We start from the raw sequence: 1077257 nt of genomic DNA on the forward strand, positions 1-1077257 counted from the left end.
GGGATTTAACGCGTGGAATACCACGTGTTAAACCGCCTGCCGCGCTAGTCGCTAACGCCTCCATAGTTTTTTGGCTTGCCGCGGGGGTTAGCGCGTGATGAAATGTCTGACGCGCTAACCCCCGTAGCGCGCCTTGATAAAATGAGCCCTTAGTGTCACACCAGAGGGTGATAGGCTTGTGGGAGCAGACTGCATGGTATTTGGAACCATAGCACAGTAGTTTAGTTTTGGTGGTGTTTAATTTTAGTTTGTTGGAGAGTGCCCAGGAGTAGATTTTTTCATTGTCTTTGGAAACTTTTATGGAGAATTCCCTAATATCATTTTGGAGTGAAATCAAGAGGAAGATGTTCTCTGCATAGGATAGCAGACATTTGCCGCTGGTGAAGGTGAGGTTGCCCAGGGTGCTCATAAATATGTTGCAGAGCACCGGTGAGAGTGAGAACGCCTGAGGTACTCCACAGACTGCTTTCCAGCTTTGGGAGAAGGCCCCATCTTTCCATACACAGTATTCTCTGTTTGTCAGGAACTCTTTGAACCAGTTGAGGACAATTCCAGTCAGACCTAGTTCACTGAGTTTATTCAGTAGGAGCCTGTGATCGATGGAGTGAAATGCAGCTCATATGTCAAACTGTAGGAGGATTGATTGGTGTCCCTTACTGAGCATGTTTGATTTTGGTGGTTAGTGTTAATAATAGTAACTCCGTGCTGTGCTAGGGCCTGAAATCATACTGAGAGAATGTAGGCAGGAGTATTTGTTTAGGTAGGCTGTGAGTTTTGTACATACCGGTGTTTCAAGAAGTTTGGTGAGCAGAGGTAGTCCAGCTATGGGTCTGAAATTGGAGAGCGAGGATAGGTCAGCTCCTTGACTTTTTGGGATAGGCGTGAGAGCAATGTGACCCATTTGGGTGGGTAGCTGGCCTCTTGTAGAAGGTTGTTCATCAATGAGGTCAGCCAATGAATAAGTTCATTTGGGATGTGGGAGTAAAGACGCGATGGGCATTTGTCCAATATGCTGCTTCTGGCGAATAGTTCCTTTAATTGGGGGAGTAGTTCATCATGGGTAAGTGTTTCAAAGGTGCTCTAGATTTGATGTACTGTGCAGGGGTCAGCGATAATGGGGTCAGATTCGATCTTTGTGTTTATGGTGCTTGATATATTACTGATTTCTGCTTGTATGCTCTTAATTTTGTCTTGGAAATAGTTTGCTAATTCTTGGGCATTGGGTTGGATGTTAATGATCACTAAGCCTGGCCTTGGGGGAAGGGGGGCAGTAGTTGTGCACATTAGTTGCAAGTTTCTTGATAACAAAGGTGTGGTTGTCTATTTCCAAGGCAAAGTAGGTTTTCTTGGCTTCGGCTACATGTTTATAGGATTTCATCGCTGATTTCCATGCCTGTTTATGGTTGTAGGAGTGGATTTTCAGCTATTGTCCTTATAGGTAGTGACAGGTTGGCTTTTCGGCCTTTAGGTCTCGGAGTATGTAGGATACTGTAATCTAGGGGGCAGAGATAGGCTAGTTCGGGGCTGTTTGCCTCTTTGAGCCATGTTTCGGTAAAGAAGACAAAGCCTACATCTTTAGAGTAGATCAATTCATTGAGCACTAAGGGGCTCATAATAAAAAAAAACACAAAACACCCCATCTAAAAAGTGGCCTAAATGGGTACCCTGATCGTCCAAGTACCCATAATCAAAGCTGGTTTTAGACGTATCTAAAACCAGCTTAGGCCTTTCCTCTGCCTCTAAACACATAGAGTGAAAAGAGGCGTTTTTAGAGGAGGGGAAAGGGCGGGAGGTGGGCCGACCTAGACATAGGCGTACAGCAGGTATAACCAAAAGTTTAGGCAGGTTGTCTAGTCGGCACTTATACCAAGTCAAAACAGATATAAGTGCTGAAAAAGGGGCCGCTGAGCTGATCGCTGCAGCTCAGCAGCCCCAGCAACCTGCCTACCGCCTACTGCAACTATTGCTGAAGGAGAGATAGCTCATCTCTCCTGCTGCGATGGTGATCGCCCACCCCCCTCTGAACCGCGGCACTTCAGGGTGAGCATCATGGCAGGGCATGTGCCTAAGGCCTATGGCCCCGCCCACAGGAGGGGCTTAAGGCTACTGGGCCTATTCCGGTTAGCCCAGGCGACTCAGACCCCACCTGTGGGCAGGGTTTGAGCCGCCTGGGCCAATCAGGCCCTGAGGCCAGCCATTCGAGATGGCTGGCCTGCCGGATGGACGGGCTTGGCACCTGTCCATCCGGACATAGTTTACAGCTATGGGGAGGGGGATTGGGGGGTGTTGGCGGGGGACCGATCGGGGGTTGGGGGCGATCGTGGGAGGGGGGTGTGTCGAGGGCAGAAGGGCCTGGGATCCCTCCTACCTGTATCTTAGTGGGGGTGGGAGGTTCGCCTTGGCAGGAGGGGTTGGGCTCCTTCCTGCCCAGATCTTCATCTGGGAAGGTTGGGCTGGCGATGCAAGAGGGCTTGGGCTCCCTCTTGCCCCAATCTTTGTCGGGGAAAGTCGGACTTGTGGGGCAAGAGGGCTTGGGCTTCCTCTTGCCCCAATCATAATCGGTGGGGCCAGGAGGGCTTGGGATCTCTCCTGGCCCGATGTTGTCAGTAGGGGTTGCGGGTCTCTGGGGCAGGTGGCCTTGGGCTCCCTCCTGCTCTGATCATTGGGGGGTGGGGTGGATTCTGTAACCGGTGTTTTTGACAGACACCGGTTACAGAATCCAGCTTTTAGGCGAAGGACTGGCTCCTCCTTTGCCTAAAAGCTCTTGTTTTGGGAGTTAGGCTTTTTTGTAGGTTGATTATATGTTGTTAGTGTAGACGTAGTGGTGATCTGGGCGTTTAAACAGCTGAACTTAGAGGCAGGCCATTATTTAAAAAACCTCCTTTTGGACGTTTTTTTGATAATGGACATTTTCCCTGCTTCTACTTTCAACGTTTAAGGCCTTAGGCCAAAAGGGGACTTAGACTTTTTTTTGATTATGCCCCTCCATATGTTTGTTTGTTACAGATCTAGCATTGATGTATATGCATGGGACTGGAGTGGAGGATCTTTCATGGGTGTAAAGGTGAGTGATTGGAACTTGCAGAAGGTTAGTGTGTTTGGTGAGGTTTGTGTTTCTTTTTGTTGGTGGGTCAATTGCCACAGATGGTAGGTATTTGATAAGGAGGGTAAACATGTAGTCAGTGGAATTAATTCACAACGCCCAAGACGTAATTGTAATTTGTTTGCTTTTCCATCGGTAAAGGGTCATTTATACAAGAGCTATTTTCAACGACAGGCACCTTCTTGTGATAAAGAGTTTGTAAATCTGTTACCAGCAGTTCAGGAAATGATTGAAAACCTACTTATTTAATAAATTTTTGTAATTTCTAGGTCATTTGTTTTTATTGTCACTGTTTTAACTTTTTTTTTTGTAAACTGCATAGAACTCCTAAGGTACTGCGGTATATCAATAAATGTTTGTCATGTCATGTTATGTTACCCAGCTGATTGGGAGATTAGATTTTTCAGCAGCTGAATATGACCTGATCCTGAGTAGGGGATGGAGATTGTTGCCGGCAGGAGCATGGGCAGCTAGTCCAGTAAGGAAGATGGCGGCTCTCTCCCTCCTATCCAGCTGATCGGAAGAGGAGATCTTTCTTTCGACGGCCCTTTAAAGGGTTGAAGATGGCCAAATTCTGAGGGGGGGTGGAGCTTGTCACTGGCGGAAGTTTGGGGGTTAGTCCAGTGGGATAGTTCAAGCCATGTTCTTTTCTGGAGCCATATGGTAACCCTATGTGCAAGGCTGTCTGTGAGTGTCCCTGCTGGAGCAGTTTACTAAAACAAGTAAGGAGGACTGCAAAGAGGGGGAAGGAGAGGAGAGCAGACAGTTGAGAAGGCAATTGAGAAGAGGAGGAGACACTGCTGCATGCAGCACTGTTTCTTCTAAGCTGAGCAGGAGTCCTCCACATACAATGCTGCCAGTTTCACTATCACATTTTGAATAAGGAAGGACATGCAAAACTCCAGGGAACTTTCCTGTCCCTAGTGATTGAAAACACACCACCCCTTACTAGTAGCAATGCAATTTGAGGACACCCGCTCAGGTTAGAAGGAACAATGGCATGGAGGACTCGGGGGGGGGGGGGGGGAGCTGAAGGCAGGAGCCCTACTGCTGGCCTAAGCAGAAGATATTGGAAAGCCAGGTGGAGGAGGAGACACTTGTGGAATGCGGCAGAAGACTCTGGAGAGATGAATGGTATTTTCACACATATTACACAAGAACACTATATGATTTTTTTTTTCATCTGCACTCAATTTGTGCACATTATATGTATAAAACTATAGTACCTTTTTTTTTTTTTTTTTTTTTAAGTACAGAGTAGTGCTGCCCGATTCAAATCGATTCACCTCGGGTGAATCGATTTGAATTGATTCATATTTTTAAAAATTCGGCCTGGCCGATTTGGTGACTGACCCTTCTCTCCATGCCTTCAGATTGCAATAGGGCTTTTCTCCTTTCACTGTCACTGTTTTTTTTATTACATTTTTTAAAAACGTACCTTCCCACTGTAGTTAGGCCTCTGCCTAGACCAGGAACAGACTCTCGTTCAACGCCATCGGCCCAGAGTAACCGAAACAGGTGATTTCTGTGCGCATCCTTCAGCCATTTGTTCCAGCGTTACCATGGCCTCTCGCTTCGGCCCCTGCTGTGGCTTGGATGTGGTGAAGATTATCACTCTCACGCTCTGTCCTGCTAAGAGCCCAGATGCGTCAGGATGAAATGCCGCTGGAATTTCAGCAACAGTTCAGCGCTGCCTCCTTTACTAAACCGCTGCACCGCGCTGGCAGTTTTTAGCACCAGGAGCCGCGCTGAATGCCCCACGCTGCTCCCGACGCTCATAGGAATTCTATGAGCGTCGGAAGTAACGCAGAGCATTCAACATGGCTCCTGGCACTAAAAATCGCTAGCGCGGTGCAGCAGTTTAGTAAAGGAGGTAGTGCTGAACTGTTTATGAAATTCCAGTGGCATTTCATCCTGACGCATCTGGGCTCTTAGCAGGACAGAGCGTGAGAGTTTAGTAAAAGTGGAAAGAATTTGCTTCTTTTTCTTCCTGTGCTAAACACAGGGGCAAGTCAAAACCCTCAGCAAATGAACAAAAGAGACCCGCAGAGGTATTCCGGAAAGACCTAAGTGCCATGAAAATTCCAAATTCTCACCAAGAATGGGAGAAGGGTGTTCAAGTCCCAGCCAGTCCAGATATAATCCTGCAACCTTCTCTCCGGGTGATTGCTGAAAAAGTTAAGGAAGTACTGTATTCTCGACCCAGAAAGTACATTCATTGCTCCAGTCCAGCCTGCAGAATATGGCTACATCAACATTTTGGAAAGGGCAGAGAACACATCGATAAGTCTTAGATGATATGGATATGTTTGGGTTACAAGAACTCAATGATGAGCTTGTAAAAATGGGATGTGGGGCAGTGGGTGAAAATATGATGAAGACCATTGAAGTGTTGGAGCGGCAGTGCTATGAGACTATGAACCATGCTATAGAGCAGTGGTTCCCAAACCTGTCCTGGGGGACCCCCAGCCAGTCAGGTTTTCAAGATATCCCTAATGAATATGCATGATATGCAAATCTCTCTCATGCATATTCATTAGGGATATCTTGAAAACCTGACTGGCTGGGGGTCCCCCAGGACAGGTTTGGGAACCACTGCTATAGAGACTGAGAAAGGGCTAGGTATAGAGTATGATGAAGATGTGATCTGTAGTGTAAGGAAGGAACCAACAAGATTTGAATAATGACCAAACAACAAAAGGAAGAAAAAATAATTTTGTTTTCTGTTTTGTGATTACAATATGTCAGATTTGAAACGTGTATCCTGCCAGAGCTGGTGTTAGACCGTGAACGTGAGTTAGGATTTAACAGAGAGAGGAAAAGTCTTTTTTGTTTGTTTATTTTGTTTACACCACAGTGCCAGTGTGGTTAGGAGAAGGCAAAAGGGGTGAAGAGGCTATAAAATAAACCCACCAGGATATTTGAAAAAAAACATCCAATTGGGCAGGAAAATCGAATCAAATTGAAAAATCGATTCAATAGGCTGAATCGAATCGAAATTTTTTTTCCTGAATTGGGCAGCACTAGCCCAGAGACTAGGGGGCACTCCATGAGTAGCACATTTAAAACAGAGGAAAATGTTTTTTCACGCAAAGTGGATCTGAAACTCATTGCCAGTGCAAGTAAATAACAGGTTGTATAAAAAGGTTTGGACATATTCCTAGAGGAAAAGCCCATAAACTGGCATTAACGTATCCCTGGGGTAAGTAGCGTGAAATTTTGCTACATTTTGGGGCTGTGTCAGGTACTTGTGACCTGAAAGGGCCACTTTTGGAAACCCAGCCCTGGACTTGATGGACCCTTGGTGTGACCCAGTAGGGCAACTCTTTATGTTCTTATGTCTTGTTAATATGACATTTACTTATTTTCTGTGTGGAAATTTACAGTTCCAAAAAAGCACATATCTGGTTTATGAGCAAAAATTTGGTATCAAAAAATTGTTGTTATTTTAAGTCTGGGTTGGCATTGACTTATAGCAGGTGTTCTCAACCCAGTCCTCAGAACACACCCAGCCAGTCAGGATTTCATGATATCCATGAGATGAGATAAATTTACATGCATTACCTCCATTTTATGCAAATTTATTTCATGCAAATTTGTTGTGAGTATTCTGAAAATCTGACTGGCTGAGTAAGTCCTGAGGACTGAGAGGAGAACCACTGACTTACAGGGCAGCTGTTGGACTCTCATTAGAGAGAACTTTGAACAATGCACCGATGAACTCATACAACCGCAGCTTTCTCTGCACTGAGAGGGAATAAAGACATTTCCTTGCTTATGCAGTGAGGCCTGTGCAATTAGAGGTCCTTTTAATAAGGCGCGCTAGCTGATTTAGCATGTGCTAAATATTAGTGCGTGCTAAATGCTAACACATCCATTATATTCTATGGATGTATTAGCGTTTAGTGCGTGCTATGGGGTCCTTTTACTAAGGCGCATGCTAAGACGCACTAGCGTGCGTTAGTAAAAGGATCCCTAAATCGGCTAGCGCGCCTTAGTAAAAGAGGGGGTTACTGAGTGCAGTGAGCGGAGAATCTAGGAACTGGGTTTGATTCCCATTGTAGCTCCTTGTGCCTCTGGGCATGTCATTTAACCCTCTACTACACCTGGTACAAAAGCAATAAATTGTGAGCCTACTAGGGACAGAAAAAGTACCTGCCTATAATAAATGTAAACAGAAATTTGGTACATCAAACTCCTTTACCCTTCCCCCCTCACAGAGACCAGGTTTGAAAACCATGGCCCTGCAGCTTTGTGGTATACTCCTTAGCTGATTGGACTCCTATATACCTACACATGTGATAGAGAAACCTGAGCTCTCATTTGCATGTGTTTGACTACATTAAAATTTCCAAACTGGCAATGTTAAGAAGTATTTCAAAGAATTAAAACTGTTCTCTTCCCCCACTTTACAGAAATTTATATGGTACAGTGTATAGCAAAAGTGAAACCATTCTCTGAAATATGTTTATTTCACTATACATTACAACATATTTTAAAGGGCTGATTTGCAAAGCTGCATTTTTAGGACAATTAAAATTTGAAATTAGCTTTGGGAAAATGTGGTAATCCTTATTTCTGTGTTGGGCAAAAGAAAAAAAATGTAGAAAAAGAAATTAAAATTAATTTTTTTCTCTGGTTTTGGAATGAAACCAATAGGGTCTGCTTCTATACTCTGGTTACTTTTTTTTTTTACTGCGAGACACCCCCTGTACAATACTTACTAATAGTATATTAAAATCATATTTATTGACAAAGTGTAATCTATCTTTGTAAGCATTGTGCCATTCCCCAGAACTACTAAGTGTATATACTGTACCACAGTTTAAATTACATTCATTTCATGAATGGTAAAATGCTAAAACTCAAGTTTCTAACTGCCAAAATACAGCCTTACTGGAATAAGTACAGTTTACAAATACAATAATTACAATTTAAAACCATTAACAATATTACATCTAGAAGTAAATACTGTAGGACTGGTCAACAGACTTATTTTTTGAGGGATAAAATACTGAAAGTGACCAACACACTTCCAGCTGAAGTGTCCGAAGTGCAGAATTCAGTTCCTTTCCATTAAACTCTAATAAAACCCCTTTTCACATACAGCAATCTTCCATTACAAGGGTTTACATTTATGCTTAAGCTTCCATCAATTATCAGCCAAGTATTTTCCTAAAATCAAAAGAGATCAAGGTGATTTGGACTTCCTGAGAAAGCCTAAACCAATAAAAGCACTTTGTTAAAAGACAGGAAGTAGCTAGATAATGACCACATTTCCTTAAATTATTCTGAAAGCTTACAACTTTAATCTTGCTAGTCTGATAAAGGAAAGCAATCTACCAAGTTATTTTGCTGCAATTAATATTAACATGGTATTCCCTCTCAATTTTTGTATATGTACACTTGTTGCAAGATACAAACAAATGCAAGTGCTAAATTTGAATGCAAAACAGCCTAGGTGTCTTTTTCTTCTGTCAAACTAGATTCCACTCTGCTTGCCATAGAGAGGTGTTTGGATATTGAAAACATTCTGTATCTTCTGTCAATATTCTATACCAGTGTTGTCAAATTTCAAGTTTATTAGTACTTGATACACTGCCCTCTAGAAACCTTCCAGAGCAGTGTAAAATTTCTAAAAGATTGTTAGAGACAGAAAGGAACTACAATCTATGATAGGAAAAAGACAGAACACTGAAAGATTATCAAAACTATCAGCTTTAGGCACACAATGAAAGATTAAGATCTTACCTTTTCTAATCTTCTTTCTTGTAAATCCACACTCTACTCCTGGACAAGTGGGTAGTCAATCCCATCTCATGAAATCTCTTGTAGGAAGCTTCATTTACATATTTTTGACTCTCCCCTCTTACCTTAGGACTGTCCTCTGACTTCCAGTTGGTACAAAAGCAGATGGCCATACCTGTATAAGACACAGAAAGGGGAGGGGTACAGGGATATTCTCCAAGAAACAGGTCTAATCTGCTGATATCATAAAACTGCATAACAATCATGAACTATTAAAACAGGTTGCAGAAAACTGATAAACTATAAAATCAGAAAAAGGAGACACAGCTTGCACTAACAGGGTGGGGCACATTAGCTAAAAACCTCCAGGGCAAAGTGTACAATATGATTGGATGCTAATCTTAAAAAGGCTGATAAAAGAATTGAACCAAAGGTCCAATTTACCAGTACTTATTAATGCAGACAATCAGCAACTCCAGGACAAGTTCTAGGAATAGATTGTGGATTTACAAGAAAGAAGCAAAAATAAGAACCTAGTCTTTCGTTCTTGTACAATCCCACTCTATTCTTGGACAAGTGGGATGTAACAGAGCAATCCTTCAAATTCAGGCTGGGATTGATGAGCCGGCTGCCAAAACTGAAGAACCAAAAGCAGCTGCCATGCCTATCCTATAAAACTTCGTAAAGGTATGCAAGGAAGACCAGGCGGCAGCTCTATGAATCTCTTCTAGGGAAACTGCCGAATATTCCACCCATGAAGAAGCTACGCTTCGTGTAGAATGAGCCTTTACCAAAAGAGGAGGCCGCTTTCCAGTTCCAATGTAGGCAGAGGAAATGGCCATGCAGATCCACCTAGAAATGGTGGCTTTTGAAAGCGGGTTGGCCCTTATGGGCTGTACCAACCAACATGAACAAAACTAGTTTGTGACCTCTAAGTACCTCAGCAACAGTCTGTGCATAGCCAGCAATTTTAACACCTTGTCATGTTTATTCAAACTTGAAGGTGCAAAGGCTGGCAAACACACCTCCTGGTTACTGTGGAAACTAGTGACCACCTTCAGAAGGAAGGAGGGAGCAGTGCGCAGGATCATGCTGAAATCCATAATCTGCAGCAAAGGATCTCTGCAGGACAAGGTCTGAAGTTCGGAAACTCTGCAGGAAATGTAATGGCCACCAGGAAGACCATGTTGACAGTGAGGTCCATCAAAAAAGCCTGGCCCAACAGTTCATAGGATGAATTAGCAAGTGCCCTGAGAACTAGATTGAGATTCCAAGCCAGAAACAGCTGACATAATGGAGGGCGTAGCCATAACGCGCCTTTCAGAAACCTAACTACATCCAGATGAGTGGCCAGAGAGCCCCACAGGGGCTTAGGACTAAAGCAGGAAAGTTCGACTATGTGAACCCTCAGAAAGCCAACTGCAAGTCCCTTTTTTAGGCCTTCCTGAAGAAAGGTGAACATAAGTGGAATTGATGTCGAGCTTGGATCTTCGCTCTTCTGAGCGCACCAATACTGAAAACACTTCCAAGCCTATGCATATGCTACTACAGTTGATGACTTTTTGCAGTGCAAGATGGCACATCATTCTTGTTGAGTAGCCTTTGTGCACTAAATCTGCGTGCTCAAGAGCCTGGCTATAAGACCAAAAGCAGTCTGGATCCTGCAGAGCAATGGGACTCTGTGTGAGGAGCAAGAGTGACAGGGAAGTATGATCCTCTGATCCAGCTGCAGCCGAACTAGGTCAGCATACCACGGGCGTCTTGGCTAATCAGGCGCAAAGAGAATCATTCGACCCTGGAGTGTCTTGATTTTCCGCAGATGGCAGCCTGTCATGGGCCACAGAAGTCCCTCTTGGGGCCACGGCTGCATCATGGCGTCCAACCCTTCACCTTCTGGGTTTACGAAGGTGTTATGCCTCAACATATTACTGACATGTTCAGAACATAAGGAAATAATTTATGAAGGGAAAATTAATTTTCCCATTTTACCTTTACCTAAATGTAGAATAAATACTATTGTTTCTGAAATACTGGCTGGCAAACAAGCATATTTTGGCTCCAGAGTAGCAGATGTATTTAGATGGGAAGGTGAATGGGTGCCAAATACTGTACATAATTATGAACTAACGCTACAATATGATCAGTTAATGTTACATGTCGTTAATGATATCACAAAGAATTAACTTTATCTCATTGATTTAAAACCACATCACATTCTGTACCCTTAGATAGAAAATGGTGTAATTTTGAAATGAAACAAAGTGTCCTTTTACGGTGATGCCTTTGGCATTGGGACCCCAATTAGGGTTTCCCACTTATCATGGGCAACAAATAGATGAACAAAATAAAACAAACGTGTCATTCTATGACAATTTGTGCCAATGGACCATTCCACTGCAAGGTTATACAAGAAATATCACATAAAAATGTTTTTGTTGCTAGCAGTACTGTTAAACTTGTGATTCATGTTATTCAAGCTCCCTTTTCAGTATGTGTATATCAAATGTAAATATTAATTTTTCTTTTGCCGATGTATTTTATTGCCATCTATAAAGAAAGCCATGCAAAATATAGCAATCAGATCACATTGAAGCTACTACTGCACACCATTGGTGGGATGCTTTTACCGGATGGAGCGCTACAGCACGAAAGGTGTTTCTTCATCCCTTAATCTATATTTGTTCAGTTATCCTTATGTTAACATTTCTTAATTGTGGGTTTACCTATTGTGTATACAAACGAACACTCTCTCCCTCTATTCAGATGACTTCTTATTCGGAGGTACAGACTTAAGGATCCAGGGGTGGACTGTTATGCCTCAGCATATTACTGACATGTATCCTCAAGTCTGCTTTCCTGAGTGTTACCTTGACAACCCCAAAAGGACAGTAAAGTCTGTTTATCTGACATCCTGACCTCCTTGATCTTCAAAGGACAGTAAAGACAGATGGTAAACCAGTCTCTGCAAACACCTCCTTATTAACCTCAAAAGGACAGTAACGCCAGATGGGACCTGAATGTTGACATAACAACATCAAAGGGACAGTGAACTGAAACACCTCCTTGTTTCCTGACTTCCTTTTGCCTGCGTATCTCTCAATTAACATCAAAAGGACAATAAAGCCAGATGGGCCGGTCTCTGCCACACCTCCTTGCCCTAGGTGTTGTCAAAACAAGGAACAAAAGAGCAGGACTAATCGTAATAGCAGGACCAGCTGTTTATGCTTTTACTATGAACTCCGCAGTTTGCATCCTATATAAGACCGGAATTCTAACCCTGACATCAGAACCCAAGACGTCTCCAGGAACAGGATCCAAGATGTCTCAAGGGGCAGTCTCCCGTGTCTACTCGCCTATCTATTGAGGGGTTCCCAATTGTGAAGGTAGAGTGTTTGCCTGAGATACGGTGATGCTATTTTATTCTTATATATATATATATATATGTATAATAAAGTGTGATTGTTTATGCTTTATATTGTCTGTGTGCTTTTCTGAGTGTCACTGATCATCCCATTTGACAGAAATAAGTGGCAGAACAGATGGCGGCTGAATAAGCGAGCTGCCACCTTGTTTACCACCGACACCATCAGGTCAAACATGTGTGTTCTCATTTCTCTACAATGCATTAGAAGGCTCTCTGGGACAGGGACCATTCCTTTGGATTCAGAGGTTGTGGGTTTTTTTTTAATTGAATTTTCAAATTACAAACAAGCAAACTTTACTTGAATACAGATTTAGAAAATGACAGAGATCTGGAAAGAAACTCCTCTGGAGAGAGAGAAGGTTCAACCACAAGGCTAGACTACACCGAGTCTCCATTGTCCAAGGGAACCGCACATGCAGCGGATACCTCTGCAGACTCCAATGGGAGATAAGCATGATAAACGTGTCTTGCAATGGATGCAAGTGCACCCTCGCCCAAGGAACTACATTGATGGTCACAACCATGTACCCCAGAACTTGCAGGTATTGCCAGGCTGTTGGGGCCTGAGAGTCCAGAAGGGCACGTATCAACTACTGAAGCTTCTCATGGCGAAATGGACCCTCAGGTATTCCAAGTCTTGCGTCGGAATGAGGTGACTTTTCTGAAAGTTGACCACCCAGCCTAGTCCCTGAAGCAACTGGATGGCCTGGCACACCACTAGGTGCCCCTTGAATTCTGACTGGCCTCTGATGAGCTAATCATCCAGAGACAGATGGACTTGGATCCCAAGTTCCGTAGGTGTGCTGCTACCACCACCATTACCTTGATAAAAGTCTGAGGCACTGTCGTCAGCTCGAAGGGTAAGGCCACAAACTGGAAATACCATTGCAAGATACGGAACTTCAAGTATCTTCTATGTTCTGGAAAAATGGGGACATAAAGATAGGTCTCCATTAAAACCAGAGGGGCCAGAAATTCACCTGGTGTTACTGAGATGATCAACAACCGCACTGTTTCCATTCTGAAACAGGGAATTTTGAATGCTTTGAGGTCCAGGATTGGTCTCCAGTGTTCGGAGCATCTCTTTGGCACGATGAAGTATATTGAGTATCTGCTGGAGCCCGAGTTTGATCTCTAGAACGGGCTCTATGGCCGTTATGTCCAGCAATCTCTAGACAGTGACTGACCTTGGTCATTTTGTCTGGGCATCCCGCCTGGGCCAATCAGAGCCTTAGGCCCTTCCCTGGTACATTCCAGGATGCACTGGGAAGGGAAAGGCCTGCCATTTTGAAGAGGCATCCCTCCAGCCAGCCTTCGTCAGAAAGGTACGGGGGTGTCAGGTGACCTCCAACAATGGGAGGGAGTAGGAATCACTTCTACAAGGGGAGGGGGGTTGTTGAGGATCACTGGTGGCAGGAGGGAGTGGATGGGCATCTCTTCTACCAGGGGAGTTGTTAGAGGTGTTGAAGGTCACCAGTGGCGGGAGAGGATGGGCATCCCTCCTGCTGGGATTGTTGGGGGGATGGGAATACCGGCAACGGGTGGGAGTGGACATCCCTCCTGCCAGGGTTTTTTTTAGGGGTGTAGGGGATCATTGTTGGTGGGAGAGAATGGGCATCCCTCCTGCCAGGGGTGTCGGGAAGACGGGGACCCCGGCAGCAGGATGCACTGACCATAAAGTAAGGCTACAACTCAGACCCTGTGAGAAAATTTTGCCTTCAAATGTGACATAACGAGGTTAGGGAATCACACAGCGATGACAGAGAATTGCCCAGAGTGCTCCTTTAAATAATGATGAGCCCATTTTACTATTTAATATCAATGGCCTCATTGTATTACATTTGCATAGCAGAGTGAGAGACTGCTAAGAAGCTCGGAAAAGGCCATTCTGATAATCAGCCAGTAAAATACTGTTCTCCTAGGACAAGCAGGATGAGTCAGCCACATATGGGTGTTGTCCCAACAGCTCTCAATTTGCGGATAAGCTCTCCAATAGCTCAGAGAGATTTTTTTTTTTTTTTCTCTGAGCACGTGCAGTGCCTGGGCCCCACTGGGCATGCCCGAGCCCTACCCATTTCCCCCTGCTTCCCCCTAATCCCCAGTCATTTGTTTCCGCCCGTTCCCATCGGTCGGATTTTCTACAGCTCTCCATTACAACTTTCTACTCATTACCTTGAAGATGCCTGAATCATCTAAAGAAATGACTGGGATGCAGGAGAAGGATGAATACATTGGATCCTCATGAATTGTGCGCCCACTGATTGGATCCGGCGCTTGAGGTTTTAGTTAGGTGTGATTTTGTAATAGGCACCTAAATGTGATAGGTGCCTATATTATAGGCGACTATCATTTTAGATACCATTTACAGAATTTCCCCTTGTGTGTCGATTTACATACATACAGGGGGTGAGGGGAAGACATAATATTCAAACCACATTTTTATGCAGGACGACACATTTATATAGACTCCCATTGGATAATTTTACAAGTGACTTCAAAGTGTAGTACAATGTTTTATGTGTTCAAGTATATACATGTGCAACTACATTGCACCTATTTTGTAAACAAAAAAAATGTTCCAACACAAATTTTCAGCTGCTCCAAGACAGGAGTAATTTATGTGCATTTTATAAAATACATGCAGAACTACAGACCCACCCATAATCTTTCCATTCTTTATCCCCAGTGATGCCTATGTGCATATCACATAAAAGTAGATGCTATAAGGGCCTACCTGAATATATAAAACGGTGTACTTTGTTCTCGTCACTTTTAGAATTATTTTAACCATCAATTAAATAACTAATTGTATTTTCCTTACCATTCATGCCAGACCAGTCCAGATGAATGTGCTATGTCCCCCTGCTAGCAGCTGGAACCAGAGAAAGAAAGCACAGAACTGACTTCACTCCCCTTATAGCCGTGGTCTCAAACTCGCGGCCTGGGGACCACATGCGGCCCGCTAGGTACTATTTTACAAAAGTAAAATAAAACAGTTTCTTGATCATATGTCTCTTTAGCTATAAATTACAATATTATTATTAAGACTTAGCCAAAAGCAAAGATTTATAAACTATAAAGAGTTTTATCTCATGCAAAATTGTCATTTCTTTAATAAGACATTAACTATTTTTTCTGAGGCCCTCCAAGTACCTAAAAATCCAAAATGTGGCCCTGAAAAGGGTTTGAGTTTGAGACTAGAGAATGACATGGTGGATGTTACTCGCGGCTAGCTGCGGGTAACCCGCCAAAACGGTGGAGGGGGGGAAAGGTACTCACCGCAGGTAAGGGGACAAGGCCATCCACTGCCCCTTGGAGCGGTGAATGTTCCTGCAGTTAAGGGAGGGAATGTGCGCGGCCCCCTCCCTCCTTCCTACCTACCCGAATCTATCTCCCTCCCTCCCCCTTACCTTCGCAGTGCGTTTTAAGGTTTGAGACTTGTTGAAAGCCACCGGAGCATACGTGCAGTCGCGTTCGTGTGTCGGCAGAAGCTTCTCCTCTTCCGCCCACACACGCATGCGACTGCACGAACACTCCGGCGGCTTTCAACAAGCTACTCAAACCTTAAAATGAGCCGCGAAGGTAAGAGGGAGGGAGCGAGGACCGCACGAGGGGTGCTGAAGGGCAATGAGGTGGCGAGAGGGAAGGGTGGATGCTACGGGGACAGGGCGGTGAAGGGGATGATGGTCCGGTGACAGGGACAGATTTTTTTCCCTGTGTCATTTTCTATTTGAGACCACTGCCTTATAGGAAGATGGTATTGCGTTCAGCTCCCTAGTACATCCTGGCTTCAGCAGATATGTGGTCTGGTGCAACAACTGCAAGAAAGCTGCTCTTAAGAAGGCTGTAGGACCAGATTCTCAGAGAAGCCAAGATGAAGTCCAGGGGATGTTGCAGGCAACAGTCATTGGAGTCTGTTCCAACACCAATGGGTTCAATTTTGGGTGAAGCTACTGACAGAATAACCTCTTCCCAGAATGTCTCCTTATTTCCTATGGCGCTTTGTTATATTTGATCTTAATCAGAGGATATGAAGGTGAGGGATGGGAATATAATCACTTCCTCTCAGTTGTGTAGTATGAGGGTGGGGCAGAGTGTACCAGGTGTCTTATCAGGAGCACCAACCAACAGAAGCACAACATTGATGTGGGTGGTGGGGATTCCCAAGACCCACCAGCTGAAGACTCCCAGCATCTCTCCTCTCACTTCCCTGCGATGGGGGAGGGTGTCTCCTAACTGCACTCAGATACCTCTTATGTCCGTCTGTGCTTTTCCAGCAGTGAGCAGGGACTCCTACCTACTGCTCATGCTGGCCTTGTGCTTAGAGCTACAACCTCAGTACCCTGAAGTTGTGGGTTCAAATCCCACACTGCTCCTTGTGACCCTGGGCAAGTCACTTAATCCTCCACTGCCCCAGGTACATTAGATAGACTGAGAGCCACTGGGACAGATAGGGAAAATGCCTGAAGTACCTGTATGTGAACCACTTTCAAGATAAGTTCCATCTTCCCAACAAGGCAATCTTGTTATACAAGTGGAGTTAATGTGCAGTCCACCTAAAAGTGATCATTCAGAGAACTGGGCCCTAAATTGTGGAATAATCTTTCTCTGAAAATACTGTAAATACAGTGTTATGAGAAATTTAAAAAGCATTTGAAAGCATTGTTTTATAAAAGGACATTCAAGTCTGGAAACTTAGTTTTGGCTATAAATCTTACAGTGTGGGGATACAATATGCTGGTAAATTAGAGGGAAGGAATTCTGTGTTTTATACTGAGTCAAATATTAATTTAGTTTCAAACCATTTTTACTGTAAGTGAAACACAGCTTCAGTAATCACAACAAAAAAAAAAAAACATACACTACAACATAGAATCCAAAGAAAGCACTACATCATAAACAGCACCTGCCATCTCAGTGTGTCTGAGCTAGCTACCAGGCTTTCTAAACTACTGCTTCAATCACAAATAACAGCATTACCATTCCCCCCCTCCCCCCACCTGAAGTGCTAGGTTTAGAATAGGCCTACCTACGATAACTCATTTAACAAGCAACTGCGCCCCCTAGGATGTAGTTGATGTATATAGGGTTGGCAGATCAGCAAATAGGCATCCCTGCGCTTTCTTGATGTCTCTTTGGCCTCCCAACATTGATGTAACTGATTTCAAATATTAATTTAATTGTAAATTGCATCAAACTAATTTGGTGAGGCATGCCATCAAATGTTTTACAGTAAAGTATGTCAAGAAGAGAAATGGTGCAGGTTAAGTCATGGCAGCTGGTGCATTTGGTCTAGCTTGGGAACAGGCAGGCAAGCAAGGGCAGTTTGTGAAGGTTTAAGTTCAACCAAACAAGAAGTTGAAAGGGTTCCGCAGAGTGAGCTGTGGCCCGCTCAGTGTGTATAGAATAAGTCTTAGGCCTCCTTTTACGAAACTGCAATAGCAGTTTCTAGTGTGGGGAGCTGCGCTGCTCCCAACACTCATTGAGTTCCTATGAGCGTCAGGAGCAGTTCTCTGCGCTAGAAACTGCTATTGCAGTTCGTAAAAGAGGGGGTTAGTCAATGTTCCTGTACTGGTGGGATCAACAACCATTTTATTACCAATTTGCACAAAAAAATACACGTGAAGCATGCTGAGCCCTTTATCTCTCATTTTTTCTCAATTTGGCTATGTTGATGATTAACCTGAAAAATAATTTAGCCCTTCCTAGTTTCTGGAGCATATGGGAACCTGCTTTACTCCTAAGAAGAATGTGGTCTTGTGGCCTTGGATGTCAGGAGCTCAAAACCTCACTCTCAGGCAATGTTCCCTCTAAGGAACAAGTTCATGTGAACAAAAAAATTTTTTATTCGTGAGCAAAAATTTTCCGTTACATTATCCTGATGGTATTATACACACTAGTGCTGCCCGATTCAGGGAAAAATATTTCAATTTGATTTGTCCCGTTGAATCGATTTTTTGATTTGATTTCAATGACCCAGCCTTTTAAGTTTAAACATTTTATTTAACCATGTCAAAAATAAATACAACCAATCTATAACATAGCTTTAAAATTAGAAACATGGGGTTGTGCCAGCAGGGAAGAAGGAGAGACACCGGTGCTAGCTGATTGCCTACAGAACGTGCCTCTCGCCGCGAGAAGCACTTCCTGTAGGCAGTCAGCTGGTGCTGGCGCCTCTCCTCCTCCCCAGTATGCTGCGGCACACCTGAAATCTCAGGAGGCCCACAGTTTGCGATACACTGCCCTAATCCCTTGAATTGCTAAATGTCGTGGCTTGATATGAATTCAGGTGTCAGCAGGATGCCTTCAACTGTTGGGTCCCTCTGCTATCTCTGCGTTGTTCGTCTCTCCCATTCCCCATTTTGCCCTCCTCCCCCAAGTCCATCTCTTCCTCGCCATCATCTCCCCTCCCCTCTCTATCATCTCCCCTCCCCATCATCTTTTTCAGAAAGCTTGTATGGTGGGTCACAAATGTATAATGCAATGCTGGTTACAAGATTCACCACCGAGATTCTGGCAGTGGTGAAATCAACTCCATCGGCTGCTGCTATTTGAGGCTCTGGAGGCTCGTTTGTCCAGATATGGGATCCGTATCTTTGTTTTCTGAAACATAGAGCCAGAAGTCTGATTCTCAATGATTTGGAGTGATACTTGGACTTTGATGACACAAGGCTATTTCCAATTTTTGGGGTACTTTGGTGAGCAGTGAGCATATGTATAGGGTCGATATGACAGTCATGAATTTCTTTACAGGTTCTAATATATTGTGTATATGAAGAGGGCCATATGACAATGGACCCCCTGCTATGTACTTGTTCATGCTGTACTTTATGTGTTCTTGTTTCTCTTGTCAGATAGGTTCTGTCAAAATAGTTTAATCATAAATGCTATGTTCAGGGAGAGGGTTGTGGGGAGGATCTATTATGTCATTCTGGGTAAAAATTTTGATGATCTGTAAGCTTTGCTCCTTTTCTGATTGTATTTGCCTGTATTTTGTTGGCAGTGTTTGTTATTCTTGTTTCTACTGCTACGTTGTCATTAATAACAAATTGTTTACAGTAAAAATGGAAAATAGGTAAATAGAAGAGACAGGAGAGGAAATTAAATATCATCAACCAGAAAGAAGTAAAGAAAGAGGCTAAGGCTGTAATTATACCACTGGGCACTAGGGAATGCTAGACCAAAATGGAGTGAACTATGTGTCCCAGAATGCACTGAGCTCTGCAGCTCAGAACTGAGCCACAAGAAGGGAAGTAATGCAACCCTGCTGAGTCAGAGGGGCGGGACTCAGGCAGGGAGGAGGATATGCCCTAGTCTGGAGTGATTTCAGGGAGGTCCCAGAGAGGGAGGTCCCTGAGGAAGAGACTTCCCTGAGCGGAGAAATCTGAGAGAGAAGACTTCCCTAGCCGTGGGTTGAAGCAGAGCCCTGAGAAGAAAGAGAATGTCAAGATGAGACAGTTACTGAATGGATTGCTGATTTGGTGGTTAAGGTAAATCACCTTGTGCTGAATAAACTGTATGGGATAGTGTCTTGGAGCATGACAAAGCCCGACTACCATAATAGTTGGACTTGGTAAAGCACATGATTATAAGAGCCCTGAGTCTGTGAAGAAACAAGACTCAAAAATGTACACAAATAAAAGCTTTTGCTGCACCTTCCAAAGTGGTTATACTGTGAATGTGCATAGGGTTCCAGGAAAACTTGGTCTGGACTCTGCCACAAGGAGAAAGAGTGAGTGATCTGCACACTGTGCAGCATTGTATCATTAGAGTTCCAGAGCTGCAAGTTGTTGTCTAAGATCTATAGGTTTTCTCATAAGAGTATGATTTTAACTAGGTTTTAAATTTCTAAAACAATTTTCCATGCACAAATATGGGGGAATATTTGTGTTGTGGGCTCCACCCTTTGGAACAGACAATGAATTCCTAATATACTCATAATTTAGAACTATGTTTGATCTTCAAGGCATTTAAAGAACAGATCTCCCTCTCCAAGGTAGCTAAAGTTCTTCCAAGGAATACCCCTAACCATACCCTCTCTAATAAAAAAAATCACTTAAGGTGACTCCCGGCAACAAGTCTACTTCAGGAAACTTGACTGTTTTCTCAAGGCTTGAATAGAAGAAGCAACTATCTAGTGACACACCAGCTCTACTCTTAATAGAAATCCATTTTCCTGCACCAATTTTGACTTCATGAGCAATTTTTCCTTAATTTAGACACCCATATTTCTATTTGATTCCTGCTACTCTATCTCATCTATGTTCCAAGTCTGCTTACACCCTATGCTGTTTTAATGTTTGTTTGTTGACATTCTATGTAGCTGTATATCACCAATGCTGAATTTTTCAAAAAGGCAGTAAAATCCAAACAAGCACCAAATAAATGCTTGGGTGAATTTCTTCATATAGGTGATTAATAAACTCAATAAATAAAAAAAATACGTCAGCTCTGAGCTTTTTTTCTCTGGCTCCATCTGCAGGTAGGGCGGCATAACTTCCTTGTATGGGCTTGTCTGGCAGGACTCAAGGAAAAGAATTAAGTCCCACATTTCACTATTTGCTACAATGATCACTGGAAAAATACAAATTATTGACAGATTACCTGCTGCAAATCTCTTTTTAACAAGTGAAAACCGATACCCTGCTCCAAGAAGTTCAATGTCACAGCCTGAGAGAGTACTGCCTTCACTAGTGAACTGTACCACTAACGGCGCTGGTTTGCTTGGGCCCTCGGATAATTGGAATCTGGCCAACAAAGAACCCACACCTTTTCAGGAAAGAGAAAACAAAATATTTATGAAAGAATATAGGAAATAAAACTTTCTTGGGTGTTATTTAATAAATTTACATGCAAATTCTGGGGATTTTATGAAGGAGATGAGCTTTATCAGATACATTGTGCCAAGTCTCTAGAAATAGTCCCTTTTATTTTACTGTGGCCATAAATGGAGAGGCCTGAGACAAAAGGATGTGGAAGCCTACCAGTTCACGTGAGAGTCCACTGCTGCAGTGGAGAATTAGCCTAATGGTTAGTGCAGGGCATTGGGAGCCAGGGGAACTTGGATCAATTTCCACGGCAGCTCTTTGTGACTCTGGGCAAGTCTCTCAACCCTCCGCTGCCACAGGTGCAACATCTAGACCAGTGGTCTCAAACTCAAACCCTTAGTGGGGCCACATTTTGGATTTGTAGGTACTTGGAGGGCCGCAGCAAAAAATAGTTAATGTCTTATTAAAGAAATGGCAACTTTGCTTGAAGTAAAACTCTTTATAGTTTATAAATCTTTCCTTTAACTGTTAAAGGAAAGATTTATAAACTATAAAGAGTTTTACCTTATGCAAAATTGTCATTAACTATTTTTTCTGCGGCCCTCCAAGTACCTTATATTTTCTGCAGCTATCACGGTTAAAGTTTAAAATCTTTCCTTTCTCAAAACTGACACATTTCAATCACTATATTGAAAATAAAATCATTTTCCCTATCTTTGTTGGCTGGTGACTTTATTTTTCTGTGCTTTTAACTATGTTTCCAGGGCCTTCTTGTCCTTTGACTGTTTTTCTCTCTGTCTTCACTTTCTGCCTTGCATCCATCTTTTCCTTATGAGTGGATCAGGGCTATTGGTATAATACTAAGAAGCCAGAAAGACGTTTAAATCCAACAAAAAATTGACTTCAATAGAAAAATAGTCTATAAAGTGTGATCCATTGGATATATAAATTGTTCAGAGACATGAAACTCTGAAGGGAAAGCTGCTAAACCTCCCTAAAAAAAGAGTTCACCTTCCAGTCATAAATCTAAGATCACACTTTAAGACTCTGAGTTTCATGTCTCTGAGCATTTTATATATACAATGGATCACACTTTATAGACTATTTTTCTATTGAAGTCAGTTTTTTGTTGGATTGCATCCATCTTTGGCATTAACTTAATATTCAATTTTTCTGCTTTCTTTTCAAAATCTACGTTTCCATGTCTTACCTTCCCTTCTAGCTCTCTCTTCTTCCGTTCCTATTTCCATGGTCTGACATTTCTTTCCTTCCTTCCTTCCTTTCCCCTGGTCTGGCATCTGTCTCCTTCCCTCCCCCAACTTTTTATTTCTTTCACCCTGCCCCCTTCTTTCTTTCTCTCTCTCCATGCCCCCTTTCTTTCTATATGTCTGTCTTTCTCTCTCTCTCCGTGCCCCCTTTCTGTTTTTCTTTCTCCTTGCCTGCCTTTTTTTCTGTCTTTCTCTCTCCATGCCCCTTTCTGTCAGTGTCCCGTCTCCCTTCTTTCTTTCTGTCTCCCTGTCCCCCCTTTCTTTCTTTATTTCTCCTTGCCCTCCCTCAAACCATCACCATTGGGGAACAGACGGCCACCACCGCAATCGGGGAACAGGCCAGCGCTGAGGTCTTAGCTCTCCCTGCTTATCTTCCCCAGCGCGGGGCTGACCAATTCTCGCCACCCAACGTCAATTCTAATGTCAGAGAGGAAGTTCCGGGCCAGCCAGGCAGTGATTGGCTGGCCCTGAACTTCCTCCCCAACGTTAGAATTGACGTCGGATGGCGAGAATTGGTTGGCTCCGAGCTGGGGAAAATAAGCAGGGAGAGCTAAGACCTTGGCGTTGGCCTGTTCCCCGATTGTGGTGGCTTGAGGGAGGGCAGTGAGAAGGGAAGGGAAGCAGATTGGGGACCCCTGCATTAGGCGAGCTGCAATCGCGGTCTATACACGATTGTCCTCTCCACAATTGGAAAACTTGTGAAGTGGAGAGGACAGATTGTGGGTCGCAAAATAGTCCTTGGGGTGCCGCATGTTTGAGACCGCTGATCTAGACTGTAAGTCCACACGGGACAGAGAAAATAGAGTAAATGTATGTACTATGTAAACTGCTTTGTTTGCACCTCCAGAAGGAAGGTATATAAAGAAATCAACAAACAAACTAAACAAATGTATGAATTAAATAATTATATCACCTCCAAACTATCCCCCCCCCATTTACTATCCTGCGGTAGAAGTTTCTACCATGGCCTGGAGCATTAAATGCTCCGACGCTGTTTTCACGGGTGTCAGCGGATGGTGGGTTGTCAGGATTCAGGGGGAAGGGGTCGGTGACAGGAGGGAGTGGGCATCCTTCCTGAAAATTCATGATGGGGGGGTGTTGGGGGATCGAGGAGGCCAGCAATAGGAGGGAATGGGTGTCCATTATAGGGGGGTGTCGGGCAGTGTTAGGAAGGAGGGAGTGGGCATCCCTCTTGTTAATTTTGAGGGTGGATGTGTGAGGTCCTCCACCGCAACCAATTTAGCTGATTGCAGTGGGGTATTTTTCAGCTGAGCTGGCAGGAATTTCCGAAGCCAAGGCTTCGGGGAGTCTTGCCAGCTCAGCTGATCGGGGATTCCCTTGGCAAAGATAGGCTAAAGCGCGATTCTCTAACCAGTGCCAGTGATATGGGCGCCGGTTAGAGAATTGAAGGGGGGGTAGGTGTCGGTTCGTTAGGGCAGACGCGATTCTGCATAGGACGCCGATACGTGATTCTCAGTCGCTTCTTAGGCGGCTGCTGCTGAGACTGCCATCCTATACAGAATCAGGCCCTATATGTCATACTGAAGGTTTATTTTATGTATGAAATAAAAGAACATTTAGAATATGGAATTCATTTATTGCGTTATATATGTATACCACCCTCTTTAGGCATAATTCAACCTGTAAAGGTTCAGAAAACATAAGAATTCTATTCCATTCTAACATTTGTTATCCCAAAGATCCAAGGGCTCCTTTTACAAAGCTGCGCTAGCGATATCCACATAGCAAATGCAATGAAGTCCACAATAGCTGAATGGGTTTTGTCAGATTTGCCTCGTGGGAATTGCTAGTGCAGCTTTGTAAAAGGAGCCCCAAGGCAGTTGATCAAGAAAACTACAAATAATATTGGGATTACAATTGCATTACTGAACAAAAATGATATTGAATTAACAATTTCCCAAATATTTTTTAAAATAAAAACATTTTCAAATATTTACCAGCATAAATGGTAATACATCATAAAAATATATTAAAAACTCAATATCAAAGCACAATTCAAACTGAAGCTTTGGTTGTTTGGAAAGAGGTGGTGGCAAGGAGTGCAAAATCTATTGCACCTAAAAGGCCACCCCTGTCAGCAGCATTTTGCTTGAATGTTGACTTTTACAAGTCGCAGTAATAATGTTTTTGAAATTTCTGTAGGAGATTATCATCACATCAGAATTTCAACAGTTTAATTGTGTAGGTTCCACGGTTGTTCAAAAACCATAAATCATAAAGACTGTATATAAACATACACAGGATCATCCTTGTGAAAAAGTGAATTATTTGCAAATGCTCTTACCTGGTGCTGCATTGAAAGGTGAGTTAGTAGTGCAGCCTTGTTCTTAGATCACAAAGTGCTAGTGCAACTCTTTGTTGCATTTCAAGTCTCATTTTTTCTTCAAGAAACATTCATCTCCTTTGTAGCATTGATCAGTTGCAGAGCACCATAGTCACTAATAAAGTTTTATGAATAACCAAAGGCAATTGGGCTCCAGTGTAATTACAATTTTTGCATCTCAGTATGGTGGAAAAAAGGACTGCTGTTGACCTTTCTTTCCCCTCACATGGTGGCCACACAGTACATTTCTTAACTCAGTGGTCTTCACCCATTTTTTAAGTAGGAGCCACTTTGGATCCAAATGAGCTGAAGGAGAGCCACCAAATATATTCCTGTGTGAGGCCATGAGACTGCTGAACAGTGTGTGTCAATAATATCCATCCTACCAGCCTGCCTTCAAAATCCTTTATTGGGTGTTTCGTCAAGGTTGTGGGCATTTCCAAAGACACTCTCTTCATCTATTGAGAAATGCCTTGTCCTGGCTCTGCCCTTCATCCATTTCCCCCTTTCTGTCATGAACTTAAAGATGCAGAGAGCAGTGGGAAAAAAAAGCCAGAATAATACTGAGGGTTGCCCCAGAGGTCTCCAGGGACCACCACTGGCCCCCGGACCTTGCACTGAAGAACACTGCTTTAACTCCTCTCCCTGTAGCCACAGCAATTGGCAGTGTAAGAGAGAAAGGGCATGTGCATTGCAGCTCCCAGATACTTTCTGTCGAAAGAGACATGGTGGGGAGGGAGAAATAGCAGTCACCAGCAATAATTCATTGTTGTGGCCCGGGGGTAAAAGAAACATGTGCAAAGCAAAATGAATGGGAAAGAGAAGAAGATGGGGGAAAGATGGGGGTACTAGTGATGATATGTACCAAATGGTTGTTTAGAACAGCAAATAGTTTATTTGATATGGATAAAATAGTTGTGCCAACTTCTGATTTGTAACCTACTGCTGACCAATTGGCATTTTATTTTCAGGAGAAAATTTCTAATATTCGATCCCAGTTTAAAAACTGCATTTACGATGAATTACCATCATTATATAGTGGGGATGATATGGCAATCCCCTCAGATATGATTTGGTCTGATTTTGATCCTGTTCAATGGTCTGAACTAGATCTCATTGTCAACTGAGTTATCCAACATTTATTATGATATCTGCCTCCTCTCTGGGTAATGATAGAGGGATACTTTCAGAATCGAATTGTTAGGTTCATAGACTCTCTTTAGGCGCCATTGTCTAGCCATGTACTGAAGAGCTACAGTACATCATAAGTGGAACCTATGGTGTTATGCTGGTTGTACATTTATGTCCTTTTGCTATTGTCTGGTGTAATGCAGCCTTTTTGTTTGTATTTTGTTTCATATGGTTCAATAAAGTTTATAAATTAAAAAAAAGAAAAGAAATCTGCCTTCTCTCATTTTAGACCTTCTCTTGAGGACATTATTATTACTCAAATATTGAAAAATAAGAAAGAATCTTAATTGTGAGCAATTATAGACCAATAGCTTCCATACCATTTTTAATAAAGCTTATTGGAGGACATTGTTGCAACTCAAAAAAAAGCATATCTTGATAGATTTCATATACTACATCATTCTCAATCACGCTTCTGGACAAATTTTAGCACAGAAACAGACTTATGCACATTGATATTAGAGATTAAAATGTTGTTAAATAAGGGAAAGAAGGCACTCATTATGCAATTTGATTTATTGAGTGCTTTTGATGTTGTTGCTCATCAATTACTATAGAAGACAATATGCATCATTGGAATTACGAGTAATGTTCTTCAGTGATTTACAGGTTTTCTCACTAGATTATATTTAGTTAAGATGAGTGGATTTTGTCAAAAAAGTGGAACACACCTTGCGGGGTGCCACAAGACTCTTCCTTTTCCCCATCTTGTTTAAGGGAAGATTAGGTTCATACCTCGATAATCTTCATTCCAGTAGAAAGGTATTTGAGTCTTGACCAGTGGGTTATTCACCTCTACTCACACGTTTGTGTAGAAGGTGTGATCTACATTTTTCAGCTCTGCCTTCTCTGACACTGCTCTGTGCATAAAACATTTTTTCACTTGCTTGAATGAGTTCACATTGTCCTATGAATTAGATTTGGAACTGATGGCATGAGTTAATAAAGTTTTACCTATAAAGAAAATTCCAGTTGTAATTTTCCAAGAGAGCAAAAGCTTGAGTAATCCAGAGCTATTGCTGCTTTGATTGAACTGGACATCTCAGTTACCAATGCCTACTAGACAACATTTCAAAATATGATTTTTTTTTTTTTAAATCTTAGAACAAAATATATTAAGGAATGTTTTCTATTTTCTGTCAATAGGAACAATTCATAGTATGTAAATGCCTTAGTTTACTGGTTTCATGACACCTTTCTATTTTTCTTCTGTTTTGAAATGACTAATGCATGAAAACCTACAGTTTACAGAAGTTTGTGTCTTTGCAAATGGTAATGGTTAATGAGTGTAAGCTTAAAATATAAAATTAAGCTCAATTAAATAAAGCCAATATTAAAATTACCTCCATTTTCTGATTTTTGAGAGATATCAGGGATCTTCCACAATATCCTTTGCTGTTCAGCACTCCTGAAAATATAAAGTACTAATTAATTGAAATTAATGTTTGATTTAATTTAATACCAGCCTTGGCTGTGATTGATTTTTCTGTAAAAAAAAATTTCAAATCTTATTGAACTGAACTGAATGAATTTAAAAGCCTATGGGGAGATTCTTTTGTGGGGGAAATGAAACCATTAAATCGTTAATTCCCAAAATGTCCTTTACTAAAACACATCTCAATGAAACATTAAAACATCTCTTTAATTCTCTCACCGGATATCCCTTTTAAAATCTCAAGGAATGGCCACAAATAATAGAAATTTTTATATATACTGTAATTCTATAAAGGAATGCTCAGGAAAAGATGTCCAATGGTCTGTATGGAATGAAAGTCACTCCATGGATACCAATGAAGAAAGAAATACAAAAGAAAGCTAAGACCAATAAGATTTCATGTCTTCAGAAGCGCTAGTAGCAGTATAATGTGGGAATGCCAGCAGGGCTGTCAGGGCCTAAGCTCAGGATCTCACATTTGCAGGGTTCTGCAGCTAGACAGCAGGGTAAGAAAAAAAAAATGTGACCAGGATCATGCAGGAGAAAGATATCAGGAGGGGCAGAGAGAGAGCCAGGCCCTCTCCCACCAGTAAGAACATAAGAACTGCCTTACTGGATCAGAGAATAAGAGAACAAGAGGGCATTTAGAAAAGTTGAAAGGGGACAGATTCAAAACGAATGCTAGGAAGATTTTCTTTACCCAACGTGTGGTGGACACCTGGAATGCGCTTCCAGAGGGCATAATAGGGCAGAGTATGGTACTGGGGTTCAAGAAAGGATTGGACAATTTCCTGCTGGATAAAGGGATAGAGGGGTATAGATAGAGGTTTATTGCACAGGTCCTGGACCTGTTGGGCTACCGCGTGAGCGGACTGCTGGGCACAATGGACCTCAGGCCTGACCCAGCGGAGGCATTGCTTATGTTCTTATGTTCCATCTAGCTCAGTATCTCGTCTTCATGGAGGCCAATCCAAGTCACATGTACCTGGCAAAAACCCAGATAGTAGAAGCTTTCCATACCACCTATCCAGGGCAACAGCAGAATATGGACTTTTCCTCTAGGAACTTGGTCAAACCTTTTTTAAAATCAGCTACATTAACTGCTCTTACACATCCTTTGGCAATGTGTTCCAGAGCTTAACTATTCTGTGAGTGAAAAAATATTTCCTCCTATTGGTTTAAAAGTATTACTTTGTGACTTCATTGAGTGTACCCTAGTCTTTGTAAATCTTGAGGCAGTAAAAATCAATCCACTTGTACCCATTCTACTCCACTCAGGATTTTGTAGACTTCAATCATATCTCCCCTCAGCTGTCTCTTTTCCAATCTGAAGAGCCCTAACCTCTTTAGTCTTTCCTCATACGAGAGGAGTTCCATCCCCTCTATCATTTTGGTCACTCTTCTTTGAACATTTTCTAGTGCTGCTATATCTTTTTTGAGATAAGGAGACCAGAACTGAATGCAATACCCAAAGTGAGGGTAAAGACTTAAGGGCCCTTTTACTAAAGTGTGTTAAGCCCTTAAGGCATAACTAAAGTATGGAAACAGGTTACTGTGCGACTGTATTAAATGATTTTGCCTAATTCTGTATGTAAAACCACAAGTTACTGCATTTTTCAGATTTTCTCCCTCAGGAGTGTGGCATGGGTGATGAGTGGGCCAAATGGCAAGATGACATAGGACAGCATACCACCTCCTCTCTCTCTCTCAGCAGGTACTGCGCACTAATGGGAACATTAATGTATGACCTGCAATAAAAATAGTGGGGGATGCCCCCAGAAGGTGCCATGCAAAAACATAAGCATCACCATCCTGGGACAGATCAAAGGTCCATTAAGCCCAATATCCTGTTTCCAACTGTGGCTAATTCAGATCATAAGTACTTGGCAAGATCCCAAAAGAGTAAAATACAGTAGATTTTGTGCTGCTTATCTTAGAAATAAGCAGTGGATTTTCCAAAGTCCAATTTAATGATCGTTTATAGACTTTTCTCATAGGAACTTGTCAAAACCATTTTTAATCCCTGCTATGTTAACCACTTTTATCACATTCTCTGGATTTCAGAGTTTAATTACACCATGAGTGAAGAAATATTTTCACCAATTTGTTTTAAAATGACTCCTTAAGTTTAAGTTTAAGTTTTAAGTTTATTAGGATTTTATATACCGCCTATCAAGGTTTTCTAAGCGGTTTTACAATCAGGTACTCAAGCATTTTCCCTATCTGTCCCGGTGGGCTCACAACCTATCTAACGTACCTGGGACTATGGAGGATTAAGTGACTTGCCCAGGGTCACAAGGAGCAGCTCGGGATTTGAACCCACAACCCCAGGGTGCTGAGGCTGTAGCTTCAACCACCGCACCACACACTCCTCCTTAGTAGTTTCATTGTCTCTTTTGCCTTTCCTCATATTATTTTTGTGTTATATATTATTGTATTGGTTTTGTATTATTTATTGTTGGTTTTATTTTATTTATTATACATTTGTCATTATAATCCACTTCGGTCAATGCTCAGCTGTATATAAGGAATATAAGTATTTAGAAATAAAATAAACAAAAAAGCAAAATGGTGTGGAGCCTGTAAGTGCTCTAGCCACATCCCCCCTCTCATATATAACAAGAAGCCCATGAGGAAAAAAAAGAGATGGGGTTCATAGGGCCAGCAAATACATACCAATGCACAGATCTGGTGCTGGATTTTGTTTTGGTTTTTTTTTTTGCTACTGGCGATGCCCAGATCTCTGGAGCAAGAAAATTTTGGAACCCTTGGTCACTGATTCCTCTTTTTATCTTATGGTGATTCCCTCTCCAATTTTTAGGGCTCCCAGGAGAATCCTTGCTCTGGATATGGTGCAAGCAAGATCTCAGTTATCTGATGGCCGGACGGACGGGTGCCAAGCCTGCCCGTCCGAGCCCATGTGCCAAGCCCGCCCAACCGGGCCTATGTGCCTAAGGCCCCACCTACAGGAGGGGCCTAGGCTCCCGGGCCTATTCTGGTTGTCCCAGGCGCCTTAGGCCCCACCTGTGGCCGGGGTTTCAGCCACCTGGGCCAATCCGGCCCCATTCTGGAGCCGGCTCGTCTGCCGGACGAGCAGGCTTTGCATCCGTCCATCCTGCCAACATTTAACAGGTATGGGGTTGGGATTGGAGGTGGGGGGGTCGTGGGGTCGGCAGAGGGGGGCCGATCAGGGGTTCGGGGAGGGGGTGGTCATTGGGGGGGGTTGTGTCGAGGGCAGGAGTGCCTGGGATCCCTCCTGCCCATATTGTAGTGGGGGGGTAGGGAGTCCGCCTGGGCAGGAGGGGTTGGGCTCCCTCTTGCCAGATCTTGTAGAGGGTGGGGGGTGAGAGGCCAGGAGGGCTTGGGCTCCCTCCTGGCCGGATCAGACTCAGGGGGGGGGGGGGTTTGGGGATCGCGGGGTAGGAGGACTTGGGTTCCCTCCTGCCCTGAACGTAATCGGGAGGGTTGGGGATCGTGGGGCAGAAGGGCTTGGGCTCCCTCTTGCCACGATGTTGTCGGGGGGGGGGGTGTGATGTATCGCAGCAGGAGAGATGCCTCATCTCCTGTACCGTGATGCCAACACTCCTCTACCCGAACTGCCACAACCCGCGGCAGGAGAGATAGGGCATCTCTCCTGCGGCGGGTCGGGGCAGTTCGGGTACAGGAGTGATGGCATCGCGGTAGGGGAGATGAGGCATCTCTCCTGCCGCAATCATTGCTGTAGGGGGTAGGCAGGTTGCTGGGGCTGCCAAGCTGATCGCAGCAGCCACGATCAGCTCAGCGGCCCCTTTTTCGGCACTTAGACCTGTTTTGTATATAAGTGCTGACTAGGCAACCTGTCAAATGTTTTGGTTATTTCTGCTGCACGCCTAGGTCTAGGTCGGCCCACCACCCGCCCTTTTCCCGCCTCTAAAAACACTTCTTTTCTCTCTGTGCGTTTAGTGGCAGGGGAAAGGCCTAAGCTGGTTTTAGATACGTCTAAAACGAGCTTTGATTATGGGTACTTGGACGATCAAGCTTTTTGATCGTCCAAGTAGCCATTTAGGCCACTTTTTAGACGTCGTTTTTTTTTTATTATGAACCCCTTAGGGTGCTGAGGCTGTTGCTCTAACCACTATGCCACTTCCTTCCTGCCTTATTATGTATGTATACTTTGTTATGCTTTATACAAACTTGTAATCCGTTCTGAGCTTTTCTTTTAAATGAATAGAAACTGGTCTCCCAGTGATAATTGAGGCCAGAAAGCGAGACAGAATAAAGGGATGTCAGTATTTCTGGACATGCTATTACTAGTTGCATCTTGATAGCATGTTGCTCTTAGTACAGTGCTAATTCTTAGAATGCTGCTACGGTATTTTTATGTTGTTGCTACCATGTTAATTAGTGAGCAACGATACCTACCTAGTAGTAGATGTATTTCTCCATCATAGAATGCAGTCTTCCTAGCTACATGCACTTATAACTCCTGGGCTGCTTTCTAAATATCCACACTCATATCACAATAACAAAAAAGATGAGGTGAACAGGAAATTCTTTGCATTGTAATTTCTTACCAAACAGCAGGCGGAAGCACGGCTTGCAGTTTTGTCACTCCTCCATCAATGGGAATAAGAAACTGGACGTTGTTAAGGGCTACTGGTGTTGTCATGGCCTCAGTATTATATTTGTAGTCTATGCGCAGGTCAGTGCTTGCTGGGTCACATCGCCAGCTCACAGCAAGATTTAGTGGCGTAGACTGAAGACTCTGGGTAGATACCTTACAAAATGATAACATATTCTAACTGGGTCACAGTGGCAGCTAAATCTTGTTGCTTTCAAATACTTCAAAAGACTACCAGCCATTAAGGGGATAATGCTATAACACAGTGCCAATGTGCCACATACTTTTCCTTATAGAATACTACCATAACTGGGTATATATGAGTATATGCAGTTAGGCATGAGCACGTACTTCAGCCATAGGCCTGGTACAAATGCTCAGAACTAAATGCCATAGATATAAAGTACTTAGAGTACTTTATAAGTTAGGCGTGCAAATGCAAGTCCCACTCATGCTCTGCCCAAACTGCGCCTGTGTGTTTACCCACCTGTCAAATATGCGCTATGTAAGATATACATGGGTTTACAGACCAGCGCTTATGTGGAATTTTGGCATTGACGCAGATATAGGCCAGGTTTAATTGACACAAACATTACTGCTTTATTTTATAGAATTGTGTCCTAAGTGGAGAGGGAAAATAAATGAATATCCATATGGTTAAAAATTCTCTATAAAACACAAATTATAGCACTGATTGTATACTGTATGTACATTCAAAAGAAAGCAGAAACACCCCTAATAAATGTAATCATTACCCTAAAAAAGTCTTATAGAATAATCCAAAACCCCATTATACATGAAAAAAATTAATAACACAATTAATTTTGTAGCATTAAGTATTTAGGGCATGTTTTTGTAGGTTACTACTCCAAGAACACTGATACAACCTATAGTATTGATGTAGTCAGGATACTGTGAACATCTTTTGAATTAACGAGCTTGTTCTATGTGTAACAAGTATGTTGATGGAATGTGAAAAATGTTTTTCTGAAAGTTTAACATTTTTTAAAGAGCTGTGTAAACAAAATTTTTTCAAGATCATATGACAGCATATGCTTTGGTGGTATTTGAGCTATTTGCTATGATGTGCAGATTATCAATGTTTGTGTTATACTGATTGCGATGAGGCACGCTATCAGGAGAAGTGGAACGCTCTTTTGTTTTGCTACCCCAAACTAACCCATCCTCCTAGTTGCTAATGTTGTGTGGGCATAAAGTTGATCAGATTATAACCTTGTGGTGTACCTCACTTCGCAGTCTATGCAGGTTATAAATATTTTAAATAAGTAAATACATACGATAATTAAGGAGCGTACTTCTGTAAACAAAAAATGAGAAAAGCTTGAAGACTGGGCAATTTGGACAGTTTTACAGATTATTAATTTAGTCCTACTGTTTTAATTGCCCTTTCTACAGGTTTTTCTGATGACCTTACCTGGTACTTTAGCATGTCCACATTGTAGTAGGTGGCTTGTGGTTTCTGTTCTGATACTTTTTTTAGATGAGTCATTAAATTTGGCATGTTTACCCAGAATTCCTTAGCAGTTGTGTCAGTTTGCGTGTTGTCACTGTTCAAATAGGGGAAAAGCAATGAGTTTAGAGGTTTGAAACAAACGACTTATTTTATACTGAAAAAAAGAGGTTCTAAATTGCCTACTTGTAAACAAAGCTACCCTAACTCTAGTATATACTTAGCTACATGAGATATATTGGAAGATTAGGTTTCTACCTTCCATAATCCTCTTTCTGTTAGTTCCTGTAGGATTCCATATGCTGGGTGTTCAATCCCAACCTACAATCTGGGAGTTGCAGAAATCCACAAACTTTTCTGAGCACATACTACACCCCCTTAGCCCTGAGAGCTAGCAAACATATCCAGTTAAATTCCAAAGCCAAGCAACATACCTGAAGATCCCCAGCAACATAAGTAATTGTTGAACTAGTTTGCTCTGCAAAATATTAACCAGCGATAAACAGGCACAAAGGCAACTTAGAAAAAAAAAAACCCATTGAGAAACAATGTAAAACTAACCTGCTGAGTGCAACGAACACCCCAAGAAAGGCCTTCAGTAATGCATATACTCACAGAAAATGTTCCACAGCATGTCAACTGGCTGGAAAACATTCAAGCCTATAAGGAGAATCATTAAGGCAGAAAGAAGCTATTCCAAACAACTGAGTGTACCTAGATAGGGCAGTCCTTATGGAATCCTACAGGGACTAACTGAAAGAAGATTATTGAAGGTATAAAGCTAATCTTCCATTCTGTTACGTTTCTTCCGGATTCCATATAGTAGGTGACGTACCAAAGCAATGGTAACATCTAGGGAGGGACAGAAGAGCCTGCCCTCAACACCGAGATGCCAAAAGCAGCATTAGAATGGCCTGCCACATCCACTCAGTAAAAACTGGGTAAAGGTATGAGAGGACCAAGTAGCCGCCCTGCAAAGTTCATCAGGATGAATTGTGTGAGACTCCACTCATGACGCAGCCACACTTCCAGTGGAGTGGGTGTTAACTGAGATCGGCAGCTGCTTGCTGCGGGTGATGGAAGTCGCGGAAATAGCCATTCAAATCCATCGAGCGATCAAAGCCTTGGCCGCTGGATGACCACCAGGACAAATAGGCAATCAGACAGCCGGAAAACATTAGTCCTCTCCAAACAGTGGAGCAAGACTTCCCTTACAGCAACTTGCACAAGATCTGATCCTTTTGCTCCGAGCCTGTGGAAGCAGACAAACAAACTTCCTGTTTGACATGGAAGGCAGAAACCACTTTTGGTAGAAAGGAAGGGAAGGTACAGTATGGAGAAAACTCCCGTGTCTGGAAAATGGATGAAGGACGCCCTTCACGAAAAAGCCTGAAGCACCAAAAAACGCCGTGCTGAAACAACGGCAACCAAAAAGACAGTCTTGACTGTCAGATCCAGAAGAGAAGCATCCTCCAGTGATTTGAATAAGCCTCTCCAAGGCCCTGCAGAAAGATGTTAAGATTTCATGAAGGGAAAAGAAAATGCAAGGAAGGTCACAAACAAAGTGCTTCTCCCGGAAACCTGGACACAGTGGGATGAATAGTAAGCGAACTAGCACCTCTGCATGTTCTGAAACATGAAAGGCCTTCAACCTGAACTGCAAAGGAGGCCACTGCTAAACCTGCTTCTAGACCTGCCTGAAGAAAAACCAGGACCACCGTAAAGACAGCCCTTTCAGGCTCCATGTGATTCTTAGCACACCACTGTTGAAAAGCCTTCCAGACTTTGGCATAAGACACCATAGTAGAGGGTTTCATTGAATGTAAAAAAAAATTGAGATAACTACATCCGAAAAATCATACTTCCTCCAATCTGAGCGCTAAAGAACCATGCTGTAAGACCAAAGCACTATGGGATCTCCATGGGCATTGGCCTATGACTGAGAAGATATCAATAAAGAGGTGGCTGGAGTCTCTCACCCCATGAAAGATGGACGAGATCTGCAGACCATGGGCACCGAGTCCAGTCTGAAGCTAGTAGAATCACCAGGCCGGGATGCGTTGCTATCTAGTGGAGAACCCAACTGACTAGAGGTCACGGAGAGAACATAAGAATTTGAAGCTGCTGGGTCAGACCAGTGGTCCATCGTGCCCAGCAGCCCGCTCCCGCAGCAGACTCTAGGTCAAAGACCAGTGTCCTAATTGAGACCAGCCCTACCTGCGGTACGTTCCAGTTCAGCAGGAACTTGTCTAACTTTGTTTTAATCCCTGGAGGGTGTTTTCCCCTATAACAGCCTCCGGAAGAGCGTTCCAGTTTTCCACCACTCTCTGGGTGAAAAAGAACTTCCTTACGTTTGTACAGAATCTATCCCCTTTTAACTTCAGATAGTGCCCTCTCATTCTCCCTACCTTGGAGAGGGTGAACAACCTGTCTTTATCTACTAAGTCTATTCCCTTCAGTATCTTGAATGTTTCGATCATGTCCCCTCTCAGTCTCCTCTTTTCAAGGGAGAAGAGGCCCAGTTTCTCTAATCTCTTGCATGTTCGGCAACTCCTCCATCCCCTTAACCATTTTAGTTGCTCTTCAATGGACCCTTTCGAGTAGTACCATGTCCTTCTTCATGTACGGCGACCAGTGCTGGACACAGTATTCCAGGTCCACCTTGTTGACTCCAGCCACATGGGTCACCAAGAAAGACAAAAGATGTGCTTCCACCCAGCGGAATGCAGATGATCTTTCTGACCCAAGAAAGAGAGCACTCGAGCTCCCTTGCGATGTATGTATGCCACCGCTGCGGTGTCATCGTAGAAACTTGCACTGTTGGTCCTTTCAGAAGGGGCTGGAGAGCGTGTAATGCCAGCCTAATTGCCCAAAGCTGCAGACCAATGTTTCAGACCAGGAGTCTACTGCCCCTGAATGAAGCGGGCCCCACAGTGAGCCCGCAACCCAACAAGTTGGCATCCGTCCTATGAGTCATCCACTCTGAAATCCCCCCGAAGCCACCAGATCAAGTTGTTGCTAGCTGGCACTGTCCAGGGTAGTGGCATCTGAAGAGGAAAACTCTTTGGAGACCACCGATATAGGAGGGACTCCTGTAAAGGGCGCATTGGGATCTCTGGCTCAGGGGATCACCTCCAAGGAGGCTGCCCAAGACCCCAGAACCTGCAGATAAAGCCAGACAGTCCAGGAGAATTCTGATTTGTTGTAGAAGGTTCTGTCTCCGTGCCTTGAGAAGAAGTACATGACAAGGGACCACTGGAAAGGGGTCTCAAGGCACTGAAGCCATCGAGAAATCAAACTTTAAGCAAAAAATAAGAAAAGAAGTAGAGCAAATGCAAAAGACTTCTGTATGGATTGCTTGCAGAAATTGTAACTGGATATATATGCTAGCTCTCAGGCTAAGGGGATGAAGTATGTGCTCAGAAAACTTTGTGGATTTCTGCAACTCCCAATTGCGGGTTGGGATTGAACACCCAGCATGTGGAATCTGAAAGGAACGTAACAGAATTCTCTTTATTAATGCACAGTGGTCCTTTCCCTATTATAATTCCCTTTATAACAACGCTTGGATATGGATCTAAATATTGGCCTGTTCTGTTTTCAAATAATTTCATTTTCTTTGAAAAAAATGGTTTATATTTTTTAATATTAATTTACAATATTTACAAGAGCTGGTTATTGCTGGAAAGTGGGCAATGCTGTAACATAGATCAGACTTGTTAAATTAATTTCAGTATGTAATGAAGTCATATTCCAGGACTACTATACCTGAATAGATTGGAGCAAACTCTCCCACTACAGTAGAGTGCATATATCAGTGCAATCGTACCATTCCAGAATGATCTCCACTACAGTGAATAGATGTACTGAAGCAAATGTATTGACATATTAATCAGCTGCAATAGTTAACCCTCTATTGCCTCAGTTACAAAAACTTAGATTGTGAGCTCACTAGGAACAGAAAAAGTACCTGCATATAATATATGTACGGTAAATCTCTTTGGTTGTACCACAGAAAAACAGTATATCAAACCCATGACTCTTTATTGTAAAAACAGATATAGCTAGAATGGTGTCTTACACGTTCAGACCAATTAAATCAAAATACTCTCAAACACAGTCTTCAATGAACAAAGGCAGGTCTAATTTCCAAGCTATGCAAATCAGCCTTGTTCTTAAATCAAAAGTACAATTAAACTCAAAAGAAGGGTTGGGAAGGTTCAAATAATTCTACAGTGGCAGTCTTGCAATGCTTGCTGATATTAACAAGCTGACAGTATTTGATTTTGTAGTGGATGCAAGAAGATATTTACCAGCAGAGGAGTTGGGGATTTGGCAGGACGTGCTCTAACCTGCTGTAGTTGGTTATGCGGAAGGTTAGAACTGCTGGCGCTGGATTATTAGCAAAGTGTCTGGTGATTCCAGCTGGAAACGAGAGCACCATTTCTCCAGTTATCTTCACTATACATCTTCCCAGTCAAACAGATGCAAGGGAAAAAAGAGGAAGATACAAAGAAGACTTGAATTTCAGTGTTTGTAGTCAGCTTTCAAATCAAAAGGCTAAAAATAATTTAGGAGTCGAAATTGAAAGCAATTTCAATGGCCAGAAATGGCTCTTGCCCATTTGAATTGCTTTTCCATGGCTAACTAGGCATATTCAGTGGCACTTAACCAGATAGTGCTGCTGAAAGTGCCTGGTTAGCCCCTAGGCCAAAACCAGCTACTTTGTGGACATTCCAGAGGTGGATTCATCATTTCGCCAGTTACATAGTAACATAGTAGATGACGGCAGATAAAGACCCGAATGGTCCATCCAGTCTGCCCAACCTGATTCAATTTAAATTTTTTTTTTTTTTTCTTCTTAGCTATTTCTGGGCAAGAATCCAAAGCTTTACCCGGTACTGTGCTTGGGTTCCAACTGCCGAAATCTCTGTTAAGACTTACTCCAGCCCATCTACACCCTCCCAGCCTTTGAAGCCCTCCCCTGCCCATCCTCCACCAAACGGCCATACACAGACACAGACCGTGCAAGTCTGCCCAGTAACTGGCCTAGTTCAATCTTTAATATTATTTTCTGATTCTAAATCTTCTGTGTTCATCCCACGCTTCTTTGAACTCAGTCACAGTTTTACTCTCCACCACCTCTCTCGGGAGCGCATTCCAGGCATCCACTACCCTCTCTGTAAAGTAGAATTTCCTAACATTGCCCCTGAATCTACCACCCCTCAACCTCAAATTATGTCCTTATTCAGCCCTTAATTGGCTAAGATAGCCGCATAAACAGGACCGCATAAAACACAGTTCTATCTTTATGTAGTTCAATGTAGCCAGTTAAGTGTTGAATATCGCACTTAAATGGCTGGGTATGCCTAGATATTCAATGTTGGTGTCTGGATATGGCTAGGCATCGAATATCCAGGAATAAAGCTGGCAGTGTTCAACGCAACGCTGACTGCTGCTCATTGAATATCGATCCCTTTAACATAGAGCAATGACAATTAATACAAAAGACAATTGGGTCCCATTCCCCCACTCAATAGAAAAGACCAAACATATAAATGAGAATAGTTGATCATGGTATTACTGCCCATGAGATTCTCTCTTATACTTCTCAGATATTTGAATGTTCCTCTCATATTCCTCTGTCTTATCTTTCTCTCTTCTAGGGTATGCATATTTAAGTTCTTACTTCATTTCATAGGCTTTTGGGGGTAGACTGCACTACAGAAGGCCTACCAAACTGGTACAAGGTCTGTACCAAAAGCTTCATGAGAAGAAACCTAAATATGCAATAGAGAACAGACAAATATTAGACTTTTTTCAGCGTATGCTTAGATTTAATATCTGAAAATATGTCATTACAGAAAGGGTGGTCAATGAATGGAACAGTCATTAGATGTAGGAAAAACAAGTAGAAGAATTCAAGAGAATTTGGGATGAGTAGAGAAGGCAAGGGAAATAACAGCACCAGGAAGTTAATTGGGCAGACCAGATGGGCCTTTCATTACTTACATGCCAGTACATTTTGTGTTTTAACACACAGCTAAAACTCACTTTTCAGAAACAACCATTTTCAGGCTTATAAAAAAATCTTGCAAATGAGTTCAGGGTTTTTATTTTATGTCAGCTTTGATCGATACGACATTACTTTGATGAAAAAGAATTCCATTAGTTCATACACGTATTGATAATTTCTCAGCTAGAATACTGAAAGGTTATATATGCTGAGAGAGCACTAAGTAATTTGAGAAGGCTTCAAACCCTTCAGAATACTGCTGTGCATACGCCATCTAGAACTAGGAGATTTGACCATGCAACTCCTCTTCTGATAAGACACCCTACTACCGGCATCTGCATTGGCTGCCAATGGAGGCACGCGTAAAGTTTAAATTTGCCTGCTTCTGCTTCAAAGCACTACACTGACTTGCCCCTAAATATATAACTGACCTTTTCGTCTTCTCAGCCAACCGACACAAGAGAAGCTCACATTCCAACTTCGTTTCCCCCCCAGTGAGAGGTTGTAAACTGAAAAAACACCATGAACATCTTCTCTCGCACCAAGCAGCATCATGGGGTAAAGACCTAGAACAATTGCTTTCGCCCACTACTTATGAGGAATTTAGGAAACGTCTGAAAACACACCTGTTCCTAAAGTATCTAGACAACTGATCCTCTCTTCTCTCTCCCCTCTATAGCGATTAACATTCTATTGATCACTCTCTCCTCAAAAATGGATTTCCTGTCCTATTAACCCTCTTTCTTCCTCCCCTCTTAAAGTCAATCAATTTGTGCCTTTGCTTAATCTTTGTAAACCGCATAGAACTTCACGGTATTGCGGTATATAAGCTGTTATTATTATTATTATTTCATTGGTCTTCAATCTGATACAGGAATCGTTCCCATCAAGTCTTTTCACCTCAGTACTTATTAAATTTGAATATTCCATACTGTTCCACTAGATTAAGATCATTTAATACTTTCAGGTCCCAGAAATGCTCAGTTAGAATCCACCTGTCATTGTGCATTTATTTATTTATTTATTTTTTATTACACCTGCTCAATTGAATAGTCTTCCTTTTGATATCTGGGAGAGTTGTCCTTACAAAAAATTAAATCCCAGATTAAGACATATTTCTTTAAACAGGCAATTGAGTGACTGGGAGTTCTCCTGTCATGTCCCGCAGTATGCCTATTGCAGGTTAGTAAATGTGCCCATTACATCTTTACAGCCACTCACAAAAATCATGCAAAACTATGGATTATGCAAATCAATTCTACAGTTATGTAATATCAAAAGAATCAATTCTAAATGGTGTCTTAATTGAAGAATGAGAGCAAGAGGGAACACTTAAGTCAGATAAGAATATAAGAAAAGCAATACCGTGTTGCATCAATAGTCCATCTAGCCCACTATCCTGTTCTATAAGAATCATTATATGCCTGGACTGTAGCTTCCTAGATCTGAAGGAAGGCTTATGCCTTTGAACTACCATCATAGGCCTCCAGGTTTATCTCATGGCAGCATCAGTTCCCAATAAACAAAAGGTAAAATATGAAAGAAAATTTCCAGAATCCACTTCCGTCATTAAACTTGGACAAGCATTCCAGTAAGTAGAAGGAATGGGCAAAAATCCATTGGTACCAAAAGGGAAGGAAGCAACAGAATTTGTTAAGGAAGAGAAACAACTCTTCAAGAAATTGGATCAGCAGGGGAGAACCAAGTCAAATAACGCTACAGGGGTAATTGACTCAACTATGATGTAATTGTTGAGTGACTAAAAAGATAGATGTAGAGAAACAAGTGGCAAATGCATAAGTACAGCAGGAAATGCAAATTAGGGAATGGGATTGCGACTTGTATATTGCCTTTTTGTAGTTTTACAACCACACGCAAAGCAGTTTACATACAGGTACTTCAAGCATTTTCCCTATCTGTCCCGGTGTGAGCTCTTTTTAAAATAAAGGAGGGCAACGAATGGTGCACTACTAACTTGTTTGGGTCAGCCCCTTTGAAATAAGCATTGACTGTTTCTGTGAAGGCAGCTGCTACAGGAAGGGTGTCCTGTGCTCCCATAGTCAAAGGGCTGGGGCCTCTCGAAGAGCCTGCAACAAGAAAAACAGCTGTTAAGAACCTACAGTATTTCAGAATACAAAGCATCACAGCCACTATGAATCACAAAGTATCTCACAGACCAAAAATGAAAAAACGTCAAATATCCAAATATAATCACAAAAAGGAGGACAAAGTTAGCTCAGATAACTGAACAGAATCATAAGCATTCTATTCCCAAAAGGGAAGTGCAAGAATTTGAAAACTGACCCAGTCAGATACGAATGATTTAATGTATAAGTTCAGGTAGAAATTTCTGAATATTTGGGTAAAGTTTTACTCTTTTTGATACACTATGCAGGTTTTGCATGACAGTTTATACACATTTACATTTTTAAAAGTAATCTATTTTATATAACCTCATCATTTAATCTGAAAGTTTGGTGACGCTGTGTATTTGCAACGCTCAAATGTATCTCATCATTGGTGTAACAGGTGAGAGTGCAATATTTAGTTTAAGTCCCTTTTTTAAATATTTGTTTTGGATTTTTGGAGGGTATTTTTATGATTTTTTTATTATGCTATTCTACTATATTGCCTTTCTGAATCACTTTGGATGATTTTATGAATGATAATGCAATCTACAAATATAGTTTGATAAATAAAAAAAAATAAATGTTAACTTGAGTTATAATTCAAGTCATTTAAACAAGAAGATTTCCACCTGCACATTTTTTTTGAATGTATAATTTCTCATTAAAAAAAGAAAACTTTTGATACCATGATTACCATTTCTGTTTCAAAAACCAAAGAAAGAAGTACCGTAGGTGCTACACAGACCATGAACCAAAAAACAGAACACCAAATGTAAACATTTTGAAAGATTCCAGATGATGTTTAATCAACAAAATCAGCACCCCGTCAAAGGTACTGATTTGATGAATAAACGTCATCTGGAATCCCTGAACTTTTTATATTTGGTGCTATTTCTGTTCCAAATATAGTATATCTAGGGATGACATATCTGTATCAGAAATGCTGAAAATTCATTCAGGCAATATGATGTTTCCAGATATATCTATTAAAGTGGTTTAGTAGACAGAAGGGGAATAAGCATTTCTGTATAGAGTGCATTGTAGTACTCACATCACAGGCAATGACGTAGGGAGGTGGGGGGGGGGGCAGTTTAACCCGGGTGCCGTCTTGGTGAGGGCGCAGGCACCTGCTTCCCCCCACCACCTCTGTAACGTTTCTGGTGCAAGCAGCAACCCCTAAGATGCTGTTGCACCAGTGTCGACTTTTCCTCTGATGTAACTTCCTGGACCCGCATTTAGGAAGTGATGTCAGAGGAAGAGCTGACACCGGGGCAACAGCAGCTTGGGGGTTGCAGCTCGCATCAGGAATGTTACAGAGTTACAGGGGAAGGGAAGTGGTGTGCTCCTTGCAGAAGTGGGTGGGGAAGGAGCGTGTGGAGGTAGGGGATGGAGAAGAGGACAGGGGATGGGTGCCACCTCACTGGGCACCTCTTACCCTCGCTATACCACTGCTCACAGGTCTCTAATCCCTTCTTAGGAATATTGACTGTCATGCACTAGGCAATGCTTTAGTCAGTTATTTCTTCCATCCTGGTTTTACACCTTCAGTAGATCCATTTCTAAATGTACACCACAGAAGTGCATCACGATTACTTCACTACGTCATGTGCAAGACCATTTTGACTTTGAACTTTTATCATACTATACCATATAGTTTCTTATATTCCACAATTTTCAACAAAGAATTATTGCAGCTTACAATAAAATTTAGGATCTGATATTACAGTAACAAGAGAATATTCAATAGTGATTAGTCATTATAAGGACAAGATAAGTGTTTAACATTCTCTTGAAGCTGTAATAGGAGGGGGGACCTGATGTAAGTATAGGAGTAGGCTTTGGGGGCCCAGGGATTCAAAGGTAAGCTGGAATATGTTTTTGTGTTGAACATAAGGGGATTTTGAGTCTAACGTACTTCACATTTTCCCATGGGTATAAAACAGAAGAAATTTATTTGTACATGTGTTGCATATCCATTGAATGTTTATTCAATTAAGATAGATCATCTCAAAGAATGTGTGAATCTTATAATAAAAATTTATAACTTAGCTTTCCAAGTCTGCAAGAAGTTTGAAGATTTACTGAATTATTTCATGAAATGCTTTTCTTTAAAAAAAATTAGATATGGATTTCTCAAAATTGTTAAATTTGTAATGAATTTTGAGTCTATTCATTCAATTTGTGGATTCATAGCTTGCAGACCTGATGCAAGTTTTATGAATTTATTTTTAGTATTTATATACCACTTATAGGTTTGAATCTGTGACTTCATGATGAATATACATGGAATTCAGTCAAATTTTCTCCAGATTTCCTAAGAAAAATCTCATGAATTTTCCTATTGAATCTGAGGAATATCTGAAAACTCAGTAAATATACACATATGCACATCCTCTATAATAAAATCCTAAGCGCTCATGCATACTTAGGAGGCCGTGATCCCTGCCGCCATGATGTGTGCCCCCATGCCGAATTCCATTTGTGGCGTGTGGGGCGGTTTGTGGCACGTGGAGTGCAGATTAAGCGATGGTTTATGCAAGATGTCCCATGCTAGTAAGAAGTGGAGGGAGAGAGGGAAAGGAGGCTGCTTTGGGGGGAGTGGTGTGCTGGGGAGCAGACAGCAATCATGCTTTGCTCTGGGAGGAGGGGGGAACAGAAGGGGCCACAGAGAATCAGGCAGACATGGCGCAACAGAGAAATACAGGCAGGCAGGGGGGCCAGGGAGAGAGACAGACAGAAAGAAAGACAGGGGGCCAGGATAAATGAAGGAAGAAGGGCTGCTGCTGGAAAGGGGAAGGGGTGCTGCTGGAGACAGGTATTGATGGACAGGGGGAGCAGGGAAGAGGTGCGGCTTGACAGGGGGAGGTAAAACAAAAGGAGAAGGGCTGCTGCTGGACAGGGGGAGCAGTGAAGGGGTGCTGCTGGACACGGGAGAGGTAAAAGGAAGGGAGAAGAGCTACTGCTGGACTGGGGAGCAGGCAAGGGATGGTGGTGGACAGCCGAGGAAAGAGAGAGACAAAGAAAGACACACATATCTATTCTAGCACCCATTAATGTAACGGGTTTAAAGACTAGTATAACCATAAAAGAAAAGGATGAAAAAAATGAAACTATCTTCTAACAATCACAGTATGTGATATGAAAAAATTGGGGAAATACTCAAACTGAATTCCTTTAACGAAGATATCAAAACATGAAAATTCCAGCTGGTGAAAATGTCCAAACCTGCAACATAAGAATGCGTGGAGGGGCATAATCAAAACACACGTCTAAGTCTGATTTGGACTAGGGTACTAGGTGCCCAAAGTTGGCAGTGGGAAAATGTCCATTCTCGAAAAGTACATCTAAATATATATATATATATATATTTATATATAATTTTTTTTCCAAAAATCACCCAACTGCACGTCAAGGCGGTTGATCATCCAGCCTGGCAGTTCATCTATCTTTATACCTTATTCTCAACCAAAAATTCATCCAAGTCTCAAATGTGTAGAACAAGACCATTTGGACTTGGGAGGGGCCAATCTTGTGATGGACTGGCCATCCAGACATGACAACAGAGCAGTGGGCACCTTACAGGGCACTACTGTGAACTTCACAAAAAGGGTGCCAGATAAATATCGCAGAATTCCCTTATAGGTTATGGTGAGCCCCCCCAAACAGTGTTTCTCAACACACAATATGTGTACCCTTAGGAGTATGCGAGCCGCTTGTTGGGGGTACACGGCACTGCGCGGGTCTCCTGCCCCCTTTCCTCCTTAATGGCTGCCGAGGATCCTATGCCCTCCTTCCTGCCCACCCCCTCCATCGAAGCCGACCCAAAAGGCTTCCCTCCGAGGCACTTCGAGGGGTAGTTCAGGGGTGGCAGCAGGAGTGATTGGGCATTCCTCCTGTGGGGCACTTCGATGGGTGGTTCGGGAGTAGAAGTGGGAGGGATTGGGCATCCCTCTTGCTAGCCAAATTTGGGGGGAGGGAGTGTTTATGGGGTCCCTGCTGCAGCCGCTCAGCTGATCTTGGCAGGGAGATTCCCTTGCCGAGATCAAACTGATAGGAAGGAATCAAGTGCGATTCTCTAACCAGTGCCTGTGATATGGACACTGGTTAGAGAATTGAGCCAGTTAGGTGGGGTTGGGCGTTTGTCTCTTAGGGAAGACCTGATTCTGTATATGACGCCAGTGTGCGATTCTCAGCCGCTTCTTAGGCTGCTGCAGAAACTGGTGTTCTATACAGAATTTCCCCCAAGTTGGCTGGTATCAATGCTTATTTGCATTTTAACTTTTTGAAATCCTATTGAACACATATACAAAGACCACCAATTCACCTGATATTATGTGAAAGAATATATTAAAAAAAAAATTTTAACATTTTATCCCCTCTGATTTTTTTCATGTTTACCTGATAAGCACACTTTAGAGAGGTGCAAGCTCCAATTAGGAACTCGCTGTTCCTGCAACATATTATTCTCTGTAAGGAAGGACATACCCCTTATTTATTTATTTATTTATTATGTGCCCTTAACTCTGCATACCATTAAGAGCCCATTAATTTATGTCAAAGGCTAATTCATCAGTCATTAAAGATTTATAGTAGACTGAGAATCACGGGCTGTTCTCTCTATCTGTTTGAAGATATTCCTGTGCTTCCTTTGTCTCCTTCCCCAGATTAGCAGGAGGCAATGTTTACTGAACACCAATTCTATAACAGCTTTTGGTGTGCCTAAGCTGTCAGAGAATGCTAGTGCAAAGCTGTTTTGGTGCACCAAAAGTTAGGCATGCAAACTTATGTCACTGGCTGGTGTAAGCTAGCAACCTAAGTGTGCCTTGAAACCCGTGCGACTGATACAAACCTGTCTGCAAGTTAGCTATAATGCCTTAATTAAAACATCAGTTTTAATTTTTTTTATAAATCTTTATTGATTTTCTAAGCAGATAAAAAAGTGCAAATAGTATACATTCACAGAATTAAAAAAAAAAAAAAAACCAGCACGTACATATTTGCAAATTACTAAAACAAATTACCCATCCCTCCCTCCCTCCCTGGATGTGTGTGCAAAGAAAACTTAATCTAATGAATTCATTTGTTTAACAAAGGACTCTAATGGACTCTGAATTTCTTTAAAGTTTTTACTTTTCCTGAATTGTTCCGCTAACATTCTTTCGTAACGATAGTATAAGCAAAGTGTTTCCCACCAAAAGGTAAAATTTAAACAGTCTCAATTTTTCCAATTTCTAGTGATCAATTGAATGGCCACCCTAGTCATTATAAGAAGAAGTCTACTTTTATGTTTATCAATTGGACTATTAGATGTAACAATGTCCCAAATAGAATTACATCATATGACAACGGACTATTCACTCCTAGAACAAAATTAATTTTTCCCCAAATTGACTTCCAGAAGTTAAGTATCAACGGACAATAAAATACAATGCGGTCCAATGTCCCAATTTCAAGATGACAGTGCCAGCATCAGATTTTGCAATCGAACTGGAGTCCAAAATCTTCTTTATAACAGAAAAAACAAACGGCCTCTTTTACAAAGCCGCTCGGCAACAGCCCCGAAGCCCTTTAAATCTCTATGGGCTGGTTCATAGACATAATCGCGGAAGACAAAGGCGTGCGCCGACAACTGAGCACAAAAAGGAGGCGCGCGCCAAAGAAAATTACTGTTTTTAGGGGCTCCGACGGGTGGTTTTGTTAATACTTAATACAGATCGCGGCGGCGTTGTGGGGGGTTTGGGGGGTTGTAACCCCCCACATTTTACTGGAAACTTAACTTTTTCCCTAAAAACAGGGAAAAAGTGAAGTTTTCAGTAAAATGTGGGGGGTTACAACCCCCCAAACCCCCCACAACGCCGCCACAATGCCCCCACAACGCCCCCCCCGTCAGAGCCCCTAAAAACAGTAATTTTCTTCGGCACACACCTCCGCGTTGCGCTCAATTGTCTGCTCGCGCCTTTGTTCCGGCGCGCTTTTGACCTGACATCCTATGGGCTTCAGGGCCTTTAGCACGGCTTTGTAAAAGAGGCCAAAAGTTTGCCTCATAGATGCTGAAGCTGTAAAACTCATCCATCAGGTCCAAATCCGTGACCATTAAATAGCAGAAATATTCTGCTGTTTCTATGCTCCAAATATCTCTTGCTGTTTTCGAAAGATATTCATATATTAATTTATACCATTTGGCAGCTTGATGACCCTGACAATCCACTTGGAAACATATGGCTGGCAGACTGTGTTGATTTACCAAAGTACGCCATTCAGGGAACCCTTTCTGAATGGCTCATTTTTAATTGAATTAAAGAGACCAAAATATCATCTGTAATGACATCATTTAAGGTTCAAATGCCTGCTTTTAGCCAATGTTTCCAAAGGATCTTTGAATTGCCTATCATGATCTTGGAGCTTAACCATAGGGATTGGCACTTTGTTTTCTGTATCGGGATTGGAGTTAAACAATCAATAAATTTTAACGTAGTCCAGGTTGAATGAAAAATAATATTGTCCTTATAAATTCTAGGAAGCCTGATACTCAAGATATGTTTTAAATGAAGTGGAGTCATACGATAACTTTCAAGAATCAACCAATCTGGAAGATTCTCCATGAGTTCAGGAAGGATCCAATACATACCCTGACGCAAGATAAAAGCTTGATGATGCATACAAAAATGTGGAAAATTTACCCCTCCCATCGATTTAGACTTTTGAAACGATACTAAGGCTATTCTAGGATTTTTACCAAGCCAAAGAAATTTTGAAAGAATCCCATTTAGTTTTTTGTAAAAAGATGATTGAAAATAAATTGGTAACATACTCATTTGGTAACAAACTACAGGCGAAATAATCATTTTGATAGTTTGAACTCTCCCCCACCAGAAAAGATGTAGTGGATTCCATTGCTCACACTTTTCTTTGACCTTCAACAGTAAGGATCTTTCATTTTCATTAATGACTTCTATTCCGCCCGTACCTTGCAGTTCTAGGCAGATTACAAAAGAAACTAGCTGAACGTTTCCAGGAAAATTACAATTTAGGGTTTTGGATTACAAAAAGATGACTGGACAGTTCCAGGAAATTTACAGTTTGGGGGGCTGTTTACATGGTTGAGACTTTGAGGAGAAAGAATTACGGAGCGGGAGAGACTTTGAGGGGGAAATTGTAAGGAAGGAGGAGAACAGAGGGTAGAGTTAAGACATCTGGATAAATTTTTTGAATAGCAGGGTTTTAATTTCTTTTTGAAATGATTTGAAGTCGCTCATTGTTAATAGCAAGTTGGAGATACCAACATGGTATCTTCCAAAGTTTTTTGTATCATTACACCTAAATATTTTATACCATCTTTCTTCCAAAGAAACGGAAATGGATCAAATATTCCCTTTACACAATGAACATTCAACGGAAGAACCTCTGATTTACTCCAATTTATCTTGTACCCAGAAAATTTTCTAAAATGATCTATCAGTTGTAATAAATGCGGGATAGTTAATTCAGGATTCACTAAATGAAGCAATATATCATCTGCATAAGCCAAAACTTTATATCTTCGACCTGCATTTGGTGTTCCCTGTATCTCCTCTGCCTGCCAAATAGCTAACAACAAGGGTTCCAAAACAATATCAAAGAGCAGAGGAGATAAGGGACATCCCTGTCAAACTCCCCTCTCTAAACAAAATTGCTCTGAAAATGTATTATTTATATAAAGTCTAGCAGAGGGGGAACTATACAAGGCTTGAATCATCCGAATAAATCCAGAACCTATCCCAAACCAATCCATTGCTTGATACATGAAAGTCCATTCTACTCAATCAAAGGCCTTCTCTGCATCCAAAGATACAGAACAGGTCATCTAATGTTTTTGCCAAATTGAGCATATGAATGTCGTCGAACAACAAAACCCGTTTGGTGCATTCCAATAACATAAGGGAGAGCCTTAGCTAACCTCAAAGCCAATAGTTTAGCCAAGATTGTCCTGTAATTTGCTACCAACATAGAATCTTTGTTTGGCTTTGGCTAAACAATTGTTAGAGCTTCTGTCATAGTACCTGATATCTAACCATTCACCGGTTGTGATTGGTATAATTGAAAAAGATGAGGTAACAGTATACTTTGAAAGGATTTGAAAAACTCCACAGTATATCCATCACCACCCAGAGTGGATCCTGCTCTAAGAGACTTCAATGCTGATTGGAGTTCTGAAAAAGATATAGGCGCATCAAGAGATTCTTTTACACATTCTGGAATCTTGGGCCCAAGAACAGACTGTAAAAATTCTCGTCCTTCATTCTCATTATTCAAATTTAGCTCAGAAGAGTATAAAGCTTTATAATATTTCCTAAATTGATGTAAAACATCAGCTATATGGGTATAAACTTTGCCTTTTTCATCTTTAATGGCCATAATCTTTTCTCTCCACTTCCTAGCTTTAAGATAATTCATGTACTTGACATTGTTGAAATGTTATTTGTTCTCTTTTTCACTCATAAATATAATAAAATTTTACTGAACTTAAAAAAAAAAAAAAAAGGAGGAAGATGTTGCACACTCTTAAAATGCAATATGAAACTACGAGTCAACGGCAACACCAAAGACTGTAGCGGCATATGACATAGCCCACAGCCAATCACTAACAGCCTAATCCCATAAACAGCGCTAAAAATTGTGAAAGGCTATGGGATATCAAACACGCTTCTAGCGAGACTGATGAAGTCATTGGATAGCTGGACAAATTCATTATTAGCTCGGATAGCTTATGAATAGCATTATTTTTGTGAAATGTGCCAAATATTATGCTGGCCTTGTTAAGTGATGACACAGTTTCTGTTATTAGTTGAAAATGTATGCATTAAATACAATTATGATGTTACAGCCATGATTTTTTTTAAAACATAATGCCTAAAAAGCTTAACAAAAAAAAGCCTCCAAAGACTCCAGCTTATTCAGAATACAGCAGCCAAGCTGATCTTTGCAAAACGTAAATCTGACCACGTCTCCCCACTCCTGGCCAATCTTCACTGGCTCCCAGTGATTTCCAGAATCCAAGTCAAATGCCCTTGCCTGGCTTTTAAGATTATTCACGGCATCCTTTCTTCCCTATTCCCACTTTCCTTCAACTCCTCGTGCCCTGACTCCACCAGGACCGCCCACAAATTAAAACTATCCTTCCCCTCCCTACATGGTATTCTCCACGCAGGTAAACTGGGAAAAATCACTTCTATTCAAAATCACAGGTCTCTGGATCGACCTTACCATCCCGCTGCAGAACCTGAGCTCCCTCCATTTATTCCGCAAGCAATTAAAAACCTGGCTCTTCTCTAACATGTAATTTCTTTTTTCCCTTACTTTTCCACTCAACTTATAAACTTATGTAAACCTTTTCCTACCCTTTCTCATTTTTAAGTTCTTGTAAACCGTGCCGAGCTCTACTTCCGTGGAGATGATGCGGTATATAAACTTAAGGTTTAGTTTAGTTTAGCCTAAAATGCTAGTGTTTCCACAATTTTGGCCACTAGTGTAGTATTCAGTGATTATTTTTATTTCATCCAATACAAATTCCTTTACCATCAGCTTTTTATTTCACCGTTTCTCTCACAGTATATAGGACAACTGACATCAGCAAATAAAATGCATAATTCAGCAGTATTTTCTGGAACTAGATTTAATTATACAGACAGGTTTCACTGTTTAACCGGACGGTGCATCTGTTTCTTAGCAGACAAGCAGTACTTGTAGCATGTTGTTGATATTAAACTACATACACCCTACATAATCTAGAAAGCAGAACAAAATTAATTCTTTTTTCAGATATGCTGGATTAATTATTTTTGATCACAGCTATTGTAATTATTGCTCTTGACCAAGTTCCAAGTATAGAGTCTGACACATGAGCTGAAGACGGCCTTTAGACTGCCTTGAGATCCTCCTGTACAATATAGCAGGGCTAATTTTTATATCCACTGAGGACTAGGGAATGCACCTTTGTTTGAAACAACATTTCCCTAGTCCTAGCTTCAGCAGCTCAATTACCATCACCTGTTTCTGAACCCCTTGATGCGTTCTCCCTACATCTCTCAGATATTCCTTAGCAGAGGACTTCTAAATACTATATTTCTCAATTTTCTTCCAGAACTCACCTAGTTCTGTGGTTAGTTTTATATCCCGTCCTTCCCAACGAGCTCAGAACAAGTAACAAGGTTGACATACATAATGCATAGACAAACAGATTATGAATTTACATGTGTACAGTAGCATTAGATATACAGAGAGTCATGTTTAGCATATAATTTGGTCATTTTAAGTTAACACACAGTTATTTCCATCTTCAGTTAACAGAGTGGATCTTGTTCAGTGTGCATTAGAATACTGTGACTGGATTTATGGGAAGAAGTACATTTTTATTGATTTCCTGAAGTTCAGAAGCCCTGTGAGCATTGGAGCATACAGTACCCCAGACCACAGTAAAAATTTCTACCGTAGTTTGTTAAAAGAGGGCCTATATGCCTTTTAGGCATGCATTCTGAATATTTGCTTAAAATTATAGAAACAGACACAATGACAATGAGGACTAATTAAAAGTGCTGCACAACAAAGAAAAATGGGGAGACCCAATGATCCACAGTGAAAACAATCCACCGATGAAAACAAAAACTGTGGATACAGATGTTCTGGAGATAATTTATTAAACACTGACATATAAAACCATGAAAATTCAATTTAAAAAGTACAATGATGAAAAAATACTGTGATAAAACTCCAACTGGACCCAACACGGTCCGTGTTTCGGCGAACATGCCTTCCTCAGGGGTCCAATGGTTTGCAAACTCACATATAAAGAATTGGACTGAAAATAGTCTATTTTGCTCATGTGAGCAAAGAACACCGCAGACAAGCTGAAGTAGCAAAAAAAAAAATGCATTTCTGTGATTCTGCAAATATGTTTAACTTACACAGCATGTATTTGCAAGAGGAAGTGGGGTGCACTCCATCTGCTCATTGTGACTAGTATCAAACTAGGAATATTGGGGATGAGAGAAATATAAAATGGGGGGAGAGGGGGAGGGTCCCAAGAAGTTGAAAGTGATGGCTCATGACACCAGGATCCAGCCTTGGTACTGATTAAGATGGGAACTGCTGGGTCAATAAAACCCATAACCAACCAAACAAGAACACAGCATATCACACAGCCCTCTGCAAAATGTCTTATACTACTGAGATGGGTTTCCAAGCCAACATAGCAAAGGAGTAGGCGCAGCATAGCATTGTGTAGTTGTCCTTTTCCCCCTTTGGTCTTCTGTTAGATCTGTGAGCTGAAGTCTGTGTGTGTGTGTGTGCATGTGTGCTATATTACATTACAGGAGTATTTATGGATTGCTAATATGCCCCAGAAGGAGTTCAATGCGATTTACAATTTAGAAGAGCCTGGCCATGTCCATGATTTATATGATTTCATTAGGGTTCATGACATAGATATCTTGGTTTGTGTAGGCATATGATTATGATATATGGTTTGGCGAGAAGACTGGGAGGAGAGTGTGGCACAGTAGTTAAAGCTACAGCTTCGTTACCCTGAGGTTGTGAACTCAAACCCACATTGCTCCTTGTGACCCTGGGCAAGTCACTTAATCCCCCCATTGCCCCAGGTACATTACATAGATTGTGAGCCCACCAGGACAGCAGGGAAAAATGCTTGAGTACCTGAATAAATTCATACATATACATAGTGACATAGTAGAGGATGGCAGATAAAGACCTGGTGTAAACCATTCTGAGCTCCCCTAGCAGAACAGTATAGAAAATTGAGTAAATAAATACAATCTGGTGTTGTAATCATGATATTATCGGTTCTGGTATGATTATCATTTTCCTGGCTTGTGGAGTAATAGGTATGTAGAGTGCCTGATCATTTATCAAGATGGAAGAGGTGGTTTCTGTTGGTTGTAGTCTATTGGTTGTGGGGTGGAGTAAGATATTTTCCAGATAGATTTTTAGGCCTTTACATGTTTTGGAAGAAAGAGGTGTTACTTAGAGTTACTAGACATTCAGATTTACCCAGACATGTTTTTTTTAGATAACTGTCTGGGTGTCCAGACAGCTGTCTCCCCTGCCCGAGGAGACAGTGTCTAGAGCCCTAATATGTCTGCCCCGACCCCCTCCAACCTCCGGGCTCAGCTGAAATTGAATCTTTGGGCCAGCCGGCAGAAACAGCAAGATGAGCCTGCTGCTGTTGGTCAGCTCTAGAAGCCTTCTCTCTGGAAGTCGCTTCAAAGAGAAGGCTTCTGGGACAGGCCAATGGCAGCAGGCTCATTTCGCTGCTGCTGGCCAACCTGAAGATTCAATTTTAGCGAGGAAGTAGGTGGGGGACAGGGGAGATAGAGGCATTGTCCCATGGGAGGGGGAAGGGGTTGGAGGGAGAGAGAGAGAAGCACCCTTGAGAGGGGAGTTGGAGAGAGGGAGAGAGAACTTGCAGGAGATGGGGTTGTGGAGACAGCGCGAGAGAGAGAGAAACACTCATGGAGGAGGGAGCGATAAGCACCCATGGGGGATTGGAGGGAGAGGGAAAGAGAAGCATCTGCCGGGGGAGGGAGAGAAGCACTGTAAGGGTATAGAAGATGGGAAGGGGGACTAAGGAATGAGTGAAGGGTAGGGTGGGGTGGGACAAGACTGGTGAAAGATGGGGGGAGGCAGGGGTGAGACTAGTGAGAAGCAGGCCAGGATTGGGTCTGGGGCCGGGTCAGGGGAAGGGCGGGGACATGTGTCCTCTTTTTTTACTTCACAAATATGGTAACCCTAGTGTCACTTAATTGTGCTGATAAAGAATTCAACCATTTTTGCTGACAAGTATGGAAAGGTTGTAGAGTGAATAGTTTTGTATTTGATTCCTCTAGAATTTAGGAATCTTCTCATATGGTTGTTGATCAAATTGTATTTGTAATTGGGTGGTATTTTTATTAAATTCAACATGTAGTCTGGTGTTTTGCCATGGACGATTAAAAGATCAATGTACATAGTTTAAAAATGCACCTTGCTTCGAAGGGGAGCCAGTGTGGTTTGAAATATGTCATTTCATTTAGTTGCTGAGAAAAAAAAGTCTGGCTGCTACATTTTGAATAATTTGTAGTTTTTTCATATATTTTCTTTGCATCCCACATAATATATATGTGTTGATGGAGGGGATGCTGGAGAGAAGCACAGAGCCTGGCTATCAGTAAAGGAGAAGCAACATTTTGAAAACATAGATATCTATCCATTTTTCAAACTGGGACAAAAGAAAAGCGCAGTGGCAGACAAAATAATTTTCTTGCAGGGGTGTCCAACCTTTTGGCTTCCCTGGGCCGCATTGGCCAAAAAATAATTTTCTGGGGCCGCGCAAATGCTGCAGCAAGACAGAGGAGGGAGTTGGCAAGACGGTAAACACCCGGGGGCATCAGAGGAAAATACTGCATCGCTCTCGACCAGGGCCGCACAAAATACTTCACTTGGCCGCAAGTTGGACATCCCTCTAGTGTGTTCTAGTGTGCATTTTCGTTTGGATACTATTGTTGTGCATTTTCGTTTAGAGACCATAGGTACAATGAAAACCTCATATTCATCACTTACCTGTGGTTGCTTATGGGCAAAACATCAGCCACTATCCAGTCAGCCTGCTGGATTGAGGCCCAGCAATGGCTAATCCTAACACTTACTCCCCTTCACAAATAACTTCCAGATGCCTTAGAGACCATTGGCATCCAAGTTAAGCTATTGTTATGATTTTTAGGGGTTTTGGTATGTAACATATATTGTATTCTGTTTGAAACTAAGTCAATAAGTCTACAAAATCCTACAGGGAGGATTGTTGTTGGTCAGATTGGCTGCATTCTAGGACCATTTTTAATTTTTTACCAATTTTTTCCTATATCCTTTCAATCTCTATATTCCTTCATTTATCTGAAATTCTTCTCATGTAATTCAATTAGTGAACAGTGTCACATTAGTAGAAAATAATGTTCTATTGGGAATTCTAGGCAACAAGCCAGTGTATACTAACATTCCTCAAAATAAGATGTTATTTGGAAAACTCTTCCCCTTAGAAAATATACATTCAAGAATAAGAATATAAAACAAGAAAATTTATAATTTCCTGTTTTCTGTATCAAGTAAAAGATGACCTAAAATAAAATTATTGTTGAAAACTATGGCCCAAATGGTCATTGAAAATAATTATTTCAATTTTGAAAATTTGACATTCCTTCAAACAAAAGGAGTAGCAATGGGGGCCACTGTTGCCCCCACACTAGCCTGCCTTTATATGACACAATTTGAAGAGTCCTTTGTTTATAGATCTTCATTCTTTCAATTTGTCATATGCTGGAAAAGATTCGTCGACGACGTGTTTTTTGTATGGGGAGGTGATGTCGATGATTTAAGGAAATTTTTAGAAGATATCAATCAGAAAGATCCTAACATTAAATTTACTTATCAATATAACCAACATCAAGCATCATTTTTAGATATTAATATCAGTAAATATGATAACCAAATTTCCACCTCCCTGTACAAAAAACCGTCTGATCGAAATTCACTTTTACAATATGGAAGCTTCCATCCAAGAGCTTTAAGAAATGGGATTCCGGTAGGTCAATTCCTACGTTTAAGAAGGATATGTTCAGATGACCAAGATTTTAATAAGCAAGCTAAAGAATTATATGACAAATTTAAAGACCGTGGGTATCCTGGGAAAGTAACAAGAAGAGCTTGGAAAAGAGCGAAAAATTGTTATCGGCCATGGCTAATGTTGCCAAACACTAGAGAAACAACTAAACAGGACACAGTTTGTGTCTTGCCCTATACCGGCAGTAGCAATGCGATTAAACACATCATTTTGAAATACTGGCCAATACTCCAATGTCATCCATCGCTGACTCAAAGGCCTAAATTTGCATTTTCGAGGGGCCCCAACTTGAGAGAAAAATTAAAACATAATAATTCGGATATTGTCACAACTACCAGGATGCCACATCAACCATGTAGTAAGTGCCGGGTATGTAGTCATGTTATGAATGTTACTCAAGTGCAAATACCGTCATCTGCAGGTCGATGGTTCAAACTAAACACTGACACCACATGCGATTCTAAAGGAGTGATTTATTACATTCAGTGTCCTTGTCTCAAAATATATATAGGACAAACAACTCGCAAAATCAAAACCCGCATTATAGAGCACTTGAGCAGCATTCGCACTGGACGCATCTCCGCCCCCCTAGTTCCTCATTGGCTGAGTGAATCACATACGCTTGAAGACTTACGATACACAGTATTGATTCACATAAAACATTTTGAAGGAGATCTTTCTAAATTATTAATTCAGAAAGAACAACGTTTTATATACAATTGGCATACACTTACCCCAGAAGGTTTAAATTCCGAGATCGAATGGTCATTAATATAAAGGATTGCAATGAGGTTATTTTTTCTGGTTGATCTCATATCCGGTTCGGTCTAATATAGCTTTTCCGGTTCTCTTCCCTATAAAATCATTGTCCTGGGCTCAGAGCTTCAGTCTTCCCAATACTTTGGTTAGGTCCAGTCCCAGTGAGCCAGTAATAGGTATGTAAATTTATTGAATATATTGATAATATTTTCACGATTGAATAGATATAACTACATTGTAATTAATTTAGACCTTTTTTAACAATAGTTGAGTTAAAAATACGTTGTTTTTATGTATTTCTTTCAGTATCAATGTCCCTCGCTGACGAAGACACGAAATCTGGGTCGGGGGGACAGGGACCATAAGTAGAGAAAAACACAGAGTGAAAAATTTTTTTAAGCTCACATAACACGGTTCTTAAAATTTCTCAACGAGGTTTAACATTACCAACAACCACCTGGCGAAGATAAGTATATTATATACAATAGCAATTTGTTTATATAATAATGGTGGTTTGGGGACGGTGAAGGCGATGATGGTCCCCTTGTTAACCCCGTTTTGGTGACATCACTAAAAACATTGGTTATAAGGTCTGAGCACTTCACATTTAAATAAGGATATTAATTAAGTCATAATTTATTTATAAATTAGAGCTGTGATTATTTAAAATTATTGAAGATTCTCATCACAGAATATAGTTATTTATTCCTCCATAGATTGCTTGAATTACTAAAATAAAATGAGACATTTATATACCACCTACCAAAATTATCTAAGCGGCTAACAATCAGGCACTCAAGCATTACCCCTACCTGTCCTGGTGGGCTCACAATCTATCTAAAGTACCAGGGTCATTATTTATTTAAACATTCATATCCCTCATAACCAAAAACCTATGTAGGATACAAAAGAAAACACAGAAACATAGGTGAACAAACACACCCTGATCTTAAAATACTAACATGCAATTCTTAAACTTCTCCAAAATATACAATCATATAAGTTATTACAAAAAATAAAATAATGATCTAATTTTTTAAAACATATGGAGGGGCATAATAAAAAAAACCCATGTTTAAGTCCCTTTTTGGCCTAAGGTGGTAGGCACCCAAAAGTCAGCAGCAGAGAACATAAGAACATAAGAATTGCCGCTGCTGGGTCCATTCTCGAAAAAAAGTCCAAAATGTGGGGGTTTTATAGAATGGCTTACCTGAATGTTCAGGCGTTTAATCGCCCAGACCGCCACTACGTCTATCTTTACAACATAATCCTGACCAAAAATTTGCCCAAGTCCCAAACGCCCAAAACAAGATCTTTTCGCCTAAATATGATTCTCTAACTGGCCTCTGTCATAAGTGCTGATTAGAGAATTGGGAACATATTCCCCCCTCCCCACGAAGACTAAAGCAGGAGGATGCTGAATCCCTCCTGCCGGACATCCCCGAAGCTGCCAGCAATGATTGCTGGCAGGAGAGATGCCCAATCTCTTCTGCTGGACACCCCCCCAAACCCATGAATGATTGCTGGCAGGAGAGATGCCCAGTCCCTCCTGCTGGACACCCCCCACCTGGGCCAATTGAAATCTTAGGTCACTCCCAGTGCATCCCAGAATGCACTGGGAGACAGGCCTAAGATTACGGTTGGTCCAGGAGCCTAAGGCCCCTCCCAAGATTCACCAGGAAGGGACAGTCCCGCCATTCCAGTGAACACGAGCTTGCTGGCCAGATGCAGGAAGGACCCGTCCAGCCATTTAATAAAGGTTAGGGTGCTCTAGGTGGGCTCTTCTCTCTGGAAAAAAGGAGGCTCAGGGGAGATATGATAGAGACCTTCAAGATCATGAGGGGCATAGAGAGGGTGGATAGGGACAGATTCTTCAGGCTGAAGGGGACAACAGGTACGAGGGGGCATTCGGAGAAACTGAAGGGAGATAGGTTCAAAACAAATGCAAGGAAGTTTTTTTTCACACAAAGGGTCGTGGACACTTGGAATGCGCTACCGGAGGAAGTGATCAGGCAGAGTACGGTACAGGGATTCAAACAGGGATTGGACGGATTTCTGAGGGATAAAGGGATCGTGGGATACTGAGAGAGGTGCTGGGATGTAACACAAGTATAGAAAGCTAACCAGGTAATAAGTATAGAAACCCAATCAGGTCGTGCATGTGCAAGACCGGAGGGTTAGGACTTCGATGGGAAGATAGGACTTCAATGAGAAACCAAGGTGGCAAGGGAGCCCCTTCTGGTAATTCAGACAGGTCGTGACCTGTTTGGGCCGCCGCGGGAGCGGACTGCTGGGCAGGATGGACCTATGGTCTGACCCGGCGGAGGCACTGCTTATGTTCTTATGTGTCTGGTGGGGGTAGGCTTGGGGGTTCCAGGCAGGCTACCTTTGGGGGATGGAGGGTGTCCAGCAGGAGGGACGGGCATTCCTCTTACTGGCAAACTTTCATGGGGTGGGGGGGTGTCTGGGCATCCATCCTGCAGGCGATCATTCGGGGATTCGGGGGGGGGGTGTCCGGCAGGAGAGATTGGACATCTCTTCTGCCAGCGATCATTTGGGGATTCGGGGGGGGGGGAGGAGGGTTGCCTGGGCTGTTAAACTGATCACAGCAACTACAATCAGCTCAGTGGCAACCCGATTGGAACTTATACCTGTTTTGACTTCGTCTAAGTCGAAAATTTATAAGTTCCTTCCAGGCAACCTCGTCAAACTTTTGATTATCGCTGCAGGATGACTATGTTTGGTTGGCCCACATCCCGCCCACATCCTGCCCTAACCACTCCTCAAAAAACGACCCTTTTTGCTCTGGATGCACAGTGGCAGTCAGAGGCCTAAAATGCCTCTAGATACGTCTAAAAACTAATTTCCATTATTGGCACTTGGATGACCTGTCTCTTAGGTCAACCAAGTGCTGACTTAGGTAAGTTTTTAGATGTATTTTTGTTTACTGGTGGTTGGTTTTACTATTTTTCGTTGTCTGCTATTTGTAACACTTGGTCTTTCTGGACTTAATACATTGATTTACCACCAAAATGGGGAAGATGTGGCTCACTATTAGAGCTGCTGCCTCTGCACCCAGAGGTTGTGAGATTAAATCCCAGTGCTGCTCCTTGTGACTCTGGGCAAGTCACCTAATCCTCCAGTGCCAACCACTCTGAATGACAGCCTTGAATGTCAAAGCCACAAATAGGCAGTATACAAGTCCTCATTCCCTTCCCAATAGAAGTATATAAATATTGCTTGCACAAAGCCACAATAGAAGTTTCTACCATGGACCGGCAAGGTAAATGCTCCAATGCTCATAAGAATTCTATGAGCATTGGAGTATTTGCCTTGCCGACCCGTGGTAGAAACTTCTACCATGGCTTTGTAAAAGCCAACATAAAGTATTAAAACAGGCGTGTCTATATCCACCTCATGTTTTGTATATCTCCTGTATGTTCATGTTTTTCTTTCAACGTTTCAAGGATTACATGCTTGTTAGCATGCATTTTAATTTGCTGAAACTTTTTTCTTCTCAGGTTTTCATATTTCCATGAACGTTAATGACCAATCTGTCAGTCCAGATTAATAAAATCCAAGCAAACAAAAGATGTAATGATAACCAAGATATATAATTTGTATTTTTGTCTTGCCTTAAAAGTAATAAATGTATTTTATCCCTTTCAGTCCTAGTTGCCAGGAACTGGCAAAATATGTTATTTCTTTAATGCCGTGGAAAAGGCACAGTAAAAAAGGACTTTTGTACAAGTATTTTTCTAGAAAGAATTTTTTTCTTTTGTCATCATATTTACATTCGTGCACATGCGCACGCAGTCACACACACACGCACCCATATATATATGTGTATGTATGAAATGTCATAGTTACTTATACTTGACATCAGTAGAAATTTTGATTTTGTTTCTACATTATTTACCTCCTCCTACATTATTATGTGTACACGTGCACACACATAAAGCTATCTACTTTTGTGCGTACACAAAACTTGGAGGAGTTAAAAAAATCAAAATTACGACTGCTTTCATGTATAATTAATCATTACATTTCACACACATTGGGGGGTTGTTCATGGGAACAGAAAAGGTTGGAGGATTTTTTAGGGGCTGATATGCTATGTACTACTTACCTTCAAAAGTCAAATAAAACTTTCCTCTGTCAAACCACACCAGGGAAGGCTGCTCACTCTCTGTGGCCAGGAGTTGAAGCAGGAGGGGGAGTTTAAGGAAAGGGAGAGAGAAGGACACAGTGTGAGTCACAGACCAGGTTATTTAGCTTAGTATGTGGCAGGGAAAGGCACTGCAAGCCTTTGATGTAAAGGATAAGGAGGACTAGGAGGATGCAGGTTATTTTGGAATCGTTAAACAGAAGCAGGTGGGAAAAGCACAGAAGGAAGCTTTTTGTTAAAATGCATTTCTTTTCTGATATAAATGGAAAGAACAGGATATCTAACATGCAGGTAATCAAAGTAAGCTTTAACAATATGGAGTGCAAAACCGATCGTTATAATGGTTAATTCCAAAGCAAATTATACTCAGACATAAAACACTGAAAATCCATACACTTTCAGAACCAATTCCATTCAAAAACAGAGATGCCTTTTAATAAAATGCACCAAGCATTGAGGCCCAGATTCTTCAACCGGCGCCGATTTTATAGGCGCTGGTAGGCACCCATACCTCTGTTAAAAATACCTTCCAAATGGCATTTTTAACCAAGACTTGAGGCGTATACTGGTGCCTAGAAAATCGGCACCAGAATCATGCCTACGTAGGCGCTTTTTAGGCTGTCGAAAGCCAAAGTAGGCAAGGTCAATGCTGAAAGTGGAGTTAGGTGGCCTAAAGCAGTCTTTCTCAATACGCGGTACGCGTACCCCTAGGGTTGCACGAACCACTTGTGGGGGGTATGCAGCGCTGGCGCTGTATGTCTCCCAACTTCCTTCTGCTGTCATGTACACCCGTCACAGACGCTGTATGTCTCCCTTCCTTCTGCCATCGCGTATCTCCCGCCTTCCTTGTCTTCTCTCCCCAGCCCCCCTTCCCCTCAGCAGCAGCAGCTCACAGTGTGCTTTTAAGTTCTCCTCACAGCTGCCGCTATTGTTAGTTTAGCCACAGTTCCATCAGGCAGCCTTGGAGCCTTTACTAGGCTGCCCGCCTCTGATGATGCAACTTCCTCTTTAGTCAGAGGCAATCCAGCCTATCAAAGGCCCTGAGGCTGCCTGAGGCCCGCGGCTAAACTAATGCTTGTGGCAACTGTGTGGGGAAGTTAAAAGCACACAGTGAGCTGCCGCTAGGGAGAGGATAGGTACTGGAGAAAGGGAGAAGGGGTACTGCTGGACATGGGGAGAAGGAGAGGTCCTGCTTGATAAGGGGAAGGGAAAGGGAAGGGAGAAGAGATGCTGCTGAACCTGGCAGAAGGGGAGGAGAAGGGAAAGGTGCTGCTGGACTTGAAGGAGAAGGGGAGGGAAAAGAAAGATGCTGCACGCTGGAGGGGATGGTGAGATGGTGCATAGGGAGAGAGCATATTAGTTGTGAGTGGGGTTGGGGGGAGGGAAGGAAGGAAAATTGTTGCAGGATGAGTGAGAGTGAATAAAGAGGAAAAAATAGTATGGAGGAGAGGGAGAAATGGTGCATGGGGAGAGAGCATATTATGAGGGATTAGGGAGAGATGGACTGAGGGGATGGGAAGAAGGGATGTCACACTTGAGGGAAGGGGCAAAGGAAAAAGAGAGAAAGCATGCAGGAAGTATAAAGTGTTGGACTCATGGAGAGAGGGGGAGGGATGGACGGGGAGTGCAGAAAAGTGGGAAGGAGAAATGATACACTCAGGGGAAGGGGGAGAGGGCAGAGAGTAAAAAATTGGACTCATGGAGGGAGAGAGAAAGCGATGTTGGTTGGGGAAGGAAATGAGGACTGGAGGAGAGGAAGCGTGCAAGAGGCAGACAGAAAGAAATATTGGACTGGTGGAAAAGAGGGAGAAATGTTGGATGTGGCAGTAGAGAGAGTGGGAGAGATGCACCCTGGATCTCTCTCTCTTTCCCCACTCCCTTTGCAGCAAGGGAGGGAAGAAGAGAAGGACTATGAGAGAGAGAGGGAGACATGTTGTCAATGGAGGTGGAGGAGAGAGGAAGAAAAATTAGACTCATGGAGAGACAGAGGGAGATGTTGGTTGGGGAAGGGAATGAAGTCCAGAGGAGAGGAAGCATGCAGGAAGCAGAAAGAAAGAAATATTGGATGCACAGTCAGAAGGAAGTGCAACCAGAGGCTCATGAAATCACCAGACAACAAAGATAGGAAAAATGATTTTATTTTCAATTTAGTGATTGAAATGTGTTAGTTTTGAGAATATATATCTGCTGTCTATATTTTGCACTATATTTGTCTATTTTTCTATAGTTGTTACTGAGGTGACATTGCATATTTTAAAGTCATCTGCCTTGACCTCTTTGAAAACCTCTCAAATATAAATGATAATTAACATTTTCTGTGTGTACAGTGTGCTTTGTGGGTTTAAAAAAAAAATTTGTGGTTACCATCATGTATTAATAAGATTATATTGTGTGTATATGAAAATGGATGGAAGAAACTGCATTACAATTAGTACTATTATTAAAGGGGTGGGGTCTGGGGTTGAGCTTGGGCAGAGGGTACTTGGTTGATATTTGTTAGACTTAGGGGGTATTTGGCTTGAAGAAGTTGAGAAACACTGGCCCAAAGCACCTATGTAGGCGTGATTCATGTGAACATAGGGGGCAGAAAAGCCTAGCCTACATTTCTAGTGTCTATATTTCATGTCGGCACGATTCTGAAACCGGCACTGATGCATGATTGACACATGATCAGCAGCCACTTTTAAGGCGGCTGCTGATATTGGTGCCGGTTTGAGAATCCGGGTCTGAGTGTATTAACTAATACATAGTGCTCCCTAATTCATATGCATAGTGCTCTATAATTCATGTGTTAACTTCATACCATGTTAAGGGCAGGAAATGGGTACCGACTGCACATTGAAGTTGACACACATTATTTTGTTCTGTCACTGGTAGTGACAGCATAAATACACTTGCTTTCTAAATAGGAGACAGTAAAAGAGTAATTCTATAACTGTGCATCTACATACGAGTATAGCTAGTGCAAAACAAGTACCTATACATAGTATGTAAACTTCTTTGATTATAACGGTTACAATCATGTCCCATCCCCTTTCTCTTGTTACCCAGAGAGTGCCTGATTGGCACCTATTCTTAGGATTACCAGATTTTACTATAGTAAAATCCCCCCTTCCCTCCACCTGCCGGTTTCACCAATCCCAGCCCCGTTATGCCCCAGTCTCACCCCCAATCTTACCCTAGCCCCGCTCCCTGCTCTCGTCAAGAAGGAGGAAATCCGCACATGCGCGTATGTCAAGTGATGACATCACGCACACGGCATCCACGCATGTGCGGATTTCCTCCTGCCTGACCCAATTTAGAGGAGGCTTTACAAAAACCCAGACAAAGTGCCGGGTTTTGAAATGTCGTCCGGACTTCCGGACATGTCCTCAAAAGGAGGTCATGTCCGGGGAAATCCAGATGTCTGGTAAACCTATCTATTCTATATAGGAATGTGGCAGTGGCATGCGGTCAGGGCCCTCAGGGGATTTGCCCCACCCCCTAAAGGCCCTGAGGGCACTGCTCTGAATTGGACTGGTTAAGCAGACAACAGACAGATGCAGCTTAGCCAATCAAATTCAGATCAGTACTTTCAGGGCCTTCAGGGGGTTCAGAGAATAACCCAGTCCAAGAACCCTGCTTTTTTTTAGTTTTTGGGGGGTGTACCTTTTGTTTGATCAGTTTGCCTGGTTGAGTAGGCTGACTTCTCAACAAATCAAACTGCATCAAGCAAAAAGTAAAAAAAAAAAAAAAAGCAGGAATGTAGGCACCTACTTTCCTTTAAGGAAACACTAGCACAACATGCTTTAACATGTGTTACAATTGCACAAAGGGAGCAATTCTACAGTTGGGTGCCTCCATTTGGGTTCCCCTAGGACAAGCAGTATATTTGATAAAACAGCATTTGAGTGCTCTGGTTCTACTATAGGAAACTAACATAACCTGAAATTATCGCGCCTAATATTTAGATGCCCCTGTTACAGTAGCCACAGAGCTGGCTTCAGTGCAGAAGCCTAAAAGCAGCAGGGATACCGAGTAACTGGAAGCCCCACCTATGCCTCCCTCTTGCATGGGGGGAGGGACTCGGTCACCCGAGTGTGACACCCCCGATGTCTAACAAGAGAACAGGGGCAGAGAAAAAGGCTACTGCCTAACCTTTCCAACAGACCCTGCCAAGGCCAAAAGAAGACTGCACAGGCTTACTGCCTCCACCTGCTGAAGACTGATAACAGACTGGTTCTAAGAGGGACTGCACAGCCCACTTGTACTGTTAGAATTCAATGTGTTCTCAGTCTCTACTTGCTGGCAGAGGAGCATAAACCCATCCGTCTGTGCTGGTCTGGCGAGATGATAAAGAATGGAGGAATTCTACTTATGACACTGTACATTGAGTGCTATTTCCATACCAAATTTTCTTTGCAGAAAAGCATTCTAACAGATGCAAGGCACCGAAATGGGGCAGAAGTGACAGGTCCATGTGAAATCATACTTAAGTACCTATTTATGGAATACTGTCTATGTGTTTCCGCATGGATCTGTAAAGGGGGCATGGGCGAATTAGGGGCATTCCATTAAAATATGTGCAGCATTATAGAACAGTGTGGATTTGCACTCAACTTGCGCGCCGAGATTTATACCCGATTTCACTTGCTGTAACTCCTCGAGCCCAAAGTTGAGCATGGACCCCAGCGCTATGAGAGTTTTATTACTGAAATTCTATTTTACAAATATTTGTATTTTTTTACTGTATTATTGTATTTCGCTGATTGTCCAGCTCTTGCCTAGAACTTTTGGTTATGGCGGTAAAAAAGAATAAAGTTATTATTATTATTCTACACAGATTGTTGATCCCTGAATGCCTGTTATAAGATACGGTTAGGCAATGAATTTTGAACGCTATTTACTGAATCCAGCCCTAAGTTAGGCATGCCATTACAGAATAGAACTTAGGCACCCTGCTGACTCTTTCACAAGTAAGTGTGCATTTAAACGTGCAAGTACTAGTATTCTAATTATTTACTTACTCACAAAGAGTTTGGCACAGTGGTTAAAGCTACAGTCTTAACACCCTGAGGTTGTGGGTTTAAACCCATGCTGCTCCTTGTGACCCTGGGCAAGTCACCTAATTCCCCATTGCCCCAGGTACATTAGACAGATGGTGAGCCCACTGGGACAAACGGGAAAATGCTTGAGTACCTGAATAAGTTAATGGAAACCATTCTGAGCTTCTCTGGGAGAACAGTATAGAAAATGGAATAAATGAATGTGGGCACCTAGATTATAGAATTGACCTTAAATACACAGTTAATATGAGCAAACTATTTTACAGGGCTGCCCAAGTCCGGTCCTCGAGATCTACTGGCAGGCCAGGTTTTCAGGATATCCACAATCAACATGCATGAGAGAGATTTGCATACCAAGAAGGCAGTGTAGGCAAATTTCTCTCATGCATATTCATTGTGGATATCCTGAAAACCTGGCCTGCCAGTAGATCTCGAGGACCGGACTTGGCCACCCCTGATTTTATGTATCTTAACAGTGCTTTTAATGTATGTAAATTAGTTTTGAGCATTTCAGTGCAAAAACAATGTTAATGTGGTAATCAGAACATCTCTTCACCTATTAGCACCCTGAGCTGTACTGCGCTAATTATAGATGAATTTATGCCTTACTTGCATGTCATTAACATCGAGTATGCGCGATAAACACAGTGTTAACACGCTTTAGTACAGTGGCCTCATGAAGTGTTACTCTTTCAGTGGGTAATAAACAGAAATATGTCTCAATGCAATCGTTCCTTTTTGATCAAATATATCATGATTTGTTAAACATCTATTCTTTGTTTGAGAAACTGTCATGCAATTTACTGCTAGTTTCCCTTTCAGTGCTGTTCAGAACTGAACCACGTCAATAGCTTTTCTCGATGCACAAATTAAATTGGTGGTTTAGAATGCTGATGAATTTTTCAGGTATTCTGGTGACATCATGTTATTACAGTACTTTAAATTTCTTGATGCTAAGGGTTAGTACGGTACCTGCAGGTGTTTCGCAACGCCTTTCAAATGAGGGCAGTTTGTCAATAAAAGTATCGTCTTCCCATGTCATTAATCAAGGGAATATTTGAAAATAAAAACAAGAAGAATGAGAAAAATTGCAAATGAAATCAAGCCGTTAGCTACAGTGACAAAAAAAATCAGTAAATAATTAAAATCAGGATGGGAGGTGCTAGAATTTAAACTATCTTTCAAGATACATCAATAAATAAATAATGCTGTGATTACAAGAACTTAAAAGCAAACTAGCTTCAAACTCCAGCCATGTGATGCTACCAGAAAGTAAAATCTATCCTCCCATAATTGATTTATGGGTTGAACTATAACATGCATTATGCACAGTTTGGAGATGAATCAATAATCTATAGTCCATTTTCAGGGGACAGAACTGAATTTTCCCTAATCTGCCCAAATATCTTTCTGTTATAATGTTCTAGATGCTCAGCATTAACATTGGTTGGACATTTTGTAAAATTGTGGCCTTTTGACATAGCAAAGTTACTCACCTGTAGCAGGTGTTTTGAGGGCAGCAGGCATATATTCTCACATGCAGGTGACGTCATCCACAGAACCCGGTATGGACAGTCAAAAGTGTACTGTCACTTTAAATTTTAAGGACTGCCCGTACTGTATGCTGCCCATCTTCCCTCCCTCAAAACTTTTCAAGTGCGACGAACAACATAATTTACCATTACAGCACCCCAAATCTGGAACTCCTTGCCCTCCTATCTAAGGGAAGAACCAAATATTGATAAATTTAAAGGACCATTAAAAAGCTTCCTCTTCAGAGACGCTTTTAATCCACAATCTATAAAAAGGCAGCTCACAACTAACTTTCCCCTACCCTTATGTGTTATCCTTAGATGGCTTCTTTTCTAAAATTATTGTATTTCACCCTCTATCCTCTTGTTTTCCGTTTGTCAGTAGGTCTGGTTTTGTGTTTTGGTTCTCGTTATTTATTTTAATTATATTCCCCCAATTTAATTGTATTGTATATCGCCTAGAAGGTTAATAGGTGATTAATCAAATTTTTTTTTTAAATTCTTTATTCATTTTCAATCTTACATCAAGTGTACAAACAATAAAACAATACAATTAAACCCATGCTGGTGCTTTCCTGTTTGATGTCGGCTTGTGGGACCTGCATTTCAGTAAGATAGCTAAGAAGCCAACTAGGGGAGGTGGGAGTGTTGTGAAAAAATATGCCTGCTGTCCTCAGAGAACACTTGCTACAGGTGAGTAACTTTGCTTTCTCTGACGACAAGAAGGCATTATATTCTCACATGTGGGACTCCCTAGCTGCCAGGATCATGCCTCTAGGAAGATGGTTATAAATAACAATCATGAACCTGGCAAAACCCTCAGGATTGGAGGGAAGTTGGCATCTAGGTAGAGAATAAATTTTGCAGAACTATTTGTCCAAACAACTATCCCTTCTAAAATGATTCTCTAGACAGTAACAGGAAGTGAAGGTATGGATTGAGGACCATGTGGCTACTTTACAGATGTCCTCAATAGGTGTAGAATGAAGATGGGCTACTGAGTTGCCATGGCTCGAACTTTGTGAGCAGTGACACACCCTTCAAGCGTCAACTCAGCCTGAGCATATGTGAAGGAGATAGTCTGCCAGTAAAGCTGAGATGGTTCTCTTGGTGATAGGGCCTCCAAGGTCTGTTAGGATTGAAGGAAACAAACAGTTGAGTGGTAGTTTCATGAGGTTTGGTCTGATCCACGTAGTAAGCCACTGCACATTTTCAGTCCAATGTGTGGTGCCATTTCGCCAGGATGAGAATGAGGTCTCGGGATGAAGACAGGTAGAACAATGGACTGGTTGTGATGAAATTCAGTGATAAGATTTGGGAGGAACTTTAGATGAGTGTGGAGTATAACCCTATCATGGTAGAATCTTGTATAGGGTGGATCTGATACAAGTGCTCGAAGCTCAGACTCTGCGTGCAGAAGTGAGTACGATGATGACCACTTTCTAAGTAAGATTTTTGCATGAAGTGAAGAGAGGCTCAAAGGGAGGCTTCATCAATATGGAGAGAACTACATTGAGGTCCCAGGTTATATCTAGGAGGCTTGAGTGGGTGCTTGGTATGGTACAGATCTTTCATGAATTTGCAAACCAAGAGATGAATGATTTCTTGTTTAATGGAGAATGAAAGGTGCCAATGACACTGAGATGAACATGCGCCAAAGTGGTTTTAAGCTCAGAATTAGAAAAGTGAAGTAGGTAATCCAGAACTGACGGTAGAGGACAAGAGACTGGATCCAGTGTGTGAAAATCACACCAGACAGAGAAGCGAGTCCATTTAAAATGACAGCATCACTGTGTAGAAGATTTTAAGGAAGCTTCAATGATAGCTGACACTGGTACAGAGAGGGTGAAAGCATCTACTTGTTGGGAGAAAGATACCATGCTGTGAGCGCTAATGAGCATAGGCTGTGATGAAAAAGAGAGCCTTCATTCTGAGTAAGAAGCACTGGAAATAACAGAAGTGTGATGGGTTCATGAACACTGAGCTGTAGGAGGAGAGGGAACCATGGCTGATGAGGCCAGTGAGGTGTGAAGAGAATCATAGTGCCTGGGTCTTGGCAAAGTTTGAGTAGAGCTTTCCTGACTAGAGAAAGTGGAAGGAATGCATATGGGATCTTGTTTGTCCAGTCCAGCAAAAATTCATACAAGTCCAGGTGATTGGGAATGTAAAATTTGAAGCAGAAGAAAGAAAACTTGTTGCAGGAGAAAGCAAACAGGTGTATTTCAGGGATCCCCCAAGTAATGCAGTAACACCTTAATGCTCTTTAGATCACTTCACATAGTCTAAAGCCTCCATGATCTCTGTTTGAGGCTCCTCCTCAGACTTCTTACTAATAGGAAGTGTTTGTCCCATATGCCAAATAAAGTTGGTGAAGGACAGACTTTCAGGTGGGGACGTGCATCGAGGAGGTAGAGATGATAGATCTGAGGGTATCCCATAAGATTCAGAGAAACCAAAAAAACTCTGTGGAGTAACGATGTTCCTAAATGGACTTTCCATTGCAAATGCAAGCAGTGTCTCACTTCTGGCTCACCACACAATTGTTTCCCACGTACTCACCTTTATAGGACCCCCAGGGACCCCTGAAGAAGACTTTTTGTCGAAACGCGGACCATGTTGGGTCCTGTATCCCTAGCGGACTAGGTCCTTTATTTGGATGATTTATTTTTATGTGGATGGAATTATTTTATGTGGATGATTTCAGTGTACCTTTGGAACTTTGACACTTTCAAATAAAGTCCATTTAGGAACATTGTCACTCCACAGAGTTTTTTTGGTTTTCTCTGGATTTTCTTCTTTGTGGATATTTCGGGGTCAATTCCTTTTGTTTTTATCCCATAAGATTCATCAGCAGAAATGTCTGGGTAATCTTCAGAAGACTGTGGTGACAAATCTGAGTCAGAGTCCTAGATGTCAGCTCTTGTGGAAGGGGGGTGTCGAGATTGTGATGGAAAGCATCGAGGAGACACTGGTATTGTCCGCTCCCTGAAGGACGATGCATGCGTCGTTCCAATATCAGAGTTCAGCATCAAGGTGTGTGGGCTCGAAGCTCTGCAGAAGTGCTTGGTTGATGCTGGGACCAATCTTGTATGTCAAGGCATTAGGGACCTTGATGCTGAGGCACACCTCTGAGAAGATACCAACTGTAGTCATTGGGGTATCAACACTAACAGTGCATAGATGGTGTAGACGCCTGGATAATGCTGACACATGTTTAGTAGGGGAGCCATGTTTTTGCTTCTTAGCTTGCTTACAAGACTCTCCCAAAGTCAGCAACACTGAAGACAAAGAGGTGGTGGTGTTGATGCTGGAGCTGAACGAGGTTGAGCATCAGAGTCAGAGTCTCCAGCCTGTTTGAAGTTCCTGAAGTACCCAAAAGTTTCTCAAAGTGTAACTTTTGGGCCTTAAGCGACCTCTTCTGCATACGAGAGCAGAGTGTGCATGAACTATCCTGATGGAGTGCACTGTTTGAAGCTGCTAGGCACCTTGAACATCAATGGAAACACTACCGACACAAAGTCAAAGGGCTCAATGGCCCGGGGAAGTCGAATAGCTGTTAAGCCGAAAAAAAATCGATGCTACTGGCAAGGAAATGGCCTGAGAAGTGCCCGAAGGGCCAAAAAATCTGAAATGGTGTAAAATGAAGGAAAATAATTATGACTAAAACTGAAGAAAAACCAAAGGGAAGGCACAAAAAAGGACAAAAGTTTGATGCATATTGATAGAACTTGAAAACACAGCTTCTCAGCTACATGGAAAACTAAGAATTGCATGTCCCATGAGCCGACATTGGGTGGGAAGGCATATATGGCACAGTAGGAGGCAGTCCTTCAAATTTAAAGTGACAGTACCCTTTGACTGTCCATAACGGGTTCTTTGGATGATGTTCCCCACATGTGAGAATATAATACCTGCTTGTTCTTGGAGAACTATAATTTTAATCAGGGTGACTTATTTGTCTTAGTGTTTCTTAAGCTGGTCCTAGAGCATTCTCTAGCTAAAGGATTTCCACAATAAATATGCATCAGATAGGTATGCAATATATGTGAATTTACCTCATACATATTAATTGTGGTTATCTAAAAATACAGACTGGTTGGGAGGCACAGCAGAACTAGCTCCCGAAACACTGGTTTGGCTCAACAAGGTATATAAAATTATGGAGCAGCAAGCTGTAATCCTGGAGTACTTTGATTAAACATACATGCCTTTAATCAGATATAGGAGACAAGTTATCAATGTGGGATACTGTTAAGACTTGTTATTTTACCACTAACATGTTATTTTAGCACAAGCCTCATGTTAAATAAATGAGACCTAGGGCTCCTTTTACGAAGGTGTGCTAGTGTTTTTAACGCATGCACCGGATTAGTGCGTGCTAGCTGAAATATTACCGCCTGCTCAAGAGGAGGTGGCTAGCGCGTGCTGCATTTTAGCGCGCGCTATTCCGCTCATTAAGGCCCTAAGACGCCTTTGTAAAAAGGATCCCCTAGTTACTAACCATTGAGGTTAATAGTAAAACGTGTCTTAACAGTAGTTCATTTAGATAACTTCCTCGTATAATTTGGTAAAAGTGTATTATAACTCCAATTTGAATTGAAATGTAGGCAACATAGCCTGTGCTAGTGCTGGTCAATGACTTGAGATTTAGACTTTCACAGGGCTTGTTCTAACTATGAGCCTGACGTCTATTCATCAATCCTTGTTCTTGCTTGTTATAACTCTTCCTGTCTTAACATCATTGTCCTGATATCACAGGGAGGTTCTCTGCTCAAGCAGTCTGAGTTTGTAATTTGAGCATGGAATAAATTGTTCATGAATGGAGCAAAAAGGGCATTACAGATCACATACTGAGAGAATAATACATCCTCTTCTAATTAATCCATAGTTAGTTTCATTATGCACAGTACCCCAGCTGCCTCAACTTGAGAAAAGCTGAAGAAAGGTAAAAAATAACAGAGGTGAAAACAAAAAAGAAAATAGTCAATGAAGCAAGGAGTGAAAATGCTACAATGAAGTGCTACTTCTTCAATAACAAGCTTGTACATTGGAATGCTTACTTACTTTCTGGTCTGGAGGTACAAGTGGGAATCCTATAGTAGATATTGCATTACTGAGCTCTTTCACACAAAGACTTAATGAATAATCTCATTACAGAAGAGTAAAATGTCTGAATGATTAAAAAATAAGTTGGTTTCATGTGTGCTTTATGAATAATGTTGATCAAACTACACCAACAGGGATAAGCTTACATGATACAACAAACTTACTCTCCTTTCATATAAATTGTTTGACCATTCTACTGCAGTACAGTAATTTTAAAACCCCTTCCGTTATGTAGAGTAGATAATAGCTATCTCTGCTGCTGTAAAATTGAGTTAACAATGCAAAAAACGAAGAATAAGAATTACAGAAAGCATGATGGTTCCGCACTATAAGATTTCATTAAATCTTAATTCTTATCAAGTTTTTCTCTTAATATTTGATTTTATTTTTTACCAACTGTGGGTGTTGTGGCTGCGCTCAGGGAATTGGTAGATGATATGGAAGATGTGCTCTCAGCACGAGCTAATGGCGCTACTGGAGGAGGGCTGGAGGAGTGGATGGGAGGGCTAAACGGCCTCGACTGTAGAAAACACAGAAAGAAAGAAAGAATGCATAGTTTAAAGCAGGTTAGCTGTTTTAAGTTCTTTATTACATTCATATTGGACAGCTTTACTTAAAAAGAGGTGTTATTTGTCAGTGCTAACAGATCTCTCTGCAAAAATGAACCTTTTTTTAACTTTACAAGACTCCATCAATGAGCCCAATGCACAGTGTCTACAATGATCAAACAACCATCTTAAAAAGGGTATTCTAATTTATAGGATTCTTTTAGAATTCATTATTCATCCTTCCAAATCCAATCTCAATTCAAGTTACATACACTAGTCATTTCCCTGTCCAGGAGGGCTTGCAATCTAAGGGCTACATTTACTAACGTGGGCTAACGGTTCATAGACAACGGCGCGAAAGACAAAAATGTGCGCCGACAATTGAGCGCAGCGCGCGCCGCCGCTCTAAATTACAGTTTTTAGGGGCTCCGACGGGGGTTTTTGTTGGGGAACCCCCCCAGTTTACTTAATAGACATCGCGCCGGCGTTATGGGGGGTTTGGGGGGTTGTAACCCTCCACATTTTACTGTAAACTGAACTTTTTCCTAAAAACAGGGAAAAAGTGAAGTTTTCAATAAAATGTGGGGGGTTACAACCCCCCCCAACGCGGCGCGATGTCTATTAAGTAAAGTGACACCCCCCCTGTCGGAGCGCTAAAAACTGTAATTTAGAGCGGCGAGGCGGCGCGCGCTGTGCTCAATTGCCTGGGCGCGCCTTTGTCCCGGCGCGCTTTTGACCTGACACAGGGCTAACAATTTAATGCAAGACTTTGTTGAATGGGGCCTATTTGCTTGTGTTAACTGCAAACTAAAACATTAATGCAGATTAGTAAATCTAGCTTTAAGTTTTGTACCTAAGGCAATGGAATGTGAAGTGATTTACCCAAGCTCACAAGAAACGTCAGTGGGTGAAGTGGGGTTTGAACCCTGGCTGTCTTAATTCTCACTCCCTGCTCAAGCCTCTGGGCTACTCCTCCACGCCACTGCATCATTTTTGTGAAGGGCTTCAGCAATTATATTGAGGGGCACAGTGCGGGTGGAGAGTGGGAGAAGATATTACCAGTGTGGCTGTTATCAATAATTATTAGAAACCAGGTATCATTGCATAAAAAGGAACCTGTGCTACAACAGAATAAGTTAATGATAAAATAACTGTAGCCCAGGTTGATAACTATACCCCTTCTAGGGGTGCAGTTATCAACACGTGATAGTGTTAAGAGGGGCTATTTTAACACTAACTCATTCTGTTTTAGCACAGGCCCACTTTATGCGATGATACCTAATTACTAATAACTGGGGTTCGTAGTAAAATATTCCCTTATCGGTAGCCCATCTTGATAACTCCCCACAGTTAAGCAGCTCCTTTCCTTCAACAGTTAACAGGATTATACAGTTATATAAGCTGAATATGGCTCACTGCATTGAGGCTAGAAATGCGAGTTCTGTGCCTACTGCAGCCTATGAGAAAAGATAACCTACCACATCTCCAACTGCAGGCTTCCCAGGAGGCAGCTTTGGTCGAGAAGGAGGACGCGGAGGAGGTGGCGGAGGAGTGGGACTACAGCTAACCAGGGGCGTAGCTGGGCGGGCTGGTGACGATGATCCTAAAACAGAACATTTTTGTAAGTATGGGACAGAATCAAGATACACAATACCTCTGCCTCATTAATTTATCTGAAAAGTGTTAATCGGTATTACTTTCATTTATTTATTTAGATTTCTATCCTGTTCTCCCTGGAGCTCAGAACAGGTTACAATTGGCATTCACAATAAAATGATAGGACAAAGTTTATAGGCGGTCGTAAAAAGACAGGAAGGGAGACGTAGGGGAGGAGGGGGAGGGGAGAGAGCAGGGGGCAGGAGTTAGGAAGGGGAGCTAGGAGCAAGGAGAAGGCGTCTGAGGGGGTTGTTCACTTGAAAAGGTGATACATAGATACTATGCTAGCCATGGATGCTCTAAAAGGTTTTCCCTATCAGGTTTGTTGTTTTTCCCCTTTAGTGACCATGCTTTGCCAGGGAGTATTTTAAGACCAACTTCGGATTAGTTTGGGCATTTACTTGGGCACATTTGAATTTTACTCAAGCAGACAGAATAGTGTAGAGCTTCTTCCTGTTGAAGTCATTTAACAATGATCTGTACCATAACCACTGCCATCTGAACCCCTCTTTTACTAAGCCCTGGTAAAGGTTTCTACTGAGGCCCGAAGCGCTAAATGCTCCAATGCTCATAGGAATTCTCTAAGCAGTGTCGGAGCATTTAGTGCTTCAGGCCACAGTAGAAACCTCTACCACGGCTTAGTAAAATAGGGCCTAAATTAGTAAGAAAAGTTAGAACTGCTCATACTATTATGTTTTAAACATTCTTTGTCCTTGCCAGGGTTCAGATGGCAGTGGTTATGGTACAGATAGTTGTTAAATGATGCCAATATATTTTCTAAATGTAAACCAAAAAGAAAACAGTTTGTGCTTTATTTTTAGTTTTTATTATTCAGTAATTTATAATCTGCAATCTCAGTTTTCCAGTGTATCTTTTATCACTGAAATTTCCGGAATTACATTACATTACATTAGTTATTTCTATTCCGCCATTACCTTGCAGTTCAAGGTGGATTACATAAGAGTTGTCATGAAGTTACAAGATATATAGGCGGATTACATAAGAATTGTCGTGAAATTAGATAATACATTCTAGATTTGATAAGGAGTAGGAGTATAGTAGGCGGAGCTTGGGATGGATCTGGTTGTGTTAAATAGGTTTTATGTATTTTTTGAAGAGTAGAGTTTGTTTCTTTTTTGAAGGTTTTATAATCTGTGATCGAAGGCAGCAGATTGGTGAGTTGTCTGTCTAGTTTTGCTGCTCTGGTGGCCATTAGGTTGTCGTATAGTTTTCTTCGTTTGACATTTTTGGTTGGCGGGTGTGTGAATAGTGAGTGGGTTCTCCTGTGTTTGGTTGAGGTGGATTGAGTTAGTCGGTTGCTCCAGTAGGTTGGACTGTCTCCGTTTATAGCTTTGAATAGTAGGCGATAGAATTTGAAGTGTACTCTTGCTTGTATTGGGAGCCAGTGTGAGTCGTGGTATGCCTGTGATGTGGTTGTATTTTTTCAGTGAATAGACGAGTCTTAGGGCTGTATTTTGTATTGTTTGTAGTTATTTTATCATGGTCGCGATATAGATGAACATGCACCTAGTTTTAAATTTCCAGTGCTATTGGGTAGCAAAACTAACTCAGATAGTACAGCCATTGAAAATATATGAATGGAAACTGCATGTTCTCTTATTATCAGCGCTGAAGTATAGTAGTCTATTAATGAGAGTTATTACGTTTACTGGAGTCAATGCCTCTAATAAACGCGCATTACTGTGGGTGTGAGTTGGTGTCAATGCATAGTCATTGCATGCATATTACTGCTATTGCTGGTTTGCCATAGGTAATGCTGTTGTGCATGAAAATGAAGACATAATAATCCAGATGACAGATACCCTGCAGTGCTAGTGCCTGTGAAGGTTAATACTGCCCTTCCAATGCAGGACTTTTAACTACGCTTTAGCAAGTATAAATAAGAGGTCTAGTGCTGTCAGTTCAATATCATCTCCCCTTCCCCATAGGAACAGAAGATGTAAAGGAGGGAAGGGAATTTCTGGGCTGGGAGATCCCTTTCTCATTTTTAGGGAAGGGAGGAGAGAAGGTAGAAAAGTGGTCTCCAATGAGCGGCCCCCAAAGTCCTCCATTGCAGCCCTCAGTTTGCTAAAATGCTCTCCAAATTCTATAAATGCATTAATTTCAATCTTGCCCACTTGATATGGTAACTGCAAACAATCTCTTAAATGTATTACTCGGGTGTGTCTTTTATGAAATTTGTTATGGTTGACAATCCAAAATCAAGTGAGTTTTTACAATATATCCTCGAAGTGTTGTAGAATCGGTATTAGCATTCATTTTTAATATTTAATACCCAGTTTGAACAAGCAGGTCAAGGCAGTTTACAAAATTAGTAGTATATGTAAACTTGAAATCTTTTGGTAGCCCTCAGAGCTATCTCGTAATCACACTTCTGCCCTTTACATCATAAAGGTTGGAGACCTCTGGGGTAGAGCAAAGGCCCTACACTAGCAGTTCACCTCACTCCCGGCCCTAGAGTCTATGGTCATTGGCAATATTTACTGTTTGCTCTAGGGCACAACGCTGAACATATTCAGTTTAAAACAACCATTATAATGTGTATCTGTGTACTTAGTTAACACAGCAAACACTGCAGATTACATTAAAAACCAATTCATCTACCAATTGTGCTCTATTATTCCTCTCCACATGGTATGAACTATATCTCAGCAATATGCTTTGAATGATAACGCCTTAACCAAGGTGATTTTTGTAATCTTACGCCTCTAAATCCCACAATCTTAAGAAGATACTCATACAAGGTTCCCTACTGTGTTCACACCCAGCCAGCATCTCTCTCACCCAATTTATAATACCTAAATTTTGCATCATCTATTTATGTATCTGGCCTCCAAGGTCCTTGTGGTCTTTCTAGTGGTACTCTGCCGCTAACAACCTAGTACACTAACACACTGGTCTAGGGACATTTTTGATAAAGTAATATGTAGTTATGTTAGTACACTTGAATATGGAGAAATAATGATCGACAAACAAAAGAACGAGGTGATACATTTGTATTGAACTAACACTTTTCTTGATTTCTTTTCTATTTCTTTTTGGCCAACACTCTTTTCCTCGGGTCCAAACAGAATAAGCAGATCAGGATTTCCTTTATGGTGACTTTATTTATTTATTCTGTTTGTTCTTCAAGAAAGAGAAAGTTAACTCCTGTAAACCAGCCAAGAAATGCATCAATAAAAATCGTTTCAAACTAAAATTAGGTTCATAAGAAACATCACCTTATACAATTTTTATTTGTTGACCTTTATTTCCAAATGCAAATTTGTCATTAATAAAAATCATATCGCATCATATTACATGTCTATGAGGCCATTGCACTAAAGTGTGTTAGTGCTTTTATAAATATGTCTCAAAAGTAACGAGGCCCATTTGCTAAACCATGTTAAAGTTTTGCACTTAACGTGTGTAACAGTCAACTTTAATGTACCTTAAGTACAAAGCTTCTGTGGTAACTGTTGCTCTCTTCTACTAGCAGCATGGCCACTAACACAAAATGCAGTTAATTTATACATCTAGATGTGCAGATAACCGTTCCATTTAACTGCCGTGTTAACATTTTCATCAGTGCACTCTCCCTTCTCCTTTCCTGCCTCAAATTGGTATTTCCACATTAGGAAGGTAATTCTATAACAAGACATCTATATAGATGCTGGTTCCAGTGTCTATTTAAAGCCTACTTTTTTGTTTTTGTTTTATAGATTACTATTGGAAGTGGCAAAAAACATGCAAACATCTGGGCACAACCAATTACATCAGCCTATAATGGGTGTAAACACTCATGCCTACATGTGCATGAACGTGAGTAAATAGGCCATGTGCAAGCTCACTGGCAAAGTACAAGCCATTAATGCAGTGCATACTTTTTCACTAGTTAAGAAGTCATTTACGCATGTTAAGTACCATCTTTTGTGCATAAATGATTAAAATACCATCTTGTACATGCATTCTTAGCACCTACGCCAGGGCAGCTCCTTCTAAAATTACTCCCTAGGTGTTTCAACACGGTTGTTAACAGTTCTTTGAGCTCCATACCTACACAGTTTAGTAAAAGAGCTCCACATGTTTTGACACAGAAACCTATAACTAGGAGCAAAATTTTGAAAAGCAAAACTGTGAAAAACTGCTCCTTACCTATTGACACATACATAATCAAGGGTTAGAATGTGCAAACAAATGGACTTGTTAATATAAAAGTGACCTGTGCCTCTAGGAGTTGCAATTAAGAATATTCAGTGATGTCCACACTAAAGCACTAACTTTAATGCTATTAACAAAAAATATATAATTTGCACATCATTTGGCTGTATTATTAATGCAAGGTATTTAGCACAATTTAGTACACACGCCTCTGTACTCGTATGCTTTTTTTTCCATTATTGATGCTACACAATCTGATTACTTGGCGGTATATAAGAAATAAATTATTATTATTATTATTATTACTACAGTCAAACCTTGGTTTGCGAGCATAATTTGTTCCGGAAGCATGCTTGTAATCCAAAGCACTCGTATATCAAAGCGAATTTCCCAATTGGAAATAATGGAAACTCGGACGATTCGTTCCACAACCCAAAAACTTTAATACAAAATACTATACGTACTTGCATTGCAGGACCTCGCTCGTTTAGAACAGTCGCTACACTCCCACAGCGTCAGAGAGAGAAGAATCATCGGCTCAGTTGTGATGTGTGCATATTGTATGTACTTGTATTGCAAGACCTTGCTTGTATATCAAGTTAAAATTTAATCAAATGTTTTGCTTGTCTTGCAAAACACTTGCAAACCAAGTTACTTGCAATCCAAGGTTTTACTGTAGTTTTATTCAGCTTGCCAGACAGCCCTAGCTCATACCCAAACTTGATGATTACTATTTCTATACAACCTACCAGCCTGATCCAGCAAACAGACCCAACCAGTCCTCGAATTTATTGCTTGTTAATCCCTACCAGGCTAGATCTAGTTTTTGTTTTATCTTTACGCACCCAGTCTAAACATAGCAATAAACACAATTATTCTGACAGCTCTAACATGGGTTAACTCAAGTTTTAACGCAGCCGGGCAGGCAGGTGCTCTTTTAAAAAGTGTGGCCCTTCTGGCTACAGACTCCAATGTCTGGCCCTTCTCCAAGGCAGAGCTGGTCTCAGGACTATTGGGAACCTCTTAGCACAGGGAAGCATCGAAAAAAATATTGGATTAAATTTCCAAAATAAAAAATCTAGCGCATAGCAGATGAAAAGACATCTCAACTTGCTTGCAGAAGTTAAGACTGACGAGAAGGGGTACAACCCAGAGAGACAAGGGAGAGAAGAAAATGATTGATGTCTTCTGCAACTTGCAAGTTGAGCAGCTTAACTCATCCATAAGGAACTATATGAGGTTTGCTCAGGAAATCATAGTATACTGCCATAGACTGGCTGGGTCTACCAGGATTCCATGCAACTTAGTTAAAAAAAATAAAAATGCATGCAAGTGGATGATTTTTTTTCATGTCAGTATTCTAGGGCTCCCTACATTTCTCTTGTAAGGTTAAACAGGTACACAAAATGAGAAATAACTTGATTTAAAGCTATGTTTGCTGAAGAGATTTTGTTGGCATCATTTGGGGGTAAGCTTATAACTGTTTGCATGGGAAGATCTGCCAGATCCTTATGATTTAGACTAGCTACTGCCAAAAACAGGTTTGCTGGGCTTTATGAAACTTGGCTTAACTCAGCATGGCAGACCTTATGTTTTTATTGAAAAAGACCTGTGTGCTTTCTAAATCCATCAAAGTCTGCAAATGTAAATATAAACTCAATGTGTGTTGATTGTTCAGAATAACAAGGAAAAGGACTTCAAACACCCAGATACTACCAACAGGTTTGTACCTTTAATGGGGTATGAATATTATCATTAGAAAAGATAAAGTCACTTAACTTATGTCATAAGTGTCTTTTCTATAAGGATTGAAGTCTTCTGAATATTTGCTGATTGTGGAAATTGCACTTTCACAAAGATTTAAATGTAATTGAAACTTTGACAAGGTTTCTGGACTAATGATAATATTCATACTCCATTAAAGATACAAACCTGTTGGTAGTATCTGGGTGTTTGAAGTCATTTTCTTTGTTATTCTGAACAATCAACACACATTGAGGATTTATGCTTCACTTTCTTTTTTGTATTTATTGTTATGAGAAGTTTGGTAAATCGGGATCCTGTCTTTTTGGCAACTATTTAAACAAGACTTAAACAAAATTATTTTCTTTTTAGATTATTTAGATTTAATTAATTTTTAAATGAATTTTATTTCTGTTCTTTCTCCATTGGTTTTTTTTTTATTTGCTTTCCTATTTTATATGACGTTCTGTTCATTTCTTGTTTTTATATATTTTGTATACCGTGCTGTTGACAAACCGAAATGCGGTTAAAACTTTTAATAAACATAATAAACATAAACATATTTGCATTGCATTTTTAAGTGAGCATTTTTTCTTCCTTTTGTATATTCAGAACTTATATACTTACATTTTGAAAATTATCCCAGGTAAATTTCCTATACACATTGACACTTGCTAATTTTTGCAATTATTTTTCTGAACTAAAGTATGTGCATACTTTTGAAAATTCCAAAATTGCACTTGGTCCCGCATCCTACCCCAAGAATAGTTCCCCTACTGCAGGCTAAATAATCCATGATGTGGCCACTTTATTTCTTTGTATGGTGGTACTATCTTGGTGTTCTTCCTGAGTTCAATTTAGAACTTTAGTAATATATCACTGGGCTTCGACCTTTCCTGATGTTTGCAAAGCTTTATGGTTAGCTCTCAATAGCAATGCAGTATAAGTAAATCACACTGGTCTACATTGATTAAAAGTCACTGATAGACACACACATACATTTATGCTCATATTTTGAAACACTGCTCAAAGAAATACCTCATGCATTGGTGTATTCTACCTTGTATTTTTCATTTTAAAAAAATCTTTCTATAGTTACCTTAAAACAGCACTTAATAACAAGGTGACAGACAACATATAAATTAATTAAAACTTATGTTAAATTATGAAAGCACTGGATGAAACAGTTAGCCAATGGAGACCAGTAGAAAAAGCAAATGACAATGGGTTTATAGCCAATGGAAGCTAAAATTGCAGTTTATGCTGCAGCAAAAGGCAAACACGGGCAGACTGAAGCACACTCAATCTATAAGACCTACCACTGGCACTGCCCGTGCCGCTGCTAGCGCTTGGTCCAGGTGATGACACCACTGTTCTGTAGGTTGGTGGAGGAGGGGGAGGAGGCGTAGCTCTCTGGCCCAACCCAAAATCTTTAGGAGATGCTGCTGCTTCTAAGTTATCATCTCTAATGAGTGTCTGCTCAGAACTTTTCTTCTGAACCTCTTCTAAATTGAGTGGTGAAGGAATATTGCGAGAGGTTTCAGCAACTGGGGATTCACGTGCATTTTCTGATTCCACAGTTGGGGATTCAATTTTTTCCGTTGTCGTCAACACTGGAGGTATATGTTCCGGGGACTGATCAACAAAACGAACCCATTTTTCTTCTGTGTCAACATCAACTGACTTGGGAGATAATGCTGGACCAAAAATGGTGTCCAAGTCATTGATGGATGGCAGTATGTCACTTTTGACCTCTGTTGATGTCCGTTCACTTCCTGTGGTCAAAGTAGTTGATTTAATCTTTAACATTGACTAGCACATCTATCATCATAACCTAACGTGACTCTTTGAAATGAATTATGTAATTGCCATTATTCTATAACATGATTTTAATAGGTGATAAAAGGAAAAGAACATGCATTTATGGATATATGCACATCAGGATTATACAGTACATGCTAAAGAATCCTATCTATATTTTATCAAATTAAAACATATTTATTGATAAATGAACAGTGTGCTAGAAGTTACCTACGTAACACCCCCCCTTTTACAAAACTGCGCAAGAGGTTTTTAGCACGGCGCTTCTTCAATGCTCATAGGAACTCTGTGACTGTTGGAGCAGCACAAAGGATTTAGCGTGCCGGCCGACTCTAAAAACCTCTTGTGTGGTTTTGTAAAAGAGGGGAGGGGGTAATTTATTATACTGTAGCGTGTGATAACATGTGTATCCTTTACATTGAGTGGCAGCAAAATATTTTGAGTCATCTAATTTTCCAGTTATACATATTAAAAAACCAAATATGTTTATAGTAGGAACTAGATTTGGGAGTTTTATTTTACAGAAAGTTTTGTCATACACAGAATGACAAAAAATTTGAAAAAAGGGCTCTGTATATTATAGTGGGCATATTTCAGTCAGCCACATGGCTGGAAACTATACATGCATTTTTGAACTTGTATACTTGTTAACCAAATCTGAAAAGAAATTTAGCTTAGTTTTTGTTTGAAATTTATGTATGGGCCTTCTTTGCACCTACTTCTGCAGTTTGGGTTCCAGATCAGAAGAAACATGTGAAAATTGAATATACAGTTCCATGTACTCAGTTATATTTAAGAATAAATGTACTTGTCCAAATGACCTGTTGTTAACAAACTATCCAATCAAATGAAAGTGATTGTGACCACACAAAAATCCTGAGAAAATTTTTTTAAAATAAAAATAATTCAAAATGGCCATCTTAGAAATTGTGGACGGCAAGACAGTACATTATCCCCTAATGCGGCGATAAGTGAAACAGGGCTCTCCTGTTGGGAGTATGCTGAAGCGTTCTGACAATATCCACTGGCAATAAGGAAAGATTAATAACTGCTACGTCAGATAAGTGGATTATATTTCCATTTTTTTGTCAGTGTTTTTGTAGCACTGTTAATGAAAGCTGAGGTTATTTCAATCTGAACCATTTAGATTAAAATGGAGTTTTTTGAAAGTCCTGTGAGATATTTTAAAGGTGATTAGAAAGGTGGTTTGCCTTTGTGGCTAGTATCATGTCATGTCTCTTGAGGTTTCTTTTTCTCTCCATTTTTTTCAATTTTTTTTTTTATTTATTTCAATTTTCTCATGATTTTTGGTATGGCCATAGTCATTTTCACAGTTATATTTATCCATTCCTCCAGAAAAACTTTCAAACCCAAGGATCTAGTTATCTGTTAGATGCTTAGAAACCTTTAAAAATTGCTTTCATAATGATACATGTACACATATACCACATAGATGTAGATACTGCTGAAAAGCAACCCTTGTGGTAATGTGGCAATATGCTGTTAAAAATCCCTATTGTTTACACCCGGTGCCCTCAGCCTGTACTTATGCCACTGAAAAATTCAGAAGGCAAGTTGGCTCCCAGGGGAATGGACCCCCGAGCCCTGAAGACACATAGTAGGCTGACTCCCTAGGTCCAACCGAAGGCTTGCCCTGGAGAGTTGCAGTCTGGCTTAGCAGGACCCCTAAGTAAGGAGTGTTAGGGCACCAAAGCCACCAAAAAAGTGAACTTTTGACCAAAAAAAGAAAAATTAAGTAGAGCAGATCAAAGTCACCTCTGCACGGTTCACTTGCAGAAGGAAAAACTGAAGGAGGCACTATACTCCACTGGCGATATGGGAGGTGCTGAAAGCTGTGAGTATCATATTTCTGCAAGACCTGGTTCGCGGGTTTGGATTGAACACCGTAAGTATGGACTCCTGAGTAGATGTAACAGAATCCCTATTGTTTTTTTTTTTAACGGCATACTGCCACAATACAACTTCTTCATAGACTACAAGTTAAATTTATATATGTAAGACACAAAATTAAAACAAAAAATAAGGCCAAAAAGTAGGAATGGACCAACAGGCTTATTGTGAGAAAACAAAATAACCCCCCCCCAACAAAATATTGAAAACAGCCATTATTTATTGTAATAAAAAAATGGAGAGAAAGAGAAAGCCCTGCAAGGGCCTAAGTAAGCTTCTAAAATTACAAATGTTCAAAAGAAGGTCTCAACATGGAGCCATGTTTTGCCGTAATCGCCTGTCACAAACATCTAAAATGTCTGAGCACATCTAAAAACAGCAAAAGATCTGTCCAAATAACAGATGCTTTCTTGTTTATCGGCTGCTACTTGCCTTTTATTCAGCCTGCACAGATCTTTTGCAGTTTTCAGATGTTTGTGACTCCCGATACAGGTGATTACACCAAAACACAGTTCTGTGTCGACTTGCAATATTTTGTAGTGATTTTTTAAATTTTGTCTCCTCACAATAAGCCTAAGTCCATACTTACTTTTTGCTTTATTGTTTGTTTTTAGGGAATTCTTTCTCCTTCCTTTTGGCCTTTTCTTTAACACAAGATAAAATGACAGTTCATACTTTTATGCAATAATATTACAGTATATGCAATGTAACCCTTAATGATATAGATGCTGTGCAGAAAAACAATGGCTAATGTCTGTGTTGCAGAACAAGGCTGAAACAGAAATATATAAATTGTAAAGTTCTGGTAAAATGACATAGGTTACATGGTCTGATGTACCAAAAGACACAAATTCATATACCAAAATAATAATATGAAATTATACGCTCACCCTGCTTGCTGATGTCCTTTATTCTTAGGAAAGAAAAGATGAAAATCTCAATATAAAACAGATTGAGGGGAATGTTTTCAACATGGGCTAATATTAATTTGTGTTATTTGTGGATATTCACAGTTACTAGTCAATAACTAGCCCCCTGTTTTACTAAGGTGCGCTATGCGTTTTAGCACGCATTTAGCGCGTGCTAAATATATGCACACGCTAACCACTAACACGTCCATAGACTAACATGTACGTGTTGGCGTTTAGCGCATGGTTAGCGCACGTTAAAATGCTTAGTGCACCTTAGTAAAAGGAGCCCTAGGTCTCATTACATAAAATGGGACCTCTGTTAAAATAGCACACCTTAGTGGTAAAACAACATCTTAGATGATAGCCCACATTGATAAGTACACCCCTAAATGCAAGTTAAAGGAACTCTAGTAACAGAGTGTTTCGTTAGTTGTGTTAAAAAAATATTAGAGGTTCAGCTCAATGCAATTACACACCATGTGGAAGGACATGCATTTGATTCCTGAAGGAGGTCTTCTAACTCACAAGGCTGCTGGAGCTGGATGTGCTGCAGATGTACAATTCACAATCATTGTAGAACAGTAACACCTAGCAGCCAATCTAGGGACCAGGACTGCAGGGTTCTGGAAGGAACCCTGGTATATCCTCCACCTCCTTAGGATTCTCATAATAATGATTGAGTTTGGGAGGGGATATCAAACAGGTAGGAAAAAACCTCCATGCAAATGTGAATAAAGATTTAAGGAGCTAGTTTCTAGCCTTGATTTTGACTGAGCTGGAGGCCCAATGGAGCAGAGAGAAACTGCCAGGCCAAAAAAATAAATCCAAACTTATTTTTTCTTTCCGTGGCAGAATATTTTCTCTTTAAAGGTAGGCATCATCCAGGATTTATATTGGTTCTGCTATTTTTATGCAGCATTCTTCTCATCCAGAAAAAAATTATGTTCCTTGAGGGATGCTCCTTTTAAGGTTCCTATCTCTTACAATAGTTAACAGCCTGTAGGACACTAATGGGGAATAACAGAAATAAATTTACAAAATCAAGTTCAGAGGCACAGCTTCCAATTTGCAGCCACCTAGTGGGAGCTTATGCAGCAAGAAAGGAATGAGCTGTCAAATTTGGCAATATTATATTTGGAATGGATTTCAGAAGCTTTCAGTATTTTAGTAACAAACAGAAAACAACCTGTTAAACTTAGCATTAGAAATTTACGTTGTATGCTTGTAACAGAAAAGTTTATACTATAAAAATGCAATATTGATTACAGGATAGTTTGTATCTACAAGAAACCCTAAAATAAGAAAAAAGGGTCAATGTTACATAAAGTACATGGGTTCTACCTTTAGTTACACATTTCAGTATCACACAGAACTAATCACCATGCCTTTTTGGATATTCCATGCAATATCACGCTTCCTTACCTAATCCAACTGTTAAGGGAGAACCAGTTCTAGGTGGTGTTGCTGGAACATTCTTAGGTGGAAGTGGTGGAGGAGCTGCAGACATGACAGAAAGGTAAAGTAACAATTAATAAACTCACTGAACTCTATTCTCAAGGCTGCTGCCACAAATACAAATTTATTTACTTATTTAAAAAAATTTCTACACCGCCTAAACCTAGGCAGTTTCCAAAAAACAAACACAATATACAGACAATACATCCTTCAACTAAAATCAAGCTGTAATAAAATTTGCACTTCTGTCAAACTGACAGTCCTATTACAAAAATGCATTAACAAATAACTGTGTTTTCAATAAACTTTTAAAGCCGTAATTGACCTGGATAGGCATTCCATAGTTTCACCCCAGCTACTGATAACATAGAGGCTGTAGTATCTGTATAATATGCTTTTAGCTCACTATCCACTGCCAACCTCATTCCATTTTCTGATCTCATAGCTTTCCCTGGTTGATATATCTTAAACATTTCCTGAAAACATACTGGTACAACATAATACAAAACCTAGTGAACTGTGGTTAACCGTTTGTGATATAGGGAAGCAGTGCAATTTTTTTTTTAAAAAAATAGGTGTTATATGTGTCATAAGAACATAAAAAGTTGCCGCTGCTGGGTCAGACCAGTGGTCCATCGTGCCCAGCAGTCCGCTCCTATGGCAGCCCCCAGGTCAAAGACCAGTGCCCTGAGACCAGCCCTACTGGTTCAGCAGGAACTTGTCTAACTTTGTCTTGAATCCCTGGAGGGTGTTTTCCCCTATAACAGTTTTCCACCACTCTCTGGGTGAAGAACTTCCTTACATTTGTACGGAATCTATCCCCTTTCAACTTTAGAGAGTGCCCTCTCGTTCTCTCTACCTTGGAGAGGGTGAACAGTCTGTCTTTATCTACTAAGTCTATTCCCTTCAGTATCTAGAATGTTTCGATCATGTCCCCTCTCAGTCTCCTCTTTTCAAGGGAGGAGAGGCCCAGTTTCTCTAATCTCTCACTGTATGGCAACTCCTCCAGTCCCTTAACCATTTTAATCGCTCTTCTCTGGACCCTTTCGAGTAGTACCGTGTCTTTCTTCATGTCATTTGAGGAACACCATTAATTAACCTAGCAGCAAAATCCATTAAGAGCTGCAAGGCCCTATATCTTGCTTTCATTATCCCAAGATAAAGCATGTTGCAGTAATCCCATCGTGACAATACCAGGCTTTGAACCACATTTCTAAAATCATAAGGTGTCAATATCAGTTTTAATTTGTACAAAGTTAGAGATTTTTTTTACCCCAAGTCCTTTTGAACCATAATTTTTTTTTTTTACTGTGCTAAAATTCATTTTGTGGAATACTAGTGAGTCTTTCAACTGGTGATAAACAGAGCAACAAGACTGAGGAAACTAAAACATTTTTACATTCATGATACTGAGTTAATGATGGAAGCACATATATTTTGATACTTATGAATACATCTTTTGGGAAGCTAAGATTAATACATCAACTTTGCTGCAAGGTCTTGTGTTAAAAAGGTGTATCTATCATAACTGTTTACTCAGGATAACTGCAGAACATAAGAGATTACACCTAGAAACAAAACACCGCAGCATATACCGAGGAAGACTCTACAAAGCAGTACCTAATGTTGGCACCAAGAACACTCCTATTCCATAAAAAAGTAAACACCTACTCTTCTTTATAGAATATTAGAATAGCAAGTCAAAAATGGATCCATAATTTAGGTGATCACTTGTGCCAGTCACAGAGCTGGTGTAAATGCTTGTGTCTATATTGTTAAGGAATACATACATAGCATTTTATAGACTATGCATGTAAATGTACACTCTGCCCAATCTCTACCCAGGTGAATGCTCACCTGGAATGTACGTACCATCGAATATGGGTATTTGCTGTCAGAGCAGTGCTTAGCCCGAAAATGGTTATTTATACAGGGATGTGTTTATATATGGTATATGACTAAAATACTGGCATTTACATGTGCTTTTGCTGCCTATACTTAGGCAGCTCCTCATAGAATTACCCCAGACCAGTGGCGTACCTAGGGTATGTGGCACCCGGGGCCCATCATTTTTTGACACCCCCCCCCCCCATGTAAAATTTTTTTTTTTTTTTTTTTTGCAATAACCATGAAATGGAATAAATGGTCAGAATAGAAACAGGCAGTGAAAATTTTCTTTTATTGAACCTCATTTATGTAACCATTATTCCAAACATAACATAACATAAATTATGTCTGAATTGTCATGACATCAGAAGTACATATGGAGTAGTTGCAGGTGATGCTTGGGACAGTTCTGATTATGTTAGTTTGGTTTTATGTGTTTTTTGAATAGAAGGGTTTTTATTTCTTTTTTTAAGGTTTTGTAGTTTGTGGTCGAGGTCAATAGGTTGTAGAGTTGGGGGTCAAGTGTTGCAGCTCGAATGGCTAGGAGGTTGTCGAACAGTTTTTTTCTTTTGACGTTTTTGGTTGGAGGGTGTGTGAATGGTGCGTGAGTTCTCCTATGTCTGTTTGAAGTGGATTGAATTATTTAGCTGAAGAAATTAGTTACCCCCCCATTCCACACACATTAATTCTCTTCCATTTTTGTTCCCATTATAAAAAAACACTGATAAGTTCCCAGGAAAAAAATACATTAAAATAAGAAGTGAAAACAAAGGCCCCTACAGATGAGAACATAACATAAGAATAGCCTAACTGGGTCACACCAATGGTCCATCATGCCCAGTAGCCCATTCTCATGGTAGCCAATAGTGCTGCCCGATTCAGAGAAAAATATTTCATTCGATTCGATTCACCCTGTTGAATCGATTTTTCGATTAGATTCACTGTTAATGACACCGCTTTTTAAGTTTAAACAAAGTATAACAATAAATTTCACAACAACAATAAATTTCACAAAGTACTTAAAAAAAAAAATCACATTTTTCCATTAAAGCAGTTCTGGAGACATTTGCTTGAACAGTCTTTTTTCCCAGTCCATAAGCAAGCAATATGAAAAAGATTTCCTTAATTATCTACTCAAACATTTTTGCTATTTACTTTCATTGTACCTAGACTATTATTCAGTAGAAAAAATTTAGTTTGTTCAATCAAGCAGAACATTCACTCATAGAAGTCCAATGTCCACACAGGATTTGATTGAACAAACCAAATTTTTTCTACTGAATAATAGTTTAGGTATACTGAATAGCAAAAATGTTAAAGCCACACAGAAAAGCAGTAAAAGTCAATAGGTTCTCCAAGTGGGAACAACCTGATGTCTCAGCACTTGAGGAAAAGACCACGTAATAATGTTTATAAGATAAATCATATAAATGATTATACTGAAGCAGGGTGTCCTCAGCGTGAGAGGTAAGCGAGAGGAGAGAATTCTCCAGTGCTTTACACAATAAGGCTCCTCTGCCTGCAGTGCACACCATCATAGGACACCTCAGGTGTGCTCAAATTAATCAATGTGATAAATTAAACAGTGATAAACAATTGGTCAATCACAAGAGTGCAAGATCAAACAGGTTGTTCCCACTCAGAGAACCTATTGACTTTACTGCTTTTCTGTGTGAGTAGATAATTAAGCAAATTTCTGATAGCCTACAGAACTGATTCTCACCTTCCATCCCCAGCCCCCAAGACTTACCAGACCCCCCCTGCCGATGCATTTACTTACTGCCTGAACTGGATATTAAATCGTGGGGAAGAGAGGAGAAATGCGGGGAAAGAGCCAGCCAAAACTAGTATTTGTTGCTGCTGAGTGCACCAATCCAGGGCAAGCAGACGCTTCCCCCATGTCTTAATAACAGACAATGGACTTTTCCTCCAGGAATTTGTCCAAACCTTTCTTAAAACCAGCTACGCTATCTACTTTTAACATAACTTCTGGCCACTTCATTTTTAAGCTTAGATCTTTCCTTCCAAACAGAGACCTTGCTAGATGTCAAATACAGCACAAGGTAACTTCACATGGACTTAACTGTGCAGGAAATGAATCTCCTCATACACCCACCATATAGTGCAAAAATGTGCAAAGGTCTGTTTTTTTCTTTCGATCACTACATAGCCTAATGCCACACAAGCAGCGCTGTTACAAACATATTCTGAAGGTCAATGCTAAGGTTGACAAAGTTTCCTTCCTTGGACCAGAAGGAGATACTGACAAACCACTGGAAGAGATTCTAAAACAACTACCCAGAAATAACACCCAAAGACCCACTCAGTGTGTGAACCAGTTGAGTGGAGTGGACTAACTGGGGGTGGAAATGGGCCCAGAGTTTGCTCAGCAGAATTTCCCAGACTACCTCTTCCTCTCAACACACTGACATGCTACCACCACCACCAACACTAGGAACACCTCACCGAGTATGCCAGCAATGCTTATAAACTTTATAAAACACATTATTATATTTTCTTATAAAGCATATATTTTAACTGAACTCAGCCTTGCCATTCACAAAAATAGAAAAGTTCCCATTTCAAGCTGTCTCATGTACACTTTTCAAATCTAACATATTGTAATCACAAAACAGAAAATAAAATTATTTTTTCTACCTTTTGTTCTCTGATCAATATTCAAATCTTGTTGGTCCCAGGCTCTTGTTGTCTTGCTTGCCAGGGTCTCCTTTCTCCGTGCTAACCATCCGTCTGCCATCTCTGTTCTCCCCTTCCGTTTCCCTTCCCTCTCCCGGAGATCTGGCATCTTTCCTTTTTTTTGTCTTCATCCACAGATTCACCTTTTCTCAACTCCCCACCACCCCAGGATCCACCATCTCTCCCTTTCTGTTCCCAACTATCCTCCTATCCAGTATCTCTATCCCCCCTCCACACCATCCCCTGTTTCCAAGTTCTCTCCCTTTCTGTTCCTTCCCTCCCTAAATCCCATTATGCACCATCTCTCTCCCACTCCTCTGTTTTTAGACCCATTATTTCTAACCCCCAAAGTCTGGCATATGCACGTATCTTTGAACCCCCCCTTCCCTCTCTCCCTCTGTGTACTTTTACACCAGGACCCCCCTCCCCCGAAGGTCTGTCCCCCCTCCGAAGGGCTACACCCCACCCCTGAAGACCTGCACCCCCCCGAAGGACTTTACCTCCCACCCGAAGGTCTGTCCCCCTCTGAAGGCCTAAACCCCACCCCTGAAGGCCTGCACCCTCCCCGAAGGATTGTACCCCCCACCCGAAGGTCTGTCCCCCCCTGAAGGCCTGCACCCATCCCGAAGGCCTGCACCCACCCCGAATGCCTGCACCCACCCCGAAGGCCTGCACCCACCCCGAAGGCCTGCACCCCCGAAGGCCTGTCCCCCCCCTTGAAGGCCTGACCCCCCCTTGAAGGCCTGCCTGCTTGTCCCCCCTTGAAGGCCTATTCCCCCTTAAAGGTCTGCCTGTCCCACCCCCTTGTAGGCCTGTCCCCCCTTAAAGGTCTGCCTGTCCCACCCCCTTGTAGGCCTGTCCCCCCCTTGAAGGCCTGTCCCCCCCTTGAAGGCCTGCCTGCTTGTCCCCCCTTGAAGGCCTGTCCCCCCCCCCTTGAAGGCCTGCACCCCCCCTTGAAGGTTGGCACCCCCCCAAAGGCCTGCACCCCCTTGAAGGCCTGTCCCACCCCCTTGTAGGCCTGTCCCCCCCTTGAAGGCCTGCCTGCCTGTCCCCCCCCTTGAAGGCCTGTCCCCTCCCTTGAAGGCCTGCACCCCCTTGAAGGTCTGCCCCCCCCCCCGAAGGCCCTGCACCCCCCCGAAGGCCTGTCCCCCCACTTGAAGGCCTGCCTGCCTGTCCCCCCCCTTGAAGGCCTGCACCCCCTTGAAGGTCGGCACCCCCCCTGAAGGCATACCCCCCCCCTGAAGGCCTGTCCCCCCTTGAAGGCCTGTCCCCCCCCCTTGTAGGCCTGCACCCCCTTGTAGGCCTGTCCCCCCCCCCTTGTAGGCCTGTCACCCCCTTGAAGGCCTGCCTGCCTGTCCCCCCCTTGAAGGCCTGCACCCCCTTGAAGGTCTGCACCCCCCCCCCCCCGCAGACCTGCACCCCCCCTTGAAGGCCTGCCTGCTTGCCTGTCACCCCCCTCCCCCTTGAAAGTCTGCCTGCCCGCCCGCCCGCCCCACCCTGAAGGCCTGATGCCCCGACCCACCCCGAAGGACCATTCGCCCCCCTGGCCTCCCCGCACTACCTATGAAGCAGCCGCAGCAGGATCGCGACGTCAGCTATCTTTGCGCTGCTTAGGAGCTGCTTCCTGTGCCGCGGTCCCGCCCCCTCCTCTGATGTCAGAGGAGGGACGGGACCGCGGCGCAGGAAGCAGCGCCCAAGCAGCTGAGGGATTGCTGACGTCGCGATCCTGCTGCGGGCTGCTTCATAGGTGTGCTGGAAGGTCAGTGGGGCGAGCGGTCCTTCGGGCGTGGGGGGGGACTGAGCGGCAAGGCCGGGAACACCCCCTCAGGGCTGGTACCCGGGGCGGCCCGCCCCCCCCTAGGTACGCCACTGCCCCAGACCATATTGACTCAATAATAAAATCACTTCACTGGCTAGAGAGCTACAATATAAGGAAATTATGCCTAGCTATAACGTGCTGAATAGACAATACTCAAGACATGGGTTCAAAGCAGATAGGAAAATAAGAACATAGACCTGCGTGCCACTTTCCAACATCCGACATGCCTTCCAACGCTTCTCCAGCCTGAGTGCATCCTGACTGAGAGGGAATCTTGAGAACCACGGGGCTTAGCATGCTATCTAAAGCACTTAGCATCACAGCCCCTCCAGCATGCTCATCCAATGTCTGCTAGGCTAAACCCAGGGAAAAGACCCAGACGATCAAGTATATTCGGGTCTTCCCCTTGCACTAAACTCAAGACCTTTCCACAATACTGCAACAAGATGCCTGCCTTATTTCCATTTAAGTAGCCATCTAAGCCCTCCTCCCCACCCCCTAATCATATTGATTGATTAAATGGTAAGCTCTAACACCACAAATATACTTTCACCAACCAACCAATTTCATCCTATATCAACCCCAAATTCCATTAGCTCACTCTTCTTTGCAGAACTTCTTTCAGGTCCTGCCACAACATCTATATTTGGTTCACGTTAGAACTTTGACAGAGGCCAATTCAAAACTTTAATTTTGTTTCTCCTGAGCCATTCACACAAAGACTTACTTTTGTGTTTGGGATCATCAACCCAATTATGCTTCGGCTTCAGTTCACAGACAGACAGATGACCAGACATTCTCCTTGAGAATTTATGGTACAGCGCGGAATTCATAGTTTCTTCAATAAGGAGAAATGTTTCCAAGTCCCGAGGCAGGAAAACATTCCCATTTCAACCAGTGGCGTACCTAGCATATGTAACACCCGGGGCCCATCATTTTTTGGCACACCCCACCCCCCCATCTGTACGAAAAACATGATTTTTAGTAACAAGCCACACGTCACACATGAGTATCTAGGAAAAGGCAGCATCTTACATATGCAGTGAGAAGTACAACATCAATATACCCATTGTAAAACTAAACAAGCCAGACTAGTACAAATCAATCCTACACCGTCAATCCTAACAGAAAACCACGTCTTTCGAACACACAGAACACAGAAAATACCTTTTCCAAGTATGGAATATGTCATCACAAACGAACCCCTCCCTCTTTTACAAAACTGTAGTGTGGATTTTAGCCATGGTGGTAACAGCTCTGATGCTCATAGAATTCTGAGCATCAGAGCTGCTACCACCACGGCTGGCGCTAAAAAACGCTCCACAGTTTGTAAAAGGGGGATAAAATAGAAATACATTGACAAAGGTTAAATTGAATCAGCAAGAAGCTGACTCTGCATACAATGCAATACCACAGAAACAGTGACACATGTCTTCTAAAGCAACAAATAAATAGAAAATTTTTGTTCTACCTTTGTCTTCTCTGGTTTCTGCTTTCCTCATCTTCTTGTTACTCTCTTCCTTCCATCCACTGTCTGCCATCTCTCTGTTCCTATATGGCATCTTCTCTCCTTCTATGCCCCTTCCAGAAACTGTATGCTCCCCCTTCCATCTCTCCTTTCACCCCCCCATTGGTCTGGCATCTGTCTCCTCTCCTTCCCTCTCCCACACCTCTCTTCTGCAGTCCCTTTCTTCCCTCATTTTCCTTTTCAATTTATTTTCTGCATCCATCTAGATTACGTTCTTACTACCCTCTCATCAATTTCCTTTTTTACTGTCTACCTACAGCTCACCACCTCTTTCCCTCATCCCCCTCCAGTATTTCCCTAACTCAATCCTTTTCCCCCATCATGTGCCCTCCTTTTATTTATCCCCTCCTTCCATTCTCTGCCCTCTTCTCTCTCTCCTTTCTCTCCACTTCCAACATCTGCCGCTTCTCTTTCCCCCACTTCCATCATCTGCCCTCTTCTCTCTCCCCACTTCCATCATCTGCCCCTTCTCTCTCTTTCCCCCTTCCTTCATCTGCCCTCTTCTCCCCACTTCCATCATCTGCCCCTTCTCTCTCTTTCCCCCACTTCCATCACCTGCCCCTTCTCTCTCTTTCCCCCCTACTTCCATCATCTGTCCCTTCTCTCTCTTTCCCCCCACTTCCATCATCTTCCCTCTTCTCTCTTCCCCTTCTCCCCACTTCTATCCCCTTCTCTCAATCTCTCCATCCACCACAGGCCCATCTTTCTCCCTCACCTTTCCGATTTTGGCAACAAGATCGGCAAGGCGCCCCCCGCGACGGCACTGAGTGGCATCGGCACCCCCCCTCCGTGACTGCACTTAGCGGCATCGGCGCCCCCCCTGCCCCGCAACAGCACTCAAGTTCGGCCTCCTTCTCCCGACATTAGCAGAACTTCAGATCGGCAACAGGTGCTCAGTCAAAAGCTTCCCCTGACTGAACTGCCTGGGTGGAAACAGGAAGCTGTCAGGGGATGCTTTTGACTGAGCACCTGTTGACGATCTGAAGTTCTGCTGATGCCAGGAGAAGGAGACCGAACTTGAGTGCTGTCGCGGGGCAGGGGGGGCGCCGATGCCGCTGAGTGCCGTCGTGGAGGGGGGGAGCACCGCTGCCGCTGAGTGCCGTCGCAGCACAGGAATTTTCCAGACCTGTCCGACTGTGCATTCCCCCTAAGGCTGCACCCGGGGCGGACCACCCCCCCTGCCTCCCCCTTGGTACGCCACTGATTTCAATACATTCCCACCACCATGTTTGAGTTTGTTATGATGTTATTACTGTGGAATGTTGTATTTGCTTTATGCCAGACATAATGGGATTTGTGTTGTCTGAAGAATTCCACGTTGACTCATCTGTCCATAGAGCATTTACCCAAAAAGCTTGGGGGAGACAACCACTGATATTACACTGGGATAGCTGCAGTTTCCACCTTTCTACTCTCTCCATGAATCCTATTTTTGCCCAGGCTTTCTTATTGTTGAGTTATGAATATTGATCATAACTGAGGCTAGAAAGGCCTGCAGTTCTTTGGATATTCTTCTGGGATGTTTTATGGCTTTTCCGGATAAGTTCTTCCTACACCCCACCCTTGGAGTAATTTTGGCAGGTTGGACACTCCTAGGAAGATTCACTATTGTTTTCTCCATCTGCTGATAATGGCTCTCACTGTGGTTTGGTGAAGTATCAGAGCTTTAGAAATGGCTTTGAAATACTTTCCAGACTGATATATTTCAACAACCTTCTCTCATCTCTTCTAGAATTTCCTTTGCTTGTCGCAGGTTCAATATATAGTGAAGTTTAGATTCAACAGGTCCAACTGTAATCAAATCAGCTGTGTTCAATCAATAGAAGCTAATTATTAATTGAATTTGGTCAACTGGTTGATTAAAGGGGCAGTTAGTTTTTGACTTGAGTGATATGGGTACTGGATAACTTTGTACCTTAAATAAAGTAATAATTTAAAAACTAACCTCCCCTTTTATGAAGCTGTCTTACCATTTTTTTATCACCAGCCACAGTGGTAAAAGTTCCAATGCTCACAGGAATTCTATGAGCGTCGGAGCTTTTACTGCTGCAGCTGGCGATAAAAAATGCTAACACGACTTCATGAAAAGAGAGGGGTATGTGGGTATGTTATGTCTCTATTCAGGTTCCTTTGGTTTAATATTATGTTTTGTTTAATTATCAGAAACCATATATGCAATAATAGGGGAAATCATTTTGTCTGTCTACTATTTTTTCCTGTACAGAGGCAATAATTGGAACCTATAGGGAGCTTGCCTTTGAAAATTTGCACCATGAATGCTCTAGTATGTATTTATTTACTTACTGTGGTTTGTTTTTTTAAAATAAATTTTCAAATTATTTTAACAAACATATCATCTTGTACAGAAAGTGCAATCAAGAAAACATAATATTAGTTACTTTCACTCCTGAAAATAAACCAAAACTATAAAAGAAATATATTCCTCATGTTAATCACACACTAGTCCTCAAAAATTGGATCCAAGACAGTGAATAAAGTACAACATAACAATCAAACCAAACCAAATCACATTATCTGTTGCTAAAAGAGAGCTTAAATTATTATTTGGACCAGATATTTCTCCTTTTTCAAGGTGCTTCATAGAAAGGAAAGCCGTCAGATGAGCCAGGTCAAAAAAGATATATTTAAAAGTACGATATCTGATTACACATTTACAAGGATATCTAAGGAAAAAGAAACTCCCTCTCTGAGTCACACCTGGTTTCAATAATAAAAATTCCCTTCTTCTCTTTTGAGTTTCTCTCGAAACATCAGGAAAAATTTGAATATGGAAACCAAGGAAGTCTCTAGATCTATTTTTAAAGACAAGTTTAAGGATCCAATCTTTGTCTGGAGCCAAAGCTACAGTCAATAAGAGAGTGGCTGAACTAGCCACTTCTCTATCAGATTGTTCCAATAAAGCTGTAACATCCAGAGGACTTTCCTTTGGTTTTCCATCATCATCTTTCTTTTGAGAATCCTGATTCTTTATACTGTGTTTTATGGATCACTTCTAATCAAAGATCTAGAGGTGATCCATAGCAAATACAAATAAAATTCCATGATATGACAACATTAATAACCTCTACAATATCAATAAAACACAATTCCCAAAAATGAAAAGGTATATGTAAACTACAAGATAGGAGAAGCAATAAAACACAAATTAAAATGCCAAAATGTACAGCAAAAACCACAACCGTTACCCACTCTACAACACAAACATACCCTCTCCAACTAAGGTGTCCTTTTACTAAGGCGTGCTAACTTGTCCTTAGACTATAATAGATGCATTAGCATTTAGCACGCGCTAAAACGGCTAGCGCGACTTAGTAAAAGGAGCCCTATATCAATCTCTGCTTAATAACAGGTGCAAATTTGACACTTTAAATCACCTGAAGGGATTTCAAAATAAAATTCCCATGCTCTCACCCTGCTTCCATCCTTTTGTGATATGGGTACTTTTACCTATAGAGGGGAACCGTAATTTCAATCAATGATTTTATCCAAATGATTATTTATTTACCTGAGTAAAATCATTTGAAAAATTGCTCTCACAGATTTTTTTTTGAGAAATGGAGAAAGTCCCAGACTACATGCCTTGGGAGGTCTCTGAATGATAGATACTGCAACCATGTTTTGCTGTCACTATTTGTTGATTACAACAGCAACCAGATTAATCTGACATCTCACTGAATATAACAAAAGATTAGGTTCTTACCTTAGCTAATCTTCTTTCTTGTAAATCCACACTCTATTCTGGGATCATTGGATTATTTTCCTATATTCTCCAGGACTTATAGGAAGCCTCATATTTCAGAGACTTAAGCTCCACCCTTTCTTACCTCTGCAATGTCCCCTCAAGAACCAGTTTGTTGCAAAGCAGCCAGGAACATCTGTAGAGGATAGACAAAAGGGAGGGGAACAGGTATACTCCCCGACAAATAAGGCAAATCTGCTCATAATAAGAAATGTATAACAAACAACAATTGAAACAGGTCATTAAACATTAGGAACCTGAACGACAGAAACATTGCTGTAAGGAAACTGGCCTGCACTGTCAGAGGGGGTGCCTGAACTAGGGACACCCCCATAACTAAGTGCCAAATACATAACTGATGGCACTCCTATAAGGACTGGTCTGAAATTCAGCTTACCAATACCAGTAAAGGCAGACAATTGGCGAATCAGCAAAGCACAGGGCGGATTCCCGGAATAGAATGTGGATTTACAAGAAAGAAGATTAGCAGAGATAAGATCCTAATCTTTCGTTCTTGTACAATCCCACTCTATTCTGGGACCATTGAGATGTAATAGAACAGTCCTGGAGATACAGGGTGGGATTGATGAGCCAGCTCCCAAAACAGAAGAACAAAAAGCAGCATCCTGCTTGGCTGCCACTGCGATCTCATAAATTTGGTGAACATAGGCAAAGAGGATTAGGTAGAGGCCCTTAAAAGCTTTTCCAAAGAGATCGCCAATGTTCCTGCCCAAGAGGACAAGACGTCTCTGGTAGTAGAGTCCTCATCGCAAGAAGGGGCTTCTTACCAGCTGCTACGTAAGTAGAGGAAATGGCCATATGGATCCATCTGGAAATGGTAGCAATGGAAGCCGGCCTACCCTTCTGAGCAGGACCCGCCAGCACAAAAAGATGGCCAGAGAGACGAAAATCATTCATAATCTCCAGGCACCGTAAAAGGATCATGTGCACATCCAAGGACCACAACACCCAGTCCTGCTCTCTTGAAAATCAGGAAGCAAAAGCAGGAATCCGGACTTCCAGATTAATGTGGAAAACAGATACCACTGTCAGAAGAAAGGAACAATGCCAGAATCCGTAATACACAGAAAGGGATCCTGGTTGGACAGAGCCTGAAGTTCCTCAACCCTTCGGTGGAGGTAATGGCCTTTAGAAAAACAGTTTGGATCATAAGATCCAGTAAAGATGCACGCTCCAGAGGCTCATAAGCCAGATGAGCCAGAGAGCAGAGAACCAGGTTGAGAATTCAAGGTGAACAGGAGAGCAACAGCGGCGGTCGAAGCTACAGGGCACCCTGCAGAAAATGTATGACATCCGGATGAGTGCTAGGGAGCCCCTCATAGGAGTAGGGTCCATAAAAGAAAAACTGGCAATCTGGATTTGAAGAGAAGCCACTGCTTGACCTTTCAAGAGGCCGGCCTATAGGAACTCCAGAATACGAGGATCCGATGGAAGGGATGCGTCCTCCTGTTGTCGAACACACCATACCCAATAACATCTCCATGTCTTTGCGTAGGCAGCCCCATAGACATCTTCTTGCTGTGGAGCAGAGGAGCAACCACTGCCAAAGAATAGCCCCTGCCTGCTAAAGCTTCATTCTCATGGGCTAGACCATAAGAACAAAGTGGTCTGAATTCTGCCGTACAATTGAGCCCTGCCATATTCGGCGAGGATGACAAGGAGGCCGAAGCCCCTTACTCCCACTGGAGCCAAACCGGGCCGCACACCATGGGCATCCCGGCCAATCGGGCCCAACAAGAATTACTGGACCCCCATGGGACACTATCCATCTCAACAGATACCTGATCATGGACCATGGTAGGAAGACATGCAGAAAGCCTCCCCGTAGCTAAGGCTGGACCAGAGCATCTAGGCCCTCACTGCCGGCTCTGCGAGGTCGACTGAAAGACCGAGTTGCTTATTGCTGAGCCACCAAGGACAAGAGGATGAACAGGGAGCACTCCCACTGTTCCACTATGTAATCACATGCCCCTTGGGACAGGGATCACTTCCCCAGAGTCCAGTCTGATGACTGCCTGAATATAACACCACTCCGGCCACATGTGCTGCTGATGGTGCCACGAGGTGTCTCTCTGCCCACAGGAAGTGATGCTGGGCCAGCACAATCAGGGAGGCCTGTGGAAGGGTAACTGGTATGGATTCCGTAGCCAAATATGCCTGATTCAGAATATCAACAAAATTGGTGGAAAACCCATCCTCTGGGGCAGAAGTCACCTTCTGCGGTCCCTTTCTGGAACACTTGGAGGATGTGTGACATTTATCTTCCGAGGCGTGCAGGCCTTCTGACGTGATTTTATTGGACAGAAATGGCGGAAAGATCCCCTTCAGAGGTCAAAGGACAAATTTTGACCCCCCTCATGGGCCGCAGTGCATGTGGAACAAAGCCATGCCCCAACAGTCATCCACCACAAATAAAGCATGAATCCACCAAAACCTGCCCTGGAGAGTCCATCATAGTGGTTTTCTTGCAAAAACAAAGCTTGCAGGAACTAAAAATAACTTTTATTTCATATCGGAAAAATCCAAGATGATCATCGCGGGTGCCAATTTTACTTTAAAATAGCCCTGGAAAAGCGCAGGAACCCCTGAAAAACAGCAATTTTAGGATTTTAGGGGAGGGAGGCTAGGGCACACTAGGAAACTAAGAAAAATCCCCTTTTTCAGCCCCCCCTTAAAATCGCAGAATCAGGCTGACAGCCTGTACTCACTATGCAATGTGCTGACTGGAAAACACTACAATGGGAGCTGAATCTGCTTACAGAAAGATCTTCTGCCTTATGGAACAGGCAAGCTGGACTACAAATCTTTGGACTGTCCCAATGGCCTGACTTGCACAGCTGGGTTCCTCTGCCACCCTCAGACACACCGTGCAAACACCTTGCGGAGGAATGCAGTCCGCTAGCAGATGAACCCGGGGTAGGCCAGCTCCCAACAGAATAATCCCAGAGCCCTGATCTGAAGTGCAGGATGTCCAGAGGGTACACTGGCAAGCAGTCAACCCCCTGAAAGCAGACTTGTTCCAAAAGTCTGCGATCTCCCGCAGTCAGTGCTATCCCCTCAGGGAACCTCTGTAGCACGAAGGTGAAAACTGCAAACGAAAACACTAAAATTAATAAAAATAAACACGAGCAGAAAACCCCCCAAGATTCTACAGCCTGGCTTGTAGGAAAGAAGCTGGTTCTTAATGGGATAGTGCTGAGGTAAGAGGGGTGGAGCTTAAGTCTTTGAAATATGAGTATAGGAGAATAACTCAATGGTCTCGAAATAGAGTGGGATTGTACAAGAATTTTAAAATATTGTGATGGATCTTAATATACTGCCTTTCTGTGTAATTACCATCAAAGCAGTTTACATATTTTAGACACTTATTTTGTACCTGGGGCAATGAAGTGTTAAGTGACTTGCCCAGAGTCACAAGGACCTATAGTGAGAATTGAACTCACAACCTCAGGGTGCTCAGGCAGCTGCTCTAATCACTAGGTCACTCCTCCACTCCACTCCTTTGAAAATAGAATTCTTATTTCATTGTTTTGATAGCCAACTTACTTCCAGCTGGTAAAGGTCTGGGTAGCTTTGGAGAGCTGAGTCTTGAACCAGCTTGTTCGGCAAGTCCCCATATCTCTGGCTGATCTAAAGGAACTTAAAATATTGAGAAATCCATAACACAGGGCACATACAAAGGAAAGCTGATAGAAAAATATAGACTTAATTCACACTTGATACTTCTGTCTTTCCCCAATGTTGATTACTAAGGGAGTCTACTTATTATTTGTGTTTGGGGTAATCTTAACATTTTGAATATATGAGTATATTTATTTTCATAAAAAATAATTTTAAAAGAGAAATTAATAGAATAGACCAATGGCCCAGAGACAACTATCTCTCAGGCAGAGCTATCACTAAAAAGGCATTAAACCTAACTAAACATGATTCCAAAAAAGACTGACACTGCAATGGCTTGGGCAATGGGGGAGGGGAACGTTCCTCTGCATCAAAAGACTGGTATAACAAAAAAAGAAACAACATACAATTAACATAAGGCCTCTTTTATCAAACCACTGTAGAGATTTTTATCGAGGGCCAACGAGGTAAATGCTTCAACGATCATTCAATTCCTGTGAGTGTCGGAGCATTTACCTTGCCAGCCTGCAGTAAAAGTTCTACCATGGTTTGATAAAAGGGGGCCTTAAATATTCAGGAATGTAAAGTTTTTCTGGATTTTGTTTTGTTTTAATCTCTTAAAAAGTTCAATACTGTCCACTCTAGGGTAACATAGTAACATAGTAGATGACGGCAGATAAAGACCCAAATGGTCCATCCAGTCTGCCCAACCTGATTCAATTTAAATTTTTTTATTTTTTCTTCTTAGCTATTTCTGGGCAAGAATCCAAAGCTTTACCCGGTACTGTGCTTGGGTTCCAACTGCCGAAATCTCTGTTAAGACTTACTCCAGCCCATCTACACCCTCCCAGCCATTGAAGCCCTCCCCTGCCCATCCTCCACCAAACGGCCATATACAGACACAGACCGTGCAAGTCTACCCAGTACTGGCCTTAGTTCAATATTTAATATTATTTTCTGATTCTAAATCCTCTGTGTTCATCCCATGCTTCTTTGAACTCAGTCAAAGTTTTACTCTCCACCACCTCTCTCGGGAGCGCATTCCAGGCATCCATTACCCTCTCTGTAAAGTAGAATTTCCTAACATTGCCCCTGAATCTACCACCCCTCAACCTCAAATTATGTCCTCTGGTTTTACCATTTTCCTTTCTTTGAAAGAACTAAAGGAGGAAATAGCGGAACTACTATAGCAGGTTTGTAATCTATCCCTGAAAACAGGTGTGATCCCAGAGGATTGGAAGATAGCTAATGTTACGTCCATCTTTAAAAAAGGATCGAGAGGTGACCCGGGGAACTACAGACCAGTAAGTTTGACTTTGGTTCCGGGGAAGATGGCGGAAGCGCTGATAAAAGACAGCATCGACGAGCATCTATAAAGGAATAAACTGATGAAAACAAGCCAACATGGCTTCTGCAAGGGAAGATTGTGCCTAACGAACTTATTGCACTTCTTCGAAGGAATTAACAAACGGATGGACAAAGGGGACCCCATAGACATCGTATACTTAGATTTCCAAAAAGCCTTTGACAAGGTACCCCATGAACGCCTACTACACAAACTGAAGAACCATGGGGTGGAAGGAGACGTACATAGATGGATCAAAAATTGGTTGGCGGGTAGAAAGTAAAGGGTGGGAGTGAAGGGCCACTACCTGGACTGGAGGAGGGTCACGAGTGGTGTTCCGCAGGGGTCGGTACTCGGACTACTGCTGTTCAATGTATTTAGAAATGATCTAGAAACAGGGACAAAGTGCGAAGTAATAAAATTCACAGACGACACCAAACTATTTAGTGGAGTTAGGACTAAAGAGGACTGTGAAGATTTACAAAGGGATCTGAACAAATTAGGAGAGTGGGCGACGAGATGGCAGATGAAGTTTAATGTAGAGAAATGTAAAGTCTTGCATGTAGGAAACAGAAACCTGAAGTACAGCTATACGATGGGAGGGCTGGTAATGGGTGAAAGTACCCAAGAAAAGGATTTTGGGGTAATAGTGGACAACACAATGAAGCCGTCGGCACAGTGCGCAACGGCCTCTTAGAAGGCGAATAGAATGCTAGGTATTATCAAGAAAGGTGTTACAACCAGAACAAAAGAAGTTATCCTGCCGTTGTATTGGGCGATGGTGCGCCCGCATCTGGAGTACTGCGTCCAATATTGGTTGCCGAACCTTAAGAAAGATATGGCGAAACTTGAGAGGGTCCAGAAAAGAATGACACGATTGATAAAAGGTATGGAAAACCTTTCATATGCTGAAAGATTAGAGAAACTGGGGCTCTTTTCCCTGCAGAAGCGGAGACTTAGAGGGGACATGATAGAGACTTACAAGATCATGAAAGGCATGGAGAAAGTGGAGAGGGACAGATTCTTCAAATGTTCGAAAACTACAAGAACAAGAGGGCATTCAGAAAAATTAAGAGGGGACAGATTCAGAACCAATGCTAGGAAGTTCTTCTTCACCCAAAGGGTGGTGGACACCTGGAATGCGCTTCCAGAGGGTGTGATAGGACAGAGTATGGTTTGGGTGTTCAAGAAGGGATTAGATAATTTCCTGAAGGAAAAGGGGATAGAAGGGCATAGATAGAGGATCACTATACAGGTCCTGGACCTGATGGGCTGCCGCGTGAGTGGACTGCTGGGCATGATGGACCTCTGGTCTGACCCAGCAGAGGCACTGCTTATGTTCTTATGCTTACTAGGTGATCTGAGTTAATTGGGTATATCACAGTGGCAGCTAAAAGATATCTGCACTGCCTTAGAACATTTGTGCAAGCAAAACTGATAGGAAATCCAAAAAGAACAGGACTCATTGCATATAGTACTTTTCAGATCAATGGACATCTTCTCTTACCTTCATCTTTGTGTTCCTCAAAGGTTGCTTCCAAGGGAGGACCAAATAGCACCGTCGTGTCATTAAGTGCCTTTTTACTGTGGCGGAAACATAAATATGAAAGGAGAAAAAATGAAGATTCTGAATCGTGGAAAAATTAAGCTATAGTTGAATCTTACATAGACCCAAATTCTCTAAACGGCATCATTAATGGCAGCCACCAATTGCATGTCAATCACGTGACAGCACCGTTTAGAGAATCACGCCTCTGGCAAAGGTAGGCACTGGAAATGTAGGCCAGGGATTTCAAAGCCTACATTTCTGGCGTCTTTGGAGGTACCTACTAATGCCACTTCCAGCGTTAGCCACACATACAGTGGTGTTAGGTGCGATTCTGGTGCCAGATTTTTAGGCACCAGTGGATGCCTTAAAATGTCTTTTTTTTTGTAAATATTTTTTATTTAGAAATTTGTATACAAGAGAAAAGATACAACACTCTGAAAACAAGTACAACCATAAACCATAACTCAAGATGAAAGAGTCTACCGTGTGGTTTCTTCGTGGAGACTAAATGAACCCAACAAGAAAACAGAGCAATATACACCCCCTCCCCCTATTCCCCCCTCCCCCCAAGCACTCCAATGTCAAAAATTCAAAAGAGCACTTTGGGTTCCTTGGGACAAACTATCCAAAACTGGAGCCCAAATGGCCCGGAATTTTCTCCAACGGCCAGGGCCACAATTCTTAACATCCAAATATGCATGTTTTAACAATGTAAACATATCATTTTTCCACATAGTAATGGTAGGCACCTCTGCTTGTCGCCATAGTAAAAGTATGCATTTCCTGGCCAGCAAAGAAGCTTTTTGCAGCAACAATCAATTACCCTAAGAGAATCCCAAAGAAGCCTTAAAATTTCTTTTAAATACTATTTTAAATGGCATTTTGGGCTTAAACTAGGCACCGTTTAGACTACAGAATATTGGCCATATAGGCTACACATATAGCTTTATTTAAATATTGGACATGAAGTTTTATAAACCTCTCTTTCTACACATAAAGCATTGCTTTATACACTGAAAAACATGTTACTTACCTCTAGCAGGATATAAGTCTTCACAGAAGAGAGCAGTAATCAATCGAGCCAACATGGAAAAGCTTCTCCAGCAATAGCAATTATTAGAAGCTTTTGAGTCATTCCACTACTATAAGTGCCACTTTTCACCTGCCACTGTTGTATGGCATCACCTTAGTTTTTGAATTCAGCTACAGTAGAATACAACTCTGAGGTGAGATGAGTTACATGAGGTGAGGTAAGGTCGGCGGGTGGGTATGTGAGGACTTGTATCCTCCTGTACACACAGAGCACCTGCTACAGTTAGTAACTTGGTTTTCTCTGAGACATGCAGAATAACAAGTCCTCCCAGTTTTGGAGTTCCTGGCTACAGGCTGCCTTCAACAGAAAATATACAGTACTGCTCAAATAATTGTGAATAACACTTTTCTTACCAAGAAGGTCAAAATTAACATTAGGAGTAAAAATATTCTCAATTCTATTATAAATTTTGCAGAAATATCAAATACAATTTTCTTTTTCCTCCATTAGTTTTACTATTTGTTAAAATCCTTGGTACATCTTTAGTACTTGGTTGGGCCTCCTTGAGCTTTGATGACTGCACAAAAGCTGTCTGGCATTAACAAGGCCAGTCTCTTTAACAGTTCATTGTCAATGTTATGATGCCAGATAAATATTATTTTGCCTTCAGATCAACTGAATTAGTGAATGTCTAATTGTAGTTAGCAGGTGTTGTACTGTGTTATTACAATAAGAAACATCTTGATTAGGCCCCAAGCATTACAGAAGTAGCCTAATGACAGTATCTGGGCTGAGAAGCAGGGGAGTCCGGATCACATCCTGCTCAGATTTGTGAACACTCTAAGGACAGAAAAATACATACTAAGTGCAAAAAAATAAAGGAAACTTGAAAACAGCTGACAATCTATTTAAGATGCTACCAGGAAAAGTACTGCATGACAGTGATGTGACTAGGCAAGAAAAACTTACAAAATTTTGAACAAAGAGGTGAGAAAATATCCAACTAGTTGCAGTTCTGCATGACAGTAGCAGGTGGGAAGTGGTGTACATACTTATTGGAGCGACTCAAAAACTTCAAGTAAGAACATAAGAATTGCCCCTGTCGGGTCAGACCAGAGGTCCATCGTGCCCGGCAGTCCGCTCACGCCGCAGCCCCTCAGGTCCATGACCAGATACTGCTCATACCCTAAAACTCTCATACGCTTTTCACTTAATGTCCTGTAGAGTAACCCTCTATCTGTACCCTGCAATCGCTTCCAGGAAGTCATCCAGTCCCTTTTTGAACCCCAGTATTGTACTCTGTCCTATTACCTCATTTGGAAGTGCGTTCCAGGTGTCCACCACCCTCTGAGTGAAGAAGAACTTCCTTGCATTCGTTTTGAATCTGTCCCTTCTCAGTTTTTCTAAATGACCTCTTGTTTTTGTTGTCCCCGCTAGTCTGAAGAATCTGCCCCTCTCCACCTTCTCTATGCCTTTCATGATTTTATAAGTCTATATCATGTCTCCTCTCAGTCTCCGCTTTTCCAGGGTAAAGAGCCCCAGTTTGTCTAACCTTTTGGCATATGAAAGGTTCTCCATTCCTTTTATCATCCTAGTTGCTCTCCTCTGGACCCTCTCAAGTATCGCCATGTCTTTCTTAAGGTACGGTGATCAGTATTGGACGCAGTATTCCAGATGTGGGCGCACCATTGTTCGATACAATGGCAGGATAACTTCCTTCGTTCTGGTAGTGATACCTTTTTTGATAATGCCCAAAATTCTGTTCGCTTTCTTTGAGGCTGCTGCACATTGCGCCACTGGCTTCATTGTTGTATCCACCAATACCCCCAGGTCTTTTTCTAGACTGCCTTTACCCAGCACCCTCCCTCCCATCGTATAGCTGTACATGGGGTTCCCTTTCCCTATGTGCAAGACCTTACATTTCTCCACATTGAAGCTCATCTGCCATCTTTTTGCCCACTCACACAGTTTGTTCAGGTCGCTCTGCAGTTCTTTGCATTCCTCAACAGTTCTGATCCTGCTGGAGAGTTCTGTGTCGTAGGCGAACTTGATAACTTCGCACTTCGTCCCCGTTTCCAGATCGTTAATGAATATATTGAACAGCAGCGGTCCCAGCACTGACCCCTGCGGGACACCACTCGTGACCCCTTTCCAGTCAGAGTAGTGTCCTTTTACTCCTATCCTCTGCTTCCTATCTGCCAGCCAATTTTGGATCCATCTGTGGACGTCCCCTTCCATCCCGTGGCTCCACAGTTTCTTCAGCAGGCGCTCATGGGGTACCTTGTCAAAGGCTTTTTGGAAATCCAGATATATTATGTCTATGGGGTCACCTTGGTCCAAATGTTTACTTATCCCCTCAAAGAAATGCAGTAGATTCGTTTGGTATGATCGTCCTTTACAGAAACCGTGCTGGCTTGTTCTCATCAATTTATTTTTTTTTATATGCTCATTGATATCTTCCCTGATCAGTGATTCGGCCATCTTCCCCGGAACTGAGGTCAAGCTCACAGGTCTATAATTCTCCGGGTCGCCTCTCGATCCTAACATTTGCAATCCTCCAGTCCTCCGGGATTACCCCTGTTCTCAAGGATAGGTTGCAAATATGCCACAGTAACTCCGCTGTTTCGTCTCTGAGCTCTTTCAGTATTCTCGGGTGGATCCCATCTGGGCCAGGAGATTTGTCAGTTTTTAATCTATCTGCCTGAGAACGTCTTCGAGGCTTACCTCCATGCATGATCATTTTCCCTCTTGATCCCCCTTGAAGATTTTTTCCAGTTCCGGCACGTTGGATGTGTCTTCTTTTATAATTGCTTTGTCAGTGATATTACCCCGTACTCTGGAAACTTTCTATCCTGCTGTCCTCAGAGAAACTACTGTTACAGTTGTCTTCACTGTACATCTTTATTCATGGTGTGGCAGTAGATTTAATAGATCTGATCGAACAACTCTTTATCCATAGAAAGCCATATGCATGTATATTTGGTTGCTATTTAAATTCTATCCTCTTCAGATGCAATTGTGTCAGATATTCTTGAGATGTAGATGGAGGGTTGCATACTAGCTGGAGAAGCAGAGATTGGCTGCTAGCGCTGCAGAAGTATGCTTGTCAGAGCAATACAAATAATGTATTATCTTATTCATTAAAAACATGGAAAGAATAGGGGAATAAAGAATATAATGAAATGGAGAACAGATGAGAATAAAGGAGGTAACTAAAGAAGAGAATAGAGACAATCTGGATGACTCAAGTGAGGATGGGGATAGTGTCCTCTTCAGGGTTCTTTTAAACTAGTAGGGACTGATATTGAACTTGTGTGGTCACCATATTAGAACATAGTAACATAGTAGATGACGGCAGATAAAGACCCGAATGGTCCATCCAGTCTGCCCAACCTGATTCAATTTAAATTTTTTTTTTTTTTTTTTCTTCTTAGCTATTTCTGGGCGAGAATCCAAAGCTTTACCCGGTACTGTGCTTGGGTTCCAACTGCCGGGTGCTGCTGCTTAACTGAGCACATATATTCAACACCACAATCCTTGTAAAATCGGTACTGAAAGCAATGTTACTCACCTGCAGCAGGTATTTCCCTAAGGACATTCTTGCTGTTGGAAGGGAGGGGGTCGAGGGAAGACCAAGGGACCCCTCCTCTGAGAGGCCCTAACAACAGTAAGAATATCATTATCTTGTTTGTCCTTGGAGAAAGAGAAGTCACTCACCTGTATCAGATGTTTTCTGAGGATAAGCAGGATGGCACGATTTTACTATTAGGACTTCATGGAGGAGGGGTCCCTTGGTCTTCTCGCAGACCCTTCCTCTCCAACAATAAGAACATAAAAATAGCTCTACTAGATCAGACTGATGGTCCACCTAGCCCAGTGTTTTGCTTCCAACAGTGACCAAATCTGGCAGAATCCCAAAGAGTAGCTAGATTCTATGCTGCATACCACCAGGAATAAGAAATGGCTTTCTCCATTTCTATCTTAATCTTCATTCTGCTTGTTCTTGCAGAATATACCTAGTCAATGATGAACACACCAGCACTATCCGTTAACTATTCAGGCCTATAGCTCTATAAGTCCACAAATCACCGTTAAACAAATGATTTCTAGCAATACCTGCACTCCTCCCCACCCTTATCCATAAACCATCTGGTAATTTAGAAATTTATATGGCTTGACTTTATACAGGTAACAGAAATATACAGATACATAAGTTATGTGTTTGGGCTGGTCTTTAAAATATATCTGTGCATGTTGGTTTACAATTTACTTTGCATATTTAGTCATTTTGTAAACTCTGTTGGGGGGTCCTGTGAATGTGTGTTTTGAACCAGTAAATTTACAGAGTTTCTTTCAATGGAAAACAGTGATTGAACAGTACATATTCTCTGTGACTCTTTCAAGTTGGAGTGACCTTATTCGATTTTACCTCACATTTCACTTTTTTCACACTAACCTCCCAAGCTCAGCAGTTGGTGTTGAACGCCTAGGTCTTGCAATCTCTTCACCTGTTACATATGATAACATTATTTCAGAATTCATGTTCTTTTCTGTACTTTCACTGTGCAATCTGAATTTTTTTTTCCCAACAGCAAATGAAAGGACTGCACTGCATGTCTTTTATATAATTCACTTACTTTATCATAACCTCAAAACTGATATTTCACCCATTTCAATAAATCAGAATATAAGGGGATGGTTTACTAAAGCATTTTCCCTACTCCGTCTCTGTAGGAAGACAGCTTGGCAGATCTAGTCCAATATTAGCTGTTCCCAGGTTTCTATCTATTGAAGTACCAAAAAATAAAAACAACCCACAGTCATCAATGTGATAGCTTTTTGTGGAGTTATCAATCCAATTTCTATCACTACTGGAGACAGGGAACAAAGATCATTTGATCACTATCATGGTGGGTGGAAGAATGTGCTATAGAAAAATTAATGGTGTCTTAATTCCTTCCCCTCTCTTTCTATATCTATATAGCTATACAGAGTGTGTGTGAGATCCAATTTCAAACCCACATACAGTTTATATACATAAAACATCTGTGCGCATGAACACATACATTACTGTATTTCTAGTTTGAAAATTAATCTTAGCATTTAAATGAAAAACTTCAGTACAGACACACATTTGAAATACTAAGGCCCTTATTGTAGGACCTTCCTCGTGTGTAAAAAAACAGATTTTCCATGTGTAGATTGGCATACATATGAAAAAGCCATTTTGGAAAAGAAGGCTATTTACATATGGTAATGCACACCATGCCTAGAGGGTATGGAAAGGGTGGGAAAAAGCAGTAGTTTGGGTGGTGTGGAATCCCTATCCCTAATGGAAATCCACATAGATATAAAAGATCAACATTTATACTTTTCCGGAGGTATCCAAAAGTATGTGTCTTCAAGAGTAAAGGGCATGCTAATGCCAAGGTCCCTCCCCTGTATAACCCACTACCCAAGATCCTCCCCCAGAAATTCTCTTACCTACCATCTTGATCCCTAAGTATTTCCAGTCTTACTGGTGATTAATTTGAGAAGCAGCAATCCCCACTTGTAGTCTTACAGCCTTGAGTTTAAAAATAGCCACAGTGAGCCCTAGATTAGAGAATGACATGGGGACAAATTTTTCCCTGTCCCCACGGGAACTCATTTTCCCGGCCTGGCCCCACAGGTTTTTTTCCTGTCCCTGCCCCATTCCTGCAAGCTCCATCCTCATCTGCACAAGCCTCAAACACTTTAAAATGATAAGTTTTCGAGGCTTGTGCAGTTAAGGCAGAGCTTACAGGAATGGGGCAGGGGCAGGGACAGGGATAGCAACAAAACTCGTAGGGATAGGACAGGGAAATTTGAGTTCCTACAAGGACAAATTTGTTCCCATGTCATTCTCTACCCTAGAGATAATCTTGTATTATTAACAGCAGGATTCAGACTCCCAAATAATGGCAAAATGCCTCTTTCTTGTATCTTTTGAGAATCAGCTTTATTGTAGATGCAAAAAATTCTTGCTAACTAAATTCTTTATTTTTCAATATGTTTTTATTTGGGAGCCTGACCCCAGGGATAATAACATGAGACTACCACTAGGATTCACAGCAATCATTTTGGAACTTCTAGCCGGTAGAAAGAATGACTGGAGATTAGAACATATGAACATGGGACAGATCAAATCCTGTTTCCAATAATGGCCAACTCAGGTCACAAGTACCTGGCAAAATCTGATAAGGCTAGGGATGAGATCTTGCCATAGGGGATATTGTAGGTCTTTCATTCCAGTGGGGAAGGGGGGGTTCAGAGTGATTGGATGTCACAAGTTGATTTGGGGGAGTGATCACTGTAAGAAAAGGGACATTCTTAGTGAACATCAAACAGGATTTAGAAAAGGTTTTTAGCACTGAGACAGTTTTAGCTTCAATTTTCAATCACCTTTATGGTCTTTTTAGTAAAGGTACAAGTGCTCTGATTTTACAACTAGACTTCAGTAGTGCTTTTGATCTACCGTAGTCCAGTTGATTACGAAATAATGTTACACTGCCTAGACGCAATGGGACTTGCAGGAAGAGTTAGGAACTGGTTTCAGGGTTTCCTAACAAAAAGATCATACCAAGTGGTTAGTAATGGGACTTACTCTAACTCCTGTAAAAACCCTTCAGGAGTACCCCAGGGATCCGCATTATCACCCACATTATTCAACATTTACATCTCATCCTTAGGACACCTACTACAAAAGTTAAATTTAAACTACTATATATATGCTGTTGATATTTTTATTTTAATCCCTTTGAATAGCATAACAAATGAAACTTTAGAATACATTTCTTCTATTATGACTGAAATAGAACATTGGACAATCAACTTTAAATTGAAATACAGAAAAGACAAAAGTTTTCTTAGCAAGCCCAAAGGATAAAATTACTAGAACATCGTTACATCTAAAAGATCATAATTACCCAATTTCTAAAATGATAAAAATATTAGAAGTCACATTAGACACACATCTGACTATGGCTGAACACACGAATATAGTGGCGAGGTGAGGTGAAGAAGTGCTTTTTTGCACTTTGGAAATTAAAGACCATTAAAAAATACTTTGAACCTTATCATTTAGATTATTGGTGCAGTCTTTGGTTCTATCTATATTAGACTACTGCAATATCGTTTATTTGGATATACCCAAAAAACAGTGAGGAAATTAAGAATAGTACAGAACACGGCTGTCCGCTTGATATTTGGATTGAAAAAAAGCGACCATGTTAGTCCTTACTACAGACTGTTGCACTGGTTGCCAATGGAGGCACAAATAATGTTTAAGTTTTCTTGTGTTTGTTTTAAGCTGGTTTGGGGACTAGCTCCTACCTATCTTTTATCTCATTTTGCGTTATATAGTCCTACAAGGATAACCAGAAATTGTAATTTATTTGCATACTGATGACCACCCTGTTTATAGGTCTTCAATAAATTACCTCACGACACTCGATATGCTGGTATAAGTAATATATATTTTATTAATAAACAATAACAGCTTATAAGAATAAATCTTTCAGCTTGAAGAAACCTTGGATCTGTTCTGCCTATATCAGCAAAAGGCTATCTTATATACATTTTTGACAGCCTGAGACCACGTTGGTACTAATTCTTATTGGTTACTTACAATCTTCATTTCACTTATCAGTTTATTAATTGGTCAACATTTCTACTTTTTCTGAGTCATACTGTGAGTGACGTCCTATTTACTAGAAATCTAGCTATTTCCCCACACATGACATTTTAATATCAAGGTCATCAATTTTTCAGAGCAAGGGCCTGCCCATTCCAGTACTTATCTTGCATAGTAGCCATTTTTATATTTTTGGTCAAGATATGTGTTAATCCTCTCATGTCTGCTTCCTTATTTTTATGATACCTCAGCAGATGTTGGACTAGTTTCTATGTGAACAGATAAGTTTTGCTTGGCTTGCTTATTTTAGCAAAAACAGATTGTGTAAAAGCTGACAGTTTGTTCAAGGTGTATTTTCAGGCCTTTAAACAGTGTTGGCCTATTTCAATCATTCTGGGGATTTCAGGGGGCCTATCTTCACCTCCAGTGTCATGGAGGTCTTACTTTCTTCACCTGTACGCACCTGTACAGGCCTCGTCTTCCCTTCCATCCTCAATACCCAAGCATTACTAGCTGTAAATACAAATCCTTTTTGGATAGGACTCTCATGTATCAAGCAAATAAACAGCAGTTTTGGTTAGGTAACTACATTAATGGAGCTAGGCTGACCTATGGCGCTTTTAGGAAAGAAATTAAAACTGCATTGTTTGATAGATTTATCTCCTAAACAGAAGTTATACTAAATCTAATAATTTTATTATGTCTTTTCTTGAGCAATATGTTGCATTTTTATAATTTGTATATTGTAATTCGCTGATTGTCCAGCTCTCTTCGGTGTGAACCGCCTAGAGGTCATCTGCTTATGGCGGTATAGAAGAATAAAGTTATGTTATATGTTACTAGGGCTGCAGGTTGGGTGTGTACGTTTGTAACGGCAGCAGTGATTTTAAAAAGCTTCTTAAATGCACATGGGGGAGGGAGGGTACTTGCATATTTTTAATTTCTCCTTATGCAGGTATTTTTTTTTAAATTGCTGCTCCTGCTTTACATGGAAAGGCATACACATATTTTACAAAGAGGGTGTTATGTCTGGCAGAGACTTTTGTAAAATACTATGGGATTTCTCCACATCCCCTCTCTACATCCATTCTAAAACAGGACTCTGCATTTCTTTTCCTAATATCTGTAATGTAGTATGCTCATTTTCACTGAGGTTTCTGCTATATAATAAGTTATAATATACTTACTAGATAAGTTCCTTTTAATTGTACCCTAGGAGTAAGAATAGATACTAAGGTTTAGGATCAGAGAAATGTCATTTCTAAGCAAATAAAGACACCTGCAGTTTCTACTATAAAAATATGCATCAATTACAGCAGAGACAAAAATATTTGTTAGTTAAATCCCTTATTTTGCAACACACTGGCCCCTGTTTACTAAAGTGCATAAAAGTTTGCATTTACCATGCACTAATTACAAAAATTAATTAGATTAATTTTATATCATGATTAATCGTACAAGTAAAGGTATATTATTTATTTATTTCCCACTGCAATTCCTTGTGACTCTGGGTAAGTCACTTAACCCTCCACTGCCCCAGGTACAAAATAAGTACCTGTATATAATATGTAAACTGCTTTGACTAAAGCCACAGAAAGATAATATATCAAATCCCTTCCCTTTTGTAAAGGACTGAATCTCTCTCCCTCCCACCCAAGATCACCATCTCGCCCATAGATTCTACTGGTAGCCCCTATACTTCTGCTTGTGGATCACTCCCCTCTCTCTATACATAGTTTGGCATCTGCCCCATCCCCCTGCTGATCTACCTTAAGTGTTGCAGATATGCTGCCTGCAACATGTCTGAAGCTTTCCCTCTGGCTCATCCCATCTCCTCTGACATCACTTCTTATTTCCAAATGGGCAGGAACAGCAAGAAGGAAAGCTTCAGACTAGGCTGCAGGTAGTAAATGTGCATTGCTGCAGCTGCCATGAGTAACAGAAGACCATCTTTAAGGTAGACCGATGTGGGGGGGGGGGGAGGGCTGGTGATGTTGAATTACAAGTGTAGGGGAAGATGCTGGATTATACCAAGGACAAGGGTTGGCAGTACAAGAGAGCAGAAGAGATGATTGGAGGAGCTAAAAGATGCTGGCTAGGCAGAAATTCACAACTGCTAGCTGCTTCTGGAATCACAACTGTGGCTGCTTCTGGAATCAATGAAAGTTTGGCCACTATATAAATGGCACCTCTGTTGAGGTGTCTACAAAACTGGCTGATGGCCATTTGTCAATCACGCTTAGGCACGGTTAACAGAATCATGGCTGATGATGCCTAACTTAAACGCCTGCAATGTAGACCAGCATTTTATTGGTCTACATTGTAGGTGTCTAAGTTCTTTAGTGAAAACGCCTAACGACACCTAATTCCCATTCCACCCCTAACCATATCCACTTAGGTGTAAGGCACTGTTAGACATCCTGCCATAGATGCAATAATGGTGCCTATGCTGTAGAAGTCTCTTAGCACCTACTTTTTCAAACAAGTTTTTAATTGGTTTTAAACGATGTGGTCAATTACCGCGCCAAATAAAGCCAATTAAAACAATGAAGTTAGACAGCGGTAGTGCACCTACCGCCACCTAACTTAGGGCACCATTTATATAATATGGCAGTGGCTTTCTCACCCCCCACCCCCCGAGGCCATGAATACTGCCCCTGCAGGATCCCTGGTCTTAGCCAACTTAAGAAGAGGACACTGGGCTCAAGAATTGAAAGCAGTTTTTTATATGGAAATATACAGCACTGCCACTGAACAATCAAGCTAGCCCTTTGGTTAACATTTATGGAAATAATATGGAATTTGGAAGATATATTCTGACTGGCTGAAAAGCAATAACTCCTTGAACTTTACTTTTTACTTTTATAAAATCTCCAACCCACACCTTAAAGGACTGCTCCATTCTCAGAAGACTATTGCTGAAATTAGCTATATCACTTACCTTATATATGCGAATATAAGTCGAGACCAAAAGGAGGAAAAATGGTTGACTCGAATATAAGTCAGGCGGCTTAATATTCAAGTGCCCTGCCCTGTCAGGCTTTGCACCCAGTCCCCTCCCTGCCAAGCTCTGCAGCCAGCTCCCTTCTTGCCAGGCACTACACCCTGCACGCTTCCTTCCCTCCCCTGTTAGGCATTGCACCCAGCTGCCTTCCTTCCTTCCCTCCCTCCCCCCATCAGGCTCTGCACCCAGCACCCTTCCTTCCTTCCTGTCAGAATCTGCACCCTCCCTCCCAGGCTCTGCGCCCTAACCTCATGCCTCTATTGCCGATCCCCAGTGGAGGTGCAGCAGGCAGGAACAAATTTTCCAAGTTCCTACCCTGCTGCCGTGAGTTTCTTCAGCCGCTGAACAGCACGAGCAGGCTCGCAATTTGGCGCTGCTGCTCGGTGCTAAGCGGCTTCCTTACTGGCTCCTGTAAATATGGTAGTGCCTTTCTGATTGAATGCAGAGTTGGAATGGGCGTCTCTACTCTAGTGGGGAAGTTTGTTATTGGATGAACAAGAGATCAACTGTTTTCAATTGAGGCATAAGGTATAGTAAAAAAACACTGCTGTCATCTTGACTGCACTATATAAGTCGGATGACGAAGACTGCTCTGGTAGGAGTGTGGGATTTTGGGGGTGTTAGTAGGTAAATATTTAAGAAAGAATGTAATGTTTATAATAATTTGTTTGTAGGGGACTATCCTTGAAAAAGCTTTGTGCGAAACATGTTGTATACCAATCACCCAGAGTGCTGAATCAGTAAGATCTGAAGTTAAGTAATTAATATTTTACAGTGAAAGTATTTTACTAATTATTAAATTCCAGAATACATAAAATTAATACAGCATTTGTAAAAATTACATATAGATTTTTAAGGGCCAATGACGAGAATTGGATCTTATTTCTATTATGGTGTTTTGAATTTGGGGTCTTTTGTTGAGATGTTAGTGAAACCCCTGAGTATAATTTATCTGAAATACTAGCTATTAGAGGAAGTACATTTATATTTTATTTAATGCAGCAACAATTTAGCCCTTTATTTTCATATACAAATAGAAAGAAAAGTGTTTCGTTCTTACCGGACTGCGCCTCTATGACCAGCAAAAGAGAAGAGAGAACACACACCTAGTCAGAGAGTGACAGATCAGTAAATGGACTTTTTACTAATATTGTATAACTGTATTTGTCACAATAATGCTTTCAAGTGTTTTGATGCAGAATGTATTTTTTGAAAATTAGACTACTATTATTAACAGCATATCAGTTTACAGTTTTATGTAGTTTCTCTTTTATGGCAAGTAATAGCTTAAGTCACTGGTTTATAAGGAACCTATGTTAAACATACAGAGAATCGCGTTGCTGCTGAGCTGGTCGTGGCAAGGGAATCTCCCTGCTGCGATCAGCTGAGCATCAGTGGCAGGGAACCCCAAAACCACCCACACTGTCCACGCCAGGAGAGATGCCCACTCTCTCCTACTGCAAACCGCGAAACAATCCCCGACTGAAGGGATGCCTACTACCTCTTGCTGGCACCCCCCATACACACACAACATCCCCAGCAGGAGGGTTGCCCACTCCCTCCTGCTGGCACCCCTCTGAACCAATGACCCTCCTGAAACCCTGACCCTCATCCCTAAAGTCCCCCGGACCACAAGATCATTTAAAACAAGAATGACTGAACATAAATCAAACATAAAATGTGAAAAATTGAACGCTCCTCTTGCAGAACATTGTAGCCAAATGCAACATAAATTTTTAGATTTAAGTTGGGCCCAACCCGACCATGTGCCCAAGGCCCCGCCCCCAGGAGGGACCTAAGGCTCCCGGGCCTATTCTGATTGGCCCAGGCACCTTAGGCCCCACCAGTAGGCGAGCTTTGGGATGGATGGGCCAATCCGGCCTCATTCCGTTGTTGGCTGCCTGCCGGACAGGCGGGTTTGGCTCCCGTCTGTCCGGCCAACTACAGAAAGGTACGGGGAAGGGGGGTGGGGGTGTCGTGGGGGTCGGCCAGGGGGGTCGCGGGTCGGCTGGGGGGGCGGTCGGCGGTTCTTGGGGGGGGCGGTCGTTGGGGGGAGGGGGGTTTGCGTCGAGGGCAGGAGGGCCTGGGATCCCTCCTGCCCGTAATGTAGTGCGGGGTGGGGGTAGGGGGTCGCCGTGGCCAGGAGGGTTTGGGCTCCCTCCTGGCCCGAACAACTAGCGGGGGAAGGGGCACCAGGGCCAGGAGGACTTGGGCTCCCTCCTGGCCCGAACAACTAGCGGGGGGGGGGGGGTTGCCAGGGCCAGGAGGACTTGGGCTCCCTCCTGGCCTGATATTGTCGGGGAGTTGGGGAGTCGGGGGGCAAGAGGGCTTGAGCTCCCTCTTGCCCCGATCATGTCGGGGGTGCCACGGTTGGTTGGGGCAAGAGGGCTTGAGCTCCCTCTTGCCCCGATCGTGTCGGGGGTGCCGCGGTTGGCTGGGGCAAGAGGGCTTGAGCTCCCTCTTGCCCCGATCGTGTCGGGGAGTCGGGACCGCCAAGAGGTAGCAGCAGGACACTGGTATAAGCTTGTACATGAAGGGGGGAGGGTCGGGAAGCTGTGGGGGTGCGAGCGGTCCTTCAGGGTGGGGATGCGGGTGCAGGTGGGAGTGCGTGCGAGGGGTCCTGCGGGGGGGGGGGGTGAATCGGACGTCGGGGGGGCATCAGGCTTTCAGGGTGGGGACAGGACTTCAAGGGGGAGAGGAGAGTCGGGGCGGGCGAAAGGAGAGTCGGACGGCAACGGGAGAGTCGGGCAGCATGCGCGGTATACGGGTGTGCGCGGTATATAAAAATTTCTGTACATAAATTTGTGTTTTTCGCGCGCTATACCCGTGTGCGCGTTTTACACGGGTGCGCATTATCTACGTGAAAATACGGTACTTGTAGTGATACCGTACATAGTGATGCTGCCATCTAGTGTTTTAAAAGCAAACTGCAAATCTGTATCTGATCTGTACGGTATGTGGAGGATGCTGCTTTCTAACAGATTTGAAAGCTGATTTCAAGTTCAAACTTTACAAGTGTACATTTACCGTGTTACAGACACATTTTCAAAAACGTTAGCTTGCCATGTAAAAGGTAAATAAAAATTGGCATGCAAATCCTTTAAACCAGATTGTTAACTGTAAAATCAAAAATCTGGTTTAAAGGATTTGCATGCCAATTTTTATTTACCTTTTACATGGCAAGCTAACGTTTTTCTCTCCATACTGTTAAGATGGTAACCGCCCATCCCCCTGATTCTCTTGTGCCCTTTTGATTCCCCCCTCTGATGCCCTCTGTATCATTTTAAAAGATCACCCCCCCCCCCACCCAGGATACCCTAGTGCCATTTTTTATTCTTTTACCCTTAGGCATGGCCACAAAAAGAAAAAGCTACTCTGTGGAGTACAAGAGGAGAATCGTGGAAGATTCTTGGGGCCAAAATCTTGCTGCTTTCTGCAAAGAAAAAATGTTGAATATACGATTGCTCCGCAAGTGGCGAGCAGAGTATGGTAAACTAGTTGAACAAGTGGAAAAGGGAAATTCTAACAAACGCAAGTGTGGATCAGGTCGGAAACCAATATTTTCTGAGCTGGAAGATCTGATCTGTGAATGGGTTGTTGACAGGAGAACAAAGGCTTTGGTTGTGAATAGTGCTCATATTCAAGAATTCGCCCTTGCAATGGTGCCACAGTTTAACATAGCCTCTGAAAATTTCAAAGCATCACAACACTGGCTGGATAATTTCCTTCAGAGAAGTGAATTGTCTTTAAGAAGATCCACGACATTGTTTAGGCTGGAAGATGTTCAAGTGATTAAGTGAGCACTTGCATTCAAGTCCTTTATTGATGAGATTGACTTCTCTAAATACAAGCTTTCCAACATGATTGCTATGGATGAAACTGCAGTGTTTATGGGCCAATCATCTCAAACAACAATTGAACAGCGGGGTGCCTCCTCAGTGTACATTCCCTCCACTGCTTATGAAAGTGCACGTGTGACCTGTATTTTGGCAATTCGTCTGGATGGCACTAAAGTCCTACCTCTAATAATTTCTAAGGGCAAGAAGGAAAAGATTGAACGTGTTTCAGGAATTTTTGTCCTTGAAACTGAAAAAGCCTGGGCCACACAAGCTGTTATAAGAAAGTGGGTAGATTTAATGCTGCCACTTGCTATGCGAGGAGGTCAAAGAGGTCTGCTAGTCTGGGATGCAGCTAGCACTCACCGTGCTAAAGATATGAAGTCATTTCTTCATGAAAGAAAAATAGATCAAATAATGATTCCTGCGGGAATGACGGCCTATCTCCAGACCCTTGATATTGCAATCAACAAGCCATTCAAGGACAATCTGCGCATGGAAATTAATGACTACATTGAAAATAGAATGGAGAGAAATCAGCGTGGAAACTTTGTGAAACCTAAACTGCAAGAGGTTGCGACTTGGGTGAAGAATTCATGGGATAAAATCACTGACAGTTGCATTGAACATGCATTACGAGCAGGCTACCTTGATAAGAAGTACTCATTTGAGGACACTGCTATTGCTAAACATGAGAGATTTGGTCCACTGATTGTGAAAGAAATGGAGTCCCAAGTAATTGACCTGGAACCTCAGGGTGTGAGTTATTATGATGATGTTCCAGAAGATGATGACTTGATTGTCATTGATTAAATGTGTAAATGTATCATACTGTAAACTGTTATACAGTAAATGTTTTTCTGGTTTGTGATACAGTTTTTTCTGGTTTGTGATACAGCTTTTCTGGTTTGTGATGACCTGTACCATATACAGGTAATAAATGTCTTTTTTTCAGCAATAAATGTGTACTGTATTCTTCTTCATGGAAAAATAAGACATCCCCCTGAAAATAAGACCTTGTGCATATTTTGGAGTTTTTAAAAATATAAGACAGTGTCATATATTCGGGGAAACAGGGTAGATGGAACTCTGTAGTGGACTGTTTCGAGAAGTATATCAAGTACTGGCCTATTCTGATGACATCTGGTTGTAAATATTAAGACTACATTACATTACATTACATTACATTAGTGATTTCTATTCCGCCTGTGCCTTGCGGTTCTAGGCGGATTACAAATTATAAGAGATCTGGACATTACCGAGAGAATTGCGTAACAAAGATTACCTAGAGAATTACATAACAGTGATTCATGTACTTTACATGGTGTGGTGGAGGATTCAATTATAAGATATCTGGATTTTTCCGAAAGAATTACATAGCAGAGAATCAAGTGATAACAGGATACAGTGGAGAATATCAGTATATACGGGTTACAGAAGAGAAATTACCTAACAATGACGTAAGAAGTTTGTTGGATAGTGAGGTAGATGCTTATTTAGGAATCAGAATATTTTTGGAAGGAAAGGTTCTAGGAGTTGACTAATGTGTTATTCAAGAGAGGGAGAGCTTGTGCGAAAGGGGACTACACTAACAAGAATGAGTCTGTAGAAAACCATGATTTAAATCAAGTTTTTATGACTAGTGATTTAAATCACAATTTAAATCAAATCCACCCTGCCCATATGTGAGAATATTAAGCCTGTTTGTTCTTGAAGAATAAACTTTACAAGAAATAGGACCAACTGTGTTTCACAATAATAAATCTAAATTAGCCTTGGACAATAAGAAATAATAAGTTAATACCTGTACTGTGTTTACTTATATCCATTCTTTCCATTTATAAACTCTCTTTCAAGACAGATTTTCCAGTGTCCACAAACTCCTTTGCTTCTTCAGTATTGATCCTTTAGTGCCACTTCTTGGTCAGCAACTGTCACTATAGTAACCACTCCATGGAGCTTAGAAGTAGAGAATGACACGGGGAAAAAAATCTGTCCCCGTCACTGCCCCGTCCCTGGCCCACCGTCCCCTTCACCGCCATTCCCTTCACCGCCCCGTCACCGTCACTGCCATCCCTTTCATCGCCCCGTCACCGTCACTGCCATCCCTTTCACCACCCTGTCACCGTCACCGCAGCATCCATATAAGCCTCAGTTCTGCAATATTTAGCTTATTCCTTCCTTATAAATCAAAGTTCTGGCTGCTGAACTAGATAGAGAAAGAGATGTTCAGCTGGCAGGGCTTTGTTTATAAATTTTTATCAACACAACTAATGTACTACTTTATCCTAAAGAAAAAAAAAAAAAGAAAAGAAAATAAATAGAATTTTTTTTTCTACCTTTGTTGTCTGGTTTCTGCTTTCCTCATCTTCTCATTCAATTCCTTCCATCCGCTGTGTGTCTTCTCTCTATTCCTTTCCACCACCACCCTTCCCTCCCTCCTTCACCATTTGTTCCTTTCTACCACCCTTCAGCTCCTCTCGCGCGGCCTATCTATCTACCTCCCTCTTACTTTCGTGGCACGCTACAATGTAATTTGTGCAAGCCACTGGAGCCTGTGAGCTCGGTCCCCAAACAATCTCGCTTCTGTGTTCCTATTTTCCCCATTTCTAATATCTCCCCTATGTATCTGGCATTGCCCCCCCCCTGTGTCCATATACCATCCCCATGGCATGTATGTCCCCTTTATGTCTCTGTCCCTATGCCCCCATGCACATAATTTCCTCTCTGTTTCTGTTACCTTCCTGTGCCTCTTCTCTGCAACCCCATCTAGCTTCTTTCCCTCTTTCTTCCCCCCCCCCTGCTTCCAGCATCTGGATCACCTGCCTGTCCTCACCTTTCTTTCCTGCTGTGGGTTTCTTTCTCTCCCTCTTCATCCCCTTGGCCTAGAATCTCTTTCCCTCCCACCCTCTCCTTCCTAGTGTGAGCCGTGAACAAGCGCGATTGCGTGGTCCAGCAGCCCCCTCCCGCCCGATTGCAGCGTTCCGCCATCTCCCTCCCTCCACCTCACCTTAGATGCCGAGTTTGCCGGCTTTCTTTTTTGCCCAACCACACGCGCGGCTGCTCTGTTGTTCAATCTTCTCCTCTGACGCAACCGGAAACAGGAAGTTGCAGCAGAGGAGAAGAATGAATAACTTGAGCAGCCGCGCGTGCGCAGCTCTTTGAAAGCGTGCAGCTGGGCGAAAAAGAAAGCCGGCAAACTCTGCATCTAAGGTGAGGTGGAGGGAGGGAGATGGCGGAACGCTACGATCGGGTTTTTTGATATTGCTCACACCTGGAAAATTAAAAAGAGGAAGAAGGAAGGGAAGGGGGGCACGTATGCGACGAGGGGGATGAAGAAGAGGATGGGGAGGGGCATCAGCGCCCTGGGTGCCACTCACCCTTGCCACTGGTCAAATTATCTTGTATAGTGCAAATTTACAAGGAAGCATATACAGGGAGGAATATGGATGAATAGGCATCCGTATATATACCAGTTCTGTCTGGGAGAGAAGGGGGGGGAAGAGAAAGTGACCCAGAAAGAAAGGATGAACAGATGCTGGACCTACAAGTGGGGGTAGGGGGATGATAGAGTGATGTGGGGAGACAAAACTATTTTTACAGTAACTCTTAAATAGCCAGAAACAAACTACAGTTATTCGGCATCCGCTAATCCCCATGGGTGCCGGATAACTGAGATTCTACTGTATTTTATTCCAAGTAGAAGGTTTGATTAAGTACAAGCCCTTATGTGAGCTGGATTATTTTGATTGTCTACTATAGTATTAGGGGTGGGGAGGCCATAAGACAGCACAAATGATTTGAGCTGAGATTGGAACATAGTCAGAGGTCAAGTTACTCATACTCAATAGAAAGTATCATTTATTTTTAAAATTTATATACCTTTTAAACCTAAACAGTTTACATATCGTTGCATACATAATTCAATAAATCAAATCAAACAAACATTAACATATAATCATCAGAAAATCACGTGAAGTGCCCATCAAAAAAACAACCGCAAAGATCAGTTCCTAGAAAAATGCATTAACAAATAACTGTGTTTTCTGAAATTACTGTTAATATTTCATTTCTATGCAGAAAGTAAATAATTCAAATAAAGGAGGCAAAACAATATGAAATGTTCAGTAAAGAATTAGAGTGATCAGCAGATTATCTCTTACCGGACTTTTCCTCTATGAAGCAATAAGAAAAAACAAACAAGAAAGATACTTTTCAACAAACTTGCAACACCTGGAGAATAAGTAAAGATGTGCAAATTGATTGAGATTATGTACTTACTTCTTTTCCAGTAGATAGATAAGACAGTAGGGTTATTTCTCTTTAGTTGCAAGGTTGCAGAAGAAATCCACTCTGGATTTTTCACTCTGCCTCTACAGTACTTCACTGATCAGTTTAGCACCCTCTACAGTTAGTACCCAAGCACTGAAAAGCATCAAATATATGTGAAGTGGAGGCACCTGTAGCAACAGGCTCAAACCAACTGACCTGCTCAAGAATTCAACCAACAGTAAAGTGAAATGCCAACACCGGCTTCAAAGAAGCTGAGAAACCACTTCCCAATAAATGGAACACATATACAAATTCTTTCCAGCCCAGAAGAGCTAACAGGCATCCAAAAAACAGTTTGGAGAAGGATCAACAGATTGAAAACTGTAAGCAGGCGCAGTAATTACTGGGCAGGAGTCTAGAATGTCTCACCTATCTTCTGTAAAAGAGCTTACCAGGGTAAGTACATAATCTTTTTCCCAGTACAATAGGTGAGACATTCTAGACAGTAGGGACATACAAAATCAGTGTCCAAAAAACTAGGGTGGGCTTGCTGCGCCAACCCAGAAGACCGAGGACCCACTCTGTAGAACTTGGCAAATGTGTGAATAGAAGGCCATGTTGCCGGCTTGCAAATCTCCACAAGAAAGACAGCTCTAGCTGCGGCCCACAAAGAGTCCACACAGCTGGCAGAATGCGCCTTCACTGAAACAGGAGTCACAGCAAGAATGTGAGCTGACGAAATGGCCCTACAGAACCACCTGGAAATTGTGACCATGGAAGCTGGAGCATCCCGCTGAACGGAATGAGTCAGCACAAACAAATGGTCAGAGACGAAACTCATTGGTGACCTCCAAGTAACGCAGAAGAACTCTGCGCACATCCAGTTTCGTCAACAGGCCATCCTGTAACTGGGAACCTGTCAGCTGAAAGTCAGGCAAACACACATCCAGACTGACCAGGAAAACTGAAATCATGTTCGGCAAGCAGGAAGGAACCATCGAAAGGAGAATCCCTGTCTGAAATATGGAGGAAAGGGTCCCTGCAAGACAAAGCCCTCAGTTCCAACACCCAACACGCCCATGAAATGGCGACCAGAATAAATGGTCTTGAGTGTCAAGTCCAAAAGGTTAGCATCTCGAAGTGGCTCAAAAGATAACTTAGCAAGGCTAGACAATATCGGTGAAGGACCTAGAAAGGGAAAAGGTGCTTAACTGTTGGTCAGACATGAAGAGCTCCCTTCAAGAGTCTAACAGGTTGAGATGCCAAGGGAGACCAACGCTTCCAGGATATGAAACAGGAGAGTCCTTGCATGCCCACCCCTGTGTGTATGATTGTTTGAATGGGTGGTGATGTATGGTGCGCTTGTTCTCCCTCCTGTTGCTGTGTGTGTGTGTTGGGGGGCATACTAAGTTCTCCTATTGAAAATATGGGGAGCCGATTTGAGAGAGAGGCTGTTTCTGTTTTTCTCTTTTGGACAGCCTTGTGGTTTCCTGATGTATTCTCTTTTCTGGTTGATATCTGATGTTTGTTTGTTGGCGATGTTGGCATGTATTTACATTGTAATATGCTTGTTTCTCTTGTTGACTCCTTAATAAACATAATTTTCAAAAAAAAAAAAGAAACAGGAGAGTCCTGCCACATAGACTCGAAGAGAAACCAGTCAGAAGGCGAGAATGAGCAAGATTTTAGCTGAATAAGGGTCCACCTGGACCTGTGCACACCAAGTGTGGATGGCCTTCCACGCATGTAGTGTAATCTGTCACCACAGATGACTTTGCAGACTTCCAAAAAGTATCAACAACCAGGGCAGAATATTCTGTTGCTTTAAGGCTGCACACTCAAGAGCCAAGCCAGAAGAGCAAAGTGACCCGGATCCTCCCTAATGAAAAAGAAGACAGGCTTACTGAGCCAGAGGAGTACCCTTGTTTTCTCCCTGGTGAGTGACAGAAGCTATTGTTGTCATACTACTGGAGAAGACCCGAATCTCTTGGTCCACCATTGTTTCCTCAATAGAGCTAGTCGAATGGTTCTGAGCTCCCACCAGTTGAGTGACCACTGTTGCTGATATGGTGTCCAACACCCTAGAACAGGATAACGATTGCAAGAAGCTCCCCAGTTTTGAAGGCTGGCATCTGTCATCACCACAATCCAGGAGGCATAGTGTAGTGGAACGCCACAGCAGAGCGATTGCAGGAGAAGCCACCAGACCATGCTTGCTCAGCTTCCAGAGGCCAAGGTAGATGGGTCTGCAAGGCATCCCTGTGCGGAATCCAGTGAGAGAGCAAAGCATGTTGTAGAGGGCTCAAGCGTGCCCTCGCCCAAGAAATCACATCCAACGTGGCAACCACTGAGCCCAGAACCTGAAGATAATCCCATGCTGAAGGAGTAGGCTGCTCCAGAAGGAAGAAAGCTGAGCACACAGGTTTCTTCCTGCGGGCTACTGGCAGAGAGACACGGAATGCCCAGGTATCTGAGCAAGTATGTGGACGTCAGATGGTGCATTTATGTCTCTTTTTTTTCATGTTTTGAATCTGACAATCCAACCCAGGTTTTCCAGCACCTGGAGTACCCGCTCCAACTTGTGGCATCCCTTGGCCAACAAGGGAGCTCTGATCAGCCAGTCCTCTAAATAAGGGTGCAACTGGAGACTCATCTGCCATAGGTAAGCCGCCACTACTACCATCACCTGAGTGAAGATCTGGGTACTGAAGCCAGTCCAAAGGGAAGGGCCAAGAGCTGATAATGCTGTTCCAACCTGAACCCACAAAACTTAGTGGTGGATCGGAAAAAAGGGGATGTGCAAGCACATCCAGAGAGGCAAGAAACTGTCCTGGGGGCACTGCTGCAATGATCAAATGCACGGTCTCCATTCAAAATCATGGAATCTTGAGAGCTGCAGTCAACTGCTGAAGATACAGAAGAGACATCCATTTGTCAGAGCCTTTCTTTGGCATGAGAAAGTATATGGAGTATCTACCTGAGCCTGAGAGATTGGGCAATACTGGGTCCAAAGTTTCAAATTCCAGCAAGTGCCGAATGGTGGTTGGAATCCTGAGCACTTTGTCTGGCAATCTTAGCAGAGCCCATTAATCAATCTGTCAGAGGTCATGCAAATTCCAGGTTGTAACCTAACCAAATAAACTCCAAGACCCAATGGTCAGGCGTAACACGCATCCAGACAGGCAGAAATGTTTTGAGATGGCTCCCAATCCACACCAGGGCATCTGTTGATCTGGTGCATTGTGCCTGTGCATCAGGAGGCACAACACTGAAATCAGGAGGCTAGGAATGTCTATAGCCATTATATCGGCATAGGTAGCCCTGAGACAACACCTATGACCTGTCACTTGCATATGGATGGAAGCGCTGGGCCCAAGAAATCAGAACGACCAAAACCCCAGGAGGGCCGGGTCTGCTATCAGGCCGAGTCATAGCGTGATGGTCCAGTTTAGAATCCATTAAGTCATGCAAACCTCTGCCAAACAATCACAGCTCTGACACCTGAGTCAAACTCGCATAAGTAGGGCATGCATTGTATCCAGCAAATAAACTGTGCCCACCAAAACAAAAGAGGGACCCACCGCCTCACTTTCCAGAGCACGCTTTTGAGCATGACGTGCAAGTGACACAAAATGTTGCCAAAACAGCTTTAATGTTAAAGGCAGCTGTGTCATCCACATTGGAGGAAAATGTGCATTTTGCCACCTGCACTACCAAAAATCCACCCTGGGCTGAACTAAAGCTGCTGACACTTCCTTGCCATAAAAATCCCAGTGTGGCATAACTCAAGCAAAGGTCAGAGCGCTGTCAGGAGAATGAAACTGCTCCAAGACCAGAACGCATGTATCAGGGTACCAGGAGAAAGTAGCAAGTATAAACCACAACGCCAGGAGGAAGAAGTGGCCAGAGCCAGCTGAGACAAAAAAAGACTTCCTGTAAAGTTTCAGAAAGGTCTAGCAAAGCCGCCAATTCAAATAGGTGCAGGCTTGTGAGAGTATTTCCAGGCTCCCAAAACCACCAAAGGATCCACAGATCCAGCACACAATCCCTGATCTCCCATCCCGGGAAACACTGCAACTGTAAATAAGGGGTCAGCAAGCAAATCATCCTGAACCTGGATCCCCCAGATCAGAGTCAGGCAGTGCAATCATCACGGCAGGGAGAGTCTAGGACGTGTCCAAAGGAATAATGTCACTGGAGACGCAGTGTAGGTGGATTGGGACTGCGCAGGGGAAAACATAGTGGTCCGAAATCTTGAGCGTAAAATTTTCAAAAATGTTGAAAAGGTGTCCGGCTCCTGGGCATAGGTCACATTAAGGTGGTGAAACTGAGCTTTTGTGAGGCTGCACAGGGGCCGCAGCCTGGTGGATAGAATTACCAGCCATGCCGAGTCCCGAAAACCATGAAGGCTGCACTGCTGGGCTAACTGAGAATTTGGTCACCTGCTTCAGCAGGGAAGAGGCTAAGCTGGATGCTGCAGCACCCCCCCCCCACCCCCCCCGACACTCTAAAGTGCTATAAATGTGCAATCCTGCAAGAATCCACAAAAGGAGAGCCCAAGGACTCCATCCCAGCAAGTTTCCAGGCAATTTTTCAGATTTGAAGAAGCAGGGAACTTTAGAAATTAAAATTGCTAAAAATCCAAGATGGCCACCATCACAAAATTTGTACCAAAATTGTGATATTTTTCACATTTCTCAAATGTTAAAAATGGCGATTTTAGGATTTTTCAGGAGAGGGAACATTCAGAAACACTCAAAACCTCACTTTTCACACCTCCCCCAATGTTTCTCACAGGCTGTCAGCTTGTGTACTCACTGTGACCTGAGAAGATCAGTTAGAAATGCTGCAAGCCTGCATTCAGCTCTCTCATAGTAGCTGGATGAGAATAATCACTGCCACAAAGCTGGGAATGCTTCTACGAAGCTGATCTTTGGGCTGTTAGTCAGACTCCAGTGTCTGACTATACCTCCACCCTTGCGGACCATTAGATGAGCACCGGAATAGGCGGAGGTGCGACGACGCAGCCGGCACCCTGCGAGACACTGCTGAGCCTCCTAAGGGCACCTAATAGCCTGCTCTCGACCCCTGATTAACAGTAGGTGAGCAATTTCACGGATGGCCTTGAGTTCCAGATAAAACTATGCAGGCTGACTAACAGGTAACCAAAAAGGGACTGGCCCGTCAGCTACAGACCAAAGTCTATGAATTCTCAAGCAGGAAGAGCTTTAAAATCATTCCAAGCACTAATTTACCTGAAAAAGGGATGAAATTACATCGAATTAAAACAATAAAATGGGGAGAGCAGAACACACACAAGTGCATCCATGCGTTGCAGAAGGAAAAAAACTGTAGAGGGTGCTAAATTGATCAGTGAAGTAATATAGAGGCAGTGAAAAATCCAGAGTGGATTCTTTCTGCAGCCATGTGACCAAAGGGAAATAACTCTACTATCTAGAATGTCTCACCTATTGCACTGGAAATGCTTCTGTTTCTGGAGGGCTCCCAATAAAAAAAAGTTAAGGTAAGATTTAAACCTGAATTTCATGCTTTACAGTCCACTAACACTAACCATTAAGCTATTCATTAGCCTTGCTTTGCCAGGAATGCCCATAATACCTAAAGCTGTCATAAAGTCTGGTATCCCCTTTCAATTTCATTTTCAGAGGATAGGGTGGGGAATAGCAACCACTGTGGAATTAAGGAGGTTTCATACCTTAATCCATCCAATGGTCAGTTGCTTAAATCAGAGCACCTTTTTTTGTACCCTAGACATGACCAAAAAATATCTAACAGGATATCTTTCTTTTTAGACTTGAACATATCTTCCCATTTGGTAATCACTGTTGGACATCCTGATTTTGGGCTCTCCCTAGTAATGCCCAAAGCATGCACCCTAGCTATTTGGACATACTCTAGTTTTGGATGCCCCTTTTCTGACTTTCCAAAATTGGGATTTGGATGATTCAAGCACATGGATGTCCATAAAGTCATTTTGAGTCATCCGTATGCTTTGAAAATAGCGTCATAGTTGATAGTTTTGTATATTATCTGTTATGTTAGCATTGAAAGGGATTAACATTTGTGTCAAGTGAGGACACTTCCCTTGCCCCTTCTTTGCCACTAACATGAAATCCATGTTAGGTGTTAACATGACTATTAACGTGCTGTTTTTGAGGTATACTCGTTGTTTTGGAGATCCACATAACAAAGATCATTTTATAAGGAGGAGACTAGTTAAAGTGCCATTTAAGCTACCAATGTGAAGCCAATATTATAAAGACAAGTGAGCACCTGTTTGTCTTAATAAAATCCTAATGTAAGTAGTAACATCGGTCAAGTACATGCATAATTATATTTTATAATCTACACATGTATTTGTGTGCTCTATCCACACTCTGCCCAAACTACACCCCATATCAGCAAAGTACACCATCAATTCAAAATGCCAGTCGGCATTTTGCATAAGGTCATATATGCATGTATGGAGTCATATCCATGTGCAAATAACTAAAATGCCCCAAAGCAGATATGTATTGTATTGCTATAGTACACAATCTCTTATAAAAATTGCTCTCTTTGGAGGCAATTCCATAACAGGGTGCCTTCATTTAGGTAGACTAAGAACAAGGGTAGTAAACCTATTATTTAAAGGAACCTTGGGTGCTCAAGTATTAATTCTTATAGACTACTACTGTAAACCCGGCATCAGTGTGCTGAAATGAACATTTATGATAGGTCTATGGCTTTCAAAAATGTTTGTGCCTAAATGCAATAGGAACACGTGCAACTTACAATATTCTGTAAGTTGCAGGATAGATAAAAATCAACTTTAAAAAAAAAATCAGATTTTTAAAATTTAATTCAGATTTTTATTTAAATTGAATTTTTTTTAAATAAAGTGTTTTGAGGAAAAATCTATCTAAAGATCATTTTTAAGATGGAGATTTTATTTTTATGTTCCCATCTCTTCACTAATGAGAGCAGAAGGGGATGTGGTTGGCCTGGAGAATCCAGGAACTGATTTTAATGGGGCAATGATGTAATTTGAAATTATTTAAAGGATATTATTTTATTTTTTTTACTAACAAGTATAGAGGGACATTTTCGATAAGACATCCAGATCCAAGTTTGGACATTTTATGGAACATGCACAAAAATCCAGTAATGAACATGGCCATTTTTGAAACAAAAAGATAAGACATTTTCTGTTTTGAAAATGGTTATTTCTCAGATGTGCTTGTCATCAATTTGTCTATCTTTTTGAACCATTTTTGGAAAAAACACATTCAAAAGAAAACCACACAAAACAAGCAATTGGGATGTACGGCCAGCATTTTTAGCAGACTGGTCACCAAGACATCCCAGCAAAGCAGTGGGATACCATAGGGGACACTGCAGTGAAATTCACATAAAAAGGGCCAGGTACTCATCTCACCATAACTCCATTATATTGTATGGTGAGCCCTTCAAAGCCCACCCAAAACCTAATGGACTCAACTATACACCATACCAATAGCCTTTATGCCTACAGGTGTCACCTAATATGGAGATAAAATGGGATCTGGGTGGATTTTGGAAGGCTCAGTTAGAGTGTGGTATGGACCTGAGTCCTGATATTTACAATTGACTATACCTCCCACTAGGCTAGTCCATAAACCTTTTACTGCTCTACTAGGACTGGTTTCATTTACATCTTTGGAGGAGGGGGGTCAGTGACTACTAGGTGTCATGCCTCTATCCCTTCAGTGGTCATCTGGTCAGTTTGGATATCTTTTTGGTACTTATGCATTGTTAAAAATAGGTCTAGCCCCAAATGTCCAAATTTTGCCCTAGACATTTTCTAAAATGTTTGCTTATTGCAGAAAAATTTCCAAATCATAAGTCTGTCCAAACCATGCCTCTAACACACCTGCTTAAGATTTAGATGCACTGCAGACAATCACACAGAAATCCATTTAAAACATGAGCTTCAAAAATAGTGAATTGGAAGGGCTTTGGTGAGAAAAACATCCATCTGCCCCTTTATGCTATATTTTGGATGTTTTTCTTTTCTGAAAATAAGCCCCATAATATTGCGTGCAATTCTGGTCACCAAATCTCAAAAATCTAAGTGGAATTTGAAAAGGTTTGCTCAAGTTCCTGAAAATAAAGTCCCTAAACTGTTAAGAAGGTACCCTGGGCAAAGCCACTGCTTATTCCTGGTAGTAATGCAGCATAGAATCTTGCTACTTGTTTTTGATTCAGCCAGGGGTTTGACCACTATCAGAAGCTGGATGGAGCTTTGGATTGATCCAATGTGGCAATTTTTATGTTCCTACTGTTGTTTTAATTGATATTTGATATGTTGCAAATTTAATTTGGTTTTGATATGGTACTGTTACATATTTAACAATAAACAGATAGTCTATATCTTTTTTCCCCATATATTGCAAAATGTAGCATTGCTCGATTTATTCTACACTACATTGAATTCATTACCTGATTAATTCTACAAATAATACTTTTAAGGTCTGCATATAGACTCAATGAATTACTTTAAGAGCTGTTATCTATTTTTCCTTTGTTTTCTCTTCAGTTTAAATCATGTCATGCAAAAACGTGGGTCCTTCAGTAACAGCAACACTTGTATTTGAATGTCTGACATAAAGTGAGTGAAGGTTACTCTTCAATTCAGGTTCCTGTATGGCAAACTAATCCACTGCTTTTGCCTTCAGCTTTGGTATTTTTGGTTCCCATGGGAACTGTGAGTCAGCTCTCCAAAATAAATCTTCACAAGCCTCCGATAAAACCAGAGCCTTACCAATGTGCAAACTAAGGTCAGTATCTAGAAATTACTCAGCCATGCATATGCAGAACTGAATTGTCATATTATGAAATTCAAAATGTTCTATTTGCCTAAACCAGGAAACAACCAGCTACAAGAAAACATTATTCCAAAATATAGTAGCTCACCTGTGATGGAAGATTAGGTTTATACCTTCGATAATCTTTCTGTTAGTACCTGTAGGATGTTCAATCCCAACCTGCAATCTGGGAGTTGCAGCAATCCACAAACTTTTATGAGCAAATGCTCCACCCTCTTAGCCTGAGAGCCAGGAAACATATCCAGTTAAGTCCCAAAGCCAAACAACATACCTAAACAAATCCATGACACGGGGATACGGGGGAGGATCCCCAGCAACATAAGTAATTCTTAAACTGGTTTGCTCTGCAAAATATTAACAAGCGATAAATAGGCAGAAAGTCAACTCAGAAAAACATTGAGGAACAATGTAGAACTAACCTGTTACTTTCAGGGCAGGACTCATTCATCGATGGCCCCTAGGCACACCCCTATTTATTTACCCTTCTTTTTTTATTTCCACTTGATTTCTCTTTTTCTATTAATTTAAAATTCAAAACAACAAAGATTATCATACTAGTGCCAGTGTACAGTTTTTCTTCTATACAACCTCCAAACATCTCTGAACAAATCCCCCTTTCCTTCCTAGAGGAAGAGATCTCCAGCTGGCAGGGCTTTGAGAAGCCCATCAATTTATATTTGCATTTGGGTAGGAGGCATGGAGCATGGGGGAAAGAAAATTTAGTGCCTGCCATTTTATTGGACTAATACATTTCTCAATTAACTTTCAGAGGTTAAAACCTCTTTCTTCAGGTCAGTAAACTATACTGCTGTTACAGTATCCCTGCCCTGACCTCTATCAGGGTATCACCCACAAACAAATAAGGAGATTACAGATAATTCAAAATACAGCTATTAAACTTATCTTTAAGGCAAAATAATTTGACCATGTTTCCCCTCTTCTTAAAAAAGCTAATTGATTACCCATCACTCACAGAATCTCATTCAAAACTCTTTTACTAGCATTTAAAGTTCAACTTAATCATGCCCCCATGTTCATTGACAGGCTCTTAATTCCTTACGAATCCTCAAGGTCACTGAGATCATCTCAGCAACATCTTCTGACTATTCCCTCAATCCGACAGCTGTTCTACGATACAACATGAAAAACCATTTACTCGGTAGTTGTGCCAACACTATGGAACGCCCTTCCCCTAACCCTATGGCACAAAACCAGTCTAAATAACTTTAAACCAATCTTATCTCTTCAAAGATGCTTATGAGATTTATGATTGATAATGAAAAATAAAAAATAAAAGCATGAAGAAGCTCGTTCCAGACAACCCTACTTCCCTGATGATTTTTTCCTGGACCTTTTCCGTTTATTTTGAATTATGTATCCCTACCCTTTCTCCCTTTGTTTCAATTTTTGTCTTAATAGTTTCTATTAGTTTGTTTGTCCATTCCCCTGACTTTTAATTAATTTTTAACACTGTAAAAAGGTAAACCGCTTTGGTATGTAAAAATGGTATATCAAGACATAATAAACTTGAAACTTTTGGTCTCTGAATTAGTAAAAAAAAGTATTAAAATTAGTCCAATAAAAGGGATCACCTTTTTTCCATTTTCTATTAATAAACAATTATCAACACATCTACAATAATACTTTATCCTAAAACAAAAAGAAATAAATAAAACAAATATAATTTTTTTCTACCTTTGTTGTCTGGTTTCTGCTTTCCTCATCTTCTCCTCATTCTCTTCCTTCCATCAACTTGCGGCCCTCTCTCTGCCTCTTCCATATGGCATCTACTCTCTTTCTATGCCTCTTCCAGAAACTGTCTGCTTCTCCTTTCCATCTCTCCCTCTCCCTCCCCCTCCCCCCCCTTGGTCTGGTATTCATTTACTTCTCTCCGCTTCCCCAATGGTATGCATTTGTCTTCTTCCCTTCCATCTCTCCCTCCCTCCCAGCAGATTTTAGCATTTCTCTCTCTCTTCCTTTCCTTCCCTCAGATCTGGTATCTGTCTCCTCTTTCTCTGGCATCTCTCTCTCCTCTCCCTTTCTCCTTTTCTTCCCTGGTCTTCCTTCTCAATTTATTTTCTGCCTGTCTAAATTCTCTCTTACTATTCAGTCCTCAATTTCCCTCTTTTATTGTATCTACCTACAGCTTGCCACCTCTTTCCCTCACCCCTTCCAGTATCTAACTCTATCATCTTCCCCCAATCCAGCATGTGCCTTTTATCTCTCCCCCACACTTCCTTCCAGCGTCTGTTCCCCTCTCTCATACCCCCCTCCCCTACACTTCCATTCAGCATCTGTGCCCCTCTCACCTCCACACTTCCATTCAGCATCTGCTCTCCCCTCTCAACTGACATCCGTCTGCCCTCTTCTCTCTCTCTTCCCACTTTCATCATCTGCCCCGTCTCACTCTCTCCCCACTTTCATCATCTGCCCCTTCTCTCTCTCCATTCTCCCCACTTCCATCATCTGCCCCCTTCTCTCCCTTCTCCCCACTTCCATCATCTGCCCCCTTCTCTCCCTTCTCCCCACTTCCATCATCTGCCCCCTTCTTTCTCTCTCTCTCTCTCTCTCTCCTCCACACTTCCATCAACTGCCCCCTTCCCTCTCTCTCTACCTCAACCTCAGGCCCTTCTTCCTTTCCTCTCATCTTCCTGGGTCACCTTGCTTTCCGATGTTTTTTTCTTGGTTTTTTTTAAAACGGCAACAGGCCCCAGCATTGACGGCAAGTAAGTTTGGCAACCATTATCTTGCAAGCGGTGCTGCTTGGCCAAAGCTTTTCCTCTGACATGAGCCGCCCAGGCGGAAACAGGAAGCTGTGTCAGAGGGGAAGCTTTGGACTGAGCACTGCTTGCAAGATAACGATTGCTGAACTTACTTGCCGTCGATGCCGGGGCCCGTCGCCGTTTGAAAAAATTTAAAAAAAAAAAAAAAATGGAAAGCAAGGTGACCCAACAAAAGTGAGGGGAAGGGAGACCCCCCAGGGCAGCTGCTCTATTTTCCCTCCTTTAACGGGCCCCACTGACAATTTTGGGCCCTGGCTGTATGCAATGAGCACCCCAAGAAAGGTCTTCAGCAATGTAAATACTCACAGAAACCGCTCCACAGGATCTGTCAACTGGCTGGAAAGCATTCAAGTCTGTAAGGAGAATCAGCAAGGCAGCAAGAAGCAGGCTATTCCAAACAACTGAGTGTACACGGAAACTAACAGAAAGAAGATTATCGAAGTTATAAACTTAATCTTCCATTCTGTTACGTCCCTTCTGGATTCCATATGCTAGGTGATGTACCAAAGCAAGAGTAACATCTAGGGAAGGACAGAAGAGCCTGCCCTCAACATCAAGTTCCCAAAAGTGGCAGCAGAATGAGCTACACATCCACTCGGCAAAACCGGATAAAAGTATGAAGACAGGACCAAGTAGCCACCCCGCAAAGTTCATCAGGATGAAATGCGCAAGACACTGCCCATGACGCAGCCACACTTCCAGACAAGTGGGCGTTAAGCAAAACTGGTGACTGCTAGCCGTGGGCTTTCGCCAGACGTATCTCTCTCAGCTTCTTTCAGTTTCACCTGGTAGTCTTTTCTGTACTCCTTTAGGGTTTTTTTTATATTTCACGAACGCCAAATCTTTTGCCTTTATTTTCTCTGCCATAAGTTTAGAGAACCATATTGGTTTCCTTTTTCTCTTGTGTTTATTTATTTTCCTCACATAAAGGTCAGTAGCCATTTTTATTGCTTCTTTCAGCTTAGACCACTGTTTTTCCATTTCCCTTATGTCCTCCCATCCTAACAGCTCTTTCTTCAGGTATGCTCCCATTTTACTAAAGTCCGTAAGTTTGAAATCTAGGACTTTGAGTTTGTATGGTCGCCCTCCGCTTTAGTTGTTATATCAAACTAAACCATTTGATGATCGCTATTTCCCAGGTGGGCATCCACTCGAACATTAGAGATACTCTCTCCATTTGTGAGGACCAGATCTAGTATCGCTTTTTCACTTGTGGGTTCCATCACCATTTGTTTGAGCAGAGCCTCTTGAAAGGCATCCACAATTTCCTTACTTCTTTCCGATTCTGTAGATGGAACTTTCCAGTTCGCATCCGGCAGATTGAAGTCACCCAACAACAGCACCTCCTTATTCTTTCTGAACTTTTGGCTATCTGCAATCAGATCTTTATCAATTTGCTGCAATTGAGTCAGAGATCTGTAGACTACACCCACATAGATAGAAGTTTCATCTTCTCTTTTCAGAAGGATCTATATCACTTCTTCCTCTCCCCAGGTCCCCTGCATGTCAGTCGCTTGGATATCAATCTTTACATAAAGAGTTATTACGCCTCTACCTTTTTGACCAACTCTGTCCTTCCTAAAAAGATTATATCCTAGTATATTTGCATCCCATCCATGGGAGTCACTGAAGAGGGCAACAATATCCAGGTCTGCCTCTAGAATCAGAACTTAGATCATGAACTTTGTTGCTTAGACTGCGAACATTTGTGGTCATTGCTTTCCAGCTATCTTTCAGTGGTAAACTCATTTTTTGTATAGGTTTATGTTTAGTTTCAATTCCTGTTACATTGCTAAGAAGCGAGTTGCTAATATTGTTTACATTGCTACTTTTAATACCAACATATCTTGTTGGTTTTTTTTTGTGTTTTTTTTACTGGGGATGGCCTCCATAATTGTATTTCATACATATGCCACCCCCACCTTCTAGTTTAAGTGCCTAGAAATGTGGAATTAGTGCAAACTATATAGTTGAAAAAGTCTCTAAAGATGGGAAAGTAGAAATCAACACATAATACAAGGGCTGGTCACTGCTAAGACCCTCTGGTAATTTTCCCAGCGTAATATTGAATGCAATTGACCCTCAGAAATGCCACCAGCCACTCAAATATGTTTCATAGTGGTTGGATTTATACATTATATCCTCACCGGGCCATTTTTGTTTTGTTTTTAAATTTGTGAATGTCTTAATTTTTCATAAGGTGCAATAGTGCCAAAGTAAAACTTATTGTAGATAAGAGCTAATACTTAGCTTAGCTATACTGGTCCATTCTAAGGGATACTGAACATGTTTAACCCAACATGGGTTTCATCAGGGCTGTGATCCCTCAATTAGAATGTGTTTCCCATGACGCGACCAGCCCTTGTATTATGTGTAGAAATGTGGAATGGCATAATTAAAAATAAAACACATCCAAGTCCTTTTTGGGCCTAGGATGCTAGTCGCCCAAAGTCAGCAATGTCTAAAGTCCATTCTTGAAAAATATGTACAAAATTTTTTTTTTTTGAGAATTGTCTAATTATACGTCCAGCTGTTTGATCGTCCAGACCGCCAAGTCGTCTATCTTTATACCGCATTCTTGTCCCAAAAATTGTCCAAGTCCAAAATGCCTAGAAAAAGACCTTTTGGATGTGGGAGGGGTCAGCAAAGTGATACACTGGCCACCCAGGCATGGCAAAAAAGAGTAGTGGGGCACCTTACAGGGCATGGCTGTGAACTTCACAAAAAGGGTGCCAGATAAACATAATAGCAAAAGCAGTGCAAATAAATATAGCAAATGGTTTGACACCGAATTTCTAAAAATGAAACAACTAGCTAGACGACTGGAAAGAATTTGGAAAAAAAACAGGAGAATTAGCAGATGGAGAGCTAACATAAAAATCTACAAACAACTGATAAAAGACAAACATAAAGCATTCTACTCTACTAAAATCAACTTATCTTGCAATGGTTCACAAGGAATCAACACAAAAAAGCAGTTCAACCTGATCACGAATTTATTTGACACCACTTGTTACACCATACCCGTACAGAACACTAAGTTACCCTCTGCGAATGACTTAGCACTGCATTTTGATTCAAAAATTAAAAACCTAAGAAACAACTGTTCAACAAACGACCCTAGTGATCATCAAATAGCTAACATACAAGGAAATGAAATACCATCAGACATGATCTGGAGTTCCTTTCAAGACTTAGAATGGAATAATTATACCAAACTATAAAACAAATACTCTAAATCTTATTGCGTTCTAGACTCATGCCCCCCAGAAATTATGAAAGCAGCGCCTTTAGAATTTAAACTATCGTTGCTGCAACACTTAGCCCATAACCTAAAAAATGGGAAGTTCCTCACTAACGGTCACATAATAATAACCCCAATCCTAAAAAATAGTAAAGAATCTTCAGCCCTAGTAACCAACTACAGACCAGTAGCATCCATTCCATTTATTGTAAAAATCATGGAGGGACTGGTACATACCCAATTGATGGCATATCTTAATCAGTTCTCTCTCCTACATGAAACTTAATCCGGTTTTAGACCTTTATTCAGTACGGAGACAGTAATTGCGGCTATTTTAGACAATCTGCGCCTACTGTTTAGCAAGGTCCTCAATGCCCTGGTCATGCAATTCGATATGAGCTCCGCCTTTGATCTGGTAGACCATGGGAAAATGCTACAATGCCTAGACGCTATTGGTATCAGGGATGAGGTGTTGAACTGGTTTCGTGGCTTCCTTATATCCCGTACCTATCAGGTACGTTTCAATTATGCTCTCTCCGATTCCTGGAGCAATCCATCCGGTGTGTCGCAAGGGTCACCGCTATCCCCATTGCTTTTCAATGTCTACATGTCCTCACTGGGCGTGCAATAACCCAGTTGGGGATAAAATTATTCAGTTATGCAGATGACTTTACGATTATCATCCCATTTGCTGACTCTATCTCGTAAACTATTTCCAAAGCTTCAGAAGCTATAAACGTGATGGAGCAATGGATGACTGACTTCAAGCTCAAACTTAATTCAGAAAAAACGAAATTCTTCGTTGCTTCACCACATCTGCTTGACACCAAAACACCACTATGCATCAATGAACTTAGTTACCCTATTCAGTCCACCAAGAAGATACTAGATGTAACTCTGGATCAATGCCTAACCATGAAAGACCAGGTGAACTCCTTAATCAGAAAGGGTTTTTTCACTCTCTGGAAACTTAGATCCATTAAATCATATTTCGATACGTCAGCATTCAGAATCCTGGTTCAATCCCTCATACTAAGTCAACTTGACTACTGTAACATTTAGCAATTTCCCAAAAGAATATGTGACGTTTACAATTAATGCAAAATGCAGCGGTCAGACTAATCTTCGGGCTAAAGAAATTTGATCACGTGACATCCTACTACCGGCAGTTGCATTGGCTACTGATGGAAGCACGTGTAAAGCTTAAATTCGCCTGCCTCTGTTTTAAAGTACTATACGGACGAGCCCCTAAATACATAACTGACCTTTTCTCCTTCTCAGCCAACAGACACAAGAGAAGCTCACATTCAAACTTCATTTCCCCCCCAGTTAGAGGTTGTAAACTGAAAAAACACCATGAACACCTTCTCTCACATCAAGCAGCATTATGGGGTAAAGATCTAGAACAATTGCTTTCGCCCACTACTTATGAGGAATTCAGGAAGCATCTAAAAACATACCTATTCCTGAAGTATTTAGACAACTGACCCGTACATCTCTCTCTCCTCAATAATGGTTTTCTGGATCTATTAATCACTTTCTTCCCTCTCTTAAGTTCAATCAATTTGTACCTTCGTTTAATCTTTTGTAAACCGCATAGAACTTCACAGTAGTGCGGTATATAAACTGTTATTATTATTATAAACATCTCACAACTCCCTTGCAGGTCATAGTAAGCCCCCCCAAAACCTACTATACCCACCTGTCTTCTACCCCAATAGCCCTTATGGCTGCAGGTGGCACCTATATGGCCTTACAGTAGGGTTTGGGGGGGTTGGTGGGCTCATATTTTCTACCATGGTTAGAGTGGCTTATGGGCTCCTCTTTATGGTTCACTAGCCCATCCCCCAGACTACTTAAGTCACCTCTGTGCAGCTCTACTAGGCTTTCCTATGCTAGGTGCCGATGTTCTGGAGGCAGGTATGTACGTTTTTATTCTGATTTTTATGACCGGGGGGGGGGGGGGGTCAGTGATCACTGGGGGAATGTATGAGGGTCTCTACTTTGTCCCTGCAATGGTTATCTGGTCACTTTGGATATCTTCTGGGCACTTATACCTGTTTTTAGATTGCCTAAGTCACAATGTATAAGTTCCGTCTAGGCAGTCTCGTCAAACTTTTGATTATCGCTGCAGAATGACTAAGTTTGGTTGGCCCACATCCCGCCCAAACCACTCCTTGAAAAACGCCTATTTTCACTCTGGACTCACAGCAGCAGTCAAAAGACCTAAGATGCCTCTTGATACGTCTAAAACCTGTTTCAATTATTGGCACTTGAACAACCTGTCTTTTAGGTCGTCCAAGTGCCAATTTAGGCGGATTTTTAGATGTATTTTTGTTTCAATTATGAACCTCATATTGCCTAAATTTCTCAGCAAGGATTCTTTTTCCTGCTATAGTCAAGATGGCTTCCATCACGAATTCGCACCAAAAATGGCAAAAATAAAAAAAAGTGATTTGGAGTCTGGGGAGGTGGGGGGACCTGAACCCTACCTGCAGAAACTGTGAAAAACTGTTTTAAATGACTTTAATAAACAACCCCTGAAGTTCACATAGGTAATAATGGAGTGTTACTTACAGTTTCTGCAGTACTAGCCTGTCAGCACTTTTCATTGTCAGAATGGAGGGAAGGATTTTTCTGCCTCAGAAACTGCTCCAAGTGACCAGACTTGAAGATCTTCAGATTGCCATTTGGCCGGATACTGACTGTGACCTCTGCCCCCACGAATCCTCACCACGTGGTTGGGGCCGGGAAAAGCAGCCTGTACCTTGAAACCTGGAGGTTTCACTCCAAATGCACACAGCCTGCACTTGAAACCTGTGACAAGGTTAGCAGCAAGTGAACTCCCAGGGGAAGGAACCCCGAGTTAAAGAAGGGTGGCACACAGAAGGCTAGCTCCACAGATCTACCAGAGTATCTCTGTGAAACAGCAGTCTGGTTCCGCGGGACTGCATTCTTTCCTCCGACAGGAGACCACCAGAAGGGGGTCTCAAGGTACTGAAACCACTGAACCAAATGAACTTTAAGCAAAAAAAATAAGAAATAGAAGCAGAGCAACTGCAAAAGACTTCTGCATGGATTGCTTGCAGAAATTGTAACTGGATATGTTTGCTAGCTCTCAGACTAAGGGGGTGGAGCATGTGCTCAGATAAGTTTGTGAATTTATGCAACTCCCAGATTGTGGGTTGGGATTGAACACCTAGCATATGGAGTCTGGAAGGGAAGTAATAAATCTTTGATTTTATGTCTTACATTTCATTTGTACAGCATACAAATGGGAGCCTAGTCCTTTTACAAGAACACCTAAGGCATTCCTAAGAATGTCTATGTTCAAAACTTTAATAAACCACCCCTGAAGTTCCCATATATCCCGCAGTACCTTGCAGTTCAAAGCTGTTTACATCAAGAGAAGCTGTCAAACAGAGGGCCATCAGCTTTAGCACCCCATTTAAGAGAAGGACAAACAGTCCCTGCATGCTTCTAAAGATAAGCATTATCTTCTTTTTCACTTATTATGATTCATTAAGAGATCTTTAGAGCATTGTTAGTAAGTAGGGCGTTTTAGTGATATCTAAGGTTAAAATCTCTCCACAAAAAACATTTTAAGTTAATAATGGTAAAAATGCATTTGCATAGTGGACATAAATGATGTATGTGGTAATACCTACGATGTGCTTTAGGGTGCACAAGATTGTGGGATAAACCCTGATGGACACTCAATGTTTATTTCATGAGTTTCCCCCATAACTGATTCTGTCCACTTAGCATAAGTAAAACGTTATACACCCACACTTTTAAATTTATATGGTGTGGGATTTTTTTTTTTTCAAAAAAAGTGTTGTTTTTTTTCTATAGCTACACATTTTTACAACCTCCTCTAAAAAAGTTTTTTGAGGCTCGTTGAGTTTTGGAATTATGTGGTCAATCCAGGGGCAAGGTCTGCACTTATACTGTTATCTACTGATATTGAGCACTTAACCATCTAAGTCAGAACCTAACCCCTCAGGTTGATCCAGTCCTGGTTTTTCCAAACTACATGCATGGACTACTAGCTTTACTATTCTTAGCCCATGCAAGCACTCTTAACATTGACACCAAATATTAATTTACATAATAGAGGATTAAAAGAATAAATTCAAGGACTCACCACAGGAGAAGGTGAAAGTGCAATGTTGCCTATTGATGCCCTCAGTTCATCTACAATTGCAGCACTTCTGATATTGTCTTTAGCTTGTAAAGGCTTAATTTTAATGTTAAATTTCTTGCGTACTTCTTCTTCTTCTTCCGATTCACTGGATGAATAAAAGTGCTTTCCTTTGGTAGGTATATTATAGTTAAAGATCACACTTTAAAATTCAGCCACTAGGTCTAATATATTTTGCATAGATGATTATGTAAAGAGATTCTAGTGAAAAACTAAGGCAACAACACTAGTATTATGACAAAGAGATCCTTGTAACAGGAATATATAATCAGACTGTATATGCATATAGAGGGGCATAATTAAAAAAAAACATCTAAGTTCCCTTTTGGCCTAAGTCCTTAAACGTTCAAAGCAGAAGCAGGGAAAGTGTCCATAACCAAAACAAACGTCCTTGTTTTGATTATGGCCTGCCTCTACTAAACGCCCAGATCACCACTACGTCTACAAGTACACCCCCACGACGTCTACACTTTTTGCCCATAATGAACCAAAAAAACACCTAAGCCCCAAATGTCAGAAGGGCTTTTAGGCTAAGGAGGAGCCAGTCCTTCGCCTATAAGTTGGATTCTGTAACTAGTGTCTGTCAAAAACAAAACCGGTTACAAAAACCCCTCCCCCCAAACGATCCAGGCAGGAGGGTGGCCAAGCCCTCCTGCCATGTCGAACCGCGACCCCCCCCGACAACATCGGGGCAAGAGGGAGCCCAAGCTCTCTTGCCCCGTCCAACCGCGACCTCCCCAACAACATCGGGGCAAGAGGAAGCTCAAGCCCTCTTGCCCCGGCGATCATGCCCCCCCCCTGATATCGTGGCAAGAGGGAGCTCAAGCCCTCTTGCCCCGGTGATCTTACCCCCCCCCCCCCCCCCCGCCGAGTACGAATGGGCCAGGAGGGAGCCCAAGCCCTCCTGACCCCGGCGACCCTCCCCTCCGAAAGGAACGGGCCAGGAGAGAGCCCAAGCTCTCCTGGCCCTGGCGACCCTCCCCTCTGAAAGGAACGGGCCAGGAGAGAGCCCAAGCTCTCTTATATTCTAGAAACTGAGCTGGAGAAGGTTTAGGAGCTCCTGTCAAAGGAGGGTTTTCTTGAAGACGGTTGAATGAGAGTCTAGAAGAGTAGACTTCTATTGTTGGGGTCAGGGTCAAATGAAGATGCCCAAAAACAGATGCAAATGTCTGCACCTAGGTTGCTTAAGATCATGCATTGATTAGCATAATTTTTAATATATGTGGTTAATATTCAGAGTGATCTAGGCAGGGGTAAAGGATCATGAATTTGATATACCACCTTTCTGAGGTATAACCTATACAGTTTACATATGCAGGTACTTTGAGGCTCTTGCCCATTTATATTGCATTCAGTGGGCTAGATATCAATATTCAACAGCTCTTAACTTGCAGTGGGGCTGAATATCAGCTCTAACTGGCCAACATGAATCCGAGCAAGAAAGGGGTATTCTGTAGTGGAGTCAAGGAGGAGCCAGCTGTTATGTGGGTACCAGCAATATTCAGTGCCAATGCCCACATAGCAAAGTGGACAGACAGGACCTCGCAAAAGATAGTCCCACTTATGCCTGCTTAGCTATATGGGTTCTGGCACTGAATATCGGTCCTCACCCACAGAGCTTCTGGGCACCATCCTGTAGCTTTCCATGTTTCCCTCCCCCCTGGACTCCCCCCTCCAAATGCCACAACTTTCTTGAATCAAATTCTCCCATCCCAGACACAACTGCAATCACAGAAACCTCACCCTCATAACATGACTCCCCTCCCCAGATTCAAATCCCATCCTAGACATAAACCATCAATAGAAGCCATCCTCATCCTAGTAGGTCTTCTGAACTTATCTGACCATTCCTGGTAGTCCAATAGCTATGGTGGCCATGAGCAAATAAACTATACCGAGTCATCATTCTGAGAAGGCTCGACTCGGTTTACAGCAATTAAATAAACAGGGAATGATTCACAAATGATAAATAGAAGATAATAGCAAAATTTCAAAAGAATTAATTTTCAAAATGTTTGGCAAATAGAGTAGTTTTTAAAGATTTACAGAAAAATTGAAATGAAATAGAACTCCTTAAAAAAAGGGGAGATCATTCCAGAGTTGAGAGAGTTTAAAGACCAAAGATTGACTGAAGATCTTGATTCCTTGAATCCCTTTTTTAGAAGGAAAGGAGAGTTTAAATTGTTGGATACCTCTTGCAAAGGAGAATCGGTAAACATTCTAAAATAAAGGAATAAGAGGATTAAAGATACCATGTAGCAAATCCCATTAACTCCCACCAAAAATGGTGGCTGTGACCTAAAGTGGTAGTCTTATGGTACCACCACTAAGGTCTGACCCTAGAGATCAGAGCTGCTATTTTCAGCAGGGACTATGGTCAGTAGCAGGTGGGGAATTTGCTCCTGCCCACCTTACTCACTAGACCATTAAGGACAGGTTGGCCTGGAAGACATACTGGGATATAGAGGGGCTTCTATTGATGGAGTCTGGAGTATTGGAATTGTGGGGATAAGGGATGGTTTCACATCACGTTGGCGACCTTGGAATTGAGGGAAGGGCTGGAAGCACCTGAAATCCTCTTTTGCAAGTCCTAGCTGAATATCAGCCAGAACCTGCATAAGTGCTGGTGGCCAGCACATGCCTTAATAGTACTGGATATTCAATGCTGATGCCCAGACACAGCCCAGTATTGACTATTTAGCAAGCGATGGTTAGCACTTAAAAACAAACAAACACCAACTGTCACTGACTGAATATTGACCAGTATGCATGTACTTGTGAACTTTGAGCTCTTCCTAAACTTCACACCTACCAATAAAGTGCTATCATGTCAACACATGTACTTTTATGCCAGTCGGAATTTTATAACAGACCACTTACAGCTGTATATGCCTTTATGAAATTACCCTGTTAATGTAGCCTGTTTGCTTCCACGTTTCAGAAGTCATCACTTTTTCTGTTATTGTTATTTGCATGTTTATTTTCCAATTGAACTCTAGGAAATTTAAAGTTTTCCCTTATTAACTGTGTCAGTTCCCTTTCTTCTTTGTGCATGAAGCACTTCACAGGAAGGAATTGTAGACTATAATGAGCAGCAGCCCTAAAATAAAAGAAGGATATAGCCTGGTTCAATATCTGGTCTGATGCTGTAACCTTCTTCATCAAGCTCAGGGGAATTCTGTAGAAAGCAATTACAAAACAAGATTAATACCATAAAATAATTTACTAAAGACAGACAAGCATAATGATAGCTTTTGTTAAGGGAAACACACAGAACAGCTAAGGCTGACATGATAAACACCGATGCATGAGCCCCATGTAGGACAGATAAGGAAGTTATCAGCATGCAGGGCATCTTTCTCATGCAGCAGACTGAGTTATCTCCAGTAAGTGAGCCAGCCTTAAGCCCCCTTTTATCAAGCCATGGTAGAGCATTTTAGTGCAGGACAGCGAGGTAAATGCTCCGCTGCTAATAGGAATTGAATGAGTAACGGAACATTTACTTTGCCAGCCTGTGCTAAATGCGGCTTAATTAAAAGGGCCCTTAGTCTTCAATTCCTGTTTCAAAGCAAAGAATGAAAACACTGCACAGGCCCTGTAAGCATAGGCCTAAGCTGAAGTGCTGCTTTGTCCTGTACTCCTCTGAATCAGACTTCCTGACCTCTAGCTCTTCGCCATAACAAGCAGCAGTTCCAACCTGCTGCTCGCATCAGTCTTGGCTCTCCATCTGACATCACTTCTTGGTCGCGAGACCAGGAAGTGATGTCAGAGGGTGAGCTGAAGCTGGTGCGGACAGCAAGTTGGAGATGCTGCTTGTGCCGGGAAGGTTAAAGGGGTAAAGGGGAAGGGAAGGGGTGCTTGCGCAAGGCAAGAGGGTGGGGAATGAGAAGAGGGGCGCCACCCCCCCAGGCACCTCCCACCTTCGCAAACGCCACTGCCCTGAAGAAAGTAAAAAACTTGATTAAGATACTTACATATCTTTCCCAGTCAATCTCTGCATAAAATCCATTTGGTGCACCATTTGATTTCTTCTGTAATGATTTTGAAAACATTAAAATAAAAAATATTAATGTTCAATAGATCTTAACCAAGCTTTTTTCTATTTGTTAGACATGGCAACTATATTACAGAGCTCTTCTATAAGATATAATATGCAAATTCACTCTTGCTAAAATTCTCTTTGTTCAAGAAATTAAAATTAATTAGGCAACCGAGTTATGGAATCATCTTCCATTTTCTATAAGATCTTGTGACCATTATTTTAGATTCAGACAGATGCTGAAAACTTATTTCTTCAGTAATTTTGACCTTTTGTATAACTAATTTGTTTTGATCTAACAACAGTGTTTTGTAATTACTGGATGAAATGATTCAGCTTTTGTTCTGTGAAATCCATCTGTTAAGGCATAGGTAGAATACAAGACCTGGTATAACATAACATAAAAACTATTTGTATGGTGCTATCCAATATTTAAAATTCATTAAATATATGAAAACAGCTGACAAGAAATAGGCAAAGTTTAAGACTGGACTGCATTATGATGAATTGTGTATTTATTAGAAATTAAATTTAAAATTTTTCGTTCTGGTGGGCAAGTCTTTGCTCTAGTTATAGATTTGAAAGAATAAATGCTGAAAATTTAGGACATGGTAATATATTTAAATTAATATGGGGCCCATTGGCATCTTAAGTTACCTCATTGTAATTGTTTGTTGACCTTGAATCAGTTTGTTCTTTACTATGGTACAGGGCAGGGGGGGAGAGGGATTCTTTATGTCATAAACTGATTTTTGAATATTTATAATTGGGGTGGGTGTGAAGATATCATTATTCAGAATAGATAGGACATTTATGATAATATATGTTTGTGTTATACGGAATGATAATTGTTTGGGTGGGTGGGGGGGAATGGATGATTATGAACATGAGAAAGATGAATGTGCTTTTATTGTACTACTATGAGTTGCATTGGTTGTATTGCACTGTTGTTTTGAAAATTAATAAAGAATTTTTAAAAAATAAAGAAATTAACCACTTTTTTAAAGAAATTCACCTAAGGCAGCAAGAATAAGTCAAACATAGGCAATACATAATTACAGTAATAAAAATATTCAAACAGCGGTGCATAGTATAGCATATTATGCTACTTACAATGTCAACACAATATGCAGTAAAACTTTTTAATAGACAGCACAAAACAAATAAAACAAAATAAAATATTCAATTGATTTACCAATTTAACCCCCCTCCTTTACAAAGCTGCACTAGCGTTTCTAGCGCTGGCCATGCCAGTAATAGCTCAGACGCACTCATAGGAATTCTATGAGCGTTGGAGCTGTTACCATGGTGGCCAGCGCTAATAACTAGTGCAGGTTTGTAAGGAGAGGGTAAATTAATATATAATGAGAATAGCTCATCAATAAAAATAATACAAGTTAAAATAAACTTTAATAAAAACCAATAAGTTCAAATAAGTTCAAGGATGCAGGAAAGCAGGAGCTGTATTCACACAGTGTCTGGATAGGTGCCGGGAAGGATTTGGCTATTGCTGATCTTGGAGACCCCAAGCTAATGCACTGTCCCATCTGCTTGCAGGAGCTGCCAGCTGGCTGCATTAACTCATACCAGGATGGCGTCTTGTAGTGGGGCAATAACTCCATCTTGCAGGGTAGAAAGTGGATGCGACTCTAAAAGCAGCAGGAAGAGGAGAGCAAAGCCACCATCACTTTCTCTTTCTTTTCTAAGCCTAAGACCAGGGCAGACAGAGCCTGCCCCTCTCCCCCCACTAGTGGTGGTGGGGCCAAACAGGTTGATAGCCAGGGGTGAGCCACCAGGGCTATCTCTTATCCACAGAAGAGCACACCTGAGAATCTGGATGGGAAGCCTCTCTGGCTGACAAGATGAGGCCATGCAGTCTGAAAGATTATGTGGGGCAGAGTAAAGTGCTGGGGAAAAACACCTTACTGAGAACTCTACTGCATGTCCATGAGATCCGTTTCTGCATATAGTTCAAACTCCTCTTACTGACCTACAAGTGTATTCACTCCGTAACTCCTCAGTCTTTCCCCTCACACTTCCCCCTGGGCACTCATCAGATAAGTCTCTCTTATCTGTACCCTTCTCTACAGCCAACTCCAGACTCCTTCCCATCTACTTTGCTGCACCATATGCCTGGAACAAACTACCTGACTTGGTACGTCAAACTCTATATCTGGCAGACATCAAATCCAGACTCAAAAGCCCACTTCTTTTAAGCTGCTTTCAATTCCAAACTCCAACCCACCTGCAAAGTACCAATATCTGTCTTATCATTCCCTCTGTAATTCTCCCACCTGAGCATTGTGAATTGATGTACCTTCTTGTTCAGTTTGTCTGACTTGACAAGATTGTAAGCTCTTTTGAGCAGGGACTGTTTTTCTAAGGTTTGATGTACAGCAGAGCGTATGTCTAGTAGCGCTATACAAATGATTTAGTAGATATCCCCCTCCATCATCTTCTGGGGACCACCGGGTTGTGAGTGCTGGCTGTAGCTCAACACCTGCCGGGTGCTGGCCTAGGGCTTGGGGGTCTGTGGGTTTACTTTTCTTTGGGTGTTCTTCACTGTTCTGTCTCTCTACTCTGTGATCTGAGATATTCAGCCTGAATCTGGCTCTACTTTGTGCTGGAGTTTCAGTGCTTTACCTCTCCCATGCCTGTAAAGTTTACAGGCTCCCCTTTTCCTTGGCAGCTGGTTGGTTTCATCTTTATTTGGACTTAGAACGCGTATCTTTTCAGCAACAGCCGAAGGCAAGTTACATTTAGGTAGAGTAGATATTTCCAGGCCTGGTGCAAGCTGCGTGAGGCCAGGACAGTGTCAGGTGTCATCTTTTTTGATTTCACAAATATGGTGACTCTAGTTGGGGCATTTTAAAGGGTGGTACATTGGGGGGGGGGGCAGTTAGCAAAGGGGTATTTTTTGGATATGGGGCAGTTAAGAGTGATGGGACAGTTGTGGGAATCGGATAGTTAGCTGAGTTGTGGAGAAGTTTTGTGTGGGAAGTTTTGGGATGCAGGTTAGTTTGTGGAGTGGTAAAGCAGTTACAAAGGAAAGATTTTAGATGTTGGGCATTTGCAAAGTGATGTGGCATTAGTGGAGCAGCTTATAGGTTAATGGTAAATTGTAGGATGTGGTTTGTGGGTTTTGAGAGGTGGGGACAATTTCAGGATATTTTTAGAGGTGTGAAAGTTACATGTAGATGGATATTTGGGGGTAGAGCAATTTGCAAGGGGCTGGGTAGTGTGACAGGAAAAAGGTGCAAAGCTCTAATATTTATAGGTTGTCAGCAAGAGTTAGCCCTGACACTATACAGAGAAACAACACAATTTAAGTTTTTGTACCTGGGGCAATGGAGGATTAAGTGAGTTGCCCAGGGACACAAGGAGCTGCAGTGGGAACTGAACCTAATTCCCCAGGATTGCAGCCGGCTGCACTAACCATTAGGCTACTTCTCCACTCACTGTATTTTTTGCTCCATAAGACACATTTTTCCCTCCCCAAAAAGTGGATGGAAATGTATGTGCATCTGCCGTTTAAACTGCTTTTTTCTATATACAGGTTAAGTTTTAGTTTGCAACTATCTGATACCATATCCACCTGGGACCCCTGAAGAAGGCGTGTTTACCGAAACATGGACCGTGTCGGGTCCTTTGGTTTGGTTCAAGGTGGTAACATTAACCGCATTCATAAACTTTGTTTCAATAAATTTAGCCTGCATCCTTGTACATTTGTCTGCAGTTCCTTTTGGTTTGGTTTGTGCTTTACTCACTGCAGACTGTGTTGGCTCTCTCCTTTGTTTTCTACCTCGGTTTGCTATACATAAAGCTTAAGTTTTTAATCCCTGTCTAGAACAAAAGAGTATGTGCCTCTCCCCCCCTTGCAAGAGCAAGGAGCTGAAGCTCTCTGCTGGAATATGATCATGTTCTCTTTATGTAACTGACCAACCTTAATTATTTTGTAATCCGCCTTGAACTGCAAGGTAATGGCGGAATAGAAATCTCTAATGTAATGTAATGTATTCTGATTGATGTTTTATTTTTCCTTTTTGGGGGAGAAGGGGATAGAACTGAATAAGAAGGAGAGGGGGCATATGCAGGTTTGAAGGGACAGATGCTGGATGAGAGGGAGAGAGGGAGCAGCTGCTGATCAATGAAAATAGCCTATTCAATCGTGCAAAAATCATTGACCTTTAACTTAGTTCACTTGTCCCTAAATCAATATTTTGATGTACAAGATCCAAAAAGCCATAAATCATCAAAACTGACAAAACCACTTGTTTGTAAGACTATCCAAATAGTTTTCTTTTGTTTTTTCTTAACAACCATTTATGTTGTATTGGGGTCAACTTTCAGCTAGCAGAATGACTATAATAATTTAAATGCCAGTGCAAAACTCAGAACCATTATGGCCCAGATTCTATAAACAGTACCTAGCGGCACCTACATTGTAGGTGCCACTTAGCGCAGATGTCAATCTACCACTAAGCACCATTTATAGATCATGCCTAGTGCTGCCTACACAGATTTGGGCAGCGCTAGGCATCCTAGATATAGGTGCCATCCCATTAGGCTAGCTTTTCACTCACCTAAATTGGCGGTGCCTATGTCAGATGCCTAACCATGCCTATTCTCTGCCCATAACCATGCCTACTTTTTCAGAGAGGCATCCTTAGGTGGGGAAGATGCCTCCACCTAGGTGTTGCTAGGCGTCCTAAGAGCTAGGTGCTGAACTCTTAAATTAATTAATCTTTTTTATTTTTTTGATTGGCTAAAAACTGGTGTGGTCAACTATCAAGTTGATTAAGCCAAGTTTTTAAAAAAAATTCTGCATTGATCCTGAACTTAGGCATTGCTAGATGGCCACAATTAGGGCACCTAATGTAGGCGTCCTTTATAGAATATAGAAACATAGAAACATAGAAAGATGACGGCAGAAAAGGGCTACAGCCCACCAAGTCTGCCCACTCTACTGACCCACCCCATTAAGTCTGAGTGCTAATGACCCAGCTCCTTAACTCGACCCTCGCAGGGATCCCACGTGGATGTCCCATTTATTCTTAAAGTCGAGCACGCTGGTGGCTCTGATCACCTGCTCCGGAAGTTTGTTCCACTGATCCACCACCCTTTCTGTGAAGAAATACTTCCTGGTGTCACCACCAAATTTCCCTCCTCTGAGTTTGAGCGGGTGCCCCCTTGTGACCGAGGGTCCCTTGGGAAAGAATATGTCATTTTCCACCTCGACACGACCTGTGACGTACTTAAATGTCTTTATCATGTCACCCCTTTCCCTGCGCTCTTCTAGAGTATAGAGCTGCAATTTGCCCAGTCTTTCTTCGTATGAGAGATCCTTGAGTCCGGAGACCATCCTAGTGGCCATCCGCTGGACTGACTCAGCTCGAAGCACATCTTTACGGTAATGTGGCCTCCAGAATTGCACACAGTATTCCAGATGAGGTCTCACCATGGTTCTGTAAAGTGGCATTATGACTTCAGGTTTGCGGCTAACGAAGCTTCTATTGATACATCCCATCATTTGCCTTGCCTTGGATGAGGCCTTCTCTACATATGACTCTATATGTATAAGCAATGATGCTGAATGGATACGGATCATTTGAAAGCCCCAAACCCAGCTCATAATATAGGTCATCCAGTCATATTTTAGGCAGAATACCAGCTACACAATTTTTATTAATACTGAAGGGACACGTATCATGAACCTTGGTAATTTTCCTTAGGCATATGTTGTTTAAAGCTGTAAATCCAGACCCTGTTTGTCTTTCCTTCTTTGAAGAGAGTACAAGGACATTTATGTTTGAAAAGATATGTTCTTAACTTGTTGTGAAGTGAATTCAATTGTTTTTATAAGCCGTATTTGCAAACAGCTTTAGATAAGAAAAAAGCTCTGCTGACCACAGCACCCTCTGTGGACTTCAGTCTTGAGATAGAAAAAATGCTAACGACCCTTACCCATGTAATTTGTTATTTCTTTTAAAGTTTCATGTGACCTGTGTCCATATATGGTTTGTATTTATGTCACATGCTGACAACACTGATTCATTTAGAATAATATAAAAGGAATGTAAAGCTCACAATAAAGCAGATATGTTTGGAGATCATTTCTTGCCTCTACAATATGTCCCCAGATGCATCTGACTTTCAAATGACAGAGACAGAGAAAGTATGGGGCAGGAATTGGGACCTAATCCTTTTCAAATACATGTTCAACAGCCACCAGTAAATGTATACCTTCATTTTGAATATTAGTCTATTTAGTATCCTAAGTCACTTTGTAGCATCATGTACAAATGGATGTACATTTTCCTGTAGTATATCAGAGATTTTCAGCAGAGCATTAAATTGGTATTCTTTGTGGAATCCAACAAATCCAGAACTCATGTAACAATTTTATTGGGAAAATTGTCTAATTATAACTGAAGGGGCATATATTCTTTGTAAGTTTTTCTATTCTTGCTTATGTAAAAGGAACTGCTGAAACAGTTAACATTTTGCCAAGGAAAAAAACCACAAGGCCTTTTCTTTTTGTGTTCTGAGCTCTGTGTCTCCATTGTGTTCTGTAGTTCTTGTTTTGATAAGAAACATTTGTTACAAGAAACATTGCTAGACCTTAGACAGGACAGTATTATATGCCATAATGGAAGCTTCCCACTATTTCCCCCTCCCCTTATGTTTGCTACCTTTTTTCTAGTTGCTTTTATGTATCCTGTTACCATATATGGTCTTTCCTACAGTCATATGCTAAAAAAACCCTGTGAAATGCTATAAAAGGTGTATGCAGTACTCTGAATAAAGAAGGAGAGAGAGATATCTTTTTGCCTATTTGCATGTGTGTTTGTGTTTTTCTTTCTAAAGAGATGTCCCCGAATGCATCTGTAGTCAGGACAGCAGAACGAGGCTACTGCAAATTGGGACATGGTCGTTTCAATAATATATAATAATATAGTACAAAAAGAAAAATAAAATAAACATTAGTTAAGACAAACAGTTTTGAAAGAATTCATTTTAAAGCATTATTTTTTGTTGCCATGTTTTCTTTTAAGATTTCTTTTGATACTTACAATGCCATCCCTATCTGGTGATCCACTGCAAGAAAGAGAGAGATTACATTTTATTACTTAAAAATAACACATAGAAGCCCAAGAATACAAGGCTGGTGGCTAGTACCTGTAGAACAAGAATCCTGATCTCAAACCTAATAGAATCAAACTGAACACAACCAGTCCTTACCCAAGAAATCCTTGGGATTGAGCTATTGCAATTGTTGCACAGAAAACAGAATGCTATGTCACTTTTAAAAATGCAGGGAAGCTGCAACTGCAGTCTGTGACTCTGAGTCATACTTTTTCTAAAAGGTATCCGACTTCTATCTCATAAGTTATTGCATCATTTCATGAGAACACAGATCTCCATTTTAGACAGAATGTAGAAATTAGAATTCATATGTCTAGGTCAGAACATGTTCAATTCTAGCAGTATTTTAAAAAAGGGTCTGCTGACATAGAGTCTTTTCTAAATTACATGCAGGAGTGTATGTGTATTTGCCTGCATATGTGATACAAGCAGGTATTTTACAAAGACACGCTGAAAAACTGAACAGTGCTACATGGTGCTGTCTTCCAATTTACACAGGTAAGTTATAAGCATATGCCTGCTATTTTGCAAACCTACAAATATACATGCCATTAATTAACTACAGAGGTTACAACTCTTATTTTTATTTTAGAGAGAGAAATAAGCAATAGGGGAATGAGAGGAGCACTCCCTAGATTCTCCTTGTAACAAATGTACACTTGTTAGGAACATACATACTCGTATGAAGGAGCAGCTGCAAATCCCAATGCCAAAATTGCTCCAACAGCACAGTGACAATTCATTTGGAAAGTCCCAAAGTATCCCAGAACATCTAAAGAACTGCAGGCCTCTCTAAACTCAGCTAAAGTCAGTGTTCATGACTCCACAATAACACAGACTAGACAAAAATGGAACAGTAACAAAGTGGAAACTACTGCTATCCAGGAATGACATCAATGCAAGTCTCATATTTGCAAAATGCATTAAGATGATCCACAAGCCTTTTGGAATAATATTCTGTAGACAACCAAGTGAAAAGTGGAACTCTTTGGACCACACAAGTCCCATTATTTCTGGCATAAGGCAAATACAGCACTCCCCTGTAAAACTATTGAACTAACATCATACCAAACATGATGGTAATAGTATGATGATATGGGGATGCTTACTGTAGTTACCTCAGGATCTGAATAACTTGCTTATTCTTTTGATCATGTGATCCTTCTTTATAAACCTTTCTATTAGCTTCCAGTGCAATATAGGATTATTTTTAAAGTTTTGTTGTTGACATTTAAGGTTTTCAAAAAGAAAGTTCCCCTGCCTCTTATTCCATACAGTGGTGTGCAAAAGTCTGGAACCACTTGCAAATTTTGCATTCTTTCAGCTTTCTGACCTTTTAATTTCTCCGTTGTCCCAATACATTTGTCTGTATACCACATCCTAAAGGAAAACTGTGGAAACAATGTTCTTGATATAAAAATTTTATTAAAAAATGTTCTTCACAAATAAAAGTGATGCAGTCAAAATAAGATCAATCCATATAACACATAGCAAAGAGTAATGGTGCGGATCCAACATGGTCTGTGTTTTGGTTAAGAACAACCTTCTTTTAGGGTCCTAAAAAGATATGTTTATATATAAATATACAGAGAGAGTCATGATGATAAAGGATGTGAATGAGCAGTGATAGTGTATAGCAGTTTTCTTCAACCGCCGGTCCGTAGACCAGTGCCGGTCCACAGAAATTTCCTGCCGGTCCACAGGGCTGGCACATGCATCGGGCCTGAGACAGTGTTTTTCAGCCGCCGGTTCACGGTGCGATCAATGCGGTATTGTCTTCGGGCCGGCTCTCTCTTCCTCAGTGCTGCAGTGCACAAAGCCATGGCCAGATGCTCCTACGCACGTCCTGCGCCTGAACTGGAAGCCTTCTCTTTGACATCGCAACGTCAGAGGGAAGGCTTACAGATGAGGCGCGGGACGCGCAAGGAGTCACTGCCCATGGCTTTGTGCACTGCAGCACTGAGGAAGAGGCAGCCAGCCCAAAGATAACACTGGGGGGAGGGGGGGGCAGGCCAGAAGGCAAGACACAGCATGGAGGGAGGGAGACCACAACGGTAGGGGGAATGATTTTATTTTTTAATTTAGTGATTGATATACATCTGCTGTCTGTTCAGGAAGAAATGCATTTGTTTCTTTTCCTCTGGGGTTGTACTGCATGCAGTCTTGCATCTTAGGGTTTTGTTTGTATATATTAGTACTTTTAGTTTTGGTTCCGTATTTGCATGGGGTTATCTGTGTTCTGGTGGGAATGAATATTGAGAAGCATACAGTGTGCTTTGTGTAGTTTAATTTTGTATTGTTAATACGATTATATTGTGTGTGTATATATATAAGAAAAATGAATGAAAAAAATGGAGTTAAAATTAGTACTATTATGGGGGCGGAGTCTGGGGTGGAGATTGGATGGAGATGGGCGGGGTCTGGCCTATAACTTAGCCCAGTGTTCTTCAACTGCCGGTCCATGGACTGGTGCCGGTCCACAAAATAATTATTTTATTTCCGCCAGTCCATAGGTGTCAAAAGGTTGAAGAACACTGGTGTATAGTGTGGATAATAAAAAATGAACGAAGTGGACGAATAGTGATATGGTGTGAATGGTAAAAAATAAAAGATTAAAGTTTAAAAAATAAAATGTAATTAGACAGTGAGCTTAGGATTGTGCACTAGTGATGTGAAAGACTATTAAAAACTAATGCTCAGCCAAAAATGTGAATGCAACATGGAGAAGTAAATTTATACTAGAGAGCAGATAAACATTCCTATCAAAATACATCACAAAATTTAGACATGCATTGAAGCATCCAAATTGAACGAGAAATAAAAACAAATGAAATAATGACAAGTGCTGAAGCAAAAATAATGAGGTCCATGGACACACACTCTGCTATTTTGATCCGATGGTTGTACAAAGTACGTCTAATAAGAGGCAAGACTAATAACCGAATTCCAAAAAGTGTAGAATAAACTAAACCAAAAACTGTGAGATGACATTAATATAATGTATTTAAGTAATTGTGGTGAAGCAACTGGGGAAATACCCTCAATGAATTCTAAAATAGTGAAACAAAACCAATGAGTGAAGGTAGGACTAGTGCCAGCAAATTCAAATGTGGAATAAAACCCAACACACATAAACAGATCAAATTGATGGCAAAAACACTAAGCTGATTTAGTGAAGCACCAAAACAGATTACAAAATGAACCAAGGCACAGATATTCTATTTCTTCTCTAGGGATGACATCTGCTTTGGTACTAACTGAGGAATTGGAACACAGCCCTGAAGGATGGGAGGCGGAGCAAAAGAATGCTAAAGAAGCTCCCTACAAGAATTCTTGCGAGAAGGGATCGACTACTCACACGTTCAAGAATGAAGTGTCTGTCACACATATATGGGCACATGTCCTTTCCCTCATTTTCCTTTATCCACTCTTTGTTCACACAGCTTAATCACTTACTGTACTTATTTGGCACACGAGGACTTCTCAATTCATCGTTTATTCATTAAGCATATGGTGTATATTTAAGTTTGTCTCTTAATCGCACTCCATCGGATTCACATTATAAATGCACATCCTAATGTACACTTTATTGAGTTCACATTACCAATATTGGGATCACTACATTGCATCTACTTCAATAAAAGATCCTGTGCTTTGTACATCATTTCTGCAGTTTTTTCCTTTGTTTTTTATTGCCTGACTTTTCACTGCAGACTAGTTGGACTGTTTCCCTTGTTTTTCTTTGTGTCTGTCACACTAGATATGATTATTGAAGGAACCATGAATTCTGCATTGTACCAGAAAATTCTTAAGGAGCATATCTGATCACCTGTCCATGAGCTGAAGTTGAAGGGTAATTAGATTATACAGCAAGAGGATGATCCAAAACTTAAAATCAAGTTTACATGTAAATGGCTGAAGAAAACCAAAATTAAAGTTTTGGACTGACCTAGTAAAAATCCTAACTTGAACCCAATAGAGATTCGTAATTCACCTTGAGCGTCCACCAATTTAGATCTATTTGATCAATTTTTGTGAGAAAACATTGTGCTGTATTGGTTCATAGTTTGATTGTAACCCGATTAGATTATTTTAACTCTGTTTAATGCTGGGATTTCAGTCAAATTGAAGATGACAATACAGATTCTAGAGAATATGGCAGTTTGAAAGATTAGCAAGATTTGAACATCTCTCCATTGCATAAATTTCATCATTGACTACCTGTTCAAGAAGGGTCATATGTAAGATTTTGTACTTAGTGTATAAGATCTATTTTGGAACAGCACCAATTTATGTAACAAATTCAGGCCCCCTTTTATCAGGCTGAATTAGTTGTCACTGGCCACTGTGGTAAAAGTTCTACCACTCATAGGAATTTCCTAATGCGGCTTAATAAAAGGGAGGCCTCAATACTTATTTCGCTAATTTTTCTTCTCATTTTAATTGTTGCTTTTTGTTGTCTTTTCCTTCCTCTAGGGGTGTTTGATATTAAAAAAAATATTTGAATGTTCTTTTTTATATCAGGCTACACAAATTTGGAATAATTTACCTTTAATTGTTAAACAACGATCTTCATATTCATTATTTCATAAATATGTGAAAACTTTTCTTTTTCAGAAATATTTGGGATAGTATATATATATATATTTGATAGTGATATTATTATTATTATACCAATATATCTTTTTTGCTGCAAGTTGCTTTAAGCCAGTTTCATGTGGGACAGAGCAAGTTATAAATGCTTGTTGTTATGATTATGCACAATAACCTATGAATGAGTCTGAATTAAAGCAGCATTGCAAAGAATAGTGGACTCTTCCTCAACAAAACCGTGAAAGACTGATATCAAATTAAAAGAAGCATCTGGTTGCAATTATTGCTGCTAAAGATAGTGCAGCAATTAAGTTTAGGGGGCAGTTACTTTTCCATATGAATATTAGTGTTGAATAATTTTGTTTCTTAAATAAATGGTGTTATGTGTTTACTCAGGTTCCCTTTTAAGAGCATAATCAAAAAACTAAAATGTCAAAAAAAACCACCTAAGTCGCCACTGGGACATCCTAATCGCCAGGACGTCCAAGTGCCGATAATCAAAACAGTTTTCCAGGATGTCTAGCAAGATGTTTCACTCGCTGTGCATCCAGAGTTCAAGGGGGCATGTTATGGGTGTGCTTTTTCGTGGGCTAGATTTGGACATCTTGAAAGGATAATCAAACTTTTTGCAAAATGTCCTGAAAGGAAACCTAGAAACATAGAATTTGACGGCAGAAAAGGGCCGACGGCCCAACAAGTCTGCCCAATCATGATCCCTTCTACCCTTGAGAAACTATCCCCTATCATACCTCTGTAGCGACCCCACATGTTTGTCCCATCGTCTCTTGAAGTCGAGCGTGCTACTAGCCTCGACTACCTGACGTGGAAGACCATTCCATCTATCAATCACCCTCTCGGTAAAGAAGTATTTCCTGGTGTCCCCATGAAATCTTCCTCCCCTAAGTTTTCAGTTAGACCTCTTTTGGAAGTATCTAAATGCCAAAAAAGTACCCAAACTAACCAGATGACCACTGGAGGGATTAAGTAATGAACCCCCCACACTCCCCCAGTGGTAACTGAGCCCCTTTCATCCACCAAAAATCTGAATGAGGTGTCTTAAGTAGCCAGGTGGGTGGGCTAGTGAACCACAGAGAGGAGGAGCCAGACCCATAAGGCACTCTAACTACAACATCTATGGTGTTAAGTATGAACCCACCAAAACCCTTTTATAATGCCATATAGGTGCCACCTGCAGCCATAATGGCTATTGGGGTGGTAGACAGGTAGGTATAGTAGGATTTGAGGGAGTTTTGGAGGGATCATCATAAATTATAAGGGGTATATGATGAGATATATATCTGGCACCCTTTAAGTGAAGTTCACAGCAGTGCCCTCACTGCTCCGTTGACATGTCTATGTGGCCAGTCCATTAGAATGATGGCTCCCCTCCCATGTCTAAATAGTGCTGATTTAGACATGTCTAACTTGGATGGTTTTGTGATCAAAAACAGCAAATTCAGTTAGACATCATGGTGATCTAGACATTTTGGCAGCCAAGACGTCTAAGTAGGTGATTTTTGGAAAAAAAATTATTTGGGCTTTTCAAAAATGGCCCTCCACGTCTAATATTCCACATTGTTTAAAGATCTGAAACCGTCCACTATGACATCTTTGCAACAATAGGGGAAATGGAGGGGGGGGGGTGTGAACGGGCAAAAACTTTCACATCACTGGCACATTTCCCCTTCTAACTGTTCCACAGAATCACTCAAAGACATCAATGGACTTCTTATCCTTACAGCTAAAGGAACAAAGTAGGGCATGTAGAAAATAAGAATTTTCTCACAGCCTTTATTCTGAATTTTTTAAAAACTGAAAGACATCGACAAGCCTGTGTTTCAGCTAGGTCAACCCTCATCAAAAATAACATTAAACTTTCTGTCCTATATACAGCATAAGTGACAGATGGTAAATCTCTGATGGTAAATCGCATACTGTGAATGCTAGCAGACGCATACCAAAACACTCTGCATCCTATTTTGTTTCTTAAATAGATGTTTTTGGTCCCGTTGGATGTTGTTTATCTTTATTTTTCTTCTTATCCTTATGGTACCTTACTAGCTACTTCACCCTTTCCAGAAAGAACCCATTGAATGCTGTGGTTCAACCAGTTCTCCACTGAAGGGATAATTTTGTGGGTGATGACCATATAGAACAGCATTTTGCATGCTCAGGTAAGCATTTATAAAACTGCCTCAGTACAGACATGCATAAAAGTAGGTGTTTCCAAGTTTACATATCGACTTTATATCTCACTCATCAATAAAAGTGGGTATAAATCTCTGTGGATACATCTCCTCAGTCAGTTTTGAAAGTGAAGAACCAAACACACCTTTAGGGGCCCCTTCACTTAAGTTTAATGAACACTAATGGATATTATCATGAACTAAGTGCTATGCGGCCTATAGATACTGTATAAGATAAGATGCACAGCATTGCACGTGCTAATATCTATTAGTGTGTGCTAAGTTTTAGAGCCCCTTAATTTACAAACTGGTACAAATACCACAGGTAAAAAGGTAACCAAATACTATGCAGCAATGTGGGTAGGTTACTTGCCTGTACATCAACTTTGAAAACTGTCTTGAGGAAAAAATATTACCACACTCCTCTATCTGCTTTAGCTTGAAGGTACCTTTTTTTTTTTTTTACTAAAACATGAGGGAACTGATTAATAAAGTGCACCTAACAATTATTAATGCACAAAAAGTGCAAAGGCTGTCTCCACACTGCACAGTTACATTACTGTTTGGAATTAATGCAGAAATACACAGGAGGTAATTCTAACTGCATGCCCCTATGCCTAAGCACATACTTGCCTATACTAAGGAATCTACTTTCCTTTACAGAATAGGTTATCTCTTTATATATTATTTTTTTATTACAACTATTATACTTACATCTTATAAAGCAAGGAAAAAACTAAAACAAGCAGGTATAGAAATACATATAAATCCCATTTAAACCAACTTAATTACATCTATGAAAAATTACAAGTTTCAATATATAAAAAAAATATAAAAGTTACAAAAAGTCCAAACAGGCTGCAAGCAGGCAGCACACCGACATAAACTTCCAATGTTGATTGGAAGTTTATGTGGGTGCGTTGCCTGTTTGCAGCTGAGCCACCAAATCATACAGAGCAATGCTTGAGGAGCCTACTAAATAATTGGAGCCCTGAGATACCGGGAACCACCGGAACAAAAGCGACTGCTCTAGCGTTATAATGGGAAAGCAAGCCGAAGTTCCTAGTGGAGTCAGCAACATGGATCCTAGAACCTGTACAGAATCCCATACTCTTGGTCAGTGGTTCCCAACCCTGTCCTGGAGGAACACCAGGCCAATTGGGTTTTCAGGCTAGCCCTAATGAATATGCATGAAGCAAATTTGCATGCCTATCACTTCCATCATATGCAAATCTCTCTCATGCATATTCATTAGGGCTAGCCTGAAAACCCGATTGGCCTGGTGTTCCTCCAGGACAGGGTTGGGAATCACTGCTCTTGGTCATGGTGACCGAAGAAGAATGCAAACCTGAGACTGTGACCCATCACCCTAGTCTCTGGGAAGAAACACATTTCTCTCCTATATGAATAAAAACATCTCCCCGATATACCTATAAATAGTACAGGAGAAAAGAGCGCTCTGCAAATTCGAAGATTAAGTCCAAAGAACTGAGGAAAAGAAACCACCCTTTTCGTGTCAGTCAAATGACCCGACTGGAAGACATCCGAATCAAGCAGTCAGTCAAGAAGAAAGTAGACGAATCGCCTGGTAGCGCCAAAACCACTTATGCAGAAGGGCCCAATAGTTTGGAAATATAAAATTATATGGGCTGTAGCACTCCTTGCCACTAAACCTGATCTCAGGAACATTTCCACTGAATTATGGAACAAAGTTTAGTGGAGCTTCTGGTTCAGGAAAGTATATTTTACTTGTAGCAGTCCCTTTGAAAATTATACTTGGGCTGAGCAGTTTTAAACAGCCCTTTTACCCATATAAATATCCATTCATATACTATAAATGTTTTCTGGAAGTGAATCCCTCTCCTCCATTCCATCTTTTTTTATACAGAAAAAAAACTGTAAAACACCTGAAATAAATTTCAGTTGCTAAGTATCACAGCTACATTTTCTAACAGAAGGAAGCAATGGTAAGCGTGTTAGAGCATTTCTTTTTCCTAGCAAACTTAGAATATACTACGGCATACTTACGTAGAATCATTGTCTTTTTCTTTCTTCCGTATTCCAAAGGCCTTCCTTGTACGTTTTTTCAATCCTGTAAAAAGAACAGACATTAGGCAAAGCATTATATGTTATTAATGAAAGATTAGGTTCTCACCTGGATAATCTTTCTGTTAATCTTCTCAGGAGTCCATACATTAGGTGATTAATCCATTCCCGCAAAATGGATTTTGCAGAAGTGTAATACTTACAACTCTCAGCACCTCCCACATTGCCAGTGGAGGGTAGTGCCCCCTTCAGTTACGTCCCAAAGCAATCAAGCTCCACTGGAATAGAATACAAAGAAGAAGGGGTATGGAGAACTTCTCCGCAGATATCATACAATTCTGTTATGCTCTGTAACTTAGAAAATAATTAGAACAATGATCAACAGAAATTTAAAACATAGCAGCAATAAAGAACCAACCTGCTGTGTGAAATAAGCGGTAACATCAGTAACATCAAAGGAGCCAGAGGCTGAACAGGATTTCTGTACGCTTAAACAAACAGAAAAACCAACAGGACTTGCAGTAAAAAGACAGCAAAAGCAAACAAAAACAATACTGCAAGAAAATGTCTTTTCTATCTGATCTACAGACTGCAGCGCATTGTACAGGAGAGTTTCATGCCTGTTCACTACCGATTTTGTTTACCTTATCCATTCTGGTTTTCTGATACTCTGTGTACTACTAGTAGGGACCCCTTAGGAAGAAGTGTTTCTTCGAAACACGGACCGTGTTGGGTCCAGTTCACACGAATATTGGGACCAGTTGTTTTGGACATATACTTTTTATGCAGTCTATGCATTTTGTTTTTAGATTTTTGGTTTTATTTTAATAAATTCCTGTACATTTTCTTGCAGTATTGTTTTTGTTTGCTTTTGCTTTCTTTACACTTAGTCATCTGGCTGACCAGAGAAGAACTCTAGGCTTGGAATCTAGAAATGTCTGGGGCAGAAAACAGGCGAACAGGATATACTGAGGACGGGCTGCACAGACTCCTGAGAAGTTTAACAGAAAGAAGATTATCCAGGTAAGAACCTAATCTTTCATTCTGTTACATCTACTCAGGAGTCCGTACATTAGGTGATGTACCAAAGCAATGGCTGACGTCTAGAGTGGGACAGAAGAACCTGCCTGAAAGACCAAGGACCCCTAAGCGGTATCCTCTCGAGCCACCATGTCCACTCTGTAAAACCTTGTAAAGGTATGAAGAGTAGACCAGTAGCTGCTCTACAAATCTCTGCGGAAGGAACTGTGTGAGAATTCACCCATGAAGATGCAATATTCCTGGTCAAATGCACCTTGAGAGAAACTCTGGGACAGTTCTAGATGGCTCTTCTTGAAGTTGACTATCCAGCCTATTCGTTGGAGAAAATCCAACATCTGTTGCACTACTTGCTCGCACTCCCATTTGGACAGAGCTCTAATTAGCCAATCGTCCAGACAAGGGTGTACTAGGATCCCCATGTTCTGGAGATGAGCCACAATCATCAGCATTACCTTGGTGAAAGTGCGAGAGGCTATTGCCAATCTGAACGGGAGAGCCACAAACTGGAAATGTTCCTGAACTACATGAACCCTCAGATATTTCCTGTGGCCTGGAAAGATGGGAATATGCAGATATGCTTCCATCATATCCAGAGAGGCTAGAAACTCCCTGGAGCTACCACCGCAATGATCAAACATGCCATTTCCATGTGGAAACACGGGATTATTAGAAATGCATTTACAGCCTTGAGACCGACCCCATCTGAGACCTCCATCCTCAAGGAAACTTGAACTGCGATGGGGAGGCAAATTATACAGCCAGCTCCTCAATACCCCCAAGGTTCTTACTTAGGGCACCACAGCCTGCTCTCAAGCCATTGAGAAATTCAGAAGGCAAGTTGGCTCCCAGGGGAACGGACCCTGAGCCCTGAAGTAGCACACAGCAGGCTGGCTCCATAGGTCTACCTGAAGGTTTGCCCTCTGAGCTGCAGTCCGGCTCCATGGAAGCTGTGTCCTTTCTCAGGCAGAGAATTCCCAAATATGGGGTTTCAGGGCACCAAAGCCTAAAAAACCCAAAACGTACGTAAAGCTGAAAATAAGAAAAACTGGAGCAGATCAGAAACACATCTGCATAGTTCGCTTGCAGAAGGAAAAACTTAAGGGGACACTCCACTCCACTGGCAATGTGGGAGGTGGTGAAAGTTGTATCACACTTCTACAAAACCTGGTTCACTAGATGACCTAACGTAAGGACTTCTGAGTGTAGGGTCATGAAATGGTTAACTGTTGTTTAAAATATTGCTCTGGCCTACATAGCTGAAAACAGTGTATAATCTATTGACTTCATCTGCCTAAAATGTATGTCCCTACCTTACCACATTGTAAGCTGAATAGATAAGAGTTTGAGCCATGATGTACCCTGCCCTTCTGTACATTTAACTGTAAGAGTTAGATAAGTGTCCTGCTAGTGACCTGCTAGTGTGAGCTTAGAACCAATGAGTGTTAAGAAAAGTAACACGTGAAAAGCTTTTTCTAGAATTCAGTTGTATAGCCAGAAAAATGAATAAATATCTCTGTAACTTCCTGGTTTCGGCACTTCTGAGCCAGCTTGGAGCTCAGGGGTCCAGCATGCATGCTGTGAATAAAACTTGTACTTTCTTCACGCCTCTGACTTTGTGTGTCCAAGTGACCTTTCATGAGTAGATGTAACAGAATGTCAAATCTAAGTAGGCTTGGAAGGATAAAATCCTGCTCCATTAATCTAATCAAAACCTACTTAAATTTGAATATAAAAAACTGTACTTTTAACTTGTCTTGCTTTCATCATACCATATACTTGAATATCTTTAGGATTTGCTGGTTGCAAGTCTTTATCTGCTGTCAACTACTGTGTTACACTGGAGCTAATTTTCAAAGCACTTACCATAAAAATCTATGGTACTTTAAGTGCTTTGAAAATGAGCCTCTATGTATGTGACTTGCACAGTATACTGTTTACATGATGCCTTCCTGTTCAGGTCTTATAATATGATTAATCACTGTAGTTTGGTCTAAAACCCGTTTCGTTTGTCGGTATTTGGACGACCTGTCTTTTTGATCGTCCAAGTGCCGATTTAGGCGGGTTTTTAGACATATTTTCTCATAGGTCATAGGTGAAGGCTCAAGAGTACTCTACTGTGTACAGGATCTATGAAACAGCTTTCAAATTAAACTAGTAGAGACAAGAACAGCATCAGATTTCAACAGAACATGGGACAAGCACCAATAATCTGAGGCAGAAGAGGGTAGAAAATGGCTTTTGGTTTAGATGGGCAGACTGGATAGGCCATATGTTTCTTTCTGCTGTCATTTTCTCTGTTTCTATGATCATCCACCAACACATCAAAGGTGTTTTTTACTGAAATTTCTTCTCAATCTAAGTTTTTATGTATCTAAATAGGACTGATTTTCAAAACTTTTGGCAACTGGTTAAAAACTAGTTTCAGCAGATACCCCCCAAATGGTTTGAACATCAAATCACTGAACCAGCTAGGGTAAGCTAGGGCTAAAGTACAAGCTTAACTACTGGGCAGAAGTTTCTGGGGGATTTATAGATCAGGGATCCTATAAATCCAGCCCTCAAGGTCCACAACCAAGCTTGGTTTTCAGGTTTTCCACAATGAATATGAATGCTTCCATTGCATACAAATAGAGCTCATACATATTCATTGTGGAAGTCCTGAAAACCAGACTGGGTTGTGGACTTGTGGAATAGATTTGAGGACCTCTGCAATAGGCCCTTACACCCCCTCCATAGGAGGGGTGGGCAATTTTCAAATAGCCCATTTACTCTTCCAAATGGCTAATTACTCTGAAAAATGACTTTTGTTAACTGCATTGTCTATACATAGAGTAAGCAAAGCTGAATATTTAAAAGTGTGATGTTCAATAGTGCATTTTTACAGAATCATGCTAGAAAGGAAGATGATCACAGTTGTTGAATTTAATTATCAAACTCTTGGGAGGGGAATCTAGGGCTCTGAAGTTAATTGGCACAAGAGAGCGCCCTAGGGCATCTAATACCTTTGCACCAATACTGTCTGTGGCACTAAGACGGCCATGCTTAATATATGGTGGACATTTTAGCATGAACAACTTTTGATTTCATTAGCTTAATACGAGGGTACAGAAGCCATCCCCAGAAAATCTCCTTTCACCCATTGCACATTCATCTCTGTCTCTCTCCTTCCAGCTTCTTGTCTCCCTCCCCTATCCCAACTGTCTGAAAAGCTTCTTGCTTAATTTTGTTCTCTTTCTTCCCACAGCAATCTCTTCATCTCCTTGAGCTCCTTCTGTCTCCCAAAGCTACATGAACCATATTAAAAAAGGAGAATAAGTAATCCTTGAATGCCAGTAAAAGAAAGAGGAGGCCTCATGGACCACTCGAAGCAGACCCTGCATGCTAGCAAAATAATGATGACTCAGGCCACACATAACAGTAGGAGAAAGAAACGAGTCATGACTGCTAGTAGAAGGAGTAAGCAGACTTGGTTTGCCATTGGCAATAGGCACTGATGCTGGTTCAGTGGAAACACAGAGACTAAACATAAAATCCAAGTCCTTCAAGCTCTAGACAAGGTTCAAAGAAGAGCAACCAAGATGATAAAGGGGATGGAACTCCTCTCATATGAGGAAAGACTAAAATGGTTAGGACTCTTCAGTTTGGAAAACAGATGGCTGGGGGGAGATGTCATTGAAGTCTACAAAATCCTGAGTGGAGTAGAACGAGTACAAGTGGATCGATTTTTCACTCCTTCAAAAATTACGACAACTAGGGGACATTCGATGAAGTTACAGGGAAATACTTTTACAGGAGAAATTTTTTTTTTTTCAATCAGGGAATAGTTAAGCTCTGGAACGCATTGCCAGAGGTTGTGGTATGAGTGGATAGCATAGCTGGTTTTAAAGAAAGGATTGGACAAGTTGCTGGAGGAAAAGTGCATAGTCTGTTATTGAGAAAGACATGGGGAAGCCACTGCTTGCTCTGGATTGGTAGCATGGAATATTGCTACTCCTTGTGTTTTGGCCAGGTACTAGTGACCTGGATTAGCCACTGTGAGAACGGGCTTCTGGGCTTGATGGACCATTGGTCTGACCCAGTAAGGCTATTCTTATGTTCTTATGACATGAGGGAGTAGGGATAGCCAAAGGAATCTAAAGTGTATGTTTATTCTATCTCTAAAGTAAATAACAAAGGACAAGGCCAGTTTCTCTTATCAGGCCCAGTTCTGCCTCTGGACCTGATAAGGAAAGAGAAGAAGTAATTTTTATGCCACACATCTGGGTTAAAAACATAGGGCTTCTGCTCTATCAAAAGCCCAGTCACACTGCACCCCTACCTCCACACCTTTACAGGTATGCCATTAATAATCTGTATTTTTTTTATAACAGAAAAAAAAAGTGTTTGCTCTAATAGCATTCCCCTTTCATCATCTATTTGTCACTTATTCCCTCTTCTACAAAGCCGCGCTAGCGGCTGCTGCGCAGCAACAGCCCCCGAAGCCCTTTAAATCTCTATGGGCACAGCATTGTAGAAGAGGGGGTTAATCTTTGAAGAGAAATTATATTTCAGATAACCTCAAATAAGCTATGGATCAACAAATGTAAAAAAAAAACCCCTTTATAGTGTACTTAATAATGGAAAAATACCTATACTGTAATATGCTGAGGATCTAAACAGATAACATGATACCTTCATGAATATTTTAGCTGTATTCATTTGCAAGTATAAAAGGCTAGATGTCACACAGCAGGTAACTGAAAAAAGTTTCAGAAAGGAAAACACAGCAATACAAGGATGCTGCCTGATCTTTGCTTTACAATAATGTATACACTGCAAAATACTTAACATTTTAGTAATGGAAAAACAAATTCATTCCTAAATTTAAGTTCTATAGTTAAATGAGTAATTTTGCATAGATGCTAGTAAAAGAACTTGGAAAACAACTGAAGTTTTCAGAGGACTGGATTTCTAGGCAGAGGTAATCCATTGAGCAGATGTTTTAGCTAAAGATGCTCTGATTTTATTAGTGTTGATGGAAATCTATTATATACTCCAGGGATGTCCAACCTGCGGCCCTGTGAAGTATTTTGTGCGGCCCCAGTCGAGGGCGATGCAGTGTTTTCCTCTGCCGCCCCAGGGTGTTTACCATCTTGCCGGCTCCTTCCTTTGTCTTGCTGCAGCATTTGCGCGGCCCCAGAAACATTTTTTTCGGCCAATGCAGCCCAGGGAAGCCAAAAGGTTGGACACCCCTGATATACTCTGATAGCCAAGATGTAACAAGTGTGTCCCTTTCCCCATCATTGTTTCTGTTATACTTCAAGTCCCTTTTATGAACGTTAGAGAAGGGTGCTTTAACACAAGGGGTCACTATTGGTCAGGCTGAAATAAAAACTTTAGAATTTGCAGATGACCTTTTGCTGGTGCTGACAGACTCCCCAAATTCTTTTCAGAGGGCACTGGAGAGAATATCGATTTTTTTTGGACATTTATCAGGTCTCCAATTGAACTTACAGAAGTCCCAAGCTCTCCTCTTTCAGGAGGGTGTACAAAAATCTTGGAGAGGCCCTTTTCCCTTGAGTTGGGCTAAGGCTTCAGTAAACTATTTGGGAATAATTGTGCCCCAAAATCTAAATATGGTATATTCTGTCACTATAACACCTCTATTAGAAGAGACTAAACATAAATGGCAAATATTGCAGTCTTAGCTTTGTTGTTGATGGGAAAAATAATATGATTCTGGAACCTAAGTGGCTGTATACTCTTCAAATGTTTCCTTTACTGTTAAATATGAGACGCAACTCAAGATATGTGTTAAAATACATTTGGCATGGTAAACAAGCCAGAATTCCATTAACTAGGGTTGTTGCACCACAAGAGGAAAGTGGACTGAGTATGTTAAGTGTAAAACTATTTTCTATGACACGTAATGTGCATTATATTAATGACTAGTATTGAGGTACTGAAGATTTTTCTGACAGTTGGAAAAAACAATAGCAAAGGAACATTTGTGGTATATGCTAAAGTACATGCGCTGTGGGACACTTTGGATGTCATCAGAGCCGCCAGAGAGAGCAGGGGAGACTTTTCCCAGTTAGACCAAGTTTAAGCAGTGCAGCTTATTTATTTATTTTAGGTATTTATATACTGCCTATCAAAGTTATCTAAGCGGTTTACAATCAGGTACTCATTTTCCCTATCTGTCCCAGTGGGCTCACAATCCATCTAACATACCTTATAAAGTAAGGAGCAGATAGTTGCCCCCACCGTGTTACTCCGAAAATTAGACAGTGTCTTATATTCATTTGGGGCCCAAAAAAGGCACTAGGTCTTATTTTCGGGTAGGGCTTATTTTTTTCATGCACATGATCATCTTTCCCTTCCTCTCCTTCACCCCAATTCTTCCTCTTTGTTTTCCCCAACATGTGCAACATCTTTTCTCCCCTCTCACCCATCCCCTTGTGCCTTCCCTCTGCAGCATCTTTCTAGCCCTCCATCCTTCCCATCCCCCTGTGCAGCAGAACCCTTACCCAGCTTCCATCCTTCCCTCCCTCGTGCAGCAGAACCCTTTGCCCAGCTTCCATCCTTCCCTCCCTCCCATCCCTCGTGCAGCAGAACTATTGAGCACCTGCCGTTACTCCCGCTGCGCAGCTGAACCGCCGATGACCCTCATGGCCCCAGTGAGAAGGCCGTGAAGCAGTCTGTGAGTGCTGCTGGCCCGATGCTCCTCTGCAGCAAGGGTATTTATGGTCGCGGTCGGCGGGGATCGGTTGGGAGGGAAGGATGGAGGGCCGGCGGGGGTTCGGCTGCGCGGCGGGGCAGGGGAAGCACTGCTGCCCACGACTAGGGCTTATTTTCGGGGGTAGGGCTTATATTAAGACCTACCCTGAAAATCATGCTAGGGCTTATTTTCGGGGAAACATGATAGATTAATTGCCCTTCTGACCATGTCTCAACAATGTAATGGGGCAATATGATCCATATAAAGATGGGTCCTTACCCAGCTTACATGTCTCAGAATACACTGGACTCTTCAGCTCAGATCTCAGACAGCCTAGTTTTCCCAGCTGGTGAATGCAAACAGTGAAAGGAAAGCCCTTTTTAGATATTTTGCCATGCTAAGAAGGAGGAGAGAACTTTACATCCCGTTTCTACTGTTTGCACAGGCTGGAAAAAAATAGAAATAAATCCCCAGAACTTATCTAGTAGGAATAGGCAGGATAAACCTCAGCAGGAGCTAAGTAGGGGGAGGAGGAATCCATCAGTATGTTTCAGGTTCCTAATTAAGGAAGCCTGTGTGATTCAGGGTTTCTCAGCAACCCCAGAGAAAGAGAGAGGGTGTGGTTAGAGAACACACTCGGTTAAAAGTAACAATACAGCAGAGTAAAGAGGTAGGGTTGGTTTCCTCAGAGGCCAGAGGGAAAGGAGTAGGGTTACCAGATTTTTGATGCAAAAAAAAAAGAGGGGGTGTGGCCCTGCCCTGTTCTACCCCGCCCACAGCCCTGCCCCATTCCGTCCCCCAACTCCAGCCCTACACAAACCTTCTCTTTTCTTGGCCGCATCTGGAGGTTCACTGTGCATGTGTGGATGAGATGTGATGACATCACAGCATATGTGCATGTGTGTGACATCATCACGGTGCATCCATGAATGCGCAGTGACCTTCCAGTTGTAGACCTGAGCTCAATGTTTTCAAAACTCAAACTGCCAGGTTTTGAAAAGCTGTCCGGATGCCTGGACAGGCCTCTAAAAAGAGGACATGTCCGGGTAAATCTGGACATCTGGTAAGTGGTAACTAGGAATGAGCCCAATGGAAGGCAGGCCAGTTCCCAGATAGCATGTGGGACCTCTTAGGGAGAGGAGGAGATAGTGGATGCTGTGGATGTGGTATATGGCCTTTATTTGACATCATATTTCTCTGTTTCTATGTCCAGAAATTGTCAACTAATATTTAATGCAGGATCATGAACTTGGGCTACAGGAACCCAAGGGAGCAATACCATTTAGGAGAAGTACTTCTGTGCTCAAAAGAAGAGTGAGACTTGGGGATAATTGTTTCTGACGATCTTAAGGTAGCATGGGTGACGGCCAAAGCCAGAAAGATGCTTGGTTGCTCAGGAATAGTCAGCAGGAAAAGGGAAGCGTTGATGCTTCTATATAAGTCTCTGGTAAGGCCTCACTTAAAAAACTATGTACAGTCCGAGAGAAAGCACCTCCAAAAAGGTATAACCAAAATGGAATCAGTACAAAGGGCGGCTATTAAAATGGTTCATGGTCTCTGTCAAAGAATATAGAGACTCATAGACCTCATTATGCATACTTTGGAAAAAAGATATGAGAGAGAGGAGATATGAATGTAATTTTTTGTAAACCGTTTTGGAAAAAAACAGTATAGAAATTTTAAAAATAAAATAAATATATCTGTGGTTTAAATGCACAGGAGGCAGGTCTCTTGCAACTGAAAGGAAGCTTTGGAAAGAGAGGGCATAAGATGAAGTTGAAGGGGAAGAGATTGAAAAGTAATTTAAGGAAATACTTTTTTATGAAAGGAAGTTGTGTGCGTGGAAAGACCTGGTGGAGGAAGGGAGAGACAAGGACTATATCTGAATTCAAGAAAGCATGAGACAGGCATCTGGGATCTTTTAGGCGGATGAAGAGATAGCAGATTATATGGATGGGCCGACTGGATAGCCTTATGGCCTTCATCTGTCATCATTTTCTATGTTTCCATTTAAATTTATGCATAGAGCAATTTAGCATAGCCAGATTATAGTTGTATGGCAGGAAGGAGGGTACTTAGGCATTTGTAGCCAGTTATATTTATGTCATTAAAAGCCAGTTGTAATTGCAAATACTTTTGAATATCAAGCCTAGAGCAACAAAACAAATACATGTTATAATCTATGTGATCAAATTTAGAAATATATGGTAAAAACTTGGCTTTCTAGAATTTCCAAAATACATCACACAATATAAAATTCATTTTTTGATAGGTCTCATGCATATCTGGACAACTTTACAGTACGTTGTACTGTATAAAAACAAAAATCTATCCTGTGGTCAAGATAATCTAGTGCAGAATTCTTGTCTAGATTATCAGAGGGCCTCCTATTTGCTATATTTTAAAAATCTATCCACATTCTAGGAGGTTTTCCTATTACATAGAAGTTAGAAATCCATACAAGCATCAATTTACTTTCACTAATGAAAGTCAAGCCTTTCACTGCCTATTCATACACTACAAAGAGCCTTGTCACTCACTGACAGGACATGTCCTCTTCTGTGCTGGCTTTCTGTTTCTCTCCCACATGTTCCCTGAATGAGAGTATCATAGTTTCAAGTCTCAATAAAAATTTGATATACTGCCTATCGTACTTCTATGCGGTTTTACATAATAAAGTAATTAAAGAGGGTGACGAACATAAGACTGACAGGACTAACTGGAACAACAGGGTTAAAGTTAGGAAATCCATCTTTAAAATAGTAAAGCAAGCCAAGAAGGGGAAGTACAAAGCGATCCAAAGCGAGGACCTCTTAATGATTAAGTAGAAGAGATTTAGAGAATAAGCGAAAGAGGTTTTAGAGATAAAAGGAATGTTTTAAGTTTACCTTTAAATTTTTCTAGAGAATTTTCATCACGTAAATCAGGGGGTAATGAATTCCAGAGAGTCAGGGCAGTGACTGCAAAATTCAATGTTCGTGTGGTGCTCAAGACAAGGAGTGAGGGGATGGTAAGAAGGTTTTGTGACTGAGACCTGAGTATTCTGGACGGGGTATATGGAATTAAATTATTATTTAGGAAATCTGGTTGGTTATTATGAATCACTTTGAACGTTAAGAGTGTGATTTTATAGGTTATTCTATGTGATATGGGAAGCCAGTGTGCTTTTATTAGAAGAGGCGTAATGTGATTATATTTTGGGGGGCATTTTCAATCATTTTTATTGCAGTGTTTTGTATGATATGTAGAAGTCAGATCTGTGTTATTCTTCTGTGTTATTCCTACTTGAGGTAGGTTATAGAAGAGGACAGAAACCACTTCACAGGTCGCAGACCTGATGGGCCGCCGCGGGAGCGGACCGCTGGGCGAGATGGACCTCGGTCTGACCCAGTGGAGGCAACTTCTTATGTTCTTATGTTCTTTGTACAGAGAGTTACAGTAATCCAGACAGGAGATTACCAGGGAATGTATCAGTATGTTCAAAGCAGAGGATTCAAGGACCTTAGAGAATGAGAGAATTAAGGAAAAAACGGGAAAAATATCAGACCGAAACAATTGGAGATGCAACGTAAAGAGCTACAAACTATTGATAAAAGAAAAACAAAAAGCATTCTATTCATCCACAATTAATACATCCAATAACAGTTCTAAAGGGATCAACACAAAAGAACTGTTCAACTTGGTTACAAATTTATTTGACACCACACGCCACACTCAATCCATGCATAATACTAAGTCACCTTCAGCAAACGATCTAGCTCAACATTTCAATGCAAAAATTATAAACCTAAGAAACAACTGTTTGACAAACAACATATGTGCACAACAAATAGCTAACATACAAGAAAATGAAATACCAGTGAATATGATTTGGAATTCCTTTCAAGATCTAGAATGGAATAATTACATCAAACTATATAACAAGTACACTAAATCACACTGCATTCTTGATCCCTGTCCCCCTGACATTATGAAAGCAGCGCCATTAAACTTTAAACTAACATTGTGGAACTATCTGACCGATAATTTTAAAACTGGAAAATTTCCAACTAGTAACGGTCACATTATAATTACCCCAATTCCAAAAAATTGTAAACAATCCTTAGCATTGGTAACCAACTATAGACCAGTAGCATCCATCCCACTCTTTGTAAAAATCATGGAAGGTCTGGTACATACCCAATTGATGGAATACCTTGATCAGTTCTCTCTTTTACATGAAACCCAATCTGGCTTCAGACCTCTGTTTAGCACCGAAACAGTGATAGCAGCGATCCTGGATTACTTACGCTCCCTATTCAGCAAGGGCCATAACGCCCTGATCATGCAATTTGACATGAGTTCAGCCTTTGACCTAGTCGATCACGAGAAATTGTTATAATGCTTAGACTCAATTGGCATCAGAGGTGAGGTTCTAAACTGGTTATGTCCCGCACCTATCAAATACGTTTCAATTCCAACCTCTCTAATACCTGGAGAAACCCATCTGGCATTCCACAGGGGTGGTCACCACTATCCCCACTGCTCTTCAATGTTTACATGTCATCACTAGGCGCACAGATGGCCCAGCGAGATATAAAAGTATTCAGTTACGCAGATGACTTTACAATCATTATCCCTTTCACCACTTCTCTCTCTGAAGCTACCCAAATGGCTACAGAAGTACTAAACTTGATGGAACAATGGACAACAGAATTCAGACTGAAGCTCAATCCAGAAAAAACTAAATTCTTCGTGACCTCGCCACACCCACTTGTCACCACAACACCACTATGCATCAACAAACTCAGCTACAATGAAGGTTCTGGGGATAATACTGGACCAAGGCCTAACCATGAAAGACCAAGTGAGCTCCCTAGTCAGAAAGAGGTTTTTTACTCTCTGGAAGCTTAGGTCTATTAGAGCATACTTTAATGCTTCATCATTCAGAATTCTCGTACAATCCCTAATACTAAGCCATCTCGATTATTGTAACATCGCCCATCTGGCAATCTCCCAGAAGAACATGCAGAGACTGCAACTGGTGCAGAATGCGGCAGTCAGGTTGATCCTTGGGTTGAAGAAGTCAGATCACATAACCCCTTCCTACCGACTCCTGCACTGGCTGCCAATGGAGGCACATGCGAAGTTCAAGCTGGGATGCTTTTGCTTTAAGGTACTAACCGGTTTAGCTCCTCAATATATAAATGATCTCTTCCACTTCTCAACCAATAGACACAAGAGAGGTACGCACCCAAAGTTCATCTCCTCACCGGTTAGAGGATGTAAATTTAAAAGACACCATCAACATCTTCTCTCTTACCAGGTGGCATTTGGGGCAAAGACTTGGAAAAACTAATTATAAACGCAAATAACTATGGTGAATTTAGGAAACACCTAAGGACATACCTGTTCTTGAAATACCTAGGTAGCGAATATGCACAATCCCCCCCATCACAACTGTTCCCTTAAACTGCTAGCCACTATTCTTCAACTATGTAAGTTCTACTCTATTTGTAGCACCTTTCTACTCATTGTAAACCACATAGAACTTCACGGTCCTGCGGTATATAAACTGTTATTATTATTATTATTAAGTGAAGTCTAGGACAGCAATTTTGCACAACTACACTGATTTGTTGGTGGTTTGTTAATTTACTATCAAGGGTAACCCACAAGAGTTTTATTGATTCAGTGGTGTGGAGTTTAGGCAGATAGGAGAATGAAGAGCTATTCCTTCCTTACAGGGGAAAAATATTGTTGAGGATTTTACAACATTAAGCGTCAACATATTATCCTGTAGCCAGTGACTTATTTTTTTCCATTTTGAGATTGATGTCTGCAATTACACTTAACCCTCTAGGGCTTCAAAACAAGGAACAAGTAGCTTTTTTACATTTTAATCTAGTCCAGGGGTAGGCAATTCCGGTCCTCAAGAGCCGGAGCCAGGTCAGGTTTTCAGGATATCCAGAATAAATATGCATGAGATAGATTTGCATCTCAAGGAGGCAGTGCATGCAAATCCATCCCATACATATTCATTGTGGATATCCTGAAAACCTGACATGGTTCCGGCTCTTGAGGACCAGAATTGCCTACCCCTAGTCTAGTCCAAAGGCCACTATTTTTAGTTCCCTTTCCCTCATTGTTATGTCTTGAATTACAGGATTTGTCCAAACAAATTGGGCTAACGGTTCCATTGTATCCTGTCTGATACCTCTCTCTAACCAACACTACACTCAAATAATATGCCAAAAATCCTAATATAGTAACAACAAAGAGGCACAACCAGTCACAACAGGGTTTGGATGGGGGACGCTCAGGAAAAGCTACTACTAGCCTAAAACAGCTCCACTCAAGAGGTAAAGGGTGCTCTCAGTGTGAACCATCAGCAATGGGAGCAGAAGCTCCGATGCTTCACTTCCGGGCTGAGGCAGGAAGCCTCCTCCACCACACCATCATTGAGCCCCCTATGTGTGAATAGTAATGAAAACCTACAATAAGGCCCTAAATAAATAATGCAATCAAACAACCCGTGAGCGATTAAAACTCAAACGGTGAAACTACAACCTGAGCGACCCCCACACAAACCCTGCCAGCCGAAACCCGCCAAGATAGCAACAAAGCAAAATCAAAATCAAAACATACTTAAATATAATCAAAAGAATATACTTATCTAAACCAAACTGCCACAATGAAAACGCCAGGAGCCGAAGTTCAACCAAGCTGGTTTCGGGGAGGAGCCCTTCTTCAGGAACCAGCCCCCGACCGCAAGCCAAAAACAAAAAAATGAAAAAATGCAAAATGCCGAAAAACGAGGCGGGACGGCTGGAGGGAGGGGTAGCCGAGCGGGAGAGCACTCACGCCTAAAAAGCGGACCAGGAACTACGTCATACACAACCCAACCAATCATACAACGCATCCTAAAACTCTCATGCAGGGGCGGGAAAAAGAAAAAAGCCCCAAAACTTTTAAAAGAGAACAGTAAGACCCGTACAGTACTCGGACCCAAACGTGCTGAAAACCACCCAGCACAGGAACCTGCATGAAAACACGGCACCCAGAAAGGGTGGAAAGGAACCCTAAATAATGGTGTTCCATTCCACACTTTCATTGAGGCCGAGGGGAGCAATGTTTTTCGGCATTTTGCATTTTTTCATTTTTTTGTTTTTGGCTTGCGGTCGGGGGCTGGTTCCTGAAGAAGGGCTCCTCCCCGAAACCAGCTTGGTTGAACTTCGGCTCCTGGCGTTTTCATTGTGGCAGTTTGGTTTAGATAAGTATATTCTTTTGATTATATTTAAGTATGTTTTGATTTTGATTTTGCTTTGTTGCTATCTTGGCGGGTTTCGGCTGGCAGGGTTTGTGTGGGGGTCGCTCAGGTTGTAGTTTCACCGTTTGAGTTTTAATCGCTCACGGGTTGTTTGATTGCATTATTTATTTAGGGCCTTATTGTAGGTTTTCATTACTATTCACACATAGGGGGCTCAATGATGGTGTGGTGGAGGAGGCTTCCTGCCTCAGCCCGGAAGTGAAGCATCGGAGCTTCTGCTCCCATTGCTGATGGTTCACACTGAGAGCACCCTTTACCTCTTGAGTGGAGCTGTTTTAGGCTAGTAGTAGCTTTTCCTGAGCGTCCCCCATCCAAACCCTGTTGTGACTGGTTGTGCCTCTTTGTTGTTACTATGATACCTCTCTCTAGCATGAATGGGTCTGTATATGCTCCATTAATGTGGGGGCAGGACAATGGATTTTTAGATAGCACATGTATCCAGGACACAAAGGCCCTTTCAATACTAGCTCTAGTTAAAGTGTCTAACATGAATGACCATGCCACCCTATCAAATGTTTTTTCAGCATCTATAGAGAGGACCAGCATATGTTTCTTGCTTTGGCTTGCTTACCAAATTTAATGAAGAATCCTACGAATGTTGTTGAATGTTTGTCTACCTTCAGTGAACCCAGATTAATCATTTTCGATAAGCTCTAGTAGCACCTTTTGTAAGTGCTTAGCCAAGATCTTCAGGGAAGTCTTATAATCTGTGCCCAATAGTGTAATGGAGCAATATGAGCCATATAAAGATGGGCCCTTACCCAGCTTCGGCAGCACAGTAATACCTCCCAAATGCATTGAATATGGTAGTTTAGGGGGCTGTGGCAAGTAAATGAAACACTCTAGTCAAAAGAGGACCTAGATACTTGCAAAGCATTTATAAAATTTGTTAGTGAAACTATTCATGCCTGGAGTTTTGTTGTGGGGTAAATCCTTTATTGCTCATATAGTTTTCTCTGGGATAACTGATCACTGTCTGATTGTGCAAGTTTGGGAAGGTCTAAACTCTCTAGATATCCATTGATTTCCTCTACCAAAGTTTGGGAGTCCTCCTTATATAACTCAGTATAAAACTGATGGAATAGATTCATTATCCTGCTGCATTTTATTTTGTTCTTTGCCTATTTCAGCGGTGCTACAGCATAGTGTACTAAGCACAAGAGTTAAACGCAGTATGTTGTTGCACCTCATTTCCCTGATGAACTATTGAAACAGGGCTCACTGGAAGAGGTGGCACTGTAAGTTAAGATAAGTTTATCTCCTTTTTATAAGAATGATTTATATAAAGACAATTTAAATAACATAGCAAATAAAAATGAAAATTAAGATAAAACCGTAAAGGGATCAATAAGGATTGTAGCCTGATCATGTTAGATTACTTGATTGGCAGTCTGAAGATCCCATAAATAGCTGCATTGTCTAGCATTTTATTTTGGGCATCAATTATTCAAGTAAGTATGGATATATCTATTTTTTTCTGGAGCTTTTAGGGGAGAAGTCTCCTTGTCCTATTGCCCTATTAAGGGTAATGGAGGAAAGGCATAAAGAAACCTATCCGTCTAGTCTATCAGGAAGGCATTGGATTCTAGACGATGTGGCGAGTGTAGTTTGCAATAAAACTGTGGAAGTTGTAATTCTTGGAAGATGCAAACAGATCTAACAAGAGGAGGTCCCCATATTGAGAAGATTTGTTGAACTGTCTTCATGTTCAAGGACCACTCATGGCATTCAGCTGTAGAAGGCCCGAGAGTTCTTGTTGAAGAAGGGAGTTCTGCTGAGAGTTGAAAGTGTACTTTCTTGGAGGTCTGTATGGAGACAGTTTGCGAAGACCGAGAACACTATTTAAATCTGCAAGAAGGCTTGGACATCGATAGAAAAATAATCCCCACAAGGTCAAAACACTCAATCGTAGCGGTAGTCGAGTGAATGAGACCCCCCAAAAATCGATCGATGCATCCAGCCTGTGAAAGGCTGAGGAAAGCTTGAAGGCCTCAAATTAAAATAAATTAAAATTTGATAATTTTAAAGGCGAGTACTAAGGAAGGAAAATAATGAAGTAAATGAAGAGAAAAAAGTACAGGAAATTAAAAAAAAATATGAGGAAAAATTTGCTCGTTTGGGACACTCCAAAATACTACCGTTTAGCTCTGAGTAAGACTAAAACTGATGGTCCTGTAAGCCGTCTGGTGGGAAGGCACTCATTCCTGCATGGTATGGGCTGTCTCGAGACTTTTTAAGAGTCAAAGTGATATAACACTTTTAGACCGTCCATACTGGGCTCCGTGGATGACATCACCCTGTGAGAATATGCTGCCTGCTTGTCCTGGGATAAAACTGAGAAACATTCTTGCCTTGCTAAACTGAAAGGAAACAAGCTTTTGAAATATAAGCATGCACACTCCTGCTTGAAGACCCAGGGATTCAGGATTGTGATGGTTTGTTGTAAATTCTATTCTGAAACCTACTGACTGAACCATATACCCGGGCCATGTGCCTAAGGCCCCGCCCACAGGCGGGACCGAAGGCTCCCATGCCTATTCTGATTGGCCCAGGCGCCTTAGGCCCCACCAGTAGGCGGGGCTTTGGTTAGGCTGGGCCAATCCGGCCCCATTCGTCGGAGGACTGCCTGCCGGACGGGGGGGGTCACGGGTCGGCTGGGAGGGGGGCCGATCGGGGGTTCTGGGGGAGGCGGACATTGGGGGGAGGGGGGGGTTCGTCGCGGGCAGGAGGGCCTGGGATCCCTCCTGCCTGTAATGTAGTGGGGGTGTGGGGGTAGAGGATCAGCTGGACCAGGAGGGCTTGGGCTCCCTCTTGCCCCGATGGAGTCGGGGGGGCAAGAGTGCTTGGGCTCCCTCTTGCCTCGATGGAGTCAGGGAGGCAAGAGGGCTTGGGCTCCCTCTTGCCCCGATGGATTCAGTGAGTCAGGGGGCAAGAGGGCTTGGGCTCCCTCTTGCCCTGATTGAGTCGGGGGGGTCGCGGCTGCCGCAGAGCAAGAGGGCTTGGGCTCCCTCTTGCCTGGATCGTTGTGGGGGGGGATTCTGTAACCGGTGTTTTTGACAGATACCGGTTACAGAATCCAGCTTTTGGTGAAGGACTGGCTCCTCCTTTGCCTAAAAGTCCTTCTGTTGGACGTTTGTGGCTTAGGCGTTTTTTGTTTCATTATGGCTAAAAAGTGTAGACGTGCTGTGAGGGTACTTTTAGACGTAGTGGAGATTGGGCGTTTAGGCAGAGGAAGGCCATAATCAAAACATGGACATTTGTTTTGGTTATGGACACTTTCCCTGCTTCTGGGTTGAACGTTTAGGGACTTAGGCTAAAAGGGGACTTAGACACTTTTTTTGATTTTGCCCCTCTAAGGGTACAATAAAAATAAGATAGTAAAGATAGGTACTTAGAAATTCCCTTACTGTCCCGAAGGCTCACAATCTAGCTAAAGTACCTGGGAAAAACAATTAATGAATAGTAAAGAAGTAAAAATAAAGACAGAAATAAAAACAAGATTTGAAACATCCCAACAAGAATACACTGATCTCTCTAAGGCCACATTCTTTTTAAAGCAAAGTGTAATCCCAACAATAATATAGTGGATAAACTAAATTAAATTAAAATTATAGAAATATAAAAGAAAATATATGGGCTTTGGAAGTGTGGAAAAAAGGTATAGAGAGGGAATATGAATAGAAGGCAAAACCGTTAAACAATGGAATTCTAAGGAAATTTAAAATGAAGAAATAAAACAAATAGATAAAAAACAGTATGATAAAAGATATGGTATACATGATAGTATAAATGTCAGGAGGGTCTCAATTTCGCTTCAGTCAGACCACCATTATCACCATCCCTAGCACATCAGCCGTTTCAGCCGAGCAACTGCCATCATCATCCTCTGCGCACCAACCACAGGTCACCTCCCCCAATGCAAAAAGAAACATCCTTCGATCTCCAGATCATCGGCCATTTCGCTGAACAGCTCAGCTTCCACACAGTTCCTGCCGACTCCATTCCTCCGCTCCTTGGTCCGGACTGTGCATCTTTCTGCCAGCCCTCGCTCTTGATGACACCGCCCTTCACCACACCACTCCCATGATTGGTGAGGTATCAGACGTGGCGAGACTTCAGACATGATGAAATTACTCTGCGGACCTCCCATCCTGCCGATGTCAGTCTGCCAGCAGGAAATATGGAGCTGCATCCTTGTCAGTATTAGTGTTCATGCTGAGCACCTCAGATATGGTGCCTCCAGGTCTTAATAGCCACCGCTTCCCGATGTCTCAGCCACCCTCCACCGACATCAGCGCTGCTCCCCTCTTGACTCTCCACCACCAGTTTCACTTGCTATGGCTCAGCCGCCAGGCACAACTCAGACCTGCCAGAGGAGCAAGTAACATCAGGAAGGGAGGAGGCCTTTCGACTGTAAGACCAGAACCAATGGTCAAATCAGAAAGCTATCAGTCCAGATTTCACGAGTGGAGGCCCAAAACCAATATAATAAATCAAAATAAGATTAATAAAAATAGATCAAACAAAAATGAACTAAATAAAACAAACAAAGCAACAGAAAAACCAAAAATAAAAAGGGAAAAGGGAGACAGTACAATTGATGACTTAACCAGCTGCCATCTTGTTAGAATGTTATTCCTTTAAAACCAATGGAACATTTGGGAAATGTTCCTGCTCCTTCTCTCCCCTCCCGGTCACAGATACAGAGATACACAGACACAAAGATACAGACACACACACACAGAGGCAACAAAGATCAAATAAGCATGCACAGTTGCACGCTTGCAAAGGGATTGGAATGAATTCCATGAACCATGCTCTGCATGCTTCTAGCCTAGCATTTTTCTCCTGCTCTTTTGGGCTTCCAGCTCAACTAGAATCAGGCTCTAAAGTGGCAGCAGCACCAAGAATCTTCACCCATACCCTCTATTGTTTCAAATATTTCATTAACATTAAACACAGCAAGCATCTATATATATCATATTTGAATTAACAGTTAAAAGGAATTATGTAATCTAAGTTCAACTAGAGTAGGATTACCATATGGCTCCAGGCAAAGGAGGATGGATTAAGATATCAAGGTTTTACTTCCATTAAAAGCAATAGAAGAAAGGAGGACAGATTGAGACATCTGGATTTTACTTCCATTGAAAGCAATGGAAGTAAATCCTGGATGTCTCAATCCGTCCTCCTTTTTCTGGAGCCATATGGTAACCCTAAATTAGAGAAGACCCCAAAAAAGGGAATTTACAATAAGAACATAAGAATTTGCCATACTAGGTCAGACTGATAGTCCACCTAGCCTAGTATCCTGTTTCCAACAGTGACCAATACAGGCCAGAAGTACCTGGCAGAATCCCAAAGAGTAACAAGACTCCATGCAACTAACCCCAGAGATAAGTAGTGGCATTCCCCATGTCTATCTTAATAGCAATTTATGGACTTTTCCTCCAGGAGTTTGGCCAAACCTTTTTTTAAAACAAGATACACTAACTGCTTTTACCACATTCTCTGGAATGAGTTCAAGAGCTTAACTATTTGTTGAGTGAAAAATTATTTTTCCTATTTGTTTTAAAAGTATTACCATCTAACTTCCTTGAGGGTCCCCTCTTTGTACTTTTGGAAAGAGTAAGCAATTGATTCATTATTTCCCCCTAGTGGATCTCTATCATAGCTCACCTCAGCCATCTCTTCTCTGTACTGAAGAGCCTTAACTTCTTAAGCCTTTCCTCACAAGAGAGCAGTTTCATCACCTTAACCATCTTTCTTTTAACCTTTCCTAGTTCTGCATATCTTTTTTGATATGTAGTAACCAGAATTGCATACTATACTCAAAGTGACGTCACATTCCTAACCTTCTGTTTGTGTTTTTGGCCACCGAAGCACATTAAGCAGAAAATTCCAATGACAAGGGATAAGTGAACATGTAAGTTTTGTGCATCTTTCCAGATGCACAAAACCTTCTAAGAGCATGTAAACCTTATCCCTTAAACAGTGACTGAACATAAGGCTGGGAGATAAGTGGTTCTTTGACATAAAAATGCCAGGTTTTAGTACACCAGTCAAGAATTAAGGATAGGAAAGTACATTTTTCTCTTTGAAGTAGCAGTGTAATTCACTGCTAACAATAATGTATCAATTCCCTTTCTCCCGTTCTTGAAGATCTGTAATTTTACAGAGTAATCCTATACAGAATTGGGCTTACACCCGCCTAAAATAAACCCAATTCTGTAACTGATGTCCATGTAACAGACACCGGTTACAGAACCGGGTTAGTGTAGATGCAGCCGCTACACTTATCGCAGCAAGGGATCTCCCTGCCGTGAAAGGTGCCGTGGCTGCCAGGTTCCCCCCCACCAACCGATGATCGCTGGCATGAGGCTGCCCAACCCCTCCTGCCGGAAGGCCGCCCACCCCCACAATTGCTGGCAGGAGGGTGCCCAACCCCTCCTGCCTGAGGATGCCCCCCCCTCTGGACCCCCTCCTCGCTAACAACCCCCCTTCACTAACCTTTCAACGATGGCCAGATGGATGGGTGTTCCTACTGTCCAGCTGGCAGACCCGCCCCATCGAAATGAGGTGGGCCTACCCCTTTCAGGCCAATCCTTGATAAGCTTAAGGCCTGATTGGCCCAGGAGCCTTTTGCTGGCCTACGTTGTAAGTGTCTCCCGCTCTAATAGGGAGACGTGTAGGGCCGCCTAGGTTTGCCTAAGGAGCTTAGGCGGTCTTGCGGGCCTCCCTGGGGGTCCCGGAGGCGCCTTCAATATAGGCAGCCTGCCTGGGGAGCATTTAAAAAAAAAAAAAAAACGTGTTTTCCAATTGGCTGATTAGACAGCTGTAAGACACCTAAAGCTGTCTACAATCGGGATGCACTTTGCAGAATCTGGGCCTAAGTGTCCAGTGGTCGCGTCTGCAACCGCCTTCAGCTCTCACCTCCAGCATGAGATTATGTGCACAAGCTGTACTGCCTCTAATAGTTACCTTATGTTTTAGAACGCTGCCCTACCTCACTGCTGTAACCTCATGCAAGCGCTTTCCTGCGTCTGTACGTGATTGTCCTTTCCACTCCAGCTCAGAATTGCATACAATCTAAAAGCTTGTTAAAGCTTAAAGTGATTCTACACTTTTCACTGTCCATACCGGGGCACCGTGGATGATGCCACCCCACATGTGAGAATATGCTGCCTGCTTGTCTAAGGATAATAATAATTTCTTTTTAAAAATTTGGTCATTGTTCTTATCACTGATATATGTGTTACTAGGATATCTATATCCTGATATATCAAAAAGTTAATAATCTGGTAGGTGTTCTTAAATTACCATCAGATATCATTTGTGTAATACACAGTCAGCATCCAAACTTGAGCCAACTATTTGCATAGGGCCCAGATAATTTACTATTCATTCACTCACACACACATGTACCGCAGTTTCTTTCGGCTTTTTTTTCAAAATGCTTCACATAAATCACATATAGAAACACAACTTTAAAAACATGTTTTCATTAAGAAAACTCACTCAACTGTCTACCTTGGCAGTTTTAAATTTTGAGGTCCTGCTGCTGTTGGCTCGCAGTACTGAAAGTCTAACAGAATGAGCCAACCCTTATATTCAACACTTACAAAGCCTCAGATGCAACACAATCCAGACAAATAACATAAACATTTTAAATAAATGTCTCTCCCAGCCATTCTATCATAACTTTTCAAGGTCTCTGAAACTCTGTTTTCCATTGATCATATTTAAGAGCATGGCTGAGAGCCTATGCTTCCGCTGCATGGTTCTGCACTTGTGAACCTAAGCAGCCCCCTGCCCGCAGCTCAGTGAAACCTGGGTTAGCTGTGTGTGCTTGGTTTTCTTTGCACTTTCAGGTGTTCTGTTCTGGGCCTAAAACAGCCTAACTCAGCTCTGCACTGTCAGCCACTGCAGCATAAGAACCAGCTTTATCCCCTGAATCAATTCTCTCCACTACACCAGCAAACCCAGGTTAAACACATGCAGGTTTATGGTGTCTGACCACAGCAAATTAAGATGAAAAGCCATAACTCTTGCTACTAGCAGCATGTAATTCCCGACCCAGCAGTCTCTCTCTCTTAGCCCTAGAAGAAAATCTATCACACCAACCAGCACTAATACAACGGCCTGCATACCACCATGAGTCTGCTAGCCTCCTGAGTAATAAAATAAAATAATCTAATCCTTAGTTTTAATAGCTTCCTTTTGAAATACTGGGCTGGAGAAATGCACTGCTATAAATGTAATCAGCACAGCTATACACAAACATATTCAGAAGGGTTGAAAATAATTTCATAAAGTGTGATCTACATACTTTTTCCCTTGTTCTTTCCAACCCAACAGAATGTTGGAAAGGAATTATACATGAGAAGTACACCGCTTTGATAATTTTCAGTCTTTCAGTCAGTATATAAGGGGCAAAATAACTTCAAAACTTTAATCAGAACAGGACCAAAACTAGTCATGAGGGTGAAGACCAGTGAAAAAATGCAAATTAAAAACATAAGCAATGTAAGAGTAAGGGTTTCTGGGAAATAAATTTACCTCCCCCCCCTAAAAAAAGCACCAATGCATTTCTATGTGAGAAGCAATTACAGAAATTTTAATACACTAAAAACATACTGTAGCAGTTAGATAATTTCTCTTTTTAAACTACCTCTCCTCACTTCTCTATTTTCCCAGTCAGAAGTAGGCGAACACAGGTCTGTACTGTATACACATACACACATATATACATCTCTCTCTATAAAAAGAAACAACATCCAAAAAAGACAGACACATAAAGAGATTATTTATGTACTTACCCTGGTAAGCTCTTTTCCAGTAGTTAGGTGAGACATTCTAGACAAATGGGTTATATCCCTTTAGCCGTGTGCTGCTGCAGAAGGAAACCACTCTGGATTTTTCACTCTGCCTCTGCTGTACTTCACTGGGTTCTCTAGCTCCACCTACAGTTAGTACCCAAGCACTGAGAGCCACACAATACAGGTGAAGTAGAGGTACCTGTAACATCAGGCATAAACCAACGGTTCTGCTCAAGAATTAACAGTAATGTTAACCACCAACACAGGCTGCAAAGGAGCTCAGAAATTGCTCCCATAAAAACTGAAACATATATAGAAGGTCTTCCCAGCCCTCAAGGGCTGACGAGCATCCAAGAATCAGCTTGGAGAAGCATAAACAGACTATAACAACAGACAAGCACAGTAAAGACTGGGTGGGGGTTCAGAATGTCTCATCTATCTACTGGAAAAGAGCTAACCAGGGTAAGTACATAATCTCTTTTTCCAGTGCAATAGATGAGACATTCTAAACAGATAGGACATACAAAAGCAGTCCCCCCAAAAACTAGGGTGGGCTTGCTGCGCTGACCCTGAAGACCAAAGACCAAAAGACAGAGACCTATCTTGCTGCCACATCCACTTCTGTAAAACTTGATAATCATTTTAAAAGATGACCACGTTGCCACCCTGCAAATCTCCTCCCGGGAAACAGCTCAAGCTGTGGTCCACAAAGAAGCTACACTCGTGGAAGAATGCGCCTTGACAGAACAGGAGACTGACTCCTAGATCCATCTGGAAATCATGGCCTTGGAAGTGGGAGCGCCCCACTTAACTGAATGAGTTAGCACAAACAAATGGTTAGAGAGACTAAACTCTTTAATGACCTCCAGATAACACTGAAGAACTATGTGCACATCCAATTACTTCAGCAGTCAACCATGTGTCCTGGAACCAGTAGACTGAAAGGCAGTCAAACACACTTCCTGATTAACAAGGAAAGCTGAAACCACCTTCGGCAGGAAGGAAGGAACTGTCCAAAGGGAAACCCCTGTCTCCAAATTCCAGAGGAACAGTTCTCTGCAAGACAGAGCCTGTAGGTCCGACACACGTCGTGCTGAAGTAATGGCAACCAGAAAATGGACTTGAGCGCCAAGTCCAAGAGGGAAGCATCTTGAAGGGGCTCAAAAGGAGCCTTGGCAAGGCTAGACAGCACCAGGCTAAGGTCCCAGGAAGGGAAAAGTAGCTTAACCGGTGGTCTGACATGAAGAGCCCCCTTCAGAAATCTAGTGATATTAGGATGTGATGCCAAGGATCAATGATCCCAGGAGCTAGAACAAGAGAGCCCGGCCACCTGGACCTGAAGAGAAGCCACAGGGAGGCCGTTATCCAAACCAGCCTGAAGAAAGGTAAGAAACCACAATATCGGAGCTGAATAAGGGTCCACCCGCTCCTGGGTTGGAAGACTTTCCACACCTTACTGTAAGCCGAAATTGTAGGCGACTTCTTAGACTTTAGAAGAGTATCAACAACCATAGCAGAATATCCTTTGTGCTCTAAGGCTGCGCACTCAAGAGCCATGCCATAAGAGCAAAGTGACCTGGATCCTCCATAGACACTGGATTCAGCGGGAGGAGGTCCGGAGAGACGCTAAGCCGAAGGCCGCAACTCCTGTGCAGATGAATCAGACCTGCGGACCATGGCCTGCAAGGCCAATCTGGAGCCACCAAAATGAAGCGGCCTGGATGGGCCACAATCTGTTGAATGACCCGGCCGAACGTTGGCCAAGGAGGAAAAACATACAGGAGAATCTCCTGAGGCAATGGCTGCACCAGAGCGTCGAGGCCCTTGCTTCCAGGCTCGGATCTTCGTTTCTTGCCATGGCCATGAGGTCGAAGCGGGCCCAACACCAGTGCCACATTATTGCTCTGAACACCTCTGCGGACAGGACCCACTCGCCCAGATACAGAATCTGTCTGCTGAAAAAGTCTGCTTGAACATTATCACTCTCTCCATATGCACTTCCATCAGTGCTAGGTGAGCTTCCTGAGCCAGAGGAGTGCTCTTGATCCTTCCTTGGCGATTGATGTAGGTTACCACCATCGCATTGTTGGAGAAGACCCTGATCGTTTGGTTCTCCAGAGTCTTCTGCAATCTCATCAGAGCTAGCCGAATGGCTCTAAGCTCCAACCGGTTGATTTTCCATTTTCACTGAGAGGGCGTCTGACTCCTCTGAACAGGAGAATGATTGCAATGAGCTCCCCAGCCCCAAAAGCTCTCATCTGTCATCATCACGATCCAGGAGGCAATGTATAGCAGTACGCCCCCGCAGAGCGATTGCGGGAGAAGCCACCAGTCCATTCTTGCTTGGGCTTCCAGAGTCCAAGGTAGACAGGCCTGCAAAGCATCCCTGTGCGGAGCTCCACGAGAGCAAAGCATACTGAAAAGGATGCAATGGCACCTTCACTCAAGGAACCACATATGGCGTGGCAACTATCAATCCTGGAACTTGAAAACTTATGAGCTTCTCACAGTAGAATTAATACCTCTGAATAATTCTGATTAAGATTTTTGAAAGTTTTTTTTGAGAAGGGTATTTTCTAAAGAATTATTTGTTCTTTCTCATCCTGTATACAATTTTGGTGAACCCCACTATTTTCCCTTCTCAATTGAAAATATTGGCCATTTAACCTTACCCTGTTACTATCTTTTAACCGGTTCTTAAATCTGAATAAGACTTTGCCTCCTATCCTGTGTCTTTCTAATGGAGTTGTTCATGAGGTACTGTAATTTGTCAAAAGGCTTCTGAAAATCCAGGTATATAAACAGCATCCAGCTCACCTTTAGTCACGTGTTTAATGACTCCTTCAAAGAAGAGTAGCAGATTGGTGAGGCGAGATTTCCCTTGGCTAAATCTATGTTGGTTTTGTTTTATTGATCCAAGCCTACATATATGCTCAGTAATTTTCTTTATAATAGTCTCCGCTATTTAGCCCAACACTGACACTGACAGACTCACTTCCCAGGTTGCTATGGAACTCTTTTTAAAAACTAGCATTACATTGGCCACCCTCCTCTAACTCGGGAACAATAAAAGGCTATCCTAAGCTATCCAGATTGCAGACTGAATATTGCAACTATCTGGATAAATTTCACCACTACCTGCCTTACTTGTAGGCTGATTCTTAGAACCCTGCGGTAAAGCCAACAGCACAGAACCAACACCACCAGAACAGCACACAAGAAGGACATGGCGGTACTTGAGAGAGTCCAAAGGAGAGCAACGAAAATGGTAAAAGGGCTGGAACACTGCCCATACGCCGAGAGGTTGGATAGGCTGGGGCTCTTCTCTCTGGAAAAGAGGAGGCTCAGGGGAGATATGATAGAGACCTTCAAGATCATGAGGGGCATAGAGAGGGTGGATAGGGACAGATTCTTCAGACTGAAGGGGACAACAAGTACGAGGGGCATTCAGAGAAACTGAAGGGAGACAGGTTCAAAACAAATGCAAGGAAGTTTTTTTTCACCCAAAGGGTCGTGGACACTTGGAATGCGCTACCAGAGGAAGTGATCAGGCAGAGTACGGTACAGGGATTCAAACAGGGATTGGACGGATTCCTGAAGGATAAAGGGATCGTGGGATACTGAGGGAGGAGCTGGGATGTAACACAAGTATAGAAAGCTAATCAAGTAATGAGTATAGAAACCAAACCAGGTCGTGCATGTGCAAGACAGGAAGGTTAGGACTTCGATAGGAAGACAGGACTTAAATGAGAAACCAAGGTGGCAAGGGAGCCTCTTCTGGTGATACAGACAGGTCGTGACCAGTCTGGGCCGCCGCGGGAGCGGACTGCCGGGCAGGATGGACCTGTGGTCTGACCCGGCGGAGGCACTGCTTATGTTCTTATGTAAAGGAAATTATATTCACATTATATGTGCACTGTAAAAGCAAAAGCCAGGTGTAAGAACATGCTTGGCACATGTGCAGAAGAGTTTTGCGGTATGCGCAGCTTTTGTGTGCATGTGCCAGGCAAATAGAAAACAGGTGCTAATGTGTGCGACCTGACTCGTGCATCTTTATTTCTCAGTACCTGCGCTTACAGACTTGCATGGGCTTTCTTCTGCTTCCAAAAGAAATCAAAACCAGCAGATTTTGAACTGGAAATCAACAGAAATCCTCTCTTCAAACCTTCCACTGCCATTTCCAAGCTGCTATTTTTCCAGCGGTAAGGGTAGGGTATGTTTGTGTGTTATTCAAATGTGTCATTAACACACATTTAATTACATCTAAATACAATTTTTGACCAACTCTGCTGCACACATTGTTCCTGCACTGCAGCTCTCTGAGTATTCTACACAGACATATATGTGCTACTGGTCTTTAAGCCCGTTACATTAACAGGTGCTAGAATACTGTCTGTCTTTCTTTCTGTCTCTTTAACCGTTGTCTGTCTTTTTTTATTTCATTCTCGCTCCTTGGCTGCTGGCTGTCTGTCTCTCTGGCCCCCTGTTTGTCATTTTTTCTGTGTTTCTCCCTGGCCCCTTGTCTGTCTGTCTTTCTTTCTGTCTCTCTCCCTGGCCCCCTGCCTATCTCTCTCTGGACCCCTGAGCAAACCAAGATTGCTGCCTGCCCCCCAGCACATCCCTCCCCCACAAGCAGCCCCTTTTCCCTCTCCCCCTCCACTTTTTTTTGTCCGTCTTTCTGTTTCTCTCCCTGGCCCCCTGCCTATCTCTCTCTGACCCCCCTCCCCCCCGAGCAAACCAAGATTGCTGCCTGCCCCCCAGCACACCCCTCCCCCCAAAGCAGCCCCTTTTCCCTCTCCCCCTCCACTTCCCTGTGCAGCAGTAGCAGCTGAATGCCTCGTAGCACCTCGAATACCCTCCTGCCTTTGCTCTCACCGCCGCACGCCACAAATGGAACACGGCACAGAAGCAAAAATCATGGCGGCAGGGATCACACCATTTCAACTGTGCATGTACGGGTAAGAGTTTTATTATAGAGGATTCCCACGCTAATTGGCCTTACTGCTGGAGGTAGGTTTTAAGAATCAGCTTGCTGGATATTCAGGGCCAGCCACTATCCCAATATTTTTTGACTGCCACAGCTGGCATTTAAAAAAAAACACACCTACTGATTGCAGTGGCTGTGTATTGACCTGCATAGGTTTTTTGTTTAATTGTAATCCTGTACAGGCAAAGCTTTTCAGAGAAGCAGAAGCAAAGTGTTCTTAAATAAAATATTAGATACTCTCCATTTCTTCTCTGTGGTATACATATTTAAGTCCTCAAGGTGATGCCATAGCATACATTTGAAGGGCTGAAGGGAAGGTTGTGCTGTGGCAGAGAACACAGTGCTGCCGTGAGTAAAAAAGGTTGAAAACCAGAGTACCATGGAAATGGATAGCTGTTTTAAATGCACTATTATTGCTACTTTTAACGTACATCTTGACTCAATCGTTATATTATGTTTTTGTTATGCCCATTCTTAAAAGTCCATAACTGATCTATTTGTCACTCTCATCCAGATAAAAAATGAGTTAAGTTCTGGGGAAAGATTAAAGATAAGATCCTACACTTTATTCACTTGCCAATACATATGTCACTGGCACTTTTGGGTAGCTGAGTTGGCACAGCTATTCCAAGTAGATTTCAGAAACTTGTTTCTCAAGTTAATTTGGCTGCCTTCTTTACAACTGCACTTGGTTTGAAGGTTGTTCCATAAATGCAGCAGTGGTGCCAAAAAGCAGTTACTTACCGTAACAGGTGTTATCCAGGGACAGCAGGCAGCTATTCTCACATGTGAGTGACGTCATCCACAGAGCCCCGGATGCAGACAGCCTCGCAAGCAGACTTGCTTGTATAAACTCTAGAAGTTTTGTGACTGCCGCACCGTGCATGCGCGAGTGCCTTCCCACCCAGTATAGGACGTGTCGCCTCGGTTCAGATAGCTAGCAGAGAAGCCAACTAGGGGAGGTGGGTGGATTGTGAGAATAGTTGCCTGCTGTTCCTGGATAACACCTGTTATGGTAAGTAACTGTGCTTTAACTCAGGACAAGCAGGCAGCCTATTCTCACATGTGGGTGACCTCCAAGCTAACCAGAATGGGATGGTGGGAGTGTTGGCAATTTAGGAGTATACATTTTGTAATACTGCCTAGCCAAAATGGCCATCCCGTATGGAGAAGACATCCAGACAATAATGAGAAGTGAAAGTATGAACTGAGGACCAAGTGGCAGCTTTGCAAATTTCCTCAATAGAAGTAGATCTAAGGAAAGCTACAAATGCCGCCATGGCTCTGACTTTGTGGGCTGTGACTTGACTCTGTAGATGCAGTCCAGCCTGGGCATAGTAGAAAGAGATGCAAGCAGCCATCCAGTTGGAGAAGGTGCACTTAGAAATAGGATGTCCCAACTTGTTTGGATCGAAGGAGACAAAAAGTTGAGGAGCAGATCTGTGCGGTTTGGTGCATTCTAAGTAGAAGGCCAAAGCACGCTTGCAGTCCAAAGTATGAAGAACTGATTCTCCAGGATGAGAATGAGGCCTTGGAAAAAACAGTGGAAGTACAATAGATTGATTGAGATGAAATTCTGAAACTATTTTAGGTAAGAATTTAGGATGAGTACGGAGGACCACCTTGTCATGATGGAATACTGTGAATGGTGGGTCAGCACCTAAACCTTGTTGCTCACTAACTCGTCTACCAGAGATGAGTGCGATGAGAAAAACCACTTTCCATGTGAGGTATTTAAGATGAGCCAAAGCCATGGGTTCAAAAGGAGGCTTCATCAGTTGAACAAGAACAACATTGAGATCCCAAACCACTGGAAGAGGCTTGAGAGGTGGTTTGATTTTGAAAAGTCCTTTCATGAATCTGGAAACCACAGGATGAGCAGAGAGGGATTTTCCTTCAATAGGCTGATGAAAAGCAGTGATTGCACTGAGATGGACTCGAATGGATATTAACTTGAGGCCAGAGGTCGATAAGTGCAAAAGATAATCCAAGACAGAAGACAAGGAGGAAGCTTGAGGCTCCTTGTGACGAGTGATGCACTAAGTAGAAAACCTGGTCCATTTTTGTTGGTAGCACTGCCTAATGGTAGGCTTCCTGGAAGCCTCTAAAATGTCCCTAACAGGTTGAGAAAACTGTAGAGGAGTTATGTTGATAATTACCAAGCAGTCAGGTGTAGAGACTGCAAGTTGGGATGAAGCAGAGACCCCTGATTCTGTGTAAGCAGAGATGGAAAAACTGGTATAAGGAATGGCTCCCTGCTGCTGAGCTGAAGTAGAAGGGAGAACCACGGTTGTCTGGGCCATCGAGGAGCTATCAGAATCATAATGGCATGTTCGGTCTTGAGTTTGACAAGAGTCCTGAGAATCAGAGGGAATGGAGGGAACGCATACAGAAACTTGTCCGTCCATTCCAGAAAAAATGCATCTGCCTCCAGTCGTTGAGAAGAGTATAACCTTGAGCAGAACTGAGGCAGTTTGTTGTTGTGGGGCGACGCGAAGAAGTCTATCTGAGGAGTCCCCCAATGAGAGAAAATGTGATGAAGAGGCGATGAATTGAGTGTCCATTTGTGAGGTTGGAGAAGGTGACTCAATTTGTCCGCCAGACAGTTTTTCTTCGCTTGAATGTAGACAGCTTTCAGGAAGATGTTGTGAGAGATAGCCCAAGTCCAAAGTTTCAGAGCTTCCTGGAAAAGAATTTACTTAGGTTAGCCAATTTTTGATATTTCTTTATAGTTAGGACTTTTTGGCTACTGTATAGTCCTCTAGGTTAGTTTTGTGCGCTAAGTTTAACAAAAGCCATGGAATATCCAGCCTTCTCTGTTTCTTTGGATGCAGAGAAGGCCTTTGATCGTGTGGAATAGACCTTCATGTATCAAGCAATGGATTGGTTTGGTATTGGTTCAGGATTTATACACGATTCAAACCTTGTATAGTTCCCCTTCTGCCAGATTGTACATTAATAATAATTTTTCAGAACATTTTTGTCTGGAGAGGGGAGTTAGGCAAGGATGTCCATTATCTCCTTTGCTGTTTGATATTGTTCTGGAACCCTTGCTATTGGCTATTCAAAAGATGGAGGAGATACAGGGTATTCCTTATGCAGGTCGGGAATATAAAGGGCTCCTTTTACAAAGGCGTGTTAGAGCCTTAACACACGGAATAGCGTGCACTAAAATGCTGCACGTGCTAGACGCTACCGCCTCCTCTTGAGCAGGTGGTAGTTTTTCGACTAGCGCGCGCTATAAGTCTCTGCATATGCAGATGATATTTTGCTTCATTTGAGGAACCCTGAATCTACCATTCCGCATTTACTAGAGTTGATTGAAAAATTTGGGAAATTTTCTGGATATAAAATTAATTGGGGTAAATCGGAGGTTCTTCCTTTAAATATACATTGCACAAAAGGGCTTTTTGATTCATTCTCATTTTTTTGGAAAGATGAGGGTATAAAATATTTAGGCATATGGATTCAAAAAACACTATAAGATATGGTGAGAGTAAATGAAAAATCTTTATTGCAAAAGGTCTCTTAAATGTGTGAGCAATGGAATTCTTTACATCTTTCTTGGTGGGGGAGAGTCCAAACGATTAAAATGATGATATTGCCTGTGGTTTGCTACCAAATGAGTATGTTGCCAGTTTATTTTCTGGGGTCCTTTTATAAAAAAGTTAAATAGAATTATTGTTAAATTTATTTGGCAGGGTAAAACAGCGAGAATTGCGTTAGTATCTTTACAAAAAACAATTGCGGAGGGTGGGGTAAATTTTCCAAACTTTTATAGGTATCATCAGGCCTATATACTGCGACAGGGTATGTATTGGATCCTTCCCGAACTCATGGAACATCTCCCTGATTGGTTATACCTAGGGTGGCAACTTATGTCCCTGTTACAGTTGTTTCATGTATTGAATATCAGGTTACATAGTTATGTTAAGGACAATAATATTATATTGGACACCTGGAAAACTTTAAAATTTATTAACAACTTAAGAGATTCCAGCAGAGAAATCCACGTATCAATCCCTATGGTTAAACTCTAAGGTTCAAATTGGCGAGTTTAAAATACTCTGGAAGCATTGGATGCAGGCAGGTATTCGTACACTAGATGATGTTATATTAAATGGGAAAATGCTTGATTTTTCACGACTGCAACAAACATTTGGTATCAAACAGTCTCAAATATATAAATGGTTGCAGCTGAAGCAGGCCATTCAGAAAGGGTTCCCTGATTAGCGTAATCTACAAAATCAGTATAGTTTGCGGATTCTATGTTTTCAGATGGATTTCCTAGGACATCAGGCTGCCCAGTGGTATAAATTAATATCTGGCTACGTGAATAAGAAACCAAAAACAAGTTTGAAAGACATTTGGAGCATTGAGATAAAGCAGAAGATTTCTGCATCTCAATGGCCACGGATTTGGACTTGGAAGACGAGATTTACAGCATCAGCATCTATGAGACAAATTTGGTTATTTTTATGTTCAAATATATTTTATTGAGCTCATAAAGGGAACACACAACAGTGCAGAGATAACAGCAAAACAAGCTCAAGGTATATCAAAAATCTCTAACTTACAGTTATTCAACCCCCCAAACCAGATCCCCCCTCCCCCATCCCCATTTGGTTATTTTTATTACATAGATCTTTTTGGATCCCTGTTAGATTGCAAAAGTTAGATAGTTCAAAATCTAATAGATGCTGGCACTGTCATATTGATAAAGGAACGCTGGATCATCTGTTATTCTATTGTCCCTTGATACTCAACTTTTGGAATCAATATGGGGACATATTAATCTGGTTATGGATACAGTGATTCCATTATCTTATGAAACAGTAATCTGTGGGACACTATTATCCCCTAAGCCAGCAATAGATAGACATAAAAACAGATTGTTAGGAATCATGACTGGGATAGCCATACAAATGATCACATCAAATTGGAAGAACTTTGATCGCTTGAATTTTAATTTCTGGTGGCACTCACTATGGGCTCCTTTTATAAAGGTGCGCTAGCGTTTTTAGCACACATACTAGATTAGCAAAAATATTACCGCCTGCTTAAAAGGAGGCAGTAGCTGCTAGCACGCAGGACAATTTAGCGTGCGCTATTCCGCACGTTAAGGCCCTAAAGCACCTTTGTAAAAGGAGCCCTATGTCTTTGTTATAAGATGGAAAAAATGATCGCTGATCCCCTCCCCCGGTCCCTTGATAAATTTAAAGTTGGATAATCTAATCTCCATTCCCTGATCTTTTACTATAACTCAAAGTCCTACTTCAATACCCCTCCCACACAATTATCAAAGTCTTCATGGCAGATAGTGAAGGGCAAGAGTGATCTCTAGTAAAGCCTGCCCCAGTAGCTGCTACTTGATTTTGAGCTACACTAAAGGATCATAGATCAGATGTGGGAGTGGTTGCTTGGGAGGGGGGGCACTTTCAAATTTTTGTAAAGATCGAAACACAGTAGAATCTCAGCTATCCAGCATCCACAAGGATTGTTGGATACTGGATAACTGTTTTTCTGATTAATTGAGAGTGTGTTAGAAACCTTGTCTAACACAGTCTCAGCTCCTCCCTTCCACCCCGAAGCACCAGCTCAGAGTCAGTAGCGGTCCTGAGCCACAAAGCCCTCCTTCCTCACACCTCAAAGTGGCAGAAGCAGGCGGCGGTCCTGAGCCACGAACCCCCTCGCTCCCTCCTTCTCCCCTTCTTTACCTGAAGTACAGCCGGTCAACAGGAGGCAGTCTGAAAACAAGCTGCTCATAGCCAGCATCGAAAGTGACGTGTCACAGGAAAGGCCCTGCTGGCTGCCTCCTGCTAACCGGCTGCACTTTCGATAAGGAAGGGAGTGAGCGAGTGAGAAGGTTCACGGCTAAGGACCACCACCTGCTTCTGCCACTTCGGGGCTTGAGGGAGGGAGGAGGGCTTTGCAGGCTCAGGGGGACTTTTTTTCCGGTTAACTGAAATTCTACTGTACTCTAAGGAAAAAAAGGTTTATCCCATCTCTTGAGATGCTGTATACTCCTCCCCCCCCCCCCCCAGCATCTCTCTCTTCCCTGTATACCCCAGGAAGCTGTATACCCCCCCAGTCAGAATCGCATCCCTGTACCCCCCCACCCAGCATCTCTCTCATATCCCTGTCCCCTTCCAGCCAACATTTCTTAGTCTTTCCTATCACTCCTGAGCCAGCATTTATCACCCCATCACTCCCCAGCCAGCATCTCCTTCAGTCTCTCAGTGAAACGATGCAGATTTCACTGGAAATCTGCCACTGGCTCTGCAGCTTTCCCTCCAGCGTCTCTGAGTCCCGCTCTAAGCTTACACGTGATCACCTCCAGACCAATCAGCAGCAGCTTAAGCCATGCTCTAGCTGCGTGAATGCTCAGGATGGCTATTCCTGCCAGTCTCGACAAGACTTGTGAATTTTCATTGGTTCAGCTGGGGCACAATGGACCAATCACAAACGATCACAGAGTTCCTAAGGTCATTTGTGATTGGTCTGTTGTGCTGCAGCAGAACCAATGGGAAAAAAAATCAACAAACCCCTTTACCCACCCATAATAAACCAATTACAGAAAAAAAAAAATATCCCTAGCGCAGTACTAATCCTGTGAAACGTGGGCAATTCAGCATTTTGTGATCTCCCGGCAATGAGCAAAATGCCACATCACCCACATGTTACATTTCAAGCTGGGCCGCACGAAACACCCTGGCAGGCCGCAGGTTGGATACCCCTGATTTAAACTGTATAACATGGGTTATGCTGTATTATTACCTAACATAGGGGGCTCTTTTACTGAGCTGCAGTAAACACTAGTACACGCTTACCAGAGCTTAAAATGGCTTTCCATGGGATGTGCTCAAGTGTCCTGTGATCACTTGTTGATCTTCGTGTGCAAATTGTACAGTACAAAAATATGTTTTATTTTATTTTGGAAGGGGAATGTCTGGGGGGCAGAGAGTGGGCATTTTTGCTCTAATTAGTTAGCACCATTACATTACTGCATGCTAATTTATTAGCACAGGATTACTCTGTGAGCCCTTACCACATATAAAACAGATGTCAGTAAGTGCTAATGCAGTAATTATTTTTAATAGCTGCACACCAATGGCAACTAGTACATGACATTAACAGAAATGTGGAAAATCTGCCACTTTACTGCTGCAGTAAAAATGGATTTGTCGCGTGGGAAAAACCCACGTAAGGCATGCTATACTGCCACTTAGTAAAAGGGAAAATTATGTTCTTACCTGTTAATTTTCTTTCCCTTAGACGCAGCAGATGAATCCAGAGACCAATGGGATAGTCCACATCTACCAGCAGGCGGAGATAGAGAAACTGATTAACAGGTGGTCCTATTGGCTGGCACTCCTCCTGTTTATCCAGTATAGCTCCTTGCCCAAGCATCCGAACCATCAATAGGCATAGCATGTAAAAAACTTCTTTCCCATAACAAATCTCAAAATGCAATAATACAGAAAACAACCCGCCATAATAACAAACGGCGAAAGATGCAAAAGAGAAACCGAGAGACAATAACCAGAAAGGGTGGGGCTCTGGATTCATCTGCTGCGCCTAAGGGAAAGAAAATTAACAGGTAAGAACATAATTTTTCCTTCCCTAGCAACAGCAGCAGATGAATCCAGAGACCAATGGGATGTAGCAAAGCAATCCTCAATCTAGGTGGGAAGCAAATGCCGCCTCCGCAACAACCGAAGCACCAAACCCAGCCTCCGCATGCGCCCCCACATCCAACCGGTAAGGTTGAAAAAAGTATTCTTGGAAGACCAATTAGCCCCGTGACAAAACTCCTCCAAGGACAAAACCTCTAGACCGAGACCAAGGAGCCGCCATTGCTTCGGCAGAATGGTCAGGAAGGGCTTCCTCCAATCGCTTCCCTGCCATCAAGTAAGCGTAAAGGATGTCATCCAGGGCCCATCGATCGATGGAGACTATGGATGCTGCCATACGTTTGATGCATCCCTCGAAGAGTATAAAGAGGTGAAGAAAAGTTCGCCTCACCAGTCCTCCTCCCAGGAAGAAGAAAGGAAAAGTGAGAGCGGCAGAAAAGAAAGGATGACACCACCAAGAAAGAAGGAGAGGTACAGTCCGAACTGACACCCCATAATTTGGAAGGCAGAAAGAAGAATGCCCACCTTACCTGGGCTGCAACGCAGAAAACCGTCAAGCTGAAGCCATGGCCTCAAGAAACACAGTGTTTACGGTCACAGCTTTTTAGAGTCTCAAAAGACAAGGCTGAAACGAAGCCGTCTGTAAACGGCGAAGACTGTACACTGGACCGGGCTTCTTAAGAGGTGTACGAAAAAACTGAACTCCTTTTAAGGAACTGAACTTCAGAAAGCTGTGAATGAAGCAAAGAGCGAGATACCATCCCCTGTAACAATCTAAGACTGCCACACGACGCTGAATGGAAGAGAACGCCAAGCTCTTGGCCATACGCAGGAGCCCAAAAAAGAAAGAATAGAAAACATAGAACTCCAGACACGTGCCAATGCTGATAAGCACCCAAGAAAGGAAAAGCCTCCGAACGGAAGCAGAAGCCACAGGTGAAGACATCTGAAGTGCTTGGAGAAGAGAAAAAACAACCTGCTTCGCATAACACATACATGTCAGCCATGACCATTCAAAAGCTAGGTCAGAATATCCAAGGAGAACAAAAATCCATGAGGATCGGGCCCTAGGTGAGTAAAACCGGAGATACCAGGAATCTCAACAGTTCGGCCATCAAAAGACCCATCAGATCCGTATAGCAAGGAAGGCACAGCCCATCTGTAGAATCACTAATGACTGCGCCCGTAAAGAGAGCTCGACAGGGCAAATCCAACCAACATCCTCCAAGGGAAAACACAGAAAAAGAGAAACCAGAGATGAGAAAGAAGCAACGCCGCAACCCCCTCTGACTGCCATCCCCTACGTCTGCTGAAGGAGCTAGGAAGCTCGGAAATTTGAGAGGAAGCCATGAGGTCTAGATCCAGGAGATCTCACCTTAATAGAAAGATCTGGAATGCCTAAGCAAATAGGAACCAATTTCCAGGATGTAGAAGAATTAACTACTACTACCACTTAATATTTCTAAAGCACTGAAAGGCGAAACAGCGCAGAACATGGCAACATAAAACAGACAGTCCATGCCCAGAGTATGCGGGGAGCAAGTCTATCTAAATCCATGATCTGTCCTGTAAAATGATGCGCTAACAGAAGAGGACGACTAGACTCCACCCATTGCAGTAGAACCATTACAATACCCACCAAATGAGTACATCACATACTTTCTGGGCTGTAGGGGAATACTACCGTCAGAACACCGTCCCAAAAGACCAACACCGACTTCCGGAAGATTGTCTTAAACTCCTGAAACAGTAGACGAACCCTGCTTCAGTCCCGAAGAAGGAACAAGTACCGATTCCTTGCCCTGAGGAACTGAAGTCACTGAGCCCCCCAACCTGACAGCCTGGGAAGTATGGCGACATGGAGCCAGTCCAGCGAAGACCAAGGCATGCCTTTGAAAAGAGCAATCCCGCTGAGCCACCCAATAACATTGAGCGATGTTTGAGGAGCCTACTAGAAACTACAATTGGAGCTTAGAGATACAGGAAACCACTGGAAACAAAAGCGACTGCTGCAGTGCTGTCATGTGAAAGCAAGCCGAAGTTCCCAGTGGATTCACCCCCACAGGACCTAGAACCTGTACAGAATCCCATTCTCTTGTTCCTGGGGACATAAGAAGACAAACTGAGACTGGAATCTGGCGCCCCAGACTCTGGGAAGAAACACATTCCTTCCCTTTGTGAACAATATCCCCTGTCATTCCAATAAATAGTACAGGAGAAAAAAGCTCTTTGGAAACTTGAAGATGCACCTTCAAAGAATTGAAGAAAGAAGTTCAAATAAAAGAAATCACCCGTTTGTGTCTGACGAAATGACCTAGCTATAAGACATCCGAAACAAGCAGGAGTCTAAGAAAGAAAGTACTTGAATCTCCCGGTGGCGCCAAAACACCACAACTGCCCACATTGTCTACAATGGTCACGGAGCTGGGGCACGTTCAAACGGCATCAGCCGAACTGATAGGGCTGCCAAGGAAGTCACAGCGAACACCCCGTGATGGCATAAGGGGATATGCAAGTAGACTCCCGCGAGTCCGAGCGCGGTAAAGAACTCTCACTGTCGCCCCGCTGGAATAATCGATCCCAAAATTCACTTCCAGAAACGTCCCCCCTTGAAAAACTAAGCGACCCAAATGAGATGCAGCCCCTGAGCGACCAATCCCCCCTTGTTAAGGACACTACGAAGAAAACGGAACAACATCCCGTGCCCCTTTGTACTGGAGGAACAGGAACACCCGTCTCGTGTACCAGGAAGCCTTGAAGAGGACATTGTACCCATAGCACCTCAGGCTGCTCAGTATACAGCGAGCCCAATACACAGCGAGTCTTAGAAAGAATCAGGAAAGGGAGAAGAGGATTCAAAGTTGAGCAGAAATTCTCTTCCCCCCCTTTTGCAAGAAAACCCAATGTGTCGACAGCCCCCACTCAAAAGACACCCAGGAGGTCAGAGAACGGGTTGGACGAGAGGTGCAAGACTTAAAAGAACTCCTAGGAGTAACCTGCAGTAAGCTCCATTATCCGGAATCCCTAAAATCCTCCATGAACTCCGGCAAATCTCCTGAAAAACCAACTGCCCTCAAAGGGAAGGCGTACTAGACGCCAACTAGAAGCTGCGAACCTCATCCCAGGCTGCAAACTCAAATGCAAACTTTATGGAGGAAGCCAACGGCCACATATGTTTCGCCACCCTGACACCCGCCAGTGTTGTGGCTCGAAGCTGAAACAGGTCCAGCATAGCAATGTGGATAGGATCAAGCTGGAAAGATGGACTTGTATACTGCCTCTTTTTTTTTTTGCAAAGCGGTAGCCTTGGAGAATTAAGTGACTTGTCCAGGGTCACAAACAGGTGTGGAACCAGTCTTGCCAATTTGGGCGGCTGGCCAACAGGCGCCCTGAGAAGAGAGCAGTCCTAGCAACCTGTGCAACAGCCTGTGCAACCAGGAGGTACTGCCACTGTAGAAACAAAAAGGACGGTGCTGATTGCACCAAAAAGTGAAGAGCGACCATGCCCCCATGCTCTGTCACTACAGACTCCCCGAAGTCCAAATCAATTCTTACAACTACCAGGAAAAAAATCTATAGTGGTAACAGAGACATGCAGTACTGCACCGAGGTACAAAGAAGGAAACAACCCTTCACGGGCTTTTGGTTTTTTGTTGTTTTGTTTTTTTTGTAAATCAGCCAGAGACCCCGGGACATAGTAGGAAAATCCTTACTTTGCTCCGAGTACCCACCTGCCGCTGAACTCCCTCAGCGGCTATTTGCCTCCTGCTGCTCCAGCTGAGATATCACCCAAAACTAGGCAGTGGGGCATATAACTGTGGCTCCCTCCAAAGCACCCGTAGGCAAACCCGAATGGGCCACATGCATGAATAAAGTGCTGTGAATCAACATAGGCCTGGGAGAAAACACACACACACAAAAGAACACCTTACCAAGCCCGACTGCAACAGCGCTGCCGAAGCCTGACCCATCCTTGCCGACACGGCGGACCCCGACAACCCAGCTGCTGCGGGACCACGAAAACGAGGCCCTGGAAAACATGAGGCCCAGGAAAAAGGACAACGAATGCAGCAGCACATTCCTCCTTTGCGTGGGAAGGTACAAGTCCATCAACATGATACCACTGTAATTGTGTCCACAAAGCCCTAAGTTCAATCTCCGTTAACTACCTCTCACGCACGTGAGAGAAGGAGAGCTAGGCTGCGCTTCAAGTGGGCGGGAAAAAGTAGCAACGACTGGGAATGGCCCCCCCCTGCAGGGTGCGTTCAGCCATCCAAACACAGGCCCAATGGAGTCCGGCGCTTTCTACAACACAAACACCTTTTCACCGCCGCTCCGCCGACAAAATGAACGCGGTCCATACACCGCTAAAATAATTAACTCCCCTGGCAGACACAACACAGAAAGAGAACACGTAAACACCTTAGCAGAAACCGGCAAATAAATAAAGCTACATGATTCTTATCCACGGCGACAGAAAAACTGTCTATAAACCAGAAGAAAGAACAAATAAGGTAAAAGTAAAATTCCTCTCACCAAAGGATACAGGAAAGTTGTTAACACTGGGAACTGTAGACTGTAGACTGTCAGAGAAGAACAGTCCAGCTACAGCAACTTGTTCTCTCCTGTTTTTGGTTTTTTTTTTAATGGGAAAGAAGAAAAAAAGTGAGAGAATCATCAACATCCCTCAATCTACTGGAGGGGAGGGTGGAGCAGGGACCTGGGGGGGTCCAGGTGTAACTCCCAAAGCCGGCATCGTTCAGCCGGACACCCGTCTTACTGAAGAGAAAAATTCTCAACAGAAGAAAATTAATCGTCCAGGCACAGCCAGAATCCAGGAGCAAGTTGAATAGCGACCTTTTCCTGCTGGGAGATAGAGAATGCAGGATAAAAGGAGGAGTGCCAGCCAATAGGACCACCTGTTAATCAGTTTCTCTATCTCCGCCTGCTGGTAGATGTGGGCTATCCCATTGGTCTCTGGATTCATCTGCTGCTGTTGCTAGGGAAGTACCCTTTAGTTTAGTAAATAGACCGCTTATATTGTAAGCTTTCTATGGCAGGGAAATTCCTGGAATGTAATGCACCTTGAGCCAGGCCTTGAAAATCCAAATCCTATTCTGAAAGCCAGTAGGGCTCCCTGATTATGGAAATGTGCTAACCTGCAATAAATTAACAGTTTTTACATTAACTCTGACACAGATTAAAATGTGCACTGATTAACACAGCCCTGTAATATAGGGTCAAATCAATAAGCAGCGGGTGTGACTCAAGTTAAAATTAACACAAACTGCATTAATTTAGCACAAGCTACCACGTTTTCATCGCCTCCCAGCTTGTCTAATTGCAAAGACCTCTAAAAAAAAGTTAGTTTATTGACTGCAACTGGGACCTATAGGGCTATAGAAGTACAATCAGGGGCAGCAAAACACCTTTTTCACTGTAGTTATTAAACCAAACTCTGGACTGGTCCCAGGCTCTCTAGTTGTTGCTGTTGTATTGGCTGAACTACTGGTAGGACCATGGCCCACCCTATTGCACTGCCTATGAGTAGGGTTACCATATTTGTGAAGACAAAAAAAGAGAGGACACATGACCCTGCCCCAGTCCCACCAATGCACATAAAATAATGGGAGCCTAACGATCTGAAAAAGGTCTGGCATTTTCTGTCAACATGTAATGAGGTAATGAGGGTCGAGCGGGAAAGTTGGAAAGTCTCCAGTAGAAAGAGTAACTGTCAAAGTCTGCAGACTAACTAATCATAAGCTAGAGCTGCTAGAAGAAAACAAACCTGCTCAACATTTACTACAGCTACATCGAAAGCCTGGTTTACATGCACAGCCTCTCTCTCTCCTTCTCTCCAGCCCTCTCCCCCCTCCCCAGAGCCGGCCTGAAAGCCCATCCAGTTTGGCAGGGCCAGCTTAAACGTGGTCCAGTGGTTCTCCCCCTCTTACCTCCTTGGCACTGAGTCTGATGCCTTTGGCTTGCCCCAGAAATCACCTCTCTGAATGACTTTCTGTTCCCGCGTAGGCAAGATGCTACAGAGAGAAGGCTTCCAGGGCAGGCCGAAGGCAACAGGCTCACCTCAATGAGCTTCTGGCAGCCCAAAGAAAATTGATTTGCAATGTTGAGGAGGTAAGAAAGGGGGACAGCCACCGGACTCTGTGTAAGATGGTCCTGCCAAACCTGGACTCCCCAAATTTAAAAAAAAACTGTCCGGACAGTGCTCTAAAAAGAGGACATATCCGGATTTTTCTGGGTTATGGCAGTGGGATACCTTTCAATTATTTACTCATGTGCAGTAAAATGGAAAAACCAGGCTGGAAATTAAAAAACAAAATAGGGAGGGAACTTTTCAGAAGCATTTCTACAGGTAAAGCAGTAGTGTATGCATAGAAAAGGTCTGTCACAAAACTGGCCCACCAGTATACACAAAAACTTCTATATGTATATGCTGTATGCATTGAGGTTTACTCACTGAGAAGTTGTCAAGGGCGGGGTTGTATGCTTACAATTTATTCAAAAACACTGAGATCAGATAGCAGGTATGAATAGTTTTCCCCGAGTCATTTTCAAAGTGGAAATTTCAGCATACTGTGCTTTGAAAATCCAGTGAAGCCCGTACAGAGAAAAGTACACACATAATTTTATAACTGCATACATAAGTAAAAAGTATTTCAACATGGGCTACTGTAAAGAAGTGGTGGTGTTTTTTTTGTTACTGTTAACCTCAATTATTACTAACTAGCTCATTGCATAAAATGGGACCTGGGCTAGAATATGTCAAGTTAATGGTAAAAACGCACATCTTAACGGTAACCCACATTGATAACAGTATTGACTAGATCCATCTTCACCATAAATTCCAAACACAAACATTTGGAAACCTACCTTGGCATATCCCCCCAACCAGTGAATATTCTATTTTATTGAAAATATTGCCTTTTTTTTTTTTTAATGAAAGCCACAGTTGCTTTAATGGCACTGTAGCTCCACAAATCTGCAATAAATTTACCAATCAATTTCTCTGTGGACATTTTTCCCCGTCATCACCCTGACAGTGTGAACTGTAATTGCTCATAAACATCTATGTTAAAATAAATATTCTGTTAACAAGGGATTCATATGGATTAAACATTAAATAAAAACGGAATTTTCTACCTATCTGTAATACATAGAGTTCATTCTTTGAAAAAACAGCAATACCTTACTACAGCTGGAATCCACTTACTTAAAATGTTGCTCTTTGGCTTTCGTTTGTGCCAGTAGGACCACACGTTTCCATTCAAAATCACAAGTTCATGCTACTGATCTTAAACACTAAAGCAATGTTTTACTGATTTTGAAGGCCCTATATTGGGAAAGTATTTTGAGCTCAGAGGTGGAGCATCCTTCCGATCTATGCTACCTCATTATTTCTGCAATGAGATTATACTCTGAAAAACCCTGCACCGAGGAGAGTTAAAATAGAACAGCAGATCTTGGTCCACTTTCAGTGACCTCTCCACAGTAACATCAAATTCAGATAACAAGTTTCCAGTGTAACTGATTCAATAACTGTCACTGCATTCACACTAATGGTTGGGAATACACTGTAGTCCTTCCCCGGTTTCCCCCCAGATACAGAATAGGGAGCATGTGAATATCCGGAAGTCTAAGAAAACAGCTCAGTTTTGTCTAAATTAGGCTAGCAACAATAACATCTTTCACAAAATGTACAGAGCATAAAGATCTCTTGTGAAGCGAGTAATCAGCAGCATATTCCCCCCCCCCCCCACCTCCGCTCCAAATGCTAGAATACCCTGAAGCAGACTGGAATAAAGCCTACCTTCCATCATGGTTGCAGAATTTCATTCCTCAATTTCCAAGGAGCCTGAAAGATTAGCAGGAAAAAACAAAACAATTCTAGTTACCAGATGCTCGATGCAAAACATTAAAAGAATGCCTTTGATCCTGATAGAACAGCTTCCAACGCAAAATGAAAACGCACTAGGGCAAAAGCCAGGCCATGGATGCCGCTATACGATAACTATCACCTACAGGATGATGCTGAGAGACAGAGAGGGAGAGGAGAGCTTAGCTTAGCCTGCACTGCAGCCAATCCCTTCAGCTCCTTACCTTGTCACATGGTAGCCAGCTTGCATCTCCTGACACAATGCTCCTGGAAAACAGAAGGACCTAGTTCCCATTTCTAGTTTCCCAGGTTCACAAAATATGCAGCCCTAGCCACGCTTTGTGACCTGCTTTCTCTCTTTATAATCCTATTCTAGCAGCTGGGCAAACAAGGCCAGTTGCCAGTTTCTGCCCGATTGAGAATGGGGCTTTGCTATGTAGTGTGCATCTATACCGTTCTGCAAAAAATGGCTGAAAACAGGGGGAGAGAAAAAAAAAAAAAGCTAGCCTGAGATTGTAGCAGCAGTATAGTGCTCCTGGCTTGTTGCAAAGCAAATTCCAATAATGTCTATGAATATGTCATTATTTGCTCACACAGTTTGAATGAAAGAGCCTAAAGCTTGGTTTTATGTTTGTGGCTGCTGGTCTCTCTCTCTCTTTCTCTCTCCTCCCTCCTTCTCTTAGCCACTCAAGAGAGAATCAATTGGTCTAACGTCACATCATACACAATTATACCCAAAAGGACGGTGCAGAGGAAATTTCACCCAGGCTGCCTTGCAGAAATGCACAGAATTTAATTTTGCATGAAAAGCATCAGAGTCAAAAGGGCAGAGAATTGCCATTAAGAAAAGGACACAAAAGAAATGCCCATGAGAGGGGAGGGTACTTGGATTGAAAATGCAGATTTTTTTTTTTCTATACGACAATGCAACCACTGGCACTAACAAATGCAGCCATCCAGTGACAGTTATGTTGTGTGCAGAGGTTTTCTGCCTCATCTCTGGAATTATTTTATTTATTTTTATTTTATTCAATTTTCTATACCACTCTCCCAGGGGAACTCAGAACGATTTATATGGATTTATTCATGTACTTGAGCATTTTTTCCCTTGCACATATGTATACGTCAGGTTTGATCAATATAACTACACTTATCAGGGAAATATTTTGATTAGAGAATTAAGCCACTGTTTCCTGTCTGTCCCTCTTATGATCTGATTTGATAACTTTATATATTGCTTAATGCTAAACAGTTTTTTTTTTTTTGTTTTTTTTTAAATAATCTTTTTATTAGGCAAAAACAGGAACAACAGTCTGCAGTATCGACAACTGCAAGAACAAGTGAACACCAAAAAGTACAGAAAAGGCAAATATGGGTGAAACAGGACAGTACAGAAAAATGCAGAGGAACACAAAGCACTCAATGCTAATATATACAAACATTTTCTCTATTAAAAAAAAACCCAAAAGCAGAAAGAAACAACCCGAGAAACCCAACCCACCCTACATTGTGTGGAAGGTACAGAACCTGAAGTACATGGAAAGGAAAAAAAAAAAAAAAAAAGCTAAACAGTTTTAAAGCGGTTTACAATAAAAATTAAAATACAATAAAATAGATCCTGCTAAAACACACATATCCATTACACATAAAAAAGCCCTTTGATTCAAGAAAAACGTTCCAAACATTATGCACAGAAAATAGGTTCAGCTAAGATAAATAGTAGAGTTGTTTAAACTGGTTAATAATTTAACCAATACTACACTGTCTTAAAAGCAAATAATGAATGCCCCCCGTCTCCTGATACTCTTGCAGAGTTTTTTAAATAACAAAATCCTTGACTTGAGAGCGGCTCTACAACATCCTAGCTATAACTATGTTCTCCCACAATTTAGTCATCCAGAAGATGGCCTAAGGGCAGATATGTTCTGGGATCAGTTCCAGACCCCAGACTGGCAATAGTTCTTAAATCGAATTGTCTATTGGACGATTGTCCCCCGATTATTATGCAAAATGCTTCATTTACCTTTAAAGGGGATCTATTTAAATGGGTCACTTTCTCTCTGACTAAGGGACTGTTTCCTGATGAATTGGGTCAAATTTTGGTAACCCCTATTCTCAAAGATCAGAAGGTATCAATCGCTACAAAATCCAATTACAGACCCATTGCAAGCGTTCCCTTGTTTACTAAATTACTGGAAGGATTGGTTAATTTAGAAATATAAGTTATTTGGACAAATTCAATATCCTTAATGAATATCAGTCGGGATTTAGAAGAGGATACAGAACTGAGACCGTCCTAACCTCAATGCTTGATTACCTTCATGATCTATTTAGCAAAGGTATTAGTGCCTTAATTCTTCAGCTAGATCTTAGTAGTGCCTTTGATCTAGTAGATCACAAGATACTGTTGAGTTGTTTAGACATAATAGGACTTTCAGGAAGGATTCGAATCTGGTTTCAAGGTTTTCTGAAAAAAAGATCTTATCAAGTGGTTTGGGACGGTAATTATTCTCATTCTTGGAGCAACCCATCTGGTGTGCCCCAAGGTTCTCTGCTCTCGCCCACTTTATTTAACATCTATATTTCCTCTCTAAGACATTTATTACAGAGTTAAAACCTAAAATTCTACATTCACACTGATGACATATCTATTTTAATTCCCCTAAATAATTTTACTACTGAAATTTTAAATCAGATATCGTTTATTATGATTCAGATAGAACAGTTGACAATTAATTTCAAATTGAAACTTAATATCGGAAAGACCAAACTCTTCTTGGCTAGTCCTAACAATAAAAAAACAAATTTACTGACTACCCGATTATTAAATCTCTCAAAATTCTGGGAGTCACACTAGATCGGCATTTAACACTGGCAGAACATACTGATTCAGTGGTTAAAAAATGCTTTTTTGCACTGTGGAAATTAAGAACTATAAAAAAATATTTTGATCCTTTATCGTTCAGATGATTGATTTTTGGTTTAAAAAAGAACGATCACATTAGTCCATACTATCGTTTACTTCATTGGTTGCCGTTGGAGGCAAGAGAATTTTTTAAATTTTCGTGTATCTGCTTTAAGCTGATAGAAGGATTGTCTCCAGGTTACCTTTTTCCTCATTTTGTGTTGTATATAGACCATCAAGGAAAACTAAAAGTTTTTACCTATTTGCTTATCCAAAGATTAATGGATGTAGATATAAGACGTTCTTGGATAGAACCCTAGTGTTTCAAGCAGGTAAACAGCAATCTTGGCTAGGTAAATGTATTCATTAAGCCATGTTATCTTACTGTTCTTTTCAAAAATTAATTAAGACCACTTTGTTTGATAAGTTTATTACTTAATGAGAGTTTTATTATTGAAACTGTATTTTATGACATGTTTTCATTCCTACTGTATTATTGTAATTTGCTGAATGTCCAGCTCCTTTTAGGGTTCCTTTTACAAAGGTGCACTAGGGACTTAACGCACGGAATAGCATGTACTAAATTGCCACGTGCGCTAGCCACTACCACTTCCTTTTGAGCAGGTGGTACATTTTCGGCTAGCGCACACTAATCCGATGTGTGCGATAAAACCGCTAGTGCGCCTTCATAAAAGGAGCCCTTAGGGTAAACCGCCTAGAACTCTCGGTTATGGCGGTATAAAAGCATAAAGTTATTATTATTATTACTGAATCTGTGCTGGCTGTCTCAAATTTTACAGGGGAAAGAAATGCACAGAATTGCCACAAGCCTGAAAGGGCCTTAATGCACAAATTACCATGCACTTGTTAGCTCGTAGCTGTACTAAAGGTTAATGCAGAAGCTTGCAATAATAATAATATAGTTTTGTTGGGAAACCAAAGTTGCGTGACCACCATTCTGCCCTGGGAAAACCTCACACATACAACAGCGAGAAACCATGAGAAAGGGTCAGCCATGCTGTTTGAACCCAGGAAATTAAGGCTCAAAAAAAAAATCTTCACTTTTAATACATTGACAGTTTATTTGTATTTAGTTCACAAATTTTTAGAAGTAGCTCAAGGTGTGTTATATTCAGGTACACAAAGTATATTTCTGTCCCCAGAAGGGTTACAATCTAAGACTGTACCTGAGACAATGGAGAGTAAAGGGACCTTTGTACTAAAGTGCACCAAGTCCAAACATGGGCTTGGAGTGTGAAAAAAAGACTTATGGCAAAATGTATTAAAGTGTTTTGAAGTAATTTGCCTGTTTTCTGCACCCTAAAGCAATGCAATATGTATTATTTTTTTTTTAAATGCTTTTAATAGAAGGTATGTCAGAAGTTCAGATTGTTAGTAAGGCTCCCAGAAGACAGAAAGCATTCTCATACCATCAAAAAGACAATCTACAGGCGAGTTCATATCCTGAATGGTCGTCTAGGTAGTAAATGACCTAAATACTTAAGTGGGTCAAATAAGGATTCACTCTGCTGGGAAAGCTTGGAAGGATTCATAAGTTTTGCATCTGGTACGAGTTAATGAGGATGACTTGGGGCCATAAAGAGTCCAGGCTGTCAGCCATCCTAAATACTATGCATTTATCTTTACAGGGAACAGAGGGGTTAAAGTAAGTGTGAGGCACTCCTAGTTTTGTTATAGCTTGTTACATTTAGGAAGGCAGACCCCATTCACATTAATGGTTGAATAAAGATATCACAGACTAGTGATACATGGACCTTGAGCACTTTTTGATGTGGGAGTTTGGGTTTGTATGGGTTCCTTTACCAGTGGAGAGGGGAGGGCAATCTCGTTTTTCTTAAAAACTGTGATTATGGTCTTGTTTATTTAATTTTAGGACTAATTTTTAATGTGCATTATATAATGCTGTGTTTCCATACCCATTCTCTGCCTGACATACCCTCTGTAAAGTTTAGGGTTTTTTTCAGGTTCACAAGCTTCAATATAATCAATTTAAACTTTACAGAGGGTGTGTCAGGCAGAGAATGGGCATGGAAGCATTATTTATTTATTTAAAAGACTTACAGCTCATCTAAATCTAGCATGTTTGCATTAGCACACACTAACTTCATATCAGACAACACACAGGGGCACAGTTAGTCCCTGGAGGATTCCATATGCTAGGTGTTCAATCCCAATCCACAGTCCGGATGTTGCAGAAATCCACATCTTTTCTGAACACATGCTCCATCCCCTTAGCCTGAGAGTTAGTAAACAATCCTAGTTAAGTCCCAAAGCCAAGCATATACCTGCAAATCCAGGACAAGGGGGTACAGGGGAGAATCTCCATCAACAGAAATAATTCATGAATTGGTTTGCTCTGCAAAATATTAACAAGTGATAACAGGCACAAAGGCAACTCAGAAAAAACATTGAGGAACAATGTAGCACCAACCTACAGTGTGCAGTGAGCACCTCAAGAAAGGCTTTTGGCAATGTGTATACTCACAGAAATTCCTCACAGGATCTGCCAACTGACTGGAAAAGCTTCAAACCTGTAATGAGAGTGAAAGAGGCAAAAAGGAGCAGGCTACGCCAAACAACTGAGTGAAGACAGAGGGACTAACAGAAAGAAGATTTCCAAAGGCATAAATCTTCCATTCTGTTACGTCCCTTCCGGATTCCATACACTAGGTGATGTACCAAAGCCACAGTAGCTAGAGAGGGACAGAAGAACCTGTCCTTAAACTTGAGGATCCAAAAATGGCATCAGAACGCACTGCAACAACTCGGTAAAACCGGGCAAAAGTATGAAAAGAGGACCAAGAAGCCGCCCCGCAAAATTCATTAGGATGAATTGCACGAGATTCCCCCCATGATGCAGCCACCTGTCCCGTTGAATGGGCTTTAAGCGAGATCGGCGGCTGCTTGCCGCGGGTGAAAGAAGTCACAGAAATGGCCATTCTAATCCATCGAGTGACCAAGGATTTGGATGCCAACCTACCACAGTAAGGCGCAGCAGTGAGAACAAAAAAGTGATCAGACAACCTGAACTGAATAGTCCTTTCCAAATAAAGGAGCAATATTCTCCAGTCATCTAAGTCACATAAGATCTGATCTTGGCACTCCAAACCTGTTGGATGAAAATGCAAGCAACCTAACCTCCTGGTGGACCTGGAAAGCCGAGACCATCTTCAGCAAGAAGGAAAGTACAGCCCGGAGGAAAATACCCGTGTCCATAATAAAAAGAAAGGGTTCCCTGCACAAGAGAGCATAAGCTCCAAAACACACCGTGATGAGACAATGGTGGCCAGAAAAAAACATCTTGCTCGTTAGGTCGAGAAGAAATTCATCCTTTAGTGGTTCAAAAGGACCCCACCAAGGCCCTGCAAAACAATGTTAAGACTCCACGAAGGGAAAGGAAGACACCAGGGAGGATGCAGATGAAGTGCCCCTTCATACACCTGATCACATCTGGAAGAGCAGTAAGCAAACTAGCACCTCTATGTGCTCAAAAACATGAAAAACCTACAACCTGAACAGTTCAGAAAGGCCACTGCCAGACTTTTGTTTAAACCCTCCTGAAGGAAAGCCAGGACTACCTAACTGGGAGCCTTCTCAGGCTCTACTTGATCCTTCAAAGCTTTGGCAGAAGAAGCCATAGGAGAGGGTTACTTCAAGCGTAAAATTCAAGAGAACTACCTCTGAATAACCATGCATCATCAAGGCTGAGCGCTCAAAGGCCACACCGTAAGACCAAAATGCCCTAGATTCTCCATAGACGCCGGTCCCTGACTGAGAAGATATCAATGAAAAGGGAGCTGGAACTTCTCGTCCTGCTGAAGACGTACAAGAACCGCATACCACAGGCAGAGAGGTCAATCTGGAGCAACTAGAGACACCAGGCTGGGATGTGTCACTGTCTGGCAGATGATCCGACTCACCAGAGGCTACAGAGGGAACATCATACAGGAACTCGTGAGCCAGCCGGGGCCAAACCAAGGCATTTGGCCCTAGCTTCCACACTGTTCATAACTGAAAAAGCACCCGGCCTTCAAGTTCTCTGCCAAAGCCAACCAGACCCTCTGGGGCAAATCCCAGCTCTTGTAAGATCAGGTGGAACGCCTCCTGTGAGAGGGACCATGCTTCTGTAACCAGGAACTGTTGGCTGAGGAAAATTGCCAGAGCATTGACGTCTCCAGCTCCATGGGCTGCCAAGAAAGACAGAATATGTGCTTCCACTCAGTGGAACGCTGCCAATCTTTCTGGCCCAAGGAAGAGAGAGAGCGCACTAGAGCTCCCTTGTGATGTACATATGCCACTGCCGTGGCACTGAAGAACTTGCACTGCTGATTTTTCTGAAAGGGGTGAATAGCGAGTAGCGCCAGCTGAATTTCCCAAAGTTCTATATGATAGGTCAACCAGTATTGCAGACCAGGAGTCCACTGCCCCTGACCCCTGCAGTGAGCCTGCAACCCAACAAACTGTCATCCATCCTAAGAGTCATTCACTCAGAAATCTGAAGAAGCCACCAGCTCAAATCACAGTCTCTGGCTGTGTCCAGGGGAGCAGCACCTGAAGGGGGAAATGCAGCAGAGATCACCAAGATAATAGGGACTCCTGTTAAGGGGGCATGGGTGCTCTGGCCCAGGGGATCACCTCCAATGAGGCTGCCCGAGGCCCAAGAACCTGCAGATAAAACCAGGCAAAACTATAGAAGACAGTCTGAGAAGGAGGAAGCCACCCCTGACCCCTGTCAACATTAGTGCTTTCTTCTTCTTATTTTTTATTGTGAGATGTAGCCACTGCACAGAAACCTGAGGACACCTGGAATTGGAACCGTGGAAACATAGGTGTAGCCCTTGGAATGTTTCTAGGAGGAAATAACCTGAGTATCCCTGACAACACCTGCGGGAGGAATGAAGAGAACTACGATCCCCTCCCGAAGTCCAGCAAAACTGGTTCACAGGGAGCAACACAGGGCGGCGTTCACAACACCTGAGTAGAGGACATCCAGACCTATACCCAACAAGAATCTGGCCCTTAAAAAGGTGGCTGCTGAAGGTGATCCTCGAGGAAGCATCCTCATCCAAAGACAAATCCAAGGAGTTCAGCACTTAGACACTGCACCAGCAAAGAACATACTATGAACTCGAATGAGATCATAAAGTGTGCCTCCACACCAATCAGCACCAGCGGAGGAAAGGCATGCACCTTCACAGAGGATGCATTGCACAGGCTGGAATGACAGGCACATGCCATAGAGGAAGTGGCCACCACCATGTGCTGGAAAGGAATAGTTTGTAACATAACATCCACTCTGTGATCCTGAGAGTCCTGAAATTTCACCCATCATTAGGGGGGGCTGCGCACTGGAAAACATGCGCCATGGCAGAATCTACCTCAGGCTGTTCAGACCTGTTAAAAATCAGGATTCAAGAGATCATGTGTAGACACAGCTTTAGCAGATCAGAAAAAGCTTTCCAGGGATCACAGAGTTCTGAAATCAAACCAAGAAGCTGTGGAATGAATGGAAAATGGTACAGAACAGACCAGGACTGAATCCAGAGAACTGGAGCTCTTTTAGAACATCAGTATAAAATTATGAGGGTCAATAATCAGCCAACACAGTGAATGTTTACTGACCACTGCCGGCATCATTCCCAGACATCCAATGGGCCATGTCTGGGCTTCAGCACTGAATATCCGTTTTTTGATCAGCCAGGTAACACATAGCCGGTTAAGCAGATATTCAGTTCTTAATCAGCCATAGCTTACCACATGTTTTATGTGGTCCCAATTATGCAATCACCCTAACTGTTAAGTGCTGAGTATTGGCAGTTAACTAGCCAAGCGACAACTCCACCTCCGAGATGCCCCCAAAATCGGCTTTCACTTAGTTGCTAACTGCAGATTTTCAGTGGTAACCCAATGCTGCTGAAAATGAGCATATCCCCAAACAAGTGAACTAAGTGGTCAACAGCTGTTTCTGGCCAGTTAAATTGTTTCGAAAATCGACCCCATGGTGTTTAGAACACTATTGTGATTTTTTTTTTTTTTTTAGCTTACATTTTTTTGAAAAGTGGAGTTTGTGGGTTTTTGGGATGTTTATTGATTTGTTTTTGGTTTTTTTTTTGGGGGGGAGAACCAAAGATTAAAGAAGTTCCAACTATCAAAAGCAGTTAAAGGGTTGTGAATATTTTTATCCACTATTGTTTGTTTGTATTTTTGAAGTAACTCTAACGATATAAGTAGATTTCACTGGTGATTGTACTCTAAGGTTCTGTGGTAGCAGCTACTGCTGCAGTAATTGCTCCAATGCCCGTAGGGATTTAATGAGCATCAGAGTAAAAGGGGGGGGGGGGATGTAAATCTCCATTAATTGATACTTAACAGTGGCCCACATTGATAACTTCCCCCTATAGCACACAAAATTGAGGAGCTTATTTCCAAAACCTGTTAAGTCCATATTAGTTACATTGCACATAGAAAGTATGTTAATAAGTCATATTCGATTGTAGACCCTGAGCCTGCAGATTCTCACTTTACATATAACTTTTTTGCTTGTGCTGCTCTTGTGCTTCTGTTATAAAAAGTAACATATATATCTATGTGCCTTTAGAATATGTTTACCACTGCTCTGAATCAGGCACAGACATGCATATTTTTCAACTCTACCCAGTACCCAACCTCTGCGGTTCATAGACAACAACGCGGAAGACAAAGGTGCGCGCCGAAGAAAATTACTGTTTTTAGGGGCTCCGACGGGGGGGTTTGTTGGGGAGCACCCCCAGTTTACTTAATACAAATCGCGCCGGCGTTGTGGGGGGTTTGGGGGGTTGTAACCTCCCACATTTTACTGTAAACTTAACTTTTTCCCTAAAAACAGGGAAAAAGTAAAGTTTTCAGTAAAATTTGGGGGGTTACAACCCCCCAAACCCCCAACAACGCCCCCACAACGCGGCACGATCTGTATTAAGTAAAGTGGGGGGTTCCCCCCACACACACCCCCTGTCGGAGCCCTAAAAACAGTAATTTTCTTCGGTGCGTGCCTCTGCGCTGCGCTCAATTGTCTGCTCGCGCCTTTGTCCCGGCGCGCTTTTGACCTGACACCAACCTCTGCTCCTAGGAATACCTATGTTTTTACATCATGTCAAAATACATACTATGCATTGCTTGTGCACACTTTTATGCATGTATACCCTTGAACACTTTTATAAGCACCTAGCCTTGAGGGTAAAATGCAGTTTTGCCTACAAAAAAGGCTTAGAAAATTACTCTGTATATTAAAACCAAGTAATGAGTCATAAGAACATAAGAATAGCCTTACTGGGTCAGACCAATGGTCCATCTAGCCCAGTAGCCCGTCTTCACGGTGGCCAATCCAGATCACTAATACCTGGCAAAACCCCCAAAATAGCAACATTCCACAACTACTGACTCCAGTAGCCCATCCTCATGGTGGCCATTCTGGCACCTCCCATGGCAGGACCAGGCCAAAGATAAGAAATACTAGGCAGTGGCTTAGGGCAGCAGCTTGGGGGGGGGTGTCAATAGATCCTGATAGCTGCAAACATTCACCTACAAGGCGGCAATTTTCACACCCACAAACAAACATTTAAAATCATGACGTCTTGGGGGAGAGGGGCATAATTGGGACCTAAATCTGGCAAGGGGTGTAAGCAGAAGGCTCACCTAGAATAGAAACTTGACAGATAAAGACCAAATGGCCCATCTAGTCTGCCCATCCACAGTAACCAATATCCTTGTATCAACCCTACCCCTTTAAGATGTGTTTGGCAGGTGTTTTAAGTCAAGCCATAGGGTGTCCAACCTGCGGCCCGAGGGACGCATGTGGCCTCGTGAAGTATTTTATGCGGCCCCGGTCGAGGGCGATGCAGTGTTTTCCTCTGCTGTCCCCGGGTGTTTACTGTCTTGCCGGCTCCCTCCTCTGTCTTGCTGCAGCATTTGCACGTTTGTGCGGCCCCAGAAACATTTTTTTCGGCCAATGCGGCCCAGGGAAGTCAAAAGGGTGGACACCCCTGCCATAGACATTGGTAAGGTGCCTTTTAAAGCTATTTTATACAAGCAACAGCCCCAATAGCATGCAAATGACAAAAAAAATTTGTACCTGCTCCTGAAAAATGTGTGAACATGGATATTTCATAAAATAGGCAAAGCAGAAGCAGAGTTGCAGATAAACTAGGCAATTTTGTAAATAAAAAACAAAACCCACACCCTTTTCCATTTGAACAACAGACTTTACACTCATAGAAAATATTTTATAAAATTACTCTCTACTTATAATCTCTCTGTGAGACATATGCATCTGAGAAGGATCCAGTGAGTCCTAACATGTGTTAAGATTATGTAATCCAAAAGTAACTAATTTTACATTAATTCAGAACAGTGTTCTTCAACCGCCGGGCCACGGACTGGTGTCGGTCTGCAGAAATTTCCTGCTGGTCCACAGGGCAGGCAAATGCATCGGGCCCGAGACAGTGTTCTTCAGCCGCCAGTCAGCGGTGCAATCGATGCAGCGTTATCTTTGGGCCGGCTTGCTCTTCCTCACTGCCTCATTGCACAAACCCGAGGACAGCGGCTCCTACGTGCATCCTGCGCCTGAAATGGACGCCTTCTCTCTGATGTTGCAATGTCAGAGGGAAGGCTTCCAGCGCACAAGGAGCCGCTGCCCGCAGCTTTATGCACTGCGGCAGTGAGGAACAGGGAGCCGGCCCGAAAACCCCAGGGGCGGCATAAAACAGCCAGGCGGGGGCAAGCCAGAAGATAAGGCACAGCATGGAGGGAGGGAGACAACAAAGGTAGGGGGAATGATTTTATTTTTGAATTTAGTGATTGTGTCAGTTTTGAGAATTTACATCGGCTGTGTCTATATTTTGCACTGTTCAGGAAGAAATGCATTTGTTTCTTTTTCTCTGGGGTTATACTGCATGCAGAGTCTTGCATCTTAGAGTTTGTTTGTATATATTAGTACTTTTAGGGCTCCTTTTACTAAGGTGCGTTAGGGCCTTAACGCACAGAATCGCGTGCGCTAAATTGCCGTGCGTACTAGACCTTAACGCCAGCATTGAGCTGCCGTTATTCTAGAAGCGTACCACGTGGTTTAGCGCGCGGTAATTTTGTGCGTGCGCTAAAAACACTAATGCACCTTAGTAAAAGGAGCCCTTAGTCTTTGGTCCTATATTTGCATGGGGGTTATCTGTTTTCTGATAAGAAAGATTGTTGAGAAACATACAGTGTGCTTTGTGGTTAACCATTATGTGTTGTTAATAAGATTATATTGTGTGTATATATGAAAAATTAATGGAAAAAATAGTTACAATTAGTACTATTATGGGGGCGGGGTTTGGGGCAGAGATGGGCGGGGTCTGGCCCACAACTTAGCCGTGTTCTTCAATCGCCGGTACGCAGACCAGTGCCGGTCCACAAAATAATTATTTTATTTCCACCGGTCCATAGGTGTCAAAAAGTTGAAGAACACTGATTTAGAAGCAAACTGATGGGCTCCTTTTATCAAGCAGCCTTTTAGCCCAGGCCAGTGAGGTAAATGCTCCGACGCTCATTGTGCAAGGTATGCCTGCTAGGGCTGTTCCTAATATAAAGCCCATTGCTAGAGAAGATAGGGCCCAAGCTGCTCTGTTTAATCCCCAAGGTAACCTTTTGCCTGCCATTACTCCTGGGTCCAGCAGAGGGAGTGCTAGTGCCAGGCTGCAGGTTTCCCTTCCTCCACTTAGTCAGGGAAGGAAAATCAGGACATCCGGCACACCTGAGCGTTTGGGGCGTGGTCCCCAACTTCTAAACCTTAGGTCTGCTTGGCTTGAGGGGGAGAAGGAGAGCTGGAGGCAAGCTAGGCAGTCGCAAGGCTCAGGGCTGGGAGCTCTGCCTAGCTGTTCAGGTCCTGAATCCATGGAACTGGTTGAGGCTGGAGCAGAATCACCGGTAGGCCCTTTGGAAGAAGTCCAGGGTATGGAACTGGATTTGGAGCCAGAGCCAGTGACAGAGTTACCATCCTGCATACAGCCCATGGAAGTCAGCTAATCCAAGGCAAGTGTTTAAAGCCTCTAAACTGTGGATTATAAATATCTGGGTGTTTGCTGAATGGACTATTTTTGTTTGCAGTGCAACTGTTTTGTATCATAGTGGATTACAAGTGTCCAGGTTTTCCTGGAAGGCCTATTTTTGAGCAGGTCAGACTGTTTGTTTGAAGGTGGTGGGGTTAGCCTCACGTTACATGTGGTGGGATAGCGGGCCAATATTTGGCAAAATTTCATCATGTGGGGCACACCACCTTGCCCAGCACTTCAGATGCTGGAAGAAATCAGTGCCATAGCACTGGTTTAAGTTAAGTCTGCTTAGGAGGAAAATAAGGACTTGTGCTGCTATTTCTTAATCAGACGAAAAGACTCTTTACTGTGTGGAATTCTGTCTTAACAGAAAAGAACTCCTTTTGGACATTAAGAGTTCAAGATACAGATTGTGGAGTTTGTTTTTCCAAGTTTCCAAGTTTTTTCCAAGTTTTAATAAAATTTTGATTAATCGCTTTATCTGGATTCAAAGCGATGTACATCATTTCCTCTTTTCTGTTTTGGCTGGTTTTTTGTTTTTTGTTTTTTTAACTCTCTGGTGGGAGAGATTATAAGACTAATGAGTTCACCTCTTTTGAACATTTCAAGACTTTCCTATTGATGGTCATTTCCTGACAAGTTTAGTTTGTGATAATTTTGTTTTGAGGACTGATATTCAAGCTGAGGAGTGAAGCAACTATTTTATTTTTGAATATTGCACATTAAATCCAGTCCAGGTTTTGGTTTTCTTACTTACCTGTTTGCAGTGTGTTTTTCCTTTTTGTGCTAATCCTGACTTATTTATCCTTGTGTCGCCAGCCGCAGCACACAAGAGCCAAAATTTCTGTGTCCCAGCGGCTCGTGACCCATTGCCCTGACCCCGCTGGTGACATAACTCAATGCCTAAATGTGTTGGAGCATTTACCTCGCCAGGCCACAGTAAAAGGATCTACTGCTGCTTGATAAAAGGAGCCCATTTATTTTCTATATATGCCTCTATAAACCTGGGAGAGACAATATGTCCAACCTTATCTACCAATGAAAAATACCTAACCCCCCCCCCTTTACAAAACTGTGCAAGAGGTTTTTAGCACCACCCAGCATGCTGAATACTCTGTGCTGCGTGCTGCTCCAACGGTCATAGAGTTCCTATGAGTGTCAGAGCAGTGCAGAACATTCAGCATATCGGCCAGCGCTAAAAACCCCTAGCGCAGATTTCTAAAAATGAGGGGGTGGGGGGGTGTAAATCCAAATAAATTCACTCGTATTTCTAGATTTTTTTTTCCCCTCAAAAATATTTTTTATTTCATGTTCAACTGAATTTCTAGTCAGCTAGAACAAACCTATAAGGGCTATTTGTCCCATGAGCCCTCTCTCATGGCTAAGTAGGATTTGTCTCCTATTTTAACACCCTATTCACCTATTCCAGTCATTGCTGTGACAGTGGTTGGCCAAATACTAAAATTCAGGGCCCTCTAGTGTAGAATTTTTAAGTTGCAAGTCCACAAATTACACTAGATACAAAAGACTGATTAGCACAGCAGTTTACTACTGATTTTCTCATGCTTGCTAATCTTACTCCCAATGCAGTAAGACATTTTAGTGTGTGAAAGTAGACATGTGAAACTCAAGACCATTTGTAAGTAACTGGATGGAACCCTTCCTTACCTCACCACCCCCATAGAAAGTGTTGCATTGGACCATTCCAGCTTTTATTACAATGACCTCTAGAATTTTCCTGAATCAGAAATTGTAAGTGTATGAAGTAGAAAAAAAAATGTAGTTTTCCCAACCCCTCCTTTCCCTTCATTGCTAGATTTGTGGAGGTTCCCTGAAGGATTTTTTTTTCCCCCTTGCCATTCTACCAGGTTAGTGAAAAAAGTTTCTCTAAACTCCAGCTTTGGATGAAAACCTTTATCCTTAAGAGGAGTTATTTTTGGCCTCTGGGGAAAATGAGTTCTGCTTTTTATTTTGAAGACCAGGAAAAGTTTGTTCTTTTTTTTTTTTTTTTTTTGCTGCCGACGTTTGCCAGTAAGGAGACTGGAAATCTTTTAGTTGAAGTGTACCCTGAACTGCTCCACTAATGTGACCCCAGTGCCACCTAGGTAATGTTCATCTAATGCAGACCAGCAGCAGGAAAACAGAAGATAGCGCGTTCATTTGGTACACCAAGGAGGAGAACATACATTAGTCGAAATAATTCAGCATTTAAAAATCTTGAAGACAAATACTTGTGCTCCTAAGAGAGTGTGCTTATGAATTTGATGTTTATAATTAACTTTTTAGTAAATTATCTGATGACTCACAACTTCCTGCCTGAAAAGTGATTTACTGGAGTGGGGGGGGAATCCTAATTTACTAACTCCCGACCCCAATAATCTTCTCACTGTTTTCCTTTTACCTGCTCTCCTACAACATCTCCATTCTCTCCTTGCCTCCATAGCATCACCCCACGGCCTTCTTTCTGTCTTTCCTTTCCCTACCCACCTAATCAGGACCACCAGAGTTGTGGCACTTTAATCTTCAGACTGCAACAAAGCCAGAGACCGTCAGATCAGCAAACCGAACAGGCTCAAACTACAGCTCCCTCCTCCAACTGAGGCTTCCTGTTACCTAGGAAACCCGTAAAAAGGGCGGAACCTGCACACTGAACAAGCTCTTTCCGGCTCTCTCCTCCCAGAGGCTTCCTGTAACCTAGAAAACTCGTGCAAGGGTGGAGTCTACAAACTGAACAAGTCCTTCCCGGCTCCTCCTCCTGGGACTATGTTACTTAGAAAACCCATGAACGGGAGGGAGCCTGCAAACTGAACAGGGTCTCCAGACCCTTTCCTCCTCCTCCTGGGGGGTTCTGTTACTTAGGAAACCTGTGCAAAGGGCGGAGCCTAAAAATCAAACAGACCCTTTCCTCCTCCTCCTGGAGGGTTCTGTTACTTAGGAAACCTTTGCAAAGGGCGGAGCCTACAAATCAAACAGACCCTTTCCTCCTCCTCCTGGGGGGTTCTGTTACTTAGGAAACCTGTGCAAAGGGCGGAGCCTACAAATCAAACAGACCCTTTCCTCCTCCTCCTGGAGGGTTCTGTTACTTAGGAAACCTGTGCAAAGGGCGGAGCCTACAAATCAAACAGACCCTTTCCTCCTCCTCCTCCTGGGGGGTTCTGTTACTTAGGAAACCTGTGCAAAGGGCGGAGCCTACAAATCAAACAGACCCTTTCCTCCTCCTCCTGGGGGGTTCTGTTACTTAGGAAACCTGTGCAAAGGGCGGAGCCTACAAATCAAACAGACCCTTTCCTCCTCCTCCTGGGGGGTTCTGTTACTTAGGAAACCTGTGCAAAGGGCAGAGCCTACAAATCAAACAGACCCTTTCCTCCTCCTCCTGGGGGGTTCTTTTACTTAGGAAACCTGTGCAAAGGGCGGAGCCTACAAATCAAACAGACCCTTTCCTCCTCCTCCTCCTGGGGGGTTCTGTTACTTAGGAAACCTGTGCAAAGGGCGGAGCCTACAAATCAAACAGACCCTTTCCTCCTCCTCCTGGAGGGTTCTGTTACTTAGGAAACCTGTGCAAAGGGCGGAGCCTACAAATCAAACAGACCCTTTCCTCCTCCTTCTCCTGGAGGGTTCTGTTACTTAGGGAAACCTGTGCAAAGGGTGGAGCCTACAAATTAAACAGACCCTTTCCTCCTCCTCCTGGGACTTCTGTTACTTTGGAAACCTGTGCAAGGGGTGAGGCCTACATATTGAACAGGCCTTTCTGGCTCCACCCCACAGGATTCTGTTACCTAGAACAGTGGTCCCCAACCCTGTTCTGGAGGACCACCAGCCCAATCGGGTTTTCAGGCTAGCCCTAATGAATATGCATGAGAGAGATTTGCATATAATGGAAGTGACAGGCATGCAAATCTGCTCCATGCATATTCATTAAGGCTAGCCAGAAAACCCAATTGGCCTGGATTCAATTACAGTGGCCGGGCCCGTGGAAGAGATAGGTGAGGGAGCTGGGAGCTAGAGGTCATTAGGGGAAGCAGCGTCAGAGGAGGGAAGTGAAGAGGGAGGGGAAGCGGGAGAAACAGCATGGAGGGAGGGCTAATTAAGAAAATTAATTTAGGTGACTAGATCGGCTAAGTCCGCGTAACTTCAGGTGCCATTTATAGACTCTGGGCCATATTGCCTAGTTAATCCACAGCAAGCACTAAAGTAGAAGGTATTGCTTGGCTTCAATTACACATTGTTTCATAATTTGTTTCAATAAAGCTATTCCATATACTTGCACTGTGCCATTGAGGGGAATGGAGGCAGGTATCAAGGATGCTCATGTTACAAACTAATATAATCCTGGGCATCCTATGGGTTTCTCTGCCTAGTGGGTGTGATCCTGGGGCTAAAAAAATTGGCACTTTTGAGAAGATGGGGGATGCCCGCTGCTGTCTGATCACTGCTTAAGGCTTCAGTTGCTTTGTCTCTCCATTCCTCATTCATCATACTCAAGTGAACAGGGCATAGTAAGCACAACAGCCATTGGGGCCTGTCAAACCAATGGCCTTGCAAATTGGAAACTGAACCATCCATACTCTTCTGGAACTCTTCTCCTTGGGTACGCTACTCAGCCTTCTCAGATTCTCTGCTGTCTTGGTTGCAGACTCCTCCATATGTATGAAGAAGTTGATAAAAATAAGGTTTAATTGCTTAACAAATATTTCTGTTCTGTGTTCACAGCTGAAGCGCAAGGACTGGGACTACAAAAGACAAATGCAAATAGGGATGAAGGTGTGGTAGACCCTGATCAATTTTCAGAGGATTGTGTTTGTGAGGAACTAGCTAAATTAAAGCTGGGCAAAGCAATGGGGCCAGATGGTATACATGCAAGGGTAATGAAGGAACTTAGGGAAGTTCTGGTGGCCCCACTGGCTGACCTTTTCATACTTCTCTAGAATTGGGAGTGATACCTGAGGACTGGAGAAGGGCGGATGTGGTCCCTCTCCACAAAAGTGGAAGTAAGGAAAAAGTAGGGAACTACGGGCTGGTAAGTTTGACTTCTGTAGTAAGTAAATTAATGGAAACACTTTTAAAACAGAAGTGACATTTCTGGAATCCATTGAATTACAGGACTCAAGGTCATATGGATTCACTAGAGGCAGGTCTTGTAATACAAATCTGATCAATTTCTTTGACTGGGTGAGCAGAGAATTGGATAGAGGGAGTGTGCTAGATGTGATGTATTTAGATTTTAGCAAAGCCTTTGACAGTGTTTCACATAGGTGTCTAATAAATAAACTGAGTGCCCTTGGGATTGGCACCAAAGTGACAGACAGGGTCAGGAACTGATTGAGTGGAAGGCAATAGAAGGTAGTGGCCAATGGTGTTCCCTCTGAGAAAAAAGGATGTTACCAGTGGTGTGCCTCAAGGTTCAGCTCTTGGGCCTGATCTCTTTTACATTTTTGTAAACAGTATTGCTTAAGGGCTGTCGGGTAAGATTTGCCTCTTTGTGCATAATACCAAAACCTGCAATAGAGTACACATCCCTGATGGTGTGAATAAATGAAGAAGGACCTCGTGAAGCTTGAAGAATGGTCTGAAATGTGGCAGCTAAGATTTAATGCTAAGAAATGCAAGGGGATGCATTTGGACTGCAAAAACCTGAGTTTAGGGGGTGAAGAACTTTTGTGCAGGAAAGAGAAATGGGACATTGGGTATGATAATATGTGATGATCATAAGGTGACCAAACAGGTTGAAAAGGCATCAGCGAAAGCTGGATGCTATGGTGCAAAGAGAGAGGTAAGTCCAGTAGAAAAAAGGAGGTATTGATGCCCCCTGTATAAGACTCTGGTGAGATCTCATTTAGAATATTGTGTACAATTTTGGAGACCGCACCTTCAAAAAGATATAAACAGGATGGAGTGGGTCCAGAAGAAAGCTACTAAAATGGTTGATGGTCTTCATCAAAAGGCATATGGGGCTAGATTTAAAGATCTCAATATGTATACTTTGGAGGAAAGGCGGGAGAGGGGAGATATGATAGAGACGTTTAAATACCTACATGGCATAAATGCACATGAGGCAAATCTCTTTCATTAGAAAGGAAGCTCCAGAATAAGAGGATATAGGATGAAGTTAAGAGGTGATAGGCAGAAGTGTAATTAAGGAAATTTTTTTTACAGAAAGGGTGGTAGAGGTGATGGAGACAGACTATGTCTGAATTGAAGAAGGCATGGGATAGGCATGTGGGATCTCATAGGGAGAAATGGAGATAGTGAATGCTGTGGATGGGCAGACTGGACGGGTCATTTGAATTTTATCTGCCATCATGTTCCTTTGCTTTTATGTTAAATTATGTTTTCTCTGTATACTTCCCATGGTATCAGGGGCCATATCAAATTCAATGGCAAGCCACAATCAGCTTGCAGAGCATAGGTTGCCTACCCCCTTGAGTAGCCTAATGATTAGAACAGTGGCCTAAGAACTAGGGAAATCGGATTCAATACTCACTGCAGTTCCCTGTGACTCTGGACAATATAGATATTATATAAAGGTACAAAATAAGCACACAAAGCACACTGTATGCAGAGAAAATGTTAATTATCATTTATATTCGGGGGGTTTTCAAAGACGTCAAGGCAGATGACTTTAAAATATGCAAAGTCACCTCAGTAACTATAGAAAAATAGACAAATATAGACAGCAGATATAAATTGTCAAAACGGACACATTTTGATCACTAAATTGAAAATAAAATCATTTTCCTACCTTTGTTGTCTGGTGATTTCATGAGTCTGGTGATTTCATGAGTGATTTCATGAGTTTCTTTCTTTTAATCCATTTCTTTCACAATCCAGCCCCATCCCCTTTGGGTCCAGGTTTCTCTCTCTTTTCTCTCTGTTACCCTTCCCAGATCCAGTGTCGGTTCTCCTTTGTACCTTTGTACCTCTCTCTCCCTCCTCTGTTATGATCTTGCATCTCTCTGTTCTTCCTCAGGGTCTCTCCCCCTATGTCTGCACCTCCCACAGTCCTGCATCTGCCTCCTCTCTTTCCCCTTTGGTCCAGGCTTTTCTCTCTCTAGTCTTTTTTCGGCTTTCAACCCCCCCCCCCGCCCTTTCTCTGCCTTTTTCTCTCCTTCCTTTCTCCCTCCCTCCTTCCTATGTCCCCCTCACTGCCTTTCAGCCTTTGTCCCCAACCCCCTCCCCCGAAGCCAGCCAGCCTGCCTCCCTCACTTCCTGCCGCGCCAAAGCCAGCCAGCCTGTCTGCCTCCCTTCCTCCAGCGCCAAAGCCTGGCCTATTGCCAATTCTTCTGCTTACAACCCTCCCCCCAGGTCTGCCACTGCCACCCGCCACCTGCTGTTGCTTCCACCTGCCGCCACTGCAATTGCAGGAAAGGAATGTCCAGGCACCGGCCCACAAGCCTTCCCCCGACGTCAATTCTGATGTCGGAGAGAAAGTCTGGGCCAGCCAATCACTGCCTGGCTGGCTTGGAACGTCCTCTCCGATGTTAGAATTGACATCAGGGAAAAGGCTTGTGGATCGGTGCCTGGACCTTCCCTTCCTACTGTTGCGGTGGGGGTGGGCGGGGAAGTAGGGAGAGAGTCTAGGCGTGATTGCCTGTCCTGTTGTCCTCACGTACAGCTTCGGGACGTTTTCTCTGAAAATGGGACATTTCGGTGTCCCAAAGTTGTAATACAAACTATATTTGTACTATATGACTACATTTTATACTTTGGCAAGATGCCTGAGATCACTTCAAGATCATGGGCTGGTCGTACCATACTTTTCGAAGCCACATTGGGAAGTGACGAGGGAAAGGGCATTTTTGTGGCAGATCCAGCACTCCGGAACGGCCTGTGAAGAATGTCTTATCTTTGTATGTCTTTGTCTATGTATTGATGCTAGCATTTGCTCTGAAAAAGATTAGGTGGGATCAGGTGTGTCAGCAATCAATCAGTACTCTAATGAATGGACTTTTGCCAATTACACAGCTCAGGCAATTTGATTATATATGGGGGATCAATATTATTGTATAGACAGAGGAGAATCATGAGTAAACACAGATGGAGCACATTTACTGTGAAAGTAATCCATTTCTTTTTCTCTCCTCGAATTAAGGCCCACACATTCATGGCATTTGAAGGGCTACTTGTCTCCATGCTTAATACAACAAGTAGAAAGGTGTAAAATCAAAGTGATCTGACCTAATTCTGAACCAGCATCTCTCCCTCTAGTGGTAAGGAAGGCCATTCACATTTTATAGCATGCTATGCGAAATACTTAAAAATTAAACAGCTGTTGTAAAAGATTTTGAGAGCTTAAGATGGCAGAAGAGAACTATCAATGATCAATTTTGACACCACTCATTCTATTATGTAATAAGATAACATCTTAAAACCAATCTAAAGCAGGAAGTTGCCTGCCACAGGACCCCTTGAAATTCAGTATTTACTACTGCAAAAAGCATCAAACATGTATATAAAGTATGTACTATGGGCAGATTTGGTTTTGAATTACAATAATTTTAAAGTAATTGGAAATATATGCACTTTACCTTTTTTTTCAGTTTAAAGGATACGTACTCGTACACCATAAAATTTACTAAAAATATGACAGCTGTTTGCAAAGTACCATTTTAGCCCACCAAAACAAATCCAGTTTACAAAAAGAAAATAAGGCAGTTGGTTGAAGGCTTGATGGCATTATTCAGCTAATAAGCATTTATTAGACCTATGGCCTCTTCTGGAGGCAGTGGGAGAAAAATTGATAGGGAACATTGGGAATAGACACAGTCGCAACCCAAAACCTGTGAATACATTCAATAATGAGGAAAACGACCTTAGAATCTTGTAATAATGGCTGGATACGTAAAGTCTGAGCTTATTATGAAAATATAGGGTTTAAAAAAAAATTTAAAATCTTTATTTATTTAATTTGTTACAATTACAGCTTTCGACACGATCGATCATCAGCTTCTCCTTGGCAGACTTCACTCTATCGGCATTTCTGACCAAGTTCTTTCCTGGTTTACATCTTATTTATCAGATCGTACTTCTGCTGTTTTCTTTAAAGACTCAACCTCAAACTTTTCTTTAACTACTCACGGTGTTCCTCAAGGATCCATTCTTTCTCCTTTATTATTCAATATCTTTCTTGCTCCGTTAATTACTTTGTGTCAATCCGTGGGTTTTCAAGTTTATGCATATGCAGACGATATCCAGCTTCTGCATTCAATTGATACCAATAAAATGTCTGATATCCAAGAGATCAACGAAAAACTTGACCTAGTTTATCACTGGTTAAATGCAAACAAATTGGCTCGCAATATCAAAAAATCCAATATTATGTTATTCCCATGGAAAGAAAGTTCCACTCTCATTGCTCCTATTACTATAAAAAATATCCCATTGCAATTAGTAAACAATATAAAAATTTTAGGGGTTACTTTTGACACCAAACTTAATTTTCATGATCACATCAGTACTATTATTAAAACTACCTTTTACAGACTACGTAAGATTCGAGCAATTTCAAAATTTCTATGCCCCAAATCTTTAAATATTCTTATTCACTCATTGGTAATCGCGAAATTGGACTACTGCAATGCACTCTTTAAAGGGATAGCATTAAATGAGATCAAACGTCTCCAAATTATTCAAAACGTCTCTATTAAACTTATAACTAACTCTAGAAAGTTTGATCATGTTACTCCTCTTTTAATAAAAGCACATTGGCTCCCAGTCACTCATCAAATAACTTATAAACTCTGTCTACTCACCTTCAAGGCTTTACTCAATAAAACTCCAGCTTTTATCTATAAATTATTAATCCCATATAATCCGACTAGAACATTAAGGTCCAATGAGCAAAATTTACTAACCATTCCTTCACTCAAGATCATTAATACAAGACGGCAATTCATTTTTTCAGTAACTGCGCCACAGATTTGGAACGTCCTCCCAATCTATCTACGAAATGAGCATGATCTGGGAAAATTTAAAAGTAATTTAAAAACATTTCTTTTTAAAGATGCATTTGGCATTTGATTTATTAATTTTTAAACTGTTGTTTTAAATCTTAAATTTTACTGTTATATACCTTCCCAATGTTTTTTTCCTTTGTTTGTTCTACTTTTCTATCATGAATTGTATTTCACTTCCCCTTTTTACCTTTTGTTACGAATATGTTGAACTATTTCTAAATTATGTTATTATTCAAGTTTGATTTGTATTATATGTTTAATCTTTTTTAAAGTTTGTATTGTATTGTTTCCCTCTGAATGTATTTTAAATTGTACAACGCTTTGAATTATGATTAAGCGATTAATCAAAAAATCATTAAACCTGAAACTTGAAAAACATACAGGAATATCAATTTCAGCAATAGCATAAAATGCTCATCAACAATAAAATACAAAAGGAAAATTAATTATCAATGATCTAGTCCACATTATTCGGACCGCTAGTGCTGCTGCTTAGAAAATTAAAGTATCTAAACCTGATATTAAAATCTAACAGGCAGCAAAACGTGTGGCACACTTTTTTTAACGTCAACTAAGCATCCGCCCAGACTAACAAAAGTAAGTTCAGAAATTGTCTGCAATGGTTTATCTTTAAGAAAGTCTTCCAACTGGACTGGGTCCAGGAACACTTATCTATCACTTGCAAATGAAATAAGGCACTTACAAGGAAATTTTAAGAAAAAGGTTGCACCCACTGCTGAAGCCTTAGGCTTAAGCAGTGGAAATTGCTTCCTCTTTAACTGAGTCTGCTTAGAATAGGGCCGCAATCCAGTCGGGTTTTCAGGATTTCCCCAATGAATATGCATGAGAGCTATGTGCATGCACTGCTTTCAATGCATATTCATTGGGGAAATCCTGAAAACCCGACTGGATTGCGGCCCTCAAGGAGGGACTTTGAGATCCCTGGCTTAGATACATCAGGAAAAATAGACACTTGTTGGCCGCAAAACGGAGCTTGTTTTTTTCATGAAATACAACTGCAAAATAGCTTGCTTCTCTAGTTCTGATTTGAACACTACCAACAAAGTGGCACGTTTTGTTATTGTATCTGGGTTTTTTTATTTTTAAATACTAGGAGGATTTTTTGACCAATAATAGAAGCATAATTAGGGTTACCAGATTTTCTGTTTGGAAAATACGGACCCCTAGACCTGCCCCCAGGTCCACCCAGTTCCACCCATGCCTGTCCTGTCATGCCCCAGTCCTGCCCCCCGCTGCCTGCTCTCACTGGGCAGGACACCCACGCATGCGATGCGATGATGTCACGTGTATATGCGCATGTGAGTGACATCATCACGTGGCATCCGCTCATGCGCGGATGCCCTCCTGCCCAACGCGATGTGGAGGAAAGCTTTTCAAAACCTGGATAAAATGCCGGTGTTTGAAAGCCATCCGGACCCCTGGACATGTTCTCAAAAGCATAGTAAAACTCAGAGTGGTTTCCTGTGTCCAACTCTGGGTTCCCAACTTTCAGAAAAGTCCTAACCTCTTTAGTCTTTCCTCATACGAGAGGAGTTCCATCCCCTTATATCTTTTTTGAGATATGGTGACCAGAATTGAACGCAATACTCAAGGTGTGGTCACACCATAGAGCATAACAACAACAACAAAATCCTCAGATTCCCTTTGATCCTTCCCCCACCCCTCCAACATATAGGATAGATCAAGAGTGTGCCTAGCATTTACACACTAAGGGCTGTATTCTGTATCGACTGACGTCTTACAAAAATGGTGCTGGCCATGTGTCAATCACGTGTAAGTGCCATTAACAGAATCATGTCTATCAAAAAACTTAGGCGCTGGTAATGTAGGCCAGGGTTTTAAAGGCCTATATTACCAGTGTCTGAGTTTGACAGAGATTTGTGCCTAATGACACCTAAGGTCATCTCCATCCCAACCACACCTACTTTTTCCTTAGGCACTGTTAGGCACCATGCTTAGATATGATTCTGGCACCTACTTTTTTAAAATGACTTTTTAATTGGGCACTGATTAAAACCAACTAAAGCAATTAAGTTAGGCAGTGGCAAGGCTTTCAAGATAATGAAAGGAATAGACTTAGTAGATAAAGACAGGTTGTTCACCCTCTCCAAGGTAGAGAGAACGAGAGGGGGAACTCTCTAAAGTTAAAAGGGGATCAATTCCGTACAAACGTAAGGAAGATCTTCTTCACCCAGAGAGTGGTGGAAAACTGGAACGCTCTTCCGGAGGCTGTTATAGGGGGAAACACCCTCTAGGGATTCAAGACAAAGTTAAACAAGTTCCTGCTGAACCAGAACGTACCCAGGTAAGGCTAGACTCAGTTAGGGCACTGGTCTTTGACCTAAGGGCCGCCGCGTGAGCGGACTACTGGGCACGATGGACCACTGGTCTGACCCAGCAGCGGCAATTCTTATGTTCTTATAGAATCCAGGCCTAAGATTCTATAATATTGTTATATGCGCAAATACATTTACCCCCCCCCCCCTTTTATAAAACTGTAGCACGGTTTTTAGCACCGGCCTCGGTGGTAACAGCTCCGATGTTCATGAGCATCGGAGCTGTTACTGCTGCAGCCGGCACTAAAAACCATGCTGCAGTTTTATAAAAGTGTGGGTGTGGGGGAGGGGAGGGGGAAATATGACCATGTTACACCTCTCCTGAAAGAAGCTCATTGGCTACCTATAACCCATCGCATCACATATAAAACAATTATGCAAGTCTTCAAAATTAGATTCTTCCGCCAACCTTCTTTTCTAGATAAACTTCTCATCCCTTACTGCTCATCACGGACCCTTAGATCAGCCGATCAAAACCTGCTATCTGTTCCCACAATCAAAGATTTCTTCTATACGAGAAAGACTAACTTCTCTGTAGTCGCTCCTACCCTATGGAACTCATTGCCATCCCACGTTCGTCACGAGACATCAATTGATAAATTTAAGGCTAAATTAAAAACTTTCTTATTCCAAGACGCGTTTTCCTGCTTCCAAATATAATTTATTCTTCAATACCTCAACCGCTTTTAGGAAGCGATCCCATTCCTTATGTTTCATCCTTCCCTTTCCAATTTTTTTATTTTTTTTTTTAATTGAACTATGTATTTTTTCCCCTTCCACTTCTTTTCCCTACCATCACTTTCCAGTATGTCCAGTTAAAGTCTAAATGTTCACAATCCCCCCTTCTTTTTCTTTTCAATTATTTTGTATATTGTATTAATTTTATTTTTTATCTTATTTTAACTTGTAAACCGGCTAGATATTTGCTGATAGTCGGTATAGTAAAAATTTAATAAACTTGAAACTTCACACCAGCCATTGATATGGTGTAAGCAGCTGCCAACTTAAGCTAGTATTCTATAATAGCAATTACATTTGAATTGAGGCTTGGAGTGCAGCATCCTAGCTTCTAAATGTCAGTGACCTTTTCAGTTGTCAATACAGTAGGTTCCCAAATTTTAAATCCAATCCTACATTCTACTCTATTTGCATGTTCAGTTTTGTTGATTATAGCCATTTCACTCCCACCTGCCTCTGATGACACTGCCCTTTCTCCCCCCCCCCCCAATCTCCTTACAAAAATGTATAAGAAGAAGAGTGGTCTTTCCAGACAAAAATGCTTGTGCATCAGCGTGACTGAAATTGTAAAAAAAAATGGTTTTATATGTTTTGGCCCATTTAAATTTGTTTCTGCAGCCCCCGCTCTCCGATGCTCTTTCTCTATAACCCCCCATGCAGTGGTGTTAGTAAGGGGGCGGGGTGACTGCCCTGGGTGCTTTCTTCGCGGAGTGTGCCAGCACCTCTCCTTTTCATCGTTCCCATATACCTCTTTAATGTTTGCCAGCACGAGTAGTGTCTTCCACTTTCTGCTTGCGCCGACCTGGGCTCCCTTCTGACATCACTTTCTGGTCATGGGACCAGGACGTGATGTCGGAAGGGAGCCGAGGCCAGTGCGAGCAGCAGGTGGAGATGGAAGATGATGCTTTGCACCGGTGAACATTTCAAGAGTTATGCGGAGGGCAGGGGGCACTCAAGCAGTCAGAAAGAGTGTGTTTATATGTGTGTGTGGGGGGAGGTGGACATGGTGCGGCAATGCCAGATACTACCACTCAGGGCACCAACCTCTCTTACTACACCACAGCCCCCCATGATCTCCAGGCTCCTTCTCTGATGCTCTTCTCTACAGCCCCCATGATCTCCAAGCCCCATCCCGATGCTCTTGTCTACAGCCCCTGATGCTTTCCAGTCCTCCCCGCCTTGATGCTCCACAGGTCAGGCCCCAGCCCAACTAAGCTTCATCGGGCTGGAGCTGAACAGAAATCCCAGTTCTGTGGTAGCGGTAGCAGCAACGACGGTTCTGCAGTTCAGTGTCAGCAGCCCTGGGATGGCACAGTCTGGCAGTAGGTGACAGCAAGCACAGCAGTGCTGAAAAGGATCCTGGCCCAGAGAGCAGTCTAGTGGCAACAGTGAAGCGTCTGCAGGAGGTGAGCAGCCACTGTACCGAAGGCGGTAGGAAATTATTTGATGTATAGCTTCCTACCGCTTTCTGTGCATGTCTGTTCACCTCCTGCATGCACCTCACTGCCGCCGCTGCAAGACTGCCCCCAGGTCCAGTATCCTCTTTAGTGCTGCTATGCTCGCTGCCACCTGCTGCCGGAAGTTATATAACGTATAACTTCCTACTACCAATTTATTAGGAGGGGGAGGGAGCATGGCCCTCCCCCATTCTGATACCTATAACTTAAAATATTGTCAGCTGTGAAATGTTTATTAATTGTTGAACCTGTTCCAATATTTAATGACTTGCAGTAAATTTCTGTGATTCCAAGCAGCCATCTGATCTGAGCTGTGTATTTTGCTGGAGTGAAGAACAAAGAAGTGAACAATCCTCACTTGCTTTTTTTGTCTCTAAATCTCTGATATCAGAGGTTTTACACTTGAGTTTTGGCATAAGCTGCAGTCCCTGAAGTATGCATCCCAGGTTTTTTTTTCAGAGTGGGTTACACAGACACCTGAAACAAGACCAGTGAGGACAAGAGACAGTCAGCTATATCATTTTTTATGCAGGGGCATGTTTTGCCTATGTTGTCATATTTAGCTGTACAGGGCAGTTTTCACACTGCCTGAACTGTTAGAAGGTTCTTGGGTACTCTCTATCGTTGCAGTATTCAAAGTGAAAATATTCTCGTGCTTTCACTTGGAAAATTGTCTAAGGAATACAGTATGCACGCCACACATGTAGATCCACCTTTACTTTTTGCAGCTAAACCAACATGAAAATACAAACCTACGCGCGTTGTTGGAACCCCCTGCCCAAATCCCACTGCCAGAAATGTCTTCTTTTAATGCTTTTTAAAGGTACAGGTGTTTGGGGAAAATGCACCTACTTTTACCCCCAGGAATGGCAGTCAGTTTTCAAATTTCGCTTTACCCAGGGAAGTGACTTTGGAATTGCCCCTTTTCATAATTCTGGCATATGGGGTAAAAGGCTGATTGAAAACTGACTAGCTTGTTGCACAGGAAAATCAAATGCCTTTCTTATGTCTAAATACCCTATAGATAAAAGGACAGTGAGAACTTTTTTTATGATTTTATCAGGAATAGGGGTTCAAATGATCACATCTAATTGGAAACATCATGATAGGATTAATTTTAGTTTTTGGTGGGCAACTGTATGTGCAACATATAAATATGAAAAGATTATGGCAGAACGTTTAGAGTTTATTAAATCCTTTAAGGGGATTTGGGGTCCATTAACTAATTTTGTCACATTATAATTAAAGTGATTCTTTTTTCTTTATGTTAGATTCCTTTGCACATCCAGGGTGAGTTGGGGGGTGGGGGGGCAATATTTATTTGGAGGAATAAATTTTATAATATTTTATAATATTGATATTATAATATATATCATTATTGTTTATAGGTTAAGAAGGGATTAAAAATTCTTTAATGTAATAATTTTGATGTTAATAATGTATTTTCATATAGTTTTTCTGAGTTTTCAAATGTATACATTATAAAGTTCAAAATATCAATAAAGAAAGTTAAAAAAAAAAAAAGAACTGTGATGTTCTATGTGAGCCTAAACTGTTGGCCAGGGGCTGTACCTATGATTCATGACCAGTATAGACAAAAGCCCTCCCCAGCTGAGGCATCAGACGAGCAGTTGATACTGCAGCCTCAGAATTGCTGCAAACTGTCATGCTGATATTTATTTATACGGATTCATTAACCAAAGTGGTTTACAATACATTGACTAGCAATCAGATACTCTTAAGTATTTTCCCTATCTGTCCCTGCACACTCACAATCTAACTGTGGTAGCTGGGGCAATGGAAGGTTAGGTGACAAGGAGCAGAATGGAATTCGTATGCTTTTATACTCCAGCATAGGGTTACCAGCCATCCGGATTTCTCCGGATATGTCCTGCTTTTCGAGGGGTCTGGATGGCTTTTCAAAACCCGGCATTTTGTCCGGGTTTTGAAAAGCTTCCTTGAAATCACGTCGGGCAGGAGGGAAAGAGCGCATGCGCAGGCAGGGTTGGGGGCAGGACTGGAGTGTAACAGGGTGGGGTGGGTGGAACTGGGCTGGCCTGGGGGCGGGTCTAGGGGGCTCCGAATTTTATTTAAGTAAAATCTGGTAACCATAGTCCAGCAGGAATGTCTGCCATATGCTACAGCAGTGTGTATCGGGGCAGTTCTACATACATCTTGTAATAGCATAGAAATGAACAATGATATCTTTAAATTTATTGACATTACAGTGGTACCTCAGAATCCGAATGCCCCAGAACTTGAACGTTTTGGAACCCGAAAGCAGAGAGTGGGCATAAATGGGAAGTTCTCCGACTGGGAGAAAGTGACTAGTGGTGTACCCCAGGGCTCGGTACTTGGGCCGATCCTTTTTAATATTTATATCAATGATCTGGAGGAAGGAACATCCAGTGAGATCATCAAGTTTGCAGACGATACAAAACTATGCCGGGCGATCAGATCGCAGGATGATAGAGAGAAACTCCAAAGCGACTTGTGTCGGTTAGAAACATGGGCGGAGAAATGGCAGATGAAGTTCAATGTGGAGAAATGCAAGGTAATGCATTTAGGCAATAAAAATAAGGAATACGAGTATACAATGTCAGGTGCAACTCTGGGGAAGAGTGAACAAGAAAAGGACCTGGGTGTACTGATAGATAGGACACTGAAGCCGTCGGCACAATGTGCGGCAGCGGCAAAGAAGGCAAATAGAATGTTGGGCATGATAAAGAAAGGAATCTCGAGTAGATTGGAGAAAGTTATAATGCCGCTTTATAGGGCAATGGTCAGACCACACTTGGAATACTGCGTCCAACATTGGTCTCCCTACCTAAAGAAGGATATAAAACTGCTGGAGAGGGTGAGAGACGAGCAACAAAACTGGTGAAGGGTATGGAGAAACTGGAATACGAGGACAGACTTATAACACTAGGATTGTTCTCCCTTGAGAAAAGGAGACTGCGTGGGGATATGATCGAGACCTTCAAAATACTGAAAGGAATCGACAAAATAGAGCAGAGAAGATTATTTACATTGTCCAATTTGACACGGACTAGAGGACATGTAATGAAGCTAAGGGGGGACAGGTTCAGGACTAATGTCAGGAAGTTCTGCTTCACTCAGAGAGTGGTTGACACCTGGAATGCCCTCCCAGAGGAGATTATGACGGAATCGACCGTCCTAGGCTTCAAGAGCAAACTAGATGCATATCTCCTTAAGAGAGGCATATAAGGATATGGTGGACTATAAATTAAGCCAGGTGTACACCTGGCAGGGCCTCCGCGTGTGCGGATCGCCGGACTTGATGGACCGAAGGTCTGATCCGGAGAAGGCAGTTCTTATGTTCTTATGTTCAAACCTTTTTTTTGTAGTAAATTTTGCCCCAGAATCTGAACTCTGCTTTGGAATATTTATTAATATTTAAAATCCAGCATATTTACTGTTAAAATTTGAGTTTGTGGGACCCAGGAACAGATTAATCCAGTTTCTATTATTTTCAATGGGAGAAATTGTCTTGGAACTCGAACCAGGTTCTGGAACGGATTAAGTTCGGATTCCAAGGCATCACTGTATTTGTGGTTTCATCCACCAGAGGGAGCTAGAAGCTGTATTAATTTATAATGCTTAGGAAAAATGTTAGCAGTTCATTTTTAGGTTCCTTGTACTGCTTGCAGGCCCCTGGGTACTGGTTCATAGACAACCCCGCGAAAGACAAAGGCGCGCGCCGACAACTGAGCGCAAGACGGAGGCGCGCACCGCAGAAAATTACAGTTTTTGTTGGGGAGCCCCCCCCAGTTTATTTAATAGACATCGCGCCGACGTTGTGGGGGGTTTGGGGGGTTGTAACCAGTGTTCCCTCTAAGCGGGCGGGTGTTGTGAGCAAACTTTTTTCACCGTGAGCCAAAAATATCGGGCGCCAGCAAGTTATGAGCCAACTCGCCCGATTCTCCTCTCGCCGCCCTGCCATCTGCCGTACGCCTCTTCCGATCGTGCGCTGTGACGAGAAACGTGTGCGCTGCGATGTAATATTTTGTGCGCCAGCGCACGCCAGCGCAGCTTAGCGGGAACACTGGTTCAAATGGTTTTATTTATTTCCCCAAATTTATTTTTGTTATACGCATTGAAAATATTTGATATTGCGTTTAAATCAAAATCTCAATAAACTTGAAACGAGTGCCCGTGAGATTGTGGGAGGGTTAAATACTCAAAACTTAGAAGTTTTTGCTACGCCAGCTTTCTGGTATCTTTACATACAGTGGCGTACCTAGCATATGTAACATCCGGGGCCCATCATTTTTTGGCACCCCCCCCCCATCTGTAAGAAAAACATGATTTTTAGTAACAAACCACACGTCACACATGAGTACCTAGGAAAAGGCAGCATCTTACATATTGCAGTGAGCAGTACATCAATACACCCATTGTAAAACTAAACAAGCCAGACCAGCACAGATCAATCCTACACCGTCAATCCTAACAGAAAACCATGTCTTTCGAACACACAGAACACAGAAAACACCTTCGCCTAGTAAGGAATATGTAATCACAAACTAACCCCTCCCTCTTTTACAAAACTGTAGTGTGGATTTTAGCTACGGAGGTAACAGCTCTGATGCTCATAAAATTCTGAGCATCAGAGCTGCTACCACCAAGGCTGGTGCTAAAAACGCTTCACAGTTTTGTAAAAGGGGGGATAAAATAAAAATACATAGACAAAGGTTAAATTGAACCAGCAAGAAGCTGGACTCTGCATACAATGCTTCACAGAAACAGTGACACATGTCTCCTAAAGCAATAAATAAATAGAAATTTTTTTCTACCTTTGTCTTCTGTGGTTTCTCCTTTCCTCATCTTCTTGTAACTCTCTTCCTTCCATCCACTGTCTGCCGTCTCTCTTCCCCTATATGGCATCTTCTCTCCTTCTATGCCCCTTCCAGAAACTGTATGCCTCCCCCTTCCATCTCTCCTTTCACCCCATTGGTCTGGCATCTCTCTCCTCGCCTTCCCTCTCCCACACCTCTCCTCATAGTCTGGTATCTCCCCTTCCCTGATTCTCTGGCATCTCTCTCCTTTCCTTTTCTTCCATCTTTCGTTCCCCCTCCATGCTCTCACATCTCCCCCTTCCTTTTCCCTTAGACTGGCATACCTTCCTCCTATGCTCCAAGCCCTGGCATCTCCTTTAATTCCCTCCCTCATCTTCCTTCTCCCTCCAGCTGGGTACCGCAACACTCTTCCCTGCAGCTCTGCACTTCCCCACAATTGCCATGCTTCGGTTCCTCTTCTTCCTTCCTTCCTCCCCCCCCCCCCCCGCGGGACCCTGCGGCACCATCAACTCTTACTCCCTCTAATGTCGGCCCTGCAGCTCCAGACTTCCTCGCACCTTCTCCCCTCCCCCTTTGGATCGCTATTATTTTAAATGTTATAGCCGCGGAGCTGTATCCATCAGTGGAGATGTCTAACCTCGGCCTGCCCCGGAACTCTTACTGCAGCAGACGCCCGTCTAGGCAGGAACAGGAAGTCACTGTTGCAGTAAGAGTTCCGGGGCAGGCCGAGGTTAGACATCTCCACTGATGGATACAGCTCCGCGGCTATAACATTTAAAATAATAGCGATCCAAAGGGGGAGGGGAGAAGGTGCGAGGAAGTCTGGAGCTGCAGGGCCGACATTAGAGGGAGTAAGAGTTGATGGTGCCGCAGGGTCCCGCGGGGGGGGGGGGGAGGAAGGAAGGAAGAAGAGGAACCGAAGCATGGCAATTGTGGGGAAGTGCAATCCCCCCAATGCGTCCCCTTACCTTACCGACGCGTGTGTGCGCTGTGAAGAGAAACTTTGCGCTGCGATGTAATATTTTGTGCGTGAGCGCAGGCCAACGCAGCTTAGCGGGAACACTGGTTGTAACCCTCCACATTTTACTGTAAACTTAACTTTTTCCCTAAAAACAGGGAAAAAGTGAAGTTTTCAGTAAAATGTGGGGGTTTACAACCCCCCACACCCCCCACAACGCCACCACAACGCAGCGTGATCTCTATTAAGTAAAGTGGGGGGGTTCCCCCCCCACGCCCCCCGTCGTAGCTGTAAAAACTGTAATTTTCTGCAGCGCGCACCTCCGCACTGCGCTCAATTGTCTGCGCGCGCCTTTGTCCCAGCGCGCTTTTGACCTGACACCCTGGGTACTTTGTGGAATTTCTTTTTTTTAAATACAGTTAAAGAAAGTCCATGATGATTTTTTTGTACTCTGTATTCTTTCCAAGTTTCTTCTATCTTAGATATCCTCCTCCACTGCTATTCCACTATCAGTCTGTGTACCCCAGGGCTCTGTCCTGGGACCTCTTCTTTTCTCCATCTATTCTCATTCTCTTGGTACTCTGTCATGTTTCGTATTGAATACAAAGTTGACACAATAATATATCATGCAATACATGGAGAGGCACCATGGTATTTAATGCAAGCTTTAAAGAAGTATTTACCAACTCTATCGTTGCACTCACAATCAACAATGAAGCTATCACATAAGCATCCACATGAGGAACACTATAAGAAAACATGGATGACAATGATCTCTGTGGCTGGGCCTTGTTTATGGAATGCTTTGAGTGGCTCCCTGAGACAATGTAAAGATTTGAAGTCCTTCAAAAAATCTTTGAAAACACATTTATTTGCTAAAGCATTCTTCTAGATTATAAACAGCATACAGACTACAAAACCTTCAAAAAGGAAACAAAAACCCTACTCTTCAAAAAAATACATAAAACCAATATAACACAACCAAACATGTTCCGAACACTTCCTGCAATTCCAACTACTCCTTAGCAAATTAGAAAATGTTCAACCTATTCCTTAAGGACTTCTTAATATCTTAACAATATGTACCTCTTATTTTCACAACAATTCTTATGTAATCCATCTTGAACCGCAAGGTAAAGGCGGAATAGAAATCACTAATGTAATGTAATATAAACAGTGATAAAGCTAAGGGGAGAGTGTGGCGCAGTGGTTAAAGCTCCAGCTTCAGCACCCTGTGGTTGTGGGTTCAAACCCATGCTGCTCCTTGCAAGTCACTTAATCCCCCCATTGCTCCAGGTACTTTAGATAGATTGTGAGCCTGCCGGGACAGAGAGGGAAAACTGCTTGAGTATCTGAATAAATGCATGTAAACTGTTTTGAGCTCCCCTGGGAGAACGGTATAGAAAACTGAATAAATAAATAAATAAGACAACTAAACAAAAGAGCAGATTCTAACTGCCTAACTGAAAAGAACTTTGCAAAAAAAAAGGGCTCTGTAGGGCTACTTTACCTATGCATGAGAGAGTTTTGCATGCTTTGCCTCCTTGGCATTCAAAGCTCTCTCATGCATATTCATCGTGAATGACTTGAAGACCTGGCCTGCCTGCGGATCTTGAGGATTGGAATTGAGGGCATCCTTCAGGTAGGCTCAGGGTGAAGGCGATGGGAAGATGGGAGGGGAGGGGATCGGGCTATGGAACATGGATGCTCTTGGCTGGGGGTCTTTTGAAGGGGGTCATCATGAGGGTCAAATTACACAGGGCACAAAGCCCTGGAAAACATATTTTTAATCTGAAAGCTTGCTCCAGGACAAATGGACACTGCCTATTTATGCTTCATAAGCACAACCTGCAAAGCCTGATTAATGCTCACATTTGCCCAATTTATCATTTTTACGGTCAGTGATGGGCTACCAATTTCTTTCTTTTTTTAAGTTTCTTCATTTGTTACAAATAACATTTAGGTAACATGGAATTACAAATAGAAAATAAAACAAAGAAATTGTACAAATTGTCCTGTCAAGTCCACATCATGAGGCGCTAGAGAGAAAATTTGTATGCAAGAAAAATCTAAAATCTTTATTGTCAGGCAATTATATATTTAACCCTATAGACCTGTAAAAAAAGAAAATAGTTTATTTCACATCTTTCTCAAACTTATTCAGAAGAAACGTTTCTAACTGACTTGGATCTAGAAATACTTAAGAATCAGTTTCCCATGTAAACAAGACATTTGCAAGGACATCTTAGGAAAAAAGTAGCTCCCCCTGCTGGCTACCAATTTCTTAATCAAGGGAATGTCTCCAGCTCTAATGTATTGAGAGAAAATCTCTCTCTCCCTAAAATAATTCAACAGAGGGTTCTTGAGAGCCCAGGAACCCACCTCTAGAACACTTCACTGTCTGTAGTAATTTATAGCATCAAATTAAGCCACTGAATGTTAATTTAACTGCCTTTGATAGCATTAAATGGGTCTCAATTATAATAAATTCATTGCTCGTTAGTTCACCACCAACTTCTAGTTTTCTGCTGTTTTATCAAAACGGGGGGAATAAAACACAAAAAAAATATAATTCCATGGTCAAGAAAAGCACACTTCCTGAATCAGAAAGATTTATTGAATGCTTGGGAAATAGCAAACTATGTCTCATCATCTGCAATCCCAATAAATAAGAACAATTGAGCTCCTGGAATGAAAATATAGAAAAATATGGAGAGAATATATGAACAAAAGGACAAATATATTGCAAACATTTCCTGTTTATAAAAGTACACATTAAGATAACGACCTTAATAAGGGATGCCAAAATTGCTAATATTGGTACAGTTTATTTTTCATAAGACAAGTTAGTTTCTCAGTATCAGCTACATACCATACATTTTCTAGCCAAAAATTCATAGAGGGTATTGAAGTCTGGTTCCATTTTTGGGCTACAGAAACTTTAGCAATCAAAATGAATAATCTAATGAATTCAAAATGTTGCATATCTTCAAAGTAGGACTCAATGTACCTAATAATCCCCCCTCTTTTTTTTTTTTTTTACAAAATTTCAGAAGTGTTTTTTTTTTTAGCACAGGCCGATATGCTGAATGCTCTGCGCTGCTCCCAATGCTCATAGGAACTCTATGAGTGTCGGAAGCCACACAGATCATTCCAATTGGGCAGATCTCTCCTGCCACTATCGTTCTGTGTGTGTGTGTGTGTGTGTGTGGGGTGAGCAGTTTCACGATTCTCTAACCGGCATTTATGACAGACGCCAGTTAGAGAATCATGCTTTTAAGTGAAGGACTGGTCCCTCCCATGCCTAAAAGGTCTTGTTTTGGGCGTTTGGGACTTGGGTAATTTGTTTAATTTTTTTTTCAGAATAGGGCTTAAAGGTAGACATAGTGGCAGTCTGGGTGATTAAACTCCTGAACGTACAGATAGGCCATTCTCTAAAAATACCACATTTTGAATGTTTTTTGTTTTTTTTTTGAGAATGGACATTTCCCTGCTGCCTACTTTGTGCGCTTAGGGCCTTAGGCGAAAAAGGGACTTAGACGTCATTTTTGATTATGCCTTTCCATGTATATAAATCTTGTATACAGTATACTGAACAAAGATCTTCATTCTCCTTCTCATGAACCCCTAATATACAAATATTACAATATCGCTGTATATTTTCTATATCATCTTGCTTCTCTTTAATTTCTTTAATAAGAGCTTCTAACCTACTTTTGCCCTCTGAGAATTAATGGCTTTGTAAAAGGGGGAGTGGGGAAGGGGTAGTTCTGTTTGAAAAGCAGCTACTGCATGAAGTTGTTACCCTATCATCCAAAGACTTCAATTTCATTTTAAGATGTTTTATTGTTGATGACATATCTAACCTAGTTAGAACCCATTAGTTCTAAGAAATCAGCTTTGATAATTAGGTAACATCTTTAGATGTAGATATTTGGGTAAGTTGTGCATCTGTATTAGGATCTGTCTAGCTATCACCAACTATGGTAGAAAAGCACTAATGGCACCTCTCACAACTAGTGTGTAGTTTTGGTTGAATGCAAAAATGAACATACTCTCTGATATTTTTCATCCATTGATAAGAAAACATAGGCTACTCACCAAACCATCATATGCCAACCTGGCTACATGCCAGTGTTTCAATATTATTTGATTAATTTGGGATGAAAGAGAAGTATATTTTTGAACAAAAATGATGGAATCCCTAGGGAATTGATCTTGTTTATATTGTAATAAAAACCACCTTTGGGCAATTTTAGTCCTTAAATATGCTTGTAGAATCAGTTGTTTTGGTGATAGCTGGACAGATCTTAACACAGGCAAGACCTATTCAGCAAGAGAAGTGATAGATTGTGACACACCTAATGTGGTATATATGATCCATTGCCCTTGTCAGAAACTATATACAGTAGAATGCCGATTATCTGAACGCTGATTATCCGGATATCTAATTATCTGGATTGCGTTGGCGTCTCAGTTTATATTTGAGTTCACCCCGAAGTATCATTCCTATCAACCTCCCTCCCACTAGTGTTCCTTCTCTGCTTCTGTCGCCACTGCCATCGAAGCTCAGTCCAGCCTCCCCTCCCCTCCCTGAACCAGGAGACTTTCCCCGACTGTCAGCATGCCCCTGACTTTCCCCCACTCTCAGCATGCCTCCAGACTAACCTAGGCAAAGAGCTGTCCGAATAATCAAAAATCCAGATGATTGGACATTATTTTTTGCTTCTGTTTTTAATAATAACTGTAAAAATATACCGTCAGTGCCTTCCCCCCCTTCCCCCCCGGACAAGAAAAGGCAGCATTTCCCCTCCCTTTCTGACCAGACACCACCAAATCCCTCCCAGACCCAGAGGAAAGACCCCAGGCCCACCTTGTGTCCTTGGTGGTCTAGCGGCACGTTGGGGCATGAGCGATTCCCATTTGCTCCTGCCCATGCTTTTTCAGTGACAAAAACAGTGCCAAGACTCCCAGTGGCAGTCTTGCGAGGCTACTCATAGCCTCGTGAGACGGAAGTCTCGGTAGCTATTTTCATTTCAGCTGTTACCACCGTGGTCAGTGCTAAAAACTGTGCTACGGTTTTGTAAAAGGGGGGTAAATTAATAACCATCAGAATCGCCACCTCAAGGATGACCTGGTACCAGGTTGTCCAGGGCAGGATTTAAACATGCAAAACTAAGCACATGCCTAGGGTCCAAATGTTTTGGAGGGGCTTCCCAGATGTGCTAATTCAGTGGCTTTCAAGACAGATTTTGTAAGTCAGTTGCTGGCAACAAGAAGAGTGGGGGAAGGGAACCAGAGCCGCTGCTCTCCACCACTGCATTCCTTATTTGATATACTTCTCACTGACATAGCCATCTGAGTGGTTAAGAACATAAGAATTTGCCTCCGCTGGGTCAGACCAGAGGTCCAACCCGCCCAACGGTCCGCTCCCACAGCGGCCCCTCAGGCCTATCACCTGTGCAGTGGTCCCTGACTATTCCTATAACCTAGCTCACGATCTAATACTTTCCCCAACTGACATGGTGGGCTCATAATGTAAGTATGGTACCTGGGGCAATGAAGGGTTGAGTGACTTGCCAATTGTCAAAAGGAGAGGTTCCGGGATTGAACCTGCAACCTCAGGGTGCTGAGGAAGCGGTTCTGACTACTAGGCCACATGGTGGGATAGTGTGTACTGTGGTGGGGGAAAGGGGTTTACCTATTTTATGGGGTGGCCTGTAGGTTGGGAGTTGTTTAAGGATGTATGCAGAATGGGAGGTTGGGGGGGGTTGAGGTGGTGGGACGTTGTTGGGGAAGGGGGGGTTGGCTCTGAGGCCTGTATTTCCAGAGCGTGGGAATTCTAAGAGTCCAGATTTCCTGTTTCTTGGGTTTGTAGGTCATGTGGGTCCGGGGCTCCCCTTTCCTGATTGTTGTTGTGGGGAGATGGGTTGGGGGGGATTTGGGGACCTTGTTCGTGTTGTTTCTTTATTCTGTATTTGTTTCGTGAATTTAATCATTGTTCAACACTAAGGGGGTAGGGGGATTGCTTCTGCTCTTAAGGGGGTTTTGTGGTGGGAGGGGTGGTGATGCCCGGGATGCTTATATATTGTTGTGGAGGGTGGGTTCGGGGATTATCAGAACTCAGATCTCTGAGCCTCCTGTTGTGGTAGGCTTGCTGGAAGCTGGGATGCAACCTTTGGGTGAGAGGTGACTGGGGAGGGATGGGTGGGGGGGGGAGTTGTTGTACATTGTTATGTCATGTTTAGTATTTGTTGCCTTGTTTTTTGGAAAATTAATAAAATGTTTTCACACTGACCACTAGGCCACTCCTCCCTTGTTTAGTCTCCCCAACCTGTGCATTGTCCTCCAGTCAATAGGAGGAGTCAGTGAGCAGCAGTTCCTCCTCTGATAGTTTTCCTCAACAGAACTATGCAAAGTCCCATCCGTGGGAGTTTTAAAATAAATTTACATTACAATAAGGGGCTCAACATGCTTGTTTGCCTAGGGCCCACCATAGAGTTAATCCCACCCCGTTCTGAGGACCGACTCTGCAATGGCTGTGTTGCTGTGCAAGCCATGGAATGGCGGAGGAATTTTAAAAAGATTCTGCATAACCAGGAATGAAGGCACATGGCACCTTAGCTTTGGACCCCTTTCCTACATGGCAGGCAGCAGAGCTGGGCTAGGTTTCAACGTGCTGAAAATCCAAGAATTATGAAGGAGGCTGTCTGACCACACTATAGAAAAAAACATGTGTGTTCAGATTTGAACTAGTGAAAACTTGCAAGATTGAAGCAATTCCTTGATTGTTGGGGGTTTTTTTTGGGGGGGGAGGGGGAATCGTATCTGTTTAGAAACTTTTAAAGCAGAACCATTTCTTAAGACAGTGGGACAGTAAACAGGATGTGTACAGATTAAACGGATTTATTGCCAGCCACGTCAGTCTCTGGCCTTGGCATCAATAAGCAGCACTGCTTTTGGTTTGTAAGCCGGATGCAAGAAGAATTCCATGTTGTGTGTTCTTGATTCAGTGCAGATGTGAAAACGCCCACCTACAAATGAACTGGAAGAGCCATGATCCAAAGCTCCCCTATGCATCCAGCTGATTCAGAGATGTCAAGTTCCCCATTTCCAGGCTGGAGATTTTGGGACACTGTTGGTTTTCAATCTACATTGCAAAGCATTGTGGGATTTGTAGTGCCTGAAATCAGTCCAGCAAGTCCCATAAGGCACCAGGATTGGGTGCTCAGAAAACCAGGACTGTCCAAAAATCTCCAGTCTGCTAATTGTAATTCTCATGCTTTTCAGGGGTTTTTTTTATTCATTGTATGGCATTACTTCAACCATTTCACAAAGACCATCAAGCCCAGTAATCTGTTTCTAACAGTGACCAGTCCGGACACAAGTTCCATGCTACTACTGACACCTGGGGCCCACTTGTAAACAAAAATAAACGAGTGCAGGGAGGGTGTGCCTCTCACACAGGTTATTGGTAATTTGAGGGATTCATACTCCTTGCCCAAGTCTCCTAGATTTAAATTAGAAATGGCTTTATGCAACTGAGGTGAAAAGAGCAATCCTCTCCCAGTCATCCCTTTTCCCGTTTCCTCCCACCCAACTGCTGGTATTTTGATGAGCAATTGCTAAAATCACGTCACTGTGGTCCTGCCCTTGGCATTGGTTTCCTTTGACCAAAGGGCCTGTCATAGAGCAAGGGCAATCAGGTCCTGTACTTATTACAGAGAATTACTGTTGTGGCCAATTGCAGAGCTGGGACCAATATTTTATGTGACCAGGGCGGACAGAATTGCATCTCATCCTGCCATGCCCTTTCCCTACTTTTGGATTTGAATATGCTGTAGTTTTGGACAATGTGGCGTATCATGCATTGTACACGAACATAAGAACAAAAGCATTGCCATACTGGGACAGACCAAAGATCCATTAAGCCTAGTATCTTGTGTCCAACAATGGCCAATCCAGGACACAAGTACCTGGCAAGATTCCAAAAGAGTAAAACAAATTTTATGCTGCTTCTAGAAACATAATGGCAGATAAAGGCCAAATGGCCCATCTAGTCTGCTCATCCACAGCACCCATATCTCCTACTCTCCCTAAGAGATCCCATTTTCTCTTATACTGAGTCAACTAGATTATTGTAACATCGCCTACTTGGAACTCCCCCAGAAGTATACGCGGCGATTGCAACTAGTACAAAATGCAGCGATCAGACTACTCTGCGGATTGAAAAAGTTTGATCACATGACACCTTCCTATCGACTTTTACACTGGCTGCCGATGGAGACAAGCGTGAAATTCAAGTTTGGTTGTTTCTGCTTCAAAGTACTTTACGGCCTAGCCCCTAAATACATAACAGACCTTTTTTCTTTCACAACCAACAGACACAAACGAAGCTCACATCCGAACTTTGTCTCTCCACCGGTCAGAGGTTGTAAATTTAAAAGTCATCACCAACATCTTCTCACACATCAAGCAGCATTATGGGGTAAAGACCTTGAACAATTGCTTGTACCCACTACCTATGGGGAATTCAGGAAACGCCTAAAAACACATCTGTTCCTGAAATACTTAGGAAACCAACCTATATAATCTCAGTCCTCAACAAATGATCGCTAGAACTATCAATAACTAAGGCTGTACTTTGTTTATTCCATTTAATCTGTAACATTTCTAATCTGTAACATTTCTAATCATTGTAAACCGCATAGAAGTTCACGGTCCTGAGGTATATAAACTGTTATTATTATTATTATTTTCTTGAATTCAGACAGTGTTTGTGTCCACCACCTGTATCTGGAGATTATACTATGCATTCATTACCCTTTCTGTACAAAAGAATTTCCTTAGATTACTTCTGAGCCTATCATCTCTTAACTTCATCCTATATCCTTTCATTCCTGAGCTTCCTTTCAAATGTAGGCACTTAAACATCTTTATCTCCCCTCTCACACCTTTCCTCCAAAGAATACATAGTGAGATCTTTAACTCTGTCCCCATACACTATATGAAGAAGACCACCAACCATTTTAGTAGCCTTCCTCTGGACCCACTGCATCCTTTTTATATCTTTTTGAAGGTGCGGCCTCCAGAATTATATACAATATTCTAAATGAGGTCTCACCTGGGTTTTATACAGGAGCATCAATACCTCCTTTTTCCTACTTGTTATACTTCTCCCTATGCACCCTAGCATTCTTCTAGTTTTCACCGTTGCCTTTTCAACCTGTTTGGCCACCTTAAGATCACACCCAAGTCCCACTCCTCTTTTGTGCATAAAGGTTCTTCACCCACTAAACTATACCGCTCCCTCGGGTTTTTGCAGCCCAAATGCATGACCTTACATTTCTTAGCATTAAATCTTAGCTGCCAAAATTCAGAACATTTTTCAAGCTTCGCTAGGTCTTTCCTCATGTAATTCACACCATCAGGGGTGTCCAATGACATCTTATGGGTGAGCGGAGCCCTACTCCTGCCCTCTTCCCCATCCCCCCCCTGCTATGCGCATGCCGCCTTCCCTTTCCCCATACCTTTTTAACTTCTCTGGCGTGAGCAGCATGTCCATGTTGGTGTTGACTCACCCTTTTGATGTCACTTCCTAGGCGCGGGTCCCAGGGGTGATGTCAGAGAGAGCACCGATGCCAACGCAGGCAGTGACCTCGCATCAGGGAAGTAAAAAAGGTACAGGGGAAGGCAAGGAGTGCGTGCGCAGCAAGGAGAGGAGTGGGGGGCAGAAAGGAGAGGAAGAGGGGTGCCGCACCCTTTGGAAGACGGCGCCCGGGGTAGACTGCCCCCCCTTACTATGCCAATGGGGATGTCTAGTCTATGGCAGATTTTGGTATCATCTGCAAATCTTACTAATCAGCCCATCAGCAATATCACTTACAAAAATGTTAAAAAGAACAGGCCCAAGAATCAAAACTTGAGGTACACCACTGGTTAACATCCCTTTCTTCAGAGTGATCTCCATTGACAACTACCCTCTGTTGCCTTCCATTAAATCAGTTCCTGACCCAGTAGGTCACTTTGGGGCCCATCCTGAGGGCACTCAGTTATTTGACACCTGTGTGGAACACTGTTGAAGGCTTTGCTAAAATCTAAATACACCACATCTAGCGCACTCCCTCTATCCAATTCTCTGGTCACCCAGTCACAGAAATTGATCAGATTTGTATGACAAGACCTGCCTTTATTGAATCCATGTTGCCTCGGGTCCTGTAGTCCACTGGATTCCAGAAATGTCACTATTCTCCGCTTAAAAAGTGTTTCCATTCATTTACTAACCACAGAAGATAGATTTACCGGCCTATAGTTCCGTACTTCTTCCTTACTTCCACCTTTGGGGAGAGGGACCATATCCGCCCTTCTCCAGTCCTCTGGTACCACTCCTGATTCTAGAGAAGCATTGAAAAGGTCAGCCAGTGGGGCCACCAGAACTTCCCTAAGCTCTTTCAGTACCCTCAGATGTACACCATCTAGCCTCGTCACTTTGTCAACGTTTAGTTTAGCTAGCTCCTCACAAACACAATCTTCTATCCCTATCCACAATCCCTATTTGCATTTGTCTTCTGTGGTCCTGCTTCCTGTTGCTTCAGCTGTGAACACAGAACAGAAATATTTATTAAGCAATTCAGCCTTATTTTTATCAGCTTGTACATATTTCACCCCTTCACCTTTGAATCTCACAATGCCACTTTTGCACTTTCTATCATTAATATATCTTAAAAATGTCTTGTCCCTCCATTTTACTCTTGTCAGCTGTTTTTTTTCCCTTTTGTATCTTTGCTTTCGTGACTACTCCACCCACCTCTCAATTTTTCCCACAGATTTTTTGCCTGTTTTCTGCTTTCAGCAATCTTTTTTTATAGTTTATGAAAGTTAACCTCTTTTTTCTTACTTTCTCAATTACTACTTTTGAGAACCAAAGTGGCTGCCTTTTCCTCTTACTTTTACTTACTTTCTTTACAAAATTGTTTGTTGCCCTTACAATAGCTCCTTTCAGTTTTGCCCTCTGCTTTTCTACTTCTTCCAGATGTTCCCATCCAGACAACAATTCATTGTCATAATACCCCATCTGAACAGTTAGTTTTTTTAAAAGTCTAGAACCTTTACTTTAGAATAAGTTTAAGTTTAAGTTTATTAGGATTTTATATACCGCCTATCAAGGTTTTCTATGCGGTTTTACAATCAGGTACTCAAGCATTTTCCCTATCTGTCCCGGTGGGCTCACAATCTATCTAACGTACCTGGGGCTATGGAGGATTAAGTGACTTGCCCAGGGTCACAACGAGCAGCGCGGGGTTTGAACCCACAACTACCGCGCCACACACTCCTCCAATGAACCCTCTCTACACCTATCTTAATTTAAACCACCAATCTTTGGGAAAAGGCACCTTACTTGACTGTAAAAAATTGATTCTATATGTGCCCTATTCCTGCTAGTGTTAGGATGGCAGCCGAGTACTACCGTACTCAAATCTGAACAAAGAGCCTCAAAGTCTTACAGACCAACTCCAGGGAAACTCAGCCCTTTATATGGAGTTCAGTATAATCATTGGCTCCAACCAAGAAAATCACCAGAGAAGAAAAACTCCTGATCCGCAGGAGAAAAGTTCTCTGGTTTAAAAACTGGGTCGTTACTAAAGACTCTGGCTGTCCACCCAGCGCAAGCAGCACTAAGCAAAAGGAAATAAAGAACTAGGCGGTACTTAGCTTCTGAGCAGTTCATATTAAGCTCTTATACCGCTGCACCTTGGTCCCTGTATTCCAGCTGGCAAAAGTCCTTAATCTTCGGAACTTCCACCGTCGAAAATCAGCAGGAGTCCAAGTCTATCCCCTCCAAGGGATTCAACAATCAAAAATCTAAGTGTACAAGAGAGCTTGCAAGTCCTTGTTTCGCAGAAATATTGCATCGGGAGAATAATTACATTACATTACATTAGTGATTTCTATTCCGCCAATAACTTGCGGTTCAAGGCAGATTACATAAAAGTTTTCAGAGATTACATAAATAGTTTACATAAAAATTTACAGGAATAGCATAAGAGTTACATAAGAATTACCAAAGAGTTGTCGTTACCTTAAGGTGATAAATGTTGGGTAATAAGAATTACCAAAGAGTTGTCGAGATCTTAAGGTGGTCAGTGATGGGTAAATAGAGGCATTTTAGCATTAGTTGGGTAATTAGAAGTGGGGTTGAGGTAGGAACTGTTCGTGTTAGATAGGTTTTATGTATTTTTTGAACAGTAGGATTTTAGTATCTTTCTTGAAGGTTTTGTAGTCTGTGGTCGATGACAACAGAATGGTGATTTGTCTGTTCAGTTTAGCTGCTTTGGTGGCTATTAGGTTGTCATATAGTTTTTTTCGTTTGACATTTTTGGATGGTGGGTGTGTGAAAAGTGAGTGGGTTCTCCTGTGCCTGGATGAGGAGGATTGAGTTAGTCGGTTATTCCAGTAGGTTGGGCTTTCTCTGTTAATGGCTTTGAATAGTAGGCAGTAGAATTTGAAGTGTACTCTTGCCTGTATTGGGAGCCAGTGAGAGTCAAGGTATACTTCTGTAATGTGGTCATAATTTTTCAACGAGTAGATGAGTCTTAGGGCTGTATTTTGTATAGTTTGTAATTGTTTTATCATGGTCACTGTACATGGGATGTAAAGTATGTTGCAGTAGTCTATTAGTCCAAGGATAAGGGATTGTACCAACAGTAGGAATTGTTTCCTGTCAAAGAATTTTCAGATTTGTCTTAGATTTCTCATGGTCACGAATGATGCTTTTATTACCTTGTTGATCTGTGGTTGCATCATCTTGCAATAATCCAAACTGCCCAAATCAGTCTCCATGGCTCCTCCTCTTAAACACAGAGTCATCAATGATGTCCTGAATGGCACGGAACTTCAGCAATACAGAGCTTAAAGATGTGGAGGGGCATAATAAAAAAAATAAGTCCCCTTTTGGCCTAAGCCCCTAAACGCTGCAAGTAGCAGCAGGGAAAATGTCCATTCTAAAAAAAAACCCATCAAAAACGAGGGTTTTTTTCCCAGAATGGCCTACCTCTACGTCCAGCAGTTTTATCGCCCAAACTACCACTACGTCTAACCTTAAAACACATTATCATCCAAAAAATTGCCCAAGTCCCGAACACCCAAAACAAGACCTTTTAGGCAAAGGAGGGGATCAGTCCTTTGCTTAAAAGATGGATTTTGTAATCGGCATCTGTCAAAAACAACACCGGTTATAGAATCCCTCTCCTCTGCAACGATCACGGCAGGAGAGATGCCCAATTTCTCCTGCTGGCACCCCAACCCTCCCAACAATACTGGCAGGAGGGAGCCCAGGTCCTCCTGCCAATAGCATACCCCCGTGACCCCCTGGATCGCCCCTCCGAACCCCCAAATGGCCCCCCTAACCTCCTAATCCCCCCAACCCCTGACACCCCCAACTTACATTAACAGCCATTTGGACGGGTCCCAAGCCCAGCTGACCGGCCCACAATCCTCTGAATGGCAGGCCTAGGGCCTGTTTGGGCCAGGCGCCTAATGCCCCATCCATAGGAGGGGCCTTAGGCGCCTGGGCCAACCAGAATTGGCTCAGTTGCCATAGGCCCCTCCTGTGGGTGGAGCCTTAGGCACATGGGATGGGTTGGCCCCATGTGCCTAAGGCCCCGCCCTCAGGAGGGGCCTAAGGCAACTGGGCCAATTCTGGTTGGCCCAGGTGCCAAAACTCCCTATGGGCGGGGCCTTGGTGCCTGGCCCAATCAGGCCCTAGGCCTGCCATTTGGAGGATGGCGGGCCTGCCGGCCAGCCGGGCTTGGGTCCCGTCCGGCCAGCCAAAGTTAATATAAGTTGGGGTGTCGGGGGTTAGGGGAGCTGTTCGGTAGTTTGGGGGCGATTGGGGGGTTGTGGGGGGCTGCGCCATGGGCAGGAGGGCCTGGGATCCCGCTTGCCCGTATTTGAGGGTGGTGGGGGCCTGCGCTTCGGCAGGAGAGCTTGGGCTTCCTTCTGCTGGTATTGTCGGGGGGAGGTGGGAGGTTGGGAGTGTAGGGGCCTGCGCCTTGGCAGGAGGGCTTGGGCTCCCTCAGGCTAGTATTGTTGGGAGGGTTGGGGTGCCAGCAGCAGGGCTGGGATCCTTCCTACTGGTAGTTGTGGGAGGGTTAGGATGCTGGTAGGAGAGACTAGGCATCTCTCCTGCTGTAGTTTTGGGCAGTTCGGGGGGGGAGGGGGAATCGCGATCACGGCAGGAGAGATTAGGCATCTCTCTTGCCGCGATCATTGCGGTGGGGGGCGGCCCCTATTCGACTAAATCTAGGTTGGCCCACCTCCCCTTTCCCCTCCTCTAAAAACGCCTCTTTTCACTCTAGGTGTTCAGAAGCAGGGTAAAGGCCTAAGCTGGTTTTAGATACATCTAAAACCAGCTTTGATTATCGGTACTTGGACGATCTGTCTTTTAGGCTACTTTTTGAATGTTAAAAAAAAAAAAAAATTTTTTTATTATGAGCCCCTTAGCGTGCATCAGACCTGTAAATACTAACTTTCAAAGAACTCTCTTGAAAAACTATTTTCATTCAATGGTCGTATTTAGCCTACTTGGTTCAACAGTTTTTAATTCCTAAATCAATCGCTGCTCCTGATGACGCAACAATTTCTTCATATTTCCTCTCCTCGTATTAGGGGTAAGCTGCTTCAGTCTATTGTTCTTAAGACATGATCTGTGTTCTATAATTTTGGTGCTGAATGCCCTAGATCAGGGGTGTCCAATGTCGGTCCTCGAGGGCTGTAGTCCAGTCGGATTTTCAGGATTTCCCCAATGAATATACATGAGGTCTATTTGCATGCACTGCTTTCATTGTATGCTAATAGATCTCATGCATATTCATTGGGGAAATCCTGAAAACCCGACTGGATTGCGGCCCTCGAGGACCGACATTGGACACCCCTGCCCTAGATGTTTGCCCAATATGTATTAATTCACACGGGCACTTAATCGTGTATATCACATTCTTTGAGGTGCAAGTAGTGCACCCCAACAGGGTTTTCTGTTTTTTTACCTCTATCCCAATCTACAACAGTACCTTCAATTGTTAAGACACAGATAGAGCAATTACCACATTGTTCCATTGTTTTCCTGTGTTGACTTTAAAGTCCAAACATCTGCCCTGCACAATCTATCAGGCCAGGTTTTGATTTCTTGTAAAGGACATCATGCAACGTGTTTGGTGAAGAGTCTCATGGCTAGAAAACATTCTCCATCTTCGTTTAACAATTGCTGAAATTTCTTGCGATAACATGGCGTATTTCAGAAGCACAGATGTTTGACATTGCTAAAGAATAAAAGCAGGGTAAGCAGGGAAATGGGAACTCTCCCTTTAAACCTTTTAATCTGCTAAGTGAATATTGTCACTTCGTTCTTTCTGATCCTGACCTTCAGCACAATAAATCACTAGGGTTGGTTCTATCTTCTAGAATGAAAGAAAATTCTCATGCTATGGCCAGTAACAGAGGGAAGGGCTCGATACTGGTTTAGGCCTTAGGCGCTCACGTGACGGCTGGTGTGACGAATCAGACAGCCGAAGAATTCTCATCTGTGCACATACCTGAGTCACAGAAAGGTGTGTCTCATTTCAGCCCTGCTCGTACACCTACAGTCACAAGAGCCCAAATGATAACTGCAGGCTTCAGTTTGACATGAGAATGGTGTTGTATGGCTGTTAAACGTTTCCCAGATCCTGTGTTTGACTTTCGAAAAATAATAACATTTAATAAACGCAATAATCCTTCTGGAAAATGTGCAAGAAAAACATATGCCTAGAGGACAGAGGAGAAAAGGGCCTGTGATCATTACTGCGGTTCCTTTCTTAAAGATTAAAGAGCCTGTTTTCTCCTTATCTCTGAACCATTTGCATATCAATTATGAATTCAGAACATTACTATCATGTACCACTACTGCATGTTTGTATATATTCCTGCCCATAATAACTTTTCTTGATTAAAAATTATATCAGTTATAAGAAGAAAAGGATAAACGAAATGAACTTTGGGGAATTCAAGAAGATTCCAGCAACAATGTCCTGAACACACTAGATATGATTTACTGAAGTTTTTCTCCCATTCTAAATTCTATTTATGGCACCCCAAAAGTGCTATTGTATAAGCCACTTTAAGTTAGGCATGGTTTATAGATTAAATTTAGGTGTGGCCATTTGCACCATTTGTGGAGGATACACATTAGAGAGTTGCATGGGGACAGAAATTTCACCATCCCCAATGGAATCAAACTCATACCCACCCCATACCTGCTAAGATCCATTCTATCCTCACCCATCCCCACAATTAATCTCCTCCATCCCCAAACATATCTGCAGGAGTCAACACTATATTTACATGCTCATAGCCTTCTGCTTCCTCCCAACCCCAACAGACATTCATGGTTTTGTGGATAGTATTCACTATTCAACCAATGAGATTCCAAGCCTCATTCTGGTGTTTCAGCTGCCTCTCTGGGGCATTACAAGCCTCATTTTGGCACTCCAACTGCCTCTCTTCATATGTTCCAAGACTTATTCTGATGCTCCAATTGCCTCTCTTGGTATATTCCAATCTTCATTCCCGAGTCACTAGAGATTTTGACTCCACTCCCATGGGAATCTCTATCCCTGCAGGAATCCCAAGATAACTTCTCCCATGCCCGCGGAAATTCCCTTCCTGTGCGACTCTCTAATACACACACAGAAGTCCCTTTCTCCAGTGAATGAGGAAAGCATCCGAGGCTAGTCTGTAGCAGAACTGAGGAATGTTTTCATTGTACTGAGTAGATCTAATGTATTTTCCCCTGTTTGGTTCCTGAACCAACTACTTTATAAAGCAGTCCTATATGGTGTCTAGAAACTTTACTGGCCTGGCATATCCTAATGAGACATTCAGCCAATTGTTAGAAATCTCCTATTATGATTGTGTTATCAATTTTGTTAGCCTTTTGTTGTCTCTTTAGAATAGTATACCCCTACTAGTATGCTTCTTCCCATTATGCATGAAAATCCCGATATTCCAAAGGGCTTAACTTGGCAGGAGAGACTTCTGCCCAGTTAAACCATACTGAGTAAGCTGGGATGGGGTATTTAGCAACACTCCACTGGGTAATGGTGCGAAATATCTTCTCTGACTAGTGAAGTACTGTCCAGGAAATGCTAGGGCAGTCTGGGGGAAGAGTCAATGTGGCATTAGGATTTATCCAGTTAGCAGCTATATTCAGACTGCAAACTGGTTAAGTGGCCTGTACCCAAATAATTAACTTCTCCACAGTGACAACTTAGCCTTTCTTAGGCTATTATTTTACCCTTCATCGTGTATTTGCCCTATTACAATTGTAGTTCTATCCTCTTTCCATTTTGTTCCTGTCAGTGACAGTCTTGTTTTTAGTCTTGTCTGACTTAATTTTTTACCCTGGTTTTTAATTGTAAATCGCTTAGAAATTTTGTATAAGCGTTTAATCAAATTTTAAATAAAACTTGGAAGTTAGGATAGGAATAATATTAATCGGTGCCCAGGTAGCTGTGTTGACCTTTATATTCAATGCCGTGGCTGAAAGTGGCTTAACAACTGCTGATGGCCATGGGTTGAATATTGGCCCCACAATTTCTGTCCATTAAAGTTTTCACATTGCATTTTGTTTTCTGCAGAACATTTTTGACTCTGTGCCTTAACATATACCCCCTAATTCTATATAAAGTGCAGAAACTGCACATGCAAATATGGGTGGGCATGCAATTTGTGTGCACAATTTAATTGAATAACAAGCTAAATAGTGCCAATAATTTGAGTTTCAGCAAGAAATTATTGGCACTAATTAGAAATAATTACAAGTTGTGTGTGTAAAGTTAAGTGTGGGACTGTACCTAAATTTTAGATGCTACTGCCATCTTGCTTTGAAAATCTCTAGTGAGGCGGATGACACTGGAGGCTCTGGTAAAGTTTTTTTTACTCCTCCAGCTTTATAGTTGATATATATATATATATGGTGTTAAAATTTTGGAAAATGGTGAAGTTACAAGGATTTAAAATTTACATTTTTTGTTTGTGGGGGAGACCCTTGACAAAGCCATTTGCGAAACATGTTGGGTCCAGCCCTCCTGGGTCGAGCTTATGAAAAATTCATCTGAGCTAAGTTCAATTTGAAATTCATATATATATATATAAAGATTTGCACATTTAAAACTATTAATGGTATTTATACATATAAAAGTTATTAAACAAAAGATTGAGCCAATGACGAAGGTACACGTAAATCTTAGCCACTGTGAAAGTTTGTTGAGCGGTGGAGTAGTGGCACTGAGGCTCTGAAGATAATATTCAAAGCTGGATGAAAATACCTATCGGTATGCACTCGGAGACATTTAAGTGAAATTACAGTTTATTGTGAGTCCCTGAGATTAGTATTTTGAAATCGGTTTTCATCTTGATTTGAGCCCTGCTAAAGATGACACACACATGATATATATGCTTGATGTATGACTTTATTTACCCCTTCTTTTACCAACGCATAGTGCGGGTTTTAGCGCCGGCAGTGGTGGGAACTGCTCCGACACTCACGGAATTCCTACGAGCGTCGGAGCAGTTACTGCCGCCGCTAAAACCCGCACTATGCGTTCGTAAAAGAGGGGGTTAGTTATTATACTTTAAGATAGGTTCAGAACAAATGCAAGGCAGTTTTTCTTCACCCAAAGGGTCGTGGACACTTGGAATGCGCTACCGGAGGAAGTGATCAGGCAGAGTACGGTACAGGGATTCAAACAGGGATTGGACGGATTCCTGAGGGATAAAGGGATCGTGGGATACTGAGGGAGGAGCTGGGATGTAACACAAGTATAGAAAGCTAACCAGGTAATAAGTATAGAAACCCAACAGGTCGTGCATGTGCAAGACCGGAGGGTTAGGACTTCGATGGGAAGATAGGACTTCAATGAGAAACCAAGGTGGCAAGGGAGCCCCTTCTGGCGATTCAGACAGGTCGAGACCTGTTTGGGCCGCCGCGGGAGCGGACTGCCGGGCAGGATGGACCTATGGTCTGACCCGGCGGAGGCACTGCTTATGTTCTTAAAAACAATTTCTTTTTACACCGTTTACTGCTCAGAGTTTTAAAACAAAATAAGCATCATTCTAGTGACAATTTAATCATGCTTTCATTTATTCACTTCATATAAAAATCTCTTAAGAATGCATCTGAACACAATATACATTACTATAACATACGTTGTGTGAAACTCTTGAAAACAATAAAATATTCACCTGGAACAATGCAGAGTTCAACAGACATACAAACCCATTGGTCATGCACAACTGTGCTAATTTGATCAACTATTTAGGAACAAGCTGGACCAGAAGATTTTTTTTTTAACCTATTTAACAAACTGAGACTGAGACTTTAAGGATGCCTAGCAAGTTTTGTCCGAAGCTTCACATTAGCACAAGAATTACAGCACATCAGTTCACATTTTGTTATAGAGATTCACACTGGATTTGAGATCTATTGGGACATGATGCCCGTATTGGGCGGCCTTCAAAGATTTGGTTTTCTTTCTTGGATTCACTCGTTTCAAGTAGGTGAACAAACTATCAAAGTGTTTAGCCAAAAGAGGCAGCTATTAAGGACTCCCAACTGGAAGGTAGCCACCTTTTGGTTAAAGTCACCTGAATGCCCTGCATGGGTTCGGTATGTCTCTGAGCTACAGTTCAGGTACTTTTATCTTATGCAATACAAAAGGTTACAAGAAAAAGGCAACTCTTATCCAGAGTTTTCTACAAAATCAACACCACCAGTGACAGGCAATGTTAATTAATATATATATATTTATATATATATGTATTAATAACTTACAAAACATTTCATTATGTACATTAGGTAATAAATACACTGTTATAAACAGTAATGGATGTGTTATCGCTCAGGGCAGTGCAAGAGAAAGGTGGTGCAGCTAAACCGTAGAATCTACGTCAAGTACAAACGAGAGAGATATCAGAGGTCTGAGCGTGCAACTTTCAGCGAGTTAAGGAATTGTTCAGGGAAAATCTAAAAACACACCACATTGCATACTGCCTCATAATGCTTAATGTCACATGTAGTGTATATGTGGGGACAACCTAACTACTTCTCATAAACTTAGTTGTGCAGAACAAAACTGAGGGAAAATAGTATTGACTGTTACGAGCAAAACAAAACATGAACTGACATGAAATGTTTTAAATTTGACGCAAGCATGGAAATGGAAGGAAATGCAAAGTGTTGCTTTTCCTTTTCTATTCAGCCTGTGAAACCTGCAACGGAATAACTGCAATACAGTGACAGATATTGCCCACAGAAGAAGGAAGACTATTTTTTGTTATGAAAGAATCAAAAAGTATACATCTATTTTTAACCTGTTTGTTATGGTTCATACTAAACTTTGTATAGCGATTAGGCTCTGAAAAGACATGACGGTGTTTACAAAAAAGGCACACATGTCCGCAGACAGGTGAACAGGTGGACAGGTTTTGAATGTATAGCTATTAACCAGTTGTTCTAACTGGTTCGAGTTCCAAAACCTTCTTAGATGAAATCTCTCAGTTTTGTGTCATCCATTTTCAAGCTATTCGGTAACAATTCAAGCTGGTTCCAGAATGCAACATTTTAGCTGAAACAAGGCTTAAAAACAATGAAAGTCATCTGGTAATTTCCTGAGCAATCATTCACTTCCTGATCTGTAACCCTGTCTTCAATCTCAAAGTAGATGGAAAGACCCTTGAATCAAAGCTAGACAGGCATCTAAGATCTAGCTGGCAGGCTTATCCTAAGAGATAGCCCACATGTTCATTAACTGATGGGAATTCACCTACATGGATGCTCTATGTGTCCACAGGCGATGCATCTTCTGTAACTATTTCTATCTGAGCATCTTCAGAATCCTCGTTTCCTGGGTCTATCACACAGATTGTCTTTGTATTACTATAACAATGGATGTGTTCTCCTTCTTTATTGGGTCCATCAGAATCTTCTTCTTCAAGTGTCAATTCGAACTGGAATTTTTCTGTAAAACCTTGGCAGTCTTTGTCTTGTTCGTCCAGGAGAGGAGATGGGCTCTGAGGTATCATACTCTGGTACCAGTTCCTATTGTCTTCTAACGTATCTAGAATGTCTTGGGCATCAGGCTGCACTAGATCTGCCCAGGTTTCCCAAAGAGGATGAACGATGTAATCGATAAATCCAACCTGGAAACCATAATGTATACAATTGACTTTCCATGAATAACAAAGACACTTTGAAAATAACAACCATATTTAAGAAATGGCCTCTTCTAAGACATTTCTTGTAGTATTTTAAACCAGCTGAATCACAAAAGGGCAGATGCTGACCTGAAAATAGTAGGCTGATTTCTTAATTTTACTAAAGCCATTTAACAATGTTCCAAGCAGTCTGCAAATTGTAAATAACATGCCTTTTATATGTTTCTGTGAGTACTTCTCAAGGGACTGCGACTAGTCAGTTGGGCTTTCAGGATATCCCAAATCGTGTTGGAGAACAAGTAAGGTCACAATATCAATTTTAAGAATACTCCTTACTCATTTGTAACAAAGGAGTCTGTTTACTGGCTAGGGGACACCATTCCTATTCATTACAAACACAATTTTTAACAAAATACCAAACCCCACAATAAGTAGTTTGGGAGAAAAAGGCCTCAGATAGGCTTCATGGGTCAAAAACTTTCAGGATATCCCCAGTAAATATGCATTAAAGAGATTTGCATATAATGGAAGTTACATATATATTGTAATAATAATAACTTTATTTTTGTATACCGCCATACCCCAAAGAGTTCTAGGCGGTTCACATTAGTTAGACAGAGATTATAAGTGGTTACATATCAAATTGATCGTAGAGTTGCGAACAGCAAGGAGAGAAGTAGGAGGGAGAGGAGGGAGACGGGGGAGGAGAGTAGATCAGAAGGGGGGGAGAAGGAGGAGGATAGAAAAGGGGCATTAAGGGTCTTGGTCTCAGAATAGGTGAGTTTTGAGATATTGTAGATATTCTGAGAACCCATCTGGCTAGTAGTTCAACAGGACCAGTTTGGGAGCCACTGCTCTATAAGACTGGCTGGCTTTTTAGTACCAAAATATTCTTAGACTCTTCTGAGGTTTGTTTCAAACCATTCCTTCTTCCACAGACATTTGCTTCTCTTAATTTCCAGTCCCTTCAGAAATATCATGCCATAGCACCTTGTGACATTTTATCACAAGCCAGGAGTATCAATAATTTGCTTTAACCAACAACTTTTATTGTTTCAACATGCTTAATTGTAAACCAAATCACATTTAAGCAATAATGAAAAAACCATGGGCCCAAAATTCAAAACATTTTAAATGGCCTGCCCAGTACTAATTGGATAGGCCAATGGTACTTAACTGTATATGTGCCATTGAAAATGTCCTGTTAGCGCTCAAGACATAACTGGCTTTTTTGAAAGTGTTCTAGGTGTGGCACTTAGCTGGTAAAATGTTGAAATTCAGCACTTAACTGGCTAAGATAACTGCATAAAATGCAGTCCTTTCTTTATGCAGTTCTTCATAGCCAGTTAAGAGGTGAATATCACCCTTAACTGGCTGTTTTTGTCAGTTCCATTTAGTGGCATAGTAAGGGGGGCTTGGGGCAGACCGCCCCGGGAGCCATCTTGGTGGGAGCTCTGGCACCTCTCTGCCCCCCCCCCCAATCCCTCCTACCTCTATCATATCTCTAGCTCTTCGCCGGATCGAGTAGCAGCTCCAACGTGCTGTTCGCACCAGCCTTGGCCTTCCCTCTGATATCACCAGGAAGTGACATCAGAGGGAGAGCCGAGGCCGGTGTGGGCAACATGCTGGAGATGCCACTGCTTGCACTGGGGAAGTTAAAGAGGTATGGGAGAAGAGAAGGGGTGCGCACACATACACAGCAAGTGGGGGGCAGGGAGGGAGTGAGAGGGCGCCACTGCACTGAGCACCTCCCACCCTCACTACACCATGGTTCCATATACCTGAAAATTTAATACTAAACCCCGGATATGGCTCAGCACTGAATTTCTAGGTATAACACCAGTGTCGGTCAACAAAATGCTGATCAACGCTGGCTAAATAATGAGCCTTATACTTCAATAGCCTGAGAAAATGTTAGAAGTGATTTTATTAGGGATTTCCTGCAGGAGCCATTAAAGTGTTACACAATGTAATGATACTGTTTAACCAGGCTTACATAGGGGCCTGTATGTAAAAGCACACTAAGAGTTTGCATTTTCACATGTATAACTGCTTGTGGTAACTGAAAAAAAACCTCTATGGTAACTGTTATGAGTATTCCCAGCACTTTGGAGAAGGCAATGGTTACTTCCACGCAGTTAACAGCATGGTCAATACACTTTTGCAAGGGATTTTTATTAATAGTTATTATGCATTCCTTGTCTGTTCCACACTCCCTAATTGGAATTTCTATGGTAGGTTTTCAGCTTGGCAGTTAATGTGGTGGTCTAGAAACAGTTAACATGCTGCATTATCTGTTATCATATGTTAGAGTCTACATTAAATATTTAAATGCTGCATGAACAGACACCCCCTCCATAGTGGTTTAAGTGAAAATGGGAGCTTATAGAAGGCAATTCCATAATGGTGTGCCTTTATTTAGAAGTCTGCATGGTGTCTTATTCCATAAAAAAAGTTGGCATTAATGAGGGAAATTTTATAAATGGTATGAGGAAAGACTAAAAAGGTTAGGGCTCTTCAGCTTGGAAAAGAAACGGCTGAGGGGCGATATGACTGACGTCTACAAAATCTTGAGTGGCGTAGAATGGGTACAAGTGGATTAATTTTTCACTCCATCAAAAATTACAAAGACTGAGGGACACTTGATGAAGTTACAGGGAAATATTTTTAAAACCAATAGGAGGAAATATTTTTTCACTCAGAGACTAGTTAAGCTTTGGAACATGTTGGCAGAGGTTGTGGTAAGAGCAGATAACGTAGCTTGTTTTAAGAAAGGTTTGGACAAATTCCTGGAGGAAAAGTCCTCAGTCTGTAATTGAAAAAGACATAGGGGAGGCCACTGCTTGCCCTGGGTTGGACGCATGGAATGTTGCTACTTTTGGGTTTTGGCCTGGATTGGCCACTGCGAGAACAGGCTACTGGGCTTGATGGACTTTTGGGCTGTCCCAGTTTGGCAATTCTTATGTTCTTATGTGAGCCAAGTATAGGACAATCAAGCCATTGTGATATCACTGATAAGGCTGACTCTTAGGTAATGGTGGAATGAGGCATTATGACATCATAATCTAAAACTCTGGAAATATTTCTACTATTTGGGTTTCTGCCAGATATTGTGACCTGGATTGGCCACCATGAGAACGGGCTACTGGGCTTGATGGACCATTGGGTCTGACCCAGTCAGGCTATTCTTTTGTTCTTATGTAGGTGCCAGTAGGCGCTCTACTAACGCCTAAACAAAAGGTGCTGGAATCGTGCCTCTGGAGGCTCCTATCGGCACCTAATGCCACTGTGGGCATAGTTAATGCTGGAAGTGGCGTTAGGTGCCATGCAGTGCCTATGCGGGTGCGATTCATGATACAGATAGGCGCTGGAAATGTAGGCCTTCAAAACCATGGCCTGCATTTCTGGCACTTATCTTTCCTGAATTCATGATTCTCTCAATGGTGCCGTCAAGTGAGTGACACATGATCGTTGTCAAGAGGGCTGCTGATAGCGGTGCCATGTAGAGAATCCGGCAATTTGTGCATATATTAATGGCTGCATGCAGTTAGGAAATGAACTGGCATACTGATACAGTACCTGTGACTTCTCAACAGAGGCAGTATGCTTGTCACACATTGGGCTGATTTCCATGCCCCTTTCTCGTTCCTTGTCTCCCTGTTGGAAAAATTCCTCCATAATCCTGTCTGTCCACTGCCGGTACAACTCCAGGGACTTTGTTGGATTACTCAAGTCTGCACAGTGCACCATATTGCGAAGAACCTGCAATTAATTTGCAGCGTTACTTAAAGGAGGAAATACCAGTAAGACTTTTAAGGGGGAGGGGAATTTATGGGCTAATGCACCTACTTAATCAACTATGCTTTATCTGCACCCCTTTATTAAAAGAGCAGAGCCGATAAAAAGCGCTCTTATCATTGCCAGTGGTGGCTCCATTTTCTAAAGCAACATTAAGGAATGTTTTCATAAAGGGCCACCCTCCATTATGATGACGACAATATGTTTTCTAGTTTAGGATAGATATTTACAAGCAAACAAAAAAGTCACCGTATGGGTCCTACTGCCACCCTACAATACAGGAAGAAAGTTTACAGTTTGATGCATGAAACAGTTTATCAACTGGCTCATAATGGGCGCCTTAGCATTTAGCGCGTGCTAAGTTGGTTAGTGCGCCTTAGGCCAAGGCAGGAGTAAATTTGTGTGTATATGTGCTGGTAAAAATCAAAGATGTGTACGTATTTTATAAAATACATACATATAGTAACATATTAACATAGTAAATGACGGCAGATAAAGAACTGAAAGGTCCATGCAGTCTGCCAATACATTATACCCATTAAAAAATACATGATTAAATTAACTTGTCTCTTCTTTAATTAACTTGTCTCTTCCATCCCAACTTCATCATGCTCGTCCCAGGTCCATGTTCCCTTGCAGTTGGTTGTTAAGGCCAATTGGCATCTAATTATTTAAGCTATGCATGCAAATTTATTTATGTAATTAATTAATTTAATTTTCTATACTGTTCTCCCAGAAGAGCTCAGAACGGTTTACATGAGTTTATTCAGGTACTTAAGCATTTTTACCTGTCTGTCCTGGTGGGCTCACAATCTATCTAATGTTCCTGGGGCAATGGGGGGATTAAGTGATTTGCCCAGGGTCACAAGGAGTAGCGTGGGTTTGAACCCACAACCCCAGGGTGCTGAGGCTGTAGCTTTAACCACTGCACCGCACATTTGCATGCTAAGTATCAGATCGAGTGTGTAAGCTAATAGAATGAGGGGGATGCTGCACAAAACCAGGCATCCCTGGCACATCATTTTGTGTGTCTGCTCCTCCAGGCAATTTTGCCTAAACCTATGGGCTAGATTCACTAAGCAAACCGATCAAGTACCGACCCCGACCCGATTCACTAACCTCATGGCCGATCCGATTCCGATCCATGCATGCATGCAAATGAGGGTAAACGGCATGCAAAGTAGGAAGGACGCAATTCACAAAACTTTTCCAGGAACACCGACTGAGCTGGCCAATCCAAAAAGAAGCGGCTGGTGGGGACCAGTCGCTCATGACCTTTCCTGCTCTCTGCCGACTTCGCCTGCCTTTCAGCCCCGACATCTCCTGCCTTGCCGCCATAACAGGCCAGGTTGTGCTGCTGATTAAATAAACTGTTCCTCTACTATTCTCTGCCAATTATTTAGATTTTCCCCCCCCCCCCCACAAAGAGCCATCAGAATAGAACTGATTTTCACTCTAATGATCACAATGCTTTTGTTTCATATAAAAAAAAGAAATATAACCTCTGCAGTGTGGACAGATTTGCCCCGACTCTGCTGCCCTTCCCCCGCAGTGCAAGCCCGTGGTTTTAACCCATGGGTTTAAAGCGGGTTAAAACCACGGGCTTCTGAAGTATTTAAAAAGTTTTAAAAAAGCAGCTTGCAGCTCTGTAAGCATGCGCAGGCCATCTACAGCAAAGAAGATGGTCTGCGCATGCTTCAGGATTGCTCACTAGCGATCCATGTGGTCGGTGGTGGGGGGGGGAGGGACGTTCCTCCGATCGCCCTCATTTGCATGCTGGCCTTTAGTGAATTCGTCGGCCTGCCACAGATCGGGCAGGTTAGTGAATCTAGCCCTATGTATGTAGAACTTGATGGATACAGCTCTGTGCACCTTACCATAAACAAGCAGTCCAACAGGAAAACCCTTACAATGTAATACAAAACTGCAATTAGAATTTGTACCTGTATGCGATCTGTATAATTATCCAGAAGTAGAACTCCAGAACTTGTGACTTTTTTAGTTTCCACCATAGTCTTCAGGTCTGCCAGTAGGCTCATATGTTTCGACATGTCAGTTGCCAACACCTTGGTAGAACAAATGATATATTTAGCAGAGGGGTAATAGCTAACACAGCGATTGGTTGATTAATTGTGGAAGTGGCAGCGGAACACGGCGTCATCCTAGGAGTCTCACCATGTCTATCACCATTTTCCTGAGAGTCTGACGCTGCTTCTTGCTGAGGTTCTGGAAGATGTCACAATGCTCTTCCTGCAGCAGTTTGAACCCCACAGCAAGGTGGTGGTTTTCCAGCACAGATTCATCATTATACATCAGAGCCAGTTCTGAATCTGAACAACATGAAGGGAGACAATGAGCTGGTGCAATGACTCATACCAATAAACCAGCTAAAATTCTGGAACATTCTGTTTACGTTTTATATGTGGGGGTTTTTTTTTTTTTTTTTTAGGCACTACTAAATAAATTCTGACATCGTGGATTTGCTGGAAAATTCTCTGCTCTATGAATAATACCAAATTTTGATTTCTTGTAACAATTTTCAGTACTACAAGATCTTAGTCAGTTTAAGGAGGTTATCAGTTCTAACATTGCTTTTTGTACATAATAAAAATAGACTGACTATAATAATTCTCTTTAACACAGCAGATCATGGTTGTATACTATAAGACTGAGATTTTAAAAAAAGCTGAGTGTCTAAATTTATGTATCTAACCCCTCCTTTGCAAAGCAGCGCTAGCGTTTTTAGCACCTGCGGCGGCGGTAAGAACTACGATGCTAATAGAATTCCTATGAGCGTCCAAGCTGTTACCGCCACAGCCATCGCTAAAAACGCTGGTGTGGCTTTTTTAAAGGAGGGAGTAAGTTAGGTGCCTGAATTTCCAATCAGACTTAATATTTAGAGGTGCTTATCTGGATAGAGGTACCAGTTAAGTGACTCTGATCGGGATATTCAGGGGCATCGTTATCAATGTGGGCTACCATTAAAACTTATTATTTTAACACTAACATACTATCTTAGCACAGGTCCCATTTTATGCAATGAAACCTCCCTCCCTTTTCAATAAGTCGCAGTAGAGGTTTCTAATGGAACCTGGAGCGCTAAATGCTCCAACACTCATACAATTTCTGATAACTGGGTTAACAATAAAAATAGCTCATCTTAACAGTAGCCCACATTAATAATGTCCCCCCTTAATTATGTTTTCTAAAGATTTATTTCCGTGCTGAATAAAGAGAACTCTTATAAACCAAACATCACTACAAGCTAAGACTTACTAGTATTGATAAGAAACTGATTGGAGACTCCAGGATGATCCACATCATGAATCGCCGCTGCAAATAGTGCTGCTAAGATCTCCAGGTCTGTGAAAACCGCCTTTAAGAAAAATGGAAGAAATTCAGCCTGTACGGTAAGACCACCTTCCTCATAATATTCTTCACTGCCGTCTCATGTGCTTAAAAGGGTTGAATATCCATGGATGCGCCTCCAGAACTCAACCCCTCACAGGTTTCCAAATAGAAGTGCAATTTGGGTTTTAGACATGCATAAACTGGCATTTAGATGTTTATAATGCGTGTCTAAAACTGAAAAATGTGTCTGGCAAGGGGGCATTTTCTAGACAGGATTAGGATGGGCCAGAAAAATTAATGTTCATTCTCTGCTTCAGAAGAGGAATGCATGTTTTATGTCCAAAAGGAGCCCTGACATCATCTTTAGATCAATATTATATTGGTCTGATGGAGGACCTCGAAACCTTGGGTCACAACATAGACCATCTGGAACAGAAGCAATGAAACATAGAAATAGACGGCAGATAAGGGCCACGGCCCATCTAGTCTGCCCACCTTAATGACCCTCCCCTACCTTTCTCTGTGAAGAGAACCCATATGACGATCCCATTTTGTCTTAAAATCGGGCACGCTGCTGGCCTCAATCACCTGAAGTGGAAGACCATTCCAGCGATCCACCACTCTCTCGGTGAAAAAGTACTTTCTGGTGTCACCGTGCAGCTTACCTCCCCTGAGTTTCCATGGATGCCCTAATGGATGATTCCATGGATGATTTGGCAACAGATAATGTTAAACTCACATCTAATGCTGGAGTAGACAGTAGAACGTGGGTTGACTGAGCAACATCAGCAGCATGAAGACTATTGTGATAGGCAACATCTGGATGGTAGTGGTCTTCTAAAGTCATCATGTAGGTTATGAGCGTGTCGGTTGAGATTTTGAATGTTTTTAACAAGTCTCTCTCCTGTTTAACAAATTGTCGAAGAATATGATCAGATTGATGGGCGTGAATACATTTAGTTAAGAAGTGCAATCATTACATTACATAAATGATATACCGCAGCTACCTTGCGGCTCAGTGAGGTTAACAGCTGAGAGATGCTAGCCATTTGTAGTAAGATCATAATAAATTAATCAAAATGTTTACCAAACAAGTGGGTTTTCAGCGATTTTCTAAAGACTACATAAGAGGTTGAGACTGATATATAACTGCTAACTTGTATGTCCCACATAGTTGCCAAATATGCCAAAGTTTTACTAACGAATCATTTATAAACACATCTCTTTACAGATGGAATGTCAAAAAAATCATGTCAAACGCAAGTGTTTTCTAGTAGCAAAATTGAAACAAAGACTAGGTGGGACGGCTCGATGAAGTTACGGGGAAATACTTTTGAAACCAATTGGAGGGAATTTTTTTTCACTCAGAGAATAGTTAAGCTCTGGAACGCGTTGCCAGAGGATGTGGTAAGAGCGGATAGCGTAGATGGTTTTAAGAAAGGTTTGGACAAGTTCCTGGAGGAAAAGTCCATAGTCTGTTATTGAGAAAGCCAAGGGGGAAGCCACTGCTTGCACTGGATCGGTCACATGGAGTATTGCTACACCCTGGGTTTTGGCCAGGTACTAGTGATCTGGATTGGCCACCGTGAGAACAGGCTACTGGGCTTGATGGACCATTGGTCTAACCCAGTAAGGCTATTCTTATGTTCTTAATCCAAAAGGTAGCTGGGTAAAAAATTCATTTAAAGCATTAAAACATATACAACCAAATTCATGTACTAGGGATGTGCATGAGGCAACATTTTTTATTCTTTTTTTAGTTCATTTGGGAGTATTTTCCTGATCTTTGCATTCTTTGGTTTACTTCCCATATTCTTATTAATTAAACATTTTTAATGTGATTTACAACTTTTTAATGGGCATTCATGGATTTACTGTGCATGAATTTGTAGATTAATATAACTTGATTTAGCAAGTACTACATTTTTTGAGGAGCACTATCAAAGTGAGGAGCCCACTTACTAAGCTGCACTACAAAGTGGCCTGCAGCAGCCTCAGCATGGGCTTTCCCACACAAGGAGGTCACTTTTAGTGCCGCCATAAAATAGCCCCATTTTCCATTTTGTCTATTAATGGCCACATGCTAATTTCCCCATTAGTGTGTGGCCATTAGTTCATGAGCCCTTACAGGAAACCTATTTTCTAGGTGATAAGGACTCCTGTGCTAACCATGGGCTAATCAGTTAGTGCTGGGCATGCCTACTCTCTCTGCTCCCAGCACTAAAAATATTTTCTATTGTATGGTATGAGGGTAGCACATGCCAAACACATAACTACCATGGGATGACTAAGTGTGCCCCAAGGTAATACCTTTTACATGTTAGTGCTTACTACAGCTTAGTAAAAGGACTCCTTAATGTATACATGTAACAAATGCACATCCCAAAAAGCCATAAAAACATAGCACAGGACTCATGGGTTCTCCCAAAAATTGGTGTGTGTGTGAGCAATTCTTTTTTACTGCTCTGTGGGAACGATAAAAAGTCTTACTCCCATGATTACTTCACCTCCTTCCCTGCTGATGGCACATCTCTTCTAGGAGAGCGAGCTGATCCCTACACAGGCATGTTCAATGGTGCTGTGGCCTTCCCTTTGTCAGGCCTCATTTTATGATGCAACTTCCTGTCATTGCAAAAAAAGGAAGCTGCATCATAAGGAGGGGCCTCGCAGAGGGAAGGCCGCAAACACCATTGAGTAGGCCTGTGTGAGGATCTGCTCACTCTCCTGGAAGAGATGTGCCAGCAGTAAGGAGGGAGAGAGGTACAGTGCTATGCTGGCCATGCGGGAAGCATGTTGGAGCTGAGGGATGGAATGCAAGGCAAGGCAAAGCAGAGAGATGCTGGGGCTGGAGGAAAGAGCATGGGGGAGGGGAGGGGCGGAGTTGGAACTGGATGGAAGGGCACAGAAGTAGGGCTGGAGGGAAGGGCATGAGGGGACTGCAGCAGGAGGAAAGGGCACAGGAGGGGGCTGGGGCTGGAGGGAAGGGCATAGGAGGGGAGGCTGGAGCTGGACAGAAAGGCACAGGTGGGGGCTGGAGCTGGAGGGAAGGGTGCAGGGGAGGCTGGAGCTGAAAGGAAGGGCACTAGAGTTGGAGGGAAGGGAGAGAGATGCAGGGCCCACAGGAGGGGGGAGCTGGAGGGAGGGGGAGAGGTGCTGCACCTGTAGAAGAGGAGCTGCTAGAGGAAAGGTAGAGAGGTGCTGGACCTGTTGGGCAGGCAGAAGAGAAGGGAAATGAAGGAATGAAATACTGAACACAAAGCAGAGGGAGGGATAAAGGGATGAGAGAGGGAGACACACAGGGAGGTAAATAGAAATAGAGAGGAAATAATGGGCATGGAGAGGAGAATAGGGACAGGGACACAAAGGGAGATACAACATGGAAATGGTATATGGAAACAGAGAGGTAATGCCAGACATGGGAGGGGGTATATGGACACAGAGGGAAAGTGCTAGATATGTGAGAGAATAGGAACATAAAAGGGAGATGCTGGACTTTGGGGGGGCATAGGGACATAGAGGAATGATGTTGAACATAGAGTAGTGATAATAAATGCAGGGAGATGGACACAGGGAAGATGCTGGACAGGGAAGTATAGGGAACACTGTGAAGGGAAAGATAGTTTAATTAAACTCTGGAATTCATTGCCAGAGAATGTAGTGAAGTCAGTTAGTTTAAAAGGTTTAAATAATTTCCTAAAAGAGAAGTCCATATGCTATTATTGAGATGGCTTGGGAAAATCCTCTGCTTATTCCTAGGATAAACAGCATAAAATCAGTTTTACTACTTGGGATCTAGCAAGGTACTTGGGACCTGAGTTAGCCACTGTTGGAAACAGGATACTGGGCTTAATGGACCTTCGGTCTGTCCCAGTATCGCAATTCTTATATGCTTATGTAAAGATGGAAGATGGATGACAAGCAAAGAGAAAGAAGAAACGTCAAATGAACAGAAGACCCTGGTGTGTAAGTTAAGATAAGACAGAGGGAAACAGAAACCAGAGTCCAGGACCAACATGACTTGAAAAATAAAATGACTAATCAACAAAAGGTATAAAAATAATTTTATTTTCTATTTTGTGATTAGAATATATGAGAATTGAAATGTTTATCCTGCCAGTGACGGTGTTAGACATGGCTAGGACTCAGGGCAGACATTTAGGAGGGAACCCCAAAGCCCTCTACAGTTGCCAGCAGACTTAGGCCAGGGAGTGCAACTAGGCCAACTGCCCGTGGCTAGGAAGGGCCCTAACACCAACCCTGGCATGTGTGACCTTTATATTTTGCACAGGAAAAAATGGATCTTTTTTATTTATTTGGTGTTGTACTACATGGAAGGTGCTTCTTGGGATTTTGGTTTTATTTATGTTTATCATTTTTGGTCAGCTATTATATATTTGACGTTTGTGTTTTGTGGAGCTCGGGCAGGGGCTGAGGCGAAGCTTGGGCGAGGTCTAGGGTAGAGTTTTTGGGCCTCCTCAAACAAGAATGTGTTCCGCTGCCTATGACAGGACTGCAAGAAATGGGGTAAGAATATTTGAGTTCAGAAATTCAAAATGAACCATATCTAGGGTCACTACTAACCTGAAATATAGCATACATGATACATGTCAGAGGCCTGTTGCACGAATAAGCTGCGACTTTAAAAATATTTAGACCCCATTTATTGAGATCTTCCAGTTCCTGCAAGCAAAACACACACACACAAATTAATGATACCATTACATAAACATCATTTACAGTAATTTAATTTCATGTGTTATTCTCAATATTCTTTTGATTACAAAGGCAATATTGATGTACACCATAAAATAACAAAGATTATTAAATTACATTATAAACTTATATCCCACACTAGCCTTATGAGTTCAATGTGGCTAACAATTCACTTAGGCCCAAATTCTGTAACCAGCGCCTAAAATTAGACACCTATTTCGGAGGTGCCCAACTAGATAGGCGCCTAAATTGAATAACAAGCTCAATTAAAGCGCGATTCTGTAACAAGGCGCCTCTAAAAATTTAGGTGGCCTTCAAAAAAATAGGCGCTATGCATGTTAGGCGTGGGCGGGGCTACATGTTAGGCGCCTTGTTGTAGAATCATTGCTCTTAAGCGTGCTTATGCGCTCAGCTAGGCGCCTTTTAGTTTTGCCTAGAGCTGGCCTATTTCTTGGGCGCCTCCAAAATAGGTTCCGCTCAGCGTGATTCATTAAACAGCACCCAATTTTACTTGAATCGCGCTGAACCAGTGCCTAATTAGGCGCCTAACTTTTGGGCGCTTCTTATAGAATTTTCCCTTTAAAGTGAAGCAATAACAACTTCAGTCATGTGCGGGAAAACTGGCATGAGCAGCTGAAGTGCACCTGCTGAATTAAATGCTGCTTGTTCAGGACAGGCACAACTCAGCCAGCTATGAAAATAGAGGGGGGCCTGAGTCAAAGGTGAGGATTCCATACTGGCCACTATTCTATGACTGTATCACATGAACATGAGCAACACAACATGGATGTATGATATGTATTAAATGCTGAATCAAGCGGATGATATATATACCTTAGAAAGAAGATCTTCCTTCTCTGTTTTTACTCCAAATCGAGAGATGCATGTGTTGTTCAAGCTTGAGCTATGCATTAACTTTTTCACTCCGCTGATCTGTGTCATGAGCTGCTGTTTTTTCTTTTTTTCTCGGTCCTTCTGTGTTGGAGACGGGATTTCCACATCGTTCTGCTTGTCTGCAAAGGAAAGAGGTCAAACGTTGAGTACACGGGTTACGCAGTATTAACCTTTATGACAGGGATCCAGAAGTTCAGGCCTTGAGTGCCCTAAGCAGGCCAGAATTTCAGAATATCCTTAATGAATATAGATGAGATAGAATTGCATACAATGGACGTAGTATCCATGCAGACTTATCTCATACATTTTTATTAGGAAGATCCTGAAAACCTGGCCTGTTTGTTAGCACTTGAGGTCTAAACCTCTGCATCTCTGTTCTATGATAATGAGGTACTCCTTAATTTTCTTTCATATTCATTCTCTGTTTTAATCTGATTTTAATGGTTTCTGATTTCGATCTTCCTATCAGAAGTTGGATTTCATATTTGACAGTTGTTATATTTTTTTTTCATGCGTATAATATGGTACACGGTCAATAACATGCAGGACAATTGTGCCCCGACAATTCTGCTCCGTCACATGCGCGCACCGACAAGTGTAGTGGGGTTTTCTTTTTGCGGCACTGTTCAAATTGAGAGCGCATCAACATTCCCTTGAAGGAGAGCGCGATTGCAGTGTGGGGTTCCCCACCCCACCCCCAGAGCTGAAGAGCAGAAATGGGAAGACTTCAGGAGGAGAGTGCGAGTTGTAAGTGTAGTAGAGTTTTTCCCCACACCCCCTCAATGAGAGCACAAGTGTGTTGGGGGAGTTCTCCCGCAACCCCCCCCCCTCTGAGCACAAATGGGAAGACACTTGTCCGGGTTCTCCAACCTTTTTGGATACAATTGTTATATGTTCATTTTAATGTTTGTTTATTAAAGACTTGGCGTCTTGTACAACAATCTTGCAGTTTTTTTCCTTTGCACTTTATCGACATTTCACTGCAGTTCTGTTGGATTTTTTGTTTGGATTTATAAAGGAGAACACATTTATTCATGGTTGTTTCCGTCAATTTCATTCTAGCCTGCTTTCTTTATAGTTGACTTTAAGAACACAAGAATAGCCATACTGGGTCAGACCCAGTATCCCATCTTCATGATGGCCAATCCAGGTCACAAGTACCAGGTCAATAGTAGCAACATTCCATGCTACTGATCCAGGGCAAGCAGTGGCTTCCCCATGTCTGTCTCAATAACAGACTATGGACTTTTCCTTCAGGAAACTTGTCCAAACCTTTTTTAAAACCAGCTACATTAACCGCTCTTATCACTTCTGTAATGCATTCCAGAGCTTAACTATTCTCCGAGTGAAAAAAATAATTCCTTGCATCTTATTTGCTTTTTGGGGGGCTGCCACCACTCACTGGGCAGAAAGTTTCAGTGCATTGTCTACAATGACACCCAGATCTTTTTCTTGGGTGCTGACCCCCCCCAAGGTGGACCCTAGCATCTGGTAACATTGGACTTTAAAGGACAAGGAATACCATAAACTACATAGCATAACCATAGGAACCTTTTATGCTCTGTTTTATTTTTCTCAAGTATTTTGACACCTTTGTTATTCAATTGCCAAAAATTTAACACCGAAAGAGCAATAAAATGGTGGTAGGACTTCAGGGAACTCTACTTGCCAAATCCCTGAACTGCTACTGTGCATTGAAAGTGGCCATGTCATACTGGTTGGTGTTGGAGGATGTGTACATGAAAATTGGGCATAAGTAACTGGTACAGAAAACACTGAAGGAGCACAAATAAATGAAAAGAGCTTTCAGTTGAATACTGAGACTGGAAATAGCTTATCCAGCTGAGAATAACTGTGATATTGTACATGATTCCCCTGTGACATCAACAAAGTCAGCATATTACCAACAAAATCTTGGGCACGGCAGCAGGAGCAGTTCCTGAAAGAGGGAATGTCATTAAATTCTAGAACGGCATTTCTCAGGCAGGAGCAGCTCCTGAATTAAAGAATACAATTTCTCAAGCCAATCCTGGAGTACCTCCCTTGCCATCCTGATTTTCAGGATATACACTGTCTATGAAATAGATTTGCAGCAATCCCCCCCAAACTGACTGGGCTTGGTGTGCCTCAGGGAGGTGGTTGGTGTGCAGTACCTTAGGAAGTAGGGGCCTAAGATATTTTATCCTTAGATAACAGTTTCAAGATTTTTGCTGGCAGCGAGTCAAGCTGAGGAGAGACTGCCGTAGTTATGGCAATTGCTTGTATTCCAGCATATAATTGGTTTCTGCTGTGGGTGCTGAATGCTGACTACCTTTTCCTTTGCTTAATTAAAGCTTTTTGGAACATAAAGCATTTAGACTGAACTTTGTCTGTGTCTGCAGCTGTACAGTAAAGGGCAGAGCTCTAATTCAAAGACAGCCAGAGTGACATTAATGGAGGCTTTTCTATGTACAGCCATTATCAAAGGAACAATTACAGGGCTTCCCTCTTTCTGAGAAAATTCACTCCCACTACACAAAAAATTAAAGGGCCACCAGAAAGGCAACATCTGAGTAATCAACTTAGCAGCATACTCTAATGATTTGATAAATATCAACTTCACTAATATGACTACAGATATTGTGAAAATATTCAGAGCTAAACAACCAGAGGTAACATGGATTCACTAGAGATAGGTCTTGTCAGACAAATCTGATCAATTTCTTTGACTGGGTGACCAGAGAATTGAGTAGAGGGAGTGCGCGAGATGTGGTATATTTAGATTTTAGCAAAGCCTTTGACAGTGTTCTACACAGACGTCTAATAAATAAACTGAGTATTCCTGGTATGGGCCCCAAAGTGACGGGCTGGGTCAGGAGCTGGTTATGTAGAAGAGGACAAAGGACAGAGGGTAGAGGTCAATAGAGATCACTCTGAGGAAAGGCATGTCACCACTGGTGTGCCTCAAGGTTCTGTTCTTGGAACTGTTCTTTTTAATATTTTTATGAGCGATATTTATGAGGCTGTCAGGTAAGATTTGCCTCTTTGCAGATAATATAAAAAACCTGCAATAGAGTAGACACGCATGTGGCAGCTAAAATTGAATGCTAAGAAATGCAAAGTCATGCATTTGGGCTGCAAAAACCCGAGGGAATGGTACAGTTTAGGGGGTGAAGAACTTAAGTGCACGACAGAAAAGCGAGACTTGGGACTTACTTTAAGGTTTTTATAGACATCTATGTAAATGATGTTCTTTAGAATGAACATTTCCTCAAAGCTATTCAAAGCACACCAAAAATAAATTTTAACACCAGCAGTTCAGGGAATCTGTTACTCTAGTTTAATAACATGGAAGCTTGGGAAGTGCATCTACTTTCTACCGATCACTATCATTATTGCTGTTATATAAGAGAAGCTAACTGATTTCCTTTTCTGGGAAGAAATCTTAGTGACTATTTGAATACACTAGAAAGATACCAGAGTCAGCTGACCAGTTTGAAATAAAACAACCTGCTCAAAAGGAATTAAGAAGGCTGCAACTATCCAGTCAGTTAAGAGCTGATTCATCAAAGTTTAGTAACCCGCGGTACCATACCAAGGGTTACTGCATGATTTTTAGTGAACTGGCCTCAATTATGGGACTGTGGTAATTAACACACACTATAACCTAAAAGTAACAGTAGCACATTACTCCATTTTAGTGAAACAGCTCAAAACATGTCTGTCTAAAAGCTTCTGTTCATACTTCAGTTTTTTTGGAAAAGTACCGTATATTTCATGAAGGTGTTCACAATATCTTAAAAAAAAAATCAAGATTTTTTTAAAAAGGGGCATGAGAAGAGAGAAAACACCGACATGAAATAGACCACACAAAGTGAGTGGGTTAATATTCAAAATGATTTAACTGGCCAGAAACGGCCGCTGACCTGTTAAATCGCTAATTTTTAGTGGCACTTAACCACTTATCACTGATGATTCTAGAAGCAGTGCCAGAAGATAGGTAGCGGTAAGCGCCCTAGTGCAGGGGTGTCAAAGTCCCTCCTCGAGGGCCGTAATCCAGTCGGGTTTTCAGGATTTCCCCAATGAATATGCATTGAAAGCAGTGCATGCACACAGATCTCATGCATATTCATTGGGGAAAGCCTGAAAACCCGACTGGATTCCGGCCCTCGAGGACCGACTTTGACACCTGTGCCCTTGCGCCACCTAACTTAATTGGTTTCATTGCCTTTAAGCGATGTGGGTAAATGGCTGCGTCATTTAAAGCAATTAAAATCGCATTAAAAAAAAACAAAACAAAACCAAAAGATAGGCACCCACAGGCGCCGGAATCTCATTTGTGGAGGTGCTCATCGGCGCCTAAGGTCGACGGAAGTGTGATTAATGCTGGAAATGATCTTAAGTGCTGGTAGGTGCCTCCGTAGATGCGATTCGTGTCAAACACAGGTGCCAGAAATATAGGCCTTCAAAATCCCGGCCTACATTTCTGACGCCTAGGTTTGACCTGGCCTTGATTCTGCAACTGGTGCTGCTTTTCGAGGCACCAGCTGCGGAATCTGGCCCTTAGTGCATAAGTAAAACCCAACTATTTTAGGGAGGGGCGCTCTGGGGGCTGAGTCAGTACTTGGCTGGTGAAATGCCGATATTCAGTGCTTAACTGAACAGGGAAACCACATCAATGGGACCACATAAAAGTCAGTTCTACCTTTATGTGGTAAGCCGTGACGGGTTAAGCACTGAATATCCCTTAGCTGGTTCTGCAAAAACTGGATAGTCAGTTCTGAAGTCTGGACTAGAGAATGACACGGGGACACATTTTTCCCCCGTCCCCGCAGGAACTCAATTTCCCCGTCCCGTCCCCACGAGTTTTGTCGCTGTCCCTGCCCCATTCCTGTAAGCTCTGTCTTAACCGCACAGGCCTCGAACACTTACGATTTGAAAGTGTTCGAGGCTTGTGGAGATGAGGATGGAGTTTGCAGGAATGGGGCAGGGACGGGAAAAGAACTCACGGGGACGGAATGGGAAAATGATATCCCGCGGGGACGGGGAAAAATTTGTCGTCGTGTCGTTCTCTAGTCTGGACATGGTCTGGTATTGAATGACTGCTGCCAGCTGAATACTGACCCTCATCATGTCTCTTCATAAGAGCTGAATAAGCTGCCCAGACCAACCAAGGCTTTTAGCAAAGGATAAAGGAATAATGCAATCAACACACGTAGATCCAGGAATGTGTTGCAATGACATTTTGTTTATGATTTCTCTTGGCACTTTTTCAAGGCCAGTAGCTACGGGAAGAAAATATACAGTGAGAGATAAATCACTAGATATCCATCCATGTACAGTTGTACATACCACTGGTATCAATTAGGCCCAGTATAATTTGGCAAGTTGCATGTCCCAGGGCTGTAGCAAGCTATAATTGTGCCCTGTGCAACTTGTCCTCCATGACACACCTGCTCCTAATCCCCCTTCAGAGCATTTATCCCTTTCCCACAGCTTCCCCCAGAAGATGTTATATTTTATGTTCAGTTTTCTAGATGAGCTACAAGTGGCATATGTTACATAGAGTTATACATATTACATAGAGCTCCTGCTGCCAACTCTATCATAGACCAACAGGACATATTTCATTTAGGCCTCGGTGGACTATAGGGAGGTTGAAAGTCTATGGGAAGATGGATAGATGCTCTTCAGGATGGTGTTCAAAGGAGCTTGTGGGAGGGAAATAGATGCACCCGGGGGAGGTATAGGGAGAGGGATGGGGAGATGCATGCCACCTGGAGGAGAATAGGGATGCTATGTTTATAGTTTTCTGGGGGAAGGACTTCCACATATCACTTAATAGTAATGCCTAGGTCTAGAGTTACTAAAGGCACTACCGCATTACTGTGCATATGGTCTGGGCCCCAAAGTGACTGACTGGGTCAAGAACTGGTTGAGTGGAAGGCGACAGAAGGTAGTGGTCAATGGAGATCACTCTGAGGAAAGGGATGTTACCAGTGGTGTGCCTTAAAGTTTGGTTCATGGGTCTGTTCTTTTATTGCTGAAGGGCTGTCAGGTAAGATTTACCTCTTTGCAGATGATACAAAAATCTGCAATAGAGTAGTCACCCTGGATGGTGTGAATGACATGAAGAAAGACCTAGCAAAGCCTGAAGAATGGTCTGAAATTTGGCAGCTAAAATTTAATGCTAAGACATGCAAGGTCAAGGATTTTGGCTGCAAAAACCTGAAGGAACTTATGTGCACGACAGAAGAGCGGGACTTGGGTGTCATTGTATGTGATGATCTTAAGGTGGCCAAACAAGTTGAAAAGGTGACGGCAAAAGCTAGAAGGATGCTAGGATGGATATGAAGAGGTATGGCAAATAGGAAAAAGGAGGTATTGATGCCCCGTATAAGCCTCTGGTGAGACCTCATTTAGAATATTGTGCACAATTCAGGAGACCACACCTCTGAAAAGATATAAACAGGATGGAGTTGGTTCGGAGGAAGACTACTAAAGTGGTCTTCATTATAAAGCTTATGGGGACAGACTTAAAGATCTCAATATGTATACTTTGAAGGAAAGGTGAGAGGGGGGAAATATGATAGAAACATAGGTGGCATAAATGCACATGAGGCAAGTCTCTTTCATTTGAACGGAAGCTCTGGAATGAGAAGGCATAGGATGAAGTTAAGAGGTGATAGGCTTAGCAGTAATTTAAGGAAATACTTTTTTATAGAAAGGGTGGTAGATGTGTGGAATAGTCTCCCAGTAGAGGTAGTGGAGACAAAGACTGTGAATTCAAGAAAGTGTGGGACAGGCACGTGGGATCAGTGGTATAGTAAGAGGGGCAGATGGGGTGTACCGCTCTGGGCATCATCTTCATGGAGGCATCAGTGCCTCTCCTCCTCTCTACCCTCACATACTTCTTTAAATGTTTGCTGGAGCAAGCAGCATCTTTTGCTTGCTGCTCGTACCGGCCTCAGCTCCCTTCTGAAGTCACTTCCTGGTCATGGGACCAGGACGTGAATTCAGATGGGGAAGGAGCGGGGAACGCACAGCGTGGAAGTTAAGAGTAAGGGGCACACGGTGCAGTGATGCTAGGGCAACTAGTTCTCTCACTATACCATTGCATGGGAATCTCTTAGGGACAGGAGGAGATAGTGGATGCTGTGGATGGGCAGACTGGATGGGCCATTTGGCTTTTATCTGCCATCGCATTTCTATATACAGAAACATGAGCATGTGTTCTGTACTGCAAATCCCATTCTATGCAATGGAACTTATTATGTGTGTTTGCAGTATTAACCTGCGCTAATGAGGTAGTGCATTTTAGTAAATCTAGCCTTTTAATAGCCAAGCGTGGGACATGTGGATACCAGTTTCTAGAGAGAGCCACACTCTGTGGCCCCTGAGTGAGGACCGTCATTTTAACGGTGGACAAGTCTGAAGAGTTTAAAAACGGAGAGAAAAACTAAGGGTAACTGTAAATGAAGGCCATTTCCTACTGAGTTGGAAGGCCAAAAAAAGCAGGAAGAATTACTGAGCCAAAGTAATAATAATGTTGTGAGAAAATACACTGAGACTACAAATATATGGAACACAAGAGAACAGACTTTAATCTAATCCCCTCTCCCCACTGTATGTTAAACCTCACCTTAAGGAAAAGCTCTTTCTTTTTTTTTCTGCATATTTTAAGATGAATTTATATAGGTCAGTGACCAAAGATGGAAAAACTCTACTGGTGAATGAATGCAATGACAGAGCACAGGAACATTTTCATGCGGGCTATTTTCTCCCCATGAAATCATACTGATGGGAGATGTGAAGACTTCGTACAGACAGTCTTACCTAAGAAGGTGTTAGAAATGTATTCCGACACCTGGTTCCCTGAACGGCTCATCTCCGAGAGGTGTGTCAGCTCCCGGTTCAGCATTCTCTTGAACTGTTGGAAGTTAAAGCACAGCCATGTCAGTCTATCAGAGATGCACATGATAAGAGAGTTTTTCATTTCATTGCATGCCAATGGAAGGAACAAAATATTAACTGGAATTAAACATACTGTGATATGCAGCAGGTCATCTTTAACCTTGCAAACAATATTTTCATGCTGCTTATAAATGGTTTCCATTGATATTCCCAAATGCATCACTCTGTAACTTTTTATCTTATGTGGTAATGATCTTGGACTAAGATTCTGCTTTGCTTTATAATCTATCTAATAAACATATGCATATATTAAATGCATGAGACGGGTATTTATACTGTACAAAATGGAGACAGCAGCAGATTATCATGCCACTGCATAATTTAATTACATTTTAGCAAACCATTTTATTCTAAAAAGCTAGCTCTAAAGGTACATATGCACAGATCATTTGCATGGAGCAATATATGCTAATGTAAGACAGCTAATTTAAGGCTGGAAATCACAGTGTCTCTTTCAGCTACCCAGATGCATAGTTAAACCACGGACTGATTAAAATTTAAGCACAATTTAAGAATTTTGTCACACATTAACCCACCTTGATATAACCCCAAGAAACCGACAGCAAATAGTTTGCTTCAGGCATTTTGAAAGCCCCTACCACGCCGTCAAAAATCACATACAAAGAATTCACAGATCGGATAGAGGAATTCCACAGCCCAAAACAATGAGGAAACCCCAGTTGCTGCAGCGCCAAAATGATTATCAATTATACCATCCCTGGTCTGCACAAAGCCAGAAACAGTCCGACGCAGGAAAAAAAACAAGCTTTCCCTTCCATCTTCATTGCAAAGCTCCATGCATGCTTATTTGCTAGTAGGACAAAATAATGAAATCAAGGATTGCATGAGGAAGCTAAAGCCATCCAAATGTATGCAGAGAGCTGGCTTGAAGCCCTTAGGAATTCTGAATAGCTTCAAAGCTTAGTTAGCTGAAGGGGTGGGGGCTACTTCAGATTAGTCTTGCTCAGATGACTATTCCATTTGAGACTGGGGGGGGAGTGTTGACAGGCTCTGTAGCACAGCTATCATTTAGAATAGGAAGATTAAAATTGACGTAACCCTATACACAATTTAATAAATAAATGGTACATTGTAGAAAACCACCCTATCACAATGCAGCCATTTTAACCCTCATAATGCTTTCAAGAAATGGCTTCATTGTTATAATTTTCTATGGTAGGACATGCACGCATATATTCAAGCATTTGTTTTACAGCTTTACAGTATAAACTGTGCTTCTTTCTTTTTTTATTTTGACAAATCACTAGCTGCATAGTGATTTTTTTTTTTTTTTTTTTAATTTTGATTTAGCTCACATCTTTTCAATAGTAGATGAAAGCGAGTAACATTCAGATGTAGTAGTATTTTCCTTCCCCTGGAAGGTAAAAATGAAATTTCTATTTATCTATTCTTACATATCTTACAAGCACTAATGGATGTTATTTCATAAAGCTTATAAATGTATTACACATTTACTAGTTATTATGAGAGCTCTCTTATTTTACAGATGTGTTCATTAACTTTGAAATGTTGCAAACTGTATTACACTAAAAAAATTCTGAATCACAGCAAATATTCCTACATGCAAAGAACAGGATTTTTAATGGTTATTTACTTTAGCTTATATATCATGGTTACCCTGCATAAAGCGCAGTTTCTTCAAATATAAGAAATAGCAGAAAAATCAATTTGCAGATTGTAAGTGGCAGAATTGAAAGCAAACTCTATGGTGATTTTTATTCAAAGCAGCATTTTATTACTGACCCCGTTTCAAGGATCAGTTTAGGATTCTGCAATATAACGGAAATTTAAATGGCGGGCACAGTTGACTCTTCTAGTCTGCTGTTAATAATTCATTTTTGGTTTAGGGTGACATCATCTGCTTTTCGTGATCTGTGCTGGAAAACATATCTGCCTACATGGGAAGCCTCCCTCTGCAGTGTAAAATCCCACCGAACCTATACTGAAGAAGGGACTTCAGGTACAGCCAGTCACCACACGACTGCAATGCCATGGCAACAGGATCATGTGACAAAGAGTGTTCCCCCACCATAAGGCTTCCCTTCAGATGATATTACTCATCAACAGGAGTGTTCCTTCAAAAATTCCAGCACTGCTCTAAGAGAGCACCCACTCCTTTCAACATTTTTTAGTAGGCAATGCTTTTTTGAACTTTGTTGTGAAATACATTATTTTGTATATGGATGAAATACGAAGCCATATACTGGCAGACTTTATTGACTCAGAAGCAGCGGACACTTCTCCCTCCGCATTCACGGTTTCGATTATTCACGTTTTTTAGCTTTCTGGCTCCCCCCCCCCAAATTACATCAGCTTGCAAAGAGAAATCACCGATTCCAAGCGTTTACAGAGAAAATCGACGATTCCCAGCACTTTCTTCACCGTGTTTTGCCTCTCCTTCAGGAACAGGCCAGGTCTCCCACCATGTTATTCGCGGTTTCACCATATTCACAATGGTTTTTAACAGAAAACAGCGAATAACATATGAAAAAGTTTTTCTGTATTTGCGGTTCTGTTAATCCCCTATCATAGCGAATACAGAGGGAGAAGTGTAGCAACCACAAAGACGCATTTAAACCAGCATGTGTACATGGGATCTTTCTACGCACAGGGCATCATATTTTTAGCCTTTTAGTTGTTTATTAGTCCTCAGATTAATTCTGTATATACACTTTTTAGTTGTCTTTGCTTGGAAACAATTCAAAGGCCTTTTTCAACTGCCTATTAATCTTCTACATTATGTATGTACATATATTCCTCAGTTGTTTCTGTTTGTAAGCATTTTATATGTATCTTTTAGATCAGCATCTATACCCCTGAGGCAGGCTTCATCTTCGAAGCCGAAACATGGATTGTGCCGGGTCTGGAAGGATATGAAGAAAAGACTCATTGTCATATATGGTCTGTGTCTTAAATAAATTCAATTTTATCTCAGGTTGACGTGTACAGTTCCTTCCCTCACTTTCATGTTTCCAGCCCCTACCTGTTTGTCCTCATACAGCACTAGCCTCTACTGTGTATGGTCAAGACACCACCATTCATAACCCAAGTAGCAATTCATTTTCTTTCAGAAGGGATGCATTAACAGTGAAAAATTATCTTCAACTTTCAACTGTAAGCGATGAGAAGTCCTAGGCATAGATTTGCTCCATTCTAAAAATGCATCCTTCAATGATATCACGAAAACCTTTTGACAGGAAGAAATGCTCTCTGTCTCTGGAAAGCAATGAGTCATCACTGCTCTGCCATGTTAGTTGTACAGCGATTCCCTAGATATCACTGTCTGACGTTACCACCAGAATTTCTGTGCTGGAGAACAACATAGGCTCGATAAGTGAAATATTAACCACAGGTAAATGGCTTTAATGTAAAGAACTCTAGACAATAGCAACTGGCTCTATGAACATCAATGATGGAATCTGATGATGCTTCATCTGTCTGTTTAGCAGCATGTGTTTCCCCAGTCTCGTGTCAGTCTACTAGTTGTTTAACCAGTCTGATTCACTCGCACATGCCGTGCAGTGATGAGTTCAGGTGAACATTTTGTGGAATGTGACAAGAGCCATTTATTTTGCAAAGTTTCAGATCCCTCCCTCGCAAAGTTTTAGATCCCTCCCTCGCAAAGTTTTTCTCACTGCACACCCATGAAAGCTGAGGTTAGGATCAGTCAGAAATTAATAAAGTCTGTGGACCTGAGGAGAACTCCTGAATCACTTCTGAATTCAGCCCTTGAAATCAACAAGTATAATTCAAAGGTGGCTTAAATCAAGCATTTCACATCGTGGTACACAGTGCCTATACACGTGGAAATTAACAGTCAGATGGAGTATTCAGTTATATAGGATGAAGATAAAGAGGGAAGACATTTTTAAAGACATGATTTGCTTGAGACTGCCTTTCCAGTGAAATACTGCATCACGTGTAGAAGTAGATTAGCAACTCATTCTTAATAACAGCGAGAGCTACTATAGCCAGGGTGAACACAAAAATGTAAGACATGGTTCAGGGGGATTTAGCCCTTCAGTAGGGTGAGAAATCTTCAGTACACAAGCATCATGGTTTGGTTAGCATGTGATCTGCTATTTTCATAATATCAGCCTCATACAGTATATGGTCCAGTAGGAGTTACCTAATTTCCATACTTGGAACAATTTTCACTGCAAAGTCTTTGGGCTGAGAATAGGGGGGTACAATTTCAAAACTCGGGGTCTTCAGTTTTCTGGATGCACTAACAGTTAATATTTGTCTAATGAAGGACTTGCAGAGCCATCAGAACGGCAGCTGCCATGATGCACCTGGAAAGCCAGTGAAGAGTCTCAAAACAAAATTCACATTTCAAACTTTTGATATCACAATTACAAGGGGATTTATTGGGTAAAGAAAATGCTTTTTAAGGCCCCTGCTTTAGGCCTGACCTTAGTAGCTGCAAAAGCTTTCACTTAAAACATTCATTTTTCTAATAAAGATATCTTCTTATCTACTCAGTTAACTTCTTGACTTACTTACTAAGCAAAAATTTCTGTCTTAAATATTTTAAATGAAAGATTTCCTAAGAATTATCTCAGTATCTGGCTACAGATAAGTGTCTGTACCTCTGTTAATACAAAATATATCCACTCTTACTATAGTTAATCTATTTTTCAAATTAGGAGAAGGATCTGGGTCAGTGGGTCACTTTTAAAGAACAACTGCAGCAGTGCTGGTAGGAAGAGATCAGTCCACAGAGCTTGTAGGTATTGGCATTTCAGTACATTTAGCTCAAAATAGGAACAATTCATTAGTGCAAAAGGCCCTACACGTATTTAGCTTGAATTTCACTTGCTGTTACACACTGTGTGGACATGTTTCCTCCCCATGAACGGTTTTTGATATTTGTTCATGGTGCCTGAAGGGGAAATACACATGATCAATGTTATGTAAAATTCTCTGTAATTAACTTTTAGCTCAATTAATCTTCCCAAGGAGGCTAAAATAGTTCTAATTTTCACAGACTAAAAGAAATATGTTAATACATAAAAATATCTAATTTAATCTAATATTTGTGTGTCGCACAAACCTAAACAGGCTCTAGGCGACTTGAAAAAGGAAATGGGTAGCTTGGGCATAGTGGGGAAGGGAGGGGAGAACATAAGAATTGCCGCTGCTAGGTCAGACCAGTGGTCCATCCTGCCCAGCAGTCCGCTCACGTGGTGGCCCCCAGGTCAAAGACCACTGCTTTAAATGAGTCGAGCCTCACCTGCGTATGTTCCTATTTAGCAGGAACTTGTCCAACTTTGTCTTGAATCCCTGGAGGGTGTTTTCCCCTATAACAGATTCCGGAAGGGCATTCCAGTTTTCTACCTTACGTTTGTATGGAATCTATCCCCTTTCAACTTTATTTAAGAACAGTGGCCCCTTTTCTGTTCCACAAACTTTCAGGAAGGGACAGCAAATGAAAGATCATGACCCATAGATGCAAGCACATGGATCTGCTAATTTGCGCTAAGGGTTTGTTTGCAATAATTTCAAATGTAAGATTCTGGGTGTGGCGTGAGACGCCAGTGAGGAGGAGAGGCACCAGCACTGGTTGACTGCTTTCAGGATGTGCAGCCGTCATTCATCTTTGGCCCTGTCCTGCAGAGTTCAGTGGGCTGCTGCTTTCAGAGCAGGGAGGGCAGGGAGGAGGGCCATTTTCTGTTCTGGGGGAGGGCAGAGTTCAGCAGGGAGAGCATCCCGCTGCAGTGACACTGGTGAGGCTGCTGATGGGGATGGGGAGGAGATCTTGGAAGGTGTGGGGGCATCGCACTCCCACACCACTGGGAGGGATTACTGGTGATGGGGAGGGAAGGGAGGAGAACTGAATTCATCATGGCCAGTTCACTGTGCTGAAACGGCCGCGCTGAAACAGCTGCAATAAACTGTTCTAGACCCCTCCCACCAGATTCTATATGTGATGCCTGAATTTGGGCACCCAAAGTTGCAGGCAATCCTGAGACCCATGTGCAAATAAATCCAATAACGAGCTGTTAACATCCATAATTGGCTAACAATCAATTATTGACGTTAATTGGCAATAATTAGGCTTTGCATGTAGCTCTGGCTGCATGTGACTCTGTAAAGATCAACACCCAAATCCTCTTGTATTCAACCCACAAGGGGTTGTGGCCATAGGAGGGGCATGTGTGGCTCAGGGTGGCCACAAAAGATACACACAGTGTAATACAATTTTGGGATTTGTGCCAAACTGGATTTATACCTGGTGTAACTCCTTGCACCCGACACTGCGGATGGGAATCCCCATTAGGTGCTATTCTATGAAGAGTACTCAGCCCAGAGTCACCTTTATAGAATGGAGCTGAACACAGAGTTTCCCTGGCACCTAATTTTAGGCATCATTAAGGTGTTCATTTTATGTTGAAACATTTTATTGAAGAAATCAATCAAATACAATAAGTGTTCATTACAATTAAATTCAAAGCTCAAATATTACATAAATAATTTTATCATTTCTCCAAAATATATTTTCCATATTACCTAATCATAATACCATATATACCCCCCATATCTTTCCCACCCCCCTTTCTTCCCCTTCACCCCCCCCCCAATTTTTAAAAATATAACAATGTAATTCCAACTATTATTATCATCAAACAAATTCCCTCCCTACCCCATAATGAAAGATGACACATATTACAAAGTGTTTTTGTCTTTTAATATCAGGTGCTACAATCCATCCCTCTCTCTCTCTTAGAGAGCCTCTGTGCTTTTCCCATGCACCTATCATCTCTAAACGTGCCATCAAGCAATGTGACTGTCAGCCCATGAAAAAGAAGAGCAAGTTTTTCCATAGGAAACAACAGCAGTGAAAAGTGGCAACTCCTATAGCCCTTATTTTGGGAAAACATTCATGTTATCTCTTGAAAATGTGGCAAATGACATACACTGACTCACAAGTTTTCTGTTTCTCTTGGCTGCCATTTCAGACTTGGTCTTTTAAACTGTATTTGGGGCCCAGCTATTTCCTTCTGCTCTTTTTCGGACTTTCAGCTGAATCAGAACCAGCCTTCACTGGGCTGCAGTGCCACAGATGTTTCACCTAGTTTTGCTACCTTTCCTATTGCAGTGAGAGTTCCTGGCTGGGAGTCACAGACTGCAGTTGCCTCTGAAACCCAGTATGTCTACACCCTAGTTCCAGTCACATGGATTCACTGAGCCATGGATGCTACTCCCTTCCATTCAAAGGATGTGAATGTTTCTTCCTGGGCAATCTGACATCCAGTCAGTCTGGGAAGCAAAAGCTAGGCCCTAAATCTAGGGTTACTATATGGTTCTAGAAAAAAAGAGGACAGATTGAGACATTCAGGTTTTACTTTCACTGAAAGTAGTGGAAGCGAGGAGGGCAGTTATACCCTGAAAAGGAAGATAGGGTGGATCCTATAAAAAAAAAGAGCCAATATGTCAAGCACTTGGAAATGAGGCCTCGGGCCTGCCGGCTGAGTCTCAAAACCACTCTGTGCTTTATTCGATTAGGTCATCAAAAGAAATCATTTAATATGAAGAAGAAAAGTGGCAATCGGATTGTAAATGGGGAGCACACAACTCGCAGTCTGCAGGCATATACAGGTTAGCAAAAATAAACAAAAACCTGGATGGATAGCGCTACAATAAATGTACAGAGAATAAAGAAAACCTAACTAAAACCTGAACTTGTTAGATCTCAGAATCAATGCAGGATCAGGACAATGCCTGATTTTGCGAGGGGGGGGGGAGTGTTTGACCATCAGACACCATGTACTGAAAAAAAAGGTAATGGGCCCAAAGTAAACCCTACCTTCAACTTCTCAAAATAGATGGAAAGAGAATGAAATATAAACAAAAACAGTACAGAGCTGCAGCTTTAAACAATTTGGAAATTTCTACAAGTCTTTGTAACCAAAGGATTTTAAGATATGCGCCGGTCTGGCTCGATGGGCATGCAGACATGGGCAACTCCGGTTCTCGAGGGCCGGAATCCAATCGGGTTTTCAGGATTTCCCTAATGAATATGCATTGAAAGCAGTACATGCAAATAGAGCTCATGCATATTCATAAGAACATAAGAAGTGTCTCTGCTGGGTCAGATGAGAGGTCCATCGTGCCCGGCAGCCCAACAGGTCCAGGACCTGTGTAGTAGTCCTCTATCTATATCCCTCTATCCCCTTTTCCTCCAGAAAATTGTCCAATCCCTTCTTGAACCCTAATATCATACTCTGTCCTATCACGCTCTCTAGTAGCGCATTCCAGGTGTCCACCACCTGTTGGGTGAAGAAAAACTTCCTAGCATTGGTTTTGAATCTGTCCCCTTTCAACTTTGCCAAATGCCCTCTCGTGGTTTTTGAAAGTTTGAAGAATCTGTCCCTCTCCACTGTCTCTATGCCCTCATGATCTTGTATGTCTCTATCATATCCCCTCTAATTCTCCTCTTCTCCAGGGAAAAGAGCCCCAGTTTCTCCAATCTCTCAGTATATGAAAGGTTTTCCATACCTTTTATTAAACGCGTCGCTCTCCTCTGAACCCTCTCGAGTATCGCCATATCCTTCTTAAGGTACAGCGACCAATATTGTACGCAGTACTCCAGATGCGGACGCACCATCGCCCAATACAATGGCAGGATAACTTCTTTCGTTCTGGTTGTAATACCCTTTTTGATTATACCTAGCATTCTATTCGCTCTCTTTGTGGCCGCTGTGCACTGTGCCGACGGCTTCATTGTTTTGTCCACAATTACCCCCAAGTCCCTTTCTTGGGTACTCTCACTCAATAACATCCCTCCCATCGTATAGCTGTACCTCGGGTTTTTGCTTCCTACATGCAATACTTTACATTTCTCTACACTGAACTTCATCTGCCATCTTGTTGCCCACTCCCCTAGCTCGTTCAGGTCTCTTTGTAATTCTTCGCAGTCCTCTTTAGTCCGAGCACCACTAAATAGTTTGGTGTCATCTGCAAATTTTATTATTTCGTACTTCGTCCCTGTTTCTATATCATTTATAAATATATTGAATAGCAGCGGTCCGAGCACCAACTCCTGTGTAAACCACTCGTGACACTCCTCCAGTCTGAGTAGTGGCCCTTCACTCCTACCCTCTGCTTCCTATCCGCCAACCAATTTCTGATCCATCTGTGTACATCTCCTTCCACCCCGTGGTTCTTCAGTTTCTGAAGTAGGCGTTCATGGGGTACCTTGTCAAAGGCTTTTTGGAAATCTAAATATACGATGACTATGGGGTCCCCTTTGTCCATCCGTTTGTTAATTCCTTCGAAGAAGTGCAGTAAGTTCGTTAGGCACGATCTCCCCTTGCAGAAGCCATGTTGGCTTGTGATCAGAAATTTATTTCTTTCAAAATGCTCATCGATGCTGTCTTTTATCAGCGCTTCCGCCATTTTCCCCGGGACCGAGGTCAGACTCACTGGTCTGTAATTCCCCGGGTCACCTCTTGATCCTTTTTTAAAGATGGGCGTAACATTGGCTATCTTCCAATCCTCCGGGATCACTCCTGGTTTCAGGGATAGATTGCAAACTTGCTGTAGTAGTTCCGCTATTTCCTCCTTTAGTTCTTTCAGTACCCTAGGGTGGATTCCGTCTGGGCCCGGCGATTTGTCGGTTTTTAATTTTTCTAACTGCCTACGTACGGCTTCAAGGCATACTTCCATGGATGTTAATTTATCTGTTTGGTCTCCTTTGAAGATTTGCTCAGGTTCCGGTATGTTGGATGTGTCCTCTTTTGTAAATACAGACGAAATTCTGAAAACCCGATTGGATTCCGGTCCTCGAGGACCGGAGTTGCCCATGTCTGGAATAGAAACTGCTTTGGCTTGGAGTGGCAGTTTTTGCTACAACTTTTCAGTATTCTTCCAAGTTGAAACAATCCCTGGCTAAGTGACAGTATAATAGAGGTGAAACTATTAAGCAAATTACATCAAACCCTTTTCCTAAATAAATATATACCGTATTTGAGAAAGCACTAATTGTAGTGTATTTCAGGTGAAAATATTCCTACACACAGAATATGCAGAGTTTAATTCAACCCAGTCATAAAAAGTCAAACCATGCCTTATGACTTAGTAAAACTGCTTCTCCCCTATTCCCCCACCCCAGTTTGAAAAAGAAAAACACAAACAGAAAGAAGATACATTTGGTATCAAACTTTGCATACAAGGGAAATGTAGATAGTATTCTTCCGAGTTCTAGGTCAGGGGTAGGCAATTCCGGTCCTCGAGAGCCGGAGCCAGGTCAGGTCTTCAGGATATCCACCTTGAATATGTACGAGATGGATTTGCATGCACTGCCTCCTTGAGATGCAAATCTATCGCATGCATATTTATTGTGGATATCCTGAAAACCTGACCTGACTCCGGCTCTCGAGGACCGGAATTGCCTACCCCTGTTCTAGGTAGATACATCTGCTGTTTCTATAAAGTATATTTTCTGCATTCTATAATAGTGTTTCACCTGCAAGATTTCCTCCTTCTTAAAAATATGTATGTCTTGAAAATAGAGGCGCAGAGAGGCAAGCATTGGAACATCCAAATCTTTGCCGTAAGAGAGCTCTGCATCTGAGATCTATCTCTTAAACATGCACTACATTTGACAGCAAGACAAAGGGGGAGACTGGAGTCATCAGCCATATGCGCATGAGTTCACAGAGCCCTCATTCAAAGCTCTTCAGTGGTTCATGTGTGTCTGTGCTTTTGTGGTTGCTGTGGGCAGCTCGTGACGTACAAGTTGTTGCAAGTTACACCAGCAATGCACGTACGCAGTCACCCCAGTGAGCTCTGAGAAAATGCTCAGACAGTCCCCACCCTTGGCCAAATCCTCCATCACCACCACCACTCCTTGAGCAAAAATACTTCCTGCTTTGGCTTCTACTTTGCCAGTCCCAAATCCGAGAGAAAGCGAGAGAATAAAAGCATCCGTGTCACATAAATCTATCAACATACAGTATTATCAGAGAACTCATTAAAGAACCTATTATGGATTAAGAACTAGTTGAGAGACAGAAAATCGAGAGTAGGTTTAAATGGTTAATATACTCAGTGGAGAATGAAAGATCTGCAGGAATTTAAGCAAATGTTAACCCCCCCCCCCCCACTTGTTCTATATCATGAAATATGACACTTAGGGCCTCTTCTATCAAACTGCGCTAGCAGTCTGTAGCGAGGTGTGCCGCACTGAATGGCCCATGCTGCTCCTGATGCTCATAGAATTCCTATGAGCGTTGGGAGCAGCGCGGCCATCTGCGCTAAAAACTGCTAGCACAGTTTGATAGAAGATGCGCATAGTGTGATAGAATAACTTAAACAGTGGATAAGAAGGTATGTTTTTCTGTGCCATTAAGTATACTATTTGGGAAGATGTTGGGTTTATAGGCATGCAGTCTTGTTAATTATTGTGTGTGTAATTTAATTGTTTATTGTGTATGTCTATTTTGTAATCCGCCTTGGATAAAGGTGGGCTATGACAATAAGCTAAATAGTGGGGTTTCCCAGGGGTCTATGCTGGGACCCCAGATGCTGGGATCAGTTAGCTTAGCAGGGTTTAAAAAAGATTTGGATCATTTCCTAAAAGAGACGTCCATAGGCCATTATTGAGATGGCTTGGGGAAATCCACTGCCTATTCCTAGGATAAGCAGCATATAATCTGGTTTACTACTTGGGATCTAGCTATATCCTTGGGACCTGGGTTGGCCACTGTTGGAAACAAGATACTGGTCTTGATGGACCTTCGATCTGTCCCTGTCTGGCAATTCTTATGTTCTTAACCCTAACCAAATTAAGGCATTTTACCATCTGTTTGAAATATTTCTACAAAGGTTTGTTTCTTATTGGATCTTGTGCCCCTTTAATTTACATTCCATAAATGTTTAAATCCCAATTTTACAAAGCTGGGATATCGCATGTCTAAAACTGACAAGCATACCACTGGCAAGGGTACTTGTTCTGGGCAAGTTTTGGATGCGAGTAGGGTAGAAGGGGAATGCGTGTCTGTTGAAGAGGCCAATAGCGGGACTTACACCTGCAATCTGGGATATTTAGGTGTCAGAAAATCACTCCTGTCGAGCAATGATCTACTGGAAGGATTAGGGAAAGCCATTTCTTTAATCTTCCAGCGGCTGACATCCCCTCCCAATGTTTTTATTTCATAGCCTAAAGGTTTATGTGCCTGGTTTGATGAATTGATGTTTCTTCAATGCAAGGCCCAGGGGTCAATAGTGCATTTCCTTCCAGACCCAAAACGAAAGATAGATTGGTCATTTTATATGTTACTAGTCATTAAGCCCGTTACATTAACGGGTGCTAGAATACTGTTCACCCTCTAGGTTGCCCCTTCCATTCACTGCCCTCTCTTCTCTTTCCATCCAGTGTCCGCCCTCTCTCTCTCTGTCCCATATGGCCTCTCTCCATCTCCTCTTTCCTTTTCCCTTGGTCTGGCATACCTTCCTCCTTCCCTCTATGCCCTGCCATCTGTTCTTCCCTCCAAGCCATTCTCTCCCCCTCTTCTCACTTTCCTCCCTGAACTACTTCATCGGGCAGCAGCAGCATTGACAATTCATTGCTGTTGCTGGCTTCAGGTATTCCTCTCTGGCGGGTCCTGTCTTCATGAAAACAGGAAGTAGGCAGGACCGGCCAGAGAGGAAGGCCTGAAGCCGCAACAGCAGCGAATTGTAAACGCTGCTGCTGCCTGAAGCACCCGAGGCAGACGCTTCTCTCCCCTCCCAGCCCAACCCCCGCTGACTCTGTGACCCTCCCAGCGAGATGACTTTAATAACAAACCTCCCTCCAGCGTTGGCAGCCGCAGCACGCTAAACAGGCTGCTTCGCGGCTTTCTTCTGCCGTTGAGTCTCTCTGTCGCGTCATTGATGACATCATTAGTGACGCGGCAGAGGGACTCAACTGCAGGAGAAAGTCGCGAAGCAGCCTGTTTAACGTGCTGCGGCTGCCAACGCTGGAGGGAGGTTTATACCGGTATGTGCAGAAGCGATATGTCTCTCCCCCTCCAGTACCTGTGCAGCACTTTGCTGCGGCGCATCCTCCCATCCTGAGTTGGCCACAGCGCTCGAGTGTGTTTCTCCCGCTTTGTCTGGCCGCCGCATACGCACTCTGGCCACGGACCTACAGATCATGGATCAGGGATTACAGATCACGCAGGTCTGAGTGCGCATGCGCAGCTAGTGTTTTATTATATAGGATGTATTTTAATAGTCGATGGTACTCAATAAACTCTACTCTATCTTAGGTTGATGTGTACAGTTCCTTCCCCACTTTTTCTTTGCTATATGTTTGCCTTGTTTTTTGGATTGCATGTACTAATGGGAACATTAGCACATGGCCATTAATGCAAAAATGAGACAAAAAAAGGGTTTTTATGGCTGCAGTATAAATGGCCTCAGCATGTGGGAAAGACCTGTGTATGGGGATGTTAAAGCCACTTTTTACCACAGCTTAGCGCCTCTTCCATTAAACTGCGCTAGCAGTTTCTAGCACAGGGAGCCGCACTGAATGGCCCGCGCTGCTTCCCATGCTCATAGGAACTCTATGAGCGTCGGGAGCAGTGCGGGCCATTCAGCGCTGTTCTCTGCACTAAAAACCGCTAGTGCAGTTTAATGGAAGAAGGGGTTAGTAAAGGGATTTCTAAGTTCTTGTTGCAGGTTTCCGGGTCTTTCTACATCTTGTCAGGTAGAAACCAATGTTTCAGCCACCCATGCTGTGGCTTTCTTCAGGGTATGCTCTGAGGTTTGCAGTTTGATTTTGTAAATAGTGAATTCACCGACCTGATTGGGAACAGGGCAGTCCACCAATTTGAATTTTGGCGGGAAAGTCAGTTGGTCAGAAATTTGAATTTTGTGAAAGTCCACAGAATTCCTAAGTGGTGCGAAAGGCTGCCCCTAGTGTCAGCCCCTCTGATGGACACAATTTTAAAGCAAATTGATCTACTTGGGTAAATAAAACCCTCTGAAAATTGTCATCTAAGATCCTTTATATACTTTTTTTTTTTTTTTTGCTTAATACAGACAATAAAGTTATGAATACTAAGCATATTTCTTGTATCTTCCACCATTGCAAACTATTTGCAGTTAAATCTGAACTCGGTGTAAAATTATTCTGAAATCTGACCAGGACTAACCTTTAGATTGTATTTCCTAACTACAGCTGAAGAGTTTTTAATTGCAATAATTTAGCTGTGAGCAAACACTGCAGAAAATGTGAATAATTCACTCTAAAACATGTGTTCAGTGATAATTGTAAAAGATTTCTCATGATTACTGAAGAAAAAGAAGTGAGAAAGAAAAGAAAGAAAAAGAAGGGAAAGAGATAGCCTGGGCTGTGGTACAGGCTGAACTTTATCAAGTGCTCAGATTTTTCAAAACCTTAGACATCAAAAAGGAAAAAAAGAATTGGTTAGTAGGAAATACTGAATACTATAAATCAGGAACTGATGAGAGGAGTTCCAGGCTTCATTAGCACTTTGGTTTGCTTGGAAGCGAGAAAGAATGGGGGTTTCTTTGTCTTGCCAATTGCGGAATAATTTAAGGAACTTTTCCACATGAGGGATGCTGCAGTTTAGTGGCGGATCAAACAAAGGAAGTTACATTACAGAAGAAAAGACTAAACAGTACGGCACCAGTTAAGGGAAACATCACGTAGAAGTGGGCAGAGTCTAGGCTGGCAGCCCCACAAAACCAATTCTGAGTTCGAAGCTGTGCAGTGAAGCACATAGCCTTTTGGCACAAGCCAGACAGAACTTATAATGTAGTAAAAGTGAGCCAAGTATAGGACAATCAAGCCATTGTGACATCACTGATGAGGTTGGCTCTTAGGCATTGGTGGAATGAGGCATTGTGATGTCACAATACCAGCTCTGGTGATCAGAGGCTAAAGCTTTTCACACTATTTATTTATTCAATTTTTGATACTGTTCTCTCAGGAGAGCTCAGAATGTTTTACATGAATTTATGCAGGTACTCAAGCATTTTTCCCTGTCTGTCCTGGTGGTTGTCCTGGTCTATCTGATGTAATGGGGGAGGGGGGACTGGGTGACTTCCCCAGGGTCACAGGGAGTAGTGTGGGTTTGAGCTCACAGGCTCAGGGTGCTGAGGCTGAAGCTTTAACCACTGCACCACACTTTCCCCCCTATCCCAGTGTAACTTTCCTGAGTGGTGGTGGAATCCTGTTGCACGGGCCCCTTTAAACGTACACAAGAGGCTGGCAGCAATTCTGTTTTAAGTTCTAGTGCCACTAGCCCTATGAGCTTCTCTGTTTTTAAAGGGACAAGACTGACAGAACACAGCCACTCAAAACTTAGATTGCGAGTCCACTAGGGATAGAAAAAGTACCTGCATATTCTATGCATAAACTGTTTTGTTTGTACCACTGTATATCAAATCCATGACCATGAAGGTGTGTTTGTGCTTTCTATGACCACATGAATGGAGCTGTGGCTGCGAAAATATTGATAAGCAGCGATCTACGTTCCATACCTAAGTCTCAGAACGCAAGGGGCATATCATAGTCATTATGCAACGGTGACACCTAGTGGCCAGATTGAGTACCCATCATTGCAGGATTCTGGAAGATTGCCTTAAAACGTGTCCTCACTAGTCACTGTTGATGCAAATGCTCATTACACCAGATCCCAGCCCTCATTCCCATTGAATTGAAATCCCAAGAGAGCAAGAGAAAAGCTCTGGTAGCATTCTCCACCTACCCCCCTCCCCCTATAAAAAGAATGGATATTTGAGATGGGTAAAAAAGCTGCAATTCTGGATCATAAGCATAATGTTCACAAAAACCTCAGTACCTAACTGGGGCGAGTTTCTTTCATCTGCAATCCAAAATCACAAAAGAAAACATGAACAAACACATATTAGGTGTTTCATTGTATCATGCTGACATTGTAAGTAGCATATTTCTATTTTTTTTTTTTTTGTAATCATTTATGGATGACCTTTTTGTCTAGCCTCTCCATCTGGGGGCATTTGGGGCCCTCAGCCTCTATGTATTACTGGTGGTTTGGGTGACATTCTTCTACTGCCTGGATGTACCAGCTATTTCCTCGTTTCCCCTTGCTGGGTGGGGCTGGCTTCCCTTTGGGTTTCTCTTTGTTGCTCTGCTATACCTGTGCCATTCATGTACCTATTTGTGGAGAGTGTATTTTCTTGTGTATATACTGCCTCTTTGAATTTGCGCTTTTTATATTATTATTATTGTTCCTGTTACCCAGTTGTACCCTTTCATATTTCTATTATATGAATGCTCTACTGTGCTGTTTTAACATCAAGACTGATGTAGGGGTGTTAAGTACCTTTGGTAAACATTCAGCTTTGGGCCCCCCCTTTTAACTTAGCATCTCCCAGTAAATCACCCCCAAACCACCACTCCTAGAATAATTTAGGTAAATGGGCTATTTGAAAACTACCCACCCCTCCTGCTGGTAAAGGTTTCTCCTGTTATTTCTTTTGTGTCTGTGTGGTTTTCAGAACCTATTGTTTTCCACTGACTGCAATTGTTTTCTGGCACCCTCCATTGGATGCTGCCCTAGGTCAGGGGTAGGCAATTCCGGTCCTCGAGAGCCGGAGCCAGGTCAGGTTTTCAGGATATCCACAATAAATACATACGAGATGGATTTGCATGCACTGCCTCCTTGAGATGCAAATCTATCTCATGCATATTTATTGTGGATATCCTGAAAACCTGACCTGGCTCCAGCTCTCGAGGACCGGAATTGCCTACCCCTGCCCCAGGTGATCACCTAATCTTGCATAATGGTTGGGCCAGCCCTATTGAGTGTGTATATTGCTAACAATCATATTATTGCTATTACTTGGATTTAATCTGCCTGTTTTCAAGTTTACTTTATTGTTTTAATTGGGTTTTAAGCTAACATTTGGTCATTTTTACTATTAGACTTGTACTACAATGTAAGTTGTCTATATCAAGTTACACCTTTTGTACGCTGCCTTGGATGAATCTTTTTATAAAGGTGGTTAATACATAACACTGGCTTTTACAAAGCTGTGGCAGTGGTTTCTACTGCGGGCCGGTGAGATAAATGCTCCGGTGCTCGTATTATTCCTTTGAGCATCAGAGCGTTTACCTCACCAGCCCGCGGTAGAAGCCTCTATTGCGGGTTTGTAAAAGGAGCCCTAAATGAATAATTCAGATAATCCAGTGGTTCCCAACCCTGTCCTGGAGGAACACCAGGCCAATCGGGTTTTCAGGCTAGCCCTAATGAATATGCATGAGAGAGATTTGCATATGATGGAAGTGATAGGTATGCAAATTTGCTTCATGCATATTCATTAGGGCTAGCCTGAAAACCCGATTGGCCTGGTGTTCCTCCAGGACAGGGTTGGGAACCACTGAGATAATCTATACATAAACGGTAGGCAAAATATAAGGAAAAAGAGGGGTTCACACTCTTCATACAAAATTGATTTAACAGATGTAGCGTGAAAACAAAACTATTGCAATACCACAGGGATCTCAAAGTCCCTCCTTGAAGGCCGCAATCCAGTCGGGTTTTCAGGATTTCCCCAATGAATATGCATTGAAAGCAGTGCATGCACATAGATCTCATGCATATTCATTGGGGAAATCCTGAAAACCCGACTGGATTCCGGCCCTCAAGGAGGGACTTTGAGACCTCTGCAATACCAGTACTTGCCTCTGCTACAGGAGCCACTTAATACACTGGACTATTACTCAAAGCAGCCCCAAAGACTCAGCAAGCATAGATGTCAGCCTTAGCTGCCTAAACCAGTGTTTCTCAACTCGGTCCTGGAGTACCCCTTTGCCAGTCAGGTTTTCAAGATATCCACAATGAATATGCATGAAAGAAATTTGCATACAGTAGAGGCAGTGCATGCAAATCAAGTTCATGCAAATTCAATGTGGATTTCCTGAAAACCCGACTGGTAAGGGGGTACTCCAGGACCGAATCGAGACACACTGGTCTAAATGAACTATGTTATACTAGAGAACAGACTCAATTCATTGGCTGTATATGCCGTAAAAAAAAGGAGCACTTTTAGAAATGTATCACCAAGTGCTCCCAAAAAACTGGCACAGTTTAGTGTCACAAATAGAAAAAAAGAACAGGGTATTCCAGCAACAGAGCAGGACTGGTAGATGAAAAAGGTCTCCAAAATAGAAGAACGCCCCCCCCCCAAACACACAAAACCTATCTGCATAAGCTAAGGCAAAATACAAGCTCATGATACAAAGGTATTACAGCCTGTAAAAGAGTGCACCAATTTTGACAAAAATGTTTCAGTGGAGTAAAGGACGAGCCTGCAGCTCCTTCAGGGTAGGATGAGAGAAGCAGAGCTGGAGAAAGCCCTGACTGACCCCCCCGAGCCCCTGAAATCTTTACTCCTTCCTACCACCATCAGTGAGGTCTACTGCTGCTGTCAGTTAGCCCTTATGCTAGAAAAACCTTGCACTTTCACTATGGGAAATTGTAACCTGTAAACGGGACAGGACCACGTGTCCTCTTTTTTTTTTCCCCCCTTGAACAATCTGGTAACCCTAAACATAGCATTAACTAGAAATCTTCGAGGCACAGCAGGACACCGACTGGTTTGTCTGGCCCCTCTCTAACTAAAAAGGTATTCTGCTGCCCCTAACTTTTCCTGCTCAACTCTGCGATCTGGGCTCTTTCCAACTCTTTCAAAATCACCTGAAAACTTGGTCTAGTTTCAAAGTTGTAAATTCTGCTCCTCTCCATACTATTCCAAATCCACATTGTGTTTGTTCTCTTTTCTGATTTTGTAAACCGTGCCGAGCTCTACTGTTATAGAGAAGATGTGGGATACAAGCCTCAGGTTTAGTTTAGTTTAAACTGTATATTATGTAACCCATTATGAGCTCTTTGGGGCGATTGGGATAGAAAACGAAATAAATAAGTAAATAGAGCCTGAGGTTGTAGGTTCAAATCCCACGCTTCTCCTTGAGACCCTGGGCAAGTCACTTAACCCCTCTTTTCCTAAGGTGCGCGGTAAATATTAGCGCGTGCTATTCACACGCTAAACGCTGATGTGTGCACGCTATCCTATGGACATCTTAGCGGTTAGCGTCCACGTTGATTCAGAGCATGCTAAACGGGCGTTTAAACACTTAGCGCACCTTTGTAAAAAGAGGGCCTTAATCCCCCTCCCCCCATTGCCTCAGGTACATTAGATAGAGTGTAAGCCCACCGGGATAGATAGGGAAAAAATGTTTTGAGTACCTGAATGTAAACCACTTAGGCTATACGTGGTATATAAATAATCAAATAAATAATCAAATTAAAAACTAGTTGTATAGACTTTTGTTTCGAATATTGGTACACGATGCCTGGAAAGTTTGTACCAATGGAGGCAATTTGATGCACTGGTGTACCAAGGTTTGGGTACCTGTCCCAGGTGCACGCAGTAAGGGAAAGGGAATGGGGACTTGTATACCGCCTTTTTGTGGCTTTTGCCATTCAAAGCTGACATTCACAGTGGTGTGCACTGGAGGATTGAGTGACTTTCCCAGGGTCACAAGGAGCAGCACTGAGATTTGATCTCACAACCTCTGGGTGCAGAGGCAGCAGGGGGGGGGAGGGTGCAGGGTGACGCTGTTGAGCTACGGTCCGTTGTGCATGACCATTGACTCTGCCGGCCCCCACGCCCTCTGATGTCAACTTCCTGTTCTGTGGCAGGAGACTGGCAGAGCCAATAGTCATGCCCAATGGACTACAGCCCCCTGACTGAATAGCCCTGACTTCTGCATGCATCCCCTCTGCTCGGAGGGGGGGGGGGAGCTCCACCTGGAGGAAGGGGTGTTCTGTCCCGAGTGGCAACCAATACAAGTGTGTCACTGGTTTGATGACTACCCCACAGTGCTTAAAAAGTCACTAAGCAGGACATCAATGAGCACAGTGCTATTAATGAAAGAGCGGTCACAATCTCACCTAAGAGAACAGGGACCCTTTTCCTTGGACAAGTCTTTGCATTTTTTTTTTTTTTAAGCAAAGTAGGAGCAAGTCAGAGTATTAATTTCAGTCACAGATCACAATGGCAGGATGGAATTGTATAGAGAACATACATAACATAACACCACAACATAAAAATTTACTTCTATACCGCATTACCGTGAAGTTCTAGGTGGTTTACAAAAGTAAAATAATTACAGTTAAGTGAAATATTTGAGCTAACTACGAGAAATATCTAGTGAAACAAAACACAGGGGATACAAACGGCGTCTCACGGCAGGACTCACAAGAGGAGAACTGAGAGAAAATGAAACCTTAAAGGTGCTAAAGTGAATCTATAAAATCAAGATAATCTGAAAACATCTCTCTGGCAATGGACAGTGAATTTATATGGAATACACTGCCAATGCTGTGTAAAAATGCAGAAACAGTAACGACGCTAAAATCACTTGAATTTTCCCAAAGTTTGGTTAACGGTTTTGAAAGCCGTGATTCTGAAAAACGGAATGCCTCTGCTTTTCTTTGTCTCTACTACCTTCCTTCACTAGTCATCTCTCCCTTCCTTGTCCCTCTCACGTCATCCCTGTTGTTGCAACTCTGTATTTTCTAAGTCGGTCAGGATGGAGACAGGAAATCTGAGTCACATTTTTGACAGCTGTGCCAGGCCTACTATCATTCAGAAATGACGTAGTTTGGCTGGGGTGACACAGGGCCAGGAACTCAGCACTAGCAGAGGTCAGGAAGGTAGGTCAGCGTTTATAGTGCTATTGTGCTGGGGGATCAGACTGAGTCTATTTGCCCTCTTCCTTTTTATACTGTTTTTCTTTCCGCTCCTCTATACCATGTAGCAAAAGCATCCTGTTTTCAAAACATCTGTCGGCTTTGCTATTATGGAATTCATACTGAACTACACCTGACAGACAATGCTCCACTACTTATTGTGACAATTAAAAATTGCTACCAGGTGCCTTCTATAGAGACTTCTAAATGGGTGTACACTTCCCCCTCCCCATTCACGATTTCGGCAATCGCGATTTCACATATTCGCGATTTTTTGGGGAGGGGGAAAAAAGAAAAAAAACCCCATTGTTAAGTCTTCCCCCCGGCATCCCGGTCTTACCTGGTGGCCTAGTGGGCTTTCGGGGCAGGAGCGATCTTCCTACGCTCCTGCCCCATGCAGATCGCCATTAGGAAATAGCTGTAGGGAGTTCCCGTCATAGTCTCAAGAGACTACGAGAACTCACAGCAGCCATGTCCTAATGGCGATCTGCACGGGGCAGGAGTGTAGGAAGATCGCTCCTGCCCCGAAAGCCCGCTAGACCACCAGGTAAGGCCGGGAAGGCGGGAGGGAGGCGGGGGTGGGTCAGAGCTGGATATTCACGGTTTTTCGCCATTCTCGGTCCGGCTCTGTCCCTATCACCCGCGAATCCGGAGGGAGAAGTGTATTGTGACAAAGTCTTTGTGTACTTTATACGTGTAGACTTTGCCCAAAGCTTAAAAGCGAACAGTAGATACACACTTTCACTTAGGACTTCTTTTACTAAGTTGCGCTAACTGATTTGCGCGTGCAGGTTAGTCTATGGACGCGTTGCCGATTAGCGCACCTTAGTTAAAGAGGGGGATTATAAACTTGCCACAGATGCAAAGTACCTGCAGACTTCTGCATCTGCTCTGAATTCGGCTATTTATTTATTCACTGGGATTTATCAACCACCTTTATGTAGAGATTCACCCAAGGTGTCTTTGTGGAAAATAATGTGTGCAGATGTGAAAACGCATCTCATTTAACCAGCATCGCCCCCTCTCGGTGATGACAAAAGACTATGCACGGTGGAAGAGTGCCTGAACTTTCCAGTGCATGGAGAGAGGGCAATTTTCAGATGGTCAGTTTATAGAGGTAAATTATTATTAAACCCACGGAAACAAATTTGAAAACTGCACTTTCTACGAGATCATTTTTTGAACCATTTCCCAGTAGTAAAGCCTGTTTTGCGTGCAGATAGAGGCTCTTATCAAACTTGGTAGCTGAAAACAAGCATATTCCATGCACGTCATACACAGGCACAGTCTGGGTGGAGTATTTTATAAAAAATATATGTGGGTTGCTCCAATTCAATGTATGCAAAGTCCCACAACAATAGAATCCAAAATGAAAAGGAATATGAACATTCACATTCAAGGAGGAAAAGATTTCAGTAGGTACCCACACGGGTTGTCTAATTAATTCTCTTTGGGAATATTAGGACCCCATCGCTAATCAGAAAAACCTCCTCAAAAAAAGATGTCCATTGACTTATCTGTTATATTGCTCATTTATACATATTCATTTTCAAAATCTTCTTTTACAGTCCATTAGAGCAAAAATCAATTTCAACTTATCTTAAATGAAAACCAAAAAAACTCTGTGGAGTGACGATGTTCCTAAATCAGGGGTGTCCAATGTCGGTCCTCGAGGGCCGCAATCCAGTCGGGTTTTCAGGATTTCCCCAATGAATATGCATGAGATCTATTAGCATACAATGAAAGCAGTGCATGCAAATAGACCTCATGTATATTCATTGGGGAAATCCTGAAAATCCGACTGGACTGCGGCCCTCGAGGACCGACATCGGACACCCCTGCCCTAAATGGACTTTATTTGAAAGTGTCAAAGTTCCAAAGGTACACTGAAATCATCCACATAAAATAAATCATCCACATAAGAGCCTTAAAGGACCTAGTCCACTAGGGATACAGGACCCAACGCGGTCCGCGTTTCGACAAAAAGTCTTCTTCAGGGGTCCCTGGGGGTCCTATAAAGGTGAGTACGTGGAAAACAAATGTGTGGTGAGCCGGAAGTGAGACACTGCTTGCATTTGCAATGGAAAGGGGACCGTGTTGGGTCCTGTATCCCTAGCGGACTAGGTCCTTTAAGGCTCTTATGTGGATGATTTATTTTTATGTGGATGATTTCGGTGTACCTTTGGAACTTTGACACATTCAAATAAAGTCCAATGAGGAACATCGTCATTCCACAGAGTTTTTTTTTTGGTTTTCTCTGGATTTTCTTCTTTGTGGATATTTTGGGGTCCATTCCTTTTGTTTTTAACTTATCTTAAATATCGGCAGCGACTCGGACAAGGAGAGCAAGCACAAACGTATACCTTCTTTGAGCCAGGCTTAAATTTCTGTGCGATCTGTGTACTGCTAGTTCTGGGGGCTTATTTTACATAGATTCCCAGGTCCCTTTTACTAAAGCACAGCATATGCTAATAGACATTGGCATGCACTAAGTACCATGGGACTCACAGGTGCGCTAATGCGTCTTAGCGTACACTAAGTGCTAATGCCTCCATCATATCCTATGGATGCGTTAGCATTTAGCGTGCGCTAAAACGCACTAGTGCGCCATAATAAAAGGACCCCACAGTATGTAGTGTGAAATAATAGCCGTCCGCATGCGGTAATCTGTTAGTAAAATGGCCTTTAAATTACCTTTATCAAATAGGAGACACAGAGGGGCATTTTCGATAGGACGAATAAGTCCGACTTTGGACGTTTCCCGCAAGACGTTCAAAAGTCGGGGAGGGAAAACGTCTCTTTTCAAAACCGCTAGATGTCCCCTTTTTTGATAATGACCTATTTGGATGTCTTGGCCATCAGGACGTCCAACCTTTGCATGCCTAACATTGTTCGCCACGTTCGATGACAAAAACGTTCAATTGTAAACTAATCGGATGTGGGGGTGGGGTGGGGGGAGCAGCATTGTAATGGACTGGCCACACAGACATGCGAACAGAGCAATGGGACACTTTAGAGGGCACTGCTTTAAGCCTCACATATAGGTGCCAAATGAACATCTCACTATAACTCCCCTTAAAGCGTCTGGTGAGCCCTTGAAAACTTCCTCATAACCTACTAGACCCACCCGTCTACCACCCCAATAGCCCTTTGGCTGCAGTTGGCACCTATATGGCAATATTGTAGGGTTTTGGTGGCCTCACACTTTCCACCATAAATGTAGTGGTCAGAGTGGCTTACGGGCCCAGCTCCTCCTCTTTATGGTTCACTAGCCCAGCCACCAGGCTACTTAAGATGCCTATGTGCTGTTCTACTAGGCTTTCCCATACCAGGTGCTGCTGTTCTAGAGACAGAGATGTACTGCTTCATTCAGATCTTTGTGGGGTGGGAAGGGTCAGTGACCATTGGGGAAATAGGTGGGTGGGTGGGTGTGGGTGTGAGGTCAGTATTTAATCCCGCCAGTGATCTTCAGGTCACTTTGGGTATCTTTTTGGCACTTAGATGCTCATAGGAACTGAATGAGCGTTGGAGCATTTACTGTGGAAGAGAGCCTAAATGAATAACCGCTATGGTCATCAAGCAGCCAAACTTTGCTACAGTATATAATACAAATTACAGCAGAGAGCACACTTACTCCCCTCCCCTTTTACAAAACCGCGATAGCAGTTTTTAGCGCAGGCAGGCGCGCTGAACGCTCGGCGCTGCTCCCGACACTCGTGAGTATCAGGAGCAGCGCAGAGCATTCAGCATGCTGACTTGTGCTAAAAACTGCTATAGTGGTTTTGTAAAAACATACCTGTGCAGTATGCAACAATCTTAAGAAAAGAAAGGACACTCAACTATAAAACTTTTTAAATCAGCTTTCAGTTCAAATATCTGTATATTGTGAAGTGCTCAGACCATCAACCACAGGTAGTCGAGGCCAGTAACACGCTCGACTTCAAGGGACGATGGGACAGACTGTTGGGATCGCTCAATAGGAATGCTTAATAGATGGATTCTCAAGGGAGGGAGGGAAGCTTAATAGACGGATTCTCAAGGGAGGGAGGGTTCTTGAGTGGGCAGACTTGTTGGGCCATCGGCCCTTTTCTGCCGTCATGCTCTATGTTTCTATGTGCTCAATTGAGAAAAAGCACAGGTTGCCTTATGGACCATCATTGCACCTCCATGGTCCCTAGCCGCAAAATTTATAAATAATCTTCTGATATAACTTATCTTTGTTGACTTTTTCTTGGAGGTTTATCACTTTAATAGCTCGCCTAGGCTTATAAACTTATTATTCTTAATCCCCAAACATATCTCATCAAGCCAGCCCCAGTATATATTAAAAAGTCTTCTGTTTTATAAGGTGCTGTGATCTTGGTCACTGTTTGACCCTCTCTGAAGCTTAATAATGAGACAAGATTTCTTGGTAAGCTCATTGGAGGGGATGGAAGGATGGTACAAGTCCTGGGAGAGGAACACCTACAGTGCTGGCAATGGTCCTGTGGTCTTCCCATGGTAATCCATTAAGCTCTACTGATTTCACTGCTACTAATTATAATATACAGAAACTACAATACTGGAAGTATAACAGTTTCTAGAATGCAAGTTCCAAATAATACAGGAAATTGTGTTTTATTAAAATTAATTCTATATGCATAACGATTCACATTTTTAATTTAACATGAAGAAAAATCTCCCTGTAGGTTTGTAGTGGTGATTTTGGAGACAGGTAAGTTGATGCTACTTTTGGTCAGGAAAAATAGGGTTCTACTAGGAAAATCGGTTGGTCATTTACCCCCTTTTCAAAAAAGCTGAGATAGGCTTTTTTTTAATCACCGGCCGCAGCGGTATTCGCTCTGACGCTCATAAGAATTCTATGAGTGTCAGAGCTAATACCGCCAGTGATAAAAAAGCCTAATGCGGCTTCATAAAAAAAAAAGGGGGGGGGGGGGAGTTTAAAAAAAGTGTTCATAATTGTTAATGCTACACTATAAAACATTTTTAACAACATGCCACCATTATTACCATCAACAAAGTTTTCATAGCACTTGATTTAATTTCAAGAAAAAATGACAATCTATGGCAGTGGTTCCCAACCCTGTCCTAGAGGACCATCAGGCCAGTCCGGTTTTTGGGATAGCCCTAATGAATATGCAGGAGAGAGATGTGCATATAATTGAGGTGACAGGCATGCAAATCTGCTCCATGCATATTCAGTAGGGTTATCCCAAAAACCCGACTGGCCTGGTGGTCCTCCAGGACAGGGTTGGGAACCACTGATCTATGGAATAGTGAATCCCTTAGGCTCCCTTTTATGAAGTGTTTCAGTCTGAGCTGGTGTGGTAAATGCTCCGACTGGAACTGAACCAACATCAGACCATTTATCGTCCACAGCAGCACTACCACGGCTTGATAAAACGGGACCTTAATTATCTTGGTGAGAGTACTGGAGATACACTTGAACAATATTTTGGAAACGCATATTTGCAAAAAATTCACATGGAAGCAGAACTAGTTGTAAACTAACCCCCTCCTTTACAAAGGTGCGCTAAGCTTTTTAGCGCGTGCTAAACGCTAACGCATGCGGTTAGCGCACACATTGATTTAGCTCACGCTAAATCTGCGCTAAAACACTTAGCGCACCTTTGTAAAAGAGAGTCTAAATGCAATAACGATTATTCCATTTGAGAGCTTACAAGCTAAAATTAGCATTTGTTTTTATTTATGCTTCATGATTACACATTTCTAACAGATTCAACTTGTCAATAAACTAATAACAAATCGCATACATTTCAACATATATATATATATATATATATATATGAAGGGGGGCTGAAAAGTTCTCAGCCCAGCCAACCAACTTCCTCAATATATATATATATATGTATATATATATATATATTTATATATACAAACATGTATGTATATATATATATATATATACATACATATATGTGTTGATATATATATATATATGAAGGGGGGACTGAAACGTTCTCAGCCCAGCCAACCAACTTCTCAATATATATATACATATATATATATACACATGTATGTATATGTATATATATATATATATATATATATATACATACATATATGTGTTGAAATATATATATATATATGAAGGGGGGGGCTGAAAAGTTCTCAGCCCAGCCAACCAACTTCCTCAATTCTGAGCGTTATTTTGCCACTGTAGCTGAAAAGAGTGTAATCTTATTTCTTTAAGTGCCAATTTGCAGAAACAAAATTCTCTGTTTTAACACAGTTTCAGATCATTGACTGAACCATATCCATGTCATTCTCTTCTTGGCCGGCTGAGGACTTTTCAGCACCCCCCCCCCCCCCCCTCGTATCATCTGCATCTGACAATCTCTTTTTGACGGGCACAGCAAGTTTTGGTTAACATGGTGGAGGCACCCTGCTTTTTTCCTAGATGATGGCATTTTGAACCAGAAAACTGATGTAGGCTTACCTTATTTGACGCCATCTCGCTGACAGAGCGGTACGTCTGTATGGTTTCAAGCTGATCTAAGCACCAGTCTAATTCCTCCAAAGTTTCCATGGCTAATTTTTGATAAGACTCCTCTGTAAATAAACACATAGACAAGTAATCAGGCTTCAGCTGCTGTAGGCTGTCCATGGCAGGGTCAGTGTCACAGCCCAGACAGACGGTGCTGCAGTGCTCCTTCATCATGCGGTCTCTCCACTTCTGTCACCCAGGACAAAGCACAAGCCCTCTTCCTTTCACTGAGTTGCTGTCTGGGTTTCCCCCCTCCCTCCCTGCCAGCTATGTGTGGTGTCAGAAGGAACTTCCTCTGAAACAGCTTATGGGAGGGGCCAAGTCTGACAGCTTAATCTGCATAAGTGTGCTTTCATACCAGAGCTCAACACAAGCACTTCCTCTAAGGCAGGCTGTTTCTCCTCATGTTAGTCAGGGGGGGGGGGGGGGGGGGGGGGTTTCTCCTGCAGCACTGATACTGGCTAAAACTCGCTTCAGGGTCTGAGTCCTAGAATGTAACATTGAAGCCTGAAGCATTCCCGTATTTGTAAAGTTTGTTTTCACTTTTGTTTGCAGAAAACACTGCTTCAGGCATCATCTCCCCCTCCCCCCCCCCCAAAAAAAAAAAATCCCCAATACACATTCACCTCCCCACCCTCTTTGCAGTCACCAGGATAAAAGTTACATCCGATACCAAATGATGGCTTTCTTTTCATATCCTAAGCTTTGCGTTAATATAGTGTTATGAGCAATTTGTTTAATATGTTTCTCCTGCTTTATTGCATGTTACTATATAAAATTTCAATAAAATTTTGGAACTAGGAGTGCACAGCTTTGTGGCCAAAAAACCCCTCCTGTTCCTCTTCTTTTTATCTCATGCCAAGCCTGTACAGGATGGATTCAGCGGAGGTGTCAACAGTATTTCGTAGCTGTCTTCTTTTGGGGGTTCTCTTGGTTACAATTTCTTCCAAAGGCAATGTGTCCAAATGGGTTAGTTTTATACATCTAAACTTAAATTGTTACTAAGCCAGGCAGTGGAAGGAGCCTTCAGAGTGTCTAACATGGAGAAAAAATAGTACTATCAGGCTGGTTCTGTGGATTAATTCTCTCATCAAGGTTAAGGTTAATTATTATGTCATTGAAATATTCTTTCAAGCTCCTCTGTCATTCAGAGCCTTCAGTTACATAAAATATTTTTTTTCTGTAACCTTGGTTTTCCTCCAAGTAGCTTTAATGACAGTTTGTCCTTCCTTAAAATACGTATTACAAGCTCATGCCACAGATTTTCCTTTTCAAAGAAATTCCTCGTTATTTTCCTTCTTATTGGGATCCAGATTGAAATTTACATTTGTATCCTAGCCACATCAAAGCTTGAAAAATGTCTCTCAACATCAGCTTAAAATTATCCAGTTACCACAGAACCTCATTCTCATCCCCTTCTCACATACAGCCAGATTGTAACCCTAGGTTCCCTTTGCCTTTCAGAGCCTCTCTCCGCCCCACCGCTCCTTTCCAAACTTTCCCAGGGCCAACTCTGTACCCGACACACCTCCTCTCCTGGGACTGAAGAAGCATTTCTTCTGAATAGCTTCTGGGCAGCTTCAGGGTAAATCTTCCTTATGGAAAAGCCTTTTATGACATTGTGCAGTATACATGTGGAAAATTATAGGTAGCAACAAGACAGTATGTACTTATATGCATGCCACATTCCTAGGGGCTTAATTTAAGTGGAGCAGTGGTATGCTTAAACTACATGTAGACAATTATACCAGCTTCAGTGCAGGTATAAATGTGTGCCTTGGAATTTGCATACTACAGGGGCATAGTTATCAAAGTAGACAGTGCCAGCTCAACCTATGGACCAGGCGAGGCCCTGGCTCAGGGCACCAGTGATAAAGGATGCCAAAATTCCACTCCAGTCTACCTTCAGACTTCTAGAGGGATAGATGCTGGACTAGGAATTTGCCACCTTTTAACATCAGTGCCCTGGTCTAGCAGGAGGCGGAAGCTTGAGACAGAGGGGGTAGATACCCTGATAACAGGTGGAAGGAGAAAGATACCAGACTGTAGAGTTGGGGGGAGGGGGCGCCAATGCAAAAGTTGGCTCAGAACACCACAGTCCCTTGAGCTGGCCCTGAATGTGGACTACTGTTAAGGCATGTTATTTTCCTCCAGAGTCTATACTGGCCTTAGAAATGAATTTAAGGTGTTATGCACAATCTTCAATTGTCCGACTGTCTTGTGCTCTGCCTTACAGTTTTAGCAGCCAACATGCGCATTGTGATCTACGGACAGAATGTGCCTGACAGTGCCATTAGAGAATGACACGGTGACAAAATTCATCACCGTTCCCGTCCCCGTGGATAACCGCGGGAAATAATCCCATGTCATTTTCTAGTGTCTATTTCAACCTCAGTCCTTCTACACCAGCATTCTTCAAAGCAAAGCTTGCGGGTCAGTGGCTGTGCCCAATTATACTCTGATTCTTCCCTCTCTCCTTAAAGAATGACATGAAGATGGTTTCCCGCGGTTATCCGCGGGGATGGGAACGGTGATGAATTTTGTCACCGTGTCATTCTCTAAGTGCCATCTCCGAGTTCAGTGAAGTTATCAGAAAGTAGCAAGAGTATGCCATCTGTGCAGGGTCCAGTTTATTGGAATGCTCTCCCCTTGGCGTTAAGACAAGTCCCTACGCTGCTGCAGTTTAGAGAAAGTTTGAAAACCGCTCTCTTTGAACGTTATTTTGTTCAGTGAGATTAATTGATGGGACGTACAGGAGGAAGGCTCCTGAATAGATTCTGGGTGGTAATCAGAGGTGACTTTTTTTTTTCTTATGTACTTTTTCTGATTTTGATAAATGTCCGACTTTTTTATGCTTGCTCACTCATATATTGTGGACTAATTAACAGAACAAATGAAAATGTTTTTCTTTTTATTCATTTTTGATATTTCTTGTAGCATTTGAATTTATTTCTATTTATTGCTAATAATTATGATCAAGAATATGTAATATTGAACTGCCAATAAAGAATTAATTATAATAATAATAATAATAAAAAGTATAGAACAGAATTCTGTTATCCTTCACCTCAGGACCAACAATATAAAATTATATGAAAATCGGACAACGTTTAGAAGTCACTCATGATACCTGTACTTCCTAGTAATACTGGCGATAAAGCAGTCAGCGACTAGCTGCTTATCACTTATTATGTGCTGAACTAAAAGCAGCTGCCTTCACTGTTCAGATAGATTTAAACAAAGATTAGTAGTTCTTAATAATATTTACAGCATAACTGTTGAAGCCAACAGTAATCGTGTTTATTGGTGGCGAATGAAATGTTATCGGTTATTGCCATTGTCCAAAGCACCTGGTGCCTTTGACATTCATCCAGACCAGTGAAAGGGTGGTGGTGGTGTGTGTGTGTGTGGGGGGGGGTAGTCTTAAGGGCCTGGGCCCCCCACTTTGGGCTGTGGAGCCACTTCTGTGTATGTTCAGTTCATGCATTAAACTGCGCAGGCATGGAAGCGTCAGCATCAGAGGCCAGAGAATCCTTTGCCTTCCTGGTTCCTAGGCGGCACAGGAAGGGACTCAGTGGAAAATCTCTTCTACTTGTGGGGCTTGAGCATCCCCACCAGCATAGGTATGATGTGGCAGTGGTTGGGGGAGGGAAATAGAAAAAAAAAATGCTTGCCCTACCCCCAGTTTACCCCCGGGACCCCTCCAAAATTAAGTTCTGTCTACTTCCCTGGTCCAGCCAATGATGACGTTTTCACTTCTAGAAACTTTGACTGGTGTTCTGATATAAGCCAAAGGAAAAATTGCTTTCGTTCTTCGCTTTTAGTGATCCAATTATTGAAGTCTTGGATTAGTTTAGTGCCCCTTTCAGCTGTGTCGGTCATGCCTTTCTTCAGCTACTGGGTCTGTGTTCTGCTGTTGTAATTCTCTTTTAGCTACTGTCATCGGTCGGACATCTATTTTAGCTTCTCAATTGCATTTTGTTCTATCATTGTGAGAATGTTAGCCATATTCCACAGACAAAATCCATCTCGTACTGTGTGTTGTAAACTCTCTCTGTTCCACGTCATTGTTTTCAAAGGTGTTTTTTAGCGAGCTAACTTGGAGATAGTATAATGTGATACTCTTGGTTTTCAATACAGCATCTTACATCTCCTGCTTACTCATTAGTGACACATATTTAGAATTGGTCGACTTCTGATACAGGCCATGTTTTGCCAAAACATGGCCGTGTTGAGTCTGTAAATCTGTGCCACCTGGAAGATCTGATGTGATAAAATTAAACCAATTGTTAACTCCATCGATTTTCGGTTTCGACTGTTGGAGATGCTCGTGAACTCTCCTTTATTCCTTGCGTGCATATCTCGTGTTAGTAGAAGAAAACAGCAAAGACCTGTCTATTTGTTGGAAGTTTCATTCTGTCTTCGCTAACAGGCCCAATGATCCCTATATTTGTGGCACTGCCTGTAGAACAATAGTGAGGAAAGTCCCCTTAAGTTACTGCATATAAAATTTTGTTCCAAGATAAACAAATAACGTCTGATGGTGATTTCTTAAGCACTTAGGGCTCCTTTTACTAAGGTGTGTTAGGGCATTAACGCGCGGAATAGCGCGTGCTGAATTGCCGCCCGCGCTAGATCTTAACGCCAGCATTGAGTTGGCATTAGTTCTAGCCGTGTAGCGCACGGTAATATCCTGCGTGCGCTAAAAATGCTAGCGCACCTTAGTAAAAGGATTCCTAAGAAGGTGCTTTCCATATGGCAGCAATTTCATCAAAAAACTATAACAAGAAGCAAATAAGTAAATCTCACAAGTCTCAGCAGCTATATCATTATTATACATATAAATGGGCCTTATACAAAGCTGTGGCAGTGCACCCTTACCCGGGTCTTTCCTGCATGCTAAGACCATTTTTGCTGCCAGCCTATAAGTGGTCATATCCTATGGTTGGCAGCTGGGATGTACTGTAGTATCCTTAGTAGTGTCAAAAGGGGTGTCAGGTCAAAACCGCGGAAGACAAAGGCGCGCGCGGACAACTGAATGCAGCGCGGAGGCGCGTGCCGAAGAAAATAACTGTTTTTAGGGGCTCCGACGGGGGGGCTGTGGGGAGGAACCCCTCCACTTTACTTTATACAGATCGCGCCGCGTTGTGGGGGCTGAAAACTTCACTTTTCCCCTATAAAACAGGGAAAAAGTTAAGTTTACAGTATAATGAGGGGGGTTACAACCCCCTAAACCATCCACAACGCCGCCGCGATCTGTATTAAGTAAAGTGGGGGTGGGGGCTCCCCAACAAAAACCCCTGTCGGAGCCCCTAAAAACTGTCATTTTCTTCAGCGCGCGCCTCCGTCTTGCGCTCAGTTGTCAGCGCGCGTCTTTGTCTTCCGCGGTTTTGTCTATGAACCGTCAAAAGGAATAACTGGGCAGATTTTATGTTTAATTGCTCCTTTAACAATGGTGGCCAGTTACATGTCTCATTTTATATCTACGTAGCGCATCAACAAATTCAAGAGCAGGAATAAAAAGACATTATTCCACTACTAATGTAGCGCTTAGAATATATGATGGGTGGATTATAAAAGATTTTAAATAAATAAATGTGGGTGGGTATCATTTATAAGTTAATGCGATTTTAAAATAACAATTGACTGGAAAAAATAGCAGCAGCAGTAATTAAGCTATAATTATTTTGTTTGGCTTTGACCACGCTTGTCTTTGCTTGATTAATGTAAACATTTTGGACTGGTGCTGGTAAGCACGTACAAGCCACACAATGGGCAGGCTGTGCTAGATAGTATCTGCCAATCTCCTGTATGGATAGTAAACAGTCACTGAAGTTGAGCGTCTTGAGGAAGGAACATGGCAGCAATGGCTTGTTTTGTGTACAAAATATGTCATCAGAATGATGATGGGACTAATTGCAGTTATCCAGGAAATAAGAGTAAACCCGCCTCACACGTATCACTTAGGAAAATATCAACAGGTCATAAAAACCTTTTTCAAAAGAGAGGATAATGGCTTGGGAATTTTTTTTTTCCCCAAAATCAAATTAAATACATCCAAGAGACCAACTATAAAATATTGTACAGTAGCTCTTTGATTTTTCATATATTTAGGGGGGGGGATTTGTGGCCCCGGTACTGTGGCCCCTTCTTGCTAACTTGATATTTGTGGGATTTGGCTCACATCAATTCAATTGAGGCTCAAGGCATATTATACTGTATTTAGGTTCACTAGTTATATACCTGTCTCTGGAGGACTTACAGTCTAAGGAGTCTTTTTGCTACGCTGCAGTTAAAAGTGGCCCTTGCACAGTTTTTATCCGTGCGCTAAGTCTATTTGTACCGCAACCATAAAATGGTACATTTTCTATTTTTTTTTTTTGTTTGTTTTAATGGCCATGGGCTAATATGATTAAAAAAAACCCCACAACTATTCAACTGCAAGCATAACTTTATAAAGGGGGTGGGAAAAGCCTTAGACTGACAGCATTTCAACTCTTAAAAGACTAGAGAGTAGCCTCCCCTCTTTAATCCTAGGCATAAAAACCTCAACCATCCATTATCATGTCTTTTCTAAATACTGTCCTTATCATTTAAAGAAAAAAAAAAAGGTGTGTGTGTGTGTGTGGGGGGGGGCTGTAACAATTCATAACAGTTGTCAGTCCACGATTATGAATCCAATCAGACTCTTATTCAGCCTACGGTGAATATCACAGTGGTATGAATTAAATAATTCCACAACACACTTATGTTAATATTGCCAGACTTCTCGACATCTTGAGACACTGCTATTAATCATCCAACTTGGCCAGCTTTTTGTGGCACAGTGAGATGCTGTATTAGGGATTCTTATTCACCTCAATCCATCTCTGGATCTGAACTGATAAGGCTTCTGTAGGCTGAATAAGAGTCTGATTGGATTCATAATCATGGACTGACCAGAGTCAAAGAAGCCAGGAAAAGGGGGAAGGCTTTTTCAGGGCCAGAGAAGCATGGAAAAGTTTGTGCAGTGGCACAGTAAGTGTGTGTGTGTGTGTGGGGGGAGGCAGACCATCCTGGGTGCCATCTTGGTGGGGGTGCTGCCACTTCTCTACCCCCCAAGCCATGCTCGTGCCCTCTATTCCCCACCCACCCCCACCTCTTTAAATCTTCACCAGCACGAGCAAACTTTTCCAGCCTGCTGCTCGTGTCAGCCTGTTTCCCCTCTGAAATCACTTCCGGGTCAAGGAGTCAGGAAGTGATGTCAAAAGGAAAGCTAATGCTGGTGCAAGCAGCATGACAAAGAAACTGCTCATAGTGGTGACGATTTAAACAGGTACGGGGGAAGGGAGGGCACGAGTGTGGCATAAGGGATGGGGGGGGTGTAGAGAGGAGGGCGCCAATTCTCTGGGTGTCTCCTACCCTTGCTATGCCACTGTGTGTGTGTGGGGGGGGGGGGAGGAGGGTTCCCCAGGGGTAGCAAAGCCTGGTGAAGTGGAAGGAGTTCCCCTGAGGCCCAGAAAATAAAAGGGTTTTTTAAATGGGAAAGACCGGTAACCTGAAAGGACATAGAATTCCCTGGATGGAGTGGTTGTGCAAGTGAAAAGTTGTCGTTATGAAAGTGTATGAAAGTATCCCAAAAGTCCTGAAATCAAAGGTGGTGGGACTACAGGAAAGGGTAGAAGATAGGTTTAGAGTCAGCTGGGACAAGGTTTCAAAGGTTCGTTGAAGTTTATTCTTCTTTGATTTTTAATTAGTCTTCTAGCTCTGGGTGCAAATCCTATACCAGAGAGTGGGTGAGGGAAAGTTCCCATACACTGACAAAACAGGCTGAAAAAAAATATAGGTGGAGGCCTGAGGATTAACTATACACTCAGTTGAGAAATGGTAGGGAAACAGAGAAACCATGTCTGCTTAGCTGAACACTAATTAAAGTGTTTAGCTGTCTAAATCACTGACTTCAGTGTTTGGTATTCTGCTTGGGAGGCCAGGGCAGGGCCAGTGGCTTTAGAAGTGTGAGAAGCTTCTACCTCATACAACCAGCAGATGGACCCAAATGTGGTGGTGAAAGCTTCCCCTCTTGGTCACAATCGGTGGCTTTGGTTTCTGTTGGTTAGACAGCTTCATCACAGTACTGAACAGCATCAGAGCCCTATGAAATTTCACATTCTAACCTGTTGTAATGACAAAAATTCACTCCTTACCCTCCATCCTTTAAAAATGATGCAAACCATTTCAACATCAAACCACATATATACTCATTTCTCCCTGTTTATGTTGAAAGCCACTAAGAGGTCCACTGATACCTCTAGGCCAGGGGTGTCAAACTCAGAAACACAGTAGGCCAAAATTAAAAACTTGGACAAAGTTGCGGGCCAACCTTGATATTAATTGAAAAAATGTCTACAATTGAGAAAGCCAAAAGTAGAGAACTACAAGACTAAAAGAGTATAAACATAAAAGTGGCCAAAGAAGCATTGCGGCCACATAATAAACTACAACCCCCCCCCCAAAAAAAAAAAAATAGTGAAAAAAAAACAATAACTAAACCTTGTGTGAAGAAAGGTTTAAAAACGCATAAATAAAAAGTCTCTACTGCAGAGCGTGAAAAAAGTGTAGCTGTCCTGCACTAACAAACGTCGCAGTGTGGCAATAGACTGTAGAAAACATAAAAACCATCAGCTAATATTTTATGGGAACTTAAGATAACTTAAAATAACTATGTGCACGTTAAAAATAAAAAGGAAGAATGAAATAAAGCCATGGTGGCTCTTACCTAGTAGAGACAATCTGTAGCGCTCTGAGCTGAGCAAACCGAAAGTAAAATTGGCTCAAAAAATGTCGGCAATTTAAAAAGGGGGTCACATGACAAGTGCTGAAGTCACAACCGTAATCATAAGCAAAAAGTGGCAAGAAAAGAAAACGCTAAAGAAATCGATGGTCGCATGATGAATTAAAACCCAATTAAAAATAATAAATAAATAAATAAAGTGAAAGGTCTTAAAATAACTGACACACATCGTGAAGATAGTATAGCTGTCCTACATTGACATACCAAGTGGGCCAGCTCTAGTAGACATTTGGTATTTTCTCGCGGGACAGATTTGGCCCACGGGCCTGATTTGACACCCCTGCTCTAGGACTTTTCTTCCTTGATCTAATTTGTTCTGCGGGCCATTTGGAAAAATCTTGATTATATCTGTGGCAATGGATGACTCTCCTCTAGCCAGTCAACTAATAGACTACACAGTTAAAGGTAAAGGCTCATGGATTTGATATAACTTTCTGTGGGTACAACCAAAGAAGTTTATATACAATATTCTACAGTGGGGGCCTAAATTTACATTTGGAAATGCATGAGGATCCCAAAGTCCGTATCTTTAAACATTTAATGGAACAATTAAATTTTGTTACTTCTCCATATGATCCAGCACACAAAAGCGGTCACAAAAGCAGTCCAGTATATCTAAAGATTTGAATTTCCTCTTGATAGACCATGTTAAATGTGAACCAGTTATCTCATTCGATCATTACATTTAAATTTTTACTTAAAATTACCAATAGCAAATACACCCACAACCACATAAGAAACAACTATGGAGAGGCATAACAAGATACCAATAGAGGAATTCTGGACAAGATAGAACCTATGAGCAACGATATAAATAGGGCCCTAGCCTCATGGCAGAAGCTTACGTCAGTCCTAAATAAGATTGCCTCTACCAAAATAAAAAAACTGAAACAGAATAATCCATGGTTCTCAAAGCCATTAGTAGCCTTGAGAACAAAAATAAGAAGGTTGGAAAGAACTTGGAGGAAAAATTGGAAACAGGGGTTTATATTACTTGGAGAAGAGAAATAAAGCAATACATGTTGGCAATAGTAGAAGCAAAAAACTGTACTATGATAACTTGATTACTTGACAACAGGTACGAGGGGGCATTCGGAGAAACTGAAGGGAGATAGGTTCAAAACAAATGCAAGGAAGTTTTTTTTCACCCAAAGGGTCGTGGACACTTGGAATGCGCTACCAGAGGAAGTGATCAGGCAGAGTACGGTACAGGGATTCAAACAGGGATTGGACGGATTCCTGAGGGATAAAGGGATCGTGGGATACTGAGAGAGGTGCTGGGATGTAACACAAGTATAGAAAGCTAACCAGGTAATAAGTATAGAAACCCAACCAGGTCGTGCATGTGCAAGACCGGAGGGTTAGGACTTCAATGAGAAACCAAGGTGGCAAGGGAGCCCCTTCTGGTGATTCAGACAGGTCGTGACCTGTTTGGGCCGCCGCGGGAGCGGACTGCCGGGCAGGATGGACCTATGGTCTGACCCGGCGGAGGCACTGCTTATGTTCTTAATCAATCAAGAAATTCCTTTAAGAGTCTGTTTAAGATCTTTAATTCACTAATATCCCCCAACTCCGCTTCACAATAACTTGATGTAACTAATCTGGTAAGTTACTTTCAGGAAAAGATTAGGATAGTAAGGAATTCATTTATCTATAATTTGGAAGACCTATACTTTGGAAGAAGTAACAGCAAGAATAAAGGAATACCAGCTGACAGATGCTAGTCTTTGCTTCCCATCTTCGCTTTTGACTCTGTACTGCGAAGGAGCCCAACTTGCTTAGCTGTCTACACAACCGCAATTTCCAGTTGTTATCCATATGGTACCCTAGTATGTCATGGAATATGAACAGGAGAATCTGCCTTCACAACCGTGAATAGCAAAACAACAACAGCAAAGGTGACTAATGGTGTTCAGTCTCTTTTTATTGTGATTAACGTGACACGATTGTGTTTCGGCCCACAAGGGGCCTGCTTCTGGAGTCTACAGTAAAACATGTGAATATATATACTGTATGTATGTGTGTGTATATTTAAAAAATATATATATATAAATAAATTCATACCAACTTCTTCATAAAAACTGAAAGAACATAAATAAAACATATGACATTGTTTTAAAAAATGTTTTATTTATGTTCTTTTGGTTTTTATGAGGAAGTTGGTATGAATTTATATATATATATATATATATTTTTTAAATATTTTTTTTCACATGTTTTACTGTAGACTCCCGAGGAAGGCCCCTTGTGGCCGAAACACGATCTTGTCGAGTCAATCACAATAAAAAGAGACTGAACACCATTGATCACCTTTGTTGTTTTGTTTTGTTTTTTGCTACCCTAGTATGTGACACTTTATAGGACCCCTGAAGAAGAAGTGTTTTTTCGAAACACGGACCATGTTGGGTCCCTGTTCATCAACTTCTTGGACCATATTTTGGATACAAAACTGTTTTATGCTTATATCTATATCATTGACCTATATCATGCTTATATCTATATCATTGACCTGGGGGGCCACCGCGGGAGCGGACTGCTGGGCGTGATGGACCTATGGTCTGACTCAGCAGAGGCAATGCTTATATGTGCTTATGTTGATTAATGACTTGGCCTCTTGTACACCAATCCTACGGTTCTCCCTTGTGTTCTTTGCTTCCCATCTACCATGTGCTATCAGTGCTCTACTATATTTACTTGACTGCCCCAGAGCAATAGTAAGTTTAATTATATAAAGAATCCTGAATATTTGGATGGACTTGATAAGGCATATTTTTTTCATTCATGGGTGTGTTGTAAACAGCAGCCGTTAATATTATCTCAGGGAGTAAGATCAACATATGGCAAATGCCAGCAATAAACAAGTGATTATTGTCCAGTTCTTGGAAAGAAGCATTCAAGGGAAACACCCGTGTTTTCTTTTTATATACACCTATGTAATTACTGTATTTGGTTAAAACTTGCAAACGTGCCTCTTTGAGGTTGCCTAAGCAACACTGTATTTACCCTACTTAGGGTGTTTCACAAAAGTGGAAGCAAGGTGCCCTAAACACTGTGGTAAGCTTAAAAGGGTGGGACACGCTGAGTCGCTCTGCAGTAATATTGCAATCTGCACACACAAACTACTAAAAAAAAAATTTTTAAAAATTTTTTCACAGAGTGTGCTTGAGGGTGGAGAGTGTGCATTTCTCCACTAATCAGTTAGCGCTTCTGCATTACCACGTGCTGAATAGCATGTGATTAGACTATTACGTTACATATGGTCTTATAGTCTGCCTAATCCTCCTGACTGGAGTTTGAGGTGGCTTACATCAGCCTTTGTTAGATAGGATATACAATACAATACATACAATATTTGTTAGATAGGATATACAATGCAATGCAATACATACAATATCAGGTTAAAATCAGAATAGACTACTAGCAAAGTTTTCTAAAACCCTTAGGGCCTGATTCTATGTATTTTTTCACTTGGAGAATAGTTAAGCTCTAGAACATGTTGCCAGAGGTTGTAGTAGGAGTGATAGCTGGTATTAAGAAAGGTCTGGACAATTTCCTGGAGAAAAAATTCATAGTCTGTTATTGAAATAGACATGGGGGAATCCATTGCTTGCCCTAGATCGGAAGCTGGATTGTGGCTACTATTTGGGTTTTTGCCAGGTACTAGTGACCTAGATTGGCCACTGTGAGGACGGGCCACTGGGATTGGTAGCCTAGAATGAGGCTACTTTGGGGGTTTTGCCAGGTACTAGTGTCTTGGCTTATCCACTGTGAGGAAAGATAATTGGGCTAGATGGACCATTGGTCTAACCCAGTAAAGCTATTCTGTTCTTATGGCGCCAAAAGGGAAGTGACTAGTGCAGCGCTAAGCATGATTCTATAAAAGTTAGGCCCACTTTATAGAATAACACTTAGTGCCACCTGAGCAGCCTTAGGCATCGCTAGGTGTCCTAACTTTAAGCACACCCTATATATGCCAGGGTTTTCTTGACCTAAGTGGGTGTGCCTAGGTTAGGCGTCTAAGTCCAAAACAGGTGCCTACATGCAAAACACACCCAAGATCCACCCCTAATCACACCTACTTTGTGATAGGCGCCTTAGACTAGGCGCTTACCTCAAAGTGGTAGGCACCTAACAACTAATTTAAGTGCAATTTACATCTATTATGAGGTACTGATTGCCAATTATCAGTGCCAATTAAGTTTATTATACAATCAAGTTAAGTGGCTACAATGGTTAGGCGTGCCAATGTAGGCGGACCTTATAAAATCAGAGCCGTGGAGGGGCATAATCGAAAGGGACGTCTAAGGTCGTTTACATCCATCTCGCAAGTTGTCCAAAGTTAAAAAGAGCCTAAGACACATTTTCGAAAGATACATCCAACTTTTTTTTACTTTCGAAAATCGTCTAATTATACGTCCTGCCGATCTGATTGTCCAAGCCGCTAAATCGTCTATCTTTATACCACATTTCCGTCCAACTTTCCGTCCAAGTCCAAAACACCTAGAACAAGCCCTGTTGGACGTGGGAGGGGTCTGCAAAGTGATGGACTGCACACCCAGACATGCCACCTAAATAGTGGGGTACCTTACAGGGCACCACTGTGAACTTTACAAAAAGGGTGCCATGGCTTCTCCTCCCTACAGCTCCTTTATAGGTCACGGTGAGCCCCCCAAACCACCTCCAGAATCTCCTAGACCCACTTATCTACCACCCCAATAGCTCTTATGGCTTCAGGAGCCACTTATATGCCAGTAAAAAAGGGTTTTGGGGTGTATAGAGGTGTGCACATATTTAAGTATCAATGCAGTGATTACAGGGGCTTATGGGCATGGGTCCTCTTCTCTATGGGTCCCTAACCCACCCCCAAGATGACTTAAGCTGTCTCGGCTGGACGACTAGACTTTCCTATGCCAGGCAGCCAGGTGATGATGGTCTGGAGGCTGAAATTTAAAGTTGTGAATAAAATTTTTAGAGTTACAGCCCAACACCACCTCTGTGACCAACTTGGCAAGGTGTATGGGAGAAAAGGTAACCTCCATTATATATGGCACTGCAAGCAGATGGAGAGTTCAAGAGATAAAGAAGCCATGGATGTAAGCAAGCTTGTTGGAGACAAAATAGACATTCCACAGAGCACATGAGAAAGGCAAAGAAGAAAGGAGGAGGAGAGGAATAGAAATAAGATCGGTAACGTTGTGGTGTGACCTGCATAAGTAGAGTGAGAATTGATTAGGAGGACCATGTTCGGGATTGATATCCCCAGCAAAGAGCAAAAAGAGTAAGAGAATAGGAGAGACTTGATAGCGCCACTCGGACAGAAAGGGGATGTTTGAATGAGAGGAAGAAAATGTTGATGCTTTGGATCCCTCAGTCAACTAATGGTCCAACAGACTCCCTCATGGGCTTTTGCTTCAGATCTACTTGAAAACATTTTTCATATTAGTTTTTGCTTCTAAAGGAAGCTTCTTTTCAAAGTCTCTCTTGGCCTGCCCTATTAACATTAAATATGTAATTTTCCGATGCTTGTGCTTACTCCCATTTTCTTCATTAGGGTCAGCTTTTCATTTTCTGAAAGACATCCTGTTGGCTTTTATTGCCTCTTCTATTTCATCATTAAACAACTCTGGTCACACTGACCCTTCTTTTGACCTTTTTTTTTATGAGTAGAATATATTTTTTAAATGAGTTTCCAAAGTGGTCTTTTTAAATAATGGTTTATTAGGTACTTACTAAACTATATCACCTTTAGTACAGAACATCAGAGTGGTTTATAATCCAAAGATAAAATCATTTAAGAAAAATGAAGTAGAACATCATAATCAGATAGAACAGAAAGATATAACGTCAAGACAGAAAGAGGACACTAAAATACAGGAACATGTTAGTAAGCTGCATAGCCCATGAGCATCTGCCGCCCACCGAGAGCAGTGCGGCCCGACACTGGATTGTTCAATCTCTGTGCATCTTCTGCCTGGAAGCGATGAGTCGGGGCTGCAGCAGCTGGAAAGCCCGAGCTGGTATCTGTCTCGTCTGGACTTTTGCCGTTGGGATTATTTAAAATATGCTGAGGCAACAGAGCTGCTTCTGGAAACTGGACTTCTGTCAGACTTCTGTGATTTTGGTTTTTTTCCCCCCAGTTTATGAATTATTTTAAATTTTATTCCATTTTTTTACCCCTATTGTTTTTATTTTATTAATTGAATTTCCCTAAATTCTATTGTTTAACGCTTCCTCCCTTCTATTCCTTTTTACATATTACTTTAATTCATTTACAAAGATGATGCTCCTAATGTAAAGTTAGGGATTTCTAAGAAATATTCTACATACTTTTCTCCTCTCCACTCCTTCCTGCCCTCCATAGTCATCCCTACCCTCTTCTAACCCCTTCCTCTGTAATGTCGCCTAGAGCTTGTATAGGTATGTGCGACGGACAAATGGAAGAAATAAAAAAAATAAAATATATTGCCAAACTCACAGGATCCATTATTTAAGCAGGAAAGACAAGACCGAATAAATATATATTAAGAGCAGCTATAAAATTTGACTCAAATTGGTTTGGTACATAAGGTAAAGGGCAAAGAGTTTGATAAAGTGGGGCCCAGAAAAAAGAATGCTGAATGATGGGTAGAATCAAGCTGAGTTTGAGGTAATGTGGGAAGAGAAAGAAGAAATTTGGCCCACCCTCATGCAAACCAGGTCCTGCAAAGGCACCTTTTTTAAAGCTTTTTTTCCCTAATTTATTCTCCCTTTTTAAAATTACAGCAGTTGAGGAATTGGAAGAGCTGAGATAGGTTAAATTACACTTTCTGGTGGGAATCTTTTTGTCATACACTTCTCCTTCCATGTTTGCGGTTTCAGCATTCGCGGTTTCAATTATTCACGGTTTTTAGCTTGCTGGCTCCTCTCCCCCAATTACATCAACTTGCATAGAGAAATCGCTGATTCCAAGCGTTTACAGAGAAAATCGCTGATACCCAGCACTTTCTTCACCGTATTTTGCCTCTCCTTCAGGAACAGGCCAGGTCTCCCATCATGTTATTCGCGGTTTCACTATATTCATGATGGCTTTTTAATAGAAAACAGCAAACCACATATGAAAAAGTTATTCGCGGTTTTTCTGTATTGGCGGTTCAGTTAATCCCCTATCACAGCGAATACGGTGAGAGAAGTGTACTTTTAAAATGGAACATCCAATGGCCATACAGCAGGGACGTTACAAGAAATTTATGGATGTCTGGGAGCCATTGACTAAATTCTATAAGGAATGATAACTGACTTTATTTTGTTGACCTTTAAAACACACACATCCAGGGAGGGAGGGGGGACGGTTTTACATTGGAATTTGATTTGGGGAATTTATGGATAGTTTTTTGTAGAATATTAGGTGGGAGGGTGGGGAAAAATAATTGATCATTAATGTCTGTAAGTTTAATGTGCTTTTCTTGTAATATTATATATATATATATATATATATATAAATTATTTGTTTGCACAATTGTAGTTTGGAAATTTAATAAAGATGAATTATTATTATCTATCAGCCCTACCATCATTATCCCTTGCACCAGGTCCTACATATCAGTAAGGATTGAATTTATTTAAAAAAATTTATAGACCGCTTAGATCTAAGCGGTTTACATAATATTAAAAAAACAACATATAGCGCAGCTTTAACAATGCCTAGGTCAGCTGCTCCACAAAGCAGTCAATTTTGACATCTAGAATACTGTACAGTAGTTAACTCTTTAGCATGTCCTGATGAGGAATTAACCCAATCAACATAGGGGTTATTGAAATCTTACAAAAACAAAATGTTCTGCTTAAAGCACACAGCTAACTGAGTAAATTATGTACATGCTGAGTGAAACAGTGAATCATAAACTTAACACAAAATGGGGGGGGAAAGATTCTCAGACTTCAAATTGCCATACTTCAAAGGGAAAACAATTAAACATTTAGGATAAGCCCCCCCCCCCCCGTGAATATTCTTACAAAATGATATTAAATTCAACTGGCACATAATTGTTTAAACCAGTGTTCTTCAACTGCCAGTCCATGGAAAGGTGCCGGTCCGCAGAAATATCCTTCCAGCCCATAGGGCCGGCACGTGCATCGGGCCCCAGACAGTGCTCTTCAGCCGCCAGTTCAATGTTGCAATCGATGTGGTCTTGTCTTCAAGCCGGCTCCCTCTTCCTCAGTGCTGCAGTGCACAAAGCCGTGGGCAGAGGCTCCTACGTGCATCCTGCGCCTGAACCAGAAGCCTTCTCTCTGACATCGCAATGTCCCACGGGTTTAAAGTGGGTTAAAACAACGCGCTCACTAAAAAAGTTAAAAGTAAAGTTAAAAAAAAAAAAAAAAAAAAAGGTGGTTGTTCTTTGACGCATGCGCAGACCATCTACAGATGGTCTGTGCATGCATGGGGATCGCTATAGAGCGATCCGGGCGGTCGGTTGGGGGCGTGATTCTGATCGCCCTCATTTGTATGAAGGCGATTCGTGAATCAGCCCCCCCAGACAAGGATCGGATCGGATCGCATCCGATCCGTGCCCTTAGTGAATTTGGGCCTAAGTGATTTGCCCAGAGTCACAAGGAGAAGCATGAGATTTGAACCCATAACCTCAGGGCACCAGCATTGAATTTCTGGGTATAGTGAGCTGAGGAAATGCAATATTTGGCACTTAACCAGCTACAAAGAACTGCATAAACATAGGACTACAATTTATGCAGTCCTATTTATGTGGTTATCTTAACCAGGTAAGTTCCAAATTCTGACATTTAACCGATTCTATCCCCAAAATGTCCCCCCAAAAAGCTGGCTTTGGCTTGAGAACTCACTGGGCATTTTCCATGGCAATAGCCAGCTAAATGCTGCAGAAAATGCCTGGTTAGCCCTGAACAGGTGATTTTAATGGCTGAGCTCCTGGCCATTTAAATTGCTTTGAATATCGGGCTCACAGACTTTAAGTAACACCAAAAGTGAGTAAAAACGTTTTTCCTATGTAAATCACTCTACAAATTGTCCTTCTCAGCAGGGTTCCTTGATTCAGAGCCTCTACGACATGTACGTGTACAGAAATCAGCATAACATCAGAAAGAAATGTTTGCTAAAATAACAATTGTCACTAAAACATGTACAAATTAAAATTAAAATAAATAGGCCTTTGTCCCATTGCTGAAAATATGGCTGTTTTATGTTGAGCATTTCTTGTTACAGAAAGGAAATAAATCGCAACAACAACAGCAACTCCCCTGAAAATCCCCTGAATCAAGTAGAAAAGAGAAACACGAGGACGTTTCCAAGAAAGAACGAGGAAAGAACTTATTGTAAGTCAAAACTCTATTCAGCTGGTTTCTTGGCAGGGTTACGGGCAGGGAGGGGCAGCCAATGAGTTCATGACTACTGACGTCAATAGCATAATTGAAATACTTAAAGGGCTGCACAAGTCTAGTTTTCAGGGTTGTGCGATTCAAATGAATGTGAAACGATGCAATGGATTCAGCTACTGGAATGAACTAACCTTTTAGCAGCTGCCGGCTGGTGTTCATACCAAAAGCATTTGTTCTCGATGTGGAAGCTGTTGCAAAATTTAGATATGAATTTTTCAGAGGCATTAAAAAAAAAAAAAAAGTTTCTAGTATTTACGTAATGTATAGGTCAATTTTTGAATACTGCACTGAGCATTTGTTGAAATCGCTGGATGCGATGTTTTAAAAATCCATGTATATTCAGCGGAACTGAATATACAAGGACAACACTTTTTACTGCCAACTATACAGAAAGGGCCAGATTCTAGAAATGGCGCTGAAAGTTAGGCGGTGGTAGGTGCCATAACACTGTCTAACTTACCCATCCCTCCCCTTTTACAAAGTTGCATTAGACTGTTTCATTACCGGCCGTGGCGGTATGAGCGCCGATGCTCATAGGAATTCTATGAGCGTCGGAGGTTATATTGCTGCAGTCAGCGATAAAAAAGCATAATGTGGCTTTGTAAAAGGCGGGGGGGGGAGGGGGGGACAGGTGAGGGTTAATTTCTTTATTCAATTTTATATACCATTCTCCCAAGGGAACTCAGAATGGTTTACATGAATTTGTTCAGGTACTTAAGCATTTTTCCCTGTCTGTTCCAGCAGACTTACAATCTGTCTAATGCAGTGTTTCTCAACTTCTTCAAGCCAAGTACCCCCTAAGCCTAGCAAATTCCAACCGAGTACCCCCGCCCAAGCTCCACCCCAGACCTGCAAAAAGCTCCACCCCTGATCCCACTCCATAATAATAGTACTAATTGTAATGCAATTTCTTCCATCCATTTTTCATATACACACAATATAATCTTATTAATACATAATGGTAACCATAAAATTAAAAAATACACAAAGCACACTGTATGCATAAAAAATATTAATTATCATTTATATTTTTCAAAGTCAAGGCAGATGACTTTAAAAATATGCAATGTCACCTCAGTAACAACTATAGAAAAAAGGATAAATATAGAGCAAAATATAGATAGCAGATATAAATTCACAAAACTCACACATTTTGATCACTAAATTGAAAATAAAATCATTTTTCATACCTTTATTTTCTGGTGATTTCATGAGTCTCTGGTTGCACTTCCTTCTGACTGTGCAGTCAATATTTTTTTCTTTCTGCCTCCTGCATGCTTCCTCTCCTCCAGACCCCATTCCATTCCCCAAACATCTCTCTCTCTGTCCCTCCATGAGTCCAAATTTTCTTCCTCTTTCCTCCACCCCTATTAGCAATGTCTCCCTATCTCTCTCTCACTGTCCATTTGTCTTGAGAGATTCAGACATCTCTCTCACCCCCTCTACTGCCACATCCAACATTTATCCCTCTCTCATCCCTCGGATCATGAGCAGCATTTTTCACCACTGCCCACCATTCCTATGCCTATTTCTCCTTCTAATACCCCTCTCCAGCACAATGCCACATTTCTCCCTCAATCACTATGTCCAACATTCCTCCCCCTTGCATCCCCTTCAATCTGCCCTCTCCACCACCATATCCAACATTTTTCTCTCTCATCCTTCTATTCCCCATGCAACTCTACCTCACTCCTCTCTCTCTATGCCCAATTTTCCTTTCTTCCTTTCCCTATGTACACCATCTCTCACATGCTCATGCCCATCAATTATCCCTCCCTCCTATGTCCCAAGTTAGTGCCCCCATGTGTCGAGTTTGTGCCCCCTCCTCCCCCGAAGCCAACCCATCAACAGAAGCCACAAGTGCCGCTGGGGATCTCTGCCTGGCCCCCGCTGAAGCCGAAGCCGCCGCCACCGGGGATCCTTCCCTGCCTCCCTGTCTGCAAGCGTGCACCACCACCCACCCCCAAAGCTGACCCTGCCACCAAGCCGGAGTTGACATGCTCCATTGCCCCCTCCCCCAGCAGCAACTCCATGGAGGGACAGGCTATGGCACATGCAGTGACTCCCACACTGCACGCGGCCAGCTCACAAGCCTTCCCCCCGACGTCAATTCTGATGTCTGAGAGAAGGTTCCGGGCCAAGAAATAGAGACAGGACAATAGCAAAATACAAAACAGTCCTTCAGAATATATAACAATAGAAATACAAGCACTAAATTAACCCCCTACTATGTTGCCCAAATCCAAAGCCACAGTTGACAAACCCCAACAACTCCCATATGGTACTTTTTGAATTTCGAAGCAAGTGACTGATTTCAATTGATAAAGCACATATATATAACAACAAAAAAATTAATATAAAAATGAAAAATATGAAAGTATAACATATATTTAAAATTTAACATATGATTTAGTTTAATAGAGAGTTTTTGGGATCAATGATAGACAACGGAACCCAGATTATTACAGGCATCATTTTCCAATTGGATTGTCTGTAGGGTTGCTGAGATCCCTTTTCTCTCTTTCAATATCAACCATTGTCTTATTTGAGAGACTCACATTTTTGGGTTATTGCTTATATTTCTGGTCTCTTTTTCCTATTTGTCTGTCAGTATTATATTACTATGAAGTTTCCTTGTTGAACATCTTTATTGGGGTTTCAAGAGCTCATGATTTTTTGAGAGATAATATCTAATGCTGGGTTTTACTAAACTGCAGAAGAGCTTCTTATCGTGGGCCAGAGAGGTAAATATTCCGACACTCATAAGAATTGAATAAAGTGTCAGAGCCATCAGCTCTGGAGACTCTTTTTACATATGCTGACGACATTTTCATTTTGCTTGACGTAGACCTGAATCTTTCAAACCTCATCTGCAATGTAAATCATTGTATTTTCAAGCTTCAGAATTGGGCACTATCGGTATAAATGAACTTGAATGAAGCAAAAACTAAACTTCTGTGGATAGGGCCAAATCTTGATTACCTCCCTCCTATGATAACACTAACCTCAGGAATTAAATTACAAATTGAATCTTCTTCTAAAGTTTTGGGAATTCTCTTAGATTCTTCACTTACGCTTAAAGATCAAATAAATTCTCTGGTCAAGAAATGTTTTTTTAGTTTGCGTATGCTGAAGAGGGTTAAGGCATTCGTCCATCATCAACACTTTACAGTTTTGGTATAGTCTGTTATACTAGTGTGGTTGGATTATTGCAATGCTATTTATCTAGAATTGACTAAGGGCAACTTGCAAAGATTGCAATTGATCCAAAACACTGCGGTCAAGCTGATTTTTGGGAAACGGAAATTCGACCTCTTGCTGGAAAAACTACACTGGCTTCCTGTCTGTTTTAGGATTCAACTTAAATGTGCTTGTATCGTTTTTAAACTCTTGTTTGGTATTTTCACTCCTTTGGTTCCATTAATCTGGAACGCTCAAAGATCTTGTCTCTCGTGAAATACACAAAGATTACAACTCTCTTTCCCTTCTTTTAAGGGAATTAGATCTAAAGGAAAACCGATGAATTCTTACATATTTAAATTGACAGAGGTTTGGAATTAAATCCCATCTATGATAAGAAACCTGAACTCCCTTCAATTATTTCGTAAAGCACTAAAAACCTTTTTTATTTTCTAAGCATTTAGCAACTCGCTGTGTTTAAATTTCTTTTTTTACTTGTATATTTAGGTTTATCTGATTTTTTTATTCTATGTTTTTGTTGTTTTATTATTACCGGCTCACCTTATAATTGTTAACCGAGTCGAGCTTCATTTTTTTATTTTTTAAGATAACCTGGTCTATATATTTAAGGTTTAGTTTAGTTTAGCATGGCCCGTGGTAAGCTCTTCCCCAGTTTAGTAAAAGGAGCCCTAAATTAAGAACCTTTTTTAAGGCTGCGGTGGACAAATTTGAGGAACTTGAGGCTAGAACCATAAAACTGGAGAAATTATAATTTGTCCTTGACTGACTATCATCCGGGATCTACATAAGCTCTAGTGGCCACTGCTGTGCCAATTAGGCCCAGAGATTCAGTGCTGGTGCCTGGACATGACAGTCTGGGGCTAATTTTGCCTTCAGCTGTCAGTGTATAACTTATTTTATTCTCAAAGAAGGGAATAGTTACAGTGGACTACTCATTCAGATTTTTGATGAACACTTCACCAGGTTTTTTTCTTCTTCAATGTGATATGATAGAGGGTGATATGATAGAGGTCTATAAAATACCGAGTGGAGTAGAAAGGATAGATGTGAATCATTTGTTTATTCTTTCCAAAAAATACTAGGACCAGGGGGCATGCGATGAAGCTACTAAGTAATAGATTTTAAACAAATCAGGAAAATAACTCTTCACACAACGTGAAATTAAACTATGGAATTTGTTGCCGGAGAATGTGGTGAAATGAGTTAGCTTAGCAGGGTTTAAAAAAGGTTTTGATAATTTCCTAAAAGAGACATCCATAGGCCATTATTGAGATGGCTTGGGGAAATCCACTGCTTATTCCTAGGATAAGCAGCATAAAATCTGTTTTATTATTTGGGATCTAGCTAGGTACTTGGGACCTGGGTTGGCCATTGTTGGAGACAGGATGCTGGGCTTGATGGACCTTCCGTCTGTCCCAGTATGGTAATTCTTATGTTCTTAGTCTCTCTGGGCCCAATATTCAGGGGGTGATCAGTATTCTTCTGACTGCTGCTGGCATCAAACCCAGATATCCAACACCGCACCATGTTTGGCCTCTGGCATTGAATTTCTGGGTATAGGGAGCAGGTTAAAACAGTCGGTTAAGTGCGATATTCAGCATTTAAGCAGCTATGAAGAACCGTATATAGAGAGGACTGTATTTTATGTGGTTATTTTAACCGGTTAAGTACCAATATTGGCACTAAGCTGGCTAAATACCAACTCCAGCCCAGAACACCCCCAAAATAGTAGTTTTTTGCTTGAGTAGTAACCAGGAAATTTTTAGCAGCGCTATCCGGTTAAATGCTGCTGAAAATGCCCCTTTAGCTTCAGGCAGGTGCTTTGAATAGCCAGGAGCCTCTCCTGGCCATTTAGATTGTAAACAATTTTTTATTGACATGAAAAACCCGCAGAAGTGAGAACAACAACAAATGCCTGCACAGAAGGAACAGAGGCAATATCCGCATAAGCAAGTACAACATGACAAAAACATGGGTCAAGTATACCCACCCAAAACCCCCCAATCACCCCAAGTTCCCTCCACCCCCAAGCCCACCCCACCATCTCCCCCCTACCCCCCCTTCCCCCCCAAATGGAGAGGAATGCCAGGGCAAAAAAGTAGACAGTCGCAAACCAAGGTCCCCCCCAGGGTCTGGACTCTGAGGACCCCAGGGCACTGAAACAAGCGAAGCATCCCCCTCCAAAAACAGACCCCCCCAAGCCCCCCCCTTTTCCTCAGAGCAGAGAGTTGTCGAGATCCAGAACTAGCCAGGAGAGAGCACCATCAAGCCAGGGTATTAAGAATGCTACACCCCCTAGGAGACAAAGAACGCAAATAGGGGTCCCAATCAGCAAAAAGCTCCTACGACGTTTAAAGGAGCCCCCCCACCTCACGCGCCTCCCAGAGAACTAACGCATGAAGCTGAGCTCTCCAATGCCTCTCCTGGCCATTTAAATCATTTTGAATATCAGGCCCACTAGTTGATACCCTCCTTTCTTAAAGTCATACTGGCGTCATTTTTCCTAGGTGCCGATTCCCTTCTTAGAAGGTCCTCCAAATTTTCTGGCTTTCCCTCCGCCTTAGATGCTCTCCTTTCCTATCTATATATTGACAATCTTTTCCTACTTTATTGAAACAGTTTTTAGCTTCCAAACCACTTAGACTTGTCGGGTGCAGAAATTGCAGTATAGCAAATGTTAAATAAATAAGTAAAATAAAACCTCATTTTTTGTCTGGATATAATCATAATTCATTCCACTAACATTATTAGGTGATAAAGTGTAATTATAAGGAGCCCTGGGAAGTCATATAAGGGTCCTTTTACTAAGGGCTCCTTTTACAAAGGCGCGCTAAGCGTTTTAGCGCACGCTACAATACCACACACGCTAAACACTAACGCCTCCATAGAGCTTGCGTTAGTATTTTTCATTTAGCGCGTGGTTAGTGCGCCTAGCGCACCTTAGTAAAAGGAGCCCTAAGGCGCGCTAACTGTTTTAGCACACGCTAAACGCTAACACGTATATTATATCCTATGGACGCATTAGTGTTTAGCGCACGCTAAAACGGCTAGCGCTCCTTAGTAAAAGGACCCCATAATCAGCGTTAGATTAGGCATAGTGTTGTATGCTTCGTATCTTTTCTTCACAACTCCAGCATTTGGATTGCTCTCCTCGTCGTAGAGGCCCTTCTAGCTATTCTCTTTAGATCAATAAAATTACATCACAGTAAAGTATTAAGTTGATTCATCCATTCTCATGCCATAGGTCACACTGCAATTGCAATTAAACACAGGGAGGAAATACTCCAAGTGTTAGAAAGTCTCCTCCTTGGCTTCCCATAACTCTTATTTCATTGTTTTATGATGCCATATTTGAGGTACTGTCTTATTTGTTAACAGAAGTTTGATTTCAAAAGCGAATCTTGCCAGCAATTCTACTCCAATAATAATTGCAAAATGGGCACATAGAATTTTAAGCAATGTAATTGGGTCCTTGAACTTTCAAAGGTAAGCCTTCTTCAGATCAGAGATAAGCAAATGTTGATATCAGTATAATGGCTGAATAAATAGAAACATGATGGCAGATAAAGGCCAAATAGCCCATCCAGTCTGCCTATCCACTATATCATCCTCCCTCAAAAGATCCCACATTCCTGTCCTATGATTTCTTACATTCAGACAAAATCTTTGTCTTCCTCCGCTTCTAACACCCTTTCTGTAAAAAAGTATTTCCTTAGATTACTCTTGAGCCCATCACCTCTTAACGCCATCCTATCTCCTCTCATTCTGGAGCTTCCTTTCGAATGAAAGAGATTTGTCTCATGCACATTTATGCCATGTAGGTATATAAACATTTCTATCATATCTCCCCCCTCCCACCTTTCCTCTAAAGCAGGGGTTCCTAACCTGGGGTCCGTGGATTGCTTTCAGGGGGTCTGTGAGGCTCAGATAAAATTATCATTTATATTCACTGTTGACTTTTCTTACAGATAACGAGAGAGTAGATGTAGTAGTACACTTCTCCCTCTGTATTCACTGTAATAGGAGATTAACAGAACCGCAAATACAGAAAAACCGCAAATAACTTTTTCATATGTTATTCGCTGTTTTCTATTAAAAACCATCGTGAATATGGTGAAACCGCGAATAACATGGTGGGAGACCTGGCCTGTTCCTGAAGGAGAGGCAAAACACGACGAAGAAAGTGCCGGAAATCAACGATTTTCTCTGTCAACGCTTGGAATCGGCGATTTCTCTATGCAGGCTGATGTAATTAGGGGGGAGGAGCCAGCAAGCTAAAAAACGCGAATAATGGAAACCGCGAATACGGAGGGAGAAGTGTAGTAGTAGAAATGGTAGTACAAAACGTAGATCTGTTTTAATTTGCACAAGACGACTGCATTTCATAATTTTAATGAATGGCCATTACTTTCTGCATAAAAAAGGAGGTTTTTTTTTAGATGGTTTACTTTTAAAGTTTAATAATACCTGGTGTATGTCATATATGTATGAGACAATCAAATCTCGATAAATAAAGTACATATTTATTGCATGCAAAGTTGTCTTTATGTGAATATTTCTGGGGAAGGGGGTCCACAGCTTTTATCGGCTTCTTAAAGGGGTCCATGACTCAATAAAAGGTTAAGAATCACTGATCTAAAGTATACATATTGAGACCTTTAAGAGCTCCTTTTACAAAGCCGCGATAGTCGTTTTTACGCGCGTAATAGCACGCACTAAATCGCCAGCTGCGCTAGCCGCTACCGCCTCCTCTTGAGCAGGTGGTAGTTTTTCGGCCAGCGCGGGGGTTAGCGCGTGATGAAAAGTCGCACGCGTTAAACCCGCTAGTGCGGCTTTGTTAAAGGAGCCCTAAGTCTGTCCCTATACGCGCCTTATGATGAAGACTACCAATCACTTTAGTAGCCTTCCTCTGGACCGACCCCAACCTTTTTATATCTTTTTGAAGGTGCGGCCTCCAGAATTGTACACAATATTCTAAATGAGGCCTCACCAGAGTCTTATACAGGAGCCTCAGTACCTCCTTTTTCCTACTGGACATACTTCTCCCTATGCACCCTAGCATCCTTCCAGCTACATATAACATGAATATACAAACAGAGACTGAAGGTCTTAGAAAGATGAGTTGAATTCCCTGAAGCAGTCTCTCAAAACAAAGTCCATGTCGTTAACCTCAATTTAAGTGAAAGAAATTGTTTCCTTACAAAAGCATTTAATGCTGAAGCACTAATATAATCATTGCACGGGAATCTTTCTTTTTCTTCTTTCTTTTCTATTCTGAGCCATGGTCAGGAGACAAAGTCAAGTTAACTTCTGTTGCTGGTTCTTCTCCGAGCATATATATTCAACAAAAAACATATATTGTGAAAGGCAATTGTAATATTTGGAAAACATTTTTCCCTGGAGGTGATTACACTGAGGTGTTTTTAGGTGGCTATATTGGAATTACCTTGGTATATAACTCCTATTTTTTCTCCTCATTTTTTTTTGTGAGTAAATCTGAGTTTAGACATTTTGGGGAAAAACGTCCACGAATCCAGTAGAGAAAAATGACCATTTTCAAACCAGATAAACATCTATCTTTTTTTTTCTTCAAAAATGACCATTTCCTAGATGTTTGCCTTCAGTGTGTCTATCTTTTAGAATCATTTAAAAAAAAATGTGCAAATGAAAAACCTACAAAAAACAACCATTGAGACATAGGAGGGGCTAGACTGGCCACACAGACATCCCAGCAGAGCAGTGGGGGCACCTGGGGGCACTGCAGTGAACTTCACATAAAAGTTCCCAGATATAAGTACATAAGTACATAAGTAGTCGCCTCCGCCGGGGCAGACCAGAGGTCCATCCAGCCCAGCGGTCCGCTCACGCGGCGGCCCATCAGGCATATTGCCTGGTCAGCGGTCCCTGACTAATTTTATTGCCTACCTCTACACTTATCTCTAAACCTTCCACTGCTCTTATCTGTACCCCTCAATCCCTTTGTCTTCCAGGAACCTATCCAGGTCATCCTTGAAACCCTGTACTGTGTTATTTCTTATCACGGCCTCCGGAAGGGTGTTCCATGTGTCCACCACCCTCTGTGTGAAAAAGTACTTCCTTGCGTTTGTTTTAAACCTGTCCCCCTTCAATTTCATCGAGTGACCCCTTGTTCTTGTGGTTTCTTTCAAATTGAAAAATCTGTCTTTGTCAACCTTTTCGATGCCCCTCAGGATCTTGAAGGTCTCTATCATATCTCCTCTGAGTCTCCGCTTTTCCAGGGAGAACAGCCCCAGCTTCTTCAGTCTGTCAGTGTATGTAAGGTTTTCCATACCCTTAATCAGTTTAGTTGCTCTTCTCTGGACTCCCTCAAGCATTGCCATGTCCTTTTTGAGGTACGGTGACCAGTACTGTACACAGTATTCCAGATGCGGGCGCACCATAGCCCGGTACAGTGGCAGGATGACTTCCTTCGTTCTGGTCGAGATACCCTTCTTAATGATACCTAACATTTGGTTTGCTTTCCTCGAGGCTGTGGCGCACTGTGCCGACGCCTTCAATGTCGTGTCTACCATCACTCCCAAGTCTCTTTCCAGATTACTGACCCCTAGCATTGATCCCCCCATTTTGTAAGTGAACATCGGGTTCCTTCTCCCTATATGCATGACCTTGCATTTCCCTACATTGAAACTCATTTGCCACTTTTTCGCCCATTCTTCCAATGTCGTAAGATCCCTTTGGAGATTCTCGCAGTCAACCGTGGTTTCAACCTTGCTGAATAGTTTGGTGTCATCTGCGAATTTGATGACCTCGCATTTTGTTCCCGCCTCCAGGTCGTCAATGAATATGTTAAACAGGAGCGGTCCCAGCACCGATCCTTGAGGAACCCCGCTCGTGACCCCTTGCCAGTCCGAGTAATGGCCCTTTACACCAACCCTCTGCTTCCTGTCTGCCAGCCAGTTTTTGATCCATCGGTGGACCTCCCCGCGCACCCCATGATTCCATAGCTTCCTGAGCAACCGCTCATGTGGTACCTTATCGAAGGCTTTCTGGAAGTCTAGGTAAATTATGTCTATGGGTTCACCTTTGTCCACCTGGTTATTTACCCCCTCAAAGAAGTACAACAAGTTTGTGAGGCACGACCTACCCTTGCAGAACCCATGCTGGCTCGACCTTAGCTGTCCATTTTTTTCGATATGGTCACAGAAGACCTTAGGAAATTGGAAGACTGGGCATCCAAGTGGCAGATGAAATTTAATGTGGACAAATGCAAAGTGATGCACATTGAGAAGAATAGCCCAAATCACACTTACCAGATGTTAGGGTCCACCTTGGGGGTAGCCAATTTACTAATTAAGTTAGGCATCTATTTATTTAGGTTGTCATGCACAAAAAGCATGTGCTAGGGCTTAACACCCTTTAGTAGACATACCCCAAAGGCCAGGTCAGCTGATCCCACTGAAACTTTAGGGCTGGTTGAAGTTGATACATATGCAGGCATATGACCTTTGGCTAATACAGGGCCAAGCAACACCAAGAATGAGTGGGCTAATTATTCCCTTCTTCACCAGCCCTTGCCATATCATTCTCTATAATAATACATAATATTAAATTTTCTACCAATTTGATCCTATTTGGAAATAAAAATGCAGTCACCAGGAAATGTGCTTAATGATTCAGACTCTATATCCTCATATGAGGGACTGCTGAAAAGTTCTCAGTCCAACCAACAAAGTTGGGGCAGTCTCCTTTGAGGGCTATATACTTAGTCCAGCGATTTTCCACTTTTTTTGCTCCATATTTTTCTGTCGGAATTGAAAAAAGTGGAAAATCATTGGACTAAGGGCCTGATTCTTTAAAGGATGCCAATCTCGGTGGTCGACTAAGAAATGGCCGCTAATAGGCATCCTTTAGAGAATCATGTCTTTTTTCCCCAACAGATGCCTTAAATGTAGGCATTCAGAAGGCTCTGGCAGTTAAAGAGCAGAAAGGGATTAAAATCCTTGGTTCCTATGGGATTGAATGAGGAGACTGAATGGCTATCGATCCTGTGAGAGTTTTCTACTACTAGCCCTGACTCCTCTTGGTCTGAGCCCCGCACTGATATGATGATGACGTCATACGTTTGTCAGTGTGCGTTGGGCCAGCTGTATTTAATGTCCTTGATTACAAACCGCGGCCATGATACACTGCCCGATGTAGCTCCGTTAAATGGTAAGCGCTTGGTTTTCTCTGTTTTGTAGTATTTTAATATGTAGTAGAGGCTTTGCTGTTGCTATATTGTGCTGGAGTTATGAAAAAATAAGGACAGACACGATGTGTTTCATTGTAATTTCCCTCGACCCTGAAGAAAAGTTTCAATCTGAAACATGCATGTCGGGAGAGGTGAATGCAAGATATAGGACAAGATCACTATAAGCTAAGTGACGGTCTTTTAAAAAAAAAAGTTTACATATAAAAATTTCAAGAAAAATCACAAAATGAGTCTTATATGAATAAATTAATAAAGGCTGGACTGACGAAGAGGAGTATCAACCAGGTGTACATTGCCGGGTGCCATCTGAAGGTCCATACAAAATTTAATTGATAACAAAATTTAAGTAATACCTTCTGTGACTAGTCCCTTTATTTGACATCCAATAAGACACAAGGAGTATATGAGTTAAATGTAGGCCAGTATTTTAAAAGCCTACATTTAAGGTGTCTGTCTTGCACATACAGAGACGCATAGGAATGCCTATGGATGTCCAAGGCCACTTCCACTGGAAACCACACGCACGCCAGCCTTGGGTGTTTAAGCATCCCTATGCATCTCCGTAGGTGCGAGATGGATGCCTACAATGTAGGCATCGTTTGTCGCATCCATTAAAAAAAAAAAAAAAAGTGCATCCCAATTGGCTGGTGAGATTGCGGTAGGGCGCCTACCACTGCCTATAATCGGGATGCCTTATGTAGAATCAGCCTTTAAGTGTATAGCCTTCGATGGAGACTGCCCCAAGTTTGTTAGTTGGGCTGAGAACTCTTCAGCAGCCCCTCATATGAGGATATAGGGGCTGAATCATTAACCACATTTCCTGGTGACTTCATTTTTATTTCCAAATAGGATCAAATTGGCAGAAAAATTAACATTATAGAGAATAATATATGATATGGCAAGGGCTAGTGAAGAAGGGAATATGTGCTATAGTAAAGAACTTCCATAGAAAGAGTAATTCAAATAAAGAATTTGCAATAACTTTTGAGCCCTAATTGCACTTTTGTCTATGGAATGAGTAATTATGATGCGAAAGAGCAATAATTCTTGACTCTGTTGCCAGCTGCCTCTACTTGGCTCTTCTTAGCATGTTCATTGATAAAGCTTTTATCATTAGAACTGAAGATAAAATATTTAGCCCTTCGCAATACATTATAAAGTGCACATGTCAAAGACAAATGACTTTGCCATTTTACCCATTAAACTCAATTTAATTCATAAAACGGATCTGTTTGTTTCAACAATTTGCCAGCATAACAAAATAATAGGAAAAATCTGCCATTCTTATCCTCTTTACACAAGAGTTACTCAAAATGATACTCTGGACAAAACACAGGATATGCATCTCTTCCTCTTTCAGCTGTGGTAGCAAAGTAAAGAAAATAGTCAAGCCTAAATTATATTGCGAATAGGATTCCATTGTTTTGTAAAAAATAATGGTTGCCTAATTTTCATGCCCCTGAAATTACGCAGTATGTTATTTTTTGGGCTCTTATTAAATCTATTTACAGAATAGAAGGGGAGAGATCAGAAGAGGGTGGGTCTATACAGGGTAATAGATGATAGATTTTATGTTTTAGTCTGTTGACTAAACCAAAAAGAATTGACCCCAAGGAATCCACACAGAAAAGAATCCAAGGAAAACAAAAAAAAAAAAAAACCAACACTGTGGAGTGATGATGTTCCTGAAATACTTTATTACAAATATAAAAGTTCCAAAAATACAATAAAGCAATCCACATGAAAATAAAATGATCCACATAAAAACCCTACAGGACCTAGTCTGCTGAAAGCGTAGGACCCAACACGGTTCGCGTTTCAACATGATAGTCTTCTTCAGGGGTCCCTGAAAGTCCTATGGTGGTAGATATGTAGAAAAACTGATATGTGGAAAGTCAGAGGGAGAACGCTGCTTTGATTTCAAGTAGCATTCTCCTTCTGACTTTCCACATATCAGTTTTTCCACGTATCTACCACCATAGGACTTTCAGGGACCCCTGAAGAAGACTATCTTGTCAAAACGCGAACCGTGTTGGGTCCTACGCTTTCAGCGGACTAGGTCCTTTAGGATTTTATGTGGATCATTTTATTTTCATGTGGATTGCTTTATTGTATTTTTGGAACTTTTATATATTTTTTTGGTTTTCCTTTTACGAAGCCGCGTTAGCGGCTTTAGCGCACATACCTTTTTAGCGCACGCTAACCCCCGCGCTAGACGAAAAACTACCACCTGCTCAAGAGGAGGCTGTAGCGGCTAGCATGGCCGGAAAATTAGCGCGTGCTATTATGCGCGTGAAACCGCTAACGCGGCTTTGTAAAAGGAGCCCTTAGTCTGTTGATTATGCTTAGATTATTATACATTTAATTGTTTTTAGTTGTAAATTATTGATATTAAATTTGTATTTTTGGTGTAATAATGGGGTCCTTTTATTAAGGCGTGCTAACCGATTTAGCACGTGCTAAATGCTAAGGCGTCCACAGAATATAATGGATGCCTTAGCATTTAGCGCGTGTTAAATTGGTTAGCGCGCTTATTGTGGTATAAAAGAATAAAGTTATTATTATTATTATTAATAAAAGGACACCAAATATTTTTAATGACATCCATGTTTTTTTTTTTTACCATAGTGTGGAAAATCATATTTTGAGAAAATGTTGGTTTTTTAAAAAAATTCTTTATTCATTTTCAATATTTTCAATAAATGCAGTACAAATTAAATACATTTTATATTTAAACATCACTTAATATTCTTTCAAGAAACAAATCAATCTATATCCCTCCCCCCCCTATCCCATAACTATTATAAATTGAGAAAATGTTGAGAAGGAAAGAAAATAAAATAAATAAATATTATCCACCTTGAGGTGTTTATTTGAAATAGACTATCAGGTTTGATATAAAGTACTATAAATAACATGTTTTGGTGAAGGTAACATATTAATTTACACCATTTCATTTGAGTCAAATTATCTCACACTTTTCATAACAGGATATAAGTCATTCCATCAATGACATGTAAACAAAGACGAGCATTCTGCTTCCTGCTAAACTGACGTCAATTCAGGATGATAAATCCTTGAATCAAAGTATTGCAGCCACTGGCAGTAGACAGCAACTTGAATACCTAACCTTATTGATGAGCAAACAGAATGCAAATACCAGTTGTGTTTCCAAACTACATCCAGTAATCCAAAAAGATGCAACAGAAAATATGTTTCAAAGTCAGTTTGCTGAAAGCACGGTCATAAATGTTGGGAAACAACCTGCCAGTAATTTAGTGAGGTTTACTTTGTGTGTAACCTCTGTTTTAATATGAAACATTTGATAACAATTGATTAAAAACAAACCAAAACCAGACAGAACACAGGTACCAAAGGTATTTATTTGGAGCTAGAGAGTCTATTTTATATATGGCACCAAAATCTCAGTGCTGAAAATTGAGCACAGATGCAAGATTTGCATGCATCTTAATTAGCTAATGAGCCATTAACTAGCAGTTTATTAATAATCAAGTTTCAAGTTTATTGAGTTTTAATATACCGACCATCAGCAAGTATCTGGCCGGTTTACAATAAAAATTTAAAAAGATAAATAATAAGTAAATAATTAGAAAATAATAAAGGTGCACACCAAGGACATAAACAGGACAGACATGAAAGTGAGGGAAAAAAGGGAAATGGGAGGGGAAAGTTACATGTTAAAAGAAGAAAGGAGAGAGAGGGGAGGGGGTAAAACGTGTAGGGCGGGATCGCTTTATAAAAGCGGTTTGCTGAATAAGGAAAAATTAAAAAAAATTTTTTGAAAGGGATAAGAAGATAGAAAAATAGAGGTAAAGATAAAAATATAAAAGAGGAGAGAAAAAAAAAATAAATAAAATGAAGGATCTCTAAATGCAGGAGAAGGCATCGCTGAATATGAAAGTCTTCAGGCTTATCTTGAATTTATCAAGTTGATGTTCGAATCGGAGTTGCTGTGGCAGTGCATTCCACAGAGTTGGAGCTACTACTGCAAAATTTATTTTCCTAGTGTAGAAGAAGTCTTTTATGGAAGGGATTAACAAAAGGTTCTGGTCTGCTGACCTCAGTAGGCATGTCGGGCATTGTGGGATAAGAAGCTTATCAAGATATAAAGGCAGGTGGGAATGTCTTATTTTAAAGGTGAGCAGAATGGTTTTATAGGTGATCCGGTGTGTAATAGGGAGCCAGTGTGCTTCCTTCATGAGTGGAGTGACATGGTCAAATTTGCCAGTTTTATAGATGATTTTTATTGCTGTGTTTTGGATTATTTGTAAGCGTCGGAGTTCTTTTTGGGGAAGTCCATTGAAAAGAGAGTTACAATAGTCGAGGTGGGAGATAACTAGAGAGTGAATTAAAATCTTAATTGAATCCGTATCTAGAATTGAAATGAGAGAATGGATAAGGTGAAGTTTAAAAAAACAAATTTTTGCTACCGAACTGATGTGGTCATGGAAAGTGAGGTCTTTGTCAATGATGACTCCTAGAAGTTTTATTTTTGATTCCATTTTTATAGGGATGGATTTGATAAATATTTTACCGGATAAAGTCTCTCTGTTGTTGATTGGGAGTAGAAGACCGCAGAATTTGTCAATATTGAGGGAGAGTTTATTTGTGTAAAGCCAATCATTTATTGCATCCAGTTTATTGTTGATGTCGTCTATTTCCAAAGTGTTTGAGGTATTGATAGGGTGAAGTAATTGTATGTCATCTGCATAGGCAAAGATTGTGAATCCGATAGATTGTGCTAATGTAAGAAGAGGAGAGAGAAAAATGTTGAATAAGAGTGGAGATAGAATGGAGCCTTGTGGAACACCACAGGTTTGTGAAATAGGAGAAGAAATTTCATTCTTTACATGAACTTTGAAACAACGTTCGTTAAAGTATGAAACAAACCAAGAAAGAGCAGTTAATTGGCAAAAATGGGGATTTACTCACGCATCTGCCCACATGCTATTCTATAACCCCACGTGCCTAAAAATCCTAGCGCGCAACTCAAAAGGGGTGTAGCCAGTGGAGGGGCAGGTATGTTCTGTGCCAAAATGTCGATAATTGGGTGTCCACAAAAAATAAGATCACTCATATAGTATTAGCGTAAATCTAAAACCAAATATACTGCATCTGTAATTATTATGCTTCACATATGCTCAGAGATATGAAGCTCTGTGGGGAGTATCCCCATCGCGGAGCTTATCATCCAGCCACTGCATATGAATATCTCTTGTTATAAGTCTTCAAATTTGTATTTTTCTTTACTTTACTGTTTATCAACTGTGCTTAGTAGAAATAATAAAAAAGCCACTTATTTCAAAGGTGGCAATAATTGGGTGTCGGATTCAGTTGGTGTAAACACCAGCGTTCAGCTTTAGGCAAGAGAATCGGTACGGAGCTCTATTCTATAAACGGCGTCCAGCCCAGAAGACCATTAATAAAATAGTGCTCTGTGCTGATTTTTCTGCACCATTTGTAGAATTCTCCTCTAAATGCCCCATTTCCTGTAGCTTAGTATACACCTCAAAGGAACCTTCATTCCTCTCATCAACACTTGCTGATTGTGCCATCTTTCAAGAAAACCCCCCAAAAAACACTGTGGAGAGGCAATGTTCCTGAAATGGACTTTATTATTTAAGAAAAATATATAAAAGTCAACATAGCAATCCACATAAAAGTTTTAAGAACCCGACATTGTTATAATCAATGTGTGCATCTTGTGTATACTTTACTGTATGATTTGGAAATTTAATAAACATTTCATGAGCTTAAAAAAAAAAAAGAACCCAACATGGTCCGAGTTTCAACAAGTGAGTCTTCCTCAGTGGACCCTGCAAGTCCTAGGGTGGAAAATACATTTAAAAGATAAATAATCCAAAAGTTCCATAATGTAGAAGCTCCGCATAAACTGCGATGCAAAAACAAATTAAAGGTTTATGCAGAACTTCTACATATTGGTACTTTTGGATTGTTTAGCTTTCCCACATATTTTCCAACCTAGGGACCCCTGAGGAAGACTCTTGTCGAAACACGGACCGTGTTGGGTCCGACACTCCCAGCTTAAGGTTTTTATGTGGATTGCTATGTTGACTTTTATATATATCTACTAGTGTTTAAGCCCGTTACATTAACGGGTGCTAGAATATATGTCTGTCTGTCTGTCTTTCTTTCTTTCTGTGTCTCTCCCTGCCCCTGTCTCTCTATTCCTTTCTTTCTGTCTTTCTCCCTCCCGCTGTCTGTCCTTCTTTCTTTCTAGTTCTCTCTCTGGCACCCTGTCTGTCTGTCTTTCTCCCTGCCTGCTGTCTTTCTGTGTGTCTGTCTTTCGTTCTAATGCACAGCCTGCCTGCCTGTCTTTCTGTCTCTCCATGGCCCACTTCTGTCTCCCCTCCCCCAAAGCAAACCAAGATTGCTCCCAGGCCCCCTTTCCCTCTCCATCCCCTCCACTTCCCTGTGCAGCAGCAGCAGCATTTCCCTCCCATCCTTCCCTATGCAGCAGCAGCATTTCCCGCCCTTCCCTGTGCAGCAGCAGCATTTCCCTCCCCCTCACACACACTTCCCTGTGCAGCAGCAGCATTTCCCAGCCTTCCCTGTGCAGAAGCAGCATTTCCTCCTCCACACACTTTCCTGTGCAGCAGCAGCATTTCCCACCCTTCCCTGTGCAGCAGCAGCATTTCCCGGCCTTCCCTGTGCAGAAGCAGCATTCCCCCCCCCCACACACACTTCCCTGTGCAGTAGCAGCATTTCCTCCCCCCTACACCTTCCCTGTGCAGCAGCTGCAGCAGCATTTCCCGGCCTTTCCTGTGCAGCAGCAGCATTTCCCGGCCTTTTCTGTGCAGCAGCAGCATTTCCCAGCCTTCCCTGTGCAGAAGCAGCATTCCCCCCCCCCCCGTTCACACACACACTTCCTTGTGCAGCAGCAGCATTTCCCACCCTTCCCTGTGCAGCAGCAGCATTTCCCGGCCTTCCCTGTGCAGAAGCAGCATTTCCCGGCCTTTCCTGTGCAGCAGCAGCATTTCCCGGCCTTTTCTGTGCAGAAGCAGCATTTCCTCCCCACACATACACTTACCTGTGCAGCAGCAGCATTTCCTGGCCTTCCCTGTGCAGAAGCAGCATTCCCCCCCCCGTTCACACACACACTTCCTTGTGCAGCAGCAGCATTTCCCACCCTTCCCTGTGCAGCAGCAGCATTTCCCGGCCTTCCCTGTGCAGAAGCAACATTTCCCGGCCTTCCCTGTGCAGCAGCAGCATTTCCCGCCGCCCTCTTCCCAGCCGCCGCATTTAAATTCAGAGAAAAGCGCTGCACCGTGCTACCACTGTCTTCGGCGTCTTCTATCCACTGCGGCCAACCCTAATGGAAACAGGAAGTAGTCAGAGAGGGCAGGCCGCAGTGGACAGAAGACGGCGAGGCCAGCGGTAGCGTGGTGCAGCGCTTTTCTCTGAATTTAAACGTGGGTGAGCGGGCGAGAAGGAGGAGGCTTAAAAGTAGCTGGTTTTGGCGGTGAGTGAGGGTGGGAGGGGGGAGTCGCCAGCTGTGCTGTGTCTCTCCGTGTTCAAATTCGAAAATGGAATTCGGCATGGAGGGCACAGCACTTGTCAGCGGCCACTGCGGTCGGCAATCGGGGAGGGGCGAGGACGCAGCTCAGGAGAATGGGAAGGTGTTGGTGGGCGGCGGCGGGGGCCTCCTCCTGCAGGCGCTCGTGTCTCAGGGGTCCGGCTCATCCCAGCAGGGAGAGAGCTTGCCTGTGCTTCCTCCAGCGGTTGGTGAGTGAGGGCGGGAGAAGAGTGGCTAGAGTGATCCCTGCCACTGCGTTCTAAAATGGAACACAGCGGCAGGGATCATGCAGAAATCACAGCGGCAGGGATCATGCAGTTTTAAAAGCGCAGGTAAGGTTTTATTATATAGGATTTTAATAATAAAGTCCATTTCAGGAGCATCGTTTCTCCACAGTGCTTTTTTGGTTTCTCTTGGACTCTATTCTCTGTGGATCGTCCAGGGTCAATCTCTTTGTTTTCTGTGCCATCTTTCAGGCAGATGTTCTTGGATATTTTCAGGGATTCCAGCTTTCCAGTAATGGCCCCTAGTCTGTGGAATTCCCTTCCTCTGTACGTTAGGAATGAATAATCTTTGAAAAATTTTAAGTCTCAATTAAAGGCTCAGTACTTTAAAATGGCATTTGACACTACCTCATTTTCTTTTCTTTTTTTTCTTGTTAACAGTTTTTCTATTCCCCTTCACCTTTTGTTGTCTTCCTTTTTGTTCTTCTCCATAATATCTTGTAAATTTTTCCTTCCCTTTATATTTATTTAATTATTTTCTATCTCGTTGTCCCCCAAAGAGCACAGAAGAGGTTACAGATTAAACATAGATATCGGTACAAGATTACAATGCAAGTTTTCATCCTAGTTGGCACATATTAGGTGTAGTTATCCTTAAGTCGCACAGACTGGTTCGGTTACCAATATACAATTCTTTGTAGTCCGTGGATCGAGGGCAGGGGGCTCAGAAGAAGAGGTAGGTTTTTATTGCTTTTCTGAGATCTGATCTGCGACGGCAGTCGATTCCAGTGGCTCGGTATGAAGTGGGAGTAAGACCGTTGTTTGGCAGTTTGTAATTGAGGGGCATGACCAGGGGGCTTTTTGAGGCGTATTTCCTCCTGGGAGCGGAGGGACCGGTTTGGCACATACGTTGGAAGTTTAGCCATCACATAGCCCAGTGCCATATCGTGCAAGGATTTGAACGCTAGTATCAGGCCCTTGAAGACACAACGTTTAGCTACAGGCAGCCAGTGTTTAAGGTAACCCTTTGGAGCTCCAAGAAATGAATTAGTAAAGAGCTAGTTTTAAATTCTGTTTTCTGTCAGTAAATCAAGAGACTTTCAAGATTTTACTTTCTAAGTGTGAATTAACTATAATTTAGCTTTTCCAGTTGGTATTCAGTCCCAGTGTGTATTTAAATGGTGACTGCTATGGACAGAATTATCACCAGATATTTAATGCCAGGCCATGTCCAGACACCAGCATCGACTACCTGAGACTAAGGGCTCCTTTTACTAAGGTGCGCTAGCGTTTTTAGCGCGTGCCCCATGCTCTAAATGAAATACTAACGCCAGCTCTATAGAGGCGTTAGCATTTAGCGCGTGCGCTAAAACCGCTAGCACACCTTAGTAAAAGGAGCCCTAATTCTTTAGAAAAAAGTCGCTGAGAACCATATAAGACACTCATGCAAGTGACTTGCTTAAAAATTCTAGCCAGGTACCAATCCCCCCTACTGACCCCCCTGTCTGAAATTTCAGAATCCTTCTTTTTAAGACCACTCTTCCCTCCCACCCTCTGAAGAAAATCTAAACTGACCAAGGCCCTTCCACCCTTTGCAGGTCCCTGGTGGTCAAGGATAAAATAGGTATGAGCAATGTGACGTGCCTGGTGTGACCTGCTCTTCAAATGGCTGGCTTGCACCCAGAGGCTGTGGCTGCCATTTTGGATAAGAAACCACAATAGATAGGAGTGAGTACCCTTAGGAACCCCCACTAGACCATGGACCTTGAGGTAGGCTTAGGGAGATTATGGGCGTGGGGTAGGGTTGGAGGCTCAGTTAGCCCATTGTGAAGTCAGGGACAGGAAATTATCACAGGGGAAGGAGGAGGTACCAGGAAGTCAAATGCTGCAATCCTGAGGTTAATCAGGTACCAGCCGATATTCAGACTGGTGCCCAGTTAGCTTTACAGCTAATGTTAGGACAGTATTTTTGCTGTCCTAACTTTAGCTAATTGGTTAAAAGTCTGAATATGGCCACTAATATGGTCATGCCTTGGCTCCTCCTATGTGCTGCCCAAGCTCTGCCCATGGATTGCCTGGGACTATCAGGACTTAGCGGGAGGGGGTTATCTGATATGATATTCAGTGGCACTATCTGTTCAAGTGCTGTTGAATATCAGTGTTTAGGCAGCTGGAGTGGTTAAATCATTTTGAATATTGGGTGGACTAGTGGAGGTGTTAGCAGGACTAAGGGATTGCATAAAGGTAGGTGATGAAGAAATTCCATAGTTTACTCTGTAAAAGTATTGGGGGTAGGTATAGAAAAAAAATAGGATTGAAAAGAAAGCACACTTATTGACAGTAACAGATGTTATCCAGGGACAGCAGGCAGATATTTTCACATGTGGGTGACGTCATCCATGGAACCCGGCACAGTGGTAAAAGTGTATTACCACTTTAAGTTTTTAGAAACTTCGCAACTGCCCACACTGCGTATCAGCTTGTGCCTTCCCACCCGATGTCGGCTCACAGTACCTCAGTTCCGTAAGCAAGCTAAGAAGGCAAACAGGGGAGGTTGGAGGGATATGAGAATATCTGCCTGCTGTCCCCGGATAACACCTGTTATGGTAAGTAACTGTGCTTTATCCTAGGACAAGCAGGCAGCATATTCTCACATGTGGGACTCCCTAGCTTATTGTAATGAGATGGAGGGAGAGTTGACCATTAAGAAAAAAAATAAATTCTGTAATACTGCTTGGAAGAAGCGACCATCTCATTTGGAATAGGATTCTAGACAATAGTGAGATGTGAATGTGTGAATTGAGGACCAAATAGTTGCTTTGCAAATTTCATCAACAGAAGTGGAACGTAAGAAAGCGACGGATGCTGCCATAGCTCGGACTTTGTGTGCTGTAACATGTCCCTCGAGCTGCAGCCCAGCCTGAGAATAGCAGAAGGAAATACAGGCCACTCACCATGTGGAAATAGTTCTCTTGGATACAGGGAGGCCCAATCTGTTAGCATCAAACCAGATGAATAGTTGAGATGAAGTCCTATGTGGCACTTACAGTCCAAAGTGTGTATAGCTATTTCTCCAGGATGAGAATGAGGCTTTGAGAAAAAAAACAAAAAACAACTGGAAGCACAAAGGATTGATTCAGGTGAAATTTCATGACTTTTGGGAGGAATTTAGGATGAGTCCTGAGAACCACCTTGTCATGATGAAATACTGTGTACAGTGGAACAGAAACCAATGCTTGAGGTTCACTTACTCGATGAGCGAAACTGATAGAAATTAAGAAGACCACTTTCCAAGTGAGCAACTTAAGAGTAGTAGAAGCCAGTGGTTCAAACGGCGGCTTCATCAGACTGGCAAGGACAACATTAAGAATCCCGACAACTGTCTTTGTCTGATGTCATTTCATTTACTGTGATAGTTATGCCTACTTCTGTTTGTGTTGGTTTAGTCCAATGGTTCCCAAACCTGTCCTGGGGGACCCCCAGCCAGTCAGGTTTTCAAGATATCCCTAATGAATATGCATGAGAGAGATTTGCATATAATGGAAGGTATAGGTATGCAAATCTCTCTCATGCATATTCATTAGGGATATCTTGAAAACCTGACTGGCTGGGGGGTCCCCCAGGACAGGTTTGGGAACCACTGGTTTAGTCATATGCCTATAAATTTCAATTCTGATATGGAAAACAAAATGCAGTGAACACGTTTTGCAGGTACGGAAAGAATGAGCCATTTCATCGCTTGTTTGCATTTTGAAAGATTGCAGAACGTATTCAAAGTTGCTCAACACGGCTCCCACAGATCACAACTTTGTCAGCAACACCCTGACTGAAGTTGAATAACAAGTCGTACTGCACTTTCAACAGGCCCTTATATGGAAGGTGACGTGCAGTGATAAGAGTGGAAGGGATCATCTGAACGTGAGTGGATGAGAAGGTGACATTGATACACAGAGGAAATTTCCCTCAGCTGACAGATAAACGTGTTTATATCAAGCCAGCCCTAAAAGCTAACACATTTTTTTTGTCGTATCCCTTATCTGTGCTACTGTACCAGGCATTTAATAGCTTTGGATCATAACGCTGAGGCCCATTAGGGCTATTATTTTGCTGCATGTGACATGGGTGTTACAAAGAAGCAATGGAATCTATTTTGTCTTGGTTTTTCATTGAACCCTTTTGAGTTCCTGTGTCTCTTTCAGATTTGGATTTAGCTCAGACCTTTTCCACTAGTAGCTCAAGGCAAGTTAGAGTTAGGTCCAGCAGGCATTTAATGACTTCTAATAAGAGGCATGCATATTAGGGCATTGTTATAATGTACATTTATGGTAAATATGAAATGCTAAGAAGATCAATAGAGGAAAATACTGCAGCTATAGAAGGGATGATGCCAGAGTATAATTTAAGGGCCAAAAAACATACCGTATTGCTTCTGTTAATTTCTCCAGAGAGTCTGCTTTTTCCCTGAGCAACTAGAGAGGCAACATAAAACTTTTGTTTCAGATAATCTAAATCAGTGGTTCCCAAACCCTGTCCTGGGGGACCCCCAGCCAGTCGGGTTTTCAAGATATCCCTAATGAATATGCATGAGAGAGATTTGCATATAATGGAATCTCTCTCATGCATATTCATTAGGGATATCTTGAAAACCTGACTGGCTGGGGGTCCCCCAGGACAGGGTTTGGGAACCACTGATCTAAATAACCATGGGGCTCATTTTCAAAGCACTTATGTAACCTTTGTTGAGTCTAAGCGCTTTGAAAATATGCTTCTGCTGCTTAAAGGCAAAAAAAACTAAACAAGATGCTTTTTTGAGGCCCCTTCTGTTCTTAGCTTAGGTGATTCTCTGATGAACCTCACCTAAAATATTTTTAACCTATTTAATTTATTGTTTGAACATAAAACCGATGCTAGTGTAGTTTTGAAACAAGGCAAAAATGAATACCAGGGTAGATTGGTTGGAAAGCAAGTTGTTCTCTTTGCAGTATGTGGATTTGGGGATCTACACCAGTGGTTCCCAACCCTGTCCTGGAGGACCACCAGGCCAATCGGGTTTTCAGGATAGCCCTAATGAATATGGAGGAGATTTGCATGCCCGTCACTTCCATTATATGCAAATCTCTCATGCATATTCATTAGGGCTAGCCTGAAAACCCGATTGGCCTGGTTGGGAACCACTGATCTACACTGTTCTGAATGTAAAGGGTCTGCACTAGCTCCAACTGATTCAGAATACTGCAGTGAGACTAATAGAAGTTTGTAAGTGACATAATCACACCAGTTTTGCAAAAACTTCACTGGCTACCAGTACAGTATAGGGCGAAATTTAAAACTCTTTGGGCTAAATTCATGAACCTGCCTGATAGGGACCGATCCGTGTCTGATGCGGGCAGGTCCGATGGATTCTTCAAACTCCAATATGCAGATGGGGGTGATTGGCACGGTGGTCTGAGAATGACTTTTTTGGGGTTTATAAAAAACTTTAAACTTTTAAGCACACAGGCTCGCAGTGCAGGGTAGGGCAGGAGAGATTCGGGGCGGCAGGCAGGAGAGATCCGGGGACTAGCAGGGTGGTGATTCGAGAGAGACCAGGGCAGCGATTCGGGGCAGAGCAGGCAAGAGAGATCGGGGAAGAGCAGGGCAGCAATTCGGGGCAGAGCAGGCAGGAGAGATCGGGGAAGAGCATTGGGGCAGCAGGCAGGAGAGATTCGAGGCAGCAGAGAGCAGGGTGTGCAGAGAGCAGGTCTTCAATAGAGCTGGAGAGTTGGAAAGACGTTTGCGACAGGTCCCCAGCAGTCGCTTCTTGGGTTGATCAGCCAGCCCAGTTGGATTAAAAAATTTCATTGGTGAATCGCATCCCTGTCTACTTTGCATGCAGGAATTGGAAGCGGATTGCAGGAGAAGTTAGTGAATCGGGCCGGAGGGAAATCTGGTCGCAAACTGATCGGTACATGATCGGTTTGCTTTGTGAATCTAGCCCTTTGTCTAATCTTCAAGGCCCTCAATGGAAATGGTCCAGAGTACGTGAAGAATGGGATCTCCCTCTACACACCTCCAAGGTCACTGAGGTCCTCCCAGGGCGTATTCCTAACCACATCCTTCTCCAAAGGATGTCACATGATGTGATACCCATCAATGAACCTTCTCCAGAGTAGCTTCCACTCTCTGGAATGCACTCCCTAAAAGGCTTCGCTTAACACAAGATCCGGAAGCAGGTGAAAGCTTAGTTCTTCAACCAGGCCTTTAATTGAAGTACTGTAATTAACTTTACACACACACAAGCACACCCCCACCGGCTGCACATACTATTACTGTTCTCCCAGGGGAGCTCCCATGATTTTATTCAGGTACTCAAGCATTTTTCCCTGTCTGTCCCGACAGGCTCACAATCTATCTAATGTACCTGGGGCAATGGGAGGATTAAGTGAGTTGCCCAGGTGCTGAGGCTGTAGCTTTAACCAATACATCACACTCCCCACACCAACACACACCACCACAATAGCCCTTAGCTGAGAATTCTCAAGCACCGTTCTGACCTCATATGCAAATTTTTTAAATTAGTCCCCTTATTTTCTTACTCCTGCTAACTCTGTCTTATCTATATGTTCCATCTTTGCTTACACCTTATGCTGTCTATTAAATTGTTTTTACCATGTATTGTGTCAACATTGTAAAGTAGCATAGTATGCCATACTTTGATTTTATTTTCAATATTTTTACTGCTGTAGTTGTCTATTGCTTATGTTTGACTTATTTTTGCTGCACTCCGCCTTGAGTGAATTCCTTCAAAAAGGTGGAAAATGAATCCCAGTAAATATATCTTTTGTTAAGCATTTAGGCCCGGATTCTATAAATGGTGCCTTTGGTGGGGGCTGCCTTAAAAATGGCCGCTGATCGCATGCCAATCACGCAATGGTGATGTTTATAGAACTGTGCCTATGGGAAAGGTAGTCACTGCAAATGTAGGCCAGGATTTTCAAGACCTACATTTACGGCGCCTACCTTTCACGTGAATCCCACTTAAAGAGGCATTTTATGACCCCCCTAATGCCACTTCTGGCATTAGCCACACCTACAGTGGCATTAGGCGTTGTAAAGTGCCTCCATAGGCGCGATACAGGTGCCGTTTAAATGGCGTTTTGCACATAGGCACTGGTAGGGCGTCTACCTGCACCTAAGTGAAGGCACCATTTATAGAATACGGGCTTTAACTCACGCCTTTATCTGCACCTCTGCTATATTCCTCTGCCACTGTCTGGGCATTAATATTAATGCCGAGATTATGGGGTTAATTCTGTGAAGAGTCCTAAAAATTAGGTGCCCAAAACCTGTGTGCTAAGATAGTATTTTATAACAGCATCTGGGACCTCAGACTCGATTATAGAACAGAGCTTAGGTTAGCATTCGGGCGCCAACACTTAACACCAGCGATTGCCAACCTTTTTTTCATGTAATGGTCCACAATGTGAATATGAGAAAGCTCTAAGGGGCTCCAAAAGATTTCACATTGAAGCCTATACTAGTTAAATGCATCTTTGAAAGTTGTTTTCATCACGTATTCTGCATTTTAGCAAAACTTTGGTGTGGGTTTCATAATTCTCTGAACACAAGTGTTTCATGGTTTCTCTAGCTTTGTCGTATCTCTGCTATACAAATGTATCTAAATAAGAATCCTGACCTTGACCTGTCCTATGGTTGTGTGCACATATAGTGAAGGTATAGTTAGTCCTACAGATGCCCTACACCAGTGGTTCCCAACCCTGTCCTGGAGGACCACCAGGCTAATCGGGTTTTCAGGTTAGTCCTAATGAATATGCACAAGAGCGATTTGCATATAATGGAAGTGATAGGCAAGCAAATCTGCTCCATGCATATTCATTAGGGCTAGTCTGAAAACCCGATTGGCCTAGTGGTCCTCTAGGACAGGGTTGGGAACCACTGCCCTACATCCACACCCAGCCTACTACAATTCTTTGTTCAGACATTTGATGTACTATAAGAACATAAGAGTTGTCATATTGGAACAGATCAAAGGTCCATCAATCCCAGTATCCTGTTTCCAGCAGTGGTCAACCCAGGTCACAAGTACCTGGCAAGATCCCAAGAAGAAAACCAGATTTTATGCTACTTATCCTAGGAATAAGCAGTGAATTTTTCCAAGCCATCTTAATAATAGCTTATGGACTTTTCTTTAAGGAAATTATCCAAGCCTTTTTTAAAACCATGCTCAGCTAACTGCTTTCATCACATTCTATGGCAACGAATTCCAGAGCTTAATTACATGTTGAGTGAAGAAACATTTTCTCTGGTTTGTTCTAAATCTGCTACTTAGTAGCTTCATCGCGTGGCCTCTAGACCTAGTATTTTTGGAAAGAGTAAACAAGCAATTCACATCTACTTGTTCCCCTCTACTCAGTATTTTATAGACCACCATCATATCTCCCTCGAGCCATCTCTTCTCCAGGATGAAGAGTCCTAGCCGCTCCAGCCCTTCCTCATCCAATTGGCAAGATTGAACTTAATAAATTTGCAGGACTTGAGAAACATTCCAGCCAACTGTTTGGGGGCCTTGTGTTGAAGACCATTGACTTAGACCATATAAAAGGTAGGTGTAAACGTTAGATCCTAAATGCTGGCACCTAGGCTCATAACTTACAGTATAGTGTAAGAATGACACCTAAGTGTATGTGCCACCCATGCTCCACCCATATACACCCCCCCTTTGCAGTTGCATTCTAAAAAAACTTAGGCGCTCATTTATAGAATAGTGTCTCATTGCCATTAACCCCATTTGGGTGCCTAGCTTCTGTTAGTGCACTTAAAATCAGGGGGGGGATATTCTTTAAACAGTACCGAAACTTAGGCACCAGTTAATTGGGGGCAGCAGCAGACACTAGTCACTTGAGCTGCAGTTTTCTATAGAACATGCTGAATTTTGGTGGATTTTGTATGATTTGATTATAAAAAGACTCCTGAGGCAGGCCCTTTGTGGGCCGAAACACGATCGTGTCGAGTCCATTTTAATAAAAAAGACTGAACACCAATTGATCATCTTTTGTTGTTGTGTTTGCTTGCCGGAAACAGAGAAGGCGACCTGTGGGAACAGGGCAATGGCTGTAGACATTCAGGCACCTCTGGGACTGTTGGGAGTCCCAGCCTTCTAGGTTCTAACAGATTCCAGAAGCCTTAAGGTAATGCGAGAACCCAAGCCAGCCTTGGGACTGCCTGGAGGGTGGTCTTAAAATTGTGACCTCACTCCAGAGGAGTCTTAAGCCCTGGCTTGGGGCAGGAAACTTGTCTTTTTTTAACACCTTCCCAAATGACGACTGAAAGATCTGATTAAGAGGTTAGTGAGAGCCTACCATCTGTTCACTGTAATTGGAGTTTGCAAACTGGAATTTACAATTTGGAGAGTAGAGAAATTGTGACGATTGTACATAGTGCTTCTACTTAAATTTTTTTAAGGACAAATAAAAGTTGGAGTTTTGGAGTTACAACACTGGTGTGGACTTCATTTCAGAGTGGATGGTCTGGTGCTTTGCTTGCTCTGGGACTCCAACTTTGAAAGTTAGTCCCAGCTCTGGTCCTATCAAATAACATACTTTGGGTGCCCTTCTGCCAGCATCGTATCTGTAGGTGCCTGTGTTTTTGCCTTTATTAAAAAAAGAACCTTTGGGACATTTCATAAAGTTGCTCTGTTATACAATTTGCCTCTTATTTTTTCATGTTTGCTGCACTATGCCTCAGTTCAAGCTGTACTTAGAGGAATGCCCTAGTGACAAATTAGTTGCTGTATGAATTCTCAATCACTGAACCAACACTGGGCAGACTTCGCTGGCATTTCTGAACATGAAAAGCTCAATGAGACGAGTGTGTGGAAATGAGCTTGCTTGTCAAACATGTCGCTGCCTGCGTAAGACCCAGTGGGCGCTGGGCGTCTGTTGTAAATTCATGTGTTTGCATGCAGTAAAGAACAGAAAACTCTTTCTATAGTATAAGGATAAAACCAGTTTTTATCACAGCCTGGCATTATTTTAAAAAGTTTGTTTCTACAGTATATTTACTGCTCTGCCTCACAGTTGTGGGTGCACATTGGCATCTTGTTTTTTTGTTTGTAGTTGCAGCATGTACAGTAAACCAGCATGCTCCTTCTAGAGTTTGTAATTTGTTCTCATAGGTCGAACATACAGGGACAAACTTGTCACCCTTTTTCCCAGTCACTGGGAGACCTGCCAGGTTTATGCTTCAGCCCAAGATACATCCTTTGATCCTACTGGTCAATTCTCAGCTCCCCTTGCCTTCTGGGTATTCTCTGCAGCCCTTCCTGCAGTGCAGAATTCTCCATCTTGGGTTTAGGAGGACACAAGTCACAGACTTTCTCTCTTTCTCTCTCCCTCTACACCTCTGGGTGCCAGTGTATCGCAAACTGTGTGCCTTTTGAGATTTCAGGTGTGCCGCATAACACTGGGGAAGAGGAGAGGTTCCAGCACCAGATGACTGCCTACAGGACGGGCCTCTCGCTCCTGCCCCATGCAGATTGCTCATAGGAAATGGCTGCCTTGAGCTCCCGTCGTAGTCTCGAGACTACGGGAGCTCAAGGCAGCCATTTCCTATGAGCGATCTGCATGGGATAGGAGTGTGGGAAGATCGTTCCTGCCCCGAAAACCCGCCAGACCACCAGGTAAGGCTTAAGGGGCTTACAGGGCTTAAAATAGCCCAAAAAATTAAAATGTTTTTTGTTTAAAAATCGCAATCGAATCCGCGGATGCTGAAACCACTAATTTGGAGGAAGAAGTGTAGTTCACTCACTCAACGAGCAGAAGTGACAGAGATCAAGAACAACATTTTCCAAGTGAGAAACTTAAAATCTGTAGTTGCCAGTGGTTCAAATGGTGGCTTCATCAGACTAGTGAGGACTACATTGAGATCCCAGACAACTGGAGGCAGTTTTAGTGGAGGTTTCGAGTTCAAGAGTCCTTTCATAAACCTAGAAACAAGCGGATGAGTGGTTAGAGGCTTATTGTTTAAAGGAGTGTGGTAAGCACTAATAGCACTGAGGTGAACTAAAACCAAAGTAGTCTTAAGTCCAGAATTGGATACATGGAGAAGGTAGTCCAATACTGATGATATAGAAGATGTAGAGGGAACCAAGTGATGGAGATTACACCACAAAGTGAAGCTTATCCATTTGAGTTGATAGAATTGCTGAGTGGAGGGCTTTCTGGAAGCAGCTATAATGGCTTGTATTGAGTCAGAAAGATTAAAATCTGCTGAAGTCAGGTCAAGAGGTACCAAGCTGTGAGGTGCAGAGATTGCAGATTGGAATGTAAAAGAGAGCCTTGAATCTGAGTGAGTAGAGATGGTAAGATCTGTAGTGGAATTGGATCCTTGACAGCCAATTGAAGTAGAAGGGAGAACCAAGTTGTCTGGGCCACCAAGTTGCTATCATGGCCATGGTGGCTGACTCTTGTTTGAGCTTGACTAATATCTTCAGGATCAGAGGGAATGCATATAGAAACTTCTGTGACCAAGCCAGAAGAAATGCATCCATTTCTAGATGATGAGGAGAGTACTGTCTGGAGAAGAATTGGGGGAACTTGTAGTTGTGGGGAGACACAAACAGATCTATCTGAGTCCCCTAAAGTGAGAAGTTGTGGCATAAGACTTTGGAGTTGAGAGTCTACTTTTGCGGCTGAAGAAATCTGCTGAGCTTGTCGGCTAGAACATCCTGCTTCCCTTCTACATATATGGCTTTGAGAAATATGTTTCAAGGAATTGCCCAGTTCCAAATGTGCTTGGCTTCTTGACACAGAAGAAAAGAGCCCATTCCTACGCGCTTGTTGATGTAGTACATGGCCACTTGATTGTGTTTGTTTGAACAAAGAGGACCTGATTGGAAAGACGATCCTGAAACGTTCTCAGAGCATTGTGAACTGCCCGCAAATCTAACAGGTTGATATGAAATGTCTTTTCTCAAGCAGAGCAAAGCCCCTGAGTCGGAGGCCATCCAGGTGAGTTCCCCATGCATACATGCAGGCATCCATTGTGAGTACTTTCTGATGTGGAGGGATGTGAAATTGCAAACCTCTAGAGAGATTTGCTGGATCCAACCACCACTGGAGAGACTGACAAAATGGCGAGGTGACTTTGATCCATTGTGATAAGTTCACTGAGATGCAAGGCTCCACTGAGCTGACCTGAGATGAAGTTGAGCGAAAGGAGTAAAATGAACTGTGGATGCCATGTGACCCATGAGACTCATCATTTGTCTTGTTGAGAAAACACATGATTGCAAAGCTGTTGCAAGGTGTTTTTTTCTTTGTTGGGGTAGGAAAGCCCATAGAGAAATCGTGTTGAGGATGGCTCCTATGAACTCTAACACTTGAGAGGGCTGAAGATGAGACTTTGGAAAATTGACTTCGAACCCTAGAAGCTGGAGAAAAGATATCATCAACTGTGTTGCTGAGTGGACTGCTTGAGGAGATGTGGAAACACTTGAAACCCGTAAATGCGTAGGGTTACTACCACGACCTTTAGACACTTGGTGAATTCTCTTGGAGAAGAAGGTAAGCCGAATGGCAGAACTTTATACTGGAAGTGATTATGAGCTATCCAAAAATGTAGAAACTTTCTGTGATCGGGATGTATAGATATGTGTGCATAGGCCTCATTGAGATCTAGAGAACAAAGCCAATTGTTTCATTCTAGAAGTGAGTATAGAGTCCCCAGGGATAGCATGAAAAACTTTTCTTTGACTAAATATTTGTTGAGAGTTCAAAGGTTGAGAATGGGATGAAGACCTTCCATCTTCTTTGAAATTAGGAAATACCTGGAGTAGAACCCTTGATTTTTCTGAGATGGGGTATTGCGGCTATGCTCTCTAGAAGTCAAAATGACTGAGCTGGTTTTTGAGGAGCAGCAGTCTGAGGTTTCTGAGGCTTTTGCAATTTTTGCCTCTTCTGTGGTGGGGGCTTTGAAGAGGACGAGGTGGTTGGATAATGTCTTATATGAATAGGAAGCAGATCTCTGGGAAGATTTAGATGGCTGAGTTTTAGCCTTGAATCCCATTAAGGTGGTCTACCTTAGTTCATGCCAGGGAAGTCTTTGGGTGGCATCCTCCACTTTTTCCCCAAAGAGCTCTTCACCAAGACAGGGATTATTTGCTATATGATCCTGACCGTTAATGTCCATGTCAGAGACTTGTAGCTATGCAAGACATCTCATAGCAATAGACATAGCCGATGCTCTGGATGTCACATCAAATGTATCAAAAGCTGATCTGGCCATAAACTTTCTGGTTTGGAGTAGGCTATGAGCAGTCTCCTGGAATTCCAGAAGTCGTTCTGATGTAATATACTGTTCAAAATTAGCCAACTTCTTTATGAGTTGTTTAAGATAAAATGACATATAGAGGTTATAACTGAGAACTGCTGGTCAACATAGAGCTCTGGAAGAGGCAATGCCCAAACTTATCCACATCCTAGTGGAGCAGTAGCATATACTTTGGTACTGAAGGATTTTTAAAGGGTAGATTCAACCAGCAAAGACTAATTTGATAAATGCAGCTTATCAAAGCTGGAATAGGACTGTATTCTATATAGAGCGTCTATCTTCCTTGGAGCTATGGGAAGAGTAAGAGTTTCCAAGTTCTTAAAAAGAGCCTCCTTAAGTAGATTGTGAAGAGGCAATTTGAGGAACTCTTTAGGAGGTTCATCAAAATCTAACACCTCAAGGAGTTCTGCTCTGGGCTCAATGTCTGACTCTAGTTTAACAGGCAAAGCTTTTCCCATCTGCCTGATAAATTTAGTGAAAAAGTCCTTCAGGAGGAGATCTACATCTTGGTGGTTGAGGAGATGGATCTGATGGGATGCCATATGACTCTGAAGCAGATAATGTGGGTTCAAGTTCAGTATCAGTGTTTTGTACAGAAAGATCAGAATCAACATCTGCAACTCCAAGAGATTCTCTAAGGAAGAAGAAGGATGCTTCCAGTCTGAGGAGTACAATGACTGGAAGAGCATCAAGAAGAGCTCCTTCGATGATGTTGGTACTGGTCAGATGAATATGGCAATGAAGATTGACACTGAGAATGTCTAGATCTTGATTTATGTTGAGCTGAACGTGAATTAGTGATGCTCATTTGGATTTAGATGAGCGAGCATTGGTACTGTGAGATCTCTATGTCCATTGATGGTTTGATGGAGAGCTGAATTTAGTACCCTTGGGATTCAATGTGCCATGCTCAGGCCAGGCTGATACTGAGGGAGTCGATGCAAGCACTGGTGTCACATGCAGCTTAAACAAGCCATTGAATTCTCTCCAAAATAACTTAAGTTGGTCCTGGAAGTACTGCACCGGTACCATTGGTTCAACAGCCGGTACCATTGGTGCTGCAGGGTGGCAAGAGGTTGGTGACTTTGATGAGGAAGCACACCTTAAAGGAGACACAGCCTGCATAGAAGGAGATTGATGATGGTGTCGGCATTTGGCGTGCATCGAGGGACTCAATGCTGAACATGCCTACGACACTGGTGGAGTCAAGGATGGCTTCTTAGCAAATTTACCTGATGCAAGAATGATGTCCAACATTGAGGGAGGTGTCAATGCCTGTACAATCGGTACTGACGGCATCGATTTGTCGCCAGAAGCCATGGCTGGTCCAAACAGCTTCTCTTGCTGGATGCATCGAGCCTTAAGAGAGCATTTTTGTAGAGTAGAATAGTGGATGCAAGTGTTTACTCGATGCTCTGGGAACAGTCACTGAATGTACCAGCTGTGCGAGTCAGTGATGGAGATGGGCTGTTGGCAATGAGTGCACTTTTTGAACCCGCTAGAAGGCCTCGACATGTGAGGAAAAATCTCAGCGGCAAGGTCGAAAATGATTGCACCCTGAGACGGAAAACCAGTGAGAATAAACCAGAGAAAAAAAGGCCTGAAGTCTCGTGGTAGGTTAAACAAAAAATAACAAAGAAATAAGTTTGGAGTTTTTTCTAAAGAAGAATCGAAGAAAGATACTAAAATTTTATAAAAGGAAAATAAGCCAAAAGGCATAAAAGTACGTTGACTAGGAAGGCAACTCAAATTGGACAGAGTCCAAAAAACCAACTTCTTCGCTCCACGGAAAACAAAGAAATGAGAAACCGTGAGCCAACATCGGACGGGAACACACTCACACATTCATGGTGAGGGCAGCCTCACAGCTTCTTAAAAAGTTAAAGTGACAGTACACTTTTAGCACTGCCTGTACTCAGCTCCGTGGATGACGTCACTCATATGTGAGAATATGCTGTCTGCTTGCCCAAGGATAACAAACATTTTAAATGAAGCTTTTCAAAGTAAGGACCTCATCATAATTGCCAAGCATACATGGTGTGGGACTTTTTGCTGCATCAGCATTGATGGAATCATGAATTTTACTATAATCTCAGAAAATTCTAGAACAGAATGTCAGCTCATCCATTCATGCTGCGCTGAGAGAGGGTCATGCTGCAGGACGATGACCCTAAACACTAAAGTGTATCTACTACAAAATAACTGCAGAAGACAACTTTTAGATCAATATTCAGCAGCAACGGTCAGCGTTTCTTTAAATGTTGACTAACACTGTCTACAATAGTCATGGACATTCAATACTGGGCCAAGGCATTGAATATCCAGTTTGTTAGCAGACCCGAAAGTTATGTGGGTGCAGATCGATATTCATTTTCATCAGCAGACTCAGAAGTCGGAGTGCCAGTGCCTGCATACATAACTGGACAAAGACTGCATTTTATGTGGTCCCATCTGCCCAGTTAGGCATTGGCACTGAATATCATTAATGCCCCTGCATATCTTCCAGCTGTACTACTACTGCTACTTATCACTTATATAGTGCTGAAAGGCGTATGCAGTGTTGTACATTTGGACATTTATAGACAGTCCCTGCTCGGAAGAGCTTACAATCTAACTTGGACAGACAGACACGGCATACAGGGTTCGGGATGCAGAAACCAAGGTGAGAGGAGTTAAGAGTCGAAAGTACAGTCAAACCTTGGTTTGCGAGTGTTTTGCAAGATGAGCAAAACATTCCCGCAAATCGTGCCTCAGAAACTGAGCGTTGACTCGATTTGCGAGCGCCCACCCGCGATCCGGCATCCCCCCACTTGTGTCGCCCCCCTGGCGATCTGGCATCCCCCGGCGAGCACCCAAACTGCATCCCTTACCCCAAGAGAGCGAGATCAGAAGGCCTTGAGCCCGTGTAGATGCTCAAGGCCCAGCTCAGCCAAGAGAGAGGTGCTGGTGCTGGTGCCAAATCGGGGTAAGGGATGCAGTTTGGGTGCTTGGCGGGGGATGCTGGATTGCGGTGGGGGGAGGGGGTGACGCGAGCGGGGATGCCAGATCGCAGGGGGGATGCTGGATCACGGGGGGCATTCGCTGGCGGGGGTGTGTGCGATGCCGGTTCTCGGGGGGGGGGGGGGGTATGGAGCAGCGCCGATGGCCTCGGGGGGGGGGGGGGGGGGGGTGGAACGAATCAAGCGAGTTTCCATTCATTCTTATGGGGAAACTCGCTTTGATATATGAGCAATTTGGTTTACGAGCATACTTCTGGAACAAATTATGCTCAGAAACCAAGGTTCCATTGTACTCTGAAAGAGATGGGCTTTTAACTGGGCCTTGAACACTGCCAGAGATGGAGCCCATCATAGGGATTTGGGCAGCTTGTTCCAAGCATATGGCCAGCAAGACAGAAGGGACAATCTGGAGTTGGCAGTTGAAGAGAAGGGCACAGATAGGAGGGACTTACCAGCTGAGCGAGGGGGGGGAGGAATCATAGGGGGAGATAAGTGAAGAGAGATAGTAAGGGGCTGCTGAGTGAGTGCATTTGTAGGTCAGTGAGTGGAGTTTGAATTGTTTTTGGAAACGGATGGGAAGCCAATGCAGTGACTTTAGGAGAGGAGTAATGTGAGTAAAGCGGCTCTCCCGGACTATGAGTTGTGCAGTCGAATTCTGGACAGATTGGAGGGGAGCGGCATGGCTAAGCGGAAGGCCTTAGGGTAGCGAGTTGCAGTGGTCTAAGTGCGAGGTGATGAGGGCGTGGATTCTGCCCCACCACTGCCCAGATTGTGCGAGGTGGTCGGAGCCTATATTCAGCAGCAAGACCCGATTAAGGGGGGAAATTATCAGTGAGGGCTATAGGTAAGATGGGTTATTTTTCTACAGCTCATGCTATTTTTGCATAGGGTCTCATTTTATGTGGTGGGACCCTGTGCTAAAATCCCATGAGTTGTGGTAAAATAAACCGCCTTAGCGGTGGCACATGTTGATAACTTCCACCCTAAGTGGAAAGATGGCTCGTTCAGCACGGTTTAATCAGGCAGGAGCCTCTCCTACCTGTTTAAACCACACTAAAATTTGATCCCCTTTGTTTGTGGTCGAGTCACTCTTCTGAAACTTTGTGGCAAGAACTGATGCAAACAGTCCATGTAAGTAAGCCCTTCGATGCTGAAACAGTTCTGCATAAAAGAATGAGGCTGCAATGTATTTTAATTTCTTTATTGCTATTTGACTGCTTCCTCTGAAATATCCTTCATAAAAATCTTAACTAGAGTCAGTCCCTGGAGTTGAATCAACTACCATTTTCTGTTGCCCCCCCCCCCCCCAACAAAAAACACATTTCATTTACCACAGTTACTCAAATGAAATAGTTATTCAATAAAACAACATTTCTACTATTAGAAAAATAAACAAAGGGAACAGTCCTCCATACCAGGAAACAGAAACCATATCCACAGTTAATCTCCGCTCCAGACACAATGCTCCATCTTTTATAAGCAACTGACGCCAGCTGTACAGTATCCAAGTAAAAAAAAAAAAGCTAAAACAAAACCCTCCCTCCCCCCTCCCCCCAAGAGGGAAACATCCCTGACGATACAGACGCACTTACAGAATTTTGGGTCATGTACCATCCTGTCTGCCACAGCATGAAAACAACCAATGATGTCTCCCTTCGGACTCGTTTACTGCATAAAACCCAAGAGCAATGCCCGGCCAAAAGAGATAAAGGATAGGTACCACTCAGAGTCTCGTGTGGCGCACCACTTCTGCATCCAGCTTCAGGCTCTTGAGTGTTTTTATGACATTTTTTGCGTAGGACGGTGTCAAAAGGTTGCTATTTATTTTATAGATGGAGCATCACCGTACTGAGGTCTCACTAGATCCAGCACGATGAAATCGCAATTCTGAATGATGAGAAAGAAGTGCTGGCGATCAAAACTTAAGGGGCCCTTGTGCTAAAATACGATCTGCGCTCAGTGGCGTAGCGCAGGTGAGGGGCGCCCCTCCCCACCCTCTTCTCCGCCCCCGCTTCTTCCCGACCCCCCCCTTCCTTTACCCGCACCTGCCTTTCCCTCCCCATACCTCTTTAATTTACCTGGCGCGAGCAGAATAATGAACGCACTATCTGCGTTGTGTCTGCTCTCCCTCTGACATTGCCTCTTAGGCGCGGGACCTGGAAGCTATGTTAGAGAAAGCTGACGCCGATGTGCGCAGCAAGTTCGTCATGCAGCTAGCGCTGGAAAAATGAAAGAGGGACAAGGGAAGGGACGGGGCGCACACACGCAGCGTGGGGTGGGGGGGGCAGAGAGGAGGATGGGTGCCAGCGCCCTCACCAAGACAGCGTCTGAGGCAGACCGCCCCCCCCGTTCCACGCCTTTACTACGCCAATGTCTGCACTATATTTAGGGTTCATAGTCAGTCGCGCGCGAGACACCAGCGCGCCGACAATGGAGGGCAGATAATTCAGCACAAGACACTAGTGCGCCGCGGGAAAACTTAGTTTAAAGAGCTCAGAAACGGGGTGTGAGTGGGGAACCCCCCTCCCACTTTACTGCATAGTGTTCGCGCTGCTGTTGGGGGGAGGGGTTTGGGGGGGTTGGAACCCTCCATTATAGAGAAAATGGAACTTTTTCCAATTTTTTTTCAGGAAAAGTTCCATTTTCTCTATAATGTGGGGGGTTGCACCCCCCCACCCCACCCCCAACGGCAGCACGAACAGTATGCAGTAAACACATCCCCCGTCGGAGCTCTTTAAAACTTAAGCTTTCCCACGGCGCGCTTGTGTCTTTCGCCAAATTGTCAGCGCTCGATTGTCGGCGTGCTGGTGTCTAGCGCGCAATTGTCCCGTCACCATATTTAGCACGTGGGTTACTTGTGCGCTGAGGCCACTTTTTAGCACAGCTCTAAAACAGCTGCAGTTTCCATTTTCCTATGGGCTGGGCTCCTGCTCTAATCGGTCAGTGCGCGCCAGTGCCCATGTGCTACCCAATTAGTGCAGGGCATACCTACTCTCTGACCCCAAACACTCCCCCCAAGCTAAAATATAACAATAATGGGGAGTGCGCACCAGTCTCGCAGTTAGTGCAAGGCTCCAGAGTGTGGCTCGCTAGCGCTATTTTTAGGTGGCAGTAAAGACGGGTTAGTGCTTACCACCGCAGAGTAAAAGGGCCCCTTATTTTTCTAAAAGTAATGCAATTATTGAATAAATGTGTCAACTCAAACCCTGACCAAATTTCTTACAAGAATAGGAGCTTGAATGACTGCTTTATTTAAATTTGCAGATCAATTGGCTGCCAAATCATATGACCATCTTCCCAAATCTCAGTTATTTCCCAGGTGCAGCTTGTTTTCATCTGATTTCAGGCTGCTTTTTCATAATGCTTAAGATCTCTTTTTATATTTTACATCTCTTACAATGCTCTCTGCTGGAGCAAGAGAAGTAGTTTCTTGGTGAATCCTATATAATAAAAACCCTAGCCGCGCATGCGCACTCCTACTTGCGTGTTCCATTTTCCCTGATCTGTGAGATGTAGGTCCGGGCCGCAGGAGTGCGCATGCGCGAGTCCCCAGCCTTACTGCTTCCCAGCACCTACCTACACTCGCAGGCAGGACTGGCCGCCAGCGCTGGACTCCCTGCTCTCCACAAGATCGCGGTGTCGGCTCCTCTCATGAGCCGCACCAACGTCGGAGAAGGCTTCCGACACTGGCGGGGATCAAGAGGAGCCGACGCGACACTCGCCTGGAGCAGGCCAGACCGCAGGGCGAGCAGGGAAGCACCAACAAAAAAGACTCCAGCCGCTCGCTGCTCAATGGGACCAGGCAGGCAGCCACGCGAGGGAGGGCAAGAGAATGAAAAAAAGGTAACGTGCAGAGAGAAGCTGGGCCTGCCTGTGGGGAACATAATAAGGGAAGGGGGGGCCCTTGCAGCAGGCTAGATTGCGGGAAGGGAAGGGGTAGGGGCCAAAAGGAGCAGGCCACATCGTAAGAGTAGGGAAGGGGGTGGGGAAAAATGCTACTACTGCTGCACAGGGACCTGGAGGAGGAGGGCAATGCTGTTGCAGCTGCACAGGGAAATGCAGGGAAAGAATGACAGACAGACAGCAGGAGGGAGGGAGACATAAAGAAAGGAAGAAAGACACAGGGGCAGGGAGAGGGACAGAAAGAGAAAGGGGGCCAGGGATACAGAGAGGCAGTGGGAAGGAGAGAGACAGAAAGACAGACAGACATATATTCTAGCACCCATTAATGTAACGGGCTTAATGACTAGTACATAATAATTTGCTGCACAGAAAGAGAAAAATTGAATTTTTAAAATATGGTCTAAGTGACCCATTTTTTTTTTAAACAGAATTATATATTCATTATTGCCTTATCATATAAAACAAATAGAGCGAGCTCACATACCAAGACCACTGTTGGTTAAGTCTAAAATTAACCCTTGAGAATTATAGGTAAATCCTATTGGTTTGCTTCATATTTCTTTTGGCAGGCCCTCTTCCTATATCAAGCTACTGCCAGCTTTCTCTGCTGCCCTGGGCCTCCATCACACCCTTCCATCAGTCTGTCACATTCCTTATTTTCTCCACCACTCTGAATTGCTTTTCCTTATCTAACTGTACCTCTTGTACCTTGTGAGTACCCATCACTTCAGAAAATGCCCATACTAGCAGAATGCATCTTGTTTTATGTTCTCTATCATTTTTCCTGTCTTCCAAGAGCTACCACCACCATCACTCTTCATTTTCCCTTTCCTGGGCACTGCTGCAGTCGCTCCTCTTATCCACTGCCCCCTCCAACCTCTCCTGCTGTTACTCCTGACCTTCCCAGGTCCTTACTACCACACATTAATCTGAATCACAGACTCTAAAACAAACAAACAAAACAAACAATGGGTTGTTTAAACCTTATTTAAAGGTTCCGAATTTTTGGAACAGCTATACAGTAGATCATGACCTTCAACTGTTGGCCGTCAATGGCAGGATATATGGTTTCTGTATACATACACATTATAATACATATTACATGTACTTTGTGAAATGATTGTTTGGTACAAACCTTGAAGACTGAGTCGAGACACTTGTGGCTGGTTTGCAACCGGAGATCTTCTATGGAAAAGCAAAGAAATGAAAAAGTAGCTATTATATTTTTACTTCAAATTTGCTTATTCTAAAAATGTAACATAAAGACTATTTATGCTTTCTTTAAAAGCAGTTATGTTTAACTGGAATATCATGGTATCCGGCATTCCAGTATCTGCACTTTTATTCTATATATGGTGCAAAAAAAAATAAAATGCACATTAAGCGCTATTCTATAAATCAGGGGTAGGAAACTCCGGTCCTCGACAGCCGTATTCCAGTCGGGTTTTCAGGATTTCCCCTATGAATATGCATTGAAAGCAGTGCATGCAAACAGATCTCGTGCATATTCATTGGGGAAATCCTGAAACCCCGACTGGAATACGGCTGTCGAGGACCGGAGTTCCCTACCCCTGCTATAAATGGTGCTCTGAATTAGGCCTAACTTAGGCGTGAATCAGGCATATTCTGTAATTGTGTGCACAAATTGCCCGTGCCCCTCCCGAGGCCATACACCCTTCTCAGATCCATACACTAGAAGTTACATGCACCTCTTTATCAAATATGCTTAAAAAGATGTGTGCGTAAATTTGAATTCTTGGAATTTAGTACTGATAATTGATCGTTGCTGCCCAATTATTGGCGCTGATTGGCTCGTTATTCAATTAAGTTCTGCAAGCAATTCAAAGCGCCACATATAGAATATGGGGGATAATTTTAAAATATTTTTGATACAATGATTATTTTATTTTTTGTATTTTCATTTTATTGAAATTTTCAGTCCAAAGCAATCATGCGGAATACAGTTTACCACCAAAGAAAAAAGTAAAATAACAGAATGTATAATAAGCTGCTATAACACTAGAATGCCTAAAGAAAAATAAATAAATCCCCCTCCCAATACAAATTAAAATTTAGCAAGGTATATTGATAGCTGTTAAAACTTATCCTTCCTTGAAGGACCCTGACAAAGACGCACTACAGTTAAAACCTCCATGGCAACCATAGTATATATCCATTCGTCCACCTGACCAATGCAGGGTTGTCTCTAGGCTCACCCAAGACATAAGAATAGCCTTACTGGGTCAGACCGATGGTCCATCAAGCCCAGTAGCCTGTTCTCATGGTGGCCAATCCAGGTCCCTAGTACCTGGCCAAAACCCAAGGAGTAGCAACATTCCATGCAACCGATCCAGGTCAAGCAGTGGCTTCCCCCTTGTCTTTCTCAATAACAGACTATGGACGATTCCTCCAGGAAATTGTCTAAACCTTTCTTAAAACCAGCTACGCTATCCATCTGCTCTTACCACAACCTCTGGCAATGCATTCCAGAGCTTAACTATTCTCTGAGTGAAAAAATATTTCCTCCTATTGTATTTAAAAGTATTTCCCTATAACTTCATCGAGTGTCCCCTAGTCTTTGTAATTTTTGATAGAGTGAAAAATTGATCCACTTGTACCCGTTCTACTCCACTCAGGATTTTGTAGACTTCAGTCATATCTCCCCTCTTTTCCAAGTTGAAGAGCCATAACCTTTTTAGTTTTTCCTCATACGAGAGGAGTTCCATCCCTTTATCATCTTGGTCGCTCTTCTTTGAACCTTTTCTAGTGCCACTATATCTTTCTTCAGATAAAGAGACCAGAATTGAATGCAATACTCCAGGTGAGTTCGCACCATGGAGCGATACAGAGGCATTATAACATTCTTAGTCTTGTTAACCATTTCTTTTTAAATAATTCCTAGCATCTTGTTTGCTTTTTTGGCCGCTGCCACACATTGGGTGGAAGATTTCATCATATTGTCTATAATTTCACCTAGAACTTCTTCCTGGGCACTACCCCCAAGGTGGACCCTAGCAACTGGTAACTATGGTTTGAGTTATTCTTCCCAATGTGCATCACTTTGCATTTGTCCACATTAAATTTCATCTGCTACTTGGACGCCCAGTCTTCCAATTTCCTAAGGTCTGCCTGCAATTTTTCACAATCTGCAAGCGTTTTAACAACTTTGAACAGTTTAGTGTCATCTGCAAATTTAATCACCTCACTCAATATTCCAATTTCCAGATCATTTATAAATAAGTTAAATTGCACTGGTCCCAGTATAGATCCCTGAGGTACTCCACTGTTTACTCTCCTCCATTGAGAAAAGTGACCATTTAACTCTACCCTCTGTTTTCTATCTGATAATCAATTCCTAATCCACAACTGAACTTTGCCACCTATCTCATTACTCTTTAAGTTTCTCAGAAGCCTCTCATGAGGATCTTTGTCAAATACTTTCTGAAAATCTAGATACACTACATCAACCGGTTCACTTTTATCTACATTTTTATTCACACCTTCAAAGAAGTCAAGCAAATTGGTGAAAACACAAAAAGGCAACCTAGTCACATCAAGGTTTGTGTGGGGGATGCTCAGGACGCCCAAATAGGCACACAACTTACAGACCAAAATGGAATAATAAGAATATATTATATTATATTATAGGGTGCTCTCAGTGTGAACCCTCAGTGATAGGAGCACAGCTCCGACACTTCACTTCTGGGTCAAGGCGGGAAGCCTCCACCCACACACCATCATTGAGCACCCTGAGTGTGCTGAAATTAAAGGAACGGAAATTCACTAAATCAAACAAATCAACCAATCAAAGTGAGTAAATCAAACTCCACACAAACAACCTGAGCGACCCCCACACAAACCCTGCCAGCCAGACCCCCCGAATCGCACAACAAAATCAAAAACCACCATACAAAAAATATATCAAATAAACACGATACTTATCTGAAACAATCTCAAAAACTGATAAACGCAAACAACCGCGCCAGGAGAAGAGGTTCGACCGCACTGGTTTCGGGAGGAGCCCTTCTTCAGGAACCTGACCCCCGATGGGACACAAACGAAGAGGTCGGCTGGAGGGCGGGGTGCCCGGGCGGAAGAGCACGCCGACTAAAACGGCTCTACAGGTGACGTCACGCACAACCAACCAATCATACATGGCTGGGGTCATCGATTTGTCTTCAGCACGTTTTATGTGTGACGTTTTTTGTTTAGTGTGGTTGAGTATTCATGGGCGGGTTTTCACCCCTGTGTGTGATTGGTGGACTGTTAGTGTTGTATGATTGGTTGATTGTGCGTGACGTCACCTGTAGAGCCGTTTTAGTCGGCGTGCTCTTCCGCCCGGGCACCCCGCCCTCCAGCCGACCTCTTCGTTTGTGTCCCGTCGGGGGTCAGGTTCCTGAAGAAGGGCTCCTCCCGAAACCAGCGCGGTCGAACCTCTTCTCCTGGCGCGGTTGTTTGCGTTTATCAGTTTTTGAGATTGTTTCAGATAAGTATCGTGTTTATTTGATATATTTTTTGTATGGTGGTTTTTGATTTTGTTGTGTGATTCGGGGGGATCTGGCTGGCAGGGTTTGTGTGGGGGTCGCTCAGGTTGTTTGTGTGGAGTTTGATTTACTCACTTTGATTGGTTGATTTGTTTGATTTAGTGGATTTCCGTTCCTTTAATTTCAGCACACTCAGGGTGCTCAATGATGGTGTGTGGGTGGAGGCTTCCCGCCTTGACCCAGAAGTGAAGTGTCGGAGCTGTGCTCCTATCACTGAGAGTTCACACTGAGAGCACCCTATAATATAATATAATATATTCTTATTATTTCATTTTGGTCTGTAAGTTGTGTGCCTATTTGGGCGTCCTGAGTGTCCTCCACACAAACCTTGATGTGACTAGGTTGCCTTTTTGTGTTTTTTCCATAGTAGGATTTTTGGCAAAATTTGGAGTGTTTTGTTGTGGAAGCAAATTGGTGAGATAAGATCTTCCTCGGCTGAACCCATGCTGACTCTGTCCCATGAAATCATGTTTGTCTACGGGTACCACAATTTTATTTTTTATAATTGTTTCCACCATTTTGCCCAGCACTGAAGTAAGGCTTAATGGTCTATAATTTCCCAGATCTCCTCTGGACCCCTTTTTAAAAATCAGCATAACATTGGCCACCCTCTAATCTTCAGGTACTACAGATGATTTTGGTGACAGATAGAATACCCTAGGATGGATACCATCCAGTCCAGGAGATTTATCACTTTTAACTTGTCAATTTGGCTTAGTATATCTCCCAGATTCACTGAGATTTCTTTCAGTTCCTCTGCATCTTCACCCTTGAAAACCATTTCCGGTTCAGGTCGATCTCTTGCATCTTCTTCCATAAAGACAGAAGCAAAGAATTCATTCAGTCTCTCTTCTATGGCCTTATCTTCCCTGAGTGCCACTTTTTTTTCCTTGATCATCCAATGGTCCTATGGATTCCCTCATGGGTTTTCTGCTTCTGATGTACCTAAAAAAATTGTTATGAGTTTTTGCCTCTTTGGCAAGTTTCTCTTCTAATTCTTTCTTAGCTTTCTTTAATAATGCTTTGCATCTAACTTGCCAGTGCTTATGACTCTTTTTATTTTCTTCATTTGGATCCATTTTCCATTCTTTAAGGGTTGTTGTTTTGACTCTAAAAGCCTCTTTCATTTCACCTTTTAACCATGCTTATTACTTTTTTATCTGGTTTCTCATCTGAAATTATTTAAGTCACACAAGAAATTCCAGTATGTTCATCTTCCCTGCTCCAAAGGCTTGTCGTTATAAAACTTTTTGGGACAGGACATTTGCATTTCAAGCAGGGAAGATGCAACAAAGCAAGCTTGAATTTGACGCCCCCTCACATGTAAGTTTTCTCCCCTTTCCCAGAAGGCAGGCCGCAGGGTCCAAAGAATATATTGATATATATATATCAATGACATCTTCTGCAAGACCTTGTCCCCAAAATCCTTAGAGATAAGGCATTTCCACCAAATAAGGTATGAAGATCCTGAGGAGCCATACCTTCTCTCCAACAACAATGAGAAGTTGACACATCTTAAGAGGAGACAAATGCCAACACATGGTAGTTTTAATAGTAGCCTCCTTAATACTAGCAGCCACTGAGAATTTATGTGCTTGTATTAATGTGGCCCACCATTGATCAGCAGAATACTCCATTCCCCACTCATGCTCCCAGGATGGCATATATGGAAGTTTCACAAAACCTGGAGAAAGACACAGAGCATATAATGCAGAAATGATACCCTTAGTTCCTGTATGTGCGAGCCACAACTCCTCCCATGAATTCATTGCTCTAGCACAAGTAGAACCCCACTCTATGTAGTCTCAGATAATTATAAAATTGTTGCCTCAGAAGATTATATTCATCTTGCAACTGCTGAAAGGACTTCAAATGCCCTTGCTCCATTAATTGATAAAAAGATTTCTAAATGGATATTTCCCATCCTACTTCCTCTTCTGCCCCTTTTTTCCCCCCACAAGCCAATTCCCAATTAGGGGTGCAAATTTCAATTTTGATTCTCCCAGGGCACTTTCAGCATTTTCAACCATCCTCCACCAAGTAGTCAAGATATGGTGCATATATGGGCGAGTATGATTACCGTACCTCTTAACCCCCTCCTTTTTTAAAAAAAATTCTTTATTTATAATGTTTAACTACTGACAATTTTAAAAGTCAAAAACAGCCTGCAATAGAAAAACATATCAGTACAATGTATTACATTGCCTTCCCATTATTTCAGAAAAAGGAAAAATTATTTAAACTTGCAGATTGTAATTAGTCCACCATATATGGAGGAGGAGCTGAAATTTAACTGAAATTTAACATTATCAAAAATTTTTTAAGGTAAACTAAAGATATATAAGTCTCAACCTTTTCTTTACTGAGCTGGCAAGCGGCAACATAACTCAAGAAATAAATCTGGATAATTGCTGCAGCTCATAAAAAAATATATCTGTTTTCCTTAAGCACCAAAACACACTTGCAAGTTTATCTCAAAACAAAGGTTGCTCCCAACTGAAGAACCTGAGGTCTCATAATCAAAAACTGTTTCCTTCTCCTTTGGGTAGGGCGAGACACATCTGGATACATTTTTATGTTTAAAAAAGAATTTAAGCATCCATTCCCTATCAGAGTCTATGGCAAATTGTACCAATAGTGTAGCCGCAACTTGGACCTCAGTATCCCTCTTAATCCCCTCCTAGCCCAAATCATAGAACATAAATTTTATGCAATTTCTTTGGAAGACTTAAGGGGTGTTGTAAAATCTTTACGCTCATCAGCATTTATTTAGGACTCCATCTTTTTTCTCTTTTAATGTCAATGAAGGATAGTTTTCTGAGATCAAGTTTGCCGGAAACCCCCCAATGTAGATAACCTGATGACCCCCCCCAGTGTGCGGACTCCTCCCCCTACTCGTGGACCCCCCTCTCTGAACCCCCCACTAACTTTTATCGGACAGGAGGGATTGGGCATCCGTCCTGACGCGTCCATTCAGGGCGGGTGGGGAGTGTTCTGGGCAGGAGGAATTGTGCATCCCTCCTGCCGCATTCGTTTAGGGTGGGTGGGGGATGTTCCGGGCAGGAGGGATTGGGCATCCCTCCTGCCATGTTCGTTCAGGGGGACTGGGGGGACTGGTGGCCACAGACAGGGGCACTATACTTATCGCGGCAGTGAGATCCCTTGCCGCGATAAGCTTAGCGGCCATGTCTACAATAACCCAATTCTCTAACCAGCGTCTGTAACATGGATGTCGGTTAGAGAATCGGGTTTAGTAAAGTAAAATCTGATAACCCTAACTCATCCTTCTTGGCCACTAGACAACCAGCACCTCACCATAACAGATATTTTGTTATGAAATGTGTTGTCTTTCTGAAGACATGTTCAACTGAAGTTCTATCTACCTTGGTGAACATTGAAGATCTCATTATCAGTTCAGGATATAGGGAGGGGGGTATTTTATTATTACATCTATATATATATATAAAATCGGAGGTATGTATGTGTGTGTGTATGTGCCGCGATCACGCAAAAACGGCTTGACCGATTTGAACGAAACTTGGTATGCAGATCCCTCACTACCTGGGGTGATATGTTCTGGGGGTCTCATGGCCCACAACTCTATTTTGCTTGCTCAAGGGTGGGTTCAGCCAAGAATTTATATGTTCTTGCTCCAGGAGGTGAAACTAAAATTGTTGTTTATAATCACGTTTTGCGTTAGTTGTATTGTATTCATTTTGTCAAATATTTCACTTTATAATTTGAATATTGTACTTTTTATTAAGCTGTAAAAAAATACTTTCATTCACCACTATAAAGTATCTTTATTTGAATCCATTTACAGTGTTATTGCTATAATTAAATACCCGTGCAACGCCGGGGCATCAGCTAGTATATTATATAATAATGGAATATATGGATGGGAGGGATGGGAAAGGGGAAGGGATAAAAATTTATATAATGTACCAATGATTGTTTATAAGTGATATATTTATTATTACTGTGAATGAATATATTTTACACTTAATGTAATTTTGAAAATGAATAAAGAATATTAAAAAAAAAAAAAAAGAAGAAGATCTCATGGCATTACTCAGAAGAGCACGGATATTAGTGCCAAATATGGGGCAAAACTATGACATAAGCTGTACAGGTACAGTAGCCTCCTAAAATTAGTCTTAACAAAATTTTTGTACATTCTAGTTGGCAAAATAGTTGCATCTGAGGATATTATTACTTTTTCTGAAGGTTTTTATAGTATGTCACTAAGCTTTGTAGAAAATGTAACAGAATGCCAAAAACTTACTTGTTTGGTGCTGCATGTAGATTTGTCAGCAAGGTAAAGTTATTTCTCACGCTGCGTAAACTAGCAAGTACCTAAAATAAATGTAAATACACAAGAAATTTGCATAAGAAGGCAGTTTAAACATTTAGCAATCCGCCATTTTACTTTATTTAATCACCTCATAATAGAAGATGGCTATTTGATATCCTACCTGTGCAAATGGTGTTACTATTAAGTCATCTCCATGTCTAGAAAGATAAAAAGAATAGTTTTAAATCCAGCATAATCGTTAATTGAATCTTCATCTTAATATGAGTTTTGCAGGTAACAGGTTTGTGAAGATCTCATTTTGTCATTTTGTTCAAGTTTTAAAACTCTGAAAAAAAAGCCAAAAACACAAGTTTGTCTCATGAAAAGAGAGTAAACAAGGAGAGAACTGATGGCTCAGTGGCAGTGCAGTATGTTGCCAAAGTGGAAGGTCTGGATTACATTTCTAAACTTGGACACTGTTGGGGGTTAGGGAGGCTGTGAAAGAAGTGTGTGAGGACTAGCACAGAAGACCATAGCATGCAATGGTGACATCTAGTGGTCAGACTTGGGGGTGCATGCACCCAGAATCAACCATGAACAGTGGCCTCTAGCTGAGTTTCTGTGTAATGGCTGAGAAAAATAGGAAAACATGGAAAATGCCCAGAACAGTTGCTAATAAAGTTTCTTGGCACCATAAGCCAATAGTGGCTGGCTCTGATTGAGTTAGAAGCTAAAAGAGCAGGGTAAATTATCTATTCATTGAGGTAACTTGACCACATCACAGAGGCATACCTCAACTCACACTGGCTTCCAATTCGGGCAAGAATACTATACAAATTCTACTGTCTACTATTTAAAACCATAAATGGCGACAGCCCAACCTACCTGAACAACCGCCTCATCCAAACTACATCAACTAGACATAGGAAAACCCACACTCCATTCAAGCACCCTCCAATCAAAGAAGTCAAACGGAAAAAACTATATGACGGCCTCCTAGTCACACAGGCATAAGGTGACCATACGTCCCGTTTTGAACAGGACAGTCCTGTTTTCGGATCCCCTGTCCTGTTGTCCCCACACACAGCTTCGGGACGCCAAAATGGGGACACTAAGGGGGTAATAAACAAACAAACAAAAAAAAAGTCTAAAAAGTGTCCTAAATGGCTACTTGGACGATCAAAAAGCCTGATCGTCCAAGTACCCATAACCAAAGCTGGTTTTTAGACATATCTAAAAACAGCTTAGGCCTTTCCCTTGCCTCTAGACGCACAGAGAGAAAAGAGGTGTGTTTAGTGGAGGGGAAAGGGCGGGCAGTGGGTGGGAGGTGGGCCGACCTACACCTAGGCATACAACAGGTATAATCAAAACATTTACAGGTTGCCTAGTCGGCACTTAGACCTTTTTGACTTAGACGTAGTCAAACTAGGTCTAAGTGCTGAAAAAGGAGCCGCTGAGCTGATGGCTGCTGGTGCCATCAGTTCAGCGGCCCGGCAACCTACCCACCGCAACCACCGCGGCAGGAGAGATGCCTCATCTCCCCTACCACAATGCCATCACTCCTCTACCCGAACTGCCGTGACCCGCGGCAGGAGAGATGCCCTATCTCTCCTGCCGCGAGTCGCGGCAGTTCCGGTAGAGGAGTGATGGCATCGCGGTAGGGGAGATGAGGCACCTCTCCTGCCGCGATCCATCACCCCCCCTTGCAATTAACATCGGGCCAGGAGAGAGCACAAGCTCTCCTTGCCCCAGCGACCACCACCCCCACGACTGGCTGGGGCCAGGAGGGAGCCCAAGCCCTCCTGGCCCTGGCGACCACCCCCCCCCGGTGACTAGCTTGGGCCAGGAGGGAGCCCAAGCCCTCCTGGCCCCGGCAACCACCCCCCCTGCGACTGGCTTGGACCAGGAGGGAGCCCAAGCCCTCCTGGCCCCGGCGACCACTCTCCCCCGCGACTCGTTCGGGCCAGGAGGGAGCCCAAGCCCTCCTGGCCCAGGCGACCCCCCTACCCCCACCCTGCACTACATTACGGGCAGGAGGGATCCCAGGCCCTCCTGCCCTCGACGCAACCCCTCCTCCCCCATCGACTGTCCCCCCAGAACCCTCGATCGCCCCCCCCAGCTTACCCGCGACCCCTCGGCCGACCCCACGACCCCCCACCCCCACCTCCCTTCCCTGTACCTGTTTTCCAGTTGGCTGGACAGACGGGTGCCCAAACCCGCCTGTCCGGCAGGTAGCCACCGGCAGAATGGGGCCGTCCCAAATCCCCGCCCACAGGTGGGGCCTAAGGCGCCTGGGCCAATCAGAATAGGCCCGGGAGCCTTAGGCCCCTCCTGGGGGCGGGGCCTGAGGCACATGGGCCAGGGCATTCCATGTGTTGCGTTGCTGATGACATCATCAGTGATGCAGCAGAAGGATGCCCCAGTGGGAGAAGGCCGCGAAGCAGCCTGTTTAGATTACTGCTGACACTGCCGTCTGGAAGAAGGTATGTCGGTCTCACGGTCGGCAGGGTTTGGATGGGAGGGAGAGATGTAAGGGTCAGTGGGGGTTCGGCTACAAGAGGGGGGTTGCGCGGCGGGAAGCGCTGCTGCCGGCGAATCCAGCGCTACAACTAGGTCTTATTTTCAGGGAAACACGGTAGAAACAAACAAACAGAAAAAAAAAATAGTTGTTTACAGTCATAGACTTTTGTTAGAACAGAAGAAGATATGGAAAATGGCAGAACTGGGTCTAAGAATTCTGATTTCTAATGCAGGATTCTATCACCATCTAGCTTCACAGTAAGATTCAGCACTCATAGTGATGAAAAAGGCCCAAAAGTCTACAGACTACTCCCCTAAAATTCTTTGGAAAAAAAGACCTCAAGATACTATAGCAAGTAAGCAGAACACTATTTATTCTCACTGCTCCTTGGGGATTGTCATGTATTCCATAGCTCTGTGCTGAGCATTCTTGTTTAGAAATAATCTACTCATAAAATACATGTAATATCTTGTCATAAAGAGACCAGGGACCATCTACAACAGAGGTCTCAAAGTCCCTCCTCGAGGGCCGCAATCCAGTCGGGTTTTCAGGATTTCCCCAATGAATATGCATTGAAAGCAGTGCATGCACATAGATCTCATGTATATTCATTGGGGAAATCCTGAAAACCCGACTGGATTGCGGCCCTCGAGGAGGGACTTTGAGACCCCTGATCTACAAAAACACCTGGTGGGAGCAGATCAATGTGGTTAATATCCACTTTTCTCAGCATGTACCACTTTTCTTTCTAAGAACTTTAACTACCATTATAGCAGTCAGAAGAATTGTTGAATACAGAGAAAATAAAAGCTTTCTTACCACAAATGAGTGTGAGAACAAATTGAACTTATCAGACAATCTAAGAGGTACCAGTAAGGACTTATATGAATAAGTGCTGGGGCACCATGGTCTCAACCATGCATATTATTCCCTTTGCCATCTTCATAGGAGGACAATCCAGTGGAATCAGTTCAAGCAGCCTCTCTCACCCAGGATTATTCCTTCAACTTATAAGTACAAAAACAAGTCCAGTATTCTGTTTGTACCAGTGGCCAATCCAAGTTAAAAGTACCTGGCAAGATCCCAAAAGAGTACAGCAGATTTTATGGTGCTTATTGTAGAAATAAGCAGTTGATTTTTCCAAATCCATCTTAACAGTTTATGGACTCTTAGGAAATTAACCAAACATTTTGAAACCCTGCTAAGCTAACTGCTTTTATAACTCTCTGGCAACAAATTACAAAGTAAAATTACATGTTGAGTAAAGAAATATTTTTTTGTGATTTGTTTTAAATTTACTACTTCATAGCTTCATTGCATGCCCCCTAGTCCTTGTATTTTTGGGAAAGAGTAAACAAGAAACTCACATCTACCCACTCCACTCCACTCAGAAGTTTTGACAGGTTGCCTAGTCGGCACTTATACGTTTTGACTTAGACCAAGTCAAAACAGGTATAAGTGCCAAAAAGGAGCTGCTGAGCTGATCATGGCTGCCACGATCAACTCAGCGGCCCCGGCAATCTGCCCACCCCCACTGCAACGATCGCGGCAGGAGAGTTGCCTCATCTCCCCTGCCGCAATCCTCCTCCTGCAGTGCCACGGTTCGGGGGTTCACCATCGCAGCAGGAGAGATAGCTAATCTCTCCTGCCGAGACGTGACCCCTCACCCCTCCGATCTGATATGGACAGGAGGGAGCCCAACCCCTACTGCCCTGGCAACCCCCCAATCCGATACGGCAGGAGGGATCCAACCCCTCCTGCCCGGCGATCCCCCAATCCAATATGGGCAGGAGGGAGCCCAACCCCTCCTGCCCCGGCGACCCCCAACCCCGTTCCAATACGGGCAAGAGGAAGCCCAACCCCTCCTGCCCCGGCAACCCTCCCCTCCCCATCTCCCCGATCCGATACGGGCAGGATCGTTACGAGGGGCAGGGGTGGATTCTGTAACCGGTGTTGTTTTTGACAGATACCGGTTACAGAATCCAGCTTTTAGGTGAAGGACGTTTTTTTGAGAATGGACATTTTCCCTGCTTCTACTTTCAGCGTTTAGGGCCTAGGCCAAAAGGGAACTTAGACTTTTTTTTATCATGCCCCTCCACGTTCATAAGTCAACGAAATTTGAAAATGAAATATGATTTCAATTTTACCCCATATGGAGCACCAAAACTGTTTCACATTTGGGCAAGTGCACAACATATGTTGCACAGTCTCCACCTCCGACTGACAGGACCAGCATCCACTTCTCGGCAACCAGGACACTTTGTATGGTGTCCAGAGAGCACAATGGGCAACATAAAACAAAGATTGAGTAATGGAAGCTGATAAAAGCGGTTGACACTCTAGCCCAAAAAAGTTGCCCAAATCTCCATATCTAAAACTTCTCCCAATCCATTCTCCCAAATATGTTCTAAAACAGAACATCTAGCATCACTCTTGAATTTGAATTTTCTGTAAACCGAAAAAGCCTTTTTGTTTTGTCTTTGAAGCCCTACACAGAAATCATATAAATCCGTATTTCCTTTCTGCACTTGCTCTAATAATGTAGAAGTTTTCAAACAGTGTTTACGTTGTAGCCAAGTAACGAACAATATCTAACTACAATCAAGCCAGCCTTTAAATCCAGGATAAAGTAAGCTTATGATACTGTAGCAGCATTGGTGATCCATTTAAGATCAGCATCTATATAGCAAGTCTGCCATTCAAAAACTTGGCCTTCTCTGCACACTTACACAGTCCTCCACTGCCTGATTCATACATCCAGAAGGGACAATGCCTTCGGTCAACCAGTAATAATAATAAATATCTTTGCATATTTCCAACTATTGCAAAAAAGTAAAGACATAAATATATAAATAAAAAGAGAAAAAAAATTACTAACTGAGGATTGCACATTTATATGAACAACCAGCAAATCAAGTTGGCACTTTATTTACTTTCAGTGGTATGTCATATAATCTTGATGCAGTCCTCAGTTAGGGAGACTCTAGCTGTATGGTTTTCTCCTTCTTGTCTATGGAGAAAAGTGAAGTTGCTTGCCTGTAATGGGGGATCTGTATAGAGAGCAGGATAAATTAAACACACATTCCCACCTCTCCCTCCAAGAGTTCACTCTAAGGGCTCCTTTTACAAAGCCGCACTAGCGTACGTAATAGCGCATGATAAACCGCCGACCACGCCAGCCGCTACCGCCTCCTCTTGAGCAGGCGGTAGTTTTTCAGCCAAAGCGGGGGTTAACGCGTGATGAAAAGTCGCACGTGTTAAACCCGCTAGCGCAGCTTTGTAAAAGGAGCCTTAAGCTACACACTGACTGAGAGGTAAATTTAGGGTGGGAATAAATGTAAGGATTGTTAATCAGGCCCCCACAATGTACGGTTGGTGGGGTTATATTAGAGGCGCCCTTACACACGCCAGGTCCCAGGTTCAGTTCCCTCACTGAAGATTCACCAGGAAGTAGACTCAAATAAGAAACACAGCCAGAATGATTGCATGAAGAATATATTATAGAAATAGGCTTACAGGAAAGCAAAATTTATAAGCATTACAATTAAGCATTACAATTAAGGAGAGAGGAAAGCAGTTTCCCTGCCTTCAGAGTTCAGAGGCAAAGAGACAGAGAGTCTGAAGTTCTAAGGAGAGCCAGAGAGAGAGAGAGAGAGAGAAAGGGGGATGGGGTGATGGTCTAAGTTTCGGGTTACATAGATAAAAAGAAGGATAGACAGAGAGATAGCCAGAGAAAGAGAGAGCTCAAGAGAAACAAGAGAGGACCAGAGTGCCAAGAACCAAGAGAGGGGGGTGATGCTGCGAGGGGGCTTTTATAGTTTGGAAAATTATTCTAAAAACCAGAATCTATTGAGCTTCAATAGAAGTTAAATCTCCCCCCTCCTTCATAGACAGGAGAAAAATAGGCTGAAGTCATATGTGATTTCCGGTATGTCTCTGACAATAGTTTCTGATTAACTTTAGTTATCTGTGCACCTGGACCCATTGTCCTAAGCCCCCTCTTAATCAGACATTAACACATTAACACCTTTTAGATAATCCTGATTTAATCAGGGCTATTTGAAACCATCTTTTAGGGTTATGTGAAACCGTCTGCCTTCACTCAGGGTCTATCTGCATTCACATGCTAGTCAGATTGATATAATTTCCCATAGGCCTTCGCTGACATTATTTATGCCAACTGAAAATGCTGAATGCTAGCAATAGCTATGCTGACAATAACCACCCATGCCCAGAAGCTTTGTCTAGTTAATTCGGAACTCTGGGAGAACAATTCCAATTTGATGTCATTTTATTGACATCCCTGTTCTTATACCGCTCTAAAGGTAAACACAATGGCATACCAAGGGGGGGGGGAGGCGGGTGGTCCACCCCGGGTGTAGCCTTAGGGGGGGTGCACAGCTGGCCAGGTCCGGAAAATTCAGCAGTGAATGGTGTTGAAACAGCTACCTTTCTCCCTCCCTGTCCCTTACGGAAGTTGCATCAGAGACAACCTTTACGGCAGCCATATGCAACTACAATGCTCCGGCTGCTGTAAGAAGGTAATTTAGACTCGCAGCCACAGGGCAGGGAGGTTTGTCGGACCAGGCCTGTTGTCGGTCTGTTGGGTGGATGGGCGGGGGGGGGGGGGGAAGCGCCACAAAGGTAAGGGGCAGGGAGGGAGAAAGGGAGGAAAGGTGGAGTGGAGAAGAAAAGACGCTTAAGGGAAATGGGTAGAAACAGAGGGGGGGGGGAGAAGGACGCTGAAAGCACATGGGGATGACAGAGGGGTGGAGAAGGACGTTGAAAAGACATGGGGAAGACGGGTGGAGAAGGACGCTGAAAGTACATGGGGAAGACAGAGGGGGAGAAGGACGCTGAAAGTACATGGGGAAGACAGAGGGGGAGAAGGACGCTGAAAGCACATGGGGAAGACAGAGGGGGAGAAGGACACTGAAAGCACATGGGGAAGACAGAGGGGGGGAGAAGGATGCTGACAGGACATGGGGAAGATGGGGGGAGAAGATTGCTGAAAGGAAATGGGGAAGAGAGAGTGGGGAGAAGATGCTGAAGGGAAATGGGGGAAGAGAGAGTGGGGAGAAGAAGCTGAAAGGAAATGGGGAAGAGAGAGTGGGGAGAAGACGCTGAAGGGAAATGGGGAAGAGAGAGTGGGGAGAAGACGCTGAAAGCACATGGGGATGACAGAGGGGTGGAGAAGGACGTTGAAAAGACACGGGGAAGACGGGTGGAGAAGGACGCTGAAAGCAAATGGGGAAGACAGAGGGGGAGAAGGACGCTGAAAGCACATGGGGAAGACAGAGGGGGAGAAGGACGCTGAAAGCACATGGGGAAGACAGAGGGGGAGAAGGACGCTGACAACACATGGGGAAGACGGGGGGAGAAGATTGCTTAAAGGAAATGGGGAAGAGAGAGTGGGGAGAAGATGCTGAAGGGAAATGGGGGAAGAGAGAGTGGGGAGAAGACGCTGAAGGGAAATGGGGAAGAGAGAGTGGGGAGAAGACGCTGAAGGGAAATGGGGAAGAGAGAGTGGGGAGAAGACGCTGGCAGGGAAGAAGACAGAGATGCCAGACTATGGGGGGAGCAGAGGGAAGAAGATGGGTGCCAGACCAGTTTGGAAGTGGGGGAGGAGGGGGAGAAAGGGAGAGGCACAGTAACAGAGCAAATGGAAGACGAAGAGAGACAGTGGATGGAAGGAATTGAATGAGAACATGAGTAAAGCAGAAACCAGGCAACAAAGGTAGAAAAAAAAATTATATTTCTTTTTTTTTGCTTCAGGATAAAGTAGTATATTAGTTGTGTTGATAAAAATTTATAAACAAAGCCCTGCCAGCTGAACATCTCTTTCTCCAGTTCAGCAGCCAGATCTTTGATTTATAAGGAAGGAATAAGCTAAATATTGCAGTACTGAGGCTTGTATGGATGCTGCGGGGATGGTGACGGGGTGGTGAATGGGATGGCGATGAAGGCGGACGGTGCAGTGACGGGGACAGATGAAGGGGACGGTGCAGTGACGGGGACAGATTTTTCCTGGCGGGAAAAGGCTGCGAAGCAGCCTGTTTAGATTGCTGCCAACACTGCCTTTTAGAAGAAGGTATGTCGGTCTCCTGGTTGGTGAGGTTCAGATGGGAGGAAGAGTTGGAAGGGCCAGCAGGGGTTCAGCTGTGTGGTGGGGGGGGGGATGGAAGGGAGGGATATAAAGATGCTGTATGGGGAGGTATGGGAGGAAGGGAGGGACAGAAGCTGTGTGAGGGTTCTGCTGCACAAGGGATGGGAGGGAGGGATAGAAAGATGTGGTGCAAAGGTTCTGCTGCATGGGAGATGGGAGGGGGAGGGAGGTAAGGATAGAAAAATGCTGTAGAGGGAAGGCACAAGGGGATGGGTGATAGGGGAGGAAAGATGCTGCATATGTGAGGGAGAGAAAGGAAAGAGGAAGAATTGGGGTGGAGGAACGGAAGGGAGAGATGATCATTGTATATGAAAAAAATAAGACCTACCCTGAAAATAAGACACTCATATTAATTTTGGGCCCAAAAAACATACTAGGGGCTCCTTTTCTGAAAGTGCACTAACAGTTTTAGTGCGCGCTTAGCATGCGCTAGACACTAACGCCTCCATAGAGCTGGCGTTAGTATTTTCCATGTAGCATGGGATTAGCGCACGGGGCATTGTAGCGCGTGCTAAAAACGCTAGTGTACCTTCGTAAAAGGAGCCCTAGGTCTTATTTTCGGGGAAACACGGTATTACAAATGGAACCTCCTTTGACATGTTTGAAGGAATACAGGAAGTAGTATCATTATAAGGAGAAATGTTTGAAGGCAGACACTTACGAAAGCTCCCATTCCAGTTGTGATAGTTCTGAAAAAGAGGAATTCATCCATTGTGTGTAGGCCTGAAGCTTAGTCTATGGCCCAGAAATATCAAAGAAGAAACAAGTTAATTTAATCATGTATTTTTAATGAGAATAACTAATGGGCAAACTGGATTGACTGTTCAAGTCTTTATCTGCCATCATTTACTATGTTACTATGAGTGTTCTCCTGGGGATCAATCTGAATGGTAGCATTCTTCCTTGGGTTGCATAGATTGCCCCTCTGGTGATTTTTCCCAGCTGGACTTTGAATGATTTATGGACAGTGATGGAATTCAAGAATGCTTGGGATAAACACAGAGGATCACGACATAGAAAAAAAGATCGCATCAAATTAAAGCAAAACTTAAATGGCTTCATAATGAGTGAGGTTTGATGGCAACTTCAGAGGTTGGGAAGTACGGTAAGACCAATGCTGAGCAGACTTCTATTGGGTCCTGTAAAAATAAATCAGCATTAAGGCTGGAATTGGCTTCAGTAGCAACTCCAGTAATTAGGAAGTAGGGCTAGTACCCAGCAGACCTCTACAGTCGGTGCCCCAACATTTGCAGGGAGGGACAGAGATCAGGTATACCAGTATATAATTATGAAGACGTGGAACCTGTGCAGAGTGCCACATTCAACTCTGGCCTCCTTGTTGGGCAGATTGGATGGACCATTAGTAAAGAAACCATTGGATCTCTTTGAATCTCTTGTGCAAGGTGTGATCTCTGGTGAGACCCACTGATATTGATGGAACTCCATTTTAGCTAAGTCTTCCATAGGTTGGGTGGCCATATCTTTAAAATAATTTTACATGAAGTCTTGGGTCATGATCATCACAATAGCCAGATGTTCTTTACCAGCTGAAGTGTTCTAGGTAGCAAAGGCAATGAACTCTGAAACCAGCACTGCTGGCGGGGATATGGACCGATGTTCAGTGCCAGTGTCCTTGACTGATGCGCTGAAATTATCCTCTGGCACTGTAGGTCTGTATCTCCTGTGCCTACCTCATGCCTCTATTGTTCCCTCTCTTTTTCTTGGCTTCTTTGACCAAACTATTGATCTTGGCACCTTTGAACAGAGTTAGCATCTTGGGGTTATCTTCATGTACCCAGTCTTTGGCACCACTGCTCTGTGTTATGCACAGTATGGTACCTTTGAACTTTTGTTTTCAGGGCTCCCTGGGGGATTGTCGTCGTCTCTGACTTTGATCCTTGGTCAATCTAAGAAGGATTTAAATTAATTACACTATTTGTTCCTTCTTGTGAGATGTTCTAGTCAAGCCTCATTGCTCCAAGTTCTGGCTGTTAAAGTTACTCGACTGAAGAACATGTACAAAGCAACTTTTTATTGTCTGGCCCTTTTTTGTGGGATTCTTTACTACTAAAGCTCAGAGATGAATTATCCCTGGTTCATTTTGTAAAGTGTTTGAAAGCTTCCTTTTTTCCAGCAAGCACTGGGGTTTTATTGCCGTAGGATTGATTTAGCAAGACATACAGAGAATATACATGGGTTCTTCAAAACGTTTCTGCACTTTCATATTTTCACGAGAAAGGGTAAGAGGGCGTGTCATAGAATGTCATGTGACTGGCCAGTCAGGCAACAGGGTGATTATGTGGAAAAGTGATGTAATTTGTTTTTGAGATATTTAATAAATAGTGTTTACAAGTTAAAGTGTGGAATCTTTTTAAAGATCACTCGTATGAGTAAATTTTATAAAAAGATTTTTTTTTTTTTTTCAAAACTTTGGGGTTTAATTGATTTGTTTCTTGGATGGTGCTTTTTAGGAGGGGCTGTCCTATCATTGATGTAGTTCTTTTCCGCTTTTATATTAGTTTTAATTGTACACTGCTGGATTTGCCTTTTTGATCATTAGGCAGTATATTCAATTTAATAAATGTGCTTCTGTCCTCGTAACTGAGCTCTGTACTGGAGAATGGCACGGGGGACACATTTTCCCCCATCCCCGCAGGAACTCATTTTTCCCGTTCCTGTCCCGGCAAGTTCTTTTCCTGTTCCTCCTGCCCAATTCTTGAAAACTCTGCCCTCATTTGCACAAGCCTCAAATACTTTAAAATCATAAGTGTTCGAGGCTTGTGCAGTTTAGGCAGAGCTTACAGGAACGGGACAGGGACAGCAACAAAACTCACAGGGACGGGGTCATTCTCTACTCTGTACCCTCTTGTATTGTGGATGAATTCTAGCTCACTGGTTAAAGATTACTGCCATTTTTTTTGGAAGTGGAATGGAGACCACTAACTTTGGTTTAGAAAACTCCAATTATGCCACTTGATATTTTCCAAACCATCTGCTCCTAAGAGGTTTCGGAGGCATCCTTTTTCCTTGATTATCCATTTAAGAGACCCCTCTTTCTGTCATAGGCCAGGCATGTGGGAAAGTCTGGTTTTTCACTTGACACTGTATAAAGAAGCTATATTAACATAATTTTAAGAGAGAATAGAAATTAAAATCAGAAAATAATTTTTAAAACTTTTAAATACAATGATGGTGAACACCGTGCAGGGGTAACAGCTACTGACCTCTCCAATCAGTAGAATGGAAATACAGAAACTGAGGTGTGATAAAAGCACTGGGGCAAACAATGCATAGGAAATCGTCACTCATGCTCAGAAGCTTTTTCTAGTTAATTCTTAGCTCTACAAAAGCTACTGTCTTAGTGCCACCTGCTTGTGTGGTTGATTTTTATTTATCTCCGCAAACAAATGCCAAAAGGTTTTATTATAGGCAATTCACACGGACTCCTGTCTTCTTTCCCTCTCTTGGGTCATTGCTGCCTTTTTTTTTTTTTTGTATCTTCCATCTATTATTTATTTCTTGCAAGAAAATTAATCTTGGTATATCCTAAACTCCACACAATAGAAATTTGAGAATCAAAACATTGGAATGCCAGTAGATGGCAGTAGATCATCAAATATGGATGATGTAGCTCCAGATATATTAAACTAAACTAAACTAAACCTTAAGTTTATATACCGCATCATCTCCACGGATGTTGTGGAGCTCAGCACGGTTTACAAGAACTTAAAATATAGGAAGAGAAGGAAAAAAAGATTTACATGAACTTATATATAGAAGAGAAGAGTAAGGGGGGATAGAATTACATTTTAGTGAAAAGCCAGGTTAAGCATTTTTTTCACAGATACAAAAGTGAGCAAGTCTTTAATCCACCTGTCCCTTGATTATCTTAATTTAAAGGACGAACAAAGCATAAACAAAATCTGACAAAAGCTTTCAGGAACCAGGTACAAGATAAGGAAAGAAACACTAATAATATAAAAGGAGCACTGAACGGAAGAACATCTTTTTGAGCAAACTATTCAAATCCGTGCAAGTTTGCACCAGCTGCTTCATGAACATGAGCTAGGGATGTGTGTTTATTGGCATGCATCTGGCTCTGTAATGCGCCTTACAAAACGTTGTGCATTCTAATCCCCCCTTTTACAAAACTGTAGCGTGGTTTTTAGTGCCGACTGAAGCGGTAACGAATGTCCTCAAGGTACTGTACTGCCCAGCCTTGCCCTTTATGACTACTGTATAATATTGTGTTGTATCACCAAATGTACTGTCCACTGTAACTTTTGTGAATGTTGGCTTGTAACCCGTTCTGAGCGCTAAACATGCATGTCAGGCTATGGACGCGTTAGTGTTTAACGCATGCTAATTCGATTAGCACAGCTTAGTAAAAAAAAGGGGGAAAGTTTCTAAGCGGTGTACCGTAAAATATGGTTTAGACCAGGGGTTGGCAATTCCGGTCCTCGAGAGCTGGAGCCAGGTCAGGTTTTCAGGATCTCCACCATGAATATGTACGAGGTGGATTTGCATGCACTGCCTCCTTGAGATGCAAATCTATCTCATGCATATTTATTGTGGACATCCTGAAAACCTGACCTGGCTCCGGCTCTCGAGGACCAGAATTGCCTACCCCTGGCTTAGACAAATACACTTTTCTTAAAACTTAAATAACATTCAAACAAACAGACGGGTACAATATGTACAAGGCAGAACAACAATATTGTAGAGAAAAGGAATAATAAGGTAAAGGACAAGAGGTAAGGGATACCATATAAAAAAAAAAAAAGAAAGAAAGAAATCACAGGGCGTCCTTAATAGGACGGTTATTTGCCAAAGGCGTCTTTGGTTATCCTGATTCTCTTGCCAGAGCCCTAGTACTGAGGGAGACTCCTGAAAGTACTGACAGCTTGGGGAGTCATACTCCTTTTTCAGTCCATGTTAATGTCAGTTCTAATGTCCACATTAAGGCCTTTCTGCATTGCTCATTCTTTTTAGTTTAGACACGAGGGTCTTAACATGCAAGATAAAGGTTATTGCTTAGGTCATCATATAGTACATTCATTTTCTAGGTTTCAAGCCAATGGCGTAACCATACAGCCAATTTTGGGCGGGCATGTCTTTCCCTCACTTCCTCCACCCCCCAGCCCATATCACCTCTCTCTTTCCCTAACTTTCCAACTCCGTGCAGCATTTCTATTTTTCTTCAGGTCACCGGCAGTGGTTCCTAAACGCTGCTGGTGTCTGACATGGAAGCTTTCCCTATGACGCATTTGCATTATGTATAAGAGGGAAAGCTTCCGGGTTAGCTGCTGACAGCATGTAGGAACGGATGCCGGTGACCTGTGGCTGCTGGGTGAATGGGCCCGAGTCCAAACTGAGCGGGCCAGGCCCAGCCAGGCCTACTCCGTGGCTAGGCCCCTGTTTCAAGTCAATAGAAAGAACTGATGACTCAACAGACAAAAATGGAGACATCAATATGAAAATTACATTGCAGTGCGTTACATTTATAAATCTGTATGTTTGCCATCTTGCACTTACTGTTCACTTGCAACGGATGAATTCCTGGACATGGTCTTTGGTGATAAGTCATAGTCACTGTCGGATCGGTACAGGAATGATTCTCTGCGCTGATTGTGACTTGAAAAGTTGTTGTGCAGCACAAGTCCCGAACCAGGGCTGGCTTGGGGATCCAATGGACTTCGACCTGGTGATGGGCCATTTTCCACATCAAAGCTTTAATTAAAAAAAGAAAACAAACAAAAATAAATAAATAAATAATTAGCCTCCAATAGATATTCCACCAGAAATCTTTTCCACTTAGTATTATGCATCCTTTGATCTTGTTGTATGTTTTTTTGCTTTATTATAAAACTCAATAAAACGTTTGAACTGAAAAAAAATTCCCAACATGCAACAATATAAAGTCTACCAGGCAAATTACCTTATCCATCCCATATCAATTAGCAAAATACTGGAATCAACTACTGCTTACTCTACGATCTTGTGACCACTATCGCAGGTTCAGAAAACTTCTAAAAGCATTTATGTACCAAGAGAGGGAGCCAACCCTGGTATAAGTGAAATGGTAGTTGTAAAAGCCCATTTCTAAACTGTCCAATGCAACTCCTGGGACATAACGATGAGCCAAAGATGACTTACTTACATTTGTAACTATGACCTGACTGTATTAACAGTTGTACTGATCTACCTGCACTAGCAACCCTATTGAATGCCCGTGTCACACTGTCCATTGTAACTTCCTGGGTAACTGACCCAACCTCTTGTAATATAATCCGACCTAGAACTGAATAAATACAGGCATGTGGGCTCTCTTAGAGATAATGTGCTGCGGATGGGCAGACTGGATGGGCCATTTGACCTTTATCTGCTATTATGTTTCTATAACACAGGGGTAGGGAACTCCGGTCCTCGAGAGCCGTATTCCATTTGGGTTTTCAGGATTTCCCCAATGAATATGCATGAGATCTATTTGCATGAACTGCTTTCAATGCATATTCATTGGGGAAATCCTGAAAACCGCCACCCTTGAGCCCCTCTCCCCCCCACTGTCCGCAGCAGGAGGGATGCCCACTCCCTCTTGCTGCAAACCCCAAAACAATCCCTAGCAGGAGGGATGCCCACTCCCTCCTGCCAGCACCCCCCCCAACATCCCCAGTAGGAGGGATGCCCAAACCCTCCTGTTGGCACCCCTCTAAACACAACGCCCCAAAACCCTGACCCCACCCCCCCCAAGCCCACCTGAAACCCCCCTCCTCTCGTACCTTTATAAGCAAGGCTGGCCAGAGGGATACCTACTCTTTTGGCCAGCAGGCCCATTTCTTCAGAATGGCAGGCCTTCTCCTTCCCAGTGCAGAGATTGGGTGAGAATGGAGTTTACAGGGAGGGGGGGAGGGATAGGTGCAAACTCTGTTCCTGTGCCATTCTCACTTGACAGCCTTGTTCCCTGTTTCAAAATTGTCCACCATGTCAGGTAGTTGTGTTGCAGTAGAAAGGGAATGTGAATAGATGCGAACAACTTTTCGGTGTTTCAGCATAGTGTGTAAAAATAATTTTTTTATTTTTTAAATGAAAAAGTGAAGTGCAGCACAGTCTCCCCAGTAAATTTCATTTTATTTTTTACATCTCATTTTTTACATGCTTAATTGCTCTTTTAGGCATTCCAAAGCAATTTGCCAACATATTAAAACTAAAATGTTAATAAAAAGAAACAAAATAAACCCACAGACAAATGAGAAAAAAGAGTAAACTCTGTGGGTGTTTGTCCTCAGGCTTATTAATTATCCTCTGGAGAAGCTCTTTACTTATCAGTACAATCTGGACTTAGGTACGGTATCATATTAATATATATAAAAATAAAAAGAACAGACTTATTACGCACAATCCAGAAATGTAATAGAATGACAAAGGATATGTGACATATCGTATATCCTGTGCTGCACCCAGTGGCGTAGTGAGGATAGGTGCCCCCATGCCACATCCATGCCCTCCCACCCACCCCGAACCTAATTAAATCTTTGCTATCGCAAGCAGCTTCACTGGCCTGCTGCTCGTGCCAGCGTTGGCTTTCCCTCTGACATCACTTCTTGGTCCCATGACCTGGAAGTGATCTCAGAGGAGATCCAGGCTCACGCAGGTGAAGATTTAAAGAGGTGGGGGAAGGGAGAGTGCAAGCGGGGGGGGGGAGGGGGAGAGAAGAGCTGGCGCTCCCTCCTAGATGGCACCCTGGGCAGTCTGCCACCCCGTTCTCCCCTTACTATGCCGCTAAGAGCAGATATAATACATGGATCCATTGTAATATAATCATAAAGGTATATCAGAAAAACTTATCAAAATATATTATAGTAAATACCAAAGGGATGCCCAATAAGAAACTAACCCCTACCCCGTTTATGAAGCCGTATTAGCTTTTTTTATCGTCGGCCACAGTGGTATAAGCTTCGACGCTCATAGAAGTCCTATGAGTGTCGATGATAATACTGCCGCAGCCGATGATAAAAAAGCCTAATGTGGCTTCTTAAAAAGGGGCCTAAATAACACAATAAAAGTTACAATTATATGGCAATATACTGCTGAAAGAAGGACTAATAAACTGTCTAAAAGAGACAACTTAATCATAAAAATACCAGTGAATGTGAACTACAGATAGCAAAAAACAAGAGTGTTAAAAAAAAAAAAAAAAAAGCTTAAGGACAGGCTTAAGAACCACTAGGGGCAGTCTAGGGGCGAGATTTGGGTGCAGGTATAACTTTTCTTTTTTTCAATCAGGTTTATTAGTCAAGAAAATAATCCAAGATAACAATGCAAAACAGGAAAAAGTTGTCATACATCAACATCAAGAAACACAGATAGTGTCACAGATATCAACAATTGTAATATTTATCCCTCCCCTCACGCCTCAAGAAGCTAGAAAACCCAAACATTTCCCTGAGCAAAAGGCAGAATTAAACAATCCCTTCCCCAAACCCACACCCTCACATCTCCCACCCATCCCCAAAAACCCTCAAACCCAACAACCAACTAACCCCTTCCGATCCCTAACAAGTAGGAACCCGAAAGTTGGAGTCATGTCTTAACGGGACCTGTCCCCAGGTCCCAACCACCCAAGGTAGAAAACAACACTCCCCCCTCCCCCCACACACACATTCAGACAATTAAACCCAACTACCCCGTCGCATGCATACTCACACACGCAGCCAGGCCACCACTCATCCAAGCAATCCAACTGGACGCAAACCAGAACAGCCACATGCAAACGCACAGTAGTTGAAAATCCCCAGCAAAGGAAACCAAGCAACATTCCAGCAACAATTAGCACACTGGCACCACAATATACAGCAAAGAACAGTGAAAGTTGCAAAATTCAAACTAAGAACAACAAGAGAAATACTCTCAACCAACCCTTGCACACGCAGTCATCTCCCCACACTCAAAAATCACCTGTTATGTTACAATTATATAGCTCCTGACTCAACACCCGACTCATGCCGCACTGCCAAAACACTCATACCACCCGTTAGGGAAAAATAAACACATGCCGAATCAACACCTGACTTTCCACAACAGTCAAACCGGGCCACTCAGGAAACCATAAAAGTAAAATGGGCAGTATTCTCAAAAATCTGTAAGCCCCAAACGACAATCACAGAAAGCAAAAGACAAGGCATTCAGTCCACCGATGCAGCAGAGTCCGAGGAGAGGGTGTTCAAATAATCAGTAGCCGCCTCAGTCGAATCAAAAGCACGCCATCCAGCAGTGGTGAAAACTCGCAAGGTGGGACAATAAAAAACAAAGCTTCTTCTTCGAAAGCGCCACACAAATAGAGGAAAATTGGATTTGGCGATCTTGAAGCGCTGAAGAATAGTCTTGGAACAGGCGGACTTGGTGTCCTTTGTAGGTCAGTGAGTCTTGTTGAAGTCGATAGCGTTGCATCAACACTGCCTTATGCACGCAATTGTGAATTTAGGCGATGACTACACAAGGCCTTTGACGATCTTCAAGCCACCTCCCCAAACGATGTTCCCGCTCCAGCCAAACAGGACCTACACCTGATGGAAAAGGTAATTCCATATGCAACTATTGCTCCAGCCAGGGCAGAAGTCTGGTGTCTGAAATCAACTCAGGCAGACCAACTAAATGTATATTATCCCTCTGGGAGCGGTTCTCGAGATCCTCGAGCTTCTCTGCTTGCTGATGAAGTTGCTCTTGCACGGACTCCAAGTCCTCCGAAGGCCGATGTCGATGTGTCTTCTATAGCTGCCACTCGGACCTCCAACTCCCCAGTGCGCTAGATATATCAGATAACATTGACTTCACTCTCGACAGTTGACCAGAAAGTTGGAGGAAATCAAGGTTCTAGGGCCTGTACAACTGCCACAGTCAACTCCTGGACACTACCAGCCGGAAAAGGTGAAGTGGAGTCCCCCGAGGAGCCTGCCATTTTGGAAGGCAGCGAATCTGATTTTTCTCGAGCTTTATCTCTCCTCGAACTCTTTGTGCTCATTTGGGATTCAAGTTTAGCAAGATATCTGTTCATAGAATAAAGCAGTCCACTCAATAAGGTACCAAGGAGGCAATAATCAGTCTGATGGGGGTAGATGAGGCCCGGGGATCAAGAGCTCAGTCAAAGCATGTCCGACCTAACTCACCATATCACGTGACTCTCCTCGGGTGCAGGCACAACTTAACCGGTTAGTTAGCAAGAATGTTGGCCATGCATGCCCCGACACTGAAAATCCAAGGTTGGCTCAGCCTGCGGCTTTGAGCAGCTTGCAACTTGCATATTGCCATGAGCTGAATTTTCCCCCTTTATGGCTAAATGTCAAGTCCTTTGCGACACAAAGAATCCTCAGAGAACCCCGTGTACACTGAAACCTATCAGAAATAATATACAGAAGATTAGAAAGACACATAGCATAATATATTACTAGCAGCAAAAGAGTCACGCTGCTATAAATTGGCATTCATTGTTCTGCACTCCTGGAATTTTAAGAAAGCTTTGCAGCATAAATGTAATTTGCCAAAACGACAATACCTAGCTGTATTTAACAAGGCAATTTAATATTCTATATATACTTTAGTATTCCAAAATACAACATAGATGCTTCTACTTTACTACACTGGTCATGAAGAATAATTCATAGTAATGTCTGGTATTATACAAGAGGCATTCGTTTTCCTGCTCTCTTGTGCAGGTGAACCACATTTATTTCAAGACCGTGTTTTGCGCTCTATAGGAAACACACTTCTGCACAGCAGCATTCAGTTTTAAGGGCAGAACTGAAAGCCCTAATTACGTAGTTTTTACAAAGGCACGAAATGCTAGGAATGCGCTTTCGTTAGCAAGCCTCGAGTTCATTAGGACACCTTTTTGCAAAATGCTCTTTGCAAACTAGGAGCAGCCAGCCTTGGACATCCTTTTCCCCAAACTAGACTTTAAATCCCTCGGTGTAATGAGTCCTTGTCTACTTGCGTCAGAACTCAATTTTGCCGTTACAAGGCACCTACGGGTGGGAACGTCGAAGCTGAAATTGCAATGTACAGGTCAGGACTCTATTCAAAATAAGCTTCGCTCTATTAAGTGTACAATAGAAACCTGAAAACCTTATAGGTCTTTTAATTTGAACTCAGGTGATATATTGGCCACTTATATTTTTCTTGCATACTAATAACGAAGCAAAAAAATTTAACTTTGTTCAGTGTAGCTTTCTTAATTTGTGCAGTTTTTCATTGCAGGTCAGGACATGTACAGTTCTGGAAATATTTTAGCAAAAGGATCTGCAGATGTAAGCCTTTTCTAAAATGCAGGCAAGAATGTGCAGCAGAAGGTTCTATTTTATGATTATAAATGGGGGAGAAAAAAAAATCAATAGAGAGAAACTCAGCAACCTATGTGTATTAAGTTGTGAAATACCAATTTACATTTTATGTCAGCAATTTTGCAAACCTGCACATATCTACCGTATTTGCCGGCGTATAGGACAACTGGGCGTATAAGACGACCCCCCAACTTTTAGTTAAAAAATAGAGTTTTGTGTTATACTCGCCGTATAAGACGACCCCTTCTTCCTTCTCCACCCCTTTGTATTCCCCCATGTGCTTTCAGCGTTCTTCTCCCTCCTCTGTCTTCAAGTGCTTTCAGAGTCCTTCCCCCCCCCTCCTGTCTTCACCATGGCATTTCAGCGTCCTTCTCCCCCCCCTCCTTCTCTACCACCCCGGTTGCAGCACAGCCAGCCAGGTCCCCTTACTTTTGTGGCACTTCCCCGACCGACCGACAACAGCCCGGGTCCGACAAACTTCCCTGCCCTTAACCGCGAATCTAAATTACCTTCTTACAGCTGCTGTAAGAAGGTAATTTAGATTCGCGGCTACAGGGCAGGGAGGATTGTCGGACCCGGGCTGTTATCGGTCGGTCGGGGAAGTGCCACAAAAGTAAGGGGACCTGGCCGGCTGTGCTGCAACCGGGGCGGGGCGGCCGCCCCTCTCTCTTGGTACCGCGAGGCTACTCTCCTTCTCCTTACCTGCCATGCCTGCAGCACAGAGCCGAACGGAAGTCTTCCCGACGTCAGCGCTGACGTCGGGAAGACTTCCGTGCGGCTCTGTGCTGCAAGCAGAGAAGGTAGGGAGAAGAAGAGCCGCGCGACTGAGTACATCCAGCCCCGCAAGTAAGGGCATGTAAACTGTACCCGGCGTATAAGACGACCCCCGACTTTGGGGAGGATTTTAAGGTACTAAAAAGTCGTCTTATACGCCGGCAAATACGGTATATATATTTGCTATGTAAATCCTCCCTTTCTTTTTTTTTTTTTTAATTGTATTCATTGTATAAATTGCTAGTTTTATAGTATCTTATATGTTATTTCTTATTTTAGTATTATGTTTAATTATATGTCACTTTTATATATTGTAATTCGCTTAGAAACAATTTTAATTAAGCGATTAATCAAATATAAATAAAACTTGAAACTTGGTCTAAGTTGCTAATTACAGAGGGGCCATGAAAGCTGTGCAATAGAGTTGCTGACTGCATAGGGTTACCAGATTTTGTCCTAAAAAAAAAAAAGAGGATGTGTGGCCCCGCCCCCATTCTGTCTACAGCCCGCCCAGTTCCGTCCATAACTCTGCCCTGTTCTGCCCACAGGCCTGCCCCATTTCAACCACAAACCCCGGCCCCACTCAAGCCCTACCTCTTCGGGGCTGCGTCTGGAGTACATCTGCACAATTTAATACAGAATAACCTCGTTATAATGGACTCGTTTATAACGGAATATCGTTTATAGTGGACGAGGTCCACTGGTCCCGGCCGTGCACCTTTATGAACATGCAGAAAATCACCGCATATAGCAGATTCGCATATAACGGACTTTCCATATGACGGACAAACAATTTGGTCCCCAGAGTTGCTTTTAGCTGTAGTTTTGTTCGGCTATAACGGAATGCAGGCTCCTCCTACAAGGCGCATGACGTGCCAGTGATATAGCATCAAAATGCAGCCCAGAAGAAAATGACAGAGTATTTTTCGTTCCAGTACAGTGCGACACAATGCTTTAGAACATCTTTTAGGGTTCTGGTTTTGCAATCATTTCGTGCCATATCAATGTTTTGCTGAGTTTTGTTATGGATGTTGCTGATATGCTTGTTTCAAGTTGACCTAAATAAAGTTTTTGTTTCAAGTTGACCTAAATAAAGTTTTTAAAAAATGCAACTCTGGATATAACGGACCGTTTTTCCAGGTCCCTTGAAGTCCGTTATAACAAGATTATACTGTATCCTCAAGCAGCTTGATAACTTCTCCCTTTTTTTTTTATTTTTTTTTTTTTTTACATTGCTGTTAGAGCTCAGGTTCATGCAAAAGTTTTGAATACAGTTCACATTTGAATGCATAGAAAACTTTAGTTCACCCGAAACCGCTAACCCAGAGGAAATCCCATGTGTTAGCAAACTGGTCTTAGTGAAGTGAACTAAATTGGCAGTTTTCCCAGCAGAGAAAGATGAATAGTGAAGTGTTCCAGGGATCTATACTGGGACCGGTATTATTTAACACATAAATAATATGGAATGATGAGAGACTAGGGTGATCAAATTTACACAAAATGGAGCAAATTATTCAAAACTGTTAAAATGTGAGCAGAATGAGGACCTTTCCAAAATGGGTTAATGGACCTATAATTAACAGATGAAACTTAGGGCTCCTTTTACTAAGCTGCGTTAGGGCATTAACGCGTGGAATAGCGGGTGCTAAAATGTCATGCATGCTAGATACTAACGCCAGCATTGAGCTGGCGTTAGTTCTAGCCGCGTAGCGCGGGTTTAGCGCCCACTAAAATGCTGCGTGCGCTAAAAACGCTATTGCAGCTTAGTAAAAAGAGCCCTTAATTTAAGAAAGTGAAATGTGAGACACATGGGGAAAAATGATCCTTTCTATAAGTTCACAGACTTGACCCAGAAAAAAGATGGAGGACTCACTATGGAAAACACAATGAACTCTTGTATGGTGGAGGTAAAAAAAAAAAAAAAAAAGCAAACAGAATATTAAGAACATAAGAACATAAGCAGTGCCTCCGCCGGGTCAGACCATAGGTCCATCCTGCCCGGCAGTCCGCTCCCGCGGCAGCCCAAACAGGTCACGACCTGTCTGAATCGCCAGAAGGGGCCCCCTTGCCACCTTGGTTTCTCATTGAAGTCCTATCTTCCCATCGAAGTCCTAACCCTCCGGTCTTGCACATGCACGACCTGTTGGGTTTCTATACTTATTACCTGGTTAGCTTTCTATACTTGTGTTACATCCCAGCTCCTCCCTCAGTATCCCACGATCCCTTTTTCCCTCAGGAATCCGTCCAATCCCTGTTTGAATCCCTGTACCGTACTCTGCCTGATCACTTCCTCCGGTAGCGCATTCCAAGTGTCCATGACCCTTTGGGTGAAAAAAAACTTCCTTGCATTTGTTTTGAACCTATCTCCCTTCAGTTTCTCCGAATGCCCCCTCGTACTTGTTGTCCCCTTCAGTCTGAAGAATCTGTCCCTATCCACCCTCTCTATGCCCCTCATGATCTTGAAGGTCTCTATCATATCTCCCCTGAGCCTCCTTTTTTCCAGAGAGAAGAGCCCCAGCCTATTCAACCTCTCGGCGTATGGGCAGTGTTCCAGCCCTTTTACCAGTTTCGTTGCTCTCCTTTGGACTCTCCAAAAGAAATGATAAATACAATAGAGAACATTATAATATCTTTGTATTAATCTATGGGTAAAAGACCACCTAACTGAAAAGTTAAACAAACTCCCCATTAACTGTTAATTAATTAACTGGGCGCAGAGGATGAGCGCTTTGATTTGTTGAACTGCTATGCTGGCGATTCTGGCCCCGAAGAAGTGGCATTGTTAGCCACGAAATGATCCATCGGTTGCACATTTACTCACACATTCATACTATATAGATACACAGTTCACGCTACCAATCCAGCATCATAGGTAAGAATGTTCATAGTCTTAGAGCAGGGCTGCCCAAGTCCGGTCCTCGAGATCTACTGGCAGGCCAGGTTTTCAGGATATCCACAATAAACATGCATGAGAGAGATTTGCCTACCAAGAAGGCAGTGCAGGCAAATCTCTCTCGTGCATATTCATTGTGGATATCTTGAAAACCTGGCCTGCCTGTAGATCTCGAGGACCGGACTTGGCCAGCCCTGTTGTAGAGCAGCAAAGTGGAATAGAGAGTCAGTGGGTCGGGAGTCTTTTCATGGAAAATTTAAGGTGGGCTGTCCTGTTTGAGGAAGAGAAGCGTTTTTAGGAGCTTTCTGAAGTGCAAGTAAGAGGTTGATGTTCTGACCAGTTGGCTCCATTCAGGATCTTTGGAGGCTACTTGGTAAGGTAGGAGTCTTTAATCGAAGGGAAGGCGAAGAATGATTAAGGTCGAGCAGATCATACCTATGATGCTGGATTGGTAGAGTGATTTTTCCTCACCATTAATACCGAGGCTTTTTCTTTTGCCTGAAAATTGTTTTGGCGCCCAGTTAATTAATTAACAGTTAATGGGGAGTTTGTTTAGCTTTTCAGTTCTAAAAATAAAATATACACATATGACTCATTAGAATTAAAGAAGAATCTTGAAGAAACTAGCTGAAGCTATGAAGCCCTTTATATCTCTATGGGCTTCGGGGCTGTTGCCACAGGGAAGTTGCTAGCGTGGCTTTGTAGAAGATGGGGTTAGAGTCTATTGTTTAATAGTAAAATTTGCATTGGATTGGTTCAACACAAAGTCCTACGCAAAATGTACTTTTTGGAACTCTGAAATTGTTTCAAACTGTGACAACTTTTAATCATCGTGTTCAAAGCACAAAACTTGACAAATCAAATTAATAAGCAAGGTTGCACAGATGAAGAGAAACACTGGAGCAATTTCTCGATATCATTAATTAAAATGTTACCAACCAGAATTTCAGTTAATAACATTGTGTGGCAGTATTGTTATCCCCAGAATCTATTCTATTTTTAAAATCCTTTATGTATACAGATTTTAAGCAATTTGTCCAGTAATTACATTGAAATGGGAAATGAAAGGCTTTACATTCAAAACAAACGGAAAATGAAGAGGAAAAGAGCAATTAGAAATTAGAAATCCAAATGAGACGTATGAATTCATTTCTGAAGCAAATCTAAAAAAACAATCAGAAACATAAATTAGCTGAAGTGACGTCCAACTTCACCTTGGAAAAGTGCGGCACAGAATGAAATACATGTTCCCCTGTGGTTAAAGAGATCAGCAAAGTACATCAGCTAGATGTGTATTTAGATTTTAGCAAAGCCTTTGACACAGATGTCTAATAAATAAACTGAGTGCCCTTGGGATGAGTCCCAAAGTGACGGGCTGGGTCAAGAACTGGTTGAGTGAAAGGCGACAGAGGGTAGTGATCAATGGAGATCGCTCTGAGGAAAGGGATGTTACCAGTGGTGTGCCTCAAGGTTCTGTTTTTGGGCCTGTTCTTTTTAACATTTTTATAAACGATATTGCTGAAGGGTTGTCGGGTAAGATTTGTCTCTTTACGGATGATATGAAAATCTGCAATAGAGTAGACACGCTGGATGGTGTGAATAACATGAAGAAAGACCTGGCAAAGCTTGAAGAATGGTCTGAAATTTAGCAGCTAAAATTTAGTGCTAAGAAAGGCAAGGTCATGCATTTGGGCTGCAAAAACCCAAGGGAACGGTACAGTTTAGGGGGTGAAGAACTTATGTGCATGACAGAAGAGTGGGACTTGGGTGTAATTGTATGTGATAATATTAAGGTGGCCAAACAGCTTGAAAATGTGACAGCAAAAGCTAGAAGGATGCTAGGGTGCATAGGGAGTGGTACGGCCAGTAGGAAAAAGGAGTTATTGATGCCCCTGTATAAGACTTTGGTGAGTCCTCATTAAGAATACTGTGTACAATTCTGGAGGCCGCACCTTCAAAAAAAGATATAAAAAGAATGGAGTCGGTCCAGAGGAAGGCTACTACAATGGTATGTGGTCTTCATCATAAGGCGTATGGGGACAGACATCTCAATCTGTATACTTTGGAGGAAAGGCTGGAGAGGGGAGATATGATAGAGACTGTAAATGCGCATGAGTCGAGTCTCTTTCATTTGAAAGGAAATTCTGCAATGAGAGGGCATAGGATGAAGTTAAGAGGTGATAGGCTCCGGAGTAATCTAAGAAAATACTTTTTTATAGAAAGGGTGGTAGATGCAAAAAGGCCTGGGATAGGCATGTGGGATCTCTCGGAGAGAGAAAGAGATAATGGTTACTGTGGATGGGCAGACTGGATGGGCCGTTTGGCCTTTATCTGCCGCCATGTTTCTATGTATTCACATTCGGATGTCTCTTCTACAAAGCTCTGTATGGCCTACTACCCAACTACCTCACCAATCAGTTTACATTCGCCAGATCCGGATGACCTGCTCGACCTCAATCACTCTTCGCCTTCCCCTCAATTAAAAAATGCACCCATAAAAGATTTATCAACAGACTCCTGCCCTACCAAGTAGACTCCAAGGATCCCGAATGGAGCCAACTAGTCAGATCATCAACCTCTTACATGCACTTCAGAAAGCTCCTTAAAACGCTTCTCTTCCCCAAACAGGACAGCCCACCTTAAATTTTTCATGAAAAGACTACCGACCCACTGAATCTATTCTACGTTGTTGCTCTAAGCCTATGAACATTCCTACCTATTTATTTATCTCCCTCCTTATAAAACCATGCTTAACCTCTCTCTATGCAATCTATATAATTTTCAGTCCTCTCTCCATTTCTGTAGCTCGCTGATTCTCCTTGGCCATTTTTCCTGTAAACTGTTTCGAACCGAAAGGCTTTCGCGGCATATAAATAATGATTTATATTATGTTATGTTATCCCACATGCCTAGTGCACCACATAATTGTCTAGAAATTTCTCCAATTGGACAGAATTGAAAAAAGCATATTTAGTACCCTGAAACTTTGTAATGCACAATAGGGGTCCTTTTATCAAGCCGCGCTAGTGGGGTTAGCGCGTCGGACATTTCATCATGCGTTAACCCCCGCGGCCGGCCAAAAAACTAACGCCTGTTCAATGCAGGCGTTAGCAGCTAGCGTGGCAGGCGGTTTAACGCGCAGTATTACGTGTGTTAAACCCCCTACCGCAGCTTGATAAAAGGACCCCTAAGTTTAGAAAGCCAACTGGAAAAAATGTGCTTTTAAATGTCTTTTAAATTTTATGTAGGATTCTTCTTTTCTCAAGTCTACGGGCAGATTATTCCATAATCGTGGAACTAAATTAAAAAAATGCACCATCTCTAGTTGATGCAAGATGTGCCTTCGAAATATGAGGAACGACTACCCTATTGTCATTCAGAGATCGTAATACTACTGTCCTGGGGATAAACAAGTGGTTCGTCAAGCATAATTGAGAGCTAAATTTGCCCACAGGCAATTATTGTTACAGTATAAACAAGATCAGTGTTCAGCAGTTCTTATTTTCGTACATTGGTATGTAGCCAGGTTAGCATGTCAGGAGCTTTGCGAGAAACCTGTTTTCCTATCAACAGATGAAAAATATTGGAGAGATGGTAAACTCCTGTACACAATCACAGACTCAGGGGTACCACACTATTTGTGGGAGATGTCAGTGGTCCCCTTATGCTATAGTTGGTGACAGTCGGCAAAATCCTACCACTGGCAGGATATATCAAGCAAGAGAAGTAACTGATTGCAACACGCCTAATGTGATATATATGATCCAATGTCTATGTCGGAAGTGATATGTAGGTTGTACGACACGGTCTGTAAAAATAAGACTGAATGAACATAAATCTAGAGTAAATAGACATTGATACTGTGCCTATTACTTTTTGGTTTTTCCCTATATACAGTTGGACTTATTGTGTGACATTGGCAACTGATGGGCCATACGCTTATTGCATTATTGATGTTGTTAAAGTAGGGTGGGAAGGAGGCAATATTGAGAAATTATTAAATTTTAAAGAACATAAATGGAATTTTCTATCTGAACATTCTAATTCCTAGAGGTTTAAATGAAGATATGGAATGGATGTCACTGATAATAATAATAATAACTTTATTCTTGTATACCGCAATACCATGGAAGTTCTATGCGGTTAACAGATGAAGAGACTGTACATTTACAGCGAAATTACATTTACAGCGATGCTACATTTACAGCGAAGTTATTTTTACAGCAAAGTTACATTTGAGTGATCTGGGATTCTCTGATAATATATACACATACTGTAACATCTTAAGTGATTATCCTGATTTTTAATGTTGTTTATGGAGATGCTGATATGGAGACTCACTCACTATGATGTATGGAAGCAAAAAGAATATCATTTTTTACATCTGGGAGATAATTATGGTTATACTTTTCAAATTATGTAGAAAGATGAACAACAATGAGAGTTGATACCGTTAGTGGCAATATTTGCAGCATAATTACAGAACAGGAAGTGTTAAACAGGGGACAATGAGGATCATGGTAAACGGAAACAATGATACCTAGTTGTATGAATGAAGATAAGAATAGCCTTACTGGGTCAGACCAATGGCCCATCAAGCCTAGTAGCCTGTTCTCACGGTGGCCAATCCAGGTCACTAGTACCTGGCCAAAACCCAAGGAGTAGAAATATTACATACTATCAATCCAGGGCAAGCAGTGGCTTACCTCTGTCTCTGTCAATAACAGATTATGGACTTTTCCTCCAGAAACTTGTCCAAACCTTTCTTAAAACCAGCTACGCTATCCGCACTTACCACAACCTCTGGCATTGTGTTCCAGATCTTAACTATTCTCTGAGTGAAAAAAATTTCAGCCTATTGCTTTTAAAAATATTTCCCTGTAACTTCATCAAGTGCCCCTAGTCTTTGTAATTTTTGACAGAGTGAAAAATCAATCCACTTGTACCCATTCTACTCCACTCAGGATTTTGTAGACTTCAATCATATCTCCCCTCGGCCATCTCTTTTCCAAGCTGAAGAGCCCTAACATTTTTAGTCTTTCCTCAAACGAGAGGAGTTCCATCCCCTTTATCATCTTGGTCGCTCTTCTATGAACCTTTTCTAGCGCCACTATATCTTTCTTGAGATAAGGAGACCAGAATTGAACGCAATACTCCAGATGAGGTCGCACCATGAAGCGATACAGGAGAATTATAACATTCTTAGTCTTATTAATCATCCTTTTTATAATAATTCCTAGCATCCTGTTTGCTTTAATGGCCGCCACTGCACATTGGGCGGAAGGTTTCATCATATTGTCTACGATGATACCCAGATCCTTTTCTTGGGCGCTAACCCCCAAGGTGGACCCTAGCATCCAGTAACTGATTCAGGTTATTCTTCTCAATGTGCATCACTTTGCATTTGTCCACATTAAATTTCATCTGCCATTTGGATTCCCAGTCTTCCAATTTCCTAAGGTTCGCCTGCAATTTTTCACAATCCACATGCGTTTTAACAACTTTGAACAGTTTAGTGTCATCTGCAAATTTAATCACCTCACTTGTCATTCCAATTTCCAGATCATTTATAAACAAGTTAAATAGCACTGATCCCAGTACAGACCCCTGCGGCACTCCACTGTTTACTCTCCTCCCTGCGTGCTACCTGATGGGCCAATATGGTATACTGATATCAAGGGGGTAATTGTTATATGAACCGCGACTGGAGACACCGTGGCTATCTTGAAATACAAGAGATATATGATATGTCGGTAAGAACTTCTAGCCTGTGTTTTTTGATCATGAATAATCGTAATTTGTGAAGCTATGATATAAATAGGGAAGTTTAATTCAGATGTTAAAAACCTCGTGCTGATGAGAAGACTAAATGGATTATTCAGTTACAGCTATCTTGACACTTAACACCCTGACCCTGATGAAGAGGGAGAATCATGATTTCACGTCAGGAGAGGTGTCGTTATATTCAGACACATGCAAGATAAGTCATAAATTTTCATATTAAATAATCTCTAGTTCAATGGAAAGATAAAAGTTGGAGATAAAATACAACGGAACAATGAAGAGTGAAGCTGCATTTTGAGTAATATACTCTAGCATAGGGGTGGGCAACTCCGGTCCTTGAGGGCTGGAATCCAGTTAGGTTTTTCAGGATTTCCCCCAATGAATATGCATTGAAAGCAGTGCATGCAAATAGATCTCATGCATATTCATTGGGGAAATCCTGAAAACCCGATTGGATTCCGGCCCTCGAGGACCGGAGTTGCCCACGTCTGCTCTAGCAGCTATCTGAAGATCCAAAAAATATATACAAGAATGATTAAAGAGATATAGAAAACAAATATTCAATATGTGATGGTGAGCTTCCTCTTCTGTCATCATTGCTGCTATTTGAAGAATTGAGCCTGGAGAGTGGAGTAGAAGCACTGCCTAGTAAGCTGAGTATACGGGTGCTAGAGAGTCCACGGAGAGGGCTGGAGACAGGAGAAGCATGGCTTTGAGGCATGAGAGATTCTACTATCAATGTTGGAGGAGGAGGAAAATTCTGTGGAAGTCAAAGATAGTCCTTTAGCCAGGGTAGTCTCAGAAGTATTACTTAGAAGGAAAGCTTACGAGACCTGTGGGAAGTCAGATTACTAATTTGACTTCCATGGGAGAATGCTGCGGGGGTCAAAGCCTGCTCTGAGAGAAGCATTTTGGGCAGATGGTCATGGTCATCTTTATTTGATATACCATCAAATTTTAGTGTATATCTAGGCAGTTTATCAGGTGAAGATCTCAAGAACCCTGCAAGGGGGGGGGGGAATGCAAACACAGATAACCTCGTAGTCACCAGGGCCTACAGTCAAGTGATTCCTTTAGGGGAGGGGGTAGAGAGGAAAACGGTGACAGAGTTCAAAATGGCGTGGGATGAACATGGGATCTCTAATCAGAAAATAATGGTATATATTGAAGAACTAAGGCCAGTACTGGGCAGACCTGCACGGTCTGTGTCACATATATGGCCATTCAGTTGAGGATGGGCTGGGATGGTTTAGATGAGCTGGCGGTATTCTAGTCAAGTAGGTGGCCACTTGAGTAAATGACCTTTTATAGATTGCCATGTAGTGGAAATGTGTATGCCATCATTAAGTAGTGTGCCAGTGGACGTGTGCATTAGCGGAGTTTGTGCAGATTGCATAGGCTGCATGTAAGATATATTTATGTATGTACATGCTACCATCTAGGTACAGACAATTACAACACCTAAAGGGCTGGTGTAAATGATCACACCTTAATATTCACATTTTTTCATCCATTTGTTCTAGTATGCTATCAAGAAATGTTTACTTACGAGTGTATATCTGTGCAATGGCGTATAACTACTGAAATTCCAACTAAATGTTATTCTATAGATATCTGCTTAATTTAAACAGCGCTTATTTGCAAGAGCGATGCCCCATTTGGCATAGATTGTTCAGGGAGACTTGGAAACGCCAGTGGGATATTCACAATTCCCCTAAAAGTCTCTACTGAACATGAAGCCTTGTGTAAGGATATGTGGTGGCTGGCACAGAAAGCGGGAGTAGCCATTCCTGCATAGCTAATTGGGCATACTGAGGACTGCATTTTATGCATTCCTACATGCCCAATTTAGCTTTGTGGGCATCAGTGATTGCATAACTCCTTGCTCCGCCTTGATTTTGTCCTATATCAGTCTTAGCGCAAGCCAAAGAGTGCCAAAATCTGGCCTCTCCTCTCAGAGTACACTACCAAACCCCTTAGCCATGCTCTCATCACCTCTCATTTAGACTACTGCAACATACTTCTCTCAGGTCTTCTACTCAACCGTCTTTCTCCTTTTCAATCCGTTCAAAATGCTGCTGCACGACTCATATTCCGTGAGAGCCACCATGGTCACATTGCTCCTCTCCTCAAGTCACTTCATTGGCTCCCCATCCGTTTCCGAATACAGTTCAAACTCCTCTTACTGACTTACAAGTGCATTCACTCTGCAGCCCCTCAATATCTCTCCTCACTTATCTCCCCCTTTGCGACCCGCTGTAAACTCCGTTCATTGGGTAAATCTCTCTTATCTGTACCCTTCTCCTCCACCACCAACTCCAGACTCTGTCCCTTCTTTCCTGCTGCACCGCATGCCTCAAACAGGTTGCCGGAGTCAATAGATTATGCTCCATCTCTAGTAGTATTCAAATCCAAGCTAAAAGCCCACTGTTTGAAGCTGCTTTCAACTCTTAACTCACTCACTGTCAGTTAACTTTACCCATCTTATCATTCTTTCTGCTAGAAACACCCCAACTCTGAGTTGTTCTGGTTGCCCAAATTAGATTATAAGCTCTTCTGAGCAGGGACCGTCTATTGATTGTTAAATGTAGAGTGCTGCGTATGCCTTTCAGTGCTAAAGAATTGATAAACAGTAGTACTAAATCAGTGTGGATATTCTGCAGCACTGTCCAATGGTGTTGCTTAATTTTGGCTCCTAGGCAGGAGCCTCTCCTGCCTAGTTAAAATTGATTTGCATATTTCCTCTTTAGAGCAGCCACTGGATTTTCAGGATATCCACAATGAATATGCATGAAATAGATTAGCATGCACTGCCTCAATTGCATGCAAATCTTAACTCATGAATATTCATTGTGCATATCCTGAAAACCTGATAGAACTAAGTATACCCTAAGGAATGGGAATGGAGTGGCTGCTTTAGAGTTTTGCAATAGTGTTGGTATCTACAAACCTATGTTTTTTGCAGTGAATACACATGTAAGTGCCAGATTTCACAAAGCCACAGATATAAAGGTTTCCAATTAAGGATTCAAGTGAAAAAACTCTTTTAAATTAATTTTTGAAGTGAAAGCAGCAACACTTTGCCTTCAATCAGTGGCGGAGACCTGAAATCTAAACGAGTAGGTCTTTGGCTCTGTGCATTTGCCTGGGATCAGGCACAAAGGTCAATGTAGGAATTTATAAAAATATTCATACATTTCCATTATGAAACTGGAATACATGCATGTACAGTTTTTTGGACTTCCAAACCATGCGCCCTTGAAATTGGTGTCTCTTGGAGGATTTACACATAAATACTGGCTTTGTGAAACAGCAGTTTAAAAAAAGTAGGATAGTTATCAAGTTGCATTCCGTCTAAACCAGTGGTCTCAAACTCGTGGCCCGGGGGCCACATGCGGCCCGCCAGGTACTATTTTGAGGCCCTCAGTATGTTTATCATAATCACAAAAGCAAAATAAAAGTTTCTTGTACCTGTGTCTCTAGCTATAAATTACAATATTATTATTAGGACTTAGCCAAAAGGAAAGATTTATAAACTATAAACCTTGTAACCCTTTCTGAGCTACTAGGAGGATGGGATAGAAATTGAATTAAATAAAATAAAGAGTTTTACCTCATGCAAAATTGTCATTTCTTTAATAAGAAATTAACTATTTTTTTTCTGAGGCCCTCCAAGTACCTACAAATCCAAAATGTGGCCCTGCAAAGGGTTTGAGTTTGAGACCACTGGTCTAAACTATGTGTTGTTTGTCCCTTAATGTTTGCCATAATACAGTGTTAGTTAAGTCATTAAAGGGTAAATACTGTAGTAATAAAATGCAAAGTGTGCACATGCATGCAAAACATCTCATTTCTATGGAATTTCCTTAACATGTTTGGAAAAATGACCCCAGCAAAACGCTGAGGGTGATTTTACTGTCTTGGGAGCACTTAGCCTCAAAGCTGCAGCTTATGTTTCCAGGCTGCATCTTACAGGGACCAGCCAAAATGAAATTAAGCTGTCCTCCTGCAATCCTCCAATCATAATCTCCCCCAAATGGCCCATTTTATTGCAGCTTAGCAAAAGGATCACACTGCTTTTTAAATTAATGCATGTAAAAAAACCAACAGTTTTTAGTGAAGACGTCCATTTGTTATTTTAATGCATTGAGGCTGAGCTGGGTCCAGAGAAGCTGACTCTTCCCTGTCGCTGCTCTTTTAAACATATCAAGAGAAAGCTAGCCTGAATCAATCCATAAAGCTATACGTGAGGAATGCAACTTTTATTTTAGTTAAGCAAAATTCAGCTTGCACGATTCGTATTTTGCAAGAGCTGCTATACTCATGTTACCCCTCTCCTAAAGTCACTTCATTGGCTCCCTCTCCATTTCAGAATACAATTCAAACTCCTCTTACTGACCTACAAATGCATTCACTTGGCAGCCCCTCATTATCTTTCTTCACTTATTTCCCCCTTTGTTTCCCCCCCCCCCCCACCATGAGCTCCGCTCAGCTGGTAGGTCCTTCCTATCTGTGCCCTTCTCCTGCACTACCAACTCCAGACTCCATCTCTTCTATCTTAAGAACATAAGAAGTTGCCTCCGCTGAGTCAGACCAGAGGTCCATCGCGCCCAGCGGTCCGCTCCCACGGCGGCCCATAAGGCCCATTGCCTGAGCAGTGGTCCTTGACTATTTCTTTAACCTATCTCTACTCCTATCCCTATAACCTAACCTCAATCCTTATCTGCACCCCTCAATTCCCTTGTTCTCCAGGAACCTATCCAAACCTTCTTTGAAACCCTGTAACTTGTTCTGGCCTATCACAGCCTCTGGTAGTGCGTTCCATGTATCCACCACCCTCTGGGTGAAAAAGTACCTCCTAGCGTTTGTTCTAAACCTGTCCCCTTTCAATTTCTCTCAGTGCCCCCTTGTATTTGTGTTTCCCCATAATCTGAAAAATCTGTCCCTGTCCACTTTTTCTATGCCCTTCAGGATCTTGAAGGTTTCTATCAAGTCTTGCTGCATTGTATGCCTGGAACAAACTACCCAAAGCCCTAAGGAGGTCTCCATCTCTGGCAGTGTTCAAGTCCAAGTTAAAAGCCCACCTAACTCCTCTTACCTTGGGTTCTGCATCCCCAACCCTATATGTCGTGTCTGTCCAAGTTATATTGTAAGCTCTTCCGAGCAGGGACCGCCTATTAAATGTCAAAATGTACAGCACTGCGTATGCCTTTCAGCTCTATAGAAGAGATAAACAGAAGCAGTAGTGAATCCTCTCAGGAGGATATTGTAACTAGAGCGACCCTCTTAGTGATCTTTTCAATTGAACAGGCAAAGATAAATATCTTAACAATATCTTATTCAAGGAGGGATTCGATCTTTTCTGTTACAGCTCCCCAAATTTGGAACTCTCTTCCTCTCAATATAAGAGAAGAAAAATTACTTTCTAAGTTCAAAGGGCTACTGAAAAGTTGGCTGTTTAAGGACGCCTTTAACTGACCCTTTTCATAATCACATTATCTCATTCCCTGGAACTTATCTGGGGTGTCAGGTCAAAAGCGCGCCAGGACAAAGGCGCGCGCAGACAATTGAGCGCAGTGCGGAGGCGCGCGCCGCAGAAAATTACAGTTTTTAGGGCTCCGACGGGGGGGGGGCGTGGGGGGGAACCCCCCACTTTACTTAATAGAGATCGCGCTGCGTTGTGGGGGTGTTGTGGGGGGTTTGGGGGGTTGTAACCCCCCACATTTTACTGAAAACTTCACTTTTTCCCTGTTTTTAAGTTAAGTTTACTGTAAAATGTGGAGGGTTACAACCCCCTAAACCCCCCACAACGCCGTCGCAATCTCTATTAAGTAAACTGGGGGGGCTCCCCAACAAAACCCCCCGTTGGAGCCCCTAAAAACTGTAATTTTCTTTGGCGTGCGCCTCCATCTTGCGCTCAGTTGTCGGCGCGCGCCTTTGTCTTTCGTGGGGTTGTCTATGAACCCTTATCTGGACAAGGAACACTGTTAAGTAGAAATTAAGTGGGCACCGTCCCCCAACCTTTTGTTTCCTTACCCATCCTTTTTATTCATTTTCAAATTGTATTTAATCCATTTTCCCCCCTCCTCTTCATCTGTGTTTTCACGTCATAATTGTCTTTAATGTCCTATTTGTTGGAAATTTTTTATTTTGTAAATCGCATTGGATTTGGATACTGCGATTATATCAAATATTTTAAATAAACTTGAAACTTGAACAAGATATTTCCGGAAGAAAGATATTCAGTTATGTGGTCAGCCCATCTGGATATTTCCAGATGTGGCTAGGATCACCCAATTACATCGGAAGGAATTTTTGAAATTAAAAGATAGGGTAACATCTCTAGGAGGAGTTTTTCCCTTCAATTTCCTTGTAAATGTGTAGCAACATTAGATTTTAATAGATATATTTACTTCGACCCTTCCCAGCTTGAGAGATTACTGATTGAAAAAGAAGCTTCTGGTGAGGGGTAGATGGTAGTGGATATGGTTGAATCATAGAAATGAGAAGAAGGATGGGTTGGGTTATTTTCCTCATGTTTGTATAAATAATAATTCAAATTCAAGTTGTCTCCTTTCGTTGACGTGGGCTATAAATTCCATTATTTTACGAAGAAAATTATTAAGTTAATAGTAGTAGTAGAGCTGATGCCTTTTTTCAAAGTGAGTTAGTTTGTTCAGGTACAGCAGGCATTTTCCCTGTCACAGTCTAAAGTGTACCTGAAGCAATGGAGCATTCAACAACCTGCCCAAAATCATAAGGATCCACCATAGGATTTCAACAGTGCTCCCATGGTTCCCAACTCTCTGTGCTAACCATTAGACTACTGCTCCACTCCCAATATATAATCCCAATATATAATTGCTTTTCTTTACCTTCTCTTGATTATTTGTACTCAGTCTTTAATCCAAGAGATTTTGACATCATTTTTATGAGATTGTTTTAAAGGTAGTATCAATATTTTATTTTATATATATATAAAGGTAGTATTATATATATATAAGGTAGTATTATATATATATATAATAAAATATTCATACTACCTTTAAAACAATCTCATAAAAATGATGTCAAAATCTCTTGGATTAAAGACTGAGTGCAAATAATCAAGAGAAGGTAAAGAAAAGCAATGTACAAGGGTATCAGAGAATTATTTGAGATTAAGATTTATTCACTGCTCAGCCAGTAGATGGCTCTCCCATTTCATATTTTGCCAGCGTATAAGAGGAGTTGACTCATCGGTGCATACAATTGGAAAATAAAGAAAGCCAGCAGAAGCTAAGGTACTTTTGCACGTTTGAAAACAAGGATAACAAATTTATAGATGCACATGCAGTGAAAAGATGTGGCCCAGTGCCATGAAACAGCAGTGACAAATCAAATGTCCTGTAAGAGCATCGACAAATGCTTTGCTTTATATTGTTGCACAGATCAAGAGGTCTAATTTAACAATGTTATTATAATTGATTATTTCTCTGCATTTTTTTTTTTTTTGTTAAGACCAAATGTAAGTTATGATTTATGAACTGAGGATGGCTCTTTTTTTGGCCTTTTGACCAGAAGTGAGAAATCCCACAGGGGACAAAAATCTGTCTCGATGCAGGCCATATAGGGAAGATTAAGCCTTCTCTAAATAATTTAAAACAAATTATTGAGTAGGGAGGGAGGGGAGGTTATTCTATTCAATAAGAATAATTTAAATATTAGATTTCTTACATAATTTTTTAAATATTACAGAATATTAATTTGTTATGAAATGTTATACTTAAAGCATATATGAGAGTTAATCAAGTGTGTATCTTTAAGTTCATACGAGTTTAACTGCTACACTTGTTGTAACATGCAAAAATGAATAAAGAATTTAAAATGAATAATTTAAAACAATTACTCATCATCCCTTTCCTTTTTTTGTTATTAAGTATTCACATGTGAACAACCTATAGTGGATTAGTTTATCAGTTAATTATACTATATATTAGAAATGTACATGTAACCACAACAAAAAATTCTTGAGTACCTGAATAAATTAATGTAAACCGTTCTAATTTCCCCCGGGAGAGCAGTATAGAAAATTTAATAAATAAATACTTTAAAAAAACAGCTAGCAATTTTAGTAGAATATCACATGGCATTATGGGACAAGGATTTGAAATGCTTAATTATGTCTTCTGACACCTATCAACAATTTAGGCGATCTTTAAATACATCTCTCTTTATTAGATCATTTGGATAGTAGATACATTCCACTCACTGTTTTCATTCTTGTTTTTTGTATACATTCTGGTCTTTCTGTAAACCACATAGAACGTAACAGCGTTGCGCTATAGAAGCAAGATTTTATGTTCTGTTATGTTACTATTTGAGCAAGAACTACCCAAAGTTCAGGCTGGTTTCAGAAAAGGTCGAGGAACAAGAGGCCTTATTGCCAATGTTAGATGGATATTGGAGAAAAGCAAAGAATACCAAATACCTTTGCTTCATTGACTACAGCAAAGCTTTTGACTGTAGATCATAATAAAATATGGAGAATTCTAGTGCAAATGGGAACACCCAGGGCAGGATTAACCAATAGGCCAAGTAGGCACGTGCCTAGGGCCTGAAATGGTCAGGGGGGCCCAATGAAGGAGGGCATCAACATTGTTTTTTCCAAACGGCGATGGGCCCCTCCAGCATCAATTGGCAACGCAGGCCCTCCCGATCGGCAATGCGGCCCCCCCCCTCCATTGACGGAAAGTAAGACAAGCAAGCAACGCGGATAAGAAAGGCAACGGGAACTGTAATTATGCAAGCGGTGCTGCTTACCCAAAGCTTCCCTCTGACGCAGCTTCCTGTTTCCACCTGGGCGCATGGTGGGGTGGGGCGGGGCAGGGGGGCCCAGTATACTTGGGTGCCTAGGGGCCCTCGACAAATTAATCCTGCCCTGGGAACACCCAAATACATAACTCAGCTGATAGAGAGCCTATATGAAAATCAAGAAGCAGCAGTGAGAACAGAATATGGTAACACAGATTGGTTTCCAATAAAATGTGGCGTCAGGCAAGGACCCATTTTATTTTGGATTTACCAGAGGCTTTTGGTCACTTACCTAAGGGGTATAAGGCTCTGTGTAGGAAGATGGGCAAATGGCAAAAAAATTTATACTTCAATATTGGACGATCCCTGACCCGCCAAAGTTTTGGCATTGGCGGAACCAGTTACATCAGTTGGCCATCTGGGAAGCTAGAGATGCTGGAAGGACTAGGAAGCGAAAAATGCTGTTTATGCAAATCTGGGATCCATCTTTGCAAGCCTTACATTCTAAAGGTCGAAGTGCGGTTTTAAGATGGGTATCCTAATTGGGTATTTTTATTTAAGAGGATTGAGTTAAAAATGGTGTGTTTTGATGAGGTGGGATAGAGAGTACCGTTGGGTGGTGAAGGGAAGGGGGATTTGAATAGGGGATGAGAGGGGTTTACTGGGGGGGTTGAAGGTATTATTTATGTGGGTTTATTATATTATTGTATTTGATGCATCATACTGTATTTGATGTTGTTTGCATTTGATGTTATTTGCATCAATAAAAATTGTTTGAACCTAAAAGCAAATTTAGAAAAGAGAGCATTGGTTTCAAAGTTGGTGGCCGAAATATAAACAATCTGCGCAATGCAGATGATACAATGCTCATCACCTGCAGCAAAGAAAGAAATGCTCTATCTTCTGAGAAAAGTCAAAGCCAATAGCCATAACATGGGATTAGAACTTAACATAACTGTTCTCTGCTAGAATCAAATGTAAACTTCTTCTCCTAGTCTTTAAAGGGCGCTCACCACTTGCTTCCCCGCCTAGCCATTCTGCAAGATATCACTTATTCACTGTTCCCTCTCTTACTTCTTTCCATAGGTCATTATTGAGACGACTTGGAGAAATCCAGTGCTTATTCCTAGGATAAGCATCATAGAATCTGTTTTACTACTTGGGATCTAGTTAGGAACTTGGGACCTGGGATGGCCACTGTTGGAAAGGATACTGGGCTTGATGAACCCTTGGTCTGTTCCAGTACGGCAACTCTTGTGTTTTTATAGGATAATCAAGCCATTATGACATCACTGATGAGGTTGGCCCTTAAGCATTGGTGGAATGAGGCATTATGACATCACAATCTGAGCTCTGGAATGTTGCTACTCTTTGAGTTTCTGCCAGGTCCTTGGTACCTGGGGTGGCCACTGTTGGAGACAGGATGTTGGACCTTCGTTCTGTTCTAGTATGGCAATTTTTGCGTTTTGTGTGAGACCTATTTTGGTTACATTGGCCCTATCTCTGAATTCCCTTCCTTCACATATAAGGTTGGAATTGTCTTTAACAAAATTCTAAAACAAAGCTAAAAACACACCTCTTCACCTTTTCATCTCTTTCTTAAGCTCTGTCCTTTTTTCTTGTGCTGTCGCACTACGTCTTTACTTTCTGCTGCTCAATGGATCTACCTAAAGCCAAGACTTAACCCCGCCCCCCTCCTTTTACAAAACCGAAAAGCAATTTTTAGCACAGGCTGGTGCACTGAATTCTCTGTGCTGCTCCCAATGCTCATAGAGTTCCTATGAGCATCGGGAGTAGCGCAGAGCATTCAGAATGCCGGCATGCTCTAAAACCTGCTATTGCGGTTTTGTAAAAGGGGAGGGTTAGTGAAGAGACATGCAGTAGTAGTCTCCAGTTGTCCCCTTCCATGATGTTTGCCAATTTCCAGAGGGGCATGGACGCATGGGTCACGTGGATTGCTTGCTGGGGCAGGTTCATGGGGTCAGAGAAGAGTAGTTTTGAAAGAGTAGAGGCTATCCTGGGGTAAAGAAAATGGCAAGGACAGGTGGTAATTCATTCATATCTCATCTCAATACTAAATTTGTTTGGTTATGAAGGATGGTACACTGGTGTTATGGTTTCAACCTGTAAAAAATAAAATATTCAGCGGTATGCTGCTCATTATGCCTGGATGATATCATCAGTTCTTGATTCATGTTTTTCTTCCATCTGTTTCTGCATTTCCAAATATATATATATATATATATATACATATATATATATATATATATATATATATATATATATATATATATATATATAAACAAGCCTTCGGTGAGACCTCAAGTAGAATATTGTGTACAATTCTCTAGACTGCACCTTCATATAGATATAAACAGGATAGACTTAGTAGATAAGAGCAGGTTGTTCACCCTCTCCAAGGTAGGGAGAACGAGAGGGCACTCTCTAAAGTTAAAAGGGGATAGATTCCGTACAAATGTAAGGAAGTTCTTCTTCACCCAGAGAGTGGTAGAAAACTGGAATGCTCTTCTGGAGTCTGTCATAGGGGAAAACACCCTCCAGGGATTCAAGACAAAGTTAGACAAGTTCCTGCTGAACCGGAACCTACGCAGGTAGGGCTAGTCTCAGTTAGGGCACTGGTCTTTGACCAGAGCGGACTGCTGGGCATGATGGACCACTGGTTTGACCCAGCAGTGGCAATTCTTATGTTCTTAGTCCAGAGGGCAGCTACTAAGATGGTCAGAAGTATTTGTTCATAAAGCCTATGGAGGCAGAATTACAAATCTCAATATGTATATTTTGGAAGAAAGGCAGGAGAGGGGAGATATGACAGAGATATTTAAATACCAACATGGCTTAAATACAAGGAGGTGAGCCTCTTTAAATTGAAAGGAAGCTCTGGAACGAGGGGGCATACAACGAACATGAAAGGGAAAAGATTCAGAAGTAAGTTGAGGAAATATTTCTTCACAGAAAGGGCGGTGAATTCATGGAATGGACTCTGGGCAAAGACGAAAAATGTATCTTCAAGGAAGCTTGGGACAAGTACAAAGGATTTCTAAGGGAGAGGAAGGGATAGTAGATGGCACGGTTGGGCAGACTGGATAAGTCATATGATCTTTACCTGCCTTTATTTTTCTCTGTTCCTATGTATACTGCCAATGAATTCCTGTACCCCAGGGGTTCATGGCATAGCTAGGAAAGGGAGGGATTTGTGATTACATGTGTGTTCTGAAAGAGTCCTGCTGGGTTTTCTTGTTGCTGCAAGATACCGAAAGCAAACTCCAGGTGCTGGTTTGAGCCCGAGTATCAGGAAGTGGTGACTTTATTGTTTTCCACCGAACCAATTCGGATGGCACACTATATGGGAAACACTGTTTCACACCAAACATAACAGAAAGCATCCGGCTTAGAATACTTTCACCATTTTCCTTGAAGCTTTCGAAAGACAACCCTTTAAGAACACTTAAATTTTAGAATTTGCTAATCTGTTTCCAGGTTATAATTTTGTGTTTATCTTTCAGAATGGGAAGCAGTCTAGCCAATTAAGGTACTACCAATTATCTTTTCCCGTCTCTGGCTTTAATCAAAAGAAAGAACTGAAGCATTTTGATAGATTGAGCTCGGTCCCCATGTGAGCGTGTAGGTAGCATAAAACAGCTCAATTAATGATTAGCTGTAATAATTGTGCACTGCTAATCAGGGGAACTCCAACAGTAAGGAGTAGTTGCATATTGTACATTTACATCTAATAACTTATTTGAACAATCCTCTGTTGCCTCTCATGCTTATTGCCCCGATATGTTTGGTTGATTTTGTAACAGGGAATGCCAAAAAAAATGTGCTTATGTTTATTTTATAAGGATAATATGGGCAGCTATGTAGGGTGCCACCGTTTAAGCATCAGGATGGTCTGGTGCCAGAATATTTAGGCAACAGGATGTTTAAATGCCATAAGACAGTGCCTAAACATCACATACTCCTCTGAGCGCCAACATCAGACCCTTCTAACTAAATGGCACAGGATTTCCACATACGGGCTACTGAGCTTGATGGACCATTGGTCTGACCCAGTAAGGCTATTCTTATGTTCTTACATGAGCCGAGTATAGGACAATTAAGCCATTGTAACATCACTGATGAGGTTGGCTTTGAGGCACTGTGGAATGAGGCATGATGACATCACAGTCTCGGCTCTGGAATGTTGCTCTCATTGGGGTTCTAGAATGTTGCTATTCTTTGAGATGCTGGAATGTTGCTACTCTTTGGGTTTTGGACAGGTACTAGTGACCTGGATTGGCCACCGTGAGAATGGGCTATTGGGCTTGATGGACTATTGGTCTGACCCAGTAAGGCTATTCTTATGTTCTTACATGAGCCGAGTATAGGACAATTAAGCCATTGTAACATCACTGATGATGTTGGCTTTGAGGCACTGTGGAATGAGGCATGATGACATCACAGTCTCAGCTCTGGAATGTTGCTCTCATTGGGGTTCTAGAATGTTGCTACTCTTTGGGTTTTGGACAGGTACTAGTGACCTGGATTGGCCACCATGAGAATGGGCTATTGGGCTTGATGGACCATTGGTCTGACCCAGTAAGGCTATTCTAATGTTCAGGTGACCCATATTATAACCTAGACCTAACAATGCACACCTCAGACATACCTGTCACCATCCCTGGGCACATCCCTAAGACATTAAAAAAAAAAGGCACAGCTCAATCTTGCAGCCAATCATCTTCTGTCCTAGCATGGTAAGAGAACGCTTCTAAACCAGCTAGAGGCTTGAAATGCAAAGGCTGTGAGTTCTGGGGTGAGAAACAAGGCCATGGCAACCAGTGAGGACTGCAATGTTGGATCTCCTATGAGAGGGCATTGTTGGGGACCCGTCACTGTACCATGATATTGCCTGATCCTCCACTAGCCCCACGCTGTGAGCAGAGAGCGGCCGTCAAAGAGGCAGAGGCAGACTTCTAACATGCTCGAAAGGAGGTACATGATATTTAGGTAGTGCCCTTTAGCTCCTAAACATTCTGGCATGCAAACATACCGCTTTGGCCTATGTGGTTCATGGTGTGACCACACCTCGAATACTGTATGCAGTTCTGATCACCACATCTTAAAAAAAGATATAGCAGAATTAGAAAAGGTACAAAGAAGGGCAACGAATATGATAAAGGTGATGGGATGATTTCCCTATGAGGAAAGGCTAAAGTAGCCAGGGCTCTTCAGCTTGGAGAAGAGGCAGCTAAATGGAGATATGATAGAGGCCTATAAAATACTGAGTGGAACGTGTAGATATGAATCGCTTGTTTACTCTTTACAAAAATACTAGGACGAGGGGGCATGCAACAAAGCTACTAAGTAGTAAATTTAAAATAAACTAGAAATATTATTTCTTCACTCAACATGCTATTAAACTCTGGAGGTTACTGGTAGAGAATGTGGTGAAAGCAGTTAGCTTAGCGGGATTTAAAAAAGATTTAGATAATTCCCTAAAAGAAAAGTCATAAGCCATTATTAAGATGGACTTGGGAAAATCCACTGCTTATTTCTAAGATAAACAACATAAAATCTGTTTTACTCATTTGGGATCTTGCCAAGTACTTGTAACTTGGATTGGCCATTGTTGGAAACAGGATGCTGGGCTTGATGGACCTCCCAGTATGGCAGCTCTTTTGTTCTTATACGCCCCCCCCCTTTGTGTCTCATACTCAGTACATATGTAGAGCGCTGGTTTCAGAGAACATTCATCAAGGGAAAATGATATCTTTACTGCGAGTCAGACATTATATGGTTGTCGAAACATGTTAGGCTAAGTTATAATTTTTTGTGGAAGTCTGGACGTTTTACACCTGGTATCACCTTTGATGAAATTCAATAAAGCACCTTCTAAGCTGTCACACTGCTTCTTTTTCTCTGCATAGAAACATAGAAACATAGAAATAGACGGCAGATAAGGGCCCACGGCCCATCTAGTCTGCCCACCTTAATGTCCCTCCCCTACCTTTGCCCTGTGAATAGATCCCATGTGCCGATCCCATTTGGCCTTAAAATCAGGCACGCTGCTGGCCTCAATCACCTGTAGTGGAAGACTATTCCAGCGATCAACCACTCTTTCAGTGAAAAAGAATTTCCTGGTGTCACCTCGTAGTTTCCCGCCCCTGATTTTCAACGGATGCCCTCTTGTTGTCGTGGGACCCTTGAAAAAGAAGATATCTTCCTCCGCCTCGATGCGGCCCGTAAGATACTTGAACGTCTCGATCATGTCCCCCCTCTCATGTACTTAGAACTTGGCACATGCATCTCCTTTTCTTGTGACTGAAATATAGGCAACCAATAGTGCATCAAATTTATATCGCCATCTGAGAAAACATGATCACATCACCGAGGCGTACCTCCATTCACACTGGCTACCAATTCAAACAAGAATACAATTCAAGTTCTACTGTCTTCTATTTAAAACCATGAACGGAAACAGCCCAGTATACCTAAACAACCGTCTAATCCGAATCACCTCAACCAGACAAAGGAGAACCCACGCTCCATTCACATACCCCCCCCAATCAGAGAAGTCAAACGGAAAAAGCTGTATAATGGCCTCCTGGCCACACAAGCAGCGAGATTAGACCGCCAACTCTCTGCTGATAACGACCCCTGACTACAGAACATTTAGAAAAGAAATAAAAACCATACTATTTAAAAAATCCCTGATACCCAACAATCGAAACCAACCTAATGCCTCCCTACTCTCTAAAGTAACCTAACGCCACAAGAACCATCTCATCTCTATGAACCAAGTTGACTACTCCCTAACTATTCTATAATTCCTCTGGAAATGGCCAGATAGATCCTTTTTGTAATCCGCCTTGAACCGCAAGGTACCGGCGGAATAGAAATCACTAATGTAATGTAATGTAATATTGAGTGCTATTTAACTGGCCAGGAAGGGCTCACGACTGGTTAAATAGCGTTTGGTTGGCTAACCACCAATATTCAGTTAGAGATAGTGGGTTATCTCTGCTGAATATTAGTGGTTAGTTGCTTACATTTGGCCTGCTATGTCACATGATAGCTGCCAATTTTAAGTCCTGCTCGGCCAAGTTTAGCAACCAAATTGTGCTGCACAAAAAGCAGATCTATCTTTGGCCACTATAACTTAGCCAGTCAGTACTTAAAATTGACTTAGCTGATTAAGTTTGAGCTGGTCAAAGACAGACCGGATATTCAATACCTGTTACCAGAAACAGCTCAGCATTAGAAACATAATGGTAGATAAAGGCCAAAGGGCCCATCCAGTCTGCCCATTCACAGCATCCACTATCTCCTCCTCTCTCTAGGAGATCTCACATGCCTGTCGCACACTTTCTTGAATTCAGACACAGTCTTTGTCTCCACCACCACTTCCAGGAGACTGTTCCATACATCTGCCACCCTTTCTGTAAAAAAGTATTTCCTTAGATTACTCCTGAGCTTATCATCTCTTAACTTCATCCCCTGTCCTCTCATTCCAGAGCTTCCTTTCAAATGAAAGAGACTCGCCTCATGTGCATTTTTACCACAAAGGTATTTAAACGTCTGTCATATCTTCCTTCTCCTGCTTTTCCTCCAAAGTATACAGATTGAGATCTTTAGGTCTGTCCCCATACGCCTTATGATGAAGACCACACATCATTTTAGTAGCCTTCCTCTGGACCGGTTCCATCCTATTTATATCTTTTTTGAAGGAGTGGTCTCTAGAATTGCACACAATATTCTAAATGAGGTCTCACCAGACTCTTACATAGGGGCATCAATATCTCCTTTTTCGTACTGGCCATACCTCTCCTTGTGCACCCTAGCATCTTTTCAGCTTTTGCCATTGCCTTTTCAATCTGTTTGGCCACCTTAAGATCATCACATACTATCACATCCAAGTCCCGCTCCTTAGCGCCGACCATGGGAGTTAGCTGGCCTTCCTCCTGTGGTCTCAGTATCGGCTCTGTAGAATACTAGCACATGTGTGTGATTGGTACCAGTAATTGGCAAACATAAGAACTGCCATCTCCGGATCAGACCTTCGGTTCATCAAGTCCAGCGATCCAAACACACGGAGGCCCAGCCAGGTGTACACCTGGCATAATTTTAGTCACCCATATCCCTCTATGCCTCTCGTAAGGAGATGTGCATCTAGTTTGCTTTTAAATCCAAGAACAGTGGATTCCACAATAATCTCCTCTGGGAGAGCATTCCAGGTGTCCACCATTCGTTGCGTGAAGCAGAACTTCCTGATATTTGTCCTGGACTTGTCCCCCCTTAGCTTCAGTCCATGTCCTCTTGTCCATGTCACATTGGACATTGTAAATAATTTTTTTTCCTGCTCTATTTTGTTGATTCCTTTCAGTATTTTGAAAGTCTCGATCATATCCCCTAGCAGTCTCCTTTTCTCAAGGGAGAATAATCCCAGTCTCTTAAGTCGTTCCTCGTATTCCAAGTTTTCCATACCTTTTATTAGTTTCGTTGCTCGTCTCTGCACCCTCTCCAGCAGTTTTATATCCTTCTTTAGGTTGGGAGACCAATGTTGGACACAGTATTCCAAGTGTGGTCTGACCACTGCTCTATAAAGCGGCATTATAACTTTCTCCAATCTACTCGTGATTCCTTTCTTTATCATGCCTAACATTCTATTTGCTTTCTTTGCCGCTGCCGCGCTTTGTGCCGACAGTTTCAGGGTCCTATCTATCAGTACACCCAGTTCCTTTTCTTGTTCGCTCTTACCCAGAGTTGCACCTGACATTCTATACTCGTGTTCCTTGTTCTTTCTGTCTAAATGCATTACTTTGCACTTTTCCACATTAAACTTCATCTGCCATTTCTACGCCCCTTTCTCTAACTTACACAAGTCACTCTGGATCTCCTCGCTATCCTTCTGCGATCTGATTGCCCGGCATAGCTTTGTGTCGTCTGCAAACTTGATGATCTCACTGGATGTTCCTTCTTCTAGGTCATTGATAAAAATATTAAATAAGATGGGCCCAAGTAAATAAATAAGATGGGTCCAAGCCAAACATGTTAATTACTAGGTGCTATTCTGAAAACAGTGCATCTAAGGAGTCCTTTTATGAAGCCGTGCTAGCGGGGTTAACGCGTCGGACATTTCATCATGCGCTAACCCCCGCAGCAGGCTAAAAAACTAACTATTAAAAAGTAAGTTTATTTAAATTGAAAATATTGTTGACATGATAAGGGAGTTTTAATAAAACCATGTTATTTAATTTTAGTTTTGCCACGCCCTGAAGAAGTCTTGTTTACAAAACATTCATGTCGGTGTTGGTGGCTAACTGTTCCTGGAATCAGGTTACCTGAACCAGGACGACTAAAGAGATAAATTGATGATAGGTTCATTATTATCCACTTAAAGATGATAACTTAAATTATTTGAAATAATTAAATTATACTATAACTCTATTAACTTTTGAGCAACTTTGATAAATTAGTATAGGAGCTTATGAAGAAGTGTCAGTGGCAAGATAGCCCCCTGAGCTTCTACTTCATGTAGCTGGAGTGCCACTTCTGATGGCTCTATAAATACTACTTGAATATTTGCTAAGAAGTAACATCAAGATATATGAAGATTTGTACTATTTGATGAATTGGATATTAATTGAAAAATCTGAAAGAGAGTGTTCAGCTTGTTTAATTGATTGATTTGAATTAGGAGCATAAATATTAAGAAGCGTTGGGGCAACATTCCCTGAAGTCATATTAACATTGAGCCATCTACCCATAGGATCTGCCCAAAAGTTACCAAGTGCTCCTATTACAAAGGTGCTTTAGGGCCTTAACGCACGAAATAGCGTGCGCTAAAATGCCGTGCGTGCTAACTGCACCACCTCCTCTTAAGCAGGTGGTAGTTTTTCAGCTAGCGCGTGCTATAGCACGCGTTCATCCGGTGCTTGCGCTAAAAACGCTAGCGCATCTTTGTAAAAGGAGCCCTAAATGTAGCAGACAACCCCCTATTGACCAGAATAGCCACACCTACCATCTTCCCTATTGCTGTTGCACAAAAATAGCATTTTACCCACCCCCTTCCAATTTGGCAGACTCGATGATAAATGCATTTCTTGTACGAAATAAACGTCTGCTGCCTGTATTTTTCAAAAAATTTAGTACTTTTTTCCTTTTGATGGGATGATTGAGTCCATTAATGTTTAAAGAGTATAGTTTTAAAGGCATTTTATTTGATTACAAAATCTTAAAAAATAAACCAATAATTCCCTATTGACCAAATTTGAAAATAATCTCTCCACACACATCCAAGACCCAAAATCATAAATCCCCCCTTCCCACCCCCATCCCAACCCTGTGTATCATACAAAAACCTGGATGCACACATAACTACTAGTAAGTACTACCCCTCACCATGCACATTAAAATCTCTCCCCAGAATCTACCCTCCTCATTTGATAATTTATACCAATATAATCTATAATATTTTATAATTCCCATAACTGTTATTAAAAAACAATCAAAGAAATAGGAATATTTCAGTCAAACCCTGAAGGAATTAAAACGAACAAGTCATGAAAAAGTATAAAATCACAATTCAAACATTTTGAAAATAATTGATGAATTAGATATATCAGTAAAAATTAATAAATTCATGAGCTATACCTAGTATGAGAAATATCTCATAATCTTATATGTCAATCACAGAAAAATAGATTATTATAACCAATAAATAAAACAACAATAATGACTTTGACAATACCCAGTTAATTATGGAACTAATACCCAACCACCCTTTATATTTCCCACATTTGTACCCAAACACCTTTCAAACCTATACATTCACACCTATTTATTTATTAAACCATCAAAACTATCACTTATGTTCCAGAAATTTTACATTCAAAGTCCCTTAAACATTTATATATCCAACCATTCCAATATTACCCATTTACCCATTGTATACCTATATAGCCTGGAATTACAATCACAAGCAAACTACCAACATACTCTCTTCACTCCTAACAACATCCAATTCCAACTATTACTAACCCCCCCTTTTCACACTCATCTTTCATTTAGACTTCATTCATTACATCTCCTAGTTCATCCCTTTAAACGATAAAAACACTTAACTAGCTTAAATATTAAAATCTGTAATTCATCAGCATACAATCTATCAAGAGGAATATATGATATATCTCACACCTCTAGTCAATCCTATCCTTTACTGCAGAGATGAACCAACTTCTGAGGCCTGTCATTTACTGTAGAGATCACACAAACTTAATTTCAGTTCTCTGGTAAAGCTCTTCTTCGTCTTTAGAATCTACCCATACTAGGATCTATGCTTGTTAAATTAATACCTAAATAAGGTCTGCATCAATATTCAGACTCCTGTGGCTGTCAGTATAGCCTCTTCAAAGGGGGTAATCCTCCTGCACTGCCCATTGCCATGGCCACTGCCACTGTTTCCCTCCGGACAGTGCATTAAAGACCAACCTCTCTGCCCTAAACTGCGCCCGTACCAGTGCAGAGAAACTGCATGAGTGTCGGGAGCAGCACGGGCCCCCCAGCGTGGCTCCCCATGCCAAGACCGCTATCACAGCCCAGATGAGGTGGCAAGGTTCCAAAACTTCATATTGGCGATCTACTTCCTGGTGTTTCAGTGATATATAAACTGAAGCGCTGTGTTATCATGCCACCTTCAAAATTTCTAGCACTTGTGGAAATCTCAACAGTTTAAATATTATTGGCCTGGGGCCAGTATCAGTGCTACTCCTTCATGCTGGAACTCTATGGGCTCTTTCAAATTCCAACAGCTGAGGGAATTTTAAAGAGAGCACATTTGATAAATTCCTCTAGAAATTTTATAACATCCGGCCCCAGGAGTCTTATATTGTTTCTTCTTCCCCTATTATTCAAATCCTCCAATTTCTTTATAAGACGTGTGACTGACTTGTGATCAGAGTGGCACTGGATCAGCTTAGTCTCACATTCAGACACCCGGTGTTCACAGCTATCCAGTCTGGAGTTGGAAATCTGCACTTGTTTGGTCAGGTTTATCATTTCTTCCTGAACCAAAGCCAATTTAACTGAGTTGTCTTGTAACAGCTCTTGTACATTTATCATTTGCTCCATCAGCTGCTCAAACATTTCCACGGAGCCTTTTGGTAGTGGCACTTTAGATGGAGTGATAGGATCAGGCTTAGATCTTTTACTTGATCCTACTGCAAAGGAAGCCTCTAACTGAGTTTGTCTTCCTGTTGCCATTCTGAATAATTGTTATCTTCTGGGAGGAGAATCAGTATCTCAAATGCTGATAAATAAGCTGTATGTGCTACTAGGGGAGGAGCTCAGTAATCACAAAGCCATCTTCGCTGCAGCCGAGTTCCGGAATTGGCGGGCAAGAAATTTTAAAATAAATAAATAAATCTACAACTAGATCAGTGGTCTCAAACTCATGGCCCGGGGACCACATATGGCCCGGCAGATACTATTTTGAGGCCCTCGGTATGTGTTATCTTAATCACAAAAGTAAAATAAAAAAGTTTCTTGATCATATGTCTCTTTAGCTATAAATTACTAAAATATAGAGTTTTACCTCATGCAAAATTGTCATTTCTTTAATAAGACATTAACTATTATTTTTTGAGGCCCTCCAAGTACCTACAGATCCAAAATGTGGCTCTGCAAAGGCTTTGAGATGGAGACCACTGAACTAGATTGTTGACTTTTATTTCCAGGAAATTTAGTCTTTGTCAGAAAAAAAAATTCCTTGACCAAATATCCCAGTCAACTCTTAGTCACCCTTTCATCTAACTATGCGTCATTGGTGCATTACATATATAAAATATGATTCAATCAAGATGTACCAAGATTGTTGAAGAAAATGTGATGTTCCTGTTTCAGTCCTCAAAAGAGCTCTATTGTTCCTTGGCACAATGAATTTGAATAAGACTAAATTAAATCTCTCAGTTCTGAGTGCAAATCCAAGGACTTAAAATCAGCCCTACAAAACTGCTCAAAGAATATTTTGTCACTGTAAACAAATCAAAAAAGGTCATCCAGGAACACTAATTATATAATTTCTAGAAGAGCTCGCTGTGAGATGCTTAGATGAATAGTAATAAATAGACTCACAAATCATTACTGTTCTAGATGATGATTCATCAGTACCACTGGGACTGGATCCCAGAATAGTTCATACCAATTCATGCATCACTTTAAAAAAACTTAAAATTATCAGTAAATTAACCAGGTTTGCTTGCATTATAATGTTGGACAAACACAGAACCTAATTATAATATAGTCAATATATGATGGCGGTGGCAACTGTGTTAATGTAAACACTGGAGCTTAAATTAATATACACATTCAAAACTACTACATATATCATCATCAGCATTGACTATATGTGTAATGTGGTCACAGCCACCATCGTTAACTATTTAGTTTAGGCCTTTCTAACAGTAATTAAGCAATGCTCTTTTAGGCTTCCATGGCTGGTGTCATGATTGTTGCTGTTTTCCAGGTCTTGCTGCATCTGGGTCGGTAGAACCGACATTTCAGCCATCATGCTGTAACTTTCTTCAGAGAACAAAAAATGAACCCTGCAATAATGGAGGTTGAAATATCACAAAATAGAAAAAAACCTCCCAAACCCCAAGACTAGAAAATGGTTAGGGGAAAGAGACAAAGGCCAACTAAAACTTGACAAAATAATAATAATAACCAAAGTTAATCAATATTAATGGAAGCAGGAGAGCCTTCAGTCACATAGCCACCGCTGGAAAATCCAGAGTGTAGCTGTCGCGGGGTTACACCCAGAAGAGTGTTAACTGCGGAACATCCCTGGGCTCTCTCCGCGTGAGAAGTGATTAACTAGTGCAACAAAAAAGTGCAATGCGTGTGAAAAATAATAAAACACACACACCTTCTTAAAGTTAAGTTGAAATTCGTCTCTGTCCCCCAAGCACGGGGCCAAAAGGAAAAAGAGAGTGTCCAAATCACACCAAGCAAAACAAAACTGGAAGAACTTAGCTTAGGACGAAGTCATCACTCGCGGACTGCTCACACACGAAGAAGCTAAGTTCTTCCAGTTTGTGTTTTGCTTGGTGTGATTTGGACACTCTCTTTTTCCTTTTGGCCCCATGCTTGGGGGACAGAGACAAATTTCAACTTAACTTTAAGAAGGTGTGTGTTTTTTATTATTTTTCACACGCATTGCACTTTTTTGTTGCACTAGTTAATCACTTCTCACGCGGAGAGATCCCAGGGATGTTCCGCAGTTAACACTCTTCTGGGTGTAACCCCGCGACAGCTACACTCTGGATTTTCCAGCGGTGGCTGTGTGACTGAGGGCTCTCCTGCTTCCATTAATATTGATTAACTTTGGTTATTATTATTATTTTGTCAAGTTTTAGTTGGCCTTTGTCTCTTTCCCCTAACCATTTTCTAGTCTTGGGGTTTGGGAGGTTTTTTTCTATTTTGTAACTTTCTTCAGGGCATGCAATGAGGTTTGCAGTTTGTCTTTATACAGTATATAGTGGGTTCACTGACCTGATTGAGAACAGGGAATTCATGACCAACAGACCTCCCTGTTCTCAATCAGGTCAGCAAACCTACTATAAACAACAGGCCTCACAGCATACCCTGAAGAAAACCCACAGCGTGACGGCTGAAACAACATTTCCTACCTACCCAGATATGGTGAGACCTGGAAAACAGCAACAAGCCATAATTAAGCAAGCCTCTGCCCTTTTTTAGCCTGATACTATCTCTATTAGGGCTGAGAATATCTAGAAAGCAGATTTACAGTTTAAGTTTATTGGTTACTGGTGAATGTACAATTCCCTTTGAATTTGTCCAAATATGTTTTTGGGTTTTTTTAATTGGTTTAAAATTCACATCATTGTACAATACCTTATTCATATAATAACTGTACCATTATGGGCTAATAAGTATGAATTTGCATGTCAATTGTTTTGGTTGGTTTTCTATTTTTTTTCCTTTGTTCTTTTTCTTATTAATGTGAAATTCCATTGGCTGTGGGATGAATCGGACGTCGGGGGGGGGGGGTGTGTGCGAACGATCCTTCAGGGTGGGGGTGCGAGCGGTCCTTCAGGGTGGGGGGGGCCAGTGGTCCTTCGGGGTAGGGCATCAGGCTTTCAGGGCTGGGGGATGAATCGGACGTCGGGGGGGGGGAACCATGTAAAAAAAAAAATTGTACAACGCGCTCACACATATAACGCGCATGGTTATACTCAGTTTGTAAAATCGTGTATAATGCGCGTGTTATATGCGGGAAAATACTGTAATAATTTGAAGAGACCTCAGTGTGGATTAATAAGTCAAGTGAACGAAAAACGTTCAATCCTACAACCTGTGCGCAGGTAGCTACCCAGCGCACCACACCATCTTAGAGTCTTCACGTGTGCAGTGAAAATCAAATAAATAGTGCAAACACAGTGATTTAATATGAATTTTTTTTTTTACAGTAAAACACTAACACAGTCAGCAAAGCAGAATAACTGCACAGTCTTCAAAAAATCAATGAAAAAGACTTAACTTAAGAGGAAGTCCAGCATAAACAAGGACTCCCAGAGACGCTTTCATCGAGAAGATCCAGTTCACAGGAGCAGTATGCAAGAAATCATAGTCACAATCGGTTCAACTGAACTTCAGTTTCAGAACAATTGTCCTTCTTCAGGAACCTTACATTAGTGAAAATTCATAGAGAGAACATAGATGTGAAAGCTCAAATAGTTCCAATAAAATGACCGACTCGGTGTTAGCAGTTAGAGTGGCAGAACCAAGTGCATCCCATTTGAACAAGAGGGCGGCATGATGTCACCTTTCAATCGCAGACAGGAAATCAGAGAATGGTATTCCACTCGATATTCTCATTGAGACCCAAAGGAAAAACTGAATTTAATTCAAATATCCAGTTCTCGATACTGGATATAACATTTTTTGTTACCTACAAAATTAGCTGGTAAGGAATAAATTATGAACCATCAAAGTTGTTCAAACGTGTGGTTCAATTCCAAACAATGAGGGATCATTGGAACTGTAGTCGTGGCTATATGAAGTCTACTGTTATGCTCAATTAAAAGTGTCTTAATTGTCCTGAATGCACGTCCCACATAAATAAGCTGACACATAATAACTTAGACAGCCCAAGATGTAGTACAAGAAGTTTTTTGTTTGAGAGTGTGTTTTATTAGATTGGGGGTTAGTCCAGCTAGTGCATGATAAAGAAGTGTTGCACATTACACATGAGCCACATGGTTCATGCCCCAAACTCTGATCTTCATGAGGCTGCAAATTGCTACTCTTATGACTTAACAAATTGCCCAAATTCTTCATTCTTCTATATGCAATACAAGGGCCTTTGTTAAATGAATCATGAACAGCAAGTATATGCCAGTGACGGCGAATACTGGTTGCTACATTGGCAGATCTGTCAGAATGAGTCAACACACACACATGTTTTTCCAAGAAGGCTTTAACTTGTGTTTGAAGGAGTAGGGCAGAATCAGCATATAACGCTTGTTTATAGACCTGGTGAATAGTCCACGAGGGATAATTAAGCTCTTTAAACCTAGCTTTTAAAATCTTAGCTTCCCTCTTATACTCTTGAACAATAGAGCAAATCCTGCGGATCCGGAAAAATTGGCTTATAGGCAAAGCCTGCTTCAAACGAGTGGGATGGCTACTGTCATACCTCAAATATGTATTTGATTGCGGCAGGGGAATCTCCAATCAGCTGAGTCAGCAGCTTTGGGGAGTCCTGCCAGCTCAGCTGATTGGGAATTCCTCTTCAGTTCAACTGGCAGGAAGGCAAAAAGGAAAAAAAAGACCCCCCCAAGTCCTCCTTCCCACCTGTCCTCCCCCCCTACCTTCCAATTCACCCTTTCCCACCAAGCCCCACACCAAAGAAAAACATTGGTGGTCTAGTGTACCTTTTTTTTAAAAGTTTGGCAGGAGGCATGTCTACTCCCTCCTTCCACAGGGCCTGGACTTGGGTATGATAGTGAGGATCTTAAAGTGGCATAACAGCTTGAAGATATGAAGGCAAAAGTTAGAAGGATGCTAGAGCGCATAAGGAGAGGTATGGCCAGTAGGAAAAAGGAGGTATTGATGCCCCTGTATAAGACTCTGGAGAGACCTAATTTAGAATATTGTGTATAATTCTGGAGACCACATCTTCAAAAAGTTATAAACAGGATGGAGTCGGTCCAGAGGAAGGCTACTAAAATGGTCGGTGGTCTTCATCATAAGTCATATGGGGACAGATTTAAAGACCCCAATGACCCAATTCTCTAAACAGCACCTTAAGTTAGGCAGTGGTAGGTGCCATACCGCTACCTAAATTGGTGTTAATTGGCGTGAAAATTGGCCACATCATTTAAAACCAATTAACATGTCATTTAAAAAGATATAGGCGACCATAGGTACCTACAAAGGTGGACTCCATAAACGCATCTACAGAGGTGTTTAATGGCACCTAAGGTCAAAGCAGGTGTGGTTTATGTTGGAAATGACCTTAGGCATCTCTGTAGACACAATTCTCATCCAACATAGGTACCGGTAATGTAGACCTGCAATTCTATTAACGGCGCCTACGTGTGATTGATACATTGCCGCCGCTGTTTCTGGACGTGCCAGCCAATGTAGGCATCGTTAACTGAATCTGGGCCAATATGAATAATTTGGAGAAAAGGCAGGAGAGGGGAGATATGATAGAAATGTTTAAAAACTACATTGAATAAATACACATGAGGCAAGTCTCTATCAGTTGAAAGGAAATTCCAGCGTGAGAGGGCATGGGATGAAGTTAAGAAGGATAGGCTCAGGAGTAATCTAAAGAAATACTTTTTTTTTTTTTTACAAAAGGTTGATAGATACATGGAATAGTCTTCTGGTAGAGGTGGTGGAGACAAAGACTGTGTCTGAATTCAAGAAAGTGTGGGACAGGCACGTGGGATCTCTTAGGGAATGGAGGAGATAGTGGATGAGCAGACTGGATGGGCCATTTGGCCTTTATCTGCTATCATATTTCAATATTTCTACTCATACAAGTTCCCTTTTATACTTCTCAGGTTCCTGCCTTCCATTCTGCCTTGGAATACATCCAGTTATGGATCTATTTAGGCTTCAATCCTTCTGTGCTTTCTCTGGTTTTCAGTCTTGGCAGGCTCCTCCTCTGAATCTTGTGATGTCACACTGTCACCACAGCTCCCTGCTGCTTATAGGCTCTGTCAAGCAAAATGCCAAAGCAATTAAAGTAAACAAGCATAAAACAAATTCACTCACCTTTTAACAATCAAAAGGGACTTACTTGATTGTTATTAGCAAGCTTATTTTAACAGCAATCAAACTAAGTTTATTTTGAGGGTCGGAAATATATAAATCATTTTAACATTTCTTGAGTGCCGCAGTCTGTGGGCCTTCCCTCAATAAAGACTTTTATTCAGAGGCACAGTATGAAAAAAGTTCTTTTTGAATAAGGTCTTATAAGCAGCAGGAATTGTGAAACAGAAAAGTGTGGTCCACATTTAGTTGTTACCTTTGAGTCTGGCATACAAAGGAAACTTTTTCAATCACTCCGTCCTTTGTATAACTAACTTGAAGAAGTCTGTGTAATCGTGAACACCTGGGTTCATTTCAAGAAATGATGCTATGAAGCACAATACTGAAGAATAGCCACCTCAAAAAATGCCCTTCCCTTGGTACCTGATGCTATAAGTAGACCATGTTTACACATCAGCTATTTACAGGCTTTTGACTGTGTTGAGCATGACAAGCTTTGAGAAGCAATGAGTGAGGCAGGAGTGCCAACGCACCTGATCAGGATAATCAGATCAATCTACTATGATCATGAAGCTACAGTGTGAACCAGAATAGTTCAAGATCAAAAAGGGCACAAGACAAGAATGCATCCTCTCTCCTTTTCTTTTCAACCTCTATGCAGAAGTAATCATGAGGAAGCTGGACTTAGGTAAAAATAGGCAGAAGAACCATTGGCTATCTGAGAAATGCAGATGATACTACCCTGCTGGCAGAGAACGAGAAGGACCTCAAGAAGTTGATCTTGAAGCAGAAAGAAGAAAGCGAGAAGATGGGACTTTAACCGAATATCAAGAAGACCTAAATCATGACTACCGCCAACAAGAAAGTCCACATAAAGATCAACAATGAAGAAATAGAAGTGGTTGACAGCTTCGTTTTCCTTGGGTCCCTCATTGATCACAGTGGTGGTTTGACAGCAGAGATCAAGCGTCAATTAGCACTGGGGCATGCAGCCATGGTGAGCATGGACCGAATATAGAAGTGCAAAGACATCTCAGTCATCATCAAACAGATTGATCACTGCCATTGTGTTCCCAATCATGACATAAGGCTGCGACACATGCAGACTCGTGCAAGCAGATAGAAGAAAAATTGACGCCTTCCAGCTGTGGTGCTGGAGAAGACTTCTACGAATCCTATGGACAGTTAGGATCACCAACAAAGATGTTCTTGATTATATAAACCCAGAGTTGTCCATGGAAGGCAAGATGACCAGACAGAAACTGGCCTATTTTGGACATGTGATGAGGACGAATTCATTAGAAAAGAAGGTGCTACTTGGAATGGTCAGTGGTAAAAAGAAGCAGAGGAAACCAGGCCCATTGGCCGGATACCATCAAGAATGACACGGGCATGAACACCAAGCAATTGACAGAAGCTGTGGAAAACAGGGAAGCATGGCGAGGACTGGCCTACACAATATCCAAGGGTCAGATACAACTGAATAGAAGTATTTACAGGTATTGACCTCATTGCTATTAATGTGTAGGGTTGCCAGCTAGCCAATATTTGGCGTCTTATCACTTTTCTTCACGGGACACTGACAGTTGGCCAAAGAATTTTAATATGGATGAGGAGTAGGGCAGAATCAGCATATAACGCTTGTTTATAGACCTGGTGAATAGTCCACGAGGGATAATTAAGCTCTTTAAACCTAGCTTTAAAAATCTTAGCTTCCCTCTTATACTCTTGAACAATAGAGCAAATCCTGCGGATCCGGAAAAATTGGCTTATAGGCAAAGCCTGCTTCAAATGAGTGGGATGGCTACTGTCATACCTCAAATATGTATTTGATTGAGGCAGGGGAATCTCCAATCAGCTGAGTCAGCAGCTTTGGGGAGTCCTGCCAGCTCAGCTGATTGGGAATTCTTCTTCAGTTCAACTGGCAGGAAGGCAAAAAGGAAAAAAAAAGACCCCCCCAAGTCCTCCTTCCCACCTGTCCTCCCCCCCTACCTTCCAATTCACCCTTTCCCACCAAGCCCCACACCAAAGAAAAACCTTGGTGGTCTAGTGTACCTTTTTTTTTTAAAGTTTGGCAGGAGGCATGTCTACTCCCTCCTTCCACAGGGCCTGGACTTGGGTATGATAGTGAGGATCTTAAAGTGGCATAACAGCTTGAAGATATGAAGGCAAAAGTTAGAAGGATGCTAGAGTGCATAAGGAGAGGTATGGCCAGTAGGAAAAAGGAGGTATTGATGCCCCTGTATAAGACTCTGGAGAGACGCAAGTAGGAAAGAATAATCATAACTGTGAATGCATGATGCTAGTTTCTATATTAGGAGATACCAACCTGGAAAAGGATCTAGGCATCCTTTAAAACTTTTTTTTCCCCAGAAGTATTCTATGTGCTGATTAGTGTAATTTTGGAACATATTACTATTAGATGTTCATAGTTCTGATTAATTTAAATTTTGAAAGCTGTTAAAAAGCATATCTGAGTGGATTTTTCTATAGGATTAATTAGCATTGTTTGTTAATCCTCTATGTACGTATTTGTAGTGATAAAATGGACTATAAGTATCCACCAGCAACAATGAAATTTTCATCTTAGGGTGTAGCAAAATTCCACATAGCAAACAGAATGTTAGTAATTATTAGAAAAGGGATAAAGAACAAAAACAGAGAATATTATAATACTTCAGTGTCATTCTATGATGTGACTGCACCTTTAAAATGGTGTGCAACTCTGATAGTTGCATTTCAGAAAAGATTTGCAGAACTGCTAAAGAGAAGGGCAACCAAAATGATAAAAGTGAAGGAATGCTTTGCCTTTCAAAAAAGGCTGAAGGGGTTAGGGCTCTTCATCTTGAAGAAGAGATGGCTATGACACAGATCTCTAAAATCATGAGTGGAGTGGAATAGGTCAATGTAAATCAGCTGTCTGCTCTTTGAAAAAGGAACAAAATTCAGAAACACTCCATGAAATTAAATAAGTACGTAGAACATTTAAAACATATCAGAGGAAATGCTCTTTCACCCAAAACACAAATAAGCTTCGGAATTCGTTGCGGAATGATGTGAACAAAAGCAGTTAATGTACACTTCTCCCTCCCTATTCACGGGGGTTAGGGGCAGAGCCAGCCCGCGAATAGGGAAAATTCACAAATAACTTTGGGCCGGCTCTGACCTACCCCCGGACCTTACCTGGTGGTCTTGCAGTGACGTGGGGCACGAGCGATCTTCTTACACTCCCGCCCCGTGCAGAGCGGTGCTGTGAGTTCCCGTGGTCTCACGAGACTACAACAGGAACTCCCTGTTATAGTCTCGTGAGACCACAGGAACTCATAGCAAGGCTCTGCACGGGGCAGGAATGTAGGAAGATCGCTCATGCCCCGCGTCACCGCTAGACCACCAGTTAAGGTCCATGCTCCTGGGGCAACTGCTCGCCTCCTCCGCCTCCGATGGCCCCCCTCCGCCTCCGATCGCCTCCCTCCTCCTCCGATCGCCTCCCTCCTTGTCCTGATCCAAGTCCAGGGGCTTTTTTTTTTTTAATGTGGGCTGCCAATGAGTGATTCTCGGGGGGGGGGGGGGAGGCCGGGGGAAAAACTGGGAATAATGGAAACCACGAATGTCGAAACCGTGAATAGGGAGGGGGAAGTGTATTGAGTTTACAAAAGGTATGGACAAGTTCCTGGAAGAAAGGTTCATAAACTGTTTTTGATCACATAGACTTTGGAAAGTCACTGTTTATCCCTGAGTATAAGAACCATGAAGTCTATCTTAGTACCTGCCATTTACTTGTGACCTCAATTGGTCACCCTTGGAAACAGGATACTAGGCTTGATGGATCTTTGATCTGACCCAATATGGCAGTTAAGTTCCATTGTAATGCCAACTCCACTGTTTGCTTGGCCAGCTTTATTTGGCAATGAAATGGTTTAAGGACAGAAGGAGGACTTCTTTGTGAAATTACCATCAGTGGCCTAGTAATGGGGGGGGGGGAAGGCAGGGGTGGACCGCCCTGGGTGCCGTCTTTGAGGGGTCGCTGGCACCTCTCCACCTCCCTGCTCCTTATCACCATGTGTGCGCCTTCCCTGGCACCTTTTATTTCTGGTGGTGGTTGGTGCTGGACGGCTGCCTTTCTTCCTGGAGAGCAGCGCATAAGGCAGGAGCGTGACCTTTGCGCTTCCTGCCTGGTCCCGCTCCACTCCGTGACTGACTTGCCGTCAGTTCTCGCGCACCCCTTCCCCCACCCGGCCTTGGCTCTCCCTCTGACGTCACTTTCTGGTCCGCAGTGACATCAGAAGGTGAGCTGAGGATGCCACGTGTAGCAAGTTGGAGATGCTGCTCGCACCAGGGAAGTTAGTGGGGGAAGGGGTGCGCGAGAACTGATGGCAAGCCAATCACGGAGTGGAGTGGGACCAGGCAGGAAGCGCAAAGGTCACGCTCCTATGTGCCGCTCTGCAGGGAGAAAGGCAGCCGTCCACTACTGACCACCGCCAGAAAAAAAGGTACTAGGGGGCTGCAGGCTTTGGGCTGTGGGCTTCCCAGCACCAGACGCACCCCCCTGTAGAGAAGGAAAAAACAAGAAAAAAAATTCTGAACCAATTTGTTTTTTCCTTTGTTTTTCCTCCTCTACAGGGGGGTGCATCTTATTGCCGGGTGCGTCTTATAGGACGAAAAATATGGTTAACTTATACACACAAAAAGCATGGAGGCTAAACGTAAAATAAGACTACATAGTATATAAAATATACACATTAAAACAGAGAGGCTTACATGAGAAATTTGAAAGGACAAAATGAGAGTACATACCCAGGTGGTGTAGAGAAACAGCATCACCAGCCAGGTTAACATTTAAAAAATAATTGAATACTAAAAGTTAGTCTACCTAATCTGAGACAAAGCCTCATAATATAGATCAAATTTTGAAAAAAATGCAATTCAAAAATTTCAGATATCCTCTTCTTCAGTAATTAGCCATAAGATGGCAGCACTCCACAGTCTGACTCTGCAGCAACCAGCAGCATAACTGCCTAGTCACAGATGCAAGCTCTTTTTAGCTGATTAGCAGAGGTCAAAGCAGCAAAAAGTATGCAAAAAATCTATTACAAACCAACAAAAATCAATTTAAATCATCACTATTTAGAAGACTAAGGGCTCCTTTTATTAAGCTGGCGTTAGTTCTTGGCGCGTAGCACGGGGTTAGCGTGCGTGGCAATGCAGCGCACGCTAAAAACGCTAGTGCTCCTTAGTAAAAGGAGCCCTAAGATTAAAAGTGCTTTTGGATGAGAAAAAAATGTAAAAAAAAAAGACCCATGGAAACCTGGAAATATCGTAGAAAATTATGATAACATTTGTCTCAAAAGTTAATACAAACCTTATCATCTGATAGAATCACTAATGTTTAACTCAAAACAAGTAAAAAAAACAGGGCATAAAATGCAGCTAAACTTGCGATAAAAAATGCAAATTTGATGATGTCATCACACGATTTGCATAGAATTAGAGCACAAACCGTCCCCAAGCGCCAGAAATAGGCTATTTCAAAACAACAATTATGTTAAAAAAGAAAAATAAGCTGATTTTGCTTCATAAATAAATAAATAAAAGATAAAACACAAATGAATAAATAAATACGCAAATTTCTACAAAATCTCAAATGGAAGCATAGCTTGGAAGTTTTTAGATTGTGTTATTGCTGTACCATGCTGTTTCTCTAGCCTCCCTCCCTTCAAGCTGTTTCTTGAGCCCCTTCCCCTCCCCTCCATTCTCTGACCTCTGATGCTGCTTCCCCTTATGACCTCTCTAGATCCCAACTCCACCATCTACCTCCTCCTTGGGCAGCCAGCAGCAGCAATGAGGTAAGCCTGCTGTATGGTGAGTTATTTCATATTAATGCGGGTCAACAGACTATGTCTAATATGATTTAAATATACATTATTTAATTGAAGCTCCTTTATTATCAATGGGTCTTCTTTACCACTTAAGCACATAATATAGATCAATCAGACTCCGTTTGTACCTGAGGCTATGGAGGGTGAAGTGATTTGGCCCAGGTGACAGGAAGCATCTCCTGTTTCTCAATCTCCTGTGCTAATCACTAGGCTACTCATCCATTTTCTAAAGGTGTATAGATGAATTTCTTCCATCCTTTTATGAAGATTATGAAAATGTGATCCCCCCCCCCCAAAAAAAAAAAAAATTAAAAAATCCCTGCTTTGGGTATGGAATAAGCAAGGAGGACTGGAATTTTCAGCCTGTTTCAGCGTGTTGTGGAAAGAGCCAGTCCATGTAGGCAGGACCAGAAAATAATGTTTATGAGCACATTGTCTTTGGTTGTCCACCCCTTTGTCAAGCCTAGTTTTCCATCTGTTCCCTTCACCCAATCCATGTATATCCTCCCTCTCTTCCCTTCCCCTCTCATCCAGGTGTGGTGTAACCTCTTTCTCTCTTTCCTTCCTTCTCCCCATCCATGTGCATCTGCATCCATCAGGACTGATTAAAAGTCAGATCATCTGGATCTGCTCTATTCTTCTACAATGGGGTCTGCGGAAGATCTGGCTTTTATTTATGTGCTGAATCCCAATATAAACGACTGGGTTAGGTCAAAAAAGCCTAGTTCCAAAAAACGGAATCACAAATAAACAGACAGTGACTCCTTTGGGACTGAATAAAGAAGTGGAGTGGTGGGCGTTTCTCCACTAGTTGATTGACATCTCTTCTCAAGCATAAATATCGGGTGCTCAGCTGAGCGCTCATGTGACAGGAAAAGAAAATTTGACTGATTTCAAACCAGGTACATTGCCTCCTGCGCCGAGAGTTTGGTATGAATTTGAGTTTTTTATACCCATTTTTACATGTACCATACTTTTCTGTCTTTCTTAGGATAAATAACAATATGCAAGATTGTATGTGGGTTCTCTGAGGAAGCCAGTAAGGCGAAACGCGTCAGGACCCAGCCAAATTAACGCTAGCAGCAATCTTCAGCTAAGTTACTTAACCTTTGAACCATTCATACATTATAAGCAATTTGAAAGTGTGCAAGTTACAAAGTATCACTTATTTTATTCAATGTTTCAAAACAACTTTTCACAGCAGTCATGGTGCAATGATAGATACCACAAGAGTTCTGGTAGGGGTTAATCCCCCACTCTGAGTTCTTACATTCCATCTTGGATTCTGAGCACCGTTGAAAGTGGAAAGTATTTTTTGAACTGGTTCCTCTATCTGTTTATTTGTTGTTTTTATTTATGTGCTGCATCAGATCATCTGTGGTTTTGGATATGGGGCTCCAATTTGTCCTGTGCTGCCCATGATCCTTTGCTGCCTCAACCAGATCCTGTGGATGCCCTGGGTACTCTGCTGCCTCAGTCTGTCCTAGATCCAATGGCTGCTTCTACACCCTGATCTGCTCTGCTTCAGTAAGGCTTACCTTGCTTAGGAGCTTCAGGATTTTCATTTTTATTTTTACAATAAAGAGTTTCCTCTTTAGAGATGCTTTCGATAAGTATGACTAGAGTACAGACAATTTTCTTTTGCTGTTTCTCTTGATCGGTGATATTTTTAGTACTATTCATTATTCTTAGATACCCACATCTTTTGTTCAATCCTTAAATGTCTCTCTTTATTATAAATATTGTAGTTCCTCCCTCTTTCCTAACGTTTTTGAGTTAGTTTAAAAATGTATACGCGAGTCTATTGTATGTATACAATCGTGTCCCCCACTTTTTATTGAGGTACATCGCTTAGAAATGCTGATCAGCGTTAGAATCAAATTTTAAATAAAACTTGTAACCTGGGGTCTCCTCCAGATCAGACTTTTCAGCAATAAAGTTAACTATATAATGTGTAGTTCACGGATGCTCTGTCTCCCCAAAAAGGATTACAGACACGTGCCTGGACCTGGGGCGACTCAAGTGAGATGAGGACGGATGCATTTCCCACTATGGAAAAACATGTCACCAGTTTTTTAAAAAAAGATCGTTGTACTATCCCATGTATCGCTGATGAGGGTACAGCACTGGATCATAATTGAAGACATGGGGTATAAGACTCCCCTGTGACTGCCTTATCTTCCTGCACCTACAAGGCCCAGTTTAAAGCAAGCAGAGCAATATATTCAGATGACCATTATACTGTTATTCAGAGACTCTGCTTGGATAGAGCTACCCTTACAGGCTTCCTCAGCTCTATGAGGGTCACTTAGGATAAGAGGAAAGCAAGGGTCTATTACAAACATACCACAATTAATTACCATACCTACTAACAGATTCCCATAGGTTCCTAAATTTACACACATTACCACACCGAAAAGCAAACATTTTTTTCCATATTTAGCATACAAACACAGCATATTCCACCAGATGTTATAAACCAATTTAGAGAAATCTTTCCAATTGATTAATATAGATTTAACAGTTATCATTAGTAAGTTTTTCAACAACTGTGCTTTAAAAGTATCAACTGCACTTTCTAAACCAAGTGCCCCAAGTAGGACTATTTTAAAAGTTAATGGTTCTGATAAGGAAAGTATCTCAGATAGTTACCTCAATTTTTTCCTAATATGCTTTAACAAACGGACATGAAAAAATCATGAGGTCCTTTTACTGTTTTAGCGTGCACTAAATATTACCACGCACTAAATGCTAATGCATCCATAGGATATAATGGACGCGTTAGCGTTTAGCGTGCACTAAAACAGCTAGCGCACCTTAGTAAAAAGACCCCCATATGTTCTAAAGTACCAGTCGCTAACCTGCAAGTCCAACAAAAATTCTGCTTGCTCACATCAATTTTGGATAATTTCAGAGGCGTCCAAAAATGCTTTATGAATTAGGAAGAATGATGATTGAATTATATTTGCTGAATGAAGTGACTTGGAAATAGATAACCAAACCCTCTTCCATTGCATTTCTATCAATTGTATTCAGTATTCATGTCAAATTCCCCATGCACTTTGCAATCCTTTTGGTTGAGTATAGGTAACCTTTTTAAAATATTTGCACCAATACGAAGCTGCACCTTTTTTGTTCAATAAAGAGGAACAAAGAGATACACAACCAAGTTGTTCATCCTTACATGAGAATTGAGTCTACTTTTTCTTTATAGAACTTTAGTGCAAGGGATAGAAAATGGCCTTATATTTGTGATGTGATGACATACACCAACCCTTTAGACTAGAGCAGGGTTAGGGAACTATGGTCCTCGAGAGTCGTATTCCAGTCGGGTTTTCAGGATTTCCCCAATGAATATGCATGAGATCTATTTGCATGCACTGCTTTCAATGCATATTCATTGAGGAAATCCTGAAAACCCGACTGGAATACGGCTCTCGAGGACCGGAGTTCCCTACCCCTGGACTAGAGTATCACAAACTGTGTGCCTCCTGAGATTTCAGGTGTTCTGCGGCACACTGGGGAGGAGGAGAGGTGCTAGCTGACTGCCTACTGGACATGCCTCTCGTGGCAAGAGGCACGTCCTGTAGGCAATCAGCCGGCACCAGTGCCTTTCCTTCTCTGCGGCCCTCTTCCCTGCTGGCACCCTCCACTGGCGTCTCGGGGCCCGTCTAAAGGGCCTTCATTCATGCATGGACGTCGAAGTGATGACTTCACACATGCATGTGATGTCGTCACGGCAACACCCGTGCACTTCCAGGTGCCTCGAGCTGCGGCCACTATCTTTAGTGGGCTGCAGATTGAGAACGTTTGCGGGACACTGCTTTAGATGTTAGCCAGATCAAACGCAGATTTAGACTACTGTAATTTACATGCAAATTTGCACTCTCCTATGCTCTGGCTAAACTCGTCATGTGTATGCCCATCAACAAATTACACATGATCAAAACCTTTGAGTATTTACATCTGGGTTGGGTGGGAGGATATTATTAATTTGAATAGGGTAAGGTTATTGGGAAAATCTATGTATTTTGTGTTTTATTAATTAAGCATAAATTGGGGGGATAAATTGGTTGGTTATGTATATTTGTAAGTTGAATGTGCTTTTATTGACTTATTATATGTTATATAGTTGTGTCTTGCACTATTGATGTTTGGAAAATCAATAAAGAATTAAAAAAAAACCCCATGGAGAGTACTTTTCCACTAGTTAGGAATAACATTTGATACACCATCTTTTTTTTTTTTTAACTTACAATCAAAGTGTTTCCCCTATTATATACAAGTTCTTATTTTGCACCTGGGGCAATGAAGAATTAAGTGACTTGCCCAGAGTCAAGGGGAGCAGCAGTGGGAATCAAACCCAGTTCTCCAGGTTGTCAGGCTACTACACTAATCATGAGGCCACCCCCTGGGGCTGGGGTTCTGTAAGAGGCTATATATGCACATCTCTACTGCCTAAAATTAGGGAATGCCTTATAAACTCACCTCCCCCCCGCCATATGGGTAGTACGGTAGTGGGGCAGGGTGTGGGTTGAGCCAGGATGGTCCTGGGATTTTTCTGCATAGTGGCAACATTCAGTCCACTATCTGGATGATTTAGGGCAGCATTGTCTAAGTATTCAGCACCAGCCATTATCCAGATAGTGGGGCTGAATATATGGAAATTATTTTTCATCTTTAGCTGATGACTTTGATGGACGGATACTGGCCCAAAAGTGATTTTCCCAATCTTGCTTTTATGGTCCAGAAATCAAAATAATAGATCATTAACAGACGTTCAGACACCAATAATTGCAAAAGTCTTTTCATTCTATTCCCTCAATTTTCTGTTTGTGTTGAGCCTAGACTGCTCCAGATTGCTTTATTCTGCAATGCCCACTCAATGAATGCTCTAAACTAAGGATAAGCATGTGCTTTGCCAAGTCCTCTCTTGTGTAGGCATTAAGTTAAACAGAATAAACTGGAGATGAGTCAAGGGATGAGCTACATTTAGAAGCGACAGATTCTGATACAAGAGGAGTTCCCTGTACAAGCTGCTGCTGATATTCCCACACGTTACTATATTTGAAAATGGCCTCATCTACCAAAATTCAGTGCACATGAAATGGGAATGTTGATTAACATCGGTTTCTGTAGCATTCAAGACAGGGAAATGATGGCAGATTAAAGACCTGAATGGCCCATCTAGTCTACTCAACAATCACATGCATTATTAATTCAAGATTAAATGGTCTTTCTTTGATGTTTCTAGGCCATAGACCGTAGAAGTCTGCCTGCTACTGTCCTCAGGTTTCAACTCCTGGAGCTGCTGTTGAAGCTCACTCCATCCTATTCAAACCGGTTCATAGACAACGCCGTGAAAGACAAAGGCGCGTGACGACAACTGAGCGCAAGACGGAGGTGCGCACCGAAGAAAATTACCGTTTTTAGGGGCTCCGACGGGGGGTTTTGTTGGGGAACCCCCTCAGTTTACTTAATAGAGATCGCGCCAGCGTTATGGTTGGTTTGGGGGGTTGTAACCCTCCACATTTTACTGTAAACTTAACTTTTTTCCTAAAAACAGGGAAAAAGTGAAGTTTTCAGTAAAATGTGGGGAGTTACAACCCCCCAAACCCCCCCACAACGCCCCCACAACGCGGAGCGATGTCTATTAAGTAAAGTGGGGGGGTTCCCCCCCCACGCTCCTGCATCGGAGCCCTAAAAACAGTAATTTTGAGCTGCGCGTGCCTCCGCGCTATGCTCAATTGTCTGGGCGCGCCTTTGTCCCGGCGCGCTTTTGATCTGACACCATTCAAACCATCTTATCATTTGCGGCATATAGACGTAAAAATCTGCCCAGCACCGTCCTCATGCTCCAAATTACTGGAGTATCTGTCAAAGCCCTCCCCAGCCCTGCTAAACCAAATTGCCATATATGGGACACAGACCGTGCAAATCTTCCCAAGAGCAGACCTTAGTTCTTCACAGCCGGAGTCACTATCGAAGCTCAGTTCAACACACATGCAATTATTTAAGTTTTATTTTTCATACTATTCATTGTCTAATTAGAGATTCCCCTGTGTTCATCCCACGCTTTTTTGAATTCCGTCACTGTTTTCATCTCCACCACTTCCCTCTGGAGGGCGCTGTGGAGGGCTCAGGAACCACAGCCAGCAGCTACGAAGCGGAAGTTGCTCCACAGCACATAACATTTTCTGCCCTGCCTTTTCCTTCAGTGGCTCTCTCTTACCAATCCAGGCACTACTCAAGGCATAGATGATCTGAAATGCGCATCATGAAAGTGCTTTTTTCATCTGCTTGTTCTAAAGGGAGGAAGTGGGCTCTCCGCAGGATTTTGGTTTTAAGTAAATTATCTGGAGGAAATGTCGAGCATCCATTGGGAAGGTTTCTGTTGAAATATGGCTGTTATGAGGAGTTTGTTAATCTTTCCGCCCCAGCCCTCCAGGGTTTGTAAGTAAAAAGACGGAGAGGACCTGACAATGTGTTTGGGATGAAAAGAGGAGGGAGGCTGTGCTTTCTGGATCTATTGAATCCCTCGCTTTCAATAGTCTCCTCCAGAACTTCTTGTATCCTTTTGTTTTAAACCCAACTCCTGTTTCAGTTTCGTCAAGTGTTACCTCCTCCCTGTTTTGCATCATGACAGTGAATAACAGTTCCATGCTTCCTTTCTGCACCTCTCATGATTTAATCTCTTTTCAGGCTCTATGAAAATAGCTCCATGGTCTGATCTATGTCATCTTCCTGGCTATCTTTTTTATACTTGTGCACCCCTTTTTTTGGGGGGTAGGGATCACCAGAACAACATGGTAAACATTTCTTGATTAAATGTGATAAGGGAAAAAACTTGGAATGCAGAGAACCGAGCTTTAAATTCACTTATTTTCCTTGCTTAGCAAACTGCAACCAGGAATATAAAATGGAATCTAAAATAAAGTGGAACATATGGGTACAAATGGAAGCTCCATGAAATATTCTAACTCCGTGTAGGGAAGGAGCCCAGTGATATAAACCTCTGCAAAATCATTTACAATCTCATCAAGCCAAGTAGTTTAGGGGTCCTTTTATTGAGGTACGCTAACTGATTTAGCGCATGCTAAATGCTAAGATGCCCATAGGATATAATGGATGCCTTAGCATTTGGCGTGCGCTATATCAGTTAGCGCACCTCAATAAAAGGACCCCTTATTTAGTTAGACCTGGGAGTTCTGATCAACAAGTCGATGAAGCTGTCTGCACAATGTGCAGCGGCGACAAAAAGGGCGAACAGAATGCTTGGAATGATAAAGAAGGGGGGGATCGCGAACAGATCGGAGAAGGTTATCATGCTGCTGTACCGGGCCATGGTGCGCCCTCACCTGGAGTACTGCGTCCAGCACTGGTCGCTGTACATGAAGAAGGACACGGTACTACTCGAAAGGGTCCAGAGAAGAGCAACTAAGATGGTTAAGGGGCTGACGGAGTTGCCGTACAGTGAGAGATTAGAGAAACTGGGCCTTTTCTCCCTTGAAAAGAGGAGACTGAGAGGGGACATGATCGAAATATTCAAAATACTGAAGGGAATAGACTTAGCAGATAAAGACAGATTGTTCATCCTCTCCAAGGTAGGGAGAACGAGAGGGCACTCGCTAAAGTTGAAAGGGGATAGATTCCGTACAAACGTAAGGAAGTTCTTCTTCACCCAGAGAGTGGTAGAAAACTGGAATGCTCTTCTGGAGGCTGTTATAGGGGAAAACTCCCTCCAGGGATTCAAGTCAAATTTGGACAAGTTCCTGCTAAACTGGAACGTACGCAGGTGAGGCTGGACTCATTTAGAGCACTGGTCTTTGACCTGGGGGCTGCCGCGTGATCGTACTGCTGGGCACGATGGACCACTGGTCTGACCCAGCAGCGGAATTCTTATGTTCTTATAACACTAAACATAGGCCTCCTTTTATGAAACTGCGACAGCAGTTTCTAGCAACAAGAGCCACGCTGAATGGCCTGCACTGCTCCCGATGCTCATTGAGTTCCTATGAGCGTCGGAAGCAGCGCGGGCTTATTCAGCGCGGCTCCCCACACTAGAAACTGCTATCGCAGTTTTGTCAAAGTGGGGCATAGTGTTGCTTTGACAACAGGTCCAACGGAACACTTACTATGCAGTGTTGCTAGACCAGAATTTTGATGCTAAAGAGGTTGAATTGAAGTATTCCCTTCAAAGACCCCTTTTGCAACCCCCTTCAACTCATAACCCAACCTAATGCCCCCCTTTACATTACATTACATTAATGACTTCTATTCCACCCGTACCTTGCAGTTCTAGGCGGATTACTAAAGAGACTAACTGGACATTTCCAGGAAAAATACAATTTAGGAATTTTGGATTTAAAAAAAAAAAACACAAAAAACCCCCCAAAGGTCCATCCCCCAGACCAACCTTGCAAATCCCAGTAGGCCGTATGGTCAAAACTCCATGTGTGTGCAAAGTGCCTGAATATTTTAGCCCGTTACAGCCTGACAAATACCCATCAAAGTGTGCAAACATCTTCTGAAATGGGAACTTCTATCCACCAAAGAGCTCTGCGATGCTCTGAAATACAACATGCATTTATTTATTTTGCTAAAAATCCCAAGCGAGTCACATCCCAGAGTTGAGTGGGTTGCCCACGGCTGTGGACTGAATATTGGATGCCCCTGGATTAGAGTAAACAAGGTGGAAAAAACCAGAAAGAAAGATCATCTCAATGCAAAACTCTTTAATGTATTCAAGGAGATAATTACTTTAGTCCCTGCACAGCTACCAGCAAAATGAGATGTTATTAAGTTCCTAATGTACAGCACCAAAACTATTTTTTGCAACTTCATCTAAGATCTCTAATTGAAGCTATACATTAGTCTGCTCATTATTTCAGTCTCAACACATTAGCATAACACAAAAAGATACATCTTTGACAAATTTGACTTCTACTTAAGGGTTTATAAATAGACCGAGTTGCCAGCAGCATCGTGAAGATTGATACAGCATTTATTAACTAATCACTGTTTATTTATTTCAGGTCCTCTAGGTTTGATCAGAATCCAGAGATCAAATAAAATCCATATTACATGGTGTGGATGTTACAGTCTTTGTTCAACGATGGTAAACTGCACAGCAACCTTTAGGTTGCATAAGATGGTGTTCACTGTGTCAATTCTTTACTGATTTGCAAGCTACAATTAGCAGCTGCTAAGTTTACTAATGCATTAAGTACTCTATGGTCTGATTCACTCAGCTTTTTATTCCCCCTAAATACAGGGTAGGACAAAAGCCTTCGTGAATCAAGCCTTGTGAAGCAGAAGGTAGAACTTGCTCTGGATTTATCTACGAAAATATCTCATCAACTTCAAATCAGTTAAACTTCTGAAGAAAACGGAGGCTTATGAAATCACTATGGGATCCTTTTAATAATAATAATAATAATAACTTTATTTTTGTATACCGCAGAACCAGAATAGTTCAGAGCGGTTTACATGACAAGAGACTGTACATCTACAGCGAAATTTACAAATAAGTCAATCAATCAATATAACTTAGCGAGTCGGGAGCAGGCAAGAAGGAGATAGAGAGGTTATAAACAAGTCAATCGGCGTGGCTTAGGAAGTCGGGTGCAGGTAGGTGGGAGGTGCAGGAAGGGAGAAGGCAGGTAGGTGGGAGGTGCAGGAAGGGAGAAGGCAGGTAGGTGGGAGGTGCAGGTAGGGAGAAGGCAGGTAGGTGGGAGGTGCAGGTAGGGAGAAGGCAGGTAGGTGGGAGGTGCAGGTAGGGAAAAGGCAGGTAGGTGGGAGGTGCAGGTAGGGAAAAGGCAGGTAGGTGGGAGGTGCAGGTAGGGAGAAGGCAGGTAGGTGGGAGGTGCAGGTAGGGAGAAGGCAGGTAGGTGGGAGGTGCAGGTAGGGAGAAGGCAGGTAGGTGGGAGGTGCAGGTAGGGAGAAGGCAGGTAGGTGGGAGGTGCAGGTAGGGAGAAGGCAGGTAGGTGGGAGGTGCAGGTAGGGAGAAGGCAGGTAGGTGGGAGGTGCAGGTAGGGAGAAGGCAGGTAGGTGGGAGGTGCAGGTAGGGAGAAGGCAGGTAGGTGGGAGGTGAGGTAGGGAGAAGGCAGGTAGGTGGGAGGTGCAGGTAGGGAGAAGGCAGGTAGGTGGGAGGTGCAGGTAGGGAGAAGGCAGGTAGGTGGGAGGTGCAGGTAGGGAGAAGGCAGGTAGGTGGGAGGTGAGGTAGGGAGAAGGCAGGTAGGTGGGAGGTGCAGGTAGGGAGAAGGCAGGTAGGTGGGAGGTGCAGGTAGGGCGAAGGCAGGTAGGTGGGAGGTGCAGGTAGGGAGAAGGCAGGTAGGTGGGAGGTGCAGGTAGGGAGAAGGCAGGTAGGTGGGAGGTGCAGGTAGGGAGAAGGCAGGTAGGTGGGAGGTGCAGGTAGGGAGAAGGCAGGTAGGTGGGAGGTGCAGGTAGGGAGAAGGCAGGTAGGTGGGAGGTGCAGGTAGGGAGAAGGCAGGTAGGTGGGAGGTGCAGGTAGGGAGAAGGCAGGTAGGTGGGAGGTGCAGGTAGGGAGAAGGCAGGTAGGTGGGAGGTGCAGGTAGGGAAAAGGCAGGTAGGTGGGAAGTGCAGGTAGGGAGAAGGCAGGTAGGTGGGAGGTGCAGGTAGGGAGAAGGCAGGTAGGTGGGAGGTGCAGGTAGGGAGAAGGCAGGTAGGTGGGAGGTGAGGTAGGGAGAAGGCAGGTAGGTGGGAGGTGCAGGTAGGGAGAAGGCAGGTAGGTGGGAGGTGCAGGTAGGGCGAAGGCAGGTAGGTGGGAGGTGCAGGTAGGGAGAAGGCAGGTAGGTGGGAGGTGCAGGTAGGGAGAAGGCAGGTAGGTGGGAGGTGCAGGTAGGGAGAAGGCAGGTAGGTGGGAGGTGCAGGTAGGGAGAAGGCAGGTAGGTGGGAGGTGCAGGTAGGGAGAAGGCAGGTAGGTGGGAGGTGCAGGTAGGGAGAAGGCAGGTAGGTGGGAGGTGCAGGTAGGGAGAAGGCAGGTAGGTGGGAGGTGCAGGTAGGGAGAAGGCAGGTAGGTGGGAGGTGCAGGAAGGTGGGAGGTACAAGGCATAGTTAAAAGTAGAGTTCCAAGGAGGGCGGGAGTCAGAGATATTTGTCAAAGAGATAAGTTTTGATTGACTTCCTGAAAGTTTGGTAGGAGGGAGAATTAAAGATGAGAGGGGATAGACATTTGTTCCATTTGCATGCCTGGAACGCCAGGGATCTGTAGAGGAAAGCTGCAGTAGAAAGTGGCCTTAGCGCCCTCTTATATGGGTCTTTTCCATGTGCCACAGCCATTCTGACTGTAGTTGGAAAATGGCCGATGTTCCATTTTCCAAAATTAATGGCCATGCGCTAATGTTTCCATTAATGTACAACCATGACAGTAAAGTAACACTCAAAACCAGACAGCACAACTTATTCAATATGAACAACACAAGATCCAAAAGATTTGCTAATTTAAATTCTTTCCCCCAAAAAATGGAGAAAAAGATCTCGATAAAAATGCTCCCTCAACATAAGAACATACTGGGACAGACCGAAGGTCCAACAAGCCCAATATCCTGTTTCCAACAGTGGCCAACCCAGGTCACAAGTACCTGGCAAGATCCCAAGGAGAAAAACAGATTTTATGCTGCTTATTCTAGGAATAGGCAGTGGATTTCCCGAAGCCCATCTTAACGGCTTATGGACTTTTGCTTTAGGAAGTTGTCCAAATCTTTTTTAAGCCCCGCTAAGCTAACTGCTTTCACCACATTCTCTGCCAATGAATTCCAGAGCTTAGTTACATGTTAAATGAAAAATATTTTCTCTGGTTTGTTTTAAAGCTACTACTTAGTAGCTTCATTGCATGCCCTCTAGTCCTGGTATTTTCGGAAACAGAAAACAAGCGATTCACATGTACTCGATGTTTTATAGACTTCTATCATATCTCCCCTGAGCTGATCCTAGGGAAGTCGTCCTATCACCTTTAGAATTTTTGTTGCCCTTCTCTGTACTTTTCTAATTCCGTTATATATATATTTTTTTGAGATACAGCAAACAGAATTGCACACAGTGTTCAAGGAGCAGCAATAACATACAGCCATAGAAGAGCATTATAACAGTCTCATCTTTGTTTTCCATTCATTTCCTGATGATTCCTAACATTGTATTTGCTTTCTTAAACTGCCACTGCACACTGAACTGAGGGTTTCACCATATCCTCAAAGATGACACCTAGATCCTTTTCCTGAGCGGTAACTCCTAACATGGAACTCTGTCTCACATAGCTATAGTTTGGGTTCCTCTATCCCACATGCTTTGGTAAACTTAGCGGCTGCCAATTGTAGCTTGCAAATCAGTAAAGAATTGACTCATTGAACACCATCTTTGTTAAAAATGAAATCCTGAAATATAAGCATTCCCTATTTAAATGCATCTCTGCAGCCTGCTTGTCTTCAATGATTTTAGCAGTTTCCTTCACCCTCCTTTTTCTGGGTTCGATTCCCACTGCAGCTCCTTATGACCTTGGGCAATTCACTTAACCCTCCATTGCCCCAAGTACAAAGCTCAGATTCTGAGCCCAAAAGGGGCAGGTACCTGCATATAATATGTACAGCACTGTGTATGTCTAGTAGTGCTATAGAAAAGATTGTAGTAGTAAAAAAAATTGTAGTAGTAAAAAAAATTTTGATTCGATCAACTGAATTGATTTTTCTTTTCGATACAATTTGATTTACTTTCTATGATATAGCTTTAAAATGAGCTGGCGAGTTTATTTTGCAGCCTCTACACCCACCCCGCCCCCTTTTTCCCTCTCCAATCCCACAATGGCACTGTCATGTGTAAACAAAACAAACACTGTTAGATCCCAGCTCGTGCTCGCTGTCTAACACCGGCTCTGGCAGGATGCACGTTTCAAATCTGCCGTAATCACATAATAGAAAATACATTTTTTTTCTACCTTTTGTTGTCTGGTCATTTTATTATTCAAATCATATTGGTCCCAGGCTCTGATTTCTGTTTGCCTTCTGTTAACTTGCTCGCCAGGATCTCCTTCCCATGTCACATTTTCTTCTTTCTCCATGCTCACCATCCATCTTCCATTTCTGTACCTTCCCTTCCTTTCTCTCTTCTCCTCCCTGCAGGTTCAGCACTCCCTAAAGGGTCCAGCACCCTCTCTCCCTTCCCCTTCAGCTCCAGCCCCCAGTCCATTGTCTCTCTCCCTTCCCTCCAGCACCCCTCCACCCCATGTGGCCAGCACCCCCTCTCTCTCTCTTCCCTTCCCTCTAGCACATCCCACCCATGTGGCCAGCACCCTCTCTCTCTTCCATTTCCTCCAGCCCACCTGCACCTCATAGTCTGGCATCTGTCTCCTTCTCTTCCCTCCCCCATGCCCTGGTATCTTTCTCCTCTTCTTCCTTTCCATCTCTCTCTCTCCATGCTCTAGCATCTCCTCTCCTTCCTTTCTCTCCTTCTCTTCCCAATGGTCTGGCATCTCCTCTCCTTCCCTTCCTTCCCTCCATGCCCTGGCATATCTCTCCTCTCCTTCCCATCCATCTCTACCCCTCCTTGCTCTGGCATCTTCTCTCCTTCCTTACCCTCCCTTCCCCATTGTCTAGCATCACTCTCTCCTCTCCCTTCCTTCTCCCTCCCCTCTAATTGGATGGCTTTCTTCCTTACCCCTCCCTCCCCCCAATCGGGTACTGCTTTTCTCTATCCCCCTGATGTTTACCTCGCTCTCATTGTCAGCAGTCTTCACAACTCACTGCTCTGCCAGTGTTGGGCCTACCTCTCTGTTGGTCCTGCTTACTTCCTGTTTCCATGAAGGCAGGACCCAGCAGAGAGGAAGGTCTGACGCCGAGTGAAGGCTGCTGTTGCTGCTGCTGTCGGAAAGGGAAGAAGTTTGGATGATGACACTGACCCCAAGAGCACCCCCTTATAGTTTGCACCTGAATTGGTGAGTTGATTCGAATCATGAATTTTTAAAGTAGTAGTAGATGCCTAATTAGTTCAGAACCCAAATCATTTCACAAAGCAAATCCAATTGGTGGCTTGAATACCATGTTAATAAACATGAAAGACAAATATACTATTTTTTCCCCTCAAATAGACTCCTGTTGGTTTAAAATTGCTAAGATTAAGCCGAAGCTTTGATGTGGCAAAGCAGAACTGCTAAAAAGGAAACTAAGGCATTTTATGAGGTTAAATGTTTATTATATGCACAATGCAGTTTTCTGTTTTCTAGGTTTCCATATGACCTGCTGTACCTGTAGGTGCCCAAATGAAAATGTGGTGGTCTGTAATTTCGATACAAATAGTCAAAACAGCTAAACGATTAAAAACACAATGTGCAGATAAGCATGGATGCAAGCTGTCACCTTTTGTAAATCTCTTGATCTGAACACATTACAAATTCTCAATTTCTGGGTAAGGGTGAGTATTTGCAAGCCGTGGAACGCGTTAATCATCGACACATAATTTATTTGGCAGTGAGATTACTTTCTTTCAAACCCTGTGTTTTTATAGAGCTACCTAATCACCTTTTGGGTGCTTAATGACATTTTAATAAACTTAAAAGGGACAGAAGATGAGCAGAATTTGCCTGTTACTGAACAGAGAAAATACTACCCTCCATTTTCTGTGAACTACAGGTTATGAATGTGTGGCTTTCTGTTCTTTCCTTTCATTTCTGTGCAAGCTTACTAGACACTCTGGACTGGTTTGAAACCTCACAATGACGTCAATGGGGCAGAGAAATTAGAGCTATGCTAGACAGCTGCATTGCACGGAGTCTACTGAGGTTTTATTCTTTTCTCTCTGGGTGACATCGGAGACAGATATTATCAATCATGCTTTCCTGGCACAGCACTAGAACAGTGACACTTTCATCCTTACAAACAGTAAAAACCTGCAATTAGAAGGCCTGCTTCGCTTATTCCTGAATGGTTTTTTTTTTCCCCAGCACACAACCAATAATGTAATTGAAAATGTTACCAGGATGCAAACTGTTTAGAAACACCATTTAAACATCATTATTGGGAGTGGGGGTAGGGGGCTGTAAGCTGCAATCTTCCAGTTCTTTTGATGTTTACGAAAAACCCAAATTTGCAATCACAAGCAATTAATTTGCCATCTCTTGAAGTTTAGAAGCAGCAAGAAAAGAAGGGCAAAGCAAGCTGCAGAAGCAGTAGTGGAATTCTGAAGAGAGTTTATGAAAAATAAGATCCGTCTTTTTAAAAAAAAAACTTTATTGATTTTCATACTTTAACAGTGCAATACATGAAACTATATGATATAATACATTGACATAAGCACCTTCAACTTACAATTATACTTAAGCATTTTCTCCCAACCAACTCCCCCCCACCCATTCAATAATTAAACCATAAAACATTACAACATAGAGTTCCCCAATAATCTTACCCTAAACAATTTAATAAATCATAGAAACATAGAAGATGACGGCAGAAAAGGGCTACAGCCCATCAAGTCTGCCTACTCTGCTTACCCACCCCCTGTCTATGCCCTAATGACCCAATTTCCTTATCTTGACCCTCCTCCCATCCTCCTACCCACCCCGAGTGTAAATACTCTAAGATCAAATAAGGACAGAGATATCCCCCCTCCCTTCCCTGGATATGTATGAAAATAAACAAAAATTGATTTATATAAGACCTGTTGTAAAAAAAAAACAATGCTGAGCACTAAATATATATATTTTTTTTTCATAGAAACTTTTCAACAATGTTACATCACAAAGTTTAGGAATATGGAAATAAAGAAATACAATCATATCTTATCCACCATCTGACCCTATATTAGAATTCCATGTAGCCCCTCCAAATTGAGAGAAGTGTTCACATTTTCAAAGAAAAACTAGGCAATTACATCCTAAAATCTAATGCACTGATATCAAATCTAATCCCCTTTTGAAATAAAAAAAATAAACAAGTCAGATCTTATTTCTCGTTAACCTGCAAAAATGATTCTAGTTGTGTTGGATCCCAAAAAATATAATCATTGGAGCAGACACTTGCAGGGAAACTTCAAAAAGAAGGTAGTGCTTTTTGGCTCTGAGCGCTATATATTGACTTAATGCCTTTTGAAAAAAAACAAACAAACCAATTTCTTAGGGTAGAATTGACATTTTTGATTTTGTTAAAAAAATATTTGAATAGCTGGTTCACTTATTACTTACAGTATATCCCACACTCCCAGTAAGCAGAATGCTCTCTGCATTTTTACAACTGTAATACAATAAATTGTGTGAAGGGCATGTCTATAATTGGGAGTTCTCATTGATGTGCCCCAAATGAAGGAAAACTCCAGAAGGTGAGGGCATAGGATGAAGTTAAGAGGCGATAGACTCAGGAGTAATGTAAGAAAATATTTCTTTACAGAAAAGGTAGTAGATCATGGACTAGTCTCCCGATAGAGGTGGTGGAAATGAAGACTATCTGAATTCAAGATAGCATGGGACAGGCATGTGGGATCTCTTAGGCAGAGGAGGAGATAGCGGTTGCTGTGAATGGACGGACAGGATGGGCCATTCGGCCTTTATCTGCCATCATGTTTCTATCCTTCACAAATGGGGTTAACAACTTTTTTGGAAACATCCATAGATCAGCAAGCTACTCCAATTATCTTAATCGTTACTGTTTCCCTGGATTTATTTATCTAAACAATTTATATCCTGCTTATCCTACAATTCTAACAGTTTCTAAATCAAATGGCTGAAAGATAAATGTATAGTATAACCCAGACCGGTAATATAAGATGTCACCAGAATATGTCCAGATGTGGTCAAATGTTAAATTTCCTAAAAACCTGACGCCTCAGCCCCACCACTCCTCCGCATAGTTTGATTCAAAAAGCGGGAAGTTTTAATGTGGGAGCTTCATCATCGGCTGTCTGGTTTATTAACAATTTTCACTTGCTTCTTTGTTTTACTGTTCATTTATTTTGCTATTCGTTAATAAAGCATCAATGTTTTAAAGGTCATAGTGTGAAATTTAAGAATTGTTTATATATTCAACTTTAAGCTCATAATATGAACTTTAAGAGTTCTTTATATACTCATCTCCGTGTCCACCCAGGGAGTCAGACCCGACATGTTTCACACGAATGTGTTTTATCAAGGGTCTCCCTGTCGAGTATAAAGAAAGAGAAAATAATCAGTTATGGGTATATAACCTCTCCCTCCCATATCTAATAAGTTTCAAAACTTTGCATTCATTTTTGTAATATGCTCACCAAGGGCGCCGCTGTCATCCGACTCCACTCAATTCATGAGGAAAGATGGCGGCGGCGTCCTCGGAGTGGAATTTAAATCCCCTGTCACTAATTTCAAAAAACTCCGCCCCCTGCATCCTATTGGTCCTTTCTGTGTTACATCGTGCCCCATTCAATCTCTGCATTCAATCCTTGAGGCTGTACCGTATCTAAAGAAAAAATGAATCTCTGTTCAATCTCATTCAGTTTCAACCGATCAACCTCCCCCTCCCCCTCCCGCCCTCCTACTTTCCTGATGACCCGCCATCGTAAGTCTGTCACAGTGTGGTTAAATCTTCCCCAATGCTCAACCAGCGGCGCTTGTACGATCTTATTTACAATTCTTGATTTATGCTCCGTTAACCTAATCTTAATTTTCCTGCTTGTGCGCCCCACGTATATAAGGTCGCACGGGCATGTTATAACATATATCACCCCTTGGGAGTCACAGTTAGTAATGCTAGAAGCTCTTAAAGTAACAGGGCGCCCCGGTACTTGCCAGGATGTGCCCTGAATCGCAGAAGGGCACCACTGGCATCTTCCACATGTGCCGTGGTGACCTATCCTGTGTTCTTCTTCAGAACGAATACCATATTTTTGGAAATTCACTTGTTGTCCTAGCGTGCTCCCACGGGTGTAAGCAATTCTTGGAAAAGAACTCAACTCTATGTGAGGTTGAACTATAAACCAATATTTCTTGAATATTTTTATTACCGCTTTTACCACTCTGGAGAAAGGTAAAACGCAGGTAAGCCTATCAACTTCCTCTTGAATAGTGGTGGGTTCTTGCAGTAAAAGTTCTCTTTGGGCATACTTGCCCCTATAAAAGGCCTGCTTTATAGAGCGTAAAGGGTAGCCCCTATGTAAGAGGCGCGTTTTCAGATCTTTAGCCTGTTGATGGTATTCTTCTATAGTAGAGGAAACCCTACGTAACCGCAAGAACTGCCCCACAGGTAGGTTGAAACGTAATTTAAATGGGTGGAAGCTGCTGAAATGTAAAATCGTATTTCGTGTGACAGGTTTACGATATAGAGACGTATGAATTTTGTCCCCCTGTATTCGTACTGTGATGTCTAGAAAATCTATTTCAGTCCTATGGTAAGTCATCGTGAATTTTATATTGGGGTCCACTGAGTTCAAAAATTCTACAAATAAATGTAGATCATGTGCGGTGCTTCGCCAAATGAAAAAAATGTCGTCTAGAAATCTACCCCAAGATTCTATATATGTCATCCATGGTGATGTGTAGACCCAAGTCTCCTCGAATCTAGCCATATATAAGGCTGCCACAGAAGGGGCGAGGGTTGCGCCCATAGCCACCCCCTGTATCTGTTGGTAAAACGCCTGTTGATGTTTAAAGTAGTTATTCTTGATGACCCAAGTGGCTAACTGCATCAGGAATTCGGTTGGGATCCGGTGGGGTTCACGTCTTTGGAGGGACTCTCTGATCACGCCCAAAGCTTCATCTTGAGGGATCTGTGTATATAACGACACAACGTCCAGAGTGACCAACCATGTTTCTGTTGTGTTGATTTGGATATTTTCTAAACTTCTCAAAAAATGAGAAGAATCCTTAATATAGGATTTTATCTTTGGTACTTCTTCCCTCAGAAAAAAATCTACCACTTTTGAAAGAGGTTCCAGAATAGAAGAACGGGTATTGACGATGGGTCTCCCCGGTGGATTGTCTAAGGACTTATGAATTTTCGGTAGAAATGAGATCCTCGGAATTCTCGGGTTTTTCTCAAATAGAAAGGTGTATTCTTTCTTAGTGATTATCTCTCGCTCACGATAGTCATTCAAAAATTCAAGAATATCTTCCCCCAGCTTTGTCGTGGGGTCCGCGTGTAAAAGTTTGTATGCTCGAGTGTCCGCTAGTTGGCGTGCTGCTTCATATTCATATTTAACCCTATCCTGGATAACCGTGGCACCCCCTTTGTCAGCCTTAATGATGATGATGTCTTTATTTGCCAATAACTCCTGAAAACCTGTGTTTTGGGCTCTTGTAGTATTATAGGGTGCCATGGTATGCCAAGTTTTTTGAAGGTCTCTAAATTCCCTGCTAACCAATTCACGAAAGGTATGGATTAAAGGGTCCATAGGACCTGGAGGAATCCAAAAGGATTTTGTCTTGCATATTAAAATAGAATCCCTCTCTACTAATAAATCATCTTCCGTTAGTTCTTCCTCTGCCAATTGGAAAGTTTGTTCTTGTTGTTGTCCAAAAAAGACCTTCAGTTGCATTTTCCTAATGAACTTGTAGAATGCTACGTGTAGCTTGAAAAAATCCGGCGGGTGTGTCTTAACAAAACCTAGTCCTTTCTCTAGGATTTCCGTCTGTGGTTTCGTGAGAATTGCTGTTGAAAGATTTACTATTGTCGAGGGGATGTCCGAGTCTTGCCCCTCGCCCGTTGTCGTCTCGTCCGTCCCTGTCCTCGGGAGTCTATATTGGTAGACTCCCCTGGTTTCTCTGTTGATGTCTCCAACGAGCCCTCACTTGAAATATCCGACTCACCCGAGGTGCTGTCGAACGTGACTTTCTTCTTATATGTGGGTGTAGGAATTTTCTTTTGCCACGAATATACACGATCCTGTGAGTAGTCCCGTTGGTCCCTCTTCCATTTTTTAATTTTATTAGTCCTGATTTCATCCCTAAAGGTCTTCATGGTGGTTTTCAGCTCCTTCAGTTTCTTGTCAAATTCATTCGTATCTACTGTTTGTTGTAATTCATTTTCAATAGTGCTAACCTTATTACACAGTTCTTTTTCTGTAATTTCAGTGGTTTCTACCAAAAGGATCATAAGATCGCGTGAGCACTTGTTTAAGATTGCTGTCCAACGTTCTCCAAATGTTTTATCAGTTGTAATCATTTTCGGTTCTTTTAAAATGCGTAGTCCCCTGGGGATCATTGCATTCTTAAGGTATTGGACTAGTGTACTGCAGTGTAGCTCTGCTCTAATTGCTCTCTTCATAATGCTCTCCAGTTCGAGCCAAGAGGAGTCCGCAGGGGGCATTTCTTCATTGTCCAGAAGAGCAGGTCTTAAAAGTGTTTGCCTGAACTGCTCCTCGTTGTATCCTTCAAATTGTACTTGCTCTAATGCCATATCAATAATTACTTACAGTTTCTAAATCAAATGGCTGAAAGATAAATGTATAGTATAACCCAGACCGGTAATATAAGATGTCACCAGAATATGTCCAGATGTGGTCAAATGTTAAATTTCCTAAAAACCTGACGCCTCAGCCCCACCACTCCTCCGCATAGTTTGATTCAAAAAGCGGGAAGTTTTAATGTGGGAGCTTCATCATCGGCTGTCTGGTTTATTAACAATTTTCACTTGCTTCTTTGTTTTACTGTTCATTTATTTTGCTATTCGTTAATAAAGCATCAATGTTTTAAAGGTCATAGTGTGAAATTTAAGAATTGTTTATATATTCAACTTTAAGCTCATAATATGAACTTTAAGAGTTCTTTATATACCAGACAGCCGATGATGAAGCTCCCACATTAAAACTTCCCGCTTTTTGAATCAAACTATGCGGAGGAGTGGTGGGGCTGAGGCGTCAGGTTTTTAGGAAATTTAACATTTGACCACATCTGGACATATTCTGGTGATATCCTACAATTCTAAGCAGGTAATACAAGACATACATATTCTCTAAACACACATCATAAAATGTACAATAATAACATACCTAAAGCAAGGCACAAACTTAGAATTACACATACAAATAAAACCGAACTACTAAAAACGAATGATCACAGCAAGACAGAGCTAAAAGCAAATGGTGGGCAAAATCATTTCAGACTACTTTTTCCCTTAGTAGGGGCGTGGCTTGAAGATTTGTATGTTTCCTGATACAGTATTCCCTTGCGAATTCGCGGACTCATAATTCACGGTTTTTCCCTCACTTAGCAGCCAACTTCTTTTTCTGAACAAATGAACAGGACTGAGCGCCGGTTTCTGTTTGTTTGGCTTGTTTTCCCCATTCCGAGAAGCCGGGAGACTCAAGAAGTAGCATCTTTGAAAGCTGTCTGGTGCCGGTGAGAGGGGCCTGAGCAAGAGAGGAGGAGGAGGGGGAGTGCCGATTACAGTACTCGTCCGATAGTTGCGGTTTTTCAACATTCGCGGTCACTCCTAGAACGTAACCCCCGCGAATATCGGGGGAGTACTGTATTACACGCACTACCCTGGGAAAGAGACAAGAGTCCTCCAGATTGGGGCTACGTTCTAGCTTAGATATCCCTGTAAATGAATATTTTAAATAAATAAACATATGTATGTGTCTCCATACCGGGCTTATGTTCTGGGTTTGCATCCCATGCCCGGTGACCTAAGTGCCAGTCCACCCCGGCGGGCCTGCTTCATATGTTTTGGTCATGTGACCGACTTCAGACCTTTTGGTCTTTTGTTGCTCTGTATTTACAAACTATATTGAGTAAGCTGATTCCTCTGCGGGCGGATATTTTAGTTTTTTCCCAAGTTACTACATTGGGCTTGTCTAGAGGGGGCAATTTGCTGTTACACAAAGCATCCTTATTGGCCAGAAAATGTATCCTTGTGTTGTGGCGTCAACTTGAGGCACCTAAGGTAACGATATGGAGAAATGAACTGTTTACCTTACTAAAATTTGAATACCTGGATGTACGTAAGGGTGGCCCTGGTCCCTGGAGGAAATTTCAGAGAATTTGGGCCCCTGTATGGGAAGGTCTGTCCCATAGAGCCAGAAGTTCTCTCCTGAACTTTTGACACTGGAGTGCTAGGGTGGGGGGAGGTGGAGGGGTTTGGGTTGCGTGGATCTTCTGGGTGAGGGGGGAGGGTCTTTTAGGCCTCCGTGAAAGATCAACACGGAGGTCCTTGTGTTGTCTGCTGTTGACTTTATACTGTTGTTCTTTTTGGAGAGTATGTTTATAATATAAAAAATTTTCAATAAAAATTATTTTAAAAATAAACAAACAAACAAACATAGGGATAAGAAACATGCTTTCCTGCAGATTAGGTCCCTTTAGCCATATCTCCTCCCGGAGCTTCTTCTCGACCTTAGATTGGTAGGTTCAGGATCTGCTGCTCAGTGGTTAAGTAACTGGCATTCGGCCCTCCTTTTTTTCCCCCCTTTCCCTCCTTTTTCTTTTTTTTTAATCTCTATCTTCTCATATTGAGAGCTTTTCCCCCCTCTTTTACGAATGCATGGCGTGGGTTTTAGCGCTGGCAGCGGCGGTAACTGCTCCGATGCTCAGAGGAATTCTATGAGCGTCAGAGCAGTTACTGCCGCCGCTGATGCTAAAACCCGTGCTTTGCGTTCGTAAAGGGGGGAGGGGGTTGTTTGTAAAAATATGTTTGATTGGGTTGCCGATATTATTTTTTCTTTATATATATTGTGATTACCCAGGAGGTATTTAATCATACGAGTATCTCACTTTCTTTAACAAAAATTTTTTTTTTTTTTTTTTTTTTAAAAACAATCTTAGGCAATTCCTATTTATGCCAGCCTTCTTCAGATCAGAAATAAGCAAAGGGTTACCTTCAAAAGCTTATCATACAATGCACTAACCCCCTCGTTTACAAAAGCCGGCAGCGCGGGCAGGCACGGTAAATGCTCCGACGCCCATAGGAATTGAATGGGCATTGGAGCATTTGCCGCACCGCACTCAGTTGCGCAGCTTTGCAAAAGGGGGCCTTAATTAGTCCAATAAAAAAAGCTATTACCTTTATTCCTTTTGTTTTGTTTCTGTTTAAGTCTATATATTATCTCAAACAGTGGACTAACAGGGCTATCACACCGCTTCACTTAAAATATAAGAAAACTTGCTTTAACTGGCTCTGCAGTTTTCCCAGGAGCAGACAAAACAGAAACAAAAGACCCGATGGCTTCCAGCAATACAACACTTTACATATGTAACAAAGGACAGTGTTATAGTACCACGACTGAAATTTAGCAGAAAGGAAACAGATATTTTCAAGACAGAGCATGCAATAGTGCCACTCGTTAATTGAAAAGTTACCGCACAACAAACTGTGACATTTTTTTTTTTTTTTTCAGTACATTGCCAGAGTCCTGTTACTCTCCTGAGTAAAATGGTGCTACTGCATGATATTTCCTAGTAGATTAAGGCTTTAAAAAGTGGTTGACAAGAATCACACTTCCCGGGTGCCCAAGGTTGCTCAGCTTGTCACCGATTAGCAATTTCTAGTGCCACACACTGTTAGGCGTTATTTCTGGAATTCCTTTTTGAAAGCCTGAAAGTAGCATCAGCAAAAAGCAAACAATCACGTTTTTGTATTGTGAAACAAATGCCTAATTTTGTCTCTGTTAAAAACTAAATGTGCGTTAACCTGGTTTTACTTAAACAAAATCACATTTATACAGGACTGTAGCCTTCAACTTCTGCCGTCTTTCCACAATTGTCGGGCAAATACATCAAAAACAAATTCCTATTTTCGTGACCTGTAGTTTGAAATTGAAAAATACTTCCACCGTGCAACTCCATTAGTATATTTAGGGAGAGAAAATCTCCACAATACTTGCTAAATTATACTTTCGAGGCTTGGGGCACCCTCCAATAACAGGAAGGGAAGTGAAGCAATGCCTTATGCAATACCCCGACTGAAAGAATTCTTACATTTACGACATAATTGTTGGGTACTCTTTGAACGCTTGGGAAAAGGATGCCAGGAGCCATTCCTGTCCAGCTAAATAGCACTGAATATCGGAGGCGGGAAAGTATACAACATGCCATATTTCCCTACAATCTTAATCTTGGGTTACCCAGTGAAAAAAAACAATCCGATTAATTCCCTCCTATTTATTTCTTCATTTTTATAGCCCGTCCTCTCCAGGAGCCCAGAACGAGTTACAAGGATACATACACAGAGTTTTCAGGAACAAAGATACGTTCGCTACAGAGTCAGACATGTCATAGGATCAAAGACACAAAGCTACAGAATCAATAACTTACAACGTATAGAGAACGTGACTAAGAAACACATGCTTTGCAGAATCTAAGAAATGTAATCATAGAGTCACGAATGGGTATTAACATATCTGCATTGAACGGTAGAAGAACTGGTTGGCAGGCTCAGGTGTTCTGAGGTAAGGTATGTCGAAGCGAGGTCTGTTAAAGTTTGAGACCAGAATTGATCCGGTCCATGAAATGAAGCTTCTTTACTGCTTTCCAGAAGGGCAGTAGGTCATTAATTGCCCTAATGGCAGGTGGGAGTTGATTCCATAATTTAGGTGTGCTATAGGAATATGTTCGCTTTCGGGCTGTCTCCAGGTGGAGGCTGTTTTCTGAAGGGTTGGAAAGTCTGAGTTCCCGTTGTGAACGGAGGGGGCGCTGGGAGTGGTATATTGGGAGTTTCCTTGCTACATAGTCAGGTGTCATACCGTGGATGCGTTTAAACACTAATATTAGTTTGTTTGAAGCTATTGCATTATTGGACCTGGTTCAGTGTTGGGGAAATATGGTCGAAGGGGCCACGGTTTTTAAGGATTTGCACTGCACTGTACATTGTTCACACCAGCTCTACATGTGCCTATCCACTGTGTTGTAATCTGGGATCCAGATTACAAAGTTAGATATACATATAGATTGAATAGTTTTCCAGGTACTAGTGACCTGGTTTGGCCACCGTGAGGAGGGGCTACTGGGGTCATTAGCATGGAATGTTGCTACTTTTTGAGGTTTTGTCAGGTACTAGAGACTTGGATTGGCCACCATGAGAAGGGGCTACTGGGGTCAGTAGCATGGAATGTTGCTACTTTTTGGGGTTTTGTCAGGTACTAGAGACTTGGATTGGCCACCATGAGGAAGGGCTACTGGGGTCATTAGCATGGAATGTTGCTACTTTTTGAGGTTTTGTCAGGTACTAGAGACTTGGATTGGCCACCATGAGAAGGGGCTACTGGGGTCAGTAGCATGGAATGTTGCTACTTTTTGGGGTTTTGTCAGGTACTAAAGACTTGGATTGGCCACCATGAGGAGGGGCTACTGGGGTCATTAGCATGGAATGTTGCTACTTTTGGGGGTTTTGTCAGGTACTAGAGACTTGGATTGGCCACCATGAGGAGGGGCTACTGGGGTCATTAGCATGGAATGTTGCTACTTTGGGGGGTTTTGTCAGGTACTAGAGACTTGGATTGGCCACCATGAGGAGGGGCTACTGGGGTCATTAGCATGGAATGTTGCTACTCTTGGGGTTTTTGCCAGTTACTAGTGACCTGGATTGGCCACCGTGGGGATGGGCTAGCATGGAATGTTGGTAGCATGGATTGTTGCTACGTTTGGGGTTTTTTGCCAGGTTCTAGAGAGTTGGATTGGCCACCTTGAGGAGGGGCTATTGGGCTAGATGGACCATTGGTCTGACCCAGTAAGGCTCTGATGTTCTCATTGCTTGGGTAGTATGGAGAATGGCATCCCTATTCCACAGGAATGGTTACCCCTTTTAAATATGAGGTACTATGTAGAAATAAAACAAAAAAACATAAAGGAAAACCCCCCCAACCTTTCCTATTGTACTAACTTAATGTAATTTGATTAGTTTTCGAAGGTAATCCCTTCATCCTCCCATCAGAGGTAAAAATCCTGTTGCCCTGCTCCAGCTGCTATGCATCATGGGAAACCAAGGACTTGCTTGTCTATGCTTCTTTCCTGAAACTTCCTAGAACAGATCAGCTTGTTAGTGCCCAGTTGCTTTGTGCACCTCAAATCCATTCCCAGTAGGACTGTCAGTGCTCCAGGTTACGGATCCAGCTGATGAAAGATTGATTTGGATGCCTTTCGTTTCCCCTCTGTTCTTGTGCTGCTTCTTCTCTGCTAATGATTGTGCAGCCTGCTGATCCGTTCCGTCCCTCTGGCTGTCATCCTCCAAAGAGGAAAGGGATGTTTACACTTTCTCCAGAACTCCTCAGTGCTTCCTGGCTCATGTATTCTTTTTTTGCTGCTACCCTTGCTGTCACTGGTTTGCACTGAGGTACAAGTGAGGTTTTGGTAGATAGGTGACATGAAATGCAGGAAAGAGAGAAGTGTGGCAGGTAAGTTGCTATGTGGCTGTCTTCTGCTTCAAAAGTGACTACACTGAGGGATGAGCAGTAGGAATAGACCTCAAACCTTCCTTCTCATCATCCCTCCTTACTCCAAGTTAACAGGAATTTTTCAGAATTAGGGGAAACTTTCATCATGGTGAAGCAACAAAATGAAGAGGGGAAAGTCACAGGTACAGACACCATATTATATGTGCAGAGACTCTAAGGCCCTGATTCTCTAAAGGACGTCTAATTTTTGTGGAACTGGAGGACATCCAAACCATGCCTATATGTAGACACACTATACAGAATCAGGGCCTAAGTTTCTACTCTCTTAAGGACTTGTGGAGCCCTCTACTAGGATAATGTAGTCTGACCCTGTTCTTATTTTAACCATTCTGTAAGAAAGGCGGGAGAGGGGAGATATGATAGAGACGTTTAAATACCTACGTAATATAAATGTGCATGAGTCGAGTCTCTTTCATTTGAAAGGAAACTCTGCAATGAGAGGGCATAGGATGAAGTTAAGAGGCGATAGACTCAGGAGTTATCTAAGGAAATACTTTTCTACAGAAAGGGTGGTAGATACATGGAACATTCTCCCAGAAGAAGAGATGGTGGAGACAGAGACGGTGTCTGAATTCAAGAAAGCCTGGGATATGCACGTGGGATCTCTAAGAGAAAGAGGTAATACTGTGAATGGGCAAACTGGATGGGCCTTTTGGTCTTTATCTACCATCATGTTTCTATGTTTCTTCTGCCTGGATTGCTTGTGATAGGAAGAATCACCCTTTGTAGGGAACTTTGCCTCCTTTTCTCCGATACAGATTCTTAAAAGAATAGAAGGCTGATTTCTTTCAGATTTCCTCAGTAGATATTTATTTGCCAATTTTAATCTTAAACTTTGCTTTCCACAAATACTTATATTTCTCTGGCCAGTCTGACTTGACTAGACTGTCAGGTGCCATGGAGTAGTGTGATTAGCTCTCTTATGTTGCATCAGTTCAGCACCTGCATACATCTGGAACAACTACACAAAAAAAGACTACACTCCTCCCTCAATATTCACGGGGATTAGGGGCAGAGCCAGCCCGCGAATATTGAAAATTCGCGAATAACTTTTGGGCCAACTCTGACCCACCCCCGCCTCCCTCCCGGCATGCCGGACCTTACCTGGTAGTTTAGCGGTCTTTCAGGGTAGGAGCAATCTTCCTACGCTCCTGCCACGTGCAGATCACTCATCCAAAATAGAATAGAAGAAAATGGGAACGCCATTCAATATAGGACAGTGGTGAAAGTGTCAGATCATGATAGCATTAAAGTTCTAGTGTCGATACGCTTCTTGTCCAGTTTGTCTTGTCTTCACTAGATTGTAAGCTCTTTAGAGCAGGTACTGTGTCTTCTATGTTTTGATGTACAGCGCTATGTATGCCTAGTAGAAATAATAAGCAGTAGTAGATAAGTTGAGGAGCCAACAGCACTCCGCAGCTGTGACAACCGCACAGGAAATGTATTTAATTTTTTGAGTACATCATCAATTTAATTAATGCAAAGAGATGCAGTTCAAGTGAATAAATTTAACTTAATCGATCCAGTTATTTCTTCAAACAGACCAAGGGCTCCTTTTACTAAGCTGCACTAGCGGTTTTAGCACGCACTATACGCCAATGCCTCCATAGAGCTGGCATTAGTATTTTCCACATAGCGCGGGGGGTTAGCGCGCACTAAAAACGCTAGGGCACCTTAGTAAAAGGAGCCCCAAGTTCATTGAGTGGTCAGCTTTGGAAGGTGAGCTCATAGTAGATGGAAGGTCCTAGTGATAACAAGTCAGTTATTATTATTTTAAAAAATATATATTTTAATGATTTTAAACAATGCAGAGATCACCCATTAATATTCCCTTCTGACAAAAGTATGAACAAACGGCAAATTGGGAAATTTATAAAAGAGATTCATAGGAGTTAGAAGTGAAAGGCATCTCTGAATAGAAAAGTTTTACGAGTGGCTCAGAAATTGGGACGGGTGGATTGAAGTTGAATTTCAAGGGGTAACGAATTCCAGAGTGTAGGGCCTATAACACTGAAAATTCTGTAGGGAGTAGAATATGCAAAGGTGTCATAGCTTATATGGTAGATTGCGGTAGCTGCCAGGATCAATTAATACTGTAATGAAAGGACGAGCCAAATTAACTTGGTAACCAAATCTAAAAATAGTTCAGTTTCAACTCTCTCTATCACCCAGGGGTATTGCCCTAATGGCTATATTTATCAGAACTCCAGTAATACCTATTCTGAAGGAATAAAACAATAGAGCTAGGTATCTATTTAAAAGTTAAAAGAAATTCGGCCTTCAAATCCTTCTTAGCAACCATTATTCTGTCAGCTCAGGAATCATGCACAGGCATATAGGCCTGACGTTAGAAAGTGTGATGTGTTCTCTACACAGTCCCATGCTGCTTGCAAAAGAAATACTGTAATGTTTTCTAGAGTGTATCTACACAATTTTTTCATGCAGTGTTCTTTCAATACAAGAAATAAATATGTGCAATTCTCGGGGGACAATCTGTAAACTATTTGCACAGCTGCTAAGACTGTGCGCCAATTTCCAAGCGAATGCATAGGTATACTCTTACTTTGAAAATTGCTTACTGAAAGATGTGACCAGACACATCTGTGACTCCTTTTTTTTTCCTGAGAATACTTTTTCCAGCTAAAATAATAGGATAAATATTCAGCTGATAGCAGTCAGCATTGTTGTTGGGTTTTTTTTGGTCCAGATTTTATAAACAGTGCAGCGATTGGCAGCCACCCACAAAAGTGGCACCGATCTCATGTCAAGCACGCAATGGCACCATTTATAGAATCATGGCTATGTCATGGATAGACACCAGACATTTCCGACTGTGACAAGAATCGCAACTACAGAGATGCCTACCAACGCCTAAGGGTAATTCTGGAATTAACCATGCTTATTGTACCCTTAGGTGTCAGTAGACACCTCTATAGTCCTCCCACCAGACTAAACCCCGATTACATACCAAAGAACATAAGAGCATGTAATCAAGCCCAGTATTCTGTTTCCAACAGTGGCCAACCCAGGTCACAAGTACCTGGCAAGATCCCAAGGAGAAAAACAAATTTAATGCTGCTGTTGATTTCCCCAAGCCATCTTAACAATGGATTTCTCTTTTAGGAAATTATTCGAACCTTTTTTTTATACCCTGCTAAGCTAACAGCTTTCATCACATTCTGTGGCAACAAATTCTAGAGATTAATTACACATTGAGTGATTTAGTTTCCCAACCTCCATATCTCCACCAGCTGGCAGCCAATGTGAGGAAGGAGATCGAGAGGGCTTTAAACTGAGGAGAGGGGGAAAGCTGATCTGATGTTGACGCTTCAGACAACAGTATCCAGAACAGATGCTGAACGGGCTGACTGCAAGGAGGAAGCAGAGGGACCAGAGGATCTTATGATCAGACAGCGAGGGAAACATCAGGTAAAGGGAGCTTGCTGGGAGAAGACTAAGGGGCATGGAGACACAGGGGGACTGGGTGGCACGAGGGCGAAAGCTGAGGGCAATATAGAGGTACCACAAGGCGAGGGGGATCAAACAGAGGCTCAAGGGATGATAGCCCAGGAGGGGGCCGGTAGGGCTAGAAAACCCAGAGGAAAAGCGGGGAAGTGGGGTGGCGGGAATGTGGAGAAGCTGAAAGCTAAGAGGGAATAGTAGATGGACTGAGGCTGAGGGCAAAGCAGAAGCACAGGGAACAGGAGAACTGCCCAAAATCCAAGGGCAGGCGGCCCAGGTAAATGCAGAGGTGGAGGAAAAACGACGGGACTTACGGGACCTGCGGTGCTTATACGCAAATGCAAGAAGCCTCATGGCCAAGATGGGTGAACTAGAAGTTGTGGCCAAGGGGGAGGACCTAGATATAATTGGAATTGCAGAAACCTGGTGGACAGAGGAAAATCAATGGGATGTGGCGCTGCCGGGGTACAAGCTCTACAGGAGGGACAGGACACACAAGAAGGGGGGAGGCATAGCACTATATATAAAGGACTCTATCCACTCGGTCGGGATGGATATGGCAACGAAGGCAGAGGGGCTGGAATCGCTATGGGTCAGATTGCCGGGAAACAAGGGTGCAGGCATAAAACTGGGGCTGTACTATCGCCCACCTGGTACGCCAGAAGGAGTCGGACACGACTTGGAAGCGGAACTGAGACAGGAATGCAGGACTGGAAGTGTAACAGTGATGGGGGACTTCAACTACCCGGGAATAGACTGGAGTACGGGTCACTCCAACTGCACTAGGGAAACAGGATTTGTAGAAGCTGTGAGGGACTGCTTCATGGAGCAACTAGTCAAAGAACCGATGCGAGGGGGTGCTACTCTTGACCTCATCCTAAACGGATTAGGGGGGCCTGCAAGAGGGGTAGAAGTGGGAGGACCACTAGGCAACAGTGATCACAACGCGGTCAGATTCACATTAGAAAGGGGGACACCCATATTAAGGAGGACCGCAACAACTGCGCTCAACTTCAAGAAAGGGAACTATGTTGCTATGAGGGAAATGGTGGAGAGGAAGCTCAGAAACATCTTTAGGATGGAGACTGTGGGAAGCACCTGGACCCTATTCAGGGACACCCTGCAGGAAGCACAAAGAATGTACGTTCCCAGTTTCAGGAAAGGCTGCAAGAACAAGCGATCAAATGACCCGGTTTGGATGTCAACTGAAGTAAAGAGGGCAATAAATGACAAAAAAGTATCCTTCCGGAGATGGAAAAAGGACCCAACGGAGGAAAATCACCAGGCGCACAGGAAATGCCAAAAGGAATGCCACCGAGAGGTTAGAAAAGCGAAAGGGGAATAGGAAGAGGGGCTGGCCAGGGAGGCAAAAAACTTCAAGATATTCTTCAGTTACGTAAAGGGGAAGCGACCAGCGAGAGAGGAGGTGGGGCTGTTGGACGATGGGGATAGGAAGGGAGTGATTAAGGAGGATAAAAAGGTAGCTGAGAGGTTGAACACGTTCTTCTCGTCGGTTTTCACGAGCGAAGACACATCTAATATACCGGACTCAGAGGAGCTCATGAGTGGGGAACAGGCCGAAAAATTGGAGCACATAGAGGTAAGTAAGGAGGATGTCCTCAAACATAGACAGGTTAAAATGCGGTAAATCACCGGGCCCGGACGGGATCCACCCAAGGGTTCTGAAGGAACTAAGACAAGAAATAGTGGGCACAATCCAGCATGTTTGCAACCTATCCTTGAAAACTGGTGAGGTACCAGAGGACTGGAAATTGGCGAATGTCACACCTATCTTCAAGAAGGGATCGAGTGGTGACCCCGGGAACTACAGGCCGGTGAGCATGACTTCAATTATAGGGAAGATGGTGGAAGCTATGATCAAGGACGGCATTTGCGAGCACATCGAGAGGAATGGCCTACTGAGAACAAGCCAGCATGGATTCTGTAAGGGAAAGTCGTGCCTAACGAACCTTCTGTACTTCTTTGAGGGAATAAGCAGTCGGGTGGACAATGGGGAACCCATAGACATCATTTACCTCGATTTTCAAAAGGCTTTCGACAAGGTGCCACATGAAAGGCTGCTTAGGAAGCTGTGGAACCACGGGGTGGGAGGGGATGTGCACAGATGGATCAAGCACTGGTTGTCGGGCAGACTGCAGAGGGTCGGAGTAAAGGATCAATATTCTGACTGGCGGGGAGTCACAAGCGGTGTGCCACAGGGGTCGGTGCTGGGGCCGTTACTCTTTAACATATTTATCAATGACCTGGAAAAGGAGGCAAAGTGCGAGGTTATAAAATTTGCAGACGATACCAAACTGTGCGGCAGAGTTAGGTCCAGGGAGGAGTGTGAGGATCTGCAAAGGGACCTGGACAAGCTGGAAGACTGGGCAAACAAATGGCAAATGCGCTTTAATGTGGAAAAATGCAAGGTCATGCATATAGGGAAAAAGAACCCGTTGTTCAACTACAAATTGGGGGGGGGGGGCATTGTTGGGAGACAGCAGACTTGAGAGAGACTTGGGTGTGCTGGTGAATGCATCACTGAAGCCATCTGCACAGTGCGCAGCAGCCTCGAAAAAAGCCAACAGGATGCTGGGCATCATAAAGAGGGGCATAACAACCAGGACGCGGGAAGTCATCATGCCATTGTATCGAGCGATGGTGCGTCCACATCTGGAATACTGCGTTCAGTATTGGTCGCCGCACCTCAAGAAGGACATGGCGGTACTTGAGAGAGTCCAAAGGAGAGCAACGAAACTGGTAAAAGGGCTGGAACACTGCCCATACGCCGAGAGGTTGGATAGGCTGGGGCTCTTCTCTCTGGAGAAAAGGAGGCTCAGGGGAGATATGATAGAGACCTTCAAGATCATGAGGGGCATAGAGAGGGTGGATAGGGACAGATTCTTCAGACTGAAGGGGACAGCAAGTACGAGGGGCATTCAGAGAAACTGAAGGGAGATAGGTTCAAAACAAATGCAAGGAAGATTTTTTTCACCCAAAGGGTCGTGGACACTTGGAATGCACTACCGGAGGAAGTGATCAGGCAGAGTACGGTACAGGGATTCAAACAGGGATTGGACGGATTCCTGAGGGATAAAGGGATCGTGGGATACTGAGGGAGGAGCTGGGATGTAACACAAGTATAGAAACCCAACCAGGTCGTGCATGTGCAAGACCGGAGGGTTAGGACTTCGATGGGAAGATAGGACTTCAATGAGAAACCAAGGTGGCAAGGGAGCCCCTTCTGGTGATTCAGACAGGTCGTGACCTGTTTGGGCCGCCGCGGGAGCGGACTGCCAGGCAGGATGGACCTATGGTCTGACCCGGCGGAGGCACTGCTTATGTTCTTATGTTCTGTCTTTCAAGAGGATAGTACTTTACTTCCTGTCAGCTCAGCCTTCCATCTTTGAAAGATGTTCCTGAAACCGTATATGAACATGTTTGTACATTTTCTGCTTATCAGATGCTCCTCAAACTCTTCTAGATTCATAACTATATTGTTTCTATTTTCTCATGCATATAATTTTTGATTCACTTTTTTTAACACCAACCTTTATAATAATAATAAAATAATTATAGCTCTGGCAAATATTTACATGTTCAAAGTACATTTTAAATATTTTTGTAACATTATTATTCCTTCCATCCTCTTACATTTAAAGCTGTCATACAATATTAATGTACTCAGATTCTTCCACAGCACTCATCCTAGCAATTTCTACAGGCATCTCTCTGAAAATGGTACAAGTATTATAGCTCTCATCAAAGCTTATATATAAATGTTAAATATTACTCAAACTATATTGATATTGAGTGGTTTAAGTGAGCAGGAGAGACTATCACTAGGGGTCACTGTTCCTATTTTTGAACTTGGAATTAGAACATCAGGGATCACTTCCAGGTAAATCCCATGGGTGTTGGAGGGTATGGAGGTTTGGTGGAATAGAGCAGTCCATTCAGTAAGCATGTGCTTGGGGTAGGGCTACCAGATGTCCAGATTTCCCCAGATATGTCCTCGTTTTGAGGACTGTGTTGGAAGTCAGGGCGGATTTTCAATTTAACAACTTTTGTCCGGGGAAACTGGACATCTAGTAATCTTACAGCAGCTCAACCTATCCGGAGTCTTCCTCCCTTCCCCCCCACGCACACCTATCTGGAGTCTTGTTGCCTCTCTAGCCCCCCCCATCCCCCCCTATGCTATACACCTATCTGGAGTCATGTTGCATCTCCACAAACCCCGCGCACCTATCTGGAGTTCTCCTCCTTCCCTCCCCACGCTGTATCCTGTGCTTGCTCACCTGGCGTTGCTGTAACTCTTTGGCCATCATCAGCATCAGTGAACTAAACATGCTATCTTTGGTGACCCGGAAGCTTTTTCTCTGCAGAGAGAAAGCTTCCGGGTCTATAAAATACTGAGTGGAGTGGAATGAGTAGACGTGAATCACTTGTTTATTCTTTACAAAAAATACTAGGACTAGGGGGCATTCAATGAAGCTACTAATTAATAAACTTAAAGCAAGCTGGAGAAAATATTTCTTTGCTCAATGTGTAATTAAATTCTGGAATTCATTGCTAAACAATGTGGTAAAAGCAGTTAGCTTAGCAGGGTTTAAAAAGGGATTGCTTAAATTCCTAAAAGTCCACAAGCCATTGTTATGATGGTCTTGGGAAAATTTCTAGGACAAGCAGCATAAAATCTGTTTTATTCTTTTGGTATTTTGCCAGGTACTTGTGACCTGGATTTGGCCATTATTGGTAAGAGGATAATGGGTTTTATGTCTCAGTATGACAATACTTATGTTCATAATTTCTATGCTCTGGCTGTACATGCTAGCAAATACACACATACTCCTGCATGTCTTATATGTATGAGGCTCTGTGTTTACCTGAACGTTTTGTAAAATAGTGGGAGAAATTTGAACCTCCTGACCTCGATGTCCAATTTCCCATGCGGAGGCTCTATACAAAATGGGGCTTAAAGTTTTTCAGTGGGAGAAGCAGAATTTAAACACCTGCTGTCCAGGTTTTCTGCCCACTGTTCTAAACATTAGATCGCTCCTCCTCACAGTAAATGTAGGCCATTGTTAAACTCAGAGGGAATTAGAATTTTGTTAAAACCTCTGCTCAGCTTTCTTGCAATACATTTCAGTCACAGGCTTTGCATGTTTCAGTGAGTGAAGCAGCTATGGATATATTCTGAGAAGTGTTTTAATTTTGCATACATCTGGTTTTATGAAGGAGGAATGACCTATATTGGCACATATCATCAGAATAATTCATGCCTCACCAAAAGACATCTATACACGTGTAATGACAAGCAGAAAAAAAAGCATTGTTTTCACTGTGGACAGAACATACTCTCTACAGCTGCACTTTGTGAATGTAAATTAGAAATCTAGTTTTGAAAACATTTGTTGAAATCTATTTTATTAATCAACAGTAAGTACAACAGCAATAATAACCATGGAATGCAGTTTCATCAAACACCCGCGGAGGACTGGACTCTTATGTCCTCCCCGGACCCACCATACCCCCACCCCCCCAACAAAGAAAACCCCCACCCCCCCCCCCCCCCCCCCCCCCCCCCCCCCCAGATACAGAAAAACTCGCAAGCAGGGAACAGCAGAGACATCTAGAAGCACAGTTTCAGAGGTGGAGTCTATTCAAGACCCGACTACGACTCTCAGGAGGCAAAATGTTCAAATATGGAGTCCAAGTGTGAACAAAGTCTCTGCTCCGGCGTCGGGAAGAACGAGCCAAACGGGCTTCCCAACCCATAAGTTCATGGAGGCGATTCCTCCAATACCAAAATGAAGGTGGTTCAGAAGACAGCCAGCAACACAAGGTGCATTTCTTCCCCAAAATAAAACATTTACTAAGAAATAATTTTTCAGAAGAATTGTACATATACAAGAATGAAAAATGGGCAAACAGCATAGACTGCACGGAGACTGGCACAGGGGTCCGCAACAAGCCCTGTAAAAAGGAGGCCATCTCCGTCCAGAAGGTCTGAATTGCACCTTCGATCTGTCCCAGTATGGCAATTCTTATGTTCTTATACAAATAGGCATTTTTCACCTTTTTGGTCTAACCATTATTATCTTGAAAAATAGATTCAAAATGTATTGTGAATCATAAGATTTTCCTTAGGGCTCCTTTTACGAAGGCGCGCTAGCGTTTTTAGCGCACGCACAAAATTACTGCACGCTGAACCGCACGCCACGCTTCTAGAATAACACCATCTCAGTGCTGGCGTTAAGGTCTAGCGTGCGCAGCAGTTTAGCACGTGCTATTCCGCGCATTAAGGCTCTAACGCGGCTTAGTAAAAGAAGCCCTTAGTTGGCCATTTGAGATGGAGATTAATTTAAGTACAACATTAATAGAGACTGTGTTTAAATTCACATACTAAGGTCTGATACCATTTCTGTTTTGACTAGTTAGATTCTACTGACTGGAATAATATACTTAAAAGTGCTTCTGTATCCGTAAAATGTCAAAATACTCACAAAGAAGTTTTGTTATATTTAACATTTTAAAAAAAAATGGAGGAGTGTGTGGCGCAGTGGTTGAAGCTACAGCTTCAGCACCCTGGGGTTGTGGGTTCAAACCCCGCGCTGCTCCTTGTGACCCTGGGCAAGTCACTTAATCCTCCATAGCCCCAGGTACGTTAGATAGATTGTGAGCCCACCAGGACAGGGAAAATGCTTGAGTACCTGATTGTAAAACCGCTTAGATAACCTTGATAGACGGTTTATAAAATCCTATTAAAACTAAAAACTATAGATCCAGTGTGCCACTGATCGAAATGAACTACAAATTTTTGCTTCGTCTATATAGGTCTCCTTCATATTTATTCCGGGCACAGATGTGTGCCTCTGCACAATGCCTCAAATGTTCCTACTCTCCGTCTACTCTTGGACATAAGAACATAAGCAATGCCTCTGCTGGGTCAGAGCTGAGGTCCATCATGCCCAGCAATCCGCTCACGCGGTGGCCCAACAGGTCCAGGTCCTGTGTAGTAATCTTCTATCTATACCCCTCTATCCCCTTTTCCAGCAGGAAATTGTCCAATCCTTTCTTGAACCCCAGTACCGTACTCTGCCCTATTACGTCCTCTGGAAGCGCATTCCAGGTGTCCACCACACGTTGGGTAAAGAAGAACTTCCTAGCATTTGTTTTGAATCTGTCTCCTATCAGCTTTTCCAAATGCCCTCTTGTTCTTTTATTATTAGAAAGTTTGAAGAATCTGTCCCTCTCTACTCTCTCTATGCCCTTCATGATCTTATAAGTCTCTATCATATCTCCTCTAAGTCTCCTCTTCTCCAGGGAAAAGAGACCCAGTTTCTCCAATCTCTCAAAATATGACAGGTTTTCTATACCTTTTATCAGACGTGTCGCTCTCCTCTGAACCCTCTCGACTAACGCCATAGCCTTCTTAAGGTACGGCGACCAATATTGGACGCAGTACTCCAAATGCGGGCGCACCATCGCCCGATACAACGGCAGGATAACTTCTTTCGTTCTGGCTGGAATGCCCTTTTTGATTATACCAAGCATTCTATTCAGTTTTTGGTCTTGTTCGAGGGTACAAACCTTTTGGCAGCAGATTCATCGACATATCCAGACTATGTGGAAATACAATTTTGTCCTCAGTCCTGTAATGTTGTTCACATTGGACCATCTTCCGCTCCCCTCTCCAAAGGGGTTCAGGAGTTTTATGGCTCGATCAGTGTTGTTGGGCACTGTTGGATTTCCTCGGATTCCCCCACGCTCTCTGACTGGCGTACTTTGATGCTGCAACAGGCCTCTATGGAACGTTTACAATTTTCTTCTTTGGACACAGAATTGGGACGAACTTTTAGTTTTTGTTGGGAACCCTTTTGGCTCACTTTAACACACAGAGCTCGTCGTCATTTGCTTAATGTCTGATTTTTATTCTGTAGCGTATTCTGGAATGGAGTGTTTCATGTTGTAGTGGGATTGGGACTGGGATGGGGTGGGGGAGGGTGGGAGCTTAGGTATGTGGTGAAGTTTGGGAGAATGTTGGTATTCATGTATTCTGTTGACCACCATGTACTCAAGCTTATTGTGTGTTCTTTCTTTTGCAAAATTAATAAACATATTGATTTTAAAAAAATAGTATAGATGTTTAATAAAAACAATTTGTGAGACTTAGATACTGTCCAGAGACAGCAGGGATAACGATTTCTGGCAAATTCTTAACTGATTCTAGTTTAAAAGAAATTATGTGCGTCTTTCTTCAAAAAAATAAAATAAAATTACACAGCCTCACTGAAGGGCACTGAATACAGTAAATAAACTCTTCCTCCAACCTATCTGGAAGAACCTTTGGAAAAACCTCTTACTTACACAGATGTCTGTAAAGATAGTTAGTTTGTGGAAGTCTTCAGTCTTTTCCGTTGATCCTATTTTTTTTTAACCCTGCTAAGCTAACTGCTTTTATCACATTCTCTGGCAATGAATTCCAGAGTTTAATTACATGTTGAGATTAGAAATATTTAAACATCACAAAAAATTGAATCAAAGAAAAAGCTTGAATTTTCACATTTTAAGGGCTCCTTTTACAAAGGTGCGCTAGCATTATTAGCACGCGCTAGCTGACAAATTACCACCTGCTTAAAAGGAGGTGGTAGCAGCTAGCGCGTGCAGCATTTTAGCACGCGCTAAGCATGCACTAAAACTGCTAGCGCACCTTTGTAAAAGGAGCCCTAAGTTTCTATTTTTAAGCCAACGATATTGCTGGTTAATTATATAGAAACATGTTATATAGAAACATGATGGTAGACAAAGACCAAATGGCCCATCTAGTCTGCCCATCTGCAGTAACCGTTATCTCTTCCTCTAAGAGATCCCAGGTGCCTATCCCATGCCTTCTTGAATTCAAACACAGTCATCAAGACATACACTTTGCAAGATAGTTACCGTATTTTTCGCTCCATAAGACGCACCTCACTATAAGACGCACCCCAGATTTAGAGAAGGAAAACAAGAAAAACCCCATTCTGAACCAAATTTTATACTAATATATCTGACACCTTTAAAATCCATCCTAGCCCCCCAATCAATCACTTTTACATCCCCCCAGCACCTTTAAATTCCGACCCAGTCCCCCCCAATCAATCAATCAATACTTTTATATACCCCCATCAGCTTTAAATTCCATCCCAGCCACCCAGCACCTTTAAATTCTGTCCCAGCCCCCCGGCAGTACCTTTAAATTGTGGAGGTCGGTGGGCGGCTGTCTGCTGCTTGTCGGGGTCCGCAGCGCACAAGCGCGCTAATGCCTGGGCCCACGACACTTCCTAATTGTGCTGGTCGCTGGTGCTTTGCTGGACAGCTGCCTGCTGATTACTGGCATGTTGGGACCAGCGGCACACAAGCAGGCTGCTGCGTGGGCACATGCCACTTCTGAATGGCAGCCTCAGTTCTCGTGAGGAGCTAGCGAGAACTGAGGCAGCCATTCAGAAGTGGAGCACGCCCTCGCAGTAGCGCACTTGTGCGCCGCTAGCCCCGACATGCCGGTAAATAGCAGGCAGCCATTCAGCAAGCACCAGCGACCAGCACAATTAGGAAGTGCCGCGGGCCCAGGTATTAGCGTGTTTGTGTGCCGCGGACTCTGACAAGCAGCAGACAGCCGCCCACCGACCTCCAAAATTTAAAGGTACCACCAGGGGTGGTGGTATATTCGCTTCATAAAATGCACTCTTATTTCCACCCACTTTTGGGGGAAAAAAGTGCATCTTACAGAGCGAAAAATACAGTATATGTAAAAAAAGTGATCTAATAGCTTTTTAAAATGTATTACATTTTTATAATTTCTCATTAAAACATGCTTGAATAATACACTATTAGTACATCAAAGAAAAACAAAAGTCTAAAACAAGTTATTAGCCCTTCTACAAGCCCAGAATAAGAGGGAACTTCCAGTTAAGTGATTTCTAGCCAATCAGAGCCTTTGGCCCCTCTCACTGCATCCCAAGATGCAGCGGGAGGGGGAAGCCCCGTCATTGCAGCATGCGGCTCTGTAGGCAGGAGTGAGTGAGCTTTCCTCCGGCCATTTGATCTTCCAAAGGTACAGGGGGTTCCAGAGAGGTGGAGGGGGGCCAGGAATGTAGGCGGGAGATGTGTGTGTTGGGGGGGAGGGTGGAGATGTTGGGGGAGGTACAGGATATCATGGGGATGTTGAGATGTGGGGGATGTTGGGATGTGAGGGAGATGTAGGGGATATTAGGGGGGTGTAGGACTTCGTGGCTCAGCTAATCCTGGCAGGGGGAATCCCCATCAGCTGAGCTGTCAGGGAACACCCGAAACCGGCTCAGCTGATGGGGATTCCTTCTGCTGCGAACAGACAAGGTAGCTGGTGGGTACGTCTACAAAACTTGCTTATGTACATTTTTCGCGTGGACGTTTTTATCTTTGAAAATGGGCAAAAAAGGTAGACGTCCTAAGGACCAAAACTTATACTTAGTTCATTTTCAAAAATAAAAGATTGACATTTGGCAGCTTTGAAAATGGACATTTTTCCTACTGGGCATCCAACCTCAGGCTTGGGCACATTATTGATTATGCCCCTCTATGCCTGTCCGAATTAGACTGTAAGCTCTTCTGAGCAGGAACCATCTATTGAATATTAAATGTACAGTGCTGCAGATGCTTTTCAGCGTTAAAGAAATGATAACTAGTAGTAGTAAATTCATGAGTGTGTCAGCTGGATGATATTTTTGACTGTTGTAAGTTGATGTATGGAAAAAGACGGAAATCATGTGGTGCTAAGTCTGGGCTGTAGGAGTGGATAAGCTGCAACTGAGACTGATCTTTGCAATTGCCTCTGTGGTATGTTATGCTGTGTGTACCTAGGGCCAGATTCTATAAATGGCACCCCACAGCATGGTTGTCAATAAAAAATGGCGCTGTTTATAGAATCACGCCTAGCAGCACCTAAGCGGACTTAGGTGTCGCTAAATATCCTAGATGTAGGCGCTGCTCCATTAGGCGAGCTTATCACTCACTTTAATTAGGTGATACCTATGTCAGACGCTTAACAACGCCTAAATCAACCATGCCTATTCTCCACCCATAATCATGCCTACTTTTTAATACAGGTGTCCTTAGGTGTCCCCAGGTACTGGATGGTGCATCCACGGGAGGAGGGGGGAGGCCTAAGGGATCTGGCCAATCGAAATCTTAGGACATTCCCAGCACATCCTAGATTGCACTGGGAGTCAGGCCTATGATTCTGGTTGGCCCAGGGCCAATCGCGGCCTTAGGGCCCTCCCCGGTGCATCCCATGATGCACCAGGAAGGGGACAGCCCACCATTTTGGTGAAACTGGGCCTGCCGGCCGGAGACTAAAAGGATCCTGCCGGCCGGCCAACTACAAAAGGTAGGGGGGGTGTTTGGGTGGACTAGGCGGGGGGGGTCTAGCTGGGCTGGGGGTGGGGGTCAAGCAGCCTACCTTGGAGGGGGGGTGTTTCAGGGTGTCTGGCAGGAGGAACTGGGCATACTTCCTGATGGCAATGCTTGCAGGGGGGCTTTCGGGGGTATCTGGTAGGAGGGACTGGGCATCCCTCCTGCCGGGGAAGGTTGCGGATGATCGTGGCAGGTTCAACCAGGAGGGTTGGACATCCCTCCTGCTGGCAATCGATGGGGGGTGGGGGGAAAAGGGTTGACTGGGCTGCTCAGCAGCCCAATCCAGAACCTGTTTTGACTGGGTCTAAGATAAAACGTATAAGTTCCGTCCAGGCAACCTGTTAAATTTTTTGATTATGGCTGCCGGACGTCTAAGTCTAGGTTGGCCCACATCCCGCTCACTTCCTGCCCTACCCACACCTCCAAAAACGCCCTTTTTCGCTCTGGGCGCACAGAGGCAGTGAAAAGGCCTAAGCTGAATTTAGATACATCTAAAACCCTATTCGATTTTTGGTACTTGGACGACCTGTCTTTTTGATTATCCAAGTGCTGATTTAAGCGGGTTTTTAGATGTATTTCCTTTTCGATTATGTACCTCAATGTGGTTTAAGATATATTTACTTGTGTATTGCAGCTTTGAGAACAAGGTGGCAAATTATCTGAGCCATTCCTTCTTCAGGGCACTGTTCATTATACATGTCTATTAAAATGTTTTGTTTCATGTAGCAGACAGCGGTGGGTTTGGTGACTGTCTAAAGGAAACAGATGGCAATGGAACTACAAGAGGAAATAGGCTGGTTTATATGGGATATAGTGTGTTAAATTCCAACCCTCTTCTGCACTTCATCGTTTGAACACATACTGTGTGAAGGGGCTACTGTAATTACGGGTTTATATAACATTCTGTGAATTCTGTGCATCCTAATTTCTGCTCTGCCATTTTCAAGCTGTTCTTAAGCCACTGCGGATTCAAAGTAAAATTCCCTGCAGTACTGAAAGCTCTAGCACTTGTTAGCAGTCTTGAGCCAAAGTCAAGGACATTTATACTGGTCATCCGTCTCTTTACCAACTGTATAAAAGATATATATACGTATATAAAAAATCAAAACCTTCATAGTTGATTACCGTACTGCTGAAGTTCCAGCAGGCTTCTACTTCTTTCTGGAGCCGTGTTTGACCATTCAAGATCTACATTTTCAAATTTTTTTTATTTATCTACTGTTCTTTAAGCCTGTTACATTAACGGGTGCTAGAATAGATGTGTGTTGTTTCTTTCTTTCTTTCTCTCTCCTTGGCCGCTGTCTGTCTGTCTTTCTTTCTTTCTGTCTCTCTCTTTCCTCGGCTGTCCACCACCACCTTCCCTGCTCCCCCTGTCCAGCAGCAGGCCTTCTCCCTTCCTTTTACCTCCCCCCTATCCAGCAGCACCCCTTCTCCCTTTGTTTTACCTCCCCCCTGTCCAGCAGCAGCCCTTCTCCCTTTGTTTTACCTCCCCCCTGTCCAGCAGCCGGTCTTCTCCCTTCCTTTTACCTCCCCCCTGTCGAGCAGCACCCCTTCTCCCTTCATTTTACCTCCCCCCCTGTCCAGCAGCAGCCCTTCTCCCTTCCTTTTACCTCCCCCCTGTCCAGCAGCAGCCCTTCTCGTTTTACCTCCCCCTGTATTTCTCTGTTGCACCATGCCTGCCTGTCTCTCCGTGGCACCCTTCTGTTCCCTCCCTCCCAGAGCAAAACACGATTGCTGTCTGGCCTCCAGTACACCCCTCCCCCCAAAGCAGCCCCCTTTCCCTTTCCCCTCCACTTCTTACCAGCATGGGACACCTCACAGCACCCGCACGACAAACTCCTGCCGTTCCCAAGACAAACCGCCGCTCAATCCACTGCACGCGCCAAAAGCCACCCCATGCCAGCACACATGCCGCAAGCTGCCCCAAGCCAGCGCATGCGCCGCAAGCCACCCCACGTGCTGCAAATCGAATGCGGCCACGGAATCATACAGAGCACGGTGGCAGGGATCACGGCCTCCTAAGTGTGCATGCGCGCTTAGGGTTTTATTATTAGAGGATGTATTTATAAGCATTTAACTGCTGTTCCATAGAAGTGGTGTACAATAAAACCCCAAAAATGTAAGAACACGCAAACAACAAACAAACAAAAATTGACCCTTGATGCTCCACAGAACCAGAAAGCAACCAAAACAAAAACATTATGGAGAAGATATGTCCAAGATGCAGGCTTTATTAAAAATACAATCTATAAATCCAGGCTGAGCAAATAAAGGGGAAAAAAAAAAAAGATAAGGAAAACCCAAACCCATCCTAACAAGTCAACTCCAATTTTGACATAAAATAAACCCAAGCTCTTACTGTTTTCCCCCAAAACTAGGAACTCTGCCTCCTGGCAATTTGGGAAACACTGACTATGGACCAGACTGGCTAATGCATTCATTTCTCCTCCTTCTTCTTGGTTTTGTCTGCAGAATGTTGTTGCAGATTAGGCTTTACCTAATAACCTGATATTTAAAAGCATTTATCTAGGTAGCAGCCCCTATTACCCACATAAATGTTGCCGGCTGTGACCAATCACTGAGTTTCACTCGGCTTTTTGAGCCCATGTCCTGCACACAGCTTCTATGGAACAGTTTATTTCCAACTGGCTTTTTTATCCACATATTTTTACCTTAGGACTTCATAGGGACCCCTGAAGAAGACATTCTGTCAAAACACGGACCGTGTTGGGTCCACAGTCCAAAGCTTTTCAGTGAACTGCGTCCTAGAGGTTTTTATGTGGTATGCCAAGTTTTAATATTATTTTAATATTAATAAAGTCCATCTCAGGAACATCATTGCAAAGGGACTTGAACAAACTAGGGGAATGGGCAATGAGATGGCAGATAAAGTTCAACATTGAGAAATGTAAAGTACTACATGTGGGAAGCAGAAACCCGAGGTACAGCTATGTGATGGGAGGGATGTTATTGAAGGTGAGTACCCAAGAAAGGGACTTGGGGATAATGGTGGACATGACAATGAAGCCGACGGCACAGTGCGTAGCAGCCGCTAAAAGAGCAAATAGAATGCTAGGTATAATCAAGAAGGGTAATACAACCAGAACGAAAGAAGTTATCCTGCCGTTGTATTGGGCGATGGTGCATCTGCATCTGGAGTACTGCGTCCAATATTGGTCGCCGTACCTTAAAAAGGATATGGCGTTACTCGAGAGGGTTCAGAGGAGAGCAACGCGTTTGATAAAAGATATGGAAAACCTTTCATATGCTGAGAGATTGGAGAAACTGGGGCTCTTTTCCCTGGAGAAGAGGAGACTTAGAGGGGATATGATAGAGACTTACAAGATCATGAAGAGCATAGAGAGAGTAGAAAGGGACAGATTCTTCAAACTTTCAAACACTACAAGAACAAGAGGGCATTCGGAAAAGTTGAAAGGGGACAGATTAAAAATGAATGCTAGGAAGTTCTTCTTTACCCAATGTGTGGTGGGCACCTGGAAACTGGGGTTTAAGAAAGGATTGGACAATTTCCTGCTGGAAAATGGGATAGAGGGGTATGGATAGAGGATTACTGCACAGGTCCTGGACCTGTTGGGCCACCGCATGAGCGGACTGCTGGGCATGATGGACCTCAGGTCTGACCTAGTGGAGGCATTGCTTATGTTCTTATTTCTCCACATTGTTATTTTGTTTTTTTTATAATCTGGATAATGCCACTGAAAATCATTACAGTCTACCCCAACATTAGCCTGGTAATACCGAAGTGGTCCAGAAACAAAATCCAGGTGGAGTCAGAGAATTAAGCAGCAGTATCAGCACCACTATCCAGATGGTGATGGGTGCTGAATGTTTAGGTACGTGCTTAAATCCACAGGAAATGTAACACCAACCACAGAGTTCAAGTTCTAACACAAATTGCTCTTTCAAAAAAATACAGGGCACTCAATGAAACTACTAAATAGTAAATTTAGAACAAATCAGAGAAAATATTTCTTCACTGAACGTGTAATTAAACTCTGGAATTTGTTGCCAGAGAAAATAGGAAAAGGAGTTAGCTTATCGGGGTTTAAAAAAGGTTTGTATAATTTCCTAAAAGTAAAGTTTATATGCCATTATTAAGATGGACGTGGGAAAATCCACTACTTAGTTGTAGGATAAGCAGCATAGAGACAAGCCATGAACACTGTGAGCCACCAGAGAGGTAATTCTGTAAAAGATGTTTGCATCTCATTAGAATGGCACATATGTGTACGAGTATATGCCAAAATTCCACCTAAGCACTATTCTGTAAATACTCAAGTAGCTTACATAGCATGGATTCACTCACGAGCAGTGTCTGGTAGAGGAGCATGGGCAGGACTCACACACATGTAACTTTTATAGTGCTGAAAGGTGTACACAGCAATGTACATTTAACATTCAATAGACAATTCTCGCTCAGAAGAGCTTAGAATGTAATTTGGACAGACAGGGCTTCTCAGGGTTGGGGAGTTTCTGGTAAGGAATGATACAATGGGGTTAAGGTATCTGACGGTGAGTGGGAGTTAACAATTGAAAGCAGCTTCCAAGAAGTGGGCTTTTAGCTTGGATTTGAATTCCGCTGGAGACGGAGAATGACGTATTGACTCTGGCAGCCTGTTCCAGGCATACAGCACGGCAAGAAAGAAGGGAGTCTGGAGTTGGCGGTGGAGGAAAAGGAAACAGATAAGAGGGACTTACCCAATGAATGGAGTTCACGGTGGGGAGCATTGGGGGAGATGAGTGAGGAGCGACAGTCAGGGACTATAGAGTGAATGCACTTGTTAAGTCAGTAAGTTGCATGAAGTCAATGAAGTTACATGGAAATACCTTTAAAACAAATAGGAGGAAACTTGGAATTTATTGCCGAAGGATGTGATAACAGCAGTAAGCGTAGCCAGGGGCTCCTTTTACTAAGCCGCCTTAGGGCTTTAACGTGCGGAACAGCGCGCACTAAATTGCCGCCCGCACTAGACCTTAATGCCAGCATTGAACTGGCGTTAGTTCTAGCCGCGTGCGCTAAAATGCTGCAAGCGCTAAAAACGCTAACGCGGCTTAGTAAAAGGATCCCTAGGTTTAAAAGAAGGTTTGGACAAGTTCCTGGAGGAAAAGTCCATAGTCTGCTATCAAGAAAAGACATGAGGGAAGCTACTGTTTGCTAAAATATTTGGGTTTCTGCTTGGCACTTCTGACCTGGCTTGGATACTAGATGACCCAAGGCTATTCTTATAAATTCTATGGATAACTTCATGCTGCTTTTTCTAGCAGCGAGTTCAGTACTGACAGGCAGGATCTTAGAAGAACCACTAGGCTATATAGGCAGGGATCTCTACGAAAACCTCCTCGTTTTCTTTATGCAGGGCTATAAGCTACATGTTATAATTATAGTAGCTGAGAAGGAAAATACATTCATTAATTCGTTATTTGGAATCTGCTTAGTTATCAAAGTAAATAATTTTCAGTGGGAAATTATATACAATCAAGGCATCCTAAGGAAGTAAAACAAAATCACCTTTAGCTGTCTTATAACAATTTTTCTATCAGCAATTAGAAGATTACATTAGCACGCCACCTCTCTGTTCAAGCAGCGAAAGCTGAGCCCACTCTACTCAAGAGGTGTACACAATTAATTTTAATAGTTTTATCTTTAATCTCTTAGTACAATTGGCATGGATACATGGTTTTTTGTCTACCTGATATGGACAATTGATGTATAAATATAGTTTTACATATTTTTACTTGATAGCTATTGCTAAGTAGAAATATAATTTAATGTCTGTTTTAATAGCTTGTTGTACAATAACAATTTAATATGCATGGGCTTAAAACATTCTGTAGTTTGAAACATATTTATATCCACTTGATATAATACAGTTCACCATGTTTTATACATTTACAGATCTGTAAGTTTTTGTTTGTTTGTTTTTATCTGTGGCTCTAGATCAGGGGTGTCAAAGTCCCTCCTCGAGGGCCAGAATCCAGTTGGGTTTTCAGGATTTCCCCAATGAATATGCATTGAAAGCAGTGCATGCAAAGCGATCTCATGCATATTCATTGGGGAAATCCTGAAAACCCGACTGGATTCCGGCCCTCAAGGACTGACTTTGACACCTGTGCTCTAGATTGTTGTGACTCCTGATGCAGGCGGTCCTGCTGAAACACAGTACCATGCTGTCTTTTGGGGATTTGCTTTATGTAGACCTGTTGGCTTAATTTTTTTTTTTCTATTTAAATGTTCCCAAATGAAAAAAGTACACGAGTGCTTCTCAAAGCCAACAATTCAGTCACAAGAAACAAGGAGGAGAAAATTAATCCATGAATTTAGAAGCCGGTATTAAAAAGGGATAGTAGCCCTCAGGAAACCCCCTCCACGGGTGAAACATGTTGGCTTTTATATCCCTTGTCAACTACCATCCCGGTTAAACTAAGTATTGACTTGAAATTTCTTAGCAACACATGATATTAACCTTAAGTTATTAAACTAATAAGAGACAAATAATATATTTCAAGACTCAACTAGTTTCATATTTAAACCGACCCAGTGACGATTGGGTGCATAAAGCCATGGGTTATGATCTCTTTTGAACCCTTGGTGGCATCTCTGAGGGCCGTGAAGATAAACGAAAATGTAATTATTGATACAAGGTATTTCAGGGAGATTTAGAATACCTCCCCTATTTACAATCTGTATCTCAACCTTGTACTCACCATTAGTTAAGCCTACTACCTAATTTTTTGAAAGCAGTACATGCACATAGATCTCATGCATATTCATTGGGGAAATCCTGAAAACCCGACTGGATTGCGGCCCTCAAGGAGGGACTTTGAGACCCCTGCTTTAGAGACAATTCATCTATTGCCACTTGGTTTTGGCCTACTTTCAGAGTCTTTATAGGCAAGTAATAACATTTCACAATTGCTACGAGATCAGCATTAAGCCTAACATAATACTTTGAAATATTTTCTCAAAAGAAACTCACCAAACAGTAATGCACACACTGCACAATTCAAAAGTCTCGGACTGGGAGCTCTGATTCGGTTTTCCAGCCTTTCTGTCTATGCATAAACAACTATCCATAATCTCAGATGTTCCTGTTTGTTGTAATATACCAATCTGAGACTCATCCTTCTTAGAAATAATGTAGATTATCATCTATCTTCGTGACAACCTGCTGAGAAAATCCGCAGAGCTGATGTACAAGGACCCCTTAGCGTAGGCTCAGTCTTCTTAACTACCTTCCACACATCAAATAAATATATCTCTAAACCACTGATTGAAGGTACTGGTGCTTCTTTAGGACATTCCACTGGATTCAAAAGAGATTTTCCACAATTGTAATGTTGAGTAATAATTATACTCTTTTTTTAATGTTGGTAATGTATAGGGTAGAGCTCACTGTTTTGGCTCGCCATTAACTAAGACTTCTTCCTTCTTTGCTATAAATGAGTGAGTTCTGTGGACATTACTTACAGAATAGTGGTTTGTTTGTTTTTTTAATATAGTGTGGACTAGTGTCCTCCACTCTTTTGATTTGTAGATGTTTAATCTTGCTTTAGTGAAACATTCAGTTGAATTTTTGGACATTTTTTAAAATAATGAATTGGATTTTTAAAATCATGTTTCTTGTGTTTAATGGGGGTGGGAGGCAGGGGCATAGCAGACCTGCCATTTTAGGCTGGCTCTGAGTTAATCAGGATGGGCCCTTCCCACCCCAGACATATATACAGTTTGATTTAACCTTCCCCTCCATCCCTGCATCTATCTCTCTGTCTCTTCCCTTCCCTCTCTTCTTCCCCCCTACTCACATATCTTTCTTTCTCCTTCTCCTCCACCCTAGACCAGCATCTGCCACTCCCTCCCTTTCCTGCGGCCCAGAATCTGCCCGTCTCAGTCTATCTCAAACTCAGCAGCTGCGGCAATTCCATTTAGGCAATCTGTCCCAGCCCTGTAGGATTCCCTCTACCGTGTCCCCAGCAGCGAAGAAACAAGAAGTGACCACATCAAGGGTGGGATTGGACTTTGTACCTGCAGTGGTGGCTAATTCCAAACTTCAAAAGAGAAAATAAAAACTGCTCCATAGATGACTTAGGAAAAATAGGAGCTTCAGTCACATGTGGAGAATATTTAATCTTGTGGCACTCAACCTTTTCTACCGGACATTAAGGCACTGGATCGCAATGCATCAATGCCTTCGTTCTCTGTCCTCTATCACCTAGTGTCATCACCAGCTTCTCTTTCCTCCCACCAAGCCTCTGGCATTAGCATCATCTTCCTATCCTCCTGCCTCTCTTTTGACATCAGCACCATCTTACTTCCCTTCCTACCCTCGGGCATCAGCATAAGAAAACAGTTAAGCAGCACTCTTCTCTGAAGGCTCCCTTCTGAAGCCATAACCTCATGGGACTTGTAGTCTCATAAGACTCAAAAACTCAACGTGGCTCTGGATTCAGAAGGAAGCTAGTAAAAAGCCGTTTGTTGGTGTCTTCTGTCGTGGGAGGCCTGGGGACTGACTGGGGAAAGAAGATGGCGGAAGAGAGTACACTGTTGGCAATGACTGTAAACCACTACTGTTTTCTCTCCACAAGTGGCAAAATATTAGCAAAAACGCCTGAAGTTCCTCTACTGCACATCAGTTGGGAAACTGGTTTATGCAGCACATTTTTTTTTTTAAATTTCAAAAATATTTATTTTAACAAATTTGCATACAAAGGAAAAGATACAACAGTCGGAACACATACACAACCTATACAAAACTAAAGATAAGATAGTCATCCGCGGAGTTTCTGCATGGAGACTAAAGAACTCAACGAAACAAGTCAAGAACCATTCCCCCACCCCAATCCCACCCCCCATCCTCCTTATGCAGCACATTTATTCTGGATCCTATTTGGAAGGATTATTTGCTTATATGGAGGAAGGAGTAGCCTAGTGGTTAGAGCTACAGCCTCAGCCCCCCTGAGGTTGTGGGTTCAAATCCTGCACTGCTCCTTGTGAACCTTGGGAAGTCAGTCGATCATCCATTACCTCAGGTACGTTAGATAGATTGGGAGCCCACCAGGACAGATAGGGACAAACAACTGAGTACCTGAATGTAAACCACATAGACAATTAGTAGCAGTATGTAAATAACTAAAATAAAAAAGTCAATTAATAAATCAATGTGAGGATATGAAGTAATGTAATGTAATGTAATTTATTTCTTATATACCGCTAAACTCCGTTAGGATTCTAAGCGGTTTACAGAAAAATAGACAATAGGGTGCATTAAAATTATAAGTAAAATAGGTACTTAGAAATTCCCTTACTGTCCCGAAGGCTCACAATCTAACTAAAGTACCTGGAAAAATGACAATTAGTAGAGTAATGAAGAAATAAAATAGAGAATAGATGAGAAAAATAAGAAAATAAACATTCTAATAAGACTACAATGATCTAAAGGACTTTGAAAGGTTGAAAAAAGAGGGGAGATAAGAATAGAAGCAGAGGGAGAACCATTGAAGCAATAGAATTCTGGGGAAATTTAAATGAAATTTGAATGATAAAATAAAACAAAATAAGTGGTGAGATTAAAAAATATATCATAAACTAAAAAGAATTGAAAATAAAATCAAAACAGTCAAAACTGAAGTCCAGCTTGAATGGGCCCCCGAGCCAACCGTAATTATTCAGTATTCCAGTCTAAATCTAGGGTTTTAGAACATATTAATAATTATCTTGGTGTGCAAAATATATTCCAAATAATGTATTTATAAGAGACTTGCCCACCCCCTTTATCAAGACACGCTGCCAAGCAGCATGAGCTAAATGCCGAGTCACCCATTCTAATTCAGTGTGGTTTGATTAAAAGGGGGGGAGATTTGTTTTCACTTCACAAGAGTGTCATAAGATCAAAGGAAAATGGCAGTGTAGATTTACATATTTAACAAGCAAGGTAACAACTTCATTTCACTGTTTATTCTGCTGGGCATATATTAATTTAACAGCTGCATTCGCACATAAAGCACTTGAATAAGGTTGTTAAAATTCTGTATCATTTGTACAACCCATCTGAATATGTTGACTTGCCCCGTGATATGAGGAACTGATTTTGTATGTACGGAGAAGGCGATTTTCATTTTGGTTAGACTATGGCTAAATCTCCTCCTCTTTTACTATGGGCTCCTTTTACAAAGGTGCGCTAGCGGTTTCAGCGCGTGCTTAGCGCGCGCTAAAGTGCCGTGCGCACCAGCCGCTACCGCCTCCTTTTAAGCAGGGGGTAGTTTTTCGGCAGCGCGCGCTAATCATGTGTGCGCGCTAAAAACGCTAGCGCACCTTCGTAAAAGGAGTCCTAAGGCGCACTAGCCAATATAGCGCATGGTAAATACTAAGACGTCCATTATATTCTATGGACGTGTTAGCATTTAGCGCACGCTAAATCGGCTAGCGCCTTAGCACAAACCACAGAGAAACAGAGGTCACACTGATCCAAAAAACGAACACTCAAGCCAGAAAAAAAAAATCAGTATCCAAACACCTTCATAAATAAGGACTATCTTATGACCATGATAACATCACAGTATAAATAATGAAAATTTTACTATTAATAATAATACAAACAATCAGAGCCTGATTCTGAAAACAGCGCCGTTAGTTAGGCAGCGGTACGGTGCCTAACTAAATTGGTTCAATTAGTTTAATCAGCGCAGTAATTGATTTTGCCAATCAAAAACCGATTAAAAACCATTAAAAAAAAACCAAACTACTGTATTTCCCGGCGTGGGGAAGCTCTGCTGCCGGCGACTAGGGCTTATTTTCGGGGGTAGGGCTTATATTAAGACCTACCCCAAAAATCATGCTAGGGCTTATTTTTGGGGTAGGTCTTATTTTCGGGGAAATACGTAGTATAAGAGCTCATGCCACTTCCAGGTTTTAGTGGTGGTGCCTAAGGATGCCTAAGATCAAAATAGGTGTGGCTAATACCAGAAATGACCTTAGGTGTCGCCACACAATCTACATCAAACATAGGCACCAGAAAAGTAGGCCCCCAAAACCCTGGCCTATATTTCCTGTGCCTAGGTTTAAGGTAGCCACAATTCTATAAACAGCGCCATTGTGTGATTGATTTGCGACTGGCGGCTGTCTTTTAGGCAGCCTCCAATATTGACATCGTTTGTAGACTCCGGCCTTTATCGCCTACAAAATAAATGATGGTATGTGCTGCTGTGATAGTTTTTTTTAAATGACCTAAAGCTAATGGTAACCATGGAAATAAATGGCAAGGTATTTGAATAATTTATTGAATAATTGAATAATAATTTATTGAATTATTATTCAATTATTAATTTATTGAATTATTGAATTATTAATTTATTGAATTATTAATTTATTGAATTATTGAATTATTAATTTATTGAATTATTATTCAATAAATAATAATTTATTGAATAATAATTTATTGAATAATTTGGCTTTTTAATAATTTATGTAAAGTATATTATGATCAAAAGCAGTAAATCTTATCTTCACATTCAATATTAGTTTATCAAAGTCTTGAATATGATTTTCACACTCCAAATCATTGATCAATAAAGTTTCCTAATCGATAAACTTCTAAAAAAAAAACAAAAAAAAAAACCTCTTAAAGGCCAGAAGTTTGTATTTATCTTTAAAAACTATGGTCATTTGTCCATTCGAACTGTCATTTGCTATGTTACAATGATAAACATAATAAAAATACACGGAATGTATTTCCATATGTAATAGAAATTCTGATTCATGCATAGTATATAATATTCTACATTATACATTGTACAACAACAATGCTTGGTGTATAGATAATAAAACTAATATTTTGACTTTATGGGCAGTCTGTTGGTTGAATTACATTTTGGACGGCAATTTCTTTCTGCTCCTTTCTGGCTTCCAGCTCAATCTGGAACTGGCTTCCTCTAGGCTGTGATGCCATCTGCCTTCATTCACAATCATTCAGTGGTTTTCTCCATTTTATAGCTTCCACTCAAGGTTCAAGGTTCATTTTATTTGATAAACTGCTTTAGGGAAACCATCAAATCACTTGACAATAAAACTACAATTTATAAAATAAAGAGAAAAACTACAATATTCAACACTTATGTTGACCCTCCAAATCCAAGCAACCTTCAAGAGCTTTAATCTATTATTTGCGACAACTATGACACCTCTCTCCTTACATTGAAAAGGCAAGTCTTATCATATTGATTTATGCCATACTGGTCTGACAATAAAAGGCTGCACCAGCTCCAATTGATTCAGAATGCTGCAAGACTTGTAGAAGGTTGTAAACAATGTGACCACATCATACCATTTCTCTGAGCAGCAGGCTACCTCTATGCATATAGCTCTGGGGATCAGCGACCTAGAACCCTGAATATACTGGTAAAGGGAGAATTTCTATTTGTTCTTTTTACTCTCCTTTACCTGTTCTTCTGGCCTGCCTACTGTGCACATACCCAGACACAGGGTACTACTATAGGCGGCCAGGGACTATAGTGCTTAAGAGAAATTCTCTGCCAGATCCCACAAAGCTATTAACCAGAGAGAGATGCAATCTATTTCTCCCTGCTCCCTTCCTCTTCTGACGCCAACTGCCTCTCTGAGCTTTTCTCTACACTGTTTATCAGACAGAAAAAAACCACTGACTCTTTCAAAAGAGCCAATAGTAGCTCTCTGCTGCTGGCAATGGGAGGAGTCCACACAGTATGCATGATAGCGTCACTATTGCCATGACATCAGAGGCCTGCCTGCTGAATCTCTTCACTTACATTCAGGGAACACAGACATCCCCCTCCTCACATGTGCTTAAATGATAATATTTTATAACCTGTCATTTAACTGATTGACATGCCCCTGATCTGTCCATGCCACTCCCAGGTCCAAGCCACCTTGAAGTTGTGTGCTCTAGAATCTGACCAGTAGATGCACAAAAGTCACCAATCGTCTAACAATCTTTGCTAAACCAGTTGGACTGGTTTAGCGACCGATTGCATTTGTTGACCTGGTGCCCAAAACAGCCCACTGCGTGTTTTACCATGCGATCGCACATTCTCTGATCCAGGCATGCAAATGGGTTGTTCATATTAAAATTCCATGCAAACTAGCCCACCAATCGATGCTTTTACAACCCACAAAAAATAGCGATCGCTCCTACCGAACCCCCCCCCCCCCCAAAAAAAGACAGGTCTGCCTGGGTTTTTTTTTTCCATTTTTTTAATGGCACAGATATTGTGTGCATGTTGCACATGCACAATATCTGTTCCATCAAAAAAAAAAAAGAAAAAAGCCCCCCCCCCCCGATGACAGGCCTCCCCGATGACCCCCCAATAAACTGTAAACGGTAATCCCCCATGCCAGCAAAAGTTGGCAGAAAGGATGCCTACTCCCTCCTGCTATTGCGCCCCCCTCCCCTCCCCCACACCACAGAAAATTTGCAGCCGCCCCATTCGCAAATGAAAAATAGCAGGAGGGATGCCTACTCCTTCCTGCCAATGGAGGCCCAACCTGCACCAGACACCCCCCGAACCATGCGACGCTGCTGTTTTGTTACAAGGTACAGTATTTTGGTCTCGTGGTTGGGAGAGATGGAAGGGTTGGCAGGGGGGTCGGCAGAGGGGTGCGTGGGGAAGCGCTGCTGCCGGCGACTAGGGCTTATTTTCGGGGGTAGGGCTTACATTAAGACCTTGGAGGCGAATGATGAATGTTTGATCAATTCGAGCAGGGAGGCTCGTGTTTTTCTGGGTGAACTTGATCACTGGTGGACAGCGTGAACATTCCTCTATTTCAGCTAAATGAAACTTTTTTTTTTTCCCATCCGTGCACGGTGGTGGGCGGTTGCCCGATTTGAGATAAATTATTCAAAGTGGTGGAGGTTTATTTTATGCCAATGCCAAGCAGTGTGGCAGCTTGAAGTCCTTTTGGACTGCTGTCTGTATGTAAGATATTTGAGGCTTTTTCTCCACCTATTTGTGTGAATTGGAATCTCTTTTGGCCAGCCCACCTCTGGTTTTAGTATTTTTTGTGATTTTTTTGAAATAAAGGGCTTCTTTTACAAAGGTGCGTTAGGGCCTTAACATGCAGAATAGCGCACGCTAAAATGCTGCACGCGCTAGCCTGCTCTTGAGCAGGCAGTAGTTTTTCAGGTAGCGCATGCTCTAACGCGCGCTAATCTGGTGCGTGCGCTAAAAACGCTAGCGCACCTTTGTAAAAGGAGTCCAAAGTGTGCTGCCATGCTGACAGACAGTGATATGTGCTGTGGCCCTGCACTAAAGAGCATTGTTAATATTCATGTGTTTATTTTCTATCCCACCTGTGAACTGAACAGGATCTTTTATCTGACAATTTTAATAAATATTGTTTTCATTCATCTTAGCCTTGCTGTGTGGTTCCGTTTGATATGGGCTTTGGCCCTACCTTCACTCCCGTTACCACACCCTGATTTTTGGGCTTTCTGGTAGGACAAAGGCTTGCTGAAATCCCAGTTAAAGAGATAAATTTTGAAGGAAGCAAGGCTAGGAGCATTATGGGCAATGGTGTACTTTTGAGGAAGGCCTTGATAGGAGGAGTTTTGTTCCTGAGGTTGTTCTGTCAGTGGGGGTGGTTCCTTCTATGATATAGCAGGACTGTCTTTTATATTCTTTGATAACAATTAAAATGATGTAGATTTTTTTTCACAAAACATTATAAACAACAAAGCTTTCTTATTATACCACCTCTTTTCTGCTTAAGCTCGCTTATGGAATTTTCTTTTGGAAAACATTTTCTGCAACGTAAGTGGAATGCATTTGTTTCCTTGGAAACAAACTCTTTCACCTTCACTGAGCAAAATCTTGATGGAAAGAAAATTCTGTAATTAAGTCCGAAGTCTATCTATTTTAAGCTGGTTACATGTTCAGCATCAGAATTCAACAAGTAGAGAAACCATTTTGAAAAATCCCAAGCAGAGAAACAACCTTTTAATATAAAGGCAGGAAGAAAATGCCCAACAGGACAAGCAAAGAAATATCATTCTTATCAGGCCTGTTAGCTGAGATATTTGCCCAGCATTCATTTAAAGAAAAAATATAAAACCTTATATGCTTGATAACTAGCATGTGGAGGAAAGCTTTTCAAAACCTGGTGAAAAGCCGTCCGGATCTCCGGACATGTCATCAAAAGGAGGACATGTCTGAGGAAATTCAGATGTATGGTAACCCTAAGTAAATGGTCCTCAAAACTTGGCAACAAAAAAAAAAAATCGGTGCCATTAATAGATCAGCATGTAGTGCCAATTCCTGCCGCCAAATTTGCATACTAGCATTTATGCTAGCTGAAATTTGGTGTAAATGCAGCACCCAACTCATACCATTTTGGCACATAAATGGTGCTATTCTATAACACTGCATGCAAAGTTTTGAAATGCCCCTGACCTGCTTAAGCCCCTTCCATGGTCAAGCTCTCTTTTGGTTTGCGCGCTATGGGATTTAGACACCCAGAATAGCATACGCACGCAAAGTCAAATTCATATCAATTAATTCAACCATTGATTGTTAGCATCCCATATCAACTGTAATTAGCTTGTCAACCAATTAAGCTGCACGTGCCTCTAGGAATCGCACCCATATTTGGCCTCCCAATCTGGAGGGTACATGTTCGACTGCATTCAGTTACATAAGCCTTCACTTCTAGAACTCCCTTCTAGACCACCTCCTCTTTTAAGTAAAGACCTCTTCAAGATGGCTTTTTACTCCAGCTACCAATTCCAATCTAAGTTAAAATTCCTCCTTTCTCTCTCTCTCTCCTTCCCTGCCCATTTATATTTATTTGCTATCAAAACAGTAATTTATTTTCCCTTACACTTTGATATCGTATTTTAAGCTGCCTAGTAGCACCACATGTATTTGGGCAGCATATCAAGCACAGTCTCCCAGAAGAGGTGGTGGAAACAGAGACGGTGTCTGAATTCAAGAGGGCCTGGGATCGGCACGTGGAATTTCTCAGAGACAGAAAGAGATAATGGATGGGCAGACTGGATGGGCCATTTGGCCATTATCTGCCGTCATGTTTCTATAAATAAATAGTGCATTTTTAAAAAATATTGCACCAGCTTTGCTCAGCCTCTGCCCTTGGAAACACTTATGCTGTTCACTGTTAGCACAAAGTTTTATGCATGCATAACCTCAAATTTATGTGCTTAATTCATGTATGAAAAATGATGTTTTCTGTGCAAAAACAGTTTAAAAACTACCCGCCATGCTGATACCAAGCTTTTTTAAAACAATATTTGTGCACTGTGGTTGTATAAATGCTTCGAGTCATTATTCTACAATGGTACTTTATTGAAGGGGTTGAAAGTATGGAATGGTCTCTTTTACAGGAGAGGAATCTGCATTTCCAAATTTTTCCAGATATTTCCAGATATTCAGCACTGGCTGATATCCGGATATCGGTGCTCAATAACCAGGTATGCTGCAGACCACTAGGGTTTTTTGGATAATGTGGATATGTAGGTGCCAATATCTAGATAACTATGTGGACAACTTAGGATTGTGAAGTTTCCGAATTACTAAATATTGCCACGATCTGCATAATTCTCTGGCAGGACAGTCTGAAATGATTTTATCTGGATAATGCTGCTGAAAATCCAGCAACGGCTGAAGTTAGTACGTTGCCTTTTCTCCTATTCACTTTGGCGAATATAAGAACATGATTTACAAATATTTGCATCTTTAACAAATATAAATGCCTATGCTCTCATTTATAATTAGAAACCTTGAAACTGTGGAATACTTTTTCTGTTCAACTGCGCGATCTGGACTCTTTCCAGCTATTTCGAAAACATCTGAAAACTTGGCTATTTTCAAAGTTGTAAATTCCGCTCCTCTCCATACGATTCCAAATTCATGTTGTACTTGTTCTCTTTCCTAATTTCTTGTAAACAGTACCGAGCTCTATTGTTATAGAGAAGATGCGGTATATAAGCCTAAGGTTTAGTTTAGTTTATTGATAACCTCCCACTTTGAAGCAGTGTGAAATACAAAAGGATCAGGAGCGTTCCCAGAAATTAGGTACTATGGGGTCCTTTTACAAAGGCGCACTAAATGCTAAGGCGCACATTATATTCTATGGACGCCTTAGCATTTAGCGCGCGCTAAATTGGTTAGCGCGCCTTTGTAAAAGGACCCCTATGTTATAGACTGCCAAAAATATTTATCTCATGAGGTCTGGTGATCTACATATATAAAGGTTTTCCACCTGTAACATGAGAAAAGATTTTGAGGTCTGTTGAACATTGCTTTACAATTGCTATTTGCTTTGTGTAAGCATTAACACCCCCCCACACACCCCTTTTTACCATAGCCCAGAGCGCTAAATGCTCTGACATTGCTCCGACACTCATAAAACTCCTATGAACATCGGAGAATATAGCGCCCCCGGGCCACAATAAAAACTTCTACTGTGGCTTAGTAAACGAGGGCCTAAGAGAGGGCTATATAGGGTAAGCAATGATCAAACCCATTTGCATCCAGACAAATGGGCTATCTGAAAACTTCCTGCCCCATGTGTCACCGGTTGTTCGCGGTCGGCGCTTTGCGGTCCCAGTCATTCGCGGTGTTTTCTGACCGCGAATCGCTGACAAGGAGAGGGCAGCGGGAGAGGCAGGAGAGAGCAGCCGGAGCGCCGCGAGTGCAGGAAATCACTCGTGGTACGCTCCGACCGCCTCTTCCTGCACCAAGTCGGGCAAGCTCCTGATTGGATAAGACCTGACTTAGTGTAGGAAGAGGCAGTCGGAGCATACCGCGAGTGATTTCCTGCACTTGCGGCACTCCGGCTGCTCTCCTGCTGCCCTCTTCAGTCTCCCCCATGAAAAACCGTATTTGCGGTTTTTGAGATTTATGGGGGTTCCTGGAACGGAACCCCTGCGAATATCGGGGGTTGCTCGACAGGCGTATCTTTACTGATTGGAAATGTCATTGGGAGGAAGGACTGCCATAACATGCATTTTTTTGTATTTCCGAAACTATGAGTTATTTTCATTGGAAAAGTACTGATAGAAAAAGTAGAAGCACATGTCTGTGAATAATTTTTCCCTATATAATTCTGAAAGTGAAGTAAAGGTATGTGTTGCCTTCACCTTGAAAACCAATTCAAAATCTGTGCATAAAGTACCCACAGACTTTGCAACAATGCGGTAGTGTGAAAATTGCCCTCTTTTGTACATAAAGGACAATTCTGTAACTTGGTGTCTTAATTTTGGCACTCCCAACACCATGAGCTTAACAGCTATTCTGCAACGGCATCTCGGTTTCAAGATTGCATTATAGAAAAGTATCAAAAGGCAGGCCTTGGTGCGCCCATGTGTAGGAGTGCTCGGTTATGCCAGGCAGGCATAAGTCGGTACATCTAGGTTTGCTAGTGTATGAACATAAGAACCTATAAATAGCCACACTGGGTCAGCCAATGGTCCATCTATCCCAGCACCCTGATTCCAACAGTGGCTGAACCAGGTCTCAAGTACCAGACGGAATTCCAGAAGCAAGATTCTGGAATCCCAAAGAGTAGCAAGATTCCAGGATACGGACCTCTGTTTAGGAACATGGACAAACAGGGGTTTTTATGTTGGTTTTTTTTTTTTTTTTTTTTAATAAATTTGCAAATGTAACTTTCTTGAGATTATGGGATACAATAAAATACAGAAAAGAACAATAAATATATGACAACAACAACCAGTAGGAAACATACTTACAGTACCGTAAATTTTTGAAACGTTTTTTTATGTGGGTATGGATAACCACTCCATCCAAAAGCCAATCAAGAACCCTCTTCCTAACTACCGCTCCCACCACCACTGCACCATCAGCCTAATCCCCAAAGAAAAAAGAGCAATAAAAAAAGAAGGACCAAAACACACTAATGACCCAGTGTAATAAATGGCAATCATATCTTCTCCCACGGGCAAGGCCTGCCTCTGTTCAGCTACGGGTCTCTTCATCTCACAAATATACCAAAACATATTATACCACTTAATCAGTGGAGGACGACAGGGCTGCTTCCAGGTCCTTGCAATCACGAGGCAAGCAGCACTGAAGTACTGCTTTAGCAAAGAGATGACCATTATTCCTGGTTTCAGGGAGAGGCTTATTAAAAATTGAAAAATTGCAGGTTGGCCAAACCTCTTTAAACCCAGATACGCTAATTGCTGTTACAACATCCTCCAGTGGTGAGTTTCAGACCTAAACTATTCACTGAGTGAAAAAATATTTTCCTCCTATTTATTTTAAAAGTATTACCGTGTAAAATCATGGCATGTTCCCACATCTTTGTACTTTCTGAAAGAGTAAACAATTTATTCCCATCCACCTGCTCTACTCCACTGAAGATTATGTCCCTCTTGCACTTAGGTGTAGGGTTACCTGACGTCCGGGGAAACCCACACATGTCCCGGACGGACTTTCCAAAGCCCGGCAGTTTGTCTGGGTTTTGAAAAGCCCTGAGCTTCCAACAAGCAGATGATGTCACACGCATCCACGCATTGCAGGAATCCCTCCAAACGTGGCCTGGAGATCAAGAGAAAAAGAGACAGGCTTTGGGGGGGGGGGAGGGGGGGAAGAGGGCTGGAGGCAGAACGTGGCAGGGCTGGGTTTTCAAATCGGCAAATCTGGTAACCCTACTTAAGTGCTATGGTACTTAGACACTACCTCGTAAAACAGCTTCTACTTCACCCAGGCGCCTGCCAATTTAATGGTGCCTGTGATGTGCATAAGCGGCTCATATCTTTAGAACTGTCCCCATAGTTTTAATTTCCAAACATATGTAAAAAGGTGCAACTTAGATTCTGAGTTTACCTAGACAGGGAAATAACTCGCATATCTGAATTTGCAATTCACCTCGAGCTCAGATATAGAAAAGATGAGCAATTAAGTCTGGGCAGGTCCGACGAATTCAGCAAACTCCAACATGCAGATGAGTGCGATCGGAGGAACGCCCCCATCTGCAGGCACAGATCGCTCTATAGCAATCCCTGCGCATGAGCAGACCATCTGTAGATGGTCTGAGCATGCGCTGGACCTCCGGGATGTCAGAGATTTTTTTTTTTTCTTCACTTTTAAATCTTCACTTAAATCTTCACTGAATGTATAGGGGAAACGTGCTTTGGCTAATAGATGTTTTAAAATAGGCGATGAAGGAACTTTTTGGAGCCCATGGTTTTAACCCGCTTAAGCCCGTGGATTAAAACCACGGGCTTGCAGTGCGGGGAAGGGTGGGAGAGTCGGGGCAGGCAGGCAGGGTGTTGGGGTTCGGGGCTGGAAGGCAGGCGTGTTTGGGGCTGCAGGCGCATTCGGTGCTGCAGGAGGCATTCGGGGCAGCAGGAGATCGGGGCTGGCAGGGCGGCAGAAGGCAGGGCATTCGGAAAGAGCTTCAATGACTGGTCTTCAGCAGTCACTTTTTTTTCATTGGCCAGCCCAGTTGGTGTTGCAGGGTTTTGTTTAGTGAATCATGTCCCTGCCTACTTTGCATGCCGTTGCCCTCATTTGCATGCGCGGATCGGAGGATGGTCGGAAGACAGGTAAGTGAATCGGGCCGGGGTCGCTAAGGGATCGCAAACCAATCGGTACACAATCGGTTTGCTTTATGAATCTAGCCCCTAATTCTTTCCTCCAACTCTTCAACCACCAAATTCTGCAATACCACCCTTCCCCTCTCTGACCATCACCTGTTAACATTCACTATTCATTATCCTAGCCCCCGGTTCCGGCCAATCACCACCAACACATTCAGAAATTTTCAGGCTATTGACCCCAGAGCCCTCTCCAGTGTTGTCTCATCCCTCTCCTCAACTACTATATCACACAAGACTGTCAATGAAGCCTTCCATTCTCTCCTCTGCTCAAATGCCCGTGCTCCTCCAATCTCACTCCTCAATCTCAATCCCCTGCTCCTCCAATTTCCTGTTAGATGTGCCAAACCCCAACGCTCAGCTGGTAAGTCCCTCCTATCTGTGCCGTTCTCTTCAACTGCCAACTCCAGACTTCTACCTTCTACCTTGCTGCATCGTATGCTTGGAACATAACATAACATTGTACTTATTAACCGCGCAACTATAAGTTCAACGCGGTTTACAAAAGATTATTAACAGTAAACATGATCCATGGAATAGAATGAATTAATTAGTCAGGTATTTAGAAAAAAGAGAAGTCTTCAGCTGTATTTTGAAGTGTTTATAAGAATGAGCTGTGAGCAACAATGATTGAAATTCTTTGTCACGGGAAGCTGCCTGAAACGCTAAAGTATGATTTAAAAATTTCTTGCTTTTGCAACTCTGTACAGAAGGGAAATTAAACAGAGCATGAGATTTTCTGCTATGTCTGTATGTAGCTATGGAAAATCTGTTAACCAGGTATATAGGGGCTGTACCATATAGAGCTGCCCAAATCCCTATGGCAGGCTCAGTCTGACAGTGTTCAAGGCCCTGTTAAAAGCCCACCTCTTTGAGAGTGCTTTTGACTCCTAACTCCTTTCACCTTGCGTTCTGCATCCTCAACACCATATGTCATGTCTGTCTGTCCAAGTTAGATTGTAAGCTCTTCCAAGCAGGGACCGTCTATAAATGTCAAAATGTACAGCACTGCGTATGCCTTGCAGCCCTATATAAGTGATAAGTAATACTAGTAGCAGCGGTTTGAACATGGATCTGTAATCCGCTCCCAAATTTCCATGACCACGTTTGGGCGATCTATATTGAATCTGGGAGTTAGGGTCTTGAAACATCCCCACTGCTCCTCAAGACCCCCAAACCAAATTCCACCCCCCTTTCATCACACATATACACACACACTCTTTGTGTACCCTTCAAAGCTACAAATCAACTGCAAATGAAATCTTGTTCAGATGGTTTAATGAACAGTGATGATTAACGGGCACTCATGCCATCATTTTTGGTCCACTGTACTCATTAACGTGCACTTAAATGCTGCAGTTCACTGCCCATTTACTAAAATATTAGCAGATGTCTTAATGCATATATTAAGGCTTTAGTGAATAGGATGTTATTTATTATATATGCTAAGTCAGTTCAGCATGTCTAATGGTTAACGACCTTTAGTTAATTGGATTCTCTGTAAGAAGTTAGATTGCAATACTACTGTCTTACTGATTTTGGTGAGGTTTTTGTGCATTTTTGAACTGATTTTTAACTTCCCAATCTATTTTGATTTACACTGTTTGAGCTAAATAGTGGGGTTCTCCAGGGGTCTATGAGACCTTTGCTTTTTAACATATTTATCAATGATCTAGAGATGGGTATAACTAGTGAAATACTTAATTAAATTTGCAGATAATACAAAGTTGTTCAAAGTTGTTAAAGAGGATGGTGAAAAATTGCAAGAAGATCTTGCGATACAGGGAGGCTGGGCATCAAAATGGCAGATGATGTATAATGTTAGCAAGTCCAAAGTGATGCATGTGGGAAAGAGGAACCCAAACTATAGCTACGTGATGCAGGGTGCCACATTAAGATTCACCACCCAGGAAAAAGAACTAGGTGTCATCATTGAGGATATGTTAAAACCCTCTTGGTAAGCGACGTTGGCTAAGAAAGCAAATAGAATATTAGGAATTATCAGAAAAGGAATGGAAAACAAAGATGAGAATGTTATAATGCCCTTTTATTGTGTGTAATTCTGGTCACCGCATCTCAAAAAAGGTATAGTGAAATTAAAAGAGGTACAGAGAAGAGCAACGAAAATGGCAAAAGGGATGGAATGACTTGAGTATGAAGAAAGGCTCTTCAGCCTTAAGAAAAGATGGCTCAGAGGAGATATGATAGAGGTCTATAAAATACTGAGTAGAATGGAACAGGTAGATGTGAATCACTTGTTTTAACGTATCCTCAACGATGACACCTAGATCATTTTCCTGGGCAGTTACTCCTAACGTGAAACCCTAAATCATGTAGCTGTGGTTTGGATTCCTCTTTCCATATGCATTCTTGTAATCTATAATATGAATGATAATGTACTTGTGACATGGACTGGCCACTGTTAGAAGCAGGGTACTGGGCTATATGGACCATTGGTCTGACCCAGTATGGCTAGTCTTATGTTTTTATAAGAAATGGAAGCTATTACAGCAGACATTATAAGGCATTATCTTCATTCCTACCACCACCAACAGTGCCACTCTAGAACCAAGCCTTCCGGAAAAGAGATGAATGAAAATACATTCCAAAGGGAAATATATACAACCAGGTGCTCAAAAGCCAACAACTTTTAAGATATATTAACGTTGACAAATTTCATTAGTGAGTCATGTGCTTAACTTCCTAACTGATATATTCTGCAGCTTGTGTTTTTTTCTAAGTAACATAACTTCCATGTGTTAACATCTAAGACTTAGATCTGTATGAAGAAGTAGTGCTGCATGGCTATACATAACCCAAGGAATGATAGGAAAATAGGTTGCTAGGTAACCCTGGTTGCCTTGGCTACAAGAAACGTCTGCAAAATGACGGCACAGACTTGGAGTCAGGAAAGATGATGAGTTAGTAAGTTGTGACTAGATGATTACCTCGGCTGACTAGCTATACTAACTGCCAGTTCAAACTTCCACAGCTAAGAGGGAGCTGGTAGCAAAGCAAAAATCACCAGAGAGAATTCAGCGTACCTCAGAGATGAGACATTAATGAAGCAGAATGTTCACGTCAGTCTTCCACTTTATTGCATGTCACCCTTTTAAGTACTATTCTTCCTTGATTTAGCACCAACAACTTCAAAGTGCTAAGGTTTAAAAGGTTTCTTTCATTGATGCCACAAAATAAGTACATTATGGATTCACAATAGTGTGAAACTGATGTCTTTGTGGCGAGTCTGTTTAAATACTGATAACTACAACACTGGTCACATTGCTTTTCCTGGAAATTATCTTCTGGTTACTGAAAACGTGCCCTATTATCCATTAAAAATGCTCTCTGCAGTTCGCCCATTGAGTACTGCCGTGAGACCTTTCAGTGTGTTGTTTCCAGATTTGAAAGTTCCAAAATGTCACAATCTGCTCCACCGAGAGGTTATTAAAGAAACAATTTATGCTGCCATATAAAACCATGGTTAGAACTACTGAAACTGTGAAAATGGATTTAATTTCAGCTAAAAATTTATAGTCTAAATTTTGCAATTCAATAGAACATCCAAGGGAATAACATAAATGGGATAGTAACTTAATCATAAACTCTCATATTATTCACTCCTTAAAGCTATCCTATAATATCAAACAAAAATAATAAAATATCCAGCTTAATTTCTCCCCCCAAACATTTCTCTTAGTTCAACCAGCTATGTATTCTTTCAACAACACAGTTTTCAGTGGAAGGATTTGTAATTGTCAATTCAAGTTTGTTGGCCAGGTTTTTCCAATGTCTAGGACAGCACCTGCAAATATTTGATGTTTCACCTTCTCTAACGTAAATGTCTTGATGTCTAAGATTATGAAATTGTCAGTATGGCTTGAGTACAAGGTTCAAGTCAGCTTGTAACAGCATATCTTATTTTTGAGATATATTGGGGGGGGAGGGGGCAAGTTGTAATAGGCATGACAACCAAGCCACAGGACTTAAAAGAAATGCACATTCTGACTGAAAGTCAATGTTTTAAAGGCCAGGTTGTCTTATCACATTCTGAATCACCACTTTTGCAGCCAGATTCTGAATTCCTTAAAGTTTAAGCAGTGATTTGTTTGCAAGGCCTAAAAAAAATGGAATCGCAATAATCTAGCTAACTCAAGACTGGAGGTCTCCATAAATCAATCTTAGATTTTCTGGGCATATCAATGCATGCACATCTGTCTTGTGCTTCCATGAATAATGAGGATATTAGTAATTTTTTCTCTTTAGTTAATGTGTGTCCTTTATAAAGTCATTCATAAAGTTTTCAGGTCATGGAATGTAACTCACACTCACCCATAGGATCTCTGGGGTTTTTTTGAACATTGAAGATCAGACCTTTTTTTTTTTTTTTTAAATCTTCTAACCATTCCTTCATTTTGCTCAATCATGTCCCCAAGTCCTGAGTCAACTGAGTGAAACCAGTCAGTAATATATGGAACAAATACCAGAACATCATCCACATGAAAATAAAGCCTTAGGAACTGATTCAACCCCCCCTTTCCCCAGCCCATCTCCTAACCCTGCCATTGACAAATCTTACTATCATCACTCAGAAAGCTTTCTTAACCCCCCTTTCTATAGCTGCCTCCCATCCCCAATCCTCCCTTCCTTACCTTGGTATCCACAGGTTTAATGTGTGCCTCCACCAAAATGGTGCCTGAACTCCTAGCAGTTGTCTCTAGTTACTATAGTGGCATTGTGAGAAAGATGCTAGAGAGATGCAAATTTGGAGGAAGTGCCATCCTTGCTGGCAGAAGAGTGGGTCTGCTGCTGCTCTGAAAGACATTTACTGTGTAGACAGATGGATGGAGAATGGGAGTTTGGGGAGGTGGAAGAGGATAGGTAAGGGGGCCAACTTTCTCAGTGTAAGGGGGTAGGATTTGACAGTGGAGGTTTGGAGGCCTGCTCCCAAGGCTTGGGGATCACAAAATTGAGAAGTGGGGGAGGGGGAATGGGGTATGAATTGGATGGTTGGGGTTATGGCTTGGGGGAGGACAATTGTGATGTCTGGTCTTTGATTCAGGGTACGAAAGACCAATTGGAGGAAGGCCAAAATGGAGGGGGATTGGATGGGGGTACTGAGTGAGGGAGGTCAGGAGTCAACAAGACACCTTACAGGGGACAATGTACTCCCTGAACAAATGTAAACCAAAAGCATGACATGCACTATTGAATTTTAATTGCCTTCCCTTGCTTTTGATTTACAAATGTTCAGAGAGTACATGGTGAATCTTTGAGTACACAATAAGACGCCGAAACATTTGATGGATATCATTCTCCATACGAACCACAGTGCATGTTGCGCTCGGTGACTCACGATTACCTACATATTCTGACAGTGAAACAGCTGCGACTAGCTGTGTCTAGAGCTAGCATATTTGTGTGTGTGAGTCCTCACAGGAGGGACCTAAGGCAACTGGGCCAATTCCGGTTGGCCCAGGCACCTAAGGCCCCACTTGTGGGCAGGGCTTGAGATGCCTGGGCCAATCAGACCCTAAGACCTGCCATTCTGCGGATGGCGGGCTTGCCGTACGGATGGGCATGGGAACCGTCTGTTTGTCCAACTTTTTTAAGGTACAGGGGGGGCTGTTGGGGGTAGGGGGTGGTGTCGTGGGGTCGGCGGGGGAGTCGTGGGTTTGGCAGGTGGGGGGGTCAACTGGGGGTTCTTGGGGGCAGTCGTGAGGGGGCATTGTGGGCTGGAGGGCCTGGGATACCTCCTGCCAGTATCTTAATGGGGGTTGGGGATTTCACCAGGGCAGGAGGGCTTGGGCTTGGGCTCCCTCCTGCCCAATCAAGTCGGGGGGGCTGGGGGTGATGGATCGCGACAGGAGAGATTGGCTATCTCTCCTGCTGCAATAGTGCTCACCCCTCTACCCTAACTGCCACAAACCACAGCAGGAGATATTGGGCATCTCTCCTGCCGCGGGTCGCAGCAGTTTGGATAGAGGGGTGATCAGCATCATGGCAGGGGAGATGAGCCATCTCTCCTGCCGTGATGGTTACGGTGGGAGGTGGGCAGGTTGCCAGGCCCGCTGAGCTGATCACAGCAGCCGCGATCAGCTCAGCGGTCCCTTTTTCGGCACTGATACCTGTCTTGACTTGGTCTAAGTCAAAACATATAAGTGCCGACTAGGCAACCTGCCTAAACTTTTGGTTATACCTGCTGTAAGCCTATGTCTAGGTCGGCCCACCTCCCGCCCTTTCCCCTCCTCTAAAAACGCCTCTTTTCGTTCTATGCGTTTAGATATGTCTAAAACCAGCTTTGGTTATGGGTACTTGGACGATCAGGTTTTTTGATCATCCAAGTACCCATTTAGGCCACTTTTTAAATGCTTTTTTTTTCCTTTGATTATGAGCCCCCTAGCGTATGAACTTTTGAAGAAGAGTGTCCAAGATGGTAAAAGGGATGGAACTCCTCTCATATGGTGTAAATCCTTGTGCTTAAATTAGGTGCAGATCAGGCATATTCTGTAACAGTATGTGCAAATTCTTGGAACACCCAGCCCTCTCCCATGGTAACGCCTCCTTTTTAGCTCCGCATGTATGAATTTATCTGCGCATCTTAATAGAACAGCACCTAGCAAGATGTGCAAGTGAATTATAATTGTTGCCATTTAGGGCTCCTTTTACGAAGGTGCGCTAGCGTTTTTAGCACATGCACCGGATTAGCGCGCGCTATAGCGTACGCTAGCTGAAAAACTACCAAATGCTCAAGAGAAGGCGGCAGCAGCTTGTGCACGCGGCATTTTCACGTGCGCTATTCTGCGCGTTAAGGCCCTGACGCGCCTTCGTAAAAGGAGCCCTTAGTGTCAATAATTTATTGTTAGCACCTAATTATCAATGCTAATTGTGTCACTGTGCAATTAAATTGGGTGCACAATTTGGGCATGTGCCCAAAATTTGTGTGTGCAATTTTGAGCAGTATATATAGAATTAGGGGGTTGGTATGGCTGTTACAAAATAGGCAAGATGAAAGCTCACTGAGGATATTTTTTAAGGCTTAAGCTTCATGTTTAACATTCTACCTGTAGATATTATTCTAATTAACGACAGCTGACTAATGTAGGATAAATTTTCAAACACAAACCAGCTGGCTAGATTGTGTTTGAAAGTTTGCCTCAGATTAGCTGGCTGTTTGACAGCAGTACAGATTACTGAACTGAAAATCCACAGGTGAACCCAGGAGAGAAGTCATCCTTTTGACCCTACTCTTTCCGCGCTGACATTTAATTATTAAACAAATGTTGGCCACTTTTTTTTATGACTAGTCTCTTTCTCTTTTCTTCATATCATCAGTGCTTGCTACTATGATTGGTTCATAGTATCCTATATTTATGTTATTGTCAATCTTGGGTGGTATATCAAGCAAAAAAAAAAAAAAAAAATCTTCAAATTAATTATTAAGTAAATTAAAGTGTATTTGATATCTCAAACAGCCAAATGAATGGGTTTAAGTCAGTGGTCTCAAATTCAAACCCTTTGCGGGGCCACATTTTGGATTTGTAGGTACTTGGAGGGCCGCAGAAAAAATAGTTAATGTCTTATTAAAGAAATAACAATTTTGCATGAGGTAAAACTCTTTATAGTTTATAAAACTTTCCTTTAACAGTTAAAAGGAAAGATATATAAACTATAAAGAGTTTTACCTCATGCAAAATTGTCATTTCTTTAATAAGATATTAACTATTTTTTCTGCGGCCCTCCAAGTACTCTATTTTTTTCTGCAGCACCCACATTTAAAGTTCAATATCTTTTCTTTCTCAAAACTGGCACATTTCAATCACTAAATTGAAAATAAAATCATTTTCCTACCTTTGTTTGGTAATTTCATCAGTCTCTGGTTGCACTTTATTCTTCTGACTGTGCATCCAATACTTCTTCCCTTCTCTCAGCCTCCTGTATGCTTCCTCTCCTCCAGACCTCATTCCCTCCCCCAACTTTTTCTTTCTTTCTCTATGTCTGTCTTTCTCTGATTCCATGCCCCATTTTTTGCTTTGTTTCTGGTTCCCTGTCCCCCCTCCTTCTTTCTTTCTTCCTTCCTTCCTCCGTGCCCCATTTTTTGCTTTTTTTTCTGGCTCCCTGTCCCCACCCCACCCCACCTTCTTTCTTTCTTTCTTCCTTCCTTCCTGCCCTTCCCAATGCCACCGCTGCCGCAGAATAGGCTGATGCCGCTGCTGCTATCGGGAACAGGCCGAGATCTTCCTGCTTCTCTTCTGCACGGGGCTGACCAACTCTCGCCGCCCGACGTCAATTCTAACGTCGGAAAGGACATTCCGGGCAGCCAGGCAGCGTGTGGCTAGCCAGAACGTCCTCTCGACGTCAGAATTGACGTCGGGCCGCGAGAATTGGTCGGCCCCGCAGGGAAGAGAAGCAGGGAGATCAAAGAACACGGTGCTGGCCTGATCCCCGATGGCAGCAGTGAGAAGGGAAGGGAAGCAGGGAAGGGAAGCAGGTTGGGCACCACTGCTCTAGACGAGCCGCGAGCCGCACTCTAGGGAGAACAGTGGACCGCCCCACCTTGGTACGCCACTGGAGTAGCAGCGTGTCTGGCCTGCTCGTTCGTTCAAAGTCGTGGGTGGCGGCTCCTTGTGAGATCCATGCCTGCGTCTGAAGCCTCTCTGATGTTGTGACATCAGAGAGGCTTCCGATGCAGGAGTGGATAGCGCAAGGTGCCGCCAACCCGCGGCTTTGAACGAACGAGCCGGCTGCTGCTCCAAAAGGAAGAGAATTATCGCCTCCAGACTGCGGGCCGCAAATAAAACCTGGAGAGCCACATGTGGCCCGTGGGCCGCGTGTTTGAGACCGCTGGTTTAAGTGATGTAGTGCATTGGGCAATATGAGACACCAGACAGGCATGCTTTCATACATTAATTTATTTAATAGTTAATTCAAAGATATATATTTTGTATTTTGATTTACTATCCTGGATTTATAATTTTTCTATTTATTAGTTATTGTTATTGAGGTGCCCTCCATTGCCCCAGGTACAAAATAAGATGCTAGGGCCCACTTGGAGGTCAGGGTCCAAGAAAAAGATCTGGGTGTCATTATAGACAATACACTGGAATCTTCTACCTAATGTGCGACAGCAGTCAAAAAAACAAACAGGATGCTAGGAATTACTAGAAAAGGGATGGTTAACAAGACTATGGGCTTCTTTAACAGAGGTGCGCTAAGCTAGTTAGAGCATGCTAAATCTACACGCGTGCTAAACACTAACACATGCATGTTAGTCTATGGATGCGTTAGCATTTAGCACATACAAAGATTTAGCGCGTGCTAAAACGGCTAACGCGCCTTTGTAAAGCAGGGTCTAAGAATGTTATAATGCCTCTGAATCACGCCACGACGTGACCTCACCTTGAGTACTGCATTCAATTCTGGTCACCTTATCTCAAAAAAGATATAGCAGAATTAGGAATGGCTTAAAGAAGAGCAACTAAGACGATGAAGAGGACGGAACTCCTCTCATATAAGGAAAGGCTAAAGAGATTAGGGCTCTTCAGTTTGGAAAAGAGATGGCTGAGATATGATTGAAGTTTACAAAATCCTGAGTGGTGCAGAACAAGTGCAAGTGGATCAATTTCTTACTCCATCAAAAACTACAAAGACTAGGGGACACTTGATAAAGTTACAGGGAAATACTTTTAAAACCAATAGGAGGAAAAAAAATTTTCACGCAGAGAATAGTTAAGCTCTGGAATGCATTCCCCGAGTATGTGGCAAAAGCGGTTAACCTAGCTGTTTTTAAAAAAGGTTTGGCAAGTTTCTGGAAGAAAAGTCTATAGTCTGCTATTGGGACAGACATGGGGAGAACCACTGCTTGCCCTGGATCAGTAGCATGGAATATTGCTACTATCTGAGTTTTTGCCAGGTACTTGTGACCTGGATTGGCCACCATGAAGACGGGATACTGGGCTACAGGGACCATTGGTCTGACCCAGGAAGGCTATTCTTATGTTCTTAGGTACCTCTCGTATATGTAAACTGCTCTGAATGGCAATATACAAAATCCCATATACAAAAAGGCAATATACAAATCCCATTCCCCTTCCATTTCCCCTTGATTTATAGCTTTTTTGTTTTTCATCATATATTTTTGATGAGATATAACCTAGTTTGCTGATATAAACATAGTACAGTATAATCTCGTTATAACGGACTTTAAGGGACCTGGAAAAACAGTCCGTTATATCCAGAGTTGCATTTTTAAAAAACTTTATTTAGGTCAACTTGAAACAACGTTCAATCAATGAACAATAGTCACTGCACAACCATATCAGCAACATCAATAACAAAACTCAGCAAAATGATTGCAAAACCAGAACCCTAAAAGATGTTCTAAAGCATTGTGTCGCACTGTACTGGAAAGAAAAATAATCTATCATTTTCTTCTGGGCTGCATTTTGATGCTATATCACCTGCATGCCACACATGTCCGTTATATCCGAACAAAACTACAGCTAAAAGTGGCTCTGGGGACCAAATTGATTGTCCGTTATATCCAAAAGTCCGTTATATGTGAGTCTGCTATATGCGATGATTTTCTGTATGTTTATAAAGGCCCACGGCCGGGAACAGCGGACCTTGTCTACTATAGGCGAAGTTCCGTTATAGACAAGGTTCTGTTATAAGTGAGTCCGTTATAACGAGATTTAAAATATTTTAATTGTTTTTAACTGAATTATGCTTGGGGAACTTATTTCCAGAAACTTACTCCAGCGCTGCCAGTTGAGGTGGTAAGTTCTGCCCAACTTGGTAATATTGCAACAGAGCATCTCGCCCTCTAATTTCGCACCAAGTATGAGCGTATCTCTAAGCATATTTCCTGCTGGCTACACACATGAACTGGATTTATGGGCTGTGTAGACCACCTTGATAACAGCTCGGGGAGGGGATTTATTTTCTGGATTCATTAAACCAAACCTGTGATTTGGGACGGTAATCTCTATCTAACTCGGTCACATTACAATGGGTATCCTGGCCCATTAAATTCCTGCTGATTCTGAGGCAAGCTGCCTCAGAATCAGCCATTGAAGGGGGCATACCAAAGGGGTGTGTCTGCCCCTTAGCATGCCCCTTTTTTTGTCAAACTTCTTGAATTTTACATGCATTTGAATTTTGCTGTATTTTATAATATTGCTTCCCAACTGATGCTACAACTGTACTTTTTAAAGATGTACTGGGCTACTCAGACAATACCTATTATTATAGGGAAAGGATGATATCAAAATTGGGGAAAATTATAACAAACATATTAAAGGGTTTATTTGGGAGAGTGAAGCAGGGATTGGAAAAAAGATTTAGGGGTATAGTTATCAGTGAAGACATACTCTTTTACTGTTAACCATGGTTATTAGTAAATAGGCCTCATTGTAAAAAAAACTGGACCTGTAGTAGAACAGTGGTAAAATAACATTTCATATTAATAACTGGAGTTAACAGTATAATAGGAAACAAACAGCAAAGGTGATGCTGATATCAATAAAAGTGATTGGGCACCAGAGTCTCTTTCGCTGTTTGTTTCCTACTTTCCGAGCTTTTGGGAAGTTGGCATCTCCTGTTTTCCCGGGTTAACAGTATAATAACACATCTTAACGGGAGCTCATGTTCATTACTCCCCCTCCCCCCTTAATGGGTTATACAACTGAGGTTAAATTAGTTTAGTTTATTCCATCAGATGATGGCCATTCCCTCCTGCATTTACTGCACAGCCTTTACACTTCCCACATGGCATTTTGGCATTAACCATGTGGTAAGTGTAAAATTTACCTCAGTTTAGTAAAAGATCCCTTAGCTCAGTGGTTCTCAACCCTGTCCTGGTGGACCCCCAGCCAGTTGGGTTTTCAAGATAACATAAGACATATTTGCATGCCTGTCTCCTCCATTATATGCAAATCTCTCTCATGCAAATTCATTAGGGATATCTTGAAAACCCAACTGGCTGGGGGTCCCCTAGGATAGGGTTGAGAACCACTGCCTTAGCTAGTTAGATCTCTCTCTCTCTCTCTTTTTTATTAGGTTCCAACACTTATAAAAGTAAAGAAATTAATTTAAAACAAAAGTAAAAAAATTAATTAAGATTATAATCAAACTATAGCCCACATTAAGAGGAGAGAAAAGGATAAATTCTAAGGAAAAAAAAATCAATTCATAGGAAATTATAGAATACCCACTCAATCATCAACATTTTCAGAACAAACCCTAGCAAGTTAGATTTAAAGCAGCCATCCTGTACAAAAAAATAAATAGCTTACAAACTTAGGAGGTGGGGGGAGGAATGTTCTCAGTAGGGAATAGGTAAGATGCTTTATTTTACTATTAACCCTAAAAGCACCTAAAAACACACTTGTTCCTGAAATACCTAAACAACTGACCTGCTCTTCTCTCTCTCCTCAATAACGGTCCTCCTGACCTCTTACCCTTTTCCTCTCTCCCTTCTTAAGTTCGCATAGAACTTCATGGTTCTGTGATATATACAAACTGTTACTGTTATCATATCGTAATTTTCGCTGTATTTTTTGAATTGCACGGCCTTCTCCTAACAGGCCCACTTGGAAATCTCTTCCAATCTGTATATCTTATACTCTCGCTCAGTGTTTTCTTAAAGTTTCTGCACTCTGTATTTCCTCTGACTATTGCATTGTACATTGTACATTGTAACTCTGCACATTGTAACTCGCTGAATGTCCAGCTCTCTTGATTGTAAACCGCCTAGAAGTCGCAAGATTGTGGCGGTATAGAAGAATAAAGTTATTATTATTATTATTATAACCCTAGTTATTAGTAACTAGATCTCATTGTACAAAATGAGACCTGTGGTAAAATACTGCAGTATGAGTTAGTAATTTTTTTTATTGGTTAGTAATAATTTTTATTGGTATTTAAAGAAAAGTCATACATATGTAATCACAATACAATACAATTCAACATAGGTCATATGTATGAAAAAAAATCCCAACAACCCAAAACCAAAAAACCCCAAAACAAACCCCCACTAAACAAGCATTAACATTAAAATTGTTAATGATAATTGATGCTGTCATAAATACATCAGAAAGGACAGTATGCATGACAAACCTTTTTGTGAGGCAAGTAAGAAAGAGGAAAAGAAGGCCGCTTTGGTTCTCAAAAGTAGTAGCTGAGAAGGTAAGGAATAAGAGGCTAGCTTTCATAAACTACAAAAGATCGCAGAAAGAGGAAGACAGGAAAACATATCTGGAAAAGTTATGAGAGGCTGGTCATGTAGTATGGCTAGCAGGAAAAAGGAGGTATTGATGCCCCTGTATAAGATTTTGGTGAGACCTCATTTAGAATATTGTGTACAATTCTGGAGGCACCTCCAAAAATATATAAAAAGGATGGAGTCGGTCCAGAGGAAGGCTACTAAAATGGTATGTGGTCTTTATCATAAGGCGTATGGGGACAGACTTAAAGATCTCAATCTGTATACTTTGGAGGAAAGGCGGGAGAGGGAAGATATGATAGAGACGTTTAAATACCTACGTAATATAAATGCGCATGAGTTGAGTATCTTTCATTTGAAAGGAAACTCTGCAAAGAGAGGGCTTAGGAAGAAGTTAAGAGGTGATAGGCTCCGGAATAATCTAAGGAAATACTTTTTTACAGAAAGGGTGGTAGATGCGTGGAACAGTCTCCCAGAAGAGGTGGTGAAGAGAGACTGTGTCTAAATTCAAAAAGGTCTGGGATAGGTACGTGGGATCTCTCGGAGAGAGAAAGAGATAATGGTTACTGCAGATGTGCAAACTAGATGGGCCATTTGGCCTTTATCTGCCATCATGTTTCTATGTTTCTACCTTTATCAGACAAATCATTATGGTTTAACAGGCGGATGGCTATAAGATTCCAACACGCTCATACTTGGCAGTTATACAAACAGTGTTCCACCAAGTTATGCATTCCACCCTAGAAGCATCCTTCCAGTGTTGCAAGATGATTTTGATGGCCAAATTAAGCAAAATTTGTAGTAATTTTGATTATCAGATACTGACTGCTGAAGCCCAAAATGTCCCAATACAATAACACTTCTTAAAAGTAGAACACATTGATAACTTTGCCCCTTAGTCTTCTGCAGGGCTAAATTTTCAAAGGGGCCAATCTATCTACCTAATTCTCTAATTAAATGGCTAGATCACTTCACAACTTTCCCCCTAACTAATAAACATTACTACTGCCACTATTAATTATTTATAGAGCACTACCAGTCGCATGCAGCGCTGCACAAAATTACGAAGGAGAAAGTCCCTGCTCGAATGAGCTCAAAATCAAGACAGGGGAAAAAAAAAAAAAAGCATTCCGAATGAAGTTTTAAGTCATAGAACTCCAATTAGGAGGAAACAGCCCCTAATAAAGTTGTCTGGCATGCTGTGCATTTCTCTCTTCTAATGGCTCAAAACACTGCATGCCTGGCAATCTTTATGCTTCCTCCGGCTGATCTGAATGGCGTCACCAATCTGGCATGCTAGTTCTGGCTCACTGCATCCAAAGGCAGCAATGAATTACAGCAGTGACCGTGCAAAATGATGTCATCTGAATTGTACTGTTGGAACTCAAATCAGGAGAATGTGCCCTTTCTTACAAATTTTCCACATATTTTTGTTTCTTTAATTCTGTTCCCCTGTAGCTATAGTATAAAGCAGTGGTTCCCAACCCTGTCCTGGAGGAACACCACGCCAATCGGGTTTTCAGGCTAGCCCTAATGAATATGCATGAGAGAGATTTGCATATGATGGAAGTGATAGGCATGCAAATTTGCTTCATGCATATTCATTAGGGCTAGCCTGAAAACCCAATTGGCCTGGTGTTCCTCCAGGACAGGGTTGGGAACCACTGTACTAGATCACTAAGGATCACCTCTGGGTAAGTCCCTGGGGTGGTGGGGTGGATTGAGTTATGGATAGGTAAGGTGGGGCTTGGATTTAGGGAGAGATGGAAGAGAATCTGTGGAATTGATTTAGAGGGGTCAGAAGGAGGAACTGAATCGGTGACTCAGAAGGAGAATAGGGAGGAGGGATCTGAAGAGTTTCCACTTAGATGACACCTCTTATTCAGGTGCTAGATCAGTGGTTCCCAACCCTGTCCTGGAGGAACACCAGGCCAATCGGGTTTTCAGGCTAGCCCTAATGAATATGCATGAAGCAAATTTGCATGCTTATCACTTCCATCATATGCAAATCTCTCTCATGCATATTCATTAGGGCTAGCCTGAAAACCCGATTGGCCTGGTGTTCCTCCAGGACAGGGTTGGGAATCACTGGTATAAAGCACAGTAGTTAGTGGAACACACTACTGCAATGCATGGGAATACTAACAAGCAAACGACAGCAACAAAAAGATACTTCCATATTATAATTCTTAGGTTCTTGCCATCCATTTCTGCCAGGAGACAATATTATTTCCAAAAATACAAGGTATAGGGTGAGTTGTAACAAACAAAGTAGAAACCATAAAGGGTGTTAGATGTAATAAAACGAACTGGCTTCAATAGAGGAAAAGAGGAGTGAGTGAGAAGTGACCCAAAATGGCTTGAAAAAATGCTCAGAGATATGAAACTCTGAAGGGAGGGCTATTAAACCTCCCTTGGAGAAGAGTTCACCTTCCAGTCACAGCAACTGAACAAGTTTTATGGGGCACACTCAAAAACTCCAAAAATATTTAAAAAAACAAGATTTCAAAGTCTTCCTGTTTTATACAGTAAATGTCTTCACTTGATTAAGGTTAGAACTGCCACCACTGGGTTACTTAGCTCTGTATGTTGTCTTTGGGGGTCTCCAACGCGGCCCCGTTTCAAATCCTGCCTCAGGAGACCCGATGTTAATGAAAATCAAGAAGTAACAGATGTGGATTTAAGTGTTAGTCTACAGTAGAGACAATATGGCATTGATCTAAAAATCTAGTCCATGCAAACTATAGAGTCTAACTAACCACATTTTATAAAGAACTGACAACAGGACATTTTTATCTTAAAATAGCACAGTAGCAAAAAAAAAAAAAAGCTACTGCATCTGGATGTTTTTTTTGTTTTAACTGTTTGAGGCCTATTTACTAAATTGCATTAAGTTTTTGCAACCTTTCAGTGGGTTAGATTCTTTTTTTTATCATTGGTATCAGACCCTATGCTCCCCCTTTTGACTCAGGTATCAGCTTGTCCCAAAGGTGGCGTAGCGAGGTTGAGTGCTGCACCACTCATGCCCTCTTCTCTGTCCCCCCTGCTGCATAAGCGCCTCCTTCCCTTCCCCTATACGTCTTTAATTTTCCCAGCATGATCAGCATTATGAATTTGCAGCCCACGTCGTGTCTACTCTCCCTCTGATGTCACTTCCTTGAATGTCAGAGAGAGCCAACACCAATGCTGTCAGGTAAGATTTGCCTCTTTGTTGATGATACCAAAATCTGCAATAGAGTAGACACCCTGGATCATGTGAATAACATGAACAATGACCTGGCGAAGCTTGAAGAATGGTCTGAAATTTGGCAGCTAAAATTTAATGCTAAGAAATGCAAGGTCATGCATTTGGGCTGCAAAAACCCGAGAGAATGGTACAGATTAGGTGGTGAAGAACTTATGTGCACGACAGAAGAGCGGGACTTGGATATGATTGTATGTGATTATCTTAAGGTGGCCAAACAGGTTGAAAAGGTGATAGCAAAAGGTAGAAGGATGCTAGGGCGCATAGGGAGAGGTATGGCCAGTAGAAAAAAGGAGGTATTGATGCCCCTGAGACTTTGGTGAGACCTCATTTAGAATAATGTGTACAATTCTGGAGACTGCATCTTCAAAAAGATATAAAAAGGATGGAGTCTGTCCCGAGGAAGGCTACTAAAATGGTGCATGGTCTTCATCATAAAACGTATAGGAACAGACAAACATAGAAACATGATGGCAGATAGAGGCCAAATGGCCCCTCTAGTCTGCCCATCCGCAGTAACCATTATCTCTTTCTCTCTCCGAGAGATCCCACATGCCTATCCCAGGCCCTTTTGAATTCAGACACAGTCTCTGTCTCCAGCACCTCTTCCGGGAGATTGTTCCATGCATCTACCACCTTTTCTGTATAAAAGTGTTTCCTTAGATTACTCCAGAGCCTATCACCTCTTAACTTCATCCTATGCCCTCTCATTGCAGAGTTTCTTTTCAAATTAAAGAGACTTGACTCAAGCGCATTTACATTATGTAGGTTTTTAAACGTCTCTATCATATCTCCCCTCTCCCACCTTTCCTCCAAAGCATACAGATTGAGATCTTTAAGTCTGTCCCCATTCGCCTTATCATGAAGACCACACACCATTTTAGTAGCCTTCCTCTGGACTGACTCCATCTTTTTTATATCTTTTTGAAGGTGTGGCCTCCAGAATTGTACACAATATTCTAAATGAGGTCTCACCAAAGTCTTATAGGGGGCATCAATACCTCCTTTTTCCTACTAGCCATACCTCTCCCTATGCAACTAACATCCTTCTAGCTTTCGCCGTCACCTTTTCAACCTGTTTGGCTATCTTAAGATCATCACATACAATCCTGCTCTTCTGTCATGCACATAAGCTCTTCACTCCATAATCTGTATCGTTTTTTTGGATTTTTGCAGCCCAAATGCATGACCTTGCATTTCTTGCCATTAAATTTTAGCTGCAAAATTTCAGACCATTCTTCAAGTTTCGCCAGGTCTTTCTTCATGTTATCCACACCATCTATTGGTATCATCTGCAGAGAGGCAAATCTTATCCGACAACCCTTCAGCAATATCGTTTATAAAAATGTTAAAAAGAACAGGCCCAAGAACAGAACCTTGAGGCACACTACTGGTAATATCCCTTTCCTCAGAGCGGGGAGATATGAAAGAGACGTTTAAATACCTACGTGGCGTAAATGCGCATGAGTCAAGTCTCTTTCAATTGAAAGGAAGCTCTGGAATGAGAGGGCATAGGATGAAGTTAAGAGGTGATAGGCTCAGGAGTAATACTTTTTTACAGAAAGGGTGGTAGATGTATGGAATAGTTTCCCTGCGGAAGTGGTGGAGACAGACACTGTGTCTGAATTCAAGAAAACAAGAAGGGAAAGAAGAGTCTTGCCTCAATATTAAACAACCAAATTCAAGAAGGCATGGGATAGGTAAGTGGGATCTCTTAGAGTAGGGGTGTCCAACCTGCGGTCCAAGGGCTGCATGCGACCCCGTGAAGTATTTTGTGCAACCCCGGTCGAGGGCGATGCAGTGTTTTCCTCTGCTGCCCCTGAGTGTTTACCATCTTGTCGGCTCCCTCCTCTATCTTGCATTTGCGCATTTGCATATCTTGCATTTGCGCGGCCCCAGAAACATTTTTTTTAGCCAATGTGGCCCAGGGAAGCCAAAAGGTTGGACACCCCTGTCCTAAAGAGAGGAAGAGATAACAGTTACTGCGGATGGACAGACTAGATGGGCCATTTGGTCTTTAGCTGCCATCATGTTTCTATGGTAGAGAAGGGGGGGGGGGGCAGCTGCTTACTGCCTTCTCTTGAGCAGGTGATAAGTTCGGCTGGAATATCAGAAGTTTGGACAGCTAATGCATGGGCCCCTGTTTCAGTGCTCACGCCACTCTCTACGGCACTAATGATGCCGCATTAGCTGCTTAATGCAACTTTGCAACCTTAAGGTTCTTGCAGTGTAGCAGGATAAGTTTAGGTGTCTAACTACAGACAGGTGACTGAGGAGGTTGTAGCTTTTCCATGGGTTAGGCTTCTTTAACATGCAAAAAAGGGCCTTCCTAAAATCACACATTTAAGTATAGTAGTATGTAGTTTTGTTTATTGGGAGCTTCAGTATAGGTGTTCAAGGTCCAGTTAAAATCCCACCTCTTTGAGAGTGCTTTCGACTCCTAACTCCTCTCACCTCGGGTTCTGCATCCCCAACCCTATGTCCGTCTGTCCAAAGTTACATTGTAAGCTCTTCTGAGCAGGGACCGTCTATAAAATGTCAAAATGTACAGCGCTGCTTACGACTTTCAGCGCTATATGTGATAAGTAGTAGGTGTTACAATACATGAGCTAAATATATGTATAACTTACAAATGTATACCCTCTATGCACATATACTGTACTATAATTATAGCTTCTGTATTATCATATACTCGTCTGTAGTTACGGTAAATGTGTTGCAGTGCAAAGGTATTCCTAGCAGTGGGGGACAGAATTGTGATGTATGAAAATCCATTTTAAAATGCGCATATAAAACATTCTATTTTGCCAGGTCCCTTTCACTTTGGAGTACTGCTGCTGTGAATGAAGACACAGTATGGGATTTAAATTCATGCATAAATTCACAGAAGTAGGTGTCCTCCACCTGTCTGCTGTGAAATGTGATGGACAACTACATTACATAGAAACATAGAAGATGACGGCAGAAAAGGGCTATAGCCCATCAAGTCTGCCCACCCTACTGTCCCTTCCTCTTAAGTCTATACCTAGTGACTATTTATTCGACCCTCGTAGGGATCCCACATAGGTATCCCATTTATTCTTAAAGTCCAGCACGCTGCTGGCCTCGATCACCTGCGCTGGAAGCTCATTCCAACGGTCAACCACTCTTTCTGTGAAGAAGTACTTCCTGATGTCGCCATGAAATTTCCCGCCCCTGAGTTTGAGCGGATGCCCTCTGGTGACAGAGGGTCCCCTGAGAAAGAAGATATCATCTTCCACCTCGATACGTCCTGTGATGTATTTAAATGTCTCAATCATGTCTCCCCTCTCCCTACGTTCTTTAGAGTGTAGAGCTGTAGTTTGTTTAGTCTCTCCTCGTACGAGAGACCTTTGAGACCCGAGATCCTCCTGGTGGCCATCCGTTGAACCGACTCGACTCTAAGCATTATGCTGACGTCTCAAAATGAGGACACAGCTCATATAATTTGGCTTTTAAAAGACCTCCATTGCCACCCTTATCTAGGTACAGAGATGCCATGAGCAAATCATCACAAAATATGAAATTGAAGGCCAAAGAATGAGCTGTTTTAGATGGTGTATCCAGCGTATAAATCTAGACGGATTTTAGTGTAATGTACTGCTTTACTAATGAACAAAAACCTCCCAGCATAAAATGATACCTGGCTTTCTTTTGCACCTCTGGAAGGATGCAGAGTAGAAGCAATATGGGCAAATTCACTCAGCTGGAAATTGCTCTCTGCTCACTGGTTATAAGTATTTGCACAAGTTTCATTGCACTTAAGCTTCTAGTTGCTGTGGAAAGGGATGAGGCAAGGGTTTAAAATTGATTGGATTTAACTGACTGCCTTTCATTAGCAATAATAACGTATATAGTACATTACGATAAACTCAGACCAGTCACATTAGCTGGTAACACACGACACATCAGGAATCTAATAGAATTGGGTATCCTCTCAAAAGAGGGTCCTAGCCTACACACAAGTAAACAGAACGTAATTCAGGGGAGACAATAACAGCAGTAACCACAAACAGCCACAGGGGGCGACCCAGGGGTGCAAGCTCCATCAAAGTATGGTAGTCACGGAAAGCTTGGTGAAAAAGAAATGTTTTTAGTGCTGTTTAAAAATTTTTTTAAAACTAGAAATTTTTATTGTGAGCAAAAATTAACAACAAACAGTCATAGAAACATAGAAGATGATGGTAGAAAAGGGCTACAGCCCATCAAGTCTGCCCACTCTGCTTACCCACCCCCTGTCTATGCCCTAATGACCCAATTTCCTTATCTTGACCCTCGTAGGGATCCCACATGGGTATCCCATTTATTCTTAAAGTCTGGCACGCTGTCTGCCTCGATCACCTGCACTGGAAGCTTGTTCCAATGATCAACCACTCTCTCTGTGAAGAAATACCTTCTGGTGTCACCATGAAATTTTCTGCCCCTGAGTTTGAGCGGGTGCCCTCTTGTGGCCGAGGGTCCCTTGAGAAAGAAAATATCATCTTCCACTTCGACACGTCCCATGAGGTACTTAAATGTTTCGATCATGTCTCCCCTCTCCCTACGTTCCTCGAGAGTGTAGAGCTGCAATTTGTTCAGTCTCTCTTCGTACGAGAGACCCTTGAGCCCTGAGATCATCCTGGTGGCCGTCCGCTGAACCGATTCAATTCTGCGCACATCTTTACTGTAATGTGGCCTCCAGAATTGCACACAGTACTCCAGATGAGGTCTCACCATGGCCCTGTACAACGGCATTATGACTTCAGGCTTTCGGCTGACGAAACTTCTATTGATACAACCCAATATCTGCCTTGCCTTAGATGAAGCCTTCTCCACTTGATTGGCAGTTTTCATGTCTGCACTGATGATTACTCCTAAATCTCGTTCTGCTGAAGTCCTAGTTAAAGTTTCTCCGTTCAAGAAGTACGTCCTGCATGGATTTCCGCTTCCGAGGTGCATGACCTTACATTTCTTAGCATTGAAGCCTAGCTGCCAGGTTGAGGACCAACTTTCCAATGTAAGCAGGTCCTGCGCCATATAATTCTGTAAACTGCATTCACTTACTATATTACATAGTTTGGCGTCATCGGCGAATAGTGTTATTTTACCTTGAAGCCCTTGAGTCAGATCCCCTATGAATATGTTGAAAAGGAGTGGACCCAGGACCGAGCCCTGCGGCACTCCACTGGTCACCTCCGATGTTTTAGAGAGGGTACCATTAACCACCACCCTCTGAAGTCTGCCACTCAGCCAATCATTGACCCATGCAGTTAGTGTCTCTCCTAACCCCATCGATTCCATCTTGCTTAGCAGCCTGCGGTGTGGGACACTGTCAAAAGTTTTACTGAAGTCCAGCTTCCTTGTTCACTCAGGGTCCAGGGGGGGAAGAACTCTGCAATCTGTTAGCACATTTTACTGGAGATGGGTACGTTATTGGTTTGGTGGATATTTTCCTTCTGTACCTTTGTTTCTTAGTAGAGAAAGGGATGGGGGGGGGAGGGAATTGGGGAAAACTTGTGGGATTTTCAGAATTATGAATGCTGTTTTAAATTTGACATAGTTTTGTTCACCTCTAACTTCTGATGAAAGTCTGTTCACCAGCAAAGGGACTACAGGTGAAGGGGGGGGAGGGGGGGAGGAAGGGATAGGAATTTATATACTGCCTTTTCATAGTTTTACAACTATATTTACAGTGGTTTACATACAGGTACTTCAAGCACTTTCCCTATGTGTTCCAATGGGCTCACAATCTATCTAATGTACCTGGGGTAGTGGAGGATTAAGTGACTTGCCCAGAGTCACAAGGAGCAGTACAGGGTTCAAACCCCAATCTCAGGGTGCTGAGGCTGTAGCTCTAACCACTACACCACACGCTCCAGACAAACCTTCATGACTGAGGGTAGTCACGGCTGAGAAACCTGTTGGAACCAAACTGGATGCCTAGAGGTGTGAGGGATTAACACAGATACTAAGGAATATGTCAGTCCTGAATAGCAGGCTGAACGAATCAGCAATAGGATCTTGAATTGGATTTTGAAATAAGATGGTCAGCCTGTGCTGCTCTATAAAGTGATGGGTTTGAACCTGCATGCCTCACATAAGATTCCAATAGCTCTATTTAGGACTGACTGTAGTCTTTTAATCAATGAGGGAATTCTAGGAAGCCAGGCCGTTAAGAATCAATGAGAGCTCGGAGTCAAATCTCGTCAAATAATAACAAACTTTTATTTATATTGACTGGAGTAGCAGTTCAACAAATAACATACAATTGGAAGAATTATGACAGATTAAATTACAACTTTTGGTGGAATTCAGTTTGCCATATATATAAGATGGAGCGTACATTTGCAACACAAAAAGGATATATCGATAAGTTTAAGAAGATTTGGGGACCATTAACAGATTTTTGTAATGATTGATATAATTTTCCCATAATAAGATACTTGATAAAGGAGGGGGGGGTAGGTTTTATTCTCTTTATCATAAATTATAAATAAATTATCATAATAGTTGTTATATTGTGTGCAACTAACAAATTAAGGGGAGGGAAAGGGATTCATAATTGAATAATAATTGATAAAATTATTAAATTTTTATATGATGTCTAAAATTATAGTAAGGATTATATAAGATATGTTATATGTACAATATGTTATGGAGATATCAAGTGTATACTTAAAGTAACTGTATGAATCTTTATGACACACTTGTTGTTATATGAAGAAAAAAATCAATAAAAAATGTTAAACAGAAAAAAAAAAAAAAATCAATAAGGTATTATTACATTTTTTTTCTCTTTGGTTGGGGGCACCTGACTTTTCTCGCCTAGACTTGCGTCTCATAGAGACAGTGATCAGAATCAGCGCATGGATCATTTCTAACAAGGTCAAATCAGATTTGTAAATGTCCTGATAGATGGCTGTGGTCAGACACACCTCATGCTCAGAATTTCACCTTTTTAAAAAAATGAATACATGAGAAATTACACAATGCTTGGAAATGGCATTGACTGGGTACCGTATATACTCGAATATAAACTGGGTCTCCTTGTTTTTTGTCTGCTCTTTGCCCTTGTGTTTTAAATAATTACTTCGTATGTTATCCCTTGTATATATAATTGTATACAATTTGTATGGAAACCACTTCGGCTTTTTAAGCGGTATATCAAATAAAATTAAACCTGAAACTTGAATACGAATAATTAAAAATATTATTCTGCCTAATCCGAATACAGATAACGGGCACTGAACGATAACATAACAAATCATAAAAGTAAGCAATGAAACATCAGAGATGAAGGCCCGGATTCTTTAAACAGTGCTGCGGTCGGCAGTCGCCCACAAAAGCAGCGCCAATTGTGTGTCAATTAGGGGACGGTGACATTTATACAATCGCAGCCATGTCACAGAGAGGCACCGGAAATGTCGGCCAGGGGTTTCAAGGCCTATATCTCCAGCGCCTATCTGTGGTGAGAATCACAACTACGGAGGCGCCTACTGATACCTAAGAGTAGCCATGCCTACTTTGCCACTAGTAAGTGCCTTTGTAGATGCGGTTCCGGTGCTGTTTGTAGGGGGCGCTGTCTTTTTTTTTTTTTTTTTTAATTTATTTATAGTTTTCAAATTACTTATCAAGCATACAAACTTGTACAGAAAGAAACTGAACTTAGATCATATTCAAAAAGAAAAAAAACCAAATGGCTACAAGCCAACAAATATAAGCAATTACATTAAGGTTCAATTTTACTCAAGTCCACTTTCTGATCCAAGATTTACTATCGTCGAGAATAAAGAAAATATCCTTGAAAACAAGAACTTGAAACTGAAAGCAAAATGTAATACATAATTCTTCTAACGAGCTTAAGATTTTTCTTTACCCAGTCGGATGAGTGACAAGAAAGAAGTTAATTGAAATGGTTCAAAGAAAACATACTTATTTGGTTGGTAATGCACTTACAAGGATGATGCAAATAAAAGGTAGCCCCCAAAGCTATGACTCCTGATTTAAGTAGAAGAAATTCACGCCTATGCTTCTGCGTCTCGCGTGATAAATCTGGATACATCTGTATCTTATAACCCAAGAATTGTTTCAGTCTATTTTTAAAGAATAATCTCAAAATCCACGACTTATCTGGTTGAAGAACTACAGTTATTATCAAAGTCGCTGGAGTAGCAATTTCTTTATCTGACGTCTCCAAAAGAGCTGAGACATCCATAACTTCTTGATTTGTTTGTCCTTGGTTTTGGGGTTGATCTCTTGAAGGCAGGTAATAAACCTGAGAAAGTGGCGGTAAAAGTTCCTCAGGTATACCCAAAACCTCTTGAAAATATCTTTTAATCATTTCTCTCAGGGTCACCATTGTGACCCTAGGAAAGTTTATCAACCTTAAATTATTACTCCGTGACGTGTTCCCTAAAATTTCTATTTCTCTTCTAAAATTTATGTTATCTTTAATTAAAGTCTCTTGTATTTGTTTAGAGGAAATTAGGTCTTGTTCAATCTTCTGTATGTTGGATTTAGAGTCACTCAATTCTACCTTAATCTCTTGCAATTTCTTTGTATGCTCAATTAATTTCCCTTCTATATAGTGAAAATGGGGATTTATGGCTTTCCCAAAATTAACCACAAGATCCCATAAAGCATCAAGAGTCACTTCTGAGGGTTTGTTAGAGAAAATTTTCACCTGACCAGTGAAAAAGTGCTCACCACTTGCAGATTCCTCTTGTTTTCCCTCCATCTGGGTTATTTCCGCACCCGCTGGTGAAACTGCCTCCGGTTTCCTGGAGGGGCTCTCTCGTTGAGGTGCCCCTCCTTCTAAGCTCTCCAGCGATATCTGACTTGCCTCGGGTGGTCTGTCTTTTTTTAAAAAACGACGACTGAATAGATTTTAAATGACGCAATCAATTATCATGTTGATTAAAGTCAATTAAACCAATTAAGTTAGGCAGTGGTAGAGCAGCTACCACCGCCTAACTTTCGGTAGTTGTTGTAGAATCTGAAGCAGTTTTTTTTCAATTGTATTTAGCACAGTAGAGCCCCAGATTATTCGTATTCAAATTTAACCCTTTAATCAGCAGATGGTGAAAACGGCAGCTTTACGTAACGTGATGCTGAGTGAGAGCAACAGTGGTAAGTAACAGGCATATTTATTTGTCTGTATTAAAAAAATTAAAAATTTATATACCGCCTAAATTCTAAGCAGTTTCCAAGCAGCAAACATTCATAAAAATAAATGACTTTCAGCCATCTTGTCTACATACAACATACATTATTTTCTGCATACATACAAGAAATAACAAACAGCTTGCTTAATAAAGTTTCCATGAATTGAAACATACGATGCAGGCAAACAAACAACAACACTGGTTAGACAACTACATCAATGGAGCAAGCTTGACCAATGACGTCTTTAGAAAAGCCATAAAAACTGCCTTATTCGACAGAAATATCACCTAAAAAGTATCTACACAATCCTCTAAATCAATTTCTAATATTTCAAACATGTCCACTCCTGTGTATAAGACAATAATTTATTCTGCATGCTGTATTTCTCTTATCTCTGCATATTGTTACTCGCTGACTGTCCAGCCCTCTTCAATGTAAACCGCCTAGAAGTCTCACGACTATGGCGATATAGAAGAATAAAGTTATTATTATTATTATTATTATCATCTCCCATAAGAACCATAGAAACACACATTGCTTCTGCAACAATGCCAAATAAAGGGTTATATCACTACTTAATCAAATACCAATTATATATTCGGGGCCAAATCAACTTGAATCCAAATATTCGGTATATCCTTACAAATAGTTTTAACAAAGTGTTTCTTTAGGGCAGTGCTTCATTGAAGGGATTAGGGGAAGTTGCCCTCTTCATCCTTCAGAATTTGTTGTCCACCCCCTAAAAGCAATATCATGAAAATATAGTAGGCTCTGTGACTACATGTTTGTTTGGAAAAATGGCTAACATACACAGTGGCATAGCGAAGGCGACCGGCGCCCCGGGTGGTGGTGCCTTTCTCCCTCCCTCTTCCCCACAGCATTGCCGCGCTCGCGTGCACTCGTGCCCCTTCCCCGTACCTTTTCATCTTTGGCGCGAACAGCAAGAACTTGCTGCTCATGTTGGCTTTGGAGCTCTCTCTGAAGTCACTTCCTCCTGGAAGTGACATCAGAGAGAGAGCACTCCATAGCCGGCATGAGCAACAAGTTCTTCACTGCTTGCGCCAAAGTTAAAACGGTTTGGGGGAAGGGCAACGGGCCCGCACGTGGCAGGGGGAGGAGTGGGAATGAGGGGGACAGAGAGAGTAGGGGTGACCGCGCCCCAAGGAAGACTGCACCCGGGGCAGAAAGCCCCCTCACACCCCCTTACTACACCACTGAACATACACCTGTATGTGCCGTCACATAAACATGTCACCACTGGTGTGCCTCAAGGTTCTGTTCTTGGGCCTGTTCTTTTAACATTTTTATAAATATTGCTGACGGGCTGTCAGGTAGGATTTGTCTCTGCGGATGATACCAAAATCTGCAATATAGACATGCATGAAGGTGTGAATAACATGAAGAAAGATCTGGCAAAGCTTGAAGAATGGTCTGAGATGTGGCAGCTACAATTTAATGCTAAGAAAGGCAAGGCCATGCATTTGGGCTGCAAAAATCAGAGGGAACAGTACAGATTAGGGAATGAAGAGCTTATGTGCACGACAGAAGAGCGGGACTTGGGTGTGATTATATGTGATGATCATAAGATGGCCAAACAGGTTGAAAAGGTGACGGCGAAAGCTAGAAGGATGCTAGGCTTCATAGGGAGAGGTATGGCCAGTAGGAAAAAGGAGGTATTGATGCTCCTGTATAAGACTTTGGTGAGACCTCATTTAAAATATTGTGTACAATTCTGGAGGCCGCACCTTCAAAAAGATATAAAAAGGATGGAATCGGTCCAGAGGAAGGCTACTAAAATGGTGTGTGGTCTTCGTGATAAGGCGTATGGGGACAGACTTAAAGATCTCAATCTGTATACTTTGAGGAAAGGCGGGAGAGGGGAGATATGATAGAGACGTTTAAATACCTACGTAATATAAATGCGCATGAATCGAGTCTCTTTCATTTGATAGGAAACTCTGCAATAAGAGGGCATAGGATGAAGTTAAGAGGTGATAGGCTCCGGAGTAATCTGAGGAAATACTTTTTTTACGGAAAAGGTAGTAGATGTGTGGAACAGTCTCCCGGAAGAGATGGTGGAGACAGATACTGTGTCTGAATTCAAAAGGGCCTGGGATAGGCACGTGGGATGTCTCGGAGAGAGAAAGAGATAATGGTTACTGCGGACGGGCAGACTAGAGGGGCCATTTGGCCTTTATCTGCCATCATGTTTCTATGCATGCTCTGAAATAGTTCGTTGAAATATGTGGGTCTTGTTTCCCAGCCTGTGTGTACTAACCTATGCCTGATTTTATTTGTACTTTTATTTTTTAATATTGTATTTTATACTACCCTTTGCCCTAATGTATCAATGTCTATTAGTATTGTATGTGTTGAATGTGGATTTTATAATTTTTATTTTTTTGATTTGTTATTTATTGTAAATCGCATTGAAATATGATTTTGCAATCAAATCAAAGAATTTATTAAACTTGAAACTTGAAATACCGGTACATACGTATTTATGTTGCCATGCTGCATATTGCCCATTCCTGGAAGTATTTTAGAACAGGTTCTATGGTGTCAAACCCTGGTCTAAAATACTAACAAACATGAGGCGTCCTGACCTGGATGTCTCAATACTGCCACTTCATGTACCTTTGTAAAACAGTGTCATGCATGCAGCAGAAATAGCAGTTTAAATGCACTTACAGCTGCTTCAAATTTTCAGAGCTAATGGGCATGGGTAGAGCTGAATTTTCAAAACACAACCATAAGTTAAAACCACTCCAACCCCTTCTCTAGAGTCTCTTTCACTCAGTCATATGTTTACTCACTTACCAGACAAGCAATTTAATAAAAGCTCATTTCTGTAGGAAAGACTCATATGTTACCTGCAGAAATGGTTTTTCCAATTACTTTCTCTACAAATAAACTCAGAAAGAAATGGAAACTGTTATCCCTCCTTTCTAACACTGGTCTAAGCAAATGGAAATTCACTTTCCACAGCTGGTGCCCGAGTTTGGTGGTGAAGTGTAAAGCCTGTGCTTCGACGGATGGAACGGATGGACAAAGGGGCCAGATTAAGCAAACGGCGCTCTAATTTAGGCAGCGGGGAAAAATCTACTGTACTGTTCCATAAAAGGCGTATTGAGTGCCCGCACCCAACGTTGGGCACAAGGATTTACATGGTGCACAAATTCAGTGCCTAACTATGGCATTCTATAACACTGTGCCTAAATCAGGGGTTCCCATCTTGGGGTGCCCACACCCCCAGGGAGTGCGAGATGAAATTTCAGGGGCTGCGACAGAGTGGCTTGTGTCCGTTCTTGATGGGTCACGAGTCATCACTCAGCCAGCTGCCAGTGTGCCTTGAGCAGTGGTAGTAGGTGGTCATGATATAACCTTTGTAAGGGGTATGAACATTAATCAGGAACAAACAAAAAAAGAACTGCAGATGTGTACAAGATGCAGGCAAAATTTATTGTGACAAATATAAATATATAAAAACCTTTTTACCGAACAATGGACCTGACACGGTCCGTGTTTCGGACAAACCTTCGTCGGGGGTCCAAGATGAAAAAAGGTTTTGAAAAATATGCCACAAAAAATTGTAGAATAAAAATGTCATAAACCAAAAGATCCGATGCGCCGAGAATCGCCTACTGTTGTAAAGCGTCTCACAAAGTAAAACAGTAGGCGATGCTCGGCGCATCAGACCTTTTGGTTTATGACATTTTTATTCTACAATTTTTTGTGGCATATTTTTCAAAACCTTTTTTCATCTTGGACCCCCGACGAAGGTTTGTCCAAAACACTGACAGTGTCGGGTCCATTGTTCAGTAAAAAGGTTTTTATATATTTATATTTGTCACAATAAATTTCGCCTGCATCTTGTACACATCTGCAGTTCTTTTTTTGTTTGTTCCTGGTTGGTTTTTTTCTGCAGACAAGGTTGGACCTTTCCTCCCTTTTTGTTGCTATGAACACGAATCAAACATTTCCTAGAGGTGTGGGGCATAGAAACCACTGACCTACATTTTGGAAATGCCCCTCTCCTAGCCATTCCCCCCTTTTGGGTTGCGTGAGAGACAATTTAGGTGCACAGCGCAGGCGGATGCACATTCAAATTCAGCTAATGTCACTAATAATCCCAAGCAACACCCGTAATTGGTTGTTGACACCTCATTAACTCATTAATTTGCAAGTGCATTTGCCCTGCATGCCCACATTAGGATGCCCAGTTTTGGGCAACTTTCGTAGTTTCTATGGGTAGAAGACCAATGAAAAGTCCAGCAGATACAAATGCCAAAGCAACCCTGCTGTGAAACTAATGTTAGAGAAGCAGCTTGACATTAATTCAGTCTTTCGTCATAATTAACTGAAATAATTCTATCGACGTCAATGTCCACAAGGAACACCTGCCACGGGAAGGACAGTAGAAGTGAAAGCTTTCCAACAGAAGCTTTATCCTGTGGGTCTGACTTTTTAAATCTCTTTAAGTAGGTCTTATTTAAGAAATGGTTAGTTTCTGTTCATTTATATCACACCTTCTTTTCCCTCATTTTACAATTTATAAAAATTTTCTGCCTTCCCCTTGCATGCTGAGCAAGTGATTCTCAAGGTCACCTAAAGTTGGGCACTGGGATGATGCTTGGTAAATGGGAATTTTATATCGGCATTTACAGACATCCTGTAGGATTTTTGGTCCAAAAATGGGGGGCCTGTTTATATTTGGGCCAGCGCCTCCCCCCCCCCCCCAGACTTATTGTAGGCCTCCGCCAAGCCACCAGGCTCTACGCCCTGTCCTCCCTCTCTGCCCTGTCCATTGTACTTTCTCGGCCACTGGTGTGACCCGGTTGGTCGCTGCTGCAAATTCTGACTTAAGCCGCTGAGCGGCACTGAGCAGGAGTGCGCTTTGGCACTGCTGCTCAGCGCTAAGCGGCTTCCTGAATAGCAGGGAGGGGAGAACAGGGTGGAGAGCCTGGGAGGGAGGGAAGGGGGCTGTGTGCAGTGCCTGACATGGGATGGAGGAAAGGGGGCTGGGTGCAGAGCCTGTCAGCCTCGATTTAAATAGGACCAGAGAGGCAGCAGGAGGTCCCACCTCGGGAAGTCTTTTCCAGGGACACTGGCAGGTAATTCTCAATAGATTAAATAAACTCGTAAACTTGTTTGCCTGTTACAATGCATTCATGAATCATTTTTAGGATTTTCCAATCTGGGCATGGCATAGGCAAAGAGTGGTTTTAGAAGCATTAACCAGCTATTGCATTATACTTACCATGCGCCAACTCATTGCCTCCTAAATAGGAGGTGGTAATTGGTCCCATATTAACCTCTTTTAGGGACCATGCAATAATGCTCACATTAATGCATAATCTGCAATAAAAAGTAGAGGGCACGCGCCCCCCCTCCCCCCCCCCAAATGGTGCCACATTAAGCCTGAGTTTAGTGCATGGTACAATTTTGTCTTACAAAGTGTTAAACCCAGATTTTAGTGGACTTTAGTAAAAGGAGAACTATTTATAACTGGATATTACAGAATATCAACGCTATCCAGTACAATTGTAGTCCCATTTTCAGAACCCCTCCTGGTTTCTCCTCTTTTAGCCAGTAACACTTACCTGGACATGGTGCTTAGAAAAATTGGTGCGAAAAAAATAGCATTCAGTGTTATTCTATAACTGGCACTTTTAGATGCCATTTATAAAACAGCTCTTAGCACCAGGAACCGCACGTAACTTTAGGAGCAGCCATTTACACAAACTGAAACATGTTATTAATCCTCTTGCCTAAATTAGGTGCAGATTAGAGAATGACACGAGGACAAATTTTTCCCTGACCTCGCGGGAACTCATTTTCCCGTCCCAGCAAGTTCTTTGCCTGTCCCTGCCCCATTCCTGCAAGCTCTGTCCTCATCTGCACAAGCCTCAATCACTTTAAAATCATAAGTGTTCGAGGTTTGTACAGTTAAGGCAGAGCTTACAGGAATGGGACAGGGACATTGACAAAACTCAGGGGGACGGGACAGGGAAATTGAGTTCCTGCGGGAACAGGGACAAATTAGTCCCCGTGTCATTCTCTACGCTGCACCACTCTAGAAATCAAAATGTATTAAAAGTGAGCCAAGTAAAGGACAATGAAGCCATTGTGACATCACTGATGAGGTTGGCTCTTTGGCATTGGTGGAATGAGGCATTGTGATGTCACAATACCAGCTCTGGTTATCAGAGGCTGAAACTTTTCACACTATTTATTTAGTCAGTTTGCTATATTGATCTCTCAAGTAGAGCATGACACGAAGACCAATTTTTCCCCATTCCCGAGGGAGCTCATTTTTACATCCCGTCCCGAGTTCTTTTCCTGTCCCTGCTCCATCCCTGCAAGCTCTGTCCTCATCTGCACAAGCCTCAAACACTTTAAAATCATGCGTTCAAGGCTTGTGCAGTTAAGGCAGAGCTTATAGGAATGGGGCAGGGACAGGGACAGTGACAATACTCGTGGGGACGGAATGGGGAAACTGAATTCCTGCGGGGATGGGGACAAATTTGTCTCCGTGTCATTTTCTAGTGCAGATCCCCCTTAATCTATAAACATGTATGTAAACCCAAGGAACGTCCTCGATCCATCTATAAACCTCCCTCTCTTTTGCCTAAATTTAGCTGTGTAGATTTTAATTAAAACCAATCAGCACCAGTAATTTCTCATTAAGATCCCAATTACTGATGTTAATTGGCTTGTTATTTAATGCCCAAATTTCAGTGCTTTTTAAAGATTTCAGTGGCAAAAGTTATGCGATGAGCAACCCAAGATTCTAAAAGCAATTTTTTTACTTTCACAATTAATTCTGAAGTTAAATTTTTAGGCTGATATTAAAAATGATTTATTTGGTTATCTAAGTGAGAATGTAGCTCAGAATACAGGGAAGGCTAGTTTACTGCACCGCACTATAACTAACCCCCCCCCCCCTTTACGAAGCCGCATTAGGCTTTTTTAGCGCCAGCTGCGGCAGTATTAGCTCCAATAGTCACAGGAACTCTATGAGCGCCGCAGCCAGCAGATAAAAAAAAGCCTAATGCGGCTTCGTAAAGGGGGATTAAGCAGTTCTGCTTAATCCTAATTTCCAGCAGTTCAGATGTCTTATCTTATTTTATTTTGTCCACCCTGCTCTCTTTTTATGTATAACATGTTAATACGCATTGAAATATATGATATTGCGTAAAAATCAAAATCTATTAATCTTGAAAGTTGATACACGCACAATTGGTGCTAAAAGGATGGCTGATTACCCATTGCCAAAGCATGAATGGGCAAACAGCACACAAGTGATATCCTGTAAAGGATTCCGTCATCTTTTTTTATCTTTTTTCTAAGGACTGCCATTGTAAAAAATTCTCTGTGGCCATATAAGGGAATTGTAGAACTCTGAAGTGAACAGAATGTTGTGCGCATCAGTTAATCCCAAATGATTTTCTTCGCAGCATGCTAGGCTATTTCCATAAGAGTTATAATGAAAAAAGGATAAATGGAAGGAAAAAACATGAAAGATTAAAACCATAAACCAAAAAAATATGCTAGGTACTAAACGTGCCAAGGAAGAATACATAAATAGCACCTATTTTCATTGAACATTGGTCATAATTATTTGAATTTTGGGGGGGTACAGCATGATTCAGAAAAAATATAGCACATTGAGTATCTCAGTTCATTAGACTGACCTATTTGCTATAGAAGTTGAGTATCACAGTTCATTAGACTGACCTATTTTCTATATGTCTGCACAATTTCAACATCTAGAGAGGTGTTTTTTTTTAGGATAATTTTATTTTGAAGTTCTACTAAGCATTGATTATTGCATCATGGAAATTATTATGTAGCTACTTTTAACTACAAAATAAAAATAACATTTGATTGGCCATAGAACAGATGTGTAACATTTGTACTCAGTATGTCCTATGTATACCAAAAAAAACTTCATTTGTTTAAGAAAAAAAAAAAAAATTACAAAATCAAATATAGAATATTTTTTATTTTCATTTTAAAGCAAAGCTAATTAAGTGGATAGCAGAAAGGTAAACAATAGCCTTTGCAAATTGTGCATTAATATATTTAATTAGAAATTGTGAGAAGAATATTGAAAAGTTTTGCTTTAACACTGTTATTAAAGAAATAGAAATAAAATAAAAAATCTCTATCACCATATATTAGGTAGTTTGTTTGTTTGGCCTTTATTTTGGTGTCATAAAAATCATGTTCTCCTTTTTGCCTACTAATCTTTGTTGATCAATACATTATGGTAAATGATGCATGGGAATTCAATTTAATCTACCTGATTTTTACTTCAAGAAAATCTTGTAATGAAACTAAGGGCTCCTTTTATCAAGCTGCGGTAGGGAATACCGCGCGTTAAACCACCTGCCGCGCTGGTCGCTAACGCCTCCATTGACGAGGCGTTAGCTTTGTGGCTTGCCGCGGGGGTTAGCGCGTGATGAAGTGTCCGACGCGCTAACCCCCATAGCGCACCTTGATAAAAGGAGCCCTAAGTAGAAAATTAAGGGCTCCTTTTACAAATCCGTGGCAGAGGTTTCTAGCGTGGGCTGGTGAGGAAAAAGCTCCAGTGCTCATAGGAATTCTATGAGCGTCAAAGCATTTACCTCAGCGGCCCACAGTAGAAACCAATACTGCAGCTTTGTAAGAAGCCAGCATAAGATTTCTTAGGATCAACGAAAATGAAAAGCTCAAGACGTAAACAAACCAAGATGAGGATTCAAAATCACTCTGAATCCAGCCCTCCAGCGAGGTGACTTTGTAATGCCAGTAGAACGTTAACATGAGTAGATCACATTTTAAATGATTAACAATCATTGATGTTTAGGTTTTCACATATTATTTTATATTTTTTATTCATTGGGATTTGTTAACCATCTGTATGAAGAGATTCACCTAAGGCGGTGTAAAGCAGGCACGGTGACGGGACTAAATCGCGCGAGACAATGGTGCGCCGACAACTGAGCGCAAGGTTGACGGCGCGCCGAAGAAAAGCATTATTTTAAAGGGCTCCGACGGGGGTGTGTGTGGGGGAACTCCCCCCCCCACTTTACTTAACAGTCATTGCGCTGCCGTTGTGGGGGGTTTGGGGGGTTGTAACCTCCCACATTATACTTAAAACTGAACTTTTTCCCTAAAAAACAGGCAAAAAGTTCGGTTTCAAGTATAATGAGGGGGGTTACAACCCCCCAAACCCCCCACAACGCCAGCGCGATGTCTGTTAAGTAAAATAGGGGGGTTCCCCACCAACACCCCCCGTCGGAACCCTTTAAAATAGTGCTTTTCTTTGGCGCGCCGTCAACCTTGCGCTCAGTTGTCTGTGCTCAGTTGTCGGCGCGCCGTTGTCTCGCGCAATTTTGTCTATGAACCAGCAGGCACAACTGCATATAAAATTTACAGTTTTGTTAATAGCATAACAGTAACAAAAAGACCAAACATACATCAAAAATACAATGAATGAGGCAAACTCAAAACTCAGCAAATTGAAACTTAATAGGACTGCTTACTATTTTGTCCCAAGCAGTGAAACACCACTAAGGGCTCCTTTTACTAAAGTAAGCTAAGGCTTTAACGCGCATTAATCCTTAACGCCAGCATTGAGCTGGCATTAGTTCTAGAAGCGTAGCGCGCGGTGATTTCCCACGTGCGCTAAAAAACGCTAGCGCACCTTAGTAAAAGGAGCCCTAAGAAGCACATACAGTAGAATCTCAGTTATCCGGCACCCAAAAAGCATCGATAGATGCCAGATAACTGCCGTTTCTGGTTGACTGAGAGTGTGTTAGAAACCTTGTCTAACAAAGATCTCGATTTCCCCTCCCCCCCCGCCCTCAAGCACCAGTACAGCAGCAGTCCTGAGCCGCAAAGCCCCCCTCCCTCTCTACCTCAAGCCCCAAAGCAGCAGAAGCAGGCGGCGGGCCTGAGCCATGAGCCTCCGCACTCCCTCCCTCTCCTACCCGAAGCGGCAGCTCGGCGGCAGAGCTCAAAACAGGTTGCTCACAGCCAGTCCCGGCAGGGTCTTTCCCTCTGACGCGTCAGAGCTAAACACCGGCCGGCCCATGCTAAAAATCTCTAGCGTCATTTAGTAAAATCCAGCGTTAGCTGTCTAAGTTGATTTTAAGTGCTGGTCAGCTAAATTATAGCGGCCAAAGATAAGAGCAGCGAGCTGCACAGCCCAGTTTGGCTACTAAACGTGATGGGTTAGTGCTTAAAGTCGGCAGCTATCATACAATATAGCCGGCCACGTTTTAGCCACCACCTGCTGGATTTTGTAACCAGCGCCAATATCTTCCTCCTTTCAGTTCAACAGGAGATGAAAACAAATCTTACTTTCTTTTACCTAACTTTCAAATGTTACCATATCCTCTGCATGCAACAGCAAAGATGTCTCTCAAGTAATTTAAAGTTAAACTGAGGCATCTAATTAAAGCTCCTGTTATGTTCCTGCTTTCAACCAAACTTAACATTTAAAAGGGGATAGTTATCACTACAACCTACATTATTTCCCCCTTAACCCTTTCAGGACCATAAGGATCGTAGGCCAATTTTTGTGGTTTTGACGACATTTTTATGGTAAAAAGGGCTTGCAGATGCCAAAAAATTGATTTTTTTTGTGAAATATCATTTTTTTTTTTTAAATCAAACTTCTGGCTTATGGACAGTGTGGCAAGTGAATCTTCTCGTCAATCTGGCAACGACGCTAATGAATGAATGTCGGAACCAGTTTGTTTACATAAAGGCAGTATCCTATGGAATCCGTACATATCAAATTTAGAACTGTAGACTATCCCAATCAAAATTTATAGGATTTTAAAGTTATGGGACAAATATGTCCCTTGGTCCTGAAAGGGTTAACACATGTTAAAAGGCTCTAACGCTGGATGCAGTGCCGTAATGCAGCATTAACAACTGTGTCCCTGTCCCTACACTTCCTTCATATGTAGCATTTTCATCCTCTGTTCCTATTATCCCCATGTCTAGCATCTCCTCTCTGTATCCATATGCCCCATTTCCAGTATTGTTTCTGTGCCCTTATCTCCCCCTCCCCCCTAGTTCATCATTGCCCCTTTGAAATCATATGCCCCCCATCTGCATCCCTAAACCCTCCAGCCAGGTCCAGCATTGCTTCTCTATGATCCTAAATAATCCCTGTCCATCTCCATCTTTGTGTACCTTTACCAATGCTTCCCCATGCTCAGCATTTGAGTCTCTACACTGTGGTACAGTGCCTCTCTTTCTCTCTCTTCTCTGACCCTACAATATGCAGCATTATTCACTCTCTCTTCCCTTCCTCCTTCTCCCTCCCCTGGTCCAGCATTTTGCCCTCTCTCCTGTTGTGGGTTCAGCGTTTCTCTCACTCTTTCATTCATCCTCAGGGTCCAGCATCTCTGTCTTGTCCTTTCCTTCCCTTTCCTCCCTTGAGGTCCAGCCTCTGATGCAACTTCCTGTTTCCATATAGGCATGATGCTGCAGAAGGAAGGACCAGTAGCTGGGCCAAGGCAACTTGTATGGATTGCTGCCACTGCCGATAACGTTTAGAGGACTATAAGGGGAGGGGGAGGGAGGAAGGAAGGAAGGAAGAGATATTGGGGTAAAAAGAAAGGGTAGAGAGTGCAAGGGAAGGGAGTGAATCTCTTCTAGGTGGGCCTAAAGCAAAAGTGGGTGAGCTCTAACCCAACCCAGGCCCACTTGTGGCTATATGCCCCTGCTTAGAATGTTTTCTGAAAAGAGATGAGAAAATATTTGGCAATTTCACATACTTAATGCTCTTAACCCATGAAGTGATACAGATGGGCTTTATCGTTCATTGAAGAATGATAGATGAGGTTTATTACAAGTGAAACAGACGATGAAAGAGGAGAGGAGAGTACTAGATGATTACATCCTAAGCAGCAAAGAGAAACTATAAGCTGATGTATGAAATGAAAAATTATTTAAATCTAAGGAAATTAAAAAGAAATACAAAAATAAAATAAAAAAGACAGATTAGAAAATTGAAAAATCAAAACAGCTACATGGGCAATATTTGAAAAATATAAAGGGGACTGCAGATCATTTAAAAGGGAAATGGATACAGAATGGAGGTCTAAAAAAAAAAGAAACAGAAGCAGCCATTTTTTCTGCTGAAAAAAGAAACGATTCAAAGACATGTTATGAAGACAATTTTTTTTTTTTTTTTTTTAAAAGCAATGATAGAAAATATAGGCTGTGTAGATTAACAGAGGAAATTGTAGACCGCAGCCATGGAGCACCCAGCCCTAAATGAGACGTGACGCATATTAAAAGACATGCAGTGCCACCGGTGAATCCTTGAAAAAGCCATTAAAGTTGGCGAAACGGGTCCCGTCGGGCTTTGGATATCTGTTTCTCTGCTGGGTTAAGAAAAATAACTTTTTAAAGTGAATATTTAAGGAAGATTAATAAAGAAACGTGGAACACAGCAAGAGAGTTTTAGAATAAGGAGGGGGAGGTTTAGAGGATCAATGATTGAAACTTTGAACTAGTCAGCATTGGCCTAAGGTTTATTTACCTATTTCCAAGCAGGTTTCCGAGATCCTCAATCTCCCTTTACTGACATTCTTTATGCTCGATTGTGGGACCTCCCAGACAGTTGCTTTGGAAGCCATACCACAATGTTTTATTCAATCTATACCAGTAAGAAACTACAGCAGAGCATTTTCTCCAAAGCTAGCAAAGATTTGGCAGTGATCTTTATTTCTTTACTGCTGCAGATCGGGATCTCCAAAATCATTAAGAGAGGGTGTTGCATTTATTTTCAAACAACATATGGACCCTTTACTGAGATCCCTTCACTGGCTTCCTGTTTACTAGAGGATCCAATTTAAAGGTGCAACTGCAATTTTCAAAATCCGATATGGTATTTCATAGAACATAGAAACATAGAAAATGACAGCAGAAAAGGGCCACGGCCCATCAAGTCTGCCCACTCTAATGACCCACCCCCCCCTAATTCCTTCCATGAAGAGATCCCACATTCTTATCCCATTTTTTCTTAAAATCTGGCACGCTGCTGGCCTCGATTACCTGCAGTGGAAGATCATTCCAATGATCAACCACCAGTGTTCCCGCTAAGCTGCGTTGGCCTGCGCTCACGCACAAAATATTACATCGCAGCGCAAAGTTTCTCTTCACAGCGCACACACGCGTCGGTAAGGTAAGGGGACGCATTGGGGGGATTGCACTTCCCCACAATTGCCATGCTTCGGTTCCTCTTCTTCCTTCCTTCCTCCCCCCCCCCCGCGGGACCCTGCGGCACCATCAACTCTTACTCCCTCTAATGTCGGCCCTGCAGCTCCAGACTTCCTCGCACCTTCTCCCCTCCCCCTTTGGATCGCTATTATTTTAAATGTTATAGCCGCGGAGCTGTATCCATCAGTGGAGATGTCTAACCTCGGCCTGCCCCGGAACTCTTACTGCAACAGTGACTTCCTGTTCCTGCCTAGACGGGCGTCTGCTGCAGTAAGAGTTCCGGGGCAGGCCGAGGTTAGACATCTCCACTGATGGATACAGCTCCGCGGCTATAACATTTAAAATAATAGCGATCCAAAGGGGGAGGGGAGAAGGTGCGAGGAAGTCTGGAGCTGCAGGGCCGACATTAGAGGGAGTAAGAGTTGATGGTGCCGCAGGGTCCCGCGGGGGGGGGGGGAGGAAGGAAGGAAGAAGAGGAACCGAAGCATGGCAATTGTGGGGAAGTGCAGAGCTGCAGGGAAGAGTGTTGCGGTACCCAGCTGGAGGGAGAAGGAAGATGAGGGAGGGAATTAAAGGAGATGCCAGGGCTTGGAGCGTAGGAGGAAGGTATGCCAGTCTAAGGGAAAAGGAAGGGGGAGATGTGAGAGCATGGAGGGGGAGCGAAAGATGGAAGAAAAGGAAAGGAGAGAGATGCCAGAGAATCAGGGAAGGGGAGATACCAGACTATGAGGAGAGGTGTGGGAGAGGGAAGGCGAGGAGAGAGATGCCAGACCAATGGGGTGAAAGGAGAGATGGAAGGGGGAGGCATACAGTTTCTGGAAGGGGCATAGAAGGAGAGAAGATGCCATATAGGGGAAGAGAGACGGCAGACAGTGGATGGAAGGAAGAGAGTTACAAGAAGATGAGGAAAGGAGAAACCACAGAAGACAAAGGTAGAAAAAAATTTCTATTTATTTATTGCTTTAGGAGACATGTGTCACTGTTTCTGTGAAGCATTGTATGCAGAGTCCAGCTTCTTGCTGGTTCAATTTAACCTTTGTCTATGTATTTTTATTTTATCCCCCCTTTTACAAAACTGTGAAGCGTTTTTAGCACCAGCCTTGGTGGTAGCAGCTCTGATGCTCAGAATTTTATGAGCATCAGAGCTGTTACCTCCGTAGCTAAAATCCACACTACAGTTTTGTAAAAGAGGGAGGGGTTAGTTTGTGATTACATATTCCTTACTAGGCGAAGGTGTTTTCTGTGTTCTGTGTGTTCGAAAGACATGGTTTTCTGTTAGGATTGACGGTGTAGGATTGATCTGTGCTGGTCTGGCTTGTTTAGTTTTACAATGGGTGTATTGATGTACTGCTCACTGCAATATGTAAGATGCTGCCTTTTCCTAGGTACTCATGTGTGACGTGTGGTTTGTTACTAAAAATCATGTTTTTCTTACAGATGGGGGGGGGTGCCAAAAAATGATGGGCCCCGGATGTTACATATGCTAGGTACGCCACTGTATGTAAAGATACCAGAAAGCTGGCGTAGCAAAAACTTCTAAGTTTTGAGTATTTAACCCTCCCACAATCTCACGGGCACTCGTTTCAAGTTTATTGAGATTTTGATTTAAACGCAATATCAAATATTTTCAATGCGTATAACAAAAATAAATTTGGGGAAATAAATAAAACCATTTGAACCAGTGTTCCCGCTAAGCTGCGCTGGCGTGCGCTGGCGCACAAAATATTACATCGCAGCGCACACGTTTCTCGTCACAGCGCACGATCGGAAGAGGCGTACGGCAGATGGCAGGGCGGCGAGAGGAGAATCGGGCGAGTTGGCTCATAACTTGCTGGCGCCCGATATTTTTGGCTCACGGTGAAAAAAGTTTGCTCACAACACCCGCCCGCTTAGAGGGAACACTGTCAACCACCCTTTCGGTGAAGAAATACTTCCCGGTGTCGCCATGAAGTTTCCCACCCCTGATTTTCAACGGATGCCCTCTTGTTGCCGTGGGTCCTTTAAGAAAAAAGATATCTTCTTCCACCTCGATATGGCCCGTGACATATTTGAACGTCTCAATCGTGTCTCCCCTCTCTCTGCGCTCCTCGAGTTAGTATAGCTGCAACTTACCCAGCCGTTCCTCATACGGGAGATCCTTGAGTCCCGAGACCATCCTGGTGGCCATTTGCTGAACTGACTCAACTCTCAACACATCTTCTCCTTTGGTCCCTGTCTCATTTAATTCACAAGAAATCTCTAATTCTAGGAGCTCTCTGAAATACAAACTTGGCTTTCCCACTGTTAAAGGAATAAAAACTATGGCCAGTTTTTGTCGATCATTTTCTTTTTTATTCGTAAAAGTTTAGAATGATCTTTCTTCTATAATTAGAGTTCTCTCTCATCTATCCACTTTTCGTAAAGTACTAAAGACATGTTTATTTCAGAAATTTACTAACGCCTTCTTTTTCAAATAATCAATCATAAAAGGTAAAATTCTGGCCTAAAAGATATAGGGCTCCTTTTATTAAGTTGCGATAGCGGTTTTAGCATGCGCTGAATTGCCGCAAGCGCTAGACCTTAACGCCATGCGGGCGATAGTTCTAGCCACGTAGCGTGGGTTTAGCACGCGCTAAAATCCTGCGCACGCTAAAAACACTATCGCAGCTTAGTAAAAGGAGCCCGTAGTTTCTGTTCTGATATCCTGTATAATTTTATTAATATTTTGTTAACCGAGTCGAGCCCTCCTGTTGGGATGAATCGGTATAAAAAAAAAAATCAAAGATTAGATTAGATTAGATTTCCTATGCCAAAAAGGAATGATGTTTTGAACTTGCATCCACAGGGTATGGCATCTGGCATCTATCAAACTAGTTACCCCCCCCCCCCTTACTCATGATCTTCACAATACTATCAGATTGCTAGCAGGGGCAGCAACTGAAACAAGTTGCCTCTGCTCAACCCCATCAGGGCCTTTCATGCCATATCCTGCCTCTCTGATGTAATTTCCTGTAGGCAAGATGTAGCATAGGCAAGGCCCTGGGGGGGGGGGGGGCAAAGGCAGCTTGTTTCAGTCGCTGACACTGCTGGAAATTCAATGTTGTTTTGAGGATTAGGAGGGTGGGGGATGAGTTAGATGCTGGGCCTGCAAAGGGAAGGGGCTTGAATAGATGCCAGATACACACAAGGAAAGGGAGTTAAACAGATGCTGGAAAGGCAAGAGGAGATGAGAAATACTAAAACTGAGGAAGGGAAATCAGAGGGAAGAGAGAGAAATAGAAAGGGAGGGAGGGATAAGGGGACAGAAAAAGAGAGAACTGAAACAAGGAGGAAGAGAGGGACAGAAATGCTGGACTGGGGGGAAGGGTAGAGGGGAGAGAGAAAGACTGGACCAGAATGGAGGGAGGGGAAGAGGGATAAGAGCTGGACAAGTGGTGGGGGTGTAGAAGAAAGAGAGGAGAGAAGCTGAACATGGGGAGGGACAGGAGAACAGAGAGGAGATGCTGGACAAAAAGGGAGGGATAGTGACACAGAGGGAGATTATGAATATGGAGGGAAGATAGGGGGGGGGGACACAGAGATGCTGAATATGAGGGGAAGATAGGGACATCGAAAGGCCAGATGCTGAACATGAGGGGAAATAGGGACACAAGGGAACACTGGACAGGATGGAGAAGAACATAGGGAAAAGGATAATAGACTGGATATCTAGAGAGAAGAAATGTAAAGAGGTCTAGAGATCCTGAAAAAACAATTAAGAAACAAACAGAGCAAACCGTAAAAGAGACACTGGGTCCAAAAAAATTATTAAATTACAAAGGGAGAAAATTTTTTTCCCCCTGAACTTATTAATTATAATATGTCAGCTTTAGGAAATGTGCATCTTGTATTTTAGTTTCTATTTCTAGGTTTTCTATATAGATCTAGAATGTGTCTGCTTTTAGCAGGGTTTGTACACTGGAGGTCTTAAGATGTTTCCCTCTTCCTCTATCCCCATTACCTTGGAATAAATAGCATTATAGGGGGGCCCATCTTAACTTTTATGCCTAGAGCCCATTCAGTCCTAGCCATGCCCCTGACCTGCGTTATCCCCAGTTCGAGTTTCTCCCATGTGATAAGGCCACTTTTAGCACTGCCAGGAAATGGTTGTTTTTTTTCTATTTTGCCAATAATGACCATATGCTAATGGACATTAGTGCATAAGCATTCACTAACACCTATTTTGTAGGCAGTAAGGGCCTAAGAGTTAGGCATTGCTAGGTTCCATTTATAGAATCAGGCCTTAAGGGCTCATATGCTAACCATTTGCTAATCGGTTATAGCTGCACTAGCTGACTAGTGAAGGACATGCCTACTCTCTACCCCCAGACACGCTCCCAGCACTAGAAAAATAAAAACTAATTTTTAGCACTTGGATAGCGCGTGCACATGCAAAAACTTCCACAGGATTCCTGGGCTCACCCTATGGAAGTGCATTTTAACCTGTGGAAAGCGATATGCTTACCTAAGCTTAGTAAAAGAATCCCTTGGTCATTCTTAGATTCATATGTTCGCTCTACCTCGTAGACAATTCTGCCTCTCTCTCTTTCTCTCTCTCTCTCTCTTTCCTTATCTCTCTTTATTCTTTTATTTCATCATCTCGGCTTTTCTACCCTTTCTATTTCTTTTCTTAGCAGTTCAAATACTCTGAATTCTTCTTACTAATCTGTTATAAGCAAATGAATGTAATAATGGTTTCTTTAGTTTATACATCATTATTTTTTATTCAACTTATATGTATTTGAACTACTTTTTGTATATCACCGACAATATTCAATAAAAAAAAAAAAAAAAAAGAATCCCCAAGTGTGCTGTGCAGTTCCTGAAACATTATTTGTGCTCACTACTACTACTAGAAATCATTTCTATAATGTGCTAAAAGTACACAGCACTGTACACATTATGGGCCTGATCTTATATATAGCAACTAAAAAATCGGCGCCGATCAAGATGGCGCTTAGCGCAATTTTATAATAGTTATGCGTACTTTATAGAATTACACTTAAGAACATAAGAATTGCCGCTGCTGAGTCAGACCAGTGGTCCATCCTGCCCAGCAGTCCGCTCCCGCAGCAGCCCTAACTGAGACTAGCCTTACCTGCTTACGATCTGGTTCAGCAGGAACTTGTCTAACTTTGTCTTGAATCCCTGGAGAGTGTTTTCCCTTATACCAGCCTCCGGAAGAGTGTTCCAGTTTTCTACCACTTTCTGGGTGAAGAACTTCCTCACGTTTGTACGGAATCTATCCCCTTTCAACTTTAGAGAGTGCTCTCTCGTTCTTCCTACCTTGGAGAGGGTGAACAACCTGTCTTTATCTACTAAGTCTATTCCTTTCATTATCTTGAATGTTTTGATCATGTCCCCTTTCAGTCTCCTCTTTTCAAGGAAGAAGAGGCCCAGTTTCTCTAATCTCTCACTGTACGGCAACTCCTCCAGCCCCTTAACCATTTTAGTCGTTCTTCTCTGGACCCTTTCGAGTAGTACTGTATCCTTCTTCATGTACGGCGACTAGTGCTGGCACAGTATTCCAGGTGAGGGCGTACCATGGCCCAGTACAGCGGCATGATAGCCTTCACCGATCTGTTTGTGATCCCCTTCTTAATCATTCCTATCATTTTGTTTGCCATTTTTGCCGCCACCGCACATTGCGCGGACGGCTTCATTGACTTGTCGACCAGTACTCCCAAGTCTCTTTCCTGGGGGGGTCTCTCCAAGTACTGCACCGGGCATCCTGTATTCGTGTATAATATTTTTGTTACCGACATGCATCACCTTATACTTATCCACATTAAACCTCATTTGCCATGTCGCGGCCCATTTCTCGAGTGTGTTTTTGTCCCGTTGCAGGTCTTCGCAATCCTCCTGCATCTTCACTACTTTGAATAACTTAACACTTATGCATGTAATAACATTTAGGTGCACACGTTTAGGCCAAAGAAAACCAGGCCTAAATTCCCAAGCCTAAGTTGTTTGAAAACTGAGCGCAACGCGTCTACCTTTTAGGAATGCCTATAATCTTTACATGCTCATCCCCTGACCACACCCCCTTATCAGATTTCCAAGCTAGAAGTGATGTACACCACTTTAGAGAATGCACCTACCTACTGAGTCAACTTGATTACTGTAATATCGCCTACTTGGCAATTTCCCAGAAGAATATGCGACGATTACAACTGGTACAAAATGTGGCGGTCAAGCTAATTTTTGGGTTGAAGAAGTTTGATCATGTAACACCTTCCTACCGCCTTCTGCATTGGCTGCCAATGGAGGCACATGTGAAGTTTAAGTTTGGATGTTTTTGCTTTAAGGTACTATTCGGTTTAGCCCCTAAATATTTAACTGATCTTTTCTCTTTCTCAACCAACAGACATAAGAGAAGCTCACACATGAATTTTGTTTCTCAAACATCATCAACATCTTTTCTCATATCAGGCAGCATTATGGGGTATGGATCTGGAACAATTACTTATGCTCACTAATACTTATGGGGAATTTAGGAGACACCTAAAAACTTATCTGTTCCTGAAGTATTTAGGTAACTGATCTGTACAATCTTATTCCACCATAACTGATCTCTAGAGCTGTTAATCACTAGCTTTTAACTTTGTTAACTCTACTCAGTTTGTAGTACCTTTAAATCGCATAGAACTTCACGGTCCTGCTGTATATAAACTATTATTATTATTATGAAGTGCTAATTACCATTTATTGGCACCAATTAGGCTTGTTGAACAATTAAATTGGGCATGCACAACATAAGGCACCGTATTCAAAATTTGGTCTTATGTTCAGGTACTTTCTCTGACTCTAGTGGGCTCACAATATAACTTTATTTGTACCTGGGGCAACGGAGGGTTAGGTGACTTGCCTGGGGTGATAAGGAGCTGCAATTGAACCCTGTTTCCTAGGATCTCAGTCTGCTGCACTAGCCATTAGGCCACTCCTCCACAGTTGGTCTTGACTAGAGAATGACACGGTGACAAAATTCATCACCGTCCCCGTCCCCGCGGATAACCGCGGGAAATAATTCCATGTCATTTTCTAGTGTCTGTTTCAACCTCGGTCCTTCTACACCAGCATTCTTCAAAGCAGAGCTTGCGGGTCAGTGGTTGAGGCCATTCATACTCTGATTCTTATGTGAGCCAAGGATAATGAAGCCATTGTGACATCACTGATGTGATTGGCTCTTAGGCACTGGTGGAATGAGGCATTATGACATCACAATATCTGCTCTGGATACCAGAGACTGTCATTCTGTAGTGTCTGTTTCAGCCTCAGTCCTTCTACACCAGCATTCTTCAAAGCAAAGCTTGAAGGTCAGTGGTTGTGCCCATTCATACTCTGATTCTTCCCTCTCTCCTTAAAGAATGACATGAAGATGGTTTCCCGCGGTTATCCGCGGGGACGGGAACGGTGATGAATTTTGTCACCGTGTCATTCTCTAGTCTTGACCAGACCCAAGGTTCCACGGAGCAGAAACTTCTCTGATGCAAGTCCGTCCAATGCAGTGTATGCCCTACGGCACTGCATAAAAGATTAATAATAGCAGTAGCAGTCATTATGAAGTAGTTAATATCTCATGGCTCATTTGCAGTAAAAACAAAATGGTTAACATAGTGCAGTTTCCAAGTCACTAGCGACATTCAGTCATTACCTTCTGACACCCATTTGGCAGCTTAATGTGAAACCAGTTGGTCGTCTCATTTAAGTTGCTGGCAAATAGGTTTCCAGATCCTTCAAACAGCTATTACAATGATACTATAAGGCACCTTACTCCGTAATCTCTGCTGAGCAGACAATGATTGAATTGTCATGGAAACAGAATTATGGCTACATCCTAAAGGTGGTCCCTTCGAACCACACACACACACACAAAAAAGGCTTTCGGTGTGTAATGGCAACACAATTTTGTGTGGTGTGTGACATGCTCTTTCTGTGTTTGTTCTATAGATGAGAGAAGAATTTGAGCTTCTGGCGTTGTCACTAACTTCTCTTACAGGCAGGCAGAAAGCTAATCTACCTATCTATCTATACGTATATAATCTCTTTTACAGGAAGAAAGCTAATTTATCTATATAATTTATTTCCCCGCTCTAGCAAACCTTTTTTGTAACACAGTAATATTTTCTCAATAAGACGAAATAGAATCCCTTTCACAGCTGGCGAAATGACTCCTGGTATCTGACTTTACCATCAGTGATAATGAGAGGAAATACGAGGCACTTAAAAGCACACCATTGTCAGTGTGAATAAGGACAGTAATTTAGTAGGTGGCTACAAGAAATCCTTTATCATCAAATGATTATTATGATGTTCCACAAATTGTATGTTTGCTGATTATACACTTATGCCCAATACCGATCATTTTTAGTGTATCTGATTTTACCATTTGGGGCCATTAGATCGTTAAGTATATACTGTTATCACTTGATGCTGTCACAATTCTTATTTATTTATTTTTTTACAATGCTTTGATACCTGAGATATTTTCATAGAACAAGGCAAAATTTTTTTTTTTTTTTAACAACAGGTAATCAGTCTTATCTCCATAACTTCTAGTCGCCAGCATAGAAAAGTTTCATCTATTTTTGAAAAGGGATTAGGGAGAGTGTGGCTCAGTGGTTAAAGCTACAGCCTCAGCCCCCTGGGGTTGTGGGTTCAAACCCACACTGCTCCTTGTGACCCTGGGCAAGTCACTCAATCCCCTCATTGCCCCAGGTACATTAGATAGATTGTGAGCCCACCAGGACAGACAGGGAAAATGCTTGAGTACCTGAATAACCATTCTGAGATCTCCTGGAAGAACAGAATAGAAAATTGAATAAATAAAAATAAATACTTAAGAGGTCAGTTCAAACAATTTTAAGGGAACAGGCTTGATATTCTGCCTATGATTACAATAAGCCTAAGGCAGATCATAATAATATCATTTCAAAATACATAATTTTCTTAAAAACATGAGACTGAAAAACACACCTAATAAAACATGACAATTAATATTATATATGAAATAGAGAATGACACGGGGAAAAAATCTGTCCCCGTCACCGCCCCGTCACTGGCCCACCATCCTCTGCACCGCCCTGTCACCGCCGTTCCCTTCACCGCCCCGTCACCGTCACCGCCATCCCTTTCACCGCCCCGTCACCGCCACTGCCATCCCATTCACCGCCCCGTCACCATCCCCGCTGCATCCATATAAGCCTTAGTACTGTAATATTTAGCTTATTCCTTTCTTATAAATCAAAGTTCCTGAACTAGAGAAAGAGATGTTCAGCTGGCAGGGCTTTGTTTATAAATTTTTATCAACACAACTAATATACTATTTTATCCTAAAGCAAAAAATAAATAAATAAATATAATTTTTTTTTCTACCTTTGTTGTCTGGTTTCTGCTTTCCACATCTTCTCATTGAATTCCTTCCATCCACTGTGTGTCTTCTCTCTGCGTCTTCCATTTGCTGTTACTGTGCCTCTCCCTTAACCCCCCCCCAATTGGTCTAGCACCCATCTTCTTCCCTCCGCTCCCGCATGTTCTGGCATCTGTCTTCTTCCCACTCTGTCTTCCACATTTCCCTTGGGGGTCTGTTCCTCTCCACCCTCCTTCAATGTCTGTTCTATTCCTTTCCACCACCACCCTTCCCTCCCTCCTTTACCATCTGTTCCTTTCTACTACCCTTCAGCTCCTCTCGCGTGGCCTATCTACCTTCCTTCCTCTTATTTTCATGGCACGTTACAATGTAATTTGTGCAAGCCACTGGAGCCTGCAAGCTCGGTCCCTGTCCCATCCCCACAAACCATCTCGCTTCTGTGCTCCTATTTTCTCCATTTCTAATATCTCCCCTATGTATCTGTCATTGCCCCCCCTGTGTCCATATACCATCCCCATGGCATGTCCCCTTTATGTCTCTGTCCCTATGCCCCATGCACATAATTTCCCCTCTTTCTGTTACCTTCCTGTGTCCAGATTTCCCCTATCTTCCTCTTCCATATCAGTGTGTCTCTTCTTTTCAACCCCATCTAGCTTTTTTCCCTCTTTCTTCCCCCCCCCCCTGCTTCTAGCATCTGGCTCACCTGCCAGTCCTTCCCTTTCTTTCCTGCTGTGGGTTTTTCTTTCCGACTTCATCCCCATGGCCCAGTATCCTTTTCCCTTTCACTCCCTCCTTCCAATTTGAGCCGGGAACACTAGCGATCGCACGGTCCCCGCAGCCACTACCTGCCTGCCCAATCGATCCTAGTGTTTAGCCAGCTCTCTCCTTTCTCCTCACCTTAGTTTATAGGTTTTCTTTTTCGGCGACCTGCACGCTTTCCCAAAGAGCCGCGCACGCGCGGCTGCTCAGTGTTCAATCTTCTGCTCTGCTGCAACTTCCTGTTTCCGGTTGTGTCAGAGCAGAAGATCGAAACTGAGCAGCAGCGGGTGCGCGGCTCTCTGATAGTGTGCGGGTCGCCGAAAAAGAAAATCTACAAACTAAGGTGAGGAGAAGGGAGAGAGCTGGCTAAACACTAGAATCGATTGGGCAGGCGGGTGTGAGCTGCGGGGACCGCGCGATCCTTCATGCCTCACTGCGGGGACAAGACCATTCACCGCCCCGCGGGCGGTGAATGGCCTTGTCCCCGTCGCCGCAGCGACTGCTAGTTTTCTTCCCCGTTTTCGGCAGGTGACCCGTGGCTAAAATGCGGTGGCCGCGGGTAAACCGCCACCGTGTCATTCTCTAATATGAAACCGAGGAAAAAATATCTGGGCATCTTCAAGATGGCTGTCACGAGAAAGGACCAAGTGGAGAATGTCCCTAAGGTTTACATAAGTTATAATCCTTCTTAACACAGACATGATGACTAAATACAAGATACACTTTTGCCACTGCATTTCAATAATATATTTTATTATGACAGGCAACAGTCCCTATGAAAGGAAAAGTTAGCTACGGCGCGTTATACGAGGGTGGTCTGAAAAATTTGGTAAAAAAGCAAGTTAAACAACTTAGTCAAACAAGTTAAACAACGTAGTCTACATCGAGGGCTATACACTAAGGGTTTTACGAAGCCGCGCTAGCGATTTTAGCGCACACAGCTTTTCAGCACACGCAAAACCCGCGCTACATGGCTAGAACTAACACCAGCTCAATGCTGGCGTTAGCGTCTAGCGCGGCCGGCAATTTAGCGCGCGCTATACGCATGTTAAATCGCTAACGCAGCTTTGAAAAAGGAGCCCTAAGAGTCTCTTCTATCAAACTACGCTAGCAGTTTGTAGCGCAGTGAGCTGCGCTGAATGGCCTGCGCTGCTCCCGACGCTCATAGAGTTCCTATGAGCGTCGGGAGCAGCACGGGCCATTCAGCACGGCTCTCTGTGCTAAAAACTGCTAGCGCGGTTTGACAGAAGAGGCCCTAAGTCCAACGAGCTTCCAGTTTTTTTCATATCGTAGGAAAAGTAGTTACGAAAAAAACCTAGAAACTCGCTAGACTAAAGGGCTCCTTTTACGAAGGCGCGATAGGGCCTTAATGCGCGGAACAGCGTGCGCTGAAATGCAGTGCGCGCTAGCTGCACCGCCTCCTTTTGAGCAGGCGGTAGTTTTTCAGCTAGCGCGCGCTAATCCGGTGCGTGCGTTAAAAACGCAAGCGCACCTTCGTAAAAGGAGCCCTAAGTGTACTGTATAGCCTTTTCTACATGGTTTAACTTGCTTTTTTACCAAACTTTTCAAATGACTCTCGTACTATAATTATGTAAAACAAACAGTGGCTGCCACCCGGATTTGTACTCTTGTGTGGGTCTTGGGAGCTTGAACCCCCTCACATTTAGCTCAGGCACCTACCAAAAGTGCATCACACAGGAGGGACCATCAAAAGGGATACCTATGCTATGCTATGAATTCCCAGGTCGTTCTGTACTTTGTACATTACTTACCTTTTCTTAATGGGATATAGAGATTTGAAGTTGTATTTTACCATTGAGATAGATGAATGGACCACCTCCATAAGAAGACAGACTTGAATTGCATCATCTTTATAAATATGTCACCTGCAGCATAGCATTCTAAATCGCTAATGACTCATCAAGTTGAGGACCACACATTCACTAGTCAGCAACTCTTTCCCAAGGTCAATTATAGTGTATAATAATTTAATCATAATACCATATAAGCAAAATCTTTTATAGTTGAAGGGCTATAGTAGGATTGAGTTGTCAATGATCTCAGAAGTAATATGCCAGGCCAACACTGACCTGGCATATTACCTGACCTGGCACATAGGATGAGATACAGAGCTGCCCTAAAACAGTTTCCCACTGCACTAAAATCCTCCCCATCCTCCCTAGGTGCTGGCACCCCAAGAGCATGCTGAAAACTCACGGTGACATCATTGACCTTGTAAATTTTAAACATGCTTGTCCTTCCTAAAAGGAATAAATCTCCATACATGACCTGTTATTTTTTTATTTATTTGATTTTTTAGCCCGTCCTCCCAAAAGAGCCCAGAACGGGTTACAATGAATATATTGGTGCATTAAAATTATAAGTAAGATAGGTACTTAGAAATTCCCTTACTGTCCCGAAGGCTCACAATCTAACTAAAGTACCAGGAAAAATGACAATTAGAAGAGTAATAAAGAAAGAAAATAGAGATAGAGGAGAAAAATAAGAAAATAAACATACTAATAAGATTACAATGATCTAAAGGAATTTGAAAGGTTAAAAAGAGGGGAGATAAGAATAGATGCAGAGGGAGAACCGTTGAAGCAATAGAATTCTGGGGAAATTTAAATGAAATTTGAATGATAAAATAAAACAAAATAAGTGGTAAAACAATAAGTGAGATTAAAAAATATATCATAAACTAAAAAGAAGTGAAAATAAAATCAAAACAGTCAAAACTGAAGTCCAGCTTGAGCGGGCCCCCGAGCCAACCGTTGGTCCGATGGCCGGACTGCAGCCCTCCTCCGTCGGCTCTCCCCTGCTGGAATGGTGTTAGATGGTGTTACAGGGTTTGGTTTTGGTCTTTTACTTTTCCCATCTGTAGCAAATACAGTATCCAATGTAAGTTGTTTTCTTGAAGCCATCTGAAATCACTTTAGTTAAACTGAAGGGATTAAATAGTTATAAAATCTTTAGTGAGAATGTCCAGGGAGAGGAGCTCTGCACTCAAACTGCCATCCTCCTCGCCTCCAAATTCCGGGGTCATCAGTACAATTTTGGAATCAGCACTAATCCAGGCAGCAGCGAATGCTGACCCCCCCAGGTAAGTCTTGGGGGTGAGGGAGGAATTGGGAGCTGAGAAGAGGGGGGAGGATTTTTTTGGGTTGGAGGGTTGGGCCTCATGGTCTGGGTGGGGTCTGTATCCAAAAGGGATGTACTGGATGCCTAATCAGGGGGTTGGTTTGGGGTCAAGCTGGCACTGCAATAACCCATACATTAGCTGTCACAGTCAACCACTCCTACACCTGCCCATGTCACAGCCAGATCCCACCTACTGCTGCATTATAGGCAGCTAAAGTGGAGATTTTACCGCAGCGGCTGCCTTTTTAATGCAGAAGACAGTAGTGGGGGTCTGTACAATTTTCTACCGAGTTGTAAACTTCATATTAGCTGCTTAGCTCAGTAAAAGAGCTCCTTGGTTTCATTAACAATGCATGACAGCTTTTACAGACGACACCGTAATCCATTGCCACGTATGCTGCAAAGTAAAATGTGTTGATTAGAGTGTAGCTAGAATGACTTAGACCTGCATGCTTGACTCTCCCCCACGTTATCTCAGGATCTCTGAAAAATTATCTCTGCCTGTGCTACCTACCAGATGCGCACAGCGCTAATTTCAAATCTTATAGCGAGGGTGAGAGGCATCCGGGGCAGTGGCACCCCTCCCCCACCATCTTCTCAGCCCCCACCCCCACCCCATCCTTCCCTGCCCCCCACTACCATGCAAGCCCCTTCCCCCGTACCTCTTCAATGTTCCTGGTGTGAAACAGCAACCCCAGTCTGCTACTCGCGCCAGCATCGGCTCTTCCTCTGACATCACTTTCTAGGCATGGGCCCAGGAAGTGACATCAGAGGAAGAGCCGACGCTGGCACAAGCAGCAGGTTGGGGTTTCTGTTCGTGCCACAAACGTTAAAGAGGTATGGGAGAAGGGAAGGGGGGCACGTGCGCAATAGTGGGGGGTGGGGGTGGAGAGGATGGGTGCTGGCGCCCCCACCAAGATGGCAGACTGCCACCCTCACACTACGCCACTGTTTATGCAAATACTTAAAGGGAATTCTAGAAAGTTCTTCAGAATCTTGGTGAATGTACATGTTACTTCAATAAATCAAACTTACCCCCCCCCCCCCAATTTACAAAGCTGCGTTAGGCTTTTTTATCACCAGTCACAGTGGTATTAGCTCTGCTGCTCGTAGGAATTCTATGAGCGTTGGAACTAATACCGCCACGGCCTTCGATTAAAGTCGAACGCAGCTTTGTAAAAAGTGGGGAGGGAGTAAATTGCAAGTTAAAATACCTAAAGGGTTTTTTTTAAACAGTCTATTCTAACATGTTTAAGACAGGAAATGTCTGAGTTATATTTGTCTATGAATATAAACAACTTTTTTCCTTTTAAACTCAGCTCAAAGCTTAGATCAGCAATAAATCTCTTTTGTGTATTTTTCACAGAAAAAAAAAAGTGCCCTTCGATGTTAATTCAACTTTCTGTAAACCTTAAGATAGGGAGCATTCATCTTAAAGACTTAACCATTCCTATTTTCTTTATTATACGGCACCTTTAGTATTTGTTCCCACGTAACACCCGTCTTTCCTAGCACAGCAGGTTTCTTTTTTTAATTTAATTGATTTTTTATGCTTACAAAGCAATTAAAACCTAATAAGTCTTGTTCATATCATTGTTTATGTATATTTCTTATAGAACCTGACGTAGTCAATTTTCAATATTCCTCAAAAAATCTTGTGAAACACACTAAACATTTACTGAGTTGGCTAAAACACAAGAGAAAATATCCAAGCAGGATATGATGGAGAAATACTTAAGGATCTCAAGCGCTCACAGCTAAAAGCCCGATGTATATTACAAGCTAATAACTATAGGGTGAGCTATCATTGGTCCTGTATATTCTCCTATTTTCTCAATTTTTATCAAAACGTTCTTTTTATATTTTATTATATAATTTTTAATATTTTAAATGTTATACAAAACTTGTTTTGCTTCAGTACTGGTTTTTATTTACTAAATAGAACTAAATAGTACTCTCCCATTCACGAATATTCCATATATATTCGTGAATGGGAGAGTACTATTTAGTACTATTTAGTAAATAAAAACCAGTACTGAAGCAAAACAAGTTTTGTATAACATTTAAAATATTAAAAATTATATATTAAAAATTAAATAATAAAATATATCCGGGTCCGGATGGCATACATCCAAGGGTTCTGAAGGAATTAAAGGAGGAGATAGCGGAACTACTGCAGCAAATTTGCAACTTATCCCTGAAAACAGGCGAGATCCCGGAAGATTGGAAGATAGCCAACGTTATGCCCATCTTTAAAAAGGGATCAAGAGGTGACCCGGGAAACTACAGGCCGGTGAGCCTGACTTCGGTTCCGGGGAAAATGGCAGAAGCACTGATAAAAGAAAACATCGATCAACATTTTGAAAAAAATGAACTTCTGATAACCAGCCAGCATGGTTTCTGCAAGGGAAGATCGTGCCTAACGAACTTATTGCACTTCTTCGAAGGGATCAACAAACGGATGGACAAAGGAGACCCCATAGACATCATATATCTAGATTTCCAAAAAGCCTTTGACAAGGTGCCCCATGAACGTCTACTCCGGAAACTGAAGAACCATGGGGTGGAAGGAGACGTACATAGATGGATCAGAAACTGGTTGGAGGGTAGAAAACAAAGGGTAGGAGTGAAGGGTCACTACTCCGACTGGAGGAGGGTCACGAGTGGTGTCCCGCAGGGCTCGGTGCTCGGGCCGCTGTTATTTAATATCTTCATAAATGATCTAGAAACAGGAACGAAGTGCGAGATAATAAAATTTGCGGACGACACCAAACTATTTAATGGAGCTCGGACTACAGAGGACTGCGAAAAGTTGCAAAGGGACTTGAACAAATTAGAAGAATGGGCGGCAAAATGGCAGATGAAGTTCAACATTGAAAAATGTAAAGTATTACATGTGGGGAGCAGAAACTCGAGGTACAACTATACAATGGGAGGGATGTTATTGAATAAGAGTACCCAGGAAAGGGACTTGGGGGTAATGGTGGACATGACAATGAAGCCGTCGGCACAGTGTGCAGCGGCCGCTAAGAGAGCGAATAGAATGCTTGGTATAATCAAAAAGGGTATTACAGCCAGAACGAAAGAAGTTATCCTGCCGTTGTATCGGGCGATGGTGCGCCCGCATTTGGAGTACTGCGTCCAATATTGGTCGCCGTATCTTAAGAAGGATATGGCGTTAGTCGAGAGGGTTCAAAGGAGAGCAACACGTCTGATAATAGGTATGGAAAACCTGTCATATTCTGAGAGATTGGAGAAGCTGGGTCTCTTTTCCCTGGAGAAGAGGAGACTTAGAGGGGATATGATAGAGACTTACAAGATCATGAAGGGCATAGAGAGAGTAGAGAGGGACAGATTCTTCGAACTTTCGAAAAATAAGAGAACAAGAGGGCATTCGGAAAAGTTGAAAGGGGACAGATTCAAAACAAATGCTAGGAAGTTCTTCTTTACCCAACGTGTGGTGGACACCTGGAATGCGCTTCCAGAGGACGTTATAAGGCAGAGTACGGTACTGGGGTTCAAGAAAGGATTGGACAAATTCCTACTGGAAATGGGGATAGAGGGGTATAGATAGAAGATTACTGCATAGGTCCTGGACCTGTTGGGCCGCCGCGTGAGCGGACTGCTGGGCACGATGGACCTCGGGTCTGACCCAGCAGAGGCATTTCTTATGTTCTTATGTTCTTATATAAAAAGAACGTTTTGATAAAAATTGAGAAAATAGGAGAATATACAGGACCAATGATAGCTCACCCTATGGTTAGTAGTCAATTTTCACACAACACATAAAATAAAACGTTTCATTCAGGCTTGTGGAATCAGCCAATTGCAAAAAGGACCATTCAATTTGGTGGTGTGGAGGCTGTTTTCCAGACACAATACAAAGTGAGAGCATTCCTTTGAATATGTTTTCATTTATTTCTCTGTCACCCAAAGACATTTTCTACTGAGTTCCCAAAAAGTGATTAACTGTTAAAAGTTGACGCTGCTGTTTCCGTATAGTTTAACAGATCCTCACAGAATCTTAAAGGAAGTTATGAGGAAGGCCGTCTGTAGTCAATGCTGTTGGAAAGTCTCTGTGGACTTTTGGGGGAATTCTATAGAGGGTGCCCAAAGTTATATATGCAAATTTGTGGGTGGATCACAGATCTGTATGGAAACGAATTGGTTAATTAGGTGCTAACAATCAAATAATTGGTGTTAACCACAACTTAATTGGAATTATTAGGAATTACAAACAGATCTGCCCTACACCCTAATCTATAACATGCACACCTAAATTTCATTGGGCTACATTCACTAAGCAAACCGATCGTGTACTGATCGGTTTGCGAGCCCTTTGCGACCCATTTTCCCTCCGACCTGATTCACTAACCTGTGTACTGATCCGAATCCTATCCCGATCCCGATCCATGCATATAAATGAGGGGAATTGGCATGCAAAGCAGGAAGGACGCGATTCACAAAACTTCTTCTGGCACACTGACTGGCTGGCTGATCAAAAAACTAGCGACTGGTAAGGACCAGTCACTTGTGCTAAAACCCTACCCTCTGCCCCAATTCTCCTGCTCTGGCCGCCCTGCTCTCTGCTCTCTTCTCTGCCCCGATTCTCCAGCTCTGGCTGCCCTGCTCTCTGCCCCGATTCTCCTACTTTGGCCGCTCTGCTCCATGCTCTCTGCCCCGACTCTCCTGTCCTGCTCAGCCCCAACTCGCCTGCTTTCCCCGCAGTGCGAGCCTGTGGTTTTAACCCACTTTAAACCCGTGGGTTAAAACCATGGGCTTGCACTGCAGGGAAGGGTGGCAGAGAGCAGGTGAGTCGGGGCCAGTAAAAAAACAACCAACAGACAGACAGAAAACACATGCACAGACCATCTACAGGCAAAGTAGATGGTCTGCGCATGCGTCGGGATCACTACCTAGCGATCCATGTCGGCAGATGGGGGCATGCCTCCGATCACCCCCATTAGAATATTCATGTTTGCAGAATCGATCGGCCCTGCCCGGATCGGACGCGATCAGGCATGTTAGTGAATCTAGCTCATAGTATGCAACTCCAATGAGAGGAGCATAGGCGGGTCAGGGGCATTCCACAAAATTAGGCACAGTGCTGTAGAATACCTGGATTTGCTTGCCTAACTGCCATCAGTTCGGCATGAACATTTACAAAAGGCTTTGGCAGTTATAAGTACTTGCACCCAAAGTCAGGTGCAAATTAGGTGCTAAGCTATATTCTGTAAAAGTCATTCTGCGCAAAGTACCTTTTACAAAATACCAGCTTAGTGCGCACCATTTTGGTGCCTTTCTTTGGATCCTATTTGCAGAATTTAGCTCTTTTGGCTGGATTCAGTATATGGCGACACTATCAGTGGCCGCTAATCATATGTCAATCATGTGACAGTGCCGTATACAGAATCGTGCCTCCGGGCAAACTAGGTGCCAGAAATGTAGGCCAGGGTTTTCCAGGCCTACATTTCTGATGCCATGAATCATACCTACCATGTTTCCCCGAAAATAAGATAGTGTCATATATTAATTTTGGGTCCAAAAAACGCATTAGGGCTTATTTTCGGGGGGATGTCTTATTTTTTTCATGTACAACAATCATCTCTCCCTTCCTCTCCTCCACCCCATTTCGTCCTTTCTTTCTCCCCCCACCCATGTGCAGCATCTTTCCTCCTCTCTCAACTATCTCCTTGTGCATCTTTCTATCCCTCCCTCCCAACCCCCTGTGCAGCAGAACCTCACCAACCCTCCCACCATGAGACTGACATACCTCTGTTCCGAGGCCTCCTAAAGCAGCAGGGGTGGGGGTTACTGAATCAATGAATCCCATTTTTTTGGGCAAATCAGGCAGCACTAGTGTTGGGGATAGAGTCAGGGAGTGTCGGGGACATTCAAGGGAGGTGGACTTCGGGGGTCAATATTAACTGGGGCTTATTTTCGGGATAGGTTTTATTTTTGGGGAAACAGGGTATATAGTGTGGTGGGGTGCAGGGTTGGCCAAAGGCAGAGCCCTGAACCTCAGCACAGACCAGCCGAGTGGTAACTGGAGTGGCCTTGAATAGGAGTGCTATCCAGTGAGAAGGGAAAACACTTTTCTTGTGCAGAAATAAAGCTTTTATTATTATTATTCCCATTCCAGGATGTGCAATCCACAGTATTCAAACAGGTGCCTTCCTTGGCACTAAAGTATGTCCATGGCAAAACAGTTCAACATAACATCAAAACATGAAGTTTCTTCACAATTTCAAAATATAATTCAAAATATCAAAACCTATGCCATCTTCTCCTGCTTGTTCCCTCACAAGACAGGCACAGGTTAATTAAGCTTTTTAGCTTGAGTCCTTAGAGCAAACACTCTTCTTTACAGTTGGCTGTATTAACAGTTCATTAAATCGTTGGCTTTTATCTTTATAAAACTTCTGGCAGACTTAGTAGTGCTCATGACTTGTGCTGCGGCTTCTCCAAAGTCCCCTTAGAAAGTAGCCACTGCTGAGGAACGTAAGCTTTCTATCACCTGTGTGCACTGAGTTAATCAATAACCAAACTCTCTTGCCTTTGTCCAGCACTATGCCCCAAACATTTCACAGGATTTAAAGAAAAGTAAACATTTCATGAATAATATCGTATTTCCCCACATATAGGCCACAGACAATGCCGATGCATGTTTTAAAACTGGTAGATAAGCCACCCCATTGTTTTAGCCGCGGCTTATCTACCAGTAACTGGGGGCGGCCTATACTGTTTTTTAAAAATCATCCCCCACTTACCTCCCTTGCTCAACGGCAGACAGCTTCCTACTCGAATCTTGCGGCCAGTGGTGCAGGGCAGGAGCGATCTTTTCGATCTCCAGCCTAGCCCCGCACTGCTTTCTGCATGGCTTTGCCGTCAGTTCTCGCAGGACTCTTATTTTTATTGAGTTTAATATTGCTTTTTCATTCTATTATATGTATATAAGTTCCTACCATTCACTTTCAGGCTTCTTAGCATAGATTGTGATCCCGTCTGGGACAGATAGGGAATATCTATGTGCCTTAATACTAAATTTCGGTTTATCTATCTTTAATGTTAACATTTTCCTTGATGTATCTCTGTTCCTGAAAACTTTGTACAGATCCATGGTGAGACCCCATCTGGAATACTGTGTACAATTCTGGAGGCCGCATTATCAAAAAGATGTGCGGAGAGTTGAGTCAGTTCAGCGAATGGCCACCAGGATAGTCTCAGGACTCAAGGATCTCCCGTTTGAGGAACGGCTGGGTAAGTTGCAGCTGTACTCACTCGAGGAACACAGAGAGAGGGGAGACATGATCGAGACGTTCAAATATGTCACGGGCCGTATCGAGGTGGAAGAGGATCTCTTTTTCCTTAAAGGACCCACGGCAACAAGAGGGCATCCTTTGAAAATCAGGGGTGGAAATTTCATGGCGACACCAGAAAATATTTCTTCACTGAAAGGGTGGTTGACTGCTGGAATAATCTTTCACAACAGGTAACTGAGGCCAGCAGCATGCCAGATTTTAAGAAAAGATGGGATTGGCATGTGGGATCTCTTCATGGAGGTAGTTAGGGGGTGGGTCATTAGAGTGGGCAGACTAGATGGGCCGTGGCCCTTTTCTGCCATCATTTTCTATGTTTCTATGTTTCTATCCTTGTAACCTATTCTGAGCTCCAGGGGAGGACGGGCTATAAAAATGAATAAATATATTTGGGCCCTAACATTTACACCAGGTCTATGGCTAAACTAAACTAAACTAAATCTTAAGCTTATATACCGCATCTTCTCTATAAAAATAGAGCTCAACACGGTTTACAGAAAATTAAAGAAAAAAAATACGATAGGGATAATATAGAGGAAAACGAAGATCACAATTTTGAAAAAAGCCAAGCGTAAATGTCAGCAACTAAATCTGATACTTACCTGCATGATTATAGAATTCTATAAGGTAAGCGTGTAAATGTTGGCCCAATCTCTACCCGGTCCATGCCCCTCCCCTGTAAATGTCCCCCTACAACTACACACTATTTTAGTGTGTAAGTATAGAATAGCACTTGATTGCCTTACTTCCGTTTATGTGTATATGTGCACACATATGTGGATAAATTCAAGTATTCTATAAATTTAAGCGTGCAAGAAGTGCTTAAATTTGGGTGACTGGTTATAGAAAGAGGAATAAGGGACCTGATATTCATAGCTTAAATCTTGGCCAGAAAAAATGTATTGTTGGCAAATTTATACATACGTTATTATTAAAACTGAAGGAATACTAAGCCATTTCATCTGGTCTCTCATATATTAGCAAAACTAATAAGGAACATGCCATTTCTTTCTTTCTTTTTTTTTTAAATACTTTATGCGATGACTCTTACAGAGAAAAGGCAATGTGGGCTCTGCTTTGTTTCATGAATGTTCCAAATCTTATTTTCATTGGTGTTGTCATTAATGCCATGGTTACAACTAAAGCATCGTTGCTGCCTCTGGCTGCTCTTACTGCACAGTACAACAGATAATAAAAAAAAAGTGTTATATCAGTAAATGCAAACTATAAAATGGTAGAAACAAACCTATTAATTCTTCAGACATATTCTTTGCACTTTTTATTGATTAGTAAATTGTTTGCATCATAAGGAAAGGGTGGTGAATGCTTGGAACAGCCTCCCTGTGGAGGTGGTGGAGATAAAGAGTTTCTGAATTCAAGACAGCTTGGAACAAGTACATTGGGTGTCTAAGAGAGAAGAGAGGAAGGGATAGTGGATGGCATGGTCGGGCAAACTAGATAGGCCATATGGTCTTTGTCTGCCTTCATTGTTATATGTTTCTATAAGTTGTTCATTTGTAAAAGAAATACCTGAATATTAAAGACATTTTTAAAAATGCTTTTCAAAAAAATCTATACTTCATATTATTACAGTATATATATAATTTCACATTATGTGGGACTTTAACAAGAGAGGATGTCCAGCTCAATATAGAAATTTTTCAAATTATCTCTTTTGACCACCACTGTGAAGAGCCAGATCCCTTATGGGCCAGGATGAGGATGAGTACTAAGACAAAAGCCAGCCATGAATACTGGCTGCCCTGTGAAAAGCAAGATATATAAAGGGAATTAGAAGGGAAACAAGGTGGAGGGGGGAAGGCAGTGGAGAGGAAACTGCCAATATGGCCACCAGAAGGAATAAAGGGGTCATCAAAAAAGTATTCTGAACACTGCTATAAATAAAAAGAAGTTCGTACGCTGAAGCCCTGCTAAGCCTTAGTTTACCTAAGTTTAACAGGAATTAATTACAAAGCATCATTCAAGAATCACAACCAAAATCTGAAATAGTATGAAAATTCCCTTGATACCTGAACCACTTGTAATTCATCACTTTCAAACTGCCTCCAATGGTTTAGATCAGAGGTCGGCAACCCGTGGCTCTTTGACTGTGTGGCTGCGGCTCTTCTCTTGCTTCATCAGATAAGTGGCAGCGAGTCCTACAGCTGCCTGCCGCTAACCCGGAAGCAGGGCCGGCATTAGGGGAGGGCAAACAGGGCAACTGCCCTGGGCCCCACAGCCTTCACCCCTCTTTTGGTGCTGGTCTGACATCACCCTTGCCTTCCCTGTCCCACTAACTGACTGCGGCAGTGATTATGAAGTGCTGCCTGTGGCCTCCTCCCTGCTCCCGCGGTCCACCCAAGAAGAAAAGGAAAGTTGCGTCATTGGGGGTGGAATGCGGCAGAAGGAAAGCAGGGAGGAGGCCACAAGCAGTACTTCAGAATCACTGCCGCGGTCAGTTTCTCAGCGGGATGGGGAAGGCGAGGATGACCCAAAAAAGGGGGAAGGCATGATGACTCAACGAAGCCCTCTGGACCAGCTCACTTTTAAAAAAAATAGAATGGCAAAGGGGTTTAAAGAAGTGCCAGATTGGGGGTGGGGGGGGGGGGGCGATGAAATGTAAGGGAAGAACTTGTGAGGCCTGGAAAAGAGGCAATGGTCTGGAGAGAGAGAGAAGAGGAAAGGAGAGAAGTTGGATGTGGGGTGGTATGGAGGGAGGGAAATAAAGACACTAGTTGGGAAAAGAAAGGGAGGTGGACCTGGGGAAAGATGGAGGGAAAGATATAGGATGGGAGGGTAGAGTGATTAGGAAGAGAAAGGGAGAGATAGTGTACCAGGGTAGGGAGGGAGTGATATGGGATGTGAGAGAACATAAGAACATAAGCAATGCCTCCACTGGGTCAGACCCGAGGTCCATCGTGCCCAGCAGTCCGCTCACGCAGCGGCCCAACAGGTCCAGGATCTGTGCAGTAGCCCTCTATCTATACCCCTCTATCCCTTTTTCCAGCAGGAAATTATCCAATCCTTTCTTTAACTCCAGTACCGTACTCTGTCCTATTACGTCCTCTGGAAGCGCATTCCAGGTGTCCTCCACACGCTGGGTAAAGAAAAATTTCCTAGCATTCATTTTGAATCTGTCTCCTTCCAACTTTTCCGAATGCCCTCTTGTTCTTTTATGTTTTGAAAGTTTGAAAAATCTGTCCCTCTCTACTCTCTCTATGCCCTTCATGATCTTGTAGGTCTCTATCATGTCTCCTCTGAGTCTCCGCTTTTCCAGGGAGAAGAGTCCCAATCTCTCCAATCTTTCAGTGTATGAAAGGTTTTCCATGCCCTTAATCATTCGTGTCGCTCTCCTCTGGACCCTCTCAAGTATTGCCATATCATTCTTAAGGTACGGTGACCAATACTGAACACAGTACTCCAGGTGCGGGCGCACCATTGCCCGATACAACGGCAGAATGACTTCTCTCGTTCTGGTCGTAATACCCTTCTTAATAATACCCAACATTCTGTTTGCCTTCTTCACGGCTGCTGCGCATTGTGCTGTTAACTTCATTGTTGTGTCCACCAGTACACCCAAATCTCTTTCAAGGTTACTTCCCTCTAATACTAATCCCCCCATTTGGTAGCCGAACATCGGGTTCTTTCTCCCTATATGTATGACCTTGCATTTCCCTACATTGAAGTCCATCTGCCATTTATTCGCCCACTCCTCCAGTTTGTTTAGGTCCTTTTGTAGGTCCTCACACTCTTCCGCATTTCTAACCCTTCTACAGAGTTTAGTGTCATCCGCAAATTTGATAACTTCACACTTCGTCCCCGTTTCCAGGTCATTTATAAATACATTGAACAGCAGCGGTCCGAGTACAGACCCCTGCGGAACTCCGCTCGTGACTTTCCTCCAGCCTGAGTAGTGACCCTTCACTCCAACCCTCTGTCTTCTGCCTGCCAACCAGTGTTTGACCCATCTGTGCACGTCCCCTTCCACCCCGTGGTTCCACAGCTTCCTAAGTAGCCGCTCATGGGGTACCTTGTCAATTGGGAAGAGAAAGGAAGAGAAGTAGGACTGGGGATGGAAGCAAGGGAGGGAGGGAGAAATGTTAGATGTGGAGGTGGGAAGGAGAGAGAGATGCAGCATTTCTTTATTCCCTCCATCCTATTCAGTATCAAAGAGGGGGGGGGGAGGGGGAGAGCGAAGAAGAAGAACAGAAAATACAGGGAGAAAAGTTGAACCATTGGGGGAAAAGAAGGAGAGACAGATCCTTGGGAGGTCAGGAGGGAAGAGGAGTGGAATGTTAGGGGATGATGAGAAAGGGACAAGGAGATATAGCCTGACAGGAGTGCAGAGAGGAAGGGGGATTCTGGAAATGGTGGAACCATGTTTAAGAGGTCAAAAGGGGGATGACAAGATGAGTGAGACAACAGTGAGAGAGAAGTGAGTACAGTGGTAGAAATGTTGTAATGGGTTGTAGATAGAAGGAAACAGGAGGCTAGGAAAGGAGTGAGATGGGAAATGGGAGAGCTACAGTGTAAGAAAGGAAAATGGAATGTTGTTAGCTAGCTGAAACGTAAAAAGAAGGGTACTGGAGCAAGCCTAGAAAGACGCATAAACAGATAAGCAGAGCAAGTATAGCAAGTACAATTGCGGCAGTCTTACAGAATCAAGATCAAGCTTAAAGATCAAACACCAGCAAAAATCAGAAAAAAATCTCATTTTGTTTGTAACTGCTACAATTCCAACCCGTTTTAGACAAATGTCCTAGTTCAATCTTTATTCTGTGTGCAGTGTTTCCTTGATACAATTTTGGGTAGAAGGTTTTGGATACCGTAGATAACCCCCTCCCCTTTTAGATAACCCCCTCCCCTTTTAGGTCATCCGCTCAAACTCAGGGGAGGGAAGTTTCGTGGAGATGCCAGGAAGTACTTCTTCACGGAGAGAGTGATTGAGCATTGGAACAAGCTTCCAATGCAGGTGATAGAGGCACACAGCGTCCCAGACTTCAAGAATAAATGGGATACCTATGTAGGATCCCTACGAGGGTCAGCCAAAGGATAGGATCACTAGGGTATAGACTTGAAAGAGCGGGTCAGTAGAATGGCATTATTACAATTCTACTTAAAGGGGGCATTAGACTTAAAAGGGAGGGTCGATGGTGTGGGCAGACTTGATGGGCTGTAGCCCTTATCTGCCGTCATCTTTCTATGTTTCTATGTTTCTATATACCAAAGCTTAGAGGATCTGTTCTAATAGCAAGTGATGCTGCCTGTGATGAGTGTATAGGAGACTGCCGGTCCCCCTCACAGGGCAACCTTAAGAGGTCAAATTCTCCAGTGTACATTAGAGAGGGCAAGGTTCAGCAAGGGCAGATTAAAACCCAGTCCAGAGAGGTGTCGGGGAGGCCCTGGGAAGAGAGATTCAGCCTTCAAGCCTCCACCTCCACCATCTATGCGTAAGACGACAGAAGACTGCGAAGGTAGGAAGTTCTTTTCCTTGATTCACCCCGAGAAATTGATCTTGTTTGTGTCCAAGCTGGAGCTAAGCTCGGGTGTGTGCGTGACTGTGTGTGGCTCTGGTGAAATGTCAGCGCTAATAAGCCTTTCCACGGATGGGCAAGAGACTTTATTGCCAAATTAACACTGCTGTGAAGCAGTGGTGTAACTGAGGAGGTTGGCACCTGGGGTGGTGGCGCATGGCATCGCCATGCCGCGCGTCACCTGCTCTTCTCCCCCCCCCCCACTGCTTTAGCGCCCACGCACCTCTTGAAATATTTACCAGTGCAAGCAGCATCTTCTACCTGAAGGTCGTGCCAGCTTTGGCTACCTTCTGAGGTCACCTCCTTGTCCAATGACCAGGAAGTGAAGTCATAAGAGAGCCAAGACTGGCACAAGCAACAGGCGGAAGATGCTGGTTGCACCGGTGTACATTTCAAGAGGTATGCTGGGGGGTGGAGCGAAGGAGAAGCGCCAATGCCCCCCCTGCAAAGACAGCACCTGGCTTGGTCTGCCTAGGGTTACCATTTCTTGGGCCGCAAAAATCTGGACACTTGGTCCTGCCCTGTCTGTGTCAGTTTAATAAAATGTAAGGATGGTCGCTCTTACATGCAACACCCTAGCAAGCATATAATAGCAAATCATACAATGCAAACTGGCACAGGTAACAATACAAAGACTTTTGATAGTAAAATCTCACCAAATATAAAACCCAAAATATTACTGAAACTTTTCTCAATTGTGTCATCCAGTCTAAAACAATTTAAGGGTTCCAAAAGGACTTTTGATTTCTATCTCACTCTGTCTATCAATCAAAAATAGAGATAAAATCTCACCAAGTATAAAACCCAAAATATTACTGGAACTGTTCACCAGGGTGTCATCCAGTCCAAAGTACAATCAATCTAAGGGTTTCCCAAGGGCTTTTGATTCTATCTCACTCTTATACATAATCCTATTGCACAGTGCATAAAAGGAGGGAAAAAAAAAACTTGAATTCTACTTACCCAAATGAAATCATCAGGAAGGACCGAGACAAAGCCCCCAAAATGTCAGTTTAGTAAAATGTAAGGATGGTCGCACCCCCACAATGTTAGATTGGAGGGGTTATGTTTGACACGGCCTTACAATCCGCGGTCCCGAGTTCAATACCTTCACAGAAGTTTCATTAGGGATAGAATCAAATAAGAAGCACAGCCAGGGGTGATTATATAAAGAATATATTATAGAAATAGTCTTACAGAAAAGTAATATTTATAAGCATTACAATTAAGCAGAGAGCATTACACTTAAGCAGAGAGCAAAGCAGTCTCGCTGCCTTACAGAGTCCAGAAGGAAGTGTGAAGTTTCAGGGAAAGGCAGAGAAAGAAAGAAAGAGAGAGAGAGGGCCAAGACCCCTCTCCTCCAGAGATAGATAGATAGATAGATTAATAGCTCCATAGAAAAAGAGATATTGATAGAGCAGAGCGCAGGCTTTTATACCTTGGAATCTTATTCTGACTAGAGAAAATATTGTATCTCCCAGTATCTTTCTGTTTAGAACTTGCAAACTGTTTGAGACAATGGTCCATTTAATTGACAAAGGAGAGTGTGACATCTGCAAGCATGGTGATGGGATTAAGTCTCTGGCTTGATCTGTGTACCATTGTCCTAAGCACCCTCTTAATCAGACATTAACACCTTTTAGCTAGTCATGATTCAATCAGGGAAACTTAAAACCATATCAGGGAAACTTAACACAGTCTCCCTGCACTAAGGGTCTATCTGCCTTCCCATGCCAGAGCCAGATTGATATAATCTCCCATAGGCCTCTAGGCTGACACCCTGTGCCGCCAAGGCCTTTCTTCTTCCCCGACAAGCTCCAGCAGCATCTGGAGGGCCTGGAGCATACGTGGATGTGTGTGACGTCATCTGTACACGCTCAGATGCCCTCCAGATGTGGTCGGAGCTCGTCGGGACTTTCCAAAACCCGGACAAACTACAAGACATCTGATAACCCTAGGTCGGACCCCACACCCCCCTTACTACACCACTGCTGTGAAGCATCAGCCTTCAGGATACCTGAGTTGGCGCTATCTGGCTGTTTCTGTGCAGGCCATACAGCCAACCCTCGACCCTACAACCACGATACCAAGCTAATAAATAGTAAATAAATGTACACTTAGAGGTGGTGATTTAAGTAGCATAAAATAGTAATGGGTATAGGAAGCAATCTTTCAAATAGCTTGCCTAAGTACAAAGTACCCATGGACCTTGTACCTAATTTTCAAAGGGAAACTAAACATGTAGGGCCTGATTCTGTATAGGACTCCCAGCCTAAGCGGCTGCTGAGAATCATACATGGGCGTCCTATATAAAATTGCCTGTAACTAGTGTCCATATCACAGGCGTCGGTTAGAGAATCGCGTTGCTGCTGAGCTGATCGCAGGAAGGGAATCTCCTTGTTGCGATCAGCTGAGCTACTACAGAAGGAAACCCCCCAGCTTTAAAGTTAGCTGACAGGAGGAATACTCAGTCCCTCCTGCTGGCATGCCTCCCCCCAAAGATCACTGGCAGGAGGGATTCCCAGTCCCTCCTGCTGGAACCCCTTTCCTCCCGAAGATCAGCAGTAGGAGAGATTCCTACTCCCTCCTGCCAGAACCCCCCCCTCCCGCACACCAAAAATCACAAACAGAAGGGATTCCCACTTCCTCCTGCCGGAAAACCCCCCTCCCAAAGATCACTGGCAGAAGGGATGCCCAATGCCTCCTTCCAGACCCCCCCTGAAGACATGCCCCCACCCCGACATCTCTGTACCTATTTCTTACACGGATTGGCAAGACCAGATGATCAGACCGACCAGAGGAATGCTTACTCCCTCTGGCCAGCAGGCCTGCCTCCACAAAATGGCAGGCCTTCCCCTTCCAGGGAGGGGCCTAAGGCCATGATGGGCCCAGGCACCTAAGGCTACTCCATGGGAGTGGTCAAGGGATCCAACCAATCGAAATCGTAGGCCACTCCCATTGCAGCCCAATTTTTTTATTCGATTCAGCGTTTTGAATCGTTTTTCCTGCCCAATCGAGCATTTATTTCAAATGTCCTGGTGGGTTTATTTTGTAGTCTTCCTACCCACCCCACCCCCCTTTGCCCTCTTCAATCCAATGCCGGTGCTGTGGTGTAAACAAAATTAATTAAAAAAATACTTTTCCTCTCTCTGTTATTTCCTAGCTCATGTTTGCTGTCTAATACCAGCTCTGGCTGGACACACATTTCAAATCTTGTAATCACAAAATAGAAAATAAATTATTTTTTTCAGCCTTCTACTGCCATATCCAACATTTATTTCTTTACTACTGTCTACCATCTATCTCTCTCTCTCTCTCTCTCTCTCCCTGCCTTGTGCTCTGGGTCAAACCTCTCTATTCTCCTCCATGCAGCATCTCTGCCTTTCTCCCCTCCATCATCATGTTCATCATATCTTCCTCTCTCCCCATGCACCATCTCTCCCTGCTCTCCACCCTATGTCCAACATTTCTCTCTCTCTATCTCTTCTCCATGCACGTCTCCCTCACCTCCACCATATGCAGGATTTCTCCTTCTACCTCCTATCTACCTCTTTGTTTCATCCTTCCTCTCCTCTCTCCCCCCCATGTGCAGTATCTTTCTTCCCATCCCATCAGCAGATTTCCTCCCCTCCCCCTGTGCAGCAGCACCCCACCGACCGTCCCACCGTGAGACCTAACATACCTCCGAGGCCTCCTAAAGCAGCAGCGGTGGCGGCACTCTGAACGGGCTTATTTGCGGCCTACCCTGCTAGGGCTTCTCTCTGCCGCATCACTGGTGATAAAAACCCTAACACGGCTTAAAAAAAAGGGGGGGAGTTTGTGTAAATGGTACAACAAAAAGAAAAAAACCATTCTAGAATATGAGGCTATTTTGATGGATACACAGTAAGGCCTAGATTCTATAAATGACGCTTACAGTTAGGCGCCTAGATTAGTGCGCCTAGCTGACCTAGGCACCTAATTTAATTTTTTTTTTTTTTAATTGGCTTAATCGGTGCTTATAATTGAAAGCACCATTAAAAACCAATTAAAAAAAAATAATTTGCTGGTTGGAGCTTTACTCGGTAGGCACCTACCCACTTCAGTGAAGGCATCCATACCGTGACACCTCCCAACAAATAGGCATAACTAGGAACAGATTCAGGGCAGAGTTTGGGCGTTAATTGAGTTAGGCGCCAGTAGGCACATTCATTTAGACCAAGAAAACCCTGACCTAAATGGAGTGCTCATAAGGATTTAACACCCACCGGGCCTAGGAATAATTAGGCGCTGCTAGGTGTATTTCTATAAATGGCGCCTAGTGGTTGATTTACAACAGCGCCTAGGAGTTAGACACTGTTTATAGAATCAGGGCCAGGTCAGATAAGGAAGAGGTAACACCTGCAACATTAGTAGCTACTTTGACTCTTTCTATTGATAAATCTTGGTTATTGAGACTATTTCTAAAGAATAAACAAAAGGAATTCCTTGATTGTAAAATTCAAATGTTCCCTGATGTTACACGGGAAGCGCAAAAACGTAGACGTGACTTCCTTCTTTTGAAACCAGGGGTCATCTCATTGGGGGCTACATTTTATTTGAGACACCCTTGTAAGTGCATTGTCCGTTATCACTCAATTAAATATGTATTCTTTGAGCCTCAACATTTGACTAATTTTCTGGCGATGTCCCGCCTGGACAAGGAGAAAATTCAAGCTTGAGCTCTAAAAGAAAATAGTAATCTCCTTCCCCGACCCATAGGAATAGCATTACTTCTTTGATTGTTTTCTTTTTTATGTTTTCTCACAATTAATTCTTGGATCCAATGAGGATTTGAGCTAATTTTACCATAACAGTTTTTCTTGTAAACTGCTTAACATTTGTTAAGTATGGATTTATATGATTTTAATATGTTTTGGTTAAATTTGCTTTCTGTACAAGTTTACTTGATATAATATTGAAATCATTAAAAATACTTAAATATAGAATCAGGGCCTAAGTTAACACGTCAGTGGATTAACAGTTACAATGCATATCTAAATGTTTCTAATATTTTTTTCCTTTTCAGGGAACAATTACACATTTCTAAGGCAGCTCCCTCATATTTTCTATATAAACATAGTGTATTCCACCATTTAATCAAATCTAATGTAGCTGTTTGCTTGCAATTAATCTTTGCTACAGATTTCAGAAGTACAGTCATAAAGAGTAAAAAAGGAATGCCACTGAACAATAGTTAGGATTTCCCTTTTTCCATGGATTGCAGCTAGAGAATAACATAGGGATGGGAACCTGTGGTAAATCAATGGTATCAGGAAGAAATTTAGTGCATTTACTGTGAGTGAGGAAGCAAAACCCATAAAACAGAAAGTTACATCAGAAGCACTTGGCACTGTGGGGATCACTGCCATTGGCTCTGAGGATCCGCAAGGTACTGTGGGCTGGAAGGCAGGGGAAGAAGACAGGGCCAGCAAGAGGGTAGGGGGAGAGATTTTGGAGCTCCCCCTGGTGGGGGGAGCTGTAACTGAAGGGAAAGGAGAGAGGGGGTTGGAACAGGAGCTGGAGAGAAAGGAGAGAAGGTGATGGACCCATAGAAGGGGTGGGCTGGGAGCTGGAGCTATAGAGGAGGGAAAGAAGTTCTGGATCATAGGTGTGTGGGGGGGCTGGACCCAAGGGGGAGGGTTGGAGATGGAGGGAAGAGGGAGAGGTGCTGGACTCATGAGGTCTTTAGCTGAAGTTAGAGCCAGAGGGAAAGGAGAGAATGCTGAAAGGTATGGGGAGGGGCTGGAAGGAAGAGAGGTGATGAATCCATGGGGAGGGGGCTGGAACAGCAGAGAAGGGAGAAAAGTGCTAGATCAAAGGAGGGTCTGGAGCAGGAACTGGAGAGAAGGGAAGGGGCAGAAGGTACTGGATCCATGTGAGGGGGCTCGAGGGATGGTAGAGAGGAGGGAAAAGAAGGGAAGGGAAAGAGAGATGCAAAACCAAAGGGATGAAGGAATAGGGAGTGAAATAACACAGTGGAGGGAGGGAGGGAGGAAACCGAGAGGGAGAGAACACACTGGTGTAGGGGAGGAAGAGAGGGGAGAAGCTGGACACAGGGACAATCTTTTATGTTAACAATATAAAAACAGAGTGGAGAAGATGGGCATGGAACAGAGCGTAGGGATAGGGAAACAAAGGGGAGATGCTGCATGGGGATGGTATATGGACACAGAGGAGCAATGGAGACATGGGAGGGGTTATATGGTCACAGAGGAAAGATGCTAGACATGAGGGAAATAGGAACATAGAAGGGAGATGGTGAACTTGGGTACATAGGGACACAGAGGAGCGATGATGGATAGAAGGAGGGGATTGGGACATAGAATGGTGATGATGAAAGCAGGGTGATGGACACAGGAGAAATACTGGAAAGGGAAGTATAGGAGACACAGAAGGAAGATGCTGAACATGGGGAAAGACAGAGATGGAAGGTGAGCATGGAGAAAGAAGAAATGTAAAATGGGCAGGAGACCCTGGTGAGTGAGTTAAGAGAAGACTGAGGGAAACAGAAACCAGAGCCTGGGATCAGCATGATTTGAAAAATAAAATGACCAGACAACAAAAGGTAGAAAAATAATTTTATTCTGTGATTAGAATATGTCAGATTTGAAATGTGTATCCTGCTAGAGGTGGTGTTACACATACTGTAGCTAGAACCCAGGGCAGAAATTTGGAAGAGGACCCCAAAGCCTACTACCAGACCATGCCTTTTTAAGCTTCCAGCAGGCTTGGGGCTCTCTCTGGCTAACACCATCCCTGCAGAGGATAGGAGAAAATGCATATTTTTATTTCTTTGGTATGTGGGTTCTTGTGATTTTTGGTTTAATTTATGTTTATAATTTTTGGTCTGCTATTTGGCATTCGGGTTCTGAGTGTGTAACCAAAGTATTCTGTTAGCCTGAATTCTCTATAGTAATTTGGCTTGTTCAGTTTTCCTGATACTGGAGGAGAAATTTGTGAGGGGAGACAGGGAGTTTGTTGATCTTTGTCTTGCATTGTTTGTGATTTATAGAATGAAGGTTGTGCAGGATATTGTTTCTTTTTCTACTTTAATAACATGATTTAAATATAAACTCATAACTTCAAAGGATGTTTGGATGGGATCAAACTGAGCTTCTGGCAAAAGGATAAGGATGGGGGATAGGGCAGGAATGGGTCAGAGCTTGCGGGGATGGGGGGACAAACTTTGTCACAAAAATATATACAGTATATTTGCTCTCACCACTGTGTTTTCTTCCCTGCACTGCTGCTATCACAACTTCAGGTTTGATATGAGAATTTCATCAGATAAATGCAATAGTCATTGTATGGAATATAATGTTAGAAAATGGCACAGATAAGCTGGTGCCAGACAAGACCCTAAAAGATTTTAAAAACAAATAACAGGACCATACCACACACCGTCACCAGTAGCCAGTGTAATTTAGACAGATCAGTGATACCCCCATCAGTCTTCACTTCACCCAAAAACATTTTTATGCTGAATTTTGTAGCACTGTAACCTAGGTAATAGCTGAGCAGGTAAACTCAGTAGAGAAATATTCTAGTAATCCAGGTGAGATAGAATGGCTTGAAAAATTAGCTCCAAATGGTTCTTTTTTTAAAATTCTTTATTGATTTTTAATCTAAAACAGTGTCATACAAATGAAAGAACATGTAATATTAATGCATTAATATCATTAATATTACATGCATTAATATCATTAATATTACATGCATTAATATCATTAATATCATCCAATAAATTCAGTTTCTTACATATAATAATAGCAGAATATATTTTAATATATAATACAAATGAAGAATAAAGTTACCCAAATGTCGCTATCAATATTTACTCCCCACCTTCCTTTCTAAATTCTGCACATTATTTTCAAATTGTAAAAGATCTATGCGGGGCATTCAATTCCAGCACTCATGGGATGCATACTGATCTGTTTTTCGAGCTCTTGAGAATGCTTCAAGCAGAACATTTTACTAATTATACATGTTAAATGCTCATTATGGTTCCCCTGAAAGTCAGTTCTATTTGTGGCTTCTGAGGGCCACCACGATGATACCAAAGGTTTACACTCTCCCTAATGCAGCAAAGCATCACTGCACAATCCTGATCTTCCAAGGGCTACAAATAGGCTACAACGCACGCTCATCGAGCAGGTTTGCATTGATATGACCTCAGAGTGGAGGAGTAGACTAATGGTTAGTGTGGTGGACTGAGATCCTGGAGTACTGGGTTCAGTTCCTATTGTAGCTCCTTGTGACCCTGGGCAAGTCACTTAACCCTCCATTGCCCCAGGTACAAAAGCTTAAATTTTGAGCCCACTAGGGACAGAAAGAGTACCTACATATAATATGTAAGTGGTGCATCGGTGTAGCAGTGCTGGAAAAACAATTAGTGGTAGTAGAATGAGAAAGCAGAGCTTGCTTACCCAGAAAACCAGTCCTTGAGGACCAAATTTGTGCACTTCTCTATTGCACATTGGTAAGAGCTCCAGCACAATGGAGTTCTTTTACTAAACTGTGGTATGCGCGAATGCATGCTTACCACATGATGTGCGCTGGCATCCCATGATAAATTTGCCTGTTTGCATGTGTACACCGTGGGCTAAAATGAACTGTGTGCTAATTGATTAACATGAGGTTAAAGCAAGGGTCCTTACCACTTACAAAATATTTATTTTTTAAGGTATTTATATACCGCCTATCAAAGTTATCTAAGCGGTTTACAATCAGGTACTCAAGCATTTTCCCTATCTGTCCCGGTGGGCTCACAATCTATCTAACGTACCTGGGGCATTGGAGGATTGAGTGACTTGCCCAGGGTCACAATGAGCCGTGCAGGATTTGAATCCACAACTTCAGGGGGCTGAGGCTGTAGCTCTAACCATTACACCACTCCTTCCTCTGTGTCAGTGGGGGTTCAGGCGGTAACTGTTTTTAATGTCTGTGCACCAATGGTGAAATTAGCACGTGGCCATTAATCTGAAAGCGAACATTTACCTATTTGTTTTACTACTTATATTAAAAGTTAGATTCTTTTAAAAAATTTATTTTTGTAAATGTTTGAAGCATCATCTTCAGCTTTCTACATTTTCAAACTCTGTATTAGCCATGCTGAATGCTTGTCACTAAATTAGAGTATGTTGTCAAAAATCTTTTATGTTAACAATATCCTCCTTAACTATCATTAAAATCTAAGTCTGAAGTTATGATTTTATTGTTCTTTATTCATGAGCAATATCAGACTAAAAGGACAAGCTAAATATAGCATACTCTATTATTATTCTGTTAGTGAATGTCATCAAAAATGTATTAGAAACGTTTTGAGAATATGAAATATCGTTTATTGTTGATAGTTCTTCTCTGTGTTATTACATTACAGCAAATAATCAAGAGGTAAATATCCAATGTGAGTTAACTGGTTAAGAGGTCTTTTTACTAAGCATCACTAAAGAGTGGCTTGTGCTATCCCCAGAGTGGGTCTTTCCGCCACACTAAAGCCACTTATAGCGCTGTCAGGAAATGGCTAATTTTCCTAATTTTTCAGTTATGGCCATTCACTAATTATCTCATTAACATGGGACCATTAGCTCGTAAGCACTTACCAGCACCTATTAACATATACACGAGTAAGAACTCTGCATTCATTTCAGCAATCATTTCTTCAATGCCATCTGCTCGCCAGGTCTCCATCACCTCCCTGAGGGCCCAGCACTCTGGAATGAGCTACCAGGAGCCCTACAGACTATTTCATCATTACTAGGGTTTAAGCAAAAACTTAAAGCGCATCTATTGTGGGCAGCTTTTCCAGAGGTCCAGGCTGCCTATCTTCTAGGCCTTGGTTGGTTTTGAACTGGGAGCCTAGAGACATATTAACTGTTCTTTTTAATTAAATGGCATTCCTTTCTTGGTTTTATCTTTTATTGTAAACCACCTATATGGATCATGAATCTCTAAGCAAATAAGCAGATGAAATAAATCTGAACTTGAGCTCATACGCCAATCCTGCACTAATCAGTTAGCGCGCGGCAATACCTACAAATATGGCCATGCCCCCTCTCTGCCCCCAAACACGCCTCGTGTGCTAAAAATTAAATTTTATTTTTTTTTAGCATGTGGGTAACCCATGTATACAAAAATATTATGGTGGGATGCTAAGTATGCCCCATGGTAATGCATTTTAACCTATGGTAAATGCATCGATACTTACCGTAGCATAGTAAAATAGCCCCTAAGAGAGGCTGTTCTGTCATACTGACTGGGCCCTGAGGGAATATGTAAGCAGCACTTGCCCAGAGATGGCCTGATTCTATAAACTTAAACATTATTCAGCATGTGTCACCATTCATTCAATATACTGCAATATTCCCCTGTTGTACATTCATTCAATTCAATTTCTTGAACCTCAGTGACACCACTCAAAGCTCAAGCTATCATTGCTTTAAGCTTTACGTGTCCAATCGTCATTGGTTCTTGTTATTTAACTTTTCCAATATAAATATCTTTTAAATATAAAGGTCATTTCATAAATAATGCACACTATTTTTTTAAATTTACATGTTGTTGTTGTTTTTTTCAAGTATTTCTTTACAATCCTTCAATATAGTCTCCCTGCTTTGCAATGACCGAGTCCCAATGTCTAGGAAGCTTCATTATCCCATCCAAGACATCGTTTCTGTTCAGTTGCTGAATGGCTCGGGTACCGGCGGAAAAAAGCTCTTCCAGAGGTGCAAAATGATGCCCATGCATAGGTTGTTTCAACTTTGGAAAAAGGTTGAAGTCTGATGGCCTTATGTCTGGACTGTAGGGAGCATTAGGTAACACCTCCCAGCCGTATTTGTGTAGTTTTTCAATGACGAGTGAAGAGCTCCATCTTTCCCACGGCCAAAAAATTTCAAAGAGCTCAATCAAAAGTCAAACAAATGATTATTTTTGCTTATGATCATGAAGGCATCATCATCACAGACAAAGTTCCATGTGGAAGAAGTGTCATAGCAGTGTATTATCGTGATTTTTTTGCAAAAAATGCACAGAAAAATGCACAAAACACGACCTCAGTTGCTCTTGGCTGGGCCACTCATTCTTCACAACGCTTGCCGCACATAGGGAAAGTCGTCATTGAAAAACTACGCAAATATGGCTGGGAGGTGTTACCTAATGCTCCCTACAATCCAGACACGAGTCCACCAGACTTCAACCTTTTTCCAAAGATGAAACAACCTATGCGTGGACATCATTTTGCATCTCCGGAAGATCTTTTTTCTGCCAGTACCCGAGCCATTCGGCAACTGAACAAAAACGGTGTCTTGGCTGGAATAATGAAGCTTCCTGGATGTTGGGACTTGGTAATTGCAAAGAATGGAGATTATAGCGAAGGATTGTAAAGAAATGCTTGGAAAAAAAAAACCATGTAAATTAAAAAAAAAAAAAAAAAAATAGTGTGCATTATTTATGAAATGACCCTCGTATCTTTTTATTATCTTTTAAATAAAGTATTTAGATTTCTTAGACTTAGCTTTGTATCTGTGTTTCTCACATTCGGGGGTAGAGTATTGCCAACATGTTTCGCATACGCTTTTTCAAGGCTTTCCCCTAAAAACCGAAAACACTTTTATTAAATGCTTTCCCTATGTTCCCTTTTTAAGCTCAAGCTAAATTTAACAGTGCCACAGCCAACTAAATAGAGTAAAAGTGAAATTCTATAGATACCTATTTTGTTGAACCACCATTCTCTCTGTTATTTAAGAACAGGAATGGCGGCAGCGTTCTCAAATGTGCTTTTAAAGCCAACCCTATAAATAGCATCTAATTTTTAAGCGATGGTCCATGCGGTTGTAAATCAACTGCTAGACGCCCTTTATAAAACCATGCCTAGGCATCCTAGAGGTAGACATTGGCATTTTGACATACCTACCTTTAGGTTTTACCTAGTCTAATTTACAGTATAGTGCCTATCTTGCACGCCTAACAATGTCTAGGTTTACCACGCCTACTTTTTAGGTAGGTGTAGGAGGGCACCTCAACTTAGACGTTTGCAGATATGTACACATAACTTTTATTACCAATTAACCCCCACCCCCCAGTACACCGTCGAAAGCTTGCAGTACATTGGCTCACCGAAAATCTTGCCTCGACACTTGAGCACAGGACAAATGTGCGCTGCCACTTCCGCCAATTTGAGGCCTTCCCATTTGCATTCTGAGGGGTGTGGGAGGAACTCCCCCACTACACTTACAACTCCTCGTGCTCCCGTTGGGGGGGGTGTGTGGAGCCCCTCCAGTACACTGAACACCCCCATTCTTCTTCCCGTTTTCGCTCTTTGGGAGTTTTCAGTGTAGTGGGGGAGATCCCCCCCACACCTCCCCCCAGCGGGAGCACGAGTAGTTGTTAGTGTACCCCCACACTCCCCCCTCAGAGTTCATAGGGGAAGGCCTGAAAGCAGTGGAAGCGGCGGCACACATTAGTCCTGTGTGCAAATGTTGGGGCGGGATTGTCAGTGCGCCAATGTCCTGTGTGCTTTTGACAGGTCACCCCCTTTTATCAAGCTATGCTAGAGGGTTTTAGCGTGTGCCGGTGAGGTAAGTGCTCTGACGCTCACAAGAATTCTATGAGAATTGGAGAATTTACTGCACCGACTCGCTTGGTGGTACCTAACTTTGGCACCATTTATAGAATCTTGCCCATAGTGTCTCTGAATATCCCCTCTAAGCACTAAAGCTAAGCCAAAATCGGCCTTTGTGTGGGCAGACAGGGAGCAGAGTCAGAACGGAGTCAGCACTCACCCTGATGTGTGCCAATATTCAGCCCTTAACTGGTTAAGCTTACCAACCAAATAGGATTGAATAAATAGCATTAAGATGGGCTATTTTACTGTCAACCTGGATTATTGGTAACTAGCTCTCATTACATAAAATAGGATATGTGCTAAAATACCACAAGTTAGTAGTAAACGAATCCATCTTAATGATAGCCCATGTTGTTAAATTCTCGCCTTATCTGGTTAAGTTTCAGCCATCTGTAGAAAGTCTAGTTACAGGACAGGAGCCAGATGTGATGCCTGTGTTAAAAATTCAGAAGGTAAATATTTGTTCACTCTTCACCTCAAATAGCTCATGGAATTGATTTTTATCCTAAGATGAAACTTTGAAGACTTGAGGGCATTTTTGTTTTGTTCGACAAATTATACCCATAACTAATAATAAAAAAAAAATGAATCAAAAACTGAAAAAGGTTGCGACGGGTGAGAGAATGAAAAAAAATGAATGTTACTGTATCCATTTTCACCATTTATTTTCTCACTCTTTCACCCGAGTCACATTGTTTTTGACTAATTTTTTTTTTAATTATTATTTATACTGAGAACTTAATTCAAATATGTGTCACATATATGCACATATGTCCTATTTTTTTTAAACTAATAGAAACATAGAAACATGACGGCAGATAAAGGCCAAATGGCCCATCCAATCTGCCCATCCGCAGTAACCATTATCTCTTTCTCCGAGAGATCCCACATGCCTATCCCAGGCCCTCTTGAATTCAGACACAGTCTCTGTCTCCACCACCTCATCCGGGAGACTGTTCCACACATCTACCACCCTTTCTGTAAAAAAGTATTTCCTTAGGCGTGATCCCGGAGGATAGGAAGATAGCCAACGTTATGCCCATCTTTAAAAAGGGATCAAGAGATGACCCGGGAAACTACAGACCGGTGAGTCTGACCTCAGTTCCAGGGAAAATGGCGGAAGCACTGATAAAAGAAAACATCGATGAACATCTTGAAAGAAATGAACTTCTGATAACCAGCCAACATGGTTTCTGCAAGAGGAGATCGTGCCTAACGTACTTATTGCACTTTTTCGAAGGAATTAACAAACGGATGGACAGAGAAGACCCCATAGACATCATATATCTAGATTTCCAAAAAGCCTTTGACAAGGTACCCCATGAACGCCTACTTCGGAAACTGAAGAACCATGGGGTGGAAGGAGACGTACATAGATGGATCAGAAACTGGTTGGCGGGCAGGAAACAGAGGGTAGGAGTAAAGGGCCACTACTCAGACTGGAGGAGGGTCACGAGTGGTGTTCCACAGGGCTCGGTGCTTGGGCCGCTGCTATTTAATATACAGTGGTGCCTCGCATAAAGAACGCCTCGCACAGCGAACGCTGCACACAACGAACTTCATGTCATGATTCATACAACGAACTTCGTTTCATACAACAAAGTCGCCCGAGCTTCCACGATCGCTGCCGATGTATTGCATCCTTCCGCGCAGGCGCTGCAGGCAGTCGTTAGTCACTGCGCTTAACGCGTTTCACATAACGAACTTTTCGCATAACAAACTTGCTCCTGGAACGAATTAAGTTCGTTGTGTGAGGCACCACTGTATTCATAAATGATCTAGAAACAGAGACGAAGTGTGAGATAATAAAATTTGCGGATGACACCAAACTATTTAGTAGAGCTCGGATTAAAGAGGACTGCGAAGAATTGCAAAGAGACTTGAACAAACTAGGGGAATGGGCGACGAGATGGCAGATGAAGTTCAACATTGAGAAATGTAAAGTATTACATGTGGGAAGCAGAAACCCGAGGTACAACTATACGATGGGAGGGATGTTATTGAATGAGAGTCCCCAAGAAAGGGACTTGGGGGTAATGGTGGACATGACAATGAAGACGACGGCACAGTGAGCAGCGGCCGCTAAGAGAGCAAATAGAATGCTAGGTATAATCAAGAAGGGTATTACAACCAGGATGAAAGAAGTTATCCTGCTGTTATATTGGTCGATGGTGCGTCCACATCTGGAGTACTGCGTCCAATATTGGTCGCCGTACCTTAAGAAGGATATGGCGTTAACTCAAGAGGGTTCAGAGGAGAGTGACACATCTAATAAAAGGGATGGAAAACCTTTCATACGCTGAGAGACTGGAGAAACTGGGACTCTTTTCCCTGGAGAAGAGAAGACTTAGAGGGGATTTGATAGAGACTTACAAGATCATGAAGGGCATAGAGAGAGTAGAGAGGGACAGATTCTTCAAACTTTCAAACACTACAAGAACAAGAGGGCATTCGGAAAAGTTGAAAGGGACAGATTCAAAACGAATGCTAGGAAGTTCTTCTTTACCCAACGTGTGGTGGACACCTGGAATGCGCTTCCAGAGGGCGTAATAGGGCAGAGTACGGTACTGGGGGGTTCAAGAAAGGATTGGACAATTTCCTGCGGGAAAAGGGGATAGAAGATAGAGGATTACTGCAAAGGTCCTGGACCTGTTGGGCTGCCGTGTGAGTGGACTGATGGGCACGATGGACCTCAGGTCTGGCCCAGCAGAGGTATTGCTTATGTTCTTATGTTCTTAGTTTACTCTGGAGCCTTTCACCTCTTTACTTCATCCTATGCCCTAGTATTCTATAACATCAATTGTGCACATAATTGTCAATATACTACTACTACTTATTTATATAGCACTGCTAGACGTACACAATATAAGATTCATGAACATAAGAATTACCGCTGCTGGGTCAAACCAGTGGTCCATCCTGCCCAGCAGTTTGCTCACACGGCAGCCCCTAGGTCAAGACCAGTGCTCCAAATGAGTCCAGTCTCACCAGTTTAGCATGAACTTGTCCAACTTTGTCTTGAAACCCTGGAGTGTGTTTTCCTCTATAACAGACTCCAGAAGAGTGTTCCAGTTTTCTACCACTCTCTGGGTGAAGAAGAATTTCCTTATGTTTGTACGGAATCTATCCCCTTTCAACTTTAGAGAGTGCCCTGTCGTTCTCCCTACCTTGGAGAGGGTGAACAGTCTGCCTTTCTCTACTAAGTTTATTCCCTTCAGTATTTTGAATGTTTTGATCATGTCTTAGCATGCAGCATTGTAGCACCTAACTTGAGTTGACCTGTACAAAATTTACCGCAAGGCTTTAAACATGTACATTAACCGTTAATGAGTCAATTAGCCTGAATCAATTGGATTACCGCAATATTGTTTATTTGAAGGGTACGCAGGAAAATTTGCATAGATTGCGCATTATTTAAAATGCAGCAGTCCAACTTATTTTCAAGTTTAAAAAGTATGATCATATTACTCTTTTTTTGTGAATTGCACTGGCTGCCGATAGAAGCCTAGGTATGGTTTAAGGTTGGCTGTATTTGTTGTAAAACAATGTTCGGGCTTACACCTAATTATCTTGCAAATTTGTTTTCATTCATCAATAGTAAATATACTAGATGTTCACATGCAATATTTACCTTCCCATTCTTTAGAGGGTGTAAATTCAAAAGATACCACCATCACCTTTTATCCTATCAGGCAGCAACTTGTGATAAAGACCTAAATCTCTTGATTGCGATTTCTGGCACCTATCAAGAATTCAGGAAACACTTGAAAACGTATTTGTTTGCTAAGTATCTAGGTAACTAGGACATCTCATCCAACTGTAACTACTTTGCTTTTGTAAACTGTACAGAGCTTCACGGTACTGCGGTATAGAAGCAGATTGTTATGTTATGCTAAGTTAATGAGAGCTCAAAAAATAGGCTTTTAACTGTCATATTAAACATTTGAAAATGGGAATTTATATTAGCAGGTGGGATATGAGCTAACATACCTTAACTGCTGACATGGTAGAGAACATCAAAGAACATGGAACAGCTACTATACTGTTCAGATGCAATTTGCTATATTCTGATTTAGAAGCCATTAGCGAATGTTAATTTATTCATTTATTTACAAAGAAACATGACGGCAGATAAAGGCCAAGTGGCCCACCCAGTCTGTCCATCCGCAGCATCCACTATCTCCTACTTTCCCTAAGAGATCCAACGTACCTGTCTCACGCTTCCTTAAATTCAGACACAGTCTTTGTCTCCACCACCTCTACTGGGTTCCATGCATCTACCACCCTTTCTGTAAAAATGTATTTCCTTAGATTACTTCTGAGCCTATCATCTCTTAACGTCATCCTACACCCTCTCATTCCAGAGCTTTCTCTCAAATTAAAGAGGCTTGCCTCATGCATATTTATGCCACGTAGGAATTTAAACATCTCTATCATATCTCCCCTCTCCCACCTTTCCTCCAAAGTATACAGATTGACATCTTTAAGTTTGTCTCCATTAGGCTTATGATGATGACTACCGACCATTTTACTAACCTTCCTCTAAACCGACTCCATCTTATTTATATCTTTTTGAAGGTACTATCTCTAGGATTGCACACAATAGTCTAACCACCTTTATGAAGAAATTCACCAAAGGCAGTGTACAATAGGTATAATTCAATATAAAACTTAGAATTTTGTTAACAGCATAAGAGTAGTAAAAAGAGGCTCATTTTCAAAGCACTTGACACATAAAGTTCCACAAATTTGTCTGGCACTTTGTGTGTCTAAGTGCTTTAAAATTGACCCCACAAATATAAACATAAAAACAATGAATGAGGTAAACTGAAACTTATTAATAAGACTACCATGAAACAGTTAAAAAAATATACTTATTAATAGCACTGAAATTCAAATAAGAGAGATATAATTCATACTAAAAGGGAGATACAATACTTATGAAGCATCTAATAAGCACAAATTAGAACATTCACATAACATAGATATGACACTAATGCTTTTCTATAATATAGCTTATCCTATAGCTGAGGGTTTTAATTATTTATTCAAGTTTGTATCCCGTTCTCCCAAAAGCTCAGAGCGGGTTACAAAAAGACATTCACAATGCACGAGGGAAATGAGGGATACAGACAAGAGTATACAAAGGAGTCTGTCTGCTGGGCAATTTAGCGGAAAAGAAAGGTCTTCACCGCTTTTCAGAAGGCGACAAATGCAGATATTAGATGGGGACAAGATGGGTAGTGCGGAATCTATTGGGATAAATAGATGGGAAGCTAAACTCAAGGCAAGTTGTATATACAGTTAAACAAGGTATAAGGAACTGATTTAGTTAGTGTGTGTAGCATGCTAGTTAGTCCTGGTGTAGAATGAGGTCCAAATTCTCCAAACGGCATCTCGAAGTTAGGTGGCGGTAGGCATCTTATTGCCATCTAACAAACCAATCAGGATGCACGTTTTATTTATTTTAAATTTCAGTTGCCATTCTTAGGCTCTTGGCTCATGCCTATGGAGGCACATGGGAGGCCCACAAATGCCTAAGGCCAGCGTGGGTGTGGTTTGTGCCGGAAGTGGCCTTAGATATGTCCAGATATGTTTAGGCACGTAGTTGCAATATAGTCTAATCTATCCGTTCGCTTGTCTCACTATAAGATAGACTTTTCTTGGATGTTTTTATTATGTTTTTTATTAAGTTTTTTTTTTACTATGGACTGTTTTTATTATAAACTCCTTTGGTATGGTTTTTTTAGATTAACTTCTTTATAAATAGTCCTATGGAACTTTTAACATTTAGGATATACGCTCGGCATAATAAGTATTTTTATATGTTCATCTTTAGGTATATGGGTCTACTACATCTCTATTATAATTTTAAGATTTATTTTTAGACATATATTTAGAATAAAAGAGGTTTTTTACATGTGTAGGTACTAATATGTCCTTATGTTTCTTTTATATCAGTTTTATACCTTTTTATAGTGGGTTATTTTATACCTTATCTACCATGGTAGGTTTGCTCTGGTCATTTTCTCAATTCATATATTATCACTTCACTTACACAATATGTTTTCATTTCACTTATGTAGTTTTATTATGATTTTTATCTTTTTGGGCACCTTATGTATCTTGATCACTTTTTCACACTTTTATCATATTATGCTTTGCATGTTTTTAAATGAGTATCATTGTATAGTAGTTTTATAACTCTATATGAATATTGGTCTTTTATATATTTTGTTATATACCATCACTTGATCACTATGTCACATCATACTCCTTTGTATGGCACAAACATACTATTAATATATCACTAGTTCACACCATCTTGATCTGTTATGTAGAAAATGTAAGTATTAATTGTATAATCTCAGGATTAATATTTATATCTATTAGGACCCCTGAGGAAGGCGTGTTGTCCAAAACACAGTCCGTGTCGGGTCCCTTGGTTGGTAATAAGGCTGTATACTTACTGCTTTCTATTATCAGTATAATAAACATTGCCTGCATCCTGTACACAGTCTGCAATCTTGGTTTGGTTTTTCTTAGATATCTGTAGGCACCCCTATGCGCCTCCGTAGGTGTAAGACAGGTGCCTTAAATGTAGGCCTTTAAAAATGCTGACCTACATTTAAAGTGCCTATGTTAAAAAAAAAAGAGACGTGACTCTGGACGCAGCACCCGTCAGTAATTGACATGCTGCTGGTGCCCATTTTGCAGGTGCGCCACTTACAGAATCAGGCCCTGAGTGCATAGTCAATCACCCTATGTACTGAAGGCATTGTTTCATTGTAATGATATGGCAGCCTTCTTTCAAGCACAATCCACAAGTGCAGCTGAGAAGGCGCACACCAACGGCAGCGAGCCCAAAGCCAGAGGCAAAGAACCAGAATTCCACAACACAACAGGAGTGTTGAAAAACACACAAAATGGAACCAGAACATGGAGCCAGGAGGTAAAAATTGAATCAGTGCCTTATTGAAAATGGTAACCTTGACCCTACACGGGCCGTGTTTCAGCAAACAATGCCTTCCTCAGGGGTCCATGGGAAAAACATAGAGGAGCAAAGTGATTGACAGAGAAAGAAAAACATCCTGCCGCCGACATTTGCAGCAGGGGGGAAGTTAGAGAAGAGGGTGGGGAAGGGCACCACTGCCCCTCACCCTCACTACGCCACTGCAGATATGTTCTATAACAGAGTGCAAAATTTGTAGCAACGTCCACAACCTGTCCATGCCCCTCCCCTGGCCAAGCCCCATTTTGAGATTTGCATTCTAGAATTTACACGCACCACTTTATAGAATAGATTTAAAAAGTTGGGCATGCATATTCTAATTTAAACCAATTAGTGCCAATTATTACTTGCTAATTGCCAATTAGCACTGATTAGCTTGCTAAACAATTAAACTGTACATGCATAATTGGCAATGTGCACAGATTTGCATGCACAACATTGGTTACACTACATAGAATTAGGCCCATATCATTCTATATATAGCGCCCCCAAAATTGGCACCACTAGAATGGTGCTCAGTGTGATTCTACAAGGTGCCATGTACTTTTCATAGAATCATGCTAAGCACCAGTGCGTCACATACGTTTTAGGCGCACCCATTTAGGCCAAGGAAAACCAGGCTTACATACCCGTACCTAACTTGTGCATGCACCAGTCATATTTTATAACAGTGTGCCCAACATTTAGGAACACCCACAATTTGCCCATGCCCCTCCCCTTTTCAAATTTGCACACTGGTGCATGCTTTTTATAGAACCATGCTTTCTAAGTTGTGCGTGTAACTTTTAATTAGTTCAGATTAGCATCAATTGCAAGGTGTTAATTACCAATTAAGTTATGCATGCATATTGGCTGTGTGCACTGATTTGCATGCATAATGTTAGGAGCTGTATTTGTGGGATAGTGTATAAAATATACACCTATCTGCATATTTCAGACATGTACATTCTCCTTCCACCCATCCACCTTCTTGTAAAGCAAACCACTGGGCAAAAGAGCTAATACACAGCTAATGAATTTGTTCCCTAGTAAGTCCTAGATCACACCACTTCAAAAATCCCATATATGGTACATTAAGTACAGAATTATATTTTGTCCATTAAAACAGAGGCATTGGACTTTATTAGGTAATATATTTTAAGGATGGAAATTGTTGTTATACTAGTCATTATAAAACCAATAAAGTTACATTGGTAATAACAGGTAAAATGAAACTTCAAGTTATTACACACAATGGTTCTAATTTAGTTGCTAAAAAAATGTGATATCTAGAGATAGACTTTCCAAATAAAGGCCAGCGCTTAAGCACGATATTTCCTATTAGGGAACATGAGTGGGAAGCTAAAGAGAGATGAGGCTGATATTGCCAAAAGCCTGAATATATTACTTTTGCCTTCATACACACAAAAGAACTGAAGGTCACATCAAAGTGACTAGGAGGCACGTCCCTTTGGGAAAAATGGAAGAGGGAGGAGATGAAATTGCAAAAATCTTGTACTCTGTGATTATGCCAGAGCATACTCTGACAACTGAATCTATTAATAATACTGTAGCCCTCTATGATAAGACAATGTAAACAAGGGCTGTGCGGAACATTAAGAAGTTTTTTAGAATGCTAAGATAACCAAAAATAATGGACAATTATTAATTCAGAAGACATTTTTAAGAACTAATTTTTATGTATAATATTATATTACATAATTTGATGGCAGTAACACTGAACTACAATTGTTGGCAAAATATGATGGAGCCAATATTCAAAGGTACCTAAGGGTTTTTCACTAAAGATTACAACATGTTCTCTGCAGCAGAGATTATGGTTTTAATATAGGCAGATCTTGTCAGACAAATCTTTTTAATTTCTTTGACTGGGTGATTAGAAAGTTGGATCGTAGGAGAGCACTAGATGTGGTAAACTTAGATTTTAGCAAAGACACTGACACAGTTCCACATATATGGCTAATAAATGAACTGGCATGTCCTCAATATTGTGACCTGTCAGATGCAAGCCCTGCCAGAACCCTAGATAAACTAAAAAAAACAAGGGTAAAAGTAGAAACCCGGCATGAAAATTCCAGGATCTTCCAGGATGAGGTTGAGGAAGATAATATAAGCCACCACCAGGGGAGCTCTAGAGGCCCCTGGTCTACTGCTGACACTGCCAGATCAGGACACGCCCCTAGGGTAGATAAGCCAGCAGTGGCATTCAAACAAGGAAGCCGGTTAGGGAGGAAGTTTGGGTCTTGCCTCCCTAAGGATCCACCTAAGCCAAACAGGGACAACCGTCCTGTTCCCATGGATTGGACTGAGGCTGAACCAGCTAAGGACTTGCCTGGTCTCAGTGAGGAACCTATGGATTTTGAGGAAGCCTGTGCTGGCTTGGAATGCAATTATCCTGAGAGTATGCAGGTGGACTTGGCTTGTTGCCACAAACAGTGAGTGTGATTTATATTGAACTGTTTGTGTGCTGTTTTTCTTTTCCTTTTCTCTAAATTGTTGGTTTTTGGTTTGTTGTGAGAAAGCTTGGAGAAGATTGGGGAGAGGTTTTGCTTCCACCTTGGGAGGGAATTTTGAAAAGCTATCTGTATGCTTTAATTTGCAAAACCTAATGCTATCTCCTATTCCTGGCATTACCATAAACCTGCCAGAGGCTTTATTTAGTGTTAAGCACTGGGGAACTGCTGGAACTAGTGCACTGAACTGTATTTTTGTATATTGCACAAACTACTTGGGAGTAGCCTTGTGCTGGCTGAGGAGAGCTGAATCCTCAGCTGCCATTTGGGACTTTATTTTGTATTTTTGCTTTGCTGGTGTTTTGGCCTACTGACATTTACATCTTTTCTGATGAACTGTTTAACTTTATGTTGGAGATCAGTAAAGCTGAACTATGTTTTCATGAACCTGATTTATGAGTTTTGATTTTCTGGTTAACTCCAGTCCAGTCCTGCAGGGTGACTCCAGGCCGGGTCACACGCAAATGTACTGTGTTTTGTAGCCACCAGTATCTTGACTGAGCCCTGCTCTGGGCTACAGTGGTGGCCACATATTTGGTGTCAGAAGTGGGATATAGCACCCCCTGCAGGTCATTTTGAGAAACTGCTATTGGGAAAAAAAAAAAAAAAAAACGCTCAAGTTTTGTGCTGGACTTTGTTTTTTTTTTGTTGATACGTAACGGCCTTATTTTGATGAATAATTAACTGTGGATTGGTTCCTGAGTTGGTGATTTGTCCAAGGGGAGGAGTCGGTTGGAAACAGTTCCGGAAGGACGTCAGCTTAAAGGAAGCAGCATTTCTGTGTTGGCGAAGGTGCAGGCAGGAACGGCATTCCAGTCCGGAGGAAGAGAACCAGTCGGAGGCCAGTCGCAGAGCAGAGTACCAGAACCAGATCCCGGGGATACAGGTGTCCAGAGGAGCACGCCGTGCGGAGAACGACTGGAGGCCAAGGAGGCCTAAACACCAAAGGCGCAGACTCACCAGTTCTATCGGTAAGAGTACCTAGGCTGGGGGGTCTGGTAAAGGGGAGGAACACGCTTACCAAGCAGCCACACTTGGGTTCCTTTTCTTTTTGTTTTCTTTTCAGGACTTCGCTATGGAGCAAGCCCAGATATTGACAGTACTGGCCGAGGATGACCGGAGACAAGCCGAGGAACTGAGAGGCCTTTTGGAGATCAATGAGGCACGTTGGCAAGCTCGTCAGGACGCAATGATGCGGCAGTACGATGAATTAAGGATGTCCATGCAACTGCAAACGAAAGTCTTTGCCCAGATATTACAGCAGACTTTAACTCCTCCGGCAAGCCAAGCTCTACCCACTGTTCCTGTTGCAGCTCCGGTAGGACTTAACATATCTACACCTTTAGGGTGGTTAGAGGCTGTTCCCCGAGATGTTGCGGAAGTTTTTTCTTTCCCTGAGACACTAGAGAGGAGTCAGGGAAGTATGGATAATTCTTCGCACTGCCCGGATCCCTCAGGAGTAGGCCCGAGTTTAGGTCTGCTGCCTGAACGCACTCCGAGGCAGAACTCCAGTGGGTTAGGGGTAATGAGGGATAGGGAACCCCTGATTAAAGTTGCCCCTACCCCTTTTTCTTGGCCCAGGATGCCAAGAAATAAAAGGAGGTGTTATAGGTGTGGAAAAGCCGGACATACCCAGAGGTTCTGTCAGGAAAGGAGAGACTTAGTAGTGTACCGGGAGTCTAACAGACCAGACATGTCAGGATGCCAGGTCCCAGTGTGGGTGGCTGGGGAAAAGATAGTGGCATTATTGGACACAGGGGCTGAGCAATCTGTGATGTCACGTCAATTTTGGAAGCAGGTTGTGGCCTCACCCTTAAGGAAGGGGAAAATGAATAGTGTCTGTAAGATGTGTGCATGGGGATTTTAAAAGTTACCCATTGGCTAAAATAGAGTTTGAACATGGTAGGAAAAAGTATAACCTACATGTTGCCATCCTGGAGTCTTGCCCTTTCCCATTAATTCTGGGTAGGGATTGGTCAGGATGGAGGAAGTGGGTCAGACAAACCAAACCAGTTCTTAGTAAAACACAGGTTGAAATTCAACCGCCTACTAAACTGGTGTTTGGAACCCAGGTTAAGGTTGGTCGGAACCCTGATAGGAAGAATCGGGAGAAAAGACCGGGGTGGCGCCCCACGCTTAGGTGGGTCCCACTGTCCGAGAGTGCTAGGGCCCCTACTCAAGCGTACTCCAAAGCGGCGGGCTTTGATATCTATGCAGCCCACGAGCAGGTTATACCCGCTAAAGGCCGAGCTTTGGTTAAAACAGATTTGCAGATCGCCCCTCCACCGGGTTCGTATATTAGAATTGGAACCAGATCTGGGTTGGCAGTGGAACATTTCCTTGATGTGGCAGCAGGGATTATTGACCCTGATTACAGAGGCAATATCTCAGTGCTCCTAGTTAATCAAGGAGATGCAGATTACCAGGTTCATCCTGGAGATAAGATAGCACAGCTAATTTGTGAGCGAGTATGGTTCCCTAAGCTAGAGCGGTGGGTACACCTAGGGGACACTGATAGAGGGTCAAAAGGGTTTGGTTCTACAGGGATAGCCAGCCCGGACAATACGCAAAGGCCTGAACTAAACTCTTCACAAGACAGGAGAACTCAGGCAGATGAAAGTATTGCCCTCCTTCAACAGGAGATAGCGTCTCTTAAAAAGGAATTACAAAAGGTAGCAAACGCCCAGGTGGCCAACTGGAAAGAGGAACTAGAAGTAGTCCGGCAGGCATGTTTAGAGGCGTGCTCTAAGCAGACAGTAAAGGAAGAAGCTATGTCTAATAGTTTCATGCCGGAATTAAAGGAAGTATTGAAACAGGAGATGATTATACAGGGAAAGCAGCAGGCTAGCACTCTTGAGAAACTTCTAGGCCAAATGAAAAGCCAGGTTAGTGAATTAGAGTCTAGAGTGTCAAATAGTCAAGTTCAACAACAGGAGTTGCTATCTCAGTTGAAAGAATTACAGACTAAACAGGAGCTCTGGGCTAGCCAGGGAGTCGAACCAACCACCCTGGTCAAACAAAGCCAGAGTAACAAAGCCCAGTTAGAACAACAGGCCGTACAATTAGGTACTATTAAAGATTCTGTAAAACACGTAGGAGGAAGCGTCACCCATTTCCAAGACCAAGTTCAGGAGCGCTTTGAGGAAATAGCTCAGGTTATGACAGCCATTACCAGTAGAATAGAAGAGTTGGAGGAGACTGAAGTCCAACCTGAAGGGATTGAAGCTCAATCTCCGGAACCTCCGGTCTTGCGTTGGCCCGAGGACTTTGAAAATTTGTGTCCTAATCCTCGGCCTGAGGAAAAGAAATTTAGGAATAGGCTACGCAAATAATCTTTTCTTGATGAGGGTAAACCCCATGCTTATAGGGATAAGCATTGTTTAAGGGTGGGGGTATGTGACCTGTCAGATGCAAGCCCTGCCAGAACCCTAGATAAACTAAAAAAAACAAGGGTAAAAGTAGAAACCCGGCATGAAAATTCCAGGATCTTCCAGGATGAGGTTGAGGAAGATAATATAAGCCACCACCAGGGGAGCTCTAGAGGCCCCTGGTCTACTGCTGACACTGCCAGATCAGGACACGCCCCTAGGGTAGATAAGCCAGCAGTGGCATTCAAACAAGGAAGCCGGTTAGGGAGGAAGTTTGGGTCTTGCCTCCCTAAGGATCCACCTAAGCCAAACAGGGACAACCGTCCTGTTCCCATGTATTGGACTGAGGCTGAACCAGCTAAGGACTTGCCTGGTCTCAGTGAGGAACCTATGGATTTTGAGGAAGCCTGTGCTGGCTTGGAATGCAATTATCCTGAGAGTATGCAGGTGGACTTGGCTTGTTGCCACAAACAGTGAGTGTGATTTCTATTGAACTGTTTGTGTGCTGTTTTTCTTTTCCTTTTCTCTAAATTGTTGGTTTTTGGTTTGTTGTGAGAAAGCTTGGAGAAGATTGGGGAGAGGTTTTGCTTCCACCTTGGGAGGGAATTTTGAAAAGCTATCTGTATGCTTTAATTTGCAAAACCTAATGCTATCTCCTATTCCTGGCATTACCATAAACCTGCCAGAGGCTTTATTTAGTGTTAAGCACTGGGGAACTGCTGGAACTAGTGCACTGAACTGTATTTTTGTATATTGCACAAACTACTTGGGAGTAGCCTTGTGCTGGCTGAGGAGAGCTGAATCCTCAGCTGCCATTTGGGACTTTATTTTGTATTTTTGCTTTGCTGGTGTTTTGGCCTACTGACATTTACATCTTTTCTGATGAACTGTTTAACTTTATGTTGGAGATCAGTAAAGCTGAACTATGTTTTCATGAACCTGATTTATGAGTTTTGATTTTCTGGTTAACTCCAGTCCAGTCCTGCAGGGTGACTCCAGGCCGGGTCACACGCAAATGTACTGTGTTTTGTAGCCACCAGTATCTTGACTGAGCCCTGCTCTGGGCTACAGTGGTGGCCACAATATGTCTCCTAAACTGATTGACTAGGTTAGCAACTAGTTGGGTTGAAAGGTGACAGAGGGTAGTGGTAAATGGAACTCACTCTGAGGAAGGGCATTTTACCAGTGGCGTGCCACAAAGTTTGATTCTTCAACTGGTTCTTTTAACATCTTTGTGAGTGATTATAATGAAGGACTATCTGGTAAAGTTTGCATCTTTGCACGATGATACCAAAATCTACAATAGGCTAGACACCCTTGATGGTATAGATAACATAAGGAAAGACCTGGCAAAGCTTGAATTTGGCAGCTAAGATTTAATGCTAAAAAAAATTCAGGATCATGCATTTGGGCACAAAAGAAGAGTGGGACTTGGGCGTGGCTATTATGTGATGATCTTAAGCTGGCCAAACAGGTAGAAAAAGTGATGACAAAAACTAGAAGGATGCTTGGGTGCATATGGAGAGGAACAGTAGTAGGAAAAAGGAAGTGGTGCAACCTTATTTTGAATACTGTGTACAATTCTGGAGACTGCACCTTCAAAAAGATATAACTACAATGGAATCTATCCAGAGAGCAGCTAATAAAATGGTCATTATGAAGCGTGTGGGAATAGACCTAAAGATCTAAATATGTGTGCCTTGGAAGAAAGGCAGGGGAGGAGAGAGATGCTAGAGATGCTTCAATACCTCTAGGCATAATGCACAGGAAGCGAGTCTCTTTGACTGAAAGGAAGCTCCGGAATGAGGGGGCATAAGATGAATGTGAAAGAGACTCATGAAAAAAAAGTGGCAAATTCATGGAAGTAGTGGAAACAAAAACTGTAAATGTAAAAACAGAAAGGTCTTGGGGTAGAATACTCAAGCTACAGAAGACTGCCACCCTGGAGGGGCAAAAGTCACCCTGGTATCTAAGTCCTAGACCTTCACACAAGGAAGGGGGAAGTAGGGTAGACTGCTGGACAGCCAAAAACAAGACATGGCAGAAGAACTCATTCAGCAGTGTCCTATATTGGCATGTACTTGTAGAAATGATATGTACCGTGTTTTCCCAAAAATAAGACAGAGTCTTATATTAATTTGTTCTAAAAAAAAAAAAAATGCACTTGGGCTTATTTTCGGGGAAACACGGTATCTACACTTGACACTTGCCATGTTATACCTATCCCTCCCTCTCGGAACACCACCGACCGCCTTACATACCTCCAAAGCCTCAACGGGCGCTCTGAACGGGCTGCTTCGCAACTTTCCTTGCCAGGGTCTTCCCTCTGCTGTATCACTGTAATGCGGCAGAGGGAAGGCACCGGCCACGGTGGGAGGGTGTTCCAGTGCAAAAGGGATGGGAGGGAGGGATCTTCACTTGGCCTTAGTTTTGGGGTAGGGCTTATATTAGGACCTACCCCGAAAATCATGCTAGGGCTTATTCTGGGGATAAGTCTTATTTTCAGGGAAATACAGTAGTAGTAGTAACTAGTTAGGTTCTTAGACGGAAAAGTGAGAGGTATCCAGTTGTCTAAACCCAGCAATACTGGCATACAATCTGGAACACAGCAATCTGGCTAGAAGGCCCCTTTTTAGAACTCTGGCCACCTGCTTAGGGTTTGGCCTTTTTCTTCAGTGTTCTCCATTTTTAACTCAACATTGCTATCTTTGTTATTATACTAGGTGGCATTCAGCTTGTTTCAAATGCTCTGCCAGAGCATTCTGTGGTGGAGTACAGCCCATAAAACATTTTCAGATGCTTAATTACTTCCTTCACCCTAAGGGCAACTCCCCCTACCCATGCCACTGTGAATGCATTTGGCAGAACGTGACTATGCTTCTAAAAAAAAAAAACCAACAACAAAGGCATATATACACCACATGGTCCCTATTAGGTGGCGTACAATTTCACGTCTGTGTCTACTTAGGCCCAATAAAAATGCCTACTTGCCTGCTCTAACAAGGCTTGATTTATGCCTGAATTTCCTATCCAGCCTGGTTAATTCAGTCAAACCCACCTTTTAAAATCTGTTCTGCCTGCCTACATGCAATTCAATGACTTAATATCATAAAATTCCTGGATCAAAAGTAAATGGGCATATCCCTGGGGTGCTTGAGTTGGTACCTGAGAAGTGCACAATAGATCTCATTGGAGCATTTTACATTTTGTTAAAAATTATACCAAGGTATGTAATAATAGTAATTTGGAACATGAGGACAGTGCCGGGTAGATTTTATATGGTCTGTGTTAAAGAAATGTCAAAGAAAAGACAATTTAATCATGAATTAATAATGCATGGAGAAGTGAAACCAATGCTGGATGGACTTCTATGATCTGTGTCCCGTATGTGGCAAGACGGCTCAGGATGGGCTGCAGTAGGTTTTGATGACACCTCAGTAGCTGAGAAGTAGGGCCACTGCAGGACAGACATTTTATGGTCCGAGTCCTGAAAATGGCAAGGATGAATCAGGAGCAAGTATGCATATTTTATATCACAAAGATATCCAATATTTAAATAGTGTAATCACTTATTGTTTGCAACCCTATTAGGTGTGTCTTCAGATGTGCTTTCCAACTGATGATTTCTTTCACCATCGGGAAAATATGCACTAGAAAATGATACGGGGACAAATTTTTCCCCATCCCCACGGGAATTCATTTTCCCATCCTGGCGAGTTCTTTTCCTGTCCCTGCTCCATTCCTGCAAGCTCCATCTTCATCTGCCCAAGCCCCAAACACTTTAAAATCATAACTGTTTGAGGCTTGTGCGGTTAAAGCAGAGCTTACAGGAATAGGGCAGGGACAGGAACAGTGGCAAAACTCACGGGGATGGGACGGGGAGGGGAAATTGAGTTCCTGCGGAGACAGGGAAAAATTTGTCCCCCAAGTCATTCTCTAATATGCACTGCATATGCAACGATTATGAAATTATAATCGCTGCCCCACACTCCTCATTGACCAGCTATTTCACTGGATTTTTTTCTTCTTTTTATATATCAATAAATTCAATGACTTTCAATAGTTTTTCATTTTTCTTCTTAACTTGTAACAATGTGTGCTGTTTCTTCAATGTCTGGTGGGGACTAATTTTACCCAGCATGTTTCGCCTATCTGGCTTCCTCAAGGATGTCCCCCGAATGATGCCATTAAACCCGAGTCTCTCAGCACTGCCTGCATATCAAGAAGTCTTTTTTTATAGCACATTTATATAATCTGAGTACATGTTTTGCATATCTCGCGGGGAAGGGAAGGCATCTTATAGTGGAACTTAGCAAGTGAAGTGTAGGAATATACTGGATTGTTAGTTCAACATTACCTTGATATTGAATGTGACTGTTGGGCAGATTGGATGGACCACATAGGTCTTTATCTGCCATCATCGAGTTGTTGTTTTTTTAAAAATTTACCACAGCCTATTTGCATTCATTTCTAATTCCTTATTTACCTTCAAGAACTTTAAGATCTATTCAGTTAATAGAGGGTGGCAGTCTACACAAAATAAAGCGTTCTGTTTTGCAGTTCCAAACTTATGGAATCATTTGCCTCAACAGTTAAAGATTAGAGGAAAAATTCAAATCTTTTAAAACTGTTAACGTTTTTGGGTTTTTTTAAAAGAAGAATTTGGACAAGATTCGATCTAATCTGAATTAACCCATGTTTTTAAATGATTTGTGGGTCCTCAGTCAGCAGTCCTGAAATCTTAATATTATATTATTATTTTATTTAGGAGTGAATGTTATCCTGTATGTTTGTTGTTGTGTGAGTTTGATCTATTCTATCTAACAATGGAGTTCTTTTTTTTATTTTGTTTTTATTTGATTGTATCATGTAAACCGCTTAGACCAGTAAAATGAACGAGCGGTATAACAAGATTAATAAACCATACACCATATGTTACTATGGGGGGGGGGGGGGGGGGCTCGTTTTCAAAAGAGAAAAATGTCCAATAAGTGGTATACAGGGGCAGATAGACGTTTTTCTCGTCAAGCCCTTCCACTTCGCTATTTGCAAAACCTATATTCTAGATCAGTGGTTCCCAAACCTGTCCTGGAGGACCCCCAGGCCAGTCGGGTTTTCAAGATAGCCCCAATGAATATGCATGACAGAGATTTGCATAAAATGGAGATGCCAGGAATGCAGATCTGCTCCATGCATATTCATTAGGGCTATCTTGAAAACCCGACTGGCCTGGGGGTCCTCCAGGACAGGTTTGGGAACCACTGTTCTAGATGGATACCAATGCTGTTGATCAGTAGTTTGTCTAAATCTCAAGTGGGGCATGTTAGAGGCATAGTTTGGGCAGGACTATGGCAGGCTTATGATTTGGATGTTTTTCTGACGTAATCGAATATTATAGAATGTGTCCAGGGCATAAGTTAGACATTTTATCAACAGTTGCACTGGTTGCCTTTTGAGGTCAAAGTATTGTTTAAATTCAGCTGCATATGTTTTAAAGTGTTGTTTGGTATGGCGCCTGTTTATCTGACCTCATGTTTTGAACGATACAAACTTAATAGGATTATTCGAGGGCAATATTTATTTGTTCTCCCGTCTATCAAGTCTTGTTATAAGGGATTTTTCGATAAATTGCTTGGTTTTCAGGCAGGTAAAATGAACTTATGGTTAAGTACCATTATCTCTCAAGCTCACTCATATATGGCCTTTAGGAAACTAGTAAAAACTGATTTATTTGATAAATTTGTAAACTGATGTTTTAGAATTCTGATTGGTAAATGCATATTGTTTTCATAGCTTGCATATTTTAGTGGATTTTAATGTACTTTTAGTAAATTGTATTTTATTCATTGATTGTATAATTTTTACTGTATGTGAACTGCCTAGAACTATGTGGTAGGGTGGTATATAAAAATAAATTATTATTATTATTATCTGGGGTTAGACCTGTTTTAATAATAAATAAGTGCCAAAAAGATGCCCAAACTGGTCATATGGTCAATGGAGGGATCATGACCCCCCCACACTCCTACAGTGGTCACTGACCCCTTCCCACCCCCTGAAGTTGTGAATAAAATAGTACATGCCTGCATGCAAGACAGCTTCAGATGGTATGGCTAGTCCTAGAAGAGCAACAAGCAGACTCCTGGAACAGCCTGGTGGGCGGTATAGTCTACCGTAGAGATGAGGATTCAGGCCCATCTAACCACTACACTTATGGTGAAATCAGTGGCGTAGAAAGGGGGCTGAACCGCCCCGGGCGCCATCTTGGCACCCCTCTGCCTCCCACCCTACGCCACGTTTCTGCCCTCCCGTCCCCGTATCTCTTTAAAATCTTCACCAGCGCGAGCAACTACCGTATTTTCACGCATATAACGCGCGCGTTATACGCATTTTTACCTACCGCGCATACCCCTCGCGCGTTATATGCATGAGCGCGGTATACAAAATTTTTTTTACATAGTTCCCACCCCGCCCGACGCCCGATTCACCCCCCCCCAGCAGGACCGCTTGCACCCCCACCCCGAATGACCGCTCGCACGCGCTCCCACCCGCACCCGCATCCACGATCGGAGCAAGAGGGAGCCCAAGCCCTCTTGCCCGGCCGACTCCCCAACTCCCCGACAATATCAGGCCAGGAGGGAGCCCAAACCCTCCTGGCCACGGCGACCCCCTACCCCCACCCCGCACTACATTACGGGCAGGAGGGATCCCAGGCCCTCCTGCCCTCGACGCAAACCCCCCTCCCTCCAACGACCGCCCCCCCCAAGAACCTCCGACCGCCCCCCCCCAGCCGACCCGCGACCCCCCTGGCCGACCCCCACGACACCCCCACCCCCCTTCCCCGTACCTTTGGTAGTTGGCCGGACAGACGGGAGCCAAACCCGCCTGTCCGGCAGGCAGCCAATGACGGAATGAGGTCGGATTGGCCCATCCGTCCCAAAGCTCCGCCTACTGGTGGGGCCTAAGGCACGTGGGCCAATCAGAATAGGCCCTGGAGCCTTAGGTCCCACCTGGGGGCGCGGCCTGAGGCACATGAGTCAGGGCGGGCGAAAGGACAGTCGGGCTGCATGCGCGGTATACCTGTGAGCGCGGTATACAAAAGTTTTTGTACATAAAATCGTGGTTTCTGCGCGCTATATCCGTGTGCGCATTTTACACGGGTGCGCGTTATCTGCGTGAAAATACGGTACTCTAGCCTGCTGCTTGCGTTGACCTGGCTCCCTATAAAATCACTTCTGGGTCACAGGGCTAGGAAGTGACATCAGAGGGAAAGCCAACACCAGTGCAAGCAGTAGGCAAGAGAAGCTGCTTGTGCTAGCAAAGATTTAAAGAAGTACGAGGGTGGGGAGGGCACGAGTGTGGCATGGGGGCATGGAAGGAACGGGGGCGGGGAGGGGGTGCCACCACCCTGGGTGCCTCCTACCCTCGCTACGCCACTGGGTGGAATATGTGAGCCTTCCAAACTCCACCTAAAGCCCACATATGAGGTGACTCCTGCAGGGTGACGGGATAATCGTGCGCCAGACGCCAGCACGCCGACAATTCGGCGCAAGACAGAAGCGTGCGGGGGGAAAAATAATTTTTAAAGAGCTCCGACGGGAGGTTTGGGGTGGCAACCCCCCACTTTATCGGTTAGTGTTCGCGCTGCCGTTGCAGGGGGGGGTGAAACCCCCCACATTATAGAGAAAATGGAACTTTTCCCGAAAAATATCAGAAAAGTTCTGTTTTCTCTATAATGGAGGTTTCCAACCCCCGAAGCCCCCTCCAACAGCAGTGCGAACACTAACCAATAAAGTGGGGGGTTACCACCCCAAACCCTCCATTGGAGCTCTTTAAAAATTACTTTTTCCCCCGCGCGCTTCTGTCTTGCGTCAAATTGTCGGCGCTGGATTGTCAGCGTGCTGGCGTCTTGCACGCCACTGACTATGAACCCTCCTGCCGGCATAAGGGTTACTGACCTGGTGTACAGTTGTGTCCAGTAGGATTGAAATGAGAACAAAAAGGTAAATACTTGTTTCTAAACCAGCAGCATCTGGAATGGGGAAGCCTAGCACTGTACTACTAGGCCATAATTCAGTCTCCAAAATTTTAAAGCTGTCACAGTTCCACTTCCACCCAAACCAGGGCATGGTCTGCTCATATGATTGTTCCATTGCCCACTTTCCTGATGTCCTATTCTACCAAAATCAGGTCCATTCTAGAACAGCAGCTAGAGATCTTCAAATTAAAGGTATAATCTTGTTTTTTCCATTTAAATATATTTCAAATCATAAGTATAAGCAAATTATAAGCAAACTACTAATACAATCATTTGCAAGTAAACCACATTATAAGGAGAATGTAGAGAGACACCGTGGACTGTGAGAATGTGGACTGTGGATCAAACAAAACAACAAACTCAAATGATCAGCAGTGACATCTATATCCATCATATCTTTTCAGAAACATGCAACTTCTCCAATTGATCAGGATTCAGGAAAACAAACTTAATTTCCAGATAGCCCACTAAACATTTACAGAAAAAGGTTTTGAAATAAAAACCCCTATAGTTCATGTCCTTGTCCTCAACTGCAAAAGGACTTATGACACAATGAGTAGTAGCACAGCTAGGCTTCCCCACAGCTGCACACAGATGTCTTAAGTAGCCTGGTGGGTGGACTAGTGAACCATAGAGAGAAGGGCCCAGGCCCATAAGCCACTCTAACCACTATATTTATGTTAGAACATATAAGTCTACCCAAACCGTACTCTATTGCCATATAGGTGCCACTTGCAGCCGTAAGTGCTATTGGAGTTGTACACAGGAGAGTATAGTAGGTTTGGGGTTTTTTGCGGTGGTGTTCACCCTAATTATAAGGGGGTTATGGTGAGATATACAGCTGGCACTCTTTATGTGAAGTTCACAGAAGTGCCCTCTAAGGTGCTCTGTTGGGATGACTATGCAGCCAGTCCATTACTCTGCTGGCCCCACCCACATCCAAGTGGTCAGGATTAGGACGTTTTCAACATGGATGTTTTTCTGATCAAAAATTAGGTATAAAGTTAGATGTCCCAGTGGCTAAGATGTCTTAAGCAGTTTGCCATTCGAAAATGACCATTTTTGTTCATCCAATTTTGGACGTTCAGCTGGAAACGTCCAATTTGGACTTAAGATGTTTTTTTCAAAAATGCCTCTCCACATTTATTAAATTGTGCTATCATATGAGTAACACACATTAATTACCTCAGGTTCCATTTTATGCAACTGGAATGATTTAGTAAAAACGCAGGCTAGTGGCATTAGTGTGAGCTAATGCGGTTCTGCATTTTAGTAAATCTAGCCCTAAGGGCCTGATTCTATAAACGGTGACTAACCGCACCTAACTTTTAGGCGCCGGCCCATACAGTTGTCAATCAAACTCTAGGCGCCGCTTATAGAATCATATCTAGCGGCGCCTAAGCGGACTTAGGTGTTGCTGGGTGTCATGGAGGAGGCACCGATCTTACACGCCTAGCGATGCCTAAGTTTACCACGCCTGGTCTTCACCCCTCAGCATGCCTACTTTTAAGGTAGGCGTCAGAGGGTGCCAATATCCACATGCAACTTCGATTACCAATTAAAATCACTTTTAAACGTTTTTTTAATGACATGGTCAATTACCAAGCCAGTTAACCAATCAAAAGTGTAGTGCGGTTTTTAGCACCAGCCATGGTGGTAACAGCTCAAACGCTCATACGAATTCTATGAGCGTCTGAGACTGTTACCACTGCGGCCGGCGCTAAAAACTGTGCTGTGGTTTCGTAAAAGGGGGAGGGTTAATGACACAATCATACACCTTCTATGTTTGCACACAGCACCTTTTCTCCTCCTCAGTCAGCGTAAGATGCAAAAATGAATGACATCACAATATGTTGCCATAGATAAGGTTATAATAATACAAAGAATTCTCTTCTTTTCAAAGCTTTGTCTTAGATGCATTTATACAGTACGTTCTGTAGATCGGAACAGGTGACCAACACCAGCTTCTACCCCTATTATATAGAGTAAACATAGGGATGTGCCAAGTTGGAATCAACAACATGTTATTTCTGTAACGGGCAAAAAAAAAAAAGGAACACAGTTCTTCTAAAAGGAGAAGGGAGTTATTTATCTCATCATATGTGGAAAGGATCTAATTGTTGCACAAGCAAAACAGATGCTGTTCTTGGTGAGACAGCTTTTGTTTTAAAAAGCAGTCCCTTCTGCTGTTCACCAAGATCAGCAGTATTATTATTAGGGGTAAATGAATGCGGCTGGAAATCTTCCAAGGTAAACATTTCTGCTTCAACACTAAACATTTCTCAGCATACAAAAATTAAGGCTCAGATTATATTGAGTAAGCCTAAATAAATGCAATAAATGCCTTATAAAAAATGGTTAAAAAACATTTTCTCTGAAAAACTGAAACAAACGCCAACATGCAGAGAAGACTACGGGGTTTATTTATCAGTGTGGACAACCGAAAGATATGATATTTTAGCACAGGTCCCATTTTATGGCACGAGACCTAGTTACTGACTAGAGTTAACAGAATAATAACACGTCTTAATGACAACCCATGTTGATAACTTCCCCTATATGATGAAAGCATCTCCGTATGTAAACAGTATTTTTTTACACATTTAGCTTGGTTATATGTACAAGCAATTTTAGATAGTCAATTTTTACAAGTGAGGATCCACACCATTTACAGATTTTAAGGGAGTATGGTTTGGGTATGGATTGAGCATGGTTTGGACAGACTGAAAATCTATACATGCATTCCCCATTTTAAGGGAATACAAATGGAGAACTAAAAATTTCTGTCAGCCTCTTTACACCTGCCATGAAGCTTGAAACACTTGCTTAAAGGGACAGGTGTATAGGCTGACAAATCCCCCTCCCCAACATCACTAAGAGCCATCTCCCTCCGTACATCCCCAACATCATGAAGAACCATCCTCCAAACTCATAAAACCTTGCACTATACTGAAAAAAGCAGCCCTCCCAACAAGCCCCTCTCCTTGACCCTCCACTAGGTCTTATTTCCAAGATGTCTAATGGGAGGCGAGTGATCGCAATCATTCCTGCCCCTTCTGTCACTAGGTTAAAAATTGAAGGAGTCCACCCTAGCAGTGATGTTACAATATTATTGCTAGGGCTCATGAAGAGCCATTCTCTCCAAATCCCCTCTTGACAAGGCAACCCCCCTGATTCTCTCCTAGATCCTACTGGAGGTATAAATATGAAGGAGGAACTGATACCCCATTGTTGCTTCTTGAATGTGTTCAAAATGGCAGCAGCTGATCTACTGTAGTGGTCCCCCGGTACTACCGCCAGGGGTCAACTTTCGCCCTTTTGAACTCAGTATCAAAAGGGATAAGAACAATTGGGAATTGATCCTGCCTCCCACTATACCTCAAAGAAACCCCAACAAGATCTGGAGAAGGATCAGGGAGGTTGTTTTTGGCAGGAGGATACAGGGCGTTAGGGTTTGGAAGGGATGGCTCTTCATGAAGTAAAAGGTCTCAGGTAGGGGTGATTGGGAGGACTGATCCTGTAGGGAGCAGCAATTTTCAGAAACTACAGATATAGAAACATGGGGCAAGCGAGACACTCTTTTCATGTACAGCTTTTTAATATTGCTGCTCCTGCTGGACCTGCCAGCAGATGCTTGTGCATTTCTGCACATAATTTATAGTATTTTATAAAAGGTTCTGCATGTGGCAGAACCTTTGCTAAAATATCAGTCATATTATGAATGTCTCAACCTGGATGTCTCAATTCCCATCTCAACTTTCCATCTAAAACTGAGCTTCACATGTGAATGGGTGACTCATATCGATATCCTTTTTTAATTTTTGAGTCATCAACTCAACACCACAATATTCAGACTCTTCAAAATGATGATTAGCTATCACATATGATTCCTCCAACATCTTTCACATACAGTCATTTGCAGGGTCAGAAACACAGGTGACTGTCTAATGTGGGAAGGTGGCAAACATTTTCCCACACTCTGCTGCATTACCACCATTCCTCTTTATATACCTACACCTTTCCAAGGAGGATGCAGGACTACTATGAATGTACTTTGAATGTTCACTGGTTCATAAACCCTACACATGTGGAAGCAGAGGAAATGATAACACACTGGAGTGCTTGGAGGGAACCAGGTGCTATTTTGGATTGGATGCCACTATTGGAACTGGATGTTCATCAACTTAGGTGGGTGGGGGAGATGTCTAAAGTGAGCTCTAACAAGCCCCCTGATGTAATGTTTTATGTTTTGTGTTTTTGTACGGTATAGTCTATTTTGGGTCCTGGGTTCAGGCCTCAGAGGCAGTTGGAAGTAAATTAACAAGACGACAACCTGATGGTACAGAAAAAGTATATTATATGGGAATAGGCTTTTACAAATATAGAGCATAAATTGGATTTATAGCCACTTCTGTATGTGTATAAGAAAATGTGGCTGTTCTTCTGAAAATGGTTGAAGAGGGGTATAAATGGATAGGTGTGGAGGAAGAGGAGAAAGGAGAAGAGAAGGGCAGATCAGGGTAGTGCAACCTGTCTTTATGGATTTTAGCTTGTTCTAAAAAGAATATCTTCTAGTATCTTTGGTGGTCACAATTTGGTATTCGTTTGAAACAAAGGCTCTTAATTGACAAGAAGGTGTGCATCATTTGAAGAACTGGTAGCTGGAGCCATTCTGTGTCTGAATTCCTTTGTTATACTTCAAGTACCTGCCTTTATATCTTTTGAAAGTTCAGGGCTTGAGGATTCTCCCCAGTACTATGCAAAAAGGTTTTTTGTTAATCTTAAGTACTGGTCTGCATGCAGTGCCACGCCAAGTAAAAGGTCTTTTGTTAGAAACATATAGACAGGAGCCATTCAGTCTATCATTACTAACATTTCCGAAGGTCAGCAAGGGTTAGATTGTTTTAATATAATATCCCAGAGCCCTTCACTCTGGATGTGCCAGCACACTAATGCTGATATAAGCCTAAAGACCAACAAATTTAAGGTTGGGATTTTGGGTTGCGAAGTGTTGGTGGAGCACCTAAGGGAGAACAAGAGACCCACGTTTGGGTTTCAGTGAGTGATATGGTTCTGCAGCAGACCCAAAGTACTTGGTTGGGGAGCCCATAAACTTAATTTTGCTTAGAAAGAGATTTGATTAGAACTGGCCCTCTTGATTTGGTCCTTTTAACTCTTGGCTAGCGTTGGAAGCAAGAATACTATTTAAGTTCTCTTGTTATTTGTTTTAAGTTGATTTCAGGAGAGTCTCCAATTTATTTGTTCCCTCACTTTGAATTTTATAGACCATCAAGGATTACGAGAAGCTCTAACTTATTTACCTATCCTAAGCCAAATGGTGTTAGATATAAGACCTTTTTTGAAAAGACCTTAGTATAGTATTTCAGGCAGGCAAACTTCAATGTTGGCTTGGTGAATGTCTTCATCAAGCCATGTCTTACTGTTCTTTTCGAAAATTAGGATAGTCTGCTTTATTTGACAAATTTATCACCTAATTAGGACTTCTCAACATTGTAATTATTTTATCATTTTTAATCTTGGGGTTTTTAAAAAAAATCTTATGATATGTATGTACTTCGCTGATTGTTCAGTTTCTTACGCTGTAAACCGCCTAGAACTCTTGGATAATGGTGGTATAGAAGAATAAATTTATTATTATTATTATTAAAGTGCAATCAAAAACTCCATATGGTATTGCATAGGCAGTGGAACATTTTTTTTGTTTGGGGGTCCTAAACGCTCCGCCCCAGACCCCACCCCATAGTAATAGTACTAATTGTAATGGCACTCAGCGATGCTCAGTACTGTTTAGATGTCCAAATTTTGAGACGTCCTTTAGAGAATCATTGTGAGATCATCAAGGTGCACTTGCAAGGTAGAATGCCACAATTAAAATATGTGTTGGGATTTGAACCCATGACCTCTGGAAGATAAGCACAGGGCTTTTATCCATTGAGCCACAACTATTTCCTTTCAGTTATGGGGATTCCTACCACGAGAGTTTAGTGATCCTAGCCTTGTGAAGGTGAAAATATCTGAGAAGATCATGGCTTAGCAGATCCTTAAGCTATCATATCAGATGTGAGGAAGAAAGATATTAGTGGAAGCTGCTGAGACTCAAAGGGTAAAAGCCCTGTTTCCATCTTCCAGAACTCATAGGTTTAAATCCCAGTACATATTTTAATTGTAGCATTCTACCTTGCAGGTGCACCTTGATGATCTCACAATGAGGTCAGCATTGTGCAGCTGCACACCTCCATTTGCAATGAAGTAGAAGCCATGTTAAGGTCTTTATCTGTTTTTTCTGGTTTTAAGCTTTTGCAAATGCGATCTATATATTTTTCATGTGCTTTCTTTGCTTTCAAGAATGAGCTGTTTGGAGCACTGTTTAATCAGAAAAAAAGGGTAGCTTTTTAGCAAGAAATCTAAAGCTGTGTTTTTCATGTGCTATGCTTCAGTTAATGGATTTTTTTCCTCTAATTAGCAAATAACATATTTGTTTGTCCACAAAAATAGAAGGTTTTGCATGCAATATATCTGTTTTGATGAGCCCTGTTTATGTGGTGCCTTATTAAATCTATTTTGAGCTTAATAAAGCAAAAATAAAAAGCCAGAGACCTATTTTGTAGATTACATTAAGCACATCCAAACTGTGCCTAAGTTCCATCCACAGAACTCAGATCTAATTGAAGCCCAAACTAAGCTCAAAAGTAGACCTGGTTTTCATTCGCCTACAATGTAGGCATGAGATGGACGCCCTAGGTTGCTCAGTATTATGCAAATGAATCAAAGGATGCCCGTATTGAAACCATGCCTATTCCGAAAGATGTGAGTTTTCCCAATAGGCGTCCATGAAATTGTGGAGGCGTCTACAAAGTGATGTTCACATCCTTTGGACGTCCATGTGCCAATTAATGCTTAAGACCCTTAAATGGCTCATTAACCACTTAGTTTGGACACCTAAATCCCGCTCGTCATTAGGCGGGACTTAGGCACCCTTTATAGAATCAGGGCCAAAATGTACACAAATGCAAACTTTGACCTGAACCAATAATCAAGAGGCTCCTAATCTCACAATATAGTAACTAAATCCAAACTATAAAATGCTTGGTTGTTGAATCTCGATATAAATTTACATTTTGTATGCTGATCCCTATTGTATGCTGACCTGTATTGGTATACATCTATATATGCTGATCAGAATAGATTTACATTATGTATATTGCTCTGTAACCCATTCTGGGCTCTTTAGAGAGGATGGGATAAAAAAAAAACCTGAGTAAATAAATAAGGAGTGGTGAAGGAGGAAAAAGAAGTGGCAGATAGACTAAACATGTTCTTTTCATCAATATTTACAAAAGAGGACACATCCAACGTGCCGGAACCTGAAAAAATCTTCAAAGGAGATCAAGCAGAAAAATTAACATCTATGGAGGTAAGCCTTGAAGACGTACACAAGCAGATAAATAGATTAAAAACTAACAAATCTCCGGGCCCAGACAGAATCCACCCTAGGGTATTGAAAGAACTAAAGGAGGAAATAGCAGAACTACTACAGCAGGTTTGTAATCTATCCCTGAAAACAGGCGTAATCCCGGAGGATTGGAAGATAGCTAATGTTACGCCCATCTTTAAAAAAGGATCGAGAGGTGACCCGGGGAACTACAGACCGGTAAGTTTGACTTCGGTTCCGGGGAAGATGGCGGAAGCACTGATAAAAGACAGCATAGACGAGCATCTAAAAAGGAATAAACTGATAAAAACAAGCCAACATGGCTTCTGCAAGGGAAGATCGTGCCAAACGAACTTATTGCACTTCTTCGAAGGAATTAACAAACGGATGGACAAAGGTGACTCCATAGACATCGTATACTTAGATTTCCAAAAAGCCTTTGACAAGGTAACCTATGAACGCCTACTACGGAAACTGAAGAACCATGGGATGGAAGGAGACGTACATAGATGGATCAAAAATTGGTTGGCGGTAGGAAGCAAAGGGTAGGAGTGAAGGGCCACTACTCGGACTAGAGAAGGGTCACGAGTGGTGTTCCACGGGGGTCAGTACTCGGACCACTGCTGTTCAATGTATTTATAAATGATCTAGAAACAGGGATGAAGTGCGAAGTAATAAAATTTGCAGACGACACCAAACTATTTAGTGGAGTTAGGACTAAAGAGGACTGCGAAGATTTACAAAGGGACCTGAACAAACTAGGAGAGTGGGCGACAAGATGGCAGATGAAGTTTAATGTAGAGAAATGTAAAGTCTTGCATGTAGGAAACAAATCTAAAGTACAGCTATATGATGGGAGGGCTGGTAATGGGTGAAAGTACCCAAGAAAAGGACTTGGGGGTAATAGTGGACAACACAATGAAGCCGTTGGCACAGTGCGCAGTAGTCTCTACGAAGGCGAATAGAATGCTGGGTACTATCAAGAAAGGTATTACAACCAAAATGAAAGAAGTTATTCTGCCGTTGTATCAGGCGATGGTGTGCACGCATCTGGAGTACTGCGTCCAATATTGGTCGCCATACCTTAAGAAGGATATGGCGATACTCGAGAGGGTTCAGAAAACACTATTGATAAAAGGGTTCAGAAGACACTATTGATAAAAGGTATGGAAAACCTTTCATATGCTGAAAGATTAGAGAAACTGGGGCTCTTTTCCCTAGAAAAGCGGAGACTTAGAGGAGACATGATAGAGACTTATAAGATCATGAAGGCCATGGAGAAAGTGGAGAGGGACAGATTCTTCAAATGTTCAAAAACTACAAGAACGAGAGGGCATTCGGAAAAATTAAGAGGGGACAGATTCAGAACCAAAGCTAGGAAGTTCTTCTTCACCCAAAGGGTGGTGGACACCTGTAATGCACTTCCAGAGGGTGTGATAGGACAGAGTACGGTTTTGGGGTTCAATAAGGGATTAGATAATTTCCTGAAGGAAAAGGGGATAGAAGGGTATAGATAGAGGATTACTATATAGGTCCTGGACCTAATGGGCCGCCGCGTGAGCGGGCTGCTGGGCATAATGGACCTATGGTCTGACCCAGCAGAGGCACTGCTTATGTTCTTATGTTGTCAGAGAGCCAAAGTCAGCTAATGGCTGCATTAATTTATGTGTTAATACTAAAGTCCATTTGTATACAGGCCTTTAAAACATATTTTGTGCAGCTTATTTGTATCATGCCTTGTTAACATTTACTGTTCTTGCTGTATATTAAAATCAATAAAATCTTTGAACTGAAAAAAAAACCCCATATAGGATCTGAATTTTAATTTTAGATTTATGTGCTTGCTTTTGCCAAATTTGAGCTCTTGGTGAATTACGATTCAGGTACAATGGTTATTTCCCAGTCCAAGGAGGTTTAAAGTTTAAAGTATATGCTTCCTGTTGCATAAATAATGTGAGGTATACAAATAAGCATTTGTCCAAAGTTCAATTTATAGGAGAAAAAATTTATGTGGCAAATCCTTAGCAAAGCACACAATATTTTTACAACACAAGACATTAGCAATTAGGTATAGAGAGGATAAATTCCTAGAGGGCTTCCAGGTTGGGAAATGGATGTTACTTGTTTTATATAAATGAATCCAATGTTACAGGAGTAATAAATTAACATTGGAGGATCAAATGACTTGCCCAGAGTCACAGGGAACAGTGTGGGGTTTGAACCCACAACTTCAGGGGGCTGAGGTTATAACGCTAACCACTACACCACACTATTCTTCTTCATGGAGAGGGTGGTGGATGCCTAGAATACCCTCCATGTAGAGGTGGTGGAGGCAAAAACAGTGAAGGAGTTCAAAAATGTATGGATAGACTGGAGAATGACAGGGGAATAAATTTTTCCCCATCCCTGCAGGAATTCAATTTCTCTGTCCTGTCCCCATGAGTTTTGTTGCTGTCCCTGTCCCTGCCCCATTCCTGTAAGCTCTGCCTTAACTGCATAAACCTCGAACACTTATGATTTTAAAGTGTTTGAGGCTTGTAAAGATGAGGACAGAGCTTGCAGGGATGGGGCAGGGACAGGAAAAGAACTCGCCAGGACAGGACAAGAAAATGAGTTCCCGCGGGGACAGGGAAAAATTTGTCCACATGTCATTCTCTAGGATAGACACAAAGGATCCCTAAATAGAAAGAGGCTAGTATCGACACGAAACTTGACAGCTCAAAAACTATAACTTTGTTTATGATGCGCAAGAATGATGCTTAAATGGAAGTCCAAGCAGTGAGGACGATAAGCATGCTTCAGGGATAGTTTATCAGTGCCTAATTAAGCACATCAAACACGTTCTTCATGCTGAAGTTGTTTACAAAATTACCCACAAAATATGCCCAAAAATTTCTAAGTGGAATAACAGAATAAAAAATGAGCCGTAATGCCTATCACCTCGGCCCCCTTTTTCTGAAGATCACATAGAGAGAGACTCAAAGAATTCTAGAAATGTATTGCCAGGAAACTAACAATATAACAGCAAAATTCTATCAATCGTCATGATATTAATTCATTCTTTATGTGAAATCTTGTTGCTATGAGACTTGCCAATGCATTAATAGAAACAATAGTGCAATCAACAAAACCCAAGCCTTTTTTTTCTAGTGTTCTCAGGCATCTTTCAATAATCTTTATATAGAATAGGTTGCCATGGTAATTGAGGCGGTGTTTAACAGGAGGTGTAATTGGATTTCCTAGACTATTATTGGCTTCTGCTTTAAATCTTCACCTTTCTGATAGCGATACACTTCCTCAATATACTACTAGTCAAGTACCGTCTAACGGGAAGTCTCACTATTCGAAAATCCTATTAGACAAAACTATGGGCTCTGTGGTCTAGAAAAACTTCTTTGATCTGAAAGCCAGACAGCTTCATCTGCTTACATCCAGCAAGCATATGTTTCATTATCTGAAAATAGGTTGGACTCATACAGGGCAGGATTAATTTGTCGAGGGCCCCTAGGCACACAAGTACACTGGGCCCCCCTGCCCCGCCCCCACCCCACCATGCGCCCAGGCGGAAACAGGAAGCTGCGTCAGAGGAAAGCTTTGGGCAAGCAGCACCGCTTGCACAATTACAGTTCCCGTTGCCTTTCTTACCCGCGTTGCTTGCTTGTCTTACTTTCTGTCGATGAGGGGGGGGGGGGCCGCGTTGCCAATTGAGGGGGGCCCTGCATTTCTGATTGGGGGTGGCCCGCATTGCCTTCATCGGGCCCCCCTGCATTTTGGGCCCTAGGCACGTGCCTACTTGGCCTATTGATTAATCCTGCCCTGGACTCATATCTTCCATTATGTGTAAATATCTCTATCTGAAAATTCCCTCAATTAGAAAAATCCTTCTCATGAAACAAGTTTCGCCCCACCAATTCTAGACAAAAGGGGCCAGATTCTGCTATAAATGGCACTTAAGTGCACCTATATTGTAGGCGCCACTCAACGTGGTTGTCAGTCGCTAGGTGCCACACAGAATCCTGCTTAATGGTGCCTAGGCATGCTTGGGCATCCAAGAGGTAGGTGCTAGAAAATGACACGGGGAAAAAAATTTGTCCCCGTCACTGCCCCGTTCCCACGACCACCATCCCTGTCACCACCCCATCCCCATGACCACTGTTCACGCCCCGTCCCCTCGACCACTGTCCCCGCCCCGTCCCTGCAACCATACAAGCCTCAGTACTGCAATATTTAGCTTATTCCTTCCTTACAAACCAAAAAGAAAATAAATAGAATTTTTTTTTTTTCTACCTTTGTTGTCTGGTTTCTGCTTTCCTCATCTTCTCCTCATTCAATTCCTTCCATCCACTGTCTGCCTTCTCTCTGCGTCTTCCATTTGCTCTGTTACTGTGCCTCTCCCTCCCCCCCCCCCCCCCCCCAAATGGTCTGGCACCAATCTTCTACCCTCCACTCCCCCCATAGTCTGGCATCTCTGTCTTCTTCAATTCCAGCGTCTTCTCCCCACTCTCTGTTCCTCCTCCCCACTCTCTCTTCCCCATTTCCCTTCAGCATCTGTTCCTCTCCATCCCACCTTCCCCAGTTCCCTTCAGCATCTGTTCCTCTCTCCCCCACCTCCCCCAGTCCTTTCAGCATCTGTTCGTTCCCCCCCCCCACCTTTCCCAGTTCCCTTTAGCATCTGTTCCTTTCCTCCCTCCCTGCCCCTTACCTTCATGGCGCTTCCCCCCCCCCCCTTCTGCAGCTATGGCTCCTGCGGCCAGAGAGGTCAATCTGCCTCTGACCCTGGTATCTCGTCAAAATCCATATCTAGTTCCCCAGCTTGAGCAAGAGAGAGTCCAGGGTTGTAGGTCTGTGCTGCTTCCAACTCTTCATCAAAAACCACCCTGCACCATTGGCAACAAAAGACAATGAGAAAGGAGTAAAGAAAAAAAAGAAAGAAAGCATTCAGCAATTTTAGTTTAATCATTTCATGTCTTTGCTATATGATTCTCCCCCATGGCTTCACAAAATTCCTCCTGCATAGACGTCACTGCTATGCAATATTGCGACATAAAATATTCCCTTGCGCTTTCACCCCCCCCCCAGCAGCAGGAACACTTCTTAGCCGCTTCTGCCATGCACACTGCGCCCTCCCCCCCTCGGACAGCAGGCCCCAGTCCACCTAAAAAAAACTAAAAAGTAAGTCCTACTCATGTGCTCCTCAATTTAAAAGGCAGAAGGAGTATTTCCTGCTTACAGCCTACAATTGTGCCGGCAAACCTCCCTGCCCCTTACCTTCGTGGCCAGCGATTTCTAAATTTCCTTCCTAGGAGCAGCCGGAGCGTTGAAGTTGCGTGTGGCTGCCGGAAAGGTCATCTCTGATTCAACTTCCGGCAGCGATTCTCGGCGATTTAAACACACAGGCAATTGTTGTTACCTTCATTTTTTGCGGTATACTTTATACCTTATTTAACATGGACCCCTGACGAAGGCGTGTTGTCCGAAACACGGACCGTGTCGGGTCCCTTGGTTGGTAAAAAGGTTTTATATCACTGCATTTTAACTTTGGGAAAATAAATTTTGCCTGCCTCTTGTACATGGTCTGCAGTTTTGGTTTGTTTTTATAGCTCATAACAGTCATCTGAGCACCCGCTGATTAAATCAAGATTATTTAAGACTGACATAGTAAGATTCGGAAATAAGTGTAGCAGTATTTAAGTAAATTTGTAGACATAAACCCTGTAAATTGTTATGTACCCTCTTCAAGGGTGGCTTCTCAACCTCAACCAATAGAAAGCTGCTTATAGTTGGAAGCGATATTAAATAAAGTATGCAACAACTTTCAAAGAATCCTATACAAATATAGGTATAGTTTGCTTGAAACTAGCTACGATCATGTCATCTTACACACAGAAAGTAATACAAGAATCCTTTTTTAACTTTATGAAGAATAAGAACATAAGAATTGCCGTTGCTGGGCCAGACCAGTGGTCCATTGTACCCAGCAGTCCGCTCACGCGGCGGCCCCCAGGTCATAGACCAGTGGCCAAAATGAGTCCAGCCTCACCTGCATACGTTCCAGTTCAGCAGGAACTTGTCTAACTTTCTCTTGAATCCCTGGAGGGTGTTTTCCCCTATAACAGACTCCGGAAGAGCGTCCCAGTTTTCCACCACTCTCTGGGTGAAGAAGAACTTCCTTACGTTTGTACGGAATCGATCCCCTTTCAACTTTAGCAAGTGCCCTCTCGTTCTCCCGACCTTGGAGAGGGTGAACAATCTGTCTTTATCTGCTAAGTCTATTCCCTTCAGTATTTTGGAATGTTTCGATCATGTCCCCTCTCAGTCTCCTCTTTTCAAGGGAGAAGAGGCCCAGTTTCTCCAATCTCTCACTGTACTGTTTTTATATTATTTACTAAATCAACATAAATGTTAGAAATGGATTACAATGGGGAGAAAAATTTCCTTAAGAGATTATACAGTACAGTGGCTATGTTTTAGAAATGTTAATTTCTTTGATGCTCTCAAGCTCTGCCAGTGGCGGTTCTGTGAAGTGGGTTGTGCCGGGAGTTGTATTAACCCCCAGAGACCCAAATATAGAAAAAAACGTAAAAAAATGTTTTCGAACGTTCACATGTTGTTATAGGAGGCTTGTGATCCCTAAATCAGTGTTTTTTTTTTTTATTTTGACATTTTAGTAACTTTTGGGGAGGATGTTGTAAAATTGCAACGCTGGGCCTGTAAGGTAGCAGAATTTCAATAGTGTCACTCTCTCTCTGAACACATGTAAGGAATAATTAAAAGTTTATTTGTACTTTACAGCTTATAAAGACCCACCTAAGTTTATGTATATACACAACAACAATAGTATAATAAAGAAAAAAGTAATTTTTATTATCAATTTAATACAAAAAATGAGTATCATATAAAAACGCAAATTTTTCCCTGTGAAGCGCCCATTGACTTCTATCAGCGGTAATCAAGAAATTTCGTGTTTTTGCACAAAAAATTTCATGTTAGCGCAAATACGGGTAAAAACGGCCACGCTATGAAATAGCACTTGTGCTATCTTCATAGCACGGTTTTGTGAATCGAGCCCTATATGTGCATGTTTTATTTGTTCATTTATTCAGTTATGGTAGTTCCAAAAACAGTTATTTTGCTCTGAAAAGCACAGGCGAACATTGCACTTCCTGTAAAGTGTGTTGGTATAGCCTTTTGCACAGTGTCGGCACCGTCCTCTATCGGCTTTGATGGGAAAATGTCCAATCATGTCCTTGCAAACTTCCTTTGGAGGGTGTGCATTTGACTTTTTGGCTGTCATGGCAGCTGAAGAACCTCCATCATCTGTAAACTGCCTCTTTTGGGAAGTCAAGGTGCCCCCTCTTGATGAAACTGGGCTTGCAGATGGTCGCCCTCGCTTTGACACTGACCCAGCCGTTCCGATCAGGATAAGAGAAGATGCCAACTGGGCCTGAAACATTCTCCTGTTTAGCATCTGTTTCTTTGGGATATCCAAAGCTTTGCAGTCCCTTTTGTACAGGAGCCAAGCATTGATCACAGCTAGGTTAATGGTGTGCCAGAAGATGTAAAGGTACCAGCGGTAGGACTTCAGTGGAAACTTGTATTTTGCTGCAAATGAGTCTAACAAATCCACTCCGCCCATGAATTTGTTATAGGCAGCCACGATATAAGGCCTCTCAACTTCAACAAATCTTTTGGCAGTTTTGTCCCAGCGTTGAATCTTCTCCACTGGTTGTGGGCCAGCAAAGGAAGACACAAGTGTAACCTGTCTGTTGTCAAACCATTTCACAGCACAAATGTTGTGATTTGACTCCACTCTGACATCAAAGCTTCCTCTTCCCTTTTTCTTCAAGCTTTTCTCATCCTCAAGATTACAGTTTGGAAGGCGCACTTGTCTGGCTGTTCCTGTGTAATGAATTCCACAATCCAGCAGCCTAACTATCAATGGGATGCTGGTGAAAAAGTTGTCTGCATAGATCTTGTAGTTGTGACTATGTGGAAGTGTGGAAGCAAGTTTCATCACAACATCCCCTGATAGTCCAAGTTCAGATCTTGCCCGTATTCCATTCACACTGCCTTGGTACACATCAAAATCACAAAGTATACCAGAGATTCCAGTCCTTGCCCACAGCTTGAACCCCCATGGGTTTGGCTTGCCACGCATGTACTGTTTGATGCTGCTGAATTTCCCCCTGAAAGGGATCATCATTTCATCAACAGAGTTATGTTCTTCAGGGACCACTTTTAGGCATTTCTCTCTGAAAGCATCAAGCCATGGTCTGAGTTTCCAGAGTTTGTCACTTTTTTGTTCCATCTCAGACACGGTTAGATTGTTCACAAAATGTAATGATGTCAACAGAGACTGGAATCTGTTTCGTGACATTACATCAGCGACAGGACTGTATCTTGTGTCTGCTTCCCAGTACATACGGACTCCAGGCATTTGGACAAGACCCATCTTCAGATACATGCCAATCATCTGCTCTATTTCCTTTGTGTTTGTGTTTATAGATGATCCTTTCTTCTGAAAACTGTACTGATTTGTGTTATCTGCCAGAGCGTTGATCATATCTTCTGTCACAAACTTCTGAAAGTACTCCAGTGGTGTGCAGAGGGAATGGACATCATTACTCCAAAGCAGGCAACAGGGTTGTATGACTTCATGGCCAGATAAACAGACCTATTTACACATTCAACCATCCAATGGTGTTGCAGAACTGAACAATAGGTTCTATTAGTAATGTACATGAAGTTTTAAAAAGAAAAAAAATGGGGGAGGGTTTATTTTGTAGCCTTAAATGTGATGTTGTAATATTACAACACTGGGTCTCAGGGGAGTGCAGACAAAACCTTGCTATCACTTTGACCCACTGTTGTAAAATTACAACATAGAAATAACCAGCTCTAAATCTCTTAAAATCAGTATATTCAATGATGTCATAAAATCTGCATGATCTACACATATTAATGATCACATAAAAAAATATTTCAAGCTTTTTACTTACTTTAGTCCTGATGTATCCCGTCCAAAACAACAAGATGATATACTCCAAAGCAGGCAACAGGGTTGTATGACTTCATGGCCAGATAAACAGACCTATTTACACATTCAACCATCCAATGGTGTTGCAGAACTGAACAATAGGTTCTATTAGTAATGTACATGAAGTTTTAAAAAGAAAAAAAATGGGGGAGGGTTTATTTTGTAGCCTTAAATGTGATGTTGTAATATTACAACACTGGGTCTCTGGGTGTTAAGACCTGCAATAAAATAAGACTGTTTGCTTTCAGGCCGCTTCAGAGACTTTTCTATCTCTTAAATTTGTTTTATTTTTAATTTTTTATCTTCTTTCATTCTTTCTATTTTCTATTTCTTTGATTTTTTGATCTTTATACATTGTTATTACATATTTTTAGTTTATCAGGTACTTTAGCTAGATTGTGGGCCTTCGGGACAGATAGGGTCGTTTTTCTCAAGTACCTAGGGCTCCTTTTACTAAGCTGCATTAACGTTTTTAGGGCACGCAGCATTTTAGCGCGTACTAAACCCACGCTACGTGGCTAGAACTAACGCCAGCTCAACGCTGGCGTTAGCGTCTAGTGTGCGTGGCAATTTAGTGCATGCTATTCTGTGCGTTAATGCCCTAATGCGGCTTAGTTAAAGGAGCCCCTAATTTCATTTTAGTTTGCTACATTGTAAACCGCTTAGGTCAGTAAAATGCAGGAATCTTAAATAAACATACTTATTCATTACTTCAATGGTTTCTTTTCATATTGAACAATTGATTTAGAAATTAAATTAATCTACAAGCTGCCTAAAAACCAATACAAATAAATGCAAAAATATAATTAGGGGCAAACTAATACAAGAACTTGATGGGCTATAGCCCTTTTCTGCCGTCATCTTTCTATGTTTCTATGTTAATATTCCATGATGTGCTGCTTGAGGATGAAATAAAGTAGAAAATGGAGACTTCAAGAAACCTTCAGCTTGCTAATTCCTCTCAAGTGGGACCGACTTCATTTGCCTGTGGAGAAAGCAGAGCTGCTCATCTGTAATCAATGTTCTCCATAGTAAGGGGGAGGGGCCATCTGACCCGGGCGCCATCTTGGTGGGGGGGCGCCAGCTCTTGTCCTCCTCTCTGCCTCCTGCTCCTTCCCCGCCCCTCCCCCACTACCGCGCACACATGCCCCTTCCCTTCCCCCATACCTCTTTTAACGTTCGCAGCGCGAGCAGCAACCACAACCTGCAGCAACGTCACTTCCTGGACCCACGCTTAGAGCATCGGAGGAAAAGCCAACGCTGGCGTGAGCAGCAGGTTGGAGGTTGCTGCTCACACCGTGAACATTAAAGAGGTACAGGGAGGGGGCATGCAAGGCAGGAGGGGGCGGGGAGGGGCCCCACAACCCCAGGCGACTCTCACCCTCGCTACGTCACTGTCTCCATGGAGAGCAAGATAAATCTGTCATGCACACCCTACCATCTCATCTTGGATATTAAAGAATTAATTATTTTTTAATTATAAGACTGATGAGGATTCTTGTACAAGGGGTTTATAGCCTTCTCGCAGAACCACGGCATGCTTCCAATAATCATCTTTATTGAGAGCTGATGCATAGGTGATGCATATACTCTCCCCCAATAAATATCAGGTCCCTTAATCTGCCCTACTCTGAACACATCATTCCTATCCCACCAGCCAATGATTCATATACTCTCCACTGCAGATACCAGGGTTTGAAACCTTACTGGCACACCCAAAATTATGCTGCTGACAGTAAAGAGCTTGGGATGCTTACAGGACTATCAGATCTCCTCATCATTAGCTTCCAACTCATCTGTTTATCAGGTATGCAAAGGTTTATTTGCACATGTGAAAACAAACCTATGCCTACAGAATACGGAGCAGACAGACTGATGGACTCCTCCTAAAAGGCATTATTGCTCTAGCAAAACACTCCTAAAAATGGCTCCAAATATAATCTAGGAAACAGAGAATATTCGGCATATTTCCTTCTTTCTATCTTTCCGCAAGTCTTTGAAGGTTTACTTTTTTCAGGAAACTTTTGGCTCTTTATGAACGGTGGAAATACTGGTTGTTGCATTCAGAATTTTATCGACGATGTTTTCTATGTAGATTGTCATTATAATGGTTTTCTTTCTGGTTGATTGTCTACTATTGTATCTGTGGGTGTATTGTAACCCACACAGATATTTGTGATATGCAGGATATAAGTGAGCTTGATGTAGGTGGGCATGCAAGATATCAAGATGCAATTCTAAAACTTAAAATGACCAACTTTAGAGATTGACAAAGCTGAATGGGCATGAATCACAATGATTTTAGAAAGGGGAAATTGGTTGGAGGGAGGGCACGAGTGACAACTAATAACTTTCTTTTCTATCCCTTTATGAAATAGAGTTCTTTTCTGTCTCTTGATTATTTGTTTTTTTGCACTCTGCCTGGATGGATCTTGTATCCTTGGGTGGCTAATCAAATCCAATATACCTGAACCTGAAATTTTTCCTTACTATTACGTTTTTGTATGCTTCTTATTATGTATGTAAATTTTGTTATCCGCCTTGGATATACGTAAATTAATAAACAAAGCAAGCAAACTGCTGACTAGTTGCTTGTGACCACAATATGATTATTTATTTATTGGGATTTATTGACCACCTTTATGAAGAAAGACCCCCAACACAACTGTCTGGGTTCTGCCTAACGCCAAACATCTGGGCACAGTAAAACCTTGGTTTGCGAGCATAATTTGTTCCGGAAGCATGCTTGTAATCCAAAGCACTCGTATATCAAAGCGAATTTCCACATAAGAAATAATGGAAACCCAGACGATTTGTTCCACAACCCAAAAACTTTAATACAAAATACTATATGTACTTGTATTGCAAGATCACGCTCATTTAGAACACTAACTACACTTCCGCAGCGTCAGAGAGAGAAGAACCATCGGCTCAGTTATGATGTGACGCGTGTATACTGTATGTACTCATATTGCATGTATGTAATGTACTTGTATTGCAAGACTTTGCTTGTTTAGAACAGTGACTACATCCTTGCAGCGTAAGAGAGAGAAGAACCATCGGCTCAGTTGTGATGTGTGTGTACTGTATGTACTTGTATTGCAAGACATTGCTTGTATACCAAGTTAAAATTTAATAAAATGTTTTGCTTGTCTTGCAAAACACTTGCAAACTAAGTTACTTGCAATCCAAGGTTTTACTGTTAAAATTTCACAGATGGTGGTGTAAAGCAATGCTAATGCTGTAGTTTAAATATCGGAGGGTTTATGTGTAAGCTAACTATGAGGCTTTTACTCTGTGAATGCAATGCACTTTCCAGTTCTATTTAGCGCATAGGATTCTAATGATGTAAAAATGTGAAATTCCCATGCAATTCAACACAATATACAAAATAAAATGTCATTTTGCCTTCCAAAGCCACCATTCCTCAGGGGTTAATTTGATCACGTCTTAGAGCAGCTCCTCAGCTCTGAAAAGTACTTTTTCATACCATAATTTGAAAGCTGAACACGATGCATATGGGGCTAGCTTTCTAAGTCCCCTATATGTCTGTGTCATAGGTGGGAAAACGCTGTTTTCCCACCAATCGTCAACCAGTATAGCAGAGACGGATGCCGGCACTATTTATGGTGTTAGCATTGAACCCAGCCCTTTCTTAAACAGCACATAAATTGCACTGTGATTCATTACATCACTGACAGATTGTAAATATATCTATCATTAAAGCTTGTCCTCCATCGCAGTGCAAGGCAATTTATCCCTAGTGCTGGCATGAATGGTGCTGCACTTTGTAAGTGAAGGCCTGTACGTGGGCAATCAAATGTGATTAATGTCACAGAGTCAGCTGTTTTTGCAGTAGTATACAACATCCTAACAGCTACAGCCAAAATGAAAGAGAATTTAGCAAAGTTTCAAACACAAATTCCTTTCTCACGTGATATAAACAAAATATATATTGATGCCCATTGGATGCTCTGTATAATATCAAAATATAAAAGATAATATAATCCAGATGTATGCAAGAATCACAAGAAAACTATTTATTTTTGTTTTAAAAGAAAAAGTTGAAAGCACCTAAAAACAAACAAACCCCCCACAACAACCATACAAATGAAAAACACTACACTAAGCTACTGCTACAGCACCAAAAATGTGTCTGTATGGTAGTCAATATCAGTCTCAAGGTTCATCAATGGGTCAAGTTTTTAGGCTGTTTCTTACATGAGAGAGATTTGCAAGCCTATTACTTCCACTATATGCAATTCTTTCTCATGTATATTCATCATGGACAGCCTGAAAACCCGAGTACACTTCCCTCTCTGCATTCGTGGTTTCACCATTCGCGGTTTCGGTTATTCGTGATTTTTTGTTTGCAGGCTCTGCTCCCAAAATTTTATCAGAGAAAATCGGGAGTAGCGTTGTACAGAGGAAATCGCTGATCTTTCTTCAAAGGAACAGGTCAGTTATTTGCTGTTTCATTATATTCTCCAGGGTCTTGTAAGAGAAAACCATGAATAACATACGAAAAGTTATTTGCAGTTTTTCTGTATTTGTTGACTTGTTATTCCCCTATCACTGTGAATGCAGAGGGGGAAGTGTAGTTGGCAGCCCTCAAGGACTGGGAGTGAATATCGCTGATCAGTGAAATGCCAAGGGTGGGGTGGTGGATGCCTTTCCAACTGTTGCCCCATTTCTCTCCTTCCTGTCGTATCCAAGCTACTTGAATGTGTTGTTCACCATCGTTAACTTGACTTTCTCTCATCTTGAGTTATCCTTGACCTACTTCAGTTGGGCTTCCACCTTCTTCATTCTACAGAAACTGCCCTTACTAAAGTCTCCAATGACCTGCTTCTGTCCAAATCCAGAGGCCTCTACTTCATCCTCATCCTCTTTGATCTATCTGCAGCTTTTGACATGGGAAATTACTACCTACTCATCAATACATTCTTCTCACTCGGGTTTTAGGGCTCTGTTATCTCATGGTTTTCTTCCTATCTCTCCCACTGCACCATTAACATATGCTTTGCTGGACCCTCCTCCACCGCCATCCCACTATCGATCAGTGTACCTCAGGGCTCTGTTATTGGACCACTTCTTTTTTCCATCTACACATCTTCCCTTGGTGCTCTAATCTCCTCACATGACTTCCAGTATCACCTCTATACTGATGACTCGCAGATCTATCTCTCTACACCTGAAATCTGTACAGACATTCAGGCCGGGGTGTCAGTTTGTCTGTCTGACATCACTACCTGGATGTCTCATCATCATCTAAAATGAAACATGGCCAAGACTGAGCTCCTTATCTTTCCTCCTAAACCTGCCTCTCTTCTTCCCCCCTTCTCTATTTCTGTGGACAATGCCCTTATCATCCCTGTCTTATCAGCTCATAACCTCAAGGTAATCTATGACTCATCACTCGCCTTCTCTTCACAAATCCAACAGACTGCCAAAACCTGTCGTTTCTTTTTCTACATGACCAAAATCTTTCCTATCCATTCTGAGTGCATCGCTAAGATCCTCATCACCTCTCACCCAGACTACTGCAACTTGCTTATCTCTGGCCTTCCACTAAACCATCTCTCTCCCCTTCAATCTGTTCAGAACTCCTCGGCACATCTCATATTCTGACAATGTCACTATGTCTACACTACACCTTTCCTCGTCACTTCATTGGCTCCCTATCCGTTTCTGCATACAGTTCAAACTCCTCTTACTGACCTACAAATGTGTTCACTCTACAGCTCCTCAATATCTCTCCTCTCTCCCTATACTCTGCCTAGGGAACTCTGCTCATCGGGTAAATCTCTCTTATCGTACCCTTCTTCTCTATGGCCAACTCCATCCCTGACAGTATTCAAATCCAAACTCAAAGCCCACTTTTGAAGATGCTTTCAGTTCCAAACTCCATCCCACCCTCTAAGCACCAATATCTATCTTATCATTCCCTCTGTAATTCCCCCACCTGAGCACAGTGTATCGGATGCATCTTTTTGTCCAGTTTGTCTGTCTCAACTAGCTTGTAAACTCATTGTAGAAGGGGATCTGTCTCTTCCATGTTTTGTTGTACTACTACTATTATTTAACATTTCTATAGGCTGATAGATCTGGTAGTACTATAGAAATGATAAGTAGTAGTAGCCAGTAAGGAGGTGTTTCATGCGGTTGCAGAACCACAATCTACATATGCTTGGATATTGGCTCTGCAGGTTTTCTCCCCTGGAACAGGAAATTGAAGTCAGAGGGAGCTTGGGGCTGGCGCAACCAACAGCCAGGCATATGTAGACTAGGGGCTGGGGTGGGAGTGACATTCCTGAAGGAGTGGGTGCTCCACTCTATGCAGCAACCAAACTGGTTGTACCAAACTAGGTACAAAACTGCTGCTGATCTTTGTTTTAACTCCGAATATAAACATGTTGGATCAGATGCAAGAATATGCATCCAGATTTGAACGATGTGCACACACACAGAAAATTACTCCACAAAGAAGGGAAAAATAAGAAAGAATATTACAGTACTTCCTTTACAGAACACTAGTCAAACTGTGCATATGCAAGCTAACCGCTAAGAAACAATGGCCCTCTTTTACTAAGGTGCGCTAACCGATTAGCGCGTGCTAACCGATTTAGTGGACGCTAAACACTAACGCATGCATGTTAGTCTATGGACGTGTTAGCTTTTAGCGCACACTAATCGGTTAGCGCACCTTAGTAAAAGAGGGGGAATAATTCCAGAACATTCACTACTGCAAATTGTTGATGTGTACAAAGAACCAACTTTAGTTTCTTTTCTTGCAGAAAAAGTTAGGGCTACATTTATTCACATGTGATAAAATAATGCATTGTTACATTATTTTACTGCAGGGAAGCTTACTGCAAAATTAATTCATCTGCACTGCCTCATTATTGCAGGTTAGTGAATTGCATGGTAAATTTATTTCTGCACTTCTTTAGCTGGCAACATCACACATTCCCAGCTGCAGCAGCGGAAACTAGTCTGAAGTCAGCTAGCCTTTTAAAAGCCAGACCAGCAATTTATTTAAAAAAAGTTCTCCCAATCCCTTTTCCAATAACAGACCCTCCCAAAGCCCACCTCCTCGCGATCCATTTTCTAATAATGCCTCCCCTAGAATGCACCCTATTCAATTTTCCAAAACAAGCCCTCCCATAATCCCCCAAACTTATTTGGCAGCCCGATCCTTAGCAGCAGTACCACGAAACCATAGCTGGGGGAATTTAGGCTGCCATTTTAATGCCAGAACCCATTGAGGCAGCAGTACCCAAGGAGTGCTCCTGCCCTCATGATAGACCCCCCTAGAAAAACTCTTTGTAAAGTGCAGGAAGGCTGGTGAGGTGCAGATCATTGAAAATTGGAGTGGGGTGGGGAATGGGACCTGGAGATCATTGTTTTTAGACGATTGCTTTTAATCATTGTCCGCTCTTAAGTTGCTCCCAACATGAAAGTTAACACTGCCTCATGAGATGTTACCTTTCCAAGAATAACACAGCTTGCAAGTTTTAATTCAAACAGTTCTCTGTTATTGATAAATAATGCACTTCAATGCCAATTAACACATATTACTTGACAAATAATGAACATCATTGCCTTAATGCAACCAAGTAAGTCTAGCTCTTTAGTTTGGCTACTACATGCAATGGATAATAATCTTCACATCGCCTGCATCAGCGTAATCTCCACCGGATGGCTTTTATCTGCAGAGTTTGTGCAAATGAAACAAAACCATTAGAATAGTTTCGCTTCGGTTCTTGTTTCAGGAAAAATTACCTCCACACAGTTTTAGCCATTTAGCTGTGAAAACTGCCCTCTAAGGCAGTGATTCCCAACCCTGTCCTGGAGGAACACCAGGCCACTCGAGTTTTCAGGCTAGCCCTAATGAATATGCATGAGAGAGATTTGCATATGATGGAAGTGATAGGCATGCAAATTTGCTTCATGCATATTCATTAGGGCTAGCCTGAAAACCCAATTGGCCTGGTGTTCCTCCAGGACAGGGTTGGGAACCACTGCTCTAAGGGACTCTTTTCTGTGCTACTACTGATGCTAAGGGATTAATGCAAATTTACAAAGTTCTCAATAGAGAATGACACGGGGACAAATTTATCCCTGTAGGAACTCAATTTCTCCGTCTCGTCCCCGCAAGTTTTGTCGCTATCCCTGCCCCATTCCTGTAAGCTCTGCCTGAACCGCACAAGCCTCGGACACTTATGATTTTTAAAATGCTTGAGGCTTGTGCAGATAAGGACGGAGCTTGCAGGAATGGGGCTGGGACAGGAAAATAACCCACCGGGACAGGATGGGAAAATGAGTTCTCGCAGGGTTAGGGAAAAATTTGTCACCCGTGTCATTCTCGAGTTCTCAAAATTCAAGCTCCAGAGACAGCACTATACTTCTTGCTAAAGGCACTGCCATTAGCTGAATTTGGCCTGGATAGTCAATGCTGGGCCTATTCTGGCACAGGTGTTGAATATCCGTGCCACAGGCAGCCCGTGGAAGTGATCTGAGTATCTGTACAACCTTTTTGATGTCCTAACTTTATCTAGGGAGTGAAGGAGTAGCCTGATGATTATAACAATGGACTGGGAACTAGAAGGCTCAGGTTCATATCCCGTGGCTGCTTTTTATGACCTTGGATAAGTCACTTAACCATTGGGAGAAGGCAATGGTAAACCACTCCTGTAACATGACAAGAACACCACGAAGTGGGGGGGGGGGGGGGGAATCCCTCATTGTGTGTTCCCAAGGATTCATCTCTGATTCAAAGGCACATCTGGATCTGGAATTTTATTCAGGCACCTACTTGGTTAGCAGCTTGAATACCTTCTCAATCCCTGGACTGCCTTGGCACTAGCCAGAGAGCGCTACAATGGTCACACTGGATTTTCAGTGGCACTGTGCACTTAAGTGCAACTGAAAGTCCAGAGATGGCCTATAGAGCTGGAGCCTAGTTTAATCATTCTGAATATCTAACCCTTAGGGGGGCTATTTGCTTTTTTGGGTGGGAGGTACTAGTGACCTGGATTGGCCACCCTGAGAATGGGCTACTGGGCTTGATGGGCCATTGGTCTGACCCAGTAAGGTTATTCGTATGTTCTTATGAGGTGGGGGAGGGGGGTGCGCGGGGAAATATAGGCAATTATTTAGGAAGAGAAAGTATCCAAAGAAATACAAAGGAGATCTTGCAAAGCATAAAGCAAAGTGTTCACAACTGAACTGTAAATTCTCCAGGTATTTTAAATTTGCTTCCAATTTTCTGTTGGCTGCTCTCTTTGAAAACATCAAGATCATATTTATGAAGCTGTACTATATAGCCTTTGGCACTGAAAACCATGCTGTCTTTTGAAGTGAAGCCTAACGGTGCTGTTTTACCTCTTAAATCCCAAGCTCCTTCGTTTCTATACCGTGAACAAAAATTCTAAGGATATCAAATGAATTTCAAAAGGAAGGCAGATTTCCCCAGGCTATGCAATCTAGTATACATGCCTTCCAAAGAGTTTCTTCTGCTCCAAATTTACTGATGTTGACAACACATGGGTAAATTTGGTCATGAGGGTCTGTAATATTCATTTCTGTTGCTCGCCCATCCACATCCCATTCACCCAAGGAGATTGCAGGCCCATGGGTATGTGGCTCAGTGGGGTTTCCATTTGAAAACGTCTTCCGCAGTTCAGTTGGTAAATATGTGCACAGTGGCGCAGCGAGGTGAGCGGTGGTGACCTTCCCCCGCCCTCTTCCCTGCCTCCCCTGCTGCGCCCTCTCCTTCCCCCATACCTTTTTAAACTCCAGCACAAGTAGCCCCCGGCTGACTGCCTGCGTCGGCACTCTCTCTCCGACATCACTTCCTAGGTGTGGGCCCCAGAAGTGATCTCAGAGAGAGCGCCAAAGCCGACGCGGGCAGCCAGTTGGTGGCTGCTCACACCAAAATTTAAAAAGGTGCGGGGGAAGGGGGCATGCGCACAGCGGGGGGAGGAGGGGGAAGGGGGCATGCGCACAGCAGGGGGGAGGAGGGGGAAGGGGGCAGAGAGGAGGAGGAGGGGGCACTGGGCACCAAGCAAGATGGCGCCCAGGGCAGAACGCCCCCTCACCCCCCTCCCTGTATGTACACACCACTTTGAAGTACACATGTGCAATGGTGTAGTGAGGATGAGAGGCGCCCCTCCACTGCCCTCTACTCCAACCCTTGCTCCTTCCCTATCTCCCTGTTGTGCGCCCATCTCTTCCCTTCCCCCGTACCTCTTTAACTTTCTGGGTGCGAGCAGCATCACCAACTTGCTTCCTGCGCTGGCGTTGGCTCTTGAACCACCTAGTGATGTCAGAGGGAGGGCCGACGCTGGTGCGAGCAGCTGATGAAGAGCTAGACGTATAGTGGGGGGGGCGAGAAGTGAAGACATGCACACAGCGGTGACAGAAGTGTGAAGCAGCAGAGGGGCGGAGAGGAGGAGGGCTGCTGACACCCCCACCAAGATGGCGGCTGAGGTGGACCGCTCCTCCCCCCCCTCTTTTTTATGCCACTGCAAATGTGGAATTTAAAAAAAAAAAATTGTATATACCTTTCCAGGAAAACCCTAATGCCTCCCTTATTCCCTGTACTGTGGTGGGGGCAATTTTGAAATAATATTCTCCAGGGATAAATACTCATTTACTTTCAGAATAGCCCTTTTAAAATCGCCCCCATCTTATTTACCCGTTGCCCAACTTTGAAAAAATATATTTCTTTTTTTTCAACAATCGTGGATTATCCACACAAGAGCAATTTTATAGGATTCCTTTCAGAAAACAGTGGGAAAATAACAGTAGAAAAATGCTATTGGGTACTATATTTATATTTAATGTTAGCTGCAGACCTAGTTCGTTTTAAATAGCACACAAACTGTGCTATGTATCATTTTATTTCCTCGGCTGGAAGGTTTACATTAGAGTGCAGTGCAGGAAAGGCAATTTAGTCCTAGGAACAATGCTCCCTCTAAGAATTGGCCAGGTGCATGCAAATTATTTTCGGGTGAGCAACAAGTTAAAAAAAAAACAATTTTCCAGATTTACCAGTAGTTTTGGGCCTCTTTTACGAAACCGTTTAGCGCGAGCCGCTGCAGTCACGGCCCCGAAGCCCATAGGGCAGGGGTGCCCACACTTTTTGGGCTTGCGAGCTACTTTTAAAATGACCAAGTCAAAATGATCTACCAACAATAAAAATGCTAAACATATATATATTTATTTATTTATATATATATATATATATATATACACACACCGAGTGTACTTTGTATTTATGTTCAAATATTTTTTTATTATACAGCCCCCCTCCCCTGAAGGCCTGACCCCCCCCTGAAGGTCTGCACATTCCCCCTCAAAGGTTGACTCCCTCCCTGAAGGCCTGCACTACCCCTTGAAGGGCTGCACCCCCCCCCCCCGAAGGCCTCCCCTCCCCACATCCATTTACCTAATTCCAGCAGAGAGCAATCTGCAGAGAGGATCACTGGTATTTTAGCGATCCTTGCAGGTTGCCATAGGCCTCAGGAGCTGTCTTCCCTCTGCTCCAAGCCTGTCTCTGACTTAGATGAGGGGCAGGACCACGGCAGAGGGAAGACAGCTCCTGAGGCCTATGGCAACCTGTAAGAATTGCTAAAGTACCACCTGCCATCGGCTGTCTCCCATTCATCCCCTTTGGAGATCCCCACAGGAATAAGGAAGTTAAATTAATAGAATACTTAGGCACAGAAAAACAAAGAAATACCTCCAAGAACTGCCTGTCACAATGCTCATTAGTGGAACTGAATAAAAGACAAGTGGATTTAGAAGGGGGACGATCCGCCTGGGTGCACGGCTTGGAGGGGTGCACAGCCGGCCAGGTCCGGGTCATCCTGCCTTTCTTTTCCCCCGGTCCGCGCTCGGGGCTCGCGCCTGCCTGGTCCCGCGCCGACGCTCGAATGGTGCTGTCAACTCCCGCGATAACCAACAGCACCATTTGGGCGGCGGGTGCGAGCCCCGTGCGCAGACCAGTGGAAAGGAAGGGCAGGAGGACCCGGACGGCTGTGCATCCCTCCAAGCCGTGCACCCGGGGCGGGGGCGGACCGCCCCACCTCGGTACGCCACTGATTGGGAGGCCGATTTTGGGGTTTTTAAAATTGTATATCGGGCAGCATTAGGCCTCGCTCTTACCTCAATCATTACAGGCGCTTCTATTTCTTGTGATGCGCTGAGCTCCGTCCCCCACCGACCTTCACCCCGCCCTTCCAGCACTCTGATTGGCCAGCGTTCTTTAAGAGGCGGGCCAGTCAGGAGGGGAAAAAAAGAGAAGGGAAGAAGGGAACCTGCTGTGCGATCGACTGGGGTCGCCTGAGCGAATGACCTGTCGTTCGCGATCGACGCGTTGGGCACCCCTGCCATAGGGATTTAAAGGACTTCAGGGCCATTGCCACATGGCTTTGTAAAAGGGGGAGTTCGTCAGTGACCATGTAAAATCTGTGAGTGACGATCCTAGAATGTATGAGCGACTGCTCATGAGCTCGGCCTAGAGGGAACATAGCCTAGGAATGCCCTGACTAGTGCTTCTCTTTGTTAGGAAAAATAGACAGTGAACCCTTATGAACCACTCAAATAGCTGTGTCAGTTGATGGTATATCAACTAAGAAATAAACTTTGAAATTTATGTTTGTGTCCTCGCAGATCAACAGCAAGGTTTACACCTGCAACCTGGGACATCTAGATTTCAGAAAAGTGTTTCAGTTGAGCAGCGCTCCGCTACAGGGATGAATCAGGTCATTCTCTTAACCCCCAGTACTTGATAACCCTTCCTCAAAAAAGAGTAAAACTGGAAAGGGATACCAGGGTCTATGACAGCTTCAGTGAAAATAAAAACTTGTGTTTCTAAGGGCTGTAGCTATCAATGCGGGTTACCATTAAGATATATCATTTTACTACTAACTGCGCATTTTATGCAATGAGACCTACTGTAGTTACTAATAATTGGGGTTAGCAGTAAAATAAAATTTTTCACTGGTAGCCCAAATTAATAACTCCCACTTTAATTAAAAGAAAAAAAGCAAATTTCTCTAGAAATCAAAATCATTGCTATATGTAATAACTGTGAGCCAAGCATAGGGCAATCAAGCCATTGTGACATCACTGATGAGGTTGGCTCTTATGCATTGGTGGAATGAAGCATTATGACATCACAATATCAGCTTTGGTTATCAAAGTCTGAAACGCTTCACAGTAAGGGGCACAGGTACCTATGTGGGCTACCATTACGACATTATTATACTGCTGACCTATGCTATTTTAGTACAGGTCTTGGTTTATGCAATGAAACCTAGTTACTGATAACAGGATTAATTTTCCTCCCTTTAACAAAATGTCAAAGATATACGTTTATATTCAGGCACAAAAAAAACATTTATGTTACTATTCCACGACAGTCCTACTTATGTGCCCATTTGATCTGTTGCTATTATACACATTTTTAAAAAATTAAATAGATGTTCATGCCATACATAATTAGAACATAAATGTCTATTTCTCAATGTCCTCTATTTCAGAACAGGTTCTATGCTTGTATGTCAGCAGATCCTATTCTAAAATACTAATGGAACTTGAGACGTCTGAATTCCAATTTAAGGGACATTTAAATTGGAATTAAAATATTGGGCAAGCTTAGCATGTGCTAACACACATTAGCGTGCGATAAGTGCTAAGAAGCTCATTATATACCTATGGGCTTCCTAGATTTAGCATGTGCTAAATCCATTAACATGCACTATCCGTTCTAAGTCTCTACATGTTCTTTATAAAATGTCATTCCTCGTGTCATCAAAATATTCAGTATTACTTGAACTAGGCCAGTTACTGGGCAGACTTGCACGGTCTGTGTCTGTGTATGGCCGTTTGGTGGAGGATGGGCAGGGGAGGGCTTCAATGGCTGGGAGGGTGTAGATGGGCTGGAGTAAGTCTTAACAGAGATTTCGGCAGTTGGAACCCAAGCACAGTAACGGGTATAGCTTTGGATTCTTGCCCAGAAATAGCTAAGAAGAAAAAATTTTTTAAAAAAAAATAAATTTAAATTGAATCAGATTGGGCAGACTGGATGGACCATTCGGGCCTTTATCTGCCGTCATCTACTATGTTACTATATTACCTCCAGGGATATGTACTGCCTATATATGCATTGCACCACCAAAGTAATAGGAAATGTTCTTTAAAGAATTAAGGATCAGTTAATGCAGTATTAAAATAAGAGGTAAATCTTTTATGCAAAATTCATAAAATGAAAATGTAACTAGCTAAAAAATAGTTACTACAAGAACATAAGAGTTGCCATATTGGGACAGATCGAAGATCTATCAAGGCCAGAATCCTGTTTTCAACACTGGCCAGTCCAGGTCACAAGTACCTAGCAAGATCTCACAACAGTAAAACAGACTTTATGCTGCTTATCCTAGGAATAAGCAGAGGATTTTCCCAAGTTCATCTTAATAATGGCTTATGGACTTTTCTTTTAAGGAAAACTTTTCCCAACCCTGCTAAGCTAACTGCTTTCACCACATTCTCTGGCAACACATTCTAGAGTTTAATTACACGTTGAATGAAGAAATATTTTCTCGTTTGTTTTAAATCTACTTCTTAGTAGCTTCATTACATACCTCCTAGTCTTAGTATTTTTGGAAAGAGTGAACAAGCGATTCACATCTACCCGTTCCACTTCACTCAGTGTTTTATAGACAGAATCATATTTCCCCTGAGCCATCTCTTTTCCAGGCTGAAAAGCCCTAGCTGCTTTATCCTTTCCTCATAGGGACGTTGTCCCATCCCCTTTATCATTTTTGTTGTTCTTCTCTGTACCTTTTCTAATTCTGCTATATCTCTTTTGAGATGCAGTGACCAGAATTGTGCACAGTATATTCAAGGTATAGACGTACCATAGAGCGATACCAGGGCATTATAACATTCTCATCTTTGTTTTCCATTCTTTTCTGATAATTCCTAACATTCCATTTACTTTCTTAGCTGCTGTTGCAGACTGAGCAGAGGGTTTCAACGCATTCTCAACGATGACACCAAACTCCTTTTCCTAAGTGGCGATTCCTATTGTGGAACCCTGCATGGCTTTACAGTTTGGGTTCCTCTTTCCCACATGCATCACTTTGCACTTGCTCATATTAAACTTCATCTGCTGTTTTGACGCCCATCGTTCCACTCTCGCAAGGTCCTCTTCACATTTTTCACAATCCTTTTGCGATTTGACAACTTTGTGACATCAGCAAATTTAATTAAGTCACTAGTTATTCCCATCACTAGATCATTGATAAATATGTTAAAAAGCATTGGTTCCAGCATAGACTCCTGGGGAACCCCACTATTTATCCTATAATAAATCCCTCACAGTGTATTCAAACTTTTTAATGATGATTTCATGAACAGTTTCTACCCATCAGGTAACTCACAGCTTCTTAACACTTGTTCAAGGAGGAAAAAGCCTCAGATCCCCATATTTCGCCAGAATTTATCTTGCAGGCAATACTGGAAAGATAAAACACCATATCGGCAAAAAAAAAACCCTTCTTGTTAAAGTTCCCCAAGCCAATCAGTCAATTCATTCATATAATGCTAATACTTTGCTCTCCAAAAACATTTTTCAAAGCCAGGCGGCATGCAGGGATCTGAGGCTTTTTCCTCCTTGAACAAGTGTTAAGATGCTGTGAGTTACCTGATGGGTAGTAACTGTTCATGAAATCATCATTAAAGAGTGATGTCATCATTAAAGAGATTTATTGTAGGATAAGCAGATTTGCTCTCTCAAATTCTCTGCATATTATTTTCTGTCCGATATTGATCCCTACTATTTACCCTTCTCCACTGAGAATATTGATCATTTAAACCTACTCTCTGTTTTCTATCTTTTAACCAGTTCTTAATCCAAACATTTTTTAATATCCACCTTAGCTAGAGAAAAAGGAGTTTGTTTATCATTTTTATTTGACTTTTATTTTCTGCATGTGTATATTAAGGGCCCTTTTATTAAGCTGAGGTCAGCAGCAATGCATGCTTACCACAGGTTAAAAGAGCACTACTGAGGAGTATGCTCAGACATCGTGCGGTAGTTTTTACATGTGCATGCGTTACTCACATGCTGTAAGAGAGTTTACATTTTTAGCGTTGAGGCTGGTCTGGTAGGTTTGTTCTGTGCTAATCAGCGCAGCTACTTTGCCGTTCAGCACTTGCTTAGCACATCAGCCCTTACCGCATGCAAAATATATGTCACTAAGGGCTTATGTAATGTAATGTAATGTAATGTAATGTAATTTATTTCTTATATACCGCTACATCCGTTAGGTTCTAAGCGGTTTACAGAAAATATACATTAAGATTAGAAATAAGAAAGGTACTTGAAAAATTCCCTTACTGTCCCGAAGGCTCACAATCTAACTAAAGTACCTGGAGGGTAATAGAGAAGTAAAAAGTAGAGTTAGAGGAAAAATAAAAATAAAATAAACATTTTAACAAGACAGCATTGATCTAAATACTTTGGAAGGTAGAAGAGAGGAGAGAAAGGAATAGAAGCAGAAGGGGGAGCCGTTGAACAGTAGAATTCTGGAGAAATTTAAATGATAGAAATAGAACAAAACAAAGACAAAAGGCAAAACAATAGATAAGATTAAAGATAAATCATAAGCTGGAAAGAAAAATAAAATAAAACTTTGTCTTCAATCCACGGTTTCAGCGTCAGTGATGCTTATGCGCTAATGGTCATGCATTGGGACGTGGAAATGTCTTTTTCTATACCTAATAATAATAATTGTAGTTCAGCCTTTCTTTTCCTTATGTATCTGTAAGTTGTACGTCAGTCTCTTTAACCCATGTTATTTACTGATTAAATTGATATAAATTTATATTTTATTTCTGTACATCGCTTAATAAAATTTAATAAGCGATTCATTAAGTTAAAAATAAACTTGAAACTTGAAATTATTGGCAAAATGGGAAAGTCATCCATTTCCCAGCAGCGCTAAAAATGGTCTTAGTGCATGGTAAAGACCCACACTGGGAACAGCGTGGGCCATCTTTTAGCAGTGCTTAATAAAAGGGTCCCTAAGGCCCAGATTCTGTAACTGGCATTGTTGCCAGCGGCCACTTTAAAATCAGTCGCCAATCGCGTGTCAATCAAGCGACGGCACCAGGTACAGTATCGCTCCTCGGGCAAAGGTAGGTGCCAGAAATGTAAGCCAGGGCTTTCCAGGCCTACATTTCCGATGCCTACCTTTGACGTGAATTGCACCTCTGTAGACACTTTAGGTTGCCTAACGCCACTTCTGGCATTAGCCACGCCTACAGTGGTGTTAAATGAGAATATGTTAGCTTTAAATACATCAAAAACACAATCCACGATCTTCCCCTGGAAAGAGGGAATTTCACTATATGCCCCAATTCTTCCGAACAATCTTCCTCTAGACACTGTTTCTACAATAAAAATACTAGGGGTCATGTTCAACCAAAAACTCATACACCATGAGCACATTAGCACAGTAGTCAAATCCTGTTTTTTCAAGCTTAAATTGATCCGTTCTATCTCCAAATATTTAGAGCCAAAGTCATTGAACATCCTGGTTCTGATCATTGCAAAGTTAGACTACTGCAATAGCTTACTCATAGGAGCCACCCAGAAAGAATTGAGACGCCTCCAAATAATTCAAAACACAGCCATGAAGCTCATAACCAAAGCTAGGAAATATGATCACGTGACCTCGTTGCTCCAAAAGGCTCACCGATTGCCCATCAAACAGCGAATCTAATATAAAATATCCCTACTAACTTTCAAAACAATGAAAATTAAAGCTCGCAAATTTATAGACAAATTCTTTATTCCATATGAGCCTTCCCGTATCCTTAGATTTTCCGACAGGAAATTACTCACAGTTCCCTCTCTATGCATAATAGGGACTAAGAGACATGATATCTTTTCAGTGGTCGCCCCCCCCAACTATGGAATACTCTCCCAACCCCAGTTAGAGAAGAAAATAATCTAAACCACTTTAAAGGCCAACATAAGAGCCATTTATTTAAGGATGCTTTCAGCATTTAAACCCAAATTTCATTTTAGTTTCTTATTTAAAGAAGCAAGTTTCAGCACCCCTTACCTATCGTTCCTACCTTGTTTGTTTCCTATTCTTTTTCAATTGTATTTCTTCCCCACTTCCCTTCTGTTTCCTGTAATGTCTTAGTTGATGTTCCTGTCTAGTTCCACCATTTTTTCTGGTTTAGCTGAAGAATTATTCATGATCTTTTTATTTAAGCTTTTGCTGCTATTTTGCAGATATGTTTTTAGGATTGTTTGTTTTATTATGTTCTTTTATAATTTATGCTTGCAATTCATGTAAACCATTTCGTTTTGAACGGTATAGAAAGTTTTAAAATAAATATTGTTTATCGCTATTTTTTTAAATTTGTGACTAGCGTTTTTTATTTTTATCTGTTTCCCCCCCCCCCCCCATATTTTAATCTGTATCTCGCTTAGAAGTTGGATAAGCAACATCATCAAATTTTAATAAAAATGTGAAACTTGAAAAAACTAAAGTGTCTAAGGGGGTGTGATTCTGGCGCTGACTTTTTAGGCACCAGTAGGCGCCTTGAAACCGAGTTGAAAACATCATCTGTACGGCATTTTTTTACTGAGCTTGGGTGCCTACCAGCGCCTAACAAAATCGGCACTAGTTAGAGAATCTGGGCCTAAATCTGTAAGCTCAAAATAAGCTTTTGAATTGAAATACCTGTTTTTTGTTTTTAGAAGATGTTGCTAACTCTAGTTAACCTTGATGCTAAGACTTCTATTAACCATACACCAAAACGCTAAATACGTCTTGTAATCCTTGCCAAATTATTGTCTGTGTAGCAGAGATAACAGAAAGAAATTAGCCCTGTAATTATACATACTTCAAATTATTGGCATATTAAGAGTAAAATCAATATTTACAACACTAATCTGCTCCAATACAAAACTAACTCCTGAATAAATAAAGCCAAAAAATTAAAAAGCAACGTAAATCAGTCATTCAGTTCAAAGACACAGGGCTTATAAGAACATAAGAACATAAGACTTGCCTCTGTCGGGTCAGACCGGAGGTCCATCGTGCCCGGCAGTCCGCTCACGCGGCGGCCCCTCAGGTCCAGGACCTGATAGTGCTCCTACCCGTAAAACTTCTTTTACGAAGGCATGTTAGAGCCTTAACGCGCGGAATAGCACGTGCTGAAATGCTGCGCACGCTAGCCGCTACCACCCCCTCTTGAGCAGGCGGTAGTTTTTCAGCTAGCGCACGCTATAGCACGCGCTAATCCGGTGGGTGCGCTAAAAACGCTAAAGGAGCCCATAGAAGGAGCCCATAGAAAGGCCTTTAATGACATTAGTTATGTCGACCGTGACTTAAACACGCTGCTTCGATTTGAAATAGCGAATGTGATTGCTGAGCACAAAAATTAGCAATAAGACTTGTGTAGTATTTTATCCAAAATTAAGGCATAAACTTTATGTTGGGATCCTTTTCCATGCATTTTACTACACTGTATAAAGACTTTTACTAAACTGATTTCTAAAACGCACACACACACACATATGAGGGTTTCTTTTTCCTTTTTTCAAAATTTTTTTATTAGAATTCTGATTTAAAAAAAGGTGAAACACCTTTTTCAAAACACACAAGGCATAATCCATAGTAACTAGGGGGGGTCTTCTAATACATTCAAAAATTTATTTGCAATACAACCTGGTAGAAAATGGATGAAAGACAAAAAAAAAATAATGTATGTAGGAGTTGCATACTGTTTGCAGAGACAGATATTTACAAACGAAACATAGGGCTCCTTTTATAAGGGTGTGTTAGGGCCTTAACGCGCGGAATAGTGCGCACTAAATTGCAGAGCGCGCTAGACCTTAACGCCAGCATTGAGCTGGCATTATTCTAGACATGTACCGCGCAGTATAGCGCGCGGCAATTTCGTGCATGCGCTAAAAACGCTAGCGCACCTTAGTAAAAGGAGCCCACAATGTGCACATTTTAATGTCTCCGAGTCCATCACTGTGCTTCTGCTACAAGCTACATTCCCCCACCCCACCCAGGGCCGGATTTTCCTATAGGCTAACTAGGCTTCAGCCTAGGGCCTCAAGATCAAGAGGGGCCTACATTCAAATTGTTAGCAAAATTAAAATTACACTATTCTAAAAACAGTGAACACTAAAACACTGAACCGAAAATAAGGAGAAATTTTACACATATGACTAATAAACAAACATAAAAATGAATTGAATTTGGTTTAATTTTCAATGTATTGAATATATTTAATTTAATTTGATAGAAAATATGATAATTTTTATTGCGTATTTTATTTTCGTAGTCAAAGATTTTCATTATTTGAATTTTGTTTCTTTGTAAATGTTGTGTGTTATGTTTGATTAGTTATTGTTACAAGTACTATATATGGTGCTGAGAATAAATGTCCAAATAAGTGTTCTCGACTTTTTTTTATTTATTATCCGTGTCACATTTTTTATAAAGGTTAGTACCAATAACAACATGTTTCATTTAACATATTGATATATATATCACAGTAATGATGTATTTTATTATCTCTCATGTAATTTACAAACTTAAAAATGGGAGGTGAAAGGGCCTCATAAGTGGAATAGCCTAGGGCCTCTTTTCATCTAAATCCGGCCCTGACCCCACCCCTTTTGCTAAGCAGTGGTAGAGTTTTGTACCGTGGCCCAGAGCACTTGATGCACTGATGCTGCTTTCAAGCTCAGAGAATTCCTATGAGTTGTTGGAGCATTTAGTGGCCCAGGACATGCTAGAAACCTCTACCACTGCTTAGTAAAAGAGGACCTCAATTTAGTAATATACATCCAATTTCTAGTTTTGTTCTTTTACTTTGAAGGGAACTTATCCACTATACAGTTTAATTTTATTGGAAGGGTAGACAATGGAATCAATGGGAGAGGGGGGTGGGGTGGTTATAAGTAGAGATTTAGAATATATTTACAAAAGTCTCTGAATTAATGTCTAGTCATTAGACAGTTAGAAAAGTCATTATAAATTCATGCCTCCAAACTCTTACATTACATATTCTTATTTTACAATTCTACACCGGCATTGAAATTTTTTGTTTTTTTTTTGCTCAGATTTAGACAAATGTCTTGTGACATCCAAAAATAAATCTAGCATTCTGGCACTTCTTTTGCATAATCTACTAAAGAGAAATCATTGAACTTTATTTCAGTGCTGATTTACATATGTAACATCAAAGCAGCATGCCACTAAGACCCTATTTCCTAAGCCTCACCCCCTCCTGCCCCCGCACATATTCACAGAATAGAGTTCCTTCTTTCAAAAAAAGGCCTGGAAAGTTCTTTCCCACTATGGCAGTGGTCTCAAACTCAAACCCTTTGCAGGGCCACATTTTGGATTTGTAGGTACTTGGAAGGCCTAAGAAAAAATAGTTAATGTCTTATTAAAGAAATGACAATTTTGCATGAAGTAAAACTCTTTATAGTTTATAAATCTTTCCTGTCTCCCTTGTCGGACGGCTTTTCATCAGTTTGGGCAGAGCGGCACAGATGGCAGAAACATGCTGTTCGCGTTCCTGCCTGGTCCGGCGCCGCTTCCCGATTGGCTGCAGTCAGTTCTCGCAACTTGCAACTAACTGCAGCCAATCAGGGAGTGGCGCCGGACCAGGCAGAAACGTTAACAGCATGCGCCTGCCTTCTGCGCCACTCTGCCCGAACAGAAGAGCTGTCCGGTGAGGGAGACAGGCAGGAGCAAGGAAAGCTCCAACAGACTTCAAAAAAAGGTACTGGGGGGGCTGCCTATAGGGGGGGGGGGTACTTGTGCTGCCTATAAGGGGTGCTTCTGCTGCCTAAGTGGGGGAGTGTGCTTGCCTGTGCTGCCTAAGGGGGGGGGGGTGCCTGCGCTGCCTATGAGTTTTTTGCTCTATAAGACCCTGTTCCGGCCTACCACTAGACCACCAGAGGGAGTACAGGGTAGGGTGGTGGGAATTTTTTTTTCTTGGGTTTTCCTCCTCTACAGGTAGGTGCATGTTATGGTCGGGTGCGTCTTATAGAGCGAAAAATACGGTAATTTTCACAACTCAAGGCAGACATATGAGTATTCATTAAGGATTCAAGCATCCTTAAGAAATTGATTAATCATGTGGACCACATATGGCATCCATAATGCTTAGTGCAATGGGCTGAGAACCAGGGGAATCAGGTTCAATTCCCAGTACAGCTGTTTGTGACTCTAGGCAAGTCATGCAGCTTTCTATTACCCCAGGTACAAAATAAGTACCAGTATATGATATGTAAACCACTTTGTAACTAACTTTCCTTATATACATATATTGCTTATGAAAGTCATTTTTAGAAGCGTTGCATGCATATCTACTTGTAAATAGCATCATCTGAATATGTAGATTATGTTCTCATGTAAATGATGATTTCCGAACACCATTGAAAGAAGCATCTTTTCATGGATCAAAATGTTCTGGATATATATGTACAGGTGTCTAGAATATGACCATTACAAATGTCACCTCATACATAAAAGTAGCAAAAATTGGAAAGGTTTCTATTCTATTCACATACTTTATACACCAACCTATACACTTGATTTAAGAGCAGTTTAAAATCAATTCATAACCTATCATCTATTTTATAAACAGTCAATAATCATTAATAAACAATGTAAAAAACACAGAAAGAACAATCTATTAACATTAACATTTAATAATTCATAATAGAAAATGCTGACGAGAAGAGCCATGTTTTCAACATCTTATGAAATATGATGTATCCTAATACTTCAGAAATTTCCTTGGGCAAAGTATTCCAATGAAAAAGGTCTGGAAATGAAAAGGCACTTTTCTGATGTCCAATGAATGCACTTCATGGATGGAAGCTCAAACAGATTACTTTGAGAAGAGTGTAACACCCTATCCTAATGTAATTTCTTCAGTTTCTTCCCTAAGGTAGCTAGGTTGAGAGAGCCTAGCTACCTTAGGGAAGCTTAAATGAAATCCGATCCTGAACAGGAAGTCAATGCAAATCAGGGGTGTCAAAGTCCCTCCTCGAGGGCCGCAATCCAGTCAGGTTTTCAGGATTTCCCCAATGAATATGCATGAGATCTATTTGCATGCATTGCTTTCATTGTATGCTAATAGATTTCATGCATATTCATTGGGGAAATTCTGAAAACCCAACTGGATTGCGGCCCTCGAGAAGGGACTTTGACACCCCTGATATAAATCCTTCAAAATAGGAGAAATATGATCAGTTTTCTTCTTAAATGCAATCAACATAGAAACCATATTTTGGACCAACTGAAGCCTTTTGAGATCAATTTTAGGAAGGCCTACATACAATACAATGTAGTAGTCAAGTCTACTGATTACAAATTCAAAAATTAATTTAGCCAAATTTTCTTTTGTCAAAAGAGATTGCAGGCGCAGCTAAAGAATATTATGGAGTTGAAAATAACATGATTTAGGTGTGTGTCAAATTTCAGTTCTGAATCACAAAGAACATAGTAATCCATGTTTAATTATAGGTAATTATTCATGGAAGATGCTGAGTGATGCACTCTTTTCCTGTATGTGTGGGTTCTAGATATTGCTGTTCCTGCTTATGTGCCAGTTAATGTGCATGCATTTGTAAGCATCTTTACATGTATTTTACAAAAGACCACATTCAGGGAATTGTGAACATCCCGACTCGGCTGGCCTGGCCATCTTGACATTCTAGCAATATGGGTACAACATGTGGCTAAACGAGATGGATGTAATATAAATTCTGTATGTTTTAATATAACCCGCACAGAGTTTAGGATTTGTGGGATATAAATATTTTAAATAAATAAACCTTGGGGCCATCCCTGATCCTCCAAGTGAAGATCCTCCTTGATCAGAGGCTCTGCAAGACAATCCTTCATGCCTGAAGACAACCCGCCCCCCCCAAACAAAATCTATCAGGGCTATCTCTGTTGACTGAAAGTAGTGAAGGGACAGACTCAAACCCAACTCAAGAGGTCAATGGCACCATTTTGATGTTATCTGGTGTCATTTTGATACCCATAACTTAAGAACTGGAATAATTGGACATCACTTCTGCCCCTACCACTAGAAACCAAGGTCCAGGAGTGTCTATTGGGGGAGGGGGGTGTGTCTACTCTAGGAAGAGGGTCTTTGCTGGGGAGATCAGGGGTGAGTGTAGAATTTACATTACTTCTGGCTCCTTTAAGATGGCCACCAGGAGCAGGGAAAAATAAGCACATTTCTTGATTGCAAGTTGCGTTATTCATTTACCACAGGAATAAAATGCAATATTTTACAGCAGCTTAGTAACTAAGGGGCTCATAATAATGAACCCCCCCCCCCACACAAATGTTCAAAACGTGGCCTAAATTGGTACTTGGATGATCAAAGACAGATCGTCCAAGTACCGATAATCAATGCTGGCTTTAGACTTATCTAAAACCAACTTAGACATTTACCCTGCCTCTGAATGCCTAGAGTGAAGAGAGGCATTTTTAGAGGAGGGGAAAGGGCAGGAGGTGGGCCCACCTAGACTTAGGGGATCACCCAGTCGAAACTTATACGTTTTGAGTTAGACCAAGCCAAAACAGGTATACGTTCCGAATAGGGGCCACTGAGCTACTACACTTATGGTGAGCCTTCCAAACCCACCCTAATCCCACTGTACCTATTTATAGGTCACAAATGCAGGCATAAGAGCTACTGGGGGTCCAGTAGGTTTTGGGTGGGTTTTGGAGAGCTCACCATACACTATAAGGGGGTTATGGTGAGCTGGGTACCTGGCCCTTTTTAGGTGACGTTCACTGCAGTGACCCCTAAGGTGCCCCACTGCTCTTTTGGGATGTCTGTGTGGCCAGTCTACTAAAAATGTGAGTCCCTCCTACATTCCAATGGATTGTTTGTTTGGTGTTTTTTGGGGGGTGAACATGTTTTTCTCAAAAATAGTTCAAAAAGACAGATGCACTGAAGACAAGCACCTCTATGAAATGGCCATTTTTGAAACAAAAAGACGTTTTTCTGTTTTGAAAATGGTCTTGTTTGCTGGTGGATTTTTGTGCATGTTCCAGCAAAACATCCAAACTCGGATTTGGACGTCATGTCGAAAATGTTCCTTTATATCATTCCGAACCTGCTATGCTACACAAATCAGCCAACCATAATAGTCATTAAAGTCCTATGTGGCCTCTTTCTACTCCGTTTAGCAACACAGCGTCGTCTTCTACTGCCCGTTTGGAATCCCTCTACTTGCCTCCAATCGGCTTCTATTTTAGATTGCAGCTTCTCCTTTTTCTTAAAAAAAAAAAATCATGCAATATAGGTCTCAGTTCTCTCTGTCTAACTCCTCAGCTCTTTCACATCTCAATCTTTATTTCTTTCTTTTCCCCATTTCCCCGCTAGCTTCCCTAAAACCCAGCACACTTCCTACATGATGCAGCCATGCACCATTCATGAAACCAACCTTCTTGTTATAATATTTTTTTCTTCTCACTTATGAGTGTGAACTCACAGGGCAGAGAACGCCCTTATCCACTGATTTGTTTTATTTCTTGCATTCAGAAACCTATCCTTTCCTCCTACAGAGCAGTACTCCACTACCAAAGTAAAGTATTTCATGGAATAACTATTACTTTTAAAAAGTAACAAATGTGAGGTAACAAGCTACTGAGCATATAACCCTCAGTCTAGCAGGAACTTTCTTATGTTGCAACTTTATTGTCGGTCTATAATAAATTCACTATTCTATCCCCCATGTTTTGGGGTTTTTTTTTTTTTGTCCTGGATAGATTCTTCCAGCAAAGTTCTGGGATTCTGATTTCCAGGCAACAAAAAAACTTCAATACTTATGAAGTGTAATGCCAAAATGTACAGCCTCTCTCCCTCTATGGTTATTTATAAAAGACAGCAAAGGTGTGTACTGGAAAGGCCTTATAAATCGTCATTTGAGATTATCTTAACATATTGAAAAACAGGCTTGAAATGGAAGGAGCATTTTTAAAATATTCCTATTGATGTAAGAAACACTAGAAACAGAAATTTAGAAGGGAATGGACTAATGAACAATGAATACTTAGATTAATTAAGTCACAAGTCTTATTCTTTTATTTTTCTATCTGGCTAAAATGCCTAAGGTAAAAAAAAAAACAAAAAAAAAAAAACTAATAGAATTTTTTTAAGCAAATGAATGCCTGGCAGAAGGATTGCTGTTTACCAGTATTTAAACCTGCAAATGGCTACCCAAAATAGCACCACAAAAATTAACATATATATTATGTTGTGCGTGCATTTGCTAATGAGTCAGACATTACATGCATTATAGTTTATTGAAAACTGAGACTGTAAAAGCTGTACGACATTACTCTCACAGACACCGCAGTATACAAATTTTAATTGCTGTCTCCAAAAGCCAATATCCTTTCACTTCACGCCTCTAAACAATATTATGAATGAATTCTCCATTTCATTTCTTATTCAAATGTCAAGCTCTATGTCCTTTTCTGACTGCATAAATTAGCACTGAACCAGTCTTACCACGTATGTGCCACGGTAAAGCGACGACGCTGCCGGATGCTTTTATTCACCAGCAACTTTCTGAAAAAGCATGGCGAGTTCCTTGGAGAACTGCGTGGAGAAATTTTAGGAGACGTAGTAGTTCTCTTCCCTGGCAATTTCGGAAGCTCAAGTTCTAAATGCATATGTTCTTTAAAAGTCCTGATGTAAATATCTGATTCTGGGGCAGAAAGTTCCTTAGAAGAATCTTTTGCTGTCATATCTTTGATGTAGCGTTAGCATTCAGCATCCAAAAGACACAGGAAAACCATAGCAGGGGTGCTGCTACAAGTGAAAATGGTTCTTAAATCTGCAAAAAAAAAGTAGACTAGCAGACTGAATCCAGAATGCAATCTCTGCTAAAGGAACAGCAGCATATTTGAAGCACAAGAACGCAGAGCTGTATGGAAGAGCTTCATCAGCCCTGCTTTTCTTCCAAAAATGCGCCAAAGCACTTTCTGTGTCAGTAGCCTCCTGGTGGATGTGGTTTGTCTGCAAGCTACACAGTGACACTCGCTGAATTCATTCAGCTGAATACCCTAAGCTCATGAAATATTCATAAGATCTCCTCACCAACCCTTTCCCATAGATAGATTTAATTGAGACACGCTCCAGAAAAATAAAAGCTTCAATGTATCCTAATAAATGTAAAATGATATTTGAATGCTACAAAGTACAGCATGCACCAGTAATAACCTTGTGCGTTTAATTAAAAAAAAAAAATCTTCATTCAGAATTCCTGTTTAACAGTGGAATCCGCACAACAGTAGCTCCACCTACTGCATGTTTATTGGATCACAATTATTTTGACAATTTAGGTTTTCCTTTGATGTTCTTCTTTCTGCTTCCAAGAATGCTTTTACATGGGTGAATCACTTCTAAGAAAAGTGATGTAAAAAAAAAAACAACAACCACAAAACAAAACAAAAATTCACAGTAGTTTTTATAAGAAAAAAAATTTAAAAAAATAAATGCAAGTCTGCTCCTCAAGAAGGTCCTCTTTTACAAAGCCATGATAGCGATGCTAATGCAGTACACTTCTCCCTCCTTATCCAGGTGAAGTGTGAAAAACCGCGAATAACTTCTCGACCGGCTCTGACTCACCCCTGCCTCCCTCCCACCTTCTTCCCGGCATCCTGGACCTTACCTGGTGGTCTAGCGGGCTTTCGGGGCAGGAGCAATATTCCTACGCTCCTGCCCCACACAGATCATTCATAGGAAATGGCTGCCATGAGCTCCCGTAGTCTCTCGAGCTCAGGGCAGCCATTTCCTATGAGTGATCTGCACGGGGAAGGAGCGTAGGAGGATCGCTCCTGCCCCAAAACCCTGCTAGACCACCAGGTAAGGCTTAAAAATAGGTGAAAAAAATTAAAATCGCCCTCCTCCCTAAAAAAAATTGCAAATAACCGAATCCGCGGATGCTGAAACCGTGGATTTGGAGGGAGAAGTATAAATGCACCGAAGCCCAAAGGAATTGAATGGGCTTTGCTGCTTTTACCGCGGTACTGATGCTACCGCGGTTTTGTATAAGGTTCATGTTAGGTAATTCTCTTCTTATCTACAGTTTTACAGTCATATATTAAACCATTTCAATGTGTCATTATCCTAAAAGGCTTTTGCAGATATCACAAACTATGAGCATTATACAGAAAAGAAAGGAAGTCCCTCTGCCAGAAAATGTAGATGACATAGAATAGAATAGCTTCTCTCCAAACAAAGAAGATATGAGAATTCACTTTTTTGCCCCCTAGTCAAGCAGGCTAATCTTTTAAAGATTCGTAGTGTTCTGTCAGGCAACTGAATGCCACCACAAATAATTCTGTTAAGTGTTGAAGGATTTTTTTTTTTTTTTTGGGGGGGGGGAGCTGAACTTTCTCCTTCCTAATGCTTTCTGCCAGCTGCACTATAATTGAGTATTGTTTCTATACGGCACACTTTCTGAAAGCAGATTTAGATAAAAATAGCATGGTTACTTCTGCTGTTTTCTTCCTCACACAGATCACTGTTGATCCATCTACATCACGGGGAGGGGGGGAGGAGGGGAATGTGCCCATGCATTTCATGTCAAAAACGCTTGAAAGGCTGAATTTTCTTTTCATTGCCTCCAAACTGCATGAATAATGGTGTGATCCTGGATCCAAGATGGCCGCGATGGTCTGACTGTGGGTGAGACGCTCTCAGAATAGTTTCCTCCAAGTCTTACCTGTATTTCCACAAAATGCCGAAGAGAAAGGACAAGAGTACTGCAGGAGCCGCATAGCGCTTGGAGACCCCTCCTCTGGTAACTATTGGTGAATTCTTGAGGCGCTTGCAGCAGGAGCGAGTATTTGTCGGGGAATCGCCCACTGGAGGTCCCTGCAATGAGTGATGGCATAGTGAACCTTCCTGGGCTGGAAGCGACACTGGGCCCCGACGCTAGGACTACGCCTCCACAGCCGCAGGGAGCCAGCTCACTGCGGGAAGACAGTGTATCCAAGGAAGTAGACTCTCTGTCCCGGGAGGCTTTACTGAGCCAGGCTTCGGAAGAAATTGATCCTGCGGTGGAAACAGCAATGGAGCAGAAGGAGGAATAAGGCAGAAAGGAGAGAAGCCCTGCGACTGGGGAAATTCAACCAATATTTTGTATACCGAGTCATCATTCTGAGAAAGCTCGACTCGGTTTACAGCAATTAAACAAACAGGGAATGATTTAATAATAATAATAATAACTTTATTTTTGTATACCACCATACCCGGAAGAGTATGATAAATAGAAGATAATAGCAAAATTTCAAAAGAATTAATTTTCAAAATGTTTGGCAAATAGAGTAGTTTTTAAAGATTTATGGAAAAATTGAAATGAACTGGATCTCCTTAAAAAAAAAAATGGGGAGATCATTCCATAGTTGAGATAATTTAAAGACCAAAGATTGACTGAAGATCTTGACTCCTTTAATCCCTTTTTTAGAAGGAAAGGAGAGTTTAAATTGTTGGATACCTCTTGCAAAGGAGAATCGGTAAACATTCCAAAATAAAGGAATTAGAGGATTAAAGATACCATGTAGAAAGTCAACACAAATAACTCTGGTAAGCCGGTGGCCCAAGGGACATCCTTTATTTTTATTTTTCCAGCTCTGGTCTGGAGCTTACAATGAAAGGCAAAGTGGCTCCTCCTTCCAAAGCCCTGTTCCTACATGAAGAATCAACTCATTCCAAAATAAAATAGCTTCTATCTTGGGGCTCCACTTACAATCCCTTTTTCACTACAAGATTCCATCTATAGAAGACGGCACCTTCCAAAATGGTGGCACCTGACATTCAGTGAAACAAAGGAGCACAGCACTCTCATAGTCAGTGTTCCTTGTTTGGAAGTCTTCCTTAATTGGAAGAGTGACCCTCAGAGGTGAGCTCTAGTTTACTGCTAGAGGACAGACATCACTGTTTTGGAAGATGGTGACCCCAGAGTAGGAATAAGTGGGGATCACTTCTGAGCATCTTCAGGAGCTCTGTGGTCAATTGCTGTCCAATATTCAGTGCTACTTAACCAGCTAGGAACAGGTCTTGGCAGGTTAAATAGTACTTAGCTAGCATTGAGTATCAATGCTCAGTGCCGACCATGGAAGTCAGCGTATCTAACTTCCACAATCTGAATAATGTCCCTCGCTGCTTAAGGGGATATGGGAGAAAGAAGCTCTAAGCCAGACACCACCTGTTTTGGGCACCAGGATCAGCAACCTTTGAAATACCATGGTTACCACGGAAAATCATGCTCACATACCTTAGACCAGTGGTTCCCAACCCTGTCCTGGAGGACCACCAACTAGTCGGGTTTTCGGGATAGCCCTAATGAATATACATGAGAGTGATTTGTACATAATGGAGCTGACAGGCATGCAAATCTGCCGCATGCATATTCATTAGGGCTATCCTGAAAATTTGACCGGCTGGTGGGCCTCCAGGACAGGGTTGGGAACCACTGCCTTAGACCACTGTTCACCGCAAGGCCCAGTGGCCAGAAGCAGTCCCCACTAGCCCTAGCTTCCTAACTCTTTTCTCTCAAGGCATACTTTCCCCCACCTCACCCAGAGTCTTTCTGACGGCTCTGCCTTGAGCATTCCTGCTCCGTTTTCCTTCAGGAATATAGGCTCTCAGTGAGTTTGAGTTACGCAGCATACAAACTCCAATGCTGATCTTGCCAACACTGTGCGAAATGTGAAGAAGTTTAGGCACCCTGCAGATCAGGTTCATTGAGAGCAATGAGGCTGGAAGAAAACAAAACAACTGTGCCAGAGGTAGGGCTACCAGGAAGACTCTGGAAAAGATCAAAGGGCATTAAGAAACCAGAGGGAGGCCCAACTTGGAGGGATTAGGGATAGGATGATGGCAGCTGACTGGGAGGAGAGGCTGATAACAGTTAAGAATGATTGGGATAGGGTTGGGGGAGAGTGTGTATTGGGGAAAGGAAGCTTATAAATATATTTTATTTACTTGTGTTGTGGGGAAGGGAGTCTACATTGTCACTAGGCAGACAACTAATGTGTAGCTGGATTATGGATAACCCCTGTAAATAAACAATATATATTGATCTGGGACCAATGCTGGTACTAGAATCTTCCAGGAATTAGTATTCCAGCTTGGGTAGCACAGTATATAGTCTGTAGAACCTAGGAAGATTATAAATGAATAAATCTAAATCTAGAATACTGGTTTAAAGCCAGCATCATTGGGGTGCCCATGTTTAATCTAATCTAGTCTTCAATTTAAATACCGTGTACCCTCCCAACGGAGCTCGACTCAGTTCACATGTAATTAAGACTAGAGTACATAAGAAAGAGAGCATAGAAGAAGAAAAAAAATACCTGGATTATCGTCAATGGCAGGCATAATTTGGCATTCCTAGATGTGCCAAATGACACCCATAGTTTATAGCATCCTATGAAGTCGGCACAGACCTGGGAGACATGCTGCTGGTCTGCCCATGATCCATCCACAGGTACGCCTCCTTGCAGTTAGACCATATATCACCTATATGGCTACTTTATAAAAGAATGCCTAGTTCATATAAGTACCTAATTGTCAATTAATGGTGCCTTTGATGTACCTAAATTGTGCCTAGCTTGATGGGCTCTCCCCTTGTAGCTGACGCCGGGGAGGCAAAGAATCAATGGCAGTTATTCAAAGATAAGTTAGGGGGTTTATATTCAGGTGGGTTGCCTAACTGTTTCCTCCGTCATTTTGTGCACCAAGATACTCTATCCTCTTCCCTTCTGGGAAAGGCTAGAAATTGTAAATGTGCAGAGTTCTGCCTGGCAACTAATGAGGACACAGCAGAACAAACAGCACAATGGGCCTCCAGTTTCATTGAGAAAAAACCTGACACAGGCCATGTTTCGGTGTGTTTGCCTACGTCGGGGGTCTATTAAGTCTGTACAATCAGTGCTGATGTGTCACAAAAAAAAAAAAATCTCAAGATTATTATTCTACTTTGGAGTAGTGGTCAGTACCCCGGAGTAAAGATCTTATCCTACCCACTATAATAACCGCTTGAAACACCAGTCCACAGTAAAGGTACTATTTGTTCTGCTTTGTCGTTTTGTGCTTTGTTTCCCTCTTCATTTAGAACAGTGTCTCTCAAACTGTGTGCCACGATACAGTGGTGTGCCCCAAAAAGAGATTCCAGATGTGCCACGAGAGATTCCAGAATTTTACTTTATTTTTAAGAATTTCTTTCATAAATACACACTAGATGACATGTACGTCCCATACGCAAGAGTCTGTCAATGTTATGAGCATCTGCTTGCGTAAGGATACAACCGCCATCATTCTTTGACATGCTTGAAAACTAAGGTAATTTTATTTTTATTATGCAGTACTTATCCTAACTTGAGCAACATAGCAATCCAGGCTTTGTTACCATTTGGACCTTCTTATCTTTGCGAACTTGGATTTTAAGCTCTGACAGAAATTAAATCGAAAAAAAAAAGATGAGTGCAGCTGGTGGATGATGAAATGCGTGTTTGCTCGTTGTGTTTTTAGTTAATTTGCACTCAAGAACAAGCACATCCATCGCAATGATTAGCAATTCTATTCTATTTACCTTAGGGGGTCTTTTACTAAAGCACGCTAGCCGATTTGGCGCTCGCTAAATGCTAATGTGTCCCATAGACGTTCATCTCTATTGTCCATTTATTATGAATTTCTGGAAATCAATTTGGGACCAAATTAATTGTTTATTAGATAACCCAGTGGCATTATAATATGATACTGTGCTATTTGGTATGGCAATGAGAGCAAAAAGTCAGATTTCTACAAATAATAACAAATTATTACTTATAATGACTGGGGTTGCCATTCAACAAATTACGTATAATTGGAAAAATTGGAGTAGATTAAATTATAATTTCTGGTAGAATTCCTTATGTCATGTTTATAAAATGGAAAGATTTATTGCAATACAGCGCGGCTTTTTCAGGAAATTTCAGGATGTGTGGGAACCATTTACAAAGTATTGTACCGATTAGATGACATTTTATTTTATTTTTTTTTCCCTTAAATTTACAAGTTTCATTGTGAGGGGGGAGGGGAGGGTAAATTTATTGTTACATATTGTATAAGGTATTGATTATATGATAAGAAAGGGTGGGAGATAAGAGCATATTATTTGTAGCATTGATGATTATTAAGTGTTATATTTATTGTTAATTTGTTTGGATAAATTGTTACACTTATTGTAAATTTGAAAATGAATAAAGAATTATAAAAAAAAAAAAGAAGAATATAATGGACGCATTAGCATTTAGCGTGCGCTAAATCGGCTGGCGCAACCGAGTAAAAGGACCCCTTAGTTTCACCATTGTTACAATTACTCATACATGGCTTAAAGAACTTTATATAAATACCTCTGAAATTTAATTTTATGTTGGTTTTGCAATTTTATATTTCAATTATAAATATGCCGCGAAAAACATTTGCTCTGTTTAGTGTGCCGGAGCTAATAAAAAAGTTTGAGACACTGATTTAGAGTTAGTGAGGTCAGCCAGAATGTAAAGTTACACCGTTTCACTTTTAGTTGAGGCTCTGAAAATCCCTTGCAGGTACCCATATACTGTAAGGTAGTCATCGGCCCTTACGTCTGCATTTACAAAATTTAACCAAGCAGTAATTGTCACAACAGGAAACAAACAAACAAAAAACTAAAATCCCAAACAACTGAAAACTTCCCTTAGAGAAGTAACAAATCACTGATACTGTAAAGTTCATGAGAAAATTAGGGTCTACGAAGTCAATTAAATCAAAAGAAAAGCAGAAAACAGAATAAGTAATGTAGTGGTTTGAATGGGCTACTGGGCTTGATGGAGAGCATTCAGTGCGTCGACTTGCACTAAAAACCTCTAGCACGGTTTTGTAAAAGGGGTTATTTTAGATCGGTCCTTATCTTTTAAGGCCCATACAGATTCTCTGGTTAAGAGATGTCTTATTGTCCTCTGGAAACTGTGTATTATTAGGAAATATTTTGATTTTATATCATTTAAAATCCTAGTTCAATCTTCAATCCTTTCAATATTGGATTATTGTAATGTTATTTATCTGGGATCGTATAAAATAACTACTAGACGACTAAAAATCATACAAAATACAGCTATTGGTTTGATTTTTAATCTGAGAAAACATAATCGTATCAGTGTATATTATCAAAAGCTTCACTGGCTTCCATTTGAGGCTAGAGTGCTATTTAAATTTGGATGCATTTGTTTTAAAGTTTTATTTGGCTTAGCGCCGGTTTACCTTGTTTCTCATTTTAGTTTTTTTTATTTCTAAGAAAAATATTCGTAGGTCTGGTTGGTTTTATTTTCCTTCAGCAAATGCATGTCGTTACAAACAATTTTTTAGATAGGACCTTAGAATTCCAAGCAGGATTAATGAATTCATGTTTGAATCTTCTTGTTTCTCCATTTCTTACTTACTATCAGTTTCAAAAAGATCTTAAAACCCACTTATTTAAGCAATATAATATACATTATTGATTTCCATATTATCATGTAGTTATAATGTACTTTTCGGGCTCCTTTTACAAAGGTGCTCTAGGGCCTTAATGTGCACAATAGTGCGCGTTAAATTCCCGAGCGCGCTAGCCACCACCGCCGCCTTTTTAGGAAACGGTAGATTTTCAGCTACCGCGTGCTATATCGCGTGGTTAATTTTGTATGTGCGCTAAAAACCCTAGTGCGACTTCGTAAAAGGAGCCCTTAATCTTTTTATCTATACTTATTTTAGTTTATATTGTGTTTTGCTTATTCATTAGTTTTAATGCTTGAATTAGATACTTAGAATTTTATTATGTATGATGTTATTATTTTATTGTATGCTGAGTACCTATTGTGTAAACCGCTATGAACTGCTGGTTAGGCGGTATATAAAAATAAATTACTATTATTATTATTGTGGGTTCAAACCTACATTGCTCCATGTGACCCTGGGTAAGTCACTTAATCCTCCCATTGCCCCAGGTACATTAGATAGACACCGGGACAGACAGGGAAAAATGCTTGAGTACCTGAATAAATTCATGTAAACCGTTCTGAGCTCTCTGGGGAGAACGGTATAGAAAATAAAATAAATAAAATAATTTTACTGTGTTTTACTCAAACATTTTTAATGCACAAAAATTGCTAGAAAGTAACACTAAAATATAATTAACATCAACACAGTTTAAGATAATTAAATGCTGTTTAATAGTAATACATAAGTATAATGATAAAATAAGTACATAAAGGGGTCGTTTTACTAAAGCACGCTAGCCGTTTCAGCGTGCGCTAAACACTAACGCGTGCTAACGCGTCCATTATATCCTATGGATGCGTTAGCATGTGTTAGCATTTAGCGCGTGCTAAAACGGCTACCGCGCCTTAGTAAAAGGACTACTAAGTTTTTCACTGATATTCAAAGCAGTTGCTGGGAAAATGACAAAAAAAATCTAAGGAACTGCTTTTTTTTTTTTTTTTTTGCCTCACCCTTTAGGATATCATTATACAGATGATCAAACAACTAAGCTACATATACATTTTCAATTTACTCCCCTGATCCAATCCAGCCTCCCATAATATCCACTTTTTGGGGAGGGTAATTTTTCATATTCTCTGCTCTAGTCCAATAACTTCAAAGTTAGCTGGTTAGATCATACTGAAACTACCCTGGAATGAAGAGTACTACTGTGAGGTTCAGGGAGGGAGGGAAAACTACCTGCCAATGCTGTTGCAATCCTCACACTATCAAAGATTCCCTGAGCTGCCTGGAAAATGCCAAGAGGTGGAAATGCCAAGACCAGAAAATGAATAATGAAAGGAAGATCATTGTATCTTGTGCAAGAAAAAAAAAGCACCCTATTTGTCATCAAGCTGCCGACACACTGAGACTCTTTGTTTTCAAAGCTTTTAAATGTTCTAGTTTCAGTTGATTTTACAACTTTTTAAAATTTCAGTTCTGTAGTCTAATCTAATCTAATATAAACCTTAAGTTTATATACCGCATCATCTCCATGAGTATGGAGCTCGACACGGTTTACAAGAACTTAAAATAGTGGGTAGAGAAGAAGAAAAAGGATTAGTGTAATTGGAAGATTTGTGTCACTGAGGTGAGCAAGCTTAACCTGTAACCAAATTCTCAGATATGTACAGTGGAGAGAGAGATAAAGAAAAAGAGAAAGAGAGAGAGAGAAAGAGAGAATAGGAGAGAGAGAAAGAGAAAGCAAGAGAGAATAAAAGAGAGAAAAAGAGAATGAGAAAGAGAAAAAGAGAGAGAGAGAGAGAGAGAAAGCAAGAGAGAATAAAAGAGAGAAAATGAGAAAGAGAGAAAGAGAATGAGAGAGAGAGAGAAAGAGAAAAAGAGAAAGAGAGAAAGAGAATGAGAAAAAGAGAATGAGAAAGAGAGAGAAAGAGTAAAAGAGAATGAGAAAGAGAGAGTAAAAGAGAATGAGAAAGAGAAAGAAAGAGTAAAAGAGAATGAGAAAGAGAAAGAGTAAAAGAGAATGAGAAAGAGAGAGTAAAAGAGAATGAGAAAGAGAAAGAAAAAGAGAAAGAGAGAGAGAATAGGAGAGAATGAGAAAGAAAAAGAGAGAAAAAGAAAGAAAATGAGAGAGAGAAAGAGAAAAAGAATGAGAAAGAGAGAGAGAATAGGAGAGAGAGAGAGAGAAAACGAGAGAGAATAAAAGAGAGAGAAAGTGAAAAAGAGAAAGAGAAAGAGAAAAAGAGAATGAGAGAGAAAGTGGTAGCCTAAAACTGTAGCCAGTGAGAAAACAATAGCCCATCAATTTCAGCACCCAGAGGAGCCAATGCAGAAAACTTGCATAGATGTTGCGTGCAGTTAGTGAAACATCTGCTCAAAATTATCTGGGTGATGGATGCAGAAATGGTTTTGCACTGAAGCTAAACCTGCACAAAATCTTGCAATAAGACACCATTGCACAGCATATATTAAAGTCAATGGTAATTAGGTTATTAACTCTTCCGCCTCATGACAGAAAACTGTGTAGAAAACTTCCAGGCAAACACAATGCAAGTATATGAATACCAGGCCTGAGGAGGTATAGAAAAAGCTATGACTTATATAAAATACAACAGATAAATTTGATATTTAGAGCCAAAAAATTTGAACAGGTTTCACCTCTGCTTCACCGCTCCCAGTTCAGACTCATATACATTTTAAAGATTAATGTTTTATTTTAAAGCTCTTCATGGTCAGACATCAGAGAGCATGTGCTTGATTTGATAATAAGGCCAATTTTGACCGCATCTTTTTATTGAACTTCCCTTCGCCAAGCAGAATTCATTTCTGTTTCGAGCAGCACGTATTTGGAACAGTTTGCTCTTTGTTTATTAAACAGGAATTGTCTTATTTTTCTTTTAACAAATAATTTGTTAAAAGTTTCTGTTTTATAAATATTTGACTGTGGAATATTGGTACAGTTTGATATTGTAGCATTAAGAGGGGATATGATAGAGACTTACAAGATCTTGAAGGGCATAGAGAGAGTAGAGAGGGACAGATTCTTCAAACTTTCGAAAAATAAAAGAACAAGAGGGCATTCGGAGAAGTTGAAAGGGGACAGATTCAAAACAAATGCTAGGAAGTTCTTCTTTACCCAACGTGTGGTGGACACCTGGAATGAGCTTCCAGAGGACATAATTAGGCAGAGTACGGTACTGGGGTTCAAGAAAGGATTGGACATTTTCCTGCTGGAAAAGGGGATAGAAGGGTATAGATAGAAGATTACTGTGCAGGTCCTGGACCTGCTGGGCACGATGGACCTCGGGTCTGGCCCAGCGGAGGCAATACTTATGTTCTTATGTATTAACCATCTTGCTGTAAACTGCTTTAGACCCTTTCCGGGATTAAGCGGGTAATAAATGCCTCAGATTAGATTAGAAGGTTTTAGCTCTTTCCTTTTTTTGTAGTAATGTCTGAAAGGATTTAATGTCTGCTCTTCTCTTTCCTGCCAGCATATAGCATCCACCTGTGGCCTCTATGAAGAGCATGGATTTAAAAAAAAAAAAAAAGACAGGACAGAGAGAGATGACAGTTCTGTGCACAGACCTAAACAGAACTTCCCCCCCCCCCCCCACCTGTATCTGCACACATGTACAGGTGTACTGAAATGTTATTCTGCACATCGATGTCAGCATTGCAAAATTACTAGGGGCCGGATTTTATAAATGGCGCCAACAGTGCCTATATTGTAGGTGCCACTCGGCATGATTGTCAATCAACCGCTAGGCGCCGTTTACAGAATCCCGCCTAGTGGCGTCTAGGCATGCTTAGGCGCTGGAGGTAGGCATTGGTATATTGGGCCTAACTCAGATGCCTAGCGATGGCTAAGTAAACCACGTCTATTCTGTCTCCCTAACCATGCCTACTTTTCAGGTAGGCATAGTTAGGCGTCAGAAGGCGCCTCCACTTAGTCATCACTAGACGCCCTGTGAAAATCCATGCCTAACTTTTAATTTTATTCTTTTAATTATTCAACTAATTTCAATGGCGCAGTCAATTACCATGCCATTTAAGCTTAATTGAAACAATTTAGATGAGGTGCGGGTTTTAGTTAAAATGACAAAATGCAAATAGCACCAAAGGGTTCCACAAGAGAAATGAAATAGAAAAATAACAAAAATTGTGGATGTACCAGTTGTAGTTTAAACCTCCGTGCAAATCATTTGTATGCAAACTTGATAGTGCATCGATCATTGCTGGAGAATCGGCCAGAGAATCGGCCAAGAGTGATCGATTTGGTATCTCTAGTGCATCTTGCCCTAAGACATTGCTGAAAGAAAGGATAGTGAACTTCCTAGAATCTAATGGGTTATAGGATCCGAGGTAATATGGCTTTACTAAAGGTAATAATAATAATAATAATAACTTTATTTTTGTATACCGCCACACCAATAAGTTCTAGGCAGTTCACAGCAAAAAGATACTGAATAATCAGTGAATCTTGTACATACACATTACATAAAACAAATCATAATACAACGCAGATAATCAGGTTAAGAATTTATCAAACAAATAGGTTTTCAGTACTTTTCTAAAGGAATAGTAAGATTGAGCTTGAGGGATTAAGGTACTCCAACAGGTACCAAACGAACCTGATTGAATTATTTGAATGGGTGACCAGAGAACTGGATCAAGGACATATGTTAGATGTAATTTACTTAGATTTCAGCAAAGCCTTTGGAATGGTTCCTGATAGGAGGCTCTTGAACAAACTTGAAGGGTTGAAGTTAGGACCAAAAGTGATGAACTGGATTAGAAACTGGTTGCCTGACAGACGCCAAAGGGTGGGAGTTAATGGAAGTCACTCGGAAGAAGGAAAGGTGAGTAGTGGAGTCCCTCAGGGTTCGGTGCTGGGGCCGATTATGTTCAATATGTTTGTGAATGACATTGCTCAAGGGTTAGAAGGAAAGGTTTGCTTTTTTGAGGATGATACCAAGATTTGTAACAGAGTAGACACTGAGGAGGGAATGGAAAACATGAAAAAGGATCTACAAAAGTTAGAGGAATTGTCTATCTGGCAACTAAAATTCAATGCACTGAAATGCAGAGTAATGTATTTGGGGATTAATAATCAGAAGGAACCGTATATGCTGGGAGGTGAGAAACTGATATGCACAGATGGGGAGAGGGACCTTGGGGTGATAGTGTCCGAAGATCTAAAGGTGAAAAAACAGTGCGACAAGGTGGTGGCTGCTGCCAGAAGGATGCTGGGCTGTATAAAGAGAGGCGTAACCAGTAGAAGAAAGAAGGTGTTAATGCCCCTGTGCAGATCATTGGTGAGGCCCTATTTGGATTATTGTGTTCAGTTTTGGAGACCGTATCTGGCGAAGGACGTACGAAGATTTGAAGTATTCCAGAGGAGGGCGATGAAAATGATAGGCGGTTTGTGTCAAAAGATGTGCGAGGAGAGACCGGAAGCCCTGAATATGTATACTCTAGAGCAGTGGTTCCCAAACCCTGTCCTGGGGGACCCCCAGCCAGTCGAGTTTTCAAGATATCCCTAATGAATATGCTTGAGAGAGATTTGCATACCTGTCACTTCCATTATATGCAAATCTCTCTCATGCATATTCATTAGGGATATCTTGAAAACCCAACTGGCTGGGGGTCCCCCAGGACAGGGTTTGGGAACCACTGCTCTAGAGGAAAGGAGGTACAGGGGAGATATGATTCAAACATTCAAATACTTGAAAGATATTAACGTAGAACAAAATCTTTTCCAGAGAAAGGAAAATGGTAAAACCAGAGGATAAATTTGAGGTTGAGGGGTGGTAGACTCAAGAGCAATGTAAGGAAATTCTTCTTTACGGAGAGGGTGGTGGATGTCTAGAATGCGCTCCCGAGGGAGGTGGTGGAGAGGAAAATGGCGGCAGAGTTCAAAAATGCGTGGGATGAACACAGAGGATCTAGAATCAGAAAATAATCTAATATAATAAAACGCTAGGCCGCGCACTTCCTATGTGTGCGCCGGTTTTCCGTGAGCTGTAGCGACACATAGGAAGTGCGCTTGCGCAGCTAAAGTTCTGTCCTGCTCCCTGTTCAAAGACGCAGCGGTCGCCGTCTCTCCGCTCTCTCTCTTCCTCCCCCCCCCAGGCGAATGTCGACCGCGGCAGCCAAACCCCTGTGCCGCTCACATCAAAAGCCAACCCTTCCGGTTTTTAAGTTGGGCACTGCTTCTCCTGCGGCGCGGCGGCCCGAGTCGGATGTCGGCCATCTCCTTCCCTCCCCCCCAACCCGGGCAGAGGCGCAGCCGACAAACCTACCCGGAGCCGGAAACGAAACGCCGAGGTAATCTCGCTGTGGGAGGGGCGGAAGGGAGGGTCAATGGAGTCGGATGCACAGTGGCGGGGGCGGGGAAAGATGGAAACAGGCTGATCACAGGTTCTACTGCACAGGGGGGATGGGAGGGGGGTACAAATTTAAAGATGCTGCTCATTGGGTCTACTACACAGGGGGATGGGAGGGAGACAGGCAGGCTGACTTCAGGGGTGGGGCTGGGTCAAAGTCTGGAAGGCAGTGAAGGGGACATAGGAAGGAGGCACTGGGGGGCACTAAGGACATAGGAAGGGGCACTGAGGGCACTAAGGACACAGGACAGAGGCACTGGGAGCACTAAGGACACGGGAAGGAGGCACTGGGGGCACTAAGGACATGGGAAGGAGGCACTGGGGGCACTAAGGACATGGGAAGGAAGAACTGGGGTACTAAGGACATAGGAGGCACTGAGGGCACTAAGGACATAGGATGGGACAGTATGGACATAGGAAGGGGGCCACTGAGAGACAGGCAGGCATGGCACAACAGAGAAATACAGAGACAGAAAGAAAGATAGACAGGGGGCCAGGGACAGACACAGACAGAAAGAATGACAGACAGACAGCATCCAAGGAGAAAGAGACAAAGAAAAAACAACAACCCCAAAATAGATGTCTACTCTAGCACCCGTTAGTGTAACGGGCTAAAATACTAGTAGTAAATATTAAAGAACTAAGGCCAGTACTGGGCAGACTTGCACGGTCTGTGTCTGCATATGGCCATTTGGTTGAGGATAGGCTATGAAGGGCTTCAATGGCTGGGATGGTGTAGATGGGCTGAAGTGAGCTTTGACGGAGATTTCAGTAGTTGAAACCTAAGCACAGTATTAGGCAGAGCTTTGGATTCTTGCCCAGAAATAGATAAGAAGAAAAAAAAATTAAATTGAATCAGGTTGGGCAGAATGGATGGACCATTTGGGTCTTTATCTGCTGTCATCTACTATGCTACTATGACATGCAGAGCAACAAGGACAGAGCTGTGTCATCCCCTCTTCCTCTTCTTTTCCTTGCAAGCTTCCTATTATAGCATAGGAAGGAAAAGAAGCCATAGGGACAGTGGCCTCAGTTGTATCCCTCTGTCTGTTCTGCTACTGCAATCTGTATTTAAGCAATCAGGAGATCAGAGATGGCAACAGAAGTGTGACATGCAGGACAGATGGCATTCAGACCATCTGATACAAAGACAGATAGCGGGCAGCAAAGGACATATAAGCTATTAGAAAAGTGGAGACACAGTAATGGAAAGGGACAGTAACAGAAGAATATGTGCATGTAAAAGGAGATGAAAGAGGGTGAGAGAAACAGTAAAGGAGAGAGAAGGAAATGGAAGGGAAAAGAAAGCAGATGAAAAGCAAATATAGCTTTTATAGTTTTTTTGAATATAGGCTCAAAAAAGGTCTGGACTCATTAAATGGCATTCAAAATTTGGTGCAGAAAAAAATCAGCACCAAATAGTATTCTATAACATGCATTTCAGCCCTTAGTAGAATTACACATAGCTCTGGAATCTGTACTCAACGCTGGACATGAGGAATTGCATCAACTGAAACCAGGTGCGTGCTTATCTACACTATTCTGGAACGCTGTGCACTTTTTAATGGATTGCCCGTGACCCACCCATGGCGCTACTCGTGCTATTCCAAACACATGTGCATAAGCATTTTCACGCAGATGGAAAAAGGATCCAAATAAAGAAAATAAGAAGCAGCATAAGCACTGGCAAGTTAGATCCAAAACATTGATATAGAAGGCTAAAAGAGAATATGAACAGAAACTTGCCATGGAGGCAAAAACTAATAATAACTACTTTTTCAGGTACATCAGAAGTAGAAAGACTGTGAAGGAATTTGTGGGACTGTCGGATCATCAAGGAGTAAAAGGGGATCTCAGGGAGGATAATGAATTCTTTGCTTCAGTCTTTATGGAAGATGATGTTAAGAGAGCTACCCTTTAAAGCACCAAAAGGTTCCACAAAGGGAATCAAGCAGCAAAACAACAAAAAGATTGTGGAACAGATGATCGAATGTACCAATTTGCAATTTAATAAGCATCCAAATAACTTAAAAACAATCCACAAAGGGTGTATACAGTCTCAAGTGACCCATAGGATAGAAATCAAATAATGTATACAATAAAAATGACCCACCATGGGCCAAGTTTCAGGAAAATAAAAATGCCTTTCTCAAGGCTCTTATGTATAAAAACATAAGTCATTAAAAAAAATCCAAGTGTTATAAGGCTACAAACAAGCAGCACAGCTCACAAAACTACAGTGTAGGCTGGTTTTTCAATGTAGAAATGGTTTTCAAGGGTAAGAATGTGGAAGAACTGAAATAAATTTCAATGAACCTGAAGATGTTCTGATCCAAATCAAGAACTTAAAGAATGATAAATCACCTGGACCAGATGGTATACACCCCAGGGTACTGAAAAAACTCAAACATGAATTTGGTGATCTGCTGTTAGTGATCTGTAATGGGCTGCTAAAATCATCTATAGTACCTGAAGATTGGAGAGTGACCAATTTTTAAAAAGGGTTCCAGGGGTGATTTGGGAAATTACAGACCAGGCAAAATAGCGGAAACTATTATAAAGAATAAAATTATGGAACAACATACACAAACATGGTTTACGAGGGGCTGCTGAAAAGTTTTCAACTCAGCCAACAAGCTGAAGCAGTCTCCATCGAGGGCTATACACAGTCTAGCGATTTTCCACTTTTTTTGTTCCGTTAGAAAAATACAGAACAAAAAAAGTGGAAAATCACTGGACTTAAGTGTTTAACCCTCGATGGAGAATGCCTCAACTATGTTGGCTGGGCTGAGAACTTTTCAGTTGCCCCTCGTAACGGGACAGTCATCATGATTTCAGCAAAGGGACGTGTAGCCTCACCAATTTGATTCATTTCTTAGAGCCTGTGAATAAACGTGTATAAAGGTTAGCCAGTTTTTATAATGTATCTAGATTTTCAGAAAGATTTGTCAAAGTTCCCCATGAGAGATTCCTGAGAAAATTAAAGTCACGGAATTTGAGGTAATGTGCTGTTGTGGATTAGGAATTGGTTATTGGACAGAAAAGTGGGGGTATGGTTAAATGGCCATTTTTATCAATGGAGGAGTGTAAAGAATGAGGTATCACAGAGTTCTATACTAGAACCGGTACTATTTAAGATATTTATAAATGATCTGGAAATTGGAAGTAAGATAATTAAATTTGCAAATGACAAACCATTCAAAATTGTCAAAACACATTTGGGCTGTGAACAATTGCAGGAAGACTGGGCATCCAAATGGCAGATAAAATGCAAAATAATGCATATTGAGTAGAATAATCCAAATCGTAATTACCTGATGCTTGGGTCCACTTTAGGAGTCGGCACTAAATAAAAAGATCTAGGTTTCTTTGTAGATACTATACTGAAAAATTCTGGCCAGTGTGCAATTGAAGCCAAACAAGCAGGATGTTAGGAATTATTAGAAAAGGGATAGTAAATAAGACCAATCTAATATAATAAAATGCTAGGCCGCGCATGCGCACTAAAAAAAACGTGTTCCCTGATCCGTCGCGAAAACACGAGTGCGCATGCGTGCGTTTTACGTCATCACCTACTCTCCACCTTGCGCCACCAATCACTGTCATCACCTGCTCTCTACCTCGCGCCACCGATCACTCCTCCTGCACTATGCCACGCCAGGCATGTCCGCAACCGGCCTCGAGCTCCTGGGGGCCGGCGGCGTGAGCCGCCCGGCGGTGCAGTGCTGAGGTCCCGCCTCCGCCCTACACGGCGCCGCCAGACCCGGCCCTACACTGAGATCCGCGATCGGGTTGCCATGGAAACCCTGCCGCAGCCTCGCGGCTAGGTAGGGGGACAACAATCGCGCTTATGTTCAAGCCGCCGCCACGACTCCTCTCTCGAACCGCACCAGGATCGAGAGAGGAGCTGCGGCGGGGGCTTGAGCATAAGCGCCATTGTTGTCCCCCTACCTAGCAGGCGGCCTTCCTCACCCGGCCCCACCGTTCCTTCCCTTCAGTTCAGCTCCGCCTATGTTAAAAGGAGCTGCTTTGAAATTGGAGCCCTGCCGCCACCGTAACACGTTCCCTTTGCCGCAGTCCCATATGTCAGAGAAGGAGCGGGACCAAGGCAGAGGGGAATGTGCTACGGCAGTGGCAGGCCTCCGATTTCGACGCGGCTCCTTTTAACATTGGTGGAGCTGCACTGCACTTGATGGAGGGAGGGAAGGAAAGGTGGTTGTGCGCTGTTGAGCCCCTCTTTGCCCTCAGACCCTCTCCTAACTGCTCCCTCCTGTCTCAGACCACTGGGGGGAGGTGCCTGTCTTCAGCTGCCGGGATGGAGGGAGGTAAGAAGAAAGAAGGGGCCCTGGCAAGCGAGTTATCAAAAGTCAACCATAGCCTGGGACCCCTACATGATATGAATAATTACCAGACAATAAAAGGTAAGAAAAATAATTTTATTTTCTGTTTTGTGATTACAATATGTCAGATTTGAAATGTGTCTTGAGGGAGGCTGCTGCCACGGCTTTGGACAAAGGGGTACCATTTTCGTGGGAGCCAGTCTTCGGAGAGGCTTGGGACGCGGGGACGGATGCGGGAGGGGCTGCCGCTGCGAAGGGCTTTGGTGGGGGAGCCAGCCAGACCGCAAGTGTGGGGACGTTGTAAGCGCGGATTGGTCAAGGAGCCGCCGCTGCTGAGGCTTTGAAATTGCTCTCCCACCGTCACTCCCTCCCGCCCCGGCTCTGCCTCTGCCCCTGCCCAAGTTCAAAAGCAGGAGACATCTAGCACCCGTTAATCTAACGGGCTTAAACACTAGTAATATTATAATGCCTCTGTATCACTCCATGGTGTGACCTCACCTTGAGTATTGCGCTCAGTTATGGTCACTGTATCTCACAAAAGATATAGGGCTAGATTCACTAAAGCTTCCAATCCTTTCCCAACAATCGCAAAACCAGTTTTACAGGTTTTGCGATTGTTCCCCGGCCCGATTCACTCAAGTGCTGCCCGATCAAATCTCCTACCCGATTTGATCCGCCCATGCAAATGAGGGGAAATGGCATGCATAAATAGGAAGCCATCGATTCACTAAGCAGAAGAAGAAACACCGATTGGGTTTGCCGATTCAAAATGAAGCGCAGCAGTCGCTTACTGTCCTTGCCGACTCTCCTGCTCTCTGAAATCTCAGTGTCGAGATTACAACCCCCATATAAAGCAATCATCAAAATAAAAAATAAAACTGTAAAATATCTATACATATGCATACGAATTCCCTTTTTATATATTCTGCAAAAAGTGCAGTGTGAGCCCGCGGGTTTAAAGCGTGTTCTGTTCCATAATCTGGCTGCACAAAAATTGAAATCATTCCAGCAAGTAAACTTCAGCCACCCCTCCCCCCTTTATTTTGAGCTCGCTTGTGCGAAGAGCAAGCGCGTGCGCAAATTGCATCTACATGGGATCGCTGTAGGGCGTGCATCCGATCAGATCATTTCCATGCAGAATCTGTTGTGAATCGGTCGCTCGGCAAAACTAGGCCAAGAATCGCCCAACAACGATCCAGATCAGTGAGTTTAGTGAATCAAGTCCATAGTGGAATTAGAAAAGTTTCAAAGAAGAGCGAAACAAAATGATAAAGGAGAAGAAGTCTTTGTTGCAGGTTTCTGCTGCATCTTAACAGGTAGAAACTGACACTTTACCCATCATATGCTGTGGCTTTCTTCAGGTTATGCTGTGAGGTCTGCAGTTTTGTCTTGATATTGTAGGTCCTCAAACCTGATTGGTTGGGGCTTGAGGAGAATGAGGCAGGAAAGTCCATTGGTCACCAATTTGAATTTTGGTGTGAAAATTAGTTGGACTCCTTTTCCTATAGAACAGAAAAATGTCTGGTGGGTTCAAAGGTGTTCTCCCCATGAAGTTGAGTTATATTCTCTCAGGGTTTCTGCAGTTGGCATCATGCTCGTTGCAGGTTTCTAGGTCTTGCTGCCATCTTGTCAGGTAGAAACCGACGGTTCAGCCATCATGCTGTAGCTTTCTTTAGGGTATGCTGTGAGGTCTGCAATTTTGTCTTTATATAAATAGGTCCTCAAACCCAATTGGTTGGGGCTTGAGGTAAATGAGGCAGGAAGGTCCATTGGTCGCCAATTTGAATTTTGGCCACCAAATTTGGTAAAACTAGAGGACATAAATTGAGGTTGAGGGGGTGGTAGATTTAAGAGTAATGCTAGGAAATTCTTTTTCACAGAAAGGGTAGTGGATGCCTGGAATGCCCTCCCGAGGGAGGTGGTAGACAGGAAGATGGAATTCAAAAAAGCATGGGATGAGCACCGAGGATCTCTGATTAGAATATGAATGGTCAAAATGTCATGGTCTGCAAAGGAGATGGTTTGGATAGGCTGGAGTGAGCTTCAATGGAAACTTCAATAGCTGGAACCTAAGGACAGAACCGGCTGGACTTCTAAGGTCTATGCCCAGAAATAACAAAGAAAAAAAAAAGTCACGGACTGTTCAGGTGGCGGCTTTTTTATCCAAATATCCAATGCCAGTGTCCTGGTATGGCCTAGCATAAGAAACCTGCGGCAGCTGGCATAAAAAAAAAAAAAAAAAAAACAAAACAAAACTTCTAGGGAAGGAGAAAGCATTGAATTAAAGACACCTGTCACGAAAAAGGTACCTATATACCAAGAACCACCTTTGAATTGTGGCAGGTTATGCACATGCTCAAGCATAATCATTGACTGAAATCTGTGTAATGAGATCGTTGTTCATCTGTTCTTGTATCGCGGCTTGAGCAGCTGATTTCAGACAAAGGGGAAGCTGGGCCTGGAAAGAACCAGAGCACCATAGTCCTTTGTATCAAAGACAGCACTTGATGAATAATTTGGCTCCTCTCTTTGCTTTTTAGCATAAAAGATGATGGCAGAATCCTCTATTTGCTTTTCTCAGATTTCGCTGCTTATCATCCTGTGGCCTGATTTACCTTCGCCTCCACACTGCAGAAACTGGGAGATGTAAAAATTGTGTGCAAAATATATATATATATATATATATATATATATATATATATATATCTATCTTTGTAAGAGCACAATACTCCTAAACAAGTGTTAAAGTGGAGTTAAATATTACATTTACACAATAGCAGTTTTAATGATAAGCTCTGTTCCAATAAACACATTTGCAGTACTGTATTATAAAAATATATGAATATGTGTGTACATTTAGACCCAGATTCTGTAAACTGTGTCCCGATTTGTATGCAGCTCTAGGCGTCCTACAGCTGTCTAACCAGTCAATCGGGATGCATGTTTTTTTTTTTTTGGGGGGGAGGGGTTAAAAACCTCCCCAGACAGGCTGCCCACATTGGAGGCACCTCCAGGAGCATAGGGAGGCTCGCAAGCCCACCTAAAGCTAGGCATAGCCTTAGGCGAACCTAAGCGGTTGTACACATCTCCCTAGGCTAGCAGGAGACGCATACAATGTAGGCCCGCGTTCGCTCAGGTCAGGTGGGGAGTGTTCCGGGCAGGAGGGATTGGGCATCCCTCCTGGCACGTTGATTCGGGAGGTGGGGGGCACTTGCGGCCACAGCTGTGGCTGCTATACTTATCGCAGCAGGGAGATCCCTTGCCACGATAAGTGTAGCAGCCACATCTACAATAACCTGATTGTCTAACCGACGTCTGTAACATGGACGTCGGTTACAGAATCGAGTTTATTTTAGGCGGCCTTAGGCCCGATTCTTTATAGGACGCCCGCCAGCTCCCGAGACCGGGCCTTGGGGTCTGATTCTATATATGATGTCTAAATATGCGGCACCAAAAAAGAGGGCTCTTAGTACAATTCTATAAAATGCCTCCAAAGTTAAGTGCAGTTTATAGAATTACACATTGTGCCTGTCCACATGACTAACATTCAGTCAAACCCATTTAGGCCACAGGAAATCAGGCCTAAATACTTGTATCTAAGTTCTTTGCAGACCCAGCATTTTCTGTAACAATGAGCCTTTAAGGAACACCCACAACATGCCCATGTTCCTCTCCTGGCCACACCCCCTTTTTAGATCCACCCCCTTTTGAGATCCACGTACCACTCTATAGAATATGCTTAGAAATTTGTGCTCATACATTCTAGCCAATTATAACTTGTTGCCAAATATCAACACTGATTGGCTTGTTAAACAATCAAGTTGCACGTGAAGGTTTGGTTACGCCAGGGGTCCCCAAAGTCCCTCCTTGAGGGCCGAATCCAGTCGGGTTTTCAGGATTTCCCCAATGAATATGCATTGAAAGCCGTGCATGCACATAGATCTCATGCATATTCATTGGGGAAATCCTGAAAACCCGACTGTATTTGGCCCTCAAGGAGGGACTTTGGGGACCCCTGGGTTACACTATATAGAGTCAGGCCCTTAGAGCAAAATGACAAAAAAGCACATGCAACTGCTTAAGGAACACTTCTTTTCAGTACGAACGGTTAAGCCTACGAAACTGCCCAAAAAACTGCCCCACAAATTTGAAATTCATGTACCACTGGGTATAAAAGCAGATTTTCTTGGTTACTGTTACCATGAAAAACAGACATTCTGAAAAGCAATCAGCTGATGATTAATTATGGCTCCTACATCTGCTTTTACATATCAAAGCTTCTGCAAAAAAAAAAAAAAAATTCATTATTCACAGCAGGATATTTTTTTTCTCTTAATTAGTATGTTGTTAGACTGTGCTGTGCTATTGTTATTTGATTTGCTGTTTACTGTTATGCTGATTTAGACAAAGAATTTTTAAATATTCTGTATTTTTTTTTTCATATCTGCAGCTCATTTGGTTCTCAGCATTTCTTATAAATCTGAATTTTTCTCAGTTTAAGTGATGGGATAATATGCTTCTTTTCCCTTGGTAAAACTGATGCATTTATTCCGCTTCACAATAAACCTCAAACAGCCCTCTTACACTATGGGGCTCTTTTTTTTTTTTTTTTTAACATATGTTTATTGAAAGTGGAAAAAAAGAAAAATGTCCAAAAGGGGCAGGCAGACGTTTTTCTCACCGAACCTTTCCAATTCACTATTTTCGAAACCTATTTTCTCGATAGATTTCTGTGGTGCTTGTGCAAAGGGCGTCTAAATCTCAAGGGGGGGGTGGGGTGTTAGAGATGTGGTCTGGGTGGGCTTATGATTCGGACATTTTTCTGCCATAATTGAACATATGTTCAGGGCATAATTTAGATATCAGGGGCTAGACCTGTTTTAACAACGAATAAGTGCCAAAAAAAAGGTGCCCAAACTGACCAGATTACCACTGGAGGGATGAAGGCATGATCACCCCACCAATCTTCCAGTTGTCACAGACCCCTCTCTTACCACTCCCCTCCCCCAAGATGTGAATGAAACAGTATATGCCTACCTGTATGACAGCTTCAGAGAGTATGACTAGTCCTAGTACAGTAGCAAGAAGGATCCTAGTGATATGAATAGAGATGGGGGTCTCAGGCCCATACTCCACTCTAACCACTACCCTTATGGTGGAATTTGTGAGTTTTCCAAACCCCATCCTAATCCCACTGTACCCACATATAGGTGTCACATATTTATTTATTTATTTAGATTTATATTCCGTCCTCAATGAGGAGCCCAGAACGGGTTACAGGGTAACATACATAAAAGTTAGCAAACGAGACACATAACAGTTAATAACAAGGCAATAGGGTACAAGGAGATGAGTCTAGTTCAGTTGTTTTGGATTAGGAGAAATTTGGTGCCTAAAGCATGCACAAGAAGAGAGTCAGTTGAATATCTATTAAGAATTCTGTGGTTTGGGAGTAACCGTCTTAATGCTAGCTTGTCCTGAGGAGTTAAGTGAAGAGGTAGGTTCTTATTACTTTCCTAAAGCTGAAAAGTCCATTAAGAGATTTGATATTAGGAGGTAGCTGATTCCAGTGCTTTGGTAACCAATACATCGTGCTCCCTCCCTAGCAGCGTTCAAATCCAAGCTAAAAGCCCACTTTTTTGAAACTGTTTTCAACTCCTACTTACTGCTGTCAGATACCTGTACCCACTGTATCATTTCCTCTACCATAATCTCCCCAACCCTGAAATGTCCTGTCTAAATTAGACTGTACGCTCTTCTGAGAAGGGACCGTCTATTGTATGTTACCAAAGACTAAAACACACGAAGAGACATTATGGTGCACTAAGGCCCTGATTCTATAAACCGCCAGACGTTCGGTGCCTGTATCAGCACACCTAACTGATCTAGCCGCCTATCTTAGGGCTCTTTTTACGAAACGGCGCTAGAGGATTTTTAGCGCGGGCCAACGAGGTAAATGCTCCGACGCTCTGATTGGATGTAAAATCCTGTTTGGGATATTTTCCCCCCTAGATGTGTAATCTTTTTGTGTATTGGGGAATGCAGGTGTAGATTTTTACCCCCCCCCCCCCCCCCATGCTTCTTGAAATCTCTGCATGATGTGAATCTCCACGTCTAAATCAAAGGTTGCATACGCAGGAGTTTCGTCAGCCGTAAACCTGAAGTCATTATGCCACTATATAGATCCATGGTGAGACCGCACCTGGAGTACTGTGTGCAATTCTGGAGGCCGCATTACCGCAAGGATGTGCTGAGACTGGAGTCGGTCCAGAGGATGGCCACCAGGATGGTCTCGGGACTCAGGGAGCTCCCGTACGAGGAGCGGTTGGGGAATTTGCAGCTCTACTCACTCGAGGAGCGTCGAGAGAGGGGAGATATGATCGAGACATTCAAATATCTCACGGGCCGCATCAAGGTGGAAGAAGACATCTTCTTCTTCAAGGGTCCCGCGGCAACAAGGGGGCATTCGTGGAAAATCAGGGGCGGGAAACTGCACAGTGACACTAGGAAGTTCTTCTTCACTGAAAGGGTGGTTGATCGCTGGAATAGTCTTCCACTTCGGGTTATTGAGGCCACCAGTGTGGCGGATTTTAAGGCCAGATGGGATAGACATGTGGGATCTATCCGCAAAGATAGATAGCGAGGATCACTGGAGTGGGCAGACTTGATGGGCCGTGGCCCTTATCTGCCGTCTATTTCTATGTTTCTATGTAAATCGAGGCTTTTGGAAAGCGTCGTTTAATAATAATAATAATAATAACTTTATTCTTATATACCGCCAACAATCTTGCGACTTCTAGGCGGTTTACAATGAAGAGAAACTGTACAGACAGCGAATTACAGAGTATAGCATTGAACATCTAGTGATAGTAACAGGAGAATTACAGGGTCTGTGTATTACACGGTTTCACAATGAGTAGCATTATACAGTCGACGATATTCAGAGCATAAGTAGGAGAAGAGAAAGGAGATTGCGCTTTGAGTTACAAGACTGCGAAGGTGAAAAAGATAACATAAGATGTTGATGAGAAGTAAGTTGTTAACTTGGTACATTTGAACGAAGGATGGGCACCAGTGGGAAAAACTGGTAACAATTAAAGATAGAAATTTTGGCAGAAGAGGGTAGACGGACTCCTTGGGATGGGAGGAGGCTCCGATTTTAGGGGAGAAGTCTGGTTAGGTTATAAATTTCTTAAACAAGGTGGTTTTTAGTTCTTTCCTAAAGATACTATATGATTCTCTGGCGGCATCAGTGAAGTAGCCTGTCCAAGTTTGCAGTCTACCTGCTTGGAATTTGAATGTTCTATCAAAGAAGGTGCGATATCTACAGCCTATGATATTTGGGTTGGTAAAGAGGTTACGGTTTCTGGTAGGCCTAATAGAGGAGTGGAATTCGATGTGAGGTAGTAGGTAGCTGGGGGCCAGTCCCCAGATTAGTTTATAGCAGAGGCAGGAGAATCTGAATAGAATTCGTGCTTCAATTAGTAACCAATGAAGGAGTTTGTAGAATGGACTAACATGATTGCTCTTCTTTAGTCCGAATATTAGACGGATGGCCGTATTTTGAACTATTCTCAGTTTTCTCACATTTTTTTTAGGTATTCCCAAGTAGACAATGTTACAGTAGTCCAGGGTGGATAAAATCAGTGATTGTACCAATATTCTGAAGGATAGCGGGTCGAAGTATTTTTTTATGGTTTTCAGTTTCCAAAGGATGAAGAAGCATTTTTTAGTCACCGAGTTTATGTGCTCGGTCATGTGTGTGCAAATGTTGGCATTGACAAGTGGAGATACGTCTAAAATAAGAGCCTTCAGAGATCCAATTTGTAGGTAAATATGACAACAGGGTTTGGAGTTTTATTTCTGAGGACTTTACACAGCCGTCACAACCGAGATAGTTTTCCCAGTAACAAAAATCCCAGAATCTCACATTTCTGACAGCAGTTGTTCTGCACCTAAGAGAAGCTGCACAGTCAAAACAAGACAGTTATTTGCACATGTTTCTGTTATAAAAATAACTTATTGTATAATTTTAATCTCCCTCTGGCTCCTCTTTCACATCTTTCTCTTTCGCTCTCTCTTTTTATGGCAGCTACCTCCAGTTCCTTTACGTTCTAGCTAACCCCCCTTTTTACAAAACTGTAGCACGGCGCTGTTACCAACGCAGTCGGTGCTAAAAATTGTGCCACGGTTTTGTAAAAAGGGGGGGGGGGGGGGGTTAAATCAGAACCTTCTCTATCTTGAGCCTTCAATCCCAGTAACTTAAGCTTTCAACATATTATTCCCTTTCCCATGCAATAGGCTGACAGACATGGAAGCAGCTCATTCTTATGCCAGCTACTAGAGAGGTAATTTGCTACTGGTGTTTTTGCACTTTGGGCTAGATTCAGAAAGCAAACCGATCGTGTACCGATCAGTTTGCGACCCCTTTGCGACCAGATTTCCCTCGGGCTCCATTCACCAACCTCATCTGCGATCCGCTTCGAATCCATGCAAGCAAATGAGGGGAAACCCATGCAAAGTAGACAGGGACGTGATCCACCATACAAAATTTCCTAACCGACTGGGCTGGAAGAAGCGACTGCTGGAGACCACTCACAAACGGCTTTCCAACTCTCCAAAGCCCTGCTTTCTGCTGCCCTCGGAATCTCTACTGCCTGCCGCCCCGATGCTCTTCTCCTGCCTGCTCTGCCCTGGGCTCGCTGGGCTAAAAAGAAAAAGCAAAGTTAAAACTAAAAAAAGGAAGTTGCAGACCCGAACACCTCCTGCAGCACTGACTCTCCCACTGCCCCGGATCACCTGCCTGCCCCGACTCTCCCACCCTTCCCCGTAGCGCAAGTCCGTGGTTTTAACCCATGGGCTTAAGAGGGTTAAAACCATGGGCTCAATTAAAAAAAAAAAAAAAAAAATCTCTGCCGGAGCCCATAGGTTCAGCGCATGCGCAGACCATCTAAAGATGATCTGCGCATGTGCTGGGATCACTATAGAGCGATCCAGGCAGGAAGATGGGGGCTTTCCTCCGATCGCCCCCATCTGCATATTGGCATTTTCAGAATGGATCGGGCCTGATCGGGCAAGTTAGTGAATCTAGCCCTTTGACAAGAAACTAGAGTTCACTTGCAGGGAAAGGGACACAGTTGGAATAATATCACAACTGACCCTTTTTTGAACTACGTAGAATAGAAAGTTTTATTTATTTATTTAATTCTTTATTCATTTTTAATTCGAATACATAGTGCAAACAGATGAACAATCAAGTAATATAACATACTGCATTCTATTCCAACAAATAATATACAGCAATTAAACCCTTCCCCCACCCTAACCCTACCCCACTTCCCCTCCTGGATGTGTATAACAATCTTTCATGAATCAAAGGGAAATAATATTAATAATTTATAACTTACAATATTTTGTTAATGGGCCCCAAATTTCCTTGAATTTGCTATGGTGTCCTCTCTTTATAGAATTAAAGTTTTCAAACTTATAAATCTGGCATAAGGATTCCCACCAGAAACTATAATTTAAGTTATCCCAACTTTTCAAATTTTTCATTATCAGCTGCATGGCTACTCCTGTCATGATGAGCAATTTATTCTGATTTGCATTAATTGGTTTCTTGGGTAATAATATTGTTCCAAATAATATATCATGTGATAATGGAACTTCCAATATCGTAATAATTTGACCCCAAATGGATTTCCAGAATTTGAGTATCATGGGACAATAATATAGCAAATGATCCAGTGCCCCTATATCAAGATGAAAGTTTTATTTGTGTTGGACCACAAGTCCCATGAAGCAATGTGGTAGGAAGCCTGGGGAGATGAGTAGATGACTCAACAGCAGACAAGCTGCATTATTAAAAGTCCCCTTCCAACCTCTCAGGGTTACCAGCTACACTAATTACTGTAGCTAACTCTCTCTACTAGAAGGAGCAGAGTTTAAAAGAAGGTTTTTTTCTTTGCTGCAAGAGAAAGAAGCTGACATTCCACGAGAGAGAAAATCTCCACCCAGAGAAAGCAGTGGTTCTGGGGGCTTGAATCAGGTCTGGAAAGAATAACTGGGGCATGAGTATGGTTGCCAACTGGCTCCAGATTCCCCCAACAGGGAGATACAGTCCTGGTTTTACCTCATGCCATGCAGTCACTTGTAGACTTGCCTTTAATACAGAATCCCATTTGGAAATTAGAACTACAAATCACTGCATGAGATGGTGTAAAAACGGAACTGGATCAGCCCTGTTGGGCAAATCTAGAACCAGTTGGCAACCTCGGGCACAAGAAAAAGGGAGTGGCGTTTCACAGGACTAATACACTAAGTGGTACATAATCAAAATGGAAATACGTCTAAAAACCCGCCTAAATCGGTATTTGGATGACCTAAAAGTCAGGTCGTCCAAGTGCCAATAATTGGAACAGGTTTTAGACGTATCTAAAAACAGTTTAGGCCTTTTCAGTGCTGCTGTACGCCTAGAGTGAAAAGGGGCGTTTTTGAAGGCGTGATTAGGGCGGGAGGTAGGCAGGATGTGGGCCTGCAGTAATAATTGAAAGTTCAACAGGACTTCCTAGACAGAACTTATACGTTATGAGTTAGGCGATTTAAAAACAGGTCTAAATGCCAAGAAGCTATCCAAAGTGACTGCAGACACAAAGTACAGACCCATACACACTCTCCCAGTGATCTGGGCCACGGGGTACTGAAATTTGACCCGCCAGACAATTTCAAATTTCCCCTAAAGCTGGTCCGCCGGTACAAGCACCGCATCATCTGTAGGTTCATGCCACATCATCTGTAGCCTCAGCTGCACGTTCTCTCTGGCGCGGTCCCGCCCCTCCTCTGACATATAGGACCGCGCTAGCGGGAACATGCAGCTGAGGCTATGGCGGCCTGCTATGATCGCTACTGCCGACCAGCGATCCTCTGCAGGCCTCGTGAACCTGCAGAGTCAGTTCCCAAGCAGACCTGCAGCTGAGGAAAGGTATTTAGGGGCTTTCCTAAAGGGTGGTGAGAGATCAAGGAGGCCCACAGAGAGAGAATTGGTATCTCAGATTCTATTGTAACTTATTTCTAGTTGCTGTAATTCTGCTCTGGAAGTGAGAATTTATATAGACACAGAAATATCTTCCACTGCCCTGCTGATCCCCAGTGCTGGGAAGCTCTCATATTACACACACTGCTGCACGGGGCAAGCAGAAGAAGAAATGAGCCCGGCGCAGCTCAATCCATCCCTCAGACTCCAGAAAAGAAAGGGAAGAAGAAAGAAGGAGACCCTGGCAATAATTTTATGTTCTGTTTTGTGATTACAATACGTCAGATTTGAAATGTGTATCCCGCCAGAGCTGGTGTTAGACAGCGAGTGTGTACTAGGACCTAAAAGAGAGAGAGGAAAAGTCTTTTTTATTTATTTTGTTTACATCACAGAGCTGGCGTGGGGTTGGAGAGGTTGTAACCCTATAACTTCTACTAAGACTAAGGGGTCCTTTTATTAAGGTGCACATTTAGTGCGCGCTAAATCGGTTAGCGTACCTTAATTAAAGGACCCCCTAAGTATCTTTTTTAAAAATTCAGCCCGCGACATAGCATTTTTTTCAGATTTTGGCCCCTTATATGTGATTGAGTTTGACATCCCTGGACTACTGAAACTTGCTTCTCTCAGGTCTTCGGCTCAACCATCTCTCTCCCCTTCAATCTATTCAAAATGCTGCTGCATGACTCATATTTATTTATTTTAAAATTTTCTATCCCGCTTTATTTACTAAGAAGGTTATCTACTAAGCCACCGTGCTCACATTACCCCTCTCCCCAGGTCACTCCCCATCCGATTCTGAATACAGTTCAAACTCCTCTCACTGACTTACAAGTGCATTCACTCTGCAGCCCCTCAATATCTCTCCTCACTTATCGCCCCCCTATGCTCCACCCATAAACTCCATTATCAGGTAAGTCTCTCTTAGCTGTACTCTTCTCCTCCACTGCCAACTCCAGCCTCCGTCCCTTATTTCTTGCCACGCTGTATGCCTGGAACAGGTTGCCAGAGTCAATGTCATGCTCTGTCTCTAGCGGTATTCAAATCCACTTTTTTAAAAGCTGTTTTCAACTCTTAACTCCCACTCACTGCCGGATACCTTTACCCATCATATCATTCCTTCTGCTAGAAATTCCCCAACCCTGAGATATCCTGTCTGTCCAAATTAGATTGTAAGCTCTTCTAAGCAGGGACCATCTACTGAATGTTAAATGTACAATGCTGTGTACGCCTTTCAGCGCTACATAAGAACATAAGAATTGCCGCTGCTGGGTCAGATCAGTGGTCCATCATGCCCAGCAGTCCGCTCACGCGGCAGCCCTCTGAGCCTAGCCTTACCTGCGTACGTTCCGGTTCAGCAGGAACTTGTCCAACTTTGTCTTGAATCCCTGCAGGGTGTTTTCCCCAATGACAGAGTCTGGAAGAGCGTTCCAGTTTTCCACCACTCTCTGGGTGAAGAAGAACTTCCTTACGTTTGTACGGAATCTATCCCCTTTCAATTTTAGAGAGTGCCCTCTCGTTTGCCCTACTATGGAGAGGGTGAACAACCTATCCTTATCTACTAAGTCTATTCCCTTCAGTACCTTGAATGTTTCGATCATGTCCCCTCTCAATCGCCTCTGTTCGAGTAGTAGTACCGGTGCAGAAATACACTTATTCGCCCAGTTATAGGATAATGCCTAAGTGTATTCAAATGCACCTACAAAGGGTGTGTTCCCATGGGAGAGAAATGTGTGGGTCAGCGGCGTTCTGGAAAACTGAACACTCTATAACAGAATACTGCAGATACTTGTCCAGTTTCCATGCCAGGATTTATCTCTGATTTCAGATGGTGTAAATCCTCACGCTGAATGCTATTCTATATAGAGCGTTCATCCTGGAATGCCCTTTCTACTTGTAGAATAGCCCTGGATGTCAACTTTGTGCACCATTTACTGAATCCAGCTCCAAGTATAAAGTTGGTCGAGCAAGGTTATTGAATTAGAGATTATGGCCCAGATTCACTAAGAGCATGGATCGGATCCGATCCGTGAGCGATCCGATCCGTGTCTGGGGGGGCCTGATTTACGAATTGCCCTCATGCAAATGAGGGTGATCGGAATCACGCCCCCAACTGACCGCCCAGATCGCTCTATAACAGGGGTGTCAAAGTCCCTCCTCAAGGGCCGCAATCCAGTCGGATTTTCAAGATTTCCCCAATGAATATGCATGAGATCTATTAGCATACAATGAAAGCAGTGCATGCAAATAGATCTCATGCATATTCATTGGGGAAATCCTGAAAACCTGACTGGATTGTGGCCCTTGAGGAGGGACTTTGACATCTCTGCTCTATAGTGATCCCCATGCATGCGCAGACCATCTATAGATGGTCTACGCATGCTTAAAGAGCAGTGACTTTTTATTTATTTTTTTACTTTTTTAACTTTAAACTTTTTAGCGAGCCCAGCAAGCTCATGGTTTTAACCCGCTTTAAGCCCGCGGGTTAAAACCACGGGCTCGCACTGTGGGGGAAGGCCGGGGCAGAAGCAGGGCAGCGCTCGGGGCAGAGAGAGCAGGAGAGTCCAGGGCAGAGAGCTGCAAAGTCGGGGCAGAGAGCGCAGGAGAGTCCGGAGCAGAGAGCTGAAAAGTCAGGGCAGAGAGAAGGGATGCAGTCGGAAACAATGTGAGTGACTGGTCCTCAGCAGTCGCTTGTTTGTTGATCGGCCAGCCCAATCGGTGTTGCAGGTTTTTTTTAGTGAATTACAGCCTGCCTACATTTGAATGCTGTTCCCCCTCATTTGCATGTGCGGATCGGAGGATGATCGGGACAGAGGTTAGTGAATCGGGTCAGAGGGAAATCGGGTTGCAAAGGGTTTGCATACCAATCGGTACACGATTGGTTTGCTTTGTGTACAAGGGACCTGATTCTATAAAAGGTGCCTAGGCATGCAAGTTAATTTTTAAAAACTCTGTTAATTGGTAATTGACCATGCCATTAAAAACTGTTTGTTTAAAAAAAAAAAAAAAAAAACAATTAAAGTTACGCGTGGATATCCACATGGTGCCTAGTGACACCTAAGTCAAGGTGCCATCTGACACCTAACCACACCTACATGAAAAGCAGGTGTAGTAAGGGGTGCAAGATAGGCCCTGGTAAATTAGGCCAGGTTTCACATGACCTACTTCGACGACACCTAGTGAGGCCTATGGACACCTAGGTGCCACTATGCATGATTCTATATAGGGCGCCTAGTGGTTGATTGACAATCACGTGGACTGGTGCATATAAGTTAGGCACTGTTTATAAAACCAGGCCCATGACGTCTAACCAGTAACAAGTACAAAATATGCTATGACTAATAGACCTTTAAAAAAGGTAAAAGAAAATGAACTAAGTGTTTTTCCAAGCTAGTTTCACAACAGATCTAATGCGATGTCATCGGTATTTAGATAACATCTGGCTTTAGATTAAGTCTGTTAGTCGGTTTCTAATGCTAAAACAATTCACTATTCACTATGCCTAGATGGTTGCTAAGCAACCTTACAGTAATCATAGTAATTTTCTTTTCAAATCTAGGCTATTATTTCTACTGTCCAGGAACTGAGCATTGCAATTAACAAACATTTTCCCATAGAATGCATTAGATTCCATTAAGAGTATCCTTAACTGGCATGACCAAAGAAATGCAACAAGGGCTTCTAAGGTAAATGAGTACTTTATTTCTAAACAACACAGAGCTCCTTTTACTAAGCCGCGATAGGGCTTTAACGCGCGGAATGGCGCGTGCTAAACTGCCGCCCGCGCTAGACCTTAACGTCAGCATTGAGCTGGCGTTAGTTCTAGCCACGTAGCGCGGGTTTGGCGCACGCTAAAAATGCTGCGTGCGCTAAAAACGCTAAAGCCGCTTAGTAAAAGGAGCCAACAGTATTTGTTGAAACGTTTTGTTATGTTAAAAATTCAATAAAAAGATTGAACTTTTAAAAAATCATGCAAGGGCTGAAGTGGTGGGCGGTGCGGGCTTTCAAGGGATTCAATGAATCCCCAGATCTACAGTCCTGCTTTTTTATTCTTTTTGTTTACATTTTGCTTGATGCAGTTTGATTTGGTGCGTAGACAGCCTGTCAACCAGTCAAACTGCATCACACAAAAAGTAAACAAACAATAAAGCACAGCTCTTGGACTGCAGGTTCTTCAAACCCACCTTAAGTGCCTTACAGCAGCTTTCCATCCCTCCCTCCCATCCCCTTGTGTATCAGCTTTCCATCCTTCTCTCCAATCGCCCTTTGCAGCAGCCTTCCATCCCTCCTGTGCAGCACTTCCCAATCATTCCCCCCTCCCCCATGAGACTTCAACTTTCGTGCCTCCTAAAGCAGCAGCAGCAGGCTGCTTGTGGCCTGCCCACCTTCCCTCTGCTGCATCATCAGTGATGCCATCAGTGACGCAGCAGAGGGAAGGCTCCCACATGGCAGGCCAGGAGTAGCCTGTTCAAAGTCTGTCTCTGCCCGCTGGCTTCTACCACCGCTGCTGTTGCTTTAGAAGACCTGGACATGTCAGGAGACTGAAGGACTCACTATAACAGTGAGTCCGCTTATTTCTGAAAGTGAATCGATATGAATTGATTCACCATAGTGAATTGCTGAATCAATTCGAATTGGTGAATTGAGCAGCGCTACCTGACAGTACTGATCTGAATTTGATTGGCTGAGCAGCATCTGCTTGTTGCCTGCTTAAGCAATAAAATTCAGAGCAGTACCCTCAGGGCCTTTAGGAGGGTGGGGCGAATCCACATAAGGCCCTGACCTCATGCCAGTGAAGGGCTAGCTCCATGGCTTTAAAAAAAAAAAAAATTATTTGATTTTCATTTCAAATGTTACGTAACTTAACAAGACCAGGTGCCTTTTATTTTTGCTATGCCACTGCACATAGCACTTTCAAATTCTTACATATATGTGTTTCAGTGTGAGGCCTATAATTGAAAATGGCTTCTGAGCCTTATGAAATAGTCACAACATTGTTGATGAACAGTTATGCGACTCTCACTTGCCGGGAGAAACCTACTTGTCCTTCAGAGGAAGCAAAATCATACTTGTGCCCTCTGAAGACAGGAGGATCACCCTTCACACAGCTGGACAATGCCAAGACACAGCACTAAAATGTTTCAAGAGCTTTCCAGAGCCCTTAAGGCCCCAAGCCCACATGGCGTGCCTTAATTCTGTCAAGCTCATAAGTCTAACTGTAAAAGGAGAAGAGATGTTTGGACACTGGGACAGATGGTCAAAAACTTTTGTACAGTTAATAAATATTCTTTAAATTGCATAACTCTAGGAGGCAAAATATTTTCCCTCTAACCTGCTAAATACTGCACACACAAATTTAGGGGCCCTTTTATCAAAGCTGAGCACATACCAATGGAATTAGTGCACATTAACTGCCTCTTTTGCAAAGCCGCACTAGCGGCTGCCATGCGGCAACGGCCCCGAAGCCCTTTAAATATTTATGGGCTTCGGGGCCAGCACAGCCGCTAGCATGGCTTTGTAAAAGAGGCCGTAAATGTTAAGAAGACCATAGGTATAAAGTGGGCTTGTTACCATGTAGCGTACACTAATTCTATAAGTGCACGTCGACTTTAGTAAAAGGGCCCCTTAACCAGTTAATAAAAGAGCTGGCTCTAAGTATGCCTGGAAAAGGGTTTGGTTTTTCTTCTTCTTCTTCAGAACTAGCTAACTAATTTGATATTCATTGCAACCCACCAAGAAAAGATATTTCTGGAACACACAGTGAATCTTCGTAATCTCCGAACTCAGCATAAGCATTCTGATTTTGGTGAAGGAGGGGGTGGGTGAAGAGTTACTCAGAATCTGAGGTAAGGACGCTATTGCATCTTTAGAAGAAGGTGTGTCTCTCTCGCTCTCTGTGTTACTCCCGGTAATTATTATTATTATTTTTTTTTTTTTTGACAGAGAGGTCTTAAGTGCACACTGATCCCGAAAAGACTTTGACAAAGTGGATTGACCATACCCTGAAAAAAAAAAAAAGCCACGGCATGATGGCTAAAGCATCGGTTCTGTATCAAAAACAATGCTTTACTAATCCTTAAAACAAATATCTAAAATAAATATGTATTTTCATCTGTGTGTATTTTATTTATATGAATACATAAATAAATATGTGATGTGCTCAGTACACCAACATCAAGCTCATAACTGAGTATGAGGAGAACCATCACAGCAGTCAATTGCCTACCTGCCTATCTATAAAACCTATATGAAAATCTATTTATAGCTGTATAATTTAGATATCAGGCTTCGCTCATGAGTGCAGAACAACATTTATTATCTATCCCATCTTTAAAAATAATAAATACGCGCCGTCAGTTTATGTTCTCCGTTATTGCTCCCCAAACTTGGAATTCTTTCCCTAGTTACTTAAGAGAAGAAACTAATATAGAAAAATTCAAAAGTAAATTGAAAACTTTTCTTTTCAATGATGCATTTATAAATTAATTATAACTTGATTTTCAAAAAATCAGAAATCATTTTTTTCTCTTTTTTCCATCACCCTACCCTCTCTTATGCACTTTCCCTATATGTCTCTCCAGACTTTTAATACAATGTAAATTCTCCCCCCAATTCCTTATGTTTCCAATTTTGTCGCATTTGTCTTAAGTTGAGTTTGTTTTATTTATTGTAGTAATAATTTTAATAATGTAATTTTATCAAAATGTATATCGCTTTGAATCCAGATAAAGCGATTAATCAAATTTTTATTAAACTTGAAACTTGAAACTTGATATTAAAGTTTCTGATGATATGGGTACTTATCTGAATCAGTGAGGGCTCCTATCGATATGGCATTGTTGTTCCAGCCTGATCATTAATAATGCTCGGGTCCACAACCTGCGTGACCAAGTCCTTAACAGTGAATCGCGCTCAGTGTTCCAAAACGCATTAGTGATATAAAATCAGTCCTAACATTATCCATTCATCCTGTTGTATTATCCTCTAAAATATTTTTTTTTTTTCTTCTCCTCCAACTCGAGCTGAGGTTCGTAAAAGTCTCATCTTCAGGGAGGATTAAATTGCTGTTTTTATGCCGAGCGACTTATCACAGTTCTATAAAACTTCCACGGCCGAGAGTACCAGCTGGGCAGTGCAGTTCCACAAACTCAGGTGCCGCAAGGCCTGGACAACTGCAACAATGATTAAACACTGTCTGCAGGAAGAATGAGATTGAAACAGAGGGATAATTCATCTAAGGTAGCCGGAACTGGGGTTGAGACAGTGGTGTTGTGAAAGGGGGGGGGGGACGGGGGCGATCCGACCCGGGCGCCATGTTAGTAGGGGTGCTGGCACTGCTCCTCCTCTCCACCCCTTCACCTCTTCCCACTTCTTCCCTTCCCCCGGACCTCTGGTTGTTCACCGCCACAGACGGAGAGCCACAGGGGGTCGCGAAGAGCACGTTGAAGTTGTTACTCGCGGCGGTGAACAGCAAGAGATATGGAGGGAAGGAGGGGCACGCACACGGCAGTGGGGGGATTGGGGAAGGACCGAGAGGAGGCGGGAGAGGGGTGCTTCCGTCCTGGGCGCCTCTCACCCTTGCGAAGCCACTGGGTGGATGACCGTGGTTTTTAACTCCACCTCTTGAGCGTTGTGTTTCCAAAGCACTGAGCAGGAAATGATAGCCCAGAACCCTGAACTTGAATTGGCAAACAGGACGGCATCTGTTCTAGCTGTGCGCTAGACGTTACGCCTGCACCAGAATGCTGACGAACCTTCTGTTTCAGTGCTGAGGGTGCCAGAGGAACATCTGCACCAGAGGTGCAACCGTTTGTGCTTAGAGGCGGCACAGTGAGCAAGGATTTCCACACTAAGACCATATCATTTAAAAACTGCTTTGGGGCTGCAATGTCTCAGAGTTGCTCTTTGTAACTGTTCCAAACACATTTATTTGGATTTTGGCTCATATCTTTTCTGTTGTATCTCAAGGCAAGTTACCTGCAGATGCAAATAGATTATTTCCTTGTCCCGAAGGACTCGTAGTCTAAGTTTGTAACTGAGGCAAAGAAGAGTTAAAGGGCTCCTTAACTAAAGTCCGTTATGGGTTGGGCTTAATGTGTTTTATTGCAGGATTTTAATGCATGCTTAAAGGAAATATGTTTAAAAGGATACACACAAAAATATTGATTTTTTTTTTTTTTTCATTTTTGTTCAGGGTTTGAATGGTTTATATTTTTAATGCATACAATTTTGTTCACAGGCAACTTTGAAAAAAAGATCAATGTTATGCTCGGCTTCCTGAAGAAGCAACTGCGAAATACGGCTCGTGTCAAGGCCGAGTTTGGAACAAGATAAGTGTTTGAAAGTTTTTTTCCCCTATATAAGCAAACATGTATAAACAGCAGAGTTTTTATGTGAAGCCTATCTGCTGTGATTAGAATATCAGTGGCACCATTGGTAAAGGAGAATTTACTGCATGGTTGCCCTGTGAATAATAAGTCTATGAGCACATGAAAATGATCCTAACATACTGTGATGCATTTGGACAGTTTGTGAAATTGCTTATATCCTTGGGGGATTTTTTTGACGTAAGGTTATTATATTTTCCTCTTTGATATTTACACTCATTCAGTAATTCCCCCTTTTGTTTTTAGGATTTTCATGCACAGCAAGCCCAAACCAGATATCGCATCAAGGAGGGGCATTTCCAGCACTTTTTATTGCAGGCCATGCATCGGGGATCCCATTCGCAGGACCATTTATCACCTCCTAAGTACTCCTATACAGTGGTATAGTAAGGGAGGTGCGGAGGGGGGACATGGCACCCCTCCTCCTCTCTGTCCCCTCCCCCGCTCCTCTCCTTGCCACGCGCATGCACCCCCCCTGCCTTCCCCCGAACTTTTTTTACTTCTCCAGCACAATGCCCGTGTTGGCATTGGCGCTTCTCTCTGACGTCACTTCCTGCGCCTAGGAAGTAACATTAACATAAATTTTTATTGATCTATCGCGGTTTACAAAACACGAGAAACTACCCAGTGCCAGTGAGCTAAAATAAGACTCAAGAAGGAGATAGCAGCGGAATTACAAAGGTGGTTTGACAGTATGAATTCACAAAGAGGTACAAAGACTAATGACAAGGGGCTGCCACATAACTTGGCCACAGCGGTAAACTGTAAGGTTCAGAGGTAGGCTGATGATTCTTACAAAGGAGGTATATATCAGATCGGTATCGGTGAGCCACGTCATAAGGGACAAGCTAGGCTAGCGTTTGAGGAAGTGATGTCAAAGGGTGAGCGGATACTGACGTAGGCATGCTTGTTCGTGCCGGAGAAGTTAAAAAAAGTATGAAGAAAGGGAAACGGGTGCATGCGTGGCAGGGGAGGAGGGGCGCCACCGCCCCTTACTATGCCACTGCTCCTGTATTAACTCTGCGTTAGCCAGTTAGGGCTTGTAAACGGCACCTAAATTGGTGGCGGTCTACCCAAAAAGATGACGTCTGCAGGTCAATCGCATTTAGGCACCGTTTAAAAGAACCGCTGCTAATAGTACTTCTATGAGCTTTCACTTAATTTCTCTCTTTTTGCTTTTAGGCAACTTTTTTTTTTTTTTCCCAAAAACATACCTTTAAAACATAACCATTTGGTTTTTAAACAACACATTTCAAGGTACTATTAAAATTCTTTAACATGTACATATTTATGGCCTATTCATAAGAACATAAGAATAGCCTTACTGGGTCAGAGCAATGGTCCATCAAACCCATTAGCCCGTTCTCACGGTGGCCAATCCAGGTCCCTAGTACCTGGCCAAAACTCAAGGAGTAGCAATATTCCATGCTACCGATCAAGGGCAAGCAGTGGCTTCCCCTGTGTCTCTCAATAATAGACTGTGGCCTTTTCCTCCAGGAACTTGTCCAAACCTTTCTTAAAACCAGCTACGCTTTCTGCCATTACCACAGCCTCTGGCAATGCGTTCCAGAGCTTAACTATTCTCTAAGTGAAAAAAAATTTCCTCCTATTGATTTTAAAAGTATTTCCCTGTAACTTCATCAAGTATCCTCTAGTCTTTGTAATTTTTAACAAAGTAAAAAAAAATCGATTCACTTGTACCCGTTCTACTCCACTCAGGATTTTTTAGACTTCAATCATATCTCCCCTCAACCTGAAGAGCCCTAACCGTTTTAGTCTTTCCTCATATGAGAGGAGTTCCATCCCTTTATCATCTTGGTCGCTCTTCATTGAACCTTTTCTATTCTATTCCATATTTGATGGTCTATTCAATGGTGTTGGGTTTTATAATAGTCTCATCATTTTTTTAATATATATTCTCATTTATGATTTTGAACGTTCTTACGTTTCTAGCTAATGATTTTACATTTTGTTTATGTGTTTGCTTTCAGACTCCTGAGGAAGGTACCCCGAGGACCGAAACGCATGCAGCGTTGAGTCGCTGAATATTTTTACGTTACCAACAATAAAGACCCCTGCTGGAACATCTCGACCTTCCCTCCTTGTTTTGTTGATTTGATAATGTCTGTGGGGATTCCAAGCTGTTTCTAGCGATGCAGTAGTACCTGAACCACTTAGGCTATACGTGGTATATAAATACTAAAATAAGTAAATAGTGTAACTGGAATCCCGGAACTCAAGATTTTAAACGCTATAAAAAATGTAATGTAATGTAATGTAATGTAATTTATTTCTTATATACCGCTACATCCGTTAGGTTCTAAGCGGTTTACAGAAAATATACATTAAGATTAGAAATAAGAAAGGTACTTGAAAAATTCCCTTACTGTCCCGAAGGCTCACAATCTAACTAAAGTACCTGGAGGGTAATAGAGAAGTGAAAAGTAGAGTTAGAGGAAAAATAAAAATAAAATAAACATTTTAACAAGACAGCATTGATCTAAATACTTTGGAAGGTAGAAGAGAGGAGAGAAAGGAATAGAAGCAGAAGGGGGAGCCGTTGAACAGTAGAATTCTGGAGAAATTTAAATGATAGAAATAGAACAAAACAAAGACAAAAGGCAAAACAATAGATAAGATTAAAGATAAATCATAAGCTGGAAAGAAAAATAAAATAAAACTTTGTCTTCAATCCACGGTTTCAGCGTCAGTGATGAAGTGGAGCAAGTAAGTTTAGGAGGAGCGATTGACGTTTCCAGAAAAAAAACACCTTAAAATGATGTAGATGTAGTCTCAGCTCCTAGCAGTAGCAAGTAAAGCTTATCTAATGCTCTGTGTGAAGCCAACATGCCAAAGTCTTGTCCTGCTCAATATTTAGAAAAAAATAATAACAATCCCTGTGTTTTTGCATGTTTAGCTAAGTGTGCTTTCCCAAAAATATATAGATTTAGACCTACAAAACAGAAAATACCAAATAAGGAGCTAGAGTACATGAATGACAATATGGTAACACATCATTTGCTTCCTCTAAGGTTGTTGTTTTCCTATAACCTTTTCCAGCCAGGGGATTGCTTCAGATGGCATGCTGTGCGCAATCAGCCTGAATGGCTCAGATTGTTTTCTGGTTCAGAGATTCAAGCCAGACCACGGCTCTCACTTGTTGGCTCTTGCACATGCTCTTGTTTGTCTTCAAAAATATGTTATGCAAACCTGCAGTTGCATCCCTGGCCTTTTCCTGCATCTAATAATTCTTAGGCTTTTTAGTAGCAGGGTGGATACAACAGACAATGTTTTACATCAACAATATTAGAACCTTTTTTTGAAATTTTGCTAAGATGACTAACAAAATGAAGTTATATATTGTTAAATTTAATTGAAGGAATATTAAAGGGAAGAGATTTGGCTGCTACCTTTTTTTCAATGTAACTCAAGGTGAATTATATTTAGGTACAGCGGGTATTTTCCTGTTTCCTGGAGGGATCTACCGGAAGCAACAGAGGGTCAAAAGGGCAAGTCGATAAACTGGTGCTTCAGTCTAGGCAACCCAATTTTGTACACCCATGTATTGGCATGCCTTCTTATACCATGTCAATGCCAGGCATAAGTTTTGACAAGTGTTATGGAGACTAATGTATTATCGGAGCATCGTTAAATACTCGCAGTACCGTGAAGTATGCATTTGATGGCATAATCCAGTGAATCACAAACTGTGTGCTGCAGCGAGATTCAAAGGGTGCTACCTGACTACCTACAGGATGAAGTCAGCGGGCACCGGAGCCTCTCCTCCTCCCTGGTACCTCTCCTCCTCTCTGTGCCTCTCCTGATGACCCCTCCCCCCTCCACTGCTGGTTCATAGACAACAGTGCGAAAGACAAAGGCGCGCGTCGACAACTGAGCGCAAGATGGAGGCGCGCGCTGAAGAAAATTACAGTTTTTAGGGGCTCCGACGGGGGTTTTTGTTGGGGAACCCCCCCACTTTACTTAATAGACATCGCACCGGCATTATGGGGGGTTTGGGGGTTGTAACCCTCCACATTTTACTGTAAACTTAACTTTTTCCCTAAAAACAGGGAAAAAGTGAAGTTTTCATTAAAATGTGGGGGGTTACAACACCCCAAACCCCCCCAACGCTCCCACAATGCGGTGCGATGTCTATTAAGTAAAGTGGGGGGGTTCCCTTCCCACACACCCCCGTCGGAGCCCTAAAAATAGTAATTTTGAGCGGCGCGCGCCTCCACGCTGCGCTCAATTATCTGGGCACGCCTTTGTCCTGGTGCGCTTTTGACCTGACACCCCCACTGCCGGCTCAAGGATCCATCTGCAGGGCCTTCATGCATGTGCAGACATCAACATGATGGCGTCACACAAGCCCTTGTCCACACAATTTCCCGGGTGCCCTCTAGCCGTGGCCACCTATTTAGTGTGCCGCGGCTGGAAATAATTTACGAGACACTGGCATCGTCTATGAAATTAACAGGCGTTAAAACCAAGAATTTATATTTTATGCTGTTTTATATATTATTGTCTATATTAATTTTTGTTTTTTTATGACTATCCCCCTCTTCTACGAAACTGCACTAGCAGCTTCTAGCGCGGAGAGTTGCACTGAATGGCCCATGCTATGAGCATCGGGAGCAGCATGGGTCATTCAACGTGGATCGCTGCGCTAGAAACTGCTAGCACAGTTTCGTTGAAAAGGGGGCATGTCCCCCCTGAAATTCAGCGGGATTAGCCAATTGGGAACTGCTCTTGGATGGCTAAGTCCCATTTGGCAAGCGTGGAGCTAAGGCATGAAGCTAAAGAGATCCACCTAAAAAGCAGGTCTTGACTGTTAGGCGTAGCCATTCAGCCAATAAAAATCGGCTTGGCCAGATAAGTCCATGGCAGTGAACTTTGCTCCGGATATTCAGTGCTGGCGGCCAGATATGCCCCTGGCATTGAATAGCCAGGAATGCCGCTGACTATGGAAGGCAGCCAGACTGCCTCCCACAGTCTCGGTCTCAGCCCCTGTAAATATGTTAAAAAAAAAAAAAAAAAATTAAGTACGAAAAAATTAAGTACGATAAGCACTTATCCTCCATTTTACAAAATCGTGTAAGAGGTGTTTAGCACCGCCCGGCGTGATGAATACTCTGTACTGCTCCAATGCTCATAGGAATATGACCATTAGAGCAGCACAGAGCACCGGTGCTAAAAACCTCCTGTGTGGTTTTGTAAAAAGGGGGGGGGGTGTTTAGTTAAGAGTATGTGCAGATTTACCCTTACGCCCAATTCTATGTAACATGCATGCCTAAATCTTCATAGCAAGCAACTCCAAAGGCAGTGTGGTCAAGGGAGAGGCAAGGTGGGTCAGGGGCTTTCCCAGAATTTAGGTGCGGTGTCACTGAATACTTTCATTTGCACACCTTATTGCTTTTGGCAGGCTTAAATGCTCGCTCCCAAAGTTAGGTGTGAAATGTGTACTAAGCTAGTGTTCTGTAAAATTTGGGGGGCGCAGAATATTGTCTTAGCATAGATCAAACTGGCATCACGTTTGGCCACCATTTATTGAATTCCCCCCCCCCCCCATTAAGTGCAAAAACTTAGTGCACTTCAATAAGAGTAGCTGTTGCTGCACTGGGTAGAAGTCACTGAAGAGCCACCGTGCCTGGCCCTGAGCTAATGCGCTGTGGTGCAGCAAAGCTTGGGAGGAACCTTTAGAGCAGTGGTCTGAAACTCAAACCCTTTGCAGGGCCACATTTTGGATTTGTAGGTACTTGGAGGGCCGCAGAAAAAATAGTTAATGTCTTATTAAAGAAATAACATAGTTTATAAATCTTTCCTTTTGGCCAAGTCTTAATAATAATATTGTCATTTATAGGTAAAGAGACCTACGATCAAGAAACTGTTTTATTTTACTTTTGTGATTATGATAAACATACTGAGGGCCTCAACATAGTACCTGGCGTGCCGCATGTGGCCCCCGGGCCGCGAGTTTGAGACCACTGCTTTACAGCTAAGCATGAGCCTATGCAAAGCAGCAACACTTGGATTTGGCCCCAAGTCAAAAGAAGCTGCTGCAGCCCAGACCTGCCCCCAGTCACCAGGTCACATAGGGGAGAGGCTATGGAAAGGAGGGAATAGGAGCAGCAGATAACAGGCTGCAGGGAAAAAAGGTGAGGCGAGACAGACAAAACAAGAAGCAAAAACAAGCGACATAAGCTTACAAATAAAGCAAAAAGGCGAAAGAGAAAACATGTTCTTTTGGTTTCTAAATATTTTGGAAGGTGCCCAAGTTTTCTAAATATTTCTCCTTCACCAACATCCTACAGAATAAGCATGGAACAGTAACATAAATCCACATCATTTACAGAGCCTATAGATATCAACTCTAGATTGATACTGTGTACAGCCTAGCACAGTACCCGGACCCTTGTCCACTCTCTCTCTCACACTTAGGGTTCCTTTTACAAAGGTGCGCTAGCGTTTTTAGCGCGTGCTGCATTGCCGCACGCGCTAACCCCGCGTTACGCGCCAAGAACTAACGCCAGCTCTATGGAGGCGTTAATGTGTAGCGCGCACGCTAAAACCGCTGGCGTACCTTCGTAAAAGGAGCCCTTGGATTACTGCAAACTTCTTCTAACTGGTCCTTCCGCAGTCCTGCCTCTTCCCCCTGCAATCTTCTACCAACTTCACTACACTCATGTCACCCCCCTCTCCTTAAGTCACTTCATTAGCTTCCCATCTGCCTTCGCATACAGTTCAAGCTCCTATTGCTGACCTCCGTTCGTCAAATCAGCCGCTCTTAGCTGTACCTTCTTCTCCTCCGCCGCCAATTCCAGACTTCATTCCTTTCATCTAGCTGCCCTCTATGCCTGGAATAAATTACTCGAGCTTGTCCACCAAGTCCCTTCCCTTGTTTAAAAGCAGACTGAATACCCACCTTTTTGATATAGTCTTCAATCTTTAACCCTACTCCCCACTGCCCATCAACCTAGCCAGAAGATTAACTTTTCCCCTTAACCCTTTCAGGACCAAGGGACATATTTGTCCCATAACTTTAAAATCCTATAAATTTTGATTGGGATAGTCTACAGTTCTAAATTTGATATGTACGGATTCCATATGATACTGCCTTTATGTAAACAAACTGGTTCCGACATTCATTCATTAGCGTCGTTGCTAGATTGACGAGAAGATTCACTTGCCACACTGTCCATAAGCCAGAAGTGTGATTTTTTTAAATAAAAATAATGATATTTCAAAAAAAAAAAATCAATTTTTTGGCATCTGCAAGCCCTTTTTACCATAAAAATGTCGTCAAAACCACAAAAATTGGCCTACGATCCTTATGGTCCTGAAAGGGTTAACTGTATCCATGTCATCCTGTTTATCTGTTTTGTCTGTTTAGATTGTCAGCTCTTTTGAGCAGGGGCTGTCTTCTTTGTGACTCTGCACAGCGCTGTGTACATCTGGTAGCACTATAATTAATAGTAACAGTAGCAGTAAATTGGATTTTAACATATTTTACGATCATACTGCTTCCATGGCCCTGACACTGGAACGAATGTTCAGTGCATGGAAGAAAGAATACCATTAAAAATGCAGTGTAACGTTCAACTTAATGCCATAAGCTAAAAACACATGGCTACAGCTCAGACGGAAAGCTACAACAAAAGACGTCTTTACTATCTGTACAAGATTTGCTGGCCTGCAGGATAATATGACAGTATGCTGGGACAAATTCACCAGCTTTTTTACGCCCATAAAGACAGAAGGAGAGAAGAACTTTTAGTCTTTCAGTCTTTTTTTTTTCCCCTTCTTTGTGCGGCTGTCTCGCTTACATGCACTGAAAGGAAGCTCAGATGGGACCTATTCTTAGGAATTTGGAACAACTGGAGTACAATAAAGATGTACTGTAATTCCAACCTCCACGGTAATGCAACTGAGCAGTCAAACTGTGCGATAGCTCAATGCAGGTGAATAGACTGGTATTTCAATTATGTCCCCTCTGAACAAGGGTTCTCTATGGTCTCAGGTCATGTAGGGCAATCTCTTTTGTTGATCCTTTAAGAAGTATCGCAATCGATAAAGACCACAGCCTGCTGTTTCTGCAAATTCTCTCCTATTTTTCCTAATTTTGCATTAACTTTACTGCCTATTCATCCTTCAGATTCTACCGACCATCATCTGGACCGTCTCTTTTTTTTTTTTTTTCAAGTTACATTCAGTCTCTCTGTTTTATGAGCTCCGTCTTGTCCAATCAGTTTTACCATGATTTGGATTCTTCAGCTCCTGCCTCTATTGTTCCATCATTGGCTCCCCATTCATGCCACTGAAATTGCCCCTCCTCTCATTCCCCCTCCCCCATCCAGCTGCGACCATTAGAGACAGGATCAGGCTGAATTAGTCTTATTTATTTACAGATACTTGATATACTACAAGGAGACCACTAGTGGCATCTAAGCGATTAACATCTCGAAGCCGAGGTGAGGTTCTTTATGGCTACTGCAGAAAGGAAGTACGAAGGGATTATGTTCCATTGTAATCTTGCTTTGTTTTTATGTATGTTGGCTTGTAACCCTCTCAGGGACTTGAGTTTGGGAGGGATAAACATTTAACTAAATAAAATTAAAAAACATAATGAGGCACACTCAGAATTGGCAATTGTCACTAATGACCTGGAAATCATCTGCTAATTCTATCCTCTTGCACTCAACCTATAGCCTCCCATATCTCCCTCTCTCTGTTCCTTTCTTTCTTTCTCTCCCATTCTATCTTTCTGTATTCCCCTCATTTAATCCTCTCCTTACAATTATCCCTACATCTTAAACTCCTTTAAACAAATCCTCAGTACACAGTACACAGATGCGGCGAGACCTGAAAACCTGCTACAATCAACCCAGTACCCCTTTGCCACTGCCTACCTCTGACATCCTCTGCCCCTTCCTCCTCCATCTTCTGGCCCAGGATTTCTCCTGTATTTTACCCCTGGCATCTGGATCCTCACTTCTCTCCCTCTGCCCTTCTCCATCCCATAGACCTCATAGCTCCATCAACGTTTCCTGTCTAACTCAGCATCTCCTGCTGAATATCAACGGTTAGCCGGTTAGCAATATTTAGCCGGCCAGGAGCTATACCTGGCTGGCTAAATAGCACTGAATATTGTTAAAATTTTATAGAGATTTTTTGGCCCGAGACAGACAGGCAAACAAGACATACTCAACCCCTTTTGTATAAGTTTTTCCAACATCTTTTGGGTTGGAAAAAATACAGAAACAACCAAGGAGATAATGATGCCACTGGAGCCACACTCAAGTTAATAATTTATTGATGACCTGACACAGCCATGAATATTCAAGAAAGCACATGGGATCTCTTAGGGAGAGGAGGAGATAGTGGATTCTGCAGATGGACAGACTAGATGAGCCATTCGGCCTTTAACTGCCATCATGTTTCTATAGCCATAATGTTATATGACCTCATATACAAGTGTTAAGAGCCTTAGCCTATAATCATAAAGTTATACGACCTCACAATGCAGGTGTAAAGAGCCTCGACCTATAGGGAGAGGAGGAGATAGTGGATGCTGCAGATGGACAGAGTGGATGGGCCATTTGACCTTTATCTGCCATCAGGTTTCTATGTTTCTATTAAACTTTGAGCAATAGATAAAAACTTATTGTAGTTGCTTCTGTACTTCCTGACTTCTGGAAACCAGAACTTTCTCCATATAGAAGTAATTTGTAATATACTCTGTTCATTCTAAGATTTTCTATCGTTTGCTACAGATACTGCTTATTGTTCAAGACTGAATAACATGTTCCACATTTAATATACCGTAGTCATCTATTTTTCTGCATTAAAAGATAAGGACAGCAATGCCCCCTTGTGTTGTAAATACCTAAATAACACTATTCAACTTTTTTTCAACCAATATTGCTTTATGTGATAAACCAAAATAAAATCCTGCTAACAATAACACTGACACTGCAGTACAAATATCATAAAAAAATAGACAGCTGCATTTTGCATAGGGGCTCTGAGCACTGGTGAGTAGAAATCCGTCACTTAAAGGATATCAATACAATTTTTATTTGTATACCGCCAATACTTCCATGAAGTTCACAGCGGTTTACATAAGTAATTATGGTGATAGAAATTAAAAACTAGTGTTAACAATATTTAGGAATTATTAGTAATGAATTCTTGAAATAGATAGGTCTTTAGGTATTTCTTGAAACATTTAAAATTAGATTGCTGGTGAATATTAGTATTGTAATGCATTCCACAGTTTTTCTGCTTGATATGGCCATGTGGAGTTAAAAGTTCTATTGTATCTAATGCTCCTAATGACAAAAAGTATCATTGTTTCTTAGGTTCAAAGATGGATTATTAGAAAATTTAACGAGATGTGGCATATAATCAGGAGTTTCTCCAAACTGTATTTTAAATAGAATACAATAGAATTTATAAAGTATCAATGCTACTTACAGCTCCAACTGACTTACGCTGGCTTTTACAAAGCCATGGTAGAGGTTTCTATGACGGACTGGCGAGGTAAATGCTCCGACGCTCATAGAGCATTTATCTTGCCGACCCATGGTAGAAACATCTGCTGTGGATTTGTAAAACGAGCTCTTTAGAGATCAGAAGATGGATTCAGGAAACAATCCACAATGCAAAGCACTCGGCCTAGTAATAGAAGATTCAATATTCAAATCGATTTAAGAGGGCGGGAATAGCTGCCACTAGAGATCACTGCAACCATTTGCGGCCTAATCCTGTAGGGGCGGGAGCGATTGGAGTTCACTTCAGCCTGCCATAACTACTGGATTACCAAAGAGAGTCAGGTATGCCCTGGAAGGCCTACTGGGATGTGAGGGGGGCATATTTGGTTGGAAGGACAGGATTAGGTGGGAGGGGTGCTTGGTTCAAGAGGATTGAGAGAGGAAATAGGGTCATGTGGGGGATGTTTGACTGGTTTAAGGGCGTTGATAGGGGGGAATGGGGTCATGTGTGAGTGTGGGAAGTGCTTGACTGGTTCAGAGGAGGAGGGGGTTATGATATTCCCTTTGCGGGTCCCTGTCAAAATTGAGCTAGGAGCCACATAAGTTTCTTTGGCAGGTTCTGTCTGAATATCGGCCAGAAGCTGCATAAGATAGTTCGATAATTATAGCTTGGAAAAGAGACAGCTAAGGGAAGATATGATTGAAGTCTACAAAATCCTGAGTGGAGTAGAACGGGTACAAGTGGATCGATTTTTCACTCTGTTAAACATTACAAAGACTAGGGAAATACTTTTAAAACCGATAGGAGGAAATATTTTTTCACTCAGAGAATAGTTAAGCTCTGGAACGTGTTGCTAGAGGTTGTGGTAAGAGCATATATAGTGTTACCATATGGCTCCAGAAAAAAGGGGACAGATTGAGACATCCGGGTTTTACTTCCATTGAAAGCAATGGAAGTAAGGAGAACAGATTGAGACATCTTGGTTGCTTTCAATGGAAGTAAAACCCGGATGTCTCAATCCGTCCCCTTTTTTCTGGAGCCATATGGTAACCTTAAGCATATAGCGTAGCTGGTTTTAAGAAAGGTTTGGACAAGTTCCTGGAGAAAAAGTCCAGAGTCTGTTATTGAGAAAGACATGGGGGAAGCCTCTGCTTGCCCTGGATTGGTATCATGGAACGTTGCTACTCCTTGGGTTTTGGCCAGGTACTAGTGATCTGGCTTGGCCACCGTGAGAACAGGCTATTGGGCTTGATAGATCATTGGTCTGACCCAATAAGGCTACCCTTATGTTCTTATAGTTGGATATTCAATGCCAGTACCCATTGGCATTGATATCTGGGCCTAATTTAGCCAACCATATTCAGTCCTTAAAAAACAGCTGACTGCTGGTGGCTGAATACTGACTGGATAACGCACTGATATCATATTACAAATAGAGTTTAATAATAGTTTCAATAAAAATAAAGTAAAAAAAAAAAAAAGTATAAATTTACCACTCAAACAATGCTGCCACATTAAGCAAATATAATTAGTGTGAATTATTATCCAACATAGAAAATTATTGCATCTAAAATAGTTCTAGAATCTTAACTTCCAAAAAGGGGGAAACTATACTGAACATAAAAAAATGCCATAATGTTAATTCTGCTAATCGACTGAAGAAAGGCTAAACAGGTCAGAGAAACAACAATGGAGAGGGGATATGATGGAAGTGGTGGAATGGCTCTTGATCCCCTCAAACAATACTAAAACGAGATGACATTCCATGAAATGAAAAAACAGCTGACAAAGCAAATGATATGATGCATTTTTTTTTTTTTCATTCACACAACACTTAAGGGCCCTTTTATAAGCCTATTTAGCACATGCTAAATGCTAAGGCACCCACACAATATAATGGATGCCTTAGCATTTAACGTGCGCTAAATCAGTTAGCGCACCTTAATAAAAGGACCCCTTAATTAAGCTGTGGAATGTTTCCAGAGGACGAGGCCAAGGTGACCCATATACCTAGCATGGTTCAAAAGAGATCTGGATACGTTCCTGGAGGAAAAATCCATGAAAAACTGAAACCCCCCCCCCCCACACCTCTTTTACAGTAAAGTACAATACAATACCATTTTTATTTGTATATTGCAAATACCTGAAAGAGGTTCATAGCGGCTAACATACAAAGAAGTGGAGACAATCTCCAGAATCTAGTTAAGAACATACATTAAAATTATAACTCTTTCAACACATAGGGCTCCTTTTACAAAGGTGCGTTAGGGCCTTAACAAAATGCTGTGCACGCTAGCTGCTATCGCCTCCTCTTGAGCGGGCGCGCGCTAATCCAGTGCGTGCGCTAAAAACGCTAGCGCACCTTTGTAAAAGGAGCCCATATTCTTTAAGCAAATGGTTTTTAAGGTTTTCTTTACTAAGCTGCAGTACAAATGCAAAATAAAACTTGATTAAGGTGGTCTGACTTTGTTAAGGGAGAAAAAAACTCTGAGAAGAGAGGTAGCGATCAGAACTCCGATGAATTAGAAAACCCAAAGGGGTCGGAGTTGAGATTTTGGATAAAAGGACACGAAACCCAACAGCCAAGAAAAAAATTATCTGAACCGCTAATGCTCATCCCTTGTGAGCGTGCAGTTTAGGCCTGAGCAATTACATCAATTTTAGTGTCTAAATTATAGGCACATATTTTAACTGTTATGTTAGAGATCTATAAAGGAAACTAGCTACCTATTTTTATCTATAGAGCATGTGCCACATAAGCACACATGAGTCCCCGGATTCTATAAAGGTCACCGCAATTTGCTTGCCAAATTTGGGGTGCACTCCTGAGACGCATGTGGTAATGTAGCTGCGATAATTGATTACCATAGGGATACCCACTCTCTGTCCCCTTTACATGCCTCCTCCAACAAAAATATATAAAAATTATTGGCACCTGGATTAGTGCGCACCAATTTGGAATTTATTGCAGGACAGCTGAGCGCAACTCGCAGTAAGCCATTTTAAGCTGCCATAATAAACACACACTAGCGCTTACCGCAGGTCAGTAAAAGGACCCCTTTGGTCTGTATATTGTAACCCTCCATCTATTACTCTTTTGTAATCCGCCTTGAACCGCAAGGTAATGGCGGAATAGAAATCTCTAATGTAATGTAATGTAATGTATGTAATAAGCGCTAGTATACAGTATATCTAGAAGATAAGCTCTATGTTCATTTAGAAAATGCTTGCCCATGTTCAGACCTCTATTTTATGCAAATCTCTCCCATGCATATTCATCAGAGATGTATTGAAAACGTGGCCTGACTGAGACCTTCGAGGACTGAACTTGACAATCCTGATGTATAACTTGGCCAGAGAAAGATATCCATTGAAATATAAAGAAGTTCTATCACAATTAATCACAGAACTGCACAGTTAATTGCAATTATCCAAATGACTGAAATCATGCAAGGCAATACAGTTTATAACGTTACTCTGCGCGTTTGCTTACCAGTTCTGGTCTACCGGCGTAATGGCAATTTTGGGTGGTGCTTTCAGAGGCAGCGTGGTAGGTCGCAGGATGCTGTTTTCTTCTGGTGTTCTAGCTTTTTCGGACTGTCTTTGGTACAGAGGAGGCAACTGCAAACTGCCTGAGCAACATCTTCTTCCTCTCCACAGGTTTATTCCCAGCGTATTGCCAGATGAACTAGAAGACTTGCTCATGCCACGTTCCACATAGCTCCTAGCAGGCTACAAGAAGGCAATGAATAGAAGAAAGCAGCGATATTAGACAGTAGATGAACATTTCCATTAGAGAATGAGCTCAGTTAAGATGTCAGCATATAATATCCGTGCAGAGGTAAATGAGACGGGAAAACCTGCACCCTCTGCCGTGCATGTCACAGCAGCACAAAAGGATCTACTTGACGTTCTTCAAAAGCCACAACTCTGCAAATGTAATTAAGTCAGATGAGGTGAACTGTTTTAAAGCCCGGCAAAAGCATACCAAGACTGTTTTCTAAATGCCCTGTGAGAGAGTCTGTAGAAAATTACCACTTTCTCTTAATGACACTCACAGTTCTGCCCAGGGGGAAGTGACACAGGAGGAGTGGAGCCAGGAGAGCCTGGACCAGGACATATAAAAGCTCAGGGTACAGCTAGCTCAGGGGTGTCAAAATCCCTCCTTGAGGGCCACAATCCAGTTGGGTTTTCAGGATTTCCCCAATGAATATGCATGAGATCTATTAGCATACAATGAAAGCAGTGCATGCAAACAGATCTCATGCATATTCAATGTGAAAACCAGCAAATGATAGACAACCGTCTGATATGCTACTTCCTCTCTCAGTTCCTCCTCTTATTTATTGGGATTTATTAACAACTTTTATGAAGAGATTCACCCAAGGCGGTGCACAGCAAGTATAAGTCAACATAAAACTTACAATTTTGTTAACAGCACAACAGCAGTAAAAAGACCAACTATAAACATAAATACTATGAATGAGGTAAAGTCAAAAATCAGCAAATTGAAACTTATTAAGGATTAGCATGAAACAGTTTAAAAAATATACTTATTAACAGCACTGAAATTCAAATAAGAGAGATATAATACATACTAAAAGGGAGACATAATACTTATAGAAGCATCAAATCTAATCTGTTTTCAAACGATTATGAATGTCTACTTGTAACCCATTCTGAGCTTCTGGAAGAACGGGATAGAAATCGAAATAAATAAATAAGTACAAACCAAAAACATTCAACTAAAATAGAATGCATGTGTTGGGATAAACAGATGGGAGGCTAAGCTCAAGGCAACTTGTTTATACAGTTAAACGAGGTATAAGGAACTCTTGTTCATTTATTTATTTATTTAAAACATTTTTTTTTTAATCCACCTTTATCCAAGGCGGCTCACAAATTTCCATACATAATAAACATTTTAAAAGAAGACATATGTTAATTAGAGGACAATACAAGGTCACAGTATTATATCATTGGGTCCTCAACAAGTCTGTATCCAAACTAATTATCAAATAACACCATTCTTCAATGGAGTACACCTTTTTTCAATAAAACATAACTCAAAAGAAGTTTTATATTCACTTAGAGAAAGCTTGAACAAACAGATGTGTTATAAGCAACTTCCTGAATTGCAGGAGATTTCTACAAAGCCGTTTCAGGACAGACTCAACCTGCAGGTAAGAACATAAGAACATAAGAAGTTGCCTCCACTGGGTCAGACCGAGGTCCATCTCGCCCAGCGGTCCGCTCCCGCGGCGGCCCATCAGGTCTGCGACCTGTGAAGTGGTTTCTGACCACTTTTATAACCTACCTCAAGTTCTATCTGTACCCCTCTATCCCTTTATCCTCCAGGAACCTATCCAAACCCTTCTTGAACCCCTGTACAGAGTTCTGGCCTATCACTTCCTCCGGAAGCGCATTCCATGTGTCCACCACCCTCTGCGTAAAAAAGAATTTTCTAGCATTTGTTCTAAACCTGTCCCCTTTCAATTTCTCCGAGTGACCCCTAGTGCTTGTGGCTCCCCTCAGTTTGAAGAATCTGTCCTTATTTACTCTCTCTATGCCCTTAAGGATTTTGAAGGTTTCTATCATGTCCCCTCTAAGTCTCCTCTTCTCCAGGGAGAACAGCCCCAGCATTTTTAACCTGTCAGCGTATGGAAAATTTTCCATACCTTTTATCAGCTTAGTCGCCCTCCTCTGCACTCCCTCGAGTACCGCCAGGTATCTTGCATATACAGTAGACTAGATAATGACACGGGGACAAATTTATTCCCATCCTCGCAGGAACTCAAATTTCTCCGTCCCGTCCCCGCGAGTTTTGCCATTGTCCCCTGCCCCGTTCCTGCATGCTGTGCCTTAACCGCACAAGCCTCGAACACTTATGATTTTAAAGTGTTTGAGGCTTGTGCAGATGAGGACAGAGCTTGCAGGAACGTAGCAGGGACAGGAAAAGAACTCGCCAGGATGGGCAAATGAGCTCCTGCGGGGACGGGGAAAAATTTGTCCCCGTGTCACTCTTTAATATAGATCCAGCCTCTTGTCTTGCATCATTCTGCCCATCTAGACGGAGCAACAGTTCTGGTGACATGATGCTTCTCAGTCATATTTTAGTTGTCAGAGCTTTGGTACCTATTGAAAAAAAATAGGAAAAAGATCTATTTTTTTTTTTAAAAACCTACCTTTTCCTCATCTGACCTATAAGTCAAAATAAGCGGCTAGCCTCTTTAAAGTCAGATCTAACACCTGGTTCCCCGCGCACAGTCTGATAGCTTGCTTATCTCTTTTGGGGTACACAGCAGTACATCTCATCCATTTAAATTTCAAACGGGTTTTCTGAGGTGTGAAATCTAGTGTATTTCCTTTTTAGGTTTACATCAAAGTCCCATGAAATATAATTACTTGCTTTCATTTTAACAGATAACTAAAATGTGACCTATTTATTTCCTTGATTTTCCTTTCCAGCAAATACCACACACTTCTATCTAATTCAGTTGAGCAAATTGCTGAGTGGGTCTGTTTAGCAAGATCTGGAAGAGCATTGAGGGCGGGGGAGGGAGGGGGAGAATAAAACCTCAGAAGCGCTATGACTTCAGTATTTCTGTTCCAGAAAGCTGTGGGACAGTAGAGTTAAAAGACACTGCAACATCATGGGAAACTCAGCTGTGTAAAGCTGTCTTAATCCAATCCAATCCTTTGGTTTATATACCGGATCATCCTCCAGACAACAGGGGCTTGACTCGGTTTACACAATAAGAGGTTGTACTAGAACAGGGGTCTCAAAGTCCCTCCTTGAGGGCCGCAATCCAGTCGGGTTTTCAGGATTTCCCCAATGAATATGTATGAGATCTATGTGCATGCGCTGCTTTCAATGCATATTCATCGGGGAAATCCTGAAAACCCGACTGGATTGCGGCCCTCAAGGAGGGACTTTGAGATCCCTGTACTAGAATGACTTATGTAACAATTTTTTGAAATTGTTGTTCCCTAATTCATGCCTGTATCAATGTTTCCACGACTCATATTTATTTATTTATTTTAAGATTTTCTATCCCGCTTATCTACTGAGCCACCGTGCCCACACTACCCCTCTCCTCAAGTCACTTCATTGGCTCCCCAACCGTTTCCGAATACAGTTCAAACTCCTCTCACTGACTTACAAGTGCATTCACTCTGTACCTCCTCACTTATCTCCCCCCTATGCACTGTGTACTGCACTTCCCCTGAACCGGAAACACCAGCTGGCATTGGAAACCTAAAGGTTTTGGAACATTCACAGTTTTGGACTCCTGATGCAGGCTTTTGTGCCAAAACACAACTCGTGTCGAGTCATTTTGTTGGTATTGAATAAAGCGTTCTTTTTTCATTCCACTGGTTCCGTCTCCTGAGCTGTGTTGTTGTGTGTGTTGTTTATCTTTAAGGTCACTTTTTGCCACCTCTGGAAAATGGCCGATTTTCTATTTTCCATTTTAATGGCCATGCACTAATGTTGCTGTGATTCACGCATGAACCCGTTACCGTCACCTATTTTGTAGGAAGTAAGGACTCTCAAGTAGAGAGCTGCATGGGAACGGGGACGACGGGGATCCTGCGGGTTCCCCCTTCGGGTCACGGGAATCCCGTGGGGACACCCCCTAGGGTCGTGGGGATCCCATGGGGATGCCCCCTAGGGTCACGGGGATCCCGTGGGAACGCACCCTAGGGTCACGGGGATCCCGTGGGATTCAATACAACTCATCTGATTTTCCTACCTGCCCTGCCACGAGGCTCGTCTTCCATTTCCTGCCTGCCCTGCCACAGCACACATAGCCAATCGGAAGTCTTCCCCGATATCAGCGCTGACATCGGAGGGAGGGCTTATGGAAGACTTCCGGTCGGCTATGTGTGCTGCGGCAGGGCAGGCAGGAAATGAAAGACGAGCCTCGCGGCAGGGCAGGTAGGAAAATCAGATGAGCAGTGTTCTCCCTAGCACCCGGTTGTCCCCCCCACCAGCTCAGCCAGTGCAGAGTCCTCCTCTCAAGTACAGGCTCTGCACTTTCACCCTGTTCCCGGCGCCTTGGAGCCTGCATTTATCACTTCCCTCTCTCCTCTCACTTTTCCGGCCTTCTCTTTCTCCTCTCACCTCTCCTGCAGTGCTCCAAATTTGCTGTGGGTCGCTGGCAACAACTGTAAACAATCCATTGTCCCTAAATGGCTCTGGGTCACTGAAAACCAGGTATGTTGGGGACATTCTGTGGCTGGAGTGAGCATTTGGCTAGTAAAGGACTGATATTCAAGACTTAACTTGCCAAAGTCAATGGGACTGTGCTTAAAACTCAATCCTTCCTTTATGCCAATCACCATAGGCTGTTAAATACTGAATATCCTACTTAACCTAGAGTTTAGCTGACTGTAAACCCATAGAGACACTGATCTGGACAGGGTGGGAGAGAGAAGAAAGAGACAGAAAAGGACCTTCAGGAGGGGCTGGAATGCAGACTTGAACCAAAAGGGAGGGGGAAGACAGAGCAGATGCTGGACTAGAGGGTGTAGAGAGGGGAAACACACTGAACTGAGGAGAGAGAGATGCCAGGCCCTGGGGAGAGGGAGGACAAAGAGAGTGAGACAGACAGAAAGACCTGGAACAAAGGTGGGAGGACTCAATATGTTAGCTTTGGGAAATGTATATAGCAGATGTCTTTGTATTGTGTTCAAAAGAAAAGGAAATGCATTTCTGGTTTTATTTCTACAGTGTTGAAGTACTTGCTGATCCTTGCTGTGACTGGTGGGGATCCCCAAGCACCGCCAGCAGAGGACGTCCTCTAGAGACGGCCAGAACTCCCCTCCACCAAGCACAGCAGTCACTGGCAGCATCCATGAGCCACTGAGGTGCCAGCATCTGTGACTCAGGGACGCTGCTGCTGCCTACCAAGCTTGGCAAAAGGGACCCCCGGCCAACTGCAAAGGAAGTCCTCAGCTGACAGCTTGGGGTTCTCATCAGCTGAGTATTTATTTATATTGTATATTTACATTAGAGGCTCTGGTAGAAAACGGTTTACAAAGTATGTATTCTTCCCAATTAATATTTTCAAATTAATAAAGTTTCTTTGCTTATTTTAAATGGGTCTCTACCTTAAATTTATTAGTATTAATTGGGTAGAGTGGGGATATTTTATTAATACATATTTATATTATACTGGAATATATGGTAGGGAGGGGGGAAGGGGGAGGGATAAGATTTTAAGTAATGTGCAAATGATAGTCTGTAAGTGATATATTTATTGTTAATGTGATTGAATATATGTAACACTTAATGTAATCTTAAAAATGAATAAAGAATTAAAAAAAATATATATTATAGTGCTAAAAAAAAAAATAAAGTTTCTTTGCTTATTTGTAAATGGGTCTCTACCAGAGCCTTTAATTCAGTAGCATAATTAAATAAAATAACTATTTCTTTTTTTTTTTTTTAATCTTTATTCATTTTCAAATCAAACAATAAGTGCATAGAAATATATCATAAAAATAATTACAATATAGCACTATATTATCTAACATATGAACTATAATAGTGTAAAACTCCCACCCTCCCCCCCTTCATCCCATTCTCAATTAAAATAGAATATGCAATGTTATACAACATATTATAACATCTCGTATTTAACATCATCCCAAATCCATCCTCCACCCCTTGAGTGTGCTAGATAAAACTAACAAAGAAAAGAAATGATGTCTATTCATCACAATATTTTTCCAATGGCCCCCATATCTTTATAAAGTTATTATATGTCCCTTTTTGTATTACTCTTTCCATCATTACTGCTATTACTCTTTCCATCTTAAAAATATGGCACAATGAATTCCACCAGAATGTGTAATTAAGATTCTTATGACTTTTCCAATTATTGGTAATATGTTGAATGGCTACCACTGTCATAACTAATAAAAGTTTGTTATTATGTGACGATATTTGACTCTTTTTTCTCATAGCCATTCCAAATAAAAGGGTGTCATAGGAGAGCGCAACATGGTTTTCCAATAAAGAGTTTACTTGAGTCCAGATTGAATCCCAAAATGACTTAATGAAGGGACAGTAATAAAGTAGATGATCTAATGTCCCTGGTTCCAGATTACAATGCCAGCATTTATTAGACTTAGAGCTATCCAACTTTTGTAATCTAACAGGGGTCCAAAACACTCTATGCAACAAAAAGAACCAAGTTTGTCTCATAGATGCCGACACTGTACATCTCACCCTCCAAGACCAAATTCGTGGCCATTGAGATGCAGAAATCTGATGCTTAATCTCAATGCTCCAAATGTCTCTGAGACCACACTTTGGTTTTTTATTCAAGTATCCAGATAATAATTTATACCACAATGCGGCTTGATGTCCTAGGAAGTTGCTTGGAAGCACAGGAACTCCAGACTATATTGAGTATTAAAATTTTTCCATTCAGGGAACTCCACCTGAACAGACTGATTCAATTGCAACCACTTAAAACTTTGTGATTTATTAAGACCAAATCTATGCTGCAATTGTGAAAAGTCAACCAGTTTACCATCTGAAATAACATCATTCAGAGTTCGAATGCCTGCAATAATCCAGTTCTTCCAAATGACTTGAGATCCGCCGATTTTAATCTTGGAGTTTATCCATAAGGATTGATTAGTTGATTTATTAATTGGGATAGGTGTTAAGTTACTTATATACCTCAATGTTTTCCATGTATCCATTAAAATTATGCTCTCTTTATATCTCCTATTTCTGAAATTTATAGGGACGGGCGGGGACGGAGGGGATTCCTCGTGGGGACGGAGGGGATTCCTCGCGGGGACAGGTGATATTTCTGTCCCCGCGCAACTCTCTACTCTCAAGCTAATCCTTTGCTAATTCAAATAGCCCACTGTAGATCAGAACAGACACCACCTACCCATGCCAAATTTATTTATTTTTTTTTTTTTTAGCATGCGCACATGCCCAAAGTACCATGCTTCAGTACACCCACTGGTATATTATTTTAAAGATGCAGTAAGCACGCACTAGTACTTACCACAGCTTGGTCAAAGGGCCCCTTAAGGTTATGAATGTGTATGTGCAGATCTTGCAACCCATGAATGTTAAGTGCTAGATTTTACAATTGACCCCCTTCCTCATGCAGAGTTGCAGACTACACTGGAGCAGGTGTAAATGCCATATACTGTAATTTATTTGCTTTTATGTGTATTGCCACCGCAGATTTGAAAATATGTGTGCATACTCTTACAAACCATCCAAACAGCAAAACAGCATATATATCACATCCCCCTTGGAAACTCTGCTGTGGATCTAGTGTACATGTTTAAATAGCAGCTTTCTAAATGAGCTATTTATATGCATATGTATTTACACATGCAAATACTTCTGTTTCCAAGTGTAAAAGCCTTGCAAGCCTTCTGACCTCCGCCGCGTATGGTTTTGATTGTTCAATTACTTTTGTATGCTACCCTAATGCTGTTTGACCTCAAAAACTTAATTATTTAGACTTCTAGCATATGAAATTCAAAAAGGTGAAAACGATTACATATGGGAGGAAATTTCTGCAGAAAGCAACAGAACCAAAAGGAAGAGGAGTCCAACCTTGTCTGCAGTGAAAAAACCAACCAGGAACAAACAAACCAAAACTGTAGATATGTACAACGATGTAGGCAATATTTATTGTGACAACCAAAGTATATTAAAACCTTTTTACCAAACAAGGGACCCAACACGGTCCGTGTTTCGGACAACCTTCATCAGGGGTCCTAATAGGTACAGATGTAAACATAAAACAAAATATTAAAAACATATAAAACAATGTAATATTCAAAAGTAAAAAGATAAAAACGACAAGATGATCTTTTGTTAACCATAAACTCAAATATTAATTTCTAAAAATAATAATAATAAAGATATTAAGGACGTGTGTGTGTGTTGTTAAAAATTAACAGATGCGCATGCAATATCAAAAGATTGCATGCAAAAGAGATAGCAACAAGTATTATCATCTCACTCCTTTTTTTCTTCTCTTCTTTCTTTGCACTACTATAATGATTTACGCTGTGTCACAGTTCTTTCAAACTTAATAACAGCAGTCGTTTAATATCAAATTCTCACTTGTTGCTATCTCTTGGTTGTCACAGGAAATTTCTGCAGGCCAGGAACAACTAGCCCATGTATCTATGCTGCAGTGTGAGAATGTCTCAGGAATTTTGCAAAACGGTGATGACAACAAACAAACAATTAAGAGTATGACAATATTAAAATATTTGACATCAATCTGCACGGGAATTCTTCACAAGTAAATAGATATTTATATGCAGAGAAGGGTACCATCAAAACTTGCCTCTTTTCTCCCTCCACAAGAAAAGACAGGGTGCTGAGGGCAAGGTCAGAAAATTTAAATGCAAGGATTTGAGACTGAAAGCCCTGCACTTTTGCAGATTTATCTCACATAGGATATGGTTTATGATTTTTTATTTATATCCCGCTTTATACAAAGTGGGTTCCAAAAATACATGCATAGTAAAAAAAAAAAAAAAAAAGCATAAAAACCCACATAACAAACATGTACATACAGGCACAGACTTGCCTTAACTGCCTTATCCTACATAAAATACACATCAAAAACTATCCACCCCACCCTCACATACAATACTTACCCACATGCCACAAATACCCACCCCTGTCTCTTTATATCATTTATACATTCAAATTGTAAAACTGTATTGTGTTCTCTCTTAACACCCATATTTCATCTGACAGAGCAGATGATGCTTCAAAAAACGTTTAAATGAAGTAAGATTCCCTTGCTGACGTATATACTTGTAGGTGCAAATGAATAAATCTCACTGGTACTTTGAGTCTGATTTTTTTTTTTTTTTAGTTCAATAATCTTTATTTATTTTGAAAACATATAAAAGTTACAAAAATTCTGCTGACCTATCACAGGGAGTTGAATGTAGTACAGTATATTATAGGCAAGGTCGAGTGACAGGAACAGAATAAAAATGGAAAAATATTTAACAAGTAACTTAATTTATACAGACGTAAGCAACAAAAAGCAATGCTAGTACAGGCTCCAAAAGAACATTGAACACATTTGCAGGTTATTACAGCACACATGTCAATTACTACATGGAAATTGATCTTATAGTAAAACACAGCATTCCCCATCTTACACCCAGAGAGCAGTACACTTCTCCCTCCATATTCGCGGTTTCGATTATTCACGATTTTTAGCTTGCTGGCTCCTCCCCCCCAAAATTAAATCAGCTTGCATAGAGAAATCGCTGATTCCAAGCGTTTACAGAGCAAATCGCAATGACAAGAAGATTCAAATGGTAAAAATGCCTTGATTGCTTTGTTGCTCAAGTTAGGATGACTACTGCATAAAAAATAAAAATGAAACCAAAATAACTTGTCATGGAGGGGACATATTTTTTGGTTCATTTTTTGATCAAATTGTTGGATGGGAGGGGAGAGATTTATTATCTTCTTTGTTATTGATGGAATTTAAGTGCTTATTTTGTAACGAATGTATGTATAATTTATGGCACTTTGTATTAGTTTTGAAAATTAATAAAGATCTATAAAAAAAAAACGTTTTCAAGGACCAATCGCGTCAAAGAATGATGCTTAGAAACATAGAAATATGACGGCAGATAAAGATCAAATGGTCCATCTAGTCTGCCCATCCACAGTAACCATTATCTCTTTCTCTCTCTGCCATTGTGGGGGGGTGTGGGGGGTGAAACCCCCCATTATAGAGAAAACGGAACTTTTCCCGAAAAAAATCAGAAAAAGTTCAGTTTTCGCTATAATGGAGGTTTCCAACCCCCCAAACCCCCCTTCAAACAGCAGCGCGAACACTAACCAATAAAGTAGGGGGGTTGCCACCCCCAAACCCCCCACCCCCCGTCGGAGCTCTTTAAAAATTACTTTTTCCCCGCGTGCTTCTGTCTTGCGCCAAATTGTCGGCACTGGATTGTCAGCGCGCTGACGTCTTGCGCTCCACTGTCTATGAACCGAGGCATCAATACCTCCTTTTTCCTACTGGCCATACCTCTCCTTATGCAACCTAGTATCCTTCTAGCTTTCGCCATCACCTTTTCAACCTGTTTGGCCATCTTAAGATCATCACATACAATCAAACCCGCTCTTCCGTCGTGCACATAAATTCTTCACCCCCTAAACCGTATCGTTCCCTCTGGTTTTTGCAGCTCAAGTGCATGACCTTGCATTTCTTCTCATTAAATTTTAGCTGCCAAATTTCAGACCATTCTTCAAGTTTCTCCAGGTCTTTCTTCATGTTATTCACACCATCCGGCGTGTCTACTCTATTGCAGATCTTGGTATCATCCACAAAGAGGCAAATCATACCGACAACCCTTCAGCAATATCATTTATAAAAATGTTATAAAGAACAGGCCCAAGGATAGAACCTTGAGGCAGTTGTGTCCTTACGCATACAGAAGCTCATAATATTGACAGACTCATGCATATGCGACGTATATGTCATCTATTCTAGTGTATACTTATGAAGGGAATTTTGAATAATAAAGTAAAATTCTGGAATCTCCTTGGGGCACACCACTGTGCCATGGCACACAGTTTGAGAGACACTGTAATAAAGGCTCTGTTTAGTAATACGTAAAGTAAAATGTTTTAATGGCTACGCCTCTCAAAGAAAATAGCTGAGATACTACTGAAAAAGTTCATTAAGATCAATTAGTCTATCAAGGCTTTCTCCTTGGTGACGTAAATAAGGATTTAATTATATGATTCGAAATTGCCTTGCTTCAAACCAATCTACCCTGATGGTAATAATGCCAACTGCTGCTGTCATTAATGGGTGTTTTTCATTATTGCTCCTACAACTCCCATCACAAACGGGAACAGCACACATAACAGCGTGGCTCACTTTTTATTGGAAGATAGCATGCAACACTACAGACTTCCCATGGGGTGGCGCTAGCATTGAATCTACTGCCTTATTGTCAGCATTCAATAAGGAGAAAACCTGATTATAGCAGCAGTGTCGCAGTGTCAAGTAGGTATGCAGCCTTGACATTCTGTGAGGGTTAAAAAGTCTGGGAAACAGTTAGGAAGCAAGGGAGAGTTTATCTGTAGCAGACACTGGACACTGACTAAGTCAAATTATAGGTCAGTAGTTCTAAATGCTGAGCATTTCCAGGTATGCTACTTGTCTTGCCCTTATTAATTCTCTAAAGTTCTCTAAGTGAGGACTCCAGACGGATCTGATTTTGCAGAATAGCCACAATGAATATTCATCTGTATTTGAATACATATTCATAATGAAACTTATCTGTGTAAAGGTATATAATAAGGCTGCCAACTGGATCCAGATTCACAGGACAGGATTGATCCAGTCCTGTGGATCCAGATTCACAGGACAGGATTGATCCAGTCCTGGGTTTACCCCATTGCATGCAGTTCTGATTTCCCCTTTGCATTCCCTAAGAAAAGAAAGATTATAAGTCACAGCAATTACTGGGGTAAACCAAGACTGGATTAATCAAGCCCTGCAAATCTGGACCCAGTTGTCAGCCTTAAGGTATACATACTGTATATTCAGCAGCAGTGGACATAAAATGCCACCATATTTCTATAAAGTTATAGGGTTACCAGACGTTCGGATGTCCCTTTTGAGGACATGTCTGGGGGGTTCGGACGGCTTTTCAAAACCCAGCACTTTGTCCAGGTTTTGAAAAGCTTTCCTCCATATTGCATCAGGCAAGAGATCATCCATGCATACGCGGATGACCTCCTGCCCAACGAGAGCAGACAGTGGCATAGGTGGCTCAGGTGGGATTGGGGGGTGGGACTGGGGCATGATGGGGGCGGAGATGGGTGGAACTGGGCAGGCCTGAGGACAGGTCTATGGGGTTCGGATTTTCCAAACAGAAAATCTAGTAACCCTGTAAAGTTTTAACTTCTATTCATGTATTCAAACTTTAATTAATTAATTAATTTACAAAATGGGCACTTATCCCTAGGCAGTTTACATAGCAAAAACATGCATAAAGTTACAAAAAAAAAAAAAACAACCCCAAACAAAAGAACACTATTTACCAATAAAACCCACTAAGGGCCCCTTTTACAAAGCCACAGTAGTGAGTCCCGGCATGGCAAATGCAACATAGAAATGGTACATTTGCCATGCGGGGGATTGCTACTGCGGTTTTGCGAAAGGGACCCTAAATGAATAAGTTGGTACGCTAAAATTCAAAAATTGGAAAAAGCCTGAATGTACAAGGGGGCGTTGAGCACGTTTTTAAAACTGTTGCGATGAGGGGGAAATGACCTGGTAATGCAATCCATAATGTGTGGCCAACCACAGAAAAGTCACAAGCTGCTGTTTCAGCCCATCAAAAAGTGGCTCCTGCTGGCACAATAAGTTAATTCTCAGTCCCTGCATAAATAAAATGCATGAATTACACAGAGAGATGAATTTCAAAGCTGTCCGTGGATTATTTTCCTCCATCCTTAGAACGTCTTGGCCTTGCCTCTGCCTATGTGTTCACATTCTGGCTTTTTAATGACTTGCATTTCCAAATTTAAATGTTTCCTAGGCTGACATTTTAAATGTAACCTATTTATGTGAGTGGCACCCGCTGCTAACCACAGAAATGGTGCTGAACACCGAGCTGATGATAGATATAAACAGGGCTAATTCATAGAGCTTAGATACCCTTAAAAACAAGACATGTTTCTGGCTCTTTGTGGAGCAGAATTGACAACCTATACTTCAGACCCATTGCTGCATGAAAGTCTGCAAGCAGAACTTCTGGTATAAATCTGAAGATGGGATCATGAAAAAACTCTTCTTTTTCTTTTGTGGAAATTTTTATATTGACTGGAAATGTGATTTTGAAAATGGGCATCATAAGAACATAAGAACATAAGCAGTGCCTCCGCTGGGTCAGACCACAGGTCCATCTTGCCCAGCAGTCCGCTCCCGCGGCGGCCCGAACAGGTCACGGCCTGTCTGAGACACCAAAAGGGGCCCCCTTGCCACCTTGGTTTCCCATTGAGTTTTATCTTCCCATCGAAGTCCTAACCCTCCGGTCTTGCACATGCACTACCTGGTTGGGTTTCTATACTTATTACCTGGTTAGCTTTCTATACCTGTGTTACATCCCAGCACCTCTCTCAGTATCCCACGATCCCTTTATCCCTCAGGAATCCGTCCAATCCCTGTTTGAATCCCTGTACCGTACTCTGCCTGATCACTTCCTCCGGTAGCGCATTCCAAGTGTCCACGACCCTTTGGGTGAAAAAAAACTTCCTTGCATTTGTTTGAACCTATCTCCCTTCAGTTTCTCCGAATGCCCCCTCGTACCTGTTGTCCCCTTCAGCCTGAAGAATCTGTCCCTATCCACCCTCTCTATGCCCCTCATGATCTTGAAGGTCTCTATCATATCTCCCCTGAGCCTCCTTTTTTCCAGAGAGAAGAGCCCCAGCCTATCCAACCTCTCGGCGTATGGGCAGTGTTCCAGCCCTCTTACCAGTTTCGTTGCTCTCCTTTGGACTCTCTCAAGCACTGCCATGTCCTTCTTGAGGTACGGCGACCAATATTGAACGCAGTATTCCAGATGTGGACGCACCATAGCTCTATACAATGGCATGATGACTTCCCGCGTCCTGGTTGTTATGCCCCTCTTTATGATGCCCAGCATCCTGTTGGCTTTTTTCGAGGCTGCTGCGCACTGTGCAGATGGCTTCAGTGATGCATCTACCAGCACACCCAAGTCTCTCTCAAGACTGCTGTCTCCCAATAATGCCCCCCCCCCCCAATTTGTATTTGAACAACGGGTTCTTTTTACCTATATGCATGACCTTGCATTTTTCCACGTTAAAGCGCATTTGCCATTTGTTTGCCCAGTCTTCCAGCTTGTCCAGGTCCCTTTGCAGGTCCTCACACTCCTCCCTAGACCTTACTCTGCCGCACAGTTTGGTATCGTCTGCAAATTTTATAACCTCGCACTTTGCCTCTTTTTCCAGGTCATTGATAAATATGTTGAAGAGTAACGGCCCCAGCACCGATCCCTGTGGCACACCGCTTGTGACTCCCCGCCAGTCAGAGTATTGTCCCTTTACTCCGACCCTCTGCAGTCTACCCGACAACCAGTGCTCGATCCATCTGTGCACATCCCCTCCCACCCCGTGGTTCCACAGTTTCCTAAACAGCCTTTCATGTGGCACCTTGTCGAAAGCCTTTTGAAAATCAAGGTAAATGATGTCTATAGGTTCCCCATTGTCCACCCGACTGCTTATTCCCTCAAAGAAGTACAGAAGGTTCGTTAAGCATGACCTTCCCTTACAGAATCCATGCTGGCTTGTTCTCAGTAGGCCATATCTCTCGATATGCTCGCAAATACCATCCTTGATCATAGCTTCCACCATCTTCCCTATAATTGAAGTCAGGCTCACCGGCCTGTAGTTTCCGGGGTCTCCCCTCGATCCCATCTTTCTTTCAATGGGAATTTTTTTTTTTTTTTTAAAGCATTATATATCGTAGGCCCAACATTCAAAATGATTGTAACTGTTTAAATTGCTTGCGCCCATTTATTCACTGATATTTCAGCGGTACATAACCGGTCAGTACACTTAATATCAGTACTAATCATACCAGAACTGTCTGGTTAGTGCTAGGGTGGTCTGTGGGTACAGCCTAGGTAGATCCCGGAGGCATCCTGAGTAGTCTTCTCTCCTCTTTTTACATCTCTGGCCAGTTTTTCTTCCATCTACACTTTTGCCAATCATATTTCTCTCTTTACTTCTTTGAGTTATTTATTTTTTAAAAAAATTCTATCCTGCTTATATTCTAAGCAGGTAACAAATGACACATACACAAAAGATAACAAACTCTACAAAATTTATCAAAACATCAGTGAAAAATCATATCTTAAAATTCATCATCTAATATACAATTCACATGGGAATTCTCTGTCATCTATTAGTTTAAAGCAGTGTTTCTCAAACTGTTTTTTAGCTCTGGCACGCTAAATGGATGCAAATGGTTTTCGCGGCACATTATAACTGAAATTATAAAATTGCAAAAACCAACAAAATTACATTTGAGAGTTATTTATTTAATGTTCTTTAAGCTATATATGAGTAATTGTAACAACAGTAAAACTAAAGTAGACAGAATAGAATTGCTAATCAATGCAATGGATATACTTGTTTTTGAGTGCAAATTAACTCAAATTGCAGCTCGATAGTTGACAAGCAAACACACATTTCATCATCCACCGCCTGCAGTCGTTCTCTTTTTTTCGATTTAATTTCTGTCAGAGCTGAAAATCCAAGTTCGCAAAGATAAGAAGATCCAAACAGTAAAAATGCCTCGATTGCTTTGTTGCTCATGTTAGGATAACTACCGTATAAAAAAATAAAAATAAAATTACTTGCCATTAGTTTTCAAGGACCAATCACATGCTTGTCTGGGCGGTTGTATCCTTATGCATACAGACATTCATAACATTGACAAACTTTTATGTATGCGATGTACATGTCATCTATTCTAGTGTATATGTATGAAAAAATTTTTAAAATGAAAGTAAAATACTGGAATCTCTTGTGGCACACCCAAAATCACTTCGGGGCACACCACTGTGCCTTGGCATACAGTTTGAGAGACACTGGTTTAAAGTAATCAGGTAAAGAAAGTTCTCATTAATAGGCTTGTTTTTAACAATTTTTTTGAAGGATTTAAAATTTGCACATGGTCTTAATGTACTTTTCATTGCATTCCAAAGTCTTGGGCCTGCTACAGATACAGCAGCCATACTGGATTGGTTTTTTTTGTAATGCACATCCTGGTTTGTTTCCTCAGTCAACTTCATAGTCAATTCTTATCTCAAATTTTGATTTGCAATGTATCTTCTCAATATTTGAATCAAGTACCCCGGTGACACAACATGAAGTTTTATTCGGATTCTTTTCTGTGCTCCTCTTCTTGAGTTCTTTTGCATTTCTTGAGTGCCTTTATCTTTTCAGCCACCTGTTTAAAGAACCATAATGGTTTCCTTTTCCTCTTGTTTTTATAAACTTTCTTTACATAGAGGGGCATTTTTGGGAAAAAAAAGTCTAAGTCCAACTTGGACTTTTCCAGCTGAATGTGCAAAGTTGGAGGGACAAAAATGGCCATTTTCGAATGGCAAACTGCTGGATGTCCAAATATAATTTTTTAAAATCATCTATTCAGATATCTTGGCCACTGGGATGCCTAGGCCACCAGGATGTCTAATTTTATACCCCATTTTCAATCAGAAAAACATCCAGGTTGAAAACGTCCTAATCCTGACCATTTGGATGTGGGTGGGGCCAGCATAGTAATGGACTGGCCACATAGGCATCCCAGAAGAGCAACGGGACACCTTAAAGGGCACTGCTGTGAACTTCACATAAAGGGTGCCAGTTGACCCCCTTATAATTTAGGGTGAAACCCCCAACCCCCCCAAAAAAAAAAAAAACCTTCTATAACCTCCTGTGTACCATCCCAATAGCACTTATGGCTGCAGGTGGCACCTATTTGGCAGTATAGTAGGGTTTGGGTGGGCTCACACACTCTACCATAAAAGTAGTGGTTAGAGTGGCTTATGGACCTGGGTCCTCCTCTGTACGGTTCACTAGCCCACTGGGCTACCTAAGGCACCTGTGTGCAGTTGTATTAGTCTTCCCCATACCAGATGCTGCTGTTTTAGAGCCAGGTATGTACCCTTTTGTTCTTATTTTTGTGTGGTGGAAGGGGGCCAGCGAGCATTGGGGAAGTGTGGGAGTGTCTTACCTTGATGCATGCCGTGGTCACCTGGTCAGTTTGGGTTCCTTTGTAGCACGTAGGGCTCCTTTTACAAAGGTGCGCTAGCATTTTTTTGTGTTCAATCATCTTTATTGACATTTTAAAATGTATAACAATCGGGTAGAAATGACCAACAAGATGATACAATGGTACTGGCTTAAGTACAATCAGTCATTCATACCCTTCATAGCAATATGCACGCACCTGATTAACGCGCCCTATAGCACGCGCTAGCCAAAAATCTACCGCCTGCTCAAAAGGGGTCAGTAGAAGCTAGCGTGCGCTATTCCACGCGTTAAGGCCCTAGTGTGCACCCAGAGGTTGTGAGATCAAATCCTGGTGCTGCTCTTTGTGACCCTAGGCAAGGCACTTAATCCTCCAGTGCCCACTGCTTTGAATGTCAGTTTTGAAATGCCAAAGCCAAAAAAGCTAGTACCGTGTTTCCCCGATGGTAAGACACTGTCTTATTTTTTTTGGAAGGCCAAAATATGCTCTAGGGCTTATTTTCGGGGGATGCCTTATTTACCCTTTCATGTCCCCTCTGTATCTCTATCCTTTCTCTCTCTCTTCTGCTCCCTCACCCACGAGTCCTGCATCTGGCCCTCTCCCTTCTACCTGCACCTGGCAACACCCCCCTGCTCCGCAGCTCTCTTCAGCAACTTGTCAGCAGCGGTGATCAAGACAAGCTACCGACATCGAGGCCTTCCCTCTACGAGTCCCGCCTTTGTGGAAAAAGGAAGTTGAAACAAGCGGGACTCGCAGAGGGTAGGCCCCGACGTCGGTAGCTTGTGTCGATCGCTGCTGCTGAGTTGCCGAAGAGAGCCGCGGAGCAGGGGATGTGGCCGGAAGCAGGTAGAAGGGAGAGGGAGATAGGAAGGCTGTAGATCTCCAGAGCATGACACCGACCCCGGCCAGGATGATTTCTTTTTCAGGCGTGCATCTTACAAGTCCGGCGTCGCGGCGGGAAATAGCCATGCTGAGCAGTGAGCTCAGCACTACACAGATGAAAGCCTTGCTTGCTGATTGGTCCGGCGGCATGGCCGCCGGACCAATCAGCAAGCAAGGCTTTCATCTGTGTACGTGCTGAGCTCACTCAGCATGGCTATTTCCCGCCGCGACGCCGGACTTGTAAGATGCACGCCTGCGTGACACACTACCGGAGCCACGGCAAAGGTGGATAAGAGCCGCGGGTTGCCGACCCCCGCGGTAGACGGAGGGACCACACGGAGTCACCCACCATACCACCCGATTCGGGTAAGCGCAGGTATCGGTGGGTGGCTTATTTGCGGGGGGGGTGCCTTATTTTACAATTTTTTCTAAAAGGGGGGGCTGTCTTATTTGATGGCCCTGCCTTATCATCGGGGAAACACGGTATATAAGTCCCAATTCCCTTTCCCTTCTAAAACAGGTCTAGCTCCAAACAAATAAGTTCCATTCAGGATATCTTGCAAAATGTTGTTCATGTCTAACCCACCCTTGAGACTGCCCACAACACATCTCCACCATGCCCATCTTGTGCTCTGGACGTACAGAGGCTGGAAATAGTTTCAAGTTTATTTGGGTCTTGATATACCGCTTTTATAAGCAAAGCAGTTTCCAATTTACACAAAGTATTAAAATGGTTTTGGTTTTTTTTTTTTTAATATGTAAAATAGAGGGAACAAATTCACATTTAGGCTATGGACACAACATGATACACATGGGCAGAAGGGGAGGATACATTGCTTAATAAAAGAAAGGGGAAGTAAAAAAACAATAGGAATAAAGGGGATCTTTAATGTAGGGCCTAATGTCTGAGGTTTTTTTGAATAAGAGATTAAGCATAAATCTCAAAAGCATCTCTGAAAAGAAATGTTTTAAGATTAGATTTAAAGTTATTGAGATTCTTTTCTTGTCTCAGTGTCAGAGGTAAAGCGTTCCACAATGTGGGGGCGGTTACAAACGCTTTCAATTTCAAGTATTGGCACTTGGACATCCTGGTGATTAGGACATCAAAGTGCCAATTTGGGATGCTTTTTGGACATCTATATTGGGTTGTTTTTTTTAAATATAAATTTTCAAGACAATTCTTGATAACAGAAATACTGATCCCCATTAAGAAAAACAAAAAACCAATCCACCTCATACATAACAGCAAATACTCATAACAGAGATGAATTAAATTACAAATAAGAAATATTAAGGAAATGTATAAAAAAAGGGGGAGGGGAGAGAGGGCAAAAAAAGAAATTACTTCCAGTAAGCAGAAGAACAAAAAGGTTAATAAAGGCAATTTCTTATAGAGGTAGTAGACCTAACTTTTAAATGGACATCATCTTGCCAAATTAGGAGATGGAGTAGAAGTTGTCACAACTTTAGGAGGCTTCCTCACTTCCAAAAAATTCTTACATTGTTCTGGATCCAGAAAAACATATGATTTTGACTCAAATTTTACAAACATTTACATGTAAACTGAAGGAAAAAAAGTCCCTCCTAAGGCCATCATCTCAAATTTTAGGGCTAAAAAAAGCCTTCTTTCTGAGTTGAGTGGCTCTACAGAGGTCAAGAAATGTCTGCACTTTGTGTCCCAGGAACTCTACATCTTTATAACAAAAATACGGTCGTAAGAGCCAGTTACGATCTGGCTCTAAGGCAAAGGAAGCAATCAAAGTGGCTCTGGACAAAACTGGAGTACAGCCTTCTAGAAAACTGGAAAGATCAAAACTGTCTCCCGAGTCTTCTTTTCTTGCATCCTTACGAGACTCTCCTCTCCAATCCACATAATGTATCTGTGTTATAGGTGGTAAAGACCTATAATATTTCTACAATATATTTCTTTAACATATCAGATGGTGTAAAAATTGGAGATTTGAGAAAGTTAATAAAGTGCAAATTTTAAACGACGCTCATAATTTTCCAAAGTCTCAAGCTTCTGACGAGTGATAATCCAATCTTTAATCAAAGTACCTTGTATATTTTTCATTTTCATAAACTCTTTTTCAAACTTCTTTTCTCCACAGCTACAGTTTTCTCTTAATTTTGCATCATCATTTCCTCAAAATGGGTTACCTGAGTTTGCAGAGATTTTTCTCCTTGTTGAAATAATTCAAGCTTATTCAGCAGGGAATCTTCCGTACTTCCAAAAGCATCCCACAACTCCTCCAGAGTGACCTTTTCCGAACTTTTTCTCCTCTTGTCTTTGGTGGGACCCCCCTAAAAAAAAAAATAATAATAATTTTAAAAAACTCAGGGGCTCTTGAGAAGAGGCAAAGCTGAAACTGTCTCTTTTTCCACCAAGACTGAGATCATTGGAGCCCCGTCTCAGGATCCAGAAACTGCAATTCCTCCGATAGCCACCATCTGAGTCTGCTCCGATGAAAACACCCCATTTCCGGGTCAAGGAGGTATCTCTGAGCATTTTGGGCTAAGGGTTATGTCTAAGATGCTGTGTCCTGTATCACCTTCCTGAGACATCCCTAACTGCTCTTGAGATCTAGAAACCAGCACTGCTTAGCTAAGAATCTTCTGCTCCACTTAAGTCGAGGATATACCAGATTCGGATGCGTAAAACCTGGGTTTTCCTTTGCATTTCACCATAGTTCTTCCCACAAATCACTCACAGCAGGATCGAAGCTCAGCAGTGTACTTCCTCTGTTGGCACCATCTTAGCCACTCCCCCTGGACGTCTATGTTTTTTTATTATGAGTCTGATAGAGTTCAGTTGCCGTTTTTATAGTTCCTTTCAGCTTGGACCACAGTCTTCCTACTTCCTTTATATCCTCCTATCCCACCAGTTTTTTCTTCAGGAACACTCATTTTACTGAAATCTGTTTATTCAGCAGGGAATCTTCCGTACTTCCAACAGCATCCCACAACTCCTCCATAGTGAAATCTGCACGCTTGACATCCAGGACTTTGCGCTTTGTTCCTACTGTCCACTTTGGCTCTTACTTCAAACCATACCATATGATAATCACTGCTACCAAGGTAGGTGCCAAGCTGGACATTAGACACACTTTCTTCATTCGTGAGCACCGGATCAAGCATCATCCCTTCCCTCTTGGGTTCCATCACCATTTGGCTGAGCACTTTGAAGGGCATCCACAATGTGTCTGCCTCTTTCCAATTGTGCAGCTGGGACATTCCAGTCCATGTCAGGAAGGTTGAAACCTCCTAGTACCATCACTTCCCCTTTCAGACTCAGTTTTTGGATGTCTGCATTTGATTTAGTCAATGTGGTGTCTGATTTAGTCGATAATGATCTTTTTTCAAGGATTCATTCTATAGGCATTGCTGATATGCCACTCGCCTCATTCATCTCTTATTTAAATGGCACAGTACTATCTCAGATCCATTTATTTTGATGTATGGAATTCCAATTTTATTTAATATTTTTCTATCTCCTTTAATTACACTCATTCAATCTCTCAACCTCAACTCATTTGTATTAGCAGATGATATCCAAATAATAGCCACTATTCACAATGATGATCCTGTAGAAATTAATAATCTTAATATCAAACTTCCACAAATTGCAGACTGGCTTTCTTCTAGTAAACTGAAATGCAATCCTGATAAATCCAAATTACTGCTCATAACAGGCTCCAAAATCCCTTCCATCTCATCCCCTATTATCATCTCAGGAACACATTTTTCTCCATCTGAAACAATTAAAATTCTTGGTATCATGCTGGACGGTAAAATGTCCTTTCAAAATCATATAATTAATATCATGAAGGAATGTCTTTTTCAAACGTTAAATTAATATACAAGGTGTGACATCTTTTTTATGCTTTCACCCTTAGAATTCTTACCCATTTCTTCGTTATCTCATATCTTGAATATTGATTTCTCACCTTCACGATATTAGGACCTAAGATCTTGGTTCAAAATTCAACTTTATGCTTAGTCACCAAATCGCACAAATTTGACTATGTGACTCCTTTACTGTGATATGAACATTAGAACCCTGTCATTCACTGTATCACCTACAAATTACTTTTATTAACTTATAAGACATATCATTCTGGATCTCCCTTTTATCTATCATGCCTTCTTAAACCTTATACACCATCCTGACCTCTTCATTCATCACATCTTAACTACCCAGACCCAACAGGTGTCAGAAATGTAGACCAGGGTTTTCTAGTCCTACATTTCCAGTACCGGTTTTCATGTAACTCACGCCTACATAGGTGCTTCAGACAGCCTAACGCCACTTCCAGCATTGGCTATGCCTAGTTTAGCATGTGGCGGCCTAAAGCGCCTATGTAGGTACGATTCTGGTGCTGATTTTCTAGGCAACAGTATGTACTTCAAATCTCAGTTAAAAAAGCCATTTGGATGGCATTTCTAATGGAGGTATGGGTGCCTACCAGGGCCTAGAAAAACAGTGCTGGTTTGAGAATCCGAGACTATTTGTATATATAATTGTTGCAAATTGCCTAGATGGATTCCCTGGCTGTGGTATATCAAGCTTTAATATATATTGAACCTGTGGGGCTAAATTCTAAATATAGCCCCAAAACATCAGCACCAAAAAAAATGCTATTCTATAAACAATGCTTAAAGTTAAGTGTGGTTTATAGACTAGCACTTACACCCAAGGAACATGACTAAATATAAGTGCATGGAGGCCCTAATTCTATAACTATGCATGCAACTTAATGGAAACACCCCAATTCTACCCATTTCCACGCAGATCCCGTGATTAAATTTACTCTTGTAACCTGTAATCGATTCTATTTAGCACTGATAATTGCTTGTTAATATGCTAATTAGCTTGATATTCACCTAAACTGTGTGCACAAGCTTGGGAACATGACCAAAATTGCACATGCAATTTTAGTCACTTTTTATAGAATTGGGGGAGTTAATGTAAACTGCCAGGATGCTTCTAGTGAGAGACAGTTAAATGCATTAAAAGCCAATATTACACAAGAGAGATGCTCAAAATTATTTTCTAACAAGTATAGCCACCCACAAAAATCATACTCTGCAAAGAACTTAACTTTTATCAAGCCGCATTAGGGTTTTTATAGCACCAGCTGCTGCAGTAAAAGCCCCGACGCTCACAGAATTCCTGTGAGCATCGGAGCTTTTGCAGAAGACCAATAATAAAAAATCCTAACGCAGCTTGATAAAAGGGAGCCTTAATGAGGATTATTGTAGTAACCAACTGAAGTGGTAGAGTATGAAAGTCATTGTTGCATCTACATAATGCATTATAGTTATGTTGTAGATTTATATATTAGCACTTTTAAAATGCTGACTAGCTTTTAGGTACAATCGCTGTTTATTTACTGCAATTTTTTTTAGAATGAAGCAACATTCGTCTAGTGATCCTCACTGTCAGTTTTGACACTTCAAACTCACATCGTCTGCTGTTACAGTCATTACACTCCTGCTCTTCTTCATTGTAGAGATGAAATTTACCAGCTACTTCCCGATAAATATGCAATTCAGTTTCCTCAAGTCTTTGAACCTACCGGAAGAAAAACAGAAGAAAAGCTCTATTCAATTGCATATCGGCAAAGGAGTAAGACTTGAAAGTGCTTCATAGTAATAGCATTGCTTGCTCAGAACAAAGCATTATCATCATCATGAAGGTACATTGTTATAGGTAGGATTACATTAACATTACAGATGATGCAGCTGGGCATATATAGAATCCTGGGTTCAAAATTCCTTTTATCTGCAACATTCTGCGGTTTAAAAGATTTTTGCAAATGTATTTTTTCAGAAAGCGTGTATGATTGGGCATAAATGTATCACGCAATTTTGGCTACAGAAAGAATATCCAAGTTTCTGGCTTTGGAGGAATCAATTGCATCGTTTATTTTTATTTGAGAGTTGGGAGGTTCGACGTTTGCCTAGAAAAACTTGTCTTTTTATGGAGGTTTGGGATCCTTATATTCAAAATCTTTCACCAAGAACAAGAAGTTTAATTCTCAATGATTTACGATGAAGCTAAGGTTATCGAATTACATTCCAGATATTTATTTTATTTCTTTATTTTTGTCAACTTTCATCCGGGGTGGGGGGATTTCATTTGGAGGGAAGGGTAGGGGGGAAGGGGATGGAATCAAGGGGGGTGTAGAAAGAAATGAATTAGTTCATATGGAAGTTTAATTTGGAGGAATGATATAAATATGTATGAAATATTATTATGATTGTTATTGTAATGAATGTATTTTTGTATTATCTTATTGTATTTCCTATTGGATTCTTTCAATAAAAATTGTTATAAATTATTAAAGGATAAAAAAAAAGATTTTTGCAGTTCTGCATTTAATATGTTTATGAAAATCAGCTGAAAATATTTTAAACAAAAGTAACAGTCATTCCACTATTCCAATGGACAAATCACCTGAGTTGCCATTATTCATGTTTATTAAAAATATATATATATATATATATATCTAATAGGTTGGTTAGGTAAGGTGTAACTTTGCTGAAAACAAAAAAAGACTGTGGATGAAGATGTTCTGAATGATGATTTATTTGTCACTCTTCACAATAAAAACATATATGAATATGATAGGCCACATGTGTTGATCCTACCCAGACCCAACGCGGTCCGTATTTCGGCGTACACACCTTCCTCAGGGGTCCAGTTGGATATAATGGTCTCAGCTAACAATTGTAGACTAAAAAAACAGTACGTATACGTATCTTTAAACAAAATCTCTAAATGACTGAGTCATTCCAATTAAATCCACCTCTGCGATCAATCATTATTTTTATCATGACACAGTAAGTCCAACCATTTTGGACATCAGGCTCACTAGTCTACAGTTTCCTTGATCATCCCCAGAGTTCTTTTCACAAATTGGTATTACATTGGCCACCTTCCAGTCCTGGGATATTACAGCTGTTTTGAATGATAGGTTACAGATTACTAGTGACAGGTTTGACATTCCATGTTTGAACTTTTTTAGGACTCTAGGGTATATACCATATGGTCTTGGCAATTTGCTGCTCTTTAGTTTGTCAATCTGATCTATTATATCATTCAGATTTACAGTGGTGTGCTTTGGTTGTTTAGAAACATCACCATCAAAGGAGGTTACCAGTGTGGATATGATGCCCACCCCTCCTCAGCAAAAACAGAGGCAAAGAAATTGTAGATATTCTGATATTATATTATCTTATCCTCCCTACGCATGCCCTTACCCCTTGGTTGTCCAGTGGGCTTTTTACTTGGGATGCACTTAGAAAAGATTAGGGGGGGGGGGTCAATATTAAAAGCAATTTAACCAGCCAGAAATGACCCCTGGCTAGTTTAGTCACCTGTTTGTGGCGAACAGGTCATTTTCAGAAGCACTTAACCGGTTATTACCAATATTTAGCATTTAACTTGCGAAGGCAACTGCATAAATAGGACTGCATATAAGTAAATCCTATCATTATGTGGTGCCCCATTGCCAGGTAAGTGATAAATATCACATTTAACTGGATATGGTATAGCTGGCTCTAAAAACCTGGAAATTCAATGACAAAGTCCAGACATGGCCTAGAATCGAATTTCCCAACATACCGGCAGTGGTCAGCAAAACAATGAATGCCACTGGCTAAATATCGACCCCTTTAGTGTTAGTTCTTGCCTTTAGTATTAGTTTTTTTCAACGTCTCTTGGTCCATCTTTTTAGTATCTAACTTGCCTGTGCTTATTCCTATTTTCTTCATTAGGGGTTTGCTTTCCATTTTCTGAAAAATGGCCGTTTGGCTTTTATTGCATCTTCAACCGTACCATTTTCCACACTGGCAGTCACTTGGCTTTCGTTCAATCTTTTTTAATGTATGTAATATATTTTGTCTGGGCTTCCAATATAGTTTTCTAAAATAATGTCCACATCTCATGCAAACTTTTAACTCTCGTCACTACTTCTTTGTTTTCTAATTCCCTTATTTTATCATATTCTCCCTTATTAAAATTAAGTGCAGGAGCTCTAGAGATTATTTTAGGGTTTCTTCCAGTGATGACAAGTTTGATTGCATTGTGATTTATACTCCATCACAATTACTCCTTACATCAGGCCCTGTATTCCAGTAAGGACTAGATCCCCCATTACTAAGTTGCAGTAGAGGTTTCTACTGTGGCCCGGTGTGCTAAATGCTCCAACGCTGAATGAATATTCTGAATTCTTTGCTTCAGTCTTTACAGAAGAAGATGTAAGAGATCTACCTGAACCGGAAATGGTTTTCAAGGGTGATGATGTGGAGGAACTGAAAGAAATCTCAGTGAATCTGGAAGATATACTAAGCCAAATCGAGAAGTTAAAAAGTGATAAATCGCCTGGACCAAATGGTATACTTCACAGGGTACTAAAAGAACTCAAACATGAAATTGCCGACATGCTGTTAGTGATCTGTAACCTGTCGCTACAATTGTCTGTAGTACCTGAAGATTGGAGGGTGGCCAATGTTACGTCAATTTTTAAAAAGGGTTCCAGGGGAGATCTGGGAAATTACAGACTGGTAAGTCTGACTTCAGTATTGGGCAAAATGGGTGGAAACAAATATAAAAAAATAAAATTGTGGAACACGTAGACAAACATGATTTAATGAGACAAAGTCAGCATGGGTTCAGCTGAGAGAGATCTTGCCTCACCAATCTGCTTGACTTCTTTGAAGATGTGAATAAATATGTGGATAATGGTGAGCCAATTGATATAGTGCATCTAGATTTTCAGAAAGCTTTTGATAAAGTTCCTCAAGAGAGGCTCCTAAGAAAATTAAAGAGTCATGGGATAGATGGCAAAGTTCAGGATTAGGAAATGGTTATCAGATAGAAAACAGAAGGTAGGGTTACATGGTCATTTTTCTCAATGGAGGAGAGTAAACAGTGGAGTGCCGCAGGGGTCTGTACTGGGATGGATCAGTGCTATTTAACTTATTTATAAATGATCTGGAAATTGGAATGATGAATGAGGTGATTAAATTTGCAGATGACACTAAATTGTTCAAAGTTGTTAAAACGCATGCGGATTGTGAAAAATTGCAGGCAGACCTTAATAATTTGGAACACTGGGTATCCAAGTGGCAGATAAAATTTAATGTGGACAAATGAGAAGTGATGCACATTGGGAAGAATAACACAAATCACAGTTATCGGATGCTAGGGTCCACCTTGGGGGTTAGCGCCCATGAAAAGGATCCGAGTGTCATCGTAGACAATATGATGAAACCTTCTGCTCAATGTGTGGCAGCAGCCATAAAAGCAAACAAGATGCTAAGAATTATTAAAAAAGGAATGATTAACAAGACTAAGAATGTTATGACCCTGTATTGCTCCATGGTGCGACCTCAACTGGAGTATTGCATTCAATTCTGGTTTCCTTATCTCAAGTAAGATATAGCGGCACTAGAAAAGGTTCAAAGAAGAGTGACCAAGCTGATAAAGGGTATGGAACTCCTCTCATATGAGGAAAGACTAAAAAGGTTAGGGCTATTCAACTTGGAAAAGAGATGGCTGAAGGGAGATACGATTGAAGTCTTCAAAATCCTGAGTGGAGCAGAATGAGTACAAAAGGATCGATTTTCACTCCGTCAAAAATCACAAAGACTAGAGGACACTTTAAAACCAGGTAATACTTTTTAAAACCAATAGGAGGAGGAAATATTTTTTTCACTCAGAGAATAGTTAAGCTCTGGAACACATTGCCAGAGGTTGTAGAAAGAGCGGATAATGTAGCTGGTTTTAAGAAAGGTTTGGACAATTTCCTGGAGGAAAAATCCATAGTCTGTTATTGAGAAAGGCATGGGGGGAAGCCACTGCATGCCCTGGATCGGTAGCATGAAATGTTGCTACTCCTTGGGTTTTGGCCAGGTACTAGGGAACTGGATTGGCCACCATGAGAACGGGCTACTGGACTTGATGGACCATTGGTCTGACCCAGTAAGGCTATTCTTATGTTCATATGTTCCAACGTGCATCAGAATTCTATGAGCATTGGAACAGCGTCAGAGCATTTAGCACTCTGAGCTGCGGTAGAAACCGCTACTGCATCTTAGAAAAATGGGGGTTGAACAGTGAAGGACAGACCAACATGAGTCTATGGGTCTTTCTTTTACTCTCATCCATCTAAAATGGTGTTCCTTTCTTTCTTTTAAATTTTGCATTAAAATTTGCTTTTATGTAAATTGCTCTTTTATGCTTGTCAGGCAGTGAAGAACATCAAGTTTATTAAACTATTAACCATAATCTACCATGCCTCATATTGACAAATACATGCATTAAACACTTAATCTGGGCTTGAATTGGAAAGGAAGGCTGCCACTTGAGGTATGCCCTCATAACTTTCTTAAGAAAGGGTAGGGGGGGACACAAGACACTGCTGGGCCACAGAGAGACCTATTGCAGCACTCTTAAAAGTGAGCAGGAAACTGTTTGGGTCCTATGTCGGTTTTGTCAGTTTTAAATGAAGCTCTTGCTTCAAGACACCAAGCCTGGGTAATTGCTCCAGCAACTGAAGCTGGAATTGCTGCATTTTCTATATTTGAAATTGTTCTGCATCACATATTTCTTTTATCTAGCATCCAGGCTCCATTCTGAGAACAGTGTAGAGGATTATACAAAAATGTTCCTTTCTCTCTTGCTGCAATCCTTCACTTTCTCTCCAGGGAGATGTTAGTTAGAACATCAGGCTGGGAGCCAGGGTTCAGATCTTGTTTTTCCCAGTGATGAAGTCACTTCATTCTTCATTGCCTCAGGTGCAGACTTGGACTGAAAGTTCTGTAAGGTAGGAGCTAATTACTTATTTGAGCTTGGATTTGAAAGATGCATATTCTGCTCACTTCCTACAAGAGTTTATCATCTCTGGTCATTCTTTGTACCCTTCCCTCCTAGGCAGAAACCTCTATCTTGGTCTTAGAAGGCTAGCAGTCCAGTGCCATGTTCTCTCTCTTGCCCCATCTGGAACACATATTCTGCTTGTACCACAGACACTCAACATTCATTTTCCACTCAAAGTCCAGCATTCCAACTTTACTTCATAAAGCTCAACATCCTTCACACAGGTGTTCAACATCCATCCATTCAGAAATCCAATCTCCATCTCTTCATAGACACATGATGGCAGATAAAGGCCAAATGGCCCATCTAGTTTGCCCATCCACTGTAACCATTATCTCTTTCTCTCTCTGAGAGATCCCATGTGCCTACCTCATGCCTTCTTGAATTCAGAAACAGTCTGTCTCCACCACTTCTTCTGGGAGACTGTTTCACGCATTTACCACCCTTTCTGTAAAAAAGTATTTCCTTAGATTACTCCTGAGCCTATCACCTCTTAACTTCATCCTATACCCTTTCATTCCAGAGCTTCCTTTCAAATGAGACTCAGCTCATGTGTATTTATGATACATAGGTATTTAAACATTTGTTATATCTTCCCTCTCCCGCCTTTCCTCCAAAGTAAACAGACTGAGATCTTTGTCCCCATACACCTTATGATGAAAACCACACACCATTTTAGTAGCCTTCCTCTGGACTGACTCCATCCTTTTTATATCTTTTTGAAGATGTGATTTCCAGAATTGTACACAATATTCTGAGGGCTCACCAGAGTCTTATACAGGGGCATCAATATCTCCTTTTTCCTACTTACCATACCTCTTCCTATGTACCCTAGCATCTTTCTAGCTTTCGCCATCACCTTTTCAACCTGTTTGGCCACCTTAAGATCATCCTATATATACTGTAAATTCTTCACCCCCTAAAACTGTACTGCTCCTTAGGGTCTTTGCAGTCCAAATGCATGACCTTGCATTTCTTAGCATTAGATTTTAGCTGCCAAATTTCAGACCATTCTTCTTCACACCATTTTGGTATCATCTGCAAAGAGGCAAATCTTACCTGACAGCCCTTCAGCAATATCGCTTATAAAAATGTTAAAAAGAACAGGCTCAAGAACAGAACCTTGAGGCACACCACTGGTAATATCCCTTTCCTCAGAGCAATCTCCATTGACCACTACCCTCTATCGTCTTCCACTTAGCCAGTTCCTGACCCAGCCCATCACTTTGGGGGCTTTCTAAAATCTAAATATACCACATCTAGCACACTCCCTCTACTCAATTCTCTGGTCATCCAGTCATAGAAATTGATCAGATTAGTAAATCCATGTTGCCTCTGGTCCTATAATACACCAGATTCCAGAAACTTCACCATTCTCTGTTTTAAAAGCATTTCCATTAATTTGCTTACCACAAAATTCAGACTTACTGGCCTGTAATTCCCTACTTCTTCCTTACTTCCACTTTTGTGTAGAGGGACCACATCCACCCTTCTCCAGTCCTCAGTATCACTCCCAACTCTAGAGAAGCATTGTAAAGGTCAGTCAGCGGAGCCACCAGATCTTCCCTAAGTTCCTTCAGCACCTTCAGATGTACACCATCCGGCCCCACTTTGTCTACCTTTTATTTAGCTAGCTCCTCATGAACACAACCCTCTGAAAATTGATTGGGGGGGTCTACCACTTCACCAGCCCTAATTTGCATTTTTTCTTCTGCGGTTCCGCTCCTGGATCTTCAGCTGTGAACACAGAAAATAAATATTTGTTGAGCAATTCAGCCTTTCTTTATCAGCTTCTACATATTTTCCCCTTCACTTTTGAGTCTCACAATGCCACTTTTGTACTTCTTCCTATCACCGATATATCTAAAAAATGTTTTGTTTCCCTGTTTTACCATGTCAGCTATTTTTCTTCCATTTACCATGTCAGCTATTTTTTCTTCCATTCAATCTGACAATTAATTAACTCAGTATCCAGCTAAAAAAACCTCATCCTGCCAAGCCAGAATGATTTCAACTACCACAGTAAGGCGACCTTTTACTAAGCTCTTAGGTGCTAAAACAGGCCAGATGGGGCAAAGCTGACTTAACCTGGGATGCGCTAAAGTGTTCCCCTTAATTCTGTCGTGTGAGCATATGCTAACAGGATGCAAACACCATAATTCTACACATAATGCTCAAAATTGCATATACAAACTTAGTCACGTGACCAAATTGCACGGACAATTTAATTATTTAACAAGCTATTTATGGCCAGATTCTATAAATGCTGCCTAAGCGTGCCTACATTGTAGGCACTGCTCTGCATGGTTATCAATCAACCGCTAGGTGCCGCTTATAGAATCAAGCCTAGCAGTGCCAAAGCAGTCTTTGGCACCACTAGGCATTCTAGAGGTGTATTTATTAGGTGCCAATGACTCGAGTTCAAATCCTAGTGACTTGATTAGTTAAACATCCAAAAAGAAGTCGGTCATGTGCTAGTTCGATGAGGTCCTCCTGCGTCATTCCCATAGTAGCTGTCAATGTATCCAGCCACCTAGTTGTAGATCACCCTCTTTACCTAGTTCATCTTCCCAAACATGATTTCTCTTTCTTCTAGCAGCATGACCAAAATACGATAGTCGTAACTCTCTCCCTCAATGACCACCTCAACTCCTTGGCTAAATCATGCTTTTTCAGCCTCCACATGCTGAGGAAAGTAAGATCCTATTTTCACCAACAACATTTCGCCGTCCTTGTCCAATCCATCATCCTCTCCAAATTAGACTACTGCAATGCCATCTACTTAAGCCTATCAAAAAAAAGTCTTCAAAGACTCCAGCTAATCCAAAATACTGCAGCCAAGTTGATCTTTGCAAAACGCTAGTCTGACCATGTCTCCCCACTTCTAGCCAAACTTCACTGGCTCCCAGTGATTTCCAGAATCCATTTTAAATGCTCCTGCCTGGCTTTTAAGATCCTTCATGGCATCCTTCCTCCCTTAATCCCACTATCTTATAACTCCTCGAGTCCTGACTCTACCAGACCCGCCCAAAGGTATAAATTATCCTTCCCCTCTCTACACGGTATTCGCTATGCAGGCAAACTGGGAAAATCCCTTCTCTTCAGAATCACAGGTCTTTGAAACGACCTTATTACCCCGCTGTGGAACCTGGGCTCCCTCCAATTATTCCGCAAGCAACTGAAAACCTGGCTTTTCACTAAAATGTAATTCTATCCCCCCTTACTCTTCTCTTCTATATAAGTTTATGTAAACCTTTTTTTTCCTTCTCTTCCTATATTTTAAGTTCTTGTAAACCATGCCAAGCTCCACAACATCCGTGGAGATGATGCGATATATAAACTTAAGGTTTAGTTTAGTTTAGTTTAGTTTAGTAACTTCATCATGTCTTCCTTAATAAATTATTTTCTCTCTAATCTACTTTCACTTCAATTATCCATTTTTATGTGAACCAAGTCGAGTTCCTTATGGGGAGATGACATGTTATATAAATACAAGATTTAGTTTAGATTAGATCATGTGGGCTTCAAGTAACATATCTGGTCTGATCTATTCCAAAATTGATTTGTTTATGGTTTTTATTTATATCCCGCTTTATACAAAGCAGGTTCCAAGAACACATATATAATAAAATATACAAAATACACATATTACAAATACATATACATACAAACACAATCTTATCTAAACAATCCTGCATCAACATACATAGTTCTTCTGGCGGTCCACGACACGCATAGAATCCTTCTCAAGCACCAGAGTTCAAATGAGTCAATCCTATTTCTGTTTTGTTTCTGTAATGTCCAGTTTTCGAATCCATATTGACCACCGAGAAAATGAGTGCATTTACCTGGCCTAGTTTCCTGTGGTCAATTGCCATGTCAATTAGCCAGTTAAAAAATATAATAAGTTACATGTGGATTTAGGTTAGGCTTTGCTAGGCATCTGCAATTAGAGCACCTAACCTAGGCACCGTTTATAGAATCTAGCCCTTAGTCCCGATAATTGGGAATTATGAATTACTGGTGCCAATTAGCAATAATCAAAATTTACAAGCATCTTTATAGTTGTTTTGCTATAAAGATATGCAAATACAAACCATAATAGGAGGTTAAATTTACGGATACTAAACTTCCCAAAATCACCAGCTTTAAATCCTCATGACTATTTTAAAAAGTACTTAATGGAGATTCTCAAAATTCCTCAACAAGCTATTCCTCCCTTTAATAAAATATATTATATACCAACTAGTATGACTAAAGCTGATGAAGAAGGAAATTTGGTAGTGCAAAAAGATTTGACTGCAGTTTTGGAGGAATCCCTTTCCGATGGTAAGGAAAGGGGGACGCTTTTGGTCTCCTTTGTTTTTTATTTGAATCATATAATGAAACTTTACTTTCGGAATTTACAACAAGATTTTTCTGGACAAAGAATCTGGATCTATCCGGATGTATCCAAGATAACACAAGATCGCAGAAAAGAGTTTCTTTCCATGAGAGATGAAACAAAAAAGAGTGGGGGCTTCTTACCTTTTAGCATATATCCCTGTAAATGTTTGGTTCGCTACTTGGGGATTAAGTACACTTTCTTTTTACCATCACAATTGAGAGCCTTTCTAGACCTTAAAAAGATCTCTGAAGTAATGTAATTTAATTTAGACAATCAGCTGGATCTCAAATTTTTGTGGGATTGTTAATCGTAGTCAGCTTTCCTATAATTAATTATTTAATTTTCCTATTTATTCTCTCCATGGAATTTAATGGATTACCCTGTTTAATTTTGATCTAAGAAAGGAATCGAATTATTACTTTTATAATGTTTTGTTCTTTGAAAAAAAAAATTTTTTATGTTCTGTATTTCTGTAACAAGTGTATTACTTGTGATATATTATAATTCAATAAAAATAAAGATAAAAAAAAAAGATATGCAAATACATTTTGCCACATAGATCTGACAAGGGGGTATGGCCATGGGGAAGCACTGGCGGATCATTGGTGTTTCTTGGATTTATGTGAAGCGTTATAGAATTCTGCGGAATCCACACCTAATTTGAACACTGGGATTTACACCAGAGTTCAGTTGGTGTAAATCCTTACATCCAAAATTGGATACTACTATTTATTATTTCTATAGCGTTACCAGACACAAGCACTTCTGTACATTAAAACATGCAAATGATGGTCCCTGCTCAAAAGTGCTTACAATCTAATTATGACAGACACACTGGACAAAAATGATGATTCACTATATGCTGCTCATGTAGGGAAGAACGAAGGGATGAAGAGGTAGAGGACAACAGAGGGAATAGCAAATAAATATGGTAACTTTACAAGTTGGTAGGGGTAGGACTTAAACCCAGCTTTCAGCCTGGATTTCAATAACACCAGAGATGGAGCCCGACGTACCAAATCGGGCAGTTTTACCAGGGCCTACCCCACCATTCACAGAAACTATTTTTCACACCTAGCCATGGTTCCTACTGACTTATCCACAAAAGACCCCAACTGCACATGGTCCCGCATTCCTTCATATTCCCCAGAGGTTCACCTACCTCCTTCAAGAGATAGACCTACAGTGTTGATAAATGACATGCAAACATTGTATTGAATTTGACAAGAAACACAGAAGCATGATGGCAGATAAAAGCATCCAGTCTGCCCATCCACAGCATCCACTATCTCCTCTCCCTATTGGCTAAGGCTCTTAACATTTGTATCTCCTCTTCCTATAGACTAAGGCTCTTTACACCTGCATTGTGATGTCATAGAACTTTATGGTTATAGAAACGTAGAAACATGATGGCAGATAAAGGCCAAATGGCCCATCCAGTGTGCCCATCCACTATCTCCTCCTCCCCCTACTGGCTAAGGCTCTTTACACCTGCATTGTGAGGTCATAGAGCTTTATGGTTATAGAAACATGATGGCAGATAAAGGCCAAATGGCCCCTCTAGTCTGCCCATCCACAGTAACCATTTTCTCTTCCTCTCTCTAAGTTAGGTGCCTTGATGCCACTGCTGAGTGCCAATTCTATAATGGCAGCTGTGTGTCAAGATGCATTACAGGATACTAGCATAAGTCAGTATTAGTGTACCTACATTTAGTGAAACCATTTACACCAGGTCAATGGCAGGATTAATCAGCCTATCTCTATAACTAATAGTATTCTATAAGTTACATGCTGGAGACCTGCTCATAGCCCTCCTGTGTTCCGCCCATGTGTAAGTCTTCTACCAGTTATGCATAAGTACATAAGAATGGCCATACTGGGTCAGATCAATGGTCCATCTAGCTCAGGATCCTGCTTCCAACAGTGGTCAATCCAGGTCATAAGTACCTGGCAGAAACCCAAATAGTAGCAACATTCCATGCTACAAATCCCAGGGCAAGCAATGGCTTCCCCCATGTTCGCCTTAATAGCAGACTATAGACTTTTCCTCCAGGAACTTGTCCAAACCTTTTTTAAGCCCAGACACAGTACACTAACAACTGCTACCACGTGTTCCCCCCCCCCCCCGGTCTTTGTACTTTTTAAAGAGTAAAAATTCAATTCACTTTTACCAGTTCTGCACCACTCAGGATTTTGTAGACCTCAATCATATCCCTCTTCAGCCATCTCTTTTCCAAGCTGAAGAGTCCTAACCTTTTTAGCCTTTCCTCGTATGAGAGGAATTTCATCCCTTTTATCATTTTGGTTGTCCTTTAAACCTCTTCTAATTCTGTTATATCTTTTTTGAAATATGATGAGCAGAACTGAATGCAATGCTCAAGCTGAGGTTGCACCATGAAATGATACAGAGGCATTATAATATTTTTTGTCTTATTTTCCATTATTTCCCTAATCATTTTTTGCATCCCATTTGCTTTTTTTTCGCTGCCACTGTACACTGGACAGAAGATTTCAGTATACTGTCTATGATGACACCTAGATCTTTTTATTGGATGCTGAAAGAATGACACAGGGACAGAATTTGTCCCTCGTCCCCACAGTTAACCATGGAAAAACCATCCCTGTGTCATTCTTTAATGAGAGAGGGAAGAATCAGAGTATGAATGGGCTCAGCCACTGACCCTCAAAAGCCTTGCATTGAAGAATGCTGGTGTAGAAGGACTGAGGTTGAGATAGACACTATGGAATGACATAGGATGGTTAGAACATAAGACTATAAGCGTTGCCATACTGGGACAGACCATAAATCCATGAAGCCCAGTATCTTGTTTCCAGCAGTGGCCAACCCAGGTCACGAGTACCTGGCAGAAACCCAGAGTAGCAACATTCCAGAGCTGAGATTGCGATGTCATAATGCTTCATTCCACCAATGCCTAAGAGCCAACCTCATCAGTGATGTCACATTGGCTTCATTATCCTATACTTGGCTCACATAAGAATCAGAGTATGAATGGGCTCAGCCACTGACCCTCAAGCCTTGCATTGAAGAATGCTGGTGTAGGACTGAGGTTGAGATAGACACTAAAGAATGACATGGGATGGTTTTCCACAGTTATTCGTGGGGACAGGAACACTGCTGACTCCTAAGTTGGACCCTAGCATCGAGCAATGATGATTTGGATTACTCTTCCCAATGTGCATCATTTTGCACTTGTCCACATTAAACTTCATCTGTCATTTGGATGCCCAGTCTTCCAGTTTCCCGGTGTTTTCCTGCAATTTTTCAGTCCACGTGTGTTTTTAACAGTTTTGAATAGTTGTGTGTCATCTGCAAATTTAATCACCTCACTTACAGCTCCGATTTGCAGATATTTATAAATATGTTAAACAGCACCAATCCCAGTACAGATTCCTGCAGATCTGTAGCATTTCCATGCTACCTTATTGAATAACACTCAGTGCACCTGCGCACTTAAGTACCAATCAAGTCACCGCTTATGTACACAAGACACGTGTATATTCACATGCCCATTTACAGAATTGCCCTGAATAAGCACAACTCTTTACATTCTAGGATTTGTACAGCAGCTGCATAATTCACTGTTTTAATCAATGCACTGATAAAATGACTAAACAAGTGTTCTAAAAACATTTGCTTAAGACTCATGAATAAATACCATAAGGATGTTTGAATGCCTTATGGACCACTGCATGCCTTTTGTATGTCCCAGCAGGAAGAAGGGAGACGCTCTGCATCCCACTAGTCTAATTAACGATAGTACCTGCTCAAAACAATGCACTTGCCAGACGTGTGGTTTCCAGGTAAGGATTCCAAAAGAGAAACGTCCCTGAAGAGTTATGCATAGAATGGGAATATAAATTCAGTATACGGGATGGATTGAAATGGAATTAAAATCCATCTAGGAGAGTCATTTTCAGAGTTGTTTCCTGTTAACCAGCTGATCACATCTGGAATGAGCTCAGATGAAACTGGATAAATTTTATAAACAACTAGGTTACAGTTGAGATAACACTGAAAAAGCAGCAGTTTTATAAAAGAGACTTACTTGTGTACTTTCCCTTATACAATTTCCATTTATACATATGAATCCTCCCCCATGGGAGTGAATTTCTTACAGAGCTTGGGTTTTAAAACTAGCAATTATCTGTCTGTGTTAAAACTGAAAAAGGGTTTCCATCTGCCATTTATCTGACTGCAGGAGAATTGTATTCAATTTATGAAAGTTACATGGCTGAGTGTGCAGAGGGGGTGGGTAACTTCATACCCAAATCATGCACTGAGGGATGAACACCCAGGCACTTGGGTGAAATGTTATGAATTTTAAGAGGTTATTTAATGAATGGGAATAAAGCTTTTGGGCTCAAACGAATGTGGGGATGTGAGCGAAGCAGAGCCGAATCATAATAACAGAAGTGGATATCTACTGCCCACAAGTTCAGAAGGGAGAAGAAATGGTGGGGATTAGTGGCGTAGTTTAGGGGGGGGGGATCTGCCCTGGGCAGATCTTGGTGAGGGCGCAGGCACCCATCCTCTGCCACATATGCACACCACTTCACTTTCCCTCTGAAACGTTCCTGGCACAAGCAACGACCTCCAACCTGCTGCCGCGCCAGCGTCGGTTCTTCCTCTGATGTCACTTCCTAGAACTAGGAAGTGATGTCAGAGGAAAAAGCCAACACTGGTGCAACAACAACTTGGGGGTTGCTACTCGTGCCAGGAACATTTCAGAGGTACGGGGAAGAGAGGTGGTGCACGCTTGGCAGAAAGGTGGGGAAGGAGCGTGTGGAGGTGGGATGGAGAAGAGGGCAGGGAGGGGCGCCATTGCCCCGGGTGCTTCTCGCCCTCGCTACACCATTGGTGGGGATGACAGAGCCAGCATACTGAAAGAGAGTCTAGAATCTATGAGTTTGTACTGCATAGAGTCATATCTGTGCATTATACTCGTTTGCAAGATAGCTCCCTAGTTGAGAAACTCTGTCAAAGGGTGACACGAGCTCTTTCAGCAGAGGTGTACCACTAGGGGCGCTCTTGAAGAAATTGATCAGCAGCCTTTGAGAACAGAGAGCTCAGGGCATAAGACCAGCAACCCTTGGGAGCAGCCCAGTGTAGAAGAAAAGAGCTAGTAGAGGCACATTCAGTACCCGAAGGCCAAGAAGAACAGAGGCAGCCCTCTAGAGGGCGCCTTGGTACTGGTGATCGCTGAGTACTGAGGGCTGGTAACCAGGACCCCAGAAGAGAGCTACCCTGGAGGCTCCTCTCAAAGGAAGGGAAAGCTACTGGAGTGTGGACTGGCACTAGTAGCCCAATGGAAGGCGCCAGGCTGCTGGGGTGCGATTGACTCCAGCAGTCCCAACAAGGGAGGAGGTTCCCTGGAGACTAGTGGCGAAGGAGGAGCACTCTTGGGAGGACCGGAGACCTCACTGCTAAGGGATAACCACCAGGAGGCTTCAAGAGGGGCATGCTCACTAGACGGGAAGGGCCGCATCTACCTATCCCTAGCAGGTTCCATGGATTGGGTAAGAACTTGGGGACTGGGTGAGGGTGTATTGGAAAGGGAAAGAGGGATCTAGGTTCACAGCCATGCCCACCTAGTAGCTAAGCTTGGGAGGAGCCTAGAACTACAGTGTTGGCAGTCAGAACTGGAAAAAGGCTCAAAGGTTTTGGAAATACTGGATTCAAATTGAGAGTTATAGGTTCAAGAGACTATAAACAAAGGGTTTGAATATCTGAATAATATATAAACGCTGTTGAATTATTTGTACTAGTATTGGTTTAAGTGTGGAAGTACTGGAATTGTTAAAAGCTATTCCTGACAATTTTGTTATTGATTAGGCCTATGTACATAGTTCAGATAAATCAGTTTAATTTATTAGCCAACCTTGTTCACAGAGACCTTTTTTTCTGGGGGGAGAAGAGGGTAAGCCCACCCACTAACACTTCTTTTCCCAAGGTGAAGGCACTGAACACAAACTGAGAGAGAGATGGAGAATGACGGAGACTGCCTTCAGGGGACTCCAGCCAGGTTGGGCCCCAGATCCAGAGCTGCCTGAAGGGGGCGCCACACATAAACCCAGCAGCAGAAACAAAATACATATATTTACAATCAGTGAGGTGGCCAACAATCAGTTACGGATGTCAATTGGCACTAATTTGGATTTGAAAACACACTTGCCTACACGCACTCAAGATTCTTTTAACACTGCGCACCTAAATTATTTAATGTGTAACCCAAACCAGGGCATGGCCAAGGGAGGGGGCATGAGCAGGTCAACAGCATTCCCAGAATTTAAATGCAGTGTTACTGGGGTTACACACCCAATTTGCACATCAGGATTTACCTCAGGTTTAAGTACACATACAGGAAATCCTCATGCTCAAAGTTGGGCACAGGAATCCACCCTAAGCGCTATTCCAATGGTTCTCAATTCAGTGCAGCAGTCCTGACAAGGGATACAATACCGTATAATCATAGGTCTCAAAAAAAAAAAACAACGCTACTTGAAAATATCAGTTTCAAAATTCAATAAATGCAGCAATGAACTTAATAGCTGTGACTTGGGATTCCTTGAAAATAAAGTCATAAGAATATAAGCAGTGCCTCTGCTGGGTCAGACCAGAGGTCCATCTTGCCCAGCAGTCCACTCATGCGGCGGGCCATCAGGTCCAGACCTGTTACATAACCCTCTATCTATACCCTTCTATCCCCTTTTCCTTCAGAAAGTTGTCCAATCCCCTTCTTGAACTCCAATACCGTACCCTGTCCTATCTCACCCTCTGGAAGCGCATTCCAGGTGTCCACCACCCGTTGGGTGAAGAAGAACTTCCTAGCATTGGTTCTGAATCTGTCCCCTCTCAATTTTTCTGAATGCCCTCTCGTTCTTGTAGTTTTTGAAAGTTTGAAGAATCTGTCCCTTTCCATTTTCTCTATGCCCTTCATTATCTTATAAGTCTCAATCATATCCCCTCTAAGTCTCCGCTTCTCCAGGGAAAAGAGCCCCAGTTTCTCCAGTCTTTCAGCGTATGAAAGGTTTTCCATACCTTTTATCAAATGTGTCGCTCTCTTCTGAACCCTCTCGAGTATCGTCATATCCTTTTTTAGGTACGGCGACCAATATTAGACGCAGTACTCCAGATGCGGGCGCACCATTTTCCGATATAACGGCAGGATAACTTCTTTTGTTCTGGTTGTAATACCCTTCTTGTTTATACCTAGCATTCTATTCGCTTTCTTAGCGGCCGCTGCGCACTGTGCCGACGGGTTCATTGTCTTGTCCATTAATACCCCCAAGTCCAAAACTGTCACACATATACAAAAAATGCTGAACAAAGGTTCCATTTCCACATCACAAATATTCATGTGTAGTCAAATCCCAAGCCCGACAGCGGCCCTATTTCACAATGTGCTATCTCAAGGGCTAGGCAAACCACTCCATATGACCAGACATTAACAGCTGAAGAAAATTCCAGCAAGTAGACTCACAACAATTGTCCAGGAAAGCCAATATTTAATGGATGACAAATAGAAAACAGTCAAAACCAAATAAATTTTGTAAAATGTCTATTAGATAAGATTGCATTGCAAATTGTTGGAATACGCATGCAAATTGTTGGAATACACATTGGTTCTTGCTCTCGTTTTAGATCTAGGATTGAATACACGCAGATTTTTTTCCATTTTCATGTGGAGCATGCTACTTGTTGGCAATTAATAAAGCAAGGAGTTTCTCAGTTAACAGTGACTGTCACTGAGTTGTACTGATGGACAGTTAACAAAGTAAGTGTTCTTCTCACAGAGTTGGGGGGGAGGCATTCATTTCTCAGAGAGAGAGACAGAGTGCATATGTTCCTCACAGAGAAGAGATTCTCAGTTTGAAGCATCTAATTGCTACTGTTTGGGTATTTGCCAGGTGCTTGTAACCTGGATTGGCCATTGTTGAAACAGGATACTGGGCTAGATGGACCATTGCTCTGACCCAATATGGCTATTCTTCTGTTCTTATGTGAGCCACGTATAGGATAATCAACCCATTGTGACATCACTGAAGAGGTTGGCTCTTAGGCATTGGTGGAATGAGGCATTATGATATCACAATCTCAGCTCTGGAATGTTGCTTCTCTTTGGGTTTTTGCCAGGTACTTGGGACCTGGGGTGTCCACTATTAGAAACAGGATACTGGGCTATTTAGAACAATGGTCTAACTCAGTAGGCTATTCTTTTAATAATGTTGATTTACCATTATAAGATTGGTGCTAAGCACACATAGGGTTACCAGATTTTACAACTGTAAAATCCAGATATGTGGCCCCGCCCCCAACCTGTTCTGCCCAACGTACGCCCCATTCTGCTCCAGCTCTGCCCCCCCAAACCTCTTCTTCTCGAGTTTGGAGCCATGTTTGGAGGACCTCCAAGCACGTGCAGGTTTAACGCAATGACATCACATGCATACGTGCGTGATGTCACAGCACTGCACCTGCGTACGGGCAGAAGCCCTCCAGACGCTAAAAGCTTTTCAAAACCTGGACAAAGGGCTGGGTTTTGAAAAGCCATCCGGATGCCTGTTCACCTTTGCTCTAGTATCTGGCATAGATCTGCTGACTGTGACATCATTGGATAACTCAAGCAACAGTACAGGATCAAATGTCCTACCAAAGAATTATCAGAACTATTGACAGAACTACAATCAAGCTCAGGACAGAGGAGGCCTGTTCTCAGACATTTTTGCCTTAGTATTAAGAATGCAATGTCAGGGAAATAGAAAGGTCAGTTTTGACACTAGGTGATGTCATGCTTCAATATGGCTCCATGATAAGTGTATACAGCCAATACAGCCAATAGAAATGATGCATGTGACAAACCAATGGAAAGTGAGTATGTAATCTGTAACTAGGTGGTACCCTAGGCTACTGAACTAAAGTATATAAGTGGCATTTCAGATGGCATAGCCCAGAGAGGCAGGGGAGAGGAGAGAGGGAGAACGGATCTATGAACAGAAGCTGGACACTTTGTATGTATGTTATCCTTTTAGCCCAATGTACTGTACTTTTGTTGTTTCATGTAAGCTGCCTTTTGTTCATTGCTAATAAACCTAAGTTATAACAGCAATTGGATTGTTGCGAGGTCAGTTGTTTATGAAAAGATTTGCAGCCTGTCTTTTCAATAGGCAGCAAGAGGATTACTAGTCATAATAATAATAAAAAGAATAATAATTTTATTCTTTTATACCACCATAACCAAAAGTTCTAGGCGATTTACATTATAAAGAGCTGGACAATCAGCGAAATACAATAATACAGTAAAAAATAAAAATATTTGTAAAATAGACATCCATAAACAGGAGGGTCTTGAGACCGGATTTAAATTTAGTATGGCATTCTTCTAATCAGTGAGACGAGGGGAATGCGTTCCAAAGAGTGGGACCGGTGATGCTAAATATACATGATCAGATAAAGTCATAGCAGATATGTCAGAATGACAGTATAATGAGTATGGTAAGTTTGAGTTAGTTGAATGAAGGCCCTAGAATCAGCCCCTGTACCACACAACTGCATGCACGTATGCATATATTCTATACTAGTGTTTAAGCATGTTACATTAGCGGGTGCTAGATGTGTAGACTTTTAGCACAATGAGACGCTGTGGCGTTTCTTTCTTCCTTTTATCTCTGTCTGTCTTTTTTTCTTTCTGTCTCTGTCCCTGTTTGTGTGTATCTCTCTTTCTGTCTGTCTCTCTACCCCTGCCCCCTGTCTTTCTGTCTCTCTCCCTGTCTTTCTTTCTGTCTCTTCTCCCTTCCTTTAACCTCCCATGTCCCCCTGTCCAGCAGTAGCCTTTATCCTTTCCTTTTACTTCCCCCCTGCCAAGTAGTACCCTTTCCCTGCTCCCCCTGTCCAGCAGTAACTCTTCTCCCTTCCTTTTCCCTTCCCCCTATCCAGCAATACCTTTTACATACTCTGCCTGTCCAGCAATATCCCTTCTCCCTTCCTTTTACCTCCTCCCTGTCCAGTAGTACCCTTTCCCTTCTCCCTCTGTCCAGCAGTAGCCCTTCTCCCTGTCCAGTAATACCCTTTACATGCTCTCCCTGTCCAGCAGTAGCCCTTCTCCCTTCCTTTTACCTCACCTGTCAGTTTCTTTAGGAGTACTGGTCTCAGCGATCATCTTTGCCGCTTCTGCCGAGGCTCCTGTCCCGGTGCAGCAGTAACCGCACCCTCTTCCAGGGTTTCTGCAGCGCCTGCACCTGGGTGACCACACCATCCTCCACTTTCTTTCCCCCTATCACCCGGATCCCCGGGCCCTCTCCTCCTCCTCCTCCCATTGCCGGGGTGCTTGTAGTGCCCCATTCTGTTTAGCTCTCCAAAATGGTCTCACCCTTTCCCTGTCTTCCTGCTCCAGGGTGCTCGAGTACCCCCCCCCCCCCACGCACCAGACGGGGGCGAGTGTTGGAGAAGAGGGAGGCCGGGACACCAGTGTGAAAAGGAGGAGGGGGGATAATAAGCCAAGCACGTGACTCCGTGCAGCGGGCCCTCGCTTGCTGCTCGGCTCTGCAGGCAGCGCTTGTTTGTTGTCATTCAGCCCCACTTCCTCCCTCCCTTCTCTGGCACAGAGCTCAACAGCGGCCCGCTACACGTCAGCTGTACAGGTCGGAGCCTGGAAACAGTCTTGAGGGAGGGCGATGAGGAAACCGCCACAGGCAGAGTTCTACTCTACTGTGCATGCGGGGGCACGGTACTACAGATCACGGACTCACCAAATATGAAGTGCGCATGCGTGCAAAGGGTATTATTATAGCGGATGTGTAGTTGTTTAGTTTATAAAATGCACGTGTATGTTGCAACTTCACCCTGCTCCATTCACAGGATTTACATGTTAAAAAAGCATTTTATAAAACTACCCCACACCCTCTTATTCTATAATCTGGCATGCACAATTTTATGTTTAGCATGAGAACGTGTATCTGCTTCGTCACTGGCCCCAGAGATCAATATGATTTTTTAAAATATATAATTTTATCACATAACATAACATAAAATCAACTTTTAGATCACATAACTGTGAAGATCTATGCGGTTTACAAAAAATTAGTCTAAGGGCTCCTTTTACTAAGCTGCGATAGTGTTTTTAGCGCTTGCCGAATTGCTGCGAGTGCTAAACCCGTGCTTCACGGCTAGAACCAATGCCTCAATACTGGCGTTAGCGTCTAGCGCGCGCACTAAGCCCACGCTAAAACTGCTATTGCAGCTTAGTAAAAGGAGCCCTAAGTCACAAATGAGAATCTGAAGAAATTAATTACCCAAAAATCTAGAAAACAAGTCTTCAACTGCCTTCTAAAGTCCAAATATGACATGGATAGAAATAATAATTGTTTAAAGTCATTGTCCCAGAGGGCAGCCTGATAAGACAATGTACATTCATGATATCTTTTAAACTTGCATCCCTTCACTGAAGGGTAAACAAAAAGAGCATAAGCAATGCGGGAATTTTTTGGATTAAAGAATGAGAATACCTCCAACAGGTATGAGGGTGCTTGACTGGTTATGACTGTAATAAATACAACCAGATTTGAAGATAATTCGGGCCTCCCTGGGTAGCCAATGTAATTTGCAATAAAAGGGGGATCACTGTACATTATCCATCTTATCTCTCAATAAATGCTTAATTTGAGATCCACAGATATTATTGATGCAGTTTGGGATGCTATGTTGGTTTTTGGCTAAGGTTGTGATAGGTTTCCATAAAAGCATAATATCATTGAAAGCATGGTTGTTTTGGGGGTTTTTTTTTTATTACAACAGTGTTCTATTAGCATGCATCATCCTGGTGATTAACCTCAGGTGATGTATTTAGAACTATCTCCTCGCTATATAAATGAACAGCACAATGTTGTGTTGACCTCCAAAACATGAAAAACGGAAATGGATTCAATATGAAGCTAGATGGAGTGGTTATGAATGACTCATGAAAGTGCTGAGATTATTTTCCTCTCTCTCTCTCTCTCTCTCTCTCGAATTATAGCACATCTTAGGTGTTTATAAATTGTAAGGTTAGCCCTTCTCCCTTCCTCCTGTACATCTAATCAGGAATTCTTCAGGAGTGCAAAAGATCAGAGGCTGGTATTAAGTCCATGACAGTCAGCATTTTTAAAAAATTACAGCCATCATGGGTAAAATACCGCTAGATATTGAGCACTGGTATTTGGATACCATTTAGCGGTAAATATTTATTTATTCAACATTCTATACCGTTCTCCCAGGGGAGCTCAGACCGGTTTACATTAATTTATTCAGGTACTCAAGCATTTTTCCCTGTCTGTCCAGGTGGGCTCACAATCTACCTAATGTACCTGGGGCAATGGGGGAAGATTAAGTGACTTGCCCAGGGTCACAAGGACCAGCGTGGGTTTGAACCCACAACCCCGGGGTGCCGAGGCTGTAGCTTTAACCACTAAGCCACACACTCCCCAGGAATCTACGCTGACCAGCAGTATTATCAGGTTAGTGGCTAGTAGCAATATTCAAATCACTAAATAGATAAAGTTAGGACAGCCAATCAGTGGCCTCCTACAGGCCATTCCAAAGGAGGAACCCCCCCTGACCCAAAGTCCCTTCAGCCTGATGACTCCCACTGCTTCCTACCCCACCAGAACTCATTTGGGAGCTTCCTTGGTAGTCTAGTGGGCCAGGAGTGGTTACCTCTCTACTCCCACTCCAGTGATATTTCAGATTCCAAAATGGTAGTGCTAACCTCTAGTGGTAGTTTTGCAGTACTGCCACTAGGGATCAATCTGTCACAAATGTGGATTCTTGGGATTGGAAGGCTTGATCTTTTGGAGGTGCTGATCTTGGGAGGTGTCATCAGTGTAGGGGAGGCACTTGATTGGGGAAGTTAATGGGGGGATTCTTTTCTTAATTGGGTTCTTGATGAAGGAAAATCATTTCAGGGGTGCTGAGTGGGAGGACTGTATTTTTACAGAGCACCTGTGTTATCTGCTGGAGTATGTAATGCAAGGTCCATGTGTTGTATCCAGCAGGAACCTGTAACATGAAACTTGGGAACCTAGGTTCTATAAAACAGCAGCAAAGAATCTAAAGGCTCAAAGTTGTTCTATATTAAAATCCAAATAAAAGTAGTCCCAGGTGTGTGCAGTATTATGTCTAGACTTCAAAATCAATTTCTACTTAACACTCAACATGTTTCAGCCCCTGTTATACATAATAAAGCTGACTGCCTGAGGTTTTAATATTAAAATGTTTTTAATGGTGCTCCAATAAGGTTTTATAAAGTTCCCCTTTGTATAGTTGTGCTAGATAATAGGGAGGGGGGCTCTGGTGTAAGTTTCCTTGAGAATTTTTCTCAGATATTCTTACTTAGGCTGTTTTATTGCAGTGCTATAAAAGGCTCTCTGTTTTCTATAAGTGGTACAATTTAAAACGGTAAATTCACAAATTTTAATTTTTGGGGGTTTATTTATTTTATTTAAATTTTAACTTTTTGTCTCTCATAGACAGATATATAAATATCAGGCTCACATTCAATTGTTTACTGCTGCAACTTACGCAGGTGCTGTGTCATCAAAACATATGAGGCGTTGTGTAGAAATTGATTTTGAACTCTAGACATATACTCACCTGGGAGCGCTTTTATTGGGATTTTAATAAAGGCTAACTCTGATGCTTTAGGTTCCTTGCTGATTTTTTTTTTTCTTGCATTTGTTTTGCAGTCGGAGTTTTGCCTCTTTTCTTTGTGTGCCTAGGTTCTATTACTAACAATGACAATTTAAGTACTCATGCCAGCCACAGAGATGCATGCATGTATGTTAGCACATGTAAGTAGAAGCCCTGACCATGCTTCACCCCTTGCAAGTTCGGACTAAGTAAGTTTAGGCACTGTACTGGCATTTATGTATGAATGCATTTATGTATGAAAGTGCGCACATGTTCCCTTAAAAGCTAATATGATAAACATTTATACACAGAGAGCCTGATTCTGTATTGGACGCCCGGTCTCAGCAGCCGCCTAAGCGGCTTTTGAGAATCACACAAGGGCATCCTATAAAGAATCGCATCTGTCCTAATGGGCAGATGCCTAAACCCCCCCACTCCCGATTCTCCCATGTCACAGGTGTTGTTTAGAGAATCACGTTGCCACTGAGCTGATCTTCCTGCTGTGATCAGCTGTGCGGCAGGAATCCCCAAACCCCACCACAAGTCAGCCGGCAAGAGGGATGCCCACTCCCTCCTGCCACCACCCTGAACCCCTCCCCCCCCCCCCCACACACACACAATATCCATAAGAACATAAGAATTGTCTCCGGATCAGAGCCTGGGTCCATCAAGTCTAGCGGCCTCTAAGAAGGCGAACAGAATGCTAGGTATTATCAAGAAAGTTATTACAACAAGAACGAAGGACGTTATCCTGCCGTTGTATCGGGCAATGGTGCGCCCGCATCTGGAGAACTGCGTCCAATATTGGTCGTCGTACTTTAAGAAGGATATGGCGATGCTCGAGAGGGTTCAGAAAAGAGCAACGCGCTTGATAAAAGGTATGGAAAACCTTTCATACGCTGAAAGATTGGAGAAGCTAGGGCTCTTTTCCCTAAAAAAGCGGAGACTTAGAGGGGACATGATAGAGACTTACAAGATCATGAAGGGCATAGAGAAAGTGGAAAGGAACAGATTCTTCAAACTTTCGAAAACTACAAGAACGAGAGAGCATTCGGAAAAATTGAGAGGGGACAGATTCAGAACCAATGCTAGGAAGTTCTTCTTCACCCAAAGGGTGGTGGACACCTGGAATGCGCTTCCAGAGGATGTGATAGGATAGAGTACGCTATTGGGTTTCAAGAAGGGATTAGATGATTTCCTGAAGGAAAAGGGAATAGAAGGGTATAGCTAGAGGATTAACATACAGGTCCTGAACCTGATGGGCCGCCACGTGAGCGGACTGCTGGGCGCGATGGACTTCTGGTCTGACCCAGCAGAGGCACTGCTTATGTCCTTACATGTGAGAACCTAGATTTCAGAATTGTCCTTCACATGTCTGCCCTTCTACAGTACAGTTTTTACATAGTAATGGGTTTAGCATACCTTCAATTTTGCACTTAAAGGGCTAAATCGTATATATGGTGATGAAAAAACCAGTGCTGAAAAAAGTGCTATTCTATAAGCCACACTTAAAGTTAAACACAGTTTATAGAATAGCTCTTACACCCGGGAGCCATAACTAAATTTAGGCGCGGCCATTTGCACCAAGGAAAATGTGGTACATACAAATGCCTGCACCTAAGTTTAAGCGCCAATGCTCTTATTCTATAATTATGCATGTAACTGAAAGTAACACAGCAACCTGCCCATTCCCCGCCCATGACCTGCCCATGTCTGTGCCCCTTTTTTTTGACTCGTGCATAAAATTTAGGCATAGATTCTGAGCCTAAACTTATGCACGTAACCTGTAATTGATTTTAATTAGCACCAATACTTGTGTAAGAAGCCAATTACTGACACTAATTAGCTTGTTAATTCAATTAAACTGAGCATACAGATTGGGTACACGATCAAAACTGTGCCTCAGTTTTTGGCGCTTTTTATGGAATCTGTAGGAAAGTGAAGTAAGTGCAAAAGAGTACAGTACTTCCACTTTAGTAAATAGGTCCTTTAATTTGTTTACATTGTTTTCCTACACTATCCGAGTCCTCCTGATATACTAGTATTCTTCTCAGTTTTTGACAACACAGTAGGACTCAGGAAGACAGCAGCAGACAAGAAGCCTCATCGGGGGTGTAAGCTTCTGGCTGTTCTACCAGGAAGTGATGTAATCAAGGGTGACGAGGAAGGAAGAAGTTTTCACTCAGTTCCAGCTTGTTTGGCGGCTCTCTGAAGAAGCCTTTGGGGAAACGCGTTAGAGCCCGCTGGAGTGAGACAACTTCCCGAAGCACCTATGCAAGTTAAGTTCACATTTGGAAAGCGTTGAAGTTATTATTTATTCAAATGATTGATTTGGGACATTAGTTTAGTCTTTTTTGCAAAATATATTTTTCACCATATTTCTTTCTATCACGGGAGAGGATGCAATGATAGGACACTGAAATGCTTATAGGGGTTTGTCCCCAGTCAGCATTTATTCCACCTTGTTTTTCAAGGTTTTTCAAGGTTCTGAGCACCTCTCTGGCTGAAAGTTTACACATTGAAGTGAAGTTTACATTATAAGTTCTTCCTTTTCAGTTTTGTTGTTTTGTTCTACCATTACAACACAAAACACAATCTGCATTCAAAAACTGTGAAAGATGGGGGGCTGGCTCTCAAAATGATACCTCAGCACCCCAATAATCTTTAACACAGGGCCATTAGATGGTACTATTAAATATATAATAGTATAATATTTATAGATAACCTACTTGGAGTGTTGGATAAAACAAGGCACTTCATTTATATATGCAACAATTTTCCATAGACTGCTGGTCACATCCTACGCTAAGAGAGTGTGAATCATAGCTACTGTAATTAGTCATGAGATTCTGATCTCAACATTCAAGGAAAACAAGATCACTGCTAATCATCTGTGGAAAAAAAAAAAGACAACCAAATGAAAGCAATCAATCTGGGTGATTGCTTTATCAAGCCAATACTAGATCAATGGCAAGCATCGTTAGCAGCAGGCTTGAAAGCACCATTACAAGTCAGCTATAACCAGAAGTCATAAGTGTCTGTACTGACAAGCAGACCCAAGGGAAAAAAGGTAAAAATTACATCATAAATTATCTTATGCAAATGCAAAGTACATGAAATAAGGTACCTGTGAAATGTATGCTTCCAGAAAAAGAAAATGTCATTCATTCCCTATGGAAAATTATGCATAAAATTTATAATGCCACACGTATTTCACTTCATTGCTGCCAAGCGCCATCATAAAATCAAGAAGTTTTGCATGAATTTGTTAACATGCACCAGTCAGATGATGGGATATTTAAAGAAATGACAAATCCAATTGGCTATTTAATGTTAATTGAAAACTGGTCTTGGAAGAAAAACTTGTGTACCGAGTATGAAAAGAGACATATGATCATTTCTAATGTTTAGGAGGTAAGGGAAAATGAATAGTGGTATTGAGACAGATAATAATGAGGGCGTTGTACAGTATGTGATAATTTCTCAAAAAGGGAATGATTCTGCCTATACAAAGGGATTAACTCTGTATAGGATGCCCGGTCTCAGCAATCGCCAAAGCAGCTTTTGAGAATCGCACATGGCTGTCCTTTAAAGAATCGCAAACCACCCCATATCACAGATGCCATTTAGAGAATTGCATTGCCACTAAGTTGATTGACGCAAGGGAATCTCCCTGCTGTGATCAGCTGAGTAGCAGCAGGGAACCTCCGAACCCCACAATTTGGCTGGCAAGAGGGATGCCCACTCACTCCTTCTGCCACTCCAGAGTCCCCCCCCCCCTACTCTCCGCGGCAGGAGGGATGCCCAATCCCTCCTGCTGCAAACCCTTAAACAGTCCCTTATTCCCTCCAGCAAGCAGGCCCATCACTTCAGAATGGAAGGCCTTCCCCTTCCCAATACATCCTGGGATGCACTGGGGAGGGGCGTTCAGCGCCCGAATTAGAGCTTGATCGGATACGTTACACCCTGAGGCAGCATACTTGTGAAACGTTGGCCACTGTTGGTGTACCGATCAACAGAAGATAAGTTGAATATGTTTTTTCATCTATCTTGCAATATCTTCTAAAGCTAAGCATAACACAGCACAGTGCTTGTTTCTTTTAAAGGAGGTTTTTTTTGCCAGTGAGGTGAATGCTCCATCACCTCTATTCCACCATTGTGGAGGTGGGAGGGCCCTTGTCTGAGGCTCTTTCCTCCATTTGAAAATTGTTATTCAGCCTGTACTGTGTTTTCAAAACATCAAAATTCCATCGAACATAGTGCATCTTACTGTTGTGGAAGTGTTTTACTAATTATTGTTTATTTTCACTAAATCCGAGTCCTTATGGCTGTATATTCCAGTGAAACCTTTTTAAGAATTCGGTATTTGTATTAGATGTTGAAGACGAAATTGAAGAACGCAGGGAATATATTTTAAATCTAATTTGAGATTTAAGAGTTAAACTTTGCCTAAACAGGTTCATGGCAACTTGCAGTACAATTTAAAGAAATACAATTTAGTACAAGGATGCTACAGAAGGTATATTAAAGGGTTAAAAAAAAAAAGGATTTTAAATACGTCAGAACTAGGACAACAGGTATATGAATATGTTTGACTAGGAAAGGGTTCAGTTTCTGTCCTAAGAATTGAAAATAAAGTTCTAGATGGATTTGAGGAATTGGCTATGATATGTAAGTAATAAGGTTGGTTTTGTTTTGGGGTTTTTTAGCTAATCTAAGCTGAGAATTCAGTTAATAATAGTTAATGGATCAGCTTCTACAAAATATCTCTAACTCTTTTTTTTAACTCAGCTAAATTACTAACCTTGATAATATTCTTTGGCAGCAAATTACATAAATTAATTATGCAGCAGCTGAACACTTTCTAGAATTAATTTTATATCTGTTTCATAGTGTCCCCTAGTCTTAATACTATTAGAAAGAGTAAATCCAACAAAAGAAAATGGGGGAGGGAACTGTACACATCAACCTCTTGGCAGCGTTGAGTCTCCAAAGCATTTATTAGATACAACTGTGACCAGTCAAAATGCATGCAGGACAATGGCGCACTGAGAAGTGCGTGCAGGACAATAGCACGCCGACAAATTTTTGAAGAGAGGTTTAATTTTTTGAGGGGGGGGTGGTTACACTTACAATATTCACTTGCTATTTAGTGTTAGGGTAAGGTTTAGATGAGGATTATGGATGCATCTAAACCTTTCCCAAACACTACTGCAATTGACCGAGTGACACTGTCCTGAGCGCATTTGTCGGTGTACCAGATACAACACATATATAAATAAATAAAAAAACAGTCCCTATGACATGTACTTTTGTGGATCCTTTCAGACAGGTTGATATAAAACAGTTCCCCTCCTCACTTTCTTGCTTTTCACGTATAGTAACGCCATTACTGAACTGAAGCTCATGTATCAAAACACCATCATAGATGCTCTTGTAAACCGCTCTGAAGTGACGCCCCAGCCATTAGCAGCGGTACAGAAGCTCTCAACAAACAATAAAAAGGGGCACAAGTTAATCCATTTTTTTTTTTACTCCATCAAAAATTACAAAGACAAGGAGGGCACGTGATGAAGTTACAGGCAAATACTTTTTAAAACCAGTAGTAGGAAATATTTTTTCACTCAAAGAATGAGCGCGAGCCAGCGCGGTAAATGCTCCGACAGTCAAAGAATTCCTACGAGTACTGGAACACTTTACCTCACTGGCCGATGCTATAAACCTCTAACGCACCTTGATAAAAGGGGCCCTATATTTGGTACTGCACCTATATCCTTCTTGTCCTCATGTACAACCAATTTTTTGTTATACATACTGCCTGTCAAGGTTATCTAGTCAGTTTACAATCAGATATTCAGGTGGGCTCACAATCTATCTAATGGAGGATTGAGTGACTTGCCCAGGGTCACAAAGAGCAGCGCGGGATTTGAACCCATAACCTCAGGGTGCCGAGGCTGTAGTTTTAGCCACTCCTTCCAATTCTATAAAAGGGTGTCTATATTGTGGTGCTTATTTGGAGCCAGTTCCATAAAGAAATATAAATTTCATATGCATTTAGTCATGTGCACTTAGACCAGCCACACAGCAGGTGTAAATGGTTGCATCTAGATAGGAGAGATATGCACAAGCAGTTTAACTTGTGTGTACTGTAAGTGTGCACCCTTTTCAGACTGCCCACGTAAGCGCTCATTCACAAAGTATGTGCTATCGAAGATATACAAGTACTTAAAGAATAGCTCATAGATGGATTATTGTTATGTAAGCACATAAGTTTATTAACTTAAAATATTTATTATCCACCTAAAACCTAGGCGGTTTCTCTACACCTTTTCATTCTTTCCACTGTTTTTTTTTTTTTAAAGTGAAAACATAGATGTATTAGGACTATTCTACTCAAGTTAGAACAACTGTTATATGTTCCTACTACCGGAAGAAGAACCTCAGGTCCAGTTTGCTGCTGGTTATTTGCCTAAGCCTGCAAACCACAGTGGAACTATCCTCATTGGTTTCAACCTCCACCTCCCAATTACTGTGGATATTTTATTGCTATTTTTTATTTACAATTTTAACTGTTTGTCTTTAATTTCCCAAAAATACTCTAAGCACTTATATAGTAAAAGTACTTAGCTTTGCAAATCAGCTGTCCGTTGCCACGGCAAAGCTAAGTACTTTTACTATATAAGTGCTTAGAGTATTTTTGGGATCGGTGGCGTGTAATATTTCTACTCCAGGGACTAGTGACCTGGATTGCCACCGTGAGAACGGGCTACTGGGCTTGATGGACCATTGGTCTGACCCAGTAAGGCTATTCTTATGTTCGCATGATTCCCCTTTTAGTAAATTTAGCATACCTATGAAATAAAATGTGAATAATAAATTTTTAGGCCTCAGAAACTACATTTCACATTGAGCAGTAACTCATCTCTGTGCGAATGTATAGCACTGGCCATGCAACATGTGCCTGGAAAATATATAGAAATTGCATGCAACTAATTTACAGTGAATTTTCTAGCATAAAATGTAGAAAGGAAAAATGTATTTCAGGAGCTCTATCAACATCAATAGTGTTGCTCTACGTTCTTCAGACAATTTGGAATGTATTTCCGTTCTCAACTACATTATGTGGAAGCAAAAGCAGTTGCCATGGTTCTGCTGGAGACAAAATAAATGTAGTTAATGCAGGTTCAGTAACTTTGTGCAGAATTGATATTTATGTTCATTCTGAAGCTCGATCAGTTTACCATTCCCGTCCAGGCCTGCCCACCCGCCATATTATTGGTAATTATCCACTGAATTGAGAAGAAGCCTCTATGTGGAGCTTTTACAAGTTCAGGAAGTAACTTTCATATTTTATTAAACACTCTTGAGATAAAAATAACAAAATATTGATGCAAAACCACTGAAAATGATCATTTATATTACATGCTCGCACAAGGCTGACATGAAATGAGAAGTTTGGAATAATACAATTAAGTGGCCCTTTCTTTTAAATATCATATCAAAATATGCAATAACATAAAAGCATCAATAGGAGTTAATTAGGCAAAGACACTGCATCTAGACAATTCAGTAATTGGAAACTGGTTGACTGACAGATAAGAGAGGGTGGTGATAAATGGAATGTACTCAGAGGATAGAAAGATAAGTAGTGGAGTGCCTCAGGGATGTGGCCAATTCTATTCAATTTAATTGTGAGGAGCACTGCTGAAGGGTTAGATGGAAAAAAATTGCCTTTTTGTGGATGACACCAAAATTTGCAGCTGAATGGACACCCCAGAGAGGGTGGAGAACAAGAGAAGGAATCTACAAAAATTAGTAGAATGGTCTATTGTTTGGCAGTTAAAATTTACCCCCTCTTCTACGAAACTGCGATAGCAGTTTCTAGCGCGGGGAGCTGCGCTGAATGGCCTGCGCTGCTCCCAATGCTCATAGAGTTCCTATGAGCGGCGGGAGCAGCATGGGCCATTCAGCGCGGCTTTTCTGAGCTAAAAACCACTATCGCAGTTTCGTAGAAGAGGGGGGTTAATGTGAAAAAGTGATGCATGTAGAATGCAGAAATCTAAAAAAGCAGTATGTGTTAGGGGGCAAGAGACCGATAACGTCTGAGGATCTCAAGGCAGTGAAGCAATGTGAAAATGATCTGGCAGATGGACCTCAAGGTATCTTCCAGAACTACAAAACGGAATAATTTTGTTCACTTGGGGGGAAATTCTAGAAACGGTGTCCTAATAATAATAGTTTATTTTTGTATACCGCCACACCATCAGTTCTTGGCGGTTTACACAGTAAATTGCAAAGTATTTAAGATACAGAGCCAGATAACAGTGTCTTATAAGCGCTAAACGGACTTGCCCCTAAATACATAATTGACCTTTTCTCCTTCTCTGCCAACAGACACAAGAGAAACTCTCATTCCTACTTCGTTTCCCCCCCAGTTAGAAGTTGTAAACTGAAAAAACACCATGAACACCTTCTTTCACATCAAGCAGCATGGTGGGGTAAAGACCTAGATCAACTGCTTTCGCCCACTACTTATGAGGAATTCAGAAAACGTCTAAAAACTCAACTGTTCCTAAAGTATCTGGACAACTGACCCACTCTTCTTCTTTCTCCTCCATAGTGATTCCTCTGTCCTATTAATCTCTTTCTCCTCAACAACGCATTTCCGGTCCTATTAACTCTCCTCTTCTCCCCTCTTAAATTCAATCAATTTGTACCTCGCTTAATCTATTGTAAACAGCATAGAACTTAATGGTATTGCGGTATATAAACTGTTATTATTATTATTATTATAAAAGGAAATAACACAATTCTATAAAAGATACTAACTGACAAAGTACAACCCTAACTTATTCAAACAAAGTATGCACAATACAGATTATTTATACTAAAATAGATAAGCTTCTGTAAACCTTATTCCATAAAAATAATAGAAATCATTTATCAAATTGATATTGATATCTATTAAGTATTGTACTGTTTAAATAGATAGGTCTTAAAATCTTTCAGAAATTGCTGATAAGTGAGGGCTGGAGTAATAAGAGCATTCAAGCATGTATTCATTACTCCTGCTTGAAATGCCAGAGTCCTATCTAAAAATTTCTTAAAACGGCACGCTTTCGCTGAAGGAAAATAAAACCAGCCAGTTCTTCGTATATTTGACGTATATATGACGCCTAAATTAATTAACAGTTTAAAATGGCACCGCTTAAGTACTTACTAGCACCTAAATAATACATGCCGGAATCGCGCCTACATGGGCACTTTAGGCCGCCGAACGCCACTATGGACGTGGCTAATGCCAGAAGTCACGCAATGGTGTCACAATTCAACCAGCTCAAAGTTCTTGTCTCTTATTGGCAAGCAGATGGTTGAATAAATCTTTTTGACCTTTATTCATGGGATCTTCAGTTTATGGAACCTGTTCTTTGGAACTCTCTCCCCACTTACCTTCGAGATGAAAAATTGTTCATTACATTTAAAGCCCAATTAAAGGCATTTCTCCAGCATTTTGCTCATAAGTTGTTTTGGGGGGGGGGTTTTGGGGGAGGGGGGTTATATTATGGGTACCCCATTTTCTTTCCTTGTTTTCCTTTTGCAAATCTTATTGTAATTTAAACTTATTGTTTTTCCCTTTAAATGTAACAGAGGGGTCCTTTTACTAAGGCGGGCTAGACATTTTAGCCAACGCTAAATATTAGCGTGCGTTAAAACGGCTTGCGTGCCTTAGTAAAAGAGGGGGAGAGGGTTTTTTTTGTATTGTTTTATTCCCTTATTGTATACTTATCGTAAACCACTTAGATTTTAACTTATTTGTTTTATATTTGCAGTATATTAAATAAATTGAACTTGAATTTCATTTTGGCAGCTTTGCGTATGTGTGAGAGTCGCTCTTACACCGATCAATCAGATGAGAGAGACGGAGATTACGACAAACCTCTTCCCAAATCATTTACATGCAATCTTTTTGGTACGTCGATCGCTCTTCCAGAGAATCGGCCAACAGCGATCCAGTCGGAATTAGCAATTATGTTTAGTGCATCCAGGCTTTTGTACTGGAGGCAAAGTGCAAAGCAAAACTTTCAAGGTAAACATTTTGCGAAGTGCCCGAGAGTAAACATTAAGCATAGTCTTTGTCTCAGTACAGACAGTCTGAAAACTGGTTTTTCCAAAAGAACAAATCTGCAAATCATTAAGTAGCTCCAGAAAGAGACAGAACCCTGAGATTCCTAATCTTATTGGAAATATTTGTGAAAGATTGCCTATAACAGCTTTACAAATGAAAAATTCACTGCCACAGCATCTGAGTAATTTCCATTTTTATAATTCTGTTAAGGAGGACTGCTCCTACATACTGTAACGCAATATTGTTCACTGATAAATGCTAGAGCTGAAAAAATGTCAAAATTCAAAGTGAAACAGAAATAAGTCCAAAGAGAGATCAAAGGGAGAAATGAAATGCTTTGGATAAAACTGGCTAGAGATAGTAAGCCTGAAACCAACAAATGATGAAGGCAATAAGATAAACAAGATAGATTTAAATACATGGCATTATCACAACATGAAAAAGCATAGGGAAGTAGATTTAAAACAAATCAGAGAAAATATTTCTTCACTCGATGTGTAATTAAACTCTGGAATTCATTGCTAGAGAATGTGGTGAAAGCAGTTAGCTTAGCAGGGTTAAAAAAAGATTTGAATAATTTCCTAAAAGAGAAGTCCATAAGCCATTATTAAGATGGCTTGGGGAAATCCACTGCTTATTCCTAGGATAAGCAGCAAAAAAAAAAAAAAAATCTTTATTCTTTGTGATCTTGCCATGTACTTGTGACCTGGGTTGAGAAAGGATACTGGGCTTCATGGACCTTTGGTCTGTCCCAGTTTTGATATATATTTGTTTTCGTTTTGTATTGTACACCGTTATAATCATTAGTTGCAAGGCATAAAATTTTAAAATAGAAAAGCGCTCCATTATAGATAGAAAGGGCCTGATCTACCAAGCACATAGAATGCCAAGCACATACCAAACCACCAACCAAAAAAAACCCTAAACCTCTGTACTTTTAGTACAATTAAATGCTTGAGAAGAAGATAGGTTATAAAACCAAATAAATAAATAAATAAATAAGAAACATGACATTTTATTGTTTCTTAAATTTAGACAAGGACTATATAGGCAACTGACCCCATAAAGTAGGTGCCAACCAAAAGAAAGCACTATCACAAGTGGATTCCAAGGTGGCTAGCAGTGACGTACCTAGCATGTGTGATACCCGGGGCCCATCATTTTTTTGGCACCCCCCCCCCCCCCATCTGTACAAAAAACATGATTTTTAGTAACAAGCCACACGTCACATATGAGTACCTAGGAAAAGGCAGCATCTTACATACTGCAGCGAGAAGTATAACAGCAATACACCCATTGTAAAACTAAACAAGCCAGACTAATACAGATCAATCCTGCAGTCAATCCTAACAGAAAACCATGCCTTTCGAATACACAGAACACATAAAACACCTTCGCCTAGTATGGAATAAGTAATAACAAACTTACCCCTCCCCCTTTTACAAAACTGTAGTGTGGATTTTAGCCACGGTGGTAACAGCTCTGACGCTCATAGAATTCTGAGCATCAGAGCTGCTACCACCACGGCTGGCGCTAAAAAACGCTCCACAGTTTTGTAAAAGGGGGGATAAAATAGAAATACATAGACAAAGGTTAAATTGAACCAGCAAGAAGCTGGACTCTAAATACAATGCAATACCACAGAAACAGAAACATGTCTCCTAAAGCAATAAATAAATAGAAAATTTTTGTTCTACCTTTGTCTTCTCTGGTTTCTGCTTTTCTCATCTTCTTGTTACTCTCTTCCTTCCATCCACTGTCTGCCATCTCTCTGCCCCTATATGGCAACTTCTCTCCTTCTATGCCCCTTCCATCTCTCCTTTCACCCCATTGGTCTGGTATCTGTCTCCTCTCCTTGCCCCCTGCTCTGGCATCTCTCTCTCCACTCCCTTCCTCCTGTTCTTCCCTGGTCTTCCTTCTCAATTTATTTTCTGCCTTTGTCTAAATTCTTTTTTTACTATTCAGTCCTTAATTTCCCTCTTTCACTGTGTCTACCTATAGCTTGCCACCTCTTTCCCTCACTCATTCCAGTAACTAACTCTATCCTCTTCCCTCAATCCTGCATGTGCCTTTTTTTTCTTTCTCCTCCTCACTTCCTTCCAGCATCTGTTCCCCTTTCCCTCACACTTCCATTCAGCAGCTGTCCTTCCTCTCCCCCACACTTCTATTCAGTGTCTGTTTCCCTCTCTCTACCCCTTCCATCTACTGTTCACCCTCTATCTCACCCCTTCCATTCACTGCCCTCTGTGCTCTTTCTATCCAGTGTGCACCCTCTCTCTCTCTCTTCCATATGGCATCTTCCCTCTTTCTATGCTCCTTCCATAAACTATCTATCGCGTGCCTCTTCTCTCCTTTGTACATGATTGATTTCAACTCTGTCATCTCTCCGTTTTTCTCTCTCTGTCACCACCCCCTCCCCTATGCTCTGGCATCTCTCTCTTCTCCTTTCTTTCCTTCCCACCTCACAGTCTGGCATCATCCCTTCCCTGATTCCCGGCATCTCTCTCCTTTCCTTTTCTTCCATCTCTCCCTCCCCCTCCATGCTCTGACATCTCCTCCTTCCTTTTCCCTTGATCTGGCATACCTTCCTTCTTCCCTCCATGCCCTGGCGTCTCTTCTTCCCTTTAAGCCCTGGCATCTCCTTTCATTCCCTCCAGTTGGGTAGAGCAACACTCTCCCCAATTCGCTCCCCCTCTGCTCCCTTTCCTCCTTCTGTCACCCAAGGCCTGGTGTCCTGAACTTCTTCGGACAGCAGCAGCATTCACAATTCACTGCTGTTGCCGGCTTCAGGCCTTCCTCTGTCGGGTCCTGTCTTCATGAAAACAGGAAGTAGGCAGGACCCGGCAGAGAGGAAGGCCTGAATCCGGCAACAGCAGCAAATTGTAAACGCTGCTGCTGCCCGAAGAAGATAATGGCACCAGGCCTTGGAGCACCCGAGGCAGACCGCTTCTCTCCCCTCCCAGCCGAACCCCCGCTGACCCTATCTCCCCCCCCAAGTGAACCTTTCCGACCCTCCCAGTGAGAGCAGCAAACCTCCCTCCAGTAGCATCGGCTGCTTTGCAGCTTTCTCCTGCCTGTGCAGCGTCACTGATGACGTCATCAGTGACGCGGCAGAGGGAGGAGAAAGCCGCGAAGAAGCCGACGCTACTGGAGGTTAGGTTTGCTGCTCTCGCTGGGAGGGTGGGAGCGCAATAGGGACCGGGCTGGCTGTGCACCCCCCCTAAGGCTGCATCTGGGGCGGACCGACCCCCCCCCCCCTTGATACGCCACTGGTGGCTAGGAAATAGAAGGAATAATTAATCTATGCTGTGATATCGACCTGAAAGTTCTACTTGGGACATAAGGAACAGTTAAAAAACTCTAAGAAGGCACATCATATAACTGAGGCTACAAAATACTGAGTGGTGTAAAATGGGTAAAAGTGAATTGATATATTACTCTTTCAAAAATTACAAAGAGGAGGGGGACACTCAATGATGTTACATGGAAATACCTTTAAAACCAATAGGAGTAAATACTTTTCACTCACTAAACAGCTAAGCTCTGAATCTCATTTTCAGAGGCTGTGGTATCAGTGGTTAGTATAGTTGGGTTTAAGGTTTGGACAAGTTCCTGGAGGAAAAGTCCATAGTCTGCTATTGAGACAAACATGGGGGAAGCCAATGCTTGACCTGGGTTTGGTAGCATGGAATGTTGCTACTATTTGGGTTTCTGCAAGGTACTTGTGACCTGGATTGGCCCCTATTGGAAACAGGATACAGGGCTAGATGGACCATTGAACTGATCCAGTATAGCTATTCTTATGTTCTTATGTGTTAACATCAAAATCTTAAACTTAGTATGATAAGGGATGGGTAACCAATGAAATTGTATATATAATGGTGATATATGATCAAATTTATGGGCATTCTCTAATAAATGTATTGCAATATTTTGCACTGTTTATAATCATTAAAGAGTAGAAGCATAGATACTGATTCCTTAGTCTAAACGAGAAATTAAAGAGCATGAAGCAAAGTATATAAACTATTTACATCCAATACATATTTAATAGTTCTCAACTGTCTCAACCCAAAAATACTTTTTAACTACACTAGAAATTTGATCTTGATAAGTTAAACAACTATCCAGTAAAACTCCCAAATATCTATACATATTCACTGTTTTAACATTTGTCCTCTAAGGGCTCCATTTTCAAAGCCGTGATACAGGTTTCAGAGAATGACACAGTGACAGAATTTGTCACCATCCTTGTCCCCACAGATAACCATAGGAAACCATCCGGTGTCATTCTTTACTGTCTATCTCAACCTCAGTCCTTTTAAACCAGCATTCTTCAATGCAAGGCTTGAGGGTTAGAGGCTGAGCCCATTCATACTCTGGTTCTTCCCTCTCTCCTTAAAGAATGCTATGGGGTTGGTTTTTGGGCCGGCACGGAAAATGCTCTAATGCTCAAGAGCATTGGAGAATTTACCTCACCCGCCTGAGGTAAGCATAAATTAGGTGCGGAAGACAAAAGAAAAACCACAGAAGGAGATTCACAGAGGTCTCTTATATACACTGAAGAGAAATGAAGCCTCCTGGAGATATTCCTGTAACCCTAAAGGGGAGAGGATCCATTAAATGCTAACTCGGTCAGAATCCCAGGAAGCTACCTGAAGAAGTTTCAAGTTTTATTATTTTTAATATACCGACCATCAACAAATATGTAGCCGGTTTACAACGCTATAATAAAATGAAGAATTAAAATAATGCTTATAAAAGGGGGGAAAAGTGAACATTGTAGACGTTTTACAAAGACATACATGAGAGTGGGGATTGAAGAAGAAAGGTGGGGGTGAAGTTACATTGTTAAAGAGAAAAAAAAAACAAAAACACAAAACTAGGGTTAAAAAGAAAAGAGAGGGAGAGGGATAAAACATATAAGAACCGACCGATTAAAAAAAGAAAAACAATAGGAGTAAGTGAAGTGCAAGGAAGATCACAGACTTCCAGAGTGTAGGAAGAGGTGGAGTAACACTAGTGGAAATATCCTGTATCCCGTGAAGACAATTTAATTGCCTCATACAGTAACCCCCTCTTCTATTAAACTGCGCTAGCAGTTTGTAGCACAGAGAGCCGCGCTGAATGGCCTGCGCTGCTCCCGACGTTCATAGAAACTCTATGAGCGTCAGGAGCTGCGCGGGTCATTCAATGCAGCTCACTGTGCTAAAAACCACTATCGCAGTTTCGTAGAAGAGGGGGTATGAGCGTCGGGAGCAGCGCGGCTCACCGCGCTAGAAACTGCTAGCGCAGTCTAATCAAACAGGCCCTATGTTTATTTTGCTATGATTGCTCTTAATCGATAGGTGTTTGTGAAATTTGACCCTGCTGGGCTACTGTTAAATCAGAGCTTCAGTTACCTGCCATGTGCAGAGCAGACTCATTTATATCTTTGTGACTGAAGATCAGGAGAGTTACAAATGGCGAAATCCTTGGAGATAATTCTTTGCTCCCACCCCCACCTACAAGACCATCAGCTTGCTGTCGTTTAGCCCCAGAGATCACCCTCAAACAGGTGTGTCTGCCTGCAGTCTCCATAATAGGACTGTGCATTTTCATTTTATCAACAACATTTGTTGTGAAGACACCCACATCAGTCCTCCTGTCACTGAAGCCTTGTTTTTGCAGGAAAGATGGATTTAAAGCACAGCCAGCGGCTCAGGGAGACTTGAATCATTGACAGATGTAGTAGGTTGGTGCGCCGATGAGTACGGTTAAGTCTCCTTTGAAGGTTTTGCACTGTGTTAACAGTGACCTTAGCATCTGTACATTATTTCTTATGGTTCTTCTTTGCATATAGTTTCAATCATTTGAGATTCTGAAGGCACACAACTTTCCTTATAAGAGTTGAGCAATAATAATTTAGTGGGTCCTGGTTCTCCCTTCATAAGGCTTTCTAAAAAGAGTATTTTTATAAAGTAATTTATGCACATATTTATTTATTTTCTAGCCCGTTGAACCCACAGAGCTCAGAACTGGTTACAGGTTTAACATACATAATGTCTGTACAAGTTTACGATCCAAGTTTTTATCCTAATATAGCCCCATATGTGTACAAAGGACCTCATAAAATGCCAGCAACCATAAAAGTCTGCACTGTGGAATCACTATGTGAACTATGCTGGTGGATATTTACAGGAGTTGAGTTTGAGCAAAGCATGAGCAGTTCGTAACAGCACACATACTGGTCAACATTCAGCTGGTGGCCGGTAGAATTGGCCACAATATTCCAAAATCTAGGCCATGTCCAAGCACCGGCATTCAATATGCAGATCCCAGCCAATGTTCAGCCAGGCTGATCTCTAATGGTACTACTGCAAAACTAATCTAATCTACAATTTGTGAGTAAGCTCTATGCCTAAATAGGTTCAAGGTGGTGTACAATTCGAGTAAAGGCAGAGAAGTAGAGTGAGGAGAGGAGAAGAGACAAGAGAGGGAGGCAGGAAGGTCTTCTAGAGTGAGGTAGTGAGGAGAATTAATGGTACATTTTACATTGAAGATATTGAAATCTCAGTCTGTGAGGACTACGGATTGTCAATGGAGTGTGTTGCCCAGAAGAGTCTTCATTTTTTTTTTTTTTTTTAATTTGAGATAGTTAGGTTCGATGTTGATAACTGTCTGGAGATTGTTCCAGGTTTTTGCACTGAGGTAGGTAGTAAGTGTGCTGAATGTGCACTTGTATTTTATTCCTTTAGGGGGATGGAAGGATAAGGAGGAGTATCTCGATGATTCTGGTTGAATTGGATGGAGAATTAGTGAAGAGGTTTATGAGAGATGTAGCTGAGCTCACATATAAGATGCAATACATTATGCATGATATTTTTAATCTAATGCGAGCATTGATTGGTAACCAGATTGGCATGGATAAAGAGCATAGGTTTGATCAATAAACTGACTAAGTTGAAGGAATACTATTTTTTTCCTGTTATTTTAGCTATACAAGGAAGATTGGAAATCAGTTTGTAATGCAGGGATGCTCATGCTTTTTGGGCTTGCAAGCTACTTTTAAAATGACCAAGTCAAAATAATCTACCAACAATAAAATTCTTAAAAAACACAAAGCACACTGTACGCAGAGAAAATGTTAATTATCATTTATATTCCGGGGGTTTTCAAAGAGGTCAAGGCTTTATGCAATGTCACCTCAGTAATAACTATACAAAAATAGACAAATATACCCACTCCCTTTTTACTAAACCACGATAGCGGTTTTTAGCGCAGGGAGCTGCACTGAATTCCCCACACTGCTCTCGACGCTCATAGGCTCCCTGCGCTAAAAACCGCAATTGTGGTTTAGTAAAAGGGGGGGCCATAGTGCAAAATATAGACAACAGATATAAATTCTCAAAACGGGCACATTTTGATCACTAAATTGAAAATAAAGTCATTTTTCCTACCTTTGTTGTCTGGTGATTTCATGAGTCTCTGGTTGCACTTTCTTCTTCTGACTGTGTATCCAATATTTCTTCCCTTCTTTCAGCCTCCTGTATGCTTCCTCTCCTCCAGACCTCATTTCCCCCATTTTTTTTTCTTTCTTTCTGTCTGTCTTTCTCTCTCCATGCCCCCTTTCTTTCTTTCTGACTCCCTGTCCCCCCTTTCTTTCTGTTTCCCTTCTTTCTGTCTGTCTTTCTCTCTCCATGCCCCCTTTCTTTTTCTTCCTTCTTTCTGTCTTTCTGTCTCCATGCCCCTTTTCTTTCTCTCCCCATGCCCCCCTTTCTTTCTTTCTGTCCCCCTGTCACCCCCCCTTCTTTCTTTCTTTATGTCTCCCTGCCTGCCCCCTTTCTTTATTTGTCTTTCTTTCTCCCTGCTCTCTCCCAAGCCATTGCCGTCGCCATCGGAGAACACACCCCCAAACCACCGCCGCAGAGTTCTGAGCTCTCCCTGCTTCTCGACGCGGTAAACAGGACGCAGAAGCACTGGGCCGACCAGCCTTCCACCCTGACGTCAATTCTGATGTCGGAGAGGAAGTTCCGGGCCAGCCATGCAGCGATTGGCTGGCCCGGAACTTCCTATCCAACGTCAGAATTGACGTCGGGAGGGGGAAAGCTGGTCGGCCCGGCACTTCTGTGTCCTGTTTACCGCATCAGGAAGCAGGTAGAACGCAAAGGCAATGCGAATCTATCACGGAGCCCTGCTGTAATGAATAGGCTGGGAAGGATCTAATTGAGGCTTTTTTCAACTTTGGAAGTAATATACCGTATTTTTCGCTCTATAAGATGCACCCACCTGTAGAGGAGGAAAACCCAAGAAAAAAAAATTTGGTTCAGAATTTTTTTTCTTGGTTTTTCCTCCTCTACACGTAGGTGTGTCTGGTACTGGGAAGCCCGCAGCCCCCCCGGTACATTTTTTTATCTGGCATGGTTGGTGCTGGACAGCTGTCTTTCTCCCTGCAGAGTGGCATATAAGGCAGGAGCACCCTTTGCGCTTCCTGCCTGGTCCCGCTCCGCTCTGTGATTGGCTTGCTGTCAGTTCTCACGAATTGCCGGTGCAAGCTGACTGCTTACAAAACATGCCTCTTGCCATGAGAGGTACATCCTGTCAGCAGTCATCCGGCACCAGTGCCTCTCCTCCTCGCCGGCGTCTAGCGACACACCCGGAATCTCGCCATGGCACACTATAAACCGTGACTAACTTTAGGCACTATATATAGAATAGCATTTAAGCATATTTTGGCACCTAGTTTTAGACGCAATATATAGAATTCAGTCCTAAATGCATAAAGATTGCAAAGTAACTGCACTGAACTAATATCAAAACAGGCCTCAGCCAACATTGTCCTTTGAGCCCATTCCTGTTCAACTAGAAGAGCCCCAGGGCCTTTAGTGGAAAACATTCAAGCACTGGAGATCCTTGGTATTAAGCCTGCCAAGCCTTTTGGCATGAAATGATCCATTCTGTTTACCTCAATGAGAACATAGTGTGCAGGAATACTTGCCCTCTTGAGTCCAAGAATCAAGTACATTAACTGGAACCAGGAGAACAAAAGATTTAACAGATTTTAAGCATTATGCTCTGATACTGCACAAATGTATTTTTTAAAGTCTCAGTATTGTTTTCATATCCATGAAACAGAAATCGCAAATGCTGTATTATGACACTTGTAGGCAAAGGCCTCAGATTTCAGCAAAAGAAGGGAGAACAAAATACAAAAAATGCCTACAAGATACTTCACAGTTTTGAAATAGCACATTTTCTATCTAAGCATCCAATTTCTTGCACCTTCAGGAAAGGATAAAACATCCAAAGAAAACATTGCATAAGTAAAATCATTTGTATACAGCTAGGGTTACCAAATGTCCGGGAAAACGCAGACATGTCCTGTTTTTAGAGGACTGTCCGGGATCCCAGATGGATTTTCCAAAACCCTATAGTTTGTCCGGGTTTTGGAAAACCGTGATGAGCTCCGGCAAGTCTGGAGGGCTTCTGAGCATGCGCGGATGGCGTCACACACATCCATGCATGCTCGAAGCCCTCCAGACGAGTCCAGAGTTCATCGGGGAAAAAAGGCGAGGCTTTGAAGGGATGTGGCTGGGGTGGAACGGAGCGGGGCTTAAGGCAGAACTGGGAGGGGCTGGAGGAGGAACACGGTGGGGATGGGGGTGGAACAGGGCGGGGCCATGTATCCAGGTTTGTGCGGCTCCACATATGGTAACCCCATATACAAACAGAAAAGAAAAGAACTAACAGCGAAGGAGACTCAGGTGTCCAATCACCTTTATTGTATCTCAAAACTCGACATGATCGTGTTTCAGCCCCAACCAGGCCTGCCTTGTAGACCCCTGAGGCAGGCCATATGGCCAAAACACTTACGTGTCAGGTCTTGAATGAATAAAAAGATTGAACACCAAGGTCATATCTTTTGCTTCTCTTTGCTCTACCCTGAGGAGGTAGAATCTCCTGTTTGTGTGTAGTGTATCATTGCAGTCCAAGTGTGCCCCCTAGATTTATCAGGGGGGGGGGCTGATAACCATGGTAGAGCTCATGCGAAAAAGGGAATGGGGGTTTTCGGGAAGGGCAGGGAGTATGGGGAATGATGAACAGTGGGGAAAGGAAGATAAGTGCAGAGTAGATAAGGGTTAAGTTTGGTTAAGGCAAGGGGGCTTTTTGCTAGGGCAGAAAAGGAGTTAGGATGAATTGTGGAAGAGATGATTGGTAGAAGGAAACAGGGGCGGTGAGTTGAAGGAGGGATAGAAGATTTTTGAGGGCTGGGGGAATTGATTAGTGTGGGAGGTGGGTTAGAGGAATAGGGCTGGGGAATTTAAAATTTGTGTCCCCCTGACCCTCCCCTGGGGAGAAGTGGATATTGTGGAGGTGGTTGGGTTTGAATGTCAGGGATGGGGATAGGGATATTTTGGTGGTGGGGTTGTTGTGTGGGGCAGGGGTTTGCAGCTTGGTGGGAAAGACCTTGGGCAAGACGGACATTAATAACATAATATAAGAATGGAACTCCTCTCATATGAGGAAAGACTAAAAAGGTTAGGGCTCTTCAGCTTGAAAAAGAGACTTCTGAGGGGAGATATAATTGAAATCTACAAAATCCTGAGTGGAGTAGAACGGGTACAAGTGGATTGATTTTTCACTCCGTCAAAAATTACAAAGACTAGGGGACACTCAATTAAGTTACAGGAAAATACTTCTAAAACCAATAGGAGGAAATTTTTTTCACTCAGAGAATAGTTAAGCTTTGGAACGCATTATCAGAGGTTGTGGTAAGAGCGGATAGCATAGCTGGTTTTAAGAAAAGTTTGTACAATTTCCTGGAGGAAAAGTCCATAGTCTGTTATTGAGAAAGACATGGGGGAAGACACTGCTTGCCCTGAATCGGTAACATGGAATATTGCTAGTCCTTGGATTTTGGCCAGGTACTAGTGACCTGAATCGGCCACAGTGAGAACGGGCTACTAGGCTTGATGGACTATTGGTCTGACCCAGTAATGCTATTCTTATGTGGAACTTTGTGAAAAAGCTTTCTGAAAATCTAGAAACACTTGTGGCGGGGAATAGGGTGCTAATTCGCTGTCCTGAACCCCACACACACAGCGTCCAGCCGAGCGGTTCACTGGAGTGGCTAAGCAAGCCTGACCCTCAATAAAGCACTACAAACTTTGGTTTCAAAACAAAAAGTTTCTGTTATTTTTCTTCTGACCCTTGCATTCCAGATAAATCCTTGGCACAAGCAAACATTGTTCCATATCATATTGTAGAAAGTAATTCATAAGACAAACCAAAATGATGTCACAGAATGCCTTCAGGAAAATCAAAACATTTGCAGAGTGCTTCTCATACACAGTGCTGAACACCTGCAATTGCATTAGCTGTTCAATCAGCTCCGTGATGCCGTATGTTGAAATGCACAAAACTTACTATAGCCTGTGTAACTTTCCTACAGTGCACTGCGTTGACAATTCTGAATATTACCAGTTCCTTGAGGTTCCCTTTAAAGGTTTGTACAATTCTTAGTTTTTAAATAAACACCGGTTTCTTTAGAAAGACTTAACTATGAGGTTAGGGAGGTGCCCTGCCCCCTCCTTCACAGAAATGCAGAGGAAACATTAGCATTCAGTTTTAGCTTCACAGACCATCTCATACTCTGAATCTGCAGTGTTATTTATATTCTCAAGCCCTGTGAATTCTGAGAACATTTCAGTATCCTGGCTTACATTCTCTTCCTGGGATTGGTAATCACAGCTGCTCTCATTAGCCCCTGTCTCTAGCTGGGAATTGGCTATCTGAGCCTCTGTTCCTACACTCCTAGCAGGCAGATAAGATTTTACCTTGCTGGTTGTTTGAGATGCTGAGCTCCCTTTAGAATAGCCTCCAGCCTGATAAGCTTTTGGGCAGCTAGGAGTTCCCCCTTGCCTGGCAGATTGCTCCTGTATGGTCCAGAGTCCTTTCCAATCGTTCTTCCCTGGTGTTGGTCTCTGGGGTGATCCCTGTGATGGTGGCCTTCTGCTGTGTGAATCAGCTCTGTGTTTAACCAGGTGAGCTAAGCCACTCAGCTCTCTGATTGGCTGTCTAGTCAATTGTTCCCTGAGGTCCGACGTTACTCTATATGAAACTTGTACCCCCTCCCCCACTGCTTACTGCAGCTTTGAAAGTGGGTGTAAAACTTTTCCTTGCCTATTGCACACTGCCTTGCTTATTCAAAGGCAAATAAATCCCTGTTCCTACCCTTTCTAAGTTTACAGGAACTGCCTCTATATGGTCAAGGTTTGCAATGCTAGTATTGCAGCCAGTGGCAGGGTTGTCTTTAACTGGCATACTGTATGTCTTAGGGCTTGGCCCCTTTTGCCTGCCACACACTACATCAACTGGCTCGCCTTTATCCATATGCTTATTCACAGCTTCAAAGAAGTCAAGCAAATTGGTGAGGCAAGATCTCCCTCAGCTGAACCCATGTTAACTCATTGAATTATGTTTCTCTATGTGTTCCACAATTTTATTTTTTTATAATCGTTTCCACCATTTTGCCAGGCACTGAAGTTGGGCTTAATGGTCTGTAATTTCCCTGATCTCCCTTGGAACTCTTTTTAAAAATTGGTGTAACATTGGTCACCCTCCAATCTTCAGGTTCTACAGATGATTTTAGCGACAGGTTACAGATCACTAACAGAAGATCAGCAATTTCATGTTTGAGTTCTTTTAGTAGCCTGGGATGTATACCATCCAGTCCAAGTGATTTATCACTTTTAAACTTGTCGATTTGGCTTAGTACATCTTCTAGATTCACCAAGATTTCTTTCAGTTCCTCCACATCATCACCCATATAAACCATTTCCAGTTTAGGTTGATCTCTTACATCTTCTTCCATAAAGACCAAAGCAAAGAATTAATTCAGTCTCTCCTTATGGTCTTATCCTTCCTGAGTGCCCCTTTTGCTCCTTGATCATCCAACGGTCCCATGGATTCCCTCACAGATTTTCTACTTCTGATATACCTAAAAAAAATTGTTGAGTTTTTGCTTCTTTGGCAAGTTTCTCTTCATATTCTTTCTTAGCTTTCTTTATCAGTGCTTTGCATCTAACTTGCTTGTGTCTCTTCTTATTTTCTTCATTCGGATCCTTTTTCCATTCTTTAAAGGATGTTATTTTGGCTCCAATAGCCTCTTTCGCTTCTCCTTTTAACCGGTTCTCATTTCCTCTTCTTTCCACCATTGTTAATACGTGGAATAAACCTGGTCTGGTCTTCCACAATAGTATTTTTAAATAACATCCACACCCGGTTTACAGTCCTAACCTTTGCAACTGATCCTTTTAACTTATTTCTAACCATTTTCCTCATTTTATCCTAGTCGCCCTTTCATAATTAAGGAGTCCTTTTACGAAGGCGCACTAATAATTTTAGAGCTTGCTAAATATTTGCATGCGCTAAATGCTAACGCGTCCATTATATTCTATGGCCACGTCAGCATTTAGCGCGCGCTAAAACGGCTAGCGCGCCTTGGTAAAAGAGGGAGTAAATGCCTCTACAGCAGATTTCTTTTGCGATGTCACTCCAGGTATCAGCTCAAATTTGATCAAGTTATGATCACTGTTTCCCAGCAGAACCAACACCATTAACTCCTACACTATGGCTTGCATTCCACTAAGGACCAAATCTAAAATAGCTCCCCCTCTTGTCAGTTCCTGGACCAGTTGCACCAAGAAGCAGTCATTTATGATCTCTAGGAATTTTACCTCCCTAGCATTCCCGGCTGTAACATTTAACCAGTCAATGTTGGGGTAACTGAAATCACTCATTATTATACTGTTGCTCATTCGCCAGCTTTCCTAATCTCTGAAAACATTTCTTCATCTATCTGCTCATTCTGCCTTGGCTTTATATTCCTTCCCTTCCCACAGGACACAGGGGGCAAAACATCGATCCAAAACGACGGCCACAGAACTGAAGTTCCAAAAAGGGAATTACGAAGGAATGAGACTTATGGTGGGGAAGAAGATTAAGAAGAGGATGAGCACTGTAAAAATCCTAGAGCAAGCATGGCCCTTTTTAAGGACAGAGTCACCGAGGTGCAAAATCTATATATACCGCATATCAACAAGGGATCCAAGAGGAAAAAGAACAAGGAACCGGCGTGGCTCACTGTAGCGGTGAAGGAAGCGATCAGAGAAAAGAAGACTTCGTTTAAGGAATGGAAAAGGTCAAAAACAGACGAAAACTGGAAAAAGCACAAACATCATCAAAACAGGTGCCATAAGGCGGTAAGAGGGGCCAAAGAGACTACGAGGAAAAAATAACCAAGGAAGCAAAAAAACTTCAAGCTGTTCTTTCGATATATTAGGGGAAACGACCCACGTTGATATATTAAGGGGAAACGACCCACGAAGGAAGCGGTGGGGCCGTTGGATGACCATGGAATAAAAGGAGTGCTAAAGGAGGACAAAACCATTGCATACAAACTGAACACATTTTTTGCGTCTGTATTTACCGAAGAGGATATACACAACATACCGGAAGCCAACAGGCTATACGCAGGAAATGACAGGAAACTGACAGGATTGACAGTCAGTCTAAAAGAGGTATGCAGGCAGATTGATAGGCTTAAAAATGATAAATCCCTGGGACCGGATGGCATCCATTCGAGGGTAATCAAGGAACTGAAAGGGGCTATAGCTGAACTGCTTCAACTAATAGCCAATCTGTCGATCAAATCAGAAAGGATTCCGGAAGACTGGAAGTGGCGAATGTTACGCCGATCTTCAAGAAAGGTTCGAGGGGAGATCCAGGAAACTACAGACTGGTGAGTCTGACCTCGGTACCGGGAAAGATGGTAGAGGCGCTGATAAAGGACCGCATCATTGATCACCTTGACAGATACAATCTGATGAGGACCAGCCAGCACGGCTTCAGCAAAGGAAGACCTTGCTTGATGAACTTGTTGCACTTCTTCAAGGGAGTAAACAGGTAGCTGGACAAGGGTGACCCAGTCGACATTGTATATCTGGATTTTCAGAAGGCGTTCGACAAGGTCCAGCATGAACAACTACTATGAAAAATTGCAAGCCATGGAATCGAGGGTGAAATACTCATGTGGATTAAAAACCGGCTGGCGGATAGGAAACAGAGAGTGGGGGTAAATGGGCAATACTCGGACTGGAAAAACGTCATAAGTGGAGTGCGGCAGAGTTCAGTGCTTAGACCCGTGCCCTTCAACATATTTATAAATGACCTGGAAATTGGTACGACGAGCGAAGTGATTTAATTTACATACGATATGAAGTTATTCAGAGTAGTGAAGACACAGAAGAATTGTGAAGACCTGCAACATGACATAAACACGCTCGAGAAATGGGCCGCGACATGGCAAATGAGGTTTAACGGGGATAAGTGTAAGGTGATGCATGTCGGTAACAAAAATCTTATACACGAATACAGGATGTCTGGTGCAGTACTCGGAGGGACCCCCCAGGAAAGAGACTTGGGAGTACTGGTCGACAAATCAATGAAGCCATCCACGCAATGCGCAACAGTGGCGAAAAGTGCAAACAGAATGCTAGGAATGATTAAGAAGGGGATCATGAACAGATTGGAGAAGGTTATAATGCCGCTGTACCAGGCCATGGTAAACCCCCACCTGGAATACTGAGTCCAGTACTGGTCGCAGTGCATGAAGAAGGACACAATACTACTCGAAAAGAGCGACTAAAATGGTTAAGGGAATGGAGGAGTTGCCGTACAGTGAAAGATTAGATAAACTGGGCCTCTTCTCTCTTGAAAAGAGGAGACTGAGAGGAGACATGATCAAAACATTCAAGATAATGAAGGGAATATACTTAGTAGATAAAGACAGGTTGTTCACCCTTTCCAAGGTAGAGAGAACGAGAAGGCACTCTCTAAACTTAAAAGGGGATAGATTCCGTACAAAAGTAAGGAAGTTCTTCAGCCAGAGAGTGATAGAAAACTGGAACGCTCTTCCGGAGTCTGTTATAGGGGAAAACACCCTCCAGGGATTCAAGACAAAGTTAAGACAAGTTCCTGCTGAACCAGAACATACGTAGGTAAGGCTAGTCTCAGTTAGGGCACTGGTCTTTGACCTAAGCCTGCTGCAGGAGGCAGATTGCTGGGCACGATGGCCCACTGGTCTGATCCAGCAGTGGCAATTCTTATGTTCTTGTGGAATTTCTATCCATATGGATTCCACACTGCTATCTATGTCATGCAAAATGTATATTTTATTTAATTCAATTCCTTCTTTAACATATAGAAACCCCCACCCCTTCCCCCTCCAATTTGATCTACTCTATCTTTGCGATATAATTTGTACCCAGGTAATACAGTGCCCCGTTGATTGTCCTCCTTCCACCAGGTTTCTGAGATGCCCATTATATCTACCTCGTCATTCAGTGCTATATACTCTAATTCTCCTATTTTATTTTTAGGCGTCTAGCATTTGTATACAGAGACTTCAAATTGTGTGTTTTTTTTAATTTTTATAAAATGAAATTCAGTGGTCTTATGTTGGGGGGTGATAATTAAAGGCTTAGGAAGCGACACTGCACTGAGCCAAGGCAAGGTCTTTGCGTCACCACAGGGCTCGCTTTAATTAAAGTTAAGAGTAATTAATTTGCTATTGTGTTTTTGGGTATGTTATCGGGGTTGGATGGAGGCTAGGTCGGCACTGACTAGTCTTCAAATAAGAATGGGATGTTGAAATTTAAGAGTCAGAAGGTTTCTATGTATTAAACAAACAAGCTGTGGCCAATTTCCACCAAATGCAACCGAGTTAGTATTGTCAATTAACCATGACAGTGAGGTTGTCCGAGTGTGGTGTGAGTGTCAAGGTTAATGCATGCATGTGCACACATCCATGTGTTTATGCTAGCATTCTGAACATGTACATGCATAATTAGCACCTGTGTTTTAGATAACTATATAGCAGCATGCTGTTTGAGTCGATCCCCTTTGTTTATCATACTGCAGTTGTGGAGAGCCTATAATAATAATAATAATAAATTTATTTTTGTATACCGTCATACCCGGGAGTTCTAAGCGGTTCACAACAATTGAATAACATACAAACAGTACAAGTTATATAAAAACAGTAATTAAAAGCCACTAAAAAAAGAAATACATAAATTATAAAATGCAATATAAAAGAATGCGGAGAATTTTACATAGCAAAATAAAGATATAAAAAAGTATTAAGGCACTGGCCAATTAAATAATTGAGTTTTTATCTGTTTTCTAAAATCCAGATAAGAAAAGGCCTCTAACACACACCGGGCAAGCCAAATATTTAGTTTTGGCTGCCCGAAAGGCAAAGATTCTTTCACAAAACCTTTTATACTGGCAAAATTTAACTGAGGGATAGGCGAACAGATGCAATCTTCGAGAACTCTTGTTTGTATAACTCAGATTATAGGCAGAACTTGCTGCAGGAGAAAAAGGTACTCATCCTACAGTCCTATATATTGCAATACTGAATTTTCCCCGGGCCTTGAGGAGCCAGTGAGATGCTAATGGCCTTTGCTGCTCAGGGCAACTCACAGAGCATGACATCTTGCTGAGTTTTGATGCAATTAAAGATAATCTTTCCTTAGCAGGTGGAAATGATTACCCTTTCTTGCAACATATGCATTTTACTGGCAGGAGAGATGCTAAAACAAATCTATTTAAGGAAGAGGACTCTTTTTGAGCTTATCTCTAAAATGGATAGATATCAAGGAAGTAATCTCAAAACTCTGTGATACTTAACAAATCCTTGTATGGCAAGGCTCCGCATTAAGAGCTTGGAAAGGGATTTGATAAGCGCCGAGGAGGATGATCAGTGGCTGGGATATTTATAAGCAGCTAACTAGATTAGATTTTCTCTCCTTGCGGCCGATATTCAAAACCTAACACCAGCATTGGAAAGCAATTAGTGCCAGATTAAACGCTGAGAGGGCTCTAGCACAGGAAACAATGTGCACACCAAAGATGGCCGCAACGGTAAATTTTTCAATTGGCTTTTTGGAGAGGCATTTTAATTGAAAATGCCGTTAACAGTCAATTTATTATTTTTTTTTTTTTATTTATAGATTTTCAAATTTACATACCAATCATATACTTGTACAGAATACTTGTACATATACTTGTACAGAATAAACATTGATATTTCAAATGTATAAAACAATTACATTTTGAAATTCTTAACAACAAGGAAAAGAAAATATATTTTAACTAACAAAACTCAAGTCCTCAATTAGGATCCAAGGTTCCACATAAGCGAGAAATTAAGGAAAATTATAATTCTTATTAGAATATGCTACACATAGTGCTGAGGTAAGAGTAACATTTTAAACTATAGAGCACTTGATTTCGATGTTCCCTCTTCCATTCGGGACAAGGCCAAGAAAGCAGTTAACTGTTGAGGTTCAAAGAAAACATATTTAACTGAGCGGTGGCAAATAATACACTTATAAGGGATGTCTCACTTGAGACATCCTTGTAAGTATAAAAGTCAATTTTAAAAGAAAGTCATTGATGTTACACGCAGAATTCAGTATGGTGCTTACCAATGCCTGCATCAAGGCACTTAGTGGTGCCTTACGACACCTACCTGAAAAGTGGTCATGGTTAGAGGCAGAGAATAGGGACATAAGCAAGTTGCATTGCATTAAAAAGATAGCAATAATAAAATGACTAAAAGGTCCTTTTATTAAGGTGCACTAACTGATTTAGCACGCGCTAAATGCTAAAGCATCTATTATATTCTATGGGCATTTAGCGCGTGCTAAATCGGTTAGCGCACCTTAATAATAGGACCCCTAAATGTCTGTGAAATACACAGAACAACGAGATAAACTTGGAAATAGACTAATTCAATCCCTGTCTTAGCAATAATGTGATACGGTGTCAATACTGTATACATTAAAACAGCACAGTAGAACATTTATATAATAGAAATATGATAAATACCAGCATACCTCATATAATAGGCAACATTTTCTTAGCACATATACGGTACTCGCGATGCCAGCGCAACACAGTGAAACATCTTAATAAGGAGAAGAGGGAATTAAAAAACAGTTGTACACCGCTTACAACAACGAAGCAGTTTATAATCAACATACATAATTATTTTAAAATAACACATCTTATATCTATTTTTTTAAAAACCTACTACTATCCACATTGCTAACCAAGTTACGGTTATCCATGTAATGCCATCATCAAAACAATGCTTCCGCTTATCTTTACCAATATCACGGCTCCTGTAACACTAACAGTCCTACAAAGCCTTTTCGCATAAACCCAGTGACAAATAACGCAGCGACAAAAAATTTTTTAAAAATCTCTCTCAATCTACACAATCTCAACTGTCCTGGCAATTTGTTCCTCAAGTTCACACCTGCCACAGAGAATCTCTGACTCTTGCATGCACTATGTTCTTCTCCTTTTCAGTAGATAATCTCGTAGAACGTTCAGATCTTAATATTTTTCTTGGACGCCACATCTCCAACAAATCTTGAAAACATCCAGGCGCTTTATCATATAGCATTCGCTGAATTATTTATAGTACTTTATATTGTACCCTTTACTGTATAGGAAGCCAGTGCAGCTGCTTCAAAATAGGCATAATATGAGTCTTTCTTGAAGCGCCTGTGATTGGAACATATAGCTTGACAGAGAAATAAGTGTGCGGCTAGGAGAAGGGAAAAATTATAGGTACAACTGAATAAACTGGTCTCCGAGACTAGTCACATAACATAACAATCAACTTATGTACCGCAGGACCGTGAAGTTCTATGCGGTTAACAAAAGTTTATAATAGCGTATGTATACAATTGAATAAATTTGAAAATTACTTAAGTCAATCGGCCAGGATTTTATGTTTTTAACTTTGCCCACATTCTTCTCCCATCCTATTGTTTATTACCTTATATGTTTTCTGTCCTATTAAGAATTGTAGTTCCTCCCTCTTTCCTTTTGATTTTGGTCAGTCATTTGTGTCCTGTCTTGTGTATATATTTTTAGTTAACTACATTACTGTATTCCCCATTTTATTTGTTAATCGCTTAGAAATGCTGATAAGCGTTCAATTAAATTTTAATAAAATTTGAAACTTGAAACTAGTCCAGATGTGGAATTACTGGATAGTCAATCACCCCCAGCCACCTACTTATACTCAGTACAGCAGATTTTGTTTTCACCCTGTCTCTTCCCTAACCTGCAGGCTGATTCTCAAAACCTGCCACTGGCGGTAAGGCCAGTTAGCGCAGGAATAGCGCACATATGTGAAATTCTCAGAGGGCTCTAGCACAGGAAACAACATGCATGGCAGAGATGGCTACAAATTGTATTTAAATGTAGTCAAACATATGCTAATGAAACCATTTGCCATGCCTTCCCAAAGTTCAAAGAACAGCGCACAAACAAACTCTGCTCTTACTGTTGGAAAAATAGTGCCAGCTCAGAGCTGGCAGTGGAAGATTTCTCTTGATTTCCAGTTTTAAAGCTGCCAGTTTTGATTTCTTTTAGAAGTGGAAGAAAGCCTGTGCAAGCCTATAAGGGAAGGGCTATGGCTCACTGGTTGAGCTGCTGCCCTTGCACTCAGAGGTTGTGAGATCAAATCCTAGTGCTGCTCCCTGTGACCCAGGAAAAGTCACTTAATCCTCCAGTGCCCACTGCTTTAAATGTCAACTTTGAAATGCCAAAGCAACAAAAAGGCAGTACAGGCAGTCCCCAGGTTAAGAACAAGTTACATTTTTAAAGCTGTTCTTAAATTGAATTTGTATGTAACTCGGAACTTGTAGATTTAAAATTCTTGCTGCTTACCTCTGCTCCCTGCTGACAAAAGGGTCAACTGTCTCTACCAGCATTCCCATTAAGGTACAACATGCACAACCATACACTTTTCTTAATGTGGCCATGCATCATTCCTGAATCTGCTGCAGGAGACATGTAGGAGTCTATGCCAATGGAAATACTGCTCAGTGAAATCAAATGAAGCTGCAACCGCGTTCTTAAGTCTGAGTCATACTTAAGTCGGGTGTCTGTAACTCGGGGACTGCCTGTATACATGTCCCCTTTCCCTATAAGTGCCAGTACTGGGAAAGAAATGTGTGCGAGTCCAGCCAAATCTGAAAGTGAAAGCACACACTGGCACCTGTTTTCTGTGTTTAAATATAAGCCTCCAAAGAAAGAAAAAAAAAAAATGGATGAGGCACAGAAGAGTGGCATTGATGTGTGCTGCATGGTTGGGTTTGCCTGGCACATACGCACAAGAGTTGCGCTTACTGTGAAACTCTTCTGCACATATGTCAAGCACATTCCTCTCCTTTGCTTTCACTTTTACAGTGCATGGATAATTTGAATTTCATTTCTTTTGATCATTGGAGAGCTATTTTTTTCTGTGCCGTTTCAGCAGTAGGGGGTGTGCGCTGTTGGCTCTATCGTGGGAGTTCTGAGAATTGGCCTGCTGGTTTGGACAGCTCCAAAAAAGAAACTGTCATTCTGGAGACAACATTACCAATGCTGCCATTCCAAATGAACAAAATATGCCAAAACACAAAAGAGATGCAAAAGCATCGGTAGACCTAAAGTCTCTAAATAGAAGGGCATCCAAGTTTCTCATTAGTGGACCTCATAATCAGAAATCCACATACATGTGGCCACAGAAGGCAGTCAGCGGAGATACCAGGCCCAAGGTAGCAGTTCCTCAGTACACGCTGCTTGTGCAACTTTGATTTCTGCTCTGTCTTGATCTGCTGAATAGCTCTGCACAAGGTAGGGATGGGTGGCCATTTGCAATAACATATAAAATGTCAACAACGTATTCTATAAACTGCAAACTTCAAGTCCAATGTCAAAAAATGACCAAAATCACAAAAATACTATTGTCTAACTGTTAAATAATACTGTGCAAAATCTACAAATGTCTCACTGTTAGACTTTACTAGATAATATGGACTAGTGTGAAAACAACATATTCTATGTTGTTAATAAACAAATCAAAACAACCCAACAGTCAAAAACAAAAAACTATGATACATAAAAGAACATAATCGAAAGGGTAGTGTGACGGCGAGGTTCCTGAAGAAGGGGTTGCTCCTGAAATTAGGCTTAATCGAACCTTCTTCACAAGCGCAAGAAAGAGTTGCGGGTGGAAACACTGAACGCTGCTTCATAACGACTTTTTGGTTTGATTTCACGTACGCGGTATTATTACAAGGTAAGTTGTCTTTCCATTGCATTTTGCTTCCACAAGGTTTAAGGGCCTCCTGTGTGGTTAAAGTAAATTTTGATTCAGGGATACGTGAAAGGTTGAAATGAAAAAATAAAAAATAAAAACCAACTGTGTGTTTAGATTAAGATTGTTTTTGAGTGCACTAAATCACAACTGATTCACATGTTATGATGGTGAGAGGCTAAGACTGGCGAGAGGGTTAAAGCTACAGCCTCAGCCCTCTGGGGTTGTGGGTTCAAACCCACGCTGCACCTTTGACCCTGGGCAAGTCATTTAATCCCCCCATTGCCCCAGGTACATTAGATAGATTGTGAGCCCATCAGGACAGACAGGGGAAAAATGCTTGAGTACCTGAATAAATTCATGTAAACTGTTCAGAACTCCCCTGGGAGAACAGTATAGAAAATAGAATAAATAAATAGAGTGAAAAGCTTCAGCCTCTGATAACCAGAGCTGGTATTGTGACATCACAATGCCTCATTCCTCCAGTGCCTAAGAGCCAACCTCATCAGTGATGTCACAATGGCTTGATTGTCCTGTACTTGGCTCACTTTTACTATATGTTGATTTCTAAAGTGGTGCAGTGATTAAAGCTACAGCCTCAGCACCCTGAGGTTGTGGGTTCAAACTCACGCTGCACCTTGTGACCCTGGGCAAGTCACTTAATCCCCCCATTGCCCCAGGTACACTAGATAGATTGTGAGCCCACCGGGCTAGACAGGGAAAAGTGCTTGAGTAACTGAATAAACTCATGTAAACCGTTCTGAGCTCTCCTGGGAGAACGGTATAGAAAATTAAATAAATAAAAGAGTTAGGGGTTATCCTCTTTTTCTGGTTTCATTGTAGCCACACTGAGTGCAGGAGCTCCTCTGCCTCCAGGAGGATTGTGCTCCCTGAAGCTCATAACCCCACATTGAGGAATAACTTATTATATATAAAAAAGTATAATTTAAATTTGATATTGTACACCTTCCACGTGTTCCCTGTTTCTTCACAGGGACCCTCTGGATTAATAAACAAAAGCAAGCAGGAAATACACAAGGCATTTTGGCCCAGATTCTGGCACCGGGTACAGAATCGTGTATCCGGCAAAGACAGGCTCTGGAAATATAGGCCGGAGTTTTCCTGGCCTACATTTCTGGTGCCTTCCTAGGATGTGAATTGCACCTCTTTAGGCCACCTAACGCCACGTCCAGCGTTAGCCATGCCTACAGTGGTGTAAGGCAGCCCATGGCCTACTAGCAACCCAAGCAGTGAAACCAGACCACCACCTCATCAACATACTGATAACAATGACTGATTACACAAAATTGGCACTCGGCACTTGTTGCCTCCCACCCACTCTCAATACCTTGTAAGTATTACACAGATACGTTGTTCTTCGACAATATGTGGATTTATTAATGGTCGCAGCCGTAAATGCCCTACTACAACATCATCTACAAACAGCAAATACCAACTTACCAAAACTTTCACCATGCACAATTTAGATGCCAATGTATATCATCATATTTATTCATCATATTCATTTACCTGAACAATTTATTTATATATATATATATATATATATATATATATATATACAGTGGTGCCTCACACAACGAACTTAATTCGTTCCAGGAGCAAGTTTGTTATGCGAAAAGTTCGTTATGTGAAACGCGTTTTCCCATAACAATACATGTTAAAAAAAATAATTCGTTCTGTAGCATATAATATGCTAAGATGACATAAAAAAGATAAATTTACCCCACATTCACTCCTTCTAATTATTTCCCGTTTCATTTCAACAGAAATCACCTTCCTGCTTTTACAGTGAGAGAGGGCAGAGTCTCAGCGGCAAAAACTGGGACTTAACTGTTCATTTTTTTTTTTTTCTAGCATCGGGGAAGCGGCGAGAGTAGCTCCGCCCCCCCCAACGCATCAGCAGTAGGCGCCGGGCCCCTGCGAGCCGACGGTCCGCCACTGCACAGGGAGCCAGGCGGAGAGAGGGCAGTTAAGCGCAGTGCCTGCGCGGAAGGATGCAGCTCGGGTGACTTCGTTGTGTGAAACGAAGTTCGTTGTAGGAAGCAAGACATGAAGTTCGTTGTGCGCAGCGTTCGCTGTGCGAGGCGTTTGTTATGCGAGGCACCACTGTATATATATATATATATATATATATATACATATATATACATACACACACATATACCATAGGCACATCTCATTGCTGCATCTCAGTCCTTACACCCATCAACTGAAACGTGTCTTGCCCAGCGACTCTGGCTGGGCCACCGTTGTTCTCGTGGGAGAGCCGTTCAAGCTGCCCCGCCTTCTCCCCATCCCATTCAAAGAGGGGCCCTCCACCTGTCGGTTGTTGAAGTCATGTCACAAGGCCTCCCCGCCATTCAAGCCGGGAGACAAACAAGCCTCTGAGCGCTTACCTCACTTGTTTCTGGAAGGCTATACGTCGCCACATCTTTTGCTATCAACAACTGTAACGAAGTGTTCTTTCTTATCTGTAAGCTGTGCCTATGACCCCACTAGGATTCTTTCCGCCTACGGCTGGTTTCCTATGGGGTGGGAACGCTGCGACGCTCCCATGGCGAGGGCCGAATTGCGGCTTCCGCAACAGTTCGGGTCGCTTCCCCCCCGCTCACCCCACCCCCGTGCCTAGGTCCCTGATCCTGATTGGTCTCTGACCATAATTGACCCCCCCCCCCCCCTTCCTGGTCCTATTTCTCTCTACCCCGATTACCCCTCCCTCCCCCTCTTTCCCTCCCCCCCAGGCAACGGCCTCGGCCATTTTCTCACCGCTGCCTGCTATACGGTGGGGCGCTTGTCTAAACACTTGGAAGGGAAATAAAAACCCTGCTATTTAGAAAATTTGTCAAGACAAACACCTCATCTTAATAATTCCCAATCTAGTAAATTCCTGGCTAAGTTACAGTCATGCAATTAGTACTCTATCCTGTAACTCATCTGGTAATGTCCAGCTCACCTCTTTTGTAATCCGCCTAGAACTGCAAGATATTGCCGGAATAGAAGTCACTAATGTAATGTAAAGCACCTACAGCGGCATGATTCCAGTGCTGAATTTTTAGGTGCTGGTTTTTTGTTTTTTTTTAACTGAGTTTGGGCAGCTACAAGCGCCTTAAAAAAATTGGCACCAGTTAGAGAATCCGGACCTTTGTATTTTTTTTTTTTTAATTTGCTGATAATAATGCATACTGTTTCCAAAGAGTGTGCCCTCTTTGCAAATATAGCGCACTGGGGTCCTTTTACTACAGCCACGGCAAATGTGGCCTTAGCATGCCCTTTACACTGTTCTTTCCCATGTACTAAGACCACTCGCGCCACGGCCGGAAAATGGCACATTTTCCCTTATTCGGAATTAATGACCTCATGCTAATTTTCACAGCTCCTGCTTATCTTTTCGCAGCACTTTCCACTCAGTTCTGTTCATATATTTCTCAGTAGCACTCTTTTCACAGTTTTGTTCACTTTGTTTACATTTTCACCTTCACTTTGTCTTTTATAAATACATTCTATATGTGTTTATTGCTTCAGTTACCCCTTTGGCATTTGGATGATTTCTACTGGATAAATGCACATATTTTGTATTTTTTTTTTTTTTATAAGGACCCCTGGGGAAGGCAATTCATTGCCAAAACACGGACCGTGCCGGATCCCTCTTGGACTGTACCATATTCTTTTTTTTAACTGCTCAGGGTCCCCCTTCCTTGAATAAATTGTTTTCATCCAGATCATCAGTTCTACTGTGTTTGTTTGCACGCACTAATTTTGCCACTAGCCCATGGCCATTATAAAGTTGTCCTTTTACTAAGGTGCGGTAGCCGATTTAGCACACGCTAAATGCTAACGCATGCTAACGCGTCCATAGGATATAATGGACGCGTTAGCATTTAGCGCATGCCAATTTTTAGTGTGCCTTAGTAAAAGGGACCCAAAAGTTAGTAATGGCAAAATCAGCATGTATTGGGGGGGGAAAAAAAAAAAATTTGGAATCATTATGATTCTAAGCCTTTACCAGATTCAAATTTAGATTTCTGCGCACATTGGGAAAAACTTAGTACAACTATCCTCGATTTGATCGCTCCGATTCAGTCTATTAGAAAAAAAACCCCAATTTCGTAGAATCCCAAAATTGGCTCGATTCTGAACTATCAGAATTTTAAAAAATTAACAAGACGATTGGAAAGAAAATGGTATAAATCAGGAAAAATTGAGGATAAGGAAGCCTGGAGGGCAAAAGTTAAGAACTATAAAAGAAAAATTAAAGAAAAAAAAGATGTATTTATTATTCTTCAAAAAATAGAAACCAATATATTAGATACTAAAGAACTATTTAGATAAGTCAACACACCTTTTGAGGTAAACCACTTGAAACAGGACCTATAAGATCACCCTCCCACTTCAACTGAAATGGCTCAACACTTTCATTCAAAATTACATACTGTCTCAGGAAAGAACCATTTTGATTTTGAGATGTTTTCTCCTACTGAATTTACTACTCCAAAATGGAACGATTTCAATAAATTATACAATAATTAAGCAAAATCTCATTGTCTCTTAGACATTTGGCCTTCAGCAATATTTAGAACTGCACCAATACACATTAAGATAGACGTGCTAACCTGGATTAGTTCATTATTACATCATGCCAATTTTCCTATAAATTTAGGTCATATAATAATCACTCTGATAATTAAGGATCCATAATATTCAATATCTACTGTTAGTAATTACAGACCCATTATAGGAATACCTTTTCTGATTAAACTTATGGAAGGATTAGCGAGTATCGAACTCAATGACTATATTGATTTTTTTTCTATTTTACACCCTTCCCAATGAGTTTTTCATCCACTTCATTGTACTGAAACAGAGTTGGCATTTCTTCTTGATTTTCTTCACCAACAAGTCACTGTAGGCATGAGTGCCTTGATTATGCAGTTTGATCTCAGCAGTGCATTTGATTTAGTAGATCATCAAATCCTGCTGAGATGTTTGGACGCAATTGGAATATCTGGCCTTGTCTTTAACTGATTTAGGTCCATTCTGACTATTCTTTTTCTCCTAAATGGAAAAATCTATGTGGGGTGCCCTAGGGTTCCCCATTATCTCCCACACTTTTCAACGTGTATCTAACCCCCTTGGGAATTAAGCTTTCCTCCCTTGGAGTTAAGCTGTACAGTTATGCAGACGACATTACAATAGTAATTCCGATTGTAGCTTTCTCAAAGTATACTTTACAATTAATACTCATTATTTTAGAAGCTGTAGAAACAAGGATGAAAGATTTCAGACTGAAATGTACTCCCTCTTTTACTAAGGTGCGCTAAGCATTTTAGCGCGTTTAGCGCACGCTAAATCTACGCACACACTAACCGCGCTAAAAAGCATAGCGTACCTTAGTAAAAGGAGCCCTTAATTCATACAAAACAAAATTTTTCCTGGCTTCTCCTTCAAATGAGATCGAGGATTCCATAAATTTGAACAGGATAACGTATTCCATTCTACCAGTTATTAAAATTTTGGGAATCTACTTTGATAGAAATTTATCATTTGATATTCACATTAACACTCTTGTTAGAAAATGTTATGTTCTATTATGGAAGCTTTGAACAATTAGGCCATATTTTGGCCTTTCCTCCTTTAGGCTATTGGTACAGTCACTTATTCTAAGCACTTTAGATTACTGTAACATCCTTTACTTGTCAATCTATAAGAAAACCATCAAGAAGTTGCAAGTTATTCAAAATACTGCTGTTCGTTTGATATTCAGTCTGAATAAATTTGACTATGTGACAAAATATTACCAAAAATTGTACTGGCTGCCAATTGAGGCGAGAATATTGTTTAAGTTTGGTTGTATATGTTTTAAGTCTTTACATGGTCTTTTACCTAGTTATGTTCTTGACCACTTTGAATTTGTTAATAGAAAACACCCTACACGGGGTTCGCGTATATTTGACTTTCCATCTATTAGGGGATGTGTTTACAAACGATTCTTTGGCAGAATTCTATCTTATCAGGCCGGTATATGGGATAAATATCTTGGTAATTTTATATTAAGTTCCAACACCTATCTGGCATTTAGAAAATTGTTAAAAACAAACTTGTTTGGTAAATTTTTTAATTAATGGATTGTAATTCTCTGTGAATGTCCAGTATCTTTACGGTGACCCGTCTAAAGCGTGCTGGACTTTGGCGCGCCACGCTTCCACCGCTTTTAAGCCTTTCTATTAGCGCTGTGAGGGTGGTGTGGGGGGAGTGGGGGGAACCCCCCCACTACACTGAAAACTCCCGAGTAGTGAAAACAGAAAGGAGAACAGGAGTTTTCACTGTACTTGTGGGGGTTCCCTCCAACCCCCCCCCCCCATGGGAGCACAAGGACTTGTAAATGTAGTGGGGAGTTCCCCTACACACATAACCCTCACAGCGCTAATGGAAAGGCTTAAAAGCAGCGGTGCACGTATGTCCTGCGCACAAATATTACTGTGGGATTGTCGGCACGCCAAAGTTCTTTTGAAGGTTTGGATCATTTGTTATTCTATTGTCCATATATATTAAAATTTTGGAAATCAATCTGGAATCAAATTAATTCCCTATTAGAAAATCATGTGGCATTATCATATGACAGTTTTATTTGGTATAGAAATGAGGGCTAAGAAACAAATCTCATCTAATAATAACAAGTTATTGCTAATTTTAACTGAGGTTGCCATTCAACAGATCACTTACAATTGGAAGAATTGGAATAGACTTAATTATTGTTTTTGGTGGAACTCTGTATGCCATATATTTAAAATGGAAAGGACACTAGCTGTCCAAAAAGGAAATTATAACAAATTTCAAGATGTGTGGAGGCCATTAATAGATTATTGTAAAGATTAAAAATATTCTTCCCTGTATAAAATTTTAAGACATTAAGGGGGGAAGGGGGGATGGGTATTTTTGATTATAATTGAAAGAAATCATTTTAATAAATAAGGGAGGGGGTAATATTTTATATTATAATGATCAATTATAGGATTTCAAGTGTATTTGAATGCTTAATTGATAAATGTCAATATTGTACTTGATTTAAGATTTGAAATGAATAAAGATTTAAAAAAAAAAAAAGAAGAAGGTGTACCAACTTTACTCTGTAAACCGCACAGAACTGAGAGGTAGCTGCGGTATACAAGTATATTGTTATGTTATGTCATAAACCAATCTCCATCCAAGCTCCAACTTCCAGTAGTGTGCAGAGGAAAATGTTGGTCAGGGCATAGCCCCAGTCAGTGGCCCACTCCATTCTTCTGCCTATGCTCAGCCAGACTGCATTTTGGACACCCAGCCTATAAACTGTTTAGATAGATTTAAGAGCTATTATTTCTGCAGCAAATGAACCAAACAGATGTGAATTATCCTGAGCTGCATATAAAGATCAGAATTTGTATCCAGCAAAAGTGTGACAGACTCAGGGCTAGATGGGGAAGGTGGGGGGGGGGGGGTTCTCTCATTTGGTATCTGAAAGAAAGTATTTTTAAAGTGTATTACAATTTATGTTCGCTTTCTCCATAAGTAAAAATAAAACAATGTTTGTACAACTACAGTTTACCCACTACTAGACACCTGCGTGTGTCAACTGAAAACCTCAAATCATTTTCCAAGACTATGGTATAAAACAGCCCAAAACCAGAAATGTTAATTAATTGTACTTCCTCGCCATTCAGCATTAACAAGCACAATATACTATATATATACAGGGCGCCCGACAGCTAAACTATTCTGGCCGGTTTACGGTTCAGAAGTTCATCAGCAAATAACATCTGGTTATTAACCGGGGAGGAGGGGGGAATAATTCCATCACCGGCCAGTAAAGTTCCAGCCTCAGAATAAGTGTAAATAAATAATCCAGAAGACGTGTTGGTGATCGCCAGCTTTGTCAAACGAGCAGCTCAAGTTCAAGAAAAGTATTAAGAGGCAGCGGGAGACCCTGGCCTGCTTTCAGCGCACCTGTACACATTGGCACAATCAGTCTGCCGTCCCCCCCCCCCCCTTCCCACGCACGACTTTCGCCTTTGTCTGTGGTTCCTTCTAGCCACTCTAGCTAGAACAATGTTTGGAGTCACTTCCCTGCCTGCTCACAGAAAAATAGTTAAATGGATAGATAACACAACACGAACGTGGCGGAAAAAGACGGCCGCGTGCTTAAGGGGCTGACCGTGTGTCTTAGCAGCAGCGCGCCTTACCTGCGTCTTCCAGCCAGAGGCTGAGGGCAGCAGCAGCAGCAGCAGCTGTACGTCCTCCGCCGCCGCGAGCGCTTCAGGGCTGCGCCTCCAGTCCAGACCCTCACGCGACACTCGCGCTCCGCCAGAGAGAAAGCGCGCTTCGGTGCGTGTGTGTGTGTGTGTCTGCGCGCGCGCGCGCGCCTGTCTCGCCTCTGAAGTTCGCGGTGGGGCTGCTTCGTCCGCGAGGAAAGCCCGCGCGCACTGTAGGGACGGGGCGCGGGGGGCTGCGCTAGTTCCGAGGCGACGGGCGGGGGAAGAGATCCATTCATAACAATCCCGGCTGCCTCGCTCCAGTCACCCGCGTCCCCGCTTTGCAATTCGCCGCTCAGAACGTGTCATTCCTTTTTTTTTTTCCCGTCCTCCGTTAAGTGCCGTTTCTCGCCCTAGGAGTTTTGTTCACTTGTGTGAAGGAGAAGCCCTGTGAGGCAATGGAGAGAGGCAGCAGGAATGCGGGTTTTCTCTTTGATCGTGGCAGTGGGTTCTGCCACGGCTGCTCTCCCCTAATAGCAATTTGTTTAATCGTGTTATGAATCAGATGGTAACTTCAGGTGCGTGGTACCAGTTCTTCCTGTGTGCGCTGACAATAGACAATGGCAATTTCTTAAAGAGATATCCTACTCAATTGGGCCTACTGAGGAGGGGGGGGGGTGGATACAGGGGAGTGAGGTCAATACATCGCTTGCCTTGCAGTCACAAATTAGGAAACAACTATCTTTAGGACATTTCTCCCCTCCCCTCCGTGCCTTTTCTTTGCAGTTTGTAAAATGTTCATTATAACTTTTGGGTGCATTTTTTTAAACGGTTCTGGTATGGATTATATTGCTTTAGTAGCCCTTTCAGGACCAAGGGACATATTTGTCCCATAACTTTAAAATCCTATAAATTTTGATTGGGATAGTCTACAGTTCTAAATTTGATATGTACGGATTCCATATGATACTGCCTTTATGTAAACAAACTGGTTCCGACATTCATTCATTAGCGTCGTTGCCAGATTGACGAGAAGATTCACTTGCCACACTGTCCATAAGCCAGAAGCTTGATTTTTTTAAATAAAAATAATGATATTTCACAAAAAAAATCAATTTTTTGGCATCTGCAAGCCCTTTTTACCATAAAAATGTCGTCAAAACCACAAAAATTGGCCTACGATCCTTATGGTCCTGAAAGGGTTAATGTTCTGTGTTATGTCATTGTTTCGGATGTTTTACTGCGACCCTCTTAAAAATGTTATTGATAGGCAGGCTATAAATATTTGCATTTGTTACATCATTGTCATATATCTCTCAATTAGATTTCCTTACACATCCTAGGGGGTAGGGAAATGTATTTTGATTATTAAAATTACTTAATTATAATATTGTAATAACATATGTCTTTTTGTATTAATAATTGGGAAGAGGGGGGAGAAAATTATTGTTTTATGTATTGTGTATTTAATAGTACAGTTTATGTAGTGCTTTATGTTCAATTAGTTTGTATTGCACTGTCAAAGTTTGAAAATCAATAAAGATTTAGACTCGTAATAAATAATTTATAGGTTTACAGGTGATGGCTTCACAGTGCATACTGCAAAGTTTTGAGGCACATTAATGAATTCAGTGCTCACTAATTAATGCTCATTCTTGTTTCTTTACTTGTCAAAATGATGTCTCAAATCCCAACCGTGGCAATGTGCTGTAACTGCAGCCCCCCCCCCCCCCCCCCCAGCACCGAGTTTGTTTTGCTAGTGGCCAGAGCCAGCCATAGGTCTGATGCAGATAGCTACTGGGCAGAAATACGAGGGGCCGCTAAAAAGTTTTCAGCCCAACCAGGAAGAGAGAGATGCGGAGCCATGACACTTACAAGGTGATCAAAAAATCACCCAGGGGTGGGGCTGGCCTGAAGCAATACTAATTAACAGGTGGAGAAAAAGCCTCAATCACGTATAACACAGCAGTCCAAAAGGACTTCAAGCTGCCACACTGCTTGTCATTGGTGTAGAACAAATGGGTATTTTATGGATGATTCAATCAACTACTGCAAAACTTTCTTAATTGCCTAACTTAGGATAGCTTCAATATTTCTATCCTGAAAAATATCTACTACCATAATAAATTGTGCATGAATATGTAGAACATTTTTGTTTTCTAAATCAACAATTTGTTTTGGGTGAAGGACAGGCATATCGTAACCAAGGGTGAACAGATCATAGGACCGCCTGTAATCTAGATATTATTTCAGGGCCACATCCTGACTTCAGGTTTCAATCACCTACGCCTGTCCCACCTCACCTACATCCTTAATTGTGTATATGGTATATCTGTGAAAATATCTGTAAAATCACATGTGCTTAACAAAAAAGTGAAGATCAAGTGAACAATACAGAAGACAGCACCGATGTTCTTGTGGTCCTGCAAAATATGCTACGTCCATTCCTGTAATCCAAAAGGCTTAAAAGTAAAGATTGCATTAATATTTGAAAAGTCTATCCTAAGAACATAAGGAGTTGCCTCCGCTGGGTCAGACCATAGGTCCATCGCGCCCAGCAGTCCGCTCCCACGGCGGCCCATCAGGTCCATGACCTGTAAGGTGATCCTTTGTCTAAAGCCCTTCAATCCCCTTTATCCTTCTATCTATACCCTTTCATAATCCTATCTCTACCTCTACCTCTATCTGTATCCCTCAATCCCCGTATCCTTCAGGAATTTAACCAGTCCTTCTTTGAAACCCCGTAATGTACTCGAAATAGGTATGAATAGAGCAGAGTTTCCACAACATTGGAAACGTTATAGTTTAAACCTGACCTAACTGTCCTTTTCTGAACTTCAGAAAATTGTTGGGTTTTTTTGAGTGTTTGGAAGTGATTTTTTAAAATGTATTTTGGTTGAGACATGGTTCAGCGATTCCCATGGGTAGAACCCAAACATACTGGGCTATAATCTTTTAGGAAGGACAGACATGGTCAAAAAGGTGGAGGAATAGCTCTCTATGTAAAGACCAATATCCAAGCGACTGAAATGCATTGGTCCGGGGAAAGGAAGAAGCAACATGGATCACTTGGAAAAGAGAAAATGGAACTTCTATCCACATGGGTGTTGTCTACAGACCTCCGACTCAATTGCAGCAAATTGATAAAGATCTTGTTGCAGATGTCCAAAATTTGGAAAAGAAAAGAGAGGCACTGGGTGATTTCAAGGTGCCAGATGCAGATTGGAAAATGATATCTGTGGAATTGGAAAGAAGTAGAGAAATAATGGATGCCCTTCAAGAGGCAGACAAATGGTGACAGAACCAATGGTGGAAAAAGTGATGCTGGATCTGGTGCTCACAATACGAAAAAGAGCGGATAGCGTAGCTGGTTTTAAGAAAAGTTTGGACAATTTCCTGGAGGAAAAAGGCCATGGGTTAAGATTCTGTGTTTAACTTTTAAACTTTTGAAGGATGATGCTCCAGAGCTGTTATATTCACTGGTGCACTTTTACGTTCCGGCTCGGAGTTTACACTCTAGAGCAGTGGTTCCCAACCCTGTCCTGGAGGACTACCAGGCCAGTCGGGTTTTCAGGATAGCCCTAATGAATATGCATGGAGCAGGTTTGCATGGCTGGCACCTCCATTATATGCAGATCTTTCCCATGCATATTCATTAGGGCTATCCTGAAAACCTAACTGGCCTGGTGGTCCTCCAGGACAGGGTTGGGAACCACTGCTCTAGAGCAGTGTTCTTCAATCACCGGTCCATGGACCAGTGCCGGTCCACAGAAATTTCCTTCCGGTCCACAGGGCTAGCACATGCATCAGGCCCAAAACAGTGTTCTTCAACCGCCAGTCCACGGTGCGATCAATGCGGTGTTATCTTCGAGCCAGCTCCCTCTTCCTAACTGATTCAGTGCACAAAGCCATGGGCAGTGGCTCCTACAGGCATCCTGTGCCTGAACCGGAAGCCTTCTCTATGGCGTTGCAACGTCAGAGGGAAGGCTTCCAGATGAGGCACGGGATGTGCAAGGTGCAATTAGTATTATTATGGGGGAGGTGTCTGGGGTGGAGATTGGGTAGAGATGGGCGGGGTCTGGCCCACGACTTAGCCCAATGTTCTTCAACCGCCAGTCCACAGACCGATGCCGGTCCACAGAATAATTTTTTTATTTCTGCCGGTCCATAGGTGTAAAAAGGTTGAAAAACACTGCTCTAGAGATCAGCTCTGTCTCGATGTGCCTTCCCTGTCTGTGGTTAAACTTTCGAGTCACCGGAAAAGTGATGTTTTCGGTTCAGGGCTCTATTTGTTGGAACAGGCTATCTATGGATCTAAGCAAGCAGCTTTGGTTTTACAGTTTAGAAAAAAAAGCTGAAAACATCTCTGTTCTCGTGTGCTTTAATGAGTAATGAACCAGCAGCCAAGTCTCAGTCAAGTAACAGCAATTAAGTATTTCTGTTTGTGTTGTCAATTGTTGGTAGTATTGTCTTATGTTTGGCGGTTGTATTGTATTGTAATATGTTTATTGTATCAGGTTGTTTTGCTGTCTTATTGATATATGTGTTGTATGTAATGGTTGTAATTTGTTATTTCTCATTTGGATGTCTTATTGTACTCTGCATAGAATTGCAGGATATGCGGAATATACATTTTTAAAATAAATAAATTCACAGATCAAATTAGGAGCAGGACCTCAAGACATTTTGGGGTGGATAGTGTAAGGTTTAGCCCCCCAAAATGTAAGGTTTGGAGGGGTAATGTTGAGGCGGCCTTACAATCATAGAACATAGAAAGATGACAGCAGAAAAGGGCTACAGCCCATCAAGTCTGCCCACTCTTCTGACCTACCCCATCAAGTCTGAGTGCTAATGACCCAGTTCCTTACCCTCGCAGAAGATTCATTAGGAAGTAAAATCAAATGACAAGCAGAGCCAGAAGTGATTACATAGAGAATATATCTATTGTTCAGAAATAAGCTTAATATTACAGAAAAGAAAGATTCATACAGATACATCAATTAAGCATTACAATTAATGAGAGAGAAAAGGCAGTTTCCCTGCCTTACAGAGCCCAGAGCCAAGACAGAGAAGAAGGTGGTGATGTTCCAGACAGAGAGAGATGTTGCAGAGAGGGCAAGAAAAGGGGGGGGGAGTTCTAATCTCCCATATTTATACATTTAAGGCTTGTTCTAAAAATTGAAATTAAGTACCCCTACCTTTTGTAAACTGTTTGAAACAATGGTGAATAAGGTAAGTGAGGTGTGAGAGACTGGAGAAGAAAAGAGGGAGGACCTGTCCCTTACAGACTGGAGTCAAATGTAATTTACAGTATGCCTCTGACAGTGGTTTCTGATTAATCTCAGCTATCTGTGCTAGCTCATGAACCTGGACCTATTGTATATCTTAAGCTGTCCATCTTAAGCACCAGACATTAACACATCTTAGCACATCTTAACACCTCTTTGCTGCAAGGTTCTTTGTTACCTTTAAGCACCGATTTAATTTAGGCTGGCTAAGGATATTTTCAATGACATGCCCTAAGGTCAGACATGAAGGATATGATCTCCCATAGGCCTTTGCTGACATTAGTTAGGACAACTGAAAATGCTGAGGTTGACAGAGATATTCAACGTGATTTAACTATCCAGAAACATCATTGTGTGGGGCAATCTGCTGATATTCAGCAGTACTTAATTTGTTAGTGATACTGAGTATCATCCCAGACCAGTAAAGTGAAAGCTGACTATTTTGTAGGAGGTCAAGGGGTGGGAGTTGGTACTTAACCACCTATGTTAAGGAGCCATATCAGACCACATAAAAATCAATCCTATCTTTATATGGTGTTGCTTAGGCGGATAAGTGCTGAAAATCACACTTAACTGGTTAAAAGATAGCTGAATGCATAAACCCGGCTATTGAATACCGGTGCCAGGACATAGCCCAGCATTGAATATCTGGCAATAACAGGATGAAGGAGTTGGCAAAGGCATCTTCAGCTTTGATTGGGAGATGGAAGCAAGAAAGCAGCTGCTGAGATCTGAGAAGAGAGTGAGCAGCCTGAGGGAGAAGGGAGGGTGAGTGGAGGAGGAAGAAACAGAGAGTGTGGGAGTGGGAGGGTTAGAGGGGAGGTGGTCTGAAAAGAAGAGAGGCACAGGAACCTTTAGACCAAAATATTTAGGGTGGCAACAGGAGAAAGGCTAGGTATGGGAGAGCAAGCCAAAGTGGTACATATTTCTATACGTCAGACCCCCCCAACGTCACCAAACACACATAAGAACATAAGAATTGCCGCTGCTGGGTCAGACCAGTGGTCCATCGTGCCCAGCACGCGGCAGCCCTCTGGTCAAAGACCAGCGCCCTAACTGAGACTAGCCCTACCTGCATACGTTCTGGTTCAGCATGAACTTGTCTAACTTTGTCTTGAATCCCTGGAGGGTGTTTTCCCTTATGACAGACTCCGGAAGAGCGTTCCAGCTTTCTACCACTCTCTGGGTGAAGAAGAACTTCCTTACGTTCGTACGGAATCTATCCCCGTTCAATTTTAGAGAGTGCCCTCTCGTTCTCCCTACCTTGGAGAGGGTGAACATACATTCACAGAAACACACATATACACACAAATTTAAATCAGCTATAAAAGACCCTACAAGACCTAGAGGTCTTCTTTGCCTAAAGAATCCCCCCCCCTCCCCTCCCAGTTGTGTTCAGCCACTGAGTAAAACTACAACTATAACAATTTATTTTTTTTTTTACACAGAAGTGAAGTATACATTTTCTATAGGTTTAGACTATGGAGCTAGAACCTGTCCCCATACTATTCATCATGCAGAAATATAAGGGTTGATATTCATCACAGTTTAAGTTCCTACCTAAAAATGCTCACCGCCACTAACTGAATATCTGCTCCTTCCTCCTTTAACAGATAAGAAGATGATTTTGGTGTCCTGCTTCACTGCATCATCCAAAAAAATCCACATTAAATTTAAAGTGAGCAATTCATGCTACATGTTAAAACACATTAACCTTATTTAGGAAACAGTCAGCACAATGCCTTTTTCAAAAGATAGAAAAACATCTTTGGAGCCAAAGGTGTTGCAAAAGATTTATGTGCATTATATTAGTCCAGTCGTGTTTTTCTAGTCTCTGGTATTTGTCATCCTGCTGAATGCAATGGGATAAGTATAAGACAATCAGGACAGGATTTTTATTAAAGGCTGAAATGAAGTTAAATGATCAACACGGTGAATGTGGATGCCACATTGGCCTGCTGATTCAATAAGTATTAAGGCAGCCAGCAGAGGCTCCTATTTTCATTAGATTTTTCATGCTACAAGAAGTTAATGTTGCTGCATTGTTGGCTTCTCTTCTGGAGGAAGATGGACTATAAATCTGAAAATTAAATTAATGGTGCCGTAGATCTCATGCAGGGGACCTTAATGATACTTCCATGACTTGGGAATATCAATTGTGAATGATTTTGATTAAATGTATATTGCAAAAATATAAAATCTATGATATATAAAAATGGATATTCAAAGATGTGCTACGAGTATTTGGGGGTAATTCTATAAAGGAGTCACCTAGCTAAGGCACCAAAGTCTTTACACAGTTCATCACCTAGATCTCCACAGATCCGTTCCGTGGGATGCAAAATCCTCCAAATGTCCAACAACTGCAACTGGCTAAGCAGAAAATTTACCCCCTTGACTCAGTGGTCCCTTGTCCCCATCTTTGCCGGACTACAGTCCAGGGCAGGATCCACAGTGATGTTAAAATCCCCCCCTCCCCCCCACCAACGGTTGGTAATCAGGATACATGGCTATCTTGGCAAGCAAGCTGAAAAAAATTTATGGTTATACACATTAGGAGCATATAGATTATGCCCCCATAATTCCCCCAGGACTATAACATATCGGCCATCCTGATCTTGGAGAACTTTATGAGTATGGCTCCTCCATGCACTGATAGTGCAGCATTGGTTCTAAAGGGTATTAAGAGCCAGCATAGATTCTGATGACCAAACTTTCAGTAGTTTTATAATGTTAATCAGCTTATGTGCTTCTTCCTGGTCTCATTGCTTCTGACTCTGCGTAGGAGGAGAGGTGGCTCATGGTGCCAGGTTATGGAATTCCTGATGAAGGGAAATAAGAGGATGTAAATAGCTCAAATAACATATCCCACCCCAATTTTGAAGTAATTTTGTATAGGCCTTATTACCACATACAAAGTAATGTCCTGCCAATGCTTCAAGTCCTCTAGAGAAGTACTAGTTAGGAATAAGGGGTTCATAAATTCTCAATGGATTATAATAACCTCTCCATGGATAGTCCCATCCTCTTATAGGTGGTAGTGCTCTATATTCTTCACAATCCTCCTAATCAAATACCTCATAGTGTTTCCCCCTCCCAGCATAGATTAAATAATACTGACACCATTGAATAAGTTTAGTCTCATTCCAAGATATTTAATTAAAATCTAGTTCAATGGTCCACAAATGGATGGAAAACTGGCAGAGGGATGCCTACTCCCTCCTGTTGGCAGGCTCGCCTCTTCAAAATGGTGGGCCTTCTCCTCACCCTGGGATGCACTCAGAGTGGCTCAAGACTCTGATTGGCCCAGGCACCTAACACCCCTCCCATATGAGAGGCTTAGGCACCTGGCCAAGCGGGGCCTTAGGCCCCATCCCGATACATCCCAGGGTGCACCGAGAAGGGAAAGGCCCAACATTTTGAAGAGGGGAGCCTGTCGGCAGGAGGAAATAGGCATCCCTCCTGTCAATTTTCCTAAACACACTGGTCCATTGGCTTGCATACAGTTATGTGGCATTTTTTTGAATGTTCAGGGCCTCGCTCCAATTCACTTTAACAATAGACAATCTCTTTGGATTTTGTGCAGGTATCCCTCTAGCTATCTTAGAGGTCTGTAAAGCTGGTAACCTCTTCTACTGGCAAGCAAAGAAACCCCCCCCCATTCTCACCTTCTTCTTCTTTTTCTCTCAAACAGGGCAGTTCAACACCAACGCCACAACTTTCCCTGAAAAACAGATTTCACGTCCTTCAAGAAGGAACTGACGAGGATGAAGCAGAGGATGATTCCGAACACAGAACACCGGCTGCAGTTCTCGCTGCTAGATCCATCCCCCCTCGGAAGGAGCGCAGAGTGGTGGTCATCGGAGACTCCATGCTAAGAGGCACCGAAGGACCAATTTGCAGACCAGATTTGCAGTCGAGGGAGGTCTGCTGTCTCCCTGGAGCCAGGATCCGCGACATCACCACCAGTATAGACAAACTTCTGAAACCCACTGACCATTTCCCTATGTTTCTCATTCATGTAGGTACCAACGACACTGCCAGAAGCACATCAGACAGCATCCCTAAAGACTTCGAGGCCCTGGGAAGAAAACTAAAGCAGACAGGAGCACAGGTGGTCTTCTCATCAATTCTCCCGGTAAGAGACAAAGGCAGAGACAGGGAAGAGCGCATCCATAGGACCAACGAGTGGCTTCGAGAATGGTGTTTAGAGACGAACTTTGGATTCCTGGACCACGGAGCGGCGCTACAAGGACTACAGGGACCTGACGGACTTCACCTAACAAAGAGAGGCAAGAAAGTTTTTGGACATCGACTAGCACATCTACTTCGGAAGGCTTTAAACTAGGTAAGTTGGGGGAGGGTTCACACATACATACCAGAGAAGTAAGGATCCATCCTGGAGAAACAAATAAAACCCACACTTCTGAGCCTAAGGTAAGTACCCATAGCATACACAAAAAAACAAGAGCCACACTAACGGGGATAGGCATATCATCACAAATTTGGAGAGCAATGTATGTTAATGCACACAGCTTGGGCAACAAAATCCTGGAACTGGAAACAGAAATAAGGGATGCTGATCTTGACATAGTAGCGATATCCGAGACCTGGTTCACAGACTCGCATGGGTGGGATATGGTTATACCAGGCTACAATCTACTTCGTCGGGACAGAGAGGGCAAATTAGGAGGGGGGGGTAGCACTATACACTAAGGATAATATCAAAACTACCAGGATCACAGAGGTTAGATACACAGGGGAATCCCTTTGGGTAAACCTTGCCAGAGGGAACGAAAAATGCCTTTACCTCGGTGTGGTGTACAGGCCACCGAGACAAAAGGAAGACAAAGACAAAGAATTGATTGAGGATATAGAGAACATCACTTTGCGTGGTGACACAGTACTGCTAGGCGACTTCAACATGCCAGATGCTGACTGGAACACCCTCTCAGCAACTACGAGCGGTAGCAAAAGAATAGTAACCTCCATTAAGGGTGCACAACTAAAACAAATGGTATTAGAGCCCACCAGAAAAAAAGCAATACTGGACCTGGTACTCACAAATGGAGACAGTGTCTCGGAAGTGTCGGTGGGAGACACGCTGGCCTCCAGTGACCACAACATGGTATGGCTCAACCTCAGAAAAGGCTTCTCTAAATCAAACACAGCAACGAGGGTCCTCAACTTTAGGGAGGCAGATTTCGACCACATGAGAGACTTTGTCCATCAAGAGCTGCAAAACCATGCAGAAACTGACAATCCGGAAACTATGTGGTCAAATCTAAAATCCATCCTGAACAAAGCATCTAGCCGCTACGTAAAAACAGTAAGCAAACGCCGGAGAAACAAAAAACCACAATGGTTCAACAAGGAAATTTCGGACCTTATTAAAATAAAAAAAGAAGCATTTATCAACTACAAACATCTTGGGAAAAGGGAGGCAAAAGAAGACTATCTGACCAGATCTAAGGCTGTCAAAAAGGCAGTCAGGGAAGCCAAACTTCAAACAGAGGAAGATCTAGCACGGAGCATTAAAAAAGGGGACAAATCCTTCTTTAGGTATATTAGCGACAGGAAGAGAAACAAAAATGGAATAGAACGCCTTAGGCAATCAGATGGAAACTACGCAGAATCTGATACTACCAAGGCAGAACTGCTAAACGAATACTTCTGCTCAGTATTCACCTGTGAAGCACCGGGAAATGGTCCACAACTACAAATAAGAGACAGCCAAAATGATCTGTTTCGCGATTACGAGTTTACACCTAGTAGCGTCTACCACGAACTTTCAAGACTCAAAGTAGACAAAGCCATGGGACCTGACAATCTACACCCCAGGGTACTCAGAGAGCTGAGTGAAGTTCTGGCTGAACCACTATCCGTACTCTTCAATCTTTCCATGCGCACGGGAAAAGTACCCCTAGACTGGAAAACAGCTAACGTAATTCCACTCCACAAAAAGGGCTGCAGAACAGAGACAGGAAATTACAGACCGGTGAGTCTTACATCCATAGTGTGCAAACTCATGGAAACACTGATCAAACAGGAACTTGACAAAATTCTAGATGAAGAAAATCTACGTGATCCACAGCAACACGGATTCACCAGGGGAAGGTCCTGCCAATCTAATCTGATTGACTTCTTTGATTGGGTGACCAATCATCTGGATGCCGGTGAGTCCCTTGACGTGATATATTTGGACTTCAGCAAAGCTTTTGATAGCGTTCCACACCGCAGGCTGTTGAACAAACTAAAATCGATGGGATTAGGGGATACATTCACAACATGGGTAAGGGATTGGCTAGATGGTAGGCTTCAAAGGGTGATGGTAAACGGTACCCCTTCCAAAATGTCAGCAGTGATGAGTGGAGTACCTCAGGGCTCCGTCTTAGGGCCGATTCTATTCAATTTATTCATAGGAGATTTGACCCAAGGACTTAGAGGAAAAGTATCACTGTTTGCCGACGATGCCAAACTATGCAACATAGTTGGCAAAAGCAGTGTGCCTGACTTTATGACGCAGGACCTAAGACAGCTCGAGCAGTGGTCAGCAACTTGGCAGCTAGGCTTCAATGCTAAAAAATGTAAAATAATGCATCTAGGCAAAAAAAATCCACACAGAACTTACACACTAAATGGTGAAACCTTGTCCAGGACTACGATGGAACGTGATTTAGGAGTGATCATTAGCGACGATATGAAGGCTGCCAATCAGGTAGAGAAGGCTTCATCCAAGGCAAGACAAATGATGGGCTGTATCCGTAGGGGTTTTGTCAGCAGAAAACCTGAAGTAATAATGCCACTGTACAGATCCATGGTGAGACCTCATCTCGAGTATTGTGTTCAATTCTGGAGACCACACTACCGAAAAGATGTGTTGAGAATTGAGTCGGTTCAGCGAATGGCTACCAGGATGGTTTTGGGGCTCAGGGATCTCACGTATGAAGAAAGGTTAAAAAAACTGCAGATGTACTCATTGGAGGAGCGAAGACAGAGAGGAGACATGATTGAAACCTTTAAGTATATTACTGGGCGTACAGTGGTGAAAGATGATATCTTCAATCTTACGGGGCCCTCGGTAACCAGAGGACACTCGCTGAAAATCAGGGGAGGGAAATTTCAGGGTGATGCTAGGAAGTACTTCTTCACCGAAAGGGTGGTCGATCATTGGAACGAGCTGCCTCAGCGGGTGATTGAGGCCAGCAGCGTGTTAGATTTCAAGAGGAAATGGGATATTCATGTGGGATCTCTAGGAGAGTAAGAATCAGGGAGTGGGTCATTGGTATGGGCAGACTCGATGGGCTATAGCCCTTTTCTGCCGTCAATTTCTATGTTTCTATGTTTCTATGTTAAAGGTGCACTAATCAGGGAAAAACCATCAATCAGAAAAATGCAAAATTTCATGTAGTGTACCAGCAAGTTTAATATTCCAATTAAACCCTAATAAAAGAACAGGAAAGAAAAAAAATCCCCACATTTTTGATTACTGTTAGGCCCATTTTATGTCAAGCAAGATGTGCCTAAGAACTGATAGAAGAAATGAACTTGAATTATTAACAATGAGATAATAAAAAAATAAAGGTTACACACAAAGGTCAAACACCACTATCAGATTCTCTTGAAATTCCTGGTCTCCCAAATGAGTTCAGCAAGCTCTGGTCTCTGCTATTTCTGAAATGTCAATAGAACTCATTACAGTCTTTTAATTCTTTGTTTTCTTAAGTCAAGTATAATCCATCTCCTTGACCGACAGTCCAAGAATCAGTTATTGTAGGTAACCTGGCTCTTCAGCAATGAGATGCATGCATCCAAGCTAAACCACCTTCACACTTCACAGCAGTGTTTGTCATCAACAGCACTTGAAAAGGGTCATCCCACCTTGGTGACAGACACACCTTTCGCACATACACACTCAAACACCCAGTCTCCAGGTTTCAGGTCATGCATAAGTCCGTCTGGTTTATCTGGCAACGCATCTCGCACCTGGGAATGGGTTAAAGCCTGACAATAATGCAAAGCATCTCCTCTTAATAGATTCAAATCTGAGCTTCCTATTTTAGCAGGAAAGGTTCTCATGGGCCTACCCGTCACAATCTCATAAAATGTCACTCCTGTTTTTCTATGAGATTGATTGCTGAGCACCAAAGTATAGGGAAAGGCCTATACCCACTTTAGAACATAACACTAGCCTTACTGGTTCAGACCAATGGTCCATCTAGCCCAGTAATTTGTCCTCACAGAGGCCAATCCAAGTCACAAGTACTTGGCAAAAAGCCAGATAGTAGCAACATTCCATGCCACTGATCCAGGGCAAGCAGTGGCTTCCCCCATGTCTTTCTCAATAATAGACTATGGACGTTTCCTCCATGAAATTGTCCAAACCTTTTTTTTAAACCAGCTACATTAACCATTCTTACCACATCCTCTGGCAACGCATTCCAGAGCTTAACTATTCTCTGAGTGAAAAAATATTTCCTCTTATTGGTTTTAAAAGTATTACTCTAACTTCATCAAAAATTACAAAGACTAGGAGACACTCAATGGAGTAAAAACTTGATCCACTTGTACCCGTTCTACATCACTCAAGATTTTATAGATTTTGATCATATCTCCCCTCAGCTGTCATTTTTCCAAGCTGAAGAGCCCTAACCTTTGCAGTCTTTCCTTATACGAGAGGAATTCTATCCACTTAATTACATTGGTTGCTCTTTTTTGAACCTTTTCTAGTTCCGCTATATCCTTCTTGAGATAAGGAGACCAGAACTGAATGCAATACTCAGTCAGGTTGCCCCACTGAATGATACAGAGGCATTATAACATTCTTAGTCTTGTTTACCATCCCTTTTCTGATAATTTCTAGCCTCTTGTTTGCTTTCTTGGCTGCCGCCGCACATTGGGCAGAAAGTTTCATCATATTGTCCATGATGACACCCAGATCTTTTTCTTGAGTGCTGTCCCTCAGGGTGGACCTTAGCATCCAGTAACTATGATTTGGATTATTTCTACTAATGTGTATCACTTTGCATTTGTCCACATTAAATTTCATCTGTCATTTGGATGCCCAGTCTTCCAATTTCCTAACGTCTTTCTGTAATTTTTCCACAGTCTGCATATGTTTTAACAACTTTGAACAGTTTAGTGTCATCTGAAAATTTAATCATCTCACTTGTTCCAATTTATAGATCATTTATAAAAGAAGTTAAATAGCACTGGCTCAGTACAGATCCTTGCGGCACTCCACTATTTACCCTCCTCCATTGAGAAAAATGGCCATTTAATCCTACCCTTCGTTTTCTGTCTGATAACTAATTCTTAATCCACAACTCAACATTGCCTCCTATCCCATGACTCTTTAAATTTTCTCAGAAGCCTCTCATGAGGAACTTTATCAAAAGCTTTCTGAAAATCTAGATACACTACATCAAACGGCTCGCCTTTGTCCATATGTTTATTCACACCTTCAAAGAAGTCAAGCTCAGTTTCCTGCCCAATTTTTGATAATGAATTTGATTTTAATAAGGAAATTTTTACACTCCATACTACCTGCACTCTGCGGGTAATATGCTGCATGGAAATGCTGCTTTATTCCTAAGGATTTAATAATGTTCCTGCACTACTTCACCTATAAAGTAAGGTCCATTATCACTTGAGGATCGGTAAGACCATGTGGGTCTGCTCTGATCCGTTTTTTTTTTTACCGATTCTAAAAGAGCTATTCATGCACTAAAAGGTTTGCATGTAAATGATTCATACGGAGGTTCGTCGTAATCCCTGACTCTCCATGCCGAGTCATCGCTGCGAGAGTGACTCTCACAGATGTGCAGAGCCGGCAGGGGAAGCTCGAACAGGCGAGAGGCAGGGGAAAGACTCCTGCCACTCAGCTGTTTGGGGCAGGAAATCTTCATATTTTGGGTTGGAAAACATGCAGTGGAATTCCAATGGGGGTCTAGTCTTGGCCTTTCTCATTTGGGCCATCACAATTCAGTGGCTGGGAATTCGAGAAATGCAATGGGATCATTGCTATCAACTGTATATGATGCTCAATGTTTTTCTTATCCTTATTTAATTTTAGTCCATTTAGGGGGGAAATGATTTATATTAGGCACATGAAGCCGAATTTTGAGCAGTTGTCCTGTGATTTTTCTTGCAGTCGGGTGGTGTGGTCCCAAATTATTCCTCATTTAGTTTGGAAATCGGACAGGAGTGTGAAAGGTGTCAATGTAGAGGTGTCTAAATTGGTGGGTTCTTTGGGGGGTATGGATTTGACATATGATTTGTTAATAGTTGACTGTCCAGGACTTTCCTGTTTGGATGGTATTTATTTATCTGATACTGGTTTGGATATATTTTTATTTACAGTTCAGGATTTGTTGGAATCAATTTATGGGAACTCCACTGGCCGCAGCTGAATTATAGTTATTGGGGGGAGCAGTAAAAAGCTTTTGCTGTCACTGCTGTGGAGGAAATAGGGTTCTTCCAGGTGGCCATGCAATATGTTTGAAGTTGTTAAAGGAGTTATGGGTGTAGAATACTTGTATGTGATACCGTTACATGTAATGGTGAGGCTGGGCGACACCGCAGGTCTCATGGGGGAAGGGAGATAATACTGTATATATTAAAACATGAATACAATTTTGAGAATGTTTAAAGGGCAGCTAGGTCATTACCAACTAGCTGACAAGTGAAGATTGTTAGTAAGTGGCTGGCCTGGAAGATGGGTTAGGTTGATTTTAGGTTACCACATTGTTATGTTGGAAATTGTCAATAAAGCTGCGGCCAAAATTGTTGTCAGTGTGAATCTGTTGAGTGGTTGATGTGTCATGTGAAAGTGAAGTGGTGCGAGTGCCATGTGTTAGGCTCCCTTTTCCATCTGGGGAAGTATTCTAGTGTTTGCAATTCAGTTATCAAGCTGTGTACACAGGGACTTTTGCGGGGGTTTTTCCTCCAATTTTTGTATGAATGAGTGCGTTTTTAATTTCCAGTTTATGTGTTAATTTTTCTCACCAACATAATTCATCTTCCTTTATTAATCTTTATTGTTATAATTTTACAACCACAATATGATTTTCAAGAAATTCCTGCAAACGACTTAATACTGCTAGCTCCTTCCCACTCCCAATACCTTCCGAATTCCCCAAAGCAACCTCATCCACTCTATCTCCTGTAGAAATTTACCAGGATACTCCAGGAACCTGTTTGGTGCCCTACTAGGACTGGCCTTAATATCTGAAGCTGTCTTACAGGCAGGTCACAACATAAAAAGGGGCACATGTTACAAGATGTAAGAAGATGTGCACTGAGTAGCTATCAGCATTCCTAAATGAGACTGCCAGTAACATCAAGGTGTCACAACGCCAAAATCAATCTCATAAGAGGAATTGGACTAGCTGCATTACATAAGCACAGTAAAAGCTGAATGATCACTTCATGGAAATGACATTCCTTATTTGAATTTTGGTCAAATCTATGTGAGTGGTAGCATTCTTTGTATATCATCATTCGTGATTCTCAAGACTCTTAAGGCAGGCCTGTTGGCCGAAACATGTACATGTCGAGTCATAGAGTCGTTTGAATGTACCATTGTGACATTGGAAGAATAAAGATCTTCACATTATCAGATGAGTTGGAGGACACTTTTTTAGTGCACATCATTCTGATCTGGACAATTCCATTTTTGTTTCTTTGTATCTGTGTCTGTGGTTTTGTTTTCTCCTGGTTGTTCTCTCTCTCTTTCTTTTATTCGTGGCTGACATGAAAGATTCAAAATGCCGCGGCCAAGCTTATCTTTGCAAAAAGTAAATTCGATCAAGTCTCACCGCTCCTTTTCAAGCTTCACTGGCTTCTGATAACTTCCAGAGTCCACTTCAAATGCATCTGCCTAACCTTCAAGATCCTCCACGGCATCCTTCCAACATTAATTCCGCTTTCTTGGAACTCCTCAAATCCTAATACCATCAGACCCACCCAAAAATCGAAATTATCCTTCCCCTCATTAAAAGGCATTTCCCTCCCAGGAACACTGGGGATTTCCCTCCTCTTCAGACTCACCAAGCTCTGGAACAACCTTACCTCCCCTCTTCGGAACCTGAATGCTCTTCAACCCTTCCGTAAACATCTGAAAACCTGGCTTTTCTCAAAAATCTAACACTCCCTCCTCATCTGACATCCTAACCTTCTAACTTCTCTCTCTCCTCCGATCTTCATCTAGCCCTTTCCTGGAGTTCCTTTCTCATTACAATTCCTGTAAACCGTGCCGAGCTCCACGACCATGGAGATGGTGCGGTATACAAACCTAAGGTTTAGTTTAGTTTAGTTTAAAGATGTGTTCAAACTTGGTGACATCTTACAAAACCTAAATAAAACCATAAATGTACATTTCAAGTTTAAACCACTGGAGTTGTTTAATGGAAGTGCTGCCACTCCAGGGCTTTGTTCAGACCTTCCGGTTCAAGCGTTCTCAGCATAAAGATCCAACGCGGCTCTTGAGAATAATTTTCTAACTAAAGTCTATCGAAAAGAAACGTATAAGAACTCAGCACTTCACTTTTCTAGTTTCCATCCGGTGGCTTTCAAGAAAAGCCTCCCATACTCGCAATTCCTCAGATTAAGAAGAACTTGCTCCTCAGTGGTTGAGTTCAAGAACCAGTCTGTTACAGGGGAAGACACCCTCCAGGGATTCAAGACAAAGTTGGAAAAGTTCCTGCTAAACTGGAAGGTATGCAGTGAGACTGGACTCATTTAGAGCACTGGTCTTTGACCTGGGGGCCGCCGCATGAGCGGACTGCTGGGCATGATGGACCACTGGTTTGACCCAACAGCGGCAATTCTTATGTTCAGTCCAAAGATTTGAAGATGAGATTTGTTAAGAGGCTATCCAGATAAAGTCATAGATATAGCAAACAAAAGAGCTCTGTATAATAATAGGGATCTGCTTTTAGCTCCTAAAACACGAGATAATGTACAGGGCAGATACGTTCACAGTGAAAATATCACATGTGTGCTCACGTATGCAAAAAAAAGAAAAAAAAAGTCCCGTTGTAGCCCAAAATTTTGAGAACACACTGGCAAATGTTAAAAAAAACAACAAAAAAACAGGGAGATTTAAAGATCTTGATTTAAGGATTGCTTACCGTAGAATAGATCAAAAAATCTAAAATACTATGTCCTGTTTTATTACCAAACAGGGACAGTAATGACTCAACCACCGAGGAGGGTCATACGACATGTGGCACATGTCAAATGTGTAAGATCATGGAATGTACAAATATTTTTCACAATCCTCTTGACTGGCTCATTTGCCCAAGGCCCCTCCCCATAGGCCTTAGGCTCCTCCCTCTGCCTATCGGCATTTAGATGACACTAAAGTGTGATTCTATAAGTAGTGCATAACCTTTATAGAAGTGTGCTTAGCACCGCACTAGTTGACACTGATTTTCCAGGCACCATATACATAATTGGGCTCCGAGTGCGAAAGTATTTCCATGTAACTTCATTGAGTGTTCCCTAGTCTTTTTAATTTTTGTAATTTAAAGTGCTGTTGCCGAACAACATCTCATAGATTATTTATGCCTATGTTTAGAAATCTACAATGATCTTTATCTATTTCTTTACAAAGAGTTTTTTGTTGTTTTTTTTTAATGTAACCCCTAGGGCCATGATTTGTTTGTTAGAAGCATCCTCCGAAGTGTAACACCAGGTCCAGGAACTAAGTGCCCAATAGAATTAGGGAGGTTGGTAAGCTTTGGGAGTGTGAATCTAGGTTTAGGTGCTTTCTCTGGATAATAGCAGCTCCCCAGCCATTGTATCGTTGTTTAACAAGTACTTGCTATACCTCATAACAAGGGGGTGTTCAAGGCAGTTTACATACTAAGAATAGAACAAGAAAAGAACAGGAAATAACAGGAAACAGAAAGGAAGGAAATGGGGTGGAGAAAAGGGGAGAAGAGGAGGGCAGAGACAAACTATAGAGATAATCACAGAAGTGCTCATGAGGATGACACCAGAGTTAGATACCTAAAAAAGTCTTCTGGAAGAGAGAGGTTTTTAGGCTGGATCTAAATCTTAGTTAAGAAGGGTCTGAAAGCAAGGATAAAGGTAAGGGATTCCATAATTCTGGGGCTACATAGAAGAAAGCAGAGCATCTGGTGAAGGGGATGGTTAAGTGGGATTTGAAAATAAAATGAAGAAGGTGGGCTGGGAGGTATGGGGCGATAAAGGAAGAAAGGTAAGCAGAAACATTTGGTCAGAATCAGGATCTTAAGCTTGATCTAGAATTCAACTAGGAACCAATGGTGTTGGATTAAAAGATGAGGACAGTCAAATTTCTTGCCCCCAAAGTGGATATGGATAGCTGTGTTCTGTATTGGTTGTAGTCACTTTGTTAGACTAGCAATGAGTCCAACATAGGTGATGTTACAATAATCTAAGTGTAATAAGTCGATAGCACAAATAATTGTATTGAAAGCAGAGATACTGAGGTATTTCTGAACAGTACAGAATTGAAGGAGAGCAAAAAATAAGATTTAGTTAACTGCAGCATTTGTGGGAATCAAAGCCTAGCATTTATGTGAGAGAATGGCAATTAGTGACATCATTTATGCATCTAAGTGCACCTATTAAATAAATTGGTGTACACAAATGATGCCTAAATTTAGGAGTACCTTAAAGAACTGCCCTTTCTGATTTTAAGGGGCAAAAATAATAATGCTACTTAGGAATTAGGCAGGGATATTTAGGTACATGCGAGTCAGAAAAAGGACTAGCATGTAACTAAAGAAGACAATGCAGTGTAGGCGTCTGCCAAAGTAATTGCATTTTATTTATGTAAAAAAATTCTCTCAGAGCTAGAATTTAAAGAAAAACATTTTGGTGTTATAAAAACAGAATGATAGAGGAATTCTTTATTCACATTTTCTGGACCGCCTTTAAATGCCATGCAGATCAGAGCAGTTTACAATACTAAAAATAACAGATAGTAGAAAGGAAGTCCATAATTAAGACAGGAAAGCATCATTCAGAACACACAACAAATAAAAACCCACCCAGATAAGGCCAAATAGTAATCCATTCACAGAAATCCGAGTCCATCTCAGCAAGTCACTGGCCACCAAATGCCTTAGGGATGGATTCTACAGACAGTGCCGGTATCAGCGGCCACCTTAAAAAAATAAAAAATAAAAAAAGCAGCCACCAATCATAAGTCAATCACACAACAGCACCATTTGTAGAATTGTAGCTACCTCAAACATAGGTGTCAGAAATGTAGGTCATAGCTTTTGAGGCCTACATTTCCGGCACCTATGTTTGTCATGAATTGCGTCTACATAGGCAGTTAAGGATGCCTAAGGTTGTTTCCAATGTTAGCCACGCCTACATCAACCTTAGCCATTCTAAAGTGCCCCTGTATTATGCGATCTAGGTGTCGGATTTTGTAGGCGCCTCTGGGCCCCTACATTGTTGTTTTTAATGATTTTTAAATCTTTAAACAGCTTTACCACTTAAGTTAGGCACTGGTTGGGCACCTACTGGTGCCTAATTAAGGCGCCGTTTATAGATTTTGGGCCATAGTCTTCAAAGTACGAGGTAGCCGAGCATATGCAATATTACAATAGTCTAGCTATGAAATGAGAAGAGCATGAAAGACTGTGTAAAGAGCATAGTTTGTGGAAAATAAAGAAACCACATGTTCTAACACAGGGGTATCCAACCTGCGGCCCCATGAAGTGTTTTGTGCGGCCCCGGACAAGGGTGTTGCAGTGTTTACCGTCTTGCCGGCTCCCTCCTCTGTCTTGCTGTAGCGTTGGCGCATTTGTGCGGCCCCAGAAACATTTTTTTTCTTTGGCCATTGCGGCCCAGGGAAGCCAAAAGGTTGGACACCCCTGTGATACTATCTGTTGGATGAAAGTTGACGATCAATGATCGTACATAAATATTTAAGGGATCCCACAAGTTGAACAGCAGACTAGCACTTTATAGAATATTGTTTCGCACCAATGTCCACACCTAAATTTAAATGACAGGCCTGTTAAAACCTGAAGTAAAAGCTGGCACCCAAGTTAGGTGCATCTGTGCACCCTATATAGAATCCAGAGGTAAGCATGCAGCATTTATTTATTGGAGGCGGCGTGTCAGGGCACTAATCAGCTAGGGCACTGACATTACCAATGCGCAAACTGGTTAGTACCTCTATAATGCAGAAGCCTTTTGAACCTCCTAAACAGGAGGCAGTAGAGGCCAAATTCTGTATTGGTTGCCTATATTAGGTGCCACTAGGTGCCCTAATTGAGGACACTCAGTGATGCCTAACTTTGGAATCCACGTTCAACATTTTTTTTTAAATTGGCTTAAATGGTGTGGTAATTCACTGCACCAATTTTAAGCCAATCAAAAAGAAGTTAAAATAGCCAATTAAGAGTTTGGTGCCAAACTCTTAGGACACCTAGAGATGACTAAGTGGAGACACTCTCTGACACTTAATGATGCCTACCTGAAAAGTAGGCATGGTTAGGGGCAGAAAATAGGCACGGTTGATTTAGGCATCATTAGGCATCCAAGTTGGGTGCCAGTAAATTAAGGCAAGTAAAACCTGGTGTAATATACCAGCGTCTGCCTCAAGGACGCCTAGTAACCCTAAGCTAGACTAAACCTTAAGTTTGTATACCGCATCCTCTCCACAATCGTAGAGCTCGGCAGGGTTTACAGGAATTGGTATAGAGAAGGAACTCCAATGAAGAGTTACAGTACTTAGTATAGAGAATGTTTAGAGGGACATAGTAAAGCAAAGAGGGAGGAAGTATTACATTTTTGAGAATAGCCAAGTTTTCAGATGTTTTCGGAAAAGTTGGAGGGAGCCCAGATTCCGAAGTGAGATAGTAAGGTTATTCCAGAGCTCTGCGATTCTGAAGGAGAGGGATGTCCCTAGTTTTCCTGCATGGGATATCCTTTTAATGAGGATAGTTTGAATTTTTGGGTGGATCTGGTGGTATTAGGATTCGAGGAATTCCAAGATAGTGGAAAAAAGGGAGGAAGGATGCCGTGTAGAATCTTGAAAGTTAACATAAGAACATAAGAACATAAGAACTGCCATCTCCGGATCAGACCTTCGGTCCATCAAGTCCGGCGATCCGCACACGCGGAGGCCCTGCCAGGTGTACACCTGGCGTAATTTATAGTCCACCATATCCTTATATGCCTCTCTTAAGGAGATATGCATCTAGTTTGCTCTTGAAGCCTAGGACGGTTGATTCCGCAATAATCTCCTCTGGGAGGGCATTCCAGGCGTCAACCACTCTCTGAGTGAAGCAGAACTTCCTGACATTAGTCCTGAACCTGTCCCCCCTTAGCTTCATTACATGTCCTCTAGTCCGTGTCAAATTGGACAATGTAAATAATCTTCTCTGCTCTATTTTGTCGATTCCTTTCAGTATTTTGAAGGTCTCGATCATATCCCCACGCAGTCTCCTTTTCTCAAGGGAGAACAATCCTAGTGTTATAAGTCTGTCCTCGTATTCCAGTTTCTCCATACCCTTCACCAGTTTTGTTGCTCGTCTCTGCACCCTCTCCAGCAGTTTTATATCCTTCTTTAGGTAGGGAGACCAATGTTGGACGCAGTATTCCAAGTGTGGTCTGACCATTGCCCTATAAAGCGGCATTATAACTTTCTCCGATCTACTCGAGATTCCTTTCTTTATCATGCCCAACATTCTATTTGCCTTCTTTGCCACTGCCGCGCATTGTGCCGACGGCTTCAGGGTCCTATCTATCAGTACACCCAGGTCCTTTTCTTGTTCACTCTTCCCCAGAGTTGCACCTGACATTGTATACTCGTATTCCTTATTCTTATTGCCTAAATGCATTACCTTGCATTTCTCCACATTGAACTTCATCTGCCATTTCTCCGCCCATGTTTCTAACCGACACAAGTCGCTCTGGAGTTTCTCTCTATCCTCCTGCGATCTGATCGCCCGGCATAGTTTTGTATCGTCTGCAAACTTGATGATCTCACTGGATGTTCCTTCCTCCAGGTCATTGATATAAATATTAAAAAGGATCGGCCCAAGTACCGAGCCCTGGGGTACACCACTAGTCACTTTCTCCCAGTCGGAGAACTTCCCATTTATGCCCACTCTCTGCTTTCGGTTTTCCAGCCATTTGCCTATCCATCTTTGTATATCCCCCTCTATGCCATGGCTTTGTAGTTTCCTGAGAAGTCTTTCGTGTGGAACTTTGTCGAACGCTTTCTGGAAGTCCAAGTATATTATGTCCACCGGCTTCCCACTATCAATTTGCTCGTTCACGGTCTCAAAAAATTGGAGTAAATTCGTCAAACATGATTTCCCTTTCCTGAATCCATGTTGACTGGGTTTCATCAAGTCGTGTGCGTCCAAGTGCCGGACTATGCTATCCTTGATCAGTGCTTCAACCATCTTGCCGGGGACAGACGTAAGACTCACAGGTCTATAGTTGCCCGGTTCCCCTCTCGATCCTTTTTTGAAAATTGGGGTGACGTTCGCTATCCTCCAGTCGTCCGGTATCTGTCCAGTTCTGATTGTCAGGTTTGCAAGTTTTTGCAATAACTCTCCGATTTCAACCTTCAATTCCTTTAAGACTCTCGGGTGAATTCCATCTGGTCCAGGGGATTTGTCACTTTTAAGTTTGTCGATCTGATAGTATATCTGGTCTAAGTCCACTTCAACTGTGGTGAGGCTGTCTTCTATTTCTCCTGCAAACACTTTCTCCGCTTCAGGTATTGTTGAGGTGTCCTCCTTCGTAAAGACGGTCGCAAAGAAGGAATTTAGTTTGTCTGCGATTTGTTTATCTTCCTTGATGTACCCTTTTCTTCCCTGGTCGTCCAGGGGTCCCACTGCCTCTTTTGCAGGTTTTTTCCCTTTCACGTATCTAAAGAAGGGCTTGAAGTTTTTGGCCTCCTGGGCTATTTTTTCCTCATATTCCTGTTTTGCATCCCTCACCGCCTTGTGACATTTCTTCTGATCATCTTTATGTTTGTTCCAGGCTTCGGTTGTCTTTATGCATTTCCATTTTTTGAAAGAGTCCTTCTTTTCTTTTATGGCTTCCTTCACCTGTATGGTAAGCCATGCCGGTTCTCTTTTGCTCTTTGTTCTCCAATCTTTGGAAATCCTCGGAATGTAGAGATCTTGTGCTTCTGTGATAGTATTTTTCAGTAGGGACCATGCCTGATCTACCGTTTCGAGTTTGTCCACCATCTTATCGAGTCGTTTTTCTACCATGGCTCTCATGCGGTCGTATTTACCCTTTTTAAAGTTCAAGGTGGTGGTTAAGGTTTTGGCATGTTTCCCTTTCCCGATGTCAAGTTTAAAGTTGATTACATTGTGATCACTCGTTCCCAGTGGAACCATGACTTCCACTTCTGTTATCGGTCCCGTGAGGCCATTTAGGACCAAGTCCAAGGTGGCGTTGCCTCTTGTCGGCTCTTTTACCATTTGTTCCAGGAAGCAATCCCCTAGCACCTCCAGGAACTTGGCCTCCTTGCCGCAGTTGGAGGTTGCTAGTTTCCAGTCTATCCCTGGGAAATTGAAGTCTCCCAATATAATTATATTGCCTGTCTTGCATTCTTGTTTGATTTCCTCCATCATTTCTGAGTCAGTTTCCTCCGCCTGTCCTGGGGGACGATAGTAAAGGCCAATTTTCGTATCTGCGCCATATTGACCAGGAATTTTGATCCAGAGTGACTCAAGCTTCTCTTTCATTTCTGTTGTAACTATTTCAACAGAATCTATTCCCTCCTTAACATATAGAGCAATACCTCCACCTTTCTGCCCTACTCGATCTCTTCTATACAGTTTGTATCCCTGTAGTACTATGTCCCATTTGTTTTCTTCATTCCACCATGTTTCTGTTATGCCAATGATATCCAATATATCATGTCTTGCTATTGTCTCTAGTTCCCCCATTTTGTTACCTAGACTTCTAGCATTCGTATACATACATCTAAGTTCCCTTCGTGTTACCTTTTTGGACCTTCTACTCTTGGCCGTCCCTGTAGTTTCAATTACGATATCCTTTACTACTCCTGTGTTATCACCTTTGTTTGCTGTGTGGTCGTCCCCTCCTGTGTCTGAGTTGTCCCTTCCTGCTTTTTCTCCCTTGTTGGCCGTGAGGTCGTCTTCTCTTGTGTAGGAGTAGTTTTCCTTGGCTTCTTCGTCGGGGCATCCTGCTATCCGTGCCATCGACCGGTGGTCGACTGTCGGCTTTCCCCTATCTTTCAGTTTAAAGCCTTCTCGATTGCCTTCTTCATGTTGCCTGCCAAAACTCTTGCTCCTTCCTTGTTGAGGTGTAGTCCGTCCCTTCTGTAGTACTTGCTTTTTCCCCAGAACGCAGTCCAGTTGCGCACGAAGTCGAAGCCTTCTTCTTCGCATGCCTAGACACCACTAGGTGGGCTTAGAGAATGGGAAAGTCCCTTGTAAGAATGTATGAAGCCCATTTCTTAGCACAGCTTAGGAGAAGGGCTTCTTTGTATCATCTGCAAATTTGATCACTTCACTATTGCTCCCATTTCCAGATGGAAAGCACAGCATAGGAAAATGAAATAAAGCTGGTGATAACTTAGTACAATCTTGCAAAAAAAAGAACCAGCTGTCAATCATGAATACGCATTTCCAACACCACAAATATTGCCAGTAGACAAGGACCTCTCCAAATGGCATGTATCGAAATCAAATTGACTACATCTGCATAGGGCAGAGATGTAGAAGCAACCATGAGCTTTTGACATGCAAGATTAAAATAAAGCTTTACAAGAAAAAGATCATTAGAAACCTCCCAAAATACGACATTGAAAATATTCCATCAGACTATTGGATAAAACTAGACAACAGATTTGCCTGTATTGATACAGGAGATAGAGAGCCCTAAGAGTTATGTAATGACATCAAAACCATAATAAGTGATGAAGCTAAAAAACACACTCCAGAAGAGAAAAAAAGGCAAAAAAATTGTATTGGATCTCAGAAGAAACCAGAAAAGTAGCAGAACAAAAAAGACAAACAAACTTTTCTGGTGATAGAGGAAAAAGTATCATAAATGAACTGAGTGTTTCAATGTCAAGTTCAGCAAAACAAAGAACGATATATAAAAGGATATTTTTCAGAAAATTGAATCGGAAAATGTAAATGGAAAAATCAGATTAGTGTTTCAAGAGGTTACGAGATTACAGCAGAAATTCCAGCCTTGATTGGGGATGCTTAAGGATGACAATGGAATGATCCAGAAAGCATTAAAAGGAGATAGAAAGAACATACAGAAAATTGGGGAAATTGAACTGGAAACTGATGAAGAAGAACTAGATAGTTTGAAAGATGAAGTCATTGCAGCAATTAAAGCTTTACTGAAAAACAAGTCACCTGGTATTGACAGCATTCGACCTGTATTAATCAAAGGCTCAGAAGATGCTATTATAGCCTTCATTCGACTGAATTAATCAAAGGCTCAGAAGGTACTATTATGGCCCTCATTCGACTGCATCAACAGAAGGAAAATTATGGTCAACCGATTAGAGAATATCACTGTTCATACCTATACCAAAGAAAGAATTGCCAAGGACTGTAACTATAATAATTGCATTAATTCCACACACTAGCAAAATATTGCTGAAAATAACACAAAGACTATAATCACAGGTTGAGCAAGAACAGGTTTGTTTCCTAAAAGATTGAGGAACAAGATACATTATCGTCAATGTTAGATGGATATTGGAGAAGAGCAAAGAATACCAAAAGCCCCTATACTTTTGCTTCATTGACTACAGCAAAGCTTTTGACTGTGTGGATCATGGTAAACTATGGATAACTCTAGCACAAATGGGAATACCCAAACACATAACTCAGCTGATAAAGAGCCTCTATGATAAATCAAGAAGCTGCAGTAAGAACTGAACACTGATTGGTTTCCAATAAAACATGGCATCAGGCAAAGATGCATCTTGTCACCTTACCTGTTCAACCTGTACGGTGAAGCCATCTTCAGAAAAGCAAATTTGGAAGAAGAAAATGTTGGTTTCAAAGTTGGTGGTCAAAATATAAACAACCTGCACTATGCAGATGCTCATCGCCAGCAGCAAAGACTTGCTGTATCTACTGAGAAAAGTCATGAGATTAGAACTGAACATAAACAAGATGAAGATCATGAACATGGAAAATGATGAAGATTTTGAGATTGAAGGCAATAGAATAGAAGTTTTAAAGGATTTCAATCTCCTGGGCTCTTTTGTAAACAAAGAAGCAACTAGCAGGGAAGAAATACTCTGCAGAGTAGCACTGGCTAGCTCTTGAATGAAGGCTCTTGACAAAGTATTCAAAGGCAAGGAAATAACACTCCAAATGAAGATCATACTTGTCCATGCACTCATTTTCTCAGTGGTCAATTATGGATATGAAAGCTGGACACTACGAAAATAAGACCGAAAGAAGATTGACTCATTTGAGCTTTGGTGCTGGAGAAAGATTTTATGTATGCTGTGGACCACCAGAAGAACTAAGTCAATTCTGGAAGAGATCAAACCAGCTATAAAACTAAACTAAAGTAAATCTTAAGTTTATATACTGCATCCTCTCCATAATTATAGAGCTCAGCATGGTTTACAGGAGCTTAATATAAAGAAGGAACACCATAGTGGGGGTTGGAGATTGAGTATAGAGAGAAGAAAGCATTACATTTTTGCTATGTCATTACATTACATTTTTGCTATGCCATTCGAAGCCCAAATGATGAAGTTATGACTGTCTTATTTTGGTCACACTGTCAGAAGAGAAAGATCATTGGAGAAGGACATTGTTTGAGAAGATCGAAAGAACCAGGTGAAGAGGGCGACCTGCAATCAAATGGCTTGATATGTTGAAAACAACCATGGGGACAACACTGGAGGACCTTACCAGACTAGCAGAAAACCGATCTCTTTATAGATCTGTAATTCATGATGTCGCTAGGACTCAAACATGATTTGATGGCACCTAACTAGGTATACCACTTACGAGGTATTCAAGAAGCGCCTCGAAACTCACCTGTTCCTGAAATATCTAGACAGTTGACCCATTCCTCTCTTTCCCCTCTATAACGGTTCTCTTGTCCCATCCCCCTCTTGTTGACCAATCCCTTAACTTCTCTCAACTTGTACTTCATTAACCTTTTGTAAACCGCATAGAACTTAACGGTACTGCGGTATATAAACTGTTATTTATTTTTATTATTATTATTACTAACTATCTGTCTGTTCTTCCTTTTACAAGGCATCTGGGTTTACTTTAGCCTTTATTGCTATTTCTCTATCAGGATGCCATATCTTCACTCTTGATAGTGACCTTCAAAAATACTTTAAATCTGAACCATGCACTCCTAAGCAACTGTCAGCTTTCACCCAGTTTTCTTGTCAGAGCTGCTGCCTCAGCACCCCGAGGTTGTGAGGTCGATCCCAACCCGCTCCTTGTGACTTTGGGCAAGTCATGTAGCACTGCATTGTCCCAGGTACCACAGTTAGATTGAGACAGATAGGGAAGATACTTGAGTACCTTATTACTATTCAATGTATTGTAAACTTTGGGGTGAATCTCTTAATGAAAAGACAGTTAATGAATCCAAATAAATAAAATCAGTGCCAGCAACCTAATTACATCCTGATTAAAACAAAACCCATCTTTTTGGAATAGGTTCCCCCTTCCCTGGAATGTTGCCTGTTCCATAATCCCTCTTTTCAGCGCTATTATCTCATCCACATATTGAGACTCCACTCATTGAGGCTGCCTCGCGGGGTAAAAGAACAGTATCTCTCCCTATACCCCACCCTGGTAACTCCTATCGTTGGGTAAGTTTCTCTTGTCTGTTCCCTTCCCCTCTATTACCAACTCCTGACTCTGACCCTTCCCCCTTGCTGTGCTGCACGCCTGGAACAAACCTGCCTTGACTCGGTATGTCAGGCTCCGTCTTTGGGCTTAAAGCCCACTTCTTCAAAGCTGCATTTAAGTCTTAAAACTTACCAACCTGCAAAACACAAAAATCCGTTTGCCATTCCCTCTATAGTTTCGTGCCCTCTCTACCTCAACATTCCCTCTCTAATTCTGTACCTAAATATACATAGATTCACCATTTCTCCTGTATGTGATTTCTTTATAATTTCCTTATTTTATTATTGTGCCATCCCATCAAGCATAAGAGGAAGTGGAGAGTAAAACTGGTGGTAAAAAAGAAAAGCTTTTATATAGGAACACATCCCTACATTTTCTCTTCTTACTGCATTTCCAATGCACAAAGGGTCTGTGGCTCCTGAGTTACTATGGCTTCTTTGAAGATCATAGAGGATGGTGCAGACAGCAGCTATGCCAGGCCTGAACAGGTACCAAGCTAAGAAATAATATGAAGGGGTGCTATAAAGTTTCTTAGCCCAACCAAGAAGAGAATGACTTGGATACGGTTCAATCAATGATCTGAAACAACGTCAAAACACAGAATTTCATTTTTGCAAATTGGCATTTAACAAACTAAAATAACACTTTTTTCCAGCTACAGTAGCAAAATATAATGCTCAGAATTTAAGTAAGTTGGATGGTTAGGCTGATAACTTTTCAGCACCCCCTTGTACACTAATGTTTGTATCCTGCTATGTAAGCTGACACTCAGTAAAAAAGGGCATGCTCATACAAACATAGAAACATGATGGCAGATAAAGGCCAAATGGCCCTATTCCTCTGTCTACAAGATCCCACGTGCCTCTCTCAGGCTTTCTTGAATTCAGACAGTGTCTGTCTCCATCACTTCTTATGGGAGACTGTAACACACATTACCACCCTTTCTGTAAAAAAAAGTATTTCCTTAGATTACTCCTGAGCCTATCACCTCTTAACTTCATCTTATGCCCTCTCATTGCAGAGCTTCCTTTCAAATGAAAGACTCGACTCATGTGCATTTACATCACATAGATATTTAAACGTCTCTAACATATCTCCCATCTCCCACCTTTCCTCTAAAGCAGGGACTTCAAAAGTCCGTCCTTGAGGGCCGCAATCCAGTCGGGTTTTCAGGATTTCCCCAATGAATATGCATTGAAAGCAGTGCATGCACATAGATCTCATGCATATTCATTGGGGAAATCCTGAAAACCCGACTGGATTGCGGCCCTCAAGGAGGGACTTTGAGACCCCTGCTCTAAAGTATACATATTGAGATCTTTAAGTCTGTCCCCATACGCCTTATGACAAAGACCAAGCACCATTTTTGTAACCTTCCTCTGGACCGACTCCATCCTTTTTATATCTTTTTGAAGGTGCAGTCTCCAAAAACATAAACTTCCTACAAGGTACATTATTATACTGTTCCCTCAGGTGGCTCAGAACGGTTTACATGAATTTTTCCCCATCTGTCCTGGTGGCCTCATAATTTATCTAAGGTTGCTGGAGCAATGGGTGAGTTAAGTGACTTGCCCAGAGTCACAAGGAGCAGCATGGGTTTGAACCCACAACCTCTGGGGGCTGAGGCTATATCTTTAACCACTGTGCCACACTCTACCCAAACACTGATATCACAAAATGGGATACAGAGAAGTAGAAAATAAGAATGCAATGCACACTCTGGATCAGATTCAATAAATGGCACCCAAATACGAGCAATACAATGAAAAAAGCACAAAGGGCCTCAATAAACAGGGACTTGTCTTTATTGACCTAACACAAAACGTGTTTCAATGTACAACGCCTACATCAGGGGTCGGCCAGTACCAAACTTCGGGGATCAGAATCAGTGCTAAAGCCTAACCATAGAGAACAATCTCTTAGGCCCAGATGCGCTAAAGCCAGGGATCGTCGCTAAACCTATTTTAATAGCTTTAGCGATGATCGCATTTGCCGACCCGATGCAGAAAACGGCTCGCCACCTGGTTTCCTGCTCAATCACTCATTCACCGATCTAACCATGCAAAAAAAATAAATATATTAAAAAAAGTGATCGTTTTCAGCGAAACAAAAAAACTGGTCAAAACCAGTCACTTATCTGTCTAACCTTATAAGGAGTCGTCATCTAAGGCCCTGATTGTCTTGACTGAGGGAGGGGAGGGGCCTTAAATGTCTGAGTCAATCAGGGCCTTAGTACCCCTCCCCGTGTATCACATGATGCACTGGGGAGGGAAAGGCCCACCAATTTGGACTGGAAGGGCCTAAGAGCTGGACAGATTGAGCTTCCTTCCTGCTCCAACTTCTCTGAAAATGTACAGGGAGGGAGGATCAGGGGTGGGGATGGTGTTTGGAGTGATCTCTGGTAGCAGGAGGGAGTGGGCATCCCTCTTACCTTTTTTTCAGGGGAAATAGAATGTTTTGGGGGTTGCCTGGTGTGGGGCTTGGCCTTTGGTGGCAGGAGGGAGTGGGCATCTCTCCTGTCACTTCACTGACATATAGGGGGTGGTTTGGTCATCATAGCAGGAGGGAGTAGGCATCCTTTCTGCCATTTTTGTCTTACGCAGAGGGTGGGGGCAAATATCAGGAGAGAATAGCCATCTCTCCTGCTGATTTTCACTAATGTGAGGGAGATTCCCAGTGCCGCATTTGTAGAGGGTCATTGGAGAGGGCTGACATCAGTGGGGGGGGGGACTTTTTCTTTTTATGGGGCAGATATTGTGCTTTCCCCTGCCTCTCAGCATTTTCGGCTTCCCCTGCCAGCTCTGCACATGAGAATCACTCTTACAGCGATCCATTGGATTGGAGATTCAGGGATTATGGCGAACATCCACATGGATCATTTGCATGAAAATCTTTTAGTGCAGCGATAGCTCTTTCTGAATCGGCCCCCCCCCCCAAAAAAAATCAGATCGGTGCAGACCCACACTGTCTTACCAATCCTCTTAGTGCATCTAGGCCAGGGGTTGGCAACTCCGGTCCTCGAGGGCCAGAATCCAGTTGGATTTTCATGATTTCCCCAATGAATATGCATTGAAAGCAGTGCATGCAAATAGATCTCATGCATATTGTAGCATGACCAGCCCTTGGGCCTAGCGGTGACCGGCACACGCCTACAATAGAAACATAGAAACATAGAAGATGACGGCAGATAAGGGCTATAGCCCATCAGGTCTGCCCACTCTACTGACCCACCCCCAAGTCTACTATCCTAGGGATCCCACTCCTGGTGACAGGTTCCCTTGGCTTAACCCTCTAAGGCAGGGGTGCCCAACGCGTCGATCGCGATCGACCAGTAGCTCAGTAAGGCACCTCGAGTCGATCGCACTCGTGTTGCCGTCCTGATCTACGGGCCGATCAGCCTTCCTCTCCAGTATTCTCCCTAGGGCCTTTTAGCTGGGTGGTCCACCCAGCTGTCATCTGCCGCTGCTGAACATTTTAAAAAAATACCCAAAAAACCGGCTTGGAGATTTCAGCCCGTAGCGAACTTATGCTCCGTGGCTCTAACGTGTGCGTTCCGGCTTACCTTCTCTTCCCTCCGAAACCGGAAGTTATGTCCGGGGGGGTGGGGGGAGAGAAGGGAAGCCGACATGCACATGTTGAGAGCCCTGAAGCAAGCGTTCGCTACGGGCTAAGGCGGGAGACAAGTAAATGAAGCATTTCCTCTTCTTGCTGCCGGGTCCTGCCTACTTTCTGTTTCCGCGAAGGCAGGACCCGGCAGCATTTCCCCCAACAGTTCCTCGCGATGCTGGTCGGCCGAAGCAGGGAGTGGTTGGGGCGGCGTCGGCTTTTGGGCGTGTTATTGGCGTCGGCTTTCGGGCCTGTTATTGGTGGCGGTTTGGGTCCTGGTCCCCGATGGCAGTTTGGGTCCCCGATGGCAGTGGCAGTGTCTTGGGGGAGGGCAGGGAGAAAGAAAGAAAGAAAAAGGGCAGGCAGGGAGACAGAAGGAAAGAAGAGAAACAGAAAAAAAGGCAAGGGAGGCAGAGAGAAAGAAAGGGCAGGGGAGAGGAAGGAAAAGTTGGGGGAGGGAATGAGGTGTGGAGGAGAGGAAGCATACAGACTAAAAGAAGGGAAGAAAGATTGGATGCACAGTCAGAAGAAGAAAGTGCAACCAGAGACTCATGAAATCACCAGACAAGGTAGGAAAAATGATTTTATTTTAAATTTAGTGATCGAAATGTGTCTCAATTTATATCTGCTGTCTATATTTTACACTAAGGTCCCCTTTTACTAAACTGCAATAGAGTTTTTTAGCGCAGGGAGCCTATGAGCGTCGAGAGCAGCGCTGGGCATTCAGCGCAGCTCCCTGCGCTCTAAAAACTGCTATTGTGGTTTAGTAAAAAGGGAGGGGGGTATATTTGTCTATTTTTGTATGGTTGTTACTGAGGTGATAGTGCATAGAGTCATCTGCTTTGACCTCTTTGAAAAACCCTGGAATAGGAATGGTAATTAACATTTTCTATGCGTACAGTGTGCGTTGTGTTTTTTTTAAATTTTATTGTTGGTAGATCATTTTGACTTGGTCATTTTAAAAGTAGCTCGCAAGCCCAAAAAGTGTGGGCACCCCTGCTCTAAGGGATCCCACATGGGCATCCCATTTGCTCTTAAATTCTTGCACGCTGTTTGCCTCAATCACCTGCACCGGGAGCTCGTTCCAAGGATCAACCACTCTCTCGGTGAAGAAATGTTTCCTGGTGTCGCCATGAAATTTCCCGCCCCTGAGTTTGAGCGGATGCCCTCTTGTGGCTGAGGGTCCTTTGAGAAAGAGAATCTCTTCTTCCATCTCGATACGGCCGGTAATATACTTAAACGTCTCGATCATGTCTCCTTTCTCCCTACGTTCCTCGAGTGATTACAGCCGCAAATTTTTCAGCCTTTCCTCGTACGATAGATCCTTGAGCCCCGAGACCATCCTGGTGGCCATCCGTTGCACCGACTCTACTCTCAGCACATCTCTCAATACCGCCCTGGTGTGCTTCCCTCTTACCCTCACTTTCAAGTCTGTCCAGTTAATGTCTTTGATGTTCACTCTATTTATTTTTAAATATTTATTATTTTATTTTCTTCTTTCTTTCTCTTTTTTAAAATTTTACTGTTAACCGGCCAGATACTTGTTGATGGTCGGTATATTAAAAAACTAATAAACTTGAAACTTGAAACTTCCCCAAATAGGAGGAAGTCCCTGTTGTGGATACTTCACTCTGTATACAAAAGTCAGAATGACACAATTCAGGTAGGTATCAAAAGAAAGAAATACTATTTATTGTTCAGCCAAATAGGGCAAAAACAAAAATGCATGAAAATCAACAGTCCCAAAAGTAATGGCAACAATAATGAAAACAAAATAATATTGCATTCACCAGCCTGTTCTGGTTAATTCTCCAAGTGTTCAACTTATGGCCCAGGTACGTTCTACCACATAGTGGCCACACTAGAACAGATGACCATTTAGGCTTAAGTAGTCAAGAAAAATTATCACATTGCAACACTGCTGATCTTCTCTCCTCTCCAGTATTCAGGAGCAGAAGGTTGGTGGACTTGCCAAATCGGCTCCTTGTCAAGGAAAAGAGCAAAATAATCCTCAATCCCTCCACTAAGATGTTGGGCAGATCCTGCCCCCAACCTTCATGGTTTTCACCGCACTCAAAACAATGCCTTTATCAATGTGGCTTAACTACTCTTAAGCATTGTCCAAGCAGCCAGACAGCCAACACCCAAAAGTCAAAAAGAAAAAAACGACTTTGTAAGGCAAACACACAGCCAGATCAGCTCACTTCCATGGCTTCTGGAAAAGCAAGCTCTGGTGGAGAGCTCCATTCCATGTCTTCCAATACCTGGTTCTCCTGTGTTTGCTCCTCTGCCTCTGGGTCAATTATTTCCACATCTGTGGATTCCTGGGCTGGTGGAGGTTCCTTCCACCTGGGAACTTCCCTGGACTTACTCTCTCTCCGGGACAGCCAGCTTTCTAACTGTTCCAAAGCTGCTGTGCCCCGCCCAGCCCTACTCGGGGGCATGGCTTTCTTCTGCTGAGTCTGCCTTCTGCCCTGCTTGGCCAGCCCTTTACAAAATGGAGGATTTAAAGGGGCAATGCCTGTTTTCACAGGGCTATGGTCTAAGCTCTGTTCAAACACAGTCTGCGCTTCCTGATCCAATTCCTGTCTTGCAGGCACATAGTGATCAGCCCTGACTAATTTCACAGGGTGATTTTTAAGGTTCTTCACTGGCACAAGGCCTTCACTGGGATCAGGTTTGTGACAATATTGGGGAAATCCTGAAAAGCCAACTGGATTCCAGCCCTCGAGGACCGGAGTTGCCCACCCCTGATCTAGGCCTTAGTCCTGTGTTGCTTCAGCAGGAAAGTGAAAGCCTTTTCTGCTGAAGTAACACAGGACTAAGAGATTGTTCTCTGTGCTTGGGCTTTATGACCGATTCTGATCCCTGAAGTTTGGTAATCGTATTTTGCTTATTCGTTGACCCCTGATGCAGGCATTGTATGCTGAAACAAACCTCATGTTAGGTCAATAAAGACAAGTCCCTGTTCATTGAGGCCCTTTGTGATTTTTTCACTGTATTGTGTTTGGTGTGCTCTATCCCTCTCTTTGCTGGTCACCCAAATATGAGCACCAGAAAAATTCAGCATGTGGTGATATTCGAGTTGAGCGCTCTTTATAGAAAAGCATTTAGAGCCCATGCCCAAATTTGGGCACTGGTATTTACGCCAACTGAAACCTGGTGCAAATACCGACACCCAACTCTTGGCATTTGGGTGCTGGAATGGCAGTACTATATAACTCCAAATGCAGATTTTTTTTAAATGCTCCCTACTCCACCCATTGAGATGTGTGCTAGAGGATTTAGGCATACGGGGTTATAGAGTAGTGAACAAGAAGATGCATGTGCAAAATCTAATTACCGTCTCCTATCTGCAATAATCGATTGTTGTTAATGGCTTGTTAGCTAGTTAATTTGTGTGTGCACCCAAATTTGGTTGCCTGGAACACTAGCCTCGAGACACAGAGCAGAGAGCCCTGGACATTCAGCCGAGATAAGGATATGAGAGGATGGATATCTATCTCAGTTAAAAGGAAGACAAAACATTCTGAACATAATAACCAGTAAATGGATAAAATATGACCTTTACAATGCACAATCAAAGCTTATTCTGCTTCCATTAAACTACCTAATTTCGTTTTATTTGCAATTAGGTACTTAAAAATAAATGGGTATCCGAGTGGCCTATCTGTTCTTACCAGCAGTGGCATAAATAAAAATTAAAAAAAATTAAGGAAAGAAAATTGGATGTTTATGTCTTATGAAGACTTATGCCAGAACTTCAGGATTCATGTCTGAAACCTCTTTGCCAGAAAGTGGCTTTGTTATAAGCAGCATGCATCTTGTTCCAGGATTTATACTGTAAGTAGAATCCCTACTGCTCCAGCTGTGAGAAACCTTCTGTCAGAGCCAAGCAAGTGTAATCACTCAGAAAAATCTACAAGTTTTTGCTGTGTATGGGATTGTTTAACGTAGTGTTTCTCATCCCAGTTCTAAGGAGTCAACCAGCTGGTATGATTTTCAGGCTATCTACAATGAATATTCATGATCTGCATGCACTACCTCCGTTGTATGCAAATCTATATTATATATATTGTTGATAACCTGAGGAAACAGAGTGCAATTTGGTACTCTTATGATTCTGTTTTTTAAAAATATTTTTTAGCCACCCCTACTGATGAAGCGTCCATAGGCGAAACTCAAGTTGGGGGGGGGAGGGGCAGCTCGATTTGCTAAGATCAGCTTCAACAGTCACTATCACGCTATAAGCAGCAAGGCAAGCCGATGGAGTTCTACCGCTGCCACGGATAAGATGAGTTATATTTATTAACATTTAGTATTTACATCTTTAATTATAGGCAGCATGGACAGTGGGTGCCATGATGGTCCCTTGGGCGACCCTTGCTATATTTGTATAACACTGAGCACTGGGTATTAGATCTGAGCACTTCACAACACATACATACACACACACACACACACATATATCTATCTATATATATATATATATATATATATACACACACACACATACATGCACATTTATTTGCCAGTGATAATTAATAGTCAACGATTCTGTGATTTTTTATTTCATTGTGTATATATCATATAATATAATAATTAGTTCCCCATACATTGATTTTATAACATAGATACCAAAATCGCTTAGCGTGTAAGTTCAATGGGGGCACACATGTGGGCAGGGAGTATTTGGATCTTGGGCATGTCTCTAAGGTAGGTTAGTAACAGACTACTATGTTACATACATACACTTCAGGGTATATTTAGGGTCCAATTGGTACGACTGCTCTTGACTTGGCATAACTGTTGTCAAGTAACTTTAAGCTTTTATTCTATAATGGAATCTTGGTGACCAAATGCTAGTGCTTAGCACATCAAAACAAGATTGTGGAACTGAAAAGATCAGATGTACCAATTTGTGGTTTAATAAGCGTCCAAATGACTATAGCATTTGTTCATGGTTCTGTTCTATTCTTCTGCTGTACCAGTTCTTTTGTTTCATGACTGGAGTTCATTGTTTGTATCGACTGCTTTTTCAATAAAAATTATTTGGAAAAAAACCCCCAAAAAACAACAACAACAAACCAACCAAAAAAACAATAATCATAAAAACAATCCACAAAGGGTTTTAAACTCATAAGTGATCCACAGGGTAAAATACAAATGACCCAACATAGGCCATGTTTCAGCAAAATAAAAATGCCTTCCTCAGGAGTCTTATAGGGTTCTTGGCTGTCTTAAATATATATTTTAAAAAAGCCCAAAAACCTGGTGTCATGACATTGGGGCACTTAAATCTTGGCACCCATTTATAGAACTGCACGTTATTATTGGCAGACATTTCATTGCATACAATAACCCATCCCTAATAGTAGCTGACAAAACGAGGACTGTGTTTAACCAATAATGAAACAGAAGAGAAGCTACCCAGCTGCTTTGTACAGAAATGTAACAAGATGTGTGATTTTATTATTGTTGTTGCCATTTTTGTTTTTCATTTTACATTTTTGGAACTAAATATACAGCTGCCCGGAGTTGGATCAGTGACATTGATGGCAACCAAGAGGTACCAGAAAGCAGTGTGTTCAGGCAGCACACGCACTAGTGTTGATATTTACTTAAAATTATTACTTTGGTGATTAGACATGGGAAGGCAGAGAGTGTTGTGTGTGATCTAAAATGGAGGTTCTTGTATGCTCACCAGAGGAGATGTTGTAAGAGTCACGCTCTATGACTAGCAACTGTGATGAGAGGAATAACTGGGCCTTTGTCTGCCATCATGTTATGAATTTTGCTATCTGTGCAAATTATTCTTCGGTAATTGTATATTTGGTATACAGTAAGTGAAGTTGATCACTCTAGGTACAATGAAGGCCCTGTTTTTTTCCCTGATTGAAAATGTCAGACAGATTTTTGCTGAAGGGCTCAAACAAATGGAGGATTGATAGCTGCTGATGTGGCTTTTTCTGTGAATTTCCAATTATCTGTCATTACGAGTTACCGGGTAGCAACAAAATTTGAGAACCTGCATTGCAGAAATAGATATATTGTGCATGGAAACCTCGGGAGCACAACATATCCAGGGGTTAGGCTCTCTTTTTTGGAGAGCAGAGTTGCCTTTTGTAGAAAACAATCCAGTAAATGAAAAATGGATTTCTCCTATTTAAGAACTTATTAAACCTCTACCATAGTTCAGGTATGAACTCTTGTGGTTCATAGTCATACATGCTACACAGTCTGGGTCCAGTTGATTGCTAGCAGTTAAGCACGGTATATCAGCCTTTTGAAATATGCATGCCAATCTTTCTACTTATACCAAAGATGCTGGCAGCTGAACTTAATTTGGAAATGTGTCAGTATAGTTCCGTCTGCCTACAAAAACAGCAGGGTTTGGATTAAAGCTGTAATGGCCCCAGGAGACTCGAGTGACATACTGAAATTTATTGATATGAATTGCTAATTTCTAACTTAAACCAGCATTGCTTGCGAGAGACAAAGCCCAAATGGTATTGCTCACTCCCAAAAGTTTTGTTTTTTTTCATCTATCCTTCTGGTTTTCTTTTTTAAATCTTTTTTCATTGTAGCATGTCTTTCTTTACTATTTCAGGCTTGCACGGTCAGTAGCTGCTATGATTCATTGGGAGGGGGGGTTCTGTCTCCCTCCTCATCTTTATTCTGTAAACACAGATTACACTGTTCTATAATTTAGGAGACAGATGACCACAAAGCTAGCAGGGCAGGGTGAGTATGCCATGGTGAAGGGGAACAAGATGACAGTGTGCCATGAGGAGGGAAGAGAGGGTAGAGCAAGGTGAGAAAATGCCAGGAGGAGGGCAGAGCAAGGTGAGAGTGTACCTATCAGATGTTGAGGTCAACAAGCCCCCAAATATAATCTTTTGTGCTTATAAGTGTTTTTGGCTAGTCTTTTTGTGGGTGTCTGAGAGGTCCTGGATTCAACCCTCAAAGAGGCAGCAGGAAATGAAATTAATGACAATAATAGCCAGGAGGTTGCATAAAAGCTGCTTCCTGTGTGTTTATAGTCAGTGCAGAGAAAGCATGTAGTTTACCTGAATATGTGTGTGAGGTGGGGGAGAAGAGAGCCAAGAGGGGGATAAGCAAGAGAAAGATCAAGGTGTCTCAGCATACCATTATAGATTTGAGTCTTCTTCAAAAATGTAGCACCTATTACTAGTAAATACTGATCTTAATATATTTTCCAGCATCTCTCTGTGCCATAATTTAGTACTTGTTTGAGACAATGGTCCTTAATTGATAAGGAAGGTGTGGCACACTGCTGCAGGAATTGTAGCTGTGATCAGTCTGTCTGGCTTCTTTTGTTCCATTCAAGTACTGTAGTTAACATATCTTCTGTATCCAGCCTGCCTGGATTTCTCAAGAAGATATGTGGATTCTGAGCAGGGGCTTTTAGGCCCGGATTCTGTATAGGACGCCCAGGACAGGCGTCCTATACAGAATCAGGCCTACACCCGCCCAAACTAAACCTGATTCTGTAACCGACATCCATGTTACAGACGCCAGTTATAGAATCAGGTTACTTTAAACGCGGCCACTATACTTAATTGCAGCAAGGCTCCTGTTGTCGGGCCGGGGAAGGGTGGGCCCGCCTCAGTTGGACAGAGGCAGGCCTGCTGGCTAGCTGGTGCAAGGACTCATCCAGCTGGCCAACTTGCTGGTAAGCCGGGGGTGGGGGTGTTTCATTGGGGGGTTCATCAGTAGGAGCTGAGAACCCTCCTGCCGGCAATCTTCAGGAGGTGGGGTCTACCGGCAGGAAGGGTTGAGCACCTTCCTGCTGGTGATCATCGGGGGAGCGAGTGGGGGGTCTTTCAGCAGGAGGGATTGGGCACCCTCCTGCTGCGATTGTCAGGGGCAGGTGGAGGGTCTTTCGGCATCCCTCCTGCCTCATTCGTTTAGGAGGTGAGGGGGGCAGGAGACTGGCGGCAGGGAGATCCCTTGCCGCGATCAAGTATAGCGGCCATGTCTACTTACTTTTCATTTGAACTATTTTCTAAACGAACTCAATTTGTGTTAATGAACTTTTTTCAAATGAACGATTGAAGAAACGTTTAAAACTTTGATAGGAAAGTCATTGATTTAGTGAATTCAAGATTGTCTCAGAGCATTTTTTTAGTGTATTCATTGTATTTATAATACTGAAGCACTTTCACTGAGCACTTTATATTATGTACTTTAAGTATTAGTAACATTGTTAAAATTTTGTGGTAATTAGTGAAATATGTAAGATACATGAATTGATGAAAATAAAGGGATGAACTATAATTAACAATAATAAGAAATGAATTGCAGTGAAATTGAATAAGAATTTGAGATGAGATATCTTGATTGAATTTGATTAGATAATATATATGGTTTGATATATGGTCTTAAGTTTCAAAAATGGCATGCTGATCTATTTCAAGTAATATATATCCCATACCAAAATAGTTTTTGTAGTTTAAATTTAATAAGTTTTTAAGGATTCAAATTAATAAAAGAGGAGACATAGTATTTAGAATTATTTATTTATAAAAATTAATGTAATGTATTTTAAAAAAAAGAGAGAATTAGAATAAAATAGTTAATTTATCTATATTGGTAGGGAGGTGGGGTAATAATAATAATAATAATAATAACTTTATTTTTCTATACCGCCATAGTCAGGCGACTTCTAGGCGGTTTACATTGTAAGAAGGCTGGACATTCAGCGAATAACAAAAGGTCTTAATACAATACAATAAGTCTACATACAATACCATACAATGAGTCTAAATACAATACAATACAATAAGTCTAAATACAATACAATAGTCTAAATGGGAAACTTACGTACTAATTGGAGTTCTATGGGTAATGAATACCTGAATACATGAAAGGAGCTTCTTGAGAGAAAGAAAAGGCGTTTACAGGGGGGGAAGTCCTAGTGAGGAAGGGGACAGTTTTAGTCAATGAATTTGGCGAATAGGGCAGTTTTGATCGATTTTCGGAATGCACTGTAAGTCAGATTGGGTTCGTTTATGTAGTTTTTCAGCCAAACTTGCTGTCTGTTCGCTTGGAACTTAAAGGTTCTATCCAGGAATGATTTGTATCTGCAGCCTGTAATCTTTGGGTATGCAAAGATGTTTTTGTTTCTGGTTGCTCGTGTGGGGTTGTGTAGGATGAAGTGAGTTTGCAGGTATGAAGGTGCTAGTCCCCAGGCTTGCCTGAAACAGGTGCAAGCAAATTTGAATAGTATTCGCGCTTCTATTGGTAGCCAATGCAGCTTTTTATAATAGGGGCTGATGTGGTCGTTTTTTCTTAGTCCGAAAATTAGGCGAACGGCGGTGTTTTGTATTAATCTCAGTTTTTTTATTGTTTTTTGTGGGATACCCAGGTAGATGATGTTGCAGTAGTCAAGAATGGATAGGATCAGCGCCTGTACCAGCAACCTGAATGATGTTGGGTCAAAGTATTTTTTTATGGTCCTTAGTTTCCATAGCATGTAAAAACATTTTTTCACTAGTGAGTTTGTGTGGTCAGTCATAGTTAGGTGTGTGTCTAGAGTGATACCGAGTATTTTTATGTTTTTGGATATTGGGTATTTGTGATTGTTTATTTTTATCGATGTTCTCGTAATTTTGTCATTAGGACTAGCCAGAAAGACTTTTGTTTTCTCTGCGTTTAGTTTCAGTTTGAAATTGGTGGTCCATTTATCGATTTCGGTCATTATGTTTGAGAGGTTGTCTACACTTTCTTTTGTGATGTCGTTTAAGGGGATTAGAATGGATATGTCGTCTGCGTAAATGTAGTGTATTAAGTTTAGTTTTTGTAGGAGGTGACCTAAGGAGGCGATATAGATATTGAAAAGGGTGGGCGATAGGGGGGAGCCTTGAGGCACGCCTGACAGGTTTTTCCATGGTTTGGAGTAGTTTCCATTGCTGATTACTCGGTAGGATCTGTTTGTTAGGAATTCTTGGAACCATTTCTTTGCCTTTCCAGAAATTCCCATTACTTCAAGGCACAGTAGCATGATTTCATGGTCTACCAGGTCGAACGCGCTGCTGAGGTCTAATTGTAGAATCAGTGCGCTTTTGCCTTTGCTAAAGAGATCATAAAGGTGGTTCAGTAAGGAGGCTAAGACAGTTTCTGTGTTTTATCCTTTCCTGAATCCTGATTGGTGTTCACTAAGGATGTTAAATTTGTCCAGGTAGTTTACTAGTTGAAGGTTGACCAATCCTTCCTGTATCTTTGTGAAAAGGGGAATGCTTGCTATGGGTCTGAAATTGGGTGTCAGTGCTGAAGAGGTTTTTTCTGATCTTTAGGGATTGGAGTGATTAGTATGTGTCCCATTTTTTTGTTTAATGTTCCGCTTGTAAGGGCGGTTGTTAGCCATGCGAATAGTTCCTTTTTAAATTCTGGAGGGGCAACTGTCATGATTTTGGGGGGACATGCGTCAAGTAGACAGTTAGATTTGGTGTACTTGTTGAATAAATTTAGGAACTGATGCCAGTTTGGGTATTCGAGGTGGTCCCATATCATGTCTACTCTGGTGTCTTGGTTGTGGGGTTCGAGGTATTGAAGAGCATTTGTTGTGGTTGTGGGTAGAGTTGCTCTTAGCTCAGCGATTTTATTTTGAAAGAAGTTGGCTAGGGTTTGTGCCGATGGAGTGGGCTCATTGTCCTTTTTCAGTATTTGTGTTGTATCGGTTATTGTTTTTACTAGTTTGAACAATTCTTTGCTGTTTATTTTTGAAGTACCAATTTTTTTTTGCATAATGCTTAGTGCGTTTTTTTTTTATCAGATTTTTGTATATTTTCATTTTTTGTTTCCAGCTTGTCTTGTCTGACTCATTGTTTGTTTTTTGACATATTCTCTCCAATTTTTTTAGTTCCTGTTTGGTGGTTAGTAGTTCACAGTCAAACCATTCATTTGGTGGTCTATTTTTCTTTTTGTATGTTTTATATGGTGCTATTTGGTCTAGGAGTTCTTTGCTGTAAGTTTCCCATCTTGTAGGGAAATCCTGAATTTCTTTGGTTATGGGATGTAACTCATAGTGGGTCCAGAATTCGGTTGGGTTAATAATGCCATGGCTGGTTATTGTGTTCGTGTTGGCGTTTTTGTTGTGTATTCTGTTTTAGCCAGTGTAGATTGAACTTGCCAATGTAGTGGTCTGACCAGATGCATTTTTCCCAGGGTCCTGGGTAATATTGTATTTTGGGGTCTATTGTTTCTTTGTGGGAGAAGGTGATTAAGTCTAGTTTTTGTCCTTTTTCATGGGTTATTTCTGCGTCTGGATTTGGAAAGTCCAGTGACATTAGGAAGTTGGCGATTTCAGTTATTTCTGGTTTTGTCTTTTGTTCTAGGTGAGTGTTTATGGCTCCCAGAAGCAGGTTGTATGATCCTTTTAGGGTAGATAAGGTAAGGAATTCGGCGAATTCCTCTTTTGCGTTTGACCATTTTTTGGGTGGGATATAGAATAAAGTTGTAATTAGTGATTCTTCTAACTGTGCGTTAGTGATTTTGCAAGTTAGTATTTCAAGGTTTTCTGAAGATTTGGAGTCGGTCTTGATGTAGTCGAAGTGTTCTTTTAGGATGATCGCTAGTCCTCCTCCTTTTTTCCAGTTTCTTGATAGTGGGATAATTTTGTATCCCTGAGGTAGGATTTCTTTCATGATAGTGTCAGTGTCAGAGATCATCCATGTTTCTGTCAGAAACAGGAGATCGGGTTTTGTTTGTAGTATCCAATCATTTATTATGTGGGCTTTGTTTCTCATGGAGCGGGTATTTAGGTAGTATCCCTTAATGTTTTCGTAACTGTTTGCTGTAGGGATTTCAGAATATGTTAGCTTTTTTATGTTTCTGTTGCAGATCTTGTTCCTGTGTGGTTTGCGGTGTTTGCAGGTGGTGTTTAATACTGTGATTTGATGAAGGTCTTGTTTTGGCTGGTTTTGTAGGAGTTGGAGAGGGTTGGAGGGCTTAGTTAGTTCGACTGGTCTGAGCCAGGAGATGGGGTAGATGTGCATAGGTTGGGGGGGGGTTGTCTTCATTGCCCCAGCATTTAGAGCATAATAGGTATAGTATCCCTAATAGTAGTTGCTGTTTATTGCAGATTGCCATGTTGTGTGATGAGATGTGCGGTTCGGGTTGTGAGAAGTAGGGACTGTTGCCTGACTGGGTGTGGCAGATAGGGACAGTCAGCGATCAATAGAAATGGGTAAAGGTAGAGTGAAACTGGTTGTGTAGTCAGTGTAAGTTGAGTGTAAGGAACTGAGTTAAATAGCCGGTGATGTTATAAGGAGATAAGAGAGTAATGTGTTTCTCTCTTTAAGTAATCCCATTTTGGGAAATATGTTCTCCTAAGTCTGAGGCTTGTCCCCATTAGAAGTTAATAAATGTAATGTGATTAAAGTCAACAGTCATACTATTAAATCCAATTACTGAAATAGTAAATCTAATTAATAAGTTGGAATATAGAAGTAGTGTCCATTTTTGATATTGTGCAAATGGTTTTCAATAGTTTCATATTTTGTGTAAGAACATAAGAACATAAGTATCGCCTCTGCTGGGTCAGACCAGGGGTCCATCGCGCCCAGCAGCCCGCTCCCGCGGTGGCCCTCCAGGTCCTTGACCTGTAAGTTCCCACCACCTGAATTTTTTATGCCCTAATCCTGAAGTACCTTGTATAGTACCCCTCTATCTATAACCTGTAATCCCTGAAGTCATCCAAGCCCTTTTTGAAACCCATTATTGTACTCTGTCCTATCACCTCTCCTTGAAGCGCATTCCAGGTGTCCACCACCCTCTGAGTGAAGAAGTACTTCCGAGCATTTGTTTTGAATCTGTCTCCTTTCAGTTTTTCTGAGTGCCCTCTTGTTTTTGATGTCCCTGCTAGCCTGAAGAATCTGTCCCTCTCTACCTTCTCTCTACCTTTCATGATTTTATATGTCTCAATCATGTCCCCTCTAAGTCTCCGCTTCTCCAGGGTAAAGAGCCCCAGCTTCTCCAGCCTTTCAGTATAAGCAAGGTTTTCCATGCCCTTAATCATTTTTGTTGCTCTCCTCTGGACCCTCTCGAGCATCACCATATCCTTCTTAAGGTGCGGTTACCAGTATTGCACGCAGTACTGCAGATGCGGGTGCACCATCGCTCGATACAGCGGCAGGATAATTTCCTTCGTTCTGGTAGTGATATCTTTTTGATAATGCCCAACATTCTGTTCGCCTTTTTTGAGGCCGATGCACATTGTGCCGCTGGCTTCATCGTTGTATCCACCAATACCTCCAAGTGTTTTTCAAGGTTGCCTTCCCCCAATACCTTCCCTCCCATCGTATAGCTATACATCGGGTTGCCTTTCCCTATGTGCAAGACTTTACTTTTCTCTACATTGAAGCTCATCTGCCATCTATTTGCCCACTCACCCAGCTTGTTCAGGTTACTTTATAGATCTTTGCATTCCTCAACAGTTCTGACCCTACTGGAGAGTTTTGTGTCGTCCGGGAATTTTATAACTTCACACTTCATCCCTATTTCCAGATCATTAATGAATATATTGAACAGCAATGGTCCCAGCACTGACACCTGTGGGACACCACTCGTGACCCCTTTCCAGTCAGAGTAGTGTCCCTTTACTCCTACCCTCTGCTTCCTGACTGCCAGCTAATTTTTGACCCATCTGTGCACGTCCCCTTCCACCCCATGGCTCCACAGCTTCTTTAGTAGGTGCTCGTGGGGTACCTTGTCAAAAGCGTTTTGGAAATCCAGATATACGATGTCTATAGGGTCACCTTTGTCCAGTTGTTTGCTTATCCCCTCAAAGAAATGCAGTAGGTTCGTTTGGCATGATCTTCCTTTACAGAAACCATGCTGGCTTGTTCTCAACAGATTATTTTTTTCTATGTGTTCATTGATACTTTCCTTGATCAATGATTCGGCCATCTTCCCCGGAACTGAGGTTAAGCTCACCGGTCTGTAGTTCCCCGGGTCCCCTCTCGATCCTTTTTTGAAGATAGGCGTAACATTTGTTATCCTCCAGTCCTCCGGGATTATTCCTGTTCAAGGATAGATTGCAAATCTGTCGCAGTAACTCTGCTGTTTCGTCTCTGAGCTCTTTCAGTATTCTTGGGTGGATTCCGTCTGGGCCTGGAGATTTGTTAATTTTTAATCTATTTTATCTGCTTGAGCACGTCTTTGAGGTTTACCTCGAAATATGATAATTTTCCCTCTTGATTTCCCTTGAAGATTGTTTCCGGCTCAGGCACATTGAACGTGTCTTCTCTTGTAAAGACCGACGAGAAGAACGTGTTTAGTCTATCAGCCACCTCTTTTTCCTCCTTCACCACTCCCTTCCTGTCTCCCTCGTCAGCTGCTTTCCTTTCATATATCAGAAGAATGGTTTAAAATTTTGTGCTTCCTTGGCTAGTCTCTCTTCGTATTCTTTCTTTGTTTTTCTGACCACCAGGTGGCATTCTTTTTGCTGCTTCCTGTGCTCCTTCCAATTTTCGCCAGTTTTGTCCTTTTTCCACTTCTGAAATGATTTGTTTTTATCTCCTATCACTTTTTTTTACTTCACTGTTTATCCATGCTGGATTTTTTGTATAATTTTTCTTGCACCCTTTCCTAAATCTGGGAATATACTTACAATGTAGGCCAGCATTTTGTTGGCTTGCAGGCCTCCCTAGGCTCCCGGAGGCATTTTCAATATAGGCGGCCTGCCTGGGGAATATTTTTTTTTTTTAAGAAAACGTGCTGATTAGACAGCTGTAGGATGCTTACAACTGCCTACAATCAGGACGCAGTTTACAGAATCCGGGCCTTAGAGTCTATCTACACTAACATTCCAGATTGTTTAATATAATATCCTGGATTCCTGTGCTGGAATTCTGGTTAGATGAACAGAAATGCTGACAGTGCCCTGTAATTTGGGAGGAGTGCAGTGAAAGCTGAGAGTGTATCATGGGAATGAGAAAGGGCAGAGAAAGCTGAGTGTGTGCCACTGGTGTAGGGAGAGATCAAGATTGAGGGTATGCCATGGGGAGGGTTGGGGAGAGATACAGTGATAGGAAAAGAAAGAATGAGAGGTGGAAGTGTGTGCTCAGTGTAAGGAAGAATTAGAGGTAGAGGTGTGTGCTTGGGAGGAGATAGGATGAAAGGTGTCTCAGGTAAGGGAAAATGAGAGGTGGAGGCATTGCATGCAGGCAGTGGCCTAGCGAAGGTAGGAGTTGCCCAGGGCAATGGTGCCCCTTCGCTCTGCTCTCTGCCTCATGCTCCTTCTGTGCCAGCCCTCCTCCTGCTACTCCTTTTACACCCCCATGCCACACTTGCACCCTCTCTTCCCACCCCCGTACCTCTTTAAATATTCACCAGCGTGAGCAGCTTCTCTGACTTGCTGCTTATGCTGGCTTTCCCTCTGATGTTACTTCCTTGTCCCATGACCCGGAAGTGATTTCAGAGAAAGCCAGTCCAGCTCAGGCAGCAGGCTAGAGTAGTTGCGCTGGTGAAGATTTTAAAGAGGTAAGGGGCGGGGAAAGGAAGGCATGAGCATGGTGTTGGGGGGGGGGCAGAGAGGTATCAACACCCCCACCAAGAGCACCTGGGGTGACCTGTCCCCCCTTAACTATGCCACTGCATGTGGGAGGAGACTTTGGAGTCACAGAATTAGGAGTTTTCCTGGGAGTTAGAGGGAGAGAGAACTGTAGTTGGAGTGAAAGATGGAATGGGGAAGGCTGGAGCCTGAGGAGCAAATTTCAGGCCTTAGGAAAGGGAAATTCTGTGCAAAAAAAAACACAACACACACACAAAAAACCCCACCCAACAACAACTAAAACCCCACAACAAATCTTCAATGCAGAATATTTAAACATTCTGCACAGAATTTTCAAAACTTTTGCAAGAATTCCCCCAGGAGCAGATAATGCATGTAAGGACCAAGTTGGTGGGTGTGTGAAGCAGCAAAATCTTTCTGTGGTCAGCACCATCACTTTGTACTTCTGAGCAGAAGCATAGCAAGCAAAGGGGATTTGGGACATTGCGTTTGCTTTAGTACAAGGAGTTGTTCCAATACATATATTACAGCAGTGCCTTTTCAGCATATCTTGGAGAATGCTTTTTTATATGCTATTGTGAGTAAATATGCCACAATTGCCAGTTAGCAAAAATTGAATGTTTTTCACATACTTTTAAGTTGGGGTTTTTTAGCTTCGTTACTGATGTTGGATGGAGCCAAGCAAAAGTAAAAAAGACTAATCTTGAACTGTATACAATCCGACCCTTTGTTCTGCAAAGGGTATATTTGATATGCTCCATAATAAGGATGGAATGTCATTAGAAATGGCATGCAACATGTCAAATGACATGACCCATGTTGTCTCAGGTCATTAAAACCCCAAAATAACTGGTAGAAACCTGAAAATTCATCCTGTGTCCTCTTGTTTCTTGACAAGAGTGTATACTATGAAGGCAATTCTATAACTTGTCACCTTTAATTTATGTTTTATTAAAACTTGATATGCTGCTCAACTTACACAGAGCTAAGTTGCACATAAGCCGTTATAGAATACTAGCATAGGGGAAGCCACTGCTAGTATAGCATAGAATATTGCCTTGGGTTATGGCCAGGTGCTACGGACCTGGTTTGGCCACTGTGAGAATGGGCTACTGGGCTTGATGGACCATTGGTCTGACCCAGTAAGGCTATTCATATTAGAGAATGACACGGTGACAAAATTCATCACCGTTCCCGTCCCCGCGGATAACCGCGGGAAATAATACCATGTCATTTTCTAGTGTCTATTTCAACCTCGGTCCTTCTACACCAGCATTCTTCAAAGCAAAGCTTGCGGGTCCGTGGTTGTGCCCAATTATACTCCGATTCTTTCCTCTCTCCTTAAAGAATGACATGAAGATGGTTTCCCGCGGTTATCCGCGGGGACGGGGACGGTGATGAATTTTGTCACCGTGTCATTCTCTAATTCATATGTTCTAGCATAATGGCTTGCTAATGAGCCAAAGCCTCGGCATTCCCTCCTACTGCAGGACAATGGCCGCTGTAAGTTCGTGTGCGGACGTTTGTCATGGAATCCGCGCAACTAATACTATTCTGTAAGTTGTGCTCATCATGTTCCAATATATCCATGACCACTCCAAGCTCCATCTACTTGAACATTCCCCTTATAGTTAGGCATTAAGGAGGCAGTTCTACAAAGGGAAATAAAAATTAGGTGCCCTAAATCTCTGGGCCTAAATAGTATTCTAGAATGGCATCTATAGCTACGCGATTCAGGGTTCCACATTAGGAGTCACCACCTAGGAAATGAATCTAGCCGTCATTGTTGAGGATACGTTGTACCCTCTTCTCAGTGTGCTGCGGCGACTAAGAAAGCAAATAGAATGTTAGGAATTATGAAGAAAGGAATAGAAAACAAAGATGAAAATGTAAGGGTAAGCTAGATGCACTTCTCTTTACGAGAAGCTTAGAGCGATATGGGGACCAAAACTATGCCAGGGTACACCTGGCGGGGCCTCCGCATGTGCGGATCGCCGGACTTGATGGACCTAGGGTCTGTTCCGGAGATGGCGCTTCTTATGTTATAATGCCTTGTATCACTCTATGGTGAGGCTGCACCACGAATACTGTGAGTAATTCTGGTCGCCGCATCTCAAATACGATATAATGGAATTAGAAAAAGTGCAGAGAAGGGCGATGAAAATGATAAAAAAAGGGATGGGATGATTTCCCTTTGAGGAAAGGCTAAAGCGGCTGTTCAGCCTGGAGAATTGACAGAGGTCTATAAAATACTGAGCAGAATGGAAAGGGTAGATGTGAATCGCTTGTTTACTCTTTCCAAAACGACTAGGACTAGGGGGGGCATGCAATGAAAATATTAAGTAGTACATTTAAAACAAAGTGGAGAAAATTTCTTAACTCGATGTGTAATTAATCTCTGGAATTCATTGCTGAAGAATGTTGTGAAAGCAGTTAGCTTATTAGGGTTTAAAAAAGGTTTGGATAATTTCCTAAAAAAAAAAAAGTCAATAAGTCGTTGTTAAGATGGACTTAAGCAAATCCACTGTTCATTCCTAGGATAAGCAGCATAAAATCTGTTTTACTCCTTGGGAGCTTGTAGGTACTTGTGACCTGGGTTGGCCACTGTTGGAAACAGGATACTGGGCTTGAATTCAGAGACAGTCTCTGTCTCCACCACCTTTTCCTGGAAACTGTTCCACGCATCTACTACCCTTTCTGTAAAAAAGTATTTCCTTAGATTACTCCAGAGCCTATCACCTCTCATTCCAGAGCTTCCTTTCAAAATGAAAGAGACTCAACTCATGCACATTTATATTATGTAGTTATTTAAACGTCTCTATCATATCTCCCCTCTCCCACCTTTCCTCCAAAGTATACAGATTGAGATCTTTAAGTCTGTCCCCATATGCCTTATGACTAAGACTACTGACCATTTTAGTAGTCTTCTTTCTGGACTGGCTCCAACCTTTTTATATATTTTTGAAGATAGAAACATAGACGCGGCCGCTATACTTATGGCAGCAAGGGATCTCCCTGCTGCAATATGTATAGCGGCTGCGGTTGTTGCGGCCGCCTGTCCCATCACCGACAGGAGAATGCCTAACTCCTCCTGTCGGAACCCCTCCCCCCCTCCCCCCCAAACTCGTAATCGCCGACAGGAGGATGCCCAACTCCTCCTGTCGGAACCCCGGACCCCCCTCCCCCCCCAAACTCGTAATCGCCGACAGGAGGATGCCCAACTCCTCCTGTCGGAACCCCGGAACCCCCTCCCCCCCAAACTCGTAATCGCCAACAGGAGGATGCCCAACTCCTCCTGTCGGAACCCCGGACCCCCCTCCCCCCCCAAACTCGTAATCGCCGACAGGAGGATGCCCAACTCCTCCTGTCGGAACCCCGGAACCCCCTCCCCCTCAAACTCGTAATCGCCAACAGGAGGATGCCCAACTCCTCCTGTCGGAACCCCGGAACCCCCTCCCCCCCAAACTCGTAATCGCCAACAGGAGGATGCCCAACTCCTCCTGTCGGAACCCCGGAACCCCCCTCCCCCCCAAACTCGTAATCGCTGACAGGAGGATGCCCAACTCCTCCTGCCGGAAAGCCCAACAACCCCCCCGCCCCAACTAATCTCCCTCCCCCAACTAACCTTTCAATGTTGGTCAGCTGGACGGGTCTTGCTGCCGTCCAGCCGACGGGTCTGCCTCGTGGAAATGAGACGGCATGCCCCTTCCCGGCCCATCCCCGCTAAATCTAAGGCCTGATTGGCCCAGGCTAGGCACCTTGGCCAATCAGGCCTTAGGATTAGCGGGGATGGGCCGGGAAGGGGTGTGCCGTCTCATTTCCACGAGGCAGACCCGTCGGCTGGACGGCAGCAAGACCCGTCCAGCTGACCAACATTGAAAGGTTAGTTGGGGGAGGGAGATTAGTTGGGGTCAGTGTTCCCGCTAAGCTGTGCTGGCGTGCGCTTGCGCACAAAATATTACCTCGCAGCGCACAAGTTTATCGTCACAGCGCACACAGTGTAGAGCACAGTTCTTCAACCGCCGGTCCGCAAAAAAATCTTGCCGGTCCGCGAAGGATTCGGTCCCCGCCGCAACGAAAGGCCGGCGTCAGCTGACTTGCAACTTCCTGTTGCAGTCGCGGTGCCTGGACTCCTGCCTTCGCCGGGACTCCTGCCTTCCACCGCGTTTGCCTCCTGCCTTGTCTCCGCACCTCCAGACCAGCAGCGGCAGCTCTGTATATTTTTAACTTCGGCACAGAGCTGCCCCTAATCAATAGTTTAGCGCGGTTTCATGAGGCAGCTTCGGGGCCTTTGCTATGCCGGCCCGCTTCGATGATGCGATGTGGGCCGGCCTAGCAAAGGCCCCAAAGCTGCTTCATGAAACCGCGCTAAACTATTGATTAGGGGCAGCTCTGTGCCGAAGTTAAAAATATACAGAGCTGCCGCTGCTGGTCTGGATTCTTGGCCCACTGAAGGAGGGCAAAGAGCAGCTGTCCTGAAGGTTTCCCTTCCTCTCGCCTTTGCAGGTCCCTTTTTTCCACCTTTTTTTTTTTCTTCTTCAAACGGCAACGGGCCCCAGCATCGACATCAATCAAGTAAGTTCCACTGTTCCTTGCAAGCGGTTCTGCTCGGCCAAAGCTTCCCCTCTGACATGAGCCACCTCAGGGGAAAGAAAGTGACCCGCAAAGGTAAGGGGAAGGGGGCAGATAATGGAAGTTGGAGGGGGGGAGAGAGAAGGAGCAGATGATGGAATGGAGGAGATGAGAGAGAGAAGGGGACAGATGATGGAAGTGAGAAGAAGGGAGAGAGAGCAGAAGGCAGATGGATGTCAGTTGAGAGGGGAGATCAGATGCTGAATGGAAGTGGGGAAAGAACACATACTGGATGGAAGGAGATAAATAAAGGGGGAAGAAAATAGTAAGATAATGGAGGGGTGAGGGAAAGGGGTGACAAGCTTTCCCCACTCCCTTTGCAGCAAGGGAAGGAATGAGAGAGAGAGAGGAAGACATTGCACATGGGGGGTGGAGTAGAGAGGAAGAAATGCTGTGCAGTGGTGGGGAGAAAAAAAAGAGTGCACTTTGTGTAGTTTAATTTTGTGATTACCATTGTGTATTATTAATAAGATTATATTGTATGTCTATGAAAAATGAATGGAAGAAATGGTGTATACAATTAGTGCTATTATTATGGGGGTGAGGTCAAGGGAGGAGCTTGGACAGGTCTGGGGTAGGGGTCTAAGGTGCAGCTTTTGGGCCTCCCAAACAAAAAAGCGTTCCGCTGCCTATGTATACTGTGTTCTTCAGTGGAGTCTGGCTGGTACTTGACAACAGTTTGGGGCCAGATACTAATCGGGTTAAATAGGGAGGATAGCTCTACCAGCATTGGATCCTTGTATCTAAACAGTTAAGACAGGTTAAATGATTAGTAAAATAGTCCTTCCATCTGCAATGAAACCTACTCATGCTTGAAATAGAATAGTTAATATCACCTGGCCGAAAAGAGACAGGGCTGAAGTTTATGTGGCTGAGAATACATATCAGTTTCATAAGCAAATCCCATGTGTTCTTTATGCCTTAGAGAGTTTCCCTTTGTAAATTTTCCTGTTACACTATACGGACTAGAGTATGTCCCCATGAACCTACAAATCTTAAATTCAGTTCCATAACTGGCCTGGAACTTAAGCTGGCCTGATGCCTTGACAACATATTTATTTGGCTCATAACTTGCTGGCGCCCGATATTTTTAGCTCACAGTGAAAAAAGTTTGCTCACAACACCCGCCCGCTTAGAGGGAACACTGGTGGGGGGTCGTTGGGCTTTCTGGCAGGAGGAGTTGGGCATCCTCCTGTCGGCGATTACGAGTTTGGGGGGGGAGGGGGTTCCGGGGTTCCGACAGGAGGAGTTGGGCATCCTCCTGTCGGCGATTACGAGTTTGGGGGGGGAGGAGGTTCCGGGGTTCCGACAGGAAGAGTTGGGCATCCTCCTGTCGGCGATTACGAGTTTGGGGGGGAGGGGGGTTCGGGGTTCCGACAGGAGGAGTTGGGCATCCTCCTGTCGGTGATGGGACAGGCGGCCGCAACAACCGCGGCCGCTATACATATTGCAGCAGGGAGATCCCTTGCTGCCATAAGTATAGCGGCCGCGTCTAATTTAACCCGATTCTCTAAAGACGCCGGTTACAGAATCGGCGTTTAGTATAGGACGCCTCTCCCGGGCGGCCTGCCTGGGGAGCATTTTTTTTTTTAAAAACGTGCATCCCGATTGGCTGATTAGACAGCTGTAGGACGTCTACAGCTGCCTAAAATCGGGACGCACTTTTGGAGAATCAGGGCCTTAAATGTTTTTCTGGTTTGTGATGACCTGTACCATATACAGGTAATAAATGTCTTTTTTTCAGCAATAAATGTGTACTGTATTCTTCTTCATGGAAAAATAAGACATCCCCTGAAAATAAGACCTTGTGCATATTTTGGAGTTTTTAAAAATATAAGACAGTGTCATATATTCGGGGAAACAGGGTAGCAGAAAGGAAGCAGCTGCAGCTTATGCTGCTCTAGCCTTACAGCTGGTAAATGAAAGACCACTCATAAGCAATCAAGAAAGAAGGCCCTGATGAGTGTCAAACAAGAAAAAATTAAATCCAAGAAGTCAGATCTTTAAAAAAACAAACCAAAAAAAACCCATCCCCCTTATTCCAATGACCAACCCTTGAACTGAAAGTCAACAATCTCCTGTGTTGCTGGCAAATGTTCAACAAAGAAAATTTACATTTGTTCAGTGGAAGTATACTTAGCCAGGTCTCATGCTTCAGAACACACCCTACCCTAAACCAGTGTGGTCTCAAACTCGGGGCCTGGGGGGCCACATGCACCCCCCCCCCCCAGGTATTATTTTGAGGCCCTCGGTATGTTTATCATAATCACATAAGTAAAATAAATCAGTTTTTTGATCATATGTCTCTTTAGCTATAAATTACAATATTATTATTAAGACTTAGCCCAAAGGAAAGATTTATAAACTACAAAGAGTTTTAACTCATGCAAAATTGTCATTTCTTTAATAAGACATTAACTATTTTTTTCTGAGGCCCTCCAAGTACCTAAAAATCCAAAATGTGCCTGTAGATTTGATAGAATGACTCCATTACTCGTAGAACTTCACTGATTACTTATAGGAGGTGTAAGTACAATTCAAAATGTGTACAATGGCAATGGTAGAACATCAAAATATTTATCTATTTGTTTTAAAAAAACATATACTGCACTATCATAAAACTCTAGGCAGTTCACATATAAACATTCACAAAATTCAAACATCACAAATATATATACAAACTCGCCCCTACCCCCCAGCAAAAATAAGCAACAATGCCCATCAGGCCCAATGGCATATACAAAGTGCAGCTGAAAATTTCTCAGCCTATCCTACAAAGTTGGGCAGTCTCCATCAAGGGCTATACACTTAGGGAAAGATTCTCAAATGTTGGTGGTAAAATCCAACGGGCCACTATCGTGGTTAATACTGTAATGATTTCACAAGGCAAGTCATTCTTTTAAAAAATGTACATGCAAATGAGGTTGACGGAGAGTCGCAAAGGGTCGCTAAATTTGCATGTGCCAATTGCTGGTAATGGTTATTAATTCAAGCGCAGAATAAACACACAAATAAAAAATTTAAAAAGCCCCCAAAATCGAATATTGGCAGGAGGGATGTCCACTCCCTCCTGCTGCTGCCACCAAGCAATTTTCCTCTCCCCCCCCAACACCCCTCCAGGCAGTGGGAGAGATTCCCACTCCCTCCTGTCATCAAGCAAACCCCTGACACCCCCCCCCCCCCCGGCAGTGGGAGAGATGCCCACTCCCATACCACCAAGCAACCCCCAGCAGTAGGAGAGCTGCCCAATTCTTCCTGCCACCAAGCAACCCCCCCCCGACAGTGGGAGAGATGCCCACTCTCTCCTGCCATGAAGCAACTCACTCCCCCCCTCCACCGATATCCCCCGGCAATGGGGGAGGGGTCTAAGGCCCAGGTTGCTTAAGGCAGTGACTTCAGACATAGTGTGCTTTTTCTTCTTTCAGGTGGTTATAGCCTAGGGCAGGGGTAGGCAATTCCAGTCCTCGAGATCCAGAGCCAGGTCAGGTTTTCAGGATAGCCACAATAAATATGCACGAGATAGATTTGCATCTCAAGGAGGCAGTGCATGCAAATCCATCTCGTACATATTCATGGTGGCTATCCTGAAAACCTGACCTGGCTCCAGCTTTTGAGGACCGGAATTGCCTACCCTTGGCCTAGGGCAACTCAACTGGCAGTTTGTGGTCTGAAGGTTCTGGCACCATGGGCACAGTTGTGACCTCGACAGATAGCAACCAATAACACAATATTTGCCGAGGTTCTGGTTTGCCTGAGGGTGTCTGCTTTTCAGAATCTGAGTCTTGCCTATTTAGGGCAGCATTTTTAGTGGGATTCTATGGGGTGCTGCGAGTACAGGATCTGGTAGTGGATTTTAGAGTGCTATTCTAGGAGCATATTAAGATCAGAACCTATACTTGAAGGTACAGTAGCCAAAAATGGATCCATAGGAAATAGGGGAGGTTATACAACGTCAAAAGATTGGATTGACAACTTGCCTAATCAGAAATGAATGGGCACAGTCAGGCATCTGCTTGGGGGTTGGAAGTTCCTGGGGCTGCTAAGACTGGCATTAGGCATAATTGGGTTCAATACCAGCGAGTATGGGATGCACTCATTCTGTACCGAGGCAGCAGGGCTGCAGAATCCAGTTTTCTTTCTCCTGTCATTTAGCACATCAGGAGATATATCCATATGAGCAATGGAATAGGAAGAGCAAACGATAACTGGTTTTTTCCTCTCATTTGTATATGCAAGATGCTGGAAGGTGACTGGTCTAGGTCGTGGGCCCTTCCTTCACCTTTCAGTCATCTAAAAGGGCGATAAGGCTCAATGGGCCTCTCCTTGCATTAGTGCCGATGGGACTCTGAGGCATGTTCCGAGGACAGCTGATCCCTAATTAGAGCCTGCAGGCAGATCAGCAAGTCTCTCAAGCGGTAGTTGTTCATGCAATGGGGAATGACAAGGGAAAACGTTGTCAGGTTAACTCATTAGGTACCAGATGTGAAGACATCATATCTAGGCCTAAATATGTGCAAGAGTCTTTGTTGAAAAGGAGAACTGAAAAGATCAGTAAATAGAAACATAGCTCACAGGGCATGGTGGGATCAGGTTGCACCATAATTGGCTGGAAGGTGAGGGGAGGAGAAGGGCGGAACAGGCAGAAAGTGTTGCTCCGTATGAATGGTATGCATTTATCTCACACTGATATCATAATTATTTCATACAGGTGCAGGAAGCAATAGAGTGCTGGGTCTGTAAACAGATGACATAAATAAAGTGGCGTGGCATGAGATGAACACATGAGCCAATAGGAGAGGAGATTCGGGTGCACACGAAAGGGAAGCTAGTCCAGGAATACCAGTGATGCTGCAGGGGTGCAGCCATATTGGTGAGCATATCACCCCTTGGGACCCTCTTGAAAGATGGATCTAGAAAGACTTTTTGAGGTTGTGACTTGTTCTCTCACTCCTTGGGTGACGAGACAGGAAAACTGAGGTGGGGGGGGGAGAGAGAGAAGAAGGACCCAGGGCTGGGTTGCATACTAGATGCTGGCTTGGGTGTATGTCTTTACAAAAATACAAAAAACAGAGGCTTTGTGTCTAGTTGTGTATTTGTTGGGGGGGGAGGGGGATGTAAGGATGGTGAAATCCTGAGTGCCTATGTTAGATAGGAGGCTGGCCGGTCAGTCTGACCGACTGATATTAACATGATTATGGGGTAAAACCCTCTTCCTTCCCCATTCTAGATATCCTCAGGAAAGGTCGACTGGGGGAGGGGGAAGGAAGGATGCGCATGAGGGTAATTATGTGGTCAGTTTTGAATCCTACACTTGCTGATTGGACAAGGGAGGAGTGTGGGACCTGAACATGCCTGTGGATATGAAAGCAGTCAAAGGAAGCCTCATGCCACATTCCTTGCTGCTGGTTCCAGTGCAATCCTCCTCTCACACACCCAAACAGTTTATTCTGTTTGTGATCATATATGGGAGGAGGAAAGCCAAAGCTAGTGGGAGAAGAATTCTAGTGAACACAAGAGGGAAGCTCATCCAGGAGCACTGCTGGCACTGTGGGGGGGCAGTGTTGGTTGATGGTAGCCAATCTGGCAGGTGTTATCACTCCTTGGGCTTCTCTAGGAGGGGTTCATAGAAGGGATGGTAAGGGGACCGACATTAGACAGTGTTGAGGTTCTAGCGGAGCTGGGGTTAGCCATGCTGGGTTAGTGACCAGTCTGGTCTCTCATTCCATGGAGGATGGGATCTGGAAACCTAAGGTGTGCATATGGGGAGAAGGCGGAACCCAGGGCTGAGTCATGTACAAGATGCTGGCTTGGGTGTAGTTTTTACAAATAAAGCTGCAGCCTAATTTAAACCCAGTGGCTCTATGTCTGGTGCATTATTATTGGTGGGGTTAAAAGGGAGGAAGGGAGAAATGAAAGGGGTGGGGGTGAATTTCCAACTGCCTATATTAAAGCCAGGCAAAGAACAGACCACAAGCTAGAGGGTGTGGTGCAGGCTACTAATGTCTTCATTTAAAAATTAATTTACTCATGAGATTTCAAAAATAGAAATAAATAGGAAGGGGTTTTTTTGGGGTGTTTTTTTTTTTTACAAGTGTTGAGGAAAAATTGAGGACTGGGGATTAAGGAATAAATTGAAATCTGGAAGATTAGAAGTCTTGGACTGAAAGAATTCACAAAAGCACCTGAAGAAAAACAAAATTACCATAGCCATGATTAGAGGTTGAGGAGAAAATTTCCAAGCTGCAGCAGAAGATAGCAGTGTTTAGATAAGCGAATCAAAATATTGGTGTATACTGTGGAGGTTCTATCTTAATAGATGAGAGATGACCCCTCCCCTCCACGAATAAAACATTATGCTTTCATAAGCCATACAGCAGGCATCATTGAAATAAAATCGCTCGAGTCCCCTTGACTATAATTGGAGTAATGGTCCTGAAGAAGGGGAAAATGAGGTAACTGAACAATTTTATGAAGAATTCCAGGAACAGATGAATAAATACATCAGTGATTATTTCATTATACAAGGGGCTGCTGAAAAAACTTATCAGCCCAACCAAGAAGGGAATGATTTGGAGCCATAAAACTTACAAGTTATTCCACATATTCACCCCTAAGTTCAATGCACTTGGCACATCGTGTCTGAAGTGTAACACTGAAATATTGCTCCGCTACTGCAATCACCTCCGAATCACTCAAAAAAAAAATGTCACCCTTTCAAAAACTCTTTTTAAGGTTTGGAAACAGAAAATAGTCAGATGGAGCAAGATAGTTGTTCTGTTCACTGAAACCTCAACTGCGTCAAAACTTCCCATCATTTTGCCAGCCTTGTGAGCAGGTGCATTTTCTTGCAAAATGAGAACTCCTTTCCGCAGCTGCCCTCTCCATTTTTATTTAATCAGCACAGCAAGTTACAGTTGTATTCTGCATTAACTGTTTGGCCCCGTGGAAGATAGTCATTACAACACCTTCCTGATCCCAAAACACTTTGGCCATGACCTTTCCTGCTGACTTTTGGGTCACGGTACTACTCGAAAAGGTCCAGAGAAGAGCGACTAAAATAGTTAAGGGGCTGGAGGAGTTGCCGTACAACTGAGAGAAACTGAGAGAAACTGAGCTTCTTCTCCCTGGAACAGAGAGATTGAGAGGGGACATGATCGAAACATTCAAGATACTGAAGGGAATAGACTTAGTAGATAAGGACAGGTTGTTCACCCTCTCCAAGGTAGGGAGAACGAGAGGGCACTCTCTAAAGTTGAAAGGGGATAGATTCCGTACGAACGTAAGGAAGTTCTTCTTCACCCAGAGAGTGGTGGAAATCTGGAACGCTCTTCCGGAGTCTGTCATAGGGGAAAACACCCTCCAGAGATTCAAGACAAAGCTCCTACTGAACCGGAACGTACGCAGGTAGGGCTGGTCTCAGGGCACTGGTTTTTGACCTAGGGGCTGACCCAGCGACGGCAATTCTTATGTTCTTATGAATTTCCTTGGCCATGGAGAATCTGAGTGCTGCCATTGTATGGACCGTTTTGTCTCAGGATCATAGTGGTCTAACCATGTTTCATCAACAGCAACTAGTCATTCCAAAAACTTGGCAGCAGCTTGCTGAAAATGCTGCAGAATCAACTTGGAACTGTCCACTCAATGCAGTTTCTCATCAGCATTCAAACATTTGGGCACCCACTTGGCTGACAGCTTCCGCATACCCCGATGCTCGTGGATTGTATACCCAACACATTCCCTGGATATCTGTAATGTCATAGCAATTGTTTTAGTCGATATTTGCCGATCTGCCAAAATCAGGTCTTGGACATGGTCAACAATTTCTGTTTTATCCTATTCTTATCTTGCATTTAATATGATGCTGCTATTAAATTACTTTGCTAAAGGAAGGTACTGCCAGCCAGATGATGTGGACTAAATCATTGAATTACTATTTTCCTCTTTGTAATTTTACGTTGATAGTTGTAATTGGATATTGCTGAGTTTATTATAAAATATGTAGCAAGTAAATAAAAATAAAAAAGTGATGCTGCTATAGATAACATGATCAGATTAGTTCTGTAGTTTAAAACTGTTTTTATAAACTACGTCTCATTAGATCCTTATCCAAAGTCTTAGAACCAAAAGCACTTAATGTTCTAATTCATTCTTTGGTTATTTCCAGGCTGGACTACTGCAATACATTGTACCATGGCATAACTCAGAAAGAAATAAGGTTACAAATTATACAAAATACAGCAATAAAAATTATTACAAACTCCAAAAAATACGATCATGTCACTACTCTTCTACGAAAAGCACACTGGCTACCAATTTCACACAGAATAATCTATAAAATTGCATTAATAGCCTTCAAAATCCAACAAACCAACATACCAATAGTTCTACATCGTTATTTGATACCATACTCTTCAACCAGATCTTTAAGATCAACAGAACAGCATTTGCTAAGTATCCCTTCTTTGAAAATAGGCACCAGAAGAGCTACAATTTTTTTCAATCATAGCACCCCAGCTTTAGAACACGTTACCAATTTATCTGCACGGTGAAACCTCTCTAGAAAAATTTAAAAGCACATTAAAAAGCTACCTATTTAAAGATGCATTTGAGTCACAGACAGGTTAACTCTTTTATCAACAATCTCGGGCTCAAATACTTAAATTTAACCAGATCTATATATAGGTCACAACTTCTCCCTTTCACTTTTAGGCCTAGCCTTATTTGTAAAACATATTCAATTACCCTCCTGATGTTTTTTCCTTAAATGTTCTTCTATTTTCTTAAAAAAAATTGTAGTTCACCATTAATTGTGTACATAGATTGTATGTTTACTTGTATAAATTGTTTTACTTTGTCCCCCCCCCAAAAAAAATGTGATTGTTATACGCATCGAAAATATTTTGACACTGCGTTTATATCAAACTTTAATAAATTTGAAACTTGAGCAAGTATTTGTATTTTCTGAGTTTATTTATGATTTTAGCACACCGTTTGTTATGCATATTTTAGCTTATATTTTATATTATCAAATTATATGAGAATGCACAACATATAATATGTTCATATGATTCAAAATGTTGTGTGATCATGGCACCGAGGTACCCCCCTCTTCAAACCCAGCATGTACCCAAAAAGCAGGAGATTATACATTTTGTGTGTTCTTATATTCTTAATGAGTTTAGTTTGTCATATTTGTATTTACATAATGGGTTATTATATTTGATTTTAATGTTTGTTCACAGTCTCCTGAAGAAGGCACCTGGCCGCGTGGAGTCATTTCTTCGAATCGAGCCTTTGCTTGGACTGTGTGAGAACACAAATAAAGACTTTATGTTCCAAGACATTGGGAGGACTTTTTCATGAATTTTATATCCCGAGTGGAAGCAACTTGTGGTCTCTGCTTCTTTCTATTTTTGTGAACTGCATCGATCTGTGAGGTTTTACGGTCTAGAAATGTAATGTCATTTTGTTTGCCTTGCATCTAATTACAAGGATTTACACTAACTATGGGGCTGGTGTGAGCGATTGTGCCTTAACCAGGGCAGGATTAATTCGTCGAGGGCCCCTAGGCACACAAGTACACTGGGCTCCCCTGCCCCGCCCCACCCCACCATGCGCCCAGGTGGAAACAGGAAGCTGCGTCAGAGGGAAGCTTTGGGAAAGCAGCACCACTTGCAAAATTACAGTTCCCGTTGCCTTTCTTACCCGCGTTGCTTGCTTGTCTTACTTTCCATCGATGGGAGGGGGGGCGCATTGCCGATTGGGGGGGGGGGCCCGCATTGCCGATCGATGCTGGAGGGATTCATCACAGTTTGGAAAAAACAATGTTGATGCCCTCCTTCATCAGGCCCCCCTGACCATTTTGGGCCCTAGGCACCTGCCTACTGGGCCTACTGGTTAATCCTGCCCTGGCCTTAACAGGGAAATTCTATAAACGGCGTCTAAAATTAGGCACCTAACTTAGGGGTCCTTTTACTAAGGCGCATTAGCATGTAGCGCGTGCTAAATCGATTAGCGCACCTTAGTTAAAGAGGGGGTCAATTAGTAAATTGGCTTCAATAATGAGCTTTAACAAGCTTGTAAGTGAAAAAAAAAATGAAATTTGGGAGAAATGTGCGATTCTACAAGAGATAGGCACCTATCGCATAGCGCCTAGAGGCGCCTAACAGCAAAGTAGGTATGTTTAGGGGTGGAGAAAGACTTAGGCGCCACTAGGCACGATTCTTTAAAGGACTTAGGCACCTATAACTTAGGCCTTTAAAACCCTGGTCTACTTTTTAGGTGCCTAAGTTTTAAGTTAGGTGTGATTCTGTATTGGGCGCCTAAGTGTGATTGACATGTAATAGGCACCTAACTTTCTCTATTTTTTAGGCACCAGTTACAGAATCTGGCCCTAAATGTAGATGTGTTTTCTGCCACTACGATTCTACTGTATAAAGAGAAGTAGGTGCCCACTTAATCGAATCGGCTTAAAATTAAGGCATCGTGAACAGCAATTTAGGTGGTGCCCTGTTACAGAATTTTCCCCGTAGTTTGCAAACTGCAAAATATATGCTGCAAACTCGATCAACATACCCTGCTCCTGAGCAGGCATCAATATGCATGTATGCCCGTCTCTACTATTGCGTGCGCAATGGATGATTTTACAGTGGAAAGTAAAATGTGTATATTCCCTTTCTAAAATCACTACATTGTAGACGTACACCAGCTACATAAGAACATAAGCAATGCCTCCGCAGGGTCAGACCCGAGGTCCATCGTGCCCAGCAGTCTGCTCACGCGGCGGCTCAACAGGTTCAGGACTTGTGCAGTAATCCTCTATCTATACCCCTCTATCCCCTTTTCCAGCAGGAAATTGTCCAATCCTTTCTTAAACCCCAGTACCGTACTCTGCCCTATTATGCCCTCTGGAAGAACATTCCAGGTGTCCACCACACGTTGGGTAAAGAACTTCCTAGCATTTGTTTTGAATCTGTCCCCTTTCAACTTTTCCGAATGCCCTCTTGTTTTTTTATTTTTCGAAAGTTTGAAGAATCTTTCCCTTTCTACTCTCTCTACGCCCTTCATGATCTTGTAAATCTCTATCATATCCCCTCTAAGTGTCCTCTTCTCCAGGGAAAAGAGACCCAGTTTCTCCAATCTCTCAGCATATGAAAGGTTTTCCATCCCCTTTATCAGACAAGTCGCTCTCCTCTGAACCCTCTCGAGTAACGCCATGTCCTTCTTAAGGTATGGCGACCAATATTGGACGCAGTACTCCAGATGCGGACGCACCATCGCCCGATACAACGGCAGGATAACTTATTTCGTTCTGATTGTAATACCCTTCTTGATTATGCCTAGCATTCTGTTTGCCTTCTTAGCGGCCGCTGCGCACTGTACCGTCGGCTTCATTGTCATGTCTACCATTACCCCCAAGTCCCTTTCTTGGGTACTCTCACTCAATAACATCCCTCCCATCGTATAGTTGTACCTCGGGTTTCTGCTTCCCACAATGCAATACTTTACATTTCTCAACGTTGAACTTCATCTGCTACATTTACCCCCCCATTCACAAAACCACAAAAGCGGTTTATAGCGCAGACCAGTGCGCTGAATGCTCTGCGCTGCTCCCGACACTCATAGAAACTCTGAGCGTCGGGAGCCATGCAGAACATTCAGCGTGCCAGCCGTCGCTAAAAAACGCTTTTGTAGTTTTGAAAAAAGGGGGTTATTTATGCGACTGGTTTGCTAAATTAACCAGAAACATAAATAAATATCAAAATCAGATACATCTTTTTGGTCACCGAGATGTAACTTACAGTTGTCCTCACTTCCGGGGCTATATAGAGCAAGATTGGTTTCAACTAGAAAGAGGGCATATGCACCACTTCTACAGAATAAATTCCCTTTACAGCTCCAGCTACAGGAGCACTATTTCACTGTAGCTCTTTCATGTACTGTTTAAAATGTGACGAGTACGATTTGACGGAGGCTTTTACAGTTTTGTTATGAATAATTTTTGATGTATAATTTTTACGGAACATTTGGATTTTAAGTTCTGAGTTTTTAAAGATATGTGGAATGTTTTTTTACTTTCATTTTTGTTACAGTTTAAATGCCAAGTAGAGTTAAATATATAAAACCATCATATTGCATAGGTTAGCAAATATCCGTTTAGAAGAGCCTATTTATCTAGGACTAAAGGAAGACTGGAGTATATAGCTCGGACGCTCTTACCTTATGCATGCTGATGAGGCACCGGCACTCTCGTCCGCCTCTGCTATTCCTGCGAACACATTGTTTATCCATTGTCTTGGTAACATCTCCGATAGTAGTCGATTTAATTTCATAAGAGCACAGCAAGCTCAAATATGAACTACCGCTTATTAAGTACTGTGCGAAAAAGCATTCATCTTCTAAAGTATAAGCAGGAAAATTTCCACGTTTGAAATCTTGACATTTCATTCCCACAAACTGATTTCTGTTCAGCTGAATTTCTGCACAATTCTTTCATGCCTTTCCTCCCTCCCCCCCCTTTTTCTCCGTCTTTTATAGTCTATATAAGGGGAAATCAATAAATATGCTACATTTTAACTGTTCGTATGTACTTCAAGGTTGACCTTCTGGACCAGTAACTCAGCATTAAAGCTTTTACCATCCACGAGCAGGACATTGGTGTACACAAGACACAAGAACCACAGAAGTGGCTAGAAGGAAGGACAACCAAACGTTTTCACTAAGAGCTGGATTCTACAAACGGCGCTGGTATTGGCGGTCGCCTAAAAGACAGCTGCCAACTGTGTGTCAATCGCGCAACGGTGTCGTTTGTAGAATTACGGCTACTTCAAACGTAGGAGCCGGAAACGTAGGCCGGGGTTTGAGGCCTACATTTCTGGCACCTATGTGTGACGTGAATCGTATCTACAGTGGCACCTAAGGATACCCAAGGTCATTTCTGGCATTAGCCATGCCTTCTTCGATCTTAGGCATCCTTAGGCACCACTGTAAACATTATCCAGGCGCCTCTAGGTACCTACATTTTTTATTTTAAACAGCTTTGTCACTTAAGTTATGCATCTAACATATAGCGCCCATTTATAGAATAGAGGCCTAAAGGTCTTTACATAAGAACATAAGAACTGCCATATTGGGACAGACCCATCAAGCCCAGTATCCTGTTTCCAACAGTGCCCAACCATGTTTCCAAGTACCTAGCTAGATCCCAAGTATTGCAGAGATGACCCACCTTAGCCAGGCTGCAGCAAAAATGCCTACATCAGGGTCAAATAAATTTCCAGAGATTATGACATAGAGGGTACACAGCACTGCACTTTCTCTACAGCTTCTAATAAATGATTACCCCCCCCCCCCAACCTCCCTTTTACAAAGCCAAGCTAGCATCTGGCACTGCTCCAAAGTCCTTTAAATCCCGGCTTCGTAAAACAGGTCCTCAGTGATAAGGGATTCCTTGGGGTCCTGCACTATTCTGGGCTCAGCGACAAAACCAGTATTTGAGCAATATAGTTAATACAGTAGATGACAGCAAATTTGGGTTTCATGCCTGCTGAAACTAGGTGCAATTCCAGGTGCCCAATTTGGGCACCTAGCTCCAGTATTCTATAACTCTATGTGCAATCTTTAGGAACGCCCCTGACCCACCAATGTATCTCCCATGGCCACGCCCCCTTTGGGGTTGCAACTTATGTGATTTGACCATATATTGTTATACATATGGTGCAGAGTAAGGTGTGCACCCAAATCCAAATGGTGTCAATTAGTAACAAGTAGCACTCAATTATTGGCACCATTTGGCTTGTTAGTCAATTGAGCTGGTTGCAACCTTGGATCGGTTCCCAATTTTGGGCACCATGTATAGAAATCTGGGAGGATTTATTGTATACTCTGACTTGAGGAAGGAGATTTGGGTTTCCTAAAGCTAATTTAAAAAAAAAAATGTATTAAGCTAGTCCAATGAAAAGGTATCAGTTTGTTTTCTATCCCCTGCGATAGAGGTTTCTTCCAGGTCTTGGCGTGCTAAATGCTCCAACACGGCTCAGAGCAGCGTGGAAGCATTTAGCACCCCTTGCCATGGTAGAAACCTCTACTACGGCTTAGTAAAAGGAGGGCCTATTTGTTATAATTTTATTAATTTTTAATGTCGTTGATAGGAATGTTCCAGTTTTTGAAATTTATATCTGCTGTTTTCATATTTTGCACACCACAGAGAGAAATGCACCACAGTTTCACTTTCTTTAGTATTGCACTATATACGTGGAGGGGCATAATCAAAACATACGTCCAAGTCTGAATTGGACATATGGTGCTAGATGCCCAAAATTGGCAATGGGAAAATGCTCATTTTCAAAAAATACATCTAAAAATTTTTTTTTTTTTTCAAAAATTGTCTATCTGAACATCCAGGTTATTGTTTATCCAGACTGCCAGGATGTCTATTTTAATACCTCATTTTTGAGCACAATTTCATCCCAAGTCCCAAACACTCAGAACAAGACCATTTGGACGTGGGCGGGACCAATCTTGTAATGGACTGGCCATCCAGACATGGCAACAGAGCAGTGGGGCACCTTAAAGGGCACTGCTGTGAACTTCTCAGAAAGGGTGCCAGATAAACATCTCACCAGAACTCCATTATAGGTTATAATGAGCCCCCCCCTGTTCCGCCACTTATTTCTGCTAGATGGGATGATCAGTGACACTCAGAAAAGCACACAGACAATATAAAAGCATAAACAATAACCCTTTAATATATATATATATATGAATATAAGAATAAAATAGCTTCACCGTAATCCCAGGCAATGACCAGCCTTCACAATTGGGAATCCCTACAATTGATAGGTGGGTGGACACGGGAGACTGTCCCTTTAGACGTCTTGGATTCTAATGTTAGGGGCAGAGTTCCGTCCTTATAAAGGGTGAAAGCTTGCTGAGTTCATAGCTAAACAGCTGGTCCTGCAGTAACCAGCATCCTTTACTACTATTCAGGCACACCTGGTCCTGGTCTTTTGATGTTGTTTTGGCAATACCCAGGTCAAGGAGGTCAGGATATCAGATAAGCAGACTTGTTGCAGAAACCAGCTTTCCATCTGGTTTTACTGTCCTTTTGATGTTGTTTGTCCTTTTGATGTTGTTTTGGCAACACCCAAGTAAAGGAGGTCAGGATATCAGATAAGCAGACTTGTTGCAGAAACCAGCTTTCCATCTGGTTTTACTGTCCTTTTGATGTTGTTTGTCCTTTTGATGTTGTTTTGGCAACATCCAGGTCAAGGAGGTCAGATAAGCAGACTTGAGGAGACATATCACGTATTATGTTGAGTTTCAGTTACCCCCTGGCCATAGGCATAACACCCCCAACCCAATATACCCACCTGTCTACAACCCCAATAACCCTTATGGCTGCAGGTGGCACCTATATAGCAGTAGAATAGGATTTTGGGGGTGTTTGGTGGGTGCACATGTTCCACCTTAAATGTAGTGGTTAGAGTGGCTTATTGGCCTAGGTCCTCCTCTTTATGATTTACTAGCCCACCCCACCCCCAGGCTATTTAAGACACCTATGTGTAGTTCTACTAGGCTTTCCTATACCAGATGCTGATATTCTGGAGACAGGTGTGTACTTGTCTCTGGTCACTTTGGATACCTTTTTGGCACTTATACCTGATTTTACATCGTCCAACTTGCAATGTCTAAGTTTCATCCATGATGTCTGATAAAACATCCAATTATCCTTGCAGGACGACTAAGTCTAGGTCAGCCCCCATCCTGCCCTAATTCCTCCTCCAGATACGTCCCTTTCAGCTCTGGGTGTACAGTGGCATTTAGCTGCATAAAAGTCCCGCAGCATGTCCAGAAAGTCGGTTTGATTATCGACACTTGGATAACCTGTCTTTTAGGTCATCCAAGTGCAGACTTGGGCAGGTTTTTAGATGTGTTTAAGTTTTGATTATGAGCCCCAGAGTGTGGTTTCTTGGGGTTTCAGTTTAATTTTTGTCTACAGTCGACTCTGCTTAAGTGCAAGCCCTTCGGACCGGATCGCCACGTGCACTTAAAAACAGAGTGCGCGCTTAATTGGAGTACCACTTTTTAGTCATGAAAAAAAAATCACAGTACGCTGTAGTGAAATGCAATAAAACTTTTATTCAACCAAAAACACACGGAATACAATGTAGTATGGTTCACTTATAGAAACAGCACTGTTCCATCTAATGCAATACACTGTAAACATTTTTTAAACCAACATTGTACTGAATATTCAGTCATTGTTTTCTACACGCACGTTGCATGATTCAGGCTGTGTATCTGACTACTGATGCTGTAAAACTGTCCATATCATGACAGCCATTTATCTCCAGATAACACAGCGTGTGTAGGGACTTCAGCGCATCCGAGAAGGAAACAATCTCTGCAGGTGGTTTGTTAGTAATGATGACAGCAGCAATATCTCCGACCTCAGACTCTTGGTTGTCTGCAGTGTCCTTTATGACTGTACAGATATCGGAATTAGTGCTATCCGATGATGTGGGCACATCGTTGTCAAAGGCGACATACAGCTCAAACTCTTGTGATGAGAGTCCAACTGGGAGTTCAATGGATGAAGTGTCAGCTTCAGTTGTCTCATCAGATACGTGAACGAAGCTCGCCCGTTGATAACAATTTCGAAATCGCCGATGAAGAGAGTCGAGCAATGTCATTTTTCTCACAAACTCAGCCTTACCAATTCTTTTCCATTTTCTGGTAGGATTGCTGTTTTGCCAGTTTTTCCAATATCGCTTGCTTTTTTTTTTTTTTTTTGTAAATCTGAGAAATCTGGCTAGAATGAACGCTGTAATGTTTTACAATAGAGACCCGACTCTCCCTTTGGTCAAGTCTCTTTAAGATATTGACACATTCAGCCAAAGACAATAATTTTAGTCCACATGATGCCATGGTACAGTTCCGAAAGTTTGAACATTTGGCCAGACCTAGACACATGGCTCATCCACATCAGAACGCGATTGCTTTTAACCAGAGTGAACATAATGTGAAAATAGAGGTGGGACCTATGACATCAGTGCACATAAGTGGATTGTGTGCTTATCAGAATTGCAAATATCTGGAGTTTTACGTCCATTGACTAATGTTAAAAAAAAAAAGGACCATGGTGGTCAGGTGCAGACAACCGAAGCGTACGCTTAACCGATGTGCACTTAGGTGGAGTCGACTGTACATTTTGCAGTACGCACCTTATTTTGAAACTAGTGGCATTTAAAAGTGAAAAACAAGCAAAATAACCTAGAGTATTATAAAATGTTGAATGATTTTACAGAGGAAGAATATAGCACATCAAAGTTCTGGAGTGCTATGTTAATCAAGCCAGGATGGAGTGTGTTTAGTAGAGTACTTTCCAGTCAGTCACTTTAGAGCCTGAACAGGGAGGGAAAATTGTACTTGACAATTGCTCAATTACCTCTGTACAAGAGTTTCTTCATGTGAGAGAAAAATATTTTATAATGCTCAGGTTACATTTTTTTCTATTGCATGATGCCATCTGCTGGCCTGTCATCATAGTGCTCTGGTGAACAACAAAGGGGGTGATAAGACTTGGAAATGTGAATCATTAGACAAGCCAGGGTCTTTATACAATATGGGCCCGATTCTAAAAATGATACCCGAAGTTAGTGAGTGGTAGGTACCCTACCGCTGCCTAACTTAATTTGGTTTAATTGGCACACTAATTGGCTGCACCAATTAAAACTCAATTTTTAAAAAATCGAGGCACCTAAGAGCACCTCCAAAATGGCTGCAATATTCCACCTACGGATGCCTGCCACTGTAGGCGTGCTTAACGCCAGAAGTGGCATTAGGCATTATAAAGGAGCTCACCTACCTTTCATGAAGCTGCCACACACACACACACACTAGTTTTTTTAGCCCATTACATTAACAGGTGCTAGAATAGATGTGTAGACTTAGGCATTTCTTTCTTTCTGTCTCTCTCCCTGACCCCGCCCCCCCATATGTCTTTCTCTCCTGTCTTTCTCCATACCCCTTGCCCGTCTTTTTATCTTTGTCTCCCCCCCCCCCATGTCCAACAGCACCCCTTCCCTGTTCCCCCTGTCCAGCAGTAGTCCTTCTCCCTTCCTTGTACCTCCCCCTGTCCAGTAGTACCCCTTTCTCCTTTCCCTGCTCCCTGTCCAGCATCCGCTAGGCCGGGCAGCCTCGGGGCTTTTTCTAGGCCGGCCTGCCTCACATTATCGAAGTGGGCCGGCCTAGCAAATGTCCCGTGGCTGTTTGATGAAACCGCGGCTGCTGCTGGTCCAGGGGTGAGAAGAGGTGTCCCGGCAGCAGCAGCATAGTCAGAAGGCAGAAAGTCAGCCGGCGTCTGAGATCGGGGCAGGAAATCAGCTGAAGCAGGCACTGCACAGAAGCACGGAAATTGAAGTATATATATAGAAACATAGAAACATAGAAGATGACGGCAGAAAAGGGCTACAGCCCACCAAGTCTGCCCACTCTGCTTACCCACCCCCTGTCTATGCCCTAATGACCCAATTTTCTTATCTTGACCCTCGTAGGGATCCCACATGGGTATCCCATTTATTCTTAAAGTCTGGCACGCTGTCTGCCTCAATCACCTGCACTGGAAGCTTGTTCCAATGATCAACCACTCTCTCTGTGTCGCCATGAAATTTTCCGCCCCTGAGTTTGAGCGGGTGCATGCGCACTTCAATTTCCATGCAGTGCCTGCCTCAGCTGATTTCCTGCCCTAATCTCCGACACCGGCTGACTTTCTCCAGGGATGCCTCTTTGTGACTTGACCATGTTTTTCTGTAATTTCTAATTATATTCTTGGCTTTTCTGATAATTGTTTTAATTCAAGATCTTCCTTGTCTCTATAGATTGATTGATTGAACCAGACCCCACACTATCCTGTGACAACTCATTCTCTGTCATGGGGGGGGGGGGCTTGCATTTTTTAAAATGGGGACAGATATTGTGCATGTGTAACACCCACACATCTGCGCCATTAAAAAAGAAAAAAAGTCCTGAACAGCTGTTCGGGCCTCCCTAAACCAGTTCTGCGCCTGAAAAACATGGTTAAATTACCTAACCTTCCATTGCTCCAGGTACCACAGTTAATTGTGAGCTTGCTATGACAAATAGGGACAACAAAGAGGCACAACCAGTCACAACAGGGTTTGGATGGGGGACGCCCAGAATAAACTACAGTCCTAACCTGAAACAACTCCACTTAAGAAGTAAAGGGCGCTCTCAGTGTGAACCATCAGCAATGGGAGCAGAAGCTCCGATACTTCACTTCTGGGTTGAGGCAGGAAGCCTCCACCGCCACACCATCATTGAGCCCCCTATGTGTGTATAATAAGAAACACCTGCAATAAAGCCCTAAATAAATAATACAATCTAAGCAACCCCGTGAGCAAATCAAACTCGAACGGTGGAATTACAAACTGAGCGACCCCCACACAAACCCTGCCAGCCGAAACCCGCCAAGCTGAAAATAAAGCAATATCAAAAAATACTCAAATTCAATCAAAAATAATACTTATCTGAACCAAACTACCACAATTGAAAACGCCAGGAGCCAAAGTTCAACCACGCTGGTTTCGGGGAGGAGCCCTTCTTCAGGAACCTAGCCCCCGACCACAAACCAAAAAGCAAAGAAAAAAATGCCAAAATGCGGAGCGGGACGGCTGGAGGGAGGGGTATCCGAGCGGGAGAGCACTCACGCCTAAAAGGAGGACCAGGATACACGTCACACACAAACCAACCAATCATACAGGACGCACAACGCGTCATCAATCACTCACACAGGGGCGGGAAAAAGAAGCCCCAATGCTACAGAAGGGGAACGGTAAAACCCGTACAGTGCTAGAAACCCGACAATGCTGGAGAACACCATCATATAGGGTTCCATTCCATTTTTTCTGGGTGCCGTGTCATCTTGTAGGTTTCCTGCGCTGGGTGTTCTCCAGCATTGTCGGGTTTCTAGCACTGTACGGGTTTTACCGTTCCCCTTCTGTAGCATTGGGGCTTCTTTTTCCCGCCCCTGTGTGAGTGATTGATGACGCGTTGTGCGTCCTGTATGATTGGTTGGTTTGTGTGTGACGTGTATCCTGGTCCTCCTTTTAGGCGTGAGTGCTCTCCCGCTCGGATACCCCTCCCTCCAGCCGTCCCGCTCCGCATTTTGGCATTTTTTTCTTTGCTTTTTGGTTTGTGGTCGGGGGCTAGGTTCCTGAAGAAGGGCTCCTCCCCGAAACCAGCGTGGTTGAACTTTGGCTCCTGGCGTTTTCAATTGTGGTAGTTTGGTTCAGATAAGTATTATTTTTGATTGAATTTGAGTATTTTTTGATATTGCTTTATTTTCAGCTTGGCGGGTTTCGGCTGGCAGGGTTTGTGTGGGGGTCGCTCAGTTTGTAATTCCACCGTTCGAGTTTGATTTGCTCACGGGGTTGCTTAGATTGTATTATTTATTTAGGGCTTTATTGCAGGTGTTTCTTATTATACACACATAGGGGGCTCAATGATGGTGTGGCGGTGGAGGCTTCCTGCCTCAACCCAGAAGTGAAGTATCGGAGCTTCTGCTCCCATTGCTGATGGTTCACACTGAGAGCGCCCTTTACTTCTTAAGTGGAGTTGTTTCAGGTTAGGACTGTAGTTTATTCTGGGCGTCCCCCATCCAAACCCTGTTGTGACTGGTTGTGCCTCTTTGTTGTTACTATTTTAGGATTTTTGGCATATATATTGAGTGTAGTGTTGTGCGTATTATTAGTCTCACTCTATGGAGTTGCCCGAATGGCAGCGCACTCTTTGCTTTTCGGCGGACCAGGTGACGTCATGCACTACCAAAACTTCTTTGTTTCAGGCAGACCACCAGATGAATACATATGCGCCGGATTTTGTGGCCAATAAGAACATATGGTCTAATTTACAAAAAGAGTTAATTAAGTTGGATTTACACAGCATGTCCTTGGTGGAGTATATCAAGAACCACTACATCCCTCGGGGTTTGCGGGTTCACAAACCCCCTGGTATGTTCACCAATAGGGACCCCTTCCTCCATAAATGGGCTGCAATACTCAACAAGTGCTCTTTGGATCTGATGGTGTTGTTGATTGATACCATCCAGGAAGTATCTCAAGAGGTTCAGGTACAAAGTGTTGAGATACAGACCAAATTAACCGCTGATCCCATCACATCTCCACTATTCGCCCAATGTTTGCCTGATTTACAGGCATTTCATGAACAGTATCGCAGCAAGATTAAACAGGGTAAAATCAATAAATTTCACAGGGATGCAGAGGACTACGCATCCGGGTATGTGTATGCATGGATGCAGCCCCAGGGGTCTTCCACTGCAATACAGCAGGTTAACACTTATCCCACTTACCCGACGGAGGATAGTTCCTCCAATAGCGATTCCAGCGGACGTAGTTCCTACATGGGGTCAGCACATTTTTTAGGCCGCGGATCCAGAAGAGGCCCAAGAAGACGGTCCCGGGGCCGCAGGGGCTACCCGGACCGCAACACAGCGCAAAACATTCCAGTGACTCGCTCGCAGGTAGCGAGGGGTCCCTAGTGGTCAACATATCAGGGGTTCCCCTTTCTGAAGCACAGACTCAATTATTGGAGAAGGGGCTTTCGTTCGTTCCCACCACCGCTTTAGATCTGTTTACCGTACACAGGGATATGGCACGGTTTGTCCGGGGCCTCCAGATCAAGCTGTTTTTTTCCACCCAAGAAGGATCCCGGGATGATTCCCTTTTTAGGGTTAAATCTCATTGGATCCCCCCGGGTCCCATTGATGCTCACATTAAAGTGTTTCGGGACCTGGTTTTACGTGATATTGACCAGCTCCCGAACGCACGTTCTACCCATCATTATGTGAACATCACTAAGGCTCAACGGCTTGCTCTGGAGGCTCTGAAGAACGCCCCTGACTTGGACATCAAACCCGCCGATAAGGGCGGGGCGGTGGTGGTTCAGTCCACTGCCCAATATGGAGCCCAGGTGGCGACTCATATTTCCAACGTTGACTGGTATACCAAACTGGAGAGGGACCCCTCTCCCGGTTTGCGTATGGAAATAGTGACTTTGGTCCAGGGGGCGGTACTTGACAACATTATCACTCAATCCGAAGCCAGATATTTATCCCAACCTCCCAGTCGCAGCCCTCGCTTTTACACGGTACCCAAAATTCATAAAACCCTTTCCAATCCTCCGGGCAGACCGATCGTCTCCCTCCGTGGGACCATTCTTGAGCCCCTGTCCAAAATGGTCGATCATTTTTTGAAACCCAGGGTTGCTCAGGCACGTTCCTTTGTACTTGACACCACCAATTTTTTGAATAAAATTGAGTCCATCCAGGTTCAACACACTGACCTTCTGGTTACGATGGACTTGGAAGCCCTATATTGCAATATCCCTCAGATCGAGGCCTTGAAGATTGTGGAACAACAGTTATCTGAAGGTCTCTTTCATCATCGCATAACCAAGGCTTTTTTGATGCAACTAGCCACGTTGGTTTTACAGCGGAACTTCTTTGAAGTACGAGGGGAGTTTTATCTGCAGACTCACGGGGTAGCCATGGGGACGGCCATGGCCCCCAGTGTGGCCAACCTCTACGTTACGAATTTTGAAGAACAGCTGTTATATCCATCTACGTGGATGTCGGATATTGGTACATGGCTCCGGTACATTGATGATGTGTTCCTGGTTTGGACAGGCACTAAGGCCAGATTTGATGAATTCCTTACCTGGCTGAACACTCTTGACAGACACCTGAAGTTCACCGCTACGGTGGATGGAGCCAGGGTCACTTACCTGGACACTATGGTCAGCAAGTCTGGTGGGCGTTTGGTTACAACGGTCTTTCGGAAAGTTACCGATCGTACCTCATATTTACACTACACCAGCTGTCATCCAGTCAGGCTGCGCCAATCGTTGCCTGTGGGGCAATTTCTTAGGATCCGCCGAATTTGCTCCTCCTTAGGGGAGTTTAGGACCCAGGCCAAGTTGTTATCACAGCGCTTTAGGGCACGCGGCTATCCAGATTGGACCATCAAGAGAGCCTATCGCAGAGCGCGTTATGCCAATCCTGAGCTTCTGCGGGCTCCTGCTATCAGGCCGCCTATGGAACAGCAGGTGTGTGTTATTTCATTTTCCGACCAAGCCCACCAGGTAGCCGGTATCGTGAGAAAGCATTGGCATGTTTTGGATCATCATGCCATTTTCAATCAGGCTCCTTGCATAGCTTTCTCCCGTCCCAAAAATTTGAAGGAATTGTTATCCACTAAAAGCCGAGCAGTCACCGGGGGGAGGCATGGTCCGTGCGGCCATTGTGATATGTGTGCGTCTTCTCTATCTATCTCTCAATGGCAACACCCCCGGACTCAGCGCACTTACCATCTTAGATCTCAAACGTCCTGTGATTCTGCTTGGGTGGTATATATCATCATCTGTCCTTGCGCGTTACATTATGTGGGGCGCACTAGCAGAAAGATTAGAATAAGACTACAAGAACACAGGAGTCGTATCAGAACGGCATCTTTATCTGCCCCTCTGGTGCCTCATTGTTTGGAAGCTGGTCATCAGTTTACTGATCTGGTGTGGTTTGTGCTTGAGCAAATTCCCTGGGATTTCAGGGGGGACAAACAATTTCATTTAAACCTTAGGGAACAATATTGGATTTTCCAACTTCAAGCTGTTTCTCCCCACGGTCTTAATGAAAGTGTGGAATGGAACACCATCATATAGGGTTCCATTCCATTTTTTCTGGGTGCCGTGTCATCTTGTAGGTTTCCTGCGCTGGGTGTTCTCCAGCATTGTCGGGTTTCTAGCACTGTACGGGTTTTACCGTTCCCCTTCTGTAGCATTGGGGCTTCTTTTTCCCGCCCCTGTGTGAGTGATTGATGACGCGTTGTGCGTCCTGTATGATTGGTTGGTTTGTGTGTGACGTGTATCCTGGTCCTCCTTTTAGGCGTGAGTGCTCTCCCGCTCGGATACCCCTCCCTCCAGCCGTCCCGCTCCGCATTTTGGCATTTTTTTCTTTGCTTTTTGGTTTGTGGTCGGGGGCTAGGTTCCTGAAGAAGGGCTCCTCCCCGAAACCAGCGTGGTTGAACTTTGGCTCCTGGCGTTTTCAATTGTGGTAGTTTGGTTCAGATAAGTATTATTTTTGATTGAATTTGAGTATTTTTTGATATTGCTTTATTTTCAGCTTGGCGGGTTTCGGCTGGCAGGGTTTGTGTGGGGGTCGCTCAGTTTGTAATTCCACCGTTCGAGTTTGATTTGCTCACGGGGTTGCTTAGATTGTATTATTTATTTAGGGCTTTATTGCAGGTGTTTCTTATTATACACACATAGGGGGCTCAATGATGGTGTGGCGGTGGAGGCTTCCTGCCTCAACCCAGAAGTGAAGTATCGGAGCTTCTGCTCCCATTGCTGATGGTTCACACTGAGAGCGCCCTTTACTTCTTAAGTGGAGTTGTTTCAGGTTAGGACTGTAGTTTATTCTGGGCGTCCCCCATCCAAACCCTGTTGTGACTGGTTGTGCCTCTTTGTTGTTACTATTCTAGGATTTTTGGCATATATATTGAGTGTAGTGTTGTGCGCATGACAAATAGGGAAACAGAGTGCCTGACCACTATTTGCTGTTCACTGCTTAAATGTAATGTAATTTATTTCTTATATACCGCTAAACTCCGATTAGGATTCTAAGCGGTTTACAGAAAATAGACAATAGGGTGCATTGAAATTATAAGTAATATAGGTTAACAGAGAAATAAACATTAAAGGATACAATAAAAATAAGATAAATAAATAAAGAATAGGTACTATGAAATTCCCTTACTGTCCCGAAGGCTCACAATCTAACTGAAGTACCTGGAAAAATAACAATTAGTTGAGTAATAAAAGTAAGAAATAGAAATGGAAGAAAAAATAAGAAAATAAACATTCTAACAAGACTACATTGATCTAAGGACTTTGAAAGGTAGAAAAGAAGAGAGATAGGAATAGCTGCAGAAAGGGGGAACCGTTGAGCAATAGAATTTTGGAGAAATTTAAATGTTTAAAAAAAAAAATGTATAAGCGGTATACATATCACCTTCACCTTCTTACTTTTTTCTCACATGGATTCCAAGTCCTTCAGTTATTTAGCTATGCAACTGATGGAAACTTCAAAGTCCCATAATATATACAGTGATTTAATTACTAAGCCAAGAATGACCAAGAAGCCTGCAACTAAGAACTAGGTCAAATGGCAAATCTGTAATCTGACTCTTTTTTTCCCATTTGTACTATAATGCTATAGTCAAGCTTGCTCTGTTGCAAAAAAAAGACTTGTAAAGTTGTTAACTATAGGTACCATACTGACCCTGATCAGTCTTTATTAACGTTGCCTCCTAAAATGACAAGCACATACTGTACACGTGTTTTTAAATATAAATCTTTAATATTTTATCCTCAAAATATAGATACAAAATCATTCTGCCATTATTATAAACACAATTTACAGTTACAGTCTAGAAAAGCTGGCACACACACTACAAAACATTTAAATAACTGAAATGCCCCTAAAACAGACCTAAATGGAGCAAATGCACATTTGTAAGAGGAAACCCATTTCCATTCCTGTTGACGTTATTATCAGTAAATTGGCAGAATGATGACAAATAAAGGTAAACATAATTCACCAACATACAAAACTTTTGTGCTAGTATGTTCTTCAATTACTGCTTTAAGGTCAATCATGAAAAATATAAGATAAAGACATTTCATTTTTAGTTATAAATGAATTGCATGATTCAAAAATACATTTCTATATTCCATCTTTTATAATTTTTTATATAACGCTTTACAAAAAACTATATGCCAAGCTCTCAGTTGCATTGTACATAGATGTCGTATTTCTTTTATGCTCATGAGTCTGCATATCAGCTAAACTATTGGTGAACAGGATGCAGCATTATATATCTTGAAACTACATGGCATTTCTGATGTCATAATATACAGGTTCCACAAAACATAAGATACAGATAAATAAGTAAACAATGGGTGTATTGTGAGGAGGGGGAGGCTGCAATTTGGTCAGGAAAGAAAATTATGCTTATGCTTTAGAGTTCTGAAAATCTATGCATTCACACGTTAAGATTTTTTTTTTTTTTTAACCTTTATTAATTTTCAAATATTAACAGTGAATTACAAAAATTTTAGACATAAACGAATCAGGAAAAGCACTTTAAATATACAAACATTCTGAAAACAATCATTTTCTCCCCCCCCCCCTCCTAAAAGTATAACCACATATAGAATTTCAATAAACTAAATACAAGAAATAATGATGCCTTCTCACCTACCTCCCTCCCAACCTGGATGTGTAAGGAAATTAACTAAAAAGAAAAAGGTACATGACAACTAATGTGATTCAACAAATGATGTCAACGGGCTCCACACCCTTCTAAATGCATTACTATATCCCCAAAATTCAGCCTTCATTCTTTCACGTTAGATCTTTACCTACGCTGCCTCAAGGTTGAAGATCAGGTTGGTTTGTGCAGTTTCTTTTCTGTTCGATGCCTTATTGATGATTTTTCCTTAAAAAGTACAAACATACAGGGGGTTAAATCTTCTCCTTAAGACACTTCACTGGCTCCCTATCTGCCATCGCATATAGTTCAAGATCTTATTGATGACCTACAAGTGTGTTCATCTGCTGTCCCTCGATAGCTCTCTCCTTATACACCTCCCAGAGAACTCCGTTCCTCAGATCAGCTGCTCTTAACTTTACTGTTCTTCTCCACTGCCAATTCCAGACTTCGTTCCTTTCATCTAGCTTCCCCCTATGCCTGGAATAAATTACCTGAGTTTGTCCATCAAGCCCCTTCCCTTCCCTCATTTAAAAGCAAACTGAAAACCCACCTTTTTGATATAGTTTTCAATCCTTAACCCTATTCCTCTGCCCTCAAACCCATCTTGCTGATTAACCATTCCCCTTGACTTTATCCATGACATCTTGCCTGTTTAGATTGTAAGCTCTTTCAAGCAGGGACTGTTTTTTTCATTCTTTGTGACTCTATGTAGCACTGCGTGCGTCTGGTAGCACCATAGAAATAATTAATAGTAGAGATACACCTTGATATATGAAAATGCTGGTCCAGTGAATGAGTCATACTGTCTGCATATAGACAGGTTAAAGTGTTTTGTGATGCACTGAGGAACTGACCTAGGAAAGCTAAGATATACCAAAATACCCTCAGATCATCAATTCATCAGCTCTTCATTGCATTTTAGCATTGCTCACTGCTTCCTTTAATTACTGGGACTTTTGTACTTAATAGGTTCCTAACAGATCCCTAGGTCTGCAGTGATCAGCTAATCCACAGAATAGAAAAGATGGCAGACATTTGTTTCCAAACTGTATTTGGTAAATCCATAAGATCAGTTAAAAAGCTCTATATCTTCATGTTATTATATTAAACTTAACCAGGTAATCACAGTAAGCTTTGACACAGACCTTATTCCAAATTTAAACATAAGTTAGTTGGTATTTATGTGAACATTGTGACCGGATGCGGCCAAGCTGGGTTCAGCAAGTGACCTAACCTCAGCCAAGCGGTTTGCGAGGTTGTTTTGGTAGCTTGGTAAGGCTAAAAATAAGAGTTCAAAATAGCATAAACAAGTGTCAAATAAATTCTCAGGTTTGTATCATCTTGTTCTTGAGTCCAGCATTCACAAACCAAAACAAAATAATTGCTGTCTAAAATATGCCAGAATATAAAAGCCTTATTCCAACAAAATAAAAGTTTTTCATTTGCCAGGCAAGACTCCCTTGGGGTTAGGCTTAATGCCCCGAGGGTGGGATCCTCTCCAAATAATTTTCCCTCTATGGATCAGCTTGGAAAGATCCCCTCCCCAGATCACAACAACATGGCTGCCTGTGGCTTATATTTAAAGTTCAAAACAAAACTTCAACATTTTCAATAAACTCGGGCAGACTTTACTTTTCCTTCCAGCTCCCTTATTAGCAATGGCTCTCAGCCTATATCCATACCTTCAGAGCTGGGCAAATCAGAACATTCTATTTCCATATCATTGGTAATGCAAACCCAGAATCAACATTATCATTAGTCTCTTCATCACAAACCGTTGCCATGAGGTAGACTGTTGCTTTCTGGCTCTCTGTGGCTGTAGTCTACTGCTTTCTTTTTGCAATGTGGGTCTGAGGCTGGCCCTGGAACTGTCTCTGTATGAAAGAAAACCCTTTTCTTTCATTGCAGAGAGCTGATTAGTCCTCCCTGCAGATGTGTTAGGGTAGCCTGCCCTTAGAGAACTTCTAAACCAGTTTGAGCTTGTTTGGGATGTCCAGTATTCCATTCCTGCTCTTTCCTTTCTCTGGCCCTATGCCTGCTGGGAGCTGTAGTCTTTCTGTCTGTTTTCCCCCAACTAGCTAAGGTAAAGCTAAACCAGATCTGCCTGCTTTAGGCAGGGCTTTAGGAGGTTTCATTGCTGGAAAGCTTGGCTTGTAAGTATTCCTAGGGGCTGCTTTGGGACTCTCCTTAGCAGGCTTAGGAATACTTTCAAAGGTTTTAACCTCATTTCCCTCTTCTGGCAAGACTTCCTTGCCAGGAACAGGGTCCACCCTGTGACAATATGTACATATTTGAAATATCCAAAGTTTGTGTAACCCCCTCCCACCCCCCCACCCCCCACTAACTTTTCTATTTGGTGTCCTATCTTCACAAAATTTGAAGGACATGTGAGGGATAATGGGGATTGGGGGATGAATATTCTGATTACATTGTTTTGGGGTTTTTTTTCAAAGTACATGCATATAAACAAACTGTGAGCAAATCCACAAATGCATCCCAGATAGCAGGTTTGCTTTCAATCTGGTTTCAAAGGAAGTAGGAGAGAAAGTGCCTTGCCTAGAGGCAAGGCAAAGGGGAGTCTTGAATTTCAAGTGCCAGGATACATCCTCCCTCATTTTGACTCTATTTAGCCCATTTTGACTCCATTTACTGTACAATTGTTAGGAACTAATAAGTGTGCTTGTGATTATTCTGCACTAGTATTTTAGCCCGTTACATTAACGGGTGCTAGAATATATGTCTGTCTGTCTTTATTTCTGTCTCTCTCTCCCTCCCGCTGTCTTTCTTTCTTTCTGACTGTCTCTCTCCCTGGCCCCCTTTATCTGTCTGTCTTTCTGTGTCTCTCCCTGCCCTTGTGTCTTTCTTATTTTCTTTCTGTCTCCCTTCCTCCCGCTGTCTGTCTTTTTTCTATCTGTCTCTCTCCCTGCCTCCTATGCAGCAGCATTTCTCTCCCCCCACTTCCCTGTGCAGCAGCCACAACAGCATTCCCTCCCCCTCCATTTCCCTGTGCAGCAGCATTTCCCCCATTCTAATTCCCTGTGCAGCAGCAGCATTTCGATCCCCCCACTTCTCTGTGCAACAGCCACAGTAGCAGCTTTCCCTCCCTCTCCATTTCCCTCCCCCCACACCACTTCCCTGTACAGCAGCAGCATTTCCCCTACCCCCCTTTCCTTTCCCGTGATCTGGCCAGCTCCCTTAGTCCCTTACCGCCCCCCCTTCCCTTCCCGCGGTCCCGACAAACCTGCCGATTCCAGCAGCATCTGCAGCACTCTACACATGCTACTTCGGGGCCTTCTAGTGCTCTGACTTACTCTGGCACGTCCCTGATGACATCATCAGAGACATGGCAGAGCAAATCAGGGCAGTAGAAGACCCGAAAGCAGCGTGTGTAGAGTGCTGCAGGCGCTGCTGGAGTCGGCAGGTTTGTAGTCGGGACCGCGGGAAGGGAAGGGGGGGGCAGCAAAGGACTAAGTGAGCCGGTCAGACATCCGGAAGGGATGGGAGGGTCAGACCGCGAAAAAAACTTATGGAGTGAGTGGGGAGCCAGCAAAGGAGTCTTTTTGGTCAGCGCTTCTCTTTCCGGGCCGCTATTTGGGTTCTGCTGCCGCGAGCGTGGGGTCGTTTTAAGCTCGCATACGCACTCTTGACGGCCACAGACATACGGATGAGGGAACATGCGGTAAGAGTGCGCATGCGTGCTTAGGGTTTTATTATATTAGATTGCAATATCCCATTCTTATTTATTTATTCATACAATTTTCTATACCGTTCTCCCAGGGGAGCTCAGAATGGTTTACTTGAATTTATTCAGGTACTCAAGCATTTTTCCCTGCCTGTCCCAGTGGGTTCACAATCTATCTAATGTACCTGGGGCAATTAAGCAAATTGTCCAAGGTCACAAGGAGCAGTATGGGTCTGAACCCACAACCTCAGGGTGTTGAGGCAGTATTTTTAACTACTAAGCCACACTCTCTCTACATTTCTTGCACCTAGGATCCTTCAAGAATCATGGCTAGTGACGCCGAAGTCCAGCACTGCCCCTAACCATGCCCACTGCTAGCCATTGGCATCGCAAGGTATTGGTAGACACCACAGAGCAAGGCACCAGTCAGGAAGGCTGTGTAGTGGGGCTGGGGTTTTTTTTAAACAAGTTTTTAATTGGTTTCATTAATGAGTTTTTAATTGGGTTTTAATGGAATGACCAATTTTCATGGCACTTGAACCCAATTAAACTAATCAAGTTAGGCTGCGGTAAGGTGGCTATTGCCACCTAACTTAAATAACCATGTTGAGAATCTGGCCCTAAGTCCTTTCTCCTGCACACACACACACACCCCCCCCTCTAAAACCTTAGTTCCCACTAGCTTGATCTCGCATTCCTCTTTCTAATATCTCTCAGGTCAATCTCCAGTTTTCTCCACAACAGACCTTCATTCTGGAACCCCTCCTCTACCCATTACATTCCCCCTTACTTTGTCCCTCACCCTGCTGTTCCTGGTCCAGTGCTCTGCAAGGGCCACATTTTGCTGGCAAATCCTGCAAGTAATTCAAAATCCATAGGTATCCCGATATCCATATAGAAGAACAGTGCAGGAGACCAGACAAAGTTGAGCACAGTTTCCTCCTGGCAGCAAAGAAAGAGAGAGAAAGTAGGACCTGGACCAAGGATGAAGTGAATGAGATGAAAGACAGAATGGACAGGGGATGTAGCCTTTTTTCTTATCTACTTCATCCGTGGGCCTCACTTTCCCTCATTTCTCTTTGTTGCTCCTGACCTTGCAGCTGCCAGGAAGAAAGATGGGAATGGGAAAGTGGAAGATGAGTTTGGGTGTTTGGTTGAGCAAATATTTTTTGAAACCCGTACTATTAAGAAGATTCATCAAAATATCAACTTTCCATTTTCCTGGCACTGTGGACGGGCATAATCAAAAAAAATTCGAAGTCCCCTTTTGGCCTAAGGCCCTAAACGTTGAAAACAGAAGCAAGGAAAATGTCTTATCAAAAAAAAATCATCCAAAAGGAGGGTTTTTTTTGCTAATGGCCTGCCTCTACATTCAGCTGTTTAAATGCCCAGACCACCACTACATCTACGCTAACAACATGTAATCAACCAAAAAAAAAGCCTAAGTCTCAAACGTCCAACACAAAAGCTTTTAGGCGAAGGAGCCAGTCCTTCGCCTAAAAGCTGGATTCTGTAACCAGTGTCTGTCAAAAACAACACCAGTTACAGAATCCACACCCCTCCCCCGATCGGATTGGGCAGGAGGGAGCCCAAGCCCTCTTGCCCCAGCTACCCCCCCTCCCCCGCTCCGACAAAGATCCAGGCAGGAGGGAGTCCAACCCCTCCTGCACAGGCGACCCCCCCCACCCCGCCCGACAACGATCCGGGCAGGAGGGATTCCAAGCCCTCCTACCCAGGCGACCACCCCGCCCGAGAACAATCCAGGCAGGAGAGATTGGGCATCTCTCCTACCACAGGTCGCAGCAGTTCGGGTAGAGGGGTGATTGCCATCACGGCAGGGGAGATGAGCAATCTCTCCTGCCGCGATGGTTGCGGTGGGGGGTGGGTAGATTGCAGGGCCACTGAGCTGATCACAGCAGCTGCCATCACCTCAGCGGGCCCTTTTTTGGCACTTATACCTGTTTTGATTTGGTCTAAGTCAAAACGTATAAGTGCCAACTAGGCAACCTGCCTAAAGTTTTGACTATACCTGCTGGACGCCTAGGTGTAGGTCGGCCCACCTCCTGCCCTTTCCCCTCCTCTAAAAATGCCTCTTTTCGCTCTATGCGTTTAGAGGTAGGGGAAAGGGCTAAGCTGGTTTTAGATACGTCTAAAACCAGCTTTGGATATGGGTACTTGGACGATCAGGCTTTTTGATCGTCCAAGTACCCATTTAGGCCACTTTTTAGACTGTTTATTTGTTTTTTTATTATGAGCCCCTTAGCTTTTTGTTTTGGTCCTATTCTGTAGCCTGCATTTCTAAGATAAACATTTTTATGTATTTCTGTACTTTTATTTTTGTGTTCTTCATTAAAATCTGACTTCCATGATTCATATGTTATAATCATGATTTGCATGTAAGAGTGACAATTCCCCAACTTTTGTAGATTCATCGTGTAAAAATAACTGAGGGCTCCTTTTACTAAGCCGCATTAGGGCTTTAACACGCAGAATTGCGCGCGCTAAATTGCCGTCCGCACTGAGCTGGCATTAGTTCTAGCCGTGTATCACGGATTTAGTGCACGCTAAAATGCTGCGTGCACTAAAAACGCTAACGCGGCTTAGTAAAAGGAGCCCTAAGTATGATGAGTTGTCCAACATGTTCAAAGATTAATATCACCTCAAGAACAAAAGGAAAATGGGAATAATAAATGAAATCTTAACGATTCTGTTTGCTTTAATTGTAAGATGAAATACCTTTTATTTTTGTTTGTTTTTTTGCTTGTACTGCTAAAATGTTTGTTTTGTTTTACAATACACAAGGTCTTTGAGATTTACAAATATCTTCATACCGGATGTCCGTACATGAAATAATCCCTGAGAAAAAATTCTGGATACCATATTTTTCATGAATCTGAAAGTTACAAAAGAAATAAACTTTGATAAAAATGGTGCTTAAAAAGAGGAGGTGACATTTTGCACATTTTAAAATTAAAGCATTTCTCAGACATACAGTTTAAATAGCATCCTTTCCAACATTATGCACCGAGTAGTAATTATAATGTGGAACTGTTGTCCCATCAGGCATTAATGTAGTTGATTATAAATGATATAACCCTAGTTGACACAGAATATGCTCAAGTATTCAGTTGCAATGCTTATGAAAATATATAATTTTTCTTGTCAAACTGTATTCCAAGAAAATTACATTTTTGAACTTCTAAGGAATTACGTTATAAACTTCTCTTTTTCCTGCATAGTCTGTTCTGTTTGAAACTGTCTCAAACTGTGGCATATAGGATAACAAAGCACTTTTAAAAGGGGTTCCAATTTTAAGGCTGGGTTCCATAATTAGTTTTGAATCTGGCAAATCATTCTGAAGAAACTCTACCTCTTTATACAACCCATCAATTTGAAACTGAGGAACCACTCTAGGATTTCCCATAAGGTAACTAGCATTTTCATTTTCTTTAATTGCAGTTAGCCCTAAATAATAAATGTCTCTCTCTGGACCTTCCTCTTCAAGAAAGTTTTCATCTGTATCCGATGGTTCTGAAAAACCTTCTGAAGAAGCAGTTGAATGCACTGAAATTTTACTGGGCTGGCTTGGGCGTAGGCTTGCTAAGGTATGAAATTCCTGATTTTCCATTTCCCACATACTGGTATTATAAGAATCTTTAGCTAGGAGATCATTACCCAAAAAACAGCCATCAGCTGGGCTGCTGCTATTACTCTGTTCCTGCTCAGAAAGCCCGACTGAGTGAGAGTTACTCACAACTGTGGCGTATTTTATGCCGGACTGCCATAAACTTTCTTGATAGATTCTGTCACTGTGATGACTCTCGGAGAAACAATTGATACTGAAAAGACCGCTAACACAAGCCGAGTCACGATCAAAGTTATCAGCCTTTGCAAACATGGCAAGCTCTGCCACGTCTCTTTTGTCTTCGTTTTTGAATGCTTTAGCAATGCTGATGTCTTCAAAAATGTTTTCTGGCTCCAGGAGATAGGGAGGACCAAATGCCAGCGTTTCATGATGCTTAATAAAAAGATGTTCAAGAGTTTCAGGCTAAAAGATAATAGGTTATATAGGTTGCTGTTATTGTACATTTTTTTTCTTTTCTTTAAAGAAACATACATCAATAGAAATGGAGATAAGAGAAAGTTGAATGCTTTGTTCATTTTGGGGCAATCTGGAAAAAAAACCCAACAACTAGCTAAACATTGACACAACATATGGACTTCAGAAGGAACAGTCATGTGAAGCCCCAATACATACACTAGAGATAAGATCTGAGATGGGTAGGTCTGGATGAACTCAATTCTACCATAGCTATAAAAGGCTCTGCAAAATGGTCCAACAATTCCCCCTCACATCATTATCATGACACCCACCCCCAATGCCCTCCCCCTCAGAACCCAACACCCCTCTTCCCCAGATATCCATGGGCTCTTACCACAGGGTTACTGGGTGGTTTGGGGTGAGCAAGAGTAATCCCCCAATTGCTTTTTTGAATCCCGTGTTTCTGGATTCAAAATGGAAACTCTGACCCTTAGTGGTAGTCTCAAGATATTACTGCCAGGAGTCGCACACCATGTTGAACTTGTGGCCCAACATAGCAGAAGTGACGGGGGATCACTTTTGCTGCTGATAGACCTCCATGGAAACCCCAGAAATTGCTAGAGAAATGTTTGGAGAGGGTTAGAGGAGCAGAGAGGAGATTAGATATTGTCAGGGAGAGGTGATAAAGGGTGAGGCCATGCTATTGATATTCAAGGATTGTCAGGAGAAGAACCTCGATGTTCATGTATGGGGAGGAGGGTTAAAAAGTAGTATCATTAGACTTTTCACCTGCCTCTTCAAGCTGACATTTATATGTGCTTTAGGGAAAGTACAAATGCTGATATGGAAAGTGTTTAGCCTATATTTGCATTCTCCTTGAAAACAGGAATACACATCTAGGGATCTTTTTACTAAACTGCCATACAGGCTAGTATGCGCTGATGTCCCACAATAAATTTGCCTGTTTGTGTGCATGCACCGCGCGGTAAAAAAAATATTTTCTATTCTTCACAAAGGGGTGAAGCTTGGACATGACAGTGCTAATCAGTGCATGAAGCATTGCCGTGCACTAATTGATTAGCACGGTGTTCGCGCATGGGCCCTTACCACCTATAAAATACATGTTGGTAAGGGCTCCCACAGTAACTTTGTTTAATGGCTGCATGCCAATGGTGAGATTGACCCTTGGCCATTAAGTGGGAAAATGGAAATGGCAGCCATTTTCTGGCCGCAGCACAAGTGGCCTTAGCACGCAGAAAAGATACACATAAGTAGTGCAGTAAAGCCACTTTTGCTGCAGCTTTAGGATTACATTTATCAAAGGAATTTGTATTACTTCACAGAGTCAGTTCATGTCACTGTAAATATTCTTTGTTTGCATAGTTAGTATTAAGAGGGAAAGATTAGGTTCTTAACTTGCTAATCTTCTTTCTTGTAAATGGGACTGGTAGTCTTTCTTGACTATGCAATCAAAGGTTCTTCAAGACAGAGAGACCACTCCCCAGAATCCAAGGTCTGCTGATTTAAGTTCGCCTGCACATTCTCCACTATCTCTTAGTTGAGATGGCTAAGAGCTAGGCTTCCGCCCATCAAAAGAGCAAGCAAACTTCCAAGCTCAGTGGTGCACTCCTGGTGCCTCCTTGCCTAGGCTATTGTGGTCACGTTGTCTGAAAAAACTCAGACTGCCCTTCCTTCTAGGGCTCTGCCCAGGGCTTGCGAACTAAACGTATCACTCACAGCTGTAAGTGGTTGATCGACCATTTTCTCTGAGATGGGGACCACTGCCCTTGCAGCGGACATCCCTCACAATTCGCTCCCTGGCCGAATACACTGGCCTCTGTTGTCAAGACGGTTCACTGGGAGGTGTGTAGTGGCATTCCTCTGTTCAAGGACTGTGGCTGTAGTCATCAGTCCAGGCTGCTCCATGCTTTGCCTTACCACAGCAGTGGAAGGTCCAGGGCATCTGCTTGTGGAGACCACCTTGAAAGGAGTGACTCCTGAAGCGGGTACAAGTGCACTCTTGCCAGAGAACCACATCAATTGTGGCCACCATGGATCCCTGCAGTTAAAGATACTGCCAAGTTGTGGGGGCCAGCAGGTCACGAATCTCCCAAATTTGCCTCACGAGCATCATTTGTATGCTTCCAAGAGGAAGACCCTGTTTTGTGCCATCTCAAAATGGATTCACAGGTATTCCAGGGACTGAATTGGGATCAATTAACTCGTCCTGCTGTTGACTACCCAGCCCAATGTCTGTAGGAGCTGAACCACTTGCTTTATGCTGTCATTCTCTTGTCCCATGTGGGTGCTCTTATGAGCCAATCATCCAGGTAAGGATGCACCTGAATTCTCACCTTGCAGAGGTGCGCTGCCACAACAACCATCACCTTGCTAAAGGTTTGTGGTTCTGTTGTTAGGCCAAAGGGAAGAGCAAAGAATTGGAAATTCTTATCCAGAATACGGAACCTCAAGTACTTTCTGTGAGCCAAAAAGATGGGAATATGCAAGTATGCCTCTGTTAGATTCAGAGAGGTAAGGTATTAACCCCAGCGCCACCAAGGTGATGACTGACCGCACAATTTCCATGTGGAAGCAGGGAATATTTAGGGCTGCATTGACTGACGTTACATCCAGAATCAGTCTATAGACTTCTGAATCCCTTTTGAGCATGATGAAATATATGGAGTATCTGCCCAAGCCTCTTTCTTCTTGTGGTACAGGTTTATTTTATTTTTTTCTAAGTTTAAAAAAATTGCATCTTTGCAATTTCACACAATCTCTCCCACCACCTCACATTGTTCCACTATTTATTCACCTTGGTATACTACAAGAAAATGGTTTTGTTATTTTTAATAAATTTAATTTCTCAAGAACATTGCTGAATACTAAATTTTGTTGATCAGCAATCATCAATTTCCTTCAACCAAAGTGCAGCAGTTTCATGTTAAAAACTGACCTTTTGAAAGTTAACTTCCTGTGCCCAGGAACAATTCTTGGGATTTGGTACATCCTCCCAGAACATCTTTCTCATTCTGAAAGAAATGTTCAGTTAACACAAAGAAGTTACTGGAAACAAAAGCAGAAAGTAATATGCACTGGGTAGAAAAAAAAAAACACATCATAAACATTTAGGGGCCCTTTTAGTAAGCTGCAGTAAGCACCAACGTATGCTTACCGCAAATCAAAATGGCATACCGTGAAGTGCACTGAGACTTCCTGTGGGAATTTTTGAATGTGTGTGTGTGTGCAATCCACTCCCTACAATATTTTTGTAATATTTTTTGTTAATCAGTTAACACAGCTACATTACTGCATGCTTCCCGATTACCGTGTGATTAGCAAATGAGCCTTCACCACCTTCAAAATAGAAGGCTCATGCACTAATTTTTGTTAACAGCCATGTGCTAATGGCAACATTAGCACATATAAATCACAAAATGAAATAGGATCCACAGGAATATATGGTATTACACATCTTAGTAGAAACACAACAGTCCCAATCCACTTGTTGTTACTATATAAATATATCAGAGGATACTATCATTTTTAATTTGTTTTAATGGAGAAAAAAAGACCTCAGTAAAAGGGACAAACCGCCAAAATGAAGCATATAGTGGAATCACTGCCCCAGATCTAGCTTCAATCATCAGCCAAAAAACCTCCAATGTCTGTGTCTTGGATAATATATAAACAGCACAGAGAAAACAACACTTATCTTAATTCCCAATTAGTGCATAGCCATAAACTAGGAAAACTGAAATTCAGCCATCTTCTGGCTGCAGTGAAAATGTCCAAGTAAGAGCACACTAAGGCCACTTTTTACTGCAGTTTGCTAAAAGGGCCCCTTTGTAACTGGTTATTCTAATAAAAGAATATCCCTAGTTCTTGACCCATAATCTCTAGAACATATTTTTATTTAATTTTCATTCTCACCCTAGATTTCTAAACCAATTTTGGAACACTGACAAAAAGCAGCTTAAGAATAAATCATATAGAGCCAGACCAAGGTCCATAAAGCTCAGAATCCTTCTTCAACAGAGGTGAGTCTGACTCAACTACCCATTTGACCCAACATGTAGATCTTTCTTATAGTTGATTTCCAGGGATAATCAATGGTTTTCCTAAGAATAGCAAGATAATAATTTGGGGGGGGGGGGGGACTTTTCTTTCAGGCACTGTTAGGAAAGGTGACATTTAGCAACGAGCCGTAGTTTTAATTTGCATGTTCACTGATTACAGCATGCTACAGTATATCTGTATTGCTAATTTTGAGGTAGAGTGCAGGTTCTACCACAAGGGTCCCCAAGTGCTGCATACATTGCATCTACACAGTAGTGTAGTAAGGGGGGTAAGGGGGTTCGGTCTGCCTTGGGCACGGTCTTCCTAGGGGCGCAGTGGCACCCCTCTTCCTCACTCCCCCCCCCCATTCTCTCCCTGCTCCTCTCCTTGCTGTGCCCGCCCCATTGCCTTCCCCCAGACCTTTTTGGCACTCTCTCTGACATCACATCCAGGACACATGCCTATGAAGTGACGTCAAAGGGGGTAAGGGAATTGGGCACCACCACCCCAGGTGCCCCTCACCCTTAGTACGCCACTGCATCTATAGCATCCCCAGTCCTGGCTATTGAGCTACTGGACTCATCAAACACAAATAATTATCTTTATGATTATGTCCCACTATACCCTAAGTAAGTAAAGAGAAGAATGACCATCAAAGAAGGTATTTCCTAGAACTGTTTGGCTACCTGAAACCACAGTGTTTCAACCCAGTCCTCGGAGAACCCTAAGCCTGATTTTCAACATATCTGTCAATGACTATTGCATGCAATAAATTTGCAAATATATCTGGTATGTGTGATGTAGTCGTGGTTAGAGCTATAGCTTCAGCACCCTGAGGTTGTGGGTTCAAACCCCACACTGCTCCTTGTGACCCTGGGCAAAGTCACTTAATCCTCCACTACCCCAGGTACATTAGATAGATTGTGAGCACACCAGGACAGATAGGGAAAATTCTTGAAGTACCTGTATGTAAAACCACTTTGAGTGTAGTTGTAAAACTACAAAAAAGGTGGTATATAAGTCCCAATCCCTTGAAAATCAGACTGGCTTAGAGCTCACCATCAACTGGGTTGAGAAACTCTGCTTTGGACAGTATTTTGATTTTAAATGAAATTTAATACAGAATTATAGTCAGTAGCAATTATATAGTTTTTACCAACAGGATAATATCTAAAGTAGCGATACAGTGGCAAACACCACAATAAAATAGGATTTATGCCCCACTAAATTGAATATTTTAATATTACTGTTGAATTTACTCCTTATTCGTAGATAAAACCATTTCTAAAATATGATATCTGTTCAGAAATACATATGAATAAGGCATAAAAATTAGCATCGAACCTTTGGTGAGATATCAGCAGGGTTCCAAGTAGCAAAAGTGATGATAATATTATTAAAGGCAGAATTACATACAGACCCTCATCATTCTGTGCTCTTTGATAATCATCTAAAAAGAGAGAAAAAAAAAGCAGCAGTACAAGGTATCAGAAAATGAAAGGAAATGTGTGACTTTTGTATTACCAAGAATAATGAGGACAATTTTTCAAAGTTGAACCATACATGGGACCCTTTTAGTAAATTGTGTTAAGCAGTTTGGCATGATAGTGTATGCTAATTCATGTGTTAACTGTGGTTTTTTTTTATTCAGGCAGAAACTAGGTGGGGCATGAATGGAAAAAGGGGCATGGACTGCATATTGCAGTTCGCTTGTGGTACTTACCATGCACTAACTTGCACTTATTTATTCAATTTTCTATACTGTTCTCCCAAGGGAGCTCAGAATGGTTTACATTAATTTATTCAGGTACTCAAACATTTTTCTTTGTCTGCCCTGGTGGACTTACAACCAATCTAATGCAGTGGTTCCCAACCCTGTCTTGGAGGACCACCAGCCAGACAGGTTTTCGGGATAGCCCTAATAAATATGCATGAAAGAGAATTGCATGCAATGAAGATGATAAGAATGTAGATCTGCCTCATGCATATTCATTAGGGCTATCCCGAAAACCTGACTGGCTAGTAGTCCTCCAGGACAGGGTTGGGGGCCACTGATCTAATGTATCTGGGTCAATGGGGGGATTAAGTGACTTGCCCAGTGTCACAAGGAGCCACAACCTCAAGGGTGCTGAGGCTGTAGCTTTAACCACTGCACCACTCTAGAAATTAAAATATAGTAAAGGTGAGCCAAGTATAGGACCATTAAGCCATTGTGACATCACTGATGAGGTTGCCTCTTAGGCACTGGTGGAATGAGGCATTGTGATGTCACAATACCAGCTCTGGTTATCAGAAGCTAAAACTTTACACACTATTTATTTATTCAATTTTCTATAGTGTTCTCCTAGGGGAGTTCAGAATAGTTTAAATGAAGTTATTCAGGTACTCAAGCCTTTTGCCTTCTCTGCCCTGGTGACTCACAATCTATCTAATGTACTTGGGGCAATGGGGGGGGGATTAGGTGACTTGCCCAGGGTCACAAGGAGCAGCATGGGTTTGAGCCTACAATCTCAGGGTGCTGAGGCTGTAGCTTTAACCACTGCGTCACACTCTCCCCCTTGGGCTGTCAATGTCAGTTCACTTACTGCCTCCTCAAGAGGAGATGCTAGGTGAATCTGGGCCAATTGCCACCAGATTTAACATGTGTTAATGAACATTTCTGTGCAGAGAGCTTGCTGGGCATGCCTCCAACAATTACCGTATTTTCACGCATATAACTCGCGTTATACACGATTTTACAAACTGTGCACAACCATGCGCGTTATACGTGTGAGCGCGTTGTACAAATTTTTTTTTTCATTCTGATCCGGCATTCCCCCTGCGAACCGGCATCCTCCCTCCACGCTCGCGTCACCCCCCCCCTCCCCCGCGATCCTACATCCCCCCCAGCACCGCAAAGACAACTCTTACCCGATTGGGCACCGGCACCGGCACCAGCACCAATGCACAGGATGTGCCAGTGCCAGTGCCCGAAGATCCTCCCTCGTTGGGTTGGGCTGGGCTGGGCTGGGCTGGGCGGTGCGAGAGAGATCCTCCTTCATCCTGTGCCGGGCTGGACTAGGCTTTGAGCATTTGCGCATGCTCAAAGCGGAGAGAGCGAGACCAGAAGGCTTTGAGCATGCGCAAATGCTCAAAGCCTAGTCCAGCCCGGCACAGGAAGAAGGAGGATCTCTCTCGCACCGCCCAGCCCAGCCCGGCCCAGCCCAACCCAACGAGGGAGGATCTTCGGGCACTGGCACTGGCACATCCTGTGCATTGGTGCTGGTGCCGGTGCCCAATCGGGTAAGAGTTGTCTTTGCGGTGCTGGGGGGGATGTAGGATCGCGGGGGAGGGGGGGTGACGCGAGCGGGGGGGGGGAGGATGCCGGTTCGGAGTAAGCGGGAGGAGGTTTTAGCATGCGTAGTATACGCGTGTGTGCGCTATATTAAAATTTTATTACATAAATTTCTGTTCCCCGCGTGCTATACCCGTGTGTGCGTTTTACACGGGTGCGCGGTATATGAGTGAAAAATACGGTACTGCACAGTCTCTGTTTACAAAACATTCCCCGTGTGAAACGATGTTGCCTATGATCATGTAACCCACGGTCTTCAACATTTTCCACTATTCTATCTTGTGGTAGTATATTTATTCCACAGCCTCTTATATTCTTGCCTTTGCATTTTGTGAATGTGAATAATGAGCAAGAATATCTAAGATATCTGATGTCTTCTGGTCCTTATCTTCATTAAATCTGCAATCTCCTTTAATTATCCTATTCCTCTTTTTGCTGTCACTCTTTTTCATTTACATAATTTGAGAGAGAAAAAAAAAAAGCTTTATAGTTTGCCTTTACTGACTAGGTAATATATACTTCCATTTGTAACTTTGGCTGTCCAATTGTCCTTCCTAGCTCACTTGATTTCTCTTGCATAATTTTGCTTGCTCTTCTCCTATGCCAATTTGCCTGTAGATTTCTTCAATGTCATTTATTTTGCTCTTACATTCTTCTCTAGCTTCTTCACTGAACCATAGTGATCTCCTCATTAGTCTTCTCCTTGCTAATATGCTTGAAACAAAGTTATATTTTCATTTCAGTTTTCCTTTCTTTTGCTGTGCATTGTTCTTCTGCATATCTTAGATCTACTGACATGGCTTAACATAACTCATTAAAAAAAAAAACCCAAAAAAAACCCCTCTTCTGAAATCTAGAGTTCTTACAGCTTTGGACTGAACAACATGGTACAGTGATCACCAAACATTGGACTCCAACTTAATTCCCAGAGATATTGTCTCCTCATTTGTTAGTAAAAAGCAATTAGAGCATCTACAAGGGCATACAAGGTCTACAGGCCTATTTATTAGGCTATGTTAAATGCTTAACAATGCCTTTAAGGTGCAAGTTTATTTCAATCTTGATATCCCCTGGCTTAAGAAGGAGAAGTAATCCAATGAGTGAAAGGGTCATAGTTGAAAGGCATCCTTGTGTAAAATTGTTTTTAGGATAGACTTAACCTAATTATGTCTCTAATCCAGTGTATCGCATACTGGTGTGCTACGAGATGCTGGCAAGGAGGAGAGGCACCGGCACTGGCTGACTGCTTACAGGACGTGCCTCTCGCAGCGAGAGGCACATCCTGTAGGCAGTCAGCTGGTGCCGATGACTCTCCTCCTCACCGGCGTCTCTCCTCCTCTCCCCGCACCCCACCCCCTCCAAGATTCCCCACCAGCGAAGTGATAGGTTAAGGGCCGCAGCCAGATGGCCTCTGTGCATGCACAGACGGCAATATGATGACATCATGCATGCGTGTGATGTCATCATGTCAACATCTGCGCACTTCTGGATGCCTTCTGGCCGCGGCACTGGGTTTAGTGTGCTACAGCGCTGAAAAGTTTGTGGGACACTGCTCTAATCAGAGATGAGAAGGGAGTGCATTCCAGTTACCTTATTATATTAACTATTAGAACATGCCAGCTGCTATTTGAAATAGCTAAAGCAGAGATTCCCATTGAATAAGAACATATGAATTGCTGCTGCTGGGTCAGACCTGTGGTCCATTGTGCCCAGCAGTCCGCTCATGCGGCGGCCCTTAGGTCAAAGACCAGTGCCCTAACTGAGACTAGCCCTACCTGCGTACGTTCTGGTTCAGCAGGAATTTGTCTAACTTTGTCTTGAATCCCTGGAGGGTGTTTTCCCCTATGACAGACTCCAGAAGAGCGTTCCAGTTTTCCACCACTCTCTGGGTGAAGAAGAACTTTCTTACGTTTGTACAGAATCTATCCCTTTTTAACTTTAGAGAGGGCCCTCTTGCTCTTTACCTTGGAGAAGGTGAACAACCTGTCTTTATCTACTAAGGGCTCCTTTTACTAAGCTGCGAAAGCGTTTTTAGCGCACGCATTTTAGCGCGCGCTAAACCCACGCTATGCGTCCAGAACTAACGCCTGCTCAATGCTGGCATTGGAGAGATTTTTGTTACCGACCTGCATCACCTTACACTTATCCCCGTTAAACCTCATTTGCCATGTTGCGGCCCTTTTCTCGAGCGTGTTTATGTCACGTTGCTGGTCTTCGCAATCCTCCTGCATCTTCACTACTCTAAATAACTTCGTATCATCTGCAAATTTAATCACCTCACTCACCGTACCAATTCCCAGGTCGTTTATAAATATGTTGAAGAGCACAGGCCCAAGCACCGAACCCTGCGGCACTCCACTCGTGGCATGGTATGAGTCAGGACAGTGCCTTGCAATAAACGTGGAGATCATTATATACTAACTACTGATTTGACAGATAACATAGTGCAATTAGTTGCACCTCCAGAGGTATAGCTAACAGCATACTGCGTTTTCAGTTGTGTTGTTAATGCAAGATAGCCATCATCGCTCTACATCAGGGCTGCCCAAGTCCGGTCCTCGAGATCTACTGGCAGGCCAGGTTTTCAGCATATCCACAATGAATATGCATGAAAAAGATTTGCCTGCACTGCCTTCTTGATAGGCAAATCTCTCTCATGCATATTCATTGTGGATATCCTGAAAACCTGGCCTGCCAGTAGATCTCGAGGACCGGATTTGGGCAGCTCTACATTAACTTCATGGCTGCTTTTCTCAGTACAAAGGTTTTGCACTTAATATGCCTTAACTTTGTACATTAATATACACTAGCTCCCAAATTCTATAAAGTCTGCCTAGTTAGGTGCCTACGTCAGTGTGCCTGGCCGATGTAGACACCTAGCTTAATTGACTAATAGGCTTAATTGGTGCTGACGATCGGCAATCAACAACTCTTAATTGCCATTAATCGGACTTAAAAGTTAGGTGCCCAACCTACCGAAAAGCGCCTACCGAAAAGTGGGTATGGTTAGGGGCAGATTGTGGGCATGTTTTTGGGTTATGCACCTGTTTTTTTACTTAGGTCTCATTGTGCGCCTATCTTAGGCACATGCATTTAGGCCAAGAAAATGCTGGCTTAAGTAGGGTTTGCCTAAATGTTCGTATACACAGTGCCACCTTAATGCCACTTAGGCAGTAATAGCCATGATTCAATAAAGTGTGCCTAACCTTTACTGAATCGCATTTAGCGCCGCATTAATCCCTTCCCCCCTTTTACAAAAGCATAGAAGAGGTTTACAGTGCCACACTGAACACTCTGCAACTACTCCGATGGTCACGGAATTCCTATGAGCGTTGGAGCAGCGCAGAGCATTCAGCGCACCAGCCGGCGCTAAAAACATCTTCTGTGCTTTTGTAAAAATAAGGGGGGGGGGGAATAAATCAGCATTGATTTTTTTTTTTTAGGCAACATATATAGAATCAGGCCCTAGGGCAAAACTTTAGCACACTGGTGTATATAGGCCCCCTGAAGTCATCTTACCAGAAGTAGGCTCCTTGAACGGCAGGGAGTGTGAGGAGTTTCTATGGTGGGCGACAAAGGAAGAGGACTGAAGTTTTGCCGCTGTAAATGCTTTCAGAAGCATTAATTATAAGTAACACAGCTGAAAACTGTTTCTATTAGTGACACAATCTTTTTAAAGCCACCTGTCAATAGGACAGTCAAAATATAGCTACTTACCTCTGGTAAATCCATTAGTAATTTTGGGTTTTCCTATCCCTTCAGTAAGTATTGGATAAAGAATGAACTGGTAATTGTCTATAGGAATAAAATAGTCTGCAAAGAAAACATTATGAAAGTAAGCCACAAGTTTTGCCTGTCAATGGTGTTAAAGTATAAATAAATAGATTTAATTTCCTATCTAAGGACCTGGCGACTAGCATAATGTGGACTATATCATCTATTGTATTTTAGATACTGAAGTTCTGTGGATATTCATGAATATTTGTTATGTAATTGTAACGAATAATGAAAAATAAAGATTTTTTATAAAAACCCATTATTATAAGTCTGCGCAATATAAAAATGATTTCATATAATGCACAATAGTAATCTAATCATTTATAACTTTGATCTAGTATCTTAGGAACTTGTTTACTGAAGCACAGTAAGTGCAAATCTGTGTGATATATGCAAGAGGTGAGGCCATAATCTGCCCCTGCATTTACCAGACAAGGCAGACGCTTACCAAATATGCCTACATTACATTGGGTTTTTAAAACTGTTTTTCTTCCAATCTTGATCTCAGTAGTAAGGCACTCAATCAGTAGACAATGCCAAGAGTAACTCTTTTCACTGACAACATGGAAAACAACTTCCTTGTCAACATATTTCAGGTTTATTACATTTGATATGCCGCCTAAATAAATCCTAAGCGGTATACAAAAAAAACAACAACACTTTTCTACAAAGGTATAATTTAAAAGGGGGGAGGGGTGGACATACACGGACTAAACCACTGGACACAGAAGGGAAAATGGTAAAAGGCATACATCATATAAAATAAAGGAGAAGGGAAGGGAACAAACCAGGAGAGTGGGAATAATGTGAAAAAGGGAAAGAGAAACGGAGAGCGGCAAAAAGTCTAGTGAGAAAACATTTAATGGCTGGAAAATTGCTTCAGGAGTTGAAAACATCACGCTGAAGGCTGGGAGGAAGAAAGAGTTAGAGATGTCATATTTCAGAGGGAGGGAAGAATAGGTGAAGGGATAGGGAAGCCAGGAAACAGAAGGAAAAGGATGGATGAATGATGGAAAGGGAATGAATTGAGATATATAAGTCTAGAAGGGGGAAGGATAGAAGGATCAGGTGGAAGTCATAGCGGAATGTTCAGGAGAATGGAAGAGGGTGAAAAGTGAAAGGTAAGAAAATGAATGAGACAAAAGAAAGGGAGTAGACAACAGCGGGGGGGGAGGGGGGAAGGAAAGAGAAACGATTCAGACCCAACAGATAGCAAAATCAGGCTATTGTTAAATAATATATATATTTTTTCAAAGTTTTGATATATTCCATAAAATGTAATTATTTTGTATATTAAATTATGGGGTCCTTTTACTAAGGCGCGCTAGCCATTTTAGCGAGCGCTAAATATTAGCGTGTGCTAAATGCTAATGTGTCCATTATAGGGGTGGAAAAGGGGGTGCGTCTCATGGAGCGAATACACCTCCACTCCCCCCTCCCCCGGCGTTCTACTGCTGCTCGCCGCCCTCTTACCCACTCGCCGCCACAGGAAAGGAAGAGAAAGGCTGGCGTTGTGCAAGCGGGCCCACAAGTCTTGCCCCAACGTCAATTCTGACATTGGAGAGAAAGTCCGGGCCAGCTATATGTCTATATGCATAAATCAGGCATATGCCTGCCATATAGACAAATGCCTATATGGCAAAAAGCAGGCATATGGGACCTCAGTACATTCTTACACCCTCATACGAAGCAATGGAAGCCTTTTTCTCAAGTTCAATTTGAGTTTTCACTGTCCTCCTCCCAATTTTTTGCTTGGCTTCAACTATGTTCTGCAATTCGTAAAAGTGCCATCTCTCTCTCTTCCTTAGTGCCACTCCCTAGCATTTATCAGCTCTTCAATACACTTTCCTTCAGTGGGCATGTGGCCTCTAAATTATATCAATTCTTTTAGCTAATGTTGTTGACCAATCTCAATGGACTCCAGAAACAGTGGTCCTAGATATTGGGCAGGATATATTCAAGTTTCAAGTTTATTCATGGCTTGATATACCGACCATCAAATGTATCTGGGCGGTTTACAATATCACAAATTAAAAGGTTTAATATATAATAGGTAAAATAAAATAATATGGGGTAAACCTAAAACTATGACAATTGAAACTGATTAGAAACGAGAGGATTTTTAGGGATAAGAAAGTAATTAATTACAATGATAAATAAAAATAAAAGGGGGGGTAGAGGGAAGGGAAGTAACATGAGGAACCAGTCCTGGCAGTGTCTCTGGCGCAACACATTTAAATCTTCCAGATCATCCTCTACATGTCAATCACTCTACTTTCTCCTGCACAGGGCTCTGTGGACTCCTGTGAGATCTTCCTACATAAATCGGGCTCTCCCAGACACCATGTTGGTCATGTTCCCTCTCTTCAGGCACCCTCAGACATATGCTATACGACTGCTCCTTTTCTAAAGACTACTGGTCCAAAGTATGGCAAACAATATGTAAAACTTTCTGTATCTCTTTATCTTTTTCTTATAAAACTATTGTATTGAAGAGTATACTTTATGGTGACTTCCTCTCTGATGATGACTCTAACCTGTTAGATGCTTTGTTGGCCATAGCCTTTAAGATGTTATGCACTTCCTGGAAAGATTTGAAACATCTTTCCTATGACAAGTGGTGGAACTCAGTTTGTTTAACCTACAGATTTGAAGCTTACTTGGCGAAAAAAATCTGATTCCACACAGTCTTTCCTACGTAAGTGGTCTTCATCAAAACTGTTTCTTTCTTACTTTCATGGAGTTGTGCGGGGATTCAGGCCTTTTGGAAGGTGCTGGCTTCCTTCTTACAGGACCTGGTGCAGGTTCCCATGCCTGTATCAGTGCTTCCTCTGTTATTTGCTCATTTTTCTATATTCTCTGTGTACACTTCTTCAGAAAAACTGTATCTTAGCAAATGTTTTATTTTGGGGAAGAAATGTATCTTATGTTGTTGGCTCTCTTCTGAACCCCTTTCTTTTTGGCTTTGGAGGAATCGACTTCATGAGCTTATGGGCTGGGAGGTCCATTTGGCCTGTTCTTCTCATCGCCGGAGCAGAGACTTTGTCAACACTTGGACACCATACTTGAACATTTTGTCCCCTGCGAGTCGTAGCCATATCCTGAATAGACTCCAAATGTAATCGAGTATACCTGTTTGAAGTCTATCCCCCCGTTTGGGTGTTGTAGTATTTTTCTTGGAGGGGGTAGGAGGGAAGGGGGGAGGGTGGGGTTCTTTCTGGGGGGTAGGGGTGTTGATTTTGATCGTGGAGGACAATCATTGGTCTCCATACCTAAAGAAGGATATAAAACTGCTGGAGAGGGTGCAGAGACAAGCAACGAAGCTAGTGAAAGGTATGTAGAACCTGGATTATGAGGAACAACTTAGGAGACTGGGGCTGTTCTCCCTTGGGAAGAGGAGACTGCGAGGGGATCTGATTGAGACTTTCAAAATACTGAAAGGAATCGACAAAATAGAGCAGGAAAAACAGTTATTTACAATGTCCAATGTGACACGGACAAGAGGACATGGACTAAAGCTGAGGGGGGACAAGTCCAGGCCAAATATCAGGAAGTTCTGTTTCACGCAGCGAGTGGTGGACACCTGGAATGCTCTCCCAGAGGAGGTAATTGTGGAATCCACCGTTCTTGGATTTAAGGGTAAACTAGATGCACATCTCCTTATGAGAAGCATAGAGTGATATGGGGACTAAATCTATGCCAGGGTACACCTGGCGGGGCCTCCGCGTGTGCGGATCGCCGGACTTGATGGACCTAAGGTCTGATCCAGAGTTGGCAATTCTTATGTTCTTATAAGAGTCCAGTCCTCCGCGGTAGCTGGTTGCTATTGCAAACCTTGGTTTCTGCTATTGTTCTACCTGCTGTTGTCACTGCCCAATAAACAGATTTAAATATAAAACTGTTTCTTTCTATTCCCTCGGATGAGATGTAAATTTACATACAGATTTTGTTGTTGATGCCTCTCCCCTGGATTATGTACTTGTATACTCTGCTTCCCCCTCCCCCTCCCTCTATCTTTGGTCATATCCCCTATGTTCAGCGAGATTCATCTGTATGATGGACGATGTTTGTTATTACAAAAGTTAAATAGACTAAGGGCTCCTTTTACAAAGGTGGGCTAGCGTGTTTAGCGCATACACTGGGCTAGCGCGCGCTACCCGAAAAACTACCACCTGCTCAAGAGGAGGCGGCAGGGGCTAGCGCGCGCTGCAATTTAGCGTGCTCTATTCCATGCGTTAAGGCCTTAACGCACCTTTGTCAAAAGGAGCCCTAAGACTTAAAAATAAATAAATAACTCACCAGTGATGTAGCATCTGCTCATATTCGAAGGAACGTGTATCCATTTTATTTCCTCTTCTTCGTTTAGGTTTTTCCATTCAATAACAAAAGATGTTAGTTCTCGAACAGCAGGTAAGAGGTTCCAAGTAAGAACTACACAGCTGGAGTTTATGAGGTAAGCACGTAACAAATGCACAGTATTTACTTGTAAAAGAAAATGACAACAAAATCATAAATAATATGACTAGGTACACCAGGCTACACATTAACCAGTATGCAGTACACAACAAAGAGTTAGGCTTCAGTATTTGACAGAGGAAATCATGCCAATTATATTTGTAAGGAAGTGAAGGGGTGCCTAATAGAGCAGCAGAATGTGGTGAAATCAGTTAGCTTAGCAGGGCTTAAAAAATGTTTGGATAAATTCCTAAAAGGGAGGTCCATTGGATAAGCAGCATAAAATCTTTTTTATTACTTGGGATCTAGCTAGGTACTTGGAAACAGGATACTGGGCTTGATGACCCTTTGATCTGTCCTAGTATGGCAATTCTTATGTCCTTATGGAAACTAGAAGGCTTCAGTTCAAATCCCACAGCATTTCCTTTTGACCTTGGTTAAGTCATTTAACTCTCCTCAGGAATGCGGGGGGTGGGGGGTTGGCGGTCCATCCCAGGCACCGTATTGGTGAGGGGCGTCGGCACCCCTCCTCCTCTCCGCCCCCCACCTCTTCTCACTACTCCCCTCGCCACATATGCACCCCCTTCCCTTCCCCTGTACCTCTAATTATCAGTGCCGTGAGCAACAACTTCAATGTGCTCCTCACGACTGCATCGTCTCTCCTGCTGATGTCACTTCTGGGTGCCACGCATAGCAAATGACATCAGAGAGAGAGCCGACGGGGTCGCAAAGAGCACGCTGAAATTCTTGTTGCTCGCGGTGGTGAACAACTAGAGGTATGGGGGAAGGGAAGGGGGCATGTGCACAGCAGGGGGGGATCAGGGAAGGAGTGGGGGGGGTAGGTGAAGGCGGGGGAGGGACACTACCACCCTGGGCGCCTCTCACCCTCGCTACGCCACTGACTCTCCTTCATGCCTTGGACAATTTTTTCAACCAATCTAGGCAAGAGAATTTACACCAGTTCCATGACTGGAGTAAATGGTTGAGCCTAAAACACGAGCACATTTTTGTCATTCTATGCTAGCAATCTAAAAAGGAAAGTAGGCACCTACTTTCCCTTATAGAACAGACTCCCAGTGGCACCCAAAAATAAGCGTCCCTTTGTAGAACTACCCTTCACATGTCTAACTTGCAAAAATTTGGCTGGATAAAGTAAGCAGAATTTCAGCTGGACCTAGCTATCTAGGTTTTCAGCCGAAAATCATCCAAAATCCAGTCAGCTACAATTTTGTTGGCTAGATGGTTTAGGATATCTATGTCTAGTCAGTTAGCTGGTTCAGATTGAAAACCGGCAGTAGCTAACGCTTGGCAACCTCCCCGCTCTCCCAAAACTACAATTCAAAAAGGATAAATCAGAGATCATAAGTGAGCCTATTCTCCTTGATTCACCTTGGCCCTTCTGATCTTTAGAACAAGTGCATCCCAATATCTCCTTTGCTTTCTTGGTGGTATCGCTCGGCTCGCCTGCACACGCTGTCACTTACACAGTATTTTGATTGCTTCACTGCATATTAAACTCTGTGGCTACATCACATAGGACCCCAGAGGAAGGTCTTTCATGACCGAAACACGGACTGTGTCGGGTCCACACCACAATACTTTTACTGTGCAATATCGGATTGCTTTACTGAACTGCGCCCTTTACGTGAAGCCTTTTTAATAAACTATTGTATCAAGATCATCGATTCCACAGCCTTCATTTTTTTTTGTGTTGGTTTCCCTGTTTTTCTGTGGAATCAGCTTGGTGAATTTCGCTGTTTCGATCCCAATATCATCTCCCATCCAATCAAAGAAACAATTGTGAATTTTACTAGGGACCCTCCACAGGGCACAGCATCACTGGGCCAGCTGGACCTATTCATTTTAAATCATTCTTATGTCCATTTTGTTTATGTATTCCAGAGAAAATTTCAAAAGATTAGTACGTAAATATGCAAGTGCACAAAAAAGGGTTCATAGACAACCCCGCGAAAGACAAAGGCGCGCGCCGACAACTGAACCCAAGACGGAGGCGCGCGACAAAGAAAATTACAGTTTTTAGGGGCTCCGACGGGGGGTTTTGTTGAGGAGCCCCCCCAGTTTACTTAATAGAGATCGCGCCTGCGTTGTGGGGGGTTTGGGGGTTGTAACCCTCCACATTTTACTGTAAACTTAACTTTTTCCCTAAAAACAGGGAAAAAGTGAAGTTTTCAGTAAAATGTGGGGGGTTACAACCCCCCACACCCCCCACAACGCCCCCACAACGCGGCGCGATCTCTATTAAGTAAAGTGGGGGGTTCCCCCCCACACACCCCCTGTCGGAGCCCTAAAAACTGTAATTTTCTGCGGCGCGTGCCTCCATGCTGCGCTCAATTGTCGGCACGCGCCTTTGTCCCGGCGCGCTTTTGACCTGACACCCAAAAAAGTCATACAATTATCTTGGTATGGACTAATACGCACCGAGTTTTTCCATGGTGCTCACTTGTACATATTAAAATACTTTACAATTTGCACAGCTCATTTTTAGGATTCTTACCTGTACTTGTTTCCTCTGATAAGGTTAAATTATAATTTGTTAAAGAAGGTCCGATTGAGTTGATGGCTAGAACTGTAACAGTATGTATACTTTCAGTCCACAGAAATGCATATCTTGTTTTATTGCCTATATACTCTGACCAAGAGGCATTATTTGAAGTGTGATGCACTACTTTGTATCCTCTTATACTGCAAAATGACTGATTCTTCATCAGCGGCTGTAGAGGAGATAAACTTAAATTAGATTTATGGCTTTAAAAATTTCATGCAAGCCCATCAATGGGTGCAGGCCTAATTCAGTTTCAGAAGTATTGGAAGAAAAATGATATAGACAATAAGCAGAAGACTGTGTACTATTAACATTAACCTGGATTCTCTTCACATACTGCAGAAGGCTGTTTAATGTTAATCAAAAACCTAACACCTGAGTGAGTTACTTTATTGCATAATGCAAAGTTAATAGGAATTATTTTAGTGGCTTTACACATGAGCTAGAGACTGAAACATACAAGGGATCTTCAAAAAGTTTCCACACTTTTATTTTTTTTAACACTATTTATTAAATATCCCAAAAGCGAATTACATCACTTTCCTACACAATCACCCTGTTTTGCCTGACTGATTACCGTATTTCCCTATATATAGGCCACAGCCTATACATGGGTTTTACAAACTCATGTATGGGGCGCGGCCTAGTTATATGGGGCGGCCTATGCAGGGATTTTAAATCATCCCCCCCTGCTCCCTGGACAGTGGACGGTGAATCTTCAGCGGTGCAGGGCAGCCACAATCTCTTCGGCATCCGGCCTGCCCCCACACCTAGAAACATAGAAACATAGAAGATGACGGCAGAAAAGGGCTATAGCCCATCAAGTCTGCTCACCCAACTGACCCATCCTCTTAAGTCTATACCTAGCGACTGATATTCCAGTTCGACCCTCGTAGGGATCCCACATAGGTATCCCATTTATTCTTAAAGTCCAGCACGCTGCTGGCCTCGATCACCTGCGCTGGAAGCTCATTCCAACGGTCAACCACTCTTTCTGTGAAGAAATACTTCCTGATGTCGCTATGAAATTTCCTGCCTCTGAGTTTGAGCGCATGCCCTCTAGTGGCAGAGGGTCCCCTGAGAAAGAAGATATCATCTTCCACCTCGATACGTCCCGTGATGTATTTAAATGTCTCAATCATGTCTCCTCTCTCCCTACGTTCTTCTAGAGTGTAGAGTGTAGTTTGTTTAGTCTCTCCTCGTACGAGAGACCCTTTAGCCCCGAGATCCTCCTGGTGGCCATCCGTTGAACCGATTCGATTCTAAGCACATCTTTACGGTAATGTGGCCTCCAGAATTGTACACAGTATTCCAGATGAGGTCTCACCATGGTTCTGTACAATGGCATTATGACTTCAGGCTTCTTGCTGACAAAGCTTCTACTGATACATCCCATCATCTGCCTTGCTTTAGATGAAGCCTTCTCCACTTGATTGGCAGTTTTCATGTCTGCACTGATGATTACTCCTAGGTCTCGTTCTGCCGAAGTACAAGTTAAAGTTTCTCCATTCAAGGTGTAATTTCTGCATGGATTACCGCTACCGAGGTGCATAACCTTACATTTCCCAGCGTTAAAGCCCAACTGCCAGGTCGAGGACCATCTTTCCAATGTAAGCAGGTCCTGTGCCATACTATCCTGTAAAGTACATTCCCTTACTATATTGCATAGTTTAGCGTCGTCGTCGAATAATGTTATTTTACCATGAAGCCCCTGAGTCAGATCCCCTATGAATATGTTGAAAAGGAGTGGGCCCAGGACTGAACCCTGCGGTACTCCGCTAGTTACCTCCGATGTTTTAGAGAGAGTACCGTTTACCATTACCCTTTGTAGTCTTCCACTTAGCCAATCATTGACCCAAGTAGTTAGTGTTTCTCCTAACCCCATCGATTTCATTTTGCTCAACAGCCTGCGGTGTGGGACGCTGTCAAATGCTTTACGGAAATCCAGGTACACGATGTCCATAGACTCTCCCAAGTCTAGCTTCCTTGTCACCCAGTCAAAGAAGCTGATGAGATTAGATTGGCAGGACCTACCCCCGGTGAATCCATGTTGATTGGGATCCCGTAGATTTCCCTCAGACAGGATCGTCTTGCTGAGTGACAGACGTCAGTTCTTGCGAGTCCCACAAGAGCTGACGTCGGCCATTCAGCAGGTGGTGCGGGGGCAGGCCAGATGCTGACGAGATCGCGGCTGCCCTGCACCGCTGGAAATTTGCCATTCACCGTCCAGGGAGCTCCTGAAAAGGTACCGGGGGTGGGGGGATGATTTAAAAAGGCAGGGGAGGTACCAGAAGATAAGCCGCGGCTAATTCCGTGGGAAGGCTTATCTTCCGGTTTTTAAACATAGGCCTCCCTTTTCTGCAGCCTATACATGGGGTTCGGCCTATGCAGAGGGGTGGCCTATATGCAAGGAAATACGGTAATTGCAGAAACTTTCTGAAAAACACTTGTATTTTACAAAAATATTTCAGTGGGTACAACTGCTGCATGAAATGACAGCTATTGAATTAAGGTATTAACAAACCAAAATTGTTATGGTACAGACTATACTATCCAGTATGATGAAAACAATCCTAAGGAACAAAGAGTGATGGACAGATAGCAAGTAGTAAAATAAAAAACACAATATATTCAATTTTCCATAGCATTCACCCAGGGGAGCTCAGAATGGTTTACATGAATTTATTCAGGTACTCAAGCATAATTCCCTGTCTGTCCCAGTAGGCTCACAGTAGGCAGACGCAATTAGGCATGGGTATACTAGGGGGATTGAATAGTGTTGCAGTTTGTGAGAGTTTGTGAAAGAAGGTACCAGGGAAGGGAATCATAAAAATGTGATACGAGGAAAGGGTTTGAACAGAAAAATATATTTCAGCTTAATACTCTGGACTCTTGTGTTTAATTATTTGCGTTACACAACTTTGTAATTTCCTTATTCACATAATAAAATTAGGTTAAAAAGAGATATTTCAGTATGGCAGCTTACTTGAATTAATGCCAAGTTACACTCTCATGGAAAACAGACTCAGTCATAACCTCTGATTTGAATTGGTACAGATTTGTTACACGTGTAAAGGTGACCCATTCAGTTTGACTGAAAAGCAGTTGATAGGCTATTTAAGGGCTTCTTTTTGGCTTATAAAGTGAAAGTACAGATTGATTTACAAAGGAAAGATTGAAATTCTCAATATGTAGACATGAGCCATAGATTTTGATGTCCATAAAATTGAACTTCTGCTCTAATGACATAGAGTCCAGTATTCTAAAGTGCCTCATAACAGGCTACTTCTTTAGGATCTTATACTGAATGTCTAAAAACTTTCAGGGGCCTTAGGCACATGGGCCTACCTAAGATTCCGGTAGGCCAGGCACCTAAGGCCCTGCCCATGGGAGGAGCCTTAGGCACGAGCCAACCTAAGATTCCGGTTGGCACAGGCGCCTAAGGCCCCTTCTATGGGAGGAGCCTTAGGCACCTAGGCCAATCAGGTCTTAGGCCCCTCCCCGGTGCATTCCACAATGCACCGGGAAGGGGCAGGCCTGCTGGCTGGCCAGAGGAAAGACCCGGGCGGCATTCCTAAAAGGTTAGAGGGCGGCCTGGGGGATTCAAGGCAGCATGATCTATTGGAGAGGGGGTTCTGGCAGGAGGGATTGGGCATCTGGGCATCCCTCCAGTTGGCAATCTATGGGGAGGGGGTTCCGGCAGGAGGGATTTGGCATCCTTCCTGCCGGCGATTATTCAGGGGGGGTTCCGGCAGGAAGGATTGTGCATCCCTCCTGCCACAGGGAGATCCCTTGCTACGATAAGCTCAGCAGCTGCGTCTACTTACAATGTAGGCCAGCATTTTGCTGGCCTACATTGTACGCGTTTCCCGCTGGCCTAGGAAGATGCGTACGGCCACCTAAGGCTACTTCCGGGGCAAATTACGCCCATGCCTAGCCTTAGGTGAGCTTATGTGGGCTTGTGTGCCTCCCTATGCTCCTGGAGGTGCCTCCAATGAATGCGGCCCTGCCTCGGGAGCTTTTTTTTTTTTTTTATGTGCATCCCGATTGGCTGGTTAGACAGCGGTAGGACGCCTACTGCTGCCTACAATTGGGACACCATTTATAGAATCCGGGCCATAGCATTTTAAAATACAGAAATGAAATGAAAATATAATTGTCGATGGAATGATAAATTAAATAAATTTTTCTCCTATAAATACTATGCTCTGAGGAAATTTGTTTATGCTTTTACTACTTTGTTTCTCAGGTTTATGTTAATTGATAACTATCGTAACATATAATGATTAGGAGGACGGGTCACTCTTTCTTTACCTCATTATCTCACAAGGACTGGCTGCATTTCAGTCTTGTAGATATGAGCTTTTCCTAAATTATCTGTCTAGTATTCCTATTATCTGCTTTACTCAAAGGAGAGTGATTAAACATAAGATATATTTAGCTGCTAATGTTATCGATGCATTTAAGATTTTAATTGGTGGGCAGGAAGAGAAAGAACATGAGAGAAACCATCCCTGGCTGATAAAACAGAACCAAACTCTTTTTGCTGAAATATATAAGAATGTGGACATTAGGGCGATCCAAAAAAATTAATTAAAACATTTCGTTTGTCCACAAGGCTAATTTTATTCCATTATATAAAAATGAAAACCACAAACAATTTTACTTAAAACAAACAAAGTTTAGGGGTCGCCCCACCTCACTGTTTTTTAAAACTACTGCTAAGCTTAACACTATATTGTAATTCTTGTGCGCTCGACAAATAATCAACAGTCTATGATATAAAAGCTGCCTTTGATGCAGAAGGAACCAGGCTGCTGACACTAAAGTTTAAAAAGGAGATAGAGCAGCTTTTAAACTAAGATGAGAGGGAAAGTCAACAGTTGCCCAGGAGAGTTCAGTGTGGAGTATCCTTGAAGGATACTATTGAAACAGGATACTCAGTGAGTCCATATAGAGAGGTTTCAATAATAGTAAAAGAAATCCAGGAGTGTTTAAGAGGAAGGCAAAGTAAAGGACTGAAATTATTTCTGTCATCTTCTCAGCAGCCTGTAAATACAAGGAAAAATCACAATTTGAAGTGTCTGTATACAAATACTAGAAGCCAAAAAAATAAAATAGGAGAGATAGAGTATATAGTACTGAATGATCAGAGACCTGGTGGAAGGAGGACAATCAATGGGACACTGTTTCACCTGAATACAAATGATATTGCAATGATAGAGTAGATCAAGTTGGAGGGGGGTTGAACAATATGTTAAAGAGGGAATCGAATCAAACAAAATAAGCATTATGCATGACACAGATAGCAATGTGAAATTCATATGGACAGAAATCCCATGTGTGAAGGGAAGGAATATACAGGTAGGGAGAATGAGCAGACAGGTAAAGAATTGTTTTTAGAGATTAGGAAAGCTGGCAATTTAGGCAACAGTATAATAATGGGTGATTTCAATTACATATACAAAACTATCAATACACTCCAGTTCAATATGGGGGGTGAATGTCCTAATCTACTACATGCTCAAAAAAAAAACAAAAATTATATAAAGTGGAGAAAAAGACCTCATATGAGCTTCATGGGTCAAAAAAAACCCCTACACTTACACCGTCTCTTCTTCACTTAGGAGAAAATGCCCACCAGATTAAACAGCTCATTCCAAAAATCAACACAGCAACCAGTTAAGGATTTAGCTGTTCCAACATTCAGTATCACCAAGACGATGTGTATCTCTAAACTTGACTGAAAGACTGCTCTTCATTTCACAAAAACAATCCTGGAAGCCAGAAGTCCAAGCCAATACCCGGCAGGGATTCCCCGTTTTGCTAAAAGCTGTGTCAGGGGTATCCACTGTAGAAATCCAACTCACAAAATAGATTTGTACAGTGAATATCCCGACTCAGCTTTTAGCACAACGGAGAATCCCTGCCGGGTATTGGCTTGGACTGCTGGCTTCCTGGAGCATCTTGGTGAAGTGAATGGCAGTTCTTCGATCAAGTTTAGAGATATCATCTTGAAGATACTGATCACTGGAACAGCTAAGGTCTTAATTAGTCACTGTGTTGATTTTTAGAATGAACTGTTTAATCTGGTGGGCATTATTTTCTTTTTTTTCTTTTTTTCTACAACTGCCTGAAACATCCATGAAAATTTCCTTAACACATAAAAGAGAACCAGGTTGGCCCAGAGAGGTATCAGCATTGACCTATGGGTGGGCCTGGGGTACATCAGTTTAGAGGTGGGGCCAAAGGAGGAGTAGGGGACAATGATGACATATGGATGGCCTAGGAGGGAGTCATAGAAGAAACTCTGTTTAAACAGAAAATACTGTGGCATTTTCGGCTGATTGCAGATTTCGGGCTAGTTTTGGTGCCAGAGTCAAAACCAAAATTCAGTTGGCCTCACGTACAAAATGATTATCTTCTATAGGCACAGTGAGTGGCCTGTGTAATATTAAGCTATCCAAGAAAACAACAGACTAAATAAAAAAATTTTACCTGCCACAACAAAGTAACATTTTTCTTCTTATTTATAGGATCTTCTTGACTGTGTCTCCAAAACATAGGACCTCTTGCTGGAGCTGCAAAACATAACACAGTAACATAGTAGAAGTCGGTGGATAAAAACTGTTTGACCCAATGATATACCTGACACTTCTTGACTACGTGACTGTTAGCGCAGATTCTCTCAGGTGTGAATCACATAAACTAGATCACCTACAACAGTCTAGCAAGCTGTACCCATTATCCATCCTTCCGCTTCCCCTAATCCTGTTCTATAAATATCTCCCAACCATTAACCACCTGCTGGATATTGTGCCTTGCCCTTGTTTCCCAAGCTGTGAACCTACAACTTGGGAAGCAATTTCGAAAAAAGTCATCCTTATGCTCATAAGAAACTTGCTCCCTCCTGCCATGCCTCACCACTCCACCATCCCATTTTTTTCTGAGAATGTATCATTTCACGGTAGTTGATCTTGTTTTATCTTTGGTGTTATAATACACAGTTCCATTGGTCTTTGCAAGTTGGTTTTGTCTTCCGCCCCCCCCCCCCCCCCATTCCAGCTTGCTACTGCATGATTGATTGAGCACATAAGTTTCCAAATTAGTCCAATACCCAGCACTCCGTCTCATTTTTTTTTTTTTTTACCTATGTCACTCTCACCTGCTCTTGGCAGTATCTTTGGCATATATTTAAAGCATGCTTAAATTCAGTTATGGTTTTGGTGCTACCTTTAATGGTAGGCTATTTTAGGTATCTAGCACTCTGTCAAAAGAACTGCTACCTCATCACCATGAAGGTACAGGTTCAATCCTAACACTGCTCATTGTGACTTAACACTCCATTGTCACAGGTACCATAGTTAAATTAAGTTAAATTAAATTAAATTAAATTCTTATATACCGCTAATAACTGTGAGGTTTCTAAACGGTTTACAAAAATGAATGCATTAAAAGATACAATAAATAAAAATAAATAAGATAGGTACTTGGAAATTCCCTAACTGTCCCAAAGGCTCACAATCTAACTAAAGTACCTGAAGAGACAATTTATGAAAAATAAAGATAAAATATAAAGACAGAGATAGAAATGAATATTCCACCAAGTAATGAATAAATAAATTTAAAGATAGAATTAAAAATAAATAAGTAAAATAAATAAAAAATAGAGATAAAAAATAAGTATCAAGAGAAATAAAAAAATATATATTTAAAGTATTCTCCCCTGCTGGATCGGGGGAGGGGTGTAACTGTGATCAGGTACCCTGCCGGCACAAATAGGGCGAATGAGTACCTGATTAGATTGTGAACCACTCAGATGGCTGTGTCGTGGGCGGTAGATCAAATGAGAAATAAACTTGGAAATCCTCTGAACTTTCCTTCCACCAACTTCACATTATGGCTCATTGTCCTTGAATGGAAAATGTTGCCTTCCTTGTACTGTCCTAAAGCCTGCTCCATATTTGAGTGTTTCTAATACATCCCCCCTTTTTACTTCTCTCATCCACTGAATACATATTGAGTGCCTTATGCCTCTGTGTGGATTTTGTGTTGCAGACACTATAATTTTGGTAGCTTGTTAATGGTTTTATGAAGTTATGGTTTCTGGAACGGAACACAATATTCAAGGTGGGCTTCATTATTGACCTATACAAGAGAAATATTATCCCATATTTCCTGCTGGGGCTACCATCTCTTATGCACCTGAGCATATTATAGCTTTTCATGTTGCTTTATCATACTGACTGATTTTTAGGTCATTTAAGCAATTTATTTTTAGATCGTATTCTTGTTTGGGCATTTCTAGTTTATATTTTGTCTTAAAATGCTTCTGCAATGTCACATAAAAACAAAGACTAACAACAGCGTAAATACTTCTTAAACATCCTCCAAAATAAAGACCAAAGGAAAAAAATTCATGTAGTTTCCCTGCCATTGCCTTGTCCTTCTGGAACCCCCATTTTGCTCATGGTCATGTGAAGGACAATTCTATAATCTAGATATCCCCGTTAATGTGCCCCTTGTGTATGTAAACATAAAGCAATTTTGTACATAATAGGACTTCAAAATATAAGACTTGGCAAAGATCTAGAAAAAGACTCCTTCAACATCCACCTCGTGATTCCCATCTGTTTTATTTATTTATTTAATTCAATTTATAGCCCATCCTCCCCAAAGAGCCCAGAAAGGGTCACATGGTAACCTACATAACAGCAAGCAAGACACAAAACAATAAACAACAGGGAACAGAAGATTAAGGCAATAGGGTACCATGAGGTATGTCTAGTTCAATTGTTTGACCTTTGACCTTACTGAGATCCCTGCTGTCGTGTAAGAGCAGGAACGATGCCCACTTGCTCCTGCTCATAGAGCCCTGGGTTCTTAAATGGCCACCGAGATGTCCAGCTAATCTCACAATAATACCACTAGGGGTCAGGATGCCAAATAAGAGAAATCTTTCTTAATTTGGTAACCTGAGCACTAATGGTAATTCAATGAGATTACCTTTTTTAGTGAAGGGTAGTGTGAAATTCAGTAATAAATATAAGGATAAAAGGAACTGGGAAGGGGTGATGATGGTAGGAGGGGCAAGAGGGAGACGGACAGAGTAAGGGTTATAGAGTAGGGGGATAGGAAAGAAAGAAGTGGGGAAAGAGCAGTAGGCAGAGGACCTAGAAAACAGTAGATGTTTCTAAATTTAGTGTCCACAGACTCCAAAATCTTAAATTTGTGTTGGTTTAAGAATGGGAAGAATGTGTGATCTGTGTGTCAGGTTCCCCCTCTGAGGTCTGAAGACTGTTGGTTTGCCCTAGTACCATCAATTCTACATTTCAGAATCCATGACTGGTGCTCTAAACCAATATTATTTCAACCTTAGGTGTAGCAGATTCCTGTCTTTAACCCAGAGAGTTACATCATCAAAGCTTCTAGAAAGCTCCTCTAGATAACACAATTTTGGAGACACTGGGCTGCACTATTAACCCAATTATACTAGGTATAACAACTAGCACTAAGTGAGCAGACATACCAGAAACTCTCAACCCTAATAAAGAGAAGAGCCTTTTTCTAACAAAAGTGAACAAATTATTTTTAAAAAGTAACTAGATTTAATTTACTCAAAAGTGTATATAGTACCTTTGACATCCTTTATTACTGTACTCACTACAGTGCTCCAGTCACTCCAGTATCCCCGTCCGTCTACTCTACTGCAACGAACCTGAATCAAGTATTGAATACAAAGATCCAGCACTTCTATATTGCCAGATTCAACTTGCATAACATGATAGATCTGTAAAGAAATTATAGCACAAGTATGACATTATATTTGTCCCATGTAGTTTACAAAATAGCATGCAGCTTGTAAGCCTCTCTCCTAAATCATGGTTTTCAGTAATCATCGTGTATGTGCTTTCATACATCTTCCCCAAATGGTCTATAGCTGCTAAGATCAAGCCTAAAACATGACCCCTTAAGTCAGTGTCTCGCAAACTATGTCGAACCACAGCACACTAAACCAAGTGGCCGCGGCTCAAGGCATCTGGAAGGGTGCGGACGCCAATGTGATGACATCATGTTGACGTCCACACATGCGTGAAGACTCTCCAGATGGGCCCTGAGCCGCCAGTGGTGGTGGTGGTGGTGTGGTGATCTGGCAGGGAAGACGCATGGAGAGGAAAGGCACTGGCACCGGCTGTTTGCCTACAGGAGGTGCCTCTCGCCACAAGAGGCACATCCTGTAGACAGTCATCTGGCACTGGCGCCTCTCCTCCTCCCCAGCTTCTTGCGGCACACCTAAAATCTCAGGAGGCACACAGTTTGCGATACACTGCTCTAAGTGAAAAATGTGTATTTAAAGTACCTTATCAACAAGAATTTCATTAAAGCAGTGTGAAGTTTGTGAAGAAATAAGCTTATAAAAAGTAGCACAAAGATAAGATGAAAGGTTGCATGGCAGCATATTATAAGAAGTCATACACACTTGTATGTGGTCACATAATATGCAAAAATAACTATTATTTCTATAACTTTCCATACAAGGGTCAAATTTATTTTGGGTCAGCTAAGCCCTTCAGTCTTAAGATAAATGTTGCAGAATGAAACTGTAAAAAAAACCACCAAAAACCCCAAAACACAGTACACTTCCCCCTCCCCATTCGCGGTTTCTGCACTCACGGTTTCACATAATCGCAATTTTTTTCTGGGGAGGGGGAAAATAAAATAAAACCATATTTTTGACCTCCTTGCCGCCTTCCCGGCCTTACCTGGTGGTCTAGAGGGCTTTCGGGGCAGGAGCAATCTTCCTACGCTCCTGCCCCGTGCAGATCGCCATGAGGAAATGGCTGCTGTGAGTTCCCGTAGTCTCTCGAGACTAATACGGGAACTCCCTACAGCCATTTCCTCATGGCGATCTGCAATGGGCAGGAGCGTAGGAAGATCGCTCCTGCCCCGAAAGCCCTCTAGACCACCAGGTAAGACCAGGAAGGCGGCAGGGAGGTGGGGGTGGGTCAGAGCCGGATATTCACGGTTTTTCGCCATTCGTGGTCCGGCTCTGCCCGTATCCCCCGCGAATAACGAGGGAGAAGTGTACATTCATCAGCTAAAGAAACATTGGGGTTACATGAGTATATATTGCAGTTCGTTAGAAAGTACCTTCCAATCTGTTTCCTCTCCATGCACAGCGTAGCGAATCTGAAATTGGAGATCATACACTGGAAGTGCAGGTCTTTTCCAGCTCACATTCAACAGTCCAGAATTCACTGTGATTTCAGCTTTCACGTCTGAGGGGGGCAGCGGCTTTACTACAAATTTTAAGAAAGCAGCAATATGAATGTACAACATACACACATTTACCTGCATTTTTGTACTCTAACATGGCTCATGTTATTTAGGTTTGTATATGAATTACACCTACTGGACCAGACACTGAGGTATCAAATGACTAGCTGAGAGGATCTGCTAGGAAAGAAATACAGTATCTGGGTGCTGGGGAGAGATGTGGGTTTAATGTTAGGAATGGGTAAACCTCGGCTGATTCTGCAGAAATCCCGGTGTCAGGTCAAAACCGCGGAAGACAAAGGCGCGCGCCGACAACTGAGCGAAGCGCGGATGTGCGCGCCGAAGAAAATAACTGTTTTTAGGGGCTCCGACGGGGTGTGTGTGGGGGAACCTCCCCACTTTACTTTATACAGATCGCGCCGCGTTGTGGGGGCGTTATGGGGGGTTTGGGGGGGTTGTAACCCTCCACATTTTACTGAAAACTTCACTTTTTCCCTAAAAACTTTTTCCCCAAACTACCCACAACGCCGCCGCGATCTGTATTAAGTAAAGTGGGGGGGGGCTCCCCAACAAAAACCCCCGTCGGAGCCCCTAAAACCTGTCATTTTCTTTGGTGCACGCCTCCGTCTTGCGCTCAGTTGTTGGCGCGCACCTTTGTCTTCCGTGGTTTTGTCTATGAACCGAAATCCCAACTAGAATCTGTAAACATCTCACAGTCTTCATTTTTATGTCTGAATTGTTCAGATCAGTTTAGATTTACAGATTCAGACATTCCATGGTATAAAAAAAAAAATCATTAAAATCTTTGGGTACCATGACTCTAAACATGAATATGCCACTTTTATGCATCAAAACCAGATCCAAACAAGCAAAAACAGGTAAATACAGGTATAGTTTAAAGTTTATTATTTATATTCTACCTTTAAACTAGAGAATGTCCCCGCAGGAACTCATTTTCCCATCCCTGCGAGCTCTTTTCCTGTCCCTGCCCCATCCCTGAAAGCTCCGTCCTCATCTGCACAAGCCTCAAATACTTTAAAATCATAAGTGTCTGAGGCTTGTGCAGTTAAGGCAGAGCTTACAGGAATGGGGCAGGGACAAGAACAGTGGCAAAACTCACGGGGACGGGGAAACTGAGTTCCTGCGGGAACGGGGACAAATTTGTCCCTGTGTCATTCTCTACTTTAAACAAGGCAGATTACAACCATCAACATGAGGAGCCAAAACCAGGAAAGATAAAGCAGAAATGTTGGTAAGTTTAATTTGCACAGATATTACAGGGATAAAGACAGAGCTGGTTGGAAAGGTGGAGAGCTAGTTTTATATGTGGATTTTCTTAGAAACAGAAGATGGAACATCCATCCTTGTGGGCATTGTCTGTAGACCTCTGACACATACAATACATAGTAACATATTAAATGATGGCAGAAAAAGACCCGAATGGTCCATTCAGTCTGCCCAACCGTACCCTCTCTTTAAATTATGGATTTAATTTAAAATTGACCTTTTTCCTAGTTGTTTCTGAGCCAGAAACCCATAGCTCTGCCCGGTACTGTGCTTAGGTTCCCTCTACTGAAGTTTCCGTCAAAGCTCACTCCAGTCCATCTAAACCATCCCAGCCATCGAAGCCCTCCCCAGCCCATCCTCAACCGAATGGCCATATACAGAGAAGTTAGCCAAAGATTTGGTCATAGACATCGAAAAGTTGGGAATGAAAGGGGAGGTGCTGTTGCGTGGGGATGTCAACCTGCTGGATGTGGACTGGAAGGTCCTGTCAGTAGAATTGGAAAGAAGCAGAAAGATTGTAGATGCTTTTCAAAGCATACTACCGCATTCAATTTGCTGCTCCTTTGCATTGTCTCATAACATGCAAAGTCTTTGGTGTTCTCTAATGCAGCTGATTTTAAACCCCCACACATAATTCAATCATGAGCATCAAACTTGTGCATGTCAACTCACTCTGTTTTTATTGCTTTAGAAATTTACCTACCTACATTCATTGGCATGACACATACTGGAGGAGATTCAAGTGTCCCTAACGGATGATTTATTTCTATCCACATTGTATATCCAGAGAAAGGAAAAATAGGTTTAAATCCACATTCGTAAAAACCATCCATCTGTAACTGGCAATTTTTTGCATCAGATGGCTGATGAGTGTTCTCCGTGCTAGGACAATACAATTTGTTCCTACAAAATGAGAGAATTTACGGTAGTCTTTAACAATGTATGAAAGTTAAACATGGAAAAGAAAGTAAGCCATTTGTAGCCTGGTATCTTTCAGGGTTCTGAGACAGCCTAAAGAATTATTTTCTTTAAGTGATAAAAAACACATTTCAAGGCTCTACTGGTGCGGAACATAGTACAAATCCAATTTAGATACATAAAAACATGATGGAAGATAAAGACCAAATGGCCCAAATGGCCCATCCAGTTTGTCCATCCATAGCATCCACTGTCTCCTCCTCTCCCTAAGAGATCTCACGTGCCTGGGATCAAGAAACCATGCAAACCTTGTTGTTTGCAAGGATTTCAATTTTACTTACCATATTAAGATTAAGTAGAGGAAACACCAACTTTAAAAATGTATTTATTCATTCACAATTTGATATACCACAACAACTAATTAACAGAACTGAGCAGAATCTCTACGTATTTCATCCATAAGCAATACATAGAGAATTTTCAACGCAGGCCAATTAGGATTATGTCTAAAGCCCCAGAAACCCTGTTTGAGTCTCTAGGCAACTATATTAAGTCCTTTGGCTTGAACTAAGCACTTTTTGATTCTTCCTTGATGCAGAGGCAGAATTTCTGAGCATCCATGCAACCTTTGCAGGTTAGTACTTATAACTCAGATGAGCACAACAGCTGGAAAAGGTCATCCAGACTTCAGTAGGAGGTAGAGGCCAGGTTTTTTGAGCAATGGCTTTGTTAGTTTTAGTAGCAGTGTGGATTGGGTAATAAGATATTGTGAGCCCATGAGGGACAGAGAAAGTACCTACATATAATGTGCACAGCACTGTGTATGTCTAGTAGCATTATAGCAATTAGTAGTAGTAAGACATGGAAGGGAACCAGATTGTTGGATTTATTGTTCACCTTGTACGAATCCCTACCTAATGATAGTCTCAGTGTATTACCACTAGGGGGCATTCTTCCATGTAAGGAAGTTCTACCTGTGATAGTTGCTGTTTGTTAATACCATCTGACATCAGTGTTACAAGTACTAGAGTTGGGTGCTTTCTATCATAATGCTTTATATTTCAGTAAATTCAATTATTCAAACCACCACTTAATTTCTTAACATTTTATAGAATATTGGCCACACATACCTATAATATTTCAACTGCAAAGTACTTCCTTCAAGTATCATAGTTCTATTTGTTGTCCATCTGCAGGTCATTCTACTTATGTTCCCATCAGTTTCACATGAAATACTGATATTGACATCTATTTTAGATTACAAGAAAAAAGCATGAAGGCAAGATGAGAAAAAATAGTTTTCTTCCAAAGACCTGTTTTATGCAAAGACTTCCTAATTCGAATTCCTGTAAAACTACTATCTGCTGCAAGAGACTACCGAAAGCTTTGATACTAGCAATGTTGTTCATTTGGGGGTAAATATTCAATTGGTGGCAGCCTGCTGTTGGCTTTATGTTTGGATATTCAATACTGGGCCATTTATGGGACTGGCACTGACAGGTATGTGCAGATGGCCAACATTTAACTGGTTAAGGGGCTCATTTTCAAATTACAAAGACGTCCAAAAAGTGGTATAAAGGGGCAGATGGATGTTTTTCTTGCCAAACCTTTCTGATTTGCTATTTCTGAAGCCTATTTTCCAGATGGATTGCTATGCTGTTCATCTGCAGTTCGTCTAAATCTCAAGGGGTTGTGCTAAAGGCATGGCACTAGCGTGAGTTCATGACTTGGATGTTTTTCTGCCATAATTGAACATTTAAAAATACATCAAGGACACAATTTGGATGTCTTCTATCATCAGTTCTTTTATTTTTTTTTCTTCTATCTTCCGTTCTTCTTCATTTTTTTCCTTTTTTATTTTTTCCCTTTTTTCTTTCTTTTCTTTACTTCTAATCATTTTAGTATTGTGTGTTTCTAATTTTATTCTACGAACTTTCCACAGGCAACCATAATAGATTAAATTATCTAATTTATTTTACTTGATTACCATTAAGGTATGTTTAAAAAAATATAACCCCCTCCTTTACTAACTTGTAGCATGGGTTTTAGCACCGGCAGCAGCAGTAACTGCTCCAACGCTCAAAGAATTCCTAAGAGCGTCGGAGCAATTACCGACACTGCCGGTGCTAAAACCTGCGCTACGTGTTAGTAAAGGAGGGGGTAAGTGAGTAATATGATATTATGAATATTCTTTTTTTTAAAAAAATTTTCTCAATCTGCATCTTCCCAATACATTGTTTTCAAGTCATAGATCAAATTTTTAAAAGAGTAATATACCCAAGAATAAATTTATAATCCATTTGATACTTCATGATCCTGCTTTTATGAAATCATTTATATACATTTTTATATATGACCTTTACCATAATGTTTATGTTTTTGAATATGCAATGATAATGCTTTATGAATTTTATTGTTTTCATGTCAATGCTTTATATGTTTTTGATTAATTTTATTATATCACATTGTAAATGGTTTTTTTAACTTATTTTTTAAGCTAAATATCAAAAGGTTTTAGTCAAGTATTTTATCGAAATTTTATTATATCGTATCACATCATTTACAGTTTATATTTCAGTTTAAACAGTAAAACAATACTTATTGTTGTACTAATGTGTAAGCCCGTTACATTAACGGGTGCTAGAATAGATGTCTGTCTGGTTTTTTTTCTTTGTCTCTCTCTCCTTGGACGCTACCTATCTATCTGTCATTTTTTCTGTCTGTGTCTCTCCCTATGTCCTTAGTGCCCTCAGTGCCTCCTTCCTATGTCCTTACTGCCCCTTCCTTTGTCCTTAGTGCCCTCAGTGCCCCTTTGTATGTCCTTAGTGCCCCTAGTGCCTCCCTCCCATGTCCTTAGTACCCCTTCCTATGTTCTTAGTGCCCCCAGTGCCTCCTTCCCGTGTCCTTAGTGCCACCGTGCCTCTGTCCTGCTTAGTGCCCCCAGTGCCTCCTTCCTATGTCCCCATCACTATCTTCCAGAAAGGATTGGACAATTTCCTACTGGAAAAAGGGATAGAGGGGTATAGATAGAGGGCTACTGCACAGGTCCTGGACCTGTTGGGCCGCCGCGTGAGCGGACTGCTGGGCACAATGGACCTCGGGTCTGACCCAGTGGAGGCAATGCTTATGTTCTTATGTTCTTAGTGCCCCCGTGCCTCCGTACTGTGTCCTTAGTGCTCCCAGTGCCTCCTTTCCGTGTCCTTAGTGCCCCCAGTGCCTCCTTCCTGTGTCCTTAGTGCCCCCAGTGCCTCCTTCCCGTGTCCTTAGTGCCACCAGTGCCTCTGTCCTGCTTAGTGCCCCCAGTGCCTCCTTCCTATGTCCCCATCACTATCTTCCAGACTTTGTCCCCCCCCCACACCCTCCAATACCAGCCTGCCTGCCTCCATCACATTCCCCTGAGCAGCATGTTTTCATTTAACCCCCCCCCCCCCCCCACGCCGACCCTACCCGGCACACCCGAAACCCCCGTTGACCCTCCCAGCCGTCCCTCCCACCGCTAGATGGTCGACAAACCTCCCAGCTCCAACTGCATCTGAGGCACAGTAAACACGCTTCTACTGACTGATGATGTCATCAGGGACGCGGCAGAGGATATCAGGCCAGTAGAAGGACGCGAAGCAGCGTGTTTACTGTGCCTCAGACGCTGCTGGAACTGGGAGGTTTGTGTTCGTCTTGTGGTGGGAGGTTCGGCTGGGAGGGTCAATGGGGGTTTTGGGTGTGCCAGGTAGGGTCAGCGCCGGGGGGGAGGGGGAGTCATGGCGTGTTACCTGCCACCGGTCATTAGAATAGAACCCTAAGCGCACATGCGTACTCTTACCTGCCATGGACATACAGATCAGGGAACACGCAGGTAAGAGTGCGCATGCGCGCTTAGCGTTTTATTATAGTAGATATTAACAATGTTTATTATTTGCGTGTTTTTAAAATTGTTTTATGGTATTTAATATTTATGATGGTTATTATTGATTTTCTCTTAAGTTGATATGTGCATCATAGATATTTTTATTGTGTTCAGTGGCTTACCAGACAGCTGACGGGGGGTTAGGGACAGGGGTGGGCAGTGGGACTGAGCTCAAAGTGGGTGGGCACTAAATTTTCTTCCCACCATGCCTCCTACCAAATGTAAAATATAAATACCTAAGTTGGTGGGCTTCCCAAAGCCCTGCCAGCTGAAAATCTCTTCCTCTAGTTCGGCAGCCAGAATTCCTCAAGCTCCGCAGCTCAGAGACAGTGCCACTAGCTGCAGAGCTTGGAGATTACTGGCTGCCAGACTGGAAGAGATAGTCTTCAACTGGCAAGGTTTGAGGATCTCCACCAGCCACACCAAGGGAGCTGGCTAATTTTTGGTGGACCTGGGCCTGGGATCTATGTGTTTTCAGTACACAAAGAAGTGCATATCTGTTTTTATTTCTCCAGTGTTGTAATACTTGCTGAGTTGTTTTATGTGTGGTAGTAATGGGAGGAGAGGATATTGGGGTGAGGGTGCAGAGATGAGAGGGGTTCAGGAACCCCTTCCTTAATTTCTGCCCTGGGCCCCAGCGTGTCTAAAACTGGCCCTGTACTTAGCTTACACCCAGGTATTCAAGCTTGAGTCCAATACCAGTGTATTTCTCTCAGTCTGAGATTATTAGAACACACCCCACCCCCACACCCCGCTCGGATCTTGGCTATGCCCATGCACTTAGGAATCCCCCTATACATTCTGATATTGATTGCATTTCTGCTATTACTTAAAGTTTTTGAAACCTTCTACATATTAGCTTTTCTCATCATTATAAGGATAATTTTTAATGGTATTTCCTTGGGTTAAATGGTCTTAGCAAAATTGTCCTCTTCAAATGTAGCCTCCTGCAAGTTCCATAGTGCAAATACTCGTAGCTACGTTAAAAGCAAGTTTTGCTGTGGGCATTTAAGCTTGGAGAGGAAAATCAAATGTATTCAGGGGATTTTCAAAAGTATGCTAGTTCCAAAAGTGTGCTAGTTTCTCTCCATACTAGAACAGGTGCAAAATCTACACAGACACTTTCAACATGCATATTTTCAAAAGGAAATAATGGGGAGGAGAGGGCAATACTCAGAAAGCATTTATCCTGTTAACTCTGGGAATTAATCAGGTAAGAAGTTTTATTTATATATTTATTCATTAATTCACATTTTTTAACCTATTAAGCTATCTATAGTTCTATGCGGAGTACAAAACTTCAACTAAAAAACCCCCTAAATAATTAAAAAACAAAACCAAACTGAAACTGACATAGTAAAGACTTATTTGCATGCTAAAAAAACAAAAATCATCTTTCCAGGGGGCTTTTCTGCCCTGTTAAAACATGATTAGTGCTTCAGGAGGGGATATTCAGTGGCATTTAACCAGTTAGTGCTACAGCCTATCTCCTCTGACTAATGCTGGACAGTGCCAACGTGGTCTGGGGGTGGAATCAGGGCAGAACTGGGATTTACCTGGTTAGCGGTGATATTCATTCTGTTAATCTGGTAAGGAAATAAAGTTATGTCAGCTTTAAGGTTGTCCTAATGTTATCCACTGCATTATCTGTACATCAATCTGAATATTATCCACTGCCTGAGTAACTTCCAGGTAGCCACACTGACCCCGATATTCCGTGCCAATGCCTGGACATGGCCCAACATTGAACATCTGGGCTTAATTCAGCCCGCAGCTGTCAGTGTTTTAAAAAACACTCAATCTACAGAGCCTTAACACAGAACATACCTATAATATATACTTCCACATATCGAGGATGACATTCATCGTCTTGTAGACAACAGTACAATGCATCAAACAGGAATCTCCCTTTGGGTTTGGTTGCATTCAGGCCGAGAAGACTAACTTTACCAACATAATCATTAACAGCCGTATACTGATGTCCTGGTATTCTCTCTGCCAAGTTCAGCCACCAAGATATCTTCTGGGAAGCAATGCTCTTGTTTTCTTGGTTGTAGATGCAATAAACAGAGACATCAGAGCCAACACTTGTCAGAAGTTTAGAGGGAAAGTATATGACGCCTAAATCAACAGAAAAGAAAACAGAAAAAAAACGTGCATTACAAAAAATCATGCTGGGAAATTATGGCAAAAATCGCCCTGGCATTAGAATGAGATGTTTGTGATCATTTCACGTTTAAGTTCTATGAATACAGCTGACCAGAACAGATATATGGCATTTAGGGCCACATTCTAGGTGTCCTAGAGGTTTTGCCTGGCCTAATTTAATGGTGCTTAACTCAGACATCTAGCGACACTTAACAGTGGCATAGCGAAAGTGAGAGGCCCCCCTGGGGCAATGGCACCCCTCCCCTCCCCTCATCTCCATCCCCCACTCCTTCCTCGATACCTCCTTCCATGTGCCTCCCCCCCTCCCCGCCACATCCAACAACTTCAATGTGCTCCTTGCGACCGCGTCCTCTCCCTCTGAAGTCACTTCCTATTCACCGCACCTAGAAGTGACGCCAGTGGGAGCCTATGCGGTTGCGAGGAGCACGTTGAAGTTGTTACTTTTGGCGGTGAACTAGAGGTATGGGGGAAGGAGTGGGAAGAGGCGGGGGGAGCGGAGAGGAGGAGGGGTGCTGGCACCCCCACCATGATGGCGCCGGGGGCATTCTGCCCCCCCTTACTACATAACTGATGCCTAAGTCTACCATACCTATTCTCTGCCCCTAACCACAGATGCTTTCCAGGTAGGCGTTGTTAGGCATCAGAGGGCAACTGGACTTAGGTGTTTGCTAGTTGCTGCTCTGAGTTCCACTTTAATGGCGTGGTCAATTACCACGGGAAGAAAGAACAAACCAGGGGAAAACAAAACCACAAACACAAATAGTACATTAATCACAATAGTACATTCAACGACTCAATGACTCAATGACTCGACATGTTTCGGCCAACAGGCCTGCCTCAGGAGTCTATAAATACATAAATAAACATATAAAAGAACAATCCAAATAACTTTTATATGTATATGTATGTATTTATAGACTCCTGAGGCGGGCCTGTTGGCCGAAATATGTACATGTCGAGTCATTGAGTCGTTGAATGTACTATTGTGACATTGGAGGAATAAAGATTTTCACATTACCAGATGAGTTGGAGGACACTTTTTTAGTGCACATCATTCTGATCTGGACAATTCCATTTTGGTTTCTTTGTATTTGTGGTCAATTACCACACCATTTAAGCCAATTAAACAAATTGGGTTTTAGTTAGGTGTCACTAAGCATCTTTAATGTACACACCAAGCGGTGCCTAATGTAGGTACCATTTATAGAATCTGGCCCTTAAGAGTCCAGTTTAGAAAAGACATACCCCCCTCTTTTACTATGCTTTTTATTGCACAATAAATATTAGTGCCCGCCAATCAGGCGCTAAACGCTAATGCGTGCATATTATCCTACGGACGCCTTAGCGGTTAGCGCACGTGTTGATTTAGCGTGCGCTAAAACGCTGAGCGCACCTTAGGAAAAGAGGGCCATAGTGATGGAGACTGAGTCTTCCAGGACGGGTACGGACAACTCCCCCTGCATCATACAGAGGTTCGGCTGAACACAAAGCCTCGTGCAATATGGGTAGAGGGAAGATGTTTTTGGATTTACTTTGCTTAGTTTTTTTGCACTTAGGGCTCCTTTCACGAAGCCGCGGTAGCAGCTTTAAGGCCCACGACTTTTCATCACGCGCTAACCTCCGCGCTAGCCGGAAAACTACCGCCTGCTCAAGAGGAGGCGGTAGCGGCTAGTGCGGCCGGCAGGTTAGCGCTCGCTATTGCACGTGTGAAACCGCTAACGTGCCTTTGTAAAAGGATCCCTTAGCTTAGTTTACTTTGTTTCCGTTGTAGCTCTAGGAGAGCTTATCTTTAACTTCAGTAGGCATTTTTCTTGTCCCCAGCAGGCTTACAATCTAAAAGGGCAATTCCATGCATGCGCACATGTGGTTACGCGCACCATGAATTCCTAAGTGCTGAGATAGCTGTCACTCGAGTGCTTATGTACACTACGTGCCATTTCATAAGGAAGTGTGCAAGCATGGTAGTGCTTAATTGTGAGGGGCATCCATAGGGGTGGAGAATGGGCAGGATATGACAACGCCTCCCATTTATTCATGTACATTACAGAAAACTGTAGGTTACACACATGACATGTAGCACTTAGGTACACCCAGTTACATAGAAACATAGAAACATAGTACCCCTTTTTCCCTTCCCTGCTCCCTGTCCAGCATCCGCTAGGCCGGGCAGCCTCGGGGCTTTTGCTAGGCCGGCCCGCCTCGCATTATTGAAGTGGGCCGGCCTAGCAAATGTCCCTTGGCTGTTTGATGAAACATAGAAACATAGAAATAGATGGCAGATAAGGGCCACGGCCCATCTAGTCTGCCCACCCCAATGACCCTCCCCTACCTTTCTCTGTGACTAGATCCCACTGTCTATCCCATTTGGCCTTAAAATCAGGCACGCTGCTGGCCTCAATCACCTGAAGTGGAAGACTATTCCAGCGATCAACCACCCTTTCAGTGAAAAAGAATTTCCTGGTGTCCCCGTGCAGTTTCCCGCCCCTGATTTTCTACAGATGCCCCCTTGTTGCCGCGGGACCCTTGAAAAAGAAGATATCTTCTTCCACCTCGATGCGGCCCGTGAGATACTTGAATGTCTCGATCATGTCACCCCTCTCTCTGCGTTCCTCGAGTGAGTACAGCTGCAACTTATCCAGCCATTCCTCGTGCGGGAGATCCTTGAGTCCCGAGACCATCCGGGTGGCCATTCTCTGGACCTGGCCATTCTCTGCCAATTGACTTGGCTTAAGTGAACATGACTAACTTTGTGTGCAGAAATGCAGGTTTACACCTAAATTCTTTAACAGTATCTTGCTTACAGCTGCCACAACAGAATTAGTGATCAGCACCGTCATCGGGGTTCCTAATACATGGCGTAGCCAAGAAACCTATAAATGCAAATCAGAATAAATTGCTCCTTATCACGACTGGAGTGGCCATGCAGATGATAATGAAAAACTGGGACAACTTGAATTATAGTTTTTGGTGGGAGTATGTATGTCAAATTTACAAGTTTGAAAACATTTATTTTATACAGAGAGGACATCATAATAAATTTAAGGAAATTTGGGGCCCATTAACAAAATATTGTGAGCTATGATATATTAATATTATTTCACTTTGATTTATGAAAGACTGTTATACACATCCAGGAGGGGAGGGGGAGAGGGTGGGTGGGAGGTGGTTTCTAATAACTGTATATTATTTGATTGGAATAGAGTGCATTATGTTATATTATCTGTTTGTTCATTTGTTTGCACTATATATTGCACTATGTATTAAAATGAATAAAGAAGTATAAAAAAAAATTAAAAATACATGGCACCCCCTAAATTTGTACCTGACACAATGGAGGATTAATAGAATTGTCCAAAATCACAGGAAGCCCCAGAAGAATTTGCACAGAGTTTTCCTGGTTCTAAGCCCACTGATCTAACCATTAGTCTACTCCTCTACTTCGTTGGCGGGTCTCTCTAAATACATGCAACGCTGTAAGTCCATGCCTCTCTAAAAAGCTGTACATGAGATTATGTACTGGAGAAAAATAGGGCTGCATCGCATTTACTGTACCAGGGTTTTGTAAAAGGGGCCCTGTATGAAGTTACGAAACTAAACAGATTTTTTTCAAATTTTTTTTTCCATGTTTGTTCTATTTCTATTGCTGAGTGTCTTATTTCTAAAGAACCCTGAAGAATAGTAAAATGCAAGCAGAAAGTATATTGGGAAAAGCCAGTCCATTAGTGCTCCTTTAAGTGAATTTATAGTAACTCTAACAATATGTGATCTTACTGCAGCATTCGTGCTTTATTTAAAATTTTTTAAAAATCCATGTATGTAATGCAAACATGAATGAGTATTGACCTCTCTTAAAATGAATTTCAGAGTCCATCACTGAACAGGCATCAAAAGTCAAGAAGTAGAAACCTTTTGCCAATGCAAGCTTAAGAAAAGGTTAAACCAAGATGTGCCCACGTCTTTTCAAGCCTGCTTTCTCACCATACCAATGAGAAAATAATTTCTTGAGATAATTTCCTCATAAATTTTAGGGACTTAGCCACCCACTGGCCCTCTCTGAAATGTACTAATGAGCTTGGGCTCCTTGACATGGTCTAGCTAGAGTATAAATAATGCAAAATACAAGCGATAAATCAACTGGGAAATGAAATCCACTCTAGAACAGGTGCACAGCAAATTGACAGGTAAAGAAAGGATAGATGAAATTTCCAATATCTGTATATAAATGGAAGACTGCAGTGTCCTACAATAAAGGAATGGGACTTGATATACTGCTTTTTCTATGTGGTTTACACAATCAAACTGGTTTACATGGGGCAAAAAAATGTTAAGTGGCTCGCCCAGAGTCACAAGTAGAGAATGACACAGAATCTATCTTCATCCCTGTGAGTTCTGTCCCTGCCCCACCTCTGTAAGTGTTTGAGCCTTATACAGGTGAGGCCAGAGCTTGTAGGGGATGAGACAGGGACAGAACGGGGATGGAGATAGAGCCCTTGGGGACAGAGCCCGTGGGTCCCGCGGGAGTCCCGCAGGAATCCCCCCAACCCAGGGGGCTTCCATGGGGACCCCCCTCTGGCCCACGGGACTCCCACGGGGACCCCCCTCTAGCCAACGGGATTCCCACAGGGATGGAAGGCTTTGGAAGCATGGTTCGTCCATATAATATAATGGACACGTCAGCCTTAGTAAAAGAGGGGGTTTATAAGTTAATTACCTGAACAGAAAACAAAAAAGGGTTCCACCAAAGAGATCCCACAAGGAAAGCAGCAGCGCAAACACAAAAGAAACTGTGGAATTGATGATCCTGTCAGAAGTAATTGCTGCTTTTTATGGGGACGGGCGGGGATGGAGGTAATTCCTTGTGGGGATGGTTGGGGACGGAGAGGATCCTGACGGGGACGGGTGGGGACGGAGAGGATCCTGACGGGGACGGGTGGGGAGAGAGGATCCTGGCAGGGATGGGTGGGGACGGAGAGGATCCTTGCAGGGATGGGTGGGGATGAAGAGGATCCTGGCGGGAATGGATGAGAATGGAGAGGATCCTGGCGGGGACGGGTGGGGATGGAGAGGATCCTGGCGTGGACGGGCGAGGATGGAGGTAATTCCTTGCAGGGATGGGTGGGGACGGAGAGGATCCTGATGGGGACGGGCGGGGATGGAGGTAATTCCTTGCGGGGATGGGTGGGGACGGAGAGAATCCTGACGGAGACGGGTGGGGACGGAGAGGATCCTGGCGGGGACAGATGGGGATGGAGAGGATCCTGGCAGGGACGGGTGGGGATGGAGAGGATCCTGGCGGGGACGGGCGGGGATGGAGGTAATTCCTTGCAGGGATGGGTGGGGACGGAGAGGATCCTGATGGGGACGGGCGGGGATGGAGGTAATTCCTTGCGGGGATGGGTGGGGACGGAGAGAATCCTGACGGAGACGGGTGGGGACGGAGAGGATCCTGGCGGGGACAGATGGGGATGGAGAAGATCCTGGCGGGGACAGATGGGGATGGAGAGGATCCTGGCAGGGACGGGTGGGGATGGAGAGGATCCTGGCGGGGACGGGCGGGGATGGAGGTAATTCCTTGCAGGGATGGGTGGGGACGGAGAGGATCCTTGCGGGGATGGGTGGGGATGAAGAGGATCCTGGCGGGAATGGATGGGAATGGAGAGGATCCTGGCGGGGACGGGCAGGGATGGAGGTAATTCCTTGCGGGGATGGGTGGGGATGGACAGGATCCTGGCGGCGATGGGTGGGGATGGAGAGGATCCTGACGGGGACGGGCGGGGATGGAGGTAATTCCTTGCGGGGATGGGTGGGGATGGACAGGATCCTAGCGGGGATGGGTGGGGACGGAGAGGGTACTGACGGAGACAGGCGGGAATGGTGGTAATTCCTTGCGGGGATGCGTGGGGACGGAGAGGATCCTGGCGGAGACGGGCGGGGATGGAGGTAATTCCTTGCGGGGATGGGTGGGGATGGAGAGGATCCTGGCGGGGACGGGCAGGGATGGAGGTAATTCCTTGCGGGGATGGGTGGGGACGGAGAGGATCCTGACGGGGACGGGTGGGGACAGAGAGGATCCTGGCGGGGACGGGTGGGGATGGAGAGGATCCTGACGGGGACGGGTGGGGGCGGAGAGGATCCTGGCGGGGATGGACGTGGATGGGTGGGATTTCTGTCCCCGCGCAACTCTCTAATCTGCCAGCCCCTTAAAAAAAAAAAAAAAAATTCTTCGGGGTTTTTCAGCCTATGAAGTAACGTCGCTTTCTAGCACCGCCACAAGATTTTGTTCTGGTGGAGTGCGGGGATCTGTGGCTTTTCCCCTTGACAAAGTACAGTCTCTGACCGAAAGTGTTTTTCATGAATTTTGTTTAGTGAATAACATGAACTGGAAGAGGTATATTGTTGAATTAGATACTCAAGAGACTCCCCTTGAGCAACAGGCTGCCTGCCTAATAAGCTGTTTAATTCCACCTCCATCATAAGCCAATGTGCCAATGCACACTTCCCCTAACAAGGAAGGAGGTCTCTGCCCCTGCTTGAATATAAGTAATACTCATTGGCTTGGTTACAGCAACTCATACAACTGTAGCTTAGAAGAAAAGCACAATACGTACTGAAAATAAGGCATGAGTATAGTTAGCAATCAGTTCTACTCATAGAGTGCAACATAATGTAGGCACCAAAATTTAACACACTGAGCACAAATTCTATACCAACATGAAGGCCATTAGCAGGTATATCATGGTTAGTTAAGCTGGTAGAATTCTGTGTTAAATACACAATTTTCTGAATTTCTAAGCCTGGTAGACGGCTATTATTACTCTCAACATGGATTCAGGGCGATGCACACTACTGAAACCTAGAGTTAACATCAACGGCAAAGACCTATCTTAGCAAAGGCCAGCAAACCTCATCGTGCTCTCCATATATGTTACTTCTTGCTTTGGATTTTTGCCCAGAAATAGCTTTGAATTCCATATGTGTTACTTGCCCATATATGCTTTAGATTCCATATATGTTACTTAGAGCTTTGGATTCTTGCCCAGAAATAGCTTTGGATTCCATATATAATAATAATAATAATAACAGTTTATATACCGCAGTACCGTGAAGTTCTATGCCAGTGTTCTTCAACCACCGGTCCATGAACCAGTGCCAGTCCACAGAAATTTCCTGCCGGTCCACAGGGCCAGCACGTACATCAGGCCCAAAACAGTGTTCTTCAACTGCCGGTCCACGGTGCAATCGATGCGGTGTTATCTTCGAGCCAGCTCCCTCTTCCTAACTGATTCAGTGCACAAAGCCATGGGCAGTGGCTCCTACGGGCATCCTGCGCCTGAACCGGAAGCCTTCTCTCTGACATTGCAACGTTAGAGGGAAGGCTTCCAGATGAGGCACGGGACGTGCAAGGTGCAATTAGTACTATTATGGGGGCGGGGTCTGGGGTGGAGATTGGGAAGAGATGGGCGGGGTCTGGCCCACGACTTAGCCCAGTGTTCTTCAACCATGGACCGATGCCGGTCCACAGAATAATTATTTTATTTCTGCCGGTCCATAGGTGTAAAAAGGTTGAAAAACACTGTTCTATGTGGTTTATAAAAGAAGGTAGAAATTGATTGAACTTAAAAGAGGTGAAAGCAAGTGGTTGATAGATCAAGAGAACCGTTATTGAGGAGAAAGAGATGTACAGGTCAGCTGTCTAGATATTTCAGGAACAGATGTGTTTTTAGGCGCTTCCTGAATACCTGATAAGTAGTGGGCGAAAGCAATTGTTCTAGATCTTTACCCCATAATGCTGCCTGATGTGAGAGAAAGTTCATGGTGTTTTTTTAGTTTACATCCTCTAACTGGGGGGGGGAAACGAAGTTCAAATGTGAGCTTCTCTTGTGTCTGTTGGCTGAGAAAGAGAAAAGGTCAGTTATGTATTTAGGGGCTAGTCTGTATAGTACTTTAAAGCAGAGGCAGGCGAACTTAAACTTTACGTGTGCTTCCATATATGCTTTGGATTCCATATATGTTACTTAGAGCTTTGGATTCTTGCCCAGAAATAGCTAAGAAGAAAAAATTAAAAAAATTTAAATTGAATGGATGGACCATTTGGGTCTTTATCTGCCGTCATCTACTATGTTACTATGTTCTTTGGCCCTTAAAAACTAGATTGTAGTTCTACCACCTCTACCTTTTTGTACTAGTTTGTTTGTGTGTCTGTTTAGTTTATTTTATGTTCAGTTCTTAAATTGTAATTGTATGTCTTTTTATGCTTTTTTTTTTTTAAATCAATTGTATTTCGCTTAGTAAAACAAGATAAGTGATCAAATCAAATTTTAATAAAAACTTGAAAACTTCTTTAAAATGTTCACGAGCTTGAGCATCATCTTCCACTTGCTGCTTGTGCCAGCCTCGGCTCCCTTCTGACATCAGGACCAAGATGCGATGTCAGAAGGGAGCCACAACCAGTGCGAGCAGCTGGTGGAAGATGATTCTCACGCCGGCGAACATTTCAAGAGGTACACGGGGAGGGAGGGGGGGGGGCGCCCAAGCAGCGGGGAAGAGTGGGGGAGTGCATGGTATGGCTATGCCAGGTGCCACCATCCCTCTCTACGCCACTGGTTGTAGGTATATGAAACCGATTAGTGGTTCAGCTATTTTTAAATAATATGTAAAATCTTTGGATGTAAACACATTCATACACACAAAACGATGTAATGAATCTAACTAGGCATTAATACTGATGTCACTATTGCCGGTGATAGAAATGAGATGAACATGTCATGTACAACTTCATCTCAGTCCCACTGTTCCAGGAAATCTGAATTTCTGGTTCTCATGCTAAAGACACATCTCTTCTCTCTTTAACTCCTTGAAACCCACCTATCTAAGATCTGAAAACTTTGCTGTAATGTCAACTGTATGTCCTGTAACTAAATTGTAAACCACAATGATTCCTGGCAGAAAATTGTGGGATATAAGAAACTGTATAGTATGGTACGATATGATATCATATAGCAGTCTTGGAACGGGACAGGATGAAGCTGAGATGAGAGGTTGTATAAAATAGCTATAATAACAAAATCAATGCAATGACTATATTTATTTATTTTTCTACACCGTTCTTCCAGAGGAGCTCAGAACGGTTTTCCCTGTCTGCTCACAATCTATTTGGGGCAATTGAGGATTAAAGGACTTGCCCAGGGTCACAGGGAGCAGCATGGGTTTGAACCCACAATCTCAGAGTGCTGAGGCTGTAACTTTAACCACTGCGCCACTCTTGAAATCAAAACGTAGTAAAAGTGAGCCAACCATAGGACAATCAAGCCATTGTGACATCACTGATGAGGTTGGCTCTTAGGCATTGTGATGTCACAATACCAGCTCTGGTTATCAGAGGCTGAAACTTTTCATACTATTTATTCATTTTTCAATAGTGCTCTCCCAGGGGGGCTCAGAATGGTTTACATTAATTTATTCAGGTGCTCAAGCGTTTTTCCCTGTCTACTCACAATCTATGAGGCAATTGAGAATTAAGTGACTTGCCCAGGGTCAAAGGGAGCAGCATGGGCTTGAACCCACAACCTCAGGGTGCTGAGGCTGTAGCTTTAACCACTGCACCACACACTGATACACAGGTGGCATAAGAAGTAGTTTAGGCATTGTAGATCTTCATAAAAATATCATTTTGAATGTGTGTAATATTCTTGCCATTACAACCAACTACTTGAAACACAAACAATAATATCCCGGCCAGCTCCCACTGTACCCTTGTAGGACCTGCTATCTTACACAAAGCTAACATTTATCATATGTAACGACCTAGTACTTAAAGTTTAGGTCAAGAATTTAATATGCACTGGATAGCTCATATCCTCACAGCTGTCTAAGAGAGAGAGAGAGTTCCCCTTGACTAGATTTCTCTGTGCTAGAAATAAATATCTTGCCAGCATGCCACATATGTCCACCATATGAGCAGCTTGAAAAATGAAATCTGATTAAGGCAGGCAGTTACAGTCCCTTCCAGAGTTCCAGCAAAAAAAGTGTACTCTGTTAAGCCCAATGGAAATATTCATTTTAACTTGTTTATTTTTTAAGCAGAAGGTACTTCCTGTTCAAAATTAGAGGTTTGGAAAAGGTCAGCCAATTAAAGAATCAAAATAAACAGAATATTTCTAAGAATTTCTTGATATTACATGTTTATATTTTATTATTAAAGAAGTGTACATCATTGGAGCTCTCTGTGAGATAGTAATATCAGATAAAGGTATAACACTTACTATTAAACAGGTTTGCAGGGGTGTAGCTTCTATTGAAGAAGCCCAGCAAATTGCCCAGTGCCCTGCTGTTCTCTGTTCTCCAGAAGAACATAAGACCTCAGTTTTTGGGTGGGTCTGAGGGTAGACTGGATGGGGATGACACACACATTTCCTCTTTATCTCTCCTACCCCCCCCCCCCCCTCCGAAGCAGTAAAAAATAAATACCTTGGCTAGCGGGAATCCCCAGGTACTGCCAGCTGAGGAATTCTTTCTGAAGTCCCCGAAGCAATCTCATCCCCCCTCAGCAGTGCATTTCCAATCACCAGCACTGGCACTGTCCCTCCCCCCCCCCCCCACACACACACTTGCATGCTCAGTTCAACCAGTATCTCCCATGCACACGTGCAGGGGTGCCAATTAAAATAAGCATGCACAAGAGGATTGGGGGAAGAGTGCCAGCAGCTGAAAAAGCAATGCTGACTGCCATGGGGATGAGACTGCTTGGGGGACTAAGTCATGCCTTCATATCCAATCCGTTAGAATCTGAAGTTACATTACATTACATGAGTATTTATGAACCGCTAATATGCCCCAGAAGGCATTTAAGTCAATTTACGTTTTAGAAGAGCATGGTCATGTCCAGGATTTACATTATTTCATTAGGGTTCATGACATAGATATCTTGGTTTGTGTTCTTGTAGGCTTATGATTATAATATATGATTTGAAGCGAAGATTGATCATTTCCAGTGTTGTCATCTTGACAATACAGGTTCTGGTATGAGTGGCACTTTTCTGGTTAGTGGGGTGATAGGTATGTAGAGAGCTTGATCATCTATCAAGATGGAGTGGTAGTTTGTGTCTTGTTAGGCTTCTGTTGGTCATAGCCCAGGGTAGGCAATTCCAGTCCTCGAGAGCCGGAGCCAGGTCAGGTTTTCAGGATATCCACAATACATATGCATGAAATAGATTTGCATCTCAAGGAGGTAGTGCATGCAAATCCATCTCATACATATTCATTGTGGATATCCTGAAAACCTGACCTGGCTCCGGCTCTCAAGGACCAGAATTGCCTACCCCTGTCATAGCCTGTTGTTTGTGGGAAGAAGTAAGATATTTTCCAAACAGGATTGTAGGCATTTATGAAAGTTTTATTAAGAGGGGGGTACTCCTTAATTGTGTTAGTAAAGGATTCCACCATTTTGCTGCCAGGTATAAAAAGATTGTAGAATGGCTCCAGGCATGAAATATTTTAATGAGTATTTTCAATAAATTGTAATTGTTACAGAGGTTGATGGGTACAGTCCCTTCCCCACTTGTTCTTAGTTGTTCTGCTCTGCGTGGTGTTGAGTTTTCCTTTTTCCGGAATCACGAGTAGATAGGAGAAAGTTATAATGCCACCTTATAGAGCAGGGGTGTCAAAGTCCCTCCTCGAGGGCCAGAATCCAGTCGGGTTTTCTGGATTTCCCCAATGAATATGCATTGAAAGCAGTGAATGCAAATAGATCTCATGCAGATTCATTGGGGAAATCCTGAAAACCCGACTGTATTCTGGCCCTCGAGGACCGACTTTGACACCTGTGTTATAGAGCAATGGTCAGACCACACTTGGAATACTGTGTCCAACATTGGTCTCCCAACCTAAAGAAGGATATAAAACTGCTGGAGAGGGTGCAGAGACGAGCAACGAAGCTAATAAAAGCTATGGAGAACTTGGAATACGAGGTATGACTTAAGAGACGGGGATTGTTTTCCCTTGAGAAAAGGAGACTGCGAGGGGATACGATCGAGACTTTCAAAATACTGAAAGGAATCGACAAAATAGAGCAGGAAAAAAAATTATTTATAAAGTGCAATGTGACACGGACAAGAGGACATGGACTGAAGCTAAGGGGGGGACAAGTCCAGGACAAATATCAGGAAGTTCTGCTTCACGCAAAGAGTGGTGGACACCTGGAATGCTCTCCCGGAGGAGGTTATTGCGGAATCCACCGTTCTAGGATTTAAAAGCAAACTAGATGTACATCTCCTTACGAGAGGCATAGAGGGATATGGGTGACTAAAATTACACCAGGTGTACACCTGGCTGGGCCTCTCTGTATGTGGATCGCCAGACTTGATGGACCACAGGTCTGATCCGGAGATGGTAGTTCTTATGTTCTTATGAATAGCAAGATTCCGGAATCCCAAAGAGTAGCAACATTCCAGAGCTGAGATTGTGACATGGACAAAAGGACATGGACTGAAGCTAAGGGGGGGACAAGTCCAGGAAGTTCTGCTTCACGCAGCGAGTGGTAGACACCTGGAATGCTCTCCCAGAGGAGGTTATTGCGGAATCCACCGTTCTAGGATTTAAAAGCAAACTAGATGCACATCTCCTTACGAGAGGCATAGAGGGATATGGGTGACTAAAATTACGCCAGGTGTACACCTGGCTGGGCCTCCGTGTGTGTGGATCGCCGGACTTGATGGACCGCAGGTCTGATCCGGAAATGGCAGTTCTTATGAGTGCATCACAATATGCACCATAAATCCACTAAAATCTACCAATACTAATGTGACAGGAACAACATACCTTGTGAATGTACATCATAAAGGCTACTCCAGTCACTCCAGAATCCTGGTCCGTGAAGCCTTCTGCAACGCACTTGAACTAAGTATGAAGAGCCAAGCCGCCTATTATCTATGATCACAGAGGTTTCTTCAACAATCTGAAAAACAATGCAACATAGTCAAACGTCTTAGAAATGTCAAATTGCAATTATTTTATTCAAGATCCAAAGCACTAATTTGTTTTCCACTGAATAGCCCTGTGGGGTTTTTTTTTCCTTCAGAGCTGTTGGGCCAGGCCAGTGGTTTAATGGCAGTATTGGTCACTGCTACGTTGAAATAAAGGGAACAATTCCTAGGTCAGGTTTCTGCGGAAATCTGCCATCAATCTATGAATTATCTCATAAAGAAAAAAATGGGGTATTTTTGTAGGTTCCCCCAGTTTCGTAAAAGGAGGCCTTCCTTTTACGACACTGCGATAGCAGTTTCTAGCGCGGGGAGCCGCACTGCTCCTGATGCTCACTGTGTTCCTATGAGCGTCGGGAGCCGTGCGGGCCATTCAGCACGGCTCCCCCGCTAGAAACTGCTATCGCAGTGTCGTAAAAGAGGGGGTAAGTTGCATTATTGCACATCAGTGCATTTGCTCTACATATGTGTATATTTTGCATCACGTGTGCATTTTTATACATATAGCGGCTTTTAGTTATATTGACTATTTTTTATTTGTTTTAATAAAATTTGTCATCTACAACATCGATTCCACAGTTTGTTTAGCCCTTTATTTGATATTGTTGCTCAGAAGCAACATGTGTCTTCTATGGCTCTTATGGGAGCTCTGCCTTGGCACTATTGCTCTCATTCAACGTCAAGTTTCGTAAAGCAGCCATTTCACCATCTGCCAATTAAAGGGTTAAATTGCAAAAGCACCCATGGAGCCAACCACTAGGGTGTTAGATTCAGGACAGGTCTTAACTTTGCCTCTTTTTTGAACACCCCGCCCATATTCCTGTACAACAACCCTCACCTCCAGCTCTCAGTCCTCCAGATGCTTCCAAATGAATGTTCCACTGGGCACAGGTCTGGAGCTGCTCCTCTCCCATTCTTGCTTTTAAAGCACCAGCCAGCTGCAGCTGCTGGGGGCAGGTGGGCAATGGAAAAAGGCTAAGGCTGCTGCTTTTGGGGATAGGTAGGTGGGTGCAGTTTCCCACCTACCCTTACTAGCTGCAGCTTTGAGTTCTTTCCCAATGCCCCACCATAGGGTTACCATATTTTCCGTTTGGAAAATCCAGACCCCTTAGACCTGCCCCCCCAGGGCCGCTCAGTTCCACTCATCCCCGCCCCATCATGCTCCAGTCCTGCCCCCAACCCTGCCCTAGCCCTGCCCCAGCCATGCCCCCATGCTACCTGCTCTGGTCGGGTAGGAGGGAATCCGCCCATGCGCATATATGATGCCATGATGCCAAGTGCATGTGTGTGCTGGCATCACGTTGTCCTGCCCGACAGCGATTTTGAGGGAGGCTTTTCAAAACCCGGGCAAGGTGCCAGGTTTTGAAAAGCCGTCCGGACCCCCGAACATGTCCTCCAAAAGAGGACATGTCCCTGGAAATCCGGACGTCTGGTACCCCTACCCCACCCACCCCAGCCTAAAGCTTCTCTCCATTGCCAGATGATAGGCTGGGTTGGGTGGGCGAAGGGGAGAGCAGTTCTCTCCTATCTGCTCCTTCTCTGCTACTTTGTTAAACAGCTGGATGTGCATCGCCTTGAGCATATGACTCTGCAATCTTAAATGTGCACAAATTCCAGTCTTTTGTTCTTTCTTTAAAATATTTCTAAACCCGCACTATCCGATATCACTACTTGTGGCATGTCTGGCTCCTGGTTCATAGACAACACCGCGAAAGACAAAGGCGCGCGCCGACAACTAAGCGCAAGATGGAGGCGCGCGCCGAAGAAAATTACAGTTTTTAGGGGCTCCGACGGGGTTTTTTGTTGGGGAGCCCCCCCAGTTTACTTAATAGAGATCGCGCCGGCGTTGTGGGGGGTTTGGGGGGTTGTAACCCTCCACCTTTTACTGTAAACTTAACTTTTTCCCTAAAAACAGGGAAAAAGTGAAGTTTTCAGTAAAATGTGGGGCTTACAACTCCCCAAAACCCCCCCACAACGCCCCCGCAACGCGGCGCGATCTCTATTAAGTAAAGTGGGGGGGGTTTCCCCCCCCACGCCCCCCGTCAGAGCCCTAAAAACAGTAATTTTCTGCGGCGCGCACCTCCGCACTGCGCTCAATTGTCTGCGCGCACCTTTGTCCCGGCGCGCTTTTGACCTGACACCCTGGCTCCTAGATCCTAAAAAACTTTGTCAAGCCCTGCTTTAGTATGGCACGCTCAATATCTAATAGTATGTCACTGTAAGTCAGTGGTCTCAAACTCAAACCCTTTCAGGGCCACATTTTGGGTTTGTCGGTACTTGGAGGGCCTCAGAAAAAAATAGTTAATGTTTTATTAAAGAAGTGACAATTTTGCATGATGCAAAACTCTTTATAGTTTATAAATCTTTCCTTTTGGCTAAGTCTTAATAATAATATTGTAATTTATAGCTAAAGAGACACATAATCAAGAAACTGTTTTATTTTACCTTTTTGATTATGATAAACATACCGAGGGCCTCAAAATAGTACCTGGCGGGCTGCGAGTTTGAGACCACTGCTGTAAGTGAAGTTATTACTAACTTTATCCCCGAAAAGCTCTTGTGATATTCATCTCTACAGATCATTTTAACAACATGTGAAAATTACCTGCCAAACATTTTCTGTAGAATTTACCAAAAGTTTCACTTCATACTGAAGCTCATATGGCACTGGCTCAGGGTTGCTCCAGCACAGTTTTAGTTCACCTTTTTCTGTGATTTCCATCCGTAGGTTAAATGGAGGATTGGGCTTCACTGTTAAACAAGAAAAAAGAGAAACTAAAACTGGATTTACTCATCTTAATGGGAGAAATTCTATACCTGGGCACCTGTGGAAGAAGCACAGGTGTTGGAATAGGGGAGGCCACAGGGGCCATGGTCTCCCCAAAAATTGGTCCCCCCCTCCCCCCCACTTCCCAGCGTTCTACCTTACATCTTCAGGCATCCGCCACGCAGCATCAATGAGTAGGCCTGTCCTGGAACCTTTCATTCTACTTCTGAGGGCAGGCTGCTGCCCAAAGATTTAAAACTACAGCCCCGGGAGGAGGTGGGTGGGTGAATCGGAAGTTCATGAGAGGTGCCACAGGATTCCGCTGAGGCTAGGGTGGAGCTCCTAGGCCCCCCCCAAACAGGACAGCATTTAGTTGGAACCTGTTCTATAAAAGAACCTAGGTGTAGAGAATGACACGGTGACAAAATTCATCACCGTTCCCGTCCCCGCGGATAACCGCGGGAAACCATCTTTAAGGAGAGAGGGAAGAATCAGAGTATGAATGGCCACAACCACTGACCCGCAAGCTTTGCTTTGAAGAATGCTGGTGTAGAAGGACTGAGGTTGAAACAGACACTACAGAATGACAGTCTCTGGTATCCAGAGCAGATATTGTGATGTCATAATGCCTCATTCCACCAGTGCCTAAGAGCCAATCACATCAGTGATGTCACAATGGCTTCATTATTCTTGGCTCACATAAGAATCAGAGTATGAATGGCCACAATCACTGACCCGCAAGCTTTGCTTTGAAGAATGCTGGTGTAGAAGGACTGAGGTTGAAATAGACACTAAAAAATAACATGGGATTATTTCTCGCGGTTATCCGCGGGGACGGGGATGGTGATGAATTTTGTCACCGTGTCATTCTCTACCTAGGTGCTTAGGATCTCGTATAGAATACAAGCATAAACCGGAAACAATGCCACACTTAACATTTAGGCACCCTCACTTATACCAGCCAGGTTGCTGGTGTAAATCCAAGCACTTCTCGTAAATGTGGTAGCAATGCACCTATGCAATGTGTGTAAGTGGGAGCTTGCCAATGTCCTTCCTAGGGCTTAATTTGAGAGGGAATGGCCTGGAACACTGTTACTCAATTTATTGTACTCCAGTGCAGCATAGGCACTCAGCTCTATTCTCTTCCTTCCAAGCAGCCTGCAGGGAAGAGAAAGGGAGGTAGTGAGCCTGAAAAGAATAGAAAACAGTCACTGTTCCTAATCCAGCCCCTCTTCTTCTGTTGCTGCTGACCCACCCAAGCCTCTCCTCAGCTCCACAGTTTCATAAGAACATAAGAATTGCCATACTGGGACAGACCGAAGGTCCATCAAGCCCACTAGCCTGTTTCCAACAGTGGCCAGCCCAGGTCACCATTACTTGGCAAGATCCCATGGAATAAAACAGATTTTATACTGCTTATCCTACGAATAAGCAGTGGATTATCCCAAGCCATCTCAATAAAAGCCTAGGGACTTCTCTTTTATGAAATTATCCAAACCTTTTTTAAACCCCGCTAAGCTAAATGATTTTAACACAGAGTTTAATTACACGTTGTGTGAAGAAAAATCTTCTCCAGTCTGTTTTAAATCTACTACTAATATTTTTGGAAAAAGTGAACAAGCGACTCACATCTACCCTTTCCACTCCACTCAGTATTTTATAGACCTCTATCATATCACCCCTGAGCCATCTCTTCTCCAAACTGAAGAGCCTAGTTGCTTTAACCTTTCCTCATCCATCCCTTTTATCATTTCCTTTGCCCGTCTCTATAACTTTTCTAATTCGGCTATATCTTTTTTGAAATACAGCGACCAGCATTGCACACAGTATTTGAGGTGTGGCCGTACCATAGAGCAATAAAAGGGCATTATAACATTTTCATCTTTGTTTTCCATTCCTTTCCTGATAATTCCTAACATTCTATTTGCTTTCTTAGCCACTGCCACACATTGAGCTTAGGGTTTCAATGCATCCTCAACGATAACATCTAAATCCTTTTCTTGGGCAGTATCTCCTAACATGGAGCCCGGCATCATGAAGCTATAATTTGAGTTCCTCTTTCCTACAAGCATCACTTTACACTTGCTTGCATTAAACATCATCTGCCATTTTGATGCTCAGTCTCCCAATCTCACAAGATCCTCTTGCAATTTTTCACAATTGTCTTGTGATTTAACAACTTTGAACAACAGATTTGTTTGAGTTTCTCTGATTTAGCAGCATTGAATACCATTTTTGGCACGGGTATCTCCCCAACATCTTCCTTGGTAAACACCAAAAGCAAAGAATTAATTTAATCTCTCTGCTATAGCCTTGTCTTCCCTGAGAACCCCTTTTATCCCTCAGTGATCTAGCAGTCCAACTGATTCTCTCTTCCTGGCTTCCTGCTTTTAATATACCTAAAAAGGTTTTTAATCTGTGTTTTTGCTTCCAATGCAATCTTCTTTCCAAGGTCTCTTTTTGCCTTCCCTATTAGAGCCTTGCATTTGATCTGCTGTTTACAATTATTTTCAGTTGGATCCTTCTTCCATTTTCTGAAGGATTCTCTTTTGGCTCTAACAGCTTCCTTTACCTCACTCGTTAACCACACCAGCTGCCATTTGGTCTTCCTTCTTTCTTTTTTAATACATGGAATATATCTAGTCTGGGCTTCCAGGATGGTGTTTTTGAATAACATCCATATCTGATGTAAATTTTTGACTTTTACAGCTTCTCCTCTAAGTTTTTCTTTTTTACCATTCTCCTCGTTATCATAGTCTCCTTTTTAAAAGTTAAACATGTTATCAAGTATTTCAGCACTGTTACCTCCTGCACCAATTTATGCGCTCCACTAAGAACTAGATCTAGGATTGCTTCACCTCTTGTTGGTGAAGCAATTTGTTCTACAGTCAAACTTCGGTTTACGAGTGCTGCGGTATGCGAGTGTTTTGCAAGACGAGCAAAACATTCTCGCAAATCATGACTCGCAAACTGAGCATCGACTCGATTTGCGAGTCCCCCGCCCGTGAACCGGCATTGCCCCCCCGCCCACAAATGCCACCCCCTCCCCCGTGAACCGGCATGACCCCCCTTGTGAACGCTCGCCCCCCCTTGCGAACCTGCATCCTCTGCCTGCCCAAACTGAATGCTTACCCCCAATGTGGCACCGGCACACAGCACCAACCCACAGGAGGTGCTGGTGCCGGTACCCGAAGATCGTGCCTCTCCGCCGACTGGGCCTTGAGCATCTGCGCATGCTCAAGGCTTTCTGTCTCTCGTTCTCTCCAAAAATCTTGGAGAGAGACAGGAGCCAGAAAGCCTTGAGCATGCACAGATGCTTAAGGCCCAGTTGAGGGAGAGGCACGATCTTCGGGCACTGGCACCGGCACCTCCTGTGGGTTGGTTCTGCTTGCCGGTGCCACATTGGGGTAAGCATTCAGTTTAGACTGGGGGGGGAAATGCCGGTTCGCAGGGGGGTGGTGTTTGTGGGCGGGGGGCAATGCCGGTTCACAGGGGGGGATGTGGAAGTGCACCAGTGGCCTCGGGGGTTGGGGGGTCTTTTGGGGATGTGGTGGGGTGGAGCAGCGCCAGTGGCCAGGGGAAAGGGCCGGGGGGAGGGGAGGTGGAACGAATCAAGCGAGTTTCCCTTACTTCCTATGGGGAAACTTGCTTTGATATATGAGTAAATTGGTTTACAAGCATGCTTCTGGAATGAATTATGCTCGTAAACCGAGGTTCCACTGTATCTGTAACTATGACCTAACTGTATTAAAAACTGTACTTATCTACCTGTACTAGCAACTCTATTGAATGTCCATGTCAAACTGTCCATTGTAACTTCTTGGGTAACTGGGTAATCTGACCTTGAACTGATTTCTGACCTTGAACAGAATACGTAAAGGTGGAATAGAAAATATGATTAACATAACATAAGTGGACAATGAAATTTCATATAGATAAGTACACAGTGATATGCTGAGGAAAATATAGCACACACTCTAAATACATGTTGCCAGGTTCTGTATTAAGAGCCCCTACCCAGGATAAAGGAGATGCTTCTCCTCTGACTATCAATACACTCCTAGGGCAGGAAGGAGAAAGAAACATGAGCTGAATCACAAGGTCCATTCCTTTGGGAGAAAGCTATCATTTGGGTGTATAAAAGGAAATTTCCCTTTCACTACATCTGATTTCATCACTTAGATCCTGAAAGAACTCTGATGGTAGATATTTAAGCCATAATGGAACAATAGAATCAAACTAACAGGCATGGGCATAGCTTGGGAGGGCAAGAGGGGTGCCGCCTCCCAATACTGCAGGACAGAGTGCCTCCCTCACCTTTTCCTCCCTTCCAGCATCACCTCTTCTTGCTGACAGTACTTTCATGTTTAATGTTAATCTCCAACTTTTCAGGGGCATTAATTGAAAGTTTGGGATCATGTGCCATATATGTGGTGATCTCTTTGTTGGATGCAGGAGATATGGCAAGTTAGATGCCCAAGGAAAGATTAGGTTTCTACCTCGTTAATCTTCTTTCTTGTAAACCCATACTCGGTTTCTGAAGCTTCGTGTAGTCAATCCCTTCTCACAGGAAATCTTGTAGGAAGCTTCATTTGCATACTTTTGCTCCTCCTATCTTATCTCTGGGCTGTCCTCCAATTCCTCAGTGTGTAACAAAGCGGACAGTCATTCCTGGAGAAGACACAGAAGAGGGAGGGGTACGAGTATACTCCTCGAGAAACATGTCTGATGTGCTCATATTAGTAAACAACACAACATACAATCAAAATTTGGAAAACAGAGCAAACACATGAAGAATTAGAAACAGACTGCACTAACAGTGTGGGGCATGTTGTATATAGACCCCCAGGATTGAACAGTATTTGCAGATCGTATTCTTGTTGAGACTGAACAAAGAAACAAGAAGTCCAGCTTACTAGTAGTTACTGAGGCTGACAGCAGGTGAATGAACATCTCCCAGGGCAGGCTTCAGGAACAGAGTGTAGGTTTACAAGAAAGAAAATTAATGAGGTAAGAACTTAATCTTTCCTGTTTGTACAACCTCACTCTATTCATGAATTTTCAGGATATAGCAGAGCAGTCCCTCAAACTTAGGATGGGACCAATGAGTCTGCTATCAGAATCGAAGCTTCACATGCAGAATCCTTCTTGCCAATCATGTCTGTTCTGTAAAACTTCATGAATGTATGTAGAGAAGACCAAGTGGCAGCTCTACAAATCTCTTCTGTGGAAATTGTCAAAGATTGCCCACGAAAGAGCAATGCCTCGCATGGAGTGGGCCTTCACTGAGATAGGAGGACATTTCCCCGCTACCATATAGGCGAAAGAAATGGCCATGTGAATCCATCTGGAAATCATTGTCTTTGATGCTGGCCAATCCTTTCAGGCCACACCAGCCAGGACAAACAGATGATCCGATCGAAATTTGTTTGTGACCTCCAAATACCTCAGCAAAAGCCTGCACACATCCAGAGATTTTAACACCCTATCTTGTTTGCTCAAATCCGAGGGTGTGTAGGCCGGTAAGCACATTTCTTGATTGATGTGGAAGCTAGAAATCACTTTCAGCAAGAACAAGGGGGACTGTGCGCAAAGTCATACTTGAATCCATAATTCTAAGAAATGGATCTTTACAGGACAAAGACTGAAGTTCGAACACTCTCTGGGAAGAGGTAATGGCCACCAAAAACACTGTCTTGATAGTGAGACCCATCAAAGAAGTTTGATCTGGTGGCTCATAGGGCGGACTCACAAGTGCCTTGACAACCAGGTTAAGATTCCAAGTTGGAAACAGCTTCCACAGTGGAGAGTGGAGCCATAATGCGCCTTTTAAAAATCTAACCACATCAGGATGAGCCGCAGGAGAGCCCCCATGGGGTTTGGAGCCAAAGCAAGAAAGTCCGGTTATTTGAACTCTCAGAAAGCTGACTGCTAGGCCCTTTTCCATGCCCTTCTGGAGAAAAGTGAATACCACTGGGACCAATGCAGAGATCGGGTCTTCATTCCTCTGAGCACACCAGGATTGGAAAAATACTGAATTTAAAGAAAAATAAACATGCTTGTAGGAAGACAACTGAAGAATTGGAGGACAGCCCAGAGGTAAGAGATGAGGAACAAAAGTATGCAATTGAAGCTTCCTACAAGATTTCTTGTGAGAAGCGATTGACTACTCAAAGCTTCAGGAATAGAATGGGGTTATACAAGAATTATATTTGCAGAAACAGCCATCTGAGGTAAAATGAGACTAAGTATGAAGTCATAAAAGAGAAAGCATTGGGCCAAAGTAGTTGCAATTTGCCAGCCAATCATCATCATAAAAATCTCAAGATGACCTGGCAGATGAGCATTTGATATAAAGCATAGCATGCATTGCACACTTCTGCAAGGTGAACTATGAATTGAATACTGGAAGCATAAATCCACTTTTCACCAGTACTCAAAACAACTTCAATAACCACATTACAATGCAGACAAAAGGATACCAACCTAGGTACTATCATGGCATGACTTAAAGCCTGGCTATTCTAAATCTGGTCATTTGAAATTTCTGGAGGGGTTTGTGTACATCTTTGTGAAAGAGAGTTAAACAATCACTATAAACATTGAATTACACAATGGTAATGCAGAATGAATCACAGTAAAAATCAACAGCTCCCTCCTGAGGGGTCATGTGGCCTTTCTAATGAAACTGTAAACTTACATTTTATTTTCCTAATGACATTTTCTGGCTACAAAGAGATGTTTCAAATATAAATTTCAAAGCAGTGAATTGGGTATGTTATAGTAATTTGTGTACAGTTGTCTTGCTCTGTGCAGAAACTGATAAAAATGAAGCCTTCCTTACCAATATCCAGGGGCTTGACTGACATTAAAGGTGATATCACTCCTCTTTTGATGTCTACCCACATGGTATATATGTCCTCCAGTTTCACAGAAGGCACAAGGCATTCACAGATTTCGTATGCACTGCAGTTACATGAAGTAACCAAAATATTGTCTTTCTGAGATGTTATGGATGATTCTTCAAATGAGAAATTTGATCTATTCAGAAAATAGAACAAACAAAAATCAGGCATAGATTATGCTCAATATTCTAAAACATATTATCGCCCTTATTCTATAACATTAGCACCTAAATGTAAATGCTATTTGTGCACTAAATTATAGAATACTAGCAATTATTCATGGAACTGTTATAGGTTGGAATCCTGAAACCTGACTTCTTCAGGTTCTGTTAAGGTAAAAGTTCATAGAATGATCCATAACAGCAATAACAGAGCAAGGAAAATCAACTTCAGGACCCCAACCATAGTCTATGCCCCAGCGAGCCAGGCCACATGATAGAAATACAAGCTGCAACCATCTGCTGGAGTCAGATAATACTGGCAAGTTCTAGGGCTGCACCATTCCTTATACAGTGATGACACAACTGAAAGCCAGTGTGTTCTCTGCCTCTCTCTGCTGGCTGGGGAACACAAACCACTTGCCTGGACTGGTAAAGTAGAATGATAAGGAATGGTGCTTTGAAGAGGCATATAGTTATATCTGAACAAGTGCTAAGTTTGTTTTTGCAATAGTGCATGATGATAGTACGAGTATATGATACCTCTTGTGCTCACCAGAAAAGTCTTCAAAGACTTAAGCAGATCCAGAATACTGCAGCTAGGCTGATCTTTGCAAAGAGCAAATTTGACCATGTTTCGCCGCTCTTGCTACAACTCCACTGGCTCCCAGTAATTTCCAGGATCTACTTTAAATGCGCCTGCCTAACTTTCAAGATCCTCCATGGCATTCTTCCCCCTTTAATTCCTCTGTCTTGGAGTGCTGGGAGACCTGACATCACCAGATCTATCCAAAAGCTCAAATTATCTTTCCCCTCACTAAAACGTGTTACCTACATTGGAAAACTGGGGAAATCTCTTCACTTCAAAACTACGGAGCTCTGGAATAATTTCCCTGCCCAGCTGCGCAACCCAGGCTCTTTCCAACTATTCCGTAGACACCTGAAAACTTGGCTATTTTCAAAAATGTAAATTTCTGCTTTCCCCTACCACCAATTCTCACTGTACTTCCCTTTTAATTTTGTAAACCATGTCGAGCTCTATATTTATAGAGAAGATGCTGTATATAAGCTTAAAGTTTAGTTTAGTTTAGGTTGTGAGATTCAGTATCTTGAACTCAAAGCTATCTTAGAGGTCCTATCAGACAGCAAAGAGGTGTATCAAATGTGTAATAGATGTGGTAGTGGAATCTCTTGGGCTTGCAAGTAACTCAGATAAGAGCAACTGTCAATCATTGCCTGATACACAGGGTTGCAAGAATTCGCCTACAGTTCTGTGTTCCAATTTATTGAAATAAATCACATTGTTAAAATGGAACATTCCTAGAGTGTTCTCTTGTGATTGACTTTAAATATAGCATGTCTTCAAACTAAATTCTGGCTGAATGTCAAGATTTCAGCTTTTTCCTGCATGTGCTGCAGCAGCCAGGTTTATTGCCAGAAGAACATTCCGTTTTAAACTGGGAATGTTTCCAAAATGAACTGGCCTGAGTAAGTGTTAGCCAACAGGAAAAGTGGCCCTTAACCAAATCCCCTCTTATAAAAAAATTTCATAGAAGGTTTGTAGAAACAAACTATTGTTTTCCTTCTGCCAGGGGAAAAAAAAAAAGAATTTAAGTCATTACCCAAGGAAAATGAACCAGAATCAGAGCATATATTTTGTTAACAAATAAATAACAAATCAGAAAAAAAAAATACATTTAAGCCCAAAGAAACATCCCTGATATACAAACTCACAAACATCATGAACGCATATTTGCATTATTCTAGGATAGGTTAGCTAGTTTTGCCTCAATTTCATTGAGTTTTCGCTTTTATCTTACCTTTAACTCTACCATTCACATGTAATAATGCATAGGCAGCGGAACGCTTTTTTGTTTGGAGGGCCCGCAAGCTCTGCCCCAGACCCCAACCCATAATAGTACTAATTGGAATATCATTTTTCCATTCATTTTTCATATATACACACAATATAATCTTATTAACAATACATAATGGTTAACCACAAAATTAAACTACAGAAAGCACACTGTACGTATGCTTCTCAACATTCATTCCTACCAGAACACAGATAGCCCCTATGGAAATATGGGACCACAAACTAAGGGGTCCTTTTATCAAGTGGGGTTAGCGCGTCAGACATTTCATTACGCGCTAACCCCTGCGGCCGGCTAAAAAACTAACGCCTGCTCAATGCAGGCATTAGCGGCTAGCTCAGCAGGCGGTTTAACGCACGGCATTGTTAAACCCCTACCGCAGTGTTAAACCCCTACCGCAGCTTGATAAAAAGACTCCTAAAAGTACTCGTATATATAAATGAAACCCTAAGATTCAAGACTCTGCATGCAATTCAACCCCAGAGAAATAGAAACAAATGCATTTCTTCCTTAACAATGCAAAATATAGACAGCAGATGTAATTTCTCAAAACTGACCAACCAGAAATCTCGGACAGTCAGGAAAAGCTTCTCGGTACTCTGGAAACTTCGCACCATAAAAAAATACTTCGACGACACCTCTTTCCGCCTACTAGTACAATCCTTCATTCTCAACATACTGGACTACTGCAATATCATTTACTTGAGCTCCACGAAGAAAGCCACCAGGAGACTAAAAATGATCCAGAACACCACCATCCGCCTCATTTTCGGCCTGAACAAATGGGAACACATCACCCCGTTTTACCACCAACTACATTGGCTGCCATTCGAAACCAGAGTCCTATTCAAGTTCGCCTGCTTCTGCTACAAAACATTATTTGGTTCATCGCCAAGATACATCAATCCTCATTTCAATCTGAATTGCACCAATAAGAAATCCCGCAGAATCCAGCTGTTCGCCTTCCCCTCTCTAAAACTATGTCATCTCAAAAGATTCCTAGACAAAACCTTCACCTTCCAGGCGGCTAAGCTGAACCCATGGCTAGCCCAAATGGTACTCGAGGCTCCCACCTATCTCGGCTTCAGAAAATTACTCAAAACTCACCTATTCCGCGAACAGGACCCCTAATCCCCCCCCTACTCCAGCAATAAATCCTCCCCCCCCCCCCTCTTACTGCTCTTCTCCTTCCTTCTTGATCTCCCTTTCTCTACCTTACCTTCTATCCTCTCCCTCATTGCTGCTTGCATTTCTGATAAAATGTTGTAAATCTGCGTGTCATCGCGGGTCTTAATTAACTGATGTAAACCGCCTAGAACTCGCTGGGTTTGGCGGTATATAAGAATAAAATTATTATTATTATTATTATTATTATTAATAAATTGAAAATGAAATCATTTCCCCTACCATTTTTGGTTTTCAAACCATCTTTCCCAATCTCTGGCTGCACTTCCTTCTGTCTGTGCTCTTAACTGTGTATCCAGGGCTACCTTATCCATTTGCTGGTTTTCTCTCCTTCACTTTCTGCCATACATCCATCTTTAAATTTACTTCACAACATCTCTCTACTTGAATTCTGAAAACACTGAAAACCAGCCATTAATTGATATGTTTTCCTTGTGCTCAGAGATGATCAGCTCTAATGGGAAGTGTTTGCTCCCCCCCTTCGGAGAGATATGTTGTGAAGTAAATTTATTTAGCACACATATTTGTATGCTGTTCTATATCTCCCATATTCTAAATTTATTAACTCTTTGTTCCAAGGATTTTTAGGTGACTAGGTTTACATCCATCTTTAGCATTAACTTTTAACATTCAACGTTCTTCCATTTTTCTGCTTTCTTCTCAAAATCTACTTTTCCAAGCTTTCTTCTCAAAATCTACTTTTCCAAGCTTTCTTCTCAAAATCTACTTTTCCAAGCCTTCCCTTCCCATCTATCCATGTGTACCATCTCCTCCCTCTTTCTTCTCCCCTATTCCCATCTGTTCATAAGAAGTATTTCTTCTTAGCTCTTCCCAGCTGCACCCACTGCTGTGCATCATCTCCTCCCTCTGTCTCCTCTTTCCCTCCATCCCTATGCACCATCTCATCTCTCTCCCATGGTCAGAATCTCTGTCTCCCCCCCCCCCCCCCTTATATGGTCTGGCATCTTTCTCCTCTCTTTCCCATTGCCTGGAATCACTCTCCTCTCCCATGATCTGACATCTCTCTCTCTCCTTCCCTCCCTCTTCCTGAGGTCCAACATCTCTCTCCTCTCCTTTCGGCGGTCTGGCATCTCTCTCTCCCATTCTTCCTTTCCATTCTGTGGTCTGGCATCTCTCTCTCTCCTTCCTATTACAGTGGTCTGACATTTCTCCCTTATTTAGGTCATCTCTCCTCCCTCCCAGTGTAACATTTCTCCCTTCCTCCTTTCCACCACTATCATGTCCAACAATTCTTCCTCTTTCTTCTTTCCCCATATACATCATCTCTCTTTCCCTCTCATGCCACACACCTATATCCAACAATTCTCCATTCATTTTCCCTTCCCCACCAACAAGATTTCTTTATTTCCCTTCCCACTACTCCAACTGTGCAGCATCTCTTTTCCTCCTTTCCTAACCCCCCCCATCCGTGAATATGTCCCTCCCAACCCTCTCACAGTATGTGCCGTATCTGTCTTCCCAACCCCCTGAGCATCTGTCCTCCCTGCCTTCCCAACTCCCTACCCCCCACACCCAGCCTCTCCATGCCAGGCTCTTCACCCAGCCCCCTTCCCTCTCTCCCTTCCTCCCTGTCAGGCACTGCACTCAGCCCCCTTCCCTCCCCTCTCCCTTGTCAGACTGTACCCAGCCCCCTTCCCTCCCCTTCTCCCCTGTCAGACTCTGCACCCAGCCCCCTTCCCTCCCCCTTCTGTCAGACTCTGCATCCAGCCCCTCTCCCTGCCCTGCCCTCCTACTTCGCTGCTAATACGATGGTTGGCAGCAGCCATGGGATGCGTTTTTTTCTGCCACTCAGTGGCAACAAGCACGAGCATGCTATGACGCTCCTTCCTGGCACTGAGCAGCTTTTTGACTGGCTCCCACGAGTTCTCGCAATTCGCAAGAATTCACAGAAGCCAGTCAAAAAGTCACTCAACGCCGAGCAGGAGCGCCAAAGCATGTGTATGCTCGCAGAAGAAAACACATCCCATGGCTGCTGCCACCCACCAGGTTAGCAGCAGGCAAGTGCGCCAAAAGCTTGTTCCTGCCCGCTGCAACTCTGGACCACCAGGGCTAAATTTTTTGGGAAGTCATGTCCCCTGTGGCCACCCCCGTTTCGACGCCTATGCAATAATGTATGACTATATGAAGAGCATTTGATGGATTCAAGCATTATCAAAGCATTTCTCTTTCAGGTCACTAGATCAAATTAATGATTTTTCTGCCTTATGAATTAAAATATGGAAATGATTTTGGCCCCCTTTTATCAGGCCGCGTTAGGGATTTTTATTGCCAGCAGCTGTGGTAAAAGCTCTGACACTCATAGAATTGCTATGAGTGTCGGAGCTCTTACCGCAGCGGCCAGCGATTAAAAATAATCTTAACATGGCTTGATAAAAGGGGGCCTTTATGCCTTAGGTGACATAACTTGGAAATCTCAGTTCATTTTCATATAAACAAGCATCTACTCCATTAGTTCTCTGAAACTCTTCAATGCCAGGCATAACCATGACTGGCAGCTGAGGCTTAGAGAATCATCAATGGGGTAATTTGTATAAGAACATAAGAATTGCCATACTGGGACAGACCGAAGGTCCATCAAGCCCACTATCCTGTTTCCAACAGTGGCCACCCCAGGTCCCAAGCACATTTTCTAGAACCCAAGTAGCAAAACAGATTCTATGTTGCTTATCCTAGGAATAAGCAGTGGATTTCCCCAAGCCATCTCCAGAAAGCATATGCTATTATCTAAATATGCTTTTGAATATTGACTCATTTGAGCTGGTTTTCAGCAGTTAGACTGGAAAGGGAAATAAGTGTAGTCAGCTTAAAAGCTTTTTTTATACATGCCTGTGTTATAGTCTCTTGGTATTCCTGTAGCCCTTTTTCATTGGAAATAGAATATATGCAATAGTAAACATATGATATGCCTGTCCCTACAAACTGCCTGTCATTTGCAAAAACATAGGACATGTCAACAACAAATACCATGTCCTTTAAAAATGAGCAGAAAAACATGGCATTTAGTATTTTTTCATTTGTCGATATTAGTGTGCATTCTTTGTAAAGAGAGTGTTCTCTCTCCTGATAGTGTGCGATTGCATGAACAATTGCACATGCCTGTGCATGCTTTCCAAAATAATGCACACTACAGTGGAACCGTGGTTTACGAACATAATTTGTTCCAGAAGCATGCTCGTAAACCAAAGTACTCGTAAATCAAAGCGAGTTTCCCCATAGGAACTAAGGGAAACTCGCTTGATATGTTCCCACCCCCCTCCACCCCCCGAGGCCAGCGGCGCTGCTCCACCTTTCCCCCCCCCCCCCCCCCCGAGGCCACCAGCACTGCTCCACATCCCCCTCCCGCGATCCGGCATCCCCCTACGATTTGGCATCCCTCCCTCCCACTTGCATCACCCCCCTGCTGTGATCTGGCATCCCCCACGCACCCACCCACCCACCCAAACACATTGGCTTACCCCCATCTGACACCGGCACCAGCACCAACGCACAGGACGTGCTGGTGCCGGTGCCCGAAGATCTTCTGTCTTCCTTTTGCTGGGCCTTGAGCATCTGCGCATGCTCAAGGCCTTCTAGTCTCACTCTCTCCGAGATTCTTGAGAATCTCGGACAGAGTGAGAACCTCGGAGAGAGTGAGATGGGGGTAAGCCAATGTGTTTGGGTGGGTGGGTGTGTGGGGGGTGCCAGATCGCAGCGGGGGGGAGGAGGGTGACGCGAGCGGGGGGATGCCGGATCGGGGGGGATGCCGGATCGCAGGGGGCGCTCAGTTTCCGAGGCACCGATTTTGCGAATGTTTTGCTCGTTTTGCAAAATACTCGCAAACCGGTACTGAGATTTGACTGTATTTTCAAAGAGGATACACTATTTCTAAAGAGGCTGCACTCTCAATGGCGTTGTTCCTATAATAACAAAATGACAAAGAAAACACGAACCCTCTCTTCTATAAAACTGTGCTAGCAGTTTTTAGCACAGAGAGCTGCACTGAATGGCCTGTGCTGCTCCCAACGCTCATAGGAACTCTATGAGCGTCGGGAGCAGTGCGGGCCATTCAGAGTAGCTCTCCGCACTAGAAACTGCTAGTGCAGTTTAATAGAAGAGGCCCTAAATAATGGCCCCCTTTCATGAAGCCGTGTTAGGCTTCTTTATAGCCAGCAGTGGTGGTATTAGCTCCGATGCTCATAAGAAGTCTATGAGCACTGGAGTTTTTACCACTGTAATCAGAGATTTAAAAAAAAGCTTTACGAAGCTTCATAAAAAAGGGGGAGGTGGGGGCGGGGATGAAAATTAATTGAAAGGGCATGAGAAATGACACAAAAGAAAAAAATTCCATCTACCTGTCACTAAACTCCCACTGATTAGCAGGAGAAAACTCACAGATTTGGTACTTACAAAACATAGGAGAGATTAGTTCCATATTCACTATTCACTTGAGACTTCTCATCGGATGTCTTCAAGCTACAAATTAAAGCCTCCATATCTCCTGTAGTCCAGCAGCACATGTTCCATTTTAAATCTGCATTACAAAAAAAGTATAATATAACTGTAGGAGAGGTCTTTTCAATATATCCACAAGAAAAAATACCAAGCTTAAAGAAGAGAAAAAAATATAGGACTCTTTTATCAAGCTGCGTCGGAGCACTTACCGCAGCAGCCGGTAATTTTTTTAAAAAAACCTCTAATGCAGCTTGATAAAAGGGGGCCATAGATAGATGCTTATTTCCCACAACAAAAATATATTTACAACTTCCTAGCATTCAGAACAAATGCTAGGAAGTTCTTCTTCACCCAGAGGGTGGTGGACACCTGGAATGCGCTTCCAGAGGGGGTGGTTGAGCAGAGTATGGTTTTGGGTTTCAAAAAGGGATTGGACGAGTTCCTGAAGGATAAGGGAATCCAGGGGTACAATTAGAGGGTTACTATACAAGACAAAAAGCGGACTGCTGGGCATGATGGACCTATGGTCTGACTCGACAGAGGCAATGCTTATGTGCTTATGTGCAAATAATACCCCCCTTTTACAAAACCGCACAAGAGGTTTTTAGCAGCGGCCAGCCCGCTGAATGCTTCTGCGATGCTCCGACAGTCATAGAGTTCTTATGAGCATCAGGACAGCACAGAGCACTTAGCGTGCCAACCAACGCTAAAACCTCTTGGGTGGCTTTGTAAAAGGGGGAGGGGGGATATTATAACAGATGCAAAAGCATTTTGGGAGAAGTAAATAGTACATTATGCCTTTTACAAAAAAAAACTACCCACAAAACCTGCAAATAGGAATGGTTTTCGCTTCTTTTCTAAGGACAATTGCATACGCTTTCTTTGTCCAAAATTCAGATGCATGAAAAAAAAATAATTCGAAACATGATAAAAATAATTCACTGCCGGGATAGTGTTGAATATTATCCAAGCTATACTGAATACCTTATTTATAGTATGAAGTGAAGATGCAATGCTGTCTAATACTTGTGAAATGCAGAAACTGAAGTGTGGAAGTCATAAGAATGTAAGAAAAGCCATGCTAGCTCAGACCAAAATGAATTGAACCAAGCATCATGTCTCCAATACTGGCCAGTCTTGATCACAAGTTCCTGGTATATCCCAAAAGGTGGATATATTTCTCATAGTTCATATTCACACGAACAAAAGCTCTCCCAAGTCTAATAGGCTAATAATTTTACATGAATTTTTTTTTCTCCACAAATTAGTGTGTTAATCAGATTTATCAACTTAATTATGCACTGCATGAAAAATAAAACTTTCTACATTTTGTTTTCAATCTGCCAGTCACTAGTTTCATAATGTATTTTCTTGCTTTTGTGCTTTATAATAATAATAATCAAATGACTTCTAGGCGGTTCACAATGTAAGAAGGCTGGACAATCAGCGAATTACAGAAAGCATGAAGAATAAATGTTACATGAGAAATAGGAGTTACCTGAGAGATTACATTAGGGTTAGCAGTTATCTCTATAGCGCTGCCAGACTCATGCAACACTTTGCATCACATTAACCATGTAAGAGAAGATCCTTGCTTGACAGAGCTTACGACCTAAAGGTTAAAACAGCAAAAAGGCTGCCCTAACTTTAGCTGCAAAGCTAACCAGACACCAGTCTGAATATTGATTAGTGCTAGGGTTGCCAGATTTTCCAATCGGAAAATCCGGGCCCCCAGTCCCGCCCCCTCTGACTTCTCTTGTCAGGCAGGGAGGAAGTCCGCACATGCGCGGATGCCACAGGAAGACATCATTGCATGGCATCTGCGCATGCGCGGACTTCCTCCTGTCTGATGTGATTTGAGGAGGCGGTTTTGAAAAGATGTCCGGGGGAAATCCGGACGTCTGGCAACCCTCGTTAGTGCCCAGTTAACTTCTGGATTCTGCCTCAACTTTCCCCCGCACGCCCCTCACCCCTGAGGCCAAGCAGGACACACCAAGCCCAATCCCACCCTTCAGGTCCCCTTTGACCTATTCTTAAGAGTTCTGGTGGTCCAGTGGGATCTAAGGGCAGAAGCAATGCCCATGGTGGCTTCTTGTTCAAAACTGCTGCAGATCACACTAGAACTCTTAACGGTGTCAGGTCAAAAGCGCGCCGGGACAAAGGTGTGTGCAGACAATTGAGCGCAGCGCGGAGGCACGCGCCGCAGAAAATTACTGTTTTTAGGGCTCCGACGGGGGGGGCGTGGGGGGGAACCCCCCCACTTTACTTAATAGAGATCGCACCGCGTTGTGGGGGCGTTGTAACCCCCCACATTTTACTGAAAACTTCACTTTTTCCCTGTTTTTAGGGAAAAAGTTAAGTTTACAGTAAAATGTGGAGGGTTACAACCCCCAAACCCTCCACAACACCGGCGCGATCTCTATTAAGTAAACTGGGGGGGCTCCCCAACAAAACCCCCCGTCAGAGCCCCTATAAACTGTAATTTTCTTCGGCGCGCGCCTCCGTCTTGCACTCAGTTGTCGGCGCGCGCCTTTGTCTTTCGCGGGGTTGTCTATGAACCACTCTTAACAGTAGACCTAGGAGGGCCTATGGGGGTGGGCTCGGTCAGCCCTGCTTGCCCTCGGAGATGAGATGGAAGAGGGAGTGGGGGAGTGAAGTGGAATTAGGGGAGCAGAGGGCGCCTGCATCCTTTATGTGGGTCCCAGCTGATATTCAGTTGGGACCCACATAAGTGTCTTATGCAGATCCTGGCTGAATATTGGCCGTGTGTCGCATAATCTCCAGCAGCCAAACTCTTTATAATTAGCCTGGATATTCAGTGCCGAAGTCCAGACGTGGCTTGACATTGAATATCTGGGGATAATTCTACCTCGGCGATTAGAATTTAAGAAAACATTGACTACCACCGGCTGAACAGCAGTCAGAGAAAATCTTATTTGAAGTTTCATAACTTTAAAAACTGATGCGGTGCTTGGCAAAGTTCAGAGAACTGTACCATGACTGGAAGATTCAGAATGAGAAACAGAATTGTATATCTCAGAATTAGGGGAAACTTTGGCACATATATATGTAGAGCCATCCCTGAAGTCGTATAAATCAGGTCTACCGCCGTCCAGGCCCTATATCCCAATACTTTCCTCCTCAGGAGGAAAACACTTCTGAGCTATGCTTCCTTCCCCCTTTGTCGGATTCATTAATAGGATATGTTATATGATAAAAAAATTTTAATAAATTCTTTTTTGGATACCCACCTATCTGGTAATAAAGTAAGGTATCATTTTTAGGTGAAGAACAAGTCACATCTGCTTCACTTGAAATACAACAAAAGGCATCTTCTTTGGCTTCTAATTCTGCTAAATTAACATGTGTCGAATAAATCGTCGTTGGATTCATTCCTTGGTCTTCACTCATGCTAGAAATGGTCTTTGGCACCCCAGTAGGCAAAGAGAAATTTGAAGTTTTGTTTGAGAGCGTACAAGATAAAATAAAATTCCCTGGTGGAATCTGAAATATTGAAGTGCGTGACGTTGACAGTCGAATAAAATCTGAAAATCCAAAAGAGACAAGGGGCAGCATAAGAGAAAGTGAAAACAAAAGAATTTGGAGGAAACAGCATGCACATATTTATTTTTCCTTAAAAATAACATAATGATGAGCACAGTGTTCAAGACTGTTTACTGTAGGGCAGGGGTGTCCAATGTCGGTCCTCGAGGGCCGCAATCCAGTCGGGTTTCAGGATTTCCCCAATGAATATGCATTGAAAGCAGTGCATGCACATAGATCTCATGCATATTCATTGGGGAAATCCTGAAAACCCGACTGGATTGCAGCCCTCGAGGACCGACATTGGACACCCCTGCTGTAGGGTTTTGGTTTCTAATAATAAATAATAATAATTTTTTTTTTTTTTGCATACCGCTATAACAAAAGTTCAAAGCGGTTCACAACAAAGGAAAAATACATACAGTCGGTAAATATAAAATACATAATAAAACAATCAATAAAAGAATACATCAGATAAAAGCATGGAAAAGTTAAACAGTGACCACAACTAAGATGTAAACATGTCAGTTGTGGTCACTGTTTAACTTTTCCATGCTTTTATCTGATGTATTCTTTTATTAATTGTTTTATTATGTATTTTATATTTACCGACTGTATGTATTTGCATAACACAGAATTAGCAAATCCACACACAGGCTAAAGCCTTTATGCTAGTAGACAATTAAATCTGTTAAGATCTTTTCTTCTGATTCAGCCCATGGCAGTCAGTACTTTTTAAAGACTGAATCTAACCTAGATATTAGATTCAGGGCCATGTCTGGGCACTGGGTATTTGATTTCTGGGTGAGCCACTGACCCGGAAGTTATGCAGGCACCAGCCAGAATTCAGTGCTGGCATGTGAATAGCTAAACAGGAATAGTTGGGACTGCTTTGGGTGGCAGTGAATATGACCAGTGCCTGTGTAACAGTTGGCTCTTCCCAGACACATGGTGCCACCCCATTCCTCCCCAGCCTCACCTTGCTCCGTCTCCAGCCTCCAGGCCATGTTTTGAGGGCCTCCGAGCATGCACGGATATGTGTGACATCAACTACACATACTCGGAGGCCCTCCATATGCAGCCAGAGCTCAGGGCTTTCCAAAACCCGTGCAAGCTACTGGGTTTTGAAAAGTCCGTCTGGGCACCCGGACAGTTCTCTAAAAAGAGGACATGGCAGGGTTTCCCCGGACATCTGGTAACCCTAGCTTTACATATTATATTCAGGTACTTATATTGAACCCAGGACAATGGATAGTTAAGTGTCTTGTCCAGAGTCACAGGATTCTGCCGTGGGAATTAAACCTAGTTTCTGGTTCTCAGGCTGCTGCACTAACCATTGGGGGATATTCAGCACCAGCAACATTGTGTGGTTAATTGCTACTGAATATTCAGGGATGGACCAATGAGTAGGGTTTAAGAGAGCTTAAATACCACTGAGAATATTGACCCTTTTATGTTTCTACTATGATCTGCTTCACTTATGCTTCACTTTAATCTTATCTATTGTTTTGCCTTTTGTCTTTGTTTTGTTCTATTTCTATCATTTAAATTTCTCCAGAATTCTACTGTTCAACGGCTCCCCCTTCTGCTTCTATTCCTTTCTCTCCTCTCTTCTACCTTCCAAAGTATTTAGATCAATGCTGTCTTGTTAAAATGTTTATTTTATTTTTATTTTTCCTCTAACTCTACTTTTCACTTCTCTATTACCCTCCAGGTACTTTAGTTAGATTGTGAGCCTTCGGGACAGTAAGGGAATTTTTCAAGTACCTTTCTTATTTCTAATCTTAATGTATATTTTCTGTAAACCGCTTAGAACCTAACGGATGTAGCGGTATATAAGAAATAAATTACATTACATTACATTACTTATGGACAGCAGAGCACATCTCTATAATGAAATACTGTACTAAAAGGCAAAAAGAGAAAGTAACTGCACACCAAAGTGTAACTTAAATTCATATGCCATAAACAGAACCTAAGGTCGGCCAAACCAAAGCATTGCCTCGTTGTGAATACAGGACAGAGTACACTTTAAATAGAGGTCTCAGGCCCCGATGCACAAAAGCTTTCCGTGGCAGTAAGACTCGTTACAGTAGTCCTTCTGTCACAGAAAGCTCCCCTCCCGTTGCACCAAAGGGTTCTCCGTGGTTGCTAACGATCCTCATTGCAGCCACTTAGAATCCTATGCTAATGCAATACAAGGAGCTTATTGGAATTATAATTAGCACTCCGTGTAATGCTCTAAACAGAACACCCACTTTTTACGGGCAAAATTTTCCAGCAGGGTCTTAACTGTCGTAGCCTACTTTCCTGTCGGTGCTTGAGTGCTGATTGGCTCAAGCCCTGACAGGAAGATAAGGCAAAAGCTCAGACCTACTACCAAAAAAAAAAATGCCCCTGATTTCCCCACTTCTGCCGAGCCCCTTGAGCTCTCATGCCGGTCCCCCCTCCCGCCAGTTCCCCCTCCTGCTGAGCCCAAAATATTGTGAGTCTGGTGCTCTAGTGGGCTGGTGATATGGACCGGGACCGGGACCGGGACCGGGACCTCCCCCCCCCCCCCCCCCACGATGCCAGGACCCTATATCTTCTATTGAAGATTGGCAGGAGAGATGCCCACTCCCTCCTCCCTCTGGACCTGCAGAAGGAGGAGGTTCGGATGTCAGTTAGTCTGACATTTGTGATAAATAAATTAATGGAAACACTTCTAAAACAGAGAATAGTGAGGTTTCTGGAATCTAATGATTGCAGGATCCAAGGCAGCATGCTTTCACCAGAGGAAGGCCTTGTCAGACAAACCTGATTAATGTGGTGTTTTTTTTAGGGTATGACCATAGAATTGAATTTAGGGAGAATGGGTATACTTAGATTTTAGCAAAGCTTTTGACACTGTTCCGCATGGACAACTTCTAAATTCACTGATGGCCCGATTCTATATATGTCACCTCAAAAAATCGGTGCCAACTAGTGCGGCACTAAAGGTTAGTCCATAAAAATCAGATGCCCGTTATAGAATCATGCTTAGGCGGCGATAAGTGTTCTAACATCTAGGTCAGGGGTGGGCAACTCCGGTCCTCGAGGGCCGGAATCCAGTCGGGTTTCAGGATTACCCCAATACATATGCATTGAAAGCAGTGCATGCAAATAGATCTCATGCATATTCATTGGGGAAATCCTGAAAACCTGGCTGGATTGCGGCCTTCGAGGAGGAACTTTGACACCCCTGCTCTAAGGAAAGGGATGTTACCAGTGCTGTTCTGCAAGGACTGGTTCTTACGTAGGTTCTTTTTAACAATATCGCAGAAGAGCTGTCTGGTAGGGCTCCCTCTTTGCAGATGATACAAAAATCAATAGGGTAGACAATCTTGTTCATGTGGATAACTTTAGGAATGGTCTAGAATTTGGCAGCTTATCTTTAATGCTAAAAAATGCAGAGTTGTGTATTTAGACTATATAAACTCAAGGGAGCAATACAATTTAAGGGATAAAGTATTATTGTATATGAAAGAGGAGCAGTATTTGGTTATGATCAAATGTGATGACCTTAAGGTGGTCAAACAGGTAGTAAAGATAACAGTGAAAGTTAGAAGGATGTGTTAGGTACATAGGAAGAGGGAGAGGAAGGCCAGTAGGAAAAAGGAGGTGATAATGCCTCTGTATAAGTCCCTGGTGAGACTTTATTTAAAGTACTATGTACAATTCTGGAGACCACAACTTTAAAAAGATATAAGCAGGATGGAGTCAGAGCAGAAGGTAGCTCCTAAAATGGTGAACGATTTCATCATAAAGTATATGGGAACAGACTTAAAGATCTCAGTATGTATACTTTGGAAGAAAGGAGGGAGAGGGCAAATATGATAGAAACATTAAATACCTCTGTGACATAAATGCACAGGAGATGAGTCTCTTTCAATAAAAAGAAGCTCTGGAATGAGGTGGTATAGGATGAAAGTGAAAGGGGGCAGATCCAGGAGTAACCTGAGGAAATACTACTTCATGGAAAGTGTGGTGAACTTGTGAAATGGCTTCCTGGAAGAGGTGATGGTGGAGATGAAGACTGAATCTGAATTCAAGCAAGCTTGGGATAAGTATATTGGATCTCTAAGGGAGAAGAAGGGATAGTAGATGGCATGGATGGACAGACTCGATAAGCCATATGGTTTTTATCTGCCTTCATTTTTCTCTGTTTTTACAGATTTCACACCTGAAGGTCAACTGTGGTTTAGTTTAGCTTATTTGACATTTGATAAACCACCTTTCAATTACAAAAAAGAAAAGCAGTACAATACAACTAGAAACAAGGAAAGAAACTATCAAATTTGAAAAGAGAGAATATAAAAAGAGATTTTTTTTAAAAATGGGGTGAGGAGGACATCCACAAAGTATACAAAAGAACTTCAGGGTAGGAGACTGCCACTGAGGCCCTTAGGCAACAATGGAGGAAAAATTTTAATGCTATATGTGAATGCTAGATCTGTGAAGAACAAAGAGGAAATTTTATTTGATACTTTAATTTCTCAAAGCCTGACTTATTTTGTGTTATTGAATCTTGGGTGTTAGCTTCTGATACATTGATTTTAAATCAAATACAGTATGTCCTTCTGGTTTTGAAGCATTCTGTCAACTTAGGTCAAATAGGAGAGGTGGAGGCCTCTTAGTGATAGTTTAAAAATGTCTTGGTTTAAAGCTGAACGTTTTTTTCTATTCTTGACTCTACTGAAGTATTACATTTATCTTCAGTGAATTTTAATATTTTACAGTTCATGGGGTGAAGAACTTTTGTGCATGAAAGAGGAGCGGGACTTGGGAGTGATAGTATGTGATGATCTTAAGGTACTTGAAAGACACAAAAATATAAACAGGGTGTACCCTAGGGCAGGGGTCTCGAAAGTCCCTCCTCGAGGGCCGAATCCAGTCGGGTTTTCAGGATTTCCCCAATGACTATGCATGAGATCTATGTGCATGCATTGCTTTCAATGCATATTCATTGGGGAAATCATGAAAACCCGACTGGATTCGGCCCTCAAGGAGGGACTTTGGAGACCCCTGCCCTAGGGCATTACAGGCAATATGATTCCCTGGCCTCCATACTTAAAAACAGCATATAAGCTTAAATTTAAATTTTGGATGAAGGAGCACCCTCAGCGTGAGTTTGAAAGCTCTTAAGAGCAGCTCAGCAGAGCCGCTCTGATGCTTAAAGAAGCAGAGCCGGCAAACACAGAGCAGACAATACTACTGCAACCAGACGTACACCATCATTTAGGTGCTCTTGGGTGTTTAATAAGTGCAAATTCAGTGCAAACATGTGCCCAATAAATAAGTGGAATGCCAGGAAAACCAGGAAATCAACTGTCATATAATGCCCCGAATGCCTGACCCTGCTGACTCAAAGACAGGAAATATAAATCTCAATCATTTGTCCCTTCAAGTACTTAGCTGAATATGCAATCCTGTTGTCACATAGTACCGGAGGTAGCCCAATCCTTTTATATTCAAGGCCAGTGTTAAAGGGTAGTCCTATTAGAACATGGTTCAACCCAGCGGGGTTTCAGGGCCAAAGCCCCTTCCTCAGGAACCGAGCAGGAACAATACAGCTGTAGGTCAGAGTAAATCAGGGCAGCTCAGCTTCAGCTAATTTTCTTTTGGGGCATTTCTGTATGATCTTAAGGTAGCCAAACAAATTGAAAAGGTGATGGTGAAAGCTAGAAGGATACTAGGGTGTATAGAGAGAGATATGGACTATAGGAAAAAGGAGGTATAAGACTTTTGTGAAACCTCATTTAGAATATTGGGTACAATTCTGGAGATCGCACCTTCATAAAGATATAAACAGGATGGAGTCGGTCCAGAGGAAGGCAACTAAAATGGTCAGTGGTGTTCGTCATAAGCCATATGGGGATAGACTTAAAGATCTCAATATGCATAGTTGGAGGAAAGGTAGGAGAGAGGAGATATGATAGATGTTTAAATACCTAAGTAGCATAAATGCACATGAGGCGAGTCTTTCTTTTGAAAGGATGCCCTGGAATGAGACGGCATAGGATGAAATTAAGAGGTGATACACTCAGGAGTAATCTAAGGAAAGGGTAGTAGATGCATGGAATAGTCTCCTGGTAGAGGTGGTGGAGACAAAGACTGTGTTTGAATTGAAGACAGTGTGGGCAGGCACATGGGATCTCTTAGGAAGAGTAGGAGATAGTGGATGCTATGGGTGGGCAGACTGAATGGGCCATTTGGCCTTTATCTGTCATCAGGTTTCTATGTTTCTATTGGTTGATGCTGCCTTTGGGACTTTTCATTCTAATTGTTCTCCTTTAATTGAAGCTTTATTGGCTTACAATGTTTACTCTTACCATAATGTAATGATTGGTGATTTTAATCTTCATTTTGATTGTTTATTGACAAATTCTGTTGTAGCTGAATTCTCTCAGACCTTGGCAGATCTTGTTTGTAAGGTTAGTCTTTAATTTATTTTGTTGCCCCCTAAACTTTTTGTAATTTTATTGATGCGTACATCGCTTAGAATTTTGAATAAGCGATCAATCAAATTTATAATAAAACTTGACAACTTGAAATTATAAGTGGTCCAACTCATTCTGCAGGGTTGTAGGGATCTTGAGGTGAGACCAATAAGATGTCATCATGTAAATGCAAAATTTGATAGAAGCAGAAAGAATTAGTGAGGCCAAATGGATCAGAAAAATATTAAGAGAGTTGGAGATGGTAGGGAACCTTGGGGACTCCACAATGAAATAGAAGTGGAGAAGACCTGAAACAAGGGAGAGAGACCAAAAATGTACAACCAGAAAGATATGACGAAAACCACTTAAGCAGAGTGCCTGAAATACCAAGAGAAGAGCATCTAGACAAAAGGATAGAGTGACTGACTAATCAGATCAAAAGTGGTGCTTAAATCAAGGGAGATAAGGAGGGAGATTTTTTTCCCCGATTTGAGAGGTCATTAAGGAGAGAAGTGATAACAGTCTCAGTAGAATGGGTTTTGTTCAGGCTGTCTCCAGTGCAAGAAATCCTCCAGTTATACCTGCTAATTTTCACAAATGTTTGGTACAACTGGCCTAATGGTGTTCATTCTTTAGTATAGATTACTTTAAACGAGATTACCTTAGATGTCTGTACTTCCATTAGTTTGCTATACTGATAACTACTAGTGTACGGTTTTGAAACACCTCAATTGCTCTTCATAACCAACCAGATTCTTTGTAAACACAAATGCTTCCAGTTTCAGTCTGTTTCTGATAACTTACCCAACTGTAAAAAAGCAGCTAAAAGAGTTTGCCAAAACATAGTTGGATTAGTATATCTGAAAAACAAAAAAATTATATAATGAGGTTAAAACTGTGGAATCATCCCTATAAAACATTATACAGTACTGAGAAAAAGACAGTGAAGTCCCTAGGGTGGTCTGCATTTTACTACTATTTACACTTATAATATGATTACACTTCTCCCTCAGTATTCGCGGTTTCCGTATCTGCGGTTTTGCTTATTCGTGATTTTTCGGCTGCTGACTCCGCCCCCCAAAAAAAACATCATCACTAAAGTTTTTTCCTTTTACTGTACAGTACCGATAAAAAAGTTTATCACTTACCATTACTGTAACTCTGAAAATCACTGCTTCCATGCTTTCTCCCACAAATTCGCTGCTTCCAAGCTTCCCAAAGTGCACAGAGAAAAAACGCTGCTTCCCAGCATCCCTAGAGAGAAAGGCTTCTTCCCAGCATGCATGCAATCACTGGTTGCCTGCCCTGAAATCGCTGCTTGCTTGCCTGCCCTGAAATCATTGGTTGGCTGCCCAGAAATCGCTGCTTGCTTGCCCTGAAATCGCTGCTTAATTATTTCAAAACCCGCGAATAACAGTTGAAAAGTTATTCGCAGTTTCAATAGTAAAAATGACGGCACTTTCCCAAAACCGCAAATAACATATAAAAAGTTATTTGTGGTTTTTTCCATATTCGCGCCTATTGGGCACCCACATCCACCGCGAATACGGTGGGAGAAGTGTAGTTCCTAATCTAAACTCTGATAGCAACATTTCAGTAAGATCTAGCTCAGGGCTTCAGCTTGACCAATGTAAAACAAAATATCGTCTTTGGCCATCTGCAGTATGAGTTAAATATTTTGGGTCACTGTTTTGTGTGACCTATTTATCAGCTCCGCTTCAGCTCATGGATGGATCTTTTGACAACCTCCTCTATAATTTTCTGATATAAAGCAAAATTCATAGTTCTATCGGTGATGGCAAGCTATATACTGTATGTATTTATAAAAATGTATATACCCTCTCCTTGGCATCACAAAATGCCAATCAAGATGGAATTGACGAAAATTTTTCCTATCATGAACATATAAGTAACACTATCAAATCTTGTCTCTACCAATTGCGAATGATCCGTTCAATTTCTAAATTTCTGGAACCTAAATCTTTAAATATTTTGATTATAACAAAGCTTGACTATTGCAACGCGTTACTAATCAACATTACACAAAAAGAAAAGAAACGTTTACAAATAATTCAAAATATTGTAGTCAAACTTTTACACAATGGTAAAACGTATGACCATGTAACTCCTTACTTGATCGAGTCGCATTGGCTCCCCATTACTCATCGCATCACTTATAAAATTTTGTTACTGGTATTTAAAACTCTATCCACAAGTGAACCATCATTTATAAATCGGATGCTTATCCCATACAATTTATCACGCACTCTTCGATCATTAGCACAAGGATTACTGGTAGTCCCCTCTTTAAAAGTGGTAGGTACCAGACGTCATGATATGTTTTCAATTGTGGCCCCCCAAACTTGGAACTCTCTACCACAATATATAAGAGATGAAAAGGAACTCAGTCTCTTTAAAAATAAATTAAAAACTTTCCTTTTTAAAGATGCTTTTAGTCTCTAAAACAAATACTTTTTAAACAGTGTAGCTAAGTCATCCCTCCTTATGTTTTTTCCTTGAATGTTCCCTTTTCTTCTTTTTAAAACATTTATTATGTAACTTTTCCCCTTTTATCATTTTGTGTTCTTGTTTCGTCTGTTTATGAGTCTGTTTTTTACCTTTTATATAATATTATTTCTATGTTTTTTTAAATGTTCATATATCTTATTGTAAATCGCTTAGTAAATTATGGATAGGCGATTCATCAAATTAATAAAATAAACATAAACATAAACATCCATGTATCTGATACAATAAAGTAGTCCCACACTATGATACTTCCTCCACCGTACTTGACAGTAGTGATGAAGTTTTGTTTCTTACTGTCATTGGAATGCTTTTATGTTTCACTCATATTCTGATATTTGACCACATTTGCTTATTTCTGATCAGAAGGGGTTAACTTTGAAAACTAATCAAAAAATGCATTAAGTTAGTCCAATAAAGAAGGTATCTCCTTACTTCATTTATGTTTTGTTTTATTTCTATATATTACGTTGTTCTTTTTATTTTGAAATGCAGTATTTTGTTCCTGTAAAACAAAACATATTACTGTGACCAAAGAGTTCAGTTTGTGACTCATCTGAACAGAAAACACTACTCCAGAAGTTTTGTGGATCATCCAGATGTTCTTTGGCAAACGTGAGTAGGCAGCAATGTTCTTTTTTTAAAAAAGCTCTGGTTTCTTCCTAGATATCTTCCTGTGAATATTATTCCCATTTTGGTTTCTCTTGATGGTTGATGAACAAGCCATCGTATCAATTCCTTCTTGGGGTAATCTGAGGAGGACAACTGCTACTGAATACAGTTGCTGTAGTCATCAGTGCTATTTAACTGGCTAGGAATGGCTCCTGGACAGTTAGATAGCTTTTGGCCAGCTAACTGCTAATAGCCAGCTATCCCCCATTGAATATATCTGCTGAATACTAGTGCTTATTGGTTAAAACTTAGCCAGTTATATCAAGCAACAAATTCCAATTTTTAAGTGTTGACTGACTAAGTTTAGGGCCACACAAGTTGCTGGTCTATCTTTGGCCACTATAACGTAACTGGCCAGAGCTTAAAATCGACTTAGCTGACTAAGGTTGAGCCGGCCACAAGTAGTGCTGGTCACTGGAAATGGCCCAGCATTAAATATCCGGGCTCAGTGCCGACCAAGGGAGAGAGCCAGCCTCCCTCCAATGGCCTGAATATCGGCTCCTAGTTCTTTCTGTTTGTAGACGGTGGGTGGATGGAGCACCAAGGACTAAATTCTATAAACGGCACCCAAATTCTGGCACCGATAAAAATTAGTGGCAAGTGCTATTCGATAAACGGTGCCGAATTGAACGCCGTTTATAGAATGGCATTTGGCACTGGAATCTTAGGCACAAGGATTTACACCAACTGAAACCTAGTGTAAAATTCTCATGCCCAAATTAGGTACAGATCTCCCTTATTATATAACACTGCGCACAAATTCCACGAATGCCTCTATCCGCCCATGCCCCCTTTCCTGATCTGTGTGTCAAATTTACTCACAGATCCTAGAACCTAAATATGCTCAAGTACATTTAAATTAATGCCAATTAGCACTGATAATTTGATTAGTGCTCATTTATCACCACTAATTGGTTCATGTGTCAATTAAATTATACATGCAAATTGGATGTGTCCAAATTTGCACGTGTAATTTTGAGTGCCATAGATAGAATTAGGATGTAAATATTTAGAATTTTATGTCTTATATCCTTGCCCAAACAAGGTTTGGTCCTCTGCAATTTCTTTGGATCAAAGCATGCTGAGTTCCTACTAACTTCATTGGCAAAGACCAAAGCTCAAAACATGTTGAATTTATTTATAATATAGGATGCCCAGGACAGTTTACTTGTTAGCTACTTGAATCGAAGAAACACTCCTTCCACAGGGGTCCCTAGTGTTGGTACATTGAGTATCAGAAAACCAAAGTGGATAAGATAAACCAAAATCGGTAACGAACAGGTGTGAGAACTCTCCTGTATGAAGTGTTGCACCTCTGAGGAAGGAGTGTTTCTTTGAAACACGGACCATGTCGGGTCCGGTCCACAGGAATATTAGGACCAGTTGTTTTGGATATTTTTCATGAAGTTTTTGTACTTTATTTTAGATCTTTGTTTTTGTTATAACCCTGTACATTTTTCTGCAGTATCGTTTTTGTTTGCCTTGTGTGTTTTTACTGCAGGTTTTGTTGGTTCTTTTTTGTTTTGTCTAAAGAAACATAAAATGTTTTAATTTGTACCCTTTTTATTGCATTGTAAAAGACTGGTTTCAATTTAACAATAGTAATAACTTGTAATTCTCATATACTTGGGGTTAAAAACATTTTTGTTGGCACTGTATGTTTTCATTTTAGCAATAGACACTAATTACTGTGATGTACTTGCATTTTATGTTTTATAAAACATGACTCAACAAGCCCCATAAAAGTCCAGCTCTGCAAGAGAATGTACTCATGTGAAACCAATGGTCTAATTAACAAGGTCTCTGTTTACATGAGGGCAGCCAAGGATAACAGTGCCATGACAAGACAGTGATAATTTTTCACTAAGAAACACTATTTATAACAGTTATTTCATACCAAGCAGCCAAATTGGTTCCATTAAAATTAGGCAGCTGTAGCATCTACAACTAGCTCAAAATGCAGCAGTAAGACTCGTATACGGATTATGGAAATTGGAAACCTGCAGTGCTACTACCGTGTTTCCCCCAAAATAAGACACTGTCTTATATTAATTTGGGGTTCAAAAAACGCACTAGGGCTTATTTTCTGGGGATGTCTTATTTTTTTTATGTACAATGATCATCTCTTACCCATTCCCTTGTGCAGCATCTTTCTATCCCTCTCTCCCATCCCCCCCCCCCCCCGTGCAGCAGAACCCCCGAAAGCAATTTCATTGTGTTTCGTTAGATCTAATCTAATCTAAGCATTGTTCTTGTATGCCACATCTTCCCTATAAAATAGAACTTTAAATGGTTAACAAATAAACAAATTACAGATCATCCTTCAACAAACTGAATTTCAGATGTCATAACATTTCTGAAATAAAAAAAAAAGTCTTGAGATCTTTGTGGAACAGATAATACATGGGCATTTCTGAAGTAACTACAATACCAACAGCTCCAAAGGATAAGTCACTTGCCTATTTACTGCAAGGGAAGCCTGGTGCTGAAGTGTGTCTGGCACCATTTTGACAACTTTTAAAAGACTGCTACACTCAGTGTTTGGGGTGTTGCAGCCCAACTAAAACTATCATTTGGGGCTAGAAATCCCAGGACTGATGCAGTGGGTGATCTTCACTAATTTTGGGATGTTGTACAGATAGTACAAAGTCATTCTCCCCGTGCAGCAGAACCCTGAAGACCCTGCCAACCCATCCCCCTGCGCAGAATCTTTCCCTCCCATCCCCCCATGCAGCAGAACCCCGCCGACCCTCCCACCGCGAGGCCGACATATATCTGTTCCAAACAGCAGTGACAGAAGCACTGAATGGGTTGCATCGCGGCCTTCCCCTATGCTGTGTCACTGATGACATCATCAGTGATGTGGCAGAGGGATGGGAAGGTCCCGGCGGGGAAGGCCATGAAGCAGCCTGTTCAGTGCTGCCGCCACTGCTGTTTGGAAAGGAGGTATGTCGGCCTCGCGGTGGGAGCATCAGCGGGGTTCTGCTGCACAGGATAGGAAGAAGGGATGGAAAAATGATGCGTAAGGGGATGGGTGAGAGGGGAGGAAAGATGCTACACATGAGGGGGGAAAAAGTGCTGCCACCGATGAATTGGGGAGTGTCGTGGACATATGGGAGGGGCTTTTGGGGGGGTCTATCCAACTAGGGCTTATTTTTGGGGTAGGGCTTATATTAGGACCTACCCTGAAAATCATGCTAGGGCTTATTTTTGGGGTAGGTCTTATTTTCGGGGATACACAGTATATGAAACCACATTGGCTGCAGATAACCACAAAGATCAAGTTTAAATTGGGCATCACTGCCTTTAAGATCCTGAGAGGGAATGCCCCCGACTACCTAACAGAGTTGGCTGTGCAAATCCAGGATGCCTCCAACAGATATTCTACTAGAAATCTTTTCCAATTAAAATTCCCAGCATGCAACAATATCAAGTTTACTGGGCAAATTACCCTATCCATCCAATATCAATTAGCAAAATAGTGGAACCAGCTACCATTTACACTACGATCTTGTGACCACAAGCTCTGGTTTAGAAAACTTCTAAAAACATTTCTTGCATAGGTCCCCATGAGTGGAATGGTCTTCCTCAATATATACGTTGACAGATCAGTTTAGGCAGTTTCAAAAATTGTTAAAATACATCTTTTTGTATGATGAAATATAGGAGCTGAACCATTTTTGATTTATATGTAGGCGCTGGATGCTTATTCTATGAGATTTCATGATGTTTGCCTTTATTATTGTGTATATGCTGTGATTTTTGAGATTATTGTTACGTACGTATTTTAATTATGTAGGTGCCATGTTTTAACCCGCCTTGGGAAAGGCAAGATATAAATAAATAAAAACATAAAACAAAAACATTTCTTTACCAAGACAGGGAGTCAACCCTGAAGTAATCGAAGCAATAATTGTAAAAATGCTTTTCCAAACTGTATAATGCAACTCCTGGGACAAAACAAAGAACAAAAAAACTGACCTACTTGTAACATATAGGGGTCCTTTTACTAAGGTGCGCTAACCGATTTACCATGCGCTAAATCAGTTAGCATACCTTAATAAAAGGACCCCATAGTTGAAACTATGATCTAACTGCATTAATAGTTATACCTGTATTAGCAACCTTATTGAATGTCACGTCAGTCTGTCCAGTGTAACTTCCTGGGTAACTGACCCAACCTCTTGTAATGTAATCCGACCTTGAACTGAATGGGTAAAGGTGGAACAGAAGACCTGATTAACATGACATAACAGTTCACTGTGCCTGGATTTTTCATTAAGGGATCCTTTTACAGAGGTGCGCTAGCGGTTTTAGCACGCGTTAGCATGCCGCGCGCACTAGCCTCTATCACCTCCTTTTAAGCAGGCGGTAGTTTTTCGGCTAGCGCGCGCTAATCTTGTGTGTGCGCTAAAAACGCTAGTGCACCTTCATAAAAGGAGCCCTAAATGTTTGCTATTTAATGTATGGGTCCTTAGCAGTACTGTGATTCCATGCTATTCTAACTCAGGTAAGCGAAACAACTGTTGATGTTTACTACACTGATTTTCCCATTTTTGTATCTATTAGCAAAGCTGCTAAGTGCATCTGGCCAATTGTTAAAAATTGAGAGAGTAACAATAAACGGAGCACAATTACATATCATCAAAAGGGAATAATGACTTAGCTTGGTTAAGAGAAGGTAGAGAGAGAAATGGGCTGAAGGAACCAGAGAAATTAGGTTTCTTCTTCTACTGAACCTCCTTTTTAACTTTGGAAATGGGCAAGTCACTACTAGGGAAATTGCGAAACTAACCATTGGGCTTCGGTTTGGATTATAAATTTAATTACGTATGTTCTCTAAACCTATGCTCGGGGCAAATTTAAATATTTTGTCACAGTTGGTATATGCATGCCCAAGAGGGCTTGCAATGTAAGTTGCAAGTAAGGCAATAAAAGGGTGAAGTGACTTGCCATAGGTCACAATGGGGGGGGGGGGGGGAGAATTGTATGAAAGGAGCTCAAAATTTGATATGGGGGAAAAAACTGGCACTATGTGTAATTCTATAAAGCAGTGTTTTTCAACCTTTTTTGGGCAAAGGCACACTTGTTTCATGAAAAAAATCACGAGGCACACCACCATTAGAAAATGTTAAATAATTTAACTCTGTGCCTATATTGACTATATATAAAGTAATTCTCTTGAATAGGAATCAAATAAACACAAAGAAAGTATTTTATAATTACTTTATTATGAAATATTAAGTAAACAGAATAGTGAAAAATTATAAAATACTTTATTCAGTGCGAAACCTGGGCCTGTTTGGCTGAACACAAAGCTGATATTCTGGCTGGAATGGAAGACACACACGTAGCTCTTCATCAACAGCTCTCAGTCTCTCTCTGTATTTGGTTTTTATAGCATACAAAAATAGACAAATATACCCTCCATCCTTTTTATTAAACCACAATAGCAGTTTTTAGCGCAGGGAGCTGCGCTGAATGCCCAGCACTGCTCTTGACGCTCATAGGCTCCCTGCGCTAAAAACCACTATTGCGGTTTAGTAAAAGGGGACCATATTGTAAAATATAGACAGCAGATATAAATTCAGAACTGTGCATAGTAAGTGAAGGGAAGTTTTCATCTCTGGGAATTTACCCAGTTAACTATTAAGTTATTTGGGCAAATTCCTTTGAAAACTGTGGTAATACTGCCTCCACTTTGCTAAATTTAAAATAAAATCATTTTTCCTACCTTGTCTGGTGATTTCTGGTTGCACTTTCTTCTTCTGACTGTGCATCCAATCTTTCTTCCCTTCTATCAGCCTGTTTGCTTTCTCTCCTCCACACCTCATTCCCTCCACCAACTTTTTCTTCCTCTCTCCCTGACCTTTCTTTCTTTTTTTCTGTTTCTCTTCTTTCCTTCTGTTTCCCTGCCTGCCCCCTTTCTTTCTTTCTCCCTGCCGTTCCCCAAGCCACTGCCATCGGGGAACAGGACCCACCAATGGATAACAGGCCCCAAAGCCGACGCCGACGCATGCTCTCCCTGACGTCAATTCTGCAATCGGAGAGGAAGTTCCGCCCAGCCAGGCAGCGATTGGCTGGCCCGAACTTCCTCTCCGACTGCAGAATTGACGTCGGGGAGAAGAAGACTTATCGGCTCGATAGATTAGATCGCCAAGACAAAGTGAGTCCTGGGTGATCGACTCACTTTGCCTTGGCGAGCTACTGGCGCCCCTGCCTCGGGCCCCCTGTCAGCTCCGGGCCCCTGAATGCAGGACTGGTAGTACTGCCCTGATGGCGGCCCTGCGGCACACCAGGCAACATCTCGCGGCACACTAGTGTGCCGCGGAACAGCGGTTGAAAAACACTGCTATAAAGTATGTGCATGCTTTATAGCAGGGGTCTACAAAGTACGGCCCATGATATGATTTTATCTGGCCTGCTTTGACAAGCAGCTCCTGATTGGTAAGGCCCGACTTTAGTGCAGGAAAAGGCGGTCGGAGCATACAGCGAGTGATTTCCTTCACTCTCCAGCGCTCCGGCTGCTCTCTCCTGCCTCTATCGCTGCCCTCTCCAGTCTCCCCCACGAAAAACCGTATTCGCAGTTTTTCAAAATTCGCGGGGATTCCTGGAACAGAACCCCCACGAATATCGGGGGAGTACTATACTGCATATTGTAAACAGAAAATAAATCCAACCAATCGGATCAATGATGACGAAGGTCCAAGATCATCTTTAAATTTAATAAAACAGTGCTTTCCAGCCAGTTTTAAAACGTCTGGTTTATCTGTTTGACTATCTTATGTTACTTTCTGGGATACCTTCCAGAAGGAATAATATGTTCCATTGGCAGTGGACAGCTATCAAGTTTAATTTCCCTGAGGGACCAAAGAGACTTCAAGCTGTTTTCTTAACATTTTATACACAATGGCTTACAACAGCTCACAATAAACACATGTACCACTATCTGGTGTGAAAAGATAAGAAATTTCATCTTTTACTCCAAACAATAATTATTTTTCCTACCATCTATCTAGTATCTATGCTCGTTCTTTGATAGACCACCATAGCAGATGTATTCCTACCATGTTCTAGGAACACATTTTATTAATATAGCATTAAGAACATTAAGTCCTGAGCATTACTTTGGAAAAAACATGACATATGATGTCCAAAAGCCAAGAAACATCAAGCACCAGGAAGCTGTTTTGAAACTGAACACTCTAGAATTAAAAATAGTATTTGGGGTACAAGCAGAGACTCTGTACTCTCATAGTGTTTCATCAACAACTGCTTCTTTAGGGAAAGACTAAAGAGGTTAGGGCTCTTCAGCTTAGAAAAGAGATGGCTGAGGGGGGATATGATTGAAGTCTACAAAATCTTAAGTGGTGTAGAATGGGTACAAGTGGATCGATTTTTATTCCATCAAGATTTGCAAAGACTAGGGGACACTCACTGAAGTTGCAGAGTAATACTTTTAGAGCCAATAGGAAGAAATATTTTTTTACTCAGAGAATAGTTAAGCTCTAGAACGCATTGCCAGAGGTTGTGGTAAGAGCAGTTAATGTAGCTGGTTTTAAAAGAAGGTCTGGACATGTTCCTGGAGGAAAAGTCCATAGTCTGCTGTTGAGACAGACATAGGACAGTAGCATGGAAAACTGCTATTATTTGGGTTTTTGCCAGGTACTTGTGACTTGGATTGGCCTCTGTGAAGATGGGATACTGGACTAGATGGACCATTGGTCTGACCCAGTAAGACTATTATGTTCTTATGAAGCACTTTTGGATGAAATGCTACCAAGAAGAACAGAAGTCAGATGGACCACAGGAACTGCTTTTATAGCTACAATGAAGCTTGATTCTGCAATTGACCAAGATGGTGTTAGTAGGAGCATCACGTTTTTAAGCTTTCTTTTGCAACTGTTTTGAGATGATATCATACATGCTTGCATACCTTATTTCTAAGAGTTTTTGGAAGATTAGCTAAGTGTCTGGGCATGTGGATGGACTTGAGCTATGGTGACAGCCACTGTTCTATTTTCACCTTTGGAAAACATGACGTATCAGTAGACGTATCAACAAAATATCAGCCTGATTTGAATGTGATGAAGATTCAGATTTTTCAAAGTTCCTTTCTCGTGACTCTGCTGTTAGATACTTTGGCTTCAAGTTATGGAATGACCTTCCCCTTCATATTAGAAATCAATTCCCATTAACATCCTTCAAGAACCTCCTAAAGACTCATCTCTTTTCTTTAAATATAATATGACACTTAACAGGCAACCAATGCAATTGCTATAAAAGGAGGGAGGGGGTAACATACTCAAACCTCCACAGTTTATATGTAAGCGGCATTCTGGACCACCTGCAACACTCTACACCTAGAGGATATCATCTCTATAGAGCATTACAATAATCAAACCTCAGTAATATACATTGAACCACAAGCCAAAAATCATATTTTGATTACATTGGCTTCAATCTGCTTAGAACCTACATTTGAAAGAATGAGGGCTTAATTATAGCTAACATTTGCTCTCTCATTGATAGTGTCAAGTCTAACCCAACACCCAAGACTTCCTCAGGCCTTAAAATATTCTCAACTCTCTTTAAAAATAGGCCCAAGGACTTTTTGGGGTTTCATATTCAGATATTTCCTGATGTCTCGAGAGAGACTCAGAAGAGAAGAAGGGAATTCTTAATGTTAAAACCAGGAGTGACTCAAATAGGGGGTTTATTTTTTCTTAGGTATCCTTGTAAATGTGTCATAAGATACCGTTCCTTGAAATATGTATTTGTAGATCCAGCTCATTTGACTACTTTCCTTTCTGCGTCTTGAGTCTGTAGAACCATCTGCACCATTGTGATAATAATTAGCTCACCTCTCAGTAGTAGTGTAAGTGATTTTTCTTGTTAAAACGTTTTACTTTAATTCAATATCTACTCTTATCGTTAATCTTGGATCTTAATTTGAGGACTAGTGTGTGATTAAGTTAGGATGTATACTTTTTTTATTATTTTGAATTGCTTTCAGGTTTGAGAGTAAATAATATTATTATGTTTTCTTGATCTCACTTTCTGTACAAGATGATATGCTTGACAATAAATGTGTAAATTTTATAAATAAAAAAAAAAATAAAAAAATATATTCTCAACTCTCCTTACCAACAGCAGTTCAATTTTAGCAAAATTATTTATTTATTTAAAAAATTTATATCAGGTACCACCTAAAGTCTAGGCTATTTACAAACCATACAAAATAAATAATAAGAATACAACATATACTCATAAACTCTCCTACATCCTCCACTATGAACATACTTATTTCGTTCACATAAATACAATGTCCTAAACCTAAATCTTCATGAGTTTTTTAAAAGAATCATAGAAATGCTTACTGTATTTTTGTTCACCATAAATACATTGACAAATAACTATGTCTTCAAAAGTTTCTTAAAAATATCCCTAGGTTTACATAATCATTACTGACTAGTCAATGAGTTCCAAAATTTCACCTCCATTATTGAAAACAGAGAATTCCTGACCCTGGAATGTATCACATTTCTCTCTTTCATCAATAACAATCTCATATCCTGTGCAGATTAGAGAATGACATGGGGACAAATTTTTCCCTATCCCCTCAGGAACTCAATTTTCCCATCCCATCCCCGCGAGATTTGTTGCTGACTCTGTCCTTGCCCCATTCCTATAAGCTCTGCCTTAAATGCACAAGCCTCGAACACTTATGATTTTACACTAAAAAGCCACCTATACAAAGATGCATATGAGTCATAGATTGGATAACTTTTTCTATCAATAATCTTAGGATCAAACAATTAAATTTAACCAGATCTGAATATAGGTCACAATCTCTCCTATTCACTTTTAGATCTAGTTTTATTTAAAATATTTTTTAATTACCCTCCTGATGTTGTTTCCCCTTAAATGTTTTTCTATTCCTTAAATAATTGTAGTTCACCCCCTCTTTCCTTATGTATCACTATCTAGTATGTATATCAATTGTATGTTTATTGGTATAAATTGTTTTATATTGTCCCCTAAAATTATTGTTGTTATACGCATTGAAAATATTTGATATTGCATTTACATAAATTTTAATAAACTTGAAACTTGAGGCTTGTGCAGATGAGGACAGAGCTTGCAAGAATGAGGCAAGGACAGGAAAAGAATTTGCCAGGACGGGACGGGAAAATGAGTTCCCGTGGGGGAAAATTTATCCCTGTGTCATTCTCTAGTGCAGATCTTAATTCCCTTCTTTGATAATAAGTTTCAAGTTTCAAGTTTCAAGTTTTAATAAAATTTTGATTAATCGCTTTATCTAGATTCAAAGCGATATACATCATAATAAAATTACATTGTTAAAATTCTTACTATAATAAATAAAACAAACTGGACTTATGACAAATGCGACGAACTGGAAACATGAGGAATTAGGGGGAGAATTTACATTGTATTAAAAGTCTGGAGAGACATATAGGGAAAGGACATGAGGAAGGGTAGGGTGATTGGAAAAAAAGAAAAAAAAATTTTAAAAATTAATTTATAAAAGCATCATTGAAAAGAAAAGTTTTCAATTTACTTTTGAATTTTTCTATATTGGTTTCCTCTCTTAGATAAATAGGAAAAGAATTCCAATTTTGGGGAGCAATAACGGAGAACATATACTGGCGGCGTGTATTTATTATTTTTAAAGATGGGATAGATAATAGATGTTGTTCTGTAGATCTTAAAGTTCTGTTGGTGGTGTAAGGTATTAACAATTTGTGAATGAAAGCTGGTGTTTTAAACATAAGGGATTTGAAAGTAAGCAGACCAAGTTTGTATATTATTCTGTGGGCTACAGGTAGCCAATGAGCTTCTTTAAGAAGGGGCGTTACATGGTCAAATTTTTTAGCTTTACAAATAAGTTTTATGGATGTGTTTTGTATCATTTGTAATCGTTTAATTTCCTTTTGTGCTGTTCCTATAAGCAGCGCATTACAATAGTCTATTTTTGAAATGACAAGAGAATGAATAAGAATGTTAAGAGATTTATTACTAAGAAATTGTGACACCGAACGTATTTGACGGAGCCTGAAAAATGAAGACTTGATGACACTACTTATGTGATCATGAAAAGAAAGTTTTTGATCAAATATAACGCCTAGTATTTTTATGTTATTAACCTCTTGTAGTGGTTGACCCTTGATGGAAATAGGGAGCTGTAGATTGAAATTCTCCTTTAAAGGGAAGAGTAATACGTTGGATTTCTTAATATTTAATGCAAGTCTATTTTCATTTAACCAATTATGAATTTTCTCTAGTTTAATATTAATTGATGCTGAGTCAGATGGATTATTGGTATCTATGGGATGTAAGAGTTGAATGTCATCGGCATATGCAAATACATTGAAGCCTATGGATTGGCATAAGGTCAGCAAGGGAGAAAGAAATATGTTAAACAAAAGTGGAGATAATATAGAGCCTTGAGGGACACCGTAAGCTGTAGTAAGAGTATCAGAGGTTGTGTTGTTGAAAGAAACAGAAGAGGAACGATTAGAAAAGTAAGATTGGAACCAAGATAGGACTTGGTCTGTAATACCGATTGATTGAAGTCTGTTTAATAGTAAATTATGGTCGATTGTGTCGAAGGCTGCCGAAAGATCTAATGAGATTAAGAGAACTGACTGATGGTGATCTAAATAATAATGGATAGTGGTAGTCATACCAATTAAAGAGTGTTCTGTGGAGTGATGTTGCCTAAATCCTGTTTGGTTGGGGTGGAGAATGTTAGTTTTTTCAATGAAATCTGAAATCTGATTAAACACGACTTTCTCAGTTATTTTAGATAAAAAAGGGAGATTAGCGATGGGTCTGTAATTTGATGGATCTTCAGCATTAATTTTGGAATTTTTAATGATTGGGTGAATGAGTGAATGTTTCCAAACGACGGGAACAATACTTTGTTTTAAACTTTCACTTATTAGAGTATGAATTGCTGGACCAAAAATAGTGAAGAAGCGTTTGAGTAAGAAAGGAGGAATTGTATCTAATTGAGAACCTTTGATGTTCATGGATTTTATTACAGATTCTATTTCAAGTAAATTTGGAATTTTGAAGTGGGAACATTTTGAAGAAAGAGAGCTAACCTCGATAGATGCTTGGTCATGTTTAGTAAGTGAGTTTATGGTAAATGTCGATCTAATCTTATCGATTTTGTCAGTGAAATATAATGCGAGATCTTGAGATGTGAGATTAAGTAAGTTATCTTGGTTTTTTCGTTTGGTGGAATGTGAAATTGAGTTTAATATACGATAAAGAGTGGAAGAATTTGGAGCTTTCTGAATTAATCCTGAATAATATTTTGTTTTGGAGGAATTAATTTTAGCTTTGTAGTATTTGGAATGTTCTTTGTATGATTCAGTGTTAGAGAGGGATTTATTATTTCTCCATTTGCGTTCCAAAGCTCTTAACTGTTTTTTGATAAGGGTAAGTTCTGATGTAAACCAGGGATTAATAGATTTCCTAGTGGAAATAATTTTGGTTTGTTGAGGGGCTATTGTATCCAGCAGTTGACTGGTATTCACTGTCCAGTGGAGGAGAGAGTCGTCCATAGAGGTAGATGGAAAGTTTAAGAAGTCTGGCGGAAGTGCAGCCGAAATGATACTTGAGGAGAGATTGTTATAATCTCTAAAATTAATCGTTTTTTTGGAATCTTGAGGTTTTATGTATTTTACTATGTGAGATAATGATATCAAAAAATGATCTGACCAAGGAACTGATTGGCAAAAGTTAAACTGGAAATTATCTAATTGGGAAGTTGAGGAAAATGCCATGTCAATAGTATGTCCTAAGTGATGTGTTGGTTCTGATATTAGTGGATACATATCGAGTTGATTAATGTGAGATAGAATCGTTTTGGATTGAGAGTTGTTTGAATCATCGAAGTGAATATTAAAGTCACCTAGAATTAAGGGATTTAAAGTAGAAGAGCCAAAGTCAAGAAGAAGTGATTGTAGTTGGTTTAAAGTTTCGTTATTAACAGGAGGGGGCAAATAGAGGAGTATAGCGTCGAGTCTAGGTTTAGTTTGAAAGGAGAATTGTAGATATTCAATAGATGAATTAGTTGGAGAATAGTCAATGTTAAGAAGTAAAGCTTTACGGAAAATGATAGCTAGTCCTCCACCTCGTTTGAAACGACGGTGGTGGAAAAGATATTCATATTCTGAAGGGCAGCTATAGGAAAGGTAGGCCTCCTCTCCTTCTGATAACCAAGTTTCGATTAGACACAGTACGTCAAAGGAATGTTGCAGAATTAAGTCTTTGATTAAGTGGTGTTTGGTTTTTAGTGATCTGACATTAATTAATCCTATATTAAGATGCAAACTATTTGAAATGTTTGAAGGAGAGATAAAATCAGTAGTGGTGTTCTGAGGAGAAACTAAGGGGATTTCTATACGTTCGGGTATGCGTGGATTAGACGATTGATTGGATCTTTTAAGAGGTCTGTTTCCCCAAATGACAGAGAGAGGAGTAACAGGATTGTCCATATTAATTAGAGATGGTTTAAGAACTGATTGGTGAAATGTATACGTTGAATTAAGACTGAGTATGATCACGAAGAAGAACCAGATTGAAAGAGTATTGAAAAAGCAAAGTGAATTGATGAATCTGTGTGGTAAAGTGATATGATAGAGTTTATTAAAAGCGCACTGTAGTAGCGCACAAAGGAGCGCATTAAGGAGCATGACCTGCTCCTTAAGCGCGCTCCTTTGGCGCGCGCCGCAGGCGCGCGCCTTTGCGGCGTGCGCCGCAAAGTGCTTGATTTTAAATAGCATGTACCAGCAAGAGGGGCGGAGTCCACAACGAGCCGCCGCTTCGCGGCGGCGGGGGGGCCTTGAGAAGAGCTGTTGAAAATAAAATTAAGTAACAGGTAAAGAACTACAGTAAAATAATAAATAAGTCCAAACAAACAGTTAACGTGAAAGACAGGTAAAAGTGCAGTGCAGTGGTTTCCAGCCTTCTGTGATAGTTAGCGTGCGCCGCAAAGTGCTTGATTTTAAATAGCATGTACCAGCAAGAGGGGCGGAGTCCACAACGAGCCGCCGCTTCGCGGCGGCGGGGGGGCCTTGAGAAGAGCTGTTGAAAATAAAATTAAGTAACAGGTAAAGAACTACAGTAAAATAATAAATAAGTCCAAACAAACAGTTAACGTGAAAGACAGGTAAAAGTGCAGTGCAGTGGTTTCCAGCCTTCTGTGATAGTTAGCGTGCGCCGCAAAGTGCTTGATTTTAAATAGCATGTACCAGCAAGAGGGGCGGAGTCCACAACGAGCCGCCGCTTCGCGGCGGCGGGGGGGCCTTGAGAAGAGCTGTTGAAAATAAAATTAAGTAACAGGTAAAGAACTACAGTAAAATAATAAATAAGTCCAAACAAACAGTTAACGTGAAAGACAGGTAAAAGTGCAGTGCAGTGGTTTCCAGCCTTCTGTGATAGTTAGCGTGCGCCGCAAAGTGCTTGATTTTAAATAGCATGTACCAGCAAGAGGGGCGGAGTCCACAACGAGCCGCCGCTTCGCGGCGGCGGGGGGGCCTTGAGAAGAGCTGTTGAAAATAAAATTAAGTAACAGGTAAAGAACTACAGTAAAATAATAAATAAGTCCAAACAAACAGTTAACGTGAAAGACAGGTAAAAGTGCAGTGCAGTGGTTTCCAGCCTTCTGTGATAGTTAGCGTGCGCCGCAAAGTGCTTGATTTTAAATAGCATGTACCAGCAAGAGGGGCGGAGTCCACAACGAGCCGCCGCTTCGCGGCGGCGGGGGGGCCTTGAGAAGAGCTGTTGAAAATAAAATTAAGTAACAGGTAAAGAACTACAGTAAAATAATAAATAAGTCCAAACAAACAGTTAACGTGAAAGACAGGTAAAAGTGCAGTGCAGTGGTTTCCAGCCTTCTGTGATAGTTAGCGTGCGCCGCAAAGTGCTTGATTTTAAATAGCATGTACCAGCAAGAGGGGCGGAGTCCACAACGAGCCGCCGCTTCGCGGCGGCGGGGGGGCCTTGAGAAGAGCTGTTGAAAATAAAATTAAGTAACAGGTAAAGAACTACAGTAAAATAATAAATAAGTCCAAACAAACAGTTAACGTGAAAGACAGGTAAAAGTGCAGTGCAGTGGTTTCCAGCCTTCTGTGATAGTTAGCGTGCGCCGCAAAGTGCTTGATTTTAAATAGCATGTACCAGCAAGAGGGGCGGAGTCCACAACGAGCCGCCGCTTCGCGGCGGCGGGGGGGCCTTGAGAAGAGCTGTTGAAAATAAAATTAAGTAACAGGTAAAGAACTACAGTAAAATAATAAATAAGTCCAAACAAACAGTTAACGTGAAAGACAGGTAAAAGTGCAGTGCAGTGGTTTCCAGCCTTCTGTGATAGTTAGCGTGCGCCGCAAAGTGCTTGATTTTAAATAGCATGTACCAGCAAGAGGGGCGGAGTCCACAACGAGCCGCCGCTTCGCGGCGGCGGGGGGGCCTTGAGAAGAGCAGCAAGAGGGGCGGAGTCCACAACGAGCCGCCGCTTCGCGGCGGCGGGGGGGCCTTGAGAAGAGCAGCAAGAGGGGCGGAGTCCACAACTCCAACAAATCTTGAAAAACATCTAGGGGCTGTATGATACAAAACCTGATGCACAATCAAGAGCACTTTACATTGGATTCTCTGTTGTATAGGAAGCCAATGTAACTACTTCAGAATTAGCGAAATATGGGCCATCCATGAAGCACCCACAATCAATCTTGCAGCAGAATTCATCAAAACTTGCAATGCCCCACTTTTCATTTTCACCACCCCAAATAAAGTGCATTACAATAATCTAATCTTCCTAATATTGATGCTTGCTCCACTGTACGAAAATCATAAGGCATTAACATTGACTTCAACCTGTACAACATGTGCAACCGTGAATATCCCAACTGTGTAGTTTTCAATACCAAAAAGGAACTCTGGAGTGGTTCAAACGTTAAGAAGCACCCAAGAAAGGAAAAACCTCCAAAAGGAAGCAGAAGCCACAGGAGAAGACGTCCGTAGCACCTGGATAAGAGAAGAAACAACCTGCTTCGCATAACCCTTACACGTCAGCCAAGATTTTTCAAAAAAAACTAGGTCGTAATACTAAAGTAGTACAAATATCCATGTTGAACGGACCCTAGGCGAGCAAAGCCGGAGATACCAGGAAACTTCTTAGTCCGGCTGTCGAAAGACTCATCAAATCCGCAAAGTAAGGATGGCGCCGCCAATCCAGAGATTCTACAAATACTGTGCCCTGTGCTCAAGGTGGCAAATCCAAGCCATCATCAGCCAGCGGAAAACACTGAAAAAGAGAAGGCAAAAGCGAGAAAGGAGCCATGCAGCTACCCCCTCTAACTCCCACTCCCTGGGCCTGCCGAAGAAGCTAGGAAGCTTAGAATTGAGAGACGAGGCCATGAGGTCTAGGTCAAGCAAATCTCACGTCCATAAAAAGAGCTAGAACGCTGAGCCACAAATCTCAATATTGTGACCAGTCAGACACAAGGCCTGCCAAGGTCCCAGGTAATCTAGAAAAAAAAGTAAAAGTAAAATCCCGGAAGGAAAATTCCAGGATCTCCCTGGATGATAGTGTGGGAAATAATGTGAGTCACCACCAGGAGGAGCCAGATATATCTGAGGTTGAAGAGAGCGAATTTTGTCCAAGCCACCACCGGGGGAGCTCAAGAGGCCCCTGGAATTCAGCTGACACACTCAGAACAGGGCACGCCCCTAGGGTAGATAAGCCAGCAGTGGCATTCAAAGAGGGAAGCCGGTTAGGGAGGAAGTTTAGGCCTTGCCTCCCTAGGGATCCTGCCGGGCCAAACAGGGGCAACAGGCCACAACCCATGGAGCTGACTGAGGCTGAACAGACTGAAGATGTGCCCCACATGAATGAAGAGCCTATGGACTTCCAAGAGGCTTGGGCTGGCTGTGAATGCAATTTTCCTGAACCAATGCAGGTGGACTTGGCTTTAAGCCACAAACAGTGAGTGAGGTTCGTTTGGAACTGTTTGTGTGCTGGTTTTTTTTTCTTTCTCTTGAATGTTGGTTTTGAGAGAAGGCTTGGAGAGAGTGGGGAGAGGTTTTGCTTCCACCTTGGGAGGGAATTTGAAAGTCTATCTGAAGGCCTTTGTTTTGGCAAAACCTATTGCTCTCTCCTGTTCCTGGCAGACAGCTTCTGCTGCCAGAGGCTTTTCTTGATTTTCTTTTCTGACTGAGAATTGAGGAAACTTATATGCTGAACTTTATTTTTGGTTTTGATAAAATACCTGCTTTGGAGCAGGCAATGCTAGCTCTCTATAGAACTGGGGTCTCAGGAGCTAATTGAGACTTAATAAGCAGAAGAAGAAAGTTTGAACCTGATTGTGCATTGCTTTATTTGCTTGCTCATTTTGGCAGTTTTTTTTTTCTTTCTTCTTGAATGTGGTGAGGAACCCTGACTAATGTTATAAAGTTTGAAGAAGTACTTACCTGCTTTAAAGAATTGAGTAAAATGAACTATTTCTTTAAACTACCCTACTGTTGGGACTTTATTCTTGAGTGGAGTTGATTTTGTTTGCTGCTGAAAGTCCGGTCCTGCAGGGTGACTCCATGCCGGGTCACACGCTAAGGTACTGTCTGTTGTAACCACCATGATTTCTACTGAGCCCTGCCCTGGGCTATAGTGGTGGTCGCAATATCCAGGATGCAGAAGATTACACTATTACTAACATGCACACTTTCCAGAGCGTACACAGCGCTGTACACTGTCACATACAAGAAATGGGCCATGCTCAGATTCCGCGGAGAGAAAGTCTATCCAAACTCTTATCCTGATCCATAAAAGGATCTGCCAACAGAAGACGAAGATGAGAGTCCACCCATTGAAGCAGAACAACTTCACCTGCCAATGAGTACAACACCTACTGCCCAAGCAGTAGAGAAATACCCCCATCCTAATACTGACCAAAAGGACCCTTAGCGGCAATCCGGAAGAATGATCTGAAGCTCCAGAAAGGTAGCCTGACCCTGCTCAAGAGCAGAAGAATGAACAAGTACTGAGTCGCCTCTGAAGACCAGACTCCAGGAGCTGAGGATGGAAGCCACGGAGCCCCCCAACCCGACAGCCCGGGATGGTCGGTGGTCATGAGATAGTCCAGCAAAGACCGAGGCATGCCTTGAAAAGAGAAATCGCGCTGAGCCACCAAATCATACAGAGTGATGCAGGAGGAGCATACCAAATAATTGGTGCCCTGAGATACTGGGAACCCCCGGAACAAAAGTGACTGCTGTAGCGTAAGAAGGGGAAAGCAAGCCGAAGTCCCCAGTGGAGTCAGCAATATGGATCCCAGAAACTGTACAGAATCCCATACTCTTGGTCATGGTAAGCGAAGAAGTATACCAATCTAAGACCGAGACCCCACGCCCAAGTCTCCGGAAAGAAACACATGTCTCTCCTATATGAATAAAAACATCACCCAGATATACCTATAAATAGTACAGGAGAAAAGAGCGCTGTGCAAATTCAAAGATGCACGTGTAAAGAACTGAGGAAAAGATATCACCCTTTTCGTGTCAGTCAAATGGCCCGACTGGAAGTCGTCCGAATCAAGCAGGCAGTCAAGAAGAAATTAGATGAATCGCCTGGTAGCACCAAAACGGTACCACCGCCCACATCACCTAAAACGTTCGTGAAGCCTTGGGTAGGCGAAATGGCATGTGCCAAAACCGAAAGCGCCGCTCCAAGAGAGGCAGGCAAACCAAGTGCCGATTCGGAGTCCATAGAGAAAATGTAAATATACTCCCAGGTTGTCTGCAGAAATGTGTAACCCCGAGAAACTAATTCAGCAGAATGGGATCCAGCCTGCCCAATGGCCCCGTCTCGGGCACCTTGCAGTAAGTGGAACAACGTCCCTTAGTTCCTGAAGGACTACAAGAACTGTCCTGAGGACCAGTAACACTGAAAAGGGAAATACAAAACATAGAGAGTCCAAGAACGAACTGGAAACCTGAGGAGGATGCAAAGATGCAAGCATCCTGAAAAATCTTCACAGCCCCCTGACCTGACATTATAGCATCTTCTCCCTCATGAGAAAGCCTGAAGAGTCATTGGAAGAAGTCAAGATCCCCTCAGAATGAAGTGCAGAAGGTCAGGGAATGGCAGGATGAGACTGTAGGATCTGCAAGTCAGGTTTTCAGGATTTCCTCAATGAATATGCATTGAAAGCAGTGCATGCAAATAGATCTCATGCATATTCATTGGGGAAATCCTGAAAACCCGACTGGACTGCGGCCCTCGAGGACCGACATTGGACACCCCTGATTTTTGTGAACAAACAGCAATGCTATTTGCTAATTAGAGGAAAAGATCCATTAACTGAAGCACAGCACATGAAAAACATAGCTTTAGGTTTCTTGCTATAAAGCTACCCTTTTTTTTCTGACTAAAACAGTGCTCCAATCAGCTCATTCTTGAAAGCAAAGAAAGCAAAATGTAGAGATTGCATACATAACTTCATTTGCAAAAGCTTAAAAATAGAAAAAAAAAACCCCACATACAGACCTTAGCATGGCTTCTACTTCATTGCAAATGGAGGTGTACAGCTGCACAATGCTGACCTCATTGTGAAATCATCAAGGTGCATCTGCAAGGTAGAATGCTACAATTAAAATATATGCTGGGATTTGAACCCATGACCTCTGGAAGATGAGCACACACCCATTCCAAGCCCACACCTATTATGGTAGATGTGAGTTTTCCCAATGGGCATCCATGAAATTGTGGAGGCACTTACAAAGTGACGTCCACATCCTTTGGATGTCCATGTGCCAATTATCGCTAGTTAAGATCCTTAAATGGCTCATTAACTACTTAGTTTGGATGCCTAAGTTCCACTCAGTGTTGGACAGGGCTTAGGCGCCCTTTATAGAATCAGGGCCTAAAAGTTTAATACAGTAACTAATTTCTGGTGCAGCATCCAAGCATCCACAGATCTCAAACACAATGTCAATTTATCCTTTAGTTCACTCTGTCAATCCGACACAGGGCAATTTTCCCAAACCAAACTCTACTTTTAACCAGCTTAATGCTACTCTCTGTCTAGGCTACAAGATACCAACTTCCTAGGCTTTGTCTTGCCTCCTATATTTCTTTCTTTGGGGGACTATATCAAAACCCAGGGGATTGCAGCTCATGTCCTTCCTAGCTCTTCTTCTGGAGCTCCTTCACATATCCCCGATTTGTCTGTCTGGAGTGTTTCTAGGCAAACTACAAGGGCCTTATGGTCTTTATCTGCCTTCATTTTTCTCAGGGGGGGAGGGGAGGAGGGTTAATAGTCTTTTTAAAGTCTATTCCTGAATCTGCCAGCATGATTAATGCAACAGCTTCAGTGGTGTGCTGGATTATCTAATCCCATCTTTAACTTCTCTTTCTTTTCTGAGCAGTATTTAGCCCCTCTTTCTCCCTAGAATGCAAGATCTGATAGGAAGAGAGGCTTGATCCAAAAAATTTAATTTAAGAATAATTAACAGCCTATTTACTAATCTGAGTTAGCTTTGAATGCAACAATTAATGCACACAAAGTTATGAGCAATATAATGTAGCAACTTAACAGTTAATGCAAGTTAATTTCTGACACCCATTGCAGCTGTAGGTTTCCTTTTCCTACCTGTTCATCCATTCATCAAACTTCCTTCCTCCAGCCTTGCAAATTTCTTTGCAGCTCTGCATGTTTGCATTCTGTAAAATATAGGGTGCCACCTGCAGTCATAGCCAGTAGCCCACTGACAAAAAGGATACTAACAAATTCATCCCAAAGTGTGTTATAAGCTCCAACAGAATTCTGCTTTACAAATAAATGAAATGGTTATGAATATGCATAATACATACAGTTAGAAATACTGAGGTTTGCTTATCAAGACAAAGATCTTCAGAATTTTTTCTGATACGAATATGTTTGGGGGGGAGGTTTCTTCTTCTTGTGATGGTAGTGGACTGTATTAAAGTCAAAATGGATGTCTTACCAACCCTAGCTATCTTTGTTCCTTACTTCAGTGGTTTACAAGTTTAGTATGTAATATTACCATTACTTTTATATATAGGAGAAAGGAATTGCCTAGTGGTTAGAGCTACAGTCTCAGTACCCTGAGGTTGTGGGTTCAAACCCTTCACTGCTCCTTGTAACCCTGGGCAAGTCACACAATCCTCCATTGCCCCAGGTACATTAGATAGATTGTGAGCCCACCAGGAGAGATAGGGAAAATGCTTGAGTACCTGATCGTTGATAGGCGCTATATAAATATCTAATTATATATATATATATATATATATGTTAGTCCTACAACAGATACAAGTTCCTTCAACAACTTTCAACAGCAGTACAAACTACAGTAGAGCAGGGTGGGCAGCCATGGTTCTTGAGAGCCACAACGCAGATGGGTTTTAAAAACATAAGAATTTGCCGCTGCTGGGTCAGACCAGTGGTCCATCGTGCCCAGCAGTCCTCTCCTTCGGTGGCCCCCAGTTCAAAGATCAGTGTCCTGAGACCAGCCGATCAACATTCCGGTTCAACAGGAACTCGTCCAACTTTGTCTTAAATCCCTGGAGGGTGTTTTCCCCTACTCTCTGGGTAAAGAAGAACTTCCTTACGTTTGTATGGAATCTATTCCCTTTTAACTTTAAAGAGTGCCCTCTTGTTCTCCCTACCTTGGAAAGGGTGAACAACCTGTCTTTATCTACTAAGTCTATTCCCTTCAGTATCTTGAATGTTTCTATCATGTCCCCTCTCAGTCTCCTCTTTTCAAGGGAGAAGAGGCCCTGTTTCTCTAATCTCTCACTGTACGGCAACTCCTCCAGCCCCTTTACCATTTTAGTTGCTCTTCTCTGGACCCTTTCAAGTAGTACTGTGTCCTTCTTCATGTATGGCGGCCAGTGCTGGCCGCAGTACTCCAGGTGAGGGTGCACCATGGCCCGGTACAGCAGCATGATAACCTTCTCCGATCTGTTTGTGATCCCCTTCTTAATCATTCCCAGCATTCTGTTCGCCCTTACGGCTTCATCAACTTGTCGACCAGTACTCCCAAGTCTCTTTCCTGGGGGGTCTCTCCAGATATACATTGTCGATCGGGTCACCCTTGTCTATCCGTCTGTTTACTCTCTCGAAGAAGTGCAGCAAGTTCGTCAAGCAAGATCTTCCTCTTCTGAAGCCATGCTGGCTGGTCCTCATCAGTTCGTATCCATCAATGTGGTCAAAGATGCGGTCCTTTATCAGTGCCTCAACCATCTGTCCCGGTACTGAGGTCAGACTCACTGGTCTGTAGTTTCCCTGATCACCCCTCGAACCTTTCTTGAAGATCGGTGTAACATTCGCCACCTTCCAGTCTTCCGGAACCCTTCCCAATTTGATCGACAGATTGGCTATCAGTTGAAGCAGTTCAGCTATAGCACCTTTCAGTTCCTCGATTACCCTCGGATGGATGCCATCCAGTCCTGGGGATTTATCATTTTTAAGCCTATCAATCTGCCGGCATACCTCTTCTAGACTGACCATCAACCCTGTCAGTTTCCCGTCTTTGTTTCCCGTGTATAGCCTGTCGGTTTCCGGTATGTTGCGTATATCCTCTAAGGTAAACACAGATGCAAAAAATGTGTTCAGTTAGTTGGCAATGGCTTTGTCCTCCTTTAGCACTCCATTCCTCAAGTCATCCAATGGCCCCACCACTTCCTTCGCGGGTCTTTTCCCCTTAATATATCATAATAACAGCTTGAAGTTTTTCGCCTCCTTGGCTATTTTTTTCTCATAGACTCTTTTGGCCCTTCTTACTGCCTTATGGCACTTGCTTTGATGCAGTTTGTGCTTTTTCCAGTTTTCGTCCGTTTTTTACCTTTTCTATTCCTTAAAAGAAGTCTTCTTGTGCCTGATCGCTTACTTCACCGCTTCAGTGAGCCACGCCGTTTCCTTTTTCTTTTTCCTCTTGGATCCCTTGTTGATACGTGGTATATATAGATTTTGCACTTGGTGACTGTGTCCTTAAAAAGGATCTATGCTTGCTCTAGCGTCTTTACAGTGCTTATCCTCTTCTTGATCTTCTTCCCCACCATGAGTTTCATCCCTTTGTAATTCCCTTTTCCGAAGTTCAGCGCCATGGATCAATGTTTCGTCCCCATGTCCAGGTCAAAGCAATGGAAGCAGTATAAGCAAATCAATCTCATGCATATTCATTGTGGAAACCTTGAAAACCTGACTGGATTGTGGCCCTCAAGGACTGATGATGCACAGCTCTGATTCTTTAAAATATCATTTACTTGTCTCTAATGCCTCCTTGTATACTTTTATGTCTAGTTCTCTTTTCCTTTATATTTATGTATTGTTAATTATTGTTTTACTATAATACTTTAGCACTTGTATGTGTTTATTTGTTTTGAAATTTAAAAGATTGTGATCTCCTGTTTAAAAAAAAAGCCTCATCTTTACCCTACATGGGGTTCTCATATGTGTCAGTACTCCACCACCCAGATTTACATGCATTAATCAGGGTGATTATGGTGATGAAGAAGAAAATTAAATATTAATATCTCCTGCAAAATTAAATAAAAATCTGAACTTACACAGAGGTGATGTTAGTTATGTTGGTACTTTAACTATTTGCTCAGACTCCTGTGGTAATTTTGACATTTGCACGTACAAACCATGATGACAAAAAATTTTATTTTCCATGGAGAGGGCTTGTCAAGAGTGGAGGGTGGGCATTTCTATGCTAATCAGTTGGCACACCTACACTACTGTGCAATAACTGATTAGCGCAAGATTAGGGTTTGAGCCCTTACCACCTACAAAATGGGTGGAAGTGCTCACTTGCTAATTTTTTTCAGTGGTCACATACTAATGGCAACATTAGCACATGGCCATTAGTTGAATAAATTTAAAATTGACCATTTTACTGCAACAGTAAAAACGGCCTTAGTGCGTGGGGAAAAAATGCATAAGGGCATGGTAAAGCCACTTTTCCCCATAGCTTAGTAAAAGGGTTCCTTATTTATTTATTTTTTTTAAAAAATTGCTGCCTTTGTTTAAAAAGTTTGATGCAGCTTTTCTTTGATTTTTACAGCCCACAATATAAGAACGCAAGAATTGCCATACTAGGTCATATCAAAGATCATTGGCCTAGCGTCTTGTTTCTAACAGTGGCCAATCCAGGTCATGTGTACTGAGTAGGATCCCAAAGAATTAATCCAGGGATAAGCACTGACTTTCTCAAGTCTACCTGGCTAATAATGGTTTAATGACCTTTTTTCTAGAAACTTACCTAAACCCTGTTTACACCTAGCCACATTATCACTTTTATCACTTATTCTGGCAACAATTTCCACAACTTAAATTGTGCATTGGGTGATTAAAAACAACCTCTACCAATTAGTTTTAAAAACATTTACCTATTAACTTAAGGGGAAATTCCCTTTAGTACTGTTTGAAAGGGTAAATAACCATTCCCTGTTTACCCACTCCATTCTACTCATGATTTTATAGACTTCTATTATATCTCCTCTCAGATGTCACTTCTCCTCTGAACAGCTGTTTCTTCATAAGGGAGCAGTCCCGTCCTCTTTACAATCTTCACTTTCTCTAGTACCTTTTCTAGTTCTATGATATATTTTATGAGATAAGGTGACCAGAACTGAATACAGTATTCAAAGGTGTAGTTGCATCAAGGATTGATGCAGCCCTAATTTATATATAAAGTGGGCATGGGCTCAAACTGAGTAGCATACTTCTGTTGTAATTTTTAAGAAAGTCAACATTTATATTCTGCAACTAAATATTGAAAATTGTGCAGTATGCACAGTGAATTCAACTAGTGTTTTCCCTGCTGTAAATTACAGAAACTATAGAAAAGCCCCTTCTGGACCCCATGATGTCCAAGAGAGGGAGTTATGCCAGTTACCCGAGATACACCATACCAACAAATCATTTGAGCAGCCAATTACGGAACATGTCTATCATTTGTCACCAGGCGCTTTGAATTTAAAAGCCATCTATCTATCCATCCATCAGGCATATGTTTCAAAACCTGGACTCAAAAGACAAGAAAATAACACCGAAAAAGGGTACAGAACTCAAAGGCTCTATTTGTTGACCAAAGCTAATAATAGTAATACATTCATTCCAAACACTCTGTGGACAAAGAAAGTTAAGCAGCCCCTTATATCATCAAGACCATTGTTCGAAGAATTAAAAAGAAAATGAGAACAACCAACAAAATACTCCACATATCCAAGAATTAATGAACTACATAGTAAAGGAACCGTAAGTCGGGAGCCTTCCTGCTATCTCACCTTTACCTTGCCCGGTTGTCGCTTTTCTAGGTGGCCGCTCGGAGAGACTTGTTAGATTTGTCCCACCGTGCTCCGCACCTGACCAGCGAATTGCTGTTGCTGCTGCTCTCCGCAGGGAGGGGAAACCCCTCAGCTGCCTGGAGGGCGGCACAGGCGCGTGACGGAGGAGGAGCGGGAAAGCGACGCCGCGCGCTCCTCTCTGCACCTGCGACTGACTGAAGGCAGAGAACCAGCGGGGGGGGGGGGGGGGGGGGGGAGGCTCGAGCGCTGAGAGTGTGTGGGCTGTCTGGCATGGGGATTCAATGGGGCGCGGGCTCTCCACTACAAAGGTCGCGCGCGGGAAGGGGGTTAGCTAGCGCACTGTTCTCCCGTAGGGGGTGTGGGGAGGGGGCAGAATGTAGTCAGTCAAAGGGCTCTGCCATCAGTGTGTGTGTGTTTAAAAGCATTGGGTACAGTGTACAGCTTTTGAAGGACCCTCGAAAGTAATTTTCAGCCCATTTTGCTTCCAGCTCCGCAAAGCCTGAGGGCTTAACATGAGTAAAAGCAGACAGCAATGTTTTCCAGTACAGAATATCACTTTGCTTTGACAGACTGTTCTAAACGGCTGTGGTTGTACCATGGAAAGGCGGTATATCCGAGCTCGGGGTGGATGAGGAAGGAGAAGCTGAGAGGTGTTCTGGTAACCCACAACAGCATCTGCAAATGTCAAGTTCAGTTTATTGAATATGTGAGTTGACAGAGTCCAAACTATGGGGGAGGGAAGCATGAAACTACTTAGCATGAGAGTTAACTTCAGAATCATACCAAGAAAAACTTCCACAAGTGGAAAAGAGAGAAAGAAGAATTACAATTTAAAAAAAGGGGATGGGGCATAAGAGGAGGGGAATGCATTCTTAAAATCTGCATCTTCTTAAGTCTCCTGCCAAAACAGCCACAGATAGGAAGACCAATTAACACAGAAAAAAAGAAGGGTTGTCCTAATGCATTCTGCATGCATTAGTTTTGGGATGCGTTTTCTACATGCTGAATATTTTTTAATTTTGTAATTTTTTCATGGGTGAATAGTGGGTATTCCTAACTGTATCTGTTTAGAGGTCCTTATATTAAGCTGAAATAAAAATAAGCCTTAACTTGCCCTTACACAAGTCTTTCCTACAACCGTAAAACCTCGATTTTCTAATTTTTCCATTAATGGCCATGCACTAATGGAAATTGCATTTAATTTTTTTTCCTCAGTGCACCAATGATATACAAGGAGAGGATCCAGAGTTCTTTTTTTAATAAATATAAGCTGATATCCACATAGTCCCCTCCACGATCAGGGGGTTTGTGGCAGGTGTCAGCAGGAGGGACTGGGCATCCCTCCTGCTAGCAATGTACTGGGGGGGGGGGGGATGAGCGGCTGCAGCTGCTAAACTTATCGCGATAAGCTCAGCAGCCGCATCTGCATTTTGCTAGCCTTCTTTGTACGCATCTACCGCTGGCCTAGGGGACACTCTATGAAGTTACAGGGAAATACTTTTAAAACCAATATGAGGAAATGTTTTTTCAATCAGAGAATAGTTATAACAGCGGAATCTGGATAGGCCCGCTACCTATATATATTTCAACCCCTTACCCCTCCCCACATTATCCCACAAAAAACTCAACACTAATTATGGTGAAAAATAGCCGCAGCCCTGTTTATTGGTCATAACAAGTTGTTAAATAACATAACAATGTATAAACATTATAACACAAATTATTTCGAGCTACTGTAAAAAACAAGTTATGCCCCCGATCCCGCCATGAAGCAAGAATCTGGGGGGTGGCATGTCCCCCACATGCCCCACTAACCCGGGTCACCTGACCCACCAGGCACGGTTCCCAGCCAGCCCACCGCTCATGCCCTGATGAGCCCAGCCAGTAGCTCGAGATACCGCCCAAATATCCCAACTCACCCCTCTCTACCCAGAAGCCAAAGGGTGGGCGGGCGGGAAAGCCTCCTCAGAGGACCAGAAACGCCCTTAGTCCTCCGAGGCCCGACTTATAAACCCTCCCCCTCCCGACGCCCTCCGCGGCCACGACTAACCAATGGCAGGTCTTCCCGGCGGCGGGAAGACCTGCCGACCAATCCCCTGCCTCCTGTTCCCCCCCAACGGCCCCGCGTCTCCGACGGGCTACCACGCGGGCCTCCCAGCTCCGCGTTAGGTACGCCCGTCGAGACGAGCTCTCGGGCTGCCTATAACAGCGGAATCTGGATAGGCCCGCTACCTATATATATTTCAAACCCTTACCCCTCCCCACATTATCCCACAAAAAACTCAACACTAATTATGGTGAAAAATAGCCGCAGCCCTGTTTATTGGTCATAACAGGTTGTTAAATAACATAACAATGTATAAACAGTATAAACATTATAACACAAATTATTTCGAGCTACTGTAAAAAACAAGTTATGCCCCCGACCCCGCCATGAAGCAAGAATCTGGGGGGTGGCATGTCCCCCACATGCCCCACTAACCCGGGTCCCCTGACCCACCAGGCACGGCTCCCAGCCGGCCCACCGCTCATCCCCTGATGAGCCCAGCCAGTAGCTCGAGATACCGCCATAGGGCCTGTAAACCCTTACAGGCCCCCCCCCCCCCCCCAATGAACAGAGCTACGACTAAGATAGCGCCCAACGCTCACAACCTGACGAGAAATCATCCAACAGCAAATCCCAGCCCACGTCCGACAAATGTACCCGATCCCTCGCAAACAAACCTAAACAGGGCACATCCACCCAGTCGTGTCGTAGTTGCACCCCCCCCCCCCTAGACTCCACCCAGCGCCCTACCTGACGGTTAACCTTGCACAAACCCCTGGTCCATCTCCGGGACTCCAGCCGTCGCGGTCGAGGAATAATGTACGACCACAGCAGCGTCGTGCCAGGGAACCACTCCAATACCATCCTAAGATCACCCAGTATAGTGTCAATCGGGTGCTTCCCCGTCTGGGAATCCACGTCGTTACCACCCAAATGCAGCAGCAGGATATCCGGACGACGAGGGCGACGACGGAAGTCAGCCAGCAACGGTAACAGCTGATGCCACCGCATGCCCCGCTGACCCCTCCAGGACACGCGAATGCCCAAGTGCTGCAGACCCAGGTGCTGACCCCCAGGCCGGATCGCAGCACGCTCTCCCGCCCAGTGGACGAAGGAGTGCCCGAGAATCCACACCGTACGCTGTCGCCGCACCGCATCTGCAAGGCAAACCCAACAATCAAATCCAGCCCTAAATCAAAACACAAAACCCTGGTTAGTAAAGTGTCAGATCTGAGCATGCACCAACCAGCTATAGCCACCCACTCCCCCGAGACCAAGGTACCCATCAGTGGAAACATTAACTGAGCAGCCCAACCTAGGTCCCTCCCCGATCTAAACCTCGTGCCATCCCGTGAGGCCAAATGTAACTCCTGTAACACTCTGAGGACCAACACCCCAACCGTTGAATCCCTTCACCTGGCACCCCAGCCAGAAAGGCGCAAGTGGCAGCCCCAATCCAAAATGAATGAATACCAAAGCGCACCGGATCCTCACCACATCGGCGCAAAACTAGACGCAGCACGACTAGGAACTGATAACGAGTAAGGGGCCCGCCGTCTTCATGCAACAACAAGGCCAACCCCAAAGGAGGACGAACCGCCATATAGGCACACAGAGCCGTAACCGGGCAAGTAACACCCACTATCTTATGCAAAACCACCGTACGGCCTCTGCCCAGCTGGTCCGTCTTGGATCTGGCAAGATATAAACTAACGGTACTGTCACCGCACTGTACATGCCGCAATAAAAGGCCACGTGCACCCACCGAATCAGCAGGATGCATTAATAGCTCCCCGACGCGGAAGGCTCCGAAAAAAGCTAGCGAAAAAGCAGCAGTGAACAGCAGCACCTCGTATCGGGACCGAGCCACCGCTGGCAACTCCATGATCAACCTCATCAACAAGTCATGAGAAATTGGCCGCCGTGCATCGGGTTGCTGCAGCGCAATCCTAGCCATAGCCGTCAGAAGTCTACGCACTAGGAAACCCGAGGACGGGCAACGCCACCCCAAGGCCCTGGAGAAGAATGTAAAACCAGCTAAGTGGCCAGCCACAACTCCCCGCGACAAACCCCCACGATGCGAATCCAGCACAAATTCCGCCAGCAGGGTCTCGGATACTGGTCCCGGGGACCAACCCCGGGAAGACAGGAAGGCGAACAATCGATGGAATCCCGCATTGTAGCGAGTCCAGGTGGTAGGAGCCACTGACTGTCTCAGCAAGTCCCAGAGCCCTTCCCGACCAGGCTCCATAAATGATCCGGCATCTGCAACCCACGGAGCTGCGCGTCTGGAGCCAGCCGACGAAACTGTGAAAAGTTAAAGCGAGAAAGAGCATCAGCAATACAGTTGCGACTCCCTGGCACATGCCTAGCCCTAATGTACAAATTGAGCCGCAAACAACGCAGAACGATCTCACGCATCAACTGATTAACCTGCAAACATTTTGCAGCATGCCGATTGACGACCTCCACAACCCCCATATTATCGCACCAAAATATTACGCGCTTATTACACAGCCGAGCAGGCCAAAGTTCGCAGGCGACCAGTAGCGGGAAAAGCTCCAAGAGAGTCACATTACGCGTAACACCACTCCGCTGCCAGGCTACAGGCCACGGCGCTGTACACCAGTCCCCCTGGCAGTAAAGGCCGAAACCGAGGCCACCGGCTGCATCAGAGAAGAGTTCCAAATCCAGGTTAGACATCTCGGGCTGTTGAATCGGAAGCGTGCCATTAAACCGCGTAAGGAACACGACCCACATCCTGAGATCCGCCCGAATACCAGCAGATATACGCACGAAGTGGCGACGATCACGCACACCTGAGGTGGCAGCAGCCAGTCGTCGAGCAAAAGCCCGCCCCATAGGCAATACCCGACACGCGAAGTTAAGAGACCCCAGCAGCGATTGAACGTCTCTGAGGGTAGCCTTGCGGGACTCTGCCATCCGAGAAATCTGCAACAACAGGAGTTTTACCTTGTCCAGTGGCAACCTGGTAACTATTGCTACGGTATCAATCTCTATACCCAGAAAAGTAAGCACCGTAGTTGGACCCTCCAATTTATCCGCCGCCAAAGGAATACCGAATGCAGCAGCCATGCGTTCAAATGATGCTTTCAAGCGGGAACACACCGCAGACCCCGCCGTTCCAACAAAGAGAAAGTCGTCCAGATAGTGCACAACCGAATCCGCCCGCACTACGCGGACCGTAACCCAGTGCAAGAACGTACTAAACATCTCGAAGTAAGCGCACGAAATGGAGCAGCCCATCGGTAAACAACGATCGTAAAAAACTCACCCTCGAATCGAAAACCCAGCAGCGGATAAAGGAGGGATGGACAGGCAAAAGCCGGAAGGCAGACTCAATGTCCACCTTTGCCAGGAGAGCACCACACCCTGCCTGCCCAACAAGACGCTGCGCACAATCAAAAGACGAATAGCGAACCATACACAGGTCGCGAGGGATGCCCTCGTTGACAGAGCGGCCCAAAGGCCAGGACAGATTGTGAATCAAACGGAACTTACCAGGGTCTTTCTTGGGAATAATAGCCAACGGGGAGACCATCATAACCAAGAAAGGCTGCTCCCGAAAAGGCCCCGCAATGCGCCCAAGCCTGATTTCCTCCTGCAATTTCGACTGAATCACCTCCCGTAAGCTATTTACTGAGGATGCATTGGGAACCCGCACCTGAGCCACCGGTTTCTCGTACGGTATAACAAAACCCTCATCAAAACCCTTCTCCAACAGTACTGCTGCCCTCCGATCACTATAACAGCTCAACCACGGCCGGAGGGCCCCCACCTTAATCGGGGTGGGCACCGCAGAGGAACCCACCTCATTTTGCTGGCCCTGAGGACAAGGCCACTCCTTTTTTGGGACATTTAAGCGCTGAGTGACCCTGCCCACACAGCGAACAGGCATGCCGAAATCTACAATCCGTAAATGGGCACGTCGCTTTGTTGAATTTCCAGCAGAGGTCATTCCCTCCCCCAGAACCCTGACCCGATTGTCCCGCGCCGGCTCGAAAGGAACGATACACACCCGTCGATCCCTGTTGCATCGATCGTGCCGCAACGCCCGCCGGAGCGCCTCCAGGTCTAGCCATATGCGTTAACCACAAATTGATATCTTGGGTACCCCAAGACATGTGCCTGTTTTCTTCCATCTTATCTCGAAAAGCCTCGTCATAGTTGAGCCAGGCCCAACCACCGAAGCGCTGATAAGCGTCGAGCACAGAATCCATGTACGCCAAGAGCAGGCCATAATCCTGAGGACGAGCCTGGCCCCATACGCTAGCTAGCCGAAGAAACGCCCGCGTCCAGTTGACCATATTACGGGAGACCTGACCCGATTTAACCTTGCCCTCTTCCTTCTTACCCTTCTTTTTACTCCTACGCGTCCTGCCCTCTAAGAGCCAAAACACATCGATGCACGCTCGCTTTTTAATTTTCCGACGCAACCCTCTAGGTACCTTCTCCCAAAGCTCGGTGAACGCCACCAATGCCGGAGCACCCCTATCCTGACTCTCCTGCCCCGCCTGCTCACCCAACACCCTCGACCGAGATCGGGAGGAGGACGAAGAAGAAGTGGAGGTTAAAGAAGATGACGAAGAAGAGGAGGAAGTCCTAGCCCTTCGCTTGCGCTTGCGCTTACTCTTCCCCTTCCCCCTACCCCGTTCCCCACACTCAGCAGCCTCTAAGGCCATGTTACCCATGTCCTGTGCTCCTCCAGCGATGATCGGTCCGCTCGACTCTCCAGCAGCGCCATCCGCAGCAGCTACCATGTGTGGACCCCGCTGTCCGGACATCGCAGAGATTCCTCCGCCAGCAGCGCCATCCGCAGCAACCACACGACCAAGTCCACTCCGCCCGGGCTACGCCATCCGAACTCCACCGGAACTCTGCACTTGCTCTTGGGAAAAGGTGGCCACAGCCTCACGTCCCACCGAAGAACCAGCGAAGACTGAAGAAAAATCCAAACAAGGACCAGACAACTGCACAGCACCAGCAGGATGAACCCCATAAGGACCCCCAGAACCCCCCGCTCCCCCGAGGGCCCACCAATCCGCAGGACCACCGCCGCGACCAACCCCATGGCCCCACGTGGATGCAGGATCGGGCATGCCAGCACCCCTCATCGGCCAAGGCACCGGATTCCAACCCGCACCCCAGGACCCTGAAGCCCAGGGAGGCCAGAAGGGAGAATGAACAGGGGGCAGGCAGATGCTCTGCGCTGGAGCAGTGACACCCACGCCCGAACCACCAACAGGAGCTCCAAGGCCCCCAACCCCGACCGTCCCCGAAGACGCCGATACCCTAAACTGGACCACTCTCTCCGCCGATCCAGCAACCGCACCCCTACCCAGGAAGTGGTTACCAGCCTGGGGAATTGAACAGTCCTGAACCACTGGTGCTGTATGCAGCACATCCGGCTGACTCAAGATATCAGCACGTGGCTCAGGCCCAGCCATACCATACACCTCCCCCGCGGTCGGCAATGCACGCCCCGACGCTGCATCAGCCCCACCCCCGATGGAACCACCGGACCTAGCCCCCTTACGGGCCCTCCCGCCGGACCTCGCGAAGTCTAACGGTCCCCCTCCTGCCCCCAGCGCGATTGATTCCCGGGCAACCTCTCGAGAACGCCTCGGCGGCAGGGAACGCTCCCGGTCCGGCGTGTTACTCACCGGCTCTTCCTCCTCATCGAAGGAGCTACCCGCCGTGAAGGAGAGCTCGGCCGCACCGCCACCGGAACCCGAACCCGACTCCATGCCTGAATGTCGCCGAAAGCCGCCTCGGAGGACCAGAAACGCCCTTAGTCCTCCGAGGCCCGACTTATAAACCCTCCCCCCTCCCGACGCCCTCTGCGGCCACGACTAACCAATGGCAGGTCTTCCCGGCGGCGGGAAGACCTGCCGACCAATCCCCTGCCTCCTGTTCCCCCCCCCCCAATGGCCCCGCGTCTCCGACGGGCTACCACGCGGGCCTCCCAGCTCCGCGTTAGGTACGCCCGTCGAGACGAGCTCTCGGGCTGCCTAAATCTGAAACGCACTGCCACAGGTTGTGATAAGAGTGAATAGAGTAGATGGTTTTAAGAAAGGTTTGGACAATTTCCTGGAGGAAAAGTTCATAGTCTGTTATTGAGAAAGACACAGGGGAAGCCACTGCTTGCTCTGGATCAGTCAAAAAACAACAAAGGGCAAAATAAACTCAACACTCTAGGCTGTTGAGTGACTAAACATGAATAATGCAAATTTTATAAAATAGTCACTCAGTAAGGTCAAAATGGAGTAACCTAAATATAATACATATCAACTCCTAATCGAACTCTGCTCATGAAGGCAGATACTACCGCCTCACCACCCCAATCATTGCAGTGTTCAAAGTGAGTGACAACTAATGCTGGTGGTAGTTAATTGCATTTTCACAAGCCATACGGGCTATAAACTATACATCTTAAGTTGATGACTTTAAGATGTACTAAAGTTTATGAAACTTAGCTTTAAAGTTCACTGGTTCCGACGTGCCACGTTTCGGTACTGCTTCAGGGAACCGACACTAAACTTCAACTTAGTATCAAAGAGAGGGTGTAGTCTCTGAAGAAAGCAATTTAAATATTTGTAAAATTATTTATTTTATTTAACAAAATACTAAAATCACATTGATATTGCAAAATGCTCCAATGTTCATTGATAATCTGCTTTTTTTAAACGCGTGTTGAGAATAATGAATCACACACACTAAATCAGCTTCCTTAATCTTTTTACTTGGAAGTAGCAATACTTCTCTGTTAGAATGAAGGGCTCTCTTATATATCTTTTTAATAATCGGGTCCGGGTAACCCCTTTCTTTGAAATGCTCCTTCATCTCTTCAGCTTTATCTACAAATTCACTTCTAGATGAACATAGCCGGCGTAACCTTAAGAATTGCCCTGTAGGTATGTTATTACGTAGGTGTCTCGGATGGAAACTTTCACACCTTAAAAGGTTATTCTGGTCTGTAGATTTTCTGAAGATGGTGGTATTGAACCTACAATTAGAGAATGACACGGTGACAAAATTCATCACCGTTCCCGTCCCTGTGGATAACTGCGGGAAACCATCTTCATGTCATTCTTTAAAGAGAGAGGGAACAATCAGAGTATGAATGGCCACAACCACTGACCCGCAAGCTTTGCTTTAAAGAATGCTGGTGTAGAAGTATTGAGGTTGAAATAGACACTAGAAAATGACATGGGATTATTTCCTGCGGTTATCTGCGGGGACGGGAACGGTGATGAATTTTGTCACCGTGTCATTCTCTACCTACAATCACTCAAAGATATGTTTCTGTCCCAAAAAAGGTAACGAATGTGTGTCGGATTGGGCTGTAAACTTCATATTGGTATCACCCTGATTAATCCATGTCAAAAATGAAGACACTCTGTTGCAGTGCCCAGCCATACCGCAAAAACGTCATCAATGTAATGTTTCCACATGAGCAATTTGGCAAAATAGGCTGAAGGATACAAATATTGTTCCTCAAATGTTGCCACATATAAACAGGCTATAGTCGGTGCCATCTTAGCTTCCGTGGCAGTACCTCAAATTTGTAAAAAGAAAGAGTGACTGAATTGAAAATAATCTTTATTCAACGCTATGTGAGCAATGGTAACTAAAAATTATATCCATCTAGAGGGTAGTCCCATTTGTTGTAAATGTTGTTGAATGATCACTTTAGCTGCTTCCTGCAGAATGTTGGTATATAAATCTGTAATATCAAGAGTTACCAATATAGCATGATCTGGAATATTATGAAAAGTGTCCAAAAGCTGGATCATCAAACCTGTATCTTTCATATAAGAGGTAATTTGGAGGACGTGGTTCTTTAATTGTAAATCCAAATATTCAGATAAGGGTTCTAAAATGGAAACGATGCCTGCCACTATTGGGCGACCTGGAGGATCCACCAATGATTTGTGTATTTTGAGCACAAAATATATGACTGGGGTCACTGGGCAAGGACATCTTAAAAATTTATATTCACCCACTGTAATAATCCCTGCCTCTAACGCTTGTAACAAGATCTGAGAGATACCCTCCTGAAGTTCAATAATAGGGTCATGATCGATTGGTTGGTAATACGTTTGATCCGACAGCTGTCTCTAGGCTTCATGCTTGTAAGATGAGGCATCCATGACCACTATACTGCCCCCTTTGTCTGCAAGGCGGATCACTATACTCGTGTCCAAATATCAGAGAACGCAATGCAGTTCTTTGAGTTATGGTTAAATTGTCTTTAATAAATGAATGTTGCATCTCCAGTGCTGCTATGTCTCGCTCAACTAGCTGTTCAAAAACTTGAATATGTGGATCGACGGGACCAGGCGGGCACCACGTTGACCTAAGTCTCTTAGATGTCATATGCTGATGTTGCTCCTCAACGTCAGTGTCAGATAATTTGTGTTTGTTGTCAAAAAAATGTCTCAACTTCAATTTACGTATGAATTTATATAACCCTATGCATGTCTCCAAAGGGTTATACTTAGTAGCTGGAACAAATGCTAATCCTTTATTCAAAACCTCCAATTTCATTGTTGGTAAGCATTTTACTAGATAAATTGAACACATTTGATCGAGTTACTATTGTTTTGGATTCTTTTGCCTGGTCAGTCTTTGGTTGACTCCTTTTAAGTTGATGGATAAAAAATATTTTTTTTATGCGTTGCCCCAGTTGCTCCTGTTGCTAAAGTAACACTTCTTGTAGCTTGTTGAACATCCTCTTCTGATGTGTCACTAGATGTTTGCGCATATGTCTGTCGTTTCATAGGTTTCCGTCTTGATTTATCCATCCAGCTATATACGAAACCTCTCTGGCCTTAGTTTTTTAATTTTAGAGCCTTTCAATTCATCTCTAAACTCGTCAAGTTTCTTTGTTAAATCTTGAAGTTGGGTATCATATATGTCTGCTTGTACCGTACTTTTAAGGTAGTCAACATGTGATTGTAAATCGATTTTATATTGGTCTATTTCCACCTTCGTGGTTTCAATAATAAGTAACATCAGATCATACGAGCACTTATTTAAAATCGCATTCCATTTCTGTAGAAAGTTACTATTATAAAAAAAAGTCGGGGTTCACCCCGCATCCACAAACCCCTGGGTATACGTTTCACTCTGCAATACTCAGCTAGGGTGGCTGCGTGCAATTCAGCACACATAATTCTTTTATGAGTAGATTCTTGTTGATTCCAGTCTGAAAAAGATGCTCCTCGTTCGGAAGAAGAAAACAGATGAAATTCAGCTAATAAGTCTGTCGATTGCTGTTCACTATGACATAGTGATGTTCCAACCAATGGAAGCCATTATTGAACCGAGGGCCCCACGATAGATGCAGACTCAGTCAAAAAACAACAAAGGGCAAAATAAACTCAACACTCTAGGCTGTTGAGTGACCAAAAATGAATAATGCAAATTTTATAAAATAGTCACTCAGTAAGGTCAAAATGGAGTAACCTAAATATAATACATATCAACTCCTAATCGAACTACTGATAATTGCCCCCGTACGTATCATGATCAGTGGCTTTCATATTGATCCTGCATTGCAATCTTATGCTAGATAGTATCAAAAATTCAACATTCATTATTCTGTACCAAGGACACTTCATTGAATCACTTTGGCAGGAAAGGAATAAACACAATTTTGAATTTAAAAAAATGAAAACAAAAGGGTTATCCAAGTGCTTGTGTGTTTCCCATCTAATGGGGGTTAATGTATTGTTGATGGTCTCACATTTGTTGAGAGTGATTCAGCTTAGAGCCACACAAGAATGAATCACAAGGTTCAATAATGACATAGAGCAGGGAAGGAAAACATTACCATATTCTGACTCATTCTCTTAAATTCATTACATCGACATAAGCAGATAGACTTTACAGACATTATAAATTAGAAACATCTAATCAATACAGCAAAGACTGTGAAAATATTCTTAGCATAATAGTTGAATAATTGCTTTATATTCATCTTATGTTCTTCTCTCTCTTATGAAACAAAAAAAAGAAAGAAAAGTGCATTAGTCCATGCTAAATTAATGCAGTTCACATATGCAAGTGAGTCTGCCCTATTTAAAATAGAGGCTGCATAAATGCATGCATTAAATCATATTAAAATTAATGTGGACCGTGTTAGCTTAGTCAGCACACTTTTGTGACCGGGGGCTTTCAAATACAGTGATCAAAGTGAGCCCTGGAGACACTCTCAACTCCCTAGGTAGCCTAGTGTGTCCTAAATATCTCTCCCCACTGCAAAGAATTATTTGATGATCCAATGGGCTACAGACACCTCCACCCCACAGAAAACTTTCTGGTGGCCAAGTGGGCTCTGGACAAGCCTCTGCCCATCCCAACCCTCTCACTCATCTTAGGCCAGGAGGCATGAGCCATATCCACTCAATCTTGCCTCTAGCCAAATGTGGGTTGGAGGGCTGAGAAGAGGGACATAGCCAAAGATGGACTTGGGTGGGTCTAAGCCCCTCTACTTTGGAGCAGTCAGCAACAGTAACAAAAACCAATGAGAGCAGAACAGGAAATAGTGTCAACACCCACCCTGCTTAGTGCCCATCCATGTTATCCTAAGCCCCACCCAAAAAGGAAAATAAAAATCAGTCCTCACTTTACTACTGATTGGGATGGGAGAATAAGGGAGCAGCACTTCCTTTATTTGACAGATTGTCTCCTCATAGTATGAACTTATTTACCACCAAGGGTCGGGTGCCACCATTTTTCAAAATGATAGGTGGAAGAAGATGCCCCTTGATGACTCCCCAGGACCTAGGGTGCTACCAGCATGAAAGAGGGTCTCCCTGTGCGGGCTGCCCAGGCCAGGGGTGCAATGACCCAAGTTGTCCTGACCCAAATTTCATTTTTCCTCCTGTTAGTGCATGAGCCAATCCACACTCAGATATTAAATACTTCTCCTGCAATAGAGAATGGCACAGGGACAAATATTCCTATTCAACGCTGAATTTTAAGCATCATTTATAGAACTTCTCCCATAACTTATAGAATGTTGTAAGTTACACGCATATCTTTGGCACAGACACCAACACAGAGACGCTTCTAGATGGTCCTCTGCATCTATCACATGGCATTAAAGACAGGAAACAGGATTCTCCCCTTTCCAACTTTAAAGAAACTCAGGAACAATAGATCAACTTCTTCCCTGCTCTATTCCAGGCCTATAAGATAGGAGACTGGCTTCTCTTTCCTAGATCAGAAACTTTCTTCTAAAACAGTGGTTCTCAAATCTTTTCTATGGCCCCACCATAGAAAAGAGCTGAGCTTTTGGGTTATCCCTAATGAATATGTATTAACCTAAAGCCTAAGCTTGGGGTTTATTTTCAGTTAGTGAAATAGCTGCCTATTGGATAACTCAAATTCTTAAAACCAGCTATTAAATATTTAATACAAACAAGTATTATCTTACAGTCTTGTGTTGAGCTGAATGCTTTATGAATTGAAGAACAGGACCATCATGAGGACAGAGAGGCCTACCGATTGTGTTTAAGAAACTGTGATTTTCATGTGCTAGACTGTTGTGCAACTCTCAGTTTGAAGCCTCACTGACCAGATGATCATGGACTAATGAACTCATGAACTAACCAAGATCCAATTTTGGATAAAAGTAATCACAATGGCTGTAGGATGTGTGTGAACGTTGGGAAATGAGTGTGAGTGTGAGTGATGGGGTTTGGGTTCACTGACTAGATTATTCTGATATTTATTAATAAATTAAGTATTGGTGAGTTGAAAAAGTACTGTAATGAAATGAACTGTGGGAGATAAGATTAAAATTCATCACCGTTCCCGTCCCCGTGGATAACCGCGGGAAATAATCCCATGTCATTTTCTAGTGTCTATTTCAACCTCGGTCCTTCTACACCAGCATTCTTCAAAGCAAAGCTTGCGGGTCAGTGGTTCTGCCCAATTATACTCTGATTCTTCCCTCTCTCCTTAAAGAATGACATGAAGATGGTTTCCCACGGTTATCCGCGGGGACGGGAATGGTGATGAATTTTGTCACCGTGTCATTCTCTAATTCAGATAATACTTGTTTGTATTAAATATTTAATAGCTGGTTTTAAGAATTTGAGTTAATGAATATGTATGAGAGAGATTTGCATGGCTACTAACTCTATTTTGTGCAAATCTCTCTCATGCATTTTCATTAGGGATATTCTGAAAATCTCACTGGCTGGTGATCCCCTAAGACAGGGGTGTCCAATGTCAGTCCTCGAGGGCCTCAATCCAGTCGGGTTTTCAGGATTTCCCCAATGAATATGCATGAGATCTATTTGCATGCACTGCTTTCATTGTATGCTAATAGATCTCATGCATATTCATTGGAGAAATCCTGAAAACCCGACTGGATTGCGGCCCTCGAGGACCGACATTGGACACCCCTGCCCTAAGACTAGGGTTACCAGATTTCTTCATTAAAAAAAAGAGGACACGATCCCGTCCCATTCTGCCCCCAGCCACTTCCCCACACCTCATTTCTTCCTCCCTGAGTCCGGGCTGCATCTTGAAGGCCTCTGAGCATGCATGTGACATCCTCGTGTCTCAATCTACACATGCTTGGAGGCCCTCCAGATGCTGACCCGAGCTGCCAGGTTTTGGAAATCCATCTGGGCACCTGGCCAGTCCTCTTAAAAGAGGACATGTCCGTTTTTTCCCGGCCATCTGGTAACCCTACCTAAGACAAATTTGCGAATCACTGTTCAGAATCTCTTATGAAGACCATGATCAGTCCCTGGCCTGCACCATTATGAATAGTCCTTTTGCAAAATAGCACACAAAATAGTGCAGGCCACTCTATACTCGCCACTCTCCTTATGCCCTACACTGGAAAAAGCACAGATCTTGGAGAAGATTCCAAAGACCCTTTCACAGTTATTCCTTGTCAAACCGATTTTGCACATTTGTGTGCATTATTAAAAATGATATAGAATTTAACTGCAAACATTCGAAATCAACTTTCTCAAATCCCATCTTCAGCCCTCTCAGAACCTACAGTTCATCAGAGCTGTTCTGGACACTGTCCAACTCAGAACATTCCTTCCTCAGCAGCGTCTGGATGCTCTCCTTCAGCTATGCTGCAAAGTGTCTTCCCTTTCTTCACTCTCAGCGAGAGTGGTACTACTCAGTTACATGGCCTCAACAGTTCACGTGACTCCTTTTGCCAGACTTCACCTTAGAATTCCTCAGTGTACACTGGCATCTCAGTGGGCGCAGGCTTGTGACCCACTCTCTCAACACATTACAGTTACTCCTTCATTGAGACAGTGTCACCACTGCTGGATGCTCTCTTCCAATCTCTCCAGAGGTTTACTGTTTCAGACACCCCCTCATCAGAAGGTCCTCATGACAGATTCCTCGACCTACGCTTGGGGGGCTCATCTCCACGGTCTTCGTACTCAAGGCCACTGGTCCAGCATGGATCGTCAGTGTCACATCAATCTGTTGGAACTCAGAGTGATATTCAGTGCTCTCAAAGCTTTTCAGAATCTTCTTCACGACCAGGTAGTCCTCATTTGGACAGACAATCAAGTCGCCATGTACTACGTCAACAAGCAGGGAGCAACAGGATCTCTCCCTCTTTGTCAGGAAACTCAAAGGGTGTGGGACTGGGCGATCCATCACAACACCTTCCTGAAAGCAGTCTACATTCAAGGAGAGAAAAACTGTCTGGTGGACAAATTGAGTCATCTTCTGCAACCTCATGAATGGACACTCAATTCCTCGCCTCTTCATCACATTTTTTCTCAGTGGGGAACTCCTCAGATAGATCTCTTTGCATCTCCCCACAACCACAAACTGCCTCAGTTCTGCTCCAGGATATACTCCCCTCATCGCCTCGAGGCAGATGCTTTCCTTCTAGAATGGACAAATCTGTTCCTGTATGTGTACCCTCTCATTCTCAAGTCTCTTGTCAAGCTCAAGAACGATCATGCCACCATGATTCTAATAGCTCCTCGGTGGCCCAGGCAACCCTGGTTCTCCCTTCTACTTCAGCTCAGCAGCAGGGAGCCATACCTTCTACCAGTTTTGCCATCTCTGCTTACACAGAGTCAAAGATCTCGTCTTCATCCCAACCTGCAGTCTCTACACTTGACAGCTTGGTATCTCTCAACATAACTCCTCTTCAGTTTTCTCAACCTGTTCGGGACATTTTAGAGGCTTCCAGAAAGCTTGCCACTAAAAAATGCTACCACCAAAAATGGACTAGATTTTCTACGTGGTCCATCTCTCATAACAAGGAGCCTCAAGATACCTCCTTGTCTTCCATCTTAGATTATCTTCCTTATCTACCTCTGACCTTAAATCTAAATCCATTCGAGTCCATCTTAGTGCAATTGTTGCTTTCCATCAGCCTATCAAAGGGAAACACCTTTCTGCTCATCCTGTGGTTTCCAGATTTATGAAAAGACTTTTCAATGTCAAACTTCCTCTCAAACCACCTCCAGTGGTTTGGGATCTCAATGTTGTTCTTGCTCAATTGATGAAGCCTCCATTTGAACCAATGTCTACGACTCATCTGAAATACCTCACTTGGAAAGTGGTGTTTCTCATTGCCCTCACATCTACTCGAAGAGTCAGTGAGCTGCAAGCTTTAGTTGCCAATCCACCTTTCACAGTTTTCCATCATGACAAGGTGGTCTTCCATACTCATCCTAAATTCTTACCTAAAGTGGTTTCAGAATATCATCTCAACCAATCGATTGTACTTCCAGTCTTTTTTCCAAGGCCTCATTCTCATTCTGGAGAATCAGCTCTTCATACCCTGAACTGTAAGCGTGCTTTGGCCTTCTACTTAGAACGCGCCAAACCACACAGATCTGCTCCTCAACTTTTTGTCTCCTTCGATCCAAACAAGTTGGGACACCCGATTTCTAAGCGAACCATCTACAACTGGATGGCTGCTTGTATCTCTTTCTGCTATGCTCAGGCTGGACTGTATCTACAGAGTCGAGTCACAGCCCACAAAGTCAGAGCCATGGCAGCTTCAGTGGCTTTCCTCAAATCCACTCCTATTGAGGACATTTGCAAAGCTGCCACCTGGTCCTCGGTACATACTTTCACCTCTCATTATTGTCTGGATGTTTTCTCCAGATGGGATGATCATTTTGGCCAGGCAGTATTACAAAATTTATTCTCCTGAATTGCCAACACTCCCACCATCCCATTCTGGTTAGCTTGGAGGTCACACACATGTGAGAATAGGCTGCCTGCTTGTCCTGGGATAAAGCACAGTTACTTACCTTAACAGGTGTTATCCAGGGACAGCAGGCAGCTATTCTCACAACCCACCCACCTCCCCTGATTGGCTTCTCTTCTAGCTATCTGAACTGAGGAGACACACCCTGTGCTGGGCAGGAAGGCACTCAAAACTTCTGAGTTTCTTCAAGCAAGTCTGCTTGCGAGGCTGTCCATATCCGGGCTCTGTGGATGACGTCACCCACGTGTGAGAATAGCTGCCTACTGTCCCTGGATAACACCTGTTACGGTAAGTAACTGTGCTTTCATGGAAAAAGAGATCATAGATTGTGTTTTTGGAAATGGGATATTTGAAGAAAGATTGTTAGAACAGGATTCTTTTGGACAAATTTATCTCTTGCGCAGTATCCTCACTGGTAAAAGCGTCTAAAGGATATATGTTTTCCAAGATGCCTCATCATTAAAGAGATATGAAAGAGAAATATTGACATTCATATGGGCGAGGAAATATGGAAATGATCCTAATCTGGAAAACTAGTTGAAGGAATCTGGTACTAGAGTCAAAGTCAACAGAATACTAATGGTTCCATGACCCAGCCAACTTTTAATCCTACATTACATCAACAAATATGGAGTCTGGGGCACAGGTTGGGGTTTTGCACACACACCCCAACCCAAAAAGGCATTACTTCCCCAGACTTGAATGATAGCATCTATGTTTTTTCACCGAATATATTAGTGTCCAGCAGGGCTGTTGTGGGACTCAATGATGCCCAAGGTGCAACTGAGGTGTTTTTCCTGAAATATTGCAGCCAGTCAGTCTTGCTCTAAAGGTGTGATCCTAAATAATGTGTAGAGGATTACTGCAACTGCTGGTGCAATGTTGCTGGAATAGCATGCTGGTTTTCTTGCCTGGCCTGACACCTCAGACAGGCACCCATTTTTCCCATCTCTTCTGATGTCCCTGTTGTCCAGAATGACTTAGTACATTACAGAAAAATGACTCTTGGTTGTGTTGCAAGGATTGTGAACAAAGGGACTCTTATTTCCACTTAATATTGTAATAAGAAGATTCTGGCAGAAAGTTTTAGATTTCATCAAACATGTAATAGGATTCCAAATTCCAAAGAATCCAGGCTGGATCCTGCTGGGAAATGTCTTGGGTAGCTGCCAAGCAACACACAAGGAAGTAAATGATTTAGGATTGTGTTATTGGCAAAACGCACTATTTAAATGAATTGGAAAATATGCACATAGAGAGTGGATGGAATGGTTATCTGTGGCAGCAGCATACAAAGAAATAATTACAAACAAAATAGATCTATTCTGAATGACATAAGGAAAATTTTTGGAGGTTAACAAAGGTTGACTTTTGAAAAGCAGCCAATGTATGTTATGTATTGTTTGAAATGTTATGTTGTAGTTTCTCATTTTCTTCCACAGAAAGAGATCATTGAGTTGTTGCCAAAACAGCAAATAAAAAATTATGTTCTTGTCCTGTTGGAAATTGTAAGAAAACAAAATGGAATTTAAAAACACAAAGATAAATATGGAGCACCAGTCCCCACATCTGCCCCATTGATCCCACTGCCAGTTGGGTTTTTTTTCAGGATGCCCTCAATGAATATGTCAGAAATAAATTTGTATTTACTGGATCTCTATTACATGCAATTGATTTCATGCTTTTCTTTTTGGCTTTTTGTTGATAAGTCCAGAAATCATGAGCCTGCCAATTCACAGGTTAGAAGCAGGTGCAAATTTGAAGAAAATGTCCAACCTCTGTATCGGGCTTCTCCACTGTTAGTCCAGCGTAATACACTAACAGGAGTTCCTTTAATAGGCTGTTCAAGTCTCTAGCCAGCCTAATAAGTAAATCAAAGGAAAAAGGGGGGAAAAAACCCTTTTCTTTTAAACCCCTATGGTTTTACATCCATCAGTGTCTTTTAATAGCTTAAAGCAACCCACTTCTTTCTCTCTTCCTTACCCTACCTTTTATGTTTTTTATGGGCTGTTTCCTGGTCTCCTACTCTCTTCCTTTCCCCCGCCCTAGGACAGCTTTAGTGTGGCTGTAGCTATGTGAAGGAGTCTCCAGCAGGGGGAGAGGCAATGTCCTATGTACTCCCTCACATAGAGTTTTGGTGGCCTCATACTTTCTACCATAAATGTAGTGTTTAGAGTGGCTTATGGGTCCTCCTCTCTATGGTTCACTAGCCCACCCACCAGGCTACTTAAAACACGAGTGTGCAGCTCTGGCGTTAGCCCGGAAGGAGCCTCGCCTCGATTCACAAATTTTAACCATTTTTACTACCACGCTGTTCTCCATATGACTCTCAATTTGTGATACATAGGACATTTCGGACCCCTGAGGAAGGAGTGTTTCTCCAAAACACAGACTGTGTTGGGTCCGTACTCCATGTATAAATTACAGTTTTTTATATAGCTTTTGAATAAACATTCCTGTACCTTGTACATTCCATTCTTCACTCTTATTTTGTTCTTTGTGTCCGCCTTTTGCTCTATTAGGCTCCCATACCAGGTGCTGCTGTTCTAGAGACAGGTATGTTTCATTCAGATCTTTGTGGAATGGGAGGGGTTTAGTGAACACTGGGGGAGTGAGGGGTTCATTACTTAATTCCTGCAGTGGTCATCTAGTCGTTTGAGTAACTTTTTGGCACTTTTAAAACAGGTCTATCTCAGAATGACTGATTTCTGTCCAGGACGTCATGGGAAATGTTTGATTATTACCGCAAGATATCCAAGTCTAAGACTGCTCAAGGCCCACTACGAACATGCCTCCAACAATACTCCCTTTTAGCGTTGGATGCACAGTGGCTAGGACAACTCGCAAAATGTCCAGAAAGACAGTTTCAGAAATCAGTACTTGGGCATCCTGGCAATTAGAATGTCCAAGTGCCGATTTATGCTATTTTTTTGACGTCTTAAGTGTTTTGAAAATGCCCCTAATGGTGTCCTAGCATTCTCCGATTCATTTCAGATGACTAGTGAAGTCTAAAATAATAATATTCAAGTAAGTGTAGTATCTAGTCCAGCTTTCAACATTGTTTTGGGGGGTTCAAGCACACAAATTAATATATATTTTTGAACCTTGGAGAAGCACAGCAGCACCTCCACACTGATTAGTGGCTCCAAGTGAAATTTGTTCTTATTTTCACAAAAAAAGACAATTTAGGCCCCCTTTTATCAAGCTGTGTTAGGGGTCTTTTTTATCGCCGACTGTTGAGATAAAAGCTCCAAAATTCATAGGAGCTTTTACTGCATCGGATGACAATGATAAATCCTGACGCAGCTTGATAAAAGAGGGGCTTTAATGACTTTTGAAGTATTATTAGTACTTACATTGATGAACCAATCGCGCTGATTGAAGATAATGTCTTTAAGCCATATTCAAGGAATGAAGCAGCAAGAACACAGAAAACACAGTACAGTCTGTCCCTGAAGACCTCTGAAATTTTCTGGCACTTGTATTTGAATACAAGCTAAAATCAGATGCACATAATGTGAACTCCAAGTTTAGAAGCAAAGCAGCTTCCCCCTAGTTCTCTGAACTGGTGTACCCTAACTCTTCTCACGTGTTTCCCCTCATTGATGGGTTCTACCAACAAATAAGGCACATATTCACATAAATTAAAGGAGAAAATACTTTCCCACATATTTTTTGAATATGTAAAGGAAAAATTTAGCAGCTCACTCACTGGAATTACAGGAATGAGCATAGAGGATCCGCAGATGTGAAGATGGGAGGTTAGTTTCAAGTTTCAAGTTTATTTATTCATTTGATGAATCGCCTATTAAAATTGCTAGGCGATGTACAAAAATCCATGTAGAAAGTAATACAGAGAAACTATCAATTAACAATATAATTACATAAAATACGGACATGAGGAGGTAGGGAAGGATTAAAGTTTACAATCTTAAAATTGGTAGAAAAAGGTAAAAACAAGAGGTAAGGGGCTAAAATCCAAAGCACAGTTAAAAGCATCTTTGAAGCTTGTAAAAGTTTTAGTTATTAAAAGCATCGATAAATAAATAAGATTTTAAAAGTTTTTTAAATGTTACGATGTCTTTTTCAGATCTAATGTATTGAGGGAGGGCGTTCCACCATTGTGGTCCCATCACTGTAAACATGTCTGATCTCCTTGTTCCTATGATTTCAAAGAGGGTACTGAAAGCAGGTTTTGGCCAGATGATCGAAGAGAGTTGTGTGGGATTAGAGATCGGAAAATAAAAAGTGGTTCATTGGATTCTAGTGTTTTAAAGATAAGTAACAGTATTTTAAAGGTAATCCTATGGCTGATTGGCAGCCAGTGGGCATCTTTTAATAGTGGAGAAACGTGATCGTACTTTTTCGCGTTGTATATTAATTTAATGGCCGTGTTTTGTATTAACTGCAGTCTCCTTTTTTCTTTCTGGGTGATGTTAAGTAGAAGAGCATTGCAGTAATCAATTTTTGATATTACTAAGGAGTGAATGAGTATCTTTATCGATGTTAAACTGAGGAATTTGGCGATTGAGCGGATCTGTCGTAATTTAAAGAAACAGCTTTTAACAGTAAGAGAGATGTGTTCATGATAGGTTAATTTATCATCTATAGTTATGCCTAGAATTTTAACGGAGGAAACCAGGTTGAGCGAAATGTTATTAAGAATGAACGGTTTTGACAGGATTATGTCTTTTTTCCAAGTGAATAACATTGTTTTAGTCTTATTGATATTTAATGCTAATTTGTTTGTATTAAGCCAGTTTTGGATTTTTTCCAATTTATGGTTGATAGATGTGATTTCGGTAAAAACCAGAGATCAAGCAAAATCTGGGGCAATGTATCAAAAATGGGCAGATTACATGAGTTTTCCAAGACATCTACCTGTCATTTATCCGTCATCATTTTCTCTGTGCTTTAACTTGATCTTTAATTCTGAGCACAAATATAGGGCTCCTTTTACTAAGCAGCATAAGAGAGCATTTTACCGCAGGCCGGTGAGGTAAATGATCCGATGCTCGTTGAGTTCCTAAGAGCATCAGAGTATTTACCTCGCAGGCCCGTGGTAAAATGCTCTTACACTCCTTAGTAAAATCCAGTGATAATCATTTTTTTTTTTTTTTTTTTATAAATCTTTATTCATTTTCTTATGTTACAACAAGTGTTTCAAATAAATTCATTATAAACTTGAATAATCACACTTGATTAACTTACAGATTAATATCAAATTTAAAATTTCTTTAGAAAATCAATATTTTATAAAGTTATAATATTATGTAAGAAATCTAAATTAATATAATTATTATTGAATATAATAATCTCCCCTCCCTCTCTCCCTCCCTATCAATATTGAATGAGAAATCTTTATTCATTTTCATATGTTACATCAACAATATAAATTCATACTAATATTTCAGAAAACTAAATTTATATAATTCTTAGTTAATATAATAATATCCCATCCCCTCCCCCCTCCCTTAGTGATAATCATTAAATTAATCATAAAGAAATAATAATCTACAATATGCAAACTAAAAAATAAAATATGAATCCCTGTCGGTGTGAGTTACTGTTCATTTTCCTGACCCTGCTAGAAAGATGATCTGTCTAAAGATGAACAACTGTCTAAATAAGAGTTCTCTGTCTCAGTTAATTTTCCAGAAGCCTACATTTATGTTTTTATTTCTCATGGTCCTGAATACATGACAATCTTTTTGATTCATTATCTTTGTGGTCTAGTATATAGTTTATTCAATTTACTATACTGCTTTTCCTAGTAATAACAAGGCGATTTACAATATCACAAATACAGAAAATAGGAAAAGAAAGCAATCGTAAGGTAGGACAGGATAGAAAAGACAGAAGGTAACATGCATAAAAAATAGTAGCATAACTTGTATTGTAAAATCCTTTTACTAAACTGCGATAGCGGTTATTATCACAGGGAGCCACGCTGAATGCTCTGCGCTGTTCCTGACGGTCATAGGTGGATATAGATTGGCACACAATATTAGGTAGATGGGGATTGCCTCTGTAAATTTAAAAAAAAAGTCTTCAAGGCTTTTTGAAATTTTAGTAGAGAGTCTTCAAGATGAAGTATGGAAGGCAATGTATTCCATAAAGCAGGAATTCGTGTTACATTAAAGAGAAGAAAACTGAAATGTCACTTATTTAAGGATGCTTTTCCATCTTAACCTCGATGTAGCATTTATTCATTTTTATCCCTTTTTTAAGACTTTCTCTCTCACTCTCTACCCTTTCCAAGCTGTTTTAACCTTACATGTCTCTCTGTCCTATAATGGATGTATTTCTTCCCCATTTTCACTTCATGTCCCAGTATGTTTACTATCACATATTTGAGGTTTATTTATTATGTACTGTATTTTTTTTATATACATGTACTTCGCCTAGAAATTTATTGATAGGCGATTATATCAAATTTTAATAATACTTGAAACTTGAAACAGTAGAAGGCAGAATGCCTGGTAAAATCAAATCTAGCTTGCCTATAAAAAGACATAAGCTAAATTAATAAAATTAACTTGTGAGCCCATTTAGCAAGCCTAACTTTTAATTCATGGCAGCATCTGTACCATTTGATAAAAATACTTTTTAAATTATTTTGGGGACCTTTTTCTAAACTGCACTATAAAGTGGCCTGCCCTATTATTAAGGCATGGGTTTCTGGCTCACTGAGGCCACTTTTAGGGTTCCTTTTATCAAGGTGCGGTAGGGTTTTAACACGCGGAATACCGCACGTTAAACTGCCTGCCACGCTAGTCGCTAACGCCTCCATTGAAGAGGCGTTTTTGGGGCTTGCCGCAGGGGTTAGCGCGTGATGAAATGTCCGACGCGCTAACACCGCTAGCGCACCTTGATAAAAGGAGCCCTTAGTGTGACTGTAGCATGGCCATATTTCCTATTTTTCCTATGAATGGCCACACACTAATTCCCAATTAGTGCATGGCCATTACCACGTGAGCCCTGACCACCACCTATTTACTAGGTGGTAAGGGCTCACAAGCTAACCATATGGCAATTGGTTTGTGCCTGGTAATGTATCTGTGGTAACTGATTAGTGCAGAGCAAACCTATTCTCCACCTTCAAATATACTCCCTGCACTAAGAAATAAAACCTATCTTTTTAGTGCATGGTAGAGAATGACACGGTGACAAAATTCACCACCGTTCCCGTCCCCGCGGATAACCGCGCGGGGACGGGAACGGTGATGAATTTTGTCACCGTGTCATTTTCTAGTGCATGGGTAGCACATGCTGATTCCAAACTACTGTGGGATGCCTCAACACGTCAAGTTTCAAGTTTCTTTATTTTTGATATACCGTTTATCAGTCAGGTATCTAAACGGTTTACAATAAAAAAAATTAAAAATATAAGAAATATCATATCTAATGTTAAAAATAGATAAAGTAAACAGGAGAAAGAACAGACTGGCGTACATGAAACGAGAGGGAGGAGAGAAAAGGTAAGTCAGTAAATACATTGAGAAAAATAAAAGGGAGGTAAAGAGGGAAGGGTAGTGCCTTGTTAACCTGTGGTAAACACACGGTTCTTACTGCAGCTTAGTAAAAGGACTCCTTTATGTTCATTTTTCATATAAACAGATTACAAAAAGTGTATAAACCAATACAGGTCATGTTCTGCAGGCCCTGATGTTAGAGGCAGACTTGGATATTGTTGCTATCACAGAGACATGGTTCAGTTATTCCCATGGATGGGAGCTTACTGGGCAATAATCTAGGAAGGACAGGGATGTCAGAAAAGGTGGAGGAGCACCTCTCTGTGTGATGAACAATATCCAAGCGACTGAAATGCAGGGGGCCTGGTGAAAGGAAGAAGTGATGTGGATAGCTTTGAAAAGAGAAGATGGAACTTCTATCTACATGGGTGTTGTCTACAGACTTCCAACACAATCAGAACAACTTGATAAAGATCCGGTTGCAGATATCCTGAAGTTTTTTTCATTGTGACTTCAGCTTTGTAATCTTTTATTTTTATTTATTTATTTTAGTTTTTATAGACCACTTATAGCCTCACGTGGTTTACATTCAGGTACTCAAGTACTTCAACCTATCTGTCCCGGTGGGCTCACAATCTAACTATTTTTTTTTTCCCAAACCGGTGGAAAAGAAACACACTCAGACTAACAGTTGGTCTGGTGCCACAGAGAGCTGGCCTACACACATAGGTTCTGCTGTGCAATTCAAAAAAACCTATTCTATAATACTGCACGCCCATGCCCTCCCCTGGACCCGCCCCTTATTATTTATGTTCTACAGGATTTTGACACCGTGTGTTATAGAATATCGCACAGGCAGAAGCATGTGCAAAACTAAATTCATGTTAATTAAACTTCACTACTTGATTGTTGAGGTCAATGAATGGATATTAATAGTTCATTAACCAATTTGTTTGCATGCACATCTAGGATCTGTGCCAAGATTTTCAGCACCGTACATAGAATCTGGGGGAGAATTCTGTGTCACACGAGTACAAATGAAATCCATAATGAAGTGTGACATAACCTGCATCGCTACAACACGCTTCCAGAATTCATTCCATGGCTATCTCTGCAAAGGACAAGATCAATGGTAATTATAATTTAATCTTCATTCTAATTATGTCAACAAGATTATACGTAATCTTTAGGTTGCCTCTTGGGGCTTTTTTTGGCAGCAGAGAAACTCCTATCCACTTGATTCCTTTCCGCTTTCCTTTTTTTTCTATTGTAATTATGCAAACTGCTTTGATTGCTCTCCAGTTGAATGGCAGTATACTAAGTGCCAAAGAAACATAAACATCAACCAGCCCAGGCAGGGAGAAAATACACTGGTCCAGTAATGACCACATTTAGCTGTGGGAAGGGCTGAGGCTCACTGGTTGAGCTGCTGCCCAGTGCTGCTCCTTGTGACCCTGGACAAGCCATTTAATCCCCCAGTGTCCACCGCTTTGAACGTCAGCTTGGAAATGCCAAAGTGACAAAAAGGCAGTATACAAGTCCCCTTTCCCTAGCTGGAATATTTAACTTGTCACAGATTGTGACCACAGACTCAAAGGTTTCTTTAGAATTATGAAATAATATACAGCTTTTCACTAATCTAATTTTACAATATATTACAGTTCAGGCATTTATATCTTGCAGGCAAAGTCATTTACCTGGGTAAGTTGTTCTATCTGAAAACTGCACTTCTCTGCCTTTCTAAAAATGCATAGCATGTGCACTTTATGCAGGGTTAAAAAGAGCCATCCCAGGGATTACTTTTGGGTTGGGGGAGTAAGCCAGTAAGCAGAGTCGTAACTAGAAGTGGATAGAATGTTCCGTAGGGACAAAAAAGAAAAAAGAATAATAAAGAAATATGGGCAGGCAGCAGATGAAAAGCCAAGAAGAGCACTACCCTCCTCCTAACATTTAGGCTGTGGAGACAGAGAGAAAAAGAGGACTAGAATTAGGGGATGGAGGGACAGAGGCAGAGGGAACAGAGTGTGTGTGTGTCGGGGGTAAGGGCGTAATTAAACTTGCCCAGTCCAAGTACTAAAATGCCTTGTTTTGGCTCTGCACCCTAGGTATTGTCAAAATACGCTTGCTAATAAATTACAAGTCCCCCCCAGCACTTAAGAAAAATACTTAGACCCTTTTATTTATTTATTTATTCATTCATTCAATTTTCTATACCGTTCTCCCAGGGGAGCTCAGAATGGTTTATATGATTTTTTTTTTTTTTTTTTTTACAATGAATATTACATGAATTGTTTTATTCAGGTACACAAACTTACCTAATTTCCAAAGAGAGATTTCCTGAAGTAACTCTTTGAAAATAAGCCACAAAATGTAAGGGGAGACCTTCAAGTCTCTGGTCCCCAGATTCTACAAATGTAACCAAAAGTGGTGAACTCAAAATTGGGCATGATCCTGAGTGGCAGACGCAACTCAATTGGTTGACAAGTCATTTATTTATTTATTTTCTATACTGTCCTCCCAGGGGAGCTCAGAACAGTTTACATAAATTTATTCAGGTATTCAGACATTTTTCCCTGTCTGTCCTGGTGGGCTCACAATCTATCTCATGTAGCTGGGGGCAATGGGGGAGATTAAGTGACTTGCCCAGAGTCACAAGGAACAGCATAGGTTTGAACCCACAACCTCTAGGGGCTGAGGCTGTAGCTTTAACCACTGCGCCACTCTAGAAATCAAAATGTAGTAAAAGTGAGCCAAGTAAAGGACAATGAAGCCATTGTGACATCACTGATAGAAACATAGAAACATAGAAATAGACGGCAGATAAGGGCCCACGGCCCATCCAGTCTGCCCACCTTAATGTCCCTCCTCTACCTTTGCCCTGTGAATAGATCCCATGTGCCGATCTCATTTTGCCTTAAAATCAGGCACGCTGCTGGCCTCAATCACCTGTAGTGGAAGACTATTCCAGCGATCAACCACTCTTTCAGTGAAAAAGAATTTCCTGGTGTCACCTCGTAGTTTCCCGCCCCTGATTTTCAACGGATGCCCTCTTGTTGTCGTGGGACCCTTGAAAAAGAAGATATCTTCCTCCGCCTCGATGCGGCCCATAAGATACTTGAACGTCTCGATCATGTCCCCCCTCTCTCTGCGCTCCTCGAGCGAGTATAGCTGTAATTTGTCAAGCTGTTTTTCGTATGGTAGATCCTTGAGTCCCGAGACCATCCGGGTGGCCATTCTTTGCACCGACTCCAGTCTCAGCACATCCTTGCGATAATGCGGCCTCCAGAATTGCACACAGTATTCCAGGTGGGGCCTCACCATGGATCTATACAATGGCATAATGATTTCCGCCTTACGACTGACGAAACCCCTTCGTATGCAGCCCATGATTTGTCTTGCCTTGGACGAAGCCTGCTCCACTTGATTGGCAGACTTCATGTCCTCACTGACGATTACCCCCAAGTCTCGTTCTGCTACCGTTTTTGCTAGGATCTCGCCATTAAGGGTATAAGACTTGCATGGATTCTGGCTGCCCAGGTGCATAACTTTGCATTTTTTGGCATTGAAGTTGAGTTGCCATGTCCTAGACCATCGCTCCAGTAGGAGTAGGTCGTGCATCATGTTGTCGGGCACTGAATCTTCGTCTGTTGTGCATTTGCCCACTACATTACTCAGTTTGTGGTTGGTTCTTAGGCACTGGTGGAATGAGGCATTATGATGTCACAATACCAGCTCTGGTTATCAGAGACTGAAGCGTTTCACATTATTTATTTATTCAGTTTTCTATAGTGTTCTCCCAGGGGAGCTCAGAACGGTTTACATGAATTTATTTAGGTACTCAAGTATTTTTCCCTGTCTGTCCTGGTGGGCTCACAATTTATATAATGTACCTGGGACAATGGGGGGATTAAGTGACTTGCCCAAGGTCACAAGGAGCAGCATGGGTTTGAAGTCAATAATGGAATGCTAACAATCAATTATTTCAAAAATAACTACCAGTCAATATTCCTTTAACAGTGTTAACATTAGCTTCTTTGATTAAAACTTAGGACAATTCATCATACTAAGCTTTTATTATTAGCGTCTTGAAGTCCTCAGAAGTGGCTGGGTATCTGAAAAATTTCACCCGATATAACTCATTTAGCCACAGACTTCCTCATCAGCTCCAAATGCATATTAGCATTCAAACATATATCATACGCCATTTTATTTTCTATACTTTAAGATAGTACACTTATCTTAAGATAAGTATTTAGCGGGGAATGGCTTAACGAAGATGGCCACAAGTAGCTGGAGTTAAGCACCCACAGAGTCGCCGGAGCCATTAGTTATCACCTTTACGATGGTAAAACGCAAATCTAAACTCCGGGTTTTCCCGGAAGAATCTTTGGTAACAGCTGCGGGCCCGATGGATGTTTTCCTCCAGCGTGGGGCTGGAATGAGTGAACCGGAGCTTTCTTCGGCTAGGAGAGACACGCTCGCTGAAGCGTCAGTGCTCTCCCTCGAAGCAGCATCGTTATCTCCGGAGGAGCGGAGTCCTCCGAGTCGTTCTGGGGCGTTAGAGCAGTAGATGGAGGAGAGAGCGGCCCGGGCTGTTCCCTCTTCAGACCACCAAGTTCGGGAGTCGTCTCGGCAGGAGGAGCTGGGAAGCCAAGTCAGTCATCAGAGCACCCGGAGGAGCTGGAACAGCAATTGCCTCAGGACTTCCTATCATTGAATTCATCTCCAGCTGAGGTTTCAGGTATTTAACTGCATCAGAGTGTCTGGGTTCTGAACTAATACCTATGCAGAGGCCCAAGGTTTTCAATATGGAAACATTAATGGGAAGCAATATCCACTTTACAAATCTCTTTGGGGACTCAAATGCAGCAACTTACTACACGTTATACCACTGTTGTATCTGAAAATTTGGAATTGAAAAATAGACTATCTAGCGTGGAAATTAAAGTGGATGGTCAGGAGACCAGAATAAAAACTGTGGAGTCCCAGGCCTCGGTGTGGGTAAGGGACAGTGGAAATCTTAACTTCAAGGTGGAAATGCTGGAAAACATGACCAGAAGATGTAATCTTCGGATTACAAATTTTCCAAAACTACCATTTACTTCAGCGCAAGATATGTTTAAGAAATACTTGAAAGAGATTTTGAAAGTTCCCGAAACCTCTTATCCACCTCTCACTAAAATATATTATTTACCAATTAGATCACCTGTTCAGAAACCAAACCAGCAGAATTTGTCTGCTGATAGTTTGGATTTGACAAATTTCCTTGAGAGGTCAGATAATGAGATACCGGCAACTGTGACGCTGCTTATACAATTTGCTATTGACTCTGACAGAGAATGGATGCTCAAGTTGTTTTTCAAGTTCAAGGACATACCATTCATGACAAAATTAGTGAGAATGTATCCTGATGTGTCACGAATAACTCAAAAGAGAAGAAAACAGTTTCTCATTTTGAGACCGAGGGTCTTGCAGTTATGGGGCTACGTTCGTACTCAGATACCCGCGTAAATGTGTGATGATCTATCAGGGGAATAGATTTGTTTATTTTGAACCTCAGCAGTTGATAAAATTTATTTCTGCTAAAGAGCAAACCTAGTATTCTTGAGAGAATTTCTGTTTCAAACCTGCTCAGTTTAATTAGATTCTAGTTTTCTCTTATTACCATCTTTATTTTCCTTTTAATGTTGGGGGGGGGGGGGGAATTCAGCGAATGCACAGCTTTCTCCCCCCATTAATTGAGGTCTAATAGTACAATCCAGTATATTTAGCATTGAGCTTTAAAATGTTCTTTTTCTTATTTTTTTGTCTTGTTTCTTTTTATCTAAATTTTCCTTTTAGATTATTCTGTTAACTTAATGTTGGAACTGGTATTGTAATATTTCTTTGAATTGATTAATAATTATGTCAAAACTATAAAATGAAATAAAGATCAAATTAAACTGACAAAAAGATAAGTATTTAGCCAAACCCAGTGCCGACGTGCATGTTTCACTGTCTGCGTCCAGGGCTGGGTTTTCACCGTAGTTCTTATACTGTTCGTATTCCATAAAATGGCACTTCCATACTGTTCGTATGTTGTGTGTTGTTTCTTTTTTTTTTTTTTTTTTTTTTGATTGATGGTATACTGTTTATTTGAAAATTTGGCAACCTTACATTTCACCAGAAGAGCTTCTACGTTTAAACATAATGGAAGATTAGGTTCTTATCTTTATAATCTTCTTTCCAGTAGAAAAGCACATGAGTCCTGAACCTGTGGATAGTGCATCTTCATCCATTTTCAACTCTGCCTCCTTGCATCACCAGGCACTGCCCTCTCTCCTCAATTTGCACCACAGTAGAGATAACCCTCTGCTCTTATCAATATAGCATTTCCTCCTCAGCCCCAGATCAACCAGGCTGATGCTTCTTCCTTCAACTGTATTACTGGGTTGTTTCTAGGGTTGTGCAAGCCAAACATTTTCAGCTGGAAAAGCGAGAGCGCAGAGAGTAAGCAAGTGTGTGGCTAGTGTGGCTGACACGGCCAGTTTAGGCATTAGAGATCTTCAGTCTAGTGCAGCAGACGAGTATAATGCAGGACTTTTTAAGTGGCCATTTTCACAAATATGGCTCGTGCAGCGTTGAGCACATGCTGTACTTACCCTACTCTGCTCCTATCTGTTAATGTATAAATGGGGATGTCAAAAATAAAGGCGAAAGGATGCCTTAGATTAGAAGAAACATCATGCGGGTTTGCTGTAATATGAAAAATTACAATGATTCAGCCATACTTCCTAATTCAGGTAATGACACTTTGACATTGTATACCTCTCTGATATGAATCAGAGGATAATGCAATGATTGAGGATCAGCAGCATTAGCGCAGTTGTAAAAAAAAACAACACACACACACACACACACACAAATACTTTTGGAGCCTTTCTGACAAGCTTTCAAGCCTGTCCTCTTTTCCTGTGTGGCGTTTTACGAATTGTATTAATAAATGGGCTATCTAATATAATAAAACGCTAGGCCGCGCATGCGCACTCCCATCGCATGGGTCCGTTTTCCGTGAGCTGTAGCAACCCATAGGAAGTGCGCATGCGCGGCTTACGGTTCTTTGAAAGACGCAGCGGTGGCTACTCTCACGATCCCCGCCTGCGTCGGACTTTCGACGCAGGTGGGGATCATGAGAGGAGCCACCGCCGCGTCTTTCAACTAAAAAAAAAAATACGGCAAGGCGGATGTCGGCCGCGGCGGCTGTCGGCGGCTGCAGGCCACGGCAGCTGTAGCCCGCCGCGGCCGAGCACGGAGACGGACTGAAGTTTTTTTTAACTTCTCAAAGACGCTGCAGCGGCTCCTCTCACGAGTCACTCCTGCGTCGGAGAAGGTGGCGATCGTGAGAGGAGCCGCCGGGAAGTTACACTGCTGGGGGCTTGGGCTGTTAGGTCCGTGCAGGCTCCTCTCGCGGTAAATAGAGGGAGAGGGAATGCTGCGGCTGCTGGACAGGGAAGTAGGGAAGGAGATAGGAAGACAGGGACAAGGGCAGGGAGAGAGACAGAAAGACAGACAGACAAGGGGGCCAGGGAGGGAGAGAGACAGAAAGAAAGACAGCGGGAGGAAGAGAGACAGAAAGAAAAAGACAGGGGTATGGAGAGAAACAGAAAGAAAGACAGACATATATTCTACCACCAGGAGGAGGAAGGGAGACAGAAAGAAAAGAAGAAAGACACAGGGACAGGGAGAGACACTGAAAGACAGACAGACAAAGGGGGCCAGGGACAGAGACAAACAGAAAGAAAGACAGCAGGACAGAGAGAGAGAGAGACGGAAATAAAGACAGACAGACAGACATATATTCTAGCACCCGTTAATGTAACGGGCTAAAATACTAGTTACTGTATATTCTGCACCAATGATTGAAGCAATTTTTGATAAAGTTTTATAATTTTCTTAGAAACGTGCTGTCAAAGTCATTTTGCTGCTATTTTATTAAAAGAAAGTTGCTCTTAAGATGGCATTCAGTGGCATTCAACACAGAGATGGTGTGGTGGTTTAGCTGGAAGGACATAGAGGGGGTAATTCTCAATAGATTTGTCTCAATAGATTGCCCCAGGGTGAGACACACTAAGCGCAAATGGTTTGTTCAATTGCCATTACAGCATGCTACTCTTCGCCCAGGGGAGAGTGTGGTGCAGTGGTTAAACTACAGCCTCATCACCCTGAGGTTCAACCCCATGCTGTTCCTTGTGACCCCGGGCAAGACACTTAATCCCCCCCGTTGCCCCAGGTGCACTAGATAGATTGCGAGCCCACCAGGACAGACAGGGAAAATGCTTGAGTACCTGAATAAATTCATGTAAACTGTTCTGAGCTTCCCTGGGAGAACAGTATAGAAAATTGAATGAATAAATAAATATACAGTTCACACCTAACTTTAGGCTCAACAACTGGCATGAAAATGCTATTATTCTATAATCCTATGTGCATAACTGCCTGACCCACCCCTGCCCCCTTGGAGTTGCAGCTCTGGAATTTGAGAGAGCAACTTACAGAATACTGTACTGTCTAACTGGGGGATGCACTAAACGTCCCACCGTGTGTGATCGCCCATTTTCGGATCCAATCCAACCCATGCAAAATAGTCAAGTGATTGTCCTACTGTGTGTATTTTGACTCACATACGAATGGCCTTACTGGGTCAGACCAATGGTCCATCAAGCCCAGTAGCCCATCCTCACAGTGGCCAATGCAGGTCACTAGTACATGGCAAAAACCCAAAGAGTAGCAACATTCCATGCTATTGATCCAGGGCAGGCAGTGGCCTCCCCCATGTCTGTCTCAATAACAGATTATGGCTTTTTCCTCCAGGAAATTGTCCAAACCTTTCTTAAAACCAGCTACGTTAACCAATCTCACTACAACCTCTGGCAACGTGTTCCAGAGCTTAAATATTCTCTGGGTGAAAAAATATTTCTTCTTATTGGTTTTAAAAATATTTCCCTGTAATTTCATCAAGTGTCCCCTAGCATTTTATACTGTGTTTTGTAACTTACTGGTAACCAGTGCAATTGCTTTAGAACTGGTATTATAGGTTGGTATTTATTTAAGCCTCCAAATAATTATTTGTGCTGCCATATTTTATACCATTTGTAAGGCATGTAATTTTGACTGTGAAATTCCTTTACAGTATATATATATATATATGAGGAATTACAAAAATCCAGCCTCATGAGAACCAAATATTATACAACAGTTCTAAAGTCAGTGTTTGTTAATACAGTCAAACCTTGGTTTGCCATTAACCCAGTTTGCGAGTGTTTTGCAAGACGATCAAAACATTCTCGCAAAACGTGTCTCACAAACCGAGTGTTGACTCGATTTGCGAGCACCCTCCCCCCCAATAACCAGCATCACTCCCCCTCCCCCGCTCGCAAAGGCCCCCCTGCTCGAACCAGTACCCCCCCCCCACGCGAACCGGCACCCCCCGCCCGAACAACTTAAACTTACACCCCCCCGGGTCTGGCACCGGCACACAGCCCACAGGACGTGCCGGTGCCGCTAGAAGATCTTCCTCCTTCTTCCGGCCTTGAGTATGCATCTGTGCATGCTCAAGGACTTCTAATTCTCCCTCTCACCGAGAGATTCTCGGCGAGAGGGAGAATTAGAAGTCTTGAGCATGTGCAGAAGCAGAAGGCAGAAGGCAGAAGCAGGAAGATCTTCTAGCGGCACGGCACGTCCTGTGGGCTGCGTGCTGGTGCCAGACAGGGGGGGTAAGTTTAAGTTGTTCGCGCGGGGGTTCACGCAGAGGGGGGTCTTTGCGAGTGGGGAGGGAAAGCAGCGCCACTGGCCTCGGGGGGGGGAACGTATCAAAGCGAGTTTCCATTATTTCCTATGGGGAAACTCACTTTGATATACATAGTTTGGTTTACGAGCATGCTTCTGGAACGAATTATGCTTGTAAACCAAGGTTCCACTGTACTTGCTTTAAATTCATCACCAATCTTAGATAATGAAAACATGATTAAATTATCAATGTGTGTCTGGAAAGACAATCCAGTATCAAGTAGGCATCCTAATTTTCTAATTGCAGACATGGCAGTTACCAATTTGGACGATATTCCTAAGGTTAATTCCATTGATATATCAGCATTTCTGGTTATCACTAAAACCTCTAAACTAGTGTTCTTCAACCTTTTGACACCTATGGACTGGCAAAAATAAAATAATTATTTTGTGGACCACGGTGCTGAAGAACACTGTCTTGGGCCCGATGGACGTGCCAGTCTTGTGGACCGGCAGAAAATTTCTGCTGACTAGCACCGGTCCACGGACCAGCGTTTGAAGAACAGTGCTCTAAACAACTAAACCCGGTAGAAACCTTCTGCTCAATGTGCAGCAGTGCTGCCAAATTCAGAGAAAAATTTTTCGATTTGATTTGGCCTATTGAATTGATTTTTCGATTCGATTCATTTATCCTGCCCAATTGGGTGTTTTTTTCAAACAGCATGGTGGGTTTATTTTTGTAACCTCTTCACCCACCCCACCCCCCTTTGCTCTCTCCAACCCCCATGCCAGTGCTGTGGTATAAACAAAACAAAAGACTTTTCCTCTCTCTGTTAGATCCTAGCTCACGCTCCCTGTCTAACACCAACTGTGGCAGGATACACATTTCAAATCTGACATATTGTAATCACAAAACAGAAAAAAAAATGTTTTCTACCTTTTATTGTCTGGTCATTTTATTATTCAAATCATGTTGGCCCCAGGCTCTTGTCTTCTGTTAACTCGCTCACCAGGGTCTCCTGCCCATTTGACATTTTCTTCTTTCTCTGTGCTCACCATTCATTTTTAATCTCTGTACCTTCAATTCCACTGCCATATTCAACACTTCTGTTTCTTTCCCACTGTCTACCACCTCTCTCTCTCTGCCTTGTGCCCTGGGTCAAACCTCTTTATTCTCCGCCATGCAGCTTCTCTCCCTTCCACCCTTCCATCTTTCCCTGCCCTTCACTCTATGTCCAACATTTTTTCTCTCTCTCTTCTCCATGCATAGCACTCTCCCCTCCACCATATGCAAGATTTCTCCCTCTCACCCCTTTCTACCTTTGTTGCATTACTCCCTTCATCTCCTCTCTCCCCCCCCATGTGCAGCAGCTTTACATTCCTCCTATCCCCATGTACAGTAGCTTTCCATCCCTCTCTCCCATCCCCCTGTGCAGCATCCTTCCATCGCTGCTATGTGAAATTCAGCAGCCACAGTGTCGGTGTTGCAGGAATGAGATTTATCATTGCGGTGCTGCACTACCCAGCACACACTGACACTCTCCCTGCAAGAGGATTCAATTCCTACTTATGTTGGCCTTGTTCTTCTGATAGCTCCAATGGCTCCTCCAAGAGCAGCTATTCCTAGGCCTTAAGGTAAAGGAATCCAGCGAGAGCAAGAAGATGCCTCAGGAGTCATGGCTAGAGGTCAGCTCAACAATCACCAATCACTATGCACACATGCCTGATGTTTGGTAAGTGCAACCTCTCAGTCCCACCTCCTGCTTCAGTGAGATTTCATTGGATGAGTCATGAAAGGCACAAGAGGAACTCTCAAGGCAGAAGAATCCATCGAACAAAGGTAGGCTGAACTAGTGTCCATGCCTGTTGGAGTCCCGTGGACCTGGGGAGATCCCCACGGGTCCCCGCAATCCCTGTTCCCGTGCAGGCATCTAGTTTATACCCTCTGATGCCTTTTCAAAAATGAGCAGCTCCCACAGAATTATCTCCTCTCAATCCCCAATTGTTTGTAATTTTTAAAAAAACTATTTCCCTCTATACCCAATTTCCTACCATCTGATCCCTCCAAGGCACCTACTGGGCTCTCCCTGGTGTGTCATGGGGTAGGGGCTTCTATTACTCCTGTCCTAGTGGTTTTCTCCATAGAAATGGCAGTTGTTGACCCCCTAGCGGTAGTCTTGTGGTACTACCGCTAGTGGTGAGGCTGCCAGATAAGGGAGTGCTATCACTTTAATAGAGGCTTTAGACTGTGTAACTCTCCAGAGACAGGGAATATCTTTTGCACCTGAATATAAACTCACCTTGAGCTATTGAAACTGCATGAGTAAATCCAAATAAATAAAAATTCCCCTGTGCATGTGATTTTATACCATACCAAATTTTCACAGAATAAAAGGTTCTATGTTTAATAATAGTCATAAAATCTTAGTGCAAGGCCGGTGTTTAGAAAAAGTGCTTTATTTTAACAAGGAATTATAAAATGTCTCTTTCATAGTACTTACAGTTTTGTCCTCTGATCCTTTCATTGTTTAAAATAGTTTTATTTCTAATGTTTTAAGGTAGTTACCGGTTCATCACTTCTGGCATAAACATGTTTTCCCTTTATTAATCTGTTATTTGAGCTAGAAGACATTGTGTTAAACAGCAGCTCACTTTGATTATCCAGGCAGCGTAGGTCTGTCTAATATGAAAGGTCATACTTTATGCAGAGTGGCAACCTAAAGGCTCTTATAAGATATTCTCTCTGACTGACTCATTAGTAAGTGCCTTAATACCAAGAAATACGAGACTTCCCCCAGATGATATTTGTGAAGTATGAAAAGACAATATTGGAGAACATACTGCGACTCCAAGTCTCTTTTTCAAGGAAAGCAATTTATTAATGAATAAAATTTCATGTTCTGCTTTAACTGGTCCACTCCTGTTTAGTATCTTTATACTAAACTAAACTAAATCTTAGGTTTGTATACCGCGCCATCTCCACAAGTGTAGAGCTCGGCACGGTTTACAGGGTTAGGTTGAAAAGGAGCTACAATGAAGGGTTATAGGAAAGGAGCTAGGAAGATAAAGAACCAAAGAGCGGGAGGTGTTAGATTTTTGAAAAGAGCCAAGTTTTCAGGTGTTTGCGGAAGGATTGGAGGGAACTTGAAACTCTATACCTCTGGTTTCTTTCATCTGGAATGCCCAAAGATCTAGTTTTTTGTGAAATTCAGTACACAAAGATCAAAACTTTCTTTCCCTTCTTTTAAGGGAATTAGATCTAAAGGAAAACTAGTGAATTCTTATATGTTTAAATTAACGGAGGCTTGGAATGCAATTCCATCTATGATAAGAGACTTAGGGCTCCTTTTACGAAGGTATGCTAGCACGTGCGCTAGCCGGAAAACTACCGCCTGCTCAAGAGGAGGCGGTAGCGGCTAGCACGCACGGAATTTTAGCGCACGCTATTCCGCACGTTAAGGCCCTAACGCGCCTTCGTAAAAGGAGCCCTTAAACTCCCTTCAACTATTTTGTAAAACACTAAAAACATTTTTATTCTTTAAGCATCTAACAACTCGTTCCACCTAACTTTCCTTACTGTTATTTTATGCCTTTTGGTTTATATTTATTCTTTTTTTTTCTTTTAAATTTTTTTTAATCTTATTACTGTTGGTTTACTTCTTGATTGTTAACCAAGTCAAGCTCCATTTTTACGGAGATGACCCGGTCTATAAATTGAAGTTTGAGTTTAGTTTAGTAACAGGCTGGAAAGTGCATGCTGCAGACAATACACAAAGGCACATTTCACTAACAGAAAGCATAGTTGGAGATTTTGTGTGTGTGTGGCACTGGGGATGGCATGGCCGAGTAAGTAAATAGTAAGGTTATGAGTGATGGTGGAGGCTGAGGGAGTGCGTGAAAGAGTTATGAATGGCTGATGGGGCTGAGTAACTGGGAATGTCTGAAACACAGGGCAGGATTAACCAATAGGCCCAGTAAGCACGTGCCTAGGGCCCGAAATGGTCAGGGGGGCCAGATGAAGGAGGGCATCAACATTGTTTTTTCCAAACGGCGATGGACCCCTCCAGCATCGATCGGCAACGCAGGTCCCCCGATCAGCAACGCGGCCCCCCCCCCCACCCATCGACAGAAAGTAAGACAAGCAAGCAACGCGGGTAAGAAAGGCAATGGGAACTGTAATTTTGCAAGCGGTGCTGCTTGCCCAAAGCTTCCCTCTGACACAGCTTCCTGTTTCCGCCTGGACACATGGTGGGGTGGGGCAGGGCAAGGGGTCCAGTGTACTTGTGTGCCTAGGGGCCTTCGATGAATTAATCCTGCCCTGCTGAAACAGGGGTGTGGGATAGTAGTAGGATGGGTTTGTCAGGCACAGGGATTATCAGAGTGTCAGGGGATGGTTTTCAGGGATACAATTATTTCTCTGCGCCACTCCTGCACAGACTCCACTTCTCCTCTTGACTCCATCATGTTCTGTCACCCCCTCCAGTCTCCTCTGTCGCTCATGCTAGTTTCCTTGTGCCGCACATCAAGCATTTCTTCAGTTTAGGGGTCAGTGTGGGTGACCCTCTCCATATTTCTTGCACGTCTTATTTCTTGCTTCCTCATTTCCCTTCCCAATCTCCATCCAGACCAACAGTAGAGGTGATTAAGTGAACATCGTCTCCTGCAGGAACAAGGTCAGTCATGTGTTATGAGCTGTGAGAACTCAAGAAAAAGAAAGACCTGATTTGTGCTTAAGCAGTTCTCGTGCTGCTAGTCTGGATGACGGTCCAGAAGAAAGATCAGGAGGAAGCAGAGCAACACTTCCACCAGCAAGGACTGAGGACTGCCATTGGCACCAGGTTTGTAACCTTGAGTAAGGCACATCACCCTCCATTGTCTGAGATACAAACTGGTATCTCACGTTGTGGCTTTCACCTGTTGGTTTTCCAGATTTTATATACTACCTAATATTTTTATGATCTGGCATTCCATCTACCAGTACTTTTTAATTGATTTGTCACTTACAAGGACTCCTGATGCAGGCTTTTTAGCTGAAACACAGCCCATGTCACGTCAGATATGTACGGTTGACGTTTTGTATGGTTTTAACCAGTGGCTACTAATAAAGTGTGGTTTGTTTGAAGACCAGGCTGACTCTGCTCTTTTTCTTTGGACATTGACTATGTTAGAGGACCTGGATTTGACTCCTGGTTAGGATTCTGCTCCTCAGAACAGTCACCTTCTGTTCTGAGGAGCAGAGTCTCTGAGGAAACAGAGTTGCAGCTATCACTCAACACCGACACCTAAGGACACATCTCAAGATCCATGTTAGCCTGTTGCTGCTGTGGCTGAACTGATTTTGGAAGGAATGACAAGTGAAGAAAAACACCTGGTTGAAAATGTAGCCCTACAGCAGTTGTTTTTTTATTAATTCCAACTGAGCTAGAAGCCTGAAAGAAGCAGGAGAAAAATGACTGTGCCATAAAAAGAAATCAATAAGTCCCATGAGTGGATACAAGTAAAACATCTAAATCGGAAGCACAAAAAAAGGACCATTTCCGAAACTCGAACCACTAAATGCCCAAATATATTTTTGAAAATCGTCTACTTAAAATGTATAGGTCACAAAGATATCTAGACTGCCAGAACGTCCAATGTTATACCCAATTTTTGACTAAAAAATCATCCAAATTGGAAATGTCCAAATTAACTGCATTTAGACATGGGAGGGGTCAGCATTATAATTAACTGTCCCCATAGATATGCCAATAGAGCAGGGGGGCACCTTAGAGGACACTGCTTTGAACTTCACATATAGGGTGCCACATATACATTTCACCATAACTCCTTTAAAGGTTGTAGTGAGCCCCCATCCAAAAAAAACACTATACCCACCTGACTACCACCCCAAAAGCCCTTATAGCTGTAGGTGCTACCTATATGGTAGTGGAGTAGGATTTTGGTGGGCTCACACTTTCCATCATAAATGTGGGTAGAGTGGCTTATGGTTCACTAGCCTACTTAAGACACTTGTGTGATGCTATAGTAGGCTTTCCCATAGGAGATGCTGCCATTCTACAGACAGGTATGGACTTTTAAACTCAGATGTTTGTGGGGTAGGAGGGGGTCTGTGATCACTGGGGGATTGTGTGTGTGTGTAGGGGGGGAGGGCCAATGGTAAATCCATCCAGTGTTCATTTGGTCAGTTTGGGCACCTTTTTGTCAATTAGAAGCTTCTAAAATAGGCCTAGCCTGAAACATCTAAGTTTTGTCCAGGAAATCCTGCAAAATGTTTGATTATAGCTGCAGGACGTCTAAGTCTAAGGCTGTCCAAAGTCCACCCTTATTATACCTCTCAACACACCCATTTACTCTCTGGCTGCACAGTGGTTGAAACATCCCGCTAGACATCCAGGAAATGAATTTTATCAGCACTTGGTCAAACATCTAAGTGCCAACTTAGTCGCTTTTTTGGACGTTTTGATTATAAGCGCCATAAGCACCTTTGTGGGAGTTCTCAGGGAGAAGAGTAGATAGTGGATGCTGTGGATGGGCATACCGGATGATCCCTTTGGCCTTTATCTGCCGTCATGTTTCTATGTGTCTAATAAGAACATAAGAATTGCAACTGCTAGGTCAGACCAGAGGTCCATTGTGCCCAGCAGTCCGCTCCCAAGGCAGCCCTTAGGTCAAAGACCAGTGCACTGAGTCTAGCCTTACCTGCATACGTTCCGGTTCAACAAGAAGTTATCTAACTTTGTCTTGAATCCCTGGAGGGTGTTTTCCCCTATAACAGCTTCCGGAAGAGCGTTCCAGTTTTCCACCACTCTCTGGGTGAAGAAGAACTTCCTTACGTTTGTATGGAATCTATCCCCTTTTAACTTTATAGTGCGCCCTCTTGTTCTCCCTACCTTGGAGAGGGTGAACAACCTGTGTTTATCTACTAAGTCTATTCCCTTCATTATCTTGAACATTTCGATCATGTCCCCTCTCAGTCTCCTCTTTTCAAGGGAGAAGAGGCCTAGTTTCTCTAATCTCTCACTGTACGGCAACTCCTCCAGCCCCTTAACCATTTTAGTCGCTCTTCTTTGGACCCTTTTGAGTAGTACTGTGTCCTTCAAGTACGGCGACCAGTGCTGGATGCAGTATTTCAAGTGGGGGCATACCATGGCCCGTACAGCAGCAGGATAACCTTCTCTGATCTGTTCGTGATCCCCTTCTTAATCATTCCAAGCATTCTGTTCACCCATTTCGCTGCTGCCGCGCATTGCGCAGACGGTTTCATCGACTTGTCGACCAGTACTCCCAAGTCTCTTTCCGGGGGGGGGGGGTGTCTCCGAGTACCGCACCAGACATCCTGTATTCAGGCATAAGATTTTTGTTACTGACATGCAACATCTTACACTTATCCACATTAAACCTCATTTCCAGTGTTGCGGCCCATTTCTTGAACGTGTTTATGTCACATTGTAGGTCTTCACAATCCTTCTGCGTCTTCACTACTCTGAATAATTTCGTATCGTCTGCAAATTTTATCACCTCGCTCGTTGTACCAATTTCCAGGTCATTTATAAATATGTTGAAGAGCACGGGTCCAAGCAACAAACCCTGCAGCACTCCACTTGTGACACTTTTCCAGTCCAAGTATTGTCCATTTACCCCAACTCTCTGTTTCCTATCCGCCAACCAGTTTTTAATCCACGTGAGTATTTCACCCTCAATTCCATGGCTCGCAATTTTTTGAAGTAATCATTCATGCGGGACCTTGAGGAACACCTTCTGAAAATCCAGATATACAGTGTTGACCGGGTCACCCTTGTCTATCTACCTGTTAACTCCCTCGAAGAAGTGCAGCAAGTTTGTCAAGCAAGTTTATAAAACTTTATGACAACCTAATAGCCTCCAAAGCAGCTAAACTGGACAGACAAATCACCACTCTGTTATCTTCAACTACAAACTACAAAACCTTCAAGAGAGATATTAAGACCATACTCTTCAAAAAACACATAAAACCTATCCAGCACGACCAATCCCAACCCAACATCCAACACTCTTTATATCCTTAGTACTCTCTAATATTCTTCTATCTACCAAACGTTATCTAAAACCCCATAATTCACCCTATTCTTATCTCCTAAAGACTTCTACTTCCCATTGGTAACTCTTTACCCAATGTTTTTATTACCTTAAAAATTTTATATCATCGCTTATTCTATTCCTTCAAATTTTGAATGTAATTCTTGTTTTAGTTTGGATGTAATCCACCTTGAACCGCAAGGTAATGGCGGAATAGAAATCACTAATGTAATGTAATGTAAAGATCTTCCTTTGCTGAAGCCTTGTTGGCTGGTCCTCATCAGATTGTGTCCGTCAAGGTGGTCAATGATGTGGTCCTTTATCAATACCTTTACCATCTTTCCCGGTACCAAGGTCAGACTCACTGGTCTATAGTTTCCCGGATCTCCCCTCGAACCTTTCATGAAGATCAGCGTAACATTCGCCACTTTCCAGTCTTCAGGAATCCTTCCCGATTTGATCGACAGATTGGTTATTAGTTGAAGCAGTTCAGCTATAATCCCTTTCAGTTCCTTGATTACCTTCGGATGGATGCCATCTGGTCCGGGGGATTTATCGTTTTTAAGCCTATCAATCTGCCTGCATACCTCTTCTAGACTGACCGTCAACCCCGTCAGTTTCCCGTCATCGTTTCCTGCATATAGCCTGTCGGCTTTCGGTATGCTATGTATATCCTCTTCGGTAAATACAGACTCAAAAAATGTGTTCAGTTTGTCGGCGATGGCTTTGTCCTCCTTTAGCACTCCTTTTATTCCATGGTCATCCAACGTCCCCACTGCTTCCTTTGCGGGTCATTTCCCCTTAATATATTAAAAGAATGGCTTGATGTTTTTCGCCTCCTTGGCTATTTTTTCCTTGTAGTCTCTTTTGGTCCCTCTCACCACTTTATGGCATCTTCTTTGATGTTGTTTGTGCTTTTTCCAGTTTTCGTCTGTTTTTGACCTTTTCCATTCCTTAAAAGAAGTCTTCTTGTTTCTGATCATTTCTTTCACCGCTACAGTGAGCCACGCCAGTTTCTTGTTCTTTTACCTCTTGGATCCCTTGTTGATATGCGGTATATATAGATTTTGCGCCTCAGTGACTGTGTCCTTAAAAAGGGACCATGCTTGCTCTAGTGTTTTTACAGTGCTACTCTCCCCCTTAAATTTGGTTCTCCCCTATAGAGTGACCCTTTTAGGTGATCCTTTTTATTGGACTATTTATTCATTCATTCATTCAATTTTCTATACCGTTCTCCCTGGAGAACTCAGAACGGTTTACATGACTTTATTCAGGTACTCAAGCATTTTCCCTGTCTGTCCTGGTGGGCTCACAAACTAGCTAATGTCCCTAATAAAGACAGTTTCATCAGAAAATTTCACATTCCCCTCCCCCCCCCCAAATTATGAAAAGCTTTCTTTTTCAGTTGTACCCAGCATTTATCATTCAGGGTCTGGTTAGTGGCACATCTGATCCCAAGTTCAGTTAATTTTAACCATACACTTTTTTCTCAAGAATCTTTCTAGCGTGCATTATTTTAAAATTCATTAACATACAAGGGTCCCCTGTGAAGCACCAGAATGAGTCTCAATGTCTTCTAATTAATCTATGAAGTACATACCGAATAGACTTGTAGACTGCTCTGTAACTTTGGGCAAGTTGCTCATACCTGTTTCTGCCTCTGAATTTTAAACAGCCATGGTAAAAAAAAAAAAAAAAAAAAAATGGCAGGTGACAGAATTGCAGTCCCTGTTTCCAGCAGAATCAATAAAAAAGTGCATAGGTTATAATTGTCAGCCTACTGCCGCAATTTAGAAGTTTGTAGAACAACATGTAGCAACTATTATCTAGTTAACACTATTACACAAACTGCTAAAGGTAAACATTTATTGATTGAGTCTGATAATGAATTTATCTACAGTTTCCTTCATTAAGAAACCACTGCAACGGAGATTTAGCACAAAGAACAGCAGCCTATGATGTCTTATGCTTTTCCTTAGTGACATGTCTAATGATCTGATATTAAGGTGTCAGCAACATCAAATACAGGCATGAATGATTATTGATTTTGAGTTAAGGCCATCCAAACCCTTTTAGTAACCCAACACAAGGTAGATTTAGGGATCCCTTTACTTTGCTTTAGCAACAAATGACCTTAGTGCACTCTTAACATGAGTCATTCCCACTCACTATGGCCATTTTTACTGCGGCTGTAAACCCCCCCCCAAAAAAAAAAAAAAAAAACCCCGATTTTCTATTTATTTCATAAATGGCTATGTACTAAGGTGCTAGATTCAACACTTACGCGGATCCCTGAAATCCAAACAACCTCCAAGAGCTGCTTCTATCATTTGCGACAACTGCGCAAACTCTCTCCTTACATTGGGAAGACAAATCTTGTCTCAGTTGTGGGTGCCATGATAACATCAAGTTTGGATTATTGTAATGCCCTCTGCACTGGTCTGATTACAAAGGGACTGCACTAGCTCCAATTGATTCAGGATGCAGCGGCGAGACTAATAGAAGGCCATAAGTGGCGTGACCACATCATACCATTTTTGCAAAAACTTCACTGAGTACCAGTACAATACAGAGCCATGCGGATGATCATCTGTTAATGTGTTGTCTGGAATTCCTTGAAAGTTAATAAAGATGATTTAATGATAAAATGCTATGTCTGATCATCAAGGCCCTCAAAGGAAATGGCCCAGAGTACCTGAAGAACAGCAACTCCCCTCTACACAGCTTCAATGTCACTAAGGTCCTCCCAAGCAGTATCCCTAACCACACCCTCTCCGAAGGACATCACATGATGTGATAACTTGCAAGTTAGCCCCTACACTCTGGAATACACTTCCTGAAGTCTTTACTTAACACAAGGCTATCTCTTCTTCGGGAAGCATGTAAAAGCTTGTCTCTTCACCCAGATGGGAGTGGTTCCTGGGGACTGGAGGAGAGCGGATGTGGTCCCTATTCACAAAAGTGGTCACAGGGATGAAGCGGGAAACTTCGGTTGTTGGAAAAATAATGGAAGTGTTGCTGAAAGAAAGAATAGTGAACTTCCTAGAATCTTATGGGTTACAGGATCCGAGGCAACATGGCTTTATTAAAGGTAAATCGTGTCAAAAGAACCTGATTGAATTTTTTGATTGGGTGACCAGAGAACTGGATCGTGGACATATGCTAGATGTAATTTACTTAGATTTCAGCAAAGCCTTTGACACGGTTCTTCATAGGAGGCTCTTGAACAAACTTGAAGGGCTGAAGTTAGGACCCAAAGTGGAGAACTAGATTAGAAACTGGTTGACGGACAGACACCAGAGGGTGGTGGTTAATGGAAGAAGGAAAGGTGAGTAGTAGAGTCCCTCAATGTTCTGTGCTGGGGCCAATCCTGTTCAATATGTTTGTGAGTGCAATTGCTGAAGGGTTAGAAGGAAAAGTTTGTCTTTTTGCGGATGATACCAAAATTTGTAACAGAGTAGACACCAAGGAGGGAGTGGAAAACATGAAAAAGGATCTACAAAAGTTAGAGGAATAGTCTAAAATCTGGCAACTAAAATTCAATGCAAAGAAATGCAGAGTAATGCATTTGGGGATTAATAATCGGAAGGAGCTGTATATGCTGGGAGGGGAGAGGCTGATATGCACGGATGGGGAGAGGGATCTCGGGGTGATAGTGTCCAAAGATCTAAAGGCGAAAAAACAGTGCGACAAGGTGGTGGCTGCTGCCAGAAGGATGCTGGGCTGTATAAAGAGAGGCGTAGTCAGTAGAAGGAAGAAGGTGTTGATGCCCCTGTACAGGTCGTTGGTAAGGTCCCACTTGGAGTATTGTGTTCAGTTTTGGAGACCGTATCTGGCAAAGGACACATAAAAGGCTTGAAGCGGTCCAGAGGAGGGTGACGAAAACGATAGGAGGTTTGCAACAAAAGACATATGAGGAGAGACTGAAAGCCCTGAATATGTATGCGCCGACACCGGAAGTGACACTCGGAATATATCATGTGTCTTTCAATGCCTGGCGGCACTTGCTGTACACTGGAGTGAACACCTTCAAAAAAGTGGTTAAAAAATCCTAATAAACAAATAAAAATCATAAACAATGAAGACAAACCAAAACAGAGATATACATTGCTGAGAAATAAAAATCATTGCATTTGAAGCAAAGAAAACCTTCATGTTCAGTACATGCCTGACGGCTTTCTTGATTAAATTGTATCTGAATTAGCTTTGATGTGTTAATCATCTGCAAAATGAGGACAAATTAATACATTACCTAACATTCCTGTGAACAATTTTTCATAATTAAATCGATGAAAGCCTATGCCTTCTATAAAGTGATGCATACACATATAAGAAAACTTGAGACAGGTGGCTAAGTGAAGAGATTTGAAACAGCTGTGCTAGAATGTGCACCAGGAAAGTCGCTTCTGCTCCCTTTGGCTTCATCTTCCTCCTCATAAAGTGCTGTGTATGTCTAGTAGCACTATAGAAATGATTCGTAGTAGTAGTAGGTCCCTCCATGGCTCCTTGCGACCTTGGGAAGTCACATACCCTCCATGGCCCCATGTACAAAACTTAGCCCCTCTTTTACAAAAGGTAAGCAAAGCTTTTTAGCGTGCGCTAAATATTATGTGGACGTGTTAGCGGTTAGCACACACGTTGATTTAGCGCGCGCTAAATCCGTGCTAAAATGCTTAGTGCGCCTTTGTAAAAGAGGGCCTTAGAGTGTGAGCCCACCAGGGACAGAAGTACCTGCAAAGAATGTGTACAGAGCTGCATATGTCTAGTAGGACCAGAGAAATGATTAGGCTTTTGGGATTGATTCTATCCCAGATGAACATATTCATTCATTTAAAGAGTGAATAGGCAATTGACCTGTAGTATTTTTCATGTGTGTATGAGCGAGTATGATTGTATCTTAAATAAGTGCAAGTTTAGGTCTTTTCTATATATAATGGAGTTCTTTTATATTTTATATGTACCTAGTTAGTTTAATGTGTAATTTGTATTTTATGTGATCCACTAAGAACATGTGAGAGATTTAGCGGAATATCAAATTTTAATAAACATAAACAAACTCATTATTGGTTCTCTTTGAGAGCTGGGAATTATACAAAGTTAGCTTGAAACCCTCCCGATTACTTCTTGAATGATGCAGTTGAGCAAATACAGTTACTTTATTTGATATACCGCAATTATTAACAAAAATGTTAAACCAAAGCAGTTTAGACCGCAAATGTGAGCTAGGATTAAACTGAGAGAGAGGAAAAGTCTTTTTTGTTTGTTTACACCACAGCGCCAGTGTGGTTAGGAGAAGGCAAAGGGGGTGAAGAGGCTATAAAATAAACCCACCAGGATGTTTTTTAAAAAAAACACCCAATTGGGCATGAAAATCGAATCGAATCGAAATATTTTTCCCTGAATCGGGCAGCACTAGAGGAGAGGCACCAGCTGACTGCCTATAGGATGTGCCTCTCGCGGTGGGTGAGAGGCAGATCCTGTAGGCAATCAGCCGGTGCCAGTGCCTCTCTTTCTCTCCACTCATCTTCCCTTCTGGGCACCCCACCCCCTAGCAGGAGGGGCCTCGTGCACGAACAGCAGTATGATGGCATCACGCATGCGTGTGACATTATCGCATCGACATCCGCACACTTCCAGATAGCCTCAAGCCACGGACATTATGTTTAGTGTGCTGCAGCTCAACAAAGTTTGCGAGACACTGTGTTATAGGGAAGAACAAAGGGGGGAAACAATAAAAAAGTAAAAGGATAAAAATGAGAAATATACATGTTAACCGGTACTTAAAGTTGAGAGTTTATGCAACGCAGAACTTGGGACAGGGCATTCCTGATTCAAGTTCTAAGTTATACAGCACCACCTTCAGGTCTTCAAGGCTGCAAAGGGACCTGAACTTCAGGATATCACAGAAAAATTTCTGCCTACATAGAACAATCGCCAAAAGGAGGGTGGTGGGTTAAAAACAATAATGAATTAACCCATTTGGAAACATTAACCCCTTGAGACATGAGGGTAAAGTCAGATGTTGGAAAGATCAGTGATATTGTTGACAACACGTGCCCTAATCGTGCAGTCTTTATCTGACATCACTTTATACATTTGCAAATTTTGCACAGCTATTCCTTTTCAAAGGTGTTGAAGTCATAGTAAATATATAGATCTACACAATGCTCCATCATCACTATGGACCATATGTACTAAAGTGTGAAATGACTTCACAAAAGTGTAGGTCACAGTAAAAAAAAAAAAATTCTCATACAGTCCAATTTGCATGAAAGATTATGAAAATTTGCCAAAATTAGGCAAAACAACTCCTTAATGCATACAAATATGGAAATGAGCATGTAATAAAGGCTTAGTAGGTCCACTACAGCTGAATTTAGGGTCCCCTTCAACCCCCTTCCCCCAATTTAGACCAGAAGGTCCATTAATTTACACTAACCACCAGATAAAGGGTTACCCATTTCTACATGTTGTCACAGCCCCAAATGCATAGAGTTTCTGGCTATGGCAATGTGAATTTATTTGCCTCTATCAGTTACATTTGACAGAAATAAGTATACCCCCCACCCCTAAACATTTTTACAGGTCAGTACTTAAGATCCTATGTTCCCTAGCAGTGGTGCCCAACTCTTTTTACATTTGGTTTTCAGTAAATTAGTGACCCATGAGTGTCACCATAGAATTGTAAATGAACTCTATCCTACAGACTGATTATTTTCTTGCATCCGGGGAGGGGCCTGAGGTTGATTGGCCCAGCTGGGTGGAGGGAATCCGCGTTCCTCAGGTCAGACATCTACATGGAGGTAAGAGGGGGGTGTCACAGGCAGGGGGGGTGTTTTATAGAAGTGGGAGAGAGTCGATATCGGTCCCGCTGCGGGGGCAGGCAGTGGTTTTGCTTGGCAGTGGGAGAGAGTGGGCATCTCTCCCACTGCAAGGGGGGGGTGTTTGCCGCCACCGCAGGCAGGAGTTTTTTGTGGCGAGAGAGATTGGGCATCTCTCCCACTGCAGGGGGGAGGGGATTGTTGGCTGGCTGTGGGAGAGATTGAACATCTCTCCCGCTGTTCTGGGGGGGGGGGGGGGTTTCTTTTCGCATTTTATCTGCGCAAGTGCCCATCACTAGCAACAGCGATGGGCACATGCAAATTTAGCGACTCTTTGCTGCTGTCCGCTGACCTCATTTGCATGCGTGATTTTTTGAGAATGACTCGCTTTTTAAAATTTGCTATCAAAATGGCTGTGTTAGCAGGCCGTCATTTTTTAACACTTTTTTTTTTTTTTTTCAGAATCCTGACCCTAATCTTTCAATCTGATTTTTGAGAAGTGGATATCCCTAATAAGTATGCATGAAATAGATTTATAAGAACATATACAGCATTTAGCTCACTATCCTGTTTCCAACAGTGGCCAGTCCAGGTTACAAGTATCTAATCTAATCCTTAGGTTTGTATACCGCATCATCTCCACGTTCGTAGAACTCGACGCGGTTTACAGTAGGAGAAATAGGAAGGAACTACAACAGAGGGTTAGAGGTAGAAGTGTGAAGAAAATTTACAGGACTTGGGATGCCAAGATATAAGAGTTTCCTTGATTCCTAAGTTGGAGGGAGACTTACATTTTTTGAGAAAAGTCAGGTTTTCAGATGTTTGCGGAAAACTTGGAGAGAGCTCAAGTTCCGAAGAGGGGAGGTAAGGTTGTTCCAGAGCTCAGTGATTTTGAAGTATCTGCCAGAGTCCCCCAAAACTAGCAAGTTTCCATAGTACTTAACCTCAGGAAAAAACAGTGGCTTTCCCCAGTCTACCTCAGTAACAGTTTATGGACTTAAACCCAGCTAAGTTAATTGCTTTTACCACTTGTTCCAACATAGAATAGGTTTACATGCATCTCAGATCTATCTAATGCAAATTCATTAGGGGCATCCTGATAACCTTACCCATTTTGCAGGCCTCAAGTGGAGTTGTAGCCTAGTGGTTAGTATAGCAGCCTGAGAACCTGGGGAATCAGGTTCAATTGCCACTGCAGCTCCTTGTTACTCTGGGCAAGTCACTTAACCACTGCCCCAGGTACAAAATAAGTACCTGTATATAAAACCTCTTTTGACTGTAACCACAGAAAGGCAGTATATCAAAGCCCAGCCCCTTTCCATATCGTGAATACATAAGGTGACCATATGTCCAGTTTTGAATGGGACTGTCCCCTTATTAGATCCCCTGTCCTGATGTCCCCATGCACAGCTTCGGGACGCCAAAATGTCCAGTTTTCAGGGACAGCATCCCAAAGCTGTCCGTGGGGACAACGGGACAGGCGATTGCTTCCCCTCCCTCCAGCGCTGAAGCCTGCCCCCCTCCCCCAGACCAGCCCCTGCTGCTTCTGCCTACCGCTGCTTCAAACACCTCTTCCCCCCAATCCGCCGCCACTGCCATCCACCGCAACTAAAGCAAAGTAAGATTCAGGCGCCGGCCCACGAACCTTCTTCCTGACATCAATTCTGACGTCAGAGAGGAAGTTCTGGGCCAGCCAATCCTGACTGACTCAGAACTTCCTCTCTGACATCAGAATTGGCGTTGGAAAGGTTTGTGGCCAGCACCTGAACCTTACTTTGCTATACTTGTGGCGGTCGGCAGCAGCGGCGGACAGGGGGGGGTGTTTGAAGCAGTGGTAGGCAGCAGCAGCGGGGACCGATCTGGGGGGGCAGGCTTCAGCGCTGGAGGGACGGAGGCAGGCAGGCTGCCTGGCTTTAGTGCAGCAGGGAGGGAGGTAGGCTGGTTAGCTTCAGGGGAGGGGGTGGAACAAAGGCTGGAAGGCAGTGAGGGGGACATGGGGAGTAGGCACTAGGGGGCACTAAGGACATAGGAAGGGGCTCAAAGGACATAGGAAGGAGAACTGGGGGCACTAAGGACATGGGAAGGAGGCACTAAGGACATGGGAAGGAGGCACCGGGGGCACTAAGGACATAGGAAGGAAGGAAGGAGGGAGGGAATAGAAAGGGACAGTTATTGTGCCGTGAGTGCAGAAAGAAAGGATGCACAGTCAGAAGAAAATGCAACCAGAGACTCATGAAATCACCAGACAGCAAAGGTAGGAAAAATGATTTTATTTTCAATTTAGTGTCAGTTTTGAGAATTTATATCCGCTGTCTATATTTTGCACTATATTTGTTTATTTTTTTATAGTTACTGAGGTGACATTGCATATTTTAAATTCATCTGCCTTGACATCTTTGAAACCCCCCAAATATAAATGATAATTAATATTTTCTCTGTATATAGTGTGCTTTGTAGTTTTTTAAAATTTTATGGTTACTATTATGAATTAATAACATATTATTTGTACATGAAAAATGAATGGAAGAAATTGGAGGTGGGATTGGGGGTGGAACTGACAATTAATAGATGTTCCGTTTTGATGAAAAAATAAATGCTCACGTTATGAATACAGTAACTTACAATCCCCCCTTTTACAAAACCGTGATAGCGTTTTTTAGTGCAGACCAGCACGCTGAATGTTCTGCGCTGCTCCCGATGCTCAAAGGAACTCTCCGAGTGCCGGTAGCAGTGCAGAGCACTCAGCGCGCAGCCTGCGCTAAAAACCACTATTGCGGTTTTGTAAAAAAATAAATAAAAAAAGGGGGGGGGGGGTGGAATATGAGCTAAGATCCAATTTTGGCAAAGAATAAGAGCCAACAGCAAATTGACATCAAAGTAGATTTAAACATCTTTATGCCAGCAAGTGGGCAGCAAATTAGTCCGTCAGAGACATTTAGATGACTGTATTAGGTAAAAACAAGGCAAACACCTTGCACTTTGCTCTTCTGTCTTAGGATGCTAAAATAACAATCAAGTTAGAGATCTGAATTTGTCAAGTTTCTTTAAAGTGAATCCAGTCAATGCTGGAAGGACTAAACAGATACCCAATCATGAGGTTAGTTAGGAGTCTAGCCTTTTTATTTAAACAATGGAAAACAAACCTGAAAAGTTCTTCCTGACTTTCAGTGCCATTAATTCAGGACTGTATAATTTGGATTACAGGTTTATAATTGGAGACAGCTGCACAATTTTTGAAGTAAACTAACCTGAGTCATCTGAAAACTTGATAATTTAGTTAATGAGTTCACAGAACAGATAACTGTTTCTATAACAACCAATTTTAGCTGTGTTAGAACCTCATCATTATGCATTTTAGTAATTCAGCACACACCTTTGTGTCCTGAGCTTGAAGGGTTCATTTTGGTAAACTGTGTAATGTAAAAATCAAACAAGTCATAATCAAAACACCTGGAAAGGGAGAGACACTGCCTTCAGAAAAAGAGGGGGGTGAACTTGGTTTGTGGCTACAAGAGTCAGTCTACAGGGCCATTGAAATAGGTAGTCAAGGAGCTTCCTTGTGGCTCTTAAAACCAATGCTAAAAGTTTCAGAGTAGATGGAAAGGCGGTTGCAGCACTACCCCATCTGTATATAGTGCACCCGATATTGCAGTGTACCGTAAACATTCTCGAGCCGCGGCACACTAAAAGTAGTTGTTGTGGCTCGAGGCACCTGGAAGTGCATGGATATCGCCGTGATGACATCACGCGCGTGTGTGACATCATCAGGTCGATGTCCGCGTGAGTGTGAAGGCCCTCCAGACGGGCCCTGAGACGCCAGTGGGGGGTGCCAGAAGGGAAGAGGGCCAGAGAGAAGGATAGGTGCTGACGCCCACCGATTGCCTACAGGATGTGCCCCTTGCATCTCCTCCTACCCAGTGTACCGCGGCACACCTGAAATCTCAGGAGGTGCACTAGTGGGCCTAGGCACACAGTTTGAGGTGCACTACGATATTGGATGCCAAATTAGTCACATAGGACCAAATTCAGTATATTTAAAATTTGTTACTGCGCTTATTCAAACTTCTAAGTGGAGTACATAACTTAAAATTGAGTATCACACAAAATAGTTCAACAAACATGTCCAAACGAACAGTTGGGAGGGAGGGAGAAACTACATCAGTTTAAAGAACAGAAGGCAAGAGGGAGTGAGGTCCATTCTGAAATTAGGACCGAGATACTCTAATTCAGGGCGAGCTTAGTAGGACGGTTATAAATCAAAAGCGTCCTTAAATAGGAAGGTTTTTAATTTTAACACCCTACAGTGTTGCTGAAAAGGAGGAAAAAGCCTCAGACTCTGACCTGCCACACCCACTTTTACGTACAGGCAGGTACTAACTTAGGAGATGCCTCATCAGCATAAATAAACCTCCTCTTCACCAAAACCAATGTGTTGAACTAAATGCAGTTGTACATTGTCAGACTCATGTCCATTTAGCTGCGTTTCCAACTTTATAGTCTACTTATCTTGTATTAGAGGTGTTCATTCTAACATAAAAACTCACTTGTATACCGCAAATACCATTAAGTTCTATGTGGTTCACAGAGATTAACAATACAAATGAATGAACATCCAATGTCTAACTTCCGAAAGATACTATAAAAGATGCACGTCAGAATTGTTAATACGAGTTTGAAAGTGTAAATATGCGAGTCAGATCCCTAATCCATGAGGCTGCCTGAAATGACAGCAGTCGTTCTTGGAATTTCTTATATTTGCATCCCTTTGCAGAAGGAAACAAAAATAATGAATGGGATTTTCTAGAATGTTTGGAATTTGTAATAATGAAAGATTCCATAAGATACTCTGGGATTATACCTGTTAGTGCCTTAAAACAAATGCAGCCAAACTTAAATGTAACCCGTGCTTCAACCGGAAGCCAATGCAAATCGACAGTATAAATCGGCGACATGATCATACTTCTTTCACCAACTCTTCATGGGCATTTAGAAAGTTGTTCCTTTAATAATGATGACCTCTAGTGGCCAGAAAGAATACAGTTGCCGATTCCTAGAGTGAAATCTACTGAATAGTGCCCAATTAAGATACAGGTTATTTTATGCTGGTTTTGATTCATAAGTTGATCACCTACACATGAAATACATAGCAGTTATCAATATGCTCTGTAGATCTTATATTTATGAAATAAATTAGATTCATTGAACTCTAAAATCATACTGGGGAAGCTTTTCATGAATAAATTAGAATAGTTGCTTTTTCATGCTGCCCTAGCCCAGTCTAGTTTGACTGCCACTTTGAACCTTTTGAAATCCTCCATAAGTTGGGCCTGAAGAGAAGGCAGTGCTACAGCCTACAGAGGTCATTGTCCAGGGCACATAACATGGCCCCGAGTGATAGTATCATAAGACTATTATCAGGTGTCTACCAGTGCCGTCTTGAACCTATGAGCTCAGTGAAGTAGGACTACCTTCCCTCTAGCCATCAAGAAACCCCAAGGTAAGTATTGGGGGTGGGGAAGGATATGAGGGATGGATTAATTTATCCTACAACCAGCCCTTTTAAGAGATAGTGGGCCCCTCTGATTCCAGATGCGGATCTTCTGCTTTAGACGCCATTTTGTCAGGCGATCCTGGGTCTGTCTTCGGCCATTTGCCGCTCGTAGGAGCAGTTAAAGGTACTTCACTTTTAACTGTTTTTGGCGGAGTCATGGCCGCGTGCTAAGATCGATAAGAATTTCAGTAAAATGTAAATCAGTCACCTGAAATCTCTGCAGAGTCTGTTATTGTAAAGTCGAGTGGAGGAGCGATTACCCCATGCGTCTGATCGCCGCTCCAGTCAGGCTCCGTCCCCCCCCCCCCCCATGCTTTCCACGCCATTACAAGATATTGACTGGGATCTTTTCTGGTCTGCCACAAATAGACCCCTGTTATCATCAAGAATATCTCAGTCTATGTTCTTTCTTACATGGCAAGCAATCTGGACCCCCTTTCGTATGTGGAAAGCCAATCTTAAATCAGACCCCAAATGTTGGCACTGCTTGGAAATGGATGGTACCCTTGATCATATGCTATTTTGATGTAAACCAGTTTCCCAGTTTTGGACTAAAATTTGGTCTACAATTAAACGCATTACCTCCTGCTCTTCGGATCTCGTGTTTGATATGATAATCATCAGATCTCAACATCCTCACTTTGCCAACTCAACCTGCCCTCCTAAATTGATTGACACCATGTTTGTGGTAGCTCTTATGCACATTTTGAAGAATTGGAAGTCAGCCTCTCTACTAGATTATACCTTTTGGTGGAATTCTTTATGTATGTATCATAAATATGAATCTTATGTTTATGAAAAACGCTGTATTTCTTCATTCTCCACTTCCTCTTCATTCCACTATTCTCCATGGAAATTTTTAGATCACTACATGCATTCTGATTGAACTGACCACTCTTGTAATGCATTGTTATGAGATGATATACTTGTTTTGTAGAAGGTTTTGGTTTTTATTTCCCCACCCCTTTTTCTTTTCTCCCGCTATTCATGCCTCTCAAACCTCTCACTCCTTTATCCCATTCATAGCTTTTACTGCTCTGGTTTGGATGCTATGGCGAATTGTACAATACTGGATTTCTCTCCTTGTTTACCAATTATCATGTACTTTCGCTGTATCTCAGTTTAAAGACTGTTGTTTTGTTCTACTATAATCCTAATAAAAATTTTGAACTAAAAGAGATAGTGGGCCCAACTTAGGACCCTCCATCTGCATTACTGCAGCCAGAAGTGTGCAATTTTCCTAGCTACAGCCATGCAAGTTTATATTAAATGCAGGAGATACCGACCTGATGTACTCTATACTATTTTACCACAGCTTAGTAAAGCCTCCCTCTCCATCCCTTCTAAAAGTCCTAAACAGGATTTCAAGAAATGAAACAAGAGTGGAACTTAATCCAGTTTTCCACCACATTAAATCTGGATTCATATAACAAATTGGGACTATTAAAAAAAAAAAAGAGGGGGAAACCTTACTCAATGTTTCAATCAGTAGGATTTTTTTTTTCTCTACCCTGGATAAGACTTATTCAAAATGGTCCTCAAGCCTGAGCTATCCTGGTCAAATTTTTTAGGATATCCTTAATAAATAAGTATAAGAAAAAGATATAGGCAAAACTCAAAAATATTCATTAGAGATGTACTGAAAATATGGCACAGACTAGTGCATATGCCTACATGCCCTGCCCCTGAATATTCAGGGTTCAGCTGTGTTGTATAGTTAATTAAGTACATGTAACAGTGGTCTCCCAACCTTTTCAGGTAAAGGGCCGAGGTGTGACTACGAGAAAGCTCTGTGAGCCATCAAAAGATTTCAAGCTTACACATACTAATTTTGTAAACTGCCTTGACCTGCTTGTTTAGACTAGGGGCTCCTTTTACTAAGCTGCGTTAGCGTTTTTTAGCGCACGCTAAAACTGCGCTACGCGGCTAGAACTAACACCAGCTCAATGCTGGCGTTAAGGTCTAGTGCGCGTGTCAATTTAGCACGCGCTATTCCGTGCATTAAAGCCATAACGTGGCTTAGTAAAAGGAGCCCTAGGTATAATATTAAACATTAATAATTAATACTAACATTGATTCTACAACACTTCAAGAATATATTTTAAAATCTTGCTTTATTTTGGATTATCAACAGTAGAAAAGGCCATAAATGAGAAATTTATGAGATTGTTTGCAGTTCCTAAATCAAGTGGGCAAGATTGAAATTAATGCATTTATAAGATTTGAAGAGCATTTCAGCCAAATGCTTAGGGGCCACAATGGAAGATTTGGGGGGCTACATGCAGCCCTGAGGCCATGGAACTGGAGACCGTTGCCATAAGAGATAAAATTGGCAAACAATACGGTCCCGATTCTATGAACAGCACTTGAAGTTTGGCTAGGTGCACCAATCTAGGCACCTAACAATTATTTAATAGGCTTAATCAACGCCAATAACAAGCTTAACTGGCTTGATAACTAGCTTAAGTTCAAATTTATTGAGTGGTAGGTGCCTATCAGAAAGTGGGCATGGTTAAAGGCAGATCATGGGCATGTTTTTCCTATAGGCACCTAAAATAGGTGATGAGATGAGATAAGTTATAATTTCTGTCAATTTTTTCAATTCAATGAACAAGTGCACGTTGAGAATTTTGAGCACGTAGAGTTGCTGAAGAATAGATTTTTGCAAATAAGAATTAATAATGCGATATAAATTTTAAGAAACTATATATTTCAAGAACTGCTTGGTGAAGGGTATAAAAAGTAAATATAAAAAGTAAAAATAAGAAGATTTTGGGCCGATGATTGGAGCAGGAGCAGTAATACTACGCTGACCATTTCAGTTTGTGATTCAACAGCTGTGCGTAGGCTCCGATTCTGAGGCCGATAATATAAAGCCTGGAGACTTTAGGGCTATTAATACTGATGTGTACTGTTTAAAATAAGTGGTATTATATATTTTGTGATTTACCTAAAATAGGCACCAGTAGGCACCTAACTTAGGTTCTGGTATTTGGGCCAAGAAAATCCTGGCATAAATAGGGGGCACTAAGTCCATTTTAGGCACTGCTAGGCATGAATCTCTAAAGAGCACCTAACTGAAGATGGACAGCTGCTATGTGCCATGTTCCTCGGTGCCTAATTTTTCAGCACCATTTATTTATAGTAATCTTGAAGATGTAACTGGGTAGATGTGCCTCCAAGAGAGTTGAGAAGCAAATGACATATGCATCTTTACAAGACAGAGAGAAGAAAAAGGAACAAAGTTTCTCAGTTACATCTGAATAAACAGAGAGGCTATTATAGCATGCTTAGTCAACCAGAGTTACTAGTACAGGACTACTCAACAACATTACCCTGTACATCTGGCAAGAATGGGAGGTCAGAACGGTTTACATGAATTTATTCAGCTTCTCAAGGAATTTTCCCTACACCCTTCGTCTTTACTTCCAAGACTCAATGGTTTACAGGATATACCAAGCAAATATGCAGGGGAAAGAATTGTATGCAAAATCACTCTGTTATGAATATTCATTTATTTATTTTAGGTATTTATATGCTACCTGTTAAAGTTATCTAAGCGGTTTACAATCAGGTACTCAAGCATTTCCCCTATCTGTCCTGGTGGGCTCATAATCTATCTAAATGTAGCTGGAGCAATGGAGAATTGAGTGACTTACCCAGGGGTCAGAAGTAGTAGATGATCTATTGGCAGCCCTCAAGGTTTGGACATGAAGACCAATGGACACCACTACATTGTTTCCCTGTATTGTATGTAGCAATGTTGTTCTTCAAGGAACCAGAGGAGGTATATGAGTTTTCATGCATACAAAAAATATACTGGAGATATTAATAGTGTTACACATTTGAAGGAAAAAAAAATCTGTAAGGCTGACAAGAGCTATGATACTGATCAATGGAAATGTTCCGTTTCAAGATGAGGGTAGGATAGAAATTATCTTAGTTCCAGTTGTACTTAAGAAAATTTGTTAACCGAGTCGAGCCCTTTTACAAGGGATGAATCGGTATATAGTCAAGGATTGGATTGGTTTGTAATATGAATGGCTGCTTCTGTCCACTCAAACTTATGCAGAATATAATTATGAATACCCTATAGAGCAAGGATGGGCAACCACAGTCGGAGAGCTACAACCCAGTCAGGTTTTCAGAATATATATGAGTGATGTGCATGTATTACTTCCATTGTAGGGAAATTAATTTCATGCATATTCATTGTGGAACTCTTGAAAATCTGACTGGGTTGTGGTCTTCAAGGACGGTAGTTGCCCACCCCTGCTACAGAGGGTAGGAGTCCTGAAACAGGACAAAATTGTCAAAATACCAATACAGGAAAGACCAGGAGATATCTATTTCAGATGCTGCCCAAAGTACATAACATATAAAGCAGAATGTCTGTGCTACCTCCAATTTGCTATAGCAAACCACTTAATTTTTGCTAAATGATCATAGTATAATTGAAAACTGTTTAAGAATCCACATCAGTGCATCTCAACCCTACCTTTGTTTTCTCCGAGAACTGTCAAGTATTAGGATATTCACAATGCATATATATGAGATTTTTGTGCATGCAAAATTTCTCATGCATATGCATTGTGGATATCCTGGAAACTTGCACTGGCTAGATATGCTCCAAGAACTGAGTTGAAAAGCTATAAATCAACCAACCTACTGCAGGACTTCTCAACCCAGCCCTTGGGGCACTCCCGAGTCCCAACCAGTCAGAACTGCATGCACTGTCTCCTTGGAATGCAAACCTCAAATACATATTGTCATAGGGAAGACTCTGCGAGCCCAAAGGAACAGAGGGCAGTTGCCTAAAGTAGTGAGTTAGCACAGGTTCTCACTCATACAAGTCCCTGTACACAACCTAAGATACTGCAGGGAAAGAAAGTACCTTTTAAAGGCAGGTGCGAGTCCCCAAAGACTTGTTTATTATTTCCTAGCCAACAAGCTAAAGAGGTAAAAGCAGAACTACAAGCCCCAGCTAGGTAGGGGCAGGTCAAACCTAAACCCAGGGCTGGAGAAGCTTCAGCCAGCATTAGACTTAGGACCGGTTTAAAACAGCACAGCAAACAGAACAGAACAAAGAAGCAATTAGGGTTAGGAACACACCTGCACTCAGGTCCAATTATCCAGCTGCAGAGAGAGAAAAGGGTGGATCTCTTAGCAGCAGGGGGCAGCCACAGAACTGGTGAACTCTCACCAATTCTGAGGAGTTCAGACCTCTCAAACTAAGCTCAGGGGAACACCACAGTATGAGGACCAGGTAGGAACCCAGGATTGGGTAGCTCTAGCGGACACCATAGCTGTTTGTTCAGAAGATGTGGAAATGGAAGAGAGCCTTAGTACCTGTAGTAAAGGTGATGATTATCCAGTGACTTCAGGCTATGAGGAAATGGACATGGGTTGAAATCAGTTAAAGTGAGTGGCTGACAAAAAAGAAAAATGCTGTATGTGTTGAATCAGATTGGAAAATTCTTTGTTATTTTCTATTAGGAAAGAAAAGATTATTTTTGTGGTCTTTTGAGAAATTCCTACATGCCAAGCATGTTATGGGAAATTCGTTGCAATTGAAACTACACTTTAGAGAAAAGTAAAATCCAGTTGGGATATTTTGGGAGGGATCTGATTTAATCTTTTGGGCAGATAGATCCCATGCCTTGGGTTTTGGCAGAAAAGACAAAGCCAAGGAAAATTCTCCAGTGGTGATATTATAGAGACTGTGAATCTAAAAGCAGTGCTGGAAGATTGGGGAATTGATTATCTTGTTTGATGGTGCTGGTCTGATACAACTACTAAGGCCAGACTGAAGCCTGCAGGAAGGATTCTCAGAGATAAAAGAAAAGAATATGTTTTGTGATGTTTAATATCTGCTGAAAAGTTCAGACTGTTTGTGGTGAAGTGCATTTACTTCAATTTACCTAAGGGGAAAGTCCCTGTGTTTTTGTTCCGACTGGTTTACCTGAACTTTTTCACACACACGAGTGATAGACCAAATAAAAGCAAGATTTTGCAGTTTATCTGAATTTAAATTGTTTTTCTTAAACCTTTTTGCAATGTAACCCATACTACCAATTCCCTGGTCTTCGCCTGGTCAGGGTTGTATGACCTGGGCCATGCCTGGTCACAATATTCATTATGGATCCTGTAAACCTGACTGGCTAAGTGCGCCCTGAGGACTGGATTGAGAACCACTTTAAAATGAGAGCACAAAACTATGGATCAAATTGAATTAAAATGAGAACTAATTTTGCTGTTTCTTTCTTTTAAGAAGAAATATTATCTGGCCCAAATACTAAAGTAAAAGAGTAATAAACACGTCACAACTTTTAACTTGAATTTACAATTTATTGCACAGTATTAAACTATTTAGACAATATTAGCTTATTTACTTCAGCACTTTATGATTTTAATAAATTGAAGTATACAAAGGTTTATGTAAAAACATCATTCTTCATTTAGAACAGAGTACATGATTTTATATTAAAAACAATGTAAAAATAGCCATTTTACATTTAAAAAGTTGCACTGTGGTTAAATATTATATCACAGCTATCAAACCTCAATAATCCTGAAATTACAAAAAGGTACTTATTACAGCAGACTGCAATAAACTGATCTTTTGCTATTCTAACTAGATACACTGCAGGGAGGTTTCTGGTTATGTGAAGAATAGGCTAGGCTTAAAGTTCCACCAAACAGGGTGACCCCAGAAAGAGCAGAGCCACAGCAAAGATTCAGTCCACCTAGCTGCAGCCATCATGCGACACTATACATGTCTCAAATGCAACTGTTCACACCAAATCACGGGTTCTTTTACTAAGCTGTGCTAAAAAGTGACCTTAGCATATACTTAGGGCTCCTTTTACAAAGGTGCGTTAGGGCCTTGCCGCGCATGCTAGCCGCTACTGCCTCCTCCTCTTGAGCAGGCGGTAGTTTTTCAGGTAGCACGCGCAATCCGGTGCATGCGCTAAAAACGCTAGCGCACCTTTTAAAAGGAGCCCTTAGACAGGCCTTTCTGACTCGCTAAGGACACCTGTTTTGTTTTGTTTTACTGCAGTTGGAAAATGGCTGAGTTTTTATTGCCATTTGTGCATAACCGTAAAAAAAAAAAAAAAAAAGACTGCATAAGCACTTACCTGCCTTCTATTTTATAGGCAGTAAGGGCTAAATTCACCAAACAGCATCCTAAAATTAGGTGTCCTACTACTGTCTAACGAACCAATCAGGATGCTTTTTTTTTTTAATGCAGGTGTCATACTTAGGCACCTGTCTGGTGCCTATGGAGGTGCATAGGGTTGCCCAAGGCCGGATTGGGCGTGGCTTGTGCCGGAAGTGGCCTTAGGCATCCCTATTCACCTCCATAGTTGCGAGACCAGCACCTTAAATGTAGGCTTTTTAAATGCTGGCCTACATTTAAGGCGCCTATGCTAAAAAAAATATATATATATATCCGATTCCAGAATCAGGCCCTAAGAGCTCATGTGCCATCCCTGCACCAATCAGCACACAGTAATACAACTGCACTAAATTATTAGTGCAGAAATGCCAACTCGGTCTGCTCTAAAAATAAAAATGAGCACGTCGTTTGTGTGCACAGATTAAGAACTTGCTGCAGGATGCCTGAGCACATCCCATGTAAACATGGGGTCGTGCTTACTTCAGCGTAGTAAAGGGCCCCTGAATGTTAACTGGAATCCAATTCACTCTTAGCACTTAGAGATCGATCAGACTTGCCCTGCTTCGTTTTGCACTGCCTCGATTTGCCCACTTAGAAGTGGGACACTACCGCAATTGCAAGAAAATAGCTGAATACTCTGCTCTGTAGTAGCCGTAGTGAGTAAATGCAGTAACATAGTTAAAAGACATTTTTTGATACAGATAATAGTTAAATTACATGTGATGTATTTTTTTTTACACAAGTGTTGATAGTATGAAAGATTAATACAGAGGTCTTAGACGTACACAGTTAAGAAAACATCAGTTCTGTTACTAGAGATGATCTTTATCTCTGATGGCAGCATATTATAAGAAATATCATGATGGACATTTAACATTTATTCTTCATAAATAAATGTTGGAAAACCATAGGTAAAAGGTTGGAGACTGCCTTAAGATTTGACTGAAAAGACATGCAGAATTGATTTTTTAGACTAGACACCTTGCAAACTATGATCTCGGATCAACATATTCTCCCCCCCACCAACTTTGAACATTCTTATCAATTTCCAGAAGGCAGCAGCCGACCATGGAGTAAAACTTGGACTGATCGGCCTGTTCAGAAAATCTGGCAACCCTAATAACAGCAGGACATATAAGAAGTAAGCCACCTTTATGACCTCCTCTGTTTTTTTAATCCAATTGTTCCCATTTGATGCCCAGTACATTTATGTTTTAACATAGCTAATGATGGCACATAAGAAGAGTTAAAATCCGAGCAGAACTGAGAGGCCTAGAACAAGGAAGGGTCCTCTAAGGGATTACTAGGAAGGGCTGTGGTGTCTAAAAACAGGCCCAGGAAGAAAGAAACTGTATCTCCATATATGTTTCCACTACATAAAGTGTATAAGAAAAAAATGTGAAGATAGGAAGTCTTTTCTTGAGAGTTATGAACCTGTATTGTCAGGCTTCGGGTAGGCCAGGGTTAGACCTGCTGTTTGGGGTTGGTCAAGAAGCTAACCCTGGGAGGACTTTTCACAAAATTTATAAGCAGCTGTAAGTGGAAGACACCCTGTCTGTGTAGCAAATAGGCTTTGGTATATTTTAGTCCAGCTGTTCTGTCAAGGCTCAGTGCTCTACCCTGGTTCATGCTATTACATCTTATAAATAAAGATATTTTAATAAACATACCAGGGCGGTATGAAAAGTTTTGTAAAAAAAATATTTTTAAAAATTTTGACAAAACTTATTTTTCTGATGGGATGAAAAACTGGACACTTGCTGACTTATTTTGTGAAATAACTATTTTTTTTAAAAAAATGTTTAACTTGTTTTTTTTGTTTGTTTTTTCAAACCACCCTCGTAGATTTCACTGTATCACTAAGCCTGCCTTTGAGAACAGGCCAATTCTTAAAACTCTCCTTAATCTGATAAAGCCTGAAACCATTCCAAGAAGAACGACAAACAGACAAGAACTAGGATTACATTACATCATATCAAAGGAGTTAAAAACTGTTCCACAAACGGAACCGTTATGCAAAAACACTGCATATTGAAAACAAATGAAAATGGTGCTTATTTAAAATAATGCTTAACGGTATTTAGTTTATCACTCCAGATGATGCTGTATACAGATGCATTTCATATGCTAAACACACTACAACATAAAACAGAGGCTAAATAAGCATAAAAATTGCTCATCTCTGATCAGACATCAGTTCTTATTGTCAACAAAGCTGCAGAGTTTCTCAAAGACCTTGTCCAGGAGAGTGAAACATCTGCCAGGGAGCTGACTGCTATCAAGACATAGCTATCTCTACCTTCTGCACACTATTTTCACAAACTGGCCAAGTTGACCGAGTGCTTTCGAAAGGTTAGATTGAAATTTGAAATGGAAGCAATATACTAGTGTTACCACATCACAAGGTGCAAATTCATGCCAAATTTAAGTACTTTTCCCAGGTGACATACACCATAAGTCAAACCACAATAAGGATTACACCTCCCCCCAACCCCCAGCAATATTCCACTGGACACTTGTTTTGAGAATGGATGGCCAATCATAAATTCAGACTCTACTGCTATATAGTTTAACTGCACCAATTAATATTTGCTCCAAGCAACTAGAAAAATCAACAAGTTGCAATAGTTTACAGTAAATACTTTTAGAAAAGTATTGGATTTCTGCAACTCCTGGATTGCTGGTTAGGATTGAACACGTGGAGGGGCATAATCGAAAGAAACGTCTAAGTCTGTTTTCGTCTAAGTCGCAAGTCGTCCAAAGTCAGACACAGCTTAGGACACATTTTTGAAAAATACGCCCAAAATATTTTTGTTTTCGAAAATCGTCTAACTATACGTCCAGCCGTCTGATCGTCCAAGCTGCTAAATCGTCCATCTTTATACCATATTTTCGTCCAAATATTCATCCAAGTCAAAAACGCCTAGAATAAGCCCTGTTGGACATGGAAGGGGTCAGCAAAGTGATGGACTGGACACCCAGACATGGCACCTGAATAGTGGGGTACCTTACAGGGTACTGCTGTGAACTTCACAAAAAGGGTGCCATATGAACATCTCACTACAGCTCCCTTATAGGTTATGGCGAGTCCCCCAAAACGTACTATACCCACCTGTCTACAACCCCAATAGCCCTTATGGCTGCAAGAGCCACTTAAATGGCAGTTTTGGGGTTTTTGGGTCCTCCTCTCCACGGGTCCCTAACCCACCCCCCAAGATGACTTAAACCGCCTCTGTGCAGCTCTACTAGGCTTTCCTATGGCAGGCTGCCAGGTGCTGATGTTCTGGAGGCAGATATTTAAAATTTTGTGATTACAATTTTTAGGGGGGGGTCAGTGATCAATGGGGTAGTGTGAGGGGGTCTGTACTATGCATTTGCAGTGCTTATCTGGTCACTTTATATAGTTTTTTTGTGACTTAGATCATGTTTTAAATGGCCTAAGTCACAACAACCAAGTTCAGTCTAGGCTGTGTTATAAAACTTTCGGTTATATATTCAGTACGACTAAGTCTAGAACGTCCCAAGTCCCGCCCAAATCCCGCCCTCGACACTCCCCTGAAACGCCCCGTTTAACTCTGGTTGTTCAGCAGCACTGGGAAGGCCTAGGTCGTTTGTAAACACATCCAAAACCCGTTTCGATTATCTGCACTTGGACTATCAGAAATGAAAGACGTCCAAGTACTGACTTAGGCCGGTTTTTGGACTTTTTCTCTTTCGATTATGAGCCCCTTAGCATATGGAATCCGGAAGGGACATAACATAAAGTGAAATTAGTAAAGGTACAGAGAAGGGTGATGAAAATGATAAAAGGGATGGGAAGACTTCCTTATGAGGAAAGGCTAAAGCAGCTAGGGCTCTTCAGCTTGGAGAACAGACGGCTCAGGAGTGTTATGATAGAGGTCTATAAAATACTGAATGGAGTAGAAAGGGTAGATGTGAATTGCTTGTTTTCTCTTTCTAAAAATACTAGGAATAGGGGGCAAGCGATGAAGCTAGTAAGTAGCAGATTTAAAACAGACCCAAGAAAACATTTCTTCACACAATGTGTAATTAAACTCTGGAATTTGTTGCCGGAGAATGTGGTGAAATCAGTTAGCTTAGCAGGGTTTAAAAAAGGTTTGGATAATTTCCCAAGAGAAATGCATAGGCCATCTTGGCTTGGGGAAATCCACTTCTTATTCCTAGGATAAGAAGCATAAAATCTGTTTTACTACTTGGGATCTAGCTAGGTACTTGGGACCTGGGTTGGCCACTGTTGAAACTAGGATGCTGGGCTTGACTTTTGCTCTGTCCCAGTATGGCAATTCTTATAGTTAAATGCTGCTAAATTGACCGGTTAACCCCCAAACAGGTGATTTAACTGCCCAGGAGCTATTTCTAGCTAGTTATATTGCTTTGAATATTGCCCCTGTAAATAAAAGCATTTAAATATCTCTTTTCTTCATTTCTAACCCAAGCAAAAGGGTCATGATATACAATCAAGTGGTTTACATATTTTGTACAGGTAGTCTATCTGTCGCTAGTGGGCTAACAATCTGGTTTTCTACCTGGGGGCAATGGAGGGTGTCACAAGGAGCTGCAATGGAAACTGAACCGAGTTCCCCAGGTTCTCAGTCCACAGCTCCAACCACTGGGTTACTCCTCCATAAATCTATTTGCTTAGTGTAGTGTTTCTCAATCAGTGGGGTGGACAGGATTACCACCATGACTATGCCCAAGATAAATTTACATATACTGGAGATATCTTGTAGGAAACTCACTAGATGCAAACCCATAATGAATATGCATGAGAATGTTATCAATATATGCACGTTTACCTCCGAGGTTTGTTTTAGATATCCTTGAAATGCTATGGAGAGGTCTAATTAGTACTGATTAGTGTAATATAAATTTGTCAATAAAGGAATACACAAAACAGGGTACAGGGTATGTAGTTGAGAGCACACAGGGGCACTTCTGTGCATTTCTAAAACAGAGCTTATTGGCTCCTTTTATCAAGCAGTGGTGCAGCGTTTTACCGCGGGTCGGTGAGAAAAAGGTTCCGACACTCATTCAATTACCTCACCAGCCTGCAGTAAAATTCTCTACCGCTGTGTCTATTAAATACTGGCAGAAATTTTGCCTACTTTGCAGATGCAGACATTTGGACCTGCACTCAAACAGGTGTAAAATTCCACACCTGGATTGTGCAAGTATTCACATTGATTAGTAGATTTTTATAATCTATGAATGCAGTTGCAAATTCCACCCAATTCCATGCACGTGTACATGTCTACCAGCAAAGAATGCACCATGAAATCGTAGAACGTACTTTTACATAAGTCAATATTTACACAAACCCATTCATGCATGTAAATCAACATTTTACTACAAAAAATGGTTTATAAAATTATCCTTCACATATAAAAATATTGGATATTTTTATGCCAAAGTTAGGGCCTCCTTTACAAAACTGTGCTAGCGATTACTGCGCAGCAAGAGCTCTGAAGCCATTTAAATCCATGTGGGCTTTGGGGAAGTTACCGCAGCGGCCTGCACTAATTGGCTTCATAAGAGACCCTTAAGATGAATGTGTGGCATAGTATTCTCACAAATAAGACTATGATCCCCTTTTATCAAGCATTAGGATTTTTTTTATCGCCGGCCACTGAGGTAAAAGCTCTGATGCGCAAAGGAATTTTATGAGCTTTTACCACAACGGCCGGTGATAAAAAACCCTAAAGCGGCTTGATAAAAGGGGGCCTATTAGAGGAATTACCCTTTCATAATTAACTTCAACAACAACAAAAAAAAACACTCAAAACTGTAAACCTGTAAACAGAATTATATAAATAGAAATATGAAGTCTGAAAATAGTAGCAGTTTTTGAAGGCGCTAAAAGTTAAGGGCCCAATATTACAGCGATTTAACTGCCCAATTAGAACTCTGCTCAAAATCCTTGGCCACCAATATTCAGGGGGCACTTAAGCTGTTGAATATCAGCCCCGATTGCTGTGGCGGTCCATGGGCGAGCTACCAGCTATGTGGAGAAATAGCCATAGTGTCAGCGTCTGCATACACAAGTGGGCAGACAGGACTGCCTTTTGGGTGGCGCTATCTTTGCCTGCTTCGCTATGGAGATGTTAGTACTGAATATCAGAAAACACTCGCATCATTTTTGGGTCGGCAGCTGACCCAGATTTTCAATGCCGGTGCTCTGACGTGTCCCGCTGAAAATGTGGGCTTAATCCTGCCCATGTCTGTTAGAAGCTAAGGTACTATGAAGAGGTTTTCCAACAAGAATAATAATAAACACACTCACAAGGTCTTGTGGAAGGTAAAGAGGCTACAACACGAGTCAGACACGGCTCTACCGGGAGGAAAAGCCTCAGACAAAGCCCTCCCATCACCACAGCTGTGGTTCAAGGTGTTCAGGCGGACAATCTCATCGGCATAAAAATCTCCCAGAGCGCCAAATAGCTCTATGTTGTGCAAAAAGTAGCAGAAATCAATAAATATATATCGCCAGGTAGTCACACTTGTATGTATAATTTGACTCAAACTTATCTTTTATCTTCAACTCGGTCGGAACACTAACGATGGCCAGCGTTTCACATAATGCTGCCTCAGGCTGTGTCTTCCGATCATGAGCTCTCAAAGCGGGACACAAAAATATCGTGTCTCCTTCCACAAAAGATGGTTTTCCGACAAGTACATTTCACTGCTTTATAACTTGGTTTGTTGCCTTCAAGAATGGATAAAAAAAATAAGCGTTCACTATGCAATACATTCCATTCTACTATTTGATACCAGTTATCTGTATTCCCAGTGGAGTCATACTTCAGACACAATCATGCGGAATTTGGTAAAAATGACCGTAGTGCCAATGGCACCCAGGTGCCTTCTTTCTTATTGTAGTTTTGCTCTGTGTATGTTGACCAGCAAGCTACAATTTACCAAAACTCCAAGGATAACAAGGATAAGAAAAAAGAAGATCTAGTAAGCATACTGTTTCACTACACGTGTTCTTTGCTCCCCTTAATGAAAAGCATTTCTGAATAGAGTTCTGTTTTATGTTTGGATTATTTGAGTCCTTTCATTCCAAGGCATCTTCTGTTTTAGAAATGAGATGGACAGGAAGATCATTGTGCTGCTAAGGAAGACCTGAAGGCAGAAACAGGAGAGGAAAATTATCCTCTAGGTAAGACAGAACTATTGGGATAAATAGAGAAAGAGAGAACCAAAACGGAGTCACAAGGACCAATAGATAATGAGGAAAAATGAAAGGAGACCTATTTACTTTATGATTCTCTCTCACATGTACTAGCCAACAAAAATGCTTCTTCCAAGATGGCTCATTATTTGTTCAGACTAGATTTTCTAAAATAAGAAATAAGACCAGCAGAACTATTCTTAATAAAATAGTCTCGCTTAAAGTGTGAGCTGGAAATGTGTTTTGTTTAATTGTAACTAGGCAAAAATGTGTCATGTCACCTCTTTCCCTCTCATTACTCCACATATGCTGATTGTCATCACAGCTGCTTTGAAACACTGCTGTTAACAAGTTAAAACTTTGGGGTTCTTTATACTATACTTTTAACACGACCATTTTTGCTGCAGTTGCAAAATAGCCAACTTTTTTTTTTTTCCATTAATGGTCATACGCTAATGTTGTCATTAGTGCAAGGCGCACTGACTGCCACCCATTTTCTAGGTGATAAGGGCAAATGCACTAATCCTAAGTTAAATCGGTTAACCCAGTGGTCTCAAACTCGCAGCCCGGGGTCCACATGCGGCCCGCCAGGTACTATTTTGAGGCCCTCGGTTTGTTTATCATAATCACAAAAGTAAAATAAAACAATTTCTTGATCATGTGTCTTTTTAGCTATAAATTACAACATTATTATGAAGACTTAGACAAAAGGAAAGATTTATAAACTATAAAGAGTTTTACCTCATGCAAAATTGTCATTTATTTAATAAGACGTTAACTATTTTTTCTGCGGCCCTTCAAGTACCTACAAATCCAACATGTGGCCCTGTAAAGGGTTTGAGTTTGAGACCACTGGGTTAACCTGTGGTAATGCAGATATACTGATTAACACAGAAATTCTCACTCTCTGCTCCCAGACACATCCTGCTAAAGAATACAATTTTTTTTACATGTGGTTTGTGCACACAGTTTATATAAGTTACTGTAGGACACCTGAGCATATCCTGCAGTAACACATAGTTAAAGGATTTCTGTTACTCAAACACCCTGTCAAATTGCCATGACGTATCTCAATAAGTAGGCCCTGATAATTTAAAGTAACTGAAAAAGTCAATATATTAAAAAAAAAAAAAAAAAATGTGAATATAGTAGCACATTTCAGTAGACATTTCTGTATACACTTGATCTCTGCAGTTGCATATTACAGATGTCCAGAGAGTTATGTAGCTGATGTGAAGCACATTGTGATTTGATAGTTCAAAACCCACCATATATGTAGAAACACAAATGGCCATCATGTGACTGCAAAATGTATGATATGCTGCATGAAGTCATCCCCGCGTAAGTCCTACCACTGATCCCAGCTAAAGTCATCGCCTCTGCCAAACACAAGAAAGAAGCCCAGGATGGTAAAGAAAATGACAACATTGCCAGCTAACACAAGCCCACAGGCTCCCCACTTGATCTGCAACAAAAAAAAGGGGGAGGGAGAAGACAATGAAGAGAAAAAAAAAATGTAAGCACGGTTTTATACAGAACCTACTGTTATGGCTTGAGCATATATAGAACAAAGTAAAGGGAACCGAAACCCCAGGTAAAATCCAACAAGTGGGGAGTGGGATAGAACACGTCAACCTTGAGACAATCTTTTATTTCTATAAATACAAAAATAAATACAGAAACACATGAATAAAAACACATGTATAAAGAGTCCTATGAACGTAATGTCCTTATGTTGAAAGGATCCAACTGATGACCCGACGGTCCATGTTTTGGCCCCCAGGTGGAGGCCTGCCTCAGGGGTGTGTCTATTAGTCCACTAGGTGTCACTTCAGTGCTGGGAATACAAACTTTAAAACAATCTTAAAAAGACTGAACGCATATGCAATGCACGTAGGAAAGCCCCAAGAAGGAACACGATCAGCAGGGTCCACAGTAGTCTTCAGTCAAGCTTGTGCATACCCATAATGACAAAATTCCACATCTTATTAAAAGCTTACATTACAAGGCTAAGAGGAACAGAACTAGAACAGTGGTCAAATTCCTAGGCACCCCCAAAAAAAATCAGCACCCACCAGAACAGCCCTTTCATAGAATTGAGTTTAGCATAACTAAGCGCACCCATTTAGGCCAGCTAACACCTAAATACCTGCATCTAAGTTGTGCAAAGATCAGGCACACTCTATAACCACTCTCCAATATTTTACCCAACCTCCAAAATATCCAGCGTTCCCCTCTGTAGAATTACAAATTGTTAAACATACTCTCATATACTCTCACATATAGAAGTTTCCTTGAGATTATTCTATTTAAAAATGTTCAAATAAGTTGTATACTTAGCTTATCATGCTACTGGGTTACATGATCCGACATGTTTCGCAACAATTTGCTTTATCAAGGATCCCCCAGAGCCATTGTGTCCACCATCTTACTCAAACTTTTTTGCATCTTACTCAAAGTTTTTTGAGTAAGATGGTGGACACAATGGCTCTGGGGGATCCTTGATAAAGCAAATTGTTGCGAAACATGTCGGATCATGTAACCCAGTAGCATGATAAGCTAAGTATACAACTTATTTGAACATTTTGAAATAGAATAATCTCAAGGAAACTTCTAAAAAGAGCACGGTGGATAAAAAAAGTTAAAAAGTTTTTTAAAAGTTTACTTAAATAATTGCAAAAAAAGAATGTGAGCCAATGAGGAATGAAAACACCGGTATTCCCACCGATATTGAACACTACTAAGGGTGGAGGAGGTGTACCTGAGGCCACATTTTGTTACATTTGAAATATATGAGAGTATGTTTAACAATCTGTAATTCTACGGAGGGGAACGCTGGATATTTTGGAGGTTGGGTAAAGTATTGGAAAGTTGTGTTATATGATTCCCAACCATAAATGAAACCGATTTCAATAGTGCCATCTTTAGTGTGAGTGCACACTCTATAACCATGCACATAATTTCTAGGAATACCTATGATCCATCCTTGGTCACCCCCTTTTCAAATTTGTACACTGCAACTGGGGCATGCTTTTTTTTCTATATATAGAATAGTGCTTTCCAAGTTGTGCGCATAACTTTTAAATTAGCATCAATTGAGGTGTTAATTGCCAATTATCAGTGTCGATTAGGCCTATTAAGTTGTGCGCATACATTGACCATGCACACCCTTAGGTACCGATTGCTAATAATTTATAGACTATCCCCAAATTCTGTAATTACATGCTTAAATGCACACCTACCCGCAAACATGCTAGTAGTGCCCTGATAGCCTGTATGGGCAGCAAGAGCAGCCGTTTTAGAAACCTATATATTAGAAATAGGAACAGCATAAAATGGCAGCTCTTATGAAGATTTTAGCACCTACATGTGGAACTGGCAATTTTACAACCTCCTTATCTTTAAGGGTGAGGGCCATTGACAACTTATTGTAATGAGTAAGAATCATTTTTCCCAAAATAGTACAAATGAAAATAAGGGGAGGGGGGATAGTTTGTGATTTTTCACTATTTGATTTTTTTTTTTTTTTCCATATTATTTTTTATTTTCAAATTTTACATGAAGTGTACAAAATATTAAAATACAATTGATAAATACACAATATCACTTTTATATCTAATACATTATATTCTAAATATATTTTATCCCTCTCCCTCCCCCCACCCTTCTATTACTTTTCAATCATACATTATATATTATATATCATATTATAGTTTGTTATGTAAAATTATTTTTACTACCCTCCCTCTATGTGTGTCACAAAGAAGATATTTAAAAGAAGAAAAGAAGAAGAAAAATCTTACTTTTTATTCATTGTAGTATTTTGTCAATGGCCCCCATATTTTTATAAATTTAGTATATGTCCCTCTTTGTATTGCTATTGTTCTTTCCATTTTGAATATATGACATATTGTATTCCACCAAAATGTATAATTTAGGTTATTATAATTCTTCCAATTGTTGGTTATATGCTGAATGGCAACCCCTGTCATAATTAATAAAAGCTTGTTATTTTCTGGTGAAATTTGACTTTTTTTCCTCATCATCATTCCAAATAATACTGTATCATATGATATTGCTATATGATTTTCCATCAATTTATTAATTTGTGGCCAAATTGCATTCCAAAAACTTTTAATGTAGGGACAATGATACAGTAAGTGATCTAACGTCCCTGGTTCCAGATTACAGTGCCAGCATTTATTGGACTTAGAACTATCTAATTTTTGTAAACGTGTAGGGCTCCAAAAAGCTCTATGTAATAAAAAGAACCAAGTTTGTCTCATAGATGCTGACACTGTACATCTCATTCTCCAAGACCAAATTAGTGGCCATTGAGATGCATTAATTTGATGCTTAATCTCAATGCTCCAAATATCTCTTAGACCATTTTTTGGTTTTTTATTCATATATCCAGATATTAATTTATACCACAATGCGGCTTGATGTCCTAGGAAGTCTGCTTGAAAACATAAGAACTTTAAACTATATTGATTACACTGCACAACAAAGTTTTTGCTTCCTGAACACTGCTGGGTGTTTCTTATAGAATTTTGGGTGCTGATCATGAATATTACATCAAAAATTACCCATCACGTACCATTTCAGAGAAATCTTCAATTTTGTCATGATTTTTTCTTATATTTGGATGCAAACAATTTTTTCTCCCATAAGTGTCTTATCAACAACGGTTTGTGCCGCCTGGGTATGTCCATGCATAAAATCTAGCCAGGTTGGAAGCTGTTTTATGGAAGATGACATCCTGGGCATGTCTGGGCAGGTCTGAACGAGCTTGCGCTGTCTCACCATGCTATAATGGTGGCTTCCATACACCGATCCTGCTCATTTGGTTAATATAGATAGTCCGTGTGTGTATATAGTATCAGTATAGTAAAGTATAGTAGTATAGTAGCTGTAGCAATATAACAGTAAGTAAGCTTGATGCTATAGACGTTTTGGTGTCGGGCAATATGTCTCGTCGGTGTCGTAACAGCCGCGACACATTCTGCTATATCTGTGGGGAATATACACTTACGCCTCAGAGACGTTCGATGACTGTCCTTGTAAAGAAAGCCTATCATCTGTATTTTGGCTGCAAAATAGGTGATCAAGACAAGCAATGGGCGCCTCACATTTGCTGTGCGACATGTGCTGTTAGTCTGAGAGCCTGGCTCAGAGGTACTCGAAAGACGATGCCATTTGCTGTTCCGATGATATGGCGAGAACAGAAAGACCATGTGACGGACTGTTATTTCTGTTTGACTAATGTGTCTGGTTTCTCTGCCAAAAACAAGAAGTCAATTGAATATCCTAATCTGCCTTCAGCAATGAGACCCATGCCACATGATGACAGTCTTCCAGTTCCGAAACCACCAGAGGATTGGACCTTAGACGAACCAGATGAAGAAACTGCAGTGCAGGGTTCTAACAGTGACATTGACCCGGATTTTGAACCATCCTCATCAAGCGATCCACATCTGATAACACAGTCCGAATTGAACGATTTGGTCAGAGATTTGGGTCTGTCAAAAGCAAAAGCTGAGCTGCTAGGTTCGAGACTGCAGGAATGGTGTTTGCTATCACCAGGTACGAAAATTTCTGTGTTTCGAGACCGGCATCATGATATAACCAAATTTTTTGCACAAGTCGACAGTCTCTGTTTCTGTTGTGACATTGAAGGATTGTTCTCGGTCTTTGGTTGTGATCACAACCCGGAAGAGTGGCGTCTTTTCATTGATTCGTCAATGTTAAGCCTGAAAGCTGTTCTGTTGCACAATGGCAACGTTTATCCTTCAGTACCTGTTGGCTATGCAGCACATATGAAAGAAACATATGAGAATATGGAAATGTTACTAAAGTATGTCCAGTATACCAGGTATAACTGGAATATCTGTGGAGACCTCAAAGTCGTTGCTCTGTTACTAGGACTGCAGCTTGGCTATACAAAGTACTGCTGTTTCATCTGCGAATGGGACAGCCGAGACAGAGAGTCGCACTATTCTAGAAAGAACTGGCCACTCCGTAAAAAGTTAGTTCCAGGACAGAAAAATGTAGCACATGAATCGCTTGTTGACCCGACAAAGATATTTTTGCCTCCTCTTCACATTAAACTGGGACTCATGAAGAATTTTGTGAAAGCAATGAACAAGGAAGGGGAAGGTTTTCGTTATTTAAGACAGATGTTCCCAAGAATAACTGATGCCAAGATCAAATAGGGTATTTTTGTTGGCCCCCAGATCAGACATGTTATGAGTGACAAGCGATTTGAAGATCTGTTAGTTGGGCCGGAAAAAATTGGCTGGAAAGCCTTGAAAGACGTTGTTGACAATTTTCTGGGCAATTACAGAGCCCCAAACTACATTCAGCTGGTAGACAAACTTCTCAAAGCATACAAGAGAATGAAGTGCAATATGTCACTCAAGATTCATTTCCTCCATTCACACTTGGACTTCTTCCCCGCAAATCTCGGTGCTGTGAGTGACGAGCACGGTGAAAGGTTTCATCAAGACATAGCTACGATGGAGAAACGATACCAGGGCAATTGGAATCCGTCAATGCTTGCCGACTATTGTTGGATGCTACAACGTGATGCACCAGACACTGAATATAAAAGAAACTCGGGAGCAAAACACTTTTAATTCTGTTTCATTTAGTCGCTTGTGCGAAACGTAAACTTGACTATATATTTTATTGTCAGTAAACATAAAAATGTCTATTTCTCATAGTTCTTACGTGATGCAGTAAAACCAAAACCATATTTGAGCATACCAAGTTGGTACCTGTCATAATCACCAAAAACTTTTCAGGAATCAAGACTTAACCAAAAAATTGTTGTGCAGTGTTATTCAATGTTTTCCATTCAGGGAACCCAACCTGAATGGCCTGCTTCAATTGCAACCATTTAAAACTTTGTGTTTTACTAAGACCAAATCTATGTTGCAATTGTGAAAAATCCAGCAGTTTACCTTCTGAAATAACGTCATCTAGAGATCTAATGCCTGCAATAATCCAGTTCTTCCAAAGGATTTGAGCTCCGCCAATTTTGATCTTGGAGTTTATCCATAGAGATTGATTAGTTGATTTGTTTATTGGGATAGGTGTTAATTTACTTATAAATCTCAACGTTTTCCAAGTATCCATTAATATTTTATTTTCTCTGTATCTTCTAGGGATGTTAATACTTGGAAGGTGAACTAAATTTAGGGGAAACATAAGGCGCCATTCCAAATATAACCAATCTGGTGCATTATCTATAAGTTCTGGGAGGATCCAATACATACCCTGACGTAGAATATAGGCTTGATGGTACCTATAAAAATTTGGAAAATTTACCCCTCCCTCCTTAATTGATTTTTGCAAAGTTACTAAAGCTATTCTAGGTGTTCTACCAAGCCAAAGAAATTTCGTTAGAATGCTATTAAGCTTTTTATAAAAGGACCCCTGAAAATAAAGTGGTATCATACTCATTTGGTAGCAAACTACAGGCAAGATCATCATTTTAATAGTTTGAACTCTCCCCCACCAAGAAATATGTAAGGGGTTCCATTGCTCACACAGCTCCGTAACTTTTTTTAATACAAATTTTTCATTTTCTTTTACGGTATCTTCAATTGTATTTTTAACTTGAATGCCAAGATATTTAAATCCTTCTTCTTTCCATATGAACGGAAAATCTTTAAATAATCCTTTTACACAATGAACATTTAAGGGTATAATTTCAGATTTATTCCAATTAATTTTATAACCTGAAAATTTACCAAACTTATCAATTAATTTCACTATTTGATTTGAAAACAATGATGGACATTGTAATTTGATGTATGGGTTATGTGAGATTTGAAAGGGGGAGGGGGATTTCTGATTTTTTTAGTAATGATTAGATTAAAAGAGAAGAATTTTTATATGATATATGGTGATTGGATAGGATATGGTAGGGGCGGGAGGGAGGGCGTTAAATCTGATTACTTTGTGTGTATTTTGCCAAAAAGGAGACTTTGTGTGTATTTTGATAGAAAATCAAGTGATGTTTTCAAGTGCAAATGTTACTATGTGCTACACTTGTTGTAAGTTGTAAAATGAATAAAGATTTACAAAAAAAAAAAGGGGGTGACAGCTACACATGTAGGTTTCTAAAATGAGATGTACTGCAATTAAAGTAGTGAGGACTCACTTCAACTTAAGTTTCATTCTAGGGGGGAAAAAAAGCACATGGGATAAGAAAAATAATTTGAGGCAGATAGAGACTTTTAAAATAAGTATCAGGAAAATCCAAGATGGTCACCCATTATTCTTTCTTGAGAAGTAATCATCTTTCATCAAATGGAGTGCAGTTTCAGTTAATAGTGGTGGAAACCCATACAACAGCTACTGCCTTGCTTACTGTAGAGTTGGTGTCTAGATAGAATAACAGAATAACCTAGACTCTGAAGAAAATCTTTTTGAAAGAGGTGATCCAAACATGGCATGATTCAGATAAGTGGACATAGACTGAAGCTGAGGGGGGGGGACAGGTCCAGGACGAATATCAGGAAGTTCTGTTTCACGCAGCGAGTGGTGGACACCTGGAATGCTCTCCCAGAGGAAGTAATTGCAGTATCCACCGTTCTAGGATTTAAGGGTAAACTAGATGCACATCTCCTTAAGAGTGGCATAGAGTGATACGGGTAAGGGTAAATTAGATGCACATCTCCCTTGAGAAGCATACAGTGATATGGGGACTAAAACTATGCCAGGGTACACCTGGCGGGCCTCCGCGTGTGCGGATCACCGGATTTGATGGACCCAGGGTCTGATCCGGAGATGGCAATTCTTATGTTCTTATTTATAAATTTGAGCAATATAGTTAAAAATAAGATCCAATGACAAGTATGGCTTAAGTACCTAGCAACTGAACATTGCTGAAAGCCTGCGAAGCCAGCTGAAGATCAAGAAATCCAGCGTTAATCTGAAGCTTTTGGGGTTTCGCTGTTACTATATAAACCATATGCAACCAAATAAACACAGGTTGGAATGTTTATACTCAAAAAGGAGAACTTTTCTGAAATACCTCAGCCCCACCACTCCACCGCTATAATAGTTTTTTAAGCGGGAGATTTATGTGGTGCCTCATCATTGGTAGATCATTTTAAAGCGCCATGAGTATATATATTTTTTTACTTTTTCTATTCAAAAAATTTTTTTGTTAATTTTTGTTGGTTTTCGTATTAATTTCACAATAAATAGATAAATAAATAAGCAGATGTAAAAGTAGAATTTGTATACTTAGCTTCTACACACAGCTCAACCAGGGAGTAAGACCCGACATGTTTCGCACCATCGGTGCTGTCTCAAGGGTCTCCCTGCGTGAATACAAAAATTACAAAACACATATCAGGGCAATGAAACGCTACAAATATACTAACGTACACCCCCCCAACCAAAATCTCTATATGCATACTTCATGTGAACCGCCGTCTCCCACAGAACTCACCTAGGTGGCCGTAGTCATCCGACTCACAAGATTGAGGTCTGTGGAAAGATGGCGGCAGCGTTCGCGGTATGGTTTTAAATGTATTACATTAGTCTAACCACTCCCCCCACAGTCACCCATTGGGCCAATCATCATCCAATCAGAGTGTTCCAGTCAATCTCTGCATTCAAACCCCGTGGTTCCACTGTATCCAATGTGAATATCAGTCTCTGTTCAGCCTCATTCAGCTTCTGTAAATCCTTGCCACCCTCCCTCCCCGTTATTCTCTTCACCACACGCCACCTAAGATGTTCCACCCCATGATTATATCTCAGCCAGTGGGCCACTAGGGGGGCCTGGAGAACCTTATTGATGATACGTGACTTATGCTCATTCAGTCTAATTCTGATTTTACGATTAGTCCTGCCGATGTAGACCAACTCACACGGGCAGATGATGGCATAAATCACATGCTCAGATGTGCAATCTGTGATAGCGTTGGAATATAACCGCAATGGTCTACCAGGAACCCTCCACTCTTCCCCCGATATAGTCGAGGGACACCACTGGCATCTCCCACAGGGGCCATGAAAGCCTCTCTCCCGCTCAACTCTCTTGCCATATTTCATGGCCCCTGTGGGAGATGCCAGTGGTGTCCCTCGACTATATCGGGGGAAGAGTGGAGGGTTCCTGGTAGACCATTGCGGTTATATTCCAACGCTATCACAGATTGCACATCTGAGCATGTGATTTATGACATCATCTGCCCGTGTGAGTTGGTCTACATCGGCAGGACTAATCGTAAAATCAGAATTAGACTGAATGAGCATAAGTCACGTATCATCAATAAGGTTCTCCAGGCCCCCCTAGTGGCCCACTGGCTGAGATATAATCATGGGGTGGAACATCTTAGGTGGCGTGTGGTGAAGAGAATAACGGGGAGGGAGGGTGGCAAGGATTTACAGAAGCTGAATGAGGCTGAACAGAGACTGATATTCACATTGGATACAGTGGAACCACGGGGTTTGAATGCAGAGATTGACTGGAACACTCTGATTGGATGATGATTGGCCCAATGGGTGACTGTGGGGGGAGTGGTTAGACTAATGTAATACATTTAAAACCATACCGCGAACGCTGCCGCCATCTTTCCACAGACCTCAATCTTGTGAGTCGGATGACTACGGCCACCTAGGTGAGTTCTGTGGGAGACGGCGGTTCACATGAAGTATGCATATAGAGATTTTGGTTGGGGGGGTGTACGTTAGTATATTTGTAGCGTTTCATTGCCCTGATATGTGTTTTGTAATTTTTGTATTCACGCAGGGAGACCCTTGAGACAGCACCGATGGTGCGAAACATGTCGGGTCTTACTCCCTGGTTGAGCTGTGTGTAGAAGCTAAGTATACAAATTCTACTTTTACATCTGCTTATTTATTTATCTATTTATTGTGAAATTAATATGAAAACCAACAAAAATTAACAAAAAAATTTTTTGAATAGAAAAAGTAAAAAAATATATATACTCATGGCGCTTTAAAATGATCTACCAATGATGAGGCACCACATAAATCTCCCGCTTAAAAAACTATTATAGCGGTGGAGTGGTGGGGCTGAGGTATTTCAGAAAAGTTCTCCTTTTTGAGTATAAACATTCCAACCTGTGTTTATTTGGTTGCATATGATAGTGGGTTGGCTATATTTCTAACTGATACTGGTTCTGAGTGAATACTATATAAACCATAGCACATTTGACAGTCTTTTATATATTGCCAGAATTCAGCACATCCTGTATGTGTGCTAGTTAAAAAGAATTCATCTATTGAGAGAAAATTCTGCCCACTCCCAAATTATCCTTAGGGATAATGCAGACAATAAATCAATATACAAACAAACTTACCACTTCAACACGTGCAAGAATTAAAGGAAACCCAAAGGCAGAAACGACAATTCCTGTTGTGAAGAAATACGCAAGTTCCATGCAGGCATTACTAGAAGATTCTGTGTCATCACTTACTCTTTTGCCAATGAAATATGGAATGGGGCTTATTGCATAAAACAAAAGAACAAACATTGGCCAGTAAACTCTGTGGGAGGAAGAAGAAAAAAGAAGCACTTACATATTTCACATTACTGAAGTTGTAGTTACGCAAATACTAGCTTTCTATTAACTGAATTCTATATAATAGTCTATTAAATTTCTAATCAAATAGCAGTGTAGTGTACTTTGGTCACGTTAAGTTTGTTAAAGCAACCTCTATTAGAGATAGGAACTCATTCAGGAAAGTGTTAAAAACACAACTATTTGTAGATGCATTTCTTTGAGCAACTGATCTAATGTAAAGATTGAATCTGTTTTGCTCTTACTTTTTTCTGACTTTTTAAAATTTTATGTATGTAATTTTTTGTATAGAAATTTTAAAAAAATAAATAAATAAATATTAACAGAGCTTAAAAATTCCCAGGAGCCAGAGAATCTGGAACCTAAAATTCAGGAAAGAAAAAAATAAAATAAAATGAACAGAAGAGAGGTAAACAAAAGCACAATAAGAAAAAGCAGCAAGGAAAAAAGTTTCCTCAGAGCTTAAGGCACCCTTCTACTGAAGTTTAACATGCACTAGCATTTACTCGAGTCCAACTTGGCCCACAGTTATAAAATAGGACATGCAGCATTTAGCAAGCAATACTCTTTAGCAAAAGGCTCCTAAGTTTCCTATAGTTATTTCCTACCAGTCAACTGAAAGGAAGCAGATGATGGAGAGTTAAGGCTCCAAAAAGTTGATGCCGATAAAATTTCATACTAAATGCTATTCTGTAAATGGCACTCGGATCTTGATTCTATCCACTGAAATCAGGTCCAATAATTAATACAACAGGATAGAGTTGTCAGAAATCCAAGACGGGCCTGAAACCTTCCTCCTGGATCCCAATAACTTAGCAGTGCTCCAGTTCTAACCCGTTAGCTATGTCATTCCAAGCATATGCTTGCCTAATCCCCGTGTTCACAGCTAGACTCTTTTCCCTGCTACTTCTGGTAGGGTGACGTGTGGAGGAGGGAGGAAGGAGATGCCATGGTAGGGGGTGCCCCACAATTGTATATGTACCTAAGCCCCAGTGAAGTGTTTATTCAACCATGTGTATTGCTCTAGTAAAATTTGATCACTTCGAAAGATTAGGTGCTTACCTTTGCTAATTTTCTTTCTTGTAAATCCTCACTTTATTCCGGAACCAGAGGGTTATTGCCTTTCTCCCGCCAGGAATCTATAGGAAGCCTCAAAACTTCAGAAGCTTTAACCCCCCTCCCTCTTATACCTCATCACCGAGCATGCTCCTGTCCACTGCAGTCAGTCGTAGCCCTTTCAGGACCAAGGGACATATTTGTCCCATAACTTTAAAATCCTATAAATTTTGATTGGGATAGTCTACAGTTCTAAATTTGATATGTACGGATTCCATATGATACTGCCTTTATGTAAACAAACTGGTTCCGACATTCATTCATTAGCGTCGTTGCTAGATTGACGAGAAGATTCACTTGCCACACTGTCCATAAGCCAGAAGTGTGATTTTTTTAAATAAAAATAATGATATTTCACAAAAAAAATCAATTTTTTGGCATCTGCAAGCCCTTTTTACCATAAAAATGTCGTCAAAACCACAAAAATTGGCCTACGATCCTTATGGTCCTGAAAGGGTTAAAGCAGCCAGGAACATCTGTAGAGGATAAGAACAAGAGAGAGAGAATGGGGAACTCCCTGACAAGCAAATCAATTCTGCTCATATAAACAAAAACAACAATGCAAAATGAAATAACAGGTTATAAAACACTGAAAACCTGAACGACAAAACAGGGCTAAAGGGAGACACAGTCTGCATTGACAGAAGGAGGGTGGGCACCTGAACTAGGGAAACCCCCCTAGATGAAGTGCTAAACCGAGTCTGATGGCACTCTTATAAAGGCTGGTCAGAAACCTAGCACACCTGTACTTGTAAGGCAATCAGCGAATCAGCGAGTATAGACCACCTTGATCGTTGTCATCATGGTCTCCAAGAACAAAAAGATACTGCCACACCTTTGGGAACTGAGTGGCCAGAAAGCCTCTGAAAACCTGTTGTCGCTTCTCCCGACGGGACACGGGTAGAAACACTGTGTTCTGACTCATGTGAAATCGAACTCCCAGGTACTTCAATTACTGGGTGGGCTCGAGGTGACTCTTCCTAAAATTGATCACCCAGTCCAGACATTGCAGCAATTGCACCACCTGCTGACAGCCAGACACCCCTCGAACAGCGAAGGAGCTCTGGACAACCAGTCATCCAGGATCTGGCAAACAAGGGTACCCAGGGCACGAAGATGGGCTGCTGCAAACCACCACCATCACTTTGGTGAAGGTCTGGTGTGCCGTCGCTAATCCAAAGGGCAGTACCGCAAACTGGAAACCACAGATACTTCCGTTGGTCTGGGAAAATGGGAACGAGATACAGCTCCGTCAGATCCAGGGAGGCTAGAAACACCAAATGTGATCACTGCATGCACCATCTCCATGTGGAATCGAGGAACCTTCAGGGCTGCATTGACCACCTTTAGGCCCAAAATTGGTCTCCAATTGTTAGATCCTGTCTTTGGAACAAAGAAGTATATCGAGTTTCTCCCAGAGCCTAAGTCTCACTCTGGCATGGGGCAACTGCCGCAAGATTCAAAAATCTGTGGACTGTGGTCTGCACCTGAACCACCTTCTCGGGATGGCCCGCAGGGGAATTCAGAAAATACTCAAAGGACAGAGAAACTCCAATTTGCAGCCATCTTTGAGAACCTCTAGAACCCAGCAGTCAGAGGTGATAGCCTCCCATTACACCAGAATAGCCGACAACCACCCCCTGACACATGGAGGAGGAGACATCGGCCTGGTGTCAGAACTCATTCTGAGCATAAGCCGCAGGCCAATTTGCCACAGCGTGTTGATGGTGGAGCCCGCTGAAGTGTTGTCTAGCAGACAAAGAGGACCGCTGACCTATGGAAGGCCTGAGTATGAATGAAAACGCTTGAAGGGATGAAAAAGAGAACATCCAGACTTCTAGCTGAACATCCAGACCCTGGCTCAACAGCCTTAGAAGAGGAATCCTCAGAACATTGCTGGATCCAGAACATTCTGCGAGCTGAAACAGAATAGGCACCCAGCTTGGTGAAAACTTTCAAGATGTCATACAAGGCATCAGCCATGCAATTAACTCCAGAGATGAGAAAATCCAAATCACGACGCACCACAGTGTCAGGATCATGGCGCAGCTTGGAATGACATGCACAGGCCACAAAGGAGGCCATCGCTGCTTTAACACCAGCCATGGCCGAAGCAAATAGATGCTTAAGGATGAAATCCACACATGGGTCCTGGACATCCTTCAGGTCCACTCCCCCATCAATGGGGAGAGATGGGTGCTTGGTGACTTGTGCCACCGAAAAATCCACCTTCGGGGAAATAAAGCACTTATTAAAGCCATCCGCCATGAGATAAAGCGGCACCATGGCTCAAGCACATTTCAAGGGATCCACTGGATTATCCCAGATATCAGTAAGAATCCGAACAATGTCAGGATTATCCAGAAAAGAGGAAGATTGTGACCTCTGGATACTTATGAGGAAACATTCAGCAGTGACTACCATATTTTCACGTAGATAACGCGCACACATGTAAAACGCGCACACGGGTATAGCGCGCGGAAAACACAAATTTATGTACAGAAATTTTTATATACCGCGCATGCCGCCCCGACTCTCCTCTGGCTGCCCCGACTCTCCTCTGGCCACCCCGACTCTACTTTCGGCCACCCTGACTCTCCTCTCCCCCTTGAAGTCCTGTCCCCACCCTGAAAGCCTGATGCCCCCCTGACGCCCGATTCATCATCCGGAAGGACCGCTTGCACCCCCACCGCTCGCACTCCCACCCCGATGGACCGCTCGCGCTCCCACCCGAAGAACCGCGCGCACCCCCACAGCCTCCCCCCCTCCCCCATGGAGAAGCTGTCTACCTTGTTTCCGGATGCCAGTGAGCCCAGCTGCTTCCTCTGCCGGCGGTCCTGCCCCTTCTCTGAGCCCTGCGCTACGCTGCTTCCTCTTCCGGCAGTCCTGCCCTTTCTCTGACGTCAGAGTGGGTGTGACTTCGGGTGGGAGTGCGAGCGATCCATCGGGGTGGGAGTGCGAGCGGTGGGGGTGCGAGCGGTCCTTCCGGATGATGAATCGGGCGTCGGGCGGGGTGAGAACTATGTAAAAAAAATTTTATATAGCGCGCTCACGTGTATACCGCGCAAGGTTATACACGGTTTGTAAAAACACGTATATGTTTATAAAAACGCGTTATATGCGTGAAAATACGGTAGTTGTTCAGTCTGCAGCTTCAATTCCTGCAAAGATTCAGATATTAAATCCACAAGGTGCATGGGCTTAAAGAATCTGCATACTGTGGGATCCTCCCCCAAATCACGGGCTCCACAAGGATCCGTATCCTGGAGATTTGCCACATCCATGGTTGCCACAGTGCTGCCCAGTAAAAGCAGAGGAACGGAAAGAGTGTCTGGCGCAACTGCAGGCACAGCCGGCTTACTCCCTGGTACCTCCGCAGGAAGGCAAAAAGATAGATCCTAGTCCCTTGGAGCAGGGATCCCTGTGTCTAGCACCGAGGCCAGTGAGTGGAAGGGAAACAGACTTTTTAACTAAGTATGCCGATAAAGCATATTCACAAATTCTGCTGGAAAACCCTCCTCTGCTGTGAAAGCCAAATTCTGCATGACAGACTGGGAATGCTTGGAAGATATACGAGGTTTATTGCTGGAGCTGCGTTTGTGTTTCACTGAAATACCGCCAGCGCACTCCCCAGGGCCCCCTGATGCCAATTTCATGGGAGACGGGGAATAAGGCGCTTGAAGATCCTCCCTGGAGGTCAAAGGCACCATATTTGAGTCAATCTCAACCTCCCCCCCCCTCACATGCCGCAGCGAATGTGGAACACGGCTGCGCAACCAACAGCCATCCTTCACAAATGAGGCATGAATCCATCCCATCCTGCCCTGGGGAGGTAATCTATGTGATTTTCTTTCAAAAATGAAGCTGGCAAGTATGTAAAATAATTTTAAAATCAAATTTGGAAAAATCCAAAATGGCCACTAAAAACAGCCCAGGGAAAACCGCAGAGAACCCTCAAAAACAGAGATTTTAGGATGGGGGCGTAAGCATGCAGGAAAACCACTTAAATCCCCCTTTTAAAAGACCCCTCCCAAAATCTCTGATTCTAGCTGTTAGCTTGCTCTCACATAACCATGTGCTGACAGGAAACTGCAACTTTTATTCACTGTGCTGAGAGAAACTGCAGGCAGAGCTGAACACAGCTTACAGGGAGATCTTTTGCCTCAGTGAACTGGAAATCTGGATTTCAAGTCTTCTGACTGCCCCACCAGTCTGACCACCACAGCCAGAGACCTCTGTCACTAGTGGACACGTCGTGCAAACGACTGGCGGAGGAACGTAGTCTGACTCCAATCCTGGTCGTGCCTCTACGGAACTGCTTAGCCTGCGCTCCACCCAACTAGCGGACGAACCTGGGGTGAGCTAGCTCCCAAGGGAATGGTGCCAGAGCCCCGATCTGATGTGCAGGCTGTCCAGGAGGCTTACTGCTGAGCAGGGAACTCTCCAGAAGCAGATGTTCTCCAACAGTCTGCGATCTCCCGCAGTCAAGGATGCCCCCGCAGGGAACCTCCACAGCACAAGGGTGTAAACCGCAACCGAAAATTAATGAAAAATCACAAAATAAACCACGAGCAGAAAAGACAAGCTCCTACAGCCTGGCTTATAGAAAAGAAGACTGCAGTGGGCAGGAGCATGCTTGGTGATGAGGTATGAGAGGGAGGGGTAAAAGCTTCCTACAGATCCCTGATGGGAGGGGGGAAATAACCTACTGGTCCCAGAATAAAGTAGGATTGTATAAGATATCCCCATTGGTCAAAGCAGAACTTCTGATATCAACTAGGGCTTCTGGCATCAAGCTAGGGACAAATTTAAAAATTAGCTTCTCAAATGTAAAGCTTATTATACTGGCATTCTGATTTAGCTCACCTGTAGGGCTTTAAGTGGTATTATACTTTTAGGATATTGCAATTCTCTCAAACGCTACTACTGTTGCCCTCTTGCATAGAAATGAGATTAGCAGATGATCATGTTAGTCCTTTTTATGCTAGACTGCTTTGGCTGCCTTTTGAGGCCAGTGTATTTTTAAAGTTTGGGTATACCTGTTATAAGGCTCTTTTTGGTTTATTACACATCTCCCTCGTTATTCGCAGGGGATAGGGGCAGAGCGGACCGCGAATAGGGAAATACCGCGAATATCTGACTCTGACCCACCCCTACCTCCATCCCTCCTTCCCCCGGGATCCCGGCCTTACCTGGTGGTCTAGCGGACTTTCGGGGCAGGAGCGATCTTCCTACGCTCCTGCCCCGTGCAGATCGTCAATAGGAAATGGCTGAGTTCCCGTAGTCTCTCGAGACTACGATGGGAACTCCCCACAGCCATTTCCTATTGGCGGTCTTTTGTTTTTAGTACACACTCTTGCTCTGTGTTTTCATTGTGCACTTGCTCTCTCTCTCTTTTTTTTGCTTGCTCAGTATTGCATGATACAGTCCAAGAGATTGGAATTTGGATTTCTTATAGCTTGCTTTGGGGAAAGTGCCCTGAAAACCCTTGAGCCTGCTAGTGGGTTGCCTGAGGAGGGGCAGAGATTGCTGAAGTAGATGCAAGTAAAAAAGGAGCGAGGCAAACAAGATAGTTAATTGGCAGCCTCTGTGTCATTCTTCTATCCATTCTGATGCTGTAATCACTTTCTGTACAAGTGAATCTTGATTTGTTATTAGAAATTATAAAAAAATAAATAAAAACAAAAGACAGCTCTATGTTTTATATAACTATATTATATTAAACTTTATTTTAAAACCATGCAATCACTATATGATACTATATTTTAAACAGAGCTCTCTGTCTTATTTTCAATCCACGCTCTTTCCTGGTCTAAAGGCCAGCTCCAATAATGTATAAAATATGCATTACTCATAATAATCCAAGGCACATCCCAACATGAGAAATGTCAGACCGATGGCGCCACTGAAGGACAGTCCCACTAAAGCTGTTAAAAGAAAAGCATAAAAAGAATGAATATTCACATTAAAAACGCAATAATATAAAATTAAAAACTTCTATGAAGTGCTTAGCATTTATCTTTCCTTAATAAACATATTTATATGCGCCTGTTTAACTTTCAAAATCCTATATGGTATCCTCCCTCCCTTTATCCCTCTTTCTTGGAATTCCTCAAACCCTAATACCACCAGATCCTCCCACAAATTAAAACTATCCTTCCCCTTGCTAAAAGGCATTTCCCACACAGGAAAGCTAGGGACCTCCCTCCGCTTCAAAATCACTGAGCTCTGGAACAACCTTACCTCCCCTCTTCGGAACTTGAGCTCTCTCCAAGTTTTCCGCAAACATCTGAAAACCTGGCTTTTCTCAAAAAAATGTAAGTCTCCCTCCAACTTAGGAATCAAGGAAACTCTTATATCTTGGCATCCCAAGTCCTGTAAATTTTCTTCACACTTCTACCTCTAACCCTCTGTTGTAGTTCCTTCCTATTTCTCCTACTGTAAACCGCGTCGAGCTCTACGAACGTGGAGATGATGCGGTATACAAACCTAAGGATTAGATTAGATTTAGCCTTCATACTCCTTCATAATCTAAAGCTTCTTAGTACATTAACAAATTTCAAGTTTATTAAAATTTACTGTTCTGCTCAACAGACATGTCATCTGGGCTACTTACAATCTAAAAGTGTCATACAACAAGACAAGGTGAGGACAGTGGCTACATCTACAATGTGAGAGAATAGAACAGTAGGGGTAAAGCAATACAGGAGGTTGGCATATGTGTGTCCAGATGACAGTATATAAAGTGAAAATTCAATAAAAGGCATCCTTAAAGAGAGAGACCTTAAGATTGATTTTAAATTGTGTCAGGGAGGATTGCATCCTTAAATGAGGGGGTAACCCGTTCCATAATTCAAGGCCCTGGACTAAGAAAATAGATTGTCTTGTGTTCCCAAACTATTTTCCTGTAAATAAGGACAATCAAATGGTTTTGCTGTGTGGATCTAAGTGCTCTGGGTAGACAATACAGAACTGGATAGCATAAGAGGTATGCCGACTCATTTTGGTAGCATACTGAAAAGTATTTTACAGGTAATGCAATGAGATATGGGAAACTAGTGGGTATGCTTCAGATGGAGAGTTATATGGTCATATTTTCTTACTTTATTGATAATTCAAATTGCTGTATTTTGGATTACTTGGAGGCGATGGAGGTCTTTGACTCCGTGTCCCTTATATAAGGGATTGTAATATTAGAACTTTCAGTCCAGTCTCTGCTACATCCTTCTGCACTTAAAGAATCAAGTGAAGTTTGTAGAAACAACCTTGAATAACCTACGCTATCTGTGGTCTGACTGTAAAGCTCACTATTCATAACACTAAGGATTCGCATGGATTCTACTTGTGGTACGGGCTTATTACATAAAAGGATAGGCAAACCTGGGGATTTCTGTAGTTACTCAATGAAGAGAAGAGCTTTTGATTTATTGGGATTGAGTTTAAGATTATTGCCCACTACACACTAACAAAAGTGTATAGGCCCAGGTCAGGGCTGCAGTTTTGTTTTTGGCTTTGGTTTTTGCTGAAATTGATCATCAATTTCAGCCACAGATTCCATTTGGTAGAAACCAAAGATCCTAGTTTCAGGATTTCCACAATATAGTGACTATACCTGTTAGATTTCATGAACGCCAGAAGTCAGCTTTCTTCAGCACAATGTGAGTACTATTTTACGCATTAGCAGTAAATTTGAGAGACTGAGATAACATGCTGTATATCCTGGCTAAGCGGTGAGGTTCATTGCTGTCATTGCGTGCACAAACAAAAATAACCCATTTTGCTCATGAGACCCATTAGATGTATATCTATCTCAAGCATATTCATTGTGGTGATTCTGGAAACCTAGCTGGCAAGTTGTACTTGCAGGACAGTTTTGAAAAGCACTCATGTAGGCACATTATTTCCAACTATTTTCTGCCTGCAGAAATGGCAGATGCAAAGTTTATACGTACAAACTGTAACATCAGTTTCCTAATGAAGTAAAGCTATCAACAGAAGCAAATCCTGTCCTGGATTTACCTTGTTCCTATGCATGGGTTTATATTTCATATTGCATGCAGAACTACAAAACCACACCCACACAACAGGAAAAAAAAAACCTAGAACAGCATTAGCCTTTCCCTTATGGCACAGACTTGGGAAGCAACCCTACTCTGAAAGCTATTTGCATGGCCCCTACAGAATTTGCAACTATACCAACCAGATTTCTGGAAACTGCCTACAAATTAAAGGGTGCTAAAACCATAGTGGAGGGGCATAATCAAAAAAAGCATCTAAGTCCCATTTTGGCCTAAGTCCTTAAACGTTCAAAGCAGAAGCAGGGAATGTGTCCATAACCAAAACAAACGTCCTTGTTTTGATTATGGCCTGCCTCTACTAAACGCCCAGATCACCACTACGTCTACAAGTACATCCCCACGACATCTACACTTTTTGGCCATAATGAACCAAAAAAATATCTATGCCCCAAACGTCCCACAGAAGGGCTTTTAGGCGAAGGAGGAGCCAGTCCTTCGCCTAAAAGCTGGATTCTGTAACCGGTGTCTGTCAAAAACAACACCGGTTACAGAATCCCCCCCCCCCACAACGATCCAGGCAGGAGGGTGCTCAAGCCCTCCTGCCATGTCGAACCGCGAACCCCCCCCCTCCCCGACAGCATCGGGGCAAGAGGGAGCTCAAGCCCTCTTGCCCCGGCGAACCCCCCCCCCCATATGGATTGGGCCAGGAGGGAGCCCAAGCCCTCCTGGCCCCGGCGACCCCCCCGGACTGGATTGGGCCAAGAGGGAGCCCAAGCACTCCTGGCCCCGGCGACCCCCTACCCTCCCCACCCCAACTAAAATATGGGCAGGAGGGATCCCAGGTCCTCCTGCCCTCGACACAACCCCCTCCCCCCAACGACACCCCCCCCTGAAACCCTGATCCCCCCGCCAAACCCTGACCCCCCAGCCGACCCTCCCACCCCCCCTCCCTGTACCTGTTAAGTTGGCCAGACTTGAGCTCCCTCTTGCCCCGATATCGTCGGAGGTGGCGTGGCTGCCGCGGGGCAGGAGGGCTTGAGCTCCCTCTTGCCCCGATGTTGTCGGGAGGGTCGCGGTTCAACGGGGCAGGAGGGCATGGGCTCCCTCTTGCCCCGATATCGTCGGGGGGGGGTGTGATGTATCGCGGCAGGAGAGATTGGCCATCTCCCCTGCCGCAATGCGATCACTCCTGTACCTGAACTGCCACAACCCGCGGCAGGAGAGATCGGGCATCTCTCCTGCCGCGGGTCGCGGCAGTTCGGGTAGAGGGGTGATCGCATCGTGGTAGGGGAGATGAGGATCTCTCCTGCTGCGATGGTTGCGGTGGGTAGATTGTCGGGCCACTGAACTGATCGTGCCACCGGCCATCAGCTCAGCGGCCCCTTTTTCGGCACTTAGACCTGGTTTGACTTCGTCTAAGTCAAAAAGGTCTAAGTGCCGACTAGGCAACCTGTAAATGTTTTGGTTATACCTGTTGTACGCCTATTGTACGCCTAGGTGTAGGTCGGCCCACCTCCCGCCCACTGCCCGCCCTTTCCCCTCCTCTAAACACACCTCTTTTCTCTCTGTGCGTCTTGAGGCAGGGGAAAGGCCTAAGCTGTTTTTAGATACGTCTAAAAACCAGCTTTGGTTATGGGTACTTGGACGATCAGGTTTTTTGATCGTCCAAGTAGCCATTTAGGACACTTTTTTAGACTTTTTTTTTATTATTATGAACCCCCATAGTGTTGCTCTGATATTCGTAGACATCGACAGCTCCTAAAAACAGACCATCACAGAAGGCTAAGTCTGTTCTGGTTGTATTCTGGGCTACCAGCATAAGGAACACACCAATTCAAAAGCTCACACGCTGTGTTCATTTGACATTTTCACAAAGGAGTCAGCACTACTCCTCCTTTTACCTAGTTTCTTCAGTTAAAGAAAAAAAAATCCTTTGTCCTATAATGCATTACAGTATCCCCCAAAACAGTAAAAGTTGTGCCAGCCAGCAGGTCAAAACAACAACATAGAGACAGGAAGAACAGACTGCACTTCCTTTAAGCAAGCCCCCCCCCCCCCCAAACAAAAGTTTCACCCATACGACTGGCAGGGAACATTATTAACAGATTTTCAGGGAAGGAGATTTTACTATTCTTCTTTCCGTCTTCAGAGGGGATTTAAAAGAAAACAGCAGCCTACCTTTAATCCCCGCCATCTGTCTAGGGCACAGTTGATCCCTACTCCGTCCAGCTTCTTCCCTGAAAACCTCTGCCTCCAAAGCACCCACCCCGAACTTCCTACCAGGCTGCTCAGTGCTTCCTGAAGCCAGTGTGAACGCCCTCTTGATTGGTCGACGGGGCCCAACTTACAATTGGCCCCTTTTACCCTCTCCTCTGACTAGCCAGTTTCACTTTCCCGCCCCGTTAACTCTAGCGCCGAGTGGCTGCTACGAATTCTCTGGCTCGAGGTTTCTTTTGCCTTTTCGTTGCTAAGGAGACGACCGTAGGGAAGGCAAGATTAGAAATGTTGTTAGTGTGTCACAGTGGAGAAAGGTTATTGTTTTTCAGCGGCGCTCCGCTGTCTAGTTTAACCGGATATGGTTGTTTGGGGTTTTTTTCCGCACGAAGTTGCACACAAGCAGAATTTAATGGAGGCAGAGTTTCACAAAATGGATTCCAAAAACGCTTCCTTTGTGTCGATAAAGTAATATTTTTTCACAGAAATCGAATTATTTTACAAAGGTGCTTCCCTCCGTAAAGAATTCTGAGAAAATTTTAAGACGTATCAGAATTAGGGTTGCCAATTTTTTTTCTCTCCATAATTTGACACCTCCAAACTTGAGTACACAGACTCGCAGGGAGCTGTCACATTTGCATATTAAGGAATCTTCATTTATTTTGTACTTTATCAAATAAGTTTTCTGGTGAATGTATATGGCCCCGGGGGTTGGTGCACTGTTCTCAAACTGTCTTTCCTAGTGCATTTTCAACGCTTTACTAAACCAGTTCAATGTGGAGAGGCATTTTCAATATGACGTCCAAATCCGAGTTTGGACATTTTGTGGAAGATGCACAAAAATCCAAAACATAATCATTTTCTAAACAGGAAAAGGTCTATCTTTTTGTTTCAAAACTGATCATTTCCCAGCAGGGCAGGATTAATTTGTTGAGGGCCCCTAGGCACGCAAGTCCACTGGGCCCCCTGCCCCACCCCATTTACGTACCCATTTTCTTATTTACTTCTTTATTTCCACTTTTCTTTTATTTAAAAATTCAAAACAAACAACAAAGATTACCATACCAATGCCAGTGTACAGTTTTTCTTCTATGCAACCTCCAAACATCTCTGCACAGATCCCCCCCCCCCCCCCTCTTCCTTCAACGGGACAGTCCTGTTTTCGGACCGACCGTCCCGTTGTCTCGACCCACCGCTTCGGGACAACGAAATGTCCCGTTTTCAGGGACAGTGTCCCGAAGCTGTGCACGGGGACACCGGGACGGGCGATCGCTTTCCCTCCCTGCCACACCGATTCAAAGCCCGGTCTGTCCCCACTGCTTCTTGCCTTCTTCCCGTCAATTTTGACGTCGGAGAGGAAGTTCCGGGCCAGCCCATTGCTGTTTGGCTGGCCCGGAACTTCCTCTCTGACATCAAAATTGACATTGGGAAGAAGGCAAGAACCTGCTTGCTGCTCTACCAGGACTGGCCTTAACAGCTGAAGTTATCATATAGACGGGTATACACTGTTTCATTCACAGCTTTGAGGGATGGAAGGAGATCAATGATCACTGGGAGAGTGGGGGGATCATGCCTTTATTCCTCCAGTGGTCATCTGGTCAGATTAAGAAGCCCTTACTTGTTATTAAAAGAAGTCTAGTCCTAAAGTCCAGACTGTGCCCTGGATGTTTACTAAAATGTTTGATTATTGTAGAAAAACATTCAAATCATAAGCCCACCCTAGTCCTGCCCAAACTACGCCTCTAACATACCCATTGAGATTTGGACACACTGCAGCCACCCACCATAGAAATCTGTCTACAACATAGGAGTTAGAAGGAGTCGGTGAGAAAAACATCTATCTAGCTCTTTATGCCATATTTTGCATGTTTTTTTTTCTCTTTTGAAACTGAGCCCCTCAATCTCTTAACTTCCAACTAATTATTATAAATAAGCAAGATACTTACTGTGGCAGCTGAAATAAAAAGGATAGCAGCAATATAGAGATCCAGTACAGTAGGTTGAACCTGTCTGAATTACCAGCATCAGCTCAACAGTGACTGATTATATACTGTTGAATTAGTTGAAGACTGTAGGAATGCATACTTGAAGATGAATGCTGAGTCAGTGAAAAGATAATGGAATTGCAGAGATGAATAGGTAGAAAGGAAGGTTAGCCCAAGATGAAGATTTTTGTCCAGAGGTGGGTATACAGAAGATATTCATAAGGCTAGGGTCAAAGATTATAAATTGGGCTGAAGTGTGAGACTGGCAGGTCTCCAGATTAGTGGAGATAATAGGTCTCGTATCTTTGACCTATAGGTGCAAAGATTATAGAACCAAAACAGGAAGGAGTAGTGTGTGGCACAGTGGTTGAAGCTACAGTCTCAGAACTCTGGGGTTGTGGGTTCAAAACTCCACGCTGCTCCTTATGACCCTGGGCAAGTCACTCAGTCCTCCATAGCTCCAGGTATGTTAGATTGTGAGCCCACAGGGACAGATATGGAAAATACTTGAGTATCTGATTGTAAAACCGCTTAGATAACCTTGATAGGCAATATATAAAAACCTAATAAACTTGAAGCAAGCTGTCATCACGATACAATACAGCTGGTTCCTTGCACGATAGTGCACATGCGTCCTCTTTAGCATGCTTTGCTCTCTCGCTGGGCTCCGCACAGGGATGCCTTGCAGGCGTCTTCCTTGGACTCTGGAAGCTCAAGCAAGCATGGCCTGGTGGCTTCTCCCGCAATTGTTCTGCAGGGTCATATCGCTACACATTTCCTCCTGGATTATGGTAATGACAGGTACCAGTCTTTGGGACCTGAAGACCACATCCACACTGCAATCAGCCATTCAGCTGGCTCTGCTGTGATTGCAGAAGACTCTGGAGGGCAAAGCGGTCAGAGTCTTCTCCAACAATGTGACTACAATAGCCTACGTCAATCGTCAGGGAAGGACCAAGAGCACTCCTCTGGCTAAGGAAGCCCACCTTCTTTTTCTTTGGGCAGAACATCAACTCCTAGCACTGACGGCAGCACATATGGCAGAGGTCGACAATGTTCAAGCAGACAGACTCCATATCCGGGCGAGTGGGCCCTGTCCACAGTGGTGTATTGAGCCATAGTGTGGTGCTGGGGTTGGCCCCGCTTCGAGCTCATGGCCACAGCAAGAAACAAGAAAGTGGTTTGCTTCTTCAGTCGAAGATCCAAGCTCGGAAGCGAGAAGCTCAACGCTTTAGTGCAGTCTTGGCCTAGGGAGATTCTCCTGTATGTCTTTCCTCCTTGGCCGATGATCTGCCAGGTCATTCAGCAGATCGCAGCCCATTTGGGCTGCATCATTCTGGTGGCTCCAGATTGGTCTCACAGACGGTGGTACACAGATCTGATGCATCTGGGCAGGGGTTGCAGCCTTTGGCTGCATGCCCATTCAGACCACCTCATGCAGTATCCAGTATTCATGAAGGTTCTGGGTCACTTTGCTCTTACTGCATGGCTCTTGAGTGTGCAACCAGAGCACAAAGGATATTCTGCAATGGTTATTGATACTCTTCTTAAGTATAAGTCATCCATGGTTTCTACTTAGGCTAAGGCTTGGAAGGCCTTCCAACATTGGTGCACCCAGGATCAGGTAGACCCTTATTCATCTCCGATCTCGCCAATTCTCACCTTTCTTCAGGCTGGCCTGGATAAAGGCCTCACTGTGGCATCTCTTCAGGTTCAAGTGGCTGGACTCTCTTATTTCAGATCCTGGGAGCGTTAGTCCTTGTTGGCGTCTCATCCTGGTCGATAGATTTCTAAAGGGGGCTCTTTGTGTCACACAGGTTATGCAACCTTTCCCATCTTGGGAACTTAACCTGATGCTGTCTAGGCTTATCAAGGCTCCTTTTGAGCCCCTTCAAAATGCTTCCTTCTTGGGCTTGACGCTTAAGACTTTTTCTGGTTGCCATTACTTTGGCGTAACGTGTCGGAACTACAGGCTCTGTCTTGCAGAAAACCGTTCCTTTTTTTGGCACCAGTAGGTGCCTTGTGGTTTTTTGTTTTTTTTTAAATCTCTTTTAAACATAAACATTGTTTTGCACCTAGGTGTCAGTAGGGCACCTACCGGCGCTTAAGTTAAGGCACCATTTATAGAATATGGGCCCGAATAATTATTACAATTCATGGGAAATATAATCTTTAAAAGAGATATGTAGTGGCTACGAGTTGTTAGCCACAATTCCAGGTGATACTGCTGGAAAAGGGAAAAAACATTTATAACTCAGCCGTATTCAGATGTTACTGTTCTTACCTGTGGCTGCAGGTTGCGGGCCACTGATTTTTCGGTAGCGGTGCACTCACCCCAGAAAGAAAAACTGAATGTTAACTAAACAGGAATTCCAATGCAAAAATTTCATAAAGCTGATCAAATCGTAACAACTCAGAATTTTATTTTATTTTTAACACAACTGTAGAACAGAAACATGTTGCCTCCACAATGCAAACAACTTTATCAATGTTTTTTGTATCAAAACCAGTTCACACAGTTAATTTGCACTTCCACAACTTCTTCTGTTACCAGAACCAGTAGCCTCTAGGTGATGTTCAATCTCGGACTGGGTTTACGGGTGCTGGCTCCTCTCATGAGTATCTCCATGATATAGAAATATTGCAGTTTTTTTCATGGGGCTAACAGGGCGTTCTGCATTTTTAAGTACAGTTCTCCCCATGTCTCATTCTGCCTTGAACTGCACAATGGATTTCTGCACAGTTTATGGTCCAACATATAACTTGGGACCTTTGGATAATGGGCAGGCATCGACAAATTTCATCCCTCACCCAAATGTCTTGACAGGCATTTATGATGGTCATTAATGGGAGAGACACATGGGTAATTGAGCCCCCATAATTGGTTGACTCACTGCTTGATGTATTTTTCTGACTGGCAGGGTGGCAGCAGACAGGGTTGTGCTCCCTGGCTAAGTTGTACCCATGGGACCTTTAAATAAATTTGAGGAATACTTGAGCTTTGTAGATCTTGATAGTGCCCACCTCCTTAGAACTTGCTTCCTTTCCACTCTCTGGTGAGCCGAGCGGCTGAATATTTAGCCCCAAATGGTGTTCCAGTCAGGCCAGCTGTTCTTCCTCCAGGTCAGTCACAGCAATTTCTCCCCAGGCCAGGCAAAGAATTTCAAACAGGTTTTCCAACATCAGAAGGCCTGTTCTGGATCCTGCGGCAGCTGGATGGTAAAGTCCTGGGCCATCTATGGCACCTTCACCAAGAGTTAATGATTGGGGGACCAGAAATGTACCTGGCCCCAAAGCTGCAGAGGTACTGGTGCCGCTTCACATGCCTGTTTAGGGGAGGCTGGATAGGAAAGTAGGCAATGCATTCCCCGTACTGCATGGGGATACAATATCTCCTCCTGATGAGGGCCCCTCGACATATATAGCTGGGCGTCCTTCTTAGCGACACCACAGAGAATGGAGAGTCTGATTTGGTCTCCAAAATAAGGCTGGCTACTCATCAAGGAATGGGACTCTCACTTGGCAATCTTCTTCCTCACCCCTTGGGTCTCATCATGCTGTCCTTGGCCTTGGGGCCGGGCTGCGGCAGACAAAAGGGTGTCGGCGAGAGGGGGAACATTTCCCTCTGCTGCTCTCCCTGCCGGTCAATCAGCTGAGCCAGCAAGACTCGGGGAGACCTGAAGCTCAGTTATCGGGGCAGGGAGAGTAGCTTTGACAGAAGGGAGGAGCTGTGCTTAGCAATTGCTCTTCTGAGCAAGTGCCAGGCATTGTTCCTCCTGCTCTTTACTGGTGATTCTCTGCACAAATAGTATGCATATAATTTGCATGCTATTATGCTGAGAATTGCCTGCAAAATAAAAATCATTCCCACTGCGGCCACTACATCGACTCGCCAGATTTTACTAGCAAGTTTTGAGAATCCGGCCCCAAACTGGCAGCTCTGGACAAATAGATGCACCCCTTAACTCCTACTTCAGTGCATACTATTTGCCCAAGGCTAAGCAGCATTTTTAAAAAGCAGAAAAGGACACTTATAAAACTTCCTTGGGATATACACACAGAAAAGTACTCACTAGTAACAGATGTCTCATACTGTAGACACATAAGTGTTCTTGAGGGCAAAGACTGGGTGGATTTGTGAGATATACAAGTATGTTATAAAATATACATGTATCTATGCAAATTTGTATGGAAAAATTACACCTGTTGTGCAATGCAACAGATGTACTTTTGTGAGTAACATTCATGAAGAACCAATAAATCTACGTATTTGACCACATGGTCCAACGTTACTATAAACTAGAAAAACCCCACAGTGGACTTATGTACTACTGAGATGTCTACTCCTAACTTTTATAATATTATCACAATCAGTCTGTGTGGTTATAATAACATCTAGTAATATAGTATTGTTCTTAAGGGGTAAAAAAGTCTCAGAACATGAAGCAATTAACCCAGCTGGGTTTTCGAACGTGATCAAGTCACTAACTCCCAATCAGATCATAGGCAAAAAAAACCCTACCTATCCTTTCTTATATATTATTATAGCTTTTTGTCTTATTGTACTAGATTGTGTTGTCCTTGTGTTTGATTAGGCTTATCTTTTTGGTAGCCAGGAGGTCTGAAAAACTGGTAGCGGTAGACAAATAATTTATAGAGATACACATTGTCACAAGTATTGGCTGCCTAAGAATTACCCTGACACAACGGGAGAGATTATACTACTGTGAAACGCTGATAGTGTCGGCGGCAGCGTCTTACAACTTAACGGCTCATTCTGTACGAGACAGCTGATTAAAAAAGCAAGAAACAGATAAGAAACTCGGCTGTTAAAAAGTTATTTTGAGCTGATGATTGCTCTAAGTTACAAGGTACTGGGTTCAGGACTTTATGACTTATTGACTTACTGAGGCTACCAAACACAAGGACAACACGTTCTAGTAAAATAAGAAAAAAAGCTATTAATAATATATAAGAAAGGATAGGTAGGGTTTTTTTTGCCTATGATCTGATTGGGAGTTAGTGACTTGATCACGTTCGAAAACCCAGCTGGGTTAATTGCTCCATGTTCGGAGGCTTTTTTACCCCTTAAGAACAATAATATATTACTAGATGTTATTATAACAGAGACTGATTGTGATAATATTATAAAAGTTAGGAGTAGACATCTCAGTAGTACATAATTCCACTGTGGGATTTTTGCCTATGATCAGGAAGTACTTCTTCACAGAAAGAGTGGTTGACCGTTGGAATGAGCTTCCAGCGCAGGTGATCGAGGCCAGCAGCGTGCTGGACTTTAAGAATAAATGGGATACCTATATGGGATCCCTACGAGGGTTGAACTGGAACATCAGTCGCTAGGTATAGACTTAAGAGGATAGGTCAGCAGACTTGATGGGATGATTGAGACCTGCATCGTGTTGGACTTTAAGAATAAATGGGACTTTAAAAATAAATGGGATGCCTATAGGGGATCCCTAAGAGAGTCAATCTAAATAAATAGTCACTAGGTATAGACTTAAGAGGAAGGGACAGTAGGGTGGGCAGACTTGATGGGCTATAGCCCTTTTCTGCCATCATCTTCTATGTTTCTATGATCTGAATGGGAGTTAGTGACTTGATCACGTTCGAAAACCCAACTGGGTTAATTGCTCCATGTTCGGAGGCTTTTTTACCCCTTAAGAACAATAATATATTACTAGATGTTATTATAACAGAGACTGATTGTGATAATATTAGGAGTAGACATCTCAGTAGTACATAATTCCACTGTGGGTTTTTTCTAGCTTATAGTAACATACATGAAGGCAATATTATAAAGCCACATATTGTATAAATGCCTTCACAGAATTGGTGCCCTGTTATAAAATTACCCTCCCTAATGGAGCATGAGTGAAGGGTTCATACAGAAGCCAAGTTGGATTGTGTCTGCAGAGGAGAAGGTAGCTCAAACCAAGCTGTAAGCCGTTGACTCAT

The 1077257-nt window shown here is 42.3% G+C and overlaps 4 protein-coding genes and 1 long non-coding RNA gene across 25 annotated transcripts; 1 reads left to right on the top strand and 4 right to left on the bottom strand.

The window, feature by feature from the left end:
• Positions 1-7593: 7593 nt before the first annotated feature.
• SGIP1 (SH3GL interacting endocytic adaptor 1) lies at positions 7594-224120 on the bottom strand. 12 transcript variants are annotated; one of them, XM_033917189.1, is made up of 25 exons: positions 223947-224120; positions 208407-208451; positions 164074-164137; positions 155194-155218; positions 148056-148112; positions 147202-147259; positions 144025-144200; positions 117936-117947; positions 115059-115083; positions 110674-110725; positions 105143-105219; positions 102216-102308; positions 98734-98784; positions 86925-86999; positions 82179-82634; positions 74778-74902; positions 73145-73271; positions 67086-67142; positions 41344-41455; positions 37666-37821; positions 33317-33449; positions 31835-32037; positions 27190-27254; positions 20880-21044; positions 7594-8278 (listed from the first exon to the last, which is right to left on the bottom strand). In XM_033917189.1, exons 2-25 carry the CDS (start codon positions 208414-208416, stop codon positions 8256-8258), a joined length of 2397 nt encoding a protein of 798 aa, XP_033773080.1. In that variant the 5' UTR covers positions 208417-208451; positions 223947-224120; the 3' UTR covers positions 7594-8255. The 12 variants fall into 12 exon arrangements, with proteins under 12 accessions (XP_033773080.1, XP_033773081.1, XP_033773082.1 ...); XM_033917190.1 differs by having other exon boundaries at positions 223861-224120; XM_033917191.1 differs by lacking the exon at positions 117936-117947.
• A 36775-nt stretch (positions 224121-260895) lies between these two features.
• PDE4B (phosphodiesterase 4B) lies at positions 260896-783721 on the bottom strand. 5 transcript variants are annotated; one of them, XM_033916534.1, is made up of 18 exons: positions 783372-783721; positions 719309-719417; positions 716003-716146; positions 695617-695855; positions 391707-391901; positions 377666-377702; positions 377476-377546; positions 369782-369831; positions 310938-311050; positions 283563-283656; positions 275688-275866; positions 274722-274820; positions 270880-271044; positions 270066-270165; positions 268965-269119; positions 268733-268855; positions 266571-266753; positions 260896-262976 (listed from the first exon to the last, which is right to left on the bottom strand). In XM_033916534.1, exons 2-18 carry the CDS (start codon positions 719348-719350, stop codon positions 262614-262616), a joined length of 2352 nt encoding a protein of 783 aa, XP_033772425.1. In that variant the 5' UTR covers positions 719351-719417; positions 783372-783721; the 3' UTR covers positions 260896-262613. The 5 variants fall into 5 exon arrangements, with proteins under 5 accessions (XP_033772425.1, XP_033772427.1, XP_033772426.1 ...); XM_033916536.1 differs by lacking the exon at positions 783372-783721 and adding an exon at positions 782961-782978; XM_033916535.1 differs by lacking the exon at positions 783372-783721 and adding an exon at positions 764738-764866.
• On the top strand, positions 783319-845745 carry LOC117346637. 2 transcript variants are annotated; one of them, XR_004536644.1, is made up of 3 exons: positions 783319-783513; positions 841029-841190; positions 845563-845745. It is a non-coding gene; the product is annotated as an uncharacterized LOC117346637 (long non-coding RNA). The 2 variants fall into 2 exon arrangements; XR_004536643.1 differs by lacking the exon at positions 783319-783513 and adding an exon at positions 783834-783958.
• A 16924-nt stretch (positions 845746-862669) lies between these two features.
• On the bottom strand, positions 862670-977159 carry LEPR (leptin receptor). 4 transcript variants are annotated; one of them, XM_033916723.1, is made up of 20 exons: positions 977013-977159; positions 949277-949332; positions 941723-942016; positions 938427-938550; positions 930742-930938; positions 923736-923881; positions 920970-921105; positions 907812-908105; positions 903214-903331; positions 901869-902068; positions 899753-899901; positions 898238-898391; positions 895100-895182; positions 888554-888770; positions 885883-886065; positions 881524-881619; positions 875817-875922; positions 873370-873445; positions 869203-869264; positions 862670-862914 (listed from the first exon to the last, which is right to left on the bottom strand). In XM_033916723.1, the coding sequence occupies exons 2-20, from the start codon at positions 949314-949316 to the stop codon at positions 862899-862901; spliced, it is 2691 nt and encodes an 896-aa protein (XP_033772614.1). In that variant the 5' UTR covers positions 949317-949332; positions 977013-977159; the 3' UTR covers positions 862670-862898. The 4 variants fall into 4 exon arrangements, with proteins under 4 accessions (XP_033772614.1, XP_033772612.1, XP_033772611.1 ...); XM_033916721.1 differs by lacking the exon at positions 862670-862914 and having other exon boundaries at positions 869092-869264; positions 977019-977159; XM_033916720.1 differs by lacking the exon at positions 862670-862914 and having other exon boundaries at positions 869092-869264.
• A 68498-nt stretch (positions 977160-1045657) lies between these two features.
• Positions 1045658-1069403, bottom strand: LEPROT. Of its 2 annotated transcripts, XR_004536666.1 has the most exons (5): positions 1069261-1069403; positions 1064916-1064991; positions 1057727-1057913; positions 1047647-1047843; positions 1045658-1046329 (listed from the first exon to the last, which is right to left on the bottom strand). XR_004536666.1 is itself a non-coding variant. In XM_033917022.1 (4 exons), exons 1-4 carry the CDS (start codon positions 1069274-1069276, stop codon positions 1047727-1047729), a joined length of 396 nt encoding a protein of 131 aa, XP_033772913.1. In that variant the 5' UTR covers positions 1069277-1069403; the 3' UTR covers positions 1047126-1047726. The 2 variants fall into 2 exon arrangements, 1 of the variants encoding a protein (XP_033772913.1); XM_033917022.1 differs by lacking the exon at positions 1045658-1046329 and having other exon boundaries at positions 1047126-1047843.
• Positions 1069404-1077257: the final 7854 nt, after the last annotated feature.

This window comes from Geotrypetes seraphini, chromosome 12, assembly GCF_902459505.1.
Source record: "Geotrypetes seraphini chromosome 12, aGeoSer1.1, whole genome shotgun sequence".
NCBI lineage: Eukaryota > Metazoa > Chordata > Amphibia > Gymnophiona > Dermophiidae > Geotrypetes > Geotrypetes seraphini.

Excerpts from the sequence above, each read along its gene's own strand:
- SGIP1 (XM_033917189.1), bottom strand. Across the intron at positions 147,260-148,055 it reads AGATTGACTGGGAAAGATAT|AATTCCCCTGAGCTTGATGA; the intron begins GTAAGTATCTTA and ends TGCTTTCTACAG. Across the intron at positions 74,903-82,178 it reads CGGCACGGGCAGTGCCAGTG|GATCATCGTCACCAGCCCGC; the intron begins GTAGGTCTTATA and ends GTTCTGTTTTAG.
- PDE4B (XM_033916534.1), bottom strand. The coding sequence starts at position 719,350 with ATGAAGAAGAGCAGGAGTGTAATGACTGTAACAGCAGACGAT. Across the intron at positions 377,703-391,706 it reads TCATCCGTTGCAAGTGAACA|ACATGGAGATGACTTAATAG; the intron begins GTAAGTGCAAGA and ends TTATCTTTCTAG. Across the intron at positions 262,977-266,570 it reads CCTCTGTTGAGAAGTCACAG|GTTGGATTTATCGATTACAT; the intron begins GTACTGTATCAG and ends TATGGTTTCCAG.
- LEPR (XM_033916721.1), bottom strand. The coding sequence starts at position 949,316 with ATGTTTTGGCAAACTCTTTTAGCTGCTTTTTTACAGTTGG. Across the intron at positions 903,332-907,811 it reads TGTGGAAGTATATATTATAG|ATGTCAATATCAGTATTTCA; the intron begins GTATGTTCTGTG and ends AATCTAAAATAG. Across the intron at positions 902,069-903,213 it reads TTGCAGTTGAAATATTATAG|GAACAAATTGTATTGTCCTA; the intron begins GTATGTGTGGCC and ends CTCATTTTGTAG.
- LEPROT (XM_033917022.1), bottom strand. Across the intron at positions 1,057,914-1,064,915 it reads TGTGCCTTGGATTATTATGA|AGTTTACTGGCCAATGTTTG; the intron begins GTAATGCATATT and ends TTCCTCCCACAG. Across the intron at positions 1,047,844-1,057,726 it reads TTCTTGCACGTGTTGAAGTG|ATCAAGTGGGGAGCCTGTGG; the intron begins GTAAGTTTGTTT and ends TTTTTGTTGCAG.